General features: G+C 42.1%; 16 protein-coding genes and 8 long non-coding RNA genes across 69 annotated transcripts; 13 read left to right on the top strand and 11 right to left on the bottom strand.

Moving 5' to 3' along the window:
* Positions 1-57413: 57413 nt before the first annotated feature.
* OLIG3 (oligodendrocyte transcription factor 3) lies at positions 57414-64057 on the top strand. 4 transcript variants are annotated; one of them, XM_081186173.1, is made up of 3 exons: positions 57414-57875; positions 57986-58155; positions 62392-64057. In XM_081186173.1, the coding sequence occupies exons 2-3, from the start codon at positions 58151-58153 to the stop codon at positions 63167-63169; spliced, it is 783 nt and encodes a 260-aa protein (XP_081042299.1). In that variant the 5' UTR covers positions 57414-57875; positions 57986-58150; the 3' UTR covers positions 63170-64057. The 4 variants fall into 4 exon arrangements, with proteins under 4 accessions (XP_081042299.1, XP_081042300.1, XP_081042301.1 ...); XM_081186174.1 differs by having other exon boundaries at positions 57414-58155; XM_081186175.1 differs by lacking the exons at positions 57414-57875; positions 57986-58155 and adding an exon at positions 58831-59118.
* Positions 64058-120764: 56707 nt separating this feature from the next.
* On the bottom strand, positions 120765-258519 carry LOC308583704. 2 transcript variants are annotated; one of them, XR_014006363.1, is made up of 3 exons: positions 258453-258519; positions 239205-239330; positions 120765-120969 (listed from the first exon to the last, which is right to left on the bottom strand). It is a non-coding gene; the product is annotated as an uncharacterized lncRNA (long non-coding RNA). The 2 variants fall into 2 exon arrangements; XR_014006364.1 differs by lacking the exon at positions 120765-120969 and adding an exon at positions 175755-176015.
* IFNGR1 (interferon gamma receptor 1) lies at positions 165469-185518 on the top strand. The gene is made up of 7 exons (XM_081187897.1): positions 165469-165633; positions 172148-172265; positions 172429-172598; positions 175573-175742; positions 178305-178485; positions 180300-180418; positions 182098-185518. The coding sequence occupies exons 1-7, from the start codon at positions 165546-165548 to the stop codon at positions 182530-182532; spliced, it is 1281 nt and encodes a 426-aa protein (XP_081044023.1). The 5' UTR covers positions 165469-165545; the 3' UTR covers positions 182533-185518.
* Positions 196738-203147, bottom strand: LOC308583705. Its single transcript, XR_014006365.1, has 2 exons — positions 203025-203147; positions 196738-197412 (listed from the first exon to the last, which is right to left on the bottom strand). It is a non-coding gene; the product is annotated as an uncharacterized lncRNA (long non-coding RNA).
* LOC308583684 (interleukin-20 receptor subunit alpha-like) lies at positions 203574-215922 on the top strand. Of its 3 annotated transcripts, none has more exons than XM_081187885.1 (8): positions 203574-203685; positions 205170-205244; positions 205897-206026; positions 206924-207102; positions 208328-208503; positions 209716-209854; positions 211936-212075; positions 214326-215922. In XM_081187885.1, the coding sequence occupies exons 1-8, from the start codon at positions 203589-203591 to the stop codon at positions 215388-215390; spliced, it is 2001 nt and encodes a 666-aa protein (XP_081044011.1). In that variant the 5' UTR covers positions 203574-203588; the 3' UTR covers positions 215391-215922. The 3 variants fall into 3 exon arrangements, with proteins under 3 accessions (XP_081044011.1, XP_081044010.1, XP_081044012.1); XM_081187884.1 differs by having other exon boundaries at positions 205167-205244; XM_081187886.1 differs by lacking the exon at positions 205170-205244.
* Positions 258520-260666: 2147 nt separating the features above from the next.
* On the bottom strand, positions 260667-269996 carry SLC35D3 (solute carrier family 35 member D3). The gene is made up of 2 exons (XM_081186171.1): positions 269411-269996; positions 260667-266073 (listed from the first exon to the last, which is right to left on the bottom strand). The coding sequence occupies exons 1-2, from the start codon at positions 269844-269846 to the stop codon at positions 265250-265252; spliced, it is 1260 nt and encodes a 419-aa protein (XP_081042297.1). The 5' UTR covers positions 269847-269996; the 3' UTR covers positions 260667-265249.
* A 13779-nt stretch (positions 269997-283775) lies between these two features.
* On the bottom strand, positions 283776-339105 carry PEX7 (peroxisomal biogenesis factor 7). The gene is made up of 10 exons (XM_081187902.1): positions 338844-339105; positions 336445-336502; positions 334722-334872; positions 329422-329499; positions 327751-327859; positions 310255-310361; positions 308518-308631; positions 307213-307268; positions 291852-291951; positions 283776-284440 (listed from the first exon to the last, which is right to left on the bottom strand). The coding sequence occupies exons 1-10, from the start codon at positions 338998-339000 to the stop codon at positions 284372-284374; spliced, it is 999 nt and encodes a 332-aa protein (XP_081044028.1). The 5' UTR covers positions 339001-339105; the 3' UTR covers positions 283776-284371.
* MAP3K5 (mitogen-activated protein kinase kinase kinase 5) lies at positions 338847-441982 on the top strand. Of its 5 annotated transcripts, none has more exons than XM_081187855.1 (31): positions 338847-338892; positions 341553-348064; positions 372153-372292; positions 375090-375113; positions 379919-380112; positions 381948-382116; positions 385332-385438; positions 390317-390487; positions 394727-394839; positions 396429-396588; positions 401065-401218; positions 402024-402131; positions 405759-405808; positions 409616-409711; positions 411607-411688; positions 412280-412413; positions 414183-414310; positions 416747-416883; positions 420356-420461; positions 421956-422113; positions 422411-422588; positions 423049-423069; positions 423921-424101; positions 424194-424362; positions 429130-429315; positions 431470-431575; positions 433891-434134; positions 436421-436533; positions 438130-438242; positions 440478-440554; positions 441016-441982. In XM_081187855.1, exons 2-31 carry the CDS (start codon positions 347605-347607, stop codon positions 441074-441076), a joined length of 4140 nt encoding a protein of 1379 aa, XP_081043981.1. In that variant the 5' UTR covers positions 338847-338892; positions 341553-347604; the 3' UTR covers positions 441077-441982. The 5 variants fall into 5 exon arrangements, 4 of the variants coding, with proteins under 4 accessions (XP_081043981.1, XP_081043982.1, XP_081043979.1 ...); XR_014006334.1 differs by lacking the exon at positions 338847-338892 and adding an exon at positions 339207-339632 and having other exon boundaries at positions 438130-438263; positions 441016-441075; XM_081187856.1 differs by lacking the exon at positions 338847-338892 and adding an exon at positions 339207-339632 and having other exon boundaries at positions 423924-424101.
* A 2424-nt stretch (positions 441983-444406) lies between these two features.
* MAP7 (microtubule associated protein 7) lies at positions 444407-547281 on the top strand. Of its 4 annotated transcripts, none has more exons than XM_081187883.1 (18): positions 444407-444557; positions 502877-502981; positions 504962-505039; positions 516665-516828; positions 517271-517388; positions 520659-520769; positions 530043-530156; positions 532178-532326; positions 532643-532743; positions 534305-534582; positions 535504-535687; positions 536871-537063; positions 538604-538699; positions 540421-540471; positions 540589-540631; positions 541741-541870; positions 545354-545586; positions 546472-547281. In XM_081187883.1, exons 1-18 carry the CDS (start codon positions 444497-444499, stop codon positions 546480-546482), a joined length of 2220 nt encoding a protein of 739 aa, XP_081044009.1. In that variant the 5' UTR covers positions 444407-444496; the 3' UTR covers positions 546483-547281. The 4 variants fall into 4 exon arrangements, with proteins under 4 accessions (XP_081044009.1, XP_081044008.1, XP_081044006.1 ...); XM_081187882.1 differs by lacking the exon at positions 444407-444557 and adding an exon at positions 444765-444846; XM_081187880.1 differs by lacking the exon at positions 444407-444557 and adding an exon at positions 459142-459893.
* A 2617-nt stretch (positions 547282-549898) lies between these two features.
* Positions 549899-550920, bottom strand: LOC308583702. The gene is made up of 2 exons (XR_014006361.1): positions 550507-550920; positions 549899-550448 (listed from the first exon to the last, which is right to left on the bottom strand). It is a non-coding gene; the product is annotated as an uncharacterized lncRNA (long non-coding RNA).
* Positions 550921-550929: 9 nt separating this feature from the next.
* LOC308583686 (uncharacterized protein) lies at positions 550930-568993 on the bottom strand. Of its 5 annotated transcripts, none has more exons than XM_081187891.1 (15): positions 568771-568993; positions 564175-564316; positions 563176-563298; positions 562577-562696; positions 562084-562203; positions 561322-561444; positions 560963-561045; positions 559733-559858; positions 558715-558760; positions 557249-557382; positions 555621-555749; positions 553931-554048; positions 553117-553251; positions 551923-552048; positions 550930-551088 (listed from the first exon to the last, which is right to left on the bottom strand). In XM_081187891.1, exons 1-15 carry the CDS (start codon positions 568774-568776, stop codon positions 550967-550969), a joined length of 1653 nt encoding a protein of 550 aa, XP_081044017.1. In that variant the 5' UTR covers positions 568777-568993; the 3' UTR covers positions 550930-550966. The 5 variants fall into 5 exon arrangements, with proteins under 5 accessions (XP_081044017.1, XP_081044016.1, XP_081044014.1 ...); XM_081187890.1 differs by lacking the exon at positions 568771-568993 and adding an exon at positions 567912-567997; XM_081187888.1 differs by lacking the exon at positions 568771-568993 and adding an exon at positions 567754-567967 and having other exon boundaries at positions 564175-564896.
* On the top strand, positions 568038-594012 carry BCLAF1 (BCL2 associated transcription factor 1). 13 transcript variants are annotated; one of them, XR_014006338.1, is made up of 14 exons: positions 568038-568179; positions 571451-571514; positions 574069-574193; positions 574776-575681; positions 576918-577586; positions 577680-577849; positions 582587-582692; positions 585172-585256; positions 586077-586252; positions 587318-587498; positions 590174-590320; positions 592359-592565; positions 592683-592769; positions 593805-594012. XR_014006338.1 is itself a non-coding variant. In XM_081187872.1 (13 exons), the coding sequence occupies exons 3-13, from the start codon at positions 574090-574092 to the stop codon at positions 592686-592688; spliced, it is 2688 nt and encodes an 895-aa protein (XP_081043998.1). In that variant the 5' UTR covers positions 568038-568179; positions 571451-571514; positions 574069-574089; the 3' UTR covers positions 592689-594012. The 13 variants fall into 13 exon arrangements, 7 of the variants coding, with proteins under 7 accessions (XP_081043998.1, XP_081043997.1, XP_081043994.1 ...); XR_014006339.1 differs by having other exon boundaries at positions 593425-594012; XM_081187872.1 differs by having other exon boundaries at positions 587387-587498; positions 592683-594012.
* A 3498-nt stretch (positions 594013-597510) lies between these two features.
* On the top strand, positions 597511-610454 carry MTFR2 (mitochondrial fission regulator 2). 4 transcript variants are annotated; one of them, XM_081187898.1, is made up of 10 exons: positions 597707-598027; positions 598134-598253; positions 598698-598845; positions 600114-600236; positions 602794-602898; positions 603925-604046; positions 604732-604907; positions 606016-606322; positions 607856-608036; positions 609456-610454. In XM_081187898.1, exons 3-10 carry the CDS (start codon positions 598783-598785, stop codon positions 609519-609521), a joined length of 1143 nt encoding a protein of 380 aa, XP_081044024.1. In that variant the 5' UTR covers positions 597707-598027; positions 598134-598253; positions 598698-598782; the 3' UTR covers positions 609522-610454. The 4 variants fall into 4 exon arrangements, with proteins under 4 accessions (XP_081044027.1, XP_081044024.1, XP_081044026.1 ...); XM_081187901.1 differs by lacking the exons at positions 597707-598027; positions 598134-598253 and adding an exon at positions 597511-597643; XM_081187900.1 differs by lacking the exon at positions 598134-598253 and having other exon boundaries at positions 597707-597920.
* Positions 610455-610595: 141 nt separating this feature from the next.
* On the top strand, positions 610596-619012 carry LOC308583696 (uncharacterized protein). The gene is made up of 4 exons (XM_081187906.1): positions 610596-615351; positions 617054-617115; positions 618130-618162; positions 618711-619012. Coding segments are annotated over exons 1-4 (339 nt in total). The 5' UTR covers positions 610596-615109; the 3' UTR covers positions 618713-619012.
* A 139-nt stretch (positions 619013-619151) lies between these two features.
* PDE7B (phosphodiesterase 7B) lies at positions 619152-785716 on the bottom strand. Of its 4 annotated transcripts, none has more exons than XM_081187895.1 (13): positions 784849-785716; positions 706591-706651; positions 649137-649220; positions 643555-643706; positions 640907-640970; positions 639297-639392; positions 637839-637939; positions 635655-635786; positions 632142-632233; positions 630193-630337; positions 624308-624404; positions 622187-622267; positions 619152-620318 (listed from the first exon to the last, which is right to left on the bottom strand). In XM_081187895.1, the coding sequence occupies exons 1-13, from the start codon at positions 784963-784965 to the stop codon at positions 620101-620103; spliced, it is 1440 nt and encodes a 479-aa protein (XP_081044021.1). In that variant the 5' UTR covers positions 784966-785716; the 3' UTR covers positions 619152-620100. The 4 variants fall into 4 exon arrangements, with proteins under 4 accessions (XP_081044021.1, XP_081044022.1, XP_081044020.1 ...); XM_081187896.1 differs by lacking the exon at positions 784849-785716 and adding an exon at positions 752774-753164; XM_081187894.1 differs by lacking the exons at positions 706591-706651; positions 784849-785716 and adding exons at positions 687086-687234; positions 687919-687965.
* Positions 680348-739045, top strand: LOC308583703. The gene is made up of 4 exons (XR_014006362.1): positions 680348-680537; positions 701759-701905; positions 703476-703565; positions 738519-739045. It is a non-coding gene; the product is annotated as an uncharacterized lncRNA (long non-coding RNA).
* Positions 785717-843884: 58168 nt separating the features above from the next.
* On the bottom strand, positions 843885-846561 carry LOC308583701. The gene is made up of 2 exons (XR_014006360.1): positions 846502-846561; positions 843885-844063 (listed from the first exon to the last, which is right to left on the bottom strand). It is a non-coding gene; the product is annotated as an uncharacterized lncRNA (long non-coding RNA).
* A 22-nt stretch (positions 846562-846583) lies between these two features.
* Positions 846584-912734, top strand: AHI1 (Abelson helper integration site 1). Of its 7 annotated transcripts, none has more exons than XR_014006336.1 (25): positions 846584-846795; positions 854759-854815; positions 855563-855684; positions 856614-857224; positions 858908-859095; positions 859822-860041; positions 861074-861266; positions 862317-862412; positions 863480-863665; positions 864297-864452; positions 865467-865599; positions 867522-867645; positions 868393-868622; positions 869596-869699; positions 870805-870923; positions 872025-872155; positions 873262-873402; positions 877832-878031; positions 885469-885586; positions 897879-897937; positions 904664-904735; positions 906661-906823; positions 908058-908231; positions 910688-910761; positions 911777-911918. XR_014006336.1 is itself a non-coding variant. In XM_081187862.1 (25 exons), exons 2-25 carry the CDS (start codon positions 854800-854802, stop codon positions 911991-911993), a joined length of 3768 nt encoding a protein of 1255 aa, XP_081043988.1. In that variant the 5' UTR covers positions 846587-846795; positions 854759-854799; the 3' UTR covers positions 911994-912734. The 7 variants fall into 7 exon arrangements, 6 of the variants coding, with proteins under 6 accessions (XP_081043988.1, XP_081043983.1, XP_081043985.1 ...); XM_081187862.1 differs by having other exon boundaries at positions 846587-846795; positions 861077-861266; positions 908058-908155; positions 911777-912734; XM_081187857.1 differs by having other exon boundaries at positions 846587-846795; positions 908058-908155; positions 911777-912734.
* Positions 864474-943097, bottom strand: LOC308583698. 3 transcript variants are annotated; one of them, XR_014006356.1, is made up of 3 exons: positions 942594-943097; positions 938665-938758; positions 864474-864958 (listed from the first exon to the last, which is right to left on the bottom strand). It is a non-coding gene; the product is annotated as an uncharacterized lncRNA (long non-coding RNA). The 3 variants fall into 3 exon arrangements; XR_014006357.1 differs by lacking the exon at positions 864474-864958 and adding an exon at positions 886317-887042; XR_014006358.1 differs by lacking the exon at positions 864474-864958 and adding an exon at positions 935911-936775.
* LOC308584307 lies at positions 929369-931339 on the top strand. Its single transcript, XR_014006763.1, has 3 exons — positions 929369-929787; positions 930552-930649; positions 931066-931339. It is a non-coding gene; the product is annotated as an uncharacterized lncRNA (long non-coding RNA).
* A 2130-nt stretch (positions 943098-945227) lies between the features above and the next one.
* Positions 945228-982219, bottom strand: MYB (MYB proto-oncogene, transcription factor). Of its 2 annotated transcripts, XM_081187673.1 has the most exons (17): positions 982177-982219; positions 981861-982011; positions 974180-974297; positions 970245-970316; positions 969384-969476; positions 968327-968547; positions 966001-966235; positions 963856-963936; positions 962898-963002; positions 960873-961130; positions 959456-959815; positions 958086-958225; positions 957167-957281; positions 956939-957068; positions 955901-956007; positions 953712-953819; positions 945228-946741 (listed from the first exon to the last, which is right to left on the bottom strand). In XM_081187673.1, exons 1-17 carry the CDS (start codon positions 982202-982204, stop codon positions 946625-946627), a joined length of 2439 nt encoding a protein of 812 aa, XP_081043799.1. In that variant the 5' UTR covers positions 982205-982219; the 3' UTR covers positions 945228-946624. The 2 variants fall into 2 exon arrangements, with proteins under 2 accessions (XP_081043799.1, XP_081043800.1); XM_081187674.1 differs by lacking the exon at positions 959456-959815.
* Positions 982220-999769: 17550 nt separating this feature from the next.
* LOC308583668 lies at positions 999770-1034782 on the bottom strand. The gene is made up of 3 exons (XR_014006331.1): positions 1034553-1034782; positions 1005251-1005363; positions 999770-1001098 (listed from the first exon to the last, which is right to left on the bottom strand). It is a non-coding gene; the product is annotated as an uncharacterized lncRNA (long non-coding RNA).
* A 191-nt stretch (positions 1034783-1034973) lies between these two features.
* HBS1L (HBS1 like translational GTPase) lies at positions 1034974-1082756 on the top strand. 2 transcript variants are annotated; one of them, XM_081187685.1, is made up of 18 exons: positions 1035041-1035232; positions 1037087-1037152; positions 1037774-1037905; positions 1040142-1040333; positions 1065231-1065339; positions 1067390-1067634; positions 1067747-1067912; positions 1068932-1069049; positions 1069588-1069734; positions 1070107-1070181; positions 1071254-1071371; positions 1071510-1071578; positions 1072888-1072992; positions 1074947-1075037; positions 1076682-1076790; positions 1078106-1078206; positions 1079758-1079902; positions 1082123-1082756. In XM_081187685.1, the coding sequence occupies exons 1-18, from the start codon at positions 1035190-1035192 to the stop codon at positions 1082132-1082134; spliced, it is 2043 nt and encodes a 680-aa protein (XP_081043811.1). In that variant the 5' UTR covers positions 1035041-1035189; the 3' UTR covers positions 1082135-1082756. The 2 variants fall into 2 exon arrangements, with proteins under 2 accessions (XP_081043812.1, XP_081043811.1); XM_081187686.1 differs by lacking the exons at positions 1065231-1065339; positions 1067390-1067634; positions 1067747-1067912; ... (9 more) ...; positions 1079758-1079902; positions 1082123-1082756 and adding an exon at positions 1040910-1044345 and having other exon boundaries at positions 1034974-1035232.
* A 1896-nt stretch (positions 1082757-1084652) lies between these two features.
* ALDH8A1 (aldehyde dehydrogenase 8 family member A1) lies at positions 1084653-1096648 on the top strand. The gene is made up of 7 exons (XM_081187741.1): positions 1084653-1084888; positions 1087341-1087488; positions 1087776-1087931; positions 1089729-1089878; positions 1090308-1090564; positions 1093238-1093399; positions 1095258-1096648. The coding sequence occupies exons 1-7, from the start codon at positions 1084751-1084753 to the stop codon at positions 1095720-1095722; spliced, it is 1476 nt and encodes a 491-aa protein (XP_081043867.1). The 5' UTR covers positions 1084653-1084750; the 3' UTR covers positions 1095723-1096648.
* Positions 1096649-1153433: the final 56785 nt, after the last annotated feature.

Here is a 1153433-nt window from a genome sequence, read left to right as displayed (position 1 = left end):
AGAATTCGTTTTTGGGTTCATGTGCTAAATATGAGGTGGTGATTTCAGAAATGCTGTGCATAGCTTTAATAATCTGCACTAGCTGTGGGGAGAGGAGTTCAGATTGACTAGCTGGAAAGAGAGGCAAAGTATGTTTATATCTTGTTTCCATTCAAATTACCCAAGAGAAGTTGCAGTGTCATAAAGCAATAGAGAGTGTTGAAGTTATAAAAACCAAGAAAGGATTCTGCTGCAGGACAAGAGGGATCAGGGCAATTTAAAAAAGACAGAAGTTCTTCGAAGTCCTAGAAGTTAGAAGGAAAATAGTCTCTTTTGTGAGGGTAACACTTGCAAGTGAAAGCATATTGTTGCAGGCAGGTCATCACACTTAAAAGAGCTCAACAACCTGCTAGTTAAAGAGCAATAAAAAAGAGTAAAATTCCTACCATGCTGCAGGGGAAGGTTGGTGCAGTGCAAATGTACCGGCAGAAGCACCAGATTGGCTGTGTTGCACCACAACAACCTCCTGGCTGCTTCACCCCTCTCCCACTCCTTCCTGGTAAGCAGAAGCAAGTCAGCTGTTGAGAGATGAACACTGCTGCGTTACCACGCTGCCTGAGGCTGGCATGCCCAAATTGGCTGCCACTGATTGTTGTCTTCTGCTAATGTCAAGTGTGGGTCTTAGGAAGTTTGTCCTGAGCAGCATCCAGTAGAAGAGGGAGAAGAGTGGGGAGTATGAATATGCTGAGAATGTGACTGAAGGTTTTCTCTGCGAACCATCACAGTGCATGCCTTATGGGTAAAGGGGTAGTTATAAAACTAACCTCAAGTGAGGCTGGATGCCTGCCAGCCAATGCCCTGGTATTACGGTAAGCTGCTCTTCCGAACTGTCCTCAGTCGGGGTGGTCCTGCCATCAAGGGTCTTTTTAGTGGTGGCCCCAGAGGCCTGAGCTCTGTGCCTCTTGCCCTGAGCCCTGCATCTCCTGCCCCTTCCTCTCTTTTGAACTGTTATATTTAAAACTTTGCAAAACACATTCCTAGTGAGCTACCATCTTAATTTGCCCAGAGGCAAATTTGTTTCATGGCAGTCACAATTTTGGGGCTCTTACATTTCAGCAGCACCCTGTACGACACTAAAATTTGGCACCCCGCTTCTCTCACTCCATTCTAAAGCATTGTTTTGGCGCTCCCTGCAGTGTGGTGACCAGTCCGACTGCATCAGTCATGCCATCCTAAAACCGCCCCTGTGCACAGTACTGTGCTCTGAGTTTTTCTAAGTACAGTGGTACCTCATGTTACATACGTTTCAGGTTACATACACTTCAGGTTACAGACTCTGCTAACCCAGAAATAGTACCTCGGGTTAAGAACTTTGCTTCAGGATGAGAACAGAAATTGTGCTCCGGCGGCAGCAGGAGGCCCCATTAGCTAAAGTAGTGCTTCAGGTTAAGAACAGTTTCAGGTTAAGAACGGACCTCCGGAACAAATTAAGTACTTAACCCGAGGTACCACTGTACCTATCAATGCCCTCTGAATGCCATGCGGCAGAATGAACCTGCCTGCTTCAGTTAGCACTGGGGCCATCAGGGAGCGGACACAGATGAAGGCAGAAAATGATGCCTGGTTGGTGCAGCAAGACTGTTTAAAGTGCTGCTCCATGCGACATGAAGCCTCATTTGGGCCCCCATTAACAGAGCAAAAGATCTTGGCTCAGTGCTGCAGTTAAGGGTTTAAGGCTGGGAGAAAGCTGTCCTCTCCCTTCTCTGCGGAGTGGGATGTTTTCTGTGCACCCTCAACAGATCCCTCTCATCTACCTTCCCCTTCCTCTGCTTCCTATCTCCATCCCAATAGCTTACAGGGATGTGAGTGTGACACTTGGTCCAGGCAAAGCCTTCATACCTTCTGAAATCCCACAGCCTCATGCTTACCCAACTAGCCACCTTGGCTCCCTTTTTGAAGAGGACTGGGATACACCCTTTTTACAATAAACAAATAATGATGGAGAAACCTGACCCTCCCTCACCCACAATCATTCCTGAGCATTGACCATGATGGAATGGTGGGAAACCAACAACGTCCAGAGGCCTCAGTGTTCCCTCCAGAATGGGGAAGGACTGAATCCACCTTGTGTTAGGGAGGTCCCAAGTCCCAATCCTGGCATCTATCTCCAGGTAGGGTGGGAATGGCTCCTGTATTAAGCCTTAGAGAGCCGCTGCCAGAGTAGACAATACTGAACTAGATGGACCATGCGCTCAGTGTAAGGCAGCTTCCTGCATTGATCCTATTCTTTTTTCCTTTCTGAGTTCTTTCCAGCTTTGCTGATTCCAGTGCAAGTTTTTTTAAAAAAGGGAAATTATTTATATCTGTTTCAGCAATTGCTGGATCATCTCTGTGAATCTGCTCCTAAAGATTTCCCTCTCGCTTTGTTTAATGTTGACGGCCGGGGCATCGTTTGCAGGCCCTGTGAGCTGATGGGTTCCTACCTGTAATTATTTCTTTTAGTGAGGGTGCATAAAACTTTCCAATTGCATTTAATTCAACACAAAACAATTTCTATATTTCATGTCTTCGGCTCGAATGAAAATGGAGATAGTTCATCAACGCTGATATGTGGTATAAAAAGAGCTTAGAAGCTCAGGGGTATGAGAGTGCATAAAAATGTTTTGTGTCCTGACCAGTACATCGCTTTAAAAATTTTTACAATCAGCCCCAATTGTTCATTCTTCCCATGCAGAAGATACTCACATATTCATTTTTAAAAGGGCAAATCAACCATAATTCAGTTTATAAACTGTGGAGCTGGTTGTGAATGTCTGGATGAATATTCATTAGAATCTCTTAATCTGCCATCGACGGTGATTCATTAGGCATATGTAAATATCATTCACTTTAATTGCCCCTAAACTGACTTAACATAATATTGTCATTAGCAAATTATTAGTTATTTGTGTAACTAATGGTACATTATGGTGCACACGTTAAATGGTCAAATATATGATTACAATTATGAAGATGTTTTATGCTGGGTGCCTTCTAAACTGTTTGATGAAATATAAAGGAGTCAAACTGAATGCAGTATGTTAATAGGGCAGTTGCAGAACTTTACTATTCCTGTTATTTTGCACCTTTGTGTACACTGGAATAGACAAGCCATTTATTGTGGCAAAGGCTTTGATGGGTTACAGATTGCTTTCCCTTTTCTTCCCGTATCAAAGGCTCTCGTGATTTTCACATGTGTGCTAGCCCAGTTTTAACTAATGAACTCAGTCCTCAGTTAATTATTGGTGGAAGTAACCTAGGTTCCTGGAATATGACCTTTTAACTGGATGACCTAAGGGAGGGGTGGGGTAGCGTGGGGGGGGGGCTAATGGAGATTGGGGAAGGCATTCTCTGTGGTATTAGGCACCAGTAGTATTCGCACCCCAGTCTGAATGCATTTCTTGGGTTGCTTTCACCTTACATCTTACTTGGAAAGAGCTTACTCCCAAGCATTAGGCAGCAATTCAAACCACTGGAAAAGTCACATGGAAGTCAACTGAACTTTCTAGTCTGCCATATTTAGGATTGTATTTGCAAAGGTATCTGCTTTCTAATGACAAACTTTTATTTATTTTTGCTTCATCCTTTGGGTATGTCCGTGTCTTTGCTATGAGGCTAAAATACATGTGACTCTCTTGCTGTCCTGAATTTTCTCCCCCTTGACACAAAATTAAAAAACAAAACAAAAACCGCCATGCATAATGGGATCTGCAACAAAAATGGCTCCTGTTCAGTGTTTCACCCAGCCAGCCACGCCTTTTATCAGAACACTCCACTCCATTTCACTGGTTGGCACTGAGAGTAGGGAGAAGGTCTTTGGTTGAAGCTTCTTGCACATCATTCAGTGTGGCTGCCTGGCAGGTTGTCTTATTTATATCTAAGGCAGTAGTTTGTTGTTTGCATTATGTATGGCAGATTTGAAGCTATCTTCCAGTGTACCTACCTTGAAACGTATCTCAGACCCACACATGTTGACTTTGTTCACAAATGAGCCACGAAAATATGGAAGTTGTCAGTTGGGGCAGCAGGTGAGATCTCCCTTTTCCTCCACATGTTTCATATCCCAGGATTTCAATGCATAAACAAGGCTTAAGAAGCCAATGCAAGGCAAACTGTTGGGAAGTAAATTAACACTATGTGCAGTAGTAAAAGCAAAGCCTTCCTCAACGTGTAGTGTGGGGCAGGGCTCAAGTAAACCTGGTGTGTGATAATGGTGTCACAAATATTATTATTACTATTATTATTTACCACTTAATGCCAAAAAAGGCTTCTAGGTGGTTTACAAAGTATAAAAAATAAAAAAGGGGGTAAAGGGCCCCTGGATGGTTAAGTCCAGTCAAAGGCGACTCTGGGGTTGCAGCGCTCATCTCATTTTCAGGCCAAGGGAGCCAGCGTTTGTCCACAGACAGCTTTCTGGGTCATGTGGCTAGCATGACTAAACCGCTACTGGTGCACGAAGGACTGTGACGAGTGCCAGAGAGCACGGAAACACCATTTGCCTTCACGCCACAGTGGTTCCTATTTATCTACTTGCACTGGCATGCTTTTGAACTGCTAGGTTGGCAGGAGCTGGGGAAGAGCAACGGGAGCTCAGCTGTCGCGGGGATTCGAACCACTGACCTTCTGATCAACAAGCCCAAGAGGATCAGCAGTTTAGACCACAGCGCACTGTTAAAATATAAATATCCATAATGAATACACAGTAAAACAGTATCATTTAAAACACACACACACACACACACACACACACACGGTTCTACACTTAAGCAGGAATAACCAACTGGACAAATATAAGATGGGGGACACGTGGCTTGCCAGCACTACATGCAAAAAGGATCTAGGGGTCTTAGTAGACCACAAGCTTGATGCAGCAGCAAAGAAAACAAATGCTATTCTGGGCTACATCAACAGAAGTATAGTGTCCATATCAAGGGAAATAATAGTCCTAGTCTATTCTTTCTTGGTCAGACCACACCTGGAACACTGTGTCCAGTTCTGGGCACCACAAGCTGGAACATGTGCAGAGGAGGGTGACTAAGATGATCAAGGCTCTAGAAACCAAGCCTTATGAGGAACAGCTGAAGGAGTTGGGCATGCTTAGCCTGGAAAACAGGAAACTGAGAGGAGATATGATAGTCATCTTTAAAGATCTCAAGGGCTGTCACATGGAAGATGGAGCAACCTTGTTTTTTCCTGCTCTAGAGGCTAGGTCCTGAACCAATGAATTCAAGTTACAAGAAAGGAGATTCCGACTGAACTTTCTGACAGTAAGAACTGTTTGATAGTGGAATAGACTCCCTTGGGAGGTGTTGGACTCTCCTTCCTTGGAGGTTTTTAAGCAGAGATTAGATGGCCATCTGCCATGGATGCTTTAGTTGAGATTCCTGTATTGCAGGGGGTTGCAGACAACCCTTGAGGTCCCTGGGTCAGCTTTGATTTTGCACTGTATCCCTTGCTCTCTCTCATCTTTTGGGTGTATGGCCAGAAGTAAGGATACCTTAGACTTCATTCTGAAATCAAAGTGGGTCACAGAAACCTTTGGCTTATGCTGTATTTTTATTTTGATTATGTATTCTGTGTTTTTATATTATAATTTTATCCTGTGAACTGCCCTGAGACTTGCGGGTATATGGTGATATATAAATTTAATAAATAAATATAAACAGGAAAAGGTGAGTCTTTCATAGAGCTGACAGCTTAATTTATCCACACCATACATTTAAAGCACCCTTATAGCACATTAACAGTCCTAGCTTCTCCCAAAAAATCCCATCAACTCTGGGCACTCTGGGTTGTTAGGAGACCCTGAACAAACTACAGTTCCCAGAATTCTTTGCGGGGAAGCAGGGCTGTTGAAGTGGTGTGATAGTGCTTTCAGTGTATGGTGTGGGTGTTGGTAGGCAAGCAGTCCTGAGTAAATTTTGGAATGGCTGGAAAAGTTGAATTAAAATATAGTCCATTAAAATGTATAATCTTCTATTCAGCATCTGTCAGTAATGAGAAAAGTAAGATTTTAATAGACAAAGCAAAGGGAGACTATGAAAATATGGTACCAGACTTAGTATTTGTTCTAGTCTTCAATTACAATGGTAACAGGCTTGCTGCCTGGCATAAACCGAATAAGGAGGGAGATAAAACAACATTCTGTCCCTCTGCAAAAAATCCCTGAGGGGATCAGTGTGCTTGTGGGCAGTAAATCACATGAAATCAGCCAACACTGAATTGCAATAGTATTTAAAGCCCATAATTGCTCTTGATTAGAATTCAGCCAGGGACTGTGTACAATGCCAATAGGTGACCCTTTTCCCGAGGTGCCGGGGCCTTGTAACAAATGCCTAATGCCATTTAACGATGGAATGACATATCTCTGATATGCAAATTTTTACAGCACAGCAATTAAGCAGTTTAGATTTTTACGACAGTGTTTGGGCTCTATACAACAACAAAAAAGGGGGCCAATAAAGGCCTGTGATGGATGGGCCAATCCCCACTGGAAATATACCATGTAATCTCGCAGAGACAATGCATTATGGATAGCATTGTGATTATTGGTTGTTAATCTCCCTCCCCCCCGCTTCCCCCCACCCCCGTCTCTCGTCTCCTCATAACCTTCCCCCCTTCCTCCTCTTGCTATAGTCTACGGATGAAAACGACATGGCTGCCACATTGTCGGGGGCACGAGCCTTGGATACAGATGGAGAAGTTGGGGCATGGCAATCTGCTGCTCACAAGAAGAGGCAATGAAAAGGGGGCTTGCAGCTAGGCAGCCTGTCAGCAGGGGACATAACTGGGGTCCATATGCCTCTCTTCTCCTCCCTTCTGTCACCAAGTCTGCTGCCTCGTCCTTCTGTCAGGGGACACTTTAATGACGAACATGTTTTAAGCAGTTTTGTTTACCTAGCAGCAGCCTTAATTAGACACCTTAAACCATATCTTTTTTTTGCAAAGAAAGTTTGGATTTGTGCCTATGTGGGTGAGAATCCCTCGAGAGTGTGTTTTCCCCCTCCTTCCCACCCTCCCAGTTCTCTCTGATTCAGCAAACTGTGGCTTTCTCTCTCTCTCTTTTTTCAATACTGCAAGAAACTACATAAGGAAGAGAAGCTTCCTTTGCCATCCTTCCCTAAGAAGCTGCCAGAATGAGAAGGGTGGAAAAGTTTCTATAGAGCCAGTGTGGTGGTTCCACAGAACACACACACACACACACACACTGGATCAAGTTTGCACATTTATATACCTTTATTTACTCTACTGTCAGACTTGTAAAGTATGGCAGGTGGGTGGTGAGGGGGAACAAGCAATTACATATGTTCCACTTTCCCCCTTATATTTTTGTCTTGAGTGAATGGTGCTTTTTTGGGGGGGGGGTTAAAAAAGTTTCTGAATGGGTAAATATTCTGTTAAATATCATAAGGATATTTTTCATACTGCAAGTGCTTACTCCCATCTTTAGCAAATTATATAAACCAAATTCAAGCAGTCTGCCCCACCCTGTCTAGAGTGTGTGAGAGAGTGAGTGTCTGTGTGGTTTCAGTGTAGACAACTTCAGTTTATGTAATTTCACCAGAGACCTGACAGAAAATGGTGCTTAAATCCCAAGGATGTTTGGCTGCCTTTTAAAATGCCACAGCAGGCAACCAGTGTGAGGGAACTGTACTTTCATTTATCAAGGAAGCAGACTGTACATTTCAGCAAAGAATCCTTCCGTCTGTTAACTCATAAAACAGACTGTAGTACAATAATATTAAAGTATTTGGTTTGCTTTTCATTATTTTGGGCTGTTTGCTCACTGCTTTAAGTACCAAAACAAAACAATTCAATTTTATGCCCCCCCTTTTTTTGAGTACTGTTTTGGCTGTCAAACATTGGCAAAGGGCCAACAGGAATGTGCATCAGCTGGGACAGGAGAATGCTTGTTAAGGGTGTTTGTTTAATTCCAAGTACATAAAAGGGAAAATGCACTGAAAAGTTCTCTTGTGTGAGAACCACTGAAAAGGAGGAGGACTCCACAAGATGGGGAGTGGGGGCTTCCGCCTGGTACAAGCTCAGTACAAGAGCCAGATCAGTCCAGTGATGTGGGGTGGAAAATTTTTCCATGTCTATATCTTTCCATAAAAAAGCCCCCTTTTAGAAATGCATTGTTTCACAAGCTTAATTGACGGCACAATTAATTAACACAATTCAACTCAAATTGGGCAACTGTGATGGATAAAATACTAATCAAATCTAAAATCAAAGTTATATTTTTATTTTCAGGTGACAAATGCAAGTATTTGCCAGCACAGGCGCATAATGGCCATGGCAGGTGAAGGGAGGGCCACAAGAATGACACAGGAGACTGGTATGGTGCTGAATTAGGCCACCATTTTATTGATTACAGGAAAGACATGTATCCTGCATCAGGCAGCCCACCTACTACCTGGTGGGCTTGAACCTGTTGTGCTGGGGAGTCACCCCAACATGGATTGGATGCCATGACCCCACACAGGCCACCATTGAGAGAGGCCCATTGGTCCCACAGTGGACTTCTGGACAGATTCACCCCTCCTGGACCCCTCTAACGGTGTACCCCTGTGACTAAGGATGCAACCCAATGCCTTAACTGCCAAATTTGTGGTGGTTGCTATGAGGTAGGTGAAAACATATAAGCTGGCCAATTTTCTTGCAGGAGAAAATTCCTCCCTGGCCCCAAATATGGCAACCAAATAAACCATAGCAAGGTCCATAGGCAACACTCTCCCCCCACTCCCCCCCCCCGACAGGCCCTTAAAGACTGGGTGGGAAAATCCCATGACAATCAGTTAAGAGGGCAGCTGACACCTGGCTGCTCCCTTAAATATCCTGCGGGTGGGCTGCTTGCAGCCCCTGAGCCCCAGCCTCCAATTGGCTGCCCTTACCTGACGTGGCTGGAGATGGGCAGTGCCAGCTATCCCCTCCCCCAGCCACACCGGAAGATGGCAGCCTCCCTGAACCCACCATAGCTGCACCATGCAGCAACAGCCACCCACCTGGAGTCCCAGGTGAGCAGATATTATACACATAGCACTTCAGGAATGCTAAATTTCATTAACGGTTTTAATTCATTAGCAGTATCTTAATTTTGTTTTTTAACATAAAAAAATACAAGGCAAATTGAGTTGTCATGACTATCCCAATAACAGCTTCTGAGTGAAGCTTTACATTTGCTTGGATATAACATATAAAACACAAATTCACAGTGCAATCCTATGCATAACTAACCAGAACTGTAAGTCTCATTTAGTTCGCTAGGAGCTCGTCCCAGCTGCATCTTCTCTTGCCGCGTTGGAACTCCATGCAGCTCATTCCAGTGCATGGTGTTCAGTTGGCAGTATATCCCACTCAGTTTAACCATGCCGCCTCCTAAATCAATGTGCCCGGGGTTGCAGCACTCAATGAACTATTGGAAACTTTAGTCATGGTTGTAAGCGAAAACCAAGCACAGATTGCTGGGACTTGCATGCATCCTCAAAAGTCCTGGGATTTGGGACAGTGTGGCATCATGCCCAATGAAAAGATGCCAAGAGGAAGCAACACTGCTTGTTCAAAAATGAGACACTTGTATCAAAGAGATGTTCTTTTTAGGACTCAATCGCAGATTAAAACCCTAGCGCAAGATTTGCCTTCTAGACTCAGCTGAAATGTGCTCAGCTGCTTGAGGTTAATTGTTCTATATTTTCCAGTAATTCACACCTCATTAATGAGGTAACAGTTACTCACTGATGTATTTTCTTATGAACTGAACACCTACACTGTTTATCTATACCTATTACTACTTTGTTTGTCTTCCTGTGTATAATTCCTGGTTTTGTGTGTGTGTGTGTGTGCAGCCCTTTTACCAGTAATATGTGTTATGCATCTTTAAAGACAGACATGAGTGTGTGGGTGTTTGTAGAAGGTTGATGAAAACCTGAAAGTCTGACTGTGTGTGTAGTTATCCTGGAGAAATGACTCTGGGAAGAGTTCAGAAGAGAGAGAGAGGTCTAGTTTTATGTGATGCAGATGACAAAGACAACATGTGTTGGTTCCATAAACAGGATTTAGGGAAGGTCTGAGACATTTTGTTGCCTGAGGTGAAGGGCAAGAGAGTGTCCCTACCTATTCCACAAATAGAAATTCAACAATAATGGGGGAGTGTTCATCAACACACCTGAGGCAGCAGGCTAGTTTAGGAATGAAGGGTACAGAACATGCCATGTAGAAAACACACCTCTATCAGAGGAGAATGACCAAGGGGGCTTAGGAGGAACAGCAAGGGCACTGCCCTGGGTGCTCTCAATATCTGCTACCTGAGGTGGTTGTCTCACTTTGCCTAATGCAAATCTCTGTCTCCGTATGTGCTACTGATCATATACTGTATATATGATCAGTAGCACTGGGCATAAGGCAGATCCCTTCATAACCTCACATGATGCTTCCTTTCAGACTGGCTTGGTTTTATCACTAGTGGTTCTTGCAACATACACAGTTTATTAATCTGCCATACATTTATCTTCCAAGTTTTCCTTAAAAGCCAGTGATTTACCAGTTGTTTATCACCCTGTAAAACTGCATAGAAAGCATCAATTAAACTGAAGTATTTAATACTACAGCCATTTGGAACACTGAATGTTATACATACACACACACAAAACTGTGCATCATAGGGACTGGCAAACATTTTGAACACTTGCTATAATTCGTCTTCTGGCCCATGATTTTTGGACCACGTATTACTGAAGCTATCTAATTAAATAAAGTAACCATAATGTGATAACAAACTCACGATGGCTTCTGAAAGCATTTGTACTGGGATGTGTTCCAAGAGTTAAACATGCAGTAGCCCAACCTCCCCCAACTGGGTGCCCTCCACTTGTTTTGCACTACAACTCCCATCAGCACTGCCCTGCTTTTTAATATATGCAAAATCTGTATTGGACAAGACTGCAATGTGGATGTTTCTCTATGACTCAGGGCCTGTGCTCTTGTGAAGGGTGGTACTTCAATGGTAGAGCACATGCATTCTGCAAGAGATCCTAGGTTAAGGTTACCAGATTTTTTTCAATGAATCCGGGGACACTTTTCAACTTCAATGGATTTTGTATGGGTACTGATTTGTAAATCTGGGGACTGTTCCTGGGAAACGGGGATGTCTGGTAACCTTATCCTAGGTTCATTGTGCAACATCTCCAGACAGGGCTGGGATAGGCTGCTGTCCTGAGTCTACCTTTCTTATAGAGAAAAGTAAAGAGCTAACTCCAGTCCATGAAAGCAGCACTGTAAATGCCAGCATTCTACTTGAGCCAAACTTCCTGTGATGGGATAGTAACAGTTCCATGTTCAGGCTACTGCCTGGACCCATAGCTTTATGTTATGTTCTTGTCTCCCATGCTACTTAGCAGCAACATGAAATCACACTGTGTGAGTTACTCCAGAGGTTTGGAGTGAGGTGCCAACAGTATGTTGATGATATATTGCTTCTTTTCTTCATCTTACATCAGTGAGGCTACTTTGACATATGGGATGAAAAGGAGCTGGATGAGGGCCAGCAAAGTTCAATACTGACAAGATGGAGGTGCTGTTGCTGAATGGTTTGGCTGAGTGAGCAGGTGGAGTTTAACTGACTACACACAAGGTTGCCCTGCCCCTAAAACAAGGGGTAGCCAATGTGGTGCTCTCCATATGTTGTTGGACTACAACTCCCATCATGCCCGACCATTCTCCATGCTGGCCAGGGCTAATGGGTGTTGGAGTCCAACAACATCTGAAGAGCACTACAATGGCTACCCTTGCCCTAAAAGTTCAGTCTCACAGATTGGGGTTTCTGAAATTCTGTCACTGGAAGCCCAAGTAAGCTCTACAGCAGGCTTCCTCAAACTTGGCCCTCCAGATGTTTTTGGCCTACAACTCCCATGATCCCTAGCCAGCAGAACCAGTGGTTGGGGATGATGGGAATTGTAGTCTCAAAACATCTGGAGGGCCAAGTTTGAGGAAACCTGCTCTACAGCATGCAACACCTTCTACCAGCTAAAGGTGGTACACCAACGGCAGCCTGTCTTGGCCACAGTTCTCCACAGCTATGGTCTCGTCATCTCTAGATTTGATTACTAAGTGCCTTGAAGGCTTCTTAGAAACTTCAGTTCAGAATACAGCTGATAAACTACTAACTGGAACTAGCTCAAGGAATACATTCTGCCAGCTACACTGGTTACAGGTCTATTTTTAAGGTGCAGATGCTCACCTCTCAAACACTTTATATGGTCTGAGGCTCATATTGACCACTTTTTCCCATAAGTGTCTGTCTGTGCACTGAGATAATTACTGTATTGGTGGCCTTTCTACAATTGTTCCCACTTTGGGGGGTTAGAAACTTGTGTAAGAGCCACTTTTGTTGTGGTGTCCTACATTTGGTACCAGGTAAAGCCCTTTCCCCATAACTTTTAAAAATGCTAGTCAAATCTGGATTTGCTCTACTTTTGTGGTCCTTACGCATATCTTAATTAACTATGTCGGTGCTGTTGTGTTATTTTACTATTATTTTATTTACTGTATATTACTGCAAGTTAGGACACACATTTTAATACAAGCATACAAACTAACCACTGTGTACTGTGTCAAATGTCCCATCAACAAGTTCACTGGAGTTTCTCCAAATTTACACTAGTGCAGCTGCAACTGTAGTCATTATGTGGCTGCTAAATAATCCCCAGGAAGAGATAGTAAGGAAAGTTCTTTAATTGCAGTATACTTTATTTATTTTTACATTTCCACAATCTGCTGGACCCTTAACTTATAAGTTTACATCTTTCCGTGCAAAAATTAATTTCTGTTTCACAAGTTCCACTCAGATTTTGTTGCTAATAAAATCAAGGATGTAAATACTATTAAGTACAAAACAGCCTGCTGCATAATTGTTTGCCAGCAATTACAGATTATATCGAGCCATTCCTTGAGCAGAAACAGTTTTTTCCAAGACACCAGTTCCCTCTACCTCAAAATTTTATTAGGCTAAGAATTTCATGCACCATATGTTGTAATACGAGACTAGCTGCAATTGAACAAACAACTTTCTGATATATAAGTGAATGATAACCTGATTTTAAATGTGTTTATCTAATGAGATAGTAACCGTAATTTACAACACATATAAAAACTCCCACTGTTACTCCAGGTACACCTTTTGGCTAAAAAGGTTGAAGCGCTGAGATATGCTAATGAATATGTCTTTGTTTTTACCAAGTCAGTAATAAAATTTGCATTTGATATTGTGCACAGTAAACTGGGTTATTAGCTTTGAAAATGAGTCTCATAAAATTTAAATATAGGCTTAAATCATATTAACTGTGCTGTAGATTTTCTGAGAGGCTTTAAAGCATTGTGTTTTCTTTCCATAGCCGTGAGGATGCAGATGTCATTTTGCCTTCAGGGGGTGTCGCAAAATGATGCATGGGGGGAGGGAGTCTCAAGAATAAATACTGCAGAAATTCACCCAACCCTTTGTTCTTTCAGCATTTGGGGATGTGACCTTGGTCTAGGACAGTGGTTCCCAATTAGCTCATTACTGAGGAGCCCCTATTTTTCAAAAGCTAAGCTATGACCCCCTACTTTTGAAAATTTTGATAACTCTGTGGTAGTTACCTCTGCAAAGCAATTTTTTGAACAAAAAGTGGGGTAGCCCCTAATAAGCAAAGGATTTTAGATATACTAAAAAAAACCACCAGACCATAAATTCGTGATGTTTCCATGCAAAAATGACAATGGGTGGGAGGCAATAGATGAGGCCACGGACCCCCCTGGGTGTGTTTTGTGGGCCACCAGGGGTCCCCGGACCCCCTAATTGGGAACCACTGGTCTAGGAAAATGAAGCTGTGTCACAGGCTAAAGCTGAAGATCAGAAGGTACAAATTAATACTTTAAACGTGCTTCTTTAGTGACTCGAGTTAGCAGAGATAGCAAAATGGTGTTCTAGAAACAAAATCTAGAGAAGCTCCCTGGAGCTCTATGAAACAAAAAGCCTGGTGCTTTATCATGCGTACCATTTTAATTGCGTGTCTGTAAATTTGTTTCACCTCTGCTTAATTGTCACAACTTTCAACTTAAAGGGATTAAATCTGTTTGAATTCACTAGTTCACTGAGTGTGGATGAAGGGTTCCTTGTCTGGACAAGGCACTTTGCTGCCAAGATGGCGCATAACCCCATCCCATGTACATAGGCTGGCTAGATTGACAACTGAATCTTACTTTGGCACCAGCAACATGAAAACATCCTCCACTGCACCTAAGAGCAGCAGGCTAGCTTAGGAGTCACAGGCCAGGCCACGTATAACACACTGTTTCTCAGCATTTGCTGCCTGAAGCACTTAGCTCACTCTGCCTCATGGTAGGGCTGGCCCTGAAGGGTTGTATTTATTTCTAGCTGGAAGTAACATCTCAGAAAACAAATCCACAAGAACACCAGTCAAGTCTTCCAGTGGAGGAAGGACTCAATTCTGGAAATGTGGATTTCGAATTGCATGCTTTGTACATAGTTAGTGCCAAGGCCAGTTTGAGGGGGCCCTTGGCAAAGTTACTTCTGGTGAAGCCCATCTCCTCTTTTGGTAGGCTGGTGGTCATGAGCTTTCCAGGTGGCTATGAGCTGGGGCTTCACTTATTAATTTCCCACAGTGCCTTGGGGGAAATGTTGCATTGGGGACAGTCTAGGAAATAAAAATGGGGTGTCCATTAACCCAGCTGCCAAGGACAGATGTCAGCGTTGCTAAGTGATGCTGGGCCTAGTTGGTGAGGTTGCCTGAAGATAAAGCTGCCTTATACTAGCTCACCGTTATTGACATGTGCTAAGAGTAGCTCTCCAGAGTTTCAGGCAGAAGTCTTCACAGCCCTACCTAAAAGTGCTGGGATGGAACTGCAAAGCATGTGGCCTAGTAGGGATACCACCAAGTGCTCTATCACTAAACTATGTCATTCCTATTAGAAAAAAAAAATGTTTGTATGCCCTACCTACCTACCTACCTGCTATTTGACTGCTGCTTATTTAGAGATGGCTTCAAAATACAGTTCCCCCCCAAACTTTTGTAAGAGAAGATTAGTTGAACATAAGTCAAAGACTGGGCTGCATTCCAAGACTGGGCTGCATCCATAACTACAAAAACCTGCCTTGATACAAAATCAGATTATCTCTCAATGTTCATCTAGCCCTGTATTGTGTACTCTGACTAGAAATGATTTTCTAGGGCAGGCATAGGCAAACCAGATGTTTTGAGGCTACAGTTTCCATCATCCCTGACCACTGGTCCTGTTAGCTAGGGATGATGGGAGTTGTAGTCCCAAAACATCTGGAGGGCCGAGTTTGCCTATGCCTGGTCTCGGGTCTCAGGCAGAGAGGTCTTTCCTTCCATCTTACCATTTATAAACTAGAGATTCCAGGAATTGAACCTGGGATGTTTTGCATGGAAAAGTGTCATTTGCCACTGAGTGAGGGTCCCTTAATAGGCAAAAACCTTCCTATTAAAAGGGTAATATGTGAATCACGGTCAGTGGACGGGCTGTAGCTCAGTGGCAGAACATCTGCTTTGCATGTAGGTGGTCTCAGGTTCAACCCGGGCAACTCCAGGTAGGGCTAAAAAGACTCCTTGCTTGAAACCCTGGAGAGTTGTTGGTGGTCAGTGTAGAAAATACTGATCTATATCAACAAAGGATCCAACTCAATATAAGGAAGCTTCTTATGATCAGTAGGAATTTTAAGTGACAATCTAGAGCTTTGAAAAAGATTCCTCCTCTCTCCCAGCACTTTCTGCCTTTATTCTTCACCTCCTTGAGCAAGTTCCTTACTTCTCAAGGAAGGCCAATGTCACAATTTTAGAACCATCATAAGATACGAGCAAATGCATGAGATTAAACTGATTGATACTTGGGCATTTTTAATTCGGCTGCAATGAGTCACAGAATGAATTAACCCCATAAGAATCACATAAGTGCCTTCCTGAAGTGATAAACACCATTGTGATTGTGTCTTTTTTTAAAAGGTAGCATAAATCTAGCCAAGTCATGGAAGGGTGTATTCAGCAGAACACTAGAGGTTTTATTTGTGTTTTTAGCAACAATCAATATCATGCAGATGTAAAGAGAGGGAGACACTTGTCTCACTTCTTTTTGCATGCTGAGCAAACATAGTCGACATAAGCACCAGGGCCCAGGGATGCTTCATTTGGTTAGGCAGGCTGCCAAGAGCGAATTGGATAAAAAGTAAAAGACTCCGAAGAAGGGATGGACTCAAAGCCTCTTCTATGAGCTTTCATATGTGGAAGCCCTTGGCTAGTGTTGCTGGAAAACTTCCTAACTGGTTGGTAAACCTTAGGGTAATTGGTTTAATGTTTCCCATTGAACACATCCCTTACATTTGCAGTAGCATTCGTTTGATAGGTTTTCTTTTTCTTACCTTTTTTTGCAGAAGACAGACACTTCAACTGCAACAGTTTATTTTAGTGTCATTTTCATTGATGAGACGAGCTGTTTGGCTTACTTTCACTAAAGAGTTAACTTCACTGACACTGGTATTTTTTTACTTTTAAACATGCTGGAAGCAAGAGTGCATGGAAACATCATTTACCTTCCCGCCACAGTGGTACCAATTTATCTACTTGCACTAGTGTGCTTTCAAACTGCTAAGCTGGCAGGAGCTGGGACAGAGCAACAGGAGCTCACCCCGTCTTGGGGATTTGAACCAGCAACCTTCTGATCAACAAGCCCAAGAAGCTCAGTGGTTTAGACTACGGCGCCACCTGTGGTGGCCACATTTGAAGAACAGCCTGTGCTGGCTCTGGAATTCCTGGTTTCCCTAAAATTATGTTGTCATACCTGGATGGTGTTCTAATTCACCTGTTTGATAGATTCTGTAGTCATATACTATGCAATCCATGCACAAAGAGAAAGCAGGCATGGGAGAAATGTGTCAGTGCAAATCTTATTACAACACACTCATGAGGTGGTTGTAGCATAATTTGCTTAGAAATGAGAAGTGTTTTATGCCATTTGATTCTGATCTTCTCACCACTTGGAATTCCCATGTTTACACTATTACATTGCACACATGTTACCTCTCAGTATTGGATTCAGCTGTGCCAAAGCCTGACAATGATTTAAACACAATTGCATACATATGGCAAAACAGTTCCTCTTTTTAATCCATTTTGGTCTATTTAACATTGCTGGCAACAGCATAAACATGTACCAAGTGTAGTTCAATTAGAATATTGTTTTGGAAGGATTTATACAGCCAAGATATGCTTTGCATAAAATGACAGGGTTCCCCCCCCCTTTAAAAAAAGAATGAACAGTATTGGTACTATGTCATATTCCTTCCTCCCAAATGCTAAGAATTTCAAGCCAGAACCATATGTGACTGTTTGGAGATGTGTGCATGACTCACATATTTCCATCCGGTCTGTACCTTCTGCTTGGCCAAGTTATATGAACTCCAGGCCGAGTGGTAGAGGGAGATTCAGGAGATGTGCCCAAACATCCCATTCCCCATGATGCCCTGCCCTTCTGCCTGTAAGCATGCATGCTGGGAGATGGAGTAGGAGAACAGGGCTTTGCCCTGTGAGGCCCCCTGCACACATAGACATCTGAACAGAGAAGGATCATATACCATGTTAGGGGTCGCTGAGCTTTTGGGGTCCATGGGCAAACTGGGGAAACTGTCATGGGCAACCACAGACACCACAACCTCTTCTATTGCTGCCAACAGAATAATTCTTTCAAGCCTAATATTGGTGGGGAGAGGGCTCTGTGGGTACCAGAGAAAGCCTTTGGGCACATGTGTCATGATGCTGACCCCTACTCTATGTAATTAAAGAAGTAACCTTTCAAATGTCTAGAGAGTCTTTAAAAATAGAACCTGTGCCTATGATAGCTAAGGTACAAACCTTAGCTTATATCTGGCCTCACAATACAACCTTGATCAATATGGCCTCTTATCTTTTGGTCTCGGTTCCTTTGCTGTAAAATAAGACAACCAGATGCAAATGAAAGGACTCCTGTTGCATTAACAGTGTTTAGAAGAAGGAATTTGTGGCAGATCCACACTATATACCGTATTTTTCTGTCTATAAGACACCCCCATGTATAAGACGCCCCCTATTTTGGGGGACTCAGATTTAAGAAAATTAGACATCCCCTAATTTTTCACATTATTTATTAGGGGGAAAACCTAGTCTTATACACGTAAAAATATGGTATTTAAAACAAATTCAACACACATTTAAAGCACATGACCCCCCCCCAAAAAAGAAGCATGGGAACTGTAGTTCCCCCTTACAGAGGTACAGCTCCCTGCACCCCTAACAAACTACCGTTTCCTGGATTCTTTGAGGAGTGCCGTGTGCTTTAAATGTGTGGGGTGCTTCTTCCCTTTGGCAGGTGCAGGCTGTGATTTCACAGGGGCTCATGGGTTTAGAAAAACAGCCTGGGACACAACTAGTAAAGGTTAAAGGAACAACAGCAGCAGAGAGCTATTGCTCTCCTGTCTTCTTTGTGGTTAGCCACAGTGGGAAATTTGATGCTGTACTAAATACACCTTTGGTCTACTTCATCAGAGCCCTTATGCTAACTCTGGGTGGTATCCAATGGCTGATGCTCTCTTGATGAAATACGTCCACCAGCAATTCCACATAATTTCTCCTTCCTGATGCAGCCACACACACCCTCCCAAATTTGCTCTGAAGGGTCTCCCAACTCTCCCAACAGAGTGGATGTGGGGTTCACAAGAAGGGGAATTACCAAAAATTGTTTCCTTCTCCGTTCCACTTAAGGATGCCATCTGCCGTGGATTTTACCCTTTGTCTTCCTTGGCAGCATGCTTTATTTTCAGGATTGTTTTGACGGTATGTTCCAAATGAGTAAGCACTTTGTAGAGTAGTGTGCAAAAGATAATAACAGCCAGGTATACATGCTTACTGTGTGTGTATACAATACATTTATTGTATTGTATGGGTGGCTTTATTTGTATGCTAAATATTTTAACTGAAGAAACAATTCCTTAACTAAGAACTACAAGTCCTTCCTTACCTGGGATGTTCCTGCCAGACTTGTGGAAGCCTTTCCACATGGTTATATTGAGCACCACAACGATATATGAAATATGACTGTGGGTAACAAGAAAATGTGCTGCCCTCAAAAGGTCTCAGAGTGTGTGTTTTTTTGAGGCACAAAATCAGCCTTGATTTTCAGGTGAAAGGAGCTCTGTTGTTCCCCATAATCATCTTAACAGAGAGTCAGTAGTACAGTTCAACTTTTTACCTTAATAAAAGACTTGTTGCCACTTTCCATTGATTGCTTAGTAAGTGCCTCTCTGAGGCAAGCCACAAGGGTTGCCACAAGGGATGGGTGAATCTGTCCATTTTCAAAGTGTTGGTGCTGACCTTTAAAGCCCTGAACGGCCTCGGTCCAATATACCTGAAGGAGCGTCTCCACCCCCATCGTTTTGCCCAGACACTTTAATATTTTGTTGGAAGCCGCCCAGAGTGGCTGGGGAAACCCAGCCAGATGGGCGGGGTAATAATAATAATAATAATAATAATAATAATAATAATAATAATAATAATTTTAGCTTCTCTTTTTTATTTTTTCCAGTCTCTACATTTCTACATCTGTTAATTTTAATTTTTTTGTAATAAAAAGGGGGGGAGTTCTCATGAAAATCTATTAGCATTTTAATGTGAATTTCTCCCAATATACACATTCTTTGCAAAGCAATTTCCCATAATATGAAGTTTGTATGTTATTTTCACTAATACGTGCATTTTTATTCACATTTTATCTCAGTGTATGCATTTTGGTACACATTACATGGCTGGAGAACTGCATTGCAAAATTCACAGAAATGTGAATTTTGAAGGATGGTTGTGTTTCAGTTCTCACCTTGTTTCAGAAACTGCAGGTTGTGTAAGTTCACCTTCAAATATGAACTGAAATGAATTCCCCTCCCCCATCCCTTGTCACCAATTAATTTCCTTGTCCTGGTCAAGATCCTGTGCCTTTAACAGTGATCTGAGATACCAAATTATAGTAAGTGCATGCAACAACAACTCAATTGTACATTATAGATGGCTACATTGTGGTCTTTTTTGTGACCCCACTCCTTTGCCTTTCACAGTAGCCCAACTCAAATGTAGCAGATGATCCTATTCCTCACATGGAGGTAGGCTTTGTTCCTGCACCACCTTTATCTATTTCCCATCATTCAAACAATGCTGGGAAGTGAAAAGGAGAATATCTCAGGTAAAAATTCATTTGCCATACCACCTGCTTCACAATTTCCCCACAATCTGTCCAGCGCATATGCTTCAAGGTAAAAGACAACAACAACAACCACATCACTTTGCACTTCATGAGGGAATTTAGAGAAGCCTACATAATGGAGTATTTGCCATGTGATTTTTAGGGCCAAAACCAGCATTGCTGGGGGGGGGGGGGGAGGAAACCTCTTGATTCATTTCTCTTTCTCATCTTTTCCATCACATATTTTATAACCCTATGTAAGTATTTTTCTTTTTTAAAAAAAAAGCTGTCTGGATGATGATGATGGTTATAACAGGAGGTCAATAAAGGCACAACAAACCAAAATTTTGCATTTTCATTATTCCAGGTGGATGAGATTTAAGCATAATTTTGACAGGACAGTGCCCTCATGTTGTCCTCTTCTCATTATATGACTAGTATTTACAGTGGTACCTTGGCTCCCGAACAAATCAACTCCCAAATGCCGCAAACCCGGAAGTAAGTGTTCTGGTTTGCGAACATTTTTCGGGAGCAGAACGTCTGACGCAGCTTCTGCTTGAGTGCAGGAAGCTCCTGCAGCCAATCGGAAGCCGCACCTTAGTTTTTGAACCAAGTTCCGGGAGTCGAACGGACTCCCAGAATGGATTAAGTTCAACAACCAAGGTACCATTGTACTTCATTTTTAAGCTTAAAGGGGTCGAGCAGCCTTTGACAACCTGGTACCCTCCAGATGCTTTTGACTGAGACACCCATCAGTCATAGCCAGGGCATCTGGCTGGGGTTGATGGGAGATGTAGACCAAAACATCTGAAAGCTGCCAGGTTGGCAAAGCCTAAGCTGGGCAGTAATAATGGAGGGGAGTGTGACCTAGTCCATTTGCCCAATTTACCGCAAATCTGCTAACAATTTGCCAGTGTCACAAGACTAAGAACCTATATTGTTTTATCGACCTTTAGTTGCTATGGCTTTCCCCTCAAAATCCTGGAGATGGCAGTTTAGTGTGGTACAGAGCATTCTCAGTCTGCTCTCTTAGCCACCCCAAATTACAATTCCTGGTATTCCCTGGTAAGGGAGAATGACATTTTCAGACATTCGTTAGGATACATTAGTGTGGAGAAGGGGCCTGCTGCTCTCCCCACACACTCCAGTCACCTGAAAAGGGCTTATAATAAATCAGTTGAAAACTGATCTGTAGATCTGTCCTCATGGGAGTGAAAGTATTAGCCAGGTGTGTTAACTTTCCCTGCCCCTAACAGACAAATTCCATAGGGGGGGGGGTTTAAAAATTGAAAATGAAACTGCACTATCATAAAGCCCTTTTGTAAAGCTACAGCACAGCTGTAGTTGGAATCCTGCATACAGTTTTGGCTGCCCCATATCAGAAAGGATAGCACAGAAGTGGAAGAGGTGCAACTGAAAGAAGAGGGGCAAGGTTGGAGCCCCTTCCCTACGAGTAAAGAAAGGTGTTTGGGGCTATAAGGTGTTAGAGTATCCTGAATGTTATGGGAAAATTAGACAGAGAGAAATGCATTTCTTTCTTTCCTATTGCCAGATCTTGAACGGTGATGCAGATGGGTAATTTTAAACTCAAGATTTAATGCTTGTGCGCTCTCTCTCTCTCTCTCTCTCTCTCTCTCTCTCTCTCTCACACACACACACACACACACACACACACAGAGCCAGTGTGGTGTAGTGGTTAAGAGCAGTAGTCTCGCAGTCTGGGGAACTGGGTTTGCGTCTCCGCTCCTCCACATGCAGCTGCTGGGTGACCTTGGGCCAGTCACACTTCTTTGAAGTCTCTCAGCCCCACTCACCTCATAGAGTGTTTGTTGTGGGGGAGGAAGGGAAAGGAGAATGTTAGCCGCTTTGAGACTCTTTAAAGGGAGTGAAAGGCGGGATATCAAATCCAAACTCTTCTTCTACACACACACACACACACACACACACACACACACACACACACACCCCTCTTTAGATGCAATGTATATTCCTTACTTCAAAATGTAATAAGCCAACTTTGCTGTGTTGAGGGGCCTGCCTGCTCATTCTGTCCTGGATGTCTGTCCTACAGTAAAGTCCTACCTAAAGGTACCACTGCCTTTGGGTCATCCAGCTGAACTAATGGGCAGTGGCTTCAGAATGGACCACTGAAAGTACTTCTTCACACAACATAGAAGGCTGCATTCTGCCCAATTAAACGGTTTATTCCTCTAGCCCTGTGTTGTCTATTTTGAGAGGCAGCAGCTTCCTGGGGTCTTGAACAGAGGTCTATCATATCACTGGCTACTTGATCTTAAAAAAAAGAAAGAGATTCTAGCAACCCAACCAGATGGGCAGGGTATAAATAATAAAATGGTTGTTATTATTACTATACTGTTGCTGCAACGTGGGCATGCATATGCTCTTGGCAGTATCACCAACTATTAGCAATGGCAGCTAAATGGAACCTCCAGGTTAAGAGGCAGTGTACCATTGATCACCAGATGCCGTGAAGCAAACAGAACTATTGCCTTGAGGTTCTGCTCATGGCCCTTCCTGGAAGCATCTTGCCGAGCACTGAAAGAAGGTGAGCTACTGGATTAGACGCCCCTTTCTGATCTGATCCAGGGCACTCCTGTTCTTTTACATCCCACTCTGACGCCCCCACTCTACTGCCTGAGATGCTGCTGCCTCTGGACAAGGCAGTTTGTCTTCTCCACCTGCGTGCCTGAAGGAAAGAGCAGCAGCTCTGAAGGGAAATGTCAAGCCTGCTGAGGAATTAAAAACCCACGGGCTGCATTGCCCAGTCCTCTGGCTACGTATGCAGGCTTAGTTTGAGCATAACATTTTTGTTTCCAGTTTCTTTTTCCTTCCTTCTTTCTTTTTTTAAAAAATCTACTTTTAGGGGCACCAGTAGGGGGTTAATGCAAGCCCGGCTTGACACAATACTGGAGGCATTCATGGAGGGGGCCCACAGTTGCTGCCTAGGCAGATTTGGCCCAGGCTTCCAAAGAGACAGGAGCTGTTACTGCAGAGAAGTATGCTGCCTGCCACGGTTGGACCATTAGTATGGAAATGAGGCATGCGTGTGACAGGTGGCCTTACAACCAACACAATTAACTTTCTCCATTAGCTGACGCACCGACAAAACAGATGCAGCATCAATAAGCACCACAAAAAGAGAGAGAGGGAGAGAGAGCCTCACAAGCATTGAATAGGAATGACATTTTGTACATCCCTATTATTTATAAGAAGTAACAGCCAGTGCACATTACTTAATGGGTGGGTTTGAGGGGGAAAAGGGGGGTAGGTTTACCATATATTAATAGTTCTGCAGGGAGACTATGATGCAATAAAATAAGGTTTGCCTCGGCTGCCAGGGAGTAAATATATTGATGCGTTTTTAAGATCAGACCGTTTGGTTTTGCTCTGCTTGTGCAAACTGGTATCAGTCTGCAGTGCAGCTACTGCCCTCGCATAAGCAGCTGGCACATGAACCGTCTGCCAGAGAATCTGAACACAGGATCGCTGGTCCACCTATGGTGGTACAGTGGTTAGAGTGTTGGACTAGGATGTGAGAGATCAAGGTTCAAGTCCCCAGTTAGCCATAAAACTCACAATGTGAGCAAGTCACTTGGGCCAGTCACTACCTTGGGCCAATCACTACCTCTCGATCTAACCTACCTAACAGGGTTGTTGTGAGGATAATATGGAAAGGGGGGAGGGAGGGAGAGACTGCCTCTTGTATGCCATCTTGTGGTCCTTGGAGGAAAGGCAGGCTATAAGTGTAATGATGAAATAAACAAAGTACTATAAAATGACCTACTACTCATAAATGATCTCCAGCTCTCCAGGGCCTGACCTTTTTTTAACTGGAGATACCAAGGGTGCAACTTTGAATCTTCTACATGCAGAGCATCTGCTCTGCCACTGAACTATGTTCCCTCCCTTACTTTGCATGTGCCAGCTGACTCGTAGAATAATACAGTTGAGACTTGAGCGGTCATCTAGTCCAATGTCCATCAGTGTAGGGAATCTGCTCCTACAGCATCCTTGGCAGGGGGCCTTCCAGCCTCTGCTTAACAACCTGCAATGAAGGAGAGACCACCATCTTCTGAGGCAGTCTGAAAATCTGGTACCATCTGCAAAGCTTGGTTTCCTGTAACATCTCAGGTTGCACAGTTGTTTGGACTAGTTCTTTGTGCTCTTGTGTGTGTGGAAAGAGCCATGAAGACTATATTGTCTTTCTGGCTTATGGACAGCAGCATCTATGGTTGTCAGATTGTACAAATTGAATATAATAATAACATCACACATGGTTACAGTTGTGCAACTCCTAGTAGAAAGATTGGGTTATGGTAAATGACAAATTGGAAGGGATGTGGACATTTGAGAATCTGCGTTTCTTGGATGCACTTGCTGATAAAACAAAACAGGCAAGGTTCTGGTGTTCTGGATGTATTTTTGGCCCCAGTGGCGTAGCGTGGGTTGTCAGCACCCGGGGCAAGGCAAGTAATTTGCGCCCCCTAACCCGTGGATTTGCGCCCCCTAACCCGTGGATTTGCGCCCCCTAACCCGTGGATTTGCCCTAACCCCAGATGTTGCGCCCGGTGCGGCCGGCCCCCCCTGCACCCCCCACGCTACGCCACTGTTTGGCCCACTTTTTTTTAAGCACACCATGTGCTTCTCTGGTATTAATTCTATATTGCCAGCTTTCCTGGACATTCCCAAGCTCTCCCCTTGACTCCAAGTTTTATCACAGGCAGCCCAACACCAAGAAAGCAGCCTTCTGTTGGGATTAGGATTCTGCATAGGGGGAAAGCCTGGTGCCATGTGTCAGTGTTTGGGAAATTGCTAATTTAGTCTGGTTGTGCCTATAGGTTAAGTCTTTCTGCATCTCAAAAAAAATTTTCACATGCTTCACAGAGCGCTTTACAGAGATGGCTCGCATGTCAGTTAAAAGAGAGCTTGAATACAAAATTCTAAGCACAGATATTACCACATCATAGTTGTTCGCTGGCCTGTGTAAAATACACTCCTGGGTTGGTCTCATATAATTTGTCGACCACATTTGGCACCCTTGTTGTTAACAGGGATGCCAAGGACTTGGAGGGCATGACAGCTGCGGCTTTCACATGCCTCTTGAGGGGAATATCTCCGCTTGAGAGGCAGATTTAATGGGACAGTCTAAGAAGCGTTTTCCACCAGCTTCTGCATTGTATGCCTGTTGTGTTTGATTAGAGGATTTTAGTCCCGTGGGCAGCAAATTACATGCATTAAATTACTCTGGGGGGGGGGGGAGAGGAAGGGCTAAACTTTGCTTGAGGATCCCTCGGCATCTTCTCAAGGTGAACCACGTGTTATATTTAAACTATTGGGACTCACCCAAGGGATCAGGGTTCCCAAAATCGGCCTGTGTGTTATTTATAGTCTAGCAACCAAGTCTTGGTTTGTGTGACAGCAGGACATTTACCACAGTGGTCCCTTGGCTTTGGAAGAACCTCCACACAAATAGGACTTTCAGTCTTTGGGTTGTTGTTTTTTACGAGTTCAAAGACTATTTTGTGTAGAGGGCTGGAGGCTTACTTACAGGTGGGCCATTGTCTGAAAAATGCAGGGGTTAACTAATATAGTTAGTTTTACTGCCTTAGGATGGTATATATCATCTCAAGCATTAAGAAATGCTACAGTGCATGATCTTGTATTATTCTTGCATTAAAAGTGCTGAATTTTGGGTTATCTGCAACAAAAACCCTGCTTTTCTTAGGTTTCCCTGTTCCCAGAGCCTTTTGGTCTTTAAAAGACAAAACCAATACTTTTAATTTTACCAGGCATCTAATTGATACATACACACTGTGGTCAGTGATTATTTTTTTAATTAAAAAAACTTTATTTAAAATGTTATTTTAAATAACATTTACCGTATTTTTCGCTCTATAAGACGCACCAGACCACAAGACGCACCTAGCTTTTGGAGGAGGAAAACAAGAAAAAAAATATTCTGAATCTCAGAAGCCAGAACAGCAAGAGGGATCGCTGTGCAGTGAAAGCAGCAATCCCTCTTGCTGTTCTGGCTTCTGGGATAGCTGCGCAGCCTGCATTCACTCCATAAGAAGCACACACATTTCCCCTTACTTATTAGGAGGGAAAAAGTGAGTCTTATAGAGCAAAAAATACGGCATTTAAAACACCTCCTCATCAGCAATTACAAGTCATTTGGCTGCCATAATCTCAACTGGCTGAAACTGCTGAATACATTTCAGAGGCAACCTTGTGTAATGCACATGACTGTAACCCAGTCCAGATATTATCAAAGGTGCCTGTGTCCCAGTAGCCAGATAATTGCAGCCTTGTTTTTCTTCAAGTTTCTTGGAAGGCCTTACGACTTTTAAGTTCACAATCCTATTCACACTTACATAGTAGCAACTTCCATTGGACTCAGTGAGACTTACTTCTGATGCATACAGCTGAAGTACATGCCTCTTTCTCAACATAGTGAACTGATAAAATCAGTATAACTTTTTTTCACCTTTAATAATGTTTAATAAGTGCACACCCACTTTCAGTCAATTAAAAAAATTAAAATTACTTTGACAATTTTTAGAATGGGAACTTTGTACTTTACACTTCTTTGTTTTATTCTATCATTGGTTATTTTGGGGTATATATTGCTATGTGTTTGCGGTGGAGTAAGTAGGCAATATGTCAGACCCTTCTATTCCTTGGATCCAGCAAGTGTTAAAATATACGGCAGGCTAGCTTCCTGTGTTGAGGTGATGCCTAGGTGATGGGCCATTAAAGGAAACAAAGGAAAGGGGCTCTGTGTGCAATGGTAAATGGCTCGTGGTTAGTTAGAAGACAAAGCCAGAGTTTGGAGTGGAGTTTGGCATTGATATAACCTAGAGGTAAAGCTGCAAGCTGGAGAGAGGCAGATCAATATTTGAGAGCAATGTTTGATCTCTGTCTGAATCTAAGGCTGCGGCTATGGAAGAACCAAGACGCTTTTGCGGTGTTAATGCTGTGAAACCCTCTATCATAGGCTCAGGTTTTATATGTGTGTAAATAAACCATTTATTATAAAGACGCCACAATCTCTGTTTTGCCTCATTCCACAAGGAAACATGAACTCTGGTTGAGTGCCTGGAGCCTCCAGAATCCTGCACCACTCAGGGGCGGAGGAAGGGGTGTGTGGTGAGGGCGGACCACCCTGGGTGTCACCACTGAGGGGAGTGACAAAATGCCAGGCAACACTCACCGCGAGGCCTGCAGTGCACCCAAGCCACGCGTCTCTCCTGGGAGTGATGTGGTGGCTTGGGCACCCACAGGCTCCATGCTGCCCCAAACAGTCCGCCCGCTGCCTCCCCCCCGCCAGCTGTAGAGCGGCTGAGTGGGGGGAGGCAGGCAGACTCCTCAGAGGCCCCACGAAGCATCCTGCTCCAGCTCGCCCTGCCCCGCGGGAGGCTAGCCCCGCTCCTGGGCTGCCCAGGCACCCAATCGGCTTGCTCCATCGCTGGCACCACTCAGAGATTGGGGTGACATGCAACAATATTTTCTAAGAGTACCATATAGTACTATTTTCATTTGGGGGATCACGTTGTTTATGCACTGTCATTTAGGGACCCTTATTGTAGTACAGTGGTACCTCGGGTTACATATGCTTCAGGTTACATACGCTTCAGGTTACAGACTCCGCTAACCCAGAAATAGTACTTTGGGTTAAGAACTTTGCTTCAGGCTGAGAACAGAAATTGTGCAGCAGCGGCGCAGCAGCAGCAGGAGGACCCCATTAGCTAAAGTGGTGCTTCAGGTTAAGAACAGTTTCAGGTTGAGAACGGACCTCTGGAACAAATTAAGTACATAACCAGAGGTACCACTGTACATTCTTCAATCAGTGGAAGCCAGAAGAAACCACCTACATGGGATATTTCTGGGCAAGGATGGGTGGAGGTGAACTGGCCATGGATTCACTCGACCCTAAACCAGGCCAGCTACCTGTGAGGTCTCTCTGCTGAGGCAGCCTGGAGCTAGTGAAGCAAAATATGGTCAAAACCCCTGTCTCCTGCCTCAAATGGTATGAGCTGCAGGACTTTAGCCCCACTGTTCCGATCCTGGATATTAGGCTTGCTCCCTTGCCATGCAATCCCACGCATGTTTCATCAGAAGTAAGCCCCACTATATTCAGCTTACTCTCGTGCAAGTGTGCATAGGAATGCAGCCTCAAAAGGGTTTGAGGAATGCGGCAGCTTACCCTGCCAGAAGCAAAGAAGAAAGAATCTGAAAGGAGAAGATGAAAGGCAAATCAGAGGAAGTCTATGCATCCATTATTCAATCAAAAGGTTTTCATTTAATCTAATAAAAGTACCATCCACATTTATGAGGCAACATTAATAATCCTTGCTGATTCAGGAAAGAGGCCCATATGGCATGAGGTATTTTATTTTTATCTTTGCAAAATATGTCTGATTATCCACATCTGCGATAAACCAGCCTTGCCTTAGTTGTTTAATGAGGATTTGTAGGGCAGGTGATTGCCTTCAGAATATGACAGCATATTTTCCTTAGTGATCATCCTGCAAGCAGTTTGGGTTTCTAGCTTTATTTTTAAATGCTTAAAGTTACACTTTTCCTTCTGGAAACATGTTCTGAATATATTATATTGATCTTTAATGGCTAGGGCTTGCTTTTATAGTGCCAGGCCAGTAGAAATGAATCTTCCCTGTATTTGTTCCTTCCCTCCTTTCCATTGCTTTTTTCTAAGCTAAAAAGCCCCAAGTGTTGTACCCTATCCTTAGAGGAGAGTTCCCCCTGCCCCTTGATAAGTAGCCACCCCAGAATTCACCCTTCTCTGAATTTTGCATTGCAGTTCTCCAGTCAAAGTAATGCGTAGGGGGGGAAATGCATATGTGAGTTTAGAGTGTGCATAATAAAAATCATATATTAGTGAAAATAACATACAAAAATGCATGGTGTTAGCAGAAATTGTTTTGCAAAAATATGTATCTTGGGCAAAAATGCACACAGAAATGTGTGTATTGGAATAAATTTGCACTAAAATGCTTGGGAATTTTTGTGAAGTGGAAATATGGAAAACTGAACTTAAAGACTGGAAGAATGAGAAGAAAAACCAAAATTGACAGACTTACACAGAACTGTATTTGCCATTTTTATGCCCATCCCCGCTCCTACCTTCCCTGCTTTCCTTTTTGATTTTTTTTAACCACCCTGAATAATTTGCTGTGAACAGCAAACCTCATTGCTCACCTCTGATTCAAGGTCATCGATGAGCAATATGCTAAAAGTATAGTACCATTCAAATGACCATAATTAGCAGTCCCGCCTGTTTTGAATGAAACTGTTCTCTCATTTTTAAAACTTAGAATTGTGCCTGGTATTCAACAAGTAGGTGTTAATGAGGTGGCTCAAAGCTGGAAAAGAATGGGGGGGGGGAAAACGCCACCAGGGACAAAAGTGTGGATGCTGTGGGGGCAGAAACTCCCATAGAGTTTCCCCATTTATTCTGCAATTAATTACAACTATATGCTTTCAGAGAATAGGTAGAAATTGTTTTCCTTTCAAGGGATGAAAGTCCTGGCTTTCCCTTTTATTACAGAATCCAATTGTGATTATTTATCAAATGACTACAGTAGTTAGATGATATATAAAAATAAAATCCTGCAGCTGTGTTGGCAGAAATTAGCAAAAGATGAGCTAACCCAGGAGTGGGAGGAATTCAGGCTGATCAGATGCACTTGATATTTTGCTAGATCTACCAATCAGAGCCCAGTGCATCAGAGATGTACAGTTACAATCAAAGAGCAGTTTGTGTCTCAGCACATTCTGAGCCTAGGAATCTAGAACTGAGTTTACAGTCTTTTCCATTCTCATCAGCTTTCTCCATTTTAGCAGCCTAATTTAGGTGAGAAACCTTCTTTTGGAGTTGTTGCTGCCAAAGTGGAAATTGCCCAGGGATCTTCCACTAGATCCTGATCCACATTCTGCCCACACGCCACCCCTGAATTAACTTAATCTGCATTTCTTGTTCTTGGGTTATTGTTGTTACCGATCTGTACCTGAGAAGTGCAGCAGCTGGACAGTAGAGTGTCTGCTTTTCAATCACCAGAGAGGCTTGTGGAAAGAAAGCCTGCCAGAAAGCCTGGAAAACTGGCACCAGTCAGTGTAGACAATACTGAGTTTGATGGACCAATGGTCTGATTCAGCACAAGGCAGCTTCCTGTGTTCCTGTCGCATTCACAATCATATATACAAGACACTAAGGCACATGCTAATACAGTGGTACCTTGGTTCTCGAACATAATCCATTCCAGGACTCTGTTTGACTCCCAAAACTGTTTGAAAACCAAGGCACGGCTTCCGATTGGCTGCAGGAGCTTCCTGCAGTCACATCAGAAGCAACGGAAGCCACATCAGACATTCGGCTTCCAAAAAATGTTCGCAAACTGGAACACTTCTGGTTTTCCAGCGTGCTGGAGCCGATTTGTTCGGCAACTAAACTGTTCAAGAACCAAGGTACAACTGTATACTAATTTCAGATGTAAAGAATTTCCCCTTCAAAAGGCAAAACTCTTCTCCCTTCCCAGCTGAACATTTACTGATGATGGAAGTGTAGAACAAAATATATTGCCGACACCTAACCATAGAACAGCATACACGTGAAAAAACAAGTTCTTTTTCTTTTTTATTGTGATGCTATCGGTATGGGAGAGATGAACCAACTATATGGAGTATAAATATGGTTGTATCATCATCATCATCAATAAATGTAACTCCCTTAAGCATTAAGGCTGGAGGTGTATTTAAATATAACAAAATTTAATTGCTGGGGCTTTAAATGCCAGACTATAGCAACCCACCATAAGCAAAGGCCCTCAAGAAGAATATACCAAAAAGCGAACGTAGTTAATTCTAGGGTTGGGCTGAGGAGAATATTGACCCGGATTTTACTACAGACCTCCTCTTTTCACAGCCCAGAGGCCATCAGGCCATAAAACTATTTCCACAGTTAATTCTGAATGGGTCACCAGGAGTTGCTTTCACTATAGGAACTCTCCTCTCATTGTGTGGCTTCTTGGTAATATGGCATGAAGTACCAGTACCTGGATAAATTGTCTGCTTTGTCTTTGTTGTGCAAGAGTTCATTGTAGAGAATATAAAGAAGTGAGGTGGCAGATGTGTGGTGAGGAGAGTTCACAACAAGCCTTGTTTCTATGAGGGGCACTGTGTTCTCTTTCCTCCTACTGGCTTAGGTTTATTTGCAAGCCGTGAAGCCAAGGAGGGAAGGGGGAATTAAGCCCCCTTTTGACTCTGCTTGTATCCACACAGTATTAGTCATCCTAATACCTCTTGCGGGATGAGAATGTATTTACTTCTGTGAAAAAAAAGAAAAAGCACTGAAGTAGCATGAGCAGCATTTATGAGCTGTCCTTGCACACCCTTACCCTGAGATTTAACTACAGTGGTACCCCAGGTTAAGTACTTAATTCGTTCCGGAGGTCCGTTCTTAACCTGAAACTGTTCTTAACCTGAAGCACCACTTTAGCTAATGGGGCCTCACACTGCCTCCGCACCGCCAGAGCACGATTTCTGTTCTCATCCTGAAGCAAAGTTCTTAACCCGAGGTACTATTTCTGGGTTAGCAGAGTCTGTAACCTGAAGCGTATGTAACCTGAGGTACCACTGTATTCTCCCTTTGCCCACAACACACACTTCACACACTTGCAACCTAAAATACTCAAATTAGCTGCAGTGGTAGGGTGGAGACCCACCACCAGCACCAACCAACCAACACTGGTGCCACTGTTGCTTACCTGTATGATGGTGGGGCATGGTGGGAGCAAGATCAGGACCTCAGGAGATTTACCAGTGGGACTGCATCTGGTCAATCTGGTGGTTGCACTGATGTCACTGTGCAGCCCTGACTTCATTGCTGCCTCATCCAGTAAGCAAAAACAAAGACAGGCCTGGGAGAGAGGTGTTGGCCAACCGCAAGCCCTATCATTTTTATGCTATAGGAGTAACGTGGTTGCTATACATAACTGTGTGAGTGTTTCATCTGTGAAAAGAGGGAACTCCATGTACACATATCACTTTTCTTTAGGCCAGGGATTCTTGCCTGGTGTAGTCTTCCCCATCCAGAATTACACATGCCTGAAGGCTCTTTTCTGCCTCCCATATACTTTCTGCATCTTGTATGTGGTAGCCTAGGGTCTGCTCTGGCTTCTGAAACAAGTGTGTGAATAAATGGACCAAAACATAAGAATGTTGAACAGATTATTTGGATTGTGAAGCTGAACGGATAGAAGAGCTGCCATTCAAACCAACAAATCAAAGTTTACTTTCTGGAAAGGAAGTCATTGGGGTAGCCTGGGGTGGAAGGATAGCTAATGTGCTCCCTGGAGCACATATGCACACTATTTGCTTTTTAAAAGACCTCTCCAAATCTAAAATGGGAACAGTAATTTACCAGGAATTAAAAATCAAAATAAGTTTATACAATTAATATGCCACTACATGACTGCTGCCTGAGTTTGATTTAATATATTAAAGCAAAAAAAAGTCCAATAATCTGTTCCCTTCTCCCATCACTAGGTTTTTGATGCTCACAAAGCAATTTCTGCTCAACATTAGAGATCCATCCTGTTCTGCCTTGCAGAAGAAAAGTCTTGAAAGGCATGTACAGGATAAGCAAATGGAGCTAGGAAGGAAGGCGTATCGAGGTGACCCAGCTCTGCTGGTTTCACACATCTAAAAATGCATGACTCAATTACACAAGAGTTAGCTAATGAGGAATGAGGAAGATGTTACAGATTGAAACAAATGGCAACTAAATGAATCGGTGCTGCTTTTCAGACTGTTGCCTTTCAACAAAACCCTGGCAAGACATTTTCTTCACAGGGTATGAATCACCCCAACTCAAAAAACAGCGAGACCAGGGCCACCTACATTCAGAGTTTGTACAGTATGACCTTAAGGCCCAACATCTACCAGAAGTTGAGTAGAAAAAGGACAAGCTTGGAAGAATAAAAGGGTTTACATCGGTATTAAATAATTCTCTCTTAGATATGCAAATTTCTAATTAGTTACTGTGGAAACTGTAGGGGCCTGGAAGTAAGCCCTGCACAATGAGAGTGAGCGTTTACTTTTTTGATTTACTACAGGGCTGTAGTAGCAGAGGGAGGGGAGAGCAAGAGAGGGGGAAATTAATTCATTGCTTTTAACATGACAACAGAATGAAGTGCAGGGAATGAAGTGACTTTGTTTTGTGTACGGCTGTTGTTACAGACCCCAGAGGAACTTTATGTGACACAGTCTCACTTGTCATGTCTATCTAGAATTGTAGATTACTAGTTTACAACAGAGTCCAAATGAATATTCTCAGCAAGCTTTACATTCGTAGAGATTTTTACAAAATTCACAGGGCATGAACTCAAATTCCAATGGATGTTTACCCATTCAAGAACTTTGCATTCAAATTTTTCTTTTTGTGTCCTTACGTGTGAATTTGTGAGTTGCGACTCAACAGCCTTCTGGTAAAATTTAAATCCGTGCATCCCAGTTCATGTATTTTACCTTCCCGATTTGCCCTTAATGAATTTACCATGAAGAAAATGGAGAAATATCATAATTCAATATTCATGAATTTGGAATTACTTAATTTATAGGAAGCAATCTTTGGAGAAGTTCCAAAGCACAGCATTTGAACTATCTAAGTTTAAAATATGGAAAGCTATTTAGCTTAGGGGTGTTAGTTGTGATGAAGTTCGACATTTTAAGTAGCTGATCATATAAAAATTACAAGAAAATGGTCAACATAGTATAAGCATGCAACTGAATTCCTTGCTCTTCTCCCTCCCTCCATAAATACTGCTTCTGATATGTGGCTTTTGTTAGATAGGGTTTTTTGAAGGAAAATACAAATCCCAATCTTAAGTCAATTTGCTCATGGAACCAACTTTGTCTCACTTTAGCTTAAGATGACCAGTTACCTAATGGAAATGCATTAAGCTGGTGGCAAAATATTGAATCAGGAGCTTTAGCTTTCATATTGGCTTACATTCATTTCTCCTAAGTATGTTGATGCTTTCATGTCAATATTCAGTTATAAAGCCTTTCGATACATCTAACTTTGCAGTTTACATGAGAAAGCCAGCTTTCCCTAGAAATGGAAGGCAGTTTGTTTTCCTATTTTCCAAATAATTCCACTACTTCAAGACCAATGAATACTTGATCTGGCTCCTTACAAGGTGACTCTGTAACAGGTTGTTTATACACATGCCAAGCTTCTCAAACGGTTGCCACATGCTTGCATCTACAGCTTCTTATACAGAGTAAGACCATTGGTCCATTTAACCAGTGCTGGATTAAACCTTGTGGAGGCCCCTAGACAGTCAAAATCTTGGAGGGGGGCCCTCACAAATTATTTCCTAATACAAGTGTCTTTCCCAGTCCTGCCTGGAGATGCCAGGGATTGAACCTCAAACCTTTTGCATCAAAACATGTGCTCAGAAGCATCTGGTATGGTGGGCTAATGCTTTCTACACTGATGACACCCATTAAGTGAGCCTTGCAGAAACATGTAACTAGTAAAGGACTGGTGCAGATTAAGGCGAAGCAGGAATGTGAGGGAGCACCATTTAGAAATCAAATGTGACCACTGAATCATAATGGTGGTCTACCTGACAATTAATTGACTCAGACTTAGCTGATGCTGCATATTTAGTGTAATGGAGAAGGCTAAAAATTTACACTGAGGAAGGAGAGGAAAGAAAGAGTATTCTTTCCCGAGTTCTCTGTGAGCAGAAATATATTCTATAGCTCCACAGCAGGGCAATGATATACATCAAGTTGAAAGTTCATCTCTCACCCAAGAAGCCAATTCCCCACCCACTAGCCCTCCATACATGGGCAAATACAATTGAGAAGCTCACCAGGAAAAAAAATGCAGTAGAAGCAAACGTTTGTTTGTGTGTTTGTTTGTTTGTTTGCCTTATATACCAACCCTTCATCATAAGATCTCAGAGAGGTTCACAAGAACTAAAGTGGAAATTCACTACCAAGAAGAGGTCAACATGTTAAGAAATAGGAGGGTAGATGTTATTAACCTGAGGATCCTTCTTTTCTCTCCTAGCCAATTTCAATGTGGATTCTCCAATGGGACAGCCTCCAAAAAGAGGGGCTTTCAAACACTGCATGCACCACCAGGGAAATTAATTTAGAAGGACCTCCCCCAAGCCAGCTACTGTCACTTTCAGATTGTTGGTTTCAGATCACCCATGACTAGCATTTGTCTCACTAATTCACAGATAACAAACGTTATTAACAATGGCATTTGCTTAGGCTCGAGTTCTAGATGCTGAGGGCACAAATCCATTCGTTGACAAAACTTTTCATTAATTTCTGTTTCAGTGAACTTTAATTGTCCCCTTTTCTGGGCAACTTCTGAGACTTGAAGGTCTGCTTGCAATGGGTGAATGTTTTATTAGTTACTTCTACAACAGTAATAATAATAATTAGCAGGAATAGTAATGATTCATCTCACCACAAATGTTGAGAATACAAATGCAGTGTCCCTCTGCCTTGTGAAAAAGTATTTATTTGAAATTGCTGCTAAAATGAGCATTTTTATGGCTTTTACAGTTTCATGTGTGATAGCTGGGGTAAGGGGTAGGAGACACAGGCTCTTTTCACCATAATACTCTAGGTGATAAAAAATAATGCAGTGTTTTCTCTGTTTCCCTAAGGAACCTTCATTGAAAGAACAGTAAACATTAAAGACACATTAAGACACTCATACAAAAACAAAAAAGGGACCGACTTGGCTTATAAATGCTAATACTCATTACAGATGGTCTGCATCCATCTTGTGTGAAGGGAGTGAAGAGGAAAGTAATTTGAGCAAACGAATTTGGACTGCTCCTCATGCTTTTGTCATTCACTGGGCTTGTTACCTATTGAATTCCAGCAGTTGGGCTGCTTGTGTCCTGTTTTAGTGCCCTTCGTAAACCATCTCCCCCTGTTAACCTGGCCTGATGGCCCCAATGGAGTGGCCATGACAATGGATGTTCATTTTACCGCTATAAAAGGGCTTAATGATTAAAAGGCCGCATCATTGCACTCTGCCACAGAACTCATTCTTTTGCTCCCGTGAAGTCCCTTTGATTCAAAATGTTCTTTTGACAGGATCAAGAGTGGTTTTCATTCAGCTGGGCGGCAGAAACATCTGCATTTTCTATCCTCTACCTCCTACTCAGTGCACATAGTTAATGTGTAATTAATGAAACATCCCTTCATGGAGTGGCACACAATTGCCATGGGTCTCCCACCAACCTCGCTTCAGCTCCAATAAAGCAGGTCTGCTTTTATATCCTTGTACCCTCATTCAGCGATAGCAATAAACCAAGCTTCAAGCTTATCTAGCCAGCTTACATCTTAATCTTTTTTTCCATCCTCACTCTTCTTTCTCCTAAAAAAAGGGGGGCTGGATAAAAAAACCTATTCAATTTCTTTAGCGTTATTCAAGCACATTGGAAATGGGTAAACCCAATGCACAGTGATATTCAAAGCAGAACAGATACGACAAGGTTAAAAAAGGTCTAAGGAAAGGTCTATAGTTTGAAACAGAGATCTCATCTGGCAAGTTGAAAAGACATTAGATTTTTCACGGCATGTAGTTTAACGTATTAAAGAGCACACTAACACTTTGAGCTTCCTAATTGGATGCAGATAAATCCCTAAAGGTAAAGGGACGACTCTGGGGTTGCGGCGCTCATCTCGTTTTATTGGCCGAGGGAGCCGGTGTACAGCTTGCGGGTCATGTGGCCAGCATGACTAAGCCGCTTCTGGCGAACCAGAGCAGCGCACGGAAACACCATTTACCTTCCTGCCAGAGTGGTACCTATTTGTCTACTTGCACTTTGACGTGCTTTCGAACTGCTAGGTTGGCAGGAGCAGGGACTGAGCAACGGGAGCTCATCCCATCGCAGGGATTCAAACCGCCAACCTCCTGCTCGGCAAGCCCTAGGCTCTGTGGTTTAGACCACAGCACCACCCGCGTCCCAAATAAAACCCTACTATCTGTTAATATGGCACAAATGTAGGGAAACTTTGCCCTCCCCCCAAGATGTTATTGGACTCCGACTCCCATCAGTCCCAACCATTTTTTTTGTCATGGATAATGATTGCTTTTCTGCCACTTTCCATCCACACCAGTGAATGGCACCTGACTGGCTGTATGGGGGTGCGGTTGTGTCTCTCCTCTCTATACTCCACTGCCTGTTTCTGTTCTGGTCCAATCAGAAGAAAGACTATGCACGCCATTCGTCTGGTGCCTTAAGCTCAAAGTGGGCCTCAAATTTAGACACTTCTGGGTGGTTTGGTTTTTTTAAAAAAAAAAGTATTTGAGAAATTTGACCTCTTGCCTTATGCAAATTGGTTTAAAATGTGACACACTCAGAGTAGAGATGCAAATTTATGCAAATAAGATGTAACAGTGATGTTTTGCAGACACTGTGAAAAACTTGCATTCATGAGCAGTACTAGTTCCAGAATGAGGTCCCATGTTTCAAAACAATATTCCACTTTGCTCTAACAACTTGATAGGATGGTTTCAGAAAACTGTGATTCCCCTACAAAAGAACATTGTGCTCTGTGAATTAGTAATCCTATGCATTCTCCATGGAAACCCACATTATCTGGAAAGGCCTATATTCAGAAGCACTGCAAATAGATTTTAAAATATCAGGCCTTGAAACCAAAAATTTCAAAGTTTCAGTATTTCAAACCTGAGTGACCTCAGGCCTGAACTGCTCCCAGGTGGTCAGCAGAGTCCCCAAGTCAAGTTGACATTGACTAGTGTCAATTGACAATTCCCACACATTCACTTTAGTTTGGTCATGTTGTTCAGATGCCTGATTATCGTCTTCCAAAACAACTACTCTATTCCAAACTTAAAAATGGAAAGCGTAATGCTGGTGGTCAACAAGAGGTTTAAAGACTCTCTCAAGGCAAATCTTTAAAAATGTAGTATAAACACCGACAACTGGGAAACACTGGCCTGCAAGCACTCTAGTTGGAGAACAGCCTTTACCAAAGGTGTCATGGACTTTGAAGATGCTTGAACTCAGGACGAAAGGGGAAAATGTGCTAAGAGGAAGGCACACTTGGCAAACCCTCACCATGATAAACTCCGGCCTGGAAACCTATGTCCCCACTGTGGAACGATGTGTGGATCCGGAATTGGCCTCCACAGTGACTCTCTGTTAAAACCGTGTTCATGGAAGACAATCTTACTTGGCTACGAGCGATCGCCAAAGAAGATTGTCGGCTAGAATGGGGAATGCCTTGCAGGAGTAGTTGCATGACTTGAAACTGTAGTGTCGTAGCCAAGCCTAGTTTAGGAAATGGGATGGCAGGAATATTGCAAAAGTGAAAGAATTCACACTTGCTCTCAGCAAACAGCTTTTCAGTACATTTCAGGCTGTGGATAGTAATACTTAATTACTGGTATGGGCAGGTCTCTAGGGAAAAAGGCTCTGTCTCTGGGGACTGAGCTTAGCAGATGTTTGAGAAAGCTGTGTGCAATTTTTCTAAATGGGGGGGGGCAAACATTTTCTGATGTGTGTGTTTGTTTTTACAAAACGCTTTGCTACTGTAGGATGCTGCATGAGTCCATCTACATGGGTGAAAAAGAGAGACTTAACTAAAGTCTGATAGGTAAGACAGTAGCACAAAAGAAGAAGAAGAGGAGGAGGAGGAGGAGTTTGGATTTGATATCCCGCCTTTCACTCCCTTTAAGGAGTCTCAAAGCGGCTAACATTCTCCTTTCCCTTCCTCCCCCACAACAAACACTCTGTGAGGTGAGTGGGGCTGAGAGACTTCAGAGAAGTGTGACTGGCCCAAGGTCACCCAGCAGCTGCATGTGGAGGAGCGGAGACGCAAACCCGGTTCACCAGATTACGAGTCTACCGCTCTTAACCACTACACCACACTGGCAGGGGTGGGGAAACAGGCCATTCCCATTGGATCTGTTAGACTTGGTGCTGGAATAGGATGTGGGAGATGTTGCTTCAAATCCCCACTCATCCATAAAGCTCATTGGGTTACCTTGGGCCAGTCACTGTCTTTCAGCCTATTCTACCTATAGGATTGTGTGAGAAAATAGGGGGGAGATAAAGGTAAGATATAAATGCAAAAAATGCATGCAATACCTACATAAAAAGAAACTCAGGCATACATGTGTTATTATTTTCCATTCTAAGCTCACTTTCCATTTCTAGATCATGTGAACTACCTTCAAAGGGATCAAATGAAGAAGAAGAGGAGAATACAGAGCTCTTGAGGAGCAGAGGAGGATAAATTTTATTCAGTTCACTTAAATGTGAATTTATCAAATGCATACTTTCCCAAAAGAATATGAGACCCAAAACACTGTCATCCTTTGAAAATCACACTTACCTGAAGCTTGTGATGCAGTTCTCCAACCAGTCAGTGTTTACAAAAATGAATGTATGACAAGAGAAAGTGCACAGAAATGTTAGAGAAAATATCATGAAAAAAATGTTTTTATTATGATGCATGTATTTATTGCATTTATATGAGGAGAAACTGCTCACAAAAAATATGTACATTAGTCAAAACTGCTCAGTGGGATAAATTTGCACAAAAATATTGAATATTTTAAAGTGTTTTTTTTTAAATAGCAGATTGCTGCAGAAATGTGGAGAATTGAATTTAAGATTGGAAAAATGAGAAACTGAGAAAACAGTGTTGTTTGGGGGGCTAGATTTTGTCTCTGTGTATTTTTCTGTGCCCAAAGGCTAATTGTAATCAGGGTTCCTTCAGACTTACTATTTTGCAGGAGGGATTCAAGTGCATACCAGTACTTTAGGTTTGTATAGTTAAAGTGGATTGGAGGGATCTGTCAGCTTAATGCAATAATTCCATTTAAAAATAAAAAATTGGACTTTTTTGCAGATTGGAAAGTCATAGGAAGTTGGGTGCATTGAAAAGTGTGGAATGGACAAATGATTAATGGGAAGATGAATTAACACCTCACAAGCAAATCAGGACAAATGTTCATATTTTATACAGTGGTACCTCAGGTTACAGACGCTTCAGGTTACAGACTCCGCTAACCCAGAAATAGTGCCTCGGGTTAAGAATTTTGCTTCAGGATGAGAACAGAAATTGTGTGGCGACAGCAGGAGGCCCCATTAGCTAAAGTGGTACCTCAGGTTAAGAACAGTTTCAGCTTAAGAATGGACCTCCAGAACGAATTAAGTTCTTAACCCAAGGTACCACTGTACCATCCCCTTCCACAAAAAAAACATACTCAATAAATACCAGATTAAATCCAACTTCTGCATATGCAAATCAAGATGAATGCTCAAGAAACATGTCATCTGGAGTACCCGCTGCAGCCTCTATACATGTGCAGAGTGTTTTCCCCTTTATTACTGAGAAAGCAGTCATCTCTTGAAAGCCTGGGATTCAGGGAGAAGCTTCTGTTCTGGCTTCAATCCCAGTGCCTCTTTTTTAAAAATAAAAATAAAAAACATAAAATACAAATTAAGCACTGCCTACATCACACGAAAGCTGTGGTGGCTCAATTGCATTTCATTTATTGTGAAGTCTGGCTCAAAATGGAAAGCTCAAACCAGCTTGCCAACATATCCTTAGTGGAGGGAGGAAAAGGAAACTTCAAAGAGAGGTCCAGATTCCCCCACCCACCCCCGCACTTAATTCAAAAGTATAAGTGAGTCAGGAAAAGGATATAATGTTTGTCATGGGGATTAGCCCCCTACTGTGTTTGTTACATATGAGCACATTGAAAATTGCTGGAATACAGCAGAAACTGTTCTGCATCTCTGTAGTTGAATCGAATTCCAGGCATCAATAGTGTGTGTGTGTGTGTGTGTGTGTGTGTGTGTGTGTGCGCGCGCACACACACACACACACACACACACACACGTCTCATGGTGCAATGAGAGCAAAAGACAACTCAAGCCCAGGGTCTTAGCACAAGCCCTCTCCCCAATCAGATACCCAACAAAACTAAGCCCTATGCAAAGGCCATGGATAGATTATAATGAAAGTTCCATAATCATTTGCCAGGAGGTTTGTGGGTGTCTGGAGAGTGCTCAAAATACTCACAAAGCCACATAGAATCCTGTTTGTTTCTACTCAAAGCAAATGAAACAAATCTAACTTCAAGCACAGTAACAGATGAAGGATCTCATTTACTGGGGAGGAAAAAAATAGTCTCTGTTCTTTAAGGATAGCTCCTCCATAGAATATGACATGAATACCGCAATTTTGCTTAGCTGGTATCTCAGAGCTCAGTAGGGCATCCTCACAAACAAGTAGGTACAGTGGGGAGGGGGATAAATCCCACTGAACGCAGCAGGACTTACTTCTGAGTAAGCATGCATAGGACCCAGTTGCACAACTGCTATCCCAAGAGTATTTACCAGAATGTGTTAATTGAGGAGTGAGTCCTGTTCTGTTCCATAGGATTTCTTTGGGGAGTAACATGCATGTGGATGTGAGACAAATTCTATTTCAGTTAAGCAAAAAAACAAAACAACATTTCTTTGACCCAATCTCATCTCTCATTTACTTAAATTCACAGCTCTGTGCTGAGAAAGCGTGTCACAGTTTGTCCCGTTGTGCATTCTGTGTGTATTGTGGGTGGTACTGTTGTGAGTTCTTGGAACAAAGTCGTTTTATGCCACCCAGGGTGAGAAGCCAACAGTACTATAGAGCTGGCCCTCTCCCAGGAGAGAGGAAAGTATTTGATAGTTCTTTGAGTGTGGGGCAGGAGCCCATTGGTGCTGCAGAGATGAGCAGAACCTGTTGTCTCTGTGTGCTTGGTAGTAATCACTTGTAAGGAACATTTGAGTGTGTAGTGGGTGCATGTGGGTTTAGTAATGTTGAGGGAGAGTGGTTTGGGTGCTTGGTTTGTAGCGATATTGCTGTACACTCCCTTGATATTTTAGGAAAGGGTGATATGTGAATATATGTGAGTTCTTGTTAAAGCATTTATTCATTATTTTATTTATATGAAGTGACAAATGGTTGCAGGGGTTGAGTAAATGGAAGTTGATAGTGATGGTGTGTGAGTAGTTGTGTGGATAGTGGTTGTGTTTTATGTTGGCTTGGAGTGTGACTGGTGTATTTTACATTGTTTAGGTCATGATACCTTGTGTGTTGGTTTCTGATCTTTGTTATATAGATGCTCCTATTCTGGATATCGATATTGTATATTTATGTATGCATTTTTCTTAATCCGTCCAAAATGGTGCTAAGTTTATAAAGAAATCTGTGTGTTTTGATTCTCTATTTTTATATTCCTTACTGTGTGCTGCTTTGGGATCTATGGATAGTAAGCAATCTAAAAATGGACTAAATAAAAATCAAGAAAGGATAAAATACTTTCTGTCAATTCCCCCCTTCAAAAATAAAAAAGTATTAATGATCCTAGCAAAAATGGGCAACAACTTCAGAAGCAGAAGGTAAGCTGATTTGGGAAAGAAACAAAAACTATTCCAGAAAAGTCTTTCAGTTTTGCAGCATTCATATTAATAACTTTGGACCTTGCTTCTCAATCCTTTCTGCATGGAAATATTCCCTTTAGATGTTGGTAGGAGAGTTCCCAGTTGATTTTGCAGGAGTTACACCACTGTCTCTAAACTTTTCAGGTGTCTATTTTGTTGCACTTTACATTATATTCAGCCGTCTGTCTTCCAGCATCAGTGAAGCAAGAATTATCTTTGCATGTTTCCGACTTGGTCCCGAAGAGTCCTGCTGGTTCTGTGCCTTCCACAAAGATGCTGATTCCAGAATATAGTGGGTTTTTGTGTCCTCTGGGCAGCACAAGCTTGCTTTTGCAGCACTGGAGACACACTTAAGATCTGTGCTGCTGCATCTAATTAAAGAGACAGGGAAGGGGGGATGGCTTCCCCTTAGTTACTGCAGCTTTAAAGACTTAACAAAGTGTGGGGGAGGGGGGAGGAAAGAGAGAAATAAAGCACTGTCCTCCTCATGAAGGTGCTGAAAGGCAAAGCAAGCTCTCAGCTCCTTTTCTCTCTCTTGGTGGCATTTGAAAGTGTAAAGCTTTGAATACCAATTGCTTGAACTGGACATATGTGAATCTCTTCTAATCCTACTAATCCTGTCCCCAAGTGCTTCTTTGTATGTGGAGGCAACACACATAGATCTAAGTTAAAGTGGCCATAATCCTGGAAATGTGGAAAAATGTCCCAGTGTGAGAGCTAGGAGAGGGAATGGCTATCTAACAGAGGGGACCTGTTGGAGGAACTATTGTCTTGGCCAATGGGTTGGGGGGGGGGAGAGATGTGTGGAAATGGGAGGGGGAGCCAGGGATGACATGAAGGAGCGCTCTCACCTTTTCTGAGCTGCTGGGAGAAAAGCAAACCCACCCAGCGGGAAAGCTCCCTTGCAAACAGCCATTGCACACTTGAGCAAACCCACAGAACTGAGACAAAGTTCCTGGATGCTGGGAAATTCACCCACTGGCTGCTTTCAGCTGTGAGAGCCCAGCAGGCCAGGCGCTAATGTTCTGCTTTCATTATATTTCACACACACGCACACACACAACCCCTCCATTTCTGAATGGCAGCAGAGCCATGGAGTTCTTCCCTAGTGTTCTGCTCTCTCCCCCCCCCCAGTCAAACATGCACAGTCAAGTTAGAAGCAGCACTTCACACAGCTTATGCCCCAACTGAGTGATTTTCTAGTGATTGCAAAAATAAATATATGTTTTTCCTTCTATTCCTTTTTGCAGACATAGGATCATTCCCCTGATATGACATTTCTATGCCTGCATATATCACATATGATGAGAGCCTTCCCTACCATTGAGCAGAATGAGGGAGTTGTCTCAGGCAGCTGATTTTGGTGTCAAGAACAGGCAACTCAGGGTTAGTTATCCAACTGGTTTTTCCAGTTTCGTTTTGTTGTTTGTTTTTAATGCCAAGGAATGCAAGAGGCAGTTGTGGGTGGTTTTCCTTCACCTCAGGTGTTGAAATAACTTGATAGGCCTTGGATATTATGCACATTGACTTGAGGAAAGTATTTCCAGTCAATTGTCATGGGTGAGGCCTCCAAATATCCTGTATGGCTAATATACACTCATGGGGACTGAACTGGTGGTGACAGACTTGCCAACAAACATAGGGGTCATAGTAGATAGCTCAATGAAGATATCAACAAGAGTGTGTGGCAGCTGTGAAAAAGTCAAATTCCATGCTAGGGAATCATTCGGAAAGGAACAGAATTTAAAGCTCTTGATAGGATAATGCCATTATACAAATTTATGGCTTGAGACCTCATTCAGAGTAGTATGTACAGTTCTGGTTGCCTCACCTCGAAAAGGATATTGTACAGTTGGAAAAGGTTCAGAAAAGGGCAACCAAAATGATCAAGTGAATGGAGTAATTTCCCTATGAAGAAAGGTTACAGTGTTTGGCACTTTTTCGTTTAGACAGAAAGGCGAGTAAGAGGTGACATGACAGAAGTTTGTAAAACTGTGCATGACAGAGAGAAACTGGATAAAGAAAAGCTTTTTCTCCATCTCTCTTAGCATTAGACCTCATGGACATCCAATGAAGCTGAATGTTGGAATATTCAGGACAGATGGAAGAACGTTACTTCCTCACATCCCATGTAGGTAAACTATGGAACTTCCTCCCACAGAAGGCAGTGATAGCCAACAACTTGGATGGTTTTAAAAGAGGAGTAGACAAATTCCAGAAAGCTATGGAAGGCTACTGGCCATGATGGCTATGCTCAGCTCCAGGTTGGAGGCTGCACTCTATTGGATGCCAGTTGGAAAACACAGGAGAAGAGGGTCCTCTTTTGCTCAAGTCTTGCTTGCTGGTTTTCCACAGGCATTCCACAGTGAGCGAGATGTTTGTAATGTAGCTCTCTTGCTTTTTGGAGTTAATGTATCTATGTGGGGTTTATTGCCTATTGGCTTGGTCGTAAGTTGCTCTGGGTTGCTCCATGACTGACAAATTTAATAAATAAAATAAATATTAATCAATAATCTGGTTGCCACTGTGAGAACAGAATGTTGGAGTAGATGGGCCATTGACCTGATCTAGCAGGCTCTTCTGACATTCCTATGTTCTTAATACATGAAGAAGAAGAAGAAGAAGAAGAGAAGAAGAGTGTGGATTTGATATCTCGCTTTATCACTACCCGAAGGAATCTCAAAGTGGTTCACAGTCTCCTTTCCCTTCCTCCCCCACAACAAACACTGTGAGGTGAGTGGGGCTGAGAGACTTCAGAGAAGTGTGACTAGCCCAAGGTCACACAGCAGCTGCAGGTGGAGGAGCGGGGACACGAACCCAGTTCACCAGATTGCGAGTCTACCGCTCTTAACCACTACACCACACTGGCTCTCAAGACACATGGGGACCCCAGACATACCCATGAAATACAAGACACTAAAACCTGGGCAGCAGTATGTGAGTTTGTCAAGGAACCAGACATACCCATGAAATACAAGACACTAAAACCTGGGCAGCGGTACGTGAGTTTGTCAAGGAACCAGTTGTCAAGGAACCAGTTGCACGTATTATTGCTCATGCCTACAAGATGTTCACATGTAGCCCAGTGTATTGAAGTCTTGTGCTTGGAATCTTGAAGAGTTGCATCTGGGCCAAAGTCTTGCTTTAGACCCATTGAAATCTATAGGACTTAACGTTAGTTATGACTAAGCTATTGGATTGATTGCTATGGGGCTAAAGCATGACTAGCTTAGATTTCGTCCATGCTTTGCTTGCCCTGTGCCTAGAAAGCACGAGTCTGAGCAGTTTTCCATTTGCTCTGTCACTTTCTCCAGGAAAATCTGCTCTTTAACATTGAATCGAAGCAAGCATCAATCCAAGGAAAACCCAACTGGTGTTTGATTCAGCAGTAAAGAGTGGGTTTCTCTGGGGGAATCAATGAGAACAAGCAGTGTGGATGAGCCCTTAGTCTAGATTTAGTGCTAAGTCTGGAAGGTTTTTGGGATGCGGGTGGCACTGTGGGTTAAACCACAGAGCCTAGGACTTGCCGATCAGAAGGTCGGCGGTTCGAATCACCGTGATGGGGTGAGCTCCCGTTGCTCAGTCCCAGCTCCTGCCCACCTAGCAGTTCGAAAGCACGTGAAAGTGCAAGTAGATAAATAGGTACCGCTCCAGCGGGAAGGTAAACGGCATTTCCATGCACTGCTCTGGTTTGCCAGAAGCAGCTTAGTCATGCTGGCCACATGACCCAAAAGCTGTACGCCAGCTCCCTCGGCCAGTAATGCGAGATGAGCGCCGCAACCCCAGAGTCGGTCACGACTGGACCTAATGGTCAGGGGTCCCTTTACCTTTACCTTTACTGGAAGGTTTAATCCCATTGGTTCAAAAAAAAGGGGGGGGTCATCTAAAACTATTTTTGAACCACATCTTCAGCTCCATCTTACTCACAGCTAATTTCAGCTCCATGATTTCAGACACCGCACCCAATTACATCCTGGTGAGGTTTACTGTGCACCCAGAGCTTCATTTCAAAAAGCCTTTTGATAATGCCAAGGTTTCCTTGTGTTAATCCAAAAACAAAGTGGACCAAATAACTTTTTTAAAAAACGCATTGCTGTTTAATTAGGCACATGGCGACCCCAGGAAATCTAAAAAGCAGGTAATGATATTGATTCTTTATTATCACTTTAATTGTCTATTTTGATGTGTTAGAACTGAAACTATTTTCCAGCTGCAATGGCTAATGAACTCCAAGATCAAACAAGATCTTGCTAATTATTAAGTTAATGAGGACAAGTTCACAGGCACAGTTAAGTTAGTAATTACCCAGTTCAAAGTATCTCAAAACTGCATACAATCTTGATTTGGTTGCTATAATGGTTTATAGTTTCTATTCCTGATTTCTGAACATATTATAGATGGGCACCCCATATAAAGTATACATAATGCTAATAACTTGGAAACGTGGCAGAAGCCAGACTTCAGCAAATTCAGTAGGTTCCTCTTTTAGAAATTATTCAGTTAATATCTGAAATAAATCCAATGTCTATTTCTGTCTGTCCAAGTAATATATTTGTATAGTATTACTTTCCAGAAAAAGAGCTGGATCACTTGCTTTTATCTGGTGGTTGCTTGGACCCCAGTTCTTTATAAACCAGCACAACATTATAAACACTACAAAGGAGAGTATGTTGGTGTGGCAAGTAGGAAGAGAACTCATGGGTGACCTGTTGCTGCCAGAAACCAAGGAGGAGGCTGGTCATTATCCAAGGCAACAGAGAAGCACTGAGCAATAGCATGAGTCAGAATCCATCCCACTGGGATTAAGCGAGCAGTATCTCATGAGCGCCATAGGCCCTGATGAAGCTTTACTCTCTAGTGGCATCCTTCTTCAATACTTCATGTCCTTGTTGCCCAGCATCCCTCTAACTGCCTATTAAAACTCCAGATACAAGGACAGGTGCTGCTAACTTTTCAAACTCACATTAATGTGTCTGTTAAACCCATCTGGTCCAAAACCTGTCTGGTGTAGGGCTAGGTTATTGCTCGTATCGGTAAGCATAGTGTTGCGCTTTTAAGTGAAGAAAGACAGGCGGGATGTGGCAGTGGCATAGCGTGGGTTGTTAGAGCCCGGGGCCATGTGCGAGGGGTGGAAGGGAGGGAAACGGATGGAGTACGCATGCGCATTCAACTGCCTAACGGCGTCCATGTCACCCAGGAGATCACAGCCACAGAGATAAGAAAATAAGAGTCATTCCATTGTCTGGAGAAGTCACTTCCTTTTTCGCATTTTCAACTGACCCCAGCAATGGAAGCGTGCAGCTGTATTGAGGCAGCACCAGGTGTTGAAATTTTGCGCCCCTAACAATTTCGTGCCCAGGGCAACTGCCCCTATCCCCCCCCCACGGTACACCACTGGGAAGTGGGGCATAATATCCATCCTTGAACATGGTGGGAGGGAAAGGATTGCAGTTTGCCAACCCCAGCTGAATGGTTTCTTTCAGCCCCTGAGAATGCTGCTCTACAGCTTGTGCAATGCTGCCCACTCATACATTAAGTGCCCTTTAGCAGATGTGTACATACTTCTGCCAAGCAAACACCCTTGCTTCATTCAGCATGCGTTAGAGTTGATTGGGTGAGGCTGGAGTTCACTGAAGAGCACTGTGTGGCTATTTCATTTCCTGCCAAGCCCAGAATGTACCCCTCTGACCCAGCAGCAACAGGGTAACTGAAATATCACGAGAAGCTGGAAAACTCCCACACCAAAGTGTATTAAAGGAAGGATACTTTCACCGACATCAAAATGTAACGTGTTATAAACATTATTTTCCGGTGCAGTTGATACAGAAGCAGCATAGATGTTTTATTAATTGATAGTGGCTTCCTTTGCTACTAATTAGCCACCACTATTATTTATTTAAGTGCTGACTTTGTGGGTTGGTTATTTATAAGACAAATAAAAGACACCTGCCTCCAAATTGCTTGAAGATCAAAACTCATTCTAGCAGTGGCTTTCCTGTCGTTTCCCCCTCTCTGCCTTCCCTCCAGAGTCTTGAATGGGATTATTTCGACAGTAATGGTGGCAGAACAGAATACGGCTACTATCATTGCTTCTAAGCTTCCCAGTGCTGCTTTTACTGCTCCGTCCTTTATAGTGCCTCTGCTTCTTAATAAATATCTAGTTACTCATTTAGTGGGAGACACCGTTGCTCTGTTAGAATAGAAATACAAGCTTTAAAGCCAAAGCCCACCGCACAAGACCAGAGGTGGGAGATCCATACAAGGAATAAGCAGATAAGTGGCTATAGGTCTTTATATATGGGGTGTGGATATGGCATTTGGGATATGCAGAATCCCCTTTGAGACCATTAACGGTCCCTTAGGGGTTGAAAAAATAAAATCTCTGTGTCAAAATTTTATCAGTTCCCAATCAGCATAACCTACCCCTGTTTCACTGCTTTATGAATGTCATTATCCCATTGAATACTTGGCCTGGACATTATTTCTCCCAAGTGCATTATCTTCCATTTGCCTAAATGCATTCAAATTAATAGAGAGCAAGTTAAAGTACTGTATGCATGGTCTTAAAGTGCTATACATCTGAATTAAGACCAAGGCCAATAGTAAGCCAGGTAAAGGCAGGGACAGGATGTTAAATAGCTTTCTTGCCATTCTAGTGCCAGATGGCTGTCCCAAAAGGCACCGTCAGATTACTAACACAGCCAGCCTGTACGGTTTTGGGATGGCTCACATGCGCTTCAAGAGGAAGGGCGAGACATTTATTTAACCAATAAATAAGTATTTTAAAAAATTAAAATCCTAGCACACAATCTATACTATTTTGCACATGAGAAATGTGATTCTGCTGTGGTTTGTTATGGCTGTGTAGACTTTGGTTGGCAAAAAGAAAATGACAGATTTTTAGTTATTGGCAAGTGATCAGGGATTCATTTGGGCCAAGGCTCACCAAGGCCAACCCTCCATCTCAGTTCAGAATGCCAAAGTATTAACCCTGGAATATACATGAATCATAGAGATGGAAGGGACCACAAGGAAACCTTCACTCCACTTGGGTCTTGAACCCAAGACCCTGGCATTAAGAGCTTCCTGCTCTACTGAGAGTGCTATTAGATCAAGTGGAGAGTTGCAACAAAAGGTGGCAGTATTCCCCAGCTCCTAAGAGGGGGCAACTTGAAACAGGAGCCTTGTAACAGCGTTTAGGACCCATGGAGGCATAGGCATAGGCAAGGGGAAGCAGAGGAGCACCTGCCCCACCGATCAAGTAAAACAATAGAAATACTTAACTAACTGACCAGTCACGTCAGTGAAACTTTCCCACCTATGTTATATGGTGTTCTCAGGCTCAGGGCTGGTTTCTCTTTGGAAGCCTATAACCTGTCAGGTTCAAACCTGAGTCCTTTATTGCTATATAGGCTTTGCAGCCCATACCTATGATGTGGCCAGACGTTGCAAGAGGAATCTCTCGCTGTGCATCGGTTCCTGTGGGCTGGTCTCAACCTGGGAAGCTCAATAGCCTGATGAGGGGGATGAGATGCCGTTCTTGATCCAAGGCCTGTTGCACAGCTATTCACCAAAATACAGTGATGGCATGCCTGACATTAAATACATTGTGTGGCATAGTGCATAAACATATGTAAAAGGATGGGGAGGGGATGAAGGAGTGCAGAAATCTTCCTAAGCTTCTTATGCAAACTGTTCCAGGTGTCAAGGGAAATCAAATCTTTCCCAGGATCAGAATGTCTGCTGCCACCAGTTCTCCACACACTAAGGATTGTGTGTCAGTCTTTTAAAGTTCACATGGCAAAAACAAACAGTGGAAGCGCATTACCAATGACAGCATGCAGCTACAAGCCCTTCAGAAATAAACTCTCTAATCAATGGATATAAACAAGTTGCAGTTCCATCCAATCCAAAAAAGGATCACCTACCCCACTGCTAATTAATACCTCTGTATATTTAACAGCCTGAAAAGACTCATGGACTCGCTTATTGTAATCCGTTCATTAAAAGTTAAACTTAGTATTCAGGTACTGCCTTGCCTTTAGTACAGCGAATCAAATGCACACCGCTGAATAAGTGATTTTGTTTGTTTATACAAACTAATTTCATGCTATTAGTAGCAAATGCCACTGAGGATTAGCAATTCATGAACAGTAAATAAAACTAATTACACTTTGCAAGCTGACTTCCAACACTGTCAGTCCAACTCGCCAAGCTTTATGATTAGTCTTTGGGGGAAGGCTTTCCTTTTTATTTCTTAAGTTTTTGCATTCAGTCCAGAAGAGAATGGCGTTTGACTCATCTTGTTCTAGGAATCAGTTGAGTACATTATTGCTGTGCATCTACTCACATGGCTCACTAAATATACTGAGACTGATACTCCAAAACCATTAAATCCTTGGGAGTTGCACCATTAATTTCAGTGAGAGGCTCATTGCACCACCAGTGATAATTTGTTGGGTTAATATTTTGGATAGGAGTGCAAAATCAATCAAACATGAGATTCTCAGAATTGTATTATGGTAGCTATTGGAGTCAACTCCTAATAAAATATTTGAGGGGGCTGCCACCCCCCAAAGTTGAAGGGCATTGCCATTCAAATGGTGTTCATGCACCACATCATGTGATCAGTTATGTGGGGCAGGGCTTACTCGGGGCCCCCAATATTTTATTCAAGTTGGCACCCCTGGTATTTCCAACACTAACACAGTCCCACATAAAACTTGTGGAATCAGCCTTGCAAAATGCCTTCTTTCTGAAGATGTCGCTTTCGGTGACATAATCCAATGTTCAGTTAAGTTGGAAACAGTGGGACATGATGATGTAATCTGGCCAAAATTTACTACCATTGATTTCAGTGACTTTTGTTCATGATGTGTTTAGACTTTCTGCTGAAATGGCCTTTAAAGTGTTTCACTCCAATGAAATTAACCCTTGATTTGTAACTGCCATGTTGGTTTCATTTTATATGTTGCTTCTAAACATGCACCATGGGGTTCTAAGTATACCAGCCTTCCTCAGCCTTATAATGCCCAGTTGTAACTTCCCTGACCAATGGCCATGTTGACTTGGGCTGATAGGAGTTGTAGTCTAGATAGAACATCTGAAAGCAACCAGTTTGGGGAAGGCATACAAGAAATATGCAGCTGAGTTCTGTGTCACTCGTGAAAGCAGAGGGCAGTGTGACATCATATCAGAGTGCACTGCTTACATAACTGACTGTTATCATTTTGGGAGTGCAACATATGGCAAGATGATGTCATGTCACATGCTGTTTTTGACTACCTACCAGAAGGAGAGGGAGAATGAGTGCAAGGGCAGCTCATTTCTCCCATAACGTCTACCTGGACTCTGAAAAAGACTGAAGTCTGTGGATCTACCTCACAATACTGACACAGTCTTTTTATATGCTCAGTGTAAGGATAACATGAAGACAGGAGTGCCTGGTGTGCTCTGGTCCATGGGGTCACGAAGAGTCGGACACGACTAAACAACAACAACAAGGATAACATTCAGGGTTTTCAGCTAGAGCCAGACCCCTTGCTACTGCAAAATTGTACCTCCCTATTAAGCACAGAAGGTGAACCATATCAAACATATAAAAAACTAAGAACCAGGAGTCTGATATGAGAGACGTGTTTTCCAGCTGGAACACAATCCCTTAGTAAAAATCAAGTCAGCAATTGCTGCCTATAGACGTTCACGTGTTTCACTCTCAAAGACTGCCAAAATGGAACTATATAATGAATCTTGCTGGTCCTAACCAGCCATGCTGTTTATGCATCATTAAAATTAAACTTCCACTTCTGCCAACAAATTACATTTCCTATATATTCTCATAATTAGCACTTCAGCAGCTTCTGCTATTCAGAGACACTCTCGCATCCTTGCAGTCAAGGCTGTTTGAAAATGTTTCGAGCCAGTTCTGTCCTCGTCAGGCATTATTTCTGCTCTTCATCAAACAGGCATTCTCCTTTGATGGAAAATGTGGTTCCAAAGGGGTGAGCAAACCAGCTGTGGTTTGGAAAAGAGCAACTTCTGTTTTCCAAATGTTACATGGCCCCCTGTCCCTTCAACCCCCCCCCCTTGCCAGGGATCTTGCTTTCTTGAATCTGAAGCTCTCTGTCTTGCCAATCAAACTACTGGGGGGTTGATTCAAATGCAATGTTTACTTCCTGTCTAAATTATAATTCTGTTGAAAGAGTAAGAAATGTGAGAGAGCTTTCCTTTGTGGTTGGAGCTTTCAGATCACTTGGTGGGAAATCTTACCAGTTTCCCAGTTCATTGGGGCTTCATAAACCTTGATTTCCCATTCGAACCAGACATCAGGTGAACACGAGTCATTGATACCTGATCCATTTGTTTATTTACAGTCAGTCTTCTTTAAAGATACTAAGATGGGTAAAAAAATATTTGCTACATCAGCTTTAGGAGACTAGGGTGAGCTGCAATCCTAATCATGTCTACTCAGAAGTAAACACCATTAAATTAAATGGGGCATCAATGTGGATTGCAGCCTGAATGGATATCAAGTGTGAGGGATGAGAATACCCTTTCATCCTCTACCATTGGGAGGCTTCCTTTTGGCCCTCCACCTTCATGATTTTGCTGTTTTGCTTGCTGATGGATTTATGGCATTTTATTGTACTCCACTGCATATTTTATTTTAATATGCTGCCTGCCAGTTTGCGGACATTTGGGCTAAAATGTGGTATAGAAATAAATTGTAATAATAAAATAATAATAAAATTAATTGCGTGCAAATGTAGGCTTCTGTCCCACTCCTTGTTACTCACTCATAAATGTTCCTGACATAAACAGGACTTACCGGCTCTAACAAATAGCACTCGTATATTGTTAATTAACAAGACTTGTCCCTTTAGGAAAAAATATTGCCATTTAAGATAATCTTATATAGATTATTCTGGGCTATTTAGGTTCATCCTCAACCTATGTCCATGAAAGGTCTGCTCCAAATCAATGTGACTTTTGTTTAAGAAATGCATTTCCAGCATGAGGAACAGATACGGGGGAAACTCTTCTCATTGTTAAATTGCTTGAACAGATTGTATGTACTCTGTTGTTGTTCTCTTAATTATAGGAGACTTAATCAACTTTCTGGGACTCTGGATGAATTCTGCACCATATTAACAGTTTATGTTAGCAAGGGCCATAATAATTTATATTAAATAATAGGTGTTCGTTCTAATTTTTCCATTTTCCATATTACATTTGTAAGGGCACACACAAAATGTATGGGGAACAACCCAGCTGAAGTCCCACATGCAAGTGCCATAATTTTAGTAAGAGAGGCAGGGACATGCTTAAATGAGATCCGTTGGTTTTCAATAGGAAATAAAAGTGTTGAACTGAATGGAGCACATGGCACCCACCTGTAAAACGAATGTGTCTGGTCAACATTTTGTGCTTCTTACCAAACCCTTGAAACAGGTATATAGGCTAGGGAGATGGGATTCTTGCCCCCACTTGATATCTGCCATGTGTCCCGGGAAATTGTAATGTATGAAATGATCTGCTAAAGGCACCTTCAGTCTTAGCATCACTCCCCCCCCCAAAAAAAAGTTAGGTTTTTTTCCACGAGTTTAAATCATTTTTGCATTTCCTGTGCCTGCAATGTGCATGCAACTGGCAGTGATAACATCAATCCAAAACACCCTTCCTTTGAAATCTGTTCCATTGCAACCTGCATCAGACTAGAATACATTCATACTGTTTGTTTGGCTTTAATCTCCTTGTTCTTATATGGGGCTGCCTGCAGTGCACATGTTCTTGAGAGGCAGTGTGGTGTAGTGGTTAGAGTGTTTGACTAGGACTTGGGATCTGGTAGACCAGGGTTCAGATTCCCACTCTAACATGAGCGTTTTTACCTTGTTGCCAGCCCCCCTGTCTTGGGCTAACCTACCTCGCAGGGTTGTATGGAGGAGAAAACAGGAAAGGTAAGATATCATCATCATCACCATCACCATCAGCAAACCAAGGAACAGGGGATTAACCACTTAGTAGTCATGCATAGGCCAGTGGGGGCTGTCTGTCAGGGAAATATAAATTCTACTTTGAGTAGCGCGTGGTATTTGATTTCTCGTCCACATTAACAACATCTCACACATGGTACAAACAAGGAGAACCTCAAGGTAGTTTCTTTCGTGTTGCAGTTGGGAAACGGTCTGCCTTAGTGACACCTGAGGCATTGCGTTTGCTTTATATGAGCATCACAAACCCGACAGAGAGCATCAGGTCCACATCCAGCCTCGCTCCACCAGCGGTTCCTTCTTAAAATCGAAATGCAGCTTCAACGCTCATCGCGTTCATCCGGAGTGGGAGGGTGGGGGACGGAGAGACCCGAAAGCTGCAATCCTGTGCACACAGACCGGGAAGTCAATCCCCTTGAACGCAGCGGGACTCACTTCCTAGTAAATACGTCAAGGATCGCGGCGTAAAACGTTGCGCACAGGATGTCCCAGGTTCAGCCTCCATCATCTCCAGGTAGGGCAGGAGGGGGACCTCCTGGCCTCCTGAACCCTGGAGATCCGCTGCCACTCATTGTAGACAATACTGAGCCGGATGGACAGTACTTAGGCAGATCGCTATGCTCCTGGGGACATGGGGTCCCACAGAGTCCGCCTGCCAGCCATAGCACAATGACTGAATGCCGATCCCTTGTGGGTGTGGTGTCCATTTGCGTGCAAGTAAAGCCCGCGCAATACAAGGGGCTTTGCTCGGGGGTAAGCAGCTGGGCCAGTGTTTGTGGTGGGGTAATTGATTTGTTTTTCTTGTTTTTCTTATGCATTTTGCGGTGGGGGGTTTTTCCTATTGTATTTTTATGTTGTGAACCGCCCTGAGATCTACGGATGAAGGGCGGTATACAAATTTAATAAATAATAATAGGTGCAATAACTGAGTAATGCATCGTCCTAGGATCGCCTTGAGGAACGTTTTAAGACTCGGGAGTGCTGCTGCCTTGTTAGCAACAGGAGAAAATAAAGGACTGTTCCTTCCCTGCCCCCAGGCTGTCTAGTCTAGGGGGTTCCACCAAGGAAGGGGCCCCGGCACTTGTGCAGGAAAGTCAGGGGGGTCACTTCAGGACAGAGACCCAACCTCTCCAACGGCCAAGCGCTGGTCTGCTTTGGAACCAGATTCTTTAGGATATGGATTTATTGATGGCATTTATAGCCCACCTTTATTTCTCCCATGAGCTCAATGTAATATGCATAGCTCTCCTCCTGGTTTAACCAGCAACCCTGTGAGATAGGTTAGGCTGAGACTGAGTGGCAGAGAAACGAGGAATGGGACTGCAAGGGTTAAGTGGGGCTCGCTCCCAGGTGAGGGCGCCGAGGGGACAGCTGTCTAAGGAGGAAAATGAAGGTGTTCCTTTTAAAAATGTAGGAAGAACTGCGCGCTATACCCGATGACTAGCATACTTTAGTCACCAGGGAGCAGTTAAGAAGGAAGGGGTGTCTCCATTACCAAAGGTTCTGGTCACTCTTTTAACTTTCCTTCATAAGCTAGTTGGGTCCTCGCAATTTTGTGGCCCTATAAATCGAGATGATGTTACCTTGTGTAAGGAATGATGCAGTGGATACAGTGGTACCTCGGGTTACATACGCTTCAGGTTACAGACTCCACTAACCCAGAAGTAGTGCTTCAGGTTAAGAACTTTGCTTCAGGATGAGAACAGAAATCGCATGGTTGCGGCGCAGCGGCGGCAGCGGAAGGCCCCATTAGCTAAAGTGGTGCTACAGGTTAAGAACAGTTTCAGGTTAAGAACAGACATCCGGAACGAATTAAGTACTTCACCCGAGGTACCACTGTATTTTGGAGTCCCCAAACATGTGTGTGCGCGCGCGCATGCACATTCACACACACACACACACACACACACACACAGGATCAGACATTTTAAAGTACAGTAGCTAGATTTTACACGCTCCGTATAGACATGCTTATACAGTAGACAATCCTGTAAAACAGGCTTCCTCAAACTCGGCCCTCCAGATGTTTTGAGACTACAGTTCCCATCATTCCTGACCACTGGTCCTGTTAGCTAGGGATTATGGGAGTTGTAGGCCAAAAACATCTGGAGGCCGCCTGCTGTAAAACTTCTGGTTTCGATGCGGCTTGATCCAAGTGCCAGTCCAAAGTTAAACATTTTTTTAAAACCACCACCTTCTTCCATGTGGACTAAACGTGGCTCTCCGCCAGTGAAGAACAGGGGGGAAGGACCCAGCTTCACCGGGACGCTGCTGCGTTGGTGACAAGGCTTCAGAGCTGGAATAGGGTGTAAAAGTTGCAAAATGTTGCCGAGCGTTTCAGGCCATGTAACAGTTGTGGCTTAGTGAGCGGGACTTGGTTTCGGAATTACAGCTCAGTCATCGGACGCATGGGGGGGGGGGGAGTGCACCATAGCATGCAAAAAGTGTTTTTACATCCATATGGAACGAATGCCTGATCTCCCTTTCCTCCTCACCCCCAGCTGGGCCGTTCCTTTTGAGCGGGGAGAGGGGAGCTCTCCAGACGCCGTGCTTTGCTAGACCTTTTCCCTCTAGCAGCTCAACTGATTGAGCACGAGACTCTTAATCTCTTGGTTGTAGGTTCGAGCCCCACGTTTGCAGGGGGTAGGACTAGATGACCCTCGGGGTCCCTTCCAACGCTACGATTCTATGAAGACCTCCATTCGGGGTCTCTCAATTTCCCATCGAGGGTCAGCAGTAGAGCGATGCAGGAGTGGGGCGGGCTGGGAGAGGCGTTTGCTCCCCGATGAAGCAGTTGCCTCAGGAGAAATCCGTAGGAAAGTCGTGCTCGGGAGGTCCGGGACTGCTCGGTTCGCAGAGGATCCAGCAGAGGGCTCCGACCCGGGAGGCGACTTGAAGGCGATGGGCAGTCCCGCTTACTCGTCACGGGACCGGGGGAAGGCTTCATTCACCTCCTCCAAACATCGTCCTTAAGTCGCCTTGGCAGTGAATATCGTTCATTCCAACGGAGGAGCTCTCTGGGCAGCTGCCGGTGTACATCAGGATGGTCAGTCTTCCTTTCTTTCCTTTTAAAATAGTTCCGATTTAGGAAAAAAAACACCAATTACGCTATTATTAATAATACTATTAATATTTTTTTAAAAATGCATTCTCCAGATTAAAGCGAGGAGCCCTCGCCACCGGCTTCGCTCAGTACTTCTGGGGTTCTCGTGCAAGGAATCGCGCCCAGGAAAGGACCGAAGTGCTGTCAACTCGGAGGCTTTGGAAAAGTGACGTCGCTTCCAGGTCGAGCCTTTGGCTTCGAACCGCATCTTCGCCGAGATGGGGTAAGACTGGGCTCCGTGTGGGGGTGCGGGAATAAAAGTATGGAAAAGGGTTGAGGTTAACATGTCGCTTTAGCCTCTGCATATCTATTCAGAAGTAAGTTCCACTGAGCTTAGTGGCGCTTACTCCCAAGAAGTGCGGAGGACGGCAGCACAGATCTCGTAACATCATCGGAGATGATGCTAAAATGAAGTAGGTCTGCTTGGAGCAAATGCTCTGGGATTAAGGAGCCTCTAAATATTGGTTTGGCTTCACTATTTTAAAAGCTTCCATTGCTCCAGGCAGCCTCGCTTCCAGTTCCGTCACTTGGTTGGGGATTTCCTCCATCTCAGGGACTTAAAGGGAGGAAATGAGGAAGAGCGATATTATTTCTAAGTCTGGTTATTTTCCAAAAACCAACCTTCCTTCCTTCCTTCCTTCCTTCCTTCCTTCCTTCCTTCCTTCCTTCCTTCCTTCCTTCCTTTTTCTTTCTTTCTTTCTTTCCATAAAGTATTTAAAAATATCTACCGTACTTTCCCCCCCTTCCCTAGTAGAGCTCCGCTGGAGAGGGATCCTTTATGCCTGCAAGTGCTTTGGGGGCAGCAGGTGCTGCGAAGGCGGCACCCCCCTCTTCCCCAGGCAGACGTCTCTGGAAGCGCAGGTCCCTCTCGATTTAGATAGCGGCCACGCGCTCTGAGCGCCATTCGAGTGCCGGAAGGTGGGAAGGCTCAGGCGCGCAACTACTTTCCGTGCGTGCTGGCTTCCTGAGTTCACACGATCGAGGAGTGCGCGCGCCTGGATCGAAGAAAACCCACCAATAAAGGCCGAACAAACTTCTGGGCGTATGTTTGACGGATTTACCCATACGCAAATCAGCTGCCAACAGACTGCAAGCCACCTGCTCTCCGTCGCGGTGTCCAGCACCATCTTCAAGACCCGGAGCAGCTATCGCGTGTCTTCGCTCTGGAGCACACTTCTCTTGACAGGTCCCCAGAAGCTGAGGCACCCGTGCGCTTTTCTTTTCCAGTCGCTGACCCTCTGTCATTCAACCCTTTCCCATGACAAGCGAGATTGTCAACTAGTTGCCCCAACAGTCAAAGGCGCATCCCTTTGGCCTGCCCTCAACCATTTCCCAAGCCTTCCCCCCGCCTAGGCCCTCTGCCTAACAAATTCTCGCACGGTCTCACCACGGAAGCAGTTGCCAAAGTCCCTGGCTTTTCTGGCGCGGTGATCCAACTCACATTGAACGAGGAGATATGAGCACCCTACACACACGATAACTTTGAAGCACAGAAGAAGCACACTTCCCCCCTCAAAGAATTATGGGCACTGAAGTTCCTTAAGAGCTGCTGAGAATGGCAAGTGTGAGGTTTAAACCACAGTGCCCAGAATTCTATGAAAGGATGTGTTGCAAAGGCACAGTGTGCCCTCACTTAGTCCCAGGATTTCCAAGCCCAAGGGCAAGACTGAACCCCGCCTCTGCCTGCAGGAGGGCACCCACCAGTGGCCCTGGGTGCCAAGTGGGGGCTGCTTCAGACTCCATGCTAAGGTCCTCATTCCGTGCCTATTTCTTGGGGCAGGAGATGCGCCATCAATCTCAACGGGCTGGATTTTCCAGTAAACGTCACTGTGAGCTCTAGACTTACCTGGGGGTTAGATGCACAAATATTATTGTTAAGCATTGAAAGTACTCAATTATCTGAGGTCCCGTCCCCCCCAGCAGAAGTCTGCCTCCCGCAATATCTTATTCACCGGGTATTTTTACTTTGATTTCCTTAAAAAAAACAACTCAACAACTTTGGCTGCCCCCCCCCCCGCAACAAAAATCCTGGTTACGCTCACAGGTCAGTTATCCTGAACAAAATGGGACTTCCCTTTGAGCGAAGAGTTTTAGAAACGGGTGCCCTCCTCGCTCAACAATAAGCAACGGGGAAATAATCGCCGCAGTTGCCTCTCAATTTGGTTTGGTCCCAGTAAGTGCGCAGGGGAGAACTGGGGTCATGGTAAAAATGGATTCAGGCATTTTGAACTCAGTGGCATTTACTTCCAAGTTAACACATTTAGGGGTCGGGGTGGTCAACCGTTTTAGGAGAACTACGCTGCTTTACCTTACCCTGCCTGACCAAGCGAAATTTGAAACAAATTTGGGTGCATATTATATTGGGTGTAGTCGTTTCTGTGCTGGTTCCGTTTTGCAGAATGTTGCCCCCCTTGGTGACGTGTGGCAGAGGCGGCTTCTTTTTTGCTTACTTGGGGGGGTCACTTGTTCACATGCACGCGCACGCGCACACAGACACACACGGAGTTGTTGCGCCGTTTAGGATGCCTTCTGCATATTTCCGCAAGATAGAAAGAAACGAACACGGTGTGAGCCAAAGGAATGCGAACGGAACGGAGTCCAGTTTCATCTGTGAGCCATTTCCCGCAGACTCATAAACTGATCTGGGAAAAAAAACAGATTTATTTGAAGGTTAAATCCCAGAGAATCAATAAAATTTGCTTCCCAGTAAATGGACTAAGCTAAGCGCAATACTCGAAACTATACTCTCCATTGAATCTACACAGTCTCCATCATATTGTAAGATTGAAAGCTTTCAGAGATACTGGGGAGATTTCAATGTATATGTATCTGCGCTCACTTGGGAAGCAAGTTATCCCTGTTTTTTCCGTCCAACCAAATAAACAAGCTCACCATAACTTCGAGAAATGATAAAAGAATTGAAAAGTCCATGGAGATGTCAGGCAAAACTCCAATATTTTAAACTGAAAAACAACAAAAATATAGTCTGCGAACCGCCGCGTTTATAGTTCATAATAATAATAATAAAATAAATTTATGCATCAGTAAAGCCCTTGTCTACCGTCTCTGGACAGGCCAGAGGTATTAAGAGACGTGGGGGCGGGATAAATTATTTCGAAAAGTGAGTTATTCAGGAACATGGCCTACATTTTTATAGAGTAAACGAAAGCATTCACACGTCGATTGGACAGTAACGAGGCACGCTTGCCTTTGAAACCGACAGTAGGGGTAAACCCAGTCCAAATAAACCCACAACCCAGTCCAAATAAAAACAGCCCCTTTAAATGCGCTGGGAAGAGGGAATGGGCTTCGGGGACAGCAGTCTGATGCATATTTCAATTAAGACTGCAGTCCTATCTCCACTTACCTAGGAGCAAGCCGCCCTGAACTCACAAGGAATTGCTTATGAGTAAGCACGCATAGGATTAAACTGCAAATTCGTTTGTTCCCGCGCGGGGATGGCTAACCCGATCGAGCGCCACTGATTCTGCCGGGCAGCGAACCGAGGCAGAATCACTTTCTCCTGAGTAGCCTCAGAGTGTTCCCCCAAACCTCATGGAAACCCCTCGGAGGCTACTTCGGAGTAAGATTTCCCCGCCTCTTCTCTACGCGTCGTTTACTCAAAAGTACTTCTAACGGGACTTGCTTCTTAGTAAACATGCAGAGGACGGACAAAACCCGACGTTGCTTAAAGGAGTACGAGCGCCTCCCTAAGCTCGGAGCTGCGGGGATTTGGAAAGCCCAGCTCCCGGCATGTTGGATAGTGTCTCTCTCCCCTCCTCCACTTCCTAACCCACCCACCCCCTATTTATTTGACACATACCAAGAGGGAGGATCAAAATGCCCCCGCCCTTGAGCCCCGACGAGGGCTCCAGCCTCCTCCCGGCCCGTCGAGGAAGAGAGGCCAAAGCGAGCGCAGGCTGTGTGCGCTGTCCGTCCCCGGCGGGGCGGGGCTGCCGTCTCCGGGACTCCCGCGGGTCCCTGGGCTGAGGGGTCCGCGGGAGGCTCCGGCGCACAATGCCTGCGAAGCGGGGTCCTTGCTAAACGGGGCCGTCCAAGCGCGCCCCGCTGAAGAATGGCGCGTCATCCCGAACAAGCCCCTTCGAGGCAGGAGGGCGCCTTTTGTCTCTCTGGCTCGCCCGCGGCTCTATAAAAAGCCCCTCGGCTGGCGAGGCAGCCTTAGAGCGAGCTCAGGCGCGCAGCCGCACGCACACGAAGCCAGCAGCTCTCCTGGAGAGGGAGGGGAGAGAGAGAGAGAGGCGGGGAAGGGGGATCTCCTCCTCTGTCTCGACCACTTTCATTCTCGTTGGCAGAAGAGCTTGGTGACCCTCCTGCCTGCCTGCTTGCCATTCCTCCTTCTCCTCTTCCTCCTTCCCCTCCAGCGGGGAAGCCCCTTCTTGCACCTTCCCGGCCCCTGCAGCCAGACCATGAATTCTGACTCCAGCTCTCTCTCCAGCAGAGCCTCCTCGCCAGACATGGAGGAGATGTACCTGCGGGACCATCACCACCACCACCATCACCACCACCACTCGGTCTCGTCGACGCAGAGCGAGGTGGGCCAGCGCGGGCCGGGCGAGGGCCTCTCCCGGGCCGGCTCCAAGGGCTCGTCGAGTGAAAGCAGCAAGTACAAGATCAAGAAGCAGCTGTCGGAGCAGGACCTGCAGCAGCTGCGGCTGAAGATCAACGGGCGCGAGCGCAAGCGGATGCACGACCTCAACCTGGCCATGGACGGGCTCCGCGAGGTGATGCCTTACGCGCACGGGCCGTCGGTGCGCAAGCTCTCCAAGATCGCCACGCTGCTGCTGGCGCGCAACTACATCCTGATGCTCACCAGCTCCCTGGAGGAGATGAAGCGGCTGGTGGGCGAGATCTACGGCGGCCACCACTCGGCCTTCCACTGCGGGACGGTGGCGCACTCCGCCGGGCACCCGGCCCACCCGCCGGGCGCCGTGCACCCTGTGCACCCCATCCTGGGCGGCGCCTTGTCCTCGGGGGGCAACCCGTCGCCGCTCTCGGCTTCCCTGCCGGCCATCGGCGCCATCCGGCCGCCGCACTCGCTGCTCAAGACCCCCCCGGCGCCGCCGGCCCTGCAGCTCGGAGGGGGCTTCCAGCACTGGGCCGGCTTGCCTTGTCCCTGCAGCATCTGCCAGATGCCTCCGCCGCCGCACCTCTCGGCTCTCACCACGACGGCCAGCCTCGCCCGGATCTCCACAGAAGCCAAGGACCTGCTGAAGTGAACTCGCCGCCGCCTCTCAGAGGGGGCCTTGGCCAAGTCTCTCGCCCGCCCGCGGGAGGGTCTAGCGAAGACCACCGCCCGCCCCCTCGGAAAAAAAACACCTCTCGCTGCCCTGGAAGCCACGGGGGGGGGGCAAGCCGGAAGGACTCGAGAAGGTGAAGCAGCCCAGAGGTCCCGCGGTGTCGTCGCATGCTTGATTCTCCTCCTCCAACTCCTGTTTTCCCTTCTCTCTCGCTCTCTCTTTCTCTCTCTCTTCCTCCCTTCCTCCCTCCGTCCCGTCTGATGCTGTCTCCAAACTTCATTTGCTGTAACCAGGGGGACGTGTGTGTGTTTAGGGGCAAAGGACCTTGAAAGGTAACCTTTTTGGTTGGATTCTGGGTGTTTTGTTTTTTCCTGTGATTTCTTTTTCTTTTAAAATCCCTGTCAATTCAGGAAATAGGGAGAGGGGAGGGAACGAGAATGTAAATAAGTGCTTGAAAACGGATGGGGGCGGGAGAAGAGATGGCTCTCTCTCTCTCTTTTCATTGTACTTGTTCACAGCCGCAGAAGCGGTCGCTTGCTTGGTTGGATTGCGGTTCGCAACGATTTCGCCATCTACGAAAGCGTGGAAGGGTCATTCCTGGAGCTGAAGAGTGTGGGGGCTGATTTGGAAGTAAGCTCGTTTTAAAAACCAGTGGGCAGGATCCTAGTGAAGTTTGCAATCCTGTGCAAACTTCATCAGGACTTCTGAGTCAAGCAGTGCAAGTCAGTGCAACTACAAGAGTTAGACAAAGTAAGAGGACTTACTTTGAATTAAGTCCAGTTCAAACCAGCGGGGCTTCCTCCCGAGAAAAGAGGGGTGTCTCCTTTATTTAAGGATGGGTGTGCGCGTAGAATCTGCAGTACGCGCATCTGCAGTAACTGGAGCTGCTTAGCGGAGGCTGAATGGGGTTTATATCCACTGACGCTTATTTCCAATGTCTTCTGGAGTTTAGACGACGAACGGTCGGATCCACAAACCAAGGCCTTTTATGCTGGGAACATAAACCCTTTGGAAATAAGAGTAACCCAGGGACACTAATTGGCTAAACTCAGGAAACTGGCTTTTGAATCGGACTGTACGTGACTTTTTTTTAAAGTTACGCTGGGGCAGGTACAGGAACCCTTTTAATTTTCCGACGGGGCGTCCGTTCCTTTCAAGCGACTGCATGCGTGCTTCGAGCCTACGCTGTTATTATTAGTATCCAGACCATGGTTGTTCGGACGGCACCAAGGCAGTTTTCCTTGTAACAAGGATTTAGGAGTGCAGTCTCGACGTGCTAGCCCAGGATGTTCTTCCCTCTAGACGAGACAGTTTGCTGCCTCCCCGTTTTGCCCTGGAGCCGTCCAGCCTCCCCGCACTAGGTTAGAGACAACCCTTCCACGCCGGATCCGCCGCGTCCAAGACGGTGCGCGCTTCCCCGGCCTCCCATCCTTCAGTCAGTCCCATCCTGCATGCGGGCTTGGCGTCCCCCTGACTCTCCCTCGGACCTCTCCCCCCCCCTCTCTCTCTTTCCCGTTCCCCCTTTCTGGGCGCTTGCTTGACACTATTTTGTGAAGGGCCTCACAGACGATGACGTGTCTTTATTTTTTATATATTCTTGAGAACTATCGATATATTTATTATTATGGACCAGTGTTTCTGGATGAAAATTTCAAATTAAAAACGGTGAAATGATAATTCAAAAAAAGATTTGGGTTTCTTCTTTTTGGTTCTACCTCCTTCTTCATCTGAGGGGGGGAGGGGAGGTAAACGAAAATTGGTTTAGAGTGGGACTTGTTTCAAAACCAATGAAAAGCTGCTTTGAAGGGGTAAAGCCTTGCAAGGTGAGGGAGACTTAAATGCGCTGTACGGAATCGAAATCTGAGTAAAATTGTATTCATGTATTGTTTGCAAACTATTTGGGAGCATGCCGCAGCAACTTGGTGGGTATTAAATCGGAGAAAGCGGGGATAGAATCCGATTGCGAATGTGCTTTATGCCTAGGGCGCACTTACTTAGAAGCAAGTCCCATTGTATTATTATTATTATTATTATTATTATTATTATTATTATTATTATTATTATTATTATTAATTACATTTCTATCTCATCTTTCCTCCAACGAGTTCAGAACAATATACATGGTGAAATCAGTGGGATATTTGCAAATAGGTGTGAGGAGCATCCAATATATATATATATATATATATATATATATATATATATATATATATATATATATATATATATATATATATAAAAAACCCTCCAGATAGAATTTTGGATTTAAAAGTACATTTAGGAGAATTTCCCGATTTAACTTCCGGTTTAACAGGTCCAACTTCCCACTCTAACCTACCCTATTTTGTGCACCAAATGACATGGAACATAGGTTGGTTTTTCTTTTGAAACAAGACTGAAATCTCCATGAATTCCTAATACGCATAAAATGACTGCAACACTCACAACAATAGCCAGACTTGGTAAAAACAAATGCCGGCAAGCAAAGGGGAAGAATAAATCAGGGCTCTTTGTGCCCAAAAGAAAGTGTGGCGACGAAACCCCGAAGTGAGGGGCTCGTTGATTCAAAGCCATCGTTTGCCAAACTGAAAAGTCCAACTCGATTTCCTCCCGACTCCCACAGCAACCTAATATATATATATATCTATCTTAAAACTCGTTATTTATTCTTAAATGAAACCAAGCGAGATGTTAGTTAGTCTTCCCCTGCAGTCTTAAGGGGCTGTTCTCAGAAGATCAAACTAGAGAAATGAATCCGTTCGATTCAAGTAACTCTAAATTTAATACGATTCAGTGGGTGCCTTGACATTTTTCATTGCCACACTGATTATGTATGTATGTATTTATTTATTTATACATACATACATACATACATACGAGATGAAGTTTATTCCGCTGGCCACGGAAGGCTGAGAATGAAGACATTGGAAATGGCCTCTGAACTTAATTCACTCGATTGGTCCCCGTCACCAGCCAATGCCCATCTGTCCTGCGCCTGGACCTCCTGCTACTGGACCAAAACTCTCCTTTGATTTGCCTTGCGTCATTCTGCGGAGAACTTCGTCTGGGCTTCTGCTTGTGTTTTGCGATGGGTGGGGGGGGGGGTGTTTTATTTTTTACTTTGAATTCACCTCTGACTTTGCTGTGGTTAAAAGAAAAACAAAACAACGTACAACACTTGAGAGGGACGTGCAATTCAGACACCTCCTCCTCTCTGGGATAGTTTAAAAGTCCTTGGGCAGGGGGGTTATATTCCAGAGTAAGTGGTGCCAGATTGATAGCTAGAAATAAATACGCATTAATGCTATAATTCAAAGTACTGTAATAGGAGAACCCTTCCGAAGTTTTCAAAGCGAAGCTGCAGTTGGTAAAATTGGTCGCTTTGGTGTGTTTTTTTACTAGCTTTAAAGGGAAGAAGGCGTATGCTGGGGGCTGGTGATCATTTTCCCGTTGATGCAGTGCCCTCAACGACAACGAAGGCAAGAGACATAATTCAGCGAGAGATACGATGTTCCAAATTCATCGCTTTAGAAATAACAATATAAATAACAAGGCAGGAGAAGTGAGTGAAAGGGTTGTTTTTGAAAAGAGAGAAATAAATGGGGGAATGAGTAGGGGAGAAATGAGTAGGACTAAATAATTTGATAACGACTATCATTCGGAGAAATAAAACATTATTTTATCCCATCATTTGCAGCTTTCCAAGGGAAATCCATTTGTTTCTTAAAAGGTAAATTTTTTATACCTACCATGGGTGCCACGTCCCTGGGGTCCTGGGTGCTTGAGCACCCACAAATTTCGGAGCCAAGACCATGCACGCTGCATGGCACCCACGACCTCGGGCACCCATGGTCGTGGGACCAAGTTGGCACTCCTGATACCCAATTACCTGGAAGTATGGAGTTTATTGTTGATTAGAAGCTGACAACATCTTACGCAGGCAGAGTTAAGAAGTTTTAATTTCCATTGCATCCAATAGGAGAGATTTAGACATTTAAAAAAACAACTTCCCCGCTGCAATCAGTGAAACGAAAGGGCTTAACTTGGGCTGCGGTGTGTTCAAATAATATCCTCCTCCCTCTCATCTCAAGGCTCCCCCTCTCGCAACGCCCCCCCCCCCTCAAAACGAGGATGCTGTTGAGTCAACTTTGTCTAGTATAAAAACATTATGTTCTGGTCTTTTCCTCCCTCGTCCTCCACGAAAAAAGCACATTTACCCTAGCCAAAAAACATGCAATACTGGATTAGACTTCCTTAGAATCGCGCCGATTTGTAAGTTTTTCAATGGATAAGCTTTCTTGTGAAGGGAGCGGGCTCCCACCCACGTCTCCAAGTAAATTAATTAAATAACTAAATAAGGGTAGCAGAAGGCGGGAAAGTGTGAATGAGGAGTCTTTTTCCGCTCACTCGCTTGCAATAACTGTTAAATTGAGATGAAAATACCAAAGCCCACCCCCACCCGCGTTTGTCTCCGACACACACACGAGCGCACACACGAGTCCCAGACCTTTTCTGCCTCTGAATTTGATGCCGTGTGGACTCTCTACAGTGACCCAAAGGGACTATTGCTTTGGTGATGGTGGAAGAGGGCCCAGCCCAAATGCTCGGGCGTGAGCGCCACCTGCGTGGACGTGTGGACGGTGTATGCGTGAGTGCGTGCTGGAGATGCGTGTGACAATCCTGCAAATCAGGATGGAGTCTGACAGAGAGAAGCCTCCTGCCCGCAGCCAAGCCTGGAGATGAGCGGATCCGGGAGCTGAGGGCGATTGGAAAACTCAGCTCCAGAATGTCCCTCCACATTGAATTGCACCACACACACACAACTTTTTTTGAGTTTTGGAATATGCGACGGAAAAAAAAATCCTTCTGGTGGTTTGAGTGCCTTTCCATCCATCACCATCGCTGTGCCTGCTAATTCCTAAGATTTTAAGGCAAAGGCTCGATTCTGGCTCCTTTGCTTCTCCTTTTTCTTTTTTCTTTTGGAAATCAAATGCAATAAAGAAGCCGAAGTGGGATGCTCGCAGTTGATCAGCCGTGCTTTGTTCGGAACTGAACCGTAGGAAAGTCGTCCAGCTTGCAAAGTCCTACACGCTTTTGTTAGGGAGTTAAGTCCCATTGAGCGCAATGGAACTTATTGCCTTGAGCTCAGTGGGACTCACTGCTGAGCATAGGCACGCGTAAAAGTAGCTGGGTCTAGGGAAGATCCCAGACCGACCTCGCCCGGGAAGGCTAACTAGTAGCTAGGTTAACTGGTTAGGTTGAGGCTTTTCTTCCAAGGAACTCCCTTACCCCCCAGTGGCACTCGCACACTTTTCCTTCTCAGCGTACAAAACCTCACGCCTTCTGCTATCGTAGATGAGCAATTGGGCAGCTAAAGAAAAGGCGGAGGGGGAGGAGAGAGAGAGATCTAAAGGACCGACAGTCCTCGGTTTCTACTCGTACCCCTTTCTGTGACCTGCACGAGCTGTTTAGAAAGGCAGCCTTCCGCACTTTCCAAAGACCAGTTGGCGCTGCCTCACTGCGCCTTCTGCACCAGTTAGGGGGTTCAGGTGCGGATAGAAAACAACAGTGAACAGTTCCAAAGTTCTGCCCAAACTTAGGCTCAGGAAATAAGGAACGGGAAAGGAGATCCCCGAGGGACCTCGCTCCCTTTGCGTTTCTCCTTCCTGCAATGCTGCAGCTATTTTTCCTCCCCCAAAACCATTATGCAGCTAAGTCTTGAGGCAAAACGCCTCCCTTATGAATGTCCTGGTTCGATCGTGCCTACTGCCTAGTTTTATATTTTTATTGCTAAGAGTTGTGGTTAAGGCGGTCACGAATGCTTGCGCGAGTTTCGAACCTAGTTTCCATGGGAGTGCGCTTTCTACCCCTCCACGCCCCCTAAAAATCCCCAAGCCGCGGGGCTCCTCCTCGCCTCTTTTGCATTCGCGGCCTGCCTGGGGAGCAAACGAGCGCCTCCCGCGCGCCTTTTGATCCCTTCCTCCAATCGCAACGCATATGCAAAACAGGCGGCCGCGCAAATCCGCGCGGTCCGGGACAGAGCGGGCTGCGGAGGAGGCGCCAGCTGGGAAGCCTCCCTCGGCCCTTTGAGTCGCCGCTTGCCTTCGCTCGGAAACAACGCGGCGCGCAGCAGGGCCGGGCGGGGGATCCTCTCCGGGTTCACGCTGCTAAGTCTGAGGTGGCGGCGGGGGAGGGGCGGAGAGATCGCAAGGCCTTTCAGTCTAGTTCCAAAGGATCGAGCAGGCCAGCACTCTGCGACGTTTGCTGGCCAGGATGAACCACTTTCCGGCGCCCTTTGGGAATGGACTCCCCGTTTTGGGTTGGGTTCAGTTTTGACATTGCGCACGAATCCCACTCTCGGTTTTTGAGCGAGCCGCTGCTAATACCCAACTTTTCCTTTGGAATCTGCTCTCCAGCCTTAAAAAGGTCACACTTTCGCCCCTCTCCCCAAATAAAAGGAGCCGCTGCGTCTCTTTCTCTCGTTTTTCTATCCCAAACTGTAACGCAGGGAGCGTGTGCTGACCAATCTTGAGTGATCTATTATTGATCTGGAAATTCCCCCATAGCGCTGGCCTATCGATTTACAAAACAAGTTCGCCTCCAAAGCAGAGCGTGTGTGTGTGTGTTAAGCGAGCCCGTGTACATCTCACGGCCAGGCCCCCGGCCCGCAGCAATGCCTGGTTGGATCAAAGGAGCAAATGACTTTGAGTTGAAGACCAAAATCCACCGAGCCCTTCAAGAAGCAAGGCAGGGACCTGTCACGATCCCCGTTCTCTGCCCTCGAGGGCTCGACTGCAGGACTGGAGGAAAGAGATTGGGAGAAAATGTCTCTCAGCCAGCCAAGGCTTAACCCCGAAGCTGTTTTCGAGGTCCCACTCAATCCCTAGGAACTCAGAAAATACTTTTATATTGGAGATCCCTACGCCACAGCCAAAGAGGGGATCCTCATCCGTTACTTAGCCGCTTTCTTACGGTTCTGCCACATTTTTTCTCTCCCCCTCCCGACCTCATGCAATCGTCCTTTCTGCACTGATATAGGACATCGGTCACGCAGCTAGAGAACGCAGGAGACAAAGTGGAGAGAGAAAAATATCCTACGCAGGATGACACGAAAATAGACCGTTGTTTCGAATAACTTTTGAGCCTTCTCCACCTTCCTTCCAAAAACGCAGAATCTCGTTGAAGACACGCAACTATAGCCAAAATAAGCAGACGGCTGTGACTCTGGGCATGTAGATGGCAACGTATTTCCATCTAGAGAGGGGGAGGCGGGTATTTGTCCAACCCCGACTCTTCTCCAGCCCCAGCCTGCCTGGCCATCGGACAGGGGTGATGGGAGCTGGAGTCCTTTGGTTCCCCAGTCTTGCAAAGGACGCTTTGCTCGGTTGATTTGAACTTTTACATCGCTTGTTCACCTTTCAAGCAAAAGCCAATATTATTGCACTCGTGCTAGTAAGGGATACTGCCGCTTCCTTAGGGAGAGCCCTCCCTTTGTATGAGATACTTTTAGAAGTTGAAGACCCCTCCGTGCGCGCCCCCCCCCCGGTACACATTCGCACCAACATTGGAGACGTCGCCCGTGTTTTCCATTCTAAAAATGGGCTGATCTGCTCTACGCGTCTTGCAATTGGCTGTATAAGAAATGCCGTCGGATACCGATTCTGCTCCGAAATCCATAGCCCCCTCCATACGCAAGCGCGGGCGCATCACTCCTTTTGTGAATCTCTTTCTTCCACGCAGAAACTACCCTCTTGCACTAGGCAGGGTCGTAGTTCGTCCCACCAGATGGCAAAGCGTTCTCAACCCCGGAGCAGCTACAAAATCCATCCGTCTGGCATTGGTGGCTCCTATCGAAAAGCTGAGACTATCCAGGAGGCAGAGCCGAGCGCGCTGCGCAGAGGCTGCTCAGCGCCCACCCGGTTAAACTGAAGCGCTAGAAATTCGTGTCTGAACCTGAATGCTAAACATTTATTGAAGAAAATCCCCAGTCCCGGACTATAAAGAAACGTGGACTCAAAATGGGGAAGGGGTGTGTGTGTGTAATTCAACAATTTTCCTGAGCCACCAATTGGTGCAAGTCCCTTGAAAGTTTTGGAGCGCTTCAAAGTCACATTCTCTCAACAGCCTGTTTATGCGTGTTTACTGGAAAGTAAATTCCGCTTTTTTCAACGTGGTTTCCTCTTTGCAAAAAGCCCCCCCCCCGCTACAAAAAGTCCTTTGACATGAGAGACTACGAATTAAAACGCTGCCTAAATGCTCTAGCTTTCGTAGCGTAATCGCAAAATATTCTAAATTTTAAATTAGAAATTAGAAATATGTATATTCATTGCTTTTGGGAGGAGGCATAAGAAAACAAACGAGTCTCTGTTTCCCCTTCTCTATTTGTCATAATTCATGATGATACTTTAAATGTTTTGTTAGCCTGCAAAGTGAGATCCAATCAAATATCAGCCATGGTGGGTTCTTAATGCCCTCTTTTATCTGTGGGGAGAAGCGAGGCGAGAGAAATGGGTCCGTCAAGAAGATCTAAACCCAACTCTGCCTCCGAAATCACAGCAGCTTAAGACGCGCTGGCCCCTCATTTTGCCATAGGTCAATCACTTCTTCTTTTGGTTAACCTATACAGTACTGAGCTGTTTTTTCTTGGAACTTATTTTACTGGAGGGTTTTTTATTGTATATAAACGGTTAAAATTCTGTCATTTGTTTTTAATTGTCTTGTTTGCATTGCCGTAAGCCGCCCTGGGACTTTACGGTGAAGGGTGGATAAGGCACCTTATCTATAAGCAAACGAATATCTTTTCTGTATTATCGGGCATAGATGAAGCTAGTGCTTATCCTACGTGGTCAGTTATTTGGGTGTTGCTGAATTGTTGTTGTTTTGCAAACTTTTTCAATAGGTAGATGCGTTTAAAAAAACTTTTCTTTTTGAAAGATAGAAAATGCGGTTGGTTCTGTTAAGAATCTAGGTTTGCATGGAAAACAAGGAGCATGAAGAGCAGGCTAGCTCCTGAATATAGGGTTTTTGGGGGGTTGTTTTTTAAAAAAGATGTTCTTTCCATGGTGCTGACCTTGCTTCGGACTGCAGCCCGTCCTAACTGAGGGGATCCGAATTGTGTATGCGCACCGAATTGGAAAGTGCCTCTTTCTCTCTTGCCCTACATTGCGTAAATTGCATCTGCACACAACACACACCTTGCATATTTGGCCTCTTGCTTAAATGAGGGCTTTTTGGCATCCTTATAGAGCTCGGGCGGGGGAAATAGTGTAATCAACATCTCCTGAAATCCCAAATAATCCAGCCAAAATTAAGTACTTTTAAGAACCATTCACTTCAGTGGAAAAGATTTAAGCATGTGCTTACCTCTTCCCTTAATATGTTGCCCAGAAGAAGCCAATCACAGAAGCCATGGGTTTTCTCACTTGTAAACAAGTTCCATTCAGAACATTTAAATAAATGGGGGAATAGAATTAGTAGTCGCTTCTAGGTTATCTGTTTACTGAGCATGAATCCTGATTTATTCCCACAAAGTTTGCGGAGAGGTTAGACAATGCCAGCTATTTATTTATTTATTGTTTGTGGGGAGATTATATGGTGTTGCATCAATCAAATGCTACCCTACAATTTCCAGTGCATTTCCCCATCACTTTCCTTATCACAAATAGTCTGGGTTTGGTAGGGAATAAACCACAGAGCCTAGGGCTTGCCGATCAGAAGGTCGGCAGTTTGAATCTCCGCGATGGGGTGAGCTCCCGTCGCTCGGTCCCTGCTCCTGCCAACCTAGCAGTTCAAAAGCACGTCAGAGTGCAAGTAGATAAATAGATACAGCTCTGGTGGGAAGGTAAACGGCGTTTCTGTGCGCTGCTCTGGTTCGTCAGAAGTGGCTTAGTCATGCTGGCCACATGACCCAGAAGCTCCCTCTGCCAGTAAAGTGAGATGAGCACCACAACCCCAGAGTCGTCCGCAACTGGACCTAACAGTCAGGAGTCCCTTTACCTTTACCTTTTTAGGTTTGTTGTGCAAGAGCTCCAAATCAGCTTCAATTGCCAGCATGTAACTGAACCCTCCCCACAAAATAGCAGAAATCCAGAAATGCCCAGTAGGGGCCTCAGTTAATTTAAGTCAAACCTGCATTTAACATTGGGTAGGCACCATCATTTGTACAGCTGAAGGTGCTTGCGAACCCATTTTTATTTCAGGAAGCATATCTGGACACTTAAATGTTGTTGTTTATCTGTTTTTAAATGATAACTATTTTGCTGTACACCACTCAGAGATGCTTTGTGATGAGCTGGACCAATTGCTAGGAGCTATTTTACTAAGACTGAAGTCTGAGCTGGCCTTCATTTGAACTGTGGATCTGGACTCTAAAGAGCCAAGCTGCAATACAATTGCCATGGTATGTGCCACTTCAGACTGCACATGGTGGGGTGGGGGGTAGGGGGTAGTATTTTCGAATGCTTCTCAGGGAGAAGATTTCTTGATCACCTAGAGTTAGCATGATAGGGATGAAGATATGTCTTCATAACATGCTAATTCTGTATCTATAGTGAATTCTTCCTTTTGGGGAGCATTCAAATCTGTAACATTCCCCACACCTGCAGTTTGAAGTGGTCCAGCCCAGCAAGTGGATCTAAATCCAACAGCTCCCACTTTCATCACTGGCCAAAAATATATCATTTTAAACCAACAAACTGTACTGGGAGTGATGTGCAACCCTAGGTATGTCTACTTCCAAGTAAGTCCTATTGAGTCAACTAGAGCTTCCTCCCAGGATTCCAGCCTTAGCTACTTTTTGATGTTTGTTTACCTTATAGTTTACCTTCCCTTCGTTATTCCTTCTTAGCATTACCATTCCGCTTATGCCTGTGCTGCAATCTTACATCAGTTTCAAGCAGTTTCTGTGGTTCAGTACCCCAAATGGGCATTTCATTGCATCAATAAATACATGCCAACACTGTGCTGCTTCTAAATAATTGTCCATCTCATTTGAACAAGGGCAAATGTATTCTAAATTGTCTCCCAGAAAGAGGGACACTGCAATGTGAGGAAGTAAGCCGCTGCATCTTGTTTTCTTGCTCGAAAGTTGGCTCAAATGGATCACCACCAATCGGCACATAAATCTTTAGTCATCTTCCGCTGAACTAGTCTTTCCAAAGCAGTTGAAAAATGTCCCTGTGTCCTCAAAGGACACACCTGTTATATGAAACAGTTTTTAACCAGCTTGTTAAGCCAGCTTTGACACATCAAAGAGCCTGGACAATGGACACAAACTTTAACAATAGTTTTGCCTCCAGCAAAAGCCTCCATCAAAGCCAGGCTTGTGCCAGTGGTATTATGGCCTCCAATTGAAAATAAATTTTACTTGAATAAGTACCTCAGCCTGATCAGAGGCTCTGCCGCCACGGAAACAAAAGCAGTTGGGGATAAGTTATTGACTCCACTGACAGGCTGAATGGACTTCATTATGCCAGCCCACTCTTGGTAAATGTGTCAGGTTTTAAACTGAATTAGGTGGCAGGTGCAGGAACCATTTTCCTGCCCCCCTTGAGACAGCAGAGAGCCAATCATCACCTGATTCTGCAGACAAATGTTTAGATTTGGTGTTTTTTTCCAGGCTGTGTGGCCATAAGTGAAAGCATATTTAAATCATAAGGCTTCCCTGTTTCCCCCATCCCATTTTGCCTGTCATGGGCCTGTAATGTTCCCACAGGCAAATTGCACAGGCCCTCTGGCGTAATGGGATGTGTGTGCTTCTCCTCCTCCTCGGAGCACAGAGGACAATGATGTTGCTGATTTGTCTCTATTGTGCATCACTTGAGGTTGCTGATTTCCAGCTTCAAGCGCCCACTTCGGTTCAAGGCAATGGGAGACCCCAGGGGAACAAAATCCACCCCCTTCATTTTTGTTCTTCTTTTGAGCCATATGAGCACAGGCACTTTCTAAAGAAAGATATTTAGGATGACAGACTTGCACAGAATCCAAGGAGATTAAAGGAGAAATTCTGTACATCTTCCAGCAATTTCAGGTGGCATAGTTTCATATTAAGAGTTTCCCCTAATATTTTTTCTTTTTCACATACATGATAACACCTACAAATTATGATAGCCAGTGTGGTGCAATAGTTAGAGTGTCAGACTATGACCTGGGAGACCAGGGTTCAAATCCCCAATCATCCATGGAGCTCTCAGCTGAAACTCCCTCACAGGATTGTTTTGAGGATAAAATGGGATGGGGCAAACCATGTACATCACCTTTAGCTCCTAGGAGAAAAAGGTGGCATATGAATGGTACTAAATAACAAGTCTTGCATCCTGATACATGAGAATACAGACTGGGCACAACTAGGCTTTCACATTTAAGTCCTAATGGTTTCAAAAGCAGAAACAAACACATGCTGAAGACTGTTCCTATGAAATCCATTAGATTTCCAGGTCCCTCTCTTGCGTGGACAATACTCATAATGGGAAGGGAGCACAGGCAGCTTGTTCCAAACCCATCTCCTGCAGAACTGTTCCTTGAATGTGTTCATTTACAGGTATACTACAGTAGACAATTATGCATTATTTGGGCATGTTTTAAACAGTGTGTGCCTGCTGTCTATTCCTGAAAAAACACAAGCATTTGTAACCCTTTCATCAAAGGTTCCTGTGGAAGCCCCATGCTCTTCCCTTTGATATAACATGCTTCAAACAACAGTTCTCAAAGGGGCTAGTCATTTTATCATGTAATCTATGCACAACCCTCATTCAGTAGGGAAGGGGTGGAGAACCTCTGATATGTGGGCTTTATCCATTTTATCCAAGTCATACCCATCTGCCCTACACCCAACAGCATATATGCATCCAAGAAACAAAATCCTTTCCCCCAAGCTAGACTCATACATGTGGGAAATGAATTTGCTCTACATAACAGTTTTTTTGTTACTGGCAAATGTGGGCTTCCCTAGGCCCGAAATGTCCATTGCAAATATGAATTGCCATATGCAACATGGCTGCACGGGTTTTATGGTCCTCCATTACCCAGTGGTCATGGTAGTGCTGGTAACACACTTCCCCAAAAAGGAGACAGAAAAGGAGAGCAGGAACTGGATATACTTGAAGATAAAGATCTTCCAGCAAGTCTTCTAAGTTGAGATCTTTCCCCATCTGCATCTTTATTGAAATTATTTTTAAGATGCATTAATTATTTTTGCCCGGGCTCCTTTGGAAGGGTGGGATATAAATTTAATAAAAATAATGTATGCTTGGACATGCATGCTATGTCAAACATTGTATGCCTGGAAGTGGGTACACATGTGGCTTCAAGCTCCACTATGGCATTATTGGGATTTGTACAGATGTACCAAAAATACTATTTGTGACCCATTTTCCCAGGATGCTTGCAAATTGCAGAGGCTAATGAAAAGCATCACAATCAGTAATCAAATGTCAATTCAGAAGATTTTCTTGATTCTCCACCTACTTCCCTATATGTCAGGTGTCCCAACTCATTTTGTTAATTTTGTATATTAATAAATGTCTATGCTACCCTTCAGCATCAACTTCCAGAGTGGTTAACAAATGCAATATTTTTGACCGCCTTTTTAATCCTTTAAAGCACAGAATATACGATCATTCAACATTTGTTCCTTTTCTAGTCTCCTTTTTAAAAAAATCAAGTTTATAAAAGCTGGTGCCCTGCTCAGAAGGGGAAGGAGGACTGCTCTTGTGGCATAACAGAGAGCAAGACAATCTGCATTGGTTACAAACTGATTTCCCCAGAGTTTGATCCCAAAGCGAAACTGTACTTCTGAACAAAACATAGCGTGTTTCTGCAACAGGCTCAGATTGTGTGCAACACCTGGCTGCAAACCAGTCTTAACAGAGCCTGAATGGAAGGAACAATCACTACAGCCAAGAATTCAATCTACAGTAAGATCTGCAGTCATCATACTCAAGCACACCCCACTTGCCTAGATGGATGATCTCCCACTTCAGATATTCAATTGACAGCGCGCAAAATGTATGTGTAAGTGGTACGTTCAACATGGCTGTTTCCTGAGATCTAAACACACCTCTGTAGTATTGTATTCATGTAGATAACGTAGGATAAACATCAGAATCACCACCTTAGAACTGAATAAACTTTTTAGCCAGGGTGGGTTTTCACACTAATGATGCAGCCATGAAGGCACTTTTCCCCCATGTAGCAGGGCCATAGACAAGAGGTTCACTGTGGAGCTTCAAACCAATGTTTTTTAACAAATAAATTTGACTGACTGGCTGAAGCTGGAAGTCAGGCAAGCTGTCACACAGGGTGGGATGCATTAACCATAATCATATACTGGGCTTGGAAGGTCCTTTCCATATCTATACATGGCTACAATAAGGTTTGTATTCATTTTATGTTATTTAGCCTTTTGTCTGCATATTTTACCTTCTAACACTCTTCTTAATAGCCTGCCAGGACCTACAAAAATAATGCAAGATCAGCTGAACTTCAGACACTTTGCATGCCAACTCTCATTACTTAATCATAAGACTCAGGACTATTAAGACTCTTTAAAAAAGAGAGAGCTATTAAGACTCTTAAAAAGAGAGAGAAAGCTAGTTTTCTGGCCAGAGAGAGAGGAGACCTGGCATATGTCATTGGCTGCGTGCCGTATTTAAGTTAATGAGCAAGAAAGTTACCCCTTCTGCCTGGCACAAAAGATGCTCTTTATGGAATCTAAAACTTGCAAATTCACATACAAAGTAGTTGTTATATATAAATCTTTTTACTCTTGATAATTACTTCAGTGGTAACATATATAATTCATCCTCATACCCTTTGCCCTAAATATCAGCAGCAGTCAAGATGACTTCAAGACTCAGTGTTTGACTTATGCTAGAAAGTTTGTGCATGATCCAGCCTCAACAAAGCATTTTTAAAGCTGGTTCAATTCAGTGAGAGAATTGCACATGTGCTTAAAGTCTTCCATCAAAATCAACAGGACTTTAAATGATTTGCCATATTTAAACATTAAAAGATCCCTGATATAATTTTGAATTAGGGCTATCACCTGATTAAATAAATGTTAATCAATTAATGACATAACTATTAATGAATTCTTTTTTTACCTCATTAGGTGATGAAATTGGCCTAAATGTGCATATTAATAAAATATTACTTCTTTAAAAAGCATAATTTACTTGGTTTTAGATAATTTAAACACATTGTAATAGAAGGCACCATCTTAGAAGAAGCCTTCGTTGGATGTATGAGACAGAAGATGATGTCTGCAGTTTTTGTAAATTTTTGCATTAAAACAATTGACAACTATCTGTTGGCAGGAAGCTACAGTATCTTTTTGGTTGTACAAAAGATTCTGAATTCATTAATCTAAATGAGTAATCAACTAAGGCCACAGTCCTATCCTGTGCACACTTACCTGGGAGTAAGCTTCATTAAACATGGTGGAACTTACATCCTCATCGAGATGCCTAAGATTGTGTTATGAAAGTCACAGTTCTATCAATAACATCTATTACTTTCCAGTACTGGAGTATCATTGACTTCAGCAGGACTTACTTCTCAATAGACATGGTTAGGAGTGTCACAGAAAAATCAAATTGCACACAAATTGACTGTCAAATTCCAAATGGCTATCTCAAGGGGGTGCATTTAGAAAACCTAAGATTTCAAACATTTCCCCACCTTAATGATCAATTACCTGCATTGAACAGGCCACAAGAGAAGTCTTGTGCACTCACAAATACTGTTTCTTTACAAATTATGAAGCACACAGTTTTCAGAACATGGACAGATTTTTCTTTACAAGAATGGCATTTCTCAAGGTGTCGTGTGAAAGCTACTACTTTGCTATCCACTGCATGTTGACCCTGTATCTGGGTCAGCGTTCATTTTACCATGACAAAATAGGAGTGGCTTAACTTCCAACACATCATTATAACCTGCATTTATGGTCACTTGGATGAATATCATTATGAGGGAAAAGGCATTGCAGAAAATAAAACAATGGTGCCTGCTTTAACTGTGATTTTATTGATAATTGTTGGACGGACAGACACAGGCACCAACACTAATACAGTGGTACCTCGGGTTACATACGCTTCAGGTTACAGACGCTTCAGGTTACAGACTCTGCTAACCCAGAAATAGTACCTCAGGTTAAGAACTTTGCTTCAGGATGAGAACAGAAATAGTACTCTGGTGGCATGGCAGCAGCAGGAGGCCCCATTAGCTAAAGTGATACCTCAGGTTAAGAACAGTTTCAGGTTAAGAACAGACCTCCAGAATGAATTAAGTTCTTAACCCAAGGTACCACTGTACGTGCAGTTCATCTAGGATTTCTGAATTCAGTTCCTCCCTCTTCGAGCTGTGAATGAGTCAGAATATGTCACCTACAGAATCAGACCAAAGGTGCCCAGTTATGTCCACACCACCACCACCACACACGCTCTCCTCATAAAATAACATCAGTTTGTTCTTTAGGGCTATCTGAAGACCACTGTGTGTCTGTCAACACAGAAAAATCATTTCTCACAGTGGTATCACTTGCTGGATATGTTCCTCCCCCACCTCCCTTCAACTTGAGCAGATGGTGTTTCATAGTTGGTCACAAATGGCTGTCAGTGAGTTTGTCTGCCTGCCAGTAACCTGTAGTTTGGGGACTCCCTTGGAGAGTGTACCAGCACCGAGTCTGCTGATAGCAGCATCCAAGAAAATGATCCATCCTTTCTTGTCAGGCACAAAATTAGCCATCTCACTTTCAAACTGTTGGCGAGGGGGATATGAAAGAAATAAGGACACTGCCAAACTAGCTGATGGTTTTTGAGCTCTCATTGTCTGACTTTAACACAGTTTGCATTAAAAGCAGCCATTAGGGTGGCAAGGTTGCAATGAATGTAAAGGCATCTATTTTTTTCTCTCTTCTATGAAAAAGATAAACCTTGCTTTTGGTACTAGCATTTTTGCCCTACATTTATTTCAGCATTTTTGCCAATTGAGACTACCTCTTTTATATTGGGTTAATTCCCCCCACCCCCAGACCTATTTAGTCTACACCGCTTGCAATAACCTTTAGTGACATTGTTCTGCAAAAGGGGGAAGAAATCTAGAGCCAGCAAATGTCCCATTGCTCCCATCATTTTCACTTTGGCTTCAGATCCACAACTAGAAGGCAACCAGCCAATCCTGCTTTCCTCTGTGATTGGCTGTTTACCAGCAGCTTTGAGTAGAAGGAAGGGAGAAGAAGAGGATAATGTAGAGCAACTGTCTAATCATGAAAAAAGGCAAAAAATGAAACCCCCCTCCAAACAAAGCCTTTATTTGGGGGAAACCCTCACTGAATAGAGCTGGATTTATCTCTATGCATAGTGTTATGCTGTAATTATGGGTAATTTAAAAATATACCCAAATGGAATTTAAAATCTCCATCATAAAATAATTGTTACCTATATTTTATTTTCTGTTGAAAAAAAAGAAACATGGAATTTAATTTTGTTGCACTGTATTGATTACATATCTTTTTCATATCAGTGGAATATGTCTGCAAGTTAATAAGTAGAAACTTCTTTCAACAGTAGTTTTAATAGTAGTAGCTTCTGAGCCCTGCTTATTAGCAAAATGATTTGGAATGCAAATATGTGAACTGCCTTAAATGGGCAAACATTTGAGATTTAAAATCACAAAATATGCAGCAAAGTAAAGTGTGGAAATATAGGCTGTTAGACCTTTAAAATGCGCCATTGTGAGTTCCAAAACTTCCCTCTTCCCTTATCATAGAAAAGACCACATGTTTGGTAAGTAAAACTTACAAAGGTCATGTTCATGTGCTTGTCCATACATCAGTCAGAAAACACAGGCAATAAAACTTGGCTTAATTACAGTGGTGAAAGTTCCTATTGGTACAGGAACACAAGAAAGGCTTGGTAGAGCCATGTGGTCTGAGCTGCAGCAACCTGTTTAAAACCTCTTCACATGCTGAACTTCTAAGATAGACTGAGGGAAGAACAATAGCCCTGTTGTTTAGTCGTTTAGTCGTGTCCGACTCTACATGACCCCATGGACCAGAGCACGCCAGGCACTCCTGTCTTCCACTGCCTCCCGCAGTTTGGTCAAACTCATGTTGGTAGCTTCGAGAACACTGTCCAACCATCTCGTCCTCTGTCATCCCCTTCTCCTTGTGCCCTCCATATTTCCCAACATCAGGGTCTTTTTCAGGGAGTCTTCTCTTCTCATGAGGTGGCCAAAGTATTGAAGCCTCAGCCTAGTTCATCCCAAAGTGAGGTAAACATGGCAGGACAGCTTTCTCTGTAGTCTTAACCCCTTCATGCATTGATTACACTTAAGTGTGTTGGTTATACGAGGCTGTTTATCCCACAGTTTGATCAGTGGAATAACTCATGATTTGTTAGGCAAACAATGGTATAGTGTTATGTGTAAATGAGGCCACTGAAAACTCTGGCCAAAATTATCTTAAAAGTTCTGCAGCTCAAAACTGTAGTTCCCTGGTTTCTTCCACACTAGTCTGGAATCACCATGGCTCATTCACTTATTTACCAGCGTGGTGGTTAACATTTATTGTGTTTTCTTCTCAGCATTTCTTCCATCTTCAGTCCAACTTTTAAACAGGTATGGAAACAGAATTAAATGTGGTTACAAAAGTGAAATACCTGGGGGTTAACTTGACTGGGAGAAATTTGAATTTATTTAAGGATAATTATGAAAAATGCTGGTCGGAAATCAAAAAGGACTTAGAAACTTGGTCAAGATTGAAACTTTCCTTGTCGGGAAGAATTGCAGCAGTTAAGATGAATGTATTGCCAAGAATGTTGTTTTTGTTTCAAACCCTCCAGATCGTGGACAGAGTGGAATGTTTTGGAAAGTGGCAGAGGGATATTTCGAAGTTTGTCTGGCAGGGCAAAAAGCCCCGAATAAAATTTAAGATATTAACAGATGCAAAGGAAAGAGGGGGGTTTGCCCTGCCGGACTTAAGATTGTATTATGAAGCTGCATCCTTCTGCTGGATGAAGGACTGGTTTTTGTTAGAAAACACTGATGTCCTAGATCTGGAAGGGCATAGTAATGCTTTTGGGTGGCATGCATATTTGTGGTACGACAAGGTAAAGCTTCATAAACTGTTTAAAAACCATATTGTCAGGAAAGCTCTATTCATTGTCTGGACTAAATATAAGGACTTACTTGAAAGTAAGACTCCGAGGTGGTTATCACCGATGGAGGCTAAGGCCATAAAACTACGGAATATGGAGAGTGGCTGGGTAAAATACTGTGAGATAATAGAAAGAGATGGTGATACCTGGAGGTTGCAGAGTTTTGAAAAATTGAAAGGAAAGGTGCGAGATTGGTTTCATTATGCCCAAATCTTAGAGATTTTTAAAAAAGATAAAAAAATTGGTTTCCAGGTGGAAAAATCAAAATTAGAGACAGAACTACTTGAACCTAAGACGAAAGTGCTTTCAAGAATGTATAACTTGCTGCTTAAATGGAACACTCAAGATGAGACAGTTAAATCAGCTATGATAAAATGGGCACAAGACATTGGGTACAACATTATGTCTGAAGACTGGGAAAGGTTGTGGACCACCGGTATGAAATTCACGGCATGTAGTGCCTTAAAAGAAAACATTATGAAAATGGTATACAGGTGGTACATGACCCCAGTCAAACTTGCAAAGATATATTATTTGTCTGATAATAAATGTTGGAAATGTAAGGAGGCTGAAGGGACATTTTTTCATCTCTGGTGGACATGCCCGAGGGTGAAGGCTTTTTGGGAAATGATTTATAATGAGTTGAAAAAGGTGTTTAAGTATACCTTTCATAAGAAACCAGAGGCCTTCCTCCTGGGCATTGTGGGCCAGAGAGTGTCAAAGAAAGATAGAACTTTTTTTTTATATGCAACCACAGCAGCAAGAATTCTTATAGCCAAATATTGGAAGGCACAGGAGTTACCCACGCTGGAAGAGTGGCATTCGCAGCTGATGGACTATATGGAATTAGCCGAAATGACAGGCAGAATCCGAGAACTGGGAGAAGAAGTAGTGGAAGAGGACTGGAAAAAATTTAAGGACTATTTACAAAAATACTACAAGTTATATGAATGTTGAGAATTTGCTAAGCTTTTGGGAAAAACATTGTCAGGGCTGCCACTCAGTCCCAGCTCACATAGGACCACGTTAGCCAGCGTTCAGGTTAAAAGAGTCTTTATTGGATTACAGCTTCCATTTCCAAACTGCAATATGCAGCCCTACTTCTTCTAGGTCAGACCGGCGAAGACCCGTCTGAGTCTCCGCCTCTAGCACACCAGCTTAATACCCTAGCCTTGCTCCACCTCCTGCGCCTTTCCCTCCGTCTCTGGGTCCTTCTGCCCCCCGGGGTCTCCTTTTTCCTACTCTCTTCTGACGCGGACCCCCCTGACCCTTCCGCCTCCTTGCGGCGGGCTTTGGGACCTGGTTCACTCTCTGGGCTGCTTACTGCGCCAGCTTCCGCTACATTTGAACTTGGCGCGCGCGCCCAACTCTCAACCTTCCTCTTGATCGTTTCGTCGCTCCCCGAGGTGGGCGTGACTACTCCTGACTCATGCCCTCCCTCCTTCTGAAAGCCTCCGGAACCCGATATCTGGTCCCCTTTCTCCCCGCTGTTCCCGTCTGGGTACGTGGGTCCCGATCTCCAACTGCTGCTCTCTGATTCCTCTCTGGACCCTTCTTCCTGGGGTGTCCCCCTGCTTTCCCCCCTTGCTCTGACTGCTGGCGCTCCCTTCTGGGAATCCTCGGACTCACTGGATAAGCTCGGCGATCTCGGTTCGTCATCCCCACTCATCTTTCCTTCGTATTCCTCCCCCTCGCTCTCTGTCTCCTCCCTTCTCTGCGTCTCTGCTTCTGAACCCCTGACATCCATCCCCCCCTCGAAGCCCCCCCTTCCCCCCTCCCCACTTTCAAGGGTGGTTGCAGGGTGCTCCATCATCACAGGAGTGAATGCCGGATACAGTTCGCTCCTCGTTGCTGGCCGCCAACTGAAGACCTCCGAGTCTTCCTCCTCGCGTTCGTCAACGGTGAGCTGCTCCGCCTCCATTTCAGTGCCGCCGTGCTCGAAACCGAGATCCTCCCCGCACACGTCCATGTCAGTCTCTGCGTCGGTCGCTTGACCTGGCATCTCCAGCCACCTCCGGCGCCACTGCTCCTCTGGCCGATCGTCCCACCAATACGAGGTGTCGGACGCCGAACCCTCCGGTGACCCCTCTGGGGAATGTGTGCGCTGTGCGGGCTCCCTGTCCGAGTCGAAGCCATGGAACGTGCTGGAGGAAAGTGTGGGCGTGAACAACCAGTCGTCGAAGAAGCCTGCTGGCATGGGTCTGTGTGGGAAAAGGGCATGAAACTCGTCCTTGAGCAGGGGTTCCTCCAAAGCGTAGTCTGGCACCCAGCTATTAGCACTAGCCCGGGTGCCCTCCCTGGCTAGGAGGTATTCCACTCCGTCTTCCCCCCATCTGGAGTCCAAAATCTCCGTGACTTCGTTGATGGGGTCCTGCTGTGGCAATCTTCCCGCCTCCGACCGCTCCTGAGACGGACTCGGTGCTGTTCCTGGTTCCTGGAACCTGTGAGGTGTCCTGTAGGGAGTGAGCACCGACCTGTGGAACACCGGATGCATCCTGGAACCCTCCGGGAGCACCAGCCTGAAAGCTACTGGGTTGATCTGCGCTTCGACTTGGTATGGACCGAGTTGCTTGTGCCCCAACTTTTTTTTGGCTAACGATCTGGTCGGCACTGCGTGGGCTGCCAACCAGACCCAGTCTCCCACTCGGATCTCTTCGCCAACCCGCCTGTGCTTGTCCGCTTGCACCTTGTATGCGTGCTTCGCTAGCTCCAGCTGCCGTCGGAGTTGATCGTGGACCTCCTGCAACTCAGACGCGAAAGCGTCCGCCGTCTGCGGTTCCCCTTCCCCCACTCTGTCCAGTCCCGGGAAGGTTCTGGGATTCCTCCCATTGTTGGCGAAGAACGGTGTCACCCCTGTGGACACGTGCTTCGTGTTGTTGTAGGCGAACTCGGCGAGCGGCAGGTAATCCACCCACGTCGCAGGCTGTTGATTGGCATAGCATCTCAGGTACTGCTGCATGATGGCATTGACCCTCTCCGCTTGCCCGTTGGTCTGCGGGTGTCTCGCTGATGTCAGGTTGATTTTGACGTTCAGGAAGCCCATCAGCTTCTGCCAGAAATTCGAGATGAACTGGCGACCGCGGTCGGACAGTATAGACCGCGGCAGCCCGTGCACTTTGAACACGTGATCTATGAACAGTTTGGCTGTTTGTTCTGCCGTGGCCACCTTCGCACACGGTATGAAGTGTGCCATCTTGGTGAACAAGTCCACCACCACTAGTACAGCCGTCTTGCCTCTCGAGCTGGGTAGATCCGTGACAAAGTCCAGGGCCACCCTCTCCCACGGTTCAAACGGCGTTTGCAGCGGTTCGAGCAGTCCCGCCGGTGGTTTGTGCACCGGCTTGGCCCTCTGGCACGTGTCGCACCTCGCGACGTAGTCCGCGACTTCCCCTCTCAGTCTGGGCCACCAAAAGTCCCTTGCGACTAATTCCACCGTTTTTTCCGTGCCAAAGTGCCCGGCCGTGGGTGCGTCGTGCAACTGCTGCAGTACCTTGGCGCGAAGTTCATCTCCAGGCACGTAGATGGCCCCTTTACGTAAGAGCAAGCCGTCCCGTATCTGGAACTCGTCGCTCTTCGCCGTGCCCTTGTGCACCTTGGCCATCTTCGCCTGCGCGAATGAGTCGTCCTGCAACGCCCGCCGCACCGCATCCAGGTCTACTGTGGCTGAAGCGCACGCCCACGCTGTTGGCGCGAAGATGTGCATGGCTGCCGCTGGCGTCGCCTCTTCGAGGTATTGCGGTTTTCAGGACAGTGCATCCGCCATGATGTTGGTGTCGCCTGGGACGTACTCTATTCGGAAATCGAAGTCAGCAAAGAACTCCGCCCAACGTATCTGCCTCTGGTTCAGGAACTTCGCCGTGCGCCAGTGCTCCAGATTCTTGTGGTCCGTGCAGACCTGCACCGTGTGCTTGGCGCCGATCAGGAAGTGCCTCCATGCTTTGAATGCTGCATGAATGGCAAGCAACTCCCTGTCCCAGATGGTGTAGTTCTGCTCCGACTTGCTGAGCTTTCTGGAGTAGAACGCTCCCGGTCTCCAGACCCCCTGTGGGTCCCTCTGCAGCAGGACAGCTCCCACTGCTCTATCGGACGCGTCTGTCTCTACCCGCATCGGTCTGCTGGGGTCGATATGCAGCAGTTGCTCTTCCGACGCGAAGAGACGCTTGAGTGCCTGAAAGGACTGCTCTGCCTGCTCCGTCCAGATGAATTTCTTTTTCTTGGAGCTTAGCGTGTCCGTAATAGCCGCCGTCTGCATCGCGAACCCTTTGATAAACTTGCGATAGAAGTTGGCGAAGCCGACAAACCGCTGGACCTCCTTCCGGTTGCGCGGGCTCTTCCAATCCAACACCGCTCGCACCTTGGCGCTGTCCATGGCTAGCCCCTTGTCCGACAACTTGTAACCCAAGAAATCCACCTCCGTCGTGTCGAACTGGCACTTCTCCAGTTTGGTGTACAGTCTATGCTGCTGCAACCTCTCCAGCACCTCCCGAACGTCTTGGTCATGCGCTTGCTGCGACTCGGAGAATATCAGGATGTCATCCAGAAAGCAGACGCACTTCTTGTAGAGGAGTCCCGCCAACACATGATGCATGAAAGCTTGAAAACAGTGAGAACCGTTTTGCAATCCAAACGGCATCACTCTGTACTCGTAGGTGCCCAGAGGCGTGAACATGGCTGTCTTCCACTCATCGCCCTCCCTCATGCGGATGAGATTGTACGCCCCTCGCAGGTCCAACTTGGTAAACACGCGTCCCTTGCGCACCGTCGCCAGTAGGTCGTCAATCCTGGGCATGGGGAAATCAGAGGGCTTGGTCATCTTGTTCAAGAGGCGAAAATCCACCACCAGCCTCTTTTGGGGCGTGTCCTTCTTCTTCACAAAGAAAACAGGACTGCCCCCTACTGCCCTGGACTCCCGGATGAAACCGCGCTCCAAATTGTGATCTATGAACTGTTTGAGTTCCTGTAGTTCATCCTCAGACATGGAATACAGCCTCCCCTTCGGTAGCGTCGCCCCTGGTAGGAGGTCAATCTTGCAGTCATATTGCCTGTGCGGTGGTAACTTGTCTGCCTCCTTCTCGCAGAAGACCTCCAGAAAGTCTGCGTATTTGTGGGGGACTGCTTGCAACGTTCCCAACTGCAGTTGTGATTCCTCCTCCTCTCCCTCCTGTCCGGGCAGGATGCAGTGTTCTGCGCAGTAAGAGGAGCCGAAGATCAGCTGTCGCTGGTACCAAGCCAGTGTCGGACTGTGCCTGTCCAGCCAACTCATGCCCAACACAATGGGTGTGTCCGACAGTCGTGTGACGTTAAAACTGATGACTTCCCTGTGGTTGCCAAGGCGCATCACCATTGGCGGCGTTTGCTTCACCACCTGCCCCCCCAGCAACTCTCTGCCATCCACTGTGACGACTTGCAGGGGCAGAGTGGCCGGCAATAGCTGTATAGCGTGCTGCTCCACAAAATCCTGTGCTATAAAGTCTGCGTTGCTTCCAGAATCCACAGAAAGCGGGACTTCGATAGTGACGCCATCGGGCAGCTGGAGAGATGCTGTGAGTTGCACTACTGGTTTGGGTGGGAGGGGGTCTGTGGGTTGCAAGATCGCTGGGGACTGCTTCAGTGATGCGTCTGGCTGGGCCCCAGTGCCTCTGTCTCCAGCCAGACATCGTCGTTTCCCTGCTGGTGTTCGCTGTGTTGCGTGGCCGCTTTCACCGTTGCGGAGGCTGCAGTGTGCTTGGAGCTCCTCTGGGGACACTCTTTCGCCAAGTGTTGAGAGCTGTCGCATATATAACACTTCCTGGTCCCTCTAGGAGGTTTAGTCTTGACTGCCGCCGGTGCAGGGGCTCTGGTAGCTGACTGAGCCCTGGCTCCTCCCACCTCCATAGGTTCCACTCCCCCTCCTGGCAGAGGTGTAGATTGCGCACGCGTAGCGTCCCTGGGAACGAAAGAGAAACTTCTCGCTGCTTCGCGCCCTCCACGTCCTTCGTCTCTGCACCATGGACGTTCTTCCAGCCTCACCCCCACAGTCAGCGCCCTTTGGACCACCTCCTGCGTGCTCCGGGGCCTCTCCCCCCTCGCAATTTCGTCTTTAACAGCACTGCTTAATCCCTCCCAGAAGAGGTCTCTGACTGGGGGCGAATCCCGGTCCCATTCCAAGGCACTGACCAGCGCAAAAAAGTGGGCGTGATACTGGCGTACGCTCGCCCTCCCTTGTTTCAGTCCATGAATCTCCCGTCGGGCAAGATCCACGTCAATGGTAGATAAAAAGCACGCATCCATCGCTTTGATAAAGGCATCTGCATTCTGAAGCGCCGGATCTTTATCCCTCCACAAATTGCGTAGCCACGCTTTAGCATCCCCATGCAAATGGGATAGTATAAACCCCACTTTCTCTTCCTCATCCCTAAAGCCTTTCGCAGCAGTTGCAGTGCGCACATTACGTCTGCTCGAAAATTGGGGTACTGTTGTAAATTCCCATCGAAGTGAGCCACAAGCCCTCCTGCTCTCCGTGCCAACCCAACCCCCTCCGGTCTGGGTCCTGGCTGCCCATGCTTAACCAATGCTTCAAACCTGGCGTGGAGATCTCTGTAGGCGGCTGCCGCATCCTCCTCCCTTTTCTTGGATGCCTGTACCTCCGCGTTCAATTGGGTCACTGCCTGTTGCAGCGCTGAAATTTTCTCTGCTTCCGTCATCTCTGCCAACCGTTGTGAGCTCGCTCCCAAACACCAATTTCCTCCTCTCGCTGCTTCTGCCTCCGCTGCGAGGTATCAGGTGTCCGAAGCTTAAAAGAGACGGGTCTTACTGTCAGGGCTGCCACTCAGTCCCAGCTCACATAGGACCACGTTAGCCAGCGTTCAGGTTAAAAGAGTCTTTATTGGATTACAGCTTCCATTTCCAAACTGCAATATGCAGCCCTACTTCTTCTAGGTCAGACCGGCGAAGACCCGTCTGAGTCTCCGCCTCTAGCACACCAGCTTAATACCCTAGCCTTGCTCCACCTCCTGCGCCTTTCCCTCCGTCTCTGGGTCCTTCTGCCCCCCGGGGTCTCCTTTTTCCTACTCTCTTCTGACGCGGACCCCCCTGACCCTTCCGCCTCCTTGCGGCGGGCTTTGGGACCTGGTTCACTCTCTGGGCTGCTTACTGCGCCAGCTTCCGCTACATTTGAACTTGGCGCGCGCGCCCAACTCTCAACCTTCCTCTTGATCGTTTCGTCGCTCCCCGAGGTGGGCGTGACTACTCCTGACTCATGCCCTCCCTCCTTCTGAAAGCCTCCGGAACCCGATATCTGGTCCCCTTTCTCCCCGCTGTTCCCGTCTGGGTGCGTGGGTCCCGATCTCCAACTGCTGCTCTCTGATTCCTCTCTGGACCCTTCTTCCTGGGGTGTCCCCCTGCTTTCCCCCCTTGCTCTGACTGCTGGCGCTCCCTTCTGGGAATCCTCGGACTCACTGGATAAGCTCGGCGATCTCGGTTCGTCATCCCCACTCATCTTTCCTTCGTATTCCTCCCCCTCGCTCTCTGTCTCCTCCCTTCTCTGCGTCTCTGCTTCTGAACCCCTGACAAACATGCTTCAGTACTGAGATTGGTAAATGATGGAAACTAAGTTATGATTTATAAAAGCATAAATTGCAGACTATATAACTAAATGAAAACACAAAAACATATGAAATAAGGTATTAATTTGCTGTTTATTTTTATTGTAAAGAAAGCAGGGGATGGAGGACGTGGGGAAGTCCGGTTGATCATGAAAACTGATTTGAAAAAGTGAACTTTCTTCTATAATTGCTTCTTTTCTTTGTAAAACCGCTTTTGTTGTGTTACTGACGATGTATTCTGACCTTGGAAAAAAAGCAATAAAAAATTATTATTTAAAAAAAAAAATTAAACAGGTGGATGGGAAAATCTCGACAGCCCTTAGCATTCCTTTCCCATCTTTTAAAAGAAGAATGGTTTTGATATGGGCAGTGACATGTCAGGCAGGTGACCCTATCACAGCTTAGCACACATTCTCTGTTATCTTTATTTTATAAACCCATTAAACTATTTAGAGTCAATATTTTTATTAGCAGTAAAATGCTTTTCTGGTTATCATTTTTTAAAAAGCAAAACACTGCTTAAATGAAAAAATATTACATAGCACTATAACAGGATAACACTAGTTTTTAATTAAGAAGAAAGAAAAGCTCTCGGGTTATCAACATTTTAAGCAATTCTCCCTTCCCCTAATTAAACACTTCCAATCTATACTTTGAATCCCAAACAAACACTATAAACACTTCACTTTTTGACAAAGTGTGGGTGGAACATAGCAAGCTGAACATGCAGAAAAAGTGCAAGATGCCCGATAGTGTAGAAAGTCTATTGCTATTCCAATTGCAGCTTGCGGAGGAAGAACAATGACTTTGTAGTGCTAGGAAACACCCTTCTAGAAGGTGCCCCAGTCCCTACTCAGTTACTTCCCTTTCATATTGTTTCATTCATCTCCAAGTGGTGAGAAGCTCTAAGGGTGCAGTGTTTATTTATATTTGGTTTCCTGTGGAAGGTGGCCACTGGAAGGTAATTGCATTTTGTAATATTTGTGTTTATTTACAAATATTGAGTGTAAGTGGGGGTACAGCTTAAGCTCTGCAAAGCAGTCTTTCTCAAACTTGAATCCCCAGCTGTTGTTGGACTATAACTCCCATCATCCCTAGCTAGAAGTACCAGTGGTCAAGGTTGATGGGAGTCGTGGTCCAACAGCAGCTGGGGACTCAAGTTTGAGAAACACTGCCTAAGGTGACAGCCAGCACCCCAAGATGCTCTTAGCATTCACCCTTCCAAACTTAGTTCTCACTGTATCTGTGCCTTCCTCAGTCTCTGGCTCAAACAAATTATTTCCCTCCCTCATATATCTTTTCCCTTGCTCTTGGCTATCTGGGATTTAGATCCAGATCTATAGGGATTTAAAGGTCACAAGAGGTGCTTTAACTGGATCTATAATAAAACAGAAGCATGTCTTCTTGGGCCCATGGCTAGGAAACACACATTCCTGGTAACCATAGCCCCTTGCTTGGTCTTTAAATCTTTTAAAAAATGTGTTTTTTTCATCGCCTAAAACAAGGGTGCCTAAAGTAATGGTACTGCAATCCATGATCAACCATAACTGCGAGAAGACGGAATACTAGGTAAAGGGACCCCTGACCATTAGGTCCAGTCGTGACCGACTCTGGGGTTGCGGTGCTCATCTCGCTTTACTGGCCAAGGGAGCTGGCGTACAGCTTCTGGGTCATGAAGCCAGCATGACTAAGCCGCTTCTGGCAAACCAGAGCAGCGCATGGAAACGTCGTTTACCTTCCCGCCAGAGCGGTACCTATTTATCTACTTGCACTTTGACATGCTTTCGAACTGCTAGGTTGGCAGGAGCTGGGACCGAGCAACGGGAGCACACCCCGTCGCAGGGAGTTGAACCGCCAACCTTCTGATCAGCAAGTCCTAGGTTCTGTGGTTTAGCCCACAGCACCACCCGCATCCCTAAATACTAAATGACTCCAATTACAGACTTATCTCAACTAGTTGTGTGTTTTCATTTAACCCCTCTGAGGAAAGCATTAAAAGGATGGCTAGGAATTACACCGGGGATAGAGCTACTTTGTTATGGTTTAGGGAAAATATGTCAGTGCTCAGTTCCAATCAGGCAGTTTAATTTTGGTTCATCACGCAAGATCCCTCTTCTCTGAAGATTTCGGGAGAGGTGGGGGATATAGTTAGAAAATGTGATCTGTGGGAGTTCATTGCAGCTTGATACAAGAGATGATATCAGAGATTAGTTAACCGTATGGGCTGAGTCCCAGGGGAGGTATGTGAAATGAATCAGATTAAACAAAATTGATAATGTGAATACTTAATCAAACAGACAAAGGTAGTCTGCACAGCTAATTAGGGGCAAATAGAGCGTCCCTCTTGTACCTCATTTAACTGACAAATTGTGCAGACAGTTTTAATGGGAGTCTGTTTAGCAAAGAGAAGGCTGTACAGTTGACAGCTTGGCAAAATGTGGTTTCTGTAACACCACATGATGCTTATGGAAATTAGCCTAGTGCAGCTGAGCTCCGAGTAGGTAAGGTCTGACCACACTATAGCAAAATGGACCTTTTCGTCAATTTTTTTTAAAGGGTATATTTTCCCTCACTATTTCAGAGCATTATTCCTAAGGAGGACTCACCACCCTATTACGTATATGAATAGCAAACTCATTATCTATGTGGGGAGAAGACCAGCACCATCCATGCAGAAGCAGAAAGGATCAGTAGCCTCAGGTTTTCAGAAGTATGAAAAATCTTTAGGGAATAAATCCTGGAGGTGGTGTGGGGGAAGGAAGGGAGACAACCCAGTGAAGACTGGGCATGCTCAGTGGCCATGGAGTGTGGGCTGACTGTTGGAGCAGAGAGGAGAGAAAACCAGAGGGAGTGGAAAGGAATACCTTCAAAAGGGAGCACTCGGCAACATTTTGATGCAGGCCCCATTTGCTTATTACTAGACATTCAAAGTAGACAGTGGAGAACAGATATCCATCCATAGAGGGCAGGTGTAGTGAAGCTTTGGTCCGCCACATATTGCTGAGCTACACCTCCCATCATCCCTTGCCATTGGCCATGCTTGCTGGGGCTGATGGGAGTTGCAGTTCAGCAACACCTGGAAGGCCAAAGCTTCCGTGAAGGTAAACACCATTATTTAAAAGCTTTTTCATCACAGCCAGCTGCAAAACACAGATCTTTTTCCTCATCACTGGTTACATTCAAAACAGATAAAACAGTCTCTATGTATATTTTCAGCACCCATAACACAGTTAAGGGAGTGATCTTCGCTCTTCATTTTGGAACATCAATTGGCCATCTAATACAGATTGATCTTTGCCTCTCTCACATGACAGTAACAGTATAAAGCAACACCAAAGTAGAGAAAGGGCATTAGCTCAGTGCCAGCCTTGCAGTGACTCATATTCTGTTGGATATATCCGGAAACACTTTAATGTCCAAAACAACTGTTTTTGGTCTATTGGAAAGAGAGAGAAAAACAACAGTGTGTCTTGCTGCACATACGTGCGATGGCATAAGCTTTCTGATGAAGTAACTAACCCATTTGCAATAATGAATGTGTCAGCCTTTCAGGTGCCACTGCTTGATTACCAAGGAACCTCTTGCTACTGCTTGGCAAAGATTGGGGGTGGCCTGTAACTGTGCAATGCTTTGCACTGTTAGTGGGTGACCTTCTTTGAGCTCCATTAGGAACAGGCTCACCTAAAATGGGCTTTGAGTGCGATTTGATTAAGATTGGGCTCAGATTAGCTTCTTTCCAATCTCCAGATTTTGTCATGCTTCTAGTGATCTCATTAGAAAAGCAATGAGCTCTGGAGGCCTCACAGACACCTGCAACCTTTTTGTATCTCCTTCCCTACTATGGCCAGGTAAGTTTCAGCAAGAAAGGGTGGGAGGTGCTACAGCAATAAGGAGAGCCTATTTCGGCATGTTCAGCTGCGTATACACTGTTATCATTAAAGCATATTTGGAACACTTTTCCCTCCTCAAGGAATTATGGGCACTTTAGTTTACCCATCACTGAGATGAAATTCTCAGCAACCCTAAACAAAAGTACTGTGCCCAGAATTCTTGTGGGGTGGGGTGGGGAATATGCTTTATTTGTAAGCAGCATTTCCCCTAAGAATATATGAAGAGCCCTGTTGGGTCCAGCTACTTGCAAGGAACCCTGCAAGCAGAGCTTGAGTGCAACAGCACTCCTTTCCTGTGCTTTCTAGCAACTGGAAATCAGAAGCAACTGGAATTCTAGCAGGACATTGCAGTGAAAATATTCTAAAATCCTGGAATCATAAGCAGGCATGCCAGGAGTATTGATATTGTTGTCACCAAGCTGCATGCAGATAAGTTAAACAAGATGTGTAACAGCATGAAAAGGGAATAAGAGTTGTATGAAACTGCCCGTCTTAATGATTTAACCCTTTTTGTACCTCTCAAATAACTGGCCATTCATTCTTTCAGTTGGATGTAATCCAGCTACCAGAAAGAACAGAAGGGAAGGGAAAGAACAATTGGCATGCAGGATTTCTTTTGTAAAACAGGGCAGCCTTGCTTTAGGTTTTTTTTTTCTTTTCCAGCGTGAGTCAGCATATTCAGCCTGGTCGCCCTTCCAGACGCTTGCTTGAATAGTTTTTTTAACCGGAGCATTTAATAAGTTGCCCTTAATTGAAATGGGAGGGAGTCCTGCTACTGTTTCAACAGAGCTGTTTGAGTTAATTGATAAAGCTTCCCTTTTATTACCAAGGGTTTGCCTTCTGTTTGAAGCTGTACAGGCTATTGCCCCGAAAGGCTCTGAGATTTCCTTGTGGAAATCTAGCAAATATTGGAAATTGCACTGGCAAATTAGCAAGGCTCCCAAAGCAGAAGTGACAGCTCAAGTGGACTGGCGGGGGGGGGGGGGCGCTCCGCAATCCCACACCAATTGGCCAGACTGATCATATGGACTAATCACAACAGATCTGGCGAAATAATGGACACCAGATGTTATCGCTTTGTACACGGTCCCTCTCGAGGGATTTGCGACAAAAGGAAAGCAAGAGCATGATTCTGTCATATATATTAATAAAACAGGGTTACCAGGCATTCTGGTGGAGAGTGCCTATCCCATGTTCTCAATTTGTTTCAATGTAGTTTCTCTGCCAGGGCACGGTGGAAAGCAAGGCAGTGTTAAATAAACAAGCAATATGTCAAAATGCAAGCAAAGTGTGTTCATTTTTATAGGCACACCAGCACTGGAATATGTGAAAATGTAGCAAGTGAAAGAGGATTACTAACTTACCGGTACTTTGTTAAAGTCTTCTGGGAGGGAGTTAGAGCTGCTAATCACATCATGGAGTAGCACCACATTATGGCAGAATAGCAATACATTTTGACCAATCACTGGGAGCTACCAAATGGAACACAGACCACAAAACTGCAGTAGAAAAGCCAAGGTGGTGTATGGAGCCCTGATGGCTTGTTATATATGGCTGATGGTTTGTATATTTTGTTTGTTGAGTCTCATGTTGTGCAGGTCTGACTAAGCAATTTGGTGTCTTCTCCCCCCCCCCCCATATGCTCAGAGCCCTTTACTTGTTAGTATGGAGTGAGAGCTACTGCACAGGTTTTCTCCCTGAGGGAAAATTCTCTGAAGCAATTTTGTATGGTCTTCTTATCTGTGTTAACTGCTGCAAATCTACACACATGCACACAACACCCCTAAACTGTGGGTTTAAGCAGTCTGCCACAGAAGGGGAGAATCAATGCCATTTCTTTTTCCATTGTTACAGATATATGCCACTGCTAGATACTGAAGCCAACAGGATAAATATTTGGCCCCAAATTGGTTTTGAATGGAGAAGGAGGAATAGTAATGTACTGAAGTCCTGACTTGCATGTATAACCTCTCACAGACCCATCCCTCACAACCAGCATCCATAGTCCGTATCCATTCCTGCCACTCCTTTGGTGCAAAGATGCATCTCTGCTGGCATGCATGTAATGAAACATCTTCCTCTCTTGTTGGGGACACTCCGGAACATGTTTTGGGGTGCCTGGTGGGAGGAGAGAGAAAATGGAAGTCCCAGAGAGTTTCTGCTGGTGCAGCATTGGATAAAATAATCATATCTCACAGCAGCTCCAGGTTGGCTTGAAGTCCCTGCACAAGCTAGTTTCTATTAGTCACAGTCCAGAATCTCAATGCCGTGATAACGATAGCGTACATTAGAGGGCCATCGTGCAGATTAGCCAGGAAATGTATGTAGTGCTCTTCTAAACTCAAATCATACTTTTAAAATGCTAAGTATTATTATTATTACATTCAAACAAATGCAGCTCATGATTGTTAGGCAAAATATTGGAGGAGAGAGCAACGCGAATCTTCTGGCCCCTGTTAGGCCACCATTTACTATGGCATTTTGAAATGACTAAAACCCACCCTAAACTGAAACAACAACAACACTGAGAGTTGGAGAACCAGCACAGGGAGACTTCTACATGATGCCTGTGGCTGCAATGTGAAGCATGGGTAACCCAATTTACAGTATTGTGAAGACTGGCTTGGAAAGTAGCCACACCAGCACTGCCTGTCTTCTCAACAGAGCAGTCCTGGTATAGAAACTGGCCACATAGTGACTCCATAATGGTGGGATGGCTGGGACATGATAGCCATGGGGGGGGGGGTAGATAGAAACCATTTCCAGTCATCTCCATGTGTTTCTGGTAATAGCTGCTCCAGCTCAGGGGGAACCAAAATGTTGCTTTCCCAAAGTGGTTGGACTCTAAGGCCCACCAGCCCCAGCCAGCATGGAGAATGGCCAGAGAATGACAGTGATAGTCCATCTGGGTCTTGAGGGCACCATGTTGGCTACCCCTACTCTAGCTCATAGTAAAGACATAACAGAAGTTAGAAGGTGCATCTTCTCCTGCAAGCTTCCCATAGGCATAGATGTTCCAAAATCTTTCATCAAACCAAGAGAAGCTGTGTGTATGTGAATGTAATGGCATACTTTTTACAAAATAAAATCTGTTGCCTAATTTAATCAAATAGCATTTTTTTAAGTAGGCAACATTTTAATTCTTAGAGGCAATTTGCTGGCAGGTTTGTTTTTTAAGCCAGCGTTGCTTACTTCTTTATATATTGAGAAGATATTTATTCCATTTCTTTCAAACTACTTTGAAATTCTATTCTCTTTGATATATCTTAATATAGTGTCTCTAGGGAAAAAATGGTATTATAAGGGATGTATGAGTAATCACTTATTCAGTCATTCTCATATTAAATCAGTTTGCCTCCTGTAACACAAATACAGTAGGAAAACTTCTGAAAGAATTTTTTTGCCTTGTCTGTGGGAACATGCAAAGCAGTTACCGGTAAGTGGCTGTTTGTCAGCTCTTGACAGTGACAGAATTCCCTCCTCCTTGAAAGCACTTCCTGAAGAGTTGTCTTTTAGCCTTTGGCCAACCCATTATCAATTCTATGGCACTGCTCCATCTGTCTTTATCCCAGCAATTCTAAAGTCAGAAAAGAAAATTATTTTCACATTAGCAACTCATTAAAGGGCCCCAAATTTGTAGGCCCAATCACTGCTGGAGCCAAAGGCATTGTTTTTTACACTTCTAAATGCCTGTTTGGGGGCTTTGTTGGAATAGGCAGCTCTGGCCTGAGGGGACCTTCTGTCATGCACACGGTTAAGTGGGGAAGGTGGAGCTGTGTCACAGCTATCCATCACTATCCATCACTGTCACCACCACCAACTGAGAGATGGCTGACAGATAGTTAGTCAGTCAATCCATCAGTGAGTCCTGGCCTTAGATCAGGGAGGGAGAGGATGTGCGTGGATGTGTGTAGTAGACATGACTCTTTTACTCAAGGAGTAAGTAGGAGCCCTTTGCATTCTGAGGATCCATACTTTTGAGGAACACCTTTCATGTCCTTCTTTGGCCTTCATGCCAATATTCACACAGAAAGCTTGTTTCATCCCCAAAGTCTCTTGTAACTAACAAGTTTCGAAGGTAGCCCATTTATTTCGCAGTAATTCAATCGCTAATACATTTGCTGATCTTTAAGGTTGGTGCTGCAAGACTCTGTTGCTTTTGCTGCAGCAGATTTAGAGTCCAATCTAGCCATGCATACTCAGAAGCAAGTCCTACTGAATTGAATGAGGCTTACTCCCAGGCAAGTGGGGTTGGCACTTCATCTTAGGTTTTCTCACTGGTGTTTCCGACGTTGAATGAAGATAAAGCAGATCAGTTTAGACAACAATCCACAACAAAGTACAATTAGGGTTGCATCCTAACATAGCTACATAAGAGCATAGGAAGACCCCCTACTAGCACAGGCCAAAGGCCCATCAAGTCCAGCATCTTGTTCTCACAATGCCTCTTGGAAGCTTGCAAGCAGGACATGAGCACAAGACCACACTCCTTGCTTGTGCTCTCTAGCAGCTGATATTCAGATGCACGTCATCTTTGATACTGGTGGTAATATACAGTGGTACGCTTCAGGTTACATACGCTTCAGGTTACAGACTCTGCTAACCCAGAAATATTACCTCGGGTTAAGAACTTTGGTTCAGGATGAGAACAGAAATTGTGCTCCGGTGGTGCGGTGACAGCGGGAGGCCCCATTAGCTAAAGTGGTACCTCAGGTTAAGAACAGTTTCAGGTTAAGAACAGGAGAACGAATTAAGTTCTTAACCTGAGGCACCACTGTACAGCTATTCTTTAGTCTGTTAAGAAAGAAACAAAATAGTTTTTTAAAAAATATATGTTTGGCAGGTGAGCATGTGCTGGTGCATCGTGCTGGTGCATGGTGCATTTTGCATCGTGCTGGTGCATGTGAATTAGGGAATGGATATTCAAAACTGTTTTAGTGGGAATGCTGTTGAACCCTCTCCCTCACCAATGGTCCTCCCTCAGTTCTTGACTAGTTGCAGAGACTACCTCACTGGTCTAGCATTTGACCTGAAAGCTCTCTGGTTTGAGCAAAAAGCCAAGTTGATAGTGAACAATGTGGTGTCGGATGAACTTCTAATTGAAAAAGGGACACGACAGGGGTGCCCTTTATCCCCTCTGCTATTTATTTCTGTTCTGGAGGTATTGCTGAATATGATTAGGGAGGACCAGCTGGTGCAAGGTATAGAGGTCGGAGCGAAACAATACAAACTGAAAGCCTTTGCAGATGACCTAGTCTTGACAGTACAGGAGCCAGTATCTAGCACAAAAAGAGTTCTGGAACTTATTTTGGAGTTTGGTCGGGTGGCGGGATTTAAGTTAAACAAACAAAAAACTAAGGTTTTGGTCAAAAATCTGACACCTACAGAGATAGAGGGGTATCAGAAAGAGACAGAGCTAAGTGTGGTTAAAAAAGTGAAATACCTGGGGGTATACTTGTCCACTAAAAATTTAAACCTTTTCAAAGATAACTATGAAAAATGTTGGTTGGAAATTAAAAAAGACTTGGATATTTGGTCAAGATTGAAACTTACCTTGTCAGGCCGAATCGCAGCTATAAAGATGTGTGTTTTGCCTAAAATGCTATTCTTATTTCAGACCCTTCAGGTCGTGGACAGAATGGAATGTTTTGGAAAATGGCAGAAGGATATTTCTAAGTTTGTCTGGCAGGGCAAAAAGCCCCGAATAAAATTTAAAATACTAACCGACTCAAAAGAAAGAGGGGGGTTTGCCCTGCCGGACCTAAGGTTGTACTATGAAGCTGCAGCCTTCTGCTGGTTGAAGGATTGGTTCCTGTTGGAAAACACCGATGTCCTAGATCTGGAAGGGTTTGATAATGTGTATGGTTGGCATGCATACTTGTGGTATGACAAGGCGAAGGTTCATAAATTGTTCAAAAACCATATTGTCAGAAAATCAATTTTTGCCGTCTGGATGAAGTACAAGGATTTATTAGAAAGCAAGACCCCGAGGTGGCTATCACCTGTGGAAGCCAAGATTTCTAAAAAAAAGCCCAATATGGAGGCCTACTGGCCAAAATATTGGGAACTGATTGAAAGAGTTGGAGATAACTGGAAGCTCCAAAGCCAGGACAAATTAAAAGGTAAGGTGCGAGATTGGTTACATTATGCTCAAATTCAAGAGGTATTCAAAATGGACAAAAAAGTGGGTTTCCAGTTGGAGAAATCGAAACTGGAGACGGAGTTACTAGAACCAAAGACTAAGGTACTTTCGAGGATGTATGACTTGCTGCTTAAATGGAACACACAGGATGAGACAGTTAAATCTGCTATGATAAAATGGGCACAGGATGTAGGACACAACATTATGTCTGAGGACTGGGAAAGGTTATGGAACACCGGTATGAAATTCACGGCATGTAGTGCCTTGAAAGAGAACATTATGAAAATGGTATACCGGTGGTACATGACCCCAGTCAAGTTGGCTAAAATATATCATCTTTCTGATAATAAGTGTTGGAAATGCAAGGAGGCAGAAGGGACATTCTTTCACCTCTGGTGGACCTGCCCGAAAGTAAAGGCCTTTTGGGAAATGATACATAATGAGCTGAAAAAGGTATTCAGATATACCTTTTCTAAGAAACCAGAGGCCTTTCTTCTGGGCATGGTGGACCGGAAGGTGCCAAAGAAGGATAGAACCTTGTTTATGTATGCAACCACAGCAGCTAGGATTCTTATCGCAAAGTTCTGGAAGACACCAGATTTACCCACACTGGAGGACTGGCAGACGCAGCTGATGGACTATATGGAGTTGGCAGAAATGACTGGCAGAATTCGAGATCTGAGCGAAGAAACAATGGAGGAGGACTGGAAAAAATTTAAGGACTATTTGCAAAAACATTATAAGTTGTTTGAATGTTAAGATTGCGCACGATTAAGAAACGTTATGCTTCTGCAATTTATTTTAAGTAAATGATAAAGTAAGTATTGATGGAAAAAAATGAGACAAATTAGAAACAAAATATTATGTTTATTAAGAGTGTTAAAACGAAATTACAAATTTTTGAAATTGGTAACATAATAGATACAAAGGTATAATAAGTTGGGAAATAAGATAATAAATTGCTGAACTGGTTAGAATGATGAATGCAATGCTGAGAGGATGTGAGGAGGTCCAAAAAGATGTTGAAAAAATTTTACAATGATTTCTCTTCTTTTTTTTCTGTTTTTCTTTATATATATAGAAAATGTTTCTTGTATATTGCTGTTTAAACAAATTTGTTCACCTATGGAAAGAAACGCAATAAAAAATTTTTATAAAAAAAAAAATGAAAGCTCTCTGGTTTTAGCTCATGGAGACTCAGGGGAATTTGGGTGGAACATAAACCCTTGTCTTGTTATACATCAGTAGTGGATCACACTCACATTCTCAGCACTCACGATTTTGCTTCAGCTGCCTAAAGACTGTTAAGTTTGAGACCCACAAATTGCAAAACCTTGGCCAAATTATACAAAGCAGCCCTTAGCAGATGGGTGACTAACCAACGGCCCTTCCAGATATTATTGGACTACAAATCCCATCAGCCCCAGCCAGCATGGCAGATGGTCATGGATGATGGGATTTGTAGCCCAACAGCATCTGGGTGTCCACAGGTTAGCTACCCCTGCATTAGCAAGACATTTTCTACCTGCTAATGGAAAAAAGATATGCAATATCTGACTATCTGGCTAATTTATTTATTTACTATGGGTGGTAATCAATTAAGTTTTATGCAGAGTGGGCCTATTGAAATAAAAGAACTTAACTTAGTTATGTTGATTAATTTCAATGGACCTACTCTGAGTCAAACTTAGTTAATACCACACTAGATTTATATCCCAGCCATCTTCACATGTAGGACAGCCTATGTCAGGGGTCAGCAAACTTTTTCAGCAGGGGGCTGGTCCACTGTCCCTCAGACCTTGGCGGGGGGCGGCCAGACTATATTTTTTTTTGGGGGGGAATGAACAAATTCCTATGTCCCACAAATAACCCAGAGATGCATTTGAAATAAAAACACGCATTCTATTCATGTAAAATCACACTGATTCCCAAACAGTCCGCAGGCCGGATTTAGAAGGCGTTTGGGCCGGATCTGGCCCCCGGTTTTTAGTTTGCCTACCCATGGCCTACATGGTCCTTTCACTTCTTATCCTCACAGCAACCTTGTGAAGTAGGCTGAGTGCTAGTGATTAGTTGAATGTTACCCAGTGAGCTTCATGACTGAGTCCAGATATGAAGAGCCTGAGTCTGCCAAGTCCTAGTTCCGAACTACAATTACTAAACCAAACTGGCTGTCACTGTCAACCAGGGGTGGGGAACCTCAGGACCAGGGGCCAGTTGTGGCCCTTCAACTATATCTATCTAGTGCTTGAATCTCTATCAGGACCACACCCCTCTCCCCAGGCCACATTTCTCACTGGCCCTGATTCACATTCAGTTTGATTTTGCTGGGCTGAAATGTGCATTTGAATTCAGATAATGACTCTTGCTTGCCTGGATGGAGCTTAGAGAAGTGTGTGGGAATGTCTGAAGGAACTAACCTACTGCAGAAGGGCAAATTTTACATTTGTTGCTCCACCCACTTTGGCTTTTGGCCTTGCCTACCATTGTCATGTGGGACACGGGTGGCGCTGCGGGTTAAACCACAGAGCCTAGGACTTGCTGATCAGAAGGTCGGCAGTTCGAATCCCCGCAACGGGGTGAGCTCCCGTTGCTCGGTCCCTGCTCCTGCCAACCTAGAAGTTCGAAAGCACGTCAAAGTGCAAGTAGATAAATAGGTATCACTCCAGTGGGAAGGTAAATGGCGTTTCCGTGTGCTGCTCTGGTTCGCCAGAAGTGGCTTAGTCATACTGGCCACAAGGCCCCGAAGCGGTACACCGTCTCCCTCGGCCAATAAAGCGAGATGAGTGCCGCAACCCCAGAGTCGGTCATGACTGGACCTTATGGTCAGGGGTCCCTTTACCATTGTCATATGGCCCTGGACGGTTGCCCACGAGGATATGCAGCCCTCAGTCAGCAAAAGGCTCCCCAACTTCGCTGTAAACAGTACTGTAAAATTTCTATAAGAGAGGAAGGAAAATGCACCACATTGTAACTGTATGGAGGTAACCAAGGATTGTTGTGGTTTACCTGTTCAGGCATTTTCAGAAACTTTTGTTCATTATAAAACTCAAAAAGCTGTCAGGCTATTCTGGATAGGGTTGTGTCCACTCTGAAAAAAGTAGAATCACACTGTGGAAGTACTATGAGATCTGAGCAGAGCTTTGAAGGCTCAAGTGGAGATGCTGTCACCTGACGGCTCTAATATTGCGAGAGACCATCCATTTCCCCCCTCACATCATTTCAAAATCAGCCCTAAGCACAAATCTACTTGAAAGCCTAGAATATGCCTTTTACTTTTCAGGCCTATTATTTAAGTGATGGGATCCTAGCAACACTCTCTCATGCCCCAATCTGTTTTGGGGTGTTTCGCTCTGGGAAGAAAGTAAAGAATTTCCATAGCTGAGGATAAGGGGAGGGGTGGAAAATCTTAAGAGTTTGACTCAGAACACAAAAGAGCTTCTCGCAGGAAATGTGTGTGTACAATTGACCTTCCTCCTTGAGGCCTTTTTTGCATTCAGAAAATACATCTGACTGTGCTTATGGTCCATGGAGATCCACAAGGTGCTTGCAGCTGGTACAGATACCTCATTAGAAATTCATTTTTTCCTGTCATAATAACAAAGTGCAGAGCAGCGGTGGTAACATAGTTTCGTATGGGAAAATGCACAAAAGGGGACAGCTGAAAGAAGCTGTGCTTTTCTCCTGTATTTTTTTTTTAGTCTGATAGAATCATCTTCAAAAGAAGCAGCTTTGTTCCACCCCCTCCCCTGTCCCCCTACTCCTCAGAGGCTGAATTTACTGAATTGCATTATATACACCTATTGCAGCGAGCCTGCTTCTTTGGAAGAAAGTCATCTGACTGTAGAATTGCTCTCTCATGGTTTTTTCCTGCCCCAGAAATTGTACACAGCATCCAATACGTGAAAATGGATAGATCTGCTATGTCCAATATATTTCAGACTCTCTAGAAGCATCTTACACATCACTTCATTATTATGAAATCAGTGTGGCCAACCATTTTTGTTGTTGTTGGAAGCTTAGAAATTGACATTGGGGGGGGGCACAGAGATTAGCATTTAGAATAACAACAACTATGCAAACAAATTTTGTTTCGAGTTTCTCCATTGTTGGTAGCAGAAAGAACACAGCTCCTAACCCTGGATCATTCTCCTCCCTTGGGGATTGTGGGTTTTGTTTAGTACTTTGAAGAGAGACACAACACTTCATCCTTTAAAATGCACATCCATAAAATTACTGTACTGAGTCTGAAACCCATGGTCCATCATGCAAAACCAGCAAACTGAAATAATAACAATAACAATTAGTAGTAGTAGTAGTAGAAGAAGAAGAAGAAGAAGAAGAAGAAGAAGAAGAAGAAGAAGAGGAGGAGGAGTTTGGATTTGATATCCCGCCTTTCACTCCCTTTAAGGAGTCTCAAAGCGGCTAACATTCTCCTTTCCCTTCCTCCACAACAAACACTCTGTGAGGTGAGTGAGACTGAGGGACTTCAGAGAAGTGTGACTGGCCCAAGGTCACCCAGCAGCTACATGTGGAGGAGCAGAGACATGAACCCGGTTCCCCAGATTACGAGTCCACCGCTCTTAACCACTACACCACACTGGCTCTATGTAGTAGTAGTAGTATACCACCCTTCATCCAAAGATCACACGGCGGTTCACAACATATAAAGACAAAATGAGAACACAAAATGCAATAAGAAATAAGAAGCAAATAAAAATAAACACACCAGCACGAGAAGGCCTCTTAAGGAAGGCCTCTCTTATGGATTGAAATGCCTTAAATAAATTAGAGCACAGGTAGGCAGCAATGGACTACATGATTCTGGACCACTGGTATCCAAGTTTGTTTTTTCTGGACCAGCTGCAGTTTACAAAGCCTAAGACCATAATTTGGGAGTTTTTTCAAACAGGCTTCCTGCCGTCCAGGTTGATCTGACAGGAGGGGCAGCACAATAAAGGATGCGACTGATCTTAAATCAAAGGAGAAGTGTAAAGCAGAGGGAAGCTTTGATTACAATAGTAATTGCTTATGCACCCGAGGGATGTGTAAATGCCAGGGATCCCATATATTAAGTAGTGCATAATGCATTAATCTTCTCAATGAAAGAGCGGGTGGAATGACTGAAAAGTCTATAGGACACATGAAATGACAATGTATGCATCAGAGCCATGCTGTCAATTAATAAAAAAGGTTGTGTGTCAAAATTACTCTAAATCCAGTCTCATAATTTAACAAAAGTTGTAAGTCAGCATCTATTACGAATGTGGTATTCAGTGCCCTTCCCAAACATTGTGGACATTTCCAAACATGAAAATTAAAAGTGCAATATCTTACCCACTCACCTGGGAGTAAGCCCCACTGAACTCAACAGAACTTAGATACAGTATGAGTAGATAAACCTTGGATTAGAAAACCTCTCGAAGAGCTACAATTCGCAGCACAAACTACAGCTCCTAGGATTCCTTGGAGGAAAGTATGACTCTTAAAGTGGCATACAGGTGCTTTAAATGTATGGTGTGCATGTGATGTTACTGGGAAACCATGTTGACTTCAATGGGATTGACTTCCGCATACCATATCTTACTTTAATTATTAAAATAATCAATACACCTGCTTTCTTTTTCAAAAAATAAATACCAAAGTGGTTTGCATTTAGGAATGAACCCTTAAGATTGTTTGTATTTTTTGCTTTTGTTGTTGTTGTTTAGTCGTTTAGCAGAATTTTTTGCTTAGTGACTGCATTAATTATATTTTCTATATGCTACTAAAATTGATTGTTTTCTGAGGGATGATTTCCTGCTGCTTGCAGAAGTAGGGCTGATTTGGTTGTCAGCTTTGGGAGGAGCAGTATTTATCTACACAGTAATCAGAAAACCAACAGGTAAAGGTTTCTGAGATGTAGTAATTGGAAAACATCACCTGTTGACTTCCCCCCGCCCCCCCCCATTGTGTAGCTGTTAAAAGAAACTGGAGTTTGGGGAGCATAAGAGTCAACCCTACATGTCGTGGAAGATACGCTTACAGAAATGAGGAAGCAGCAGCATAAATATGGCAATGTTAGTAATTTAACAGGAAAGCTTCAAAATCCCCCACTCTCCAAGTCCCACAGAATCCCATATTACTAGTAACTGCCTTGGATCTTAGCAACAGCTTCACTCTCTTATCTACATACTGTGTGTCTTCAGAACCAGTGTGCTTAGGATGGCAGCCTTATTTTAATTTCCAGGTTGTGATTTGAGAGAAAGGGAGCATCACAGATTTAATAAATAATAATATATGTGAGAAGTGTGTGACTTTTATTGAGTAACCTCAGGGATCCAGCAATGGGAAGGAGACTCCTTGTCATGGGGGCGTATTTAATCCTCTGGGGTATGGTTACCAGATTTTTTTTCAATGAATCAGGGGACACTTTTTTTTTTTTTTTTTTTTGGAAGCTGAGTAGCAACAGGGAGTCAGTAGTGGGGATGGTGAGGCAAAAGACCCTGGGCCCAAGCACACATGCATATTGTATAAAGGTGCAAAGCCCTTCTTTTGCACCCTGTGAAACACAAATGCACCAAGTTTTTTAAAAACTGGGCAATGGCAAGCTGCGCACCCATGACTCCCAGGCTTCCCCTGATCTCCTGCCCCCTTCCCCCTTTGTTTTGACTGATCGGGGGAGGCTTGTGAGTCACAGGCAGGCAGCCGTTGCCCAGTTTTTTAAAAAATCTGTGCATTTATGTTTCACAGGGTGCGAAAGAAGGGCTTTGCACCTTGCCTGGCAAAGAAACTGTGCACCTTGCGCCCCTCCTGGGCAACAGCCACCTGCCCACGACTCCCGAGCCTCCCCCAGTCTGTCAAAACAAAGGGGGAAGGGGCAGGAGATCTGTACCGCCTCACGTCCCCGGTTCCCCCTTGGCAGTGGCGGCAGCAGCGAGCAGCTCCTGAAGCCAGCCAGAGCCAACTGTGCTACCAGGCTGGCTCCTGGCTGCTGAGGCTGCCAGTGCCACGTTTCCCGGGGACAGATTTGCAAATCTGGGGACATTCCAGGGACAGATGTGCAAATCCGGGGAGGTCTGGTATCCCTATTCTGGGGCAAATAAATTGGACTGCATAGCACCAAGAGACCCTAGTATGGAAGTATCATTACTTTTATTCATACTTTCTCTATCTGGACCCCCGTGCCATTTCAGACAGTGTGTGAACCTCTAGCTCATTGTGCCAGAGAAGTACATACAAGAGGAGGAAAAATATTTTTTTTAATTTGAGAACATAGTACGTGGGCATTTATACTCTGTTCCATCTGCCTGCTTGCAATCAGGACACCAGATTTCTTCCTTTGATACTGACTGGGCAGTTTCAGGAATACTTTAGCAGTAACACTTGTTGCCATCTGATCTCTATTGTTTTCTAACTTATATTCTTTCTAATTCCCCCTCCCTCTCCCATTGTAAATGTTTTTTTGGATCAAGAACAGACCTTCATATTCATTAAATGTGTGAAATGATGGAAGCAAAGTGTGAAATGGTAATAGTCTGTTTGTGGTTGATTAATAGAAATTTCCTCTAACAATTCCCAGATCCTTCTGGGGGTCATTGGAATGGAGCAGCTGTAAAGTCAGCAGGAGTAATTTAGATACTGCCCGATGGGGGCCGTGCCAGCTTCAGAAAATAAGTGGGAAGTGTCCTGTGCACTTTTTCAGGATGGTAGGTGATGAGCAGACATTGCAGTGTCAAGTTAACATCAGCCTTCTGTTGTTAAGGAAAACTAAGGTTAAAAATTAATAATTGGATCACTCCCTCTAGAAGTTGTTTGCTTTATTGCCAAATAGTGTTTGCCAATGTCAGTGTAAAAAAGAAAGATAAAAACCCTTATGTAGGAAGAAGCATCACTGTCAAGTTATTTTTCTTCTGAATTCAACTGTGCAATCTTATGGTGTGTGTGTGTGTGTGTGTGTGTGTGTGTGTGTGTGTGTGTGTATTTGGCACATTGTCTTTAACACAGAAAGGTAGTGGGGCTGTTGTTGTTTTCAGACATATTTTCAGACTCCTCAACTTAAAACACTGCTGCCAGCAGCAACAACAACAATGACTTAATACTACTTTTATGGCTGGCACTTTCCAAATGATGCCACAGCAACATCAAAGTAGATCTCCAAAAGGGATAAGAGTAAAATAAAGGTGACTAAGTGGTAAAAAGCCTGGGACAAACATCGAAAGTATTTCACCGACTTTGGCAACAATGGCACATGTGTGACAATGATGTATACCGGATAGCAAGGGAAGAACCCCTCCCTCTATTGTTGGGCACTGGGTACCCCAGCACCCAATTTCAGGGTGATGGAACAATTATCCAAGAACATCAACACATCATATTTTCATACCATAAACAGCTCACGGCGCCAAGGATGGCTTTCCTGCAGAAAGCACATAGCGTAAATTTGAAGGGTGTGAAATTGACATGATTAATAATTATAGTTATTAGCACATGGGCCAGCTGCTCATGTATGGTTTATTCCTTGATTTATGGTGCTGTAAATGCCCATATCTCCATCTGATGCAGAACTGAGAGGGCATACAACCATGGACAGAATGTATCTTACCCATTGCCAGAAGTTTTGCTTTAAAACAAACAAACAAAGTAAACCAAGAACTCACCCTGGCTCAGTCTGGATGGAAGTGGCCCCTTTTGTTTCCATGCCTGCTTTAAACCTGTCTGCTCCGTGCCCCCAAAGCCTTTGAAGTTTGGGTTGCAGCTAACAAGGGGCTATGGTTTTCCCACCCTCCTCACTTCTTCATTCTGTTGCCAGGCTGCAAACAATCACTATACATATTACAGATGAAACCACAAGGAGTAACAATAGAAGAAGCAAAAACTAATCACTGAGGTGCCAGAAGTGAAATCTTTTGTATTCACAGGCAAGTTGATCCCTCTCCCCCTACTGCTTCTGCAACATACACAGTACATTTACAGGGTTGGTTACGAAGGACAGCAATTTATGGCCCAATCCTAAATGTGTTTACTTGGAAGAAAATCCCAATGACCTACAGAGCAACTCTGGGCTTTTTTGACCCTAGGACACAGCAAAGTTCCCCTAAGGGCAACGTCATAAAGGTGCATGCTTGGAACTTGTGCCCTTTTGTGTAAAATCTAGTATTTTTTTGACAGGGTTTGACCCAAATCAAATGCACTTTCCAAAATACACAGATTTAATCATACATTACACTTGATGCATAGTTGATGCCAGTTTGTGTTGGAAATGATACAAAATACCGGAGGCTCCTTCCTATCAGTTTTCTTTCTCATTAAAAGAAACCCCTATACCTGGTTGAAGCCCATGTGACTTTGTAACACTTCTGCATACTCTCCCCCTAACAAACAAAGCCCAAAATAGTGTTCAGAGTGTTGGAAGTAAAGCAACGATGCTTGCAATAAGCTACCTAAACCAGTGCGGGGTAGTAGATAGAGAGGCAACCTCTTCTTCCTCCTTACTGATCTCTTCTCTTCCAGTAGCTACTTGTTGTGAAGATAAAATGAGAAGGAGAACTATGGAGGTCACCTTGAGCTCCTTGGGGGAAAGGTGGGATATAAATGTATAAATAAATAAATACAGTTCCCACACAATTGAGAACCATGCACAACTAAGGTTCTAAATCACACAGGTAGAGAAAGTCATTCAATGCAGACATTCAACCCCCTACATGGAAGACAGAAGGGAAGGAAACTAGGAAGTGAAGAGGGTCGGACCACTGGGCTCATTGCCATTCTCCCCCTCGCTATGTGAGGGGCACTACATCCAAGGAGGGCTAGACATCATGGAGAACATACTAGTTATGTTTAAACAATCTTCAAACAACATAAGAATCCAGTGTATCTGAAGAAGTGTGCATGCACACGAAAGCTCATACCAAGAACTAACTTAGTTGGTCTTTAAGGTGCTACTGGAAGGAATTTTTTTATTCAAACAACAAAGAAAGGGGGCTAGAGGGACCAATCCTGAATTAGCATACTGGGCCCTGGTTGCCCAGATCCTTCTAAGATTTATACTTTGTATACTTACTTGCTAAATTTATATTCCGCTTAATACATACATGTATGGGGGGGGGACCTAAGCTGATAATGTAAGTTGTAGTCAGGGGGAAAATAATTATAAAAACATAAGAATACAGCAACAAGTAAGACTTTTAAAAAGGTAAATAAAATACAGATTGGTTTGGGGGCTGGGGGCTGCGTTCATTTTAAATGGATTTTTTTTTCCGGGGAGAGAGCTAATAAATAACGGTTTCTGATAAAACCGTTCCCTTTAATTACATCATCTGTGACTGTCAGTTACAACAGAGCTCTCCCTCTACCCTCTTGCTAGGCTGGTGGCTGCTGTTACATTCCCCATCGCCCATCCTGGCATTTTCCTTATATGGTAAGCTGAGAGACATTTAGTTTTGCTTTTAGCAGATGTTTGTCTGCAGCTTTTCTTTGGCATATGAATCACCAAGGTGCCACAAAGCACTTGAGGGGTTTCCCCGTTTGACTCTGGCCACCTCATACAGATCTTCCTTTACCTCTGACAAGCTCAAATCCCTTCAAGTCACCCCAGTTTGACTTGGGATTCAGACGAATCCAATGCACACACCTAGTTTTAATTGTAGGAGTTTATCATAACATAGTACGTGATATACATACGTATGTTGCAGCTGACTGCAAATGTTCACATTGACCAGGTTCATTTCACATGCAATAGAATTTGGTTTTAAAACATTAATTCTTAAACTTTGTTTCAGAAGGCAAGTGTTATGGGTTGTTCATTCACTGTGAAGCACCACACTTTCTTATGGTAACCAGATGGAAGAAGCTTCTTCTAAGGTGCATTAATTTATGTGTGGCTTGTGAGTCCACAAAATTATATGCAGAGAGAGAACTGTCTGCATGTGCTCACAAATACAGAACTGTATGTGGGGTTTTTTTGGGGGGTGGTGGTCTTTGACGTTTCCACCACAGCTACTTACAGTGCTAAAGAGGCGAATTTACATTCCTTTCTGCTTAAATGATAACATTTATACTGAAAAGTAGATTCCAACCTCAGAATATATATTGGCAACAACAACAACAACAACAGCCTTGTGACATTTTGCTTGTTTTTAATTATATTGTTTTCCTTGTGGTCTTCTAGATCACCTAAAACTGTACACACAAGCAATCTAAAGTATATCGTAGCCTGAACTGAGCAACTGGGAGAGATTATTGTAACATCCTTGTTATAAGAATATTTTTATTCAAATATGGTGAAGTGTGTGTGTGTGTGTGTGTGTGTGTGTGTGCGCGCGCACACACACACACCTGTATCCACATAGGATCTTATTTCAATGCAGGGTTGTTTTTGGCAAACTGGTTAAAATTTGTCATTGTTTTCCCCGATTCCTTTTCTCTGTTTTATCCTATCTTTCGTTCTTCTTTGTTCCTAGCCCTAAAATTGATTAAAGATTACACACACACACACGCACACACACACACACACACACACACACACAGAGAGAGAGAGATGAAAATAGAAAATGAAACATGTTCTCTGCCCCCACCTCATGTCTTGTATATGTAGGGCGCAGAATACTTTGGTAACTGTTCTCATAACGAGCTTTCCTCTAATGATGAGGTAAAATCTATCAGGGAAGTTGCCAGGATATAGTAGGCAGATGGGATCATACTTAAGTATTTGAAAGGAATTATAATAAATTAATAGGTTTAGAGAAAATGGGTAGACCCACCACAATCCTCCATTGTGTTGGACACATGGCATGATACTTTGAAGTTTCTGTTGATCTTCAGTTGACAGATTATAGTTCAATATTTAGCTCTTTTATTAGCCAGATTAGTAAAATCAATGCTTGGGATAACTATTGAATTAGTCAGAAAGTATTTTATCCAGATAGTTATGCAGCTTTCTTGATGACCACCCAGGTAGAAATAGGCATTTGCTAAAATCTAAACTAAACATTTACATAATGTTTCCAAAGCAGTGAGTGGGGGGGGGGGGTTTCAGTGAGATGTGGATGAATAAATTCATTATTAATGTTATGCTAATAACTTTAATCACCACCAATATTTACATTTGGAGAAGGGATTTAAAGTAAAGACTTGTCTGCACTTATTAAAACGCTTGAACTTTCTTTAAAAGGGGCGGGGGGAATGAGGGAGAAATTACAAGTATTTAAATTAAATTGATTCTAGGTATGAAGCATTTTGGAACAAATCTTTTCTGGAGGGCATGTTTTTAGCAATTGTCATCAAATCCACAGGCCAAGTCCCTGCTAAAAATGTGCACCTGAGGAAGGAATTGTTCCAAAATGTATCAAGTCTGGAATAAAGTTTATTTCAAGGACTTGGACTATTGCCCTCTTTTTTCTCTCTGTCATAGTCTTTCCTGGTTTTGTGGGCAATTTACTACTCTGAACCATCACCACCAAGCATTCTTGCATTCTCACACACTTCTGCTTATACAATGGTACCTCAGGTTACATACGCTTCAGGTTACATATGCTTCAGGTTACAGACTCCACTAACCCAGAAATAGTACCTTGGGTTAAGAACTTTGCTTTAGGATGAGAACAGAAATCGTGCTCCGTCGGCACAGCGGGAGGCCCCATTAGCTAAAGTGGTGCTCCAGGTTACGAGCAGTTTCAGGTTAAGAATGGACCTCCAGAACGAATTAAGTACGTAACCAGAGGTACCACTGTACGCACATCCTTTTGACTCCTCTCATGATATATTACACTGAGTTGCAATACATGATTTCTGTCAGTAGGTGACACTATTTGCACACTATTTGCTGCTTTTAATAGCAGCACCTAAGGGCCAAATTACATGTAATGTTAAACATGATTTTAATTACGGTATGCATTATGGAGACCTTTATGTATGAGATGGGAGGAGTGGATTTCTTCCACACGTTCTGCCTATGTTTTCAATACAACTCGAACGTAGGCTCTACCATCAAAGGGACTGGCTACCAGGAGACTCAAGAAGTCAGGTTTTGTCTCTTGTGTTGCAATCTAGGGATAGATGGGTGATTCTGCTGGTATACTGCCTAGCCTTGCAGTCCAACCATCTCCTTACTTGATATGTCAGAGGTGATCTTGGGCCTGGTTTATAGGAACCCCTTTTAGGTCAGCTCAGGATTTCATGGCTGTCATGACAACAGTGGGACTTTCCCAATATGAACTTCCCTGTATATGTCATGGACAAACCATTTCCTGGTGTGGCTTATGCTTGCAGCACCCCTTCCAAGGGTGGGGAATTTGTTAAGATGGTTTACTCCTGGAGGCTGGTGGAATTAGAGAGATTCCTAAACTCTCAGGAAGTTTCCAAGTGGTCCTGTTGAATCCCTGTTCATGCTATAGAATTTGGAGATTGCTTGGGCAGTTGACACAATAGCTCCCCAAACAGCATAAGGATTTCAGCCTCACAGCCCAGTCTTAGTCATTATATACTTGCTTCCAAGTAAATATGACTAGGAATATAACCCTTACATCCACTTACTTGCAAGAAGTTCTGCTGAAGCCTTGCATTTTGTGAGGACTGAGGTATATGGGCTCATTCCCACTTTTGTTGCTGTCGTGGCCATGAATTAAGGATCTAGGGATCTATGCCTATATTTTTATACCTGGACAATTCCCACATATATTGAGCTTGCAGCATACCTTCTGACATCTCCACATTAGATATGACTAATGTGTCTGAGAACTAGATTTTACAGAATGTTATGATCATCTGCGGTCAACAACACCATAATGTTGTGTCTATCACAGCAAAAACAGTGTATTAATGGAGCCATTAATCACCATCAAAACTGTATTAAGAGTGAAGATAGCCAAAAAGAGCTTAACTGACAGCAAGTGGCCATAAACCTGTCCAAAAACTAATTTGATTACCATCATACCAGCATCTGTGCCTCTTATGAGGGTTCATTTTTTTGATGAAATTAAGTAGACAAGCCATTCATGCGTATAATAGACATCTAAATCATGGTAAACATGTTGCTGGCAACAGAAGTAGTTAAAGAAAGTGTGAGATTGCTTTGCGTGATGTGTTTCGTACACAAAGTGAAGGCATTTTTTTTCCACAACAGTTGGTTTTTTAAAAAAACAAGTGCCATCATATACACCCTGTGATAAGCCGAATACTGCAAGGGAAAACATTTGGATCCATAGTCAATGCTGCAAACTTGGCATTTTTTTTTGGGGGGGGGGAGGCAGCTGCTGGAGATTTCCAAGAAAAATATGTTATCTCAGTCTAAATACTTCCTCTTCTGAATACTTGCTCTTTATCAATCCAAAGTATTCTCTACAAAGAAACAGTTTTATTTGTAGGCAGTTGGATTCATTTTGTTTTGCTGTATAACAAGGATGGCTAATTCCCTGGCCCATGGGTCTGATTCAGCACCTCCCACCCAGCATTTTTTCTACCCTCTCAAGACCCCAGTGACATGGCTCTGGGGTGGATGGAGATGTTTAAAGCTCTTGTGGCAGCCCAGCACTTGGATGCAAATCTCTCCTTCCCTGTCATCAGATCAATCCTTTGATGAGAGAGTGGCTCTCTCTCTCTCTCTGTGTGTGTGTGTGTGTGTGTGTGTGTGTGTGTGTGCAGTATGTGTGAATGTGGGGTGACTATACCTACCAGTGGCATACAGACCCCAGGAATTGGCCAATGGTGAATGCTGCCCTTAAGCCTGATAATGTTAGCCCACCCCCCACTGTAATGTATGGGGCTGTAAGATGTTGCAGATTCCCTTTCCCACCATTGCTTAAACAGATGGGGCTCTAGGTTGCAAACAGTACAGGAAAGGGTTTTCTGATGATATGTGATCCTCCAACTCTTCTCATAAACCTAGGAATGCACAATCATTTCAGAAGAAATATATCCAATCCAGCGCTTTACAACTGGAGGCTGGGTGGAGAAACCAAAGTCCCCAAAGATAGTTTTAGAGTTCTGACAGCAGACACCAATGGGGAAATATTCTTTCGACAGATTGTCTCAACAAATAATAGTGTCAGCTGACAGGAGATTCAGGACTGACCAAAAAACAAAACAAAAAAGCACTCCACATAACACAGAATTCTGTAATGGAAGAAGTGGTGACGGCCACTAATTTAGATGGCTTTAAAAGAAGGCTAGGCAACTTTATGAAGGATGCCTGTCAGTGGCTATTAGTTATCATGGCTATATGAAATACCAGCTAAATACCAGTAGCTATGGAACAATAATGGGATATTGCTTGTGGCCTTCCCAGAGGAATCTGGTTGGTCCCTGTTAAAAGAAGGAAATTGCTCCAGATTAACCTTAGTCTGATCCAGCAGGTCTCTTCTTTTGTTATTATGACTTGTACAAAATTAGCTTTTGTACCCTAGGTGGTCTGCACTTTAATGCCTTTCCTGGATTTTGTTTTTAAATGATGGGACCTTCTTTGCTTCATCCACTCAATGGCTGGTTTGTTCTACCCATTGGTCAGTGATCCTGAATTTGCAAACCCTGAACAAACCCTGAACAAACAGGCAAATGCCAGGCAGCTCCTGGCAATTGGGCAATGGGGAGCAGTTGCTCTACCCTGCTTACTGTCATGACCTAGATACAGTGGGCATCGTTGCCCTCTCCTGTTACTAGCCTTTCTCAACCTTGGGTCCCCAGAAGTTGCTGGACTACAACTCACAGCATCTCTGAGGACTGGTCCTGCTAGTTAGGGATAATGGGAATTTTAGTCCAACAACATCCAGGGACCCAAGGTTGAGAAAGGCTGTGTTAAGACTGTATTCATGGACCTGCTAAGGTCCAGTCTGATTCTGATTAGCAAAACATGATGCCTGAGCCTACAAGACCTCCGTAGAGGTGCCAACAGCTTTATTGGCCTACATAGACAAAGAACTTGACAGGGCATAAGGCAGAGTCCTATGTTCCTTAAGAATGATCTTAGCTTATGTTTCAAAGTAAGGAACAAGTCAGGACAACTTCTGTATCTGAGCTCCCGTGGGCCTCTGAGAATGACCCACCAAGTACTACTGTGTGGCATATCTGTTACTGTTATTAAAGTCTGTGTGATAGTAATAGTAATATAGTAATAGTGGATGAATAACACTTTGAATAAGTTGATAGCAATGAGAGGCTACCATCTACTTAACCCACAAGCAGTTATAAATGCTCTCCATCAATACACATTGAACAATCCTATGAGAAATACATAGGAACTGTACCTACAAAACTTCAAGACAGAATGAATGGCATTTATTTCTGGTTCCTTTTTTATGAATCACAGCAATGCTAACAGTGAACATCTTGCATTTGCTGTGAACAATGCCTAAAGCCATGGGAAACAGCCTGCCATTCGCAAGCTGATGTCTTGTAGGCAGCTACATCTTACCTGAATTTGCAGATGGGCCATTCCCCAGGTGGGTCCGGCCAAACACTTCTCATTAATCATTGCTTAAATCCTTCTCAGGGGGGAGACCTCAGGTTAGACATCATTTGGAAACAAATTGGGTGAAAAATAGCTCTGACAATAAGAAGCCTTCCTGAAATTCCCCTGTGAAAATGTCAGCAGTGTGAAAACAGACTCTTCCAGGACACTAAATGATCTGTCAGTTAGCGAATGACATTATAATCCACTTTTATGCCACAGACAGCCATAAGCCTTTGCTACACTTCCTCCTTTCCACCCTTTATGTTCCACAGTGATTCGAAAGCTTGGATAGCAATGAGAGGGGGAAAACCAAAAACCGTAATCCAGCAACACAAATGTTTGGCAGGCCTACATCATTCTTATTTTATGCAAATATAATAAGATTTGATAGGAATAAAATTATTATGATACATTCCAAATGCAAGAAACAGAAGGTGCCTCAAAGAAGAAACACATTATGAATTAACAAGGAGAGAGAGTAAAAGTTGGGGGTTCCCCCCTCCAACTGTTTGGGAATTATTTTGTTCCTGTGTTTGCGTTCCTAAGCCCTGCAAAATAAACACATTTAAGTCCCATTAATTAAGCGGAAGAGATAGTTGCTTATATTGAACACTTTCACTGAAATGAAGAAATGCAATGTGTCATCCTAAGCAGGTTTCCTTTGAAGTACATTTGACTCAGTTCAACCACCATCACTACATTATAAAAAGGTAGCTTAGGCACACACACACACACACTATAGGACTTGCTTCCTTACAAGTGCATTTTGTACAATAACGTGCTTAACTTTGGCAACATACGTATTCAGGATTATTTCTAACCAATTCTAGGGTTGCAGCTATCATTTGCAGGAATTGCAAATGTTGGGTACAACCCCAGCATTTTAACTGGAATCTGGTGAGTGGAATATTCCAATGCTGTGAGCACAGGAGCTTCTAAAGAAGAAGCAGACCTTGGAAACTATGATTTCATATTCAGCAAAGCAGCCAAAATATCTTAATTGAGAGATGAGAGTTGACTATTAGATCAGGCTGCTCCTGAGAACACCTGAGACTATTTTGCTGGTCTTCTCTTCCAACCCACTTTAAGAAGACGGCTTCACAGGTTGGAGAGTGTGAGGCATGGAATTGGCCTGTTCCATCCTGGGAATAGCTGTTTGTTTATTCATTTAAATCAAGGGCCACATTTTGCTAAGAGCTATCTTCTGTCAAGAGCCTCATTCCATTGGAGGCAATCTGTCAGGAGTTGCATACTGGCAATGGGCAGCTTTGGAGTCAAATGTGGGCAGGAGTGGAACCAAAAGTGAGGGAAGCCCCCCCTTCCTCTCTCCCCCCCCCCGCCACTCCTTTCTCTTCCCCCCTTTCTCCCATTTCCCAATTCCTTGTGTCACCAACATGAGATTAGGCCAAGGGATGCATGAAATTGAGCCATGCATAGTTTCAGCATCTCCATCCCAATTCACCTAATAAACAGAATAAAGATTCTATAGGTCCATTGTCACCACTGCTGCTGTGTTCTTGGGCTGGAGGGTCTGAAGCCAGTATGAAAGGTAAAGGTGTTGGAGGATCCTGTTGGAGGATCATTGAGTCCCTTGATATGGCATCCTTGGACAGTGTCTTCTCTAGAAAGGTGGGCTCAGGCTGTTTCTCAAAAGATGTTGACCCCCCCACCAGCCCCATATGATGCTGGGGCTGTAATTAGGCTTTGCTTCTTTCAGAGGAGGTGTTGGTAGGTCTGTATTACAAGATATGTGCAAGCAAATATATTTTGTACTAGTTCCTTCGTCCATCTTCCTTTCTCACTTGCCTATTGCAAGATCTTCATGCAGAATATAAAATTACAATATGTGCAAAGGATAGTGTGGCATTTTGAAAGACCAATGTGGCCTAGTGCTATATAGTACTGAAAGGCAAACTATACAAATACAGTGGTACCTCAGGTTACAAACTTAATTCGTTCTGAAGGTCTGTTCTTAACCAGAAACTGTTCTTAACTAGAGGCACGCTTTTGCCAATGGGGCCTCCTGCTGCTGCTGCTGCACCACCAGCGCGCGATTTCCGTTCTCATCCTGGGGCAAAGTTCTCAACCCAAGGTACTATTTCCGAGTTAGCGGAGTTTGTAACCCAAAGCATTTGTAATCCGAGGTACCACTGTACACAAATTCTCCATTCCTCATCAGTAAAAAACAATTGAAATTGTTAAACAATTGTAGGGCTGTCATGAAGTCCAAACTTGTGGTAATGGACCTCAAATTTCTCTGAAACTATATTATACACTTCTTTGTTGTCAGGATTTTCATCACTGACACAAAGTGCTGTGAAAGTAATGCTGCTTCAGTGTATTCACATATGTCTCCATGGTGCTGGCATGCCTCTGGAGGTCGCATGGGTGCAGAAAGCTTCACTCATCATGGAGAATTAATGGGGATGTGAGGAAGCTGCACAGAAGTCATTGAGCAAGAAGATTTATTGCTTTATTTGACAATCTGTTATTAACTAAACTGGGCATGGCACTTCTGGGACTAGGAACCAACAGTTTGACATCAGCTAGTAAAACACAAGCCCTTTCTGTGGCAACATACATCACCCAGCTCACTCCACACACCCCCCCCCCCCTTCTGATGAGTCAGTTGAGGGCTCAAATGGAACCTTGATGACAAAAGATGATGTCCACTCAGAAAAGGTAGGGGGATTAGGGGTTTTCTGTTGCAGGTGAGGATCTGAAACATGAGAAAATGACCTCGCTGGATTGCACAGTAAGAGAAGGTGTTGCCTGTTCAGCTCCGTCTCTCTTGTCATTAGACACACTAATGATGAGAAACAGTTTACTTAATCTTAATAGACTAGCAGGGAGAGACAGCTCTATATTATCTAAATAAAGATGGCAAATGTGTTTCAACATTGGTCAATGCTAAATTAACCCCTTTACAACATTGCTGAGAGTGCCCAGAATATGTCTATAGTTTTGGATTCTGGAACTCTTTTTTCTTCTTTGTGCTGTAGCTGTACGGTATTTGTGAATCAATGAAGCGGGAAACAAAAGTTAAGGGTCCAATGAATTGAATCACTGTTTCCAAAGATGAGTTTAGAACAGTACTTTTCAAATATCCAATTCCATATGAACTGCTGAAGAACAGTTGCTAGGTCTCAGTGGTGCCACATGGGAAGTGAGACTGTGCACTGGAATGCATCAAATACTTCCCCACATTGCAGGGGAAGAACAGTAGTGGTGGGCAAGCTGACTTCTGGAGAAGTTTGTCTGCCATTGCAGTCCTTGTAATTAACCCTCCTCCTGAAAAGTGCCTGGGGTTTCCTAGAACAGATCTTGAAAATGACTAGTTTGCTTTCTCATTTCATTTATACTACATCTTTCTTCCATCAAACTCAAGGCGACATACCTAGCGTTCCCAGGTAGTGTCCAGTCTGGGCCAAGACCTGACCCACAGCAGCTTAGTTTCAACAACATTGCTGCATTTATGTGCAGAGTTGAACCAGATACAACTCTAAGGGTGGCTCGACATGATTCTTTGTTAGAATTAGCAATACTCTTTGCTTTGCTTGAAGGAGTATGCACTCCATAGCTCTAGTGTCTTGAATCTTAATAACAACTTTATGTTATCCAAGGAATACTCTTCTCTATCAGGGGTGGCAAACATCCCATCTGCAGGCCTAATTAGGCCTCCCAGGCCTCTTCATTTGGCCCTCCAGGCCACTTTGGCCCTACACCTGAAGTCATATATGGGTCAGGGGGTAGCCTGGCTCAGCTGATAGCGTGTTTACAGGCACCACCTATTACCTGATTGGTGCTATATGTAAAGTCCCATTTAAAGTACTGCACAAAACAGTTTTGAAAGGGGAGGATGAGTTCTGACCAGGTCTTCCAGAACCCCCAAACTGCTCAAAACAGGCACTTTCAATCAGCTGATTTGTGGTTAATCAGCTGATTGTCAGATATTCATATTTACATCAGGTGATTGACAAGTGAACAGCTTTGTCTAGCTGTCAAAACTGGCCTGCAAAGGCTAGGGGAGATATAACAACAAACTGGCATGGATGGGGATTTGGGTATGAAGCATAGCTGCCAACTTTTCCCTTTTCTTGTGAGGAATCCTATTCGGAATAGGGGAATTTCCCTTAAAAAAGGGAAAAGTTGACAGCTATGGTATGAAGGTAAAGTGCAATGAAAAAGTAAGCCTTTGCAACAATTTGTAAGAGAAATTCCTAGAAAAAGCCAAAGGAATCTTGCAGAATTCATGGCTATTAGGAGCCCACTTGAAAATACTGCATAGTATTTGAGGTGTGCTTTGACACTGAATGATACCTGTCTGAGGCAGACCCCTAACATATATTCTATTCAGACTTTCCTGTTGGCAGTCATGGAGTCAGATTGGCCTGTGATGTCATCTGGTTCAACTCCCCACCTTGCTCAAGTCAGAATCTGCAATTATTATTCTTATGTTTATTGAAGGAGGACAGAATCCAATGTTGTGGTGGTGAACTTCTGCATATGCAGCAGGACTTCATCTCTCCTCTCCCGTGCAACTCTTGTGGCCATCCAGAGCAGATTTTGAGGGTGGATCGAGGGCTACAGAGGGAAGGAAGGTGAAGTCTCAATACATGAGTAGAAATTAATTCCCCTTGCTCACAAACAATGGCTGCATTCACATGGCAGTTTATTCCATTTTCACATATTTTCCGTGACTGTTAAGTTCTGCATTTTATTTGAGCTTTCACACAATGTAAAAGCCACTTCTGGAGCTACAGTTTAGTGCTCATTTCCACGTTATTTGCTTCCAGGAAAAAAAAAATAATCCATTGGCAAACAATGTGGAAATGAGCACTAAGCCTGAGCTATATTCCCCTATAGTTCCAGAAATGGTTTTTACATCACATGAAAGCTCAAATGTAATGTGGAAATTAACAGTTAGGGAAACATTTAAAAAATAGAATAAACTGCCCTGTGAATGCAGCTAGTGTTGGATATAACCAATAATTTTTTATTCTCTTCTCGCAGAGCTACAATTTCCAGCACCTTAACAAATTCCTGTTCCCAGGATTATTGGGGGGGGCATGCTTTAAATTCATGGTGTGCAATGCAGCCTGACTTCCAAGTAAACATGCATAGTATGGTGCACTATATATTTTTCATCTGGTTAAGATCTGACTTATAAATAAACATGCATTTTACAAGACAATATTTGCTAATGTCAAAGACTATTTTTTAAAATGCCATAAGACTATATTTAATGCCAGAAATCTATCAAGTTTGGTGTCACCTGTGTTGTGCCAACAAGAGGCAAATTTTAAGGAACTCTTTCTCTTTCTCTTTACACATACAGAATGGCAGCAAATCAACTTCTGGGGTGGCGCCATCGGCAATGGCGGACTCCCTCTGAACCGGAGGGACCAGCTCCGCACAAAACGGGTCTTTTCCACTGCGGCGAAGCGGGGACCCTTTTAGAAATCACAGACGGATGAAGCCTGTGACCGTGGGACTCGGCAGGCACCCTTAGCGCCCCCCCAACCCGCAAAGGAACCCACTAACGGGCTCCAAAGCGAGGAGGGGGAAGTGGCGCGGTGCTGTGAGTCAATTGCTTTTTCCGTGGAGCGAAGCCGCATAGCCGTTGCCGGAGAGCGCTGCCTTTTTCCTGGGACAATTTGGCATCTAAAATAATCACCCATGAGTACTTAAACATTGAACAATTGGACTTCAAATAAGAAGTGGCGATTAGAAAGGAATTGGACTTAAAAATTTACCTTAATTTGGTACTGAAACGGGAAGGTCTAAACAGGAAGTCAGCCTTCCGTTTCCTTGTAGTCAGAAGAAAGCAAAGACAACGTAAACTAGAGCTTAGAAAATCACTTTCAAAGGATTGGTTTTCACCATTTAAAATCGTTGAACCCCCCTTCGGTAGCAGGAGAAGAAGGGGGATCTTTTTTGGACTGTTTAAACCTGCAGAAGTGAGTTTAAAGTAAAGTAACTTTCCACCGTCCTGATCCTGGAGCGGGGTGTCAGAATTGACGTTTGAAGCTCATTGACCAGAGACAAATGTTTTTGACAGACAGTTAAAGAAGAGTAACATTGTGATTCCACTGTTTCCTTTTGCATTTTAAAGGAACAAATATTGACAAAATATCTTAAAAAAGAAACTTTGTTGCTATTGTCCTTAAAAGAAAGAACAACCAGAAGTTTTCCCCCTAGAGGGGGACTATGAAACTGTAACTAATTCTAGGGAGCTTGCAGCTGCCACAGATTACAACCGTGGGAAAGGACTTGTGACCTTGCAGAACAATGTTTTCAGAAGCACTGTTGGGTGCTTTCTGTAAAATAAATGCCCTATTGGATCAGTTAAGTCAGAAGACGGATTTGATGACTAATGCGGCCAGAACATTTGAACAGGTAGTGGGAAACTATATGGAGCCCACCCAGGAACTTAAACAGGAGTGTGCCATGACAGAACAGTTGAGAGAAGAGGATGTTGCTGAATCTTGGGCGCCAGAAAGGGAGGAACTTTTGGCCCTGCAGGAAAATGAGCCTTTGGATTTGACAAATGAACTTGGAAAAAAACAGATTTGGAAAGATAAAGTTTGGATTGATTTGGAAACGGGGGGTTGGACTGACCCCCCCCCTATGCAGAGATGTTTGAACTTTCCGAGTCTGGCAATGGGCCGTCAGATGTTTGGAGCTGCGGGGGCTCCCAATTTTGGAGGGAATTTGAAACATGTCTTAAAATACCACATGGAGTCTAGTCTGGACTATGGGAAAGGGGCTGATTTGTTGAAAAGGGTCAAAAACGCTACCAAGCTGGAGTTCCCACGAGTGAAAGGAAAATATGAAGAAGAGTTGCGGAAGGGACATGGAAGAGACTTGAAGGCCTCGGATATAAGATCACCAGGTTAATGTGCCAGACTAATGGGATAAAAAGGACTGACAAACCCGGGACCAGGAGGAAGGGACGCTGGAAGAAGATTGGATTGTTTTCATTTCTTTTTTCTATCATTAGGAATGTTTTATAAAATTGATGAATGTTAGAAAAATGTTGAAATGAAATTACTTGGCTCTTGTAAAAATGTTTAAAGAATTAGGTAAAAAGGTAATGGTTATGAGAAGTTGGTAAAAATAAGATTTAAGTCTTAAGCTTTAAGGTTTTTTATAAGATAAGATGAAAATAGAGTAAGGTAATGTAATGACAGAATACTATGAATTATGGAAAGGATTTGCTGTGATAACTATTAATTAAGATACAAGAAAAGGGAGGAGGAGGAGGTCATAGAAAGAAGGCAATGAAAGTAGAGAATTTGAAAATGATGGTTTTCTTTTTTTTCTTTTTCTTTTTCTGCTTTGTCTTTTTTCTTTGTAATTTTAAAAAATTCTTTTTTCAATAAATATCATTTAAAAAAAACAAACAGAATGGCAGCAAATCAAATCAAGTGAGCTTGCCAGACAGGGAAGAGGTGAAAGAACAGAACAGCATCTGGACCCTATGTACGTGGTTCATATACTTCCAAGGGGAAGCATTTTCCACACTCATTGCAGCTTAGCAAGAAAGAGCAGGGTAGGGGAAGGGAACAACAACAAAAAATCAGGCAGAGAGGGGGGGGGAACAGGGGAGTTCTTTTGTATCTGTGTCCAATATGGTTTCTTTTGATTGTTCATTCTCCATAGTCAAGGGCTCCCCATGGGTTCTCATCTGTTACCCAGGCACAGCCATACCTGCTTGCCTGTGTGAAAGTGGTTCAGCTGTCGGCTCTGGATGAGGCTAACAGATCACATCTATCTCCCGGGCATCTACTGAGCTCACGGGGCTCCAAGGATCAAGCCCCGGACAAGAATACAAAAGCAGGTCTGTATAGAAAAACAGCCAAACTTCTGTATTGTCCATAGTTCATTGTATGGACACTGGAGGTCAAAACTATCCAACATTCTTGCTTTCACAAGATTGGTTGTTTTTTTTTGTGTGTGTGTGTGTGTGTGTGTGTGTGTGTGAATGAGAGAGAGAGAGAGAGAGAATGATTCTTGTTGTACTTTATATGGGTGAAATTACTTAAATATATATAAAATAAACTGTAAGATAACAGCTTACGTAAGATGCAACTTATATTACATGGAAACTGTTCTAAAAGGATGTAATTAAAACATAGGTATAAGAACAATATGTAATTTTAGGTGGCATATGGAGAAAACATTTTTCTGCGATGAAAGAGATTGCTAGAAGCAAAATATGCTGCACTGGCTGAGGACGGACACCAAGGTGCACTAAAAGAAAACTTATTTGAAATGGTAAGAATTAAACTTCAACCACGGAAACAGCACATATTTTTGAAAGTGGTAGGTGGAAAAGAGATGGATAGGGTGACACCTAGTGTGGTTCTTGAAGAACTTAGAAGAAAATATTCAACAAACATAAACAGTGGTAGCCTGCATGTGTCAGCTGCAATAAGATTTTAGGGGACACACACATACATGTAGCACATTTTCTGTTTCAGTTCTTCAGTTAAGACAATAAGCGTGCAATGGTCTAGTTCCCTGTTAATGAAGCTGCCATTTTACTGTTGTTTCTTGATCCTTGGATCACACAGCATTTTATAGAAGTAGCTATTCAGCTAATTAACTTATGATTAACTGGTAAGTCAATTTACTAATGAAATTGGCATGCTCAAAGTAGCAGAGAAAGGAGGTTTGAAGCCTAAGCCTATGCATTATTACTCAGAGGCAAGTCTCATGAGTTGTATAGGATTTTCTTCAAAGACAGTGTGCCTTGGCCTTTTTTTAAAGGTTCAGTTGATTTCTTCTACTTTTCTTGATGGTATGAAGAATTTATTCAGATTTGTTCATTCAATTTTAAAATAAGTTTTAGAGATTCTATGTTCTGAGCCTCCTTTTCTCTTAGTGCTGAAACACCTCTTTATCATGAAGTACAACAGATTCACTACCAATTTCTTTAATTCTTGTTCGTTTCACATTTTTATTTTTATTTTAAATTGTATTACCTCAGATTTTCTTGCCTCTCATTCCTCCCATACACCCCTCCATATTTCTCATTTTAAACATTCTTTTTACCTCAGATTTTCTCAGCTCTCATTCTCTGCACACCTCCATACATGTTTTTCATTTTTAATTAAACAGTTTTACCTCAGATTTTGTCACCTTTCATTTTCATTCTTCCTCCCTCCCTTCCCCCCCTTCTTTTTTCTTCCCACTCTCTTCCATAGAGCTTTTCACTTTCTGAAAATAGCCCAATGAAAAAAGATTTGCTGTCCCATTCGTTCCGCACTGCCCCCATAAAAAGCAGATATTTTCAGGTTGACTGAAAGTTTAACTTAGTTATTTTTTTTATTTTTAAAGAAAATCCAGCGTGACCTGGCACGTGTTGGTGCCCTTGCCACTTAACAAATTACTTGTTTTTTTGACCTAAGTTAAACACTGTGCAAATTTCCCTTGTCCGTGTTTTCATTGTGTGCCCACTTTACTGATAAATAATAAAGAGCTAACTTGTTGGGCTTTTCAAAGCAGGGCATCACTAATTTACACCAGATCACCTCACACCATAATTCTACCAATAATATTCTAGAATGCAAAATGGACTAAAGTAGTCTGCCTCCACTAATGTCAGGAGGAAAATAACAGTTTATGTTAGCTGACGACTGAGCTGTATATGTTCAGTGAGATTCTAAGGCTGGGAGAGAATAGCAATATAATTTCATAACACAATATGGATAATAATACATTCTTAAGTATGCATAGTATTCATATTAAAATAAGAACATGAAACAAAATGCAGAAAGTGCACAGCATCTTTTCTCGAAAGCTCCCAATTTTTTCTATACCACTTTGCAGGCTCAGTATGTAAATCAAAACTCCACTTTTGGGAGTTGTTTAATTTGCAAAGGAGTGGAAGCTAATGAGCCTGTTCTTATGACAGTTTGATGGACACATCATGAGTCTCTTCTCCCCCCCATCCTCCCATTGTGTAGCTGCAGCTTCTTAAAAAGGCCTGTTAAAATACCAACCACACTCCTTTGCATGGGAGCATTAAAGAGTTTCTTTTTATGGATATATGCTCTATTGAATACCCATGGAAGCCCAGAATGCCCTTCATCTCTATAGACATCACCTTACAAAACAATAACTCCTTTTTTAATTTATATACTGATGCCATTTCTCCAGCAAGGTCCTGAATATTGAACTGGTCATGCATGGGATTGCCCCTCTCTGTGAACCCCTTTTTTAGTGTCTCCTTCGTGCCATTTAATTTTCAAAAGCGAGAAATATTGTAGAGTTGTAAATCTTTGGCCTTTCTTTAGCCAGACCATCCAAGTTTATATGAAGTTCTACCTCTCAAAAGTGATTTAAGGATGAGGTCAAGCCAGCCTGCCACACATTTCCTGGCAGGTGGTCAAGCATGGAAAGAGAAGTCTTAGCAGAATTAAGGTGAGTTAAAGTCTCTTGACTGTGAAATAGACATTGTTGCGTGGCATTGTTGCCATTTTTGAGTTTTCCGCGATGCTAAGCTTTTCTGATATTTGTGCACTTAAATAAATGCGTAGGGATAGCTCGGATGGTAGAGCACAAGACTCTTAATTGCAGGCTCATGGGTTCAAGCCCCATGTTGGGTGAAAGTTTCCTGCACTGAAGAGGAGTAGGACTAGATGATCCTCACGGTCCCTTCCAACTCTACAGTTCTGTGATTCTGTGATATATACAGTGCATTTCTCTCCCACAATCATTTCAAACAAAACACATATTGGGTAAAGATAATACATATGTGTATTATCCTTGGGAAGGAAGCTGCATACCCACCAGCCATATAGTTGGTGGGGCACAGCTTCCACCCTAAGCCTCTGCGGGGATCGCTCTCCTCCCGCGTAGGCTTGGAAGCAAGCTGCACGCCCATCAGCCATTTGGTTGACAAGGCTGGCAGGTGTGCAGGAGGGAAAGGGGAGGCCGCCGGCAAAGCTGCGCAGTTCCCCCACTCGCTGGGGCACCCCTGAGAGGCCGGCACTCTGGCGCAATGCACCAGTAAACCCAATAGGAAAGACGGCTCTGCCTTCTTGCCACAGCGGTACTTACTTATCTACTTGCACTGGTATGCTTTTGAACTGCTAGGTTGGCAGAAGCTGGGACAGAGCAACAGGAGCTCACCCCATCATGCAGATTCAAACTGCCAATCTTCCAACTGGCAAGACCAAGAGGCTCAGTGGTTCAAACCACAGCTCCACCCACCAAGTAATCTAAGGAAATGCCTCCTCCATTATAGACCTGCCTGACAGCTAAGGTCAGTTCCAGAGTTTAACTATGAGCTGAATGAAAAAAATACTTTCTTTTGTATGTCCTGAAACTTCCAACATTTATCCTCATTGGGTTCTGATACTATGAGACAGGGAGAAAAACTTCTACCCACTTTCTCCACACCATGCATAATCCTGTGCACCTCTGTCATGTTCCCATTTACTCGCCTTATTTCTAAACTAAAAAGATCCAAATGCTGCAACCTTTCCTCACAGGGCAGTTGCTCTTACCACATGATAATTTTGGTTGCCTTTTTCTCAGCTCTTTTATGCTCTGTTATATAATTTTTGTGGTACAGCAACCTGAACTGAACATAGCACTCCAAGCGCTGCCACACCATACATTTGCACAGTGGCATTATAATAGTATTATTTCCAATATGCATCACTGCACACTTATATTCAATTGCACCTGCCATTTTGCTGCCCATTCTCCCTGTTTTCAGATTCCCTTTGGAGCTCCTCACAATTATTTTTTGTTCTTGCCACCTAGAATAATTTGATGACTCATCTTTAGGTGCCGGTAAGCTGTTTGTTGGCAAAAGCCAAGAACTCCATTCAAACTTTTGTCATTTCTGCACCATTTTTTGAATTTTTATGTGTGTGCTTCTTCTCCTGTCCTGGGATAAGCGTGCATTTGATTCTGTGGTCATTCTGCCAGCATAATGGCAGCGTATCTCTAGACTCGACATTATGTAATGATAGGGTTGCTTGGTTCAGTGCTTAACTTTTGCCAGATCATAATTATTTTTAGGAAACTTGGATCTTCCTCAGAACATCTGTACATGATTGTACATTTGAAGCATGAAAGGAAAGCCTTAGTCATAGATATTCCAACAGTCATATTCAGTTACCCATAAGCTCACAGATAATATACCATGTACATATGCTGTAAGACTGTGTACACACCATACGTTTAAAGCACCTTCCCTTCACCCCAGAGAATCCTGTGAACTGCAATTTACCCCTACTGGGTTACAATTCCCAACACCTTTAACAAACAATAATTCCTAAGATTCTTAAGGGCATACTTTAACTGTGCTTTAGATGTATGGTGTGTACACAAACTAAGTGTGTAAAATACCAGATTATGGCTGATTCTGTGAAACAGACATGCATAAAAAATACTTGCCAACATGACCAAGACTGCTCAAGGCCTAATTCCACGCCCTCCTTTTTTTCTAAGTACTTAATTAATAGGCTGTCAACAACATGTATTTCTGTCACACTAAGAGTTAGCAGCCCCTTCTGTACTCAGTGGACATAATCAATGTGCCTGAATACTTTGTGGCAATTCTTGTTGACTCCATCAATTATCAGTATTCTATCCCAGTCCTTTCCATCAAAATCACTTCAAAGACTCAATATAGATTGATTCACACATGACCATTACCAAAACTGTCTTCTAGGATCTGGGGGAGGGGAGAAAAGGAGCCAGATTCTTGTCTTACGTTTCTTTGAACCCACTGTTGTCTGTCTACATGTATTTACTTTGCATGGCCTATGGCTGAACCATGGAAATTAAAAAACAAACTGCTATTCAGCAAGTCATGTCAAAGGTGACCGCTATGCTAGAAAGTTGACTGTGGGACAAACATTTGCTCTGATTAGAAGGCCTCTTCTGCAGCGTTGCTGTCTCCACAGTTACATACCTGTCTGCAGAAGCCTTTAGTTTATCTTGTCTATGTGGGAAGTCCTAGACGATGCCATCAATCTGAAAGATGAGAGGGATGCTCCCTTGACACCTAAACAAAGACTATAGCGCTGTAAGAAAGAACCCCAGCTCCATGCTGAACAGAGTTCTTTTGAACTGCACGATGTTCACACACAAAGGCTGCGTACACATTGCCATTCGCTCCGGCCCCAGTGCGCTCCCACCGCTGGTGTTTCAAGCCATGTACACATGACATTAGTCACAATCCATATCTAACCTGTGATTTCGTGAGAAATACTTCTGCTGTGTTTCCCCTGAAACCAATTTTCATCTGATTTGAGAACAGAAGCCACATTCACTTTGCAGTTACACCGAGGTGTACACACTGAGACAGCCGTTATACATGTGTGGGTGACAGTGCACACGCAGACCACAGCTTCACAAACAAGAATCCAGGGCATCACAGAAACCAAACAGATTATGTGCATTGGGGGAAGACATCGGCATCCCCTTTCTGATCCGTGCAAATGTGACTTGAAATGTAGTAGGGGAAAACAACCTTGCTGCATTTTCAGATGTTAATGTGTACATAACCAACGTGTTAGGACAGTTGCCATGGCTTTGTGTTGTGCAAAATGAAGGATGTCTCATGAATGAACCGAAGAGGTTTATCAAACACACATTAAAGGGCAAAACATGCTGTTTGTATTATGTACACACAGAAAGATAGATAGCCAGCACCTTTCATGAGGAACCCTATATTTTCAGAAGGATCAGTTTATGAGAGGAAATAGCATCTCTTCCTTTCTCTTTCACAAGCTTTGGCCTCTAGAGAATATTGTCCCAAGTCCAAACAAGGAATGGGACAAACACCTATCAAGGAAAGCCTTCAAAATATACATAGTGTCAAAGCTTGGGGGGGGGGGTTGAACAAACGTTTATTGGTTTTTAAACAAATACAAATACAGTACAATAACCATTAAACACTTATCTAGCAGTACAGCTAATGGTGTGTGTTTTATCTGTTGTCTCTAGACATACACTTCCAGTCAGAGTTAATGTAGTGCAATAATGTCATGTGGTATCAAAGACATCCATGAACTTGGAAATGAGGGAATCTCATCTGTAGGATGTAAAATACCACACCTTGTCCATTGTGTTTCTCCCATTGTACTGGTGCCTTGAAGTTCCCAAGGAAGCAGCAATAGAGGATGTGTGAGTGATTTGCAGAACCTCTTTGCATGCCTTGTGAGATGCTACAAAGGCAAACTTGTGTATCTTTCCTCTGGGGAACTCATGTCTCCGTCTCGCTTCACATGATAATCAGAAGCATAAAAAGACAATGCGTAATTCACATATCACATGGCTCTTTTGAGCTTCCTTGCAACATGCAACACTCTCGTATGTCTGCTTTGGGATTGCGTTTATTAATTATGTTGAAGAGCCTCAAAACTTACTGAAGTTACTGTCTGGATTTGTAGCAACATATCTTACAAACCTAGGGAAGATGGATCTCTCTACATAAGTACCTTCTCCTGCCTCCCTCCACCCACTGCACACACCAATCTTCTCAATTGCTGCCTTTTCCTTCTACCCCCATATTCAGGCTACTTTGTCAATTCTTTCCTTTTTTACCACCTGCTTTTTCCTCTCCATATGTCTCACTACTTGCAGGTGAAGTATGTTCTTGGCAGCTCCTATGCCACCCTGATAACTGCCATGAAAAAGTGTGCCATTCTTTCTGAGGCTTTTTATTATTATTTAGTTGGTGACCAACTAACCATATATTCATGCTGTTGAATGGAAGGTTTTGTAAGATCACGCATGCTGAACCAGTGCACCCATAATCCACACGCCACATGAGGAGAGTCCTGAATTCTGGGCTGATTGCTGCTATTCCAGATGGACTAGCAGGACAAGGGTAGATGATCCATCTCAGCTACCGCCTCACTAAAGCTCCCATGCTAGCTGGTCATGTTCCTACAGGTACCCTTTCCTCGTGTCCTATTTAGCACTATATTTGCTGGGGGAATCTGCCATCTGGATACAGCCTTAGTTCTGCCAACACATGATACATGAGAGCCATTGGAGTGTGCTGGGTAGAGTGTTGAGATGGGATGAGAAAAACCCAAATCCCTTTGCAGTTGTAAAGCTTTATTGGATAGCCCTGGGTAAGTCACTATCTCCAAGCTTAACTTACAAGGTTGCCTTATGAGGCTAAACTGCTATTCTGAGTTTCTCAGAGGAAGGGTAGGATACAACGGCAACAAATAAATAACATGGAGGAAGCAGATGGTCACATAACAATATGCTCTAAGGAATGCAAACTACATGGCATCAGATGGAACAATGTAAGCTGAAGTGAAGACAGGGCCTAAGCTTTTATACTAATCAAACAGTAGGAAGAATCAAAAAAAGTGAGAACATATTTAACTATCTTGTAGATGCTGTACTGCTTCACCTCCTCTTCCCTCGAATATATTTGCATTTCCCCAACACAAGAAAATTGCAATGCAACATGCTGCAATTTATTAGAGAGCACTATGTTTTCTCTCCTTCATATGTCCTCTGAAAACCACGGCTTCGGTTGCTAAGAGTTATGTACTTTTCATAATACAGAGTGTTTTTGCGTTTTAGACATGCAGGGTTTCATCACTTGCTTGTCTTTAGCTTTGGGAACAAAAATAAGTTCCAGGAGATCTGTCATATGATTAGAGCAGCCCAATCAGAACACGCAGAAAGGGAAGTAGTTGCCAAAAGAGCAGATGTGTCCAAAGTCTGTACCCGTTAATTTCGTGACCTACTAAAATCACTCGGAGATTTATACTGCTAATTACTGACTTTGTTTCTGATTTAATCACCCTTTGCTTCACCTTTCTAAAAATGTGAACAGAGAGAACTTCCTGCAAAAATATCACATTATGAAAAGCCTTCATCTTTAAGATAAAAGTAATGCAAACTGCATCATTACTAAAAAGAAAAGAGAAAAGAGGAGCATTTTAAATGACTATTTGGAAATAGCAGTAAAAGCTTTTATTGGTTATTTATAATGGCTCGTGCAATTCAAAATGAAGGGTTTTTTTTAAAAGGTAATTATAAAAGTGAGCTTTAGAAAATAAATACGGATTTTTAAAAAAATAAAAATAATAAGCAGAACATGGTCCAAATTTAGCCAGAACTGACTAAAGCAGTAATGGGAATTGGGTTGGATCCAGACTTAGCAAACCCATTGAAATCAATAGGACTTAGGTTAGCCATGACAACTCTACTCCCAAGTATAAGTATGTCTGGATTAAACCAAGGTGTCCTAGCATTCTTAACCATACCTGAAGAAAATCCCATAGAAAGGCAATTCTGGTGATATATCAGTTAAGGTTTATTGCACTGAAATCGGATATGAATGAAAGTATGTGTTTAAAGGAATGAAAAGCTGTTACATTGGTACCCTAAAGTTACCAGTGGTCAAAGTGTGCTCAGGTACAGAAGAGACATGGCACTAGGGATTGCCTTCCAGAAACATCGCTGTATGTGTCAGAAAACACCTCTGCATAAAGATGGGACAGCAGCATTAAGCTAGATCCATTCCACTGGGGCTTTACTACTCCTTCAGTTTTTGCCAAGGAAAAATAAAGTTGGAAAAATGAGCTTTGAAAAGGAATAAAAGAAAATAATAGATAATTCAGAACAACAAGTCAATAATGATTTTGTGTGGATGATACGTAAAAAGTGAGTGTCCGAAGAGTGGTAATCTCAGAGTAAACAGTTAGTGTGGAAGCGTCCTACATGTCCTGTCTTGATCCCAGCGAGGAGCCCATGGAGTATGTAAAAATAGAATTTCTGGTCTTACATTCTTATGAGACAAGGATGTGAGACAAGTTGATAGCCCCAGTACCAAGGAGAGCTCCTAGTGAGCAACTTGTTCTAAGAGTAGCTGGGGCCTGACTAAAGTCTTGAGGTCATGCTCACCCCTCTCATTTTCTGTCTGTTCCTTGAGAAGGGGAAGACCTTAAAGTGGTAAGCCTCTTGCCTGGATCTAGAGCTGCTACTCTCTGAGGATTCCCAGCAGGTTCATTTCCAGCACTGATGGGTGAACAGCAGGGGCTGCTGCTGACATGGATAGGATTTATTATGCAGGGTTTAGACTCTGAGGATACAAGTTCCAAAGGTCCTGCTTTATGGATCCCTGGACCACCAATATGGCTTTGGCTCAGGTTCTGAATCAGGCCTGGTCATGATTCTAGGGTCCTGGTTGTCCACCAAACCTCTGCTTCTGCTGCCGTTGATCCTATAGGTCTGGGTGTCTCTCTCCTTCAAGTTGGACTCCAAGCCTAGGCTGCTGCTCTGGGTAGAGGTCTTGTCACCACATCTCTTCCCTCTTTGTCATGGCTACACTGCAGGAGCAATTGGTAGTGTTTGCCCTGATTCCTTCCTCAAATGAAGATATGGAATGAAGACACACCCAGTTTAAACACTTGAGAAGCCAGAGGTATGGAACTGGCAGCCTGGAATGTTGAAATAGTGATGGTATTTTATTTTTTTTTGATGGTGGTTATTTTTGATGTGGATGAGCAAATATTTTTTGCCATATTTATATGGTATGCTTTCTAACGGAACTGCTGCAAACAGTAAGTGTTGAATACCATGCCCATACATGAACAGGCAAGTAAAAGCACATTATTAATTAATTAATTGCATTCTTTCTTCCAAGGATCCCAAACTGGTATACATGGTTCTCCTCCTCCCCATTTCATCCCCACAACAATCCTGTGAGGTAGGTTAGGCTAAGAGATGGTGACTGGTCCAAGGTCACCAATTAATCAACCTTTAACATAGACAGATAAAAACCCAAAGAAAGGGTTATGGAGTCTTTGTGCTGGATTTGATTACCCCTCTGAGGATTATTATTTTTTTCTGGGCAGAATTCACCGGGAGGATCATTTCAACTGCAGTATGCTGCAAAAAGATTGAAGTTTGGAGCTATTTTAAATAAGAATAATTTTTGACAAGTTTATGAATCATCTACAACACTTTCCTCCCCGCTCTTGATGTAGGACTTTGTATTCAAAATACAAAATTATATTGGTCCACAATGATCTAAAGCAGGGGTAGAAGAGTCCGCGGTCCTCCAGATGTTGCTGGACTCCAGTATCCATCATCCTTGATAATTCACCATGTCAGCTGGGGTTAATGGGAGTCAGCCTCACCTTCCTGTGGAGGGCCACAGATCCCCATATCTTTTGTAAAGCCTCTAATCTGGCCTATAATGGAGATATCCAAGGTTGTTTTCACCTGAGATATTAAAAAATACCTTAAAGGCTCTCTCTCATAGTATTCATGCCATGTTAATATGGGATAAACCACAGAAGCAGAAACTGAATGCACATTCCCAACACTGTATGATTTACATTCACATTATAAATGCATTTAAGAAAAACCTGACTGGTGGCTTAAATATGAAAATGCCCTAAATCTTCTAAACTAAATGCTCCTAACCGGTTAGATAAAAATATGCTGCTTTAATGAGTTGTATTATTATTTGCACTGATTTGCCAATAATGAGCCAAAGGTAAGATTCAAAATAAAAGCATATATCAATACTAACACATTTCAAAATCTCTTATTTCCCCAATCCAGGGAAAATTGCTGTCAAGGCCTTAATTCTGTATGAAAGGAATGATGTTGCATTTCAGATCTAAGATTTCCGACAAGGCAGACAATGAGCTTTCTGAAAGGCGAGAGCTTTGGCTTGTTTCTTTTTTATAAACTCACAAACATGGTCAGACATAGCTTTCCTTTCAGCCAATTAAGCTGTTTTAAAGCAAACTGGTCAAACAGTGACATCATAGTGGGGGGCCATGGAGTCAATTGGATGATATAGAAGGCAGAACATTTAAATGGTGACTTCTACCATTGTTTCCCCTGTCTGAAGCTTTTCTCCTTGGCCAATGCTGCCCGAGTGACCCTATACAATTGGGGAATTCAAAGCCACTGACCTCAAGAGATGCCATTAAGAAGGCAACTGCAGAATAAAATTTCATGGTTGGGAGCCAAACGTACTGTCTCCTTCCACATCTTGATGTTGACAATATTTAATCTGTATGCCTTCTTCCCATCACAGACTTAAAATAGATAAATGCAATAGATAACACAGAGGTTCATATATTTCTGTAAATAACCGTGCCCATATGTGCATTAGGGTAACACTGACCTTAGCAAAGTCTGTAAATACTACCATTTCACAGCACAATGGTATTGCCTTTTAGAGAACGACAGTGAATAATTGCAAGTGGTGATTTTCAGCATACTAGTGCAGATTATGGACTCTTTCCCTGGCATATATTTCATATGACATCCATTGTCTTCTCCAGCTGCTGGATATAAAATTGGTGAGTTTCAACATCTGTCTAATGACCATACAGTTTCCCATGTGCAAAGAATAGGCAAATTCAAAACATTCTGTTAATAATTGGGGACACTGGGGGAAATGTTCTCTTTGCCATTTCTTAATGAGGACATCAAAACCTGTATTCAGCCAGCAAGTAGATAAAAAAATAGAACCTTGGGAAACCTAAGACTGTGGCAATTGTTCTATTTGGGGGGGGGGAGCCCATATTAGTCAAGATATATTTTAAGGCTTGTTTTTGTGTGTGGAAACCTATTAAAACTCAGAAACTAAGTCAAGGTAGCATTGCTAAAGTGTCTGAATTTTGTTCTGTATCGTGAGATAATGCCACAGTACTTCAAACTTCAGCACGAATGGCCTTAGAGCCATATTCCTGATTACTTCATAGGTCAAATGTGGCTTAAGCAAATGCAAGGATGTCCTCATTTTTTCAGCCTTGCAGAATGTGTCACAATGTCAGGTAGGTGTACTATTCTCTCCTGACACTGCTTCCACCAAATGTACAAAACCAATTGCAAAAAAATAAGTGGAAAATGGAGATAAAACAGATAGGGGGATTTTAGGCTTTGCTTGGATATCTGGTTGATCCTTGTGCAAACGAGATGGGTCATTGGTTTGATCCAGTAGGCTCTTCTTAAGTTCATATGAAGCAAGCGGTCTGCTCTGATGTAGCCCTATAAGCCTTCCTTTATGCCAAAAACAGCTTTATTGATAAAATTCTCAATACATCAAGTATGACTGGATCAGAGAGAGACATTCTTTGGGGGCTTTCTTTTAAAGACTTTCTAGTGACTTGTCTCTAAGAAACTCAAGAGAGTCCTAATTGAGTTACCCTATTTTATCCTTATAACAATCCTGAGCAGAGATCAGGCCAGGCCTGTGCAGGGGAGGGGCGACAGCAGGGTACAGTGGCGTAGCGTGGGTTGTCAGCACCCGGGGCAAGGCAAGTAATTTGCGCCCCCTAACCCATGGATTTGCGCACCCTAACCCTAACCCCCAGATGTTGCGCCCGGTGCGGCCGGCCCCCCCTGCACCCCCCACACTACGCCACTGGCAGGGTACACTTGCCATGGGCCGTGGAGGGCTAAGCCAAGCTGAGGGGGCCTGCCAGGGACCAGCTGCTTTTCTGTTTGAGCTTATAACTTTATTCTAAAAAGACTCCCACCCTGGGCTTCAGGCAAGCTCTGCAGGGACCTGGGTCAGGCTGAGAGATACTGACTCAGCTAAGGCACCCATCCCTTAAGCTTGATGGCTAAGCAGCAGTTTGATCCAAGACATCCCCAGCTCACATCCAAAAGAATATTCATTGCACTATGGTGGCTACTGCGTTAAAGATGTTGGAAATGTGGACCAGAATCCCAACCGGGTATCATACAGATGAAGGATGGGCAATGTGGTACCCTTCAGATGTTGCTGGACTACAAGACCTGCAATCCCTGACGTTTGGCTATGCTGTCTATGCTGATAGGTGCTGGAGTCCAACAACACATGGAGGGAACTATGTCCCCACTTAAACCTACCTGAACCTGAAAGCCCCTTTCTGAACGCCACCTCTGAAGGAGGTGCAGAGAGAGAAGTCCAGAGCTGCAGTGGAGGTCCAAAGGCCAGAAACAAGTGAATCATAGAATCATAGAGTTGGAATAGACCACAAGGGCCACCGAGTCCAACCCCCTGCCAAGCAGGAAACACCATCAGAGCACTCCTGACATATGGTTGTCAAGCCTCTGCTTAAAGACCTCCAAAGCAGGAGACTCCACCACACTCCTTGGCAGCAAATTCCACTGTCGAACAGCTCTTACTGTCAGGAAGTTCTTCCTAATGTTTAGGTGGAATCTTCTTTCTTGTAGTTTGGATCCATTGCTCCGTGTCCGCTTCTCTGGAGCAGCAGAAAACAACCTTTCTCCCTCCTCTATATGACATCCTTTTATATATTTGAACATGGCTATCATATCACCCCTTAGCCTCCTCTTCTCCAGGCTAAACATGCCCAGCTCCCTTAGCCGTTCCTCATAAGGCATCATTTATGGAGGCATAAGTCTATGGAATGCTCTCTCCATGGAGGCCCATCTGGTCCCAACTTTGTCATCATTTTGGCACCCAGCAATTCTTTTTTATGGATATTTTGGCATCATCAATTATTGGATATTTATATTTTTGTTGTGTCTTTAATACGCTTAGGTATTTTTGTTATTGTATTTTTAAAATTCAAGGGCTTTCGGAATTAATTCAAATACAGATCCTGTAATGCAAGCATGAGGCCCTTGCTTGCTCATAGGCAACTCTTTAGCCTTCATTGCCAGACTTTAACTTGGCTCGAAGACTTTTGGTCAAAGTCAGTATAGAAACTGCCTTGTAAGCCCTGTACCAACTCTCAGATTGCCTTGGGCAGCAACCAGGAACATAGGAAGCTGGCTTACACTGAGTCTATGGATCTGTCTAGATCAGCATTGCCTGCAGAGTCGGGAAGTAACTCTCTGGGATTCCAAGCAGGGGGCCTTCCCTGTCCTACCTGGAGATGCTGAGGACTGAAACTTGAGTCTTCTGCATGAAAAGCTTGTGTGCTAACAATGAACTATGACACTTCTTTCTAAAAGCAAATCATACTCACAAGCAATTGTTTCAATGCCCTCCATCCTTCTGAAAGCAACACACTCCAGAGACATACAAATTGGAGTGGCTGTTACAATTCCAGCATGATGCTGAAGACAGACCATAGTTTTTAGCTGAGTAGAAAATGGTGTTATAGAGGTATCATTCCCCATAGAGGATATCCATTTCTTTTGTCCAGCTGTCATCTCTGATCATGCAGGTCTTCAGGTTTTTAAGCACCACACACACACACACACACACACACACACACACACACTGTTTCCCAGTAGTGATAGTGGAATAATTATATGAAGACCATGATATCTCTCACATGTCACCCCCTATAATCTCTATACAGCCTGATAGGGAGAGATTGGATGTGGCAACTCTTCATCAATTTGTTAGGCTTTGTTTTCGTGTATCTGTTACTGTTTCCTGGCTACTTGCTCCTGTTCCTGTGTAGACGCATGTTAAACATGATGACTTGCTGTATAGAAGCCATGTGTTGTCATAATGTAACATCATTAAACAAAGTGTTTAGAGCAGTTTTTAGCTGAGCCAGAACATGAACAACAAAACCCGCCAATTACACTGTCATTTTCGGTAGTTGTTAAGGTTTCAAATGTCTCCAACTTTCTCTGGTAGGCCATATTGAGCATGTCAGAGTGAACATCTGAGATAGCGATTTGCTAGGCAGTGTGCTATTCTGCCCCCTCCTCTTTTTTTAATATCAGAGAAGAAAGAGTTCTTTATAATAATTTGGCTCAAATGTCTACACACATTGCTCCAGCGTCTGTAGCAGCATGTGTTTCTAGGATTGTTCTGGAAGAGAAAATGCAGAAACAGCAGGGAGCAGAAGATAAACAGGCAATTCGTGACTCATTAAAACCAGCACTGGTAGCCAACATTGTGGAGTGTGTGAAGGCCCCAGATCCAGCTCGCCTATAAACTTTTCTTTACCAGCTGGACTTAGCATCTGTCAGAGTTTGGAAGGAGAGATAATCTGGTACAAATGATTTCAGTGTGTCGCATTTATTAACCTGCCACCTTACATAACACTGCTACTGATTGGGAACTCGGGGAACGGGTTTGAACAATGACACAGCTTATTGTTTAAATGTTACAACTTTTGCTGTTAAAGACGCAACCCCCCCACACACTTTTTTTTCTTTTTGTAAAATAAATAAATGGCCACTCAGACAACTGAAAAATTATGACAGAACTGACTCGAATCACTGCAGCACTGAGAAATGGATGTGCCAGAATGTTATTCCAATCTGATTTTTTAAAAATAAAAAAATCTCCCCTCTGTTATCTACATCCACAAATAAACAGAATTTTTTTTAAGCTAGTTGGCGCATTAACTGCTAGACATAACCCTGAACAAAACAAATACCACACTGAGAATTCTAGTACTTAATTCCACCCCCAGTGACTGTTCTTCCTATTTGATGCAATTTAGTTGGCAAACGCTCTGATTCTAAATAGCAGGGGCTGCAAGCCTATACATGGAGAGAATCTCATTGAACTCAGTAGGTCTTTCTTCTGAATAAATATGCATAGGATTAATCTGGAAAAGTAGCAGTCACAAATATTTCACATATATCACAGACAGCAATATCCAGCCATGTCCTCTAACCCTCCAGAACAGATTTTGGGGTGTGCAAGAAGGGGACAGCAGGGGGGACAGAAAGGGAAGGGAAGCCCATTGGGCAGACATTACTGGGCATCCCATTGTACAAGCCAAAGTTCGCTCCATGTCACTCATAATATTTTGCAACAGACTTGGAGGTAAAAAAGTGGCTCCAGAGAAGGAACTATATTGTAAATAGGCTCAATAAACATGCTTTGGTGCATCTGTAATCTTCCTCCCATTTTCTTTGTAGGGATGCATACTGCATCTTCATTTCCCTTCTCCTTAAGTTGTGCAACCACAAACAACATTTTTATGTAAATGTGCATTTTGCAGCTGAATTTAAAGCAACATTCCCATTTTAAGGGGGCCAGCTTGCTTTGCCTTTAGGTTCAACTAGAAAGCAGTTGGGTAAAATGTGTGTTTACTCAGAAGTAACCCCAACTAAAACCAGTGACATTTACTCCTTGGTAAATTTGCATCTAATCGCAGCTTTACTTGGAGACTGCAAAAGAGGAAATCTACAACAGATAGCAACATAAATGTCAGCATAGGCATTGCCATCTAAATGCACATTTTCCAGAAGCTGCTTGACAGACAATTTGCAAAGCAGTGTGCATTTGTTCCTGTTCCAGATCAGTTGCCAGCAATTTCAAATTAATGGGGATGTTTATTCTTTATCACAAAATGTGCACATATTAACTTATAAAATATGGATAAGATGTTTTCCTGTAGCAAAATGCAGATTTGCCATTTAAAAATAAAGAAAAACTGCAGAGACTTTGGGAAGTGGGAGGGCGGGGGGTGAGTATGGGGGGAAGCAGGCAAAGGAATATCTCACATTTCATAATGGTTAGCCTATTATTTGTAGTTTTGAAACCTTATTGGTCCCCAATCTAATCTTTTCTGAGTATAAAAACATTAACATATGGTTTAACGCAGCACAGGGCTGGAAAGTCCATATCCCAAAAGCGCATTGTATGCAGGGTGACATTCACACTAAATATCATCCCTCAGGGTCTGTACTCCATTTTACCTGGGATTGGAGAGCCATGAAATCCCTGGAAAAGTTGTTCATGAGTCTGAACCAAATGGTGCGCAGTGTACTGAGATAGTAACAGTGTATGCTTCTGCCAAAGGTTGTGGCTCAAATGTCTCTCTAAGTAACATTAAAAATCTGCTGCTTCATGCCTATGAATTTCAATATTTATAGTGTTCAATAAAATGGTCCACTGTCAGAGAGAGATGTGCCACTGTGCACTCTCTGAGCAGATGGGCTGCAATATGGCACATTTACATGGACCAGCTGTGGAGTGCAGAAATGAATGCTGGTCATAGGCAAGGTACAGGCGCCACATCTGGAATGCTAACAGACTGGCCTCAGCATCCATTGTAAAGTTTCCTGGAGCAGGATGCGCTCTGATTTAAAGCTGCTCACCAGTGTACCTTAAACTGCATCAAGAGTCCTCATTAACACAAGAGACTGAAGTGAGGTTTAGGGCCTGGAACTTCTCTGTTGGGCATCTGTTAGAGCACGAGAATGGTACTCTGTAGCCTATTGTAGAAACACCCCAGGGAGAAATTCTTTCGTGTACAGTTCTGTGTTCTAAATTTAACTTCTCTTTTGCTTTCTCCCATATATGACAGAGGAGTCAATGCGAACGGATAATAGCAGACGGCACCTCCCCCAGCCCATTTGCTTGATGGAACTGTTTGTTTTTTAACCCAGTGAAACATTAAATAATGCCTGACACACAACAATAACAAATGCTTTTCACTGGATTTTTACGGTTAGTACTTTCTGAAACCTAACGCTCTTAAGTGCATTCCTCATAATACGTGAATGCAGTCTGAATGCGTCTGCTGCCTTCTATATCCTCAGTGGAAAGCTGCCGGCAACTGAAACTCCCTTATGACCATGTTTGTGTTGTTCACATGTGTCTGTCACATTCACAAGTGAGTTGTGCATTTAAAACACCCACATTTCCAGAATAATCAAATAAAGAGGAGATTTGGACATGCAAGGTTAAGACAAGGAGCTTTCTAGAGGAGAGAGACCACAATTTTTAATAAAGCATTTCTTTTCTTGCAACAGTTTTGTTGGTTTTTAAACTACAGTGGTACCTTGGGTTACAGACGCTTCAGGTTACAGATGCTTCAGGTTACAAACTCCACTAACCCAGAAATAGGACCTTGGGTTAAGAACTTTGCTTCAGGATGAGAACAGAAATTGTGCATCGACGGCGCAGCAGCAGCAGCAGCGGGGGGGGGGGGCTATTAGCTAAAGTGGTACCTCAGGTTAAGAGCAGTTTCAGGTTAAGAACGGACCTCCAGAATGAATTAAGTTCTCAACCTGATGTACCACTGTACAGCAGAACATCTAATGGTGTTTGTTCTATCCATTGACCTGAGACATAAGTTTACACATTCAGTGATGAGATCTATTACTTAGCATAACCTCTCCACTGAGAAGATTGAGCAGCTGGTAATAAAGCCTTTAATCAAAGTTGTACTTTGAGTGGGATAAGCACCTGCATGAAATTTTAGCATGATGCACAGATCCTAAGTATATCACACGTCACCCAAAGTACGACTTTAAAACTAGCTCTGGCGGGTCAAAAGAGACATGACACAATTCGGCATTCAAGTCCAGACTCAATCTCCCAAATTTTTAGAACTATAAAACAGTTGCTGAAGTTTCTCTTACTATTTGTGTTAGTGACACAGAGGAAGGAAAGAGCATTCCCCACTCTCTGCTCTGTGAACGTGCACACACACACAATTGTGTTACCTGATTTGAAGTTTCTCTTAGATCTACCGGGCTAAGGTGCAGGTGCCTGTATAGTGCCTGATTTCTGCGGACCGTTTGGGTCTCTCCCAGGAGAGACGTGTGGCTCAGGCATGCTGCAGGCCCCGCGGTGAGTGCCGTCTGGCATTTTGTCACCCCCTCAGTGATGACACCGGGGGCGACCCACACCCACTGTACCCCCTTCCTCCCCCCCTGCCCATCCATATCTTATCAGAAACAGCTTCTGAAAGCTTCTCAAGCACCATGCATATCTTCTGCTCTGACTCATCAGAGCTGCTTTTCAATACATTAAAAAACCCTACTGTCTATGTGCATGTATGACAGCCATCATTTCTACTGTGGCCTTTTATTCTACTTTTTCAGATATACTGAGGTAACCCAATATACTCTCCATATTCCGTAACATCTTCAGAGGAGACATACCTACATATATTACATCTAGTTCTCCATCTAGTACAGATAACAAAAGGAAAAGAGTGTATTTAAAATTACTGTCAGTCAGCATGGAATGAAATCATCTTAGGAGCTTCTCAACCTTTCTCTCTTTATTGCTCGTCAGATGTGACAAAGGCAGCCTTTAGCCTCACAAATGCCTGTAATGTCTTGTCTATCAAACAAGCAGTGCTGCACTTCAGAGTTGTGTGGCCTGACATGTGCTTGATATGGACAGCAGAACGCATAAGCTTTCCCATCTTGGAGGATAAATTTGAGCCTATTGCTTCTGACAAAAAAAACCACCCCATCATGTATATTTATGATCTGCTAAGAGAATGTATGTATTTGCAGTCGGAGTTGTGTTTATGCAGAATCTTTTGCCATGGGTTAGTCAATATTTCACAAGGAAATTCATCGCTGTTTGCAGATAAATAAACTGTAAACTCTCCTTATGACTAATACTGCTAATTTCTGAGCTGGCATTTGTGAGCCTGCACATCTGCTGACATCTGTAGAAGCAAAAACTGGAGCATACATGTGTTTTCATTTCTGCATTAAAGCAACTATATATCTTGAATTTACCTGGGTAGTTTACCTGGGTAGGTAAACTGTTACTCAAGACTGGTTCACTCCACCAGTAACTGTTACAGGGCTGGTCCAAAATATTTTGACATCTGAGGTGGACAAGATGGCAACTTCCCCTCTCACCCCCACTCCATTTACAAAAGCGGGTAAGACAGGCAGCTTAATCTTACTTTAACACTGGCAAAGGATAGTGTCCTCCGGCGAGCAATTGATCCTAAGACAAAACCTTTCAGCACAAAAAAGATCTGTCTACTCCCCACTCCCACTGGTGTTCCCTACCATCTGAAATTCAAAGGCCTGCTGCTCCAATATTCTAGCCAGGTTGCATCTAGGGGAGCATGACTGGGCATGAAGCTTCTAGGGCACCGCAACTATGGCATCCAATGGAAGGCAAGAACTGGGAGTGGGGGCAGATTTGGGTATTGCACATGCGCAACTGAAATTTGAGACACCAAGGTCTGCTACTGCCTCTAGTAGCTTTGTGTAGTCCTGTCCTCCATGTTGTCCTTTTAAAGCCCTTTAAGTTGGTGTGGGTAGAAATGCATGTGCTCCCTGCACTTGTTAAGCTGGGTGCCCCACCAAATGATTTCTTAGATGTGTGTATGACCTATCGCACATTCATCACCACAGTGAAAACTTTGTCATCTTTTCAGAGGGGACAGTTCACATATTTTGGTTGAGAGCTACCATATACTGAGTAACCAAGAGATGAGAGATCGAGCTATGCCCTTGGGTGAGTAAACCAGCCCTCAGGCTCATCATTCCAACCCCACACTCTGCGGCACTGCCTTGTCCTACATATTTGAAAACAGATTTTGGGCAGGGCTGGGGGTAGCACCTGACACTGAATTCTTTCACGCTTCTCATATCACAAGTTATCTCTGTGTGCAACTCAACCTGCCCTGATATGCCTTAAGAAGTGAGACAGTACTTTGGTGCTGAAGTCTCCTAAAGGCAGCCAGTACAGTCTCATATGCATATAAATTCATGCCACTCTTTGGATTTATCTTAGAAACAGAAATGAATAATATATACACAATGATAAACACTCACTTGGGGGAATCTAAACAGGCTATCAGCCGTGCTGCTGAACTCTGCTTAATATCTATCAAGCTACCTTCTTACTGACCTGGGACATTTTGTAAAGCAGTAAAACTGTCACCAACCAGTAAAATGAGAAACAGGGTGGGTTGCGGGGGGGGGGAGCGTGGGAGATGGGGACATTTGCATTAGACTTCATCCTATGAAGACCAAACATTAAAATGCTATTTGGTAACTTAGTAATAGAGAAGAATGGCAAGGCCGTAGTCTTTCTTCTTTTTTTAAGTCCAGCTCTTTTAAGTGTCTCCTTAAGAGAGCTCGGTAGGGTGTGTCAATATTGCTCCCCATGGCAATCATATGGTTTGCCTATGCAGACGCTGAATTGTTTTGTGGATGTGAAATATTGTGTGTTACCCTGTGAGCAGTGGAGCCAGCAGATCTGGAGGCTGTTGTTGAGACTGACAGTTACATTGTGCCCATGAATAGTGCAAAGGCAGAATCAAAAACTCAAGTGGACCCAGACAGAATGTCCTGACCTTTAAGAAAAAAGCTGATTGGTTATGGTATATAAGCTCTCTTCATCTTTCAACATAATCCATTACACCTATCTTAGCAAACACTAGTAATTTATGAGGATGCATAGATATGTTTCTCATAGATATTTTACACATTCATCAGTGAGGGGGAAGTCTATGTATCATATAATATCTTGCGTATAATTATTTTAAATGTTTTATATTCACATCATTTCATTTCTTGCACATACTTACACATTCTTATGATAGCATTCTAGCTCACTTGGAATGTGAAGCAGCAAGTTGCAACCCTTGAATAATAAATTTGCAGCATACTGACCCAACTAAACATTTATAAAGGACAAGAAGAAGAAAAGAAAGGGGAGAAAAAAGATATAGCCAAACACACTTTAACCACTGCAGAAAAATAACCATGCCAAGCCAGATAACAGCCATCAGCATTAGTATTATTACTTTATCTCTTTGTATGATTTTGTCTGATCTAGATTAATGAAGCATTTGCTGCAATCACTATATGTCACGCATCTTTAATGAGTTTTCTAAGACGTTTCTAAAAATTACTATTTGTTCAGTTTATAGAAAATATATGTAGCATGATCAAAAGAGAAAAATAGTTTAATTTGCAATAACATTGTTATTATTATGTTATGCTGAATGGATCGGACTTGTCATAGGTTACTGAATGTACAGTAAATTAATATCACAACAATGATTATTGCCATTATCATCACACGATTATAATACTGATAATGGTTACAATAATAATAATAGAGCTTTTTTTTAAAAAAAGTAACTGTTTAACCAAAATGTAATTTGTTGAAAGGAGGAATGATTTAGCATGGAGAAAGTCTTTTATAGTTGTAGATGTTCAACAACTGAATGTTAACGATTAGGGAACTGTGCTTATTCACTGCAGGCTGAGGAGAAGGAATAGAGGGAGGAGACCATTCATCTCCAACTTCTCTTACTGACTTGCCACCTCTGTGTTCTCCGCTACTCTGAAAGTATTTGGAAAGGAAATATAAAAAAAAGAGACGGGGTGGGGGTGGGGAAATGCCTTTCAAACAAAAGTTTGAGACATATTACAGGCTGAAGAAAATCAACAAGCTAATGGAGTGAAATGGTTTTGCAATAATCAGTTCTCGAAACTAGAAGAGTGTTTTAGAAGAACCGACAGTTTAAATAAAAAAATTTCCTTCCAGTAGCACCTTAAAGACCAACTAAGTTAGTTCTTAAGGTGCTACTGGAAGGAATTTTTTTTATTTTGACTATGGCAGACCAACACGGCTACCTATCTGCGACAGTTTAAATGTTCACATATAAGGTCAGGTATGGGGCAGCTGGGTATGATTGGCGGGGACAGCTTCCTAGGCCAAATTGGGACTAGAAAGCCACAAAGTAGCCACCTCTGATTTAGCCTATTAACAATCCAAATAGTAGTTACAAGAGAACATTAAAGAGAAATGAAATGGGCAGGAGCTAAAAACTCCAGTACAATGAACAGAGGAGTAAATTATTGTAGTTTTCCCAGTTTCCACTGAGAAGGGAGGATGCCTCCAAAACTAGAGGTGCAGAAAATAATACCCACACCTAAATTGCATCTATGCAATTTAAGCAAAGCAGTCTTTTATCACCTGTAACATATTTTATCTTTCACTGATGTCTATGTAAAATGCAGGGATGTGTGTGTGTACACAAGTACTATATTTCAAAAGCATTTTTTGCTCTTAGGAAGACTTTGATATTGAAGTAAATGTTGGCCTCTTCGGTGTTTTTTTTAAAAACACATACACGTATATTAAAGTGTTGTTTTGCTGCCCCTTGTGTACAACAGAATTCTTTGCCTAAGTTAATGGCCTTGATTTCTATAGTGTTTGAACATGAAAGCATTAAGACAAGCAGACCATCTGGTGAATTTGTAAAACAATATTTTCCAACCTAGTCCTAGGTTTATCATATCCTGTACACTGTCTTCATTGCCCACATCCCCCACAAGTTTACACTTGATTATGGTAAGGGCAATTTTGCATCCTTGTTCTCTGAGAGGCATTAAAAAAAACAACCCTTCTAACTCAATTAGCATTCTAAAGAATGGCTCCAGTTTTGTGCTCCATTAAAGTCAGCTAAATTGATGCCCTGCATGTCTTTATTTCAGAAATAAAGCTGAACAATTAAAGCCCATGTCTCTTTGCTCAGCTTTTGATTCCTCACAAAGCTTTCTCACTTGCCGCCTTCGGATGCAGTGTTAACAAAGTCAGTTAACATCAAGAGCAGCGGTAACAGGCATGGCGGAATTCCTTGTTTTTGCTCAACCAGTCTGTGTTCAAACTATTCCATTGATTTATTTGTCCAGGCTGACCCTTATTCACCACTTAATTATCCTTGTATAATGTTTCAAGAGCTTCCTGACATAAGGAGAAAGACAATTGCTGATGTTCTGGGAAACAACTGTTGACCTGATGGCCAAAATGATGGCTGCAGGTCGAAGGTTGGTCTCCTTTTGAAGACCATCCTCAGTTTTTAAGAGGTGTGGCTGGAGACACCTTTCTCAGGTACTACTAACAGCCTGGTTATCCTGTCAATCAAGCCCTGGAATATTACTCAGCTCACACACAAATGACAAGTTACTGCATGAAGGCATGGGCCAGCTAGCCCATCCAAATGTTTATATTGAACTAATTACATTAATTTACTCTTTGCTCTTCCCTATTTTGAAACACTGGGCTTGATTCTTATCTCACACATAGTTTACATCAGTGAAGTTCCAATGAAATACTCCTATCTAATACCATTTGCTTATAACAGAAAGGTGTTTGTATGCCTTCAATGGGTCTTAAGCTGCTTAGTTTTCATGATTGCATCCAGGATAAAATTCAACTGTATAACAAGAAGCTGCTATAAAGCCTAATGATGAAGAGCTGGTGCAACATTGTGTCTAAATCTAGTGCTCTTGTCATTACAAGTGGTCCCTCGGGTTAAGAACTTAATTCGGTCTGGAGGTCTGTTTTTAACCTGAAACTGTTCTTAACCTGAGGTACCACTTTAGCTAATGGGGCCTCCCACCGCCACTGCCGCTGCACAATTTCTGTTCTCATCCTGAAGCAAAGTTCTTAACCCGAGGTACTATTTCTGGGTTAGCGGAATCTGTAACCTGAAGTGTCTGTAACCCAAGGTACCACTGTATGCCCAAATCCCACAAGCATCTCTGACCTAGTGGCGGAGCTTCACGCTCCGCCACCGGGGGGCAGAGAGCAAGCATGGCGTGGCACCCGCAGGGGCACAGCGTGCATCCTGAAGGCGTGGCACACCGCCTGCGGGGGCGTGGCACCAGTGCAGGCTGGGGGGACAGCCGCGATGGCACCCAACTGGGAACATGCTGCCGTGGGCAGTGCACTCCCCCCGCACTCCTCTTCCTCCGCCAGTGCTCTGACCTCGCCACTACCCACCCCTGGCTTTGAAAAAGGCCTTTAAAACTTTTTACCATTGCCATTCTGTATGAGAATTTCGGTGATCTAATTAGTTTTCATGCATCTATTTGACTGCTTCCACTCAGTGTTTCATGCTCTCCCTGAGATTCTATTGTTTGATTTCTTTCTGCATGTTGCTTTGTGAGAGATTGGCCCTGAAAAGTGACTAATAAATAACTTGAGTAAATAAATACATTTGAAGCATGTTCCATTAATTTATAAATAAGCATGAGTACAACCAAAGCCTTGATTTCACTTTGACGTGCTTTCAAACTGCTAGATAGGCAGGAGCAGGGACCGAGCAACGGGAGCTCACCCCGTCACATGGATTCGAACCACCAACCTTCTGATTGGCAAGTCCTAGGCTCTGTTGTTTAACCCACAGCACCACCTGCGTCCTTCTGATGAAAATAGGGACGTCCTAAAGAAAAGCAGGATCAAATCAGGAAATGGGACAGCTTCTGTAAAATCTGGGACTGTCCCTAGAAACTACAGACACTTGGGAGGTCTGAAAGTGCTTTGTAAAGTTCTATTTAAATGTGTGTTATTAGTCCTAGAAAATAAAGTTCTTGTTTTAGATGGCAATGACAACTGCCACTTAATATTGTTCATCAGTTCTAAGTTTTAGGCAGTAAAATGTACCCCACTACTAGGGTTCCCATGGCTGTTGTTTCATGTCACCTAAAGAAGAGCAAGGGTTTAAGCAAACAGCTGTTTTGTTTGTAATTTCACATCTTTTAGTGGATATATATATATATAGAAAGGAACAACCACCACCACCCTTGTCTGAGAGATGGAAAATTTATGACTGCAAAGGGCAGTGTTTTATCAAAGAGTTTGGCCAAGGCCAATTCACCTACTGGGTGATGCAAGAACACAGCAAGATGAAAGTGAAGTGAGTTCATTTCTTCCCATCACAACAAAAAGGTTGATGAAGAATATACTTGATATCCTGCTGTCCCCAGTTACCTGGGAGTTTGGAGCCTGCCATTTGAATAATGTTTCCTGTACAATAGGGATGACAGCAGAAGTGTGGAGAGACTGATGGGGCTTCCTGCAGGCTCAGCTTTTATAGTTCAAACTCATTCTTTACCCTCAGAATGGAACGGATAATAAATGTTTAAATAAATAGTTAGCAATCTTTGGTCAAAGCCGAGTTAACTAGTCACTTTCTTTTCGTTAAGAGCAACACTGAGAAACTCTTGCGACTGAACACGGTACCTCTATAGTTTCATATTTTACTTTTGAGTTTGCCTGTGAAAGAATGCAATAATTTGCACTTTGTGAAAGGTTAAGAATAATGCAGAATTAAACCACTCACTGAATTGTTAACCAAGGTGTTTGTTTAAGTGACAAGGTGCTATCTACGTGTGCCCAAAGTTCAATTTAATGATGCACCCGTCAGTAACATAGCCTTTTACTACATGTACATGCAGCATGATCAAAGGGCTTCTTATGCACATTGGAATTCAGATATGCGCAGATGTGCATAATGGATTCCTGCTTTGCTTCCACAATGGGAGCAGCTCTGCAATATATTCCCAATGTGCATCAGTGGTCCAAACCAACTGTGAACTACTGTTTGTGTATATCAGAACACACCCAGAATTTGGAACAGGAAACTGTGCATTTCATATACATTTTGACATTTTGTGATATTTGAATGACATCACTTCTGTTTTCAGGATTTTAAGCTCAGCCACACAAATGCAGTAACAAAGTTTAAGGAGCTTTAAACATAGCTAACAGAATGCATGCACTATGAAGTGCCAGGTCTTAATTCCCTGAGTGTGCAGTTGCCCATGCAACCATGCAGAGAAAAGTACTGTCATGAGTTTTCTCCAAGAGGTTGCACCTGTCAACTTGGGCATGTTTCAGAAATTACTTCCCCCATGCAACTGAGATTTGGTTACAGTTCACAGTAACTGAGGAATTGTCCACACTGTTCTAAAACAACTTGCTTAGCAACTGTGAAGGGAAAGCACAAATCAAGATATCTGAACATCACACATATCAAGTAAAAGCATCAGGTAATGCTCTATCAGCTAAAAGATAAGTTCCAAACCGGTTACCCTTCCCTTACTCCTCAAGGCCACTCCAGAAGAAATGCTTGTTTTTAATCCTAAATATTTTTCCTTTGTCAGTAATGATCCATCAAAATGTTACATTTTATATCACAATTTATACTTTTGGTAACTAAAGTAACTTAAATACCCTCAGAAATAGTTGGGACTGTCTATCTGTTATTATTTTCAGGGACTGTGATTCGCTGTGTTGAAAAAAGTCTTCGGCTTTCAACTTTTGCTATTATCAGTTCTGCTGTCCCATCCTCCTTCAAGCCTGTTGTTGTTATTGTTGTTTAGTCATTTAGTCATGTCCAACTCTTCATGACCCCATGGACCAGAACACTCCAGGAACTCCTGTCTTCCACTGCCTCCCGCAGTTTGGTCAAACTCATGCTGGTAGCTTTGAGAACACTGTCCAACCATCTCGTCCTCTGTTGTCCCCTTCTCCTTGTGCCCTCAGTCTTTCCCAGCATCGGGGTCTTTTCCAGGGAGTCTTCTCTTCTCATGAGGTGGCCAAAGTATTGGAGCCTCAGCTTCAGGGTCTGTCTTCCAGTGAGCACTCAGGGCTGATTTACTTCAGAATGGATAGGTTTGATCTTCTTGCAGTCCGTGGGACTCTCAAGAGTCTCCTCCAGCACCTGTTAGCCTGTTAGAGATTACATTATCACGGGGGGGGGGGCTCCACTAAACTATATCTCTGCTTATCTCCACATAGGTATACTTAACTAATTTTCTGGTGCCAATCAATCATTGAAATTACATTGCGAATGTCATCCTTTTCTGTTCCACAGGTTATCTCTTTAAAGGGCAAGGCAAGGGCCCTCATTCAGTCTCTGGAGCTCCTCTCAGGCAATAAGGCCTGGAAATTGGCCTGAGGAATCAGTCACTCCCAGTGTCTAGAAGAAGAATAGATCAAGCCTTGAATGTTCATGTTGGATATTGTCTGAAAGGTTGCCCATCATGTTACTGCTTGGAAGCTCTGGCGGTCAGGGATGACACGCTCCGGCTTCCCTATTAGACCCCCTACACTGCCGGGACAAAGGGAACGGCAGGCTCCCAGCCAAGCACATACATTTGCAAACTGCCGTCAGTCAGTTCCCAAGGCCAGAGGCTGGATGCCATTAACAAAGGAGCTGTGAACTGCGGGCTTGGCCCATTTCATTCTCCCTGCCGAGAGAGTGGCGCTTCTCATGAACAGCTATAGGGGTTGGTCTCTCCCCCTTGGTCAGGAAAGGGCTGGCAAGGAGCTGCTGCTGCTGCTGCTGCTGCTTCATGTTTTAATCAAAGGTTGCCTGAGCCACTAATGCTCTCAACACAGAAGTTGCTAATACAAGAGATATGCTTCCCAGGCTGCCAGTGAAATCATATGTTTTCTTTTTAAAAGCACCTGCCACATTATTTATTCTTTGTTTGTTTGGGGGGGGTTTTCAGTCTATTTTATTTGGGATTTAAGGTTAAGATATAACAAGCCAGAGTTTAGGTATTGTCTCGCCTTGAGCTTTCAGCTAATACATTGCAGGATGGGTAGGCTATCTATTTTCATTTTGAAATGGAATGCCTGTGGTTTAAATACTCGATGTCTTATTCATTATCTATCTTTCTTTAACTGATAAATTCAGACAGTCTTCCAAATCACAACTGGAAAGATCAGAAATGAACTATGAGTTATCGTCAAGGGCAGTTCCACATAGAGCTTGTTGCTGTAATCCAGTCTGGTCATTACCAGAGCATGGAGTACAGCTGCAAAGCCATCTCTATCCCAAAGGTTATAGCTGGTGAAATAGGTACTTCTAGCCACAGAGGCCAACAAGAGTATTCCCAAGCTACAGGCCTGCTCCTTCTAAGGGAGTGCAACTCTGCCCATAACATGCCATTTCCCTACCTCTCAGGCCCAATAATTCAGAACAAATAACACCTATGTCTTATTGGGATACACCTTCCATTTATTGGCCCATGTCCAACACTTTCAATCACTTCCAAGCACAAATTTTGTTTCAGTTGAGTAATCAGTTCTCTAGGGGAATACTGGCTTATTTTGACCATGCATACAATTCACCCTAACACAGGGCTGCCATACGTCCAGATTTTCTGGGACATTACCAGGATTTCAAAGGCAGAATTGATGTCCGGGAGGAATTTCCAAAAGGTGGCGCTTTGTCCTGGATCTTAGGCAAGTCAATTGAAAAATCACATTTTTGTAAAAAAACAAAACAAAACAACTAACTCAACAATTTTTGAGGTGTCCTGGCTTTTACTTTTTGAAATATGGCAACCTTATTCTAACACATAGCCTGAATTTTAATCATTTGAAATAACGATGGACAAAACTGTCAAATTTGATTTCTCTTGTTGTCTTCTTTTTTCCCACCTGAATTCATTTATCCACATTTTCAAAGCAGTCTGATCATTTTTAAAAGTTCTCATGAGAAGCCATCAACATTTTAGTTGAAATGTCTCCCAATATACACATTTTTGTAGGCAGTTTTTCACTAACCTGCAGATTTCAGCAATCAATTTTTCAGGAAGCGCCTGAATCCTTATACCCCCATTTGATCGCTGAGATCATCTGTAGCAGCATTGTAAGTTACCTCCCATGTTAATGAAACTCATCTGATATAAACATGAAACCAAGCCTTCCATGTTATCAGTCCAATCATGTAAAATCTTCTTCCAGTTGAGATTCAGCAGGCTTCTTCTGCATTAACTTCTAAATGTTTGCTGGAAACTTTCCTATGCTGTCAATTTAAGAAAAAATGTATTTCTGCGGTGCTTAGCTGTGATTTAGATATCTGCGATTTTGGGTTTTATGTGGTTTTTATTGTATTTATATTTGTTGTATATCAGGGGTCAGCAAACTTTTTCAGCAGGGGGCCAGTCCACTGTCCCTCAGACCTTGTGGGGGGCCGGACTATGTTTTTTTTGGGGGGGGAGAATGAATGAATTCCTATGCCCCACAAATAACCCAGAGATGCATTTTAAACAAAAGGACACATTCCACTAATGTAAAAACACATTGATTCCCGGACCATCTGCAGACCAGATTTAGAAGGCGATTGGGCCGGATCTGGGCCCCAGGCCTTGGTTTGCCTACCCATGTTGTATACTGTTCGGATATATTTTTTAATGAAATTGTGGTATACAAGAATTTTTGTAAACAAACAAAGAAAATACATTTTTGCATGCTATTTCCATTAAATAACTTCCCCCAGTTATACGTGTTTTTCAAATGTTTGGTTGGTTCGCAAGAAATGCAAACAGAACTGATTTTCTCCCCTTTCCTTAATGAGGCTAGATCTTCCTTCCTTTCTATTGCTATATCCCTAGTTCCCTTATATTCTTCTTGGAAGGGTTGTTGTTGGCCTAATAAGTGGGCTTTAAAAGTACGATTGGAAATCAGAACATACTAGGTAGGGTGGCCATATTTCAAAAAGGGAAAATCCAGACACAAAGGTTTTTGAGCTTTTTAAAAGGACATTCGCCAAATTCTACACTTCCGACATGGGTTGCCATATGTCTGGATTTTCCGGGACATTACAGCAATTTCTGCCCGGACACGGTTTCTGAATCCCAGCTATGTCTGGGAAATTCTGGATGTATGGCAACCCTATCAGAAACACTCCCACGCCCACCTTGGTGTTCTACCCCCTCCCCCCTCGAGAGTGCCATATTGGTGTAGATTTTCCACCATCATGGTAAAGTCTGCACAACAGGGTAGAATTCTTCCCACACTAAAAAATCTTTTTCAGGAGCCCCCACATCATTCTGAATACGAAAGCGGACCTAAATAGGAGCACAGAGAAAGCTGTTTCAAGCCGTACATAGTTCAATCATGTATGAAAATATAGTCACCAAAAAACCCAATAGGGTTGTAGGAAATGACCCCTTATTTTTAAGAGGCATGAAAAAACACCAGTAGCAGAATAACTTTCTTGTCCTGCCTAACCCTTGAAATTTCATTTCATGCTTGGATGCCCAAAGTTCTGTTGTCCTGAGAGTTCTCATATGAATGTTACTATTCAACCAAATACTATCTTTGTTCCAGGGGAAGACCCCTCAGAAAGAATGAAAGACAGCAGACAACTCTACATTTCAACAATTAAAATTTCTCCCTTGAAGGGGAAGCTTGAAGCTTTGGAGCGGAGAGGTACTTATAATAATACAAAATAATAAGAAATTTCAGGAAGTGACACTCAGCATATATCAACTGGACTGCCATTTTGCTAAGACCTTTCAAATTACCTCACGGATACCACCTCATGTGGTACTTCCAGGTGGGGGTTTATTGTGGGATAGGTGCTCCTCATGCATGCACATTTTCTCAGTTTTCATACAATATTGTTGGCAACAGAATGTCTGCCATATTTTCCCTTCTCCTCCCAATTTAATCCAGATTAAATTTCCCCTTCTAGGAAAAATCAATAAATTATAAAACCTGCTGTTCATGATATCTGAACAACTAATTTACAGTATTACATCTCCACCTGGAAGCACTGAAACTGAACTGTGGTGAGAAAAAAGTAAATTTTGAAACCATTCACATGAGTGGTTATCCCTTCCAAACAGATACTTGAATGATCAGTTTCACTAACTCCTGCTTGCTTATACTGAGAGTACACATTTTAATTACAAGTAGTGTAGGCAAAGGGTGAAAGCTGTCCCAAAAGACCAAAAACTCTTTGGCTTAAGATAAAGACTAAGTAGTGCCAGCCCTACTATTAGTATTTCTGAGGAAACACACTGGGGAGAGCTGCGAGGGGCAGTAGATTTGGTGTATTCCTAGTCAGCAGTGCCGACTTGGGCCCTGCACCATGGCTGCCCAGTGGCGCATGCACATGTGCTCCAGCACCACGGTTGTGCCTGCTCCTCTGCCATGGGGCCTCTGTACGCCATGTGGCCTTCGTCCGTGGCTGCAGTGGGCCCCAACAGAGGCCCTGCAGTTCAAGTGCAGGCCCCAGTCCAATCATCGCCAGGGCACCTGAGCACCAGAGGTAAGGTGTCAGCGTGGGGGAGCCCAGGTGGGGGTGGCAGTGAAGGCTGGGTGACAGTGGACAGTGGATGGGGGGCAAAGGTTGGGTGACAGCGGAGCACAGCAGTAGGGGGCAAAGACTGGGTAGTAGCAGAGTGTGGTGGGGTGTGTGACAGCGGGGCCAGGGGCAGAGGTAAAAAATATTTGTGGGTGCCGAGGCCCCCAGGGCCCTGTGGAGATGTGTCAGTGTTGTTGGTTGAGCACACAGGCTTCCCTTGCTTCCTGTCTCTGTGACCCTGGTGCAGCAACCTGTTCCCTGGTACGCCTTTGCTGCTCCTTCAGTCATGGATGCAGCACCATGAGGACCTTGCTGCCACCCGCCTGGGCAGAGTTCTAGGCCAGGTGGCCACCTCCAGTCACCTCAGGCCATGGCTTCCCTGCTGAGGCCACCAATGGTGTGGAAGAGGTGGTGGCAGCATAGTGCATGCCAGCCCTCCTGCTGCCCTCAGTCCCCTGCTTGGCCTTGCTGGCCATGGGGGTGGGAGGGAAGGGAGATGAGTCACACCTTCAGGCAAGCCAGAACTCATCACATTGATGATCCTCTTAGGTTCTCAAACTGAGAAACTTGTTAGTTATGTACTAGCTGAGCTTCCTGGCTGGCTGGTGAACTGGCGGATCAGTTGGCCAACTAATCACTCACCAACAGCCCTGACAGCTTCCTTATTTTGACTGTTTTGGGCTAGGTACACTTAAAACTGGTGGGGGACACATGGGTGGGAAGAGGGAGGAAAGCCCTGCTGTGCAACCAAGAAATCCTTGCACAGGGCTGCTGATGGGACTCCTTAGGTGTATCCCACTCAATGGTTGCAAACTGGGAGGTGGGCATTGAAAGCCACCCCACTGCAGCATTCACAGTAGAGTGACTTTGAGCCCCCACCCTCTAATTTCACTCCCGTAGTTCTTTTTTCACATACCCCATAAGAACTAATAGAAAAAAATAACTTCAGTGTTCATATCTGCCAAGTGGATAGGAACTGCTAGTCTTGCTGGTCAGTGTGAACAGAGTGTCCTGGCGGCAAAGGGGCAGTGCTGCTGTTTCCCTGCCATGATCCTTCTTTGACATCATCAGGATGCTGGAAGCAGAATTGGGTAGCAGCCTCCTCAAGGTGGGCAGTTCACCTCACCTTGATTCTGCTTGCAAAACCAGAGCAGGACTTTTTGTTGTTGTTTTACAAGCAGTCCAATCTGATTTCCTGCAGCATTTCTAGGCCCACTAATTTAAGGTCTGCCTGATCTCATGCCAGGGGACGACAATACATCAAGGAGAAGGCTGGAGACAAAAGACCGTCCTTCTATATGCTATTAGAATCCATAAGTTTTAATAATGTTGTTGCATCTATTTTGGAGCCAGGAGAAATTTCAATAAGGGCACAGATGCAAACGCGGCTTTTATGAGCAGTAACATTTACTAAGGAGGAACATTTATAGTTTCCCGTAATTTATAGCTTTTAAATGCAAAGATATAATGCAAATAAGTTTTTCTTCCTCTCTTCTCCCACTGATCAGCTCATGAATAAGGCTGAAAGGAGCCTGGACCGAGCGAGCCAGGAAGAAGACAGTGAGAATGAATTAGCTTGTGCCCCCCATCCCTTACTTAAAATGTCATCAAGTGACCATGGAATCCCTTCACAGCTAGCTCAGCTTGAACACTGAGCACATAGTTATGTTTCAGGATAACTTCTTCCTCCTGTTTTAGGTGTTGAAACACGAATGCTGCTTAGCTGATTAGGCAACAGAGATAGTGCATGAAATTTCATTAGCTTCCCAAGAAGATTCCTCAGCCTTGGCCATAGGAAGTCAGGACTTTTAGCTCATGGATTCTAATTCAAGAAACGTTTCCCTGGCCCTAGCAACTTAAATATTTGTAACAGGCTGCCTGCCTTTGCTATCAAAGTAACTAAGTTCCTCAAGATTCAGATTATATCCATTTGATTTAAATCCTTTACTTTCTCTCATTAAAACTTTTCAGATACCAGAAAAAGCAAATAATAATAATAATAATAATAATAATAATAATAATAATAATAATAATAAATTCACATGCATCAAATTAAGCACGCCTTGCTTGGACAACTGGGAAAAAAGTATAAAGGGAAAACAGTGCAAAAACAGTTTGTTGTGCATAATTTATTTGTATGTACCCGCAAACCAAAAATATACTCTACATCTCAGGGAGGGGCTGTAGTTCAATGGTAGAGCATCAACTTGACAGACAGAAGTTCCCAGGTTCAATCCTCAGAATATCCAGTAGGATGTGAAAGTCTTGCTGCCTTAAACCCTGGTGGGCTGCTGTCAGTCAGTGCAGACAATATTAAACTAGATAGGCCAATGATCTGACTCAGCATACAGCAGCTTCCTGTGTTCCAAAGGAGAAATTCAAAATGGCTTATAATCTACTAAGTCCTACTCAGGGTAGACACATTGATTTCTGTGGGTCTATTATCACCAAAATGTACTGCCAAGCATTATGTCTGAATTGTCTTTCATTTTGCCAGTTCCACTGTTAGGGGTTTTTTTAATAGCCATTAAATGTTCCTTTGAATGATGTTACTGCAATCATTTTTCAGTTTAAATTTATACACAAAGTTCATGCCTCATCAACATCAGAACATTCAATCTTTTGTATAGCTTTTCGGTACCGTTCAATACTAGTTTAAGGATAATTTCATAAACATCACAAAAAGTTGAAATTTTATTTAGGGTGCTAGTTATCCCACAGGCTGCCAATTTTTTTTAAAAAAAATTAAAGGCATTTCACATTGCAGAAAAGAGCAGGGTTGCTTAACATTATAAATTAGTTCAATATTACTCCAGTAGGTCACAAAAGTGGCTGGATGTAACTTTCTTCCCATTTTAAGATTCAGTGGAATATAAATATAGAGTTATATTTAGAAAAGTGCAACTTGAGATCTTAATGTCAACATCAGAATGCATTTGTTTAAAATGCAAGTAACACGGTTGAATGCAGTAACATGGTATAGATTATATTTTATTTTAAAATGGCAGAATGAAAAGTGAAAGAAAAAACAGCAAGCAGAGTACTGGAAGTATTATTTTTTTGCATAGGGAAAATTTCTCATGAACTCATCAAGTATTATATTGCTCACTGCCTATATTTAAGATAGAAACAAAAGAAAGAAACATAGAGGGCTTTGCTTTTGAAATCATCAAAGCCAGGCTGATCAAAGTGGACACATAACAGTTTACTCATTTTCTTACAGTGTTCTTGACCAGAACATATAGTAAATACTTGATTTACTATACAGTATGTGATCTTCCCATCCTGCAATAAAAAACTATTATAATATCCATTTATTTATATTCTATCAACACCAATAACTATTACTGACAAAATGCAGAGATAAAACTACCAGTATTCAATCAATTTGGTAGCTCCTCAATGCTTCAACTACCTCTGTTTCAAATCTATATTTTGTTTCAGACATCTCAGGGTAGGGCATGCTTCTACAACTTTTGGAGTAGATACGTTAGGGCTTTTGCAAACACTCTTTTCGTTGTATAATTAATGTACAGTTGCTACTTGATTAACTGAGTAATTTGGGAGGGGAGATTCAAAAGCCTTTCTCTCAAGGAAGTGTTCTGTGGTTCAGCAATCACATTTTCCCAGGTCTCAAACAAGAAGAATCTGCCAATGTGAAAAAATGCAGTTTTACTGTTTGGGGGAATGTGATTATATGGGTGTTATGAGCACTTCCTGGCTAGTGGCACCTACTAACATCACTGTGATAAGCAACACACTTGTGACATCATCCCATTTTGTAAAGATTTTATTTTAAATTTGGCTTCTTTCGAGGCTACACACCCGCCACTGCACCATTCCAATGCAGGAGCAGTCATGCAATGTTTTATAAAGAAAAACAAAGCCTGAAAAAGTTATGCCTGCTCTTGCAGCCTGCCCTAACTTTTCAATGAATGGATGGATGTTCCCTCCTCTGGAAATAGCTCTGGGATCTGTGCTCTCCATCTCCAGCACTGTAGTGCCTGTTTTGTTTTGTTTTGTTTTGTTTTGTTTTGTTTTGTTTTTTGTTTTGTTTTGTTTTAATAACTCAAACTGGCAATCTTTTCACAGCACATATATCAATTCCTCTCCGCATCCTTCGGCAACAAGGATATGGATTTTCTTTGGGGATAGGGTTGTTTAGCCCAGCTGCTGGATCAGGTGAATATAATCTAATTCCCTATAAGGAAAGTCCTATAACTATATGGTTTTTCAAAGTTTCCCGGTATGTGAGAGAAAATGAATTCCACCTGCAATCACATAAAATATATATTTAAAAATTGAACATTAAATCATTGGTCTAGCTATAATATTACAAAAAAAGAAGTTTAGAAAGCTGCTCTGGAAGACATCAGAGTCAGCTAGGATTGAGATATGAGATCCAACACAAAGATTTACTCTCATTCTTTATACCCCCAAGTTAAAACTCCTTCTCCCACCTAGCCATGCCTCATGCTTAAAAATTCCATCAAAACACTAAATGCCACATGTAAAACATCACAACAGGAAATACTGCTTTTTATCAGGTACCTTAAGACTTATTATCTAATATTTTTATACTGAACATTTCTGAAAATGAGAATATTGCAAAATGTTTCATATTTGTTATGTTATCAACTGCTTCAACTGAATGATACACCACAAGCAAAGAAATAGCACCACTGTTCATGCATCCAATAAGAAAGCCAGTGCCTGGGGGATTTCATCTCTCAACAACAGTGCACACCTCTGCATGCCTACTCAGAAGTAAGCCCACTGAGTTCACCCGGGTTTACTTCCAGGTAAATGGGAATAGCATTACAGCTTTAGATACAGACCCACTTGTTTGGAAGTTAATTCAATGGGTCTTAATTCTGAGTAGACACATAAATAATTTGAGCTGAAAAGCAGATAATTTCTATGATGCCACACCATTACTCATAATTTGCCTGACTTGCAAATTGATTTCCAAAATAATAAAATCTATCAAGATAACCAAAACACAGTATCAAAAATAAGCACTAATTCCATATTACGATATATATCGATAACAAGAAAACAGCATATGACCTTCAAATTCCCATAAAAGCCTGCCAAAATAATTAAAAATAGCCTTACAGTTTTGGGGTTGGGGTTGGGGGGGGGGAGATAAGTACTGACTAATGTGGCTTGGTTTCATTACTAATCATAAAATATGAGTGTTTCTCTTTTCTGTGTAATTTCCAGTTAAACATTTCATGACATCAAATGAATGTATGCAGATTTGTAGACATTATCAGCATGGAGACCATACTTTTTTGGCAAGGTCTTCATGTTATGCATTACAGATATCTGGTGAAAAGTCAGACTCGAGCTGGTTGCTGTGTTAGAGTGACTCCAAGTGGATTTCCTAAGTAAGTACAGTACCTTAGAAAATGAACAGATTTACAAAGTAAACCTCAACCCAACAAAAAAATGATTATATGATTTAACTTATATTCAGAAATCCTCTCTGTATGCTTGTAGACACTCTGATAGGGTGAGGGCAATCTGCATATGGAAACAAGATTTGATGCTGCACACACACACACAAGATGCTGCTTGGTAATAGTGAACTCATTCGCTGTGGGTCCTTCTCTAGCTAAAATAACACTACTTATGCACGGGGGAGGCAACAGTAGGTTTGGGGAAACCATCCCCAAGTACACAAAAAGAACCTTTAGGAAAGCAGCCTCTAAATGCGGCAAGAATCCATGAGGTCAATGAGGTCTAGGCTTGCCCAGTGACTGCTAAATGCTGAGAGATGGGTTTGGGAGAACTGAGAAGATGGGAAATGGAGTGGAATATCCTAGGAATATCCTAAGAAAGGGTATGGCTGGCTAGCAGGAACCCTGCTTGAACAGGAACACTCCACACTGCAATATTTTGTTTTGGGTCCAACTTCTAAAAAGTAGCTGTCTTTTTAATAAAAAAAATCCTTCCAGTAGCACCTTAAAGACCAACTAAGTTAGTTCTTGGTATGAGCTCATACCAAGAACTAACTTAGTTGGTCTTTAAGGTGCTACTGGAAGGAATTTTTTTATTTTGACTATAGCAGACCAACACGGCTACCTATCTGTAACTGTCTTTTTAATGTTAATTGTCTACCCTTAGACTTATTTTATTGTTAGTTTTGCATTATCTTGCTGGGCTATTTGGGTGGGCCCACACTCGGTACTTGGGGGCTGCACAGGCAATGCCTCTTGATGGATCAGGGCCAAACATGCATCAACAAAGAGCCATCTTGAAAGCACCAAGCACATTCATATTTGAGAGTGGTGTAACTAATTCCAGACACCTTATTTCCTCTATGCCTTTCACAAAATTGGCAGTGGCTTGAAGCCTGGCAGTCCATTTTGGCAGGGGAATCTTCCACTGAGCAGTTTGCACACAAATTGCTAGTGTACATGACAGTATGATAATCCTCCCTGCTCTCCTTATGGAGAGACACATGGGGATTTGCATTAATTAACTGCCCCTGAATGGTTCTGCCTGTGGAGCTCAGTACACTGGGGAACTGATTGCAACATTTAGGACTCCTCCAGACATCCTATTTGTTATGCATTCATGATTATTTGTGCTCATGATGGTATTGGAGCGGTTATACACAATCCCAATTTCAATACTGTTTGCCCCTGCAAAAGCTTCTGGCCTGCTTTGTCACCAGCTGGTGTATGCCAACTTCCTGCTGAAATCCTGTAACTTTTCATGCCACAAATGTATTTATTTATTTACGTACGTCAGCAATTTGTATACTGCTTGATCACAGTCATCTCTAAGTGGTCTCTAAATGTCCCAGGAAACTGTTCGTGTCCCACTTTTCATGCACTGTAGCACAATAGTAATACTACAGCAATACTGGGGAAGCATGAGTCAATGCAGCAGCAACAGGGGCACCACCTGGGGGCGGGGGTCTGATGGCTTCCAAATTTTCAAGGGGGCGGGCCCCTCAAAATTCCACAGCAGCCCGTTGCGTGGCGTGTGCGAGAGACATTATCACATTGAGTGGTGTGTGCGCATGACGTCAGCATAGCATATGGCGTGGGCTCTCTCAGTCATGGGGGCAAGGCAGTGTTGAGCAGCATAGTTATTTTATCCTGGAGCTGAAGGGACACATTCAATATCCACCCACTTGCACAATGGAAATACACATGTGCAACAGGTCTTTCCATTTCTCTTCTCCTTACAGATCATCACCTGGACTCAAAATCTACTCTGGATTTTGGGGGACTGCAGGGGGGGAGAGGAAGGAGCCACATTGTACGAGCCTATAACCACTCATGCTACATTGAATCTTACTTCAAAATTTAAAATTATTTATAGTATATTCACAATTTCTACCAAATCATCCTGCTAGGATCTCCCACTCCAGATGTTGTTGGACTCCAGTTTCGCTGTGGCATGGAAACATCTGGAGGCCTCCCCCGCAGTAAGGGATGTAATCTGAAATTGGAGTAGGCATTTATTATAACTGTTAAAACCACTGGGAAAGTGAAATAGGTGAGGTTAACACTTTTTTACTATGAGGTCAGTATTTCCTGTGCTGCGGTGACTTAGAAAAAAACCAAAGCATTCACTTCAAACAAATGAAGCACCACAGTGTCCTTGTTATGCTCAGTCATTTATGAATGTGTTTATAAGCATAGTTATTTCTAGTTCCCTGATAAAAGCATAAATGTACAAAAGTTACTATTGTTTTTGCATATTGCACCAGTAATACAGAGCAGAATTTCATACAGGAAAACATCTTTCAGACCTGGATGGGGAAAATTTCCCAGCCACAGGGTCACATTCCTTTGTGGCTAACCTTCCAGAGTTTATGAGCCAGTAAGGGGACAGGAAAAGGGACACGGGTGGCGCTGTAAGTTAAACCACAGAGCCTAGGACTTGCTGATCAGAAGGTCGGCGGTTCGAATCCCCGTGACGGGGTGAGCTTCCGTTGCTCGGTCCATGCTCCTGCCAACCTAGCAGTTCGAAAGCACGTCAAAGTGCAAGTAGATATATAGGTACTGCTCTGGTGGGAAGGTAAACGGCGTTTCCGTGCGCTGCTCTGGTTCACCAGAAGCGGCTTAGTCATGCTGGCCACATGACCCGGAAGCTGTATGCCGGCTCCCTCAGCCAGTAAAGCGAGATGAGCACCACAACCCCAGAGTCGGTCATGACTGGACCTAATGGTCAGGGGTCCCTTTACCTTTAAGGGGACAGGCTCTGGAATTTTTGGCTGTAGAGACCCTGCTCACTGGAGCTATGAGGAAAAACAAGCTTTGCAAGTATGTGTTTATAGCTGTACGCTGACATAGCAATAAAACCAGGTCACGCAACTCTCTTGTTCTGTCTGAGATAGTACGGTCCCAAGCAACCTCAAGTTCTGCTGGTTCTCACAAGAGAGTTGATGTAAGCAATGCGTGAACACTTAAAGCACCTTTTTAATTTCAAGAGCACACGGAGCTATGACATCCCTCCCCTCGATGCTGCAATTAGACTTGACATCATTAAATTTCCCATTGCAGCAAATCCAAACCGTTTTTTTAAAGCCTAGCTGTTTCACGAGGGAATTTTTTTTTTTAAGGGTGGAGCTTCAGACAGGGAGGGTAGAGTTAAACACATCTGGCCTGAGAACAAGAAGTTCCCCGCTCCTTGTTTTGGACTCTAATATTTCAAGCATCTCCAAAACAGACACTGGTCTCTTTTGCTGGAATCTTAAAAACATGGTAAGAAGCCTGCTGAATCAGAACAAAAGCCCATCTAGTCCAGCATTCTGCTTCCACTACCACCTTTCAGTGTTTTTAGCCAGTGTTGGAAGTTAAAGTTATGACTGAGTGATGCGATGCAGAGAATTCTAGGGTCACACGGAAAGTCAAGAGCAGATCAAAACTGTAAAATGAACTAGGATGTGTTTTCTTTAGTCAATGTCGCAAGAACGTACTGTTTCACTTTGAAACTGTATTGTGCATACCTGTATGTGAGCCTATAGTTTTTCCTGTAGTTTCAGACAATGGAGAAGGAACCTCGTGGTTTATTTTGAGGGGGCTCCCCGCTTCATTTTGAGGCTGTCTTTTTTGTTTGGTTGCCGCTAAATGTGAACGCTCACGAAATCCAGAATTTTAGTGATTGGGAATGATTTGTGCTCACACACGAAACTTAAGAAAAGAAAGGGTGACTGTTTGACCTTTTGCTCTAGCTATTGTGAGGTCAACACAAATAGCCACCACAAATGCTCTTCAGATTAGATACATTGCTTTTTAGCAACTTAACATTTAGCTGATCCAAGCATGGGCATTGGATAAGCTTTGTTGCTTGAAGTGATCACGTCTTGCTCACATCAACTCTCTTGTGAGAACCAGCAAATCTTGAGGTTGCCTGGGACCGTACTATCTCAGCCAGAACAAGAGGCAGCTGCAGCTTTATTATGCTCACGCGCCTCCCCAGAGAAGGGACTCTCCAGCTGAAAAGTCCGGAGGCCGTCCCTTACCAGCCACCCCGCCCCTCCGTGGGAGCCCGGCTGGGTGGGTGGGACTTTCTCCGAGGGAGCGGCTCCAGCAGCGGAAGCGCGGAGGCGGCCAACGGTGCTTTTCGCCCTGCCGCGGTTTGTTGTGGTTCGGGGTGAGGAAAATGGGGCCGGCGGAGCTCCTGGTCGCCCTGGCAGTCTTGCCGTGGGCCTTCCGCAGCGGGTCTGGCGCGCTGGCACTGCCGGAGAAAGGTACCGTGGGAGGGGAACGGGTCCGGGTTCGGCCTCTTCCTGAAGCGAGGCGCCGCCGGAGCCTGGCGCATTGTTCAGCGCGCCTGGCTCCGCGAATTCGACTCTTAGGAATTCCTGGATTAAGAGGCCTGGGCTATGGGTTTAGGATCTGGTTTCTGGAATGAGTTTTCCGGTATGCCAAAGCTCGGTTGGTTCAGCGCTGGTCATTTTTGCTCGCTTCTGGTCTTGGCGGCGGCGCGCCTTCCCTCTTTGGATTTTACGCATGGTCCGCGCGTCCCGTAGATTAAGTATTTCGAAGGAGGCATCATCTCCAGTTACTGATCTTCGTTGCAAAGTCGACCGGGCACTTTGAAACACACGGGAGAGCCCCCCTTTGAAACCGGCCCATTCGTAATGGGCTGCCCAAAAAATATGGGGACACTTTTTATCCGTGTCAAATTTATTTATTCATTGCGTTTTTATATGCCGCATGTTGTGTGTGCGCCGTTCATGTACCCTGGTGTCAGGTATGCACGAAAGACTTATTATGCCCATCCCAACGCCATTCTAGGCTTCGAGTGAGTCAGGGTTTGTTAGAACTGATTGTGAGGCCTCAAATCCGTACAGCCGAATACAGTACTAAATTGATCTGCCTTGCCAGCCAGCACTGCATTTACTTCCCACATACCGTCAAATATGCAGCTAGTGCTTCCAGGTCACAGAGTTTTAAGTGACTTTAGACCCCTGCTTGTGTTTGGCTCTTCTGTAAGGCTTTGTGATTTGGAAAATGTTTGTGATTTTCTTTTTTCATCCTGTATTGCACTATAGAAGAAGTAGGTTCTCTGGTGCTTATCCATACAAGGAAGTAGATAAGGAAGTTGATTCTTGTATTTTAAGATTTTGCTGGAAGCCGCCCTGAGTGGCAGGGGAAACCCAGCCAGATGGGTGGGGTATAAGTAATAAATTATTATTTATTATTAGAGTTAAGCAACATGGCATAAGCAGATTTACTTAAGTTACAGTAAATATGCCACATAGCATGTGAGTTGTATGCCCAAGTGTGTTGCCTGGATTTTTGTTGCTATAGGTGAGGCAATTTTCAGTCAGAAACTCCCACAACTCAGATCTCCTTTTGCTGTGCTGATCCACAATGAAGCATTCTGTGATAAATTCCCAGTTCACGCAGATTCTACATTGTATTTTTTTAAATAAAAGTATTTATCTACCGCTGTGTCATGTATCACAACAGTTTACAACAATATAAAAGCATACAATAAATCCATTTAAAAAATACTGCAGAACAAAGGAGTTGGTTAGTGCCCAATGTTAACTGTGCTCACACTCAAACTAGCACACAATAACCTGCAAGGGATCTGTGACTGAATTGTGAGAAATTTTTGCCAAAAGGCCACACCCAGTGGCTTCTTTTATTAGTTTTCCAATTATAACCCAATTATACAATACCAAATAGTTCCAAATTAATACAGTTTCATTAAAGTGAGAACTCTTAAATTGGGACAGGGCCAGTCATGGAAGTCGAATGTTGTGTCCAGCGTAATATATTTCAGTGCTATTCTTTTTGTTATTAGAGTGAATGGCAGTCTTTAACGTAATGTGAGAGAAAGTAAAGTGAACCTACCCTTTAGTTTATTTACAAATGCCCCAAGTCCTAAATTTTTCAGCCATGCATATTTTTATTGTGATGTGGCCTTTAGCAGTGTATTTGCTGTGGATTTTTGCTCCCAAACTGGCCGTGCAAAAGGCTGTTAGTGCTTAGGTATGAATCATTAGGTATATCAGTGTGATATTATGTCACCCTTTGTCATAGCTGTCAACGTTTCCCTTTTTTTAAGGGAAATTCCCTTATTCCGAATAGGATTCCTCGCAAGAAAAGGGAAAAGTTGACAGCTATGCCCTTTGTTGACCTAATGTTTCAGACTACAGTTCCCATCAGCCACAGCTATTACAGCTGTGCTGGTTGGGCTGATGGGAGTAGGCGTCCAAAAGCATAGAGGGCACGACATTGGTAAAGACTATATTAGGCGTATAAAGTTATAGATTAATCAGAGTAACACCTGGGTTTGTTTGCTCATGCTGGTGCATGTGATCAAGGGATACATGGGGCTACCTTTGAAGGTGACCCGAAAACTACAGAATGCGGCAACTAGACTGGTGACTGGGAGTGGCCGCCGAGACCATATAACACCGGTCCTGAAAAATCTTCATTGGCTCCCAGTACATTTCTGAGCACAATTCCAAGCGTTGGTGCTGACCTTTAAAGCCCTAAACGGCTTCAGTCCTGTATACCTGAAGGAGCGTCTCCACCCACATCATCTAGCCTGGACACTGAGGTCCAGTGCTGAGGGTCTTCTGGTGGTTCCCTCGCTGTGAGAAGTGAGGTTACAGGGAACCAGGCAGAGGGCCTTCTTGGTAGTGGCGCCCACCCTGTGGAACACCCTTCCTTCAGATGTCAAGGCAATAAACAACTATTTTACTTTTAAAAGACAACTGAAGGCGGCCCTGTTTAGGGGAGTTTTTAATGTCTGATGCTGTATTGTTTTTAATATTCAGTTGGCAGCTTCCCAGAGTGGCTGGGGAAACCCAGCCAGATGGGCGGGGTATAAATAATAAATTATTATAATATTATTATAGGCATGGACTGAAGCATAGTTAAGCAGGGATGTGTGCAGGGGTGAGGCAGCAGAGTAGATGTGCACTTTTGCTCTCTACACCTGTGCTCTGGGGCAGGGGGGGCACACAGTATTGATATGGGGCCTTCAGCAGTTGTACAGTTGATCCAGACAATGATAATCAATAAATCTTGGACTCTGCAAGTTAAGCACACTAGGCTGCTAAACTAACTTGTCCATAAAGGTCACTTAAAATCAGCTGGCCCTGGACCCATGAAATGAATGTAAACTCTTTCTTTTCACAATACTTCTGAATTCTAAAGATAAGTTATTAGTGTTAACCTATTGAATCAGTCTAGTAAGATTTCCACACGTCCTCTGTATCAGGAATAGCTAACTCACAGGCTGCCTCTGTTCCACCAAGCAGCCTTTTGCAGTCTTTAAGACCCTCAAATTTGTCATCTGTTGTTGTTCTAATGTGCTTTTAGTTTGTTAATTTTACTCATGTGGGTTTCCTACTGTGATGCCATGAGCTCTCCAAAATTTGTCAAGATTTTAATTTTTTGATGAGTGCTTCCATAGGTCTCCTGTGACACTGATTCCAAAAAGTTGTTTGTGAGTCCCCAATGGGCCCACTAAATTTGATACTGTATTTAGAAAATAATACTGACTACTACTGTGATGCCATGATGTCAGATTTGTGTGTCTGTGTCTCTAAGATACCTCAAATTTTTTATTCCATATGAATTTAACCAGGAAGGATAAAAAATGATTTAAAATAGTGTAGTCTTTTGGAAAGAAGCTTTTAAAACTGTTCTCACCATGGCCACTTTTGCATTTGGGCTGCCATGTTCATCTTGACATACATGCTCTGAAGAATTGACTATGGTTCAAGGTGGCCTTTGGCTCTTTAGGAAGGCATGAGGAACAGATGTGGAGCAAGTATTTGAAGAGGCACTCGGGAAATCTCTTGGAACTCTAGTTGCGTATTTTCTGGAAATATGTTACGAGATCCCCAGCTTAGTATCGTTTAGCAGCTGGTGTGCTTGTAGCTGCAAAACAATTGTGTAACTCAAGTTTGGAAGGCCTCTAAGGAATAGTGGTTTACTAAAAGCTAGGAACTTTTAGCTTCACATAGTGCATCGTCCTGAGTGTGGAAAGGATATTGACAGCTTAGTGAACTGTCCTTTTCTTCCTTTTGCTTACACTCCTGAAAAGTTTAAAAGATGGCTCCATGATAGAGATAAGTATTATGTTGCCTGCTTTAATGAAAGGTGGATTATCTCTATAACTAAGTACAGTGGTGCCCCGCAAGACGAATGCCTCGCAAGACAGAAAACTCGCTAGACGAAAGGGTTTTCCGTTTTTTGAGCTGCTTCGCAAGACGAATTTCCCTATGGGCTTGCTTCGCAAGACAAAAAACGAAAACGTCTTGCAAGTTTGTTTCCTTTTTCTTAACACCGTTAATACAGTTGCGACTTGACTTCGAGGAGCAACTCATAGTGTGGTAGCATTTTTTGAGGTTTTTGGTTTTTTTATAATATTTTATTAGGTTTTATCAATAGGAAAGTTTAGAAAAATACAAAAACAAAAAAATACAAAATTACAAAATACAAAAATACAGACATTAAACACAAAGAAAGAAAAAGAAAAAACACATATAAAAGAAAACAAAAATTCCCTCTTTCTTAATTGCTCATCTTTAGTTAACTTATTTTCCTGACTTCCTCACGTCTCCCATTTTTGTATCCCTTTTAAAAATTGGTTCAGCAAATTCATGTCCTATTAGTTTATCTATTATTAATCCCATCTTACATTTTACCTTGTTGCTAGAACCCCTTCAATTCATTTCAATGTCATCAGCATTCAAAAATTTTACAATATTTCTGCAAATAAGTTTTAAATTTCCTCCAATCTTCTTCCACCAACTCTTCTCCCTGGTCTCGGATTCTGCCAGTCATTTCCGCCATCTCCATATAGTCTATTAGTTGCATCTGCTGCCTTTTTTTGAGGTTTTTGAAGACTTTGGTGATTTTTGAAGCTTTTCCAAAACTTCTTTTAAATTTTATAACTTTTTTGGGGGGGTGGATTTTGGGTTGGGGTGTTTGGAATTCAAGGACTTGGTGTTGGGGAGGGGTTTGCAAGAATCTGGAAGCTTGTGTGGTTTTTTTCTGCATTTTTATGATTTTCTGTGACCATTGGGCCACTCTGCTGTTTTTTAAAAAAAAAAAAATCTGGATTTGAATTTCTGTGTGGTGGGTGGCTGGGGGAACAGTTGAGGAGGGGGTTCTTCAGCAAGAAGCAAAGAGTGGAAGAGGAACCTTCTTCGAGTTGTCCCCCAGAGTCTTAGAAAATGTACTGTACACTTTGTTGATTTTTAAATGTTTTTCTGTCATGTTTAGAAACTTAATTTATTGTTCCTTCAATTTTTGAAATGCTCTTTACAGTATGTGTGACTTTAAAGAGCAGTTAATAAACTCTTGTTGTACCAAATTTGGCTTTGTTTGGACTTTTTTTGACCATAGGAATGCATTAATTGAATTTCAATGCATTCCTATGGGATTTTGTGCTTCGCAGAAAATGAATTAATTTTGTCTTGCAAGGCACCACTGTAAAATGTATCTTCCCTTTTATCCAGTGGAAGACTCAAAGGCATTCATTTGGAACTTAAAATGTTGCACCTACATTGCACAATATGAGTAAAAACATAACTTGTGGGTGCCAGTGCAAGAGGAAGTCCTGGCTATATTTTACAGTTGTAGATGAAGCATCCTGTGGAGTTTAACAAGGGTACCCACTGTGTGCAAAAACCCTGCAAGGGGTCTGCCCAAATACCAGGAAGCAGCAGGAGTCAGGAGAAGTTGTATTTGTTCATGAGCTACAGAACAGCAGCTCAGCATAGCAGGCAAGACTAAGTGCTTACCCATTTCTACTGAGCTGTGGAGGGAACTACATCAAGAGAGGGGAGGGGTGTTCCTGTCACAGACTAGACCTATCTCTTAATGAGGAAGGCCTCACTCACTACACTAGAAGTGGCTAGACCAGGTGGCTTAGCAGGATTATACAGGATTATTACCCCTGGTTTGTCATGATGTACAGAAAGTTTTGTGGGAAGAAATTGGAAGAAAATGTTGAAATATAGGAAATAGGTAAAAACAACTAGGGAGGGAAATGAGGCTATTAAAAAGTACAATATAACTTTAAGAATGAAGTTTGGTCCCCCCCCCAAAAAAAAACCAACCATTTTTCCTCAGGTCATGTGTTTTAGATCATATGCCTGAAACAAGGTTGAGCTTACAGCTGGTTTTTTTGTTTTTGCAAGGTGTTCTGGGAGCCTCTCTCTCTCTCACTAAAGTGGAGCGTATAAATAATTTAAATTTGGGGTGGTTTTTAGTAGTTAATTCATAGTGAGGGAAGTAGCTTACCAACCTCAAGCTCTCTGTGCCACCTTGGTTCATGCAGGGTGGTACAATTTTTGAAGGCTGGTATCACTGCAGAGCTACAGTTGGTATATTTGTAGAAATTTTCACTTGAATTATCACCTCATTAGACTTACTGACATGTGTCCTGAAATGTCCTGAGTGCAGGCAGGACAGACCTCCTTTGCTTCCGTGCATTTGACATAAGGTCAGAATAAGCTGTAGGTGCCCACATCCTCACATGCAAACCCCTCCATCCAGATTTCAGGCATAGAGGTTGGACATTTCCTACATGTGTAGGAATGCACATGTATGTGACATGTGGGAGGCTGCAGAAACACACAGGGCAATTCTGCTGTCCACCCCACCCCTGGTGTGTTCTGTTTATATCCTTCTGCTAGAATTATAAATAGTCATTTGGTTGGCTGTTTTCAAAATTCATTTAATTCAGTTGCATCAAAGCAGTAATAATCTTTGCCTTTTCAGTGCCTTCACCAAGCAATATTGTCATAGATTCATATAATTTCAACACCTCTGTTCGGTGGGATTACAAAAGTGTGTCTTCAAAGACTCTCTTTACTGTGAGCATCCGGTGCTATGATAGGTAAGACTGTTTTGACTTTGTACCTCCCCCAAATGTTTGTTCGTTCAGTGCTGTCTTCTAATGAATCAGCAGATTAACAAAAATAAACTTTTTTGCAATTTTATCACACTTTATAAATTTGAATATGAACTTCAAATGTTTTCTTTTCTTTTGTTTTACATAGGGCTGGTGACGTGGAAGTTGATAACTGTGTAAACATAACACAACACTATTGTGATATCACCCACAAGGTTGATGAGTCGTGTGATACATTCTGGGTGAAGGTTAAAGCTCTGAATGGACTGCATGAATCAGACTATACGCATTCAGACCGATATCATGTGTTTGAGAATGGTAAGTTGTCATTGAAATATGTAAGGCTTCTAGATCTTGAGTGTGGGCTATCCTTTGCAATGGGGCTAGGGAATCTCCAGGCTGCAGGGCAATCAGGGGCTCACATGGGGGTTCAACTTAGCCCACAAGGTTGCAGTTTGCAGGTGCTCCTGTGTTTGACATGGTCACCGGAGGCTAAGGTGGCATTTTTTTCCACTCTAGCATGTTCACCAGCTACGATCCCTTTTGGACAAAGGTGATCTGGCCACTATACTCCATGCTCTGGTAATTTCCAGATTGGATTACTGAAACGCGCTCTATGTGGGGCTACCCTTGATGACTCAGAAACTTCAGTTGGTCCAAAAGGCAGCAACCAGATTACTCACTGGGGTTCCATTTAAATCTCATACAACTGTGTTTTAACACAGTTGCAGTGGTCCCCGGTTTGTTTCTGGGCCCAATTCAAGGTGCCACTCACATTGCTGTTTGAAGCCCTAAACAACTCAGGCCCCCAATATCTGAAAGACTGTCTCCTTCCCTACAGACCCTCTATGGTGCTGAGACCAGCAGAAAAGGCCCTCTTGGTAGTTCTAAGGCTTGGGTGGGCAGCCAGGAGAGGGCATTCTGTGTGGCGGCCCCTAAGCTATGGAACTACCTACCCACACAGGTGTGCCTCGCACCTTCATTGTACTGTTTAAACACTAGCACCTACAGGTGTTTTCAGGACCCACCTTATTTTTATGGTTGTGGATTGTTTTAAATTGTCTGTAATGTTGTTTTAATGTTGTAACCCATCCTGGGACCTTAAGGTGAAGGGTGGGTACTACTACTACTACTACTATTATTATTCTTTCCCCAAACCACACCTAGCCACACATCAACTGTTACTGATTATGCCAGCTGAAGGGCAGACAGTCAGGGTTTAATACTTCACTGGTTGTCAAGTTCCCAGCAGGGAGCAAAATCACAGAGCAGGGTTAAATCTAGTTATAGGTAGGTAGCCGTGTTGGCCTGCTGTAGTCAAAATAAAATAAAATAAAATTCCTTCCAGTAGCACCTTAGAGACCAACTAAGTTTGTTATTGGCATGAGCTTTTATTGGTATCTGAAGAAGTGTGCATGCACACAAAAGCTCATACCAATAACAAACTTGCCATAGTTGGCCTCTAAGGTGCTACTGGAAGGAAGTTTTTTATCAGGATTAAATCATCATTAATCTGAGTGACAATTAAAGCCAGTGCTTTTTTTCTAGAAAAATAGGTGCCGGTACTCACCATGAAGTTGTTACAGTAAGTGCCACACTTTTTAACAACAAAAGTGCCAGTATTGGGTACCCTGAAAATAATAATAATTTATTTATACCCCACCCATCTGACTGGGCTTCCCCAGCCACTCTGGGTGGTTTCCAACAAAATATTAAAATACAGCACTGATTGTCTGAAAGCAGCTCTTGTACACGACCTTTTTGAAAGAGACTTCTGCAAAGGCTTTAAGCCTGTCCCTGCACTCCAGGTTGAGCCCCTCCAAAGGGGAGCGGCTGTCTTAAAGTCTTTTGTAAATCTCCCTCTTTTAAGTCCCCAGTCTCGGAGGCTAAGAAGCGAAGTGCAAGGTGACGTGGAAAAGGGTTTGCAAGTCTCCTTTATTCCCCTCTGAGATCAGGAACTTAAAGCGGGGAGACTCACAGAGCCCTTTGCAAGGCTCCCCTCGCTCCCCTTTTAAGCCTCCAAGCTCAGGGGCTTAAGAATGGAGCATGGGGAGTACGCCTGGGTGATAATATTGATTTATCACCCAGGACCGGTATGAGGAGCACACCACGATGTTGGTTTCACTTAGCGATATATCACTGGTGAAACCGCCACCACTCCTGAGTCCCTCTGCTAGCAGCGTCCACTGGGGGGAGTCAAGAGTTCCTTCCTCAAGCAGGCACTGCTAGCAGAGGGACTCAGGCGCAGCGGTGGTTTCACCAGCTGAGTGAAACCGCCATCCCAAACTGCCCTCATACAACACAGAGGGAGAAACGAGCTATATCGGCAAGACGGCGATACAGCTTGTTCCTCCCTCTGCATCTTTAAACTGCTCAACTGAGTGTACAGCTGCCCTTGCTTCGATTGAGCAGTTAAAGGAGCCCCCGGCCTGGCAATGTCTCCCACAAGCCAGTGGTGGGGTGGAGGCTCTGAAACTGCTCCGCTGAGGGGAGCGCAGTTGCCACTCCTCAGCTGAGCAGTTTAATATCCCCCCCCCCCCCATCTGAGGCAGCTCCGGTGCTCTCGCAGCTCACACATGAATGGCAAAAGCATCGGGGCTGCTTTAACTGCTCGCTGTGGGGAGCAGCAACCCTCTCCCCTCAGCTGAGCAGCGCAAACAATTGCGTTGTCCCAGTCTGCAAGCCTGGGTGAAACTGCCTCAGCTCTTGCCAGCGCATCTTGTTTTTTCAGCATCCTGGTATATCGCCAACCCCCGCGGTGTTTGGCTAGCGATACACCGTGATGTCGACAAGCTGATATCGCCCAACCCTAAGGGGGAGATATGTGTGGCACAGGTGAGCAGCCTATGACAAATAGTACCTGCCTCCAATTAAAATAGCTTTGTTAATGCTCCTATTATGATTCATGAGGGATAGCTTCACAATTTCCTTACTGAGTATCTTCACAGGTTGTCGATTCTCTCTATTGGGTATCATTTTAATTACTTCTGTAGTACTTCACAGAGTTAAAAGAAAAGTATAGTTGTTATTCTTGCAGCACAACACTTTGCGGTATATTAAGAGAATGGCATGACCCAGGCAGCCTGATCCCTACATACAGTAGAATTTTAGCCAATACAAATGGGCTGAGGGTTGCATTCTGTCCACAAGTTGTTCCCCAGATAAGATCTGATGATTCACCCATACTGCTTCAATCACGCTGATAAATGTTTAAAGTTGTCTGTAGCTAACTTTCTTGCATTGCAGTACTGTGAACTGTTTGATATTAATAAGAAGAGTTTAACTGTTTCAGGCCGAATAGCACCACCAAAATTTAATATCTACATTGAGAATCATGAAATAATAGTTGATACTGAAGTTCCTCTCACTCCATATGGCAAGAAGTTCCCACTTACTTTAAGGGCAAACATCACAGACTTCACCTCCAGAGTGTTCCTTTGGGAAAAAGGACACCCGAAAAAGGTATATTTAAGACTATCAACTTCTCTGCCTAATGTAGAGGCTATTTTTGATGTGATGCTCAGAGAACAATTTCAGCATAGTTCTGATAAGCTTCAGTTCACCAGCAGGCACATGAAGTATATTCCACACATTTTTTAGGAAACTGGAAGTTGCCTAATGGCTGGACTTCTGGGTGTGCTTTGTTTCCTGTTTCCTGCTGTATACTTCATATTCTTGAGGTGTGAAGGGACATCCTGTTTTTCTTCTTGATATTAGCATGGGGAAGGTAAAGGCCTGGGAAAAAAATGTGTTTCTTTCAAAGTGTGTGCTTGCATCTCTCAATCTACAAGTGTACCACTGATAGCACTATTTACCCTTAAGGGCATAGTTGGCCAGATTTCTTTTTGATAAGTGCTGCAAACCTCAACGACATAAATTCACATGATTGACCTGTTCATTTATGCTAAAGCACTGACAGTTTTGCAATGACAGTTGGAATTCTTTACCCAAGTCATTCCTGTTACTTACTGTGTTCAGAATCTGTGTGTGTGTCTCTGAATCAGGAGTACTGCATAGAGATCTTAATGGACAATCTCATGTTCAGTGTGTGACTGTTCAATGTGCTACTCATCACAGCAAGACAATTGAAAACAATACATTGAAAACAATTTATGTTAAACAGGTTTCTAAGTATCGTGTACATTAGGGTACAGTTAAAGTTTCAGTTTCCACATTTTTTTCAAGAAACAAAGCTTTATCTCTTAGAGTACTGATGGTTTAATTGTGCTACAGCAGTAACAATAGTATATAGTGTCTTTTAAAATAAGGTGGTAATTTACCACACCCACACCAACATGCACCTACCTTACAATTTAAGAGAAGAAATCACCAGGGAGGAAGAGATTTGTGAAAATTATGTAGGATCCAGCTGCATATTGCCACTGAAGACCTGGGGCAGTGCTTCCACATTGGATTAGAATAAAGGTTAAGGTAAAGGTGCGGCTGACCATTAGGTCCAGTCGCGGACAAGTCTGGGGTTGCACACTCATCTCGCTCTATGTGCTGAGGGAGCCGGCGTTTGTCTGCAGACAGTTTCCGGGTCATGTGGCCAGCATGACTAAGCCGCTTCTGGCGAACAAGAGCAGCACACGGAAATGCTGTTTACCTTCCCACTAGAGCGGTTCCTATTTATCTACTTGCACTTTGACGTGCTTCCGAACTGCTAGGTTGGCAGGAGCAGGGACTGAGCAACGGGAGCTCACCCCGTTGCAGGGATTCGAACTGCTGACCTTCCGATCGACAAGCCCTAGGCTCAGTGGTTTACACTACAGCACCACCCACGTCCCTCTGGATTAGAATAATGAGCACTAAAGAATGAAAATGAGGGGCAGCAGAGAAAGAAAGGGACTTGGTGAGGAAGAGAGTGCTAGCAAAATGTTGGGAACGAGTAGGGTCACATTGTGAGAGAAAAGACAAAACAAAGGACAAGAGAATGCAGGCACTTAGAAGCAAAGAGCAAAAGTTTAAAATGAATGTAATAATGAAAGGGGAGCCAGTAAAGAAGACAGAAGTGGTCAGTCCAAGATGGGCAAAATGAGTAGCAGATTTAAAAACTCAAGATCGAGGGTGGAGAAGAGAATTAAGCATACCTGGGGAGGGAATTAGGCAAGCTTGATGCTTTAAGTAATAGAGGCAGCATAAAATCAGTGTAAACCAATGTTTTAGTTGTAAGAGGAGAAAGAATGAAATTTGGAAATATTCAACAAATGCAAAAGTCAGGATAATGTAATGGTAAAGAAGAAAAGACAGAAATTTCTGTCTCTTTTTTAAATAGACTTTTAAAAAGAGACAGTAATAATGGAACTAAAGAGGAGGAGCGGTAAAGAGGAGGAACTATAAAGTCGATATATATTTCTTAGTTATTTCATTTGAAACAGTTGGGGGGCAGGGCGGAATCCCAATATGTATTTTCATGTATCTAGGTATATGCCCCACAATATGTTGGTCATTGATTTAAAGATACCACAAGTCCCTTGTTCTAACTCTGTGAGGCTAAATCAGTATTTCAGTGAACGAGAAGACAGCTGATGAGAAGCAATAACATGGTTCTGTTAAGCAGAAAAACCCCAATAGCTTTTAAGAGCACAAAGAGGGATGCTGCATATTGAAATAGCAATGAGGTTAGAAAGAAGGGAAGAATGTGGACCAGGACCCTGATTAGTTGAAACACCACTGACACGGAAGTAGGAATGGAGGTGGAGGGGAGGACTGAGGAAAGGGGGAAATGAGAAAATTGATTGCATCATGTTAGGAACAGGGAAGTAAACCACATACCGTATAAATCATGCAGTGGGGAAACAGAGATGGATAATCTGACTAATTCTAAGAACATGGAAAGAAAAATCTGGTTGTATCATGGAGCCCGTAAAAAAGGCTTTTTCCATTCTGCAAATCTTCAGTAGTAAATTAGGTTGTTAGTAGGCAGCGTTTAAATCAGCTGGCAGCCCCCTTCCTGTTTCCTTGCATATATTGTATTTACATAAACAAGTGTAACTTTAAAAAAAGTTTTTTTGTTATTTACAGCGTCAGAAATTTGAGGCAGAGGACACATCATGTAGTGACACATCATGTACCATATTTATTCAAGTTCCTTCTTCGGAAAGCTTGTATTGTGTTTCAGTTCAAGGATTTTCAGAAGAGTTTGCCATTCAGAGTGAAGAATCTGAAGAGAGGTGTATTGACATTCCTCCTAAACACTCATCAGGTAAATAAGTTAATTCTTCATTATTTTGAAAGCCTCATAATCTGCAGAGCAGAGGATCATACAGAGGCACCAGGACAGGGTGGGGAACCTTTACGGCTCTATGGGCCACAGTCTTAACAAAATCTGCCTCATAAACCAAATTGGACAGGTTGGCAAGCCAGCTACCCCTTAGTCACCTGCCATCATTGTGATGTCACATGATTGACTGGGTGGGGGTGGACTGCAGCCTCCACATCTTTGCAAAAACAGCCTCTTTCCTCCTTTACTTAGAAGTAACCACCACTGAATTCAGTGGTTACCGTGGTCACTCAGCTTCATAATTTGGAGTAGAGGAGGATCACAACTTTCACAGGGGTTAGGTTCGGAGATTGTACATATAGTCAAAACTGTGTGTAGCTAGAACAACCCTGGAATCACTCCCACCTGACCATCCCTGCCTTTCCAGTGCTGGCACACTGTGCAGGTCTTGCCTGCAACGCAAGGTGTCAGGAGCCTCTCAGAACCCAGTAAGCAAGGCAGAGGGCTTAAAGGTGCTTTCTGCGCCAGCACTTTTCAGCTCTCTGCTTTGCGTGCCTTTGTGTGACCCCGGGTGACCAGCCACCAGGTGCATAAAGCTGCAATCGTGCAAATTAAGAGTGTGCAAGTTGCAAGTCGACTGTACTTTCATAGTTGCCATTCTGTCTAGATTCACAGGTGCTAGTTCAGCTTTTTCTGACTGCTCCATCTTTATAACCTCCATCTGTTCAACTGCTGCAGTTATGGGACGGCCCACAAACATATCCAGGGAGTTCTGTGTTTCAAAATGCAGCTTCCTGGTTCCTAATTTGTGAGAGGGAACCCAGGATGTCAGTCTAGCTTCTTCAGAATCGTTCTCCCACCCACACCTTCAGTAGAACTCCCTACTGACGGAAGACTGCCCCTCTCAAGCTAGAAATGCTACCTACAGTAGTTGTACCTTGGTTTTCGAACAGCCTAGTTCTTGAACATTTTGGCTCCCAAACGATCGAAACCCAGAAGTGACTGTTCCGGTTTTTGAATGTTCATTTGGAAGCTGCACGTCTGACAGGGCTTCTGCAGCTTCTGATTGGCTGCAGGAGCTTCCTGGAGCCAACCAGAAGCAACACTTTGGTTTTCAAACGTTTTGGAAGTCAAGCGGACTTCTGGAATGGATTCCATTTGACTTCCAAGGTATGACTGTATAGATGTAATGAGTTTAAAACAGATTCTATCATGCTCTCATGGATAACTGTGTGTGTGTGTGTGTGTGTGTGTGTGTGTGAGAGAGAGAGAGAGAGAGAGAGAGAGAGAGAGAGAGAGAGAGAGAGAGTCCATGTATCCAGATTGTGCTCCAGGCTGTTGTATAAATAGCTCTGCGCTGCCAAGGAAGGACTTGTTAATTTACTGAAAAATACAGTGGTGCCTCGCAAGACGAAATTAATCCATTCCGCGGGTCTCTTCGTCTTGCGGTTTTTTCGTCTTACGAAGCACGGCTATTATCGGCTTAGCGGCTATTAACGGCTTAGTGGCTATTAGTGGCTTAGCGGCTTTAAGAAAAAGGAAACGAACTCGCAAGAACTCGCAAGACGTTTCGTCTTGCGAAGCAAGCCCATAGGGAAATTCGTCTTGCGGAACGACTCAAAAAACGGAAAACTCTTTCGTCTTGCGCGTTTTTCGTCTTGCGAGGCATTCGTCTTGCGAGGTACCACTGTATCTGTACTATTTTGAAATGTGTAGCATACGTATATGTGTGAATTAATAGTATTAGACCCAATGCCTTGTTATTGTATCAAATGTCTCTCTCTTTAATTTTGTAGATTTAACAGTGCCTATAACTCTAGGTGTTATTGGATTTCTTCTTTTGGCGGGATTCCTTGCAGGAATCTACAGATGTTTCAGTAAAAAACAGAGAACAATTAAACTTCCTAAGTCTCTGGTAAGTTCTCTGTAGGAGCCTAAAGCTCTTTTTTTCATACGTTGTTGTTGTCTTCGTGACCCCATGGACCAGAGCACGCCTGGCACTCCTGTCTTCCACTGCCTCCCGCAGCTTGGTCAAACTCATGCTGGTAGCTTCGAGAACACTGTCCAACCATCTCGTCCTCTGTCGTACCCTTCTCCTTGTGCCCTCAATCTTTCCCAGCATCAGGGTCTTTTCCAGGGAATCTTCTCTTCTCATGAGGTGGTCAAAGTATTGGAGCCTCAGCTTCACGATCTGTCCTTCCAGTGAGTACTCAGGGCTGATTTCCTTAAGAATGGATAGGTTTGATCTTCTTGCAGTCCATGGGACTCTCAAGTCCTCCAGCACCATAATTCAAAAGCATCAATTCTTCTGCGATCTGCCTTCTTTATGGCCCACTCTCACTTCCATATATCACTACTGGGAAAACCATAGCTTTAACTATATGGACCTTTCTTCATATATTATGTCTTAATAGCTAACAGACTCAAATTTTATTTTGTTGGTTATTTTAGAAAACTTACATACTGCTTTATAGCTTCAAGAGACTCCCAAAGAGGGTTGCAAATGTTTTCAAAATACAGTCATACACAATTATAATATTATGCACTATGTAGCATTCAGTAGAACACATTGAGTAAGCCAGGCATAGGCAAACTCGGCCCTCCAAATGTTTTGGCACTACAATTCCCATCATCCCTGACCATTGGTCCTGTTAGCTAGGAATGATGGGAGTTGTAGTCCCAAAACATCTGGAGGGCAGAGTTTGTCTATGCCTGGAGTAAGCGAGGACTGCTTTCTACCTAATAACCTCTGCTGTTCAGGCCCAAAGCTGAAAAAAACCTTCCGCTGCTGGTATAAAATGCTTTGACGCAGCACTGACAAAAATGTCGGGCCCAAGTGACTATTAGATGGTAGCAACAGTGTTCAGAATGCAGTGTCCATGGCATAGCATTGCATTGTGGGGAGATTAGAAATGCTGTCAGCAAGTTCAGCCACATGGGGCCCTGTACACATCTTGGTCCCTGTGGTGCCTGACACAACCTGGCAGTATTAGTAGTCAAAAGCAAAGGCCTCCACAGCCAGATTCATTGGTGTGGCGACCATTTTAACTTTTATGGCATTTATCCCACTTTTTTGTTTTAAATATCCAAATACACCTTTATGTTCAAATGATGAATAAAAGATTTCAATGCATCATTTCAATTTAAGCAAAACATAAGATTGAGTATTTTATCTTGAAATCTCATATTCCAGTGATTTATGAACTCCCATCTTTCAGTAAGCTTATGGATTACTTGGACTTCCTTACTTCTCTTACAATTTTTATAGAGCTTATAACTAAACATGGGAGCTGTATGACAAATTTATAACATATTTTATTATGATTTATTTGTGTTGGACCGGATTATTATATTTTGCTCTTTCTTCAGCTTGTAAACTGCCTTGTGCATAGCAATATAGAAAGGCGGTATAAAAATTAAAAGTGAAATGAAATGAAATGAAGGACAGGGAAGAAGCTGGAAGATGAGCAAACTGATGCACTCCCATGTGTTCATGCATGCTAAAACGGATGAGAAATGGGCTGTGTGTTATCTTTTGTTTCCAAGGAAAATAACTTGCTACTAATTTTTTCATTTCCTTTTTCGTTTCTTAAGGCTGCTGTGGTAAGAAACATGAACCCAGTCAACTTTGACCCCAGACCAGAAGGCAGACATGCTGTTCTTGTAACTGAACCAGACATTAAGTCAGAGTCAGATCCCTCAGGAGAGACCACTGGCCTCAGTGACTCTGACCAAGAAGCAGATACACTTCACTCTCAGAGAACTTCAAGTCTCCATGAAGGCATTATTGTGGAAATCTCTGAAGGTGAACAAAGCGCCGAAGAGAATGAAAATTATTTTAGAGACGTCAGTGGCCAAGAAGAGATGTGTAGCTGTGTTCCAAATCTGGATCTTCCCAATGCAGATGTGGAACAACACACACTCCCAGATAGCTGCAGAAACATTTCTGGTTATGACAGGCGTTGGCTTCCTCCTGGTGTGGAAGAATGGCTGAAAACACAGAGTTCCAGTGACACACCAGAAGCCTAAGAGGTCCGTTTCTCAATCTGAGAACATTGTAAAAGAGAGAGAGAGAAGCAATTACTTTTGACTGTCACAAATATCCATTGTAAAGGTTTATAAGCACTTAGGGTTATCTGAAGTATTCTGCTATGAATTTGAAGAATTGTAGAGTTGGAAGGAAGCCTGAGGGTCAGCTGGTCCAACCCCCTGCAATGCAAGAATCATAATCTTTTGCTACCCCCACTGTGGGAAGCAGTATGCTTTTTTGAATACTGGCTGCAGGAAACCTCAGGATGTGAAATGCTGCTGTGTTTCAGGCCCTGGTTATGTGCTTCCTGTAGGCATCTGCTTGGCCAACTAACTGTGAGAACAGCATTCAGACCTAGATGGATCACTTGCTGCAATTTTTTACTTCTCATAATATATCTTTATGATGTGAAATTTGAAACTATGATTTCCCAATCCTACAGAAGGTATGTTGCAAGCTAACACTCACATATTTAAGAGTAAGCCACATTGAATCTCTTACTTCAAAGAAGACCTGACAGTTTTATTATAACCAAAGACTTAGTTTAATTGTACAGCTACATGCACACTTCTAGAGAAGGGCTTCAGCTAACTTTTCTAATAATAGCTATATAGATACAGTTAAATAAGTTTCCATAAATATCCTCAAGCATTAATTTGTACCCGCCGCACCAACATGCTTGGGCCTTGGTCTGTGGTCAACTGATTTTAATGCCCCTCTATCTGGATACCTTCCCCTAACTGTGTAGAGAAGATCTTTTCCGGTCTAGTGTAGTTCGCTCTTCCTTTTCTTTGGACTGAGAGTTGGAACTGATAAAAACTCTCTTCGCCACATAGATGGGTGCAAATACAGGTCGCGTCCCTTGCGACTGCAAAGCCTGTGAGCTACAGCCATGTATAAAATGAAGTGTGTGTGAATTGATAGTAATTACACCCTCACCCTTGTTTGTTCTCAGGTACCATGTTCACTTCTGAAAGGCATTATTATGAGCAATAGGTTCACATTAATGCATCTCCCCAAATTGCATTTTCATTTCACCCACTGGCAGGGCAGCGTTTAAAAATCTGATACTCATAACAAGACACAGCTCACTTGGAAGTGGGGGGGGGGGGAGCCTAATAGAATGACAGTAACACACCAGATGCTCCAGCCTCATAAATTAGGAAAAGATTATGCATAGCCAGCTGTACCATATAAATGCCCAGTTTTTTATACTGCTCCATGACTCTTGGTGTTTATCATATGGTCTAGCATCTGGTCAGCCCTGTCCACTTCCTATATATCTGCTCTGCTTTGGGGGTTATTTATATTCAGGGCTTTCTCCCCCGTTTGTATTGTTCCTTAGTCTAGTCTACCTATAATAAGACACAAATGTGGGCTGACATGGGGGGGGGCACACACCACACAATGTCAAACAGGGACTAGACAGCAAAAAAGGGGAAGCAATGCACTAACTGGCGTCACATGGGGAACTGAATAGACGGAAGTCAGAGGATTTCTATACAGTCTCCCTTTTTACTGCAGATTCATTGCGTATGTGCAATGCAGTATATGCTTACCCACTGCAGGAAGAGCTGCTTGACCTTCCTAAACTAATGAACTGTTCAGCAAAATCTTCATTTCTACCTGAGATTATCAAGGCATTTTGGGGCCATCTAAATACTGTTCTGGGTTTTTGAACAACCTACAGATAGGCTGACTCTGCAGAGCCCAAGGCTGAAGCGTTCACCCATTCTGCCAGTAGTATGGTGGTGGAGATGTAACCACAGATTGGGAAGTACCTACATTGGTGGGGGGGGGGGTGACAAGTGACCATAAGGGCCACAGTAACTCTCTCCTGATAGGTAGGCATTCCGCCACCTACCCACACAATAAACCTATTGAGAGCCAGTGAGGTGTTGTGGTTAAGAGCGGTAGTCTCATAATCTGGGAAACCGGGTTCGCGTCTCCGCTCCTCCACATGCAGCTGCTGGGTGACCTTGGGCTAGTCACACTTCTTTGAAGTCTCTCAGCCCCACTCACCTCACAGAGTGTTTGTTGTGGGGGAGGAAGGGAAAGGAGAATGTCAGCCGCTTTGAGACTCCTTAAAGGGAGTGAAAGGCGGGATATCAAATCCAAACTCTTCTTCTGTGATACAGGAAGTGCACTGTTTACTCTGAATTGGCTCCATTAGCCCTCAGTGATGTCACAGTGCCAATCAGGTGGGTTATTGAGTGTTGGGGATGCCATTGCATCTACATTGTGTTGCCTGAGATCACACTGTGAGGAAGAAGCGGTTCCAGTGGACAAAGGAAAATATATGCCAAAGCAACTACTGCCCGTTCAGCAACAAAAAAGTTCATCCTAGTTTCTTTACAAGTGGGTGATTAATATGGTGCCAGTTAAACTTCATGTTTGCAGCTTTTATTTTATTTCTGATTAGTTCTCTGTTTATATCTGAGAGCCATATCTGTGGTTAGCCTAGGGTTTAACACTGATCTGTAATGTGTGAGAGCCAGCGTGGTGTAGTGGTTAAGAGCGGTGGACTCATAATCTGGTGAACCGGGTTTGCGTCTCCGCTCCTCCACATGCAGCTGCTGGGTGACCTTGGGCTAGTCACACTTCTCTGAAGTCTCTCAGCCCCACTCACCTCACAGAGTGTCTGTTGTGGGGGAGGAAGGGAAAGGAGAATGTTAGCTGCTTTGAGACTCCTTAGGATAGTGATAAAGTGGGATATCAATCCAAACTCCTCCTCTTCTTTATCCCCTCCTCTCTGTCCTCTGACCAACATTAGCCACAAGGTTCTAAAAATGCTGTGTTTGAATTATGGGCATGGAACTTCTAATCCAAGTTTGTAATGTTAAAGCACTTTTGTACAGATTTGTTTTTAATTACATGTTTGTTATAAAAATATATGTGTGTGTCTTTATATTTCTTATTTTCATAAGTGACTGTTGGCTAGAAGGCAAAATAAACATTCCTTCTGGAAGACACCAATTACATAAATATTTCTGCATGGAATTTGTTTTGAAATAAACTTAAAAATGCAGGCACCAGAAAGGAAGAACATCTCAGTACAACAAGATCACTAATGTAAGGGGGAAAGGGTGTATAGCGATAACAGTTCTTAGTAAATTCTGAATAAACTGGTGGGACACTTAAACAGCCTTAGTTCACTAAAACGTTTAAGTTACAGATAGGTAGCCGTGTTGGTCTGCCATAGTCAAAATAAAAAAATTCCTTCCAGTAGCACCTTAAAGACCAACTAAGTTAGTTCTTGGTATGAGCTTTCGTGTGCATGCACACTTCTTCAGATACACTGAAACAGAAGTTGCCAGATCCTTCTATATAGTGAGAAGGTGGGGAGGGGTATTACTCAGAAGGGTGGTGGGAATGGGAGATTGGCAGATAGCTGAGATGAGCCTGTTGACGACTCTTAACGACTGCAATAGGTCTTACAGGAAAAGGCAAGGGGTGAGAAGGTGAAAAATGGCTTAGTCATGTATAATGAGATAAGAATCCAATGTCTCTGTTCAGACCAGGTCTCTCCATGGTTTTGAGTTTGGTAATGAGTTGCAATTCAGCAGCTTCTCTTTCCAGTCTATTTCTGAAATTCCCAGGACATTCAATCTCTTCAATTCACTTCAATCTCCCAGGACATTCTATACAAGATCTCAAAGTAGCTGTTTTACTACAAAGGAATTTCAGAAATAGACTGGAAAGAGAAGCTGCTGAATTGCAACTTCTCACTATATAGAAGGATCTGGCAACTTCTGTTTCAGTGTATCTGAAGAAGTGTGCATGCACACGAAAGCTCATACCAAGAACTAACTTAGTTGGTCTTTAAGGTGCTACTGGAAGGAATTTTTTTATTTTAAAAAGTTTAAATCATGGAAAAAATAATGCCAATAGATGGCACTCTTGTTCTGTGTTTTCCAGACTAGCATCTGGACAGTAATTGATTCCAGCTAAGGCAAGGAAGCTATGATTAGTTTCTGTTCTTCACAGTAGCTATCTTATAGACATAGAAAATTTTAGTGCATATTATTAGATCAACTGTCTCTGTTAAATTGAAGAAATGTACTTGAGTTCTTTTTCTTTTTTAAATTATACTCAAACACTGCTCAGTATCTTACTTCCTTTTGTCACTTCATATACCATGTAAGCCTCCTGAGCTGTGACGAAAACAGAATTGGAGATTTGGGGGGGGGCTCTTTCCCCATCAACAAAGTACCCTTTCGTTTGCAGAGAACTTCCATCTCTGCAGCATTTTGGAACCTTGGCAACCTAGAGGACTAGCTGCTTTGAATGTAACTATGCCAGTGGCCATTGCAAGTTACCAAAAGACCTAGGAAGCTGCCTTCTACTGAGTCAGACCATCAGTCCATCTAGCTCAACATTGTCTACAGGATTTCAGGAGGGTCTCTCCCAGTCCTGCTTGGAGGTGCTGGGGTTTGAACCTGGGATCTTTTGGATGCAAAGCACATACTATGTCACCCTTGCCAATACAGCAGCAAGCGATTCCTTACTGTGACAGAAAAAAGGAAGAAGCCTGAGGCCACAATTCTCCATAGTTGAGAGAGAGAGAGAGAGAGATTCTCTCGCTGTCTCCCCGTCCCAGTATGCCACACAGGTCCAAAGGAACAATTTAGACTGATGTACAGAGAACAGACTTCATCCATGTAGATCCACCAGTATTGGTGTCTCCTCTGTGGTTATGCCAGCTATACCCCAACAATTTAATGAGAATATACCCTGCCATGTAACGGATGCTTTAGCTGAGATTCCTGCATTGGAGGAGGAAAGACCCTGGATGACCCACGGGATCCCTTCCAACTCCACAATTCTATAACAAGTCAGTATCTTCAGTACCTCTATAGACTTGAGATTGGGTCATGGTCATCCAGCGGAGGTGGGTTAAGAGGGGCATTTGTGCCTCCTTCCAGTTGAAAAATAATCCCCGGTTCCCAGCTTTCATCATTTTATTAAGAGGTTAAGTTTCTGGCATTGGCAGAACCGGAGATCATGCAAAATGTACAGGTATTATTCTCAATGTTATTATGTGAGAAACTAGCCTGCTCCCCCTTTTTCAAGTTCTACTCCCCACTCCACCCCCCCCAAAAAAAATACCCCTGTGGATGCTGATGAACATGGCACAGAATTTTGAAGGCCTGTTGTCCTGGCATTGAGAACCTAGTGGTCTGTTGTGCTTCATCGCTTCCCCATCACTGGTTTGGAACACAAAACATACTTGAATAAATAATCTAGAGGCACTATCTGGTTTTGGTGTTCATTTTGGCACACTGCACGATGGCTCAGCAGAAGAACCCACTTAACCAGCTTGGACAAGAGCTAAGTCCTAGGCTTGGTTCTGCTTTTAGGGTTTGTGTGTCTTAGGAACAGCTTGGTTATCAGTACAATCAGCAGTGTGATTTCTGTTATGGAACTTGCATACCTTTCCCACGGGGCTCCTAAGGTTTTAAACAGATGTTAAATGGCAGGGTGTGTCAGGCCAACTAAGGATGCCAAGGTGTAGCAAGTGCAGACTTATGCCACACACCTTACTGAGAAATACAGGTGTTTTGAAGGCAAAAAATGCCACTGCTCAGTTATGGCACCACAAGTCCAGGCTTATGCAAGGCAATTGGGGTAAGCCCATAAACCACTTTCTCCTGCAAAGGTAGGCGGGGTGGGAAAAGACTGTCACTGTACACTGCTAGAGTTACAAATCAAGGCTGCAAGTCTACCGCCAGGTTCGGGCAGCCTTCCTCTGAATGCCTCTTCCTGGGGAACCATAGTGGAAGAAGACTCTTGCGCTCTTGTCCTGCACACGACAGGAGGCAGCTGGCTGGCCGCTGTGGAAAATGGGGTGCTGGACGTAGACCGGCCTTTGGTCTGATGCAGCAATCATCGAGAATTATACCTAAATTAGCAGTGATACCAAACAAAAACTGGCAAGGCGTCAACAAAAGCCAATAGAATTACAGTGGTACCTCAGGTTACATACGCTTCAGGTTACATACGCTTCAGCTTACAGACTCCGCTAACCCAGAAATATTACCTCGGGTTAAGTACTTTGCTTCAGGATGAGAACAGAAATCGTGCTCCGGCGGTGTGACAGCAGCGGGAGGCCCCATTAGCTAAAGTGGTGCTTCAGGTTAAGAACAGTTTCAGGTTAAGTACGGACCTCCGGAACGAATTAAGTACTTAACCTAAGGTACCACTGTAATCCAATAATATAACATCCTTTCAACCCAATGTATTTTTTTCTCTCTATTCCTGTAGAAACAGACTAGTAATCAAATAAGCCCTTGAAGTCGGAACTATATCTGGCGGTGTTCATGTGCTCTCCCTGCAATGCAATCTATGGCACCAGCTTTGGTGATGGAGGCAAATTTCGGTGCTGGGTGGGTGGAGGGTTCAGCACACAATGAGAATCTAGATACATTTTCAAGACACCAGCGTTAAAACACTCCCCCGCTTTGTGTGAGCTCTCTCCCCTTAACAGGGAGGTAACAAAATGCACAGAGGCAGCCCATGTTTCTTCACCCAGTTATGAAATGAGAACAGCTATATGTGAAATCAACAAAGCGTGGAATTGACCGTCAGATCTCTCTTTATATTCAAATTTTGCTCAGTCAGGGATGGGATGGGGGAGTGAGAAAGCCAGCTCTCCCTCTCTAATTACAAGTGTGTGTATCAATTTATCAGCTTTAAATCATTACATAATGCAGAAAGAACATAATGCATGTTTCTAGTCTATATTGAGTAATTTGGCTTCTAGTCTATATTGAGTAATTTGTATCCCAGAGCCAGAGGTTAATCTCTGTGAGCTAACATGCCTGTTGCATAGTCATGGTGTGGCTTTTAGTTAGGCCTAAGCCAAAACTAGGCACAGTTTCCAGGAATACTCACCATTTTTGAGCAGGGCCATTTGAATTAAGCTCAGAAACTGCATGACTCCTTTCCTTCCCCAAGTCAGGGCACCATAATTTATATATCTGGGTATCTTTCATGTTGCAGACACAGACTCACTTTTATAGTTTCCAGTCTCTATCAAATGCTATTCATGAAAGAACACATTCACAGTAGCATCATAAAATGCTAGACACAGTTTTAGCATAAAAGCCCTTCCACAGGCTTTTCCACATGAAAATAAATATTGGGCTGTATTCAGCCAAGTCATTACTCAGAGTTGACCCACTGAAATTTATGAACCTAAGTTGTGTCCATTAACTTCAATGGGTTTACTCTGAGCAGGACTAGCATTGAATACCACCCATTGGTTATCCTAAATAGAATCTCCAAATTGTAGAGTTGGACGGGACACCAAAGGCCAGCCCCGAGCAATGCAGGAATCCTGCCCACAGCCATCCCTAGGTTGGCTCAAACCACCTCTGAATTTGCAGACTGAGTTATTAGTCCTTTAAATTGTACACTACTTTTAAGCCCTACACAACTTGGAGCTAATATACCTAGCATGTCTCCAACTCGGTGTTAAATCAATACAACACCAATGAATCACACTTCATATAAATATTCCATTCCATACATCACTCTGAGCTTGGGGGGGGGGGCATTCATCTTCCTCTTGCCCATTTGGCTGGTGCAAAGAGTATGTGATAACTTTACAATCAATTTGCCTTTCAAAACAAGAAAGAACCGTTCCCAGTGAACATCTTCCTGCTTTTAATTTTGTTTTAGATTAGAATCTTTACCCTTTTCTGAGACTTTGTCCCTAATCAGGTGCAATTTAATCCACTACAAATTGATGTGATGCGTAATAATAATAATAATAATAATAATAATAATAATTAATAATAATAATAATAATAATTGCTAGAAATACTAGTCTACCTGATGTCTGTTGCATTTTCTAATTAAGCAGCTTTAAAACCAGGAGAATTAAGCGTGCTTGTCTGCATGTGCCATGCCTGGAAGAGGAGTGACCCTCAGTGGCAAGACAGCAGTAGTGTACTCATTTCATAACTTTTCTCTCATCTTGATAGGGAAGACGGTCTGCTTTTCTGCTTTGTCGTAGAAGGGCAGCCTGCAGGTGAATTGTCCTAACTGGATGCTGGGAGGATGGCGATTAACACCTGGTCCAGGTATGGTGATGCAAATGAACCCAGACAGTAAAGTTTACTGGGTGAAACAGATCCAGAGCATGAATCACACTGAGTCTGGCACTCAGGACTGCACACCTGTATGTATGTGCAGCACTGAAATGACAGACTGTGTCCTTGAGTATTGCTAATTACCAGTCTGGGATGGAGTGGAGATTTAATCTACCCTGACCAGGGAGGTAACAGCCTGGGTCCAGGTTACCTGTTTTTCCAGGAAGGTATAGAGTCAAACCAGATGACTACTACTTCTCCTTTGTGGCAGACACACCCGAACTAAAAGTAGTGAGATTACTTGAGCAATTTACTAGCAAGTTCCCCCCTATATTGCTCTGAATAAGGGCATCTGACAAAGAACACGTAAACTGACATTTTACTTCTGGTCATTTTACACAGTAGCCAATGCACTAAAAGGTATCCATACTCTGTGCTGATGTGTTTGCTAATGTTTACGTCAGGCATGATGGAAGCTGCAGTGCAACACCATCCGGGGGTCTACACCCTCCCCCAATCTCTAGTCTAGACGACCAGATAAAATAGATACATAAGATATTTGAAAGACATCAAAAGACCATCAGAATGTACTGGTTCCTTACAAATGGCAGGAAGAATGGAAAAATGCAGTGCATGCCTACAGCCATCCAGTGTCTTTGGCTTGATTTGGTTCTAGTATATCTCAGTGAGACTAATGAGTAAAGAATTGACTAAAGTCCTTTCCAACTCCATGAAAAAACTGAGCATTCAAAAACCTGTCAAAGAATGAAGAGTGTCATTAGAATAACAGAATCATGGAATTTTAGAGTTGGAAGGGACCCTGAGTATCATCTAGTCCAGGCTTCCTCAACCTTGGCCCTCCAGATGTTTTGAGACTACAATTCCCATCATCCCTGACCACTGGTCCTGCTAGCTAGGGATCATGGGAGTTGTAGGCCAAAAACATCTGGAGGGCTGAGGCTGAGGAAGCCTGATCTAGTCCAATCCCCTGAAATGCAGGAATATGCAACTGCCCGATATGGGGATCAAACCTGCAACCTTGGTATTATCAGCACCATGGTCTAACCGACTGAACTATCCAGTTGTGGATGCATTACATGGAGTTTTATTTTACACAAACATGTTAGGATTGTGCTGCCCAGACATGGTCATATGCCCAGCAACTATAGAGTGAAGTCCCTTAAAAATAATGGGACTTAGATCTGAATAAACGTGCTTAGGATTGCTTTGTTAGGCTCCTAAATGTATGTGATGTTGGTCAAATGACTTTTGCACTTGGAAAATGTTGTCCCTCTCTAGCCAACACTATGGACAACATGCTGTAAGTGGCAACTCTCACCCACGATCTGTAGATAAGATTGATCCAAAAGTCTGTTTTTTTCCTACACTGCAAACACACGTCAACAGCTAATCCAGTTTAAATAAGAAAACAATGTCACTACCGTATAGATTCTATTACCACTTTATCTTGAAGATTACCTTCAGATATCCTTTCCACAATCACAGCTGAGTTGCATAATGACCCAATTAAAAGCATGGCAATAGGCATCAAAGCCAAATGTCCGCAAAGTATCCCAAATTAATCTCCTGTGCATGTCTATCACCCTGATTTCAATCAGCCTACTTTGTTGGGGCAGGTGTTGAGTACCTGATTCCTAGGCCAGTGTGATGTTGTTGAGGAGAAGAATCACACCATGTTGGTTTTCCGCCAATATGTTGGTTTCCTATTACCTCAGTCTGTACCTCAGGTTACAGACGCTTCAGGAGACTGACCCTGAAATTCCAGCAGCTGCAGAATGCCATGGCGAGACTCCTTACGGGGTCCTCGCTGCGGGATCACATTCACCTGGTGCTATACAGCTGCACTGGCTCCCAGTGGACTACAGGATCAGGTTTAAGGTGCTGGTTTTAACCTTTAAAGCCCTATACGGCCTAGGACCCTCGTACCTACGGGACCACCTCTCCTGGTATGTCCCATGGAGGACCTTACAGTCTTCAAATAAAAACATCTTGGAGATCCCAGGCCACAGGGAGGTTAGGCTGGCCTCAACTAGAGCCAGGGCTTTTTCGGCTGTGGCTCCGATCTGGTGGAACGCTCTGTCACAAGAGACTAGGGCCCTGCGGGACTTGACATCTTTCCACAGGGCCTGCAAGACAGAGCTGTTCCACCAGACCTTAGGCCAAGTCACAGTCTGACTCCCTCCTTCTTTAATCCTCACAGAACTCTAGCCCAATGGTTGCCATTAATTTGATTTTGAATTGATTTTAGAATGAATTGATTTTAGAATGCATTTCAATTAATTGATTGTGATTTTATGTATACTGTGTTACTTTTATTGTTATTATCCACTCTGAGCCCGGTGGGATATAAATAAAATTTTATTTTTATTTTTATTTTTATTACAGACACTTCAGTTTAGACTCAGAAATAGTACCTCGGGTTAAGAACTTTATCTCAGGATGAGGACAGAACCGTGGTGGTGGTGTGGCAGCAGCGGGAAGCCCTATTAGCTAAAGTGGTACCTCAGGTTAAGAACAGTTTCAGGTTAAGAACGAGCCTCCAGAACAAATTAAGTTCTTAACCCGAGGTACCACTGTATGTTGCTCCGAATGTATACCGTATTTTTTGGACGCACCGGTCCATAGGACGCACCTAGATTTGGGGGGGGGGAATAAAGGCAAAAAAAATTTATCCCCCCCCCCGCCAGGCGCGGGGCTGGGGCGGGGAAGCCCGAGCTTCCCCCTCCCCCAGAACGGGACCCAGAGCCATGCCGAAGCTCCGCCATGGCGGAGCGCTGCCATCCCGCTATTCCCCGACCTGATCTGGAGGTTGTGGGGATGGTGGGGGGGAGAAGTAGGCTTGCTTCTCCCACCCCCAGCCTCCAGATCAGGTCGGGGAATAGCGGGATGGCTGAGCGCTGCCATCCCGCTATTCCCCGACCTGATCTGGAGGTTGTGGGGATGGTGGGGGGGGAGGAGAAGCAGGCTTGCTTCTCCCACCCCCAGCCTCCAGATCAGGTCGGGGAATAGCGGGATGGCGGCGCTTCGCCATCCCCCTATCCCCCGAGCTTGTGGGGCTGGGGGGGGAGAAGCAGGCTTGCTTCTCCCCCCGCCAGCCTCCAGATCAGGTCGGGGAATAGCGGGGTGGCGGCTCTGCGCCTCCCCGCTGTCCCCAGCTTTTGGGTGCAGGCTGCTGCCCGCAAGCCTTGCGAGCCCGCGGGACATCCCGCCGGGCTTGCAAGACTTGGGATAGCTTCCTGAAGCCTGGAGAGCGAGAGGGGTCGGTGCGCACGGACCCCTCTCGCTCTCCAGGCTTCAGCAAAAGCCTGCATTCGCACCATAGGACGCACACACATTTCCCTTTCATTTTTGGAGGGGAAAAAGTGCGTCCTATAGTGCGAAAAATACGGTACTTTATATTTGACTTTCTTCAGTAATGTTTTATTCTGGAGTGCTCTGTTTGGTGTTTTAATGTGTTGTAAACTGCTTTAAGATTTTTCTTCAAAAATATAAAGTGCTATAGAAATGAAATTAACAACATTCCTTTGGAGGGAGGCCTCTCGTCCCCAAGCATGGTGCAGAGGGGAAAACCCTTCCATCTATAATCCTATGTTTCAATGGCAGCTTCCTATGAAGGGGTGAGGTGGAGCCACCATTTCCCAATTCATATCACTAGTTACAAGCAGTGCTTTTTTTTCCTGGGGTACTCAGAGGTATGTAGTACTGGCACATTTTTCCCCCTAAAAGAAAAGCACTGGTTAAAAGTGTGGCATTTACTATAACAACTTCATGGTGAGTACCGGCACCTATTTTTTCGAGAAGAAAAGCACAAGGTTACAAGGGATGGTGCTTCATACAGCTGGCAACTATACAGTCATCAGTGGTGCATATTTTGCTAGAACTGTCATGCATAATCCTATAATTATCTGGAAGAATATGGTTAGGAAATACTTTGACTTTCACTGATGTTCAGTGACAAAGCTCGTATTGCTGCCATGCACTGTGCAATTGTTATTCTGTGGAAGAGCACAAGGAAGCAACACGTAAGCCAGTCCAGAGTGATATATTGTTTCAGCTACCTCTTTTGTAAAAAAGAACCATGCCATCAACCAAGCAGAAAAGATTGCAGGTATTCTCATATTTCTTTGTACAACTTGGGCTTCTGACAATTAAAGTCAATGGGACTGCAATTTCTGCAGATAAGCAGATGGTAAGGCAATGCACTAAGAATTATAATAATCAGGAAATAATGTTTCTGAGGTATGAATTTATGTTTCCAAGTCTAAAGACTTGGATTTTTATGGAGATTAACTACGTTATGGGCTTGTGTTCATCAAAATAACTAGAACCAGGTTAGTTGAGCTGTGCCATTGGGCTTCTTAGAACACATCTAGCTTTCTAGACCAAATCATATTTAATAACTGATGGTTTGCTTTGTGGAAGAACCTCCCACCCCCAGGGTAGGCTATGCCTTTCTAAAACATCTTCAAAAATCCATGTTTGGTGTTTGTACTATAAACAAATGGGACGCGGGTGGCGCTGTGGGTAAAACCACAGTGCCTAGGACTTGCCGATCGTATGGTCGGCGGTTCGAATCCCCGCGGCGGGGTGAGCTCCCGTCTTTCGGTCCCAGCTCCTGCCCACCTAGCAGTTCGAAAGCACCCTTAAAGTGCAAGTAGATAAATAGTAAAGGTAAAGGTAAAGGTACCCCTGCCCGAACGGGCCAGTCTTGACAGACTCTGGGGTTTGTGCGCCCATCTCACATCTATTGGCCGGGGGCCAGCGCTGTCCGGAGACACTTCCGGGTCACGTGGCCAGCGTGACAAAGCTGCATCTGGCGAGCCAGCGCAGCACACGGAACGCCGTTTACCTTCCCGCTGGAAAGCGGTACCTATTTATCTACTTGCACCCGGGGGTGCTTTCGAACTGCTAGGTTGGCAGGCGCTGGGACCGAGCAGCGGGAGCGCACCCCGCCGCGGGGATTCGAACCGCCGACCTTTCGATCGGCAAGCCCTAGGCACTGAGGCTTTAGCCCACAGCGCCACCCGCGTCCCAAGTAGATAAATAGGTACTGCTTTATAGCGGGAAGGTAAAGGGCGTTCCGTGTGCTGTGCTGGTGCAGGCTCGCCAGAGCAGCGACGTCACACTGGCCATGTGACCCAGAAGTGTCTGCAGTCGGCGCCGGCTCCTGGCCTCTAGAGTGAGATGAGCGCACAACCCTAGAGTCTGTCAAGACTGGCCCGTACAGGCAGGGGTACCTTTACCTTTACTATAAACGAATGGCATTTTTTTTAATTAACTGCAGTGAAGATGACCATGGAATTAAAGAAATGATCTCAGCCTCTCATCATGCTAAACTATAATCTCCTCAATAAACCAATGTTCTCCCCATACCCCCAAACTGCCATAAAGTTACAGTTCAACAATGCAATCCTTTGCATTGTCTACAGAGTAGTAAGTATAATTGAGTTAAATTGGATTACTTCCAGGTAAATTATGTATGGAATTGCAGCCTAAGTCTATCCTAAATCAGGGAGGAGAACCCGCAAACCTCCAGATGCTGCTGGACTACATCCCCATCATCCCTTGATCATTGGCCATGCTGGCTGGGGCTAACATGAGTTGGAAGTCCAACAACATCTGGACAGCCACAGGTTCCCTACCCATGCTCTTAAGCACCACATTATTACTTGGAACTCAATGTTGGTTTGTTACTTAGGCTGGCAATACTCCTGCCTCCATGAAACATTGATTTATTTCAGCATACACTCTTATACTGCAAGATTTAGGAGCTGAAACAGAGGTTACTTTTCAATTGAACAATAGATAATGGATAGATATTTTGACTACTATCTCTGGTTTTCACACATGTCCATCAAACAACGTCTGGAACATTAGGAGATTATTGCAGTTGTGAATAAACCATCACGGACAGAATTTCACTGTCACCATTAATAATTTATAAAATGCCTATATTTTACTTCATGTATTTATTTATTTATTTATTTAAAAATAAAGTTCATGAGTGTAGACTTGCATTCTAAAAAGGCACAACACCAAAGGAAAAGATAGGAAGGGAAAAAGAAAACAAGAAAACTCAGGCACTAGTTCTTAAGTGAACTAAGCTTTTATAATGACCGGTTTGAATGAAAACAGTACATATAACCTAATGCCAATTATTGATAATCTTTTCAATTTTATATTTTTGTAGCATAATTTTATAAACAGAAAACACACTTCAAGGCCTAGGTTTCACCATCACCAAACAAACCCATTTGCTATTACTACAAGTGTAATAGTAATCACTTTTCAAACAGTTATATACAAAGTGTATGCATAAGATCTCATAAAGGCAGAGTTTTATAAAGGAAGACAAGTTTGAATGAAATGTATCTGTTGAAATCATTTCTGCCTCAGGAATATTAAATCAGGTGAGGAATTATCTACCTTATTCAAAAGATAACAACATATAATCCATTTTATCAAATTCTGATTTCAAACACATTAACGATTTCCAGAAGACTAATAGAAAATCGGATGGGGGGGGTTAGGATAAGACCCTTCTGTTAATGGATGTTTATGAAAGTCATGGCATGGCCAAACCATTCCTTTCATTCTTGTTTTGACTGCAAGATAAATTGAGTGGCAGCTGGGATCATTCTCTGGAGCTTCTGCTTGTTTAGTTGCCTGATTAATGGTGAGTGCTCTACTTAGTTTAATTTATTCCATCCAAGCCTTTATGTTCCCTTCAGCGTCCAAAGTAAAGTTTATGTCCAGGTGCACCTGCAAAATAAAATGGCTCCATATTGAAAACGACTGCTGTTTAACTTCAGACTGAGTCCCCATGGAGTTTGTTGCACAGAGACATGGACGCTCATACTGATAATGGTTTAAAAGCTCAGATTAAAGGTTGCTTGATAATGGCTGCCAACCTTGGCTCTGCCTTAGCAGACAGCCCTGTGGAATGTGTTCTATACGCTTTTTAATGATAAAACACCCCTTTTCCTTTGAACAAGAATTCTACAGGCTGCATGGAGATTTCTAGATAGAGGGTTCCTTCCTGCAGCTGTCCTGAAGACTTCTGCTAGTGCTATAGCTTCACTATGTATTTCCTATGTATTTATTTACAATCTACCTTTCCTCCAAGAAGCTCAAGGCAACACACAACAACACTGTGAGGTTGGTTAGATTAAAAAAAAAAAGCAACTGGGTCATCCAATGACCTTGATGGCAGAGTGTGATTTGAACCAGGGTCTCCCCAGTTCTGCCCTGGCAAATCAGACCACATCACACAGGTTTTCAGTGCGTACTAGCCATCTGAAGAGATGCTTGTATCATCACCACAAAAGGAAATGGGGTTGTGATGCTAGCATTTCTGCTGCAAAAAAAAATATGTCGATTTTAATAAGTTCTTTAATAAGTTCAAATGGTGAAAGAACAACTTTTTAGAAAAACAACACAAAGCTTTCAAAATGCTGCTGATAGTTGCACTTCTTCCTACACCTTCCCACACATCCCTGATATTGTTTATCAGTGAACCAGAATGTTCTTTATAGTCAGCATATGGGGGCAACAGAGTCTGCTGACAGTGCTTATCAATAAGTCATTCTTATTCTCCCTCATACAGTGGTTTCCAAACTCATTGCTTGCTGTCTCACCTTAAGATGAGAAGACACTGTTACACATACTTGGATCTGTGTAGCTATATTATCAGATAGAATTCAAGAATACAATCCAACTTCAGGATATGAAGTTTGGGCCAGTGAGGGTTTTGGCCTGGGGAGATTTCAGAGGACCAGATACAGAGCCCTGGAGGGCTGCATTTGGCCTCCAGACCTGAGGTTCCCCACTGCTGATCTAATACATCTGGTCTAATACATCCTTTTGGTACAGAGCAGACCTGGAATCAGATGGGGAGTTCAAGTATCCCCCTTCAAAAAATCAACGTGTCTCATCACAAAGTATGCATTGACTTCATTTCTTCAACCCAGGGGACACCATCTTACCATGCCTTGCTGCTCTGTCTCCACTACCCACAGCTGGAGAGGACAGCAAAATCAGACTCTGGCCTCATGACCTCTGGACAAATGTACTCCCACCATCCATTTGTGTATTTGAGTTATTTCTGGTCTCTGGCAATTTGGCAATCTTCAACAGAAAATGGCACCAGCACCCTTGGGCAGCTGTATGTGTCAGGGTCCCAGGAGCTTAGCAACACCATCCTGGAAATGAATGAGGAGCCAACATGATTAACTCAGGCTGAAATCATGCCCCCCCCACAGGGAAAAGCAAACAAGCTGAGGTCCCTCACAAATCAGGGCTCTGTATGTGTGTGTGTGTGTGTGTGTGTGTGTGTGAGAGAGAGAGAGAGAGAGAGAGAGAGAGAGAGAGAGAGAGAGAGAATTTGCACCTTCCCCCATTCTCAATTGTACTGGAAAATGGCTCCCATTATTGCTTTTCTATTTGGGATCTTTTCAGGCTGTGTCTGTCCTATTTCATTGCCAAACACTTTTTCTGTGTTTATAATAGATGACACAAGTGCCTTGTGGAACTGCATGACAATGAAAGCATTCTTTTGGCAGCTTTGCTTTTTGAAATAAGATTGAATCACGATTGTTAAATAGGATCTAATAGTGTGTTTGATACCGAGCCTATAAATTCATGTCTAACAGAATCTGAGTCATCAATCAAATCTTTTGGCCAAGTTGAAAAACAATTTTGTTTTGGCCCATTCGGCTTTTTCTGTCCCTGAAATCCCTTGGAAAATTCAGGTGTGTTGGTAAAACCGAAGGATAAAGAATTTAAAGTCCTAGAGAAGATAGTAATATTTTCCTCAATGTGAAAATCCATCATTAGGACCAGACCCATCAGCGGACATAATATGAAAGGATGGTTCCTAAGTGTATCTTTTACTGCTAATTAGTATCTCATTTTCTTCCTTTCCCCCCTTCTTATTTACTACTTATTTTTCCCCCTTCACATCTATTATCAAACATATCGCAAATTTGCAATAAAGAAAACCATTTGTAATTAACAATATCCTCTTTTAATAAATATGCTGAAAATTATGACTATATATCCAACAATAAACAACTCCTCAACCTTAATCTCATAATCCATTTCATGCCACTAGTTACAATTTAGATCAATTAAATCATTTGAGAACTCCTCTACTTATCTGTATCCATATTATGTCTTTCTTTCATGAATGCTCTAAAAAGTGCCATAATGAGGTGTACTCTTACTTTCCATCAAATAGGCATGTTCTGTCCATTTAAGACACTTCTGTCATCTTTCAAACTCTCCCAAACCAGTACTACTACTCTGTTTACTTCTTTGATTCAGCATCTTGTTAGGAACAAGCGCACAGCTGGACTTGCAACCGCAGTTGTGCAGGGCATGGCTTCTTCCATGGCCCTGACTCCAGCAGAGTGAGCAGAAAGGAGATGGTCAGCTATAGATAGCAACAAGTGCATGTGTACATGTGGAAAAGCACAAGAACCCCACCCATATTCCTAAACTTTCTCTGCTGGTCATGTGTGATCTCCTGGTGCAGCAAAGCTGCATCAGTTTGGCTGCTCTCGGTCCAGAGATCTGACTGGATGCTGGTGCTGCTGCTTCAGCATCCCAGCTGGGAGGAGGAAGTAGGGCTGTGATTCCTGCATGCAGGGGGTTGGACTAGATGACCCTTGGGTCCTTTCCAACTCTTCAATTCTATGATTCTATTTGTGCAGGAAACCTACATTCCCAGTGCAACATTATGATCGCATAGCCACGATTTACACAAAGATGTGAGTCAATGTTTCAGTATGGACCTACATTTGCTCTCCAATTCTGCCATCTCCTCAGCCCTGTCCTCTACCTCTGCTGTCCCTTCCAAGCTTGATGAAATGACAATAGAGAGCTCAACAGGTCTCGTATACTGATGTCCCCCCAATCGTCCAGCTCCACCTCCTCTTCGGCCCCCAAAGAGGGAACATCTCCAGCTGTTTCTGGAGATGGAGAGGTTAGAGCTCCACCCTCAGGCAATGGGTACCATTCTGGTGGCACTGTGTAATATGAAAGTACAGTAATCACAACAATAATGTGGGTGCTTGCCTCTGAAGTTCCTTCTCTCCCTCGCTCTGCATAGACAGTTGCCATGCAATGCACTGATCAGTTGGGCAAGCAAGCCAAAGTGCCCTTCTCTGCACAGAATTTAAATGTTCCCAATTCTGCAGAAAAGTATAACTGGGAAGATATATTTCCTGTTCCACCACCTCTACACAGGTCAACCAGGGTGCTGACAAGGACCCAGAGGAAAATTCCCATGAGAGACAACAGGAATCCATCCGATTTCACACCTTCCTGGGGCCAACCATTTTACTAAATTCTGCTCCCCTACAGAGAGCAGAGGCCATCACTAGCTTAATCCTATCTAGATAGTGATCTGTCCAAGACATGGGCACTATACTTGGATGCTTCACCTGTGCATCACCTGTCCAGGAAAGAAAGGAAATTGAGATCATGAACTGCCACAAATGTTTCCCACCTAGCCCCAAGCATAGATCCTGATCACAACAGAACATTCCCATCCCTCAAACACACACACAATTCTGGATCTCCAGCTAATCTTATCCAAGCAGAGGAAAAAGGGCTGTTTAACCCGATCTTCCTCAGTATGAACAGCAGCAGAAGTTCTGCAAGAGTTCTGTATGCCACAAAAGTCCCCCTGCTCCTATACAACCCCATTGTTCATTCCTGTGCCAGCCAGCAACTTAGTAAGTGGGAATGAGCAACTGACACACCTAAGACGTATCTATTTTTGTGCCAAATTAGTCAGTGAGAGAGATGCTGCTGGCCCTCCAGCTATTGGTAGAATATGGCTAACGGCACAATCCCATGCACATATCTACTCAGAAACAAGTTCTCCTGAGTTCACTGGAGCTTGTTTCCCATAAGAAGGTGTGTGTGGCTGATTACTCTGTGGGAACATAGGATCTGAGGGGGAGGAGTTACAGCTGAGAAGGGAATTAGCAACCAGCAGCAGTCACACTTAGCTCAGTGCAGATCCTGGGAGCTCACAAACAGGGGCCTCCAGCTATTGGTAGAATATGGCTAACGGCACAATCCCATGCACATGTCTACTCAGAAGCAAGTTCTCCTGAGTTCACTGGAGCTTGTTTCCAGTAAGGAGGTGTGTGTGGCTGATTACTCTGTGGGAACACAGGATCTGAGAGGGAGGAGTTACAGCTGAGAAGGGAGTTAGCAACCAGCAGCAGTCAAACTTAGCTCAGTGCAGATCCTGGGAGCTTGCAAACAGGGGGGTTTAGGCCTCCCCCTTAATCTCCCCTGCTAGAGTTCTGTCTCTTGGTGAGCATAAGACTAGAGGCATGGAAGGCGAGGGAGCTGCTACAGTGACCTGTAACAGCTGTGCCATGTTTGTCATTCTGCCAGAGAACAAGCAATAGTACACTTTGTAGCAAGTGCAAGCTGGCTGTCTGCTGCAAGAGAAGGTGCAGTAACTTGAGGCCCGCCTAGCCACACCTCAAGCAGCAGGACAGCATGCAGAGTTAGTTGATAGAGCTGAGTTGACTGAGACTGAGCACCAAGATAGAAGGGGTGGCCCCAACATGGAGAAAGATTGCCCATTGCAAGAGTCTAACCCCTGGAGGAATGTAGGGTGGTTACTAATACATTTAGACCAGAGCAGACAATACATACCGTATTTTTCGCTCTATAAGACGCACCAGATCACAAGACGCACCTAGTTTTTGGAGGGGGGAAACAAGAAAAAAAAAATTCTAAATCTCAGAAGCCAGAACAGCAAGAGGGATCGCTGCGCAGTGAAAGCAGCAATCCCTCTTGCTGATCTGGCTTCTGGGATAGCTGCGCAGCCTGCATTCGCTCCATAAAACGCGCACACATTTCCCCTTACTTTTTAGAAGGGAAAAATACGGTATATATTGCCCAGTCCTATTTTCTGGTTAAAAAAATGCCTGAGATGGGTACGGAGTTGAGTCTGGCCAACTGCTTTCCCTTTGCACAAATCACTGCCAACTATAGCAACCCCACTCACAATTTCACATGTTAAAGGAAATGTCTGTTTAGTTTGTCCTAAGCCTATATGGTCTAACTTGTCCATTTTCAAAGTTAGCCTTCACAATGTGCTTGAGTCATTGGAGGCCACTAGCAGAGACTCCCCCAAACAGCTCAGTGATCGGGCAGGAATCTAATGAATTAGCTATCCTGGACCCTTGCAAATCAATACAAAACCCTGTACACATGCACATATTGTGCAGACCACACACTGTTCAGCTGTGACCCATCACAGCTTACCAGTAGTCATTCACACAGCGTGTTAGACATAACTGGGGAGGGTGTAACATGTGTTGCCATCTTACTATGCGACTCACCTACTTGGAAGCAACTTCTTTGCAGGAATTTCACCATCTGTAAAGCAGGTGTTGACAAGTGGTGCGGGCATGGGGAGAGCATGAAAAGAAAGGGGGGTGGGTTTTGTCTGTCTTGTTTTGTTTTGTTTTGTTTTGTTTGTTTGCCAGGGATTCCTAGAACCTGGGCCCTGAAAACCATCAGGTCACACAGGAAAGAGTACCTCTAAGAAAACGCGGGCAGCAGGTACTCTGCCAGCTCCTAACAGCCGCCTCAGGCATCGCCCCACAGACAGACGCCTATTAAGGGTTAGGGCGGAGGAAAGTGGCTCCCTCGTCAAAGGAGGCGCTCGGTCCCGCGACTCTTCCTCCAAAACGTCCCGTCTGCTCCACCTTCTCCGTGGAGGAGGGAACCACCCCGTCGTCTTGTGAAAGAAAACCGCTCAGCTGCTGCGACCTGCTGCGGTCCCTCAGGCAGGCCTGCGGCTCTACTCGCGCCTGTTTCTGCCCGGTTTGGCGCGGCACGCGGCCCCCTTAGCCCGGCGGCCATGTGACCACGCACACAGGCGCACACGCCGCCCGCTCTCGATGTGCGGCGCCGAAGCCCTTCCATGGTTCTCGGCTCTGGGGCTGCTGCTGCTGCGCCTGGCCGTCGTTCCCGCCCCTGCTGAGCCGGTGGCGTCAGGTGAGTCCCGGCAGAAGGGAAGGCGCGTCGCTCTTTGCGCTTCCTCGCCTGTTTCTGCCATTCTGTTCGCGCTCTTTCAAGGCTTCGTCTGCAATCTCGGCGAAGGTTGCGAGGTCAGCTGGCAGAATAATAACCATGGCGAGGAAAGTGTAGCTTTCTGTTTCTTCTTCTTCAGAATCCTGTCCTGTGGGCTCTTTGTGCTCCGATGTTCTGGACTGAGCTATGTGCTGTTGCCTGGGGGTAGTTTGATTCTGGCCTCGGTTCTGGAAGCTGCTTAAATGCCGCTGTTCCAATTTGGAGCGGATAAACAAGAGTGCTTCTGAGCACATGCGGAGTATCTTCGTCACCGCACGGATTACAAGTGCTGTGCAAGCCTTCAAAGCACAGGAGAGTCCTGACGGGACAGAGAGCTCTGAGAGGAATATCTTCTCTTCGGCTCCCTGTCCCCTTCTATTCCTCAAGGTTTCCTACATTCATGGAAGTCAACTCTTAGAGGTGGAGATCCCTTCTGCCCCACAGTAAAATATTTGAGGGAGCCCCCCCCCCCAGTTGATGGGCATTGCCATTCAAATGGTATGTGTGCACTGCATCTTGTAGTTGATTATGTGGGGTGGGGCTTACCTGTCTCTCCCACCCCCCAATATTTTATTCAAGTTGGCACCCTTGCCCAGATTGCTTGATATACAAAAACAAGTACTGCCTGTTCTTTTAAAGTTAACAGGTTATTTTTATGCATGCCTACTTAGAAGTAAGTCACACTGAATTAACTAGATCTTAAGTGTCAGGGGTCCCTTTACCTTCACCCTTTTAAGTGTAAGTCTGGGTTTGCAACTGGAATAGGTTTACGTCCCAAGTATGCATGCCAAAGGCACAAATGCAGTAAAGTTTCTGTAGTTATTTGGAGTTGTAAAAACTATTGTTTTTAGTGTGTGTGTGTGTGTGTGTGTGTGTGTGTGTGTTTTGAATCCTCTCTCCTTACTGAATACTCTTTGGCACTCCCGCTGTCCTCTCTTGAAACCTCTCTTAAAATCTGTAAGAAATGCATCTAGCACCTTAATAAAAAATGCTGGGAAATATGGTTTCTGCGTTACTACACAGCACAGTGTGTCTCAGTGAGATGGAAATTATACATCTTCTTTGCTGCTTTGGCTGCTAAGAGTCTAAATATTCATATTGCAGTACAATGCATGCCTATTTTGTCAAAAGTCAGATTTTGAGGAAGCAGGGTCCATGGTCTGGTCAGGTTTCTGTTTTACACAGAAAAGTAGGAGAGTGAGAGTGAGCGCTTTTCCATCCCTGAGCAAGAGATAGCATTACTTTTGCAGCAAGAAATCATATGTAGAGGTGGTGATGTCCTTTTAAGTTGAGTACAAATAGTAGCAACTGGTGTGTTGAGGCAGCTCATATGAATGAATTTACTTTATTATGGTCACAAACCAGCATAAGCGGCAGCTCATATAATCCACACTTTTTTTGTTCAGTAGATGCGAAGGATACTGAGGACACAAATGCCATCTATACCAAAGGAGGGAAAAGTCTGATCTCCACTAAAGGAGCAGGTTACCTGGCCTTTGTTAAATGGACGCGGGTGGTGCTTTGGTCTAAACCACTGAGCTTCTTGGGCTTGCTGATCGGAAGGTTGGTGGTTGAATCTGTGCGACGGAGTGAGCTCCCATTGCTCTGTCCCAGTTTGAAAGCATGCCAGTGCAAGTAGATAAATAGGTACCACTGCGGCCGGAAGGTAAATGGCGTTTCCATGCATTCTGGTTTCCATCATGGTGTCCCATTGCTCCAGAAGTGGTTTAGTCATGCTGGCCATATGACACAGAAAGCTGTCTGTGGATAAACACCGGCTCCCTTGGCCTGAAAGCGAGATGAACGCTGCAACCCCATAGTTGCCTTTGACTGGACTTAACTGTCTAGGGGTCCTTCACCTTTTACCTTACGTTTGCGAAGAGAGACCCTCATTGGGTATGAAGTGTGGGTGCTATGCTTCTTTCCTGAGCAAAGTGATAGCAAGAATTGCAATCAGAATCCTGAATTGCCATCAGCCAGAATCCTTGGCAGCTGCCTCTGCAGACAGGGAAAACCGGCCAACGTTTAAAACTTGTTGGCCTGTCTATCCAGATGATCAGCTTTTCAAAATGCATATTGACAAATGGTGGCATCCTTATTGTCCACACATGTTAACTTGTTTGTTTTTCCCAACAGCATTGCGTTGTACTTTGCCCAGCCCTAGGAATGTTCATTTTGTCTCCAGAAACCTGAAGAATGTCTTACACTGGTTGCCGCCAGAAGGGATTCCTGAGGACAAATTAATTTATAGTGTGAAGTATTTAGTGTACGTTTTGCTGTTGATTTTTCTGTACTACCAATACTAGTTTGTGGGTTTGTTTTTTTAATGGTGCTTTAAATGTGCAACATGCTTCATCGTGCTTTCTTTTGCAGCAGTAACCTCAAGGTTGAAGTTGAAGCTGGCGTAGCTTCATTCAGTAGACCGGCTCCTTTAAAATATAAACAGATCTTGGATTCTGGCAAGACAGTGATCAACAGGAGTCCCTAGCATCTCTGTCTGTCTCCCCCACATGCCCTCTCCTTGCTAGCACCTAAAAGGGAAAAATCACGAGTGGTTCTTGATATTACATGAATTATTGAACGTAAGCATAGCAGTAAGAGGCATTGGATACATTGCACATTTTCAGTATGATAATCCAAAATTAATCACTGGACATTGTAGGGAAACACCCAAGCAACTTTGGCCTGATATGTATGAGCAACTGAATCATAGATTCATAGAGTTGGAAGGGACCACAAGGGTCATCCAGTCCAACCCCCTGCAATGCAGGGATCTTTCACCCAACATGGTGCTCAAACACACAACCCTGAGATTAAGAGCATCATGCTCTACTAGCTGAGCTGCCTTACTTTGATTGTTAAACATTTTAACTTGCATTGATTAAATTATATGTATTTTGTTTTAATTCTTGCAAGCCACTGCAACGGCACTGCTTGAAAGTGCCTTATAAATTGAATGAATAGTTCATACTGTCATAATCACTTCAGCACATAGTTAAACTACAGAATTCACTCCCACAAGAAGTAGTGATGGCCACGAACTCAGGTGGATGTTTTTAAAGATTAGACAAATTGCTGTAGGATAAGGCTACCAATTGTTAGTATCCATGGTCATAGAATGAGTACTGACATTTTCTCTTTCTATTGACTATTTAAAATTCAGATATGGCACAGCTAGATGGATTAAGGATGCAGAATGCAGAAATATCAGTCAGACCTGGTGTGACCTCTCACGTGGAACAAGTGACCATAAGGAGCTATATCATGCCAGAGTAAAAGCTTTTCTGAATGGAAGTTGTTCCAGCTGGACAGAATCTCCTCGGTTTAATCCATTAACAGACAGTAAGGAGACGCCTAAGGAATGCTATGTTTTCATAATAGTATTGAAAGTTTCCAGAGGGCAGATTACCAGTCAGAACTCATGTTGTGCAACAGACTCCACTAAAATGCTTGCGATAAAATTTGATGTGATGGTTGCTTAAGCAGGCACTAGTTTAAACATGGCTTGAAAACTGCATTTATTATTCTTTCTATATAGCAAAGTGATTAGGGCTTTGATCACAGAGATCCTGCGTCAACACTGGATTTGAATCACAGCTTTGTCTTTTTCATGAAAAGCCTGCTTGCCCAACTTCTTTGAGGTTCACACTGGACTTAGCATTAATTGCATAAAAGCAGGGGCAAACTAGGCTTTATTTAATCCAGCTCAAAGACCCAATTTGGCACCCTCCTCACACGCATTTGCGTACAGAGAGAGAGAGAGAGAGACTGGGAGCCTCCGTGGTGCCCCTCTGGAGACTTCACCTGGGGCAAAAAAATAGTCCCTGCCCCCCCCCCAGCTATGGCACTGCATGAAAGCAACTAGCACACACATCTTTGTTATGTGAGTGGTGTAAAGTCTGGCTGGTGGGAGTTTAACTCTTTCTCTTCCATTACACTCCCAACAAAAATCACTTCCCCAAAGCTGTTATTTGCATTTCAGGGGAGCTGTCTTGCTCATGCTTTTTAGCTTACATTGAAGTTGGACTGATTGGCTGCTTTTAATACTATTGGGTGGAATGTGTTTCTAAACCAAGATTTGTATTGTATTTTTTTTAGGCTGTATTTTGGAGTTTTCATGTTTGTAAACTAGCTTAAGGCTTTTGCCTTTAAAGGCAGCCTAAAAGTATTTTGTTTTTATTTATTTATTTTAAAAAGTTCAAGGGAGTTGATAAGAGTTTGTAATTCACCACATCTCACCCTGCTATTATGAAAAGTGTGAAAGCCTGTTGGGCTGTTGATTCTGGGTGCCATGAAAGGGCAATAAATTAAACAATTTATCGTAAGGTTGAAGGGGAGAGAGGTGCTTATGGACTTTTGTGCCTCGGTTGCTAAAATAACTTCACCAGCTTTTGAGTGTTACAAATCAAGGCTTGGGCAGGGATGGTGGAGCAGGGAGGGGCCCCATTCGCTGCTCTGCAACCACACATCAAAACAAAAGACTGATGAGGGAATATGATCACAGTTGGCTATAGTTGTTTTCTTGTCACTATGCACACTCTAATATATACTTGCTTTTCTTTTCCAGCTAAAATTGATCCACCCGCATTTGCCTTGTCTTCTGCTGAAAAATCTATTTCAGTCATTGTGGCTGCACCTAAGACATGGAGCAGAAACTCCAGAAATGAGCCTAATTATCTGCATGAAATATATCCCATCCTACAATACAACGTATCTGTATTCAACACTAAAAAAAAGACACAGGTAAAACTTGATTAGAAAGGGGTATTAAGCAATTTAAATCGGTTCTGGATTAATTGGAGATGGTCATGTTATTAGGATGTTGAGAAGGGGCAGTTGTCTGCTTTGCAGATATGTTTGTGGATGGATGATGAAGACGAAGGATAGTTCTTGGGAGCACAGCATAATTGGGAGTGTGAGCAATGAGGGTGAAAATAACATGGTGCTTAGTCATGTAAATGACTTTCCCCTGATAACGACAACAGAAAACGCGCAAGACACTTGTGGGAGGTTGCAAATCTGGAGCAGAAGATTATATGTGGGGAAGGGATATTTAATGCTTTCCCTGTGGGCCAGTGTCTTGCCCTCTGCCTTTAAAACCTTCCCCTCACCCAAACTGCTTTTTGTCCCAGCAAGAGGAAGAGCCAGGAACTAGCTGTGGCAAAGAAAGAAATGCCAACCTGGGAACCCAGGGCTTGGTGCCATGTCCAAGCAGATGCCTGCGATCTCATCTCAATTACCTGACCTATGTGATGACTGTGGTGGCTGGGAAGAAAGTGAAGATGTGGGGTGAAAGAAAGCCAGCAGTAGAGACCGAAATCAAAAGCTAAGAAAGGAGAGAGATCCTGTTCTTTAGCTGTCATCTCTATACTGATGGCACTGTGTTTTTTAGCTAGCTCACTTAATCTCAAAATATAGGCCTACTTTCTCCTTATATATAGGATTAAGGCAGGGGTTGACAACCTAAGGCCCACGGGCCACAAGCAGCCCATGGGGGTTGTTGAACCAGCCCATGGACTCCCACCGCCTGTTTGGGGACCCCTGCCACCCGCTCAGTTGGCTCCCATGCGCCGTGCTAAACTGGCACGGAGCAGAGCAGGGACCTCCTTCCGCAACGCTGGCTGGCTTCCCAGCCCCTGCAGCCAATGGGAAGTTGTGCATGCCTCCTCTGCGCTGGAAGGAGCTCCCAAAATAGTGTATGTGCATGTGTGCATGTGTGTGCACTCCGGCCCACCACGGCGTCTGCGGGACCGTGAACTGGCCCAAGCCACAAAAACGTTGCTGACCCCTGGATTAAGGTATAACAATCTGAACGGAGACGCACGTTTTTCTCCACTCTCTGGTGGTTGGTTCATAGATGAAACCATAGGTAGAATGTTCCTGTGTTTCTGTGATTCTCCAATATATTGTTGTATAGTTAAGTTCTGATGTGTGACAATGCCTTCTTTCCCCTAGTGGATGTTCTGTATTAAAAGCAACAGACTTGATGTGTTCCATTTAGAGTCGAATACAGTGTACTGTGTCACAGTGCAGGTATATATTACTCCACTTCTGTTCAGTGGACTCTCCAAAGATTGCATTGCTACTTTGAAAGGTAAGCAAAGAACTATAAAACACATCTCCAATACAGGATGCAAATTTGTTGCTTTAATATCAAATAATTCTAAAAATAGATAAAAGCAATTGAGAAATCCTTTTTTGTACAAGTCATGACAAGATCCTCTTGGCTTTACAAAGGTATACAACCTTGTTTCTTAGTGAAGCTTCTTTCTAAATAACAGTCAGCTGAGGACAAACCATATCTCCAGGCAACCCTAATTGCTGGATCTGTGTCTTAACTATAGGCTAAGAGCTATTACCTTCTCCCTTGAAGTTCTAATAGATCATTAAAGAGCCCATGGATCTATAGAGACACCCAGCCACTCAAATGAGGCAAAGCGTCATCCAAACCTGTCCAACTGGCGAACCACAGTGAACGGTCACCTAGATTAGTGCAAAACAAGTGCTGGAACTGCAGGAATGGGCCTGATGTGGGGGAAGGGGAGGGATCATTGCTCAGAAGCATAGATCATGCCCAGGTAGCAACTGCTGCCACCCCCATTGCAAGAATTTTCAAAGGAACAATACTGTATCATTCTCATTGAGCATTCTTTTACAAGAAAGCTATAGGACTACCACAGGCCATCAAACCACTTCAAATAGTGGCAGTGTGTGTGGGATTCCTTTTTAAGAAAAACATCCATAGCCATTTCTATAATGTAAGACACAAAAAAGTCATGGAATATCCCTCTCCCCCACATGCACAGCGGATGAATGAGCCTGCAAAAGTATGAAGGGGAGGATATTTGACCAGTTTTTTCCCCAAAACCCCAGACAGCCACTACTAGTAACCCTTGACAATACTGAGCTGGATGAGCCACTTGTCTGATTTGGTATAAGGCAGCTTCCTTTGTTCATATATGTTCCACGTTTATAGAGCTTTCCTTGGTTTATAAAAGTACTCTTTTCAATGTCAGAAGACCTGGAAGCACCTCTGCCATCTGTCTCTTTATTATATGATGATGAGGGGGAAACCTGCAGGCAATATCCTCATCCAGCCCCGCCCCACCCCCCAAAAAACTGCTAAGGCAGAGATCTTGCAGTGTTCTGTCCAATTACTGCAAAGGTTACATAATGGCTTGCTTTGAATTGTGTCACCCTGACTAGCTTGTCCTTTAGGTTTTGCTTTTCCCACCCTGATTTACAATGACTCTCCAATGCTCTGTCACCATCACCGCAACATTTCTGGCTATTGGTCTGCTTAGGGGAAGCATCTTTGAGCCGTGTTCATTTCCCCATCCATTCCCTCCCAACCTGTAAATTACCCACAATAGCCTAGTGCTCCATCCTCCAAAAAATTACTGGTCTCCACTTTCCACTCTTCAGTGAAGGAAAATCAAAAGTTATATATTGCCTGCTCCACCCGTTTCAGGTTAGAGTTGCAGAAATAGGCCCTCTTTTTACTGCTTGCCATTTTCAGCACTGCCGTATTAAGTAGCTGCCTTTGGTTCCATTCGAATCTGAAGAGCATAATTTTGAATCTTTTATTAGAAACCAGCAAGTCAGCCCTTTTTAGTCCCTGTTAGCAATCTGTGTATCCCTAATAATTGGGGGAAATTAGGCAAAGAAGAATCTGCTGGCAAGGACCTCAATAACTTGCTAGGGAAGAACAGCCTAAATATAGAGTTTAAAAGAACCTAGCCCAGCTGCTCTACGAGTAAAAAGTTACAGAGTACATGTATTTTACCACATACATACGACTTTTGAAAGGGATAATATTTCCCAAATGCTGTATTATAAGTGAAGAAATTGGAAGAAAGAATGGTGTCAAAGTGCTTTTATTGAAGCTACAGGCAACATTTCTTCCTTTCTGTCTGGCTTTCATAATTTTCACTGTTGTTCAAAAATCTTACAACAATTTATAATACTAAAATTGTTGAAATCTCAACCACTTGTGAAATACTGTTGAGTTGTGGCATGTATTTTTTAATGTTTTGTATTAATAATTGATATCATTTTTATTGTTGTCTTCTTTTTTAATGGAGCCTATTTAGACTTCCATATCCAATTACCAGTAATAAATGCTGATGATATTTGGAAAAATGAACAGCATCTAATGCACATATTTCTCCACAGATTCGGCTTTCAAGGAGGCTGCGACAATCTTACTCGGATATATTTTGCCTGTCCTTCTAACAGTCCTTATTATTTTGGTGTCATGCTGTTGTGTATATAGGTACATTCATATCACAAAGCAAAAGTACCCTACAAACTTGGTAAGGGTTCTTTATTATCCCTGCAGTATGTAATGTATCATATGGTTAAGGCCCAGTCCAAACGCTTAAAAACTCCCCGTGTGAAAATATTTATTAATTAATATTAATCAGCCAAAGGCCTGGTTGAAGAGGAACATTTTCGCCTGGGGCTCAGTTACTTGGGGTCGAGAAACTGGGGCAAAGAGTTGGAACCCACCTCCCCCCATCATCTTGCCCCCAGTCCATATTGGGGGCGGGGGCTGCAACTGCTTTTTCCAAAAGCCCAAGACGTTCCCCATGTTATTGCTACGTCATATTAAGTATGGACCCATATTAATTAGTCTGGGTTCTTTTCCAAGACATAGAAGAAAAGGCAAATGCTGGCGACGCCCGATTGGTTGTGGCTCTCAGACATAGGGCTGCTGAGAGCCTTTTTAAGTGGAGGTGTCAGAGCCTAAACTAGTACTTTGTATAAGCAAGGTAAGTGCTACGCTACTGAGCTGTGGCCCTTCCCCCATGACACTCTTGATGTCAGGGTCGTGCGTTTGAGCCCCACATTGGGCAAAAGATTCCTGCACCGTAGGGGGTAGGACTAGATGACCCTTGGTGTACCTTCCAACTCTACAATTTTATTATATTGTTATTCACCCACCCACCCAATGTGTGTGTGTGCTGCATTTTCTTATTTCACCTAATAGGCTAATGTTTAGTAGTCTTCCACAAACTTGCTGATAAGCATCAAACAGAAAATTATTCTGAAGAATCTTTGCCTTAAGCAAGGACTAAAGTATTCTCGGGCAATAAGCACTGAGAAGCCAGCAGCAAGGCTATATTTGCACATAAAGATGCATTAAAAAAGAAATCAATGACCACAAATTATGAATGGATGAATTAATTGCTGAGAAAAATAAGAAATTAAGAAATGTAGAAGCACTGAACTGGATCTACATTGTCCCCAGCTATTCCAGCCCTTGTAATTTGCAACACATTTATCCAGCAATCTACCTGTACCTGGCTTTAGTGTCTGCCATTTAAAATGCACTACAATCTTCTTTACTTAAACATTTTTCCAACTTGCAGCCAAGCATAGGAACCAGTCCGTTCAATTAAAAATCTACAAATGTAATTCACTGCTTTTTGTCTACAAAAGAGGATAAAAGTAATGGGCCCTGACAATTGTTTTCCTTTTAATTGTTTTCCTTGTTGAACATAATTGGAAGACTACTGCCACTATTTATACATTATATTAGAAGCATGGTCCTGTGGGGAAGGGCTGCAACTTGGTGGCAGAGTATGTGCAAAGGGTCCCAAATTTGATCCCTGTTATCTCCAGGTAGCGATGGGAAAGGATACCGTCCGAAAACCTGGAGAGCAACTACTTGTCAGTACAGTATAAACAATACTGAGCTGATGGCACCAGTGGTCTGTCTCAGCAAAAGGCGGCTTCCTAACATTCCTAGCTATTGTTTGTGCAGCAAAATAATAATAATATAGATCAGTTCTTTTTTTGGGGGGGACACAGGGGTACACATACCCCTAAACATTCTGTGACCCTAAGTTTGGCCTCATTGAGGGGCAGTATTTCAATATGAGTAGGAAAATGAGAGTACATTTTTTTTTAGAAAGAAAGCACTGATATAGTCTTGAATTGTTCCAGAAATTGGTTGAAAGGAAAGGAAAGGCAGTATATGCAATACTCCCCAATCTGCAGAATAGTTGTGGTGTGAAAGCATATAAATTTTATACATAGACCTAATCCAGCTAACATTCAGGACTAAATTCAAGTAAAAGCAGTGAGACTTTGAGAGCAATCCAATGCACACACCCTTATGCCATGCTGAAGGGAGGACATCATACTAGCTGGAGGCGCACTTCCACACAGCTCTCCTGGCAGAGCCATTCACCACAGTTCTCCCCTTGCCACCCGCCAAACAGTTGCCAGCATCAGGCCCAGAAATAGAGTGTTCCAAGTGCAGAGAGGCAGTGGGGCTGAACTAGGCCAGAATTCATTGATTCTGAGCTTGTCTGGATGGGAAGCATTGAGACGAGTTCAACTTGGAATGCTAATGTATAGACAAATGTAGAAGACTGCCCATGGGATAATCAGATCTCTACAACCCGCATGCACATTAACACAGTGGTGTGTGTACAACCTTAGTAAGTAATTAACTTTAGCTGGGTTGGGGCTTTAACTTAAAAGTAGAGACTGCAATTAACGGATCTCTCAGTTTTCTTTTTTAAATTACAGCTTCCTTTTTTTCCCCTCCCCAGGTTTTGAAGTATAGTGACAAATGTGAGAGAGGCAATTTGCTTCCTTCTGAAAAAACTGTGATTAACTTCATTACTATTAATATCACTGAAGAGCAGAAGACCTCTCTGGAGGACACTCGTTTACTAGGCAGTGCCCACAGCAGAGATGGATGTTGTGATGGAAACAGTGTTGAGGGAAAAGCTTCAGAAGTGCAACTAGCACAACAGGATTCTCAAGACGCTTGCCTAAATGAGGAAGTTATGTTTGAAAATGAGCAAGATGAGAACAAGCTACCCATGATGAAGCTTGTATCTCAAAGGGCAAAGGGTATCTCAGGTGAGAAGCACGAGGATGAAGTTGTGGTCTATGAATTTGACTTGAGGGCTGAAGATACAACTCTGGTTCAAGAGAAGCTGAGCTTAAAAGCTGGTATTTGCGCACTAGAGGGACTGCTTCACAAACTGCAAAAAGTACCTCCAGATTCAATAACTGATGGAACAGAACAGGCCTACTGTCCCCAGTTTGGTGTGGGAGCTCCAGGTATCTGTTCAAGAGAGCAACCAAGAGAGACCCTTTTGAATAAGATGGGCTCTGGACATAATGGCCTCCAAGCTCCTTCACAAAATTTGGTTCCCAATAAACCAGGCCAAACTTTTTGTCCTCAATGCAGTGTGGTGGCAGATACTTGTTTGGCACATAATCAAAAAGAGACCTTCTTCGATGAGAAAATAGCTGCACTTGAAAAACCACAAACTTTTGCAAACGTAGTGACGAGAAGTACAACATCAAAGCATCAGACATGGGCCACCCAGGACCAGGAGGCAGCAAAGAAAGCAAAAGTGGAAAATGAGCAGAGCATAATAATAGATTGGGACCCCCATACTGGAATACTTAATATACCCTTGTCTAATTTAATAAGTGATGAAATAATTGAGAATGCAAAGCATGAAGATTCTCTGGAGGAGGGACTTCTGTCCAGAGTTTATGAGAGACAGTGCTCTGCTGAGCTGTTAGAGAGAGATGAAGAAAGGTATCTCCTGCACCTTAAAGAACAATGGGGACTGCATATACAAATGCAAACCTAACTTTCTTTCCCGTCATGATTTAATTTACTACTAAGTAGAATTATTTTAATAGTTAAGATTAATTGCTTACAGTATGAACCTGGTGACCATCAAACCATCAATGACTATCAAAGGCCATTGGTTTTAATTACTGGTGAACTCCAACAAAGTAATCTGCTTTTATTCATTCAGTAGTCTTGCACCAATGCATGTATTTGTTGAGAATTGCATTGATTCAAACCAATATCTATATATTTTTTTAAAAAACCAACACCAGTTAAACATATATGATAAGGGCATAGAGTACATGCTTGTCAATTTCAGTACTAACTTTAGATGGAAGACACTTGCTAGACTTTGAAAAGAAATTTTCAGAAAACCATTCAGCTTTGAGATGATCTGTTTGCCTCAGATATGATATTGTCCTAGGGTAGTGGGGTAGTAGCTAGAGTTGAACCAAGTGATAGTGTCAATTAGATGTAAATCAGCAAATAAAATTCCTGGGGGCAGGCATTGCTTGGCAGAGAGCAACTAACAGCCCCTGTGACTACCAGACATGATTGCTATATGCCATCTCCAGGATCAAAAGCAGCATACTTCTAAATACTAGTTTCAGTGAAACAAATGGAGAGGGTGGCTTGTCCTGTTTGCGGGCTTCCCATTGGCATCTGGTTGGCCCCACTGTCTCTGATCCTTTGGTCTGATCTAGCAGGATTCTTGTAGCTTGGCTCCCAGTCTCCTCTGCTTTTTGGCTACTGCATTCGTGCAACACCACACATTGTGACTAGTGTATGCTGGGAATAGCACATATAGGAAACAAAGGGGGAAACCCCATAGGCCCTGTTATGTCTCAGGTATGTGAAAATACACCTCCAGTCTTTGGAAACAGAAGTCTATTAAGCCTTTATAAGAAATGGGAGGTTAGCTGTGATCTGTTAATAGACAGAAAAAGCAGAGAACTTCAGCAAATGAAAATAGTATTTTGTCATTTTTGCCCCGTGCCTTTTGCATGTAGTATAGCTCTGAAGCAATTAATCGCGTAAAATATATCACTTTTCCATTTCTGCATCAACACAGTACGAGCAAATCAATGTTGACACTTTCAACATCCTGGAGGAAGTCACCTCTATTAGCCTAAAGCATTCTGATCACCTTAAAGTAATCAGGCCTGACACTTTCATCCAGCCTGAGGAATTGGCAGCAGTCGGAACCTCTCCATAGGAAAGCATAGTTGCATCCAATATTTTGAACAATTTTGAATAATCAATTACATGGACAATTCAAGCTAATAGAAGAATTCACTAGCTTGAGTTTGAGAGTTTGGTTACAGCATGTTGGTAAATTACATGCAATTGGCTGTGCGAACACAGTCAAATGCAACGTCACACATGTATAAAGAATGAATACATATTGTACATGCGGCTGGCTTTTGAAATTATATTGTTGGCATTTAGTGTTAATGCCATAGCTTTACCTTTTCCTATTTGTGTTTTAAAGATAACAGCTGAACAGGAGCATCTTGTATGAACAAACAGATGTGTGTCTGAGGCACGTCTGGCAAAGCTACTTAAAACTTCTCCAAGCACTCAAACACTTCTCTACTCAGCTTTCGCAAATGTGAATTGTAAGGTTATGAAGGAAAAATAATGTGGGACATAAGAAAGCCAGCTCATACATACATGTACACCACTTGATTCCTTTGTCATTTGATGGCTCAAGTTAATCCATGAAAAGGTATTTGTGTCTGATGTGACACAAATATAGTGACTTGTTTCCACTAGTCACCTTTTGGTGCTGTATTCATCAAGTGATGATTATGTATGTGGTGCCAAGGTTTAGGGAACGCTATCTAGAGGCATGAAGGTGAAATTATCTGTTAATATGCAGTATTAAATTCTAGAGATCTGGAGTGGGGAACCTCATACCTAGGGCCAAATGCAGCCCCATAGGCCTCTCTGGGCCTTGGGACTTTCCCCCGCCAACCCAGCTCTGCTTTGCACCCCCCTTGAGTGTTTTTGGCTGGCTGGCATGTCCCCATGGATTCTGATAATGCTTCTTGCTGGCCTTAATGGAGGATAGGGTGAGTGTGTTGGTAAAACCTTCAGAGGCAAAGGGGCTACACCCAGTGGCGTAGCGTGGGGGGTGCAGGGGGGGGCCGGCCGCACCGGGCACAACATCTGGGGGTTAGGGTTAGGGGGTGCAAATCCACGGGTTAGGGGGCGCAAATTACTTGCCTTGCCCCGGGTGCTGACAACCCACGCTACGCCACTGGCTACGCCTCTACATCCTACTGGACAAAGGGTGCTTATACTGTAAATCTAAAAACTGAAGAAAGTTACTGCTTCACAGTCTTATAAAGCAGAGACAGGGGCAGGATAGACTTCAGTCCTCTCACCATCTACAGCTAGCTACCCCTCCCTCCTGTTAGCCTTGCACCTGCTAAACCTCTTGCCATTAGGCAAGCCTTCCGCTAATTAACCTGTGGTCTTTTAAACTGTTGGGAGTATTGTTTTTATTATTATGGTATGCATTTTTGTGTTTTTATATTGTCAACCGCATCTGTGGATGAAGGTCTGTATAGAAGTTTAATAAATGATGATGATGATAATAATAAGCACCAAGACATTCAAGAAATTTGTGGTAAAAAGGAAACGTTGTTTTGAAAGTTGTTTACATCCATGGCTAGCTTTGATACCATTTAATTATAACAATTTTCTGATTAGTCATATGAGCATCTGCAAATGCCAACATGATTAAAGGAACACAGGAAAGGGTAGGAATATTTGATATGGGAGCGTGGGAAAAGGATATCTCTTTCAAATACTGTACTTCATCAGCTCCAGATAATGTGCCAAGAATTTTGAGCTGTGTTTCTTGATACACCCATGATTCAAAAGTCACATAATTTTAATGCTGCCAGATCCCCAGAGCTTTGTCTATTATGATGATACAATTCTTGGTAAGTTAGTAGTTTCTTTTTAAACTGCCCTTTTTCTTTTATTATGTTTGTGAGCTGCTTTGGGAGGTCCATATAGGGCTGTGTGTGTGTGTGTGTGTGTGTGTGTGTGTGTGTGTGTGTGTGTGTGCGCGCGCGCACACACACACACACACACACAAGTTAAGTACACGTTAAGTACTGTATTGGGGTAAAAAAAAACCAACCCTGTCAGCTCAGTTACTTAATGCTTAGTTCATAAGAAATACAGAAGACAGGGCTCAAAGATACTAGAACTGAATCAACTTGACTGTACTTCTATGCATTGGATTACTCCCATAAGGTTTGCTGCATTATTCCAAAAGTTCTAACACAATGGTACATCAAGTCTCCAGTCTCCTTGTTCACAGAACATATGAAAACATTGTAGCTAAAATTTTATCCAGATCGTAAAAGCATGATCCAAGTGCATTTTATTCTTTACCAAACATTCCAGATGGCACCAACCCAACACCATTTGCACTGCATCTAGTTCTCACGTAGTGGAAGAGAGCATCTTACACAGGTTACAGATTCTTGATAATGGGGAGATGGCACGTTTGCTGCTTTATAAGAGGAAGAGAGGTGTGCCGTGAAATGGTGAGGCATTGGTTGGGACATATAAGCTGCTAGTTATGTTTTGCTTTACAGGGCTAATGAACACTTCTGTGCTTCGCTTATTAAGGGGGAAAGGGCCCATCCAGCAAATTTAGAACAGAAGTATAATAACTATTTTGCAACAAGAAGTATAATAAGATGTCATTGTATTTTGTACAGGAGAATGTATTCACTTGTTCATCATTGGCATCTACAGGCAGTTTCCAGTAGGTGCCTGAGACACTCAGGAAACCGCCACGCACACGACAACCTCTTTAGAGACAAACATTAGTGGTAGCCACAGAAATGGAATAACATGTCCTCAGCAAGCACATATTGTGGTTTATTTGCTGGTAAAGTGAGATGCCTCTGTACTGCAGAAGTACTGCCTGGAGAGAATACGGCTGGAGGACTTCCTTAGTAACCCTTGCTAATGTTAGGAAGCAGGCAATTTGCATACAAGCCTGCAGCTCTCGCATGCAATCCTGGCACTGTGTTATTTGGGGATAATACAGACACCAGAGATAATAAGCACATTTATTATATCAAGAGTGGAATGAGCTTACTAAAGACATTCAAGAGAATCTGCATACAGGACACTAATAACAGGCTAAATATTAAAAACCTTAAGATTTAATTCTTATAGCATGCATGGGGATGCATAGGAAAACTAGAATGCAGTAAAAGTGGTGAGGGGAAGGGTGTGAGAAAGAGCTTGTTCACATTTGAGCATTATTTAGCTGTTAATCTGCTTTCTCCCCATTTGGATTAGAATGGAGTAGGCCATATCCATACATATTTGAATTTGTATTTAAGAACCACTTCCATCTTTCCCATTCATACCACTAGGCATTCCCTTATTCCCCCCCCCCCCCGACTTCTAATTTGTTGGTTTTATTGTGCCAGTTATGTACTGGCAGGGCATGGGCACAGATAGCTGTAAAAATTTCCTGTTCAAGGAAATTTGGACATTGCACTCAGGCAATTGTAAATTTGCTTGTACAGTTTTCTGTTTTTGTGCAATTCTGAGGGGATCAAAAGAAGAAACGATTCCTCTGTTCAGGAGTGTACCTGAAATAGTTACGAATACAAACGGAAAAGAAGTGGTACTTGGGGAAGTAGGTAAGGTAAAGGTAAAGGACCCCTGGACGGTTAAGTCCAGTCAAAGGCAATTATGGTGTGTGGGGCTCATCTCACTTCAGGCTGAGGGAGCTAGCATTTGTCAACAGACAGCTTTCCAGGTCATGTGGCCAGCAGGACTGAACCGCTTCTGGTGCAACGGAACACCGTGATGGAAGCCAGAGCACACGAAAATGCCATTTACCTTCCCGCTGCAGCGGTACCTATTTATCTATTTGCACTGATGTGCTTTTCAGCTGCTGGGTTGGCAGAAGCTGGGACAGAACAACGGGAGCTCACCCCATCGCAGGGATTCAAACTGCCACCCTTCTGATCAGCCAGCCCCAAAGGCTCAATGGTTTAGACTACAGCGCCACCCGCTCCCTACTTGGGGAAGTCGTGGGTATGCAAAGGAGAGTACAGTGGTACCTCTAGTTACGAACTTAATTTTTTTCGGAGGTTCATTCTTAACCTGAAATTGTTCTTAACTAGAGGCGTGCTTTCGCTAATGGGGCCTCTTGCTGCCGCTGTGCCGCTGGCACACAATTTCCGTTCTCATCCTGGGGCAAAGTTCTCAACTCGAGGTAACTCTTCCAGGTTAGCAGAGTTTGTAACCTGAGGCGTTTGTAACTCGAGGTACCACTGTAATTGCAATAGACCACATATTTGGAATAATTTGTTTTATGTAATGGACAGATGGAAAATTGGAAGACCTTTTATCTTTTGCTCTTCTCTTTTATCTTTTTTAGTTTCTTTATTTATTTAGTTTCTCTTTGTTTTCTCTTTCTATGTTTTTGTTTTTGTTTAGATTAGTTTCTTTTATGAACATTTTTAAATAAAATCTTATTTAAAAAAAGAAAAGGAAAAAGAGTAGCAATAGATCACAGTAACAAATCATTTGCAACCCCAAGCAGAGCAGTTTGGAGCCCAGTTTTTGAGGTTTGAGAATGAGACAGCCACACATGGAAGAGCAAAGAGAAAACATGCAATAGGTCTTCCAAAAAAAAAAAAAAAGGTACCTCATCTGGTTGATTGGGAAAGGGAAGAGAGTGTGACAGTTTGGCTAGCTGATGGGCTTGAGCAAGAGTTTAATGTGTTTCCTTTTTCTGTGAGGATGGGGCTTGGTGGAGGTGAAAGTACTTCTTCAGCAGCAGATATTAATACAGAGAGGAAAAGAAGAACGGAGGGGGGGAGTCCACCAGAAATGTTCTTGTGAGGAATGTGCATACCTGAAGGAGTGTCTCCACCCCCCCCCCCCGTCATTCAGCCCAGACACTGAGGTCCAGCCTTCTGGCGGTTCCCTCACTGCAGGAAGTGAGGTTACAGGGAACCAGGCAGAAGGCCTTCTCGGTAGTGGGGCCCACCCTGTGGAATGCCCTTCTGTCCGATGTCAAGGAAATAAACAACTGACATTTAGAAGACATCTGAAGGCAGCCCTGTTTTTTAATGTTTGATTTTTTATGGTATTTTTAATATTGTGTTGGAAGCCGCGCAGAGTGGCTAGAAAAACCCAACCAGATGGGCGGGGTATAAATGAATGAATGAATGATGATGATGATGATGATGATGATGATGATGATGATGATGAGTGAGGCCTCTTTTTGGGGTTCTAAAGATTCCTAACAGCTAAGGTGAAAAAGATACTTTATACGCTTAACTTGAGCTTGAAGATAAACAAAAAAAGACAGAAAATTTTGTGTAGTGAATGGGTATTGTAAATTTATAGAACCATAGAATTGCAGAGTTGGGAGTAGCCGCCAAGGGTCATGTAATGGTGACATATTCATCACTGCTATCTTTTCCTTTCAGAGAAGAAACTGGAATGACCAGACCTGGGATCCTCAGAGTGAGTCGAATGCTATACATGCTATTTTTGCCAAGGAGAAGACTGTTGGGATTCGCAGGATGATGAGTAAGTCTGCAGGCTTCAACAGGCTGATGCAATACTCTGTGAAGTGCTGCGTCAGAGTGACTCAGCAGGAATGTGACTGGCCATCACCTGTTTTAAAAGGAAATCCTGTTCAACAGTAATTGTGGTTGTGGTGGTTGTACTGTGGTGTGGTGGTGCTGTGGTGGAGAGTATTTGTTTGCCTTAAGGTGCAGGTACTCTGTATGAACTGCTTTTGTAAATACTTGTATATAGCTCACATTAAAAAGACTGCACTGAAAAAAACCTGGGACTCTGAGCGTTTCGCTAAAAGCGCCGCGAGGAATTCACGACAGGGTTATGGGCCCAGCACGCTTCCGCTGCGCAAGAGTACAGGTGGCAGTTATCTAGCTGTGGGTGCTGGAGGTGAGCTGCCGGGATGGAGCAGTCCAGAACTGGCGTGTTGCTGGAGAAGCTGACGGCCACGAACTACAGCATCTGGTCGGTCCGCATGCAACACTTCCTCAAGCGTGAGGGCCTGTGGAAGGTGGTGGAAACTCCACCGCAGCCCCCTGAGGAAGATGAGGACGACGATGAAAAGCTGGCACTAGCAGAGGCCCAGCTAGAAAAGGATGAGAAAGCTTTGGCTACGATCATTCTTGGAGTGGACGACAGCCAGCTAGTCTACATAGCTTATAAGGTGACGGCAAGTGAGGCGTGGAATTCACTCAAGGCTGTCCATGTGCGAGAGACAGCTGGCTCACTGATAACACTGACCAGGAGACTGTACCAGTGTCAGAAGATACAGGGGGACTCCCTGGTAAACCACCTAAAATTCCTAACAGGCTGTTTCCAGGAGCTAGCCTTAAGAGGGAGGCCTGTGGGGGAAGAGGACAAAGTCTTTATAGTCCTGAGTTCCCTTGATGACAGCTATGATATGCTGGTCAATTGCCTCGAGTCTGTAGAGACTGATAAGCTGACTCTGGAATACGTTACTGGACGGTTGTATGCAGAGGAGGACAGGCGTGCAGAGCAAAAGATGACCTCAGCCCAGCTGTTGGAGCATCCCAGAGGGAACAACAGCCGGGAAGAGCAAAGGTGTCGGGAGCCGGAGAAACAGCCAGGAGGAGCTGCTGCAGACCAGCCGGTGATCAACAAAGTAAAAAGGTGTTTTTGCTGCAAGTCCAGTGGACATCTGCTGCGGGACTGCCCGAGAAAACAACAAAAACAGCAGAAGCACAGGAGGCAGCAGAGAGAGTCTACCTCTTGGGTGTCTGCAGATGGTCAAGAAAAGGAAGAGCTGTGGGTTCTGGACAGTGGAGCTTCTCAAACCTTTTGTAAAAGAAAAGGATTGCTAACTGATGCTAGGGCTTCAAACAAAAAACATGTAAGTCTTGCTACGGGCCAGAAAGCTAATGTGGTTTGTGAGGGGGAGGTTGTGTTCCCACAGCTGGGACACACATTCAGGAATGTGTTGTGTGTGCCTAGTTTGCAAAACAATCTCCTGAGTATTCCAGACTTGGCAAAAGCAGGCTTTGAAGTAAACTTTGTGGGAGATTAGTGCCAGATAAAGCTAAATGGGGCAATGTTGGCAAATGCTAACCTTAGAACTAATATGTATGTACTGCAGTGTGAGTCTAAGGTTGCGAATGTGCAAAATGTCCCAACCCATGATATGTGTATTCATCTCCTGCACAGGCGCCTGGCTCATGCTAGCTTTAAGGTGCTGAACAAAACATTGGAGTTGTGTGGGGGGATGAAAAACATTAAAAGTTGTGATAATTACTTAGACTGCAATATCTGCAAGGAGGTTAAAAGCAGGGCTTGCCCAGTAGCAAGAGCAAGCCAGAGAGAAACCAAAAAACCACTGGAGTTGATTCATGCTGATGTAACTGGTCCTTTTCCACCAAGTGTCTCCCATAACAAGTACTGTTTGATCCTAGTGGATGACTATTCTAGATTTGGCTGGGTCTATCCATTAAAGCAAAAGTCTGACGTTGCCCAAACTTTGAAGTTCTGGGTAAGAAGGGTAGAAAGGCAACTTGGCGAAAAGGTGTGCTCTATTCAGACAGACAGGGGAGGAGAGTTTATGGCAAGCTCCCTAAGAAACTGGTTGCATTCCCAAGGGATTAAACATAGGCTTACCAATGTGGCAACGCCTCAGGAGAACGGAGTAGCAGAGCGTAGGGGAGGTGTCTTGCAGACACAAATAAAAGCATTGTTAGCAGATGCAAATCTTCCAATTAAGTACTGGGCTGAGACTATTAAGACCGCGAATTATATTGGGAATCGCTTGTGGTCAAGGGTACTAGATGACATACCCTATAAAATTTTCTATAACAAAAGTCCCAGTTTGCAACATTTGAGAATCTTTGGGACAAAGGCGTGGGTTGACATACCTGTAAAGAACCAAAGAAAAGGTGGGGAAAGGGCACAGCAGTTGCTATTTCTTGGGTATGAAAGTGGTACGAAAGCCTACAGGTTTGAAGATGATAAAAATCTTTTGAGTTATAGTCGATCAGCCAGCTTTAATGAGCAAAGAAATTGGCCCAAGATACATGCAAACCTGCTCCCAGAAAAAGTTTTACTGCAGAGCGTACCTGTTAAGGTAGCTGAAACAAAGCTAAGAATTGGCAGCTCTCCAAGAGAAACTGAAAGGGAGGAGGTAAAGGTTGAGCATTTTTCTCCAGCTGCTAGCATGGAGCAGGGGAGAGAAGAAAGTGCAACAGGAACAGGAGGAGGTAAATCTCCAGAATCAATCCACCCCAAAAGCAGTCCTGAAGGTAGCCCAGGGGGTGAGATTAATGAACCAAGGAGGTCTGCAAGAAGTAATAAAGGTCAACCTCCAGACTGGATTCCCAGCCACCATAAACCAGGTTTGTGTAACTGAGCCAGAAAACTTTGAAGAAGTGCAAGAGTTACCTACTCTAGAGAAAGAGGCGTGGTTAAAGGCAATGCAGGCAGAGTATAACTCTCTGCTAAACAACAATGTGTTTGTACCTACAGAATTGCCTGAAGGTAAAAAGCCCATAAGCTGTAAGTGGGTTTTTAAAGTGAAAAAGCTGGCTGATGGTAGTTGTCAGAGGAAAGCCAGGTTGGTTGCAAGGGGCTTTACACAAAGGAAAATGATACATTATGATGAAGTGTTTGCCCCAACAGCAAAGGCTGAAACAGTAAAATCAGTTTTAGCAATGGCAAGTCTGAGAGGGTTAAAAGTTAATCATTTTGATGCTGCCTCAGCATATTTAAATGCTCCTATTGACGCCGAGGTGTATTTACAGCAAATACCAGGTTATGAGCTGGAAAAAGACAGCATGGTGTTAAAGCTGCAAAGGGCACTATACGGTTTACACCAAAGTGCACGTCTATGGCATGAATGCATAGACACAACTTTGGAAAAGATAGGATTCAAACAAAGCCTGGCTGATTCCTGTTTATATTCAGCAATGGTGCAAGGAAGTGTTTGTTATTTACTTTTGTATGTTGACGATATCTGTCTAATAACAACTGCACAAAAGCAAGTGTCTTGGTTTATAAACAGCCTAGGTAACAAATACAAACTGAAGTATTTGGGAGAGATTCAGAATTACTTAGGAGTAGAGGTTCAGAGAAATGAAGACTCAGTCTACTATCTGAGTCAGAAGGAAAAAATCGAAAAGTTACTGAAGACATATGGAATGGAGAGGGCAAATGAGGTTGACACTCCCATAACTACCCAGTACAAAAATGAACCAGAAGGACAAAAATGTGAGAATGCAACAGCATTTCATTCTCTGTTGGGTTCTCTGTTACATTTAAGTTGTTGGACAAGACCCGACATAACATTGGCAGTGCACATGTTAAGCCAAAGAAGTGCAGACCCGGCTCAGAGAGGATTCTTTTAAGTGGGTAGCACTTAAAAGAATCCTAAGGTATCTGAAAGGCACAAAAGATTACAAACTGGTGCTGGATACAGGATATGATCAGCAAGTATATGCATACACTGATGCCAGCTGGGGGGACAGAGAAAATGGAAAGTCTACCACTGGCTATGCCATATATATTGGAAATGCCCTGGTTCAGTGGAAATCCCAGAAACAAACATTTGTTGCCACAAGTACTTGTGAAGCAGAGTACTCAGCCATAAGCGAATGTGTGTCACAAATAGAGTGGTTTGCTTGTCTAACAAAAGAGCTTGGAATACCTTCTGAAATGCCAATCACTGGGCTAAGTGACAACATGGCTGCACAACAGCTTGCTAACCAACAGAACTTTAAGAGCAAGAGTAAACATATTGCTATAAGATACGGAAATGTGAAAAATGCTTTGGAAAGAAATGTGTTAAAGGGCACCACAGTTCAAGAAGGACACTGACAAACTGGAACGTGTCCAGAGGAGGGCAACCAAAATGGTCAAAGGTCTGGAAACGATGCCTTATGAGGAACGGCTAAGGGAGCTGGGCATGTTTAGCCTGGAGAAGAGGAGGTTAAGGGGTGATATAATAGCCATGTTCAAATATATAAAAGGATGTCATATAGAGGAGGGAGAAAGGTTGTTTTCTACTGCTCCAGAGAAGCGGACACAGAGCAATGGATCCAAACTACAAGAAAGAAAGAAGGTTCCACCTAAACATTAGGAAGAACTTCCTGACAGTAAGAGCTGTTCGACAGTGGAATTTGCTGCCAAGGAGTGTGGTGGAGTCTCCTACTTTGGAGGTCTTTAAGCAGAGGCTTGACAACCATATGTCAGGAGTGCTCTGATGGTGTTTCCTGCTTGGCAGGGGGTTGGACTCGATGGCCCTCATGGTCTATTCCAACTCTATGATTCTATGATTCTATGATTCTACAGCACTGTAACACAAAATGTAATGTGGCGGATTTGTATACAAAATGTTTGGATGCTCCTAAATTTCGAGACTTATGAGAATTACAGTGGTACCCCGCAAGACGAATGCCTCGCAAGACGGAAAACCAGCAAGACGAAAGGGTTTTCTGTTTTGGAGGCGCTTCGCAAGACGAATTTCCCTATGGGCTTGCATCGCAAGACGAAAGCCCATAGAGAAATGCTGGCGGTCGGGAGCAAAGACTTTCGCCCACAGCCGGCCTTCAGAAGAGGACCTCTTCTGAAGGCCGGCGGGGGGCAAAAGTCTTTGCTCCCCCCCCTGCCTTCCCCCCGCCTGCCCCGGCGATCTTAAAATGCTGGGGGTCGGGAGCGAAGCGTTCGCTGCCGACCCCCAGCATTTTAAAATCTCCCCCTGTCCCGGGGAGATTTAAAAATGCTGGGGGTCGGGAGCGTTCGCTGCCGACCCCCAGCATTTTAAAACGCTGTTCCGAAGCGGGGGCGGGAACATCTGCCCCAGCCGCCCCACTTCGGAACGCTGTTCCGAAGTGGGGAGGGGGGCGGGAACATCTGCCCCAGCCGCCCCACTTCGGAACGCTGTTCCGAAGGGGGGAGGGGGGGCGGGAACAGCTGCCCCATCCGCCCCACTTCGGAACGCTGTTCCGAAGGGGGGAGGGGGGCGGGAACATCTGCCCCAGCCGCCCCACTTCGGAACGCTGTTCCGAAGGGGGGAGGGGGGGCGGGAACAGCTGCCCCATCCGCCCCACTTCGGAACGCTGTTCCGAAGGGGGGAGGGGGCGGGAACAGCTGCCCCATCCGCCCCACTTCGGAACGCTGTTCCGAAGTGGGGAGGGGGGCGGGAACAGCTGCCCCATCCGCCCCACTTCGGAACGCTGTTCCGAAGTGGGGAGGGGGGGCGGGAACAGCTGCCCCATCCGCCCCACTTCGGAACGCTGTTCCGAAGTGGGGAGGGGGGGCGGGAACAGCTGCCCCATCCGCCCCACTTCGGAACCCTGTTCCGAAGTGGGGAGGGGGGCGGGAACAGCTGCCCCATCCGCCCCACTTCGGAACGCTGTTCCGAAGGGGGGAGGGGGGGCGGGAACAGCTGCCCCATCCGCCCCACTTCGGAAAGCTGTTCCGAAGTGGGGAGGGGGGCGGGGACACCTGGCCCAGCCGCCCCACTTCGGAAAGCTGTTCCGAAGTGGGGCGGGGGGGCGGGGACACCTGGCCCAGCCGCCCCACTTCGGAAAGCTGTTCCGAAGTGGGGCGGGGGGCGGGAACACCTTCTGAAGGCGGGCAGGGGGCGAAAGTCTTTGTCCCCCCTGCCTGCCTTCCCAGGGGCTTTTAAATCGCCCCGGACAGCGGAGAAGTCCTCCGCTGTCCGGGGCGATTTTAAAATGCCGCCCACCAGCATTTTAAGATCGCCCCAGACAGCGGAGAAGTCCTCCGCTGTCCCAGGGTTTTTTAAAATGCTGGGGGTGGGAAGAAAAGCCCTTGCCCCCCCCCAGCCTTCAGAAGAGGTCCGGGGACAGACTGTCCCCGGACCTGGTCTGAAGGCGGTTTCCCTAGGAACGCATTAATTGATTTTCAATGCATTCCTATGGGAAACCGTGCATCGCAAGACGAAAAAACCGCAAGACGAAGAGACTTGCGGAACGAATTAATTTCGTCTTGCAAGGCACCACTGTATTAGGTCTCAAGCCTTTGACTTAAGGAGGAGTGTTGGGATTCGCAGGATGATGAGTAAGTCTGCAGGCTTCAACAGGCTGATGCAATACTCTGTGAAGTGCTGGGTCAGAGTGACTCAGCAGGAATGTGATTGGCCATCACCTGCTTTAAAGGGAAAGCCTGTTCAACAGTAATTGTGGTTGTGGTGGTTGTGCTGTGGTGAGGTGGCGATGTGGTGGAGAGTATTTGTTTGCCTTAAGGTGCAGGTACTCTGTATGAACTGCTTTTGTAAATACTTGTATATAGTCAAAATAAAAAAATTCCTTCCAGTAGCACCTTAAAGACCAACTAAGTTAGTTCTTGGTATGAGCTTTCGTGTGCATGCACACTTCTTCAGATACCAGTGTGCATGCACACGAAAGCTCATACCAAGAACTAACTTAGTTGGTCTTTAAGGTGCTACTGGAAGGAATTTTTTTATTTTGACTATGGCAGACCAACACGGCTACCTATCTACTACTGGAAACTTGTATATAGCTCACATTAAAAAAACTACACTGGAAAAACCCTGGGACTCTGAGCGTTTCGCTAAAAGCGCCGCGAGGAATTCGTGACAAAGACACTCCCCCCCCCCACCGGGCTCTGCTATGACCAGGGAAGCAGCAGTCACTTCTGCTGCTCCAAAGTGAGTTGCTGGGGGTTTGGAGGGGGAGGTTGGCATTTTGCAAACACCTTGCAAGCTTTTTGCAAATGTTCAAATCAAGCATTAATAAATGCTAATCAGCAGTTTATGTGGGGGAGGGGAGAAAGTTCCTGATATGTCATTTCAGTCCTTTCCTTTCTAATAATGTGCTGCCTTCAAAGACAAAATTGTCAACTCATCCAATATAATTAGGGACATACATGGTTCTGTTTTAATTAAAGTAAGTGCACTGGCAAATGATGCTACCCTATGGCAAATACTGCCAGTTCCAGTACCAAGGAAAAAAAGCTGATGTCATGTGCACAAACTATGTTAAATGTTCTTGTTACAGCTCAGATCTTCACTGCTTCGCTTCAAAAACTGGTAAAGCAGTTTTGATTTATTTTCAGCTCGGGGCAGAATATGTACTTTGGATTTTGGCCCAGGATCATTTATTTATTATGGAAATAAATCCCGGAATTGATTGTTAGCGCATGCTTAGGGGCAGGCAGGGGCAGCCTGAGGCATTTTGTAACCTGAGGTGATCCACAAAATGGCGCGCGCGCGCGCGCACACACACACACACACACACACCATCATGGAAGAAGGCGTGAGATCTGCATCAGGAACAGTGTGTGGTGATCAACATTGGGAATGGCTGAGGGGTCAAATCAACCTTACCCAACAGTTGGAGTGGGAATCAAAGGTCATCACTGGCGGGAAAGCAGCCACCTCCAAATCATACCAGGCAGGTGCAGAGCCCAGCAGATCTCAGAGGGTTTCCTCCCTAGGGATGGGAGTGCCTCCTATTTGCCAAGAGGTCACTGTAGAGGTGGCATGGAGGGTCTGCCTCCAAGGAACGTGCCACAGCTGACTTTGCCACTGTGGCAGAAGCAGAAGCAATGGGTGGTGCATTCCTTGAAGGCCACATCTGCTGCCCCTGAGGATTGTGCCACCTGAGGCGGTCGCCTCACTTTGCCTCATGGGTGGGTTGGTCCTGGTTGCAGGACAGTTTTGCGTGGTAGTGTTTTGTGAAAGCCCTTTGGTGAGGTCAGATGGAATGCATTAGGGTCTGGTAGCAATACCTTCTCCCAGCAAGTGAACAGGAACTGAAACAGATGGCCGAGAGAGGCATCTGCAACAGCTGTTTCTTTATTCCAAAATAGAAAGGTAAAGGACCCCTGATGGTTAAGTCCAGTCACAGACAACTCTGTGGTTGCGGCGCTCATCTCACTTTATAGGCCGAGGGAGCCAGCATTTGTCCACAGACAGTTTTTCCGCCTCATGTGGCCAGCATGACTAAGCCACTTCTGGTGAAACAAGAGCATTGCACGGAAATGCCATTTACCTTCCCGCTGGAGTGGTACCTATTAATCTACTTGCACTTTTTGGGGTGCTTTCGAACTGCTAGGTTGACAGGAGCTGGGACTGAGCAATGGAAGCTCACCCCATCACGGGGATTCAAACTACTGACCTTCTGATTGGCAAACCCAAGAGGCTCAGTGGTTTAGACCACAGCGCCAATGTATTCCATTATATTCCAATATAGCAGCCTATAAAGATGGCCATTAACAGTTATCCACTGTTAAACTAAGCAAGAGCCATAGCTCTGCAGCTGAGCATCTGCTTTACATCTGGAAGATGAATGAATGAATGAATGAATGAATAGTTTATTACGGTCATAGACCAGAAGAAAAGAAAAACATAAAAGGCAGCAATAGTTTACAAGGGAGTGATGGTGTCAATTAAAAGTTGTAAAATTATACATAAAAACAATACACATACACACACACACACATATACATACTCATATATGCACTACAGTATATGTATGGGCTTAAAAAAAGGGGGGGCTTATCCAGGGGTCAGATCTTTTACTTTTTTACAGCTAATGCCCTCCGCTTGATCGCGGCCGCAGAAAACTTGGCCACTTTCAGTGTTACTTCTGGGTTTTTATCTCCTAGTAGGATTTTCAGCCGCTGAGATTCAGATCGACCTGGAAATTTCTGAACGATAGGGGAGATAAACAGTAACCTGATATCCCCGTAAAGGTCGCAGTGTAACAGCACATGTGAAGCCGTTTCCACCTCCTTCAGACCACATGGGCAAACTCGTTCAGCATAGGGTGTGCCCTCGTATCTGCCCTTTAGTAAGGCAGATGGCAATACATCAAATCTGGTAAGGGTAAACGCCCGCCTATATTTTGCGATTTGTAGGTCCAGCAAATATGGGGTTAGATTAAATCCTTTTCCATAATCTTGGATAGCTGGATATTTATCTATCTTGCTCATATGGTCCTGAAGCTCTACATCTCCTATTCGCTGGCTCACCATCATTTTAGCCTTTTCAAAGCCTGAGGCTATGAGTTCTTGTGAGGAAAGCCCCAGGCCCCTCAATTTTTCATAAAGCGACAATCTCCATTTAGACTGGAACGGGTCTAGTAGAGTCAATGGAGCCACTCCCACTGGGAAAAATATGAGTTTTAGCCAGAAGTGAATCTTCAAGATCCATATCCTGGCATTAATAGGGAGTTGGCCAACCTCCAACCTAATGGCAGTGTTAGAGACACAGGTAGGTAACCCTAGTAGGGAACGATAAAATTTAGTTTGTACAGATTCCAGGGACTTGAGTTTTTGACAATTAAATATCTGGGTGCCATACATCAATTGTGGAAGTATTTTTGCAACAAAGACCTGGGAGGCAGCAGGGACATATTGACCTCCTTTTCTGTAAAAGAATCTTATAATAGCTCTGGAAGATCTTTGCGCATTTACAATGGAATTCTTAATCTGATGGCACCAGGATCCCTTCTCATCAAAAATTATTCCAAGATATCTAAAAGATGTTACTTGCTCAATAGGTTGGTTATTAATTTTCCATTTATGTCGGAGTTTTCTCTTGGAGAACACCATAATTTTTGATTTAGTGTAATTTACTATTAGGTGTTCAGCTTCGCAATACTCTGTAAGAGCTCGTAAAAGCCTTCTTAGACCCACACAAGAGAAGGAAATAAGTGCCACATCATCCGCGTACAAAAGGACCGGGATTGGTGTATTATTTAGATTTGGGGAATGAGTGCTTGCTTCCTCCATCTTTCCGACTAAGGAGTTTATATAGAAGTTAAAAAGAATAGGAGCAAGAACACAGCCTTGCTTGACACCATGGGAACTTTGGATTTCCTTTGATAGGTTCCCATAACGGTCGCATCTAACACGGATCCGAGTGTTTTCATGTAGTCTACGGATAAGAAGCAAAAGACGTCTATCGATGTTTGTGACATTTAGTTTTTCCCAAAGTCTGTGCCTGGGTATCGAGTCGAAGGCTGATTTAAAATCTATAAAGGCTACATAGAGAGAGCCTCCTTTCTTTGAGGTATATTTCTCCACTAGATGTTGCAATACCAATCCTTGGTCTAGAGTTGATCTATGTGCCCTGAAACCAGCCTGGGCTTCCTTTAGGATGTGCTCCTGTTCCAGCCAGTCCGCAAACTTTTCACGTAAGTGAGTTGCATAAAGTTTGCTGATGATGCTTAAGAGACTGATTGGTCTGTAATTGGCTGGATCAAGTTTGCAGCCTTTCTTGAATATGGGAACGATGATTGCCAATCCCCAGTCCTCTGGTATTATTGCTGTTTGATCTATGCTGGTGAAAAGGGTGGCAAGGACTGGGGCCCACCAGTCAATATTGGCTTTGAGAAGTTCAGGAGAGATGTTATCTGCTCCCGGGGCTTTTCTGTGTTTGAGTGCCTGAATAAGCCTCCTAATCTCCGCGACCGACACCGGAGGCCACTCATCACCTGCCGCACACTGTATTAGTGGCTGAGTCAAAGGCAGAGCTGAATATGAAGATTGGAAAAATGCCTCCCAAGTCCCTGCAGGTATAGTATACTCCACTTCTGAGGAAGTAGGTCGCACTCCATTTGCTACCAGTCTCCAGAAGGTGGCCGAATCTCTCTCTCTGGATGCATCTATTAGGCATTTCCATTCTCTTTTCTGTGCCAGGAGTTTTTTGTTTTTGATCAAAATTTTATAATTCCGTTTATCTTCAAACCAGCCCGTGGGGAGTTGGGGTAAATTGGCAGATCTATAATTCTTGTATTTTTTCAGTAAATTTAGCTTCATATCCTGACATTCTTGATCAAACCAGGGTTTGGAGTTTTTATATACTGAGGATTGCCTACTTGGCCTGTTCCTTTTTTCCTTCAGGGGATCTTGAAGGAGTAGAATTAACTCCTGAAATAAATTTATCTTTAATTCATGGCTTGAGGAAGTTATAAGGTTTTCTCTCTTAATGAGGAATTCCTTTGAGCATAACCTACTTGAAATTTCCTTATGCAGTTCATCTGTCCATCTAATGCGCGAATATCTGAGCTCCAAAGCTGTAGGGCTCGAATGCTCGATTTTTTCAGCGCAGGATAAATCCTTTCCCGCATCTACGAGTGCACTTAATGGCAGATGATCACTGTCTAAGCGCTCCTCCACTTTACATTCCAGAACTTTGTTTTGAAGATCATACGACACGATTATATAATCAATTGTGGAGGCGCCATTGTTAGATATAAATGTGAATTCTCCGACCTTCTCCCCCTCTGTACGGCCATTTAATATAACCAGGTCCAACTTATTGACCAAGTGTAGTAGGCATAAGCCGGCATAATTGCAGCCTTTATCCTTTGATATTCTAGCTGGTATTGGATGGGTTTCCTCTATAATGGGGACTGTTTCGTGGAAATGGGCAAACAAAGCCTCATCAGATTGTCCAGTTCTGGCATTTAGGTCGCCTGCCACCACTACAGAGGCATCAGGAAATTGATTTAGTAGTTTGTCAAGATACTGTTCTAACTGAACCCAAGTATTTCTTATCAATCTTTTCTCTCTTTGTGGGGGTAGGTATACATTAATCAGCAGCCAGCTGTGGGTTCTCCACTGTACTTGCACAGCTGTGGCCAGATGGTCTAGTGGGTCTAGTTTTTTAAATGTGGCCCTTAGCCTTGTTGAGATTAAAGTAACTAACCCACCTTTAACTCGCCCCCCTCTAGTACTTAAAAGACCTGGGAGGGAGAACGCAGAAAAACCATTTAACTCCACTTCACTTGTGCTCCAGGTCTCCTGAAGAAACGCAATGTCATGTCTCTGGATATATTTAGCAAAAGATTGGTCAGAGACCCTCTTTTGCCAACCTGCAATATTCCAAGTTAGCAAGGCAAGGTTGCACGTTGTCTTGCCAAAAATTGATCTTAGTCAATTTGCCTTTGAAAGATTTTTTGGGCCTATCTTTTTATCTGTTGGTTGGATTTCATTCATTTTGGCAATGTCCATAGATGTATTATCGCCCAGGTACTCAATGGAATCAGTTGAAGGGTGCAGCGTGCTAACGTTAGTGATCAGTACTCCTTTTTTTGGCGAATCTACCTTGAGGTGTTCTATTTGACTGATACCAAGTTCATCCTCATCCAGGTATCTCATGCTGGTCCAAGAGCGCGTTGTGGTTGTCATAGGGATGGTTTCCTTCTTAGATGGTAGGTTGTTGCTATCCCTTACGCACTGTGTTAGATCTGTTGTTTTCAGGTTTATCTCTGCAGCTGCAGAGGTAATATGAGGGTAGTCTTTCGTGGTTGCCATAGGGATGGTTTCCTTCTTAGATGGTAGATTGTTGCTGTCCCTTGCGCACTGTGTTAGATCTGTTGTTAACAGGTTTATCTCCGCAGTTGTAGAGGTATTATAAGAGTAATCTTTCATGAGGTCTGTCTTGGCTTTTACAGAGAGGTTCTCTTTCTTCAATTGGTCCGTTGCCGGTTCTTTCTCTCTTACTTTTTCCTGAGCATTCATCTCTGTTAACTTATTTCTAAGGGTCTCCAATCTTCTCAAGATCTCAGATTGGGCAAAGAAAGGCAACAATCCAAACTGGTTTATTAATGCCTTTTCTTCTGGGTAGAAGTTATCCATCCCCTCATTAGGCAATCTCATCTCCTGTCTTGGTTTCAAGGGCCCTTGCTCAGTATGTTCCAGTTTGTCTTTTGAGTGCCCTCTCTCCTCCTTTGGTTTACAAGTAAATCTTATCTCAGCTGTCGTAAACTCATCAGGGAACAATTTCAAACATGTGCTGTTTTCGAAGAATCTTGTTACCGTTATCCTTTTCTTTGACAGCAGATGTCTTGATCTATATATATATTTAGCCAAGTTTTGATCTTTGAAGGAGGCAATCACTCGCAGAGAATATCCATTGTAGAATATGAAATCAACTGAGGTAATGTTAATAAAACAAGTGAGGAAACGGAATCACTACCCGGGTGCTCTATGCTGAAACCCCAAGGATCCATAAATATTAAAGAAGACTCACCCCATACTATTGATTATGGCAGATTTCAAGATGAGCCAGTAGCAGGGCAAGACTTGCCCCAGGATAAAGGATGGAAACTGATGTTGGCAGATAGGAAGTTAGCTTTTCTTAACTACCCGAAGCCAAAGGGCTTCCTTACACAGGAAGAACGCTCGGTGCATCTGGAAGATGCTGGGTTCAATCCCAGATATCTCCAGATAGGGCTAGAAATATGCACTCTCTGAAATCCTGGAATGCCACTGCCAATCAGTGTAAACATACTGAGCAAAATAGCACTGTGGTCTGACTCAGTATAAGGTAGCCTGTTGTGTTCCTATATGTGCATGGGATAACAGGAATGTGCTATTTTACCTTGGAACCCATGTGCTACTATCTTCTTCAAGACATGTCTCTGTCCAAGAAAGAAACATGAATTAGGTGGAGACCAAGGATTGCAGTATTTTAAGGATGATAAAGAGTCTTATTGCACTGTAAAGACTAACAGGTTTCTTATGGAACAATCTTCCATGGACTAGAGTCCAAAAGTTTATGCTATGATGTATTTGTTTGTTTTGAGGTTTGAAACACCTTGAGATGTTTTGTTGTTTTTGTTGCAAGAAACTAACACCTTATGAGGATGACTTTTGTTTAAGTCCCATGGATAAGAATGAGAGATCGCCCTGACTTATAGCTTGAGGGTTTGGTCAATTAATGCAATGACTGGCCTCTTCAGAGTGACGTGGACTCCTCATTCTGGCCCTCAAGTGCTCTTTCCCAGCATTACAATGACATTTTGGATTGGAAGCCAAATATCCTTGTAAGCGCAGCAAGGCTTCACAATCAAAATCAACTGATAAGTTGGCATGGTAATGAGGAGCGGTTTTTCATTTTATTTTCACTTGGATTCCCACTGCTGGGGTTTTCGATATGGCAAAGCAAATGTGGTTTCTTAATGTGGTTAGCATGTATCTCCACATCACTGCTGCATTGAGATCAGCGTTCTGGAGAGATTTATTTAGGGAATCAAAGAAGCAGCCTCGTTAATGTTGCTTTTGTAAATTTAGCTTCTTCTCTAACTTCTGATCAATGCGATAATGCAGCAGATGGCTCTGTTGTGTTTGGCTTGATTTGATTACTTGGTACTTCTCTGCCTGCCCTCCAACAGTGTACGTGAGAAGCAGTGTAGAGCTGGGAGAAAAGCTCACAACCCTCACAGGAGTCTGTCCACAGGAGACTCTTGCGTTGGAGCACATCTTCAAGCTCCCTCCAGGGACTGGCACCAGTCCCAGAACAAAGTGTTGCTTCAGCCCCTATCCAAATTTAGTTGCAATTGGACATAGGAAACTGCTTCATCCTGAGCCACACCATTGGTCCATCTAGCTCAGAACTCTCTGGCAGAGATTCCTTTGGGTTTCAGGCAGACTAGAAGGATCTAGGTTGATGTCAATGCACTGAAAGCTGATGTTGGAGCTACATGCGAGCTATACCAAGAAACCATCAAAAATCCCAGGGGTGAGAACCAAGTGAAGGGAAAATCAACACTAGCTCCCAGCTGTGTTGTCTCTTGGACTGATTATAGGTTTACAACAGCTGGTGTTCATTGGGACTGGGTGGGCAGAATGCAGGGAGGTTAACGGTAGGTGGAGCCAGGGTCAAAGACAGGTAGAACCAACTAATTCTAGTTTTGTCCCCATCCTCTTTGATGCTAAGTTCTACAGGAAAAGATGAGATTAAGGAGAAGGATGCTGACTCCACCCACTGCAGTTGCTGTAGGTAAGTAGCTTGGTGAAGCTGGTGAAGCTGTGCCCCATTTGCCCTAACGGAGCAACTTCCACAGGCTACCCATCAGAAATGTCCTTTTCATTCCAGAAAAGCACATTTCATCACATCATTTAATTTGTAAGCCGCCTTTCCATAGTTAAAACCACACTCAGGGTGGCTTAGAATGTGAAAAGATTTACGGGTAACAAATGTAGCCATAGACAATAAATAAAACACATCAAAAGGCACAGAGATGTAACTGAACAATTTCCACATAAATCATTGTAAGAGATAAAGATAAAGATACAGAACATAACAGCAACAACACCTTAACAAAAACCTCTAAACAATACCCCAGCCCAAGAGTCTGTTCAGCAGCCTTGGTTTTTGTAGCTGGAGTAAGTCAATCAGGGCCCAGCCCTCCCAGGCCAGGTGGGAAAAGGCCCACAAGGCAGGGAGCAGGTCTTTCAGGACTCATAGCCAATATGGTCCCATTTGATGGCCAAAAGGAAGACACAGATGTCACTTGTGCTGCAATCACATACCATTTGCCTAGGAACAAGCCCTATTAAATGTTGTGGTACCTACTTCTGAATAGCTATGTACAGTATAGGAGTGCACTGCTAATGTTTTCCATTAAGTCCGGCTGAAAGTGAGAGCTTATCATATCCTAAGAAATTAACTAGTGGAATTATGAGGTGATGTATGCATTGGCTGCTGGTACTTTGCTCTTACAATTGTGTTGAAATGAACTAAAAGGAGTGTGGTGCTTGCTGCTGCTCCAGAAATTATCAGCGTTTTAGCTTTTACAGAGGGTGGATTTGAACAAAAGGGCTTTCCCCCTATCAACATGCACTTGCTTTTGTAGTGGCCATGTACTGGGCATTGCAGAACTTACTTATCTGTAAGGGCTGAGCACAAATCTGGCTCCACAGCCAATGCTCATTTGAGCCACTAACAACATAGCTCCCTGCCTTTTATTTTAACTTCTGCTGCTTCACCAGCTCCAATCCTCATTTCTGGACAGGAAACCCTGCATTTTCAAAAAGAGGACGTCATAGGATTGTTGCTGTTGTTTGGTTGGTTGTTTTTTTTAACTATCAAACCATTCCAAAGGCAGAAGGGAAGAAGAATTAAAATCTTAGACAGGCCCACTGGAAAGGTTTTGTCTTTTAGAGAATGGCTGACATTCAATTTGGACAGTGTGCTTTCTTCCTACAGAAGGTTTTCTAGCCTTATTGATTCTAAAACCTTTTTTTTTTAGCCTGCCATTCCTCAGAAAAGAGCCAAAGATGGCTTACATACAATAAAGAAAACAACAATATCGTAGCAAATGGGGGTGAGTTTACTAAAAACAAGCAGCAAAACTAAGAACTGCAGCATTAAATAGCAATGGAAAGTGCAAGGTTGCAGGCTGGGCAGCCAGGAGACACAGCTATGCCTGATTTCTGTTAGAATCCAAGGCTTTGGCTTTGGAAGAAGCAAGACCTTCTTGGGGTGTTAATGCTGTGGAGGCTCATGTTCTATATATGTACAAATAAACCATATATCATAAAGGCACCACAGTCTCTGCTGTCCCTCATTCTGAAGACACCAAATCCTGGGTAGAACCCTTGGAATCTCGTACCACTCAGAGGTTGGGGTGGCACACAACATTATGTTTCTGGGGTCTCCAGGGTTGAAGGCAGCACAGTCTGACCCCTGTCGTCAAACAGGGGACCCAGGGCCACTGGGGAGCTGCTTCCTCACTGCCTCCCAGGTAAAATATCATAGCAGGAAGGAAGTCAGTCAAGCCCCATCCATCAACCCAACTTCTTGGGCCAGGCTCCAGTCAGCTGCAGGGACTTTGCTTCCCCACTTGTTGCTGGAGGAAATAATCAGCTCTGGCTGCCAGTTGCCCTGGAACTGCAGAAGCAAAGGTGTAAGGCTTCTTGGCCACATCCATCAGTCAAAGAAGCAAAAACCAACAGCAGCTATTCAAGGAAGATTGGCCTGGCCACAACTGGATACAAAGGCACACAGCTCACATACCTCTCCCTCCACCTTCCTTCCTTTATGCATCTTTGAAAGCCTGTAAGGATAGTGTCTGGCTCTGGCTGGCTGTTTCAAGCTCTCTCTCTTAAATTGGAGTGAGTTGCTTTGGTGAACAGTAATTGTCTGAAAAGCGACACAAAATACAGGAAACAGCAGCGTAGCGTGGGTTGTCAGCACCCGGGGCAAGGCAAGTAATTTGCGCCCCCTAACCCTACAAATCTATGCCTATGAATGATGGTCCCTCTCTCTCTCTCTTTCTCATATTCCAATTGATTCCCATTTCCGCCGATCGATCCCCGAAGCTCTCACCCAGCGAAATTCGTGCGTAATTACGCTTTGCCCTCCCTAATCCTGCCACTTCCACCGGGAAATCATGATGGTGCGTTTCTCCTCTCCAAACTTTCCCCGGCCCTTTGCCGGCCGGTGCAGCCCTTTTGGCTATGAGCTCCCGTCCTTCTCTGCCCGCTTCCGACCCCACCTCCCCGTCCAGCCTCCCTACCTCCTGAAAAAAGGCGCCGGTGCCGAGCAGGACACCCCCGCGGCCATCGGAGAGAGGCGGGGCCAAGGGAGGCAAGCCAATGGGCAAGGCGGGGGTAGGTGGCCACGGGGGCGGGCGCTGCCGCAGTCCTTGGGTGGGCAAGGTAGGAGCAGGCAGAGGCTGGCTGGCCGCTCTGACAATAGGGGCGGGCCGAGGGCACAACAGGGCTGGGCCCTCTGGACTCGCGCCCCCCCAGATGTTGCGCCCGGTGCGGCCGGCACCCCTGGCACCCCCCACGCTACGCCACTGACAGGAAATAAGGAAATAAATAAATATAATCCACCCTAATTACAACAGTAGAAGTGTTACGTGTGTTCTGTTCCAAATCTCACTGCATCATGGGTTTTGTAGTCCAAATGCTTCCCACTACATAATCATTCAGACCTGCTAATTTCCCAGTACATTTTGTGTTCTGTTTTCACAATCTATTTTCTGTGAGAACGCTATAGCAAAAGCTGGTCACAAGCCAACATGTAACCCACAGAGACAACAGAGTAACTTTTTATAGTTGTGTGTGTCAGCAATCAAATTAAGAGGTGGTGTTTCTTTTGCCAACACTCAGGTTGGTTTCTTCCAAGATGCAACCATGGGAACTGTGTTAATAAATTGCTGGAGCCAAGCCACAGAGGTTGGCTGCAGTACTGCCAGCTGCAGTACTAAACAATGTTCTTGCAAACTCTAACAGCTCCACAGAAACTCAGTTGATAAGAGTGTAACACAGCGTTACCACTTTGGAAAGGGAATGAAGTCAGATAAGGAGAGAGGACACTTCTCTTAAGGAGAACAAGCTGTTAATATGGAAGCCTTTTCAGTTAAGCTGGCTGCTGGAATCAAAGATAATTTTGCATATGTGAAAGCAAATGAGTCCCATCTAGCCATGAGAAACTCCAGCAGCAGTCCTAATTTGACCCACAAGGGTGCTTTCCCCCAAGCTGCACCCATGTGCCCTACACCTGTTACATATAACTTCAGGTGTGGGACACATAAAGGCATTGTTCCCAGTCTAAAGAGGGTTTTGCAAACACCGCCAATCGGCCAATTGGTGGCACCTGCGAACCACGCTCCTTTGTAAACATTGACAATTAGCTGATCTTTGGCACTAGCAGAGTAATAGGGCTCCGCAGATGCCACGATGGCACTTGCAAAGCTTTGTTCCTTTCCTGTGAGGTTTGATTTCAAACTGCATGTGCAGAAGAAAATGCTTCACCTGGTGTCACTGTGGTGCCAGGTGACTGCCAGGTGTCCAGCCCCACACACCCGTCTGAATCCAAACCGCTGGCCAGATCCACTTCCCCAACCTTATATAAAATGAAAACAACAGCCAATGCAATTCCACAGCCCATCATTGATAGCCACTGCTACGCTGTAGCTATGCTGCCATACCCCCACCCCACCCCATCCCCAATTCCCCAGTAATGTCAGAAACAAAATAACACCTGGAAATATATGAGAGTGTTTGCAGAGAAGGCACAAGAATGAAGGCTACTCTTACAAACACCCTGGCAACTCCCTTGCTATTATCCAGTTGCAACATTGTTTGGTGCATTGAGGGAACCAGTTGCAAAACTGCTAGGATTAACTCACACAAATCATTTGTGACATAGGAGAAACCTACAGAGCCACATTCAACACAGCTCACATCACAGCCCATTGGGAAGGGCAGACAGCATGGAATCTCTTGATGCATCCTTTCTAGTCTCCCAACATTTAACTGTTATGAGACAAAGGTTCTTGAGAGTAGAAGCAGTAAGGCCGACAAAGCCTACAAAATCATTCTAGCCTGCTAACTGCTAACAGCAAACTGCTAAGTCACTGTGACTTGTGACTCATCTTGACTGATGACTCATTCGCCCTATAAAAGTAGCCAGCCTCTCTGTGGGCCTCAGAGTCAATGTATCTCGGTGTGTGTCTCAGTGTGTGTGTGTGTGGTGTGTTGTTGGAGACAGAGTGGCTCCAGGACTCTAGTGAATCGGTAACTAAGACTATGCCTCTGTGAAGAGTCAGATAGTCATACCTCGGGTTGAATGCGCTTCGGGTTGAGCGCGTTCGAGTTGTGCTCCGTGGCAACCTGGAAGTAACGGAGCGCGTTACTTCCGGATTTCACCGCTTGTGCATGCGCAGATGCTCAAAATGACACCACGCGTGTGCACAGAAGCGGCGAAAAGTGATGCGCGCATGGACAGACGTGCCACCGCTAGTTACGTTTGCTTCTGGATGCGAACGGGTCTCCGGAATGGATCCCGTTCGTATCCAGAGGTACCACTGTAGCTGCTATGAGCACTCTGTGTATGCTCTTTAAGTATGCTATTTATGAACAACATTATTTTCTCAAGTAAAAGTTTTATTCTGTTTATGAACAAGACTCTGCGTTGATTAATATACCGCTGCGCAACATTAACACCCTCCCTGAAAACAACCATCTTCTGTCCTTCTCCACCCTATGTGTAGGATTTCCCCAAACACTCATATAGACTGATACCTCATGGGGCTGTAGCTCCGTGGAACTGTTCAGGGTTAGCAGATGAAAGACTCCAGGTGTAATCCCAGGTTGAAGACTGCCATGACAAAAGGCTGGGAAGACACCCAATCACACCCACACACCTCTGGTAATATACTGCCTCAGTATCCTGTGTCCCCCCCCCCCAATGCCTGCCCCATCCTGAAGTAAGAAACAGGTAGCCAGGCTCCTTACCTACTATTCCTCATTTAAAAAGTCAGTTCAAACCCTCAATATTTTCCTTAAATTGCATACGTTGTGAGGTGAATTCTGAAAGCCATAAAGAGGAGTGGGGTTGGCCAAGCTTTCCTGCATCCTTGCAAGACTCCTGCACTTTTGCAAGCTGCATGACTGACGGCAAAAGCAGCAAGTGCAGCTTTCCCCATCACTGCCTCAGCCTCTTTGCCCTTATGTGTGGCTGATTTCTCCCTGCCCCTTGCGTGGAAGCACAGGTCTGAAATATGTGTGCTCCAGCCCCTCTGATTTGAAAGCTGGATAATGTGGGCCTTGGTTTCAGCTTTCTCTTTTGATCCTTCTGGCTTCCTGAGATTACTCATCCACCACACAGCTGCCCCTTTTTTTAGGACATATTCTTCCACAACTAGACCAGGGCTTCCAGTAACTGCTGACAGGGACTCCCACTTTATTTCACTTTAACAAAAGGAAACTAACACATTGTACTTCTCAGTTCCCTTTTTTCTTGTGGTTGTTCAAAGTGGGCCCCTGCAGACTTCCTGTGGTCACCCTAACATTCAAGCTCTTTTTGCCTTAGGGTTGCAAAGGACACCGAAAAAGACTGGGTGAAAGGCATTGCATTGGCCAATTCTAGATGCCTACTTTATTTTAGTTTTTATCCTGCTTTTCAGAAAAATATTGTCTCCCAAAGGACTCACATCAATGGTGTTGTTGTTGTTTAAAAAAACGATGACTGGTTCTTAAATTTTCAAGGTAAACAGACAAGACACATAAGGGGAAGGGGAAGGTAGTGGTGGAGGAAGAGCTTGACAATGCCAGAACAGCATGTTGAGTTGTGGACAGGCATAACATTCATATCCAGTTGTTGGCAGGCTGATCTGCTGGGGAAGAAGACCTGCTGCGTCAGACCAGAAGCACACCTAGGCTACAGCCTATTTTCACAGTGTCAAGCCAGCTGCCTATGGGAAACCCCAAAGGAGAACCTGAGGGCATCAGCACTCTCTGTACTTGTGACTCCCAGCAACTGGTATTGGGAGGCATAACTTAGCCACCATGGACAGAGACACTGCAACCACCCCAACCAGCTCCTTTTCTTAGGTGTGGTGGCTGAGGCCAGAGCCTGCTTCTCTTCAGCTGGGCAGCTGGGTGAGCCTGCTTTCTGGTGGAACCAAGTTCATTGGGATGGAGCCAGGCTAGTCTTTCCTTTGCCTTGATATTCTTCCTAGGAGGCGGCAGCAGCTGCATCCCAGTGGTCCTTGGTGCCCTGGCTGAAGCCAAAGTGAGCACTCCTTCAGCTCTGCAGTCCCAGAGCATTTCTTTAAAAAAATGTTTATTCATTGTTCGTTGGTATTTTACTTATTATTACTTTTACAATAAAATATTTGCTTCTCAGTGATGCGGTTGGTGATGCAGGATATGTAGCCCATAGGACTGCGCTGTAGAAGAGTCAGAACGAATTATTATATATTTGGATATTACACTGTGATGTAGAAAAGGCTGTGTTTATTAGGCTTCTAACCAAAATTGTTTTCTTAGAATACAGTCAAATTGCGAGTTGTAGCACACTTGTGAGCAAAAAGCTCACTGGTGTTGTTTTTTTAGGAGGAATAAACAGAAACATAAAACGACAGAATTAAATGCAAAGCCTAATAATTCAAAGCATGCCTCTGCTAGTCCATTTTCTCCACATTTCTACTCGGTCACATCAGGGCTGACACTGTACTTCAGGGGGGCCTTAGCAGGGTGTGACTGCTGCCCCCTGCCTCTTTGTGGCTGCAGCACCACTGCTCCACCTCTTCCCCACCCCTGTGCTTACTTCCTAAAACACATTGTTTACCTATGCAATAACTTCAGCAGAAATGGCAGTTTCCCTGCCACTTGGACTCCAAGAAATGGCCACGCATGTCATTCTCCTCAGAGCCAGGCATTCTGCGCAAGGTGGTCATGGCAGCTGGAAAAACTTATTAAGCTTACTGGTGATGGTGGTGGTGGTTGCTTTAAAAAACCACCTAAGTTTTAAATGTCTTTCTTGCCTCTCTGGCAAATCATGACAGTGGAGCAGGCAATGCCTGGCCACCTCACCCAGAATGCCAGGCCCATTATCAGAGCCCAGGCAAAGCAGTGGGGTAGAGAGAAAAGGTGAAAGGGGGCCTGGTGATGACCAAGTGAGGTTAAGATGGTGATGAGTCATGAGGCCTTTGGCCAGTGCCTGACCAGGCCAAACGCTGCCTTCAGGCCTGAGCCATAGGTCTGCCTAAAGCCAATGTTTCCCATAACTTTTGAACTTGCTCCCTCCCCCTTCTAAACTTTGCCTACCTAGTGTGACTGGCAAGCACAAAGAATCCTTGCAGAGAAGTGCATGTTTGCCACCCACTGTTATATGTATAAGGACCTGTCAAGTGGGGTACTAATCTAACTCCAGCACCGCAGAAGTACTTGAACTGGAAATCTCAAGGAGGTGGTGAGAAGTCACTCTGCAGCCAAAAGCTCCCATAAGCCTTTCATATCGCTGTGCAATTTCCACCGTCAGCACAGGGTGTTTTGATGACTACCATGCTAGGCCTCTTCAATGGTAAGGAAATGTCCCCTGGATTCTGTTTCTCTCTGGCATTTCCCCCTACAGAAGCATGAGGAATCTATGCCCCTCCAGATGTTGTAGGACTCTAACCATTGTTATTCTTGGCCTCATAGAATCATAGAATCATAGAATCATAGAGTTGGAAGAGACCACAAGGGCCATCGAGTCCAACCCCCTGCCAAGCAGGAAACACCATCAGAGCACTCCTGACATATGGTTGTCAAGCCTCTGCTTAAAGACCTCCAAAGAAGGAGACTCCACCACACTCCTTGGCAGCAAATTCCACTGTCGAACAGCTCTTACTGTCAGGAAGTTCTTCCTAATGTTTAGGTGGAATCTTCTTTCTTGTAGTTTGGATCCATTGCTCCGTGTCCGCTTCTCTGGAGCAGCAGAAAACAACCTTTCTCCCTCCTCTATGTGACATCCTTTTATATATTTGAACATGGCTATCATATCACCCCTTAACCTCCTCTTCTCCAGGCTAAACATGCCCAGCTCCCTTAGCCGTTCCTCATAAGGCATCGTTTCCAGGCCTTTGACCATTTTGGTTGCCCTCCTCTGGACACGTTCCAGTTTGTCAGTGTCCTTCTTGAATTGTGGTGCCCAGAACTGGACACAGTACTCCAGGTGTGGTCTGACCAGAGCAGAATACAGTGGCACTATTACTTCCCTTGATCTAGATGCTATACTCCTATTGATGCAGCCCAGTATTGCATTGGCTTTTTTAGCTGCCGCGTCACACTGTTGGCTCATGTCAAGTTTGTGGTCAACCAAGACTCCTAGATCCTTTTCACATGTACTGCTCTCAAGCCAGGTGTCACCCATCTTGTATTTGTGCCTCTCATTTTTTTTTGCCCAAGTGCAATACTTTACATTTCTCCCTGTTAAAATTCATCTTGTTTGTTTTTGCCCAGTTCTCTAATCTGTCAAGGTCGTTTTGAAGTGTGATCCTGTCCTCTGGGGTGTTAGCCACCCCTCCCAGTTTGGTGTCATCTGCAAATTTGATCAGGATGCCCTTGAGTCCATCATCCAAGTCGTTGATAAAGATGTTGAATAAGACCGGGCCCAAGACAGAACCCTGTGGCACCCCACTAGTCACTCTTCTCCAGGATGAAGAGGAACCATTGATGAGCACCCTTTGGGTTCGGTCAGTCAGCCAGTTACAAATCCACTGAGTGGTAGCATAGTCAAGACCGCATTTTACCAGCTTCTTTACAAGAATATCATGGGGCACCTTGTCAAATGCCTTGCTGAAATCAAGGTAGGCTACATCCACTGCGTTCCCTTCATCTACCAGGCTTGTAATTCTGTCAAAAAACGAGATCAGGTTAGTCTGACATGACTTATTTTTCAGAAATCCATGCTGACTATTGGTGATCACAGCATTCCTTTCTAGGTGCTCACAGACTGTTTGCTTAATGATCTGCTCCAGAATCTTCCCTGCTATTGATGTCAGACTGACTGGGCGGTAATTATTTGGGTCCTCTCTTTTCCCCTTTTTGAAAATAGGGACAACATTTGCCCTCCTCCAGTCTGCCGGGACTTCGCCTGTTCTCCAGGAATTCTCAAAGATGGCTGCCAGTGGTTCTGAGATCACATCTGCCAGTTCTTTTAATACTCTTGGATGCAGTTCATCTGGCCCTGGAGACTTGAATACATCTAGACTAGCCAAATATTCTTGTACTATCTCCTTAGTTATTCTGGGCTGTGTTTGCTTTGCTGAATCATTTGCTCCAAATTCTTCAGGTCGGGCATTGTTTTCTTTATCGGAGAAGACTGAGGCAAAGAAGGCATTGAGGAGTTCAGCCCTTTCTGTGTCCCCTGTTTGCATTTCACCATCTTCTCCTCTGAGTGACCCCACTGTTTCTTTGTTCTTCCTTTTGCTACGAACATACCCATAAAAGCCTTTTTTGTTGCTTTTAACCTCTCTAGCAAGCCTGAGTTCATTCTGTGCTTTAGCTTTTCTGACTTTGTGTCTACACGTGCTGGCTATTTGTTTGAATTCCTCTTTGGTGGTATCCCCCTTTTCCATTTTTTGTACACATCCTTTTTTAATCTTAATTCAGTTAAAAGTTCTTTAGATAGCCACCCTGGCTTCTTTAGGCACCTTCCATGTTTCTCGTCACACTGGCTGAAGCTGATGGGAAACTGAGTTCAACAACACCTAGAAGGATACATGTTCCGCAGTCCGACCCTATGGGGTCCTGCCTGGCTGTTTGAGAGCCACTGGCCTAAGCTCATTTCTGTCCACAAGACTATTATTCTATTTTAAAAAATCCCTTTCATTATCTAAATTGTAGTGATAGCTGAAATAACAATGGTTTATGTTATGGTTAATAATTATTAATATTTATTATTTATTATTTATACCCCGCCCATCTGGCTGGGTTTCCCCAGCCACTCTGGGCAGCTTCCAACAAAGTTTTAAAAGTATTAAAATACAATTTATTAAATAGGTGCTATGCAAATGCTTTCAATAAACTAAATAAGGCTGCAATTGTATACACTTCTACCACTGAACACGCTGGCACTTACTTCTGAGTTAATATGCATTGGATTGGGTTGTAAATTAGACAGGGCACATGTGTTTAATATGCGAGCTGAGAGGCTATCGTCAAGTGTATACAAAAATAGCTTCCCACTTTCCTTCTCTTCTTCTGCCAGCCGCTAAAGGAAATATTTTAATCATGGCACTAACTCGGGTGGGGGGAGAGGAGGATCAATGCCAGTTCAATTTTTCACTAACAAGATAACACTTAAGGCACACATAGTCCAATCTGTGGGGTCCTTTGGATTGTGGGTGCTCTGAAATAAAGGGACTTCATGAAAGGAGGTGGAATGAGAAATAATTTGCACCTGGGAACTCTTTCTTGCACCATGTTTTCCAAATTTCATTTCCATTTAAAGTGCAAAAAAATATATATTAATGGAGCCTTCGCTGTAGCCAGCTAGTGCTGTACTGGAGACTCACTAGCCCCCTGCAAAGCCATGCCTGTATCAGTGTCATGGACAGGTAGGGCTATGAGGAGAGGAAGGAGCCTTGCTGGTGGAAGATTACCAGACTGTTTTCTTTTTAATGTGTTGGGTGGGGAGAAATGCTGGAGCCCAACAGAAAGCAGCCCATGGAGAAAGGGAGAAACTCTAAATGGCACAGCTAGGTCAAGAAGGCCTAGTGATGATGTGTGCAGGAAGCACCCGAATGCTGACGATACACCTTTTTACCCTGGCTTTTGACATTTGAGATGCGTGTTTTTAGGACACACACCTTATTTATTGTAAGTTGTTTTAATTTTATTTATTTTTTAAAAAAATGGTTTTCTATTGTTGTAACCTGCCCTGGGACCTTAGGGTGAATGGCAGGTAATAAATGATGAAAAAATAATAATCTGTGCGACACCCACACAGGGTTGCCAACTGGCTAGGCAAGAAAAACAAATAATAGACAACCCACTAGCAAGGCCTGTTTCTGTTACACAAGTGATGAAATCAGGGGTGAAGCTTTTCATAACATAATCCTTATAATTAGGTAATCACAAGTGTTTGTTTTTAATGAGATAGTAAGACCCAGCCCGGTCCAAAAATTATCGATCCTAAATTCACACAACCCCAGTCATGCAAAGCAACAGAAATGTGTTACTGCCATTGCTAGCTTCATGTTTCCCTCTTGTTTGGGACTACGTCATGTGGGTGGAAGGCTGTGCAGTCCTTTTTGAACTTACTTGACAAACGAAGTTTGTCAGTGGGGGAATAACAAAACAAAAAACAAAACAAAAAACCAGCCTATACTAATGGTGCCACCTAGTGGATCTCAACAGAAGGATGATAAAAGAGTCTGGGGAATGTAGAGGAAAATCAAAGAAGTTTTGGAATACTGTACTTTGACGAGCAGAGACATAAAGCTCAACTGCATGACATATTAAAGTGAATTTAAAAACACTTCCATTCTTGTGATAAATTATGTTTGATATGTTTTATACGCTTCTTGGATTACAATATATATATCCCTGATCTTTTCATTATATTCAAGCATCACTTTCTAGTTGAGAAACAGATGCCTCGACCCAGTTAAACAGAGGGCAGCAAGGGTGGGTAGACAGGTGTCAATCAACTACACACACAAAATGAACATTGTTACACACAGCCCAGTTCTCCAAGAACTCCTGTGCTGCAACATGTTTCTGTTTTCTTGGAATTAGGTCACTGGAAACTTATGGTATTTTTGTGGTACATGGTTTTATACACACACGCACACATTGAACATAGGAAGAGATGGATGTAATTCTGACAGATGACCCAAAGTCAACTGCTTCCCCATCTGCTTTTATGAGAGGTAGCTTCCAGAGTCTAAAACTCAGCCTCTGTCTCTGACATTGTGTCACTCCAAAAACAGTGGGTCTTTTCTCTTTCACACATACACCTGGATGACATCACCTTCAGCTAGGAGGAGGGGTTGCAGAAAAAACTATATATCCCTGTTGCTGTATTGGTATCACCTTCTTGAAGTGTCTCCAGCTATAATAATAATAATAATAATAATAATAATAATAATAATAATAATAATAATAATAATAATAATAATAATGTGATAAAACATCAAACTTTAAAAAATTGCCTTCAGGTGTCTTTTAAAAGTCAGATAGTTGTTTATTTCCTTGACATCTGATGAGAGGACATTCCACAGGCCGGGCGCCGCTACTGAGAAGGCCCTTTGCCTGGTTCCCTGTAGCTTCACTTCTCACAGTGAGGGAACCTCCAGAAGGCTCTCGGAGTTGGACCTCAGTTTAGTTTCTGTGGCAACATATTGCCCCCAACTTACATGGCAAAGGAGATACTAAACAGACCTGGCCTTACCTAGCAAAATAAATTGGCTTGACTATTTCCCCAATCTTCCTCTGCTCCAGGCCCCAGTCTTACAGCTATAGGATTGCAGAGTTGAAGGAGAACCCGTGAGTCATTTACTCCAACAGCAATTCTCATTACTATATTACAAACTCCACAAGCACTTCTGTGTACAACTGCATGAACATACCTCTCCTATCCTGCCACAAAATGTTGCAGTGTAGGGTACTCCTGTTCAAGACAGTCCATTTCATCCCCACCTCCCTCCCACTTCTCCCCTGAACTCCCCTGTTAACTTGTGCACATTGAGCATGCTCAGACTTCAGACCTTGAAACATTTTCAAGCCTTCTTCTGTGTGAAAGGTGCCATTTTGGCTACATAAACATCAGCACTCAGATATGTGAAATAATATTTGTTTGTTTGTTTGTTTGTTTTTACTATCACTATCATTATTATTTAGATTTCTTATCCACCTTATACCAGAGCTACAACAATATAAAACAAAAACGATTAAAATTAGCTTAAACAATTTTAACTGATTAAATATATGGCAGAGCTAGAGGAGAAGAGGCTTTCCACTTGAAGCACATGTTGTTTTGGTACATGTTTGTACACTTCACTCTCCCAAGCCTATCCTCTCAGCAGATGAAAGGTGCCATTAAATTTCAAAACCACTCAAAAGGCTTCCATGAGAGCAGGAAAGCCAACTTCAATCACTCCTATCTAATGCAACGTTGAACTTATCATCTTGGTAGAGCAATTTTATGATGTGGAAGAGATCAGATCACAGCAGCATATCCCCACCCTACAGTTTCTGGTCTTCAAAGGAAAGGAAAGCTTTGGAGAAATCAATTCCAGTTGCAGTACAGAAATGCCATATTGTTGTGGATTCGGTATTTTTCCTCTCTAGATTATTATTTTCAAACTCGCCTTAGTACTGTATTCAGAACTGTCTTTTTTTTAGTATTTCTCAAAAGAATGGCAATATAGTCAGAAAAAAATACCTCTTACGCTTTCTCTTTCAAAGGCTGCATTAAGTTCCATGCCTTGTTTCTGCACTTGATATAATCTACTAATTTAATTTACATGGGGAGCATTGTGACTTTAGAATAACTTAAGAACACTCCTTGTACCACATAGTTTTTCTGAGGGTATAGGTCTCGGGGCCTCCCAAGTATGTTAAAAAGCATTTCAGAGACAAATCTTTAAAAGAGCAAACCCTGCAAAAGATTAGAGATTGGACGATTGTGTCCATATTAAGCAGTTGGGGAAACATAGGAAACTGTGCCATTTTTGTTCATATTTTCTGTATATGAGAATATGATTTTTCCATTAGATGAGTTGGGCAGGGGCAGATTGGTTCAATGGGGTAGTTTACATAAATCCATTTGGTTGTGGTACACATTCCAAGACCTATAATCCCATGTGAGAGTCACTGTAAACATCACAAAACAGATTTAAAAAGCATTTGCTTTACAATTTAAAGAGCTTCTGAGCACTGTTTTATTCTCTATAGAACTTTGTAGGGTTGTTTGTTTATCTCACTGATACAGCTGTTAGCTTTTCCATTAGCTTTATTTCTATATCTTGGGTAAGTGGTGATTTGAAATCGGTATCTTAATGTTGCTGAAGATACTGAAAGGATGAAATATTGCAAATGCTAGAATACAATTGGAGAGGAAGCGTATCTGACTTGGTAATACCTGAGGGCTTTTTCTTCTGGACTCCTTGCATTGCACTTTGTAATTCATTTATAGAAGCAGTTGAAACACAGAAGTTGGTACCTAAGAAGAACCCTTGCTGGAGGAAACAAAAGACCTATCTTGCCTGGCATCCTGTTCTCAGTGTGGCCAAGTACCTACAATCAGAGTTCAAGAACACACTCCAGTCAGGCAAAAACACTTAAGATGAGAGCAAAGTAAAGCTGGTAAGGGTTGTAGCTCAGGAAGGTGGGAAGAGTCCTGAAGGTCAGATAGCGAGGCCCCTGAGCTTCAGGTTCTCCACCCCTGCTCTAAATGCCTGTCCTTCTCACCTTTAAAAAGCCACTGTTACAAACCACCTGCAAAAAGTTTCTATATTTCAGCTGCTTTTAGGCTAGGGATGGGGAAGCAGGGACACGTTGAGCGTTATTATACTCCAACTCCCATCATCCCTGACCACTAGCCACGCTGGGTGGGCCAAGTGGGAGTTGGTGCCAATGACATCTGGAGAGCCACAGGCCCCCCCATCCCTGTTTTACATCATCTGTTGCTTACATCCCATTGCATTTCCCCTTCTTTTATTTTCCTAATGTTTTAACATTTTTATGAGTGTATTGAATTTTGCTGTATTTTATGAAGTGCTCCAGGCACAAATTTGCAAGGGGCGTGTGTTGGCTTGTGTTTGTTGCTACATTATTGTTACGAGTAGGGCAGCCCTATAAGAAGTAAATCCTGGCAATTTCTTTTAGATTTACTGCCAAGCACAGGAAAAGAAACAGCTTTGGGAAGATAAACAGTTACTACTGTCCTCTGTAATAATGTCTCCAGTCTTAAGTCTAGAAGGATTCCATCAGACCAGGGACTGAGCCAAATTCTTTGTGTCAGCCATATATCAAGCCCTACTTCCCACATGCAATCAATTCTGCAGTAGCCAGCTCCTTCTGACCATATTTCAGGTATCTCATTTGTCCCTGACTATCTTTACGATGACTGCCACCATCTTGGATGGCATTAGACAAATTTATGAAGGAAAAGGTTATCAGTGGTTACCATTATTAATGGCTATGTATTAACTCCAATGTTAGAGGCATTTTCCTCTCTGTATTCTAGTTACTTGAGATAATAAGCAAGAGATTGCTGTTGCACTCATGTCTTCCCATAGACATCTGGTCAGCCACTGTGAAAACAGAATAGTGGACTAGATAGACCTTTGGTCTAGTCCAGCAGGGATCTTATGTTTTTATGATTAGATGACCGTATAAAGTATCCATATCAAGAGTTTCTTCTCTGCACTAAAGCAGAGATGGGAACCTCTGGCCATTCAGATGATGCTGGGATCCAAGTCTAATCAGCCCCAGCAAGGCCAATGGCTAGGGGTGTTGGGAGTTGTAGTCTATCAAATACCTGGTGAGCCACAGATTGCCCATCCCTGCACTAAAAATGTGCATCACTGATATATGTGAAACATTTTAGTTTGGTAAGAAAAGATGAGATTGTTGGTGTAGATTGAACTCATATAATTTATCTGCTGTCTTGCCGAGTTATAATGGCATCATTATCATGCTGCCCTTCCATAGTAAACCATGCTCAAGGCTGCTCACAACATCAAAACATTTTGCATCGTTCACTAACAGCTACAAGACATAACAAAATCCAATAGCAATATAAACAACAAACGAATGAAAACCTATTATGTTAATAAATGGAGAATAAAAAATTGACTGATAATTCAGAATACGGTCAAACTAATAATAATAATAATAATAATAATAATAATAATAGACCATAAGCTATGTAAACAGCAAAAATAATGCATTTCCAGTACTAAATATTGACCACAGCAAATACCCCTAAACAATTCTCCACCCTGATGGTCTCCAGGCATCCTGAACAGCAGAAGCAACCTTTGTTGGTGGTGGCAGTCAAGGAGGCCCCGCCCTCTCAGGCCAGTTGGACATGGGCCAAATAAGGAGAGATCAGGTCTTGCAGGACTCACAGTGAGATGAGTTTTTTTCCCCTTTTCAAAAACAGTTTTCTAGGTGAATATATAGAATTGATTGCATATGGATCTGCTGGCAATTACCCACAGACATCCTGCGGATGCCAAGTCGCTGCAAATGCACTCACCCAAATTAGATATCCCTCATCCTAACAGACTGCTCCAGTATTGCATGAATACCAGTTTTCCCTCCACTGGGCTTAGCTGGTTATTGCTTATCCAGTAAAAAGATTCAATTTATGGCATTTTATATTCAGAAGGCTGCGCATTGTAAAGAAGCCAAATTAAATTGTCAAGTCAGCTGAAAAGCAATATATTCCTTAAGCCGAGTTCCCAAATGGCTTTTAACGTTAAGTGTAGTCAAGTAGGGTCACTGAGCGCCTGCTTTATTACACTGCTTGCCATTAGATCTTCATTTGCCCAACCAGCCTCTTGAAGCTGATGTTTAAAAGATTCGCAGATCAGCTCTCCTAGTAGAAACCAGCCATGGCAATACCTTTAAAAGTGGCCCCTAATATTATTTAACTTGTGAGAATTGGGTTAAGTTCTCGAGTCCCTACTCCCCAGAAACTCACTATCAGATGTAATAAGGAGGGAAAGCAAAAACACATATGCAAACCAACCAATGGGTTGTCAGTATCTTCTGTATCGGACTGATACACTTTACGACCCTACTGACATTACCCTGGCACAAACCGATCTATTACATTAACTGCAGCCATTGCCACAATAACTGGTGTAATAGTGTTGCACAAAGCTTTTGCTTAGTACATATCTGGGTGAGAATGGTGGTGTAGGAAGATCAGTGCCATGGGCACATACCTTGGTAGTACAGACAGTGGCGTAGCGTGGGTTGTCAGCACCCGGGGCAAGGCAAGTAATTTGCGCCCCCTAACCCGTGGATTTGCGCCCCCTAACCCGTGGATTTGCGCTCCCTAACCCTAACTCCCAGATGTTGCGCCCGGTGCGGCCTCCCCCCCCCTGCACCCCCCACGCTACGCCACTGAGTACAGAATATGAAGGAAACTGAGGTAGGAATCCCAAATAGGGTGTGTCCTAGAATTACTTCTGGGGCAGGAACCCCAGAACCCGCACTACCAGTATCTACCTCTCTGGAAGTAGTAGCTCTTCCTTCTTCTCTGACTATGAGAATAATTTCTCCTTGGAACTCTCCACAGTCAGTAACCCACTACTACTGCCCAACAACCAAGCAGGAAAATCCCCAGTGCTTGACAAATGGGGACATGGAGCCTTTAAGTTCCAACACCTTTCTTCAGAGACAGCAAAGCAAGAGGCAGCTCCTTACTCCCAGATAGGTGGGGATAGAATTGCAGACTTGTTTGTGATCATCTAAGTGTCTTTATGACTGCTATCAGAAGCTTAACTCTGGACTCTGCCACTTTGGTCTCATCCACCAAGGCCATTCTTAAGCCCTTATGTGATGGGTTGCTAATGCAGCACTGTGCCTGCTGAGCTCTTTCATAGCACCTGACGTGTCCTTTCCCACTAATCGCTGCTGAAATTAAATGAAAATGCCTTGTATTATACTCTCTAGCAGGATTTTATCAAGTCTGTTGGCTGGCAGTGAGAATGAGTGTGCAGACATGTGCTTGTGGCATGTATGGTTGCCATGCATTATGTGCGTCTGGTTGTAGTGTGTGCCTGCATGGCTGTGTTTTTGTGATCTTGCATGGTGATCAAGACAATTTCTCTAGTTTGCATATGTGCCCACAGACCCTCAAAAAGGTGTCAACCTCATGTTATTATCGAACCCTCAATTTTATGACTGCAGTCCAGAAGATGCATCCAGTACAAGGCAATGTGCACATTTTCCCAATTTTGTTATGTGCACAAGTTTATGAACAGATGCCTCTTTGGTATCGGTTGTTCATGAAGAAAGAACCATGTCAATGTATTGCACCATTTCCCCCTTCCTGATAACAGCTTTGCATTCAGACTTGTGAAGCAATTGATCCGTACAGAGAACATTCTTTCCTCATGAAGATTATGATGCTTATCTTCCTTGTGATAAATTGCATTGACACACTTGCTTTCTTATGGTCGTGGCTTTATTTCCACAGGGAGCTTATTAGGTATTGTAATTTTTGCATGAGAGACTAAAAGGAGCTAGATAATGAAAAGCCACAGTATTTAGAGGTGATTATTTTATAATAGGTTTCAAATCTTGTGAAATATATATATTATTTTTCTATTTGTATAGCTGAATGCACAAATGATTGCATAAAAGATACATTAGAACTATACTGTGGCGTCATTTCGGTGGTTTCAGCTCAAGCCATTGATTAATATCATTCCTATTCTGTATTTAATATATTATGTTGTAAGTATTTTTTTAATGGACATTACTCAATTTCACTTTCAAATTTCATATTCAAATCTCAGACCTAAAACCATATTAATTAAATTGCAAGTGCTGCAATATCTAAGACTCAGCTTTTTCATTTCTTTTAATTAATTCACTAGACAGGTGCTCTGGGGGGGTTTTCACCCCTGGAAAAAAATCTTTACTTGATTGGAGTTGCAGGGTGAGGCAGTTGCACAATTCATATACAACACTGCTTGTTGTCATATTCCACAGTAGGAGGAGAACCTCCTTTGCAAACTTTTGTGTGGGTCTGGTGCCTTTTATCAGTAAGCATTGAATCTCTTCCCTTGACCTTTGTCCAATCCTGATTTGGCCCTTTCTACATGATATGTGAGAGGAGGATAGAGATGCTTTGTAGTATTATGACATAATCACCTAGTTCCCTTTCAAATTATACCATCACAATAGACAGACATATCATCTAAATGTAAGAGACAGAAGGAGGTAGCCTTGCAGTGAAGAACAGCAAAGCTGCGCCCTCCTTTTTCCCAAAGTGTACTGGCATTTATTTATTTTTCATTCCACCAGACATTCCTTCAAAGATGGTATCTCATAGTCTATACAGGACTGTCATTGATTGGAGCAGGTGTTTCTGATTTCAGCACACATGTCTCAAGTAATGTGAGTTAAAATTATCAGGTAAAAAGCTAAACCCTTAAAACATTTTATATCACTGTGGTGTTGTTGTTGTTGTTTTAAACCTGAACCAAGTTTAATCCATTTTGTAAGTTATCTTCTGAATATGGAACAGCACAAGAATCAGAGCTGGCCTGCCCATGGGGTGGGGTGAAGCTCCCACTTCAGGTGGCAAAAGTGCAAGAGGTGGCACCCCTTCTGCCCCACTGCTGCTGCCGCCACCAAAACGCCCTCGTTTCACTGCCAAGAGGGAGGTGTTCTGGCACGCTGGCTTGACTCAAGGATGAGGAACCTGTCCAGATGTTGTTGCCCTCCAGCTCCCATCATCCCTGACCCTTGGCCATGCTGGCTGGAGCGGATGGGAGCTGGAATTCAACAAGATTTGGAGGACCAGAAGTTCCCCATCCCTGACTTAAATCTTCATAGACTATTGGCTCCATTAGCCCAGCAATATGAACTATGTTTGCATGGGAGAGTACCACACTCCTTCACCCCACCATCTCCTGACTGACATCCTTCCAGAGGGTGAAAGGGAAACAAGACGGCACGCGTTGATTACAACAATGACTGCTCTGAATGAACAGCTTTGAGATGACCTCCAGCAAACTCATCAAGCATGAACACAGAACTAATTGATGGGCAGAGTTGATTGCTTCCTCCTCTCCTGCACTTGAACAGGCTTATGGTTAAAAAACCAGAGGCAGCAATGGAGAAAGCAGAGCTAAGTAGACAAACTCCATTCAAGAGTATTACAACTGCTGGGAATATTTAATATGATAGATTCTACATTATAAAAGAACAATTAATCTAGAGGTTATACCAGCAAAATGTTCTTTCTTCTTAATTTACTTACTTGCTCACTTTACTTGTTATAGCTAGGTCCATAAAGAGACTAGATGGTGGTGTAGTGTGCCTAGGATTACACTCTCCTCAGCCCCACTCTTATGCCTGTCCCCGGCTTTCCAGGACTGAGAGATGCAATGAAAATGGCATTAGTGCATTATGAAAGATGCTATCTCCCTTCCTTATGATTTTAAAGCTACTTTAAATTGGTAGTGGAAGATACTAATGGCAAAATAAAGGAGCAAAGAGGAGAAGGCAAGGCAAGGGATGTGGATGCTAGACCGAGGACCATAAAAAAGACCCAAGAAAATTAACATGGCTACCTACCTGTAACCAAGAAAATTATGCCATAATCACAGGTATGTTAATACATATTCAAAGTCAGTTCCTTTATTTTATTTCTGGTAGATTTTTTTCTAAACAAAATTAGGCAGATGCCACAGTCCAACCAAAACTTTATTTCAATGGGTTTAAGCATGTTTAATTCTGTGTTGGATTGTGATAACTGAAGCTTGCACTGCCAAACTGTTTTTTGTTCCAAAGTCCTTTGATGACACAGTTTCTCTCTCCCTACCCTCTTCTCTCTCTCCATAATCCTACAATGATTGCAAGCGACTAAACCAGATACATGGACATCTCAGCCAAAAGCACCCGGGCATCTGTATGCCTTTTGTAAAATGTCTTTTCCAAAACAATAACTAAAAACCCCCAAAGTAATAGCTAGGCTGGTTTCCTTGCCTGAGTTCTTATAATTCCCCGCTTTGTAGAGCTACAGCAGGTGCTGCTCAATAGCATATTCAATATGCCATATTGACACAAAAATTAATGTTTATTTTGGAGAATGCCATTGTGCACCACAACCACTCATTTATTATGGCAGCAAAATGAGAATTTGTCTTTCTTTCTTCAGTTTCTCTCTGACGTGCCTACTTCTGTAGACAATAAGTGTTTCCCTCAATTCTCAATCACCTATTATAACTGCCAGACCAAATGTAGTGCGCCCTTCAAAATATTCTCATGTTAAATTGCTCACCCATGTCTTTAGTCTGAAGAATGGCAACCGCTGTTCCCAGAGGAGAGTGCTGACTCTTTGATACATATTAAACAGTCCTAAGCAGTGTGGGTCTGCAGGCACTGTTATTAATAGAATGAATGTCTCAATGGCCAATGATTGACAGTTCTTTTGCCAAACAGCACCACGTAAAATCATTCCAAGTAAGCAATGCCTATAGTACAGCGCAGTATGTTTTCACATGACTGAGATTAGCTGACTTTGAGGCCAATTTCATGCCAAGAGCTTTCAGTAATCATACAGGAAATGCAGATAGTGACCAATTAATGGGAGATAGATGTAGGACGTTGCACCTATATTTTACAAAGTGATCATTTACTCCTAGCCACCCTCCTGACTGGCATCCTGCCTTATGTTTACCATATAACTGAACACCATGCAGCATAAAATTGGTCTCAGCCGGGCAACAGTCCCATGCCAAACCAATCTGGGCTTGATTTTCAACCTGTGACTATCCTCTTGATTCCATCAGTTCTGGAACTGTAGTACAGTACTTTCCCCCATTAACTAATTGCTTCACCATTGATTATGTCAACAATTCCTATGCTTTCTTCCTCCTACAGGCCACTTGAAAATTACGGAGGATCTTGGTGGGCCATTTAATGATTTTGCAGCCTGTGCCATGCTAGATGCTGCGTGATTTTTCATTGTATTTTAATTGCTTCTTTTATTTCTTACATTTTGCATTCTATTGCATTACAGTTTAAATTCTATAGAATTCAGCAACACAATAAAATACAATGTAAGAAATGAAAAGCAATTAAAAATCAATGAGAATATTTAATGCGATGGATGTGCCATTTTCAACTATAAATCCACAAACACACCATGAATCACCTGAATGAAGCTCAGTCGTACATGGACCACAGTTTGAGAAGCCCTAGATTATGCAGGGATGCGTGTGGCACTGTAGTCTAAACGACAGGGCCTAGGGCTTGCCAATCAGAAGGTTGGCGGTTTGAATCCCTGCGACGGGGTGAGCTCCCATTGCTCGGTCCCTGCTCCTGCCAACCTAGCAGTTCCAAAGCACGTCAAAGTGCAAGCAGATAAATAGGTACCTCTCTGGCAGGAAGGTAAACAGCGTGTCCATGTGCTGTTCTGGTTTGCCAGAAGCGGTTTAGTCATTCTGGCCACATGACCCAGAAGCTGTACGCTGGCTCCCTCGGCCAGTAAAGTGAGATGAACACCGCAACCCCAGAGTCGTCCACAACTGGACCTAAGGGTCAGGGGTCCCTTTACCTTTATCTAGATTATGCTATACTGTATATAGATGTGGGATCCCATCCAGCATCAAGTCACATGCAATTAGTTGTACACAAAATGCATACAGTGATACCTCTGGTTAAGAACTTACCGTAATTCGTTCTGGAGGTCCATTCTTAACCTGAAACTGTTCTTAACCTGAGCTACCACTTTAGCTAATGGGGCCTCCCACTGCTGCCGCCACACAATTTCTGTTCTCATCCTGAAGCAAAGTTCTTAACCCGAGGTACTATTTCTGGGTTAGCAGAGTCTGTACCCTGAAATGTCTGTAACCTGAGATACCACTGTATTCCTATCTACATAAAAATATGCATATGTGTTGGCTGGTCATGTAAGCTTGGCCTTCTTTGCTAGATTCAAGCAGTGGTGTAAAGGTAAAGGTAAAGGGACCCCTGACCATTAGGTCCAGTCGTGACCGACTCTGGGGTTGCGGCACTCATCTCGCTTTATTGGCCGAGGGAGCCAGCATACAGCTTCCGGGTCATGTGACCAGCATGACTAAGCCACTTCTGGAGAACCAGAGCAGTGCACAGAAACACCGTTTACCTTCCCGCCGGAGTGGTACCTATTTATCTACTTGCACTTTCACGTGCTTTTGAACTGCTAGGTTGGCAGGAGCAGAGACCGAGCAACAGGAGCTCACCCCATCGTGGGGATTCAAACCGCCGACCTTCTGATCGGCAAGTCCTAGGCTCTGTGGTTTAACCCACAGCACCACCTGCGTCCCACAAGCAGTGGTGTATAATGCCCTAAAACATACACCTAAATCTACGAAAGGCATGTCATGCGCTCTGTCTCGTTCTTACACACACACAGGATCACAAATACATCAGATAAGTAAATTTAAAGTTTAAGCCCGCTTACTCGTCTCCTCACCACCCCAACAAGAATAAAAACTTCTTAAGGCATCTGTAAAGCAATGCATTTTATTACCATGTCTCATTCTCCAGATTAATTGAAGTCTTCTATTTATGCAATTAAAATGCCTCAGCACGAGGCAATAGTTATATCATTTTACATTACAACAGTCTCTTTCATTGACAAAAAAACCTCCTCTGGGCTGCATTTACCAAATCCCCATTTTTTAAAAGCTGGGAATTCTTAAACACCCATGTTAAGCTATGAACAGAGATAGAGCATAACCACGCATTCTCCTCTCTCTTTTTTACACTGTACAAGTTTCACCATCACACTTTAAAAGTGTCCAATACTGTTAGTATTTTCAGATATTTCTACTAGCACTTTTAAAAGCAGCAAACCAGGACTTTCCCACAAAGCATGTGGAAAAGGCACCATATTCGGTAGTAAGTTAGCACTTCATAGCCTCCAGGTACCAAAAGAGTTGTGTGGTCAAAAATCAAGTTATTCTCCATGGCTTGTTGAACATATTTTAAAAGGGATCTGGAATCACTATTCTGTGCCTTGGCCAACTAATTTACAAAGTAATTAAGCCTTCTAATTTACTGAACAACACCTGCCTGCATATAAAAGAATGAACCTATTTTAATATTCAAGGATAGACAATGTTATTAAATAGCTACATGTTTAAATGAATGATAAAGCAATGAATTTGCTAGAAGGAAAACATATGAATATATGAAACTAAAGTATGTCAAATCAGGCCATTAATTCATGTGTGTGTGTGTGCGCGCGCAAGCAACATCAGTGATTCATACTTCCTCATTTCTAAGAATCCTTGTTATCTGCAGAGTTTCTTTCCCATGGAACCCTTGTATGTTGAAGGGAATTCTGGGGGATTGTCTTGGAGAAAATACTGGGTTCATGTGCACTGGTTAGGTCTTCTGGGCTTCATTGTCATTTCACCAGCACAGTCAATGCTCTCTTGTGTTTAGACATGGCCGGTTATGGAAGATTGGTGGGCAATCTAACTTTCAGTGAAATTAGACCACCATTACAGTGGTACCTCGGGTTAAGAGCTTAATTTGTTCCAGAGGTCCGTTCTTAACCTGCAACTGTTCTTAACCTGAAGCACCACTTTAGCTAATGGGGCCTCCTGCTGCTGCCCCGCCTCCGGAGCACGATTTCTGTTCTCATCCTGAAGCAAAGTTCTTAACCCGAGGTACTATTTCTGGGTTAGCGGAGTCTGTAACCTGAAGCGTCTGTAACCTGAAGTGTATGTAACCCGAGGTACCACTGCACTGATCTTCTCAGTGCAGGATACCTGGGACACCTAAGCAGAGGAACTACTAGGTTCTCTGGATCAGGATTAGAAAGCTACTTATCTACTCTGACTGCTGTCAGCTCTCCAAAGTCTCTGGTGAGTATTCCTCAGTCCTTCAATCTGAGATCTTTCAATGGGAGGCTGCCCAGAATTGAAACTGGGACCTTCTGCACACAAAGTATGTGATCAATTTGGATCATTCAAATCACAGCCAAGGACTCTATCGATGTCAGTCAAATTTTAAATGCAGCCACAGTGTGTTCCAGTCTGAAGCCATTTAACAATTATGGGGTAAAGCCCACAAAGCACAGATATAACCTAACCTCCACTTGCTTCAACAAGGCTTTAGTGAGCACAAAGCCCAGTGAAATAAATGAGCAGGGTGGGAGTTGCATTGAATTCTGCCTATATAGGACTGAAAATTGTGCCTGCAGTGAAAAAGCATGGTTAACTGGTGAATTTTGCCTATAGTCTCTGTCTTTGTCCTTTTGATTGTTCTCAGTAGCATCTCAAGGAAAAGGGTTTCATTGGGGAATGTTGGATGGAAGGCCAATTTCCCTGCTTCAGCACCTTGCTTTCTCATTCTTCCCTTCTTCACAATACCCAAATCATGAGAAGTGGTCTGCAAATGAATTTGGGAGTGGGACATGGGGAACACAGCAGCTGGAGTGGAAGAGGCTTTCATGTAGAGGTCAGGCCTATCATCTTTGAAATTAAAAGAGCATACATGTGCTTGCCTTTTGTGTGACTCATCTACGATTTGTGGCATGCTCCTAGTTTGTAGCAGGACTGGCATTGCATGGGCAAGCTTTGAGTTCACAGACATTGTTTGTAACAAACTTCAGGATAAGGAAGCACAGTTTACTGCTTCAGATATTGGCTGATTTGCATTGTTAAGCCAAACTATGGTTTACTGGGACCATGTAAATATGTGGGGACTCAGAGAAGAGCTTGCAGCCACTTTGTTCCTCCTTAATCTTTTTTACCCCAGCCCCATGCTGAGCTAGAGTAAACCAAAATTTGGCTTAGTGTGTTGCCCAAACACAGGGTTGGGGTTAAGCTCTCTCACTAACTATGAGCTGCAGCCAAGGTTCATTTATGGTACAGAATGTGATTAGAGCTTAACCATGAGGCAACCCTGTTTAGGGAAGTTTTTAATGTTTGATGTTTTATCGTGTTTTTAATATTCTGTTGGGAGCTGCCCAGACTGGCTGGGAAAATCCAGACAGATGGGCAGGGTATAAATAATAAATAGATGATGATGATGATGATGATGATGATGATGATGATGATGATGATAAACCTTGGCTTAGCTTGGTGCAGGAGTAAAGAAATAATGATAATTGAGGAGCAAAGTGGATTTGTGAGCTCTTTTGCAGCAGCCTACATGTTCACACAGCCCTGATAAGCCATAGTTCGGCTTACCATGTTGTGCAAACCAGGCCAATGCCTGAAGCAGTAAAATGTGCTTCCAGATACTTCAGTTTGCTACAGCCACTGTCCATGAACTCAAGGCTTACACATACATCCCCAACCCTGCTATGAGTTAGAAACACATTTTGTTTAGTGCAAACAAGGCTGATGTGTTGAGGCGTGTGTGTGTGTGTGTGTGTGTGTGTGTGTGTGTGTGTAAAGAATTTCTAGTAGATACATATGTTAAGAGGAGGCTGACCATATCAATATTTTCTTGTTACCCATTCAGCTCTTGAGTAGCATTCAGGTGGATAAGAGGAACTCAATTCAGCTTAAGGCTGCTGGGGCTTGGATGTGTGAGAAGATTGCCTCGATTTATAACTTGCTGCTTGGGGAAGGTTGAGAGAAGCTCTGGGTTGGTGGTGGTGGCGGAGGTCTCACTGCCACTGCCTCACCCCACCCCATCCCTGCCCCTCACACCTGACCTCATCAACTCCTTTCTACAAACTTTCCTTTTGAATGCAGCCCCAAGTCACCTTATAATGCTTCTGTTATAAGACAAAAGAAAGTACTTTTTCATACCACACATCATTAATGTATAACATTCACTATCACAACGTTTGTTGATGGCTGCTAGCACAGAGGGCTTTGAAAGGGGAATTCAGCAGATTAATGGAGGATTCTTTTGCCAATGGCTGTAAAACAGCCTCAATTTTCAGCAACAGTGTGCTGTTGAATATCACCTGACAGCAACCGTGGAAGAGGCTGTTCCCTTCAAGACCTTCTTGTACACTTCCTGAATGCATCTGGTTGGATGCTGTACTAGGTGGACTTTTTATGTCCACATTCCCTCAACCTGGTGTCCTCCATATATTTTGGTCTATATTTCCCATCAATTCTGATCATTGGCCATGCTAACTGGAACTGATGGGAGTTAGAATCCAACAACATCTGAAGGGCACCAGTTTGGGGACAGATGGCTTATGTTTATTCATTTATTTCATAAAATTTATATACCTGTAGATCGTATGGAGGGGGGAAACCCTCAGAGTGGTTTATTCTTTCAATAATCCTGCACTGGAAATACATTTTAAAATAATACACGACTTCCGAACTCTCCAGTGCACAAAGTATTTTTGAACACACTGAGTTTGCCTGTTACCATGAATGTTAACTAAAAATAGATTAGTTGAGAAAGTTGAGGCCAGCTGGGATATAGAAGCCTCAGTCCACCTCCCACACCTCTCTCATCTTGTCAGCAAAGGCAGAATAGGCAGAGAGAATGTGGGATGGTGCCCAATTATCAGGAAGATCTTATTATATTACTTCCATTCATTCACTGCAAGGGCTGTCCACATAGGGGTGGGACTTGCAGTATATCTGGAAGATGGCAAGTGGGATCTGTGAGATGACTCACGGTTTTTGCACTTCCCATTCATTTAGCTTTCAAACCACAGAGAATCCAGTGATAGTTCCTTTTGAATTACCTTTTGGACAAATCTTTTTAGCTTTTGCTTTTGGGTCTCATGCTTTTAACTGCTGAGAGTAATTCCATTAGTACTTCAGAGAGTACTTAAAGAGGGACACACTATTAATTCAATCAAGTTGACTTATGTGAATATAAAAGCAAGCTGTGGTGTGTGGTGGGGGCACCTGCTTGGTGGTCCAGGCCTGGTTTTGATCTCAGAGATTTTGATTTCAGTGAAAGTCCACACAAAAAATGGGATTTCACTGAATCTAAGCATGACCATGGTGCCTTTGTTCCTTCAGAATGAGGTAAAATCTTGCTAATAAACAATTAAGATTTGTCTGTGAACATATGAAAGCATCTGTCCTTCTGTACTCCCACCACAAGGAAAACAATGCACATATCCTTGATTATTTGCTAATAAATTATTCTTCAAGGACTTGGTAGCTCCTCATTCTCTACTAGGTAATCTTTCTTCATATAATTAGCCCCCCTAACCAACCTCCATACTCCAAGGTAGGCATCCTTTAATGAGCTGTTGGTAACTCCTTCAGAGTTGCCACCATCAGTGACAATGGGTGCATTTCCTTGTCCCACTATGCTGTCCTTCTCTGTGCTTTGCTGGTTGCTTCCATCTGCTGACTCCTCCATTGGTGCCTCCCCATGCTCTGTGTCCTTGGAGATCTCCTCCATTACAAAAGGCGGCTGCTCTCCATCACATTCTTTCTTCTCCTCTTCCCTCATTTCCTTCTCCAAGTCTTCGTAATGACTCTGCTTTCTCGTTTCCATGTACTTGGCCACACAATAAATGATGGAGCCTATGGTATTTACCACCACACCAGCTATAAACAGCTTTGTAGGCTCCACATCGCTAAAAGCCACCATCCCGACCGTGATGGTTGCGATGCTCTTCACGACCCCAACGAAACTGGTGGTTACAGCTGAGTTGATGTAGGTGCAGTGGAGAGTGGTAAAATTCATGGCACAGCCAATCACGACACACACAATAAAGGTGCAGGTCATAGCAGGATCTTTCCATCCTGGGAAGGACCAGACATTGATGGCATCCATGCTGGCAAAGGAGAGGATGATGAGAAAAGGTGTGGCAGAAACAGCAATGGCATACTGGGCCGTAAGGGGCCCATAGTCACTATCTGCACTCGTCTTTTGAATGAGTACCAAATAGGCTGCGTGCACCAGCACAGCCAGCACTCCAGTCAGATACCCAATAGGATCACCAGTCAGGTCCCCCGCACCTGCCGATTTTGAAAGAAAGAGAAAGAAACATGCATTTACATGCCAGGATGTAGGGACTCTGCCTATAGCAACATTTCAGAGAGATCACGAGTCTAGTTCTGCAGGATCATCCCTCTTATCCTACAACAGGCGATAAGGTCAGTGCCAGAGCAATTGCAGCAGTAGCAATGAGTAAGACTTTGAATCTCAGGCTGTTTGCCTTGAGCACAAATGCAAGATGTCACAGGGGTCTCTAATGTTCATATTCAGCCCTCATTTAAATGAATTTTTAGCAAGTAACTACCCACAAATACATGCAGAAGCCCACTTGTTACATTCATTCCTATAATGCTTTGAATAGAAGGAGCTTGAATTTACTCAGCTGGATATGTAATATTGTAGAGCCGATAGCTGCTTGCATTCCCTTTGAGGGAAACAAAAGGATTGACGGTGCGGTGTTTGACAGTAGCTTAGTTTGAGGCACCATGACAGAGCAGTCATTGCTTGTTTTTACACGTGGTTAGGGTTTTTGTTCTGAGTTTCACCAGTCAAAACAGTTTTGCATATTTGTGTAGCCCAGAAAAGCCAAGGGTAGCAGGTGATTTGGCTACCACTGCAAAAAATATACACACCTTTTTTTAAGATTATACGGTACACCTGCTGGATATGGTCTGGGATGAACACACTGCACCCCTTCCAACTCCCAAAGCACTCTTAAAGCTGTTTTTAAAGATTATAAATAGACCGTGATGGTAACCTGTTCACAAATACACTCCTGTAGATTTGTTAAAAGAATTATCCTTTGAAGTTAAACCAAATCACCTGTCACCTGTGCCAGAAGATGCTTGGCATCTCCTCTGGTGAATTTTAACACTCCCTCAATTTGTATGAACTTGAGCAAAGAAGTGTGGCAAAGAAGTAAGAAAACATAGCGAACAAGCTTCTTCCTCTTCCTGCAACAAGGTTTCTCTCCCCCCATCTCCTTCCCCTGTGATTGTACAGTGATCAAGGTACTTATGCCACAAGAGAGGAAGCTGTTCCTTTTCCTCCACAGATATGAGCACCTGAACACACTCTGGGTCATCCAATTAATACAGAATATATCCCAGCAGCCCATGTTAGTTAGCTGTCTGTGACTGAATCCTTCTCAAAGTGAGTGGGGAGGAAGTCCAGGGCCTGGTCTAGCAGAATAAGCAGGAGGGTACTCAAATGGAGCAGGGCTGCATTTCCAGATTGTGAGGTGAATAAAGGTCCACATTACCATCTAAAGAGCGCTGCCCCCTTAAAAGCATTAAGTCTAGAATCCAACTTTGGCCAACTGCACTACTGCCTTCTATGGAAAGCAGACACAACTTGAGCAATCTGTCTCTAGATAACACCCTCTCATGAACAAACAAATAGGGGGAAATGGCACAAATATTTATATAGGGGAAAAATATAGACGTTAAGTTACTGACTGTCATTGTCTCATAGTGATTTTATGTAAATTGCTTACAGGGCTTGATGATTAAGTGGTACATAAATACTCTAAACTAATAAATATCCAAATCTCTTTGTAGGGCAAATATTTCTTAGTGTGCTTCATTCTTTCATATCCTTTTAAACTAAGCAAGAGTTTATTTCCAAGGTGGGGGGAAATATGACACCCCGCTTTGTTTAATAACCAGATAAGAAGACACTGGGAATTGCTGGTTAATTATTCTATCTGCACAGTTCTTGCAATAGCTAAAGCATTAATGTTTTTAACTCAGTCATATTCATCCCAGCTTAACTATCCTTGAGGATTCAGAACTAGTTCTCACTTCTGAACATGCATACATGTATACATGAATTCTGGCGATCCAGTTATTCCTAAATAGAATTTCCCCCTGTCTATTAATGGCACTGGTAATAGACTTTAATTATAGACTGTAGAGACAGTGGCACTGCCTGACGGATCCATAATGTGGATTTTCTCGAGAGTTTTTCCTCATCCTTAACAACAGCTGCCATGTGACAGACAAGCCAGGCAGCTGCAAATAAAATGGGGCTAGCGGAAGAAGAGGGCTTGGGGGGGAAATCAGCTGGGCCACTTTAGACATGACATTTCTCCTGCATGGAGATAATCCCCATAAAGGAAAAATCACGTCCATGGGTCATCCATAGAAAACACAGGAGTGCAAATTTGACTGACAACAGATGTACTGCAGGTGTACTCAAGTGTACATATTTTGCTTCTTACATGGAGGTGATCTACCTGTGTGTTTTTAGTTAGAAAGAGCCTTTATTGAACTCTTTATTATAGAGAAAATGAGTATTTTTAAAAAAATTAGAAAGCCCATGGCATAGGGGAAGGGGGTGGTAAGTTGTGATGGAAGGGGGGGGCAAGTTTGGGTTAGAACCTGGGCAGCTTCGGACATAGTTTGCATTTATGCAAACAGTGCACATACATGTGAGAATGGCACACAGATGTGTACCCTGACATAAAACTAGCCATGTCAGGGAGCTCATACTGTGTGAAGCAGCCCTGAGGCAGCCTCTGCTAATGAGCAGAACTGTATGCTTGAGTGTAGAAGAGGAAGGATGAGACAAGACCCTGCCACTGGGAGGATGATGGGACAAGGAGTCATGGGAGAAGGAGCAGTGGTAAGAGTGTGGAGCTATGAACTTTGGCAAGGTACTACTAATCTTCATAAAATATTGGCTGAGAAGATACTGATGACTTTATTGGGGTGTTTTGAGGGGTGGAGATGGAATGGGAATTGGTTGAGGCTTGTAGGTGTGGAATGGGAAGTATTTGAGATAGGAAGAAGTGACTTTAAAGGAAGGACTACATTACATGTTTTTAAATCTCTATCTTTTCACCCACCTTCCAACCTTTATAGTCAGTTTATTAAGGACTGGACAGTGATATTAGGCTGAAAATATATGAACATAAAAATATATTTAAGGGGTGGGAAAACCTGTGTTGATGTAGGTTGAGGCGAGCTCTAGAGATGATCAGAGATGTAATAATAAAAGCTAAGGAAGCGTGGAAGGAGGTAAGATCGAGATGGCAAGAGGGTCGCAGCAGGAGTCAGTGGGAATCCAAGCGAAAGACCAGAGTGGAGAGAGAAAAGGGACGTGGTGGGTGATGGGGTTGATGAGTCGGGAAGTGATGGGGTGAGGAAAGGACAGAGTGGGAGGTGATGTGGCTGTGCGGGCATGCCAAGGAGCTGGATATGATCGGCAGCGGGTGAAGGGGGGGAGGGGGCAATGAGAGGGGACTAATCGAAGGGACGAGGCAGGACAGGGTAGAACCCGCAGGATCCTGGTGAAATGAGCCGTGCGGACCGAGGAGGAGCTGTGGCGAGGTTTCCCTCTCTCCCCATCACTCACCTGCCAGAGCCGCCCCGCAGGTGGTGATGAGGACGGCCACCAAGACCCCGACGGAGGGGATGCCGTTCTTGAGCACCAGGACGCCGATGAGGAGGGTGACGAGGGGCAGGCAGCGCTTGAAGACCACGTACATGGGCAGGCTGAGGCCGCGCAGGGACCAGAGGGTGAGGCTGGACTGGAGCGTGGAGAGCAGCGTGACCCCGGCGAAGAGGCGCGCCAGGCTGAAGCCGAAGGGCGGCATGTCCAGGGCGCCCCGTCGCCGCAGCACCTCCAGGCTGAGCGCCGCCGTGGAGCTGGTCAGGCACTGCAGCAGCGTCAGGAAGGCGAAGTGGTAGCGGGTGATGAGAAACTTCAGCAGGATGTTGAGCGAGCCCGAGAACACCCCGTGCGCCACCGCCACCGAGATGCCCAACGCACGGCCCCGGCACAGCTGCATGGTGCGTCCTGCGTCCTCCTTCCCTCCCTCCGGAGCCGGTGCTACCTTCCCGGCTGCTGCTGCTGAGGACGCCGCGATCGCCCGCCCGCCCGCCCGCCCCTCGCCTGGCGCTGCTGGAGGGCTCCGCGCCGAAGCAGCTGCGAGGCTGGAAAGGGCAACTTTGCTGTGCGCCAAGAGCGCGCGCGGAGGACGGACTGGACGGGGACAGTGATCAATAGGGGCGGGCGGGCGGGGGGACGGGATCCGCGGGGAAATGCCTCTGCAGGCTCGGGAACCTGCCGCCTACACCATCGCCCAGCAGCTCCTCTTGCTGACGCAGAGGGGGGCTGGCTGCCCGGGCGCTTCCCATTACCTTAATTAAATGGGAACAATTGGAGTGCATTGGCCGCGCTTCCTTCTTGACCCGCGTGAATCATGGATTCGCTTTGTTCCTGGAAGAAAAAGGGAGGAGGAGGAGGAGCGGGGCTGAATCAAAAGATCGAGGGGTAGGTGGAATCCCCCCTCCACACCCTTCCAACTGCCACCCCCAACCTCTATCTTTAAAAAGGAGGGAGGAATCCTCATTAAGTTTTGTCTCTCCTTCCAAGCGAAAACAAACAAACCAGTCCTGGCGTGCCTCGTCGAATATGTCAAGCAACCCGCACACAAAGCCCAAAACACAACTTCCAATTTATAGCTTAGGCTTTTCCGTGCAGTTCACTTACGCTAATGGAATAGGCATCCATCCTTATTGAATGAATGTGGGTAGGGTCCTTTATAAGGCAGTACAAATATTGATCCAGTCTTGCGCCTGGTCGCTTTTCTGCAATCGACAGAAAGAAACAGGTGCCTCGAAAGCAAGCAGCAAAGAGTTAACCCTTCACGGGGAGGCGTGCGCCTGTTTGGAGTCTCAGTGCTTCGGCAAATTATCAATGAATGCACCACAAAGCTGAAGGTAATTAAATAATGCGGTGGTTTCTGAATAGTGTATTATCTCTGTTTTTTAAAAAAATAACGCTTTGAAATTTCACCACAAAAGAAAACCAATTGCCAATGTATGAGCAGGGAGAAGGGAAAGTGCCCAATGGGAACTTTGGAGTTGGGAAGGATCTTAAAGGAAGCAGCCGACTGGAGATGCCCTGAGCTGCAACTACTATATACACCACCTCTAGGATGATTCCGGCAAACCCTTCGTGGAACTCCCAGCCCAAACATCCACAAGCGTGCAGCCATAACAACTCAGCAAGCCACCTAAGCGCGTCTGGGAAATGACTCCGCCTGACACCTGCCATCATCCAAAGGACTGCTTGAAGAAGAAGAAGAAGAAGAAGAAGAAGAAGAAGAAGAAGAAGAAGAAGAAGAAGAAGAAGAAGAAGAAGAAGAACAACAACAACAACTGGAGGAGGATGTGGAAAACTTATCGCGATCTCTCTACTCTCTTCCCCGCTTTTTTGTTTTTTTTTGTTTTGTTTTGTTTTGTTTTTGCAAAGGACTTTGAAACGTAAACAACAAGCGGGAAGATTACGCACGGATATTAAAAGATCCATTTTCCAAGCGCATGGGGTAAGACCAAGAGGTTAATTCTGAGCTACTTCTACGCGATTATTTGAACAAACAACCCCCTGCACAGATTTGTACATTTTCTAACCATGCTAATACGGTGGACAGTCAGCGTCTAGGACTTTCTTCGGTGATGCGCTGCCCAATCCTGTCCATCTTTTCTCGCTTTATTCCGTGGGCTTTACTTAGATAAGAAGGTGAAACTGAATATCCTCCTAAATCTAGGATCCTGTGTCTAGTTTTAGTCCCCTAGCAACTGATACTAAGGGCTCCGTTGGGTCTGCGCATGGCTAACAGCCTCAGATAGACCTGGGTTCTATTAGACGTGGATAATCCCTTTTCCAAGTGGTCTAAGCCTTAGTCGCTAATAAAGAATTGGGCAGGAACGCCTGTCATTCCCCCAACCCACTTCGTCAGTCAGGATAGGGCCACACCTTGAGCGGGGAGAGGAGCAGCCTCCACACTGAATTCCCCTCCTCTTGCTTGTTGCACGCTAGTGGTGGGTGAATCACAAACCCTGGCCTGAGAAAAATGTGGTAGACACCCACCAGGGCAAAAATATGAAAATACAAATAATTGAATTACTGTGTTGATGCATTACTACATTTATTAATATCATTGTGCTGTTTTCTGTGAAGAACACAAGAGCAGTTCTGACTTCTAATCTGGTCCAGCAGCCTGTTCTTCGCAGCTGCCAGATAGATAGATAGATAGATAGATAGATAGATAGATAGATAGATAGATGCCTGTTGGAATCTTGTACCTATTTTGTATGCTGCCTGGATAATTTTACTGATGGGCATCTACACAAATTTAAAATAAAACAACTACTCTAAGCATGTTAAACAAATTGCTTTTAAATTTCACTAATTTACTATTGCATCCTTAGGACTTACAATAATAATAATAATAATAATAATTTATTATTTATACCCCGCCCATCTGGCTGGGCCTCCCCAGCCACTCTGGGCGGCTTCCATAAAAACCAAAAATACAGTAAAATGTCACACGTTAAAAACTTCCCTGAACAGGGCTGCCTTAAGATGTCTCCTGAATGTCAGATAGTTGTTTATCGCTTTGACATCTGCTGGAAGGGCGTTCCACAGGGCGGGCGCCACTACCGAGAAGGCCCTCTGCCTGGTTCCCTGTAGCTTTGCTTCTCGCAGTGAGGGAACCGCCAGAAGGCCCTCGGCGCTGGACCTCAGCGTCCGGGCAGACTGATGGGGGTGGAGACGCTCCTTCAGGTATACTGGACCGAGGCCGTTTAGGGCTTTAAAGGTCAGCACCAACACTTTGAATTGTGCTCGGAAACGTACTGGGAGCCAATGCAGGTCTTTCAAGACCGGTGTTATATGGTCTCGGCGGCCGCTCCCAGTCACCAGTCTAGCTGCCGCATTCTGGATTAGTTGTAGTTTCCGCGTCACCTTCAAAGGTAGCCCCACGTAGAGCGCATTGCAGTAGTCCAAGCGGGAGATAACCAGAGCATGCACCACTCTGGCGAGACAGTCCGCAGGCAGATAGGGTCTCAGCCTACGTACCAGATGGAGCTGGTAAACAGCTGCCCTGGACACAGATTTGACCTGTGCCTCCATGGACAGCTGTGAGTCCAAAATGACTCCCAGGCTGCGCACCTGGTCCTTCAGGGGCACAGTTACCCCATTCAGGACCAGGGAATCCTCCACACCTGCCCGCCTCCTGTCCCCCAAAAACAGTACTTCTGTCTTGTCAGGATTCAACCTCAATCTGTTAGCCGCCATCCATCCTCCAACCGCCTCCAGACACTCACACAGGACCTTCACCGCCTTCACTGGTTCTGATTTAAAAGAGAGGTAGAGCTGGGTGTCATCCGCATACTGATGAACACCCAGCCCAAACCTCCTGATGATCTCTCCCAGCGGCTTCATATAGATGTTAAAAAGCATGGGGGAGAGGACAGAACCCTGAGGCACCCCACAAGTGAGGGCCCAAGGGTCTGAACACTCATCCCCCACCACCACTTTCTGAACACGGCCCAGGAGGAAGGAGCGGAACCACTGTATAACAGTGCCCCCAGCTCCCAGCCCCTCAAGACGGTCCAGAAGGATGCTATGGTCGATGGTATCAAACGCCGCTGAGAGATCCAGCAGAACTAGGAAACAGCTCTCACCTTTGTCCCTAGCCCGCCGGAGATCATCAACCAGTGCGACCAAGGCAGTTTCAGTCCCATGATGAGGCCTGAATCCCGACTGGAAGGGATCCAAATGGTCCGCTTCTTCCAGGCGTGCCTGGAGTTGTTCAGCAACCACTCGCTCAATCACCTTGCCCAGGAATGGAAGATTTGAGACTGGGCGATAGTTGGCCATCGTGGCCGCATCTAAAGATGGTTTTTTAAGAAGCGGTTTAATAACCGCCTCTTTCAGCGGGTCTGGGAAGGCTCCCTCACGGAGGGAAGCATTCACCACCCCACGAAGCCCATCGCCCAGTCCTTCCCGGCTAGCTTTTATAAGCCAGGATGGGCAAGGATCCAGGAGACAGGTGGTTGGTTTCACTCGTCCAAGCAGCCTGTCCACATCCTCGGAGGTAACAGATTGAAATTGATCCCACTCAACTTGACTAGACAGAACTCTAGCACTCTCCCGCCCCGGCCCTGCTCCCACGGTGGAGTCTACTTCTTCCCGAATCTGGGCGATTTTATCTGCAAAAAACTTTGCAAAATCATTGCAGGAGAACATGTGGCCCGTACTGGGCCCCGATGTTGCAGGTGGTTCCGCTAAATTGTGAACCACCTGAAAAAGTCTCCTGCTGCTGTTTTCTGCAGATGCAATAGAGGCGGTGAAGAAATTCTTCTTCGCCGTCGCTATCGCCACTTGGTAGGCTCGACGTTGAGCTCTAACCTGTGTCCGGTCAGATTCGGAATGAGTTATCCGCCACCGGCGCTCTAGCCGTCTCAACGATTGTTTCATTGCCCTCAGATCCGTGGAAAACCACGGGGCTGTCCGGGCTCCATGCAATCGGAGAGGGCGCTTCGGAGCCAAACAGTCAATAGCCCTGGTTAACTCCACATTCCAGCGGGCCACCAGGGAATCGGCTGAAAGGCCATCAACATGGGATAAAGCATCCCCTACCACTCTCTGGAAACCATTTGGATCCATTAAGTGGCGGGGGCGGACCATCCGAATTGGTCCCACCTCCCTGCAGAGGGGATGGGTCGCAGAGAAGTCCAGTTGCACCAGGAAGTGATCTGACCATGGCACTTCTTTCATTTCGCTTTTACTTAGTGTCAGATCACCAACATCCATAGAGGTAAACACCAGGTCCAAGGCATGTCCACGGCTATGGGTTGGGCCAGACTTATTCAGGGACAGCCCCATGGAGGCCATGCTTTCCACGAAGTCCCGAGCGGCCCCTTGTAAGGTCGTGTCGGCATGGATGTTAAAATCCCCTAGGACGACCAGGCTAGGTGTCTCCAGGAGAACATCCGCCACGACCTGAAGCAGCTCGGGCAGGGAATCCTTGGTGCAGCGGGGAGGTCGGTACACCAAAAGGAATCCTGTACTGCCCCTATTGCCCAACTTCCAGAACATGCACTCAGAAAACTGGGTCTTCCCAATAGGACGCCTGGTGCAAACTAATGACTTCCTAAAAATCACTGCAACCCCCCCTCCCCGCCCACGTGACCTGGGTTGCTGTGCGTAAGAGAAACCTGGTGGACAAGCAGCGGCAAGGACAGGCCCATCTGCTTCATCCAACCAAGTCTCTGTTACACATGCCAGGTCAAATCCTCCATCCATGATCAAGTCATGGATGGCAGTGGTCTTACGAATCATTGACCTGGCATTGCACAGCAGCACCTTCAGGTCACGTGGGTATCCCTTGCTGATTCTAGTATCCATCCGGACAGGACCAGACCCGGAGGCAGGGATAGTCCTCAGACAACGACTAAACCTGCCTCCTCTGTAATGACATGGTCTGGTCTTAGCGTAACTCCTCCTCCTACCCGTGATCACTGAGATCGGTTGTCCCAGTGCATCCCCCCCTGTGGAACATGCCCCAGCCATTTTGTGGGCTGGGGCCCACTCCCCGGCAGCCCTGAACCCTCCCCCTAAAAACAAAATAACACCTTAAACAAAAAAAAAAAACCAATAAAACAATACAAACAAAAAAATGTAAAAATTACAAAAACATCAAAATAAAAAAATAATAATTCCCCAAGCCCAACCAAACATCCATCCCACCCCCACCCCCCACATACAAAAAATCCAAAGAAAATTTTTAAAAAAACATTTTAAAAACACTCTGTGCCTCTCCGGCAGTAACAACTGTCCTAGTGAGGCCTGTCAGGCCCCGCCCCGGGCCAGGTGGTAAGTGTCAGGGAGGAGCAGGGCCCTCAAGCACTCACTCAGGGAGTCTTCCTGGGCAGCAGGCCGCAAGCAGCACGCAGTCCTTATGAGGCCCCAGGCCCCGCCCCAAGCCAGATGGTAAGTGGCAAAAGCAGGGCCCACAAGCACTCACTCAGGGAGTCTTCCTGGGCAGCAGGCAGCAAGCAGCACGCAGTCCTTGTGAGGCCCCAGGCCCCGCCCCAAGCCAGATGGTAAGTGGCAAGAGCAGGGCCCACAAGCACTCACTCAGGGGAGTCCTCCTGGGCAGCAGGCAGCAAGCAGCACGCAGTCCTTATGAGGCCCCAGGCCCCGCCCCAAGCCAGATGGTAAGTGGCAAAAGCAGGGCCCACAAGCACTCACTCAGGGAGTCTTCCTGGGCAGCAGGCCGCAAGCAGCACGCAGTCCTTATGAGGCCCCAGGCCCCGCCCCAAGCCAGATGGTAAGTGGCAAAAGCAGGGCCCACAAGCACTCACTCAGGGAGTCTTCCTGGGCAGCAGGCCGCAAGCAGCACGCAGTCCTTATGAGGCCCCAGGCCCCGCCCCAGGCCAGATGGTAAGTGGCAAAAGCAGGGCCCACAAGCACTCACTCAGGGAGTCTTCCTGGGCAGCAGGCCGCAAGCAGCACACAGTCCTTATGAGGCCCCAGGCCCCGCCCCAGGCCAGATGGTAAGTGGCAAGAGCAGGGCCCTCAAGCACTCACTCAGGGGAGTCCTCCTGGGCAGCAGGCAGCAAGCAGCACGCAGTCCTTGTGAGGCCCCAGGCCCCGCCCCAAGCCAGATGGTAAGTGGCAAAAGCAGGGCCCACAAGCACTCACTCAGGGAGTCTTCCTGGGCAGCAGGCCGCAAGCAGCACGCAGTCCTTATGAGGCCCCAGGCCCCGCCCCAGGCCAGATGGTAAGTGGCAAAAGCAGGGCCCACAAGCACTCACTCAGGGAGTCTTCCTGGGCAGCAGGCCGCAAGCAGCACGCAGTCCTTATGAGGCCCCAGGCCCCGCCCCAAGCCAGATGGTAAGTGGCAAAAGCAGGGCCCACAAGCACTCACTCAGGGAGTCTTCCTGGGCCTGACAGCAGAGCTGGGGACATCCTTAGTGACCAGCTACAAAATTTCATTAACTCATGCCCCAAAAACTTAGTACAGTTTTAAAAAGTTGTGATGGTAATGTTTTAAATTTATAAGGCAGAATGTTTCCTAGCAATACCACTCATCCCCTTTAAACAAATGATGCAGCAAACATATAATAGTTTGCAGCCCCCATTGATTCAGCAAGAGCTGCTAGTCACCATGAGATATGGGGGAGGGGGCGGTTTCCTTTGTGACCCAGGGACCAAATACAGCCCTCCAGTCCTGTGTGGCTCTCAAGACTCTCCCTGGGCCAAGGATGGGGAACCGGTGGCCCTGCAGATGTTGTTGGACTCCAACTCCCACCAACTCCAGCATTACCAATGATCAAGGACGATGGGAGTTGTAGTCTAGCAACATCTGGAGGCCTTTAGGTTCCCTATCCCAACCATACATTATCCTTCCTCCCCAAGTCGTATCCCTCACCAGCCTTACTCCATGTCCTCCATTATTTTATTTTCCTGACCGGAATATGTCCTTGTGAATGCCCCTTGCTTGCCCAGATGGAGACTTGTGTCCATGTGTATAGAAAACTATTATTTTTCCATGGCTGGAATTTAGCCAACTGTACGGAGGCAAGAGTCACACCCACTACTTCTGCCTCTGGTCCCACCCATCACTGGCCTCTGGAGAATTCTGAGCTTCTGGCTGAAAAAAGGTCCCATCGCCCCCACTCTAAAAGATAGCAACTTGGTTCAGAGTCACCTTGTGGTCTTCATGGCTAAACGGAGATTTGAATTCATTTCCCTTTCTCCAAATCCAACATTCTGTCTGCTACATCATGCCTCTCTTGACAGCATAACCTTAATGCACATTCTGAATTTCCTCACTATGATTTCACGCTTTTGTGACCATGCTGGGGATTATGGGATGGACAAGCGTGTTAAATGTAGAACAGAATGAAGAGCACCAGCACACCAATTCTAGATAAGATCTTGAATGAAAACAGGACACACTGCTGCCAGTTACCATTAAATTGCATTAAGGGACCCAGTGGAGGGGCTGATAATCTCTTTTCCTCTGAAATCTCAATTTCATGGTGATGCTGGTGGAAGAAGACCCAGGCATACGCATGGACACACACACACGCAGCAAGGAGGCCAAAAAAGGCTCTATTTCTACACTTCTTTATAATTTAATCATTGACATTAATCACCCTTATCTGATCAATCCATTTGCTGGAAAATAAGTTTGCTGAGCTTCCAACAACAAATATAATGTAACAGAAAGTAACATGAAACACACACACACAACGACGACTGAGGATTGGACACACACACACACACAGGTTTGGCCCTGACATTTCCCACCAATTTTTCTTTGTGATGGATTTTGATGGTGCTGGGTTGCTTTAACAGTTTATTATTTTATGAGCCCCTGCCCCACCCCATGAAGGAAGTAAATAATGTACATTCAAATTGGGACCTGTAGCTTGCTGGTGCATGGAATGATACAATTTTCCAGGATATTCCATTCTTTCCTCCCTTTCCTTTGGTTTCCATTCCCCTTCAACCCATCAGTCAGCATTCCATGGTCACTGAGCATGCTAAGTCTTCAGTGGCCTGTTTTGGGGATTTTCTACCACCAACCTTATGCAGGAGGGGTTGTTTCTTTCCCCTCCACCACCACAAACCGTCAAGATTGTTGTTGCTTCCCTCTTGTGCCTGGATGATGCCATTTTGGCTACTTAAGGACCAGCACTTGGGAGAAAACGTTTGCTATTAGCATAGAGGATGCTGTGGAATTTGGCACAGTAAATGAGACCATTTGGGATGTTTATTCTTGTCCCCAGACAAGGACAGATACAATAAAACCTGTGCCACTGGAGATTCCTGAGCAAAAACTGGCTAAAGTTTCTGAGGGGAAAAATTAAGCAGCAGCGGTTGCAACACTGGCTCACCATGTCTCACTTCCAAGCAGATCTCCAGGAAAATTAGCTACTGCTTAGGGACATATGCTGCATAAATTGAAGGAATCAAGGCACAAGGATATTGTTAGAGGGTGGTCTGAGCCCCAAGTCCTTCACACTGGGCCCCTCAGCCCCTTTAAAAAAACTTTTAATATTTCAAAGTTTTGCTTACAGGTCAGTTTCCCCTCTGGAAGTTGGCCTAAGGTGGCATCCATACATATAAATTAGCACATGTAGATTTTAAGCATGTGTGTCATAGGGCTGTTGTCAGTCTTTTAAGGACCTAGAAATGCCCCACAGGTCATACACATGACAAAGAATGTTTTGGAATGGAAGTTGCACAAGGGGGAAAGCGTGAAGGCATCACATTCCTTTAGGTTCATGTTCACAGGTATTTCCTGCAAAACTTCACCAGATTTTCTGTTCCCGTGGCAAGATTTTTTTCAGCCACATTCATACAGATCATTCAATCACATTCCACTGAGAGATTTCCTTGCTGTTATTGCATGAACCAGTCAAGAAAGAGTGGGTGGTGGTTTAGACTGAAGGACTTCAGAGCAGTTTCCTAAGGAGTGGGGTACAACAATACTACGTACATATTCCAAATTTTGCACTAAGAAAATGTGACTTTTGTATCACTCATTCACATTGTATAGGACTGCTGGATATCACTCTCAGGGTTAACCTTTGCTTCTAAAAGCTGGCTAAGCATTACCCCCCAGCCAGTCTTCTCAAGTTTAAGAACTACAGAGATAGGGAACCTCCATCCATCAAGATTTGGGTGGACAATTCCCACCATGCCTGACTATTGGTTATGCTGCTTGAGGCTGATGGGAACTGGAAACCCACATCATCAGGTGGGCCAGAGGTTTCATAGACCTGGCCTAGTCTGTGCTTTGCTTTTGTTTGCACCAAGTTCTGAGCTAGTACAATCTGATAACGCTATTGCAGAATATACAGAGTCCTTTCTGTAAGGATGGCAAGATAAACAAAATATCTATGTTCTCTATCAGCCTAACAACCGCATGACAAGCTAGCATCTGCTAGCCAGTTGGATTGAATGTTAGTCCTCCTCAGAGTATGCCTATTGAAATAAATGTACTCAAGTCAAGTAATTATTTTTAATGGGTTTACTCTGAAGAGAACCAATGTTTGATTCAGTCCATTGCCTATATACTCAGGTACAGATACCCCAGAGGAATCTACGTCAATATGGACGATAGATTTTACCCACAAAGCATTGAGTAAATGTATCTCAGTGGGCAACCAAGCACTCTGCATTTCCTAAGGGGCCTCCCAGAACTAGTTTAGCCATTATTACTAGTAATCCGCTTTGATTGCCCCCCAAACCAACACACACACACACACATTTGTGTTCACTATTTGCAGGAACAGCAAAATGGCAAATGGAAACATCTCTTAAATCTTTCCTAGAGGTGATTCACTTAACATTTACATAGGCAAAATCTCATTTGTCTCAAAGGGTCTACTCCAGCTAAGTACAGACTGTGAATTAGTCTACTAATTTTAATGTGGAATTACAATAATTTAAAAGCTTACTGTGATAAAACACTCAGAGCAGTTTCACAGGAATCTCACATTTTCACGGCATGTGCAAAGCCATGCAAAGGGATAAATATGAAAGAACTTTAATGTGCCCTTTAAAATAAGGATTAAATACTAATGACATTTCTACTTAAAAGGCCACTTGTGAATATAGCTACTGGAGAACCCTAAGATACTGCTGTGAACCTTAAAAGCCACTGCTTTTAAAAATGATTATGTTTGAAAAATTAAAAGTTGGCTTTCAATTACTGCTGATGAAACATTTTTCACTGTTCTGCAGGATGTTTATATCCTTCCAGGTTTAGAAATTAGTTGTTAAAGGTTAAAAGCCAAACTACATTTATTTAATGTACATATTCAGGGCTATATATACTCAGTATTTAAAAAGGACATCTAGACTTAGAAATTTGTGACAGAAACATTAGCAAATGGCATGGCTGACAGAAGAGTTTGATTTATCCATTGGACATAAAGATCAGGCAGCAGAACCCCTCTCATCAAAGTGAGAAATTTGCATATAAAAGTCTGATATTTCTGGCCTCATACTTGACTATTGTCTAGTTTTAAGTCTAGCTTGTTGAGGCCCCCCCCCCCCCGGTATCTCTCAGTCATGCACACCTAGTTTGCAAAATATTCCATTACCTCAATTTTCACTACTACATTGCTTGCATAGTGACTAGGAAGATGAGATAAAAGGAATAACTGCTAAGGCTTGAGATGATCAGTTTTATTGCAAAGGACTAGCATTTATTACCTTGAATATTACGAAAAGCTATATGCAGTCATTTTATGGTTCTCTGCAATTTCTCGGTTGATAAATTTGCAAGTGTTTGTGACACTTCAGTCTCCTGCAAGATCCTATCAATAAAAACAGAAAATGGAACTTTTGCTTTTAATACAGTGAAGAAAGACTTGTTAAATAGTAAACAAATTCTGAAATTTGTTCCAGTTCAGGAGATGTGAAATTTGCATGAAGCTCTTCTCAAAAGACATATCCATTCATTGCCATGGAGGGACAAGATTAATTGGCACAGGTATGCATAAAAGGTATACACAGATCCCTATTTCAGTTGACAACAGTGGCGCCTCCTGCATACCCAGACACAGTATTCAGTTTGTAGGCATAGCTAAAATAGCAAAAATGAAAAAGCAACAGCTATTATGGATTTCATCTGTTCCACTGCCTCCTGGTGAGAGAATTAAAATACAGCAGTCTCTGCTCTTCCCAAAATAATAAACCTCTTTATAGTAATAATAATCACCATCACAAAATACCAGATATTTCTGGGACTAAAAAATGAGCCAGGAGGCAACCTTACAGCTTACCAGTGTTCAAGCTACATCTCAAGAAAGTAGAGAATTCATTTTTGGTGGATTTGTCCAAAGGTCCAGGATTTTTGGCAAATGATCTTTGGGATTATATTGGCTATTACATTGCAGGTGGTCATTTTGGCATTCTGGCCCTTGTATGCATCTCTCTGCAACAAAAGGAGCTGGTAACGTATGAAGATCGTTGCTTGCAGTGTTCAGTCTCTCAACACTGAACAACAACACAGGATGTCACTGTGAACAACTGGATGGCGTGAACTGCTTCTACATCTTACGTGGTGGTGCTGTGGTCTAAACCACTGAGCCTCTTGGGCTTGCCAATCAGAAGGTTGGCGGTTCGAATCCACGTGACGGAGTGAACTCCCATTGCTCTGACCCAGCTCCTGCCAACGTAGCAGTTCGAAAGCACACAAGTGCAAGTAGATAACTAGGTACCGCTACAGTGGGAAGGTAAATGGCGTTTCCGTGTGCTCTGGCTTCCGTCACAGTGTTCCATTGCACCAGAAGCGATTTAGTCATGCTGGCCACATGACCCAGAAAGCTGACTGTGGACAAACGACGGCACCCTCGGCCTGAAAGCGAGATAAGCGCCGCAACCCCATAGTCGTCTTTGACTGGACTTAACTGTCCAGGGGTCCTTTACCTTTTTACCTTACATCTTATGTACCATCATAGAGCTAGCAACGGGCAAATGAAGGACATTATGGAAAAGTGGATGCAATTCCTTATGTATACAGGCAAGGGTTCCCCTGGGATTGCTTTGCCCAGACACCTGAAAATATTTCTGGACTGGTCTGTGTCCACAACTGAAAGAAGGTAGTCCGTCCCATAGTCAATACTGTTGTATAACGTAAGATGATTTTAGGTATGAAGACACTGTACTCCATACAATACTTTTTTTAAAAAAAACAAAAACTATGGTCGGCTAAAGTTTTTACAGTTTAAAATGCAATTAACAGATTTTTTTAAAAACTATATATAGCAGATGTCTGGCAGCAAAAGGATAACAGCTGTGTGTCTGACCTATAAGTGTTATTTTTAAAAGTTTTAAAAGTTATTAAAAGTTTTAGTAAATATTCTTTTCCTATAATATCATCCCATTTATTGATCTTCTCCCAATTATGTGGAGACTTCCTGTATTTTAGCTTTTCCCTATCTAGTACATTAATCTAAAACTAGGATTAGAACACAGTGCTATTCATCAGTGATCACTGATATGTAATGTGATAGATTACCATGGCCAAGACACAAACAAAATGGTTCCAGTGTTTCAATCCAGTTTGCAAACCTTTATTGCAGTGGAAGCCAAGGCCTCTCTTGGAGTGTTTGCGGTACTGTATTTGAAAGGGTGCAAAGTTCCAACAGCCAAAATCTGAGTAGGCTGAATGCCTCTGGCAGAGAACCAATTCGTCTTGGATTTGTGGGTATGGATTTTTCAAAGTGATCTGTAGAAAAGCTGCATAGAAAAAGCTACTGCTTCAACCTTGTACATGTTGTAGGAGGACGGCATACTCATTTTCATATTTTGCCGGTATTGGGATTAGCACCACAAAACATAAATATTTGTATGCATCAGGAGGTTGCCTACACATACCTGCACAGAAGACCCTCTGCATGCTTCCCTGAGAAACACCTGTCTGGTGTTGGAAAGGGAGCAATAGGTACCATATTTTTCACTCTATAAGACGCACCAGACCATAAGACGCACCTAGTTTTTGGAGGAGGAAAACAAGAAAAAAAAATTCTGAATCCTAGAAGCAAGAACACCAAGAGGGATCGCTGCACAGTGAAAGCAGCGATCCCTCTTGCTGTTCTGGCTTCTGGGATAGCTGCACAGCCTGCATTCGCTCCATAAGACGCACACACATTTCCCCTTACTTTTTTAGGAGGGAAAAAGTGAGTCTTATAGAGCAAAAAATACAGTATTTTATCTTTCAGGTGTTGGCAACCCTATTTCAGGCACAACTGTCTCTGAACCTCGAATACAAATTTATTGACTCAGGAAAACGACTGTAGCACAACCCTCATAGAACCCACAGACAAAGTGAAACAAATTATTTTCTGATTAAAGAATAGTTACTTGAAAATGACAAAAGTTCAACAAAACCGAGTTAGATAATGTAATTTACTGTACATCAACATTATAGAATATTATAATGCAACATCAATTGTAAAATGTATCTCTAACAAAATTAATTGAATGCTATAGGCATCAGGTAGATGCTACATTGTTGTACAATAAATTCTAATTTGAACACCAATGATTTGCATTTCCCCCCTTGGTAGATATAAAGATACAGTTCCAATCACCCAGTCTTTACACGAATGCTTGCAAGATGCTCTACACATATCTAGGAGTTCTCTCTGTTTTTGGTCTGTCCAGCTAATTTGTTATTATTTTACTGGTCCAACACAGTTTTTGTGAAAGAAGTCATATGTTAGCTGTATATCTCAATGGGTGGGGGAATTTATAGTCCTCCAGATGTTGCTGTACTGCAACTTGTCCCTGGTCATTGGCCATGCTGGATGGGACTTGCAGGAGTTAGAATCATACAACATCTGGAGATTTCTTTCCCCTGATTTAAAACATCAAAGGACATATTTTAAAATAAGGTTGTAACAATGCATTCCACGAAAGTTCTGCCTTGCCCTGAGAAAGGAGAAGCAATTTCTTCCAAATCAGCTGTCCTCCATGGAGAATCTCTTTCTATGATGGAATCATCAATGAAGATGGACTATAGACTTTCACTGTTTCATCCCAAGCACAATCTGCCACCTATGGAGAGCAAACACAGTCCATTTTAGATAGGAGTTACTAGTTGGCACACAGATTTTTAATGGTTGCAGCAGCAATTCTCCTTGCCAACTTGAATGCAGCATCCCTACAATGCTAGCCAACAGACACTGAAATAGATAAAAAATAAATTTTAAAAAGACGGATACATCCAAAACAATTGTTTCAACATATTGCCAAGGCAAATGTTCTCTCAATGCAATGATTTTTACTTGCACAATAGAATATTCTTCCTCTGCACCCCAAAATCTGTTCTTGGCTTCTCCCAACCCTCTGGAGCTAGAATAGGGACAGTGTGAGGTTCATGCAAGGGGAGAAATTTGTGTTTTATTGCACTAACCCTTCTGAGCACAATTATTTAGTTAAATACCATCATATGCTTTTTTTTAAAAAAAAAGAGTCATCTTTAGTTATCTACCCATCATTTCAACATGATAGCTGACCCTTGCTCCTCAAAGCAATGTAAAATGTGCATTAAAATGTACAATGTAAAATGACATTAAAACACTTTAAAACACAAAAATATTTTTATTTACTTCATCAAATTTATACACTGCTTGCTTGTTAAAACAACAACAACCCTCAAAATAGTTTACAATCTATAATGTATTGCAGACAGCAGTCTGAACCACAAAAGCTGTGGCCATAAATTATGTTACTATATGTCCCAATTTTGAAAGAAAGAATTGATTATTTGGGGAGCAGTTTTGATGAAAAAGATTATCTGTATATGAAACGAATGTCTTGTGTAATTAACAACCCACCCTCCCCATCATTCATGATTTTTCTTCTCCATTTAAAATGACAGCTTTGTCACTCACTGACTCTCTCTCTCTCAAACCCCCCACCCCCCCGTTTCGTAAGCACCATATTCAGAAACGAGCAAGCAAATAAGTCTCTTCTGGCATGTTCAATTGCCAAGAGGAAACAATACATAAAACGCCATCTGCAAAATCCTTGGGGAATTCCCACCTGTGATCAACTTAATTAGCATCATGCAGTAGCTCCTGAACGCAAATACAGTGACAATAATTTCATCAAAACATAGGGAGAGCAAACAGGATTTCTGCAAAATTTAGACTTCAGAGAAGCAAACTGTATAATTCAGTCCAACTCTTGTTTCTGACTGTACAAGGGAAAACTTAAGGGTAGCTAAGCAATGAGAGCAAACAGAACGTCAATAGCAAATCATTCTGATAAATAATTGTGTGCTCTTGGAAGGCTGACAGACAGAAACCAGTCCTCAAGAGGGAGCACAGTTTTATGGCATTAAAAATCTTTATGCTATAAAAGGAGCAACACATGGGATTGAGAAGAGAAAGCTTGTTGCTTGGCGCTGTATCACTTAAGAAGGCACAAAGGGGAAATTACAATTAACGGCTCATGAATGTTTGATCAGTATTTGCATTTTAGGATTTGAAACCCACTGAACTCCTAAAGCTCAGGACTAGCAATCATAAACATATCATCCATTTGCACAAGTTTTGGTGATAGCTCATCCCCATTGTTATGGTTGTAACTTGATGAAGGTAACCCAGTATGAGCACAGATGTGCTGAAGTGCAAACCAAGTTTTCTCAGGTAGCGTCCACCCTGCACACGAGTGATTTAGGAGCTGGTACCACCCAAGCTAAAGCAACACATGACACCCAATATGATGAAGAAGAGGCAGAAACCTTTTATGCAAGTGGCAGAATTGAAGTGTGCAGGCACACAATGGGCCAAGAGCCAAAGAACGGAAGACACGGCTGAAAGTAGAATGGGTGAGGATTGTTATGAAACCTCCACTTGTATATGAATTAATGTGGACTTATGCTCCTAACTGGCTAGGTTTTGCCAATCACAGGGAATCTTTGGTTGCATCCTCCTTCCTGGAGGTGATCTTTCATTGGGAACGGATCTTGCTCATGACTAACTATAGTTGGACTACAGAGAAGCCCTTTAAATAATTTTTACCTGAGAGCAAGGAAAGGGTTGCTATAGTTCTTCAGCCCTTCATGAAAGGAGAATGAAATTGATTAAACAGAGCAGTCGGAATGAAGGGGATGATTAGGAAAACGGTTGTGTGAATTAATTACGATAAATTCTGAATTGCAGTATTAAGAGTTTATCTGTAATACCAAGTATTAAAGGTAAGAACTGAATAAGGATTAGAGCTAATTGACTCAGGAAATTAACGGTTCTTCATTTGCTCAATGAATTATCATAAATTAACTAAGTACAGACTCATTAAGGAAAATTATAAATATTATAAACAAACAGAATTGTAGTAAATTATTTTCCCTGTGATTAATTATTCTGGGGATTTTAAAAAATCAATATTGCTAAAGGGAGTTAGACTTTTTAGAGACTCTCCCCACTCCTAAGGAATCCTCTGTTATGCCATAATCCCACGTAGTTCTACTAATTACTATTCCTTTGAGAAATACACAAGGGACAGCTGCCTTATGTCATTTGTTTTGTCTCAGGAGTACTTCTTCGCAATACTTTTTGCACGTAGATAGCAATACCAGAGTACAAAATACTTGTTTCTTATTTCAGTTGTGAATGGCATGCTAAGATTGCCACTGTCTGCAATAAAACATGCAGAATTGCAAGCCCTTAGTAGTTGCTTCTACATATCTTTCAGAAAGAGTGGCAATTTAAAGGTACCAGCAACATGGTACATTTTCATGGCTCGGTCTGGCCAGATGCCATCTTCTAGGCCCACTGAGTATGCTCAGTATTCACTAGACTACTTTGGGGTTGTTTTACTCTTTGATTTGCTTTTTCTTTGTACTTCTGCAAACCTTGGGGGTTTCCAAAGTCTGTTGCTCTCTGTGGCTGCATTTTGGCTATATAAGTGCTACTAGTAATCTGCGTCAAGGATCTGCGGAGAGTATTTCAACTTGGATTGAGGTGGAAGGATTAACACTTCCAAACATCACTACTGGAGGGGATGATAAAAGTGGAAGCAAGAAAGGGAAAGAACACATGGATGATAGGTGTGCTGTTATCTCCTTCACGTGACAATCATAAGTGCAGCAGCCAGAAAGCTCTACAGTATTGCAGACTGCAGCAGAAAGGACAAATACATCTTTTCAGGGCCACCCCTCTCTTTTCTTCTGACCTTCCCCTGAGTTCTGTATAAAACAGGAATAGTTATGTTATACTACTAAATAAGTAACATCCTGGCAATAAATACTGTAGAATCTAACCAGTAATCTGTGCCTGACATTCCCATTTAAAGTGAAGGGCTATTTGGTAGTGCTAGCAAATAACTATAGAAACACTGGCTTACTAGCATGGTGCAGTGTTCCTACTCTCATGCCAACTAAACTGCTGGTAGGGAATTTGGAATTATGCAGCACATAAATCAAGCCTTTCCTTCCCTCCAAAGCCAAAGAATACGAATTCTGAATAAATGTAGGCTGACAAACTTCAAAATTCAGTTTACTGAAGTGAAAGTCATCCCATTTTTTAAAATTCTCTCTTTGCCACACCATTTCCTACCAACAGTGTAGAAGCCAGTTGCCATTCATTAATTAGCACTAGTTTTCACTGAACCGCCAGCTGATTTACTTCTCTGACAAGTCCCCAATTAGCCATTTATCATTACAGTCTTATTTTGCTGCTCAGTCCTTTTCTGATACCTAAGGTAATCTGTCCAGCCTTTTGAAATTACCTGAATGACACACTGTCTTCTCAGCACTTAAGGAGAGAGGAAAAATATCCTACAAGAATAGCTGATATACTTGTGCCAAGAACTGGAGACTGTGGCCCAGGAAACACACTCACAGGGCAATCCAAATCCAAACTCCAGCAGGATAAGCAAGTTTGGATTAGTCAGACCTTGGGCTGTGCTGGCTGAACCAGGGCTATGCTGTCATAGTGGCATAACCGCAACACAACTCAGCTGGGGAATGATGGTTCAGTTGGAGCTCAGCTGGTGGAACTTAAGATGGCAGAACATGCATCAGCATAAGTCACCATTCAGGGGGCATGGTGGAGCAAGGAGAGAAACTATTTCAAACCTCTTCCAGCTCAGTCATGTGATTGGGCAGTCTGGTGGAACTCACACTAGCAAAAAGGGTGGTATAAGTCAAACACTGTTTTAAAGTACTGTTTTCCTTCTACCAGGCTCATCCAGCAGTAGTCTTGCAACAAAATAGTGTGTGGAATAGGCATAGCTTGGGTTGGCTTTAATTTAAGACTGTGTACATTCCACTGGCTTCCTAAACTTAGGAGACTGCTCTTCCCAGGTGCAACCCTATTCTCATTTGACTGGGTGTTAAGTCCTTTTCAACTCAATGGAGCTTCATTCTGAGTAGACATGTTTAGGACTGCACTTATTCGTGAACAAATAGACTTGGGCAACGGGGAAAATTAAGATGAACAATTTTTAACGACATAAAACTTAGCGTTTTTCCCCTGAAGAGAAATAAATCATTGGAAAGAATGTTGTAGGCCAGTATCAACATTATTATTATTAGAAAATCTGGCAGGAATCATTCAGAATTTTTGAAAGCTTCAATTAGCAGTTCACAAAAATAGTGTGATGGCTGTTTTACTGACAAAGGCCCATCTAAGTGTATATATGCTTCCTTGTCTCTCTATCAGCACGTTGCAGCCCAGGCTTGCATATTTTGCATTCATGTCTCCAATTCTAAATATAACAGACTTCATGGTTGCAACTGCCAGTAGTTCAACAGAATCATTCATGTACGAAAAGGTGCTGTGCAACACACAATAAATTAATGGTGAAGTAAATGAATACTATAGAATGAAAGGGGGTACCTGGTACAGGCAACAAAGAAAACTCCTGCACATTTAAATTATGGCATATTTAATACCCACGTAGAAATAACTCTTGCTTCAGTTTAACAGCTCTGTTCAACATCTAGAGCTACTAACACGGCAACAGAAGTGTGCGGGTGGTTTCCTCATAAGATGCAGAAAGAGCAGCGGCTGTGGTAATTGGTCTTGCCAGTAAAGAAGGTCTTGTCAGTAAAGTAGGGTTACTTTACTTACCCATCAACGTTTTATTTATTTATTTATTTATTTAGATTTATATACCACTTAACAATAACTTTTTAAAAATATAAGTGGTTCTTCACAAAGTGAGCCTCTAGGAAAGTCAGTAGCTGTTTTTGGTCCTGCAAACCTGCACTATTAAAATCAATGTAAGTTTTGCCACTGATTTCTGTAGGGATAAATTTATTACTCTAGGGGGTCCAAACCTGGAATTTAATTTTAATCTCAGAGATGCTCTGAGCAATTTATTTTGCAGAATGTAACACTTGCATATTTGCATGTGTCTTGTTCTTCAGTGCAAAGATAGAATTTATGTATATTCTTTTTACTACGGCTGCTTTTGAAATAAATTTTAAAACTGCAATTTAGAAAACCGAATCATGGTTCATACTTCACAGAACTTTTACAAGAGAATATTCCTGTGCGCACCCCTTCAAACCGCGAGTCCTGCTTTCAGGCAGACAACAGCTATAGAAAAAAACCTTGCTCAACAGAAAGCATTCATTTAGGTATGGTAGCCAATTATCTCAGTAGCATAAGAGAAGGCCTGATGAAAACTAGGTGCAGAATTAAAGAAAGAGTTCCCAGGACTTACATTTATTTCCCTTACGTTGGGGTTGAATGTTATTCAGGCTTATTACATTAGAAGTCTTAAAATACCATCCTCTCAACCCCTTTATGATAAGCGAAGAAACATTCCCTCATTTCACTGTATCTTCAAAGTAACATATTCAGCCGAGAAAAGATGAATCTGGCCGCTGAAGCAAGAGCAGGGGAGTTCATCCGTTTTATTTAAATGGGTACTATTTATGCTATACAAATTTTAAAGTGATGTCTCCACACAAAAATTGAGGGGGAAATGCAATTTCTCAAAGGGTGGCAAGGATTCCAGGACAGAGAGGGAGACAGGCGAAGACCACCTCAGGGCCTTCTCTAGCTGGACACACACACACTGCCTCAAGCAGGGTCATCTACCATTAAGAGCTCTGTTGGAAGGATTCCAGGAGAGAGGCAAGAAATGTTACTTCAGGGCCTGCTCCAGGTGAACCGTTGCATTTCTCCCCAGAGCATGATGTACAATAAACTGCCTTGTGGGAAGGATCCTGATGCATTTTTAAAATATATAACTCAATGTTACTTATAAGCTGCCATGGAAGGATTTATATCCTGGCAGGTGAGATATATACAAAATGTGGTTTAATAAAATAAGCTGCTTTTACAGTTGTACCTTGGATCCTGAACACCTTGAAACTCAAACGTTTTGGCTCCCAAACGCCGCAAACCCAGAAGTGAGTGTTCTTTGGAACGTTCTTTGGAACCCAAATGTCCGACGAGGCTTACATGGCTTCCAATTGCGTGCAGGAAGCTCCTGCAGTCAATCGGAAGCCGTGCCTCAGTTGTCGAACGTTTTCAGAAGTCAAATAGACTTCCGGAACGGATTCTGTTTGACAACCGAGGTACGACTGTACTTGGTTTGTTACTTTTTTTCTACTAAGAGTCACAGTAACTGCTAGTGATGAATTGCTGCAGGGCAAGATGGGATAAATGGATTCTCTTATGGACTCTTCCAAAAGAGACTGCTTCTATTTTTATTTTTTTTAAAAAATAAAAAAATTAAACCACCATTTGCCCAAAGACCAATGGGTTCAAGCTGATTCTGCCTGGGGACACTGGGATAAGTTTGATGAGTGTGGCTTTTGATTAGGTGTCAGAAAAATAATAATCCCTTCCAACCTTCCCAGCTGTTAGAGAAAATAAATAATTAACTCTACACTATCAATATACTAATATTGGATTTGTTTGGATGCGGTTCTCGCCAAGGAAATGCTATGCATATACAAGCAGGTCCCACTATCTGCCTGCTTGTTATTTTAAAATTCACTTATCTTTACCCAAACCTCGCTATGTGCATAGTTGATTCAGATAACCGAACAGCCAGAGTCTGCCCACTTCCTTACTTGTTTGTGCTTCACTGTCTGGCTGCAGCCATTTTAGGGAGAAACCATGGAAGAGAGATCACAAATCAGAAATGTTCCCATAGGAAATCATGGAAGCCATCAGCTCACCTAATGGATGATTTCCTGGGAAAGCACTGTGTTTGGTAAGTGGGACTTGTATGTATTCCATGTGTAAGCATAATATCTGCAAGTTGCATGACCTGGAGCTGATACACATGCTCACACATTCTGAGGGTCCAGAGGCAGAACAGGTGCACCCAGTGCTTAGGGCAGAAAGCTGTGATTTTGATAACCTACCACTCAGACTCTAGTCAGAGAGAGTAATTTCTATTGCTCTTATAAGTGAGGATTAATTTATATAAACTACAGTTGATGCTTGCACCTACATAAGGAAAAAGAAGAAGACACTCTCTTTTCTCTTACCTGACTCGGGTGGTGCAAGCTTAAATCCAGGCCACAAGTAAATTCTGTATGATGCTCCACAGTTTCAAGCAGTGGATCAGGCTTGGAGAAATCCCAGAATCTATAGATGGAAACAATATTGTAATTATGGTAATTGAAAGGCCATTTTAAAAAATGTAATGCTGGACTGCTGATGTGCTTGAAGCTGCCAAATGCTTTTAAAAAACAAGCCCATCCACTTTAGAAATGCAATTAATCCTATTGCACAAGTCTTTTGACTCATCTGCATAAATAAGTACTTCATTAAGGCTACATCTCCTTCAGCCCAGTATGGAGATTTAGATCCAGAGCTGGCATGATGATCTCCCATTGGGATAAACTGCAAAACAGTAAACTGAAGTATCTTTATTAAACAGTAAGTAAAGCTTTATAACATATGAACCTATAAAGTCTGTCTTCTACTGTCAGATAACTGGGACATCTAGACAGGAACTATCTACTTCTACAGACTATGGGGCAATAAGCCTTTCAGAGTTTCACACCTGATTTTTCTTTTTTTTAAATGAAGACATCAAGGATGCAACTGGAGACTTTCTACATCAGAAATATTTGATTCATCGTTTAGCTATGTTTTATCAATGGTCTGAAACTTGATGCTCTGCAGAATTCACACAAGAATACCAGGCAAATGTGGAATTTTCAGATGTGTCCTAGGTGCTTACGGCGTCCCTAATATCTTAAACCTGTTTAGACAGGCAGCAGACAGCAGGGCAGAGAATACTCTTTACTATGTCAAGTAAGGCCGTTGGGAGGGACTACATACTGTCACATACTCCATCCCACCTTCTGTTTGCTGTTTCCTGACATGGAAACTTCAAGGACTAAACTTGCCTTCCTGTTAACCAGGATCTTCAGTGATTGGATAGTTAATTGTATTTCTATACTGCTTTCCATTCAAATGAATCTCAAAGCAATAAATAACAATAGCAGAACATAATATCACAACTACAGCAGAAATCATATATTAATGAACCATCAGTAAAATAATTACAATCTATAAATACTGTTAGCAAAAAATAAGCTAAACATCACAATTTTACAGCATGTTGCATTATGCGATTAACAAAACATTAATAAAACATTTATAATCTAGAGGATATTAACAAAATAGTAACTAAAAATAAGCTATTATGTACACACACACACACACACACACACAAACGTGGGACATCCAGTGTTTAAAGTATATTTATAGCCAACAATAAAACTGAACTATTTTTTTCCTAATTTTTTTTAACAGTCATGCCTATATGCGTATAAGGTAAAGTAGATACTACTCAAAAGATCAATAATTCTCAAAGTTATGTAACAATTCAACTGCTTAAACATTTCTCATTTACATTCTGGAATGTGTACTCAAAATTCAGGCCTCTTTAGATTACTTAACATTTTGTTACCTGGTTTGAGCTGTAAGGTAAATTAAATGTAGGCCAAATCATTCCATTAGGTTAGGGGCCCTTCCTGAGCCTGGTACCTTCCAAATGTTTTGGACTACAACTCCTATCAGTTCTGGTCAATTGTCAGACATAATGGGAGTTGTAGTTCAACAACATCTGGAGACCACCAGGTTGGGAACATCTGCTTCAGATGTTGTTGGATCACAGCTCCCATCAGCCAGCACGGCCAATGATCAGGGATCAGCAGTCATCCAGGGCCTGGAGGTTCCCTACCCCGGCTTTATGTACTGAGCTGTTGGTATATCCTTGCGCTTAAAAAATTAAGATGTAGAGTGACAATTCCAATTCCATAAATGAACAATGGTATAAAAATCAGACATCTTTGTGCACACTTTGGTCCTCATTTTCACTATACTGTAGTTGTTTCTGTTCTTGTGGGCAGGACAAGGAATTAGGAAGGGCACTGAAGTCCAGCCTCTTCTAGTGACTGACCTTTGATTCAGCAACCCATCTGTGGCACAGCTTCTGAGATCTTACCAGGCATTACTCACATCCTTCCAATTATTTCTTTGCATCCATAAGGGCTTTTGTTTAAGGTGAAACCTCCACCTAGTATCACATTCTGCGTTTGTTTACTCACCGCATGCAGTTGCAACACACACACATACACACATGGCCTTCTACATTACCTAATAACTAATGTTCACTAAATATTATTCTTCACTATTTTCATTGAGATACAATGTTTGCCCTTACTTCACCCACTACAGTCAATAGATTTCTACTACAACCAGTTTTGTCTCTTCTTCTTTTCTCTCCCAAGGACCCCTTCTCTCTCAACATATATGCATGCTATGCTTACAAAAGAAGAACAATATGCAATTCATAATGTACACAGCTGGTTTTGCCACTAGAGTGGTTACCAAGAAAGGAGGAAAAGACCAAACTATGGAAAATGCAATTCATGGGTGGTTTAGGGACACTGCAAACACTAGAGGCAACTGAATTAGTTTGCTTAATCTATCTTCATTTAATTTCTTTGCAAATCACCTGACCAGAATGGTGGCTACACAATGGATGCACTATGGCAACAGCCCTCTTTCGCTTCTCCTAGTACTAGAGGAACAGGAGAACGAGAGGTTATTTTCCAACATGCTCATTTCCAAAGAGCAAACGCATATGCAGATCAACATCCTTACATTTACCCATGATATCACACATTTATATTATTGGATAACTGGAAAAGATTAATTTAAAATAGAAAAACCCCAACACATTTAAAACCTATTTAAACATATTAATAAAGCAGTCAAAAATAAAACTGCCAGTATCAGCAAGGCTTTACACTAATACACACACACATACACATATATATTCTGGCCACCAGTTCTAACAAGATATTGCAAGGGTAGAAAAGCTGCAGAAAAATGTGAACAAAGCAACCTAAGAGCAGGAAATGCTCCAGTGATGAAAGGTACAACACTTGGGGCTCTTTAGTTTAGAAAACGGTGTTTTCGTGCGCTGCTCTGGTTCACCAGAAGCGGCTTAGTCATGCTGGCCACATGACCCGGAAGCTGTACGCTGGCTCCCTCGGCCAATAAAGCAAGATGAGCGCCGCAACCCCAGAGTCATCCGCGACTGGACTTAACTGTCAGGGGTCCTTTACCTTTATAAGGAGATAGAACAACAAAGTGCCATGACAGCTGATAATCAATCTGAGGGGATTTCTTTGGTGCTATGCTCCCAAAACTATACTGTACGGATGGTCCTTTCTTGAGACAGAGGCACATTTTGACACTACAGGCAACCCCTGATTTGTGAGGGGGTCGCGTTCCAGGTCATTGTAGAAGCCCCACCCCCTTTCCCTGCCACTTCCGGGTTCACGGCAATACGTACGTGCACAATTGCACATGCTTTGAACACATACAACGTGGTCGTTGTCTGTATCTGACTATTCCCATGTGAAGGAAATATACTTCTACAGCAAATTATTCTCCCTCCACAGAAACAAATGTGCATACTGTATTTGAAAATATCCCAGCTTGAGAAAGCAGAGTCAAAAGCACTAGACAACTGGGATGGTTAATTAGGTTCCTGAATACTCAAAAGAATGCATTCTTGTTCAATATAATCTTCCATGGACTACTATGGAATTACTGTAATATTCATGGTGCTGCAGTATCTACATGTCCCAAATAAGAATCTGTTTGAATGTGTTACCAGCTGCCTATTTACACTTCATAACTTGTATAAAGAACTTTCATCCACTTTTCCGAAGAAAGGTTATTTCAGGTGTTACTGAAAGTTCAGAACTAGCCCCATTTATATAACACTCTCCTCCCGTCAAACTTTAATGGAATATCAAAGAACAGGACTTAAGGAAGAAGCATTTCCCCCCTTGATAAGTGCAGTCAGTATGAAGAATGTTCTGGGCTGTACTGTTCTATAGTATATTAGTGGCCATTCACTGTAACTGTTATTTCATTTCCACAGATGACTAGATATTCTATATATACAAAAGTGGAGAGCCAATTCCTCATGAAAACAGTTCAGTAACTCCTACAGTTTCCCAAATCTGAGCTACACATAATCTTTATCTTCAAAGTATAGAAAGAAATGTTGCCAGTCAACTACATATGGAATTCCTAAAACCACTATACGAAGTCAAAATGTTAACTGTGGATGATTCTTGCATAGGTAGTATCATAAAAATAAATATGAGAAATCAATGCTGCCTGCTGCAAATGATTGCTTGTCTTACTAAGAAACAATCACACTCTTTCTACCAATGTGGATCAAAGTGGGTTGGGGGGGGAATGCATCAAAATGCAGTATTTCTTAAGATACTACATACAGGATTGATATTTCCAAGCCAGTGGTGGGAGACCACTGAATGCAGAGGATATGGGAGTTTGTACATAGTCGGAAACTATAGCATTAACTGGAAACTGGGGGGTTTTTTGTTTGTTTGTTTTTGGCTTCATTCAAAAAAGGAGGAGGATTTGGGTATAATTAGCACACATAGGAAGCCTAAGATGTGTAAACAGATAAATCAGAAAAAAGCTATTAAGCTGGTATTGGGCCAGAAATAAGAATGCATTTATTGATGCATGCCTGTGTCACATACATAAATCAATCAATCATACTGCCAAATGCTTTTTGTAGTATTCATTGTTCCATCAAAATAAACCAGTACTTCTAGTTTGTGAAATGACCTGTAAGTTCAAGTTGTTTTAATCACTATATTCCAAACTCTGCTTACCTAAAGTTTCAACAGAAGATAACTGAATTACCTCTTCTGGTTTCTTAAAATACATCCAAAATGCTTGGGCAGGGGGCTCTTGACACATTTGCCATGGCCTAGAGTTGTTATTAATATAATTCCCTTTAATGATGAACTCAAGTGGTTGGATGCTTACTGGACTGGAGTAAAACAAAGCCACTGAGAAACAACGGGGATAGGTATCTGCATACCCTGCTGAACCTTCAGGTATATAGAATTACAAAACAATGCCTGCCTACCCCCAACCCAACAAACTAAAATTCCAGAAACCACAAAATGTTGAATACTATATGTGGGAGAATATATTGGCCTACTTCAACACCTGACAGTTTTAGCATCCTGGAGGAAGACATGGTTAGCTGGAACCCTGAACAGGAGCCCTTAATGTTAGAGGATGAGGATATACTGCAACATTTTGTACTTTATATAGCGCAGACATGTTACTTATATATGGCCATCAGGATTTCTGGTTGTCTACAGGTAACCTATAAAAAGTCAGATATTTATGCTGAATTTACTATCTAGTCAAGGAGCAGGAACCAAGGGATGGATATGGCTATGTATCTGAAGGAGAATCTCGACCTCCATCTTTCAGTCTGTACACTGAGGTCCAGTTCCCAGGGCCTTCTGGTGGCTGCCTCACTGTGAGAAATGAAGTTACAAGGATCAGACAGAGGGCTTTCTTGGAAACAGAGCCTGTTCTGTGGAATGCCCTCCCATCAGCTGTCAATGAGATAAATAATTATACAAATTTTAGAAGACACCTGAAGGCAGCCTTGTATAGGGACGTTTTTGATGTTTTATTATGTTTTCATATCTGTTGGAAGCCACCCGGAGTGTCTGGAGTAACCCAGTCAGATGGATGGAGTACAAATACTACTACTACTACAACAACAACCTTCGCATGCATTTAGGTGTCATTTCAGTAAGGTTGGAGAAGAGGTGGGCTTTAAAGGAACAGAGGAAGGTGACACTACTTGAGTATTCTGGAAGGGACCTCCAAGCATACATGCTTGCAAAGCTTCCAAGCCGTGCGCATGGAATTTTTATTTATCTATACAGTCAAACCTTGGTTTTTGAACGTCTTGGCTGCCAAACGATTTGGAAGCCGAACGCTGAAAACCCAGAAGTGAATGCTTCCGAGGTGTGTTTCTCAATTTTTCCCACTGAACTTGCTGGCAGCCCTTTGACCCTCGGTTTTTGAACATTTCGGAAATCGAATGAATTTCTGGAATGGAGGTTCTACTGTATATATCTGAAATGGAGGTTCTACTGTATATATCTATATTTATGGAATTTTTATACAATTAAATTGGGGAAGACCCAAATATATGTATGTTCAGATCATTTATATAAATTCAAATAAAAGTTATTGTGGGCTGAATTTGACCATTTATAAAGGGTCTCTGAATATAGTAGCTTGCCTGTGAATTAGATCTATTTAGAAGTGTTTGAAATCAGCCAGATTTTCTTCTCAAATGTCTATATGAGGGGAAGTGAATCACACATAATACTTTAATGCCACCAATATTTCTTTGGTCACAATTTAGAAAGCCATTTATTACTTTCAAGAGATTACAATAAAACTAGGATTCACCCCTTCAATCCTGATCTTTTAGCCCCTAATAAGACTGAGGAATATATTTTGACGTGAAGAAGTGCTTATGGCAAAATACGGCATTTCATGCAAAGGTCTATGCTTCTCATTTCCAGGTATGTGGCATATAAACTAAATATTGCTTCTTTAACAGCAGGACAAGTTCAGCAATGAAATGTCAAGCGGCAAATACTCAAGAGTATCTGGGAAGCAAAATACATTAAGATAAACCCAGATTGCAAGTCTACTCTATATGAAAACAGGAACCATAAGATTACCTTTTTCACAACTAAAACAAAGATATTGCTTTATCTTCATGTTCTGTTGATACTACATATTTGACTAGGTCTATTGTATTCTCCAAGGGCTGTAGCCTGCAGCCAAAAGAAGGCATGTAGGGTTCCTTTCTCAATACTCAACTTTTGTTTAAAGAAAGTAAGTAAGAAATCCTATATGCATGCACCTGGGAGCAGAGATGGCTTGCCTGATGGGGCAGGGCAACAATGCTGGCTTGCCAGCACTGGGATCACTGCCACACACCACTTGTAAGTGCGGGGCGGCAGCAGGGAGGTCAGCATAGTGCAAGTGCACCAGTGGGAGAGCCTGAACCCTGCTGATATTCCCATTCCTTTCCCCTCTGCCTCCCAGTAAGCAGCAGTGGCTCCACCCACAAGGTGATCCACTTCTGCCTGAGAGTAAGTCCCACTGAACTCAATGGGGTTTACTTCTGAGTAGGCATGAATAAGACTGCAATGCAAGCCTCTCTCACTTTGATACAGTGGGACCTTGGTTTACGAACTTAATCTGTTCCGGAAGTCCGTTCTTAAACCAAAACCGTTCTTAAACCGAGGTGCGCTTTTCCTAACAAGGCCTCCCGCTGCCAGTGCCCTTCCACCGTTCGGATTCTGTTCTTAGACCGAGGTAGAGTTCTCAAACCGGGACACTACTTCCAGTTTTGCGGGGTTCATATACTGAATAGTTTGTAAACAGGGCTGTTCTTAAACCGAGGTACCACTGTATAGGGAAAAACATGAAGGCAGTATTTGATAGAAATTATGAGAAAACACAAGGCGTTTATTATTATTATTATTATGAAGAAGAAGAAGAATTGTATTCAATGTACCGTATTTTGCGCCCCATAGGACGCACCGGCCCATAGGACGCACCTAGTTTTTTGGGGGGGAAATAAAGGGGAAAAAATTATTTCCCCCCCCCAGGTGTGGGGCTGGAAGAACCAGGTCGGGGAACAGCAGGAAGGCGCGCTCCGCCTCCCCGCTGTCCCCCGAGCTTGTGGGGCTGGCGATGGGGAGAAGTGCGCTGAGCCCGGGACTGCAGGCAGCTCTGCACAACCCTCGGAGCCGGTCTCCCGAGGGTTGCGCAGAGCTTCCTGAAGCCTGGAGAGCGAGAGGGGTCGGTGCACACCGACCCCTCTCGCTCTCCAGGCTTCAGCGAAAGCCTGCATTCGCCCCATAGGACGCACACACATTTCCCCTTCATTTTTGGAGGGGGAAAAGTGCGTCCTATAGGGCGAAAAATATGGTAATCAACATGCTAGGTTACCCTCGTTTATGTTGTGGCTGTTCGGCAATGATTCTCCATCCCCTAAAGCCCCCTCCTCACCAGCGTTTCCTAATACAGGTCTGCATTCCCATTGATTTTGTAGCAGACAAAGCAAGCAAATCTCTGGTTATTATTAACTGGCATTGTACTCTAAAACAAAATCACATAAAAACATCACTTATGTTTTGTGCAGTATTATGCAAGATACATATTTTAGCTATAAATAAAATTAAGTAATTGATATGAGGCAGACCGCTTGACTCAGCAAACTGGAAGAGTAATGCTGCTGGTTTTACTATGCACTCAGATTATTGGCACACATAACTAGGGGGTGAGAGGGAAGAGAGATTGCTGGCAAAGCTTTACCCCTTTAGCTGCATCCAGTAAAGAAATTTCAGGTATGGGGAATGAACAAAAGGCTAAGCATTTCAAGAGTTAACAGTGTTGGTTCATTACATACATTATAGATGGGAAGTCTTCTACATATACTTTTGTGCTGATCTGTGTGGCTGAATTTATAAGGACTGAATAAACTGAGGCAGCAATAGATAGGTAAACATGAATCAGCTTGAAGTCTGTGCTAACAAGCTACACAGATAAAAGTCAATAATATTGCTCCTGAATTAGAACTGTCTATTGTAGAGGTTCTCAAACTATGGTCTGTGGGCTTCATTCAGGTAGAAGATAGACTGGGGAACAGCTGAGAATATCTGTACTTGGCTCTGACAATGGAGACAGAGGTGTTTTGATTAGGACCAGATATGTCGAACAGGCTAACAACTGGCCTAGGCTGGGATTTATGGATCAATCAAAATAGCTCAATTGGTAGAACATGAGACTAAAATTCTCAGGGTTGTGGGTTTAAGCCCCATGTTGAGCAAAAATATTCCTGCATTACAGGAATATGGACTAAATGACCCTCATGGTCTCTTCCAGCTCTACAATCCTGTCGTTCTATTTTACATGTGTTCTTTCATAAAGCCATTCTACCCCATTTCCACATTAATCTGCAACCTTAAAAAAACCCCTCACAAAATTGTATTAAAATATATATTTTATCTAAATGTATGTATTTCCAAATGTATTGCTGACATATATTTTAAAATATGCATTTTAACACACCAGTACATTTTTTTCAGTCAAGAATTCTACTGCAAAAATGGGAAAGGTGAATTACTTTGGGAGGTGCAGATCACAACTAGCCTAGGGACCATGATTTTCATTGTTTTGATGATGGTAATGATGGTAATGGTAATGAAGGTAATGATGGCACTGAATAACAAGAAGTTTATAAAGAGATCTCCTGAGATCTCCAGCAATGATCATTTGGTCCATGAAAAATGGTTGAGAACTGCTGCTGAATTTAAATTATAAAAAAGGAACCAGCAAAGAAATTAAAATTAAATCAAAGTACTTTGCAAGAACAATACATTTCTTAGCATTCCCAATCACAGTGAATGTGAGGCACTTCACTGCCTGGATGTTAACAAAATCATTTTTCTAGAAGTCATGACCTGAAAAATGTAGTGTATGAGCACTATCAGCAATACAAGCTTTCAATCATAGATGAACCATCATACAATTATAGATCACACCAGGGCCGTTCTCTCTGGTGTAGAAATCTTACAAGTTTTATCACAGCATCATAAATAATGCTATCTTATTTTGGCTCCTAATTAAATATCTATAGTCAATTTTAATTAACTGATTGCAATCAATTATCCTTGCCTCTAGATGTTGGATTAAATTACTAATACAAAAAAAAAAATCACATCAAAGACCATGCAAAGTTATATGCACACTGAAGTATTTACCTGAAAATGGTACTAAGGCTAAAGAACAAATGTTATTAAGAATTAGAAGAAACCATAATATACTGAATATACTGAAAGGTATTGTTAAGATAAGAGATAAAGTACCTGTCCCCAAAGTTTGATTTTAAAGTCCCTTCCCCATTTATGTGCAAGATATGTGTCCCAAATCTATAAACATTTGCCAAAACCATGAAACTTAATTCCACTACAAAATTATCTTGAACAAAAGTGACTTCCTGAGCTAAGTGCCATCAGAATGTAAAAGTCACTATACTCCTGCTCATGGTCATTTCCTATGAAATACATGCACACCTTACTTTCCCTGCTATTGTTTTGTACACAGTCTTCACTAGGTAGTATTTCTATAGAAGAAAAGTCCCCTTTAAAGTCAACTCTTTATGTAAATTTTGGGATCCAATCCACAACATTGTCTTGTTGTATATGCATGTCCCCAGCCACCACAAATTCCAGGGTGGTGGTCCAGAAATTTTATGGGCTTCTTGCCTCCTTTAGCTAAGAGGAGCTGCTCAAAAGTTCCCATAGGGGAGCAGCAAACTAGGATACCCCACACCATGGATGGCTGGGCTAAAGGGTGTACTGATTAAGTGTTCTGTAGTGATGAGGCACTGTTGTAGACTGGACCTAATCAAATGCTAATCTGAGGTCCAAAAATCTTTATTTAGAAAGATATACAGTCTTCTTAATCACCAAACTCTAAATATAGATAATTAAATTATATGCCTGGGTAAACTTGCAGAAATAAAACTGTGTTCAGCCTGTTTCTACCTAGAACAGTATAGTATGTCTATAGGCAATGAGTTCCAAAACATGAACCACTAAAAGATTTGCAGAATGAACATTACATGGCCCTTGTGTAATGATGCATGGGACTACACAGATTAATGTGAGAGTGTTTTGAAAAGTAACTATTCTCTATGCAGTTCTGGAACCTAAGTGGTTAGCATACCTCAGGAAATACTTTTTATTTATTCAATTTATATTCCAACCTTCCTTCCAAAGGAGCCAAGGGAGGTACTTCCCTTTCCTCACCAGGGGTTATGCCAAGGCGGGAGTTGGGATCAAGTCAGCAAAAATTCACAAGGTGTCAGTGAAGTTCACTCTTTATTCAAAGAAACAAAACAGCTCAGGCCTAGTGATCACAACAACTCTTCCCAGCATGTCTTGCCTCAATGAGACAGTTCTCACTGCTCTCTAAGTTCCCTCCTCCCCCAGCAACCTTTGGCTCCTTTGTCCTGTCTTTCTTTGCTCTGCCTTCTTCATGTCCTCAGCCCTCATTGGTTGCAGCAGGATGGGGAGATTCCCTGACTTCTTCAGCAGCCTGACTCATCTCTGTCTCCTGTCTCTCCATCCTCCTCCTGTCTCTGATTCTGGATTTATCTCTGCCACAGTCCCTTCCTGCTCTTCTTACCTCTTCAGCTTCCAACACCTCCTCCTCCCAGTCTGCCCCCTCTTCTCCCTATCACCACTCATTGTTGTCCTGCCATCAGTCCCCTGGCTCTGAGTCTTCTTCCCTTGGGGGCTCCCCAGCTGGTGCCTCCCATTCCTCCTCTGCATCCAGCCAAGTCCATGACAGGTTATTCAGTAATTAAACCAGCCAGAGAGCTATTTTCCCATAGTGGCACCAATACTTTGGAATGCCCTCCCTAATGTGACCCACTAAATTACCACTTTAAGCTATAAATCAAAACTTTTATTTATTGCAAAGCCTTTTAGGGCCATGGAATTTATTGATTTTAATTACTTTAATGAAGTCTATCATTTCAAGAGTTTAAAAATTGTATTATTAGAAGAAGATGTATTGGTTTTGTTATTTTATTTTTTGATATTGTATGTTTACATTTTACTGGAAGCTGCTCAGAGCGCCTTTGGTGCAAAACCAAGGGGGGAAATGTAAATCTTAATAATACATGCAATCATCTACTTCAGAAGAACTATGTACATGAAGGATGTTACAAACGTTGTTTTATCACTGAAGTATCAGTGCCTTATTTTTATCTTTAATCACGGGTCAGCTGGAAATGTTGACATGCTCCATCAATACAAATAAGACTTTAGACAACAACACCTCAAAAGGGTTAGGATTGTGAGCACAGGCTATGCTGCTTTAAGAGCTGTGAAAACTTGCTGCATTATATCTTCCAAGAAAACATATTGGTGGAATGATAGTCTATGGAAAACTTCTATATTAATGTCTTTAAAGGAAGATTGCCTTTTCATAATTTTCCATTTGTGGATTTATGGTTTTTAATTTTTTTATCACCACAGTTTAAATGGCATCTTCCATTATCTTCTAGAGGCACCAGACTTCTTCAGAATCCCTTACCTAGCAATTACGGTATTGCAGATCTTGCCATCTGCCAGATCCTACAAGCTGCTGCAGTTCGGCATTTCCCTTCTATTGCATAACATTCATAGTTTGTTTGTTTTTTAATTGCATTACAGACTCTATCTGGGATGTTCATAGGGTCTTTTTTATTTGCAGAACAATACCAGGTAAAACTGCAAACCGTAATAGCCATTACGATAGAAAGCATCTGCGTAAAACTACAGAGAATTAATAACCTTATATTGTCATTGTAATGGCAATGTAATTCTATTTGGAACAGAGGAGAATATGGTACTTTGGGGGAGGGGAGGGGGAAACTAGTAAAATGGAATTGCAGTCAAAGTATGACACTGCACCAAACCTCCTGGTGACAGCGCTGTTTCTTTTAAAGAGCTCACCATCTGTTTAGGGGGAAAGTTTTTACGAAATGGAGTGGTTAAACTGCTGGATATCAGATACTCAATACCGGTGACTGTTGCATCCCTGTCCTGCTTGTGGGCTTCCCATAAGCATCTGGTTGGCCACTGTGAGAACAGGATGGTGGAACTACATGCAGGACTCTTCTTCCGTTCTTAGTCATGTCATCTGTTCTCAACTGTGAAATGTGCAGGTACCCAATATGCAGGCAAACACCACCAATTAGCTTCAGTCAGTGGTCTAACTCACGTGCAAGGTGAGAAAGAAAGGGCAGCTTACTGCGGACGAGCGGCATAGCTGGTGCACACTGCTCAGCTGGGTCTACTTTGCTGCTCCCTTTCTGGAGCTGGGAAGCGAATCGCAGAGCAGCTGCAAGCCAGTGTTTACGCTTTCTTTATTCTAAGCACGCCACATACGGTAAGCCAAGAACAAACATTTCTTTCAGAACATGGCTTGCCGTTATGTGCAAACTGGGAGAGGGGCATTAACAATCCAGTTTTAGACTTACTCCTGATGCCTAGTGTGTCCAACTAGAAGTTCGTTCCTGATGAGCTTGCAGGGAAATGCTGCTTGAATGAGCTGGCAAATGCTGGACTTAGCTGGACATATGCCAGTGACCTGGGAAGGAGAATGTTCCCTCCTGTGCAGTAGTCCCTTCCTAGCTTGGCAAGTCGCACCAGGTAAAGCATTTATGCTGAGGCAAGTATATGTTCCACAGAATGAATTTACAGTTTTCCTAGCTACATTAACACACACACACAATTTTTTTTCTTGGCTATAATGTATGCCAATTCATTAGAGAAAGATACTGTCTTCAACTCTCCAAGAGCTTACCTCTCTTTTTGAATTATAGATATTTAAATGGATTTAGAGAACATTTGTTCTTTAGCTTTAGTACCATTTTCGGGTAAATACTCCCATGTGCATATAACTTTGCATGGTATCGGAGTCTTTGATGTGATTTAGAGAATCAAATGCTGCTCTTTACATATGGATGTCTATGGCAGTCCTAAATGGTATTTTCTGATTGCCAACTTTGGTATGGGTTCTGCCTCTGGGGTCTTTAATAACTTGACATGTAAAAATTCAAGTGATGGGGAAAGCCTCATTTGCCCATCATTCCATGAAAATCCTCCCCTACTTTATACATATCAAACTTCTGTTCAGAGCACAAGAGCAGGCATAGTAAAGGCACTGGGGGATCATCATGCCTTCATTATTGGTGGAGCTAAAACACATGCTTTATTTTATTTTTAAAGTACTATGGGTCGGTTTCTTAGTATCATTACAGTTAATTCACTACTCATCAAATTGTAAAAGACTGATATCCTCAGTTCTGAAACATGTTCTAAACAAGCTACAAAGAAATCCAACAATATCAACAACACAATGCTGGTATTAGTACCAAAAAGGTGTGGGGGTGGGGAGACAGAAGGTTATCTTCCAAAATGAGAAGAAACAGATTAAGTTATCTCTCACAAACCATTTAATAATAACAAATGGTATGTTGCTATTCAAAGAGTTCTAACCAAGTTATTTCTGGTATGTTCCATGTATGAAAAAAGCCACCGCATTGTCCAGGATACTGGTTAGCTGAAACAGCTATTTCATCAAGAGCATCTGTCATGGCAGATGGCCAATTCCCCCCCACCCCCACCTCGCCAAATCAGTCTTTAAACAGCAAGAAGCCACACATTTTTAGCTAGCACTTGAAAATATAAATTTGCAAGTCTAAACCTATAAACAAGTACTTGTGTTCCCCAATTAGAAAACACTGTCTACAAGTGTAACAAATGCATTTCTCCTCTTAAACCTAGCCTTCAAAAAATAACTGAGATGGTAAACCTGTGTCTAAGTGGTACTGCTTCAGGCTACAGGTGCTGGCTCCCCTGCAAAATATATACATTCATATGCTTAGAAAGCCAGAAGATCAGGGAGGAGACTAGTTTGGAACCCTCTGCACTAATGTTATGAAGTCCCAGTCCTACCTTGTAGATGTAAACGACAGGCCATTTCCAAACAAAGCATGCACTCTATCATGCTCTATTTTGGTTTTGTGTGGAAGACAATATGAAGAAGTGAAATAAACTAAAGTGATACAGAGGAGACACATGCCTCCCACTGCATTTGCTGGTGAAAACTAGGCCTGAGAAGCTTCGAGATGGAAAAAGAGCACTATAAACATGAAGAACAGGGGAAAGAAATACTTCACAAAAAAGTACCAGCTACTACAATGTTGGTGGCTGGGTTTGTTACCCATGCTGATTTAGCAGCAATTGCTATAGGCACTGGCAAAGTCCTGCGTGAATTATAAGCGGCAGGTGCACTGATTGAACATGACAGTCAGTTACAAAAGCCTCCACATAGAAGCGCCTTTCATATTACCCATAAGAGCAGGATTCATGTCATACCCTGCAGACTCTCTCTGTACATATGTATAATGACTGCAAACAATATCTGTATCTGCTTTGTCTTTCCATTATTTGAGTATGACATACGCAGTTTACAGATCCAAATATAAAGGCATAAAGATGCCAGGATACAGAGAGGGCAAATTATAAAACCATCTGTCAAACTCAAAAGGTATCAAGCTGATTAAAGCGAATTAAGAAAGAAACTGTAATGCTGCCAGTATATAACTGGATGGCAAGGTAACATCTCCAGTTTCTGCAACAGAAGTATAAAACCTTATCCTGGAACCCAATCTTCTCTCATTGCCATAGTTATAACCAAATTATCTCCCACAACACCTTTTCAAGGCCAAAGACACAGAATATAGCACCTTCCCCTGGAAATTCTGTTTCCCCAGACTGGAAGCAAAAATTAGCACATGATTCATAAAGTGCAAGACATTTTGCGTATATGACAACAACAACAATAATAAAAATAATTTTAAAATTACAGTACCTCACAGTAAAATCATAGGAGCAGGAAGCTAATATAGTAGCATGAAATGGTGAAAACTACAAAGAGATAAAGATACATATATTAACAGCACAAATATAGGAGAGAGATATATAAGTTAACTAAGAATAGAATTTTGTAAAGGGTCATAATAAAGTATATTACTCAGTACAAAGACTGCTTTAAAGTTACCGGCTTCTATTTTATTATACAGTAGAAGCACCCAACAGCTCTACCATAAATTAAGTTCTCAACTCCATTTAAAATCCCTTACATGACAGTCACCCAAGGTGGCTATTACATTTTCCCTTGGGCTGCAGAATGAGCATGAGTTCTCAACCTATGAATGGTCAAAGTGTTTAAATGCTCATCCCAATTCAGCAGCAGTATCCTTTTCCATTCTGTATCATTTCACAGAACATTTAAGAGAGAGATATACTCTATACTGCTACTCTATACAAGGCCATATTTTCTTCCAATACCCTCTTTTAATTTAATTACTATTATTAAGAAAACTGGATTCAAGCTTGAAATCTGGCAACAGCACAAGAGTCTCATAATTTCACCCATAAGGGAGAGTAGATATATTATTATAGTCCTTGGCAGACACAGTGGGGATGAAACAAAGGCTGCGGCAAAGATAGGAGCCAAGAGCCAAACTCTGTCAACCTCATTTTTGGCTCTTACACAATTAAAATTTTAACTCATCATTTTCAAGCACGTCAATGGTGAAAAATAATAATTTTCATTCTCCTCACCACTGCCACCCAGCAAAGTTTATAGTCCTAATATTCTTTCATTTCTCTCTCTCTTGTTTTAAACAAGTAGCAAGAACTTCAAAAAGATATCTGACATAAGTTCCATATTTCATCATAGCAACCACTTCAGCATACTATCTGAAAGTATCAACAAAAAAAGTGCACTTTATCCACAAGATGGAAGCAAGGTATTTGCACAGGGACTTCTTTGCACAATCACCTACTGAAGTGGCTGCGGTCCAAAGAGTTACTTAGGAATACCTAAAGGGTAGGCAAGCCCAATGGGAGTGGTGTGGTTTTTCTTCTGAACAGCAGATTCAGAGGGGACCTTCTGGGCCAAGGTGCCCTGTCTATGGAATGTGCTCCCCAGTGCAGAACTAGGCACAAAAATGGAGCCAGGTTACTGCCAGATTTTAATCATAAAAGTGATTCCAAAACAAATGTTTAAGGGGTGTCTGTGCATTCATTAACTCCATTACACAGACTTTCTATGTTAGTGATATATGTACAGCAAACTAGAAATCTAATAATATATTTTTTTTAAACTTACTTTGAGTCTTCTTATAGCATATGTATGCCCAAAGAGCTTGAATACTGGCTGTCGGATGTTCCTCAAATCCCAGCCTTTCAAACTGCAGTCAACAGCACCTGATACCAGCAAGTTCTGGTAATTTAATAAAACGTAGAATGGGTTAAAGTAAATATATGTGTAGCTTTCAAATGCTAAACTTAAAGAATAGTTGTTAACAGCACAATCCTATAATGTCTCCTCAGAAGTAAGCCCTATTGAGTTCATTTTTTTTTATATATTGCAGAATTCTTAGAGGCTTACAATTTACTACACCAAGGTGTTGTACAAAAATGGGAAAATAGATCAAATAAAAGCAGTATGTCACAGAACAAGATAAACCAAGATTCACTTGGGCACAATGTTAGCTGGGACAGAAATTAACAATACTAATACTAATCAGTGAGACTTCCAGGAAAATGTGTATAGGAGTACAGCCTCAGACAAATACTGGTATCAATCTAGAGCTGACAGACAGTATACGTGATTGAGAGAAATGCTTTAAATACTAGAGCAGTGTTCTGCAACCAGGCTTGCACACCAGTGTCACTGTTTCCAAAAATATGTATAAGTAAAAAACTAAAAGATCAATCCACAGCTAAAGATGAAGTCAGTTAGTTTAAATCAATATCCATATTCTGTTTTCCTTGCCTTTATCCATTCTGCTTCTATATCCCCATTACTTTTAATGTAAATGTGCAATTTTATTCGTGGACTCCCTTCATGGAATATGTGTCTATTTTGTCATTACTAACTGCTAACACTGCTGAAAAATTTGAGAAGGTTTATGAACTTTATATAGCATTACAGATAGGCAGGCAACAGGTAATGTTTAGTCTATTGTCTAAGTAACACTGAACTTATAGATGATTAAAATAAGACTTATGCATCCAGGTAACATTTTTCTAAATACAGTGGTACCTCGGGTTAAGTACTTAATTCGTTCCGGAGGTCCGTTCTTAACCTGAAACTGTTCTTAACCTGAAGCACCACTTTAGCTAAAGGGGCCTCCTGCTGCCGCTGCGCCACTGCTGCGCGATTTCTGTTCTCACCCTGAAGCAAAGTTCTTAACCCGAGGTAATATTTCTGGGTTAGCGGAGTCTGTAACCTGAAGCGTATGTAACCCGAGGTACCACTGTAGTAGCCTATAATGCTAATTGGATGCACATGTTCAGACAATGAACAACAACCAACAGGAATGCCAATAAAACCAAGATGTCAATCGCACAAACTCTTAATTCTAGAATCAATACAAGGACACCTCTTTGGAAGGGCAATGATCAACAGTCATGCATAAGGAGTTCAATCTCCTCCTACCATAATGATGTCATTACAACACCAAATGATTGACAGGTTGTCAAAGTTGGCCTGCAGTGTGGGGGAGATATAGATCTGGCCCGCTAGGCCAAAAAAGGTTCCTCACCCTGATCTAAGACAATGGTGTTCTTTTGGTTCTCATAGGGGTATTAATTAAACAAGTAGCAAATTAAGGATAACAATAGAGAAGTTAAATATTCATTTTTTGTAAGTTAATATTGATAGTGGCATTTAAAAAGGGGAGAGCAATTTTAAAGTAAGAGTTAAGCAAGTGCTTCTGTCTCTCCCAATGAAATCTGTCCAAAGTGCTTAACTTTAGCAAGTTCCTTGTCTATACGTTACCAAGCCGCCAGAAACATGACCACTGAAAGTTTAGAAATATATTATTTCCAGCTATCATACCTGATCATACTTGCACCAATCACAACTTAAAATCTCCGCCTGGTGAGCAGGAATGATCACTGGGGGTCTTGGCGATTTTGCATCCCAAATTCTTAAAGTCTGGTCACCTGAAATAGAAGCACTAAAAAGTAATGCTTTTCCTGTTTCCAATACACATCCATTCAATTCTTCATATAATCACAATGGTGAAGCTTTTAAGCTTGCACCTAGCAAAGCTTACAAATCAAACACCACATGAAAAATAAAAATGAATAAGAAAGCTACAAGATGGAATTAACAACAGTAATTCTCCATTTAAAAAAACAACCAATGCAAGATTCAGTCTCGTTTCTCATTGTTTGCATTTATTCCTTGTTTTGGTATGTGTTTTTTGTTTGTAAGGATATATGATTTGGTCAATATCAACAACCTGTGTAACATTCTTAAAATCCGCTACGTAATTATAATTTTGTTAAAAATAAAAGCCATACCAACTACTATTGGCCCAACAGACACCCTCAAAATGGTTCACAGTAGACAGTAAATGCACAACTGCAACATCAAAACATATAGCAGAGAATCCAAATTCAGTTAGAACTCAGTTATATCAACCACTTGCTTAAACATTAGACTACTCCAATTGCTCTACAAATATTTATAAAATTTCCTTGCCCAGCACCATTTATCCTTGCCCGCTGCCCAGCTCTAGAACCAATCTAATCTATAACACACAGAGATGTATATGCAATGAGCGCCTCCCTGTTCAATAAAAGGAAAAAGGAAACTGGGCACAGGCCTGTTTTGCTGCAACAGTATCAAAGAATGGCTTTCCTTTAAAAGAGCATAAATGACAATAAGAACCCAATTCAACTAAAACTTCTAACCAGTGATAAGCATAAGTGTTATGTAGTGGTAAAGAACGGTCAAGGGCTTATTAAAACAGGCTGGTGATCTGCCTTCATCTGTAGAACTGGACCCCTACTACTTTGGACTCCATGGCTCAAAACCCCTGTTGCTGCTTCAAAACCTATTTGTTCTGCCTTGTATTTTCATCTTATCCCAGTGATATTACCCAAGTAGCTGCTGTGTATCAACTCAGACCATTGGTCTATCTATCTCACTATTGCTGACACAGCCTGGCAGCTGTTCTCCTGGGCTTCAGGCAAGGATCTCTCCCATGCTTACCTGGAGATGCCAAGGATTGAATCTGTGACCTTTTTGCATACAAAGCACATGCTCCTCCAGTGAGCTACAGCCCTTTCCCAGCTGCAATGCAAGTATTTCCCAATATTGGTACTGAACATGTTCACCGATCCCGTTGCACCACAATGCTGCTATTAAGATTTAATTTTGTGTGATAAATGACAGGACTCTATGTTATAAATCCTGATTTTAAAAAGTAACAAGGATTAAAAATTAAAAATGGGATAAAATATATGAGAGGATAAAGTAGTGACTGGTTAACCAATGGCAAAAATTAGAAAAAAGTAAAGCTCAGAAATGATTCTGTAGATGAGGGTGCAGAAAAGTCTGAAGAAGTGAGACTGCCAGATGGAAGTGGGAGGTTGTTTCAGCCACTGGGAACAATTCAAGATGAGATACAATTAAAAGAAAATCTGTTTTATGTCAGCATTATACTTGGTGGAAAATTGTCATAAGGCAACAGTTTTTGATGATAACCCACATTTTGCTGCCCAGAATACTTGACAGTCTGCCTTTAACTGATTAATACACACACAAACACTTGGATGTAGTACAGAAGCGAAGGAGTATGAGTATTTTTGGATATTTGTGACACAAGGACACCTGGAGAACAAGCAACCGTAAGCAAAAACTAAACATTTTCCAATCCTGTCAAAGCCCTAGTCTAGATGAGACAGGCGGTTGACACAATTGTCTGTGATTATTCTCTCTAGCATTGTGGGGCCAGGATGGCTCTTTGGTACTTCAGAATGTTATGGGCTTTGAATGAAGCCAAATGAAGACAACAGAACACAGATCTCTCCTGGCATTTGGTAGTTAGTGCAGAATGCTGCAGTACAATTACTGACAGGAGCAATACCTTGTAAGCATAAAATATCCTCGCTCAGAGATACAAACTGGCTGTCAATTGATGACTGGGCCATATTCAAGTTGATACTCTTAATGTATATAAAGTCCTCAACAGCTTGGGACCAGTTAACGTGAAGGACTGCCTCACTCCACATGCGCCCAAAGCTATTATGTTCAAGTAGTAATATACTAAGGTTGTTAAATAAATAAATAAAGTTTCCTGGTATTGATGACTCAGAAGACTGGGATAAGGCATAAGCCCAAAACCCACGTGGGAACAAATTCCTAGACGATGGGGTGAATTCTGGTCCAATGGTTTCCCACCACTTACCAAAATGCATGTCTGCACAAGTGCAGACAGCTATGTGTTCTTGCCTAAGGGCACAGGTGTTCTTTGCAGCCTCTCTTTCCCAAGTGTGGGAATGAATGGTAGCAGTCTGGAGGGAGCCACTGCTTGTCCTCTATTCCCGAATCACTAATCACAGCTTACTGAAAAGGATAGTGGTTTTTTAACAACAATCACGGACTGCAGTTTCTTGAAGATGGACTTCTGGCAAGCGATGGGCTGCACCTCACAACGGTTGGGAGAAATGTTTTTGCCAAAAATCTCAGAAACCTCATCAGGAGGGCTTTAAACTGACTAATGTGGGGGAGGGAGACAGTGCTCCTGAAGGTAGGAGCCTATCAATTGATGAAGATGATCATCCAAATGTCATAGACCAAATGGAGCAAACAGCACGCAGACCTAGTGGTGGGAGGAAAAAATCCTTAAATAAGAGACACGGGGGAATGATTAATGGACTTCAATGTCTGTACACTAATGCGCAAAGCATGGGAAATAAACAAGATGAGCTTGAGCTCTTGGTACAGCAAACTAAATATGACATAATAGGCATCACTGAAACCTGGTGGGATAAGTCCCATGATTGGAATGTAATAATGGGGGGATACAATCTATTTCAGAGAAACAGACCAGACAAGAAAGGAGGAGGAGTGGCGTTATATGTCAGGGATGTGTATACCTGTGAAGAGATCCAAGATTCAGAACCTCAAAGCCAAAGTGAGAGCATTTGGGTCAAAATTAAGGGAGAGAAGAATAACAGGGACCTCATTGTGGGAGTTTACTATAGATCCCCAAACCAAACGGAGGACATAGATGATGCCTTCCTGGAACAGATGGCCAAGCATGCAAAAGGAAGGGAGATAGTAGTAATGGGGGACTTCAATTACCCGGATATTTGTTGGATGTCAAACTCAGCCAAGAGCATAAGGTCAAACAGATTCCTCACTGGCCTTGCAGACAACTTCATTGTCCAGAAAGTGGGAGAAGCAACAAGAGGAACAGCCATTTTAGATCTGGTCCTAACCAATGTTGATGATCTGGTTAGTGGGGTAGAAGTGGAAGGATCATTAGGCGCGAGTGATCATGCTCTTCTGAAGTTTACTATACAGCGGAAAGGAGCAGCCAAGCATACTAGGACTCAATTTCTTGACTTTAAGAAAGCTGACTTCATAAAACTTAGGGAAGTGCTGGGTGGGATCCCATGGACAGTAATACTAAAAGGAAAGGGAGTTCATGATGGCTGGGAGTTTGTTAAGAGGGAGATACTAAAAGCACAACATCAGGCAATACCAATGAGACGGAAACATGGAAGGTGCCTAAAGAAGCCAGGGTGGCTATCTAAAGAACTTTTAACTGAGTTAAGATTAAAAAAGGATGTGTACAAAAAATGGAAAAGGGGGGAAACCACCAAAGAGGAATTCAAACAAATAGCCAGCACGTGTAGACACAAAGTCAGAAAAGCTAAAGCACAGAATGAACTCAGGCTTGCTAGAGAGGTTAAAAGCAACAAAAAAGGCTTCTATGGGTATGTTCGTAGCAAAAGGAAGAACAAAGAAACAGTGGGGTCACTCAGAGGAGAAGATGGTGAAATGCAAACAGGGGACACAGAAAGGGCTGAACTTCTCAATGCCTTCTTTGCCTCAGTCTTCTCCGATAAGGAAAACAATGCCCGACCTGAAGAATTTGGAGCAAATGATTCAGCAAAGGAAACACAGCCCAGAATAACTAAGGAGATAGTACAAGAATACTTGGCCAGTTTAGATGTATTCAAGTCTCCAGGGCCAGATGAACTGCATCCAAGAGTATTAAAAGAACTGGCAGATGTGATCTCAGAACCACTGGCAGTCATCTTTGAGAATTCCTGGAGAACAGGCGAAGTCCCGGCAGACTGGAGGAGGGCAAATGTTGTCCCTATTTTCAAAAAGGGGAAAAGAGAGGACCCAAATAATTACCGCCCAGTCAGTCTGACATCAATACCAGGGAAGATTCTGGAGCAGATCATTAAGCAAACAGTCTGCGCGCACCTAGAAAGGAATGCTGTGATCACCAATAGTCAGCATGGATTTCTGAAAAATAAGTCATGTCAGACTAACCTGATCTCGTTTTTTGACAGAATTACAAGCCTGGTAGATGAAGGGAATGCAGTGGATGTAGCCTACCTTGATTTCAGCAAGGCATTTGACAAGGTGCCCCATGATATTCTTGTAAAGAAACTGGTAAAATGCGGTCTTGACTATGCTACCACTCAGTGGATTTGTAACTGGCTGACTGACCGATCCCAAAGAGTGCTCATCAATGGTTCCTCTTCATCATGGAGAAGAGTGACTAGTGGGGTGCCACAGGGTTCTGTCTTGGGCCCGGTCTTATTCAACATCTTTATCAACGACTTGGATGATGGACTCAAGGGCATCCTGATCAAATTTGCAGATGACACCAAACTGGGAGGGGTGGCTAACACCCCAGAGGACGGGATCACACTTCAAAACGACCTTGACAGATTAGAGAACTGGGCCAAAATAAACAAGATGAATTTTAACAGGGAGAAATGTAAAGTATTGCACTTGGGCAAAAAAAAATGAGAGGCACAAATACAAGATGGGGGACACCTGGCTTGAGAGCAGTACATGTGAAAAGGATCTAGGAGTCTTGGTTGACCACAAACTTGACATGAGCCAACAGTGTGACGCGGCAGCTAAAAAAGCCAATGCAATTCTGGGCTGCATCAATAGGAGTATAGCATCTAGATCAAGGGAAGTAATAGTGCCACTGTATTCTGCTCTGGTCAGACCTCACCTGGAGTACTGTGTCCAGTTCTGGGCACCACAGTTCAAGAAGGACACTGACAAACTGGAACGTGTCCAGAGGAGGGCAACCAAAATGGTCAAAGGCCTGGAAACGATGCCTTATGAGGAACGGCTAAGGGAGCTGGGCATGTTTAGCCTGGAGAAGAGGAGGTTAAGGGGTGATATGATAGCCATGTTCAAATATATAAAAGGATGTCACATAGAGGAGGGAGAAAGGTTGTTTTCTGCTGCTCAAGAGAAGCGGACACGGAGCAATGGATTCAAACTACAAGAAAGAAGATTCCACCTAAACATTCGGAAGAACTTCCTGACAGTAAGAGCTGTTCGACAGTGGAATTTGCTGCCAAGGAGTGTGGTGGAGTCTCCAACTTTGGAGGTCTTTAAGCAGAGGCTTGACAACCATATGTCAGGAGTGCTCTGATGGTGTTTCCTGCTTGGCAGGGGGTTGGACTCGATGGCCCTTGTGGTCTCTTCCAACTCTATGATTCTATGATTCTATGATTCTATGATTCTAACCCTGGCATGGCAGCCTGTACCTACTGCCAAGAAATGTCTATTGGCTATAGGATGTAGCAGTAGCATGTAATCTTGCCAGTGGCAAAGAATCAGAATCAGTTTTTTTAAAGTCAGAAAAATAAAATCCGAGAAGATCACAGCAGGCTTATTTTATTGGCCTATATCCAAATAACTGCAATTAGTCTAGCACAGTGAATGAAGATTTGAACTTGTTTTTCTCACAGAAACCCCCACCCTTAGGACTGGCAGAAGTTTAAAGCATCCTTGGGGAAAGTGGCCTAGTGGACTCTCCCCACCATGGCTGTCCCAGCACTACCCTAGCAATTGCTACAGCAATGTTTAAAACAACACTAGTACTTATGGCCCAGCACAGTTAGAAAAATGGCGCAACTGCCACAATCTTTATTTTCCCACAATGCCTCTGGTCCTGCTGTTGTGTTTCTATGTTGAGGGCTGGGCTCAGAGGAAACTTAAAAAATGGGAAACTTAAAAAATGGCTGTGAATGCAGGCACCCAGTTGATCATCTCTCCTATCAGTGCTGGGCAGTAAAACTAAAAGGTCAAACTTAAAAAACAACAACAACCACCCATGCAGATATACACGAAAGCCATGCCCGCAAGAGTCTGCTTGGCACTGCTGATCTACATGGTCTTTCACGCCACCATGCCATGTTCCAACACTGGGCCTGACCTCGCAGGTTGCAAATACTGGGCTCATTCATTCCATTTCTCTCCAGAAACAAAAGTCTGGCCCATTATCTACTTTGATGCTTAAGCAGAGGCTAAGCAGGTGATGAGTTGGGCCTAAGATGTATCTGGGCAGGGCCATCTTCACCCAGTGGTGTAAGGGGTGTGGGGCACCCAGGACCGAGTTCTGGGGGGTGCCAGGTGCCTGCTGCTGAAGCTGCCTAAGTGTATTGTATTGAGCTGCTATGTGGCAACGGGGTCAGAGGCACCTTTGACACGACTGATCTCGTGCCGCCTGCAGGGAGAGCTCTCTGGAAAGTCTCGCTCACCAAAGCCGAGAGGAGGGAGAATGACAAGAAAGAGGGGGAGACAGACAGAAAGAGAACACGCTTATCTAGCGACGGGAGCGTGCACCGGCTCCAAAAGAAGAACTCGTATACGCTCGCAAGGGCCTTCCCAGCTCCTCTGGCAATAAGGTTGCTCCAACAATGAAAAGCTCTCCCACGCATGTCTCATCTTTCAGACACCTCCCTATGACCATAAGTGCATGTGTGGAGTCTTTACACCGACTCCCAATGTGTTCTTTGTCTTCTTCAGAAAAGCTGGTTTTAAACAAAACACACACACAAAAACTCCTTTTGGAGCCGCACAGGCGTGAGCGCTATTTATTAAATGATAATAGTGACATAAGCATAATAAAAGTTAATTTGGGGGCTAAACTAAATTTGGGGGTGCTAGGTGGATCTTTGCACCCCCAGCGGCGCATGCTAAAGACAGCCCTGTATCTAGGTGAACAAGAGTAAAAAAGGGTTGGGGAGGAGTGAGGAGCATTTAACTGCTGTGGGTAGAAAACTAATGCAACTTGCTGTCATTATTCTGTTAAATTTCGTTAAATGGATGGCAGTAGAGGGTTCTACGGCATAAGCTGAATCCTTCCATTGAGCACTGGTGGGTGGGTATGGAAATTTTACCATCAAGAAAGATGCATTAGTGGGCAGTAGGTATAAAAAGGTTGACTACCCCTGGTTTAGATCGAGTACTGTACAGTCAAAGCTCGGCTCCTGAACGCCTCTGTTTTGGAACGTTTCAGCTGCCGAATGCTGAAAATCCGAAAGTAAATGCTCCGGTTTTCAAATGTTTTTCAGAAGCCGAACGTCCAAAGTGGCTTCTGCTTGAGTGAAGGAAGCTCTTGCAACCAATTGGAAGCCGAGCCTCAGTTGTCAAACATTTCGGAAGCTGAATGGGCTTCTGGAATGGACTACATTCGACAACCAAGGTTTGACTGTAGAACCGCCTCCTCCTGACATAAATTCATTCTCATTTACATTCTTTTCATTCATTTCTCACCTTCATATTTCCATCAAAATATAACCAAGCAAAAACATATTAAAGATACTCAGCTCTTCATTCAAGTTCCTCAACATGCTTCTTATGCACAAGATTCACTTTCACACGGTGTATAATTTTTTTGTTTTTGTATTTGTGAGTTTCTGGCTAATGAAAGCATATTTTCATGGTCAACATTTATGTAACATTTTACTAGATGACAAATAAATAAAAAAATACTACACAAAGTGCTGTGTCACATTTATGCTAATTTATTGCATAATATTCATGATAGGTTATAAATAAAAGCTCATTTATTCAGGCCTAATTATAGCAGCCCGCAGATCGAATTTACTACTAGGGTGCCATGATCTGGGATGCTGCATTCCAAAATGGAATATTCGCCTCATTTCCCCATATAATAGATCTGACTAACATTAAACTCATGAAGTACGTGGCAGCTGAAAATGGCTACTAGTGCCAAGGCCAAGGTCTTCATCCATACTGCAGATAGGATTTTTTTTATTTTAATAATGGGTCTCACTTGTCTGAAAAAAAATTACTAGGTTGTTCTTTTTTAAAACAACAAGAACTGTGAACATCATCCTTTAAGGCTTGGACACAAATTTAATAAATCAATAAATAATTTAAGGATTTCTGACCCATTGTTAAAAAGCCTGCTGTCTGTTTGACATCTCTCATAAAGGTCACATCACACTTTTATGCAGCAAACTTGCTTACAAATGCATATCCCTCAATACCTGTGTATACTTCTCAGAGAATAGCATACAAATCAGGTCTCCCAGCTGGGTACACGCAAGTTTTTAAGTACATAGGTCTCTTGTTCACACTTCACATATCTGCTGTGGCCAAAACAAGGTCCCCACAGTAAAGTCTTAAAAGGCTACTGGTCCTTATGCTGCCAAGTGGCTTTACGGGAGCTAGCAGGTAGTCTGAGATGCTGAACAGCTTCAGGTCTCAAGGAACAACAGAGGAACCAGTTTTTCTAGGCTCAGAAATGACAGAGAATGTAACATTGTCAAAGTCCCCGTATTTCTTCTAAATTTTATTTATTGTATTTAGTCATCACTTTTCACACACAAATGGGTGTCCCAAAGTGAAATTAAAACCATATATAAATCAATTGTAAAACACCATACCTGAACTTACTAATCCAAGAATATTTGTAAAAGGACGAATCCCAGCCACCCAGCTAGAATAAAAGGTAAAGGTCCAGTCGTGGCCGACTCTGGGGTTGCGGTGCTCATCTCACTTTATTGGCTGAGGGAGCTGGCGTACAGCTTCCAGGTCATGTGGCCAGCATGACTAAGCCGCTTCTGGCGAACCAGAGCAGTGCACGGAAACACTGTTTACCTTCCCACCAGAGCGGTGCAGGAGCAGGGACTGAGCAACGGGAGCTCAACCCATCGCGGGGATTCGAACCGCCGACCTTCCGATCTTCAAGTCCTAGGCTCTGTGGTTTAACGCACAGCGCTACACGCGTCCCTTCCCAGGTAGAATATGAACACTAAAACTGGCCAATTCCTCACCACCCACAACTCGCCTCCCTCCAAGTGAACAGTCAAAGGCCTGAGTAAACAAACATTTTAGCTTAGCACCTAAATGCAGGCAATGATGGTGCCAGGCGTACTAATAGATGAACCTCTGGCAGCAACAAATTTAGACTATTTTAGCACCTGTACATTAAAATTCCTCCCCATGGGCCAAATCTAAAGGATATAGATAATGCACTACACTAGTTCAGACTCAGTCCTCATGACAGTTAGTTACTAACACTGCTGTTAAAGTATCTGCCATAATAACAATGTATACTAGGAATATATAGGCCTAAGCAAAATGGAAACAACTTTACCATTTTTAGCCACAGCTTACAGAACAAAATATAAACATACCAAGTAATTTTTGATAATCATTAAATTAATGTACTGTGCAAGCATGTACCAATACATGATGAAATCCCAAACCACTGTGTTGGTATGAGAAATCCAACTTTGCATATTTATATTGGGTTGCACCTACCAACTCATCCAGTCTTACAAGTGGAACCAGTATAATGTAAATTTGCTTTGCTATCTGTGTAGCTTATTGCGAAGTCAAACAAGAGCTCATTGGACTATTATTATCAATTAAACTTTTTATTGCACTAGCCATAGTCCATGGCATCATTCAGAAGGAGAACAACAACGAAAACAATAACCGTAAAAATCATTGGGCACCCTATTATTATCATTGTTGTTAATAACAACAGCAACAGCAGCAACAACAACAGCAACAATTGTATACCGCCCTATACCTGCAGGTCTCAGAGTGGTACAGGATAAAACCACGATATAAAAACACAGAATAAATAATAATCAAAATAAAACCAAGAATAACCCAATAACCCCCCCCCCCCAAATTTTAATAGCAATAAAACACATAAATCACTGTATTTTTCCTTCTACATGCTTTTGGGGCAACAACCAATCGCCAGTCCACCCTTGGCACTATCCGTGTATAAGACGCCCACTGATTTTTGACATTTTTTTGGGGGGGGGACCTAGTCTTATACATGGAAAAATACGGTATGTTACTTTTCAATCAGTTCTAATATCCAAGGATGCTGTGTGCTGATTACATGGAAACCCAAACAGCCAGTTCTAAATGAACATGATGCTGCGTCTGCCTACAATTCTGGACTAACATACCTGCAATGCTGGAATAATGCCATGTTTTGTGATGTGCTGGCAGAATAGCCAGCATACCTCAACTTAAGTGTTTTTGTCAGCTCTGCATGCCTTAGAAGGAGGCCACTAGATACACTGAAGAATCTGTAGCTTCTTAGCCTCGGAAGTCCCCTTATGTAAAAAGAGAAAACAATTTTCTACTGATCTACAGGGACTCAAAACATAGCACTTTTGTACTTAGTGCGAGTATTCAGATCATCCTAAAACTGACTCGGGTAGCCCATCAAAACCATTCTTAGAGAAGTTCCAGGAAAAGTCTGTTAACATTTCCCTAACAATTTGATGTTCTGAAGTTGCTTGTGGGAGACTGCCAATGTCTCATATTATCTGCAGCTCCAGATTCCTCATGTGTAAATTATTTTCCCATAATGCACTATGGTCATTAACACTGCTGTTGAACTCTTAAACATAAAATGTTAGAGCTGAATGAGAAATAGGAATTTAATTAATTCGAGAGCTACGTAGCTTGCTATTTCTCTGTGTGTACTGATACTTTGGTGTGCAAACTGAAAAGAAAAACAAGTCTACTGCAGCTGGGGGAAACCTTTAGAAAATTGCCCTACCAGAAGAAGCCAAGCTTAATTATGATGAATGGAAAACTTCAGTGTGACTAAATTCTACTAAAATGCAAGTCCACATTTACTTTACTGGATGCTTGAAAATGCTGGAGTAAAACCAGTTTGCATTAGGATAAATAAATGTAATAGCCACATTAAAGTTCTAAATGAATGCAACATTAAAACTGAAGTCCTAGCAGTTAAGATAATAGCTGGCTGTTATGCCAAGCTTCACAGATTTCTTCCCGCTGCCAAAGCAGCTCTCATTTATAAGTGTCAGAGTGCTTTCCTCTTACAAGTAAGCATCTGATTTGTAAGCAGCTTCTTAGTGGCAAATTTACGACCAATATCCTGGTGGCCACAAGCGACCAGCAATTCTACACAGGCAACTGTGTAGGTAGGCAGAGGGAAGACAGACCACTCCCTCCTCCAGCAGCTTACATGGTTTTGACCACAACCGGCATGGAAACAGAGCAGGCACTGGTATCTGGCCACAATTTCACCAGGTTGTATCGTGAAAGGCAATTTTGCTTACTAGCCTATTAAGAGGCTAGCAAGCCTGCATTTCCAAGCTGGTACTAGAGGAGGTAGTAAAAATATTTGCAGGCTTATCGCTTTTGTGGTTTCACAAGTCTGCCATAAACAGTATTTGAATATAAATATGATGATTTTCATGATAAAATGGAAGCATGGATCACAACCTCTAGCCCTGAAAACTGAATGGCAAAAGATCACTCAGGAGTGCCAAATGCGAGTATCAGATGCACTTGGGCCTTCTTTACGTGATACTCGGCTTTGTTTTCCAGGTAGGAAGAAGGGACCTTCTGGGCAAATGGCACAATGACTCATTAAACCCTTTTAAGCACCAGGCGGTTTTGTTATTTATGTCATTTCTTTAATCACATTTTCCACATGGCTAGCCTTTTGTTGTCAGCCAGACATTTATCAGGCCCATGAGCCAGAGCAGCCTCTTCCACCCCATCTCCCACCCGGCTTTATCAGTCCAGAAACTGGTACTGACATCATGACCGAATAGAATAGAATAGACAACATCGATTTAACAACTCATGGTTGCTATCTTGATCTCGGGCTCTAAACAAGGGCTGAAGCAACTGGGTACGTTCCCACAGGAGTGCAGATGATTGAATACAGTATTAACAGCTCTGCAAAGTGCTTTGCACCTTTCCAAATGGAAAATGTATTTAATGCCGAATACACATTAATTGAAATGCCATTCAGGCAGGGCCACCCCCGTCACCCCCTTAAGTATTTAATCACTTTTTTCTATTTCTACTTCTTAGACCATAAATACAGTGATTTTTCTGTTTGCTTTTCTCCTATAATATTCTCCCCTTCTCCCAAACAATGAATTAAAGTAGAATTTAGAGATTTACATACTGTCAAACATACTGTAATATATCAATATATTGACAATCTGATTAAGTGTCTGCTGCATTAATGGGAGGAATTCCATGAAAAGCCTGAAGCTGTCAATGCATTTTTCCCATAAAACAACCATTTGCAGCTTCAATTCCATTCACGTGTATAGGATGGGATGTGTGTGCCACACACACAAACACACACCAGCAGTTAGGGCTTTGGAGAACAGCAAATAGAAAAATCTAATTTAACAGTAAGTTATTTGCTAGCTTTCAATTTAACTCTTTTCACAGAATTGTAGAGCTGGAAGGGACCCAGAGGGTCATCTAGGTCCACCCCCTGAAATGCAGGAATCACAGCTAAGAAAAGGATGTCATTTTGAACTCTTCCATGAACTCGTATCCTTGTTATCGTGGTAGCAAGCAAAGCCCCTTACTTAGAGCAGCCTTGAATAACTTCAAAGGATGTTTCATTTTCAGGCTAGTGGCTCAGGGTTCATTCACATGCCCAGCTGTGTGCAGTTACTGCTGGGAAAACTTGTGAATGGCAGGGCACTCCTGTTTGTGGGCACCCACCACATGAGCCATATGGTTATCAGCTTGTGTAGAAGTAAGTGGGTGTCATTCAAAGAGGACCCCTCCCCATTTTGATGCTGGACACAAATGCCTCTCAAGTGACATTTCAAGCCAACTTAAAATGAAACAGATTTCTGAAGCTAATCTCTTGCAGTGACTTGACTGGTAACCCATACAAAAATCTCATAGGTATGGCAGACAGTTTTAAAGTTATTGAGCTGGAAACAATGTAAGAGGCAAAATTACATATAATCAATCAAACTAACCCACCTGTCTTAAGAAACAGCACCAGCCAACCCATTTGACACAATTAACCTAATCAGCAAAATATACAAAATCCAGAAAGCCAATATACATAGATATTTTTGGTATAACAAGCTAAGAAAGTTGTTTATATGTTCACAGCTCGTGAAAGATCTTGGTCATCCCTGTAGGTCAGTTTTCCCCCAAACTAATGTCTAAGGCACCAGGAGGTAACAACTCACATCCGCCCCAGCCAGTATGCCTGTGCTGACTGGGACTGTAATCCAAAACAACTGGAGGTCACTAGGATGAGGAAGGCTGCTTTTTGTCATTCCTTGAAAATGCCATCTCAAAGTGCTACATCAACCAACATGGTAAAAAGGGATGTTAGGGGGAACGATAGACAATCAGCACTGATTGCATGTAAGGTTATGCGGAATAAACAACCAAAGATATAAATCCAGTTCAGACAATCCTCTCTCAACTTAATAAGCCAGTATATGAATAAGCCTTTTGCCTGTTCATGAATGCAGTCTCTAAATAACCCTAATTAATCAGGCCGTCTCAAAGTAGCCATAGTTTCCTGTTTTATCAAAAGCTGGTAACCATGGTTTCCTGGTCCAGATAAAATGGGAAACTATGGTTAATTTGAGACTTACTCGCTTGATCGCTCATGTCACGAAGGAATGAAGGGGCTATATATATGTGCAAAAGGCTAATTCATATTTTGCCTTAATATAAGATCACCAGCCTGTGATTTTCAGATGAAGGGTGGTATAAATATTTAAATAATAATAACATAATAAAGCCAAGTGTTTGACAGAAGCCATGTGTTTCTGTATTGAATAGTACAGGATAATCCAGAGAACGAAATAGCTTCTACATCACATCCATAAGCGGCAAATCATCACTTGTGGCTTCCCATCATATGTCTCTTAAAGCTATCCAGATAAATTACTCTTAACCATTTTATCTTGAGATCCATCTGATGTGGAAATCCAAAGCAGCAAAACCAAACAAAAACAGACTAACATTTTCTCCTAGTAAAATGCTTTATCAGCACTCATCTTAACCAATCAGATCAAACAAGGTATCACTGGAAAGGTCACAGTGTAAGGGCAATACTGAGTAAGTGGCTCTTTGGATCCCAGCCACTGTCAACACTAATAACTAAATACGGAACTAGCCAGATGTCCAAATGTTCTGACCTAGAACAGTTCTTAAAAGGAAAGCCCAGAGAACGAAGAATACATTTTGTGATTTTTCCAGTACCCAATGTAGTCAACTGCATTGCTTTCTGGTCTGGTCCATTCACCCAGAAATCAGTCAAAACTGATGGGAAACACAAGCAGGTAAAATGATCTTTCATTATTTGGAACTTTTCTTGCTATTGCACAGCAATAAATGTCCCAGGGAATTTTTCTCTAAAGACCTGTGTGATAGTATGGCATCTTCTTCAAAACAAGGTCCATAATGGTCACAGCTGGTTTGTTGGCCTGGCTCAACTTCTGTACCATAAAGAATAACAAAAACTAGGAATCTGTAGTTTGCCAAAGCATAAAATATTTTCCCTGCAAAAGCTGCAGCAGCTGCAGCAGAAGAAGCAAGTCTGGAACACTAAGGTCAGAAAAGGACGACATCTTTAGAAGTACAGCCAGTGAGATGCCCATGTTCTACCTCTATGCGCTGGATCTTGTTCTTTCTATAATGTGTTTCATTAATCAAAAAGATTGAGAAAATGGCTCATTAAATAGTCCTTAAAGGGCCTGTCAAAAGAAATGGAAGGTACAGTTCAACATGCCCATTTCACTACAGTATGTGTCCAATTTTGGGTCTAAAATTTTCAGTCCAGCACAACTGTTTAGTGAAAGGGCATTTATTTACCTGCTGTTTTACATCTGAAGGAGCTTGGCTCAGAAGACTCAGAAGCCTGCCCTTACCAATGGTGGGCAGGTGGGGAATTGCAAGAAATGTACAAAATATTGCAGCTCAAGCATCCTTTAGGCATGCAGCAAGTGAAGGAGCTACATGTGGCTGAGGGCTAGAGCCAGCTTTTCTTACTGATTTCAATTGAAACAAATTAGATTTGGTTTCAAATAATTCTGGTTCAGGAGCGGAAAGGAAGATGCATCACTCTGAAGTGTTAAATGGCATTACACTTGAAAGAAAAATCTGGCTGACCTATCCATTTGGTACACAGAAGAGAAATGGTCATGCTGCTACTAATCAAACAGATTAATTATGCTGCTTCAGTAGGCAAAGAAGCTCCACAACATGCTGAGCTTTAAAAATAACAACCCCACACACAGGGTACATCTTTCCTTAAACACAATCCTAATTTTTAGTTAATGTTTATTGCTGTAAAGGTAAAAATGTGTAATATGTGAGTCCTATGGCTTACAACTACCACCTGTTTGCAAATACTGCTTTCTTGGGTAAGGTGGTGGCAAAGGAGTTGCAGGAGTTCCTGGAGAATATGAATTACTTGGATCCATTTCACTTTAGGTTCAGGCACAGTTTGGGGACTGAATCAGTCTTGGTCGCCCTGATGGATGACCTGTATCAAGAGCAGGATGCAAGGAGTGCACCTCTGTTACTGCTTCTTCCATCTTTCAGCAGCTTTTGATACATTTGCCATGGGATCCTCTTGGACTGGTTCCATGGGATGCATATTGGAATCACTTCTTTCACAATGGCTCCACTCCTACCTAAAAGGTTATGCCCAGAGAGTAGCATTGGAAACTGTGTTTTGGCTCCCTGGTCCTCGTACTCGGGTGTACTGCAGGGTACAATCTTGTCCCCAATGTTGTTTGATATCTATATGAAGCCACTGGGTATGGTCATTCAGAGCTTTGGGGCAAAATGTTGTCACTGTGCTGATGACGCACAGCTCTACTTCCCTGTAACATCTGAGTCAAAAGAGACTGTGCGTTATCTGGACTGTTATCTGGCTGCAGTGATGGAATGGATGGTAAACTGAGCTTCGACTCTGGGAAACAGGAGGCACTGTGGGTGTCCGAGAGATTGATCGGTTGCCTGTTCTGGGCAAGATAGCATTCCCTCTGAAAGAACAGGTTTGGAGCTTGGGAGTGCTCCTGAATCCATCTTTCTCATTGGAAGCTCACACAGCTTAGTGGCTATGAAATAATTTTACCAGATATGGCTGGTATGCTAACTGCAGCCATTCTTAGACCCGGACAGTCAGGCCACAGTAATTCATGCATTAGTAACCTCAAGACATCATTACTGAAAGCAACAATTCCATGCTATGTACTCAGAGAACTAACAAAATGCAGTTGGGGAGAAAAAACCCCCAAGAATAAAACTGTGGTTTGATATCTTACTTTGCAAACTAACATTGGCTATAGGATGCCACTATTGCTCATGTTTGCCTTCAACCTCCCCGCCTTTTGCAGAGTGTGTGTGTGTGTGTGTGTGTATATATATATATATATATATATATATATATATATGATTTGTTGCAAAAACAGCAGTAAGGTAATGTGAACAAAGCACTCTGAACACACAAAAGCATGATACAAACATTAAGTCTTAATACCGCCACTACAATAATCCTAGAAAACCATAGGAAGTAAATTGGTGCAACATTATGATGGTGTTAGCCTAAAAAATATTCTGGAAATCATTTTTTTAAAAAAATATTTACTGCAGTGAACCTTTTCATTATACTCCTAAATCCCTTTTCAAATCATTGTGAGGATTTCAGCTTGCCCCAAGAGATACTAATCGTTTTGATAAAAAGTCAGCCAGATACACAAGAAATAAGCATGAGCTGAAGTTACACAAGGGTTGGTTTTCGATTCTTATGAACCACAGGCTTCAAAATTTAATCAACACACTACCTAAAGCCTTGCCGAGGTGCATTTTTCAGGGAACGCCTTGATCTCCTGGACACAGAAATATCAGGTAAAAGATGTGAAGCCTGATTGTATAGCAAAGCACTACACTGCCATACAGACAAACAAACAGGCAAGGGGGAAAAAACTTTTTCAAGAGAAGCGGGGGGTGGGGTGGGGTGGAAATGCCAGTGTGAAAAATTGCCACTAGCTCACTCAAGTGAGACAATTGCTGATCCATGTAGAGAGACCAAGTCAGTGGATTTAAAAGATAACTACTGAACCTCCACTTCAATTATAGCTATACATTTATCATTTCTTCTGCCACTTCTATAAATTTATACCACCACCTGCTGGACAGGATTTGAAAGCAATCAAAAATAATGTAAGAGTTCCGCTTTTGAGTATGACTGCACAGTTAAATATTTACCTGAGGCAGATGCAAAGCAGCCTGGGATGTGCGGAGACCATATTGTGCTGTAAATGACACCTTCGTGGCCTTTAAAAGTACATAAAGACTGTCCCACTGCAGGATCCCACTAGATATAATGTAAACAAATAAACAGCTGTTTGCGCAGTGTAATAACTGAAGGCAATATACTGAATTTTATTTGCTCACATTAAAAACATAGGCCTGTTTTGCTAAATATGTGCACTACAGCATACATTATTGTCCTATTATAAGATGTTCATAAACAGGGCAGCATTTTCTACTTTTGACTGAGAAGAGGAAAATTACTACACAGATGAACTTTGTTTTTTATTATGTTTATTAGGTTTCCATTTTAAATTCAGTCAGGTCAGCCCTTGACTTTTTTAAAACTTAAGGTATAACTATAGGCACACTTACTTGGTAGCAACTGTCATTGGAATCACTATGAATTATGTTTGCATAAACAGGCACAGGATGAACTTCATTATTTTTAAATAGCCCCAGATAGTTTTAAAAACAGAGCCAATTCAAAGACAGAAAAATGCTCTCTTTTGGCATTGCAAAAAAAATGAAAGAAAACATAACTAGTTGTTGTCATGTTTGTCCCTGAAAATAATACAAAATAAAAAGGTGTCATCTTCCACTAGAACAACTTCTCTGTGTAGGAGTGTGAATCTGAGATCTGTTAGAAATGTGCACCTATGAAGCAGCTTTGCTTTATATATCTGAAAATTAGCTATTTTCCATCCTGCAGCATGAATAATTCTATACAACCTGAGTGCTTGAATACTCCTACATTGTCCTAGAGCAATCTCGTTACCATCTTATCTTGTTTGTGTTGCAAAAAATCTCTCTCCAGCACTTATGATCAGCAAACTTTAAACTTCTGGTTTTGTTATTCGTGAAACTTTTTTAATTGGTGCATATGACAACATGCTAGCAGAACGTATTCAAGAAGAAATAGAACAGTGATAGACTTTTTGGAGGTAGGCAATTTCAGATGGATTAAAAATGGCGCCTTCACCTACAGCTGAAGGGGAACAATCTTCAGAATTCTACTATCTCATTCAACTGCATGCTCAGACCAGGCCTAATATCCTTTCTATATTAGTGGCAGTACTATTTTTCTGTTTTCATCTTATTCACCTCTTACTGCAGGACATGTAGGTCCAAAAGCAATACTTCAGCACCTGTAGTTTTGCTCATTTCCCAGGAATTCTGCTTCACATAATATTATGTTCAAATTTATTTTCATCATCAACCCAGTGGGTCAGTGGCAATTTTTTTCATAAATCTCTCACACAGGTTTGAACAGTTAGTCTTCTGCTATGTGGAGAACCACAATCTGTGCTGACTCCAGATGCTGAATTCATTCATTGCCTATGGCATTTGCAAGAAATAAAGCAGGGGTGGCCCTCCAGTTGCTATTGGACTGCAATTCCCACCAGCATGGTTAATGGTCAAGGATTATGAGAGTTAGAATTCCGAGATTCCCCATTCTTGACCTAAACCATCTTCATTTTTATTAAGCCAGTATAATTTCAGCAGAGAGAGCGAGGTAGCATCTGTTCAAACAAAGAGTCAACAGAATGGCACAGGTTAAGAGAGGATTCTCTTCCTGCATGTTGAATTAATACAAAATTTAAATAGCCAGAAGTACAAACCTACCAATTTTGCTGTTTGATCCCACGACCCAGATACTACTAGTTGTTCTCCTCTGGCCTGGCTCCAATCGACACTGTAAACCTGCAGATATAGGATTAATTTCAGTTTACAAGTTCACAAAGCATCCAAGTTAGACAAACTATAGTTAGAGTGGTTTTTTTCTGTCCTGCTACTAATGAGAATATTTGTTATGAAATCAATTAAAGCATAAACCTTCTGAAATGTTTACATATCTAGCAAAACAAAGCCCCACAATGAAAGCTTTCTCTTGTTAACACCAGGAATTAAACTGTTTACTATACAGTGGTACCTCAGGTTAAGAACTTAATTCGTTCTGGAGGTCCGTTCTTAACCTGAAACTGTTCTTAACCTGAGGTACCACTTTAGCTAATGGGGCCTCCCGCTGCCGCTGTGCCGTTAGAGCACAATTTCTGTTCTCATCCTGAAGCAAAGTTCTTAACCCGAGGTACTATTTCTGGGTTAGCGGAGTCTGTAACCTGAAGTGTCTGTAACCTGAAGCATCTGTAACCCGAGGTACCACTGTATAAGGCTTAATGATACATGAAGTCTCAGTAACACGTTCATAAAGATACAAGTTTATTTAGCTACATGATATGACATATGAAATGAGAAATAAATGAGTAGGTAGATGCATTGTATTATTTGTGGAAATGTACTACTGCAGTCTTTACTTTAGAACCGAGGCTCCCCTTCCTAAAACAGAAAGCTGAAACCTTTCCGTTACTTATTATTTATTTAATAAAATTCATACACCACTTGGTTGTTAAAAAGTAACCTCAAAGCAATTTACAATGTGCTCTCCAAGATGGTCCCTATGGTCCAAATGATTAGAGCCATTTCTGTTGCTCACTATGACTATCTCCTAAACCTCTGCCCAGATATTATTCACCCCTGTTCTGGTAGCTCAGTTGCTTTATACATTTTTATTAATTTTTTTATTAATTTTCCATTGATTATACATATATACAGTCTAGATTACATAAGTTGCATATAACATAGCTGTTACAAGAATCATATATATAGTTCTGGTAGCTCAGTTGGTAGAGCATGAGACTCTTAATCTCAGGGTTGTGGATTTGAGCCCTATGTTGGGCAAAAGATTCCCACATTGTAGGGGGTTACACTAGATCAGTGTTTCCCAACCTTTTTTGGGCAAAGGCACACTTGTTTGATGAAAAAAATCTCAAGGCACACCACCATTACAGCCCCGTGACGTCAGCGCGCAGCGTCACGCCGGGAGGGACGCACGAAAGTGTAAGTTTCAATTTTTTCCCCTCCCCCTTGCCGGGGAACCTCCAAGCTTTGGGGGTGGGGGGGGAGGAGGCAGCAAAGCGAGGCAGGAAGGAGAGCGCGGCTTGGCTGGGTGAGCTTTGGCAGGGGCAGGGAATGAGAGCCGCGAGGCGGGCGCTGCGGACGGAGGCGCTGCCCGCCGAGCTCGCAGGCAGCCAGGCAGGCAGACGGCGAGAGCCCCGCGCTGGGCGGCCTCTCCTCGCCGCCCCGCCTCTCGCCGCCCGACTCGCCCGCCTCCCTCCAGGCAACATCTCGCGGCACACCAGGCAACATCTCGCGGCACACTAGTGTGCCACGGAACAGTGGTTGGGAAACACTGCACTAGATGACCCTTGTGATCCCTTCCAGCTCTACAGTTCTATGATTCTATCAGGCTATCCTCAGGCTGACACATTCTTCCCTCATCTTTCCTCCACTCCCTTTATTGTGTACAGAAGGCAATGTCCAAACCAGGAACCCCCCTAGGTTTTTGAACACTGTATCTCTTTCACAATTCAAAGTACCAGTGGATCCCCCTATACAGAGATTCACAATGGACGAATACCACATCCAGACAGTTCTGATTCCAACATGTCAGAACTGCCAGCCTTGTTTGTCCACTCTGCTAAAAAAAATCTGAAAGCATATCTCGACAATTGTACTTCACAAAGTTTAATCTGAGGCAACTCATGAAGGATTGCAAGACTATTTTCCTCTCATAACTAACAATAGCTATTTTGTGAGTTAACTAGGCTGCAAAACACAAATAATTTGGCAGCACAACCACTATATTGAGGTTTCCGTGATAAGCCTCTTGGGGCATTAATTCACAAAGTCCTCGCTGCTTGTGGAACACCATTCCCATAACTGTCGAATGCTAATCCTGATGCAGTATGCAAAAATAGACCTGTTGGGCCTGTGACACCTGCTTTGCACAAATGGAACCTACCAACATGCAAAAAGACTTTAAACAAGAAACATTTTACCTTATCTGTACCAGCTGATTTTCTTTTGATAAGCCTTGTAAACAAACTAAGAGATGCTATTAGCGTGAAACTTTTTACTACCTAATAAATAAAAATATTGCTTAGAGACAATTATTACCCTTCAACCAGGCAAGTGACTACTTTTAAGTTTGGCTTTGATAGTAATGTGTGTGTGTGTGTGTGTGTGTGTGTGTGTGGTTATACAAGATCAGACACAAGGGCAAGGTAAAAGAAACATCTAACAAAATGTGATGCTTACAGCATTATTCTCTGAAACAAGTAGTCGTATCACTCAGAGAACCTTTAAGTGCCAAGTCTGTCAATGGTAGAATGAAAAGCAACAGTCTCTCTGATATAAAGATCTATATAATATTTATATTATTTATTCTCTTGATGCTGGGGGGATTAGGATTTATCCTCAACAGTAACGAAAAGCTCTCAGGTTTATTTCTGAAATATTATTAACATTAATGAGAGTATTCTTAAGAAATGGATTAAGCATTAAGATATTCAAAAGCAATGGCAGCCAGATATCTGTATCCATATTCCAGTCTGGAATCTTGCTACATGTTTAGATGACCTGCAAGAGTCTTTTCTTTATCTCACAGTACACATTTTGCTACAAATGTCTCTAATCCATGGCTGATGCCTTCAGTTCTCTTGCTTCATAAGCAATAAATAGTCTAGACTATCCCCAAACTACGTTTAAAATAATGTAATATTTTAGTAAAATATTATCATTTTTAGGGCAAAGACTATGTCTTACATATTTATAGACAAGCTGCCACAAACTCTGATATGTGACACCCAAAAGTAAGGAGAGGGAGGAAGGCAGATTTCATCTTGCTCTGAGTATCTGATGTGCAAGACTTAATCCTTGATCTGAAGATAATGTATTAGTTTTATATAATGTTGATTTGCCACCCACAGCACCAATCCGGCACTTCTGTTTGTATGCTGTGTGGCCCGGACATTCATTTTGGAGTGGGGAGAGAGACAGACAGACAGAAGGCTGGCTTATGCATGATCCCTAGTGCTCTGTCCTACTGGCCTTGGATCCCATCTCTGTACTGCTCATTCAAGCCCCCCTCCCCAATGATGAGACACTGGACATCAAGTTTCCTCTTGTGCTGTATTCTACAAATATAATTTTAGCATTGAGAAGTAGTTACAAACTACTTGTAACTACTTCTTAATGCTAAGAACTGAGAGCCTGTGCCACCATTTTAACAACTAACACAACAACCCACGGGGCATCCAATCTTTGCCATGGCCTCTGTCTCACTTGCCTCAAATGGTGACCCCAGTTCCCTTACTGACAGAAACTTGCTGGTGAAACACTCTGCTTGTGCTAGAAGGTGAAGCCCAAGGTGATGCCACCAAGCCCATCTCACTGCAACATGCCCCTTTCCTTGACACATCAGTGGTGCTGGCTCAAACACCAGGGCAAATGGAATGATTGTGTGTCTCCTCTGTACTAATGTGATGACCCTGGAGTCAAACATCATGAGTCGCTTTCACTTCACAGGGTGGGGAATTTGCATCAGACAGTAAAAAGCATGTCCAAGTAGTTTCTTGAGCAATCACCTTTCCTTTTTCAATAAACAATACCAGTGGCGTAGCGTGGGTTGTCAGCACCCGGGGCAAGGCAAGTAATTTGCACCCCCTAACCCGTGGATTTGCGCCCCCTAACCCGTGGATTTGCGCCCCCTAACCCTAACCCCCAGATGTTGCGGCCGGTGCGGCCGGGCCCCCCCCTGCACCCCCCACGCTACGCCACTGAACAATACACCTTCAAAGTTTCAAGGGTAGGCCCAGAGACTAGATTTGGCTCAGACTTGTAGTCTTCATATTCTTCTCAAATTGTCTCCAGAAATCACCAGATTCAGATACTTATAAGTGGAGGAGGCAAGCCCTTTGTCATAGGAATAGCTTAAAAACAGGTCTTCCCAAAACAGTGAATTTCTTTCTAACCTCTTCTAACCTCTGATACTTAGGAGGAAGTTTATTCTTTTTCACTGGGCAAATAAATTATATGATCAATACAATCCTCAGCAGATATGAACCACAGCAAAATTAGCTATAATTCTTGAAGGATTTTTCAGATATTAGAAGGCTAGCAGAACATTATGAGTCAGCACGCTTCTGTGAAACCCGTATAGCTGCAATGTCTGCAAAAAAATAGAGGTTAGGCATCTTTATGAGAGCCAATAAGTAATAACTCATTTCAGAAGGCAGAAGTTCATATGATATAGGAGAATACAAGCTAATGATTTCTGTAGCCCAGAAAAAAATCTTTTGAGTTCAGTTTATAGAATGTGAAAACTTTTATGTTTGGTATTAATGCTATGGATGATGAAATGATTGTGGTTTTTCCCCGAGTGGATCAGAAAAGCTATATGCTATGCACTGCTCTGCTTAAATAGATGGTCACATTTACATGAACAGCTTAACTCAATATGTATACCCAGTGTATCAGCTGCTGGGGGGGGGGGTTCACTGTTTCACTGTGTTTTGGTGGTTGGTAAAAAATAAAATATTATTTTAAAAAACTGACAACTCAGTATGTGTGGCAACTCTGAAAAAGATAAATAAAATATAACTTTAGGATAGATCACTACAATTTCTAGAGGATGTAATTTAATTCTCCTAATTTTTTTAGTAAGAATTATAACTCATCTGCAGTGCTTCTCTTAAAAATTTTAATATGATTTTCCTGTGTTCAAAAATAAGTTAACAGTTTTAATTGTATTCTTTAAATTTTAAGATGATCTTCCTTTGTTCAGAAACAACACAAGAAAGTGGAGCAAGACCAATGGCAAGAAACCAATAGAGAGATTAGGAGAATTCAGCTCAAAGAGCCAATTCCAAGCTATTACCCCCAAAAAAGATGAAAAATGAAATCTAAGAGTAAAGTCAATACTGCACTTATCATTGGTTTATCAACTTAGTAGGTATTTAGTAGGCCTAAGTGTTTAGGTCCCTATTTGTGAATGAAAAGAAATGCAACAACAAGATCTATTATACCTCTTGACTGTGCTCTTTATAGACTTGAAGTGGACCTGTGGGCTTTTCTGTGTCCCAGATTTGTAATGATCCATCTCCACTGGATGTGATAAGCACATGCTCATTGTTCTCACTCCATGTCACATCAAACAGGCCATCGTTCCAGTCAAAACTGAACAAATAGCAACCAACACATTAGTTCATGAGAAATGGTACATAACTTAAATAAATTCATATGCAAAGATAGCAGATTTAAGTCTGATTTTTTTTTTATAAAAAAAAATACTTCTCAGGAGTCAGTATAGTTCCATAGAAAGAGTGATAGTTTTGGACTGGGGAACAACCAGGAATAAAATCTTGGATGAGTCTTGAAGCTTCACTGAGCACTCTACAGTCAAACACATTCTGTCTTAGCCTAACTTACCTCATAGAGAACTTGTGTAAGGATAAGATGGGAACCACTAATGCTACTTTGAACTCCTTAGGAGGAGAGCAGGATTTTTTAAAAAACTGATAAATAACTTGCCTGATTCACAAAGTTAGTCTTCCATAGCTTGGTGCCTCTCCTATGTTTTAAACGAGAATGATGGGAGTTGGTGTGCAACAACATTGCAGAGTTCCTCACCACTGCTTTAAGCTTTGCTCTCCTGCATCTCCATAAAGGGCAGCACAACTTGTTTGTGCCCTGCACTACCTGCGCTGGCTGTAAAACCTATAAGCTGACGTCTTGGTCAGGAATCTCAAGAGTGCTGTTGCCCACCTCCTCAGTTGCTTCCCCTGGCCCTAAAACTTTATGTAAGGGTTGAGGTCTGGTAGGCCTCAGTCTGCCAAATGGTAGGCCTCAGCCACTTACCAGTTACTGGTTTTTAAATCCCTTTTCAACTTAAAGGGTTTACGTTCTAAACGGCATTCAAGGAGAATTGTAGCTAAAATTCCACAGCCTCAGTTAAGAGATGTAGTCACATACAAGGTACTGGACACAACTTAGGCAAGGCACCAAGACTGCAGATGGAAGCACTCATTGGCACCTAAATGGGTTTTTACAGGTATCCCCATCCACACGGTGTACTAAAGAATCACATTCTCTTCTGACTGCAAATCATTTTGCAGAAGCACACCTGCAAGAATCCATAATTCTAATTGTCATGCTTGCCATTGTGTTTCTCACTGCATTCTGGTGAGTGTGAAGTGTGACAAGCCTCAGACTTCCTCCTGTACTTGAATCTAGTGAGAAAGGGTAGCATATTCCTTCAGCTGCACTACGCTGGAGACCCTCTCAGCATCCCTGAAGTAGAAAGTCTCCCTTCTCCCCTAAGTTTAAAGTGTAGAGGTGGTGAGGGGAACAGGGCATTACCTTGTGGCTCACCAAGACATCCCAAAGTTTGTGCACTTCTATATATTTGGACCTGTGAATTAACCTATTTTGCCCTTGAAGGATCAGAGCACATGAATGATTCCTCGCTACTGCCTAGCTAAAGTAGTTAAAGATTATCCCCTCAAGAATAATCAGAAATTAATTTTGGAAATATATCCCAGGCAGCCAAGGATCCCATTTTTGTTCCATTAAATCCAAGTTTTGGCTTGGATTCAGAAGCAAAATGAAGCTTCTAAAATAACATTGAAGTCCAAAAGTTGATCACAACTTTCTTTATTTGACTGCTCCGATTTTGATGGTTAGAGACAATTCCAATACATCAAGGTTATATGATTATATTTTTATTAATAAGTTATAGAACAATAGTACCTTCTAAAGAGATGAATTCCAGCTTCATTTTGTTCTAATACTACCAGAGTTCCACAACCTGAAAAAGAAAAATATTACTCTTTGAAAATAAGGAAATACCTTATAGTAGACTATAGTATTTATTTTCTTTATTTTATTTCTTTAATTTATAGTCATTATTCCACCATAGAACCCAATGTGGCATAATTGTGGTTCCCTGGAAATATCAGGAATAGACTAGCTTCAATCTGGTTTAATGTAGCAAACAGTGGTCTTATCTATCTTTAGACTATACTTTAGGATAATTAGATTAGAGTGAAGTACTTGAATTATTAGGATGATAGCTGTCTATACCATGTCAGGCTATTTGTCTGTCTAGCTCTGCACTGACCACTTGGGCTGGCAGCAGTTCAAAAAAACAGAGTCCAAATGCCATAGTGCAGGGGTGTCAAACTCAAATTCATCGGGGGCCGCATCAGAACGGCCGGCGCCGCTAGAGGGCAGACGTTCTCTGGCTTGTAGGCTGCCGCGCATGCGCTGAAGAGGCGGCTTTCTTGTGTCAAAAAAAAAAAAAGCGAGAATAAAAGGTGAAGGCTGGCGGCCGGCAGCGGCTACACAGGCCACATGACAAGGTCTGGCGGGCTGGATTTGGCCCGCGGGCCTTGTGTTTGACACCCATGCCATAGTGGGTAGGAATCAACAGCTATAAATGTGTGATGGGGAAAATGCAAAGTTAGACACTGAAGCAGAAGGGTGGGGAAATCAACAGTAAAATGCTTGTAAACTACTACTCTTGTTACCTTAGTAAAGAAACAGTAGCCACAGAAAGTTGTGGGAGTTTAACTCCATTGACTTCATTAAGTTGTATAAATATGCACTTAATTGTTGTCAATTGCAGTATATTTACCTGTTAAGTAAGCACCACTTAATACAGCAAACCTTACATATTTTATGTAAACATACTGTGTAGAATTCTGCTGTTTTATATATTAAGTCATGCAAGCACATAATTCACCAGGACATTCTTTTGCACAAATCCCATGAAATTAATGCTGTTGGTTCAAGATCAGAACCATGTTCTTCATTGGTATGGGATTGGTAAGAAGTGACAGGACACTCAACAGTAGTCTTAGAGATAAATACAAAGCATTTTAAAACCTCAGCTGAACATTACTAGACATCTTAAGCAAGCTTGAATGTCAGGTCTAATGCCACCAAATGGTGATTTAAGAAGACTGACTTACAGGAGTTGCTTTCAGGAAAGCATGTACAGGATTGCAAAACAATTCTATAAAATACCTGGTGTTCAAGTTGTTTTTTTCACTTACACAATCAAACCTATCTAAAGTGTTACAGTCAAGTGTTACAGTCTGGAATCAACCATTTTCTAAAACAAAGAAGATACTACGGTGGCATATACAGTATATGAAGTTGTCCTTTAGTGCGTATAAGAGGTGATATGCCTGTAAATAACAGTCGCTGGGGAGCACAAGTAGAGAGTGTTCTGCTTATGGGTTTTCCATGGGTATATCGTTGGCTACTGGGTTTTTGGTCTGATCCAGGAGGACTGTTCTTAGGCCCTTATGTTTAAACACTGTTAAGGTTGGTCTTTATATCTAAGTATCAGCCACAAGTACCTCAAAAAAGCACATCCTATGGCAGATCATCAGCAGACAACCATGGAAACAACTGGGATTAGGTATGTGTGTTTTAGTAAGCAGTTTTGACACTGCACATAATGGAAGTGCTATTTTAACACTCTTTCCTCCAGCTCAGAATCTTACAAGAAATCCTACAGCACGCTTCTTCCGTTCGGATGCCTTCGATACACACTTTTTTCCAGTGCTTTTTTTCTGGGGGTATGCATACCCCTAAACATTTGCAAATCTTCGCACTTTTGTCCATTTACTGTATTTATTTTCCCCGATTTGAATTATAAAATGGTGATTTTTCTTGAGTCCAAATGAGAGTACCCCTAAACATTTTTAAAGAAAAAAAGCACTGCCTTTTTCTACTATGCACTGTGGGAACCTTTCAAGGTCGAAGCACGAGCCCGACCACAAGCGTGCTTACTCCAAAGCAAGCCCCACTGAGCGCATACTCATCTAAAGGCTGCAGCCCTCAAGCCTAGGCGCCAGCAACTAGCGAGCCCCACCGAAATCCGTGGGGCTTTGCTGTCAAGTCAACAAGGCTGGGATCACGCTTGCTTGGAAGGTAATCCTAAATAAGCGGGGCTGGAGCGAATATGCAAACGGGATGCCGTTCGATTTCTTTTTAGATTACTCTTTTTAAAAGAATTGCTTGCCCGGCAAACCACATCCTTCAACCAACGTCGATGGGCAGGAAGAACCGGGCAGCCTGGGAAACACAACACGGCTTTGCCCCCTCTCCACGCATGCGCACTCTGCTTGCCGCTTCACCTGCAATCCCGTAGTACTGCGAGGCAGCACAGGCCAAGCGTCCGGGCAGGTAAGGCGAGAACTCGACCGCGTAGCCATGACGGCCGGGCAGGCGGAAGGCCTGTGCCCTCGGGGGCTTCGCCGGCGCGCCACCACCACCTCCGCCGCCGCGGCTCATAGCCTCAACCGCGTCGCTCGAGCTATCCCGGGCCGGCTGCGGGAGAGGCGCTGCCGCCTCTCCTTCTCTGTGGGGAGGTCCCGCTCCCGTCGCCCCGCCCAGCTCCGGCCTCCGGAACTGTGGGCAGAAGTCGCCTCCGCCGCCATCATAGGTTTGGGTAAAGAGCGCCGCCTCTCCAGTTTCTGGGGCGGGGCGGTAATGGAGAAGCGCCCTAGGGCTTGCAATAGCAGTAGCCTGCTCGGTGTTTCTTCAACGAGGCTTCCGGTTCCTTGTCGCAGCTCGAGGGACGTTTCCCCCCACGTGCGGGGAAGAAACGTGAAAGACGATAGCGAGCAGAGGTGGGCGCGCTTCATTTCCTTGCCGTGGTTCGAAGCGCCGTTAATCGTGTTCTCTAACCCAATGCAAAGGAGTGGCCCAATACATTGAGGCAACTGAGGCAAGCCACAAAATGGCGGCCTCCCCCTCCCCACCAGGGATGAAGGGGTGCCTGAAGATCTACATCAGGCAACAAGGAGGGGGACTAAAGACTTACGTCTGGAGCTGCCGCCCCTGTGGATTCTGCTGCCCGAGGCAGTTGCCTCACCTTGCCTCATGGAGGGGCTGGCCCTGCCCCTCATGTAAAGGCAGACTAGGTAAAGGTAAAGGGACCCCTGACCATTAGGTCCAGTCGTGGCCGACTGGGGTTGTGGCGCTCATCTCGCTTTATTGGCCGAGGGAGCCGGCGTACAGCTTCCGGGTCATGTGGCCAGCATGACTAAGCCGCTTCTGGCAAACCAGAGCAGCGCATGGAAACGCCGTTTACCTTCCCGCCGGGAAGCACTTTGATGTGCTTTCGAACTGCTAGGTTGGCAGGAGCAGGGACTGAGCAACGGGAGCTCACCCCGTCGCGGGATTCGAACCGCTGACCTTCTGATCAGCAAGTCCTAGGCTCTGTGGTTTAACCCACAGCGCCACCCGTGTCCCAAAGGCAGACTACAAAAGGCTTAAAAGTATGAGGATTGGGCAGGGCTTTGGGGCCATTAAAGACAGTACAGAGGTGAAATACTTCCACAGGGGATGCAGCCCTCGCCATAGGAGATGCAGTAGTTGAGAAGGCTGTGTAGCTATTGAATTTTAAAATTTATTTCAATTAGAACTATGTTGATCTTTTAGATATAGGTAGGTAGCCGTGCTGGTCTGCCGTAGACGAAACAAAATAAAAAAATTCCTTCCAGTAGCACCTTAGAGACCAACTAAGTTTGCTATTGGTATGACCTTTCATGTGCATGCACGTGCATGGTATCTGAAGAAGTGTGCATTATCCCAGATTATCTGGAGCTTTGGGCTGGGCTGTCACCAGTATGCTGATGACACTCAGCTCTATCTGCTGATGGATGGCCACACCGACTCGGCCCCGAACACACTGATCAGATGCTTGGAAGATCATTGGCTCCCCCCAAAGAAGCTGAACAACTGTGGCTCCCCTAAAAAAAAAAAGCTCAATATTTTACCTCCTCCCTGAAGAAGTTCAACAACTTTGACCTGAACCCCCCAAAAGGGGGTAGATCACTGCAAGTTTTTAACTGTGAGTAGATCGTAGTCTCTTGGGAGTTGGCCACCCCTGCCATAAACTTTAGATGGGTCCTGCCATAGTCCTATAAAATGTTCACTTCAGATTTTAGTGAACTGGTTTGACATGGCAAATGTTTAAATATCTGTTTAACGGTTCCCTTTTAATCTGGAAAAATACTCTATGTTCAACAACTTCAGTCCTAAAAAAAAGGTTGGCCCTTTGGCCGGCCCTCATGGCCCTTCACTTCATCAAATCTGGCCCTCTTTGGCATGGCTTACCACATAATTATTTCAAAGCATTTGCAGCAAAAGAGATCAACTAACCCAGTCTCCCTTCAGTTTTATTTTAAAACTGATTCTTGCTCCACATATGGAGGATTGTATGTAGTAATTGGAAGAAGAGTGAGTTGTGTGAAGCCTTTTTCTCTTGGGAGAATACTAGGTAGAAAGGTCTGTGCCACAAGTTATGATGGGATAGCAGCATATTGGCTATCTCTGATATACTTCATTTGATTCATAAAAGTGTTACCTAAATCACAGGAGAATATACATTGTTGAGGAGATGTGTATGGGGAATTTTAAACAGTGAGGTCAGTAGGAAATGAAATAAAAGTAGGTAGTGATAATTACATTTTTAACTGGTGCTTCATAAAATGTGTTGACAACACAGATCCTGGCAAAGATCTGTGATACAGGACTACCAAAAGTACCAGCTCTGTTGAAATGCCAGATTCCATCCACCAAAAACTCTCACCTGACAGCATCCATTATATTAGGCCTGGTGTCCCCAGTGTGGCAAATGCAATGGTGCCCCTGAAAGCCTCCTCCAGTGCCTGTGAAACTTTTGCACTCCTGCCCCTCTCCAGGAGTTTACTTTTTTCCTGTATTCCTTGGAATTGAGAAAGGAGCAATCTCTCATTGGAAAACTACAGAAAGCTTTGAAAGGAAGTAGGAGGAGTATCACTGATTCCAGTTTCTTATCGCTCTCTCTTTTCCCCCAGATTGAGATTGACACCAAGAAGAAAGCAGAGTTCTATGGGCGTGTCCAGTGTGTTCAGCACTCATTCTGATTTGCTTACACAAAGCATGCTGGGAGGTTATATCATAATGAGCATTCATCCTGAATTGCTTGTGGGCGTTTTCCTATTATTCATTCGTCTCACACTTTTCAGTGCATTTCCTCATCACTTTCCAAACCACAAAAAGGCAATGTTCTTTTTAATTTTTTTGCACTAGCACTAGAGCAGCAGAGCACTTAAATCCATTTTAATTGCACAAACATTAATTTCCAATATGCGTAGACTCCCTCCCACAAAATACTGACAGTCTGGAGGCACCTTCCGTTTCATTTCCCTTCCCTCACCTGCTCCCATGTGTCTTTTTGGTTTCTCCTGCCTCTCCTCTTTTCTGAGTGGTCTGTTTGTTGCTTCTTGGGCGCGGAAGATTAATTTCTTTCTCTGCCCCCTTTCTGTATGTTTTATTTCCTCCTCCAAGCCTGTCTGCCTCCTTCCTTCCCACGATTCAAGAAACATACACGCCACATCTTAATAAGTATATCTAACATTGTGGGCTTGATGTCCCTTTCGAGTCAGTTTTCTCAGGAGCAAATGCTTTTCCGATAGCAGCTTTGAGACTTATCTGATGCATGTTTTCTGAGAAGAAAGTTTAATTGATTTTAATACCACTTTATCTCATAGGATTGCAGCTCTGTTTGTTGTGAAATCCTATCGTGAGTAAGTTTTTGCATGATAAAAGTCCAATGACTCACTTGGTAGAGTTTTATCAGTAATCGTTCTGCAAATTATTACATTGTTCTGTAATAACTGAAATGTTTTAAGACACACACTTTTGCGACTCTGAACTTGGAATGATAAACAATGCCATGTAAAAACCAGTGCCTAATTATTTTAGCCTCTAGCATTTCCTGCATGGATGTGTTATTGTTGGCATTGTCAAAAAGCCTGAAAGTTTCAATTGGTTTCAAGCTGCATAGGTGGCTGAAAGATAAGCAGCATAAATAATGAGATTTTGCAAAAGGGTTGCGTAACCATTAAGCAATTTTAATACAAAGTACAACTTTGTTTGACTAAACATGCTAACTTGTGCATTAGATTTATCAAAAGTACCCTGTGTGCACAAGAAATTATGGAATTATATCATTTTCCACCCATCAAAAAACATCATTCTTGTCATATGAAGTGCTCTGTATTGAGAATCCAGGATGTGACCTTGCTGCTCAGAAGTTAGAAACTAATTTTTAAATTTGATACATGATTGTAAAATATACTTAGGCTGAATTCTCTAATTAAAGTGAAGGGAGTAAATTAGACTGAAAAGTGAAGGGAGTAAATTAGACTGTGAAGGGAGTAAATTAGCTGACTCTCAAAGACAGTGTTGACCCTTGTCCCAGCATTGAAAACAAGAAGGTTTGAGAAGAAGGGTGTTTCTGTTGTGTGCTTCAGGATCCCAAAACGAGAAGCCCTGGGGAAACTTACAAATTTACAGCCGTGTTGCCATACATGAAAATTCTCAAAAATCTTGAAGTATCAGAAAAGGGCAAGGGGCTCTGTATAATAGAAATGCTTTCTAAATGTAGATACAAGAATTCAGCCTTTCTCAGTTCAGTGTTAATTGTGATACCAATTGCACTGGGAAGAGCAGTGCAGCCACAGTACCTAGCAAGCCTGGTGAATCCCAAGCAAAAATGTGAGTGGAAGACTGTGCTGTGCTGGATGCCCTCCTCGCACCCTCTAGATTAGCTGCTGGTGTGTGTGTTTGTGTTTCAAGAAGTTTCTGTGTGTCTCTTCTGCTTGATTTTGTGGGACATGCAGCAACAGCTGCAGAGTATGTGGAAGAGAGTTCCTTCCCTCTCAGTCTTCTCTGGGCTGATTCCCTTTTGAAAGGTTGCGTCATTGAGGAAGTGGGAGGCTTTTGCAAGGCTAGAGCAGAGGAAGAGGAATTGTGCATCCTTTTAAATTGGGTACAGTGTGATCCTCCTTGAATCACAAACAGATGAGAACTTGCTGAGGAAGATAGTAGCAGTGTTTCTTCCAGGCACTGTCTTGAAGTGCAGTTGTTTATGGTGATAATGGGGGGAAAGAGGAGTGAATGTGGAAGCAGAATAGGGGAATTCTTCCCCCATATAAAGTTATTTTCAAAACTAAGGATTCTAAATTTATAATCTGGCAAAGCAGCAAATCCAGCCATATACATGCAGATAAAGAAGCATTGGCTGGTGGTTTACATTATACATCGTGGGCAGGGAACTTTTTTCAATCCACGAGTGACATTCCCACATCTGGGGACTGCTTGCAGTGCCAGAGGAAAAAGTGTGTGGAGTAATTAATGTAAAATCTATCTCCATATAGTAGACTAGTTTCTACACACACTCACATACCCTTCTATCACCATCCAGGCAAGCAGAGAGTATCATCAGGGTTGACATTTTCCAGCCAGGCCAAAACACTCAAGGAAGATATGAAACAAGGCTTAGGGGGCGATATGGCCTGGTGAAAGTCCCAAGGGAGGCCAGCATTTCGCCCCAAGGCTTGAGGTGCCCCGGCCCTGTTATAAATTATGGGTTAAAGGTTTGCCCCAAAGTTGGGCTCTGTGTCTGCTCCTAAAATATTCTAGGCCAACAATTATTACCAGGGCCAAATTTTAAACTAATTTTAAACTGAAGGTGAAGGGCAATCATTTTCCTTTAATATATATTTAATACAAATGTTGTTTTGTTGTTTAGTCGTTTAGTCGTGTCCGACTCTTCGTGACCCCATGGACCAGAACACGCCAGGCACTCCTGTCTTCCACTGCCTCCCGCAGCTTGGTCAAACTCATGTTCGTAGCTTCAAGAACACTGTCCACAGTGTTAGACACAAGTAAATAATATAAGGCCAATTAATTTTAAAAGTTTGATTATGTTACCTCAAGACAGTCTTATTCCCTCCAGACCAGGCTACGTAAATACTACAGTGTTCCTGTCTGATCTAGAAAAATGGCTGTAAATCACTAACACACTTGTCATTGAAAAGTTAATGGTGGTTCTTAACATTTTAAGTGTAAAAAACAACAATGTAATTTATATTGTTATGTGATGTAACAGCGTCCTAAAAGGGGATCCACTCAAGAGAACAGTAGGTGGCAGCCAAGGACTATTCTATAAAATGCAAAAACTTCCAGACTGAGAACTATTTTAGTCTGTTTTAACAGAAACAACAGAGGGCTATGACAATTTTATTACAGCACATAGATAATTCATGAATGCTTATGCTCAAAGATTTGTTAGTTTTTAAGATGCTACAGGCTCTTTTTCCCTATAAATTGCAAATTCCCTAGGAAAAACATGTTGTGGGAGCTCTTGCAGTATTTCAGGATATTCCAGATACATTTTCATTCCATATTTAATGAATAGGTTAATTAAATTGTGGACAGGTGTAGATGCCACAAAAATTTAATCAGAAACCACCAATTGCCCAGTTATCATATTTGAACATGTGCTTCAGTCCTTGACCATTTTGGGCTACACAAAAGGTATCCTATACATAACCAAAACTAAAATCCCTGACATTTTTGGTGTTAGGGGTCACACTGTAAGCAACATTATATTTGATGAAAGCTGTGAGAAAGTGGCTAGATTCCGCCCTTTTTATTCACTCTATTTATTCAATTGCCCTGCAAAGAGCTTTGTTTAACTTAACTTGACCGCTGTTCCCATTTTTACCACTGGTTGTATTGAAATCAAGACATACAGTACTGACTTTTACCACTTCAGACAAACATTGTAACCACTGTGTAACAGTGGATCCCATATAAAGTATTTTCTATTTATATTTTTTCTAATAGTGTTGAGCCAATGCAAAGATGTACGGTCTTGGGCACAAGTTGTAAATAAACTCACTTGAATGTCAAACAGACCTTCAAATGTTGCCTGCATTTATTAAACAAATAAGAAGTTTCTTCCCATAGCCTTTTAACTCATACTACCTCCAGTCTGTTTGTCTCCAGTTCTGCATTTGCACTTACATCATCTGTTATGGCTATGCCAGGGGATTATTTCCCGTGAGGTATCAGCAGCAGTGCTTGTTCTATTGCAAGAAAAGATTCACAAAGAAGACAGGGGAGCTATTTCTGCATGTTGGTGGGTGCATGGGATTGGTCCCTGAACTTGGTTTCAAGGAACAGGTTGGGTGATGATATCTTTGAATGTTCCCCCTAGCAAAATGCACTTGCATACAGAAAATGAGCATGTGAATGAGGTTAGGACAGAAAGTTTATTCTTGATAGGCTTATTTTTCATATGTAACAATTTTAAAATAAATAATGATGATGATGATGATAGATGCATTCTTTAGGCAGAAGGACACTGTGTTGCACATGCTGGGTGTGTGTCAATGGGTAGAGCCTGTGTGCTATAGTTGCTAGAGTGTTGGAGTGGGAACTGGGAGAGGGTTCAAATCCCCACTCGGCCATGACCTACCTCAGCCTAACCTACCACACACAGTAGTTGTGGGAATTAAAGGAGCAGGGGAGAGAACCATGTATGCTACCCAGATCTCTTGGAAAAACAAGGTGAGATATAAATGCAACCAACCAACCAACCAACCAATCAATCAATCAATCAATCAATCAATCAATAATCACTCTGCCCTTTAATGCTTATAGCCCTATAGAACCCACCCTAGTCCTGTACACTTGGAAGTAAAACCTGGAAAATATTTGCTGAAACATCTTGGTGGAAACAACCCCAGGATTGCTTTGATGTTTATAAAAGATTGATAACTAAATAAATAAGAATAGAAAACTTAGTTCCCTTATCCAATCAGACCATTAGCTTATCTAGCTCATTATAGTCCAAAGACAATTCTCCAGGGTTTCAGACAATGGCCTTCCTGAACCCTACGTGGAGATGCTTGGGACAAGGAATATCTTCTGCATGAAAAGCATGTGCTCGATCACTTGGCTACAACCCTTTGCCAAAGAGAACAGTTCATTGTTACCTTCCAGCTCTAAGGAGAACCCCCTCCCCCCAAGATACTTGAACAGATGAAGAACAGAATAAAAATTCGTATATGTGCGAAATTCATCCGATTTCCCACCGATTTCAAGAATAAGGTTCATGCCACGTGCTTTAATGCTGTAACCCACCCTGGGACTTTGGGGAGAAGGGCAGGGAATAAGAATATGCCAGCAAAAAACCCCCAAAATGGACTGAAATTTATAAATTATACTCGGTGACGATCTTGCATCACTAGTTGCCTCTGCATTTAAAAAGGAAATGAAAGTGGGGACTGTAAAGCGAAGCCTCTTTACTTAACGGGCTCCCGTTTGCGTAAAAGCAACCTTGAGCAAAGTCGACGAGAGGAGAAGCACAGCAGAGGGCGCTTTATCATACAGGAGCCACTTCTCGGTTCAGGCGCCGCACGATTCCTCTCGACCAAACTTTGGCGCTCGCCTTATGTTTACAAGCGCAGGAATGCGCAGTTCTCTCTCTACTACAGGGCAGGGGGCGTGGCTAAGGTAGGAGGGCGGAGCCTTTCCTGGGCAGGGTGCTGCTTTTGCACAGTAGCAATGCAACAAGTGGCTGGGCGCTCGCTCGCTCGCTTTTCCCCGGTCTTTCACTTTGGCAAAGCCCCTCGGGCGAGGTAGACGCTGCGTACCGGCGAGAGGCGCGCTCCCGCAAACGGCGGCGGGTTTGCTGAAGACCTGCGAGAGCGAGGGCGGCTGGCGTGCAATAATACCCTTGCAAAGGCGCCTGGGGCTGCCGGATGAGCCGATCGCCAACCTGAGGAGCCGGCGGGGCTCAGGAAAGGAGTGCGCAATGGTGGCTTTGGCGGGCAACGGAGGAATCCGCATTTCCCTCGCCGCTGCAGCTTGAAATCAAAGAAGGGCTCCTTTTCTCCCTCCTCCCCTCCCGCTCCGGTTTCCAGCTCGGCAACAGCTCGCACAAGCCAACTGCAGAAAGCAGGTCGAGGGGGAAAGGCGGCGGCGGCGGCATGGCATCTGCATAAAGTCTCGTCCCGGGGCAAGGAGGCGGCTGGGACAGGAGCAGCCGGCATGAGCGATCCCAGCGAGGCGGGGATCATCAGCTTCTCGGTGCCCAGCCTGCCGGGCATTCTTGGCGGCGGCTGCCCGCTGCTCTACGAGGATGGGCTCACCAGGAGAGCGCCGGCGGCAGGCGAGGGGCCGGCGGGCCGGGGTTTCCTGGGCGGCCCTGGCGCGCCGCCGCCCGGCACCTTTTGGAATGAGGACAGCAGCTCCGTCTGCCCCGCCAGCGACACGGCGGCCCGGGCCAAAAACAACAGCGGCGGCGGCGGCGGCGGCCACAGCAACAGGAGCACCACGGTGTCTTACGTGATCAACGAGGCGAGTCCGGGGCTGCTGCAGGCGGCGGAGAGCGGGGCCCTGCAGAGCCTGAGGGAAGCGTGCGAGGCGGTGGGCGCCGACCTGCAGACGCTGCACTTCGGCAAGCTGGACTTCGGCGAGACGGCGGTGCTCGACCGCTTCTACAACGCGGGTGAGTCGGCAGGCGAGCTTCCTTCCGGCGAGCGGAAGGCAAAAGCCGCCGCGCCTGCAGCCGAAAGCGCGCTTACCTGAGGAGAGTCCATGCGTGAGCGCATGCAGGTGGTGGGGCAAGCGAGGGGCCTCAGGCTTCGTTTACCTCTTCTCAATACCTACGTAGGGTGAAGAGAGGAATACGCATTATGTCTGTGTTTTCTTACATTTCTATGCCGACTTTCTTCTGTTATGGAAACGGAGGCGGCATAAGTGCAGTTCCCAGGTGTTCCCCCATCGAGGCACTTGCCAGACCTGCTGAGCCTCATCCAGGTGGTGGCCTTGTGGTTGGCAGTTATTTATTCCGGATCATTCACATGGCACGTGGAGTAAGGTCTAGAGGTCATCTACAGAAGTGGCCCTTAAATGCTGTTTGGCAATTATTTTGTCTGAAATTCAAACGTAACCCATCACATTTTTGTTTTTCCTGGGTTTGCTTGCAAGCGGAAGGTCCCGGGTTCAGTCCATGAAAGCGCCAAGTAAAGTTGCGTGAGACCATTGCCTGAAACCCTGAAAAGCTGTTGATGGTCAGTGTGGACAGTTCTGAGCTAGATGGACCAATAGTGTGACTTGGTATAAGGCAGCTTCCTAAAGATAAAATGAGGGGAGATTTCACACATGTTATAAAATAGCAAATCCAGGTTTGCCAACGCGTGTTCATGCTTGGTAAAGAGCTGCAGCCAATCCCAGCTCCTTGAAGAGTGCATTCCCACCACATAATGAAATATGTTCCCATGCCTCACATTCCCTCCAACACTTAGGTGATGTTAAGCACCATAAAAATGTGACTAAGGGTAGTTGATACCAGCAGAGAGTAGCTTGCAGGGAATTTCCCCATATTTTCGCTGAGACTGAATATAATCGTTTTTCATACCCAGTACTTTCCACTTCCTTTCTTCTCATATTTCATGAAACACTGTTCCCATGAGCCTTTAAAGCTTTGGGTTGATCCCATTGCCTTCACTATCAAGATTTTATAAATATTAAGGAGTCACAATCATCAGCTGCTCAAACCTTGATAAAGATCTAATAGTCCGATTCCTGTGATAGCCACTGAGATCTGGGTTTAAGCTAAAGTAAATAACTTGGTGGGTCACGAAGAGTCGGACACAACTAAACGACTAAACAACAACAAAATAACTTGGTGTAGTTGGAACCAGTTTACACTATCATACCCAACTTTTCTTTCAATTGAGGGCCTTATTTGCGAGTCAGCCCTTCAAACCAATCATGCATGTTATCATCTTTATCACCTGTTTAGACAGAGTCCTGTTTTTATTATGTTATTTTTTTTAAACTTTTTGTGAACTGCCTTGCAAGGACAATGTGACCTGAACAGTAGATTAGAAATATTTTAAATACCTAGATAAGTATTAGCATAGGGATCTGGCCCTTGGGGAAGGTTGGTAGCATGTGACATGCTTTCTGCTGTTTCCTAGTCTATGAAGTAAACCTGGGCTAGTCTTTGGAAAAGCTGATCGTGTGTATTTGTTATTAGGCTTTTGTATGGAAGACAGAATAATTAGAGTGTTTTGTCACATCTTGTGCTGTTCATAGTTTCCTTGGCTCCGAAGATAGTAATCAGTCCATATTCTGCATCTGCTGTTAGCCAGTAGTACCTGAGGATTGTAAACAAAGGTGAATAGGCGTTTCAGTGCTAAGTCTTTTGGCAGGAAGTCTTTGGAAATAAGTAGTCCACTCTTGTCTGCTCACACCCAGGGATTCCCTGGGAACATAAAGATTTATTCAGAATTAATTCATCCACCTTTCTATTTCTGTTTTCAGAGCCACTGATGTGGCTTTGGACTTGTTCATGTGACACTGTCTAATTGGTGTGGTTTGAACATGGGCTGAGCAAAACCAGGCTTAGTTTTTGTGTGGTGGGACCATTTGTGCAACTCTTTCACCACACTCAGTTCATCCCCTAGCCTGTGTTTACTGACCAGCTGCTGAAAGTGTATTGACCACTAGTATGGTAAATATAGGTTGGGTCCTGAACTGGCACACACAACTTTTTCAGTATATCCCAGAAACGTCTTAAACCCACAGGCATACTATGCCAGATTAATCATATGAATGGGTCCTTAGAGGCAGTGCTTAATATATCAATCTACTTGGCCTATAAATATCTTATAAGGTGAGGAAACTATGGCCCTCCAGATGTTGGAGCACAGATCCCCTCATTCCATTTACCACGTTGATAGGGCCAATGGGACTTGTAGGTTAATAACATTTGGAAAACCAGATTCCTCGTCCCTGTTTTAGGACATGACTCCTCTCCCACAGTGTATAGGAAAGAGATTGTGAAGGGCAGGTAAGAATCTAATCAATCATTATGAGGCCTCAGGGCAGGTTACCACAATTTAAAAACAGCTTAAGCAGCTTAAGATCAGGGAACAGGTTAGACCCTTTAATAATATATCAAAAGCCAGGTTAAAGAGATGCCTCCTTAGTGTACAGAGAAAAACTACATGATGATGATGTCAGACACACCTCTCTGAGGAGGGCATTACACAAAAATGCCCTCTTCTGGACCACTGATACCCAAAGTTCTAAGGGTGGTGGAACTCCCAGGAGGATAAAAGGTACCCCTGCCCATCAGGGCCAGTTGTGACCGACTCTAGGGTTGTGCACTCATCTTGCTCAAGAGGCCGGGAGCTGGCACTGTCCGAAGACACTTCTGGGTCATGTGGCCAGCGTAACTAAGCTGCATCTGGCGAGCCAGCACCAGCGCCGCACACGGAAACGCAGTTTACCTTCCTGCTAGAAAGCGGTCCCTATTTATCTACTTGCACTTAGGGGTGCTTTCGAACTGCTAGGCAGGCAGGAGGATACCCTCTGACAATTTTTGTGTCTAATAGAGTGTGGGGAAGGAGCACCCTGATTCGGACTCAAATGAACTGGCAACCAGTGCTGCCATTTTAAAAAAAGAGGTTTGGTAAGTTCCAAATTGTACCGCAGCTAGTCGTCTGGTTGCTGCTTTTTGGACCTCTGCAAGTTTAAGAGGCCTCTTCAAGTGCAGCACCACATAGACGGCACTGCAATAATCCAGTCTAGGAGTTACTAAAGTTGTTGACAAACCATCCGTCGCTCAGAATAGGCACTCATAGTCATCAAGGCCACCTGAGTCTCCAGTGACCCCAAGCTTCAGACCTGCTCCTCCTGGGCACAAGAACTTGGAACACATAACACGTTTGCCTTTTCAGGGCTCAGCTTCCATTCATCTGTCCACATCAGGTCTTTATGTGCCTCCAAGCACCTGTCCAGTACCTCAGCTGCCTCTTCCAAGTCAGATGAACGGAGACAGAGTTGATTGCCATATGACTTTATTTTTTTAATTGCCATAGCACTTAATATATTTAAAATATCCCTAAGGAGTGTACAGAAACCTGAAGCAACAACAGACAGCTCAAACAAAAATATAACAAAAATACACAGTTACATATAACAATGCAAAGTTACTAGTATATAAAAATCATTTTCAGTCCATTTTCCTTCTGACACAACCTCCATCTCAGTCTCTGGGTTCTTACCCAGGGTCCAAGCAAACTCAGCTCAACCACAGAAGTTTCACAGCAATAAGAGTTCCTGGAAACAGCAGACATCACTCTAGTCTCTCACTCTAGGATTGCTTTTTATGAGCAGGCCCAAAGTGGACGGTACTTCCTCAGGCACTTGCCCACAGCTGTTTCCAACACCCATTTCCAGGTGCAGAAGGTTTGTTGAGTTTTCCAGAGGGTACAAAGGATGGGGGAAAGGCTGCTACGCTCACAGCTCTTTCTTCACCCTCTGTCTTCTCCTCCTCCAGCTGCCATCCACATGTTGGTGACAACTACCCCTTTACACTCTTTGACAGTCCTAGTTGTGTGCATGATTAAAGAGAGTTGATTAACTGTTCTCTGTTAAAAATGCTAACATCCCCGCAAATAAGAATATACACGCCTATTTCTCCCCCCCCCAACAGAATTACCTAAGAAATAAATACTAATTATTCAGCTGTAAATGATAAGCTAACAAGCAATTACCAGCCAAAAGGTCAACAGAAGGTGTGGGAGTATGGGAATTTCCCCTTCTTTATATTTAGCTCCTGTGATGTCAGAACTCTATAAAGGAACATTTTTGTCACTGTAGTTTTTAAAAACAGCTGACGTTCCGCTAGCATTAGCTCACTGTTTACCTTACCAAGCTCTGACTACAGAATTCGGGTGATGATGTTTATTATGACCACCAGCACCGTTGGTGAGGAAATGTTGTTCCAGGGTTACACAATAAATGTTGTTCTACCATAAGGGAAGGGCTGTAGCTCAGTGGTAGAGCATCTGCTTTTCAGGCAGAAAGTCTCAAGTTTAATCTGCAGCTTCTCCAGGTAAGACTAGGCAGGTTCCCTGCCTGAACCCCTGGAGAGCCAATGAGCTAGATGGTCCAGCTCAATAGGAGGCAGCTTCCTATGTTCCTGGTGGCCCACTTCACATGTTACACTAAACCATAGTTAAAGAAACTATGCATAATGTGAACATGCAGCGCACTAGTACACACTGCTCTAAAGTTCTCACTGTGTTCTTCCTTCTAGTTGCTGGGAAACAAGCCAGAGAGTGTCCCCTCACAACATCTGAACCTGGGATCATGGTTTGTTTCGAGAAAAAGAAACTACAACTCAGGTTTGAGGGCATGACAAGCCACACTCTGGCTTGTTTCCTGTCGGTGTGGCAGCAGCAGGAGCCAGGGAGGAACTCAGCAAGAACTTCTGAGCCGTGTGTTCACCAGCATTGCATGTTCACATTAAGGCATTAAAACAGCAATAGCAACAACTTTGGCTTAATATGATGTGTTAACCAAGAAAGTGTTAATGGGTGGTATCAACAGCTGTAACTTCAGCAATACTGGAGCAGAAAATACTGAATAATATTTTCTAATGGAATACGGGATAAGGACCATAATAATATTAGTAACACTCCGACATGCTTACACTTATATGCAAGTAAGGTTGGAGTGAGCTAAAGTTAGGCATACTTTATTGAATTCTAAGGTTTATATATTGATTAATTAAGAAAATGCATACCCTGCTTTTCATCTAGGTCTCAGTGAGACTTACAGAAATCCTGATTTGTTTATTTAATTTCATAAAAATTTATGTGCCACATGCTTATAAAAAACCTCAAAGCGGTTTGCAGAAGATAAAACCATAAAATCAAGAAAAAAACAGACAACCCTACCTTAAAACATATGAAAGTTAACATACTAAAACAGATTAAGAGTACCTTAACTTTCTAAGCATCTGAGATATCTTGTCTAAGCAGGAATGTTTTTAGCAGGTTCCAAAAAGAGTAAAGTGAAGGTAGCTGCTTGATCTCAATAGGCAGGGAGTTCCAAAGTGTAAGGTGAAAAAGTGCACACACATATATATGTGTGTGTGTGTGTATATACAGTGGTACCTTGGGTTAAGTACTTAATTCGTTCCAGAGGTCTGTTCTTAACCTGAAACTGTTCTTAACCTGAAGCACCACTTTAGCTAATGGGGCCTCCTGCTGCCGCCACTCTGCCGGAGCACGATTTCTGTTCTTATCCTGAAGCAAAGTTCTTAACCTGAGGTAATATTTCTGGGTTAGCGGCGTATGTAACCTGAAGCGTATGTAACCCGAGGTACCAGTGTGTGTGTGTGTGTGTGTGTGTGTGTGTGTGTGTGTATAAAATGTTTCGGAACATGCACACAGATAACTTAATACATGAAATGAAGACAGAATGGATTTACCTGTGAACACATGTGAAATTGATGCTGACCAGAAGTAGACTGATGGGTCCATTCCAAAGTACAGCAACAATGGGCACACTCAGTCATTTTAATCCTGATTCTTGCCAACTTTAGAATGTGTACAAAGTGCAAACACAATTCAAAACGTGGGGTTTTTTTTGCTGGGGGCGGCGGCTATTGGGTTGTTGTTTTTACAGTGGTACCTCGGTTCTCAAACGGAATCCATTCTGGAAGCCTGTTTGGCTTCCGAAATGATCAAAAACTGAGGTGCAGCTTCCCATTGGTTGCAAGAGCTTCTTGCACTCGGCAGAAGCCGTGTTGCACCTTTGGGTTCCGAAAAATGTTTGAAAACAGAAACATTTACTTCTGGGTTTTCGGCATTCGAGAACTGAAACATACGACTACAGAGGTGTTCGGTAACTGAGGTACCACGGTATTTTGATTATGTATTTTGTGGTTTTGATTTTCTTCTGTGAACCACCTTGAGACCTCTGGGTATAAGGTAGTATAAACTCAATCAATCAATCAATCAATCAATCAATTTATTCCAGGCATGCTAGAAATGAGTCGGCTCCAGATCGCTGTGTAGATTGCTGTGTGTGTTTTTCTGTACTCCCCGTCTCCCTTGTGTAGGAGGGGTGGGAACAGAGATAATTTAGGAATTTACCTTTGGGTAGGTAGATAGAAAAAGAAGAGGGCATGTGACTACAGTTGTGTAGTAAAGCAGAAAAAGAGGAATGCAAGTGCTGTGGTATACAGAAAGAGAGTGAGTGGAAAATGACAATGAGCGGTTAACAAAGAAGACAAAGGAGACTCCTTTCTAGTTTATTTTGTGCTGTTGAATTCATGCACTGGGGATTGAGCCTGCCTCTTCTTCTGCCATAAGTTTCATTTCTTGATCATGTTGGAGTGTGACAAAGAGATGGCAGCTTGGAACTTGAATAAGGCTCTGTGGGTGTTCCATTGCCTTGTCAAGCTTAGATTTGGCGGGCCAGGGGACTACCAGTAGCATCTAGAAACATAGGTGTGCATGTGTGTAGCCAGGTAGCCACTGGTGAGAAGGAGTTGCATGTAGGTGAGGGAGCAGGCTGCTGTTGCTGGTGGTGGGGAGAATGGAATATTCTGCCTCTCCATGGCACCCAGCATGGAAACCAAGCACTCTGCCAGAGGATAACCCCCTGCCCCCTTCCCACTTCACACCTAGCAAATGCATGAGGCACGCTGCTGTAGGTGGAATTCTCCAACCTCCCACCCCATTCCATCATCCATCTAACAGGTTGGTAAAGAAAAATGCAGGCTAGCACTTATTTGCAAGGCTGTCCTATATAGCCGCCTATTATATAACAGTATATGATGCAGTATATATTAGACCCGGGAGATGGAACCTCAGGCTTGGGGGCCAAATGTGACATTGGGACTCTCTCCAGGTCTCAGCCACACCTAGCCGCACACTGTTTTGCCTGGCCACATCCCTTGTCAGCCCTGCTTTGCACCTTCCTTGAATGGTTTTGCTTGGCTCAAATGTGTCTTTGAACTCTAATAATGATTCCCGCTTGCCCGGATGGAGGATATAGAGGGGTGTATGAGTGTGTGCAGAAAATATTGCATGGAGGTAAAAAATCCCATCTCTGTTGCTCTTCTCACTTTTTAAACCTTTGATCTGTCATGGATGCTTTAGTTGAGATTGCAGGAGGTTGGACTAGATGACCCTCGGGGTCCCTTCCAAATCTATAGTTCGATGGTTCTGTGAAAGGTTGACCAAAATCAAATAGGACCTTTGGGCTGAATGATGTTCCCCATCCCTGTGTTAGACCTTGCTAAATTTTGCACCAGCACCGAAAGACATACAAAGGTTAGTTTCAAATCAGTGTGTCAGTGCATACAAAACTCTTTAATTAGTCAAAATCACTGTCTTATTGATGTGCGTTTTCTCACCATAGCATTGTCTCCTTACAGCATCATTATTGTTCATCTCTAAAACATGTTTTCCCGACTTGAGCTGTTAATTTCTGACTCATTGGGATTAACTCCTGTTACATAAAACATTATTCTAGCCAGTGCATCCCAAGGTGCTACTTTGTTTTCTGCTTTGTGCTTCAGGTTAGAATTGCCAGCTCTTGGCCGGAAGAATGCTTCTGTGTCTCTCATTTAATTAATTAATTTACTGCGCTTGTCTTACTTTTCCTCAACCCTAACAATTCTCAAAATATTTTAATTACTATGTGACGAGGCTAATTTAAAGCAGCTGGCTTTCTCAGAGGAAGTGGTGGACTGTAGGGAAATACGTCTACTTCTCTTATAATAAGAATTGGAATATAAAAGTGCTAGTTAACAGGTTAGAAAAATCAAACTAGTTCATGCGGACTGGTGCCATTCATCTTCCCCTTTGCATAGGTTTTGGCTGGAGTAGCTCAGTACTGCAGTTTAAAAGTGATAATGGAAACGAGGAGTATTGTGGAAGCTTAGCAAAACCATGGAGGCCAAATGGGAGACTTTATTTAGACATTGGCTACATTATTTTACCTCTGAGCTGGAGTGAGAAACGAAAACACTTGTCTCACATACATAAAGGAGGTTGAACATTTCATTTGCCTGCAAGTCTCCCTCCTGGCTACTGACTGAGTTCTTGTGATGTCATGGATCATTCACGAGTATTCTCATGCTGGGCAGTCATAGAAATTTCAGACATGATGCAATTACCGTATTTTTTGCACCATAACACTCACTTTTTTCCTTCTAGAAAGTAAGGGGAAATGTCTGTGCGTGTTATGGAGGGAATGCCTACGGGTGGCGGGGGGAATCTGCTGCAGTCGTGAGCAGAGGATCCATGGTTCCCCTTCCTTCCCTCCTCCGTGGCTCGCTTTGAAACAGCAAAGCGGGAGAAGAGCCGCTGAGTGGGGAGGAGAGAGGGACAGAGAGCCTGCTTGCTTTAAAGGAGCAAAGCGGGAGAGGAGAAAAGCCGCTTACACGAGTGTAAGCGGCTCCTGTCCGTTTGGCTCCTTTAAAGCAAGCAGGCTCTCTGTCCCTCTCTCCTCCCCACTCAGCTCGCTAAATAGCATGATTAGCAGCATCCTTCTCCACACACCCCACGCGTGCTCCTTGTCCCTTGAGTGCTTTTCCTTCCCTCCCCACTTAAAACGTGGTTACAAAGCACGGATCCACATGGATCCTCAGGATTTTTGCACTGGGTCACCCCAAACTCACCATCAGATCACATAGCATGTCCATGGCTACATCTTGCACCAAAAAAATCACACACCCACTGTTGCCTGGGGCCGCAGTGGTGCAAAAACGTGGTTACAAACATGGATCCACATGGCTCCTCAGAATTTTTGCATTGGGCTACTCCAAACTCACTGTCAGATCACATGTCTGTGGCCACAGCATGAACCACAAAAATCATACATCCACTGTTTCATTTAGAATATTTTTTTTCTTGTTTTGCTCCTCTAAAAACTACGTGCGTGTTATGGTCCGGTGCGTGTTATAGAGCGAAAAATACGGTAACTGGCATCTGAGTGGAAGAGTAATTTTGGTTTACACACTGTGCTGGTGGAGAGGGAGTGGGGACCCATGTGAAGGCAATGGAACAAAGGAGTGGGGAGCACTATTTTTCCACCTAAGGACTACATTCCCTTCTGGTAAACTTTCCAAAGGCCACATGCTTGTGGTGGGTGGGGCCAGAAGGACAAGTGGATGGAGTAGCACCCACTTTGTACATTAGGTTGGTTTCTGCATGCCCTCCCCCACTCGTCTCTGTTCTCCATCCAGACAATAAAGAAGCGTTATGAGAGTTCAAGGGTGCATTCCAGTCATGCGAAAATATTTGGGGTGTGAAGCTGGGCCAGTGAGCTGTGTGGCCTAGGGAGAGAAGCTCCTGGGTCTGAAGTTCCCGATGGTTAACAGGGATCTGAGATAAAGAGGCGGTTGGTAGAGATCCTTTCCCAGGGTATAGGGGCTGAAGTGGGTGTCTGAGCATTTAGTGTTAAAGCTGGGGTTAGCGGGGCAAGGATTTGTGCAAGGCTAACATCCACGAGCTGGTGGTGTGTGCAGCATCACAATATTTCACGTATTGGTTCCAAATTACCTGCCAGCCATTAGTTGCAGCCATTAATTGTCACCAATTACTTTTATTAGCTGCCTTATTCAGGGGATAAGTGACTATCATCACTCTCCACTGGTGGAAGGGACAGAGGGCTTTGTGTGAGCTGTTGTAGTGCTTCACTGGAGTCCCTGTTGCGGTATGGTTGTATTCATAGCTCTGTCTCTCTTCTAATCTGAAAAGGTCAGTAGCTCTTTAAAGACAGAGCACATTTGTGTCCCACAGTTTGCTGGAGGTATGGCCCTTGCCTCCTAGCCTTAAAGGACAATTCTGCTTCTTCAGGAAATGGAAGAGATAAGGAGCACTTGCACGTGCAGCCAGCCTCCCTTGGTTGGTCCTATGGCATCTGCATGCCTGGCTCACTTTCTTGTTTACATGTGTAATTTGCCCCCTGGGTGTATGGGAAAAGGGGGCAGTTTTCAGCCAAGCAACAAATTGCACTGCACTTTTATATGCGTTTGTCAGCGAGTAAAGACTTTTACAATTGCACACGACAAAACAATGCAAATTGGCTCTCACTGTTTTACAAAGTTTTGACGCTGTCTAGAATGTACAGAAGTGAGTCTGTACCATGGTTGCTTGGCTGCAGACTCAAAGGCTTTACATACAAGGACATAGGGAATGCAAGAAGCAGAGCAACGCTTTCTAAATTCCAGTGATTCTTTTCTGAGCGTGTCTTGCTTACCTTTGGGAGATGCTACATTCCAAGGCTTTTTCCTTTGACACTGTGAACCAGAATATTGGTTACAAAACTATTCCTATTTTATTTTTGGATTTCCTGGAATTTGTGATGAAATGTAATGTTCAGGCTTTCTCTCTGTCTTGGAGTTCTTATAACATTCAGTTGCTTCTTAAAACACTTTTGTCCCCTATTAATAGTGGATTGAGTGATTTCCAAACCCCATTTTAGCACAGAAATACATGCTTCCCACAACATCTGCTGTTTGTAGTGGCTGAAAATCAGTTCCAGCATAATAATAACTACTAGTTATAGAATAAAAATGAGTGATTAAGAAATTTCACTTTTAATTCTACTTGTTTCTCTTAAGTGAAGTCTCTGCCTGCTTGCCTCCACCCCCACCTCCACCCCCTAACATCTGCAATGCATCATGTTTTGGATTAGCTAGGGTTATTCAAATGTTTCTTTGTTCCCTCCCCCCTCGCCCTCCAATAACTATTTGGATGGGGTTTGTTCCTAAACAGATTAAAAGGACCTTCTTCTAGCACTTGGAGTAGTGCCTAGTGAAGCTACACTGTAATAATAAGCTTTGATTATTGAGTCACTAACATACAGAACATTTTTGTTGTCTTTGTTTAGGCTCAGAAAGCAAAAAGTGACACAATGGGGGCAGGGATATCTTTCAGATAAAAACTGCATTACTGTGATTTTGGAATCTCCCCTGCAATATGTATTTTAGGTTTCTTTTTCTTTTCCCCCTTGTGTGACTACTTCTTCATGGGAGGACAAAAGTTGTTGGAACTGGCCCTTGTCTTATATTGCTGAGAAATGGACTGATGTAGTAGGAGGCAGAGATGACTGATAGAATCATAATAGATTCACAAATTCAGATTATTAAGTGATAGCTGCATTTGTGTGGATAATGTAACATAGGAACTTGCTCTACACATGCTCAGTTTATTGTATGCTTATTGAATGTTTAAATTGGTTGCAATCTGATTGTAATTTGAAGGACCCTTTACAGTACAAATTTAACTTGGCTTTCTTTATGCTGCAAGGATAATAGCCCATTATCTACTTGCAATAACAGGAGCAGTTGAAAAGGGCTTGCTGTATCGCAGTGGGACAGGTTACTTTTTTTCAGTCTATGAGCTGCGTGGTTGCTTCGTGCAATATGGCACAACCTTGCAAATATTCAATTTGTAATCTAGCACACTATCCTTGACTGTGGCTTGGTTCTGTAGCACCAGAGTTGCTACATTCAAGTTTTGTGGGCAGTCGTAACACAGGCGTCTGCCTGGTGGGGCTGAATTGAGGAGTCATGCCCCACGTGGTGGCTGGGATGAACATTGGATGGCAGGGTGGATTTGGCACCATGATCAGAGTCAGATCAGGCCCAGTGGGACTGGCTTGGGATCCAGTGGATTCCCTCCAGAATCCTACCTCCCATTTCAGGGGAAGGCTGATGGAAGCCAGCAGGGCCAGACCAAGGGATACTTCCACTCAATCCAGCTCCCTGGGGCAAAGGGAGAATGTACTGCTCTGCCCATCAAAGGTTTTGAGCACATGCTAATCACAATTTAGACTCTTTGTTCTCACAGTGTAAGTCCTGGTGGGTAGTGTTCAAGGCCTGATATTGTGGGAAAGTACCAACAGTTGTTCTATAATCACTTATTTCATATCATAGTATAGCTCCTTTTTTCCACCGCTATGATCAAAGATATTCTTTTTTTTAAAAAAAAAAACAACCCCTACATTTGTAGTACAAGGGTAGGCTATGGACCTTTTTCAGAAGTCGAATGGAAATAAAACAAATGCATCCTAGGCAGGGAGGTGGCTTGAGGGCAGCAGGTTCTTCACCTTACTCAAAACAACCCCAATGTGTATACAGTATGTATGGAGGATGGCATCACAAATTGAAATGAGCGTGTATAACTTAGGGGCTGTGTCTGCTTCAGCTGTTCTGCTTCCACCTACACAGATATTTGTTCTGTGCACACATTTAAGATTGCGTTCCTCCAGCTCATTTAGCTACACTTAGCTACCGTATGGCACTCCACCTTGTTTTATGTGTTCAGCACACTTGTTAATGATGGTATGTTAGAATCAAGACACCCGAAGAGCAGATGTGGAACACTGGAGGTTCTTTATATTTTCATTGAATAGTACTAGAATACATGTTTCAATCTCTAGCTGTGATCATCATACAGATTCATAATCCACTGTAGGTTATACTAACATCAAAGGGGCACCACCTAACCCATGATCCAGCCAAAGTTAAGCACTTTCAGGCTGTAATTCTGTACTCACCAACCTGTGAGGAAGTCCCATTGAACTCAGTGGGATAATCAGAGGATTGCTGTGAACAAGTCCCACTGATTTCAGTCAGAGGGTAACACAGATGTTTAAATGTCTTTATTTGAAATCACATTCATTTTAACAGTGCTTAACTTTGAATGGATCGTGCTTCTTATGTACACATTGTAACCAAAGACTAAAATAACAAATGAATAAGTGCCATATGTGAGTTCTTTAGTATTTTAGTAGTCGCACTAGTCTTCAGCTTTGTACATTCCATCTTTTCCAGTGTTCAGAAAGGAAGTATACACTAAACATTACCAAAGGCATCAGCAATGCAGCTCCATTGACAAAATGGGAAAGTGTACTAATAATAATGAGGCTGATCTTGTGACATAATGTAGCATGACCTTCTGTGGACTACTGTTTACTTCATCATATGCCTCACATTGATGTTACTCAGCAGGAATCCTGTGAATATTGATATTACACAGCAGGATTCCAATGCGGTGAGAGAACTGTAGAGTGTTAATTGTACAGTCATGATGTAGAACGGAAATGTGATTATTGTGAATGACATAAATGATGTTTTAAAAGGTTAATTTGATCTCATGCATTGGTCAATCAACTGCTCAACTGAAAAAGAACACCTGGATGAAAACAGGAAATGTATAAATTATGACATAGTTTCAAGTGCAGGTTTATTGCTTCTTTTCTTTCTGTTGCGTGTCTGTGTCATAACTCTGAAAGACTGCAAGGAATGCTGCAGCACTTAAGTGAGACTAATAAAAACATTTGAGCTTTCTGGACCATATTGGTAAAAGAATGCAGAGTACTTAACTAAGCCTGTACATGCATTATATTCTGGGGAGAACACACAATCTGGCCTTAGTTTTGGGTGAAGTCTCACCCTTGTCCTCCCTTTCCCCCAATCTGTGGGGAGAAAAGAACTAGGCTGTACTATATTAACTTGAACGTGATATTAACCTAGCCATTTAATTTAATGCCCATATTTTTTCAGGGTACAAAAAGAGAGATAATCATTCAATATGTGCATGCCCATGTATATGCACATCATGTTGAACCTGGAAGTATCATGGAAACGTCATAAAGAGGTCACTGAAATATCACTAAAAGCGCAGAACGGGGTGTTTGTTGACTTTTTCGATGGGTTTCAATTATATGCAATTTCACTCTGTTAGGTTTCTTTTTACCCAGGCCATTGGCCCTTAATTTGAAGGATTTTATATACTCGTGGCCTCTTTTGACAGGTGGAATGTGTTAGACCTGCCTTTTATATGTATTTTTAGGCTTTGTGTTTTTAAGTTTTTATTCTGTTTTAGCTTTATACTGGTTTTATTCTTTGCAGTATTTTGTAGGTTTCTTTGAGTTACTTTGTTGGGGAGTGGGGTGGGGGAAATCAAACTGATAAGTGCAATTAATAATAATAGCAACAGCCCCTGACATGCATGTTTCTTCACAAATTCATGGGGGTTGAGCTATCAATGACTACTAGTCATGATGGCTATGCATTGCTTCCAGTGTCAGAGGAAGCTTGCCTCGGAAATGCTAGTTTTTTGGCATCACAAGTGGGAGGGTGCTGTCACACTCAGGTACTGCTTGGGGGCATCTGGCTTCACACTGTGGGAACAGAATGCTGGACTAATCCAGCATAGGCCTTTGGTCTGATCCAGCAGGACTCTAATGTACATGATACAATGCTATATGCATGAAACTCTACATATAAGGGGCTGTGCCCCCTGCCCCACTCATAGAAGTTTCATTGCTGCACTTAAAGGTGAAAGAAGCAATTTTTACAAATTGCCTCTTTTTGCTGTAACTCTGGAGCCTATTTTTATTACAAAATTTATTACAATGTTTCTGTAACACCCTTCATCAAACATGGTCATAGGGTGGTGTACAACAAAATAGGGCAAAATAAAATTATGTTGTAAACAAGAACTCTCATAAAATGCCTAAATAACACAATCAGCAACCATGCAATTTAAAAATGACTCAGCCTATTAGTCTCTAAAAGCTGAACTAAAAGCTGAGGTTTTTATCGTTCATCTTAATGAATATAAGTTTGGGGCAAGAGTGTTTCCTACAAAAGGAGCATTTTTAATCTGCAGACTTCAGATGGGCTTTTTGCAACTATGTACTCAAAGGAGTGTTTTCAAAGGAGGTCTCTGTAACCTCTAATGAGAGCTAATTGGCAGCTACAGCAAGCCACTATGAACTTTGACAGCTGTCAAGCGCATGACATCATTATGACATCACTAGCTGTCAAAGTTCATAATGGCTTGCTGTAGCACTAGAATGCAAAAATAATAATGAAGCTACTCGTTTTTAATAAAGCTGTTTTGTAAAATAATAGGTTTTTTCTCTGAATTTAATGTTTGTATCCAACTAAGTTTACTTGGTGCAGACCCGTTTAAATTAGTGGACCTAAGTTAGCCATGTTGATTGATTTCAGTGAGTGTACTCTGCATATCACTAACATTTGATACCCTGAACCTTTTGGCTATAACACTGAATGAATAAGAACTAAGTCACTGCAGTCACAAGCTGAAGCTATCAGGCACTACCAGTGAAAAATGAAAGCAAACCTGTTTATCATGTTTGTTTAATCTCATGTTACAAAGTTGGACAGCCTTCATGCAGAGTGTTAAGAATCTTAATTTGGGTGAGTCATATCCGCTTTCTGACTTGGATACGTAAGTGCAATTTAACATAACTTAATTACTAGTTAGATAATATTAGTCTAGTAGCATACATAATAACTCCTTGTTTGCCATGCTGGTAATTTCACACATGTGCTTCTCTTGCATGAATATAAATACTCAGCAAAGTTAATCTTGGTCACCTATACAACTGAATACAAGTCAGCTTACCGCAGTTCCTTGGGCCAAATCTAGCCTCTTGATGGTGGCATCTACCACGCTTCTCATGCTGCATATACTCGAAGAGGCAGAGGAATGAACTGCATTTGTGGCAATAGAACTTGGCGGCCAGCTTCCCCCACTCTTTACTGGTGGTGGGTCATTGCCCTGTCATCCACCATTCCCTTGTCATAATGAGCTGCCCAAATGGCACTAAATACACACAATGCTTAAGGATATTGAGGTGGCCAGCATGGTACCTTCCAGGTCTTGTGAACTGCATTTCCCATCTTTCCCAATCATTGGCCCCACTGACTGGGGCTGATGGAAATTCTTAGCCTTTAGAACTTATATAAACTCTGTTCTAAAACAGCTGCATTGGTTGCCAGTTCATTTCCAGGCCAGATTTAAGGTGCTCGCAATTTAAGGTGTTTAAAGGTCTAAATGTCTCAGGCCCCAAATACCTGAAAGACAGCCTTTGTCCCATATGGATCAGGGGTCCCCAAACTAAGGCCTGCGGGCTGGATAAGGCCCAAGGGACTCCTTTATCTGCCCCACGGCGACCTCCACCGCCCGCTTTTACCAGCGCTGCACTGCGTGGCTGCCCACTTCCGGGTCAGAGGAGCACCAGAAATAGCTTGTACACATGCACAAGCATTATTTCTGGTGCACATCCGGGTTGGAGGAGGCCCGTGCACATGTGGCACAAGCTATTTCCGGAAATGGCGTGTGCACATGCATATGGGGACGTGCTCCCCCACCCTCTGGCCTGCCGCATGATCGGCGCTGGCGGTAAGTTTGCTGACCCCTGCTATAGATCCTCTCATATGTTACAGTCAGCAGGAAGACTCTCTTGGTAGTCTCATCACCCTTAGAAGTTGGGAGAGAGATGGACCAGAAGAGGAGATTCCCTGTGGTGACTCCTAAGCTGTGAAATCCTTCCCCACAGAGGCACAACTGGCGCCTTCACTATTCATCTTTCTGTGAATACTGAAGATGCACTTCTGGCCTTTGACACATGAAACGTGTGTTTTCAGGGCCCAACCTATTCCTGTGATTAATTTAACAGTTTTTAATACTGAATTTTAGTTTGTTCTAATTCTCCCTGGGACCTGCTTGTGAAGAGCAGTTAATAAACAGTAATAGTAGTAGTAGTAGTAATATAGATGCAAATGAAAGGAATGACTAATTTAAAAGCCAGTAGCTGAGACTCCAAATTAATTTTAAAAGAAAGGGACAGATAAAGAAATGACTGATTAAAAATCTGGTAGCTGGAAAACAGTTCAGTATTACTTTTCTAGCTCATACTGGAAAGTCAAGAGAGCAAAATCACCACAAGTACAGGAACGTAACACAGAAAATAACATTGAAAAAATGGAAGAATCTACTTTCACTGCAACAATTTTGCCCTGGAAATGTTGCCTCTGGCTTTGTGTTGTGGAGAAATCTCAACTTGCTTCTACATGTCTGATTTTACTGAGAACATTTCCCAAGGAAGGAAGAATAGGATGTGCATCAGTGTTGAAGACATTTTTGTTTCAGCAATTTTTTCTAACAGGATGAAAAGTCTCTAGGTGATCATTTTGTGTTGTTTTTAAACTTGTATATAGTTGTGTTTTGTACTGTTTTTTAAAAAATCATAATTGTTTTTATTATATGTTTGTAAATCACCTTGAAATATGAACTGGCCAATCAATAATAATAATAATAATAATAATAATAATAATAATAATAATAATAATTTAGGCAAGCCTTGGAATCCATCCTTTTAGAAAAGCACTGAGTTCCTTAGACACTAACAGGAAACCAGACATTACAAACCTAAGTACAAAGTTAGTACCTTGTTTTCTACCATTGACAAACCACAGTCAAGATGGTTGTCTGAAATATTGGAGATGGGCTGAATTGTAGCACTCTTACCTCACGTTCAAATTCCCAAATCATTTTTTCTCTTGGGAAAACTCAACTCCTTCACTAAAAGCTAAACACCCCCCCCCAAAAAATCTACCTCATCTGAATAACAAAGATAAATGAACTGAAACATAGGAGCACTTGTTTGGCTCCAATAAGCAGGCAGCAGGCTTCCAGTGAGTGCTCCTCTCAGTAAAGATAGCTACCATATTGTGTTTGCCTTTGTGGGAAGGAAGAGGAAATAACTGCCCCTCCCCTAGCACTCTTAACACCCAAAAGTAACAGGTAGCCAATGGGCTTTGAGGATTCTAAATGCAGGGGTTGGACAGGGACAAACAGACCCAGGTAGCTACACTCACGTGGTGATACCCTGTTGCCTTGTTAGCTGCTTGCTTCAATTCAAGTTGATTTTTAATTTTGAGAACAAATCAAACTGAGTGATGCAGTCACCTTTAATGGTATTTCTGCTTCCCATGACCCTTCAGCAATAATCTCATACTGGTGGAACTGCTCCTGTGTGATTTGATCAGTTTATTATTGCTTTCCTACCCCTGATGAATATTTCACATACATGCTAGGTTTATAAGAAACTTCAGCACTTCCTGAGCTAGTAGGTGGTAGCTGCAATTATCATATGAATACCAGTAATACCATGTCGAAATCTTGTTGCAGTGCTCATAGATATAATCTGAAGTGCCTTATAACCTTTAAGCACTGATTCCTAGAGTGATGCAAAGACCACAAAGGCACTTATTGAAAGACTTCTTACAAGCATTCTTAACTCTGGTTCTCATTGGGCTTTAAACAAAAATAGACATCACTTATATTGCCAATTGCCCAAGCCAAACATGTGAAGCATCCTCTGTGGGTTCCCCCTTTTTAATTATTTCTTCATGCTCATGTCTGTATTTCACTGGCTTTCTTGTTTTTATTGTTATTTGTATTGCTCAGCTGAGTTTCCTCATAACAAAGGTTTTATTTGTTAAAAAATAAAAGAGATACTGTAGTCTGGTTGGATAATTCCAATGATACTGTGGACCAGCCTTACAGTTCTCAGTGTTCTTTCTTAAGTATTTGCACTATACATAAGTGGTTTGTTTAAAATAAAAATCAACCTGAACGCTTCTGTAGATAAACTTCTAGGAATGGGATTTATAACCCCCACCCCCTGAGAAGTATATCTTTTTCATTGTCAGTATATCTGATAGGCCATGTGAAGGTCTAGATTTAGGTTTGTTAATCATTGCTCACATTTGACCTTGTGAAGTATGTAGAGCCCAGTAGGCAGTGAATTAGGCAAGCTGTTTAGTATCTCATTTCTTTCTGTTTCAGGTGTAGTTGCTTCAAATCTAGACATCACTATGATTGATAAAGCTGTGCCTGTTTGTTTTAATGATGGGTGTTGGTGGAAATGGAACTTAATAGACATACAGCTGTTACTTTTTGTCTTCCTGTCTCTATCTATTCTGCTCTTTTATCAAACCGTTTGATGTGCTTGGTATACCACAAATGGGTAACAGATTTATTGTGTTTGCTAAAAGACTACAGTGAAAAGAAATGCATCATTAGCCCCCTTTCAGTTTCAAGGGGCTAATGTTCTGCTAATCACCTTTCACCACAGAGCCCAACTAGAGGGAAAGTGGAGAAATATTTGATTGCATTAGCATGAGAAGCTGTCCTATCAATACTACCAGAAAATCCATGATGTAGCTCAATTGGAAATTGGTCTGGCTCATTTATAGATCCAGTTCATTTGTCCTGTATGAAATTAAATGAAATCCCTTAGGAGGCAAACAGGAGTGTATAGTTAAATGGGAAGTAATAATTTGGTTCTTGGGCTGCTTACATGGCAAAGAACAATGAGAGCACTTCAACTTCGGTAATTCACCTTAGTGATTAATAGTATTGATTTAAGCTAAGTGCAAAGTTCGTCATAGTGGGTGTTCACCCTTCTTACTACAGCGTTTATCATATTATATAATATGATAGAAAACAGTGGCCATCGGTGCATAGAATTGGGCTGTAAGCTTTATGTTCTGAAATCCATTCAAGGCATATTTAAGAACATAAGTCCTCAGACCAAAGGCCTATCTAGTCCAGCATCCTGTTCTCACAGTGGCCACTCACTGGCTACCAGTGGCCAACCAGTATGGGAAATCCACAAGCAGGACATGAATGCAACAGTCCCATCCCCACTTGTATTCCCCAACAACTACCATTCAGAGGCATACTGCCTCCAATATTGGAGGTGGTATACAGCTGTCAGGGCTAGTAGCCATTGATAGCTTGCTCCTCCATGAATTTGTCTTGTACCCCTACAGTTTGTGGTAGTGAGTTCCATAATGTAATGATTTTTATTTATTTATTTTGCTGTGAAGAACATCCTCTCATCTCAGAGAACTTGAGGGAATTTATGTGATCTTCCTCAGAGTTTTTATTTACAAGACTGCTGTAAAAACAAAACACATAATTATTCATGATTGTGATGTTATCTCCTAAGAGACGTGGGCTGCTATCTCATGAACATCTACCTACAAATAATCTTGACTGGGCCCACTGTAACTTAATTCTGAGTAAAGATGCATAGAATTGTTCACAGTGTCTATACAAAAGACTAAAACCTTAAGCCAGAATGAAGCCAGTCTCCTTGTTTCTTATAACCTACCCCTTCCTCTCACAGAACCCTGTGGTGGTTAACATTGAAAAAATACATAATTTAAAGCAGAACGCTACAAAAGGCAGCAGAAAATAATAATAATCAACATGCAGTGAAGGAATATTTTGCCCAATGTGGGGTTTGAACCACAAATCTGAGATTAAGAGTCTTATGCTCTACCAACTGTTATATTTCAGGCTCTTGCTGTTACCTTAGATTTATTTATTACAACAATTTAAATACTGCTTAACACTTTAGTCTGTGCATGGTGTAAAGTCAGGTTAAAAAGACACTACAAAGATAAAACCAGTTAAAACTAACTAGAAAAATAAGAAAACGTACTTAAATGCCTGATGAAATAGGACTTCACTATGTGAAGTTCAACAGGGAGATGGTCTACCTGATCTCAGTTGGGAGGCAGTTCCACAGAATTGGGCCCACAATACTGAATGCATGGCTCTTGGTGGATACAAGCTGTGCGTACAAATGAACATAAAGTTTAGGTTATATGAGTTTTTAAAATTAACCCATTAATTAAATTTGTGTATGGTTAAAAACAGTATTTCAGAAGCAAGAAATATAGTTTTCAAATGATGTGTTCATGTGTTGTGTCAGATCATCCTAGAAGATCCATCTTATGTGGGAGAACAGGGGAGATCCCTCTTAGTGTTTGCCATCTGCAGTTTTTATAAGCCCTGGTATTAAAAAGGTATAAATGAACTGGTTATTAGGGTGCACTCTTCAGTCAATTAAATGTTTGAGGGTTGTTTTTAAAAAAATAATTACTTAATCTAACAAGTGTTACTAATGACACTTTACTTTCTACTCTTGAATTGTCAGTAGAAGTGTCTCTAACTTTATAGATAGAAATAGTGTTGGAAACAAAATATTACTCTATTTTTAACAACTGAAAATATCCATTTGCTTTTTAGATTCTGAGAAACTCTTTACAGATTCTCCCCCACTTTTTTCCTTTGAAAAATCAGCACAATTTACTGAATGGTTAGGGGAAGGAAGTGTTGTGGGTGAGAAAGACAGATGGCATGTTCACGAGAAAAGACACATCTTCTATGTTGCCTTTTTATGATGCTGTAGAAGCAGAAGGTTGCTTGCTTTAATAATAACACAAAGCTAGCTATGTTACTAAGGAGAATTATGGCACTGAGGCTTATGCAGTAAATGTGAATGGATAGTACAGGTTTGCGGTAGATAGCCTACCGAGAGACAACACCTTTCACTATTTTAAAACCAACCAGTCCTGTAACGTGAGTGTGGCCACACAAGAGACTCCAAGATACTTCTAATGTTGTTCTTTGTGAATTCATTTCTGGTGAAGCTGATAGACTAATAGGAGTGCAGCTAGAGAGACCATTTATGCCTTGCTAAAAAGGAGAACACGTATCACGAAAAAAGCAAATGCAGATTTAGAAGTAATTACTATAATGTAAAGAGAAAGACAATACATATGGTATAAGAAGACAAGGAGAGCCTTCTGGATCAGGCCAGTAGCCAATTTGGTCCAGCATCCTGTCCTCACCAGATGCCCATGGGAAGCCCAGAAGCAGGACCCAAGCAGAAGAACATGCTTCCTCCTGCAGTTTTCAACAACTGGTACTCAGAAACGACTCTGGAGGCAGAAGTAGGAAGACTACTATCTAGAGCAGGGGTCAGCAACCTTTTTCAACTCTGGGTCAGTCCACTGTCCCTCAGACCATGTGGTGGGCCGGACTATATTTTGGAAAAAAATACGGAACGAATTCCTATGCCCCACAAATACCCAGAGATGCATATTATTATTATTATTATTTAAAGGGACACATTCTACTCATGTAACATGCTGATTCCCGGGCCATCTGCGGGCCAGATTGAGAAAGCGATTGGACTGCATGCGGCCCCCGGGCCTTAGCTTGCCTACCTCTGATCTGTAGTTACTTTCTCTGATAAAAGATCCCTCTGGATTAGTTTGTTGCTTTTGAGATGTGGAATCTTGCATTTAATTCAACTTTCTGAAATTTATGTAACTGTGAGGGATTAGCTGGATGACGAGGAGTGGTGGGAGGCACCAGCCAGGGAACTCCCAAGGGACACCCCAGAGGAGGGAGACTCAAAGCCAGGAGATTGGTGGTGGGACACTGACAAGAGGTCAGAGGGCAAAGAGTGGAGGGTGTTATTGGATGCTGAAGAGGCAGTGGGATTTAGTGAGCAAGGAGAGCCTGTGACAGGGAGTAGTTCAGACTCAGAGGCTGAAGCAGAGGAGGGGAGCCCCAGAGGCTGCAGAATAATCCCAGGAGTCTGTCTCCCAGGTGTTGTAAACGGCAACAAGTTCCCCTCCCTCCTTGTATCAAGGCCACACGGGATGTTGCATAGAGCGGAACAGAGATTAAAGGTACCCCTACAGCAGTTTGAGGCTGCTTGGGAAACATCCGGCAGAGGAGGAGCCTTAGAGCGGGTTGAAGGCAGGGACCATCAGTCCTGGCCACTGCTCCATAGGGGCAGTACTTGTGGGAAGTGTTGCTGAGTTGTATGCTGTTTCTTTTAATAAAGAGTTAACTTCACTGACAAACTCTGCTTGTTGCTTTCTGACCTGCTCTTGACTCCAGCCCTGACAGCAGCTCTCCATAAAGAAGTTGTAAACTTTAAGCAAGGATACAAATCATGACTCTAAAGTGATGAATATGTCTCCTTATCATTTAATATTACTCCTACATATTGCTTGCAATTTACACTGTATGGATGGTGTAAATTATCAGATCACCAAAGGAGAGGAGGATGGCTAAAGGGTTCCAGAGTTCTAGGATGTTTAATTTATAAATATCTAATCCAAGAAACATTTCAGTTCTCCAGGATGAGAACTTGCATGTAACCAATCACAAAAATGTTCTAGGAAAGGGGGGAAAATTGTATTTTGGTATATCAGACTGTGTTCTGGTAAATTTTAAAACTCATTGAAAGTTATTCAAAGGAAGACAAGTTTTTCTGAAATGTGATTTGCCTCTATCATTGATCTTTCCCTGCAATGTGAAATTGCACAGAGTGTTCGTTCTAAGGTTTTACTCTTTTTTCATGCATCGGAAGGATGATGCCCAGGAAGCCAGGCCAGTTCTGTATGTGAACTGTCTGCACACCTTATGGCATGTCCCAGAATATTCTTTAATGCACAGGGTTCTTTGGTAGATGAAGTGATGTGGAACGATTAAAAAAAAAATGATTTGACTTTATTTTATGTGGAAGCATTACGTGGAATCTGGTAGACCATGGAGCGAAATACTGTGAACAGCCAGGAATCTAATGGCTCTGTTAACGGAAAGTTATAAAAGCCGCATAATGCTTCCCTGTTGTATGAGAACACTTTAAAGGTGGAACCCATAAATGCAAAATATTAGAATTGTCCATAGCTCCCAGATGTGCTGCCAGTGCTGCAATGAGGAACCACTACTAGAAGAGTCCTCAAGATTCAGTTATTTAGTTATTTCAAAGAGGAAATCCCTCCTCTTCTGCCATTTCCCCTTAAAGTACAGCCTTCTTGGAACAAAAGCTTAGATCTGTTGTTCCATAGCAAAAAAAATGTTGCAAGTTCTTTTTCATTTCATCACTGTAGTTCATTTTCTAGTTACTGGTTTTGGAATTGGCTTTAAAAGCAACTTCTGTTCTCCAGGACAGCAGCTACCTTTGATGGTTGCTGAGAAAAGCCATCAGGTTAATTGAAAATATATTTGCAGTGCTGGAACTTTAAAACTAAGACTGACAAGCATATCTTTTGCTCTTCCTTGCAGACATTGCAGTGGTGGAGATGAGTGATGCTTTCCGTCAGCCCTCCCTCTTCTATCACCTGGGAGTCCGAGAGAGTTTCAGCATGGCCAACAATATTATCCTCTACTGTGATACAAATGCAGACTCTCTGCAGTCATTGAAGGTAAGTGATGCTCTTGTAGCTTGAAAAGATTGAGGTGGGAGGGGACCTGAGAATTTCAGAGAAGTGTCTTATTGCATTGAGCTAAAGTCCTCTATGCTTACTCAATTCTCAGTTTTATTTGTCATCATGATTTCTTAGCAGCTGGAAAGGAAAACACAATCAGATGCCAAACATACAGGGTCAGTGTGGTGTGGTACTTAGAGTGCCGAACTAGGACCTGGGAGACCAGGTTTCAAATCCCTATTTGGCCATGAAGCTCACTGGGTGACCTTGGGCCAGTCACTGCCTCTCGGTTTAGCCTACCTCACAGGGTAGTCATTTACAAATAAAAAATACTATGCTAAGGGAACCACAAAATGTCTTTCCACTTACTCTTGCTTGCTGTCAAACTGCTTCAAAGCTCAGTGTGAAAGAAACCTGGAACAGAGGTTTTGGAAATCTCAGTAAACACCCAAAAGGTATTCCACGTCTACTTCACTCCACTGTGGCTGATTTTCCTGTTGCATTAAAGTAATGTTTTAAAATTCTTGTATTCCTCCTCCGCCAGTCCATTCACCTGTCCCGCTCTTTTTGCCCGCATTGATTCCCTGTTGCTCTTTGCACCTTAAATGTTTGAAGGGCAGAGCGGCAAGAACTGACGGGTGGGACATGTTGAAGAACAAATAAAAAAATGAAATTAACTAGCCCACAGAGACTCTAGTTCAGACATACCCACAGAGTTGGAAGGAACCCAGTATGTCATTCCTGTGACAGGATATCCTAAAGCATCCAAGACGGATGCCCATCCAGTATATGCTGGTAAATTCAAGGGAGAAAATAGCAGTACTTCCCTAGGCAGAACAATTCATTGTTGCACTGTAATTACAGTTTGGGAGTTTTTCCTAGTATCAACCTCATCGTACTACCCTAGCAAATTAAAACCACAGAATTATGGAGGGCAAGCCTGAGTGTGATGAGAGTGCTTGTACTATTTGAGCCCATGGGGGTCTGATCCTGCACAATGCATTCCACATTAGCCTTATTACAGGTAGTTGACTTAATTTGACAGCGTATGGCATTCAGTTCTTGGAATTGCAGGAAGTAATGACTGAGACACTGCTTTTACTACCCCACAGCTGGTTCTCCCATTCCACCCCCTCCCCGCACCCCACAACTGGTCTCACTTCCTGTTTCAGAAACCTGTGGTCAAAAAACAAAACTGAAACAGCAGCTGATGCAAATATATGTAAACATACATACACCTTGTGATATATAGGAGCATCAAACACAGAATTGAATCAGTATGGGATTCTGAGGTGTATCAGGCTGCCGGTAAAGATTTGACTTTCTGAAAAGGACTTTGGGGCTTGGTTGTGTTGGAATTATTACTGGGGTGTTTGTGGGTGGGTGTGAGGAGGGGGATTGTTGGTTGTTATGAGTGGGTTTTCCTTGTTGATTTATCTGTACAGTCATACCTTGGGTTGAATACGCTTCGAGTTGAGCACGTTTGAGTTGCGCTCCTCGGCAACCCGGAAGTAACGGAGCGCGTTATTCCGGGTTTTGCCGCATGTGCAGATGCTCAAAATGATGTCATGCACATGCGCAGAAGTGGCGAAAAGCAACGCATGTGTGCGCAGATGTGCCGTCGCCAGTTACGTTTACTTCTAGATGCGAACGGGGCTCCGGAACGGATCCCGTTCGTATCTAGAGGTACCACTGTATTTGAAATATTACTCCTGTATTTTGGTTTGTTAGCTGTCTTGATTTGTCTGGGAAGTAGGTGGGATAGAACTGTTTAAATAAAAGTGAACAAAATCAGTTCTAACCACAACTCTATACCTTATCTTACTTCAGGCCTACAAATACTAAGCTGATTGGACTTTCGAACAGATGAAGTTATGTAGCTAACCTGTGGTTTTCTCACATCCCTTCTGTTGTGTCATTCAGAAATAGTGTGGAGCATCTGGATGTTTTTAAGTCCTTCCTTGCAGTCAATTCAAAGGCGTGTCCATGGCAACTGACAGCACAGCAAGATATGCATAATGATAACTGATGAATATGAGTTTCCCAATAATAGCAACTAGTATTTAATATATTGGATAAAAATAGTTGTTAAGTAGCTGTGCCGGCGCAAATCTTCAGAATGGACATTGTAATGGATTTATTAACAAATAACCTTGGTTGGCATATTGTTGCAAATTCAACTGCTATCTTGCTAACAGGAATTGGTAACATTTGCCCAGTTTTGTATCTAAGGTTGCCACAATTCTTTACTCCTGCACATTCAGCAACAGTCTGACATGTAGCATTATTAATCAGATCGATCAATCGATCTACTACTTAATGCCAAAAAAGGCTTCTGAATGGTTTATAAAATTACATTACATAACATGGTTAAAATGTACAGCATTTAAAACGTAGAGTAAGACCATTCCATGAAAACAGCACGGCAGTTAAAACAGGAAACTTAGGCTCTCATATGTCAGATGCTGGTGCTAACATTGAAAAAGCCTGCCTTCAAGTTACCACCAGTCCATAAACCAGAATGGTGAATCTTTTCCTGTCCCTTTTATCTTCATGTTAGGGAAAGTGTCACTTTTTAATCTCTGTGGTCTAGGCTACTGTTAAAGGCACAAGAGAAGGTTCAGTAACTGTATCTCTTATATTCAATACAAAGGGAATTTCTCCCTAGGCAGTGGAATCCCATAAAATAAATGCAAAATTCCAAGGACAAGCATAATGGCATTCAGGTCCAAAGTTCTGTATTAGTTGTCACCTGCAATTTATACAATTGATATCTATATTTTTTTCTTTATAGGAAATTATTTGCCAGAAGAATAATGTAAGTATGTTTTTCAAAAATAGTAAATTGTGGTATGAATTGCCCTGTGACTTAGCTGAAGGTTTAAAAGTATGCCACTCAGTTTTCTCTGATACACCTATTCCATATATCTCTGTTACTTAGGTCAAAATGCCTGAATTTCCAGAAGCAAATACTAGAAATCACATTAATTAACCTGTTGCTAGTGCCATGTTTACCATTTCACATTGTCTTTACCAGGTTTTCTACAATTTGTCTCTTTTCCCTTCACACAAGCAAACTTCCTTGATTCTTACCCCCATGCATTCCCTTCTCTCTCATTCCTACTCTTATTTCTTCCCTTTGGCTTGATTTTAAGCAAGTTGCTTTCCTTTTCCTGCTTTTGGAAACTGTACAGATAGATAAGCTTCCTGCTTTTACAAATGCCCAGGACTGATAAACTGCATTTAGCCCACAATTCCCATACAACATCCTCATGACACAAGAAAAGCTCTTATGATCAGACTAGAGGCTCATATAGTCTAGCATTTGGTTTCTTATGGTTGTAATCCGAACATCAGATGCTTCCAGGAAGCCACAAGCAGGTTGTTGCCATTTGTCCCTCAACTTCTGAGATTCAGAGGTGGACCTCTAACTATACAACTGTTGACTGCTCACCTAGCCTAAGGCTTGTCTTGAGTCTTTTTAGGATTCAGCAATTTGTTGTTGGAGCAGAATGTGGAAAGTCAAGTTAATTTGGGGACGTGGCAGAAGAATTGCTGGCAGGCTGCTTTAAAATAGTGCACAAAACCATATAGGATTGTGGAGAGTGGTTCTACTTTCAATGAGAAGAGTGGTGAAAAGGGAGTTATAGCAATGACAATTTTAATCTGTTTTAATATTTTAACCTTTGTATGTTTGTAAGCATGGTTGTTAACTTTTATTGTTTTACCTTTCTGTAAACCACTTTGGGGTTTTTTGTTTTTACAATTGAGTGGTGTATAAATTTTATCAATCAAACAAACAACAACAGGGAAACATTTGTTCCTCAGCTTTTCAGAATAACCATTTGTCAGCTGAATATGGTTTTCTTTCATATTTGTTTGCCTCAAACTGTTGGAACTTATTAGGAGGAAGGAAGCTGGCCTTGTGGGTTTTCTCCTTTGGCTGGCATCACAATTATCTAAACTGTTCCGTTTGTCAGATGGGACAGTCCTCCTTCTCCTCCCCTTGTGTGATGTTCAGGGGGATCTCTCAACCCCCTCACCTAGCCAGTATTGGGGAGAAAGGGAGGGGAGCCCTGTTGTGTGAGGAGCAGTCCTTCTACAAGACTTTGACTGGTGGGACTCATTGGGTGAGTGCATTCCCAAAACACTTTATAGACAGCTGCAATCATGCAAAGGAGGAACAGTAGGGAAGATGGACAGGATATTTTTGTTTTTATTCTATATATTTTGTGGCTACATCAGGAACCGGAAATGTGTTTCAAAGAGATTATATTTTAGAAACAAGACACAGGAGGCTTCTGGATGTTTCCATTATGCAGACAGGTCTTTCGATATTGAAGTGTTTTGTGCTGTTGACACCTTAATATGCTCTATCTCGCATTAACAGAAACTGGTATCCTCTGGACGCCTGTCATAAATCTCTATAATGCAAAGTAGGGTAACCTGCCATATTCATATGTTGCTGATCTCCAAGTCCCATCACTCCCAGGGATGATGGTAGTTGGGGTTCAACAAGAGCTAGAAGAGCATAGGTTCCCCATTCGTGTTTTTGAGGGGATCAGGTCAAAGTTGTTGACCTTTTTTTTTTAGGGAGGAAGGTCCCATTTTTTGGGGGGGTACAACTCAAATTTGTTGAGCTGTTTTTATGGAGGAAAATGTCAACATTGAGTAAAGGGGTAAGGGGAAAAGTCGCTCACCAAAAAATCGCTAAGGAAACAATCTGCCTCACAGATGGTTCCACTGAGCATGCGAAAATGGAGGCCGGGGCGAGGGGCTGGGGCAGGATGCTCTTATGCCAATGCAAAGTAAAAGGAGCCCACAATCGACCAGAACCTCCTGGGAATCAACCTGTCGATCCCGATTGACCTGTTGGACACCCCTGCCCCAGTGGAAAGCTGTTCAAGGGTCACATTTTAGACAGGCAATCATGCACCTTTAAAACACATACACCAAGAGCGATTTCCTGTGGAAACAAAGTCATGTTTTAATTCTTAGTAATTCCACTCAGGTTTCACCTCCTTGAGAATTTTTTTTTTTAAAAAAACAAGGTTTGTAGTTTAAATTTTTAAAAAGCTCTTCAGCAGCCTTTATCATGACTGTGCAAAAGGCACCAAGGACTCAGCAATCCCAGCAGAAGGCTGCAAATAAGGTCAGCACACAGCTGAACTGCAAGCATTGCAGTTATTTGAAGCCTCAAACTTCAAAATGCAATCACATCCTGAATATTGCATGCATGAAATTGCATAATGTATGGACTGCTGTTTTCATATTTGCAAGAAACGCAAGTCTGCTTAGGACTGTGCCCCTTCTGTTTTGATTTCCGTGCAGCAGATATTTGTAATTTCATCACATCAAAGCTCTTAACCCTCTTAGCAACTCCCTGATGAAGAGCTAATGGTTGGAAGGGGATCCAGAGGGCTATATGAAATACAAGTGTGGGCGAGGTTTCTCACCCCTAGCTTATCATACTCAAAACAATTGTGAGAATTGCTCCACTAATGAAAGATGAGAAAGTTTGTCAACATTTCAATATCCTGCAAATGTGTGTTGGTCTTATTCCTATTAGATAGCAAGCTGTCTATTTTTCTCCTTGTAAAAGTGGACTCTCTGCTGTATATTTGTATTAATCACAATATTAGCACATGTTGACTTGATCGCTGAAAATTATGTGAGAAATGGGCTTAATAGTATGCTCTAAATTTTCCATCTGTTACAACTGTTTGAAAGGAAAATCCTGCAGAGAAGTACTTTCAACAATAAGTCTTACGCAATACAGTTATTATGGATGGTCTCTGAAAGAGACATAGCAAGGGCTGTAGAAAGGAGAACTGATTCATCACCGACTCATCACCACAGTAATATTGGCAATTTCGCTATCACACTAACCAAGCATAAGTACTGGATGACGTAATAATGAATGCTGTGAGATTACCACCTTGTCGTGGTGTAGTGGTGACAGGCTCAATAATGAAAGTGTCATAGCTTCTCCAGAGCTGGCAGGATCTTTATAGCCAAGAGGAGTTGTGATTATTGCACAGAGAGGGAATATAGATAATACAACTGCTAGCTTTTTTATTTGGAAATAAGTCCCAATGTGGCTTAAGGAAACAGGACTTTGTAATTCCAGTCTTTTGCTATAAGTTCTCATTAGGGTTGTTCGTATTTCAGTAACAGAAACTAGATATCTTCTGAGATTTCCCTGTAACGTTCCCTACAGCAGTATAACACTGATAAGGACACCACCGTAGATATACTAAGAAACTGATCTTACTCTGCTTGAGCTCTCTGACACCAAAATGAAGTTTCAACCATAATTTCTAAAATGTGAAAGCTCACAGTGCAGATGGGGGCACAGAGGGGAACATGCAAGCCCCACCCCACGTCCCCCTCAGTTCCTGGCCTTCCCTTTGTTATATGAAGGTGTGCAGGGGGCTTATTTGAGTAGAAGCCCCATAGGCCTTCCACACACAGCATAGAGATGGTTGGGAATTGAGGACATAGGAAGGCTGAGGGCAGTGCTTGCATCAGTACCTGTGCTGCCCCCAATTCACAGAGAGGTTTGCCTGAATACTCAAAACACCTGAAAATGGCATTAACATCCATTGTAAATAACCTACCACGTGGACCTACTCAGTCATTAGAAGCCCACCTTGCTTGCCATCTGAAGTGTCATGGGTCATACAAGGTAGGGCTGTTTGAGTAGTCGTAAGTTGACTGAGAAATTCCCTCCTGAGGGAGGTACATTGAGCTTCGTCATTACTAGGGAGGAGAGAACTACTAAAAACATGCCGTATTTTTCTGTGTATAAGACTCCTTATGTGGGAGAGGAAGGGAAAGGAGATTGTTAGCCGCTTTGAGACTCCTTAGGGTAGTGATAAAGCGGGATATCAAATCCAAACTCTTATTCTTCCCCCCCCATGTATAAGACACCCCCTGTTTTGGGGGACTCCAAATTAAGAAAACACCCTTCAGCACTACCCATGTATACAACGAGCCCTAATTTTAAACCATTTTTTTTTGGTTTAAAAACCTAGCCTTATACACAGAAAAATACGGTAACTGTTCCAATGAAATTATTTGCTTATTTCATACAGTTTATATACTGCTTGATTGTAAGAAACAAACAAACAAGCCCCCACCTCAAGGCAGTTTTGTTGATCTCTTTGTGATCCTTGTGGTTAGTTTTGCGTTTGCTGTTGGGTTGGCAATGTTTTATTGCTCTGTTGTCCACGGCCTTGCAGAGAGAGATAAAATACAGATGATGGAAAGAAAGAAAGAAAGAAAGAAAGAAAGAAAGAGAAAGGGCTGTGCACTGCCCTCTTTGGGCTTTGCCCCACTAGCTGCTAGCTTTTGCCCTGACTGCAACTGGCATGTGGTCCTTGACAGATAACCCCCCAAGGGATTGCTGTAATCAACAGAAAGAAGCGTTGTCAACAGAATAGCATTGAATATAGGTTGCACTGGGTTATATCCAACTAAGTCATACTCAGATCAGACTTATTGAAATGAATTGACATGTTATTCAAGTCCATTGATTTCAATGGGTCCAATGGTTTAGCTTTAATAAAGCATTCTCATGCTGTAATTCATACAGAGTGTATATTTTTATTTCTCCTGCAGATGTGCACTGGCAACTACATATTTGTACCATATATGATAACTCCCCATAACAAAGTCTACTGTTGTGACAGCAGTTTTATGAAAGGACTAACTGAGCTGATGCAGCCCAGCTTTGAACTTCTGCTTGGGCCAATATGTTTACCTTTGGTTGACCGTTTCATTCAGCTTTTGAAGGTGGCACAAGCCAGCTCAAGGTAAGGATCTTCACCATAATGCAATCTTCTGCCAAATTCACATGCGAAAGCCTTTCAAGAGGGGGAAAAACACCAGTGAGACAAGTATAGCATATGGTAGTAGCATCCAAGGGATGATAATCTCTGTGTTCTTAGGTTGTACAATGAAGTTGTCCCATTCATTCAATGACTTCTGCTTGTACAATTGCACTTCCTCTTACTCTTCTTCCATCCCCACACACTTCCCACCATTCTACTTTAGGGTGGGGGAGAGTCCCAGAACAAATTAGTGGTGTGTGCATGGGCAGGAGATGGTGGGGATGTTTTATTGCACAAGCACAAGCATTTATGCAAATGGAACAACTTTGTCAGGTGCAACCTTGTGTGTAGGAGCATTCTTTGTATTGGGAGTGACCTGGGTGGGGTGACGTTGTTCCTAGTTAAGCTGCTTGCTAGCAAGGCCAATGCACCCCAGCTATGATATCACTGAAACTAGAGAGAACCCACAATCCTACCTCGCCTTCTTCAAAAGCTCAAGAAGCTGAAGGGAGTACCTGAAAAGTAAAAGGTGGGTCTGGGAAGTGATGTGAGGTGGGAATATTCTCCAGAGAATATTCTCTGCTAGAAAATTCTCCGGAGAATATTCTCCACAAACTGTAAATTCTAATGTAAGAACCAGTTTTATAACCCACATTTTTAAAATCTAGTAAATAAGTCAAGCTGTGATATTGCCGGTGTAAGTAATGAATAATGATTTTTTTGATCCAGTTACATTACTGCATTGTGTCATTCACCATTGGCAGTTCTGAAATGTGAGCTACAGAAAACATTAATTTTTTTTAGTTTTAAAAATGCTATTCATTTAATTTGATGAACATTTGAATTTGTATGTATTTCAACTATATGTAATAGCCTTTTTTCTATTTTGGTGTGACCTGAGTCTTAGCAATTCTGTATCCTTGGGCACACAGTGTTTTGTTTTGTTTTTACAGAAAGTAGCTTTAATGCTTTATACACTTAAAGTACCTAGGCCTATATAATCAATTTCAAGTTTGGTGCAAAAAATCAAAGAATGTGAATTCACTGCATTGCCCCATTGAATAAAAGTATCTGTACAGTTTTTGGTTGCCATCTGAACATGTTTACCCATGAATAAACATGTATATTAACTAATTATATCATTTTCAATGCATTAAAATGAATATTATATTTTAAATGAAATTTCTCTAATATTCTCATTAATCGAGAATATTCTCGAGAATATTCTCCAAAAGATTATTCTCAAGAATTTAACATCTCTAGGTCTGGGAGGGGGGGAGAGACAATACTTCTTTTTGTACCCCTCCCACTGAAAATGAGAAGTTGCCCCAGAAGAGCCTTGGTCTCTACAAGAAAAAGAAGTGCACAACTCTCTTACAGCTTCCAACATCCCTTACCATGCTGAACTATGTATATGAAATATAGGATGTGACTTCTGTTCATTCATCCCATGATTTGCAAATATTTTGTGTTCTTCTGAATTTAAAGGGATGAAGCATGTTATATGGCTGCGTTACAGAAGTGATCAGCTTGCAGTTTCTTGCATTCATTCCATATGTGTAGGTCTTTATTGCAGGGTTGGGGAATCATTGTCCCTCCAGAGGTTATTGAACTATAACTCCTATCATTCTTGACATCAACTTTCATTACCTTGGTTCGTCTTCCTGGTTCTCTTACTGCCAGTTATTGTCCCAAGTAGCATTAGAATGAGAGCCCCATGTTCATACTTCATCATTGTGTTTACTATAGAATTAGATAGTCAAGTAGCTGTCCTTGAATATTCAGGCTTAAATTGATAGTTTTCTTTTCCATTCTAGTCAATACTTCAGGGAGTCAATTCTTAATGATATCCGAAAAGCACGTAACTTATACACAGGAAAAGAACTAGCCACAGAACTGGCCAGGATACGACAACGGGTGGATAACATTGAGCTTCTGTCTGCTGACATTGTGATAAACTTGTTGTTGTCTTACAGAGATATTCAGGTAGGCTCCTATTGTTTAATTTGAATCTATTGCTCCTGTTATTCCACCGACATATTTCTTCTCACTACTAACATATTTAATCCATTATAACAAAATCATACTCTGTGGAGTGCTCCTGTTCACTGTTCCTAGGAGTCAGATGTGCCTTCTTCCACAGATAGTTCATTCAAGTTCCACCTCCCAGCCAGTTTTCCACACACCCCTGGTCAGTTAGCTTTCCGTGGCTAACTAAACACACAAGGCCCTTATTTCAGAGGAGGCTTGCCCCCATTAAGGTCCCCTCCCAAAAGGTGTTTTTCTCCCACTGTAAGTCTGTATTGATTTATCATTTTGACATTTGCATTCCTGGTGGGGTGGGGGAGATAGATATTTAACAAATAAATAAGGTAAAACCTTTGTAGGTTTCCTGAGCCTGCTAATACTTCCCCCTAGGGCAGCAGTGGAGAACCTTATTCCTCCAGGCCTCTCTTATCTGCCCTTATAACACTTCTCAGGCCACCCCCCCCCCTCAGTGGCCTTGCTTCCCATCCCTGGTAATTTTTCATGGTTGAAATGTGTCCTAAAGGTTAAGCGATCCCTGACCATTAGGTCCAGGCGTGACCGACTCTGGGATTGCGGCACTCATCTCGCTTTATTGGCCGAGGGAGCCGACGTACAGCTTCTGGGTCATGTGGCCAGCATGACTAAGCCGTTTCTGGCGAACCACAGCAGCGCACAGAAACGCCGTTTACCTTCCCGCTGGAGCGGTACCTATTTATTTACCTGCACTTTGGCGTGCTTTTGAACTGCTAGGTGGGCAGGAGCAGGGACCGAGCAATGGGAGCTCACCCCGTCGCGGGATTCGAACCACCGACCTTCTGATTGGCAAGTCCTAGGCTCGGTGGTTTAACCCACAGCACCACCCGCGTCCCTTCAAAATGTGTCCTACAACCCTGCTAATGCCTACCACACAAAAGTAAACTTTGCATTAGCTTGCCTGCCCACTTTTGTCTCTCAGCCCACCTACTATTGGGCATGTGGCCCTCAGAAGCTTGCACAGAAGGGAATGTGGCCCTTGGGTTCCACACCTCTGCTCCAGAACACGGGTTTTGGCTACGTGAGCAGTGAGTGGCACACACACCTGAACATCAGAAACAGAGGGAATTAATATCTGCTGCAGGCACCCATTTCAGGAAATTCTCAGAGCAAATGCTTCACTAGTAAATGGATCTGGGTCAGCTGCTGCTTCCAGTGAAAAGAGCATGGTGACGCATGCGGGGAGCTCTGGACAAATGGCTCACTGGCACTTATGTCTCACTGCAGAGTGAAAGCACTCATGCAGTTGCCAGATTTTAAAACAGAACTTTGTTGCCATGGCAACTTTGTGTACATCTATGCCTAGGCCTGTGGAAAGGGGTGGGTGTATAATGGCTAGGATTCTGAATTCCTTTTTTAAAAAGTCTATTATATTATGCATATTGGAGAACACTGTGTTAAGTTTGGTAGCTGGGTTATAAAGAAATTATGTGAGAAAATTCTATGCCTATGCTGGGACTTTTAGCGCAAGCTGAAGGAGTCCCAGTGCAACATAGGAAGCTCTCTCATACTGACTTAGATCCCCTTTCTTGCTATAGCACTTCACAAAGTGGATGGGGGGGGGATCACTTCTGTAGGGTAACCCCGCAGAAGTGCCATCTGATAGTCTGCAAGGAACTACTGTCATATTAAGCTGCAGGAGTCCCAGTGCAACATAGAAAGCTGCTTTATACTGCCTTGTTCCATATTGCCCCCATTGACTGGCAGTAGCTCTTCAGGGCTTCAAATCAGGAATATTCCCAGCTCTATCTGGAGACGCTGGGACCTTTTGTATGTAAAGTGAGTGCTCTGCAATGGAGCTATGGTCCTTCATGTACTTGTTCACATGCTCCTGTGATGGTGCTTAGAAACCCCTACTTGGAGGAGGGTGAGACAGGAGGGCTCACTTGTATCTCCTTGCATCATTCTAAATGAAAACTATTTTAAAATCCATCTGTGGAATCCTAACAGCCTATGGTAGTGCTTCTGCTCAAACAGTCCGTGTTCTGCTTCCTGTGCCCAACAAAACTTTATATAGAAATCCACTTCCGGTATGACAGGAGGAGCTGCTGTTCGAGTGAGAGCTCTGGAATGATTATATAGCTATGTGCCCAGGAACTGCACATTATATTTTCTTGGTTTCTTAGGCTGCTTTCACACGAACCCACACTGACATCCTCCATTCACTTTTTATGGGGCATCCAGACAGCATCATTGTCAGCCTGTTGCATTTCAGTGTTTTCTGTTAGCATCTAATGTTTTTTAAGACCTGAGTTGCATTTTATTTTGTTTCGGTTTTTGCAGTAAAGCAGCAGCCTGTCTACTTTGGAGATGCAAGGCATTAATGAAGCTTTTCAAAGGCTCTTGTGCCTTTTAACTGAAACATTTCCTCCTTGTAAATTCAGTCTGTTTTTATTGCTTCCTGATAAATACAGGTGGGGGATTGGTGATAACTAGCCTATGTTAATTGCCCTTTGAATAACCTTTCTTAATTATACCTGTGTCAGTTTCTATTCCTGTGTGTAGAGAAAGCTTTAATTATTCATTTTACCTCATTTGTTATTTGCTATTAATAGTCCCTTTTCCTATGAAAAAGAAATATGGCTTAATTATGCTTAATTCAATCACCACCTGCAGCCCATTATTTTTTTCAGTTCAGGGGCACATTTGCAATTCTGGCACCACAGAATATGCATTTCACAAAAGAAAAACTGGTGATGTTCAGAACCAGCCCACAAACACACAAAAAGGCATCAAGATCTACTACTACCCTACCAACCAATATAACACAGACTAAAAGGGAGGCAACCCTCCCCCAAACCCTCATTTTGGTGGGTGGGCAAGTTGCCTTGGTAGGTGCTGCATTGGGGACATCAGGCTTAAATTAGTGTTTTTAAAATGAACAGTGCAATTTTATGCATGTCTGCTCAGAAGTAAGTTGGTGGCGGTTGAATGGAAGCAGAAAGAGGATGGTTGAGTAAAAGCTCTTTCATTAGATAATGAAGAACATTATGATTATAGTGTCCACTTTAACTTGTGCCTCTTCAGGTGCAACTGTTAAATCATTTTGTCATGTCAGAAGTGCACCAGCAAATTTTACTCTTATTTCCCTTTCTTGCTATAATGACTTAAATAAATCCTTTCATGCTGTTTCTTGGAAGGATTATGATTCTATTGTGAAGCTGGTAGAGACATTAGAAAAACTTCCAACCTTTGACTTGGCTTTGCATCATCACGTGAAGTTTCATTATGCATTTGCACTGAACAGGTAAGAGCTTTCCTTCCTAATGACATTTTGTTGGTTTCGTGTAAGTCATTTCCTTAAATGTTACTTCTACAAAAGCTTGAAGCTTTTCTCAGCTTTTTCAGTGGAACTTCTTATTCGAGTCATATGTCTCTTTCTGCATATTCCCTGCCTTCTTTACCTCTTCTTCTTCTTCTTCTTCTTCCTTCTTCACACCCTGGGAGTTAGATTTGGCCTTCCATCTGTGTGAAAATCGATATTTAACTTTATTTTCTGCTCATGATTATGAAAGCAGTTTGATCAAACAGAAAACACGAAGAGACGATTGTTGATTGAACAATCCATGAAACATACTCAAAAGCATAAAGTACAAATCGGCACAATTCTGGCCAGACGTGATGTGCAGCACGCACACTGACGTAAATGTGCACAATGTACTGTAGGCATGTAATTGTAAGCAGGCCTTGTGCCCTTGCAAGAATACAACATGACTTCTCTGTGGCTGAAAGAATTAGCCTGTATGAATACTCTCTTAGGATTAGAATGGTAGACTAAAATTTTGAGCTGTGGTTCTCTAAATTGTGCACGAGGCAAACGGGGCATGGCAGGGTGCAGTAGGGCCTGTAGAATTGTTAAGAGAAATGAAATCTCTGTGTTGCATCTTTAGTATGTTAGGGTTAGGGTTCGCTCACTTAGAGCTAGCCTAGATATCTACATCAGTGGTGTTCCCTGGTGGAAACTGGAATGCTTATGACTTGAAGGTCTTAATTTACATAATGAATTGTGCTAAACAATTTAGCTAAGTCATATCTATTCTGGTGTGGAGTTTTCGATACCTGGCTATATCTGTCTGGGATAGTTTATGGGCCAAAAAATGAAGCTTAATCCAGTCAAGACAGAGGTTTTGTTGGTGAACTGTGTGACCTGTGCAGTGGTGTTCAACTCGTTCTGGATGCACTCCCTCAAAAGGTTTTGGAGAGCTGAAACACCTAGTTTTGTTACTGGAGACCAATTGGCATCTATGCAATACAGTACCTTTTACCAGCTAAGGCAAGTTCTCCAGTTATAACTAAAATGAACCCTCTGAGGAAGAGCCAGTTTGTTCACAGCATGTCTGATGCAAAACATTTGTTGGAATGTCTCTATATTGAAAACTATTTTCCCTGCACTTTTTGGCTTGCATCTACTTTATAGCTCAAATTGGTGCCTCCCCATTCTTTTGCATCAGCTATGATTCCCCCCTTGGAGGGAGAGAATATCTGGCTACTGGTATCCATTTCCTAGTAACCTCCAAATTAGACTGAAGTATGTGGGGTTTCCTCTGAAGCAGTGGCGTAGCGTGGGTTGTCAGCACCCGGGGCAAGGCAAGTAATTTGCACCCCCTAACCCGTGGATTTGCGCCCCCTAACCCGTGGATTTGCGCCCCCTAACCCTAACTCCCAGATGTTGCGCCCGGTGCGGCCGGCCCCCCCCTGCACCCCCCACGCTACGCCACTGCTCTGAAGACATTTCAGAAACTTCAGTTCAAAACAGAGATGCTCGACTATTAATTGGGAATGGCTGTGGGAAATAGTTGTTTTGAAAAATGAGAACACTTGCTGCTATTCAGTTACCAAGCACAGTCAAAGGCTCTGTTGCTTTTAAAAGCTCAAAACAGCTTAGGACCCAGATACCTCTAAAAGACTATTTTTCCCCACCTGAGCTGACCAAACTTTACAATCCTCATCAATGACCCTTCCTTGAGTCCTTCCACTCTTCTGAAGCTGAGCTGGTGGTGACTGTTGTGTGCTGTGCCCTCAGTTGTCCCGTGTGGAGGAGGAATGCCTTTCCCATGAGGCTCACTTGGCACTGAATCTGATGTCCTTCTGACACCAGGCAATGATTTACCCAGACCTTCCAGCATGTCGTTGAAGCTGGTTTAAACTGAGGGTTGTTGTTTTTTACTGATTCTGCTGGGTTTATGCTTGTATTTGTTGGGTTGGTTTTAATGTTGCATTCTACTGTGCATGATGCTGTTTTTATTATCGTTGTGAAACAGTCTTGGGAGTTGTTTTATTCACCTTGCAAATTTTGTAAAATGAAGGGAAGCATATAAATATTTTAGGTAAATAAATATTGTCACTAGAGGCTAGCATCCTTGTGACGAGTGCAATGTTTAGACCATCTCTTGTTTGCAAGACATCTGGTGATGTGCATATATGAAATGTCTTATCTGGATCACGAAACAAAGCACAATGTAATCCCCAATTCACTGCTTTGCTACATAATGCAATAGTCTATGATTCCCGGTCTTTATGTTGATTGCTACCATTAGAAATAATGCTTCCCCTACACCCCCCACACCCCTACTTTTTCTTTCCTGGAATAAGTTAGGCCTCACCTGACCCTGGTCCCTCCCTCTCTCCTCCAATTTCTTTTGATCTGCATTGTAGTGGGACCTGACACTGATTTCAGTTACATTTGGGGAAGCTCGTTGGACCAGGATTTGAAACCTTTTGCCATATATAACATATAAGCTGCTATGGTTATATGCCCTAGCATAACCCTGCAGAGAAGTTATTATCAGTGGGGCAAGCTCAGAACTGGGCAGCAAAATGTTGGGCTACAGTGCAGCCAATATTCCATTTGCAATGCCGCCGCTGTCTTCTGGCAGCTGCCAGTTTATTTCACACAGTGATATCTGTGGTGGCTTGGGAAATAGGTGGGACAAAACAGCTTCTGTTAGGAAGTGGCAGCAGATAACAAGAAGCAGAGGGCAACTGATGGGGCTCTGAACTTTGGCTTTCTTTCTTATCAGATTTGGAAGCTCCGCACCTGGACAAATTTGGTCTTCCTCAGGAATTCCTTTAGCTATCTAGCAACAAAGGTGTGCTTAGCACGGCATAGAAAATACAAGGCATTCTGTCCCTGCATAAGAATATGCAGGGGCAACAATTTGGTTTTTTAAAAAAATATTATTTTAAAAAGGGAAATTGAACATTTCCTGGCTTTGAATGGGTATAAGGAGGACAAGGCTTGCATTTGAGCTGCCTTTGTCAACTTAGTTCCTTGTGAGCAGAGGCTAATGGGACTTGTAGGCCAAAACATCTGGAGGGCATCAGGTTGGTGAAGGTTCAACTGAAAAGGGGCAGAAAAGATTTCATGGAAGAAGGTTGTTTTGAAGTGGGGTATGGAATAGGATGAGTTGTGTGTGTGTCACTGGGCAAGCAAAGATGACACGGTGGAAGCGGATAGGCCAGTTCCCAGAGTCAACTGAAATGCTATTTGGCAATCTCTTTTCTCTTGACTGTAAGGAAGTTCTAGCTGTAATCTGTGAGCCATGATAAGCTTTCACAGGCCTTGTGACAGTTGTAGTTATGGCACAATATGTCTAAACTTATCATCATCATCATAAAGAAATGTACAGAAAGTTCACCTTTGTTGTAATCTTGAAGAACGGAAAGTGTGTGGGTACCAGTTTTAAGTTTTGAATATCTCATAATGGTAAAATGTAAAATACTTTCGGCAACTTGAGGTAGGAGTGAGGCTCGTTCTTCTAATGTTTCAGCTTGAAACAATGCATTATTCCTTTGGCAAATAATGGGGTGGAAGCAGAATCATGTGAGTCTACTGCTCAGAGCAAATCCACTTGGAACAAAGTGTCATATCCAGTTTAGGGACTTGTGCCTTTCATGTTTGATAAGCAGAAAGCAAAGTGGCAACCGGGAAGTAAGCAGGTGAGAAAAATTACACTGCAAAAAATCTGGAGCAAATGTTGCCACCACTTAATCAGCATTTTACAAAATGGTTACATAACATATGTGACTTGAAATGGACTCTGTATTAAGTGAATCTTTAGCCTCTTACAGCCATGTTAAATTTCTCATATCAGTCAGCTTTCTAGATGGAAAGTTGAGGACAAAACAGAGATAAAATATAGTTGGGATTATGTGGAGAAAATCTAATTAATTTGGTGATTTTGCCTCTTTGGGCATTCTTTATTTGTTCATTATTTTACAAAGCAGCAAAGCATAGAAAGGCACTCTTGAATGCCTCCTTCATTGTGTTGCTAGGGAAATATGGAGAGGGCTGCTTACCCAGGGATGCCTCAAATGTGACTAATTTCCTGCACGTATAGCTTCTGTATAGAACAGCTATACAAACAAGGTCTAGATTACCATGTGTGACAATTGTACATGGGATTATTTTTTAGCATATAAACACACTGTACAAGCAGCAAAAGTAATCTGTATTTGAGAGTCGATGGCTTGTTTGTGTGCTTTTTCCTACTTGGAAAAGCTGTATGCTGGAATCGGTTGCATTAGAAGCAATTCTGCATCTCAAAGAAACTTGCATTAATTTGAGGTCAGCCAAGGAATGAATGTTTCTGATGATCGTGAGAACATGGAATGGGAAGACCTTCAAAAAGTGGTCAGTGCAAGAATGGATTCTCCCTGCACTGACCAATCAGCAAGTAGTCTTTTTTTTTTCCCTACTTGAGAGCAACAAACTATTTTTTTAAGTCAAAAAGCCTCAACTGACTATGACAGATTATGAGATCCATTTCGTGTAGCTACCTTTATTGCAACCCGTTATGTTAAAACTCCAGATGAAAATCATACTGCAAAGAGAAACTATTCTGTAATATCTGAACAGAGAGTTTACTAAAATGTTCCCTGTTTCATATGCATTATGTCATGCTGCCAGATGCCTACAGTATAATTTTCTGTGAAGAGCAAAAGGAGAAGGTTATTTTCATTCGATTTAATGAGACAGCTATCTTTTCTCTCTGCCTTGCCCCCCAGCTCTATTCAAATTCTAGCCATGCCAAAAGAACGCAAAGTGTTCAGATATCAGGACAACAGAGAATTATGACAAATTCAAATGTTTGTATTCTTTTTTATATATATTAAAAAACCCCAGGCGAAATCTTCCTGGAGACAGACAGAAAGCTCTAGATATTATGATACCTCTAGTGGAACATGAGAGTCAAGTACCTTCTGATATGTACTGCCTTGTGGGACGGATCTACAAAGATATCTTTCTGGATTCTGGATTTACAGATACAGAAAGTAGAGACCAAGGCACCTTATGGTAAGTAGCACCATGTTACATGTCCACATAATTTTAACAAAAACACTCCAGCTGACAGCAGGAGTTGGAAATGGGCTCCTTTTTTATATTTCTACAAACTCATGGCTACATAAAATTAATTAATAATCTAGTGAATAAATATGATTCCAGTTAGACTGGGCAACTTCACAGTTGATGTTGTAGGATAGGGGCCAACTCTTCCACTGCCAGAAGTTTTGTTTCATTATTTTTTATTGCCCATTGAAGCATGCTCGATGAGTCCATGTGGCTTATCTTCCTATCTTCTCTCATGATCTGCTTGTTTCCAAGTTGAGGACAAGAGTGAACGCTGCTAGGTGATAGACTTTCTATTAATATAAACACAGCGATGACAAGTTAATTATTAGCTGTCAGATTTTTCCCAGACACGTTGCTGCTATAATGCTGACAGGGTAAATCAGGCAAGATGGTTTTCTTCCTCTTGTTAGCTTGGCTAACAAGTCTCTAGCTAGTCTGGGTGTGGGCCCAAACCTGTCAGCTGGTTAGGTTCAGCTTGTGCCAGTTTCCAGTAGATGACTATAGCCAAGCAGGCATAACCAAACAGCAGCCTATAGCAGAGAGAGAGAAGAGGGTTAAAGGAGGACAGATATTAGAAGTTGAAGAGAGTGACTTGTTAGCAACAAGCTTCCAGCATAGTACTAGGAGTTCTGCTAAAAATGTTTAGAGCTGTTAAGTCATTAAATTGACCTTGTATACTGAATGTTTAGTTCCTTGTATACATGGTGTAACAAGGCTGACATGCTGGTGCAGTTTTATTTTGTTTACAATGAGTTTTTATTATTGTGCTGGGCAGACATTTTATGTGCTGTAGTGATATAAAGGTTTGGCTTTAGCATTTAATGTATTACAGTATATTTTGTATTATTTCCATATGCATTTTTAAAGAAGATTCTGTCGCACACTAAAGAAAACTTCCACCTAGACAGATTCTCCTGAAAGCCAGATATAAAAAGCTATTCAATTTTTATTAATTTTAAGAATTTTAAATAAATTGTGAGACTGTGACTGGAAATAAAGTCTGTCACCTTGAAGGGCTTTTACTTGCCAGCTGCATTTGTACATAATGCTAAACCATGATTTTAGCACTACATGTACAAACTGAAACAAGCCCAAGCAAAGTCTTGGGCTTCCTCTTTCCTTCCACGCACCTGGAAATCTCTATCTTAGTTAGTTGTTACATGCAGATAAGATACTATGGTGCTTCACAACCTCTGGCTAACTAAGGTAAAGGTAAAGGACCCCTGGACGGTTAAGGCCAGTCAAAGGCGACTATGCGGTTGCGGCGCTCATCTCGCTTTCAGACAGAGGGAGCCGGTGTTTGTCCACAGGCAGCTTTCCGGGTCATGCACCCACATGACTAAACCACTTCTGGCGCAGCAGAACACCGTGATGGAAACCAGAGTGCATGGAAATGCCATTTACCTTCCCATCACAGCGGTACCTATTTATCTACTTGCACTGGTGTGCTTTCAAACTGCTAAGTTGGCAGGAGCTGGGACAGAGCAACATGAACTCATCCCGTTGTGCAGATTCGAACCTCCAACCTTCTGATCGGCAAGCCCAAGAGGCTCAGTGGTTTAGACCACAGTGCCACCCACATCCCTGGTTAACTAAACAAACTATCTTCATAATATCTTTTTTGGCTTCTTTTGAAACTGGCTAGGGTTTGTGATAAACCATGATCCCTGGTCCCCAAACAAATACAAGATTAGTGGAAACTGAAAATAACTGCTGGTGACATCCTTCTCCTGGCCATGTGGCAGGAGGAGGAGGAGGAGAGGGCATGTGCTCATGCATGTGTAGCAGCAAACCATGGTTTAGCATTGCATTGGAATCCAGCTGCAGTGTGATAGCAAGCAATGTGATCCCTCATGCCATTCAGAGGCATCAGAGTCCCAAGAGCCTTTAGCCACAGGACTCATGTTGTGCTCTCAAGTTGTTCCCTGGCGGCATGTTTGTGAACTGATGACTCATGAAGTAATGAAGCAGTGAGGAAACCTCTTATCTTACATTTCTACCACTATGAGGAAGTTTCTGGAAACATCTGCACATAGAGATAGCTCAAAGTGGCACACATAATTGGGGAGAACCATTTAGTGTGGTCTCACCCGGATCACATAGAAAGTTTCTGTAGTTGCTGGCAGTAGCATACCTTGCAAATCGTCCAAACATGCAGGACTGGCAAGTCTCTATGGCAGAGCCATCTTGTTCCTTTCCCAGGGTATTAGGCTTCTACTCAGGGTGATGGGTAAGGTCTCAGCTTACGTAGCTGAAAACACTCCAGTGTTAAAATGGGTGGGTTATAACAGTGGCAACAGCAGAAACTGTGCCAATAGCATTTAGGGTATTTGAAGAGCCCTTCTGCTTGAGTTCTGGAGGTAAGATGGTGGTGATCCCTGTACCCATTTGATTCCTAACTTCTTGCCTAATGCAAGTTCTTTAGCTGTACTTTTCCCTTCCTGCCCCTCCTCTGAAAGCAGCTGTTGGACTTAACTGGGCGAAGGCTGGATGAGCACAGGGAATGCAATAAACAGTCACCTTTAACCTTGTTTTGTGGTCTTTAGACAGGGTTCAGGCAGAGAGTTCTGGGCATGCTTTCACTGTGCTGCTTTGTTTTCCATACAAACAAGATTTTTGCCTTCCACCATGTAACTCCGCCACTGCATATTTACAGTAAATTCATTTTAAAAGTCGTGGAAAGTGGGAAGTGGTGTGTCTGGTAAATATAGGCTGCCGCTTGCCTTCCTTTTGTGTGTGCACTTTGGATGAACAGAAATGCTTGTTTGGATTGGATTTAGTCTCTCATGCATTTTTGCCCTGCTTAGCAACATACCGCATTTTAAGAGATCCAAGGAATCTTACAAATTTAAGGAATTAATTGTTATTCAGTGCCAAGTTAGTGCATTCTGAGTTGAAGGATTAACTCCAGCTTATTTGGTGGACTTTTCTCTTTTCTGTTGTAAAGTTGCCAGGAAAATGTATAGCAGCAATGAAATTATGTGTCTGCCAAACATGTTAATTATTAGTGAGGGGGGGAAGGATTTATTTTTTGGAAATCAACATTGTGTTAGTTTGAATGTCCTTCCTCATTTTGTCATGCCTGACTGTACTGCAAAGTGAAGAGAGGTAATAAAACGAGTTAAACTGAGTTGGAAGGACCAGTGCTCTGACCACTGATCTGCTGTGGGTTCCTTTGTCTTTTGTTTGAAAAGTTGCTGTGAGAGAGGGTAATTGAAAATGGAGACACTTTTTCCTTCTCACTCCAGTCCCTTCCAACACATATTTTCAAACAACAAAGAGCTGCCCAGCTACATTGACACATGCTTAAGGGGCGTGCGTAAATGGACCCTAAGAGTGTAAGTTGTGAGCTGGATGTCCCTGCAGTTAAAGCCACTTCTGATGAATTCATTAAGTACATAGGAAGCTTCCTTATATGGAATCAGACTCTTGGTCTATCTAGCTCAGTATTGGCTACTCGGCCAGGCAGAGGCCTCTCCCTGCCCTACCTGGAGATGCTGGGGCTTTCGGCATGCAGTGCTGCAAGGCAGATGCTCTACCATTGAGCTACAGCACTTCCGAGTCTGTGGGCAAGCTCCTATTCCCGCAGCCTTTGTCTGCCTGACATGCCTTGCCAGGATTGTTTTCTTGTGAAGCACTTTGAGCACTTGAGATGAATTCTACAAATAAGCACTGGGTGTTGATATTATTAAATATGTATTTGAAAACTCTTCCGTCTTTCGTTCTAGTTTGGTATACTGCATAGCGCTGTACTGATTTGCCTACTGTCGCAGGATCACTGAACATAAACAAGAGAAGGATAACTTCATGACAACAATATTAATCTCTAATGAGGGGGCATAAATCATAATTCTAGTATAAATGCCATAAGGAATTTTAATGCCAGTGTTCAGAAATAGTTCTTCATGCAAAACAGCAAAGCTGTTAACCAGCTATATATTTTTCACAAGTGAATAAACACAAGAATCTGAAGAAAACAGTAGGAGGGTGCTGTAAATGCTGGCTTCTTAAAATAACCATGCTGCCTGGATGGAAAATTATAAGCAGAATATTTTTGTGCTTAAACGGGTTGGTCAAGCTGAACAAACTGAAGAGCGGCACTTAGAGTACCAAATATGTATATAATTGTCCCTTTGTACGTCTTATTTTTTATATATGTCTATAACTTGTTTGTTTTCCTAGGTTCAAGAAGGCATTTGAGTCAGAACCAACATTACAGTCGGGGATTAATTATGCAGTCCTTCTCTTGGCCGCTGGTCACCAGTTTGATACCTCATTTGAGCTACGGAAAGTTGGTAATTATAGCCTGTTGATGCACAGGCAAATAAAATTCAGTGACAGCATTTTCACCACCCTCTGTTTTACAGGAAACAATCTGATGAATGCATTCAGAGTTCTTTGTTAGTTAGTAATTCTGCACTTCGGCTAAGTTTTCAATTAAAAAGGTATAACTTTGAGCCACCGCATGGATCCTGCCCGTTGCAATTATCTTGCCTAAGTTCAGTTTTCTGGGTTAAATGTATCTCTTGCAGAGTCAGTAATGAAAAGAGCTTTTTATGGTGACTCAGTGATATTGTTGGATAAATTATGAATACTGATTAGTAAACCCTGCTAGTTCTAGTCTATGAATAATCTAATAACGAACTTCATTGGCTCTCTAGGACTAAGGTTTGTCCTAGTGAGGATTCTGCAAGCCATTGTTTCCCCCATTGGTTGTTCTTATTGAGCTACATATTATCTTACACTTCCTCTAAATGTGGAATTAGTTGTAATAGTTATTTACTATAACGTTTCTTTTCCCCTGAAACCTAAGGGTCCTAGGGTTAATGCATGGCATTATCAAGAGGCTGTTATAGCAGACTAATATTCTAAATGGCTACAGTGCAGCTGCAGAAGCAATTATGGTTAGATTGCTTGTATGAAATTGTTGTTTCGCAACTGATATTTCAGCCTTTGCCAACATAGTGCCTTTCACATGTTTTAGACTGTAACTCCCATCAGCTCCAGCCAGCATGGCCAGTGGTCAGGGATGATGGGAATTATAGTCCAAAATATCTGAAGGGCACATGCTTTAAGTGACATTTGTGGTTGTTATTTGTGAGCCACTTTCTGCACGATTGCTTTCAAAAGTGGGTTCTAAATATGACAACAAATAAATCTTATTTATTTTTGCAGGGCTCCGAATGAAGTCTCTCTGAGCTAAATTAAGCTTGCTTAGTAGCAGTGTTTTGTGGATTGTTCTGTGGATATGAGTTTCCTTAACCTTCACTGTGTCTATTTTGAAATGTCTCTGAGGCTTACAGAACAAACACAAGATCTGACTAAGTAATACTCAGAACAGACCTATTGAAACCAGGGGATTAAGATTAGTTGTGGCTTTCTTGATCTCAGTGGGTCTATTCTATATTAGTGGGTCACAGTCCCTTGAATTAAAAAGGGGGGAGATGCAAAGAATAGGTGAAGAAATGCCGGAATTATTCAGTGGATCAGTGTTCAAAACTCTGGGTAGCCATTGGCTAGGACATGGGTAGGGTTTGAAGGGCCTACAATATGTCCTCATCTCTTAAAGCATGCACTCTTGGGATGATTAGGTTGTCTGCCATCCCAGTCACCATATGTGCTAGTGGTGCTGGTCTAGAATCCAGTGAAGCTACCAGTTAAATGCTTGCTTTCTGTTATCTTGTCATATTGAGAAACTGGATTGCAGTTAAGCAAGAGAGAAGCAGAAAGAGAAGGAAGACTGGTTTATAAATCAGAACACCGTATTGTGGGTGATTACGCAAGTTTAGGACCACCAATTTCAACGGAGCTTAAGTATGCATTAACTTGAGTTTTTGTTTGCGGTGCAGTCTTACGGAGAATTTTTTCTTTATTATTTCTCCAGGAGTAAAGATAAGCAGCCTGCTTGGGAAAAAAGGAAACTTGGAAAAATTGCAGAGTTACTGGGAAGTCGGATTTTTCCTGGGAGCTAGTGTTCTGGCAAATGATCACACAAGAGTGATACAGGCTTCAGAGAAACTTTTCAAATTGAAGACGCCAGCATGGTACGGCTCTTGTCTGATCAGTGTGCATTGAATCAAAGTACTCAAAGTACTCTAGCATCTGTTCTGATCTGAATATTCTGGGGGGAGGGGGAAATTAGTGTAAATATAAATGGAAATATTTCCCATTCCCAGATTTTTTAATATGGGCTCAGCAACTGTGTTGTTGTTTTTAAAAATTACTCCTATTTTATCCTCACAACAACCCTGTGAGGTAGGTCCAGCTGACCGGCCCAAGATCACCCAGTAAGCATCATGGCTGGGGCTTTCTAACCATTACACCAATTGCCTCTTAAGGTTGGGCTCTTGGCATTCTTGCGGGAGGCCAAGTCATCAAGCAAAAGCCGCCCCCTTTCTATACAAACAATTCCATAGCAAGGTGACCCCACATTCCATATAAACAGAATCTCTTGCAGTAGTTGGTAATAATTGCTCAGAAAATTTTAGTCATGTTATCTTAAAAAATAGATTCCCCAATACATTCAGTCAGCCCATGTAAACAATTTACAAACAGTTGCAGTACTGTATTCAGCAATGCTCTCCATCCAGAATGATAGCTAAAGCCAATTATGTTGCTCGTTTCACCCCCTTCTTTTAAAACTCTTTTATTAGCTCAAAATGGTTCTGGCTTTCAGTCAATAAAATAGCAATTACACATTGAAATCAAGTTGCTTCATTTTCTACTTAACAGTGTAGCCTCCACTTGATATTGTGGCCAGGGCCAGACTAGTGGATAGATGAGACATTTCTGCACAGTATTTGCTTTCCAAAACGTACCAGCCAGCAGTGTTGTCATTCTTTAGAGCCTCTCCGGACTCACAAATGTCAGCCATTTGGTTGCTTCGGGGATGAGGAAGCTGGCTTGACGTTGCTAGGCAACCAAAACCCCTCAGCCAATTTCAGATCAAATTGGGGGGAAGGTGGGTCTCTGGGGAAGGAAGAGGTCACAGGGACCTGAAGGACTGGGAAATGGAAGGTGTGGAAATGTACATGAAGTTAGCTCCTTTAATCAGGACATGCATGTACTTGTTCTGTGCTTACATGTACAGAAAAGTGTAGATTCCAACTTCATGTATTTATGCAGGCCTGTGTATGTTTAATTGGGACTTCATTGGGACTTAGATGGAAGTAAGTGTCCATAAGCCTGCAGCCTTATTTGGTGATAACTAGTTTTCTCAACATCCTCTTCCTGGTTGTCTAAAAGTTATTGAACCTAGACCTAGGAACCTATTTAAATTCGCACCTTCTCTTGTTAATGTGGATGACATTCAATGTGCTCCAAGCTATAAGAGACTAGGTAAAAGTCAACCACTGAATTCCATGGGCTAAAATGAGATTTGAACCAAGGGATTTCAAGTCCACAGACCACACAACTTACTAGTTTGGGTAGCAGATGCTGTTCCCTTATTTTTTGTGTTTCAATCATAAAATGGCCTATTAGTGACACCACCGTATTTTCTCCTTTGCCTTGTACAAACAATAAGAACTTGAGAAAAGCCTGCTGGTTCAAGCCAAAAACCCATCTAGGCCAGCTTCCTGTCTTCCCAGTGCCAACCAGATGCCTATGGGAAGCCTCATTGGTACAGTTTAGGTACCTGCTGAAATCTCTCTCAGGGAGACGGGGGAACTTCCTAAAGTTCTCACTGGGTTGGCTTTGGGATTCTCTGACTTTCCCAGGAGAAAGATTTTATGAGCCAATCCAAACTCGCCCTCCCTTACACCTTCAGAAATCCCTTTCCTTATATTGACTGCTGCACAGGAGTCGTCGTGGAATCCTTGGGTGAAACTGTCTCCCAGAGTTCCCTTCAGAGTTGCTGTTAGGCAGCACTGTGGGCTGATGGAGAGGATGTGTGTGTGTGTGCGTGCGTGCGTGTGTGTGTGTGTGAGAGAGAGAGAGAGAGAGAGAGAAAGCCATCTTCTCAAACTACTGTTCTGTGCTGCTACCAATATTATGGGAAGGGGGTAAGTGTAGCAGCACTTTCGCCATTCACCATTTTCCTGCTCCCGCCATGCTTGCCCCAAGCCACTTTCTCCACTCCATACATGCAATTTTGAGAGGGAAAACCAAATTCATTTCCCCCTGCTTGATTATTATTATTTATCTGCTGCTCTGGTTTTATTTTGATGATTTTAAATATATTTTTATATGAGCTGCCTGTCACAGAAAGGCAGAATAGAGATGTTTTGATAAATAAAAATGTGTATAACGAGGTCCTTGTAACCTCTTTTATAACAGAAAGGTGGAACATACCTGTTTTAGTAAATTAAAAATGTGGGCAGCGAGACCATAATACCTGTTTTATAAGGAGCAGCTAGTACACACTGTCTTATTTAGCGACTATGGCGACCTTTAGCTGTATGTCTTGCCATAGCATAGCATCGAGATGATGCCATAGAGATAATGTTGGCAGTGTCAGTATTAAGATAAGATTTGTGGAAGACAAATATTATTTATCTAATCCTCGCAGAATATATGATTCCGTACTTTTATATGAAGGAGGGAGGAGAGATTGTGGATGCATCCATCATGGAACAGCTGCAGCATTTTCTGACACATTAGTGACAATCAGTTTAGCAGAGGCCTGTTTCTTGAAAGTGCAGTTAAAGCACACAGTCACTCACCAACACATTCAGTGTTTTAAAATACCGTATTTTTCGCCCTATAGGACGCACTTTTTCCCTCCAAAAATGAAGAGGAAATGTGTGTGTGTCCTATGGGGCGAATGCAGGCTTCAGGAAGCTATCCGCTAGCCATGGGAGACACGGCTCTCCCACGGCTAGCGGAGAGCTTGCCTGCACCCAGAAGCTTGGGGCGTGCTGAGCTCAAGTGGCGCGGCTCTCCCACGGCTAGCGGATAGCAGCCTGTTCTGTGGGATGGGGTCGGGGGAAGCTTGGGCTTCCCCCACCCCAGCCCCGCACCTGGGGGGGGAAATAATTTTTTCCCTCTATTTCCCCCCCAAAAAACTAGGTGCGTCTTATGGGCCGGTGCGTCCTATGGGGCAAAAAATACGGTACCTGAACTGAACATTCAAAGATGATGCAGTAAAGAACAGTCACAGCAGGCTAAAGCAATGCCTTCCCACCTTGGGTGGGATCTGGGTTTCCCAAACTTGGGTCTCCAGCTGTTTTTGGACTACAGCTCCCATCATCCCTAGCTAGCAGTACTGGTGGTCAGGGATGATAGGAACGGTAGTCCAAAAGCAATTGGAAACCCTGGGTGGGATAGAATCCCAATATGTGATGGAGCCCAATCAAAATGTATCTGAAATAGGTACAAACAATTTCCTAGGCATGGTGGTGTATGTTTATTGTTGCAGGATTTTGTGTATGTTATAATAGAACCACACCCGTGTACAGGTGCTATTTTTAGCTACTGCAAATATGTTTGTGACACCAGAAGTTTTTAGTTAGGACAATTTGCAAGATTTATCGCCAATGACACAAGCTGCCCATGGCATATGTGCTGAATGTTGTTGTACCTTGTCATCAGCATGACTATATTATAAACCTATAATTTAGTTTGACACTGGACCATCTTGGTGATGAGAAATAGAGAGCAGGCAAGTACATCTGATTTTCACAAAGACATGCATTTGAAAATACAGAATTGTAAAGCCCAGTTTGTCCATAAAAAGTATTATCTCACATTCCATGTGTCTACAAGCAGCTTTTGGGGGTAAATATAAGGAGTTGATTTAGCGTGAGTCAGACTATTGTTCCATCTAATCCAATGCTATAAATGATCTGACTAATCTCAGGCAGATGTTCTGTCCCTAAGCCCACAACCTGAGATCCTTTCAACAGGAGGTGCCAGAATTTGAAGTTGCAAAGCTTGTTCTCTACTACCCAGCTATAGTATAGATGCACTCATTCTGTCGAATGAGTCCTGCAAAGCCACACATATCCCAAATTAATGGATGCTTCACATGCTGTGGAAATAGCAGTAAACACCTGTTTAGCTGTGGTGCATTCTGAATTTGGAAGTTATCTTTTTTTCTCCTACTTGATTCGTACACACTGAAGGAACTATGATTGGCCCTGGGTTTCTACAGCTGCGTGTACATGCAATAAGCTTGGCTCTCCTAAGTCTTGGAGAACTCTTTGGGTACTCTTGTAATTTTTGTAGATCTCTAGAATGTTTGTTTCTTGTCCATCTTCAGATCAGAAAGGGATCCTAGCAGGCCAGCACGGTGTGTACTATTCTCATGAACCAAGAAAAGAGTCTGCATGATTTTCTTGTTGCACTTTGTGCCTGTATTTGTGTGTTTGCTTTTGTGCAATCTTTTTCTAGACTAGTGCAACAATGCCAGATAAAGCTTTGTGCAGACATACGCATGTTTCTCATCTTTCAGTATAGCTGATAAGAGAGTCTCTCAACTTGGCAATGCGATGTGCAGATAAAGGTGATAAAGCATATAGTGGTTATAATGAACTGGAAATAGCTACAGACTTGTTTCGTTTTTTGTTGGTTGCTCCTAGGTACCTCAAGTCCATTGTGGAGACTATCTTGATATATCAGCACTTTAAGAAACTGAATCCAGAACAGCAAGTAGCAAAACATGAACTTGTGGACTTTTGGATGGACTTTCTGGTTGAGGCCACAAAGTCAGACGTCTCTGTAGTTAGATTTCCTGTGAGTGTGTTTTGAACTCTTCCAATTAATTTTTAACCATTTCAATTTCCTGTTTGTCCTGCCATGTGATTCTTGAGGGGCAGGGAAGCATTTTTAATTTGGAAAGCATTAAACTTTGAACAGCAAAATGAGTTGATCTGAATAATTATGAAGGTGCTTCTCCTGGTGGTACAAACTGCTACATCCTTGATGAGTTTCTGTTGCCACATAAATACATTTTTTATTCACTCAGGCTTATGGTGGATCTGGTGTATGGATTTTTACATGCTCAAGTCTGATTCTGTAGGTTTTACTCATATAAAGAAAATAAAAATTAAATATTGCTAGTGGAAGTTCACAAAAGGAAAGTTTGGTGTCCCTTCTTCTCCACTGTAGCTACTCATGCCTCTTCTCCTCCCAAAGACTTTTGGAGGGCCGGGAGTTTGTTTTTAATAACACGGAGTGAGATTGCAGGTGGCTGCTGTGCAAATCAGGCTTGGACTAAGGAGGTTTGTGAAATTGGCAAGTGCTGCTTCTTCAGCAAAACATTTTTTCTCACATTTTTGCATGTAAGAACCAAATAACAAAAGTAAAGTAGAATCGTCTACAAAATTGAAAGCTGGAAGACATTCAGTAAATTATTTAGCTAACAAAATGCAAAACTGCTTATGGTAAATAGTAAAAGTTTGTCTTTTGCGCAGTTTGCCCTTGCCTCCAAGAGCTAAACTGAGAAGTGTCAGTACTTAATTTTATAATTTTATGGGGGTATTTTGAAGAAATGTAGTAACTGTTTAGCAATATTCTATGTATTTTTTTCTGTTCAAAGGTTTTAATATTAGAGCCAACGAAAATCTACCAGCCTTCTTACCTGTCCATTAATAGTGAGGCTGAAGAGAAGACAGTCTCTATCTGGCATGTTATGCCTGATGATAAGGTAAGCTGCTACCACACCACTTTTACAGCAATAAACCATTGACTCCTCTGTGCAGCTTATATCCTGTAACTGCTGACTGCTTGATCGAAGGAGTTTAAAGGAAATTGGGAGGCGTTTGTGGAAACGAGAGAGGATTTAGAGCCTTTCATGTTTGAGAGATTGAAACACAGAACAGCCAAAGCAGCCCAAGGGTGAGGAAGTAATGGATATTGGGAACAAAAGGGAGTATTAAGCATGGCATGTCCATATAGGCTACAGGTCTGGGAGTTTTAACAACAGCTGAAGGGTACAGGCACAGAGCATGAGAAACAACTCTTCAGACTTCACCATCAAAATAAGGTTGTTTCTTAAGTGCTCCATGTATAGGCTGCCATTTGTGGCAAATAGAGTGACTGGCCTTTTTGAGAAGTGTAAAGACAGGTGCATAATTGGTAATCAGGAATCTGAAGAAACAAGAAGTTGAAAACCTTCTGGATATAAAAGGTAGACTTCTCTCTTTATACCTCTGGAGAATCTTGTGCTGTGACTTTGGCCTAAAGAGATGCGGAAAATAAAATTATGAAAGACCAGGTTGGTACCTTGAGGTGTACTTATAAGAGGTTCTTTACAAATTGTGGTTTTACAGAATATATCTAAACATATAGAATGCATGTGTGAGAAGCAGGTGTTTAAAAGCAGATATATCCTATAGGTACACTCATCAGGGAACCAGGAGTTGTTGCTGCTTGCTTTTGCTTTCAATGGTAGCAAGCTCAGCTTCACTGCTGCGTGATGTATAAAGTGGTCCTAAGTGGCTGATAGTAGGAACTGGAGGCAGCAAGCAAAAGTTATAGAGGAAAAACTGGAGGTGCAAATAGAATGGGTTGAGGGAAAGATGGAAACAGGAAAAGTTATTTTCCAGATAACATCTCAAATACTTCATACCCATAAGCTGTTATTTCTTCTCTATTTTGCTTCCACTACAGAAGAATGTAGCAGAGAATTTTTCCTGGCATTGGCTGCTTTTTGTAGCAATTTATTGGAAAGTTTTTTTTATTTTGTTCATCTTTTTTTATTGTAACAGTACATGGAAAACTTGAGGTGATCACTCTTTGATGTTTTCACATTTAGTTCTGGAGTAAAGCTGGTGGCAATCTTGAAACAAAAAGCAGTAAATTCTTGAGTAGGTGTACTCAGCTTTCATAATCAATCATAGAATCATAGAATCTTAGTTGGAAGGGACCCCAAGGGTCATCTAGTCCAACCCCCTGCAATGCAGGAATCTCAGCTAAAGCATCAGTGACAGATGGCCATCCAACCTCTGCTTAAAAACCTCCAAGGAAGGAGAGTCCACCACCTCTCGTGGGAGTCTCTTCCACTGCTGAACAGCTTTTACTGTTAGAAAGTTCTTTCTGATGTTTAGTCAGAATCTCCTTTCTTGTAACTTGAAGCCATTTCCTCGAGTCCTACCCTCATTAACAGGAGAAAACAAGCATGCTGTCTCCTCCATGTGACAGCCCTTAAGACGTTTGAAGATGGTTATCCTTTCGCCTCTCAGTCTCCTCTTTTCCAAGTTAAACATACCCAGCTCCTTCAAGCATTCCTCCTAAGACTTGGTTTCCAGACCCTTGATCATCTAGGTTGCCCTCCTTTGCACACATTCCAGCTTGTCAACATCCTTCTTAATTTGTGGTGCCCAGAATTGGACACAGTATTCTGGGTGTGGTCCGACTAAGGCAGAATAGGGTGGTACAATTACTTCCCTTGATCTGGACACTATGCTTCTGTTGATGCAGCATGGAATAGCGACAGCTTTTTTTGCTGCTGCTGCTGCTGCTGCTGCTGCATCAAACATCCTATCTGTTGAGTATTAACCAACACAATCTCTTAAGACATTGCAGACATGACCATTTGTCTGTTCTGGTAGAGTAAATCTAGATACCATATGTAAGAATATACTCAAGTATCACATCACATGTACATTAACAGTGAATTAATAACTCCTTGTAAGCTAGAGGGTTGCCTTTGTTAGCTTTATGAAGGCAAAACATGGTAGAATATTGCTGTTTATATCTATTTCATTTAATTTGCTTAGAAGCAAGCCATTTCCCCCTTGCAGTTGTTGGACTTTAACTTCATTCGGCCAGTCCAGATTGCTTAAGTAAGAATCCATGTCAGAGAAGCATACAGAACTTGAACTGCACACCAGTTTAGTTTCTACTAGGTCAGCGGTTGCTTCATTTCACCATGTGACACATCTGTATCGTTATTTGTGTTGTATTACATGTATTAAAAATCATTTCTAACAAGCTCCCCAAGTTACCACAAGTTGAACAGTGTTAAACATCTGGCTGATTCCATAAACATCACATCACATTTGTAATAATGACCATTGAGTGCATAATGTGGAAATTCTTGTTTCTGTTCCTTATCTTACTCATATTTTCCACAAGCCCGTGCATCAATTTACTGTTATTCCCATTTTGTGGATTTGGAAGTAGGACTTCAGGAGCACTTATTTGTCCAAGTATGTTCATGGCTGGAGAGGTATCTGAATGTAGGCCTAAGGTCCAGGGTTACTCTGTCCTCTGGATTACACTGACGTCCTAACTCTTCATGACTCATTCCCTGGATTCCATCATAGCTGGGAAGTCTCACTCTGAATATTCAATTGACGTGGAGAGGACTTGCTGACTTTTCCTGGCTGTTAAAAAACTCTGCATAACTCTGGATTGTTTTGATAGCATGAAACTTTCTGGCTCTGAACTTTAGCTACAGTAAAAGGTAGCAGCTGGAATTGATATTGCTACTGCTCTCAGTAGTGCCTTAGCCTGGACACTTGGGTCTCTCATGTTGGCTGCTGAAGCAGTTTTCCAATTGCCTTTTTTATTATTAACCAAAGAACAGATGTCAGAATTAGACAGTCCCCATAAAATGTTTACTCCAATGGATTGAAAATTTGGCAGAATCGCCAGGAATTCACCAGCCTGAGAACATAACAGCATAAACAAAGAGGTCACATGAATCAAAGAGAAACCAGGATTTTTGAAGGGTTGGGAATGTCTTGGGCTTGTGGCTGTGGTTTTGTATGTGTGTTAGATTGTTTTAAGTTAGAAATGAGAAATGGAAATGTTCTTACAGCTTAACCCCTTCATTTATATATAGGCTTTTTCCAGTATAGTGACTGTGAATTGATGTAAGAATTTAACATGAAAAGGCATGTTTGGAGATAGATTTTATTGGGTTGTTTTGAAGGATGTGATACACACTGGTTCCCATAGCACAGGGTGAAGACTGGGTAAAATAAGAGATTTTGTTTCAGAGGTTCAGTGTAGGAAACGTCCAGTACTAGGATTATTTGTATCTTTGCAGGTTTGTGTGTGCACATGCACTGTGTTTTTATTTCTACGTTGTTATGAAGGTGATGTGTACAGTTACAAAAGGGCCAACACAGTGGGGGGGAAATAACCTGCAAACATTATTTTGTAAGTTATAGGCTAAAAGCTGTTGTACACTGCTTCTTTTTTAAATGAATAATTTTTATTGTTTGATCATAAACGTGTACAAACTAACACATTTGTATGTATTTATTTGTATGTACAGCTATATGCCCAAGAACAGTAATTTTTGTTGACTTCTTCATTACAGAAAGGCATTCATGAATGGAACTTCAGTGCTGACTCTATAAGAGGAGTAAGGTAAGGTTATTTATTTATTTATTGATACCTATGACATTTCCTCTGTAGCCATTATTTAATTAATAAATTTTTATGCCATCCATCCGAAAATCACAGGGTGGTTTACAGCAGAAAATTACAAAACGAGAACACAAAATACACAGCAGCAGCAGCAGCAAAACCAATAACCCCCTCACAAACATATTTAAAAGGCTAAACATAAACAACATCTTTAAAAATGGGTGTCAGAACTGTGGGGAAAATCCTCAAAATGTGCATGAAGCAGTTTTTGAATTCCTGTCTTGTATGACTGACATTAAGCAAGACCTAGCACCTATCAATATTTGGTTACCTCAAATGTAGGACCTTGGAATTTTGCATCTATTTTGTGAATTGCATCTTTTTTGTGTGAATGTATCAGTATTGTAACAGATACATGTTTATGTTTTAAATATGTTTTAAGTTGCTTGGCGATCTTTGTGTAGCTAGTGACTAACAAGACAAATACATACATACATAATGTTTAATCTTGCCCAGAGGATCCACATGACCTTTCCCCATACAAATATTGTAGTCCATAAATTATCTTCCTATCATAATTCAAGCAGTTATTATATATTGGCAGTACATTTATCTCTTCATTAATGTTTGCTGGCAACACCTCATATATATATGGGGGCTGCCCAGTTCTATGCATGTTTACACAGAATCAAGTCATGCCGTATTAGTGGAGCCTACACCCAGGTAGCCATGCATAGGAATGCAGTCTGAGCTTCACAGGTTAACATAATTCCAAAGCCAGGTTTCCCAGACTCATCTCAACACACCGCCCCCACGCAGCATTGCCCTCAGCCGCATTGTGCCAATCAGAAATGTGGCGATGAAGTTTCCATTTAGTACATATGCGGACAGGGGCCTAATTGTTTCTCGCTTATTGCTTCCATCTAGTAGTATTAGGAGAGAGGTAGTGATATAAACACATTTAGTACCTTGATAGCTGGTGAAATACATGATATAGGATCCTCTGAAGTAGCAGTACCAAAACCACAAAATGTCATGTAAGAACCATACATAGGTGCAGAATAGAAAAAGAAAGTAAATGGGAAGGCAGCCTAGACACTTGGGAGAGAGAATTTGTTGCATGTTTGAATGCTTCTGCTACCAAAAATGACATCTCAGCAGTGAAAGAGCATATTAAGAAGAGGACTATAGTGAACATTATTCCTGTCCTTCTAGCTTTCATTGTTCAAGAAGGGTGTTTTCTCTGCGAGGGAGCATTCAAACACATAAGCTTTACATGCAGCCTAAAGTAGTGCAGTCTAAACTTGGTTCTACTGACATAAAATGGCTCTGAAAAGACATCTTCTTTAAAAGGAGTGTTGAAATCAGCTTGTATAATCCATGGTTACTACAATTTGTTCCTTCAGAACAAAGGGTGTCATTAAAAAACCCAAAAAACTAGGCCTATTGCAAGTACAACACTGAGTGCTGAACCAGTGTATGTAATTCTGTCGTGTTTTGAGTGGTTTTTCTTCATTAGTAGCTTGGGCTTTATGTAGGGCTTGTCTGCACAGGAGCTTCCTGTAGACAGGTTTGATGAGTTATTGTTAAACTTGAAATACAGGAAAGAGTACATGTTGCTGACTGCAGCAGTTTGATAGGTCTGCACTGTATCAGGTGGGCTTACTTCATAGTGGTGGTCTTCCGAGGGCACTTGCAGAAGGCATGGCGTGGTGCCCTTCCATAGCACCAAAGTGGAAGATTTATAAATTTCTCTCAAGTCTCCTGACATTGGCTGACCATGTAGGGAACGGCAGTTCAATGAGAAAGGAGCCACCAAGATACATACTGAAAGGAAAAGAGGCACATCACATCTCCACACTGCAGATCTTCAATATTTCCAATTCTAGACAACATTGTAAGGCCTGTTCTTGAACAAATAAAGATTAGTGCCTTCTTACCTCAACTGCTGCATTAAAATAATGCAGTGGTTTTTGTAATGGGTGAGTTTTGACCATGGAGACGATTAGACCCTAGTATCTTGTATATGCAGTGCCTCATTTTCCTCATTACTTTATTTGAGATTTAACTTTTAGTTAAATTCTCAAAAAACAAAAAAACCCCCCAAACTCTTGGTGGTGGTGGGGAGAATGATTCTCGTTGTTAATTAACTTAGAAAATAACTGGTTAAAAGAAATGCCAAAACTCAGGTAGAAAACCATTTCAATCCAGAGAGATAGATTTAAATCAATCAGGCAAGCTAACCATGCTGCTAAATTAATTAATTTTGATGGAACTTAAGTGTGACTAACATATTCTGGACAAGGAGTCATTGAATATGAGGTACAGAGGAGGGAGAAAAGTTTTACATTTGTTGTATCCTTTGGAGTCAGCTGTGTGCACATCTCCCTAGGAAGTTTAAGGAGCATAGCACTTTTTACTGTTTACTCCACTCCTTTCCAAATACAGTGGTACCTCGGGTTACATACGCTTCAGGTTACACACTCCGCTAACCCATAAATAGTGCTTCAGGTTAAGAACTTTGCTTCAGGATGAGAACAGAAATCGGGCTCCGGTGGTGCGGCGGCAGCAGGAGGCCCCATTAGCTAAAGTGGTGCTTCATGTTAAGAACAGACCTCCGGAACGAATTAAGTACTTAACCTGAGGTACCACTGTATGTGAAAGGGCTGTGGCTCGGAAGGTCCTAGATTCAGTCCCTGGCATCTCCAGATAGGTTTGGAAATGTCTCTTGCTTGAAATCATGGAGAGCTGCTGTCAGTCAGTGTTTACATTGCTGAGCCAGATGGAGAGGCAGTCTCACTTGGTATAGATAACTTCCTCTGTTTCTGTGTGTTTCCTAGAATAACTATGTGACAGCAGTTTTTGAGTGGTGGTGCTTTTACTACTTTAAGAACAACAAAATGACTCATACGGTTGTGCTAGGGTGCCCCCTGATGGCTCTTTCCATTTCAATATAAATTAAGAAATAGAATCTGGTAGGAAATAAAAGGTGCCTGGCCTTTATTCTGAATAGAAACTCTTGGCTCAAACTCTTCTAAGGGTCTAGTCTCCATGGAAAGAACAGATGAGCAAACAGACAAGGATCCTGCAAGCAGAAGTACAGAATAGGCATCGTCTCAACAGAAAGATATAAAATGCAAATGGATTATACTTATATTCTATTGGTGGGCTTTTACTCTGCTAGACTTCTACATTAGCTTATGCAGCACATGTCAGAAAGAGGTATTTTCCTCATAAGTGTTTATTTCTGATAAGATAAATAAGTTAGCCTACTCCTCAAATTGTTTGTTACAGGGAATAACTGTCCCAAAATGTCCCTGTTGCAAAAGTGATTGTTAAACTGATGTTTTGTGTGTGCTCAGCGCTGACTGGAAAGCGTTGTCTCTAGAAAACACTCAGGGCTGCCTTTCTGCAACAGTTAGTTTTGTTGAATCATTGAGGTCCAAATCTTTTCAGTTATGTGAAGCTTTTTCAATTAATGTCGTTCTTTATATTTTAATATAGCAAAAGGACAGTCATCTAAATCCATCTATTATACATGAAATACAATATAGAACATTCATTTTCATTATGCAATATTTATTATCCCGCTTCCTCCATGAAATCCTGACCCATCTTTCAATTGTATAACAGCCACAAATTTCCCTGGAGCAACTTCCATTTAGAAGGAACTAACTGGAGAAAGTATGGTTCTATCCTTTCTCTTGCAAGCATAAAGAACATAATTTTTCTTTTTGAAATACGAAAACTGCCTGAAGCAGAGAGTCACAAATCCATTAACCCGTGCTATCTTTGCTTCTCTTCCAGCATTTCAAAATTTGAAGAACGATGCTGTTTCTTGTACGTGCTGCACAATTCAGATGACTTCCAAATTTATTTCTGTACAGAACACCACTGCAAAAAGTATGTTTTCACCAATTATCTATACGGTTTGCGTGACGGTGATCCTGTGAGCTGCTGCTGTTTAGGAAATTGGCTTCGGCTGACAGGATCATCTTTGACCAATTACATTCCGCCTGAGCATGAGATGTGTGTGCATCAGACAAGTGCATACTAGAGTCAGCATAATGTTTATCAAAATAAATTGAGACCCACAGATAAAATTGAGATGAAGTGATTTTACTGGGAATATCAACACATTCCTTTTCTCTCTAAGCATGCTTCAGTGGTATAAGTGTTAGAATTCTGGAATCTACCACTTCAGGTGGAAGGTCTCCTTTTGGTCTTATGTTTTCTAAAAGAAAACCTGGCATGTATGAACAAGCACACTGGAAAGGGGGCTACACCATACCTTTGTTAGTTAACTACATGCAGGCAGGCTTAATTTTACATGAAGCAGCATTCAAAAAATAATACGCCCATATGCCTGCAATTTTTGGTACAGTCTAGAATTCTGCCAGCAGTATCTTCCTTCGTTCTGCATAATACATTGAATGGCTCTTTGACAGGAATTGAAATGTTTGAAGAAAAATAATATTCAGTATTCTAAAAAGAAGTAACGGTTGTTGATGAACTGGTTAGCATTTGTGAGCCTCAGGTAAATATAGAATAATGAGCATGGAGTGATGTTTAGAAGGGTTGCTTACAAAGTTCTACCTATCCAAATCTGTCCTTGGATTTTAAAGTTCTGAGTTACCTGGCCTTGCTTACAGGGTTGCACTATTGTGTTGGGAAACATGACATTCTTCTGGTTTTGATTTCCAAATTGTATTCAGATGAATAGTTGGTCACATTTTTTCATTTTACATTGTGCTAATCATCAACACCCATCAAATTTTTCTTTACAGTTGTAACAACAGAATTGTAATAGTAATTATCTTGCTGCAATCATACATTCACATCGAGATTGAATCATTGCACATACAGAGAATTCCAGCATACAAAAGAATCCTGATGTGATAGTACACTTATTTCAGGATTCCTTTTGGCATGATGTTTTATCAGCATGTCTTCCTTTGCAATAGTAACAATGTAAAGAAAATAAGATGCAAGCTAAAACTGTGGCAAATTGTGCAACTGCTGTTTTAAAAATTAATCTGGATGGCAAACAGAATAGGGCAAAAATGGATGTGGTAGATTTTGTTAATCCCTGTTGTCTAGCTGTGATATAATTAGAAATCATGGTTTGTATTCAGGAGCACAATATTATTAGAGTACGCATTTATACACACATGCACAACTGCATGTATTTTATCCATTCATGAAAAACTCTTCACATGAATCTTGAGACACTTTACAGAAAATCTACCACAATAGCTTTAAAAACACCACAAAAATGAGAGCTAAAGATAGGTTTTAAAACAATGCAGAATAATCATCTAAGGAAGAGACATTTCCCCAGGTTTTCCCGTGTTTCCAAAAAGGACACAGTAATGGGCATCTGTTGTATATCAGTAGTGATGCTGTTGAGTGGAGAAGGGAAATGGCTTTGAAAGGGGTTTAGACAAATTCATGGAGGAGAAAACTATGAATGGCTACTAGCCGCAGTGCCTGTGCAGTGCTTCTGAATACCAGTTGCTGGAAACCACAGGAGGGGAGAGTGCTGCTCTTGTGCGCGGATCCTGCTTGCTGGTTTCCCACAATCATCTGGTTGGCCACTGTAAGAACAGTATGCTGGACTAGATGGGCCGTTGGCCTGATCCAGCAGGCTTTTCTTATGTTATTATGTTCTTAAAATGGAGGGGGTAAAAGCTATTATGAACACAGTGAAACAGTCATAAGCAGCTAAAAAAAAGAGGCAACCACTAGGATTCATTTTGCTGTACTACTATATTTTCTTTCATATGGATTTTTGGCAGATTTTTTGAAATGGTTAATAGCATCACTGAAGAAATAGGAAAGAACACGGAGGAAGGTGAATGTGATGGAGACTCTCTGGAGGTAAGGGCAATCTTGCATTCCTGCTACTTCTCACACTTTTACAGAATTGTGCTCCTGTTGGGTTACTTTTTCTTAACTGGATAATTAGCTGGATGAGCCTTAACTGCTTTGGAATAAAAAATCCTCATCTCTTTCATATTGAAAGAGTTCGGTGTCAAATTAACAACTTCTGGATTGTTCCAGTAATAGCTGTTAATGCAGTTTATCTCAAACTTGAAAGTACTGCTTCCATCTTGCACCCCTAAGCATGTCCAACAATCACTGACTTCAGTCATGTTCTTGATTTCTCTGTGGTAGCTGTAAAATCCAATGCAAAGTAGTGTTATCATAGTGAATTGCTGCTTTGGGAATATCAGTTGGCCACTGAAGTGCAGGGTGTAAATTTAGGAACAAATGGAGGTTACACTATGTTTCGAAGACTTGGAACTTCTAAGATACTTCTTAGAAATGTTTATTCCAGGCTGACAACTGCAATTTAATTCAGGTAAGGCATGACTTCCCTGTGTTATTTCTAAGCACACAAGACAATACTTAAACGGAATAAATACTAGAATCACTGATATTTTCCTTTTGTTGTACCTTCTGTTGTAGTATGACTACGAATATGATGAAAATGGTGATCGAGTTATTCTGGGTAAAGGCACTTACGGTGTAGTTTATGCAGGACGAGATATGAGCAATCAAGTGAGAATTGCCATTAAAGAAATCCCAGAAAGAGATAGCAGGTAAAGTAATAGTCTGCATTACATAGGCTTTCATGTACTCCGTGTTCTTAGTTCTCCAAAGTTTAAACAATTGCATGATGTGTTAGATGTTAGACATAAAAAGCTTAATCAAAGTGATTCATAGGCTTCTTTAGGTGTGCAGGGTATAGTTATTTTTGCATAATATTTTGATTTCCAGGCTCTCAGTGTTCTAGCTCCTGCCCAAGAACAATGACAGCTGCACTTGCTTGTTACTAAAGAAGCCAAGCTTCATTCTAGAAGACTGACAGTGCAAATTTAGCAACAGGAGAAGAGCAGGAATTAGTCCAAATGCCCTTAGATGCCAATGATGCAGCAAAGGTCAAACCATTTAAGAGAGAAGCGTCAAGGTTCCCTAAACACAATTAAGGGATGAGGCCAGTGGTCAGGATTCCAGGATCAGGAGCTGCAACATCAGACTGCACAGGAGTGTGAAGTTGTTCAGACAACTGGTCCCAACTATCTGCCATGCTTTTAAACAGAGACAAGGGAAGTCTAGTTACTTGTGAGAATGCTTGGCCTGCTGAGAACTCCTGGCCTGAAGCCAGGTGCTCCTTATTTGAGGGGAGGGAGGGTGATCCTGCCTCTGGTTGCACCTCTGTTTCTTTGAAGACAACGCCTGGCTTTCCTGCTCTGATAGCTCACTCTGTGACATGGAGCTCCTCACCTCTCCAGGCAGAGAAGTGGCATCCCTGGCATTGGATAGCTCAACCTCCTCATCCTAAGCCAAGGAAGGAGGGGACCTGGAAGACTTTCAGAGGGAGAGTTTCAGTGGAGGGGCTCAGCTCAGAATCAGGGGCCTGAGCAGGAGGGCCACAACACACAGGTTCTCGAAAACACTCGTCTATGACAGCTTACTATGCTCCTGATTGCTGCCATAGACTTCACATGGGAGTATGTGAAGTGCCATGGGAAAAGGTGAGCCCTTTCCTGCCCCTCGATCCCTGAAATTGGAGTAGTCTTGTGCCTCAAGATTTTGTGTCTGGTAACTTTCAGCACATGGTCAGGAACATGATACTGCAGAAGGATTCAAATGTTTGGATTTGTAAAAAATTCAAGCCTAATACCTCAAATCAGAGACTCAGTCCTGATTACACTGGTGGTTTACCACCACCACCAAAGAAAATCCTAATAGATTGTGTGGTCTACTCACATGATCAGTACAACAATAGAATGACTAATACACCATGAACTCAAGTTAACTACTCCTGTGAGCAGGGGTGGGGTTGCAAAAGCTGGCTGCTGGCATGTCATTAAAACAGGCTCCATACCTTAGTTTTCCAGAAGAAACACAGAAAATCACTGAAAAAGCCAGCCAAATAGCACATGTGAGTGGATACTGGCTGAAAACTGCAGATCTCTCAGTGAAGAAGGGAAAAAAATGTTATTGCACTTTAGGCAAACATCCATGGTTGACATTTCCTATAAACCTCCCACTTTAAAAGCTTTTCATTTATGCTGGATTATTCAACCAAAGAGATAAGCTTGAGTTTTATTTTTCTATGCTGTTGGGATGGTTCATTTATTTAGCCTTCAAGCTTTCTGCCTGCCTGTTTGTTCTCCATTATCATTTAGACCTATTTCCTTTTGACAAACGTTGCCCGGGCAATTTCCTGTGCCATTTTACCTTAAAGTATTTACTAGCAGAATTGCTATTTCGGGTTGCTTTTGAATTTCTATCACAGCATGGTAGGGTATGGAATTCCATACAGTGAAATAAGCTGGTTGAGGCAGTCTGAACTTTCTTTCAGGTATTCCCAGCCTTTGCATGAAGAAATAGCTTTGCATAAGCACCTCAAACATAAGAACATTGTTCAGTATCTTGGCTCGTTTAGTGAAAACGGATTCATTAAGATATTCATGGAACAAGTACCAGGAGGTAAGCAGCTTTTGGTTAATGAATATATATATATATGCTTTCGTAGATTTTCACGGGTACAGGAATGCAGGTTTTGGTGTCTTCGGGTGTCTTCCCGTGTAAGAGTTGGGGTGTCTAGGCGACGTTTCGACGAGGTCTCACTCGTCATCTTCAGGCTGGTGCTTTCGGCTTCTTGTTACTGGAACAGAGCAGGATCTCAGTGTTTGAGTTCCTATAAATACTGTTGAGGGGGTGTGGTGTATAGCCTCCAACGTTCTGGGCAGAGAGGAAGTTTCCAGGTTAGTGTGCCTTTTCTTCTTTTGTTCATTAATTACTTGAGGGATATCTTGAGTGATTTCTTGAGTGATATTCTGAGTACCACTTAGGAGGGTCATTAGGTGTGGATTAGTTGCTAAAGCTTTCGTGTCTTGACCTCTTGAGCTTGTGAAGAGTTTTTCTGAGAAGATGGCTGTACTGCACTTAGTTGTGCTCTGGCTTGGCTTCGTGTATAGGGGCGAGCTGTGGTTTTGTGCCCTGTGCCAGCCAGATCTGTGTAGGGATTGCAGGGGGGTGCAGCATCCGGAGGTGCCACTATGGTTTGGCTACTGGATGGTGTCTGTAATTTATCTGTGGAGAGGGTCTGGGTTTGGGTCTGGTGTGGTTGATTGGAGATGGCGTTCTGTGTGCCTCTGGTTCTGGTGTCGGTTTTTGTGGGGAGGGCTAATTTCCAGATGTCTGGCAGGCGGGACGTGTCGTCACGCTTGTTCATGTTGTGAGGGTGTTTCTCTATTTCGATGGCTTCCATGATTATTCTCTTGTGGTGATGTTCCATGTTAAAGAGCAATTTGGAATCTGCAAAATTAATTTCGTGTCCTGTTTCTTTCATGTGTTGGTAAAGAGAGGAAGTTTTTTCTTCTTTTTTGACGGCATTCTTGTGTTCTGCTATACGTGCATTTATTCGTCTGTTTGTTTGTCCAATGTACGTGGCTGGGCAGACTTTGGCTGCCAATGTACGTGGCTGGGCAGATCCTGCTCTGTTCCAGTAACAAGAAGCCGAAAGCACCAGCCTGAAGATGACGAGTGAGACCTCGTCGAAACGTCGCCTAGACACCCCAACTCTTACACGGGAAGACACCCGAAGACACCAAAACCTGCATATATATATATATATATATATATATATATATATATGCTTTCGTAGATTTTCACGGGTACAGGAATGTAGGTTTTGGTGTCTTCGGGTGTCTTCCCGTGTAAGAGTTGGGGTGTCTAGGCGACGTTTCGACGAGGTCTCACTCGTCATCTTCAGGCTGGTGCTTTCGGCTTCTTGTTACTAGAACAGAGCAGGATCTCAGTGTTTGAGTTCCTATAAATACTGTTGAGGGGGTGTGGTGTATAGCCTCCAACGTTCTGGGCAGAGAGGAAGTTCCTAGGTTAATGTGCCTTTTCTTCTTTTGTTCATTAATTACTTGAGGGATATCTTGAGTGATTACTTGAGTGATATTCTGAGTACCACTTAGGAGGGTCATTAGGTGTGGATTAGTTGCTAAAGCTTTCGTATATATATATTCTGTTCTGATTCAGAGATTATTGTGCTCACAAGACTCTGCTCACATTTTCACTGAGCGGAATAAAGTAGAACCCTTCATATTAGCTCAGGCATTGAAGTGTTTACTTGATGACACCCATCTAATAGTTCCTTAGACCATAGGCCTAACCTAAGAGTAAGCCCTCGAGAACTCTGTGGGGCTTACTTCTGAGAAGACAGCACTAGGATTGCATTGCAACGTATACAAATCTTGGGGCACAATTCAGCTAATGAGTCCCATCAGTGGCAGCCCTGCACAATGACTTCCACTTGCCCAATAGAGCTTCCTGCCCTCTTCTCCTTCCCACACTACCTGAAATTGGCTCAAGTGGAGGGGGGTGTCAGGAGAGCCCCCAGAGCAGCAGGAATGGGAAAGGGGAATTGTTCTGTCTGGCAAGCCAAAATGTTTAGCAGTCACCTTAGTGCAATGTGAAATTCCTTTCTATGTGCCTAGGATGTTGACATTTTATACTTTAGTTAACCTAGAACTAGTGTGGTTGGCTGGATTAACAGAACTTTACCAATTCCATTATGTTGGGATTTGCTTTCCTGCCGACTTGCATATCTTAGATGACCTAAAAATAGCACAGGCCTTTGAATTGGAATAAGCAATTCATTCTCTTTTTCTATTATATAATAAAAAGGGATATTGTTTATTTTAATTGACAAGCCTATCCAGATGCTTAGGCAGCAACCAGATCAGCCCCTCCCAGGCCACTGGGCCCTTCCCCAGGATCAGTTCCATACTCTTGTCCAAATCCTGCTCCCCTTTCCATCCAGCCTGGCCAGAACATCTCCACAGGGCTAATGACAATGGTGAGCTTCCTGATTTGAAAATTACCTTCATTGACTTGTTTTCCATATTACAGGCAGCCTTTCTGCTCTTCTGAGATCGAAATGGGGACCATTAAAGGATAATGAACAGACCATTGGTTTTTATACCAAACAGATTCTTGAAGGATTGAAATACCTCCATGATAATCAAATAGTGCATCGAGACATAAAGGTAGATTTCTTTACAAAAAGCATTAAATTTATGTAATGGACATGAAGTTATCCTTAAGTGCCCTCTGAAGCAAAATGCAGTGGAATGGAGAGGAACTTGATTCAGTTCTCAGAGTCTTAAGCTGATGAATCATAGAAGCTTAGAGTTGGAAGGGACCCAAGGGTCATCTAGTCCAACCCCTTGCAATGATGGAATCTCAGCTAAAGCATCCACAACAGATGTCCATCCAACCTCTATTTAAAAACCTCCAAGGATGGAGAGTCTACCACCTCTCGTGGGAGTCTCTTCCACTGCTGAACAGCTCTTACTGTCAGAAAGTTTTTCTTAATGTTTAGTTAGAATCCTTTTTCTTGCAACATGAAGCCATTGGTTCAAGTCCTACCCTCCAGAACAAGAGAAAACAAGCATGCTCTCTCCTCCATGTGACAGCCCTTAAGATATTTGAAGATGGTTATCATATCTCCTCTCAATCTCCTCTTTTCCAGGCTAAACATACCCAGCTCCTTCAAGCACTCCTCATAAGGCTTAGTTTCCAGACCCTTGTGGTCCCCAGAATTGGACACAGTATTCCAAGTGTGGTCTGACCAAGGCAGAATAGAGTGGTACTGTTACTTCCCTTGATCTGGATGCTGTAATTCTGTTGATGCAGCATAAATAGCATTAACTGTTTTTGCTTTTTTTTGCTGCTACATCACACTGTTGACTCATGTTAAGCTTGTGGTCCACCAAGACCACTAGATCCTTTTCACATGTACTGCTAGTAAGCCAGGTGTCCCTCATCCTATATTTGTGCATCTGTTTCTTCCTGCCTAAGCGTAGAACCTTACATTTGTCCCTATTTGAATTCATTTTGTTAGCATGCACCCAGTTCTCCAATTTGTTAAGGTCATTTTGAATTCTGATTCTGTCTTCTGCAACATTAGCTACCTTTCCCAATCTGGTGTCATCTGCAAATATGATCCCCTAAATTCCTTCATCTTAGTCATTTATAAAGACGTTGAACAACAATGGGCCCAGGACAGAACCCTGCGGCACTCCACTTGTCACTTTTTTCCAGAATGATGAGGAACTATTAATGAGTACTCTTTGGGTTTGGTCAGTCAACCAGCTACAAATCCACCTAACAGTTACCTCATTCAACCCACATTTTACCAGCTTCCTCATGAGAATATCATGGGGGACTTTTATCAAAAGTCTTACTGAAATCAAGATTCACCATGTCCACAGCATTTCCTTGATCCACCAAGTTTGTAATTCCATCAAAAAAAGAAATCAGATTGGTCTGGCATGACTTTTTTTTTTTTTTTGAGAAACCCATGCTGGGTCTTAGTAATCACAGCATCCTTTCCTAAATGCTCACAGACCGACTATTGAATTATCTGTTCTAGGACCTTCCCTGGTATTGATGTCAAGCTCACTGGTCAGTAGTTACCTGGTTATTCTTTTCACCCCTTTTTGAAGATGGGGACAACATTTTCTCTCCTCCAGTCTGTAGGGACCTCACCTGTTCTCCAAAAATTCTCTAAGATAATAGACAAAGGCTCTGAAATTACACCCACAAGCTCCTTTAGTATTCATTTAAAGTATAATTCATTTCAAGTAGCTAGGTGTTCCCTTACTACCTCTTTTCCTATCTTGAGCTGTAGCACCCTCCTCCTTTTGGGTGAAGGCCAAGGCAAAGGAGGTGTTGAGTAGTTCTACCTTTTCTCTGTCACCCAATAGCATTTCTCCATGTTCCCCACGCAGAGGACCTACCACTTGCTTGTTCTTCCTCTTACTTTGGACATAGCCAAAGAAACATTTATTATTATTGTTGTTAGTTTTAGCCAGCATGACTTTCCCCCTGCAACTGTTGGCTACTCGTGTATTCTCCTCTTCTGTGATTTTCCCTTTTCCCCCCTTTTCTTAAAAGTGTTCAAACATACCTACACTCAATCCCACAGATAATTCCTTTTCCCATCACCATCCACCACCCCTCACCCCACCTTTGTGTTAGACTTCCAATCTACTCAGTTGCAATTTCTTTCCACTTCTATTACTTTCTTTCACACACCTTTAACCTAATTTCATACTTCTTTTTCTATTACACATTGTTATCCATCTTATTTGGTATTTCAGTATTTGAAGCGGAACTTGTTTATTCTAATAGGAGTTCTGATTTTTTGATATGGTTTTGCAAGTATCTTTTAAACACCTTCCAGTCCCTGTCTATCTTCACTTTTGAGATCCTTCCAATTTCTCCCATTGTTTTGGATATATTGTAGTACTCCAATCATTCGGCAAGCCACACTATTTTTGTCGGTACAAAAAAGTGGTATTGTTCCCTTTCTTCCCTTTCTTATACATACCCTTCTTAACTCTCAGCTCATCTGTACGCTCCTTATGCAGCCACATCGGTTTCCTTAGATGCTGCTAATGATCCAGTTGGATAGATTACTATGATCTAGTAGGATAGGCCTTTTGGAATTCTTTGCCAGAGTTCAAATCTCCTTTTCAGCTACGAGTTCACGTTGTGGCTGTGCATATGTGCATTTTACTCATGTTCTTCAAAAATGTTGCCTGCATAAAATCAGATGGAGTTCTTTTTCCTAGCACAGTGTATACACCCTATGTTATAAGACAGATCACTGCTGTTGCAACAGCACCAGCTATCAACTGCCAGGCAGCATTGCATAAGCAGTTATATGACACAGGGAAACCCCCTATTCGGAATATATAGAAGATGCAACTCTGCATGGACCTATTTGTTTTGCAGCAAACACAAAACTATAGCAGATTAAGGTACTTCTACTCAATTCTAGATTTCATTTCTGTCTTGTTTTATGTAGAGGGCCTTTAAAAATAAGGCATTATGATATTTAAAAATGCAAAGCAAAAAAAAAAAAAAGATTGGGAGATTTTATATAAACTCAGTGCTTTTTTTTCTGGGGGGACGCAGGAGTACACATACCCCTAAACATTTTGTGAATCTAAGTTTGGCCTCATTGAGGGGCAGTATTTCAATATGAGTAGTAAAATGAGAGTACCCCTATACGTGTGTTTTTTAAAAGAAAAAGCACTGTATAAGCTAATTTATAAAAACAAATTAAAAAGCCCCTAAAAACTAATTTCATAAAAAACTAATTTCTGTAGAAAGCATGAAAGGGTCCAAATGTTACTTTACATAATAAACCTAGAGAAATCTAGAACTCCAAAATCTCATAATAAATATCAAAATAGCCAATTGTTCATAATACGTTTGAAAGAATTTGAATTATCTTGTTTTTATTACATGCATTCCATAATGTAGCTAGGTAATTTTTCCATTCAGGAATGAAGTTTCATTGAACTAGAAATGAAGTGACTAATAGCAGCTTCCACTTAATTCCTCTTTTATTACAAGCCATTTCATCATTAATTTTAGCTGCAAACTCTTTTTCAAGATCAGCCATAAGATAAAAAAAATAACAATCCCGAATACTCTCCCCTCCAGGGTGATAATGTACTTATCAACACATACAGTGGAGTGCTAAAGATTTCAGATTTTGGAACATCAAAGAGGCTTGCTGGCATAAATCCATGCACTGAAACATTCACAGGTATGTTTCTAAAATATATTGCAGAGTCGCCTAATTTAAGAGTAAAAGAATATTCTGGAGCATAAATTAGATAAGGCACTTACTCCCAGGACAGCTTTAGTTCTGTACATTTTTTAAAACCCTGATACGGGTTGAGATCCCAAGCACACTGACTTGCAAAGTTGAACTGAAGTCATTGGGAAATGTTTTCAAGAGTGTGGCTTTATTCATTGACCAAGTTGTGGTCATCAGATAAGTATTAATAATCTGCCTGCGCAACACACACAGCAGTTTCCTTCACTGTTATCAGCAACATTCCTGGTCCCTGAATCAAGAGAAACCCATTCTGATATAGCTGGAGGCAATACGTCTGCTTAGATGAGCGAGGTATTGTGTGTGTTCTGTTCCTCAGTCTAGCAGCCAAGACAGCATGCATCCATAGATACTTTGGTATCAGCATACTGTTTGAGACAGTATGTTTCTTTGTAGACTTTGTTCCCTGCCTCATTTCCCCTTTCTTGCTAAACAGCTAATGAATGATACTCAGATTATCTGACTGAGCTTCACACATGCAGATTTGAATCAGGTTTAGAATGTATTTTGATTACCATTCTCTTCATTTCTAATTTCAATTGATATTGATGGTAATGGTGATATTAAATTCAGTATTATAGTCTTACTTTTATGCAAACAGAACTTGCATAAAAGCAGTGTGGCCTAAGGTAAGCTACTGCTGCATCCCACTTTAGGCCTGCCTTGCAGAGAAAGTCTAGATATATTTATAAATAAATTAAATCTCTTAGTCTCTCCCCATAATTCTGTTTACAGTGGTACCTCGGGTTACATACGCTTCAGGTTACATAAGCTTCAGGTTACAGACTTTGCTAACCCAGAAATATTACCTCAGGTTAAGAACTTTGCTTCAGGATGAGAACAGAAATTGTGTGGCAGCGTCGGGGAGGCCCCATTAGCTAAAGTGGTGCTTCAGGTTAAGAACAGTTTCAGGTTAAGAACGGACCTCCAGAACGAATTAAGTACTTAACCTGAGGTACCACTGTATTTATTTTTACATATGTTGTAAGAATTGCTGAGATAATGAGCTGCTTTAAACTGTGATTTATTGGACTGAGAACAAGCACTGAGCCCATGATTCTCCTTTCCTTCTTTCACTTGTGCACCATAATCAAACACTTCTGAGGTTTATTCTGGATTGTAAATGGAAATTAAACCACAGTTTCCCAGTTCAGGTGTAACTGGGGAAACTCTGATGTAATGAACCACATTAGAAGCACCCAAACTTCGCACATGAAGGGAAGGGTGAGAACAGAACATGGACACAAAGCCTATTACATTGGGTCAACACAGCTAAAATGCTTTGCACGCTCAATAAAGTGCAAAACACCATGAAAGCCTGGGAATTTAATATTTGACTGTGTGCTTTTCTTCCAGCTTTCGCTTTTGATTAAAGAAATTCCTGCCTAAGTGAATTTTTGCTTGTCTGCTTGTTTTTAACAGGTACCCTTCAGTATATGGCGCCAGAAATCATTGATAAAGGACCAAGAGGTTATGGAAAGGCTGCAGATATCTGGTCCCTAGGCTGCACAATTATTGAAATGGCCACAGGGAAACCTCCGTTTTACGAACTTGGAGAGCCTCAGGCAGCAATGTTTAAGGTTAGATCCTATAGATGTTTTAGGTTTTTGTAAAAGAGACGCTGATCTGGAGAAGAGCCATAAGATCTGTGTGTGTCTGTGAGGAATAATATATTTCGCAGTAGTGATTCAGTTAAAAGGGAAAATACGCTAAAGAGAGAATATTAAAAAGTTGTTCAAATTCCAATGAATGCCTCCCTGGGAATGAAAACCAGTTTCAAATGAAAATGCTAATGACTTTATGTAATGTTTTATTTTAAGGAGACTCCTCTCTGTGGTGGAAGGTCTTGACTGTCTTTCCTTTTCTGTATTTGTCAGGTTGGCATGTTCAAAATACACCCTGAGATTCCTGAATCCATGTCAGCAGAGGCAAAAGCCTTCCTATTGTGCTGCTTTGAACCAGATCCAGACAAGAGAGCCTGCGCTAACGAGCTTCTTATAGATGAGTTTTTAAAGGTTACAAGCAAAAAAAGGAAGTCTCAGTCAAAGTTAACAGGTAAAGACCTATTTATGCCTAGCTCAAAGAGCTTAGCAATTCTGTTTAATTTAGCCAACACTGACAGCTTCTTTGAGAAGCTCAACACAGAATCACTAGCATACTTAAATGTGCCTTTAATCAACCAGTTTGTATCGAATAAGTGTTTTTTAAATGTTTATGATACTATTTGTTAATATTTAACTTCCCTTTGAAAGCATTGAGACTTACTTAAGAGAGTAATAACAGGCTTATTAATTTTTTCCCCCAGTGAAAACGAGTCATGAATAACTTTAGCTAGATTGAGGCCTTTATGTGTGTCTTAAAATAATCCTTAAAACACAAAACCCCCTCTGTTTTAAATTCTCTGAACACCCCCCCCCCCCGGTAATATGGTCAAATTACCTGTTGCTAGTTCTACTTCATAAGTGAATTCTGGATGGTTTCAGTTACTTTTCCTTTTCTATTTTTTTTCTCACAGCACTCTCAGTTGGATCAAATGGTAAGATTAACATTTAGACCTTCCTTTTCATACACTTAATGAAATCTTTGAACTTCGGTGTTTTATTTAGTCATTAGCTACTACATTTACCATTTCAAATGAGAAAATAATAACCGAATATGACATCTGCTCATACAGTAGGACTTCCTCTTCTCACCTTTCACAGCCTCTTGTGCAACTTCAAAACCTGCTTCAAAGGGCAATAACAGAGACATACCATATTTTTCGCTCTATAGGACGCACCCGACCATAGGACGCACCCTGTTTTAGAGGGGGAGAACAAGAAAAAAAATTCTCCCCCTCTCTGCACAGCGCCCCTTCAGCGAGCGGCAGGGAGCTCCCACTGCACTCTGGAGGCTTCAGGTGGCTATCCTTGAAGCCTTGAGAGCGAGAGGGGTCGGTGCGCACCGACCCCTCTCGCTCTCCAGGCTTCAGAGGCTTCGCATTGCTATCGCTGAAGCCAAGGAGGCTGCATTCACTCCATAAGACACACACACATTTCCCCTTAATTTTTGGAGGGGAAAATGTGCGTCTTATAGAGCGAAAAATACGGTAATGATGCAATCACTCCTGTCCTATTAATGCAGATCCCAGACTTGTACATGTGGGAGGGGATTTTCACAGGGTATAATGAAGTCTCTTTCCCCACTAAAGCCACATTTCCTTGTGGTCCAGTTCAGTTTTTCTGGACATTATCTTGGATGTGAGCATCACATCAACTCCCATAGGCCCCACAGGCTACATATGCTTTGCATGCTAGATGACATGGATCATTGCTAATGTTTATTATAATTCACTGTGTCCAGCAGGCTTGATTACACTAATTTTCTGGGTTTCTTCACTTCCATAAGCAGAATACCTTCGAAGCATATCTTTGCCTGTTCCTGTTGTTGTAGAAGATACTAGTAGCAGCAGCGAATATGGCTCTGTTTCACCTGACACAGAATTAAAGCTTGACCCATTCTCTTTTAAAATGAGAGCCAAATCTTGTGGAGAAAAGGATGCAAAGGGGCTAAGGTCCCTTTTTCTAAGGTAAAACTTCCATATTGCTTTGTGGAAAGAAACTGACTTTTGCAAATAAATTTAGTGGTTTTAATATCAGTTTCTAATTTATATATTTTCAGCATCCCAGATGAGAATTTTGAGGACCACAGTGCACCTCCTTCACCTGAAGAGAAGGATTCTGGCATCTTCATGCTCAAAAAGGATAGTGAACGGCGAGCCACCCTTCATAGAATCCTAACAGAGGACCAAGATAAGGTGGTGAGAAACTTGATGGAAGCCTTAGCACAGGTAAACAAATACCCTTAGCATAGTTAACAGTAAAATAAGTGCTTGTAATCAGAGGACTAGCACATCCCAAACTGGAAGTTTTTGCAAGTTTTCATTGATATTACCCTGGTGTATTTGTTTATGATTGATAATTTAGAACACCTTTATCAGATGACTGAGTGTTTATGGGCTCATTTAGCGGGGATATATAATTAAATGCAAGTACCTCTGCAAGACTTAAGACTGCAATCCTATATACACTTAAGCAGGAGTAACTAGTATGGAACTATAAAGTTCAGTGCACTGTGTAACAAGTTATTTAAGACATCCTAGGATTGTGCATAGCAAACACCCAAATGCTGCAAATTAGGCATGTACTTTGAAAGCAGAGGCTTTTTTGTAGAATAATATTTCTCAGAAATAATTGGCTTTACGAAGTAGTAAAAAGTAGCAGAGAAGCGTAAAATACTATATGGTGTGCACAAGTCAAACTTGAATTCTCCTCAGGTTCTGGGTCTCTAGTAAACAGTAATCCACATATTTGGGGGCTTTTGTCTTTAAAAATGAAAGCAGAAACAGATTACTAGATAGCTGGATTATGTAAAACTTATACAGAATAAAAACATGTCAATCACGATATGTATAGTGACAAATGCTCTATTTGGCTCTCAGAGACTATAGTTTGACTTGGAAACAGAAATGCAAAAATATTTGTGTGGTTCTGTATAAATACACACACACACTGTTATTAGAGTACTTTAATCTGGGAATAAAATTTAAAAGTGAAGAAAATGTACAGAAAAATGTCAGAAAAATACTTTCCTCTCCCTGGCCAAATTGTAACACAGTTGACCTTGCTAAAGCACACCATTAGGATGGGCCTACAAGGAATTGACTCCAGTTAACCCTGGTAGTTTGGCAACTTTGCTTTGAGGAATTTACTCATCAGCCTTTGGTTTGTATGGTGCTAGAAAATTTCATTGTGTTACAGGAGAATGGCCATGGCTATCTAACAACAGCATCACATTGCAGATGTTGCAATTATTAGATAAATGAAGTGTTGTTCTGTGACTCACCTTGGGTGAAGTAATGTAACTTAAGTGTCAGATCTGAGTTGACCATGGCATATACCTAAACTGTGCTCAGCACTAGGGCTGCGCAATCTGATCTATTTCACCACCAGTGAGTCTAATTTTATCAATCCCAGGCCACAAGTTGCAGCAAATATGGGAAATGCTGTGCCTCAAAGTGGCTTACTCTTGCAGCATTATTATGTACAGGAAGTTCCTTACACACTAAATAAGCCAGACCATTCTGAGATAAGAGTAATTAAATCTCTCATTAGTCAGGCGTAACTGTGCCCCTGAAGGACCAGGTGCGCAGCCTGGGAGTCATTTTGGACTCACAGTTGTCCATGGAGGCACAGGTCAATTCTGTGTCCAGGACAGCTGTTTACCAGCTCCATCAGGTACACAGGCTGAGACCCTATCTGCCTGCAGACTGTCTCACCAGAGTGGTGTGTGCTTTGGTTATCTCTCGCTTGGACTACTGCAATGAAGGTGACCCGGAAACTACAACTATTCCAGAATGCAGCAGCTAGACTAGTGACTGGGAGCAGCCACCAAGACCACATAACATCAGTCTTGAAAGACTTACGTTGGCTCCCAGTACGTTTCCGAGCACAATTCAAAGTGTTGGTGCTGACCTTTAAAACCCTAAATGGCCTCGGTCCAGTATACCTGAAGGAGCATCTCCACCCCCATCGTTCAGCCCAGACACTGAGGTCCAGCGCCGAGGGCCTTCTGCTGGTTCCCTCGCTATGAGAAGCCAAGTTACAGAGAACTAGGCAGAGGGCCTTCTTGGTAGTAGCACCCGCCCTGTGGAACGCCATCCCACCAGATGTCAAAGAGAAAAGCAACTACCAGACTTTTAGAAGACATCTGAAGGCAGCCCTGTTTAGGGAGGCTTTTAGTATTTAACAGACTATTGTATTTTAATATTTTGTTGGAAGCCGCCCAAAGTGGCTGGGGAGGCCCAGCCAGTTGGTCCGGGTAATAATAATAATAATAATAATAATAATAATAATAATAATAAATTTGCTGCTTTCAAACTTTATTTATTAATCCTGTGTGTAAGGTAAAGGTAAAGGACCCCTGGACGGTTAAGTCCAGTCAAAGGCGACTATGGGGTTGCGGCACTCATCTCGCTTTCAGGCCGAGGGAGCCGGTGTTTGTCCAAAGACAGCTTTCTGGGTCATGTGGCCAGCATGACTAAACTGCTTCTGGTGCAACGCAACACCGTGACAGAAACCAGAGTGCATGGAAACACCGTTTACCTTCTTGCCACCTATTTATCTACTTGCACTGGTGTGCTTTCGAACTGCTAGGTTGGCAGGAGCTGGGACAGATCAACGGGAGCTCACTCCGTTGCAGGGATTCGAACTGCCAACCTTCTGCTTGGCAAGCCCAAGAGGCTCAGTGGTTTAGACCAGTGTTTCCCAACCGGTGTTCCCCGGCACACGAGTGTGCCGTGAGACACCGGCTGGTGTGCCGCGAGATGCCTGGAGGGAGGCGGGCGAGTCGGGCGGCGAGAGGCGGGGCGGGGGCGGCGAGGAGAGGCCGCGCCTCCTGCTGCTGCCTGGCGCTCCTCCTCGCAGCTGGCAGCGCTGCCTGGGCGCCTCCGCGCGACTCTGTCTCGCTGGGTTTGGTCTCCCAGCAGAGACGGGTCACACGCGCACCTCCCTCCCTCCCTCAGCCTGCGCGGAGGCGGATTGAGCGCAGCTGAGAGGAGCTGCCGAGGGAAAAAACGTTCACTTTTGTGCGTCCCTCCCGGCGTGACGCTGCGCGCTGACGTCACGGGGCGGGGCTTTAATGGTGGTGTGCCGCGAGATTTTTTTTTAGTACACAGGTGTGCCGTTGCCCAAAAACGTTTGGGAAACACTGGTTTAGACCACAGCGCCACCCATGTCCACAATCCTGTGTGTGTCCCTAAGCAAATTAGTGGTTAAAATGAATTGAGGAGTTTTCTCCAGATAACCAGTGATGCAGTTCATACAAAAATATTCAAAGGGCATGTGATCCTTTTCACTGTGCTTTCCTCACACATTCACGGGAAATGTATTCAAAAGTATTCTGTGAGAGTCTTAGCTGAGAAGTTGAGGGTATAAATTCCAAAGTGTGAATGAGATGTGTTGGTAGGGAAAAGGTAATAAACCAAATGTCTCCATACAGTGAATGCTCTGTTTCACATCTTGTCATGTACCAAGTCCTTTTGCACCTGTAGATGACACCAACGACATAGGAAATAGAACTGAAAGCAACATTTTCTATTGCAGTTTTGGAAATGCTCATATAGTAAATGTTTACTGCTTCAATGAATAGTAATGAAGTACACTGTAGTTCGGAAAATGAGTACACCACTAGTAGCCTGGTCTTTTTCTCTCATTCCTGCGTCTGTGCCTTGTGTCATGCTTCTCTATATGTCTAGAACAGCCTTCTAAAAGTCATAGGAACATAAGAAGAGCCTCTGCTGGGTCAAAGGCCTGTCTAAGCCAGCTTTTCACAGTGAGCAAGCAGGTGCCTATGAAAAGCCCGCAAGAAGGATGAGAGCAATAGTTCTCTTCTTCTGTTGTTTCCTGCTTTTCAGATGCCTGCTGCCTCTGATCCTGGAGGGTAGAATAAAGTGAACATGATGAGTAGCCATTTTTAGCCATATCATGCATGAATTTGTCTAATTCTTTTTTAAAGCCAATCTTAGTTCATGGCCATCACCACGTATTGAGGTAGCAGATTCCATAGTTCAACTATGTGCTGGGTAATGAGGTCTTTGCCCCCCAATCTGTCCTGGATGTCCCACTGTATACCTTCATTAGGTGCCTGGGAGTGCTAATGAGTGAGAAAAGCATCTCTCTATCCACTTTCTTAACACTAAGCATAATTTTATGAACTTCAGCCATGTCTTTCTAACTCACCTTTTTTTCTGAAGTAACCCTTTTTCCCAATATTGTACCCTTTTCTCATAGAGAAGCTGCTCCAACCTGGATCATTTTGCTTTCCCCTTTCTGCAACTTTTCCAGCTCTACAATATCCTTTTTAAAGATGTGAGAACATATTCCAAATGTGATCACCTCACAGATTAATATAAAAACATTATGATATTGGCAACTTTGCTTTCAATCCCTTTCCTAATAATCCCTTGCATGCAATTTGCTAGTACATGCACTGGGCTGATTGTTGTCATTGAATGGCCCCAAGGTCCCTTTTCTGGTCAGTCACCACCAGCTCAGACCCCATTAGCATATTTGTGAAATTTGAATTTTTGGTGCCCAATACGCATCACTTCACACTTGAACCACAGACTTGGACAACTAACCACTCATCCGTAATTCCAGATCATTTATAAGCAAGTCAGAAATCACAAGTCCCAACACAGATCCTTGGGAAACCCATTTCTTCCATTGTGAAAACCTTCAGTTTATTCCTACTTTCTTCTTCCTGTTTTTTAACCAGTAATCTGTGCATACTTTCTTCAGATACCTTGGGTCAGGAACTGTTATCAGAATGTTTTTTGAAAGTCCAAATACACTATGTCTATTTCTGGAATCCTGCAGTTTCTGTTATATACATCCCAGAGCTAAAAGAGCACAGTATTTGCAAAAAGACTGAATTGTTGAAGCCTTATGGAAATCTATAGATGGAAGTAGTGCCTAGAGGAATATTCACTGTATATTTTCACTATTGCCTCATGATTACACAAAGGTAATTAGCTATTTTTTGTTTGTTCTAACAGGGACCTGAAGAGCCTAAGCTGAAATGGGAACACATCACAACTTTAGTCGCCAGCCTCAGAGAATTTATACGGACAACTGATCGCAAAATTATTGCAAATACACTTTCAAAGCTAAAACTAGAGCTAGACTTTGACAGTCATGGCATCAGCCAGGTTCAGCTGGTCCTCTTTGGTTTCCAAGATGCAGTAAGTATACATTTCTCTCTTTTTTGCTAGTTTTGCTAAACTGATTTTTCATATACTGATGAATGTCTTAAATCTGCAACACAATTGAGTGAAAGTTAATCATGAGCCAGTTTGGTAAAGTAGTCACAGTGCTCGGACAGGGCTTGGAAGGCATAGTTTAAATCCCTACTGAGACATGAAGCTCACTGGGTGACCATGAGCAAGTCTGTTTTTCGTTCTAACCAACCTCACAGCATTGTTGTGAAGATAACATAGGGGTGGAAGAAACACAATGTATGTCACCTAGAATTCATTGGAGACAAAATGGAATCGAAATACATAAATAAGCAAGTTTCTTGTACTAGAGTTTAGAATGAGAAACACTATGTCCAGGCTAATACATTATGAATAATGTGAGAAATATCCTCCTTCTTTAGTTACATATCACATTTATTTCACGCATTTAACTCCAAGGAGCTTGATGTCATGGATCCGGGTGGGTGGGTGCGTGCAAGGAGGCTGGTCGAGCCAGGGCAGAGAAGAGATGTGGCCAATAAATATATGACCCCAGGAAGAGATCTAGTTCAGTTCGATTGTACTAGGTGCAGAGCCTAGGGGGCGCTGCAACTATGAGGTAGAATGGAAGGCGAGAGGCAGGAGGGCATCAAATTCTGGCATTGCACAGTAAAGGTAAAGGGACCCCTGGCCGTTAGGTCCAGTCGCGGACGACTCTGGGGTTGCAGCGCTCATCTTGCTTTACTGGCCGAGGGAGCCGGCGTACAGCTTCCTGGTCATGTGGCCAGCATGACTAAGCCGCTTCTGGCAAACCAGAGCAGCACACGGAAATGCCGTTTACTTTTCCGCTGGAGCAGTACCTATTTATCTGCTTGTACTTTGACGTGCTTTTGAACTGCTAGGTTGGCAGGAGCAGGGACCGAGCAACAGGAGCTCACCCCATCACAGGGATTCGAACCGCCAACCTTCCGATCGGTAAGCCCTAGGCTCTGTGGTTTAACCCACAGCGCCACCCGTGTCCCACATTGGACAGAGCACCGCTGAAATTTGAGGCCCCAAGTTCTGCCACTGATCCAGTGGACTGAGAAGGCCTCTGCTTGGGAGAGCCAGAGGAAGAGACTCCTGAAAAGGGTTCAAATAGGCGGGGGCGTTCCCTTGCCGTATTCCCTCTCTCCATCAGTCGCCACAGCCCTGAGGTACAGGCTTCTCCATCTCTGGAGCAGTCGAAGATTGGTTCTGCCTCATCCATTTTTCCTGTAGGAACACCAGCTCTGCCTCTGGAGTTGTCAGAAACCATGTTCAGTGTTGCCTTTCCACCTGTCCCATCCACCTGTGATGAGGCAGTGACCCACCTAGGTCACAGAGACACCAGTGTAGACATGAGCAGGTAGAGTAGGCTCAGCTAGGTTGCTTGCCCAGACTTCAGAGCAGAAATGCTTGCTGTGCTAAGTCGTGCACACCCCATTCCCTTGCAGGGGGGCATGTTGTTGGCGTATCAGTGTCTTTGCTTGTGTAGCTGCTGTCCCTTTGAACTGCATTTTGCGTATGCATTGCACTGATCTCAGCATTAAACATTTTGGTAGAAACTGCAACCTATGTTCAAGTTCTTCACTGAGTGGGAGCCAGGACACTCAAGGTGGTGTTAACAACTCTCTGATATAAGTTAGACTGAGAGTCATTGACTGCCCAAATTCACTTGGTGTGCTTCATGGCTGAATGGGGATTTAAACTCTGGTCTCCAAGGTACTAGTTCTGAACTTTTATTAAAAATTTCCCAAAAGATGTCTTCAGACAACATACATTCTGAGGGGTTTTTAAAAGTGCATTTTCCATGCCCTCTGGCATGCTTCATAAGACCCAGCCCTTTTCCCAATCTTTGAGGTGGAGGGGCAGGCATCTATCATCCCTCTTTCCAGCCCCAAGGTTAGGGGGGAAGGCAAGGGCTTGTTTTGTTGACATGCTACCAAGGCTGATGGCTGTTTAGGACACAAGATCCTTTTCTGGTGCTATTTTTAGGTTGTAATGGTGGTGAAACATGAAAATATCAAAATTGCCTTCCTTTCCGACAATGAATAATAACTTTTCTTTGTTATGCACACCTACACTCTAATATTAGAAAGGAAACTTAATAGTGTTTCTAATTCCGGTGTCTCTTTCCAGGTGAATAAAGTTTTAAGAACTCACAATATCAAACCACATTGGATGTTTGCGCTAGATAGCATAATTCGCAAAGCTGTGCAGACTGCTATTACAATCCTGGTTCCAGGTGAGACACTTGCCACTCTCTGAAATAGTTCTCAAAGGCTATCCTCCTAAGTGCACTTAACATGGAGGAAAATTCTGCTGAAATCACCAACTTTACATGTTAATGTCTGCGGTTGCATACCCTTGTTGTGTTCCCCTAATAAAATTGTAATCTTTGAAGCAGTTATTGGCTACCCATGGGGGGGGGGGGAGTGTACAAGCACAGGATTCAAGCACAGATTGAAGGATCAGAAATATGCCAACTATGTGTCTCTAAAATATACCCACTAAAATGTATGTATGAAGAAGATGATAGTTTCAGTCCTAAGGACTTAAAGCTGCAGGTGTTCTAAGACCTACAGCTAAAAAAACTGACACCTGAATATCAAGGCACTTGAATTTTACACTCCTCGTTTTATTTCTTTAAGGTTTAGCAATGCATTAGATTTAATCTGAGACTCTATCTTTCCCAGAATGCTTAGTACATGCTGTGATCGGTGAACACACAGTTAATCGGACCATATATATTAGCTCCCTTTGGGGCACATATCATTAAGACAAAATGATCAAAAACCGTTCAGCTTCTACTTCCTAAGCTCCTTCTAAAATCAAGAGGGCGATTTATCACTTTTGAAGTGCTTATCATTTTCTAAGTGCTATACAGAGTTTGAAAGGTAAGTCGATCCAGGCCCTGCAGCCTCACAATCTATCAACAACATGCAAAAGGAAAAGAAGAATGGGGAAGGAAGAAGAAAGCACATACATTCAGGCACTGGTTCTTGAAGTTACTGAATAATAATAATAATAATAATAATAATAATAATAATAATAATAAATGGTAGGAAGTGTGCAGTTTGGTCTAGATGGATTTATAAAATGTTTGAAAAAAATCAACTCTGGTCAGAGGCATGGAAAATAGTAAGCCCTGAAGCATTTGCTGTATGAAAAGTGCTCCGGCTTAGTGACCAGGAAAGAGCTTTAGAGATTATTTTTGAAAAATCCCATAAGCCTTCCATTCTGCATGCAGCTGCAATGAGTATTTGCAAGACATGAGAATGAATTGCCTGATAGATGTAGTGCAAATCCTAGTCAGCACTTGTTGATTTAGTAGCTGCCGCTGGTCAGACCTCAAGGCCTGTGTGTAGTGCAGAGGTTGCTGTACATCTCTTATAACAATCAGCCTACGTGCCAGTCCTACATCCTATAAAGGACATGGCTGTTAGAATTAGTAATAATTTCTTTTGGTTGCAACTGCATCCCACTTACATAACCAAATCAAAGCAGCTTACAATATAAACACAATAAAATGCCAATGTTGCATCAAAAGCATATCCATAAAATGAAATGGAATGGAATGTAAAGCAAGAGCAGTATAGAACCACGCGAGGCAAGACAAAAGTGATGGCTTGGCAGGCCAATCAGTGGAGTCTACTAGTACAGTTTTATTATGTACGGTGCTTGGAGAGCCTTGCAGCCAAGTGGTTTATAAATCTTTGTAAATACAATTAATTAAATACATAATTACTACAAAGAAAGCAAGAGTCAAACAAGCCTGGTAGGAGGAAAGAAGGTAAGCAAACAAGAAAAAGCGCAAGAACAGCCTGAGGGGTGAGGACCCTGCGGCACATGCTTCGTAGGCAGAAGATCTCAGGTTCAATCCTTGGCATCTCCACCTGGGGCTGAGAAAGACCTGTGCCTGAAACATTGGATAGCTGCTGCCAGCTGGTGTAGGCAGCACTGAGCCAGATGGATCAGTGATCTGAATCAGTATGAATGAGCTGTCTAGGTTCGATCCTCAGCACCCCCCAGTTAAACAGGATCATAGCTGGCCTTGCTGGACGACACTTCTGCCAATTGCAATAGGTTGACTAGATAAACAAATATAGTCTGTTTCAATATAAGTACACTTCCTCAACTTCTACTGGAAGCCAAAGTACTCTGCTATGCTATGTCAGCATAATTTCTGTGGCAAGCTACTGTCTCATCAGCTGAACACAGCTTTTAGCTTTATATAGGTGTGATCTTATCCCTTCTTGGTGGCGCTATTAGCAAGCTTTGTTGGTGACAAGTCAGTGCCAGTTTCTCCTGGGGATCAGCACCTAATTTAGCAGCTTGGTTTCTTATTTGTTCCTGATGTGCCAGATCTGCAAGGTTATTATCCCTGGGGTCCTTTCTTATTTCACAAACTGCATCTTTGTTTCAGCCTGGAGAATGGGTGCAACCCATACTGTTCCAAGTCCTCCAAGTTTTCTGCCCATCATACAGGAGGCTGCAGAGCCCGTCATACTTGTCTGTGATTTCACTGCTATAATTAACACCAAGCCTTCTCCCTAACAGAATTGAGGACACACTTCAGTTTAGCATCTGAGAGTGATACAGCCGATCAGGAGGACATCGAAGGTGAGGAGGAACATGAAGAGCAACCTCCAAATCCAACCATTCATCGGCCTTGCCTTGTACTGGAAGATGCTATAGCTACCTCAGGAGTGAGCACTCTAAGTTCTACTGTATCCCATGAATCCCAGGCTGCTCAGCGATCCCTCAATGTTCAACTTGGAAGGCTAAAATTGGAAACTAACAGGTAAGTCCTAGGTAGTTGAAGACCTGGAGCTGATTCCGTATCACACTTAACAAAGTTGCACCAACATTTTAAAGTATATTGTTGCACAATCCATTAGGTATTTTTCATTGTTTTTTTTGCACAAGTCTTAATCTGCTGTGCCAGATCAGTTTAATTCTTTAAGACTAGTAAAACACCGACACTCCCATCTAGTGGAGTGAACACAGAGCTGTCAGGGCTGTGTGCATGCAGGGAGAAAAAATGGAAGTTCTAGCAGTTCGAAGGCATGTCAGAGTGCGAGTAGATAAATAGATACCGCTCCAGCGGGAAGGTAAACAGCATTTCCATGCGCTGCTGTGGTTTCCCAGAAGTGGCTTAGTCATGCTGGCCACATGATCCGGAAGCTGTCTGCGGACAAACACCGGCTCCCTCGGCCAGTAAAGCGAGATGAGCGCCGCAACCCAAGTTGTCCGCAACTGGACTTAACTGTCAGGGGTCCCTTTACCTTTACCTTTTGCCTATCAGCTGTTTGGTAGGAAGGAGGAGCAAGGGGGGCAAATCTAGGCCCATTAATGATTTCTCCCCAACAGACAATTGATAGAATTTTAGCTTTTCTTAAATAATAAAAATAAAAATCTGGCTGTTGAATAAATGTCCATACACAGTTCTTCTAGTTCTGGCTAGAATAGGTTCACAAAAAGCTGCTTCCATGTGAATCGTACATCTAGCTAGATTGATATAGCAGTCTAAAGCCTGCTTTTAAAATGTACTTGGGGTTTTAAACCTCCTTCGTTACATGGGCTTCCCAGATCTTCTGTTATATTCCTGCCATTCACAACTCATGATTAAATAACAATTCATTTTCATAATAGTATGAACCACCACCAGGTCTTCTTAATAATTCATTCACTGGGAACAAATCCAAGCTGCTGAACACCTGGCTTAGCACAGCTACCTAGAGCACATTGTTTTCATTGTTACTGACCTCCATTCAAAATATACTATAGAAAACTCAGTCTTTGGAACTAAATAATTATAAAAACAAATATCAAATAATGTTAGACAGAGAATATAAAAAAAAAACTCTGTTGTTAGCTTCCGGGTCCAAAACAATTCTAAGTATTGCTTTTAAAGCTGATTTTGCTCCAAAAACATTCATAGAAGCAAGTAGGCATAAATCCTAAGATTTCTGCTTATCGTGATCGTTCTGTAGGAGTTAGCATGGATTCCCCCCCCCCCAATCTACGTGTATATGTACTAAATTCACTATGATCCTAATACACCTTCCACATTGCATATAATTAATGTGCGGAAGTGTGTACATGCGTATGCTCACACATATATATTCCCGCTTTTTCGCTATATATGTGCACTGCTAAAGGTGGACTCTTGTTCACTATCTCTTGCTCCTGTTCAATGTTGTATTCTGGGACATTCAGTGCGGTGGGGAAATGGAACAGTGCTTCTTTTATCAGTTCTCTGGGATCTCATTGTGGTGGGGAGAGTAAATGTTGGGAGTTAGCTCCTGCAGCCAGACACACACACCCCTTCCTGAGAGAGACAAAGGAAGTGGGGTGGGAAATTATAGAGAAGGCCAATGATCCTCCACTCATCATTACACTGGAAGCAGACACAGTCCTGCCCCACCTTTTCATCGCAGTACAGGCTTTTGTGAAGGACTCATATGAAGAACAATAGAGGGATATTTGCGTAGGGGAGGGTCATTTGCTTCTCTTTATGTCACATATTATTTAATCCAAGCTCCAATTTAAGAGGCAAAGGTGCATTCCCTGTTTGCATTACACACTGGCAAGCAGGTGGGGAAATAATCTTTTTGTCTGTGTTGTCTAACAGTTGGTTGGTTGGCAGTGGGGTGGGGACAAGGAATCAAGATGAGAAAGGTGTTGTTGACTGGATGGTCTCTTGTTCATTTCACCTCCTCTCCCTACTTGCTACATATATGCACTCCTTTGTCACGCCATAATAATTTGCAACTGCATACAATTATCACCACCTAATTTCTTCCTTTCCTTTCCTAGCATTTGTTTCATGTAATGTTTTACCTTGATTCTAAAGGACTTGCTCTGGGATCCTTCATTCTTGGTGGGCTGTTTCACAGAACAGCATATAGAACCTTGCTTTATGGTAGTCTTGTTTGTCATGGAAGTTGTGTGAAGATATGGAAGTAGCTTTGGGGAATTACTAATGCAGTTCTGCATTTTTTTGCTTTTCACTTCATGTTCTTGCCTTGGCAAACACACAGTGAAATGTAACTCTTTCCTTTCATCTCTCTGACTTCCTTAACAGACTACTGGAAGAGCTAGTGCAGAAGGAGAGAGAATTTCAAGCCCTGTTGCATCACGCTATAGAAGAAAAGGAACAGGAGATCAAACACCTGAAGCTTAGGACTCAACCAATAGGTGCTCCACTAGAATCTTCAAAGGCAATTGCTCCTCAAAGCACTTTTCAAAAGAAGACTGAGCAGTCAAAGCCTTCACAGGCACCCTGACCCATCTTTTTCATTTTGGTTGTTTTGCCTCCTTTGTTTAAGACCCTTTATCACATTTTCTAGGCAGTTAGTTTTTTGAAACAGGCATATGATATACCCATAGCATGCATATTATTTCGCATACTGTATAGCATCAGTAAAGCAGGTGTTTTACCAATTTTACTTAGAACAAATATTTATACGTTACTAGCTAACAGCAAGATTCTCTCTGAATTTTATTTCTAGGTTGTTGGGTTTTTAAAAAAAAGAAATCTGTAACATGCCTAGTTTTATTATTTATGTGTAAGCACTGACACTGGTCATTGTGAAGCTTTACCAGAGTAAGCAGGAGCAGAAACCTAGACCACAAAATGGAATGGTACAACTCACTTTTGTTAAATACAGAGCAAAGCAAATGCCCATGAGGTTTCCCTGCAACAATTCAAATTAATTGTCACAAGGCTCGACCTTGTTGTAATTCAGCATGGCAGATCTTCTGAAAGAATTCTGACAACAGATCTGATAAGATTTGGGTGCCTTTTGCCACTCAGTAATCACTTATCTATAATTCACAAAGCTTTGCACTACGTTATTTACACATACAAACTAAGATTTCTTCTAATCTTATGTTCTAGCACACATTATTTTCAGTTACTCAGCTGAAATAACTATTTTGTGGATGATTTAGGTCCATTTTTGTTACCTCTTTTTAAAAAAACAATTCACATAAATTTGAACCATACATTATGTTTTTTAGCTAGCTGCAGACTTCCTTAATATTCACCTTCCCCGTTTTCAGCCAAATTTCAGATTTAAGTTTTTTAGTTCCAAATAGACGTTGAATCTTACTCACAGGTTTTTCAGTCCAAAATTTACAGGAAGAAATCGGCGCTCTCCGTCAATGGCGACGCGGCTTCACTCTGCGGGCTGGGTAGCGACTCTCAGCACCGCGCTCTCCCGATGCCGTTCCGGAGCCTTTAAAAAGGCTCTTTCGCAGTAAGGGGGGCGCTTCTGGTGCCCACCGAGTCTCCTTGTTCACAGCCTTCCACGCCTGTGATTTTAGGGGTCCCCCGCTTGCCGTAGCGGGTCAGACCTGAACTCGCAGAGCAGTCCTCCTCCGGAGCTCGGAAAGAGGACCGCCATTAACGCTGGCGCCGACCGGAAGTCCCAATTCACATAAATTTGAACCATACATTATGTTTTTTAGCTAGCTGCACTTTATGTACACAAGGATCGTGAACAAATATTTTTCTTCTAAATGGGTTCTCCCATATCAAGTCACTTAAAATGACAAATGGCATAATTATATGGGTAGTGGGTACAGTCCTTCCCTGCCATTTCTTCATATTGGCTGCTGATCATAATTAGCACAAGCTCAGTTCTGAAGTTCACAGTCTTTATCTAGCATTTCGCCCCATTGGCGATAGGGCACATGATGTAAAATTCCACATGAAGGTTGGAGGAAGTTTATGGGTCCATGTAAATGTAAAAATGCACTAACTTACCAGTCTCAAAAAAATTGTTTCAGCTATTCCTGGCACGTCTCTGTCTCACCATAGCACAACTGATGGAGGGGTTGAAGATCCAGATCTTACTAATTGGCTGAGAGTTCACGGTGCTGATGAAGAAACCATAAACAGGGTAGGAAAGATATTTTATTAGGTATGTTCTGTTTGTGATTTTGCTAGACCCAGAGGTTTAGTTTGCAAACCTTTAAACGTTGCTTTATCTATCTGTTTGATGAGGGGGGAAATCGAATAAAGGGAAGAAAATCTGATGTGTATAAAAAGCATAAAAAGAATTGCTATATTTGTTCATCCTTCCTGGATTTGAATTAATATCGTGTGTTGAAATATATTATGTCTGATCACTGGATGACTAGTTCAGTCATGAGCTACTTTTATTATTTATTACTTGGTCCAATGTCACTGTACTACAGCCAAGGTGTAGGCTTTCTACATATGTCACATATGTGTTTTGCCACTGAGCTATGGGCATTCAGGGGATAAGTGTGAAGAATCTCTGTAAACTACCATTAAGTCAAACATATTCCCCCCCCGTCACTTTTTTTGGTGAGTGAACAAATCAGGAGCTGACGGTGTCATAAGGAGTCACCTTCTTGACACTGGTGTCACTAATTGCTCATCTGGGTGGGCCAGGATGCTAGCGAGGTCAGGGTTGCATGGATGCATTGGTAGAAATGCCTAGATTGGCTTTTCCAGTGCACGCATTCAGCCCCAACCTTGACGACGACCAGTGGCGTAGCGTGGGTTCTCAGCACCCGGGGCAAGGCAAGTAATTTGCGCCCCCTAACCCGTGGATTTTAGCACTCGAGTCTCTTCCGCGCCCCCCCCCGATGTTGCGCTAGGTGCGGCAGGCCCCCCCTGCACCCCCCACACTACGCCACTGCTCCCACCACAAGTCTTCAGGACAGCCTTCCGAAGGCTGGCGTGGGGAGAAGGTCTCTCCGCCCCACCGCCAGACTTTGGAGCAGCCTTCCGAAGGCTGGCGCGGGGAGAAGGTCTCTCCGCCCCACCGCCAGGCTTCGGAGCAGCCATCCAAAGGCTGGCGCGGGGAGAAGGTCTCTCCGCCCCACCGCCAGGCTTCGGAGCAGCCTTCCGAAGGCTGGCGCGGGGAGAAGGTCTCTCCGCCCCACCGCCAGACTTCGGAGCAGCCTTCCGAAGGCTGGCGCGGGGAGAAGGTCTCTCCGCCCCACCGCCAGGCTTCGGAGCAGCCATCCGAAGGCTGGCGCGGGGAGAAGGTCTCTCCGCCCCACCGCCAGGCTTCGGAGCAGCCTTCCGAAGGCTGGCGCGGGGAGAAGGTCTCTCCGCCCCACCGCCAGGCTTCGGAGCAGCCTTCCGAAGGCTGGCGCGGGGAGAAGGTCTCTCCGCCCCACCGCCAGGCTTCGGAGCAGCCTTCCGAAGGCTGGCGCGGGGAGAAGGTCTCTCCGCCCCACCGCCAGGCTTCGGAGCAGCCATCCGAAGGCTGGCGCGGGGAGAAGGTCTCTCCGCCCCACCGCCAGCCTTCGGAGGAGGTCCGAGGACAGTGAGGTTCCTGCTTCCTCGAGGAGGGCCAGCCAAACGCGCCCCCCCAAATGTTGTGCCCGGTGCGGCCGGCACCCCTGGCACCCCCCACGCTATGCCACTGACGACGACTCCTAGATAAAACCTTCTGTGACTTTATTGCAATCTACAAAGCAGCTAAACAAGCAATCTTCTACTTGCAACTTTGCTTAGTCCCATGGCTTCTGTTAAAAAATAAATTCTAAATGGTTTATAGACTCCTGTTGTTGGGCTGTTGTTGTTTTAAATGCTTATAGCTGAAATTCTTAATGTCTAGAGTAGAGGTAGAGAAACCTGTGGTCCTCCTGGTGCTGCTGATAGACTCCAGCACCCATCATGATTGACCTATGACCATGCTGACTGGGAGTTGGAGTCCAACAGTATCCGAAGGGCCACCGGTTCCACAGCCCTGAACTTGAGTGTAAAAATGCTAATGCACTAATGACTAGCACACTGCTTAATTTTGAGCAGTTCATCTGGTTCTTTATGCACTGCCTCTGACCAAAGCTCAGTTGTCTTTGTTATAGTCTTTACAGTGTAAGTTCCAGAGTTCTGTAAAAAAGAATCCAGAACACCATGGTTCTCTTACTTGGCTCTTATGGGCACATAAAGAACTAAAGTATTAAACAAAAATATTACATTACTCTTACACATTCATTTTACACTTTTCTTCATAAGTTACATGTGCTCTGTGCATCTTTCAGACAAATAGACTTTGATTTAATCAGGGATATTGTATAACCCTGAGAATAAAGCAAGAGTGATAACCAGTGGCACAATCAGCATAACTTTCATCATAGATTTCTTGTTTTAGTTTTTGGCCGAAGACTACACACTAATGGACGTTCTCTGCTATGTTACTCGAGATGATCTGAAATGCCTTAGACTCAGGTAACCAAGTGTTTTTTGTTTTTTTTAAAAAAACAACAACTTGTAGTACTTATTTTATCAAAGGGCTTATTATTATTCCAGTGAATCGATTACTTTTATTTACAAGCTTCTTAGACTGACATAATCTTTCACATATACATATTGAATCCTTATTTATAATGCATTTATACAAATTGTGTTGCTTTTTAATGTATTTGATAGCTAAAACTAAACTAGTACATTTTATCAATTATGTAGCTAGTGCACTGCATTTAATTATAAGATATACATAAAAATCTCCATTAGGATGTCATTATTGCGCAGTGATTGATAGGAGCTAAAATTAATGTGCATTGTTTCTGCTGAAGAAGCACACAAGGTGTCTGAATGAAGACATTTTGCCAGTGAAAATACTGTTTGTTGTGAGTAAAACAAAGCAAAAAAGAACAAAAAAAAAAGCCTGCTGTGACTTTCTTTTGCAGAGGTGGGATTTTATGTACACTGTGGAAGGCCATCACTGACTTCCGAGAGAAGCACACCTGACCCCGACTGAAGGGATTCCTCCATCTCTGAAGAGAACTGGAGCTTTCCAGCAGCCCGGAACAGGAGTTCTGTATTAAAAAAAGATAAAAATGCTGTTGCACTTTAATCCAGTATTTGTTTACTGTTGCTAAGGACACTGCAGCTTTCTGGCTGCGTCTACTCCTAACGTTCCTGAGAGACCTGTCTACAACATTAAATTTTATTTTAGTTTTAAATATTTTTTTACACAGAATCTTCTCTTTTTCTAAAATGATGGAACAGCGGCTATAATTAACAAAACCCATGTAAATATTACAAAGACCCATTGTACGATTTCATGTGATTCCACATCAACGAAGCAAATGTGAAAATTAGCTTTCTGCGTTAATATGTGTAACCAGAGCCTGTGATGGGGGCAGGGTGTTTTCTGAGACTCAGTCTCTTTTTCTCAGCCTGCAGAAGAGAATGATGGGAGACCTATTAGTTCAATCTCAGGGTGGCTTTGCAGCTTGCCTGGGGTGGGGTGGGTGCCTCAGTAGAAGGGGTAGGTTTTGGGCAGGGGGAGAAACAAGGGCCCATGGGTATTGTCTTCCCAAGGACTGAAGACATTGTTCTGAGGCTCTTGCATGTTTTCATAATTTGGGGTGGAATAAGTAACTGAAATGATTGTGTAAAGCTTATTTGGTAGCTTTTTCCTTCTAGTATGCTGAATATTATACTTGGTACTTACAGTCTTTTATAAATGTTTATATTGTTTTTATTTTAGTAACTTAAATCCTGGTCTACAGTGCAATTTGTTTTTAGTGTTGTTTATGTACTACTGAACTGTACCAGTTACATATGCCTGAAAATACATATAGTACTGTTAAGCTTGTTCTAAAGCTATCCATTGTGATATACATTTTAGGAATAAAAAATGATGCACAATTCTGATAAGATTTCTTGACTTACTGGGTTTAAAGTTGTAATTGAAAGATCTGAACAAACAGGAGGAAATGGAGAATAATTAAAGGGTCCTGCTAGTGAAAGTATAGCAGGCAGAAACATCTTTACAGAAGTACAGTACAGAGGAAAAGTGTCTAAAAATCTGTAGAAGTTAGAAAAGCTACCCATCAATTTGTACATCAAAGAAATGTGCAGATGCATTTTTTAAGCAGTGGGGAAATAACTGATAGGATCTTAGTACACTTGACCATACACTAATTAGTCACCAGTGCACTGAAAACTGCTTTCACATACTTTCAGTTTAGTGCTAGTCTTAAATCATCAAAAGGGCTGAGGTGGGCCAGTAGCTAAATTGAGTGTTTTTGTCTCTCAATAGAAGCCTGGCACAGTCTGAGTTCTTGCTTTTGTATCAGAACAGAAGGAGCCTGGTTTAGTTGGTAGTGTTGTTTTTTTTTAAAAAAAATATTAGTTTAGTGATGATAAGTTATAAGAGCTGCTGCATGAGTGTTGCCCTGGAGTTGTCTTTGTACCCTCATGAAAGTTGCACTGGTGCAGTAGCTCAGGAGATTATGACCAGGATCCAAAGTACCATGCAAATACTTGTGCACTCTTCCTGGCAATGCTTTTGGACTTGAGGGCCATTCAAAAATAGGGTGGCAGGTGTGTGTGTGGAGGTGGAGGTCTGTTGTTGGAAAGTGGGAGGGTTCCCCCCCCCAAAAAAAAAACTCCCATTAGGCATTCTGAGTGTGCCAAAAGTAGCAAAATCAGATTTCAGGGACAAGACAGGACAGTGGCAACACATAATATAATCCCCTCTCCCTACCAACAAGGCTGGACTCTCCTTTGCTCTGGTGCAACAATCTTTTCCAACCAACCAATGAGGCAGCTGCCAAAATCATCACTATACGTTTAGTATAACTTTCTGATTTAGCAATAGCAAACCAAATGACAATACTGTTGAATTTTAAAGAAAAATGCATCAGGAGTGCTGTTGAATGGCAAATGTCCTCCCCTGCCCTATTTATCTCTCTCCATCCTCATTGCCAAACATCATTCCCTCCCAACTCACTCATGTGAGGCTGATCAGCCATGGCCTGCGTGCGAAAAGCACAGCTTCTCAGTACCCATTGCTGCAAAAGGGTCAGATGGACCTCAGGGAGCTTTCTGCACTAGCATTCATAATGCTTGGAAGGGATCCTTTAAATTTACAAGGAGCTCTGCAAGCCTCAAAAGCAAGAAAATAAATGCAGTTAGATGTTCAGAGACTGAGGTTAACTTGGTAAAGCTGAATGCAGCTCAGGAAACAGGCATAAACAAGAAATGCTTTTAAACTCACTGACTGTTCAAATGGGTCATTGTAATGCTGTTTCGCATGCATTGTGTAGGATTCTTTTATTTCTTTACTTTGGGTTATATAATGCTGTAATTTCTTTACAATCGGTACTAGATTTCATTCACCTTCTCCTGGCTATGGAATGAACCGTGGCTTTATCACCATCTGCTGCTGTTCGTTGCTGCACTTTGGCTCCAATTAATCCAAAGTTCACAGTTCATTTCTCCCGACTGTTTTGTGGATTTCAAAGTTTAGCCAAACGGATTTCTATTTCGATTAGCATAGAAGTGTGCATGCACACGAAAGCTTATACCAAGAACTAACTTAGTTGGTCTTTAAGGTGCTACAGGAAGGAATTTTTTTATTTTGATTAGCATATGCTAATCCGTGGCCCTTCGTTCTTGCAAACTCCCCACCCCCACCCCCCGCCACCACCTTACGCTTAGCCAAAGTGCTCGTCTAGCCGGGGGGTGGGGGCTCGGACAGTGCAGGATTCCGAAGGGACTGAGGTGCTTAAAGGCGCTTGGATCGCAACAGAATCAAGGAAATAAACGCGAGAGCGGAAGATAAAGCGAGGGTTATTAAAATGCCAATTCTCCTGCCGCCGCCGCTCCCTTGAGCCCCATATACAATAATGTGCAGCTTTCAAGACGTTCGGGCGGAAGCGCCACTTCGTACTTTATTGTTGCATGTTTATTTAGTCGGCTGAACAGACGCCCCAGTCAGAACAATGGTTCTCTGGGCGAGGCAAAAGCCTCAATCCTTCAGGAACAATCCAAGCGACTTCAATGGGGCGGGCAGACCAACAAGCAGCCCCCCATCCCATCCCTCAGCCAATGAAAGTCTCCCCATGGCCGTGCCGTTTAAAGGCACCACAGCCCGGCCTGAGCAAGAGCTGGAGATGGTGGGGCTCCGTCGCGCCTCAGGCAGGGGTAGGAGAAGGCGGCGGCGGCGGCGGCATCCTCATCATCTCCCTCGCCTTCAACCTGCCCACTAGATGGCGCTGCCTGCCATAAACACCCGAGCCCGGCCACGCGCCCCTCCCTCCCGGGTCTGCTTGTGGCGCGCGCGCCTTTTCCCTCTCACCTGCCCGGGCCACGTTCCGCTCCCCGGGGGTGGGACGGAACAGCTCCGGGGCGGAGCGCCGGAGCGAGGGAGCCGACATGGCGGAGGCAGAAGGAGCGGCCGCCAAGAAGAGCAGCGGCGTTCCCGCTGCCCAAACAGGTGAGTCTTGCCCGTGGCTCTCAGCCGACGGGGCTGAAGGGGCGCCGGGGAGGGGGCGTCTGTTTGGGAGGCGGCGAGCGCCCGTGCGCCCCTCTCCCCTCTTTGCCCGGCTCGAAGCCGGATGTTATTGCTGAGGGAAGGAGTCTGAAAACACCAGATGCGCTCCAGGGTGGAGGCGCGCCAGCGAGTCATAGGACTGGCGCGGAAGGCGCGCCTGCTGAGGTGATGTGGATGCACTCAGGCGACCGCCCTGGCCACTGGGTCCGGCGGCCGCCTCCTGCTGGAACAGGTAAGGGCACCGCACCTGCACAACCCCAGTTCCTCAGGAAGAATAAAAATCGTCCTATACCCGTGGTTGCTTTGTGACCTTCATCTTGGTCAAGGATGTCTTGCCAAGGCTCCGTTATCCAGAATAAAATCCCCCACCCCAAAATAAAATCGAGGGTTTCAGTGCGGCCATAACCACGAAAGTTTTGATGTGCAAGAGAACTAATGGGTTGTATGAGAATAGTTGGGCTTTCAGAAATTGCAGTGAAGTTGCCTTGCTTCCTTCTTAACCCCCCCTCCCATTTTCTTACATTGTCAGGGTTCCTCTGCCATTAGCAATGATTGCAGCTTTTCACAGAGAAAAGCTGCACCTGTTGAGTATCTGCTTGCTGGGCAACAATTAAAGGCAGCCTTGCTAGATAAAAACTGGTGAAGCTGTTGCTGAATTCTCCAGCATCTTCTGTTGTTTACTTTGTTATGGTAAGGAGTTGGATTTTGGTGGAATCTTGGCACTTGCAGCTTGTGCTATAATGTTTTCTGTGATTTGCTCATGGGCTTTTTTTTTACTTTTAGATGCAACACATTTAAAGAGAACAGAACTGAACTGAACTGTGACATCTAGTGTTTGCCAGCTTTTTTTGAACATCAGACCATTACACAGTTTGTTTGTTCTGTAGGGTAGTAAAGAGGTGGATTAAGCAAATCATATCTCTGTTGGTAGGAGCATGATACAACACAGTAGCTATTAAGACTAGCAGATAAGGACCCGTTTTATGTTGCAGGGCCCCCAAAGACTGCCATGGACAGCAAGCCAATATGTTTCCCTGGCACGGCTCCCCTAGGACCTATGCTGGATAAATCATCTCTTTCCCTTTCAAGCAGAGGGAGGTGTGAAGTTGTGTCCCCACTGGAGCCACCTGCCACTCTTGCATGTTCACAAGCCCCTTTGGACAGCTTTCCCTATATCCTGGCTGAGATTCCCTTCCTTTACCCCCTAAGGTTTCCTGGAACTCAACAGCTGTGTTCCTTAAATATTGCATACTGCCTCAGAGAAGGGAACATTTTCGCCCCCAAACTCCCTTCGCTCCATCTGGTTCATTAATTACTGGAACGCCCACCTTGAAATAATCCTGCCTGTGTCTCTCTTTAGTTCCCTTGCACTGTTTCCATTTTGGTAGGGCAGCCCACAGAGTTTTGCCTTTCCCTTTCAGAACCTATTTACTTTTTCCTAACAATGGGAACTAACTGCAGTGGGTCCAGTGTCCTGCAATAATGTGCTTATTAGTTCATGGGGAATAGCAATTGAAGATGGCTGGTGACTTCTTGTAGACTTCCAAAAGCCATCTCACTGGCCCCTGTGGAATACAGGGTGCAGGACTAGATGGAAATTTGGTCCAGAAAACTGGACATTTATAGGTCTCTCCTCTCACTTTAAGTCTCACAAGATACCAAGACCAAGCCTCAGGTACCTTAAGTGATGCAGGCCTGAAACCTCCCACTATGAAGTCAAACCAGGTCACCCTATTTCTCCCTCTCAAGCCACCCTATTTCTCCCTCTCAAGCCCCTCCTGGCAGGATTAGCCACACATGATAGTGGGGAGCCCTTTGCCTTTGTTCTTCAACTCCCACCTTTGCATTTTGCTCATTTGACTTGGAAGTGGCCCTGATCTAGATTGACATGAGTGTAAGGGAGTTACGTTTTATTTTTAAACTATATATTTCCTGGAGTTTTATAGCTTGGTTGGCAGCACTTGGAGAGCAGAAGCTTTCAGCATGCTGATTTCTACAGAGTGTGGTTAATCTGATCTGAAAGCTTTCTGCTAAAAGGCAGGTGTACGCTTTGCAGTCGAAAATCCTGTGCAAAAGTACATGCATGGATAACTCTACTTGGTCCTAATGGAATGACTCATAGCAATAAATTTGAACGTACACGAAAAAAACACACTTGCTAGAGTTGTGGCATGGTGTGTGTGATTAATGATTTCAATTTTAATTTGAACTAGCTTACTGAGTAGAAATAGCCAATTCTGGGTACACTGTATTCTAATTTTAAGGATGGTCAGTATTGCAGCTGGTTCTGGGAGTGCATGTTATATGAGCTGATTTGCACTTCCTTGTTTTATTGGTATCATAATTGTACTGTTGAAGCCACACACTGAAATAAAGCTAATACTCGTCATGCATTGTTTCTCATATTGTCTGTCTCTTGTGTAACATTGCAGTTTTTCCTACATATCTGTTTTATTTAAATTGCCATAAAGAATAGAGATTCATGGGCAGGGTGCTAAAGATCTGTAGCTTAACACTTTATGCACCATTTCTGGATGAGGAGCTGAATGGGAGGGTGTGAAACTGCCAGGCAATTTCATGGAAATGGAAACTCTGAAATAAGAAAGCTCTCTTTCTTGAACTACAGAAGCATAGTGCAATATTGCAAATAACGTTAACCAATAATTTGCCTAAACTAGCATAGGTGTGCTGACTGGGGCTTAATGGAGTTGTAGTCCAAAGCATCTCTAAGGCACCAGGAGATAGAGGCTGATTAATCTGTGCATGATGATCCAGTCAAATATTTTTGAATCAGTGTGGGGCATTTGGAAGATACCCTGAATAGTTGACAGCAAAACTACAGTGCCATTTTAAACTGCATGCTAGGTAGCTTTGTCAGGGGTGCAGGATACAGCCATATTTGAGTAGCCTGGTGACTGTCATATCTTGGTATCTCCAAGACTGGATTTTTGCAATGTGTTTTATATGGGGGCTGCATTTGGGCCTGAACCAGACATTCCATCTAGTGCAGAATGCAGCAGCTAGACTGTTGATGGGGGTAGGTGGTTGATAGCATGTGACATCTTCTAAAACATCTGCAGTGGCTGCCAATATGACACTGGGCCAGGTTCAAGGTTCTTGTATTAATAGATAAACCTCTGAGCACCCTCAGTCTAGGATACCTTAAAGACCACCTGAGCTCTTAAATCACAGCTCAATCTCCCATGTTTACAGAGACTTACCTGATTCGCTTCAACTAGAAGTCAGACATTTAGTGTCAGCAGCCCCACGCAGTGTCCAGCAGGTATTTTGCAGGCATTCTCGGTACTGACATTCAGGTGTTACTTGAGGACCTCCTTATGCTGCCAGGCCTATTCTCTTTTAAGTTTTCTTAAGATTAGCCAGTCATTTGAATGATTATTTTGCATTGTTTTGATGACATTCTGTGCTTTATTATATGTGTATGTATTGTACACCACCTTGATATGTTATGTGATAAATAAGTATTCTGCAATATGTGAAAGGGATGCAATCTTTGCCCAGAGAGTATTCAGTCTACTTTAGACAAAGATGGTAGAAGAGTGACAAGGTACAGAGTGAAATATCGGCATGAGCATAAGAGGAAAGAGTCAGATTAGCCAGAAGGAAAGCTAAAGGTTCAGAATTTTCTTTTTGCTCAAGAATGGTCTTGAGTGGGGCTGGCCAAAGAAGGAAGACCTGTCTATTGCAGACAGTGGCACATTTAGAGTTTTTGAGACTCTGGACTTAATAGCTTCCCCACGTCTTTAAATGGTAAGGTGCGTTACTTAACTAACTTCAAAATGTAGTTAGCTACCCCTGCTGCAGTTGGTAAAAGGTAAAGAGACCCCTGACCATTAGGTCCAATTGCGGACAACTCTGGGGTTGCGGTACTCACCTCGCTTTATTGGCCGAGGGAGCCGGCATATAGCTTCTGGGTCATGTGGCCTGCATGACTAAGCCGCTTCTGGCGAACCAAAGCAGCACACGGAAACTCCGTTTACCTTCCCACCAGAGCGGTACCTGTTTATCTACTTGCACGTTGACGTGCTTTCGAACTGCTAGGTAGGCAGGAGCAGGGACCAAGCAATGGGATTCGAACTGCCAACCTTCTGATCGGCAAGCCCTAGGCTCTGTGGTTTAACCCACAGCACCACCCAGCTGCATTTGGTAGCAATTCTGATTGTTCTGCTGAGTGGGGACCTGATCATCTGCTTTGTTGGCATGACTAATGGAAGTGGGACATGCAGACAAAGGAAACTGTGAGCCAACATATGCTTTTACCTTTTGTACCAGAGTTTTTAAAAGTATCTCTCAGTTGAGAACAGCACATACTTGATCCTATTCAGAGTTGGGGGAACCACAGCCCATTGCTTTCAGTGGGCTTATTTACCCTAAACTCTGCTGCTGCTGCTGTTGTTGTTCTTACCTTGTTATTTGTTACACTAATGGCTTCCAAGCAACTAACAGCAGATTTAAAACCAAAGTATGAATGGACATACATTATAATACGAACACATTCATGCAAAATGCTCCAGTTCATAAAAAAGGCACAAAGCAACACCCCCACAAAAGTCCATCTGACTCTGAATAGGGTCAAGCTGCTTAATGGTTTGGTTTTTCTGTATTCAGCATAAGCTTGCTCCTTCAAAATCTCACATGATGTTCAGAACTGAATGTGCCAAGTAACATCTTGACTCTGATTTTTGTTGTGCAAATTGTTTGTTTCACACCCCCCCCCCCGGAATCTATTTAATTCCTTACATCCTAGAATTAGTGTTTGTTACAGAACTCCCTTCGAAATGCAGGGCTTTCAGTTTGCTCTTTTGCAGTGGGTGGATGTATAATATGCAAGTTATCTTACAACAAGGTGTAGCAGGTGATCACATTAATAAAAGGCTGGAACTCAGGCAAATGTAATTCAAATCAGTCCCTGGTATTTTTGTGCCCCTAGCTGATGTAAAGCAATTTCTTTGCCAATGTGTGCCATGCCAGGATATGGGGTAGCAGAATCCTAATAGTGTGTAGGTGGATGAAATGAATAGGTTGCAATGCAGGTTAATTACTTTCTGGAGGTGTTAGTCACAAGGACATGGAATTATATTCAGTGGCATGTTTTGAGATATCCTCTTTTCTACAGAGGAAATAGATTTTTCTCCCTTGATGGATGGCAGCACCATAGGAAATACCAGCATAGGCGTCACTATTTACAGGAGAGTTCTTTTCCTTTAATCAGTTTATGAAGAGTTCTTCCTCTTTCTTCCCAGTGTGGTGTAGTGGTTAAGAGCGGTAGTCTCGTAATCTGGGGAACCGGGTTCGCGTCTCCACTCCTCCACATGCAGCTGCTGGGTGACCTTGGGCCAGTCACACTTCTTTGAAGTCTCTCAGCCCCACTCACCTCACAGAGTGTTTGTTGTGGGGGAGGAAGGGAAAGGAGAATGTTAGCCGCTTTGAGACTCCTGAAGGGGAGTGAAAGGCGGGATATCAAATCCAAACTCCTCCTCCTCCTCCTCCTACTCTTCTTCTTCTTCTTCTTCTTCTTCTTCTTCTTCCATCTTCTTTGTAACTGAGCGTGAGCCACTTTTCTAGATCAGCCTTCCCTAAGCAGTCACCATTCCCCACCAGATGTTGCAGGACTGCAGCACCCTGACGACTGGCTTTTCTGGCTGGGGCTGATGGACGTTGTAGTCTGTTGTTTGCTGGGACATACTTAATGAAAGCTACCTTTTAAGTGGCTTTCTGTATCAAAGTTCATCTAGTCTTAAAACACGTGGAAGCCAAGAATCACAAGTTACATTTTAATAAGTCTTTCTTATTTGTTTAAAATTATATTTTTTAATGGCTGTAGTGGAACACACCATTACAGGGTGAAAAATCCACTGAAATCCTTGAGACGTGTGCACTTGTAACTGTAAGCAGGATGGCATACTAAGTGTTTAAAAACGGAAGCTGTTTTTGGTAATCTTGCACTAGAAATGGCTCAGGCTTTTCACTAAACTTCCCCTGAGCTGTCACCCTTTCCTCTGCTTGTGCATGAGAATGGATGTCTTTTGTCAAGGAAAATACTTTAAGGGAAATAAATGCATCAGTCCTAACACATATCTGCTCTGATCCACATCCCGTGTCTTTATCAAATTTCCTTTCTAAAAAGAGAGACGAGAGAGCCTTGTGGATACAGAACTTCCTACACTTTGGATCAAGTTTATTTGCTTCTAATTATGGAGTATGTCTTTTTCGTCAAGTAAATAGCTTTAAGTTAGTTCCACCCAAGGAGACAGTCTGACCTGGTCTCCATTGGTTGTGCACAAACATGTACTATTTTGAGAGTGGATGTTTTACTTTGATTCTGGGAATGGGAAGATTCACCTTATTGGCTGTTGCTTTTATTTTTTACTAGGTATATTTTACAAGGTATATCTTGTAAGTGGCAGGCAAACAAAATGTCAAAATCATGAATACCAGTCAGGTTTTCTCTGGATGTCATAAAATTCCTTTAATTCCTGGAGCAATTTCAAAACTGTTTACACACACACGCACGCGCGCGCACACACACACACACACAGAGAGAGAGAGAGAGAGAGAGAGAGAGAGAGAAACAAACAAACAAACAAACAAACAAACAAACAAACATATAAATGCATATACAGTGGTACCTTGGGTTAAGAACTTAATTCGTTCTGGAGGTCCGTTCTTAACCTGACACTGTTCTTAATCTGAGGTACCACTTTAGCTAATAGGGCCTTGCACTGCTGCCGCGCAATTTCTGTTCTCATCCTGATGCAAAGTTCTTACCCCAAGGTACTATTTCTGGGTTAGCAGAGTCTGTAAGCTGAAGCGTCTGTAAGCTGAAGCATCTGTAACCCGAGGTACCACTGTATAGTGCTCTAAAAAAGAAGTGTGTAGTTCACCTGATACCAGTTGCTGAGAATTGCAGGTGAGGAGAGTGCTGCTGTGCTCCAGTTCTGGTTGTGGGCATCTCTTAGGCATCTGTGAGAGCAGGGTGCTAGACTAGAGCCTTTGGAGTTATCCAGAGTAAGAGTAATGTGATTCATTGATGTGTTTGCCTCACATGCAAATTGTGAAGCAGGAAGGAAACTGTGCTCAGGGGAGGAGTGGAGGAGGAAGAACCTGCTGTGATTTCTCTTTACATTATATCCATCATCGCCCTGTGTTGATCTCCAAAGGCACTTTGTCAGGGAGATAACATAATGTTTTATGAAGGCAAGGTTGAGCTTTTAAGAACCTGCCCGACAGTCTCACATTTACCGTTGCCCTTGGAGAGCAGATGCATTTTGAAATTTTATTTTATCACAAAAACATAGTAAATATAGGAAGGGGTGTTTCTTGCCACCAGTTAACATACACAGAACGTTAATGACTGAAGATCCGCAGTCTGAAGGCACAGACTGAGTAGTGAAGCAAAATAAGGTATCAAATACTGCAAACACTATCACGCTTTAGGTATAGCGGCTGCTCTGTGACTGGATTCATTTATACACAGATTGAACCACAAGATGGTGCTGCTGACATTTTAATTGAAGGATATGCTGCTGAGCGGTAGCATTATTTCTGTTCTCTAAAGGATGTCCTGTATTTGTTTATGATGCCACTTTCTGAAGACGGTTGAAATGTTTGTATTATAACATACTCTGATCTTAACAAGTTTTCATTAAAATGATATTGCAGATAATGGCCCTGAAAAAGAGCTGAAAAAATTTCTTTAAATTAAAAGCTGTCAAGATCAGATTGGTTTTCATTTAAAAGCAACATATTTCAGAAGGTGCTCTCACACATATTTACATATATAAAACATAAATGCCTTCTAGAATACTGATGCAATATTTTAAAGCCTTATAATAAAAAGTTTCACAGTCATATGCAGTATGATTACTGCACATTTCATAAAGAAAATGGAAAGTATAAGGGAGACCTTTTGCAGAGCAATCCTAACCCCTGGTGAAGGCTGGCTGAAGGGGGTTTAGGATGAGGCAGAAGGGTGGCCACCAACAGGGAGGACCTCTGCTGGCTGGCCATGGCCTTCTTGTCCTGGAGGCCTCTGGTTCATCTGTAGAAAGCTCTGTGGGTATAGTTGCAATGATAGCAACATTTCCACCAGTGGAATGGGATGCTCTGGGCTGTGTTGGGAAAATCTTGGATACATTGGGTTCAAAGCCCTTTCCTTCCTTCCTTCCTTCCTTCCTTCCTTCCTTGACAGTCACCCAGATCAGGTCTGTTAAATAATTAATTTCCCTCCTGCTAATTTAAATGAGGGGGCAATTCAGTAAGCAAAAAACAAACAGCAGCAAGAAAGCAAGAGAGAAACCATTTGGAGTGAGTTAACAGGTAGGTCTGGAGTAAGATGTGGACAAATGGGCGTGCCCTTCCTGCCCTCTATTTCACTTAGGGAAGTTGACTGAATTTTCAGTTGAATCTTACTTCAGCACTGGTGATAGGACAGCGTCTTCCATTGCACCCGAGGACAGCTAGCTTGGCACACGCATGCGCGTACACACACACACGGCCAGCCATGTGGTACAAACAGCTCTATCTTCCAGCACCACACAGCACCTGAATCTCCTACCCCCGCCTTAGGCTGCTACCTGAGGCAGCCTAATGGTAGAGCCGTCTATGAAAGGGACAAATCTCCGACCACTTCACTCACCATATGCACATTTATGATTGCTCTGTTAATTCCAGTATAGGGAGCAAAATGTGTGCACATATCTTCCTCTTTTGATTGAGCTATTTTAAGACCATTTCTAAAAATATCCAGAAGGTATACAGTAAATGCACAATAAAACCAATGGTCTAAACCACTGAAAGCAACATTAAAGGCTATAAAAAGTACAACACAGCATCACACTGTAGAAAAGCAGAGTTCAGCTTTAACGGCCAGAGAGAGCCTGAAGAAAAGAGGCATGCCTTCAAAAGATGTCTGAAGGAAATAGCTGATGATATTTGCTATATAGCAACATTCTATAGAACAAGGGAAATGGCAGGAAATATAATTTAATGGCCCACCATTCTAAAAGCTCATATGCCTAGTGGGCTTGGAAATTTATTTTTTAGAGTTCAGGGATCTTGGTGTGTGGTAAATGATGAAGGCATGTTATAAACTCTGAAGCAGTTCAGAGAGAGCGCGCAAGTGAGTATGCATACAAAGGAAGTGTTTCATCTGTTTTCAAGGTGGAAAAGGATTTAGCATGTCAAAGATAATTAAACATTATCCCTCAATTTATCTCAATTAAGTAGGCAGTATGTAGCCACCAGACAACATGCTTCTCTTTTCTACTTTGGAAAAAAAATGCAAAAATGCAAGTACCAAACATGTCCAAACCTGTTTTTGGGTTTAAATTGGCCATCTTTCTCTAACAACATGACAAAAACTACTACCAGACCACTAGAGTAGGAGAAAAACATTCTGAATGCCTAAGCTCTAGAGAATTAAATGAAACAATCTCCTAGAGTAAGTGAGATGAGAGAGAAAGAGAAAGAAGTAAACACACAATTGCACTGCATATTTGGATAATGAGGAATTAACTGCTTAGTAGGCGATACCACTTAAGAAGTAGAGATGGGAGGTTTTAGTTTGATGGTAATATCAGTGTTGGCGCCATGTTGAGGAAATATTAATGTTTATGTTTGGTGTATTAACTTTTCTTTGAAGTAGGCCCATATTTCTGAAAAAAGTGCTTTATATATGGTTTTTACTTCCAAGTGCAAACCTGTTCATTCCATTGTTCCTAAGTTAGCGATGGCAATTTATACCCAGAGTACTCATTTAATGGCATATAACTTTCCCCCAAAGTTAAGGAAGGACTCAGCTATTTTGACTCCTGCTGCATATTTAAGTGTGTAGTAGATCATTTCATTCATTTTTAATCAGCTGTACTCTATTTACGGTATTGCACTGACAATTTCCAGAGGGATAGTTATGTTGGTTACAGCAAAAATAGCAAAGAGTTTTGTGCCGCACACTCAAGATGGAGCAAATGTATTAAGGCATCAGCTTTCGCAGATTAGAATACACTCAATCATATGCTCAAAAACTTATGGCCTAATAACTTTAAGGTGCCGTGATACTTTTTCTGTCATCATTGACAGAATCAGTGTTCAAATTTGATACCTATTAAAGGTGTTGCTTAAAAAAACCACTATTTCTGATGGCAGCAAAGGAGCAGCAAATCAGGGTCTCTGTCCAAAACATTGCAAGGGCATCAGGTTGGAAAGGCTGCGGTAAAGGTAGTGCTGAGGGTGTGTGCTCACAATGGAATGTGCACAGCGTGGCATAATCTTAGAAGTGCCACCTCCTATAATTGCTGCTGAAGTGGATCTATCTGTCACTGTGATAGCAGGAGGAGATGCCACATGCAAATGCATTTTATACAGCCATAGTCTCATATGGGAAGTTTGTTGAGGGAGAAACACCCTGATGGGCACATTTCTGAATCATGGCTATTCTGTGGTGAATGTAGATGCCCTAAGGAATTCTAAATGCTCCTGTTTAGCAAGGACTTCCGTTGTTAAAAGAGAATTTGTGGTTCAGGAGGGGGAAGATGTTGTTGAAGGTGAAATGGTGTGAATAGATTGTCCTGTACTCGTGTATTTATATTTGCATTTCCCCCTGCCTTTCTGTGACAAGGACACCGAAGGTGGTCTACAGTGCAAAATTATACATCATAGAGCAAGTTAGACTACAGGGTGTGCATGCAAAGTAGAAACATGAAAAGTTGAGTGACTTTGAGAATGTCATGTGGCAGGTTAATATGAGACAAGACATTTAGAGAATGTAGCCCTGAATACAGGCCTGAATTCCTCAGTGGTGTAGTCTGTCCCCAAGTGTTCATCCATCTACTTTTGAAGCCAGGGAAGCATAATTGTGCATCCCAATTGTTCCTTTCATATTTGAAGCATTCAGGAAAGGCAAAGACCTCAAGGCTCAATGCTGATATCTTTATCATCTGCCATCATTTGCAATTGAACAGTTCAGTTCCTCAGGCCATGTACTTGGCTCTGGCGAATCCTTTGCAAAAACCAGCCACCCCATGTCTGATGGTCTTTCCTTTTCTGAAGCTCTCAGAAAAAAGGAATAAATTTAATAAAACACATTCACGAACTGGTGGATATAGACAGGGAAATTCACAGTTATGTTTTTACAAGCGAAGTCCCTTGGAAAAATGTCACATTGAGCATGTTGTCCTAAAATGGACAAGTGCATGAGGGGAAATTATCCCTCCTCCCCATAAATTAATCTGTGACAAGCCTCACTAGCAGTTTGACGTATTCTTGGGAAGAAGACTTATTGGAAGCAAGCTCCCCACTACCCTACTCATAATGACCCTTCAATATCTTAAAGTTGGGGCTGATAGGAGCTATAGTCGGAAACAACTGGAGGGTACCAGGATGGGGAATAGTGGCTTAAAGAATCGTGAAAGGTCAATTGTTCCCTGTCCCATCATAGGGCTTTAATGTGTGAGGGGGAAACTGAAGGGGTCCCAAACTGAAGGGAAGGAACCCACAGGCTGCTTGCTTCCTTTCATTCTTTCAGTTTCAGCTGAGGTAAAGACTATCTCCAACATACCCACAACACACTTTTGATTCAAAGCATGTTTCCATGCTGAATGCCCCCTTGGAAAGCATTAAATAAAAACATCTCTGGAATGGGCTCTGAAGTATTTTGAAACTTAGATCTTCATATTATTATTATTTAAATCAAAATAAAGCTAGCTGGCATGAACTGTTAGATGTGAATTGTACACATTCTAAACTATTGTTCTCTGAGGGCGAGAGGAGCCCATTTAAGACATGACTGTGCTGCTTACAATAACCAAAAATATTTGGCTTATTCTTTTAATCAAGAATATCTGTGCACATGTAGTTTTTAAAGTACAGTATGTGTGCATTTTTGTGGATAAAGTTTGAGAAATGTAGTTTCTAGTTCATCTTTAGATTAGAAGATGGGCTGAAAAATGCTGGGAGGGAAACTAATGAAGGATGAGCAACTTGGGCCATGCAGGGATTTACTCAGTTTACATATGGCTCACACTCTTTTCTTAAAATTTTCTGCCTCATTGTACACCTTGTGTCACACGTGAGAGCTGGAATCCTGCCAAGAAGGAAGGAGCTTAAACAAAACTGGAAACATGGTGAGGCAAAACTAGCTCAGTAGTTTGTGCCATTGTTTACATGTGGATTCTATGAGTGTTTCTCTCTGTGCTCACAAAATCTTCAGAAGTCTCCCATCCCACCTATTATTGGCTAGTCAAATACTAGCCATTGAGCATGGGGGATGGAATGAGGGCTTGTATCTAGAACCGAGGGCAAAGTTTGGCCTTCCAAGTCTGGCCCAGATTGCCATGCATCTGTTTTGTTCTGAAGAACTCAGAAAGGGAACCCAACCCATATATCTTTAGCCCAAGGTTATGTCCATCTACATAACCTTGCACTGGGTTTGTTTTCAGAGTTTTCGTAGAGAGTGACAAGGAGGCCAAATACAGAAAATGACAAATACATAGAAACATGTGTGAAAGATGGACCTTTGACCTCAGTCAAAGGTGTATTAGAGAAACCATTTTGCTTCATCTAGCAAATTCTCTCCAACATTTGAACAAATTTAAGTGAGCAAGCGTCTCCCATAAAAGTGAGGGTTGTGACACCACCAGTGCTTTGAAATACTATTCCTATTGAAATCAGACAAATGCCTACAATTTTGATATTTCATCTGCTGAAAACATTTCTGGTTTGCCAATCATTTTCAGAGAAGGAATTAATTCAGTGTTGGCCATTTTTTTCTGTATTTCATGATTTGGTAATGTTTTGATGGTTTTATTATACACTGCCATGATATTTTTATGAGCTGACTGTTCAGAATTATTAATTTCAAAATAGAAATGTACTTTTAACAACTTAGTCTAGAACTGCTTTTTAAAAAATGTATTCACACAACATGTTCACACACCCCAGCCTTCAGCCTCCCCCTGAGTGCAGTGGCGGAGCTTCATGCTCTGGCACTGGGGGGTGGAAAGCAGGCGGGGGCAGGGGCAGGGTGCACGTCCTGTGGGCAGGGTGCGGGGGTGGGGGTGGGCAGCCGCAATGGCACCCTGGGGATTGCACTGCCGGGGGCGGTGCGCTCCCCTCGCACTCCTCTTCCTCCACCAGTGCCTGAGTGCTATAGTTTTGAAAATCCTCTAGGTACACTTTTCGAGATTTGCCTCATATAGCCTCTTCGGATTAGGTTGAGAAGAAGAAATGTTGCAGGATGTGCTGGCAAATAGAGGTTTGTTTCTTGTCTAGTACTAAAATTACTGCAAGTGCCTCAAGCACTGGATATTGAAACGAATGAGTTTTTTTGCCAAGCGGCCTTTATGGCCGAGAGAAGTTCATGTACTATGCATACTTTAATTTCCTCACTCTGTTTGTTGTGGGAAATACTAGGGTTGCATTGCCAGGAACGAGCCATTGAACCTTGGTTGGCAGTTTCTCAGTGAAGTACCTCAGGCTCTGGACTCTCATTCAGTTCATCCAGACTTGCCGCTGGATCCTCCTGGACAGGAAGAGACCCCTATTCCCCTCACAGAGCTATAATTTCCAGAGTTTCCTGGGAAGAGATATTGATTGTTAAACTACTCTGGGAACCGTAGCTGTGTGAGGATAATAACACTTAACAACTCTCAGTACCCTTAACAAACTACAATTCCCACGATTCTTTGGGGGAAGCCATGGCAGTTTAAAGTGGTATGCTACTGCATTAAATATATAGCACAGATGGGACTATGTGCGGTTTTTCATGGAAATGTAAAGGATTTTATGTTCAGTCAAGCATTTGGTTTGCTTTCTGTTTTTCTCCTTTTTTAATTTCCTTGCTGTGTTTGTTTGTTTGTTTGTGTATGTGTGTGTTTAAAAAAACTTGCTTTGTGCTGTTTCTTTTTTATGCATTGTTACAATTTTAGTGTATATTTTGTGATCTGTTTCTCTATACATTTTAAGCTGCCATGAGCGGAAAGGCATAGTAAAAGGAAGTAAACCAACAAACAAAGTTGACCGTGAAATGGAATGTACAGGCAGACTTATGTACTATAAACAGCAAAGAGCACTGTCATGTTACACTTTGACTGCAGGAAAACTTTGATAAATACTTTGTCCTAGCCTCTTAAGTTGTTGTTACAAATAACCTTTGTGCTGCATCGAGTTAATGTTTGCCAAAGGGAACACCAGTTATTCATGCAAGGTACATTGCCTTAGGTTTTTTTTTTATAAAAAAAAAATCTTCTTATTTAATTGCACAAGAAAATACTTGTGTACCGCCTTGAGATTTTTGCCCTTTACGGAATATGCACTTACCTTCTTCGTGGAGCATGTTTTCCAATTGCAAGAACAGGAGCGTTGCTGGAGAATTCAAAAGAGAGAGCCTGCTTTGGTAAAACTTGCAGACTCTGAGCTAAGGGAGGAACTGGCAAAAAATACTACCTGCTTGCCTGCAGGCTAGTCGGCTTCCCTTCCTCAGAACTTCCCTGCTTGTGCAAGCAGGAGCTCCATCCTTCCTCCGCCCAGTCTCCGAGGGAAGAAGGAGCAGCCCAGCCTGCTAGGTGGTTTCGGCCTTTTGTGCGCTGGCTTCCTCTGCCTCAGCAGCAAGCAAGTGCACAGAGGGAACATTCCGGCAGGCTGCTTTCCTGCAGCTGAGGAGACGACATTCACGGACCTCCTTTTGATTAGGATATGTCACTGTTGTCAGGGCAACTGTTAACGGTGGCGTATCATATTTTCTCCTCTTGGGCTGCCTGCTGAATATTTCAGTGTGCAGTAGCTGGAAAGAAGAAGAAGAAGATGATACAGGGAGAGGGGAAAGGTGCTGCATCAGGAAGGACAGAAGACGTGGGATCTGACTGAACAGGTTTAAAGGCGTCAAGAGGAGGAGGAGGAGGAGGTTTCCAAACCGATGGGCCTTTAATTAAGGCCTTTTATTTTATTCCGTCAAGGTGGAGGAAACTGCAGGCCCTCGTCTGCCAAGTGGATGTTGGTGTTCGTCAGCTGTTTGTGCACTGCTTATACCCGTACGGGAACTGTTACAAATGAACGAGCTGCTTTGCAGCTAGCTAGCTGCTAAGTGGAGTCTGGGACTGATACATTGTAGTAAGGAAGAAGATAGCAACATGCCTGGTTCGTCAACCGCTATCCGGCAAGAGAGGCTAAAGAAGGCAGGCGTGAGGCCAAATACACCTGTTCTGTTCACCATTAATGAGGAAGATGAGCAGCAAAAGAATGGCAATTCCAAGAGACTGAAAGGTATGCATTACTTAATACAGGGAGCGAGGGCTCTCTGTAGGATATTCAGCTCGGCAAATAGTATATTTTGCTAGCTGTGTTGCTTATTCTTCATAATGGGTAGGATTTGTCTGTTTTGTATCTCAGTGACTTTTTTGCATGCTGAACGTGTTTGTTTCTAGTGAAATATTATTGCTAGATTTCTGGATTTTAAATCTTCTGGGCTGTAAACCTGTCCCTTCTGCTTCGTGTTGTGATATGTTTATCACATAAAATAAAATGCTATATCTTTTTAGTCACACAGGCAGTTAACAGTGAAGCTCTGATAATGTAAAGAGGCATTTGTGTTTCTATTTAGGGAATAAGTGTTTGTTTTATTCCTTTGGCACGTTCTGATAAAACAAAGTCATTAAAATGGAGAAACCACCGAGGAAACCATACGACTGAGGAAACTAACGCAATATGAAATTTTCAGTTGGTGTTTGTGCAGATTGTGGTGGCGTTATAGATAGTTAGGTACAAATTTTTGCTCAAGTACAGTACTTAAAACATCTGACCCAAAACATCAATACTGTCCAGACATGCTTTGAAAGGAGGTTTTATAGAGAATTGCTTGGCAAAATCTCAACTAAACATCTGTAGTCATCATAATAGCTTCCCTTCCCCCAGGATTTTTGAGGTTCTGATTATCTGCCATTCAGTCTCAACCTTTGACCTGGGACTTGGGGTGACTGCACTTCTTACTGCTTTTTCACCTTTGGATTCTCAGCTGTGAGAATTGAAAACGTTACATTAGAATTCCTTCCTAACAGTACTGTGAAATCATGAAAAACAGCTGTCAGGTTTTTGGTAGTATTTATTAAGTAGGAGGACTTCACACAGTTCAGTTGTGTTGTTGACATAGTGATCATTTATTTTCCCTGTTCATTCAGCCAGATAACCCATGGGAGGGTTTGACAGGCTAATATTTACAGATTTAAACAGCATTCATGTTTACCTTGTGCTAGTTTGTTTGAAAATGACAGTTACATTCATGTGCTCAGCTGAATAGTTAACTCCCAGGAGGCTGGGTACTTCAAAATATGCACTTCAAAGCTTTTAAATGCTTGCTTGGAAATGGAGGAAAATTATTCAACAAACCTGAGTGAGCTATTGAATATTTGCTGTTCTTGTTAATCCCCACCCCAAGTCCCAAACTACTTATGCTGGGAAAGCCACAGCTACTTTAGCTTCTTGTTTATCTATTTTAATGTACGTATGTCATAATCCCAGTAGAAATTATATTCTATGCAATTACTGGGGGAAATTAACTTGGAGCAAATGGGCTTGTTAGAAACTGAGCCCTTCCAAACTTGTTTACCTTAGCACTTCAATTTCCAGGACACAGATTCTTGTTTGGACATTCGCTTTCATGTTGAAGTGTCCATTCGGGTGCTCTCTTCAAAGTGAGTTTTGCATGATATTAAGGAGGGTTAACCTGGTGCCCCTACACCATGGGTAGGCAAACTGAGGCCTGGGGGCTGGATCTAGCACAATCACCTTCTAAAACTGGCCCGCAGATGGTCCAGGAATCAGCGTGTTTTTACATGAGTAGAATGTGTCCTTTAATTTAAAATGCATCTCTGGGTTATTTGTGGGGCCTGCCTGGTGTTTTTACATAAGTACAATGTGTGCTTTTATTTAAAATGCATCTCTGGGTTATTTGTGGGGCATAGGAATTCCCCCCCCCCAAAAAAAAATAGTCCGGCCCTCCACCAGGTCTGAGGGATAGAGGACCGGCCCCCTGCTGAAAAAGTTTGCTGACCCCTGCCCTACACTGTTGCTGCTGTTTATGTGTGCCAACAGATGGGGGCAATAATGTTTAAAGCTTCAAAGTACCATTTCCCCCAGCTTGCTGGAGTGAAAATCTTACCTGGCTGTCATTTTAAAGTACTTTGAAGCCTCACTATAAGTGCACCATCAAGACTGAGATTCATAACATGTTTACTTGGGGAAATTTTCCATTGATAAAGGAGTACTGACTTACATGTAAATTTTGTTAATATCTGGGGGTTTGGTTGCAATTCATTTAGAAGAGATTTATAAATTTCAACCAGTTTTTCTGGGTGGTTTACATATGAAAGAAATAAGTATGTTTCTGTGTAAGACAAATAATGTACACATTTGGTTCAGTGAAACCCTTAGCAATATGATGTGATATTGCAAGAGAGAGTGACAGATCTGTTGGCCTATATCAGCCTATATGAAAGTGGACTCATTACATTGAAATCCTGATTTATTGGCCATTTATTGTATATTACAGTTTGTTTATGAATGTATTCTCCATATTCCAGTATTTGCAGTTAAGTCCACCTACCTATCACCAAAACAATTTGCTATTTCTTCTGAATGAAAAGAAGAAGATGATGCTTGTTCAATTTCAGCTGGTGATGCTTGCAAGACCAGTGACACTTTATCCTGATCTTTCTGAAATCTCCTGTCAAAAACCCTGGAGAGCTGCTGTCAATACGGATAAGGCAACTTTCTAGGCTTCTTGCAAGCTGTTTAGTGTCTCTTCCTCTCCTTGTTCAGTAACTCTGTGCATTGAGCCTATGTTAATGGCTTTTCATTGTATTCTGTCCTTGTAAATCACTTCAGGACTCTAATTTTCTCTAGGTGCTCCAGTACCTTTTGTTACTTGTATTTCTTCTAGCTGTGGTTGTCTAACTGTGATGGGCAAATGGAATTTTTGAATTGATAATGGCCATTATATACTTTCAGAGATGCACTCTGGACTCCCAGTGAACCAGAGGCCTGCCATTTCTTTTGTACACAACTGCTGATTCTTGGGTTCAGTGCACATTGATTCAGACAGAGTTGATAGAAGGAAAAGCAACCTGGTTTGGATAAACAAAACAAAACACAAAACCCCAGTCATGCAAATCAGTCCTTGAATTTCTGGTGTCATTTCTTCCCCTCTTGTGCAAAGCTTCTTGAAGTGCAGTGGTACCTCGCAAGACGAACGCCTCGGAAGACGAAAAACTCGCTAGACGAAGGAGTTTTTCGTTTTCTTAGCCGCTTCGCAAGACGCATTTCCCTATGGGCTTGCTTCGCAAAACGAAGCTTGCCCTGCAAGCTCCGGGGATAGCGGGGAAGCGCAGCGCGTCTTCCCCGCTGTCCCCGGACCTCTTTTGGAGCAAGGGGCAGCAGGGAGAAGATCGCTTCTCCCCGTTGCCAGCCCCGCAATCTCCGGGGACAGAGGGGAAGGCGCGCGCCTTCCCCTCTCTCCCCGGACCCCTTTTGAACCAAGGGGCAGCAACGGGGAGAAGCGATCTTCTCCCCTCCGCCCCTTGCTTCAAAAGAGGGGACAGAGGGGAAGGCGCGCACACCTTCCCCTCTCTCCCCGGACCCCTTTTGAATCAAGGGGCGGCAACGGGGAGAAGCGATCTTCTCCCCTCCGCCCCTTGCTCCAAAAGAGGGGACAAAGGGGAAGGCACGCGCACCTTCCCCTCTCTCCCCGGACCCCTTTTGAACCAAGGGGCGGCAACGGGGAGAAGCGATTCTCCCCGCTGCCCCTTCCCTTGCTTTAAAACAGGTCCGGGGACAGAGGGGAAGGCGCGCGGTGCTTCCCCTCTGTCCCCGGATGGTCTCCATAGGAACGCATTGATTGATTTTCAATGCATTCCTATGGGAAACCGTGCTTCGCAAGACGAAAAACTCGCAAGAAGAAAAAACTTGCGGAACGAATTAATTTCATCTTGTGAGGCACCACTGTAGTGCTAAAACAAATGGCCTTTAGCAGTTCAGTAGCACACATGTGGAGCATCTTGGGTAACAACTTAAGTAAGCTAATCATAAGCTTGTTTTAGCTGGGAGACTTCTAAGCGATGGAGTCGAATTCCTCATCTAGATGGATCTATCTCTTGATTTAGAAAAGTATGACTCAACAGAATGTAAGGAATAGCCATTATTTTAGATACCATTGTTTGTGGCTTATGGTTTATATTTTTGATCTGTCCATTGAACAGGGGAAAGTAGTTGCTTTTTTTTTTTTACTTTAAAAGATATGACTGTTGAGCTAAGTGACTTAGCCTACAGTACTAACCCCACTTGCCTGGGAGTAAGCCCTACTGACTTACTTCTGAATAGATACAGTCAGGCTTGCACTGTTTCTTTGAAGCCTTTGAAACAAAACGTTAACTACAGTATTTCTTTAAAGACAGACTCTTCTTTTCTGTATTGCTACCTGTTCATCCAGATGCAATGTTAGTATTTGTTTAACATTAACCAGCCAACAACAACTTCTCCTATGTCTTAAAAGTCATGTCTCTATATTTAGTACTCATTTCAGGTACTGACTTTTGTGATAACAAGTTTGTGGTTGACTTTTGTAATTAAGCATCTAAGTTTCTTGTAATTTTGATTTATTTTTAGTAAACAAATAAATTGAAACCTAAATGTTTAAAGAGGAAATGAGGCAGAGAGAATCTTCAGTCAGCTGATAACAAGGGCAGTCAAATGTGTTCTGGGCCTGTGAACAATAATATCAATTCTCTCCTTCTCTCTGACACTTTGAAAACAAATGAAGAAAAGGCCCCTTTTTTCTTAACTTTGGTGCATGGCAGGGATGTCTGTGATGATCACAGAAGTTTAACATCTGATGCTTTCATGCTAATGATACTGTGTGACTGCGTTTCCAGCAATGAGCTTTATTTTGTTCATCCAGAAAGATGAGAGAAATTTATTTTAATAGCAGCTGTGTATTTTGTAGTCTTCATTGTTCTGAAAGTGTGTTATGTGTGTATGTACAGGGCATGGGAAGTTGTATCTAATTTTGTGAAAGTAGGCAGTGGGCTATTTTATTGTATTTGTTCTAGAAGATGGGACTGAGAAACTTGACTTTTTCAGTCGATAGGACTTACTCATGATGTTAGTAGTCATAAAAAGTGACATGTGGTAGTCAAGGGTGTACCTAGGGGTTGGCTAGGTTGGCCCCCACCAAGGGCCCAGGGCCAGGGGGGCACAAAAATTACACCCCTCCACTCTGGCTCAGCCCACCTACCTGCTCTCTGGGCTGCTCCTCCGCTGTTCTGGGTGGCTGGGTGAGGTGTGCAGGCTCCTCTGTGTGACTTGGCGGAGGAATCAGCTCGCTGGCATGGACCATTACAGCAACCCTATGGGGCCTCCTCCACAGTCAGCCAGTGCTGCTATAGAAGCCAGTGGGGCTTGGAGAGGAAAAATAGGAGGGAGCAGGCAAGAGTTGCAGGAAGAGGACAAAGGAAGGGAGGAAGGAAGGCAGGCAGGCAGGCAGGAAGACGGACTGATGGAGGAGGAGGTAGTGGAACAGAGTGAAGGCCTGACCCCAGTGGCTGTGGAGGAAGTCATTGATGGAGCACAAAAGGTGATGAAAAGCAAACTTTTGAGTTTCTGGTTCATTGTTACTCCCAGCTTCAGAGGCACCAATACAGTTCCTTTCCAAGGGAGCAAGGGACGAGGGGTGCTGATACATCCCCTTGCCAAGGGTTGAAGGGAGCCGAGTTAGACCTCTGGTGGTAGTTGTGGAAATTGAAATCCAGAGAAGGTACACAGGGCAAAAAAACTGGAAATGCAAGCCTTTTCTTTCACAGCTGAGCCAGTGGTTGTCTGTCTGAAACTTGGCTCTTAAATCTGAAAAGACAGGCTGATTCCCATGCTAGCTTATTCTTTTACATCTTACCTAGTACTTGCACCAGTTCAGGTATGGGATGTTTTACTTGCCATGATAGATGGCAGAAGCTGAAGCACTCTAGAACTTTGTGAAATCATCGAACCTGTGCCCATCTATGCTGGCTTATCTTAACCTTTGAAGGAAACTAGATGCCTCACTCTTTACATAAACAATTCTTATTCCTGTCCCAACACACCCACATGAACTGCATTAGCTCACTTACTCATAAAGCTCTTATTGTACCTTTCTATTCTTCAAAAAAAGAAAAAAAGCCACCCTCCCTTCACAGAATGGAAAAACCCGTCTTTCCAGTGCTGTATTAGTGAACTGAAAAAGCTGCTACCAAACCTTGCCTTACCAGGAACATCAGGGCCGCTCCTAATAGCCATTTTATGACACAGATGTCATTGATATGCTATAGGAGGCTGTGGCCACAGCTCTAAATTAGATAATGAGCAGTGTTTGGTCTCTGCACCTTTCTCTTGTAAGTGTAGTAGTGTCTGTGAGGTTCTGCTTTTTGGATGCCTTGTTATTGTCAAGGGTGTACTTGTTGTCTCTTCCTCATTACTGCTTGCACTGGTCTTGATTATCAGTGTAGGACCTGCCTTTCCCTGAATTAGCCTGCAGTCATACCTTATGGCTGCTGAAATCAAATGTGATGCTTGTATGTATTCCTTGCTCAATAGCTTCATCTGCTGACAGGAGGTGGGGAACTCATGGTCCTCCATATGTCGTTGGACTCCAGCTTCCATCAGCCCCAGACAGCATGGCCAATGGTCAGGAATTATGAGATTTACGACGTGGCAACATCTGGATGGCCACAGGTTTCCTACTGTGGTATGCCTACCCATAACCAACAGGGGTCAGTCGCAGTTGGCATTGTATCTTAAAACAAATTCACATTATAAAAGTATACATGCACAAATTTTTTTTTATTAATTCTATTAAATGTGTATCCCACCCTTCAAAGGATCTCAGAATGGTAATAACCAATAATATTATAATAAATTTATTGATTCATAGATATAAAATAAACTTGGTTTTTGGGTGAAGAAGAAAAAACATTTTTAGAAGACTGGTGAAAGTGCATTCCTTGCTCGGTCAGCACCTTTTAATTTTTTTTCTAGTTCTGGACTGAGCTTTGGAAAAAAAAACACCTGTTTCTATGGGATTTAGTTTGAACTAGGAAAAGCCAATTGGGTGGTGCCCGTAATATCACACTTTCAAGAACTCATACACAAACGTCCTACTTTGCAACTGATTTTAATACATTTATAAATATGAAAATTTGTATTCATTCATTTCAAAATGAGGAGATTGTCACTGCTCAGTGGTTAGAGCAGGCTTCCTCAAACTCGGCCCTCCAGATGTTTTTGGCCTACAACTCCCATGATCCCTAGCTAGCAGGACCAGTGGTCAGGAATGATGGGAATTGTAGTCTCAAAACAACTGGAGGGCTGAGGTTGAGGAAGCCTGGGTTAGAGCATCTGTTTTGCACGCAGAAGGTCCCAGGTTCAATCCCCAGCATCTCCTGCTAGGGCTGGTAAAGTGTCCTTTCTGAAACCCTGGAGAGCTTCTGCTAGTCATTGTAGACAATACTGTACTTCGATGGATGAACTATCTGATTCCATATATAAGGAAGCTTCCTGCATTCATAAGTTGCCTAATGCACATACAGTGGTGCAAGATCAGGACTGATGTACATTCCTGACATGGGTAGTAACATGCTAATTTGACAAACAGTTCTAGGGAATTGAAGTCATATTCACTGTAAACCAGGCACTAGTAACCTGTATATAGCCAAAGTTTATTTATTGCAATGCAGTAGTTCTGCCTGTGGTGGATTACCAGATCTCTTTCAAGACTGGGTAATGCATTGAACAGAGCACAGAACTACCCGATAACCTTTCAGGTCCCTGCTCATCTCCCTTGGTTTAGAAATGGAGCAAATAGATTATCCTATTCCTTTGACTTGGGTTCATATCCTATAGTACTTTCAGCGTTATGAAAAGGTGACTGACTTCTGAGGTAAAATGCATATGCCATCATGCTGCAAATATATATTTGGGCAAAAAATAATACATTGTGTGTGCAATACAGACTAAATGCCTTTTATTTTTGAAAAAAAATATGCTTGGATGAGGGAGGCAGAAGGAGAATCCACAATATTTAGATAAGCAGATGTACTCTATCATTGGATTATGTTAGAAGAGGCTACAAAGGGAGTGTAAAGCAAATTTGGATAATTGGGAAATAGGGATTCTACTTTATGTACAGATGGATACTGATAGACCATAAGGAAAACAATAAAGGCTGATTCAGCTGCTCAGTCCTTAATACAGTACAATTTTGGGATGTCCCACAAAAGGAATCAAACCTTTGAATCAGCCCTCCCACTTCCATTTACCTCCAACTAAATCTGTGGACTCCCCCCCCCCCCAATATTCCTTTTGTTTGCAGATTTAAAGGTTTGCAAGAATGTGGAATATGCCAGCTCTCTCTGCCTAGGTGCAGGCATATGTGAGAAGCAAGCACACAGACACACAAATGCCAGATGGCAGGAGCCATCTGTAAATAGAATAGAGCAACAGTAGCCAGATGCAGAATGATGGTGTTTTGGCCAAGTTGATTGTGAGCCACACTCTGCTTATTGTATAGCAGAAGCTTTTAAGGTTCTGTGTACTGGGAGCCATTAGCAGGACCATTACAGTGGTACCTTGGGTTACAGACGCTTCAGGTTACAGACTCCGCTAACCCAGAAATAGTAACTCGGGTTAAGAACTTTGCTTCGGGGTGAGAAATCACCTGGTGGCGGTGGCAGAGGTGGGAGGCCCCATTAGCTAAAGTGATACCTCAGGTTAAGAACAGTTTCAGGTTAAGAATGGATCTCCAGAACGAATTAAGTTCTTAACCCGAGGTACCACTGTATTCCCACCCACTGCTTCTCTGGCCCCCACTCCCCTACTTTCGTCTTAGAACAACATTGAAATGCATTGTTGCTTTTTGTAGCAGGACATCTTGTAGTTGAAACATAAAATGAAACTGAGCACTCCCAAGGAGACCAGGAGACCATTTTTATGAGACATGAGGCAAACCCTAATACAGGGATGTGGAGCCTGTGGCCTTTCAGATGTAGTTGGATCACAACTCCCCTTATCTCTGACCAATACTTATGATGAAGGTTGAAGTCCAAAAGCAACGTTCGAACCGTGGAATTTCTTGGTGTTGCATCACACATGGCCCAGACACAAAGAATATCTATGCTTGGGAGTGGACGTTTTGTTTCTGCAGCCCCTCCCACCACCTATATTGCCTGTCAGAGGGGCAGGCACCTGTGTGCATTGGTCCCAGTAATGTTGCTGCTGACGTGTGTAGGCCCTGACACACATGACAGGTTATATGCATAGTAGAGGAAAGCGAAAAAGGCTGCAGTTCACTTCTGTGCCTCACTACATGCATGTCCTTCACATATCTAGGTGTGAATGCAATATAAGTACTTTTAAAAATGCAAATAGTGGCTGCAGGGGACCCAAGCAGTAGCAAGATTGCCATGGTTCTGCTAAAGTCACATTGCTGAAGCTGCTATTTGCACAAGGAGGCAGTTTTCATTATCGTTACCACTGGGTGGAGGAAAGAGGGTTAAACTCCCCCTCTCCATCCCCTGTGACCCTGCTGCTGCTCCATTCCTCCTGCAGCTGCTATTAGTGGGTTGTGGTTTTTAAAAAATATATAATTTCATCAAAGCCAAATCTAGGGGAGCACGACCGGTGTGGTTGCACTGGGTGCAGAGCTTCTGGGGTGCTGCAGCAGGCACCACAACTGCAACATCCAGTGGAAGGCAAGAGGTGTGGGAGCAGACTTTGGCGTACACCGGGCAGCAATGAAATTTGAGGTGCCATGGTCTGCCACTGATTTCATTCACACAATGTGTCTAGTTTGGCCCCTAAAAATTGTTTCTGAAACCTACTTCTGGCAGATACTTTCCCCTGATGCTTCAGTTTCCAAAGTGTCCTTGGGGTGCTTGATTGTTCCCTGGTGTTTCTATTTTCACTGGGCAGCAATGATGCTAGAGAGAATTTCCATCCATCGCATCCCCACACCCTTCTGGTTGGTTGCCTTGTGCTGCTCTTTTACTGGCAGGAGGAAGTGGATGTGAAATCCTCATCATCTCTGAGCAGCACATGCATCTATTACTTCCATGAATAGATCCTGAGCTGGCCTTGCTAGAGGAGGGGTGGAATGTAGGCATCTGATTTCATTACCTCTCTAATTGCCCATCACTGTTGTGTCACTGTTACAGTGCTGAATGAAGGCTTCTGATGGACCTTGAATTCAACTTTTTGTTTCCAAGCTCCTTCATGATTTAAGGCATCTCAAGGATGAGACGACTCCCCTGACCCTGCAGTCCAATTCAAAGCTTTTATCACAGTGATGATTCCAGTAACAAGACGGAAACTGACTGGGAACATTGTTCTATTAAGAAACTAATCTTAGGCTTGCCATTTGTCCAGAAAATTCCGGACATTCCAGGAAATTGGATACCTAAAATGGCATCCTAGGGGAATTTTTGAATTTTAAGAGATGTCCAGAATTTCCCGTATGTATGGCAACCCGGTTCTTTTTTCGGTTTTCTGTTTTTTTCTTCCCCAGTTGAGCAGTGGAAAGAATGTCTCCCTCCCCTTACATGGGAGACCCAAAGCACATTTTAATTGAGCATATTGTTATACCAGAGTCATTAATGAAAACTCTCTTGTCCTTCATAAGAGGAAAAAAATAACCTGTAGCTCTAAGATATTACTTGTCTGATATAATCAGTGACTTGGAGTGCACTTTATGTTATCTGCTTGATTTTTTTGCCCTAGTTAGTTTTGCAAGATGATTGCAGCTATTGACAAGAAACAAATCTAACTCTTTCATTCTTGGCAGATGTTCATATATGACCTAATATGGTATGTTGAGCCAGACAGATTCTTATTTATGATGCGAAATGGATTACTTTTTGTGAGATACATTGCAAATGTTTGTAATGCTAACCTTTTTATATTTTTCTCATTAGAGTTGCAGGAAGCTAGTGCTGTAGGACTTGCTTGCTTAAAGATTAATGTGATCTTTGACATGACTCATCTTATGTTATTTCCTGAGGCTTTCTGACTGTTGAAGACTGCTTACCATGCCTTTTCTACTTAATAACTATTGCACTTCACTCTCATAGGAGGGTTGGGTTCACAAGGTTGGGTCACTTGGAACCTTCACTAGATAGTCAAACAAAATACTGCTTTTAAAAAATAATATACAAATGGTTATGGTTGCCTTGAACCAAATTTAACTGATTTTTGAGGTCTATTCCTCTGAGTGTTAGCCAGATGAAAAGACAGTGGATTACCTCAGCTGCAGTCAGCACCATGATGCAACCCTTGGCTCTCCATTGGTGGTGTAAGTTTATTTAAGATATGTAAGTTTCAACAGTGGTTTCCCCTTCTGACGGTAGTAGATGTGATTTGCAAAAACTGCACACAGGCATTGATTTGCACGCTGTTCCCTTTACGTGTATTCACCGAGTTGCAGACTGCATCTGAGGTGAAGCCTAAGGTTGTAATAAATGAATTATCTAAGGGTGCTTCCTTGGTGTCATGAAAGGGCAGTGATTAGTTAGTTAGTTAGTTAGTTAGTTAGTTAGTTAGTTAGTTGTTTCCCCGTTACTATATATTTTACAGTTGGTGAGGGGGAAGAGGTGCTTGTGAAATCTTCTGCCTCAGTTGCCAAAATAACTTGGCTATATACTTGGATACTATATATTGTGACTTGGTTGGGAAGGGAGCACTGTTTGCTGCTAGGAACCACTTGCCTGGTGGGGCAAAGCTACAGCAAAAGCCTCCCAGAACCATTGTCACCGCTGTGTGCTAGGATGGTGTCTGCTCATTCTCAGCTGCACCACTGCCTTTCCCTTCCACTTTACAGTAGGTGGCAGTGACACAGCTGCCAGGAGGCTATTGTTGTGGCTCTGCCCTGCTGAGCAAATGGCCTTTGTTTGCTGCTCCTCCTCCTCCTCCTTAGGCATCAGAATGTCTTGGGCCAACTCTGCCAGGTGCATAACAAGCAATTACATTTACATGAGATCTCATTTTTTTCTAAGCAGTCATTTATCTGAGTTTATCTTAATTATGGCATGTTTGCGGTTATAGATAAAGTAATATGTAGTTTATGACACTCCTCAAATGTCAATGAATGCCTGGCATGATGTGGAATTATTCTTTTTGTTTAGCCCTGATAAGCACAAGTGCATACAAACATTAAAATGCTTAATACTATTGCTTATGTCTCTTTGTGTGTTTCAGACATATTCAATCTCATTTCCCTTTAGGTAGGTAAGAGGAAGTTACAGAGGGCTGCCAAGGATAATACGTTTTCACATTTTATATCCAACCTTCTTTTAGACATTTGATAGTGAGCAAATGTTTTGGTGTGTTGACTGTAGGGATAATATTCAAGTTATTTTAAAGCCACTCTTATTTCTCTAGTTTGTTCACTGAAAAATATGTGCACACTAGAACCATGCTTCTTAACCTTTTTAAACTGCTTTAAGAATCTGCTGGAGCCTATGCACACACCCCTGCAGAAAAAGACACATAAACACGTACAAAATTTTACATACAATTTCTTTTACTGCATGGGAAAAAATCATTTTTTCTTCACATATCCCCTGAAGTCTACCCATGGACCCCAGTTTAAGAACCCCTCCTGCACTAGAGCAAAAATATTCCACTAGCCCTTTTGTAAGCAAGGCAGACTATCATGATCCTTAGCAGAAATTGAAGCAGATTATACAGAGGTCATGCACTTCAGGGGAAAGCATTGGGAACTGATTTCTCAATATTGTAATTTCAGAATTCTTCAGGAACCTAAATTGTAGTATTGAAGCTAAAGCCATTACTTTCATTCTCTTTGAATCCGTTTGTCCATACAGTATTTCACACCAAGATCAGCTTGAGGTCTTCGTGGGGCCCCTCCTTCTTTGCAAGAGCGTAGTGTATGTTTGCTCAGGAAGTCAGTAAAAAGGGTAAGTTAAGAACCATGGAAGTGTTGGGAGAGCTGTGTGGAGACTAAGTTAGGAAGAGTGAAATATGAACTCTCAGATTTGTAGGGGCTGCTGCTTGAACACAATGGAAGTTTGTCTTTATGCAGGAGGTCTTTTCTCCAGTAAGATGATGGCCATGTGGCCTACTTCACAGAGCATAGTCCTCTGTTTGAAAAGCCCTTGATCCAAGTACCATTTAAAGATAAGGAGCAAGCCATAAAAGGGCATTAAGTTTATCACCGAGGGTTAGCTCATTGAACAACAGACTGAGCAGGCAATCTCCTAGTTTCAGTCTTCCCCACTATGGTGTGATGTATTGCGTTTCTGTTTAAATTACAGTAATTATTTCCGAATTTGCATCTACAGTGGTACCTCAGGTTACATACGCTTCGGGTTACATACACTTCAGGTTACAGACTCCGCCAACCCAGAAATAGTGCTTCAGGTTAAGAACTTTGCTTCAGGATGAGAACAGAAATTGTGCTCTGGCGGCATGGCAGCAGCAGGAGGCCCCATTAGCTAAAGTGGTTCTTCAGGTTAAGAACGGTTTCAGGTTAAGTACGGACCTCCAGAACGAATTAAGTACTTAACCCGAGGTACCACTGTATATCTCTGTATTAGCATATTCAAATTTTGTGCAAATCATTTCCCTCTTTTGTCCTTTTTCCTTGCAATGCTTTTGTTCTTTTTGTGATACATAAATAGGCACCTTCGAGAGAAGGTTGCTTGACAAATTTCCCTAGCCCATGATTCAACTTCGCTGCAAGACTTCCTGAGTACCAAGAAAACATGAGAGATGGCTGGTTTGGGGCTTAACTCTGTGGCTCCTTTAGGCCTCAATGGGCTGCAGGCAGTTGCCTGGCAAGATGCCCTGTGTGCTGGCATCAGTCACTCTTTGAAAAAAGCTTCTACCGATGCTTTTGTCACTGCCAGAAAGAGCTACCATAGATAGAAGAGTTGGGTTAGAAGGAAACTTACCTATCCTTTCACAATTGGTATTATGTGTGATTGCCAATTTCAGTAAGGAGAATCTGAAGAGGGGTGGGGGTGGGGACTGAAGTCTGTCCTTCCTGCTCCTGAATATAGGTGAGGGCAGCCCGACAATCCAGGTCAATCTTCTGTTAATCCAGGGAAATACTCCTTGTGTCAGCTAGTTGACCTGGACTGTGATCCCCAGACTGGGCCAGATTCCCACTGTTATTCCAGTAACAGACTGGAAGATCATATCCATGGTAATTAATCACCAGTAATGAAGTAGCGCTCTTGAAGTCTAGACTAGCTCAGTGGCTTTTCTGCAAAAGAGAACTGAGTATGCCAAATGGAAACCTGTTCTGCTGTTTAGCAGCTGGCAGGGGGCTGCTTTCACGGGAATGAACTCAAGATGTATATTCAACGATCCATTCTGTGCAGGCACTGACTTTAGCTGTGGCTGCATAATTTTGCATTATGAGAATCTTGTTTTTTCATTTTTCCAATAAAGTTTTTTTCCCCAAGCAAGTTTATAGTGCAATCCTATAGATAATCGTAAAGAACTACCAGTGATTCTCCTTCAGTCTAGTTTAGTATAGGATTACAGTCTTATAGTTACAAATGTAAGGCTTGACAGTATGTAGACAAGACTGCTGAATTTCAGAAAATGTTACATTAGGTGGGTCTTCCTAAGGGGTTGGGCTTCATTGTTCTTTGTCCCTACCTGGTTCCAGCAGAGGCAGAATAGTTTATGCAAATATAGGCAAATTTGCTTGATTCATATCAGAATTCTGATTTCATGCATGCAGAATCTGTTAATTTGGAAGGGATTCTGCACAGCCCTGTAGCCACTAGGTATTTGTGTGTTTGTGTGCACATATCATGCACACCCAGAATTATGTTTCAGTGTATACCTATGCATGGTATGGTACCTCCCAGCCAATTGCTCCTCAGAAGCTGAAGGAGTCTCACCATTTCTTTCTCCCATCCAAACAGCTTCATTTCATCTAGATGTTAGTTGCACTGCATGTTGGGTTTTTTAAAATTCATCCATGCATGCATATGTTAATAGGGAGAGTAGGAAACCAGGTACAGTTCTACTGTCTCCAGAGAGAAAAAGAATTTGACAGTTACCTGAACCTTTTCTGACAGGGCTTCCAACTTCAGAAGCCCTTTGCTTCTTTATCTTCTCCCCTTGAGATACAGCTAAGTAGATGGTATGGTCTGGAACCATTTGTGTGTGGACGTGAACTCCTTGGTATTATTCTGGACCCATCAAGGGGCAGGTTCCTGTTCACATCCTTCCCCTCGCATTAAAAAAAGTTCAGCACCCCTTTCCCTGTTGTTGTTAAGTCGTGTCTGACTCTTCATGACCCCATGGACCAGAGCACGCCAGGCACTCCGGTCTTCCACTGCCTCCTGCAGTTTGGTCAAACTCATGTTAGTAGCTTTAAGAACACTGTCAAACCATCTCGTCCTCTGTCGTCCCCTTCTCCTTACGTCCTCAATCTTTCCCAACATCAGGGTACATAATGCTTTATGTTTTTGAATCACAACGTTCTATGTATCTTCACCAAAAAAACCAAAAACACACCCACACACAAAAGCCAGTTAGGACATTCTTGGCAAACTCAGTAGATCTTTCACAAAAAACAACAGCTTATCACCCTGTGGTGCCTAAAACAACACAATTCTTTTAAAAGCTGCAATTCTTGCCCATAACCAAGGCAAACCCTATTTAGCTCCCAGGGCTGCACGTGGCAGTGCCCTACATCTTTCTGTTCTAGGACAACCTGCAGCTACTCTTGCATGCTGATCAGCTATTCTTGGCCACATATCTTCTGCCTTGTGGCATTGGATCAGTAGGAGACTTAGGGTAAACTCTGCATAGAGAATGCTCTGTGTTTGCTTCACATTTGTGACTTATTTGGAAATTATTTGTAAAAAAACTATGCAGCCATTCAAACCACATTTATTTGTCAGTTTTGCGGAGGGGAGGTGGTCTGTGGCAGCAGCTGCAGTACCAGATTTAGTTTCATTGTGGTGCCTGAGTATTGTAGCTCAGGCTTCTTAAAAATTACATTCTGCGGTATTAAATAATAAACGGAGGTTCACCTGGTGCCTTCTTTATACACCTTTAACCAGGCCCTTTGGTTGATCTGATTGACATTCTATGCCCTTTTAAAATGTGTTGGGGGGTTGTTGTGTTGTTGTTGTTTTTATTTTGATTATGTACTTTGTGGTTTATCCTGTGAACCGCCCTGCCTCTTGGGCTTGCTGTTCGGAAGGTTGGCAGTTTGAATCCGTGCAATGGAGTGAGTGCCCGTTGCTCTGTCCCAGCTTCTGCCAACCTAGCAGTTCAAAAGCAAGGTAGTGCAAGTAGATAAATAGGTACCACTGTGGTGGGAAGGTAAACGGTGTTTCTGTGCACTCTGGTTTTGTCACAGTGTTCCGTTGCTTCAGAAGAGTTTTAGTCCTGCTGGCCACATGACCCGGAAAGCTGTCTGTGGACAAACGCCGACTCCCTCGGCCTGAAGTGAGATGAGCGCTGAACCCCATAGTTACCTTTGACTGGACTTAACTGTCCAGGGGTTCTTTACATTTACTTTACCTTATAGGGCGGTATATAAATTCTAATTCTAATAATAATAATAATAATAATAATAATAATAATAATAATAATAATATACAGTACAACTTTTTTGTTTCTGCTCAGGAGCCTATTAGCATTACAACCCTTTTCTGATAAGTTAACAGTAATGCTGTTTCAAATTACATCTCAGTTAGAATTGTTAAATTCACTGACACCTTTAACCATACTGTGCTTGTAAAACACTATTAATCGGATGACAGGGTCAGATGAATCTCAATTAAGGCTGCATTCCTATACACATTTACCTCTGAGTAAGTCCAGTTGAACTTAATAGGACAACATCTGAGGGTTGCTGCATAGGATTGTAGTGCAAGTTACACTTTAAAAAGAATGAGGTTTTTTTCTTTTTACAATTATTCCAATTTAATATAAGAATTAAATTATCTAGAATAGATTACAGTGCTGCAACTGAATGCCAATGGTACTGTGACCTGTAATGTTATTAATTTCTAAGATGTTGGCAAAGCTCTAATATATAATTCTGAAAGAAAATCCTTCTGGGTAGAGAAGAAACCAGATGCAGCGTCCATATAAAGTTCCTGTTTGTGCTGAAAAAAGAAAATTTTCATTATGTCTATGTCACTAAAGACCCAGACTTTACTTGTGCTCTTAACATATCATGTTAATTTTTCCTTCATTCTTTTTAATTGGCGTCTAACTGACCCTAATGCCCGTTTGGTGAAACACTTAACCCTGGTGCAATTGTGGTAGGGACTAGAACACAAAAGAACATTTGTCTTATTTATTACAGATTACACGAATTATTATGTGATTGTGGTTAGAGGCAAAGGTTTGCATATATTGATGGGCTGTTGTAACCCAAAATGCTTAAAATAATTGTTCACTATAATTATCAGGAAGGTATTTTGGTCTGCTTCCTATTACTAGCTTTGCAATTTAGTCGGCCGAGACTTACAGTTTTGTGCAGTGTTTAGTGCAGCCCCATAATTGAAACAATTGTTTAAGTCCTTCCAGTTCACATTTGTAGTCATGGATCCACAAGCATGGCATGCTCAGCCCCTCTGTCTTGCCAGACTGTATCCTAGCATATGTTCCTTGATTGGCAGCTGCTTTGGGTGTTGGGAATCCTCATACACAGATACTTGTACCCCCATATATGGACAAAGCCAATTGTGAATATTGACCCTAAGCTGGTGCATTATACTGCCATTCTTAAGATCAATTATGTCTTAATACGTACCATATTGCTCTTAGCTAAGCTGTTTCCCACTTTAATAGAAAGCTACAAGTCAGAGTTAGAAAGCTGTTAACACAGACAAGTTTTTATGAGCAGTTAAGAGTGCTTACAACTCACTAAAAAAGGGCTCCATCAGAATACAAGTCAAATGTGTGCTCCAATTAGATCCCTAGCCTTTACAGTAAAGTTGGTCATATGCTTCAGCACTTGACCGGTTTGATACTGTGCCTGGTTCAGAAGCTTACTGGGTGGTGACAAAGTTCAAAGAATGGCAGGATGACATAGGCACTCCTCCCCAAGCATCTAAAGCTATGGCAGGGAACCTCTGGCCTTCCAGATGTTGCTGGACTATAACTCCCATCATTCCCTGACCATTGGTCATGCTGGATGTGGTTGATGGGAGCTGGAGTCAAGCAGCAGCACCTGGAAGACCACAAGGTCCCCATCTGTATTTTAGAGACTTTAGGGAGAGAGTTAAACACTGAAGAATTGCACACCTAGGAACGTACACAAACTAAATATTAGCAAAAATGTGCCCAGAAGCAAAATGGGTGTGTGTGTATTGATTTGCATGGAGGAAAGGTCCTGGAAAATAAGGACCCTCTCTAGTAAATAGGGGCATGTGGAGCATGTGCTATGACTTGTGAAGTGAGGTGGTGTGATAGACAGCTGCTGCCACCACTAGCCAGTTGCTTCAGGCTTACTTCAGCTAAGCTGCTCATACTACTGACGCACTGCATTGGGAAAGGCTCTGCAGAGTCTCCCCCTTCTCTGCCCCCACAAATAATCTCATGGATGTGACTGACAAGCTCCATTTTGATCAGATGCTGAACCAGAAACCATAAGAAGAGGTCAGTCTTGATTTGGATAGTTATGTTCCCTTTGGACAGGATATTTCCCCTCCTGGCTTTTTTGAAGTAGCACAGCCAAGTATCTTCCACGAGCTCTTCTCTCTTTTCTTCTGTGGATTGCTCTGCTGCCAGCTGGCTGTGTGTGGATTTAAGTAATGGAAAAGTCATGCAGCTCCGATATGGGTCACACCGTGAAGCCACAGTAGATCCTTGGAAAAGCTTACATGACCCACGGTAATGGAGGAAGTGGGTAAGGTCCTTATTTTCATCTTAAATGGTTCTTTGTGATTTGAAGTATAGGAAAAGGGCCTTAAATTGTCTGTAATTTAGGAAAGTTACCTTTTTTTGGTAATGTGTATTTTCCAAATGTGCTTGTAGAAGCCAGTACACTGCAGTTATTTCAGGGAAACATAAAATGATTATGCTGTATCTGAATGAGTGTTGCATTGTTACACACATTGCCATTTTGCCCTGGAATTTAAATGGGCAAAGCTTGTTTAGAAAACCTTCTGCAGTAATTTATAGATTTTTCTTATTCAATGAAGTGTATTCTACTATAGCCTTCATTTGTTTTCTGGCTTCAAAGACCCGTCTCCAGAATACGTACATAACAATGAGTTATCTTTCCTGCTGTGGCAATTGGACCTGACTTACCAATGTATTTTTCAAAACTTGATGGATGCAGAGGGTAAGCCCCAGCTAAGGACTAAAGGAGTAGCAAATTCACTACAAAGTAGTGAGAGCCCTGGAAGCCCTATTTGCTAGCATGTCTTAATGTGCCTTGAATTAAGACCTGTAGCAGCAGCTCAGTCAGAATGCTTTAATATCTGACCCCGTATTCTGTGGAGTTCATAGAACTGAAGGACTGTTCTGTAAAAGTATCTCCTATCTAGAAAGCTCAGGTGTGTCAGCTTAGAATCCATGCTGTGCATGCTTTTAGGGAATGTCCACAGCTATTTTTTAATATCCTATTTCTGAAAGAGAAAAGCTTCCTTCGTTGGCATAATGATCAATGCTGCTGCTAATGTATGATAAAATAAGAAGCTACTGCTGGCCAGGTTCATGTTCTTCTGGTTGAAATTATTCTAATTCATGATGAAGTTAAGTGACTTCTTCCATAAGCAATGGGAAAACACTGTGTGTATTAATCTATGTGCTATGGATTGATAGGAATTGACTGTTTAGTTTATGTGCTTTAAAACAAAATTAATTCCCAGAAATAAAATATGCCCTAAAGCATAGCAGATATGGGAGACACTGAAGACAATAATGTTCTAACAGGTACCAGGCTGCCTTCTGCACAGCTAGCATCCTTCCCCCACCCTTTTATTTCAGTCATGAGCTTAAAGGCTGCAAATAGTAACAGATTGCATGTTGTGGAAATGGGGGATGGGTGTGGCTTGTTAAGTGAATAAACGTTCAGTACGAAGTAGGCCGAGGCTTCAGCCTCATTTTCATTTCAGCCTTAATCCATCTGTCCAGATGTGAGAGGCCATCATATTTAATCCTCCATGCAGCTCCCAAACTCTTCTTTCTCAAAATGAATCCACATCAGCTGAACTTTGCACACCCATCAGGAATTGGTCTCCGAAGTAATGCAGGGTGGTAAAGTGTGAGTTAACGGAAGGCTGAAGAAAAGTATATGAATTGCAAGTGCAGGGAGGGCTTTTGATTAGGAGATCAGTGAGAGTGGAGGCCCTCTGTCTGTGGTAGATTTGAATGATAGTGTGTTTTGAAAACCTTGCTTGAAATACTAAACTGGTGTAACATTTCTGTAGGTCAGGAAACAGCCGTACAGGGAAGGTGACTGCTAAAACAGCTGTTCTCAGGAATGCACTAAATAACTAACTTTAACCCAAGGATACCAAACAACCAAGGAGTGCTCATGCAATGCAGCTTGAACCTTATGGTGGGTGGCTTAAATTGTGCAACCCAGCAGAAATCAGCCACACCTAAATACTGTTGAAATGAATGGAACAGAAGTTGCAAAGTTAAATGCTTAATAATAATAATAATAATAATAATAATAATAATAATAATAATAATTTATTTATACCCCGCCCAACTGGCTGGGTTTTCCCAGCCACTCTGGGTGGCTTCCAACCAAATATTAAAAACACAATACAGCATCAAATATCACATTCCCATATAAATTTACTCAGAAGTAAGTTCTATTGAACTCAGTGATACTTCCTTCTAATTAAACTTGCATAGGATTTGTGGGGGCATCTCCCATTGATTTCAGTGCAGCATAAAACTGATTCTGTTTATGCTTTTGTTATACAGTATTTAGCTCAGGAATCCAAAGACATATGGAGACACCAACAACAATTCTTCAAAAAATGAGACATCTGTGCCTGTCCCCCATCCCAACAATAATGCAAGAGAGCTTCTTTGTGTATTTCCATATAGGGCCAAGGAGAACAAGCACTGCAGTCACACCTAAAGAATGTTGGGTGTAAATGGACCAATCAGAAAAGAGCCAGGTTGAAGCTACTTAACCCTTGCATCCACTCTTTTTCATTGCCTGATGTGCCATCCTCCCACCCTTCCAGGCATGGCAGGTTTGGACTTGCTCAGGAGTTCCCAAAGTGTGGGTTCTGTGAGCTTCCTTCAGATGATCCATGGCATGTTTGTAAAAATACAGTTAAAAGTCATACAGTGCATTGCAATTGCTACAACAGACAGAAATATCATTAAGCTAACCAGTACTATTGCTGCAGACCTTTACATTAGTCAGTAAAGTTAAGGTCCATTTAAATCCTGGTGCTTTATTTAATCTCTTCATTACTTGTCTATGTGCAATCACTGTTGCAGATCATGGCCGTTCATCAGGTTAGCTGTTTAACAAAATGTTTAATGCTCTTTAATTCTGCATCTTTTCTCACTGAAGGACAGATTTGGGAAACCTGTTAGCAACCCATTCACAAGGTGATAATCTCATCCCACACAGGCTTTCTTCCCATTTATAGCTACCTGCAAGAGCTGAAAAGAGCATCTAAAGGTGAACCATCATTTGGTGAAAGGTTCAAATGGTCATGCTGTCATTACTCTAGTGTGAGAAAGAGAGAAAGAGAGAAAAAAGGGAGTGTATGGTCTCCTACTTTAAGAAGAACCAGTAGCCATGCATAAAACGCTTGTCCTTTTCCAGAATAAGACTTTTCTTGCATGTTCTCAGGCTGCCTCTCAACAGATGGATGAAAGGATTGTTTCTTTTTTAGAAAACAAAGCAGGAGAAAATATTTCTGACTCCCAGTTGTCAAAAATGGTAACAGCAGTATGATACCCCTCCCAAGAGAATATACTGCTTAAACTAAGAGAGCTTTGGATGTGGGGGATAAACCAATATTGAATTCTTTTTATGTGTAGAAGGACTGCAAGACAAGTTAAGTTCTGGTACCCAAAACAAATTGAGGTTTATTTAATTTTAAAAGTGCACGTCTTTTGGAGTAAGCTCTAGTCAGTGGAGTAGGCTCTAGTCATTCCCAGTGGTACTGGGACGCGGGTGGCGCTGTGGGTAAAACCTCAGCGCCTAGGACTTGCCGATTGCATGGTCGGCGGTTCGAATCCCCGCAGCGGGGTGCGCTCCCGTCGTTCGGTCCCAGCGCCTGCCAACCTAGCAGTTCGAAAGCACCCCCGGGTGCAAGTAGATAAATAGGGACCGCTTACCAGCGGGAAGGTAAACGGCGTTTCTGTGTGCTGCACTGGCTCGCCAGATGCAGCTTGTCACGCTGGCCATGTGACCCGGAAGTGTCTGCGGACAGCGCTGGCTCCCGGCCTCTAGAGTGAGATGAGCGCACAACCCTAGAGTCTCCTCTTGAGACTCTGCAAAACCAATTCCTACGTCGGCTCCTAATGCTCCCCCTGTGAGTAAGCAACGCAGCCATGCGACTAGAATTGAAGATCGCATCCTTAGAAACTTGCCTGTGGAAGCAAGTCTTCAATTATTGGTTATCATTGTGGCATAGATTACCAGACCATTACCTTGTCCAATGCTTATGGCGAGATGAATTCTCCAGCCTTTGGACTAGTAGAATTCATGCCAAACTCCTGAGCTATGGAATCTCTCCCTTAGATTCCCTAAAACTAGATCAAATCACTGCTCAAAGACTGATCCGCCAAAGACTGGATGACATCGATTTACAGCGAAATTATACGTTGGGGGGAGGTGTTTGTTCGCCCCAGAACATTGGTATCACTTTAACTTACTGCGTTCCATCATACCTCTCCTCCCTTTCGACTGTTGCCCATAGGCTGGCCTTCACCAAAGCGAGGTTTAACGTTTTTCCCTCCAATGTCCTGAGACATAGATTCTCAAAGGGCCAAGCCTCCGCCATGTGCGAATGTGATAAGGAGACGCCGGAGTCGCTTCAGCACATTATGTTCACTTGCCCCTTATTCAAGGTGCCACGGGCAAATTTGTTGGGATCAATCATACAGAAACTAGAGGGTACCCCACCAAAATTCCACCTTGCCCAAATCTTGCAGGATAAGGATACCCATACGACCCTGAAAGTGGCTAGGTTCCTGGTCGCTGTCCTTACCCAAAAGCGTTGCCAAGGAGCACCACAAGCTAATTAAGGCGTAGTATGCCATTCCATCTTATAGTATTTTATTGTTATAGTAGTGTTTTAGCGGCTGTTTTTTCCCACGTGCACAGGCTGTTATTTATGTCTTGTTTTTATCTGTATGGGCCTACGGCCGTAATAAATTATTATTATTATAGTGCACGTCTTTTGGAGTAAGCTCTAGTCAGTGGAGTAGGCTCTAGTCATTCCCAGTGGTACTGGGACGCGGGTGGCGCTGTGGGTAAAACCTCAGCGCCTAGGACTTGCCGATTGCATGGTCGGCGGTTCGAATCCCCGCAGCGGGGTGCGCTCCCGTCGTTCGGTCCCAGCGCCTGCCAACCTAGCAGTTCGAAAGCACCCCCGGGTGCAAGTAGATAAATAGGGACCGCTTACCAGCGGGAAGGTAAACGGCGTTTCTGTGTGCTGCACTGGCTCGCCAGATGCAGCTTGTCACACTGGCCACGTGACCCGGAAGTGTCTGCGGACAGCGCTGGCTCCCGGCCTCTAGAGTGAGATGAGCGCACAACCCTAGAGTCTGTCAAGACTGGCCCGTACGGGCAGGGGTACCTTTACCTTTACCTTACTAGTCAGTGGATCTCAGGGTTGAAAAGAAAAATCAGTCAATACTGCAAGTATGCTCTCCACTGCTCTGATACTTAAAGTGTTTATGAATAGCACTGAAATAAAGCTGTCTGGTTTGTCCTCTGGTTCTCAATCCCAGTTCCTGATCCCATTCATATCACCCATGGGCAGTCAGTACTGGCGTATCCAACTCCCCTCCAACTCCCCAATCCAGCTTCTTAGGAGCATGAGCAGTAACTGGTGGTGACAGGAGGCAAAAGGGAGGAGTCCCCCCACTTCCCCCAGTACCCAGCTGAAGTAATGCTAAGTGAACTTTGAGGAGTTGGTTCATTCAAGGCTTCTGAAGGAACAGGAATTGGGTTAAAATCAGTGGGACCCAGCACCGTCTGCAGGACCATGGATAGCTCCAGAGCACATGGCTTGGGCCAACAGCTTCCATAGCTGAATCATGCTTCTGTATACTTCCCTGTTGCCTGAACTAAGGAGTGGCTGCTTAAAGAGTTGCATTAGAACTTGGAATGTACGGTTATTTTGACTCTTTGGTTTATTGGTGCATCTCTAGGATCTTAGTGAACCGGATGAATAAAGAGGACCATGCAGAAGACTCCAGATGTCTATTTGAGTCTTTTCAGCTGCTGCTCATAGATCCATGCCTGATGGTAGAACAAGTTCTCTGCTCTTCTCCTCAGCAGAGTGGACTGAGAGTTCATCAGAACTATTTGAGTCCTCTTAGTATTTTGTCTTCCAGGTCAGGATCTAACTCAGTGTTGGGGACCACCATATCATACCTTCTGACTTAGTACCCGTCTTGCTGGAGAAGGCCATTCAACTATTGACTTTAGGATTTCCAATTTGAAGTGTTCTTTTAGTAACATCTCCTCTCTGAATATTTTTCATACTAGGAAAATAATTAAATGATCTCTGATATTGTGGAACAAGTTCAGTGGTTTTTATGTACAGGACTTCTGTAGGACTCAACAGCTCTGGAAATTTGTGTAGCTTCTAACTGCATTCTGGGAGTGGCTGCAGTTGTAGAGCAAATGCTCTGCATGCAAAAGGTTCCAAGTTTAATCCCTAGCATCTCAAAGTAAGACTGAAAACATGGGAAGCTGCTGTCAGTCAGTGTTGACAATACTGAGCAAGATAGACCTAGGATCTGACTTGGTATAAGGCTATGTTCGAAACTTGTTTCTTTGAGCTCTTGGAAAAGAGCATATGTTACCAATGTTATCTCTCTTGTCCAGGTGTTCATGGTGATCTGCTTTATATAATAATATTGCCTATAGGGCAGGGATCATGGGGCAGCCTGAAATCAATGGAACACTTTTTCCTTGCATGAGAAGGACACTGGTGTACTTTGACGATCCTCAACCTGGAAGGTCACTTGAGTTTGTAGCTGATGGATTTCTGTGATTTCTTTGGCTGGTTGGAGGCTCAAAATATCTTGACTGTCTCTCTTTCTTGGTACGTTTTACAGGTAGTTGCCAACCTTGAGAGAAAAAAAATCAGTGCTGGAAGAGGGGAAGGGTATTCATTGGGGGTTTTTTTCAAGCAAGATTGCAGTGTTTCTGAGGAAGGAATATGTATGTTACTTAGCAACAAGCATTTTTGAAAAGGAAATGTGCACACCTGCATAAAGTAAATGTGCAGCTGCATGCTCCCAGAAGTTGTGTATATTGGATAAATTAAAACCCAAATGTGTCATTTTGTGCTTGTAAACAAAACTAATCTTTGAAAGCATTTAACCGTAACTGAACTGTCACTTCACTGATATTGTACAATGTGAATTAAGTGGCATCATTTAGAATCTGAGCAAAGGAGATGTATACTAAGTGGTATATGGAATCACAAAATGTATTTTTAAAAACAATTGTTTATCTACCACTCCCCATGATCACTCTCAAAAACTTTCCAAATTGTTTATATTTAAAAGAGGATTTCCAAGTATTTTCTTCAAGGTTAAAAAAAAAATCCCATCAATCATATTTGAAAACATTGCTTGAAAACATCCTATGGCTATTTTTAACATAACTACATCTAAAATAAATCACAGAATCCATATAAGCCTCTTGAACCAGATGGTGACTATTGCTTAAAATCCCACTCTAGGAATTAAGCCTGTAGCCACATGATGAAAAGAATGGAATTTCGCATGATGAGGGTGCATTATATTTCTGTGCATTGAATAAAAGTATTTCTTTTCCACATGCAGTATAAGTTTGTTCAGCATTATTTAGCCTGACTGTCATTAGCTGTAACATATAGCTGCTGTGTGACAAGTTATCTTTTGACTGCATTAATAAAAGGTTATTCGCAGTTCAGTTGTACCATTATAATCTTCCTTCCCATAAAGTCCATGAGCAAAGCAGAGAGAGAAAAGCAACCGCTTGCTCAGACTTGTTTTACTTTTTGACCTTAAGATTGCAAAATTATGTTCTCTTGCACACATATAATCAAGGAGGAAAACTTCAAAAGAAAATCAGACCCTTCAAGTTTAGCCGAGAGTACTATAGTTCTTTTGTTTGATCAGGTACTAATTCAAAATAATGTATATTTTTTCTATGGACTTGTGAAACAGAACTAAATTCCAAGGTATTTTTCCTGCCATATAAAATATGAAAAGTATAAGCCAGAGAGATCCATATGTACATGCAAAGTGCCTTCTGGCACATTTTCCTTTGGGCAATAGTGCTTTGTGAGGGGCTGTTTGGGAGACCCCAGGAGGATTTATGAGAGTGCGTAGGGGGACCACATGCTGCAAAGGTAATGTATGTTTGTATATTTTTTTTATTAAAAAAATCATAATCCACAAAATCAAAAGGATACTGAAGAAAGATGAATACAAAAGAAAACCAGGAGTGACTGGTATGGTGAGTGATACCAAACTGCCCACCCTCTCAGCAGCAGCATCACTGCCACATCCTGTTACATGCAGGGGTGGGGCTGTGTGGACACGCCAGCAGAATCATTCCAGTGCATCCACTGGCGCTGATGTTCCTGCCCATGTGACTCTGCAGCTCTGACCTCACTACTGCCTTGTCCCTGCACAGTCCCGGTAAGCGACAATTATGCCACTGTCAGTGGCAATGCAACACCGCCCCACCATGCCAGTTGCTGCCCCTGTGTAGTAGTAGATTTATTTATTTATTTATTTACTTACTTACTTACTTACTTACTTACTTACTTACTTACTTACCAACCACCCTATACTCTCAGGTCTCAGGGCGGTTCACAGGTTCTATGCAAATAGAAAAACTGCCAAACGAGGACAGATCCATTCCCAGATTCTCTGCATACTCAGGACAAACTCAAAAGTAAATACAGTATGCGTATAATTTCTTCATTCTACCTTTTAGTTTCTACTGATTTTCTGTGGTTAGCAATGTGCACAAGTGCTGATCACATGAGCTGCCCTGGTCTTAGAGGTATATCTCATACCAGTATCCACAAGATGCTTCCATCTTTCAACATTTTCTTTTGCCACACAGACCCCTGAAAAAAACTCTGTGGGTGCCCATGATGAGAGTAAGTCCCATTGAACTCACTAGAGTTTTCCTCTTGAGTAGACAAGTATAAGATTTATTTTCACGTTGGAAGCCTCCCAAAGGGGAATTAGCACCAGGGATTTTTCATAACCTGTTACTCTTTTTGTAAACTTGTTTGCTTTTTCACCTTCTATAGTCAGCACACATGTTTACATGGGGGAATTCGGTTTTCAGGAAAGCCTTCTTTCCTGAAGTGCATCCATCATATTCCTGAGGATACTGTCTTTTGCAAATAAGGTTTCTCGCTTTTGTGTTGAAAAAACAGGCTTGCTAAAGACTATGAGTTTGAGGAAACAATGTTTGCTTCTATTTTCTCCTTCTATGCAGTCTTTCAGTTTAAATAGCCACTGTGCTAGAGCAGTTTCCAATGTCTAACTTCTCCTGGGATGACCTGGCTCTGGGAGAAGGACAGTAAGACACTTTCTGCCTATTGAACCAGCTTCTGAGTTAAAGCTCTGTGAATGCCCTCTGAAACATCTGGCCTCTGCTATCATGCTGAATCATCGTTGGAAGTAATTAGCCTTTATTTAAGGATTTCTAGGCCACCTTTTAGGGCAAAATCTCCACAAGGTGGCTTTAGTAAAACAGTTATAGCGTATTTCACAAGACTACAATCTAAAATAGAGTAAAACGATTTATTTAAATATTTGATGGTCATCTCCCCCTCTATTTCTCTATTTTTTGTTCATGTTTTTACAAATGTGCAGAGAGAAAATCTAGCCTGGTCAGCTACGTAGCAGACCCAAATACAACAGGTAATCTCCAGGCCATGGAAGCAAATGGTTCAGGATGTTTAGCTTTTCAGCCATTTCTTAACAAAATATAAAGCCCCCTAAAACATGCCGTGGCCTCTTTAGGGACGGGAAAGTTGTTAGGTTGCCTCAGAACTGGCTGCATCACATACATTCTACCATTGTTATTTTCTTGCCACTGGTGTTTTTTATTTGGACACGTCGGCACTTCACTATGTTCGTGCAATTTGCTTTCCATATTGTAGTGTTTAGCAGTTTAGTGCTAAGTGCACAAAACTCTGTTGAGTAATCTAGGTATCACTGACACTGAAAGAATCCAAGTACCTGCATTCTTCTTCTACAATTTTTGCTGGAGCGTGTCATTTTTAATTCATTAACAAAGCTTACCCTTCAAATTTATAATGCTGTGCTGATGGTTTATGGGTTAGTTCTTTAAGTATGCCTCCCCTCCCCCCTGTCTTGCATACAATACAGCTCCCCACTGGAGCTGATTCAGTGAACAAAGTTGTTGTCTGAAAACAAGAGTGTATGCACGCAGTTGCGTTGTATGTCTGGTCACCCATAGCGTTTTACCCTGAATGACCTTCAAGCTGTGTGGGAAATAATACGTAAGGTGCTTAATCTGCCTTCAGTCTTTACTTTGGGTGGTTTAAATGGCTCTTTGAAAATGGCAACCAAAAGAAGGGACAGCAGGGGGAAGAATATAACATGAATGTTTTAAAAATGCTCGCTATAAAAAGTGACAGATGGATGGAAGACTCCAAACCTGATCAACTGCTAGGAGACAGTAAGTTTCATTGGCGTGCCCCATATTTCAAAGCATGACATTGTTTAGTAAAATACAGTTAGCTGATGGGCTGCTTTAAAAAAAACAAAAAACCAACCCTGTTTTTTTTAAAAAACAACCCCACTTCTATTTGCTAACTTGGAAGGAAAACACAAAGGTGATAACTGGTGGCTTTTGCTGCAATTATGGGATTTAAAATATTCAATGTTGCCATATTTCATGGCAAGTGTCATTCAGGTAAGACGCCATGGACGAAACAATATTCATTATGTGAGATTTTGGTTAACCTTAATAAACAAAACACTGTCATTATTAATTTTGTCTACTATATGGACTTAACTACTGTATTTGGCCATGTTTTCAAACAAGCATGGTAGTTAATTGTAACTAATTGCACTGTAACTAATGCATTGTAACTAATACAATATTCTTCAAGTCTGAATGCACCCTTAGACTGTCCTACTGAGACTTCAGCCTTCTTAACTTAGTGCCAATATAACAAAGTGCTACTGGCAAATTGTTGCAGTTTAAATCAGGTATGGAATTAAGAAGCAAGAAACAGTTCCTTTGTTGAACTGCCAACAATGATACTGATGATATTACATTTAGCATGATCTTCTCCCCCCAGCACAATATTTTCTTAGGCTTGAGAGTTGAAAGCATTGCAGGAATTTGAAAGTCATACTATGCTTGTTTTAAAACAGACTGTTCCAATATTTATTCTATTTTTTGTTTATAGTAGCATAAAATGACAGATTTCTTTCATTTGTATAGAAAAGGATTATTCTCTTTTTGGGGTACGTGATGAAGGAATAGAAACCAGCAATAATGCTTTTGTAACTGAAGTTATTGATCATTCTTATAATCTATGATCTACTATCCATATGCTATTTTAAAAATAAATCAAAAAGACATAAATGCACTGCCTGTAATGCTGAAGCATTCTACATTTTGTGAAATAATTCATGCTTGGAATATATAGCTGTACATAAAGCTTTATGTATTTTGAGCACATTAATTCACTCCCCTCCACTTTTTTTAGACTGTTAGTGGTTTTAACAGTTAGGCCTTTACCAGGGCCGGAGAAATCCCAAGACAGATAAGAAATCAGAGGTTTACATTGTGGATTTTAAATGGTATCTTTTCATTCTTACTCTGTATACAGCTGGTATCCAGCAGTTTAAAATATTTTTCCAAATCTAGAAGGGGAGGGACACAAATCCCCAATGACAATTAAAGCAGGGAGGTAACCAATGTTGTGTCCTCCAGGTGTTGTAGTTTACAACTCCCTTCATGGCTGAGCTGACTGGGGTTGATGGGAGTTGAAGTCCAACACAGGCCCATTAGCCTCCATGAGGCAGTTGCTACACGCGGCAAGCTAAGGACAGCTGGGAGGAGCGGCATATCTGGGCCTCAAGAAGTGCACCATTCAGTGCTTCATGCTCTTGTCACCTTCAAGTAACATCTAGCAAAAGCAGGGCCACCACTACCACTGCCTACTCCTCTCCAGCCCCCCTTTTCTCTCCCCTGCTGCCTCCACCATGCTGGGGCTACCACCTCCAGTCACCTCAAGTGGGAGGAAGATCCCCACCATTTTATGTTATGCCTTAGGCAGCAATATGTCTTGGGTCAGCCATGGTCCAACATCTGGAAAGTGCTGCTTTGACCACCCCTGAAAACACAAAAAGAGCTGCCCAGCTTGGTATGATTGCCACCATGTTTCAAATAACTCTTATCAAAATAAACATATTCCTTAATAAAAAGTGTTTGGGACAAAAATTTCATGCCAAGATAAATGTTTGTTTATATACACTAAAATACCTTGATGAAGCTCATTGCAAACCTGTCTTTGGGTTTGTAGAGGGGAAGAAGCCTCCTAGACGTCACAGCAGTTTCTCACAAACTTCATCTCCCAGGTTACTGAGAGGAGCCATGATGCTTTAGAAACAGTTTAATTTTTGTAGGCATGCAGTTGTAGCTCTTCAACAGTTTTTAAAAAAGATGGTCAAATACATCAGATACCCCAATTCCCACAACAAACAGTCAACCTTTATTTTGCAAATTAGGCTCATCTTAGTAAGAATTTGTTTGTCTAACGGAAACGTTTTCACACATAGTTCCCAAATTAGAGAGACTCTTGACTTTCCGGTGGTATTTTGTGCAACTGAAGCAAAAGGTGTATTTGAGAGATTTAATCTTAAATCCTTACAAGAGCCCATGCACTCCAAGCTCATATGCATTATAGTGTTGTTTTTCTTTGGGGAAGGGTCATAACTCAGTGGTAAAGCATTTGTTTTACGTGCAGAAGGTCCTAGATTCAACATCCAGCATCTCTAGGTAGGTCTGAGACCCATCTGAAACTCAGGAGATCCACTGCCAGTCACTTTAGACAATACTGAACTGTATGGACTGCTGCCCTGACACTCTGTTATGTTCCTATGGTTAAAGTTAGGTTGGCTGGTAGCAGCTGCATTTAGCTCATTCTCTATGTGATGTTGTGCTCTGAATAGCAGTCTGTTTTCTGACAGAGAAGAAAATCACTTGAGACCGGTCAAGTAACGATATGTGTTTCCATTCTCTATCTATGTAACTGATTCAACATGGCTTTCTCTCTCCTGCGTCTTTTGTGCTGTAGCATTCCTGCCATCTCCTGCCATGTTCAATGCTCATCTAAAGCATCTTAAGGGGCATAGCTCCTCTTAACTTTTGTAAAGAACAAGAGCAGTATCACGCAAACAGAGCTCATCACAGACTATGGGCAGTTACAGCCTCAGTTTTAGTTGAGCCTTTGGTACGAAGCAGAGTTCAGCCCAGCCAAGAAACCACATGTTGTCTGCAGAACATCATTGCTAATTAAAGGAGAGACTGGTTGAAATGTTCTTCTATCTTGTGCTGTCTGTACTTAATGATTTCAGATCAAAAATTATTCTGGTAATGAAGATTCTGATTCCAATTCTAAAATTCAGTCTCTCTCCCTATTTCTCTCTTTAAATACATGTTTAAATATTAAAAATATTACAATATTGTCAGCATAGCATATAAATTCGCTTCATCACAGTATTTATCATTCCAGTACATAATGAAAATAATTCAATTTTTCAAATTGATGGACTCATGTTTATGAAAACTTCTGCCATAGCAGATTTGTCATCCTTTAATACTACAATCTTAGGTTTATCTACTCAGAAGTAAACCTCATTTCGTTCAATGAGACTTGCGTCCAGGTAAATATGTATAGATTGCAGCCAAAGTATTGTGACAATTTACTCTATAATCCTATACTTAGTTACCTTAGAGTAAGTCCTGTTGAACTCAGTGGGACTTACTGAGTAAACATGAATAGACTAAACATGCTTTGTTTTCCCCCCTCTTTTTGCAGAGATGAACAAAATTTATATAGGGAAATTATATGCTGCCTTCAGATAAAATCTCTAAGCGGTATTCAGCATCCTCAAAGTATCACAAATGAAATTCATATAGAAAAAATACAGTAAAATGAATTTCATTTCAGAGCAGCACAAATAATTATTAGATAAGGGATCCTCTTAAACATCCATATAAACTGAAAGGACTAATAATAATAGTACAATTTAGACATTACTGCTGTTGTCCAATGTGCACATCCTCTGGGGCCAACAGAGGCTGTCCCTCATGCCTAAAGGAAAACCCCTCCCACTCCTAAAATTAAATTTGAAAGATACTTTCTAGTGTACCAAATAGAAGGTTATTTCAAGCCTAATCACATTGCAGGTTGGTGTTGGGGGAGCTATCTGCAGACGGAAAGGTTAACTATCCCCTCTGAAGCTGTGAAACCCCCTCTCCTTGCTGAAAAAGTCCTACCACCACCACCACAATTAGGCTTCAAAGAAGTATTCTATTGTAGGCAATGGAAGGTTTTTTCAAGCTGAATTGAGGAAAGGGTAATTTTGGGGATCATAATTGTTGCCGTGCCTACAAAGTGCCCACAACTGTTTCTCTGGTTTATAGGTGTGCCCATGCCCCTCCCCAAAGTTGGCAGTCCCTTGTGTGTGCTATGCTGAGCTAGCTGGTCTGACTCAACTATAAAGCAGCTTCCTCTGTTCCTTCCTAGACTTGATTTAAACAGAGGCCGGAAAATTTCCCAACAGTAATACTTAGGTGAAGCTTACCAGAACAAATATTACTGAGGAAGCATTAGATCTGATAGCAGAAGGGGAAGAACAGTCAGCGGTAATATTATCAACCTACTGTCTAGAGACTCCAAATTGGCGGATCTTGAACAGTAGCCATCTCTATAGTCCTGCTGACTCTACTTCTTTCGATAGATGTTAATTTTATATACATTAATCTTCAGCACAGCATATCAAATTGTTGGACACATAGCTTTTAAAAAAGGAAAGCTGTGTAAGATGAGCTGTTTTCCAGAAAGGCAGAATGCAGCTTTCATTTCTTAAAAGCTTTTAGAGTGCAGTATTGTTAAAAGCAGTATGGACAAGTGAAGCAGTGATAAAGGAGCTATTTACTTGCCTTGTTTTTTGGCTTTTTGTTGCAAGTTGCATACAAATGTGTTCAGTATTTTACATTTCACTCACTCTATCTCTCTCTTCTCTCTCTCTCTTTCTTTGTTGTAGTCCAACAACATCTGGGTGGCTACAAATTTCCCATCCCTCCGTTAGAAACTTGCAGAGCATATTCCTCCTCCTCTCTCAAATACCACAAGCGTGAAATAGTTCCCAGCTCAATTCCCATATTGGTTATAAGCCTCAGGCCCTGAGTGATGCATTTAACAAGAACCAGAGCACCATTGGAGAGGAAAGCCACCTGCTCTCTCCCTGCCATATTTGCATCACAGCCAGCAAGTTACCTTAATGGTCACACCACAATCCTCTACTGTGCTATTTCATTTCTTGGTGAATATATGAAGCAGAGTTGAGACAATAGTCGCTTACTGAAATCTCTGCCTTAGTAAAGCCTAGCCAGAAAATGGTCTATCCACCCACCCTTTCTGCTGCAAAGGACTGTAACAGACTGCAGTTTCCATCTATGCTGCTTACCATGGTTTCTCATTGGGTGCAATATACAAAATGGCTTCCAGAAGTTTAATACTTTAGATGGAGTTTTGTTCTCTAAATCTGTTTCACCCATTCTTTGCCTCAGTGCCCAAACATATGATTTGTTTTTTCCCTTGTGGCATTGGTGCACCTCCTTCCTTTATCCAAGGATTATAATAATTGCCTATTAGCAATCCTGTAGATTGTTGCTAAAATTACTGAACTAATGTGTGTTAGACTTCAAATAATATGCTGCATGTAAGTTGATTATTTTTGTGATTGGAGCCAGGCTTTTTTCTCTGTGATGGAAGAATTCCTTTCCCCCCCCTCTCCATAGAAAGTGCTGTGATCCAGCAAAGGTTCTACGTGGGAGGAGGGAGGGAGAGCAGTTTTCACAAATTCTGCTTCTCTCAGCACCACCTTCCAGGCTGTTCCAGGCAGTTTGCCAGCCCCCCAGTAGTTTTTCAGAAGGCACAGGGCAGGAGACTGCACAGGAGAAGAGGAATGGATGAAACTCATTTCCTAACTCTTTCCTCTTGCACAGATAGAACTCTGCTAGATACAAGTCTGCATCCAATCCATTATTATTTTCAGGTTAACAAGAATTAAATCCATCCCGTCCATTCTGAGTACTGGTTTAAATTGATATGTGCCCCAAAACATACAACTGTAAGCAAATACCATTGGTTTTTTTTTTAAAATGGCATTTATTTGCCCATGGATCTGTGTAGGATTGAGACCCAATGGCTTAGAGTAAAAAGATGTAGATCAAAATGTTTCATCTTAATGTACTGCAGTGTGGCAATCAGGAAAGTTTGGAGGAGGAGGAGTTTGGATTTGATATCCCGCCTTCACTCCCCTTCAGGAGTCTCAAAGCGGCTAACAATCTCCTTTCCCTTCCTCCCCCACAACAAACACTCTGTGAGGTGAGTGGGGCTGAGAGACTTCACAGAAGTGTGACTGGCCCAAGGTCACCCAGCAGCTGCATGTGGAGGAGCGGAGACACGAACCCGGTTCCCCAGATTACGAGACTGCCACTCTTAACCACTACACCATGAAAGTGTGGTGTGGAAGCCATGATCTTCATTATTATGGGAAGTGTTTAGCCAGAGCAGTATTTGATACTGACACTCTCTCTCTCTCTCTCTCTCTCTCTCTCTCTGTGTGTGTGTGTGTGTGAGAGAGAGAGAGAGAGAGAGCGAGAGAGAGAGCACAATATTAATGCAATTGACCTGAATGGACAGGATATACCATTCATTAATTTTATACCATCTCTTATAGACGTAAAACAATTAAATTATGATTTTAAAGCCCTTATTTTTCTGTGCCTCTCATTCCTCCAATACAGGGATGGATTTCAGCTTAATTCATTATACTGATGTGCTGTTTTCTGTTGTATTAAGGTCTGCTTTTAATATGGCATTGTTTATTTTTGATGCAGTTGTATTGCTTTTAAATTGTTTTGTGTCTCTTTGATTCTTAAAACAGAAAAGCAGATGTTTTTAATATGTCGTCGCAGTCCTTCTATCATAACAGAATATGAACTCCTTTTGGAGTATAAATGATACTTTTTTAAAAAAAGAGAAGGGTGTATCTTTCAGACTTTAAGGGAAACAATTCATTTTAATGTAGTGCATATGGTGAGATTTCTTGCTACTATCTTGTGTCTTCACTTTGAGTTGGTCTCAAAAAATACTAGGGACACAGATTTTTCTGTTTTCCATTCTATTTGGCTGTAACCTGCTGCTACCGCCACTGAATAATGTTCATTTGAGACTTGTTGCTGCAAATATCTGCGTCTGGTGCCAGATTTTAATATGCTGTGACACATCATCATGTTGATATAGCAGATGAATTACCTTGTCACTCCCTGTACCAGGATTGACTAAATCAGGACATTGCTGAAATATTTTGTTAGATTGTCATAACATGAATTAAGCCAGGTGAAACATAGGATGACACAGCTGTATGCAGGGAGGAGAGGTTTGTTATGAATGAAGGTATTTTGCAGTTGCTCAAGTCTTCTGCCTCAAATGCATTTTTTACTTACTGTTCCTTAGGATTGTAGCTGCTTGCACTGTATATAAATTAAACATTGTGTTTCAAAGAATGTTGTTTTCTTAGCTGCAGTACCCAAAGGCAAACTCATAAAACAGTTCATTTCAAAACCAAGGTTGCTTTAATAAAAGCAGCACAATTTCTATAAATTAAAGCAGCCTGAAAACAATTCCTTACCATGTCCTTGCAAGTAGATGTGGGTTCTGTGCTGTTTTAACCTATCCTTGAACTAGAAAGCATTGTGAGGATATTAAAAACATGAAGGCCAGTGGTGAAACAACATGAAACTTCATTTTTATATAATTACTGTTATAGATGTAGATGAAACAGATATAGATAAGGAGGGTCAGAAATAGAACTCCAATAATCAGGGTTTATTTTTTATGATAAAAGTATGCAGATTTGATAAACAGAAACTGAAGTGTTTTTAGCAGAATTTAAAAATTAAATATAATTTATTTAAAATGGCAGTGCTTTTTGCTTTTGCATGTCACTAGTACTAAAAGTGCATGAAGTTGTCAGTGCCCTGGATTGTATTCAGTTGTGACCATGAACCTCTCATACAAGACGGATACCTGATTTCCACTTGTGCTCTTGTAGCCCCTGGTCATCTTCTGGGAGACTTTTCAGAACAGCATAAAGTATGACACAGAGGTAGCATGTAGACGGGGCTGGCAAAAATTGGATTCCTTGCCTTGTACAAGCAGAAAACTGTTCCACTGACTAAAGCAAAGGCAGCCTTGGATCTCAGCCGTGGATCTTGTATTTGCATTACCGGGAACAGACATTACGTAGCACCTGTAATTGTGCCAATTCTGCTGACTGAAGTGGTTGGGTGGTCACATACGGGGACAAGGTGATTTCGTAGGTTTTCATGTGCTTCAGGGCTTGTTCTAAAATACAACTCTTATTTTTTAGATGAGTTTGGTTCACACATCTGGCATGTTTATTCATTGCTTTGCATTTAAAATTAGTATATGTGCCTTCATTTTTAATGTACCAGTGCTTCTGAAGAACAGTCTAATTAGGCATTTCTTACCCTTTTTTGAACTTGAGCCCATCTTCTATACTTGCATCATCTTCTAGCTCCTGCCCCCCTGCTCTGTGATGTGGGCAGCCATTTATTCAGTCTCTTCTATGAGATTTCAGGGCTTTCTAATTTTTTCTTGGGGCAGGAGGCATGTCACAAGGAACATTGGTCATAAAATTTAGGATTGGATGAGTGCAAGGTGGCAGGTGCAGGAGCAGCTAACAAAACTTTCATTGCAGAATTGAATATTGGCTGGCGTTAAAACTGCTTAGGGAAGCTAGAAAAGATGCTTTTCAGCCCAGGAGGGCAACTTCAGTTTGACAGTGACACAGCCTTCATTCATGACTGAAGCATAATGCTGCAACAATAACAATTCATTGTAATCTTCATTGATTCCAGAGGAGAAAAACCAAACAAGCGTAATAACTGAGATGGAGTTGTACCGTCTTAAGAATCAGGTTTAGTTTTCAGATGTTTTTAGATCCAGAGTTGCTGATGGATGCCCTAGTGTTTTTGATAACTTGTAGTGACTTTCATCAATGTCAGTTCAGTTGCTATGGCAGCTGCATTGCGTTTTGGAGAGTACTTTAATCTGTGTTGTAACATCCATGCTAGTGAATGGCAAGAAGTGTTTGCATGTGGTCTTGCCTTTTGAAAGGGCCCAGAAACTACAACTGGTTCAGAGTCCATGGGCCAGATTGTTAACCGCTACAGTCTTCCTTTACAGAATGTTAAAAGACATTCAGTGGGCTCCCAGTTAATTTCCAGTCCAGTTCAAAGTGCTGATATTTACATTTGAAGCCCTAAATGTCCTACCTGCTAAAGAAAATCAAATTCTGAGGTCACCCCCGCTAAGCTCAGGCAGATGGCTCTTCTTTCCTCTCCTTTGAACTGCTCCTATGGAACTCTCTCCCTAGGTGTACTTGCTGTGACTTAGGAAAGAATCTGAAGACAGAGTCATTATGACTTCCTACATAGTCATTTGTGTTGCACAGCCTAAGTCACACACACGTATGCAGACTGCTAGCGAGGAGGAATCAGGTTGCTTCTGCACTAGCTTCCCCTTTGAGTAACCAGACTGGTTACTCACTTTTTTATGGAGAACCCAGATTGTGTCATTGAGAAATCATTACATCCCAGTGTTGTGTTTTCTGTCTTAATTGTCCTCCCATCTTTTTATGGACCTGTTGATTTGTGTCATTTAAGAAAGAAAGAAAGGTTAAAATGCAATCTTAGTCCAAACCTGTCAAATGTGGAAAGACAAACATCTTTCAGGGCTATTAATTAAAAGTTTCCTCCTTGCTGGCTCTGCCCTTTCTTCCCCATCCTGTTGACTGTGGCTCTAGGAGCATTACTGAATATCCTGTATATCACACCTAGGTAACCTATTTTAGGATTGTGCTATAGTGTTATTTGCCCCTGGTTATCAGTTTCTCCTCCAAAGTGGTGTCTGTACTTTCCATTCCTTTTTCTTTTCATTTTTATATAGTGAAACAGCTGTATTATCCTAAATCAAAATTTAAACAAAAAACAATGGGGAAATTCCCTTAGCCACATCCAATGGGAATTGATAAAATAGGCTGGAAACTATAAGCAGAAAGCTTTTTAAGTAACATTGGCTGAACAGAATGTGCTTCTGAGTAAACATTACTAGAAGAATCTTAGCCGCAGAGAAAGACTTTGGTGGAAATATTAGAGGGTGTAGAGGTTCTGTGTTTGAACTCTACATTTAGATGATTGAAGAAAGGTCTCAGAGGTGCTTAAGGGGATTGAGTGTGGAACCAATCATTTTATTTGTTCTGAATGGATTCCTAGGAAGAATTGTTTCTCAGTTCACAACTGTGGCTTGAATTGTGGTATGGTTTTTTTGTCAGAAGTTGGTTGCCAGTTGGGGTGGAGAGCACCAGCTTCTCAACAGGTGGGTCACTGTTGGTAACTGGGAAGGAGAGGAGAGTGGCAATGCAGCAGAGACTTTTACCAGTGCATATGCCCCACGCTGATTTCCCTGCCACCTCACCCTTGCATCATTCCTGGCAAGCAATAGTGACCCACCTGCTGGGAAGCTGGGATGGTGGGTCCACCCCACCCAGTGAGCCACTTCTGGTTGTTTTTGAATATTTGACACATTCTTTACCAGCTCTTTAAGGCCACATAAACTTATTGAAGCAGGATCTGCATGAGCATTTTGCACCCACACAGTTGGTGGTTTTTTTCTTGGTCCATCTTCTTTTATTCCTTTGCTCAAGCAGGGAAATAAACCCAGGAAGCAGCAGTTAATCATAGCTTCCCAAACTACATGATGTAGTTAATGGCTTCCTAACAAGACACCATTCAAAAGCTAATTTTAAACAATGACTGTGTGATTGTGAACAATATGGTGTTGTTTGCATGTCACGATAAACCATAGTTAATGGTTTGCTTTGAACATGGAGATCGCTTCTGCTTTGCTCCTACACAAGCGCTAGAAGGAGCGACAAACCACAAGCCTGGCTTAATGTTACATCGAAAGCAGAATTTGTCATTTGTTTCACTCAAAGCTTGACTCTAAATTATAGTTTGCATAAACAATCCACAATCCCAGGTTTGGATGCAGTTGTAAGCCAAGCATTGTGGTTTCTTGTTACTATTAAGAGAGGAGTACAGTGGTACCTCGGGTTACATACGCTTCAGGTTACAGACTCCGCTAACTCAGAAATAGTACCTCGGGTTAAGAACTTTGCTTCAGAATGAGAACAGAAATTGTGCTCCGGTGGCGCAGCGGCAGCAGGAGGCCCCATTAGCTAAAGTGGTGCTTCAGGTTAAGAACAGTTTCAGGTTAAGAACGGACCTCCGGCATGAATTAAGTACTTAACCCAAGGTACCACTGTAAAGTGGGAGCCATCTGTGTATTCATGGCAAGCTGTTAACTATGGTTTACTGTGATGTGTAAAGACAGCCTGTGTATTTTTCTTTGAATTTTTTGACAGTGTTTTCTGACACAATATATGTTCCAGAAGTGCAGCCATGCTCATTTTTGATAGCAAAATTAACAAGAAGTCCTTCGGCAATTTTAAAGACTGAAGTATTTATTGTGGTGCAATTCTTAATAGCCTAGAGATTGCTGAGTGAGATGTATGAGGTTGTATGATAAAGTATAGAATATATTTATATGTTAATAATTGAACTAATTTTAGATGAGTTTTCAGGTCAATAACCATTGATGATACCATGCTGTGAGCAATAGTCTTGCCTTTCCCGATTTCATTAAACTATGTGTGTCTGTCTGGACTACCTTCTTCTGTGTTGATATAAGCAAAGTCCCTTATCATATGTAGCAGCAATATGAACTATTTCCTTAATATTCCCTTAATATTGCTGGCTTTGTCTCCAGAGCAGTGTCATTAAAATTTCATGCATAGAGTATAGGAAATAAACTATTTGGTATATTCAGTGAGTATAGAATGTCATAAGAATACTTAGTGAAACTCATGCCTAGAGCTTATTTCTAACTTATTTAATAAAATATTGCTGAACTTTTGTTCTTTGCATACTGTATGAGGCCTATGGTGTTTCATTTTACTACAGATTTACATTTCTGTGATTTAAATCAAGGCTTTGAAACCAACAGGATGTCTCCAGGTTACATAACAAAATGCATGATTTTATGGAAGAGCACAGGGATTCATGTGCCTAGAAAACTCGATGCAAAGAATCTCTACCCCAGGAATTATATAGCTGTAAACGATCAGCAGACAATTTATTCTGAATCTTTGCACATGCAAATGGGTCTTTCGTAACAGACCACTAAAACTATTTCCTTCTTTACTTTTAAAGCACATAGACACGAAACACAGTACAATAATTCCAATAGTTAAACCTCTGTTACTGGTTTACAGTCTTAAGCTTATTATTTGGGTTGGTTTAAAACACAAGAAAAGAAGGGATGGAACCATATAATAGAAAGTACAAATAATCTAGAATAGCTCATCTAGCCTCCATTCTGTTTGCATCTGTTGCTCAGGATCCTGTGTGTGCAGTATAACAATGGCTGCTGCATGTAAACCTGCTCACTGTCCTGCTCACTGCAGCATGGCCAGGCTCAACTGGGTGTAGGACAAGATGATGTTTAGACTGGATACAAGGCGAGGTGGGCCACAGGGTTCTGGCTAGAGCTCTGGGAAACACAGAGCAAGCTAAAATTGAGCCCTTCTCCAGCAGTAGCACCAGGTACAACATAACTGTTAGTGCCACCTGTGCTGCAGGATGCTGCTGTACTTACCCTAAAAGGACTCAACCTTTTTCTACAAAACTCCTATTGCAACAGAGCAAGGGAGGGTCAGGTATTCTAGGGTCTTCTAGAGAGGATAGCAGTGGCACATTCTTGGGCTGGGAGGAGACCACAGCCTACCCCAGGTTCATCTGGTACCAGTGCCTCTGGGGTTGGCCCTGCATGTTCTTCTTTTAGCCTCTATCACCTGATGAGGAGTCTGACTCTCAGTTCATGACACATATGTGTTAAGATCACCTACAAAGACTCTTCTCTAGGTGCTCTGGTTGCCTGAAGACTGGTGGGTGGTGTCTGCTGGCAGGGCCTTCTCAGTTGTGGTTCCTAGTCAGGGGTGGGGTGCTTGGGAGTTTCACATTTTTTACCTTTAAGCGCCACAGGAGGACCTTTATATCTTCCCAGAACTTTGTAAAATTCTAGTTTAGTTTGATTTTATTTTGTGGCCTTGCTCATGTTTTCTCTTTAATCAAACATTGTGTTGTTGTTTTTAAGTTATATTGTCATTGGTTAGTTGTTGTTTTTTAACTACCAAAGATAATGCAATTTCAAATAATTAATAAATAAAATTTTGGCAGTGGCCATGATATATTTGTTCCCATGGAATCTCATGTGACAAAGTGTCCATTTGCATTACCTTAAAAGGGGGGAGTGACTGCAAATGAAGCACCTACCAGAGGCAACAGGTGTGCTGGACTCAGTAACAGCTCCAGCGGAGGCAGTGGAGCTCACCTGCTGGACAGTTCCAGGGCTGTTAATCTAAAGCAGTGGCTCTGAATCTTGCTCACATTCAGAGAACACTTTCCACGTTGACTGGTCTGCTGAGGGACCTGATCCTATGCAGACAGAGTGCATAGGCAAAGAACGCTTTCCTATGGCTGTGTATTGTCGGTGAAAATTGGGAGCTGCCTGAGTTAATTGATGGATAAAAATATATTGGCACAGGAAAAGGAATTAAGCAGATGGAAGTGTAAATCATTGCCCTGTTTGTAATAATAAATGTTTGTACTCATTGATTCTTTTAAAAGTAGCTTATGTTTGTAAGAACATTTTCAGACTACATCAGGGAACCCTTTTCCCCCACATTGATTTGGCTGACTCTCTCCTGAAGTACTTGTTTTTGGACCACGTTCAAATACACCAGCTTAGTCTCTGAATTTAACATTTGGTGTTTTCTGCCAATTTTAAGGAAGTGATTAACCTTGAACTTCCCACAAACAATAAAACCTTTTCAAATACTAGTGGATTTTAAAGTTTATTAAATCGCCATGAGGGGTTCATAGAAGAGAGCTTCTCTCTTTGGAAGATAGGGAGAGCTTTATACCAAGTCGTACCAATGGCCCTTCTAGCTCAGTATTGTCAACTCTGACTGGCAGTAGCTCTCCAGGGTTTCAGAGTGCGAGTCTTTCCCACTGAGCTATGGCTCTTTCCTCTTGAGTCTTGAGATGCCCCCTTTCTAGTATTGGACCATATGGTGTGTACAGGTATCGTTATCTTAATTACTACCCATTTCTTATGGCAGTGGTTTGTATTTCATATGTAGTGGGGGCAATGATTGAATAGGGAGAATATGTAGGAAGAAAAGAGATGGCAAGAGGCAATAAAGAAGGACTGCATCTTTCATAATGGCAGCATGTACTTGGTTATCAGGTTGTGTGTATTCTGTACTAGAATTTAAAATAAAACTTGCTCATGTAACTCAAGTTCTACAGCCTGCACAAATAGATGTAACTGCTCATTCTGCACAATCCACTCCACTTCTAATAGCCATGGAATGAGCAGAAGGCCCTGAATTCCTAGCCAATGGAAATCCCGTTGAACCCCTTCTCTGCAGAGTTGCACTGCGTAGTAAATTTTGCCTTGGCTTTTGCAAGGTTTGTGTGAATAGAAGAAAGGTGGCTTGACTCAGTAGTAGAGGTCTGATTAACTGATATTCTTTTCTCCCTCTTTTTGTTTTAGTATCTGAAAACTCCAAAGTGGTGCAGGACAAAAAAGCTGCTCCATCCAGCCGCCCCACCTCTGCCACTTTAGGACAGAATGCCAGCAGCGCTGGAGCCAAGCCAGGTATCAGTTTGAGAACTTTTCATTGCTTTCACCAGCCTGGAGATGTATTTTTAAAACCCCTTTAACAATGTATTTCACCTCTTTCACAGGTATTTTCAGTCACAGGTGTCACTGAACTTTTAATTACAGACGGCAACCATTTCATGGGGGGGGGGTCCGTTTCTGGCCCCGCATGCATTAGCAGAGCATGTATAACTGTGCCTCCCGTTCCTCCTCATTTCTGCCCTTTTCCAGATCCAAAAGGACCTGCACGTTAGCGATCATGCATCAATTGGACCTGTATTTTCAGATATAGACAAGAAACATTGAAACAACATAGGCAAACTGATATTGTATTTGTATATTATACTATGCATTTACATAGAGTGAGAAATAGTTCTTGCAAAGTCATGAAACCCAGGGAATTGATGTTCCCTTTAACGACGTACTGTATGTACAGACAAACTATTCCTTTGCAAAGCTAAACGATATAGCTTAGGGTCAGTCATACCATGACCAATCTCTTTGTGAGTGTGCTCAGATGCACTTGGATCTCTGCACTTCCAGTGCTGAGTATTGTAAATGTATTTCATAAGCACCAGGTGAAATGAAATTCTGTATATGCTCAGTCTCACACTCCAGTTTTCTTTTGCTTACTTTACAGGATTCAGAGAACAAATACACTGCTAGGCTTTACTGAATATATTGTCCTAGCTGCACATTTCCTTTTTTTCTACCCTCTGGCAAGCACAGTGTTAAATGAGTCAGGAAAGAGTTCACTTTAACAACTGTCTGAATGCCTTCTGTTCTTCAGCTCAGATTTGAAAGGCAGTTCATTATAAATTGTGAGAAATAAAGGACTCTCAAATCCTGTGAAATGTTTTATTCCCCTATTGCATATCTTAAATTTTATATATCGAGTGACAGGATGTCAGCTGGTCAGTTGTACCCATAACACAGTTGCTGGCACCTGGGCATTCTGCCAAGTAATTAACCTTTCATTCAGTACCCCTAAAACAAAAGTTATAAAGGCAAGATCTATGGCTTGTGACAACAGAGGAAAATAAGTCTGCTTAGTTAAATAATGCCACCATCTTTGAGGTCTGAGAAGTACTGTGTATAAAGAGTTAGCTTTTGTTCTTGAGATCATGATGGTGTACAACATATGCTTTCACATGTGGTTTGCATGGAACAAAGCATGCGTTTTCTGGTAAATGCTGCAGTGTATACAGACTGTTGATATGTAATTCAAGCAGTTTTTTGGACCAGGGTTTTTAGCACTAAATAAATCAATCAATCAATCCCTGAACCTCTAACACCTGAGGTTGGATCTTGAGAAATGGTGGCGGAAGAAGGGGTGTGGAAGGTGACTTTCTGACTCCCTTCACCACCAGTCACCCCCAAAGCCTTCAAACAACCTCACATGAAGGTCAGGAAACCCTATTGAATAGGTGGAGCTTCAAGATAGGGGAATAAAGATGGAGAAGATAATCCTGAAAACTGGACAGAAGCCCCTTCCATCTACCCCTTCCATCACTGGTGTTTCTCTGGATCCAACCAATGGCCTGTTAAGTTCCCACATAGGTAGAAATTCAGTGTCTCAGTAGTTTCACTTCACACTGAAGGGTGGAGCTCATGTGAACGGTTGCTGGTCTATAAGAGAGAGAGAGAAACCCTATATATATATGTTTTCTATGTGAAAGGATTTTTATATGGGAACATCCAGTCCCACCTGCTTTCTGAAGTGCTGCAACACAGACAGAAGCTGACCACCTCTTTGGGAACCGGGCCTTAAGTGTTATTCTAAGAATTAATTGGATGCCATTCACAGTGGTTCTTTTTTTTTCTTTAGACAGAGAGTTCCCAAGTTCATAGCAATTAAATATGTGAAAGTGGTGATATGTGAAAGGTCTTAAATGATAACATTACAGTTGCTTGTTAATTGCTTTTAGAATGTTGCTTTTTCTAATATGACATCTCAAGTCTTCTACTATTTTACAGACCCTGCGCCAGTACTGAAAGTTGATGAAAGGCAGCGACTCGCTCGAGAACGGAGAGAAGAACGGGAAAAGCTGTTAGGTGAGTCATACTCAATGTACTCTTTCTAGCTGGTGATTCTCATCAGTTATAACATGCTTGTCATTTGACATCTATATTATACATTAAACAGCATGAGTTACAAGACTATAATTAAATGTGTACTTTTAGCCATAAAAATAGTTTATGGAATTTAATGACTAGGTCTCTGAGGTCTGGTCAACCCGTGGTCCTAGCACATAAGTTGTACATGTGCTGGAGCATAGACATGTCCTCCTCACATATGATCTTGTGTACAGAGAAGGATTTGTGTTCATGCAAGAAAGTTCAGCATGTGGTGGAGCAGAACATGCCAACCCAAGTCTTGTTGTCAGGCATACATCGGATAAAGTAGTGTTACTTAGCACGGGAAGTACATATTGTCATTAATCTGAAAAAGACTTTTGTGTGTCTTGGTTCTACTCACACAGTAAGTGCAAACTGGCTGGAGCTACTGCAGGTTCTGGAACGCTATTGTTAGCCTCCATCCATGACATTTCAAAATAACCAATGTCTTTGCCTGCAATAGGAAATACATTGGAGAGCCATGTGAGCCTTCCACCTGTACAGGGCACAGCAGAAAATGCTGTCTTGCCCAGTTGCTGCCCACCTCTCCTCAGGTCATGGGAAGACTTCTAAAGACTATCTAAGTGTACGAACTGGTTGCCGTACATTTTCTTATTGTTCACATTTGAAAAGGAAGCTTTGCACCTCCCTCAAGGGTATTTCTTGTCTGAAGTTCTAAGATTGAACTCACAGTGTCCCACAAAAACATAAATGCTTCTTCCTTTATGGAAGAGGCAGAGATCTACTGAAGGCTCCTGCTGGAGGAAAGGAGGGAAGATGGTTTTCACCAATTTTACTCCCTTCAAACCCCCAATTCTATTTCCCATACTTTTCCAAAAGGTTTTTCTCTCCCTCCTCCTTCCGGTGAGAGTGTCCTGTGAAGAGTTCTACTTACAGGCGCTCTGGATCAAAGTCATCTTGTTTCGTTTTGGGATGGGTTTTATTTTTGACATGGTTTCATAGCAAACTACCATATTTTTGCCCTATAGAACACACTTTTCCCCCTTCAAAAATGAAGGGGAAATGTGTGTGCGTCCTATGGGGTGAATGCAGGCTTTCACTGAAGCCTGGAGAGCGAGAAGGGTTGGTGCGCACCGACCCCTCTCGCTCTCCAGGCTTCAGGAAGCAGCGCGCCCCGGGCTTCAGGCAGATATCCGCAAGCCTGGGTATCCCTAGGCTTGTGGATAGCAGCCTGTTCTGGGGGCTGGGGTCGGGGGAAGCTCGGGCTTCCCCTGTCCCAGCCCCGCGCCTGGGGGGGGGAATAATTTTTTTCCTTTATCCCCCCCCCCAAAAAAATAGGTGCACCCTATGGGCCGGTGCGCCCTATAGGGTGAAAAATACGGTAAAATATGATGTATGCAGAACCTTCTTATTGCAATGGTATTATAAAGATAGTCAACATGGTGAGCCCCAAATGTTTATAACTACAGTTTCCATTATTACTGATAATTGAGCAAGCTGGTTGGGACTGTAATCCAACAACATCTGAAATGCAGCACTGGCTGCCCTTGTTCCATAAGAAGGATCCTGTTGGATCAGGGTGAAAGATCCCTCTAGTCCGGTGCTCTGATTCCCAACAGTAGACAATAAGAGGCCTCGGGCAAGCAAAGCCTACAAGCGGCACATGAAGGTAATAGCCCTTCTTCCTGTAACAGCTCTTTGACGACGGGTGTCTGGTGGCATCTCACCTTTGAACCTGGAATTTCCATGTAGCCGTTATGGCTAGTAGACTTATCCTCTGTGAACTTTTCCACTCCCCTTATAAAGCCATCTAAGCTAGTGGGCATCACCATATCCTGTGGTAGGAAATTTCATAAATTAATGGTGCACATTGTGCAGACATACTTCCTTTGTTTGTCTTATATCACCTGCCATTGGATGACCTCAAGTTCTGGTTTTATAAGAGGAGGGAAAAAAGATTTCTGTCTGTTTTCTCCATCTTGAAGTCTTATGTTGAAGCTCCCCATATAGAAGAGAGAGTAAATTGATATCTACTAATCAGCTAAGTTCCCCGCGATGGGGTGAGCTCCCGTTGCTCGGTCCCTGCTCCTGCCAACCTAGCAGTTCGAAAGCACGTCAAAGTGCAAGTAGATAAATAGGTACCGCTCCGGCAGGAAGGTAAACGCGTTTCCGTGCGCTGCTCTGGTTTGCCAGAAGCGGCTTAGTCATGCTGGCCACATGACCCGGAAGCTGTATGCCGGCTCCCTCGGCCAATAATGCGAGATGAGCACCGCAACCCCAGAGTCGGTCACGACTGGACCTAATGGTCAGGGGTCCCTTTAACTTTACCTTAATCAGCTAAGTTAGTTTCCACTAATTAATTTTTGAGAATTGTTGTTTTGTGAGTGTGCTACAAATCGTGGAGATTCCCAGTCATTTCACAGATCCACCATTTCTGAGGTTCCTTGGCTAGGAACCATGAGGGTTAAGCAGGTTCGAACATATTTTAACTTTTTCTTCTGGCTATACCCAGAGGCATCTGAACTGCCAACCATTCAAAGGAGGAGGAGGAGAAAAGGTTGTTTTTCTTCTTATGTGACTGCAAAGCACAGTGGCTGCCACTCTTAATTTTATGGAAAATGTCTTCCTCAGTATGATGTCTGTCAACTTGCCATATTTTTAAATATATCATAATGGCACATTACAGTTGCCTGCAGCTGACCCTGCTGGTGGTGTTTCTTTTGCATTTCAGAAAGAAGGGTAGAAGGCAAAGATACAGTTATTTCACACTCTAATCAGACCCTGCACACTATTATATTTAGACCATAAAGCATAATTGCATTGGTTTGACAGTACAGATAAATAAGCAGTATAAAATTAACAGCAGATAAACAAATTATCTATTTTCCTGTCAAATCTGTAAATCATATGCTCTCTCATGCATTTGGACATACATTTCTGCAAAACAGCTGTGTTTTTCATGTTTCTTCTCTTCCGTTTATCTTTGCTTATTACTTAATAATTTGATTCCATGTACTATAGAACAGGAAGTTGTCTGGCACTAATTCAGGCTGTTCATCAGTCAATCTGGTTCTCTTTGATTGGTTTGATCATATTGCCCAACTCTCAGGATTCAATTGAACAGCATGGCTCAAACTTGAAGGGACAGTGCAAGGCACCAGAGAAAGCAAAATAGGCACTTGAAGCAAAAGTTCCATTTCCATCTTGGGGGTCGGGGATACTATGTGAAGTGTCCCTCATATTTTACACCCGGTGAGTCTGGTCACATGCCTTGGACACCTTCAGACTTGAATTCTGCAGTGTGGTCTGTGTGTGGCTGTCCTAGAAGAGTTTTTAGAAACTGCAGCTGGTGCAGAATGCTTTCTTGGACCATGTTACCCTGGCCTTATACCAGTTGTGCTGGCTTCAGATTCATTTCAGGGCCCTATTCAAGGTGCTGGTTATTACTTAGAAAACTCTTAAATGGCATGGGGCCAGGATAGCTGAAAGACTCCCTGCTTCCATATGAATCTAGATGTGGTTTACTATTTTTTTCTGAGGGTCCTGATTTATGCTGAGAAGGTGCTTGTAGCATCCAGCTTCTCAGTTAAGTAGCTTTCCACAGCCCAGGGCTCTCCTGTTGTTTTGAACTCCAACTCTCATAAATCCCACCATGCACAGGAAATGAACAGGGATTATGGGAATTGTAGGCAAACAACACCTGGAGGATTTTAGGTTGGGGAAGCCTGGGTTAATGCTTTATTTTTATTTTATTTTATTTTATTTTATTTTTGGTTTAATGCTTTATGGTTGTTGAGCTGACAAGTCATGTTCAAAGGTGCTTTCCTTTTTCCTGATAGAAAATGTAGCAAACTTCCTGCTCCCTTTATGTAAACTGTTCTTAGAATAACACACACACACACACACACACACACACACACACACACACTATTAGCAGACACCTTACACAGAAACAGTCCCAAAGCACAACAAATACACAACATCTTGATACCGAAATGACAGCACCAGCATAAAACCAGCATTTTAAAAAAAACAAAAACAGCTGCACAGTAGTATTTATTTAGATAACTCACCCAACTTATACTCACCCTGCTTCCCTGAAAGGAGTTGAAACAGCAGATAATTGCTTTACGCAGTCTGGCATTCTAAAAATATTCAGTCTGTCTCAGCAAGCTGCAGGAGTTGTGGGATTTTGTAACACTTCATTTAGAGTGTAAGTGCTGATACCTTGTTCTGTCTATATAAATTTTGATGTAGATCAGCTTTTCACTCCAGTTGCAAATAGGCAGAAATGCAATTTAGTAAGGAACTAATTCCCTTCCCTCCTCCTGAAATGAGCCTCGTCACTAACTAATAGAAGGGAAATTTCCTAGACAGGGTAGACCAACCCTTGGGGTCCTGTGGGCACATTTATAAAGCAGGTGTTGTGGATATCACACACACTGCAACCTATTCTGTTGGCTACAGTAGAATGCCAGTCTTAATTTCAAAAGGGAGGGGGAACCTGTGGACACCAGGGAAGGCCTCTGCGGGCACATGTGTGCCCTCAGGCACAACGTTGGCGACTGGTGTACCCTATTCAGTTTCTTCTTCCACTTTCTAAAACTATTTTATTGGTCATCCAGGTGAAATGGTTATACAATAGAGTGAAACCTTAAAGTCTCTCTTTGCTAGAGCTGCATGGTTCAGTAGATGTATGACTCGGTTTGCAGCAGTTTGTTATGGAATGACTTTCCAACATACAGTATCTTTTTTGGAAGCTGCAGTGGACAGAGTATGACTACCTCACACAATTAAGCAGCAAGGAGACTGGCTCTTCCTTCGGCAGGGCCAAAACAGAACCATGGAGCTGGAGGTGGCATTGTAGGCCATCAAGCTTGAGGCAGAAAATACAGAGCTAAAGCATCCCCAGGAGATGGCCATCTAGCCTCAGCTGCTATTGCTACTTACTTAGGAGCAGAGGAGTGAGGCAGTGGCCAGGTAAGCGCAGTGCAAAGGCAGCAGCAAAGCCAATTTGGTTCTCCTGTTAGTGTATTTGCATCATGCCAATCTCCCTACAACCTCACCCTTTATCTCCCAGTAAGCAATGGCAGTGCAAACAGCTGGGGGTTAGGTGAGAAGCAGCTCCGCACCATGCTGCCCACTACCATCCAGATGTTCAACTGGGGCAGCAGGGAACACTTTTTTGCAGATGCAAAGAGATATTAGGTTTCTGCTTTTCAGCTATAAGACACTCATGTGAGTCCCAAGTGTTTGGAAATACAAGATCGGCAAAAAAGTGCATGCAAACACTTTCCAGCATGATACACCAATATTTGCCTGGTTTCTTTTTTCTGTGGAGAAATTGCTTAAGATAGGACAATGGAGCCTTCTAAATTAATTTTAAATAATTGCATTTACTGACATTTTTAAATTCATTGACTGTTTAGAGGCAGTGTATGAAGGATGATTCTAGGGTTATGATGATTAAGTTGTAATGATAAAGTTTAATAATAATAAAAACTACAGGGTTTATTAAAAGGCAATAAAAGATCAACAGCATTTTTTGTAACTTTCTCTGTTATGGCAATTGAATATTATGCCCATGAGAATTATTGTCTATAAAATTATTTCCACTTGATTAAAGACTATATAGTATAATGAACACAAGACTATATAATGAAAGTTAATACTGTTGATCAGATTAGGGTGGGTTTTTTTGTGCAAGCTGTCTTCTAGATAACTATTTTTTCTATCACCTGCTGAAGTTGCCAAGTCCATTGTGGACCTTTTGGAGGAAGAAAAAAATGTTGCCACTGAGATGTTGGAGGCAGCCTTGGCTTCAAATCCTCTCTCTCTTCAGGATAATTTAAAGTCAGCAACTGTTATGTCTTGCAGATGGATGAGAAAGACTGTGTTTAGAGGGGAAGAAATAGTTAACTATTAAGGAAAGCAGTTGATGTATCCCCAGTGGCTATGTCTAGATTTAGGCTATGTCTGCATTGCAGTTTTATTGCAACTTCACTTTTATCAGCTTTGTTTTGAATTCCACAAAACGTATTTCTGTTTGCTTGAATATTCTTCCCAGTTTATCTCTGCATCAAGAAGCCATCCTGTCTGTGTCTGTACGTCTTCAGACAATTCAAGATTCTTCATTCGTTCCTTTTTTGCACTTAATTCCCCTCCCCCTAAATTCTCGTCAATGATGTGGGGGGGGGGGGGTTGGCAGTGGGCCATGCTTACTTTTCAATAAGGCCTTGGTAATTTTTATATTGTTTCTCACTGTAGAGGTATCAGGGCAATGGAGCAATGATACAGGGCAAACCATAAACAGAGGAGGCACAGGGTTCTTTTTATCTCCTGTTTCCCTTTTGCACAATTTCCATCCACATACATTTCAGAGCTAGCTTAGAGCAGGCCTTGCAGAATCGCACTGGGCTTCTTGCCCTCACTATGCAGGCCATCTGCATGTTGCATATGTTGTAAGACAAGCCAAATGTAGACAAGCGCTGAATGACAGATGAGATTTGGAGAGGGGGTAGCATTATTAACTTATGGCTCAGTCAATATTTATTCCCTGAAGCAATATTGACTTACCACCCATGAGTTTCTATCACTTGAAACTTTTTTCATTTCAAAGAGCAGCATTTCTAACTTATTGTTATTATAACAACTTTGTATTAAGGATTTTTCATAGGGCATAATGTATATACATTTACATACAGTCATTTCTTTAAAGACCAACAGCAGTAAGATACTTCTGTTAAGCTTTATTTTCTGGTATAACTAGATCCGGAAGAATATATATCAAACCCTTGAAAAATAGCATCCTTTTGATTTAGTTATTAAAGGTGGCATCCTTCATCAGGATGCCTGCAGTAAAGGGCAAGATGGCATCGCCTTCCCACTCAGTGTACAGAAGCTGACTAGACTGCCAGTTAAATCTTACTTCAACCCTGGCAGTGTTATCCAGCTCAGGAAATATGGATGTCTTTATTTAAGTTGATGAGTTATTTTGTTTTGTTTTGTTTGTTTGCTTGCTTTGTATGTGGTGTGGTATAACACCCTGCTGCTGCACCTTTGGGTTGTTAGTAACGGTTGTTATGCTACAATAACTAACAAACAGACAGACACTGGTGACAATATAGCATTCTCCATCTTGTGTGAGACAGCGGGCTTGTTGAAGGAGTCCTGGCTGTGCCATGTAGCATGCAGTGCTCTGTCTCCCATCAGAGGGCTGCAGCTACTGCATTTCCCGCAATTGCCCCTCTTTTTCCTAATGGTAGCATGCCTTCCAACATCCCAGTGATGAAAATGAAGATGGAAGTTCCGTCGGCATGCCCCGTATACATGTGTGTGTGTGTGTGTGTGTGTGCGCACACACACACACACACACACACACACACAGCCTCGGTCATGGCAGCCAAGTGGAAACTCCACCTTCAGGGGCAGTCTACCCACCACTCCTCTCCACCAGCACCAGGCACTGAGCACAAAGATTCTGAATCCCCACCTATCTTTCCCGCCTGGTACTTGAACTCCATGGAGCCGTTGCCTGGCATGCCCTGCTAGAAGCACTCCTTCTGGCTGGCAGCAGGAAGGTGAACATCCTGCAGGGCTGGCAGTGGTGGGTAGGCCTTGATGAGGACCCTCTGGGTGCCCCCAAGAGCAGCAGCAGTAGCCTGCTAAGATGGGACTGTGCACATTTCTCTCTTATTTAAAATGTGCCAGCTGACTTGCGTGGCACCCAAGAATAAGCGTCTTTGAGTTCCTCACTCTTGCAGGAGACCAAAAGACAGGACATTCCGGGATCCAATCAGAAGCTAGGATGGCTTTTGTAATTCCGGGTTGTCCTGGTCAAAACAGGACAATTGCCGAGGGCTGGCCCTGTACAGTGCAGAGCTGAATAATAATATCCAGCTTCACTTCCCCCTGCTCCTGTCAGGTTAAGCTGGGTATTCAAGTGTAGTACAGTAGTAATGCTAATGTTTCTGTAACTGGAGGAACAAGCGATTCTTGTTTTGCTGTCTGGATTATCAATTATTTGCATTTTGAAATGAACCGTAGCCCGAAAGGATGCCATTGGTATTTGCTTAAGACGTAAGCTAATTTATATAATATATCAGTGCTTGCAAGCTAGAATCTTACCTAATGCCATTGTGTTCTGCTTCAGTTCATAAGAAGAGATTTTTAAATAGCTCCATTTCTTCAACTACCCAGCCGAGATACTCAGAGGAAGATTCTTTGAGATTTCAAAGTGTAAATTAATTTCTTGGCATTCACAGTAGAATCCATAACTTGCCATCAATCTATAAGACAAAACTTATTACCTTGTTGGCAAGCCAGTGAGGGGTGGTGGAAGTTTAGATAAAAATTGTATCAATTGCTTTTTTATTTTTAGCAACTAGAGTTTCAGGTCACCTTCTGAAAATGTCCCCTAATCAGAGCCAGTCTAGCCTGTTCTCTGTTCTCAGGAACTGCAGCAGGACTAGTTAAATATTGATCTAGACTGCATTTTATTTTATTTGTTTTGTGTTTCCTGTGCATTTTAATTTTGTTGTGAGCTGCCTGGAAATGGCAGGATATAATTTTTTGAATAAATTAAGAATATATCATATATAATAGGTGTTATTCAAGTCCATGTTTGCACTAGTGCAAGAATCAGCACTAGCACAAGGGGGTTTCCCCCTCCTGCTCCCCCTCACTGTCCCCAAATATGCTCTGGAGGATAGGGAGAAAATTCAGATTTAGGGGAATGCAAGGGGAGGTGAAAGAAAGAGATGGTTTCATTGTACGAGGATAAATTCTTGCTCCAATGAAACAACCTGCTTAGCACTTTGTTGAGTACAACCTATTATTATAATGCACTATCATTCCTTTAGGGATAAACAAAAACTTACTCTAAAAAGTTGATGGTTGTGTTGTTTTTTCCTTATTAGTGTGTAATGCTATACAAATTTAAGAAATTTTGCCTAAGCCTCTTTATAAAAAAAAAAGTTACAGATCTTCCACCTTGTAAATACTCTTAGAATCACATCCTTAATGCTCCTAAACATTTTAGGTTCAGAGTATCTCAGAAAATGCACCCTAATTTCCAGATCCCTTCTAGGGATGTTATGAAATTACCGTATTTTTCGCCCTATAGGACGCACCGTCCCATAGGACGCACCTAGTTTTTTTGGGGGGGGGGAAATAAAGAAAAAAAATTACACACACCCCCAGCCGCGGGGGAAGCCCGAGCTTTTAAAAACGCACCTACCGTAGTTTTTAGAGGAGAAAAGGATATCTGCCCGAAGCGCAGGGCGCTCTGCTTCAGCAGTAGAGAAAATACAGATAGGGGTCTTGGCGGCGGCTCACCTTCGCACCCCCTCAAGAAACCCCAGTTTGTCCTGTGCCTCCTAAATGGCTGCCCTGAGCTGATCCCTAAAAAACCCACCCCACTCGTACTCACCCCAAAGCCAAGGCTTTGTATTACCCCTCCCCCCAAAACCCAATTCAAAACACCCTACATGTAACCCCCCCAAACCGTGCCTCTGATCTCTCATTTCCCCCTCCCAAACCCCCTTGCCCAAAAAAAGAGGGTTCAGACCCCCCTCCTCATCTGGAGGCAGCACCTTCCTTCCTCCACGCCCCCTCTATTTAGATCCCTAAACTTACCTAACTCTCCCCTCCCGCCAGAAGATAAAAAAATGCCCCTTCTCCTGGAAAGGGGAGGAGGAGCAAGAGGTGCTCCCCACCCTGAAAGAGCCCCCTCTCCTAATCAAGCCCCCTCCCGCCCTGTCCTCCCTCCCTCCCCTCAGGGATAATCTCATCCCTCCTTCGCCTCCTTCCCCGATGCAGCTCTGGGGGGGGGGAGTCCGAGGGAGGGGGGGGGAGGAGGAAAAGGGGGGGAGAAGAAGAAGAAAACGGGGGAGGGAGAAGGGGAGGCAGCCCCTGCGGAGGAGGCCGGTCTCCGCGCTGCGCCACAGCAGCAACAACAGAAGCAGCCGCCTTCCCGCTCGCCTTCCCTCCTTGCCTGTCAGCGCCAGTCCCAGGCGCCGCCTCCTTCCCCTTCTCTGCCTTCCCTCCCCTCAGCGCCCCACAGGCTTTGCCCGCCCCCGCTGCCTTCCCCTCTGTCCCGCCGCCTGCGGGACAGCAGCCGCCTCAGCCTCCTCCTTCTCCCGTCCTCCTTGTGGCAGCGTCGGCGTCTTCCCCTCAGGCAACAACATGGAGGCGGGAAGGACAGCGGGCGCCGGGCGGGGGGGCGGTTTGAACTGCGCCCGCCCGCCCCGTTTCTCCCTCCCTGCCTGCCTGAGCGCTGAACAACGGGGTGTGGAATGCAGGCAACTCTCCGCTAGGCGCGGGAGCCCAACACCGGGCTCCCGTGCCTTGCAGAGAGCTGCGCGAAGTCTGGGCGCGCAGAACTCAGCGCGCCCAGCCTTCGGCATGCAGGCAACTCTCTGCAAGCCACGGGAGCCCGGCGCGGGCTCCCACGGCTTGCGGATAGCTTCCTGAAGCCTGGAGAGCGAGAGGGGTCGGTGCGCACGGACCCCTCTCGCTCTCCAGGCTTCAGCGAAAGCCTGCATTCGCCCCATAGGACGCACACACATTTCCCCTTCATTTTTGGAGGGGAAAAAGTGCGTCCTATGGGGCGAAAAATACGGTACATTCATGAAGACTTCCCATCAGATACTCTCTGTGTGTGTGTGTGTGTGTGTGAGAGAGAGAGAGAGAGAGAGAGAGAGAGAGAGAGAGAGAGAGAGAGAGAATGAATGATACCTGAGAGCAAAACAATTTTTTTTTAATGTCCTAAAGTTACAAAATTAAAATTAAAAATTAAAAGCCTAATACTAATGGAGGCAATGTTGGCAATTCTCAATCTCTTGAAAGTATGTATGTAATAAATAATAATGGTTCCCTTGTCCTTTTTGCAAAAATAACTCTTCTTAGATTATAGTTATTAAATGCTAAAGGAAAGTATGTTTCAAAACATCGTTGATAATGTGGTAATTTAGCATCTTTTAAAACAATGCCAATGGTAGAATTTCTGCAAATTCCCAAGGTAATTCCCCTCTCCCATCCATTATTATGCAGAAGGGCTGTTAGTACATGTAGATAACACAGAGCTAGGTGGACCAGTGGTCTGATTCAGTATAATCATGCTCCACTCTAGAAGGTTTTCATAGTGTCCACTTACTGTTAATTTTTAGTACTTGGATATAGAATCCAACTTCATAGCTATTTATATCAAAGCAAAACATCACCAATCATTGAATTTCTAGTCATCGGTAAAATAATGTACAGTGGTACCTTGGGTTACAGACGCTTCAGGTAACAGACTCCACTAACACAGAAATAGTACCCGGGTTAAGAACTTTGCTTCAGGATGAGAACAGAAATCGCACAACGGCAGTGGGAGGCCCCATTAGCTAAAGTGGTACCTCAGGTTAAGAACAGTTTCAGGTTAAGAACAGACCTCCAGGACGAATTAAGTTCTTAACCCGAGGTACCACTGTAATAACCAACTTTATTGCAACTAAAATGCGAAATGACCTTAATACTAGAGTGCTGTTAAGGTGTTCAAACTGGGAAAATTGCCAGGCAAACAGCATTGTAAGTGAAATTTCCTTTGTTGCTGTTTAGCGGCAAGAGAAGCTGCCTGGGTAGAAAAAGAAGAAAGAGCAAGGCAATATTATGAGAAACACCTAGAGGAGCGCAAAAAGAAATTAGAAGAGCAGAGACTAAAAGAAGAGAGAAGGCGAGCTGCAGTGGAGGAAAAACGCCGACAGCGGATAGAAGAGGACAAGGTAAGCGGAAGTTGAATTTCTTATGGGAAGTTGAATTTCCACCTTCAGCAGTGAAAACACATTTACTTTTTTGCCACTAGCATCAGTGTGGGCTCCTTCCTGCATTCTTCCCATTGTGTATACAGTTTTAGATGTATTTAGATATTTTTTTTTTATTGCTGGTGTGTTTGAGGCCCTGGGCTCCTTTGGATGGAAGGTCAGGATATGAATTTAAGAAGTAAATGACTTGCAGGTAGGCAGGAAAAGTCTGTGAGCCTCAATGAGCAGCAGTGACCACCCATACAGCAGGATGGGTGTACTTGGTGGTTCATGCATGTCTCCATTCGGAGTGGCTCTTTGGGCACACCTGAAGATGAACGCATTGTACCCTTGTTGATTGCATTGTTGTTGTCAAAATATGGCTGTGTCTGTTCAGACACTTAGCTGTGTGTTATCTCATTAGGAGCGCCATGAAGCGGTCGTGCGGCGCACAATTGAGAGGAGCCAGAAACCGAAACAGAAGCAAAATAGGTGGTCCTGGGGAGGTGCACTTCATAACAGCAGCAGCATTAACAATACAGGTAAAACAGGAGACCAGGTGTCTCAGCCTGGCTCCCTGTCTTTGTGCTAATATGGGTTTATGGACTGTGATTGAGGAAGCTTGTCCACTCTTCTTGCCTTTTATGCCTAAGCGCTCACAAATGAGAAATTGAACTAATGCTTTAAGAACTGACTGCTCTTTTTCGCTCCATCTGTATTTGCACTTAATTTGCTTTGTTCGTCTCTTTCTCTCTCTTTCTGCCTGTCTCTTCTCTGACCTTGTGTCTGTGTGCCAGCAGTCTTTCGGTCTAAGCCAAACTTTTGAAAACTCATGTACTTGCCGAACTTTATTAATATGAGTATTTTAGGGAAACAATGTGAATTCTTATATAAAAAGTGGAAGCGGGGGTTTATTTTGTTGTTACTTTAAAAGCCAGTGTTTGGGGTGGGTGGGTGGCGGGTCCACTCATCAGCATAACTAATATTCATTAACATTGAAAAGCTTTTTAAGTAGTTTTCTCCTTTCCTCTGAAAAAATTCAGTTTGACAAAATATTAGGTACAAAATAAATCATGCAGTATTTTCCCCAAGCGCATTCTGTGTATGCAGGTGTCATGTGATGGCTTTAATTCTAAAGAGATGCCCAGTATGCTTTAACATTAGGAATTTGCATATATATCGAATATGTTCTTCTACACAAGCTCAATAATGGGTGTTACTGCCTTTATCATGAAACAAATATGTGTATCATTGCGCTTACCAAGAGCAAGTACTTCATATTACTACTAATTTCATCATGTTTCAAAATCAATAAACAGTTGCTTTTCCATAACAATGTTCTACTTACTCTCTTTGCTTCTCTCTTTATAACTTGTTTGCTGCCTTTTAAATTTTTCTTTACTTTTCAAAATCATTGTCTTGCATTCTGTCCCTAGGTTATTTTGTTGAATCATCATTCACCTTTCTCGATTTAGCAGGCTTGGAGTACCACTTCAGACCTCTGGGTGGTGCTAGAAAACCCGGTACATAAATCCCTGTGATTTTGTTGGTTTTATTTTTATCACCAGTAGTTTATCTCCTCAGAATAGGACCAGTACACCAGTAACTAAACCATCTTTCGTTAGAGACAGTGCATGCCTAACACTTGCCGCATAGACTAGAGCTGATAGATAGCCCCTGCCGCCTTCACATTTACCAAGCTATTATTGGGTGACTTAAAGAATGTGGCACAGCTTCTCAAAATACAGCATACAGTTTTGAAGGGATTCTGTTTATATACAGTATTTGGACTCTTCTCTCCCCCCCCCCCACTTTCAGAAGCAAACAACATTTTCAAAATTCCTTTTGGGGGAATATAGTTGTCCAGTTCATTTTTTTTATCCACCTTTCTCCCCACTTCCCACCTCTCATTTACAACTGAAATCCCTTTAAACTGCGCGCTTACCTTTCTGTGCTCTTGAAGTAACTGTTAAGTTCTCAGCATAGCACAGCTGCTGACTTTGCAGCACTGGAAGAGAAGGGTGGTGCAGCATGATAGTGCATTCTCAAACCAAGCCAGCATTTAAGGAAAGTAAAATAAACCCCATTACAAAGTATGTGTGCTACAGATTGCCCTTCAGATTGCCATTCACTCCTCCCTCCCCTCTCTCCAGACATGCAGTTTCTGTCTATCCAAACAAACATGGCAGATGGCATTCTGGTCATGTCTGCTTCAGTGCTCTCTCCTAGCACTTCTTAATTTTTCCTTTCTAACCTCTCTCACCACTCACAACAGCTTTTCGCAAAACCCCCCTCCCAGCCCCCATGCTTTCTCCTCACACTACTAGTTGCTTATTTTCTGTTATAGAAAAAAGAATGTCATACTAAAATTGCAGATTTTTCTGGCCTATCCTGTTGGTTTTTTTTTTTTTTTTTTAAAAAAGGCTGGTGGTGGAGGAGAAATTTCACTCTAGGATTGCAAAATGGCTAGGATTGTATATCATGCTAGTGGAAATGGTGGAGAGGATAAGAAAAAGTGGATATGGACAATGAAAAATGTCCTAATAAAAAGCGGCATATAGGTGTTGGTATTATGGCTGGAATGATTAGGATATTATGACATTTGTCCAAATGGCCATTCAATAATGGATGCTTTTGGTAAGGCATCTATTGTATGTGACACCAACTTTGGTGGAAGAACCCTCAAAATTACGTATTTGTTATTTAAATTTATATCCCACCTTTTCAGACAATGATAAAAGAAAACAATGGCATTAACGTTTGAAACACACATATAAAATGAACAAACAACAAATATGGGCAGATATTCCTATTTGCTTCATGGCACAGGGTTAGATTTGTGCAAGCCTCTGCCCAAATAAGTTCTCACATATATATTTTTTAAATTTTTATATATGTTAACTGGATTGATATTTAGCATGATATAGCATTATATAAATAGTTTTTATAAATAAAAAAGTCCATTAAATCAGCTTTATATCCTCTATAATTTATTTACAGGAATTCTTAGAACTTCGAGTCTGCCTAACTTTTCGTCCCCTTCTTTGGTCTCCTTTCTTGGCATGGTGTGCTGGCTGTATTCACTCCTGTCTCATCTTAATAATACAGGTGCTCATGATTCTGAAGCATCCTGGTCAAAAGACTTACTTTCTTCTGGTTTGCATGACACATAAGTGAATATGTGGCTTCCCGAGACTGAAAATTCAGGCTCCTGGAAAGAAGCTTGCAGCCCCTTTGCCCCTGCTATGTCTTCTTTTTGCTCCTACTACATGCTGGGCTACACCAAGCTTACACTTAGTCTATTGTCTGAATCAGGGCCTGTGATTAAAACCTTCTCCTCCTTAACCATGAGCTGTAGCCAAGGTTTGTTCATGCAAACCAGAACTTAGTAGCCAAATGCTCTTTTTAAACATATTTGTTTTTCTAAAGCCCAAATACGGGTAGGCATGTTCAGTGCTTCTCTATCATTTCCCCATATTTCCTCCAGGCTTACTGCATCACCTTTTTTGTAAGCACAGTGAGATGGACACGGAAATCTCATTGTGTTTATTTATTGCCATTTCATTCAGATTTGTCTCGTTAAAATGCTGTTTGTTTGGCTGAATGAATAATGGTGGCAACCTGACATTATATCATTTTGTGCCCAGTCTTTGAGTCACCTACAAAGTCCCCTGAAAGTCCTTCCTGTTTGTTAAAGATGCCATTTGATAGGAAGAAAACCTATTACTCTGGTATACTTTTCCCTCTAGAGGACTAGGAAGTTGCATTTCTGCATGTGGGCTGTCAATTAGCATTATTTCCATTTGTTTTAGATCCCGACAGGCGATCTGTTTCAACAATGAACCTTTCGAAACATGTTGATCCAGTCATTAACAAGCGACTCTCCTCCTCATCTGCAACATTACTAAATTCTCCAGACAGAGGTACAGTTTTTTTAAAAGGAACAACTGAAAGGAAAGAGCTAAAATGTTCTGTAAAACCTCAGCAACTATTAAAGGCACTTTATTTACATTGCAAAGAGGAAAGAAAAAAGCTTCCAACACAAGACCATATTTTGGAAAGAAAAAAAACACCACATATCTGAAATATTGAAACTTGCCTCAATCAGTACACTTAGCAAGTGCTAAAAGCAGTGCTTCTGTCAGGTTTTTTAGTAAATGAATTGAAAACTAAAGAACCAACTCATCTATCTCTCCATACTGCATGGAATCCATTTTAATTTTTTGAACATCACCACTAGACCATACTCATTTGGTCATTTTATATTTTTTAACCACTTAAAAACAAGTTATTGAATTTCTCCAGGGCATTCAGATAACTGGCTTAAGTTGGGTAAGAAACTGGATATTCAGTGACTCTGTGATCTTACACAGTGACTTGATTTGAAAGATAAGCTTTATTCCAAATGATATTCAGTCTTTTGGCCGGAGGTGGGGGAGTTCAGCTAAATGAGATGCTTCTTTCATTTTAATGTTTTATTGGACATAGAACAAAAAATGGGTCTGTCTCATATGTTCGTTGCTTAGAAACCGATAGAGGAAATATACTATCTCAGTGTTAACCAAAAATATCCAGAGTGTTGTAATCTGGTTTGTTGCAGATACTCATTTTTAAAATGTAGGTTTATGTTTATTTATATTTTTTTAAAAAAGGTTATCAATTATTACAAGACAGTATTGTGAAACTGGTTGGAAGGTCTCATATGTTTGGTAAACCCAGGCTGCAATCCTATACACCCTTACCTGGGAGTAAGTACCATTAAATTCAATGGCACTTGCTTTGGGTAAACATGTGTAGGATTGTTCTGATTATGTCTTTGCAATCTGTGGGGTTTGCTTTCAGTATTTGTGTGTGCTTTTCTGCATGTATGGCAATATATGTGTCCCCATGCTGTGTTGTATGCCAGGCTGACAGTTCATATGCTGTAGCTTTGAAACATTGTCAAAGAGTGACTGATCTGGCTGTAGCAACCTTTTAGGTAGCAAAGTACAATTTCTCAAGAAATTGTTCTTACACAAGAAAAATAGTTTATTTCTTTTCTATATTAATGCACAGAAACTTTCAAAGATTCCCTCCCCCCCAAAAAAGTTAAACAAACTTTTTTTTAAGAGAAGGGTTAAGATTTATGATAAAATGTATTGGAAGTATAGCCAGAAAAGAGATACACACTTCCTATTTATTGCAAAGTGCTGTTTGTAGATAAGTGTGCCCGTTTTCAAATCACGAATTGAGCTTTGAAAGGAGTGGTTGTAATCGCATGTGTTTTGCTCCTGAAAAGCGCTCTCCTTAAACTTACTTTCCCAGTTCCCCAGTACATCCATTCCATGACAATTTAGACTTCTGTATGTTCAGGCAAAAGTGTTCATGTAACATTTAAATGAATGTGGAAACCTAGTTTTGCTGTGAAAATGCAGTGATTTTCAAAGTTGACTCTTGTCCTACCAAACATGGTCCTTTAGATTCCCAGCTTCAGTTGTCGGAACATGAAAGGGTTCTGAAGAGCTACCTGGGTGTCATTAAGAGTTTTACCAGCTAGGTTTCTTCATATTACCAGAGATTATAGCTCTCATAGCCCTGGTGGCATTGCCTTTGAGAATGCTTTGACAGGAACTATACCAGTGGTGGGTGGAGCCAGAAGCAAAAGTGGGTGGAGTCTCAGATGTATTTCCCCCTTCTAGTACAGCTAGTTTGTCTCAAATACCTCTCTCTATCTTGGATCTATTATCATAGTTCAAGGACACATTCCATCCTGGCAAAAACAATCAGGGTGCAAAGCAGAGCTAGAAAGGGTTGTGGAGGATTCCATGGGCCAGCTAGAGAATTCTAGAGCAGGCATAGGCAAACTCGGCCCTCCATATGTTTTTTGGGACTACAATTCCCATCATCCCTGATTACTCGTCCTGTTAGCTAGGGATCATGGGAGTTGTATTCCCAAAACAACTGGAGGGCCGAGTTTGCCTATGCCTGGTCTAGAGAGCTGTATTTGGCCACAACGCCTGAGGTTCCCCATCTCTGATCCTAGAGCAGTGAGCTGGGCCACTGTGAGAGCTAACTCTGCACCCCCCTCCCATTGCTGCATCCTTGTGCACTACTTGACAAGCCGCCTTTGAATCTGAGTCTCAAAAGCAGTTTTCCTTCTGACAGGACATGATGTGACACTGGTATTAAGTGGAGGAAAACTTTGTATGGAAAAGCTCTTCTGTAGTCCTAAATTGCATTTTTGGATCATGGCTTTAAATATGAATTGGAGCCAAGTGTCATATTTAATTAAATGCAATTTTAAGGACTATCAATTATGTATTCCCCCTAAAGGGTCAGATTGTCATCTATCTTCTCCCCCTCCATTACACAAATCTATGGCTGGCAGAGCTATACAGAAGAATTCCAGTTTTTTCCCTATTTGCCACTCCATCTGCTGCATCTGTTACTAAGTTGGTAGAGCATGAGACTCTTCATCTCAAGGTCATAGGTTTGAGCCCCACATTGGGCAAAAGATTCCTGCATTACAGGGGGTTGGACTGGATGACCCTTCTGGCCCCTTCCAGCTCTACAATTCTATGATTCTAATACAAGAAGAGCCTGGCTAGACCAGGCCGACACTAGTCCAGTATCCTGCTGCTCACAGTGGCATACTACATGGCTGTTGGTAGCCCACAAGCAGTGCATGGGTACAACAGGAGCAAGCTTGCTTATGAGCTTCAGCAGCTGATGTTCAGAGGCATACTCCCCCCAATACTGGAGGAGGTACACAGCCATTGTAACTAGTAGCCATGGATACTTTCATCCATGAATTTGTCCAACGCCTTTTTTAAACCATGCAAGTCGGTGACCGTCATGTCTTTCAGCAGTGCCTTCCATATTTAAGTATGTGCTCTGTGGAAAAGTAATTGCTTTTGTCTGTCCTGAATCCTCGCATCATTCAGCTTCATTGGCTGATCCTTCATTCTGGTACTATGTGAGGGGAAGAAAAAGTCTATCAAGCCACATTTTCTGTGTGTGTGTTTGTGTTATCTACTGTATTTTTATGTGTGCTCTGCTGTATTTTTATGTGTGCACCCTTGTCCTCTGCTCTTGTGGCTGTGCGGCATCTATGGTGTAGAACGAAAACCTGATTCCTGTGGCCCACCAGATGTTGTCGTACGTCAGTGCTCAGGGATGTTGGGAGTTGTGGTCAAGGAACACCTGGAGAGCCAGCAGTTCCCCACCCTTGCTCCCAAAAATGGTGTTGCCTCACAAATTAGACTCCAGATGGCCCTTAGCTAGGTCAGTTTCAGGAGCTAAGCTGTGATGTGCAAAAGCATGGCTATGAAGCTGGGACATTTTATTTTTCTCTACATATCCTGCACCCAACAAAGACTCCCAGCTCAAAATATGAGGGGAACTTGCAGTCCTATCCTATGGATGTTTACTCAGAAGTAAATTCCCTATGCATAATAAATAGTACTAGTTTTTGGATCACACACACACTCCACTTACTTAGCTCCATGATGATTTCACAACAGGATTAGTAGAAAAAACATATTGTACAGAAAATGAAAAATAGCTCTCTGAACCAACTGCAGGACTGTAGCGAAACTGGCTTTGTTTTTAGATTGCGTGGGTGGACTCAGCATATCGGCTCTCCACAAACCCCACACATAGTGTACCGTATTTTTCGCCCCATAAGACGCACTTTTCCCCCTCCAAAAATGAAGGGGAAATCGGGGTGCGTCTTATGGGGCGAATGCCTGCAAGCCTTGCGCGCCCGGCAGGAGGTCCCACCGGGTGCGCGAGGCTTGGGGCGGCAGCCTGTCGCCCAAAGCACGGGGAGCCCTCGGGAGGGCTCCCCCTGCTTCGGGCGAGTGTCTGCAAGCCTCGCGCACCCGGCAGGAGGTCCCACCGGGTGCGCGAGGCTTGGGGCGGCAGCCTGTCGCCCGAAGCACGGGGAGCCCTCGGGAGGGCTCCCCCTGCTTCGGGCGAGTGTCTGCAAGCCTCGCGCACCCGGCAGGAGGTTCCACCGGGTGCGCGAGGCTTGGGGCGGCAGCCTGTCGCCCGAAGCACGGGGAGCCCTCGGGAGGGCTCCCCCTGCTTCGGGCGAGTGTCTGCAAGCCTCGCGCACCCGGCAGGAGGTCCCACCGGGTGCGCGAGGCTTGGGGCGGCAGCCTGTCGCCCGAAGCACGGGGAGCCCTCGGGAGGGCTCCCCCTGCTTCGGGCGAGTGTCTGCAAGCCTCGCGCACCCGGCAGGAGGTCCCACCGGGTGCGCGAGGCTTGGGGCAGCAGCGGACTGCTTGCGCGCACCTAGAAGCTTGGGGCGCGCTGAGCTCAGCACGCCCCAAGCTCCTGGTGTAGCGCAGCGATCCGCTTGCCCTGGGAGAGCCCCGCGGCTCTCCCAAGGCTAGCGGACTGCTTGCGCGCACCTAGAAGCTTGGGGCGCGCTGAGCTCAGCACGCCCCAAGCTTCTAGGTGCGCGCAAGCAGTCCGCTGCCGCCCCAAGCCTCGCGCACCCGGTGGGACCTCCTGCCGGGTGCGCGAGGCTTGGGGCGGCAGCGGACTGCTTGCGTGCACGCAGAAGCTTGGGGCGCGCTAAGCTCAGCACGCCCCAAGCTCCTGGTGTAGCTCAGCGATCCGCTTGCCCTGGGAGAGCCCCGCGGCTCTCCCAAGGCTAGCGGACTGCTTGCGCGCACCTAGAAGCTTGGGGCGCGCTGAGCTCAGCACGCCCCAAGCTCCTGGTGTAGCGCAGCGATCCGCTAGCCCTGGGAGAGCCCCGCGGCTCTCCCAGGGCTAGCGGACTGCTTGCCGGCACGCAGAAGCTTGGGGCGCGCTGAGCTCAGCACGCCCCAAGCTCCTGGTGTAGCGCAGCGCACCTGGGGGGGAAATAAATTTTTTCCCCTTTATTTCCCCCCCAAAAATCTAGGTGCGTCTTATGGGCCGGTGCGTCTTATGGGGCGAAAAATACGGTAATCTGTGCCTGTCCAGGAGGTGAGATCATATTGAGATCAACATAAATTGTACTGTCTGCAAAGCCCAAAGTTCTTTGAAAGCACAGGTTCTGCAACCTGATATAAGTCATATCGAAGAGGCCATTTGAGCTTTTGTCCAGCAACACCAAATAGGAACTACTGAAAGTGGAAAATTTGTCCTTGCCATTTAGCTGGTTGGTGACAACTTTCCAAGTAAATAGTTGTCTATACCCACCATCCATTTGGAGCACCCTAAGTAGTTTTCCACTAATGGATGCATTAAGGTAACACCACACAGAAGGACTATCCCTCAGTGACAGACCACATGCTTAGCATGCAGAGGGTCCCTGGGGCAATACCTGCATTCCAGGTAGGGCTCGGTAAGACTCCTATCTGAAACCCTGGCTGAAAATATTTAGCTAGATGGACTAATAGAGACAGATGGGTTCAGTACAAGGCAGTTTCAAATGCTCTGGATATGTATCAGTTTCCATATGACACAAATTTATCCATTGTTAATTGTACTTAGAAGGACCAATTGAAATAATTGGACTTATTCGTTTCAGTGGGTCTACTCTGTCTCTTTCACACATTGTCTCTTATGCATACAATAAATTGAGTACAACTATTTTAATTGCTCAGAAAACTGGTTGTTAACCATATAAAATGCTAGCATACTTTTGCACGATTGCATTTTGCATTTAATTTTTCAATTATGCCTCTAGTAGGTAAAGGAGAAGGTGGCCCTTAGCTTCACTGTTGGTTTCTACAGTGCACATAATTCAGATGGGTAAAAAATAAATAAATCAAATAGCTCCGTCATTTTGCTCTAAAACATAAAATATATGTTCAAAACCTTTTACTGGGGGTGTAGCACACATTTCTGTTAGACCTTAATCCTGAGTTCATAAATATTCTGGTGCTGTTTACAAAATCTGAATAGTCACTGGTGTTTTTGAAAAGTTCCATCCCAGAGTTACATTTAGCCCATTTCTTTCATTTACCTGTTTAGACCAATTTTAACAGTAAATAGTGTAGTTGTAGTATAACAATAACAAAGTGCAATTTCCTTTCTAAAATCTAATCTTTTATGAACATATATTCACTAAATATCCTAAGGACGATAAAATACTTTCCAACGTTAAGCAATGTATTGGGTTTAGATTTCTGACATAAGTAAATTTTCTATTTGATAGGAAAAAATGGATACATTTTTATTTTATTGCACTGCTGTTTGATTAGCCAACCCAAGAGAATTACTCCTAATTGTTCTAGCATGACCCCTCTGGTCAATGAAAGCTAAACGGGATCTCGAGACCTCATTTTTCTGAAGAAATTATGCAGGACCTAGCTAAGTGTCCTTCCCTTTTTCATAGTGCCTACATGGGGCTAAATTTAACTGATTCCTACTGAAACCTCTTCATGGCTATGCTTAGGAGAAAGTACCACAATGCATTTGAACTTTTCTTCCTTTTTGTTACAGTGCTTTGGAGTCAAAATGGTTCACCTTCCAAATAGTTTCACTTTGATTGCCCAGTGGAAAAGTATCTCTGCTTTTCTCTTTATTGATCTTCAGCTGGTAGAAGCTGATGTGGAGTGTTGTTGTTTTCTATTAAAATTGTTTAGATATGGGGCAAATGGGCTTGTTAATTTCATCCATCAACATATAACTTTGTAATATCCTACCACTTTTCTCCTAGACATATACAGCATTTGTGTGTGTTCTGTCACCACATATATTCAGAACCTATTTCTGCAAAACTTTAGATTCAATTCTGTCTAACCTGTTTTAGGCATGGAAGCTCTGACCCAGTTTGTACGTTACTCTTCCTGTCCAACATGCCTATGTTATTACTCACCAGTACTGGAGGAACTGGATGTTGTGATATTTCTGATCTTGGGAAGAAGCTGCGATGTTCTACAACTTCTCTTCTCTGGCATTACATTGCTGGCAGGGGGAAAGCACCAGCAATAACCAGTGGCGTAGCGTGGGGGGTGCAGGGGGGGCCGGCCGCACCGGGCGCAACATCTAGGGGTTAGGGTTAGGGGGCGCAAATCCACGGGTTAGGGGGCGCAAATCCACGGGTTAGGGGGCGCAAATTACTTGCCTTGCCCCGGGTGCTGACAACCCACACTACGCCACTGGCAATAACAGGAGGGTGTTACCGCCATGCACCTTCCCCTTAGTGCATAAGGACTTGCATGCACAGAAGAGATACATGTGCATAGCCCACCACCACACACTGGCCTCTAATTTTGGCCTAGAACTGTGTTGATAGCAAATTTTACAGAGGCATCTAAAATGTTAATGATAGCAAGTGAAGTTGTGCAGTTTATTTTGCTTTTCTGATACAAAATGTGGGGGTGGTGTGGTACAAACGCATTATGTTGTTAACTTGGCAGTTAGCTTTTACAACTTTTTCTAGTTGCTAATAGATAACAGTGCCGACTTACTTTTATTATTTATCAATATTGAACCACTGCAGAACTGGGAGAAACAAATGATTAGAAAAATAATCAGTTCAGTAACCTATTGCACTCAGGTTTTCCAAGGCAAATTTGTAGGGGAGAAAGAGGTACTGTATTTAATTCTTCCCATGCCTACTGATTATGACTTGCAAATCCCCCCTACTTCCACTTTCAGAGTCTGACTTGAGAGAAAAATGGGGTAAAATGCTCCCCCACACTCAGTTTCACCCATGCATTCATGTTAAAAGGAAAATGCAAGGTTCCAAGCCCTCAGTTTGCCTCCAAGCATGTATTTCTATCTTAAGTTTCAAGGTGCTGATACAAAAGAAGCAGAAGGCAGGGAAATGAAAGGGCAGCAAGAGCAATAGTACTCAACAATGTTTCTTTCTTGAATATTTCAATTATTTTCCCTCCCATGAACTTGTACTTTGCTAGTGAACAGTTTATTGAAGCGAATGTGTGTGTACGAAATGGCGGAGAATGAAATCTGCTGACTTTCATAGCAGGCAGAGAAAAGTGGTGCCCGGAACAGCTCATTGGGGGGAAATAATGCAAATGATGTTCCTCAAGATTTTACTGCAATGCCTCCCCCCCCCCTCTGCATTTTTAAGATTCAAGTTTTAATGGCCACAGATGTGCCTTAATGGGGGCATACATAGTATATTTTGAACTTTATATAATCTGTCTGGACATGGTTCTATTAACGAAAAACCTCTTTTGCAGCAGTTTATTATGTAAGAGCATTTATGCAGGCAGCCTACTATGAATGTGAGAAAATATTTCTTCTGCAACTCCATTTTTCCCGGGGTGATAAAATTAAATTAGAAGGAGCATTCAAGTTCCTTCCAGGAAAAGTTTGAGATGTGATTTGTGCTTCAGGGTTAGATGAAGTCTAAGTTGCACTTGGAAACAAGGGCTACTGAAGTTAAGTTGTGATTAAATTGTCCCCTTGGTTTTAATCAGACCTGTGTTTAGCTAACTTAATCTGGTTCCACTTATATAATGCTTTTATCTGTCTGTTTCTCTGTGAATGCATACCAGTTTCAGAAGAGATTACTTCTTTCCCCACATTGGAAGAATTGTTTCTCCATGTATGTGAAAAACGTGACATAACCATCTGAAAAATGGACTTTGGAGTAATTCTAGTGTGTAATGAAACCCTGTGTTATGCGAGAAGCAGATTGATGAAGCTTATTGGGCAAGTTTTCACACTTTCTGCCACTACTTGTTGCAGATTGAAAGGAAACATGTGCATCTCCTTCGTGTGGAAAATCATGCAATGCATGTAGAACATGTGCATCTCCCATGTGTTTTCCTTTTGCACATTGCAAGAAGCAACAGAAATGGAGGCAGTTGCATTTCAAAGCTTCTTGGAGTGTGTGAAACAGGCCGTGGTAAATGTTTTCTTTGTGAGAGCTGATAAATAAAAGACATGAGCAACGGTAGTGATGGTGCATGGAAATAATTTTTAAAAAACCTTTTACAATAAGCCACTCTATACGCTTCACATTGAAATACATATTTTCTGGTTAGGAGTAACAGAACATCTATTGCTCATCAGAGCACTGTGATATATGTCAACAATTTCTTGAAAAGGTGTGTTGACAATAAAAAGTGAAATAGAAATAATACTATAAAAAGTAAATGGAGTGAGGAGTCTGTAGCTGTTTAATGTTTGTCATAACAATATTCTTGCCAGGGGGCAGTGGTTTATAGCCTCTTTGTAGGGTACCTGCTCATCTGTGGAAGGCATGTGATCTAACATCTTGCTTATATGGTGACACTCAGCTCGACGCCTGCAGCTAAGTCCATGGGAAAGCAGCGTTGTTAGCAGACTACTGACACCAACACATTCATTCTTGGCCAGAAGTAAAAGTGCAGCCACCTTGTCAGGAGATGCAGGTAAAATGAAAAACATTATAGAACTAATTCCTCTACTCAGTTGTGTTTCTTCTTCTTCTTCTTCTTCTTCTTCTTCTTCTTCTTCTTCTTCTACTACTACTACTACTACTACTGCTACTACAGTGGTACCTCATGTTACATACCGTCCCCCTTACGAATGCTGCGGGTTACGCACTCCGCTAACCCGGAAGTAGATGCCCCTTGTTGCGACTTTTGCCCCAGGATGCGAGCGGAGGTCACATTCCGGCGGTGCGGCAGCAGCAGGAGGTGCCATTAGAGAAAGCGTGCCTCATGTTATGAGCGGTTTCCTGTTACTAACAGACCTCCGGAACAGATTTAAGTACATAACACGAGGTACCACTGTATATCTCTGCAAGCCTGTTTTAAAATGAAGTTTGTCCAAGGTTCATAATGTATAGTTGATTTGTCCATAGATGGAATTAACTTGACTTTTCTTAAAAAGGATCCATTAGCGGAAACTTGCTCCTGCAGCTATGTTAGTTTTTAGCCTATCAAATAAGAGGTGTGTGTGTTCTAGAGGTTATTGAGGAGTGGTTTTGCAGAAATCGAGTACATTGGCGTCCCTTAGATATTAAGGGGGCCATACCATTTACTTGTGGGCCTGAGTCCCACTGACTTTCAGTGGAAAGTGGGAACCTTTCCCTGACTTGTGTCCTTAGTCATTAAATAGGGAGCATTTAGCAGAGACTATTTTGTCTGGTTCTGCCTCAGAGATGGGGAATCTTTGGCCCTTCCAGTGTTGTTGAACTATTGGCTATGGGGCTGATGCGTGTCCAGCTACATCTGGTGGGCCACTTGTTTCCCATACATGATCTACTGGATTAAGAGAGAGAGAGAGAGAGAATGAAAACATGATTAGTGAAATAAATATTTCTGTGAGAGAGTTTGTGAAAGAGAGCCTTGTTTACATATTCCATATTTGCTCAGCATCCCTACCTCATGAACCCAGTGCTTGAGAACAGTAATGCATAGAAAATGAAAGCGTCAGTGTTACAAAATCTTAAAGTACAAATGACCTCAAATTGTTCCCCAGTGTGTCAGCTATAATTTCTATCCCAAGGTCATCCTTAAATCTTCCCTTGTTGCTCTACATTAATAATTTGCCAGGGGATAAAAAGAAGAGGCATCAGACTGGAACACACACACACACACACACACACACACACACACACACACAGTGAATTAAGTCCTAAGGGACTTGAGGAAAAGTCACATGTGTTTGATACAAAACCCAGTGTGTCAAATGAATGATGACACTTCCTGTTCTCTCATTATATCAGTTTGGAAATGATTAATTTCACAGCTTATATAATAAGAGTTAATGTAGGCCTTTGCTAGGCGATTTTGGTACTATATTACAACCTCTTTTGAATATGTAAGTATTCCCAGGCGCTTACAACTTCATTTCAGAAAAAGGAGTCTAGCAGGCATGGGGGAATAGAATTTGAAATATTTATTCTAGCTGAGGACCATTGGCTTTTCAGAGGAAGATTAAGGCATACATACAGTAAAAACATTTAGGGTAGACGGTAGATAGGCAATCCATATCTTTCCATAGAGAGAAATATGTTACAAAGCCAAGCAGTGTTTGCCTTATCCATACAAGAAAAAGTTATCTGTATTTGCCTTGTCCTTAAACTTTCTAGTCTATGCATTGAGACTTGACACTCCACTTCCACCCCCAAAAACAAACCCACACACTGGTATAGTATTTAAAAAATCCAAGAAACAAAGTCTAATTCAGTAGTGTAACCTTAGTGGTGAAACACTTGGCCTATTCCCATTTTTAATGTCTCTGAAGGTATCCAAGGATGATCACGTGATCTTTCTAGTTTGAGCATGTCTCTTTTTCTCTCTGTATTAATATCTTATTTCCTTTCTTCCTCCTTCATTCATTCCTTCTTCCTCTTCCTGTTTCCTTCTATTGACTTTCCTTTTACCTTTTTGGTTTTGTATATATTATGTAAATTTTTAACATAAAAAAACCTCCCATACCCTAGTCATCCCCATTTGTCCTCGTTCAGCATCTTGCAGCCCCATCAGCCCTCTCTCCTTCAAGGCCGTAAGCTGTCGGAATCCAGCAGACAGAGCAAAACTCTTTGGCACGACACCTGATGTTAGACGTAGGAGGACTACACATTCAGCAGGGGTAAGTAAGCTCATTAGTTATGAATAGGCTTATTGCTGTGGTGAAGCGAAGCTACAGAAATGATAGACTACATACTCTGCTTTCATCAGAGAAAATGGGTTTGGTAGACAACAAGATGATTAATATGAAGTTTTAAACAGCTGAGGGTTTCCCCCAATAAGCAAATGCTTATTTCCAAACACCAGATACTATCAAATTTAATAGTAAAGGTTGCCTTTCTTTGTGTACTATCTCTTTTCCCATGCACAATGTGCAAAGAACTTCTTATCGAATCACATGGTGATGTGGCTGATTGAACCTCTTTGTCAAATTTTAGATAAGCAGAAAAGAAAAGGAAAAGGTCCTTTCGTTGTCTAACCCATCTGGCAAAAAAAGATCACGTTCACCTGCTACCTTCAGAAGCAAATCAGCTGCTTGGTAAGTAATTGGCTGACTGCCTGTGCATCGTTTTAAGTGCTGTTTTCAGCCAGCATTTGCTGGAAAAATAGAATGTACATAGAAATGGAAAGAAAGTGCAACTGTTAGAGGAGTGGCCCTACTCTGATTTTCCACCCACTCACCTCTGGATTATCAGGAAGGCCTTCTTTAACCACTTGACCCTGGAGAATATTGGAACAGACTGTGATATCACACCAGACTGGGACACTCGGTCTCTGATTTAGGCAGAGGACGATCATGCATGCACAAACTGAAGTGGACATACTTCCCACAGCCTGCTAAACATGCAGCTGACATCTGTATGCAAGTACAGTGAGTAAGGCATTTAACACCGCATGATAGCTACCTTGTAGCTAAGAAAATGGCCGCTACTCATCTGCCTTGTTTTGCACTCTAGGACCATTGTACAGCTAACAAATGTTTGAAGAACATGTTTAATGATATGGCAGTATAGTAATCCTTTTATGGCAGTGTACAGATACATATATATATATATATATATATATATATATATATATATATATATATATATATATATATGCTTTCGTAGATTTTCACGGGTACAGGAATGTAGGTTTTGGTGTCTTCGGGTGTCTTCCCGTGTAAGAGTTGGGGTGTCTAGGCGACGTTTCGACGAGGTCTCACTCGTCATCTTCAGGCTGGTGCTTTCGGCTTCTTGTTACTAGAACAGAGTTCTTGTTCTAGTAACAAGAAGCCGAAAGCACCAGCCTGAAGATGACGAGTGAGACCTCGTCGAAACGTCGCCTAGACACCCCAACTCTTACACGGGAAGACACCCGAAGACACCAAAACCTGCATATATATATATATATATACACACACACACACACACACAGAGAGAGAGAGAGAGAGAGCGCACGCTCAGGATCCAGAGTTCATTTACACACATCAGGGTTTTTGTTGTTGTTGTTGTGTGTTGCTGTTGCATGTTTTGTTATGTCCAGTGGGGTTTGTTCCAAGTGCTTTGCCATGAGACACTGGAAAGGCTGCTTTTTTTGAAAAATGCCTCTTTGGTATGTAGAGCTACTTACAGAAGTGCTTGGTTCTGGGCCACAGGGAGTTTCTCATACTAGAGAACTCTCTGTTGAGGCAGACTTTTGACCTTTGCAAGACACGGAAGAAGACAGCAGGACACAGGGAGATGCTTTATACTGAGTCAGATCAGTAGTCCATCTCGTTCGTTACTGTCTCCATTGATTGGCAGCTGCTCTCCAGGGTTTCAGACTCAGCTCTCTCTGGAGATGCCAATGATTGAACCTAGGACCTTTTGCATGCAAAGTCCCAGAGTTACAATAACCCATTGTTATACATCTAGTGAAGGCAATCCTGTTTCCATGGCGCCAGCATAATCTTTACCCATTGGCAAGAAAAAAGGGAAAGCTTCTCAGCATGATTGCAGTATTCATCCTGACTGCTCACAGCTAAATACTTATCTGTATTTAGTTCTGTTCTTGCTAGTCTTGAAGATAAGTTATCAGCTATTAATGTTGCTGTCACTGTTCCTTTATGGCTCCAACAGGCATGCCTCTAGGTCTTTACCTTTCTTGCCTGGAACACCCAAAAAGGTGGTTTCATCACATGGATCATCCAGAATCTCTTCCGCTCAACAACGCCCTCCTTCCCCTGGCAACATCCGACCCACCAAAAATGACCGCAAAGTGGAAAATGTGAAAAAAGAAATACAGCGGGAGTCTGAGAAGACCACTGAAGAAAAGACAGACCATGCGAAAGCAACCTTCAGTCCCACAGTGGTTACAAACCAAGAAGCACTCCCTTGTAAAATAGAGACCACACAAAGTAAGACTTGACTTATTAGCATTCCAGTGTGTTCCTAACTACCCTGGCCCATCTTCCAAACAGGCAGCATTTGGGTGCCATTTTGATTCGCTAAAGCCAATGGGGGGAGTTGTGGCAGGCCTCCGAGTTTAATGATTTCAAAATGCTTCACATTCATTGTCTTTGTTGAGACTCCAAATTTTGGAGAGCCGTCAGGCAAGAAAACCCACAGTGCCCCCCTCCTTGGTGAGGGCAACCCTCGCCTTAATGGGCTACCTCCATAGCACTACCATTGCTGCCATGTTCTTCCCCTCCTCATCACTGTTGCCACTGTCATCTTGTTCACTCATTAATTCACCCACCCTCTGGACCTGAGGGAGCAAGCAGGGAGGGGCTGCTGCTTCCCCCTCCTTTCTCACCACTCATTTATTATTATTATTATTATTATTATTATTATTATTATTATTATTATTATTACACTGCCACTCTGGGCAGCTTCTGCCTCTCTCCTTTTCTCAACATCAGCTAGCAGCCCCTGCCTTGGCAATTTAAAATTTCCTCCTAGTTACAGAAGTTGCATAAATGTTTCCTGATTTTTGACACCTGATAAAAACTTTTTTGTTTAGGCAACTCTACCCGGACATGTAATTTTAATAAGTGTATTTGTGCTTTTTTAGCTGTGGATTTCTCTAGATTTTGATAATTGGACTGTGTGTACTGCTTTCAAAGTTTGTTTTACCACTATTTTAATGAATATTTTATGCTGTTTTTCTTAAACCACTTAGAGATGCTTTTTATTTAATTTCTTTCTTTCTCCCTTTCTCCCTCCCTCCCTCCCTCCCTCTCTCCCTCTCTCCCTCTCCCCTCTAATATCACCAAGATGATAGGATGTCCAGGTACACAGAATATGCATTGCTGAATATTCCTTTCTTACTGTTTCAGTTGCTGCTCCAGTTCTGCCCTCTGCTCCTTCAGTTGCTTCACCACCTCCTATCTGTAGCAAGCCTTCTGCGGGGACAACAGACCCAGAAGAAGCAACCAGGTTGCTTAGCGAAAAAAGAAGGCTGGCCCGGGAACAACGAGAGCGGGAAGAGCAGGAAAGAAGAGAGAGGGAAGAGACTGAAAGGTGACGATCTCGACATTTAGAAGAGATGTAGAAGATGCCCTTTTAGCACAGCTTAACATTTCTTTGCATAAGTCATAGCCCCCCCCCAAATCACAATGTTGAAAACCAGATATTGCCCAGCCCTACCGTTTGCATCTACATAGTTCCACCTTATTTCAGAAATCATGACATATGGGTATATCACAATGTTCAGTTGGTGACATATATTGTGATGTTGAAAACCAGATATTTCCCAGCCATAATGAGAACAGAATGCAGGGTAATATGGTGCCCTGTCTGAGGCCAAAATTTGACACCCTTCGGTCCAAAGCCACTTCCCAAAGGCGGGTAAGAGAAGCACTGGGTTTGGGAAGGAGGCACAAGGCTCTGGGCAAGGTCCTGTCTTCTTCCCTAAGCTGCGCAAGTGCTAACTAGGCTTTTGGAAGAAGGCAGGAGGATTCTAGGACCTTGTCAGAGCCCTCCCAGCTCTTCCCAAAGCCCAGTGCTTACCAAGCTTTGGGAAGGAAGCAGGAAGGCACCCCCACCGCCACACCCTGTGCAGGGGAACCAGTTGTGATCCCCTAAATTCACCTTTGCAGAATGCATGGAAGGGGAGTTCTTACTATTGTGTAAACCCTCACACAATAGTCTCCCAGCTTGTGTTGCCCCCTGCACTCTGAATTGGTACAGACCAGAGAGAAGTATGATGTGGCCCTTACTAATGGTGTCCACCCAAAGAATGTGTTTCCAGAGAAGAAAAACTCTTCTTTTTTACTTTTTGTGTTATGAACTGCTGCTGTCTGCCGCTTGTTTCTTTTGGTGAATTTGGTGGTTGGAAGCACTTTAATTTAGTATTTGTTTAGCTGTTTGCTTTATGTTGCTAAGGGGCAGAATAAACTATACCGGAATAATAAAAGCAAAAGTCTTATCCCCTCCCCATCCTGACACACCCCTCCCCTGCTGTACATTCTTCTGAGGCTCATTCAGGCCCGCCTTGTGGAATGCCCTCCCATCGGATGTCAAGGTGATGGACAACTACCTGACATTCAGAAGACATCTTAAGGCGGCCCTATTCAGGGAAGCTTTTAATGTATGATATTTTAGTGTTTTTTGGCTTCTGTGGAAGCCGCCCAGAGTGGCTGGGGAAACCCAGCCAGATGGGCGGGGTACAAATAATAAATTATTATTATTATTATTATCATAGACAAAAGAAGGAGGAGCTGGCCCAGAGGATAGCAGAAGAAAGAGCTCGCCGAGAGGAGGAGGCTCAGAAACAGGAAGCAGAGAGGAAGCAGAAAGAGGCAGAACATAAGCAGGAAGAAGAGGAGCAGTTGTGCCGCCTGGCGGAAGAAAAAGAAAAGAAAGAACGAGAGGAAATGGAACACCTTCAGAAGCAGGTTTTAGAAATTAAAGAGGATTTTCACATTTTTATCAGGGTGTATTGCAGAGATAGCTAAAGGATGCTTATGTGACTTTCTGAACTGGTAGAAACTCTTGAGATGAAATGAAGGGAAGAGAAGACATCCTTAGCACCCTAGAGGATTCCTGGTTTAGACACACAAGTCGTACCACCTCATGTGGCCAAACCTGGCATCCCACAGCACCACACTGGTCTACATTTAGGCACCCTGCATTCCTGCAAAAAACAAATGTTGCCACTTTGGACAATAAGCATTGCCACCTTAGGGCAATACTTTAATTAGGTCAACCAAAATGTCACAAAATAGTGTGGAAGCTTTTGTGTTCTCCAGAGTTCTTAGATGAGAAACAAAGTGAGGGGTGGGGGAGGCGAAAAAGTTGGTTGATGTTAGAAGCCAGTTAGTCACAGTCATAAGATGGAATGTGGGAGGAGGCAGCAGACACTCAAATTAGGCTCTGCTAGGAATACAACATGTTTCTCCTGGTTCATGCTGGGTTTCATATTTTTGCTTTAGCGGTTTTGTTGAAATAGTCTGCTTCTAGTGAGATCAAAACTAGCCTTTTCCCTGTTCCAGTTCTCCATCTTTAACTTGGAAATACAAGGTTGGATCCAGATTTAGTAGCATTTAGAGAAGACCCACTGAAATCAGTGGGACCAATACAGGGTTAAATCCAGACTGAGTCACATCCATATCATGCAGTACATTTCTGCTTTGAACATGCAAGGGGAAATCCCTTTTCTAAAAACTCTTTCTGTGCCCCGCCACGCCCCTGCAACTCCCAGTGCAAACAGCACCTTCAGAAGGAGGAATTCCTCTCAGGGTTACAGCAGGAGAGGAAAGGGTTAAGCTCCCCCTTTGCTCTGATTCCACTCATTATCAGACACTGCCCCCACAAGATAGTGCAATTTATTAAAACCTGCATGTTCAGTACAAAGATGCACTTAGCATCTTGTGTAGTTTGGCCCCCTAAACAAAGTTTTCAGTGTATCCTCCCAACATATCCATGTACAGAGAAAAGGAGCTACTTGGTGATAAATACAGACATCAAGAGTAACTGTGGAGGTAAGAATTATGTACCCCTAGGAAAACGAATGATCCTTTAAGCAGGAACATTGGCATTTTAATTTTTGGAGGAGGCTGTATAGAAGCACAGGGTTGAATTTAGAACCCCACATTTTAATTTGGAAAGCACTGTGATTGAAATACAGAGAAGTAATGAGATTGCACATCCAGTGAGGTTCTTTTGTGAGCAGCAGCACCCTCCCCTCCACCCCACCCCACCCCGGCCCAATTGTAAGCTGCTTATGAAATCTATTAGAAGCTGATTTCATTATGGAAATAGAAAAGAACTATGATGCAAACACTGCTGTACTTACACAGCCTCTTGGTGCCTGCTTGTGGGATTGCAGACACGGAAGTGAACCGTCAGGTTAGTTAAAAACTCGATGAGCAGATAAACAAATGTTTGTTGATGGATGAGTTAATCCATGTTTTCCTTTGCTGTGTTGGCATTTAGAAGGAAGAAGAGGCTCGGTTACGAGAAGAGCAGATTCGTTTAGAGCGTGAAAAGCATTTCCAGAGAGAAGAACAAGAGCGCTTGGAAAGGAAGAAGGTAACAGGAAGGCGCATGGGCATGTGGAACGGGATCTTGTGTGTGGCTGGAACCTTCCCAGTAGGGCAGGTGGCCATTGGAATTTCCTGCGATTTAGCCTTGTGGGTGGGCGGTGGTTGAGCTTGAGGGCCAGATTTCCTAACAGAAGACACTCCAGCCATTTTCCAGGGAACTTCCTTTACAAGAGGGCCTCTTCTGGCCCTGCACCCTCCATGCGTCCATGCTGCACGTGCACAAATTATCCCTCTGATTTGGAACCCTGCACAATCAGAGCTTCAAATCACAGGGAGGACCTATACTTTTGGGGATATTTTTTTCTGTTAAGGGTCACATTCCATCAGGGATAATCTGTTGGGGGCCACATGCTGGTGGTGGGTGGGGCCAAAATCAGAAATGGGCATCCCCTTCTTTCACTCCTTCCTTCCTTCCTTCCTTCCTTCCTTCCTTCCTTCCTTGTTTCTGCCACCCCATTTTCCCTCCATCACCCTATTTCCACTTCTATGTTTCCAACATTAAACTAGGCCAAGACCCACAGGTGGCCCTCAGGCCACAGTTTTTCCATCCCTGATCTATGCACATACGACGAGGCTTCTCTTCATATTTGTTAGTCCAAACATGTACAGTGTGGCAACAGGGGTGGCCTCTTCCATTCCACCCATTTGCATGGAGGAAAACCCCCAAAACAAGCTTTGCAGTGAGTGCTGTGAATGTGCTTTGAACTCGCTGCTTATAGTGTGATGGTGCCTGTTAAAAAGAAACTGGATGGTGATACATGCCACCCGGCCAATCCGTCACTGCCACCTCCCCCTTCTATCCTGCCTGTTGGATAATAAGTTTTTTTAGAATGTTTCTGTCTCAGGGGGACGGGGAAATGGCAGAGGAGGACATGGTAGCATGGGGGACTGGAGCATGAGAGGAGGGAACCAGGAGGGGGAGCATGCAAGGAGGCAGCTTGTTCACCACCTTCCTCCCTACCACCATCTCCCCCTGTAGGGAGTGGGTGGTGCTGTGGTCTAAACCACTGAGCCTCTTGGTCTTGCTGATCAGAAGGTCAGCAGTTTGAATCCGTACAACAGGGTGAGCTCCTGTTGCTCTGTCCCAGCTTCTGCCAACCTAGCAGTTCAAAAGCACACCAGTGCAAGTAGATAAATAGGTACTGCTGCGGTGGGAAGGTAAACGGCGTTTCTGTGTGCTCTGGCTTCTGTTGCGCCAGAAGCAGTTTAGTCCTGCTGGCCACATGACCCAGAAAGCTGTCTGTGCACAAACACCAGCTCCCTCAGCTTGAAGTGAGATGAGCGCCGCAACCCCATAGTCACCTTTGACTGGACTTAACCATCCAGGGGTCCTTTACCTTTACCTGTACCTTCTTATCCTGCTGCTGGGTTCTTGAGATAGACACAGCCCATTTCAGGAAATCAGGGTCAGGGCACTTAATTCCACAACAATAGGAAGAGAAAGAAGTGGCAGCATTGGCGTGTCTGTAGTAAGTACCAGTTTCCTGTAGCCCTCCAGATGCTGTTGGAACTCCCATTCCCATCAGCCCCAGCCAGTTTTCCCAGTTGTCTTGGTTGATGGGAGCTGTAGTTCACCAGCATTTGAAGGGCCATTGGTTCCCCGTATCTGGTATAGGAACACATACATTAAAAAGAGAGTTCACAATGTGTTCACAGCACGTAGTTAAAGACTAACCACAGTAAAGGGTATTTTTATTTTCTTTGCAGCGTCTTGAGGAAATTATGAAAAGAACTAGAAGAACAGAAGCTGCAGAGAAGGTAGATACTTCACTTCATCCTCTCTTTGTAGAAAACATTGCTACCTTCATATATAGATACATTATCTGTCAGTGGAGCGTCTAACTTTTTTATTTTAAAAAATGATTTATTTTACAGAAATCAAATGAGCAGCAAAATGGGGAGATAGCAAAGGAAACAGGTATTACTTTCTTGATCCGCATCTACTTTCGTTCTGAAATGATTATTATTCACAGCATGACTTGAGTAGGAGAGAATTTTAAAAGCTGGCAGTCCAAATATATTTAATGAAAAGTCAATGATGAATCAAAGCATGTGAAAGCACATGATAGTCTGCTACAAACATAATTATGTGTGCAATTAAATATATAATTAGGAATACAAGCTTTTATTAGTTTAATTGCCAGATTAATCAACCAAAGCTTTAAATAATTAGTCAGTTGGGGGTCAGTTTTAATCAGTATGGGCAAAATCATCAGTCTTTCCAGCTGCACATGACCTATGGCCATGGCAGGGTCACTGATTTCAAGTGTAATTATGCTACTGTCATAAATTACTTTTATTTGCATTTTTTAAAACATGAAATTGGAAGGGCATAAATTATCTGTTACGATTTCTAAACAAAAGAGGTGCAAAAGGAGAGATTTCTTGCTAGATTGTTTTGTCAAGCCATGATGTTGTTACTAATTAGATATTAGAGGTTTTCCTAACACCAAGAGGGAAACCAAGTTGTTTGCAGAGCTTAATTGGACGCAGAACCCTCTATTTCTGTCTTTGCTTTAAGCCCGGAGCATATGATGTGCTAAGACAACCTTTCCCAACCAGGAACTCTCCAGATGTTTTGGTCTCCCAACTCCCATCAGCCCCAACCAGACAATGGCCGGGGTGATGGGAGCCTGGAGTTGAAAACATCTGGAAGCCACCAGGTTTGAGAAGGATGTGCTATGGAATTAACACAGGAAAAAAAGTAAGTCTGTTGGTACAACTAAGGATGATCCAGATGAGCGGCTTGTATCTCAAACAGGTTATTCAGTTCTAATTTTTCTGTGTGCATGTTTGGCATATTGGCTTCCTTGTGTTCATGTTTATTCTGTCATAGATAGTCATAGTCATTTTGTGGCTTATCATCCACATCAGTAGGAGGAACTTCATGAGTTGTTTCTGGAGGAAACATGGTTGTTCCTCTCCTGTCATCCACTGCCTTTTCTGTTCTGAGCATGTACATGGATTAAAGTAAATGCACCCTTTTCTGTCAAAAGTGATGTGGAAAACTTTCCCCCCTTTCTCTAGCTGTGAGCACTCCATTAAGCCCTGCGATGGGTTCTCAGGTTCAGTGTGTGCCAGAATCTCCACGGAACGGGGAATTGCTCACCCATACCCACGTGCTAATTTCTCATCAGCCCACAGTCAACCTTGACAGGTGAGAGACCTGAACTGAGATGTCTCTAGCAATACCCGATGTTTCTTCTTACTGAGATGAAAGCGTATTAAATCAGATTATTTTCCCTTTTTGGGTGTCTCCATCAGAAGGTTTTCAACATCTGCTCAACACAACCAAACACCCCCCAGCAATCAAATACACGGAGTACTACTGTATTCAGTGTCTGTCAAATGTTCCTACATTAAATATTGTCGTTCTTATCAAACCACTTAAAAGCACAGCTTGCTGCTTGGTAGCTAAGAGCATACCCTTTAAATTTTAATGAGACATTTTCTCCTCCTATCTGCACTACACCATTATTGAAAAAGAAGCTGTTGTAGAAAATACATTGCTAGATTTCTACTTTTCATTGTACAGAAAAGAATGCAAGCTCTCTTACATGAGTGTCAGTCAGCATGTCTCTTTTTAAAAAGCTTTTTTATAACTAGAATCAGATCAAGAATACCCTTTGCGTATACAAAGATTTCTTTGCACTTCCTGGGCAGGGGGCACAGTTAGCAGCGACACAGCTATCTAGCTTCTCACAGAGTCACACTTTTCACACATAGTAATAATAATAATAATTTATTATTTGTACCCCGCCTATCTGGCTGGGTTTCCCCAGCCACTCTGGGCGGCTTCCATAAAGACCAAAAATACACTAAGATGTCACACATTAAAAACTTCCCTAAACAGGGCTGCCTTAAGATGTCTTCCGAATGTCAGGTAGTTGTTTATCTCTTTGACATCTGATGGGAGGGCGTTCCACAGGGCGGGCGCCACTACCGAGAAGGCCCTCTGCCTGGTTCCCTGTAACCTCACTTCTCTCAATGAGGGAACCACCAGAAGGCCCTCGGCGCTGGACCTCAGTGTCCGGGCAGAACGATGGGGGTGGAGACATAGGCTTGGAGGAAGCTTGTTTCCCACTCTTCAGAATGAGTCATCGAGAACCTTGTGCTTAGGCATGTCCCTTCTCCTCTCCTTATCTTTCATGCTGACGAAGAGGTGGTCAGAAGCTTCCACTTTTCATTTTAAACTAGCTACCGTTCCTTAAGATGACCAAATCATCATCTGCATATCCATCAACAACAAAGCAACAAGGATGGCCAACCTGAACAGCACTGGTTATTGTGCCAGAGCAGGAAAGATGCCTTAAGGCAAAATAAAAACAGCTACTCCAACCCTTAACACTATACAAAGCTCATTAAAAGTGAAATATGTTCAGCATTTAAAGGGAAAACTGCACCCGCCAATGTTTAATTCTGCTTCAAATTAATTAGCAAGTACCACCTGGCTGTCAATATTTATCATTGTGTATATCGGTTATCTGTCTCTTTAGATTGAATGTTATATCTGCAAATTGTGTAAACTCTAGAGAGGTGTATATTGGCAGAAAAGCAGACTAAAACAAGAATACCTGATGCATCCAATTTGCATAAATAATATTGAATTGTTAAATCAGAGGACACTTTCTTGACACTCATGGGTTAGAAGTGCTGAAAATTTGTTATTGGCCACTATTTTGACATGACCAACAGTATTTGCATTGTAACTCATCTTGCACCATTGGTGCCTGACAAATTCTGTGTACATAAATGTTAAGAAGAGCCTGCCCCTCCAGTGACCTATCTAGTCCAGCATCCTGTTCTCACAGTGGCCAACCTGATGCCTGGGAAAGCATGCGAGCTGGGCATGAGCACAAAAGTCCTCTGCCCACCTGCACTTCCCAGAAACTGGTATTCAGAAGATTACCGCTTCTAACAATGAAAGTAGCACATAGCCATTGTGACTATTAGCCATTGATAGCCTTATCCTCCATGAATTTGTTTAATCTTCTTTTAAAGCTGGTGTAATCCAACAGATGGAGCTATATACTGAATCAGACCATTTGATGCATCTAAGCCATTTTTGTCTATTCCCATGGCTATTGATTCTCTAGGGCCTCTAGCAGAGGACTTTCCCAGCATGGCTGCCTGAGATCTTTTTAACCAGAATGATTAAAGACTCCTATTTTTGCAAACCATGTGGTCTTCCACTGGGCTGCGAGTTTACATTAACAGAAGCTAGTCTAGCGTCAGGCAAATGCTTCATATTGCCAGTGCATGAAAAACAAAGACAGCACTGTAAATTCATCTAAGACAGTTTTGAACAGTTGTTTTTCATAGAATTGTAGAGTTGGAAGGGTCCCTGAGGATCATCTAGTCCAACCCCCTGCAGTGCAGGAATATGCAGCTGTCCCATACGGGAATCGAACCTGTAATCTTGGCATTATCAGCACCACCCTCTAACCATCCGAGCTATTATATTCTTGTCACTGCTGTGCAGCTTGTGTTGATTCTAGTGAAATCATTGTTTTAACAGTGTAGCAATTGTTTCATATTCTATTTAATGGAATAATGTTACTGTAGCGGCTGGGGAAACCCAGCCAGATGGGCAGGGTATAAATAATAAATTACTATTACTACTATTACTACTACTATAATTGATGCGATTGTTTGACTCTGGAAATGAAACTGCATGATATGCAGTCAGTTACACAGAGTTAGTAGTGACTTCTTTTTACAGTGGTACCTCGGTTTACTAACTTAATCCATTCTGGAAGTTCGGTCTTAAACCAAAGCCGTTATTAAACTGAGTGCGCTTTACTTTATGAGGCCTCCCGCCGCTAGTGCCCTTCCACCGTTCGGCTTCCATTCATAGACCAAGGTAAAGTTCACTAACCGGAACACTACTTCAGGTTTTGCAGAGTTTGTATACCAAAAGGTTCATAAACAGGGCTGTTCTTAAACCAAGATACCACTGTATAATACCATTTCTACTGTCATGATTATTCTCGTATTGATAAAAGCAATGTGATCTTATACATTAAAAAATTATAAGAATCAGGATGTTAGAATGCTAGATACAGTGGTACCTCGGGTTAAGTACTTAATTCGCTCTGGAGGTACGTTCTTAACCTGAAACTGTTCTTAACCTGAAGCAGCACTTTAGCCAATGGGGCCTCCTGCTGCTGCCGTGCCGCCGCAGCGCAATTTCTGTTCTCATCCTGAAGCAAAGTTCTTAACCTGAGGTAATATTTCTGGGTTAGCGGAGTCTGTAACCTGAAGCGTATGTAACCTGAAGCGTATGTAACCCGAGATACCACTGTAATGGGAGGATTCTATCAAAAATAGGACATTGATCTTCAACTTGTGGGAAAGGCCCTGGCCAATGTGTGGCACCGCTGCTTTTTCTTAGAGGAGAAACAGACATCAAAGGAAAGCATTTGGCTTACCTCTTTAATGGAAATCAGCACAGCTGAAAAGCACTTAATCTTTTGTGACCTAATTATTGTCAGTGGTGGAAATTAATTCTTTACTACAACAAAAACGGTGCAAGTACTAAACTTTGCATACCGTATACAGTAGAGTAGCATACAAATGTAGAAGAAAAATAATCTTTAAAATGTTTTATAATCCGTAAGATATTTTCATTATATTTCAGTAATCTCAACCCAGGAAAACATCCAAATGAAAACGGAGTGTCTATGCAGAATGATAATTTTGAGGAGGTCATCAGCTTGCCCATGGGAACGAAACCACCCAGGCTGGATGCTATGAACAATGATGATAAAAATAGCCCTGACATTTCTTTGACTCCCATTTTGGCCTTTGAAGAGAAGGGGACCCTAGGGCCATTGCCTCAGGTAGATAACGTTCAAACACATCAAACAGCAGGTAGGTTTGTTTTAAATCTCTTGTTGATTTTCTAATGGGCATGAAGTGTGGCATCCAAGATGTTTCTAGCAAGTGTCTGGATTCAATTTTTTATTAAGTGCAAGTTCAGGACATGGAACAAATTGTATAACCTCTGCTTTAAAAATGTTTGTCATGTTGCAGCCCAGTTGGAAAGATAGAAATAACTAGGAACCTGCTGGTTCGATTCACTGGGCCAATCTAAGATTGGAATGAATTATTCACCGCAAAGAGAAAGAGCATATACCTCATCCTTTCTCCACCCAAATGTGTGTTCTTTAAGAAACCGGCTGTTTTGATATAAGGGTGAGGCAAGATGACAAGATGCAAAGGGCAGGGTTCTTATAACTTCAGCAGAGGTACAGGAATAGAAACGTCAACCAGTGCAGCTCTTTTTACCCCTTCATGACAAGATGCATCTGTAAGATCATCCTCTGCTACTCAGCAATTCTATTCTCTTTTGCATCTGATCACCATACGAAGCAACTAAGTCCTTGATTAACATTTTCTGTCTGTGACTTGGAACTTGAGCTTCTCTTCCGTGAATGGGAGGGCTGCCTCCATTGATTGAAGGAACTCTGACCCAATGAAGGGTCTGCTAACGATCCACTGATTTCTCCCTTCAGCCTCCCACCCTCATATCTCCTACACTGTTCCAGAAAGTCCCTCAACTCTATCAAACATATTTGCAGGTGGCACAGGGTGGGTGGAAGGGAGAATCGGTGAAAATCACCTCTTCTCTCTCCTTCTGCCCACAGAAGTAGCCAGCGTGTTTTTATTATAATAAAAGTACTCTTTTTTGCTGTTTGTTCCCTATAAAGAACTTTCCTTCTCTGCTAATTTGCTCTTTATTGGCTTTTCTTCTAGAAGTTGTCTGATCTCTGCTTACAAATTACCAAAGGTGGCATAAAAGTCTCTGCAGCCAGTGGAGTTCCATGCTATGAAGGAGTGTGGTAGTTTTTGCACTCTCGAGTTTTCTAAAGATTTATTGGACACTGTTTTTTTGGGGTTTTTTAAGGCCATAGTAAAACCAGCAGAAGAATTTATTGGGAATAGACTTGGATTACCTTTCTATCAAATAGATCTCACCACTAGGAAGAATCATGTTTCATGTGCATAAATTGCTTATATCCAGCAAGTTCCTTTGGTTAGCATAACAGATATTTTCTGCATTCTTGAAGACAAAAGCTTCACTGGATTCTAACAATAACGGGCTGATTGGGGTAATGGACTTGTTTTCTGTTGTTTTTGAAGATGGGTATTTGGTTTTAAAAGGTATGTAAAATCAGCAAAGTATCTTTTACATTTTACGGATTGAATACTTGAAAAGTAAATGCCTCACTGCTCTACAAGTAGGGCTACTGGGGTGTTTTTTTATTTAAGCCTTTTGGTTTAAATATTATTGCAGAGAACTCTTAATTATGGGGGCAACATAGAGGCTTCTGTATCAGGTTCTTGTAAATGTAACTCCTACATGGACATTCTGTATATTTAGGCATCACTACTGTCTTCTTGCATTTTCTTCTAAAAAATAAAATAACATAGCAGGTTTTAAAATGTGAAAAATCGAAAGCATTATTTTTTCATGGATGAAATGGAAAACCTGTTGTTATCCTAGATAATGTATTTATTAATTTTGTTCTGTACAAAATAAATCATAGAAAATGTGCTGAAAAACTACATTGTAAACTTGATTTTTCCTAGTTTCCCTTCTGTAAGGGAATGCAGGGGATAAAAGCAAAATCTTCTGTGGGTCATTCAGCCCCATACTTGGATAGTAATGGGGAGTGGAGAGCTCTCTCTAGCTGATGATGTGATTGATGCAAGAGACTCCTCCACACTCGGACCAGATCTTTTTCTCATGTGTTTTGGAATTGCAAACTTCTGTGTGTGGTCAACAAGCACTGCAATAGAAAATAATTTGGAAGGCTCCAGTCCTTTCTGTTGAGGTTCTGGCAGGGACAGCAGGACTTGGGCTGCCTGTAGCCTGATTGACTTAGACTGAGCAACCCTGGTTAGGATTGTTTCAGCATACAAGTGCTGCAGGCTACTCAGGTGAAAATTGTATGTTCAACAGGAAGCTCTCATACCCTGTGATTCCACGTGCTGCCCCTGACATTTCCCCCCTCTGATTTTGCACCTCCCACTGCTGTGCCCAGACCTGTATAAACACTGCATACCTCTGAGTTTGGTCTTTTGCTTTTATATCAAACTTGCTATAAGTGGATATCGCTAAAGTGATACGTTGCACTTTAAAGTGCTGGATGATGTGCCAGTTCATGTCAAAAGGAGTGCTGGGTGTTAGTGTGTGATTGGGCAGTTAGTGTGTAGCAAGAAATCAATCTCCAAGGGGATGCTGTCATAAAGAGAAGTGATTTGCAACGCACTTGAATTCATGTAATTTATTGGGTGCATGCTGTGTCAAAGAAAATTATGCCAACTGCGTTGGGAATTATGTGTGACGATGCTGCTTTGTGGGCTAAAGTGAATTGGAGGAGAGGAACAAAAGCCAGTCTGGACTTTTTAGTAACTGTGGTATAGCAAAAACAAAATATTTTTCTGTTGTTCTCTATGCTCCCTGTACATAGCTTTTTAAAAAAAAACACACACCCAAAATATGTAGTTTTTGCTTCTATATAGGATATAAGTATCAATTAAACTTCATATAAAACATGTGCACTTTTAATATTTACTTGTTGGTGCACTAGTTGCTGTTGAACAAATATAATGTGTCTATTTGGGGAGCTGAATAGAGGAAATTTCATCTTAGCTCTTTTGTGTTCGAGTTGGAGATGGGTTTCAGATGATTCACTTTAGGTTAATACAAAACTGTAGCGTTCCTGTTCCCTGTATAGAGGGCAGTACATAGTTTCTAACCCTTTTTATTTTTCAGCAGAAGGCTGAGAGAAAATAGCCATCAATGTCATCCTGACTCCTGTGTGCACAGTGGAACTCCTGAACAGACAGACTTTCCCATTCATGTCAGTGGAGGGGCAGGGTCTGAATGTGCTTTCCGTTTGTGAACACATCTCTCCTCTCTGATAGATAACAGGGGAAGCCCTTATAGGCAGGAGAGCTCTGTGTTGGCTGTGGAAGCCTTTGTGCGTGCAAGTTAAGAAGCTATTGGGGCATTTGCACTTTTTAAATGTATAGAGAAAATCAGTGTGCTCAGATGTTGAATTGTAGCCATGTAGTTGGGCTACTAGTCACATGAAATAACATAAAAGCAACAGTAGTCGAGCAATGTCACAATGGCCACCAGCTTTGATGGTTTTAAAAGGGGGTTAGACAAATGAATGGGGGACAAGGCTAGAAATGGCTACTAGCTATTGGTGTGGCTGAATCCTACCTTCAGCATATGTATGCCTCTGAATACCAGTTGCTGGGAATCACAAGTCAGGGGAGTGTTGTTGTACTGAAGTCCTGCTTATATAGTTGTGCTAAGGTCCTGCAAATGGTTAGTCAATTTGAGAACAGGATACAGGACGAGATGGGCCTTTGCTGTGATCCAGCAAGCCTCTTATTGTGTTCCTAAGCACATTCAAAAGCAGTTAATCCAAGATGACATTGACTTAAATCCAAGGGTTCTTTTCCTCCAATAAGAAGGACTTCTTCTCTAGGAGGATCCAACCCAATTATTCTCAATTGTTACTGCAATGAATATTACAAGAAGATAGGAACTGAGGGAAAGAGTTTATTTCTTTTGACACGACTCCTGCTAAAACACAATAGGGGTCTCTGTTTATAGGATATCAAAATAGTAGATGAAACATTTTATGAATTGTTATTTGGGCAATGTAAAATTTACCTGCCCTTAATCAAGAGTGCCGTCATTCATAACATGGTATCATAAATGCCCTTGCCATCTGAATTGCAGCCATAATTCAACTTAACATCCATTTTCTGTTAAAAGTAGCACTCATGGGGACTTTTTAGAGGAAAATATTACAACATGGTTTCAAATTTCCTGCTCAAAAGTTTTTCCAAATTATTGCAAATTTGTTCTGACATCCATAGGTATTGTCTATTCCAAAATGATGTGTATTAAATGAGGGATCAGTGTCAGGGACCTTGCATAATAACTTTTTGAAGTGTTTGAATTAGGGAAAGAGTTTTGATAGACAGCAGAAAGAGAACTGCAGGCAGAGATAAATGGATGATACTTGTGTTTCTCACTTTAGGACATATTAAAGTGAATGCCAGTGAAGTCCTACTCATTTGCTAGTGAGGCAGTTATAAAAACTAGTGATCCAGGATGGTCTAGATGGTTCCTGCCAGGTATTTTTGGTGTGTCGGTGTGTGTGTGTATAGGAATGCAGTGAATTTGGATGACATGGGGTATCTACTGCTTTTCTAGAATTTGTCACTCTTGGGTTAAAATCATCCAGGTTGTGTATGTGTGTGTGTGTGTGTTTTAAGCTGAAGGAATACTATTTTAATTAAATCCTGGAGAAAGCTAATCAGTTTTCTGAAATGTGCCAACAAATTCATGCTTTGGATAATGTGCTAAAATCCTCATGCTGAAAATGGAGGTCTCAAAAGCTGTAAAGTGTTCCACCACAACATATCCTTAGGCAATGAAAGAAGTGATTGGTCATTCATGTATAAACATAGGCTGATTTGGTAGCATTATATAATGGTACCAGCTAGCATGATACATACTTTTCACACACATTTCTTTCTCAAAATGTAGATTTTAATAAAAGATTATAAAATTTCACCTGAAAAGCTAAGATTTTATTATTTACAACTGGACATCTAGAAGGGGTGAAATTAGGGTTCAGGTATTCTGAAATGGGAGGCTGCCATCAACTTGCAGATGAGTTTAAGGCCATCAGAAACACCTAGGCAGCATGAAGATATTTGTCTCATGAAACGGATTGCATGCTGCCAGAGCTGAACCTAGAGCAAGATTGATTAGTCTACCAGTATAGGCTCTCATAGTTCATGAATGCCTCAACAAGGACAATGCAATGCTACAGTCTGTACATCTAAGGATAGTGAAAGTATCCTCAGGCCTGGCCCATCCATGTATCAAATAATGAGCTGCATTGTATGAATCACCCATCATGGATCAAATAGCACTAACAGACCTTTTATAAAACTTCAAGCACAGTGCTTTTTAGTAGAATCTGCAGAATCTGCCCACACATCCTACTGTGAGTCATCAAGCATTGAATAATGGAGCAGTAATACATTACTGTGTAAACTAGTCCCTAATTTCCACCCATATGAAAGTTAAAAGTCCTATTGCGCATGTGCTTGCTATGGATTTGCCCACAGCCATGGCGTGAAGCTGAGACACCCACATTATGAGTCAGCGACATCACCTAGAGCAAAACGCATAGGGTGGAACAAGGCTTCAGGTGTCCATATGTCTGACAGCAATACTGAGAAGCTCCTGTGTTTCTGCAATTTGTTGACGGACTTGGCCAAGGTGCTTCTTCAGTTGGCTTTGGTTGAATGCTGATGAAAACTCTGCATCTAAAAAATAGGGAAGCAACACCTCAACTTCTAGACCTGCACAACTCGTCGATATGTGTACATCTTGCCCTAGTCCATAACTTTACAAAACATTGGAGAGAGGGTTTGTTCTCCTGTCTTGCATTCAGCTTGGATCTACAAAAATCTGACATTCATATCAAAGCCAAATTGACCAACTTTGAGAACAGGAGTTATCTATTACTCACACCTAATATATTCCTTGTTGTTTTAATACTTCCCAAGAGTAAGTTTACTTGTTCAACAATGTCTCCTGAGAATCTTGCCTCCTGCTTTCTTTGCTAGGGGTATTTCCTCACTTTCAGACACAGAGTGCGATGATAATCTAAGCCATTTATCAAACATTTATGCGTGGAAGTTATTTTGCATTCCATGTTAACGGATACATTTTTTTAAAAAGTAAGTCAGGTTTGGTGCTGGAAGGTGCATATATAACTACTTTTCCACTCTGATTTTTTTAAAACGCCAAAAAAGAAGACTGCTCCCCACTTTTTTATGAGAACCGTAAATAGCTGTTTCCAGGATTCATATATGAGATTATGAGAACAGATTCAGTTCCAGTAGGAAGCTTGTAATGAATACGGCAAATGAGCCTGTATAAAGTTCTGATTGCATTCTCAGTGAAATGAGAGTCAATTAACTTTCCACCAAACCTTTTTTAAAGGAGGACTTTGGTTTTCATTACCAGAAACAGGCACGACTCAGCTGTGCATTATAGCTGCGGTGCTTCTGGTAAGTACTGATGAGCTTAGCTGTTATGCCATAGCATAGGAATCCCATGGGATATTATGTGGCGAGTGATACAGCAGTCCATACCTTTCTGTAATATGCAGAGAGTGGATATGCCCAGATGCTGAAAGCGATTCTCTTGGTGAATAAGATACTTGATGAGGTATTGCTGCACCTTGCTCATATGAGATTTCAACAAAGACACCACCTCTTCTGTGCAATTAATTTGGAGACAGGAATAATTACAAAACTGAATGCACGAGGCAACATTTTACACACTTAACCTGGGAGTAAGTCACTGAACAAAGTAGGATTTCTTCTGTGTAAACACACACTGTAAAATGTTGATACCCCATTACATTGCTGATGCACTACTTGGTTTTCTTGTTACTAAGTTGTTGGGTGAATGACAAATTATACATTGGTATTCATAATTTGATAATGCTTATGATAATTTTATGGTGGAAAATGTATGCTTGGGCAGATATTTAGTGTGATCATTTTTATTGTGTTTTTTATATTTATTTACTATGTAATTTGCCTTGAGACCTTAATAAAGATTTTATAAAGCTAATTAATAATATTCAGAATTCATATATACCAGTCATGAATGCCAGTATGGCATGGAGAATAGAGCCTTAAACTTCAGGTTTGGTTCATAAAGTTGAAGTTTGTAAATCGGAATGATAAGATTTCTTGATGATTTTGGCTGCTATAATAATAATAATAATAATATACACTCACTGTGATTATTCTGAATCTGACACTTATGACAGCTGTTATTTTTAAATGTTATATTGTGCATTCAACAGAAACATCATGTTTATGTTATCATTGGTTACTCAAATTAAGCATCACTTCATATGGTGCGCAGTGACGCACAAATATTTTAGCGGCTTTGTGCAGTCTTCAACAGGGAAATGTAATCCTGAGAAAAGGATGTACACACGCAAAACACAAGCTCCTGCCATGAACTCAACATGTATTCTTTACCCCCAAAGGAGTCTGCTGGTGTGGGACAACTGATAGATGCAGCTGCCACTTAGTCCAGAGGGGGAAAAACATCTTAGGGAGTCCTATTGTAGCCCAGGGAACTCTCTGAAAACTATCCTAGAATTAGCAGGATTGGAAAATAAATAAAAGCTTTGTCAAAGCTGACTGGTACAGTGCTCTCCCCTGCTATTCAACCTGTTTGGGCCCATGGGACTTCTGTTGTTGTCACCTGAGTGATATCAGGCATTTTGGAAATGCAAACATCAGATCTTTTACATTGATACGTACTGTGCTGTAGGAGGTGTTTGATCACAAGGGCAGCGTGGAACGAAAGCTCTGCTTGTTCCACTTGGCCAGCCAGTGTCGCCAGACTGCATACCACTGAGTCCTCCACCGATTCCAGCATGCACACTGTGGCTCCCTCTGGTGGTAGAAGAGCAGAGTAAAAGACTAAATCAGCACAGTTGAAATAAAAGAAGACAAATGAACAGGCCTAGGGCCAAGGCTGAAAAGACACTAGCAGAGCTTGGGAGGCCAGTAAAATGGATTTCAGAAGACTAAGGTGGGGTGGGTCAAAATGTTCAGAAGCAGATATAGGTGGGAAGATTCCTTAGGGAGGGTTTCACCAATGGGAAATTAGATGCCCTGCTGCTCTGCTACCTCCCTTTCCATACATTCAGCTAGTAAACACCTAGAGGGCACCATGTTTGCCTCCGCTGGTCTAGAAGCACTAGAGAAATTACTAGCAATGTCAACACTACGTTACTGATACAACTCTTTAAGTTGGGATTAAATTCACTTGTCTGCGGTGTTTCACTCCTATTAGCAGCTCTGGTAGCTATGCAGCCAGTGGATAATGTAGAACTGACTGTGGGAATCTGTTGATTTTTACGACTGCCCTTTGGTTCCCTCTGTGTCCCAAAATTGTAAGGCTGCTGCAACCCTATGCACACTGACTTTTGCATAGGTAAAGGCTACAGCACTTCCTTCTGAGCAGACATGCATAACACTGTGCTGTAAAGTTGGCAGCAGCAACGGAAATTAATGAGTACAAAATGTGTGTGCTCTCAACCCATCCACTCAGCACTGAATGCCCCCTTACCATGTTTCATCAGGTCAACAAGACAAGACATTACACAGTGAAGAGATTCCTCTTCTAGAAAGTCTACACTCTGGACAGCTTGAAAAAGTCCTTCAATGCACGGACTTTCTATGACTCTCTGCAAATAACAAAAGTAGATAATGTTATTACATTCATTCTGAAAATTGTGGTGCCGCCCCCCCCCCCCCCGCAATTATAGATGCCAAGCTCTTAGTTTGCCTTGGGCCTTCAGGGCTGTGCCTATTCAGCTGTTAAGCCCAGAAATGTGTGCAACAAAGGCACCTGTGGGGATTTAATCTATGCAAATGCATGTTCTATTAAATGCTCTAGTTATGCATCATGACGCCCTGAGACTGTCCCACCAGGAGTGTTCAAATTACACGGATGTGCTTGAAATTAATGAATACAGAGTAAGTCTGCAATGATATGTGTTACAGTAGCCTTCATTTCACAAGAAACCATCAAGTGTGTGATAACAAGGTGTGGGAGCCATGAAGTCATGGCAAAGGCTTGTAGCGCCACCTGGTGCCTCGCTGACCTCGGTGACCTGCATGTCCGTGCCTTGCAGTGTATTAAGTGCATAACCTTATATGGAGTTATGTTCCCCCTCTGGGCAGTAATTACCTTATATGGCGATGGGTGGGTAAAAGCCATGACCGGATGAGGTAACGTGAGACATTGGCAAACGGCCATGCGAGAGGGGAGAATAAAATCGGAGGAGAGTGGACGAAGGAGCTGCTCTTACCTTCCTGAAAATATAGCTGGCTCACTGTGTCTTTATTTTATGCTGAGCACCATTTAATGACGGCTGGACTTCCGTCAACAAGGCAATCTGGGAGATGGTATGAGGAGCCAAGAATATATGGCATATTTCCTGCAAACATTTATCCATACACAGTGGGTTTCCACTTTCTTGAGCAATTATCATCGAAGGCCCTTCTTTGTGTGCCTCCTCCATGAGAGGTCTGGAGGATGGCAACATGAGAATGGGCCTTTTCTGCAGTGGCTCCCTGTTTGTGGAATGCTCTCCCCAGGGAGGCTTGCCTGGTGCCTTCATTATATATCCTTAGGTGCCAGGCAAAAATGTTTCTCTATAACCAGGCCTTTGGTTGGTTGAGAATTCTATGGCCTTTTAAATGGGTTTGTGGGAAGGGGCGTTATTGGTTGGTTTTTGGTTTTGTTTTATTATGCATTTTGTGTTCTCATTTTGTATTTTTATGTTGTGAACTGCCCTATGGTCTTCAAATGGAGAACAGTACACAAATTTAATGAAGGAGGAGGAGGAGGAGGAGGAGGAGGAGGAGGAACAACCTAGTTGAAAAAGCATGTATACCAACAAAGCCAAATTTCCAAAAAGCCTACAGTGAAGGCGTAAAAGTCACAACTTGCTTTTTATTTGTTAGTAAGATTTTTCTTGTGTACTTTTTGAAACACGTGGTCATTTACTCCCTTGAATGAAGCAAAGACGATGTTTCATTTTAATTATAAGGTTACCAGATGTCCCTGTTACCAGACAGTCCCCAGATTTACAAATCAGTCCCCATACAAAATTCATTGAAGTTGAAAAGTGTCCCCAGATTCATTGGGGGGGAAATCTGGTAACCTCCTTTTAATATCACTTAGTAAGAGAAACAGTGAAGTGAAGCCTTCAGAACAATGTGTAATCCTGAAAGGGAGACTTGGCACTCACCTCTATGCTTCTGGAAAGGCTGAGATTTTTAATAAAGCAGGCAGCGTGACCTACAATCACGGGGTCCATTTTCCAGGCGAGCAGCAGGTTCCCTACCGCCTGCAGCACTTCATCACACATCAGTGCATCCTGCAAAGGGAAAGGTAGCCAGTGAGTAGCTGAAATGAAGGCAGCAGAAGAGACATGGTTCTACCATACCACTGTGAATGGGACTAGAGATGGGTGATTGAGATATAGATATACATCACTTGATTGTTAATAAAAAGCTCAAAGCGGGTAAAAAAAGAATAAAAACAATAAAATTATCAGTAAAAAAAAACACCAATTAAAACTAGTATTTAAAACATTAAAAAAATTAAAAATCAGCAATAAACTAAAACCAGAAAACACATGCCAATATTCTGCATGTCCAGACAGGCCTTTGGAAACAAACATGCTTTTTTTTTTTTTTAAAGCAGGCACCAAAAAGAGTAGAGTGAATGAATTACTAAGGAATCAAAGAGATATGCTTTAAGTTTTTAAAACTCTTTACATTTAGGATGAACTGAAACAAGTGTATTGCAATTTGGGAGCTACAATTATGAAGAACTATGAAAAGCTCCACAAATTGTCTCTTCGTGTTTCAGTCTCAACTCACGGCAGCAATGCGGAGAAATCGAGCCTCCACTACCTCCAAACCACATCAGATGATACTGAAATGTGTGTGTCCATCCAATGGCGCATGCAGGATTTGACTTTCCTGTTCCACCACAAACCTCCCGTGTTACAACCTCCATTCGTTTTATTGATGCCTGTGTCCCACCATATTGAGACTCGTATGTCACTCCCACATCCGAATGCATTTTTGCAGGCAAGTTTATATTATGAAGATGTGGGGCTTTTCCGTTTGTTAAGGAATGAAGGTGCTATGAAGTCAACCAAACCCAAAGTCACCAAAGAACAAATGATTTCTTCTTCCCTAGGAACACAGTGTAGTGTTGGTAACCACTGAAACATTAGTTCATCTTGGTTGGAAATGTTAGCTTTGTCCCACAGTTTGTTTTCCTGCTGGGGTTCCCATGGAGAGCTCCTTTTCTACTTCACTTGGAATTCAGGTCAGAGCAGAATGGGAATCCTTGAAAAGGTCTTTAAAAAAACAACCCCAGGCTGGAGGGCATTGAAACAAGTAGTCTGAGCAAACCAAGATGAAAAGCTGACCCAACAGAAGACAATATAAACATCTCTACTGAGGATTAATTGTTCAGGTTTCCTCTGTCACAGAACATTTTCTCCAATGCCAAAGGAGCTATACCATCCATCACAACCACAAATGGATATTTGCTACAGAATATGAATCTTGAGAAGACAGATTAGATCCCAATATGATTATAATCAGAATTTGTTCCCAGCGCTCCCTTTCCACATCATCCCACACTTTCAAATGCATGCTGAAGCCTTTTCAGAATGAATTTTGAATTATTGTCTACTGATCACCTGGCCGTGTCAAACTGTCATTTTAAATGTGTTACCTTTGATGAAACTTTTGTCCACTGTCATCTTTCAAGGTTGAGCTGCCTCGGAATATTACGGCCATGCACATTTGACTAAAGCTTACAAGGCAAAGGGTAGTATAAAACAGAAACGTGTACCTGGTTGTCTGGGTGCTGGGATAAAATCCGGAGAAGAATGATGGAATTGTGCTGAGTGTCTTTCTTGTTAGATGCCAGGAGAGGGAGCAGGTGGGACGGGATCTGCAAAGCAATGATGCTGGTCTGACCACTCTCTGTTTGGAAAATGAGAAGGTTGCTCAAGGTCATGTGTGCAGATCAATAGAAGCTGCTTTGGAGAAAAGGATTTGTGAGAAAAAGGGGCCTCCTCTAGACTGACTCAATCAAGTCAGCTGGACTTCACAGATCAGGCAATCTTATGTTATGATAGTATAGAAGTTAAACTTCTCATTTTAATGAAAAGTCAAAAGAAGATGAAGACCAAACTGCACAAGAGGGTTGGATCGGTGTTCTGGCCAATGGCATAAAAGAAAGGGGGAAAGATAGACCAATAGGATGTTTGAGCAATGCAAAATGTTTGTAGAAAGGCACTGCTGGAAAGAATTCTCTTCAGAATCAGGGGACTGAAATTGAGAGAAAGGGTACAGAGAGTTGTGTTTCTGTAAATTTGGTTGGGATTGTGGTTGTTCAAAATCAGCTGCTAGGTGCAAGTGGTTGACTGCAGCCTCTGGATTAGATAACCACTGGATTAGATCTCTCTCTCTCTCTCTCTCTCTCTCACACACTGCGTTTTTCGGGGGGGAATGTATAGGGGTACTCTCATTTTCCTATTCATAAGAATACTATTGAAATACTGCCCCTCAATGAGGCCAAACTTAGATTCACAAAATGTTTAGGGGTATGCGTCCCCCTGCGACCCCCCAGAAAAAGCTGTGTGTGTGTGTGTGTATCCATACTCTTGTCTACTTTTTCCTCACAGAATTGACAGTTTAAGAATGGTAAAAGGAAGTGTATGGATTTGTAGTTATAATCTATATTAATGATCTTGCTTGTGAGTTTAAAACACAGAGAGAGATCTTTCATTACAAGCACATGAGCAAAAATGTCAGTGACCAGGGATATTTTTCACCAACTCCTTCTTCAGTCTCTTTTCTCCTTTTATAGATGGTGTAAAACTTCCACATGATCTCTCCCCCGCCCTGAACATCTGTGGCAGAAATGTGCCTTGAGCATTGTAAGGTATTGGTCAATCAAGCTTTACTAATCTTTACATCAGTCTGAATGCTGGATTGGTTTGCAGTCACCTTCTCTAAAAAACTGAATCCGTGTTTGTTGGTATACTTTAGAACAACAGTACTGTCACTCTCACAGCCTCTGGTAACTGAAGGGTTTATTAACTTTCAAAAAAAAAAAAAAAAGTCACACCATCCACGTGCCTGAAACCAAAACATGGTATTCATCTTACTTAAAAGAACAAAGAGTGACTTGAGGACATTCCTTCCAGAGGCTAGACTGTACAAAACACAGGAAGGAGGGGGTTCTATTTTTGTATGTTTTAAGTGACTGCAAATTTTCGTTTATTAGCATGCTAGGACTGTAATACTTACCACTTGCGGCTAAATTCCTGAGACAGACACAAGCCTGGTTGGAAACCTAGTTGCAGAAAACAAAGAAATCAGAACCCAACAGAGAAACAACTTTTGGCTGTGAAACGGCCGCAAAACTGACTAGTCTACAAATAGCTTCGTGCAATACTTGCTAAACCTCCAAAATGTTCTGACAGGATTATGTGTCAATGATGGGTAAAGTTGAAATGTAAGCATGTCCTCTGTGGCAACATGAGGCAAAACTAAGCCTTTAAAGCCAACTGTGAGAGTGCGCCATAGATATCTGAGAGATACTCAAAAAAGCGCTACTTATGGGTGCCTAATAGTACAAGGATGTGTAGCCTTTCAGAAGAACAAATTGCTCTTGACTTAAGGTGCATACACACCATACATGTAAAACATACTTAAAACACATGACAACCCCCCCAAAAAAAGAAAAGAATAATGGAACTGTAGTTTAACAGTGCTACAAATTGAAGCTCTGTGAGGGGTAAACTACAGTGCTCCGGATACTCTGAGGGAAGTCACGTGCTTTAAATCCATGGTGTGTATGCAGCCTTAGTGAACAATCCAGTTAATTTTGCATTTGTTTGGGAAGATCTGTAATTGTGAAATTTTACTCCCCACACTACCTCACAATCTTCCCCAGGCAGAGATTAGGAAAAACCCCATCCCTATATTCCCAGGCCATCACTGTGAGAATGAAAATATTGAACCAAGAGATCTCACCATTATTTAAACATGGAATCCCCTCTGACTGTAGGAGATTCTGAGATTGATCTCTTAGAAATTCATGGAAGATGCCACATCTAGCTAACTCCAGCCTTTGTGTATTCTTGCGCCCCCATGCTGAAGAAAGCATCTTTTCAGTCATTTCCCTGAACACAAGATATTTAGCCTGCAGTCCTAAGCATACAGTACCTTACTTGGAAATACATCCCACTGGTATCAATATAATATTTCTGAATAAACCAGGGAGGCTGTTAGTAAAACAAACCTGCATAATCGACAGCTTTACCTTGTCTACAGATGAATACAGAAGGAAAAGGAGCATCCGCAGAAGAAACCTATCACCGGTTTGGAGCATGGCTTTATGGTGCTGCGAGTTTGTGGCCATGTTGCTCAGAGCTGCACAGCTATAATACTGTAAGAAGGAGAAGTGTTGTGATTTAGAGAAAGGAAAGCTTGTGGCCAAGGGTTCTTAAACTGTGGTCAAGACCTCACAGCAAATGAAAGGGACCATGACTGATGATGGCGTTCCTAGGGTGATCAAATTGAGAAGAGTATTTGCATACAGCATCTCCCTGCATTTTCTGGATTGGCACTGTAGTACACCTCCAGGAGTTTTGGGAATGTCCCAGGAAAAAAAGAATATTTGTCCAACGAGACACAACTGTGATCGCTACAGTCCACACAGAATGTGCTGGTCCTGCACTAGACCCTGCCAACTGTGTCAACCAGCATGTATTGAAATGACCCTTGGATTCCCTTCCAACTTTACAATTCTATGGGTCTATGAAATACTCTATTTGCCTATATGATTAGAAAATTATCATTGTGTAGAGAGTCTGGATGTCTAAGAGTCAACAAAGGGGGAGAATACTGCAACGGTGAGATGACCAGATCCCTTTTCTTAACAAATCATTCACACACTATTTTGTCCCCTTCTGCTAGGCAAATGGCACTCCTTGCATTCATAAAATGCTCTTCATGAGGCTGTTTAAAATTCTCAGGAGTAATAGTAATAGTAATAGTAAGGAGTAATAGTAAGAATAGAATAAAAATCTACACTCCAGTCATGTATTTACATGTTTGCATTTCTCTATTTGAAGATGAGAAAGAAGTATTTGTTCAGTTCTTGAATCTCAAACAGGTTAGAGCCTATTAATAGCTATTTCCAAACAAAAGTTGAGAACAGAACTGAGGAACTGGAATACCCCCTGGCTATTTTCTTTAACCCTACAACAAATCTGAACTATGAAACGAGCACCTTTCTTCAAGCTGCAATGACCTGTTTCTTCATTTCACTAAAGAGGTTAGCAGTTCATTTCCAAGGTGCACAACCCTATGTAGTACCCCCCCTCCAAGTAAAAGTATGTGCATCACCATTGAATTACTAATTTCTGGAAGTTAAAATGTTAAAAGACTACTGTCTCGTCTATCTTTTCCTGTGTCTGTAGGTTCAGTTGAGCAGCTGACTATTTCCACAGCTTTGAATGCTCAAAAACTGTTTTAATGTCAAGTTTACCTGTACTTCCGAGTCGGGAGACTGTAACAAAAGGGTGAGGACTGGAAGAGCACCTTGTCGAAACAAAATTTGCTGAATCCATTCTGCAAGGGAAGAGTGGTATTGCTAATGAGCTATTTTGACCAAATGAACATGCTCTTTATCATCACTGCATAGTTAAGAGCTAAAAATAGCATTTGGGAATAAGCCCAATTGGAATCAATTGGCTTTCCCGCTGAGTAGACATGATTTAGCATTGTACTTGAAGTAAAACATTTCATTTTAAAGAAAACAATAGCTTTGACGATAAGTTTCCCTTGCCACAAATTTCTGTGTCAATGCACTTGGCCCATTGAAATAAATCCTCTGCAGCCTAATACCTGATTGTGTGAGGTTGAAAATTGCTCCAACTGCATTTTGTTGGACTCTTGGATCGTAGGATTTAGAAAGGGCCAGTAAGGGTACCACTCCTCCTGCTGTTGCGATGGCTTCATGGCTGACATCTGGCAAAACAACAGGGCAAAATAGAAATCAACGAGGTGTCTTTGGAGGAAGAAGTATCCATGTTCCTCCAGGCACACTTTGAAGAACAGAGAGTGGACAGCACAAAACAGTTGCAGCATATGAGTTGGGGGTCCTGGGTGCCTAGTGGCAGAATGAATAATGTTAAGAGTTTACCATCAGGTTTTTGTGAAGAAGCTTATTGCTATGGGTCACCTGACTTTAGAAAGTACACTTCATCATTTATTAAGATTTGAACCCAGGACTCCAAGGCCAACTTTATATTTATTGCACAGTATGGGGCCAGTGACTAGGCAGTTCTTAGGCAATCCTGGAGGACTGCATTGGCTCCACTTGTGCGTCTGTGAAGCACCAAGCGTGTCACCACCCAGAGCCATCCAGGTAAACTGCAGTCAAACTGGTGTCAGAAGTGTGCCTCCACAAGCTCTGCCCCACTACACTGGCCACGACTAGTTATAGCATACCAGTGTGAATAATCCACTCTGCTCGCAGAATTCAGCTCTTCTTGATTCAGAATTTATATAACGATAAGGCACATCATTACCTCCCAATCACAAGGTGTGGATGTGACGTTGTCCCTGGACCTGATTATTGCGCTATGCTTTGGGCACGCTCCTCACCTGTGACAGCTAGTGTCATTATGCAGGCACAGGAATTACACTGGACGGTGGCATCTTCAGACTCAAGCAGTTCCAGAATTGGCTCAATTAGATCCATTTGGACGACATGATCCTTGGTTACTGTTTGTCAGTAAAGGCAGGAGTAAATGTTATTTTTAAAGTGCCTTTAATTCAGCTATATACTGGAGAGAGAAAAGGATTGCCATCAGCACACAATATCAGTACATCTTACACCAGAATAAATGATTTCTCACCCTTTTGGTACGAGAAGTAAGCAAAACCTATCCTCTGAATGAATGCTCCCCCCCCCCAAAAAAAACCCACACATTTTATCAGGGCAAACATCCATCCTACTGATTATCACTTTTTAGTTTGGGAATTTATATCTTGCCCTTCAAATAAAATACCAGGGCAACTAGACAGTGGTAGTTCCTAAGATCACAGCAGATGCTGATGGAGACTTAAGGCTATGGTATCTTGGGCATTTACTCACCATTTCCTTCCAGTAAGAAATTCACAAGGGATGACGATGAAATCTGCTGAACCTCCAAGTCATTAGACTTCAACAAAGCATAGTATATTTCCAGATGCTCTCGAGGCAGCTGGATGTTCACTGCAAGAATGAGATGAAATGCTGATTGTAAAAAGCTCTTCTGGAACACTTGTCCCTTACATCTTCAAACAGTTGATGCTTTTAGAGCAACACCTAGATGGCCTGCTTTGCTTTTCAAAATACCTTGTAGCCCTCCTTTCAGCTGTCTGTGCAAACTCACATGAAAACTAAACCTGTATTACTTATTTTTACTAGCCCCTCTTCTGCCAACCTCTCATATGAGTAAAAAGCCAGCTAGCACTCGCCCACCTCTATAAAATAATAAAATGGGAGACTAGTAACAAAAGTTACTGCCACATTATCTGAGCTCCAAGTAAATATTCACAGAACTTGCATTAGAAGGGGCTAGACCCAATTCACACATTCTAGGGAACCAATAAGACTGCCTTGGGCACAACTCAGCTATGTTTGGGAGAAATTGTTTTGCTTCTCCAGGTTTCTACAAATTAAAAAAAAAAAGAGTATGGAATGGGTCTTACAGTTTTGATGATTTATGTTCAAGTAATAGAGAGCAGCAGACTTTTGCAAGCCAGGGTTCTCTGAAAACGCCAAGGTCCTCAGAGCCTCCAGGGAGACCTTGCCAAGTGGTGACATTTCAAAACCTTAAGAAAGATGTGATAATAACAGAGTCTGAATTGTGTCAGAAGAAGTTAAATACCTGAAGAGTCCAAATGCACAGAATTTAAAGCAACAGATAAAACACAAGAGAGACAAACTTCCATGTAGGAATATTCTCTCATTTAAAATTAGCATACTAGATAGAGCTGAACAAATGACCGCAAAAACTATTAATCCCCCCCCCATTCGTTTTTGCAGTCCAAACCTCATGTGAGGAAAAAAGTTGTTATATATGCCAGTTTGTGAGAGTAGTTGGGACATTCCAAACTTGGATTTCTGTTACTGTATTTAGCAAACCAGCTTAGCCATGCTATTTCCTTGATTATCAAGGATGAAAACAAAAGATGGGAGAACTTAAGAGTTGGAAGAAGTGGACAGCATTCCATTTGACGTCTTTCTGTTTTCAAATAATAAATTCAAATCCAATCCTCTAATACCTAAGAGGTTTTTACAGAGAGTATTTCAGTGTTGGCTTAGGAAAGTGCTCGTGCTTGTAGCAAAAGTGTTTGTTAGTCTTTGAAGATGCCACAATGTTTCTTGTTGCTTTTATGCAAGAGGCTAACAGGTCTACCCCTTGCTATGATGCCTTTTGTAGAACTGGGAATTCAAATGCTGAATGAGAGTAATTTAATCAATCAGCCTGGAACTGGGATCCACTGCTTTGTCTGAATATTTGGTGCTGGTGAAATACTGGTTCCCCCATTCTCCCTTCATTGCTCTTAAGAGCAGAAGCATAAACAGCTCTGTGTCATTCACTTTATAGGATCACTGAACTGCATGATCTTAAACAAAGCAACCGAGCTCAAGTAAACATCTCTCCAACTTTGGCTGCCCCACCTTCAATAACAGAAACTTCTCACCTCTTTCAATCTGCTGCAGAAACTCCTGAGCAATCTCCTCTTCCTGGGTCTGAAGGGCAGGCTTGTATAGCTGCTTTGTTTTAAAGTTTTTCCGCTTCAGACAGGGGCACTCATGGATCTGACCCAAGCACTCCTGAATATCCTGCACCAGACCCAAAGACAGTGTTTTTACTGAGAGAGCCAAGTCACAAAGCAACTGGACACACTTTGTACACAGCTGACCCATGATTAACTTTCGGATCCAACAGAAAATCAGAAATGCAGACTGAGAGTTTGTACTCCCACTGTTGCTCCTGTGTTCCCTTGTACTGGCAGATTGTGATCTAGATATCTCAAAAAATAATTATCTAGACAAGTTGGGAGGAAAAGCTACTGCTGCTTTCTGTGTCCAAGCAGCATGGCTGAGCAAAATCTAACCGCTGTTCTCTCTTGCGAAGCATAAGAAATACTTTTAAAACTTTAGGGTGCAGCCAGGGGTGATCACCTTTCCTCTATCTTAGGAAGGAGAAAAATTAGGCGGTCAAACAAAAACAGTACATTCAGAATCCACCTCTGTTCTGTAGCAGAGAAATCATGTTTTGTATGCCAAGAATAAGGTCAACTGTTTTGGAAGGCTAGCAGCAACAGCCTCTGGGATAACAAACAAAAGAATGCTTGCATATTGTGGAGTGACATCATGGGTGAGGGCAGCACACCTGCTGGGCTCCACCTCTACAACTGAGCTGCCAATCAGAAAAGACAAAAAATAATAATAAACTAACAAGAAATTCCAGTTTCTACCAGACAGAAACAATAGTACTGTCTGGTTGGCCAGCCGGCCATAATGGCTTTGAATACTTCACGTAGGCAAACGCAGAAGAATACACAAATGCAACCACAATCATTAACATTTAGTTTGCTATCCCTCCCACTTTGATGTCATCTGCAAATTTGATGAGCACCCCCTCAATTCCTTCACCCAAGTTGCTTATAAGGACACCACAGGAGCCAACTCCTAGGGGCAGAACCCTGCAGCACGACACTTGCCACTTTCCCCCAGGATGATGGGGAAACATAATGGGTCTTAGTAATCACAGCATCCTTTTCCTACTACCTACATCAAGTTGACCAGTTTGTAGTTACCTGGGGGGACGGGGACATTTGCCCACCTCCAGTCTGCAGGGACCTAAACCTAACCTGTTCTCCAAGAATGCTCAAAGATTATAGACAGAGGCTTTGAGATTACACCCACAAGCTCCTTTAGTAGCCTTGAATGCAGCTCACTAGGCCCTGGAGATCTGAATTCATTTAAAGTAGCCTAGCTCAGTGTTTCCCAACCTTTTTGGGCAAAGGCACACTTGTTTGATGAAAAAAATCTCGAGGCACACCACCATTACAGCCCCGTGATGTCAGCGTGCAGCGTCACGCCGGGAGGGACGCACGAAAGTGTAAGTTTCAATTTTTTCCCCTCCCCCTTGCTGGGGAACCTCCAAGCTTTGGGGGTGGAGGGGGAGGAGGCAGCAAAGCGAGGCAGGAAGGAGAGCGCGGCTTGGCTGGGTGAGCTTTGGCAGGGAATGAGAGCCGCGAGGCGGGCGCTGCGGACGGAGGCGCTGCCCGCCGAGCTCGCAGGCAGCCAGGCAGGCAGACGGCGAGAGCCCCGCGCTGGGCGGCCTCTCCTTGCCGCCGCCGCCCCGCCTCTTGTCGCCCGACTCGCCCGCCTCCCTCCAGGCAACATCTCGCGGCACACCAGGCAACATCTCGCGGCACACTAGTGTGCCGCGGAACAGTGGTTGGGAAACACTGGCCTAGCTGTTTCTTTTCTTATCTTAGTCTGTCCTGACTTCTATTAAGACAAATTCCACCCTTGCTTCCTGGCCACTGCCTCCAATCATAGAATATTAGAATTGTAGAGTTGGAAGGAACTACAAGAGTCATCTAGCCCAACCCCCTGCAATGCAGGAACCTTTTGCCCAACATTGGACTCGAACTCACAGCCCTGAGATTAAGAGTCTCATAGCTCTACCGACTGAGCTATCACAATCAGTACATAAAATCCTACATAAAATAAATATAAATACCACATGGTGCAAATATTCAATTTATTCCAAAGGCCTGAATGCATAAATGCCCTTCAAGTGGCAACAAATTGACAATACTGAGGGGGGCAGTCATTTCAACAATGGGAGGTAGTTCCACAATTGTGGTGCTGTCACAGAGAAGGTCCTGCTTCGCATATGGGCAACATTTTCAGCAGCACAGCAAGCAGGGATGTGCTTGATCGAAAATTTGGGGTTTGACTCAAGAAAATCACCATTTTATAGTTCAAAATGGGAAAAATAAATACAGTAAATGGACAAAAGTACAGAGGTTCAAAAAATGTTTAGGGGACCCCTGCGTCCCCCCAGAAAAAAACACATACTATACTATACTATACTATACCTAAATTGCTTAAAGTTATACAGTACTAAGTGATATATAACGATAGCAGCATGAGTGAAGAGTGCCACCTATTGATATGTTCTGTCCTTAGAGTCATAAAGTATACAATACGGCTTCTTTCCCTACCTATTCAATTTTGTAAAGACCCACAATGTACAAGCGATAGATGACAGAAGCTGCTTTATTTCTTTCGTAAATTGTTGCTTATAAGGTATTTACAAGAGGTGTGCTTTGGCTCTCTGTGAAGCCTAAATGACAATGTGAAATGAGGGATTTGGACAGTTTGTACATGCCCAGGTCAGATTGTGCTGTTAATAAGGTGTCTCATGTTGAATCAGGGATACTCTAAAGTCCCAAGTCACTTTGTGGACTTAAGTGCTCATATATGGCAAAACCATGCTAGCTAGGCAAACACCATAACCTTGAGTGGGGAAGGAATTGAGAGGTTGGGAGCATATTTCATTTTGATGGATGGACAGGTCTAGGTTTCAGTAACAGTGGATCATTTCCCCAGGACACTCCATGTGAAAACGGATAGGGTCAGTTAGCCAGTTTTAAAACATGGGTTCTATGAAATTGAAATGCTAAGTAATGATGGTTGGGATTGATGGGGATGGAACTGATGATGGCTGGGAAATGAGCTCAGCGTTAGCGCCAAAGGTACAGAAGCTGACTGGATGGCAAGAAACAAGTTGCTGTCTCTCAGTCCAACCTACATTAAATGGATGTTGTGATGCTACAACGCTGTTCTAAAACAACAAGAAGAGTTTTGTGGCACCTTACAGGGTAACAAATTAATTGTGGCATGAATTTGTTTTAAGATGCCACAGAACTATTCATTCTTTTTGCAGCAACGGACTCAAAAGACTGAAAAATGCCATTCTATACTTTTCCCAAGAAAGGGCACAATAAACTAAAAAGAGAAGTGCAAAGTAGGAGACTGTACAGTATCCTGGATTTGAACCAAGGAACGCAGCTCAATGGCTGGCTTTAAAGCAGTTACACAATTTCCCTGCTAACCCTATGCGCGAACCTTTTCCTAAATGAGCAAAATAATGAGAACCCTAAATTATCTGCCCTTATGTTTTCCCCAAAACTATGGCGTAATCCCGCAGCTATAGCAAAACTCTGAAGACTCGAGCAATCAACCCTATTTATTACCCGTGATTTGTTGCGCAGACGATACCTAACAAGAAAAAAAAAGCGCCACAGGGCGCATGCGCCTCAGCAGCATAGGCTTTTTCCTCCGTGTCCTTCCAACACAAGAAAAGATCACGTGATCCCGAAGACTTCCTGCCATGGCAGCTAGCGTCACTCACACCGCTTCGGCCGCTTCTAACCGCCATCTTTCATACGGGTAGCCGGAGACGCCAAGGTAAAGAGGTCATATTTCCTCTCCGCCCTCTCTCCGAGCGGAAGTGATGCCATCGTGCTATTCTAACGTCGCAGAAAGTGGTTTTCTCTCTCTATGGTTGTTCCTTCCTCTCTGTCTCTCTCCCCCGCCACCCCCCATTTCTTTCCTTCGCCGAGACTGGAAATGGCCGCCGAGCGGTAGAGAGCTGAACGGGAGCTGTCGCTCAGAGAAGGGTGAGCCATAGCCAACGCAGGACTTCGAACGGCCCGAGGAGGGCTGGAGCCAGAGAGGTCTTTTGCCTGCTCGGGTTTTTCCTCGGACGCCATGGGTGCCGCTCCCTCCAAACGCCCCCCCCCCCACCGCCAGCTTTCGGAGCTCCGGCGCGAGAAGCCTCGTTAGCGCGCTCGGCAACCCTCCCCCGCCCCCCGCTTCCAGACGCCGTTATTTTTTGAAAAATTCCCTCGAGTTCTTCCCTTCGCAACCCCCCTCCCTTTTTCTAACTGAAGGCGGGGGAGGGGCTTGGTCTGCCTCACAAGGGCGGGAGGAACTGAGGGGAGGGGGACTAGAGGCGGCTCCCATCTCCCTCACACACACACACTGCGCGCAGCCTCCCTTGTTTGGACCAGGGCCCGTCATCTCTCCCCGTTCCCTCCCGCCTCTTTCCCCCATGGGGCGGGGGGAGGAAACAGGTAGGCCGGAACGAGGCCGGCTGGGCGGGCCCAAGGAGAGCGGCCCGCCTCGCCCCTCGAGAGCCGGGGGGGGCCGTCGCTTTCTGATTAGTCTTTTCCGCGCGACGAGCGGCGCCTGATAACGTTTTGACTTGCCTCCATCTTTCGCCACCCTGACCAATCAGTTGAAGGGCGACGAGGTGTAGCTAGGGGGAAGGAGAGAGACCTTGGCAGCCTCCCGGCACACTCGCCGCACCGAAGGCCCTAAATGGATGCCTCGAACACGCATGTCGCCATGCATGTGCCCTGCCAGGCAGCTGCCCGTAACTGGCTGCGGCTCCCAGTTGAGCACCAGACCTTTTGTTGAGAAAGGCGAAACGGTTTGCAGAGTAGTCAGTGGATCGTGCCTTCTTCACACAGTGCCAGGACTCTGGGCAAGTCCGCACGATTAAATTTGCTCCCAAATGATGCTCAAGAGTGTTTCACGGGAGGCCTTATATTGGAGAAAGGGGGTGTATCCTTAAGAATTTCATTACCAACAGATACAAAAAATGACTTATCGCAGTAATTTGCAGTATCTTTCAACTACAGCAGTGTGTGGATATTGCCCCAGGCTCATGCAAATGTGTCCTCTGAGAGCAGCACCTGGAGGTAAAATTTACAGTGTGATCCAAGCCCTTTCAATTCATTTCATGTGATTGAGCTTACCCAAGTCAAAGCAAGAAAAGAGTTGTTAATTATGACTCTTTGCCTCATTCTCCACAGTGAACTTGGTATAATTATTATTTGGCACTTGGGAAGCTGCCTTACACCAAGTCAGCTCATTAGTCTATCTAGCTAAGTAGTGTCTTCACTGACAGGCAGCTGCATTCTGTGGTTTCAGTCTTTTCCTTGCTGTATCCGGGGCATGTCAATCAGCAGTTGCTCTACCATTGAGCTATGGTTCTTGATATGGTATACTTCCTTCTCTAAGTATTAAGATCTTCAAATAGCATTAAGGGAGATTGTATTGGCAAATTGTATTAGGGCTTGTACCTGTACTTTCACTCAGGAAAGAAAAGACTTCACTGTTAGGCTGCAACATTTTCCAAATTATGATGGCAAGGAACAGGTCACTTATACCTGAGAAGGTTTTACTTTCAGAGTGTAAATGTCAGGATTACTTGCTCTCCTGTTCTGAAAGCTGGTAAGCCTAGCTCAGTGACTCACACTGAGATGGAACAGGCAGTCTACTCTGTCTGCATCAGAAGTAATTGAATGGTCAAGTCACACTTGATAGTGGTGGTAGAATATTCCAACATCAGCAGAGGCTTATCAGAAAAAACAAGCTGGATCAGTAAATCATGCAAAATGCAGCAGGAACGCTCCTTAATGAATGGGTGTGTCATGCTTATTATTATTTTAAGCACTCTAACTGCTGTACCAAACTAGCTCTCATTTATGTATCTTGGGAGTGTGTGCTGGAGGGTGGCTCATAGCTTTTCTTTTTTAATGTTTTCTTTAATGAGATTTGCATAGACAATAAAAAAAAATCAAGCTGAAAAATTATTGAGTACCTTCTTAAGAACTATATCTTGAGGGAAGACAGAAGGAAGAAGTTTAGACCAGGGAGCAGATTTCATCAGCTCCTGACAGAACCATCACAGTTCTACAGAACGCTTAGGCCAGCAGAAGGGTGGTATATAAATGACATCTTGGAGTTATTGCTGTAGGGTTAATAAGTAACAGCACTGTTACTTACTAGTCAGAACATTTTTTGAAGAGAGTCCGTTGTACTTTCCCATGTTAGAAGTATAAATCACTTTAAAAGTGGCTAGTAAGTGGTGCAGATTAGTATGTGCAGTATTTTTCTCCCATTATGGATTTGTCATAGACTTGCAGTTCTGGAAGCATTGTGAGATGTGTTCATTTGGGTTGGTTGTTACCAGATAACATTAAAAATGTGTGATTAATTTTAATCTGGCTTTTTTAAATAAAAAAGTTCATTTTTATCTTGCTAAATGTGTAGGTTTACATTGCTTGGTCTGAGAACACACATTGAAGCTTAAGTTAAACAGGTCTGGTAACTAGTTAGCACCTGGATGGGAGACGACCTGATAATCCCATATATGCCACTTTGAGCTCTATGATGAAAGAAAGACAGGATATAAATGCACTAAATAAAATAAATTCTTTAACTATTCTGGAATACTGAAAATTGCATTCATATTCAGAAAAGAGGCAGGTATTGAGGTATAAGCAACCATATATGTTGAGCATATATTTTTTGTGATTCATTGAGAGCTCTTACATGCAGAAAATGTTTTCTGTGTGTGTCCCTTATACCATTGTTCAGCACTTGAGGTGGATTGGGCACTGCATTCAGAGGCAAAGAGCATTGGCACCTTCACATCAGGATAGGGCCTTAGATTTAGGTTTCCTGTTGCTCCCAAGCAGGTAAGGGGCTCTGACTAAGCTCTGGCTTTTATGCCCCAAACCCAAACATCTTTATTAATTTGTGGCACCACAATAGGTGGTGGCACTAGGATAGGTTACTGTAAGATACAAGAACGTTGTGAGACAATGCTTATATATTCTTACTGAGCAATTTTTGGAAAGGCCAATAAATTAAGTCAATGTGAACATGTACTGTATTTCTGAACAATCAACTTAAACTCAGCAGGCTGTGAGACAGTGTTGCACTGAGTAAATGTTGCTTTGAGTTTGAAACAACATAACCCACCACATCAGACTGTGCTTCAGATCTTCTCTGTTTAAATACTTCAAGCATTTTTTAAAACCTGTATTAACTATGCAGTCAAATAACATTTGCTTTTGTTTTGTTTTTTAAAAACAGGAATTAAACATTTGCGTGCATACCAATAATTTTAAATCCATTTCTTGTCTAGCAGGATTGCAAGGTAAGCTAAATACTTAGCTATTTTAAATATTTTTAAGACCATTAACATTCAAAAATATTTTTAATACAGTGGTGCCTCGCAAGACGAAATTAATTCGTTCCGCGAGTCTTTTCGTCTTGCGATGTTTTTCGTCTTGCGAAGCACGGTCCGTCGCAACTGCGCCTCTTCAAGCGGCTTTGAGAAAAAAGCGAACAAACTCGCAAGACGTTTTTGTCTTGCGAAGCAAGCCCATAGGGAAATTCGTCTTGCGAAGCAGCTCAAAAAACGCAAAACCCTTTCGTTTAGCGAGTTTTTCGTCTTGCGAGGCATTCGTCTTGCGGGGCACCACTGTATTTTGTTGGAAGCCGCCCACAGTGGCTGAGGAAACCCAGCCAGATGTGCAGGGTATAAATAATTTTTTGTTGTTGTTATTTTATTAAACCATATCATTTATAGTTTCATTTGGGGGGATGGAGACAGCTTGCTGGAATTCATCTGTCTCAAGAGACAATGGAGTGCATCTCCAGGGGTGAATTCAAACCTCTGGAGAATCACAGCACCTGCTGTGGCTACAGAGATTGGTACTTTGTAACTTCTCCCACCTACATTGTTTTTGCTGCGTTAGGAGCACCAAAGTGAACTCTCTGGTGGTGCAAACCTGGACAGTGTGTGTGGAGATCCTGAACTGCCTAGACGACAAGACCCCCCCCCCTTCAGTCACACTAATGTGATCCAAAGGAAAGCAGAGCAATACATTTGGCACCAGCTTGGTTGCTGTGGGACGTGGGTGGCGCTGTGGGTAAAACCTCAGTGCCTAGGACTTGCCGATCGTATGGTCGGCGGTTCGAATCCCTGCGGCGGGGTGAGCTCCCGTCGTTCGGTCCCAGCTCCTACCCACCTAGCAGTTCGAAAGCACCCTTAAGTGCAAGTAGATAAATAGGTACTGCTTTATAGCGGGAAGGTAAACAGCGTTCCGTGCGCTGCGCTGGTGCTGGCTCGCCAGAGCAGCTTCGTCACGCTGGCCACGTGACCCGGAAGTGTCTTCGGACAGCACTGGCTCCCGGCCTCTTAAGCGAGATGAGCACGCAACCCCAGAGTCGGTCACGACTGGCCCGTACGGGCAGGGGTACCTTTACCTTTGGTTGCTAGAGGTGCCAGAACGAGGCATGCAAGATGCCATCCAATTGCCTTAGGGACTCCACTTCATATTTGTGTAGGGTTTAGTCCTTAGCTCTGGTAGTACCTCTGGTGGGGGGCACATCATGCTCCTTCTGGGGTAGTTTCTCCACCTTTGGTCCCCACCCTGAACTCAGTTCTCACCTGTGACTCCTAAAATTTATCTGCATGAGACACCCTGGAAATGGCTTCAACTACCTGGGTAAACCAGGTGAAGGTAGCCGATGGGTCTCAAACCCTCAGTGAGTTAGGGAGTTCCCCTGCATGTGAATTAAACATAAGGATTAAACTATTGGTGGATGCCTAACCCTTGTGTGAAGAAGCAATATGTCCAGTGTTACTGTGATCCAGTGTGTTTTTCATAATAAGTAATAATAATGTTTTAAATAATGGTACTAATTTATTAAAGTGGCTGTAAACTTGTTCCTTTTGGTCCTTATTTCTCGAAGTTTATAACTTTTAAAATCCAATATATTCAGATCTCTAAAATTCCAAATTTCAACAATTTCAGATTAGATCTCAGTTATCATTTCTTCAACCCAAACTCGGCATAGATTGGTAAATTGGAATGAAGATGGCTGTTTTGACTTTTATTGTCAAATAATGACTTAAAGTGTTGCCTTTGTTTAAAAGGAAAGTAAAATGACTTGGTTGAATTACTGAATGCATTAGGCAGGTTACATGAAAACAGCCAAATTTTCAAGTATGGAGGAAAGCTAGGAAAGAAAGGAAAATAATATTTTTCTGTCTGTTCTGAGTTAGCTATTTTGTCTTTTGGTTTTTTGTTTTGTTTTTGCTTTTCATTGAATATGAGCTACTAAAATATATTAATGAGATAGCTCTTGCCTTGGCTGTCATATTTATACTGTATTGCAGTACTTCAGTGATGGGGAATACACCAGTGATGACTTTGTTCATTGAAGTCTATGTTACTAGTCTGTTTTGATCTAGCTATGTTAGTACAAAAAGAATTGGTGTTTTGAGTGACTTTCTGAGTTATGGATCAAAGGTAGATCTTTGGGGTAAAGAACAGTAGAGTAGTTAGTGACTATTTTTAGTTCAATATAGACAAGGATAAATGAAATGTTTTTTTAATCAAGAAAGGAACAGCACACACACAAAAATGCATAAGCATTAAATGTATTGAGTGTGAATATTGAAAGAATAGTTGACATTTTTGTTCCCTGTTACCTTTAGTGCTTTCCACTGATCTTTGCCATGATGTGGAACAGAATGTTTGAGGAGATTAGTGATAATTTGAAAAGTTTTTTTGGAAGAGTGGGATGGCTTCTTCTTGAATTTTTTTTTTTTAAAAACATAATTTACCGCTATCCATATATGAATTAATTATCCTGAAACGAAGGTAATGTGTTTCAATTTACTATTTTCTATTTGGTAGGTGTAAGCTACTGGGGGGAAAATGGGTCGCTCTAACACTAGATCACATTCTTCAAGATCAAAATCCAGATCACAGTCAAGTTCAAGGTCAAGATCCAGATCACACTCTAGAAAAAAGAGATACAGGTACATTTCTTCCATTTATCAACTTTCTCCGTGGTTTAGTTTTTTTAAAACATTTGAAAGACAGACTTTATTATCAGCAGAAATTTGAAATGCATGCTAAGAATCACATAATAGCTTAAGTGCTGTTTTGAGAAGATTCAACTGATTTTAGAAGACATTTTTTGCTTTGGCTACTGAAGCTTGTAGGCTACTGTTGAGTGTGGAGTAGTTGTACAGAGGATGTACAGGACTTAATGCTTGTAGCAGATGAAATGTCAAGAAAGAAATGCCTATAAACAAGAGAAACCAAGGGAATTAGTTGCTCTGATTCTTTACCCTGACTCTCCCCAGCCCCCTCCAGCTCCCATCATATAAACAGAAAGAGTAGCTAGCTGCACATTTCTTTGAGGGAGAGCTTCTATATTTTATTCCATTGACAGAGCACTTTGAACCTCAAAGGCTGCCGTTCAGAGTGCCTCCTGATCTTAATGGAGTTACTTGGGGGCAGGGGTGTCTCTGGGCCATGCCACTGTACATAATATGGGTAACTCTTATTTTAGAAGAGTCATAAACTATGGGCACTAACATTTCTATTTATCTTAGTTCTAGGTCTCGGTCTAGGACGTACTCACGATCTCGCAGTAGAGATCGTGTTTATAATAGAGATTACCGCAGAGATTACAGAAATAATAGAGGAATGAGACGCCCCTATGGCTATAGAGGAAGAGGTAGAGGATATTATCCAGGAGGTGGAGGTAGATACCACCGTGGAGGTTACAGACCTGTTTGGAATAGAAGACACTCTCGAAGCCCTAGACGAGGTCGCTCACGTTCTAGAAGTCCAAAGAGAAGGTCAGTCTCTTCCCAGAGATCTCGGAGCAGATCTCGCCGATCCTACAGATCTTCCAGGTCTCCAAGATCCTCTTCATCTCGGTCTTCATCTCCATATAGCAAGTCTCCTGTATCTTCTAAAAGACGTGGGTCATCAGAAAAGCAAGCAAAGAAAACGGAGGGAGCTGCTTTACAAGACAGTCCATTAAAAAATAAATCACAAGAGGAGGAGAAGGGTGCATTTGAACATGATCCTTCTGAGGCACTAGATGATTTCAGTAAATCTGCAGCAGCTTCAGGTGATATTTGGCCTGGCCTTTCAGCATATGATAACAGTCCAAGGTCTCCCCATAGTCCTTCTATTGCTTCCCCACCTAGTCAGAGTTCCTCATGCTCTGATGCCCACTTACTCAGCACAGTCCACTCAGCAAAAAACACACCTCAGCACTCGCATTCCATTCAGCATAGCCCTGAGAGGTCTGGGTCTGGCTCCCTTGGAAATGGCTCTAGTCGCTATAGCCCTTCCCAGAATAGCCCACTGCATCACATTCCTTCAAGGAGAAGTCCTGCTAAAGCAGTTGCATCGCAGAATGCTCCACGTGAGGAATCTCGGATACGTTCTTTTTATCCTGAAGCTGGGGATCAAGAAAGTACAAAGGGTGCAAAATTTCTGAAAAGGTAGGAACCGTAACTACAAAAATAAAGATAACATAAATAGTACAGTAAGCATACTTCTTTATACATGTATATTGTGCAATGAAAAGTACCTGAATTTTCTCTAATTTTATGCTGGTTATACTTAGGTTCTGACTTAGGAATATATACATGAACTTTTCATTGTTTCTCAGTCAGAGCTGTAAATAAACGTTTTCATTAGTATGTTACAGTGTCTTCATTGGAAGCAATTAAAGAATAAATACACTGCAGATTAATGTGTATTGAGAGTTCTGTTAAGAGAGTGATTTTCCCATATTTTTTACAGCTTTAATAAGAGTTGCTCTAGCAGTGTTAAGCAGTAGTGCTGAAAGATCCTTTTGTCTTGGTAAAGGAAATACCATTGTGGTGGCCCAGATTTTTCAAAATTGCAAGATTGTATCTATCTTCAGTAGAGAAACATAATTTGTTAAATTTAAACTGGACATTGGCAACTTTCTAGCTGACAAGGTTCTCACCTTTGTTTATAATGTATCTGTAGAACTGAACATAGCAGTAACCATTTATGCAATGTTGTGTCTTTTAAAAACGAAATAACCAATTGGAAATCTGTTTATCTGAGCTCTGCAGGATAGATAGCACAATTCTGTTCACTTCTCAAATTACTGAATATATCTTCGGAAATATATCATTTTTTATAAAGGAAAATTTTTCTATTTGCTTAGTAATATATAATAAATGGCATACAAATATCGTAGAAGATTACAAATGAAATAGACTAGGGGGCTAGATGTACTTTTAATATATAGGAGAGACTAAAAATCACATTGTATTGCTTCAGTAACTGCTTTGGCAAATGCCTTGCAATTTATTGTATCCAGATTGTGAGTGTGTTCTACTATGTAAGCAGTGTAAGAAGACATTTTATAAGCTGTTTTTTTACAGTGTTATATGCTCTGAACTTCTGGAATTAAATGGGATACAGATACTGTATTTGTGCTGAAATGTATTTAAGAAAAATAATGATTTGTAAAAGAGAGCAGTTTTCTTACAAGATAAAGTAGGCACAAGAAATAGTTAAAAAATCTGAAGAGCCACTGAAGACTCTCATCAGCCAATATATAAAAAACGTTATAATTGTGTAATTAAATTTGTTTGCTTTGGTACTCATTTTGTGGAGTTGGGATGCCATAAGGATAAATGCTACAAACTGAAATGAAAGCAGTTGGGAGTTATTCTCCTCTTCTTTGCCATCCACAGGTACACAGATGAAGAGTCTAGAGTATACCTGCTTGATAGGAGTAATGCTAGGGAGAAAGATGGTCAGAAGGAGAGAGGGCTAGAAAAAGGGAGGACAGAGGGAGAGAGAGAGTGGGAGGACCAAGAAGCTTTGGAATATTATATGGATAAAGAATCTGGAAAACAAAAATTTAATGACTCTGAAGGGGAGGACACAGAGGAGACTGAAGATTATAGACAGTTCAGAAAGTCTGTTTTGGCAGATCAGGGTAAGGGCTTTGCTGCATCTCACCGGAATGCTGAGGAGGAAAGCTCAAAGTATAAATCTAAAATCTCTCTAAAGGCAAACAGAGAAAGTGAAGGATTTAGAGAAGATAAAAGTTACAAGCTTAAAGACACAACTAGCTATGTAGTGGAGAGGCCTAGTGCACTAAAAGATAAGCACAAGGAAGATGAGAAAGTATCTGAGAGAATGATGAAGAAAGAAAACCAATCACCTGAGCAGGTAAAGTCTGAGAAGCTCAAAGAACTCTTTGATTATAGTCCTCCCCTGCACAAGAATTTGGATGCAAGAGAGAAATCTACTTTCAGGGAGGAGAGCCCACTTAGGATCAAAATGATAGCCAGTGATTCTCATCGACCTGAAGTTAAACTTAAAATGGCACCTGTACCACTTGATGATTCAAACAGGTAATTTATCTGAATTTGTAACAGTTTTCACTTATCCATAAAGGAATTGCTTTTCATAATTTTTTATTCTTCTTTTTGTGTTATGCACTTTAGACCTGCTTCCTTGACTAAAGACAGGCTGCTTGCTAGTACACTTGTCCATTCAGTCAAGAAGGAGCAAGAATTCCGATCCATCTTTGACCACATTAAGCTACCACAGGCCAGCAAAAGCACATCAGAGTCATTTATTCAGCACATTGTGTCCTTAGTTCATCATGTCAAAGGTATGCTTTGAATTTGCCATACAAAGTGAGCATCACATGGCACTAGGAAAGTGACGGTGAAGTCAGTCCATTGGGAAATTCAGCCCTTTTATGTTCAAGTAGACTTCATGCTTTCCTCTTATGGTTATATAACATTCAGCATTCTAGGAAATGGATATGTAGATTTTGATGAGTGTTGCATAGTTTTAGAGAAGCTTTGGCAGATGTTACTTAAATTATTCCTCTTTTCCCTGGATTCAGATGAAAAGGAGAAGGAAATGAGATGGAGATTAAAGAGATGTGTAGGACAGAGAAATGGGAAAAGATGGGGATAATAGAGGTGAGAGAGCAGATAGTGTTAAGGGATACAGAGTGAAAAGATGGGGGTAACAGAAATTGAGCTGCAGAGACCCTTGTAGGTTGGGAGGAAATACTCAAAAGAGGGTTAACTGAGAAACGAAGGTTCAGGTGGAAAGATGAGTGTGTGCTATGATGTACAGAGCAACCTAGTTAGAGATGACTAAATAAAGTGCTGGCATAAAATCATAAAATTGTGGGAAATATAGTGGTTTCCTAATAAGAAAGTGGCCCTCGGGGTGATTTGAGTTGTGTACCTCTGGCATAGGCCAGTCTCTTGCATCTTAATTGTGTGCATGTGTATCTGATACAGTTACAACTTGCTGAGATTTCATCTGGTCTTGAATAATTTTGGTTTGCACTACATGTCAACTTAATATAACAGAGAAATACAACATAACTTCTTTTTAGTTAAGTCTCCTTGATCCTTACTGTCACACTCCAGTAGGAATTCTGTAGTGACAAATTAAGTCATCCTAATGTCAATATGTAGTGGAACTAAGTGCATTGCTGACTAAATAGCCTTGCATAGGTGTAAGTGTTTGTTTTTCAACTTACAGCCAGAAGTTGGGTCTCCTGCTCCAGTGTAAGGAACTTGGGCAGTCCATTTATATCTGGGTAGGCCTTGGATGGTACCCAAAGGGCAGAGATTGGCATGGGAGTGTGAAGTTAGTTGTCCTTAGGTACCTGTACAGGGCTGAACTTCAAAATCATTAGTTGTTTGGGAATCCAAAGACACACAGCATTGCATAGCCCCAGTGGGCAAATGGAATGCATGCTCCTCTCCATAGTTGCATACTTGATATTTTGAGATGAATATGAATAATGCCATATAAAATTCCCCAGTGTGCCCCCTCCATAGTCCCATTAACTCTCTGGGTGACCTCCATTGTCATGTGAATGGACTTCCACTTGCTCAATGGGACTTCCCATTTCTCCTCTCCACCATGTTGCCCTCTGCAGATCTTCTCTGAAAGGTCTCTGAACCATCAAGCAGATTTGAGGGGCATGGGAGCTAAAAGTGGGAAGAGAGGAAGGGGAAGTTTGATTGTACAAAGAAATATATTACACAGTTGGAACTGTAGTCTTGGATGTTACCCTTTCTGTGCATACACTATGGGTAAGAGCAATCTTATGTCACTTGGAAGTACAGGGGGCACAGACAGACATTATAACCCCAGCTTCAGTGCACTGGACCACCTGTAAAGTGAAAGATGGAATGGCAAATTGGAGGCCAGACTGCAGCCTAGCTGTTACACGTACAAGGAACAGTGCACTGAAGCCAATCTTAGTTAGATTTTAGTGTGTTAGCACTTTTCTTATTTTGTAATTAAATGAGTTGCATTTAAATTAGTTATATTTAAAGCTGATTGGGATTGCCTGACTGATTCAAATGATATTCTTCTAGAAATATATATTTAAAGACACCCTGGTTACTAATAGATTTCTAAGTTTCTCTTCAAAACGGTGATAGCTCTTACTTGCTAGCTAGAAAGCTGCTATTTGGTGTAGGCAAGTCACAAGACTTACCTCCGAATCCAGCAAAACAAAACAAAGGCATCCACGTATGACATTGCTCAGTCATATATTTGAATCAAGCTGGTATTAGAAGGGGAAGATTTTCAATTGCAGCCAGAGGCATGTGCCTGTGTCTGCAAAACACTAGCTGGATGATTTAAGTATATTATAAGTCTAGAGATGTGATACGTTGGTTTGTTTTCTGTTGTTAGTCATTGGGGTTCCCCCCCTGGTGAAGTAGGCATCTGGGAAGAGAGCATAGGTAGCTGCCTTAATTTTGGTCAGACTTTTTGTCTATTTAGCCCAGTATGGTTTTGTTTAACTGACAGGAGCTCAATCAGAGGTCTTTCGTGTTACCTACTCCTCTTTTTAACTTGAGAGGCCTGGGATTCAATATGGGACCTTGAGCTTGCAAAATATGTGCTTTATTGCTTAACTACAGTTAATTCTCTTATATAATGTTACTGATATGTATAGCTGTTTTCCTAGCATTTCCACATGCATATACGTTAGTTTGAGTAGTGGGTCTGCCAAATCTATTCATTGGAAGGCACCATCACTCAAGCTCAGCAAATATCAACTGCATGCGACTGCATGATTAAGCACAGATTTTGGGTTGTGTTCAATGTAGCACTAATGTGAACATTATGTTGGTGTAAGGATTTCTTCTTGTGCAATGGTATGTTCTTCCCCTGTGGACCCATGAAATCTGTTCTGGAGTTCCCCCAGCCCTCCAGAGCAGATTTGGGGATGATGGGGGAGAAGAGGGGGGTTTCATTTTGCTATTTCAAGAATGTAGTTAAATACCACCCTAAATTTCCTGCTTTATGTTGCTTTTTCTTGAGGAACAGCTAGTTTTGTTATAATAGGAATGAATCATGAAGAATTTCAAAGATGTGAATTTGCTGGTGAAAATATTGAAAATAACATAGTATATGGACTGATTGACCAGATCTCTAACAGTTATGCAACATGGGGCACAATATTATAATAAAGTTACTAAAAAAATCATTTTCTTATGCTTTTATTTCTCTCACTGTACTAACTTAGATGTTGCTAATTGTTCATCAAGGGAGGAGCAAACAATTGATTTTTTTGCCTACTATAGGATGAGATCCAACATGGCAAGAGCCAGCATTTGTTCCCGTAACAAGCCAGCTTCTTCTCCTTCTCTCCCTTGCATGCCTCCAAATCTGCCCTGGCGAGTTGGGGGACCCTTGAGCAGATTTTGGAGCTGCAAGGAGCTGGAGGGTGGAGAAGAGAAACCAGTAGTCATATTGCATAAGCAGATTTTCTTTATACAAGTGGGTGTACATCATTGGATGTCACCCTTAGAATGAAGTATTTATCTTGGCCTAGATAGAAAGTTACATTTCTGTATGTCTTGTGTTATATTTGTACATCGACTGTGGTTGTCAGCTGATCTTCTAAACATTTTTTATTCATGCCAATTTGAGATTTTATTCATGCCAATTTGAGACTGCAAAATAAATCTTAATAAGCTTCCCTACCCAGAAAATGTTTTACCAAATTATGAAATCCCTGATATTATGCTAGCTAAAGAGATCATTTAAATTGAATGGTTCTAGTGAATATATAAAATACACAATTTGACCAGATATCACTAATCTGTGACCAAATTAGTGCTGTGTCTAAATCATAATTTGTTTCCAAAGGTATTTAAATCTTTTTACACACTTGAAAAAACAAAACAAAACCTGTGGATCGAGTTTTGGTAAAAGCGTAGTAGTAATTTTACATTATTGGTGCAATGCAGCTAGACTAAACAGCTCTTCACTTTCCTAGAGCTGAAAATGCCCAGTGATATTTTCTTTTTCATTGCAACTAGGTCCTGGAATGTGTTTTGAAATGGCAAAATCCATATTACAAAAGTAAAATAGCTGTTGAAAGATAACAGATGCACAAACAGGCAAAGTTGAACCTTCTATCTTCCTGGCAAAAATGGCACAAAAACTGAGTTGCTAGCTCAAATTCCTGTGTTTGATGGAATTATGATTGAGGCACTACCCTTGTAGTGGCCATATCAAGTTTTAATGATTGGTTATGAGAGATGTGCTGGATGTTGGGCGGTAAGTTGATACAGATGTACATTGACCTGTTAAGCGGATAGCTTGCTTTATTTGTAGCATTTAACAGTCCGTTATAATTTTACACGTGTTTCTATTTTACATTTACATTCAAACATCTGTTGAACTGGTCTTTCAAAATGTAATGTGTGTTACTAATTTAATGGTCTTGGGTAAAAAAAGGAAACTTTAAAATATGCTACCAAGTTTGCCAAGATGCCAGATGTTTAAATATATTCAGCTGTTAAGGTCTTCATTCTGGTCTGAAAAGAAGAAGTTGTGTTTCTTTTAAGAAAAAAACCTCCCATATCTTTATCTTATATATGTTTACTTAGAAATAAGTCCGAGTGAATTTAAGAGGGCTTACTCTAATATAAACGTGTGTAGGGTTACATCATTAATGAAGAACACTTAGCTCTATATGTATCAATTAATTAAATAACCAAAGAAGCTCTCTTTAAATTTGTAATATTTTCCTCTACAAATACAGCAATGTATTCTGCTCTTCTGGGCACAAAGCAAAAATGTTTGGTAAAAAGAACTGTCTCCGACATTAAAAAGTTACATTTTTTGAATTAGTAGTGGTACTGGGCAGTGTGTATGTGTAGAGAAAATTGTAAAATACAATGGTTACCTGTTGCTGTACTTTAAGAAAGATGTGGGAACAAATGTTATTTTTGTGTCTTGTATATTTTAAGAATTCATTTGCTTCTTTTACATCCTTGTTTGGTATGATATATATATGTGTGTGTGTGTGTAGTGAAATTAGACAGTATTTGTCCTCTGCAACCAACAGAACAATATTTCAAGTCAGCTGGAATGACCCTAAGTGAGAGGTTCACTGCTTATCAGAAGTCTACTGAAGAACATAGCACCCGGCAAAAGAGTCCTGAAATACACAGGTGCAGTATTACATAGTTTTCTCTGCTTCTTGCCTAGCTGAAATACTAGTTACTCTCCAAAAGATAAATAACTTCTTAGTGAACCAATAAGTTCCTTATCTAAAATAAATATGGAGCAGGAATGGAGAAGAAATTATTGGGGGAAATTGCCAGATCAGTTGTGATACATACTTAATTGTTAAAGTCTGGTAATAATTGAAAATGTTTCATGAATTGAAAATGTTTCTGCAATAGGACACACTCCTGACTGGGTTTTTCTTTCTTTCAAAAAGGCAGGAGGTTGGAGATCTGAAAGTGGGGAATTTAATATGAATCCCTTGTCATGGTTACTTCCTCTTGAGGTTTAGATTTCCCCCCTGTGAATGGATGGAGACCTATTGAAATGGGGCTCTGTAGGACTTCTGGTATGTTTGGCACTGCTGTTGAAGCCTTAGTTGCTCTGTAGAATATGGAGATGACTTGGCAGTTGACATCATAGTGCCCAGGTGTCCTTCTCCTTAGCAGAACCTGGGCAGCATTTGGTATATAGCTATACTGATACCTGTTTCTGGGGAAGAAGCGGGATATGATTATGGTTATGGTGAGGGAGACAGGACAGCTTAAGTGCAGAGAAATGAAGACTTGTGCTGAGACCTGATCACTAGATTGAGATTATTCTGTGGGAGTGTTCCTGCTAAATTAAAAAAATATGTTCACCACTGTATTCTCAGTGTTAATTAGCTGAACCTTTCCAGATGTATAAAGGCCTATTTACAGTGCAGTTCAGAAAGGCAAGCAATAGGAATACCACAAAGAGATATATATGGAGTTGCCTTAGAAAACAGTCCAAAAAATCCAGCTGGTTTAAAATAGGACAAAAAGAACACCAATGCTTTGTTAACTGCACTAACTCCTAGTCAATTTCTGGGCTCAGTGTTGGTATTGACTGAAGATAGTCTCCTCCCGTGTAGATGTACTTGGACCCCAAGATCATATTCAGGGGTCTGTCTGTAGGTGCTCCCATCCAATGAGGTGAAGTGGGTGGCCACTGGGTAGAGGGCCTTTTTAGTGGTGAGGCCCCAGTTGTAGAATGTTATCTCCAAAAAGGTTGTGGTCTTTTTGGTGCCAAATGAATACTTTTTTATTTTCAAACGTCGTTTAGATTTAGTGTATTTTTAAGTTCTGTGCACTATTATTGTTTTCTGATGCTGTTTTAATTGATTAATATTTTATGTCTTTCTTCTATTTTTACATTTCATAGCTTAACTTCTATATGTAAACTGCCCAGGGAATTTTTTGTTGATGGGCAGTATAGAAATATTTGTAAGTAAATCAATAAGTGCTTCATTCAGTTTAAATGGTAATTGTGTATATTGGCAGGACCAGCACAAAATTTCCTGGTACCCGAGGGCACAGCCAGCACTGCTTCCCAGTGTACCATTCCCATGCACTGATCTACTGCCTACTCCTTTTGGTCTTTTTTGCTGCATCAGTGGCAGCAGTATGGATGAGCTCTCTCCAGTGCTTCCTACTTGGCAGTGCTTCACTCTAATGAAGAATTCTAGAGAACATAGGATCATTGCAGACAGAGGCATTGTGGGCCAGGTGGCTCTGAAGGGTGTCTTTGTCTCTGCTTTGACACCATGGCAGCCAGAAAATACCTTTTAAATTTAACAGTGTACTACTTTTAAACTTTAAACTGCTTACTCTTCCTTAGAACAAGGCTGGGTGACCCAGTTCCAGTTAAAAGCCTTGTAGGAACTCCTTGAGTGCTAAATAGAAGGATGACCAGACTGAGGGACAGTGTGTGAATATGCTCTTCTCAGTCTTCCATCTGAAGAGAAGGTCTCAGTATAGCTAATGGATGGGCTGGGCCTGTCGGGGAGGGGATACGAAACTTTATGGCCAGGATACAAAGAGCAAAGGGAACTATATGTGCTTTTCCCATAGCTATCCTCTGTACTGTATCACAAACTGTATGTAGTTACAAAAGTACATACAGTGCAATTGCTCAAGGGAATTGGAATTCTCACTGGGGCTTTCTCTGATATATAGCTCTTTGACTCAAGGCCTAAGTTTGCAAAAAGTTAAATAGGATATAAAACATTACTCCCTAACTCTAGCTATGTGTGTTTAAGTGAATGATGATACCTGTCAAATGAACTACAGGTTTTGTTTTTCTCTGTGTGGAGTTGCTATGTCTGTGTATTGTTAATGTAAAAAGGCATTTGAATTTTCTAGTTTGAAATTGCCCCTGAAATTGCATTATGTGGTTTTTGAATACTGCTGTTGGTTTAACTTCGTGGAAATGTGTAGCTGTTGCTATTTTGATTTGACTGGTAGGCCTATGGGTTTTATTCTTGAGATGTATCTGTACTTTTTAAATGGGTTCAATTTTAGACTGCACAATGGCACTTCTTCTTTTGTGTTTCCAGTTTTCCACTTGACAGAGATGAATGTTGGCAGCCATAATTATTACTTTTAAAAATCTTGCATTTAGGAGGATTGACATCTCTCCAAGTGCCCTGAGGAAGCATACCCGTTTAGCGGGAGAAGAGAGAGCCTTTAAAGAAGAAACTCAGAAAGTAGGTTCTAAATTGATATTCTTAATTTTAGTTTTGGTTTAAAGCATCCAAGCCCTTTATCCCAGAGGCATGTTTTACAAATTCTGCTTTTATCATTTTATGTCTTAAGTGATAATAGGTCTGACCTAGTTCTGGTCATTTTCGAAGGATGCAGTGGACCAGTTTTGTGTAATCTAATTGTGACATTTTATCACTTTGACACAAAAGGATTACTGTACTTTTTGTTCTTAGAAAAATAGACAATGGATTCTCTGAATTTGCTTAATTCTCGAATTTGCCAGTCGCACTAAAGTCTTTCACTCTCAGGAGCAGTTTTTTTTCCCTTTTAAGTGGGGGTGGGTGGGGGTGTGATATCCAGAAAGCCCTGTTTCACGAGTGGTATCCTATCTCTGGCTTCAATCCATTAATTACCAATGTTATCCACAAAGGATGTAAAATAAGCTTTTCTTTAGACTGTCCTAGTAATTGTTAAAGATGCTGTTATATTGAAGTTTTGTTCCTGGATAATACTTCAAAGCTTCTTTCAGGTCTGCTTTCTTTTTGTAAGAGTAACTTTTCAGTCCCAATTCAAGCAAGTTTACTCTCTTCTGTGAAAGATCATTCTACTAAATGTGCAAAAGAACTATTGGGAAAGGGAATATCGCTTACATAGCTGGGTAACAATGGAATCCTATGCCTGTTTATTTAGATGCATTCCCACTAGGTTCATTATGATTTACTTACAGGAAAGTGTGTATAGGATTGCATGCAAAGAGGTTGATTTCCTATTTCATTCTCTTAAGGGTTTTTAATACTAAAACACTGCACATTTCTGATCCAGGGAGATAAAAAATTAAAGTGTGATGCGGCAGATCTTCGACATGACATCGACCGTCGTAGAAAAGAAAGAAGTAAAGAACGAGGAGACTCTAAAGGTTCCAGGGAATCCAGTGGATCAAGGAAGCAGGAGAAAATTCCAAAGGATTACAAGGATTATAAATCTTACAAAGATGACAGGTAAAAGGCTTAGCTCCCATAATCAGGCTTTTAGTTTCTAATTAGACTTTTGTAATTATAAGCTTAATTGCTTTCAGTTATCACTGTACAATGGAACATCTAAATTTAAACAATTAAAATTATTTGTTTTACAGCAAAAATGTATTTGTCTTTTACACGGCTTATGGTGGATGAGGACAAAAACTTTGGAATAGCAAGCTAACACTGAAAAAAAATGACAAATTAATCTGTCCTATTATCCAGGCTACATCAGGAGGTTGGACTTCAATGCAGTACATTTCTGTAAACAGTTTGTGTAAGAACTTTGGTTCGTTATGCTTGATTCCGCACTTTTTCAACTCATAACACCCAGATTATGAGAATTTTACTGACATGTAGGCTTAATGTGGGAAAGGGGGGGTGAGAGTTATTTCCCCCCCTCAAGACAGATAGTGGGCTCAGAGAAACAGGTTAGTCTTTAATAAAGCAACTTACTCAATGTGAACTTGTAGCAGTGATAAGAATTACTTCAGGTATATCTACCTTTGGGGATTTGTATTATATTCTATAAAAACTATAAAATCAATGCCAAATGTATTTGCTTTGGGGAAATTGAATGTGAAGATCATATTTTCCTGCTCTTACTTACATAATCATGGATTTACTTGCACTTTCTGTTTACTTTCTTACACTGATGTCCATACAACCATCAGTTGCTGATTATTTCTGCACCCTGGGTTTATATAGCAAAAAGGCAATATCAATTTTTGCTTCTTGGTAAGATGTACAAAATAAATGAAATAGTATCACTTTAGAATTTTACCCTTGGGGATTTCCCCCTACCTTTTATTCTCTCTTCCATTGTAAAGCATGCATATATATTTAAATTAGTTTGCTGGCTAATAGGTTCTCCTTGTTAGGTGCTAATGAGCCAGTAGCTGTTAAAGAGTTATAGATGGAAACTGGATAGTGTAATAATACTGCACGTTAGATTCAAACAAGAAAAGAGGATAGCTTCTATGGGCACAGAAAATAAATCCTATGTATAGGATGCTACAGCAAACAGTATGGTTTCTTATTTTTCAGTAAACAAAAAAGAGAGCAAGACCGTTCTCGATCTTCCTCAACTTCCTCCCCATCTTCCTCCTCATCCAGTTCCCGAGAAGAAAAGGACAGCAAGAAAGAAAGAGATGAAGAATTTAAACCCCATCACGAGCAGAAAGAATACCCAGGTTTTACAGGAGTTGGAAGACCTAGAGGCACATTTGTGAGTTTCTACCATACTTTTCCTCATTTTTTTTTAATGTCATAATTATAATAACTGCATTCAAATTATTAGGGTTTAGTTGTTTTATGTGAAATATTATGGAAGTGCATTTTGAAGAAGTTCCTGCTGGAAATGTAGCTTGTAAGGAGGAAATATATAAAATCCTATCCTAGATAGGGATATATTTATCTTTTTTGGCTTAAAATAATAAAAATATGCGCAATAAACATTTAGTCACACCTGCGGTGTTTCCTATTGTGTTCTACCATTAGCTTGCACATATGCTTGGTAGTCATGATTTTAAGTGTTTGAAAAGTTGATTGTGAATTTTCTCACAGAATATTCTACCTTGTTGATGATAATTAAGGAGTAAGTTTTTCTGCTGTGTGTATTCCTTTTTCTATATTCTTTGTTTTGCTTTTTTGTAGTTCTAGTCTCTTTTTAATCATGAGCAGTGTTGAGCAGGAGGGACCAAATTAACCAGAGTAATGCGTGACTACAAGAGGAAACAGTGCCATCTGGGCTTTCATGTTCAGTGACAAATAAGGAGCCAATTCATCCATTATTTGAGATTGGCATGAGAGACAGGTGTATACAATTTTAAAGCAGTTGCCTTATTTGTATTGAGCTAAAGTTCATTGCACTCTGGATAGTATCATGTGCTTTAAAATGGGATGAGAGAGTTCATTATGGGGAGGAGCAAGATGCAGTTTTACTGCCTACATCTCATTGCAGGCCAAATCGAACAATGGATTACTTATACTCAACCCAAACTTCACTAGTAAGGTGTTGGTTTTGTGTGACACGTAGTCACAGTTAAGTAATGCCTGTTAATTGCAAATGCCAAAATCCTGAGGCCCTTAAAATTGCAAGATTTAAATAATCCAGAGTTGGCTTGTTGTTGGGTCTCTTCTTTGCTGTGCTTATGGTTTCATTGTTTCAGAATAGAGTAGGATAGCTAAATTCTTAATAGTAAAATATTATAGTTTATCAAGGGTACCTAAACTAGGGCTAAGTATTTTAAAGAATTACAAGAAATTGTTATGTTCAATTGGACTGTGAGCAACCAATATTTGTAAAAACTGACCTAAGAAGTTACACAAGAATATAATCAACAATAAAGGGATATATAACATTCTTGTTATGGAATGACATGTATGCTGTGAAATATAAAGCAACATTTTAACAGCTTTAGTAGTTTAAATGGGAAGATGGAATTGGGACTGGTTATCATTATTGAGGGTGTATCCAGTTTTAAATTTTAAGAAACGCTATTACTTGGTGGAAAATAAGTATATTAGAGAGAGATGATTTAGTGGTGCTTTCTTTTATTTCTTTAAAGTATTTTTATTCTGCTCTTCATGCAGAAAAAAAAACCGACTCTGGTGTGACTTACAAAAATCATCAAAAAGGTAGTCCTTGCCCTTGGGCTTTAGATCAAAAGAGAGACACACAGAAGCAAAAGGGGTTTGAAGGGGGGCGAGGAAACAAGCTCATGCACTTGAGCTTCTTGTAATGACCAGCTGGAATTGAAAGATTTGGGAAAGAAGAGCTAGAAGTTGCTGGTCTTTCAGCAGACTCTTAATGTGCGCTCAATAATTTGGTTTGTTTTCTTCACATGATGTGAGTGGACTTAAAGGGCAATACAACGCACTTGCCCAAGCATGCAATCCTGTATGCAAATTCTGTATCCCCATGTTATATATTAGACTTAGAATTTACATACTTAATATAAATGTAAGTATGTAATTTTAAGAACCTAAGCTTCAGGCAACCTATTCTTTTCTTCCTTATAGCAGTTGCTCCTCCACATCTGCCTCAACACTACACCACAATCTTTTTATCTTTTCAGAAATGTTACCAAAGTCCATTTTCCAAGATCTTCAAATTAGTTACTTAATGTGGTTTATACCTTAGTTATAATCATTTAATGTTTTTGGTGTAAGTAATATTGTGCCATATAGTTCCTGTTATAAATGAGCCTTCTATATAGGATAGTGTATGAAACATTGAAAGGCAGCTATGACTTGGACAGAACTGTGGGTCTTGCCATGCCAGCAACTAGAAACAGGTCAAGACTGTTTTTTTAATGCTACTTCTTTTAAGTTACTTGAAAGTATTTTTCCTATTACATCTCTGTTGTGCTATTTCAGTTAAAATGCATTTTTAAAAATCTAGGCTCTTTCCATGTCTCTTACTTTTTCTCCTTTCTTGCTTTTTATGTTGAATATTCTAGACTACCAGACTTTGATTGTTCATTGTAATGTGCAGTAAGAGAACAGTAACTCCCGAACACATGTGTTTAATTTCTCCATCCTTCAAAGCTAGGCTTTTAAGCTGCTTCTTTGGAGAACTAGAAGCATCAGCAAAAATTGCTGAATTTTGTGTTTTCCGTGGAATACTAGACATTAGAAATTTATCACTATCATATACTACTTTTTCAAAGTGTTATCTTGGATACGCCCCTTTAAAAAAAAAATGTAAACGCTCTTCTGCTAGCTAAAATGCCATTACCTTAAAGTGGCTGTTAAATTCTGTAGATTGATCCATAAGCCACTTCATTTGTGTGTGGTATTATCTGATGAATGATAACAAAGCATATTAGTTCATGCATTAGGGATTTATCATTTGCTTTGTGTAAACAAATTAAATGCATAAATGCTTTGGTTAATCAGTTTCGAATTAGGGGCAGAGGAAGAGCCAGAGGCGTGTTTGCTGGAACAAATACTGGTCCCAGCAACTCAAACACTACTTTTCAAAAGAGACCGAAGGAGGAGGAATGGGATCCTGAATATACCCCAAAAAGCAAGAAATACTTCTTGGTGGGTGCCATACTATTATGCATGCATCTTTTCTCAAAGCTTGTCTTATAAGCAAATTTATGTAGGCAATATCTAAAGCATCTTCTATCATTTGAAGAATCTTAAGAGTCCTATAGGGGGAGCATTAGAGCTCATACTTGCTTTTATATCCGTCTACGTAGGCTGATAAGAAATGACTAGCAGTAGAAGACAGGTCTTTTTGCACAACCTCTTGCTTGTCAGTTGTGAAGAGAAAAGGAAAGAAAGTCTAGCACTTACAATAGGCGTCCCCAAACTCTGCTCTCCAGATGTTTTGGGACTACAATTCCCATCATTCCTGACCACAGGTCCTGTTAGCTAGGGATGATGGGAGTTGTAGTTCCAAAACAGCTGGAGGGCCGAGTTTGGGGGTGCCTGACTTACTCCTGCAATACAAAGTTGTAAATACCTTATTCTATAGCAGATTTCACAGTTGTAATACCTGCAACTGTAAGGTGTTTGGCTTGCATAAGACCTGTGAGAGAAACCGATAGTAACTGCACCACTGGTTTCAGTTGAATAAACATTAAAATCTTGCCCTGGTCACCCCAACCGCCTCCCCCAAGTACCTTTTAGGCCCTGAGGAAGTTATAAATGCTTCCCTGACCAAAAGCCTTTGGTCAATATATGACTAGAAAGAAAAGCACATTTTTGCATTGTATTCTCTCCTGATGCACCTTAGACCCAGGTGTGTTTTTTTTGGGGGGGGGGTGTTTACAACAAACTTTACCTGCACCATAACCTTGTGCTGCTTTTATGAGGTAAAAGAGAGTTATTCATGCCTTCCCTATCAGTGTTAGCCTGGTCGTCCAGTGTCAGGCAATGGGCAAGTTTATCCCCCAAAGGGTTGCCCCCAGAGTAGCATTTCCAGTAGCAATTCATTTATTGGAGGGAAAGTAAAAGCATCCATTCAAGGAGGCCACTGAAGTCCTGTCGTCTATCCAAAGTGATTTGGGCTTTGCAATTCCTTAACTTGTTTTTAGCCTGTTTGCATTGGGAAGAAAGTCAAGGCTATATCTGAATAGCCTTCTCTGTCCTGTGTTCTGTTTCATGGTCTACACACTATGTCAATATTGGGAACTTGCATTTCTGTGTAAAATCTTTCTGATTGCTCACTTGGCAGATTTTTATAGATGAAAATCAAAAAATGTAATGTAAGTGTGATCTGCAACAAAATGTTAACAGTGCTTGTTCCCCTTTCCCCCTCCTCCAGCAGTCAGCCAACATTTTGTAGGCATTGTACATACCTAGCCCTAATTGGGCTGTTTTGGGAATCCTCCACTTTATTCTGTTTTTTTGTACTTCTGCAAATCTTGGGAGTTCCTCTGAGTTTTGACTATATAAGTTATAGTTGCAACCACACTCATTCCTCAACATTGGAAATTGAGAGAATGATACGGTGGGCATGGTTAGTTTTCTTTGATTTTTTTGATGTAGCAAAACCTGCCATGTGACTTTTCAGAAAATATGTATATTAACCCATTATTTACTGTTTCTTCCCATACATTTTTGCATTCCATCAATTAGTACTGGTAAACCCGAGGGTGTAGTATAGATAATTGAATCATAGACAATTTATATTGAATCAGACAAGCAGAAGCCTGTGCAAATGACTAAGATATTTTGTTGCACCTAAAACTATGAATAATCTGTTCTGTGTTCCTTCAAATTGATGAGGGCCCTTAGATCAGTGGTACAGCGTATGCTTTGTATATCTAACACACTAAATTTAATCACTGGCATCTCCAATTAAGGGAACTTTGGTAGCAGCTCTGGGAGATGCCTCTACCCAAGACATAGTTTTGCACAAGCTTTCCAGTCCAAATGGACAATGCTGAGTTTGATGGACCCAATATTCTAACTTGATATCGGGCAATTTTGTATGTCTGTATGCTTCAGAACATCAAGAACAAATGACTCAGCTACAGTTTTTAGCTATGTGAAGCAGGCAGTTTAAACTTTTCCAAATAAAGTGTGTTAGATGCTTAATTTTCCATTGTTAATCCATGTTTTACTCTAGCATGATGACAGAGATGATGGTGTAGATTACTGGGCTAAAAGAGGAAGAGGTCGTGGCACTTTCCAGCGTAGCAGAGGAAGATTCAACTTCAAAAAATCAGGTAGCAGTCCAAAGTGGACACATGACAAATACCAAGGGGATGGGCTTGTGGAAGATGAAGAAGAAACAATGGAAAATGAAGACAAGGAGAGACGTAAAGAAGAAAAAGTAAGTAGTTCTGGTTTATGAACTCCTTTATTGCTCTATGAATTCTAATTCTAATTTTAAATGGCTTAAAAATCCAAAGTGTAAATAGTGCAAACATTTTCATCTCTTTTTGCACAGGAATAGTAAATTTGAAGATGAACTACAGCTGAAAACATCTATGTGCTATCTACACAGCGTTATAATATGACTTGTCTTCAAATGAATGTAAGCATTTTACTTAAATTTTATTGTTGGAGAGTAGTTTAGTTTAGTTTTTGTTTTTTGTTCTTTTGCAATCTCACTAAATAGTAACTGTTGATGATTATACAAAAGCAAGTAGAAAAAGTACAATACTATTTGTCATGAGCAACTTTTAAAAATGTTTACTGATTGTTATAAGCAGTGTAACTTTGCTTTGTCCAGAATATATGGTGAGAGAACCCTGAAAGTTGTATTTCATTGCCCCTTCCACAGCTGTGTTTATTCTAAAGTAAAACTTAGGTCTGCACATCTAAATCTTGAGGCAGCGTTTTAAAATAAATCAGTACTAAAGATCAATTCTATGATGGAGCTAGTAATTTCCTGAACTTTTTATTTGTGTGGCTTATGTTTAAATTGCAGCATAATATTACTTTGACTGATTTGGGGTGGGAGACTAATAATTTGTTTAATGCAGCCACCAAATGTCTCAACATTTGAACAGCACTGCAAGATTAAGGATTTGCAATCTGTTTTCACAAAGCTTGCTATTGATCACGTTTGAGAACCTGAGTACTTTGCTATCTTTTGTATCCCATTTTCTGAAAAATGAGTGCAAATAGGACATTATGCAAGTCAGTGTTGGGATCTTATTAATTCTCTCATACATTCACATTTCTAGAACACGATGGGAGTTCTCTTCTGAACTGATCTAGATCTGACAAGTAGAGCTGTAGCTTAACAGGTGCTACGTTTCTCCGTCCACATACCCTTACTGCTAATGGGGAAATGCCTCAACTGTTTGTGCAACAGCACTAAAAGTAGATTGACCTTCTGCATACTTTTCTTACAAGAAGACTTGTCCTACATTCCAAACCTTTAGGCGTACGACAGAAAGAGGTAAATTGTAGTGAAAAAGTTACCTTTAACACAAGCATGTTTCAGTGTCCCCCCCCCCCCGAGTTTACATGCATAATAAACATAGTCTTATGTAAAGCACTAGATGCTATCCATTTATAACATTTAAGCAGTGTGTATAACGAAATGACATTATTACTGCAGGAACATTAGAGGAAGACTCACTGACATCTCGTGAAAGTGTTGGCCAGAAAACTCATGGCAATATTGATCCAGCTACCAAATGTATCAATCTTTTCCCCAGTTTGTAAAATAGTATTTTCCGTGGGTTTTCTTCAGATAAATAACTTGACCATTTGGATATCTTCATGTTTTCAGTCTTCAGTGGAATAAAGATGTGAAAATTCTAAAATGACAAGAGACTTTCATTTGCAGGTCCAACACATCATAGAAACATTATTAAAGCTGTGTATGTTTAAGTCTAAGCTATAAAGATTCTTGGGGGAAAGTCTGACATTCTATTTTACATTTAAAAACCACATATTGAAAGAGTAATTTAAGCCAAACTTGAATTCATGTGTCCATTTAAAAGCTGAAGGCCAGTAAGTTCTGAAAGTCACACTGTTGGTACTTGTACTCTGACTGCCATCAGCTATTGAGAGATTCAGACTACCGTCTTCTCTAGTCCTGCTGCCAGGTATTAGACTGAATGGCATCTATAAATGCAAAGCATTGAGGTGTACCGTTGAGCACATCCTGCTCAGTATCTTAATGGTAATGTGCAAAGTACTGTATTCAGTAGTAAAATAAATCATTTTTTTGTAAGGTAAACTGTGATATGAAGATTATGGTCTACATTATGACATCACAACAGAGCTTCTCTTTCCTGTTCTCCCTTCAGCCCCCCCAAATCTGTTCCAGAGAGTTGGGGAACCCTATGGAGCAATTTTGGGGAGCTCGGGGGGTGAAAGGGGAGAAATTGGAAGCTTTGTTGCACAAGCAGATGGGTATTATGGATGCAGCCTAATTTATTCTTACCTTGTTGGGTTAAGTAACCAAGAAGTCTAGATACAGCTGTCCAAATTACTTGTTTTCACAAAATAAATTCTAGGCTTTTGTAATATACGACCATGCATCTCCTTTATAAAACTGTAGTTTGGATCTAAAAGGGAGATTTATGCTTTCTTAATCTAGTCACAGATCACACAGGATTTTTTTTATAAGTCCTTGGGTGGAAGCACAGTGCCTATTTTAAACAAGCAAGGTTACAAGAACAGAGTTTACAACTAAACATTAGGAATAACTTTTTGACAGTAAGAATTGTTTGAAAGAGGAACGAAGTCCCTCAGAACATGGTGGACCATCCTTCATTGGAAGTTTTTAAGCAGAGGTTGGATGGCCATCTGTCCTGGACGCTTTAGGCTAGATGACCCTCAGGGTCTCTTCCAACTCTACAGTTCTATGATTCTAAGGTAGATTAGCTCAGAAGTCATCTATTTACAACAGTAGCATAGATTTGCAACATTGGGAGCAATAGATTGTCTCTGGCTAAATCATATGAGCAGACCCATTAAAATCAGTGGGCTCAACTTAGTTACTAACATGAGAACATAAAAAGAGCCCATCTAGCCCAGCATCCTTTTCACAGTGGCCAGCTGGATGTCTGTGGGAGACCCACAAGCAGAATTCAAGCACAAGAGCACTCAGACATATGATATAAAAGCAGTGGAAGACAGGAGTGCCTGGCGTGCTCTGGTCCATGGGGTCACGAAGAGTCGGACACGACTAAACAACAACAAACAACTGACCACCTCCATCTACCTTCTCATACACCAGACTTCTTCTGCTCTATTTCTTTATTCAAACTCAGCCACCTTAAAAAATGTGTTGGTGATACCACTTGTACTGTTCCAGAAAGAACTGATAAATGAAAATAAATGACTTCGACATAAATGTGTTGGTTTGTTTTATAATGTGGCAGGAGATGGAAAGTTTGTAGTGTATTAGATATATTTATATCAAAACTTGGAAGATTAGTGTAAAAGTAACAAAAGCATCTGCACCATCCTACATATTGGTGAAAATCCCAAGTAGTCAGGCACACACAGCACTAGTTCAGAAATGGCAAGAAGAATGAGCTATGGCACAGAATTTGAGCATTGGGGAAAACCAAAGAGCAAATGCAGTGAGCAGCAAGGCCTGGAATAGCATTCTTTAGTTTCTGTTTTGGCTTAAATTTAAGAACCAAATACATTACGATGAACAAGGGTAAAAAGCATGGATGTGGTGATACAGACTTCCAAACCACTTTGACTGAGCAAAGTAGCAAACAAGGAAGGCCCTGTCAGACTTGAGATCACTACAAGTGAAATAAGGTATGTGTTTTGACATGCAGGACTAATTCAGTGTTTACATGACTGAAACTGCTTCAGTGTTTCCTGATGAACATAATGTTTAAAGGAGAGCTACACAGAGACATGTTCCAGGAAGCTGCAATTGGCCATAGATTCAAGATGTGACAGATCGGAGTGACTACAGACACAATCTCAATTTGGAAACAAGATTTTTCTGAACCAGATGAGAAGCTTGTTTCTTGGACTATGGAACAATCACAGTGCCAGTAGTGGTTAAGCACTAAGGTAAACCTGAAGGCATTGCTTTCTTGAGACAATATCGTACAGTGGTACCTTGGGTTACATACACTTCAGGTTACATACGCTTCAGGTTACAGACTCCACTAACCCAGAAATAGTACCTCGGGTTAAGAACTGTGCTTCAGGATGAGAACAGAAATTGCGTGGCGGCGGCACAGCAGCAGCAGGAGGCCCCATTAGCTAAAGTGGTGCTTCAGGTTAAGAACAGTTTCAGGTTAAGAACGGACCTCCGGAACAAATTAAGTACGTAACCAGAGGTACCACTGTATCTGTTAACAGTGAATGTTGCAAGCAGAGAAAAAGCGTGCAACTTGGGAGTGAAAGCACACCTGGCATCTTTACAACAGGCAACAGAGTGTTTAGTGGTGGGAGCTCATACACTTTAAGCAGGCTCGTACTGTGGGAAGGGGATTTATAGCAATAATCAAGACTAAATTTGAAAATAAAGCAAGTTGAAACCTGGAATTTTCCTTTGCACAAAAATTAAATTTAGGAAGGTGAAATCTAGTAATACTGTTCATTAGCATGTTCATAATTGCACTCCTGTTTTAGATATTTGCATAGCCCACCAGGAAACAATTGATTTGTAGTATACACTATTCCCTAGGGTTTAGCTTCCTGAGCATGTAGAGAAGCGGAACTTGAATCTTCAGCTCTGGTGATGGGATAGCATCCTCCAATGCACCTGAGTGGAGCTTTGATAGTCCTGTTAGCTTAGGGTGGTGCACAAAAGATTTGTGGCACACAACTTCGTTCTCCAATAGGCTAGTGGACCTCTAGAGGAATGGCTGAGGGGCTGCCATGGCAGCTTTGTGTGGCAATTGGCTCACCTAAGCCGCCTTGATTCGCTGTCAAAGGGAAAGGCGGGATACAAATAAATAAATATAATAATGGTAGGGATGGCAACGGTTGTTAAGTTTTCATTGGCTTCAATAGGTACTTGATGAAATATTAGGCGATTATAGCTTTTGTCTTGTGTGCTATCTCCCATAAAAGCAGCTAGAAGTGCAACTAAAACCACAACCCCTCGCTGACGTATGTTTAACATATATAAGACACTGCCTCTGTGCACACAGCGGACGCAACAGCACCCCGGGGATTCTGCCGCCGATCGATTAGAGCGCGCTGCCGCTTCCCATCATCCCCCGCGGTCAGAAAGCGTCTCTCCTACGGTTGGGCTCGCGTCGCGGCAAACCAGAAACGGCGCCTTATCGCTGCGGGATTGGCTGCAGAGCGAAGCCACGCCTCTTCCCGCTCACCCAATCGAGAGAGGGAGTGCCAAGGTTTGATTGCGCTGAGTCCTTGTCTCGCGCTCGGCGTCTTTCCGCTCATCTCTCGCTTCGGCGTCCGCGCGCGGGTGTCTGTGAGAGAGAAGTCTCGCGGGGGCGGGTGAGTTTCCCCTCCGGGAGCTGCTTCGGTCTCCGCGCGGGGCGCTCGTGCTGCGGGGCGGGCTTCGTTCAGCGTCCTGCTTTAGCCGACGGTTTGGGAGAGCAGCCCCTCAACGGCTGAAGAGGACCGTTGGGGCGGGGTTGGCTCTCCACGCGTGTTGTGGGCTAGCTCCCTCCCCGGCCGATAGGAAGCGGGCCTGCCGAGAGAGAAACGAGGGGATGCAAAAATAAAATAAAATAAAAAAGCAACCCGCCACCCACAGCCCCCTCACCGAATGGTAAAACTCCCCTTCCTGACCCCTCAGCTGCTGCCATTAACGAGCGAGGGAAAGGGGCTCCTCTGCTTGAGACCTCTCGCCCGCTCTCCCTTCTTCCTGTCGCATTGGTGAGGTCTCTGCAAAAGCAAAGTTTGTCCTGGGAACAGTTTCTCATTCAGCTAATCCTTTTTTTGTTTTCAATATTTTTATATCACGGTTTAATCATATTTCCAGGTCTTTGTTTACAAAAAGTCGTTTCCTTCAGTCTCTAAACGCACGACCGTCCCTTTCTTTCGTAGAAACGTGGCCCTCCGAAAAACTGCTCGCACATTTGCAAAGCTGAACCGGGTCCAGGTTGGTTTCGAATTGGATCGGGGAGCGCGGGTTGAGGTTGCTGCGTTGCAGAGGGTTGGACTAGACGACCCTGGGAGTCCCTTCCAACTCTACAATTCTCAGTTTGAGGTGTTGGTGAAATGGTGGTTGTGCTGCCTCTTGAGTTAAGGGGCGGGGGGGGGGGGAGTTTGGCAATGTTTTTTAGTTGTGTGTGAGAGGTGTGTCCCTCTTGAATATTAATACTGCTTCTGGAAACGCATACTACAGATCGAGCTCAAGTCTGGGGAAAGTACTCTACAATTCAATGATTCAGTTATTATTTATAATCATTATTTATAATCTTCCTTATTACTCTTTTAACTAATTGTGCTTTTACAGTGCATTTATAAATATTTCATGTGGATGTATAAGTAAACTGAGTTTGTAGTTTTAGCCTAATTATGAAATAAACTCTTCTCTTTGCAGCTGTAGCAAATATTTGCTGAGCCCCTCTGGCATGTGCAACAGTAATTTTTAACTGGCACTTGAGTTAATTCAAGTGCTTTGTACTATGTCTCTTGTACTGAATCTCTTAAGACAACTGCTGGAATATTATGGCGTGCCACCAGAATTGGTAAGCAAATATTATTGGCAAGCTCAGGAGTGGGGATGTTTTATGGAAGTTTTGTATTAAAACAGAGTTAGAGCTATACAATTTTCACAGTGTTCCATGACTCCATTATGTATGCTTACCATCAGCGTCTAGGGAACATGATGAGAGGATGAGAGTTTTCCTTTGGAGTTGAGGAGAATGGCAACTGTCGGCACAGTTGCATTGATCTTAGATGCTAGATATCTTGTTGATATGCCTCATACTTGATAGTAGTATCTTCCATAAAAACAATTGCTCTCGTGCTAGGTAGTATTTGATAATGAAAGCAGAAGTGAGTGCTTTCTCCTCAGCACCATAAGAACCTGAGTATGCACATTTCATTTAAAGGTAGGTTAAATGCAGCCCTACACCATACTAGCCTAACATTTGAATTCTAGCATTTATATAGTTATATCTGCCTTGATGTTATTGAAAGTGGCAGATTACAGACATAATCATGTCTGGTTCATTAGTAATTTTGTTCTAGCAAAAGTAGGTGGGTTACTCCTGTCATTTTATTACTTGCTGGGAGCTGCAGTTATGGTAGTTTCAACTTGGAAAGAAATTGGAATGTTGGATTTACCATCAAGTGTTCTTCTGGTGAGTGTGGAGGAGTAGAGCAGGAAGACGGCTGAATGATTGAGAGAGAAACTTGTATGTCCTTCCTGGAGAGGAGGAGTCTTGCAGTTTCAGACTTGATTTTAGCACTGAAAGTGCCTAGAACTGCATTTATCACCAATAACATAGTAGTGGTAAAGGAGAACATCATAAGGGACAAGAATTAGGAGTCCAACAATGTCCTTAACAAAAAAAAGGCTATAATAAATACCACGGAAGAGAGGCATAAACCACCCTCTATAATCTGATTGATCTATATAATATGAATTTACCTCTCTGTTCCACTCCCTGCTGACCTGAAGAACAAAGTGAGTCCAACTTTCTGTTCTCATTCAGGAGGGTAGTGCACCAAATAGCAGAGGGGTATTCAGTAAAATAGAGCCTCTGATTGTGAAGGCAGAGCACAGCCACCATGACTACCATGCTTTTTTCTAGAAGGTAGAGCTGGAAGGTTCCTCCTTCCCAGGGATGGCATGAAGTTTCCCCCTCCTGATCCTGCCTTCTTTCTGAAGAAGAGTTAGCTTTTTCTGTTTGCTTCCCTACCTGCTGACTGAGAATCTAGAATGTTTGGGTTGATTATAGATTCTTGGATTTGCAAAGATTGCCTTTTTATTACATTTTTCTTTTTACAGCTTATACAGAGGTGTGAAGTTTGTCTTAATGCCTTTGCTCTTATGATTGTATCCCATCTTCCTTCAAACACCTCTTCAAGAGCACACTTCCAACAGTTATGTGCCATCTCAGGACGCTATGCAGTAAGATCATCAACATTTTTCTTTTATCCTTAATAGTGCTTATGAAGTGTGTAAGTGTTGGCTTCTTCCATAGCAATTTCACTGCATGGCTATCTTCACATTTCTGTGCTATCAGAAAAGTTCTCCAGTGTCCTTTTCCTTCACTTTTTTTCTTTCTTTCTATCTTGGGAGTCTTCCATACATGATGATGATTAATGATATTTCTATTCCACCCTGTAACCAAAGTTATTGGTGTCATACATAAAAATGTTTAAAATAAAGTATAAGCAATGAACATAAGTTGCAGTATATGTAACACAGGACAGATTATGTAATAAAATTTAGCAAATATATGCTTTTTCACAAGCAGTTATCTCTTTGTAACTTCTACAGTTCTACACTGTGCCTTTTAATAACTTCATGTGCTATTTATTCTTGTTAATGAAATTTCTAGACTGTCCTTCATCACACACGGTTAACACAGGGTGGTTTCCCACATAATGTAACACAGCCTCATATAACATAAAACAGCAATAAACTTAAATTGCTAATAAAAACAACCATCAGTCAAACATGCTGGTGCAGAGTAAAACCAAAGGCCCAGGAAAACAAGCGTATTTTAATTTGGCTGTTGACTCCCAGCAAGGATGTTGCTATCTGTGCCTTCAGGAGAAGAGAATTCTATACTCATGGTGCTACGCTGCAACAGACAAGTTCCTATCCCCCATCACTGTAGCTGGTTGGTATGGGAGGAAGTATAACAGGGTTGCAGGTCATTTGAAGCTTTAAAAGTCAACACTGACACCTTAACTGTGCCTGCTAACATATAGGCATCCAATACAGATCATGCAGAATAGGTGTTAGGACAGTGCAGATCAATACTCCAGTGGCAGAATTTGCCACTAGCTGGTTCAAAGACATCTCTGGATGTCTTTAAGGGATTCCCAATGTAGAGTGCATTTCAGTAGTCTAGGTGTTACTTACCTGAGAAACCTCCTTGAACTTGGTACAGCCTCCTTTGAGTAGACATTCACAGGATTGCACTGTCAGTGTGCTTTATTGAATCTCTCCACCCCCAATCCCATTATTTCACTTCAAGTACTTTTTGACTACTGAAATAATAATAATAAATTATTTATATCCCACCCTCCCCGGCCAGAACCGGGCTCAGGGTGGCTAGCATCAAAATATATAATACATTAAGACATAAAATTCAGCAATCGACTGAAATACAGCTTAAAATTGGATTAAAATCAAAATAAGATCGGATTGCTACCTGCAAATTATAACTATAGGGGTTGGGAACTTTAAGTGCTCACCAGGCTCAGCTATTTGTATGAGCTGGTGAGAAGAGTTAGAGAGGCCACTTACATGCAGGGTCTTGTAAAAGGAGAGGGGTCAGACTGAGCCCCAACCAAAGGCCTGGCGGAACAGCTCCGTCTTGAAGGCCCTGTGGGGCCTGTCAGGTCCCGCTGGGCCCTTGCGACAGAGTGTTCCACCAGACTGGGGCAGGGCTGAAAAGGCCCTGGCTCTGGTCGAGGCCAGTCTAACCTCCTTGAGGCCCGGGACCTCCAAGATGTTATTGTTTGCAGACCGTAAGGTCCTCCGTGAGGCATACCAGGAGAGGCAGTCCCGTAGGTACGAGGGTCCCAGGTCGTATAGGGCTTTAAAGGTTAGAACCAGCACCTTAAACCTGACCCTGTACTCCACCGGGAGCCAGTGCAGCTGATATAGCACTGGCTGGATGTGGTCCCATGGCGAAGACCCCGTAAGTAGTCTCGCTGTGGCATTCTGCACCCGCTGGAGTTTCTGGGTCAGCTTCATGGGCAGCCCCGCATGGAGCGAATTACAGTAATCAAGCCTGGAGGTGATCATCGCATGGATCACAGTGGTTAGATCAGGATGAGAAAGATAAAGAACCAACTGCTTAACATTGCGGAGATGGAAAAATGCTGCCTTTTCTGTAGCTGTAATCTGCGCCTCCATAGAGACGGAGGCAACGAGGGTTACACCCAGACTCTTGACAGAAGGTGCTGTCTTATTTCGCCCCAGGAAGGGATGGGAGTTTACCCCCCAACCCCATGTCGTCTCAACCCAACCAGAGGACCTCTGTCTTTAAAGAATTTAGCTTCAACAGGTTCCCAAGCAACCATCCAGCCATAGCCTTTTGAGAGATACAATACATAAATTAATGTAGCAGGTAAAATAAACATGCTGAATCAGATGCCAATCAATTTATGGAAACAGTTTCCAACTGAAGCATTCCTGGGGAAACCCCCCCTTTTTTTTTACTAAAAGTATGATTAAACTTGATGATCGGTGTTTACATTCAAATCCTGCACAGTAATAATCACTTTTATTTGCTCAAACAGTAAGTGTTTGTGTCTGCTACTAAGTTGAAAACCAGCCTACACTTTTTTAATTGCTGCAGAATACATCTATCTTAAGGTTTCGGTAATGTGCACATACATTTTATTGGCTAAAATATAGATGACAAAGCAACAAAAGTTATTTTATTGGTTGACAGCTGTTTTAAAAATATTCCCATTTAACTTGAAGAGGATTGCTTGATTCTTAGGTGTCCTGGGCATGGGAAAGAAAAAAGTATGGATCTACCCGAAGTTTCGTTCGCAGACTGGGGAAGTATCTTTCATTAACTCCTTGTCCAAGGCCTCAGTTTCAGGTATAGGGGTTATTGCAAAGTGTAAGATTAATACAATTTTAATACATTATTTAAAATCATGTTCTGTGAGGCATAATAATGTAGGGAACAAACAGCAGGCATCCCTAAATGAATTCTACTGGAATTAGGATTTGGAAATTGGTAATAGAAATGTATTTTGTGTTATGGTAGAAATGATTATTATCCAGCACTGAGAATTAAGGAGGAAAATTGATAAAGGGACGGGAAAATCTGAAATATTTCTATGCTATGAATATGAAAAAGAAGTATTTGATAGTCCAAAGCCAAATGATTTTGGAGACAATTAGATTATCTATGCTGTAGTACTTTGGGAAAAAAGTACTGAATACTATCTGCTAGCCATTGCAATTCAGCTAAAAGATGGTGCTGTAACTGTGCTCCTGAAAAACGAATTGAGAGAATTGTGCTCTCTCCCACTTAAGTGTTGGCTTTGGGGACATTCTGAAGAGTTATGGTGGTAGTGCCTTCAAACCTCTTGAAACAATGTGTACAACCCTGCTGTTGATAGTTCTAGTTTACCTCATCTTAAATGAATGATTAGAATTTTCAAAGATAAAGACAAGGAGTAAAAAAGTGGTTGGAAGTATGGCATTGCTACCAAAGAGAGCAATAAAGAGTTGTCATGTTGGAGGCTGCTTCGTGCCATTTGTGTGCAGTGGCTTGCCATGCAGATCAGGTGATACTCACCATGTCTCACTTTTCTTTGCCCTTGTGGTTTGATCCATGCGGTGAGCCTCTGCCCATCACATATTGACACACAGAGGCAGGCAACCCACAGCGGCTTAATTGGTGGCTGATTTGCCTGTTCTTGCTCTCAAAAGGTTATTCTGCTTGGCAAATAGCTGATAGGATATCGGACAGGACAACAACATGGTGCCTCCTGCACCACTCACTAAACAGAGAAATAATTCATTAAAATACTAGTGGATCCTTGATATTTTTATTTTAAAAAATACTGATATACATTTATAGACTCTTAATAATATTTCTTCCCTGTTGCCTTAGGTAATCCAGAGTTTTAATTCTTTGACATCTGAGCAAAGTATTTCTAGTAGCTCTGTTACACCATCTCTTGCTGATGTTTTGTGGATGGCAGAAAATGAAAGAGAACCATACGCTAGGTTTAGGTAAGTAAAACTGACATGTCTTTAGAATAAATGTATGTTTTATAATGGAATTGTCTCAGTGTTTCTTAGTTACTGCTTTCCTTACTTGAGAGACAATAACAATCAGCATTTGATTTTTTATAAGAAAATCATCCAAGCTTTTGCAGTCACATTTATATTTCTCAGTAATGGGTTTTATCCTGAGAATGGAGAGTGAGGGAAGATGAGGATGATGGTTTTCTCATTCCCTTTCCTTCTGCCCACCCACCAAGAAATGCCTCTCTTGAATGTCAGGAGCCCCCCCCCCCCCGAACAGTGGCATGGGGGATTTTATTGAGAGAAGAAGATTGCCCGATATGTAATAGAAGCACTTTGTACAAGTAGACTTCTGACTTTGCATAAGAATATAAGATGAACCTGCTGAATCCGGCCAGTGGCCCACCTAGTCCAGCATCCAGTTCCTTCAGTGGCCAACCAGATGCTTATGAGAAGTGAACAAGCAGGATGTGAGTACAACTGCACCCTTCTGCACCTGAGAGAAATGACCATAAAACACAGACATATATAGAATTGTGCTGCAGAGCACCTAATGTTGAGTTCTGTCATGGTCAGATGAATATGTTTGTATATCTCTTTACAGTAATAATTTTGGTTTTTTCAGTGTTTCCTCTATTCACTTATAAATCTATACATTGGTATTTTCTAGATTTGATGAATGGAGAGGAGTTGTGCCGGTTGCTACAGAAGGAAGTATGCAAAAATTAACTGTTGTGAAAGAAGATGCATTCAATAAAATTTCTGCTCTTGAGAATGAATTAGCTCATCTTCGTGCACAGATTGCAGCAATTGTGGCAGGGCCTAGATCAGGAAATGATCAACCATGTAAGCCTGTCTTTGTGATTCCTGATACATGTGTCCATGCATGGCTCCTGCTCTTCATAATGTCCAGTCACACTGCCATCTCATAGCAACATTTATATAGAAAACTGTCTTGATAGTTCATTATCCTGCACACAGTGTGCATATGTTTAAAAATGAGATATGTAGTGTAGGCAAGAGAAAATGAAATAACATATATTAGAAATAGAAGTCTAGTCAACACACTAGATAGGAGAGTTATTGGGAATTTTGCCTGAATCCAAAGAACTTGCAATTATTTCTGTATATTCCTAGGAGGGAACAGCATTCTTCCCCACCCCCCTGCAATGCTGCCTGGTAAACTTCTTCTCAGATTGAGGGAAAGATCAAAAGCAATTGTGAAATAGTATAGAGGTCTACTGTTCAAACAAAAAAGGGGGAGTAATGGCTGTTGTCTGTTGTAAAATATTCATTAATTATGTAAATAAAAATTGGGGCTCTGTGCATTGCCCATATTTTACCATTGTACCACACCAGCTGAAAATGTTACTATATTCTTCAGGATTCAGCCTTTTAGAAATGAGGATTATAAATACTTTAACAAATAAATTTGTAAACATTTTCTTTTATCCCTTATAACTATAGTAATGTGCTTGAAAAGGTGTAATAGTGATGTCTGAAATCTTAAACTAAAGAAGGACTGTAAGTGACTTCAGTGGTGGGAGGTTGTCCAGTATAGTTTATTTACCATATTTTTATCCAATTCTTTCTCCATGGAATTCATAGCAGTATTTATAATATTACATTTTGCAATATTTCTGAGGAAACCTAGGTTAAGACAGAGTCACTCAGTAGTTGTCATGGCTGAACAGTGATCTAAATCCAAGTCTCCCTGGTCCAAGTCTGAAATCTGCCAGAACCAGTGTAGTATAATGATTTGTCTGTTGAATAATCTTTTTAAAAGAACCTTTCAAGGTAGTATGATTTTGTTCCTTGGTGTCTTCTGTTGTTTCATGGAAGACAACTCTTGCTAGACTTTGCAGGTAGTGTTAAAAGTGCATCAAAGGACCTTCATGTCATTGTCATATCAACATTAAAGTTCCCTAATATCATCTCTTTAATTGTTTAATAGGTTCAGGCATTGTGAATTCCTCAAACATGGCCTTTAATGCTCTCCCACAGCCAGGAGTGACTTCGACACCAGTCCCAAGTTCTCACATCACTGTTCCTCCACCGCCACCAGCACCACCATGTCCAGCTGTACCGCTATCTAATTTTGATTCCCGTAATTCAGCCATTGAGCTTATTAAACAACGTCGGGCTTCAAGTAAGATAAGAAATACTACAGATAGTACAGGTTGGCAGAAGGAAGAAGCTCTTCCCACTATGATGGATGTTCTGAAGGATATAAATAAGATCAAACTAAGAGCAGTTGAGAGGTATGTTGAGCAGAATATGCGTTTGAAGATAAAATAATGAATATAAAATACGGTCAACATCTTCCCTCTGAGAAATTATTTAAGAGTGCCTGAAACTGGTGTTATATGCACAGGTGCCTAGCTGCTGTCAGCGCCCACTCCTGCTTGAATGCACTTGGACTGATGAGTGAATACATAAATTGTGCAGAGAACTCACACTGAACTAGCAAAATTATTTCCCCTGAAAATCTAAGTTGGTGCTCATAACCTTCCTTCATTTCCTTGTTCTGCTGAGTGGGTGACAGAGGACATGGCATTGAAACCTCTCCTGATAGTTGATTATAGCTGCTACAAATCATTTTTGCTATATAATGTATGTAACTCTAAATACAGTCGCACCTTGGTTCTCAAAGGTAATCCATTCCGGAAGTCTGTTTGACTTCCAAAACGTTCAGAAACCAAGGTGCAGCTTCCGATTGGCTCCAGGGGCTTCCTACCCTCAAGCGGAAGCTGCGTCGGACATTCAGCTTCTAAAAAACGTTCAAAAATCAGAACACTTACTTCCAAGTTTTCAGCATTTGGGAACCAAAACATACAAGTACCAAGGCATTTAAAAACCAAGGTACAGCTGTACAACCTCAAAGCGGTTTACAAAGATGATAAAAATCACATCAAGATGGCCAATAAAAATCAATGTTAAAAACAGCTTTTTTGAAAATGAAGATCAATAAAATCAAAAGCTAAAAGTATATGTTCTACAATTTGTTGAATTCTAATAATAGCCGTAACAGGTTAGCTTCCTTTTTTCCCTAAGGAGTCTTTTCTTGGATCTGAAAATGAACTGAAATCAAGAATGAGGTGCATGATAGCAAATGCATGCATTTGATACCTGAACGCATCAGCACATCACAAATTTGCACGAGGTTGTGCTGTTGTGAAGGTGCCTACTTGTCAGGTAGTTCAATATGTCTTGGAGTCAGCTCCCCAGACATAGTTGAATAATTGGTTACCAGTTTTATATGAAAGTTCAAGTGCCTCCTTCATGCTCTCTCACATGCATCTGAACTCATGGGAAAGGATCTACAGTGGACTCAATGAGTTCTTTAACTCTCTTCCCCAATACTAGGCCAGGTGCACATAGTGTCAAGTGTACAGCAAGATACCCAGAATTTACTTTGCATGAGAATGCATTGATTCATTTCAAAGTGACCCTTTGCTTACAGAAAGCACTTTGATCCAGCGCTTTGATCCTGTCTATCAAACAGGGAAGAAAACAACTTTCGCAGATACACATCTCCTTGTGCCACTTCCCATGCTATTCTCAATCCTCTGAAGCAGATTTGTGAAGGCTTTGGTGGTTGAAGGGGATAGAGGGAATACATGAAAGTTTTTTCTTTCCTGGTTGTATTGTCAGAAGCCTCCCTGGAATAAAAAAGCCTATCTGCGGAGGGTCACAGAACTGAAGAGGGTGGCAAGTAGAACTGCATGCATTTACTATGTAGGAGAAGCAGCATCTTTGACTGAAGATTGTAAACATTTTGGCGCTCTTTCCAGATCACCAGGAGGTACACCTCTACCCAAAACAAAAAAAAGAATTTCATCACAGTGGGATCCAGCAGCTTTAATAGCAGAAGCTCTTAAAGAGAAATTTGCATCACAGAACAATGATGATTCCTTTGATAAAGAGAACAGATCCTATGGTACTTCTCCATTTTCCAGTCCAGATACCCCAGTGGTATGTATCTGGGTTTTTTTTTTGTTAATGGCTTCTGTCATTTATATATGGCATGAATACTAGTGATATAGAATGAAGTCTAATAGTGTCCAATGTTATTATCTCAATTAAGGGGGGGAATCAAATGCTAAATAGTTTGTCATTTTATTAATTATAGATATCTTTGTACAGCTCTTCATTAAAATTGCTAGGGCAACCTACACAAGAACATATAAAGTCAGTTAAAATACACTTACAGCTTACAGTTTATATTAAAAGAAAACAGTAACAATCATAACAGGTGAAACTGTAGTACAGCATAAAAAAGATCAGCAGCATTGAAGAGATCTAAAACATACTAAGAGATGTAACCAAATTTGAAAGGTTAATGCTGCTACAAAAGCATTAAGCATGGTTTTAAAGCTAGTGGAGGAAACTTGAGAGTGGACTTCCTGAAGGAGGCTCCCATGTTCCCATTATGATCATTTACCCATGAATTAAGGATTGGGAGAGGGTTGCCTCTGCACTAGCTGAACGTCTTTCCCATCCTTGCCCAGTGCTGGCAGTGCTTTCCATCTTCTGCATTAGGGGCCAGTAGAAGGGGGCTTACTTTCAAAGTACAGGGATGGCTTGAATTCTTCTGTTGTCTTACAGAGAGGATGCCACACAGTAGCTGTACAGTTGTGATCCTAAGTTTATTTTCTTGTGATACTTTCTTTTGACCCTTATTGAATTCAGAATGAGTTTTTTAAATGAGTTAAAAAATAAACTGCCATTCAGTAGTTTCAGTTATTCAGAAGCTGGTGGGAGATTTACAGATGCATTCTGAATTAAATAAATAACTGAACAACAATAATTGCATATGTATACTGCTCATATTTACAGAGACATTAAAAATACAACAGTTACATCCAAAATTAGCAAAACCAGTTATAAAAGCATTAGCAAAATATACCAACATAGACACAATGGCTAAGAACAATTAAAAACCCATATAAAATGAGTTTAGCCACATAATACTAGAACATGACAAACTCAAAGTGGGAAAGGAAGTTGTGAAGCAACCCATGAAACTCTTTGTCAGGAAGAGCAGCTGATTTGTTCACACTGGACATAGGAGCAGGTGATGAAATAATTCATTCATTGCGGCAGACTGTCCTATTACCATTTTATTTATTTTGCTAAAATATTTAGTGCATATTTTCATCTAATATAGGGAAGCCCAACATATTTCATATCAAAATGCTTCTTTTAAAACAGATAAGTCATTTCCTAACAAATTGGTGGTTTATTGTAGGCCTATGTTTGACATTCTCACTCGCTCTACATTGAAGTTTCTTGCTTGGCCTGTTCATTAAGATTGGAGAAAAGTGTTAATCAACTCGTATTTTCCTCTTCAATCTTTTCTAAAAATAGCATTTAAAATGTGTTTTGTTTCAGGTTGGCTGTCGCGTTTTGAAGCCAAGTATGAAGCAGACGCTTATTAGAACTAAGGAGCTGATGTAGGTATCACCTGCAAAACCAGCAATTCATATTTAGCCATGGTGTAGAGCTTCTTGAGAAAAGCTCTGCCACTGGTTTTGTAGACCTCAATACTGTGCTATAAAGCAACGGCTTTTAGAGCTGTTTTTCATTAATCTACTTCAGTAGCCAAGCATCTTGAATTTGTTTGTGTAAAATATTTTATCAGCAGGAGTATGTTTTACTGGTTTTTATAACAACTTTCTAGTCTGGGCTGCAGAATTTAAAGCAGACACATAAACATGTCAAAAAAAGGAAGAGAATAGTACCATAGAAACAAAATGTAAATTAATTTGGTTATATGTAGATGATAATATATTTACGAAACAGTATCCTGTTCATTTGTTTTCCTGTAACGGGATTAGCTGTTGTGTGAAGAGTTGATGCGTGATGTGGCTTTTGGCCTCTCCCCTGCACATTCACATTCTCGGCAGCCTTACGTCAACACATTGAGGATATCTGCAGAGGGAGCATCTGTCGCACCTAACACATGTAACTTTTCCCCATCAACTGCGACCCTTATGTACAGAGCTTGCATGTGCTTGATGGGCTTTCCCTTTGCAATCTTGCCCCCAATGTGTTTACAATGAGGGAGAGGTTGGAGGTGAAGACACAAAGACAGGACCAGTGGACAGAGCCCCACTTCCTCTTACATGATTGCTAATTTCATGATGGGAACATCACTGAATAGGGCTAATGTGTTGATAATAAGGAATAGCTTCCTCAAAATTATCCCTTTCTCAATTTGATTCAGTGGTGCGGCCTTATAAGATCTCAATAATTGGCACCAGTGGTGTTTGCTTGGTTTTGAGTAAGAGACCATTAATTTACTTGAATACTGTAAAAGTTTGTAAAGAAAACACAGGAACTGTGTGCATATTTGAAATGCATGATTCAAATAAATATTGCTGTTGACTATTTGCACTCCAGTAAATTTTGCTTACAAAAGAAATATTTTATGTCTAAACTGTATGATCATTCTCCATGACTGAAATATTTCAGATTTCGTAGTCTTGTGTATGAAGATTTGTGGAGAAATATAAGCTATATGCTATGTCATTCCCCTTGTAACTTACAGTACACTATACAGGGTGGAAGTGTTATCTAAAAAAAGTTTGCATCTTTTCTACCACAACCATTTAAACTCTGGATGCCCCGTCATACATGCAACCTAGATATTGCACAGCCCAGAGAGTTTCTGGATTTTACCCATAATGTGTGCTTATCAGGTTCTCCTCATGTATTCAAACCTTCTGGTGGACTCTTGCAGACTTTTGAGTGTTGCTTTTTATTTATTGTATTTTTATTTACTTACCGTATTTATATTTTTATTTATTTTCCCAGTTATAGTGCATTGTTCCTTATAATTCTTGCAAATGTTTTTTTTTGTGTGTGGGTGGCAAGCAGAGGAAATTTGGCTCAATATATTGGTTTCCTTCCCTGTGATTAAATTGCTTCCTTCTGATAATTTGTTACTTGATATTTTGTATTCTGTTCCATCATTGCATGGTTCTTACTCAAGGGAGAGATAACTTTTAGTTCTGTATTGATATTTGCATAGACAAAGACATTACTTGGCCTGTATCATAAATAATGTGGCCTGTATCATAAATAATGTGATAGCAGTAAATGCATGTAATTTGAATGTTGGCTATGTGTGCCTGCTTAGTTAGTGAGTGATGTGCCACTCTAGAGCTAATAGTACATTGATGTATGTTTTAGTATGTCACCTCTTAATTGTAAACAATTAGCAGTGTGTGATATATAGCCTTTTAATATTTAAACAGTGGGTTAGAGATAACTTGGAAGCCATGTATGGTTGGGTGTTTTTTGTGGCAATAATGGAAATTCTAGGACAAATTAAAAGATAGGCATTTTACATGCACTTCCCCACAAAACACACAGATTTCAATGCTTTTGAATGCATTTCCTCTTTTAATATGACTTTATTTACATAAAATACATATTTTTGTGCACAAGTTTTTTGGACCAAAACTATTGCAAAATCCAGAGGAATGTATGATTGCATTTTGAGCTGAAAGGACGATCGGAAAAATACGGAACAAATTCCTCCGTCATCCTGGTTGTGAAAATGGTGTCTCAGTCATATCCTTTACCATAGATGTTAATGACCAACCCATGTATCTTAAATGTGATTAACACATGCTTCTAACCACCAGAGGGCAAACTGATACTATAGCTTTGCAAAAAAAAAAAAGTTTTCCCTGTCTTCCATAGACAGCACCTTTTCTTCCCAGAAGCAGAGTTTAACAACCAAATACCTTGGTGTTTTTTTTAGTCTGTTGATATTCATGCTATAAAGTTTCTAGGTCTTCGTAGATACTAAAAGAACTTGAGCGTAGAAGGCTAGTTTCTCAAAAGCTGCAGTTGCCTGGTGATAAACAGAATTCCTGCATATCCAGAGGTAAATTCCCCTCTCTGTGGGCTCATTACCACATATTTCTCTACTATTGAGCTATGCCACTTGTTCTGTTACCAGTCCCCCGCACCCTGATTTGTATGGCACCCCCATTCTGTTGGTGTCTTTAGACGATTACAGCTGCACCAGCACTTGGAACTAGACCAGCTAGCTGACCAGCTATTTCTTAATGTAGTATTATGTGGACTGTAGTGACCGTGGTATTTCTTGTGTGAGTTCTTTGCTCAGTGTGCTTGCTGCTGTCTTCCCCTTCTCCCTGTGGTCTGTTAATATTTATCAGTGGAGTGAAATCTCTACAAGTGCTCAGTCCTCATGATGCATGGTTGTTCTGTGTCTTCTGGTGCTTGTGCGTCTCCTGATATTGTATGGGAGCTCTAACTCTTGGCAGTTGTGTTTTGCAGTTCTTTCTTACATTTCATACGGTCTTCTCTCCAAAACAAAAAAAACAATGCATTGCATGGCATAGAGTTACCATTGCCTGGCACAGAATTAGTAATCACCTCTGTAGCCTGGATTTCTTGGATCTCTGGATCCTGAGATGCAAATGGGACTTGAGGTTCCTTTATCTGGAGCATATTCTAGGGCTTATTTTTTATAAAGCAGAAGTGCCATCTGGTGATACACTGCTAATCATAAGAATTTTGGTGCACTAACATACCTCCCATAATCCAGTAATCTGCCCTCAAGTTATTTTTAGTATCTTAAATAATACATTTTATCTGATAAAACTTTTTGCTTCATCTAAGGAGTTTTGCATCTTTTAAAATACTGATGTTTTTTTCTACTGCATTTTACCATGCATTAAGCATTATTTCAAGTTAAATAAGTAGAAGGGGGAAACTCAGCTATAGAAAATATCATCATGCGAATAGAGACAGCACTTTGGTTGTGGTTTATTATTTTTAATTTGCTTATCTTTCAATTGATAAATGAGCATTGGCTTATATTTCACACTAGGGTTAAGATAGGTTGAATAACTTCTCTGTACTTGGTGTTGACTAACTTTTATATTTATGGCTATTTGATAAAACACACTGCACAGAACTCTGACACTTGGAAAATTATGGAGTGCAGTATGTTCTCAACTGCTGGAAAAGCCCGAAAATGGGATCAACATTTCTAGCATATTAACTCATAATGCAGATTGGCATAGGCAGCCCAAGTAACAAATGGCATGAAATTGAACGTTGGGCTATAGGAGTCATGTTACCCTTTCCCACCCTCATCAGTTTTTGATTTGGTAGTGGAGAATTTCTACTAGCAGTCAGAAATACATGGTTTGTTTCCTTGACTCACAAATATAAAAGTTATTATGATACCTCTGTGACCAAGAAGGGCTTCAAGAGATCCTGATTGGGGGGGGGGGATCCTGATTAAAGAAAAGTGAGAAAATAGGGGATGTTTTGACATCTAAAAGTTGAAGTGCACTCTGAGAACTTCTTACTAATTGTATGACGTGCTCTAAGAGGGCCAAACCACACGGCTTGCTGTGATAAGTATTACCCACTCCTGAACCAATTCTGAACTGTAGGGGGATTTTCAGAAATAGTCTAGAGTGTTCAGCGGGCTTGTAGAATTCAGCCTGTACTTATAAACAGCATCTGAAAGTGGCAAAAATTCTTGTGAAGATGCAAGCACAAAGCAAATGCTTGACTAAATTGGCTAAAATGTGAGAAATGCACATATGCAAACATCATCCTTCTGTATTTTTTTTATTAACAGTTATCTTTTGACATGAATACTTACAGCAGTATGTTAAAGATACAGTTTAGTTCTTGGCATCACTGCATAGCAGTCACAATTTCACACAAGGCCTTGTTCAGACCTAACACTAAACCACAGTTTGTCTGTTTAACTTAACTGTAGTTTGTACATCCAAACCCTCCCCAGCCACCTAACTATGGCTTATATACAACCAGGATATTAGAATATGAAACCATGGTTTGAAGCTGGTTCATGATTCTCTGCTTGCTTGAACTGTGTTTTTCATTGCAGCCAAACTTGCTATCCTGGGTTAATCCTTTTTGTTCCAGCCTTCTACCCCAGCCACCCACATGGGGTAAGAGTTGTTAGAAAATGCTCATGCAGCCAAGTGAATCTCACTGGCAGTTTTCCAGCTCTTTCCTTCATTCCTCCTCTGCCTAGCATTAGGGTTCCCCCCACCCATGCCATGCCAAGCTCTTCCTTTCCATCCTGCCAGCCTAGCTCCACTTTGCAATGAGAAAATTTATGCCATTTTTTTACTAGCATGTATCCAAGAGCACATGTTGAAAGCATTCCTTTGTTCTTAGCATCTTACCCCAATTTTAAAGACAAATGCAGCTTCACAAAAATCCTATCTATAGCAAGTACATGAAGCTGACCTTTGTTCTTCCCCATTTATGTGCTTTTGGCAGTTCTGCTTCTGGGAAACACTCATGACCCTTCAGTACTTAGCTCTCTGAAGTCCTCCTTTGGTCAGTATCATGCTATCACCATGGACTCAGGCAGTCCAAGGATGATTGCTCACTCAGAGTAATCATACTAGTACCAAGGTTTGAAGATTGTAAACAACGTGTGATAGCAATTATTGGGGAGAGTGTTTTTTTTAAAAAAAATTACATAAACACTCTGTGTTACTTTGTATTCCCTTGGAAAGATGATGTTGTTTATGTGTGTCAGCTGCATTAGCAATATTTCAGCTCTGCTGCTGTAGAATAGTAGTAGCTGGTGTTACAGAAGCAAAGGACAAGAAAGAGAGAGGGATTTTTATTGACACATGAAGAAAAGTGCAAAAGGGAACTCTAGAATATGAATTGCATTGAGGCGATACTTAGCCAGCTGTCCAAAGAAATGTCCTTGAAAGGGTTCAGTTGTTGCATTCATCAGTGCTGTGCAAAGATGAGCACTCTTTAAAGCTTTTTAAAATTCTCACCTCACAATAAGCACTCTGGGGTAGAACCATGCACTATGCTGTTCTACTATAAACTAGCCTCACTCCTAGATACAGATGCCACCCTTGGCTACTGGGCAGTCAGCAGCATTGGTGGCCAAGACAGGCTGCTCCATTGCTGGCTAGGCAGATCTTCTCTCCTGCTCCTGGAATTTCTGGAAAGGCATCTTCGCTGGCAAAGCTTCAGTAAGTGCCATTATCATGGTAGCCATGTACAAACATCAAGAGGACAAAGAGGCTGATGGTGACTGTACCAGAAACAACTGCTATATCAGCCTGAATGTGCTGTCAGATGCCTCAGAGGAACTGTGCAATGGGACCAAAAGGGCCGATGAATTGCCTGTGTATTTCCTACAGTCTTTTGAGGACTGGTTCACCACCTTCCTTAGGTTCCAAGATAGGAAAAGAAGAAGAGCAACCACCATCCAGAGCTCTAACTTCAGGTAAGAAACTTGACATAATGCAGACCTTGATAGGTCTGGAAGAAGTCGGAGTCAGGAATTGATTTTTAGAAAGTTGGGAGCTGACTTCAAATATGTTCAGGTATGAAACAGAGGTTGGTGGTTTGGGGTATGTTCATGTCTGTGGAAAGAGTCCATCTTATTATGGTTGGGTAGTTTGGTGTTTCATTTGCAGCTAAGAGGGTCTCTGGAGGCAGAAATTGGGCAAGAGTCTTTTGTGTTTACTGGGTGATTGGTAAAGCTGGGTGGGTGGTTCTTTCAGAGCTGGTGTCGGATGATTGAGTATCCACTGGAATAGTATATGCATCCCTTCCATTATCATCAGTCATGTTTGGGGGTGGCTAACAAATTTCAAAGAAATGGCCATGGAACTGCAGCGAGATGTCTTGCAGCAAGAAATTATTTTATTCAGGAGGATTGAGAGGGAAGGATTTAGAAATGTGTAGGGCATTCTAAAGAATCTGGGAAGGGAGGAAAAGTTTATGGCTTGTGTTTGGCATGAGGTGTAACAAGTATGTTCCTGCCCCATTTTTGTAGCTAGGTAGTAGTAAGAGAACCAGTAATGTGAAGGCCATGCCATTCCTTGACCACTGCAGGGGCAGCAGAGTGGGCAACAAACCAGCATTACACAAAACAATCCATGGTATCAATTGTGAACAAAATGCATGGCTTGGTAAACAAACTGGTTTTAACGAACTGTGGCTTGGTGTTATGCTCAAACACAATCTATTGCTTCCTTTCAGCTTAATGCATATTCATACACAATCATAGTAGCTGAAGTTTGGTCCTACATTTGGTTTTGTTAGGACCATGTGATACTATTTGGCGTAGCTTTATGTAAAAAGATGTGCTTTATACTCAAGTCTAACTTCTATTTGCATGTAAAATTTATGTACCTAAATATATATATGATTGAGTGTTACCAGTGCTATGCTCATCATCTGTTAGCAGGAGAGGAATGGAGCCAATTTTCAGTGACCCCCAAATTAAAAAATCTTCTTTGGCGGATCCCCCCAGCCCTTCAGAACAGATTTAGGGAAGCATAGGTAGGTAGCAGAAGGGAGGGGAATAATTGGAAATTGCCTAAATCTCTGTTTTGCTGACATGCCTTCCATCAGTTCAGTGGAGAGACAGCAGTGGATGCCATCCGCTGTGCTGAAATATTTGCCACAATACAAAAGCAAGAGTTTCTTTTTGCAGTATGGTTCCCACACAAATAAATGCTGTTGAGGGTGTCTTATGCCCATATCTAGCTAAAGAACTCAGACTCACCCGTGAATAGACTGCTTGGTACATGACCTACCAGAATAAAATTGTCCATGATAGCCATTCTTCCATTCAAAAATGAAAGAAGATAATGCCCAGATAAATCTTGTTTTTCAGACTTGGGGAGAACATCAACATACTCTAGAATTTTTGTTTGTCACTTCCAGGCAAATGTGATTAGGAATTGCAGCCTTTATTTAAAGTGTGTTTCACTGAAATCAGTGAGACTTCTCACAAGTATATGAATATAGTTTTGGACTATTTGAGTAAATTGCAGCTAGGGTTTTAAAGTGCACTGGTATCACAATGTGGCCCACTTGCCCACCTAAATTGAAAAAGAAAGGAATCTGATAAGAATTGTAGAAAAATGTCAAAGTGGAGTAAAATATTGAAACATTCAGTAATTTATCCTTTTCAGCAATCTGTTCATCCCTCTTTTATGGTTGACTTCAATCTTCAGAAAGACACAGAGATACCACGGTAGGTAATTAAGGTTAAAATAATAATCTATGGAATTCTAATTAGCTTTTTCTTATCCTGATATGTGGAAGAAAATCTTGAACAGTCTTTGCTATAGTTTTGACAAGTTAATGCTGCTATTACTATTTATATAAAGCTCCTTTCTTCACAGAGTGAAATGTGGCTTCAAAGTCCATTTTCACACTAATCTAAAGAGATCACACTAGTATTTTATTTTTTCAACCTAAGCTTTCCTTTCTGCCTTGGGACTTACTAAGGTTTACATTCCTTTGGCTTGGAGACTCTGTGGCTCTTGCTGTGTATTTCTTAGTTCTGGTTTTTGGCAAATCACTGATATTTCACTTCTTAATGCTTGCTTTTAGTATCTGTTTTTTAAACTAATGGAAGTAGCACTTCATGACATTCATTCACACAACCAGGTTTCTCCTACAGTAGGTTGTAATTTATCATGTGCTGGTGGCACGGATATTATTAAACGAACAGTGCACTCATCTGTGTCAGGGAAGCTGAGACACAAAAAACTGATTACCGCTCTAGCTGTGTGAATTGGCTATATGGAGTTACTATAGGCCTCATTAAGGCAATGAAAGTGTGGGTGTTTCCTAAGCACAGATGTACCATATCTCGTCCAGAGAACTCTGAGTTTAATCAAAATGTAATGCTGTTGTGTAGCTGTATGTCATAGAGTTCTTGAGCACTGTTGTTCAGTGAATTTCTTGCAGTACGTTGCAACTAAAATGTGTGCCTGAAGCTCTGTTTGCTCAGTACACTTTCTTCCACGTTGTACAAAGGGAGAAAAACCTTTATATTTCAATCTCTGAGCAGAAGTTAGCTCTTAATTTGACTTGCAAACAAAATGTTCTTTTGCATTGTTGTGAGTTTGCTTTTCTGCTGTGTTCCAGTTCAGGCAACACCTAAGATTTCATGGTAGTTGACTTGTTCCTTATTTTGATGATGAATTTTTTGAAATCAAAAGATAGTTAAACTTTAGGATGATTCACATTTCCATTGCAGGATGCATACAGAAGAATGGGCTGACGTGTAATTTGTATGTACTCACTTGCCTTTTGAAATTAATCTGTCATAGAAACTCCCTCATAATTGTATAACAGTTTGGTTATCATGGAAATTAAGCAGTACTTATGTAATAAGAAATTTTATGGTAAATCTGGAAGTAGATCACCTAATAGTCACATAAATTATATGTGACTAGTGTAAAAAAATAATGGATTGGATGATTTTCAAGATGATTTTTCTTTAAATTGTTAAACACATCACACTCTCAAACAAGTCCAGGAAATCTTGTATTTTTCTCTGAATTTCAGCAACCCAAAATAAGATGTAACTATCATCATGAAATGTGCTTGGTGAAGTACTAGTAGATAAGCAAAACCATTAATGGTTCTACTTGTATATAGGAGAAAGTGAGTACAGAAAATTTCCCCCCTATATATTCCGTAATCAGTTACTCCCATATTTCTGCTAATTTTGGTATGCAAAACTGAGTTCATGAGATTCAAAATGAGCTGTTTGTGATTGTTGTAGGGAGAGTACTTCTCATTATATGATAAAAAGAATGAGCTTATGTCTGACAGGAAATATGACTTTCAACAAATTTTTGGTGGGGTGTGCCTCTACTCCCAATGATTGTGGATACATCTCAGCATATTCAATTACTGCAAAATTTCAACAAGATCCATGACTATGATGAAGCCCTTGCTGATTTTCCTAAGTGTTTAGTTCTCCAAGCTTCATCGGGTTGCAGTTTGCCACCATGCTCCTAAATAAGGTAAAATTTTGTGAAAAATATGGACAGATCATTTGAAAATACAAGAAGGGTAGGGATTGGCAACAACTGAACTGAGGTGCAGCTTAACTAGAGCAGTGTGGCTTAACACTACGGAGCCGCAGGTGTATCAAGCATTTAAATAAATTGCCCTTCTAATCTACCTCGTGGGCAACTGAAAACAGGCTGGACTAAAATGAGATGACTTTTGATAGCCATCAGAAAGTAATGGATGCTAGAGGTTAAGGCCTTTATCTGCAAACAAAAGTGTATTAATAGTCTATCATCTTTACAAATGCTTCCAATACTAAAACTAACAGTATTTTGTTCACAGTGCCATTGTTTATATAGGTAGCTTTCCCATAATACTTTGTTATTTCGGTATGGGATCAGTAGCGCCTTATATGTACAGGAGACACACATGTGCGAATATAAACAGGTCACAGATACAGTCATCAAAAGAGACATCTGGAAACATTTAAACTGTACAACTCTTCCCTTTTGGATTTGATAGGAAATACTGTTCTTGCAGTGAGAAGAATGCCAGTCTTTTACCTAAAGTGGCATAAAATGGTTAACAAAATGGGGCACCACCATGAAAAAGCTTTGTGTACACAGAATAACCTTACATCAAGGTTCTTAGATTCCTTGTCCAGTGCACCAAATACAAAAATTAAAAAGGCTTTAATTGTTTAAAATGAGACGCTTTTCTCTTGCATGGCCAGATGTCCTTCTGACGGTGCTGGTGGTGGGTTTTAATGTGCAGCCCAGCTGCCAGACTGAAGACTGTACATTGTTCTAAGCTGTCATTCACAAACACACATCACAGCATGACCCAAAGTGAATGCAATAGATAACCAAGAATGCATTGGTCTTGCCTGTATCCTCTAATCCTCTTATTAGTTGGTACCTGCCTACTGCCCCAGCTTCAGCACTACTGAAAAGCTTCTCATTCAAGCAGTTTGTGATCAGAAGTGATGAATGGCTTCAGATAGTAAGATGAGGAAGTGGGATTTGGCTGAACTTTAGGACCAAACCCCGAAGTGGTGTAGGTTTAGTTGAGGAGGACATCTGTCGCTTTGGCTTTCCTCCCCGATTTCTTCGCTTCCTGCATTGTTGACCATGGCCCAACAGACCCCTTAGGGTTTTGTTCACTGTTGTGAAAGGTAGTAGCACTGCAGCAGAGTGCTAAGCCAGCACTATGGGGCTTCTCCTTCATTTAAAGTCTGTTCTTCATTTTCAGTCATTGGGACTGTGTGGTCAGTGCTCCTGCTGCTGCTGTATTGCTTATGAAGCAGACTTCTCCACTTGGTCTTGTTCCTCCTCAGATGGTTCAGCATGTTTTCAGATAAGGGTGTGTTCCCAGTAAAGTTGGCCCATTCTTCAAAGAGTGGCTCTACAATGTAGGTCATGAAGCCTGAGGGAAAACACGAGGCAGAGCATATCAGCAGCTAAGTCAGCTAGGCCTTCCCGCTAGTACAAAGCTTGAAATAAAACCTGTGGACCATGTTTTCTTCAGCAGTGATGGGGGCGGGGCAGGGGGAAGATGGCAACATTGGAGCCTCATGTAGCTTCAGGCCTTCAATTTATTTAAATTTAATGTAAATTTATTTTAATTAAGCTGACACCACCACCAGTTGCTTCTACGTCAACTCCTTTCTTCTGCTGCTTTCAGCAATGGGAATTGTCTAATAAAAAAGGGCAGTGGTAGACCACTTGAACTGTACGGACTTGCCCTATGCAGAAGCTTGAATTAGTTGTCTAATCCAATTTTAAGTTTAAATTGAATTAAATTTGCATTTGTTTAATTCCTGCAGAGACGTTGACCTAGCTTATCTATTAGTGCCCCCTGTCCTGAGAGCTTATTTACTAGTTCAGGAAGTCTTAGGGCTACTTTGCACAATCCAGAAAAGGATATTACAATTGTATATTTTCATGGTGACCACCGTTATAATGTGAACGGGAACTGGAACTGAGAATTCCTGATAAACATCTGTTCAATGTCTGAAACAGTAATTAGAGTTGGGCCATAATTTGCTGCAAACAGATTTCATGTGATGCTGCTACTGTTATAAAAATATCAGACATTTATCTTTTTGAATTTGATCTCTGTCTTCTTTGAGTAATTAAATATGAATTTACCCAGACACCAAAACAATTTAATCTGTCATTGATTTTAACCATAGCTGGTCCAACTTTTGAATACCCCAAAGCTCAGAGAAAAGTAGAAGCATTTCTTTGAGCAAAACATTTAAAGGTTATAACTATCTTTTTTTATTTGGCAGGCACAGGACCAAAAGACAGATAATTTATTTTTAACTGGAAAACAACCATTGAGTTATTCAACTAATGAGCCTTGTCCTTCAATTCTGTCCTAGTCTTAAGAGGACTTTGTAAATAGTCTATCCAGGTTTGGGGGAGAATGGAAGTTTTTTATATCTCAGTGACTTGAATCATTTGAAAGAGGTGAAGGTAAATTAAATCCTCCAATTGCTTATTCAAAATGTGCAAAACTGGGGTGCATCCCACCTCTCAACTTTACAGGCGCATGTGCTTTGATGTGTACAAAGGGGGAAAGGGGAAGATGTGGAGGATTCCTGGAAAACCACAAACAACTTGGTCCTTCACAAATACAGGATTTCAGATTTTGTTTCCTTGTTAAGTATTTAATTGAGGCTGTGTTGCAGAAGGCAAGTAACAAGGTTCATTTAGAGGTACTTCATGCAGCACCCTTTTTTACTCGGTTGGAGGTCATGAATTCTGTTTTTTTAATTATAGCTGTAATTGTAATGGAACCAATGTCTGTCCCATTACACATAGATTTTTCTCCTCAGAACGCTGAAAGTGATTTGAAAACAGGAACACTGAGCATGGTGTCTACATTATATCTACTCCTTCCGTAAGGAGGCTTCAGGTGGTGGTGGGACTATTCTGTTTCTTCAAAATTTTGCAAAATGGGTTTTGACATAGCAACAGGACATGGGGAAAGAGCTATTACCACCACATGGAGCTCTCCATCTGCTGTCTGTTCCCAGCCTTAAAAATGTCTGAGGCTTCATTTTCATATTTAATCTTTCATTTGTCTGACAAAGCATCAGATCATGCGAGTGAAAGATTCCATACGGCTGATCTGCCCTGTATGTACCTTTTTTGTATATACTTTTTTGTTGCAGCTTAAATTTGTCTCTTGGATTGTTTGCAAAACTTAATTTGACTAAATAATCTATTTGTGCTTCATCATTTGGTTTATGATCAAGCTAATGATTGAAGGCATTGCATACTCACCAATTTGTATACTAGGTATTGTGTCTTTCTGCTGATTACAAAGAGGGCTTACTTCCAAGTCAAATTTCTTCTCCAGGTCACCTACCAGAAAGAAGGAACAACTTTTGAAGGCTTATCTGGGTGGTTGCGGTTCTTTTGTGTCTGTGTGATATACAGGACACAGGTTAACAAGAGTTTAGAAACATCTATTAATATACTAACCACGTTTGAGGCTGTAAATGTGCGTGCAAACAAACAAACAAAAAGCTTTGTCATTGTCTAGTACTCTTGCACTGCTGTCTAAAAGACACATTGTAAATAGCCTTTACAAAACCATGCGTCCTAACAGTGCTATCCTAAAAATGTCTACCAGAAGCCCTGCTGGATCAGATCAAAGGCCCATTAGTCCAGTGACATATTCTTACAATATTTCTACAAACCAGGTAATGAGCACATCAGCACTCTCCCCATGTCTGCTCCTCCTCAGCAAACCTGTATGATACTGGTAGTATCCACTACCAGTAGCCACTGATCGCCTTATTTTCCATAAATTTGTCACTAAACTAGTGCTCCTTATTACATTTTGTTGTGAATTCTACAGTTTAACTATGTTGCAGGAAGAAGTATTTCTCTTTCCCCTGTCCTGAATCTCCCACCATTCAGCTTCATTTGATGAAAATGGTTTCTAGTATTTTTAGAGGTGGTGGAAAACTTCTCTCTATCCACGTTCTCCACATGATGCATAATTTTATACATCTCTATCATATCCCCCATTCATCTCCCTTTTTCCACACTAAAAAGCTCCAAATATACCTTTCTTCACAGGGAAGTTCCTCCATCCCCTTTATCATTTTGGTTGCCCCTTTCTGAACCTTTTTCAGGCCCTTTCCAGCTTTATAAGATCCTTTTTGAGATGGTACAATCAAAACTACACAACATACCAAGTGCAATCACACCATAGATATGTATGATAATCTGATATATGTAAGGTTTTTCTCTCTCTCTTCATTTCTTGCCTCTAATATCTTCCTTGATTCTGCTTGCTAGCCTCTTGGCTTTTATGGGATACTCAGAAGGAAGTCCCATTGAGTTCCATGGGATGTACTCCCTGGTAAGTGTTAATTTCCCCTAGGAAATTTTACTTAATCCTGGTTTGTGTCATTCAGTTACTGGGTTGAAGATTCTTAGACTTTTGAGTTTCATAGATTAATGATTTTAAAATTTAATTTAAAACAACAACAACACACATATAATAGAGATTTTGTAATGACTTGTAACTTACCAAATTGTGATTTTGTATGACATGTTTGCAATGCCCTTTTGGAACAATTAGGACTATGTGAAGCTCAATGAATAAAAGATAACATGAAACTGTGTGATCTACTGGCATCTCCCTTGGTGTGCCTGACAAGTGCATTCTAATCATTAGCAACTCTAATGACATGCACAATGCTCAAAATGATACCTCACTTTGGAGGCAAGTAGAGATTTGTCCAGAACAGAAAAGTTTCTGAGTGAGTTGGGTTCATCTTGTCCTCAGATGTTATCATACCGTATAATGTGACCAGGTACCAGTAGACAAAAGCTTGTCTGAAAACCCTTCTGCAGGTGGTTTGTCACTTGTAAGGACTGCATTTTAAGAATGATACATGCTTGCAGGCAACTCAGACATCGTTGCCCAATATCTGGTAGGTAAAGGTAAAGGGACCCCTGACCATTAGGTCCAGTCGTGACCGACTCTGGGGTTTCGGCACTCATCTCACTTTACTGGCTTCCGGGTCATGTGGCCAGCATGACTAAGCCGCTTCTGGCGAACCAGAGCAGCGCACGGAAACACCGTTTACCTTCCCGCCGGAGCGGTACCTATTTATCTACTTACACTTTGACGTGCTTTCGAACTGCTAGGTTGGCAGGTTGGCAATATCTGGGAGTCCAGCTAATTAAACAGCCTTAATTCTATTAACTTACTTCTGCCCTTTAATCCTAGCCACTTATTCAACGAGGCCTCAATTCTCTCAGCATATTTTTGTGGGAGGCTTAAAGTAAGCATTGGGCACTGTGGGATAAGTAAATGCCATTTCCCATTAACAAAACCGGATTGAGTGACTGGAAACACAAAGTGAAATGTATGAGCCTGCTGACCTTGCCTGTAGAATTCCTCACAAACCCGTTCGCTCCACTGTTTGCTCATCTCCCAGAGCCGGCAAGGATTGCAGATGTCTGCACACTTTAGCGCAATCTGGAAATAAGGACAAGATGGTATGAATGACGCAGTAAAAGATACTGCAATCCATACATTCAAAATGAATGTGTAGTATAGGACTAATGTCTGTTGTGCCAAGAACATCACTAGTTTATGGGCACAAGGATTGCTCAGTCCAGTATTAAAAGTTTAATTCAGCACATTTTTTGGGAGTTACTAGATTTTTCATAAATAAGAATAAAATTGAAAGGGGCGAAACTTCAAATGAAATAAACACACAACTTCAAAAGTACCATCTAAAAGCAAGTGTCCCCCACTCCTAATAATCCACAGAATACTTGGGTCAAAATAATAATAATAATAGTGATGGTATAAAACAAAGTCAATTCTAGCCAATAGGCTAACATATAGAGTTCTGTTTTGCATAAAGCAAATACATTGTCTTAAATGTTAATTAACCATTTTTATGGATCCAGGTTTGTCCATGGGAACCTTGGTACCTGAAAATTTCCAGAATGCTTCTGCATTCTGTTTTTATTCTGCCATATATGATACATTGACTTTGGTATTGCCATTGTCATGATTTTCTGCTTAGACTCTAGAGATGCGTAACCCCGAGTTTCCTCCATTTGCCAGGTTTGTTTTCCCACTTTGTGACATAACTTGGCTCCTGTTCAGATATAGATCAGATAAGACACCCTTTAATTTCAGGTGCATAATAATTTTTAGCTGGTTCTGGTCTTAGATTTGTAGATTGTTGCATGATATGCTATATACATCAGGTGTTTCCTGAATGTTCTACCCTGAATGTTCCATGAGCCTCATTCAGGTGGCCCGCAGCAGGTCTGTGAATCCAGTCTTTTGAAAACTTTGACCAAAAATAGACGGAGCACAAACTACTTGATATGTTCTAGCATAACTTCAACCTTTTAAAGTTTCTGATACCTTGGTAGTCCTTATATTAGCATTGCTACTTAATTATAATAAACATCAGTTCATTAATCATTTCATTAGATCTTTCAATTAAATAGTCTAAATCCTGAATTAAACCTCATAAGATATTAATCACAAAATTGATCAGTTGATTGAACAGCAAGAGCATTCATACCCAAATACTTAATTCTTGATACGCTATTCATTAAGCAACCAGAAAGTGCATTACTCAGTTTAATCAATTTGCTCACTTCTAAATTTTACCCCCACAAGTTGTTCATCAACATCAGGAATTTTCCTTCTGAGGTAGAATGCTTTAGCCTATATACTTTGGCTAAAGACAAAATCAGGAAGACACTGTAGGAGAAGAATGCTTGAGTACCATGCTTTGGTCCTAGTGACTTATTTCATTGGGTGAGGGTATATATCAGGACAGCTGTTTTACGTTGTGTGACTTGTTCTTTTTATGATTACTAGGTGGCTTTTATTCTCATTTCCCTCATCCCAAATACTGCTTCTGATCACACATGAAATATCTCAGCCCCTGTGAGGAGGAGTTCATTTTGTTGTCTCCTTTTATCTTTCATGCAAATATGGCTATGCCATGAACATGTGAAATACTATTTTGGTCAAAGAACATTAAGTACAAGGTGTGAGAGACTAGAAGCAAGATAGACAGGTAAGCCTGTAATTATGCTTCGGAAGAAGCAGCATCTGCTTCGTGATTTGTTCCTCTGACTCCTCCACAGTAGCAGCTATGTTAAGCAGTCTGCAGGCGGGCTTTCCATTTGAAATGGAATAATGATCTAAGCTTTTTTTAAAAAAGCTAAAAGCTATGAAGTAGGAGGCATCTTCTACTGTCATTTCTTTTGTTAAGCAATCAGCGCAAGTTATATTTCAGGTTAATAACCATAATAGTGGGACCTTAGTCTGAAGATCCTATTACCTACTGCATTACAGCTAGAACAACCAATTTGAGTCTTTCTGAGCCTAAATTAGATTTGGCTTTGTCACTGCCCTCTGAAGAACAGCCAAGCGAGACGTGATAGGTAGAATGTAGCAGATTAGAAATATTTAGGGATGGCTTGGCATTCACTTCTAACAAAGTTAGGGGAAATGATTCTTGATACTGGGCAAAAAGAAGGGCTACCAGCTTCTTTTCTGGCAGGGATCTCCTGCCTTTAGTAAGATGCCTGATTAGCAGAAATTGCAGAAGTGAAATGCTTCCTAGTTGGAGTTACGTTGGTTGTCAAAGCTTCACCTGCTGAATTGTGCATGGCAGTCTGCTTAGATGTTCCATGAAGCACATTAGTAGTAGTATGCTGATAAGATAAATAATAAGGCTAACTAGGTGCAGGACTGTACCGTATCATTTTCATAGTTAACCGGACACCAGCCATTGATGCATAGTAATATGCAGCATAATTCATTATAACTTGAAGTTCACTGTTGTCTAAATGGCTTTAGGATACGTCTCTCTGGAATAACTTTCAGTGCACACTTGAGTAAGAAAAAGTGTTAAATACATCTTTTCTGAGGAGCTACATCAGGTAAGTGGAGAGGAATAGCAGCACACTTTAACTGCTGTATAGTAGCATCTAGCATCTCTGCTGCTATAATGGTATAAATATTCAATAAAGTACAATCCAGAGCCTCTTCTATAATGGAAACAAAATGCATTAAGGGTGAGGCTTTATTTTAATAGAACAAGGGACTTGTATATTTTTGCTGAACTTTTTAGAAGTGGGGAATATCCTCCCACCAAAAATAAGTAGTTTAATTGCAGCTTTTTCTACTCAGACATCATCTGCAAAATCCATTTAAGATATTCATGTGATGCCATTTATTTTTGCTGGTATTTCTCTGTAAAGGGAAGATATTTAGAGCAGAACTCTGTCTCAGTAACAAAGGCTGACGTACCTTCAGCCCCAAAGTTTACATGCTGCATTAAATGTTCCCATAATATATGCAGCCAGATCCTAGTTTAAAGCAACAGAAAATGGTTAGAATTTGGCTGGCATGCTGACATGTTTCCAGTCATCCCATGACCCTGCACATGAGAATTATTATGTTTCCATCAGCAGGACCACTAATTTTTGAGAAGCCTGGTTCCTGAAATTTGGTACTTGTTTGTGTTCAAGTGCTGAGAGAATCTCTTTGGAAAGCAAACTATGAATGCCAAAGTTTATGCTGTATGAATCTTAGAGAGGAAAGGTAATAGAAAATCCAACAGAAAAGATATAGGTGAAACCCCCACCCCTCACTGTGAATCTTGTAGGCAGCTTAGCAGATTGGAGAGAACCAAGGCATTCAAGTACTCCCCCACCCCACCCCAGCAACCAACATTGTTTATGATGCTCATTGCTAGAATAGTTAAACCTCAGCCATGTGTAACCAGAACCAGCATCACTTCTCAGCAGCCCCTTTATCTCCCTCTACCATTTTTTGTACAGTGGTACCTCGGGTTAAGAACTTAATTTGTTCCAGAGGTCCGTTCTTAACCTGAGGTACCACTTTAGCCTCCGCTGTGCCACAACCATGCAATTTCTGTTCTCATCCTGAAACAAAGTTCTTAACCCAAGGTACTACTTCTGGGTTAGCGGAGTCTGTAACCTGAAGCATTTGTAACCCGAGGTACCACTGTACTCTACAGAAAAATATGTATGTTTAATTTCTTCCATCTCAGTTACTATTGTGATTTTTTATATGGAAGTGTATAATACAGTGGCTGGGTTATATGTGCCCCACAGAACACAACCTCAGTGGTCTCACTCAATCTAACTAGCCTAGGAATGCTTCCAGATGGAGGGCTTCTAGCACTGCCAAATTATTGCTCTTCTGTTGGAAGGCACAAGTTGATATGTCATTCACTGTCCATGTTTCCAGAGGTGTGGCACTTGTTTGGTGTCAGCATCTTGCTATGTTCTGCCTACAGCATGATGGGCCATAGACCAGTGGGAAGTATTGTCCCCTCCCCTTTACTGACTCCACATAGTCACCACATACTTTCTCTTGCCTTTTGTCACCATTTCAGCACCCAGTTTTGAACTGGTGTGCATGCACTTTTTTTTTCATGGCCAGTTTCGATATTCCACGATAATACAATTGCATAACTTAAAAGAGTGCAATCCAGTGCAAGAGGATCATAGCCTTACTTTCAAGGAAACATTGCTGTGTTTGGTTTCTAGGTCCTTCCTTTTTCTTCACAACCCAGCTAGCAATTTAATGTTTGCCTTTTCTAGGCAGTTTGGCAACTAGAATTTTGTTACATTGTAATTGTGCTCTTCATATACCAAAAAACTTAAAAGCGCAGCAATTTAATTAGGGCGTTTTTAAAGAAAAGGGGCTATGCAAGGACATTACAGCCATCTTCTCTCAACCAAGCAATGCATCCCTTAGTTCCCTTTCTGTCCCAGGCATTCTAAAAAAAACCTTGCTAACAGAGGATTCCTTGCAACCAGAGAAACTGCTCTTTGTAATTAAGGGGCCAAACAGTTGTGCAGTTGTAAAAATAGGAAGTAATTAATTAGGCTGAGCCTTAAAAGAAGTCAGAAAAGTAACACCGGGAATCTTTTACACTACAGTGATGTTCAATAGTTGCTGTTCTGCTGCCCTCTTTCCCTGTTGTCTCCTCTAATGTTTCGAAACCGATGCCTGCTTGTTTAAATGGCTTTCAAAAAACAAAAAGCCAACACTGGTGAGAGCTTTGCTAGCTTTTACTTGGGTGTACCAATAAAAATGCACGAACTGTAGCACAATTGTGTTCTGATCTTTTAAAATCGTGTAAAAAACAAAACAAAAAAACAGCACTTTCAGCCTGAGACAAGAGGACTGAAGCCATACAAGATTCCATCTGGAACACACCTATTACGTTTATTCAAAAGTAAACCCTGCTGTTTTCAATGGAACACCCCCCCCCCAAGCTCCAGGCAAATAGCTAAGGAGAGAGAATTCCCCTTATCTGCAGTGCAGGACATGAAATGGCTTTGCAGCCAGAAATGTAATGGCATCTCTAGCATATCATTTAGCTTCCCAGAATCAACTCCCATTGTGCCTCAGTTTTACTTTTTTCCTGTCTGCAACTGCAGAAGGAATGTGCTGCTATTCCACTCCTTTCATCATAGATTTTTTGGGAGATAGGTAAAATGACAGAAGTAGTGCTGGGAAATATAGGAAGGTTACAGGATGATGACTGCATTGTTTAGCCCTTTTGTTAAACACGAGTAAACAGGGTATATCACTTGCACAATAAATGCCTCCTCTGGGAGCAGCTTAGGTAAACCAGAATACAGTGGTGCCTCGCAAGACGAAATTAATCCGTTCCGCGAGTCTCTTCGTCTTGCGGTTTTTTCGTCTTGCGAAGCACGGCTATTAGTGGCTTAGCGGCTATTAGTGGCTTAGCGGCTATTAACGGCTTAGCGGCTATTAACGGCTTAGCGGCTTTAAGAAAAAGGAAACAAACTCGCAAGAACTCGCAAGACGTTTCGTCTTGCAAAGCAAGCCCATAGGGAAATTCGTCTTGCGGAATGACTCAAAAAATGGAAAACTCTTTCGTCTTGCGCGTTTTTCGTCTTGCGAGGCATTCGTCTTGCGAGGTACCACTGTACCCCAAACGCTACACATGTTCACCAGCACTTGTTGCCCCTATATCAATCTTGATGTAACTATATGGCGAGGAAAGCTCTGCTCCATAAGTAGCAGGAGAGAAGTGCTATGCTGTTCCCTGTTCTGCATGTGTATTACAAAAGGACCCAACATACGAGTGTTTGACAGTTTGTCAAGCCATTCCACACATTGAATGTATGAATACAAACACACACACACACACACACACACACACACACACGGATTATGTGTTCACAGAAAGAGGTAGGAAAATCTTTACATTTACCTGAAGCATAAAATGCCTATCAGGAGCATCCTCCATTTTCAAATCCTGATTTTTGAGATGAGCTTTCAACCGGATCAGAAATTCGTTCTGCCTGTTGATGTCTGTTGCCAAGATCAGGGAGCCCAGCTGCTGTTCAATATCATGCCTGTAGTTTAAAAAGTGTGTTTTGAGCAAGGCATTATTAATACCTCTTCATATCATCTCTCCTATCTTCTGGTGTTTGGGGATGCCAATTGTTGTAGCAATCCTTATTTAGCGCATCCAGTTTAATGCACCATTGCTGAGCTCACATTGGTATACTTCTTCACAATTATGCTCCAAATGTTTTCTCCCCACTCCCAGAAGCAAACACTCTGAACTGGTTTAGCAACTATCAACACATGACCACTAACTGCATCCTGGTAATTGGTTAGAATTGCTCAATTACTTGGCTCTCTCGTCATAACAAGCTCAAATAGCAAGTGGTGAAGGAAAATGTATTGCTTTCCAGAGAAGCTTTTTGAGGCTTTATGGTAGTGATGGCCAAACTTGGCCCTCCAGCTGTTTTGGGACTACAACTCCCATCATCCCTAGCTAACAGGACCAGTGGTCAGGGATGATGGGAGTTGTAGTCCCAAAACAGCCAGAGGGCCAAGTTTGGCCATCACTGCTTTATGCTGACTTTATTTGCAGCGGGATGTTTTATATTGCCCTGGTCCAAGATAGAAGGTTCCTATTCATGTATACCTCAGGTGGTTATTGTTATTGATTTTTTATTGAATTTATATACAGTGGTACCTCGGGTTAAGTACTTAATTCGTTCTGGAGGTCCGTTCTTAACCTGAAACTGTTCTTAACCTGAAGCACCACTTTAGCTAATGGGGCCTCCCGCTGCTGCCGTGCCGCCGGAGCACGATTTCTGTTCTCATCCTGAAGCAAAGTTCTTAACCTGAAGCAATATTTCTGGGTTAGCAGAGTCTGTAACTTGAAGCGTATGTAACCTGAAGCGTATGTAACCCGAGGTACCACTGTACTGCCCTATACCCAAAGGTTAAATGGAATGTAAACAAAATAAGGTAAGCCGGTATTTTTCTCTTTGGTCTGTCTTATCTGCTGTTACTTTAGTCAGACAATTAACTGTGACATTATTTTGTCCATGAAAAATAGAAGGATGGGAGATTTTTTTTTATCCACAATTCCTCCCCCCTACCAAAATTTGTTCCCATTTCTAAAAGTATATTTCATAAAATGACTTAGTAGCACAGTGAATTGATTAAGGCAGAGTCCAAAGACTGAATATTGGCACGTTCAGCTCAAATGTATGAGGAAAATCAAGCTATTCTAGTGGGTGTGAGCAGCACAAAATTACCTTGCAAAATGACTTTGGGGTCAGAGGTGGCAGCATATTTCTCCTTTAATGTGCTTTGCTGTCTCTTCAGCAGCAGCAGAGCTGCTTGTGTTGACTACTGAGTGGTGGCTGTTTCCCCCCAGAATGCCCTGACTTGCAGTTCAAGAACATTATTTAGAAATGTTCAACGCACAAAAGAGCACCTACAAGGGATGTGTGGTGGTGATGGCCCCAGAATAATAAATTTCTGGGTAATTTTGAGAAAATACAATAGCAGTCACTGATTCTCTCTCTCTCTCACACACACACACCTGAAATTTGCCAAACACTCCCTTCCATCACTGCAATTGTTGAAATGGGAACCATGTTTCATCTCAGATATAAAATTTGTGTGTGTGTGTTTCAGCTGAACCCTAGAATGCATGCAATACCTGTCAAACTGGGCAATTTTAATGTTGTAATTTTACTTTTTTCAGACCGCTATCCCTAAAATGTGTATTTTCTTTCATTCACATCAATACTCTGCATACCTCCCTGTATGCAGGGGAGTTATGAAGTTGTCAAAGTCAAAATTTTCTGGAAAATACCATGTTTCTTAAGTTTCCTAGTAGATGGTGCTTACCTCTCTTCTGTTGGCAGATGTGCAAGCAGCCTTGACTCTCGAAGCATGCCTATTGTAGATCTCCAGTGATGATTTTCTAATACAGAGACATTCTGGAGGAGGAAACAAATAACCAAAAAGATTCTCAGCCCTATGAAGTCCATGTGCATGGAGGAACAGGCATCAGTGCATGTTTCCCTAACTGAATGGGAAACTGCACAGACCAATGGTTGCTGCATGAATTATTCCCCGGTCCTATTCACCAGTCAGGACTACATCGCTCCAATTACACACTTGAACCATTGTACATCAGTTGTTTGGAATGAAATGGGTAGCAGAGCTCTCTCAGCTTTACCAGTGTAACAGCATCATGAGTCCTCAACTAACTAATGTAATTCCCTTATGCGTGTGTTAATTTTGTATGTTCTGGTGCTGCTATGATTAACACTGACTGTACCTCGTGATCTATAATGACAAGGCAGGAAAGCAGGAAGAAAACAAGAGCTCATGTTTTCATTTGTAATTGCCTATGAAAGTTGGAGGCAAAGTCTGCGCGATAACGAGGCGTTTTTCATAGTGGGAACTGTGGTTCCAAGGTCCTTGTCATCATTGTTCAAAGCTCCCCTGCTGTCCTTGTGGCATCGGGGGCTCAAATCAGAACTTTGGGAAGCAAATTATGGTACTTGGTACATGCTGTTCCCATCTGGAAATCTCCGGTCACAAAAGGCAGCTTTGTCATGCATAAATGATGGAATGTACTAGAAATAACACATTTTCTTCTGGAATTATTCATGCAACAACCTTATTCCTGTATGCGCTCACATTTAGTGGTGTCTAATGTTTGACATGAATGCTGCTTTTTCATTATTTGCAACTAGCATTTTTGCACACATCAACATGCATCAGTAAATGACTGACAGGCTGTTATGCCAAAATGTGTAAGAAGAACCATTGACTAGGCATGTGAGTGCTAAGGGGGGTTGGATTTTTTTAAAAAAGTAATTTAAACATGTTTTGGAACTTTTAAAATAAAGTAGATGCTGCTCCTTGTGTATGTGATAGTGATATAGGGGGCACTGTTCCAATGTCATGCTACATTTTAAAGCATGCTGTTCTAACAGGCTTGAAACAAACATCAGGCTTATATTTTTACACACTGTATCCACACATGTACTTTCAAAGCACACCTGAAATTGCCCTTACATGTGGTATTTTACTACAGCTCTTCACATACTTTGAGATACTGCAACCAGGAGGCATTCAGCCACATACCAGAAAATTAGGCTTGTGCAATTGGGTTAAAGCACTCTGGCACAGCAAATCCACTTTAAAAAACCACCTGACTTTTTGCAGTTAGGAAAGTGATGGGGAAATGAAGTAAAAAGTGTGGGATAATGATTAACAGGAAGACTTATAACCACTATGCAAACAAATCATGTTGAAATTTGTAAACTACTTGGAGGTGTGGTTTTTTAAAAAATAATCAAGCTGTATCTAAATTGTATGGAATAAATAAATAAAATTGGGATGAATGTTCATTGTCATATAACCACCCTGCAAACAAGTTGGACTGAATGTTCAATAAAAACCAGACCTGCATAAGCTTTGTGAAAGCAAATCAGGATGAGTATTTAATTAAAAAATATTGTCTTGAGGAGCCTTACAGTAACGAATGCCTCAGATATGCCTCCACAATTATATTGAACACTCTAAACCAACAAATGTAAAAAATAAAATAAAAAAATGGAGGTAATTTTGTCTGAATCTTGCTTTGTTACAAGATTAAGGTTTCTTGCTTGCTTTATAATTTGTAAATTGGTTTGTTGAGCCCGTCTTCTGATGGAACTATGATATTGCTCTCTAGATTCTTTCTTTTGAAGTTAGCATGATGTGGGTTTCCTAAAATAGGATGCCCTCTGAGATGTGGTTGTTCATGTGAGGATGAGGACACTTGGAAAATATACTTATGAAGATTCCTGACATAGCAGTTTATCTGTATGTCTATGTGATTATATGCAACATTTTGGTTTATCTGTGAAGACTGTACAGTTCTCAAAGAATACTCTGCATTTATTTCATAGGATAATAATGTTCCTCAGAGTTTTCTTTTCCTCCTGTCCAGAACCCCTGACATTTGGAGGAGTCTGGAGCAGTGCCCCAGATCATCACAGTGGTATATCTATGTTTGGCTATGGCTTGTCAAAACAGAGCAAGCTGAGTTAGTCACAGGATATCTCAGCATCCTTCTGTCATAGCCTTGGCTCTCATAGCCCTGTCTGTTGCTTTATCTTAGTGTAGAAGGACAGTCTGGCCTGTTACACAACTGACATCTCCAGGGAGAAAGTATAGATGGTAGTGAGAGCCGAAGAGAATCTCTCTCTCTCTCTCTCCTCCATCCCCAATTAGTTCAATAGAAAACCAGGATTCCCCAGAGAGCTGGTTACAGACTCAATCGCACTAATCTAGTTCACCAGAAACAAGCAGAGCACAAGTGAGAGTGGCCAGTGAATTAGGTAGTATAAAATACAACCTGTACTAGCATAATAAATCCTAAGGTTCTCTGACCACAGTTACTCATTTCAGATACAAAAGCAACTGCTTGCTGTGGGCAACTTCTCACATTCTTTTTTGAAGACATGGGTGCAGGCTTTGGAAATCCCCTCCGTGCACACTGTACTTTATGTTTTGAGGATGAGAGTTGAAACTTTCCAATTTCTTAAGAATATCTACGAAAAGGCCAACTGCTTCTCTTCAGCCCCACCTCCCAGTCACTACTGCCTACTTTAAATCAGGAAGGGGTTCTGTGGGATGCCAGAGGGCACACTATATTGTCATTTAGGTAACCTGTGCCAAACAGGTAACTCATCCACCATATAATAAGTGGAGAGGGTGGGGGAGCACAGGGAACAAAGATTTAGCTAGTTACTAGTAAAGCAGTGCATCTGTGTGAAACAGCTCTTCATTTTGAACTGGGGTCTTCTCTGAAAAGTCTGGCTTTGGGTAGGATTCCACAGAAATACAGAATAGCACTGAATGTTGCAATGGGAATATAACTTAAAAAAAAAAAAAGTTTATAGCACCCGAGATAAGTTTGAAAGTGTGAGGGGAAGTTTTCCAGTGTCTGCATAGCTCTACTTTTCTCCCCAAGACCAAAAAACCCAAAAATGTATTATGCAAAACAGGAAAAATTATACAAATCAGTTTAATTTTCACGAGTTACCAAGTTCAGCTGTTCTACTCACAAAAGTTGGGTTGCCTAGATGCCAAAACTCAACTTGAAAAAGAAAAGGAATGAGCAGCATATAGACAGCCCTGGATATAATGATGTCTGATTATTTGTGATGGTGAATAGAACATTTGTTTGTATAAGGGAGAAGAATTGTGAAGGATTCGTATCCAGAGTTTACATGACTCCTTCCTAAGATAGAAAACCTAACGTTGCAATTGTAGTGCTGCAATATCAAATGCAGCTAAGCTATAATAAAAATCTAAAATTGTACTTGTATAACTTTTGAGACATAAGTACATTCTCACCTGGTATAAACTGGCAAGATGGTGTTTCGTTTTTATCAAAAATGGTTGGTTTACTCCTGGATGATCTACATCATGTGCTGCAGCAGCTAGTAATCCAAGCATGATGTCCAGAGGTGTGAGGAAGTTGGCAAGCTGCAACCATGCAAAAAAATCAAGGTTAAATGAAATATGAGAGTTGTTGCTCACCATTCACAGTTAAGTGAACTCATGCCCATAAAACTGTTTAACTTTTATGACAATGCAGAGTAAGTTCACTATGTAGCTCATTTGCATGACACTGATGAGGTCATAAAGGCTCTTGAGTTTATATTACAACTCCACATTATTGACTTTTGCAGCAGTACACTTGGAGTGCTTCCAGACTTCTGCTATATTTGAGTGGGATTTAGTCACATACTAGCAAATCCAGTTATGCAATTACCATATTTTTTGCACCATAACACTCACTTTTTTCCTCCTAGAAAGTAAGGGGAAATGTCTGTGCGTGTTATGGAGCGAATGCCTGCAGGTGGCGGGGGGATCTGCTGCAGTCGTGAGCAGAGGATCCATGGTTCCCCTTCCTTCCCTTCTCCATGGTTACAAAGCATGGATCCACATGGATCCTCAGGATTTTTGCATTGGTCTACTCCAAACTCACTGTCAGATCACATGTCTGTGGCCACAGCATGAACCACAAAAATCATACATCCACTGCTTTGTTTAGAATATTTTTTTCCTTGTTTTCCTCCTCTAAAAACTATGTGCGTGTTATGGTCTGGTGCGTGTTATAGAGCGAAAAATACGGTAAGTTGATGTGGCATTCTAGCACAAAGAAACCCCCTTCTTATAAAAATAAAAACCAGACCTTTTGCATAAAAGTGACAAGAAAAAGCCCTGGGAAATGTGGGATACCATTTGCTCAATGCAACATTTTACAACCTCCCTACAAACAAATCTGAATGCATGCTCAATAGGTAGCTGACAGTGTCTAACGTCACAAACTTTGTGTAAACAAATCAGGATGAATGCCTGGAAGTGACCTCAGTTGAAACAAATGGTTGAGGTGCCAGCAATCAAAACAATGTTCAAATGGGGAGGTGGATGTTACGTGTAAATACCTTTTGAAAATCTGCCAAAGGATAATGCAGATACAAGTGATACCAGCCAAACCTCATGCACTACTGCCACAATGACAGATATTAATGGTGAGTAAAAGTAGTGCATTGTAAAAAAGCATTATTTTAGCAAATCTCAAAAGTCAGTGTAGCACCCTTTGATTTATGACGGGGGGGAGGGCAGATCCAGCTGTTCTGTTGCTGGCTGGCATTCATGAATAATGTAGCTGTGAATAGCTTAACTGAGGGCTCTAAACAAATGGAAAAGGTGCTGCATAAGCAGAGTACATACCTACAGACATATTCATCAGCTGTTCTATTGATTTGGTGACACTGGATTTAAGATTGCCTTATAGGTCCTTCAGGGACGTGGGTGGCGCTGTGGGTAAAAGCCTCAGTGCCTAAGGCTTGCCGATCAAAAGGTCGGCGGTTCGAATCCCCGCGGCGGGGTGCGCTCCCGTTGCTCGGTCCCAGCGCCTGCTAACCTAGCAGTTTGAAAGCACCCCCGGGTGCAAGTAGATAAATAGGGACCGCTTACTGGCGGGAAGGTAAACGGTGTTTCCGTGTGCTGCGCTGGCTCGCCAGATGCAGCTTTGTCACGCTGGCCACGTGACCCGGAAGTGTCTCCGGACAGCGCTAGCCCCCGGCCTCTTAAGTGAGATGGGTGCACAACCCTAGAGTCTGGCAAGACTGGCCCGTATGGGCAGGGGTACCTTTACCTTTATAGGTCCTTCATATGTTCCAAGCAAAGGATATGCATGTCTAAGATACTTTGGGTGGTAGTCAGCTATCTTTTACTCAGTGTGGACCCACTGAAACCCCCTCCCCTTGCAGCTTTCTTCATTTGAGCTTCATAATTTCTGTGTGTTTGTGTAATTTTGTTGTCATTTTTAAACAACTAAGAAACCGTTGCTGATCAGCAGATCTGCCAGTAGATCCCAATCTTCACAGCAACTCAGTCAATCCACAAGCAAAAAGCCCCCAATATACATCTTGAGGAATGTATTTGTCTTTCATTAGTAGAATGGTGTCAGTATTTCCTATTGAGAAATTATCTTAACAATTCTTAGGAGGGAAGGAGTTTGGTTACCTTGGGCTCCTTTAGGTAGCAGTGCATAGCTTGGGTGACATCAGCAGCATGAACAGCATTGTGGTATGGGTTTTGACTATGGTAATCTTCTTGCACCATAACTAGAAGTGAAAGAAGATAAACAATTGGTATAGCCCTTAACAGTGCTAGAAGGCAAAGGGTTAAAGTGTCACTTATATTTTGAAGCATTCAGAAGTCGAGACCAACCAAAATGTCACAAAATAGTGAGCAAGCTCTTGAGTCCAAGAGCTTCATCAGGCTGGATGTTAAGCAAACCAGAAGGGGGAGATGTTAAGCAGGAGTGGAAGTGAGAGGAAAGCTGGTTTGGCACTGAATTCATAATGCCTACATTGGTCAAAAGTTCATTTTTGTTGCATAGGCAGAATGGCTAAGGGTCTAGGGATTGTCATGCAGAGTGCCAGCACTTCAGAATTTACCACTACACCACTGACTCTTACCCCAAAACATGATCATTCTCTGAATATGTGATTAAAATATGTTTGGTCATATTGAAACTTTGGATTTATGTCTTGAATTCAACCCACTGAAGCTCTTTCTTAAAAAGAACCCAGTGGCTTGGCACTCTTACAAGACTGTCCCTTGGTGGAAGAAAAACGCACCCCTATGCTAGAAAAGCTTTGCCAGACTTTTAAAGGCTTTGAAGCCTATTTTATAAATCACCCTTTATTGTTCTCCATGAAAGCATGGATTCAGAAGAAAAATAAATAGTATTTGTGGAGGACAGGAGGAGAATCTATGATTGCATAATTATATAAGCTTGCTTTTCTATATGAATATTAATATCTTGGTACCTATCTGGAAATGGCCTCAAAATATGGTCCTCCAAAATCACCCCTGCACTAAGGCAGAGACCCTATATTCTGAATCTGGATTATCACTTAAAAACAACAACAATTTAGCATTTTAAGATTTTAAGATTCTCTAGATAATATGTTTATTCCAGTTCTGGAATGGGTCAACTTTCCAACTTTACAGCTCTCCCCACTCCCATTATCATAAGAAATGAGAATTGTACAGGTTTGCTGCTGAAGCCGAGCCTTCCATGTAACTGTTCAATTTCAACTTACCAAAGACTGATAAAGGAAATGTCACACTAACCCACACTAAAGAAGAACATATTATACCAAGCAGAGGGCCTTCTCGGTAGTGGCGCCCGCCCTGTAGAATGCCCTCCCATCAGATGTCAAGGAAATAAGCAGTTATCCTATTTTTAAAAGACATCTGAAGGCAGCCCTGTTTAGGGCAGTTTTTAATACTTAATGCTGTATTGTTTTTAACACTCAATTGGGAGCTGCCCAGAGTGGCTGGGGAAACTCAGCCAGATGGGCAGGCTATAAATAATAAATTTATTATTATTATTATTATTATTATTATTATTATTATTATTATTATTATTATTACTACTACTACTACTAAAGAGAGGGAAGAAGTACTTACCTAAGAATCTGTGTAATGTAACCATGTCTAACTGAAAATGGTGGATAAGCCCATGTACGTTGAAGAGGTGGCACAGCAAGGTTACAAGGCTGTTTCCTGAGGGAACAGACAGACGTGCATTAACTGGATGAAAAAAAACCCATACAGTGGTACCTCGGGTTAAGAACTTAATTCGTTCTGGAGGTCTGTTTTAGCTAATAGGGCCTCCCACTGCCGCTGCACCACCGCCATGCGATTTCTGTTCTCATCCTGAAGCAAAGTTCTTAACCCAAGGTACTATTTCTGGGTTAGCGGAGTCTGTAACCTGAAGCGTCTATAACCTGAGGTATCACTGTATTTAGCAACCTTGTTAATTGTGTTACTGTCTTGCCCCGCTAGTGCTGTGCATGGATATGCAAGTTATTAGAATCATAAAATTATAGAGTTGGAAGGGCCCTGAGGGTGATTTCACTTAAATGCAGCCTTCTATAATTCATAATGGCTTTGCTGGGGACCCAGAAATGCAGGCTCCATAAGCCTGAAAACCTTCCTTCTGCTTCTCAGTTATGTTAACGCATAGACTCATGTTACCCCAATGGCAAGAAAATCCCTCTCGTAATGGTATTTTCAGAAGCGTCCCCCAAAATAAGGTCCATAGGACTGGAGGGGGCATAGCTTGGTGGGTAATCTAAATGGCTTGCACAAACAAGATCCCCTGTTCATATCCTACCATCTCCAGTTAAAGACAGTGAGACTGCTGGTGGCGGTACTGGCTTGTGGTCCCACAATGTGCCTGTAGGGTAGATAGCAATTTTGTGCAAACAGTTTGGTGTGGTGAACTGTCTTGTATTCTCATTCAAAATTCCAAGGGGTTGTCTTCAACTACAGCCTTCTCAGAGTAAACCCATTAAAATTAATGAACCAAAGTCAGTAGTATCCATTAATGTAAATGGGTCTACGCTGAGTAGAACTAGCACTGAATATCCTCCTACATGTCTAAAAGTTCTGCAAATTCTGGAAACTAAAATGAATGGTTGCTATTTAAATTGCTCTGCTTCAAGAGCTAGGAGGAGATAATAGCATATATTTTTTTTTCAACCAAATAACATTGAAAAACAATTCCCAAGAAAATTGCATTGTAGTTTTCTTAAATTATTTGCAAGACAAATTCTGGGTTATAGCAGAAAATGGTCTGGATATGTTTTTTGTGTTGTTGTTTTTAAAAAAAACAAGATCTAGGCGATTGAGGGAAATGAGTATTTCTATGCTTCAAGGATGCCAGGAATAATGGTGTCAATAGCCAAATCTCTACTGCCTTTTGACATCTCTTCAGCATACATATATATTGTCAGCCTTTTCCCACAACCATGGGAGCTAGAAACTGGGCTCTTGAAAATGGATTGCATTTTTTCAGAAGTTTGCACATGCCACCAGATTCTGTATGGAACAGATTCTGCAATACATGATGATGTGACTGCAGCTATGCACACTTCTAAACCCTTCCCTTCATTTAGGAAAACTGACACATAGGTAAAAACTACAGCAATAAAAGATTTAAGGATGATGGAGAAACCTAAAGGCAATGATTAAGAATCAAAAATGTTCTCTGAAAGGTATTTTATGCAACTTACCATTTGTCAAGCGGTCAAACAGGAAAATGTCAAAATCCCACATTCCCACTTTGGATAGCATATACTGGGAATATAAAAATAAAAGGCAGAATGACTATGTACAAACTAAGTATTAACAGATTTACATGAAAACCAGTACTTTATAAATTATGGGGCTCATTGTTTCTAGGAAACTGCACACCCTGATTTAAGAGATGTGGAAGTGGGCTGAATTTGTACAGTGGTAATGGAAATGCACTCTATATATGTTCAGAAGTAACCATGCCTTTTCACATGCTCTGGATATGAGCTCACAAATTATTATTTACTTTCCTATCTTTGCCCTGGCCTTTGACACCTGAGATATGTGCTTTCAGGACCCACCCTGGTCCTGTGATTGTAATCTGTTTTAACTGCATTTTGAATTTGAATTTGTTGTAACCTGTCCCGGGTGAAGGGCAGGTGATATATTTAATAGCAACAACAAGGATAACAATAAATAATTAGATTTAATAATAATAAATCTGAAATAATGGTACTAATTTAAGAAAAAATAATATATTAGAAATAATTTAGTACATAAAATTGTACTCTTTGGTACATTTATGACATTTGAAATTGTAAGTACCTTGTTTTAATTAAGTGATAGTTCAAATGTAGCCAGTTTTAGAGAGGAACCTGCATAGCGAACACTGCCATCCTATATATGTCTAATCCAAAAGTCTCAGAAGCAAGCCCAAAAGGAGACTTACTCTTGGCTGATTGTGCATAAGATTGCAGTCTAAGACACCTACGTATAGCTTAGTATTTGTCAGTTGGGAAAACAGCACTGTAAACAAAACTAGGTTTTTATATGGAAAGCTTCTTATCGGAACTCACATTATTGGGGGCAGGGAGGAACTCAGAAAATGGGGGTGGGGAACCTATGGCCCTCCATTCATTTCTGGATTATTGCTCTCTTCATCCTTGATGGGAGCTGGAGTCTGACACTATCTGGATGGCCATAGTTTCACATCCTGGCTGTAGTGTAATTAACAACAATTTAGAAAATCAGCAAGACCATCTAATCTACCTGCAAACAAATCAGGACGAATGCTCAATAAACAGGTCCTCTAGAAGCACCCATAGAAACCATAGAAAATTAGCTATGCTGAACTTGCTTTCTTTTTATCCCATTCCATCCAAGCAGATTATATATCCTTCAAATAAGTTCTTAGCATAGCTCTAAATATATTTCTCTAAAAAGAACCGGCATCTTAAAGAACCACAGCTTCTGCTTTCCACTTTCAGCTTCACAGACTTCAGAAATTTATTTATTTCATATATATTTTACATACTGCTTAACGCTAGAACCGTCTCTAAGTGGTTTAGAAAGAGAAATTGAAGGTTTGCCCAAGACTGAAATGAGCTTCTCAACACTGTACCCTCCAACATTTCAGACAAAAACAGGGACACATTTGCAAAACCTCAACTGGTTGAAGCTTCCTGACAGAAGAATGTAAGAAGAGCTTGCTGGATCAGCCCAATGACCCATCTACTCCAGACTCCTCTTCTCACAGTGGCCAAGCACTGTGGCCTGCATGGAAACCCACAAGCAGGATTTGAGCACGAGAGCATTGCTCCTTCCTGTGGTTTCCAGCAACCGGTATCCATTGCTGCACTGCTGCCTCCAGCTGAAAGTATGCTTTGCTGAAACCTACTTTTAACCCTTATGAAAAGTTTGTTTGCTGAAATGCCTGCTCTCAGCTGTATTAACTTGCACTGCAAGACCTGGTCCAGTGCTGTTTTAGAAACCATGAAGGCAGGGGGAGCACATCCCATTTTGCCACTTGAGGCAAACTAGGAGGTGCCACCTTTCCCTGCCCTTCCGTTCCCATACCTGTTGCGCCACTGGCACTCCTCCTTTGCACGCCCTTCTGCTTCTGCAATTTGGGGTGAGGTCTCACCTAAATCAAGCACGATCTTGCACACTCACAAATCTTGCGCGATTACAGCTGAAATCAGTGGCGCTTCCACGGAGGCAGTGGGGCATCCATGGGGCTGCTGCCTGAAGCATCCACAGCAGTCTGCCTAATGGCAGAGCCAGCTCTGCTTGAAGGTATGGCTTCTTTTCACAGAATCACAGAGTCGGAAGGGACCAGGAGGATGATGAAAGATATACTAGAATCAGGGTAGCCAACATGGTGTCCTCCAGAGTCACACACTGGAGACTCTAGAGTTCTACAACTTGAAACATTCATAACTTGCAACATTCATAACATTCACTAGAGTTCTACAACTTGCAACATTCATAACTATTGACCATGCTGGCTAGGGCTGATAAGAGTTGTAGACCAACAACATATTGACCGCACCATGTTGACTACCCGTGTGCTACAACACACTTGGGTCATTTCCCCTCCCTCAGCAGTCCCCAAACCCTACCACACATTGTTCAGGAGAGGCTTCTGACCCACCAGAGAGGCATTTAAGGGTTGCAAGTGGTTACAGGGGGAGGAGGGGGTAGAAACATTCTTTCCATGAACTTCCTTATGTTAAATTATCTCAGGATCCAATTCCACATATCTAACATTCCTTCATGTTGAATTCAAGTGAATCTTCAGCCGATCTCTTTGTTACATTTAGAACAATAAGTCTTTAGTAGGGAGTTTGTTGAAGATGCCTCTTACCCTTGCTTGCCCAAGGTAGCCTTCATCCAGCAAGTACAGCGAAGCCTGTGGTACGATTCCACGCAGTAGCCTGGATGCATGGAAGTATCTCTGGAAGCTCAACAGTCTTTTTACCTTTTTCTTTGTTCCAATTTCCCCTGAGTAAATGGTATCTGTGGAAAAATGACAGGTACAAAGATCTTCACTAAACGAATAAGCAGGAATTCAGTGAAGGCCAGATTTTGACTATGCTGAAAATGCAAAAGTACTAGGATCGTGGGGTTTTCTCTTCCAAACAGATATATTTCTGCCACTATATTCTACTCTCCCAAGGGCAACAAGAAAACAAATTATAATCTGTCAAAGATATGGAGCATCAAAGCATGGATGCTTTAACATGTTCTACTGGAAAAACAAATATAAGGATAAAGTGAATTATTTAAGTGGGTTTTTCAGTGAAAAACAAAAAAGCAATGTGATTCAGAACACCTTGGACTTGCAACCAGCATGAATATTTGATAGAACAATGTTCTAGGGAATGCTGAGTAAACCATGCTGAGGGGAGCACTGGAAGATAGAAACAAAGCCAAATTTCAAACAGAATGAAACATCTGCAGTCATAACAGAAGTGTGAAAAATATCCTTAAAAATGCATGTTATATTTAAATAATGTAATGGTGGCACTGACTAAACACACATGACCAGATGGTATCTGGTACAAGATGCTCCATGATAATGTACAATTCATTATATTTTCATGTCTCCCAACTTACCTTACATAGGCAATGTTCAGGTTGGGGCAATTGTCTTGGGCCTCGTACATGGAGGCACCCAAAGAAACCAAGACAAACTTGGTTATGTAAGCTACCCGCCATTTACTGGGTCTGACTTCAAAAAGACACATCTTCTCTTATTGTCCCTTTGTTTGGCCTCCCCTCCTCTCTCAGACTGCCAGGAATGAAGCGGCTTGATCCAGACAGTCTGAGAGACCAGTTCCCAAAGAATCTGCAACCAATTGTTTCTAACAGAGGCTGTGTGCATATTACTGACTTAAAATATAATGAGGTTATCTCTACCCTGGCTGTGTTTCAAACCACTTTCGTATTTATCAGTATGGTTTGATGTATTTCAAAGTCACCTATGTTGTAATATTCATTTACTGACTCACACTTGAGTGCATGAAAGGGTTAGCCTGCCCTGAGCTCAAGTTGCCAGTGTAGGTGAAGTTACTAGGCTCCCAGTAGCCTTTGCTTCCTCCCCTCTCTTTTCTTTCTCCTGCTTCCCTCTCTGTTACAAGAGAGAAAACAATCTCTTCCAAACCTCTCTCTTCAACAAGCCACTGTCTGTCCATACAAGTGGAGGAGAGGGTGTGTTTATGTCTTCATCATATGACTTAACAGTTTCAAATCAGACTGAAGCTGGTATAGGGGGAAATGCATCAAGGTGCAGTATTTCCCAAACTACAGGATAGATATGGATTGTGGCTAATGTTCTGTGTTCACAGTCCATTGGTGGGAGCATGCTGGGTGTGGAGTTAATGGAAGCAGGCATACAGCCTGACTTGTGCTTATTGGCCAGCAGTTGCCTCTGCTTGTGAGCTTTCTCTCTGAACAAGAAGTATGCTCCAAGCTTTCCAATCCAGTTCAGAAATTCCACTGAAAATTAGACAAAGACCCAATGACCACTATTAGAGAAGCCACTGTGTTTCTAGTCAACCACTGGACAGGAATTTATTCCACTGAATGAACAGAAAACCTACTAAATTCAGTAGGGAAACCATCAAAATTAGCAACATTGTACTGGCCAAATTGGTTGATACCTGACAACACATTAACTGCTGAATCTGCAAACAGATTAAGGTAAAGTACTGCAAACTTAGGTTTAGTTCCACTGACTCTAGAGGGGCAGCAAATCATTCTGCAAATGCAATTGTATGATAGAACTGCATTGTGTCGCAGTAATAAATCTGACAATCAACCATCTAAAGAATTATCAGATTGAGTGTCTTAACCTAGCTTCCTAAATCTTATCTGTAGTTTTATAGTAAGATACATTTCAAAGTGTAAAATTATGGCTGATTACAGAGTAAGTGAAAGGAAATAGCCATTCTTTCCCCCCGTTCCTCCTTAAGGAAAATGAACATAACCTGCAATAACAGAAAACCCTGTTTTTCATTTATCATCTTAATAGTTCATCCACTTTGTTCTCTCTCTTCCTTGTGTCAGCTGGAAAATCTCAATGTTATCATCAGAACACCCTTTCCTTAGAACAGAAGGTCAGGTAACAAATTAAGCAACTCACCGCTATATATATATATATATATATGTGTGTGTGTGTGTGTGTGTGTGTGTGTGTGTGTGTGTGTAAGTCATATATGAAAAAGGATCAAGTAACTAGTCAGATTCTTGTACAAATATTGTCCAAGTAATATAAATTTTTTTTATGGAACTAGAAAAACAATCCTTTATTGTGTTTGCAAGTTAACACTGGGACATTATTTTAGTGAATAAAAATATCTCAACAAGTTGATTTGGTTTTCTCAAAAAAAAAAAAAAAGGAAGGGAAGGGAAGAGTCTAACCTACTTTCAGTAATGGTTTCAACTAATTAAAATGCTGCTGAGAATTTGAAAAACATAGATATTTTCACCATAACTGAAGTCCTTTAAGAATCCTACATGAGGATTCCATAACTATGTCCTGTTTCATGGTATTCCAGCTTTACTTGTGCATCTTCTAAGCTAAAAGTATCATCAAATACTTTAATAAATGTCTAATCAGAACTAAGCCTGATTAAATTTTATGAGACTTACTGCTTCTACACCATACTTATAAAGCTCATTTCATTTCCCAAAGAATCCTGAGAACTTGTTAAGGAATCTTGGAATTGTATACTACAGTATCCAGGATCCTATTTGGGCATGAGGAAAGAAATGAGCTTTAAATGGATGGTGCATACACAGCCTTGCAGCCTAACTTAAGCAAATGAAATGATTCAAGTTATTGGGTTTGAAAATAAAATGCCATTTTACTAGTATTTGATTTGAACACACACACCAAGAAATCCAAAAGGTATGCTGGAGTTTTTGTTGATATTCTTTTTATGGTGTTCATGAGTGGGTGAGCTGAAAAAATCTCAAGCCCCATCTAGATGGGTCTGATACCAGTATTTCTGTGCTTTCAAAACCTGTAAGTCACATATGCAGTGCCCTTCAGCCTGTTTGATTCTTTACTAAGTCCACCTTGGTAGGCACCAGTCTGACACAGGCTGAAATTTCTATGGTGAGAATGGGGATGACGGGGAGAGAAAATGTCTGCCTTTCCCCAGGGCACTTTCCCCTCTCCAGCTGTGCATTAGTGCCTGGCAGGGATTTCAAGAAACTGGTATCTGAGTGCACCAGACACTACATTTGAGCACTATGATATTGGTTTGGAACACAGTATCAACTTACATGGGAGTTACCTTCTGGTGATCACACCTAAAGCCAAAACTGCATATACAGTAGTCAAAGCACTGGGTTCAGTGGCAGCTGGGATGTCCAAAATATTACCCCCCCCCAGATGTCTGCCCTCTTTCTTCCCCACTTTCATTTTTTTTTTTAATTGCTAAGTGCATAAAGTTAAATGCTTGGAGGTTACAGACTTACTGTAGTCTGTTCTGCCAAACTTGGGGGGGGGGGGGGAGAGAGCGAGCGTGCTCTAAAGTAGACAGATGAGCCACAAGTCAAGTTCAAAGTATACAGTTCACTATACTTGAGCCAGGGTTAACTAAAGACATTTCGGGACTTGAAGCAAAATCTCCAAGTGGTGTCTCCCCCAAGCCCCAAACTAACTTCTATGAAGGAAGAAAGTTCTGAGAATGAAAATATAACCCAAGAATACTAATTGTACTTGTATAGTTGTTGGTCAAAGGAAATCTGCATCCTAGTGTTAATATTTTTAGATATGAAAGTGACTTTCACTGGAATTTGCCCTAATGAACAATAAGAGATGTAGGTCGCATTATCAATCACTTATAGGTATTAATAATGAAGTATATTAATACGGTTCATAGTCCCTTTCTTGGGCTGCACTTTTAGGTGCTTAATAACAAATTCCCCAAAGAATTTTTAGTTCTTGCTTATGTATTTGGTGTTTTTATCTTGCATTTGTATGTTGTGAACCTCATTGAGATCTATGGAAGAAGGGTGGTATAAGCAAGCAAGCAAGCAAGCAAACAAACAAACAAACAAACAAACAAACAAACAAGGGAAAGCACCCCCCCCCCAGTTCTCTGGGATTCACACACACACACCCCGCCACTGTACCACATGGAATTCCCCCTTGTTCTTAATTAAGGCAATCAAGAAATATGTGCTGCATCAGTCATTGACAGATTGCATCCTAATATAATGAAAGCCAATTTTAATCACCACACATGAGTCACTGAAAAGATTTGGTTCAGTGATTCACTGAGCAACTTAGTCAATCGGAGGATTAAATTATTGCTGCCTTACCAGGAGAATCTGTTTGGAAATCCAAGCTGGGCTAAGCTCCAGTAAAATGGGGGGAAAGGATGCAATAAACATCTGATAACAGAAGCGCTATAAATAAATGTGGAATTTACCCTTCATACTATACAGATTACCTATTCTTCTACAGATGGCCATGTTTAATTACACACACACATCAGAACTCTCACTTTGAGAGAATTGAGGGGTTTACAGAATTGTGACATGGTTTGTACACTGAAATGTGCTAGAGATTCATTAATAAATGCAGGTTAAAGGCACAGTTCAGATGAAGGAAAGCATTTTAAGTTATGTTCAATAGGATTTTAGAGTGCTTAACTGTGGCTTGATTGTGGCCCATACCACAAGCAAAAATTCCACCAAGTGAAAGGAACATTGAGCTAAAACCATAAATCTTCATGAGTTGCAAAATTCAGGATTACACATTTTAGAAAACTCCCAGGCCTCAAAGAAAACAAGCCCCACCTGAAATCCCAAGTGGAAATAGCACACCTGATCCTGCACGTTATGCAGGTACAGGATTCTTCATGTCTGGCTTCCTATTTGACACATAAGAAAGACAGAGGGGAAAGTCCCTAGGATACTTTCTAAGAGCTCATCCACCACATCTGCTTGTCCTGTGCCTAGAAAGCATGGGTCCAAGCAGTCTCCCCCTTGCCCCACTCTTTTCTCAGGGAAAACCCACTCTTTAGCTCTAAACTGGAACAAATGGCAACCCACAGAAAACCTGATTGCCATTTGCTCTGATTGAGTGCTAGAGAGCAGTTTTCCCTGGGGGGAAGCTGTGGGACAAAAGGAAATGTGATTAAATAGATTTTCCATATGTGCCTCCGATTTTATTTCTTCAACAGCAGGCATGGTAGTGTGTATTGGTTGGTTCTCTTATCTGTCCATGAATTCCAGCCTCTGGGAACATCCAGAACTGCGTAAGCAGTTTTCACCTGATGCTGCAGCTAAGGTAACATAATTTATGAATGTGGAATTTAATTTATGACTTTGATAATAATTATTAGACTTGTGGTATAACAAGTTAAATAATGCATTTTTAAAAAACCCTCTGCCCACAAATCCACTTTCCGATAAGTGGTCACTTACTGTTGAGAAGGCGGAAGTCTATGAATGGGTAGGAACCACGTCGCTCAGAGAGAACCCCTGTCTGACCTCTCAGCCGTGCATCTCCTGCAAAACATGATTATTCAGCCAAGATTAGAGACACATTTTCTTCCAAGAGAATGTTGAGATACCTTATTAAGCCACGAGATTAATGGTAGCAAAGGAAAATGTCTACGAAGCCAAGTTTAATTTGATATAGTAAACTGGGGGGGGGGGTGGGTCTCTTCTCAGCTCAGGCTCTGTATTTCCTTGTGGTTAGCCATCCAGTTAAAAGTAAAAAAAGTCAAAGTAATGAAGTCTACAGCCATCTGGGCACATTTGATGTTCCTATGCTGTCCTAGTGCTCGTGGAATCTGCACTGATCTTCTCTTGGAGGGTGAGAGGAGGAAGTGGCCAGTGAACTATAATATGGCTGCAGACACCTTATAAGCTTAAAATACAGGTCATTCCTTTTCTCAATTTGGACTGAAGTTGGTTTGGGGGGGGGAAACTCATCAGATTGGTATTTTGTATGGATAGATACAGAATAGGTATGTATTCTGTGTTACATTGTGTGTACACAGCTTCTCAGAATAGCAGAGGGAGTACTGGATGCAGAGTAAACAAGAATGTGTACACAGCCTAAGACACACACATCCTTTATGCTAACGGGTTTTTCAGCACACTCACAAGAAACAAGTCTTTTGCAAGTTTCATGTAAGTTAATGGAAATTGGGCAATAGCTAATTGACAATACAGTGACAGAGTCCAAGAAATGTGAGTCATTTCCTTCTTATGGAGTAATTCAAGACTTCCATATCCCTGGAAATCCATATTTGTATCTGTATCTGGTTAGCAAAACAAGCACATACTGGAAACAATTTTAGTAGTCCTCGCCTATAGGTATTGACTCTTGCTCATTGATTACTTCGTCAAAAATAGTGAACATATCAATTGATTTCATGTATCTCTAGGCTGATTTGAAATGTCTAATCTTTATTTAATTAAAAATACTTGGGGTGAAATAGTGTAAAATTATCATTGAAGATCTGTAAGCAAGAGCATATACAGTGGTACCTCGGGTTATATACGCTTCAGGTTACAGACGCTTCAGGTTACAGACTCCACTAACCCAGAAAGAGTACCTCGGGTTAAGAACTTTGCTTCAGGATGAGAACAGAAATCGTGCGGCAGTAGTGGGAGGCCCCATGAGCTAAAGTGGTGTCTCAGGTTAAGAACAGTTTCAGGTTAAGAATGGACCTCCGGAACGAATTAAGTACGTAACCAGAGGTACCACTGTATTTGTGGCATTTCTAATACAAGGATTTTTCCTGGGAAATTAACATGCATTTTAAATACCAATATTTCTTTATTTAATTTTTAAAAATCCCATGCTTCTCCCAAAAAGGCTCCCAAGGTGACTTAGAGATTATTATTTTAAAAAAAGCAAAAAAAGAGCCAGAGGCTTACCATTTAAAAGACATGGCACAAAAGGAAAAGAGGGGAGGAGGAGGAAGAAAAAGGCAAACTTAGGCACTAATCTTTAAAGTTACATTTCTTATCAAGACTGGCTCATAATATGTTTAAAGGCATTTCTCAAAACATGAGCTTAAAAAGAAAAAATATTACTCTGAAATTAGTACTTTCTGGTTCCAATCTGACTAGAGTTTTGCATGATAAATTGTTCCATTAGTACATTTCCCCATGTGTATCAGTTGCTGGTTCAGGAACAACAGACGTAAATCAAATGGACATCCAAGCAGAACCAAATTAAGACATTTAGAAGCCCTAAAATTAAGACATTTAGAAGCACTGAAAAGATTATTGTAATTTAAAATAAAAGCAATACTAAACCGTAAAATAAAATTTTAAAATAAAAAGAAATAAAACAGAACACAGATTTATTGCAACACATGACAGGACTTGATTTCCTCACAATATTTTGACCTACATTACTAGGCAGGGGTAAGTAGTAAAAAGAAAACAGAAAAATGGGGGGAAGAGTGTGGAGTGGATGGTTAGGAAGTCTAAGTTCTGATGTTCACAACCTGGTGCAACAAGTCACATGTAAACAGCTTTTAAAGTGTTAATGCATTTGGATCTGGTCCACTGTTTCTTGCTCCTTCTCCTTGGGGCAGGTTACCATGAAGTACCTCCAACAGAATCTTGGGTACTTACTGCAAGACTTTGTAAAATGTTTGTTTCTCAAGTCTAGGAGTTAACAGCAAGAAGACTCATGCATGCATGAGGACAGAAACAGGGTGAACAGGTGCATGTGTGCCAGCCCTGCCCCCTCCACATCACCCCCAACCTTCCCCCACACAAAAATGTGTTCACATGCTGAGATTAAAACCTTTCACCTAGATAGTGCATCTGCTATAGGGGAATTCATTTTCCATCACTTTGATAATTACATTTATCACCGGCATATTTGATTACCTGCCCACTCTTCCTGATATGTAGTTGAAGTAGTGTCATAGGAGTGTATTGGCTAGTGCCGAGGACATCACTGACAAAAAGCAACACCTCCCATGCTCAATAAAACAGATTATCTTAATCTGCAGACACTGTTGTCTTCTTCAGAGGCTCAACTGAGGAATACTAGTTTCTCCTGTTCTTTTTCTTTTTTTAGTTTATAAGAGCTCACTTTACTTTCTTCATTTCTGGAATGCATACTTTCCATGTTTACACAAACAAAACAAAACCCTATCAACCTGGCAAAAGAGCAATTTTCCCACACCATGCTGTGAATTTCTGTGTCCCTGTTATGTGACCCCAGTGGCCACAGGCTGTGTGTATATTGAAAAGTGCTGAGTGTAAATCACATGCTGAGTACTTGCAAAAGTTACAGGCCAGGTAAGGATTGTTTACCATAGGAGACATTTCCAATAGCAACTCCATGGCAACTGTAACGTATGCTCTGCCCTTAAGATTTCGGAGGTTTGATAGTAGCATCATTAATTGCAGGAATCGGCACATGCATTTTAGGCTTTCTTGCTTGCATTCCACCTCCCTGTCTAATTTCTTCAGAACCAAAGCAGAATGGGTGTTACATTTTTTCTTTTAACTTCATCTTCTCTTAAAAAGAAAGGATTCTGTAGAAAAGAAACAGAAAACTATAATCTTGAAAAGCTAGAGTTGCTCCAGCCTCTTTGCACCACGAAGAAAAATAATCATAGCAAAGAGAAATGGAAAAAGAGCTGTCTCTTTTCTGCTTGTTGAAGCTGAAGTCAAAAGATATCACTCAGGAATGTTCAGTGTTACAAACAGCTACTTGTCTGTCAGAGCCAATGGCTGGGGCAGCTGCTGGTTCTCCCAAAGGAGACGTTGCTTAGATTAATCTGTTGCCCACTTGGCTTCTTACTTTGTCTGTGTTTAACAAAAGTCTGTGCTAGGTAACACTTTTTGTTTTTAATATGGCTTATTATGTAACTGTCAGCGAGTGTGGGTGCTCTGATGACAGCTTACTGTTAATGGAACATCAGTTTAAGTGACCAAAAACAAGCAGCTGGCTATAACTAAAGCAGCAAGGTCAATGTGGGATGTAGAGAAGAAAGCAAGACAAGACTGGGACATGGCTGGTACCAGCATCAGCTAAGAGCAGGGCTGTAGACCAAAAAACATATTGAGCTGGATAGTCGACATATATGCAATGCTGAGGAGCATGGGGCTACTCCAACATCTGCAATTCATGGGTGTGCAATACCACACTTGTTACAAAAAAAACAGACTGAAATGGTTATCCTATAAAAGTCTGTGCGTGTGCAAAGAAACACTGAGAACTAAGGTTGCAATCATAACCCCACTTACCTGAGAGTAAGCCCCATTAAATTCAAGAGGACTTAATTCGGAGCAGACATGGTTAGGATTATGCTGTAAGGAACAACTGGCGTGATCTATCATGATATTTGTGGAACAGCAACCTGTTCCCCCTCCCCCATGTTTTTAATGAGATTCACAACCCCAACCCCAGACAGGCCCATTTAGCCTTCTAAAACCTCCTGAAATGTAAAAGTTCAAGCTTCCTCCCTTGCAGTGCCCTATAATTCAGGCTCTGAAAGGGAGGCAATCTTAGCATAACTTCAAGAGCACATTAAGATCACAAGAGCCCTACCAGATCAGTCCAAATGCCCATCTAGTACAGCATCCTGTTGGGTATATTGCATTTGGGGAAAAAATTCACTTTAATTTTGGAAAAACAGTTTTTGAAAAACAAACCTTGCAGGTATCAAGATCAATTGCATTGCTCTGCAGATTCAAAAGCTAACGAGCATAACTCAACTGTCCTTGAATGCCTTGTGTAGGCCACAAGGGTTATCACATTCTACAGCTTATTCCCTGAACCAGTGATTAGCAGAATAAAAAAATGAAAAATGCCAGATAATATATGGAATTTAGCTTCTGAGTTAGAAGAATTTCAATTACCCTATACAGGGTGTTGTTGTTGTTTTTAAAGTGCACAGCGCATGCAGTCTGATATAACTAAACTCACTCAGCAACATATAATGCATTGTGTTACTACGGCAACCCGATAGCCAGGGCCTTCATTAATATTTCTAACAAGTTTCATTACGATAATGTGTTTTATTAATTATGTAAATACTAGTTGATGAGTCTTCGGTTGCCTTTGTAAAATTCCTTTCACCAGAGGAGCAGCGTTCACATGTACATATTGATGCAGAGAACTGAACTGGGAATTAACCTTTTTCATTAAAGCATGTTCACCACTGCCAATTTTATTTTGACGGAAAAGAAGCTGTAGGGTCCCAGGATTCTGGATCTGACCTTCCACCAACTTCCTAGCAACTCCCCCCCCCCTTGCTCCTACTTGTGTGCAAAGGTCTGTAGTAAACACTATGCACAGGAAACTCCCCCATCTATGACATGTCTCGGATTCATGACTTGCCATCAATTGGAGGATGCCAATTGTTTTCAGCTTCTAGGTCCCTAGAAGTAGAAACAGCAACTCGTGGATTTCCAACAAAGCTGAATGTTGGAAGATTCAAGACAGATAAAAGAAAGCACTTCTTCATGCAGAGCCCAGCTATACTATGAAACTCATTTGCATAGGTGGCAGCGATGGCACCAACCTGGATGGCTTTAAAAAAGGATTGGACCAATTCACGGAGGAGAGGGCTATTGATGGCTACTAGCTGTGAGAGCTATGTTCTGTCTCCACAGTTGGAGGCAGCAATGCTGCTGAATGCCAGTTGCTGGAAACTGCAGGAGTGGAGAAGGCTTTGTTGCTCAAATCCTGCTTGCTGGTTTCCCCCATTTATCTGGTCAGCCACTGTGAGAAAAGGATGCTGGACCAAATAGGCCATTGGACTGATCCAGCCAGCTCTTCTTAAGACAACAACTCTTCTCTTCTTAACAACAACACAATCTAGCACACCAGGCAGAAAAGGTTATTGCTCATATCTCTTTCTGCTCTGTTAGTTTTCTGTTGTTGTGGTGGTGGGAAATTTATTTGCATACACAGTAGCTTTCAAAAATGCGATCCTTTATGTGCTTTTGCTTGCAAGGAATTGCTCTTATTAAAAAGGCGTTCCCTTCAACAATCTGGAGTGATACAGCCCCAATTTGCCACTTCATTATTCAGCTGCATATGTAGACTAGCCTAATTTTCACTAGTTTGTTTGCATACCCTAGCTCATTGTTTCTTTAAACACTTCAGTGTTGTGGTAGGCACCACTCGGTAATTAGTGTGTGCTACTGTGATAACTTATTTGCAAACACAATAAAGCAGAATCAAACCATTAACTTTCACAATTTTAAGCAACTGTGCCCTTTCCAATTGCCTGAAATATCTGTGACCATTTCTTGCAAATGATGAACAAATTTCCAATTAAGAACGGACTTGCAGATCATTTATAGCTCTCAGCAAATGCATGTCCTTGGTCTGTGCTCATGGATTTAATGAGTCACACTGCATGCATTTTGTTTTATGAATGTGCAATTGATGTAATATGTACATAGTAATTTGTGAATTCTCTTGAAGATACAATTGGACCTTCTTTGTTTTTCAATTATTTTAAAGCACAGCCTGGCCAAAATCACACATGAGCTTCAGCTGGGATCAGTGCTTTTCTTATAGAAAAAATAGTGCCAGTACTACGTACCCTTGAGTACACCCCCCCCCCCAAAAAAAAGCACTGGTTGGGATTCTCTTTCCAATGCAGTTCATGGGCTTTCTTCACTTTAACTGTAAGCAGCTCCCATCCAACTAGTGTAGAATTAAAGAGTCTTCTACTTCCCAAGACTGGTGTATACAGCTCTATAGCTAAATCCAGATGCATGGAGGTTTATTTCCCTAGCATTTCCCCCCTCATTCCTCCCCACCCCCCTTCTTTGCATGAGATGCCAACTAATGCATCCCAATGCCAAGTAGCTGCTGTAACATCTGGCTCATGGGCAGCTTCTCCTGCCAGATGTGTTACAATAACCATTGAAACCGATCCTGCTGGAAATTTAGCCAGGCTGTCTTTGATTGTCTTTATTCTGACAAATGACACCTGCTTTGGGGGATGTTCTTTGTTTTAAAAGGCTTGTGCTGTGCTCTTGACCACCTCCAATATTCTAGATTGGACACCATTTTTGTATCACAGGCATTTCTGGTTTTGTTTTGGGAAAACTCAAATGACATGCTCCAATTGGCAAAATTTGAATATTTAGGTTGCAAGTCTTGGATTTCTGGCAGGAATCTGAACATTTGGGCAATGGGGAAAGGAAGACAAGGATGTCTTCAGAAAATCCAGTAGCAGCATGAGAGATAGCAGTAGGATTTATACAGGGGAAGTTATGCAAGGTACAGAAATAACTTTGTGTAGGAGTTTTTGTGATCACCAAGAGTCCGGCACAAATCACCCATTGATTTCTAAAAGGTTTGCAAGCTTTCAGCGATTTAATCATTAGATTCATCAATTAAAACCTTGCTTGTTATACAGCTGCAAATTTTAGTCAGTGTATGCATTTTAATTAGTGGGGCCAAGACTGCTGACTTTTCAAAGCCATTTTGCCTCTAGTGACAAGGAATTAAAATGTAAGCAATGAACAGCCTCTACCTCTCTTTTAAATCAGAACCAGTGAAGGCGGTGAAGGTCCTGTGTGAGTGTCTGGAGGCGGTTGGAGGATGGATGGTGGCTAACAGATTGAGGTTGAATCCTGACAAGACAGAAGTACTCTTTTTGGGGGACAGGAGGCGGGCAGGTGTGGAGGATTCCCTGGTCCTGAATGGGGTAAGTGTGCCCCTGAAGGACCAGGTGCACAGCCTGGGAGTCATTTTGGACTCACAGCTGTCCATGGAGGCACAGGTCAAATCTGTATCCAGGGCAGCTGTTTACCAGCTCCATCTGGTACGTAGGCTGAGACCCTATCTGCCTGCAGACTGTCTCGCCAGAGTGGTGCATGCTCTGGTTATCTCCCGCTTGAACTACTGCAATGCGCTCTACGTGGGGCTACCTTTGAAGGTGACCCGGAAACTACAACTAATCCAGAATGCGGCAGCTAGACTGGTGACTGGGAGCGGCCGCCAAGACCATATAACACCGGTCTTGAAAGACCTACATTGGCTCCCAGTACGTTTCCGAGCACAATTCAAAGTGTTGGTGCTGACCTTTAAAGCCCTAAACGGCCTCGGTCCAGTATATCTGAAGGAGCGTCTCCACCCCCATCATTATGCCCGGACACTGAGGTCCAGCTCCGAGGGCCTTCTGGCGGTTCCCTCACTGCGAGAGGCCAAGTTACAGGGAACCAGGCAGAGGGCCTTCTCGGTAGTGGCGCCCGCCCTGTGGAACGCCCTCCCATCAGATGTCAAAGCGATAAACAACTACCTGACATTTAGAAGACATCTGAAGGCAGCCCTGTTCAGGGAAGTTTTTAATATGTGACATTTTAGTGTATTTTTCATCTTTGTTGGAAGCCGCCCAGAGTGGCTGGGGAAACCCAGCCAGATGGGCGGGGTACAAATAATAAATTATTAGTAGTAGTAGTAGTAGTAGTAGTATTGTGTGAAGTTTTCCTTTATTAATATGCCAAGCTGTATCACAGATCCCCAAAACACACCTATAGAGAGGTTTCTTTAAATGTGCAATTTTATTTCAATTTAACAAATTATAAACTGTACAATTCATCTGCTAAAATGTTCTTACTAGTGAATAGTTGTATGCAGATAGCACAACTTCCTGTATATTTTCCAAAAGTTTTTCTCTCTGACCATGAAGGCTAAATAATAATAATACGTATAATATGTTTAGGATTCTGTATTTCACATACTTTGCTTGGATCCTAAGATGTGGACAGAAGGAAATTCACAGAAGAAAAGTTTCCCACACCTCCTCTGCCCCCTGAAAAATCTCTCCAAAGGTTGTGGTCCAGGCCTTTAAATTACAAATATCTGTATTAACCAAATAATTGTTTTTAAGAATTCATTTAGAAGGGTCCTAGCTGTGCCCTTCAATTCCCCAAACTCTTCTTCAAGTCATATTTGAAAACATAAAGAGCAGGATGTTTCAGGAACTGGGTTGTGTGATGCAGGCTCAGTTTTCCTCTTCCCCAAACCTTTCTGAATTTCCAAACAGAGTAATCCCAGGGGGACAAGCCTTTTGGCCAACTTTGGCCAAAAACATCACAAAGAAAGTGGCCCCTAAATTGTAATATCCTCATCCTATTCATACAAAGGAAAATGCCCCCCTCCCTTCTGCTGCCCTCACTGTCAATGTTTCCTAAGATATAGGTTAAAGCTGAAAAATCAGTGAGGATATTTATTTTGGCAGGAAAGTCCTATAATCATGCCTCTGTATTTTGTTACTTTCTAGGCAGCAAATCTTTATATAGAGAGAAGAGGGAGAGTTCGGATGTTCATGCAAAACAGATGGTTAATCTAAAACTTCTAGATGAAAACATTTTACAAATCTTGAAGTAATATACCAATGGTGGCTCCCATACTAGTTCTCTCAAATCACAACTTTGAGTCTTTGGGAACAAAGGCATATGACTGTGTTATATTGAATGAAATTGTAGAAATATATGGTTTCTCATTGTATATATTTTAGCATGAGTAAACTTGTAGGAAATACTGCACAGAGCTCTTTCCTCCCAGGCACATAAACCCATTTTGTAGCTCAGTGTGATAGTGTACAGGCTTCTCTGAAATGCAACTTTTGCATCTTAGAAGGAGGTAAATAAGAAAGGCTTACTTATTCATTCATTCATTTACCCTGCCATAAATCAATGTGAATACAGGGGGTCAAAATTTTCTGAATTTTTATTTATCTTATTTATATAATCCCTCCTTGATCAGGAGAAAGAGAGAGAACATGCTGTTGTCAATAATATGAAAGCCAAGTAGTGCCTTGAAGTGAATGTGCCTTATTTAAGTGTTATAAATGTGTTATAAATACACATTTATAAAATAAAAAGGCTATGAAGTTGACTTTCCTCCCCCTTCCTCCCTGCAGCAGCCCACCAAAGTGGCCACATGGCAGAATGCTGAGAAACTTCAATCATTTGTTCCCAAGAGTAGAAAGAATATAGCAAGAAAAGTTCATGAACCTCCTGCTTTTTGCTATGTATCAAAAATTCAATTCAATTTTCAATTAAACTTTTTATTGCACTAGCCATAGGTCGTGGCATCATTCAGAAGGAGAACAACAACAATAACCATAAAAATCATAGGGCACCACAAATACAATAAAACCATGGTCACAGCTACTAAAATTATTTGTTGCATTGAATAGAATAGCAGAAGATTCTCAGGTAAGATGTGCCAAATTAAATATCTAGTTCTTTCCTCCTGATCTTCTTAGCTGCCAGTGCATAGAGTGCTACTTTATAAGTAACAAAGTCATCAGTGTCACTCAGCAGCCATTTCACCCTTTCCTCCCTATTCAAATGTGTTCCATTCGTAAATCAGGGGTTTTATAAATCAGTCTCTTGGGTCTATATATAACAGGCACTGCAAGAAATAATGGTACAGGTCCTTGACGCAGGGTTGTCCATACAGTCTCTCTCTTCGTAATGTACTTTGCTTTACCATCCACCCAACACCCCCGAGGGCATCGCTTGGAATTTTAGTTCTGTAAAAGTGATTGTTAGTACTGCAAGTACTAAGTATCTTAGTATCTGGCTCGGGCATGCTACGTTTTGATAAGTGGGAACCATGGTGAGTTCTTGGTAGAAGCAATCATGGTTAGATCCCTCTCTGCATTGGACCTAAAGAGACGGTCTCTTAAGTGCCTCTTATCCATCTTCATGGTCACCTAAAGATCTTGTAGTAGATAGGTAGCCGTGTTGGTCTGCCATAGTCAAAATAAAAAAAATTCCTTCCAGTAGCACCTTAAAGACCAACTAAGTTAGTTCTTGGTATGAGCTTTCGTGTGCATGCACACTTCTTTAGATACACTGAAACAGAAGTTGCCAGATCCTTCTATATAGTGAGAAGGTGGGGAGGGGTGTTACTCAGAAGGGTGGTGGGAATGGGAGATAGGCAGATAGCTGGGAGAGCCTGTTGACGACTCTTAACGACTGTAATAGGTCTTACAGGAAAAGGCAAGGGGTGAGGAGGTGAGAAATGGTTTAGTCATGTATAGTGAGATAAGAATCCAATGTCTTTGTTAAGCCCAGGTTTTTCCATGGTTTTAAGTTTGGTAATGAGTTGTAATTCAGCAGCTTCTCTTTCCAGTCTGTTTCTGAAATTCCTTTGTAGTAAAACAGCTACTTTGAGATCTTGTATAGAATGTCCTGGGAGATTGAAGTGTTCTCCTACTGGTTTCTCTGTTTTGTGATTCTTGATGTCAGATTTATGTCCGTTTATTCTTTGGCGTAAGGTTTGGTAAGGACAAATTGGCAGAGTTTGGTGGCAAGGTCCGCTGTGGTTTTATCTGAAATGGTGTTCCTTATAGCTTGTAAACCATCGTTGTGTGGGATGTTGGTATACAGAGATTCCACATCCATAGTAGCTAGTATAGTATTGTTGGGAAGATTATTTAAAGATTGTTTAAAGATTGTTTAAAGATTATTTAAAGATTCTGAGGAAAATACAATCTTTAAATAATCTTCCCAACAATACTATACTAGCTACTATGGATGTGGAACTCTGCCAATTTGTCCTTACCCACAACAACTTCAAATTCGGTGATGACCTGTTCCTTCAGATCAGCGGCACAGCAATGGGCACCCGCATGGCCCCACAGTATGCCAACATCTTCATGGCAGATTTAGTATTTAGTATTGTTGGGAAGATTATTTAAAGATTGTCTTTAAGGTGCTACTGGAAGGAATTTTTTTTATTTTACCTAAAGATCTTGTAATTGATATTGGGACAAGAGGTGTTGGATGCCAGCCTTCCAACATTTGATCTGTTTCTGTTCTGTGTGTGACATAGTGGGGAGTCTCTCCTCCGAAAGAAATTGAAGTCTTTTCATATAATTTAAGCACAGATAATCAATTCTAGCTTGTATTGTTGTCACGTCAGCTTCAATGCAGAGAAGAGCAGCTGGAGTCCCATTGGGGAGCAAGAGCACTTTCCTGAGGAATTTGTTCTGCACTCTTTCTAAGGCTTTGTTGGCATTTGGGTCTTTGCCCCATATCGCTACTCCATGGAGCATCTGGGAAACCACTTTACTGGCAAAGATTTTCAACACAGGTTCTAATAGCTGACCACCCGCAGTAAAATAGAATTTTATTAGTGCCCCACAAGCTTTCTGAGCTTTGAGTTTCGTAGCCTCAATGTGCCCCTTCCATGATAAGTGTCTCAGTGAAAAGAATTCCCAGATACTGGAAGGAATGTATTTGCTCCAGATTCTGTTGATCCATTTTCCATTTGAATCTGGGACTGTGCTCCCCAAAGACCATAATTTTGGTCTTGGAGTAATTCACGAAGAGGTCTTCCTGCTTGCAATCAAAAATATGTGCATGGCATGGAGAAAGTGGATAAAGAAAAGTTTTTCTCCCTCTCTCATAACGCCTGAACTCATTGACACCCAAAGAAGTTGAATACTGGAGGAGTCAGAAAGAAAGACAAAAGTACTTAAACTATGGAATTTACTACAACGGCAGCCAATGATGGCCACTAACTTGGATGGCTTTAAAAACAGAAACTGTATGCTTCTGAACACAAATTTCTGGAACCAGAGGAGGGGAGAGTTCTCTTGTGCTCATGGGTTTCCTACAGAAATCTGGTTGGCCACTGTGAGAAGAGGCTGCTGGACTTATTCAGACCCTGAATAAGTCTGGCCCAACCCATAGCCTTGGACCTGGTGTTTACCTCTATGGATGTTGGTGATCTGACACTAAGTAAAAGCGAAATGAAAGAAGTGCCATGGTCAGATCACTTCCTGGTGCAACTGGACTTCTCCGCGACCCTTCCCCTCTGCAGGGAGGTGGGACCGATTCGGATGGTCCGCCCCCGCCACTTAATGGATCCAAATGGTTTCCAGAGAGTGGTAGGGAGTGCTTTATCCCATGTTGATGGCCTTTCAGCTGATTCCTTGGTGGCCCGCTGGAATGTGGAGTTAACCAGGGCTATTGACTGTTTGGCTCCGAAGCGCCCTCTCCGATTGCATGGAGCCCGGACAGCCCCGTGGTTTTCCACGGATCTGAGGGCAATGAAACAATCGTTGAGACGGCTAGAGCGCCGGTGGCGGATAACTCATTCCGAATCTGACCGGACACAGGTTAGAGCTCAACGTCGAGCCTACCAAGTGGCGATAGCAATGGCGAAGAAGAATTTCTTCACCGCTTCTATTGCATCTGCAGAAAACAGCAGCAGGAGACTTTTTCAGGTGGTTCACAATTTAGCGGAACCACCTGCAACATCGGGGCCCAGTACGGGCCACATGTTCTCCTGCAATGATTTTGCAAAGTTTTTTGCAGATAAAATCGCTCAGATTCGGGAAGAAGTAGACTCCACTGTGGGAGCAGGGCTGGGGTGGGACAGTGCTAGAGACCTGTCTAGTCAAGTTGCATGGGATCAATTCCAATCTGTTACCTCTGAGGATGTGGACAGGCTGCTTGGACGAGTGAAGCCAACCACCTGTCTCCTGGATCCTTGCCCATCCTGGCTTATAAAAGCTAGCCGGGAAGGACTGGGTGATGGGCTTTGTGGGGTGGTGAATGCTTCCCTCCGTGAGGGAGCCTTCCCAGACTCACTGAAAGAGGCGGTTATTAAACCACTTCTTAAAAAACCATCTTTAGATGTGGCCACGATGGCCAACTATTGCCCAGTCTCAAATCTTCCATTCTTGGGCAAGGTGATTGAGCGAGTGGTTGCTGAACAACTCCAGGCACGCCTGGAAGAAGCGGACCATTTGGATCCCTTCCAGTCGGGATTCAGGCCTCATCATGTCTTGGTCACACTGGTTGCTGATCTCTGGCGGGCTAGGGACAAAGGTGAGAGCTGCTTCCTAGTTGGATTTCTCAGCGGCGTTTGATACCATCGACCATAACATCCTTCTGGACCGTCTTGAGGGGCTGGGAGATGGGGGCACTGTCATACAGTGGTTCCGCTCCTTCCTCCTGGGTCGTGTTCAGAAAGTTGTGGTGTGGGATGAGTGTTCAGACCCCTGGGCTCTCACTTGTGGGGTGCCTCAGGGTTCTGTCCTCTCCCCCATGCTTTTCAACATTTACATGCAGCTGCTGGGAGAGATCATCAGGAGGTTTGGGCTGGGTGTTCATTAGTATGCAGATGATACCCAGCTCTACCTCTCTTTTAAATCAGAACCAGTGAAGGCGGTGAAGGTCCTGTGTGAGTGCCTGGAGGCGATTGGAGGATGATGGCGGCTAACAGATTGAGGTTGAATCCTGACAAGACAGAAGTACTGTTTTTGGGGGACAGGAGGCGGGCAGGTGTGGAGGATTCCCTGGTCCTGAATGGGGTAACTGTGCCCCTGAAGGACCAGGTGCACAGCCTGGGAGTCATTTTGGACTCACAGCTGTCCATGGAGGCACAGGTTAAATCTGTGTCCAGGGCAGCTGTTTACCAGCTCCATCTGGTACGTAGGCTGAGACCCTATCTGCCTGTGGACTGTCTCGCCAGAGTGGTGCATGCTCTGGTTATCTCCCGCTTGGACTACTGCAATGCGCTCTACGTGGGGCTACCTTTGAAGGTGACTCGGAAACTACAACTAATCCAGAATGCAGCAGCTAGACTGGTGATTGGGGGCAGCCGCCGAGACCATATAACACCGGTCTTGAAAGACCTACATTGGCTCCCAGTACGTTTCCGAGCACAATTCAAAGTGTTGATGCTGACCTTTAAAGCCCTAAACGGCCTTGGTCCAGTATACCTGAAGGAGCGTCTCCACCCCCATCGTTCTGCCCGGACGCTGAGGTCCAGCGCCAAGGGCCTTCTGGCGGTTCCCTCACTGCGAGAGGCCAAGTTACAGGGAACCAGGCAGAGGGCCTTCTCGGTAGTGGCGCCCGCCCTGTGGAACGCCCTCCCACGAGATGTCAAAGCGATAAACAACTACCTGACATTCAGAAGACATCTTAAGGCAGCCCTGGTCAGGGAAGTTTTTAACGTGTGATATTTTAGTGTATTTTTGGTTTCTATGGAAGCCGCCCAGAGTGGCTGGGGAGGCCCAGCCAGATGGGCGGGGTATAAATAAATTATTATTATTATTAGTAGTAGTAGTAGTAGTAGGTTTGTTGGCCTGTTCTACCTGGCTATTCTTATGTTAAAAGCCTCTTTTGAAGGTTGGGGAATAGTGAATGGTGTGGGATGTCACATAGAGGGTTGAGGGATACCAGTGAATCCCTGAAAATTTGGTGCAAACAGCTTATTTGGTAGTCTGAGTTCACCACACTTCCATGAACAGTTAACACCATCTCTTAGATGTTACCCTGAGTCCACTGAAAGAAGGATGGGCTAGAAACATAACAGATAAATGCACAATCAGCACTAGAGTAGGCCTACCAAACTTAGAACCCTAGGACATTCACAAAATGCCAGCCATTTACTTTCTGCCTGCAAAATTCTTGATAGAACATCAGCTTGGCCAGGTTCTTATTAAATCTAGGAAGCTCCAGTACATAGATGGTAGACTACAAATAATATTTCGCAAGGCTGTGCTTGGTTGCCATTTCCCTCCAGGGCAGGGATGGGGATGGGGAACCTGTGGCCCTCTAGACATTACTCCCATAATCCCAGACTATTGTGATGGGGCTGATGGGAGTGGGAGCCCAACAACATTTGCAGAGGCCACTGGTTCCCCACCCTTCCTTCATAAGGAAGAAACTTCTCTTTAAGTTGAGCTCCGGCTTCTGCACTAACTTGCTCTTAATCAAGCAGCTGATCTGATCAGCAGGTAGCTGGAATCAAGCTTTAAAAAAATGATTTGCAGAAATACAGAGCAGACATGTCACAACATGCCAGAACATGTTCAGAGGCCCAGCTTCTTTCCTTTTTAATCAGGCAAGTAATTTCCGTAGTCTTCTTTTATTTTTGTTCCGTTCACTGGAGCATCAACAGGTGCAATTTGTGAAAGTTAGGGAACTCCAAGGGGGTGGGTGTGTTGCGAACAATGCATGCATTTTTAGTGGAAAATGTTCCACACAAAACGCTCCGAATGAAAATTATTCAACTTCACTGTCAGCAATTAATTCCAAGTGAAGGGAGTAGTGATGGTAAAGCCCAATGGATAATGCTTCTCTGGCACAACCAACACACAATAGTGCTTGTATGCGTGTGCTTTATTGCCTACACTCACACACATTTCCTGCTATCTTCTACATATTACTGTTCATATTCGTACTACAGACAGACACAAATACTTGTTAATTTTGTTCACAAAGATTTTCTGGAACTTCATTGCTCAATCTAAAGTTGATCTAAGTCTTTTTCAAAATCATTTTACTACACATCTATATTTTAAAAGGTGCGTTATTTGGAGCACAGACTAATACAGGCTGCCTGAATTTGGTTAAATCCAACTAGCTGGAAACTCTAGACTATCAAAACATCAGGCTTGGCAACCAGTGAAGTTATGTAAGCTGAGGTGATATATGCCAACAGGGTCTCACTCCTGTTAGGAACTGTGCTGAGGTATTCTGCACTAACTACAGTTTTCAGGTAATGTGCAAGAGAAACCCTGCATAGGCTGCATTGCAACAGTCCAGTCTTGAACTCAGCAGTGCCTGAACTACTATGGTCAAGTTTCCCCCCTCAAGGAATGATCAAAGCTGTTGACACTTCTAGCCACTGGGGTTATATGGGCCTTCAGTGACCAAGCTGGACCCAGAAGCACCTCCAGAGCAGGTACCTGTTCCTTCAAGGGGAATGGAAGCCCCACCCATCTAATTTCTCATACCCAAAAACCACTTGCCCACAGCAACTCCATCATGCTAGGGTTCAGTCTCAGCTTATTTTTCTCTCATCCATTTCCACCAGGCACCTGTGTAACCTCTCCTGATTCAGATGTCACGGAGAAATAGAGCCAAGTGTTATCAGTGTACTGATGGCACCTTGCTCCCAACTCCTTATGACTGCTCCCAGTGGCTTCATATAGGTATTAAATAGCACTGGGGATAAAGTAGCGCCTCATGGTACCCCACAATATAACTGCTAGGAGGCTGAAAAGCACCCTCCCAATGCTATTCTCTGGACTGGAAACACTAACAGGGTTGCCCATGAGGTGAACTGAAACAGGTTCCTCGGGTGGCAGAATCCTGTGGGACAGTGCCTCTGTAGGCACCCCACCCACTGCACAATGGTGGCTTCCAGTGAGATCTCACCAGAACCCGCAGCTGCATGACCCCAGTAGGTGAAGCTTTGGCAAGGGGGGAGGCGGGAAACACACCTTCCTGTTTTGCCTCAGGTGGCCACACTGCCCCCATTCCATTCCATTTAGCTGGTCCAGTATGGTATCAGAAGCAAGAGCAGGGTCACACTCCCCTCATCCCATCCATCAGGATTACCACAGCCATGCCTGAACTCAGATTGAACATATAAAGGCTGAATATTGCAAAAACAGCAAGACTAAAAATATTTCTAACTTTCCAATTATTCTTTGACGCCACTTCCTTATGAGGAACCGTTGAGGGAGCTGGGTATGTTTAGCCAGGAAAAGAGAAGAATGAGATGAGATGAGATGGTAGTTATATTCAAGTATCTAAAGGGCCCTCACATGGAGGATGGAGCAAGCTTGTTTTCTCTTGCTCTGGAAGCTAGGACCCAAGCCAGTGGCTTCAAGCTACAAGAAAGGAGATTCCAACTAAACATCAGGAAGAACTTTGATAGCAAGAGCTATTTGAGAGTGGAATGGACTCCCATGAGATGTGGTGGGCTCTCCTTGGAGGTTTTTAAGCAGAGATTGGATGGGCATCTGTCATGTATTTTATTTTATTTTATTTATTGAATTAAATACCGCCCTATACCCACAGGTGTATGATTTAGTTTGCAGCGGGTTGGACTAGATGACCCTTGGGGTCTCTTCCAACTCGACAATTTTAACGGTCTTGATGAAGTTAGGACAGAAATGCTTAATCCACAGTCTAGACTTCTCTACCTACACTGTTTTCACTGCTTCTCTCTACCTCACTCCACAAATGTGGCTACTTGATAGATCCATACTTCACTGAGCACTAATAAGACCAGCCTTTTCAGAATAGCTCCTGCATGTTTATTAATGCCATTCTTTTACCTTTTAAGTCACTAGGATCAAAAAGACACCTAAATCAGTAGCATTATTGGCTACTCACTGGCCTACCATGACACAAATTTAAATAATAATTGTGTATACTAACTTTTGCTGCATACATAATATATACTTTCCCCAAGACTGGAAATTATGGTTTAGCCCTTACAGAGCTATATTTCCTAGCACCCTCAACAAACTACAGTTCCCAGATTTCTTTCTTTAGGGAGCTCATGTGTTTTAAATATAAGGTGTGAATAGATGCACATTTTAGTTTCTGAGCATATTAAGATAGTGAGCAGCTGCGGTCTCACATGGCACTGTGCTTTCCAGTAACTCCAGCAACTCAAGCTTTTACACACACACACACACACACACACACACACACACACACACGCTAGAGAGCTGGGTCTCAGCATAGCAGACCAGCTGCTCCCCTAACAACACCCCTGACCCCAACCAAATAATTGCTGTCCTCAATTTGTCGCCCTTCTTGCAGATAATGTGCCCAAAAGAAATTACAACACACCTTCACTCCAGGCTTCGAGAATTGCTTTCCAATGGAGTCTCTGCTTCAAAAAGAAGAAAATTCCACAAGGAAAAAATGTTCTCAAGCAAGCACTGAATTCTATTACATTTCCCCAATTGGTGCAAATTTACTTTGATACTGACAGCTGAAATTGCCATCCTGGGGGGTCACACATATAATCACTAAAGCGAACCAGGTGTTTGGGAAGGGCAGCTGGTTCTACAGATACTGTATTGCTTGTTTTTAAAGGGCCAATGCACAGGAAAGACCCTGAGAGCCTAAGAAACAAAACTAACTTCTTCAGTAGCTGGGCCAAAGCAATAGCACACGATGCCAGGAAGAGTTAGAATAATTTGTTCAGCCTACAGGAAACTCTGTGTCGGAGTCTGCAGCAGCACCAACACAAGCTTTCCACACTTTTTTATTGTGATGTTTTTAACAAGCCAAGCAGCAGACAATAGTAGATGAGGGCACTAAAAAGAAGCTGAGCAGTCCATGATTGCTACAAGAGCAAATTAGGAGCAAAGGAAGCTGACTCATACTGAAATCAGACCACTGGTGTATCTAGCTCAACATGGTCTGCTGCGCTAACTGGCAAGTGGCAGTTTCTCTCCAGGGTTTCAGATAGGACCATTCCCAGGCCTACTACCACTGAGCTATGGTAATTCTCCAACTGTTATCCCACATTACATTTATTTCCTGTCATTTCTCTATAGAGTCCAGAATAGCATATGTGGAATTCTTCCATATTACAAAAGGTCAGGGATGCAGGTTAGGTGAAGAGAGCAATGATGAGGTTTGCATGACATGCTAAGCTAAGCCTTGTTTCTTCATGGTTGCAGCTTAGACTTAGTGAAGACGAAGCTTAAGAAGGAGAAGAAGAGTTTGGATTTGATATCCCGCCTTTCACTCCCTTTAAGGAGTCTCAAAGCAGCTAACATTCTCCTTTCCCCCACAACAAACACTCTGTGAGATGAGTGAAGCTGAGAGACTTCAGAGAAGTGTGACTGGCCCAAGGTCACCCAGCAGCTGCATGTGGAGGAGCGGAGACGCGAACCCGGTTCTCCAGATTGTGAGACTACTGCTCTTAACCACTACACCACACTGGCTCTTAACCAGAAGTCCTGGTTTTGGACAGCATACTAAATCAAACTTAGCTCAGCATGCCAGCAGAAAGAGAGGAGCAAAGCAGTGTGAGCTTCTTTCTGGCAGACTGATACTCACATGGCTTCACTAAGCCAAGGCTTGGCTTAATTTTGTTGAGCAAAACTGGAGAGACAGGGAAGAGGAGGCAGACAGAAACTGGTGCAATGTCGCTGAGATTCATGGCTGAATGGAGATATGATCCCAAGTCTCCCCAGTCCTCAGTACTCATGTCTACCGTGACACCGTATTGGTTTTATTAATTCAACATCTTTACAGAAATTGTATCAAACCAGCAGTTTTTACAGTTCTTTAAAAACACAGCAGCAGATTCCTCTCTTTTTCTATTTTGATTTCTCATTATTTTACCATTTTACTCATCAGAAGTGACCCTTAATAGTATGGACAACTGAATTTAAAACAAGTAAAATGAAAAGCCATGTGAAAAACATCAGGTCTAAAATTATTAAAATATATTTAAAAACTTAGCATATGTGACATATCAGCTAGTTATTACTGAGAGAAGATAACTAAGGCTTAAAACACATAATCTTAATAATCAAAGAAAGTCAAGCTCGTCTTTTATACTTTCAATCTCTAGTGTCTACTTTTGTTAAGAAGAGGAACCGTTTCTCTAAAATGTCTTTTGTACTGAAGATATTGATTTTAGCTGAGTAGATAATTTGTCTACCGTAAGCATATCCTAGATTTTATCATACCAACCCCCAAGGCCTTTCCCCCCCCCCCTAGAAAAAGAGGTGCCAGAACTTATGGAGCTTTTTTAGAGGCGCTCACCCCTTAAAAAGCTTCACTTTTTCACCAATCCGCCTGCTACCCACAGCCTCCATTGTGCAACACAAAGCACTGTGCCACCCACAGCCTTTGGTACGCAGCCCTGAGAGATGTGCCTCCCTGCCGAAATGCTACAAAGGTGCCAGAACACCCCAAAGAGAAAAAGCCCTGGCAACCCCTAACAAGGAAGGGGAAATATATTCCACCCTTCATTTCAGTGCTGTTTTAAATATGGATGAAACTAGAAGGAACCAATCCAGTTAGGTTACATGTTATGTGCATAAGAACTTCACCTGCCCTTTAACTTATCATATCCTTGAAATGATGACTTTGTGCCAAGTGTGGGAAGGTCCATCCATATTGTATGATGCAATAATGTCATATATTGTTGGCACACAACTTCCCATGATTTTGCTGTCAGTCAGTTCTCAGTTCCTGAGAAGAGTAATGGATGATATGGGAGTGTGGGCTCGAGACTCCATCCTGGAGGGTGTGGGTATGAAGCAGCACAGAGCCTCCCCCATTTCTATAAGATAATTGGATTCCTTTTGGAAAATTGTATATTGGAGGGTCTGGTGGGGATTCACTAGGACTTTCTAAAAAAGAAAAGAAAAAGAAAAACTGAAAATTGCTGCAGAGATGTGGAGAACTGAATTTCCACTTGGAAAAATGAGATAACTGAAATCAACAGATTCCCCGTTCCCTCCTACTCAGGATATTCAGTAGCATGAAAGAGGAGGTGCCTCATCAGATCACATTGTCCCTGGCCTCAAACCTAGAGCTGGTCCTAGTTGTGGTAGTAGGGTATTATTTCAATTTGATGTGGGAAATAATCTTCTTCTGTTTCAATAGTCACTGCTATACAACATTTTTAGTACCAATGTTGTACAGTACCAGGACACTACACTTTTACAATCTTGTATGCTTTTTTTATCACCAGGAAGCATTTTTTACCACCAGGATAATGACTTTGCCAACTCAGAAATGTTCTTGTAAATTTGACTTTTGGTATAATAACAATTTCCTGTATTATACCAATAAATGTATTATATAATATAATTCTATAAAAATGCACCCACTGTTGTACATTTTTTGTTGCATTGCTGAAAGAACAGAAGTTATTAAGCATTCCAAGCCTTTATTTAATCTCCTGCATTCTTCCTGTTTAAAAAAAGCAAAACTGAATGGGTTGTCTAGAGAAATAAAATTTCTGGTTAGTAAAGCTGCTGAGATCCACCACCCGCTCTTGTGGGGAAAAATTATATCCCTCACCAAATTACATGGCACTAAATCTCACTTTATATTGGAACTGCCCAGCATCAGGTTTGAGCCAGGAATTGAGCACTCGAGAAATGTTAAATCACAGGTTCTTTTAGTGCCTTCAAGTTATAGACCTTTATTTTAAAGAAAATTAAAATGAATGCATTTCCCTGGGATTTTGCAGTGGCTGATATGCAGCAAGTGTTGCTTATTCTATGGTATAAAGAGCCTTCAAGAGCTGCAGGAAACTTTAATGCATTCAATATTATTATTAAATTTATACAGCACTATCGATTTGCACCATCTTTTAGAGAGTAACATAATGAAGGCCTACTGGTTGGATTCTTTAACAGCTAAATGGATGTAAATGTTTGAGTCATTTCTAATCATAAATACATAGCGACAGCATCCCTTTGCCACTCTCTGTCCAGAATGTCTTCATTTTATCTGCTTCCTAAGAGAACTTCTCAAAACATCCAAAATAAATATAATAGTAAACAGAGTATCATTCATGAAGTTTTGGCTGGACAATGTGCATTGCCTTCCAACCAATTTATTTAAGCAGCTACTGCTGCAGCTAAAGAATATAAGCAGATGGAAGAGGAAACGAAGGAAGAGGAAATGAAGAATCAACCTACAGGTCATGGCAGTCAACCCTTGCTTCTAAACCCAAGTCTGCTCCAGTCATATAAAGGGGCAAGGGGTTCAGTTTTAAGAGTAAAAGGGGGTAAACCAGCAAGGAAGTCCCATTTTCCTTTTCTCTCCACCACCCTCTGCTTGCCTGTCTGCTGCCTGCCACCTGAGATCTTTTCACCAACTTGGCTCTACCCTCTAGGACAAAAGTTCCCATTGGGAGGGTATGTAGGGAAGGCAGCATGGACCAGATGAGAATTCCACTCTCTTTGCATATGCTTTTCTTTTAAGATCTGGTCCCTGCACCCTTTGAACATGCAGGGGAAACATGCATTTGTGGCCATCATGTTTAGTTTAAGCCTGAAGCAAGGAAGGTCATTTGCCATGAAGCTAGTGATTTGCATGCGCAGCTTGCCCTTTTAATTTCCATGGCAAGGACAAAGGGCAATAAGTGTGGGAGTGCCCACTCAAGTGAAATGCATGGGCAAGTTCAATAGCAACACCAGAGACCTCAAACCTACAAGAGGCCGAGGGGAAGATGTCTTGTATTCGTTTGGTACCCAGCTCACTAGGTGAATCCACAGCACAACTGCACCAAAGTGATTTCAAGGGATAATTATAAGTACTCCGTATCACAGGACTGATGTTATTCTGTATAGACTCTTTCTTATATTTTAGGCTGCACTATTATCTAAAAAAAATCTTGGTGTTATCATTTAAACTCATCTCTGCTTTCAGTCCGCCTACAGGGTGAAAAATTGCAGCTCTGAAAAAAAGAAATCTGTCTGAGGAGTTAACCGTGTGTTAATGCAAGTGAAGAGCTTTGAGAGCCACTGGTACAGCTCTGAAGTACCATTTCTTAAGGAATGTAACACAAGGTGGAACCATTAGTAATGACAAGCAACAGCATCAATATTTGCATTTGATTTATTCTTATCGGAACACTAATAGCAACAGCATGCACGGTGCAAATGAAAGATTAAGATTACCATACGCCAAGCAACGGGCTTTCAAATAAGAAGGATGTACAGCTGAAAAATCAGAGTGCAGTCACACATAAGCAATAACATAGCTAGGTTATAAAAGTGACAGCCTCTAGATTGTTATAAAAGAGGAGAGAAATGCAAATCCTGCTGCCTGGAACATCATGTTCTTTCGTGTGTCATGGTTATTGTGCCATTTTTAAAACGTCTCAGTTCTTACGTACACAAGATAAGATATAATCAGCTGCTCCAGAGCCATACTGCAAGTTTAACATCTCTCCTCTTTTGTGTGAAAATCTATTGGGAATGAGGTAGTGCTTACTGAACACTTTATAATTGCTCTCTATTAGTAATAATTTACATTATATTACAGCTGTCACAGAATGCCAAGATAATTCTGTTCACCCCCCAATCCAATTACTCTTCCTCCTTTTCCTCTTAAGAAGCTTTTCAAGAACTCGTGCTTAAAAGGATCCTATTCCGTGAGTTAGGTTCTCGCCAAAGAGAAGAGCAGAGGCAAAGAAAAGAAAGAAATCAATAAGTGGAAAGAACCTGATTCTTGCAGAATGGATGGATGCTGATCACACCTGACTATGAAGCCCCCTTTTAAAAAAAGTGTTGCTTTGCTTTTTCCAGTTAGAAAATAGACTGTAAGGAGAAAGAATTTCAGTCTGACACTGCAACTAGTATGGCAAGGGGTGTTTCCAGACTGTCACTATTTTCCAGAAAATTCAGGTTGCATATTTACAGTTGAATTTGAAGGTTTTGCAAAACAAAAATGTTTGCCAAAAAGGCTGACCTTTCTGTGATAAGAAAAGTGGTGGGGAACTTGCACTGGAAAGTGTGGGATAATACTTGCTTAGATGCAACTTCATCTAATCTCTCTGCAAACAAATCAGGATGGATGCTCATGAAACATGTCATCTGGAAGCTCCCAAGAAATCATTCTGCACAGGGAAATAAGTGTGTGTCCATTCTTTAAATAAAGCTTATGTTGTCATTTTGTCATTTCTGCCACTAAACGTTTTCCATTTACTTCCTCCTTATGGTGAATTCTAAACACTACTTTGGGGTAGCTGCTAGTCCCATGGCTGATGCACTCTATCCAGGACACTATGGTAAAACCAAAATAGTGGCTCCTATGAGAATGTTTGGCACAAGCCTGGTCATTATTTGGATATGCTTACACTGCATGATTGTAAAACAAGGATATTTGATTCCCCCCCCTATAAACTTCTAAGAAGCTAGTGGCTGGGGAAGGCTTGCATCAAGCAGTAGGAGAGACTGAACAGAAGGTATTAGTGACAGAAGAGGGTCAATCTTGTCACCTAGAACCAGGTGCCACCTTTGCAGATAGGAGCAGTCCACCTACCCTAACAAAGTGAAAACTTGCTAGCTTGACATTCCTGCAAAGCGAGAGAGTGTTGAGAGTGGCCATGTCTCATCTTTAAAAGCTTGGTGGGAGAGATGGGGAAACTTGTTGGGACATCTCTGTCACTGCTGTCCAATTCTGAACTTATTGCCCTGCTCATAAGCTCCTGAGCACTGTGTCTGCTACTGAGCCTGAACCACTACTGGCCACTTCTCTTACCTAGGCAGTTTATCTTTCCAAAAGGGCCAACATTGATACCAAAGGTGTCGTGGGCTTAGAAGACACTCAAACTGAGGACACAAGGGAGAAATGTGCTAAGAGGAAGGCACGCTTGGCAAATCCACACCGTGATCAACTCCCGCCCGGAAACCAATGTCCCCACTGTGGAAGGACGTGTGGATCCAGAATTGGCCTCCACAATCACTTATGGACTCATTGTTAAAACCATGTTTATGGAAGACAATCTTTCTTGGCTACGAGTGATCGCCAAAGAAGAAGAAGAATAATTTCTTTACTTACAAGTAAAATCCTCTATCTGCATGTTCTGGATAGGAGCCAGGACAGATATAACAGAAGCACATTTCATTCTTCCATAACTTGAAAATATGTTTTTGTTCTCTAGATTTTATTTTTTTAAAAAACCACTTAGAACGATCTTAAGTTACGTCTGTGATAGAAAATGGGTCCATCTTGAAACAATTTCAGACAGGAAGATAGCACTGGTTAGTGAGTGCATAGTAGCAACCTATTTTAACTCTGGCCCATAAGAAAAATGTTTTAAAGCCTGGGTGGTCCTTAGGTGGCTCATTCTCAGCTAATAGCACGGGCAAGGCTGAACACAAACTTGCTGTGTTTGATAGACAAAACTTCTACCTAAGGATGATTAAGGCCTCTCAAAGCCGCAATAAAAAAAAATCCTTACAGTAGCACCTTAAAGACCAACTAAGTTAGTTCTTGGTATGAGCTTTCGTGTGCATGCACACTTCTTCAGATACACGGCTACCTATCTGTATCTCAAAGCCGGGACATCTTTAAGTGGGAGAGAAACACTGGATAAAATAGACATTTAGCAGCAAGATCCCTATCGCTTATCAAGTTGTCATTTTCTTTTTTATTCTTCTTGTCAAAAACTGTTTATTTCAGATGCATCCATTGCTGAACAAAAACTCCAAGCTCAAATCTTTCAATAGAATAGATTTTAGATAACTGAAGGAATTCTTTATTTGTGTCCAGCATGATGGACTATTAGATTTAACAAAATAACTACAAAGCATGGTACACAAATAAATCAATCCACCGATTCAATCAACTGTAGCAACATTTACCACATGGAGATCTTGAGGCAATTCTTGTTGGCAAACAAAACTTTTACCGTATTTTTCGCCCTATAGGACGCACTTTTCCCCCTCCAAAAATGAAGGGGAAATGTGTGTGCGTCCTATGGGGCGAATGCAGGCTTTCGCTGAAGCCTGGAGAGCGAGAGGGGTTGGTGAGCACCGACCCCTCTCACTCTCCAGGCTTCAGGAAACTTTGCGGAAGCCGCGGGAGCCCTCCCCCGGCTTGCACAGAGCTGCCTCTTATCCTGAAGCCCCTGTGCACTCAGCAGTCGTGCCGGGGCTTCGGGTAGCTCCGCGCAAGCCGCGGGAGGGCTGCCCTGGCTTGCGCAGAGCTGCCTCTTATCCCGAAGCCCCGGTGCACTCAGCAGTCGTGACGTGGCTTCAGGTAGCTCCGCACAAGCCGGGGGAGGACTGCCCCGGCTTGCGCAGAGCTGCCTCTTATCCCGAAGCCGCGGCGCGCTCAGCAGTCGCGCCGTGGCTTCGGGTAGCTCTGCGCAAGCCGCGGGAGGGCTCCCACGGCTTGCGCAGAGCAGCCTGTTCTGGGGGCTGGGGTCGGGGGAAGCTCAGGCTTCCCCCAACCCAGCCCCGCGCCGGGGAAAAAATAATAATTCCCCCCCTTTATTTCCCCACAAAAAAACTAGGTGCATCTTATGGGCCGGTGCATCCTATGGGGCGCAAAATACGGTATTTCTAATCTTAACAGCCCTTGTTACTGAGCCTTTTTGTTCTCCTAAGAGATTTTAATTTGCCTTTGCTTCATACACTCAACATACGTGTGCAATTACCATAGAGGAACATCCCCATATTAGCTGCAGACTTTTTCCTAAGCGGATGTATGTTCATCTGATGTATGTGGTGGGTGTATTTGGGTGTGTTTGTATTTCTGTCTCTAGTTTTCTCCCTTCCACTTTTTTTGATTGTTCTGTCATTAGCTACAAACATGGCTTGTTAATTCCAAAGACATTTTATTCGGATATGCTTTCAAGATTTTCTTCTGTCTTTTGTGAGCCACATTGGGTGCCTCATATTAGGGCATAAAGGCAAACTATAAATGATTTTTCAATGAATACATATGTATAAGATTTGTCAGTCACAGGATGTACCTTCAGATTAACAGAAAAGGAAATGGTGTGTCAAAACTGAACCAAGCACGAGAAATTCTACTGCAAAGAGCTCCTTTGAAACATCATACCTATTTACAGAGCTATTTTCTTTTTCATAGGATGCAAGATTGGGAGCTGTACAAAAATGATATTTCAAAGTATTTTCAATATTATTTAATGCATTGTATATATAGTAGTATTTTAACTACAGAACCATGTGAAGTTCAAGATTTGAGGAAGATCTAATTCATTTCCTTTGAAAACACAAACACACACACACACACACACACACACACAGTTCTGCTTTTCAAGCTATGCAAAAAATAATTAATAGTGTTTTAAAGGTAATATCTTTTTTTCATTTACCCCCACAGCAAAGCGCATTCTTTCTTATATCAAAGGAATGCTTGCAATTTTGTGGTATTATGAAAACCCCAATTAGTGATCCACAAGATGTGTTGAAAAACAGTGCCTAAGGTGTTACAGACATTTAGTGGCTGACTTCCAGAGGCCTGAAAAATGTCTCTCTTGAAAGAAATGTTAAGAATTGAATCATTGCAGTATGGCTGGGAAATGCTGTTAGAAATAATTCCTCCAACAGTTAATAAAAGCCTTTCTGTAGGGGAGGGTACAATATCCTCTGTATACCAACAGGATACAGGAGGTGAAAAGACGGCCATGCTTCCTTTCGTAGTGCAAAGGCTTGCTGCTAAGTGAGGTGCTGTTTACTATGATAGTCTGTCTCCCTGAATGGAAAGTATTTCAGTTTGTTGATTAACAGTCTCTTTTTAACTACTGGACAATGTTGGTTGCTAAATTATCTATTAATTTAAGTGACAAGTCTGTCCAGTAAGCAGGAGTCTTTGATAGAGTGGTTGTCACTGTACTTATTTACATTTATTTAAGTTTCAGTTGAACTTCTCTCCTTTTTTCTTCTTTTTTCTTTTTCGCATTTCTTAGTGTTTGACTCCCACAGTTTATTTCTCTGCTCTGCCCACCTGAATTCAACTCTTTATTTGTAGTGCAGATGACATTGGATGGCATTTAACTAAGTAAATTTGTGAGCAGAATGACTTCTGCTTCCACAATGGGACTTGTCTCCCTCTCCTTCCCCTGCAACCATCCCCAAATCTGCTCTGGATGATCGGGGGAGGAGGGGTAGTCCCACTGTGTAAGTGGAAGTCATTGCTATGCCTTTTATGCCTTCCTCTCATTCCAATTTTAAATATTTGAATATTAATTTACATGGGTGTTTAAAGTGACACACACGTAAGAACTGAGGTTAAAACAGATCTCAATAAATGTATTTACCACACCTTCTAAACTGACAACAGAAGGCCAAAGGTACAATTAAACCAGAGTAAGTGAGATATTCACTTTTCATAGAAGTCAACTATTTTGGATTTATTCTGGTCTATATTTATACACATCCTTCACTTATCCAAAGTGCTCTCTAATATATACAGTTTTGTTGCAACAGCAATCTACATGTCTAGTTTTTAACCATCTCCCCCACCCCCCACTCTGGAATTATACATTGCAGTGAGGGAAGCCACCACTGTGATCCTAAATAATGTGGATTTTGTTATGGGCTTTATTTCAAGTTCCTGTTAGTTCTGGAAAGATTCCACTCCAGCTCAAATCTTTGCTGCCTAAAGTTGGCAATGTTGTCTAGAGAGAGAAGGGAGGCCCACAGCTGCAAGGAAAACAAGAATGTGCCTTCTGATTCCACATTCACAAATCTGATTAATTCTGCATAATTGTAGTACTGAAGCCTTGGGAGCCATGAGTGAGTGAGTGCCTGTCTCCTGGTTTGCTTCTTGCTAAAGCTCTGGAATGTGAATGAACTACACAACAAGACAGCAGCACCAGGCCACCTTAGATCCATATGGAAGATTGTTACCTGTGACACATCAACAGAGTTCACTCCATAGAACTTCATAAAACAGACCAGAGTTTATTTATTGTTCCTTTCAAGTGGTCTGGGGAGCTTTCATTTGCTGAACCTCTCAGAGAATGTGCAAGCTACCATCCCCTTGTGTAAACCACAGAACTGTTCAGATGTGTATCATCTCATGCTCTCAACTGATTCCCCCCCCCCGTCCCCCCCGCCACACTTGTTGCATTATTTCCAAGGTTAACTTCAATTTCTTCTCCACAAAGAAACCGAAACGAAAGCTAAATGAAACCTCATGTGAACTAGGCAGCACCATGAGTCTAAATGGATTGAACCAGCTTCTGGTTTTGTAAACAAAAACAAATATGATAATGATGTCATAAGTCACCGACTCTATAAAAGGCATCTTTGGTGAACTTCTCTGGTTAAGGAAGGAAAATGGAAAACATATTAGCCAAGACTCCTCCTAATATGCTGCCCACAAGTGTCATCAGAATGTTCCTTCCTCTCTGGTTTACAGAACCGCCCAGTTACTGAATTATGAAGTACTACATAGCATCAAACTATATAAAATAACCTTTATTTTTCTAATAGTATTTGTAGGCATTCCCAGCTGATTTAAATAATAATAATAATAATAATAATAATAGTTATTGTTGTTACTGTTGTTTTTATTATTTTATTAATCACCTTCTACCCAAGTATCTCAAGGTGATATGCAAACAACAACACACACATACACACACTTATTTACCTCCAAAACAATACAAAATAGACACCCATGGCAGAGACCCATTCATCCAGCAGGGAAAGCCTGTCACAACAAGTTGTTTTTGGAAAAAGAAGAGTGTGGGAGCCTATTGTATGTATTGGATCAGAATGTGGTTGATGTTCTACTGCAAGACTTGAAGGCTAATCCAGCCGGAATTTAGACTGATAATTTTAAAGATAAATGTTCAATAAATAAAATATTTGGCATGCTCCTGGATTACTCAGTTCAGTCAGCACTTGGGCAGTATACTTTAGCTGTCCAATTGTGACTGGTTTCTGTTAGACATGCAGAGACAAACACAAATTTTAATGATTCACAAAGTTTGAGTTATGGGTAGAATCTGCATTTTTTAATCTTAGATTTCTACCAATTGATTTTTTATGACTAATGCTGTTCATGATGTTGTACATAAACAGTGTGCTTTTTCATATGTGCATGTGAGGCCATCTAAATATAGAGTATGTATCCCCCCCCAAATGCTACAGTATTTTGACCTTGCCCAAACCATAAAGTTTCTCAGTCCTCCACTGCGAAGCCAGACCTATGCACATCTCTGGGTACACAGTGCCTACAGAAATATTAGTGAAAGGCTTGTGAGGTCTGTGTGGCCAACTTGGTCAAGAAGCACGAACATTTACTGTAATTAGCAATGAGTGTTTTGCACTTTTGTTATCCAACTTGCAGCATATAATTACAAAACTCTGTTAAGTAAGCCTTTACCCTACTTTGTCATGCAGAAAGTATGTGCCTAAAAATAATGCACTCATTGGTCAGAAAAATAAAGACATTCATTATACCATTATATCAAAAACAGAATTTAGGTAAGAATACAAAACTGAATTTTAGTTGTGAGTATATTCAGTACTCAATGATAAATCTGAACTTAATAGCATTTTCCAGCTGTAGATGCAAGGCAATCTAATTAAACCAGATTCTGATAACATATTTTTGTCCCTATATGACAATATCAAGAGAACAAATAATCAGGTGAAAACAAATAATCAGGCTGTCAATCAGGATCATAATTACTATATAGACAGTACTTGTTATTGTACTAAAATTTAATACGCACAACTCAATTAGATGGCTATCACTCAAGTATGTGGACATTGGAAACAATGGAAATAAAACCAGCTCTGTCAGATGGGCATATCTTCATAGCCATCAGTTAGACAATATTCTCTAGGCCCTGCTGGAGTACCTATGAAAAACTGGCAAGTAACCTCTTGACAGTGACTCCCATGAAGCAAAAGCAAATAGTACAGACAAGCAAATGAGTGTTCTGGTAGCTACTCCAAAGCTTTGAGCCTCCTCTATTCTAGTGGTTCATTAAAACATAGGGTAAGGTATTTTAGAAGTTGCCCTCACAGTAGCAGTTCCATGGAAGATGTGTGTGTGCAATATACAGAAACAACCTATTACATAATTTCACACCAAACCACATGGTGGCATGGTGTGGAGACATGCAATGGAGAGGCACTGCTGGGTTGCTTCCAGGTAAGACAGGATAAGATGTGAATTAGCTTTTCAATCATTTTCTGATAGTGTTGCAAGATCCTCGACTCCAGCCAAGCATAGAGGCTAGGGATGAGGAGGCAACAGGATTTTTTTTAAAAAAAAGAACTTCTATTAAGTGTGTGTGTGTGTGTGTGTGTGTGTGTGTGTAACAGAATATGCAATAAAGAGGGTGTTTGTTTGTTTGTTTGGTTGGTTTAGAAAAATATAGGCATCCTAAAGTTTGACTTTAGGCTGGCTTATTCCAACCAGCTTAACCAATCAACTTCTTTGTTTTAATTTCCTAAACAATTTCACTCAGTCATCTGATAGAAAGCCACAGTTCTTTGTGTTCACGTATTTGTTGGGAAACATTTGTGTACTGGAGTTGTTAAAAGATTTACAGGAAAAGGGAGAGGCTATTGAGATGTTTCACTTCCTGAAGGCATCTGAGAAGTAAGTACACACTTATACACCCTCATTATACATAAAAGCATTTGAAGTGACTGCGTGTCCCTCCTGTTGTGGATGCAGAGATCTGCCAAGCATTTTAATATGAAGGAAGGAAACAGAGGGAGATGTATGGTTTTCATGAAGGCAGAGAAGTCACACTGACAATTGCTGTACAGTAGAATAAACCTACCATATTTAACTAAACAATGAGTAATTCCTGTTGTGTTTAAAAATATAGAACAAAATCCTGCTCTGTTATATTGGGTCCAGCCCAGTGAAATTCTGCTTTAAACAACCAGTGAAGAGTTCATCCATGTTGTATTTTGTAATGTGAGGTAGTTTTCTTTGATGTGCCAGAGAACTGTTCTTATGCTTTTAGTTTGTGATTCCACACCCTAATAAGTGACGTACATGAAGTGTTAGCTGACAGCAGGGTTAGGTTTACCTCCTGTGGATATCCTGTCATGCAACTGTTTTGGAAGCCCATAGCCCTCTTTCTTCCCCTTTCCATTCTGAAGAAACAGTGAGGAGTAATGCTGGTCATGATGCTTATACTCCATCAGAGGAATAATGATCACGGTCCTCCATTTTACAGTTACTCATTTCAGAATCAAACATAATGTTCCATAGTGTCTCAGTCACAGCTAGAAAAAGTTGTTTCCATGGTACTGAGAAACAGCTCTGCACATTGCATTTCTTAGCATGCTGCATGCTTTTACGCAACCAACCAAAATGTATTACTGCGTAATTCTAAACAGCCCACTGTGGGTTTGATCACTCTAGTGTGAAACTGGATTGTGTGTGTGTGTACCAAATGACTGCTGCAAGTATTAATCAACATATCCTAAAATGGTTGTATGTCTATATCCTAAGATGCCATAAAATACTTGTGCTTAGAGGCAGATATAGAAATAGTGAGAGAAAAAGTCCCCGTACTAGCACAGTACAAACAAGTGTGTTGTGGTGGTGCTAGTACCTGACTCCAGTCTAGCTGGGGGAGTAAAGGCAACCATTGGCATAGTTTCATCTGTACAGATATTTATTGCAGCAATTGGGTGCTGCTCCAAGATGACATGGATTAATACCCCGATCTAAAGCATATTGTTTGGAAGAAACTGCCAACAATTTCAGTGTAACTTTCAGGCATGTAACTGTGCATATGTAAACCACCTAAATCCAAGTCATTATGGGCAGGAGTCACCGAAACCACTTCTAATGCTTGCACAACAGGGCTTTCCCTCCCTCTCTTCCTCCTGAATGCCCAAAATTGGCTTGGGAGGTTGTCAGTTGCACTCCCAGAATAGCACACAAGGGGAGGAGAAGGGTGATGATGCCATCCAGCAAACTGTAATGCTTACAGAGATGAAATGTTCAGAGGAGTGTGATGTTGAATTACACCCTGTGGCTTTAAATGGGTTTTTAGAAATCTGTATACCACCCTATACCCATAGATCTCAGGGCAGATCACAACATAAAATATGACTGTACACACTTTGGATTTATAGTAATGTAATTGGCTAGATGCTGATCTTCTCTAATCTTGGTCTCAACACCTTGAAACACCTTTCTTTAGTTATTCCCCCTCACCCTGGGATTTTATGCCTGCAGATGTCAGAAGAGTGGCCACAATAATCTGCTGCGTTAAAATGACCTTGCCTTTTCGCAGATACAGATGTCACTGGCGAAGTGGTTGGTAAGAGAAAAGACAGAGTGGTATAGTGAGGAAAGGTAGGTTGGTGAGGAAAGATGTGCTGAGAGAATGAGAACAGCAGATAATTGTTCAATGCTTTTCTTAAATAAGAAAACACCTCAAAAACAATCAATGTCTTCACAGGTCTGGATATTTCTCAGCCTGCCCAACAGTAATCAGTAAATAATGAAGATGAAGGCAGTTCATAAACTATACCAATTAATCATTGAATAATTTGTTGAAGGGATTTGATGGTTCTTGAGATATACCAGTTAAATGTTGGAAAGGTGTCTGCTATGATGCTAGTTTTCTAGATTCACAGACTAGGCATGGTGAATGCAATCTTTTCCCAGTGAGTGACTGAAACAAGGATGGTATTTGGTCATTAACCAGAGGCACTTGATTGCCCCTGGAAACTCCTGATTAATGTCACATTTTAGAAATCTTTTCCCACTGGTCCCTTTTCTGACATTTACTGAAACATATGTACACTATATACACATTTGAGTTTCCACAGAATACACTAACTGCACTTTTTATATACACAGATACACATTCCTGGCAGACATACGAGAGCCATTAGGAGCCCTGGAGACAACTATGTTCTACTGAATTCACAGGGGGAGCTTTTCTCTAGCCATAGCAAGTAGATGGCAATGTTGTTTTTCCTGTCTTAGTAGCTTTTCCAGGATTTTCCAGCCTCCCTTGCCCACAACATGTGGTCGGTACAGCATTACCTCATGCCCCTCTGGCCATGGTCCATTCCTCTGAATATTGAACTGCTAATTGCCCCACAAAACTTCAAAATCCCTTTCAATTTGCCCTATTCCCTTTCCAGCCAAAATGCTTTAGAAATCATGCATAGCCTGGTCTCTTTCCTTTACCCAAAATAACCTCTCTGGGAAGACTTCTAGTTTAGTGTCCTTTTAATATAAGTTGTTCCCAGCCTGCAAAATAAAGTATGTAGTGCTTTTTCTCTGGAGGCCGACATGATTTCCTCCTTTTACCATCCCTGCTTTATTAAAAAATATAAAAGCCCAATATTTAATCCCCCCGTGTTGATTACTAATGCTGAAACGCAGCTGCTTGGCTACAGCCACCTAGCCAATCATTCCCTCCACAGTCACCACAATATCACGTGGACCAGAAGTTATCCTGCCAAAAGCAATACATATACTCCCTAACTCAGCCTGTACCCTCCAAAGATACACTTTGTCTTTATGATTCAATCAGAAGTGTAGAAAAGTGTTCATGTTGACCTCAATCCTCTTTGAATGATAGCCTGTGGGTTCCTAACATGGGGTTACTGTGTCCTAATCTTCCTTTCTGGATGCAAAAGTATTGCGTGACCAGTATGGCATCTGTATGCTATAACATGATGTTGGATGCTTGCTTATTGCAGCCCTTTTCTGGACACTTTGTACTTGCTGCTTGTACAGTAAGCATGCGAAAGAAAGAAAGAAAGAAAGAAAGAAAGAAAGAAAGAAAGAAAGAAAGAAAGAAAGAAAGAAAGAAAGAAAGAATAAGAAAGAAAGAATAAGAAAGAAAGAAAGAAAGAAAGAAAGAAAGAAAGAAAGAAAGAAAGCTCTACCTCTCTTTCAAATCAGAACCAGTGAAGGTGGTGACGGTCCTGTGTGAGTGTCTGGAGGCGGTTGGAGGATGGATGGCGGCAAACAGATTGAGATTGAATCCTGACAAGACAGAAGTACAGTTTCTGGGGGACAGGAGGCGGGCAGGTGTGGAGGATTCCCTGGTCCTGAATGGGGTAACTGTGCCCCTGAAGGACCAGGTGCGCAGCCTGGGAGTCATTTTGGACTCACAGCTGTCCATGGAGGCACAGGTTAAATCCGTGTCCAGGGCAGCTGTGTACCAGCTCCATCTGGTACGTAGGCTGAGACCCTATCTGCCCGCGGACTGCCTTGCCAGAGTGGTGCATGCTCTGGTTATCTCCCGCTTGGACTACTGCAATGCGCTCTACGTGGGGCTACCTTTGAAGGTGACCCGGAAACTACAACTAATCCAGAATGCAGCAGCCAGACTGGTGACTGGGAGCGGCCGCCGAGACCATATAACACCGGTCTTGAAAGACCTACATTGTCTCCCAGTACGTTTCCGAGCACAATTCAAAGTGTTGGTGCTGACCTTTAAAGCCCTAAATGGCCTCGGTCCAGTATACCTGAAGGAGCGTCTCTACCTCCATCGTTCTACCCGGACACTGAGGTCCAGCACTGAGGGCCTTCTGGCGGTTCCCTCACTGCGAGAAGCCAAGTTACAGGGAACCAGGCAGAGGGCCTTCTCGGTAGTGGCACCCTCCCTGTGGAACGCCCTCCCACCAGATGTCAAAGAGAACAACAACTACCAGACTTTTAGAAGACATCTGAAGGCAGCCCTGTTTAGGGAAGCTTTTAATGTTTGATATATCACAGTATTTTAATATTCTTTTGGAAGCCGCCCAGAGTGGCTGGGGAAACCCAGCCAGATGGGCGGGGTATAAATAATAAATTATTATTATATTATTATTATAAAGGGAAGAAGCTCCTCTGGATTTCCACAAACTTTCCAAAACTTGTATTAGCTTAGGGAAGTTTTTTTTTTTTTAATGACTGCTGTTTTAATGTATTTTTAATCTCCTGTTGGAACCCAGCCAGATGGGCAGGGTATAAGTAAATATATATAATGGCCCCGATTTATAAAGAAATGCATAGGGCTTTCTCTAGGAAGATGTACAGGACCACAATTCTTTTCTATGGCTTTAAAATTTGAACATTGACGAAGTCAGTACAGAAAGTAGAAAGTTAACAGAAGAATCACTGTTGTACTTTTCCCTTCCACCTGCCCATTTCCTATGATGGCCTTTCCTACACTGCACTTTGAGATATTCACATTGATGAATAGGTTTCTTTTATTGCATTATCATAAGTGCAAGTTAGTACATCAAATGGTCAGTACAGAGTGTTTTTAAGTGCCAGATACCCACTGTGCAAGGAAACCTAATGTGCATAAAACTTCAGGCAGATAATCCGTATTCTACAAATATAGACCAATCTGCTAATTTTTCTTTCTCAGCTTTCCAGTCTTAGGTTTGCCACACTTCAATATCAGTTTGCAATTTCTTTTTTTAAAAAAAGATCATCATGAAAATTAGGTAGCATATTAGCGCTAATTTCTCCTAGTATACACTTTTTATAAGCACTTTCCCCAATATAATGCATTTATGCAATTTATTTTCACTACTATGTACATGTCTATGCCTATGCACACTTTCCCCTAATAAACACCTTTTTGTTCAGAATTTTTTGTTGGAGTATTGTTTTCCAAAATTCAGAGAAGTGAGAATTTCAAAGGACAGCTATGTTTCGATTCCCATATTGTTTCAGGAAATGTGAATTAGGTATGTTCACATTAAGCTGTGAAATAAACTGAATTTGTCCCCCCATTCCTCCCTTATACATAAACATTAACAACTGAAAAGTTTAATCAAAACTCAGTCAAGTGTAATCAGCTTTGATACAAATAATCAAGAAAAGAACTCTAACCCAAAGAATGTTACTGCCCTATTTTGAAGACAGACACAGAACAAATGTCTGAAAATGACTGATTATAATAAAAGTATCTTCTTGATCTTACCAACATATATGCTAAAAGAAATGGACCTATACTGACATTTTCATACTATCTGAAGATGCAGAGTAAATTAGGATCACAGTAATTGCCAGTATGAATATTTTGTCTAAATAACACAGATGTATTTTTTGTTGACTTATTTGAATCACCATTTATAAATATACTAAATGGCCTCCTAAAGTAACATTTTTAAAGACGTCAAATACCATCAATCAGATTTAGCTGAAAACATGCAAGAAAACATGCAACACATTTAAAATATTTGCAAGACTTTACTAGCTAGGCACTAAAGGTGGCATCTTCAAAAGTTCACAAACTACTTTCAAAAGAAGTATCTGAAGAAGTGTGCATGCACACGAAAGCTCATACCAATAGCAAACTTAGTTGGTCTCTAAGGTGCTACCGGAAGGAATTTTTTTATTTTGTTTTGACTACTTTCAAAAAGTAACTTTGATTCCATTTGAAAGTTCAGTTTCAAAATTTACCCCACTCTTAGGTTCAGGAGAGCAAAAACATTTATAAACAAGTCATAAAGATAATTCGGGTAGAATTCAGGCAAAGTTAAGCACTTTAAACACCCCCTGATTTCATTGGAAAAACACTTTAGCACGTTCATAAATATATGTACTGTGTTAAAATTAGTGGGTTTTGAAACTTTTGTTTATTTATTTAAAAAATTATTATTTCCCTCACTCATTCCCTTTTGAACTTGGGCTGGAGGAGCTAACAAGCTTTCAAAGCTGGCGTTCAAACCCACCAAGACTGCATGTATACGGTCCCCAAACTTAGGAAACATTTTTTTTAGCATATTCATTAATGTTGATACATGCAGAACTGTTAGGTTTTTTTCATGGATGATTGCATTTAGGGAGTAAGTCTCCAGCATACTGCTCAAAATTATTTAAGTAAATTAACAAGTTAGCACTAAATCACAATCTTGTTGCTCCTAGATGACTATTCTGAACACATCTTCCCAGAAGCAAGTCCCAGGGAGTTCAATTGGGTCTATTCCCAGCTAAGTATAGAACTGCACCTTAAATACCTAAATAATAATAATAATACAATTTTTCTTAAGTGTATTCTCACATAAGCAACATTGAGCTCATGTACTACATATACATAATTCATTGGTAAAAGCAACACGTTATGTAAAATGCCATTTGTCAGCTTTGACTTTTCCAAGTCTATCAGAAACGTCCCTGTGCAACAAAAGAACTGTATAACATTTTCAGTTTACCTGGCAAAATATTCGGACCATCGCTGCTGTCCAGAACGCTTCTCTGCTTTGTCCCCCGAAGCTCACTTTTTGATTTCCAAATGAGCTTTACCATTCTGAACATCTCAGGCAACTCCCAACCTAGGATCCCCTGCTGACGAAAGGGCAGGCTGCCCGTGGACAAGGGCATCAGATCTCCCTCAGTCCCCCACCGCCTACCCATGTCCGACACGTTGAAAAACCTATTCAGCAAAGGCATCCTCAAAACACAAGGCTGCAGCTACTGGAGAGGAAAACTCCTTTGGCTCCAGTAGAAAATATAAAAAACAAAACAAGCTGCACATCACTGACCCAGTGTACAGAGAAGGCTCCTCTTACGCTGGCAGCAGCCTTGTTCCTCCTATAGCTGAAATGGCCAGAACTCCCTGGAGAAATGTACCTTTCAAAGCTCCCCAGTCAGGAGTGTTCTGGAACTGTTCCTTCTCGGATACATGCAAATATTGTCCTCGCCCTTTCCCTCCTCCTCTCTCAAGTTTTGAGCTAACTGCACTTGATTAATCCCAGTTTACTGCTGGAACTATAAAGGAGAATACAACCGAGGAGATATTTCTTTTCTCTCCCCCCTCCCAGTTTTACTCTCTGAGAGCTCTGACTATAAGCCACATGCAAACAAAGGTACTGGCAAATACACCCACAGGGGAAAAATTATTTACCAGTTCTGCAATAATTAGGCACTATAATGTGAACTGCGTCTGGCTTCAAACACAAGAACTTTGTCAAGCTATGTTCTGTACTGAGGGACGGAGACAGACAGAGAAAGCCTGAGTAGCCTAGCAAAGCCATCTGAAATTTACCTCACCCTGGCTGGACCTGCCCTTAGGGCCATTTCCCCTGTTCTGCTAATGACTACCTTCTGGTGTCGATATTAAGAAGGCTGTATTTGAATTTATCTGCAAAATAATCCAATTAGCGTAAACTTCCCAACCCCCCTTTCCTCTTCCCAGTTGTTTGGTTTTCAATCTCAGCAAATCCGAGGAGCAGACTATTAATCAAGGCACTTTGTAACCTCAGCCGCCCTTCAGATGGACAGGAAATAACACTGATTCACATTCCAGAATGAACTGTGAATGAGATGAATCAGGAAAGCAGTAAGATCCAGAGATGGCGTAATACCTAACAGAACAGCTCTGGGTTTGTTCTGAATTTGAAATTTTGTTTTTTTAAAAGAAAAATAATTATTAAAAGAGCGGATGATGGTGGTCTTGGTAGACTGTCAGGTGAAAAATCAAGCTGTTGAAATTAAACTCATTTCCATCTAGAGCTGCCCCCCCCCAAATCTTTAGCTCCCTCACTGTATAGTTTGCCCTGACTGAAGCAGCAAGTTCATATGAGGACATCTGTTGGTGTGGGCTAATAGATTATACAAAGAATTCAATAGTTCCTCATTATTCACCTTTGAAGACAACACCAAAGATGTCCTTTTCATTGCTCTTCAGGCCCTTGTGCCATCCACAGAAACAGAGGGCCCTTCATTTCAAGTGTTTTCAACAAACAAGAGTGACTAATGTTTGTACTGATGTGCACTAGTAAGTATGTTTTGGTGTACAAAGTGCCTTCTAATTCCTAAATACTTCATTTCTGCTCTCTCTTTGTAAAATTTACTTGCTTCTGTAAGAATAGCAGCTGTTCTAAGCTACCGAAGCAGAAAACAACAAAATAAATCACCAACAAATTTAACATTACATGCCAAGTCAGAAGGGATTTTTTTTATCTGCAACAAAGAACACAGAGAGCATGATATAGCGGGTTGAGATTTGCACGAGGGAGACCCAACTTTAAATCAATGCTTGCTATGAAGTACATTGATTGACTTTAGGCAGCGAAGTATCTCTTGACTTCTGTTCCTTCATATGGTTGATTGTGAGAATAAAGTAGGACAAAGCCATGTATGCTACCCTGAGTTCCTTGGAGGAAAGGTGGGATACAGATGTGTTGGTAGAGCTACAATCCAGAACAATTACTAGGTTTTAAGCCCCACTGAAGCCAGTAGGACTTAGATCAGAGTAAACACATATGGGGTTGCAGTGTTTAAGTAGTTAATATGTTTGCATGATGGCTAAGGAGACAATTATTTGAACTTCTCCACAAGAAGAGTTAGACAAGACATGGAAGATGATTTTTAAGAACACTGAAATCAGTTTGAGAGAGATATTGCCTTCAAAGTGCACACACATATTTCTTTTTCTCACTGTCATCTCTGATTTTGTTTTGCATGCTTTTCTAGGTTTACCTACAAAAGCACATAAAACCTGTTTACTAGAGGCTAAAGTTATATGATTGTAGAAACCACTTTCAGCATTCTGGGGAGAGGAACTATTCTTCCCCCCCCCCTTTAAATTTCAAGTACTTCTGCCTTTTCTGCACAGTTTTACAACAAGCAAAATTTAATTTCAGCTTAATTTTTGTTTTCGTTCCAGCCTAAAATTAAGCATATTGTCCTTTTCTAGAACGGAAAATCTACTTGCAGATAAACAGGATTTTCATTCTCAGAAGAAGAAGAAACAGAGCGGGGTGAATTTTAACATCCTTAGGTTTTAAAAAACAGAACATACAAGGTTATCCTGCTGGTGCCAAAATCATCAGAAGCAGCAGCATGATACTTCCACTGTCCTAAAATCCTTTGCCATGTTTACCTTAAAGTGTTTCCACCTCAAACAGAGGACGGCTGTATTATTAAAGAGTTTCTCAAATGTTCTCTAATCTGCTGTGCTACAAAAATTATTTCTCAACTCTGCTGTCATTATAGTAAGCACTTCAATGTCACAGTTGCACCAAGAGCAAAGTTCTTCTTAAGTATTATACCATTGTTGTTGCAATTATATTATTTTCCAGTAGTAGTTAGCACCAGGATATCCTGACCCTTAGAACAAAGGGGTTAAGAAGAAAGAAAACAAAGACATTCTGTAGGATTCCAGATGCACTGATCCATTCATAAAAAACATGGCTGTAAGCCTGTTATGTCCCAGACAGATAGAATTCCAGCTGTGGTGTGTGTGTGTGTGTGTGTGTGTGTGTGTGTGTGTGTGTGTGTGTATTAAACAACTCTGTCTGCTTCTGAACCCCCTCTCCCCTGTCAGGTTAGCCCTGATAGACCTGTAACAATTTTGCTTGCCGTGGTGCACTGAAATAAACCACCTGGCATGCCCAGACGTCCCTCACTTCTTCAAGCAGTCATGTATGGGAGAGGCAGCAAAGTAACAATGGTGTCCCCCAGTGGGGATGGGGGTGAGGTTGAAGCAGCTTTGGGTTGTCAGCAGTAGGTCCACAGGTGTGCAGGTATGAATAAACTGTGAACTCTCCCAACGTAACTGTCACCTTACTCTGCCACATCCTTATCCTAGTGAGCAGCAGCAGCACTGTTCCTGCCCCCTTCCCAATGCCTACTGTTGCTGACTTCTTCCCTGGTGAGACCCTGCTTGCTGGGTCCACCCAATGCTGCTGATTCAAGCATGTTGCAGACTACATCACCATGAGGTATGTGAAGATGGTGGAAATCTCTCATATACTCTACCTATGATTGGAGCTGGCCAAAAACCACACTTGGAGGCCAAAAGCTGATCTGTGATGATTTCAGTGCATAATGTGAGTGTGTTGCATGGTCCACGGCTGGAAGGCTGAGCAGAGATCTTTGACTGAAACTGTCATGTGAAAAGACCCCACCAAACAGCAGTAAAGTCAGCTATGTGGCTATTGCCTAACACATCACCAGATCTCCATGAATGGAAGCACTTTTTCGAATGTTGTCTGTGAACAGGAAGATATGAGTGGCTTCTGTGAGAAACCAGGAATATGAGCAGCTCACTTTTAAATACAAATAGGAGGAAAAATAACCCCTACTTTAGCATAATCATGGGAAGTCACATCTTTTTACACCACTTAGCCACTGATAACAATATTTTTTAAAACCAGGGACAGGGGGAAGCTTGAAATATCCAGACTCTCTGTATGAATATTGGACACTTTGAGAAGAAGCTCTGGTGAATTTGCCACTCAAGCCACTAGAAACTATGCTAAGAAGATCCTGGAATTAATGAGAAGATGCTTCTATGATTGTTAAATTATCAGGGCCATCTGAACAACACAACTACCATTTTATTCCTAACAAATAACTGTGCTCTGAGGTGAACTATGCAAGTATTTCACATCTAGTATCAAAGAATGAGCAATTATTATTCACATCACATTTTGAAATAGCTAAATTTTAAGGATTTCCACATATTTGTGAACTTGCTTATAATCTACCATGTGTCTGATGATAAAAGAAATATCTGCTGTGTATCTTGCCAATCTGTTGTAGTCTACTAGAAAGCCATCAATAACCTAGTGTGCTTGTGTTCATTTTAGTTTCTGTCTCCCTCATCCATTTCCCTTTGAAAGGAAAGGAAGGCTTTAAGTTGGCACCAAACTGTCTTTTTGGCTCTCAACTGCCTTGGCCTCCTGCCTCCCAACAGCTCTCCCACAACAAATTAGTCAGGACCCACAAAAGTTGTTAAAAATCCTTTGTCCTTCCACTCCAGTCATTTTCATTCCACTGTCCAGACACTATTCTTCAGTGATAACCTCCTGTTCTGCCATGTCAACAACTTAAATGATACCTCAGTCAGAGGTTTTGCCAAAGGTTCCATCAGAGTTTACCCACTGATACCTAAACAAATGAGCCCACTGTTACATATTCATTCTTTCTGTAACTCCAACACTGGGAACGGGAATCTCCTGGGTCTCATTGCAAAATGGTCAGTACATGCATGAGGACCTAGTGCTCAGATGGATAGATTAGAGAGAGAAGAAACATAAAAGTATAATAAAACCACCTACAATTGCTTATTATTTTCTAGAGTTATGTGTGGTTATTGCTAAAAAACCTATAATCATAGGCCTGAGTAATCTTGAAGAAAGATGGATGGGCTGAATATGCCTTTTAGATACAATTTTTGTCTTCTTCTGTGCCATAGTAGCAGCATATAAAGTGATTGACTGCAAACCAAAACACGAACTCTTACTTGTTTCATATAAGATGACGAGCACTTTGCCTCTGGCATTTTGGCACATGGTGTGAACCCTGGTTTAGCATTTTTTCCTAGAAAGCACTTTGCAGCAGGAGTAAATGTGGCATGAACATTGTAATAGTCAGAGCAAAGCAAATGAGGTACTTGTGTGCTTATTTGCTTGGAAATGAGATAAGATGTCCCCATGATATGATATCTTCATTGTGCTTTTGGATTTTGAAAACAGAAATGAGGCAATGAAAAACTCTGTTGAAGATAAAAACACATACAGATGAAGTTTTTAAATATTTGTGGACATGAAATCCCTAAATATGCAGAATAAACTTACTGCTTTCTCCAGTCGGCATATATTTAGAACACGAGAATTTCATTGCTGGGTCACACGGAGAGGTCCAGCTAGTCCTCACTTTTGTTTCCAACAGTGCTCAGCTCCAAGTCAAGTCTAGTTAATGACAGCAATCCCTTATAAAGGGGTCCCCAACCTTTTAGGGTCTGGGGGCACATCTGGAGAAATGGGGGGGCACATCACCGGAAAAATGTTGGAGGATATGGAGTCATTTGACCCCTGAGCCATCCGAAGGCAGCCTTGCATAGGGAAGTTTTCTTAATGTTTAATGTTTTATTATGTTTATATATATATTGGAAGCTGCCCAGAGTGGCTGGGGCAACCCAGTCAGATGAATGGGGTATAAATAGTAAAATTATTATTATGGGACGTCCCTATTTTCATCGGAAATGTTGGAGGGTATGCACAGATACCCTAGCAAAGAAAAAGAAGAAGACGACTAAGCAAAGTACTTAAACTTATCCTAAAACACAGACAAAAGAGCAAACAAACCAAAAGATGCCCAATTAAAAATAAAATACAAATATTTGTAGGGACAAAGGGGGTGTCTGAGAACACTGCAGTGCCTGTGAGCCCCCAACAGAGCTGTATCTGAACATACCCCCCCCCCAATTACAGCTACTACAGCCAAGTACAGCTAATTGTCATGGATGGACCTTTCCTTCATAAATATGAGCTGCTAGAAATTATCAGATAGTAAAAGCAATGTATCCTCTTCTGTTCATGTTTTGTTGCATGCAGTGCGTAGTGTAATGTGTAGTTTGCTCCTCAGGCAGGGTGGCTGAGAGCGACAGCCTGTGGCTGGAGACTAGACCCAGAAGTATACCAAGGCTGAAAATCTGCACGGGTGACAAGAGAAGAAAGTATACTAAGGCTGCAAAGCTAGCCCCAAATCCATGCTGCTGGAGCAGGTTATGATTGAGTGAATTTTGCCACCTCTTGGCTTCTATTTGTGATATGGAGCCTAAAAGCTGCTGCAGCAGCCATGAAAAGCACAGAAGAAGAAGCTATTACTGTATCAATAGCTAGCACAAGACCTGAAGCAGGCCATTACAGGGACCAGGCAAGAGTGAAGCAGGTTCATTTATCTGCTGCATCCTGTGCTTATCTATTCCCCAGAGAGAAATCTAATACATGCCCCTCTGCTGCAAAAGTCAGATTTGGTGGAGAATCTGCTGCTCACCCCTTCCCAGTTCTTCTCAGGATTGCTCTTCCTGGTGGGAATAAATCCCTAGTGATCAGTCACAACATGACTATGGCGTCTCTCTCTCTTCACAACTTCAGTTTAGGGTTGAATTCATACTGTACAACAAAGCTTCAAATTGCAGGATGTCAATAACATGAGGCAGTAAACCAGGGACTTTGGCCATTTGTAAACAACTGCCACTTGAAAGCCTCTTACTCTACCTTCCTCAGATACTACCGTGTGGTGTTTTTTTTAGAGCAGGTAAGAGCACACACATTCTGCTTCTGTTTACATTTTTTACAGGCTTTATGTCAGGCAAGATAACATTGGCAGCTGCTTCTTCCCTTATTTCAGGCTCTTTCAACCATAGGCAAGTTCATAGACTAAGATAATGTAATATGTAGGACTTAAATGATCCTTTTCCTTTGGCTAAGCACATTTTCTTCTCCCAGCTGAGTCACAGGTGCTGAAGAGGTGCTTCACATGGCATGGGCTTAGTCCTCCGTTTATTACATAATAACAACTAATACTTTGGAAATGTTCCTGCTCTTATATGCACTTTTATACAAAAGTATTAGTGTAGGAACTGTGCATTACCATCTGTAAAAATAAATGGAGTACCCTTTTTTGATGGAATACAACTATTGAAAAGTGTGGGATTGCTGAAGAGTACTGAAATGCCCAATGACTAGTTTAAGAAAACAGTATTAAACTGCCAGTCAACTGTAAGCAAAGGCCAGGATTTTGAAGCAAGGACACTATGTTCTCTGGAAAAAGCTCAAAATGAAAAGAGCTTCCCTTATCCTATCGCAAAACATGTTATAACTATTTGATCTAGGACTTAATCTCTTTAATTTATTCTACTTTACAGCAGGGTTTTTAGTTTTGCCATTTAAAGTTTGAGAAAAATGAAAGATGGATTGTTTTTTGTAGCATGTGCACTATCTCACTTTTCCATCTGGTAAAACAGGTTTCTTAGGGTTGGGGTGATTGGGTTTTAATCAAGGTTCAGTTAGGCAATTATAGACTCTGGACATAGTGGTCATTTGGGGGAAGTTCTTTGGATGGTAAGGTGTGTTACTTCACTTTGATACCATTGTGGCAAATTTTGATGCTCAGGAGCTCATCATATTCCCAGTGCTACACCAGCTGTGCTGATCTTTATAGACCCCAAAGAGCAGCAGCACATGACACAGTACACAATTTATTATCATAAGATGACAGATGGAACAGTGAGTTGGCAAATGGTGAAGCAGTGGCTGGACTTGGGCTTGGGTTCACATTCCTAATAAGCGATAAGGAATGATTTAGTAGTATGATCAGGGTGCTGAACATATTGCAGTTCTTGAAGTGCTGCTGTTTCACTACTTTACTTAATAAGCAACACTTTCACCATGAATTGCAATTGACAGGCATCATGATGGGTTGGACTTGTCTCACTGAACAAGCATAGAATGGCAAAATAATCTCCTGTACTGAAGAAACCACACCATGTTCTATTGTAGCTGTTTACTTATAGGATGAAGATATTAGATGCCCTGGCCAAGGAAAGCATTCACTAGTCACTTTCTAATCCATCAGAGCACCGGACAGGAGGGTCTAATAACATCCAATCGTAATAACACGCTGCATAAAATGCACTGGTTATGCATTTTTTGTGTTACCCTTGTTTTTATTATTTTATTATTTTTGTGTTACCCTTGTTTACTGATAATTACCACACTCCTGGGCTTTATAAGCATCACAATATCTACTACTATACTAGGCTATTGGATGTAAGCTGATGATGTCCTATTGACTTCAGTTTTCTTGGGCATGGCAGGTTTATGGCTCAGCTTGATATCATATTGTTACTGGAAGGCTCACAGTTTTAAGTCATACGCTGCGAGGAGCCCAAGAATGGCACACAGTGCAATGCTATCAGCTGCCAAGCAGAACGTGAATGATATTGCCATCTATCTCTTTTTACAAATAGGAAGTCAGTCATGACTCTTCATTTTCCAGCAGATTCTTAACTTTCCAGTACCATTATCTTTACAACAGTCTGGCTTCCTCTAGCCATACAGTACTTCTAAAATAAGCCTTTGCATGCATATGTCAGGAGTGCTCTGATGGTGTTTCCTGCTTGGCAGGGGGTTGGACTCGATGGCCCTTGTGGTCTCTTCCAACTCTATGATTCTATGTTTCTATGCTTTTACTGAAAAGGATGGAAACATTTTGGCTGCCGTTTCCCAGTTCCTTTAAAACAGAGCAGCTTAAAGCAGGATTTTCCAAACTGTGGCCCATGAGTTTCATTCAGGTGGTCCATGCAGAATAACGGGAGCATCTGCTGCTCTATCCTTCTTAGAACCTGCCCAGAAGGTAAGCAGGATGGGCAGGAAGTGACAGGTGGAGAAGACACTTGAAAGGAGTGGAAAAGATTGTCATCAAAGTTAATGGGAGGCTAGAATTAAGAAGTTTAACACTGATTCACAGTATTAAAAATTGTATTCTATGGAATTCTATTGTGTGTTCCGCTCTTCTCCCAGGCTGGGTAGGTAGAAAGGGTGGCTATTTTAGTGATGTATCAGTAGCATTTCTCCTCCTTTACTGCCACGTAATTTGTGTGGCGGATGGCTCATCCCAAATCTTGGGGAAATGATGAGGGAAATCATTTTATGGTGATTTTGTTTCAACAACTTCAAAAACCTCCTGCCTAGCAATAACCTGCCCTTAGTGCCTTGCATTGCTACATCAATTACAGAAAACTTACTGTTTCATTTTAACAGTGTACATTTTGAAACAGCTGAAGTACTGAAATGGCTGCTCTTTGACAGAACATAGATCCCATCACAGTACAGGGAAAGTAGACTGAAATAAAAGTCCAACAATGACGCTTTCTGCCCAAAGTCTTTTGAAATTAATTGTGGTGACATTTCTTTCCATAACACATATTAGATAGACTTCAAAGGCATATAGTTTGTTTTCTTACAGATGACAGCAAATGAAATTAGACAACCAGATTTATGCTGCTGCAATTCCTTCTGTCATTAAAAAAATGGAAATATGTTAATAATTAGAATCACATGGGTTTTAATTCTTCTGGCTCCTAAATACTAAAGCAGATGACATGTGCAATTCCCTAAAGAGTCCACTGAAGAAAATCTGCCACAACAGTAAATAGCCTACATAACAGAAGTATTGTGGGCCCACAGGCTTCTCGTCTTTATTTATCCACGTAACAATTTTTTTTAATCCACATAACATCACATAACTACTGGGTCCTGCTACAATCCTTTTGGGTGGGACCTTATGGTGCTATACATATGGAACTGGACCATCTGAAGAATTCATAAGTCTGTCTGAAGGCCTATCCAACCCATAATTCTGTTCCCATAGTGTCCAAGCAGATACCTGCGGGAAGCCCACAAGGAGGGCATTAATACAACTGTACTCTCTTGCTCACACACCCCAAGAGACTGGTTTTCAGAAGCATGATGCTTCTAGTATGAGAGATAATGTAATAGCCACAGGGCTGCTCCTGAACTTAAGAGGCTCTCAGTGTGGTCCTGCTGCTGTCAATTTCCCTTGCCAAACTACTGGACCCTCCGCCCCAATCCTCTTATTTGTGGCAGTAGTGCAACTAGTATCTTAACCACTACAGTGTGGTGTAGTGGTTAAGAGCGGTAGTCACGTAATCTGGGAAACCGGGTTCGTGTCTCCGCTCCTCCACATGAAGCTGCTGGGTGACCTTGGGCCAGTCACACTTCTGTGAAGTCTCTCAGCCCCACTCACCTCACAGAGTGTTTGTTGTGGGGGAGGAAGGGAAAGGAGAATGTTAGCCGCTTTGAGACTCCTGAAGGGGAGTGAAAGGCGGGATATCAAATCCAAACTCTTCTTCTTCTTCTTCCCTCCCTGGCTGCTTCCCTTGCCTATTCATCTGGACTCTTCCACAGCTGATAGGGTAGTGGAGAAAACAATCTCCTCAATTCACCCTTACAGTTCCTTGGTGCTCCTGAAAATGTGATCTGCGGGGCTGGGGGAACTTCTGGAACCCTCTGGAGGTGGTGGCGGGGCTTCGAGGAAAGGGAAAATCAGCAATTATTGCCTCATCTGCCTCACTTGCACCAGTGGGGACATCTTGTGCATGGAGCAAGAGATCCTCCTGGATCAGACTTGCTTCTGTGACCAGAAAAGCAAGTCTGGATCCAACCAGATGGATCTGAAGATGTTGCTGAGCTGAACCTATTCCTATAATTTCAGTAGCACAAGCCCATGCTTGTGCCATGGGAGTCTATTTTTTTTTTTTTTAAGAAGTGAAATAGCAGATTCTAACAATTTAGTTGAAGAAGCAGCCATGGAATTTGTCCAGTGCTAAACTATCTGCTCCTGGGACACAAACAACAACACTTCATAAGCTTTGGAGGCATTATTCATGTCTGTTTAGTTTTTTCATGGTTTTCATTACCGTCTCTTTAAAAACAAACACATAATGCAAACAATGAAGTACAATTTATGTCACTTTGTAGCCTTGCCTCCTTTCCACTGAGGAATTTGATAATTTGCCACAAGACAAAAAGCACAATCAAATAATCATTTGCGATTTAAATCTGTGGCATGAGGCATTCCCAGTAAGCCAATTGCTTCCTGTCAGAAAAATCCCTGTCCCAGTTTTGCCTTTGGGGAGACTCCAGGGAACACTCCTAACATTCTTTTGTTAATATTTATCTGCTTTTTAAAATTAGTGTTTATTAAATATTTCTTCATTATGGAACAAAGGTTAGCTATCTTAAAACAATAAACAATGAAATACAATAACATGAACAATGAAAATACTAAAATCAGTAGTAGCATAACTATTGGTAGGAAAACGAAACAAATCAGAAAACTTACATAACTCATAGAAAAAAGCTGTATCGGGTGACCTGTAAAAAGGTGTTAGCAGAAGCACTACAACAAGATTGGTGGAAGGAGATTTTGCCACCACCTTCTCTTTTGGCAGCTCCCCACTCTCAAAGCTTCTGAAGGCAGGTGGGCTTTCCTAAACAGGGATGGGCTGTGATGTGGGGGCATTGCCAAAAATCAGATGGAGACACCTTTAATGAATTGCAAAAAGGTCTTCTACTCATGGGCATTGTTAGGGGGTGGTATAGGAGGGTCAGGTGTTTTGTACCAAGCCCCAGAACTCCCACTCCTCCCCCCTTTAAAAACTATTGATTTTATTTACTTTTAAATGTTTTATTTAGGGATGCTATGCAGATTGAAAAGTGCTGGTGAGACCCCAGCCATCAGCCATCTTCAATCCACCCACAAGAGGCATCTATATAAAAAAATTAACACATGCCAATTTTGTCATACTCCTGTGTCGCAGCAACAACCCTGCTACTACTACTCCCCTTCCGTTGGCACTTCTCTGGATCGAAGCCATGGAATATATACCCTCACTTGTTAGTATAAGTGGCCATTATTAGTTCCATCCCCAGGGATCTAAGAACAACTCTTTGGAAGGACAGGATGCAATGTTTAGTGGATACACGTACTCAGAAACGCTAGGCACCATGTTATGTGCAAATCCCACCACTTCACATGTTAGAGTTTAAGACATGGGTAGGCAAACTAAGGCCCAGGGGCCGGATCCGGCCCAATCGCCTTCTAAATCCGGCCCGTGGATGGTCCAGGAATCAGCGTGTTTTTACATGAGTAGAATGTGTGCTTTTATTTAAAATGCATCTCTGGGTTATTTGTGGGGCATAGGAATTCATTCATTTTCCCCCTTCAAAATATAGTCTGGCCCCCCACAAGGTCTGAGGGACAGTGGACCGGCCCCCTGCTGAAAAAGTTTGCTGACCCCTAGTTTAAGAGGTTAACTTTGAAAGTTTCCGCATGTAAGATAGCCAGGATGAACAGAACAAATGCTCAGCATACATTGAGCAGAGAAGAGCAATGTGCAATTAGTGGGGTGCATGCATGTGTGTGCTTAAATTCAGTTTGGCCACTAATTGTTGGTCTGAGAACAGGGGTGTTACAAATGTATGTGTCCCTGTGATCATCTGTGAAATGCTGGGCAGGGGTGGGGGCTGGGTTATGGGAGAAGAATCTGCTTCACTGTGGAGCATAAGAAGACTCATGTCCTCCCCCATATAGTCATATTGTGGTCAGGTTATCCACGCAGGCACTGGAGACAGCCAGGCTAGATTATCTGACATAACACAGGACATCTGGCTTACTCAATACTTAACAACTGTAATTAATTGGCATCAATTCAGGAAATAGCAACAGTCATACAGTTTCGACACAGCATCTGTGGGGAAAAGCTTCTGCACAGTGTTCCCTCAGATCCCAATTCGTTTATCCAATACGTGTCTCCTTAAGTATTTCTAAAACAAAATTAATCTCTCTCAGATTATGCAAGGGCAGCCTTGCCAGTTGCGACTAAGCAACGCTAAACAAGGGGCAGCCCTTTTTCTGTGGTAGTAGTCTAGTGAAATGCTCCCTTCCTGGCACTATCTGGACTTGCATGGTTCTGATGAGCAGAAAGAGCAGGAGGTGAAGGATGGGGAGCCCAAGCTGTAAGGGAGCATTAGAAGGAAGACCAAGCAACTGCAGCAGAGGATAGGGGTAAGGGAGGGATCTGGTGGGCCCAGAACAAAGGGGAGCTGTAGTAAGCTCAACAACTGGGACCAAGGCTGGCTTATCCATAATGAAGCAATGCCTGCAAAGGGGCTCAGAGAGTCCTGAATTTAGCAAACTAACTTCCTCATGAGGCCAGCCTGGTGATGCTTCGCTGGGGGGGAGTCATTGAAGAAACAATGGTACTGATGACCAGTCATTAGCCCTTCATGGGAAGACCCTTGAAGCTGTGAAATGGGAGTTGCCAGGGTTTCAGGGGGCGTGATGTCACCAAAATTAAAAGTGCCTTTTGCAAGAGGCTTTTGAAGCAGAGGTTACCAGGGTGACACGGGGCAATGGTATGCCCTGCGGAGGACCTTAAGGTCCACAAATGACAACACTTTGGAGGTCCCAAGTTGCAAGGTGGTTAGATTGGTCTCAACTAGGTCCAGGGCCTATTCAGAATCGCAACTATGATTTAGAATCGAGCACAAGAAGGGGTGTGTGCTGAATTTTGTCTCCACACAGGGCACCACTGAAATTTGAGACTAAGATTCGCCACTGTTACGGGAGAAGCGACAAGAGACACTCTTGAGGTATAACAATCTGCACCCTCTCCACTGAAGGGTTCAAGTTGCAAATATGTGTAAATAAACCATATTTCATAAAAGCACTTGTGCCTTAATTTTCCAAAGGAAATGAAAACCCTGGTTTAGGGCCAAGGCCCCTGGAATCTCATGCACCTCTTGGCACATTCATTCAGAATGTTAGTCATTGATGCATTGACTGCAAATAACAGGAATCCCTCTCTGCTTGCCCAGCTCAAAAATATTCTACTCCACCCCTGGGACACACACACACACATACACACACACACACACACACACACACACACACACACACACACACACCCAAGCCAGCATTCTGTACTTAATGAGGATGCTCAGTCCTCATTGGCGTATTCTGAGCCTCCTCCTCACAGACACCCTTAGACTTCTCATTCTAAAGATTTCTGTCCTTCTGCAAACCTTGAGGTTCCCAAGCCTGCTGAAGATGTTCCATTTGTGTGTGTTGCCTTTTTGGTTGCATAAGGATTTACACTTGGATGAGTTTGCTAGTAGTAAAAAGACGAATGGTAGGTGATGAAAATAACAGGTATTTGTGCCAATTGACAACACACAAGAGCCCTGTTTTTCGTTTCTTTAGTTCGGAGCAGAATTTTGAACACAAATGTATTTTGACATATAAATCTGCCTGGCTTTCAACATTGGCAATTGGCCTTACATTCAATGGTGATGATTTATAACATTCTATTAATACGGTCAGAGCCATTCTGATTTTTCATCCTGAGTGAAGAGCCCTTTAGAAACTCTAGGGATTGTAAAATGCCGAGGCTACTGTTTTATTTCTGGGTCTTACAAACAAGAGCAGATCTCAGTTCTACTTTACAAGTTGCTTACCAGACAAAGCTGCATTTCTTACAGATACCGTGATCTGTTTTCATCCAGAGAAACAGTCTGGAAGGGCTTCTTCAGGCATAAAGGAAGTAGCATGCAATGATTTGGTATGTCAACACAAACGGGAGAAGATGAGCAGGAGCAGTTACTGTAGATTCTGTGTTAGAGATGAGAGAAGAAACCAAAAGCTTGACAAAGGTGAGTGATGACAAGTAAACAAGCAAACACCATGCATGAGAAGAAGTGTTCATCTTCAGAGTGAAAAGGGGAAATAATTTGAGATCTGGAACAAGGAAGCTTATTTCACAAACTAGAGGACGGGATAACTAAAATCTGCAATGTGAAGTTGGCAGGAGGGAAGTAGGGAGCCCAGAAAGAGAGGAATCTCTGCCTAAAAGAAGAAGTCAGGCTAGCAGCTATGGCTGTGTGATAGAAGAGCAAGTTAACAGAAGCAGAAGCAACAGCTTCAGAATTTGACAAACCTGTTGCTATGGCTACCTAGCCTACCAACCAACTTTGAGACAACCAGAACGTACTCAGAAATACAATTCATGCTGCGTACAAAGGGGACACTGCATATACTCACATTTACAGAAAAGTAGTTGGGGGAAAAGAGCTTGATATAAGATTATTACTACTATTATTATTATTAATGAAAGGCAAAAGCTTTGTTGCTGTTTTCTAGATTATAAGAGGGATAAGACTGTGGAGGATGAGAAGATTAAGATTAGCCAAGAGATTTTGCTTTTCAAGGCCAAACAGCAAATGGTACTTCTAAGTCAAGATGTGCAGAGCACTTTAATAGCTACAGCAATATGGGGATAGTGGAATACACTGCACAGGCAGGGTTATTTTTTTTAAATCGACAAAAACTTAAACTTGGGTTACCATGTTACTCTGACGGTAACTTGTTTTAAGTCTGTTTTAACACTGAAATTTAAACCCTGCTACCTGCTGATGAAGGACAGGTAATAAATCAGTTGTTGTCATCATTATTATTTGTCAGGGTTAAAAACAGATATATTAGCTTGAAGAATAATACAGGGGGGTACCCAATCAAAGTTAAATTAAAGCCTTGGGTTCCATTTTGTTAGTTCCACACTTTCAAGCCTACCTGCAGGAATCATGCAGTTCCTCCACCATCAATTGCTGTCCCGCCCCCCCCCCGCCCCCCGGCAGCTCTACTGTTTATTAGTAGTTCACTTACATCCTAAAACTTCTGCTCTAAATATGGCACTCAGAGAAGTTGACAAACATGTCAAAGGTTGACATTATCAATACCAGGAAAAAAAACTATAAACATTAAAATACTAAAATAATATTTTATAACTAAATCACACCAGAGCCCAGAAACAATGCCAGAAAAAAACACTCCCACACCAAGCCTTTTTGAGGTGCTGCTTAAATGAACCAAGTAAGGAGGAGTGCTGCATATTCCAGGGCAATCAGATTTGTGACACAAGACTATCTCCAAGACCACCTCCATCAACTTCAGCATTGAGAGTTAAGCAGTGGGCTGAGTGGTCCGCAAATAAAATTCCAATCCTGCTTATAGAATCAAGAGGTACCACTGTACACTCAGAATTAGACAATTGCTGGATGTGGCACCAGGTCACGGAGGATCATCTCAACAGGTCATGGCCATACCACTTCTTCACACACACACACACACCCCTACCTGGTTTTTGTGAATGCTACACAAAAGGAACTTGGTGGTCATAACCGGAAAATATTAATCCCAACACATTGTCTTTCAACAACATATCAGGTTGGTGTGCTCATCCAGGATCAAATCCAAGACATCAGAAATCTTTCTATTTACCAAGCTGGCATTTAAAAAGTAGCACCTGAAGATAAGGTAAGTCATGGTGCTTTTAGCTGCAGGGAGGACCAAGTTGCCTGACTTTCCTTTTCCCAGAAATGACCTTTCATTCAAAGAAGTATAGAAAAGTACAGAAGTATAGGAAGGTCTGGTTGGGCATGGTAGGAAGTGAGACTGTGATTTTGATGAAGTGAAGCTAGAGCTAAAATGAGCATAGAATGGAAGAAAATTTGCTACTGGGATAGGTTAGTTGGCTTAAATTTTTAAGGGCTCTACTACAGCTACTGCATTCATTATTAGAACCTGTGTTCCACATGCAATTTTTTTTAAAAAAAAATAATTAATTGCTTTTACAGTTGTACCTTGGTTTTCGAACAGCTTAGTTCTTGAATGTTTTGGCTCCTGAACACTGAAAAACCCGGAAGTGACTGTTCTGGTTTGTCAACTATTTTTAGAAGCCAAACGTCTGACAGGGCTTCCGTGGCTTCTGATTGGCTGCAGGACCTTCCTGCAGCCAATCAGAAGCAGCGCTTTAGTTTCCGAACATTTTGGAAGTCAAATGGACTTCTGGAACGAATTCCGTTCGACTTCCAAGGTATGACTGTAGTTGTAACCAGTTAACTAATGAGCTGATTAACAAAATTAGAATCTCATAACTGTTACATAATGAATATGCCCAAATGGAGGATAATAATTATTCTAACTAAAGGACACAAATTATTAATTGTGTGGAACACAATGCATGGTACAGCTGCACTTTATCACAGAGAGCAACTTGAACTAAAGGCCACAATTTTATCAATGCCATTAATGAGTTATTTGTACCACTGTTCTCCTATTCTCTGTGAAAAACTGTCTGGACTGTTTTGTGAGAACCGTGAAGACTTATTGCCAAATTACATACAACGTATATGCAACCAATATAGGGAGGGGGGAACTGATTGACTAGCTCACCCAGATATTCAGGAATGATTGTCTACAGGGCAGACCCAGAAGGATGGCAGCAGTGCACCACATACAGTAGTACTTCAGGTTAAGTACTTAATTCATTCCGGAGGTCCGTTCTTAACCTGAAACTGTTCTTAACCTGAAGCACCACTTTAGCTAATGGGGCCTCCAGCTACCACCGCGCCGCCAGAGCATGATTTCTGTTCTCATCCTGAAGCAAAGTTCTTAGCCTGAGGAAATATTTCTGGGTTAGCGGAGTCTGTAACCTGAAGCGTCTGTAACCTGAAGCGTATGTAACTCGAGGTACCACTGTACTGTCACCTACAGCTCCCAGCTAAAACCACTCCAGCGTATCATCAGTGATCTACAGCTTATTTACAACGATACTTCTATCTCACAGGCATTGGGTAGATCCCAAGAGCACTTTATTGCTGCCCCAACTCCTCAAATGCCCCTCTGAGGGAAATAGAGTGGGTTTATTCTTTATTTATTTATTAAATTTCTACACCACCCTTCCCAATTTTAAAAGGCCATGGATTGTTTAATTAACCAGAGGTCTGGGAGAAGGCAAATGTTTTTGCCTGGAGCCTAAAGATATGTGAGGAAGGTGCCAGGAAAGTCTCCCTAGGGAGAGCATTCCACAAGTGGGGAGTCCTTCCTTCTTTTCTCATGGAGGAGGCGCACAAAGAAGGGCCTCAGATTATGATTGCAGGGTGTGAGTCAGTTTGGTTTAGATTCCGCTGATCCATTGCCAACCTTACTCTATCCCTAAAATACATTTCAGGGTCTTGTGATGGCTATCGCTGGTAAAATTCATTACCAGCTTGGCAACAGCCCATATCTTAAGAGGTGCTGTGGGGACTTCTGTCACTGTGGTGGTTCTGCCCTCCTTCCCAACCGCTGCCAATACAGTTAGTGTAGGGCGGGGGGGGGGGGAGTGGACCTCTGCTGAATCATAACCTCTGCCAGCAGCATGAATCAAGTGCTAAGATTGTTCTGTCACACTGCCACCTCTCTGACATTGCATATAATATACAGTGGTACCTCGGGTTAAGTACTTAATTCGTTCCGGAGGTCTGTTCTTAACCTGAAACTGTTCTTAACCTGAAGCACCACTTTAGCTAATGGGGCCTCCTGCTGCCGCCGCGCAGCTGGATCCCGATTTCTGTTCTTATCCTGAAGCAAAGTTCTTAACCTGAAGCACTATTTCTGGGTTAGCGGAGTCTGTAACCTGAAGCGTATGTAACCCGAGGTACCACTGTAGATTCCTGGACTATTTGGAAAGTCTGAAAACATGGATAAAACAATTAAATACTGAAGTTTTCACACATCGTCTTTCCTCCTCACCAGTGCAAGCTGGCCCATTAGGGTGAATGAGGTACAAACCTCTTTCTGTCCTCAGCCAGGTTCCCCACTTGCCTGCCTTCTGACCTAGAACCAGTTCACTGGCTGTCAACTTCCTTCTCCTTAATTTCCGTTTTGCCCCTTGTAGAACTCAGCAGGGGCAAAACTAGAATTAGTTGGCTCTGATTCTCATTGGTTCTGGCTCCACCTTCTGTTGGCCTCTCATCCTACCAGTTCTATTAGGCACCAGCCCACACTGTCTCTCCTCATATCAAATTAACAACAGTCCCAATTGACTTCTCACTTCAAATCAGCACACATCAGACCGTCGAAGTTAAGCTGCTTTAGATACGAAACAGTTTGTTGTTAAACAGAATTAAAACTGATAAAAGTAAGAACCTGTACTCTGAATGCTGCCTAGTTAAAATCATAAAAAATCAAGTTGATGCAAAAATGAATAAATAGATGCAGTTCCAGCTATGCAGTGTCTTGTCACAATCTGCATTTAGATTTTGTAGCCAACAGTCAGAAATCACTCTGTCAACAACTTTCTACAAGTGAACTGAGGGCTCATTATAATCAATTAGTGCTCATATGCATTCACTATTCATACCAGTTGCACCAAAGCCAACTATACATCCAGAAGAATTATGGCTACCAACCAACCTCATTAAAATGCAGACACTCTTTGAAAAGAAACACCTCATTAAAACAGTGCATATTTCTCCACATACCAAACTCCAGATTAAAGAAAATGGACTCCACTTACCTAGCATGCGAACACATTTGGCACTCTGCTCTGGGCTATCGAATGAGATTTCTCCACACCTCTGGGGAAAAGAAAGGAGAGGAACATATTCAACACAAAACCCAATATTTAATCCACGTTAGCTTTACAACTTTCACTGCTTTTGTTTTCCATACGCCTATTCCTTCATCCAAACATTAGAAATCAGTGTCATTTTAGAAGCCAAAGTTCTCTGTTAACCAGAGCCTTTTTATTAAGTGAGAAAATATGCCTTGCTCATCTCCTCCTCTCCTCTCCTTGAGATCAGGCTAATAAGTAACCCTTGCACTTTGGGATGGGTGGTGGTGGTAAGCCTTAGGAAAGGAACCTGGGTTTCTCGTTCATTTATTTGGCCTTTCTTTTCAGTTTGGTTTGTCATCAGTGTTTTGCTTGAGTAGGAATTTAACCAGTCGTTTCACTGAACATATCATGGGAATTTATAGGACTTTAATTATCAGGACATTATAGGACTTTAATTATCAGGACATTATAGGACTTTAATTATCAGGAAACTAACTGTACTGTATCTTGCAGTATGTGTGCTGGAGCCTAAAGTGCAGGATGGTTGCTTTATTGTCATACAAGGTCAAGGTGGCAAGGCTTCTGGTATTTACACCTGGCCTGGTTAATCCATAGTCTTCCTACTGCCTGCCATTTATGCATTCCTATTTCCCTTCTAATGTTGTATGGTCCCATTTCCCATTTCTCTTCTATTCCTGAAGAAGGCTAATGGTAATTCATGATTTCAGTTGAGCACAGGTCCATTTCAGACACGTCACAATCATTGCATTTTCTTCAATTGAAAAATTTAATTGAAAAAATCACATATTTGGAAAAAGTCATATACATCATAGAGGTAAAAAATGAATGAAAAGGATGACAATAACAATTTTGATCAAAAGTGTATGGAACACCAGCCTACTGAAAAAACTAACCCATAAACTACAGATGTTGAGGGAACAAAAAGAAATGGACAATTTCACAAAGATTTGGCTTAACTTTATTATGTATGCAAGTTTTCCAGATAATAATCAACACCCCCCTCCCCGCACAGCATATAGCTCTATATGGCTAGAGTGATCGCCCAATAGAAAAAAGGCTTTGGGTTTCAAATCCTTTCCCTGCTCACACTCACATTTACACAAACACATACTGTTCTTCATTATCCAATAAAGGAAGCATTTAGTTCATTAATAATCATCCTTACACCAGACTCGCTGGAATCTCTAAATATTTATCACTAGATGACTGCCACTCAAATAATGCTGATGAATGTACTTGAGAAATATTGTATTATTTTCCATTTATAGATTTTTATGTCTTTATGTTCTTTCTTCTTTTTTGTCTTCCTTTTGTTGACACTTGATTCTTCATAGATATAATACTATGAGGTCTCACATTAGAAATGTTTCTTATTTGTTTTTATATTCTATACATTGAGAGTTTATAAGTGTTCTACATTATTAAACTGTTAGATTTTAAAAAGTAAATAAAAATTATAATTATAAAAATGATTTTTTTAAAAATATCGGGGAGTTCCAAGATGGGCCTCCAGATATTTTTTACTGAGCTGAATGGAAGAGTTCCAATGAAGTTTCATAAAAAATGGATTCATTCCTCAAATACGTTTTAGGAGCCATGGCTCTGCACCGGTGAGCTCATTCAATATTTTCCAAGAATGCAATACATTTTACTCTGGTTTACCACAAGGAGGAAATGGACTATACAGTAGAACACTGTTTGGTCAAGAAAATCATTTTTTCCTTTCCTATTTCACAGTATTTAATAGGCTTCTTCATTCCTACTGATCCCCCACCCCCATTTAATAGAACAGAACTTTAAAAGATGCATACTGTATTGAAGTTATTAGTGCCAGAGGAGAAAGATAGCTGTATATTTTACTGGAAAACTCTGTGTATGGGGAGGTCTGTTCTTGAGCAAACAAATACTTCGTTAATTCTCATTTGATTTTTCTTTTGCATTCACTATTATTTATTTATAAGCAACAAACATTTTTTCCTATTCTCACAAAGTATGCCTTTTGGATTCTTCATTATGACACAAGAATAAGGTCTGTGTGAAGGACCTTATATTTTTGTATGTTGTGGGAGTAAGAGAGCAGTGGCTCCTTCCAATCCCCCTTTGCTTCTCCTGTGCTATTCCTCTTTTTACATCAATGTGCATTCAGAACCCTGCGCAAACAGTGCTCTGAATGCATGAAGGGCAGTGTAGAGGCAACAATCTGTCCCTCCAGCCATCCATTAATTGTACAGGCTACAGCATCAATTTATATCGCATGCAGTGGCATGACAACTTTGGCTGCCTCCCAACGGCTATTAGAAGGGGTCCTCTGATTTGATCATTCCACTTGCCATGGCAAGCATCTCAGACCACACCTGGGTACTGACAAGCTAGAATGTGTGCAGAGGAGGGTGACCAAAGATCTGGAAACCAAGCTTCATAAGAAATGGTTGAGGGTACTGGGTATTGTTAGCCTGGAAAAGAGGAGAGGATATATGATAGTCATCTTCAAATATCTAAAAGGCTGTCACATGGAAGATGGACAAGCTTGTTTTCTCCTGCTCTGGAGGCTAGGGCCTGAACCAATGAATTCGAGTTACACGAAAGGAGATGCCTACTAAACATCAGGAAGACCTTTGATACTAAGAGCTGTTTGACAGTGGAATGGACTTCCTAGGGATGTTGTGAACTCTCATCCCTTGGAGATTTTTAAGCAGAGCTTGGATGGCCATCTGCCATGGATGCTTTAGCTGAGATTTGTACATTGCAGGAGGCTGGACTAGATGACCCTCTCGGTCCCTTCCAAGTTTACAATTTTATGATTCTAAGACATTCATTCTATGAGTTTGTGATTACACTGTGTTCTGGAAGGACGCCAAGTCTCTCTGAAGTGCAATGTGGCATCCATGACAAGACCCCACACTTCATCTCTTGGAAATCTGTAGAATCTTGGCTGTCAGAAACATTTTAAGCAACACCAGTCAAGTGATTGTGTTTTGTTCCACAGCTCATAACTTCCCTAGATTGCTGGCTAGTATCTATGAGACCATAACATAAACAGTAGCATTGGAGAAATCATGCTGAAGTGGATCACATTCCAATGCTGGTTATGTAGGAATTGTTGGGAATCTGGACTAGACTTTATTTAATCTCCATTGAGATGGATGGTAAATTTAGGGTGTAGCAGGTCACACGCATAATAAATCCATGTGTAATTTAGTTTCTATACACAGGAACAATAGATGATAGCTGCAGGAAGGCAAGACTGGTATTATATCAACGAAGCTGACAAATTCAGTACTAGCACACTACAAAAATCCTTCTGAACTTGATGGAAACATTGAACCTCCTATCATGAGATCTGCCCAAACCAAATTCACACAATCTTCTCCTTGGTTTTTATTTAAATAACACTTACTTTTTTGTTATTTGCCCAAGGCTAACAATTTAAAGTAACTGCACCAACTTTTATAAATAGCAAAAAAGTTTTTTTTAAAAATCGGCACACTAAATACAGTAGCATCTTATAATAAATCCAGATCTTCTGTACAAATACCACAATTCAAATATTTGTGGGATCACTCTCCAGCATGTGACCAAATGGGTAATTTATGTTGAACAGAAGAGCATTTGTAAAGGACTTGTTGCCTCTCCAGCCCAAGATGCTCCCTGCATGTGAAACTAACAATCAAATGTTACTTTATTCCCTTCAGTTTTGAAAATGGTAAGCCAGGCCATGGAACAAACTTAACTTCAATGCAGAGCAAAAATGAACCCCAGATCTTCAAAATGTAATATGTTCCTAACAGATCATCTGAAGCCACAAAATAGCAAGTGGCATTTTGGGGGGAGGAGAAAAAAAAAGGAAGCATGCATTTCACTGCTGCTGATGACAAACATCTGAATGCATTTAGAAATAGCCTCAAATAGTGCCTACTTTGAGAAGCACACACACTGCGTTTTCATGTGGTTCAGAATACTAATTCAGCAATATTCTTTGCAATTAAGAGGGGGAAGGGGGCCTTTAAAACTAGTTGGAAAATAGAAGACATGTGACATCCTTCCTAAAAGCAAAGCTAACATTCTATTTAACTCAGTTACCATCGTTTAATGTTTTTAAATCCCAAAATACAAAAGTAAGTTGGGGAAAACATTTTTGCCAGCAAAAATTGCATGGGGAAAATTGATACCACCTAATGCAAACTTGTAAGAAGATTTCTTTAATATTCTAAATATTCTAATATTCCTCCTGGAGAGGAGGTTCAATTACCTGTCCCCCTAAGACCTCACATGTTTAAATTATCTGAAGGAAAAAGGAATGCTTTTAATAAATTAAACAGATGAGAAAATGCATCTCTCACTGCGTTAGCTGTAAAGTAACTGCTTGTCAATCCATATTATAAATGTAAAATTAAGGAGTGTTCCAAAAATCAGCTGAGTTAAATAAATTCTCAAAGGCTTAAAACAGCAGTTCTGGGATGATTTCATAATGTTTGAAAACACTGGGCCATTGAGAAAACATGCCATATCCCTTCAGCCATGGCCAGCATATCTGGCTGTGTGCGTAACTACACATTACACACATACACAGAAAACAAAAACTCAGTGGCTACTTTTCTTAACATTTCTCCTTTTTAAAAAAGCAATGAAACTATGTGTGGGGCAAAGTCGTTTCAGGAGATGAGTGGGGCATTTGGAACAAAAAAAACAACAACCAGCAGGTGGGACAAGGGTTAAGCAGTTGCTGCAGTTTCTCTGCTCCAAATTGCCCCAACACTGTTTCCTCTAGTAAAAAACCATCACATTATTGTTTGATGCAGTGCCGCTGAGAGGTAGGAACAGAAGGCACAGATGCACCAGACCCACAGGCAGCAGGGGTCCTGAACTCTAAGCTTTCCTTTAAAAAAGAAGGGGGAAAAAGAAGGTAAAACACTAGGCTTCCTGGAAGTGAAGATACAAAACAAAATGTGCAGGTGCCCTTTTGTGAAACGAGCCAGGCTGCCTGCTTCCACCTTACAAGATTTTTAGTCAATAACTGAAGTCAGAGTTACAGATATTCATTTCTTATATTTTTATTTAAAATATATAACCAAGTTGCCCAGATGTTTACTGTTGTCATTTTCAGTCACACTTGAGCTCTTTGCCTGATTTAGGGTTTGCGTTAGAGATGGAGGAGAAATTCAGTTTGGTCTGCATTTAAGGGCAAATCTATCAAATCTGCACTTTCAGAAAGAGTATGAGAACTGAAACAGAGCAATCGTTCAAAATCCACATTTTTGTGAATTTTTTAGTGTTCTCTAACCATGCAGTGTTTACAAAATCACACATTAAGGGAAAGTGTGTGTGAAATGAATACATTAGTGAAAATAGCTTACAGAAATTTATTATACTGGAGGAAATTGCTGGCAAAAAAATGTGTACATCACTCAGAATGTATAAGAAAATAGGCTTATTAGAAGAGATTCACACTATGATGCTGATGAATTTTCATAAGGATTTCTTTATTTAAAGAACTTCACAAATTGCTGCAGAAATGTGGAGAACTGAATTTAATATTGGAAAAATGAGAAACCGAGAAGAAATTTGTGTCTTCTGTAGGTTCAGCAAAGGTCCCGATCCACTTATGGTACACTGGGCCCAGTAAATCCTGTCTGTCCCAGTGGTTACATAGTTATGTTATCTAATGGGTTGCTAGACTCTAGCTGAACAACAGCTGATTGAACAGCTTCTATGCAAGTATAAAAGGACCAGTGAACTCATACAGCATGATGTTGGCCCAGACAACTCTGTTTACCATGTGAGACAGCTAATCAAAGATAATTTTGTGGGGTCTAATATGGGCTTCTGCTCCACTGAAATCATGAATTTCAAGAAGCACAGCATGCCTGCGGGAGTTATCTACACCTCCTTCTAGCAAGAGTACACTGTACTGATTTATACCTGGAGACATGCTGATAAGCAATGTGGAAAGGTCCTTATATTTACTGCAAAATGTATAAGAGGCACAATTATTTCCCCACTCTGCAGAGATGGGAGAAGGGGCATTACTAGGTAATTAAAGGGCTTGTGGCAGAGGCCCATGACATAAATTTTCATAAGTGTATATAGTGTCTTTCAGCAACTTACGATGATGTCTGTGGTGTCACCAGCACTACCCTTTACAGCAGGGGTCGGCCAGGTTTATCTTGCCTGGGCCGGATCGCGCACCCGCCTGCAATTTCCAGCGCTGCAGAAGTGAGTCCCCACGCCACGCCGGTTTAGCACAGCGTGTGAGTGGGCAGCTCGGATTGGGGGCAGTTTGGGGGCCGGTCAAACAACCTCCGCGGGCCGCTTCTAGCCCATGGGACTTAGGTTGGTAATCCCTGCTTTACAGCATGCCCATCTGTCCTGTAAACAAAGCTTTTGGGGGGGGGGGGAGAGATCAGGAGATTTGTGGCCTGGCATCAAAGACCTGGGTCTCAAGGCCCCTGAGCCAACCCTAGCAGAAATGTGATTCAGTTTGCAGCTAAGGGGGAACGTAACTAATCTGGACTTTCTGAATCAATAGACAAGCCAAAACACATTCCAAATTCTGTAGCACAGTTCTCCAGCCAATTAATGTGTGCAAAAGTGTATGTACTAGGGTAAAGTGTGTATTAAAATGCATATATTAGGGAAAAAATAATTTGGAGAAATTTGCATTAAAATCCTGATGCATTTTTATGCAGACTTTTAAAGAAACTGCTAACTGATGTGGAAGTTCGGAGAACTGACAAAGCTTGGAAAAATGACAAAGTGAGAAAAACATATGGACAGTTGTGCCCATCCCTAGAAGGCATAAGGGCCGTGGTGGTGCTGAGGCTGAGAGAAGAGCGGTTCATTTACAACCAGCTTATGAGTTAAGCAATGAAGCAGTATTTTGATCCAGCAGCTCCTTCCTTTATGGCTCATACTCTTACAGCATATTCCTAAATATGGTTACTCTGAAGTAACATTCAATGGGGCTTACTCCCAGGCAAGTGAATATATGAACACAGCCTTCATTGCTACATTACACCAACTCTTAATCAAGGCGCAAAACCCTCCCAATGGATCTTTTTGTTTTATTGACATGATTCGTTTTCCAGATGTTTACAGAAGGATAAATTTGTTCCTGAAACATCCTGCTTCTTTTGCAGCCAGCTGCCTTCTAGGCAACAACTGCAGGCCACTTTTTTTTTCATGCACAAAGAGCAAGCATATCCTTTAACCTCTTCCACTTGGTTAGTTTTAGAATATGAAAAACCAGAAAGAAGCATAACTACTGATTTTTGCCAAAACAGGAAGAGGTCTATAAAATTAGTAGCAAGGAGACAACCCAATCCTTCATAGTGGCTTTAGTCTTACAGAAAGAAGTTAGGATACACAACTACATCATATCTGTCAGTAAGAGGGTTGGATAGTAGAGAGTCAAGGCTTTACCATCTAAACTAACTGAACATAGAACTGCACACTATTCAAAATTTTTCAAAGTTTAAATCTAAGCTATTGAATTTTGAACACATTTTTTTTCTCAGTGGAAGAGATGCATAACTGTATGCAATAACAATGCATGACATGGATTTTGTCCTTATATCTTAAGTGTTCTTCATATATTTTATGGATTAAAGCAATGTGTTAATGTACTAAATTAAAATCTTTTTCACCTTGTTCTTTTTCACTCTAAGCATCAAATCAAATTATGTGTGCCGCGTGTGTCTCTCTCTGTGTGTGCACATGTAGTCTTCAACTGTGAGAATGTATGTTCTAATTTGCTTGCAAACCGTTGTCCTAGGAAAATTTGCTTGAGAGGGAAAACACTTCCCTCGCTCCAACCTGGCTTTCTTAAAAAGCCAAACCTGGCAGGCAAGGAATGATGTCACACAGTCATGTTGCCAATATGATTCCCCGACTGGCTGGGATCTCCTCGGGAACAATGCCCTCCACTTGTTTTTTTGAAATAAAAAGTGGTGTTAAAGCTGCAGATCAGGGAGAGAAGTTGTGAGTAGACATCTAATGCAATCTAACCCATCTTTGTGGGTGAAAATTTGGTGGACCCCTAATGAATTTACTACAAAATGCTGGTATTTTTCTTCCCTCCCCACTCTAATTGCTTAAGAAGTAATACTGCAAATAAGACTGTTACACTGCACCTATGCAAGGCAGTGCTCTGTGCTTTATGTGGATATTATTTTATTTCAAAAAAAGATGAGTAAGGCTTTCCGTAGTTTCCGTTATTAACCTCCTAAGATGTATAGTAATTATTTGTTATCCTTTATATTTCACGTATAAATAAAGGCCTACAAAATATTTTCAGCATTATAGCAGCACTGATAAGAAATGAAGACACAGATAGGGCACACTGCACATTTAATGCACCTGGCTTCTGCCAAGGAATACTGGGAATTGTAGTTTACCCCTCATAGAGCTACACTTTCCAGGATTATTTGAGGGAAGCCATGTGCTTTAAATGCATGGTGTGAATGTGACGTAATCTTCCTGCACTGATACATAATTTTTTTTCAAATTTGGAGTATATTTTGAGATGAGGAGGACTGAGTGGTATGGGGAAATGCCTACAAAGAAATGTGGTTCATATGTATTTAAGTAAACAATAAGGCTGTGACCCTGTATGCATTTAGGCTTCTTATCCCACAGGCTGTACAGAGGATTGCAAGTGAAGTGGGCAGTGAACCACATGTGTTCTGTGCCACTTTTTCCATTTATTCCTGTGAACTACAGAAAACACCTTGTACTTTTCCAGTGACTTAACTATGGAAATGCAAATTACCCTATTGGTCACCCTACTGGGTATAATAGAAGCCTGTTTTTATTCTGTCTTAGAATGATTGTATCTGAAGTAATTGGTTACATATATTTGCAAGAGTTAGTTAGCCTACATTAAACATGCTCGGGCTACTATTATTTCAGAGTTCTGGAAATTTACTCATTGTTTACATGGAATACTAAACCACTAGGAAGATGATTAGGCTATAAACTTAATCCCCATCTTCTTTTTTAATTGTGATTGGCAAGCAGGTTCAATATTGATGGCCTAATGTTATAAGAAAGCAACACAGGCAGGCCAGGCATCTGAATTGCCCCAAGTTTGGATTTTCACATAGGCATGTATAAATGTCTATTACAAGTGTATACCAGAGTGAAGACTTGGCCCTCCTCAGTTGTATGGTTTTAATTTTCTTCTTATCTAAGCAGACATGCTTGCTTGTAGCTAATTAGAACAAAATGTAATGATATATATCCAACAGAAAAATAAAAATAGGCTGTAACTTGCTTTTTATGGGTGCATATAATTTTATTCCCTGTTTCAATGCATCTCACAAAGATCAGACGTTAAAAAGGAGTCTGTATTTAAGGCCAAACAAAACCCCCACCAACCTCTTAGGACGGCTACTCTTGCCATCTGGATGTAATGTAGTCCAGTGAAAGGATAACAAAGTTATGGTTTGGGTTTATAATGTTTTCTTTAGTGTTTTATGTGGTATTTCACAACCCATCGGGGCCTCCTCAGTTAGTACATTAGGAAACATCCACTGCAGTATTAAATTCACTATGTGAAAAATTACGGTTTGCTAGAATCAATTATTTAAAGGAATATGCCATTTAACTGATTTGGATCTCAGTCTTTTGGAATAATTTTAACTTTTAATGACCAAATAGGCAACCAGTTTGTGAAAAATTGAGGTTTTATCTCACCAATGCTACTCAACTATCTTGGTTTGGCTGTCTTTATACTCTATTAGACCTCCGAAATGTGGAACATTGGCTTCCCAATCTTTCCTCAAAATGCATTACATATATATACTTTAGTTCTTTATCCTTAAAAAACCCAGCACCACCATAGAATTTGTAATAAAATCCTTTCCACTTGATACACTGTCTAAAATGCATAGTGGTGTACTCAGTTTATAGGCATGGAATGAACATATATGCAGAATTATTTAAAAGTGTAGACAAATATATTTATTAAAACTTTACTTATCCAAGTATATTAATAACACATAAGACTAGAAGTTATCAATAAACTTCAATAGTCACTGAAATCTGTACAGTTCCTTTAGGGAAACTGTTATATCATTACCATTAACTGCCTTAATTTGAAATCCAGATGCCAGTGAACCATTCCTTAAAAGACAAGAAATTGGCTCTCTGGTCAGGGACGTCTTTAGTAGGCTTGCTTGAGCATCTTCTGAATCTTATCTGCTTGTCAAGATATCTGACAAGCAGGACATGCAAAAGACAATGTCACAGTTGTCCCTGGAGACCTGGTTCCTGAAACCAACTGCTTTCTGTTCTCACTCTGGCACAAAACTGTCCTCAGAAACTGGTTTTGGAACTTTCCAACCCTTTTTAGCCCTCACAGCTTCTGCCCTGAATGATTTCAACCAATCTTAAGGTTCTTGCTAGGCACAGTTGCTATTGCTTCCTCTCAGATTCTTTCCTACCTGAACTTCTTCCTCTGAACTTGGCAATGCTGTGACTGCCGTTTTATATATCAGTCATTATTCTCTGGCCAATATCCTGCCACTTCTCTATCGGCCAACTCATTGGCCTATGTTCATGAAACAATTAGAGCTAATTGGTTCATTAACTGACCTATCAAAACCCAACCTTCTGGATTTTCCTATCCACTATATAAACTGAGAGGTCTAACTGTGAACCATTTAAGGCCTAAAACAGCTTCCATAGTAAATGTAGCAACTGTGGCCAGCATGTTTGTCAGGTACAATGTGCCAACAATAAGTTTACCCCACAAAGTAACTGCTGGGCTTTAGTTATGTAACTTCTCACTGTTACTCACTCATAAACACAACAATATTACATATATAACTATTGTTATTTCTATATTTACATAACATATTTTACCTCTTTTTTTAAATTCTCCACACAGCTTGAGATCTAAAGATATACAAACACATTATTCTATATTTTAAAGGGTGGCAACAGTTCAGTATTAATTTATTCCTAAACCTACTCTATGTGTTCTAATTTAAGAAAATCATATGCTCATGAAATTATGGCTGTGAGAGTCTGAAATAGTTCAGTTAGATTTCTTATTATGCTTTGGTGGATCTTGAGTTCTCCAATCAACTAGAATGAACTGTAAGTACATTGTGATGTGTTAGAGAGCCTTGATAAGTTAACTATCTTTCTACTATTGCTAGCCCTATTTGGATGTTCATTATACTTGCATATAAGCCAGCTCTGAGGGGGAGGGGGGTGCAATTTCAACTCTACCCCCTCCAACGCACCACTTTCATCCAGTCTGCAGCCTTTAAGTATGAGACTGAAGATCTGAAGTGGGGGAGATTTCGCTACCTGTGGAGTCTCTCTTCATGATTTAAAACTCTGCACAATCAAAGGCAAGACTTTCAGCCCAATCCAGTTTTATACACACACAGTTCTGTGTCACTAATTGAGGCAGGATGTGATGCGCATTCAGATGCACTATTGAATATACATTCCATAAAAAAATATGAACTATTACTACATATGAACTATTAATATTATATTATTGATTAAATGCATGTGTCACCTAATGCACAATATGTCTTAAGCAACTTAACAGTTAAAACACACTTTAAAAAAAATGCATTTAATGCCAAGTTATATTTACAAAAAATGCATTTGTTGCGATAAAGTACAGTGGTACCTCTGGTTAAGAACTTAATTCATTCTGGAGGTCCATTCTTAACCTGAAGCTATTCTTAACCTGAGGTACCACTTTAGCTAATGGGGCCTCCCGCTGCCACTGCACGATTTCTATTCTCATCCTGAAGTAAAGTTTTTAACCCGAGATACTACTTCCAGGTTAGCGGAGTCTGTAACCTGAAGCATTTGTAACCCGAAGCATTTGTAACCCGAGGTACCACTGTATGCATAAAATACACAGCTTAGTGAATGTAACATTAAAAAAATTAATCACACTGGGAAAAATTGCTTTGCAAAAAATGTGTATATTAAGATATATTTGCATCCATTCTTTCTTAGTCACTTGCCAAAGAGGTTTTGCAGGGGGATAACAAATATTCACCAAACACCCCACACCCCCAATTTTCACTCTGCACTCCAAATGAAACACACATAACTTAAAAGAAGGGCCTTGCAAAATATCCTGGATAATGCAATGCATGTTGCTTGGAGGAATCCAAGGCTACCAGCAGCTCTGTGCCAAAGATACTAAGCACTGGGTAAACTCAAGGTTCCCTTCATAATGAAGATTAAGTACTTAAAAGTTCCCAGCCTTCCACTAAAAAGACAAGACAAAAAAATTCTGGTCACCAGGATATATTGCCAAGGCTGCTCTCAATGCAAGTCTCTTTGAAATGCGCCCAGACAGTTGCTCCCTATAATCCAACATGGTGTCTCAAGTCTGACACCTTACAAAATCATCTTTCAAAGAAACCCAGAGAACCCGGCGGGTGGGGGCGGGGATACAGGACCCGTAGAGAAGCTGTCTGTCCTTACCTCACCTCATTCCAAACAACTGAAGAGCCCTTAAGAATTCCAAAGCCATGAAATTGGATGTTTGAAGACTGACTGAAAACAAATTTATTGTCTCCCAAATACATAACAAGTATGCCTTTTTGGTTTTCAACGTCCACAAGTGAAAATGAACACTTAGGGTACAATCTTACATGCACTTACCTAGAATCAAGACCCACTGAGCATGCAGTGCCATTCCTGCTGGAAACTTCCCACTTTGTCCCCACTTTGAAGCCAAACACCAAATCCCCACTTTCAAGTCACACATGCATTATTCCATAAAATTACTCTACCTATGTTTTCAAGCACATTGTGCTTGATTCATCTTGTCATATGGGGATAGGGAGCTGCCTTACACCAGGCTAGACCAACCAGTATTAGCTACACTGGCAATAGCTCACCAGGGTTTCAGATTTGTGTGATGAAAGGCAAAAAACAGTGGAAGAATTTTTTGCAATCTGGTGGGACTTTTTATCTTAAATTTCACACAATGACCTGCACAACTCCTTACTTGCACCTAAAAAAGAAATATGGTGCATACAAATCTATTTTGTCCCACTGTTGCCACTGGCCAAATGGGTTTACCAGAGGAAAAAGTGCACACTATGCGCGACAACCCCTCTTTCAAACTGCCTACACCTCTGCAAAGACAAAGAAACCCAAACACTCACCTGTCTCTAGCCTTTCTGCAGTACAGTTTTGTTGCAAAATGCCAGGAGTTTTCTGAAGGTTTGCAATTAAATTGCATCAGTTTTACAAGTGTTTCACTGTGCAGGCAGAGATAGGTGCTTTGGAACAGTGACAACACTCAGCACCACATACACATTGCTTAAATTCACCTTAAATGCTTTTTCCTCTTACTTACAAATGCTGCACAGAAAGTGAAAACTCAGACCAACCAGCCTGAGAACCTACAGCATCTACAGATAATAAGTGGAGGATCATTGTTTTCTATTTATTCCATGCTTATCCCATCCTTTCACGAGGGAGCTCAGAGGTGGCTTACATGGGTTCTCCTAATTTTATCCTCCTAAGAAACCTGTGAGGTAGATTAAGCAGAGAAGGAGTGATGGGCCCAAGGGACACCCAGAGGACTTAATGACTGAGTGGGCTTTTGAGCCCGATTTTCCCTTGGTCCTAATTACAGTAAGATAGCCATACTGTTCTTCACTTTTTAAAAATCTAGCTAGATGAAAAGAGTTCTACAACAGGAGACCATGCAGTCTACAGTTAAAAAACTAACAACCACCCAAATAATAAAACTTCATAAAATGGTGCAACTATTGCTGCAGGAATAAATAATTCTGTTTCTCTTTACCAATTAAAACAAGAGTACCTCCTAGTGACCCATGTCATGTTTTGTTATTTATGTGTGTACAATTTTGTAACAAGTAAACAAACAAACAAACAAACAAACAAACAGGAGTTTGAAACCTTTACCCCTCCAGATGTTTCCGGATTATAGCTCCCATCATCCCTGGCAATTGGCTGTGATGTCTAGGGCTGATGGGCAATTGTAGTCCAGCAACATTTGGATGGTCAAAGGTTCCCCATTCCTGAATTAAAACAATGTATGGACCGGAATTGTCCAGTGGCAGAAGCACTTGGCTTTCAATGATCCCCCCAAAAGCTATTAAAGCCACATGGATGCAAGGAAAGGAAGGGGGGGGGAATAGTTGCTTAGCACTAATTACATCACATATATTATCTAAGTGGTGCTCATGACGTTTGCAGAGCTTCAGTTGCATCCCAATCAACAGGCTATCTTAGGTGGTATCGCATTTCCCCCAATACAAACACATTGCTCTTTTAGTGCTGTTGGAAAGGCACCAATCCCAGAAGTATTACCTTAAGCCAAGACAGTGTGGGTAAGAAAGTGCTCTGATGGTGTTTCCTGCTTGGCAGGGGGTTGGACTCGATGGCCCTTGTGGTCTCTTCCAACTCTATGATTCTATGATTCTATGAAATGGTCATAGGAAGCCGCCTCAGCCGTCAATCTCAGTATTACACTGACTGGCAGTGGTTTTCCAGACAGGGGTCTTTCTCAACCCTATGTGGAGTTACCAGGGATTGAACGAAGGCATGTGCCATGTCACTAAGCTATAGCTTTGCACTGCATTTGAACTGAACTGAAGAAAACCTGATCACGTAAGAAAAGACCAAGTATCCCTTCCAGATACTTTAGCCATTTGAAATGCCTATGAACCCAAAAGCTTATTGACTTGGAAAATGAAAAATTAGTGCTATATGGATGCGGACAATCAGTAGAAATAAAATATATATCTAATTTTTAGTTCTCATGATTGCTGAGAAAAACTTGGAAACAACTCTGTAACTCCTCTTCCTTCATTTCTTTTGCTGAAATACTGCTTTTTTTTAAACATCTGCTTTAAAAAATAAAAAAAGGAAAAATGCAGAATTCTGGAAAGAAAATGAATTATGTAGAGCTAATGTATGGACACACTTTTGACCTATACAGCCTGGTAACAAAGATGTTTGCTTCCTGGTTGGGTTTTTGGCACAGTTTACATGGGAGGCTGAAAAATACTAGTTGCAGCCCTTTGGCTCTAAAGTCCCATAGCAGCTGCTGAGAAAAGTTTCTGTTCAGCCCATGCACACCTGGCCCAACCAATGTAAGGATTAGGCAGTCTTGTCCAAACCTATTATTGTTGGTGGCTATGACACAACCACACACCTTTGACAGCTGCATTATGAGGACAAAGATTTGTCTGTATGAAATACAGAGTTCAGAAAGAGAAAACATCTTTTAATTGCAAGTCTAGTCATGTTCTTGTCTGTGTGATTTCTTGTTGCACATTATTATAAATGGGGAATCTGTGCGCTTTGAAACCAGTAGGACTCACGAGCCAGCTCTCCAGGAGGTGGCTGAATCCTATTGTTTGAAGTCTTTGTACCATGTTCACTGGCAAGGACCCAAGAAGCCCGACTCAGTTTTAGCTGGAGGGTCAGAAAGAGTGCTGCAGTTTACAGCCAAGCTTGGGAGACGAAACTGAGAAATAAAAATACACTGCAAGTTATATGATGAGTCAACAGGGGGAAACCTCTGTTCATTATAGGATTGTGTAAATGAAGCAGCACAGAATTCCCCAGAGACTGCACTGTTTAAAAAGCAGGTGATTGGTATGTTGCAAGAAAGAACATAAAAAGAGAGGAGATTAATATTAGATGTAGTAAAATGGCTGTGGTGAATAAATCAGAATCTTATGGCAGTTGCCAGAATCTTATAATTGCCTAGATGGATAAAGTTGTTCCCTTATTATATTCAGTATGAATATTTACCCAAGTACTGTATGTTATCTTGGCTGAGTTGAAGCTGGGGGCACTTTTCTCAAACATTTTCAGTAGCAGTGACAAGTTCCCTTCTTTGGGGGATTCTGGGGGAGTGGGAGATGACATCAAAAGGAAAACATAGTATTATCCCATTCAGAGTGAGGGCTAAGTGAATAAAGGAAGCATTGCCCCCACTCTGCATTGGCTTCAGAGTGCCACACGGGCAAATCTGGCTGGACAAATAAGTGCATGACATCATCAAACCCACTACAGGATCCTCCATTTGTCAGGGGTCACTATTCCAAGGAAGACAATAGGCTAGGTCATTAAGAAAATGAACCAAATAAGCAGCTTATTGAAAAACCAATGGACAGTAAACAAGGGTGAGTAAGAAACATCCCAACTCCCCCCAAAACTCTACTTTTGTCTGTTAAATTGAATCAAGCAAACAGCTGGTGCAGTCCTCATTTTAGTCAGACCCCATGCATGATATTTCAAAAGTAAATAGGACTTACTTCCTAATGAATCTGCATAGGATTTCTATCCAAGACATCTTTTTTGGCCCAAGAATTTTTGGGGGACTCAAATAACTCAACTAAATAATTTAAAAAGAAACATATTTATCTAAAGTGAAAGTAAAGTATGTACACAACTTAAGTACAAATGCATTTTTTTTCAAACTGCTTAAACTAAAAAATAAAATAAAATGTCGACCTCCAACCAATGCCCCCAATCCTAAAGTATATTCTGGAGACTATAATCAATGGTCTGGGATAAGGATCAACAAACTAAGGCTGAATCCAAATAAAATAGAGGACCTAACCATTTATGAGCCATGGCAAGGGATTACCAACCTTTTGGGGTTGGACAGTGCATTTGGAATTTTTAGAAATCGCCATGGGTGCCAGTCACAAAATGGCTGCCATCATGTGTGACATAACACAAAATGGTGGCCAAGTGTGGGAGCAGCAAAGGTTAACTTGCAGCAATGGGGCCAAGGATCCTAGTTAGATTCTTACAACCCTCCATTAAGGTCACAGAGCTAATTGCTCAGGAAAGCCATAGACCAGACAACTCTTTATCCTTTTGGGCTGCCTAGTGTGTATTTTGCTGAAAAATTCCACAATTTCTAATGCTGTCTACATATACTGAGTACAAGATAGACTCTCAAGTACAAAAATAACTCTCCAGGATCCAAGTTTTTCTTAATGGTACCCCAGTTATCCTCATGCTCTTTCTGTGATGCTTTTACATCTGAGCTTAACAATAGATAAGAAATTACAGTGGCGACACATATTGGGTTTCTTCTTTTCTTCCTGTCCTGTGGCAATTGGCACAGTAGCTTTGTTTACCAGAACATACAGTTCGGTAGAAATCCCACAGTGACGTCATCCCACAGATGGAAGCTTCTCAGTGTGGCTTTTTGGGATAGTTTCAAACTTGTGATTCACTTCCTTAAATAGGAAAAAAAATATTAAGTGACACTTTAAGGCATATTGTATCCTTTGGAGAAATCATAGCTCAGCAGCAGCTTAAAGATCTGCTTGTGTTATGGCCCAGTACCTGCAGTTACAGAGCTGCCAGAAAGTTTGATTCAGGAAGACCTTTAAATATGATCCTAAAGACTTGAGTTTTAAATCATTTGAGGCCCATTCAGTGATTTAACACTGGCTTAACTCACAATACTGTAATGAGAGGTTTTAATATCCCTTACAAACAGGTACTGTATACCACTCCTTTAATTAAGTGGAAAGGAAGCTACCTGAGAAGACTGCCAGATTTCTAGTGTCAGAGAAGCCACTTTCATGCATGCATCATGTGACAAAGAATCACCCTCAAGATCACGCAGTGCCCTAGCCCTGCCCCTGGCGCCCATATATGGCATATATACTTCCCTTGCATTTTCCTACATCAGCCCCACCAAGCATGGCCAAGGGTCAATGATGATGCAAATCAGAGCCCTACAACATCTGGAAGGCCACAGGTTCCCTATTCACAACATCTGTTCTAGCTGGGCTCAATACAATGTGGCTCTTTAAATGTGCAAGGAACTTTATCCATGAGTGTGCACATTCAAAGATGCAAAATCCCACATCAAACTGCAATAATAAAGATCATGGAAACCTTCACTGCCTGGTGTGGTATATAAACTTGCCATGGGGTAGAATTAGGAATAGGTCTCTGCTTAAGATGAGATCTGATGTAGCCTGATAATAAGTGCTGGAAATGTAAAGAAACTGAAGGTACCTTTTATCACCTTTGGTGGACGTGCCCGAAGATTAAGGCTTTCTGGGAAATGATATATAATGAAATGAAAAAAGTACTTAAATGTACTTTTCCTAAGAAACCAGAAGCCTTTCTCTTGGGTATGGTCGGCCAATTGGTGTTAAAGAAAGACAGGACTTGTTTTATGTATGCTACTACAGCAGCAAGAATTCTCATCGCAAAATATTGGAAGACACAGGATCTACCCACTCTGGAAGAATGGCAGATGAAGGTGATAGACTATATGGGACTGGCCGAAATGACTGGCAGAATCCGAGACCAGGGGAAAGAGATGGCGGAAGAAGATTGGAAGAAATTTAAAATTTATCTTGGGACTTCCGGGTTGACGCAATCTGGAAATGGCGGATTCCCTCCGAGCTGCGGAGGGAATCGGCTCTACTGAGGACGGGTCTTTGCCGCGCCGGCGACGCGGGGACCCTTAAAAACCACAGGCGCGGAAGCCTGCGGACTGAAGACTCGGCGGGTGCCTTAAGCACCCCCCTGATCCACGAAGAGCCTTTTTAAAGGCTGCGGAGAGGATACGGGGGTGGCGTGGCACTGAGAGTCGACCGCTACCTCGGTGGAGCGAAGCCGCGAGCCGTGACCAGAGAGCGCTGACTTTCTTCCTTGAAAATCTGGACTGAAAGAATTACCCGTGAGTAAGACGGATTGGGACTTTAAAAATTTTACCCTGAATTGGAGACGACCGGGGGGTGTGCTAAAAGGAAGTCCGCACCCCCCCCTTGCAGATGATCTAAGCAACGACATAAGAGCTAAGCTGGAGAGCCTACCCTTGGTGGGGTGAGTTAAAAAGGACATTAACTTTCAAGATTTAGCTAAAGGAAATTTTGTGCTGGAGAGTGGAGTTTTGGAGACCTTCTTTATGTTTTAAACAACCCCCCCTCCCGGGCTCGGGAACGTCCTGCCTTTGTGCCTGTGTAAGAGCTGCGGAGTTTGACAGCTGTCAAAGCTGCCAAACGGGCAGTTTAAAGTGGAAAAATCACTACCTAAGATCCCTCTGGATTAAGACGAGTTATAATTGAGCCAAAATTGTTGGAAACAAAGTAATAATAATAAGCTAAAGGACTGTTGGAGAAAAGACTAATAAGTAACCAGATTCCCCCTAGGGGGAATTCTGTGAAACTACAATGGATACAATGGCTGTGGATGGAAAGTTACTAGTGGAAATCGAAAGGATGTTTCAATTGGTGGGAATCTTACAAGAGCAGAGCTTAGCCATGAATAAACAACTTATCACTATGACCTTGGGAACAGGCAACTCTGCTGTTTGTATTGAGGACCTGAATGAGAAAGAATCCACAGCTGAATGGGAAACAATGTCTACAGAGGTGGAAGAGACTAAACAAGAAAAAGAGAAAGTAACCTTGGGAAGCAACAACCAAAAGCTGACATCTGTGGAACACAAGCAAGGAGACTCTGGGAACATATCTACCACAAGTCTGCGAAAGACGCAGAAGAAGAAGGAGGAGGTTCTGGGACAATATGGAATACAGGAACTTAAAATAAAGAAATATGATTGGGGCCTCCGTTTGGACTTTGATTTTGAAGATACAGGCTTTGTGGAAATTCTCCAGCAGTTGCTTTCAAATCTCCTTGTGGGAAGAGAATATGCTTTGATGGTGAAAGATCTTTTTCCAGACTCGACGACTGACATAAAGGACTACCAACAAGACCGGCGGAGAGGGACTGAAAGAGACTTGAAAGCCTCGGACGTGAGGAACCCAGGCTGAGAATCTTGACTTTGGATTTTTATTGGGAAGGGACAAAAACCGGGGATGGGAGGGAGGGAAGAGGAGATTCTTAAAAACTCTTAAGACTTTTAGGTTTGGTTAATATGACTTTTAATTAAGATAAAATGAAAAATCGATGGAAGAGAACTTAAGTCCAACTTAGGAAAATCAATTTTTTAATTAGAAAAGAGGTAATAAAATGAATAAGATGGTTAAGAGGAGAAATACCAACTTGCTGATATAATCTTGGGAATTGGGATGCACGAGGGTGGGTGGGGGGAAGTCAGGGAACAAGGTTATGAAACGAGGATCTGCTGAATTTATACATGTTTGTGTCTTGTGTTATTTTTGTGTCTGTATTGTCTTTATAAAAGCGGAAAACCCAATAAAAATTTTGTAAAAAAAAAAAAAGAAATTTAAAATTTATCTTAAGAAATATTGTAAAATTAATGAATGCTAAAATGTTGAGGTTTTAGAAAAAAGGGGATTACAGCTGTAAAAGATTAAGTAAAAGAAAAGAACAAGGGAAAATTTGATAAAATCAAGGGGGAGGATTTGCTGAAACAAATTTGGAAATTGGGATGCAGAAAGGGGAGGTACGGGGAAGTCGGTGAAGTAAGGTTTAAGAAAAAAGGATTTGAAATTATACATGTTTGTTTATGTGTTTGTTTGTTTGTATTGTGTATTGTCTTTGTTTATAAAAATTGTGCACCCCCCCAAAAAAGAGATCTGATGTAAGAGTAGTGTCTTTTCGGTCACTGCTGAAATGCCGTATTTTTTCGTCTATAAGACGCCCCCAAGTATAAGACACCCCCTATTTTTGGGGACTCAGATTTAAGAAAATGGGGGGAGATGGCCCCATGCATAAGACACCCCCTAATTTTTGGCATTATTTTTTAGGGGGAAAACCTAGTCTTATACATGGAAAAATATGGTACTAAAGTTGTGTCTTTCCCTGTGCTCAGTTTGTATACAGTAAATCTGCAACATGTGCATTTAACTTGTGCACATCCAGCTTTATGTGCATGGCAATTAATTTTTTTTACATATTTTTAAAGGGGGTGGAAAGGGGGCTAGCACTCAGGAAAAAAGACATTGGCAATCCTGCTGACCATTGCACCCAATGTGTTTTGACTATACACAATTTTGGCGTACTGTATTTGTACATTGTAAATTAGGGATGGGGAAACATGTGGCCCTCCAGAAGTTGCTGGGCTCCAACTAGGCATGTAAGGCTATAGCAATTTCCTTCCCACCCAGAGTCTGTTGCAATCAGCACTGTTTCCATTCCACTACAGTCCAGCTTCTGCCAAAACCTACATTATTCACCTCACTATCTGCCAAAATGCCAACCAGCTACCAGTGACTTCCTTCAAAAGGAAACATAACCCAAGTAAGCACTGTGCTCCTGGAACTGTGCAGAGACATGGAGTGTATGTAACAATGTAATACTGTTTTCCAACTATGATAGGTTTACATATATAGAGATGGCATGATATTTTATTTCAGTATCTGTTTAAATAATCTGGGGGAATTAAACTTGGTGATTTAAAACTAACCAAATGTTGTTGCTCAATTAATGAAGCATTTCGCAAAAGCAACTGATAAACCAGCAAACAAATTCTAATACAAAAAGCCACAAAACTTGGGCATAATCCATCCTACAATGCCATTTTAGCTTAATTCCAGATATAAAACCAGTAGCTATGAAAGGCAACATGCAGTATGGTGTTAAGTTTTTTTCTCCCACTATTACAGGAAAGCAGAACATATTGGCATGCTAAGAATCTCATGTATATCTTAAACAAACACAGCACATTGTATAAATGTCTCACATTTCACTCAAGGAGCAGCTGAGATTTTACTGTAAAGTGCAACTTCACTGAAATGGCAACAATATGGATGTATAGCCAACAATCTGAACACATCTAAACACAATCTGTCTTGTAACACATTGTGCAAAGGAATACTATTTATACAAAGCGCTTTCAGAAAATGGGGAATTGTTAAAAACATAATAAAATATGCCAACCTCTTACTTTGAAGCAGTCTGTATAAATTGAGAGACTGAGAATATATGTTACTTTGTTTATTTGCATGCCAGTGATAGATTGTTTTCCACAAATACATATCCCAGTGTATCAGCCTGTCTCAGTTTTAAATGAGATTTTTACTGCAGCCCTGGGAGATGTATACTCTGAAGAGCAAGCTAGCAATGTGATTCTATTCTCAGTATTTCTGAAGTCAATATTTTTAGTACAATACAAGAACCAGCTGTGTGTTGGATGAAAACAAGTTTGTAGAAAATTGCTTGTGAAAGTTGGAGGTGAAGGATGCACTGTGCTCATGAATACATAAGGCATGATCCTGCCAAAGCCAAGCACTTTTAAATACCTTTGATCCATCAGATATATTCAAATGGGGAATTATTCTCATATTTAAATAATGGACTAAAAAAAAAGCCGCCTCTTAATTTTGGCTGCTTTGTGCCTTTATAGTCTATTTGAGGTTTTAAGTTTTATTCTCTACTTTGTATGTTTGAATAATCATCTTCCCGCAACAGTAGGGTTGCCATACATCCGTAATTTTGCAGACATTTCCATGTTTCGGCCGTTGGAAACAGTGTCCAGGTAGAAATTGATTTAATGTCCGGGAAAATCCAGACGTATAGCAACCCATGTCGGAAGTGTAGATTTTAGTGAATTTCCCTAAAAATAGCTCAACAACTTTGAGCAAAACTAAAAAAAGTTCAACAATTTTGCCTGCCCCCTAAAAGCAGCTCAACAACAGATTTTCAGTTTTTGAAATATGGCAACCTTTTGCTAGCAGATGGTTATATTTTGTTTCACACCATAAAATCATCATCATCATCATCATCATCATCATCTGCTGTTTTCTGCATTTTAAACCTCTGTTGATGGCACAGGTAATTTTTTTTTTTTTGCCAGTTGGTTGTCATGCACTAAGGTTCTTACTACTATCATGTTTTCAGGTGGGGGTGGGTGGGCCTTTGTTACCTCCAGATGTTGTTTGAAGTTCCATCATCCCAGCCATTTTGGCCAATGGCCCTTGGAGCATGTTCCTAATCCTGGTTTTAAGGCATTTCTCCATAGAATTTAATTATATTTGGGTCAGTACAATCCCATCTATGTTTACCAGGGGGGGGGGGCATTTCCACTGAAAGCAGGATTTATTCTTGCTGAGTTCAATGGAAAATATGCACAGGATTTGTAACCAGTAATATTTAAGCAGATTACAGAACCTCCATTCTTCTGGGGTAGCTTTATGAATCTGTCTTTTCCAAGGTGGGCAAGTATTAGGTAGTTTGTTATTAGGATAATAACACAGTCGCAAGTGAAACTGAACAGTGCCAAACATTAATTAATATAAAGTGCCAATAGAATCTGGGGTATATCAAGGCCAAAAACATATTTTACTCAGTTGAAAAGGTTTTTTTCAACTGGCATCATAGGTTATACTTTGCCTTTTTAATGACTTCTTTCATTTTCTGTAGGGTCACATTTTCAATGTTGTATCATTTTTTATCTCAGTAACATTTCTGAATTGTTTAACTTTTTATAATAAAAAAGCCCCCTGTTATTCCAACATTTTATTTTGGCACAGCTCCTGTACCTTACTATCATAAGAATTCGTGTGTGTGTGTGTGTGTGTGTGTGTGTGTGTGTGTGTGTGAAAACACATTGCACCATGGTTCTGATTTTCCTGGTTCTCCATCTGCATCCTCCAATATGGCTGATATTTTTTTCAAAGAGTTCTATTGATGATTTTGCAAGTAGGTATTTGTGATTCGAGGACCCGATCCCCGCTTGGGGAATAAAGAGACACAAAAGAGTCTTGTGGCACCTTAAAGACTAACATGTTATGCCATAGGCTTTCAGGGGCCACAGAAACCTATGCCAAAATAAATACATCCTTAAGGTACTATAGGACTCTTCTTTTTTTATCCTTCTGGAAATAGTTCTTAGACCCTTTTTCTTCAGAACTTCATCTCTTTTTAGTGCATATTGTTATGATGTTTAAGGTCCCTATGATTTATGGACATATTAATGCCTCTCCTACTGCAACACAGCATAGAAGTGTAATGAAATTGTTTCTACACCATTCAGATTTACTAAGGGAGGTATAGTGGTTTAGTAAATAAACACATCATGAAACCTGCTAGGTACGGCCAGCTTATTCCTACTTTGGTGATAAGTGTTTAATAAAGCCTCATGAGGAACGTTTGAGCGAATTGAGGGTTTAGCTTGGATAAGAGGAGAGTCTGCCTAAACATCAGAAGAACTTTCTGATGGTAAGAGCTGTTCAATAATGGAATGGACTCCCTTGGAAGGGTGGCAGACTCTCCTTCATTAGAGGATTTTAAGCAGAGGTTGGGTTACCATCTTTTAAGGGTGCTTCAGTTGAGATTTGTACATGCAGGGGGTTGGACTAGATGACCCCCAGGGTACCTTCGATTCTATGAAAAAATGTTTCAATTTTAATGTGGAACAGGAAAAAGTATGTAATGGACCTTAGCTTACTGGTAGAATGGCCACCTTGACTTCTGAGTTTTCTCTACACCCACAACAGTAGGCTTCTGCCTATGAAAGCTCATATACTAGTCTATGTGAATCTTTAACAGTGTGTTTCTGTATATGTCCTACTTTGAATGATTTAATACATGGTTCAATCCCAGGTATCTCTAGCTAAAAAGATTTCACAGCTAACAGATGCTAAGAAATATTATCTGTGCAAGTCCCTAGGAAGCTACTATTGAACAAAGCAGATATCCCTGGACCAGAAAGACCAGTGCTCCAACTCAGTTTAAAGCAGAGTCCTATAGTCATTTTCATCTAGGCCAGAACTGAAGTCTGGCATGCTCACTTGTGACAAAAAGCTATACAATGTGTGAATATACAATGTGTGAATATTATTATTATTTCTTGTGGGTTTTTCTATGCCAAGGGTTGGGTGTTCAGTTATTTTGAAGCACACCTTTCCCCTTGAATATTGCTTCTAGTTAGGCATGTTTACTGTAAGCCCAACAGCCAATCACTATAGTTTTGCATAATTGGACAAGCAATGGGAGATAAGAGTGTCTTAGTCATTACTGACTGGAAATCTCTCATCAGCCTTTGGAATTTCATATGCAGCAGATTTTGGGAAGAGGACAAGTATACTATTTGAGGAAGTTTGAACTAGGAGTTCAAGAGAACTAGGAGTTTAGCTGAAATAACTATAAATAAAACAGATTCCTGGGGTTATTTGTTGTAGATCTGAGGCAGGATTAGCAGTTCTGCTGTGTGCTTTAGGAGTTTGCTTGCTCTGAAATTGTTCTGCTTATAAATTTGTAAAGAAACAGATATTGCAGGGGCAGGTACATATCTATTGCTTTTATAACAAGGAGGCAAACCTTGTAAAGAGGTCGCCCTTGCAAATTCCTATGACTCAGGAAATTCAGATGAATTATTGTTATTTTAATATTTCTGATGTATTCCTGTACATTTTAGGAAACAAGTTACAATTCTACTCCAGGTTTTGACTGAATATTTGAAACCTGCATTTGCTTACTTAAAAAGGTAAAGGTAAAGGTACCCCTGCCCGTACAGGCCAGTCGTGTCCGACTCTAGGGTTGCGTGCTCATCTCGCTCTAGAGGTCGTGAACCGGCGCCATCCGAAGACACTTCCGAGTTAAGTGGCAGCGTGACGAAGCTGCAGCTGGTGAGCCAGCACCAGCGCAGCACACGGAAACGCCATTAACCTTCCCGCTATAAAGCGGTACCTATTTATCTACTTGCACTTAGGGGTGCTTTCAAACTGCTAGGTGGGCTTGAGCTGGGACCGAACAACGGGAGCTCACCCCGCCGCGGGGATTCGAACCGCCGACCATACGATCAGCAAGTCCTAGGCACTGAGGTTTTACCCACAGCGCCACCCACGTCCCAATTTGCTTACTTACACGTAAGCTATGTTGAGATGAGGACAGGACTAACTTCAAAGTAAAATTTGGGATTAAGATTCAAGACCAATGTTTTCGATGGGGATGCAATGTATGTATAGGCATAGAATTGAAGCAAGTGTTTCAATTGTCACCTCAAAGAATGACATTAACCTTGAAGTATTTTCCACATGATTTCTGTAATTATCCAAGAGCTATACACTGCGCGGAAGATAAGGTAATTTGAAATGTAAATGAGCAGAACAATAATGTTATAAAAAGAATTGATAAATGATATACTAATTTCATTTCTGCATACTGCATTTAGATAATCTCAAATGTACTGAACTTCGATGCTTGGTTAAGAAACATTCCACATTTTATAAAAAATCATTGTCCCATTCTAAGAAAACTTAACACTCTGGAGTGTAGCCTTAAAATATTTCCCTCCAGCCATGAAGAGTTTTTGCTTCACCAACAGAAAAGTAAGATAGGATAATGTTCTAGGGAGAGCATAACGACAAATGACCTCAGCCAGTAACATTAGTCTACGCTGACATTCCACTGTATGTCACTAAACCTACGTCAGCTCCAAAAATAGTAGGGGATAAAATAAGCCAATGTGTCAGCAAAGCAAGAGCAATCACTACGTCAGCAAATATTCAAAACTATGCCTAAGACCACATGAGATATCTAAAGCCACTTGTCCTTGATCATCAGATGCACTTGGAATGTGACAAGATCACCCACACACAGAGAGACACACACACCCTTGTGGAATATGAAGAAAGAATGCAAACAAATTTGAGAAGCACAATCCTATAGTGAAGATCCTCTAGCTAGGGACACTTGGAAGCGATGGATAGTACCACCCCTAGGGTATGGTGAACTGAGGTAAATACTCTGGGCTGCATGCTTTGGCGACACTGCCAGAGGTGGACTCTGTTGTCCTTACTACTTCTTGTTCTCCTCTCCTTAACCTTCCAGTTTAAAATTGTTTTGCCACTACAGCAGCACCTTTTTTTCTCCCTCCCTCCCTCTGAGGAAGGAGTGAGGCATTTGGGGCAAGGTGGCCCAGGTGGTTCAGAGAGTGCCTGTGCTGCTGTGGCAGCGGATAGAAAATGTTTTAGTTTGAAGTTTGTTTAAACATTCAACCATTTTGAATAAAGATTCTTAAGCCAGCAGTGATGCAGGTGCTCTCTTACGCCACCTTGCCCAGAATGCTTCACTCTGGGGAAGGACCACCTTCCTCAATGAAAGGGGGCTGGCGTAGCACCAAAACAATTATAAATAAGGAGTGGAGAGATGAGGAGAAATGGGAGCAGGGATGGTGGCAGAAGCAACAGGCACTTGGAAGAGCCCCACAGCTAGGTGGACAGCAAGTGTGACTTTCTCAGGCACAACACACCCCTAGAGATGGTCCTAGGAACAGAAGCCTTGATATCACACTGTCCAACATTTCAGGTCAAAAAACCCCATCTTCCATGATGTGCTCCTGGGCAAGTCATGTGACCTGCGCTGCAATGTTACCCCCCCCGTGCTTTCCCCCCCCCAAGATGACAGCACGTAAGATGGTTGCTGCAATCTCATAGCAAAAAACAGGGTGCCCCTTTTTTCTGGGCACTAGGTGGGTACGCAATATGCCTGAGCAATATGAGCTACAGTAGCAGAACTACCCTGACACACTATTGCCAGCAAAGAACACCCCACACAAATGAGCAATAGAATAAGGGAACATACACCATATGCACCATTATGTGTAAGTGCCATGTCGTCCTACCTTTTGTCACATACACACACAGGAAACACACACATCTGCACATGTAGGCAAGCTTTCTGTTGGCAAAGGCCAGGCACTTTCTGGATCCACTCTATCCTGTTCAATACAGGTGTTGGCACTGTCATGTGTGTTGTGGCTTTCTTACAGAGGTGTGTGCTGGGGGGGGCACGCCTCGCTTTATTGTGAGTTCACTAGTTCCACATGTAGGTTGTTATGTGGACATTTTTGCTGGCCTAGTTCCTGACTGGTAGCCACTGACAGAGTTTCTAGGGAAGTGGGGGCATGTTTCTATACCATTCTTGCATTCCCACTCATGTGTTTTTCATCTCATCTCCCAGACTCAGCAAATTAATAATAATAATAACAAGAATATACAGTAACCTTGGGTTACAGACACTTCAGGTTACAGACTCCGCTAACCCAGAAATAGTACCTCTGGTTAAGAACTTTGCTTCAGGATGAGAACAGAAATCAATCAGCAGCGGCATGGCGGCAGCAGGAGGCCCCATTAGCTAAAGTGGTGCTTCAGGTTAAGAATAGTTTCAGGTTAAGAATGGGCCTCCTGAACGAATTACGTTCTTAACCCGAGGTTCCACTGTAATAGAGTGTTCTTCCTGTCAGCATCTCCAGTCCCAGCATAATACAAGTGACAGTCCTAGAGTACGGTTGCCATTTCCTGGACATATCCAGAATACTGCTGCTGCAAGCAGTGTCCTGGTGGAAATTGTATTAAATATCCAGGAAAATCCATGTCATTTTTGCTGATTTGAGAAATAGCTTAAAAACTAATTGTTTTGCAAAATTGCAAAGAAATTTGACAACAACTTTTTTAAAAAAAATTTTATTAGATTTTCACATTTTATAAAGACATACCACACACAAAAAAAGACAAAAACAAAAACATGTATAATTTCAAAACCTTACTTTCTTAACCTTGTTCTTTGACTTCCCCCCATCCCCTTCATACATCCCAATTCCCATAATTAAGTCAGCAAGTTGTTATTTCTCCTCCTTATCATATTAGTATTAATATTGCGTCTCTTATGAAAAATTAAGTTCTTTCCTAAGGTGGACCTAAGTTCTCTTCCATCGATTTCCCATTTTATATTAAATATGGATCATACTAACTTAAACCCAAAAATCCTAAGCGTTTTTAAAGTTCTGTTTTCCCCTCCCTCCCATCCCCGGTTTCCGTCCCTTCCCAAGTACGTGTCCACAATAACAGTTCTTAGCCTGGATTCCTCACGTCCGAGGCCTTCAAATCTCTTTCAGTCCCTCTCTGTCGGTTTTGTTGGTAGTCCTTTTTGTTGGTCATCGAATCTCGAAGGAGTTCTATCCCAATCAAACCAGGTTTTCTTCCCACAAGAATACTTAATAACAGCTGCTGCAAAAGTTCCACCAATCCTTCATATTCAGAATGGAGGCCCCAATCATATTTCTTCTTTCTTTTAAGTTCCTGTATTCCAAGTACTCCAGGGGCCTCCTCCTTCATCTTTCGCATCTTTCGCAGATTTGTAATCCATATAATCCGAGGGTCTTCTTCCTTGTAATCCACTAGTGTAGGCTTCTGGTTGGTACTTTCCATCTGTACTTTCTCCATTCCTTGTTTACTCTCCTTCAGTTCTTGAGATATCTCTTCTAATTCAGCTGCAGATTTTTTCTCATTCAAGTCCTTGGTACATTCAGCAGAGCTACTTGTTCCAGAGGTCAAGGTCGTAAGTTGTTTGTTCATAGCCAGACTCTGCTCTTGTAAAATTCCCACAAGGAAAGACATTCTTTCTATCTCAGCTAGTAATTTTCCATCTGCAGCCATTGTAATGTCTCAGAATTCCCCCTAGAGGGATTCTGGTTACTTAGTAATCTTTTTCCAACAGTCCTTTACCTCGTTGTTTGCTTCTTTGTTTCCAACAACTTTAATTCGATTATAACATTTAGTCCAGAGAGATCTTAAATAACTAATTTTTTAACTTTAAACTGCCCGTTTGACAGCTTTGACAGCTGTCAAACTCCTTATTCCTCTTCAACAGACTCAGACACAGGACGCTCCCGGGTCCGGGAGGGGGGGTTACACAAAATAAAACTTCTAAAGTTCCACTCTCACACTCCAGCTCAAAACTTCTTTTGTCAAATCGTGGAAGCTAATATCTTTTAGCTCGCACCGAGAAGGATAGACTCTCCGCCTTAGTTCTCCTGTTCTTGCTTTAGATCATTTGTAGGAGGGGGGGTGCGGACTTCCCTTTAACACATCCCCCGGTCGTACCGAATTCAAAGATAGGTATTTTAAAGTCCGAATTCCATTCTACTCACGGGTTATTTCTTTTCAGGTCCAAATTTAGGGAAAAAAGTCAGCGCTCTCCGGCCACGGCACACGGCTCCGCTCCGCTGGAGTAGCGGTCTACTCTCAGCACCGCGCCGCTCTCCGTACCCTCTCCGAAGCCTTTTAAAAGGCTCTTCGTGGGTCGGAGGGGGCGCTTAAGGTGCCCACCGAGTCACCAAGTCCGCAGGCATCCGCGCCTGCGGTTTCTAAGGGTCTCCGCGTCGCCGTCGCGGCAAGACCCGTCTCCAGCAGAGCCGATTCCCTCCGGAGCTCGGAGGGAATCCGCCATTAGCCGATCGCGCTAACCCGGAAGTCTCGAACTTTGACAACAACTTTGGCCAAAACGAAAAAAAGGTAAAGTACCCCTAGATGGTTAAGTCCAGTCAAAGGTGACTATGGGGTGCGGCGCTCATCTTGCTTTTCGGGTATTTTGTCCACAGACAGCTTTCCAGGTCATGTGGCCAGCATGACTAAACTGTTTCTGGCTCAATGGGACACCCTGATAAGTGCCAGAGTGCACTGAAATGCTGTTTACCTTCCCGTCACAGAGGTACCTATTTATCTACTTGCACTGGTGTGCTTTTGAACTGCTAGGTTGGCAGGAGCTGGAACAGAGCAACAGGAGCTCACCACTGTCATGTGGATTCAAACCGCTGACTGTCTGACTGACAAGCCCAAGAGGCTCAGTGTATAGGACACATGTATAGGACTGCACTGGCATACATTTTTGTGGACTAAGGCCACTTCATCAGATGCATAAGCCAAGCTCAAATATATGCATTGTAATCACTGAGACTATCCCAACTGCCATTGCTGGAAAAGTAATTAAGATCAAAGCAATTAAGATTGTGTTAACAGCTCTGTTGGGGAGAAAACCTTGGTCTCAACCAAGTCCTAAAGTAATAGAGTCAAACTTGCCCATAAATTCTGAATCAGCAATTTCACGCTGGAATTTCACCTTGAAGTTCTTTTATTGAAAAATCGTGCCTTTTGGATAATCAGCATAATGTCATGAGATATTTCAGTCTATTTTTATTATACTATATTTAGTTTGGAGACAATTTAAGAAAACAACTGTAGACACATACTGTTATTATTGTGCATGGGAATGTAAATTAAAAAGAACATTATATTTGGTTGCGTTTTTAAAAAAGTTTGTGTTAAGCATAAATCTTGCAATGTTTGTGCAAATGTCACAGAGAAGAGCGCATGTTAGAAGCATAGGATTTAAAATAAAAGTTTAATAAACTGAGGGTGGGAAAGATGCACCTTAGATTGTTTCCCTCTCATTCCCTTGTGTGTCTTAAAAATGGCTTACAAATGGTGACCTAGCAATTCAGGCTATTTTTCGGAGGCTTACCTTTAAGACAGAGTACTCCATCCAAAACAAGAAGTAGCAACGAAGGAATGAATTTGGTACAGAAGCCAAGTGATATAGTCCAACAAAAGCAGCATTTCCCCCACAAAGAAGAAACACCTTCTAGAGATATTAACTAATTTCCCAGTCCCTTTTCCTGTGTAGGGTAGTCAGGTGAAAAAGAGGACAGGTCTTCTACACCTTGAACAGTTAAATAGAAAAGGAGGTTTACACGCCTGCAAATAGAACTCTGTTCACTTTGTCACCTGGCCACACCACTCATGTGCCCTTAACCTGATGTCTTCATGGAAGACAATCTTACTCGGCTGCGAGTGATCGCCAAAGAAGTCTAGACAGCTACCATTAACTTCTATTTCACAAAAATCTTTGCCTGATGGATTCTGCCAATTATGCTATTGTTAAAAAGCACAACACTTGATGTGCATGCATGCTTGTGTTCATAGAAGGGCTTAATCCAACTCCTTAATTCACCCACTCCCTTCCTGTACAGAAAGACCACTCTAGAGCACAGAAAGGCCCAATTTCTCAATTTTCCCCCCAATCTTGTGTGTGCCTGTTTACTCAGAGATAAGTCTTGTGGAGCTCAATGGAACTTACAGTACTTACAAGCAGGTCTGCAGAGAATTGCAGCTTCAAAAGTATTCACCTGTTTTGTATCTTTACAGGTTGTTTAAATTGGGCTCCCAGACAGCTAGCATATGAGTGCTTCACAGATACCGGTACTTCATGAAGCCATATTGCTGTCACAGAGGGTCCCAGCCATAATAAAAACCAACTGTGCATGAGGAAGGGAGAAACTAATCTGATTTGACTTACATCTGCAGCTGGTTCTCCAAGCATTGCAGCTTCACTGACTAGCTTGCAGGTGGCATCCTGCATAAACCCCACTGAAACCCATTGAGGATGAATGGCACTGACACTTTTTATAAGCATTTCTAGTGTACTCATGGAACTTTTAAAGTTACTATTTTGCATTATTGGTAGTCTATGTCCACAATTTTTCTGTTGTTTTTTTACTCACATTTACTATCCTAATTTGTGTTCTATATCATTGCTATAATACAGAGGTGTAAAAGCCATTATGGAATAAACTGAGGGAGGCTAGGGTATGCTGTTTTAAGAATTAGGATCACTTTGTTTTTCAACACCTTAATTTAGTGAGGTTGTTTCTGAATTTCCATTGACCTCTCTTCTTCTGGGTATCCATAGACAAATGTGTTTTCTTTTTCTAAATAAAATCTATATGAGTGTTTCTCTCTCTCTCTTTTGACTAAATATTTTTTCCTATGTTTACTGCCAGAAAAGAATGTTGTTGTTTTTAAATGCTTAGTAAACATAGCATTTAAACAATGATATTAAATGCTCAAGCTTGCCTTTCAATGTATCAAGATAAATGAGCCTGGTTCATTATCTTTACTTGGGTTTTTTTTGTATCAAATACTTCTTATGGAAGATCTTCCAAAAAGATAATGAGAGATATATTGTGGCAAATATTGTCTCTAGTAACATATGTGAAGAAGCTGTCAGGCGATCCAGACGTCTACAGAAGTTGCACCCTGTAGAAATTCTGAATGAGGGAGAACCTCAAAACAACCCATTGAAGACAGAGTGCACAGCAGCCATGGAATGCTGACTACCTGTTTGGAAGTGGGAATGGGAAACTGGATGGAAGGAGGAATGGAATGGACTATCATACAGGAGGGCATGGCTAACTGACTGAAAGAGTAAACAGAAGCACTTTACACTGTGACTTTTTGTTCTGGAGAGAACAATTATTTCTGTCCTATCATGAAAAGTCTCACTGTGACTAATGAAGGCAATACATGTCTGAATCTTCCAACTGACTAGAAGGAGACTTGATGCTACCAAGAAGCTGCTACTCAAGGTGGTTGTGGAATTTCAAGGGTAGCTTCAAGTACCAAAAACAGGTTGGGCAGAGACAAAACCAATCAAATGTAGAGTGGGCAATGGTGGTTTTCCCAAACTTGGGTTTCCAGCTGGAGTACAACTCCCATCATCCCTAGCTAGCAGGGATGATGGGAAATGTAGTCCAAAAGTAGCTGGAGATTCAAGTTTGGGAAATCCTACTCTACAACATCAGCTACATGGCTCTGGAAAGAAGCATCAAGGGCTTGGCAAATTTATGGAGTAGCAGGGATGTCTCGAGAGGGAGACAAAAATCAGGCACTTCCCAGGTCACAACTGTGGTTGCAAAGGAAAGGCTTATGACTTAATTTGCAAATGCTGACAGTCTGAATGCTGTGCAGGGGTTTATTTTCACAATGTTGCAGCAGGCCCGGAGGAAAGGCAGGAGGAGAGACAGAAGGGCAATGGAAGTAACAAATGCTGTTTGAATTATAGTAGCTTCCAAATGCTACGGAGCAACACAGCTAAGATCATGGTTGCCTTGTCTTTCATAACATGGTGAAGGAAGACAGATGCTGCAATAAAGTTGTGTAATATATAAAACCACTATACCAATTCAGCAAGCAGAAAACATTAATTGTGAGCCGGACAAGAAAGGGAGGCTTGTTTCTTTATGCTATTGGCAAAGTCCTAGAGAAACACTGCCTTCTAATATGTCCTGAGTAGAGTTAATGCTAGTGTTCATGGGGTTATATTTTCCATACGCTTCTCATTGTAAACACACATATTTCACAATGGTTTGTTTGGGGAGCTGTGTTCCCTTTCATTTCATTTGTCTGTTTTGCCTTGCCACTATTCCTAGCAGGGTGGGAAATGTATTGCAACCAAGCCATATGAACCCATTTTTCTTTTCTTTTCTATTGAATGCATATTGACACTCTTCTGCCTCGAAACACTCAGTCACCCTGAAATATCTTCACTTTGTTGGTATCCTTCTTTAACTATCAACCAATGCACATACTGGGACAAAATGAATTTGGAAAACGATTCTCAGGCAAATAATTCTAACTTGATAACAGCTTTGAAAACACTCAATAGTTTGCTCCTACTTAGAACATTCTTTCTGTTGTTCCCAAAAACTGATATGAAGATGTTTTTGAAAGATAAACATGGTGCAAATGATTGGGTTTTATGAACCACTACCTAACATTATTGCTTTAAATCAGCCTTTCTCCCACCAGCTGCTATCCATACGATTTGGACTACAACTCTCACCACTCCTGACCACTGACCATGCTGGCTGGGACTGGTGAGACTTCTAGTCCAAAACATCTAGAGGGCACCAGGTTGGGAATGGCTGCTATAAATCAAACTACTCTGCTGTGAAAGTCAGGGGTTTTTTTTTTAAAGCTTTCTAAGTCAAATTTTAAAAATGAAATGTGAAAGTGACTTGATTTTTAAAAAATAAAAACTGCACAACAGTTAATCAGTTGAAATTAGACATTAAAAATTAAACTTCAGTTCTAATTAGTCATTAAAAATATATTTGATATGAGGAACAATTCTCTCTGTTTCTCACTATTCATTTTTCTTATTTTCTTTGTTCATGTAAAACACAGTGTTACAGTACTGTTGATTCCTCTTGATGTTCTAGCATTTAAAGATTTCTAAGCAGTTTAAAGATCAAGAGAAAAAGCCCCCAATGGTCATGCATTATTTTCCTCTTTAAATAGCTATCGGACCTAATCCCCAAAGTGCTTTTTGTATTTGAGGGGCTCTTCAAAGAGAAGTCTGGCATTAAGAGGAGGGATTGGAAGGGGAACCCCATTGTGGGGAGGGGGCGGGAGACTGGTGCATTAGTACTGTACCTTCCTTATCCTTAGTTCCATTTCCCTTTACTTATTGCTCTTAGCCCAAAAAGCTGAGTTTTTCCAATTTGAAGGGTAGTAGTCAACAGTTTTACTCAGAGGCACCAACAAGAGAAACTGTCTTTGCCTTGAAGTATCTCCAAAGCTTGCTACACTACAAAGTGAATGGGATGGGCCCTTCTTGTTAATGTTTCAAGTTCTTTGTGCATGCCAACATGGTGAGAACAAGTCTACCATTCCCCTCTTAGTTCTCTTTAACGCACTGAGAACTTGGGGGCTGGTTCTCTTCACTTTATGCTGGGCACCTAGAGGGCAGCCAAATGCCAGGAAGAGATTTACAGCCACTGAGGACAACCTGGAAACTGCACTTGTGGATCCCCATATGCTTACAGTCCAAATTCCCATACTCTGAGGTTGTGAAGCAGACTGCTTTTAAAAACCCTTGGCTAGAAAAAAGGCACTGGTTCCTGCAGCTATGCATAGATGAGGTTTCTCAGCAAATCACAGTCCAAATCCTCACATTTGGTTTGCTTATATACATGTGCCAGGGAGATGGGATGGGCACTATATAGGCACATGAAAGCATCGTGTATGACATGGTCTTTGGGTATAGGATGCTTAAGTTCAAGTGCTCACACACATGAACATGTGGAAGCATTTCTATAAAGTCCCATGTGATGGTTGAAACATAAGGATAGGCACTGAATGACAAGCCCCTACTACTCCATATAAATGTCCATTTATAAAAGACAGAGGGAAAAAGTAACTTTTATCAAAAGGTTCTTGGGAGGGGTTAATGAGAAAACGATTCTGATGGACAATAAACTGATAAATAATAATACAATATATGAACGCATATGCTTTGCAATTTTAGAGGTTCTCAGAACATCAGAACAAGATTCCAGAAATAAAGCAAAAAGTCCTAGGAAAATGTTAATGTTAACTTATTTTTACTTTAGTAAAAAAAAGTGTTCAAAACTAATACATGGTGACATGTTTTTAGTGAAAACTTAACCTTAACAATCCATTATAAAAGCATGGGAACTAAAAAAAAAAAAAGTTAGATCATGATTTTATCTGACCCAACACTGCGATCTGCAACCAAATTAACATTTTGACAAAACTTAATTTACTGGATCATTCATGTGCATTGCGAATGGCACTTTTATTATTTGCTGGTTTGTTTGTTTGAATCTTGCACACCGCCTCGGGCAAATTTCATTTGAGAAGCTGATTAAAATAGTGTAAATAAATGATAAAGAACAAACCTGTGTACATGTAACCACATAACCACATTTGTACATATGGCCTCCCCCAATAATTTTTTGCTTCTGACTTACCTATCTTGTCTCTCAACCCAGTCAAATTTTAGATTGCAAGCTCACCAGAACAGAGAGGCCTCCCACACCCAACTCTACTGTCTTTCTTTTGTGCTTGTGCTCACTTTAAAGTACCAGATCTGTTGACAGTGTGATCTATATGACGGGTGGCTGAAATGTTCTCAGCTTGCCTTTTAGCCAATATCTAGGGAGGAAACCTGTGGCATTTCAGATGTTTGACTCCATCTCCCACCAGCTCCACTCAGCATAGCCAACGGTCAGGGATGATGAAAGTTGAAATCTAAAACATCTGAAGGGCACCAGGACTCCCATCACTGCTGTAAATATTATAATTTTTCATGCAACATAATAATAACAATATTTCACCTGGAAATCTGATTTCTTGGGGATTAACTGCATTCCAAACTGATATGGAGACAAAATAAATCCCAAATCCTCACTTGATGTCTTGTTCAAGCAAAACTTCCATTGGGAATAAGGATGGAATGATAATGTGAGATTTGGCCTAGAGCAGCAACTTTTCCAAGTAGTTGATTTTAATCAGCTCAGGACTGTTTATACAATAAAATATGACACTCATGGAACGTTTATATCCTGAGATAGTTCATAATGGGAATGTCTATAAAAACCCAGAGTCCTTCAGCAGTAGTTCTCACACAAAATTGTGTGTGTGTGTGTGTGTGTGTGTGTGTGTGTGTGTGAGAGAGAGAGAGAGAGAGAGCGCACAATACACCTTGATATGTCTTTCCTTGTATTTTCATAGATTTGTTCTTCCATTTTCCCTCTTTCTAGTAAGATCCATAATGGAGAGAAAACGATAGGAAAACCTATGATGAACATAAGATGAATCTGCTGGATCAGGCCCCATGGCCCCTCTAGTCCAGCATCCTATTCTCACTGTGGGCAACGTGGACCCATGGGAACCCTCAAGGAGGACCTGATCACAAGAGCCCTCTGCCCCTCCAGCAGCTAGTATTCAGAAGCATTACTGCCGCCAACTGCGGAGGCAGAACATAGCCATATCATAACTCATAGCCATTGAAAGCCTTGTCCTCCAGAAAAAGTTTCTTCTAAATGTTACCCTAATACTAGAAAAATTCAGCAGTGAAATAAGCTACCTAGTGGAGCTATGAGATCTCCCTCCTTGGAGAGATATTCAAAGTCCAGCTTTCAAGAAATGTTTGGTCAGGCATCTGTTGAGGATGCTTAGGCACATGATGTTCTATCTCTAGGACTGAACTCCAAATCACTACCGGTCATCTACCACATATAGCAGCTGTAGCATTGGGATTAATATCAATGTCCAGAGTTTATTAGAGAGCAAAGAGGACTCCTAAAAGCATATTAACCACATGTTGTAAATAAATATTCTAAAATGCAAAGTCCTAGCAATACCTCTATTTTTTAAAAAATAAAAAATTACAAACCACTTATCAACACTACTGTTTAGGCATCTAAGCTCCAGCTAAATAGGTAAAAGCATATTCCAGCCAGTTCTTAAATCCTATCTACTAGCTTGTAGCCTGGCCCTGCTCTGCTTTGCCTATCATGCTAAATATGTAAATAAGCATGTTCTTAGCAATTAAGATGAAGATAAACCTGCAACAGCTGAGTTGTTTGACAAAACTAAGGGCTCATTCCTACTCCCCTTTGTCTTTCAATTTCTTCCCTCGTCCCTAGGCACAGACCCAAGAGGTTTTTCTTGTGTTCCATCTGTTTTCCTGGGAAAACCTGTGGTTTACTGCTGAATGAGAACAAGCATCAATCCGCAGAAAACCTGATTGAAATTCGTTGTGATTTATCAATAAACCATGGGTTTTCCTGCAAAAGCGGCAGGGCAAAAGAAAAACCTATTGGGCCTGAGCCTAGAAACCACGGGAGAAATGGAAGTGTGAATGAGCTCTAATAGAGGTGGGATCATGGAACTGTCGAGTTGGAAGAGACACCAAAGGCCCAACCCTCTTAAATGCAGGATTCACAGCTATAGAATCCCTGACATATGGCCACCCAACTGCTGTTTAAAAACCTCGAATGGAGGAAAGTCCACCACCTTCCAAGGTAGTCCATTCCACGTTGAACAGCTCTTACTGTCAGAAAGTTCTTCCTAATGTTTAGTCGGAACTTCCTTTTTGTAATTTGAATCTATTGGTTCAGGTCCTGCCCTCTGGAACAGCTCCCAAGCTCTACTGGGGCTTGCTTTGGACTTGGGGGAAGCAATAGCAGAGACACCAGGTAGCAGAAGTACTTTCAACTACAGCAGGGAGACAAACATAGGAACAAATTCATTGCTCACACCTCTCCCTGACTCAGAAGCCCAAGGGTAAAGGAGGCAGCTATACCACCACTGTGCCAGGTTGTGTTCTCTTCCTCCTGCCTTTTTTGTACTTTAAAGAGTCCACTGAAAGGAAGGCACTTGCAGGTTTCACACACACCACTTCAGTTACTTTTGAGGTATCTCTCTCATGGTCGGAGTGGATGTGGGAAACACAGAAATGCAGTTTTTAGTGTGCTTGCATAACCGATGGCTATGCAAGGAGATGGATTTACATTTGAAATTTCACTCCAGCTTTCCTTTCCTGTTACAATAGGCACGGGGAACCTTCGGCTCTTCAGACGTTGCTGAACTACAACTCCCATTAACTCCAGCAAGTACTGCCAATTGTCAGGGATCATGGGAGTTGTAATTTAGTAACATCTGGAGGGACAAAGCTCACCCACACTGGTGTTAGGACTACCTTAAAGAGAAATGTTCTGTCATTTTCTTTTTTTAGTCCTCCACATGCCATTACACACACACACATATACATATACATATACATATACACACACACACACACCATAGTTGTATACACCTGGGACTGAGATTTTTACATTTTAACACTAATGGCATAAAAGTGTAGGAGGAAAGCCTTCTCATTCCTTCCACAACTCCCCTTCTCCCTCCCCCACCTACAGTGAAGATGACAAGGTTGTTGGGAAATCTTATCAGTTTCAAGGCTGCCAGTAAGCTTCACTTCACCATCCTCCCCCTGCCTCCAGTGTAACTGACAACCTTGGGGAAAACCTTGTCACTCACACTAGGGAATTTTTACCCATCCAGTCCGTTTCCCTGCCACCATAGCTGAAGAAAAGGAGGGGGAGGTTCCACCCTCAAAAGGGGCCATGTATAAGCACAAACACTCCTGAGCACAGCAACACTTAATTTTTATAGAAACTATCAAGGTATTAATTTCACTAAAAGACAGAGGGAGAGATTGCAAAGGAATTGACAGTGGGATAGACTAGAAGGATACCTATGGGATTGCATCTGTTTAGTCACAGGGTAATATGGACAGGCAGGTAATGGAGACTCATTCTGCACTGGTCCCAAAAATGTCCCCCTTTAAAAGCAGTTTCCAAGCTACCACACTTCCCTGGCATAGAGGCAGAGCACACATTTTGTAAGTCATAAAATGGTTCACTCACAAAACTCTTCAAATGTTGGATTCATGAGCTTTCGCATACAGCAATCAGAAAAGATGCACAGGCAGTAAAATGTTGCTTAGTTACAAAAGGTAAAGGTTTCTAAACTATTGGTAGTGAAAAACACTAGCTTCAGACTCTGTTCAGGTCTGAAACAAAAGAGGCTGGTTAAAGCCAGGCTCAGAGCTTCTTATATACTGAAGTTCACATGGGTAGAAAGAGACAGACAGACAGACAGACAGAGGCTTGGTGACCCATTTCCTCTCAAGGTGGGAAGTGATGACATAGGCTAAGCCTGGCCTGGCAGGACAACTTACTCCAAGGTTTAACCCCTTCATGCACTAATTAGATTCAAAGATGCTAGAGCTATATGAGGCTGGAACTCCACACAGACAACTCTGTCTTCATAAGATGACAGTCCGTAAAATCCCACCTACACCCATTTAATCCAGGAGGAAATCCAATAAGGAAAAAGGAGAAGAAAAAAAACTTTTGCCAATGGGCCATTTTTGATATCTCAATGACCTGCTTGCAACATTATGTCCCTGTCTAGAAGCACCTGAGGTGTGGTGACAATTTAGGCATGGGCACAAGATCTACCCACCTTGGAAGAATGGCAGATGAAGGTGATTGACTACATGGAATTGGCAGAAATGATGGGCAGAATCCGAAACCAGGGAGAAGAGTTGGTGAAAGAAGACTGGAAGAAATTTAAAGACTACTTACAGAAACATTGTAAAATTAATGAATGTTAGAAGGATGTTGGATAGAAACTAAGCGGTTTCCAGCTGTAATGCTTTAAGAGATATGAAAGAAAAAAAAAGGTTTTACAAATGGGTAAAAGTTTAATGGTAAGGATTTGCTGAACTAACAAAGCGAACTGGAATACAAAGAAGGGAGGTATGAGGAGGTCCAAGGAAATAAGTGTATGGAAGTTATGTTATTGAAAATTAATGTGTGTTTTTAACTGTTTTTTATTTTGTATGTTTATTTTTTTTTGTTATATCTTAAAAACTTTCAATAAATATCTTTTTTTTAAAAAAAGACAATTTAGGCATGGGTGACATTAATTTGTCAATTGGCAGTAATGAGCATTGACTGAAGTGAGGGTGGAAGGAGCACAAGGAATAATCAAAATGCTTCAAAATGCAAGGCTGAGTCTGGTCAGATAGCTGCATTTACAGCCCAGTATGTATTGCCAGTCCCAGCTCTGTCTGCCAACTGCACTAAAGGCTCATCCACTATTACGATTTGCCCCGTACTTTCAAGGCACAGCTCTGCACTTTCAAGCTCCGTGTCCCAGTGCTTTTTTATTTGTCCCGTCTCTTTCTCCACTCTTCAGCTCTTTAACACAGAATAAACTGCAGCTCAGGTTTCCTGCAGATTGTCATTTACTCCCCATTGGTTTTCAAGGGGGAAAGCACCAGGGCAAAAACAGAAAAGGTGTGAACCTATGCCTTGTAACATGGCACAAAAGGAAGTCTGGACAAGCCTACATCTGCCTTCCTTCAGACAAGTGCACTTAGGTGCTCATCCAACAGCATCTGCTGCTCGCTCCCTGTGATGAAAGGAGCAGGAGATTACAAGGTTGCTCTAGCAGTTGATGACAGGCACCTTGCAAGTAAGATAAACTTTGCAGGATATCTGTACCAAGCTAGTTGAGAATAGAGCTCAGTAGACGAGCATCATTTTAAAGACGTCCAGTGCTGCTGCACCAACCGCTTCCAGCTATAAACAAAGTCTCTGCATTGTTTAGTTACTGAATATATGGCTAGGATCCATCAGTGAGTAATAACGGGATCAATCAATTGTAAGCATGGGTCACCAGAGATCCAGCTGAGGAATAATGCACAAAGAGGCTGGATGAAAATGAGTTCAGACAGGAACAGGGTTAACAGGTGGTTCCTAAGCAAAAATAGATGTCCGTGGATAGTTCCTCTCAGAAGAAAAAAACGGGAGGAGAGGGAATAACTCTCTAACAGAGTACAATTGCTGACTAAGTTCAGGACATAAAAGCAGAACAGGCTTAGCACTGCTTTTCATCCATAAAGAATAACTATATGAAGCATTTTTCAGCCGCTGCATTTGCTACAGGAAACTGCAGCAGAGGACTCGGGAATGACTGGCACATCTTGTCTTGCTGCTGCCTTGCACATGTAATGCAGTTCTGAACGTTCTCATTTTTTAAGCATGTATTAAGGTCACAAAACATGATCTTTATTAAGGCAAATATTCAACTACACACACCAGTTTTATCGGCTTTACTGTTCACGTGGGTCAGGAACTGCAGACTTGATAATCCAGGGAGGGTGATGAGTTTATGACTGGGCCATGAGGACACAATGCTTACTGTGATTTCCTAGGCATTTGTGGGAGTGTGTCAGGCAGGGGTCAGGAACCTCGGACCTGGGGGCTGAATGCAGCCCCCGCAAGCCCTTAGGAGTCTCCAATGGTGGGTTGAATCTGGAAGATCCCAACGGCTCCTCCCCAACCCTGCTCGGCACCCAACCTATTGCTTGCCTAAATGGAGGAGAGAGAGAAGTAGCAGCCTGTGAATTTTGTGTTGCTGGTATGTAGTTTACTGTAGAAAGGAAAGACTCTCACTCACTTTTTGCCTCTGGCCTCAGGCACCACTGGCATGTAGCCCCTGGAAGGGTTGCCTACAAAAAAAAATGTGGTTCTCAGACTGAAGGAGCTGCCCCTGCCCTTAGGTAGGGCATGGCTGGTGGTAGGAAGCACAGAAATTTTAAAGATGGGCTTCTTGCACATCAATTCCAATCACCTATTGATCCAAATCTGCTTGTCTGAAGGCAATGTGGTGTAGTGGTATACGTGAACAAACTAAAACCATACAGAAGTTGCAGCTGAAGGTGTTATTAGCGTTTATCATAATGCATTTCAGCCTGTGCCAACCTCCCCAGAGGCTGAAATGAGCACATGTAAGGAAAGCTTAAAGGTTGCATTGCGTAAAGATAAATATATTCTCTATGAACTCTATCGTAAGAAAAATGGAATGCTTACATGGTGCTGTTAATATTCTCATACGGAGCTTTGATATGTTTAGGCTATGACATTGTTGGACAAAGTAACCAGCCCCCTTAGGGGTTGAGTCAAATCATTCTAATAATTTCATTTTATTCTGACATTTAGGATGGAATTCAACATCACACTCTTCCAGTAATTCTGTCTGTCCACGCATTGCATCTTGCCAGATGTTCTCCTCTCTCCCTGTCTTTGCACTGTTTTGTGGGTTCTCCTGAACCCCAGAGCCAATTTTGGAGGGCACAGGGAAAGGAGGGAATAAGTCCCCATTGCACAAGTCCTTGTGCAGGGCTTTTGCTGATAGGGATGGTTAGGTGAATAGCCCTTAGCTGGCTACCTTGTCTTAACATTCTAATGCTAAGTTTTCTTTCCTGGGGTCCTTTGGAACTTCCCTCCTCTGGAAACTGAGCAAACATTTGGCCTGGATATTATTCAAAGCACAACAGAACATATTTATTTGGGCTAGAGTTTGTTATTGCTAAGTTAGGTCATTAATTTCAATAGGTCTACATTGAATGAAACCTGGTTGAATACTGCTCTTTGGGTGGATATTTTTTTTTACCATTGTTGTGTGTCTACCTGACATCTGAGTTATACATTGTAATCAGCTCCTAGCATTTGGGATGCAGTGGACCAGAAATTTAAACAAATGACTGATCAGTGTTGTTTATAGGATATTTACAGTAACTAGCTAGTGTGTCCCAACAGAGTGTAATTTTGTTTCTGCATTTTGTTCTTGTTCCTGTAGTTAATATGCATATTAAGACATTTTATCATTGTTTGCAAGCCTGAAAAAGTTGCTCTGCTCAAGAATACTGCATACAGTCTCTTTGCAGACATTCTGAGGGCATGCAAAACATTTGTATAAAATGGATGCTTAGAAGAGGCAGAGTGATCCTCTAACCATATAGAAGACACACACGGGGCCCCAAACCTATTGAAACCAATGGAATTATAATCACAAATTGTAAGAACAACATGTTATAAAAGGCAATGGCTGATGCTGAAAAAGGTATCCTAGCGCTGAGGTCTTCTCCTGTCCTGTGAAATGTGAAGCATCTCTTTTCTCGTGATGCAAGGGCACAACATGATGTCTTTCCATTCCACTCATATGTTTCAACTGTCCCTATTCTAAATTGCTCACTTCCACTGAAGGGAACGAGGGAGCCCACAGTGGGATGACAACACGCCGTTGAGTAAGTGCTGCAACATGTTGTGGAACATTGGAGAGACGCACCACATGGTGTACTGATTTTTCAAGCATCTCTGCATCTTCTGTAACATTTAGCTTCTACCTTGGTTGTTGTGACTTATTTAAATCCATTCAACTCACAAGGACACAAGGATTTAAACAGAACTTAACCTCTCCTGATCAGCAGTCAAGACTTCTGGATGCTGGGGGGGGGGATTCTCTTCCCATTTACAATCCTCAGCACTCATATAGTATAGTGCCGCATTAGTTACATACCCCAATTAAACTTGCAACAGGGATGTTCAGGGTACAACCCTATACTTGCATCCATGGAAGCATGCACTGCTGAACACAGTGGGACTTGCATCAAAGTAACCTGTAAAGAATTGCACTGTTAATACTATCAGAAACTAGTGTCCTTCAGAAAGTTTGAGGGCTTCTTTCTTCTTCCCTCTGATTTCTCCATATTCCTGTTCCTGCTACAGTGATCATTTAAATTGAATAATGCACAATTTATACATAGCAGTTGAAATGATTCTCTTCAAAATAGTGTTTTTGAATTTCCGGAGCTTGCTAACATTTTTCAGTGTATAAGATCTACTGTAGACTGGAGAGAGAAGTGAGAGAAGCTAACAGTTCAGCTGATAAAAACTGACTGTGGCTGACAGGCAAAAAAGGAAGAAGGATGCCTTAACTCTGCATATGAAATGTGTCATTAAGCAATTTATTAATGACAGCAGCCTCTTTGTTCTTGCAGCCATCAGTGAAGATACAGCAAAGGAAATGGAGGAGCTGCAGTTATGCATTTGCAATACACAAAGTCCTTGTTTTTCCCACCAGGCACTGCAGGATAGCAATTGTCCATTCACAGCACATAGCAGATAGTCTGCATTTCAGAGCTAATATTTTACCATTCCTAAGCTGGCACTTATGAATCAAGTGCAGTTATTTGTTTCTCTCCCCCCCCCCCCGCAAAAAAACCCTTCAAAGTATATTGCTGGGGTGACCCATCCAAGGTTTCTGAATTCGTAAAAGCAAAATGAGTTTGAAATTAAGAACAATAATTTTCAAAAATGCAACACGTCCCTCCTTCCAAACAGCTCACAGAGCTTTCAGAGTGATGAAACCTTGCAATGCCTTCAGACAATACACCTTTCTGCCATTATATACGTGTGTGTGCATCATGGGCTATTTGGGCAGGATTTTAAACATGCATCTCTCTGGGAGTAGCTCTCTCAAATGCATGTTGCAGCCACTCTCCTGAAAACAATGTGAGTTCTGTTCAGCTGAACCACTGCTCCTGCTCCCTGCAGCACTAGCAGGTCACTTGAATGCTGCAGCCACCCTCCAAGTTAAGAGTACAGGCTGTTGTTTGATGACCAGTTGAACGTATATGTCACCAAACAGTCCTGAGAAAATGCTGTTCACTGTTTTGCCCTTCAGCTAGCTGTTAATATGTTATCCCTTTGTTGATAGTTTCAGCACAAACCCTTCAATGAAGTTAAGGAAACAGAGGAGCATTTGTAACCTGCTAAAACACCCAGAAGATAAAGATCTGTAACATATATTGCTAAGAAATATTTTTTTATTTGCATTGCCATTCATTTCTCCCTCCATCGGTTAAAAACACATGATATTCCTAGTTATCTGTTCCAGCACATTTACAGCAGAGTCCTTTTCATGTCTACTCAGAAGTAAGACTCGTTGAGTTCAGTGGGGTTTACTCCCAGGTAAATGGGTACAGGATTGCAGCCTCAGTTACCTGTAAAGCTTCTCTTTTTCAAGCCACTGAAATGCTTAAGAACTAAAGGGGGAAGAAAGCTCTCCTAATGGTCATTAAGTGTTACTGTCCCAGAACCTTTCCTTTATCTTTTGCACTCAGTTCAGTTACAATTCATGCAAGTTTCCGTGGCTTAGGACAATACCAACAACGATGAAAATGCAGCCACGGATATTTAAAAAATAAGCAAGCAGCAGTTTTCTTAGTGAGAGCCATCAAGGTTTTCTTCCAAACACAAATATCACCTCTGCTACTAACTTTGGCAAACGCAATCTCTCTTTCTCTCCTCCCCCCCCCCCTTCCTGCAACCTTTAAAACAAACCTTCCCACCCATGATCATGCCGTTTCTGAGGATTTGCTATATACATACCTCAACCATTAAACAAGACATTTAACCATAGTGGCAGTTCTGTGACCTTTGAATGCTGCGAAATCTGTAAGCGGCGCAGCTTGTTCATGAAGACTTGTGCTGCAGGAGCCAGAAACTGCATTCAGGATGAAGCAAATAATTGAGGGAGACGCGCGAGAGGAGAGAGGAAGGTGCGCATGGACATGTGCAACGGGGTGGGTGGAATGACCAAGGAGACAGGAGAGTGCCAAAGAAGCAGAAAGAGAGGAGAGGCTCTCCGCAGAAGACGGCGGCGGCACTTTCCTGCCAGACGGGTGCTGGGATAGAGCGCTCAGCTGGGGCTTTGCTGCAGTCTCTGAGTGGCTGAGTGTTCAGCAGCAGCAGCAGCAGCAAGTCGAAGGCCAGTGCCGTGCCTGGCTGGGAGGTGCTGTCAACTGCCACAGGCACAGCCGAGCCGGCCAATCAGCTTGCGCCCTGCGAGCTCGCTAGAGTGAAGCCTGCTCTGTTTATGTTTCCTCGTTTCAAGAGTGACGTCAAAGGGGTTTAGTTTTTCCTCTGCATGTGCTATTAATTTTAAAGGACTACTATGGGAAGAATGTGGCAGTGATTTCGGCAGGCTACCACCCTACTCTAGAAAGAAACCAGAGCTGGAGGTGTCCCCCCCCCCCCACAACCCTACCCTCGCCAACAGATTATTCTTTTTTTAAAAAAAGGGAAAGAAAGGAATCAAGATCTCACTTAGAAATGTTTTTCCAGTCAGCTTTGCTGCCAGAGCGAGCTGATGAATGCCAGCAAAAGAAAAAGGCTTCACATATAGATTTGTGTCGGGACGCAAGACTGCACGTTGCAGGGGTTTGATGGAAAGAATCTAAATCAAAAAGGAGCTTTGGGCTATGTGCGCACATTTTATTCTAGAATCAATGGAGACTGGGTATTTGGAGGGTTGTTGTTTTTTTACATAGTCTACACAATGTCTAGATTATTTTGTTGGTGTTTTGCCCAAAAAAGTGCTTCTTGAGAAACTGATTTCATGAAAAAGTAAAAGCTCATTGTAGATTGATGCAGTACCCTGCAGTGTGTACATGGGCGTAGCCAGGATTTTTGTTGAGGGGGGCAGGACTTTGGGGGGGACAGAACCAATGTGACTGATCAGTTACGTATGTATTTCTATTGTTTTTCTATTCTACTGCGCCCTTCCCCCCCCCCGCTACACCCATGAGTGTGTCCACTTGAAAACAGATGAAGGTAGTCCCATCAGTGGGTATACCTGATCAATGACTTTGTGGGTAGGTGTATACTAAGACTGCAATCACCGCTTCCTTCTTCATTCACCTGGGGCATATGAAAGGAGGAAAAGGCACAGACAACCTCATCAAGGCAAGGGCTTTCAAATGGATCTGTTCTCATTCTGTGTTCTGTTGTTATATATAACATATATCCAAGATCTATGAGGAAGAGCTGAAGGAGGACTTGGATCTGAAATGTCACTGTACTTCATGTTTGTTACTTCTCTGGACCAGATTTCCCATGCTTGAATGTTTCTGGTATTTGTTGATATCAGATTTATTTGTTTTTATTTCCAAGGATTTGACAAAAATAACTGTTTCTTAAGTTTTACTTATCAACTTCAAAACATGGAAACTAACACAAAGTCCACATTCAAAGCCCCAGGCAGCACTCCATTTTTATGAGTAAACTTGACTCCAAGCCACAGAAAAGCTGTAGGCGGTGAAGGTCAACTGTAGATGAAGGTTGTCTTCCACTTCCTAGCCACCATGGTGCGTGGGTGTGTGTTGGGGGGCTAGCAACTGTATTCAGTGGCAAAGAACAAGGAAGCAGACCATATACTGACACTCTTTAACTTGACGTTCACATGGGAGAATGAGGAAATGGAGGGAGAAGGAGGAGAGATTGCGTAAGAAGACTCAGTGGTCCATCAGAGCAGTTCCTGGGCCTGCAAACTGAAGAGAAGGGGGGGCACTCACAACCATAAGATCCTCCTCCTTCTTCAGATGTGGAAAATGCACTAAGAGTGAGATGCCCTGGCTCTCTCTGGGTAAAGCATTCAAACTCAGATTATGGTTTCTGCCAAAAACTTCCATGCTCAAATCAGTATGGTTCATGAGCAAGGCACAGGTTAAAGGCACAGCAGGTGCAATATGTTGGCTGCTTAAGCTAAGATGCTGATCCAGTCATTGACACATACCAGGGATCCCTATTGTAAAGTAATGGGGCGGGGGTCAAGGGTTTAGTGTGGCAAGTGAAGCATGTCTTTGGACTGGGCAAGCAAACGGTAACTCCTTCTGGTGGGTTGGACCTGAGCTGTCCATTCATGCCCGTGCTGGCAACTCCATGTTCTAGGCAACCTGGCATCGGATGCTCCTCCAGAGGCAGAGGCTCACTAGTAGGAACTGGAGGGAACGGATGCTCCAGCAGTGCAGGGGCTATGGGCTGGGGTGGCATGGGCTGCTTGGGGGACACTCTACTTGATCCCTCCCCGGGATCAGACTCCCCAGGTTCTCCCCAGGCAACTCTGATGTCTCTCATGGCCCATCTCAGCCTGCTGGATCCCTCCCTGGAATAATTGGCTTCCAGCTCCTCAGGCTTCTCCCACTGTTCCTGCTGATCTGACCAGCCTCTCCAAGACATCTCCATGAGACTTGTGACACTAAACTTGTACAAAGGCCCAACTGATGGTGTCTCTGCTAATCTAATTGTAATCAGAATGCAACATGATATTTCAGCAAATAACAGTTGCTTTTATAGCTTGGATACCAGATCTTTGCAAAAATCTAGAAGGTTTAAAGCTTAAACTCAGTGCATAAGTGCAATTGGAAATTGTGTGAGTTCCTGTGATACATATTGTTTGTTTGTTTGTTTCTTTAGTAGATATGATTGTGGCAATGAAGGAAAGTCCTTGGCAGTGCTAAAGGGAAGGTGGTGATTCTACAAATCCTTTGCTTATAATACAGCACTGGATTAAAGTATTTGGAAGTCAGATTGATACAAATGTGGTACAAGCCGGGTGAATCAACACCATGTTTGAGCTGTAATAAATAGCCATGCATAGACATGTCATAATTTGGAAGCAGAGAATTATCTCTGATACATCTTTTAGAAAGCAAATGTGAATGTTAAAAGAATCCTGTGAACTGCTCCAGTTATGCTGGAGGGGTGAAGTGGCAAGACAAATTTCCTTAAAATCATAAAGCACAACTGGATTGCTTTAAAAATCCTTTATGAAATGTCTCACAGGTTCAGTAAAAGCTTGTTTCATGTAATCTCCCAAGGGAAACACTAAAAGGTTAAATCTTTTATGTAAAAGTTTCCAGAACAATTTTGAGTATTTAGAACGGATGGTTACATTTCTAAGTAGATATACCAGATAAAAGCATATTGTCTACTGTAACTTGTAAGAGAATAACATGTGAGATTTGAGGCAGAAAGAAATAAGGGTACATCTTAGCATAGGGGAAATAAATGTGGCACTAATCAACAGATATCAAACTGCTGCTGCAAAGGCATTGTTCATACTACAAATTCAAGCATAGATCAGAACAAACATTTTGGTGGCATTTCCCCTCAGCCCTCACAGATAATTTATAGATTCAAAAATGTCTGAATGCTATGGACTCCTGTTGGTTCATCATTAATTAGTGAAGAAATAATTGCAGAATAGATTAGAGATGGTTGAACAGGCCACTGACTTGCCTGCTTCATAAATCCATTCACATGCTCAACTTTTCAAGTCAAGGAGTTACCCCCAGTGGGTCTTTTGACCTCTCAGCTTGAACAGTCAAGCAGCCCAACTTCTTGCCCATTCAAATTTCTGTTGCATTACACTACATCATTCGAGGGCAAACGGTGGTTTGCACAAACCACAGTTTGACACGTTCAGATGAAATGAAAAATCTCCTCCCTTCATGTGCAGGGGAATGGTGGAGGGAGGACTGTACAAGCCTGTAGCTTGCCACTTCTCATTCTTGTCATAAGCAACCATGGTTTGTCATCACATCTTCAAAATCCATATTGACAGGAACCCTCTTAAACCAGTGGTGTTTGTGGTACTAAATTAGGAGTAACAGGAAACTTTTAAATTTTCTAGATTTGGACAAACTTTTGGTTTCATAATTGTTCATGTACTAGACACAGAGGTTTAGTCTTAGATATTTCGATTTCCATATTATTGAGTATAATGCATTATTAAATCAAGACTGCGCTGTTACTTTTTGCACTTATGTTTACGTTTGTACTCCAAACTAATTTGTACTCTGTTTATTATATGGTTAATTTGCTACATTTTGAAAAACACAAGTAAAAAACCTTTTTTTAAAAAAAATGTCCACATACATGAAGCAGTGGCACGTGTGTGTGTGCAAGGACAGTGGCACCCTCCCAGCAGCAGTACTGCTTGCCACAATAGGGATGGGACAGGGCAAAGTGATCACAAGGTCAAGGGAGTTCCAGGTTGATGGCAGTGGCCTTGCAGATACATGCACCCACTGCTTGCACCCAACCTGGAGTTCCCCCAACCTTGCCCCCATGTCTCCCCATCACCTTCCCCGCGGATGCAGTACTGGCACCCAAAGTACACCACTGCCGCTCCGTTCTCTCATGCACTGCTGTTACATACATGATTGAAATATCACATCATATTGTTGAGTTCTGTTGGGATCCTCACTATTGCCCTCCAGTTTCAGCAGTGGAATTTTTTGGTCAACGTTCTCAAGACAACAACCCCTCCCCCATACTGTTTTGCAAAGAGTGGATGTGTTCATCGGTGACAGACATCTCTTTTTACCTGCCCTAAATAATGTATAATTACAGACCCTCCAAGTGTCCCTATTTTCCAGGGACGTCCCTGATTTAGAGAAGCTGTCCCTATTTCTGATTTGATCCCAGAATGTCACACTTTTCCTTAGGACGTCCCTATTTTCATCGGAGAAATGTTGGAGGGTATGTTAGCGTTGGGGTGGTTTGTGTGCCAGGAAGGGTTGCACAGAAGGAGGGGGAGGGGGAGGCATGGACATGGGAGTGAAGGTGAAAATGGGGTTGCAGAACAGAAAAGTGGCTTCAGAAATGGAGTTGGGAAGGTAAAAAACGGTTGCATGGGGTGGGAAGGGGGTTACTATGGGAGGAGTGGCAGGGAGGGTTGGCGTGGGACGTGTGCAGGGGTGCAGTCCCTACTATAATATAAAGGCACTGGGTGCATTTATAGTGGGGAATTTGGGCCTCAACATCATGCTAGTGATGGTCTTAGTTTCATACCCCAACCATTAGAGTAGAAGCTGAAAGGTCAGAGTTGCAAGTACTAACATGAACAGCCACTCCCAGGTAAGGCAACACCACTGAACTTCCAGCTTACTACGTTAGCTCAGTAGTTTATTATTACATGACTGTGTGATGTAATACAAATTACCACTGCCACTCCAAGGTGGTAGGAAGGAATGCAGCTCCCTGGGATCAGGATTCTAACTGGCTGGTTATTAATACATGGAATGGCATTAACTGATAGCAGGGGATGCAACCCTGTGACTAGTGTGCACAGAATTGCAGGCAATAGCTGGAAAGAGTCATGGCTGGCTGGCCGTCATGACAAATTAATGAAAGACATTAAAGTAATTGTACATGGACCCCAACTTTCCTTCCATGAATGTAGCACAGTTCTCCCTTTTCTTTGCTGCATCCCCCAGTCCTCCAATGCATCTTGTAAATGGCCTGCAGCTGAGCTATGGGCCTTCTCATTCATTCATTCAATTTATATACAGTCTCTATACCCGCAGGTCTCAGGGCAGTTCACAAAATAAAATCACAATATAAAACCACAAAACATACAATCAAAATAAAAGCAGCAACAACTGTTGTTGTCACTGTCTTTCTGTCTTAAAAGCTAAACATACCTGCTTTTTTCTTCCTACCACACCGAGGTGCCCAAGGAAGCTTTCAAAGAGAGAAAGAGGCATGTTCCTTCTTATTGCTGTGCTGGTTGCACCTGCTGTCTCTTCCCTGCTGCTGGCAACACAGGTGCAGAAAAGGCTTGCTAGCTTTGGGAAGCCATGGTTGTCCAGCCCAGCTGGTAAAGAGAAGGCCCTTGAGGAAGCTGCTGTTCCTTTAAGAGTTGCATAGAACCAAGAATTTCACCAGGTGCAGTGTTTCCCATGCTTTCTGACAGAAGAAGGCAGCAGGTGGAATTGTCCTTTCCATGCAAGGTTGCAGGAACTTTTTCAGGGGGTGGGGAGCGTCTGAACTAGATGGCTTTACACTTTATCCCAGAAATCTGTCTACAGAAGCAATGCCTTCCAAAGTGTTGTAGCACCTCTACACAGCAATTGGTCTGGGCAAATGCCTCCCACTGGCTTCAGTAGGAGGCTGTTCCCAAGCCAGATTGCTGGGGGTGAGGGCAGGAGTTTGGATATGCCTGTGTATGAAAGCTGGAGTGGCCCTGCCCACTTTTGCATTGGCCCTGCCCACCAGTGGCATGTGGCTTCCAGAAGGCAAGCCATGAGGAAATGCATCTGTCAAGCTCAAAAAGATTCCCAGCTCCTGCTTTACACGGACACAGACGAACATGTCTCTGGAAGCTGGGAGAGAGAGAATCTGGTGCCCTGCATATTAACCAATTTGGGCAGTTGAAGTGCAGCTAATACCCCTTGCTCGCATCTTTATCATGATTGTGGCACTGTTCTTCTCCAATTCTGTCCTCATTTTATTTCTGAAGTAGGAGGGTTCAGCGCTATTTTTCTAGAAAAGAGGTGCCGGAGCTTGCCATGAACGCCTCCCTTGTTCTCTTATAACAGCAATGGCGCCCACCTGAGAGGTGCTGGAACTGAGTTCCGGCGAGTTCCGGCTGAAAAAAGAAGCCCTGGGAGGGATCATACCATAACAGTCATATAATTATTGCGTAACAAATATAAAATGAAGAAGTCGTGTTCACAACTAAGAACCAACATTAAATGTTTTGTTTAAAAACCATAACCAAAATGTAATGACTCTTCTGTACACAAGAAAGTAATAATTATCTTGTAGTGAAAACACAAACCAAAGGAAGAATAAAGTGTGAGAGAACGGGTAGGAGTGTGTGTGTGTGTTATGAAAGGACTAAAATGTGAATTAAAGGCATATGTTGACTGAAATCATTTGAGCGGTTCCTGATCTATAATCCTAAAGGCAGACTATTCTATCAGCAAGGCTCATAATCGGGCTAAACATGACCCAGATTAAGACGAAAGCTCTTGGCTAGCAGGGAGAAGTTGAATTGTGCAATGTTCAGCGATTAACTCAGATTCACTATAGGGATGAGTGAGGATTTTACAGTCAATCCCTTGTGAAAGTGGTAGGTCAGCATGACTTTCTTCGGGACAGAGGCAACAGAGTCATATTTGTCATGTGTACTCTGCCTGGAAACTTGCTGCCATTCTTGATGCACGGAAATGAAGTTTGACAGAAAACCACTCGTCTGAGTCAAACTTCACAGTCATGCTTTTCTGACACAAGCTATTCGGTGATCTTCATTTGCAAAAGTAGCATAGTACAAGAGCTAGTAACTCACCAATCACACTGGCTCAGTATCATTTTATTTCTAGCTCACATATGGTATTGCCCTTATACTGACAAGTGTAAGAATGGCTACCAGTTCTGTGGAAACAAAGCTTGGTGGTCTCTAATCCTGGTTTCCAGTCAGTTTAAGAGTCAAACAACACTTGATATTTTGGTGTTTAACCTGAGGGTTTTCTAAAAACGTTAATAATAATAATAATAATTTATCATTTCTACCCCGCCCATCTGGCTGGGTCTCCCCAGTCACTCTGGGAGGCTTCCAACAAAAGATTAAAATAACATTAAACCATCTGTCATTAAAAACTTCCCTAAACAGGGCTGCCTTCAGATGTCTTCTAAATGTCATATAGTTGTTTATTTCTTTGACATCTGACAGGAGGGCGTTCCACAGGAAGGGTGCCATTACTGAGAAGATCCTCTGCCTGCCTCACTGCCTTCTCGCAGTGAGGGAACCGCCAGAAGGCCCTCGGCACTGGACCAAGGGCCAGTACCAGCTGGGTAGACTGATAACTATCAGGATCAGAGGAAACCTGGAAGGGGGATTTACTGAGGAAGAGGGAGATCCTGAGGAAAATCTCTTTTCTGAAACTTGTATTGAGAGGAAATTTCTCATTGGAACCAATGACAGAATAACATGGACAGGCAGGATCGCGGGCCTTGTTAACTATGCTTTAGGATGCTACAAAACATTCCTTTTGATCTTGACTAAGTTTCTTTTGATCTTGACTAAGAATCTCTTTGCAGGGTATTCTTTAAGACTTTTTTTGCCTCACTGAGTTGCTATTCCCTTTTTCTGTCATGCTGACAGTGTATAATGATGAAATTTCTGTGTTGCTGTTCTTTAATGACACTAGTGATATCATGATAGTCATTTTCTGTTGGTATCCATACACACTTCCCAGGCTTGTGCCCCCACGTCACTTTCGTGCTGCTAATGCAGCCCTTTGACTTCAACCTGGGGGGACACTCCATTGTCTCTTGACAAACAACAGAAAACATGTAGCAGAAAATGGACTATGAAGGAGTAATATATATTACCTGTACCCAGTTTATATATGAATTTTACTAATATATATGAATTGTCTAAATCAAGGGATACATAGGTAGAGTAATAACAAAAAGCCCCGCTGCTGGTAGCAGTTAGTGTGCAATAGCATCACTGGCATAAGACCCCAGAATAAATGATGTGTGAAATGCAGTGCAGGGTTACAGATGGATCTGCTGGATCCAAAGTCTGAGTGCTGCTACAGGAAGAAGTTTTAACCACCTCTGCATATGCCCTGGCCAGCAAGTCTGCAGATGCAGAGGGAAATGAGTTGCTCTCTGCCCTACTCTGCCTTGATTAAGATTCGTCTCAAAGTGTGTTGTTTTGTCATGTTAAGCTAGTGGTCTACTAAGGCACCTAGATCCTATTCACACGTACTAGTGGCAAGCCAGTTGCCTCTGATCTTCTATTTGTGCAGCTGGTTCTTCCTGCCTAAGTGTAGAACCTTACATTTGGACCTATTGAAATCCATTTTGTAAGTTTGGGCCCAGTTCTCCCATTTATTAAGGTCATCTTGAATCCTGACTCTGCCTTCTGCGGCATCGGTTACCCCTCCCAGTTTGGTGCCATCTGCAAATGTGATGAGAATTTGATGAGAGGGAATGGCCCAAGGAGAGTCCAGAGAGATGGAGAGAGACTCCTGGAGGGCTTCATTTGTGCCCTGTACCTGGGCTTCCCCACCCCTGCTTTAAGCTTTCAAGGCAAAATGTTTTTATTTCACCTTCTGGCTACCATTTCTACTGATGCTGAAACTTTTGTCCCATCACAGCCTTATAAATGACTTGAAGTATGATATATGTCCAGATAACACACAGAGCCAAGGCACACCTTGCTTTTCAATGACAGATCGCTAAGTCATTTCCATAAGCACAACTGCAATACCACTCCAGATCTACTAGGCAGATGCGCAGAGACTGTTTCTGGTGGAGATGAGAGATAGTGCTCTTTCCCACTTTTTGTGCACACTGTAAGACACACTTAGCAAGTCTGGTGCTCTTTGAAGTGTGCACCACTCAGAGTGACGTTAATCACTGGTGGCAGTCTCTCATTGTCGTAATCAAGAGTGTTAGAGGTTACATAAATGAATGTCACCCTGATAAGAGAATATGAAGCAGACAGTCTCTATAGAAGAGAATGATTGGGAGAAACAAGGAAAGGGGAAGCAAGGAGGAGACAGTAAAGGGTGGGAAACAGGGGAGGAGAATGGAAGTGAGATGTAAGTTCACAATCCTTCTCTCTCGCACATAACGTATCAGGAAATATATCAGCTACTCAGTTTCCTTATCTTAAAAAGGGGGAAATATATTTAATTGTAGTGAGGATGAATATACATCCTGAAGCAGTCATATAATATTGTTATAGGAGGATGTATTTTCTATAAACAGGGGAAGAGATACTGTTTTGCAGTCCATCTTTTTTGAGTGGTAGGAAGACAGTCTTTATGAAACCAGCTTCCTTGACCAGCTTTTAATACGTTATGTTTTATTATGTTTTTATATATGTTATATATGTTGGAAGCCACCCAGAGTGGCTGGGACAACCCAGTCAGCTGGGCAGAGTACACCACTTCTTCTTCTTCTTCTTCTTCTTCTTCTTCTTCTTCTTCTTCTTCTTCTTCTTCTTCTTCTTCTTCTTCTTCAGTGCACTTCAGATTAAAGGTGGTATTCAACTAAGTTTTATTCAAAGTAGACCCACTAAGTTAGGTCCTTTAATTTCAATGGGACTTTTCGGAGTAAAACTTATCCCCTGGCCGTTTCCAGATGACCTTCTGATTAAGTATTTATCCTGATTTGTTTGCAGAGAGGTTAGACAATGTTGGTGATTTATTGAGCATTTCAACATTCATTTGTCTGAAGGGAGGTTAGATGACATTGCATCAAGCAAGTACTGTGCCACATTTTCCAGTGCATTTCCCCATAATTTTCCATATTGCAAAAAGTCTATTTATTTTATTTTATTTTATTCTAGGTTGAGCAAGTATTGGGATGTACAGTAGGAAGAACCAGACAGGACAAGACAGCAGGAAGCACCACAGCAATCCGGCACCCCAGAGCTGGTTCCAGGGGTCAGCATATCTGGGATCCCAGTGCTGACCCCCAGGGCTCACTGACCCTACGCTTCCTCCTCTTTGGTGTGGCTGCCTATTCATACAAGCAGTGACTTCCACCACATCCTCCCCATCTAAGAAGTGGTATAGATTCCCAGAGGGAGAGAATGAATGAGCAGTAGTAACAATGTCAACGAGGAAAGTGGGCTCATAAAAGGAGGGGGTTCATTGAGAGAATATTGTCCAATGATCACCCCCTGCCCTCCCCTCCCCCAATCTAGAACCAACGTTAAAATGCACATCATTTTGAAATCGGCATGAGTTGGAAATGTTTATCTTCAAAAACCTGATATATATGTTTTTGTGTTGTCTGTTATGTCTATAATGTGCAATTAATACATTTGCTCCTGGCTGCTTCATCCTGAGAGACTTGCAGCTAACAAGCAAGGAAGGTGATGTCTTGATATCTTATGTGTAGTATGGAAGGAGGGGATTTAATTTGCTTCCCATTTAAAGGCAAATCTACCTAATTCACACTTTCTGATGCAAGACTTGAACTGGAACACAGCCAACCTTTGAAATTCGTACTTTTTCAGATTTTGCAATGCAATTCTCCAGCTAAGTAATGTGTACAAAAATGCAGGTGCTAAGGTAAAGTGTGTGTGAAATGTATACATTATTGAAAATAGCATACAAAATGCATTATGTAAGAGAATAATGCTTTGCAAAATGCGTGTATTTGGCGAAATTGCATACAAATACATGCACATTAGGGTAAGTTCACACTGAAATGCTGCGGAATTTTCATGAGGACTCATTGTGTGTGTGTATTTTAAAGGTGCAAACTGACATGGAGATATGGTAACAGAACTTGGAAAAATGAGAAACAGAGATAAGCCAAAACGGTCAGATTCATCCATCCCACTTCATGCATAATGTATTTTAGTCCCCGTTTTGTGGTTAGACAAAGCATTGGAAAAATCAGCATCTAGACACTGATTGAAAGGACTTGACATCTGCATGAGTGAATACCAAATGCAGTAGCCAGGGGTCTACTCAAAGAGGGCCAGATTTGATGAAGTGAACATGCATGAGGACTGACCGAAGTTGTTGACCCTTTTTCCTTTAGGATTGTAGTTGAACTTTTTTTATGATTTTACCCCAGGACTTTGGACACACAAGGGGTGAGGGTGAAATCCCAAGCTTGGTTATTTTACAAAGCTATTACCAAAGGGAGCTTTGCATGCCCTATAATTTTGTTCTGCATCGTCAATGACACCCCTGCCAAAGCCTTCCCTTGTAAAGTACACTTTGATGCTTCGCTTTGTCTGGTTTCCAATCTTGTATAAACTGTTTCCTTTATGATTTAAAGAGACAGTAATCAGTGTCGTTCACAGCAGGAAATATCTGATGGGCTGTAACTGGTAAAAGCCATGCTACATGCCACCTTCTTCTTCTTTCTTGCATTCTGCCCATCAATGGACTTTTGTGGGAGTTTACTGGGCTTTAAAAGGAGCCAAGGTGATATCTTTTGACTCAATTTCTGAGCAAGAACTGAATTAGGATACTAGTGCAAATGTCAGGACCCATTTAAAGAAGAGAAGCGTCTGATGGAATGGAGTGCATACTTAGGGCATTCAATTCGGCAATATTAGAAAGTTGCCCTGGGAAAAGGGAAAATGCAAATTCCAAGCTTGCTTTGTAAAGACAATGAGAATTGATCTCATTCGGCTCTGTCAGTGATATTTTGCCTCTTTTGAGAAGAAGCCCCCAGGGGTCCCCAGAAGAAAATGAGAAAATGCCTGTTTTCAAATGGGCTATGAAATTAGTTAATCAGAAAAATGAATATACCAAGTTGGCTCAAAGATTTAGAACGGAGGTAACTATGCAAATGAAAATCCATGAGAATTAATGAAAAGATTTGGCCCAACTGATTTCTGCTTTGAACTCAGTGAATGTGAGCACTTGGTGCCAGAGTCTATTTGAAGTTAAGTAGGTGTGAACTTGATCGGTGCCTGAGCGGGAAACCAGTGGCAGTCGAATGTCATAATCCCCCAACCATCCCTATGTACAAGAGAGAGCCCCTCTTTTCCACTGCCTCTCCCTGAGGGAAAAATAGCCCCCAAATGTCTCTCTCTTTGATTGTTAGATACCATCAGCCCCAGTCAACATGACCCATGATCAGGAATGACAAAGGTTGTTGTTGGCTACCCTTGCTTCAATTTATGTGGGAGTGAATGCACACACACACACACACACACACACACACACACACACACACACACACCTCTGTGTAAGTTATGTGTGTGCCAGAGGGGTAAATTTCAGCCAGTGAAACTTAGTGTAAAAAAATGGACCACCCAAGAACACAAGAGTGTCTATGTTTTCCTATATGAAATGTTGGAAGGGGTATGATGGAAAGCTCTCTTTCACCTCCACACCCCTGCTCACCAAAAGGGGTAACTGCACATGGGGTGCATAGTCAGGGCAGGTGGGGGGGTGGACATGAGAATCTGTAACTTCTCACAAAACTGTGAAGTGAATTTTATTGCACAATCTCCATGCAATCAAAAATCCAGGGCTTAATTTTAATATAGCTTTGAATGGAAGTTATTCACAGCTAACTTTAGCTGGTTCAGAGCCAAGGGGTAGGGCAGCAGTATTTTCATGACTCTATCTTAGGTAAGAAGAATTTGACCTTTTTATCTCATCCTCACAAGAAGCCTATGGTGTGGGTTACTTACTTACTTAATATCAGAATCACGCTTAGTATCTGTATAGTGCTTTGAAGAGTTTTCCATGCATTATCTAGTTGTAATCCTCCCAACGCCCCTGTAAATTCTATTATCCTCCATATTACAGACAGGTGGGGGGAGGGCTGAGGGTGAGAGAGTAGCTCTTCAGCCAACTGTTGTACCATGCTCAGGCACAGTCAGCCTTTATTTCCAGGCAACGGACCAGAATGAAGACTTCTCCACTCCAGTCTGCCACTCAGGCTCCACCCCGAGTTTGCCCCTGATAAGGCAATTTCAAAATTTGGGATAGCGACTTTAGTCGCCAACCGGCGCAAGTCCCAACAGCCAACCACCATGTGGAATTGTTTTATCCCCGGGTGTGTGAGGGACTGCTGGGCCGGGCCACAACCACTGCCCACCTCTGAACCAGGTAAGCGGCCATTATCCTCCATATTACAGATGGGAGGCAGGAGGACTGAGCTCCTGGTAAAGGTGAGATTTGAAGAAGGGCCTTCCTGATTCATTGCTAATTCTCTTAATCTCTATATTTCACCTGGTATGCTGGAAGCCACCCAGAGTCTCTGGGGCAACCCAGGGTACAAATAAGTAAGTAAGTAAGTAAGTAAGTAAGTAAGTAAGTAAGTAAGTAAGTAAGTAAGTCAGGGCTCACACTTTTTAAACATTTCACAGTAATAACTTTGATAGGAGCTTTGCCAGAAAAATATTCCCCGGTCGTTTCCTTACTTTGCCCTACATTGAGAATAAAATGTGTATAACAAAACATGTATCTTTTCAATTGAGGCCTCTCAGCACAGTATGATGCTGTAGCAGATATACCAAATGTTTAGACAAGTATTGCAGGGACTCTGCCTGGCCATGCATGGCATTCATTTCGAAACTTTCCCCAGTAAAAAAACGACGACAGTGAAGTCAAATCATGTTATGCACGTGAAGTCAAAGCATTAGTGATAACAGCTGTGTGCTGTTAAGAAGAATAGAAAAACTTTTCTGAATGGAAATACTACCTCCTAGTTTTTAGCCAAATGGATTTTTTTAAAAAAACAAAAACAACACTCCTAAATTTTAGCAAGAGGTGATTTTGGACCTTCCCTTGGTTGCTGCATTGTCCTTCCGTCACGGCAGCAATTTGATATGGCTTGGATGGAGCCCCTTTATTTCCACTCCTTTCCATTAACTGTTGGTACTGATAATTTCACTTTTTAAACAAAACAAAACAAAACCTCTCTTTTCCTGTGAGACTAGGCAGTGAACAGAGCAATAAAGATCAACAGCCAAAAAGGAACTAAAAGAATCCCTAAGCAAGACTAAAGCCAAGTTTATGTTTGGATCAAGTGGAATTTCAGCCACTGGAACCAAGTACACACGTGTGCAAGGAAACACATAATGTTATAGATGAGCTGCTTTCAGCTGCTAGTTAGGCAAGCCAGAATGTTAGTCTTGCCATGGATCTGCATGCCTCATAGATACAGAGCTGTGCCAGAGCCAGTTCTTCAGTTCAAGGCTGGTGAGAACTTGCCCTTCAGCTACTGATCTGTGCCTACTTTATCCACCCCACAATTACCTCCTGCGTGTTTCTCTCTTTGCCTAATGCTTTGCTATATTTTCTCCTGCATTCTGGCTGCAATCCTAAACTCACTTACTAGTGAGTAAGCCCCACTGAACACAGTGGGACTTTTAAAAAAATAAACACGCCTAGGTTTGCCCTGCATTTCTTCCTTGGGAATCCGTGGACAGATGCCCTGACAGCTTTACTGCTAATGCATTATCCTTACAAATGATTTTACTTCTGTTATTGGACCATTTCTGCAGCAAGCTGTGTTTGTGTTGAAAGAGGAAGCATTAAGTCTGCTTGTCCAACAGCAGGCAAACAGGAAGTCGGCTTTTCATTTACATCCCCTGTCCTGCCTTATTCATTCGGTTCTAAACTGTCTGGGTAGAGCGTGTTGCTCTCTATGGAATGGCTATAGCAGATAGTAGTAGCTTTTCGGCCAGTTAAAATCTCAGAGAGTTGATGAGAATTTCCAACTTGAGCTGAACCATTTAAAGAGCTGTGGCAAGTCCCAGAAAGTGCAATTATATTTCCAAGAGCATAGCAGTAATCTTGGAGAAAGCTCTTAATGAATCATAGGCGAGGCACGCTTCTTAGATGAAGCATATGTTTTTTGCTACTATCTTTCACAGCTCCATTTTGTGGCGTGGTAAAATCCATAGGAAAGCCGCTTAAGGGCACGGCCAAACTATTTTGTATCTACTCCTGAAGTGCATTAACTAAAAGATGGTCTTAAAACATAAAAAGACAAAAATGACCCTTTATTAAAGCTTAGAGATGCTGTGTATTTTGGACGTGACACAGACATCTGATTGGAAGGCTGCCTAATGCACTGCTACAGACGTATAATCAGCAGATGAAACTCTGGGTCACAGCTCTCAGATGAAGTGAACACAAGGCCATTTCTCCTTTGGAGACTTGATCTGGCTTTTGACTTTAAAAATTGAGAACAGGAACGGAATGGATTTTTTCTTGAATAAGGACAGCTTAGCTCAACAGTGCAGAGGCCTTGTCTACTACAGTACCCAAAAGCTAAGTTGTTCCTTCTAGAGAAGGAAGAAAGACTAATGGCAAAGTCTGCTTTTCAAAGATACAGAAAGGCTGGTTCTACGGGTGACAGTCACAGGCTGGCATTCAAATAAGCTTTACTCAGAGTTAAACCTATTGAAATTAACAGGGGGTGGAGGGGCTCACAGGCCCCAAGAGGATCTTGCTTGTCCCATAGTCAAAGCCTTGGGTGCCAGCAAAAAACAGGCATGGCTCCATCTCTCAATTGTCCAGGCTGCTTCTAGCTTCTAGTTCTCTCTCACACAAATCTGGTTTCTGTATTTCTAACTACCAGACAGTTGTGGAAGGGGGCTCCACCCATTTGCTTTCTGGCACAGAGCCACTTCCTTTGTTACTTTAGTGACCCATACTTTGGGGACCTTTATGGTCCCTGTCTGGTTAATTCAGCAATTGAATTCCTGCTGCAGCCAGGAATTTGAAGGGACTCAGGCATGCAACCTACCCCCACCCACCTCCAAACACACAACAGTGTGTGTGTGTGTGTGTGTGTGTGTGTGTGTGTGTAGAGCCAAAAGAGTAGCAATCACTAATGAAAGTACACATGGAATGCACTATGTATAAACATTGTATAGTATTCTTCAGAATGAAAGTTTTTTTTATATATAAAAAAATCCAGTGCAGAATCTATCAAGGGCTTCCACAGACTTTCTAAAAAAGACTGCAACTCTCACCACAATAGTTTTTGGGATATAGAAAATACTGGAGACTTTTTATTATGAGAAACTGGGGAGTGGAATTTGATTCTCAGTTTTGCCGGGCAATAAATATAAAACTGTGTCATTGTTTTGTGAATTTTCTCATTACTCTGTTGCCACACTAGATCTCGGCGTTCAAATAAGTACTCTTCAGCCTTCCAACCCAGCTAGCAATTGTGTTCCTTCGTCGCTGAAGTCCTACTCTACATTTGTGCTATCATAAGAGTTGTCATGGTAATGGCGAACATGAGGTCAGCGTCCGTGGCTGGAGTGAAATCCAAATGTCGTTATTCAGACTACTCTTATGTGAAAAACTGGAGAAAAGAAAAGAAAAGAAAGAAAAGAAAAGAAAAGAAAAGAAAAGAAAAGAAAAGAAAAGAAAAGAAAAGAAAAGAAAAGAAAATCATTCAGACTAGACGGAACCTCCCCCCTCTTCTGCCGCCACCAATACTTACAATTTCAAAGAGCAGGAGAAAGGAATTTATAAGTTTATATAAATAGCTAATAAAAGCCAAAAATGCATATTCTCCAACATTCTACTGATGAAAACAAACATTTGAGCATTTGTAACATCACAGCAAGCGGTCGCAACCTGAGTGCCACACACACACACATCCAGCCAGGTGAATGATTGTGAAGGCCCTTCTTCTAGGCATGGCATTCCTTTCCCTTGCAGTGGCCTGTCTTGGCCTGGCTCCTGAAGTAAGGTCTATGTTTACGAGTGGCCAAGCATTGCATGCAAAATGCTTATGAGGACACCTTCGCTCCAACACCCTTCCTTCCTTCTTTCCAACAAGAAGACACTTTGGGCCAGGGAACTTCAGAATAAAGAAGCAGCAAAAAACAGTTTCTTCTTCAAATCACCTCTCCATGGCTCCCCCAAACCTTCAGTATTCCAAACTTGTTGGCAAGTGTAAAACAAGTGTCCTGAATTGTAAGAGGGGTGTATTTGGAGTAGAAACATGGAGGGCATCTCTCTGGTTTAAATTTCCTCTTCCAGTGCAGCAGTTTCTTCTTCTTCATCTCAAAATAGGGTCGGGATTCTCCAGATAACCTGTTTATTGAGCATTCATCCTGACTTGTTTGCACAATGCCTGCATGGACATTATAGGCTGTCCCCTGTTTATTGAGCAATCATTCTGGTTTGTTTGTGCAGGGGTTACATATGACTTCCTGCCAATTTATTGTTGCCCTACACCGTCTAGTGCAGGGCTGGGAAACTCTTCTTGGACCAAGGTCTACATTCTCTTCTGGGGACCCCTGGAGGCTGTGCACAGTGGTAGACCTACATTTTGGAGGCCCTGAACCGTGACCTGCTATGGGGGCCCCACCAATGAGGTCTGGCTAAACCACTGTTATTTTCTTCCAGGGGGAATGAGAGAAGCCAATATAGACAGATCCACTCACCGCTAGTTTCTACACACACACATGCCTCTATCCTCCATGCTGCAGCCAAGCAAGGGGAATTAACAGAGTTCAAGGACAATTAACCAGTCAGGTTAAAACACTTGAGGACTGGTGAGCCTGGGGAGAGAGTGTGGCATGGGGAGATTCCCATTAGCCCAAAGAGCCATATTTGAAGGGGCTGGCCTAAGTTGCTCCACCCTGTTCTAGTGTATTTCCGCATCACTTTCCTTGCTGCAAAAAGTCTGTTTTTTGTGGAGTGGTTGCACCAGAGTGTTTTAACCCACTTTAATTGCACAAACCTAAATTTGTTGTTACATAATTGAATCTCCCCCACAAAATGGTGATAGTCTGAAGGTGACCTTACGCACATCTGCATGTAATCTATAGATAGTGCCACTGCCTACAATATTGCTTTCATAAAAATATTTAAGATAATGTTTAATAATGGATCTGTTTGAACTCATTATAGAATAGCTGCGACTCAAAACACATTTAGTTGCATTAACCATCTGGATAGACACCGGGGGTGGGAAGGTAGGATGGAAGGAAAGTAAAGCAATCCTATTTTTGTGTCTGCACAAATACAACAGCTCGCATCAGTGCCAGAGACAAGGTGCATCTGCCCTCCCACCACACACATGGAGAATTAACTTCCAGACAGATTCAAGGATGGGGCTGAAACATGATTAATTGTACAGTACTGCACACATATGAGTGCACAATAGCACAGGTTTGTTTGTTTTTATTTTTAAAAATGCTCCTAATCTTTGCAAAATGCAAAACAGAGATAGTACGGTAATCTGTCAAGGATAAGCATCAGAAAACAGGAAAACAGATGGAGGATGCAAAACCGTTTGCAGGTATCTGTAATTTTGAATAGCGCCATATCTTGTATAGGACACTTGGCAGCCAAACTACATGTTACACCCAGTTTCATGTTTCTTCAGCAACAGCACCATCCGCTGGTGTTTTTCTTGTTGTTGCATTTTTCAAAAAAACCCCGAAAAGTAGCCCCAGAAGCTGTAGTTGAGAGTGTTAGACCAGTGGGGAAGTAAGTGACCTGTCCTTCCTGTCATTCATCCACTTAAATCCCAAATCCCACACAACTGTTTCCCCTCCCCCCAAAATCCAGATTTTGGTCTTCTACACAAAGCTAGGCATTCTTCTCTCTCTCACACTTACTTTTCCATTTTTAAGTACTAGTATAAAAGACCACATTAAAACACTGTGGTGTTTTTTTGTTTCCTCTATGCAGTGTATATCTTCTTGTGTTTGGGTCCATGAATAATATTAGGATGCTAAACCAGAAAGTGACATTAAAAAATATATTGACGAGTTTTATTTTTACTGGTGGGACTTCACACATAGTACCAAATGTGGAGGAGGTATCTGACATAAAAGCTGGCATTTACCATGAGCAACAGAATGGAGTCTTCCTCGCCTCTATTAATGATCGCATATAGAGAGAAAGGAGTTCTGGTGGAAATCAGAAATGTATTAAGTCATACTGATTATTATATGCATGTGTGTATTCAGGTAAAGAGCAACAGAAACATCATTAGAAATTACTCACTTTCTTCAATGTGGAGTTTGTTCAGCTGTTGCCAATAAAGTTATTGTTTTACTACCCTCTAAATGAGGACAGAAGCTTTCTAACTTCTGAAAATGTTTTCTCTTTTTAAGGACAGAGTTCATCTTCGGCTTGATGTTTTTTTGGTCCAAAAAAGCAGAGAACAGCAAATCCTTTTCTCTACAAACAAAATGTGCTACTTCAATGCTCCCAGTAATTTCCATAGCCTTGCTTAAATTGTTGAAAGTGTTAGAGGTACAGCAGTTGCCAAAAAACTACACTTGGAAAATATATTATGCTTATATGCATATATTTTGATAGAATGAACTTAATGCTTTCAAAAGACAGCTGTTCTCTCTCTCTCTCTCTCTCTCTCTCTCTCTCTCTCTCTCTCTCTCTCTTTTATCAGCTTCCCACACACAGCTCTGTAAATGGGACCCCCATCCTGCTGCATGGTGACACACTCTGATATTCCACTCTTGGAAAACTGCTTGCTTGGGCTACTCTTGAGGAAAAACCAGCCAAAGCAATCTGGAAAGTATGGCACATTTGAACAAGGCAGTCCTGATGGCTCAGCACTATTTCCTTGCAATGATGTGTGCTTCAGTATCTGTACACTTATGAACTCCTGCTGACAGTTGCCAGCTCCATACTTTTCTTCTCAACACCTCCTGTGAATTTAATTCATCTTGCCATCCTTAAATATAACCTAAGGCTGCCACCACTTAATCAACCCCAGCTTCCAATATATTTTAGTGGGTTTTTTTGTTTTGTTTTTAAGTGCTTTAACTCTATGTTTGAGTTAGAGTGCTTGTGTTTTCTTCTCTATCATCCCTGAAGCCCTTCTGGACTCACAGAGTCAGCATTGGACTGCTGGTAGCAGTGGCGTAGCGTGGGTTGTCAGCACCCGGGGCAAGGCAAGTAATTTGCGCCCCCTAACCCGTGGATTTGCGCCCCCTAACCCTAACCCCCAGATGTTGCGCCCGGAACGGCCGGCCCCCCCTGCACCTCCCACGCTATGCCACTGGCTGGTAGCTAAGCATAGAGTGAGATGGAGTGTGTGGTGACAAGAAGAGCCTGAGGAGAGGCAAACCAGTGGCATCTCTTTTTCGAACAGTTACTGTCTGCCGGTCCTTGCCTTTAGTTTGCGGAGCACATCTGCAGCAGGGAAAAGGAGTGCTAACTAGGAGTCACACTATGGCATCCCAGGTGAGGGGACTTCAGTTGCTGCAGGTGTTCAATGTAGGAATAAAGTGGAGTCAAGCGTTGGCTGGCTATTCTTACAGTGTAGTTGTGCCAGCAATTTTCTTTGGCTTCCCAGCCACAATCCTCCTGAAAGCAACACCAAACCTTACATTATAGTGGTGGCGGCCGCCTAGCTGCATGCTGACCCATGGCTTTCCTTGCATCTTTCATTTATACTAGACATAATGGCACGAGATAGCCACTGTGGGCTGCATGTTCAGAGAAGCAAGGCTGATAGATGCAGTGTGCAAAGGGGCACATGAATGGAGACAGGAGGGTGCTGAGGTAAGAGGCTATATTGCAAAAGGAAGGAAGAGCTGGGTAGGCCCCAGATTTATGAGTAAACATGCACAGGATTGAAATTTACAAGCAGAGTGGACCAAGTCTGGTTCATGCTAATGCGTCAATTAAACATGCACACAATTGAGCTCTGCAGCTGAAGATAGACTTTGGAAGAGACTGGGTAGCATAAATAATCGTATGGAATTTGCTAACATAGCACATCTTCTTAAACACTGACACTGCAGCACTGGCCCCAGATTCAGAGCAGAAGTCTTCCTTTTGTGTGAGTTGGTAAGACTTTTGCCTTATGAGCTATAGCTCCTCACCTTAACTAAAGGTTTTGGGAAATCAGCCAAATTATGCAAATCCTTCATGGTTCGTGTGTATTTCTGCCAATCTGTCCAGCAGGAATGAAGGAAGGAGAGGAGGGTTTTGCCCTAGCATCCTGAAGCAGCAGAGGACCCATTTGACAGAATTCAAGCAGCCAGATCTGGGTTGGGAAAGCCAGAGAAATTGTTGCCCTACAGAACAGATGAACTGGCACCAAGCAGCTACGGACTGATGATTTTACAGTAAAACTGTTGCCAATTTGTCCTTACCCACAACAACTTCAAATTCGGTGATGACCTGTTCCTTCAGATCAGCGGCACAGCAATGGGCACCCGCATGGCCCCACAGTATGCCAACATCTTCATGGCAGATTTAGAACAACGTTTCCTGAACTCCTACCCACTCAAACCTCTCTTGTACCTGCGATACATTGACGATATTTTTATCATCTGGACACATGGTCAACAGACCCTGGACACCTTTCACCAGAAATTTAATGATTTTCACCCCACAATCAACCTTACAATGAATCAATCTATGCAAGAAATACATTTTTTGGACACTACTATAAAAATACAGGATGGGCGCATAGACACCACCTTATACCGCAAACCAACTGACCGACAAACATATCTACATGCCTCCAGCTACCATCCCAAACATACCAAACAGTCCATTGTATACAGCCAGGCACTACGTTACAGCCGCATCTGTTCCAACTCTACAGACAGAGACTCTCACCTAAGAGATCTACAGCAAACCTTCTCAGAACTAAAATACCCAGCAGATGAAGTTAAACAACAGATCAACAGAGCCAGACTGATACCCAGAGAGAACTTGCTGCAAGACAGACCCAAAAAAGAAAATAACAGAACACCTCTAGTCATCACATACAGCTCCCAAGTTAAAACAGTACAACGCATCATCAGAGATCTACAACCTCTCCTGGACAATGACAGTTCTCTTTCTCAAGCTCTGGGAGGAAGACCTTTCATTGCCTACAGACAGCCACCCAATCTTAAACAACTCCTAACCCACAATAATACTACAACCAGACTTAACACAGACACTGGCACCAGAGCCTGCAATAAACCCAGATGCCAACTTTGCTGCCACATACACCCGGACAACACCATTACTGGCCCCAACAACATCACACATACCATCTCGGGACTATTTAATTGCTCATCGTCTAACATTGTGTATGCCATCAAATGCCAACAGTGTCCTTCAGCTCTCTATATTGGACAAACAGGCCAAACCTTACGCCAAAGAATAAACGGACATAAATCTGACATCAAGAATCACAAAACAGAGAAACCAGTAGGAGAACACTTCAATCTCCCAGGACATTCTATACAAGATCTCAAAGTAGCTGTTTTACTACAAAGGAATTTCAGAAACAGACTGGAAAGAGAAGCTGCTGAATTACAACTCATTACCAAACTTAAAACAATGGAAAAACCTGGGCTGAACAAAGACATTGGATTCTTATCTCACTATACATGACTAAACCATTTCTCACCTCCTCACCCCTTGCCTTCTCCTGTAAGACCTATTACAGTCGTTAAGAGTTAAGAGTCGTCAACAGGCTCTCCCAGCTATCTGCCTATCTCACATTCCCACCACCCTTCTGAGTAACACCCCTCCCCACCTTCTCACTATATAGAAGGATCTGGCAACTTCTGTTTCAGTGTATCTGAAGAAGTGTGCATGCACACGAAAGCTCATACCAAGAACTAACTTAGTTGGTCTTTAAGGTGCTACTGGAAGGAATTTTTTTATTTTGACTATGGCAGACCAACACGGCTACCTATCTACTACTGTTGGCTCTGTCTCTTTCAAGATCTTCTTGGGGCCCTGAGCTTGCCTCCTCCACCTCCAGAGTTTACCAGATGGAAGGGGGGGGGTCTCAGGCTGCCAAAGGGACCCTGCATTGCCTGATACATGAATAGGCACATGCCTATCATAGCCATCATTCATGATGTCCTGGTGGTAATGAGAGAAAGATTAGAGTTGGGTTGGAGCTGCTGGGAAATGCCACAGTATCTTGCTCCTTCTCTTCAAACCTTATGTTGAGTCCTGGGTCCAAGCTTGAATCTATGCTATGTTTGCTAAATTGTTGGTTTTTGTTCTATTTGGATTTACTGGCACCCTTTGTAAAGTGATTTCACTTCCCCACCCCAACACTTTGTACTCGTGTAAGTGAATGATTGTTGTACGCAACTTTGGGCAAAGCCCACTGGAATAGTGACACATAAATAAACTCAATCAACCCATCAAATAGATGAAATCTCAAAGATACCTTAAAGGTATTTTCTAGAGGAAACAAAGGATCCTCACAATGCCAGCCAATTTTTGGTCTTAAAAATTGCTGAATCCCAGCCTTTCATCATCCAAGTTTCCAGCATGCAAAGAGCTTGTTCACCTAATGAAGCAAATTTCATATGGACAGAATTTTCATCCTTAAACTGATAGAACACTGCAAAGTTGTCCTACCATCACTGTGGAGCACAACTGGGGAGCATGTGGTTCTCCAGATGTTGTTGGGCAGCAGCTTCCATCATCCCTGGCAGTTGGTTAACCTGACTGGGCTGATGTGAGCTGGAGAACAGCAGCATCTAGAGGGCCACAAGTTCCCTATCCCTGCTGCAGAGCTTTTGTTGTGACTCTGTAATCAGGCAGTGGGAAAGAAGGTGGGGAGAACTGAGAAGTCTTCTGGTCTCTTTTCAGTCCTGCAGTTCTTAAACATTCTTTTAACATGTATTATTAATCTTTTTCGTAAGCCTTTCTCCTCGTCCCAAGGTTATGGTGGAGGGGAAAGCCCTATGTGCTCATTCTGTATCCACTTTTTCCATCCCAGAGAGAAAAATAAGATTTTTCAAAAGGATTAGAAGAGGGAAATAAGTTGTGCATCCACAAAAAAGGGCACAAGGAATATTCACTTTCTAGGCTTTGCTAAGTGTAAAGGTATTGCACTAAGGGGGAGTGGAAAGAATGGGGACAGTGTTGGAGTCATGCATTGATTTGAATTTATATTGGCAGATGCTGCATGAGGTGTCATGTTTGTTCAAGTTTTGTTCCACAGTGGTGAGCTGCAGGAATCATAGATGAAGAAAACAGACTTGGTTGGGATGGCTGCAAATGTCTTGGCTAACCTGTAAACACCTCATTCATTTTCCCCATTTGAAATCTCTAATGCCATAGAGGCCCATGGACTCAGCGTCTTCTTAATCAGATACTTAGACATATTTAAAAGAAGGACCCTTCTAGTCAAGCCTGAACAAGATTGGCAAATATCTTCAGGAAACGGTTTGGTGGCAGCAGTTTCCATCACAATACCAGTTTACAAATCACTTTGTGAACTGCATTCAGATACCCCGTACCTAAAGCTCTTATCAACAGGGTACCCTGTACATCAAATGGATTTCTTGATCTCAGTAGAGAACATTTTTAAAACAAGGAAGCTATTTAATAACCCTAGGGGTGGATTCACGTGTGGGGAATATTGCATTAGATTTCCTGATTATAACACTAGCTCTTCTGTCACATTTTCTAATGTTCCTTCTACACTGCAATAACCTTTGTATTATGGAACTGTGGCTTTTGGACCAATATACCTGCATGTCATGCTAAATTTCACCCACACCAGTGACACAATAATGAACATCATCAGACAGCATCACTACTCCCACTCTTTTTGCACATGCATGCACCATGATTCCCCCCCCCCCATGAAAACAGCAGGAAAGAACTGGACGTCAGTATACTGCCCCAAATTTTATTCCCACAATATTCTTACATGATGCTTGCTGTACTTCACTGCTATTGCCTATGCATACATTTGGAACAGGATAATGCATACTAAAGATGTGCTGAAGAACAAAGGAATCGTACGTATACCATCTTCAGCCAAACATCTCTGTGTGCCCTGTACCCTGACATACTGACAAATATGTGAATGCCAGATATGCATAATTGTAACTCCTGATTTTTTAGGTGTAGGTAAGCTGCCATTCCATCTTTTGCCCATTGGAATAGATGCACTACATTTCCTTGTGGGTCATTTTGAAGGCCAGGATAGGCAGGTGAGATCTCACTGATTCAGCAGAAATTCTGCACCAGCTGAAGCTTCTGAACCATCAGGCAGCCCTACATATAACGTGTTTCAGTAATCCAGCCTAGATGTTACCAGAACATAGACAACAGAAGTTAGGCTATCCCTGTCCAGGACATAGGGGTGCAGCTGGGCCACCATCTGAAGCTGATGGAAGGCACTCTGCACCATGAAGACCACCCAGACCTCAAGTGACAGCAGAGGATCCAGGGTTACCCCCAAGTTATGCCCCTGCGCCTTCAGAGGGAGTATAACCTCAACAAGAGAAGGCAACCTCCCAGCCATCTGGTCTATGGAACCACCAAATAGCAGTGCTCAGTCTGATCCAGACTGAGCTTCAGTTTGTTGGCTCTTATCCAGTCCATTATCAAGGCAAGACATTGGCCCAGCACATCCACTGCCTCACCTGAATATTGGCCATCCTGCTCAGTTCTAATGGGAGCTGAAGTCTATCAATATCTAGAGGCTGCAGGTTCCCCATTCCTGTGCTAAACCCTAATTTCCTGTATCGGGGAAGGGCCTTGGTTTAGTGGTGGAGGATCTGCTTTGCATACAGAAACTTTGTCTCAAAGCACTTCAGGAACAGATAACGTGCTTCTAATCCATCTATTCAAATGAGGAGGGATGGTTGAGCTGTGATGCAAATTATGTGGAACTTTTATAACAGCTTTCAGGGAGACTTTGTCTTTTAGAGGACACTTAACATGAGCACTATTTTCCTCTGGTGGGACGTGCTCTAGGTCTTGCATTAAATGCTGCATGTGCAGCAGATGCCCGCTTTGGTGTGGCGTCTGATGCAAAGCCTTTCATTCCCATTTTTGCATGTGTTACCTTGGCCAGTGGGCTAGCTTGAAACAATACCCAGTGCCTTTTGCAATTGTTTTTTAAAGTGGGAGGAAGAAAATTTAAAGTCTGCTTCTTCCTTGCAAGCTTAAGTCTAACTCTATCTTCCAATTAGAATAATTGCAGCCTACTTGTCGGCCCACCTCCGCTTTGCAAATCAATATTCATTCCACATCTGATAACTTACACGCAAAGAAGCAAGAGACGCACAGAGAGGCTGCATGTTGTTCCATCTCAAAGGTGGCAGGTGGCTGCATTTCAGTGTTATGTTATGTACACGGGAGATGTGTTTACACAACATTTTTACCAGGGGGTTTACAGCTAAACTATTGCTGTGAGTCCCACTGCAAATGCTTGCATTTTCTCATGGCTGAATGTCAATTCCAATGCCATGAAGGCTGGCAGCATAAACCCCACTTGGTGGAAATTCCTCACAGGCAGCCGCAGTGCCTGGAGACAGGCAGTTAAGTCATGTATCCACAGCAGTGACCAGAGGAGGAATGACCCTTGGGAGGAGCACAGAGAGAAGAAACACCTTGGTGCACCTGTAGCAGCAAAAACGGACACCTTCATCTGCCCCAGCTGCAATAAAACATGTCTCTCCTGCATCAGTCTCTACAGTCAAAGCAGGCACTGTAACTCCATTGTGCTTCAAGACAGATGGATGCCAACAACAAAATGCTTATTTTACTGAATGCGTATCACTAGGGAAATGAATAACTGAGCCTTGTATAAACTTGGTGGCTCTTTGTGGTATTCTGTTTATTTATTATAGCATTTATACCCCACCTTTCTTCCAAGGAGCACACCTGGTTCTCCTTCAGTCTCCATTTTATCTTCACAACAACCTTGTGAGGTAGATTGAACTGAGAGGCCCAGCGTGCATGATTGACAGAGTGTGGGCTTGAACCTAGTCTGACACTCTAACCATCACACCACACACTTTTGTACCTGGTTCCTTTATTTATCCTCTCTCTGTGTGTGTGCTTTGCCATGATTCATCTGAAGTTTCAAGTTCTCCACTGGGAAAAATGTATAAATGATCTTTGTTTTTTATTGGGAATTTGCAGGAGGTGAGCATTTACCCTAATTTGCTTGCGCAGAGATAATCAGTCTTCCTCTTAATCAAATTTTTAACCTGAACTTTTCAGCACATTCACTGTCACTTTCCTAACTGCATTTTTTGTGGATTTGTTGTTACAGAATGCTTCAATCCACCTTAACTGTGAAAACCTACATTTTCAGTATTGGGATGAATGCTTAATAAACAGAAGAAGAAGAAGAAGAAGAGTTTGGATTTGATATCCCGTCTTTCACTCCCCTTCAGGAGTCTCAAAGTGGCTAACATTCTCCTTTCCCTTCCTCCCCCACAACAAACACTCTGTGAGGTGAGTGGGGCTGAGAGACTTCACAGAAGTGTGACTGGCCCAAGGTCACCCAGCAGCTGCATGTGGAGGAGCGGAGACGCGAACCCGGTTTCCCAGATTACGTGACTACCGCTCTTAACCACTACACCACAGTAAACAGGTGCTCTGGAGGAGCCCAAAGCTTCCTGATCAAATGTGATGCCCTTCACAACCCAATATTTCTGCAAGTAGATGCAACATAATTAAAGTTGCTAAAAATAAACCACAAAAAAATTACAACATTAAAAGTAAAACAGTAGTACAGTAGTATAAGTTATCCAATGGGGCAAAATAAAGATTAAGGCTGCATACACACAACATTTGATTCCATTTGATTCCAGAATCAATGGAGACTGAGTAGTTCTTTTTTCTATGTAGGCCACCCACAATCTACATCTATTGCATATGTTGTAGCCTAAAAAGAGCTTCTTGAGAAACTGGTTTCGTTCTGAAAATAAAAGCCCATTGCAGATTGATGCTGCAATACCCTGCAGTGTGCCTATTTGGAAACAGATGTTGGTGGTCCTGTTGGTGGCCACCATTGGTCCACATCTGCTCAATGACATAGTGGGTGGGCATATACCAAGGTCACAATCACCACTTCCTTCCTCTTCATTCACCTGGGACATTTGCAGGGAGGAAAAGGGGAGTGTTTTCAAATGCATATCAAGTAACCACACCCAACCTCGTGGACAGTAGGACCTAGGATCAATCTAGACTGAAAGCAGCATGTTGAGGACAAACAATTTTGGATTGGGGGAAAAATAACAAACTACATTTGGTTAGTGTGCATGCAGCCAAGGCAACCAAGAAAACCAGAGAGGACAGTGGATGCAAAGCTCATCTCCTTCTCCTCTTTTCAAGTCTTTACAGCAATATACTACAACCTCCCACTCTTTCGGGCCAGAACTGGCTCCTAATCTTTTCTCCAATTAAATTATAGCAACATTTTGTTCATAGGCTTCACACAGTCAATCATCATCATGTCGACAGATTTCAAACACATCCATATATCTGCAGCCCCTGCTGGAGAAACCAAGTGTCTGGTTATTTATATTGTGTGAAGAGAGGACTGTTATCAGGCCACTGGATACAATTCATTGTTTCTGTGAGTGATGACAAGCTTCCTTCCTGTACTTAACATCTGATTAATGTTTGACATATTTTAATGAGAGCATTGAGTAGTCATGAAGAGGAAATAAAGAAGGCCTTGTCGTGGTCCTCTTCGGAAGGGACAAGATTGAGAAAATGTATGGCAGAATGCTGGAGACAGAGGAATACCAGTGAAAAATAAATGTACGACGTGCCTCCCAATGACTAATTTGCAACTCACTACATTATTTAGAAACGATGGAAAGACTAAGGCTTGGTTCAGACACCCACTGGCTCTACAAAAGTGGTCATGGGAATTGGGGTGGGAGCAAGGGCTGCTAGTAGGCTTGCAGCAGGTGGAGACAGCATGGAGGCATTAGTAATATAAACTAGGGCTTCCACATGTAACCCAAAAATGTGGCTGCTGTGACTTCTGCAGTTATGGAGGCTCTTTTTGGGATAGCCTGGGTTGTGTAAATGTTAGTGGCTGTCCCTAAAATCACCATGTAGAGGCTTCAATTCCTACAGTCAGCACCACTGTAGGATCTCCACCAAGTTGTGAGCTAGCCAACAGTTCTGTGCACTCAAGAGCTGTCTGAAATAGACTCCAAATTATCTTATACAAATGGGTGTGATTCCAAGATGAGAAACATGCCTCCATGGCTTCCTGATCTTGGTCAAAGCCTGCTTTCTTCTCCTTCCCACTATTCTACCCACTGCTTTCCTCTGTCCTTGTTCCATCCCCTTTTGGTGGGACATTCAACTAAGAGCGTGGTCTGGAATGGCTTCTGCCTCTAGACCTGGCTTTGCTCTCCATCCTGATGCAAGTCCCAATCCAGCCAAGATCTGTAGCTCTATCTCTCTGCATGCTTAACTGCCTGTGGACTGGATTTGGTAATTGGAAAGTCCTAGTACAGTGGTGCCCCGCAAGACGAATGCCTCGCAAATCGGAAAACTCGCTAGACGAAAGAGTTTTCCGTTTTGGAGATGCTTCGCAAAACGAATCTCCTATGGGCTTGCTTCGCAAGACGAAAATGTCTTGCGAGTTCCTGCGGGTTTTTTTCCCTCCCCCCCCCCTTTTTCTAAGCCGCTAAACTGCTAATAGCGCTAATAGCACTAATCCGCTAATCCGTCAATGGGCTTGCTTCGCAAGATGAAAAAACCGCTAGACGAAGAGACTCACAGAACGGATTCTTTTCGTCTTGCGAGGCACCACTGTATACTGGAACAGGCGGTCACCCCTTGCATGGATGCAGCAGCTGTGCCAAAGTGAATGCTACACTTGCAAAACTTTGAAGCAGATTAGCCAACTTGGTGCCCTCCAGATGTTTTGGATTATGATTCCCATCATATCTGACCATTGGCCACAACTTCTGGCGGACACCTCCTTGGCTACCTCTTCAGTGTGGGACGCGGGTGGCGCTGTGGGCTAAAGCCTCAGCGCCTAGGGCTTGCCGATCGAAAGGTCGGCGGTTCGAATCCCTGCGGCGGGGTGCGCTCCCGCTGCTCGGTCCCAGCGCCTGCCAACCTAGCAGTTCGAAAGCACCCCCGGGTGCAAGTAGATAAATAGGTACCGCTTACCAGCGGGAAGGTAAAACGGCGTTCCGTGTGCTGCGCTGGCTCGCCAGATGCAGCTTTGTCACGCTGGCCACGTGACCCGGAAGTGTCTCCGGACAGCGCTGGCCCCCGGCCAATAGATGTGAGATGGGCACACAAACCCCAGAGTCTGTCAAGACTGGCCCGTTCGGGCAGGGGTACCTTTACCTTTACCTTTATTGCATATGTACACAGAGTGATGCTTTGTTCCCAGTTGAGAATGCTTATTTGGGAAAGGACAGTCCCCCCTTGCCAATTCTGTTACACTGCAGGTCTTATAACAAGACTTGTAGTTCTGTAACCCATTGTGAAATAATAGGCTTATTTACACAAGCTCACAGGTTGTTACTGTGAGGCAAGTAGGAACTTTCTATCATAACAACCCTATTTTGCTGCTGCGTTTTTTTTCTGAAAGCAGCAGCCACCAACATTATATATCAAGCACGTTTAAAATACATGTAGACAGAGAGAGAGAGAGACGATACAAAATGCAAGGGAAAAACTGGGGTAGTCTATTTTTTCCTAAATATGGTGCTGTCTGAAAGATTCAGGCGCTTTAGAAAAATTTACATGCAAATTTTCCATAATGCAGTCGTTTGCCATTCTGAAATTATTATTGTAAACCAGGTATAGAGAAATTGTTGTGGGACTCCAACTCCCATCAGCCCCAGCCAGCATGACCAATGCCCTGGGGTGATAGGAGCTGGAGTCCAACTGGTCCCCACTCCCCTGCTGTAAACCCAAACACAGCAGAAAACTATGGAAAATGAATTCAGCCCTTAACAAGGAGAATTAAGATAAGGCAGGTGGTGGGAAACAAGATAAAGCCTTGACTGTCCTTGTGAGGCAAAAGCTAGTGCAAATGAGAAAGAATAACCTAGAAGGATTCTGAGCAGTATTCAGATTTTGTGAAACCAGTCCTCTCTGGTCCGCTTTTCAGGCTGCATCTTCTCAGCATTATCTCTCTCCTGCTTCCTTGCCCTGAACAAGACTTGATTATGTGCTGGATCTTACCCGGTGACCCTAGCTGACTTCCTTTTCCACACAGAGCAATGGCAGGATAATTAGTCAAAACCAGGACTATGGCTTGCTTAGCCAAGTTCGTTTTTCTACTTTGACCCTACAGTTAGTCTCTCCTGGCCGACAATTGCCATTCTGCAGAAGGGACAGCGCCAGATACGCTGCCTCAGCTTACAAATGCAATACGAGACAAACAGATTTAGACATTATTGCTGTACATGTTATAGGTCCAGTAAGAGAGAGAGAGAGCACCCAAGAGAGAAAATCCAAATCCATACTCCACTAAAAACATATAAAGATGCATAGGTAAATACCATTTGTTTTGTTTCAAATCAGTCACCTAGGGCAGCTGGCTGCCTCTGCCTCTTGATGTCTTGCATTTGAGCTGGATTCTACCCCCCACCCCACCCTTGTGCAGATCAAAGGATCTAATCATGTGAACACAGCAGAACCAAAAGTGCTCAAACTTACCTCAGGCATGGACAACATGGGAAGCTTGTTCTTGAGTTCCTCTGACCTTGATGAAAGTTCCTCCCAGAAATCACATTCATATTCTTGTGCCTTCACCAGACCCAGTTCGAACCACATAAACTTGGAAGTGAAATCTCACTGATTTCAAGGGAGCAGCATTCCAAGCAAGTGAGCTTCGTATCACAGCCTTAAGCTCTTAACAATTTGACACGGACCTATAGAAAGCAATCTGGGAATCTCCATCTACAGGACCCATTTCCTATTGGTGCACCTAACTGAGGTGGATATACATGCCAGATTTTGTTTTATGGGACTTTTTTCTTTTTAATAGTTGGAAGTATCCCTGAGTGAGGCAGGGTAGGGTACGTGCTTTCCAAATTAATAAAATCAATATGCTGTCCCTGCAGATTTTTTTTTCAAAACACTTCTCTCTTTTTTTTTTACAAATGCTTTTTTGTAATACATAAATGCAACAATGGCACTTCAGTTTAACCTTCTACTGCCATGACTTGCATTAATACCAAGAAGCAATATTGCTTACATTTTAACATACAGGTATTTTTCCACCTTCAGAATTTTACTTCTGGGCCAGGGAGTGGGAAGAGAAAGAGAGAGCTGAGGGAAGGTCACAAAAAAACAACAACAACCAATGAAGGCCATCTGCTCAGAGCTGTGAAACAATGAATACAGTTCCACCTCATAAGTAACTGCTTCTAATTATGAAATTCACTATACTTTTCTCTCTAGAATAATATGAAAAAAATACTCTGGAAAAGAGTGTCACTATGGCACTGGATAGAAAACTGCCTAGAAGCACTCCCCCCGACCCCTAATGCCACAGGCCAGGAAATAATTTCTGCTCCAAAGCTAACAAACTTAAAATGTGCCATTTCCATACCTCTTCCCTCACACACGCCAGTTCGATCCAGGCTGAGGCCTCTGAAAGATATGCTGCAAGAAGCAGGCGCTTGGGAGGCACATGCTGTAGCAGCACTGTTCTGACATTTGCTAAGCACCAGAGTCCCTCAAGTGACTGGGAGCTAAGCCATTGACGTCACTGAACAATAGGCAAAATATTTCCTCCTCCTCCATAGCCCTGAACTGTAAACACCAAGCCTGAACACAGCAGGCTGAACATTTGGGGAGAGGTGGGAGAAAGAGAATGTGAGAAGCTCTCAAGCGATGCTGCCTGAAAATAAGCAGCTGCTATTGCTGCCACAAAACAAGCGCCTTCATCTCCATTCTGTGTGTGTGTGTGTGTGTGTGTGTGTGTGTGTTGTGTGATTTATGCTGTAAGATTGTTGGAACAGACTTGATTTCAGAGCCCAAAGTAGTAGAAGTGTTATAAGGAAAAACAACATCCCTCTTTACATATATTTCTTTTTTTAAAAAAAAATGAACCTGCCCCCATTGATCTCATCTGTCCACGTGCCTTAAGTTAAGTCCCAGGGATGCATTTCCTGAAAGAATTAAATTATCTTCCTTTTCAACCAGTGGATATAAGAGGATGTTGAAGAAGCAGCCCAGAGCAAGGGGACCAAGGGGCAGAGAGCAGGAGGAGAAGGAAAGAGGGAAAGAAACATATGGAGTCTGCCTTCAACAGTTAGGAATCTGCCTTGTACTGCATCAGACCATTGGTTCATATGGTTCAGTACTGTCTGCACTGACTGGCAGCAGATCTCCAGGATTTCAGACAGAGCTTTCTCTCAGTGCTACCTGGGAGTGCCAGAGTTTGAACCCGGGGCCATTTGCATGCACAGCAGATGCTCTGACACCGAGCTGCAGTCCTTCCCTTCCTCTACTGTTCAAATCCGACAAAGGAAATTGTGTGTGTTCCATCCTTTCTGTGACCTTCAGTTCCACTCATCACAAGGTGTTGGCAGTGCAACTGTGAAACCCAGCAAGCATTGTGAGACTAATCTTCAGTGGTAACTTCTGCAGGACAGTCCCAGACAGTTGCAGTGTACTCTCTTGTTTCTCCAGCTTCTTCAAACTGAACAGCATGGAGAATATTTCTCCTGCATTTTTAAAGCATTCTCCATCAATTAATAAGGAAATTGCATTCAAAAATTATCAGGGGGGGGGGGCAGAGAGGGCTAGTGAAATTTTTGTGGGTGGAGTGCAGGGTTCCTTGTAACACTTTGCTTCCTTTCAAGGTGTTTGTGGGTGTCCTTTCTGAGGGGGTAGGTATGAGATGGTGCTAGTGAGGATATATCATTATTTAGAGGCTAGGCAGAAGGTAAGATCAGGATCTGCTTCTCATTTGAATTGCTTAACAATTAGGGTTGCCATACATCTGGAATTTCCCAGACATATCCGGAATACTGTAGTTGGCAGCAGTGTTCGGGTGGAAATTGGCAAATTGTCTGGGAAAATCCCATGTTGGCAATGTAATTTTCACTCAAACCTTTGTGTCCCCCCCCCCACAAAGAAACTGAACAATTTTGCCAAAAAAAGCTCACTGCTTCAAATATGGCAACCCCATTTAACAATAAGAAGAACATTTGAGGGGGGGTGGGTTTTTCTGTGGCAGGACTATGAGTTTTATGAAGTTCTGGTGCTCAGATGCCTGGGCTCTGTGTTCTTTAAATGAAGTGTATGTCCTTTTACCAGGTTCCAGTGATGGAACTCAAGACTCTATGTCTGTCCAAAGGAAGCATGTGGCACCACCACCTGTTCAAAAAGCCTTGTTTTGAAAGGGAAGGTGCAACATCAAACAAGATGAAGAATCACATCTCTGGGTGTGTGCCTTTTGTGGAAAGCTAGTATTCTAGTGAAGATGCTAAAATTCTAATTTAGACTTCTGCTGCCATGCTGGCTTTGCATAGGTTGGGAGTTTTTGACACGAGGCCACTTTAAATCATTTGGTTCTCAAACCTGTATTCTGAAACAGTAGTCTGAAGAGGGCTTTAACCACACTCTTTTTCTGAACATTTTAAGAGAGTCTGGAGTGGAACACGCTTGCAGGAGCCCTCTAGACGATGCTCCTCTTGTATGCAAGTATGTGGGTGGGTAGAATTGGATGGTTTGAATAAATGTGTGCATTAGTTTCTGAAAAATCCCATAGACAGGCTAATTCTGTAACTGGGAAATTTGTATGTCTGGATTGTATCTTCAGCATTCCCCCCTGGATGCAACCCTCCCTGTCCTGGATGCCATCAGCAATTTATGGTGGTTACAATGATAAGCACATTTCTGCTGTCTGCAAAAGTGAACCATCCCCATCCCAGTGAACTGTTCAGAGCTCCAGTGAGACCAAGGTCCAATCTCAGTGCTGAGGCATCTGAAATTAATTAGTTAACATCAATATGTTTATAGCACAGTTCACTGCTGAACTTCAAAATTAACCATATAAGAGATTTTTCAAACACTAGAAGGAAAGGGGAAAGTGTGAACATTTTTGCCAAATAGGAAAAACTGATTTCATTCACATTTTGGATTTTTGTTTCATAATTTGGTTACTCAGTCATAGCTAAACTCAGGGCTCCCCGCCCCCCAGCTGGAGCTCACCAAAGCTCAGCTCCAACACCTCTCAGGTGGGCACCATTGCCATTGGCTAAACTCAACAGGATTTTTTTCTAAGTTCCACACAAAACATTCACCTTCATAGCACAGAAAACTTCATTCCCTATAACAAATGTACAGTAATTGGTTTCTGAAAAATCATCAGTGCACTCAGACTGCTAGTATTTTGTGAGAGGGATTCAGGCACATACCAGGAAACTGGTGCTTTGTTACCCCAGCACACTTTATAAAAGAAACAGAGCTTTCTGCAGGTAGGAAAGTGACAGGGAAATGCATGGGAAGGTATGGAATGAATGAATGAATGAATGAATGAATGAATGAATGATTCATGGGAAGACACATTAAACATACTGTAGGCAAATCAGGATGAATGCTCACTGTCATATAACCTCTCCACGAGCAAATTAGGATGAATGCTCAGTAAGGCAAGCCCTATGTGTGTGTGTGTGTTCATGCCTGATGCAGGCTGTTTTGCAAATTGCTCTGTAGTAGCTGAAACTAGCACCCGTTATATACAAAAGGCCACAAAATGAGCCATTGGTTGCTGTGCTGAGTGAGTCTTAAGCTTTAGAAACTATTCTTCTGTTAAGTAGAAGAGCAAAGGCGCGTGCGCGCACGCACGCACGCACACACACACACACAATTCTTCTAACCGACTCATGCCTGCCAGAAAAAATTAAAGATAGAAGCAAAACAAGAAGTTGTCTTAGCCCTCCAAACCAAAATGCAAACCGCATCATTAGATTATACACAGAGGAGGATAAAATGGTATGGTGGTGAATAAAATGTCACTGTGACTTTGAAGAAACATTGCTGGAATATCTGCCCTTCCTTATGCATGAAGAGAAAGACAAACACTCAGTTTAAGCCAATGGAAAATCATAATAACCATATTTTACATTTTAATTGGATTATCTCCAACTAATTAAAAAAAAAAGGTCATGGAAAGTAATTACTGTGAATTGTGGAGAAGTCTCCAAAATGAGGATATTAGGAAGCATATTAGGAAGTACCTAGGAAGGCCCCTAAGGAGTATTTGAGTAGGAAAAAACTTAACAGAAAACAGAATATTAACTCAAAATAAATGCACGGCCATGTGCACAAGAAGTAACTAGAAAAATATGTTGCTACGTGGCTCTGTGAAGTCCCATGAAGTAAATCAATGGCCTCAACATAAGTTTAATTATTTCTATGTGAATGGGCTGTCACACATTCATTCACTTGCACTTTATAGTGTTGTGAGTTGGGGGGGGGAGTGGGAAGGTTAGGTTGTATGATGCTTGAGCCCCTTCCAATTCCTGGATCCAGAAAGGCTTAAAATCTAATGGAGGATCCCATTGTTGAATTAGCCAGGCAAGGGCCATAATGGCCCCTTGGTATGGGTCATCAGTATAAGAAAGGAAGTGGCTCCCTCCCTCTCCTGGTTGGGTGTTGGAAGGACAATAGTCAAGAGTGTGGTGTGAGTGTGGGGCTAGAGGCAGTCAGAGAGTGAGAGCCATGTCTAATTTCTGATACAATCGAAAGCTGTGGCTATGGGAGAAGCAAGACCCTCCTGCAGTGTTGATGCATAAACCCCCTCCACCATAGGCTCAGGTTGTATTTATGTATGAATAAACCATACATCATAAAGACACCACAGTCTCCACTGTTCCTCATTCTAAGGAAACTGAACCCTGGTTAAGCACCTGGAGCCCCTGGAATCTTACCCCACTCAGAGATTGGGGTGGCGTTCCACAATAGCTATGCCTCCACCATCTTGTTGTTTGAAAGAACAGACCCATTCAATGAAATGTGGATGTGTGAAGAGGTTGCATATAATGTGAAGGATTAGATGCCCTGAGTTCATTCAGTCATTGTACTCTACTGATCAGCCAATAGTCATGTATCTGCAGTGTGAAACATCACTCACTGCAGACTTCCTACAAGGAATACTCAGGGGTAAGGGGATGGGGGCCTCCCTCTCCTTGGTTGCTGCTAGGTGGTTGCAGCTTTGGTGAAAAATATGCCACCTTTCAGTTTACTGTGTCATGGGAAATTGGACAATTCCTCTGCATGCCTTTACTTAAAGCCTCGCTGCTTTCATAATTCTGCTTCTTCTTGCATAACGAGGATGATGCCATCTAAAAGCCATCCTGATACGGCACAAAGAATCACAGAAAGTCAACCAACACAATGCTCAGCGTGCTTGCCCTATTTTCAAAGCTGGGTTAAACAGGAATTTGCCAAGTCGTGCATCCATATAACAGAAGAATCTGACTAGATGAGGAAATGAGTTAAAACATCCTTTTAGAGCTCTTTTGCCGCCACTTACCCAGCTACTAGGCTGTGCTATCTTTCCACTCAGCAGATGCATCAGTCATCTCTCTTTAATATCAGATACTCTCTATCACCCTCTCTGATTAGTTCCTCTGCTAGCTGCTGCTTTGATAGAGCGGAAAATATTAGACTGCATCACAAGTTAAGGTGAGAAGTTCAAGAGACCAAGATTTCGTCTCTCGCTGCCTTTTGGTTCTATATAGAACATGCAGGCTGCCGGCCAGTTGTGTATGCGGCATATTGTCAGGTTAGGTTTTAGTAGGTGTATGTCACCACCAGTGCTCACATGGAGAGCTTTTACGTGATTTGAGAAAATCCACATGGTATGTAGCTGTCAAACATCATAGCCCATTCAATTAAACTAGTGTCTCGTGGCAGTTTTCCTAAAATGTGGCAGCTGGAACATTTCAACTGGCCCTAACACAGCTACTCTTCCACAATTTGATATCTTGAAACATGGCTAGCAATACCTGGCACATCATGGCGAGCACTTTTAGGTGCCCATTTATAAGTAGTCCAGCTAAGGGAAATGTCCCTTCTTGCTTGCTGTTCCTCTGCCTTGTTTAAGAGGATCTTCCCGCTTGAAACCCTTGAGCTGAATTCTGCAAAGATCTACTGTGTTGGCATATTTGTATATATGTGCAGTGCCCTCTTCTGGGAGGAACAAATTTAGCTATGCGCAAAATGAGTGGAAATCAGGGCAACTTTGGCATTTCAGAAAACAAGATTAACCTCTGACACATGGGACAATTTAGAAGTAGATACTTGCACAGGCATGCTGATGAATGAACTATGTTAGATGGGGGCAGGGGGCTGGAATCCAGATAACTTTGTGTCCATTAGGGTTTGTCCTTCCTTCTCTCTCTTTTTAAACCTCCCACCACATCTTGCTCCTTTCCTAAGGAAAAGTGAATCTGTCCATTTTGGTTTGTTTGAGTTTCTCTTTTGAATCTTTACTCTGCAGCTCAGTTCAACACAATGCAGCACAAGGTTGTTGTTTTTAAAGCCCTCATGAAAACCCATCAGCATTTTAGTGTGCATTTCTCCTCAATATACATTTTTTGCAAAGCATTTTCTGTAATATAACACATTTTGTATGTTATTTCCCCTAACATATGCATTTTAATGCACGCTTTCCCCCGATCTATGCATTATTTGGTCAGAGAACTGTATTGCAAAATTTGAAGAAGTGCGAACTACAAAGCATTTTGCTTCACATTTTGTTTTGGAACCAAGGCAAAATAAGAAGTAGCCAGAACCCCACTCCACATATAGAACTCATCACACAGCCCCTCTCAGTTGCACAGTATATCATCATCTGAGGCAGGATATAAACAAAACATAGAAGCAGCTGTCACTCTGCATTTTTATCCTGTGGGTGAGCCCAGCTTGACAGACATAGTTGACAAGGAATTCTTAATTGACAGAGATACTGACCCCCAGTGATTTGAACGCAGTTTCCATCGTCATATTGCCTCTCCCTGTGTGCCTTTATTATTTATTTAAGCACTTCATGTACTTTCATTCAAATAAACATTAATTGATTGCTTTGAGTTCTTGTGGTGCGTTTGGCTGCACAGGAGCTCCACGGAAGCTGCTCAAGGGTGGATACACTTATATGTAAGTATGTTTCAACAGAGCTGAGCTTATTAAGGTAAACTGTGTCTTCGCAGAAAGCCTTCAGGGCTTTAGGCTACCCATCTCCACCTCTCATGCCTTCACAGGAGTGTTGAATATTTCCTCCTCAAAGCACTCTTCAGGGTTTCACCCATAGCATTTTGCCTTCTGCTGCGAAGAGAAAGATGGTGTGTGTCTCTCTCTCACACACACACATTGCACATGCAGAAGCTGGGTCTTATGTCAACACTGGTGACTCCACTGTCCCTGAGAGCAGAAGCCTGGCTCCAGGGGTGCAGGGCAGGCCAAGACGCAGCAGTTGGTTGCTGGAAACCACAGGAGGGGAGAGTGCTCTTGTGCATGAATCCTACTTGTAGGTTTCCCACAGGCATCTGGCTGGCCACTGTGAGAACAGGATGCTGAACTAGATGGGCTACTGGCCCAGTTCACCAGGATCTTCTTATCTTCTTATCTGGCACCTCACTCTACCTAATATGTAGTAGGTTCTAACCTGGCTCCTCAGTCTCCCAGCTTGACCTAAATAGGGAAGCTTAGAAGGCCATGCTGTCATTGGGTCCAGGCAGTGGCGTAGCGTGGGGGGTGCAGGGGGGGCCAGCCGCACCGGGCGCAACATCTGGGGGTTAGGGTTAGGGGGCGCAAATCCACAGGTTAGGGGGCGCAAATCCACGGGTTAGGGGGCGCAAATTACTTGCCTTGCCCCGGGCGCTGACAACCCACGCTACGCCACTGGGTCCAGGTACGTTTCTCAGCTAACTTAGGCTACTTGTTGTTGTTTTTCTTCCCCTCCCTCATTTCTTTGTGAAGGAAGAAAGGGCTCTCCACCTGCTAGTCTCCTAAATCTCTGGCCTCAATGACTCCCCCCTCCACCTTGGGAGGTGGCCCATCTTCTGTCCCATGGCCTGACCACTTATCTCTGATAGCCCTCTCCAACTCAACATGCTGCCAACTGAAGGGTACGCAGTACCAGTACCTCTTTTCTGTTGTTAAAAAGTGTGGTACTTGCTGTAACAACTTCATGGTGAGTACTGGCACCTATTTTTTTTGGGGGGGGGGAGTTCTGCTGCTGGCCACGGCTGAGCTCCAAGGGCGATTTGTCTGTGTCTGATGCTGCAGAAGAGGTGGGCCAGTGGTGGTCCTTATCATAATCACCTTATCATTCATTTGTAAAACTGCTGCAGGGATGGGGTTCCTAACATCAGAGCTGCCAGCCTATCAGAACTGTGCACAGACATCTTCCCCTGCTTATGGAACTGATTTTTACTGAGCTTCACCCTGTGCAGATCCATGACTCAATGAACTTGATAACACAATGAAAGCAACAGCAATAAAACATATCAATCATGAAATTAATATATTGTAAGATTGGCAATAAAATGTGACAAGCATTAAAAGCACAAAAACCCTAACTGCAGTAAAATCAAGGAGTAGGTGTGTAGCAGATTGTTACTTGCTGGGGCTACATATGTAGCCAGACAGCTAAAATTCCATATTTCCAAACATGATTTGAAATTTTAAGTGTCTTTATAACCCCAATGGAAAACACCCCTTTTGCGACTCCTTTGAAGAGAATTCCCAAGCCTGAGAAAGTCCTTTCCTAAACCATATAGCCACCTGCCCCCCCAGCCCACCTGGCAGGTGAGGAAATAGTGAGCAGGGCCTCCTCTGATAATCTGTGTGACTGGGGAGGCTTATATTGTAGGAGGTGCTCCTTCAGATATCCCGGACCCAACACAATTTATGGCTATAAAAGTCCATACCATTACTTGCAATTGTGCCTGGGTACAAATTAGAAGCCAATGGAGAATATATGTAATAGAGTAATATGTTCCACATAATGGGACCCAGTGAGGACCCTCAGTGCTCCCTTTTCAACTGTAAACAATTGCTCCAGATTTTGGAGGGCCCTTGGTCCCGCCCTGAGTACACCCACCCACTCTACTTCTGTTCTCCTGCCCATTCACTTGCCCTTTCCCTCAGTCCATACAATCACTCAGAGGGAGAATGAAAAACAAGCTAAGGATGCTCTGCTCTCCTTTGTTAGGTGTGAATAAGCAGTGGCAGTAAGGAAAGGCAGCAGGGCTATGAGGTTTCAGAGGTTGGGAGTGGGCCCTCTGCCGTGGTGTGGCTTTGGCAGTTGCCCAATGATGCCTATTCTTGATGCTGGCCCTGGAAACAATATGGTTGGACATGGTGTGTATCTAGCATATATATGCAGATTTGCTCCTATAACACTGAAACTCCAACTAAATATATGCAGAATAGCAAAGAAGGGGAAAGATAAAATATAAAGCCAGATCCTTATTTTCGAACTCGTTATTTCTGTGAATTCGTTGGAATGTGAATCTTAGCACTTCAGAAAGCCAACACAAACCCACTCCCAACGGATTTAAAGCAGAATTTCTGCTTTCTGCATCTGCTATTATGTAAGAGCATTTTCCCGTCTCTCAACTGAATCGCTGCCCACCCTCTAATGGAGAGCCTGCCATGTAACAGGAGGGCTATTCCCTGTGTATTTAACTATGCAGCAAGCAGGAAACAACCTAGAAGTACATGGTGATCTCATTGCAGGGTCATTTTTTCTTACAAGTCTTCTCCAGGACAAGTTGGTGTTTACAACTCAACAGCTGTCATGGGTTATTCCACACTATTACAGAGACTTATGGCACAATCCAAGGAGCTGCTGTGCCAGCACAAATACAAGATTGCACTGAGAAGTCCAGTGGCAGTAAAAAGAAAAGGCCACAATTTTCAGCCTTGCGCGGTGTGACCTGACATCAACTGGACTGCAGATGCAGTGACAGATATCAGGAGCCTACTATGCAGCTTGTGAAACACCAACACATACAAAAACTATAGTATCTGAAATAAATATTGGTGCTGAGTAAAAAATTTATGTTGGGTGAATCAGTCCGTCTTGAGGATAACTTGCCAGAGCAAGCAACTGTGGTGAAACACACACAGAAGCCCACAACTATTCAGTGCTTTCTTCATCATCATCATGAAAATACTGTTCTGTCCCGTCTCTGCCCCATTCTGCTCCACTGCCACCCCTTGCAGCACCAAAACTGGCACACCCATCAGCGGTCACATGTGCGTCGGTCACACACAAGTGGGTCAGTGCCTGCAGTGTGTTCTACATCAGACTTCCCTTGCAGCTGGTCTGGAGGCTGCAGCTGGTGCAGAACACTTAGGGTGAGCGGGGCTCCATACTGAACATATCACGGCAATGCTGAGGGGTCTGCACAGGCTTCCTGTTGGCCATGGAGCCAGTTTTCAGGTTCTGCTACTAACATTCAAAGCCCTGAATCAATCCAGACCAGGCTATTTCAAGAAATACTTTCTGCTCCATTGTCCATTAAGGTCATTACAATCGGCAATTGCAACCCAGTTAGTTTTGCCATGGCCTGATGATTATCAGCTTGTGATAACAGAGGCAGGCTTCTTCACTGGTGACACCAGTTTTGTGGAATGCCCTCCCCGCTGAAATACATGAAGCTCCAACAGTATTGGCAGTCAACCAGCTTCTGAAGACACACCTGTTTAGACAACGATTCCCCTGAGTTTGAACTTTGAACGGTTTTAACTTCTTCTTTTTGACTGTTTAATTGTTGTGCTTTTTAACTGGCAACTATTCCCCTGAATTTGAACTTTGAACAATTTAAGCTGGTCCCCCCCCTCCGTTTTTTTTTAACTGTTGTGCTTCTTAGCTGCCATGTTTTGCTGTATATTTTAGTTCATGTTATTTTAAGGTTCTGTTGTCTATTTTAATTATGTACGCATTTTTATAGCTGCAAACTGCTTAGAAGCCATTTTGGCACAGACATATTATAAAAATTAATAATAAAACAATAAAAACAACCTCTTCTTTTGTAGGAAGGTTAGTTTGAAGTTTGATTGCACCTTTAAACGCAGGAGAAAGTGCTTTTCAACAGTGCAAGTACTTGTACAAAGGAGTGTGCGAGAGAGAAATTGCATCTGGCCAAGTTGGTCCATGAAAGCTTATGGCACAATAAATTGATTTCTCACCTATAAGGTGTCTCAAGATTCTTAACTGCTTTTTTTTTGGCAAAAAAAAAGAACTTGTGTGCTCCACTGGAAAAAACAAATTTGATTCAAGCAAGCTACAGTACGCTGCATGCTGCTAACAGAAATGACCCTCTGTCAGCAGCCAGTCAGATGTAGTAGAAAATCTCAGCAACATCAGCAGTTTAGGAGCTGATAATTGTTTAGAAGCTGTATCATCCACTGCTTGATATCCTTCTAATTATTATTTCCCCTCAGGATTAAAGAGAATCAATTTTAAAATGCTAAGTTCAATAAGATTAATTGGCAATTAAGTGCACTTTGGCTCTGGAATAAAAATGATTGGTCGCATCCTATGGCATGGCTAGGAAGGAGGACAATACCTCTGTACACTTCACTGCAAACCAGCCTAATGTGTCGTGGTTTCATGCAAGGCTTTAATAAATAAAGACCTCTTCTTGATTTTTACTGATTTCCTCTTCCTCATGATCCAGTTCTTAGAAGTAAATCTCAGCTGGGAGACAAACATGTTTTTAAAAAACCCCCATCTGGAGAAAACAATGAAATGGGTTGTATAATTTTGCAGGGAATGGGAAGACCATTGCTCAGTGTCCTGTGTAGTGAGGGGGGCACTGAGCTGCCCACACTGTCTGCATCTAGCTGCCTGATTCTACACAGTAACAATCATTAGATCTTGTAGCTCAGCTAAATCTTACACAGAACAACAAGGCACAACTCTAGCACTTTTGCTCTTTGCTTTCCCCAAGAACCATAGTTTAGGGACAGGGGTAAAAAAAAAACAAGGAGAAAAATACTGATATAAAACATCCATTGGAAGTGAATAGTGAGGGCATCTGACTGTTATCCTATCACCCTAGGCATCCTTGAAAAGTGAAGTCAGTTGCCTCTAAAAAAGTCCCACATGTCGCTTGATATGTTGTTCTTTGTGCACCTTTGAGGTCTTGTCCGTCTTTGGTTCCAGCCCAGGTGCCTTCCCTTATTTCTTTCCAGGGCAATTGGCTAGCCACTCTGTGTGGCTGAGCAGGGATTGTCTGAAGCACAGGTAGCCAATGTTGTACCTTCCAAATGTTGTTGGAATCCAACTCCCATCAGCCTCAGCCACTGTGGCAACTAGTGAGGGATGATGGGAATTGTAGTCCAATAGATTCTGGGGGGCACCACGTTGGCTACACCTGATCTGATGGTTAAATTGACAAACATCTGCATTCAGCCTGTTGCCTAATCTGGGCATCTTTTGTTTAAAAGTTTCATTTTTTTATCAATAGCTCTGAAATTCAACTTCACTTATTAATTTAATATGATAGGCAGAAATAAATCTAGGTGTGGGTTTTCAGAAATTGTATACAATTAAAGTTTGTGCCTGTAACCAATATTGTGAATAGCATAATTCAATGCCACTATGTGTACACATATGGACACATTCAGAGCAGCATTAAAAATTTAACTTGATAATGTAGGACTTCTTAAATTTTGCACTGTTGCTCTGAATGCATCTCAATATACTGTAATAACATCTGGTTACCTAATCTACATAACAGGCAGATAGACCTGGCAATCATTTAGTGTGACAACAGGAGCAGAATGAGACAAGTGGGGAGGAACACTGAAATAGCAATACCAGACACGGTAGAAATGATACTTTCCCCAACAATTTAGGCTCTGGATCGTCACTTTTAGTTCTGACACTGACAATTGATAGTTTTCCACATACAGTATCTAGCCCAGTGGGACTTGGAAGGGCCCTGGACCCTGGTAAGCAACTAGGAAACATTAATGCAAGCTTCTACAAGACTTTCTTAAAGCAACAGTACTCCCTCAAAAACCAATATGAGTTTTGTCATAGTGGCAAGTGATATGGTTCCAATTAGACAACAAGAATACAAACAAATGGCTCACTGCAGACATCAAATTAATCCATACTCTCTTCATATTTTAGGTCATTCTCCCACAGAGTCACACATATTTTCCCAGATATGGAAAAACTTCTGTATCCTGGGAAAGACAAAGGGTGAGTCAAAGTTGATTCCGTGGGTTTTTGTTTTTTATTGTGCTGTCTGGGAGCAATTTTCTTAAGTTCTGTCATTTATCTGGCATAGCTTGATTTAAGAACAGTGATCTGTGCTGAGATGCTCTCCCTGCCTACCCACCTCAAATCACACTACTTTCTAAGTTGAAGCCCCACCAAAGAACTTGGGGTTCCTCAACAAGCCCTTTAGTCACCTTGCTAACCCACTGTAGCACAGCTGACTTTTGAGTCCACTCTGAAGTTTGAGTTAGCTGCTTCTATGAAAGCTCAGGAGCTTTTGAGCTCTGCTTCCCAATGGAAGCAGGAAGGGGTAGAGCTGTACACTATCTGCTTTGCATGCAGAAGGTCCCAAACTGAATCTCTAGCATCTCCAGGTAGAAGATGTGTCATTAGATTTGTTTGTGGGGTTCACATCCCACCTTCATTCTTGAATGGCACCAGAGCAGCTTACAACAACAATACAAAAACAATGCCAGACATAGCATAATATAAAGCATTATGTGCATGTGTTTGCTGATTGGTTGCCTAGATGATGATGATGATGATGATGATGATGATGATTTGTTCAATTACACATAAACTACTTTGCCACCCATGGAGGCAAAAACAGCCAAGCAGAAAGTAAAACCAAACCAGTTTGAAACCAATATGAATTGTTTGCCAAAATAAGCACTGTATTTGGCAAAATAAAATAAAATAGTGCACTTTGAATGGCCCCATTTCAAAATAAAAAACACACTCCACAAAAATGTGGCATAGTCCTAGGTTTAGTAATAAACTTCAGAGCAGCCAAGTCAGATAGACATATATAAAAAGATGCTTTCTACTAAATCAGATTTCTTGACCATTTAAGTCCAGAGTTGTTGATTCTGATTGACAGTGGCTATCCAGGGTCCCAGGCAAATGAGATGCTCGGGACTAAATTTGGAGTCCTCTGCATGTAAATCACACACTCTACTAGAGGCCAAATAGATTGTAAGGGAAAAGACTGACATGTCCATAGCCAATGAGTAAAATTCATAGTTGGAAAAGATTTTATACCTCATGGATGCAATCCTAATATCCCACTTTCTTGGGAGTAAGATCCACTGAATTATTGAAGTAAGACTTAAATCTGAGTAGTTAGGATTATACTGATAATCTCCCAGTTTCAAAGCTTTTTATCACTGGAGATTTTTTGCTCCTTTCTCCTTTACTTCATATTTACAACTGTAAAGCCTCCTAACTTTTAGCCTGCCACTGGCATACACTTGACTACTGAATGATATTCAGAGCATCAGCACCAGTGTAGGAGATCTGTGCAGGAGCTTCAGGGTGAAACCTGAATTGTTTGGTATACTTCAGCCAAGGTCTTTTGAACAGTATCAACAAATACTGTTTAATTCTATGCAACTCTCTTCCAGCAGAGGTCAAACAGGCCACCTCCTTGTTATGCTTCCAGTGCTTACTGAAGACTTAAAAAAAATTCCACCAGGCTTCTCAAATGAATTCTGATTTCATAGTTTTAACTCATTTTTAGTCTTATTGTACTAGGTCTCCTGTATACCTCTTAGAGAAGATAGATTAAGTGCAAATTGTTGAAGTGAAATAAAATAAGCCTCAGTGAGCCACTTTAGAATCATAGAGTTGGAAGGGAGCATGAGGATTCAATCTTTTTGCCTAATGTGGAACTCAAACCCACAACCCTGAGATCAGGAGTCTTATGCTCTACCAACTGAGCTCTCTCTCCAGTGAGAATTTTTATTCTTGGTCTGATTCAGGACCCTTCCAGATGACCTATTAAATGAGTGCTATCTGGAACCCAGAGTTCCAAATTGACTGCTCTTGTTGACATTCATGACAAACTCTTTTTTAGGTCTGAATGTTTTCCAAAGTGCTGTGAATACACAGCTGGCCACAGCTTTCAGTTCCATTGTTTCCTTTGGGCCTCTTCTCCCCACCCCATCCACAAGTGTGCATGTGCAAATTGATGACAGACATAAAATAAGAAGAGAACTAACCATGGTTCCTGCCTGGCTCTGCAAAAACTATAGATGATTGTACCAGCATATCAGTCTTGTCTCTTCCAGCCTGCCTGCTTCCTCCCTTACTGCCATTGCTGACTTTTATTTATTTTTTATTTTTTTAAAATGATATTTATTAAGTTTTCAAAAGAAAAAAGTTACATAAGTAAAAAAATTAGACAAAAAGACAACAATAAAAAGAAAAAAAAGAAAAATACAAAATACAGAAAAAAGATAAAAAACATTTGAAAAAGAAGAAAAAACACATCAATCTTTCCATATCATATATTCATATCCTTGCTTCCCTGACCTCCTCACACCTCCTTTTTTTGTATTCCAGTTCAGTTAGTTAATTCAGCAGTTTCTTTCCCACTTTATTTTTGTCTTAATCCTTTAACTTAATATAATATAATTTTAAGTTCTCACCTATTATTAATCCATATTTCATACACCTTTAAAACATTGCTGCTTAAACCACTTAGCTTCATTCTGACATCATTCTAACATTCATTAATTTTGCAATATTTCTGTAAGTAGTCTTTAAATTTCTTCCAATCTTCTTCCACCGACTCTTCTCCCTGGTCTCGGATTCTGCCAGTCATTTCCTCCAGTTCCATGTAGTCCATCACCTTCATCTGCCATTCTTCCAGAGTGGGTAGATCTTGCGTCTTCCAATACTTTGCAATAAGTATTCTTGCTGCTGTTGTGGCGTACATAAAGAAAGTTCTGTCCTTCTTTGGCACCATTTGGCCGACCATGCCCAGGAGAAAGGCCTCTGGTTTCTTCAGAAAGGTATATTTAAATACCCTTTTCAGTTCATTGTAAATCATCTCCCAGAAAGCCTTAATCCTTGGGCACGTCCACCAAAGGTGAAAGAATGTACCTTCAGTTTCCTTACATTTCCAACATTTATTATCGGGCAAATGGTAGATTTTTGCAAGCTTGACTGGTTTCATGTACCACCTGTATATCATTTTCATAATATTCTCTCTTAAGGCATTGCATGCCATAAACTTCATACCTGTGGTCCATAACTGTTCCCAGTCAGCCATCATTATGTTATCTCCAACATCTTGTGCCCATTTAATCATAGCAGATTTCACCATTTCATCCTGTGTGTTCCATTTCAACAGAAAGTTATACATCTTTGACAAAATCTTAGTTTTGGGTTCTAACAGTTCTGTTTCTAATTTTGATTTTTCCACCTGGAAGCCAATTTTCTTGTCCAAATTATATGCCTCCATCATCTGATAATAATGAAGCCAATCTCGCACTTTGTTTTTTAATTTCTCAAAACTCTGCAATTTCAATCTATCTCCCTCTTGTTCCAAAATTTCCCAATATTTCGGCCATCTAACCTCCATATTAAGCTTCTTCTGAGCTTTCGCTTCCATCGGTGACAGCCACCTTGGGGTTTTGTTTTCCAATAAGTCCTTATATCTTATCCAGACATTAAACAATGCTTTCCTGACAATATGGTTTTTAAATGCTTTATGTGCTTTGACCTTGTCGTACCACAAATATGCATGCCACCCAAATACATTATTAAAACCTTCTAAATCCAAAATGTCTGCGTTTTCCAGAAGTAGCCATTCTTTCAACCAGCAAAAAGCTGCTGATTCATAATAAAGTTTAAGGTCTGGCAGGGCAAATCCACCTCTTTCCTTTGCATCTGTTAGTATTTTAAATTTTATTCTAGGTTTCTTGCCCTGCCAGACAAATCTAGAGATATCTCTCTGCCACTTCTTGAAACAGTCCATTTTGTCCAAAATTTGAAATGTTTGAAACAAAAACAGCATTCTAGGCAATACATTCATTTTTATAGCAGCGATACGGCCTAGCAGTGAAAGCTTTAAATTTGACCAAATTTCTAAATCTTTTTTCACTTCAGTCCAACATTTTTCATAATTGTCTTTAAATAATAATAATAATAATAATAATAATAATAATAATAATAATAATAATAATAATAATAATATCTTTATTGTCATTGCCCCCTTCGGGGACAACGAAATTACTTGACTGCTCCATAAAAACACTCATTAAACAATACAGTATAATACAGCAAGGGAGATTAGATGACTTTCAAAGTCCGGGCTTCCCATTCAGGGCCGAGATCGCTCTGGAGAAGAAGCTGTTCTTAAGACGGCTCGTTCTTGTCTTCATCGTCCTGTATCTCCGTCCCGACGGCAAGAGCTCGAAGAGACAGTGATCAGGATGCAATGGAATAGATTCCCATTTTTAGCTGTCATGTTAATCCCCAGGTATTTCACTTTCTTAACCACTGTTAAACCTGTCTCATTCTGAAACCTCTCTTTCTCCATCACAGTTAAATTTTTCTCTAAAACCTTTGTTTTTAACTTATTCAGTTTAAATCCTGCAACCTGACCAAATTCTTGAATCACGTTGCTGACTTTTCTTTAGATGGAAAAAGTTAGCCATGAGCCCTGTGCTGAATCATAATGACACCATGCGATGATTAATAGGTGGCTGGCTCCACCCATCTGACAAACTGGACCCTGAGTCTGATCCTGATAAAGATCTAACCTGCATAGCCAAAAAAACTTCCCCACCCCTGCTGTACCCAGTGAATAGCCAACATCATCCAACCTCCCCGCAAACGAATCAGACTGATCACTCAGTAAATAGCTGATAACATCTAACCTTCCTCCAAACTTTGTGCAAACAAATCAGGATGGATATTCAATAAACAATGGCATCTGGACGCAACCTTTCTCTCCCTGGTGGAGGCAACTGTGGGATCAATGTGCTTTTATTGTATAATCGTGATATATTTTTGTGAGTCGGTGGTTTATAAATGCTCTTCCAAATAAATAAAATTAAAAAGTGAAAGAGAGAGCAGAAGGAGGGACAAGATTGGTGGCCCAAACAGAACCACTGTTCTGCAAATAGAGCTACTATTATGGATCTATGTTTTCATTACATCTGTCTTTGTCCTGGTGTAACTTAAGAGATACTATTCAGGATGTAACCCATTCTTCCCGAATTCAAATTCTCTTCTCCACGTCATTCTCTTCGTGCTACATACTGTACAGAGGAGGACTCTTAACCTGTGACTACTGTCACACTGTTTAATTTAAGCATGCATTTTACATGATTTAACAGTTTATGGGTTTGTTTGTTTGTTTGTTTGTTTGTTTGTTCGTTCGTTCGTTCGTTTCAAGGAAAGCGGAAAAGAATGAGAGGAAACCGCTTTTTCCTTTCTATTACAGTTTTAAGGGCTTTGACTCAGGTTTTGTAATCAATATGCTTTCATTTGTTCACATCACCATGTTGGACTGCATCACCATAGAACATACTGTACTTTCCCCAGTCTTTTAATTAAGGGAACCACATGAAGGTTTTGTGGGTAGCATGAGTAAGACTTACTAAGATTGCTTGGGCTTTGCATGGGCTAAGCCTGCAAACGCTTATCAAATGGATCTGAAAGGAAAACCTAAATGGATATTTCTCATATACGGTAGGATGTAAAATCCTAAATGCTACTTTGTGCAAATTTTAATACTGGGACTTAGGTTGCCTTGTCAAAAATGCCTTGTAAACTGTCTTTTGTTATAATAAGGATAAAATATTTGGCAGTGTGCAATATTACCCAGCCCATAAATTGTTATAGAATTTAACCCCGTCTAAATGACAACAACTGAAATTAATGAACGGCAATTAATGTTGACAACGAAATTTGTATCACTCACTGAGTGTACTTGAAATCTATCAAGTTTAATAAATGTACATACAACATTATCAGGAAAAATAGTATTCTGGAGTATTTCTAGGACAGGGGTCACCAACCTTTTGGAACCTTTGGGCTCATTTGGAAATTTGAGTGACTCCTGTGGGCACCTTCCCCTCTGGTTGCTTATCTCTCTGCTCCCTTGGGTCACTCTCCCAGACAGATAAACACAAGCAAGGTTGGATAAAATTCTGACACAGCAGAATTAAAATTCCTTTTGAATTCGCATCAAATTTACCATCAAATTTAGCATCAAATAAAAGCTTACTGGGTGGGGGGACACACACAATAACATGATCTGTTATTTTTACCAGATCTGGTGCTTGTCAGTTCCTCAAAAACATTGATCCAAGTTTTTATGGGTGTCCCCCTCCCCCTTTAACATAGGATGACAACAAAACCACCTACAAGTCACAAAACACACATGTGGACACAGATATGGCTTATGATTTGATGGCTGTTTTGAGGGAATCCTCATAAAAAATGTTCCTCTGATGCATAGTTTTGCACTATGGCGGCAGTGAAAAGCACTGGATTTTTATGATGATGGAGACTAGGAATGGGGGATAAATTTGATCAAACTGCTGTGGAAACAGGAAGAACTGAATGTAAGACTGGAAAATTGAAAAAACGAGACAAGCCAAAATTGACAGATTAGCCCATCCCTAATGCAAACAAATGTGATCTATGATTTGATGGTGGTTGAAGGGAGAGTGGAAAAAAACTGTGGAAAAAAACCATGCAATTTCAAAAAGATCAGTTTTACTAGATCTAGATTTGTGTGTTTACATGAATCTTCTCCCACCTTCCCTTCATAGTACTCCATTATCTTTCACTTCTGATTCCTGTAGCATCCCTACCTTCTCCTTCCTGGCTAATCCATTTTTCTCCTCTCCCTGCATCCTCCTCTTAATCCCTGATCCCAGATGTCCAGATGGGCCCTGAGTTTCTCCCTTGACTCCTTAGACACATAGAAACAAAGTAATAATTTCACTTTTTGTTACTCTGTGTGTTGTTGCATGTAGCAGAAAGGATAGTCCTGTGGTCCCAAAATCCCAGATGCCAACTGTGTACCCCCAGTGGAGGCAACAAGGGAGCACAGACAGGATCCTACAGTTCCCCCTGTTTCTTTACTGTTGTTCCCTTGGAAGTTGTGTGCTTGCTCATATCAGTGAAGCGCTGGTCTGTCATTCTTTGTCAAGTCCCCCCACCCCACCCCCTGCAGCAATTTTGACTTTTTCAGTACATGGGGGCAGAGGATATATAGTATCATATGGTGAATGTGAGTGCAACCCTAGTAGAGAGAAGCAAAATCTTCCCTATGAAGCGCCTGGAAAGGCCCTCAAAGTTGGCATAAGCAAAAGAGAAGCTGCCGTCTGTTTTTTTGGAATCCTGCCGAGCCTTGAATGAAATACATTTGAGAAGCCGACAAGCCTGGCCGTGGACTCTGGAGAATAAATTACTGGTGTATGAAAGATTAGAAGCACTTAATTTCCACTCCACATCCATTTAAACATGCATGATGTTGCGTTCATCAGGGAGTCACTTTGCTCACAATTGGACAGCATGCACACAATGCCTTGTTCAGACAAGAGAAAGGCGACAACAAAGTGAAGGGGGAAACAAGCAGTAAAATGTGTAGCATGAATTATACAAGGGGTAAGTGGCTCAGACTCAAACACCTGTTATACAGCAAGCTGAGAGAGAGAGAGAGAAGCCATGAATGAATTGTTCAAATGTGTAATGGGGTTGAAACAATTTGCAGACTGAAGTTTGCAGAATGGGTATCAGGAAGATTGCAATGTCTCATAGAATCATAGTCGGAAGGGACCATGAGGATCATCTAGTCCAACCCCCTGCAATTCAGGAATATGCAGGTGTCCCTTCCAGGGAAGGAAGAATAGCTGAAGGAGGGGTGAGGAGCAAGCACAGGGGGAAAAATTATTCAGAAAAGTGATTTGGCTGAACTAGGCTAGACAGTAAACCAAACAGAACTGAAGTAAGCTTTGAACATGCATATGAACCATACAAAGCCTGAGGGACAACAAAATAAGATAAACTGATGAGGATACTCATTCAGTCTGGCTAAATTCTCTCACTCCATTCCTATTTATATGGATTCATGCAATAAGGCAATTCTATGGCCAGTTGCATAGATCATAAAGTGCTTCCTCTCTTTGATATCTTCCTATCATATACAAGCTGCACTCATCAATAAGGGCAAAACTTCCCTGTCATAAACACCATATATACACATGGTATATATGGGTTGTATCCAGTGGCAGCTTTGTGCTGGCAAGAAAGCACTTCTGCTAATGCAAGGCAAAGCACAACATGTTTCGCCAATCACCCTTAGCTACTCCACCCTTCCAAAGTAAATCAATCCTGCTCCTGAGGGTTGGGGGACCTTCCAGAACAGAATGCTGCAGAGGCTTATGCTGCAGAGAAGTTCAGTAGGTGGGGTAGATGAGGTATCATGCCTTGCATGAGCAAAAGGACTGCTTGCTGGAGCAAAAGCCACCACTGGATACAACCCTGTGCAAATTTAATCCATGAACTAAAACTCAATGGAAGAAGATCCACTTTTATCAGGTGCCAGCTCATGCTGCTTATGTATTTCATTCTTGGATATTTATTCACATCCAGGGCCAAAAAAAATCATAAGAACCAAATTTACTGGACAGATCTCTTTGACAATCACTCATAGCCGAGTAAGATTGTCTTCCATAGACATGGTTTTAACAATGAGTCCATAAGTGACTGTGGAGACCAATTCTGGATCCACATGTCCTTCCACAGTGGGGAGTTGATCACGGTGTGGATTTGCCAAGCGTGCCTTCCTCCTAGCATGTTTCTCCCTTACGTCCTGAGTTTGAGTGTCTTCAAAGCCCATGACACCTTTGGTAAAGGTTGTTCTCCAACTAGAGCACTCACAGGCCAGTGTTTCCCAGTTGTCAGTGTTTATACTACATTTTTTTAGATTGGCCTTGAGACAGTCTTTAAACCTCTTTTGTTGACCGCCAGCATTACACTTTCCATTTTTAAGTTGGAATAGAGTAGTTGCTTTGGAAGATGATCATCAGGCATACGCACAACATGACCAGTCCAACAAAGCTGATGTTGAAGAATCATTGCTTCGACACTGGTGATCTTTGCTTCTTCCAGTACACTGATATTAGTTCGCCTGTCTTCCCAAGTGATGTGTAAAATTTTTCGGAGACACCGTTGATGGAATCTTTCGAGGAGTTGGAGATGGCGTTTATAAGTGGTCCATGTTTCACAAGCATATATTAAAGTTGGCAGTACAAGCATTTTGGTTTCCCTGTGAATGTCCTGGTCCTCCAACACTCTGCACTTCAATCGGGAGAAAGCCACACTCGCAGAGCTCAGGCGATGCCGGATTTCGGCATCAATGTTGGCCCTTGTGGAAAGATAACTGCCTAGGTAGGAGAAGTGATTGACATTTTCCAACGTTACACCATTGTGTTGGATTTGTGGCGCTGCAGAGGGGTTATTTTGTACTTGTTGGTGCAGCACTTTGGTGTTTTGGATGAGTGTAAGCTTCTGCAAAGATATTTAGGATGGTTTGGAGGTCATCCTCTGAGCATGCGCACACTACATTGTCATCAGCATACTGAAGCTCTATGACGGAAGTTATGGTAACCTTACCCTTTGCTTTCAGCCTGCTCAGATTGAAGAGCTTTCCATCTGTTTGATATATGATTTCTACTCCGGTGGGGAGTTTCCCTTCAACAAAGTGTAGGATCATGGCAATGAAAATAATGAATAGAGTTGGGGCAATAACACAACCCTGTTTAACACCTGATCCTACTGTGAATGGTTCACTTTGAGAGCCATTGTTATCTGCAATTGTTGCTGTCATATTATCATGGAGGAGCTGAATGATGTTTACAAATTTATCTGGGCAGCCAATTTTCAGAAGGACAGTCCACAGGGCATTACGATTTACAGTGTTGAAAGCCTTAGTGAGGTCAATAAACGCTATATACAGGGGTTGGTTTTGCTCTCTGCATTTTTCTTGAAGCTGTTGAGCGGTGAAAATCATGTCCACTGTCCCCCTAGAGCAGTGTTCCCCAACCTTGGGCCTCCAGCTGTTTTTGGACTACAACTCCCATCATCCCTCGCTAGCAAGACCAGTGGTCAAGGGTGATGGGAATTGTTTTTTTTTTATAAAATTTTTATTGGTTTTACAAACTTTTTTAAAGACAAACAAACACTTAAAAAGACAAACATACACATATAATGTCATAACATATTTTCCTAAACCTCTTTTCTAGGACTTCCCCATACCCCCCCTTTCTGCATCCCAATGTCCAAAATTTTTAGCAACTCCCAATTGTTACTTTCAATCTCTGTCATCCTAATCCTCTCTGTATTCTAATCTTATATCACTGTATCCCTTTGTTTCTATAAACCACAACACTTTAACATTCATTAAGTTTATGATAGTCCTTGAGATAGCTTTTAAATTTTCGCCATTCTTCTTCCACCGTCTCTTTGCGTTGGTCGCGGATTCTGCCTGTCATCTCAGCCAATGTCATATAGTCCATCACTTTCATCTGCCATTCTTCCAGAGTGGGTAGATCTTGTGTCTTCCAATGCTTTGCGATGAGTATTCTTGCTGCTGTCGTAGCATACATAAAAAAAGTTCTATCCCTCTTTGTCACCAATTGGCCGACAATGCCCAAGAGAAAGGCCTCTGGTTTTTTAGGAAACGTACATTTAAGTACCTTTTTCATTTCATTATAGATCATTTCCCAGAAAGCCTTAATCTTCGGGCACGTCCACCAAAGGTGATAGAAGGTACCTTCAGTCTCTTTACATTTCCAACATTTGTTATCGGGCAGGATGATGGGAATTGTAGTCCAAAAACAGCTGGAGGCCCAAGGTTTGGGAACACTGCCCTAGAGGACCGAAAACCATTTTGGGATTCAGGAAGGGTCACCTCGGATATTGTTCCGAGACAGTTTGCTAAAATCCTTGCAAGAATTTTGCCGGCCGCAGCTAATAGAGAGATGCCTTCCACAATCAGTTTTGTCACCTTTTTTAAAGAGATCGATAATTTTGGCATCCCTAAAGTCTGCTGGGATTTCGTCTCTTTCCCAGATTTTTTCAAAGAGCTTGTGAAGTTGTTGTGTAAGTTTAATTCCGCCCACCTTGAAGATTTCAGCAGGTATCCCATCAGGTCCACTGACTTTGTTGTTTTTTATTTGGTTATTAGCTGTACACAACTTTCCCAGATTTGGAGATACTGCAAGCTCATCTCTAACTTGTTTTTGTGGAATTTGTGAGAGAACCTCAGCAGCTACGGGGGAGTTGTGGTTAAGGAGATGTTGGTAATGTTCTTTCCAGCGCAGTGCAGTAGCTTCTTTATCTTTTAGAAGTGTGATACTGTCTGCTGAGCATAGGGGGAACATGCCATGAGTTATTGGCCAACAGATGGTCTTTGTGTGAGAGCCAGTGTGATGTAGTGGTTAAGAGCAGTAAACTTGTAATCTGGGGAACCGTGTTCGCGTGTCTGCTTCTCCACATGCAGCTGCTGGGTGACCTTGGGCTAGTCACACTTCTCTGAAGTCTCTCATCCCCACTCACCTCACAGAGTGTTTGTTGTGGGGAAGGAAGGGAAAGGAGAATGTTAGCTGCTTTGAGATTCCTTCGGGTAGTGATAAAGCGGGATATCAAATCCAAACTCTTCTTTGTGGCTTTAAAAAAACTTTGTGCATCATGAGTGTCGGCTAAGTGCTGGATCTCTTGAGCTTTTTCTATCTACCAGGTGTTTTTTAGTTCTCTGGTTCTTCTTTGAACCTCAGCTTTAGTGTTGGCAAAGGTTTTTTTCTTAGTGGCACAGTTTCTATCTCTTTGCCAGATCTGAAAGCCTTCCTTTTCTTGTCAATCATGCGTTCAATCTCACTGTCATTCTCATCATACCAGTCTTGGTGTTTCTTGGTTTGGTATCCAATAGTTTGTTCACAGGCTGCAATAATGGATGTTTTTAGCTTGGTCCAGTGTTCCTCAATGTTATCAGGGAATTCTGAAAGCAGATGGCCCTTAAGAGTCGTTTGGAAGCAATCCCGCTTAATGGGATCTTGAAGGGCTTGAGTGTTCATTTTGCGCCTTGGTTTCCTTCCTTGAAGCCTGTGTTGAGGTATAATCTTGATAGCCATCGTTGAGCATATTAGTTGGTGATCTGTCCAGCAGTCGTCAGCGCTCGTCATAGCTCTGGTAAGGAGCACATCATGGCGATCTTTAGCACAGACAATAACATAGTCTAAGAGGTGCCAGTGGTTTGACCAAGGGTGCCTCCATGAAGTTTTAAATTTATTTTTCTGTTGAAAAAGTGTGTTGGTAATAACAAGGTTGTGAGCTGCACATATTGTCAAAAGTAAGATTCTGTTCTGGTTGCTGTTACCACCTCCTTCTTTCCCAATAGTCCCAGGCCACAGGTCAAAATCTCTCCCAACTCTTGCATTAAAATCACCCAGGATAATTTTATCTTCCTTAGGCATCTCTGATAGGACGGTATCCAGCTGAGACTAAATTTTTTCTTTAATGTCTTCATCGGCATCCATGTTGGTGCATAAGTGCTTATAATAGTAGCCTGTTGGTTTTTGGTGAGCATTATTCGAAGGGTTGAGAGTCACTCATTAATGCCGGTAGGGACTTCTGACAGGAGCTTCACAAGGTCGTTTTTGATAGCGAAGCCTACCCCATGTATTTGATGTTCTTGTTCAGATAGACCTTTCCAGAAGAATGTGTAGCCTCCTTTTTCTTCCTTTAGTTGTCCCTCGCCTGCTCTTCGAGTCTCTTGAAGCACTGCAATATTGATGTTAAAACGTCACAGCTCTCTTGCAATGATGGCTGTTCTGCGTTCAGGACGCTCGCTGTCTGTGTTATCTGACAAAGTCCGTATATTCCATGTTCCAAAATTCAATTGTCTTTTATGTCCACTAGGTGGTGACCCCACTGGGCGCAGTAATCCAGTCAGGGGAAAAGGGAAGTAGACTATGTTTAGGGCACCTTTTCTCACCCCTCCAGCATCCCTAACCCTAGTACAACACTAAAGGGTCTTTTCAACTATCATCAGAAAAGGGCCTAAGAATATGTTGCTCTACTAGAAGTACTGGATTATATGGATTTCTAGTTTTTTAAGATCTCCTAGAAGAGAAAGAAGAGGGGAAATGCTTTGGGTTGAGCAACCAACATGCAAGAGAGACCTTTAACCTTGGGCAACCTGCCAAGCGCAGGATGTTCTAAGCGGGAGTAGTCATATTCAAGCACTTACGATTGCAGTGATAAAGCAGGCAGGAAAGGAGAGCAGGCTGTTCACAAGGGCATAGACAACTCACCATTTAAATTGTATCCACTCTTTCCAGCTTAGATTATGTGTATTAATTCCATGTTCTGCTTTTAGGGACGGTAAAGGTAGCCAAGGGCCCTATTAAAACAAAGGAGACAATTGGTTTCCTTTAAAAAATAAATAAAAATGCACCATTCCTTAGAAGTAGATCTACTCCTTAATATGTGCCCTGTGCAATCAGTGCAAGCCTGCTGAAAAGTAAGTGGGGGTTATTCCCTAGTAAATGTAGTTAGGATTGCAGTTTTTGGGTTGTATGTGCTAATAAAGCAGCTCTGTGAGTGAAAGGGTTTTTGCTTGTGCAATGGAACTTCAACTCTCTCCCCCTTATATCTGTTCTCCCAACACCCTGAATCACATTTGGGGAGGGCACAGGGTCAGGGAGAAAGAGAAGGGGGAGAGATCCTGTTGAGCTCAAGGGAATCCTTGTGCTGTTGGGATGCAGTAATACTTCCAAGAGACCGCAATCTACTCCCACTATAAAAAAAACAACTGGCAGTGATCTACCCATTGGATTGACCAGAGTTGTGGAGCTTTTTTTGGGAAGCTTCATCAAAGTATCAAAGTTGTTGAGCTTTTTTGGGGGGGGAGGGGGAGATTGACCAGAGTGTGTGTGGCATTTCCCTCCCCATTCCATGTACTCGTGCCATTCCGCATTATTTCCCCACCTGAAATATACTCAGAGTCGCAAAGTGATTTCATGCTCTTTATTCAGCTCATAGTGGTGAGGAGGAATGAATGAAAGTCCCCTCAAAGTATCTGCTTTATATACATTATTTACACAATGGGCTGCACATGATTGGTTAATTCTGGAATTCTACTGCAAGCCAATCAGGTTGTGGATTCATTTATATCTGGAGCATGATTGGGTGGCTCCTGCCAACCAATCATACTGCTGCATTGTTCTTGGACCAATCAGACTGCTGCATTCTGAATCCTATTGTTCTAGGACCAATCAGACTGCTGCAATTTGGATCCTATTGTTCTAGGACCAATCAGACTGCTGCAGTTTGGATCCTATTCAACTCAGTACATAACACCACCCCTACCAATCTCTTCCTTTGGCTGCTGCAGACATGGCAGGGGTTTCCATCACGATGACATTATTTGAACTAGACAAATCTGAACCTGAACTTGGCCCCTAAGGGACCCAAGTGCTGAGGTTGGGCAGGCCTCTTTTGAGAGGCATGCTATGCAATTGCTGCTACAACTGAAAAGCCCCTGCTCCACATAGGCATCTGATGAAATTCAACTGGTGGTGGCACAAAGAACAGGGTCTTTGATCAGCTGTGGTAGGTGGAGCAGCAGTGCTCACCTGACTTTTGGTTGACGGTATCACTGCTGCACAGCGGGAAAGAGGGGAGGAGGGGGGAGGAGGCTGTGAGGACAGCATGGTGACAACAAACCACCTGTAGCACCAGATTGGCTCTGTCAATGCTTGCGTAGTGCACCCAATTCACTGCCACCTGCTTCTTTCCATCCTAGTATGCAGCAACAATGCAAGTGACCAGAGGTCAGGTGAGCGCTGCAATCCCAACTCATTGACCACACTGCCACTGTGGATATTGAACTCAGTGCATGAAAAGAGGTGTTCCTTTTAGGTCCTCAGATCCCAAGATGCTTTGGGTGTGTTAAAGGTAAAAAAAATAATCTATTTCATTGTATACTTTCTTGTTTACCGTCAGCATAAGAATTCATTTTCCACCATGAGCCTTGTGGAAAAGAGCGTACACTAATTTTATGCTACTTCTATACATTTCATTTCCAGGCAGCGTTCAACAAAATGCATCAATTTGCTCGAGAAAGTTTACTTCTGAGAGGAGGAGGAGAAAAAGAAAAACACACTGACATATCAAACACACTTATCAATCTGAAAATATTTGAAATGGTGGTCCATGTCAACCCCTGAGGCAAAGAAATTCTTGGCTCCTCGAGTGAAAAGCATTTCAACTCTTGAGCACAAGAAAATGAACATTTCAACATATGTAAGTTAGAAAAAAAAACAGTGGCATTCCGACCACAGGTTCAGGTAAGGTTCTTGCAATTGCATTTGTGCCAAATGTCAGTTAGACCAGAAATGAGCCAAACAACAAGAGAATGGCCGTAATAAGGATATGCAGGGGAAACTGAGAGGCACGCATTTCTGAAAGAAGTTTGGCCACAGAAGAAACAAAGAAATCTGACTTTTGGAGAAAGCATTTTTGTTGCACTCATACATAATTCAGCTGATCAGAATAAATTAGTTCTGAAACCTCAATAAATATTTGGGGAAAGCTTATTGGCAGCAAGCAAAGTTTGCTTTTAGACCAAAGGCTAACTGGAGCCTGAAGTTTCAAGGAAGCCTTGTGCCAACTCTTCTTCAAACCTGAGGCCCAGCCGTCTAGACCCCAACATCACACTGAGATAGGAGTAAGGCTGAGGTTCTGTGGATTACTCTACAGTATCAGGAAAAGAAGGAATCTTTTATAAGCTATATAGATCTTGTGTATACTTGAATGTGCCCTGCTAAAATTAACGTTGGTTACCAAGATCTCTCCTGTCAGGTAGAGGGGATTCCATAGACAAGTCAGCCCACTTGGAAAGGATCAATAAAGTTACCATCTCTCAGTTCCATTGCAGCTACTACTGCTGCAAAATGGCTGATACAGCTATGTTTCTTTGCTTTCCTCAATAATGGTTTCACTCACTCAAAAACAAAACAAAAGACTTTTCATTTAAAAAAGCAGATACTTTCACGGTATTTACACCTTGGAAGAGGTTGCTGAAACTGTGCATACCAAATTATATTTGAAATGTGCTGATTTGACAGCTTTGGAGAAAAACTGGTTGCTGTATTTATGACCTGCTATATAAGTATTTGCTTGCAAATTAAATTAATGTGTGGTTTAAACTCTTCCTCAATGTAAATATGTACAGTTTTATGTTTCCTTACGTTAGACAGGGAGGTATTCCATTTGGAAGAACATTAACACTACAAACCATTTCAGCTGCCAAAGTGGTTAAGCGTTGTTACTGCTCTTGTTCAGGTCATGCAGCTCCCTATGTGTGTCTGAAACCTACTACACTGTGTGCCGGCAATAAGCCCTTCTAGAACACAAATGACTGGAGGAAATTACTCTAGCTCTAGGGGAAGATCTCCCTCTGTGGCTCTGGCTGCATTTTGCCAGACAATAGGCTGCTGTCAGCCCAACAGAACTGGCCCAGAGACTAACATGTTTACCAAAATATGCAAGAGCACACAGCCTAGGGAACTTTAGTCTAGGTAGTAGAGTGCCTTCCTAACAGATCTGGGAGGGAATAAAAGTCAAAGTCAAAAAGAGGAGTTTTAGTTATAGAGTGAAATAAAAGGTAAATTACTAAAGGCATGTGTTAATAACAAGCAACCTGTCCTTATTCAGATTGTTTAAACCACCATAGGGTTGCCATAAATCAGGAATTTCCTGGTCATAGCTGGAATACTGGAAATCTGTGTATGGCAGCTTATGTCAGAAGTCTGGATTTTGCCAATTTTCCTTAAAAACAGCTCCAAAACTTCAGAAAATTAGCTCGACAACTTTGTGTGTTGCAAACCTAGGACTCCATCCCCTCTTTACTCCAACATCTGCCATTGCTTAAAGTAGCCACTTTCTTAAACTTCGCCCTCTTCCATTCCTCAGCTGCCTGGTGTGGAAGGCATACAAATATTATGTTGTGTTTTCAGACAATGAAGGTACTTTGTGCAAACCCCTGCCATTATTTTAACCCAACCTCTTCAACCCCCATCTTCCTCCCATGTCATGTTGTGCGATGTGCCTTCATTTTTGCTCTCCTATCCTGCCCTGACTTTGTACAAATCAAAGACTTTAATGAGAGACTACAAATCCTCCAGGAGCAGCTATGCTCTGACTTCAGGCAAATCCAGGATTATGGAGGGGAACTACAAAATCTCCAATGGGAGCTGACTGGTGACATTCTTACATTTTTATTATATAGATGTATGTTATATAGAGGCAGGGCTCCTTAAAAAGGAAAGGAAAGCCCAATAATACACACCTAAAAGCTTAACACACAAAAGCTGCTAATAAACAAGTCTTTCACTTCAAACCAATTAATTTTCTGCCAGGCTTATTTCCCACACTTTGGACCAGCTGAATGGGTAGCATGCAAGAGCTGCCTGAAAGCACTTCTCAAAAGCACTATTCTCAAAAGCAGGCATCTACCTTAAAGTAGGTGGGCAGTAATGGGGAGGGTGGGGTAGACTTCACCACTCCCACCCACTGGCTTAAAGGAAAAGTTCTATTTGAAGCTGCCACCCCCTTTGTCTGTAGATGGAGAGGGTTGATATTTCAAGCAGCACTTTTGAGAAGTATTTTAGGGAGCATGGGAGTCACTTGACATTGCTTTTCAAAAGTGCTGTTTGAAGCAGCTTGTGTGCTTCTCCTGAGAGCAGGTGGCTGGATGGAGAGTGGAGGGTCTCTTCACCCTCACTCTACTGCTGCTGCTGCCACTGCCACTGCCCCCTCCCCAAGACATGCATGTGCTGCTTCAAACAGCATTTTTGAGAAGCACTTTGATCACCAGTCACCAACTGATGAGCAGGGGTTAAAACCTTCTGTCTTGGCTTCTGCAGCCAAGGCAGGATTAAATCCTGTCCTCCTTCCAGTAAACTGATTTCACCACTGGCATCAGCTGATGAATGGGTGGGTTGGGTTTGGGGAAAGCTAATTTCCTAGCCAGCTAATTTACTATTCAACTAAAAAATTTTTTAGATGACTTGTTCTTTAAAGAGAGTCTACTTTAGTAACAAAATGCATTCTGTTATTTCAGAGTTGCAAACGTTTTATCAGCAGAGAAAAGGAAACGGGTGCAAATAACATCTTCCCCAAAGACAAGGAAGACAGCAACAGAGCTAGAAACAGAAAACATGGCTTAACTTCAAATCATCTTAGAAATACTTGTGATTTAGAAAAGCTGTGTGTGTTTATGTGTATACTGAGCATGCATAGATAAGGGAGCTATATACATGCACTAGGCCATCAGAATGGATTCCACGTACATACAAACTACATGTACTTAGGTTCTGTCACTGCAATTACAAGCCCTGAAAAAACAGAGTTCCTGAATCGATACTGTTGTGTATTGAGTCAAAGGATTTTATATCTGTATTATTATTGTCTGTATTTGCATTAGGGTAAAGTAACTGCCTTTTGGTTTCAAAGGGTACAGCTACTATTGGTTCATTTAAGCTGCTGTATTTGGATCCTGTCTTATTGGTTTCCTCCAAAAGGCAGGACTGTGATTGCCTGATATTGTTCCCTCCAAAATGTATCCTTTCTAGCTAGTTCCCTGTCCCTATAATTGTAGCTTTCCCCTCCTCAGTCTTCAGTCTTGTTTGCCTTAATAAAGAAGTGTTACTAGAGAACTGTCTCCAGCATATTATGTCAAGAGAGCTGAAATCACAAACCCCACGTCACAACAAATACTATTTACCTACATTTCATATATATATTGGGTCTCTTCTTATAGCCTGCCGGATACACAATAATGCAGGGTTCCTGATCACGAGCAGGCCTCTAACCATGTTTAGGTAAACACACTGAGACTCTTCCTGTGGATTTTTGTGTTTGGTATGTAAAGGCTGGAAGTGGGTGAACAGGGATGCTGAGGATGAGATTGCAGGCACCCCCCCCTCCCCACTTTAAGTTCACATGCACTCACCCAGACACTTGAATAGAGCACTTCAATGTTTGGACAGAAGTAAGGAAGGGAGAAAAATATTTTGACTGGCCTTTCAGTCTCAAAATGGATTGTAAAATGCATGTTATAGGCCAAGAGGAGGCGGGGGTCTCATTGCCTTTCAAATATTCTTTCTTTAGTCAGGAATTGAATTAAATTTACAGAAACAACAATGGTTTTTTAATGGGATGAAACAAAATTGCATATGGTTGAAGTAACCATATTTTTGTAACGCTGTGAATATTGCTTATGCTGGCTGCCCTTTTTACCATGTCACGTCCAAATCCAGGAAGCACATGGAATTTCCTTTCCATCTGACTACTGAACAGGAAATGTTAGAATCGTGAACCACATGGAAGCTTTGGTTGAAAGGCAAATGAACCCACACATTCACTGGGGTTGTCTTGATGGCTTCAACCATCATGGCTGCCCTTCCTTCCCCCACCTTTTTTTTATATAGAAATCAGTGTTGAAATCTGCTTGGAGAGAGCTTCCTCACTGTATTTCATGCTCAGCTAGTGCTCTATTTATTCCAGCATGTGTCCTATCCACCTCTGGTGACTGTTTATGAGCTTCTTCTAGGGATTGGGAAAACCATGCTTTTAACATATATTAGTATTATTTTCATTTGTTAGTTGCTTTACACAAAAAAGTCTCAAAGCGACTAACAAGATAAAATACAGATAGAACCAGATTTTTTATTTTTATTTTTTACTTTATGCTGAGTCAGCTGACATTAAAACCTCCAGGTAATCAGATGTCTCAGTAAGGGGATGTGCTACAGGCGGCAGCAATACTGAGATAATTGGAGACAGGATTCAGGCAATCACTTTAGGAAAAGAGTCATTTTAAGAACTGCACTTCAAAACCATTTCAGATTGAGGCTATCTGTTTTTATTTTTGGCTATTTAGTAAGTGACTGCAAACAGGGGAAAATGTCTCCAGCTGGGCCTCAATGATGGAAAATGGATATTGTTCAAATACTTTTAAGATGAACTTCCACAGAAAGTTAGGGTGACCTTTCACAAATGTATTTTCCTGTTCCATCAGAAGATCAGACTACCTGCAGTCAAAATGAAGAACCTATTTGAGGTTATTTGAGTGAAACCACAGCTATGTAAGTAAATAAATAAAGCAACAGACTGTGTCAACCATAGCTGCTACATTCTCTCGTGTCTTAGCTCTGCCTACTTGAAAAGGGGGGAGGGTGAAAATGTGGACCCCCCAAATCTTCTACAAAAGGGGAGGTGGAGCCTTGGCAACCATCATGGGAGGTATCAGCAGTCCAGTCAAGCTACACATTTGTAAAGTGTTGTGATTATCAGCAATATCAGATGCATCAAGGAACTCCTAAAAACCTTCCTTGAGGAAAAGCAGCTTCCCATAACCATTTAACTGTTCCTTTCAGTGGTGCTGTGTTTGTGAGGCAGGGGGAGAAATTACAGCTCTAGTTCAATAAAGATGGCAAGTATTTAACTATTTAGAAGCCTGTGATGTGGAAGAGGTGGAGCAACAGCATTTGCAGGAAGAGAAGAATTCAAGTGTTTCAAGCAGAAGGAGATTCTTTTCTGTGGCCGTTCTCCGACACTGCAACCCTCTCTCCAGAGATGTTCACTTGGAGCAGCAGGATAGGCAACAGGTGAAAAGCCACTTCATCTGCCCGGAGAGTGATGTTGATTTCAGTGATGTTGTGGAATTTTTATTGTTACGTTATTTACTTTTTATGTTATGCAGAGCAACCCCACTTTAAGAGCCAACATCAAAGGCCTCTTAAGGAGACCTAACAAAGTTTAGGGCTGTTTGATTAAGGCAAAGTTTCTGCGCACTAGCTTTGCTCACTGTTTCTGGATGGCTTGCTAATAAAATGCCTTTAGTTCAATAAATAATAATAATAATAATAGATTTATCATAAACATGTGTACAAATTAATACATAACCATGGAAACAATAACAGAACCATATATGGAGAATATTCAGTAGCTTTTATATTTTCTTCAAGATTTTCTGCTTTTGTTTTAGTTTGGGTGCAAATTTCACAGCCATACATCACAATTGGACAAGAGACTTCTGTAGGTCATCCATTTTGTGCTCTGGGGAGAAGCACTGAAATAATACAGAAGATTGAGAACAAACAGATTTCTGCCTATTCTGGATTCTTCCCTGCTTTTTCTTTTCCGTTCCTTTTTTTTAAAACTGGAGTGGAATGCAAAACAGATAACTGGCTCAGAGCAATGAAATCCATTTTGTTAGGCCTTGTCTAAAATGCTCCACAAAACAAATAAATCAAGGACATACAGCTGCAACAAGGCTTTTTTTAAAAAAGGCGAAATGCATATACAAGATGCAGTGGAAGATTTCAAAAAGACATGTGCGTGGGAATTGGGTAGATAATATTCGACAGAAAATTACTCTAGATAGCATTATTTCCAAAGAATGTGTACTTAGTTGAAATTTTCTTCTTTTCATTTTTGTCTCACCATTTTATTATTAGGCATTCTTTTTTAAAATCTAAACATCAGCCAGAAAACTTTCCAAAGTTGTGGTCAGTGTTTTGAAGAAAAGGCACAAAGGCATCTAGAGCACTAAAAGATGGGAGAGTGGAAGTGAAGAAGAATTTTTAAATGTATGGCCACTTCACTTCTATTCCTGGTCTCATCTGCACTTTGTTTTTCAAGCAGTATCACACCACTTTGAACTGTCATGACTTTCACACAAAGAATATGGGGAACTGCTGTTTGTGAACAGACATCTCAGGAGACCCCTATTCCCCTCACAGAGCTACAATTTTCAGTGTAATTTAACAGTCAATCCCTGTTCCCAAGGAAATCTGGGAATGGTAGTTCTGTGAAGTGAATAGGGGTCTCCTAAGAACTCTCAACACCCTTAATAAACTACATCTTCCAGGATTCTTTGTGGGGAGCCATGGCAGAGGGGTTATTGCTTTGTCTTTGTTTTATTATGTATTTTGTGTTCTCATTTTGTATTTTTATGTTGTGAACTGCCCTGTGATCTTCAGGTGAAGCACGGTATACAAATTTAATAAACAATAATGGATCTTTAAAGTGGTTTGATGCTGACTGAAATGCATAGTGCAGACAGAGCCTCCTCCTCTCTGTTTTGGTCTCCTTAAAAAAAGAAAGATTGTTAGCCTGCAGACATCTGAGTCTGTACAGTGACTAGAAAATTTTACCTGTTTTATAAATAAGAAATGGTGAATATATATGATGCTGCAGATCTGCAGCCAAAGTCCCAGCTCATTCGTTCACATTAATATGTGAAATCCATTCACTCATCTTTTTTGTATGTATCTTCTCTAACCAAGAATTCCCCATTTTCCAAAGCTCCGTGGTTGTCCAGACAACACACAGTTTAGCCCCCTATATATTTATCTACCAGAATACCAGATAATTCTAGTACTGTATTATCTTTCTAATACCAGTTGTTCTTTCAGTGAACATCCTCACATCTCCCTTTCCTTCATCTCTGTCCCTCCACCAACCACCCTAATTGAGTCCCCAATTTTAAGAACCCTGCATGCCTCATTCCTGTGTCCTTCAAGCAGCCACCTATCTCATCCCCTTTCTTACAAACATATATTCCAGGAGTCGCCAACCTGGCAGCTGCAGGTGTCATGGCATCCATGAAGACCTTCACTAGTGGTATCAGGCACAGACCCCAGATTCTGAGCTTTCATGGTTTTCTTTTTAAAAAATAATAAACTAGTCCTCCTAGAAATAAAGTTATGAAGCAAAATGTTCAGGTACCCTTCTAAGCAATTTCTGTTAAATGAGTGAAGTCAGAGCTCCAATTGATAAATAAGGAATTTCTGAAGTTCTGAACTGCTGCCGTTTCCGCCTCCACTTTAATGCACTTTTCCTGATTCTTATTTTCTAGGCAGCAATTCAGCAGGTTAAGCCTTTTCTCATATAGAAATACAACTCTGGAAAAAGCTTCACTGTGATTGTACGTTGTTGTGTTTTGCCATGCTACCTGTGCAGTCATGCAAATGGAGTAAAACAGGCATGAAGTTGTGGTGGTGCAATGATTCTTGCCATGCCTGGCTATGACCCAACAGAACTAAGAATGATGCAAAAATGGCCAACTGCTGTTATTATGCTAATGCTTTGGTTGGTTTAGGTCCTAGCAGCACCAAAATAAGGAGTCAGATCCAATTCTGGCTCCCAGATAAGAACCAGTGGCGTAGCGTGGGTTGTCAGCACCCGGGGCAAGGCAAGTAATTTGCGCCCCCTAACCCGTGGATTTGCGCCCCCTAACCCGTGGATTTGCGCCCCCTAACCTGTGGATTTGCCCTAACCCCAGATGTTGCGCCCGGTGCAGTCGGCCCCCCCTGCACCCCCCACGCTACGCCACTGATAAGAACATATATAAGATGTATTTGAAACAAGTATTCTTTGCACCCATGCTGTGCATTTTTGTTTGTATACAAACAAAATTCAAGGAAAGTTTATGTATGGAGTGCAGAACTGGTTAGGGCACCAAGAAAGACTGCAATAGCACAAGGCATGGTGTTATGTAAGCACCTTTTGGAATAAAATTCACTAGGTGTTGAATGAGATGGTTGTTTGCAAGAAATTGCTCTTTAATTTGCTAGTATTTTCTTCTGTAATGCCTCTTATTTACAGCATTAGCAAACACTTGCATTTCCAGAAATATTCTGTGTTCTTCAATAATCCTATCCCAGAAAAGAAACAATGATGACTTCTTCCAATTGCAGTCAAAACACAGTGGGGGCGGGGGGGGGGGATTAAAATAAATGGAAGAACTTTTAGTTTAGGATGCAAAGTTGAAACAAATTCTGGGATTATCAATTTAGCATGATGTTGACACTCCAAGACCTACTTTTTCTGTCTCTAAGATGTATAATATGCCAGACTAACTAACATATAAATAATGATGGAATATATTTATTCTTCTATTAATTTACTGCATTTATATACGCCTTTCTGCTAAAGCACTCAAGGAAAGTTGATTAAACTATTAATACCTAGCATAAAAGTACCGTATTTTTCGCTCTATAACACGCACCCAACCATAACACGCACGTAGTTTTTAGAGGAGGAAAATCTGTAGGCATGCCACCTGTAGGCATTCCCTCCATAACACGCACAGACATTTCCCCTTACTTTTTAGGGGGGGGGGGGAGTGAGTGTTATGGTGCAAAAAATACGGTATATTAGCAAGGGGGTCCCTCTCATCATGCATTCCTCTGGTATCATATCATCCAGAAGCTATTGCAGGAACCTGTTGGTGTACTCTAGTCGTTCTTGTAATACCAATAAAAACCGTTCTCTCGTTTGTGCAGCAAACATTGGAGTCACGCATAGACCGCCTGTGCTCTGCATCAAAATGCCACTTTTGCTTTCCCCAAGGCTATTCCAAGCACTACTCTATTTCATTTTCATTTTGTCACATTTCAACCCCACCTTTCTTCCATCACAGAAGTCAAGGTAGCACACCTGTGGTTCTCAGATAGTCTCACATCTAGATACTAACTAAACCCAGATCTGCTTTGCTTCAGTGGTTTCATACTGAGCAGTGATACTATGAAAGAGAAAAACAATGCACTTTCTAACTTTTCACAAGCCATGCCCTGAGGCAGTGATGACTAGCGCTGCATACGCATTATACCTTTAAAGCACATTTGAAACACATTTTCCCCTTCAAATAATTCTGGACACTGTAGCTAGTTATGGGCTGCTGATAATTGTAACTCTGAGAGGAATAAACCACAGTGCCCTGAATTCTTTGAGGGAAAGAATGTGCTTCAAATGCACTTTAAATGTATACTGTGTATCATGAGGATTTATAACTGAAGGCATTGTTCTCTGTTCCATGCTGTGTTCGTTACATCCAACATTGCTATCCTTCCTCTACAGTTCATCTTTCCCCTTTTTTGTGAACCACTCTGAGATCTATGGATGAAGAGTGGTAAACAAACAAGCAAATATTCTGCCCAAGGCTGCATTATTGGACTCACTGTCCACCACAGAAAAATTACATAACTTATGTAATTTACATAATTAATTGCATCAATTGCATTATTGCCCTACTCCATCCCATTCATTTCAGTGCAAATGTAATGTAAAGGGGGGGGGGAGTATGTAATCAGTTATGTAACATTTGGAGACTAAAAGCAACAGCAACAGCAAATACCAATCATATTTGTTGGATTGATTCCTGTTCTTGACATGGGACAAATAAGCAAACACCAGGAATTTCTGCTTCTGTACCTGTTAGAATTTTCCAACATCCCTAGTAATGACTGGCAGAGATTGGGCAAAAGGTCTACGCCAGGGGCAGCCAATGTCCTGCCTTTCAAATGTTGTTGGACTCCAACTCCCATCAGCCCCATCCAGCAGGGTCAATGGTCAGGGATGTTGGGCTGTAGTTCAACAACATCTGGAAGGCAGGGTGTTGCCTACCTCTGGTATGTGCACTTCTGTGAACATACAAAACCAGCAATGTGGCTAGACAGCTTTTAGTGTTGCAACATCACCTCCCTCCCCCTGCCAAATTCTCTGCTTTAAAAACTCACATTCAAAGCTGCCCCCAAGATGTGATCAGAGAAAGCTGATTAGCTGAGGCTACTCTTGGAAGCAGTGAAAATGGAATCCCAACGCAGGTTCCTCATTATCTTGCAAATCTCTTTAATCAACCTTCCTCAGAAGGTATGATACGAGGGGGACTTTCTGAAAAGATCACAGGGCATAGTGTCCTTAAAATAGGAATCCATCAGCTGCTGACCAGATTAATCAACTGGGAACTGGCCCAACACCTGCTTGGCAGTTGCAGATCTCATGGTTATATGTATGCATACATAACCCGTCCTTTCCCCCTGCTGACTTCCAAGTGATGGCATCACACAATGATTCTGGAAACTATTTTGAGCATAGAAGCTTTTAATAGGCCAGTGAAGGATTCCGTTCAGACAAGCCTGTAGGATGGCTCAGGAAGTTAAGGAGATGCCCTCGATATGAGGACAGTGAAAACATTCTCAGACCAATGTGTGTGTTTTTCTGCCTTCATCTCCAGATTTTATAGCAGGCTTGCCCACTAAAATCAAGGTCAAAAGCCTATTGTTTATTCATAAACAATTTGGGATGCCCAAATGAGGTATCCTCCTGGTATTTAGGCACAACAGGCAAAGGGACTTAGCTAAGTGGTAGGGCATAGGCTTTGTTTTCTGAAAGACCCATGTTCAATCTCTGACATCTCCTGATAAGATTGGGGGGAAGGCCCAGCCTGAATCTGAGCCTGGAAGCCCCATTGAAAGCTTCAGGATAGGAGAGAAAAACTAATGATCTTGCTGAGTCAAGCATTCTGATTGCCCAGCCAACCTGAAGACATGGAGTATGTTTTCCTGGAAAGATGAGAAAACATTCACAGAGCAGAGACATATTTAATAATGGGGCATTTCAGCTATCCTGATGCCTGCTGGAAGTCAAACTCAAAAATATAGGATGGGGGAAAGCTGACCAGCCAACAGTATGTGAGGAAAAAATTGAAGTGTCATAAGCTGAAGACAAGCCAGCAGTGTGATGTGGCTGGTATGCAGTGTAGTATAAGGCTGCACCCCATGCACTTGATATGAGAAGAGTGTTTATACTGTATGAAGATAGGCACAAACAGATGTAAAACATTATTAAGCAGAAACAGGTAAACCCCAGAGCTAGTAATACATTCCTTGAACACAGCACCTGATACTGGCAACTATTTTTTTCATAGAGTTGATGGTGGTTTGAAAGATGGATCATTGTTCATGGCGTGTTTACCCATCCCACTTTCACCTCTTTTCAAAAATATACAAAAAATACTAGCCCAAATATGGAATATTGCAGGGGAGGATAGATATGAGCAATGCCTCTCTCTGTCTGAAACTATTGTCTGTCTCTAGCCTGACTCTGACACTTTGTCCTTGCCTCTTGTGTTGCTGTCTCCTCCCTTAGAAAAAAGCTCACTGATATAACCTAACCTTTTAAAATTCACCTTAAGTACAATGGATAGGTTTTCCTGATGATTTTTTTGACAACTGATATATGTTGCGTGGCTGCCTGGAAGTCATTCGTTAACATTAAAATATATGCTTATCCAGTTCATTCATTCCAGGAAATCCTTCTATTCAGACACAATCTCCAGAGATGGACAAAATTGGGTGTGGGTAAGAGCTAACTGATCTCGGAAAGATTTTCTGTACTCTTCAAGTCAATGCTCACGCAACAACCATTTTTGGGCATTCTAAAAATACCACTGTATTCTGAGTATTCACTTCTGATTCACCAGCAGCATCCCATTCTTTGTGTGGATCTCCCAAAGAGCTTATGTGAGCTTGGCATGCTCTTTGGTTGGTTTATCTTACACAAGCTCAAGGAACACAAAGCAGAGAATAAGGCAAGAGACCGAGAAAGAGCAGTGTATGTTATTCACATCTGACCATTTGGCTTCAGTCTAGGAAACTAAGGCAGCCTTTGCAAAGTTATGACATTTCAGAGTGGTTATGATGACTTACGCTAGAGGACTGTAGTGAGAATTAATAGACAAAAAAATGTAAAGAAAAAAAGTATGAAGAGATTGAAAGGACCTCATTCATGTTAACAGTAACTAATATATATGGTTTAGGGGAGCTTCTTTTATAGTACATTGAGAGCAAAGAGACCGTAGCTCAGCGATACAGCACAGGGCATGCTTTGCATACAGAGGGTCTTAGGTTCAATCCCTGGCATCTCCTGTTAAAAGAATCAAGTAGCAGATAATGGGAATTCCTTTGCCCAATCCTACAGAGCTGTCGCCAGTTTGACGACACGGGGCTATGAGGACAAATAGCCTGAGCTGGCATAAGGCAGCATCCTAATAAGATTGCTGAATATCTTCTTTTTTCATTTTGAATCCACTAAGAGTATTTTGCAAATTCCAAGAAAACCAAATATTCACACCTTGCAAGGCTATTACTCTGATCTCTTTCCCTGACACACACACCACTTTTCCACTAAAGATACAAAACAGCTGATAGTAGATAGGTAGCCGTGTTGGTCTGCCATAGTCAAAATAAAAAAAATTCCTTCCAGTAGCACCTTAAAGACCAACTAAGTTAGTTCTTGGTATGAGCTTTCGTGTGCATGCACACGAAAGCTCATACCAAGAACTAACTTAGTTGGTCTTTAAGGTGCTACTGGAAGGAATTTTTTTTATTTTGAAAACAGCTGATCTTAGGCCAGTGAATTTCTTCCATTGTCCTCTTCTCATCAACCTCTTCATTTGCTTTTCTGGTCACATGAGACATCAAAAACTGGGAGCCAAAATCTGGCTTCTTCATTTTTAAAACTGAGGCGTGAAGGAATCTCTTATTTTTCGTGAGATCTCTGTTTGGTCCGAGTTCTACTTTCACCCAGTTTGATTTAGCATGGAAGAATATAAGCTCTGATGTGTGGGATGACTTCTAGGTATTCCAGCCTGAGGATATGGGCAAGGGGCAGCAGACAGGAGTGGATTGACTAGTTGGATGCACGAGGTAGAAAATAAACGCCTCCTTGAGAGAAATGATTATCCTAACCATCTTTTGAGAAGCACTTTGCAAGCATTTTGTATATATATTTTTAAAAGAAGAAGAAATATCCTTCCTAGTTAATTGGGTCGTCCTTAAAGAGGGCAAGTATTGCGGTGAGACCTGGACAACCAACACCCTGTGTTGTGGGTGGGTACAATTGGTAAGCCACAACACCCAATTGGTAGGTCACTCGAAGCTGGGTGCGATCTGGCCAATGGGACACAGTCCAAATGGTTTGAGGGACCTATTTATGCCCATGCATGTGACCCAGAGCTTCCTCTTTTGGTGTGTGCATTTGGAACACCTGCCCACCTCTCCCTACCTTTAGGGCTTGTTGCGCTTGACCTTGCTATGCTGTCGTGTGTCATCTGTTGTTGGGACAGGGGCACAGCAAGTATTTTCCCCACTTGGCTGATTGGCTGGTGCCATTTGGGTTTCGCCTGCTGCGTAGCAAATCGTCACAGCTTGTAAGGTTGCTGATAGGCTCTGGTTCAGGTGATAGGGATGGGAGAATGGTTTTGCCATCCCTATGTGAAGGGTATTCTGTTAAAGGAATACAGGGACTCGATGGTTTGGTCAACCCCTGTGAGGGGGTTGTGCCCATGCCTGAGTCCAGGGGGACATTTGGGTGGCGGAGATAGCCTGTTCCCGGCTTTCTGCTTATCCAGGTGTTCCCCCTTGGCTGACCTATGCTGGTGCCCTAGGTCAACGCTTCCTGCATGACAGGGAGCTAGTCGAACCAGAGCCTATGCAACCAGTCACTTTCTGTAATCAATAAAGTTGTGGCCTAAATTCTGCCAAAAACCAAACCAAAAATTTGAGTCAAGTATGAATTTATTTAGGGGGGAGGTTTCTGGGTCCAAACATGCAATTTCTGCTGGCCAATCTTGCAAGATCAGAGTTGTGCTGCATGTAACCTCTCACTCCATCCTTGGGTATACATAGGCTGCTTCTGATAAGAGTATTGGGAGAAAGTGTTTGTTTTGAACTTTCTGCTGCTGTGCATCTAATAAGTGGTGCTTTTAGATTAAAGCAGAAACAGCCCTAACTGCTAAACAGATCTTAAAGTCCAGCAGTGGATGGTGGTGGCCTCTCCTTCCTTGGAGGTTTTTAAGCAGAGGTTGAACAACCATCTATCATGGATGCTTTAGTTGAGATTCCTACATTGCAGGGCGTTGGACTAGATGGCCTTTGAGATCCCTTCCAACTTTACAATTCTATGATTCTATCTATCTATTTATGTATTTATTGATAATATTATTGATAATATTATTTATTGAGAAAGATGCCTTTCTGCCCTAAGGAGGCCTCCACATGTCTGACTTAGAAAACACAGACACACTTTATTTCAATATATGATTACAGTGGCAAGACTTTTATATGCACAAAGATGGAAAGACTCATCATTACAAACAATGGAGGAATGGTTGCAAAAATTACTGGATTTAGCTGAGGTGGCAAAGTTGACATGTTTAATTGGAGAAAAGTCATTGTCAACTTTTACTAAAGATTGGAAGCTTCTTACAGATTTCTTGCATGAAAAGAAAATGAATTCATGATACTGTATTTGTGTTTGAGGACTGAATATAGTGTTGGTTTATAGAATGTGGATTTGTTGGGTGTTACCTTGGAGTGGATGTACCGAATAATTTTTATATATAGCTAACAGATGAAGAATTGAAAGTTCTCTTTTTTCCGCCCCCTCTTTCTTTTTCTTTTCCCTTTATCCTTTATACTTTTTCTATTTCTTTATATCTTTCTCTCCTTTTCAGTATTTTTATTCAGATTGGCTTTTTAGCTTTGATAAAAAGAGATTTGATATTATTTTTTGTATTCCTTTTCCCAGATTTTAATAAAATGTATAAGAAGGAAGGAAGGAAACACAGGCACAGTAAAGTTTAAAAATACAATAAAACCAACAGTACAAAAACTAGTAGACTATCAGGATAAATGTATAAGAGGCTGGGTTGCTCCAGCAGTTGTGACTACAGTATGCATGTATGAATACTGAATGAATGAATGAATGAATAAGTTGTTATTTGAGCCATAGTTAATTATTTTCTCTGTGCTTAGTAGCTGCAAATTAAGGGATCAAAAAGTGATTCTTACATTTTATCCTAAATGGGAGGCAATGGAACAAACTGTAAGTGCTGTATGACTCACAACTGCATTTCTTTCTTTATCCAGTATGGGGAAAGCTCCTGCTACCTTTTGCATAATCTAGTTCTCCAATCTTTGCATAGAAGCCACAGAAGAAACCTCATTTACGTACAAATTCACCACAGCAAACCACGTATGCAGCAAGGTGGAAATAACAGGCTTCTAAAATACTCATATTACATAAATAGCTGGAAAACACTACTTATAAACAATTTAGTAAAGGTTTTGATGAAAGTCTTGGAGAATGAGATAATTATTTTCTCAAACGGTACCCGATGGAATCTCTTGTTTTCAAAATTTAAAAAGTGGCTTTCCAGCGAATGTTAAACAGGCATGCGATAGTTATGTAATTGTAATTTCTAACATTGGTTTCTGTTAGTTTGCAAGAGAACATTTTAAGTTCAATGAAAGTTGCCTCTTTTATTTTATATTCAAGAGGTGCTTGATTATTTACTATTATGTTAGAAAATAGCCAAGATATTTTGGTAAGAAATTCTACAAATCAACATTTTATATGTGTATGTGCACACACACACAGAGAGAGAAACACATATGGCAAGGGCCACTTGATCTTTTAATAGCAATCAAGGGATGGTGAACTGTCTTAGATAAACTGATATGAAACAAAACTGAATATATATGATGCAACATTATACAGCTTCAAGAAAAAGACTTCCTCCAGTACTGAATTTCTGGCTGATCAAAAACAGGAAATGACAGAAATCTTGTGCAGCTAAACCTCAGAAACCTTTGCCAGTGTGCCCATTGCTAGCGTGAATGTAACAAACACCGTAGGCTCTAGCTGTATAAATAGGGAGCATATTGTGTTATGATTACAAGCGCGGTTGCTCAGCAGGATATGACATTCCAACACCAGTAAATTTGCCTCAGTACTTGGGGCATAATAAGTGGATGCATTTCTAGGCCCATGCTATAAATGTATTTTGCAATCACCACGAATCCTCTTCGTGGAACCGTTGGGCAGCATCCAGATTTCAGGAACATATTCTAAGGGGCTCCTTTTAAATCACACTTTGTGGTTAAAAGTAATGCTTACTACTTTTATTACTCAGCTTGTTGGCAAAATCAGGAATCAATAAATAACAAGGCAGGTTTTTTTTCCAGATTACCTGGATAACATGGGACTCGAAGGCCCTGTTTTGTGGTGGTTCCAATCCTTTGTTCTGTTTCAAGCAATGGCCCCAGAAGTAGGAGAGTTCAAGGCAAAATTTCTGGATCTGCAAAGGAAAGCAAAGCAGATCAACCTCACCCTGAGCATTACAATAGAGCAGCATCTCCTTCGGGGTGGGGGGCTAGATCTGCCTTCAGTGAGAGGAGCCTCTTCCAGAGGCATAGCTTGGGCAGGGGAGGGCATTGGGCATAGTTTTTTGGGGAGGGCATTCCTCACAACGCCCTGCCAGCCCAAGCAGCGCTGGGGTTGCAGGGCGCCATGAGTGAACCCTTCAAATCCGTCAGTCAACTGTGCACCCTGCCCCAGGCACCAGCCAGAAACACTCCACCACTGGCCTTGTCCATTAAAGGGGCCTGGCTTGTTTAGCAGCTGTTGCCTCACACAGGACAAAGGATGCCATAGCTCCAATTGGGCTTCTGGGCTTGATGAGAGGAGGTAAAATGTGCTCCTCGTGTGTGAATGCTTCCAAGATAGTAGGGATGGCTCTGGTGGCAATTCTCTCCCACTTCCTTCAAATCCATGGCTTCATCCCTCAAAGAGGGGGAATCAAGACTCTGAGGTCATAACATACTTCAGATGAGGGAATGTGGTTTCAGCTTGTCTAGGATTCAACTGTACTCCCCTTTAAGATTCCAGTTTTCAATTTGGGTATTATCGCAGATGCATCCCTCAGCCCAGGTTTTGGTGGTGGCCAGGAGCATCTTTGCACAGCTAAGAACAGTGCATTAACTGGGTTCGTTCTTGGAGATGTCAGGTTTGCCACTATTACTAACACACTCCTTAGTTTTGTATTGTTCAGGCTATGTAATGTGCTCTTTGTGGGGCTGCCTCTGAAGCTGGTTCAGGGTGTTGCAGCCAGATTCTTCACCAGAGCCAGTTACAGCAAATATGTGATCCTATGGCTACAGCAGCTTCACTGGCTGCTAAACTGGGTCAAGGTTATTAATGCTGGTTATGACCCATCAAACCCTAAACAACCTGGGGCCACGTTACTTGAAAGATCACCCTCTCTCATATAAGCTGACATGATTATAAAATCTTCAAGAGAAGCTCATTTCAGCCCAATAAACATACAAGACACTTTTAGCAGGGGGTAGAGAGACAGACTCTGGAGCTCTTTCTGAGGGAGGCCTGTCTAGACCCCTCTCCGATTACCTTCTGTCGGCAGATGAAAACTTCCTAATTCAGACACAATTCATTTTTCTTTGCTGCTGTCTGCATTTCTGATCATGTTTTAACTGACTGCTGTTTTTGTTGTTTCATTGGCTCTGGTTTCATGTGGTGTGATATTTTATCTTGACTTGATAGTTCATAATGATTTTACTTCTGTTAGCTGCTTAGGGAAGGTTCTCAGGGAAAGATGGGGTACTAAATAAATAAATAAATATTGAACATTCCCAACTAAAGAATATGCCAAAGCTGGATGTGTGCCATGACAACCTCAAGTCTGCAAAAGGCAGACCTCAAGTCTGGGATCTGAAGCTAAATCTATTTATGCACAGGTACATGGTTATATACACAATCCATGATTTATACCCAATTATCACATTATCTATCCACCTCTCTAGTTATATCACATACTATATATCTGTTTCATTAGAACTTACTTCAGAGTAGGGCCCACTGGAATACAGTGAAACTTTACAACTGAATAAACATTCATAGGACAGGCCAACACATAAAAGAAAGTACACCCACCCACACAAATAAAGGTGAAATATTCCCATATATAAAATATACTGCAAACATAAATGTTGTCATGCTCCTTTGAAAACAATGAAACTGGACACGCTGAATTCCCATGCATTTTACACGGTTATGAAATATGAAATGTTTGTCTTAACAAAACAAAAAGAGCAGTTCCTCAAAGTTCATTGCTGACTTTCTGGTCTCTCTCAGCTTGTTTATGTCACATGCCAATCTGCGTCATTGGGTTGGTTTTGTGGTTGTGTCTGTGGCCCACTGAACACCCTGGTGCAAGAATGGAGTCACCACAATAGTTCAGCATGTTAAAATCAGCTAACATGACCTAGTGTCCCTTTTTCAAAACATGCCACATAGAAGTGCAACAAATGGATAAATGTAAGAAACTGCTGCACAGTACAGATAGAATAATGCAGCATTGTATTATGAGTGTGACCTTTCTGATCTAAGCAAAAGTACTGTTACAGGATTGGGAAGCTTTAAGGACTCTTTGCAGGGCAGTATGTAGGGAAAAGATGGAGGCAATCCCTAGTGTGCCACTGAAAGAGCAAGTGTATTCATGGATATAGGTATTAAGGCCTATTGTGCAACCACAAAGGCGGCTTCAGGACTGGAGTTAAGGGTCTAAGATATAACACATGACCATCAAAACTATTTAGAATATACCATGGAATAGATTCAACAACAAAAACAGGTTTGACTTGTAAGGCAGGTATCTTTAATGTGCTCCTAAAGTTACTTAACTGGCTGTGATGTCTGGAAGAAGTAAAGGCTCCCAAGCACATTCTCATTCTCCCTGTGTCCTGTATCACATGTCTTAGGTTGTCAGTCTTGTTCTTATCTTTTCTAAAGGCACAGGTGCACTCTCCTGGGCCAAGTGTGTGTCTGAAGATGCAGTAAAAATTAATGCAAGATCTAAAATATACATGTCTCTTTCTGAGAGAACATCTGTAGACTCCAGGGCCGCTTCAGGGGATCTTGATGTATTTGGGTCTTCTTACACCGACACATGTATGATAATACATTCATTACTTTTTCAAATAGCTCCAGAGAAACTGCACTTGGAAGAACAAAAACACAGCCAGAACACCAAAATTCTTGTGTCTCACTGCCAGTGCTCTTAGTGGCTTCAAGAACTCTTTGCAACTGGTCTGTCATGGAGGCACCAATTTGGGTTGCCATAAATAATGTTTATATTAGGAGCACAGCATGCTAAAGTGCTGATAATTTTTCATAAGGGCTTAAAAGATATTCACAAACTGACAGTGGCATAGCGTTGGTTGCTGCTGTGCCAGGTGGGGGGCACCAGCCCAGTCCCGTTACCGATGCCACCAGAGCAACCCCACCCTCACTGGAGCAAAGTGGGGCCATGCTGAGCTGCCTGCTCACCTGCGCAGGGGAAAGCTTGGCTGGCCAATGTGGCCCTTGGTGGCAGAGAGGAGCACCAGGCCATCATGGGAGTGCCAGTGTGGCGGTGCCTGGTTTGCACCCCTCAAAAATCATGCACTTGGGGCCACAGCCCCCTGGCACCCCACACACTATGCCTCTGTGAACTGATGCAGAAATGTGTTGGATGGAATTTAAGACAGGGAAATTTAGAAACTGAAAGAAACAAAAATGGGCATGTCTGTCCATCTCTAGCTATAATATATGACAAATAGAGCTCCTGTATCTTTCACTGGTTGTGCAGAACAGGAGCAAACACAATTTCCCCTGTCAATATAAGACAATCTATCCTCACTGATTCTCGCTTTACATACCTTTAGTGTGCAGCTACATGTTACCAAAAACATGGCACTGCTTCCAATTAGGGCAGCCCCACTTTTGAGTGTCACCTCTCCATAGCATCTAGTTTAATGTGCCTTGCAGCTTGCTTGCTTGCTTGCTTGCTTGCATATGTATGTATGTATGTATGTATGTATGTATGTATTTTCTTGCATTTCTACCCCACCTTTCTCTCGTCATGGAACCCCAGGTGGCATACCCATGCAAAGCACTAACTAGATCCAGACCTAATTAGCGTCATTAAGACCACTGCCTCATGTGCCTTCAGGCCATAGCCTAGGTCAATACAACAACATTACTAACCCTGGTGGCATAGGAGCCAACTCCTGGGGCCAAGGTCCCTCTGCTCTCCCCCTAAAATAATTGAGGGGGCTGCCGCCTCAAAGTTGATGGGACTGCCATTCAAATGGTGTGCAAGTGCACATCTCATGATCAATTATGTGGGACGGGCCTTACCTGTCGCTTCTCCCCCAATATTTTATTCAAGTTGGTACCCCACCCTAGTGATTATGTTCTACCTACACTGCTGGAGGTATGATTCTGAATACCAGGGGAGAGTACGGTTGAGCCCAGATCCTAGTTTGTGGGCTTCCATAGGTGTCTTGTAATAACAAAATGGTGGGCTAGGTGGGCCACTTGCCTGATCCAGCAGGCTTTTCCTATATGTTTAGGATAACAAGGTACATTTCCTTTGCCAGCCACAGCTAATAACAAAAATCAGAGAAACACATTGTGACAATGTCAGAACCCTGGGTACGCAAAACTAGATGCACAGAAGGGTAAAGAACAACTTGAGGTGGGACTTGCTGACGTAACTCCAATGTTCTTTGGAAGATCTGCCCTTAAAGCTGGAAATATCCAGTTTTATTATTTGTCAACTGTCTCTACACAACAAATAAGGGAATAGTCTTGCTTGAGGGTTGGGGTGGTAAGACAGATTGCTGTGCTGTGTTTTTGTGTTTTCTTAAACAGAGGGAAAACCCACCCCCAAAGCATGTCACTTAACTTTTATATAAGCAGCTGCTGATATCACTTTTATATAAGCAACAGCTCATGTCGCTTAGTGAATACTGCTTGGCTACAGCTCATAAACATTGTAAATATTTTTAAATAGACGCAACAGAAACTAGTTTTACCCACTTGTAAAGCAGCTATCTTAAATAGCTTTCAATTCTGCAGAGAAATGTCTGTTTAAAATATGTGATATGTGATTTTTTTTTTCGAGCAAGAGACCTGTACTCCCTCACTCCCTGAAATGAAATAGATTCCTGACATGAAATGATAAGAGGATTTCCTCAAAAAAGGAGTGTTTTAGTTGTTTCAAATTTTACTTAACGTCTGCCTCAGTGAAAATACGAAAAGTGGAAGGGTATTCAGATTTTATAAGCATTGAAACATTAAAATCAAATGCATTAAAAAAAAAAGGTTTCAAAACTGTTGGTGCAAAGGATTCCTGGATGCTAAAATCCAAGTTTGGGGCAAGAACTCTGGTGAGAGAACTTTGAGATTTAAAATCTCAAAATATGCAGCGAAGTAAAGCACCGAAGAAGACAGGAGTGCCTGGCGTGCTCTAGTCCATGGGGTCACGAAGAGTCGGTCACGACTAAATGACTAAACAACAACAAAGCACGGAAATATAGGATGTTGGACCTTTAAAATATGCCATTCTAAGTGAGTTGCAAAATATCCCCTTAAAAAGCTTCTTCCTAAAGTTTCTCTCTTCTACCAGCACAGAAAGAAACCATGTTTGATAAGTTAAAAATTGTTTCCTTACAAACTCTTCAAAGGTCAAGTTCATGTACTTCAGAACACAGGCATTAAAACTTAACTTACCAGTGGTTACAAAGTGGTAAAAGTTCCTAAATTATTGGCAGAAGAACTCAAGAGTGGCTTGTGAGAACCACGCAGTTGAGCCAGAACAACCAGCTCAAACCTCTCCCCAAGTTGAGCTTCTCAGGGAGAGTGAGGAGAGAACAAAGGCTTGATTACCGAGTTCCTCTCAAGGTGAGGGGAAGTGGATTCAGCTAGGCCCGGGAGGACAGCTAACTCTGTGGTATTAACCCCTTCATGCATTAATTAGACTTAAGCATGTTGGTTATCTGAGGCTGGTTATCCCACCAAAAAATGGCATGGGGTGGAAGAGGAAGTATGGCACATCACCAGTTATGATATGGACATCGCTGGTGTGGTGTCACCCATATGCCAATGGATACCCGATATACTAATATAATGAGTATACATAGAGCATTTCAAACTCTGCTATACGAGTTTATTGTTATTATTTTATTGCTAACTGCTTTGAGAATATTTCTAGAAATTTGTATAGGATTGTATTCAAGAAACTTTTGCTCAGATTAGACCTATTAGAATTATGGCCATGACTAACTTAGGTCTATAAATTTTAATGGGTCTTTTCTGAGTAAACATTAGTTGAATTCAACACATAGAATCCTACAAGACAGGGAAACATTATTCCAAAGAAGGAAATATAGTGGCCATAGTGCTAGGGAAATGTTACAATTGTGCAAGATAGGTGATGATCCACTGCAACAACTATGCTTTGATGGCTTAATGAAATAATAATCCTGTATATTTCTTAATAGAAGGATGTCCTTGCCTGTTGAAACAAGACCAAGTACTGAATGCATATCACTTCCAGTGATTTTTCAGGGTTCTGAAATATGTGGGGAGCCTCTATGAGAAACCAGATATCTCATGCTCCCTGGAGGACCATGTTTGGCAAACTTCCAGGTGCACACTGGGCAGACCCCTTGGCAGTCATGTCCCTTGCCTGGTGGGCCTGGACTATATGTGTTTCACCTATTTGGGATTTGTTTGTTTGAACTTTTCTCAAGAATACTGAAACTTAATTTTTTTTAATGTTTGCTTAAGGAAGCTTGAAAACCCCCAAATATTTTTCAAGCCAAGCCAAGGAGACATCACCCATCATCACTAGTAAAAACAGCCTACCCCACAGGAAGGCAGGAAGAGGAAACAAAGTCCACAGTGTCAGAGTTGCCAGGCTTTGTGTGATGGGATGTATTTGTGGAGGGAAAATTATTGTAAGGAGGTTACTGATACTGAGAACAAAAGCTATGCTAACAGAACTGTACAATTTCAACAGAAGCCTTGTTACAAGACAGATGGAGATATTACAACATGTCACATGAGAAGAGAACAGATTTACCTGAAGTTTGGAAATGGTTTATGATGTTTGGATAAGGCCCTTCAGTAAATACCACATTTGATGGTTTGTTATGCTTTATTCCTCCCCAAAAAATTAAAATAAGAAAAAGCAATGAAAAAGAAAAAAGGTCAAAACATGGATGTATGTTTTATTGCATTCTTCCCCAGACTACTAACTCCCTTGTAATTAAAAGAAAGAGCATCTGTACAATAACAGCTGATGTATGTATTTCCACCTATATATGTCACAACGGCAGCCACAGAATGTAAATATCATTCCAGTCTTTCCTAGTAGGCTTCGTTTTCCCCACCCACATAGCAAGGCAACACAGCCTTAAGTACTAGGTCTCAGATAATTTGTCAGCCCTTAGGGAAACAGACTGGGTGCATTATTATGGATGATAGTAAGCAGTTAAAAGAGGTATACTAAAATAACTCAGAGCAACGAAGAATGTGCTCATATTTAGTAATTACTTTGTTATATTCACAATTATCCTACTTTTGTTTATAGATTAAGCCAATTTTAACTTTATAGTCCTGCACAATAAAAAATAAATCAACAGCTAGCTGTTCTTCTGAACTTTTATGATATCCAGAACACTAAAGAATTCATACAGGAAGGTTTTGGAGAATGGAAAGAAGAGTGAAGGACTGATATAGAAAGATAATTTGGCCATAACACTTTGTTCCTATTCAACATTTACTGGGAGGGATAAGATTCCCCCCAATCCCAAGTCCTGTAAGGGGGGGGGCATAAAAGGCATAGACAACTTAATCAAGCAGGGCAGTGTATCAAGAAACCACACCTACCTTTCTGGATGGCAGGATCTAGAATAAATCTAGATTGAAAACAGCATGTTGAGGATAAGCATGGATGATTCAGTACTGAGAAAAACTACATTTCTGAGCTACACACAGGTTAGTGCATGCATGGCCCTATTTGAAAGCATATAGGAAGGTTCTGGTGGCTGTGGCGTGGAGCCTTTGGGTTCTGTTTACCTACCTGCCCCTCTCCCCTGCTTTCAGTCACTTTTGATCCACCTTAAATGGTTATAGTATTGGGAGCGGGCACTGCAAAGAAGATAACTTTGCCTACATGTGGCTGCTCCCAGACTCTGGAACTCCCTCCCTCAAGAAGCTAGACGGGCTTCCTCCTTGTCCTTCTGCTGGCAGGTGAAGACCTTCTTGTTCCAACAGCCTTTTGGGAATTGACTTTTTATGAAAGGGCTGGGGCCATGCTGTTTTTATTGCAATTGTTTGTATGTTTCAAACAGATTTTATATATGCTCATACTTTTAATTCTAGCAATGTTTAATAGGTTGCTTTTTTAAAAAAATAAAATGATTCGTGTTTTTATACATAAACTGCCTTGATTCCTGTCAGGGGAAAATGCTCTGTGTGTGTGTCATGTTAAAGTAAAGGCATTCATATTAACATGTCTAGGATATGCAGATCTGCATGTATTCTGTTGATTTGCACAATTAAATCTGAGTACCTGTACTGCATAAAACCTTTGAGAGGAATTGATGATTCTCCTAATTCCTAAATCCCAAGGCTACTTTGTATTTTACCTAGCAATCAGGCTTACTCGACTAAACTGAAGTTATATCAGCTGGTGCTTCCTGCAGAAAATATGTAAATTGTGAACAGCAATATACCTTCCCAAATGCAGTGGACATGTTCCAAGGGACCATGGCCAAGTAAGGATTAGCATCAGAGCTAAATCCAACCCTCTGGAACACACTACCTTATTTCCCCCTAATGCCAACAAGATGGGTATTTGGAAGAAGAAGTGGTTCCGCTTTGGGGAGATGCCAGCATCCTAATCTGGGGAGTGATTATCTGAGGCTTGAACTACCCTCTACCACCCTTCTTAAAAACATGTCTCTATTACTATCTACTTCTTAATCAGAGTTGTAAAGCAAAGTAGCTGACTTAGAAGCAATCTGTGGAAAATGTAAACACTGAAGAGAAAATAACCGCCCCACCCCTTTGGGAGCTTACACTGTTGTTTCTTTTATGTTTCTCATTTCATCCCATCCACTTTCAATTAGTACTTCCTGTTTAAACAATATCAGATTTTTCCATCAGATCTGTGGTGGAAAACTCATTCATCCATTCGGCATAAGAGAGGTCAAGATCTTTATCTTTCTTCAAAGATTTGAGAAATAGAATTCCTGTCATTTGTGTGGTGGGAATAAGCAGCTGTAAGGAACAAACGAAACCATTCTAAAAACCGTGATATATGGCACAGAGCCGCCTCTTGCAGACAAGCCTATGTGTGGCTTATGCAAACAAGAAACATATTCATGGTTCTACACAGATAAGTGTAATTTTATACTTATCAGCTGGGATTCAAAGAGCCCATCTGTGAGCCAAAAGCAGTTGTGCCTTGATTCTGCCCATTACATGAATCGGTTTTCTCTTATTTATTATATTTATATAGCTTTAGTAGAGACTACATCATGATTCAAATTTAAACCTCTCTCTTCTTGAGAATTCAAGTACTTCTTACCTTTAACTTCTTTACAAATTTGAAATTTCTTTGATGTCTATAGTTTGCAAAGTCAAAGCCCTTATTTTGCAAGTTCTGCTCAACCTTCTCCAGTCTGACTAGGTAAGTAAAACGAGCTTTGTACAAAGTGACACCAGGCTTCTTCTTAGGCTGCAAGATGATTCTTGGAAAGTATCTTATAACAATACTGGAAACTTTCTGTCCACAGCTGTCTCTCTTCTTCTGCAATATGTTTTATCATGTCAGCACCAGAGTAGTCACACATGTGCTGTGTTATGCTCCACATGAAGGAACTGATAAACATCTGAGAGTCCTGCTGTCCTAAAAGAGTTCGACGGAAGGAAAATGCCAGTTCCACAAAAAGCCGAGGGATAATTGATGAAATAATCCTAATACTGTAATCTATGAAAGTTTTCTCATCATCTGTAAAGTTCACATACAATATGATAACCTTAGAGAAAGTGTTAGTGTTTACTTCTTTTTTTAAAAGAACAATTACATGCATGATTTCCATCTGGTGTCCTTACACAACTAATATATAAATGATCAAAGGCTTCTAGTCAGTAGGACCTTGGCAAGCAATTCAGATATTTTGCTGCATTATATAATTAGCATTTACATATAATACGAGGGGTGGCATAAAAACAATGGCGGTTTGAGTAGGAACTTGAGTAGGGCCAAACTAGATCTTCTGCAAAAGATCATGTAGATTTCTCATGAGTTTTTAAAATTAAAAGTAGCCTTTCATGGCTGTAATGCAAGGGTGGAAGAACGTCAAGGAGAAGTCCTTAACACTGACTCCTCTTGCCATTTACCTGCTCACCTCAACTACCCACCCAAGCTACTTCTTCCCTAGCTTAGGGAAAAGAGGAAGGGTGGCTTATTTTAAGCAGAAAAAACAACCAAAAGGGAAAGAGTTAAATGTGTTTCCCCCATGCCATTTTTTCTGTTCTTTGTTGGGGTATCCCAAGGCTGCTTTTCACTGTGGTAAATCTACACATATCTGGGTGTAGCATCAGGTTTGGCCCTAAGGCAGGAGATTAATCAGTAGGAGTTAAGATTGCATAGCAAGGGTACACTACTCCAAAATGTGACATTTGCAAATGGAATGGTAGACAAATCTAAGCATCTTCCTGTGCAAACCTGTATACTCAGAATTAGGGATGGGGAAGAAATTTACATTTAAAGGTGAATCTATCAAATGTACACTTTCCAAAACCCTGTGAGAACTGAAACACAGTCATCCTCTGAAATTTGTACATATCTGAATTCTGCAATGCATTTCTCCAACCAATGTCTCAAAAAATATTGGGGGAAAGTGTGCATAAAAATGAACATATTCATGAAAATAACATAAAAATTCATTGTCAGGGAAATGGTTTGCATTATTCAAAACTGCATAAAAGCATGTGTTTCTTAGAAGAAATTTGAACTGAAATGATAATCTTTTTAGGATATTTTTTTTTTTTTTAAATCACAACTTGCTGCAGAAATATGGAGAACTGAATTTAAGATTGGAAAAAGGAGAAATTGAGAGAACAAAAATGACAGACCTGGCCATCCCTACTCAGAATCAAGTCCCACCACATTCAATGATGTCTACTCCCAGGTCAATGTGAAGAGGTCTAAAAGGGCCAAGTGCACAAATGTGCCACATTCAATATATGTACTTAGAGCAACAAAAATGGATTTTTAAAAAGCAAAATAATATCCAGATTGGAGCTGCCAGAGATGCACAAGGGAAACTATGTTTTAATGTACAGGCAAAGTCTTTGCAGATTTTTGTATTGTGGATGTATGTTTTGTATTATTTTATTAACACTATGGATTGATACAAGTTTGTCATGGCCTTTGGTTAAACAATAAACTTAGGAACTACAAAAAGGCTGAAGATTGCTCAGTTCTACACATCAGTACAAAGAATAAGATTTGATTTTTTAAAAAAAAATCTTTAAATTCTTGAAGCAACTGAAATGTGCTATGAAGACAACCTGAGATAAGGATAAATTCTTTTCATAAATAAGCTGGTTATTTTCTAAAGGTGTAAATACAGATTTCCTCCTGACTAATATCTAAGAAGATATAATAGGGGTTTTCTTACACCATAACTAGCAGGTGTGTCTGTGACTCCTTTCTCATTTGAAACACAAGAGAAAATCCACAGATCCACTATATCATTGTGTGCTTTGATTTATATTTCCCCTTCCTTGTTCTAAAAGCTTAATACAGTTAATGTTTCCTAAAATAAAATATATTTCAGATTTATAGATGGTTGATTTTAAAAAACTAAAAATGTGTTCCATTTTTAAAGCTGAAATGTTGACATGTACAAAATGTAATAACTCAGCATTTTCAAACAAGCTTGCATGTGACCTGTGCAAATATGAAGTGACACAGCTGATGTGATAAATCTAACAGGAAGGATGGAGTCAGTTCCCAGAACCAGTGCTTCTTAATCTTGGGCAGTGTCTAATGCACCTTTCCACCTAAGGGAAGGGGTGTGGAAACAATACAATCATTTTCCTTAACGCAGAAGATTAAACAGAGCAGTGTTGAAGAGTTCATTTATCCTAGTTTCCCAAACCGAGCGGGGTGAAAACCTGATCAATAGCTCACATGTTTAATATGATCAAGAAAATGAAGTCTAATTTCCAAGCACTGATTTTTCTAAAAATACTTTAATATTCAGTTACCCTGATGCAGCTCTATAAGCACAAAGAAGTTGTAGCTGCATGTGATAGCCCTGCCAGAATATCAGCAATCTGCTGTTCCATGCAAAGGGAGAAGAAAAAATGACTACATATTCTGGACCTACACCTACCACCGCCCCTGACCAGCTGTTGGGTACGATGGCTGAATTTCTATCTGGGGTACACAAAACACAAGCCAAATATAGGCTGGTTAGATCTTGTGCTTGGGTCCTGTTTGCAGGTTGGCTACTGTGAGAACAGGATGCTGGGCTAGACAGGCCATTTCCTGATCCAGCAGGCTGTTCTTCCCTTCTTATGAACAGTTAACATCATAGTTCAAATTCCTGGACACTGGCACAAGAGCCTGCAATAAATCTAGATGCCAACTTTGCTGCCACATACACCCGGACAACATCATTATTGGCCCCAATAACATCAAACATACCATCTCAGGCCTATTTAACTGTTCATCTTCCAACATTATATATGCTATCAAAGGCCAATAGTGACCTTCAGCTCTCTATGTTGGACAAACAGGACAAACCTTACGCCAAAGAATAAATGGACATAAATCTGACATCAGAAATCATAAAACAGAGAAACCAACAGGAGAACACTTCAGTCTCCCAGGACATTCTATACAAGATCTTAAAGTAGCTGTCTTATTGCAAAATAATTTTAGAAATACAGTGGTACCTCGGGTTACATACGCTTCAGGTTACATATGCTTCAGGTTACAAACTCCACTAACCCAGAAATAGTACCTTGGGTTAAGAACTTTGCTTCAGGGTGAGAACAGAAATCGTGTAGTGGCGGCGCAGCGGCAGCAGGAGACCCCATTAGCTAAATTGGTGCTTCAGGTTAAGAACAGTTTCAGGTTAAGAACGGACCTCCAGAACGAATTAAGTACTTAACCTGAGGTACCACTGTACACCTGAAAGAGAAGTTGCTGAATTACAACTCAGTACCAAATTAAAAACAATGGAGAGGCCTGGTCTGAACAGAGATATTGGATTCATGTCCCATTATACATGCTAAAGCTAATTTTGGTCATCTATGCCTTTAAAAATCCCTTGCCCTTCCCTGTGGAACAAACTGCCATCATTAACAGTCATCAACAGTTATAAGGTTGTAGTGACCTCTGCTTCAGAGTATCTGAAGACATGTGTATACACACGAAAGCTCATACTTAGAAAGCTTATACTTAGCTGGTCTTTAAGGTGCTCCTGGAACATCTTTCATTTTTTAAAAAAACTCTTTCATCATTGTTATTTATTGTGACAGACCAACACAGCAACATTATCTGAATCTGTATGACCTTGGGTTCATCTTCTCTGAACCTCTCTTACATTCAACCTTGTTGCGTGTGATTGTAAGCTGTAAGGAAGCACAATTTGTGACACTAAACAACCCATTCACTGAATACACATCTATTAAGGCATACTCAGTCCCTGGTGTAATTTTTTGCACACTAAAAGCACAAACTTTCTTTCACAAATATATGTATATTACCTATTATGTACAAAATATCATTTTCTTTTGTAGCTTAGACCACTGTCAGTGGAGTCAGTCATGTCCCACATTTATGATGTTTCTCCGCATGTGTATATTAGAGGACTAGTTTTGCAAAAATTAGCACAAACATAATGGATGAACAGACCCTAAAAATGGTAAGTAAAAATGTGCCTCCGAAATAATTTTCCAGAGAGAGAGATGGGGGATTGGGGGTTGGGAAGCTATACATGAGTGCACATGAGTGTAACTTCATCACCACCTAGAGGACAGTGTAAGACTAAAACTAAGTTTTTACATTTACTTTCTTGCAAGTACCGGTAATAGCCATAGCCTGTTACAGTAATATTATGCTTTTATAGTAATAGTCTATTATAGTATACTATTCTTTCACGTAGAAACCAGAAATCCAGTTGGCTTGTGAAAACAGCATTCTTCCCTGCCAAGATTCAGGTTTGTCTCAATGTTGTTCTCTCCACATCCATGGGAACATCTTCCATTTGTTTAGGCCCATGTCTGTAGCAAAATAAAATAGTAACAGTCTAGACTGCTGACATTGCTCATCTGCTAGGCCAAACCTGCTTCTTTGCTTTTTATCCCTCTGCAAACAAACACATTTGCACAAAAACATACACAAACATACACACATAATGGTTCTCTCCTGGTTGCTAGGCAGTCACTGAATTATTTCTTAGAGCTTCTCTGTTGTTCTCGAAAAGTAACTAAACTTCAAGGCTGAATATCTTTTTGCAAAAGTTAAATTCCTAACTTACAAACACAGCTTTGACTCATAACAAACGTGTAGTATAACATTTGAGACGTCTGATAACATCTGACAATTTTATGTACAGTTAAATACATAAAATCATTTGTGGCGATCACACAGGGTCCCTGGACGTTTAACGGTCTATTGATCTCTGTGTCACCACTGTGCTTGCTTCCCCGCTGCCACCAACCAGTTACTCTCGGGTAAAACACAGAGTCCAGACAGTTGTTAAAAGTGAACCAAATAAACAAATTTATTTTATAAACATTAACAAGTTTATGGTTTCTCAGATAATATTCCTGTCAGTATCTTAACTTTAGTTTCTTTACCGGCCTATACCTTCCTAATACCTTCTGACTGATTATCTCAACTGTTTGACTGACTCCTCTTAACAAATTCTCTCTCTCACACCAGACTAGCCCAACCCACACTTATCTTCTCTGTCTCTTCTAACTGCAGACTGTCTTCTCAACCACCCTAACTCTAACTCCTTCCCTTGGGTTCCCATTGGTTAGTCATTTTACAATTAGTTAACCCTTTCCTTATGAACCCAGTATGATGTCACACACCTAGGAGGGAAAACGCCAGAGCATTATATATGAATAAATGTCTCTAATGAACATTTATTTTCTAGGTTGCCAAATGCATAAGTTGGCTTGAGTATTTACTAGGTTTGCCTATTTTAAATCAGAACCAGTAAAGGCGGTGAAGGTCCTGTGTGAGTGCCTGGAGGCGGTTGGAGGATGGATGGCAGCTAACAAGATTGAGGTTGAATCCTGACAAGACAGAAGTAGTTTTTGGGGGACAGGGGGCGGGCGGGTGTGGGGGATTCCCTGGTCCTGAATGGGGTAACTGTGCCCCTGAAGGACCAGGTGCGCAGCCTGGGAGTCATTTTGGACTCACAGTTGTCCATGGAGGCACAGGTTAATTCTGTGTCCAGGGCAGCTGTCTACCAGCTCCACCTGGTATGCAGGCTAAGACCCTACCTGCCCGCAGACTGTCTCACCAGAGTGGTGCATGCTCTGGTTATCTCCCGCTTGGACTACTGCAATGCGCTCTACCTTTGAAGGTGACTCGGAAACTGTAATTAATCCAGAATGCGGCAGCTAGACTGGTGACTGGGAGTGGCCGCCGGGACCACATAACACAGGTTCTGAGAGATCTGCATTGGCTCCCTGTACGTTTCCGAGCACAATTCAAAGTGTTGGTGCTGACCTTTAAAGCCCTAAACGGCCTCGGTCCTGTATACCTGAAGGAGCGTCTCCACCCCCATCGTTCAGCCTGGACACTGAGATCCACTGCCGATGGCCTTCTGGCGGTTCCCTCATTGCGAGAAGTAAGGTTACAGGGAACCAGGCAGAGGGCCTTCTTGGTAGTGGCGCCTGTCCTGTGGAACGCCCTCCCAGCAGATGTCAAGGCAATAAACAACTATTTTACTTTTAAAAGACAACTGAAGGCAGCCCTCTTTAGGGAAGTTTTTAGTGTTTAATGCTGTATTGTTTTGAATATTCAGTTGGAAGCCGCCCAGAGTGGCTGGGGAAACCCAGCCTGATGGGCGAGGTATAAATAATAAATTTATTATTATTATTATTATTATTATTATTATTATTATTATTATTATTATTATTATTATTATTATTATTTAAAACCATGTTTCAATATACAAGAGGCTTCTTCCTCTTTGGCAATCACTCATAGCCAAGATTGTCTTCCATAAACACGGTTTTAACAGAGAGTCTGTAAGTGACTGTGGAGGCCAATTCTGGATCCACACGTCCTTCCACAGTGGGGACATTGGTTTTCCTGCGGGAGTTGATCATGGTGTGGATTTGCCAAGTCGGCCTTCCTCTTAGCACGTTTCTCCCTTAGTCCTGAGTTAGCATTTTAATCCTTACATGGCAACCCTATACTGTTATGTCTCCTAGATACTGTGGACAGGAAAAGTGGGATAGAAATTTTCCCCACAAATAAAAATATTTACTTTTAAACTTTTTTATTGTGATTTTCAAAGCGTCCTACCTTTCTGTATTATTTTTTTAGTAAGGGTAAGGGTACTCCCAGGAAACACGTTTGCTGTGTTTTCCCCAGAAAAGCGTAAAAAAAAAATCCCATTTGGGGGGTGAGTATGGGCTGGCATGTTCATGCCAACAACGCCATGTGAGAAGTACCCCGGTACCGAACAACCTACCAAAACAACCATATTAGCAGCAGACAGAACGAGACGCAACTTCGCACACGTTTGGCTTGCGCATGCGCGTAGGCCCGTGGACGCCCTTGTTTCCTTGGCAGCCATCAGCTTGTTTGAGGCGAAACCATTTGGGGCAAAGGGGGGTGACGGAAGAGGCGAGGAACGGAATGAAAGGGAAGGCCAATCGACCGGCAGGGTGAAGAAGCCGTCGGCGGCATCGGACGTAGCCAGCGGAGTCGGAGGCGGCGTAGGCAGCTGCCGTTGAATACAGCGCGGAGCAATCGAAGGTTGGAAGTGAGTTTCTAACCCCTCCCCTTTTTTACTGAGTTCCCACCAGGACCCGCTACGTGTCTGGTTGGGAGGGTGGAGATGGCGGCGCAAAGCCCGAAAAAAAGAAGCGTAGGCGGCCTCTGTGCAGGGGCTTCGTCTCTCCTGAGGGCGGCCAAGGCGCGGCCGACATTCTAAGCGGGACTCCTGAGGGCGGTTATTTCCAATCCAGAACTGTGGCGAATAGGCGAGGGGCGGAGGGAGGCGCTTATGCCCAAGAGGCTTCACAGTCGGCGGCGCTTTGTCGGGGCGCTGAGCGGGGAGGCCTTCATAGCACGCAGCTTCCACGCATCATCCTCAGCCGCCGGCGAGCAACTGCCACGGAGGCCGGTTGGAAGCCCAACGGCTTTAGCGCGCTGCCTGCCGCCTCACAGCGCCAGCTGTTCCTTCCACACAGCTACCAGCGGCCTCTGCGTTCTTTTCCGTTAGAGGAACGGCAGCCAGCGCCCAGGCAGTTCCTAACGGAGAAACCTGAGAGGGGTGTGTGAGGGGGGAGAACAGAGTAAGCGAGGAATGCAAGAAGACTACGAGTCCCAGCAGCCCCGGCCAGCACTACATCTCCCGTGGTTCACCTATGACAGAATGAGGTCCTGTTAGGAGACGGAGCATGTAGGGAGGAGGGAGGTGGGCGTGCGCGCCTCTTCAGAAAGCAGCGCCGATTGGCTGAGGTGGAGTGCGAGGGCGGGACTACAGTAGCATCGCCTTGGCTCGAGAAAGAAGGGAGCTCAAAATTTGAATCAAACCCGGTGATTTCGGTTGTGGCCGTTATTAAGGGCTGCGCTCTCCTCTCCGCGTTGCTTAAATATGGAGTGGGCTAGAGAAACTTAAGAATCGAAAAGCGACGATGCCCCATGAAGCTCCCTTTTTCTTTGGTGTTTGAATTCGTAGTGCTTCCCACTTTAGGATCGCCTCTGCTCGTGGGTGGTCCCCAGGCTGCGCATATTTACTCGGAAGCACTGTAAGTCCCTCTGGAATCCAGTAGGGCTTGATCCTACGCAAGAAAGAGCTTTTAATCTGAAGTTAACGCCCCTACAAGGATGTGCCTAGGGATGTCAGTTCTCCTCCTTAATAGCAATCCTATGCGGAGGGGTAACTTCCATTGAAGTAATGAGTGTCATTATCTCTCTCCCTATGGCTGTGAACTGACTTCTTCATGTACATAGTCTACTGGCAATCCCAAACCGCACCAGTGTCAATAATGATTCCACGATGTGCTATGTAGTTGACTGCTGGGGTTGGATGTAGCAAAGAAGATCAGCTTTAAATCCTTGCTTTGTTCTGAAACTCATTTGATGGGGGGAGCTGTGGCCTTTGAAATTAGCCAGTTCTAATCTGCCTCATGTGCAGTTAGACTAAAGGGAATGATGTTAGTTAGACTAAAGGGAATAGTGAGATAATTGAGAATAATTACAGATAAGGATACAATAAATTTCAAGTATATTTAAGTATAGTTACTTAAGAATCACATGACATATGATGCTTCTCTGTGTCTTGTTAAAGATGCAAATGACAGTGCATGGAATCAGACAAGAAGAACTATAACATATTGCAATGTTATCTAGATGTCAGAAAATATATCAAAATGAAAATCTATAAAAGATGGGCATATGTGCATCCATTCCTTCTTTACTATACTGTATACATTATGTGGAATGACAAATTATTCTAAATACAGCTTTTCCACTATTAGGGGAAATATGTATGTCATTTTTATTTGTGTTTTTATAATGCAATCTGGATTAGGCAATTCCTGCACTGGAAATCTCACTTTCTTCTGCCTATTTGAGTTGAATGATGAAATCATTTCTATTTAGAGATGGGATTACAATTAGTGAACATCCTTATCTTATTCAGGTTGCTTAAAGGACTATATTTACACTCTTTCCCTCTCCATTGACGTTTGTCTTGTTTGTTGCTTAATCCAACTGCATTGCTAATACATATAAAGCACACTGTGTAATCCTATCCTTTATTCAGAAATAAGTCCGGTTCAGTTCAGTGGTAAGTGCAATATAGTATTCCATCCTTAATTGCTTTTGTTGACATTAATTAAAAATGTAGGGAAGAGTAATGCATACAGTAGGTAGCCATATAATTGTTAAAATGCCTTAAGGCAAAAGACAACAGTAACAGTCTGCACAGGGTATTCAGGAAGATGATGGCTTAACTCTGCATGATATCTTTGTGATGGAAAGGACTAATTGTATTAACCATGATACCTTTTTAAGTAAAAAAAAGTCATGTAAATCTAAAATAAAATTTCTAACACCTAGAAGTATTTGAACAGAAATATTTAATTAGAGGAAAAATGTAAAAAGTATTATGAATGTGGACTATATTACTGGTATATTATATTATATTATATTATATTATATTATATTGAAACACAATCAAAACTTTATTTGGAAATTATTTTCATTGGAATACTTATTTATTTTTTATACTTTTTTACTGTTAAGACAGTATAACTCACAAGCATACATTTTCATTATATTGTTTTAATTTGAAGAACAAAGTGAAGATATTGCAAACTGTTAAGAACATGATTTTATCATGCCCAAAGATGCCTGGAAAAAAGTTAAGATCAACTTTGAAGCTGATTGAGCTTCCATTCTTTGTATACATTCTTTATGTCACTGATTTGTTAAATAAAAATTTGTTAAATAAAAATGTTTTGTTTCAAATGGAAAATTTTCCATAACAATTTTTTCCTTGCACATCATTGGTTTTGAATACAAACAATGTAGATGTGCAATGTTTAGATCTTTGCTTATATATTGTGTTGATCCTGATGACATGTAATTACCATATTTTTCGCTCTATAAGACACACCAAACCACAAGACGCACCTAGTTTTTGGAGGAGGAAAACAAGGAAAAAAATATTCTGACTCTCAGAAGCCAGAACAGCAAGAGGGATCGCTGCACAGTGAAAGCAGCAATCCCTCTTGCTGTTCTGGCTTCTGGGATAGCTGCGCAGCCTGCATTCGCTCCATAAGATGCACACACATTTCCCCTTACTTTTTAGGAGGAGAGCAAAAAATACAGTAGTTCTTGTTATGAAATGTTGGCGGTTTTACATCAAGATGCAATACATAAGTTCTAAATATTGATATCCAAGGGCAGCTTTATATGGATTCCCCTCCTTCCTTATTGGCAGGGGGTGGAACCTTATACTGAGGGCCACATTCCTCTGAAATAATCTTTTGGATGCCTTATATTGGCAGTGGGCAGAGGCAGAGTTGGCAGTGGTTGGGCTAAAAGTCTTCTAGAAAGGCTACCGTTTCAAACCTAAAAGTTTTCTAGAAATTTCCTGCAATTTCCAACCTGAAGCAGCCCCAGGTAAAACATCTTGTAATAGTCCAGTGTTGAGGTTAACAGAACATAGATAACTGTGGCTAGGCCATCTCTTTTTAGGAGAGTTGTAGTTGGTATATCAGCCTCTGCCCATAGAAGGCTCTTTGTGCTACTAAGGCTTTCTGACCCTTAAGAGGTAAAGGTGAATCTAGTAGCACTCCCAGAATGCACATCTAATCCTTTTAAGGAGTATACATTCCCTTTCGTAGTTGCTGAACACCATCACACTTATTAGACAAGTTTATGGACCCTGTTCTGGTCCACTGCTGTTCCCAAACACTGGTTCAGCACTTTTTCTGACTTACCTGCAAAAGACAGCTAGACCTGGGTGTCATCATCAGATCAATGACACTCAACTCCACATATGTAGGTGACCTCTGAACAACTTGCCGAAGAAAATGATCTTTTCAACTGGCTGGTTGGGTCCAGTGAGCATCCTTTGAATCTGTGGCAAGAGAACAGGATATTTCCTTACTTATTTTATTAACAAAATCCAACTTCAGTGGTTTTCCTAAATCTGTTCTGCTCCCACCATTTAATATAACTTGGACCCTCTTCACTCTTAACTTACCAATAACCTGCTAACTGTGATATAAAGCCAGACAGATATATGTACTATATTTAGGAAATATATTGTTCATTACAAGATTATGTAGCGTACAAGCTTATGTGGTACAGTCTCTTTAAATTGACATACACTTTCCTTGTTAATTAGCTGTAGCTTGTTATATACTCTGTTACTAAAGCAAGACAGCTTTGGCGAACCTTATTAAAACTTTTTGCCCAATTGCCTTTGTATTTACTCCACCACAGTTAAGCCTCACCAACACGATAAGTGAGGAATTTTGCTGAAGGGTGGCGCTGTGGGTTAAACCACAGAGCCTAGGACTTGGTGATCGGAAGGTCGGTGGTTCGAATCCCCGCGACGGGATGAGCTCCCGTTGCTCAGTCCCTGTTCCTGCCAACCTAGCAGTTCAAAAGCACATCAAAGTGCAAGTAGATAAATAGGTACCGCTCCGGCGGTAAGGTAAACAGCATTTCCGTGCACTGCTCTGGTTCGCCAGAAGCGGCTTAGTCATGCTGGCCACATGACCCGGAAGCTGTACGCCGGCTCCCTTGGCCAGTAAAGCAAGATGAGCACCGCGACCCCAGAGTCGGCCACGACTGGACCTAATGGTCAGGGGTCCGCTTACCTTTACCAGTGCTTTTGCCTGGCAGTGGAACTGCCTCTCACTACTTCTTGCTCAGCGCTGTTCTCCCCTCATCTCTTATGCCTGACCCAAGTGATTCAGATACCCCAACAAGTCTTTTGCCACCAAGACACTGCCTTTCTTGTACGTATTCTTTCTCAAGCCTCTTCCTCTGCTGTCTTCGGGCAGTGCACCACAAACACCATGAACTCCTTCACTGACCAGCACAGACTTGACTTCTAGCTGACTAGCACCCTGCCATATATACACATCTTCTGGCCCTCCAGTCCAGCCCCAGCCAATCACATGGTCTAACGGAAAATTCTAACCCTGCAGCCACCAACCAGAACACTGCTTCTTTTGCATATTGAGAATTCTCTCTCTAACCGCTCCTGAGCTGTCAGCTGAAGTCTCCCAGTGACAGCTGAACCAACTTCCACCTGACCAGACAGGACTCCCCACATTAAACATTACAATGCACATTACCACACAAATGACAGAATCCAATCCACATTAAAACTGAATTCAAATAAGCAAGATGTCTTCACAGGGTTGAAGGAAGCATTCTTCAGGAATGATCCTAACAGCTGCTTCATTTAAGGTGGCCGAGACTACCCCTCCCTGCCAAAGAGGTGTTTAAATATCTGGACCCAGCTTGTCGGTCCTCCCTGCTGGATTCAATGAGCCAGGAAGGACAACGGTTAACCTTGCAAGTGGTGGGCCATTTTATTAAGCTGGGTTTTAATGTAGCCTGTATTAGTTTGTGGCACTGCACTGGTGTCATAGTCAACTCTGACAGTTGCACTGGCCTGTCTTCACAGAATTAAATGCAGCTTCCATGTGGCAGGTGTAGTGTCACAGGCTGGCCTCTGCCCAATCACATGTTAAGTCCCATCTGTCCCTCGTGAATGTTGCTTGTGCACTAGAGTTATTCTTTCACAACTTTTTACACAAAAAGCTATTCATGTGGAGTGGTTCACTGCTCTAAGGCATAGCTGTTTGAGGTGAATGAGCTCTGGAGACATCTGAGTTGGGTTTTCACACCTATGCAGACTCCCCACACCCAAATAGCACACAGAAACAGTCATTTTCACTGTTGTGAAAGTAACAACTGTAATCACATGATAGACTGCTTCACCTGAACAACCTACCACTGATAACAGCTACCATAAGGACTTGCACAAAGCAGCTTCTATGCAGTGGCCGTGACATGTATACTGACTTCAAACACTACATAGCACATAAATGCACAGCGAGGGTAGCCAGGAGGAGTGAGGCAAGCAGAAGTATAAACGACTGCCCATGTTTCTGAAGCCCTTTTTGGCCAATGCATTAACCAAATTACAGTACATGATAAATTGAGCTAAGTCATAATTGTTTGGTTGCACATTCCAGGCAGGATTTTAGGAAGGGCATAGTATAGGATTACATCACAGCAAGCACTTCTGTAGAGCAAATGGTTAAGCTACAGCAAGGGAGCATTCCTGGTGGCTAAGCTACAGGTGTAGTGTTTTCTTTCTGTTGAGAGCTCTTCCACCCTACGTGTGAGCATGTAGAATTTGCATGCAGGCTGGTTTTTTTGGTGCTTGAAGATCAGGTGGTTATAGTGGGGTGCCATGTCAGATGCATTGAATTCATTTATGCAACATTTGTCAGATGCAGTGAACTCATTTATATAAACTATAAATTATTGCACCAAATCTTCAGCAGGTGGGGCTAGAACCATTGGAAAACCAAACATGAGATTGCATGAATTCAGAGAATTCATGTCTAGCTTTCCTTTCCCTGTCTTCTTGTACTTATTATGCCAGTTAATTATTCTGAGGCAAAGTGTGCATAACCCCAGGCACAATGACCTAGAAATGTATTTGAAGCAAATAAGAATTTTGGGCAATCGCCAAAGGCACTGAAACTAACATAGGCGCTCTACCTGCCACTACAATCTTAAACATTTGCAGTAGTGTGTATATGGCATCAATGAAGTTTTGTAACACTATTCATAATATTATTCCTCACTTTAATTCAGACTTAGTGTGGTGCACTGCACTGGTGTATCTGTTAGTGCATCAAAATGTTGCTGTCTGATTAGTTAAGACATTATTTTAGACGTCATTAAGGGGACCTGGTTGATTAGGTTTAACCAGTTGCTGCTGCATTAGGTCTGAGAATTTTGCTTACTGGTTTTTTCTTTTGATTTATATCTGTCTTACTGGCTTCCCTCCAGCCCTATATATTTTTTCTTGATGGTGATTTCTGTGGGCCTTCTTATGGACCAATTCACAGAGAATAAACCTTAAAACACATTTTTGCTTCCATGGGTTCTGCTTTTAGATATTTAGTTTACATAGAATAAGTCTACAACTCTATACCCATTTCCTGAGAGTAAAGCACAATGAACTCTGCTTTGGACTATAGGACTGTCTTGTAAATCAAACTTTAAACAGTGAGTTGTTTAATTAAAAGAAGAAAACTTTACACAATTTAGGATCTAGAGAGCCAATTTAGATGAGCTAGGGCTATTGTCCATTGAGGGAGATTAGGATTTTCAACAGGATATTCCTGTCAACCCATGCTGTAATACCAAACTTCTATTTGTTTTATTTATAAATTTTATATCCCACTCTTCCTCCTACTGGACCTTTTGCAATTACCATGTTTTAGAAGTCTTTGGCAAGTAGCATGGGGGTCTGTAGTTGAAGAGACTCATGTCTATTGAAGAATTCATTAAACAGTCCTTTGGATCCTAGGCTTGCTGTTGATAAAATTAAGTACTTGCTTCATCCTTAATGTAAAGTGATAAAATGCAATAAAAATATTGGATGGCTGATAGTTCAAACATCATGAACAAGGGGTGATGTTCAAGTATGAGTGTCCACAGATGGAAGAGAATTTGTTAGCTGAACAGGGAGGCAGGCAGTTTTCAGCCGTTCTCCTGTCTCCACACCCTTCAGCACCCTGTGCTCCCCTTAAATCTCTTCCAGAAATGGCCCTTTGGAGTAGATTTAGAAGGTGTAGTAAAATGAAGTCAGGAGGGCAATTAAGCAGTGGCGTAGCGTGGGTTGGCAGCACCCGGGGCAAGGCAAGTAATTTGTGCCCCCTAACCTGTGGATTTGCGCCCCCTAACCCGTGGATTTGAGCCCCCTAACCCTAACCCCCAGATGTTGCGCCCAGTGCGGCCGGCCCCCCCTGCACCCCCCACGCTACGCCACTGCAATTAAGTCTCCCCTTTTCCCATAAGGTGATAGTCACCATTGCATATTACCCGAAGTTAATAAGCCTGCAACACCTTTTCATGTTGTGTCTGATAGTTTGTGTTAGATTGTTCCCTGATAGTTGTCTTTCTCAGTGTTACTGTCCTATAACATATTCTGGTCTTCTTTGCAGAATGAAGAAAAGTGAAATGTGTTGAGTTGCCTTTGAGGGTCATGAAAATGCCAGCAGGTATGTAGTATACGGGCTATAGTATTTTTACCTTTTGCGTTGTATGAACCATTTACTGTTAAATTTTATCTGTATAAAGAAGGGTTCTTATTACTGATTAGTATTTCCAGCATTGCAGACCTGGGTCCTGTTCCAGAGATGATAACTGTACGCCCAAAGACCCTGACAGCAACTAGTAGTGCATGTTGATATGCATCCATGTCTGCATTGTGATGCAGTAGCTAGTTCGCAAGGAAAGAATCGGCAGTATTATCACCACAGTGTCTGCTTCTTTAACTCTTAGCAGAAATGGGATTACAGATCCACCCTGCCAATCAGCACTTAGGCTTTTTACAATGAGGTTTGGCTGATTGGAAACGGTATTTGTTCTTGTTTTCTATGGCTAGCAGGAGTCATGGCCTCATATTATCAGGGATCGCCAACTTTTTGGGGCCTGTTTCCAACAGGAAACACTATTGTTAGCACCACACACAGCGACCAAGCACACACTACAACCTTTTCTATTGATGACAATAGAATTATTTGTTTATTAATAAATAAATAAATAAATAGATTGTGGATTGTGATGAAACCTCTGCAGTTCTAAGAAAGCCTTTTTCAGACCTAATTTCAGCAGGGGAAGGAAGAACATCTGCAGGGACCTTGGGTTCACCTTTGGCATGAATGGAAGATGATAACTGGGCTGTGACAGCCATTTTGAGTTAATAAGCTAATGAAAGTGATGAAACTGCTGTTTGACCTTTTCAGTGGAGAGTGAAGCCAAGGCAAAAACCAAGGTTCGTTTTGAAGAAATATTCCAGAGCCATGCTGACCTAGCAGATAAAAAGAAATTGAAGAAGAAAGCATCAGGCACGCCAGAGAACATTGTGGTGAGTTGGCTACTCTGTGAAACTTTGTTTGCCTGTCTTGGCAAAAGGGTTTTAAAAGAGCAAAACTTAGTGTCTCATGCTCAATTCTTTAAGAAGTATGAAGAAAAGTGGACTGTTCTTTGCAGTTAATTTCTTTTGGAAAGCAGAAATTGTTGCAGCCTTGGGGTTACAAATACCAGTACTTCAATCTCACGTCAGATTCATGACGGCTGTTTCTTTTACTATTACGCGGTTGGTAGTGGAAGTGGCCTACTATACTAATTTGTCCTTTTCCATACATGAAGGAGGTTCTGTGAATGTGAAAAGAAAAGCACTTTAATTATTTTAATATATGTTGTTTTATTGATGCTTATATTGAGAAAAAAAGGGTACTAGTACTTTATGCAGATATCTAAGTTCTGTGTGTCTCATCCACACTCTGTACATTTGGTTCAGGAAACAGCAGTGAGTTTATACTAATTTAATGGCCAAATTACAATTTGGAAATATCTCTTTAAATGGTTTGTTAGGCAGAATTTTTTAAAGATCTTGGTTACAATCATTTCTTACATTTTTGTCATGAGGACATTTTGTTAAATATTATTTCAGTTACACTAGATCTGTACACCCTCCTCCTCTCAGTAATGTTTATTTTAACAACATATAACACCATACTGGTAGGTCAATTTTCCAAATACTCTAGAATACATTTGAGGGATTTTTTCTTAAAATAAGCTTTGAAGAATATATTAAAAGCTTGGTCAAATCTAGAATCTTTTCATGTTTCATATGAATTCCATCTGTTGGTTGCTACATAAAACAATCAAGGCTCATTTAAAACTTCAGTGCATGCGATAAAATTAATAATGTACAAAATATTAATATTATAATACATATGCTTATAATTATATGAGGTGGCTGACTTTTCAGTGTTTTTGTCTTGATTGTAGCTTGAAACATTCAAAAATCATCTTGGCATTACCCAAGAAAGTGAAAATGATGAGGTAATTATAAATGATACTCATAACCCAGAGGAAAGGAGTCCACGGATTACAAAAAGCAAGCTCAGACACAAAGCCTCAGTTGCAGAAAAAATAAATAATAATGTTGTTAGTGGAGAGGAAAGCGTGCAAACAACGTCTAATAAGAAGAAGAAAAAGACAGTGTTACACGAACAACTTAATGAGGAAGAAAACCTACGTGAAACTAAGTTGGACAGTTTTGAAAAACAGATTCATGTTTTTTCAAAGAAAAAAACAAAAAGTGTGTTAGAGGCAGATGCATTTCATCAAAAGGGGGACGGCCACATAAAAAGTGCCTTGAATGGAATGAGAGGGAGATCTGAATTAGATGAGGAAGAGCAGCTAATTCAAGCCTATGAGCAGCAAGTGGCTGAGGAAGAAGCAAATGCAATTAAGAAGAAAATAAAAAAGAAACTTAAAGAACAGATGTCTGAATTCACCCCCAATGTTCAAAGCCAGGAAATGGCACTGAATAATGAAGTGAGCAAAAAGAAGAAAAAGAAAAAAGAAGTATCTGTTGTATCTGAAGCTCAAACAAGGTATAGTGGCGAAAAGCAAATTGGTGTGGATTTAAATCTTTAACAACTGTTTGATTTTCATTGCTGTTGTTGAAATGGAAAGAGTTGTATGGCTCTTCCCCCCTCCCCAACCTGGACATACCATTTTACAGGAGAAAATGTCATGGTGTTACCAGTTCTTCTCCCTCCTCACAAAGTTACTTTCTGAGTTGATGGGAAGCAATGAATTGTTGCTCCTGTGGGAGGTGAAGGCGGGAGTCAGGAAGGAGTGCAAGGTAGAGGAAGGTGGGCAAAATCACATTTGGCTTTATTTCTATTTCCCAGCTCAACTTCCAGGCACCAAACCAAACTTGGGGAGAATCTTTATTGGCTTCAATGCCTTTCTCTCTTAACAGGTTCCTCCCAGACACACACTATTTGTTTCCTATCTTTAGAGAGGAGAGAATAGAATCCTAGGAAACTGCCTTATACCAAGTCAGACTGTTGATCCATGGATTTCAGTATTGTCCCTGCTGACTCGTAATGGCTCTCTTGGCTTTTTGACAAAAGTATCTCCCAACCAAACCTGGAGGCTGAACTTGGATCCTTCTGCATGCACAGAAGATGCTCTCCCTCTGAGCTAGGGCCGTCCCCTTTCCCCTTTGTGTTGCTTGGCAAAAGAAATATTATCATCTGGGTTGAGTGGGGCTGTGCCCCTGTTGTCTGTTGCCTTGGTGACTGGGTGAATGGTTCCCACCACATCATCTCTTCTCAGCTTGTTGACAGCCTCTGTTCTGGAACTACTCTTTGCATGAACCCAGCTTGGTGGGAAGAGATGATTCATTTGTTTCACTTTCCTTGCTCATCTCTAGATCTCACTTCAGGGGGGCAGTTAAGTCTAGGGATGGTAGGAATGCATTTGCAATACATTGACCCTGCCTTAAGTTTACATGGCCTCCTTTTCCTCCATCAAAGCCAGGGGAGGGGAACTGGATCCAGTCAGTGGGCCGTGCTACAAAGGAAAATCCAAGCTGATCCCAGCAGGTTTTAAGTTACTGCTGGTCAGCTGATGGGTCTGCTTTCTGCTGGTTGGCGGTGATGCCAGCAAGCCTGAAGTTGCCGTCCCACTCCCTTCCCCTTGAGCTCATAGGTGCACCAACATCAAGCTGCCTCCTGGAATTACCAAATTCCCAATGGGGAAAGTGGAGCTTCAAGTCACTGTTTGAGTTCCCTGTGGCAATCACTGTGCCACAGCTAATCCCAGCAGGAAGGGATAGATGCTGACATCAGGCTCTACTTTCTATGGTGTTAACTGTGCTATAGAGCTCACCATGGGGAAATTAGTAGTGCAGCCAATAGCAGCTGGTCTGTTCTCACTACCAGTCATCTGATCATTGGTGAAAGCAAGCCTTCTTTGCCAATGAAAAATCAGAAGCACATTCTGCCTGCTTCACACTTGATCTGACATCTGGTGCAAGGCAGATGGCCATGACTTTGGTGAAATGGTTTTGTGGGACACATGTCAGGCATAATTAAGACTCATGAGCTGGTGGGGACACCCCCCCCCCCGCATGGCTGACCTCAACTAACCACCTTGGCTGATGGTTGGAGTGTTCCTTACTTGTATCTCTCTGGCAGACAGCAGTCATTATTTTGGCAGGTTTGGGCAGGGCTGGGTGTATGTATACATTCCCTTGTTTAACAGCGAGACTTACTTCATTGCAGTGCAATGTCCCTCTCTGAACTACAGAATGACCCAGAGGAAGAAAATACCTGCAAAAAGAGATCATTGGAAAAACCGCTCATATCAGAATCTAAAGAGGATGGTGTGCTAACAAAGGAACAGGAACTGGAAGAGGATATTGAAAAACAGAAATCTAAAGGAAAGAAAGTGAAAAGAAAACCAAAAAAAGGTTTGTGGGGCTACAATTTGAACCTCTGCAAATGTGCACATGAGTACAGAGCTCATGTGGCTGCATTGTGTGCTTTTAGTGACCTAGACTACACCATCCTTGTGGCAAAAAAGTTGTCTGAAGTTTTTCACATGTGACCCACTGTGATTTTGCACAAGTGAGCTTTCCAAACCTAGGTTGAGTGGTAGCATGTAAAATACTAGTTTGTGCTCATCCTGGCTGATTATCTGCTTGTGCAGTCCAATTAGACTGAAAATTCTACTGTGAGCATAGAGGGCGAGTGAGTTGCCCTTACCTCACATTTATTTCAAATAAATATTGAAACAAGGACTCGTTTATTTGTTCAAGAATGGTCCTGCTATGTATGAGTAACAATTTTTGGAAGTGGTCTCTTCGTTTGACCACTTGAAACATGTTGGAATATGTAATTAGAAAGTTCCAGCTGCATCTGCTTTTTGTGTGTGTGTGTTAAACTGATGTTCATGTTAATAGATCACACATAAAAAGTAATGTTGCACATACTAATAGCCTGAATTTCTATTCACCTAGCCAGTTTTTGTCCAGTAACACATGCCTAGATATAAGCAAACATGCAGTTGAATATACTAACTGGTTTTTCATAATGCATTGTAGAACTAGCGGGGCTTGGTAACTACAATAGGTGTTTTCAATTTAATTTTGATAATATTTAATTCTCACTTGAGACAATCTTCCTTCTGCTCCTAGTACTAGAAGAAAATACCCCGAATGCTGATGAAAATACATCACATGTGACAGATGGAAGTGTTTCACCGGAATCAAAACCTGTTTATGATGATAGCCTGGTTTTAGGGGTTTACATCCATCGAACAGATCGACTTAAAACTGATCTCATGGTATCGCATCCTATGGTTAAGGTTCATGTGATTGATCAGAAAACTGGTCTATACGCCAAGAAAGAAAATAGGTGATGTCATTCACTTTTAAAGTTTCCTATCTCTTATCTTATCTCTCCAGTTTTCCCACATCAAATGTGATTTACTGTAAAGACTTCTCAGTTGAGTATTGGTGTCCCTGGAATCTCTTTTCTGCTTAACTTGCATGTTCAGGATTTTAGTTTGTTTTCATAGATGTGTGCGCTTATTCTCTTGAGTTGCAGTTGAACACTCTGGAAATATATGCAGTCAATTGCAGGAGAAATGAAAGACTACAAAAAAACTGAAATTCAGTTACTTTTCAAAGTTCATCCTCAAGAGACTTTTCTGTTTAGGTAATGTTGCCCATCTATAGAGGGCAGGGTAGAGTGTTCATCAGATAATGCCAGAAGGTGGACTGAATGAGAGGCCAACATGGAATAAGGGTTGCATCAAATCCCAGAGTAGCTTCTAATACATGTAAAGGCCAGAAAGATGACAGCAAAGAAAACATTACTCAACTCTGTACTCGAATAAGATTTAAAGCTGCAGTCCTATGCAAGATTTCCTTGGCAGTCCCCTTAAACTAAGTGGAACTTAACTTTCAAATAAATATGCATAGGATTAAGCTATGCCTCTCATATGCAAAATCTCTTAAGTGTGATAGGAAGCACACTCCAAGCATAGCATGCCAAGTAAATGTCAGGTTTTAACCAGCAAAAAGAATGGGTTAAAATGGTTAAGCACAAAGCACAGAAAAATGCACATTTCCTTTGTAAGAATATAGACATGAATTTACAACCATTTGGATTATTTCCTTTATCTGTGCCTTTTTGTCAATGTTGTGCTACATTTGCTTTGAGCCAAAGTTATTCAAGCTGTCCTTGCACTTCACAGGGCTGTGGATATTGTGCCTAGAATAGTCTGAGTTGGAATAAGTTTAAAGCCATCTGACACGTGGCTGTTGAACATTTCACATACACACCCTGGTAGCATGAATGCTAGACTGTTACATTCCCCATACTTCCCTTTTAAGCAAAAGTCTAGCACAGTTGGACTGAACAGAATTTATTGTTTTTATACAGCAGCCGATCTGTTTCATCTTTTTATGAACAAGAAAAAGTGGGACATATTCTTCCCATTATGACTCAACCGTATGATTTTAAACAGTTTAAGTCAACACTTCCAGAATGGGAGGAGCTAATCATTTTCAATGAACGCTTTAACTATTTCCTTCAAGATACTGAAGAAAGTCCAAGGATAATCCTGTTTTTTGAGGTACAGAATGAATTACCATTTCATCATGTTACCTTTAATTTTGGCAAGTATCTTTTAATGTTTTAATTCATAGGTAGGTGGTATAGGAATTATGGATTGTGCCCATTCATGTAAGGACTCCCACTCGCACAACAGAATTTCTCTTTCCCCATGCATCCCAAAATCTCTCTTGGGGGTTCCTCCAATATGGTAGAGCCAATTTCTGTTGTTTCGGCCAGGGAGGAGAAGTGCAGGGACATGAATTGGTACTAGAGCATCAGCTTTGCATGCAGGTCCCAATTCAATCCCTGGTATCTCCAGATACGGTTGGGAAAGACTCCCTGCCTCCAACTCTGAAGAGCCTCTGCCAGTCAGTGTAGACAATACTGAACTGCTAAGGCAGCTTCTGTGTTCCTAAGCAGAAGTCATTGCTCCTGTAGATAAGCCAGCTGACAATAGCAGGTGCAAGGTTCTCTCAAAATTTCTTCTTAGGCCTCCTAACAGCTTTGTAGGGGATGCCTGGGAGCTGGGGAAGGAGACAAAGTATGCAACAAAGAAGCTGCCAGATGCAATATTTGAGATTTTTCATTGATCCTTAATGAATATCCTGAAACATTTTGTTTTTGTTCTTGTTTTTATTATGTATTTTGTGCTTTTTTAGCCTGTATTTTTATGCTGTGAACTACTCTGCTATCTACAGATGAAGGGGGGTATTTAATCTAACAAATGGGGAAAAAAACCTTCCTGAACATGCCAGCTCTACATGTTTTTCTGCTAAGAAAACCCGTATCCACCATATTTGAGGGGTTTCTGCTTGTTTATTCTAAGTGAGCTCCCACATTTTGAGAACTGAGATGTGCCAAATGCAGGAAAACTCTGGAATTCTCCCATTCTGGGCATACACACACACAAAAGCAGAGCTCACTGGCATGGAGGTTCTTTCATAGGCCCCACTCTACCCCTGCAAATAGCATTCAGAGCCAAAAGAAAATGACTTAGAGAAAAAATATTCCTTGTCATAATTGTTGATTGATTTTAACTAAATAAAACTTTCCCCCCCAATTTGGTCAGATACTTGATTTTCTGAGCATGAATGATGTAAAGACCAACTTTGATGTACAAGCTAAGGAAAGTGGCTTTCGGAAAATCTCTTGGGCATTTCTAAAGGTATTTTATTTATTTTTTTAAATGGGAACTTTCCCCCTAAAGTATCCAAATAAAATCTAAGCAGAAGTGAACTTAAACTTCTGTGTTCAGTGGTGAAACTATATTTCAATTGTGGTAATAGATGAACTGCAAGCACATTTGTCCGATAAATGTACAAAATTTAGATGGGGTACCTTCATGGGGTACCAAAAAAAATCCCATGAAGGTGTTTTGTATGAAGGTGGAGTTTAGTGCTATTGTGTTTCATAAAGCCCCATGTTCCCCCTGTGTTTATTGTGATATCCTTTCAGAACTGAATTTGAGAATCTCTGTGTGCATCTCTGCAGCATCCTATGGTAGAGATGGTCATAGAATAGACTGACTGAAAACAAAGAATCCAGTTACCAAGGTTCACCAAGAAGTGCACAAAGGCCTGTACCCCTGCGCCAAAAATGAGCCCTAATTCTGTTCTGAGTGGCTTTTCAATGTCAATTCATCCATACAGATGAAGTTATAATCAGATGATCTGCTGATACCTAACTGTGTGTACTACATCCTCCCATAGGAAACCTGTGCCCACTATCTGCGGTTGCCAAACTATAATGTTGTGGTTTTAAATTGTCACATCACAAACGGGTTCGTCTTTCTTTATTTAAAATTTGTTTATTCTGTATTTACAACCTGCATCATAACCAATCCCGGGGCAGTTTATATATTTACAAATAAAACAATAATGCTAATTGTTTATCAATTAAAAGAACCCACAAGAAACAGATAAAATACTAAAAACAACAATAATTGTCAAACTGCAAAGCACTTCCCTCCTTCCATATAAGGCTGACTAGATTAATATTTCACAAAATCCCAAGTAAATAAGTTGGTGTCAACTCTGCTTCAGAGGGAAGATCATTCCATGAACAGAAATGAGAAGGCCCTTTATGATAGCATGATGTACCTCTTACAGCAACAGAACATCAAAAATGGACTTCTCCAAAGTTCTACTAGCATTTAGCTTGTAAAAACTACATCATTGTCACCCACAACTAGTAATCACACATTTTTTCACTTTGAGAATTTTGTCTTTTCAGCTTGTGGGTGCAAATGGAGTTCTGAATGTTGGTGGAAAACTACGTCTCCAACTATATTGCCCTCCTCCAAGGTCCAGATCGCAACTAAATATTGTGGAAGTTTATGATTGGTGGGCAAAATGTCCCAGAAACCATTACCCCTCAACACTGTATGTAACTATAAAGGGCATTAAACTTCCAGAACATGTAAGTTTAAGTTGCATGTCTACCAACTAAACTTCAGTAGAGATGTATCTGTGGGCGGTTAATCTGAGAAAAGTTTTTTTTTGTTGGCCTTTTATAACAAGCTGTAGAACGGAAACAATTGGCATGTTCCCTTAAATACTTGAACATTTCACATCTGGTTGTTCCTGTCCAGTCATCGCTGGAACTTTGGTTACTTTTCTGCCAGCCAGGTGCTGAATTTTGTATTTAAAGGGAAGGGAGAGAGATCCATGAAGCATTTTCAGCTGCTTCTTTCATTCAGTCTGGTGAAAATCTGCTGAAGTGAATAGACTTGCAATAATAGAGATCTGTCAAGGAACCTAAAATATATCTGTGTTACATTTATTTTATTTTTAAATGTACAGCTTTTAAGATGACTCTTTCTAGATTTCAGAAATATTGGTCAATTCTGTGTTAAATTATGCAGTTCTTTTGGATTGATATGTAGCATTAGTCATATTTAGAGTAGACCCACTGAAAGCAATTGACTTAAGTAACAGAAGTCCCTTTCAATGGGTCTACGTAATTGGGGTATGGCTTTCTTGGATATCACCCTGATAGTTTACATCTGCCAAAAGAAATTTGTCCTACTACACTTTTAATCTATTTGTAGGTAGATCCTTCTTTACGGTCTATGATGGCTGTTCAGCAGGAATATCATTCTCCATCATTCTTGGACCTGCAAAGTGAAGTATCTAAAAAAGCAAATAGTTCTGGACCACATGTGAAAAAAGAAGAACTACATAAGTGGTCACGATTTCCTGGACAGGCAAGAGTTTTCATACCTTTGTACATAAGGATTGTGTTTCTAGGGTGCAATCTAGAATTGTGTAGCAGCACTTTCTTGTTTTCAAGTGTAAGCACAAAACAAATGGTTTAATCCCCACCCCCCACCCCAGTGTATGTGAAAAGTCCCAACCACTAATAATTTCCATGTCAACTGTGAAGGTTTTGCAGTGTTGCAGTAGAGGCGTGCGTTAGAAATTAGCAGTGAAGTTTAGACAGTCAAATTAAGAAACAGCTTAATAGAAAGCATGAAAATTAGTGTTAGCATTATTATCATTGTCCCCCAGATTTCTTTGAACCTGTTGAGGCAGTACTTTTGTCCACAGGATTCTTTTTCTTTTAATTGTTTATTTTTAATTGAATGGGTATATATCTTTAAAAAGCAAAACAACCAAGCTAACAATTACATACCAGAATTCTACTTAGCTGGTTGAATGGGAGAAAAAGCTTGTTCCTCAAGCTCATGCATTTCTTCCCCTGCTTCCCTCACTGTAGAGAGAAAGCGACGCATGCTTTCAGAATTTGGCATGGTGATTGCAAGATCTACCTTACAGAGTCATGGAGATCCTACATTTAAACATAGGTTCTCTGATGGCAAAATGGCCTGTTACCTTATTCGTGCTTTTCAAAGAAGCATACTTAAATTGACCACTTTTATTTTGATGGAAAAGCAGTCCTGGGGCTCTAATACAGAATGTTCTCTAAACCAGAACAGGGGTCTCGCACCAGTTTCTCATTGATTGCTGCTCCACTCCCATCTCTATCCCACCAGGGTTAAGCAAGTAACTGGCTCAGGGCTCAGATCAGCACCCCATTCTCCCATGCCAGTGAACACACACACATCTGGCACCGTTCCATTTTTTCTATGTTAACAGCGCGGGTTTTTTATCAAAAGTTTGCTGTAACAGTCTATCACTGATACCTTCCTGGAAATAGTTACAATTAGTTGATGATGAAAATACCACTGTGGGAATAACGGCTTGCTTTGGAAATGCAGGTTTGCCGTATACCAAATAAGCATCTGTTTTCCCTACGAGCGGGAGATATGGGATGTTTCTGTATTCGCTTTTCCGAAGACGGACGAACCTTAGCAGCAGGCTGTGCAGGAAGAGATGCTTATCCTATTATTTGTAAGTCGCAGCCTTACGGCGTGTTTCACTTTTAATAAAGGTAAAGGTACCCCTGCCTGTACGGGCCAGTCTTGACAGACTCTAGCGTTGCGCGCTCATCTCACTCTAGAGGCCGGGAGCCAGCGCCGTCCGCAGACACTTCCGGGTCACGTGGCCAGTGTGACATCGCTGCTCTGGCGAGCCAGCGCAGCACACGGAACGCCGTTTACCTTCCCACTATAAAGCGGTACCTATTTATCTACTTGCACTTTAAGGGTGCTTTTGAACTGCTAGGTGGGCAGGAGCTGGGACCGAAAGACGGGAGCTCACCCCGCCGCGGGGATTCGAACCGCCGACCATACGATTGGCAAGTCCTAGGCACTGTGGTTTTACCCACAGTGCCACCCGCGTCTCTCACTTTTAATACAGAGCCTCACTTTTAATACAGAGCCTCACTTTTAATACATAGGTAATCACTTTTAATACAGAGCCTCAAAATAATAAGTGTTTTTGTCTCCTAGTTTCATGTTTTTGAAAAGATTACCCTAAGACACAAGTGTTACAGTACTTTTGCTGCATCCTCTTGCAGGCAGAAGAAATTGGTCAGTGGGACAGCTGAGGGAGGCGGTTTTCAGTTTAAGACTGGCAGAGGGGGCTCTCTTGGTAATTCCACAGTCCTGAGGTAGCCTAGGAGAGGGCATTCTTTGTGACAGCCCCTAACTTATGGAATTCCTTCCCCACATTGATTCATTTGGCACCTTCGTTATGTAGCTGTGTCAGATGCTGAAGACACACCTCTTTACCCTGGCCTTTGATACATGAGAGATATATTTTACAATCCATCCTGTTCTTGTGGCTGTAATTTATTTAAAACTGTATTTAATTTGCTAAAAAATTCTTTAATATTGTATTGTTTATTTATTTAGTCATTTTAAAATACAACATTTAAACATTTTATAAATAAATAAAAATAAATAACCTGCCCTGGACCTTATGGTGAAGGGTGGAGTAAGAAATCAAATAAATAATAATGATAATAAAAAATGCAACAACAATAATAACAACTGATGTAACAAGCAGTTAAGTTTGAACCACTTGTCAAGCCTCCTTGGGCTCCATGATTGAAGAAATGATGATTATGATTATATCTAGCCCATACTGCCAAAGGAGCTCTGGGCAACAAACAAAAGATGGGATATAAATATGGAGCGGGGAGAGAGAAACATATAGATCTTAGGTACTCTGAGATGGTTCCAGAAGGGTTTTGGGAAGAAGTAAGTGTTGAGGTATGAAGGATGAACGTGAGGGAGCACGGCTCGGAAAAAGCAGCAAACTGCTACAAGCAAAAGAAGTGACATAGAAGAAAGTTTGCAGATAAAAATATGTGTAGAAAATGAATGTGGCTTACAGCAAATGATAGTGTAGCCAGTAATGACTTTTGCAGTATTTGTGGTTTCTCACCAACCTTCCCTATCGATGAGCAGTTATGTAGCAGGAGAAAAGGACACTGAAATAGTATTATTGTTCTTGAATTGGAGTGCTTTATAATGCCATTTTGCGAAAACGCTTTATTTAAAAGTTTACCACACACACATAATTCTCATTCAGCCACTAGATGGAAATAGATACTTGCATGCTTATTTTAAATTTAGACTCTTAACATACATCTGGCAGCCACATCTGAAAATCAGGTGCTGGTGGAGGCCGGATATAACTATCATGTCCAGTAGCTACTGGTAGCTTATTCTCTCTGCATTCATTTAATTTCCTTTTAAAGCCATCTAATCTGGTGACTATTACAACATCCTAGGACAGTGTGCTTGTGTTTGTGTGAAGTACTTTTTGAAACCAAATAGTTTCCGTTTGGATGCTTCCTTGATGTTCATGATTTCTTAATTTTACCTATTCCTAACCCCTTAAAAAGCTTTTTGTGTTTTCATCAGTATATGAGATTCCTTCTGGGCAAAACCTGGTGGAATTTTATGGACACCTGAACATTGTATATGATCTTTGCTGGTCAAAAGATAACCAGCATCTCCTTACCGCATCCTCAGATGGTACGGCAAGGTTAGTATAAGTGAGTTCGTCTTATGTTAATTCACTTTATGGTACCATTGAAATATTATATGTCTGCCTCTTTCCCTTCTTTTTCACAGACAGGGTGTGGGAGAATTCCATGACAGAACCACTACAGTTCCACTGCAAGGAGAGTGGAAGTTTTTTGTTTGTTTGTTTTGCAACTGCTCCCTACCTTTAGGGCCTTAGTATGTGTATGGGTGTTCTGGTTATTTAATAAATATCATCCTCATAGGATCACTTTTCTGCAAAAGCAATCTCTTGAGGAGAAAATAAAGCAAAACCCTCCACTCAACCATATTCTACAGACATCTTTTTGACTGTATCCTGTTCTCTTTACCCTCACTTAATATAAATTTTTACTTTTTATTGTTGCCCTTTCACTCTTGCACTAAAGAAGAGATGAGGATTTTATTTTTATTTAATGCAAACCTCCAGTTACAGCAGTGACACTCTGCTAGGTTATACTGGCTAAACTGGCATTTCAAAATGGCATTTGCATGGGGGAAAATACTTAAGGCGTTTAAAGTTAAAACAAAACAAACCACAAATTACTTCTTAAGATAGAGGACAGCACAAAAAACAAATGAATGTAATTTGGATTCTTTGTAGTAATTCAGTGAAGAAATGATATCCATTCTGGATATCTGGCTAGCATATGACTCGGTAATTAAATCACATACTGCATTTTCTAAAAGACATTAAGTTAACAGTTTCCTAAATATTGTTTCCTTCTAGAATGTGGAAAATTGAAGCCCAGGCTACATCAGCCGTGAGAGTTTTCCCTCATCCTTCCTTTGTCTACACTGCTAAATACCATCCAGTAGCTGAATATATTGTAGTGACAGGATGTTACGACTCTGTGATTAGAGTATGGAATGCAAAAGTGAAGGACATTTATGGGCAGCTTCTACAAGAGTTTGATGGTCACAAAAGTTTTATCAATACATTGTGCTTTGATGCAGAAGGCAAGTTTTGAATCATTTCACTCTGATAATGCTGTATGCAACAATTTAGCTCATTCATCTTTATAATAACTCTTGCCAGGTGTGGCGTGACTGTTATCATTTTGTAAATGGAGGCTGAGAGATTGTGACAGCCTTGTTGACAATAGAACGTGGCTAAGCAGAGAGGGGAAAGGGGTGTGGCTGATCAGCAGGGCCTGTGCCACCTGCAGAATCTTCTTCCCATTCATGTCCTTTTTTAAAAAAAAGACAAGGTCCCTTTAATCAAAGCGCAGCATGAGAAAAGCATATTATGTGCATTGTTCGATGCAAATGGGAGCCAAATGCTCATTAAATAGAAATAAATAACTAAATGATTGTGTGGGGAAATTCATGTGATTAGACAGAATGTGAGATGACTAGGATGGGGGGAAAATGATCACATTCAGGGTTGCATGTCATATGTGGCATCTGGCCAGTGATCTCCCATGTCACATGTAATTTTAAATTGGCGTGGTTTAACATTAACATTTTAAATACTGTATATTTATTACAGTAAGCCACTTTGAGGCCTACGTCGTGGAAAGTGGAATATCGTTTTTTAATTTTTTAAAAAAACATAATTGGGCCCTAAAACCACGAGACTAGCAGTTGTTCTACACTTTATGTGTCCATTGTGTGCGCCATGAAAGTTTCCCCGAACATACTGGTGTTTCCCCATGGCAAACTTGTAAACTTTGTACTTGAGTACTGCTTGCAGCTCTCCCACACCTTTTCTCACACCTATGTAAGGTGAGAAAAACTGGGTGCTAAAGACTCAGCTCTGGAGACAACTGAGGCACAGGGTGAAACAAGAGTCACAAAAGAAACAGGAAACAGGCATTTGGAGCAAAAGAAAGAGATGCAAAAGGGAAAAGAGATTTGACTAGAAAATATTTTCTGACTTGCGCTATCTGAATACTGTGAGACATTAAGTAAACAAATTACTATTTTCTAGGATTTCATATGTTTTCTGGAGACAGCACAGGGCTGATCATCATCTGGAATACTTTGGTAAAAGGCAATTCTCAATCGCCAATCCAAAACTGGGGAATTGATAAGGTATATAGATATTTTAAAGTAATAAAATAACTTCTGTGCATGCAATTTTATGGAAAGATGCTGGAAACAAGTAGGTTTGTAGCCATAGACAGGAAAGCTTTGAGTTTTGTTCCTGTTAGCAGTAGGTAAGTGGTAGGTAGACAGGATTCACCAAACCAGTCCTGCCAGTGGGATTCCCTGCCCTTTCCCCCTCCTTGAACCCCCTTGAGAAAGGGACTGAAATTTTGAAAATAAAAGTGGTGCAGTCACTTAGAATAGAGCAACTTCCCTATGAGAAAATGTTGCATCATTTGGAGCCCTTTAGCTCAGAGGAAAGGCGATTAAGGAGGAATATGATAGAGGTGTGTAAGATTATGTACGGTGCAGAGAAAGTGGATGGAGTTTTTCTCCCTCTGGTATAATTCTAGAACCCGGGGCCATCCACTGAAACAGCATTTTGAAAGATTCAGGACAGACAAAAGAGCGTACTTCTCCACTCAGCACATAGTTAAACTATGGAATTTGCTGGCATAGAATGTAGTTATGGTAATCAACTTGGATGACTTTAAAGGAGAATTAGACCAATTTACGGGGGATAGGGCTATCAGTAGCTACTAGCCATGTTGGCTATGTTCCACCTCCACATTCAGAAGCAGTATGCCTCTAAATACCAGTTGCTGGGACTCAAAAGTGGGGACAGTATGTTGAGCTCAGGTACTGCTTGTGTGCTTCCTATAGTCATCTGGTTGGGTACTTTAAGAACATAATTCTGGACTATATGAGTCCTAATCCAACAAGGCTCTTTGGTGTTGAGATTCTTCTCCATAAGAAGTAGTGTTGGCTGCCAATTTAAATGACTTCCAGGGGGGATTAGACAAACTCATGGATGATAAGGTTGCTAGCAGTGATAGCTCTGTAGTTAGTATAGGAGCATAGACACTATGCCTCTGAATAGCCTTTGCTCAGAATCAACCATGGGAAATGGACTTTGCCGAGGTATCTGATCTCCACAATGGGTTGCTAGACTAGATAGGCCTTTGCTTTGATCTGGGAGGGGGCTTCTGCTTATGAGTATACTGTGTTGCATCCATGGTTTTACTAGCTCTGTCAGTGGTGTTTTTTGTAGGAGATAAATGATGATGATTTTAAAGGGACCGCGATCAATCATTTAGAGGTACATCCAAATGGAAGGCGTTTATTGATCCATACTAAAGACAGTACTGTGAGAATTATGGATCTCCGAATGTAAGTATCTAAAAGTGACTTACTTTGTTTTAAAGCGTTAAAATGATATCTGGGTATAATCTGTTATCTTTTCTTTCCACACACTTAAAAATAACCTAAATTTCCCTATTATTTCCAGGGATAGTAGGAGCACCTTAGACCTTCAAAAAGTTCTTCCTTCTGGGGGCCACAAAACAGTATGAATCTAAAAGGGAGAAAGGGGCTCCTGAATTAATTCTTCATTGTTAGTGGGGTAGATAGGGTTTTCCCTGGATCCTACTTATATTTGGGGCCTGAGCCCAAGTATTTTTAATTTTCAATCATTAGCAGTCTTTCCTTTGCATTTTAGTTAGTAGGTGGGAGATTGGAAGTAGGAAAGTATTACTAAAAGAAAATCCTCAGAAAATTCCCTAGAACCTTCTAAAAGTAAGATACCTTCACTGATTCCTCAAGAAGTTCTGCATGCTTGCACAAGGCCTTATGAATGCCTTGAAAATGTTCTATTGTACCTTCACAGATAATCCAGCACCTGAGAGTTATTGTAGATACACAGAGGGATTTGGTATTCAGAGAGGTGCAGAATTACAACCATTTATCATTCTGTCCCTATAGCAGTGCAAGAGTTGAGAAACCCTTACCTCAAAATAAAGACCTAAACTCAGCTATGGGGGATGATGGTGGGTAGGAGTGAGCCTACCAGTAGAGGTACTACTCTTGGACCTCATGGATGTGCCACTACCTTTGGAAACAGAATCCAATTTAGGATGAAGATTCATTTCAGGATGTGGCATTTTTTTCACCTTCAGTTTTGGCTTCAAATGAGACAGTTTGAATTCTGACCTGTTGCTATTTCTACTAACCGAGAGCTATACCTTATTTCTGTTTGACTGTATATCAGTTAAATTTCAAAGGATTAATTGGAATTATGATGATCAAAAGTCTTGGTACTGAGAGCCTCCTATTCCTTTGGATGATGCATCTAGATTGACTCTGCCTCTATCAAATGACTCTGAGGGAGGGTCATTCTGTGGTCTGAGGATGTTTGCCTACCACATCATGGAGCTAAAACTCATAGTAAAGTGAAATTCAGCTTTTATAACATCTTTTTGAATTTTTTTCTAGCCTTGCCACAAAGAAATATATTGGCGCAACAAACTATCGAGAAAAAATCCGCAGTACTTTAACACCATGTGGAACATTCCTTTTTTCTGGAAGTGAAGATGGTATAGCCTATGTCTGGAATCCAGAAACAGGTATGGACGTTCATTATTTTAAGCTGTTTAGAAAAGAACTATATATTTTTTTCATTTACAGGTTAACATATTTTAAATGAGGCTTTTCAAATAACTTTGGCATAGAATCAAAAATGCAGATCTGTTTGCCTTCTATCCATTGCTTCCTGTATGCTGATTTAAGTGACTGATCTTTTTGCCCCTTTCTACTTAATTTGGAAGAGGTGTTTGTTTGTGTGCGAGAGGGAGTATCTGAGTTAGTTCACATACAAAAGGCTTTAGCAATCGCTGCTCTCTTTCCCTACCCACTGTGTGCCACAGTTTCTTCACCTACATTCTGGTTCTTGGTGATCCATAGTTTACTGCTTTGTCTAAACTGGGCAAACTGTGATCAACTCAAACCATACATAGCCCTCAAATCCAGGGTTTGATTGGGTGTGAATAATCACTGTAGCTTGTATCCAACAATTTCATCTTGCTTGGGCAAGGACTTCTGTTTGTGCATGAAACATCTCCATTTGTGTGCCCCTCAAATGTGTTTGGAAGGTGGGGGTCACTCAACCCTCCAGATGTTCAATAGTGAATGGTCTTGGGGTAGAAATAGTGCTGATTCAAACAGACTCTAAGTCACATGTGGCACAGCATGAAACACCTCAGAATGAGGTGTGCTATTTTCTGAAAGAATGAATTGGGTTCCAAACTGAATTTTGTAGTTGGTACACAGCGCTAGTTTCAGGTTTTCTTATCTTTCCCACCTTTGATTATTTTTCTAACTGGCGGTCATTTATATACTGCTATGGGCTTTCCTCAATACTTTTACTGATACAGTTGACATGCACACCAACAAATAAAGTTTTTCATTAATGTAGACACAGCATAAAAAACACCATAGCAACAAAATAGAGCAGCAGATAAGTATTTTGTACCTGTACAAAAGGAAAAGAGGAGAAGCTAAACATGCTATGAGCAGGATATTTGCCTATAATTCTCAGATGGCAAGTATGAGATCATTCTTAGGTCATTGGACTCATTTAAGTCAAACTAGCTCTACTAATGAAGAAATGCATGGCCATTTGAATACAGCTCTGTCTAACCGTTTCTTTTTAATTTTAACTTTCTTTTTGTAGGTGATCAGGTAGCCATGTACTCTGATCTTTCCTTCACATCTCCAGTTCGTGATGTTGCCTTCCATCCACATGAGCATATGGTGTCATTTTGTGCCTTTGGTCAAAACCAGCCTATCCTCGTGTACATTTATGATTACAAAGGTAATTTGTGTGTGACTGTATAAGTCTATCTAGCATTTCCTAATCTGCAGTGACTGTGACAGGCCATTCTCCCAACTTTGAAGCCAAAGTGGTGGGCAGCTATCATTCCAGCAGCCTTGCAGGGATCTCTGCTTCCCTCCCCAGTTCCAAAGTGGGGATATTTCTTTCTGTAATATCGGGGTGTGGGGAAAGAGATTGTGATCAGGACTGCAATGCATATGGAAATTCCCTCTTGCCAAGCTTCTTAGCTGCATGTGAGAGGGAGATTTTTCACCCAGAGAGCAGCTGTGTTAGAGCTAGACGTTCTCTGCTGCACCCCTGAGTCCTCATAATCCTCCATAATCCCCATTCCTGTGCTTCTAATTAAATAAAAAACATGGGCATAGGTGCACACTACACATTTAGCATAATGTATAGCTTGGACAGAGTTAAAGCCTAATATACTGGCACAAAGCTCTTGCCAAAGAAATTTACTCTTGTGCTTAAATGTTATTTGCCAAGACTATGGCTGCATCTATGCTTTTGGAGTGCATTGCCTTGCCAGTTGTTCCAGAAACAGGTTTTCAAACTTCTTGAGGATAGCCCAAATAAATGTAATGCCAGTAAAATATCAAAGCTAGCTTTTAGCGATGGTGAAAGCCATAGAAAGGATAAAGGAGGTTATTGTTAGACCTGCGCCAGCATCCCCTAGTGATAAAGAAAGATTATTGCAATGAAAACGCCAAAAAATGTATTTTGAGGACAGGAGTTTACCAGCCCAGATTGCCAGGCAAGGACTTCCGGGTTGACGCGATCTGGAAATGGCGGATTCCCTCCGAGCTCCGGAGGGAATCGGCTCCACTGAGGACGGGTCTTTGCCGCGCCGGCGACGCGGGGACCCTTAAAAGCCGCAGGCGCGGAAGCCTGCGGACTGAAGACTCGGCGGGTGCCTTAAGCGCCCCCCCTGATTCGCGAAGAGCCTTTTTAAAGGCTGCGGAGGGGATACGGGGGTGGCGTGGCACTGAGAGTCGATCGCTACCTCGGTGGGGCGAAGCCGCGAGCCATGACCAGTGAGCGCTGACTTTCTTCCTTGAAAATTTGGACTGAAAGAACTACCCGTGAGTAAGACGGATTCGGACTTTAAAAATTTTACCTTGAATTGGAGACGACCGGGGGGTGTGCTAAAAGGAAGTCCGCACCCCCCCTCTTGCAGACGATCTAAGCAACGACATAAGAGCTAAGCTGGAGAGCCTACCCTTGGCGGGGTGAGTTAAAAAGGACATTAACTTTCAAGATTTAGTTAAAGCAAATCTTGTGCTGGAGAGTGGAGTTTTGGAGACCCTTTTTATGTTTTGAACAACCCCCCCCTCCCGGGCTCAGGAACGTCCTGCCTTTGTGCCTGTGTAAGAGCTGCGGAGTTTGACAGCTGTCAAAGCTGCCAAACGGGCAGTTTAAAGCGGAAAAATCAATACCTAAGATCCCTCTGGGTTAAAACGAGTTATAATTGAGACAAAATTGTTGGAAACAAAGTAATAACAACAAGTTAAAGGACTCTTGGAGAAAAGACTAATAAGTAACCAGATTCCCCCTAGGGGGAATTCTGTGAAACTACAATGGATACAATGGCTGTGGATGGAAAGTTACTAGTGGAAATCGAAAGGATGTTTCAATTGGTGGGAATCTTACAAGAGCAGAGCTTAGCCATGAATAAACAACTTATCACTATGACCTTGGGAACAGGCAACTCTGCTGTTTGTATTGAGGATCTGAATGAGAAAGAATCCACAGCTGAATGGGAAACAATGTCTACAGAGGTGGAAGAGATTAAACAAGAAAAAGAGAAAGTAACCTTGGGAAGTAACAACCAAAAGCTGACATCTGTGCAACATAAGCAAGGAGACTTTGGGAACATATCTACCACAAGTCTGCGAAAGACGCAGAGGAAGAAGGAGGAGGCCCTGGGACAATATGGAATACAGGAACTTAGAATAAAGAAATATGTTTGGGGCCTCTGTTTGGACTTTGAGTTTGAAGATACAGGCTTTGTGGAAATTCTTCAGCAGTTGCTTTCAAATCTCCTTGTGGGAAGAGAATATGCTTTGATGGTGAAAGACCTTTTTCCAGATTCGACGACTGACATAAAGGACTACCAACAAGACCGGCGAAGAGGGACTGAAAGGGATTTGAAAGCCTCGGACGTGAGGAACCCAGGCTGAGAATCTTGACTTTGGACTTTTATTGGGAAGGGACAAAAACCGGGGATGGGAGGGAGGGAAGAAGAGATTCTTAAAAACTCTCAAGACTTTTAGGTTTGGTTAATATGACTTTTAATTAGGATAAAATCAAAAATCGATGGAAGAGAACCTGGGTCCAACTTAGGAAAATCAATTTTTTTTTATTAGAGAAAAGGTAATAAAATGAACAGGATGGTTAAGAGGAGAAATACCAACTTGCTGATATAATCTTGGGAATTGGGATGCACGAGGGGGGGGTGGGGGGAAGTCAGGGAACAAGGTTATGAAACCAGGATCTGCTGAATCTGTACATGTTTGTGTTATTTTTGTGTTTGTATTGTCTTTATAAAAGTGGAAAACCCAATAAAAATTTTACAAAAAAAAAAAAAACAGATTGCCAGGCAAGGGCATGTCTGCATCGCCAAGAATGCCGAGCTTCTCTACTGAAACCTGTGCTACAAGATAATATTACAGACATAGGCATTTCAGGGTGCCAGGATGGGGTAGCAGTCTCAGTGTCCCCTGAGCAACATCCCTGCATGAAGAGAAAAGCTTTTTCGTTTGTGTTTTTTATGCTCCTGCTACAGCTCAATTGTTTGCAATGGAAGGGGGAGGAATTTCTGATGTGGACATGCTCTTATGGAGCATCTTTTGCAATGCAGGAAAGAAGCCCTCTACCTCAGCTATTTTATAAGACCTTTTTCACAATGATTTTCATTTTTTAAAAAGATTGTAAAGGCAGTGAACAAGAGAACAAATGGCTTTGGGCGTTTCATTATTCAGAGAGAAATGATTTTCTCTGTAGTGCTTCTAAACTCTTTACTCTTTACAGGCAAGATTTTCCGTTGTCTCCCCCTCTCAAATCGCATATAGCAGAGCAAGTTTCTTTCAAGTATTTATATGCTGTCTTTCTGCTTTCAGCCTTGAGGCAGTTCAGTGAAGTCATATAAAGTATCCAGTCTATGTTGGCCTTCCCAGCTTGCTGACGTCCAAGTGTTCTGGACAGAGGTGCCAAGTTGTGCCCAACATTGGGGGGGGGGCACGTTGAGTGTGTGTGACCCCACAGCCCAGCCAGGCCAACTCAGCCTGCCATCCTCTGCCTGCCTGCCACCTTACCTTTATTTGCCGCCACTGCTGTGAGGCTGAGGTCAACTCTTTCCCCTCCATGAGGCCCGCTTTGGTGTGTTTCTTTGGATTGCCAGGGTGCCTTCCCAAAAGATAAAAAGCTTCTAGCGACCAGCCAGTTGGTATCCTCTCAAACCTGATGGTATCTTTCTTGATCTGTGGTATACATACTATCCACGCATAGGGAATTAATTATGACTACAGTGGTACCTCGGGTTAAGAACTTAATTCGTTCTGGAGGTCTGTTCTTAACCTGAAACTGTTCTTAACCTGAGGTACCACATTACCTAATGGGGCCTCCCGCTGCTGTGCCACCACCACACGATTTCTGTTCTCATCCTGAAGCAAAGTTCTTAACCCGAGGTACTATTTCTGGGTTAGCGGAGTTTGTAACCTGAAGCGTCTGTAACCTGAAGCATCTGCAACCCGAGGTACCACTGTACAGATTTTTAGACTAGTCAGTTTTTTGTGGCTTCTCTGATCCAATAGTATACAGTGGTACTTCAGGTTACAGATGCTTCAGGTTACAGACTCCGCTAACCCAGAAATAGTACCTTGGGTTAGGAACTTTGCTTCAGGATGAGAACAGAAATCGTGCAGTGGCGGCACAGCAGCAGCGCAGTGGCAGCAGGAGGCCCCATTAGCTAAAGTGGCGCTTCAGGTTAAAAACAGTTTCAGGTTAAGAATGGACCTCCAGAACGGAGCATGTCTGTTTCCAATCTGCTTGTGAAAATTATCAGAGATCGCAAAGAAAGGAATATATGATAACAACAAGAAGATGAAGAAAGTAATAAAGGACTATCTGGATTGAGCTGGATAGAACTGTTTAATTAATGCAGCAATATAAGTGATGTTTGGACTCGTCCGGAGCTTGATGTATGGGTACCCCCAACAAAATTTAAAATTCGGCTGTATAATTTGGAACTAATGTGATTTGAATAATATGATGTGATTGGCCTGTTAATAAAAATTATTTTAGAAAGGACCTCCAGAACGAATTAAGTTCTTAACCCAAAGTACCACTGTATGAAGTTTAACAATCTTTTATGAAAAGATGAACTTAGTGCCGTTCCAATGTTTTTCATCTGCAGTTGCCCAGCAAGAAGCTGAATTAGTAAAAGATTTTAGAGGATTGAATCTATCCACATCATCTAGAGGTCCACAGATTTTTAGCAATTCTGCTGATATTTCTGGACAAAAAGACTCAATGTCTCCTGCTGACCAGTTTGCCAGTGCTGCAAGAATGTCTCTGAGGATGCAGAAAGTGAAACAAAAACTGGATTCTGTTATGGTATGGTTACACTAACTGTTCATCTGTAGTGGGTAAGGTGGGAGGGGAGGGATTTAGGTTGGCTGCTTCAGTACCTCAATCTCTTTGCACCTTGGAGAGGCTTCTCCTTGCAAGGAATCTTTCTGCTATTTGAGTATGTCCTACTTCATGTGCTCTGCTGTATTAGATCCATCAGAGCTTGAGTGTATCCGACAAAAATAATGTCTCCTCTCTCTTCATTTCTGTTGTGCTTATCCAAAATATACATACAAATATCTGCTAGGCTCAGCTATACTGGTCCACTAGTGCTGGTCCACTAGTTTGCATATGCCAAAGAAGCACGGCCATTCTAATGATGCAGGCCCTAGCATCTTGAGTCACTGTCTTCTTATCTCTCTACAGGTACCTTTAAAAATGGAAAGAGTAACCTCAGATATACCCCCAGCACCATGCTCTTCTGCTTTAATGTGACTTTTAAATGGACCGAATTAAGCACTATCCAATACTGTTAGAACATTAAGTATTGGGAAATGAAGCTTAACTAAGGTTTGCTGCTTTTCAGCACACCTCTCATCATACTATTTATTATTCATTTTATCATATTTAAGATATTTATAGGCTGCCTTTCTGAGTAGAATTCTCTGCAGGCAACTTTGCCAGAAGGAACTACCGCCATATCCATAGCCTGGCCACTTGAAGCAGAAACTAGGGGGAAGACAACTGGGCCCGATGCTGTTATATGACAGCAGCGAGATTGGTCAGGATCCAGCAAACTTTGCCCCTCCTACCCCGTGAAATGCCTCATTTCATGGCTTTCTGCTGGCCCTTGCTAGCAGGGATAACACCAGTGGGCCACAGCTGACAGAAGGCCAGCTTAGCTGGGGGAGCTGAGTGGATCAGCACTTCCATTTGGTGCAAAACACTCACCTCACTGTGGAAGAGCGAGTTTGGATTCTTCTACCCCACAATAGAAAATCAAAAATATAACAGCCAAAATATGCTCTCCTCACTTAATGAACCAGCAATAATAAAACACCCACCCAGTCAAAAAGAAAGATGGTTTCCCCAGATTAAAATTATTGTTGTTGTTTTAAAAAGCACAATATTTTATAATAATAAAAACAAGAGCCTACAAATAGTCTTGAAAGCATGTTGTTACAAGGTGCACCAGCCAGGGTTCAGTAACACTATCTCTTCTCTAGCTGCATTTCAGACAGGTTTGCAGCAATAACCTTGCTCTGTAGGGATAGGTGTGGTATTTCTTAGGTAGCATGCACTTTGCTGTCTCTCAGTATTTTACCTCCAGCACTTCCTATTTCTGTCCCATTTCCAAGTGGTGGGTGACAATACCCTTATGCATCCCAGTAGGTGCAAGAAAAGTTGCTACAAGGTGGTAAAAAGATTTACATGCATGACACAACAATTCAGGGATTTATCATCTGAGATCAATATAATTAAGTATGAAAAAGCTGTAAATATATTGTTATTACTTAAGGCAAAATAGGCACACACACATTTTACACTTTTATAGCTGCCAGAAGCAAATGCCGTAAATGCTTCAGAACTAAATGAAAGACCTCTCTGAATCTTGATTGAAGCAAACATAATTACAATTTTTGGCATGTCTTATAAGTGACAAATGTTTATATTGTACCTCCCAAAAGTATGTATAATTATGTGTTATCTTTTGAGACTGAGAAAGGGTGTGGCTTATTCAAATGTAGATGTATCCTTGTATTTATAAAATAGTCATAGTATTTTACATTTGCCTTCATTTGACACAGTTGCAGGTTTTTTTATATTCATCTCAATAAGTTTAATAAATGTCCTCCACTTTTGCTTTCCCTCCTCTCTTCCATTTGTACCCATTCTTTTTTGGCAATAATAATTTTTACTAATTTCAATATACAAACTACCTTTTAAGAATTTCTCTCTCTCTTTGTCTTTCCCTTAGCAGTGATAAAATTCAGTTTAAAGGTTTCAGTCAATTTATTTGATTCTTCTTAATCTTTTCCAGGTTTTCTAGTATGGATTCCATTATTGAAATTCAAGAAAAAGCAAAGCCAGGGCTTTGATGTATAGGCTTTATGTAGTTACTCACTGACAAGGATGAGGCAAGCACTTGCACATCAGGGAGGCTTGGAAATGTGACACACACACACACACACACACACACACTGTTCAAATACTAGCAGCCCATACTTGCTAGTTTGATTCCCCAGCATCTCTGCTCCACTGCTACCTAGCTCACTTAATATTGCAGGCGCATGCTGGACCCCCTCAATCTTGGGGGCAACCTAGAGCCTCTGGTTGGAGGTATCAATATTTGGGGGAGGGCACGTTTTGCCAAAATACAACACTTTCAGTGGTGGCGAGGAGCCTAAGTTCAGGCTGGGATACCCCATCCATCTGGCTGGGTTTCCCCGGCCACTCTAGGCAGCTTACAGAATATATAAAACATAATAAAGCTCAGCGTCCACAGAATGCTGACCAAGTAATGGGGGTGGACAGAAAGGAAACCAGAATGGAGAGGAAGGGAGAGGAATGGAATGAACCAGGCCCATTGAATGTCTCATTTGCGACTAGTTTGGGGTTGGATCCAGAGTTCATTTAAGTGCTACTAAGTTTATGGTAGTTGAGGGACCCTTCTGAACAGCATGGGAGGTGGTGCCTCCAGAGGGAAGGGGAATCAGTGAAAAGACCTTCCCCTCAATCCAGAAGGAACATCTATGAGATCACAGCCTCATCTATTAATAGGAGGAACCCTTCTGTTTGCTGAGGGCAAATTTGGCTCCAACTCTGATGTATGGTGCTGCAGTGTAGTTGATTCTTTTCTACAGCTTTTGAGAAGTTTGCTCAAAGCCAGTTGTGCAGGATGTTTCAGAGTGCAAGCAACTTGCATTGTGCACAGAAGTAAGACTAGATAGGGGTGTGGGAGGTGCCGTCTGCCTGCAAACTGCACAGAGAAATGAGACTCTAATTTTAGAGTCCAGTGGGTATCTTCCACATGCAAGTAAATCCTCACTTGCTTTGGCAATAGCTAGACAGCAGCTTTTTCTATGATGGCTTACTTTTCTAGAAATGATGTATGATTTGCCCACAGGAGAACTGCAAAAACTCAAAATGCATTAGGAAAATTTCAATATAGGAAAATATATTTTCTAGTAAATTCTTTTCTAATACTAATTGGCTTTGCCTTTCTTGTCGTTATTCTGCGGGCAATAAGTGACATATAAATAGCAGCGAGTAATATATTTATATGTAGGATCAAAGTTCAGGTTTGCATAGATTATATTGCAAAACTATATTTTTTGTATTAGAGTGGTTTTGCATGTGGGGTTGCTCAGTATTGAACAAAAGAGTGCAGTTTTTCTAATAGCTGACTATTGTCAGCTTCCTAGTCTGAGGAAATCATGATTTAATAACTACTGTTTGTTCAAGAACAGCATGTCCCAAAGGCACAAAACTTCAAAAAGGAATCTTAAAAACAAAAAGACAAGGCATAGTGCTGACTTTGCCAGCCTAATTTGACTTGCAAGCATATATGAAAATTTTGATTCTATTAGTTGAAAAGGTCACAGCACTGAATTATCAAAGAAATGCCAGAGAAATAGTTATTCACTTGTCTGGTCTTGAACTTGCTTCAATTCTCTTTATTTCTGTGTACAATTCACTTTTTTACATGAAAATTAGGCCCATGGAAAATGAATATTTGCATAATTTACATAGAACTGCCATAATACAAAGAGAGAATGCAAAGCAGCTTTGTTTAAACTTGGCAGAAAGTATGTGGCCTTCTCTTTAAAAGCACACACACACAAACCCATCCCTGACATTTTTGTACTTGCAGTTTTACTCAACTCAGACTTTGTAGTAAACTGTCTGTGATAAAACTGTGGTTTATAGGTGAAGCAAGCCCAGTGCATTGTGAAAAAATGAGTTGATTGGTGTTAACTATCTTAGCCAACCTTTTCTTGTTGTTGAAAAGGTGTTTAGCAATCCCTTCCCACAGCCTGCATTTCAGAAATGTGGATTGCTTCACTGTGATTGTCCCATAGATGTTTTTACATGCTGGCCGATTAAAAGGAAGGAGAGGGGAAAAGTAAAAGCCAGGCAGCATCAAGAAGCATGTGTCTACTTAACCTGTTTACCGTAAAATATACTGTAAAACATTTCCATTTGTCTCATGTGCCTCACAAATTGATAATAGCTCAATAACAGCTCTAATAAGTGCTTGGCTCCACAGGTTGTACTGGGTAAGTGTCAGGTACTTATGCTGTTCACTTTGGGGAGAGGGGTGTTGTGAGCAGATGTATCTCCGCCTCCTTTTTCTGCAACCTGCTTGTTCCCATAGAAAAGTAGTTTGAGTGCATTTTCAGGAGAGAAGAGCCTGAGCATTGACTCAGGAGCAGAGAGAACCAGGAACATGCATACCCCATTCATGAGAACAGAAGATTCTTCCCTTTAGGCAGTGGAATGTTTGGCTAAGTCAATGTTTAGAATTTATGTTGGGAGTATGATTGGCTCTAAAGAATTCTCATGGAACTAATTCATTTCACGTGGGCGTGCACAAGGGAGCTTTCTATTTAATTTTATCTGTAGTCCTCTGTTCTTTATGGAGTCCAAATTGCACCACTGTTATGGCATATTTTACATTACTGCTGCTGCTGCTGCTGCTACCAGATAATCATAGGCAGAGACATATAAGAGGATAAGGAATTACTGGTATATTTGTTTCTTGCAAACATTAGTTTTCTGAATAATAATTAATCATCATTAATCATGTTAATTTATTACCTGTCCTTCACCCCAAGGTGGGTTACAGCCTTAAAACACATTATTAAAAACAATTCAGAACAGCTTACAACTATAAAAAATAAGGTGGGCCCTAAAAGCATAGGGGACACGGGTGGCGCTGTGGGTTAAACCACAGAGCCTTGGGCTTGCCGATCAGAAGGTCGGCAGTTTGAATCCCCGTGACGGGGTGAGCTGCCGTTGCTCGGCCCCAGCTCCTGCCCACCTAGCAGTTCGAAAGCACGTCAGAGTGCAAGTAGATAAATAGGTACCGCTCTGGCGGGAAGGTAAACGGCGTTTCCGTGCGCTGCTCTGGTTCACCAGAAGCAGCTTAGTCATGCTGGCCACATGACCCGGAAGCTGTACACCGGCTGCCTCAGCCAATAAAGCGAGATGAGTGCCGCAACCCCAGAGTCGGCCACAACTGGACCTAATGGTCAGGGGTCCCTTTACCTTTAAAAAGCATACACAGCAAGATTCAAAAGCCAAGGTAAGAATGTGCATAATGAAGGTGCCAGACCCACCTCTGTGGGTAGGGAATTCCACAGTTTAGAGGCTGCCACAGAGAATGCCCTCTCCCAGGCCGCCACCCCCTCTGAGGTCGGTGGAATTATTAATAGGGCCATATGCCAATCTCAGCAGCTGAGAGGTTCTGTAGCGAAGGAGGCAGTCTTTTGGATACCTGGGACCTGAGTCATTTGGGGTTTTAAATTCTAACCTTGAACTTGGCCCAGAAACCAACTGGCAACAAGTGCAGCTTTTAAAAAACGGGTTATTTGAGATCTAAATGGAACCCCAGCCAGAATCTGGCTGCTGCATTTTGGAGCAACAAGTTTCTGAGTCGTCTTTAAGGTCAGCCACACGTAGAGTGTGTTGCAATAATCCAGTCTGGAAGTTATCAGAACACAGAGTACAGTGGCCAAGTCATCTCCATCCAAAATGATTTGTAGCTGGCAAACCATCTGGAACTGAAAAAAAGACACTCCTAGCCACCGAGGCCACCTGAGCCTCCAACAACAGTGTTGAATCCAGGAGCACCTGCAAACTGTGAACTTGCTCCTTGCAGTGAGTGTTGATAGAGCCCTTTTGAAGTCATCACCATGATGACTTTCCAGAAGTATTGTTCACAGTGGTAATTTCCCACATGCACAGCCAGGATCATGGTACACTGTGCTATAGTATACCTCTGTATACTATTATGTGAAGGCATTTGGCATCATGAACTGGCCCTAAATCTAATCTGAGCTTTGGCAGACAAAGGACTCAGTTGAACCGCACCTTAGTTTTTGAAAAGATTGTTCTAATATGCATAGCTTAGAAAATCAACAAATTTCCATTGCTGCATTACATTTCTATCTCACCTTTTTTTTGCTGTGGACCCCAAGGCAGTGCAATGTGTTTCGCAGGTGATCAAGTCATTGACCAGAGCTAGGCCTGCTAATCTTTAGCAAGGTGTTAAATGCATATGTCTTCTGACTGACTGCGGAACCAATTAATCTAGCCACAATAAGTAAATAATCTAGTAGAGGTGAAATTATAAGACAAGGTGACTGCAGAACCTTCTCCCTTCTAGGCAAACTTTTGCTGGCCACATGCCAGTGTTGGTTGGGGCCAGAGGCAAAAAAGGGCAGAGTAATGGGTGCAAATATTACCTTGGTAAAGTTGGCTAATCATCCCTTTCTAGACTCCATCTAGGCAAGAGTCATTATAAGAGTTTGCGTATTAAATGAGAGGTTAAGCAAAGATCTCAAGAGCTTGAACAATTTTGAAATCTTGAACTTTTCAGTAACCCCATATTTCAATGTCAAAGGTTTTGAGTGTTTATAAAGTGAAAAGAACTAGATTAGCCGTGTTTTCTCTGAAAAAGTGGAGTTCAATTTGCTATTGGGGAAGTAAACAAATATTTAAGTTAGGTCCATTTTTCCCCCTGAGTCAGTTATCCAGCCATTCAATCCCACTTGTGTGGTTTATGAATGAAAACCTAAGCCTTTACTAGAAAACTAATAACTCTGAGAGGAATGTTAACTAAACTCTTGTAGGTATATCTTAAATCTAATTGAGAATATGTCAGCAGAATTATATTACAAGCATAATATAGGACTATCGGTCCACAATAGGTGGACATATTTATTGCTTTGCAGCATGGAGGCAACAGTGTTGATACAGTGGTGCCTCGCAAGATGAAATTAATCCGTTCCGCGAGTCTCTTCGTCTTGCGGTTTTTTTCGTCTTGCGAAGCACGGCTATTAGCGGCTTAGCGGCTATTAACGGCTTAGCGGCTTAGCAGCTTTAAGAAAAAGGAAACAAACTCGCAAGCAAGCCCATAGGGAAATTTGTCTTGCGGAACGACTCAAAAAACGGAAAACTCTTTCATCTTGCGCGTTTTTCGTCTTGCGAGGCATTCGTCTTGCGAGGTACCACTGTATAACAATTAAAACAAAACGGGGTGCCCAAAGGAAATATTGGTGTGTGTTTTCTAGAAGACAGGATGAAATCAATAATCTTTTATAATTGCCTTTGCAAATGTTTATTTTAAAATCTACTGTATCATCTTTTTGAAAAGCAAGCCATTGAAATTTTCTGTTCTTGCACTGATCTAACAATAATTTTGCTGTAAATTTTGTGTCCCAATGAGGAAATTACAACTTTCCTTTCCTTTTGTAGACCAGCTCCAGTCCGTTGCTTCCTAGTCCATCTCTCCTTTCACCACACTCCAAATTAAGTTTGGCAAGTACACTGGGCAAACCACCAATTCCTCTGTATCCTCTTCCTACTCAAAGCGGTAAGGTGATTTATTCTGTTTTCGTAGCATATTCTTATTTTGGTTTCTGTGATTATATTCAATGAGCATACTCAATTATTGCTTTTGTGTACATTTTTAACATGTTTAACATGCACACTTTGAACTAATCCCCAAGTGCTTTTAAGAATGCCACATTTTTATCTACTTTCAAAAAAATGTGTATTGAACTGGTTTTATTGTTGTGGTTTTTGTTTGTTTGTTTGATTGATTATACTGTATACTGCACTATATCTTTAAAGCAGAATCACACCACTTTGAACAGTCATGGCTTCTCCCAAAGAATCCTGGGAGCTGAAGTTTGTTAAGGGTACTGAGGATTGCTAGGAGATCCCTACTCCCCTCACAGAGCTACAATTCTCAGATTGGTTTAATAATTGAGCCATCTTCCTGGGAATTATAGGAGTGGTAGTTATGAGAGGAGAAAGATCTAACAATATTCAACACGCTTAACAAACTACAGTTCCCATAATTCTTTGGGAGAAGCTCTGGCTGTTTAAAGCGGCATAATACTGCTTTAAATATATAATGCTGCTGGAGCCTAAATAAAAAATAATATATGTAATGCAGACTCAACAGAAATGAATTAGAAGATCTGGAGTGTTTAGCAGCAATTGCTCAAAGCAGTCAGAAAAATAAAATACAGGAAAAGCTGCTGGTTTCAAACTGCTATACAGATCCTTAACATCCACATACATAAAGTGAATGGAGACCCACTCCAATCACTGACAGGGGAAAAACTGTTGAAGGCTGGGAGCACTCATAATCACCACTGCCTCTGCCTGCTCTGGAATAATCTTCTTTGTCTTAGAACGGGAAGAGAGAGGTGGATGTGGTGGCAGTTCATAGACTCAGGGCAGTAGTAGCAGGATGCAAGCAAGTGTATATTTGCCCACTGCTCCTACTCATGAACATTTGAAGAGAAATGTTTGCCTGTCCTTGAATTTCTAATCACCACTGCTTTCTGATCATTACATTTAAGTTCCCTTAAGATATGCACTTATGTCCTATAAACCTCATAGAATTGTAGTGGTGGGTGGGACACCAAGGGTCATCTAGTCCAACTTCCAGAAATTCAGGAATCACAGCTAAAGAATCCTTGACAGATGGCTATCCAACCTGTTTAAAACTCCAATGAAACAGTCTACCTTTCAAGATATTTCATTCCACTGTCACAGAGCTCTTGCCATCAGAAAGTTATTCCTCATGTCTAATCATAATCTCATTTATCATTTGAATTCATTGGTTCGAGTCCTACCCTGTGGAACAGCAGAAAACAAGCTTGCTCCATCTTTCATGTGACAGCCCTTCTCCTCTTGATCTCCTGTTTACCAGGCTAAATATACCCAGCTTCCTCATAAGGCTTGGTTTCCAGACCCTTGATCATCTTCATCTTCCTCCTCTGCACACATTCCAACCTGTCCATAGTCTTCTTAAACTGTGGTGCCCAGAGTGCAGTATGTTAATAATGTATAGCTTCCCCTGCTAGGACGAGATATTGCTCTACACCCTTAAGATGCGGCCAAAGATAGCAATCTCGACAGCAGCTCAATTTCAAGCCATAACCCCTTGGCGTGTCACAGCTGTGCATTCATGTGTCTATAATCCATTATTGGCAAGACTATCTAACAGCACTTTTAAAAAGCAAAATACTTTCTTTAAGTCAGAGGAATGACACTCCAGAAATATAAACAATATCTCAAACTTATTTTAATGGATCTTTTCAAATACATGACCTGAAAATCAGGATTCCAGGAAAATCTACTATAAAAAATAATGCATATGTTCTTAGATTTTCCCATGAGAAAATCTCTTCAGTTTTGGAGACATTGTAACACCAGGCTGCATTGTTACAATGCATTATTTTTATAGAGATGGGTGGGGGGGAATTAGTCATTTTTCATACCTTTCACCATCAACTATATACTGTGAAGAAGGGAATCTGTGTTAAGCAGACTTGGCTCTGAGACTTTTTATTATTATTGCCTGATTATTTGATTATTTCACCATAGGAATAAGCACAGCCTCCTCCACTTCTCAAGATTGGGGGGGGGGGACTCAGCCCCATCCCTATAGGGCTCTATAGACAGCCCTATAGAGTTGGTGCCTTTGTATCTATGTAGTTTTAGATTTTTCTCCTCCTTTCCCACTGACTGACTTTGAAAGAGGGAGATGCGGCAGTCTGTGGCTGCAATGAAGAGCATTGCTCGGCTGCATTCATTTTTTGTCTGCTCATTATTGTTGGATTGCTCTGTGCTTTCATCATAGCTCAAACATAAGGGAAGGGCCATAGCTCAGTGGGAGAGCATCTGGCTTTGAATGCAAATGGGCCAAACTTCATTCCCCAGCATCTCCAGGTTGGTCTGCCACTGCCAGTCAGTGTACACAGTACTGAGCTAGATGGACCAATGATCTTGCTTCACTATAAGGCAGTTTCCAGTGGAAATGAAGCCCTGCATAAGGACTTCTGCTTCCACAGCGGGGCTTCCACCCAGCATGCTGTTGCTGATGGTATGATCAGATGAGTGCAACATTGAATTTCTCACTGTGCTTCCCAATCTACCCTGGGATTGTACAAATAAGGGTGGGATAAAAGTATACTTAACCAAGCTCATATTTTTCATAGCGGTCACATGCCAGGTTAACATCTTCATCAAACTTTCCACTTTGATATTATGAAAGGAAGATAAGGGAAAGGAATGGAGAGATAGGAAAGATAATTCCTGAAATAAATTGCATTTAAAATACTTGGATTCTATGGTAGCATTATTGCCTACTAGGTTTGAATACAGTTAGAGAATCCCCATTTGAAGTTCTAAAGCTATTTATTCTAGCGTAGTGCTGTTGATCAATGGAACTGGTCTAATAAGTACATTGAAACCTTAGTAAGTTTATTACTTTTGGACAGGTCCTATGCTATATCTGGACACGCTTCAGGAGTTAACCACATGGCATCATTTCCTCAGTCAGAACAACTAACTTCTAGAAATGTTTCCTCTTTCTTAGGACTGGGGATACTCAGTTCAGCTAAGCATAATTTAGAGCTGCCTAAAGGCAATTCAGCTAATGCCCAGGAAAACTACTGAATCTTGCTTTCCAGAAAAGAAGTGCAGCAAAAAGTGAGATCTGAAACAACCGGAAAGTTATAAAAGGGCATGTTTGTCCTTATGAAAAGATTAACAAAACTGATTGGGTTTTTAAACACAAAATTCTAAATGGGATCTTCTAATCACAAAGATGCTTTAGCATGTGCTAAAGATAATGTTTATTTGACATTATATGGCTCTTTCTGTAATGACAGCAATTTGGTTATCCCCCCCCAAAAAAAAAAATTGGTTGGGTTTTTTTTTGTTTGTTTTTTAAAAATATGACTTTCCAGATTCCTCTAGTTGACTGATAATTTTCTAAAAGTAATAGTGCAAATGTCAAATAACATGCCTTTTAAATTTTTGGCTTACTTAATCTGTTTACGTTGAAATCAAGACCGCACAGATTCCTCTATTATGTGTTCTTTTTTCATGTTTTTTCATGTTTTTTTCTAGGCATGTTAATTAAAATATTTAACTGGGGAAATGTAGAATACTGAGCACAATAGCTGCAAAACTTTGAAGATTCCAAAGCTTTATCAAGTGAACATAACTCATATTTATGTGAAATTGGTATATGTTAGGATAATTACTGCTGCGCCTTTGGGATAAAGGAAGTATTGTCAGCCAAATTATACAAGGGTGTGGATTAAATCAACCATTACTCTCTACTTGGCATTGATCATTGTGGGTTGCAAAATCAAGATATGACGTAGTATTGTGCAAATTACTTGCCAAAATGTGTTCCTGCCATTTCTTTAATTATATGGTAAAGTGGTTGCGCGGGGGGGGGGGGGGGGCAGCCAGCTATAAGCAAAGGATTGAGTAGAATTCAGCTTAGCTTTATTATGATGAGTTACCCTAAGCAAATAGAAATAAGAAAAATAGAACTACAACTGGGGTGGGTTTAAACCATGAATTAAGAAAAGGGATCTATTTTGAATTACTGATTTTAAATCACGTTCTCTATTTCAAATTCATATTAAAACTGATTGCTATATTAAAACATACAGGTTTGTAACTAACTACATACAGGCTTTGAACTTTATTTTTTTTAAAAAAAGCAAATCTCTAGCCCTCTTAGGAAAATGAAGCACAATGTACAGGTACCCTCTAGGAGGCCTCATATTGCTTTGCTATGGCAGTAAGCAGCACTATCACATTCTAAGGACATGCTTAGGACAGGCAAAGGCATTTGAGAAGGGTGTGGAGAGTTCTGAGGGCTGGTTATAAAGGTCTGGATTTCTCTATTTAGCTTGCTTTTATGCATCTTCATGTTAGGATTCATTCCTCGTGTTGCAGTCATGGGATTGTTTTTATCACATGATGGTGTATGTTTTCATTCCACATTGTGGGAAGTGGAGGGAGACAGGATGTTTCTGTTACTGTGTTTCCGTTATGTGGGATTTTTGTCCTTTGTTCTCTCTCTTTGCTGTCTGATGCTGAAGAGCAAGGAGCTGAGTCAAGATGCTCCGAGTGTGTATATGTAAATAAACATAGTATAGCCAAAAGCTTCACTACTGAGTCTGCACGCTGACTGCCTATACTCTGCTGATCCTGAAGTGTGCTGATGCCTCTTGGTATCAGTTGCTGTGATGTTCAGGTTGGAGAAAGCTTTTGAACCTCCCGAATGAACGACCAGGAGGGAGAGAACATGGCAGTCGGGCATGAGTCTCTGTCGGACCCCTACCTGTGTGTAGGACCTCCTGACACTTCATAGCTGTTCTTTTTTGTGTGTGATATTTTATTGCTTTCATTTTCTTTTCTTTTTTAAATATGATTTTTATTAACAGTAAGAACAACAAACATCACAGTTCCAAAATAGGAGCTGTAAAATACAGTGGTGCCCCGCAAGACGAATGCCTCGCAAGACGGAAAACTCGCTAGACGAAAGAGTTTTCCGTTTTGGAGGTGCTTCGTAAAACGAATTTCCTATGGGCTTGCTTCGCAAGACGACAAAGTCTTGCGAGTTCCTGCTGGTTTTTTTCTCTCCCCCCCCTTTTTCTAAGCCGCTAAGCCGCTTATCAGCTGATCCAATCAGCAGATAAGCCGCTAATAGCGCTAATCCGCTAATCCTTCAATGGGCTTGCTTCGCAAGACGAAAAAACCGCTAGACGAAGAGAATCACAGAACGGATTCTTTTCGTCTTGCGAGGCACCACTGTACCAAAAGTGGAATACCCATAGTAGTAACATACACAATAACTAATTTGGTGTTAAGCCAATATAACCTACAAAATCATTTTAAAAATCTGACAAACTAATCAAACTACAAATAAGATATATTAAATCATGATATACATGGATTTTCTCATGTCAGAATATTTTTCTGAATATTTTATATCCATAAAATAAAATGTTACAAGTGTGAAGGGGAAACATATGTTGGAAATAAACTGGGAAACCACAATGAACTATAGCTTCATGGAATGTGCCACTGAAAATATCACACCAGTGTACTTACTGTGTTGCATGAAGCATGAGTTGGCTCTAACTAGAGCACATTATCCCATTCCAGTGCTCCATGAATGCTCCAATGTACACATTTAGCCCTTGCAATAACGGAATGCACCATTAAGCTGCACACGGTAGGCAGGACCCCCATGAGTTACTTACAGAAAGTTCTTGGTTTAATCCTTAGCATATCCAGCTAAACATATGTTGAGTAGCCATGCTGTACAGATCTCTACATTAATCCCTTAGAGAGAGGCGTGCTGGGTTCCGCTCAATATTGTGGGGGCGCGTTGTGCGTGTGTGATGTTACATGGTGGTAGGAGGTCCGACGGGGCCCGTCATGCCCCCCCCAAAAGGCCTGATGAGCCCCGCTGCAGCAACAGGCTTGCCCCATGGAGCCTGCCACAGCCGTGGAAGGACCCAACAGGGCCCGCCCAGCTGTGTAATATTGAGGGGGCCTCGCCCTCAAGTGAGAATTGGGGGGGGGGGTCAGCCCAAACAGCCCCACATAAATGGTGCGCCTGCTTAGAGAGCCATTACTAATTAGGCAGGCCCTCTTGGTCTTGGTGAACCTATGACCTGACTCAGGAAGTTAGCTTCCTAGATTAATACATCTGCATACACATGGGGGAGAGTGCCCTTTGCATGTTTGAATCACATATCAGAGAACTAGGTGCACCATTCCGTTCAGCTTTATGATAGTTAGGTTATGAAGTTGATTGCATGCCTGTACTCCACACACGATTTGTAACTGTATGAAAATGAAATCATTTAAAAAATCTGCTCACGCTGGCCTTGTTTGCTAAAAATATATAATTAAGTGGAATAAATTGCGGCCTAAATATTTAGGCAATCTGGGTTTTCAGAATGCTTGTCTGGAAATGAATATCATTTTCTTTCTGAAAGTGCTACATCAGGAGGGAAATGGGGTTAATATGCAAGTGTTGACTGTTGTGGTCAGAGTAATTACCTCAGAAGCAAAGCTGATTTACGTTTTCCAGAATGTTGCCCAAGTAGTTGCTTGGAAGTCTTTTTCTCTGAATAATGTAATATGAACACTTAGACTATTTCTCTTGGTTGCACCTGCTTTTTAGTCAACTTGTAATTTACAGAGCAAAGTGAGTAATGCAGAAATGGGTAATTTTTTGCTTTCTATATTGGCTGGCCCTTGTATCTGTGTGGATAGTGTCATTAGATTGTTTCGTCACAATATTGCTCTTGACATAGGTACTGTATATCTGGGTGGAGTCAGGAGTTTCTTATATACATGCTTGAGAAAGAGAGAAGATAAAGTTCTCATTTATCTTCCTAACTTGTGTGTCCTCTAAGCCTTCCATGACAGTATCAGAGAATATTTTGTATTACAAATTTTTCATGAAGGGCTTTGATTTTTATCATGAAGTTCAGCCAAGGTGCCAAAATTTAGGTGTAACTTATATCCCCTTTAGTAAAATTATAGGGTGGGAAAGGAACAAAGGATAATTTAGGTAGTTTTACTCAAATTGCAGGGAAGATGAGGTATACCCTCTGGGCTGTCTACCCGGCCTCAAATTCTGTGTTGTACCTCCTAGCCCCTGTTGCCATCAGCATCCCAGCCTTATCATCTTGTTTTCAATTGATACTGAGTATGTTAATTGTCATTCCACAAAATGGGAATAGCATCAGTAGCTAACAAGGGCAGTAGAGAGATTTGTGGAGACCAGGCATGCCAGCTCAATGTTGAGGGGGCCAAGGAGGCTGAGTGTGGAGCCAAGCATGGCTTGGGCTCCTCTTGAGCGTGAGAGAGAAGCCACCAGCCATTGAAACCACATTGTACTGGGCCCCATGTTTGGTTTCCTCCTGATGATGCGACATTATGTGTGTGTGTGATGTCACACATGTGTTCCGGGCACATGATGTCACACACATGCCACACACACTGGACCCCCTCAGTCTTGGGTGCAAGACAGTGCCTCTAGTGTGGAAAAAGACAGTTTTGATAGGTGGATAAGAAAATCTTGGCTGTCCTCATGTGAACCATAGATTGAGCAACAGAGATCAGATCCAATCACTGCCCTGAGGCAGGATCCTTCTTACAGCAGCCGCCAATTTTTGCATCATATATTCATCCTTACGTCCAGATTAGTGTTGGTAAATATGGTGACTGTTAACAGCCTGAATTCCCTCCACCATTATGCGTAGTAAATTGTCTAGCTTAAATGTGAGGCTGCTAGACCCAAAATTAGAGTATTACCCTCTTTGTTGTTATTTAATAAAACATAAAATAATTGCTATGTTCCTTAGCTCAATTTCATTATCTCATATCCTTTCCTAATGCAAGGCCTGCTCTAAGACAGCATTTCATCATATGCTTCCAATAAATTTACTTGGAGATTCTTCTGTGGGAATGCATGGAGAATTCTACTGGACTCTGTAGCAGTCCAACTTATGGGACAGTGCGACCTGCCTGACATTATGGGGAAAGGACTGAAAAGTCATTCCCTGGTCTTCTCTGCACCTACAATTCTACAGAGATCTTCATATCTGTAAGGGGAAAATACAAGGACCTTTCCATGAGTTTACTAAGGAATCATTTAATGGGTGTGTCAGATGCTAAATATATTTGATTCTAATCTCTAATTAAAATGTTGGCTTTTATTGCTCTTAGATTTTGATGTAACAGGTCTTTCTTCATTATAGCTGGGAGCTCTGTATTCTGTTTTTTTAAACACCTCTGAATTCAGCAACCAAAAGATCCAGCCTCTGTTACTGAAATCATAAATGTGTGTATTTTATATTATATGTGTGATGCTGGAAAATTGGGGTAGCGAGGGGTTTAAGAAGTATTTGTTCCAGTATTCCTTCCAGGGGCTTCAGAACCGAGGCCAGATCTCTTATGATACTAGAGGCAAAGGGTTCTTTGGGCTAAGGAAACAGTGTGCTTCAGTTTTTCCTTGACCAGTTGCTCCTTGCATTGCAGATCAGGGTTGACAAATCCAGTGGTGGCCGCTGGCGGAGGAAGGGGGGTACAGTAGGTGCGGCCCACCCCGGGTGTCATCCCTGAGGAGGGGTGACATCTCCGCCCTGCCCACCTGGGACGCTCGATGCGGGTGGCGCCCCGCACTGCCTCATTTACTCTAAATATACTAGCCTCCCAGGCCTCTCTATCTGGCCCTTGGAATTCTCCCCAGGCCACACACCCTCCTCAGAAAAAGGTCTGAGTGGGTTTAGAAACAAGCCTACTGTACAAGGCAAAATTTACTTGCATTTTTCTATTCACTTCTGCCTCTGGCCCTGCCCACCACTGACACATGGCCCTCAAAAGGCTGCCCAGATGGGGAGGTGGCCTATGGGCTGAAAAAGGCTGCCCACCGCAGGTGAATTTTCACAGGCTTGATTCAGAACAGTCTCAGTTAAATTTCTGCTAAGCATGTTCTTGAATGCCAGGATTTCTGGCGATAGTAGCTTTCTTAGGTCCTTGCTATTTTTCACAGGACTCTACTACACAATCTAATGGCGCCAAACTAATTATGAGTGGGCGAGTGTTCATACTCCACTCTTGGGAACTTCTGGTGCCTAAAATCTGAAATTCACTATTTTCACCTGGCCTCATCCCTGTGCGGGTAGTGACACCTCCAGATCAGCAACCCCAACCCTCAAGCCAATTTTTCCACCTTCTACAAGACCCCACCAAATAAACAAAACAGCAGCAAATAACTAAATAAAATAGACACAGTTCTGAGTTGTATGGAGCCCAGCAGCCTGATGGGAATGCAATTTGTCCCCTACCCCAGTCATCAAGTTAATCAATTGATTAGCAGAGATGGTGCACTAAGCCCCTTACTTAGCTGATCTGCACAGATCAACTGAGGAAGGGTAAGTACCTCTGTATATTTGAGGGTTTGGGGTTTCTTTTACAACCAAGAGGTATATAACTTTTATGAAATAAGTGTGTGTGTGTGTGTGTGTGTGTGTGTGTGTGTGTGTGTGTGTGTGTGTAAAGATTCTGCCCTGTGCCTCCAGCTTTTATTATAGAACTCCAGTGGCAAAGTTAAGAGTCAAAGCAAGACTTTTGCAAATACACCACCTGCAATATTTTGAAAACAGTGACTGCATAACTATTTTGTTGTCACTGTAACCATCACACTGTGCTTCCTTACACAGATGCCTCTTGCTCTGGGGGTAAGCATTATAAGCAGGGTCAGTCAGGGTGAGTCAGAAAGGTTACAGCTTTTTAGTTTAGAAAAAAGGCTAGTAAGGGGGCTTGATGGAGGCATATACAATTATGCATGGTATGGAGAAAATGAAATGGGGAAGTTTTCTGTTCTCATGATAATAGGACTTGAGACCATCCAAAGCTGAATGGTGGAAGACTGAGGACAGACAAAAGGGAGCACTTCTTTGCATGATGCATAGTTAATCTAATTCATTCCCACAAGATGTAGTGATGGCCACGAGACTGGATGGCTTTAAAAGAAGTTGACCATTTTTTAAAGGATGGAACAAACAGGAGGAGGTTATTAATGACTACTAGCCACAATGTAGCCACTACTACCCCCAGTATCAGAGCAGTATGTCTCTGGATACCAGTTCCTGTGTATCACAAAGCAGGAGAGAATTGTTGCATTGCTTGCAGGATTCCTATAGCCACTGTGAGATTAGGATGCTGGACTAAATGGGTCTCTTCTAAATAGGCCTCATAAGAAGAGCAGGCCAATTCTTACGTTCCTATATTCTTATGTAGTTTACCTCTTTGACACAAATAATATGAGTATTCAGCAGTAGTCTTTAAAATAGAATTGTGCCCTTTCTGCATCATTTATGTTTATTATTTAGGCTTATACAGGACAAAGATGTGACAGGGGAGAAAACTGGGTAACTGGAGCACACATAAACTTGTTAAGAATGAAGTTTTTTTCTCTCTCACAGGAGAAGTGTTTGCAAGATTGTGGGCAAGCGAGCTCTTTGAGGTGGTGCCATCTAATTACATATATAAATATCTTCCAGTGTTCAAATATTTGTGAGGAAATTTATTATGAGTGTGACTAATACCACTGGCTTAAGGGCTGGCAAAGTGCAGGTGGAGGTTGTGCAAGCTTTCCCATGGATATGTGCCAGTGCACCTGAATAATTTCAACCATTAGTTGAGAATCCAGGGAACTGATGAGCAGGTATCACCCAGAGCACTTAACTGAATGGTGTGTGTGTGTACAAGTTGACAGTTACTGAATTTCTGGTTATAACCATAACACACATTTGGGTGAATGAGGAGCAGCATGTCATTCTGGCGTGTGTTGCTAACAGAAGAGTTAGTTTTGGTCACCTCTTCTTGGATCCAATCTGATTTTTTTTTCCTGTAATGACAACTTAATGTAAGCCCTACATGTGATAACAGTTCAACCATATGCAAACTTTCCTCCTGCTGAAGTTGGTAATCTTTTCTGATTAAATGACCATCATGAAAAAAGCCATAACATGATGAAAGAAGGGTATGAAGTGATAGGTGCCAACATCTTTGAGTAGTCCTTGAATAAGTTAAAGAGCAGATTTGCCTCATGTGCCAGTTTGTGGACACAGGGACGAGACTGCGGGAAATCCCTTAAATACTTTGGGCTGTAGATATCTGAAGGGCTACATACTCCCATCTCACTGCAAGTCCTGAAACACCTGTTTCTGCTTATCAGAAGACTGATGCCACTATGATCCAAATCTCTGGATGACACTTCCCAGTGGTTTCACATAGAATTAGTCCAAATGCTTCCCCCAAGCCATGCCCACCTTGTATCAGATGTGGGGCAGGGCTCATTGGTACCTACAAACCCTAAAGCCTTTGCCCACACAGTTTTATTTCAAACCACATGGAAAAAGGAAAGCACTTTACCTGATCTCAAATGATTGACAGGTGGGTCTCAGATGACTGACAGGGAAGTTGGGGACGTCAGGATCCAACCCACCAGCTGGATCCCATTTCCCATCCCTGTTCTAGGCCAGCATTCTTATCTTCTTCACCAAACTGCACTAGAATTTGCAGAAGGGAGGCAGTATAGGGATTATCTTCCTTTAAAAAAAAAAAAAGTTTTTTTAAAGATGTTTCCTTCCTTAGAGCTATGCACATAGCATCTACAAAAAGAAAAGAAAAAAGATGAAGCCATACATATTGAAAAGATTAGTGTGAGCTTGGTAGTCAGTCTAATAATACATGCAAAAAGACCCAAAATGACAAATAAACCTTTTAAAAAATATACTGTAGTGAGCTGGAATAAAATAAACAGCAAGATGTGTGTTGCCAGGAAGTCATATGATCAAAGAGAATACACTGAATAGCTTATATCTATTCTTTCAGATAAAATGAGTAGTTCAATGCAGAGGTGTTGTGATCACTTCTGGTGGGGGGAAAACTTTGTATGCATGACTCAAAGATTCAATGGCTGGGAAAGACAGTGCTGGTTTTAAATAATAGTGTCAGTTCTGCGTGCGAGGTGGTATGTGGTCATTGCTTGCAGTATCTTTCCAAATCATTTGAATGGAAATATTGGATTAGCTAACCTTGTGTCAGGTCTGTTAGTTAGATAAACTCTCCAACTGTTCCTGACTGAAAGATGCATAGCTGGGACTGAAAGCAGCTGCTGCTTTTTTATTCAAGTTTTTGTGAACTGTCTTACCATCATCATGTTTTTTAAAAAATATAAAATAAAATGATTTATTAGACTGAAAGGGGATAACAAGCAAAAATTTCACAGCTTTGTCTTTTCACAGGGAGCTTCATCCCAGTAGGAAATCCTTTTTGCCGAAGCCCGTCAGCTGGACTACACACGGTAAGCAGCTCAGTATTCCTTTTTCTTTTTGCATATAACATTTTTTTAAAAAAACTTTTAAAAATCCTTCTTCAAAAGTTATCATTGTACAGGAGCTTTCTTATCCTTCCGTTCAGTCATAAAAGACCTGCCTTCCACAGAATCATTGTCCATGTAGGCTTTCTGGCTCCCGCAGTTGCTCTCTGAACAAAAGATCCACAATCAGCTTTGTGTACTATGCTTGTAAAACTCATTGCAATTAGGTATGCCTAGATCGCAACTTTCTGTCCTTAGGATGTCTTTAGATACATAGTTGTGGAGAATAAGGAAAAGTGGACACAACAGGACCTGAACTTGTATGCTAATTCTTTGTACTTTCAATTGAGACAGAGAGAGATTGACTCTAATTGAACTTTTGCTCATTGATTGTCTTATATTAAGCAGCATGGTTGCCACTTCTGTAATGTGTAGACTGAAATCTTAGTTGTACTTTGGGTTTTATTTACTTTAAAATAATAAAGAACCAGAGTTGTGAGCAGGGAGCTTATTGTTAAACAAGATCACCTCATTTTAACCAATTGGTCTCCCAAAGGTTTCCCATACTTATCTCTTTATACACACACACATTATTATTATTATTATTATTATTATTATTATTATTATTATTATTATTATTATTATTATACACACACACTATGACCATTTTTTTTGTATGGGATATGAGTTAAATTGTGTTGGGTTATTAACTCCTTTGTTACCCGTATCCAATGATCATGACTAAGATTAAGGCGCTTCCTTTCCAGCTGTGAGTCTTTCAAAATAGCTATCATACTTTGTCCCTCACCTTCTTCTGTTCCTTCCTTCACAAAATGCAGTGGCATAAATAATTCAGCACTTAATTACAGCAATCACATAACTGGAGTGCCCTCCCCACCAATTCATTTCAGACCCGGGGAACAGCTTTGCTCATTCCCATCTTAAAGCACATATTTTCCTCTAATGTGGGCAAACATCTCAACCAGAGTGCACTAGGGACCTCTCATCATGCTCAAGAGAGGCTCTGGATTGGAGATGTTGATTTATTTATTTTTAAGCTTTTGTTTACTGGTTTTCCAAGCTTCTTGTGCCCCTGGATAAAGGCATGATTTATATCTATAAGCTGTTTTTTTCCTCAATTAGTGCAGAAACTAATTTTCTGGCTACATTGGCTCACAAATTCCTGAGTGAGAATTACTTTCAGATATACCAGCCCAGAATAGCTGAAACCAAAGAGGGAAACGTAAAGATGGGAAATTCATTATGGTATTCGTTAACTTTTTTATGGTGCTGGTAGAAAACTTCTAACAGTATGTAAATTGACATCCTTTAAAGTTGAAAGTGAAGTATTTCTGATTAAAGAGAAATGGATCAAAATAGTTTTGGAGTGTGTTTGAATAATCTTAGCAGTTGAATTATGTCACCTACTTTACAATTCATCCCTTTTTTAAAATCCCTGTAGGCTTTGTCGAAGCAGCTGTGTTTGCGTTTCTTTTTTGTGTTTGTACATTGCAGGACTCAGTAAAGTGCATCCTGGCACAGCTTTTCCTCTAGGCAGATTATAGATTCCCATGCTCATTAAATACTTAAAGGGCTATAATCAAATCAGGATCATAGTCTTCTGAAAACCCAGGAAAGCAACAGTAGTAGCACCAGCAGTAATTTAATGATCTATGCCGTAGAAAGACCAACACATGACAGTAGTTTAGTTACTTTTTACAGGAGTTACTTATTCTGTTGCTCCTTTTTCTTATCAGTTGTTTATAATCTGAATTTTTCTTCCCAACTTAAAACCTGACATTACATGCAAGTTCTGTCACTGTGAGCTTAGTTGCTTTAGACATCTCAGAACTCTATCTCTGTAATTTATCTGGACAATAGGAATAATACTGTTTGGTTTCACAGAGCTGTTGTGAGGGTAATTGAATAAAATATTGTAAAAAGCACTTTCTATTTCTATATAAATTCTATTTGTTTTTTGTTATTGTTGTTTTTACTGGTCATATCGTAGGTTTTATAATTATGTCAAGCTACCAGTTTCCAGTTTGAGTATCTTAAGCAGGATATTTGTTAATAGTGAAAGTAGGTGTCCAGTTGTGCCACAGACCTCTGCTTCCTCAAACAGGGCTTATCCTTCCTCCCCATTCCTTCCAGGCCCTATGCATCCCTAATACCTTCCACTGAGAATTAGGAGACCGCCCTGGAGTGGATTGGTAGGGTGATGACATGATGACATGACACTGTATCTCACCCAATAATTGCCTCCTAAGGCTGCAGCCTTCTTTTCCTTGAAGGGTGTTTTAGGGGCCATTGGGTTTTTCAGATCTCCTTCTCAAAGCATAGACAGAGAGGTTGGCCCTTGGAGAGGGAGATCTGACCTTGTAAGTTTCCTTAGTGAGGCTGTGAAAAGGACCACAGCAGCCGTTCCTCTGATATTTCAGGGGGCTAAAGGGAGGTAGGTTGGGTTAGGCTATGGATCCAAATCCCTCCTGTTCCCCAAAAAGCTACCAGAGCAGAGTTTGGGCTTCTATAGTTTATTTACCTACCATTGGAATCAAAGGGAGGAAAACTTTTCTGACCCCATTTTGGGAACTTTCCCCCCATGGAAAGAGGGAACAAGAAAAGCTGGAGTTTATATATTATGGTTTGTCAACTGCTTTTGGTTCTCCATCCTTCAGCCGCTTTGAATTGCTTGTGCTCCTTTTACTTATCTGTTTAATAAAGTAAGGAATACTCTTTGGACTGCTGTTATAGGGCGTCGTCCTCACAAAGTGACTTGCATTAAATGCACTTAAAAATCACATTTTTAAAAAATAAACAAACCTTTTAAAACCAATTCCAAGAGAGTATGAAACAATGTAAAGGAATCACTTGCAACAAATGAGTAGCTATGGCTCATTTGAAAGTCTGCACTGTAGGGGCAATACGTGATTCAGTATATTCATTCCATCCCCATCTATAAGAACCTTAATTCTTGTCTTTGATCTGTTTCTACAAGAAGCAGAGAGAACCTAAACATTACAGCATAGTTACATTTTCACCATGCTGTTCAAGAAGGTATACCAGCTTGTCCAGTGCTATTCAGTCTTCCTCATTCAGCTTAATTTTGAGGGGAAGCTTGAAATATACAAAAGGATATGTTCCCAGCCATTCCCTGCTTCTCAGGATGTATGGGAAACTTTTGCTCCACATCCAAAGGAAAGTGCTGAATTGGGATGGAGATGTAGAGTTCAGTAGTTCTCAACTTGTTCCATAGCTGGAAGATATGCCATCTGCCAGAGGCTTGCCCGCTCTGAAATTTAATTCTGACCCTAACCAAATAGTTCAAAATGTCTGTGGACTCTTCTGTATGTTTTAAACTAATATGGGAAACAAACAAGCCCCGCGGTAGGTAGGGATTAGAGCAGTAAAAAAATAACTTGTATCCTTAATGAAGTTTATCTTTGAGATTTAAAGTTGCACAACATTCATAATTTGCTGTGATAATTATTTTAATATAAAGTCCTGGAAATTAAATAACCTGTTACACATTTGCAATAAAGTAAAATTCCATGTGCAGCTTCACTATCAACATGTTTGTTTGTTTGTTTGTTTACAATCTCTTACCTGCACTTCATGACTAAAAGTAATACTAAAGGGGGCTAGAACAAGCTTCAAAGCAGAGACATTATAAAAGAGTGAAATAAGTAAAATATAGCACAACAGAGAATCTCTTCAGCAAAAGAATCTGGAAATATCCCAGAATAAATATATTTGTTCAATTTTTGAGCTCCTCAAGGCAACTGAGTCTTCCATTCTCCATCTGGAAGCTGGTCTCTGTTCAGTAAAGGACCAGAGTGCCTATCTTTGCCATTAGGTATTGGCTAAAATTTAAAAAGTGGGATCAGGCCCATTTTAGTACTTTCTGCTTTCAATGAGATGTTGATGTGCATGACCTCTCTTTTGGCATTCTGAGCTCATTAGACTTTGAGATTGCATCTTGCCACGTGAAATCTCATATTTTAAAGCATGATTTTTGTGCTAATCTCACTTCTGCCTGTGTCCAAATGTGCCCCTTGGTATGCCAAACTACCCGTTCAGACTCCTTGTCCTCACTATGTAACCAGCATCACAAATGTCAAATGGAGCAGTTGCAGTCTATGCACTGCCATAATTGAAGGGTGTTACCACCAGATTCCTTATGAAGAGAGAGCTTGCCCATGTGGAAGTAATGTGCCTGAAGATTTACCCCACTACTTACTGATTTGTCTAATCTACAAGGACTTAAGAGCAGCCTTGTTCAAAGATTTAAATCTCCCAGTTGAGAGATTGATTGGGTAGCTGATTAATTTTTATTAGGGAGCAAGTCCCCCTACACTTCTGTCTTGCTTTTAGAGCAACAATTTAAAGGAGAAAAGTTTGTGGGAATAAGTTAAGAGTTTGCTCACCTAAAGAATTTATCTGACAGAATGTCTGGTTTAAATTATCATTTTAACTATGTAATCTATTCTGTTTTATGTATTTTGTTTTTTTTTTTTTTGTAATGGCTTCAGCAACACAAATAAGTGTTGTAAATGTTGCTGAACTCCAACTCACAAGAGCCACAGCCAATCTGCTCAATGATCAGGGTGGATGGGAGGTGCAGTCTAGCAACATCCAGAGGCCATCGGTTCCCAGTTCATGGTCTACAGTGATGAAGTGGTTCTCCAGCTTTTCAGACAGCTTTTATATGTCATCTGCTCAAACTTCTGTCTAAACTGCCTATGACATGGAGACATCTATATTACCTTGTAGACAGGGGTATATATGCCTATCATAATGGGTGCTGTGTTGCACAATCTTGTTGCCATCTCTACATGCTGGCCTGTGTTTTATGGCATAGGAGCCAATGAAAAGGAGGTAACCCTGAATCCATTTCTCTGTGTGGCCAACTGGTGCAAGTAAACCTTCCATATGGAGACAGCAGCTATGAAGAAGGGTTTAAAATGGCCCTTTGTGCATTTGAGTATTCCTTAAGTTTGTAAGCCTTAAGTCCACAGACCTTAGGAAAGCCTGAGCTAAATTTAGTGACATGCTTACTCTCCAGTCATCATTGTTCCTTATTTGCTGATTTTTCAGTTTACCAAATTGTCTCTAGATGCCTTCCATGGACAGGTTTTGTGAAATTAAGAAGTAGAAATGATACGCTAATCACCGTTAAGTCCTTAAATAGAGGCTATGTATCATCCCAATTCCAACAATTGAAAAGTAAAACACTTATTTCTTTAGGTGGAAGCACTTTGTATCCACATATTAATAAAGCTTTAATAAAACATCTGGAAGCATTCAAAATATCCCTGGGCATGCTGAAGTTTTTAATCTATTATTTCCTAAAGCTTACCTCAGCTCAAGGAAGTTTGATGGGGCCTTTGGAGAGCTCATAAATATCTTTTTGAAAAGAATTATAATGAGAATAGTAATCATCATCATCACCATGACTCATCACTGAGTAACAAGAGCCACTCCTTCCCTTTGGGTAAAACTCACTGCCTTGACAGTGTTGCTACTCTACAAATGCTCATGTCAAGGAATGAAGAGCCAAGAATAGGCTCAAACTTGCCCTTTCTGGATGGCTGCACTGAGAAATGACAATTAGGTAAATCCACTGGTTCTCTGCTATAAGAGCCAAACCAGGCCTGATTTGTGTGTTTAAACCTGGATCAGCTGCAGTTCATTAGAAAGACTGAAAGGTGTGGTTTGAACAGCAAAAAGGGGTACATGGGTGAGGAGTACAAAACTTCCTCTTCCTTGCAGGATGTAGCTTACCGTCCTTCAGCTTCTTTCAACAAGTGTTTTCCCTCCCTCCCCCCCCTCCCAAAAAGGCTTGCTTTCTAGTATTAAAGCCCAGCTGAGGGTAATATTCTTTTATGGCTGCAGGGTGGCAAGACATGAACAAGGGGAGGGTTCAGCAGCCCTCGTCTCCCTGATCTTTTGCTGATCAAACCACCCCCACTGCATTTTCTATGGGTGCAGGTCGAAGCACAGATTTGCCACCATCACATCTATTTTACCTAACTGAGATCTACTATTCCCAAATTATAATTTTTTATTTTATTTATATCCTACCCTTCCTCCCTGAGAACCCCAGAGTGGCAAACACTAAAGCAATAACATAAAGGAATTAAAAATAAATTAAAGCCCCATTTAAAACATTTAAAAATAAGGTTTTAAAAAATGCAAAACAGTCACATACCCTCACAGGTAATAAATTCAAGGTTGCTGAGAACTTCCAGTCATCAAATACCTTGGAGACTCCACTATTGCCCTACCCCCTCCATGCTGGCCTGAAGCTTGCTAACTAATTCCTCCTCCCTCCATTGGAAACAATCAGAGCAGGCCATAACTGTGGCTAGTCCACACCTCTCACCCTGGGCAGCAGAAGCCAGCAGGGTTTGGAAGGGGTATACAAGCCACAACTTTACACCACTCCCCACCTGCATTAATGCAATCTATTCCTGTTAAATACAGTGATACCTCGGGTTAAGAACTTAATTCATTCTGGAGGTCCGTTCTTAACCTGAAACTGCACTTAACCTGAGGTACCACTTTAGCTAATGGGGCCTCCCGCTGCCTCTGTGCGATTTCTGTTCTTATCCTGAAGCAAAGTTCTTAACCTGAGGTACTATTTCTGGGTTAGCGCAGTCTGTAACCTGAAGCGTCTGTAACCTGAGGTACCACTGTAATTTCTTCCAGAATGCTGAGTTTCCAACAGCACCCTATGTGAGAGGAGACACTAGTTCCGGTTCAGTCTCTGTCCAAGAAACAGTAAGTGCCAGGCAACTTTTAAAATCTATTTTCTCTATTGTGTGTTGATTTTTCATTTTAGCAATTGTTACATTTTAGAAGCACTTGTTACAAGTGCTTCTAAAATGAAGTGTTCTTCAACACTTGTTTTAGGAATACATTGCCTCTATTTAAAACAAGATTACTCAGATTATCAATTGTATATAAAATGGAATTATGAAAACAGTGGTGTACACTTTTAAGTATTTCTTTAAAATCAGTTACATTGGATGGATAGGGGCCATTGTGTACCAAAGGAGAAGGCTCTACTACAACTCCCCTTCCACAAATCCCATTCTCCTGCAAATGGAACAAAATTGTTGGATGTCACCCATCGGATATAACAAATTCTTTAACGCTCAGCTATTCATCAAGTGAGCAAACAAGCAAACTTTTCTTGTCACTAAGCTTCTGGATTCTCTTCTTCAAAATAATGAACTGATGTTAGGAATTATATTCTAATAACTCCAGTGACAGAGAGAGCATGTATAGTGTTCCTTTATTATTATGCATTCCATTGAGCCTTTCGTCAGATTTTCATTTTTACCTTAGGTGCCCTGTAAGGTTTTCTAGTTGTTGCTGAAGATTTATTAATTATTTGCAAAAGAGATTAGGTAACATCATATATTTTGCAATTATTTAATGGAATGACATCCTGCCTTTTGGAATTTTTTTTTTTTTTTTGGCGGGGGGGGGGAATCCCCATAAGTACTATGTCATAAATTCCATCTTCATCTTTTTTTGCTATCTAGTTTCCTCTTACAATACAGATGTTCTCAGTAGTGGCAAAGGGTTATCAGTGAGCAAAAACAATTCTGTCTTCCCACAGCCACTCATGAAGAACCATCACATGATAGCTGTTTTTCATTACACCATTGGTGAGATTGCACACTTCACCCAAAGAAGCCTGTTATTGCAATGCCATCAAGAAGTCACCTAAATAAAAATGGGTTTGCGGTGATGTCCCAACACTGGGCTTCTCTACATGGAAAAGGCATTTTTGATAAGATGTAATGCAGTGTAAAAATATCCAACATGCCATGGGAATTCATTTGTGAATTGATCTAAATGCGAGCTTGCAGTGACATAGTCAAAGTTTGGGGGGGTTTTCTGTTTTGATTTGCTGCAGGTAAGTGGATTCTTAAACGCACATAGTTTCCATGCGTTATGATTTAAGGACGCCCACAGCAGAAAGTAGCTTGTCATGTGCAGCAGCCTTTAAAAATGCAGATCAAATGGATTGCTCTGCTAAACTCATCAGAATGCACCACCATATAGGCGACTTTGCCAAAATAAGTCTTTTACCTAATTTTTGAAATTGCTTTATGTAAACATAACCATCTTTACAGCAAGATCAGTATACTGTGTAAGTAAATAATATGAAGTGTTGTACTGAGCAATATCAAACTTTTATCATTTAATTATGATTTTTAAAAAGTCATCTAAAGTGCAGTAGAAAAATAATCAATGCAGCATTTCCCAAAATGTTCTGAAAGAGTTTCCTTCTAGCAAAACTACCCCATATCTCAAGTGTTCATTCCAATATGTTATTTTGTACCTCCAGGCAGATGAGTTCACAAATAAAGTGGGCTCTAAGAGAGGTATAACAATTCTGAGAAAGTAAATGTATCAAACTTTATTTGCTTATAGAACCAGCAGCTGCTGTTGTTTTTTTGAAGCTAATCTTGGTGCCTTTGAATGTTCTTAACTCTTTCTTGAATCCCACAACCCCTTTATCTTCCTTCTCCTGCTGTGTTCCCACCAGCCCCAAAACCTGAAACAGCCTCAGCTCTCACCCAAGTGTAGCTTTGGTTACAGCAATTTTTCTATTAGAGGAAGTGAATGTTGGTGTTTCGTCTCTGTGGTGCATTTGTGATAAAGCTGTGGTGGTCTTATCTCTTTCATAGGTAGTGGCTCTTTATGACTACACAGCGCATCGATCAGATGAGCTAACCATCCATTGCAGTGACATTATCCAAGTGTTATACAAAGATAATGATAACTGGTGGTTTGGCAGCCTGGCGAATGGACAGCAAGGCTATTTTCCAGCCAATTATGTGGTTGGCGAAAGTACGTATAATGCTTCTCCCTAGTATTTTTCTGCTTGTGGGGCCTTAACTGATTATCAAAGATTTGTCATTCTGTGCCGGTGTGCTGATGCGCTGATGTATTCAGCATACATCTGATATATTAAAATAATTAAAGTAGGATTAAATGTGAAATTTGAACAAGCATGCACTAGTCTGACCAACAAACAAGAAAGTGAAGAGCTACCACACACTGAGACTACCCTAACTATCTTATATTGTTCACTCTAACCTCATTGTAGAATGTTGTTAGAGTGAACAAGGTTTCAAGGCAGAGAGTTGCCCTGTCTTGCTGACTGCCACCACCTTATAACGGAAGATGTTGAAGCTGCTATCTTAAATGATTAAAGCATGCACTCTGCTGAACATTTAGTTTTGTCTAAAAATTGAGGTCAGAATATATGCCCTTTTTATTTTATTTTTTTTAAAAAAATCAGGGATAACAAGCACTATTTTAAAAGGCATTCCCCCCTTTATATTGTAAAGGAAGGAATACCTTTTCACATGGGAGGAGATGTCTGATACAATGGGTGAGAGTCACCTATGGAGCCCTGTCAGTGGAAGCCTTCTGCCAGGACTTTCAAAACTAAAATCATATGATTAAGATTTTTTAAAAAAATTAAGCAAATGTTCTCAAAGAAGATAATCACAAGTGCATTCACAGACTTAACAGTCTCGGCCTAATCCGTACATGTCTATTAGTGTCTCTTTCCTCACAAAAGTGTCCATATTACTTATTACTGAGAACTGTACCCACTGATGTTAGAATTAGTCTCCACACCAGAGGGCACCCTATGCAAAAGTCCATCTATTAAATCCCCATTTTTAATTATTTCCAATAACTGCTATTCATATACCTCTAAACGTTGGTATCTATATGATGAACTCATGAACGGATGGAACCGAGGCATATGGCAAACGTTTAGCAGTGAGCAAAGGCAGTTGGCTATTCATTTACTCCGTGTTTTGTAGTCTCCCTTCCAAATGTTGCAGTATTGATTATGTATAGAGATGGAGAGTACAGATGTATGGAGAGACACAGCAGGCCCTTCTTTCTGTATCATATGCAACAGCCAGGGAACTACTACAAAAATCAATAGCCTTGAGTTACTGAAATGGGTATATTGAATAACAATGGAGAAGCTGACCCCAAAATGCTATGGATCAAGTTAGATTATCTCTTTAGTCATAATTAATTACTTATGATTCATTTTCAGCACAATATGAAGAACAACTATCTTCAGGTTTGGCCGAAGATTCTACTCCTCTTCTTTTCAGTGAACTGGGAGAATCAGCATCGCCAGCTATGCCTGGGGTAACTGTTTGCGGGAAAGGGCATATGGCACAATTATGCAAGATGGGATTGCATTTACCATTTCTTGTGATAACAGGTTAATTGCCAAGTGCTTCCAGCATATGTTAATTTTAATGCATGGGCTTGCATGAATTCAGCATTTCTCAAAACAGTGGAAGCCTGGAGGTTTTTATGCCTACAAAATACAATCCGTACATGTTGGGAAACATTTCATTTGGCAGAAAGGGAGAGAGGAAATTTAACTAAGTTAAATTGTTGCTACAAATTGTTTAGCTTGATTTAGCAGTAAACATATCCAGAAATGCTAATAAAGTAAAGATTCCAAATGGTTTGTATTCCTTTCTAATTGCAGCTTCATGGTAGATGGTTGTTATGTCAATCAAGAGTATGTTACATTCGGGATCCAGAGCCCTGTGCAGTGGGTGCCTATTGCAAGGACCGTGCACTGGAATCTTTTGTGGGCATAAACATTTGCCATTGGGAAAACTGATTTAAGTTAGGCGTAACTGGGACAACTTCAATAAACATCAGCTGCTCAGAAAGATGGAACAATATAATTGTGCTCATCAGTTGCTCATTCATTTACTTTATTTTAGAGTCAACACACTTAAAAGGAGTTCATATTTTTTTCTAGATAAATTTGTGTCTGCATATGCACTTAAAGATGTTGTATTAATTAGCTATCCTACATCAGCAAAAAGAAGAAAAAGTGTACTCAAGACTTCACCTGGCAGGTCGTCTCAAATGTCACCCTAACCTGAATTCTGAGAGTAACTTCAATCAAATATTTAGCACTGTATTTTACAGTGATCAGGCAGAATCATTAACATGGCTAAAAATGAATATATGTTTGTGTGCAGCCATAACTCAAAGCCCATAGAATCCCACAGTGAGCTGCACATGCCCACAACACCACCTCCACACCAGATGGCAACTTGGGGGAGATTTGAAACCTGGAGGAGTTTTTGAAACCTGGAGGAGTTTGTGAAGCACATGAGAAGCTGCTGATTAAAAATCACACAAATTCAAAAGCCCCATGGCCACACCTAAAGGAGCTCTCTGGATTGTGGAGTGTTTCATAAGGGTGTTTCATAATGGCAATTTTGATACAGCATGGACAGCGGTTTTGCCGTTATTTTCTGAAATTTCCATATAAATAGATACAGTTTAAGACAGATATATATGGATTCTAATGAACGCATGACGGTACCATTTCAGAATATCCACACCATCACATCTCATAAAATGCAAAGTAAAAGTAAAAAGTATTCACTGCATACATATCCCATTAATACTTTTGTTTGAGCCTAAAACTCTTAAGTCCAGCATCAGATTCAGTGAGCCACACTTGTTCATTTTCCACTATATTTCTGTGGAATGAGATAGTTAGAAACCATGCAAGTTGTCTGCCTGTCATAGAGGACAAACGCTGGCTCCCTTGGTACTGCACCCCAAAGTCACCTTTGACTGGACTTAACTGTCCAGGGGTCATTTACTTCCTTACCTATTACCACAGAGCAAAATTATCATAATAATAGCACTGTTAGCATTTCTGTTTCTAACTATTATAAACAATTTACAATCAAGACAAACAAAAATATATAAAAGGACTTAAGCTAAAGAAAGGATTATTTTTTTAACAGCTTAAAGGTTGTACTCTGCAAAAAAAAAAAAAAAAGTATAAATCTGTCTGTTCTACCTATCTGAAACCAAGGTTCACTGGGGGCCAGGGCTTCCCTTGAGAGACTCACCAGATATTGGGTGCTACAGCTAGAAAGGCTTTGTCTTGCTACTGAACCACCATATTTCTGATGGTTGGGCAGGCTCAAATGGAGGAGACAATCCTTTAAAAAATCTAGTCCTAAACTAGATTCTGATGTTACTAGAGCTAATTTTGGATCTAGACAATAGTGATCTGTAACTGATCTCCAGCATAGCACTAAGGTAGAATATGTGGGTGCTGTGTTACATTGAACATACCCTGTTGTTGTTTTTTAAAAAAACAATAATACTGTACAGCAGTAACATTTGGAATTGGTATGTGGCAGTTTGTATGCTTATTAATTTCTGGCTTTAACTACCATATCTCGAAAATATTCTGACATTGCATTTAGCTGATATTTTAAAATAATCAGTGCACACAGGGGTAATTTTGGGATTTTTACAAATCTCCCCTCAGAGTGAAAACTGATGTTAATAGTCATTACATTGTCAATAACATTTAAAAACAAATGCAGTCCCCGTTGAAGACTCATTCAAGCATAGATTCATAACTTGTGTGTGAGAATGTATGTGTATGTTTTTGCTAAACACACCTGAACATTTCAAGGGGGTTTAAAAGCTGTGGAACTGTTTCCTCCTTTTTAACCACAAAGGGTGAGAATTTCATGCGTGAGGGATCTTCTTTCTGAAGCGAGGTATATTCTACCCTCATTCAGGAAGCCGGTGGGTTTTTTGTCGTACACGTGTTGACCCCGTTTTCTTCTCCCCCCTCCTTTCTCCTTTACTGATTAAAGTTTTCCTATTTTGCAGATGTCAGCATACTTCAATAAGTCAGGAGACCAAAGATTTATTTCAGAGAATGACACAGACTACCTGGCTACACAGTAAGCAACCATTTGTGGAAAGCAGCCTGCTTTGTTTGTTCCATTGCTTAGAAGTAGTAAAAAAAAAAGAAGCAAAAAAAGGCGGTGATTTTAATGTAACTCTAGAAACTAAATGGTTCAGAGAAGTTAAGGAAAATGTAAACAGTTGTTTGTATCACAATTGACAGTCATATTCCAAATGTCCTAAGAAATTTATTGTGTCATTAATCCATGATGTTACTTTTCCTTTCTTTGGATGAACTACTTATAAAAGATTTGATCCACACATTCAATTGCTTTGTTAGATGCACTATGTAGAAACCAGAATATGGGAGGCTACTGCAGGAATCAGCGCAATATGCATTACTACAAAAGTTCATAAGTTTAGGTTAAAAGAATACTAGGCAGAACAGAACCAATATTCAGGTCGTAGAAGGCTGAAGAAAACTACACAGGAGGATAAGGAGATGGGAAAAGAGGAAAACTTGAGGGCAAGGACTCATTGAGCACCCAGTCACAATCCAGCATCCACTTACACTGGTAGTTTCTTTCCTGAAATACTCACTGATTTCTCGCCCTCCACATTTTCCCCTAGTCCACTGCTAGTTAGTAATGCTGGGCAAACTAAGATATGCATATCTTTGTAGTTATACTAACAAGGTTAAATTGCACTGTCTGTAACTGACAAGGCTACTATGGGGTTTTACCAATCAGAGTTGCATCTGTGAATTCTTGATCTTTTCCTCTGAAAATATGAAAATTATTCTCTTAGCATCTCCCTACCTGGATTTCTTCTGAAAGATCAATCAACAAATTGTCAGAGGGTTAGTTTAAAGTGTTCACCCACTTTCAGCATACTTGTCTTGAGGATCATGTTTCCTTTAGACACAGTTTTAGTGCATCCCAGCACCATGAGATCAGCCCGCAGCAGCCTCAGAAATGGAATCTAAAGGCTAGTGATTGGGAAGAAGCACAGTCTAAATAGTTTTAGTCTGACAAATTTCTAACACAGTCTTTTATTCTACTTTCCCCATAGGAGTGGAAAGAGGAAGACAAAGAAGAAAGGCATACAAATGGAGCAGGCGGAAGCCACAGAATGCAAGGCTAATGCAACTGACAACTTTCCATCTAATGATGTTGAGGATGAACCTAAGAAAAGCATGGTGAAGAAGAGAAAGAAAAGAGCTGTCAAAACTGCAAGTTCAAGTGGAATTTCGAATGATGCTTTCCAGCTGGACTCTCCCAAAGCATAGTCTCTATTTTGTTTTTGGATGCTGATTTCATGGATAAAAAGTTGTATGGAAAAACATTCCACTGTTTATCGTGGAATGATGATATCATGTTTATCATGGTGTGGTGAGCCCAAGGAAAAGAGCATGTACTGAATGTTCCACTGAAACGCATATGAGTTCAAGCAGCAAGTATGACTTCAGTATTTCATTTTTGCGAATAGAAAACACTTTGAAATATCTCAATATTTCTCAATTGAAATATTTCAATACTATTGAAATAATCAGTTTTTGTTGGGCCTATTCATGTCAAGATAAAGTGGTCCAAGTTTGTTTAAAATTTTAAAAAGCACTTTCATGGGTAAAGTCAAAAGAACTGTTTACTGAAGAATAGCCTTTGCAACCGTCTCACATACTGATGTGCATCTGCAAATGAGAGTGAATAATCATATGAGTAAATGCCAGCTACCATCACTACGGAATGCAACAGATAGCTTTTTGTATATTGATATTTAAAATAAAAGTTTTAATGTATATTATTAATGCACATTAATGTTAATAGTATTAAAACAATGCAATAGTAATACAATAGGTTTTGCAGAATTCTGTTTTTGTTACACTCAAAGCATTGCCAAATTCGTTTTCTACTTTGTTCTGAAAACCTGTTTTGCATCAATATGTGGGTGGGATATATTTTTGTGTCATATTATGTTTATGCTCAGGTGTAACTGTTTTTAAATTAAAAGGCATTAAGTTGTGAAGGAATTATTCATGATGATTTCCGGTGACTTTATTTATGGTCCTCTTGTGTATGTTGACTGCGGATGTCCAGGTTATTTATACCATGTTAGGAAATTCTGCCCCCTTCCTTTCTGAGGCAATAAATAACATAAAATTAGAAAACCCTTTTTTAGTAGTCATGGCATTTGATTCCATTAAAAAGAAAGAAGTGAGAATAACCATGTTGACCACTGATGTGTAAAATAACATCCAGATGCAAAGGATTAAATACTATATACATATAGTATCCCTGCATATGTTTAGCAGACACAGAAACACAAACATGTTTATCTGCATAAAACTCAGTTTCCTCCTTCAAACAACTCTTGTAAAAATATAGTTTGTACAGGAGAACATTGCAGTAACCCAGGCTGGATGGAACTAGGTCAGGGGTACCAATGTGGTGCCTTCCAGACAATACTGGAGTACAATTCCCATCATCCTTGACAATTGGCTGTGGGAGTTTGGGTCCAGCAACATCTGGAGGGTGCCATGTTAGCTATTCCATGTTGGTTATAAATAAGTGAGGCTAGATACAATATACTCCCTCCAATTAGGATTTTAGTTTAGGAGTCAGCCAAAGGGTCAGAACATCTCTATCCACATCAGCAGATTCATCAGCCAACAGCACCTGCATCTTACCCAGATTACTTTTCAGTTTATTTGTCCTCATCTACACCATAAGTGCCACCAGACACTGATTCAGGGTTTCCACAGCTTCCATAGAATCAGAGTATGGAAACAAGAGCTGTGTGTGATCGGAATACCAGTGACACTTCAGCACAAACTTCTGCATGAATTCTCCCAGCTGTTTCGTTATAGGTATTGAAGTGCATGTGGGATAAGGTGAAACCCTCTGACACCCTGTAAACCAAATGCCATGGGATAGAGGGCTAGTCCTCCACCTACAAGGAACAACCCTCCACCACATTGGGGAACCAATGCCACCATAAAACAATACCTCCCAGCCCCACCTTGGGAAGGTTTTAGGGGTCCACAAGTAACAATGGGATCACACACTCCACCTGTGTATCTTCCCAGTATAGATCATCTACTAGGGTGAGCAGGAGTTTTTTTCAGTTTTAGAATCAGGTTGGAATATAGAGTGGAATGGATCTAGTTAACTGGTTCCATCCTGTTAATCTGTAGTTTAATACATGAAATTGAGATGCCACTGAATGCATATAAAATGTATTTCCTAAAATACCAGATGTTTGTAAAGGACTGGGGACTATCATTTGTTCAAGTCAAGTTTAGAGGACTGAAGTCACAAGAGCTTGTTCCCTTGTGATACCGTAACATTGCATTTCAGACTCCTCTGCATGCTTAATATTCTAGCTCTCTGCTCTTTTAATATTCTAGAGCTGCTGGTGGTCATGTTCTCATTTCGTTTCTTTCTTTTTTTCCTTTACACAAAATCTCTCGTCATCTTCAGGTTTTGAAAGTAAATAGTCTAGCGTGACATCATGCTATGTATCGGAGAGAGCTGAGCAGTAGCCAAGATCTGGATGCTCGTTTGGAAGGCATTGTTAACTATTAATTTGACATTGTGGACACTGAAGACAGAAATAACACTTCACATAAACACCATACTGATGTGGCTGTAATCAAAGGCACAGCGCCTCCTTTCATGCTAGCAAACTGGGACTCCAATTATGTTCACTGCTCTGAAGCTGAATAGAGCTGCTTTGCCACACTTTCCAAATTGAGAGTGGAGATGCAGCAGCAGTCTCTTCTAAGGCACTGTTCCAAATAACAATTAAGGAGAGAAATCAGATAAAAGGCCCAACATGAAGATTTATGGAGCTGAAAACATTCTCTTTAAAACAGTGTTGTTGCTATTGTCATTACAAACAAAAGCATAGGTTTTATTTGCATTCACCTTCCTTTCCACACATAGGAGTTAAAGTTTTCTACTGCTTTGCATTCTTAGGTGCAGAATTAATAGCTATCCGCCTTTCTTTGTTACACAAAGTACACAGATATGTATTCAACAAAATGGTGCACAAGTGATTTTCCAACACCTAGCATTAATATCTCGTCTCCCTTAATACGAATAAGTATCGGCACATCACAAAACTATTTTGCATCATTCTTTTCTTTGCAGAATTGTAACCAAAAAACCATACAAAATCTTCTGTTACCTTTTCAGAGAGGATTTTCCCCAATAAAAATTATATGTAGTAGAGGTGTCTTTTGTTCAGGGATGTGGAGAAATGTTCATTTATGGGTTTGAAAAAGTGTTCATTGGTGGAATGGGTTTCTCAAATGATCAGTCTGTCAACAGGGAGTGTGTATGTGGTGAGGGTGGAATCAATTGATCAGACTGATATTGGAACTGAATCTGAGAATCTTTTTGATCCCAACTTTGCTTCTCCCCTCACCTGTTGAAGCTTGAAGTACAAATGCCTGTCTGAATGTAGTCTTGATCTGCACCCTGTAACATGCTGTGCAACCGCACACATGCACATATACATGCTAAATTCTTAAGAACTGGGTCATTGTATTTTCTCAAACTCAGCTTCATCTTAATAGGTACCACTTCAGTTCTGCACAATTTCTTAGCTGCCACTCAAAATTCTCCTCTCTCCACCCTTAATAGGAACATCTACATATGTGGAAGACACGTTTCTGGCTGCCACCTCATATCCCATCTGGATCACATATAAGAAAATTGCTCTATTTATTGGAAGCCTACTTGGATACTTTTATAAAATGGTTCTGTTTAAAGAAAAATGTTATATTCCAAAGCAAATGCCTTTGTGTTGTTGTTTTAGTGAAGTTGCAAAGTTAATTAAATAATAATAATAATTTGGCATTGCATGATTTATTGGGCAAAACTTTCCTGGCTGGAGAGGGTTTCCTTAAAAGTCTCCATATAACTCAAGTTAATTACAAGAATTAATTCTGAAGCGAAGAAGGCTAAGCTATATGGGCACAATATCAGGAAGTTTAAAACATGAGTTCTATTAAAACAGTGGAGCTCTGGAAGAACCTGCTACAAGCTTTTGTGCATTTAGGGGGTTTAGAGGCTGGGCATGATCTGTCGTTTTCTGTTTTCCTTTACTTTTATTAAGTTATAGCCCATCTTTTTTGGAAAATCAAAATAGCTTTTAAAGTCTGTTTGCTCCTAGTTTGACATGTATAAATAGTTCAGCAAAGGCACAGTGAACAGCATACTGACAAACCATTAAAAGGGAAAGAAGAAGATGACACAAGTTGCCCTTGCCAGCTCCCACAACCATCATGTTGCATTTGGGTTTTGCCTTAAAGTCTTTTAAGAAACAGACATCACGAATCAGAGCAGTGTACTTGTAGCATCACTTAATTCAAAAGGCAAAAGGGGATCACAATCAAACAAGGGCTAATGAGAACACAGAGGAACATGACAATTGAGAGTCTCCGTTGACTAGCGAACTAAGTCTGCCGGCTGGACCCAATTGTCTACCAAAGAATTGAATGTCAGGATCATTTAGGGTTAACAATGGTCCAACACAAGAAAAAGCAGACAGCTATGAAAAATAGCCGGCATGGTAGCCATTCTGCAGAGACCAGGGATACAAACTTGATAATGAGGCAGTGCATTCACTGCATCCTTCTGCTCTAATTACTAAGGTGAATAGGAAATACTTAATCGAAGACGGGAAGAGGATAAAGAAGGGGGACAAAACACTTGTTTTGTAAACACAAATAGGAGAATATTATTTAAAGAAACCTTTTCTACTATATGTGAAATAGTAGCCACAACTCTGCGGTAACTGCAGCATACATTAGCAGGTGCCGTTTATGAAACACTTGCAGTGCAGTAAGTAACCAAATTCTTTTTGTAGAAGGGGAACTGTTCAGTAGGTGAATGTTTTTAAGTAAGCAGATAGAATTCTGAAATCCTAATGTGTATTCTATGGAACTGTTTCTTTTTTAAAAAATAGCTTACCTCTAATAATAAATACATTTTCATCATTTAAAAAAATAAATGAATGAATCAACATTGTACAGGCAAAAAAGTAGAATTTGAGTGTTAGAACAAAGATTGGCAAAACATGGATGGGTGCTGTGTCTTATTTTGGTCAAAAAATATATCATTTGGTAGGTCTGAAGGGAAACAATAGCTGGTGGTTAAAAAAACTTTCATTTCTAGTTCATTATTTCAGCTACAATGATTTGAAAATGATAATTATAAAAGTTCCACATCAATTCAAAGTTCCTTTGGGTTTCAGCTATTAAAGTATACATTTAGAAATGAACTATGTAACATGCAGAAAGTATGACTGAGAAACATCTATATAAGAAAGAGAGCTCACTCTGTTTTGAGGGATAAGCAGAGGCGGTTGGAGGATGGATGGTGGCTAACAGATTGAGCTTGAATCCTGACAAGACAGAAGTAGTTTTTGGGGGACAGGGGGCGGGCGGGTGTGGGGGATTCCCTGGTCCTGAATGGGGTAACTGTGCCCCTGAAGGACCAGGTGCGCAGCCTGGGAGTCATTTTGGACTCACAGCTGTCCATGGAGGCGCAGGTTAACTCTGTGTCCAGGGCAGCTGTCTACCAGCTCCACCTGGTACGCAGGCTAAGACCCTACCTGCCCGCGAACTGTCTCGCCAGAGTGGTGCATGCTCTAGTTATCTCACGCTTGGACTACTGCAACGCGCTCTACGTGGGGCTACCTTTGAAGGTGACCCGGAAACTGTAATTAATCCAGAATGCGGCAGCTAGACTGGTGACTGGGAGTGGCCGCCGGGACCACATAACACCGGTTCTGAGAGATCTGCATTGGCTCCCTGTACGTTTCCGAGCACGATTCAAAGTGTTGGTGCTGACCTTTAAAGCCCTAAACGGCCTCGGTCCTGTATACCTGAAGGAGCGTCTCCACCCCCATTGTTCAGCCCGGACACTGAGATCCAGCTCCGAGGGCCTTCTGGCGGTTCCCTCATTGCGAGAAGTGAGGCTACAGGGAACCAGACAGAGGGCCTTCTCGGTAGTGGTGCCCGCCCTGTGGAACGCCCTCCCATCAGATGTCAAAGAGATAAATAATTACCTGACATTCAGAAGACATCTTAAGGCAGCCCTGTTCAGGGAAGTTTTTAATATGTAACGCTGTACTGTTTTTAACACTGATTGGGAGCCGCCCAGAGTGGCTGGGGAAACTCAACCAGATGGGCGGGGTATAAATAATAAATTATTATTATTATTATTATTATTATTATTATTATTATTATTATTATTATTAAAGTGACAACAAACCAGAGCATGGTAGTTTGTGGGATAACTTTCTTTCACAAGGAAGGGAAATTTTAACCTTGTCCTCTGCTTGAGGTAACCCATTTACTTTTCAACTCTTCCCCTTATTCTGAGGTAAATATGCTGCATTTCTTAACATACATTTTGTGTATCCGGGTTCTTCTTTTGGTACTCTTTTGGCATTGTTATTACAAGATAATGTCAGACGCTAATAGGACTGGGCATTCCTCCTTTTGCTAAAGATTGATCAGGAATACTCAGTTTTGTGACTGCCATTCAGCTGCTACTGTTGTTATTTCAAGGACCTGCAGTTAAGTGGAGAAAACTTGCTAAGAACACTTTTCCAGTGTATGAAGAAAACACACTAAGCAGGGACTTGATCAAATGGCCTACATCAAATGGCACCTGAGCAAATAATGTCATCATCATTTTTAATAACTCGTTTTATTGCATTTGTGGGACATTTCACAGGTCTGATCAGAACGGAGATGGAATACAACTTTAGGACACTACACTGCCTTGAGCCCAATGGAATAAATTTGATATATGAATAAAATAAATTAATTATCTACTAACAGCCAACATCCCTATTAACTGCTCTCTGGGGGTTGCATTTGAGGCAATACAGACCTCCATATTATTCTGAGATAACTGTCCTGTCCAAGACTACAACTCACCCTGTACTGACTGGGGCTGATGGGAGTTTGAGTCCAGCAACATTTGGAGGAACACAGCAACGTCAGATTTAGAGTGGTACAGGCAGTCCCCCCACCCACCCACCCAGGGTATTAAGCTAAGGGGATGCAAAATTGAGAAGACCCATAACCTAAAAGATCCAGTGGGGTAGGGTTTTTTGTCTAACACAGGGCACCATATTACAAGAGTTTACCAAAGTTCACTCCTAACACATGTTCCCTATCCCTTTTGTAGGCCAAGGTTGTGGTTAGGAGTTAAAAGCAGAGCCATTGTGGAGGTGAATGGAGCAATATCTGCGGCTCCAGATAGCTTTGGGAAATCTTGGTTGGATATACTGGCCTATCTGAAAGACCAGTCAGCTTTTGGAGATTTTCAAGTTCAAACTACAAAAGAAAAAGAACAGATTATTTCTTAAGGTTCTTTTCTAATTTTATACCTGCTAACAACCTGTTTGTGCTATCAATGCAGGTTGCTACTTTTTATATTCTTTTTATTCTTTAAATAAAAATGTGTTGTTTTAGCATGTTGATAGTTGCTCTTTGCATAACACCAGCCAGCTGACCAGGGATATAAGGGTTAGCTGGTAAGAGATGATGCAGGTGGTCTTAAAATATAAGGCGGGGGTAGAACTGCCCTCCCTAAATGACTGCTCCTGGCTAAAAGGCTCCAGCCTTAGGGTAAATGGGAATGGAGGTGAACCCATTTAGCCTAATGCCTGAGCAGGTTTTTAGTGTTCAGAGCCAACTGGCAAGGCTCACCGTTCACTAGACCCTCCTCTAAAGCAAAATCTGGCCTGGTACTCTGGCCTATCAATGCCAACTAGTCATGAGGCTTCATCCAGGACATGGGGCAGCATGTCACTAAATAGCAATTGCTGAGAAACAAGAGCAGGAAAGGGCTATTGGCCTTGTGTCCCGCTTGTTCTGCTTTCTGGTGCGAATGTGCAAAACAAGATGCTAGTCTCAATAGGCCTTTGGTCTGACCCAGAAAGACTCTCATCTTTTTATGGGCAGAGCCTCATTGCGGAGCCTCGCTGTCATTTTAAATTCCCAAATGCACCCGAAGGAACAAGAGTGTAGGGTACTGTGGGGAATTTAATGGTGGCACCCAGCCACCCAGAATTCCTCAGGGCACTACTGCTTCCCAACATGACTGCCAGGTCAGGTCACCTTGCCCCACCAACAGAGGACAGTGAGCACCAGTGCTCACTTTGCCCAGGCCTTCATTGTGATAGCCTGTGGCACTCAGTTGGTTGCAGCTTTGTACCTCAAAGGAGTCATTTTCCTTCTTCCCTAGTCTAGCTGTATTTATGTGCTGTGAATACCCCCCTTGAGTGAGGAAAGTTAAAATACCAACAACGGCAGTGTATTCAACTGAAGCAGCATTTTCACTGTCATTGTCTGGGGGGCCGACCAATTCCCTTTTCATTTCCTTGATGCCAATACTTTTCTTTATCTTGCAAATGCTTCTTTTAATGGAACAATGTATCTTAACAGTAAAGAAATACATGAATGCATGAAAAAAGCAGACCAATTTTTAGTTACACTTCTATAGTTACACAGGTTGGAAGCGCAGAAAGCTAGCTGCAGCAGCTGTAAATTTTCTGAGAATTTATCTAACCACAAATACAATGAAATGGGGAAATGGGGCTATATTAAACTGTGCAAGAGAAGCTGCTGGAACTCAGCCATTTCTGCAACATCCTGTAATTAATTTATTATGACAGGTCTGGCAAACTGAAACACCCAATTCACTTGCGACAGACTTGCGACGATATAGATATTTCAAACTCGGTAATAATCACATAAAGGGCAGGTACGTCTGACCAAATGTGGCAGTCAGTTGCAAGGGCAAGACTGTAAAATTAACTGAACAAGTTGCTTCTCCAAGATGGCTGCTACCAAGACACTTTTCTGCTGCCTGAAGCAGTGCCCAAATGGTACCTGCCCCCCAACTTGGGCCAACACTTTTCCTATCCCTGCCTTCATCTATCCCTCCCTCACGGTGTTGCCTAAAGGAAGTCCCTTGGCCCTGCAGAATCGACAGGGCCTCCTCTGTCCTTCTGTCCCTAGAAAAAAAGAAAGCCTATCTGATGAAGAGTGCATTCTTCTATCAAGGTGCATTTCAGTATGGATTGCACAATGCCCCAGTGTTTGTCACCCTCAACTTCAAGTTATGTTATTATACCACATCATGTTATGTAAAGTAGATGAAGAGTTTCCATTATTTATCTGAACATCCAGAAATGCAGACAAATAATATTCCTTCAGCTCAGCAGGATGAGGAAAATGAAACTGCATTTTTTTGAGGGTTTGAACACAAAACAAAAGAAGTAATTCGGCAACATCGTGAAAAACATTAAACAAAATGGCTGTGCTTATGTCACAGCTGACATAGGAAGCCTATTGTGTTCAAAATCCTCTGTCACTCAAAAATGAGCCATGAGGTATATTCAGATACACATACAGAATTACTCTGCAATGTCAGCAGGGGGGTGGGTTATGTATACAATTTAAGAAATGTTTTCCCTATATTTGTTTGCAGTGTTTTGGATACGCCAATGGGAAACTAGAGCTGAAATCCATCATAGCTTACCTTGTAGTTCTTCACCTCTAGAGGCAGAATATACCATTCTAAAGCCATTCCTAAAAACACAGCAGCCCATGAAGTAGCATAGTTCAGGTTTGATGATCAAATCTCTTTAAAATATGCCACAAATATAGAACAGGAGGAGCAAAACAAGGCATGGAGGTAGGTCGAGTAAGTTTTGTAAATGTCCAAACATTTTGTTTTGATTTCTCAATGCTCCCCATCTGTATCTATCTGCTTAGGGATTTGCAGAGGTGGCATGAGTCACAACAAATGAAACGGTAGCAGAAAAGAAAGGTACAATAATAATAACAATAAACACTTACTACCCATGTTTAAATGTTTATCTTCATAGAGGTGGCAAGGTTCATTAGATCCCATAAGTACAAGGGCATTATATTGGTTGTCATGCATTTATTTAACCGGAAGACTTTCAGCCATTCATACAAACTGCTCTGCATGCCGTCTAGAGAATTTTAATAGCAACAAAGAAAGAAACTTTAATTTTGTATTGGGTCTTATTGTTGTATGTGTGTAAGGAGTTACTCTAACCTGTCTTGTCACAACACACAATTGTGCCTATGATGATTGTGAATGACATCAGCCTCTAAAAATGCTTTCTATAGCTGAGTTATAGCAATGTGCATAAGCCTTTAATAGGCTTATGAAAGACGGGGAAGGGAAACAGGGGGTTAATCCTCATTATGGTTTAGTAATATGACATAATGAGAAAGTGACATTTGAAAAGTACACACAATGAAGAACAAATGGATCAAGAGTGTTCCATGGGCACTAGAAGAGTCACTCCCAATCCTCTCTCGTTAGCAAGTACATGCTGAAGGCATCCCTCGTCATCTGCAGGATTTAACTGGTGGCAGCTCAGTTTCTGGGCCAGTCTATACACAAGCTGCTGGTTCCTCTCTGTTCAGTCCCTCCTGTGCACATGGGTGCATGACGAAACCTCAGCGTGCATCAGGGTTTAGGCTCCTATAGCCCAAAGGCATACCAATCATCACAGTGGTCTTCTGATTTCCTGCAGCTTGTACTTGTGTAGAATCTGACTCAGGGCTTATCCACACTTAACCTTTGCTCCGCTCTTTCCAGGCATGGTATGCAATTTAAAGAACCATGTTCAAGCAGCTTTTTTATTTTTAATTTTTTTTAGTTTGCTCCAGAGCTTTCCCCATGAAAACCCAGACTTTAAAGCTCAATCGGAGCACACATCAATCTGCGGACAACCTGAGTTAGTGTTTGCACCAATTTAACTTTAAAGTGTGGGTTTTCACTGGGAAATCTTGGGGCAAAAAAACACCCTCCCCCCATGCTCTTGACACTGAACATAAGAGCATGGCCCTCTCCCTGCAAAGAGCAGACTTTAAAGGTAAGTATGGCTAGCTAAGCCCTTATTCTGAGGTTCCTCTGTGTAGTCCCAATTGTATTACACCTGAGCTGAAATGTGAGAATTGTCTTTTTCAGTCTGATTCAAAATTGTTGGAGGGGAGGAGGGTGGATAATAACCAGCAGACTTTCCACCCTGCTATTTCACAAAAGGGTAGATAATTTTGCGTGCACATATGGCTCCAATCCAATGTGATATTGTTGAAGAGGTCAAGGGGGTTGGCTCCTCCTCCTCCTCCCTCTCTTTACCCATTGCTTGTTCCATTCACCAGTATGTTCAAACAATCTAGGTCCTTTCAGCTGAGATTTTTCAGAAGGTAATTGGGGATTTTTGTTTTCATACTTCTGCTAACTGTTTGGAAAATATTCATCAGAAACCCCCGCTCCTTCCTTTTTGACACCCACAAAAAGGGTAGATCAAAAAGGCAGCAGGCAAGCCACTGTGGGCCGGGCATTCCATAAACAGGGTGCCGACACTGAAAAAGCGCTTCCTCTGGTTGCTATTTAAGCTATATTACTTTGTAAAGTGCCATGCTTTGATTCTACTACGTAGTACCATATAAAATAAATAAAATAATAAACAAAAACAAAACAAAAAAACAAAAAAAGCCCACCATGGCTATTCTGTGAAGCAATTCCTGCCATAACTGGAAAAAAATAAATCCTAATTGACAAAGATGGACAAAGCTATCTCAGTCAGAGCAAACACTGCAGCTGTTGTTGAGCTAGTAGTAGCCACTGGTGGCAATGCTAGTAAGTCTAGCCCTTTTTCTCTGACACTCTCTCCAGAGCTATAGGCAGCAACACAGGTGCAGGGCTGTGAATAAGAGCAGAAGAGCATTCTATAATCATGACCTTATGCTGGAAACTTTGGAGGACATGCACTTTCAGGAAAGGAAGTGCTAAAGAAACTGAGGAAGTTCATAAAAGGATGGAATCTGGTTCCTATGTGTAGAAGAGATGCTTGTTTCATCAGCAGCCTAAAAGTTAAAAAATAAATAAATACTAGGAAGCATGTTCTGCAGTGCTGGACTTTATCTTCCAACATCAGGCAACCAACCTCGGCTAAGCATCAACTGCCTCTGCGCCAGCATTTCCACACTTCTTTACTTGGCTGTATGTTTTCAAAAGAACAGGCCATGAATTACTAAGCAATAGTATGCTCAGATGCGGCTTGACATGGCAGGCTGGGGACCTTATCCTCAAGAGCATAAGAGGCCTGCCCGCCTAGGCCAGTACTGTACACTGTTCTCACAACTAACCAGAAGTTCATGGGAAGCTCAGAAGCAGGACTTGGGCACAGCTCTCCACTTGTAATTCCCAGCAACTGCTGTTCAGATGGATCTACGCACATGTAAACATTCACAGATAACTTGTGGGAGACTCTGCCCCAGGTACCTAACTGGGCACAGTGACTCTAGTTTGAAACAGATTCCAGAAAGGGAGAGAAATGTTGCAAGTCAGGATTTCGATGGTAACATTAGGTGACCCTGGAAACACCAGCCTCTAATTACGCTCAGGTTAGCTTAAGTCAAGAAACTTTTGCCTTTTAGGGGTTTTTTTGTTTTTTGGTTTTTTTTTTTTTTGGATCTGTTTCTCTCTCTTTCTCACGGCAACTATTGTCTTTCCCCTTAATAGCTGGGCCCTCTTTGCTCTAACGCTGAGGTGGAGCATGGCCAGAACAGCTGAAAGCCTTGGAGTCTTTGTTCTCTTGGAAAGGGGAAAGGCTCTCTTCCCCCCTAGGCTTTATAGTACTCTTAAATGAAGATATAATTATGATCCAGAGATAAGAGGTACATGTTGGAGGTACTGGAATGAAGAAAGAAAGGCAGCCCCACCTCCGCAGTCATCACGAAATGAGAGTGTTTGTCTATGGGATGGGATGGAGTTAAGTCAGGAAAAACACTTGCCTCACAAGTTGTATAACCCACTCCCTTGCATGAATCATTAAAGCAGTAATAAACATTTCCCCGGTTTTGTTTGTTCCTCCATCCTCCGGTTTCTCTCTAGCAAAGAACTGGGGAAGGGGTCACCAACCTTGGGGACCTGCGGGCAGTGCTTTTTTCTTCTTCTCCTAGAAAAATAGATGCTGGTACTCACCATGAAGTTGTTATAGTAAGTGCAACAGTTCATAACAAAGCAGAGAAACTGTTGTGGACACACACACACCACAATCTGTTTTATTGGCTATGCTTCTCTCAAACTTAATTTCAGCTGGGGAAGTGGATCCTATGGGCATCAGGGAAGGCTTTGGCTGAGCCATGTGCACCTGTGGGCACCATGATGGCAACTTATGAAACAGAGCAAGACATGCTGGTCCAAGACCTTACCAAATGTTGCAGCTCTGCAGTGTGAGTTGGTGTCAGCAAGTTGCAGTCTTTCAGGGTATGGACAAATATGAGGCAGCTTCCTCAGACTGCAAACCCGTACACCAGGAGTGGGGAACCTTTGACCCTCTGGATGTTGCTGGCCCATAACTACCAGCATCCCCAGCAAGCGTAGCTGATGGCCAGGGATGCTGGGAGTTGCAAGTCTGCAAAATCTGGAGGGGCAGGGCTCCTGCTTCCTTAAGATCTGTATGGAAGAGTTCATTGCAGCAAATGTAGTTTGTCATGCTTGTCCTTCCACCCCCAACTTTCAAAGGCACAGGAGCCCTGCTCACTTTTGCATCCAACTACTCTAGTGTGTTCATATGTTGCGACACCACCAATCCTTGTGACACTTCACAGAACAAAAGGTGGTCGCTGCCCTGGGAGATTACTTCTGATAGTGAGTGAGACCAATTTGCATCCTTAACATTTTTTGTTCATTTCTTAACAGTGAAAGTCTTATTGAGCAAACAGGTGCTTAAGATCTAATCACAGGCAATAGTTTTGCCAATGCAGGGCAAAACAGAGCTTTCTTGTTGCACAGGTCCTTATTTGTTAACTTCCCCATATATAAAACATTGACTGAATAATGAGACGTAATGCTCAACAGCAAGAGAGAACACGGGAAGGAACGAGAGTTATGTGCAGTCCCAGTTTGTCATTTGTTAGGAACTACCTATGTTGGGCTGACAGCACCTATTGTTCTGATACAATTGAAGGGTGTCCAAGTTCTTTGCATCATTAGATTATCACCATGGTGCTAAAGCTTCAGTTCCTGCACAATCTAGGAGTTTCAAGGCATCGTGAAGCTTTTATCTGTCTCTCTCATCTAATCTCTGTGAATGAAGGAGCAAAGCATTTTTTTAACCTGAATGTAAGCTTGGCCACACCTGTATATGCAAAATGACCCTGACTTATAATCACAAGAGGGAATGGCATGATAAGTTCTTGTTTTCCTGTATAATAGTCAATGTCATGTAAGTAATGAAAACAACTTGTTCAGATAGAAAAGATACTGAGAAATTATGGTAATGTGAAATGTAAAACCAGATAGTTCAAATAAAAGGGTGCTTTGGATAGTAACAGCAAGACTGTTGTTGTTCTTTATCTGTGCAGTTGCTACTAAGATTTATACTCTGTCCTTCACATATATCATCAGGGTGAATATATTCTTTCCTGACTGTATGAGATTGTCATTATTTTCTGAAATGCCTGCTCAGTTTATGGTTCCTAGAGTATTAAAAGGCTACAGATTATTTCATGTGCACTACAACTTTCATCACTCCCAGCCTCTTGTAGGCAATAGCCAAGGATGTTGGGAATTGTAGTTGGAATACGTGGAGGACTCCATGTTAGCCAACCCTGGTATACTAAACATTTATAATCTGGTCCTTTCCCTCGCCCCCACATACATTTACAGGCTCCCACAAAAGGCTAAAAATATGTTAGCCTTCATATCACCACACGTCTGAGGACAGCTCCCACACAATGTATCTAATTTGGCAGTTCCACTGACACACACCAACACCAAATGCTCCAAAAGTGACAAATCTGTCAGATTGGGCTGTTTAAAAGGCCTTGTCATGCATGTTCTGAGACCTCTGGAGTATAACGTGACAACTCATTACATCATGGATTGATGCCATTCTCAGCCATAACGTTTTCTGTACATCTGTGGTGAGATATACTGTATCCTCAAAGTATTTTAACACCTTAAAAGACCTGTGATTTCCCTAGTATATATCACAATTCTGTGATGAGTGGGACTGTTTCAGTACCAGATTACACTGCTGCAATCCTATACATACTGAGCTGGGAGACTAAGCTCCACTGAAAACAGTAAGATATACCTCTGAGTAGACATGTATAGCATTGCACTATAAATTACATACTCTGTGCAGCAAAAATATCAGCATAGGTTATAGGCAAAAAAGTGTGAATCAATCCTGAACAAAAATATTTACTTGCCAATAAACCTTACTGAAATAATAGGGAAACACTGCTAACTAATTCTGTTGAGGACTCTAGTGTCAGAAATTAAAGGGATGTTTTTTAACCCCCTGCAACAGTAAACAAAACAGCCACAACAATCCTGAAGTTCATCCATAAATAAGTGGAAATTATGTATTTTAGGACTGAAGAATCTAGGAACTTCACATATGCACAGTCATAACTGGTTAACAGCAATATGAAGTAACCAAGTAGGGTAGCTTTCTTTTAAGAGCTGCCTTTGAAGATGTCCTAAGGTCCAGTTTAAAGATGAAGACCCATAAGAAGGGAGAGTAGCAGAGGCCTTGAAGCTGCCCATGAAGAGTTGGCACTTGGGCAGGAGCCTGATAGAGTTGCAGACACACAGTGACAAAATATGTATTTAGAACTACTACTGAAGTCATGGATAGCAAATATGGTACCTTTCGGATGTTGGCCTACAACTCCCATCAGCCCCAGCCAGCATGGCCAGTGTTCAGAATTTATGAGAGTTGTAGTCTAACCATATTTGTTACCCTTACCTTAAATTGCAGAGGCCTGCCTTAAATAATCTCCCAGACACAAGCAGTGCAGCCATCTGAAAAGCAATGGCTTTTAGCAATCAGCTGTGAGTCATGGTAGACTTGTGCAGAGAGCCTGAGTGCCAGGGGAAGTCAACATACAACAGGAAGCAAGTTTGGCCTTTCAGCTCTGCACCTAGGTGCAACACATAGACTCCCTGTACACATTAAAGCTGCATGCATGGTCATCTGTACCTTAAAAATCTTGAGTATTCCAGATTCTTTGGAGGTGACTTACTACAGTGGTGCCTCGCAAGACGAAAATAATCCGTTCCGCGAGTCTCTTCGTCTAGCGGTTTTTTCGTCTTGCGAAGCAACCCTATTAGCAGCTTAGCGGATTAGCGCTATTAGCGGTTTAGCGGCTATTAAAGGCTTAGCGGCTTAGCGGCTAAAAGGCTATTAGTGGCTTAGAAAAGGGGGGGGAGCGAAAAAAATCGCAAGACTTGCAAGACGTTTTCGTCTTGCAAAGCAAGCCCATAGGGAAATTCGTCTTGCGAAGCACATCGAAAAATGGAAAACCCTTTCGTCTAGCAGGTTTTTCGTCTTGCGAGGCATTCGTCTTGCCGGGCACCACTGTATATACATTAGGAATGGGCCAGACAGAGCGGTCAGCGGGGAGCTGCATTTGGTTCCCCATCCCAAATATGCAGCTTACACAAAGACACACAGTTTCTATAGAAGACACCATCCTGTGGATGTTAACATAAAAAGAGCAAATGACCTATCTAGTCCAGCATCCAATTTTCACAGAGGCCAACCACACATACATAATTTTATTTGTAAGCCACCTTTCCACAGTTCAAACCGTGCTCAATGTGGCTTACTGCATGGGAAAAATCATAGTCATAAACAATAGAATGTTGAAAATATGTGAACAAACTGAGCAACTGCCACACAAATCACAAGATCTAAAATAAAGATGCAGAAAACCAACAGCAATGATAGCAACCTCCCTGCCGCAACAACAACAACAACAACAAAAACCCTAACGACATCCCAGCCCTAGAGTCTGTTCAGCAGCCTCAGCTTTTGTAGCTGGAGTCAGTCAGGGTCCTGCCCTCCCAGGCCTGTGGAAAACTAGCAAGCACAATCCTAGCACAATAGGCTCAGAGCAGGGCCAGAAGGTGCAATAATGCCTCCACCGCCCCACCATCATACTGCTTATCTGAGGCATTAAGGCCATCAGCATAAAGCTGAATAGCAGCATAACCAAGGGGTGACTAATTGACTATTGCATACGTCTTACCCCACAAGTGTCCTGGAAGAACTGGGTCACCCCACTTTTCTCATCATGCTCACGCAATTTCACAGTGCAATCTTTCCTCCCCCTCTCCCCCCCCAAAAAAGTACAGGTACTTTGTCCTGAATCCCTGGCCTACCTAGTGTTGTCAGTATGTCAAGTCCCCAGTTGAGGATCAATCCACGTGTCCAAAGTCCAAACTGAAGGACAGTGCTGCAGAGATCCTGGAGCACCCAAGGTAAGGTCCATCAACATGGCCAGCTGAGCAGACACAGCACCTCAGCTCTGCTGCCCTTTTATAATGTGAACAATCACATGCAACACACAGCTAATAATGTTCTAACAAAATATTTGTAACATGTATTATTTCACAATACTTAGAATTGTGAAATAATACATGTTACAAATATTTTGTTAGAACATTGTTAGCCGTGTCGTGTGTTGCCTGTGATTGGTCAGAGTTGTCTGTTTTGCAACACAGCGGATTTCCTTTGTTGTAGCCCATTTATACTGTAGCATCTGGGCTTGACGAGGCATGTGACCCTCATCTGTTCTGAGCCTACGGCAGCTGAGGAATCACACACCTCCTCCCAGAGCTAATGAGCCCCACCTGGCCAGCTAGTGAGCTGGACTGTGGGCCCTTGCCTGCCTCAGCCTCCTAGACCAGCCATCCCACTGATCCCTACATCTCAGAGCCCACCAATGTTTGTGGAGATGGGCTCCTCTGGCTCTGGAGAGGGTCCTGCTGCTGTTTCCTGTGCACTGACCCTCATCCCTTGCAATCGTCCATCATCCCATGAGAACTTCCTACACCAACCTCTCCTTCCCCATCCCCAGCTTGCCCTGGTATGTCCCAGTTCTGGCTAGACCACTCAGTGGGATCCTCTTCCTCCTCCCTCATGTCCAACCAGTTCACCACATGCTTTTTCCAGGGCCGTGGTCTTGCACGGTGCTCCAAAATGTGAGTCCGAAAAAGTGCTTTTGGGGGAGGGAAAATTGTGCCATGAAATCGTGTGAGATCACAGCATCCAAAATGGCTGCCATTCTCGCATGAGAAAAAACAGGACAATGGCATTGTGGAAGATTGTGTCTGGATTTTGCTGTTGAGGTGTTGGAGGGTATGATATGTGACCTGGGCCCAAGATCATCAAAGTTTGTGTACTACTATGACTGGCATTCATGTCACAGTTAGTCTGACACACCCTTATGTTTTAAAAACATTCCATAGTCACAATTTGATTCCACTCTTTAAGAAAAGAATTAAAATACCAATGTGTCTCAGGATAAGCAGGAAGAAAACAACATATTGGGGGGGGGTGGGATGTAGAGGACTGGAGATGGGAATGTAAGGAGCAGAGGCACCGTGTGGCAGAACACAGCCCTCACCAACCTGGTGCACCCAGCCAATCCTTTGGACTACAACTCCCATCAGCCCCAGTCATGGCACAAGTTGTAGGCCAATACATATGTGGAGCGCAACAGTTTTGGGGGAAGGATGGCACTGTGCATGTCTCACTCCAACTCACAGGCAGGGAGAGTTTGTGCATCCCAGCAGGGATGTTTCCATTGCTGGCATCTACAGGGATTACCACTCAATTAATTCCTTTCAAATAATTCAGCATATAGAATATGGCTCACAGGAGGCAGATCAAGTCTTTTAAGGCTGCAGTCAGGCTTCTGCCTCCCACTGTAACAATGCTGTCCTTCCTTATTTCTGTCAAGCAGAAACACCATCAAGTTGAGCAACTGGCTTTCGGAAGAAGAAGCTGACCAGGCTGCTAAGGCTGAATTAGTGATCTTGGAAAACTAGGCCAGGCCATGAGGTAATCATTTGGCAGCAACATACTGGCATGAGCCTTTTCCTGACTGCTGACTTTTCATTTTATTGTATTAATTATCAATATATAGGAATACTCGCTTGCATATTTGAAGTCATAATTTAGTTCAAATAAAAGAGGCATTATATTTTAATAGTTTCTGCCCAACTAAGCTGGTAAATCTGATACCAATTAAGAATAATTTGAAATAGGCCAGTAGATTAACTCCAATTGTTCCTTAAAAGACCAAGATTTGTTAATTCATTAATATAGTTTTAAGTGTTTACATCTCCAGATTTTCTCTATTCCTACTGCTCTTAAAAAGTAAAAAAAAAATCAGAAAATGTGCTTATTTTTATTTCTAATGTATTTTAAATGGTGCAGTAGAATCTCTAATGTCTCCATATGTACTCTTATTCCAGGAATCACTAACACTTTCAACGTCTTGATGGATGTTACCAGTTTTCAAAATGTTAATGTAATAGTGGAATGGACCGCTTTGGAATACGGTGGACTCTCCTTCATTTGAGATTTTAAAACAGATGTTGGATGGCCATTTGTCAGAGCTCCTCTAGCTGTCGTTTTTGCATAGCAGGGGGTTGCACGAGGTAACCTGTTGGTTTCCTTCCAACTCTACAATTCTATGATTCCTGAAAAAATCACAATTTGCACTTTATCCACTCCACAGCACCAACATTTGGCAGTATCTGATTGACATCTTTTGTTTAATTCTCACTATGTGTGCCAAACTACATCTATTAAATTGCTGACTGTCATTTTGACTGGTGTTTTATTTCTATAAAAGTGACGGGAAGACCAATAATATGGATGTGTGTGTTGTGTGCGCACACAAATCTATTGCCCTTTCCTAAGCCCTGCTGGCTTGCTGAGGCCAGGGGAAGAGGTGGCTTTTCCTTACCTCCTTCTCATGCTGTCACCCCTTCCCATAATTAAATATGCCAACTCAGGGGCTGGCATAGTTGAGGCTTCTTTTGGGGGAGTGCCAGGGAATGAGAGGGTTTGAAATCCTCAGCTGCCACTAGCATATCCTCACCATTGGTGGGACACTTCCATCAGCAGGATATTTGTGCCTGTGGAGCTTTCTGTGGGCATATCCAGTAGGTGTGTCACTTCAGCAGTGCGGCTTCTTTTCCACTGCACTTATACACCACTTCCTACGAATTCAGTTGATTCAGGTTGTGAGGCTGCACCCTAGTTGATGTTAATGATGGCCATATAATGAAACGGAGCGCAAATGGAATATTACTGTTTCAAATGAGTAATAGCATTTGACACATTTGATGACATGCAAGATTTCTAGGAAGATAATCACCGTCTAGAAAAGATTCCAAGGAAAGCTATGAGGAACAAATAAAAAATTTAGGAAGCCTGCCATGTGAAGACTGGAGGGAGGAGAAGGAAAGGTTTAGAGCAGGGGTCTGCAACCTTTAAGACAAAAAGAGCCACTTGGACCCGTCACAGCCAGTACAGCACTCGCCACAGTGGGGAGTGTTGGGGCGCACAATGCGCCTCCTCCCCTCGCTAGTATCCGCCCCGGAGGCGCGGCAAAGGTGTAAAAGTGCCACATGCGGCTCCGGAGCCGCGGGTTGCAGACCCCTGGTTTAGAGGAAGGACAACACTCTGAAAATGTTAGAAAGAAGAAGCAGAACAATGACGTCTTAGAATGGGGAACAAAGCAATAGATTTTTGAGAGATTGTAAAAAGAATTGCCTTTCTGGATCACCCTGAGGTCCATCCAGTTCATCATCCTGTTTGCAGCTCTGGTCAAGCCAAAGTCTCCAGAAGCTCACAAGAAGGCCATGAAGTGAAAGAATCATTGAGTTGGAGGTGAATGGTAGAAGTATGGCGTGAACAGCAACAACTAGTACTATTATACCCTCTCCTCCTCTTCCTGTTCCTCCCACCCACTGTTGGACTGTTTATAGCTTCCTCCTCCTCCTCCTCTAGTTCCTTTGTTAGTTCCCTTCCCATGAGGCATCCCAAAGCAATTTACAACATAATAAAGACATGTATAATAAAATTGTTGCACATATATAAAACTATTAAAACAATTGCACATACAAATTCATTTTTTTAAAAAAACAACAACTATAGATTTGTTAAAATATCAACAACATGTAAATTGCTAGGGCTTTTTTCTGGGGATATTCAAAGGTACGTCATACTGGCACCTCCCCCCCCGTTAAAAGTGTGGCACTTACTGAATTTTTTTTTAAAGTGTGGCACTTACTGTAACAGGCAGCTTTTTTTCTTAAAAAAAGCACTGTGTAAATAACTGACAAAAAAAAATCATTAAAAACCAACCAACCAACTGCCAAAGTTTTGCTTAAACAAGCAGAGGGTCTTGAAAACGAATGTTGCTCCTATTAGCTGTACTTTAGCCAAGGAAGATTGGAGCATTATGTTTATTCTTTGTGTGACTATAGAAATGAAAACACATCCTTAGCAACCTCTCTTGGATAAGGAAGGGTTAATGAGACTCAGTAAAACATTGACAACCAGGAGGGGCTCCCTCAAGTGAGATGATAAAAACAAGGCTGCACCTGGATGCCAGCAATTTGCAGACAGACACATTCTGGTCAGCCCTTTTGCTCAGCCGCTTTGTTCTGCCAGCTGCCTTGGTGCTTTGGATGCAGGTGGAAGGGTGGACTTTGCTATCTATAAAAATGTTTAATAGTGAAGACCAACTTCCGCTTCACCTCTCAAGGGATCAAGGTTAGGCGTGTGTTGCTATGCCAGACAGCACAGCAAAGCAGCACAGGGCAGGTGGGCAAGAGCCACCGTGCCTAGCTCTAAGATGGAGGCCTCTCTGTGGCAGAAAGCACACAGTGAGAATTTTGCATCTTTGGGGGTGAAAGGAAGGCAAGGAGCGGGGAGGCAGCCAGCTTCCCTAGAAGGGGCAACAGCGCACAGAGGGGCCAGGCATCCAATTCAAATAAATTAATTTCCACCCAGGAGGAGTGTGGTGCACCCGTCCTACCAGGGAGCGATTGTTTTTGCTCATGTATGCTAATGTGAAGAGATGGATCGCTCCACAGGACCAGGGATGCCCAACATAGTGTGGCTGGCAGAACAGCTCTCACAAAGAACCTGAGAATTTATGCCTTGCTCTTTGCTTGTTAATGTGGAAATAAAAGGGCCCACCTGCTACTTGAAGCCATGATCACTGGCAGAGTGCAAGCGGGGGAAGGCTCTGGGTAAAGCTTTATAAAAGGGCAATAGAGCTGCAGTCAGTTTCTGTGGTCCTTGTCTTTTGAATTAGGGGAATCACACCATATATATATATATTTAAGTACAGTATTGTATGTTAAGTACATTTGCTTTTAGTCACCTTATAAGGAATGGCATGTGGTCAGGAATACAAGCGTGAGGAAATGATCTCTCCTCCCTAGTGTGGTGTTGGATTAAGACCTGGGACACCACTTCAGTCACAAAGCTCACTGAGTGACCCTGGGCCATTTGTTGCCTCTCAGCCTAACCTACCTCACAAGGTTGTTGTGAGGTTTAAATGAGGAGGGAGAGACCCCTGCACACCACCTTGAATTCCTTGGAGGAAAAGGTGGGATTTAAATGCAATTAAGCAAGCAATAAAGGCACCCTTTTTAATGAATGTCTTTTAGGGTCAAACTAGGCCTAGCCTTAATTATACAGCAATTTTAAAATATTCCTCCTTGTCCGGTAATGATTTCTTCATTTTCTATATATATTTTTCAAAAAAATTCCTGTAACCTCTCCCCCCCAGTATGTATGTCATATGGGTCATTGATACTTCCCTCCCCAACTTCAAGTACACCTACTACTGTATTGCAGGGACTGTATTTTATTTCACAAGATTTATATACTTCTTGGTTGTAATAAAATATCATATCAGTTTACAAAAACAATAAAGCAGTAAAAATATCAGTAAAAAAGAAAGTTATAAACAATAAATAATTCAAAAATAATTAAAATCAACTAAAACCAGCCGGACTGGAGATATTGCACTGTGTCTTTCAACTTGGATTTGCAGGTGTGTCCCACAAAGGCGTCACATACATTGAATGGACAGTGTATGCAGTGAATGTACAGTATGCACAAACATTGAAAACACAGCCTGGCTAAGTCCTTCCCTGCACTGCAGGGGAATTACCATATTGAACTGGAAAAACACATTTCAAGAATCATTCCTGCTCCCTCCAAAAGCCTTTTTCAATTAGCCATACATTTTTGAATAATCAAAACAAACATTTTTTGAGCGGCTGCCAGCAGATGGCATCTCCCTGTCCATTCTCCAAAGAGAAGCAAAAACTTTTCCGTGTAGGGCAGCCAACTCAGCACTTTGCAAAAAATGACAGGAAAGACAGATTGGGTTGGAACCATCATTAGGAAGCAGGATAAACACAATGTTTCTTAAATAAATACTCTTGCATGATTTACCCACTACTGGTTGAAAACAGAGTATTAAATCCTTGGGATTCCTTCTCAGGTTCCACAGAATTTTGCACGTATGCCTCATATGAGACTTTTGCTGTTTGATCTAGTATTTTGGTTTCTTTTAGTGCATGTAATGCATTTTATAATTTTCATTGCATTGTTAGATTTCATATTTGAAACTGGAAGCTGCTACTAGAGCCATATATTTTGGCTAGTTGGTTACAGGAAAAATAAATGATGCAACCGAGGATCAATACAATTAATACAACTCCACCTGAGTAAAATCTCTAGCCCTACATTACGATAATGGGCTGAAGAGTGCACACATCTGTGTTGGAGCAGGCCAGACACTGGTGGTCTTCCTCAGAGACCCTTCTCCATGTGTCCCACACAAGGTGAGATGTGTGGAGGGTGGTTGCATGAGTACAGGCGTTTTCACTGGTGGCCCCCATCTGTGGAATGCTCTTTCCAGGGAGATATGGCTAGCACTTTGTTTTCCAGTCTACGTGCTACATCATAATACTTCTATGAGTACAGCTAGCGAAACTTCAAAATTACATCTGAATCTCAATAAGGCTTTAGTTTGTTGTGAGTTTATTCTTCAATAAAGTGCTACGCATGCTTTCAAAGCTGGTTTAAGAAATCACTTGGTGTCTTAGCACTAAAGAGTAGTATATACTTTTGGCAAGAAATTGCATTCTACTGGGCAAACGTCTGTTGATGAAGCAGATTGTAATATAACAGCTTGCACACACCTACATGAACAATTTTGGGTAACTTTCAGACTTGCACATTTCAATAACTTGAATTGGTCTAACAAAAAAATTGCTATTTTACCTGGTTGCTTACATGTATTTCTTCAAAAGAAGAAATATAATTATAGGTTGTATTCCTTTATGCAAAATAGAAGTCATATTATTGCAACAAGGAATGCAACTAAGAGTCTCTGGTGCAGAGAGCTAAGCCTTAAACACTTTCTGGGACTAAGCAAAGATCTGAAAAATCTTTTTTTTTTTTTGGTGATATATGTAAGATTGCTTCTGCCAGATTGTATTCCTTAGGGATTAGTTGGTTTCTTTCTTCATAGCCACAATGAGTCTATGTGTAAATTTTACCCCAGTTTTGATGGCTTTCCAATTTCCTATAAGTAAATATTTCTTCCTTTCAACTGCTACCTGCCAAATAACTTATAAGTTATCTCTTTCAAAGTGGAAAGAGGGGAGAGACAGTTAAGATGCACATGACCTAACCTTCTCCCTTTAAGTATTTTTTAAAGTAGCAATTATGTCAGCAGGATATGTGATGTACAGAATATTTGTTTGGAATGTTCCTCTCAGTACCACTTCAGTACCACTTCAGAGCCAAAAGTAAATGCACCTCAAGCAATATTAATATAGTTGATACTTAATTCATTGAAACATTTTAACAAGCAATTTTATTATTAGTGTGTGCGTTCCCACTCACGCACGCTGTAGTCTTAAAAGTGATGGCAATTAGATAAGAGTAATCAAAGCAGGAAATAGGTGTTCCTGGAGAGCAAAGCTCCCTTGAGCTGTCATACTTTCTCCCGCCCTCTGATTTCCACATTTGGATTCTGAATGGCTGTGAAGATGCTTGCTCTGTGACAGCACAACTCAATTTCGTGTCGGATCAGCATGGACAGCTGTGGCTTTCGACAATGGAAGCCATTGTTGAGTCCTGAAAGTTAATGTGATTATGCAAATGTTGCTCTAACTACCCGGGCTCTCTTATACTCTTCACAAATGAGCACATTGTCACATTTCATTATGTGCATCCAGTCCTGCTGGTTTGGTGGTATCATTATATCTCTCAGAAATGGACCACATCAAGACTGCTCGCTGCTGGTATTAGGCAGAGAAAACCAACTCTGACCCACAAACAAGGATTTGTGTGTGTGTTGCGGGGGGCGGGGGTTGTAGCTTGACTGAATCTCTGTATTAGTTCTGACTGACTTTGGAGGGCCAAGAATAGTAGATAGAACTACAAGACAGAATCTGGTCCAGGAATAGACTTTGAACCATTTCTGGCTCCCAAGAATGTATGTATATATGTGAACAGTTTTTCCTTCATTTGCACACCTCATCATTTGTACAATTCTGTTAACAAGAGCCGGATTCCTGAATAGCTCTGATTCAACAGATTGATTGCTGATGTGCAAGTTCTGTGGTTGTCCATCTCTGACAGATTGCTGCCATGCGTTTGCAGCCCTAGGAATCACTTTTATACCATAAAATGTGAAACCCCGCCTTATAATGTGTTGTTTCTTTCTAAGAGCTGAACCTTCCATTAAAAGCATGGATTTAGTGCCACTTCTAGTGGTAAAGACTTGAAAATGGTTTCATGTTGAGTTGGGGGAGAGAAGCAGGGCTTTTGTTCTAGTTCTTGTTGGTGTTGTTCCATTTGTTTATATATCAATGCACCCAGTGCTTTACAAAGTATAGGAGGGTACGCCCCTGTCCAGAAGACCTTACAATATAAAATTCTAAAATGTGACACAGGGATAGAAAACAAGAAGGGGAAAGAGATGGAAATGGAGATGGGACAAAGGGGGGGGGGGAGAATACACACTTGTTTCAGGTATACATCCTAAGGCTTAGGGCATAATCCAAAAGGTGCTGGAAACCAGGCTGAGGAGAGGTGGCTTAGGTGTTGCTCCACTGGCAATATGTTTGTTTATTACCCACACTTCACGCTAAGGTCCCAGGTCAGGTTAAAGCGTTAAAACACAATATAAACTACTTCCATGTTTCCAAAGCCAGGATAAAGACTGAGGTGCGTCTTAAGCATTCTTTGAAAGCTGTACAATGAAGGTGCCAGACACACCTCTGTGGGCAGGGAGTTCTGCATTAGGGGCTGCCACAGATAATGTCCTCCTTCAGGCCAGTACCCCCTGAGCCTCTGAGGGACAAGAACTACCATCAGGCACCCCCTGCTGATCTCTGCACCTGAGAGGTTCTGTAGGGGAGGAGGAGGCAGTCCTTCAGATATTTGGGGCATGAGTCATTTAGGGCTTCAAACACCAACATCAACACCTTGAACTGGGCCTGGATGATGGCAGTTATGCCAACACATACACACACAACCCTCAAAAGAGCCTTCAATTATGCTAGTTGGGACTGATGTAGTTAATTTTCTCTCATTCATGAAAGTGGAAAGGAAAACATGGTTTCAAAAAAAAAATGCAGGGTGGGGAAAAGGTACCTCACACACACTGACTTCAAAGAAGCTGGAAGCATTTTGAAAGCGGTGGTAGCTCCCCCACTATAGGATTGCTGTGCCTGCTACAACGGGATGCGGAACTTCATGTGTTATGCCTAGTGATGCTCCTGAAAGTCCAACTTGGAGGGCTGAAAAGGCCAAGGTGTGTGCCAAGCCATGTTCTCTTCCTAACAAACTTAAATATTCTTGTAATTCCAATGGAAATTGATTACAGGTTAATTTGATGTTTCTGTGCATTTTGCACAACTAAGCATCAATTACTACCATCTTTGTACATGTTAAAATGTTGTAACTGGGGCTAGAAGAGAAATTTGATGCATCTTACATTCAAAGGTGAGCTTACTTACCTAATTCACTGTCCAAAACAATACATGAACAAAAACACAGCCACTGTTCAAAATTCACACTTCTCCGAATTTTGCAATGCAGTTCTCCAGCCACCTAACGTATACAAAAAGGCATATAGTGCATATCATTGCATATATTAGTGGAAGTAACACAAACATATTTTATATTAGTGGAAATGTTTCACAAAAATGTGTGCATTGGGAGAAAGTCACACTAAAACGCTAGTGAATTTTCATGAGGACAACATTTTTTTTCCCTCAGACTGATGTGGAAATGTAGAGAATGGACCTGAAGATTGAAAAAAAATGAGATAGCAGAACCGACCAATGTGCCCATCTGTACCTGCTACTCAGGTTTGCCATTTTAGATGTGGTTCTCAAACAGAACAGGTCCCTTTCCTGGAGGAAATTGATCCCTTTCCTCTTTATGAACTGCAAATCTCAAAAGTGGCACTTTAGTAGTAAGAGTCCCAGCATACTGTTGTAAGTATGTATATTTTTAAAAAGTTGAAGTGCCTGAGTCAAAAATGTAGGGCACAGGTGTTTTGGGGTCATTCATTTCTCAGCGCTGTTTATGAGAAGATCCCAGACACATTCAGAGAATGCTGTTTTGGTGCAGTGCCAGCCATCAAAAGCTGACAGGAAAAAACAGGTGTATCTGGTGATGACATGCACAGCGTACAATAAGAATCAGACTGTAGAAACATTTGCGTTCATTAAAGGAGCTGCCATTACATTTTTCTTCAAAAAGCATGATGAAGAATACACTGCACAATTAGGCAATTTTCACAAATGGGACATTTTCAGCACCCAGCTGTAAGACAACTGGTAAGTTGAGGGAAGGCAAGAGGTCAAAAGACACTGTGGCTGTTTGTGTATGCTGAAACACCCAAACCCTGGATGACAGTGGGGCCCACAATATAAAATCGCAGCCTTGTTAATAAAAATAAAAGTCCACACAAGTTTATAGCCATCAGCAAAGAAAAATCCTAGACTGCTAGAAGCTAGCAGAAGAGAGAAGGCATTTCAATGTTGGGAGAGATGCAGCACTCCACTTTTCCTCACCTAAATACTATTCTGTATTTCTGTATTAGCTCATAGGCTAATACAAAGCTTCAATACAGAGATAGAAGCTAGGAGAGCTGGATAAATCCTGGCTCTGTACAGCAGGGTGAGTTGCAACAAACACATATCAAGCGTTTTTGTACCCAGAGATATCAAGAAGAGCCTGTAACTAGAAAGCAATAATAAAATAAAGGCAACATCTTTGCTCCTTGAAACTTGTCAAATTCAACATATGCACCACAATCTAGAGTTTGATGCGTGTGTATCTAAGTGTACACCTCTTACTGCTCTATAACATCCCCCATTGGTTTGTGTCTGCTGATGTTCCTAGACTGAAATGAATGGGGACGCATGCAGAGTGGTCTCTCCAAAGAACAGCACCATGGTTGGGGAGCTCTGTGCATGCATCAGAGTGCTTGCCTCATAAACAGATTGCTAACATACACACACATATATATTGCAGGCTCATTTGGGGTGTTTTTGTGATTGTCAGTTGCATGGGCACATTACTAAATAATCTGAATATGCAGCTACTTGATTTCCATGCCACATACTTGTTATGTATGTATGTATGAATGCATGCATGCATGCATGCAATAACAGTATGTATATGGCAATTAACAAATTCTGTACATGATTGGGCTAGCATTGTAACGGCTTAATTTTGTGAGTTCTCCAGGGCAACTGAAACAATCAGGATTAAAAATTACTGATGTAATGTTGAGAGCATTGCTTCACTGGGAGCTCTGTAAAAGCATGCCTGATGAAGATTAATCACCATACATATATACGGAAAGTAGTGACATCACACTTCGCACACACCATCATTCTCCGTAGGCACAGATCCAGAAAAGCTAACATGAAACCACCTGGGTGATTTATCATGAATTAAGACACCAAGTACCTCCTTTACTATTTATGATAACTTAACTTTATTGCTTTGTGTAGTTTTGCGGTTGTGAATTTGACAGGAACTGTTGTACAATGGACCTGTATATGATCTGCAGAAGTCCTGCAATGTATCCTGCACACCTATTGGGTTGCTGTTGTCATTTAAAGTTATCTTCAACCTTTGCAGACCCAGGACCACCTTTTAACCCAAATGTGCATTTGGACACCCACTTCTCTTTTTTACCATGTCTTTAGGGCTGTTGTGACCCACCTTAGGTCATGTTGCAACTTAGTAGTGGGTCCTGGCTCACCCGTTGAAGACCATTAATCTAGTAGATTGTTGACTGCCAGGGCCACTGCTGGACCAGCCCAGTCATAGAATCAGGGACATTTATACGTATTTAAAAGAGGGCACATGACTATGAAACAAATCTGCATGACAAATGCATCAGCTCTGCAAGTGTGTATGTCTGTAGATTATTTATATATATGATGAGACATGAGATATGGGGCCCAGTCCAAAAGACCAGGGGCATGGGCCCCTCTCTAACAATGCCCTTATGTAGAATTATTGTCAGGGAGAATCCAGAGGAGCAAGTGACGGAAGAGGCAGAGCAGGGGCTCGGGGATGCTGTGGAGCTCTTCATACACCCAGAGGCTTGGGAAGGGAGCTCAGACTCTGGAAGGGAGGTTGCTTTCACATTAGCACAGACAAGGAGGGAAATGAAACGTAAGGATCAAAGACGTCTTGTGCGATTCCCATGCCTACTTTATTGGCGCGGGAATTGAAGGAAGCCACTCCCTGAATCTGACTCAATGGGTTCGTATGCATAATTCTGAACTGTAGCTGTTTCTTGTACATATGTAATAAATACTGTAAATACCAAGCTGACTGTGCCAGAGTTACTGTGAAGGGGAGACACCACCTTTACAATTATAGAGTTGAAAAGGACCTCAACGGTCCTGAGCCCATCCCTCTCTCAATGCAAGAAGCCCATTACTACACAGCCCCCATTGAAGTTTGCCATCCAGGAGTTAAATTTTATCCAGAGTAGACTTATAGAAATTAATTGACCTAACTTGGTCATGTTCATTAATTTCAGTGGATCTACTCTGAGTAAAACAGCTGAATGCAACTTTCCCGCCAGCCTCTGCTTCAGTGAAAAAGTGTCCATTTCCTTCTGTTCTATCAACTGATGGCTCAAACTTCATCAAGTTCTTCCTAATATTTTGTCTACATTATTTTACTTATGGAACTGTTTCCCTAATTATAGCTTCTATATATTTGATATGTACAATATATTGCTTGTACTAATTAAATAATACAGGTTTGTTTCTTCGACAATTTGTTTGGCATCGAACCATATTATGACTGGAGTAATTTCTGGAATAGCTTCCTCGTAGACTTGACTGGTGCTTATGTTATGAATTTTTAGGTGCAAGTGAAGGCATTTTTCACTTCCCCAAACCTTTCAACTTATGACAGGTATGCATTCTTGCTATTCTGAAAAGACTCGCACCAAATATCTTTTCCATGTGCAAGTTCTTATGATAGCTTTATACTGATTTTATGTTGCTGGCTTTGGGGTAGGTGAGATGTGTGCTGATTTGTATTGTAGATTCATTTCTCATTTAAAAGTGAACCACCCTAACAAAACAAAAACATGGTCATCTTTGAAAATGTGCAGTTCTCTGGATTTGCAATGCAGCTCTCAAGCTGAGATGTGTAAAAAAAAAAGCATATTCTGAGGTAAAATGTGCATTAAAATATATATGTTAGTGGAAGCATAATAAAAAAATGAATTGCATTGGGGAAATTGCTCTTAAAAATGTGTCTTAGGATAAATTAGTACTCAAATGCTGATAAATTTCCATGAAGACTCCCCACCCCCCTTCTGAAAAACAACAACAATGAACTGGTGTGAAAATGTGGAAAACTTAAGATTAGAAATATGAGAAACTTCTATCCCTACCTGCAAGTCAATCAGCGAGCAATGCCTGGCCTCCATGTTCTTTTCAAACAAAAGGTCTCCGTGAGGGCTACTTTCTCTCTTTGGGAGTTGGCAGGAGCCACCTCAAAGCACTCTGTCAGGCCCAAAGCATATTGGAAGACAAAAACAGCAGCCAAGACTTTTGTTAGTGGCAGCAGGCCTTCTGTTGGGGAAGGCAGAACCTGTTAGCTATGTATTTTTATTGATTTAGGAGTTTGGATTTGGATTTGATATCCCGCTTTATCACTACCCTAAGAAGTCTCAAAGCGGCTAACAATCTCCTTTCCCTTCCTCCCCCACAACAAACACTCTGTGAGGTGAGTGGGGCTGAGAGACTTCAAAGAAGTGTGACTGGCCCAAGGTCACCCAGCAGCTGCATGTGGAGGAGCGGAGACACGAACCCGGTTTCCCAGATTACGAGGGTGGGCAGCTGTGCCCATGTTTCTGTGGCATTTTGGAACAGGGACTTTTGAGAAGCTGTTAAAAGCACCCTGTTGCAGTGCCTCAAAGTGGGAAAGGTGAAGCAGCACTCCCCTGGCATGCTCCTCAGGTCAAAGGAGGAAGTTGGGCAAAGATGTAAGTGAGGACAGGTTGATGCTGGGTGTGAAATAGAAAAGGAAACCAACAAACTGAAATAGTGAGGAAGCATGGTAAATGACTAGTCAAGAAAATGAGGGAGATTTTGTATCTGTGACAACCCATGGCACCCCCCTTCCCATGACTGGCTTACAAACAAAAAACTGACTGACCAAACAAACAAACAAACAAACAAACAAACAAACAAACAAACCTCTTTTAGCATAGCTTATTTTATAACCCCGATTATTGCCATGTTGGGGCATGATGAGGTGATTTTGGAGGCGAGGGATGGGGAGGCACCCATGGAAGGGTTGGAATGGTCCATTGAGGGTGAGAAAGGTCCACTTCTCACCTTTCAATTGTGCCCCCCCCTCACCATTTTTGAGTGGGGGTAGAGCCTGTCCACCTCCAATGCCTTGCTTGTGAAATGATTTCCCTCCCAGGGTTGTTGTGAGGATACATTATATATTATTAAAGTGTTTTGTGCCATGAAAGGGCTTTTTAAAAAAAAATAGTGAGGACAGCAGCAGTGTCATATGGCATCTGATAACTTTCTTTCAAAGTACGGGATATATCCTTGGCTGTTCAGAAGATTATGGCATGCCAATATTCTGGTCATGAGGCACCTCAAACTTGACTTCAATTAAAAGTTGAGCCACATGAGAAAAGAAGCAATTTTGAGGTTCAAATTGCAGCTTGTATCGCCATTTGGCTTTCATTTTATTTATTTTTTTGTATTCTTTGGCCTGGGGGCAAACAGAACCTACTCAATAGTGGGGGAGGTATACAGGCCCAACTACAAAATACACCATGAAGCGCACTTGAGTCGATTTTTCTTTGTTACACTCTTGTGTTGAGATGCTGACTGGACTTTTGTTTAAAATGTTGTGCAAAATACACACATGGGCCTCCTACACCTGAGTGTATACTGGTATCCATTTTTGAACTAGGATAAGCACATTCCATTCAACATGCATTTTTAATTATTCAGGAAAAGGAATCGCTAGCATGCAGGCAGAAGATCCTCCCAACAGAACCTGAAACCTGGAAAGATGCAAGGACTCAGGCACCAAGCCATATTTTGTTGTTCTGCACTATATGAGCCCCATCCTGTTCTACACACAGTCATACCCACACTGAATGGAAATACCATATATACTCGTGTATAAGCCAACATTTTCAGCATTTTTTATGCTGAAAAAGCCCCCCTTGGCTTATACTTGAGTGAGGGCCTCACCCAAGCGCATTTCCAGCAGCAGAGGCTGTTGTCGGCAGAGGAGGAGGAATGAACAGCCCGAAAGTAGCCCTTTCAGGGTGCTCCTTCCTCCTCTTCCGCCTTTGCTTCTGTCGGCGGAACGAGCAGCCCGAAAGCAGCCCTTTTGGGCTGCTTGTTCTTCCTCCGCTGCTGCCGCCACCAGCCTCTGCCTCTTGGCAGCACCCTAGGTAGGCAGGGGGGCAGAAGGGGCTGGGGGGGGGAGAGAAGCCCCTTCTGCCGTGTGCACATGCACGCGCGCACACACACACTCCGGCCCACTAGGAGGTTTGTGGTGTGGTGAACCGGCTTATACTCGAGTCAGTAAGTTTTCCTAGTTTTTTGTGGTAAAATTAGGTGCCTCAGCTTATATTAGAGTCGGCTTATACTCGAGTATATACGATGTTCTGAAAGTAGTAGATAGGTAGCCGTGTTGGTCTGCCATAGTCAAAATAAAAAAATTCCTTCCAGTAGTAGTTGGTCTTTAAGGTGCTACTGGAAGGAATTTTTTTATTTTGATGTTCTGAAAGGTATAGAATAATTTATTTAAACAACAAGATCTAACTCAAATATCCATTGTAGAACTGGACTGTCCCAACTTGATGGGCAATTTGAAACCTTGATACGATTCTATGAGTTTCCAATGTTTTGAGTTCTGGGTAGAAGGGCATCTTGTTACTTTGCAAGACCTGCTCAATGAACAGATGGATGTGGCAAGATTACTTCCCCCCCACTTCTCTCCCCCAAATATACTAAAACTCAAGTGCATTTAAACAAACGGTAGGTTTTTACAAAACGGCACACTTTATTTATCTACAAGGCAGTAAGTACAGTGTCTTATAAAAAGTTAAGTGCAGGAAAAGCTGCACCTAATTCTATTAAGGCAGCAAATTCAGAATCCATTATAAGAAAAAGAAGCAACCTTCTCTTAGTACTGGGAAAAGTTTGATATGGCAGTCCAAAAGACATACATTTTTTTTTTTAAAAAAAATGTTTTTGTGTATGGAATCCATGTTAGGGACTATTTAGACTACAAGTGAAACAAGAGTAGAAGCAGCAAGCAAGACTAGGATCTCCCAAATAGCTGGAGTTTGCATTCTATGTTGTTGCAAACCCATGAGCACACATATAGGCACATAAAATCTCCCAAGAACAGTGTTTTAAAGTATTGCTTGCAAAAAAAAAGGGAGGGCCAGGTAGGGGGTTAAAAAGCAGTAATGTTTCCAAAGTCAGAAATGCTAGTGCATAGTTAAGTTAGCTACCCCCCCCCCACCTCAGGTTTCTCTTTCGTTTATAAAGCTCTATGGCCTTGCCCATCTACATGGTGTAAATCTGCACCAGAAAAAAAATCAAACCCCCCCTGCAAAACAAAAACCAACCAAACCAAAAATAGAACAAAACCCATTTGACATTTACAAAATTAAATTACTGGATAAAAAATATAATTTGTTCTCATAAAACTATGTTTCATACCGTAATAATTTTTTTAAAAGCAAGCTAATTAAAAAACAACAACATACACACGTAAACAGTCTACAGTTCTAATGAGTGGAACAGTTCTTCAAACAGTATAGCTGTGTGACCATTGCCAGTCTGGATTGGCCCCCAGCCTACACCTTTAGATCAGCATTTGCAGTAATGCTTTTCTTGCAGTATTTCATACCGAGACATTTGTTCAGTGACTGGTGCTACTGATGGAGTGCCAGCTCCTCAAAGAAAAAAGGAAACCTCAGCAAGCATCCTCGCTGGTATGGGAACTCATGTGGCAACTCCTCACTGAATTAATACTGGTCCATTTGATCTCCCAAAAAGTTTTTTATATATATATATATATATATATATATAAAATCATTTAAAAATCACTTTTTAAAAAAGAAAGAAATCGGCATTCACATTATTAATAATTAATTGCATAAAATTCAATACCTAAGAGTTTAGGTAAGCATCATCAACAAACAGAATTATTTTCTTCCTTTTCTTTTTTTAAGTTGGGTGAGATCCAACATGAACAATATATACACATATATGCTTTTGTGACTGAATGCACTTTGTGCTGCTCCCAAATGTTGTACCACAACAACAACAACGAAAAAGGTTTTTCTCCCATGTAGAGGAACGGTAAGTCCAAATCAAGTGGAAGTGTTTTGAAAAGAAAACATAATGCTTATTGGAAGACTATTTTTCACATGACCAGAGTTCGAGTCGAGAATGCGTTCATATGCTTGCGTGCAGGATCCGAGAAGCTCAGCTGATCCTCTGTCTTCCCACAAAATGCTGAATCCCATGTGTTGCTAAAATGCTAGAAACAAAAATAAAAAGAATTTTTTTTAGAAGCTGTGGCACAAGCCAGTCCTTCCTGTAAATCTGCTCCTTCCCAGGGTTGGTGTCGCAGAATTGTCCTCTGTGCCCGAGTCATCTGCAATCGTGGCATTACAGAGGACTGTAATGCATACACACCATACCTTTAAAGCACATTCAAAGTGCATACCCCCCCACACACAAGAAACCCAAGAACTGCAGTTTATCCCCTTACAGAGCTACAATTCTCAGGACCCTCAGGAAAGCACCACTGCCATGATTCTTTTTTTTGGAGGGGTGCTTTGAAAATTTTGGTGGCCACTTGAACTGGAATACAAAAAAGGGAGGGATGAGGAGGTATGGGGAAATAAGTGTATGAAGATATGTTACAAAAATTAATGTGTTTTTAACTGTTTCTATTTTCTATGTGTTTTTTTCGTTTTTTCATTTGTCTTGTTATAATTTGGAAACTTTAATAAAATATCATTTAAAAAAAGAAAAAAGAAAATTTTGGTGGCCACACAGTGTAGTCTACAAATGGGTTTGACAGACTTGCCACTGGAAGCAATGTCTAGGAATGTTGTGTTGAAGCCAATCCTAGTGTTTCTGAGAGCCCCTGAGATGTAAATAGGCTTAAGAAGGGAATGAAGGAATGATGCTAAAAATATTTTCAAGCAACCCAACAAGTACCATGTCAGGAACAGCCCACCCCAGTGGGGCATAGCCATAGCAATAGCCTCCTGGCAGTGGCATGGCTGCCTACCAGGAGGAGAAGAGGGCGACAGTGAGGCTGGGGCTGTTTGGGTACACTAGCAGGACTGCCAGATTGGCTCCACCCACAACCTCACTGGCCTCACTCAGTAAGCAGCATGGATATTGTTGTTAAGGGGTTGTTGCCTGGCTCTGCCCCACAAGGCAAGTTGCTCTTGCATGATGTAGAACCAGAGCCGACTTTTGTTGCTTGCCTACAGCATTCATAGCAATCCTGGCCATTGCTATGCTGCTTAGGGCTGGTGGGAGATGAATTCCTAGAACATCTGGAGGGCCACAAGTTCCCTAGTAGACAGTTGCTGAACTTGTGGGCTGAAAGCAGTGACTGTACCCAACTTGCATAGCCTAGTCCAAAGTGAGGGTTCACACAGACAGCTCTGGACTCAAGTTAATAACTAGCTCAGTTTTTTTCAGGTAACTTCAAAAATATGTTAGCACATAGCCGGAGGTAAATGTCCCACTGTGAAAGGTACCGGGGTGGGGGTGGGGATGGGAACCAGTCTGCTGAGAGAAACAAGTTTTTTAGCCATAATTTAATATCGTTTGTTTTTGTGGTATTTACAAAGATTGGAACGCCTCCTCATTGCTGTGCTGCCCGGAGATAAACATATCTGTAACCAGGGTGGCATCTCAGTCATTTGCTTGTTCTTGAGACATGCAAAATGTCTTGGTGCCCCAAGCCAATAGGAGGGCAAAAATTTCAGCACTCTATGGAATGTGTAAATACAGATATATTTTTCTTCTTCTCCCTTTATGTACTATATTCCTACCAGAACTTGCAGTTTTGATGCAGCAATGTATGAACTACCACACAACACTCAATCTCTTTCAAAATTCTAAGCACACTTATGTCAGATCACAATTCTCAGGGTGGTAATTTACACGACAGCAGGGAGGGAACAAAGGACAAGATCTTTGTGGAAAAGGAATGGGGGTGGGGGTGGGAAGAACTGTTCGAAATCCCTTGTCTCTTTGAAGAGCTTCTGTGAGCATAAGAACATCATAAGATCCTTGCTAGACCAGGTCATCCATTTATTAATCCACTTTTTGCATTTCCAAGTGATACACACTTTGGTATTCAAGCAGTTCATAAAAGAGTGACACAGGGCACCCTGTTTATTTTGCTTTCTCTGCAACATGGGCCTCTGTCTCTTCAAACCGCAGCCAAGGGCAGGTGTGACATACTTTTCACATTACAGATATGCCACCACACTGGTGCTGTTTCCTCTGCTATGATTTCAGTGAGCAATCTCCACCCCTTTGGGGAACCTGGCATGCCTTGGCTAATTTCAGTCTTTGTTGTAAGCTCAACAACTCAGATCCACTCAGGGGAGAAAGCAACCACTGCTGGAATGATGGGAGGTATTTTTGTAGAACAGTACATAGGCAAAAATGGATCTTACTGCTGAAGGGTGTCTAGGTTAGGCATGGGGATATCTGAATCGCTTAAGCTCTGTGGAAGCAAATGACAACATTTGCCTTACACTATGGGTTCTTTGCAACTCTTTAATTTTTCTCTTTGTTGTTGTTTAGTCTTTTAGTCATGTCCGACTCTTCATGACCCCATGGACCAGAGCACGCCAAGCACTCCTGTCTTCCACTGCCTCCCGCAATTTGGTCAAACTCATGTTAGTAGCTTCAAGAACACTGTCAAACCATCTCTTCCTCTGTCGTCCCCTTCTCCTTGTGCCCTCAATCTTTCCCAACATCAGGGTCTTTTCCAGGGAGTCTTCTCTTCTCATGAGGTGGCCATAGTATTGGAGCCTCAGCTTCAGGATCTCTCCTTCCAGTGAGCACTCAGGGCTGATTTCCTTCAGAATGGATAGGTTTGATCTTCTTGCAGTTAATGAGTGTGTTAGGAATACATTATTCTCTGGAATGTTTTGACAGTTTTAGTTTGACTGTTTTTCATGTAGTGTATGTGCTCTGCAGCCTGCATTGGGTCCATTCTTCTGGTGGAAGGTGGAAATTGTTCATATAAAATAAATAAATTATATTCTGAAGTAAAACAGAAAGTGATAGGCAGATGCTCTTGTGTGGCTGCTTCTTCTTCTCATGATAAGGGACCACATGAACAGTAACTCACTTCCATTATCTTAAACATGCAGCAGTGGGTAGGGATCAGAATTCATTGAAAGCATACAGTGACCTGATAGTAACCATAGACAGTCACACCCTATGGCTTACCACAATTCTCTCTGTGTGTGTAAACAAAGGCTGGGCAGTCACCTCTGAAAATACTCTGGATGGTGCTCTCCCTTACATGGTCCCTGTGCGTAGCAGTGGAGGGAGATAATTCCTTTCCAATCTGCCTGAGAGCACCTCTCCTACTTCCAACACCCTTGGTGCATCAGCTAGTATTCGAATAGGGTTACATGCATCAAATCCAACACACATAAGCCCAAATGGCACCTCTAGTGCCATAAACATTGCTATGGGGTGGGGGCATTGCCCAGACCTCTGGTCTGCCAGTTTTAGAAGGTGGTTTCACAGACATACACGAAAGTTTTCAGAAAAGAAAAAGCTCCACTTCCATACTTGGTACATACATACATACATACATACAAACACAAAACAGGCACATATTTCTGGACAGGGGTGTGTAAGGCTGGTGCTCAGCAGCAGCAGCAGCAGCAGCAGCAGCAGCAGCAGCAGCAGCATCTTCCAATGCATCTCATCCCCTTGCAAGCACTTTTGTGGGATGTGAGTGTTAATAACCCAGTTGCACCTCTGCCTCCCCCCTCAAGATGCTCCACTCATCAGCAATGGCCACTTCCCACATGCTATACCTCTCACAAGCTGCCACAGGACAAATTTCTCATTACCATCCGTGAGAGAGTGCTGCACGAAACACCAATGTACAACCCAACAGTGCTTGCCATGTGACTCCTGTTCCATTGGTTTTATGTATGGCTACTTTTTGCTAGCTTGTGCCAGCGGGCTCTGAGTGCATTATTAAAGGCAATTTAGCCCCAAACCAGGAAAAAATCATTAGCTGGCTATGTGTTTCGGATCAGGTCTCTGGATTATATGAGTCTGTTATGTTTGGTACTAATCCACTGCAAATATTGCTAAAGCAATCAATTTGTTCTTTCACATCAACTTTTAAAAGTTAACAGTTTCCAAAGCTACTTCAAAAGTTAAAATTGTGGGTAAGAAAGGCAACTTCCATACAGTATGTTTATGCCACGTTGATATATAATTATCAACATAATTATCTTATGTTTAAATTTTGAAACTTTTTATTGTCTGTGAAACTTTAATAAATATTATTATATTTATCAAGCCATGGTGTATTGTCAGCTGTGTCACTCTTGGTTCATTTCGCCACATCAGTAATCCTACAAGAACATCCTTCTTCTAGCAAGGCAATTATCTCACTTATCCTGTAACCTGCCTTCTGTTGCCCCAGGGAAGAGTGAACAGTAAACAGACTGTCAAAGCTTTAACTGGGCTATCCAGTTAAAGCACTTTAAAGGAAAGTGACCCCTCTAGGGAAAAGAGAGAAACAAGGCAAGGCTGTGCCAAGGTGTTTTCCTTCACTCACACACTGTAAAGACTGATTCACACATTATGCTTTCTTGTAAGTAGGAAGCACTCAAGGGAAGAAAAGTGGGAATAAGTAATACAGTGAACTCTCAAGTGACCAGGGCGCACGCGCTATATTCTGGGGGTCATGCCTCAAGCCAAAATCAAATATAGTCAAAACATATTTGGCAGGTGGGATTGCCAATAATGTATTTTGGTTTTTTTTTAAGGATACCTGCCCCCTTTATAATAGCAAAGTGCGTAAAGGTGAAGGTTTGGTTTCTGAATCCCAAACGAAAAGCTCACATATTATACAATTTATACCAATTGTTGTGAATTCCCCATTCAAAATGGTGGTTTCCACTTGGATTGAAATTTAGGAATCACTTTTTAATTGGAGTTGGATTTTACCTCAGGCCAACATAAACATTTGGTTCACTGAAGTCTGCTGTGATTAGTGCATTGTCTTCAGCCACTCTGTACTTGAACAGATGCAAATGAGCAGAACACTGACCTGATTGTTTTACAATGAAGCACTCTTCTGAAAACAAAATGGTTGCCGACTAGGCTTCCTGAAGTCAACAGCAAGGCTACTAACAAACGTTCAGGGTTGTATTCATAGTGAGACTGATAGCTATCCTTTATCCTCAGTGATTTTTAAGGGGCCACAGCCTGCAATCCATTTATTAACTCAGGACTTGTTCTGCAGCAATATTTGTAGTTTCATGGAAGCTTTGCCCAGGGAAGAATCCCACCACACACCACAATATGATTACTTTGATGTCAAAATGACCCCTGCACAAAGAGCGTCCTAAAGGCAACAGACATAACCGGGAACTCAAAGCTAGCATCCATTATCGTTCAGCATAGCGATGTTGTAGCAGACCACACAGTCATATGGTCAGAATACCTCCCCCCCCCCCCAGTTTACTGTTACGAGGTTAAATTGAATGGGTCTACTGGAGCAAATGGGAGGATAAGCCTACAGAGTGAGAAAGAGAAAATGTTCTTATGCTCTTCTTCTGCTCTTGCCTCCTGAATGACAATCTCCGATTGCCTCTTTGAGTAGGAGGGAAGGTGACTTCTCCCAGTGTACACGCAATCTTTTACTGAGTTTGCACATCTAAGGATCAGAACAACTTTTGAAAAGTGACAACCCCAAGGTTCATGACTGGAACAGGGAGAAAGCTCATTCACCAGCCATTTATCAATTCTGTGGTAATAAAAGTCGAATGCAAAATTCTAGTTAAGGTACTCAGCCAATTCTACTTCATTTACTCAGAGCAAATGCTATTTGCTTAAGGAGTAATAAAAGATTTTAAATATTTTGTTGGCTCAGCTCTGTTGAAGTAGATGATCTAATGCTCTTGTCCAGAAGGGGATTATTACCATATGAGCAACTGCTGTACTATTTATCTTTGCAGCTTCACAAGACAGTGGAAAGATACCATGTTGTATGTCTGCAAGTCACATATTCACTGCTGTGGTGTGTTTTTTCCTGCTGTGTGGAGCTGTCCTCCATTATTTATGTCGTAAACCCAAGAAACTGATCTCCCTCAAGTGCACTTTTACTGGGAAACACTAGCTGGAGAGGCCTGGTGCACTTTTGCTCTCTGCTTGAGGGCTTCCCATGGGTTTTTGGTTCGCCACGACTGGGAACAGAATGCAGGCCGAGGAGAATCTTCGGCATGATCCAGCAGGGCTCTATTTAGGTTCTTACAGCTAAAAACCTTTTGCATTAGTAACTACAGTGGTGCCTCGCAAGACGAAATTAATTCGTTCTGCGAGTTTTTTCGTCTTGCGAATTTTTCGTCTTGCGAAGTATGGTCAAGTCGCAACTGCACCTCTTCAAGCGGTTTTAAGAAAAAGGAAACAAACTTGCAAGACGTTTTCATCTTGCGAAGCAAGCCCATAGGGAAATTCGTCTTGCAAAGCAACTCAAAAAACGAAAAACTCTTTCGTCTTGCGAGTTTTTCGTCTTCCGAGGCATTCGTCTTGCGAGGTACCACTGTAACCTTACCTTCTTCATAGCTAAACACAGGAAACAACCTTACACTGGGCCAGACCATTGAACCTTCTAGCTGTTTTGTCTATTCTGCAATGGCTCTCCAAGGTTTCAGAGAGATGCCTTTCCCAGCCTTATCCCACCTTTGTCATGGGAGATAAAGGGGTCTGAACTTGGGATCTTCTGCATGCAATGCACATAAAGGTCCTACCATTGAAATCAAGGCCCTTCTCTAGGCTTGGCAACTTTTCCTTCCTGCTGTCAAAATCTTGACTTTCCATTGAACTGCCTTGTGGAACTTTGCTGAAATTCATACTTACGATAGCCAATTAAAATGATCAGTCCAAGGAAACCTATATGTAAAAGAGCATGCTTCACCGCTACAAAAATGAAGTCTGTAACGGCAATAGGAGGGAATAACATCTGTGTCTTCCATCCTGTTTACATTTTGACAAACCATTTTTTTCCAGGTTGCAGAAAAAAGAATGCCACCTTTGAACCAGCGTACCAAAATGTTAGATCAGCTCTTCTGCTTTCCTTACAGCTTTTTTCATTGAATTTTATAGTCAGCAAACAATACTGCATCCAATAGTAATCTAGAAATATGTACTATTATTGTGCAAGGCATCATCGTATACTGCAAATAATTTTTAAAGGCGAATTTTACCTGAAGTGGGCTAACTGATGACCTATTTCTATGTAATGCAAATAATTTATGAGTATTGTCCTCTTCTTCTGATGCAGGCATCTTTAAACCAGAACTGGTAAGTAGATTCTGATGAAACAGTAAAAAAAATAGAGGTAATTGAAAAGGAAGAATGAATGAATATGCTGAATACATTATTTCAATGATTTAATTTCATTCATTTAAAAGAGTAACTTGGGTACAAGATGTTGCTATGCATTGTCACAGCCTGATCCTAGAACAATCACTTAGAAGGAAGTTCCAATGTGAACTTGTTCTGTGTGCATTTCTGAATTGGCTATTGTGGTGAGGTCATATAACCAAGTCTGATTGGTTATACTGAGTCATGACATTACATACACAACATGAAAAAGAGACAGTTAAAAGGGAAATGTTGTTTTGGAGCAGCTGCTGAGAGAGGCAACAAGTACTGTATCAGTGAACAGGCAGAAATGATAAATAATGGCCTGGGAGTTTTCAGAGAACATCTCACCCTCCAGAAACACCAAACTGCATGCCCTTGTTGAGCATTAAGCCCCTTTCAACTCAGCAGAATGTGGGAAATTGTAGTCAAATGTAACTGGCAAGCTTAGGGCTAGTTAATGCATGAAGGGATTGAGACCACAGAACTCTATTCGTAGACTCAGGTCATGCTCCCTCACCTCCAGTGAAGAAGGAAATGGCCCTTCCTTTGTTTGGTCTCTTCCACCATGTGAAGCTGACCAGGCAACATTGGTCTGGACTTGACCAATTCAAGCCCAGACTGTGTGCTCATAAATATTTTTCTGTATTTTGTAACCCAATAATTTTCTACCTGTGTTCAGCTTGCTGCTGCATGGAGTAACACATGAATCTGACCTTTAGAGTTTGTAAGTAAAGCATTTAAACTTACTACCAGTGTGGTCTGTTCATTGTGAGAGGGTTAGAGAAGGGAAGTACTGTAAGAGGACTAAGCAGGATATAGAAAGGGTCTAACAGCTTATATTCTTCACACTTCACTGAGCTGCATGATTCTGTGATTTTAAGGCTCTCTCTTGCTGGAGAGTGTGTTTGGTTCTGTGCTTTGGATCTAGGGATCCAGCTAATTCTTTATTAACTCATCCCACAAAGGTGATTTATCTATATCTATATTCTCCAGAATAGAACTTATTTAGTTCTGATTAAAGCATAGGATAGGGCTGTCAGATTCTTAAAAGAGAAATCATAGTGTTGTAAGGTTTATTTTCAGCAAACTACTTAAGCTAAGCTCAACGTAAATAGCTAAGCAGCACACTGCATTGAAAGGATCAGAATGACATGCATACTAAAGTGGGAATTTCCTTGTCCTTTAGTTGACAGTATTAACATGCAGTCTGACTCACACAGCCCAGTAAAACTGAAAACACGCAAGGCTAAATCTGGTACCAGTCACTTTAAGGGAACAGTGAGAAATAAATTTTAAATAGCAGTAAATCGGCTTAAGTACAAGTATGTAGCAATTGGACTATATTGTGTTCTAATCCCATTTATATTAAAAATGAAATTATGCCATTTACAAAGGGTGTTGGGCAAAGAAAGTAAACATTTCACTGATTCCACTGACTTCAGCAAACACTTCAGTGATCCAATTATGAGCAGAACTTTGGCTCAGCTTTTTACACAACCTAAAGTGCACTCTGTACCAGCACAGTGCTTTTATATATACAATATAAAGAAAAACTGGTGAACTTAAGGTGAAAAATGTTTTGGCACAATCCAGCCCAAATTAAGTGCATATATATAATGATTTTCAAACCAAAGTTAAGCGTTTTAGTGTCCTGTTCATTATAATGGGAGTATTAAACATGCCTTTAGTTAAAAACAAGAAGATTTCCATGTGCGTATCGTAGGCTGTACATTTTTTTACTACTTGAATTTCAGAAGGGGGTGGGGGGAATAAGGTATTAGCAACAAGTGGCTCTACCTAAGGCACTTTCTCTGGGAAAAGTTTCCCAACCCTTTCCTGCAGAATTACCCATTTTGCAGACAAATCAGCCCACAACAGCAGCCTGGTGACATGGTCAAGAGGAAACATCTTGGTGAGACAGATGTGGCTCCTGAGCTGTATCTGCTTGTTTACCAAAGCTTCCAAATATGCCATGTCACAAAAAACAAAATAACAAATAACGCAAGATTCATAGCTTAATACATACCGGCACATCTTCTACAGTGGACACATGTGTGAACAGCTGTGTGTTCAGCCCTTCTCCTTCCCAATGGTTTGAGGAAAAGAAGTTTCCTGCTTTGCCTGTTGGAGACTCTACCTATAAGCAGAAAGCAGAGCTATGTTTCAAATATCAACAAGTGACTTACTTTATCCCTATTTAGCAGTACCTGTAATTGTTATTTCCAGATAAAGTTGGCCTACATCCCAATTTAGTTTTGTCAGTGTATATTAGTTCTTGAAAAGTCACTCTCTGTATGACATAACATTAAGTTCTGACATTCAGGATTAATTCAATTTAAAAAACAATTTAAACAATAATTTAAGCTCCTGGAAATCTAGTCTGCAACTAAGTTTCTTAGTGGGGCCATTAATGAAAAATTGTAGTCTTTTTAAATTTTGTAAAAGATGTGCAAGGATTCACTGATTAACTTTCTTGTTCCTGAGAATTCCACTAAAGCCAGAGAGTATGAAATTTTTGAAATTAATGGTTTACAAGGCTCGACATAATTTGTTGTATGTAAGGACCAGGATAATCTATTCTCAACATATAAACATCAGGCACCAATTGTATACTTTTTGCTGTGGAAGCAATGGCCTTCTCTGAAAGACAGAAATGACAGGACAGTAGGCCCACAACTTACGCAGGCGTTACATTCTAGGGATCGCACCCAAAACCAAAATGGAGTATAATCAAAACCCATTAAGTTCAATGGCGGATAGATGGCCAAAGTCACCCCCTTTTTATTATTTGCCATGCGCATGAAGCTGAATGCGCACAAGTTAAATGCATGCAAGTGGTAGGCTTACTGTATTGTTTCTGTGACATATTATGGTTCACCTAATCTGTTTGCTTACAAAAATTTAAGATTGAGGAAATATTTGAACAATCTGATCCAGCTCCTGATGATCTTTAAAATTAAAACATGGCAAAATTGGCTTCTCGCCAGAGTAAGTGAATCAATTTAAGACACTTCTGGGCAATGTGAGCCCAGTTTTAAGTGGTCTTAGATAAATATTGTTTAACTTGCCTCCTGTTTGATTTTCTTCAACAAAGGGGATCCATTTTCACATATGCCAGAAGCAATGTCAGTTTCATCGGACTCTTGTTTGATAACATCTTGCAGATCGTCTACAAGGTGAGCTGGTGTCTGAGGCTAAAAACGAAAAATAAGTATGCAATGAAACAACACAAAACTCTTCGTATCATCCTCATATAAATCCAATTTTTATCACGGTTTTTTCCTCTTCTTACCAGCATTTTCAAGGGTCCATATTTGAATTCTTGAGCTGCGAGTGCATTTTTAAATGGAGTTGGTGTTCTTGGAGAGCTCTCCAATATTGATCTTTTGATAGCTGGAGTTCTGAAGCTGAGTCCACAAAAGGGGGGGGGGGAGAGAGAAATTAGGAAGTAGTTTGAATCTTTTTGCTGAAATCCTAGTTTGGAGTAGCGTCACATTAAAAGGCTGACTTGTGTACTGCAAAGTTCTATGTTCTAAACAGCCATGTGTGCTATGGGGATAATAATGAGGGCATATATTTCAGGGGCGCTGTGGGCACTGCTGAAATAATGTCCACGAACCTCTTCAAGCACTTAGGAATAATGATGGTGGACGCAGAGTGCCATTTGGTTGGCTTTAAAAGAGGACTGGGCAAATTCATGGATGATATGGCTAACAGTACTACAGCTGGAGGCAGAATTCTTATGAACACGTTGCTGGAAATTACAGGAGAGAGAGGTCTTCTGCTCAGGTCCCACTTGTAGGTTCCCCACAAGTATGGGTGGCCACTGTGAGAACAAGATACTGGGCCACTGGCCTAACCTAGCAGGCTTTGCTTTTGTTCTAATTATATGTGCCCAGAAGGAGTTCCATTATAAGATGGTAGGAACAACTGACCTAGCGGCCACCATACTACTTCAAAAGCTACCCTACACATCTGGCCTCATTCATGTCAATGGAAGGAGCAGCTCCAAATGGACAATGCTGAGCTGCCCTCCACTGAAATGAATGGGATGCTTACATTACAGAGAAGCTCTGTGTGCCCAACCAAAACCCAACAAACTCTGGATCAGGGTGAAAGAAATCAAGATGCATGTTCGTAGCCTATTTTAGCTGTTCTAGTAATATGGCAAAAGTGCATTTTTAAAAAAATAATAAAGCAAGAGAAATTACATATTATTCTCCTTCTGTATCTTAAATGCTTGGTCTCTGTGAAGAGGTGCTGTAACAGTGAGTTTATGAGCACAGAGCGGAGTGGAAGTTAAAGTTGGATTGTCCAGGTCCAGGCTTTCTTGGCTTGAGGTGTTCAAGAACTGCAAATATTAAAAAAGAGAGGGCATCTCAGTTAACAGGAGTGCTTCTTCCACGAACTTACAGTGAAACTGTATCAACAGCAGCGTCATGTTGTGTGGCAGTGAGTATTTGGGTTGCGATACTCCCAAAGTAAAGTTTCACATTTCTAGTGTTTGGCCTACACAAATATATTCCTTTGGTTTTGTTACAAGATTATTTATAGAAACAAGTATTTGTTTTACCTCACTGAGTTTATTTGCCTTTGCAAAGAATGTCTAATAATATGAAAGAACCTTGGAGCTTGGTTAATGAGAAGTACTGGGTGACATCTGCCTAGGTCATGAGCAGTGTATAGCCAATTAAATCTATGGACTTGACTTAAATTATTTCAATGGGTCCACTCCAAATAAGTAAAGATATCACCCACTGAACCTTGTAGCATGAAATATGGCAACTAGATTTTTTAAAAAACATTAAACGTTCCTATTTTATCCATTAAAACTGATTGTTTTACTTTCACAGAACAGAAAGTAAAAGTTGCACAGAGCTTTTCAAAATTACTATTTTGAGGTAAATATTTAATTTGCTGAAAAAGGGCTGCTACTGCAGAATTTAGGAAATAAACTTCATTAGCAGTAATGACTGTCATTAACTCAACATGTTGTTGTTTCAAACTCTACATGTTTAAGCAGAAGTCCACAAGCCACTTAAACCAATTCACATACTCTTAATGTGTTTAGCCCATTCAATGAGATGCATATACCTTAAATATATCAAGTAGTTTGTAACTCACACCTTACTGTTCAAAAATGTTTTCAAATAATCATTTATTTTAAATCACTTGTTAGTTTGCAACATAATTTGGACACCATTGTCTGTTTAGTGTAAATTTAGGGAGTCAGTGAACCCAAATGTGGAAAGTATGGGGTAAGAAAAAATGGTTACAGGAAACAGAAATGTTAAATTCTGATAGCTGAAGGAATGACAAGCAAGAGCAAAGCAAACAAACCGCTAACCCCTTGAAAACCACCAAGAATAAGACACACAAGAGAAAAGCAAATTTATCAGTTAGATTATTGGCAGTCTAAACTCCATGGTGAAGAGTAAGCTATGAGTAAATTCAAAATTGGAGAGCAATCAGTGAGTGCAGCAGGAATTAGTCATTCGTTCCAATGATTAGTTCTCCTATGTTGTTAACACCTTGCTGACTTTTGAGGATTAGTAAAATCTGTGCAGAAATCTTGCTCTACCTGCGAGGGAGAGAATGGCAGGCTTTTGACAGGGGAGCGCTTAGGAGTTGAGCTCCTGACATCAGCAAGTATGAAGGACTTATGGCCACTGGCTAAGTGGCTGGGATGCCCTCTCTTTGTGCGCAGAAACACCAACGGAGCTGTGCCACATTTTGAGCCAGCCAAGGACTTGGGCAAGGCAAGGGAATCCTGACTCAACATGGCTTTGCTCAGGTTTGAGAGAGGGTGTCCTTCAGGCCTACATGCACTGGCCTCTGTTTGCTGAAGCTGTGGGGCTTTGGCAGAGGGAGCTCGGCTAGGCAAGGTGTCTGCTTCTTCAGAGAATTCAAAACTGCTGAGATCACCCCATGATGAAGGATCCTAAAAACAATGGGGGAAGTGACGAATCTATGAGACAGTGTATGATGCCCTCTCATTATTTTTTTAAAAAAGTATAGCACTAACATAACAACTTTAATAAAAGGGAAACAAAGTAAAGGAGCCATTGTTCCTCATTTTTAAGCCATTTTGACCCAGTTTCAGTCTTTCCCGAATGAAAACTATCCTAATGGTGGATTCCTAAAAGAAGCAACTCTCCCCCTCCCTTACCAGTCTGTTACAGTCTGTGACCCATCTGCTTTATTAAGGGGGCAGGATTCTTAAGTGAAAAGGATACAGTCGAGTAGGTGATGCTGTCATAAGGAATTTGTTTTGCCAAATGTTTGGTTTCAGCCCATACTTCTTAAAGAGCCCTATGTCAGTCTTAGAATTTCTACATGAAAGACTTAGAATCTTCAAAAATGACGTGTGATTTCTCGAAGTTTTCGTAGAAGAAAATCATTAATGCAATGTGTGTTTCACAAAAAAGGAGGGATCCAGGAAGGTATGTAGAAGTGTACAGTCACTTGAAATGGAACTAAAAATATACGTAGAGTTGTGGTTTTTTTTTGTAATGTACAGTATGAATTCACTGTTAAAAGGCACAACATATTTAGGAATAATTTTAGATATGCCAGCTCACTTAGAATAAATTTATACAAGCAACCTGAAAACACTAACAATAATGATTCTATACATGCATGTTACGTGCAAATGTTTACCTGTGCTTGATAAATATTGGGAGCCCACAAACAACAAGCTAGGGCTAAATGCTCGGATCCTACCATGTTTATTCAGAAATAAGAGCCCATCTATTTAAATGAGACTTACTTCCAAGTAAGCTTGCATAGGGTTGTAAGTTGTAAATGTGCAGCAAAAAACAAAACAAAAACCAACTGTACTAAAGGTGGCCACGGTGAAAGTTTACCTTGGATATCGGATTATTCAGCAACAAAGCAAACAAGACAGACAGAATGTAAGAAAACAAATTGATATAGAAATAGCATATGACCCCAGTCCTTATACCAGCCACACCTTAGAAGATGACCATTCTACTTACGGAATCTATCAGCTGAAGCGTTTCCGCAAATTCTAAGAGATTCTTAACATTATCCAGGAAGTTACTCTGGTGAACAATCATGCACCTTGCAGGGGATGCACTTTCTTCCGGCAAGCAGCCATGATCCACTGGTGGAGATGGAATACAATGATGATGCTCCCCCAAAGAGGAAATGGGCGCACTGTTACCACTTGTTCTGGTACTGTCTGCAATTGCGGTGCTGTGCCATCCTGGGTAATCTGACGTGTGGTTCTGTGTCTAAAGGAAAGCGGAAGGGGGGGCGGTAAAGAGGGTGCGAGAAAAAAGAGGCAGAAGGAACTTAGCAAAGAAATTGCACAAGGTATCGGATGGCTGTTGAAGGAAAAGATAAAAGTAGTTGCATCATCTAAGCACTTAATGCCCATGAAACAGTTGTCAAGATGTTTCCTTTCATCAGTGCAGCAAGAGCTTGTTTGAAAGGGTAATAAATTTATAGCTTTCATTTTGGCATTACCTCATCTTGTGCAACAACTCTGCATCCTGGGCCAGTATCTACAGTATAACAAGGAATACAGCTACATGCATACACTCTTCTTCCAAAGTCTGAGTGCACAAATCTGTTTTTCCTTCCCTGTGCAAAGTAAGGAAATTGCAATATTTCCCTAGTGCAAAACTCAGTCTTATCTGTACCTTATGGATTTAGATTGTGAATTCCACATCACGTTTGAAGTCACTGGCAACTTTTCCATTGGTCTTTGCGGATTTAGATTAATACCAGTTACTTATTTTTAATATACCTTCCCTCATCTTTGCCCTATCTCTGACTAGCGCTACAGCTTACACCAATGCAATGAAAAGGCTGTAAAATCAATGCGGTTAGGAAAGCAGAAGAGCAAATTAACAGAAGTCTCTTTACAGCATAACCATGCAAGAGAAGGCATTGCAAAACGTCAACTAAAAATTAGAAGTGGCCAAACTAACATTTCATGCACACGGTTGTGTGTCCCCCCCCCCATTAACTAGAAAATGAGTTAATTATTAATATGAATTAATTAGACGTAGATGTTTCCTGCTGGCTATCACCCAGGTTTTTGTTTTTTCTGCAGTTCCCGTATTAATTTTATTACATATACAAATTCAGTAATAACCAGCTCTGGGTTTCATACATGCAGTTATAGAATCTAACTTTCCTCGGAGAAACATTACCAAACATGCATAAAAATAAAAACAAATAAAATGGACCTTATTTGGGCTGTGATTCCCAAACCATTTGGTCTGGAGCAATAGTCCTGTCTTCCCAACGCCAATTCAAGACTATGTATTCTCAACTTGCAGGGCATGTGGCACAAGTGGCCCCGGGAGGAGGATTCTGTGGCATTCTGGAATGGAGGAGACAGGCCCAACGGTGTGGCCAGTGCAGAGACACACTCTGCCTGCCCCCTTCCATGCAGCTAGATTTTGCTAGCTAGAGGGGAAGCCACTCCAGGCTTTGGGGAAGGGGTGAGGTTCTGAATACATACAAGTAACACTCTTTTAGAGCAGCAGTATGTGTCATACTCTGGACTTGACTTGTGCCACATTTGCCCAAAAGGGTGAGCAAGACCGCCTGCAATGGCTTGAGGATCACAGGCCAGGAGTGCAACATATAGCTGAAGGTGAGGAATACAGCGCAGAGAGAAAGAGAAGAAAACCAAGAACCAGGCACTACATTTTCATTATGCACAGTGTTCGGAAGTTCTCGGAAACAAAGATGTCCCCTCAGGATAAAACCTGATGGGAACTGATCGTTGCTGTTCTTTTAGTCCATTTACACATAAAAGCAAACATGGTGGAATTAGTGCACCACTGTAATTTGGAGATGGGGGGGGGGGGAGAGAAGCAAATGCTTATGGGGGGTGGAGAGCAATGTGATGTCTCCTCCTCTTCAAATGGAAATATAGAGCCTTGATTAGTGTCAGAAGAAGAGGGGGAGGGAAAAGGGGTGGAAAGAGAAGCACTGGGGTAAAGCTGCTATCCCTCCATCCAAGCACACAGTGACATTCTTACTGGTAATGCCTGTTGCCCTTTCAGTTCATTCTCAGTCGACATTAGTAGCAACTCTAATTCCTTTATTCGTTTTTCTTTCTCAGGGTCTTCATCATTATAGTGTCTCTGCAATTAAGAGTTAAGGGAAAAGAGAAGGTAAAGGCCGGGTTGGATGCTGCAGTTTACGATGATGATGATGATGGCTTGCGGCCTTGCAGAATTGCAGGCAAATTAGCCTGAGAGGCTCCTCCACTGGACAAAAAACCCCGGAATCTCTGCTTAGTTTTTTTTTTTTTTGAACAGGTATTAAAGTGCAGAACACAATACCTATTTTCTGGATGCCTCCTGCGTACCAAACTAGGGAACCTAAGAAACCATTCCAGATCACTTTCCCTGGCCACCTTTTTAAAGAAATGAGTAAACCTCCTCACCCTGATACAACTTCTTTCTGCCAGTGTGCAAACAAAAGCACTGGGTAGCCGCTAACTGTGGTCAGAAAACTGGAAGCCTGTCTCAGGAACATGTGCCCTTACTCCCTTTCCTCAAGCAATTGATACCCTCTCCTCCTAAACTGCAAGTTCACCTTCAGCAATGTTGACTGTGGTGAAAGCTAACCAGGGGTTACTCTAAAACCAGGATCTGACATCCACGCCAATCTGTGGCCTTCAGATTTTTAGAAAGGGAAACCCATGTTTAGCCCTAAGCTGAAAACCACGATGAGAATCTGCTCAGTCACCAAGGTGCGGGAGAATTTGCTCCAGGAAGCAAAGGAGCTGTGAGGAGAGTGTGTGTCTTCTCAAGGCTGGCACCCAAATTGCTGGAAACATGGCTGCCCCAGGCCCTTCTCTATCATTTACTTTGTTAAAAGAGCTGTGCCTTTGTCTGATTTTATTTTTTGGCAGGTTAAGGTATTTGCATGTAACTTGCATATGCAATGTATGGCAAATGGACCCCTGAAATGTTTTTTAAATTTATCTACCTGAATAGCTGCAGCAGCTGGCTGGGGAACATTAACAATATTTACATGAAGTGCTACTGGATATGGGATCTGAGAAGAGACCTAGACCGAAAGACAAAGAGAGCCCAAATTAATCATGCTGTTCACACACTTCTCAATAATGTGATGGGCTTAAGTAACACTAACACTAACACACACACACACACACACACACACACACACACACTGTACTTCTTATGCCAATCTTTCTACCTCCTTGAAATAAAAGAGGTGTCTCATTTTAAATTCAACAAGTTCAGTAACCCTTTTAGGAATTCTCAAACTATGGTGATCCATTGATCAACCAATAACACCCTCCCAACCATCTATTGCTGTTTTATTAATTACTAATTTTTAATTTGTTTTTGGTTACTGGATTATTTTGCAGGCCCAGATTGTATTGATTTTTATGGGGTTGTAAGGTTTTCTGTATTGCATTAATGAATGTGTCTTTTGTACTCCTGGCTCCTCCTTGAGAAATGTGCCTAATTAATTTCATAAACAACAACAAAATGGACAGATGGCATCAAGGCCGCTTGTGTTGGGTTGAAGGCTAAGCATCTCAAAGTAAAAGGAGATAACAGGCCCACAGCATGATTTTTAATTCCCCAGAGAAGGAAAAGGGGTTTATGGGTTTCCCAGGAGCATCTGAATGGCCTCTGTTGAAAACAGGTCGCTGGACTAGATGGACCTTTGGTTCAATCCAGCAGGCATCTAACAAGACATGTTTCCCCACCCTTTACAACTACTTGGTGGATTGTAATACAGACAGACCATCAGATCCATTGCATGTATGGCTTCCGCAGGCATCTAAACATGAGGAAGAATATAGAGAAAGCAGTCTGTGTTATAATCCACCAATCAGTAAGAAAGCCTGACAAAAATTGGATACCAAGTTATTCTACATGTGCTTCCACTTAATTAATTAATTATCTGCCCTTTATCTGTAGATCTCAGGGCAGCCCACAACGAAAAATTACAATGTCTCATGAAAGAATGTCCCTTTGAGTTCCTGCTATCAAGAAAAGCTAAATACTGTGAAGCGGACACCTCAGATGCTGTGACTAATAAAAAAATTAAAAAGATAAGGAAGACGTGTTTAAATTGCAACCAAATGGTCCAGTGTTTGACATTTTGTATTTACTGGCAAAATTCTGAGTGGGTTCTCTCTGTATTATCAATTGTTGCCATATATCATATGGACTGTTATATTCTGTGATAAAATAATATTACAAACATAATAGAATCATAGAATTGTAGAGTTGGAAGGGATCCTGAGGGCTATCTAGTTCAAACTAGATTCATATAATCTACTTAATAATGACTATGAGTTTATAATTACATATAACTATATAACTTATCAGCTATAACTACTTACTTCACCTGCAGCCAAATTGTAAACCAGTGGAAGTCTAGAACAGGAGAATGCTACAGGTTTAGACCCCACAGAGGAAGTACAACTACTCAATTATTACTTTCTACTTGTCAAAATTAAGACATTAAAAATGCTTTCACACAAAAATATGAGAATAGGCGTGTCAATCTATCTTACATAAGCCTATCACTGTCATCTGAATTCCTTTTTTTTATGGAGCGCATAGTTGTAAAATTAAAAACATTGAATGATATCTAATGCAACTATAGTGAAGAGTAGAGCCACTGAAATAAATGGATTTACATTACTCAAGTCCACTGACTTCAGTGAGTTTAATTCCAAGTAGTCACCTCATCCATTGTTTTAAAAAAGAGTGAGGCCAACCCTATGGCTACAATTCTAACCATGCCTACTGGTAAGTACCAACGAATTCAATGGAGCTTTCCACCAAGTAAGTGGGGTTAGCACCGCAGCCATTATGCCTCTTACAGACAATTGCTAACCTGCATCCTTCCCAGCCCTAGCAGGTGGTCTGGGCACTGCTGATGCTGCAATGTGGCTAAAACTATGTACATGTGGACTTGATTAGATCCTCAGATGAGAGACCACAATGAACCTTGTGCAAAAGCAAGATATAGCAATATATCAATCATATTAGCCTCCCTTTCTCCATTCCTGCTATGGTCATGCATGGCAGTTACAATATCTCAATGATGGGGAGACCTAGCTGTCAACCGATTGAATCAGCTTACATTCTGTGTCTCAGAAATGTGGTAATAGGAGTAGTCACTGGTGGCTGGGGTCGGGGTGGAGGTTGGCAGCTGCACCGAAGGTGGGGTGTGGGTAAAGCCCATTAAATGGTTGTTCTTTGGAAAACTTGTGGCTACTGAAGGCTGGCTGACTTTGGAAGACTCCTGAAGATAACCTTCCTGCTCAACCTTTCGCCGCATCGTAGAATTCCAGTGGTTCTTGATAGCATTATCAGTTCTGCACAAGAACACAGGCATATAAAGAAGAAAGAACAACATGAAATTGGAATGCTTAGGCATGGTTAAGGTTAACTGGCAGGAGAGAGCAGTTAACATACAACATTACCATGGTCACCTAGGAATCTCCTTTGCACTTTAATAGTGCTTATATTGGAATATGTCATTCGGCTCACATGGGCTGAACTTCTGCTACAAGCTCGCAACAGACGGGTTTTTACTGTCGTCAAAATATGCCACTATCCTCACTGCATTTCATTAGTGCCCTGCATCTGTAACTGGCAGCAAAAATTAAATAGGTAAAGCAGTGACATAAAAAACAAACAAGTCTCCCTGAATTCCTGATTTCAGTTCTGAAGTCAACTCCTCCTGCCCCTTCTCTTACATTATGTTCCACCTGGATAAATTAATCACTCCAATCACTCATCCCCTAACATGTGACGCAACAGGCACAACCTCCCTTCAAGCTTTTCAAATACAGCCATTCCAAAAGGAACTCTGTAGCATTCCACTGCTGCATGGAGGCAATGCAAAGCGGTCATCCTCCAAGCAAACATACTAGAAAATCGAAACCAGTTCTACAGTCAACGAAGCAAACATTTTTTGCTCTTCTTGGGTTTGGGCTTTATTTGTGGTTCCCCCAAGATGACTGGAATTCATCCAAGGGAAGTATGCACAAGTCCTTGATGCTGGAAAGTTCTGTAGGCCTAAAAAGCACGAGCGTGTAATGTTCTATCCTGACCCACCCTGGTGGATCTAATAAGTTTAGGGAGTGAGGGAGTATAGATCTGGGAAAGGGCAAGATGAAGCAAGAGTTAATCACTCTCTCCTAGAGCACCATTTTCCTTATCTTCAAAGGATTTCCAAGGCCTGAAGTGGGAGATCCAGATCACAGATCTCCTGCGTCATATTTAGTTTTCACCTCAGTTAACTTCCAGTCTTGGGACACAGCTTGTTAGGGCTTATGTGACCATGGTGTTCATACTCAGTGAAAGGAATAAGATGGTGTTACTCAAAGAAAAAGAAAAAACAGATTTGTGTCTGTGTGTGACATTCTCCAAAAGCTGTTTAGGTGCTTGAGTAATAATTATAAATATTATCTATATTATCTTACTACATTATTAATTTAGAATGGTTTCATAATTATGCTTTAATATTATCTAAAATAAAGTTTCTGTTCATTGCAGAACTGTAAAAAGAAGTGCCAGGTCAGTTAGGCTTCCTCTTTTCTCACTTCTACAGGAGTAGTAGGACATGGATCTCCATAGAGGGATTGTAGAACTCTCCATATGGGAGATCAGCAAGTCCCACGCCCCACACAATTCATACTATGGTAAAAATGAGTCGAACACATATTTCCTTCCACCTTTGTAACATATGAAGACGTCGTAACATTATCAGGCAAGGTCTTCTGTGTCACTGGAGATCTACACAGCCTTAAATCATCCGAGATGTTATTTTACAGAAGACCCCCAATAGCTTCCTGAGACTGCCTGTTCTATTGATCAGATACAATTTAGAAAACCTCTCCTACAATTAAAGCTAATACAGTGGTGCCCCGCAAGACGAATGCCTCGCAAGACGGAAAACCCGCTAGACGAAAGGGTTTTCCGTTTTTGAGCTGCTTCGCAAGACGATTTTCCCCTATGGGCTTGCTTTGCAAGACGAAAACGTCTTGCAAGTGCTCCGATTTTTTTTCCACCCCCCCCTTTTCTAAGCTGCTAATAGCCTTTTAACCGCTAATCCGCTAAGCCTTTAATAGCCGCTAAGCCTTTAATAGCCGCTAAACCGCTAATAGCGCTAATCCGCTAATAGGGTTGCTTCGCAAGACGAAAAAACCGCTAGACGAAGAGACTCGCGGAATGGATTAATTTTGTCTTGCGAGGCACCACTGTAGTTGGTTGCTGTAGCTTTGTATCAACTTATAAAATAATGCACAACACTTTAATCTCATCAGCTTGGCCATGCACTCACTTACATTCATTAGGAGCATTGCATATGTTCTGCTAAGACGACAAGATACAGAGTTTCATCCACTCATCTCCCATCTCCACCCCAGTCTTTCCTTTAAAGTGCTATTCTCTGTCATTACCGTCCAGGAAGCAACTTTGCAATTTCTGCCCATCTGTTTCCCAGTCTCTTGTGTGCTTGGTAAATAATTCTATCTTCTTCTTCTGTCCAGGAGGTTTTTTTAACTTCTGGATTCAAATGGTTGTGCCATCGCTCTCTGCATTGTTTCCCGATCCTTCCTTTCAAGTGCTTAGCGATGACAGACCAGCGCTTGGGACCATATTTCTGCACCAGCTCTATCACCTTCAAACAAGCACAAAAACAAATAAAGTGCCACCTCTAACTTTCAGGTGTTATGCTATGGGACCAAATCACAATCATTATCTTATGTTTCATGGAAGATCAGGGCTGTGATATGCATAAGGAATTTAGATAGGCCAGTATTATTAACCAAGAAGAAAAATGGGAATAAAAACAGGTGCAAAACCTATCAGGGGCTAAAGAAGGCAGCTGAGTAGGAAAAGGTGGTATCCTGTTAATTGTCTTGTCATTAAAGTTGCCCCATGACATTTCCAGACTATCACAAATTTTGGGTGAGATTCTTGCACAACAAATCCACTCCCCCACAAACCGCCCCCCAAGACTTTTGTGATAAGGAAAGTAAAGGGGGAAAGCACACTGGATACAACATACAATGTTCCCACAGATTAGAATTAGTTGTCAATCAATATTCCACATAATCTAACCTCCCTGCAAACTTTGTGCAAACAAATCAGGATGCCTGGAATCACCTCTTGTATAATTATTCCCAAAGTATTCCCCAAAGATGGGAGGGAGGATTTGGGCTCAAAAACATGAGGCTTGCCTAAGGCCATCTAATGAGATAATAACTGAGACTCGAGTCAGGGACTTCCTGGTTCACAGCTCAGTCTCTCAACCATTCTGTATCACACCACCTCTCAAGTGGACAGTTAAGCAATTATTTAAAGTGCTGCTGGAAGAAATGTTAGGGGCTGTAAAGATCAATTATTAAATAACTTAAATTACAGGTATTATTTCATCAAAGTGGATGTAGGTTGGCTGCACCCAACATTTAATGCTGATGGAACGATTAGATTAAAATAATATTGTTAACTTACTCGCTGATCTTCTTCTTTAGTCCACGGGCCCTTAATAAGTTCTGGATTTAGTACCTTCTGCCACCGATGCTGGCACTGTACATCTGTCCGATTCTAACAAGCCAAAAAACGCCCAACAAATTATTACATAATTGCTACAGCTGCATGAAAAAATGCAACTTTGTTAACAAATGCCCCACAATTCTGAGTCATGATATTGCAGTATTTACACTATTATTCAGCACGCATGCTGCCTCTGCAAGTAAAATCTTTACATTTTATTGCTTACATCACCATCAAAACAAGCAAGGATCAGGCCACTGATAGAGGTAAAACTGAGATGGGGATCTTCCAAAGGAAGAGTTGGACACTATGACAGCTTCAGCTACAAAAACCTTGCAGCGCCTTCTCATATTAATTTTTGATTGTAGACAGCAGACAGATACCATAGTTGTATACTAACCTACCAGCTATTCGTTAAAAATGAATATATAATAAACTTTACCTGCTGCTTCTCAACAAGTGTGTCAGAAATTACCAGCAGAACCACACACTTAATAAGCAATAGCAACTACGGATCAAAGCCAGTTTCTATTCTGCATTGATGCTTTTTTGTTCCATTGAGAGACAGATAGATAGATGATGTACCAACCATCTGTTTGTATATAAAATCCCCCCCAAGGCTTTTAACATTTCTCCTTCCTCCATTTCATTAGAAGTGAAAGAAAGACATTTAAATGTTGGGTATACATGGTGAAGTTCTGCAAGCCTCCCAAATTGCTATAATTGTATTAAGTCCCCATCTGTAATTATGAAACAACCTCCCCTGCTTTCACCCACTGATAAATGTGTGGTTATAAACAGAAAACGAGGCCTACTTACAGGAAGGAAATTGGCAATAACTTTCCAATCTTCTGTGCCATTCTGCTCCACAAGTTTCTTTAGCTTCTCATCCTAATACGTTTCAAGAAAAGGTGATTTAAGTTCATCTGACTTGTGTGTGTGCATGTGCGTGTTTTAAAAGTCAATACTATGCATTGCTGATTGTCATAACATCTGTCAACAAGGAAAAGGAAATCTCTAGTTTGGTTGTTCTAGGCATCTTGCACACTTTTTACGAGCTATTAGCAAGATTTTGCAACTTCACTGAAATAGTGTGTCATTTGCTATTTTGGAACTGTGAGCCCGCACCAGAAGACTAAAAAGTCAGTATACTGTATGGAAGAAAAGGCAAAGTTGAATTACAGTGGAACTTTGGTTCTCAAACGGCTTAGCTGACGAACAAATCGGCTCCTGAACGCCCAAAACCCAGAAGTAAGTGTTCCGGTTTACAAATGTTTTTCGGTAGCCGAATGTCCGATGCGGCTTCCGCTTGAGTGCAGGAAGCTCCTGCAGCCAATCAGAAGCTGCCCCTTGCTTTTCGAATGGTTTCAGGAGTCAAAAACCAAGATTCCACTGTAATTGATCAGCCTTCTTCAAAAGTCCCTTCCTAGTAGCTTAATAAAATGAGGCCACAATCCTACGTACATTTATTCAGCATCACAGGCTAATACAGCCAATTCCACCAGATTTTTGAATCTAATGTATGACCTACTATACTCTTCACTTAGAACTACTTAGTGCACCACCCAACCACTGATGTGCCATTAGTGGCCATGCCGTGAATGAACATAAAGCATTATCTTGGATGACATGATCGTTATATAGGAACCTTACACAACGAATAGGAAAATTCTGCACAGCAACATTCTGTTCCATCCTCCCTTCAACTAGCACATATTGATGTACATTTTGTATTCACAACAACACAGCAAACTAAGCTGGGCTGAGAACAACACATTGCAATGACACTGAAAAGAGCAGCCCTGTGTTGAGCTTGTCCTTTTCTTTGCATGTAATAAAATGTACCTTGCGTTCTGATGTTACTATTCCCTACCCCGTATGATGGGCTAAAGGTGGCAGAGAAACACACAGTGAGATAATGCAACTTTCACTAAATGTCCTGTAAGGGGGGAATTCAATGTATGGGTGGTCTTGGCAGCAGCCCCATCATTATTGTAACATGCAGTTTCACCCACAGCGACTTGCCAAAAGCCACTCAATGAACTCCATGGCCGAACAGGAATTCAAATGCAGCTTTCACCATTGAAGTTCAACACTCTTTGTAATTGGGCCAATGGGGTTTCCAACATTATGCCAACCAACCGCATGGAGCACTACCATGAAGGAACACTTTGCACTTGCAGTTGGGGTGTAATGTTTTAATTGACACCCACCCGCCACTGCCATTATATTCAAGTACTGGCTTAATTAATTTGTTGATTGGGCAGCAAGACAGCAATCTCCATACTATTTCTGAGTATTCTCACTGACAACAAATGCATTAATCTAGCAAAATTATTTGGGAACTGCTGTCTTGTCTCAATAACCTTTACTGAAAGTTTAGGAAGCATAACAGGAAGCCCCAAAGGCTATTTAGGAGGAATGAGAGTTCTGCAACAAACAGTCTAAGCTTTTACAAAAGCATTTGGGAAATGACCTGCTAATGTTTACATAGCAACATCAGTGCATGATGTTAATCAAGCCAAAACAGCTTTATGAAAATTGAACTGCACAGAAATAATGGAAGCTTAAATAATGATTCTCGATACTGCCAAGTGATTCTTTTCCCCAGTACAGAAGCTTATGCTGAAAATAAATATATGAGTGACAGAGTGTGAAAAAATAACTGAGGCTTATATTCACTTACCTGGGAGAAAGCCCACTCAGTGGGAGTTAGTTCTGTGTATTCAACTCTCACATTTAGACTGCTATCCTATTCACATTTACCTATTAGTAATCTCTATCGAAAGTAAAGAGACCAGGTTGCACTGTGCTTGATTGCTTTCCAAAAAGGAGATAACATATTGAAAACTAGACTGGGTGGTAGATAGTCATAGTTCTTCAGTATCTTAAGAGCTGCTGTTCTAGAAATGCAGTTCAGTTGTTCAGAAACTCCAGTGGGTCCTACTGGTTTGGAGTATATTAAACAAATGGTTCTGAGGTCTTTCGTAAGGGATCAGCCTTTCAACACTTTTGTTTAATAGCTCCTGACTAAATTAGTAGTTCCCAACTCTTTAACAGTCTCATTATATATTTCTTTCTCATTAGTGACCACAGAAAGAGTACGGGAATGGAAGCAACCCCCCTATCACTTCTCTTGCAAAGCCTGGAGGTTCCTATCTAGAAAGGATCCATAGTTTCTGCTCATCTATCTGCTGTAAGGCATTGCTATCTTGGTTCCTCATGCAGCAACCATTAGAAACATGAAGCGATGACACTGATATCAACCAAAGAGAGCCAAAGAGCAACCTTAGTATGTCCACGCTTCATTACTTTATGACCTGACCTTATGAAACAGTGCAACCCACCCCTATATAAATTAATAGAGCAAAGAATATTTAGTGATGTTTGCAATGGCCCTGGATAACTTCAGCTCAGGAGCATGCCAGTTTGCAAACTTGTATGGCATAGTTGACCAGTTGGCCACATATAGGTCTTGTGCTATGGCTACAAATACGGCCTTATAACACAAAAGGAACTGTGGGTGTGCCCCATCCCAGTACCTTCCCCTTTCCACATAAGTCAATGGAGTGATTGCTGCTCTGCTGCCTTCAATGAAGAAGGGTTGGCGGTGTGTGTGTGCGCGCACACACACATTGTGCTCCCAAGTGGGAGAGAAAATACGACTCCATTAATGCTTCTCATACCTCCTTTTCCTACTTCCATTGCTCCTGGGTGTCCCTCATCTGTTCCAATTCCATGCCATAATAGCTACATCAAAAATATCCGATGACCATATAAGAGCAACTACTGAGTAGCAATGAATGAAGTAGACCAGAAGTGGCTTTCTCAGGAGTGGGGGTGGAGAGGCTCAGTGCTAGCTTCTCAACAGGTGCGTCATTGCTGCTTACCAGGAGGTGAAGGGACGAGGCACCTAGTGTGGATGCTCCAGCAGGAGTGCCCATTGGTGCACCTGCATTGCAATGAAACACCTGCCGGGAAGCTAGCACTGAGACTCCGCCCCACCAGGCAAGCTGCTTCAGAAGTAAACTTATACATGTCATAAGGATTTCCCTTCAAAACATGTTGTTTGTTTGTGCAAGCTTCCTTGGATATAACTCAAACAATCTTTTCACCCCTCCCCCCAAGAAGTCACCTATAAAACCCCCTCCCCAAAAAGAAATCTTCAGATGATTTAATTGGCTATTGTCCTTTGCTTTCAAATTTACTTTTTCAGAACAATAAAAACAAAGCTACCTTTCTAGGTACAGGCCCACTCAAGGCAGTTGACAATGAATTTTAACAGGCCTAGGCTCACATTTCTTAAGAGGAAGCAGCTTCTATTCTTGTATTTAGGAGAAGCCCAAGACAACTGAGACTAGGAGTTTTATCCACACCTTCCATAAGAAACACAAGAGGAGTCTTCCTGGATCAGACTGAAGGCCCCTCTAGTCCAGCATTCTGTTCTCAGTGGCCAACCAGATGCCCATGGGAAACCCATATGTAGAACCTGAGCACAATGACACTCTCCCACTCATGTTCTCCAACAACTGCTATTCAGAAGTATAGTGCCTTCTGGAGGTAATATAGCCATCCCAACTAGCAGCCATTGATAACCCTATCCTCACTTAAGCTTGTTGTAATTCACCTTTTAAAGAGTCATCCAGCTTAAGTGGTCATTGCTACATCCTGAAGCACTGAATTATATCATTCTATCTATGCATTGTGTGAAAGACTACTTCTATTTGTCTGCCCTGAACTTTTCAGCTGTTTACCTCTTCCCGGGTCCACCGTGTTTTCCCTAAATGGCGTTTTCCACCCTTGGGCAGCAGACCATCATAGTCATGATCATATACCTCCAGGTCTTCATCCTCATCATCGCTGCTGTATATGCTGGAGAAAGAGAGCACAAAGACAAAACAGGGTAAAATGCAAAGCTGTTTAGAATGACAGGATTTGCAAAAAACTAAAACTAAAAGGTTATGAGGGTAACTGTTTGGAAACTTGCACTGCAAGATTTTGTTCTACATTCTGTTCCTAGTATTCTGAACTGGTTCTGCTGTTTTTGGTATCCACAGATACAAGCAAAAGGTTGGCAACTTTCTTATTACTGTGCATGTTTAGACCTGCTCATACTGTTAGATCAGTGGCAAATTACACACTTGGCAGCTGTTCAACCAATGATGGTTTCAAATTAAAACGCAATGTTTAGGACAATAAAGAGAACGGAGGCTGTGTCCTTTGCCCAAGTACGTACTCAAAATCCTTAACTTATGCCAGATCACTTGAAGAATGCACTATGCTTTCACACAGTTGATAAAGAAGCTTGCATATTCAACTCCCGGGTGATAAATGCTGAAGGGCTGGGTATTTTTAAAAGGAAATACATTCAATACTATACTTTGTCAAATAATGAAAAGACTAATAGCCTGATCCTATGTACACTGATTCAGAAGCCATGCTGAGTTCAACTTGACTGATGCCAAGGAAAGCTGCATTTCACCTGCACACTTACTTAGGTGTAAGGCTGCAACTCCAAACACCCTTACAAGGAAGTAAGTCCCAATGAATTCAGTGGCACTTGCTTCCAAATAAACATGCACAGGCTCAGGCTGCACAAATGCACAGAACAGCAACCCAATGAACATCGGAGGGCAAAGGCTTCTCAAAACAAATGAAATGTACAGACATCAAGTGATCAGGCTGTTTTGTAAATGAAGAGCAGTACCAACAAGTCCACAATTCATGGCCGACTACAACTATAACTTGAGGACAAATGCACAATCTGAAAACTTCACAGCACTGAAGTGAACAGTCACATTACTTTATTATAAATAGTTGTTTTGTTTCTAGTCCACCTGTGGTATTTTCAGCTGCTGATTGAACCCAGATCTCTCCCAAGGCAGCAGTGAGTGGAAACAATCACAAACATCCAGTTTAACCCATCGAGTTCAGTAAAGTTAAAACAAAGTGTGTTGCAACACAAATGGCCTTACTTCATTTCTATTGTGCAATGTTTTATTTCTAACTTTATAACATAAACATAACTTTTGAAACCTCCGCATACTAACTGTAAATGCAGTAGAAAAGAACACACGGATGATTTATGGCTAATTATGCTGATATGTGAACGGGATAAACCTCAGATGCAGTTTAAGCAGTTGTATGGGGGGGGGAGCTTATTAAAGCAATCCTGACAAACACTGGAACAGGAACTAATAGCTAGGAGCCTCAGCTAGTTACACAGGTGGAGAGTAAATAGGATTACTCAGAAGCAGTGCCTTGAGGGTTGCATGTTAGTAGCTGTAGTATCAAGCTTTTCTTTTCTGCTACCACACAGTTTTGAAATAAAGGTGAAAGGAATTTCCACCTTTAAGGATGTACCGTACGCCAGATGTTCTACAGATAAAAATTGTATCATTGTTTTTATCAGTAGAACACATGGCATGTGGTGAATGCCAAAGACATTACACTACTATATGAAAAATCAGAAGTCGATTTTGAAAACTACAGAGATACATCTGCTTAAATTGAGAGTTGCTCATGAAAATCTAAGTCACCTATTCCACTCATATCTCAGGACAGGGGTCACCAACCTTTTTGGACCAGTGAGCACATTTCAAATGTTGAGAGCATCCTGGAGATGCCTAGCACAAAATAACTGCTATGGGTATGTGTGGCACAACACAAAATTGGAGCGATGGACACCCCCAATACCTTTATGCTTAAGCAGAGGAAGTCAGCTATGTCCTGCAGGTCCTGACTGTGGAAGTCACACAATACTGATTTTACATACAGGCAAACAAACAAACACCAATATTGTTGCTGTATGTTGTTGCAGTGTTGCTGCAACAGGGAATATGACTCAGTACCAGGAAAAAGATACAAGGTGGCCACACCACACTCACTTTCATTTCACAGAAATTGCTCAGAAAGCACCTGCACATTTTGACCCACAACTTTCATTCTAGGGCGGCTAGAGACTTTAAATAAATAAATAAATAAATAAATAAATGTATGTATGTATGTATGTATGTATGTATGTATGTATGTATGTTCAGAGTTTGGAGCACCTTCCCAGGGGCACCATTAAAAGCATTTATGGACACCATGGTTCCCACAGGTGCTAGGCTGGTGATCCCTGTCTTAGGATCTCCCATCACTAAACTATTACATGCCTTTATCAAGTAAGCCTTGCTAAGACTATGTTGTTTATGGAGAATTCAACTTAGGTGACCTTAAATTTGGATTCAAACTCAGGCACATTATTGGAGATAAAAAGCACCATCAGCAGACTACCTGCTACCAGACTGCTCAATTTCAAAATGTAGGTACATCAAACATCATGTTTTCATGGGAGGGGAATCTGTGGCCCTCCAGTTGTTGTTGGATTCCAACTCCTATCAATCCCAGGAAGGATGGCCAATGGTCAAGGAGGATGGGAGCTGCACTCCAGCAACATCTGGAGAGTCACAGGTTCCCCATATCTATCCCTGGTGAGTATGTTTTATTAATCACTACCACACCCTACAACAGTTGTGGGGAATCTTTGGCCCTCCAGATACTGCTGAACTACAACTCCCATCATCCCTGACCCAACGTTCCCCATGCTTACCCTAGAAGAACCTTTCACCATGGCACATTAGCTTTGTACATGCAGGGAGAAAGTTATCTGGGTGAGCCCCGGTATTAAATCTCTAACCATAAATCTAAAGTGGCACATTTCTGCAACAGATACATCATGTAGGACTGCTGGTCATGCAGCTTGGCTATCACTCATAGCTGTGGGTAAGATGCCTGGGTCTCAGCCTCAATTTCCCATGCATAAAAATGAAATGATGGCGAGTCACTTTACAGGGCTTTGAAAAAATCTAAAAGTGCTAAGCAAGTAACTAAAAACTGAGGGTACAGTCCTACAGCTTTAAAGGTATCTCCATGCTACAAGCCCCAGCAATTGCATCACCAATTACCAGAGGCCAGAACAGTCTGTCTTCCACAACACCAACACATCTCTACATTATGTGCCTGTTATGGGCTTAATTGTAAGCTGCCTTGGGAGGCAATCCTGGCTAAGAAGCAGAGTTCAGATGCAATAAATAAGTAATGCACAGTAGTGGGCCAGGCCATGAGGTGCAGCTGCCCTCTCGACACCAGTGAGATGGAGCTTACTTGGACAGGGTTGTGCAGGGTGACAGTGAGATTGGAGCTGTGCAGGCACACTGGCAGGACTGCCAGATTGGTTCCACTGGTTGTTCCTGCACGGCCTTCATCTTGCTGCCACCCAGGGAAGCTGCAGAGATGTCAGGAAAGATCCATGGCTATGCCTCACGACACAGGCTGCTACTGATAACAGATATTCTGCTGTGTTCCTTTTCTCAAAAAGTAGCTTGAGAACTCCCATCACCAGTCATATGCTCTAGCCCTCCTTTGACTGCGATCAGGAAACATGCAAAGGGATGAGCATGTTCAGTCCCTGCACCTTTTAGAACCCTGTTTTCTAGGGCTACAAAATACTCAAGGAACGTATCTGAGTATAGAAGGCTCCATGTTGCAGTCAGCCACCCTCCACAAGTTGGTCAACAAGAACAGCGCTGGGGAAGGGGCAGAGTTAGCATGATTACAGAACACATAATGCAAAGCCATGGCTAATGGTAGGACTGCCATTTCAAAGGCGGAATTGACGTCCGGGGGGAATTTCCGAAAGGCAGTAGTTTGACTTGGATCTTAGGCAAGTCAATAAAAAAAAAACCTCAACAAGATTTGTCTTTTTTAAAAAAAAGCTGAGGTAGCTGGTAGACAGTTGTTGAAACATATACACTCTTCTGCCATTAAAGAAAACACAAGCCAGGAAGAGCAGCTCTTCACTTTAGATTTTAGGCAGTGGCGGCTCCTTAACTGTACAGTGTACCTCAGGTTACATACGCTTCAGGTTACACACTCCGCTAACCCAGAAATAGTGCTTCAGGTTAAGAACTTTGCTTCAGGATAGGAACAGAAATCGGGCTCCGGCAGCACAGCGGCAGCAGGAGGCCCCATTAGCTAAAGTGGTGCTTCAGGTTAAGAACAGTTTCAGGTTAAGAACGGACCTCCAGAACGAATTAAGTACTTAACCTGAGGTACCACTGTAGTTAATGTGGAGGTCTGAGTTCACACATAATGCTATGGTTAACGTTAACTACAGTTTATAAATCAGCTACAAACCTTGGTCAGCAAGCAACCTTGAATCGTAGTTTAATAAACCCCAGTTAAGCAGCTGGACTGGGTTCCTACGGAATACTAAGACATGAAGCTGGAATCTTGTTAACACAGTGGGCATTGCTTCTGGATATGCAAACATAGGCTGGTGCTGTTTGTCCCATTGAAACCCAGAGTACAGTTTAATTCAGCTTTGAGTATAGTTTTGCTGATTTCAATATAACTGTCATAACTACCTTTATCTAGATCTGGGCCTTTATGATTAGGTCACTATTTGAGTGACTAATAGCCCCATCCTATGTATATTAAGTAGCAGTAACTCCCACTGCTTTCAGCTGGGAGTAAGCAATGAAACTTAATGTGCTTAATGAATAAAGGGGGGCTTATTCATGTTGTAAGCCAACTTGAGCATGGTTTTAGCTATGGAAAGGCAGCATACTAATAAAATTATGTATGTTTGTATGTATGAATCATAGAACTGTAGAGCTGGAACGGACCACAAGGGTCATCTAGTCCAACCCCCTGGAATTGCAGGACTGGTTCTCCACATGCATGCAAGTTTTTTTGTAATGTTGCAATGTTGTCATTGCAAGTCTATAAGCCCCATTCACCCTTTTGAAAGGAGAATCGAGTTATTCATTTATTTATGCCACGTAATACTTGACAGTCCCTAAAAAAATTGCAAAATAAAAAAACCCCAATGTGTTTACAATAAAACTCAGAAACTGCACTGTATTTCAATGCAGTATTAGAAAAACCTATTGCTAATGACCCATTTGCACTATCTCAATGGCCAGTTTACTGCAGCCTCGAATTTCAAACCAACTCTGCATCCTGTTTAGCAGCATTGCAGCTCCTCTTTTACATTTCAAACAGAGTGGATCCAGACCAGATCTGCCTCTCTCGTTTCCTTCCAGCGCAAGAAACTGCTCAGTGTACCTTCGCTTGAGATGACGTGTCGGGCCGAAGGAACCTAAAGAGTTAAGAGCACCCCACCTGCTAAGTTTTGCTGAAAGACTCCATGCGCGAGCGCTACCCTTTTGCCAAGGAAACCAAATTGTGCAACCAATTCAAACGAGAGGAAGGGAGGAGAGAGGGGTGGAGGGGCGGGGAGGAAGTGATTTGTTGCTGGCGCTTTACTACTACTACTACTGTTACTACTATCGCTGACACTGTGATTGAAAGAAAAAGGGGGGGGGGAGAGCGAGCACCGCGCTAGCCAACCGAAGGGCAGCCCCTGCCGTTGCTCTGACGCGACTTCACCACGCTAAGCCCTCCGGCCAGGTGCTGCAAGGGGAAGCAAGCCCCGGGCTTTTCCCCCCTTTCTCTTTCGCCCTCCTTCGCCAACAGGGGATCCATCATCGCCTGTTCTCCCCGCCCGAAGTGCAAGAGATCGTACCTCCCCGCCTTGCAGTCCCATTCATGCTTCACACACTAATACAACTCCTTCCTGTACAGGATGTATTATTACCATCATTTTTTTAAAAATCCGGCGTTGAGTGTGGGTTTTTTTTTTGTATGGCACAGTTCGAACTCTTTCCAACCCAAAACTTTGCGCTTTGCCAAGGCAAAGCTGGGAAGAAACCCCACGAGTTCCCCCCGCCCAGCGCTGCCGCTCCGCAGGAAGGAAGCGAACTGGTTGGGCGGCGCGGCGGCAATGCCCGGGCTCGGCAGAAGCGGGGCACCCGGGTGCGTCACCCAGCGCCGCCGAAGTCGCTTTTGTGACCCAGACTCGCAACTTCGGGCTGCACACAATCGCGAGCGCACGCATGCCCCGCGCCGACCCGTTTTCTCGCCGCCTGCCTATTCTCTTTTCGTATTAGATTAGCAATAACCGAAAGAGAAAAGGGAAACTTCAGCGTGAGCCCCAGCAGCCAGGACTTTGCTTTCCGTGCCAAGGGGAAATGAAGGGAGGAGGGGAGAGAGCGCGGGCAGAAAGGGAGGAGGGGAATAATCGCTGGCGCTACACGGCGAAAGAGAAAGGCAAGTTCTGGCTCCACGTGGAGCGACTGTCCCGAGATAATTGGAAAACAATCCTGCACTGTGTGAGCGTTTCTGCAGACCACGAGGCGCTGCTTGGCCCTTCCAGTTTGCTGCTGCACGCCACGAACGGCGGAGGGTGAAAGGAGCAGCGCCGGGTAGCCAGAGTCACCTCCACCACCCCACAGCCACAACGTTTCCCAGCACAGGACAACTGGGGCTTCCTCCATAAGACACACAGGCGACCTTGTCTTTCTTGCCATGCAAGATCAGGGTCAACATTAGCAAAACGAGTGACAGTTCTTGACAAGCACCCCTACCCTGTTCTCCCCTTCCCTCCCATTGCATCCTCCTCTCCAGCCAAAGTTGTTCCACACGTTGCTGCAAAGAACGCTCGGGCTTGCGGAGAACAGCGTGTGCATTAATGAATGCCACACTGTACAGCACTGCTTTTGGGATGCATATATAGCATACATACATACATATACATATGCATTTTTTAAAAGAGGGGTTATCGGGAGGAAGCTGAGTTTGGAGTCCCGAAACACCACGCCGGGCAAATTCAAAAAATGAGAGCTGGGTCTCTCTTCCACGCAGCCTGTCATCCACCTGACACAACCACAGAGAATGAATGAGCCGAATGGACACAGGGATCAAATACCTGCAAGCTAAGCCGCTCCGACATTTTTACACCCTTTTCTTACCTCCAGTGGGCTGCTTGCTCCGGCCCAAACGATCGCGGAACGGGGACGCCCGTCGCGATCGCCGGAGGCAGCGGGTCCCCTTGGTAAGCCAGGAACGGGCCTGAACCTTTTTATTTAATTATTTGGGCCCACGCGTGCAACGCGTAGCCTGGGAGCAATACCCTCCCGCGCACGACACACAAAACACGCCTTTCACTGCACAAACCTGCACGACTCATTGCAAATAATCGATTCTTCGTTAACTCCTAAGTTACTCGCAACCGGGAGCGGAGGGATGTGGCTTGCAAAGGGGAAAGTAAGCTGCTAAACTTTTGCTGATGCAGCCTTGCGCTTTCTTGCAAGGCACCCGTTTTAATGCACGCTCTGACAGGTGTGCAAAAGAACTGCTGCTGCTCTCGCCCTCCTGGAAGCTTAGGGAGTTTCTTTTCTTCTCTGACACTGCGAGAGTTTCCCCCTCCCCAAAAAAGCAGCCCGACAAGACAAGACGTACACACAGAAAAAGGAGAGAGACAGACAGGCAGAAATGCATTGGCGTTGCGAAGGGGTTTGCTTTTCTGCCCCTTCTTGTTCTTATTACCTGTGCCTAGGTCTCCTGGCCATCCTTGCATTAGTCACTGAGGGCAAGGCGAAAAGTAAGTGGGCGGGTGGGGGAGGAGAGGGCTTTATGCTGCTGGAAGAGGTGCTTGGCGTTTCTTGCCGCTTAAGAGGAGCTCCTCCGCCGCAAAGTTCTCAGGAGCGGGAGAGGGGAGGAGGAAACAGGTTGAGATGAAAGAGTAAACTCTGTAAACAGAGATGCCATCAAACAAAGGGCTTTTTGGACACTCCCCCTCCCGCCAAATCTGGCGCCCCTGCAGTGCGCAGGCGCTTCTCCAGCCGCTGGCCCTGGGTCTTACTGGCACGGAGGAAGTCCTTCCAGCCCATTCGGCTCTGTGTGTGGCTCGAAGCGCGCGCGGCTGAGGCGGCGCCGGCGGCAGCAGCCCGGAGCTGAACTCGAGGGGGAGAGCGGGCAGGCGCGAGAGGCGCCTTTTGCTGCACAGTCCCGCGCAGCCGAGACGTGTCCTGCTGACACACACACACAGGCACACAAACATCCCCCCCCGCCAGAACACACCCCCGCCGGACCGCCGGAGCACGGGCTTGCTCGTGGAGCCGGGGTGGCTGGGAGGCGCCATGCCAGGCTCCACGAGAGGAGCCCGCTTCGCTCTCTCCTCACCCACTTCGTGGCCTCCATAAGGAGACGGCTGGGCTCAAACTTCCTCTGGCGCTCTGCCCGTTTTGCTTGCCAAGGAGGAAGCTCTAAGCTGCAACTTATTCTCCGCCAGGTCCACCTGTCTTTTTGCGGGGTGGAGGTGGACGGTAATGTCGCTAGTTTTTTATATCTTTTTACAGGGCTTTATGACTTTTAACGGCAGGCAGGCAGGCGTCCAACAGGTGCAGTGCCACCTTTCTGTTGAGAAAAACGACCTGTTGAATTTTTGCCTGGTACTGGAAATGCTGCAGGTTACAAATTCTGCCGGGGGGAGGGGGAGATGGAGAGAAGATGGTGGCCACCCCATCTGAGGCTTACTGAGAAAAGGCTTGCAAATATACTCTCCTGGGAGGAGATTGCAGCAGGCTGCGCTTTCTTTGTATTTAGAAGCTGACAGACTGCTTCCAGTGTTTTGAAATCATACCTTCCATCCGGATTGTTGCAGCCTAGGAGTTGCCTTTGCTAAAAGGCATCCGTTGCACATGTGTTAGGAGTTAGCTGTGGAGTGCACAGTGGGAGACAGTTTCTGCATATATCTGTAATGCAAGAGGGGAAATGCAATGCAAGACACCAGCACATCCAAGTTTCTGCACTTTCTGCATACAAGTGGGACCTACAACAAAAGATTGCAGGGTGGAGTGTTGCTTTTTATTATTCCAGTCAGCCATACGCAGTTGGAAAGAGCGTGGTGCTGATAACGTCAAGGCTGCAGGTTCGATTCCAGTATGGGGCACCTGCCTATTCTTTTATTGCAGGGAGATGGACTAGTAGATTAACCTCAGGGTCTCTTCCAACTCTACAATTCTATGATTCTTTGTCTTCTTCAAGGATATTCTATTTCATTACCCGCACTGCTCATTTTCTGTTCCCCAACATTTCCAACCATCAGCCGCCGTTTGATGGCCGTTGAGAATGCTCAGTTCTGACTGGGCTGGTTTGGGGGTTTTTTGTCCCCTTAGGTTACCCCCCCTTAAGATCTTTAATACTTCTGCAAACTCTAGGGTTTTCCCAAGCTTGCTGATACATTCCTCTTCTCAGTGGCCCCGTTTAGGCTGCAGTGTTGGCACTCATCAACTGAGTTAACGATTAGAGGGAGTGATGTGCAATGCATGCATACCCATTATGTATCCCCATGAGACTGTCCTGGCCCACACCAATAGAACCAAGAACAGACTAGCATACTGATAAGGGGTGTGGGTGTGTAATACATGTCTGCCACTTGTTTACTTCATTACCTTTACAATATTGTCTGTGCCCAGTCTCTCAGTCTCTCAGGCTATGTACACATTAGTGATGTCATTCCCCCTCACTGTTTCAAGCTGCCTTTTTACCTCCTATTCCAAGTCCTATTCCATGAAGCTATCATCTTTGCATGCAGAATGGCTGTATCAATTGTAAGTAAAGGTAAAGGGACCCCTGACCATTAGGTCCAGTCGTGACCGACTCTGGGGTTGCGGCGCTCATCTCGCTTTATTGGCCAAGGGAGCTGGCGTACAACTTCCGGGTCATGTGGCCAGCATGACTAAGACACTTCTGGCGAATCAGAGCAGCGCACAGAAATGCCGTTTACCTTCCTGCCAGAGTGGTACCTATTTATCTACTTGCACTTGACGTGCTTTCGAACTGCTAGGTTGGCAGGAGCAGGGACCGAGCAACGGGAGCTCACCCCATTGCGGGGATTCAAACCGCCAACCTTCTGATCGGCAAGTCCTAGGCTCTGTGGTTTAACCCACAGCGCCACCCGTGTCCCTTCTGTATCAATTGTACACACAGCTTAAACACAGCTCATGGAAGCTGGTTTGAAGAATGCATCAAACAGCAATATTTCTCAAGAAATTACAGGATGTATATGGATAGTGGCTGGCACCATGTGCACTTGGGTTCAAACACCAGCAGCGGGGATGCACGAGTAAGCAGGGATGTATACACAGCCTCAGATGTGTCTTCTGTTTTGCAGCCAATGACCTGCCAAGCTGTTTTCACTTATCTACACAGGAGTTTAATGTGGATTTGAAGCTGCATGTGAAGCTGCTTGATTTTTTTAGTGTTGTCTGCGCTGCATTCTCCCCATCCAACTGCCAGCCTACAATTTTTCATACTAAACTTGGAAAGTAAATCCAACATAAAATTACTTGTTACTTGACTGGACACACTAGAACACACTGTGTGGGCAGGTTCTGGTGATGTTTCTGCAGTGTCAATTATAACCCCACACTTCCATTTTGCTTCCATCAGCTGATAGGAAAGGATTTGGGTTCCTGGTATATTTTTTAATGAAAGCTGTTCTTTTGTGCAGAAGAGATCTTGCGCAAAACAACTGTGTTAAAAATTAAATTGGAATTTCTCCCTGCAGATCAGAAGGTGGGCAAAGAAAAGGGAAGGGAAGGAGGTGGTGCTCTTTCATGAGTGACACCAAATTCTTGCCTGGCTTGAAGCAACACACATTTGTTTGTTTAACGCTGCAGTTTTCTGCAAATCTGATACATTGGGAAACTCATCTTTCTAAAGCAATTAAAAGGTGCCTGCACACAAATATAAAAAACTTGTCCACATGCCTACAATGGACCTCTGGGTTCTGGAATTTACACTGGGTGGGGAAGTACCAACTGAGGGAAGGGGACAACACACAGTGTGAATACATCACATCAAGCACTGCCCAATAGTGCTGGTGGGAAACACCAATTTAGCAGTGACTTTAAGAGAAGTCAAAAGATCTAAAAAGCTTGGAAAACCCCCCAGAAAGATAAAAAAGCCTTGTAAGGAGTTCTTCGAAAGGTGCCATAACTTAAAAGGCCCTCCTCCTGGCTGCCATCCATTGTATCTTAGAGTGATTGGGCAGAATAAGGAGGAGGAGGAAGGTACACGGGGCTTTAAAGACGAGTACCAGCCCCTTGACTTGAGCCCAAGGGCCAGTGTAGTTGTTTTAAAGTTAGAAAGATAACGATCTTGCCATCTGGACTCAATCAACGGCCTAACTGCAGTTTCTGAATGGTCTTCGAAGGCAGCCCTGCATACAGTCTATGGCAGCAGTCTAGCTTCAATAAATATTACTGGAGCATGAAAGACCATGACATAATCCAGCACAGATTGCAACTGATGCGCCAGTTTACGCTGATGAAAAGCAGTGCAAACCACTAACACCACTTGGGTCTCAGTGTCAATTTAATGCTCTTTACTGCCTTTATCGTTTACTAAGAAAATTAATTGAGGTTATCAAAAATGCCGTAACTTGATATCACCCTTATAGCATACACAGAGATTTTGGGTTGAGGATCAGGATCAGTGTCTCTCAAATTTGGGTCCCCTAACTGATAGATTACAATTCCCATCATACCTGACCACTGGTCCTGCTAGCTAGGGATGATGGGAGCTGTATTCCAACAACAGCTGGGGACCCAAGTTTGAGAAAGTTAGGGCATTGGTGGGGGCAGAGGAGAGGAAGGAAGCCAAGGAGGTTTTAATATGACTGCAGCTACTGTTTTCCTAGGAAATGTTCCAGCACAGGTGATATAGCCTGTACCTGATCCCAGGTGGTATCCAGGTGGTCTGAGCTCCATGTGGGGATGGTGTGGGAAAGTCAGTGCCTCATTTAAAAAGAAAGTAAATATTATCTTTCCAGCAGCATTCTAGGCAGCCTGAGGACCATTCTCCACCTCATACTGACGGCTTGTTGAAATTAGTCTCCATGCCTTCCGCCCCACCAGCCCCACTTGGCACCAGTCACCACCATTTACAAGCTTACAATGTAGGTGAATATTCTCTTGTTTTGTCAGCAGGTTGGGTCACAAGTGTTTAAAAATATTTAAACGAGTTTTCAGACAAATAAAATCAAAAGTGGGTCCTAAAATATATAAATCTCAGGTGTCAAAGGTGAGGGTAAAGAAGTATATCTCCAGCATGCAACGGTAACTACATAATGAAGGTGCCAGGCTTTCTCTGTGAGGAGAAATTCCACAGCTCAGGCGCTGCCACAGATCATTCCCTCTCCCAGGCCACCTCCCTCCTGAGCTATTGAGGGTGGTGGCACTATCAAGAGGTGCCCTGCTCTTGATCTTAACACCCATGAATATGTGCAGGGTCGGAGGCAGTCTTTCAGATATTTGAGCCCTGTGTTTATGTGTCTGAGAGATGTTTATTAGCAGAAACTAGCTGATATTATTATCATTTTGCCATCTGGCCAAATTCAAAGTGCTGGAATCAGTATTTAAAGCTATGCAGCTTGAGGCCAAATTACCTAAGGAGTTGTCTCCCTTTCTGGGTGGGGCACCTCTGAAGTTGCTGGAGGGTGTTGACATAAGAAGGGGGCTTCTCAGTAGTGGCTCCCAGCTTATGAAGCGTTCTCTCCGGGGAGACGCACCTGGCACAATCACTATCTATTTTTAAGCATCAGGCAACAATGTTTCTATTCCACCAGGCAATTGGGCTTTATAATTATGTCGTCAGTGCGTAGAATGTTAATCTTGTCTTTATAAATTTGAATGTTTTTTTTTTTTTTTAGCTTTCTGCTGTTTTAGTTTTACGTCGGTTATAATATATGCACCATTTTTGGGTTCCTATTTAGGGGGAAAGGTGACCAATAATTATAATAAAGCACTTTCTTTAGTAGTATCTTGCTTGTGAAATGCCCAAAGAGTTTTATTTTTGCAGGCTTTTCATTTTGTTTTTTAAAAATTCTGATTGCTTTTTAGACCCTGAGCACTAATAGTTTTATTCTCATTCTGGATGATTCAACGTTGTTTTAACCAGTGTTTGGTTTTAAGTCCATTTGGTTTTTATATTTTATGGTTTAAAAAGTCTTTTGGTAAACTGCTCAGAGAACATACAGTTAATGAGGGGTATAAAATGCTGCATATAAATAAAACTAATAAAAAAGCCTAATTTCGAAAAGTGCTTGGTACACTTTTGTATGGATTGCTGTGGACGTCTCTTCACATATGTTCACTCTAGAGTGGCTATACTCCCCTGCTTGCCAACCCCCCCCCCCAACTCCCTCTTATTGGGCCAGCCCTGGTGTTGTTGACTTGTGCATCTGGTCACCCTTTTGCAACAGGAGGGTTGTCTTTTGACAGTACAATCCTATTCAGAAGTGAGCCCCATTGAGTTCAATGGGACATACTCCCAGGTAAGTAGGTATAGGATTGTAGTCCAGGTCTGCAGTGTTTGAGTTGTGTTAACAGGGAGGAGCCCCATGCTAATCCACACAAATACAGCAGGCGTTTGGCTTTAGTTTTTGAACAATTGTACTTTTGCATGTTCCTATTTCGTGTGTTTTTTTTAAAAAAAATAAATAAATCAGAGGTTAGCAGTTTAAAAGTCCAAGTAATTAGGAAGGGGTTGCTGACTTTTGCTTGACTTTGTATAATAGTCCTGCTGGATTTTTACTTTTATTTTTCTCTGCTTATGACAGAAGAGCTTCTGCTACTTCTGTCGTAGGAGGGTGTCTACTAAGCTCAAAATGGCTCAGTAAATACTTTTCTTAAATACAGAAATGACTCACATTTTGAAAGAAAATGGTGAAATATGCAAAGTTCTCAGTTTAAGCAGTATAGGTCAGAATCTTGCACCTTTTAAGTGGTTTTAGGCTCTGTTCCTAAGCATACTTATGTGAAAGTAAGTAGGTCCCCTGATTTTCTGCTTTTGCAATCTGGAGAAGCTGTGGGGCAAGCAAAGGGCGAGGAGTGGTGGGTGTAGTCCCATTGTGCAAGTTAAAATCATTGCGCTGATGGGATATGTTTATTGAATATTGCCTGTAATATTTTGACTCCAAGCTTGATCTCAGCAACCACCGTGTTGGCACTGATAGTAAATAAGTAGGCCATTTTTATAAGAAAAGGCCTGCCCTGATATCCTCCTGTTGAAATTTTGTAGTAGAAAGCAGTTAGAGAGCAGATGTGGATACTATAGCGCAGGGCTGAGGAATCTGAGGCCCTCCAGATGTTGGATTCCAACTCCCACCACCACGGCCAATGGTTAGGGGTTATGGGAGTTGTAGTCCAAGAGCACCCAGAGGGTTGTAGGTTCCCCACGCCTCCTTTCATTATGCTGTGTCACTGCCGGGAGAGAGGTATGGAAAGAGTGCACAGAGCAAAAAATTTCTTTTTTTCTTTTCTTTTCTTTTTTTTAATATACATTTTTATTAAAGTTTCACAAATTTTAAACAAACACAAAAACACAAACACAACACAAATAACAAGTATAGTTTCAAATCTTTATTTTCTTAACATCTTTCCCTGACTTCCCCACACCTCCCCTTCTTGTATTCCAATTCCAATAGTTAGCTCAGCAAGTTCTTGACTTAATTCATCTTAATTAACCAATTTTAACTTATAGACCTCAATTTAAACAACAATACTCATTCTTTACACCCTTTTCTAAGGTCGACCCAAATTCCCTTCCACGAATTTCCCAATTTTTATATTAATTGCAAAACAAAATAACAGAAAAACAACATATAATTATACACCCTTTGGATTCCAAAACTCTCACCCCCCCTTTCCCGGTTTCGATCCCCAAAAAATGTCCATCTGTCCATCAACTATCAGCCTGGAGATCTCACGTCCCACAGAGCAAAGATTTTCTCCTTTTCACAGAGCACTAGAACTCATGGACATCCTATGAAGTTGGAAGATTCAGGGCAGATAAGAAAAAGACATAGTTAAATTATAGAACTCTCACCAGTGGTGGCAGTGAAGGCCACCAACTTGGATGGCTTTAAAGGACAAATTCATGGAGGAGAAGGCTATCAATGGCTACTAGCCACAATGGCTATGCTTCCTCTCTACAGTTGGAGGTGGTAATACTTTTCAAGACCAGTTGCTGGAAACTGCAGGAGGGAAGAGTGCTCTTGCGCTAGGATCCTGCTTTCGAGTTTCCCACAGGCACCTTGTTGGCCACTGTGAGAAGAGGACACTGGACTAGATGGGCCTTCTTGTGTTCTTAAAGGTAAAGGGACCCCTGACCATTAGGTCCAGTTGTGGCCGACTCTGGGGTTGCGGCGCTTATCTCGCTTTATTGGCCGAGGGAGCCGGCATACAGCTTCCAGGTCATGTGGCCAGCATGACTAAGCCGCTTCTGGCAAACCAGAGCAGCGCACGGAAACGGCGTGTACCTTCCCACTGGAGTGGTACCTATTTATCTACTTGCACTTTGACATGCTTTCGAACTGCTAGGTTGGCAGGAGCAGGGACCGAGCAACGGGAGCTCACTGCCAACCTTCTGATTGGCAAGTCCTAGGCCTGTCTCCCTTCTTGTGTTCTTACTGCTTTATTAGAGCAGTTACAGATAGGTAGCCGTGTTGGTCTGCCATAGTCAAAATAAAAAAATTCCTTCCTGTAGCACCTTCGTATCTGAAGAAGTGTGCATGCACACGAAAGCTTATACCAAGAACTAACTTAGTTGGTCTTTAAGGTGCTACAGGAAGGATTTTTTTTCTTTATTAGAGCAGTGCAGCTTTGCCCATAGCTAAGACTGGCAAAGGCATGGCATTCAGAAATATGAACCTATGAAGAGATATTACACGATACACAATTCTGCATGAAAGCCATCAGGATCATATTCAAGTAATTTTTTGCCAGAGTAGATGCACTGAAATAAATGGCCATGGATGCTCCTAAAAGGTGTGAGCCACCTCAACATTCTCACTGGGGTATCAGGTGGCCTAGGAGTGTCTTTTTCCAGCTCCAGCTGGTTTGCCACCTATGGCCATTTTTAGATACAAATGACTTGGCCACTGTACTCCATGCTCTGGTAACTTCCAAATTATTACAGCCATACCTCATGTTATGTGTGCTTCATGTTACATTCTTTCAGGTTACGTCCCACAGCGACCCAGAAGTACCGGAAAGGGTTACTTCCAGGTTTTGCTGCTCGCGCATGCGCAGAAGCGCAAAATGATGTCATGCGCATGCACAGAAGCAGCGAATTGCAACCTGCACGTGCATAGACGTACCCCTGCGGGTTGTGCTCTTTTCATGTCGCGAATGGGCCTCCGGAAAGGATCCCGTTCGCAACCAGAGGTACCACTGTATTATAATGTGGTCTACATGGAGCTGGCCCTGAAGATGACTTGAAGACACCAATTGGTCAAAAATGCAGCTGCCTAACTAACCAATGCAGCTGGCTGGGGTTCCACTCAGAACACATATAACCCTTGTTTTAAAACCGCTGCATTGGTTGGCAGTTTTGTTTCCAGGCCCAAATCAAAGTACTCACAATAGTGTTTGTGAATGTAAGTTTTGCAAACAGTTTTAAGCTGCATTTTAAAATGTTGTAATCCACCCTGGGGCCTTAGGGTGAAGAGTGAGTAAATAATAATAATAATAATAATAATAATAATAATAATAATAATAATAATAATAATATCTTCAGCCCTTTAATTTCAATGGGTCTGCTTTGAGTGTTAGTTGAATACAAAGAATCTCATTGTTGACACATGAATAGATAAGTCATATTAGCTGCATCTTTCCAGCATGAACACTGTATGCCCATGCAGCAAAACCACCACTGTCATGTTACAATGCCTTAAATCACTTACAAGCTTCATGATAAGACCTTCGCAATGCCTAGCATGAGGAACACAAAGTGAGTGCAAGATTCAAACCTATTATTAAGCAGGGAGACATCCTGCATGCTCCACTCCTAAGTATACTACTTGGAACGAAGTTCCACTGAAAGCAGAGTGAACTATCAGTATGTTTAGAGACTGTGTGCAGGAGTGTGTGCCTTCCAGGCTTTCAATTCTAGGTAAACATTCACTCAAAACCCTAGCCTTGTAACCATTATAACTGTTTGTTTGCAACGCCAGATTGTAGTGCCTTATGCCCTGCTTTTTAACTAACTCTAAATACCCAACTGGAAACAAGGATTGGAGGCCACAGGTTTAATCACAGAGCAGGAAATGGAGCAAGAGTGTAACTTTGCACAACTTTGGTAGCCAGTGCTGTGGTCACAAAACCATTGCGGAGGCAGTATTTCACGTGAACCTCTGATCCCGTCCTCATTCCACCATTTCCCTCCCTGTGTTTTTGGGAAAGGGGGAAATCTTATACCTTCTTTGGTAGGAAGTGTTATTACTATTTATCAGGAGCCATTCTTACAACCTACTTGGGTATCAGGTCAGTATCTAAAACTGCTTGGGCCCTTAAGGCCAGTTTTTCTTGTCAGCTGCTTTGGAAATCTCTGCTAGAACTTCTCCAAAGAACACACACGCTAATAGTTCTCTTCACAACATACAATTCTTCCTTTGTTTTCCTCTTCAGAAACATTTTTTTTCCCAGATCCCCCCCTTTCCGCCATGCCTGCACTTTCTAAAAGAATTCATGGTCTCCATATCATGTGCACAGTGTAGAGTCAATGTGGTGCAGAAGTGGTTTGAGTGTTGGACTAGGGCCTGGGAGACCAGGGTTCAAATCCCCCCACAGCCATAAAACTCACTGGGGCAGTAACTGTCTCTCATCCTAACCGATCTCACAGGTTTGTTCTGAAGATAAAATGGGGTCAGGGAGCAGTGTAGGCCACCTCAAGCTCCTCGGAAGACAGTGGGAGAGGAAGAAACAAATAACATCGGACTCCAAAGGGGATCCTATTGCTGACAAAGAATCTCAACGCTACTTCTACATGCACAACACAGCTTTGCGTTTTTTATATTTCACTCAGCCACACATATGAGTAGTATTCAGTCATGTGGGCTAGACACAGATCTAGACTTTCAGAAACTGCAGAACACTTTCACTTAGCACTCTTGCCTTAGTAGCATGAGAAGTCATGTTTGAAGCTATTTTATAAAGGCTTTGTCGCTTTTGGATATGAATATTCAAAGGAATAAGGAATGTCCACAAGTACTAATAAAAGTGGTTGGTAGATATGTGCCTGTCTATCTCGTGTTTGTTAGTTGCCTTTCTCTTTCAATTTGTACATGGTCTTTAGGGTGCAGTGTTTCATTAATATCACTTCATAAACTTTTGATCAAATAAAAGGTGTCCCAAATTGGCTGGATTTTTTTTTAAAAAAATGTTAATTATTTTTAATGTACCGTATTTTTCGGACTATTGGACGCACCGGTCCATAGGACGCACCTAGATTTGGGGGGGGGGGGAAATAAAGGGGAAAAAATTTATCCCCCCCCGCCAGGCGCGGGGCTGGGGCGGGGAAGCCCGAGCTTCCCCCCTCCCCCAGAACGGGACTCAGAGCCATGCCGAAGCTGCGCGCAGCTTTGGCATCGCTCTGGGAGCTTGCGGGGCTGGGGGAGGAGGAAGCCTTCCACCAGCCTCCAAACCAAGTCGGGGGACAGCGGGAATGGCGCGCTGCGCCTCTCCCGCTGTCCCCCGAGTTTGCGGGGCTGGCGACGGGGAGGAGCAGGCTTCTCCCCCCGCCAGCCTTCTAACCAAGTTGGGGGACAGCGGGAAGGGCGCGCTGCGCCTCTCCCGCTGTCCCCCGAGCTTGTGGGGCTGGCGGTGGGGCTCTCCTGAAGCCTGGAGGTTGTGGGGCTGGTGGGGGGGAGAAGCAGGCTTGCTTCTCCCACCCCCAGCCTCCCGATCAGGTCGTGGAATAGCGGGATGGCGGAGCGCTGCCATCCCGCGATTCCCCGACCTGATCTGGAGGTTGTGGGGATGGTGGGGGGGAGAAGCAGGCTTGCTTCTCCCACCCCCAGCCTCCAGATCAGGTCGGGGAATAGCGGGATGGCAGAGCGCTGCCATCCCGCGATTCCCCGACCTGATCTGGAGGTTGTGGGGATGGTGGGGGGGAGAAGCAGGCTTGCTTCTCCCACCCCCAGCCTCCAGATCAGGTCGTGGAATAGCGGGATGGCAGAGCGCTGCCATCCCGCGATTCCCCGACCTGATCTGGAGGTTGTGGGGATGGTGGGGGGGAGAAGCAGGCTTGCTTCTCCCACCCCCAGCCTCCAGATCAGGTCGGGGAATAGCGGGATGGCGGCGCTTCGCCATCCCCCTATCCCCCGAGCTTGTGGGGCTGGGGGGGGGGAGAAGCAGGCTTGCTTCTCCCCCCGCCAGCCTCCAGATCAGGTCGGGGAATAGCGGGGTGGCGGCTCTGCACCTCCCCGCTGTCCCCAGCTTTTGGGTGCAGGCTGCTGCCCGCAAGCCTTGCGAGCCCGCGTGACATCCCGCCGGGCTTGCAAGACTTGGGATAGCTTCCTGAAGCCTGGAGAGCGAGAGGGGTCGGTGCGCACGGACCCCTCTCGCTCTCCAGGCTTCAGCAAAAGCCTGCATTCGCACCATAGGACGCACACACATTTCCCCTTCATTTTTGGAGGGGAAAAAGTGCGTCCTATAGTGCGAAAAATACGGTATTTTTAATGTAGGTACTTAAATAAAGGTATTTAAAAACTTCAGATGACAGACACGATCACTGAAGATGCCTATTCCATTTTTAACATACTGGAAGGGACCTCTCTTACAGATGTGCCTGCTGTGCTACACATAAAAATAATGTGTTCGTCAAAATGATGGTTAATTGGTTAAAACTTTTATCAATTAAGTTATAACTGGGTGGCATCCTCATTGCCCATGTTTTATCATAATCTGAGTTGAAGAACATAGTTGAGAAAAAATATTAGGAGTCACAAAATTTGGTTTAGGTCATGGGTAGGCAAACTAAGGCCCGGGGGCTGGATCTGGCCCAATCGCCTTCTAAATCCGGCCCGTGGATGATCCAGGAATCAGCGTGTTTTTACATGAGTAGAATGTGTCCTTTTATTTAAAATGCATCTCTGGGTTTTTTTGTGGGGCATAGGAATTGCCCCCCCAATATAGTCTGCCCCCCCCCCCAGATCTGAGGGACAGTGGACCGGCCCCCTGCTGAAAAAGTTTGGAAGGAAATATATTGCAGTTGGATTCCAGATTATGTTTGTACTTGAAAGATTGTGCCTACAGCTAACAAAGCTGCAATCCTAACCACACTTAACTGGGAGTAAGTCCCATTGAATTAGATTTGTCTTACTTCTAGGATTAGAAATTAGGGTTGAATTACAAGTGGCTTTGAGCAGTTGCAGCTCTTAGTTCTCTGTTCCATAACTTTGTGTATTTATTTTCTCATATGTTATTTGTATCTGGCATCAGTGTTACTAGTGGTTTCTCTGTATTAAAAAATGCAAGTGCTAAATTAGCATCCTAAAAGATAATTTTATCAATGAGTCATTGGTTGTCAAAAGAGCTTGAAGAGCTTATGGTCCAACTCTGTGAACAAGGGTATGATACCTGAAACCCTTACATTCTGAAATATCTTCTTCTTGTTATCCCACCCTTCCTCTCAAGGAACACAGGATGGTGCACAACATAATAAAATTCAATTCAATGCAATACGATAATGTTTAAGAAAATGTCAGTTATAACAACTAGAATAATAGCAGTGTCACAATATAACTATCAATAGTACAAACACACCATAAAGATAAAGGTAAAGGGACCCCGACCATTAGGTCCAGTCGCGGCCGACTCTGGGGTTGTGATGCTCATCTTGCTTTATTGGCCGAGGGAGCCAGCGTACAGCTTCCGGGTCATGTGGCCAGCATGACTAAGCCGCTTCTGGTGAACCAGAGTAGTGCACAGAAATGCTGTTTACCTTCCCGCCGGAGCGGTACCTATTTATCTACTTGCACTGCATGCTTTCAAACTGCTAGGTTGGCAGGAGCAGCAACGGGAGCTCACCCCATCACGGCTATAACATAGCTCAATATCGGCAAACAGTCTGGTCTATATTATGTGCCCCGAACCCAGGTGAATAAGCGTATCTTTACTTGACAATGTGGGGGCTAGCTGCATTTTCCCATGGTGAGAATTCCATAAATGTGGTGCCACCACCAAGAGAGCTCTGTTTCTTATCATCATATCCTAGGTATGAGCGTAGGTTGGCTGGTGCTGCGGGAGGTGCTCTTTCAAGTACTTGGCTCCTAAGCCTTTTAGTAATATGCCTATCTAAACTACAAACATAAACCAGTTTCACACTTATTTAACTCTTTGGGCTTTTAGTTGAAAAATCCAGGAAACAATAATTTAACAAAGTGCTAAGGATTCTAATACTTTTTATCACATTTTTATATCTAATATAATTCTCAAGGGTATGGAGTAGGGGCAGCCGCAACAGTTGAACTGTCTTTTAGGTTAGTTATATTAGCAGTGTGTAAAGGTAAAGGTACCCCTGCCCATACGGGCCAGTCGTATCCGACTCTAGGGTTGTGCGCCCATCTCACTTAAGAGGCCGGGGGCCAGCGCTGTCCGCAGACACTTCCAGGTCACGTGGCCAGCGTGACAAGCTGCATCTGGCGAGCCAGCGCAGCACACGGAAACGCCGTTTACCTTCCCGCTAGTAAGCGGTCCCTATTTATCTACTTGCACCCGGGGGTGCTTTCGAACTGCTAGGTTGGCAGGCGCTGGGACCGAACGATGGGAGCGCACCCCGCCGTGGGGATTCGAACCGCCGACCTGATGATCGGCAAGTCCTAGGCGCTGAGGTTTTACCCACAGCACCACCCACGTCCCTATTAGCAGTGTAGATGCTCCCTAAAAGCTTTAGTTTAAATGAAAGGACTATGCCATATTTTCAATTACTGTGCCACAAAGAGGGGAGGTGCGTATTGCCAGTACAGTGGTACCTCGGATTAAGAACTTAATTCATTCTGGAGGTCCATTCTTAACCTGAAACTGTTCTTAACCTGAGGTACCACTTTAGCTAATGGGGCCTCCCGCCGCCGCCACGCAATTTCTGTTCTCATCCTGAAGCAAAGTTCTTAACCCAAGGTACTATTTCTGGGTTAGCAGAATCTGTAACCTGAAGTGTCTGTAACCCAAGGTACCACTGTACTGCCTAGAGAGTTAGATGTCACAATGCTACTTCCATGTTTGCACTCCATAACTGTGAAAGCTTGTGATAATTTGCATGAGCGAAACAAGCATCACAGAGCAAGTGTCACAGCCAAACTTTTCATTACCTCAAGCACAATATTCTCTCCATGTGTACCACTGATGTGTTCAATTGTAAGCAATCAAGTGATAACTCTTCAAGTGATAACACACTGAGTGGTGTTTGTGAATTGGCTGTACACATGTGTGTGGATGAGTATAGTGTTGAGATGGCAAACTCCATCTCTGGCAGTGGCGTAGCGTGGGTTATCAGCACCCAGGGCAAGGCAAGTAATTTGAGCCCCCTAACCCATGGATTTGCGCCCCCTAACCCGTGGATTTGCGCCCCCTAACCCTAACCCCCAGATGTTGTGCCCAGTGCGGCCGGCCCCCCCTGCACCCCCACGCTACGCCACTGATCTCTGGCCTATGCTTGCCCATGGTAAGATCTGAAAAGATCCCTGCACATACATGGAATATGCACAGCTCTGTTGATGGGGCTCTTTTCAGACCTTACAGCGAATGATCATAGGTTGCAGAGAGGGGGAGCCTTAAAATCTCAGGGCTGCACTACAAGCAATCATTGTAGCAGTGAAGAAGGACTGAAATTGCCAGTGTGACAGAGCAGCTGTGCAGCAACAGCTTGAGGTTGTTTTGTTGCTCATCTTGGAACAGCATGCAGAAGTGCCTGTATGGATTTAAAGAATACAGAGTGGGGAGGTGTAGCACACCAATAGTGAAACTAGGGGAAATACACTCAGAAGTTAATAGAAAACTTGCGTGAGAATTATTTTTCTCTGAAATAAATGTGATGCTGTATTTTACAGTAAATGGACCCATATTCACACTTTCCTTCTAGATCCTCATTGATTCTTGAATGTTCTTTTCACTCTACTAGCTTTTCATTTCTTTATGTTGCTGGCACCCTTTCTGTTTTTCTGTATTATTATTATTATTATTATTATTATTATTATTATTATTATTATTATTAATAATAATAATAATAATAATAATAATAATAATTTTATTTATATCCCGCCCTCCCCAGCCGAAGCAGGGCTCAGGGCGGCTAACAACAATAAAACAGTACAAAAGTACAACACAAACAACACTCTAAAATCATTCATTATAAAATTAATTCAAATCAAGCCACTGGCAACCATTGGGCCAGAGCTCCGCGAAGATTGCCGAGGGAGGGAGTCAGGCTGTGCCCTGGCCAAAGGCCTGGTGGAACAGCTCTGTCTTGCAGGCCCTGCGGGAAGATGTCAAGTCCCGCAGGGCCCTAGTCTCTTGTGACAGAGCGTTCCACCAGATCGGAGCCACAGCTGAAAAAGCTCTGGCTCTAGTTGAGGCCAGCCTAACCTCTCTGTGGCCTGGGACCTTCAAGATGTTATTATTTGAAGACCGTACGTTTCTCTGTGGGACATACCAGGAGAGGCGGTCCCGTAGGTACGAGGGTCCTAGGCCGTATAGGGCTTTAAAGGTTAAAACCAGCACCTTAAACCTGATCCTGTACTCCACCGGGAGCCAGTGCAGCTGGTATAGCACCAGGTGAATGTGATCTTGCAGCGAAGACCCCATAAGGAGTCTCGCTGCAGCATTCTGCACCCGCTGGAGTTTCTGGGTCAGTCTCAAGGGCAGCCCCACGTACAGCGAGTTACAATAATCCAGTCTGGAGCTGACCGTCGCATGGATCACAGTGGCTAGGTCAGGGCGAGAGAGGTAAGGAGCCAACTGCTTAGCTTGGCGGAGATGGAAAAATGCCGCCTTTGTTATAGCTGCAATCTGCGCCTCCATGGAAAGGGAGGTATCGAAGATTACACCCAAACTCTTAACGGATGGTGCTGGCACTAATTGCGCCCCCGCAAGAGATGGGAGTTGCCCCCCCCAATCCCAAAGCATCGGGGAGAGTATCGCACCCTGAGGTACTCCACACACCAAGGAGTGGCGCGATGACAATTCCCCCCCAAGCACCACCCTCTGTCCCCGACCAGAGAGAAACGAGCGCAGCCATTGAAGGACTGTGCCCTGGATCCCCACGTCGGCAAGGCGGTGGTCCAGGAGTTCGTGATCGACCATGTCGAAAGCTGCTGACAGATCTAGAAGAATCAGCAGCCCCGACCCGCCTCGATCCAGCTGTCTACGAAAATCATCTGTTAGGGCAACCAGAGCCGTCTCGGTCCCATGACCAGCGCGGAAGCCGGACTGGAATGGATCTAGAGCCGATGTTTCATCCAGAAACCCACCAAGCTGTTCAGCAACCGCTCTCTCAATCACCTTACCCAGGAACGGAAGATTTGAAACCAGGCGGTAATTGGATAGATCTAAAGGATCTAATGATGTTTTCTTTAAGAGCGGGCGCACCACTGCCTCCTTCAGTTCCCCTGGGAATGTCCCTGTGCCAAGGGACAAATTGATGATATCCCCCAGGAGGGCCCGCACCTCGTCTGGACACGCTCTAATCAGCCAAGACGGGCACGGGTCGAGAGGACAGGTGGTGGGCTTTCCAGCTCGGAGGAGTCTGTCCACATTGGCTGGGGATATCGGTCGAAGTGGTCCAATACTGGACCCGAGGACAATATTGCAGACAAATGTCACCAGCTATCTGGACTGATAATGAACTTTCACTAATTGTAAGAAACGTATGTCAGAAAAGATCCAAAACAACAGTGCAGAGTTGCTTTGTGCTTGTTGGTGCAGCACTTTGGTTTTTTGGATGTTGAGCAATGGGCCAAGCCTTTCGTAAGCTTCTGCGAAGATATTTAGGATAGTTTGGAGGTACACAACCCTGTTTAACACCTGATCCCACTGTGAATTGTTAACTCTGAAAGCTATTCTTATCTGCAATTGTTGCTGTCACATTATCATGGAGGAGCCGAAGTATGTTCACAAATTTATCTGGACAGCCAATTTTCAGAAGGACAGTCCACAGAGCATTACGATTTACAGTGTTGAAGGCCTTAGTCAGGTCAATAAATGCCATTTACAGGGGTTGGTTTAGCTTCATTAATGTGTGCATAGGGGGTCTCCACCCCCATCATTCTGCCCGGACACTGAGGTCCAGTGCTGAGGGCCTTCTGGCGGTTCCCTTGCTGCGAGAAGCCAAGTTACAGGGAACCAGGCAGAGAGCCTTCTCGGTAGAGGCACCTGCCCTGTGGAATGCCCTCCCACCAGATGTCAAAGAGAAAAACAACTACCAGACCTTTAGAAGACGTCTGAAGGCAGCCCTGTTTAGGGAAGCTTTTAATGTTTAATAGACTATTGTATTTTAATATTCTGTTGGAAGACGCCCAGAGCAGCTGGGAAAACCCAGCCAGATGGGGCGGGGTATAAATAATTTTATTATTATTATTATTATTATTATTATTATTATTATTATTATTATTACCAAAGTGCTTTTGCACTCAGCATCTCTCTGCCTCCCAAATTCCATGCCAGAGCGAGAGCCAGGTACCGAGACCGGGCCCTGGGGGGAGCTTGAAAGGACAATTACCCTCAAATCATCCTTGGTTATCTTCGCTAATGGTCTCCGCTATCGTGGGAGCAGCATATATTAAGGCAGACAGGGAGCAGCATCCATTAAGGCAGTCTGCTCTCTGCATTTTTCTTGAAGCTGTTGAACAGTGAAAATCATGTCCGCTGTCCCCCTACAAGGTCGAAAACCATTTGGGGATTCAGGAAAAGTAGCCTTGGATATTGTTAGGAGATAGTTTGCTAAGATCATTGCAATAATTTTGCTGGCCGCAGCTAATAAAGAGATGTCTCAATAGTTTCCTCAATCCATTCTATCACCTTTTAAAAAGAGATTGATAATTTTGCCATCCCTAAAGTCTGCTGGGATCTCCTCTCTCTCCCAGATTTTTTCGATGAGCTTGTGAAGTTATTGTGTAAGTTCAATTCCGCCCACTTTGAAGACGTCGGCAGGTATATCACCAAGTCCGCTGGCTTCGTTGTTTTTCATTTGGTTAATAGCTGTACACAACTCTCCCAGATTTGGAGATACTGCAAACTCATCTCTATTTTTTTGGTGGAACTTGTAAGAGGACCTCAGGGCAGCTACAGGGGAGTTGCGGTTAAGGAGATGCTAGTAATGTTCTTTCCAGCGCAGTGCAATAGCTTACTTATCTTTTAAAAGCGTGGTACCGTCTGTTGAGCGTAGGAGACATATGCCATGATTTACTGGCCCATAGATGGTCTTTGTGGCTTTAAAGAAACTCTGTGCATCATGAGTGTCGGCTAAGTGCTGGATCTCTTGCGCTTTTTTTATCCACCAGGTGCTCTTTAGTTCTCTGGTTCTTCTTTGAACCTTAGCCTTAGCGTTGGCATAGGTTTTTGTCTTAGTGGCACAGTTTCTATTTCTTTGCCAGATCTGAAAGGCCTTCCTTTTCTTGTCAATAATGCATTCAATCTCACTGTCATTCTCATCAAACCATTTATTGGTGTTTGGTATCCAATTGCTTGTTCGTAGGCTGCAATCATGGATGTTTTTAGCTTGGTCCAGTGTTCCTCAAGGTTGTCAGGGAACTCCAAAAGCAGATGGTCCTTAAGAGTTGTTTGGAAACAATCCCACTTAATAAGATCTTGAAGGGCTTGAGCGTTCATTTTGTTCCTTGGTTTCCTTCCTTGAAGCCTGCGTTGAGATATAATCTTGATAGCCATCGTGGAATGTATTAATCGGTGATCTGTCCAGCAGTCGTCAGCACTCTTCATACAGGCCTAGTATACCCGCAGGTCTCAGGGCAGTTCACAGAATAAAATCAGAATATAAAACCACAAAAATGCATAATCAAAATAAAAACAACAACCACCCAATAACCACCCCCAACACATTTTAAAAGGGCATAGGGTGTCAATCAAATTTTCTCTTAAAAATCTTCTGAAGATATTCCCTAGTTAGCTAACTATTTCCTTTAGGTTAAAAAAAAAAGAGAGAGGGTGGGTTGTTTATTTAATTAATGCTAAGTATTCATATCTTATGAATTTTACGCTAACTCTCCTTATCTCTTTTTGTTACTCCTATAATGATTTTACATTCTGGGTTATGTTGGTTTCTGTATCCGTCTTACTTTAATGTTTTATGACTACTTGTTTCCCATATGATTTGGGGGAGAAATTACCTCTTTCTTTTCCTAATCATGTTTTCACTTGTTCTCGCAAATGACTGCCAGGTTTATAATGAAAGCTGTGTGTGGCTGTGTGTGCGTCCTTTTCCTCATGGCCTAGTGTTGGGTTCTCCAGGTCTTTCTTTCTATGAAAAGTGGGCCATCTACTGTTGGTTTCGAGTATGGGCTTTAAATTGATATTAGTATGGCAAGCACAGGGAAAAATCAGATTGTGTATACAGATACTAAACATGCAGCGTACATTATTAAAAGGAATGTGCTGAACATACTTACTTTTTTGATATATTCCCGCCCCCAGCTCCTTATTTTGTTTTGAAGGAGAATTTAACACTTGCAAATTCAATAGACCCTATGACCTGCCTTTACTAACCTAAAAATATCCAGCTTAAAATAAAGATATTCTGGAAGGCTGTGCCCTAAATCTTCCAGAATGATGTAAAAACTCCTGTGAGAGCTGGCTTTCATTAAGCAAGATTCAGATGGGGCAAATTGGTTGTAATTAACTGTATTTTATATGTTAGTAGATATTGTATCCTATACTTACACTTGAGCACAGATCTATCTCTTATGTGCACTATGCATGTATGTATGTATCACCCTATGAACAAACTTTGAGAATGTAAGAATGGACTTCCCCATTGAAATCAATGTGGAAAGTATTCTAGTCTTCTACTGGCTAGAAAAGATAGCTGGATTGGGATATATATTTGCTTTTGCTAATTTTCTCTGGGGAAGTGGCAGGATACAAATCAATCTATCTTCATTTCTATTTTTTTAAAAAAACCTCTCATGGCATAGGGCACAAGAAGGTTTGCTTACAGCTTGATAAAAGTAGTTAATTTTCAATTTATAGCCATTTACCTAGCAGGTTCATCTGTTTCAACATGATTATCAAGTGATTGGTTTAAAAACTGCATCCTAGAATTCTGCAATTTTGACTCGTCTACATCTACTGAGTCATATCTAGACCTATCTAGTGAACTGAGAAAAACATGCCTAATAATGCCAGTGCTAACCAGCCAATGTCAATGTAGACATTCTGCCCTTTGCTCGTTATTATGAATCACCTACTTCTGATTTTTGAATTATTAACTGTAAAGGTGATGCCCAGGAAGGAACAGTCCAGCTAGTTTTTCTAATTTCTGTACTAGAGTGTCATAGCTTGTCTTCCGAGTACTTGTTTTGACTTGTATTGGATGTGGTCATGATCAGTGGAAAAAATGACAGTATTCCCCCACTCCCCGCTTGAAAATAATTCAAAGCCTCAGGGGTTTTGTGTGTGCCTGCATGCGTGTCTTAAATATAAAGCAAATGCATCTGTAAGGCTACCAACAGCAACAAAAAGACTTTGTTTCAAGCGGAAAATATAAAATATTGAAGTACTTTTTAAAGACATACAGCTGAAAAGTAAAAAGGTAAAGGTACAGGACCCCTGGATGGTTAAGTCCAGTCAAAGGTGACTATGGGGTGCAGTGTTCATCTCGCTCCAGGCCGAGGGAGCTGGCATTTGTCCACAAACAGCTTTCCAGGTCATGTGGTCAGCATGACTAAACCACTTCTGGTGCAACAGGACACCGTGACGAGTGCCAGAGCGCATGGAAATGCCCTTTACCTCCCTGCCATAGCGGTACCTATTTATCTACTTGCACTGATATGCTTTTGAACTGCTAGGTTGGCAGAAACTGGGACAGAGCAACGTGAGCTCACCCCATTGCACGGATTTGAACCGCTGACCTTCCAATCTGCCGCAAGACCAAGAGGCTCAGTGGTTTACACCACAGCACCACCCGCGCACCACCATTAGCTGAACAGTAAATTTATATTCATTCATGTTTTCTCTAAGTGATTTATTGACTTCAAGATTACATAGTACAATTATTCTGGTCTTGACTGTCATTTACAGAAATAATTATCACCTTTTGGTCTTGTAGCCTAACTAAAACCATGATCCAAAGAAAGGAAATAGCATGGAAGAGAATGCAATTTCTAGCTGAGATACTATTTTGCCTGGGCTACTCAATAGTTCTCACTGCCAAAGAAACAGATGACTATTCTGTTTCAAAAGAAGCTAGACTTCAGTAGGAGAAACTGCTGCAGCTACAACCATATATACAATTCCAGCTGTGTGTACTTTCATGTATATTCGTCTCTTACTTGGGTTATGGCCATTGTGCTTTGACTTTATGAAATTAGTTGATTGACATTCAGGGGTGTTGCTTCCAGGTGGATAAATGCAGTTAAGTTGCTTATTTTGTGCTGTAACTGTATTTTTATATCTCTTGCTCTTATCTGTATTATGGTGGGTTTTATGCTTTCAGCTGTATTTCATGACTGTTGTAAAACTATGAGAGTAGTCATTTCACCCAAAACACAGCCTAGAAATGTAACAAACAAATAATGCCAGGACCAGGCACCCTCAATGATATGGGGCATAAAGGAGACAAACTTATTACACTCTGAAGTTAATGGAAGTACTTCACAGAAAAGTGCCTCTGGGTTGTGTATGGGCGCTATTCATGCTGTGATTCATCATGGTTGTGTCATCTTTTTTTTAATAATGATTTTTAAAACTGCAGTTAAAGGGAAGAGATGGTGTTTCACTTCTTGCACATAAGTGATCAGCCTAGCTGGTTGCACCTTTAAAAGTTTGCTCTCATTTTAAGAGCTCTTCCCTGTAAAAGAGAATGTGACTAGCACAGTAATCTCTTTAGATCGAGAGTGAACTTTTGTAAGTGTGCCAACTTTATACAAGCAAATGTGGCAAATGAAAAATCCCCTTTAACATTGTCATATCTTGGTGGGGGCTGCCAGCTGCTTCCAAGTTCCCATGCGTCTCACTGCTGGACTATTCACACCCTTATCAATGAATCAACGTTCTGTTCATTGAGCCTAAATGAGCAGAATTATGATGTGCATATTCGTCCAAAGCACCTGACCCTTGCCTTGGGTGACACGTCCACCACACACTACGTTTATTCAGGCACCTTATCTAAGAATGCAGGAGTCTCTGGCTTATATCAGATCAGACTATTTGTCCATTTATAGTCTAATAGTATACCCTGACTGGCAAGGACACTGCAGGGTCTCCAGATAGGCCTTCTGCCTCTCCGGATACCTGATATTTTTAAACAGTGTCCTGCCACCTATCAGGGATTGACTCTGGGGCTTTTGCATGCAAAACACATGGTCTATCACTAAGTGATAGGGCCCTTAGTATGTTTCAGTGTCAAAAATAGTTGTATTAAGGCACTTCCATACCTGGACATTTATTTTGTTTTGCATAGTAAGGGGAAGTAGACCCAACAAGCTTTGGCCTACTTGCCAAGCATTGGACACCACTAGCTTGGGTGGGCTGACCCTGTTCTATGGTTTTATAATACTGAGTTGTAGGGTGCCTGCCATCTCATGTAAGTAGGGCCATAATGATTATGCAGTGCATGTGTAAAGAGACACACATAAATCTAGAGAGCAAGAAAATGGTGATTCGGACAATTGTTTTGGATGACAGGGTGTATTTGTGGGCATTTTGTGTGGCTACTCAAATGCAGAGGACATGGTGCATACTTTAATTGTTACACATTGGTTGACATCCTCTGATAAGAATTGCCCTATTTATAGCTGAAGATATACTAAATATTGGGTATCGGGAGGCAGTCACTGCAACCTATTTTATAGAGACAAGTAACATAGAAATTATTGTAGTCAGCTTACACCAGAATAAATAATGTGGAAATTTGGAAATTACTTGGAAAACCACAGATCTTTCCTCACTTTCCCTTTTTGGTACAGCCACTTGCATCTCAGAGTTGGGAGACACTCCAGGAAAGCATTCAATGCTATGCAGAGGTCCGGGTGCAGCTGTGGAGGAGAATGAGCTGAAATGAAAGTCACTCCTCCATGCACAAGAAGTACTTTCACTTGTACTGCTAGAGCACCATTCGATCCAAGCAGACCTGGCCCACTGATGAGGCAAGGTGAGGTGCTTGCCTTGAGCAGTGGAAGACCAAGAGAGGCTCCTGCCTTGCCTCCGCTGCCCGCCCCATCACCTCTGCTGGCAGTGGCAACGGTTTCTGGCAAGATCTTGCGAGGTCTTGCTGGAAGCCAATGCTGCTTCCAGCACTACACAGGCACGATCAACAACACAGCTAAGAGAGGTGTGATGGTGGCGCTGCAGTGGGGGGGGGGGCAGGAAGGTAGCAAATTCTGCCCCTGGATCTGAACCCCAGGAAGTATAAGGCACCAGGATATTCAAACTGGCCACCAAGGCAATGGAGCCTGGGCTCTTCACTCCCTGTGCCCCTGGGACAACTTTTAGGCTGAAGCCTTAGTGGCAGTGCTACTCATATGGTGGGCAGAACCAGAACAGCATCTCTTCAGTCTAGCCTTGACCATGTGCTCTGAGGGACTAACAGGGGCTGGCTGCTTATATATTACTCCTTGCTCAATTTGAGCAACTGCCAAACCTCCGAGGCTTCATTCCTGTCGCTGGTCATTTGGTTCTCGTCTGTTCAACCTAGCACCCAACCACTAGCACATCTTCAGAGTATGTCTCTGCCCTGGCCTTTGTCTGCCTGATCCAGTGGCTGATCTCCAGCCTGTCTAGGACCACACCTCTGTCCCATTTGATTCATCCCTGTCTTGCCAAAACCAGACCCCCAGCTGCAGCCTGACATAAAGGTAGGTCTCATTTGAAACAGTGGAGCATTAGCATTTAACTATGTGCACAGATTTTCAATAGAACCCATCCTAAGCACACCTACTGGATTTCATAATTCACATGGCATTCTCAGTGAATGTTTCCCTTTAGAGCATTTCATATGTGGATGAACTCCAGTGTTAACAGAGAGCTTCACAAACTTTTGATCACCCAAGGCTGTGTTCAAGTTGGAGACAATTTTTACTCTACACTTCCTGTGTTCCCCAGCAATCTTTTTCACCCTTGAGAATAGTGGGGGTCAGGTATAAAGTTGGAAGGTGGTAGGAAAAATTGCCACCCTCTTGTGTGAATGGAAGACTACATTGGGACCCGAGGTATATAGTGGTGGATGCAAATTTAATTTTCCAAGGTACACTTCAGCCCCACTTGTGGCACATTTGTGTGCCCTGGCACAAAGCTAAGAAATTATTTGCTCGATAGTAACTACCACCTGCCTCTGGTGTTAAATCACTGAGATGGATGGTGAATAATTTGGACTCTGTAAATGTCAAGAAAACATGCACCCACAAGCTCTGAAAGGAAGGTTGGAGGAGCGTAATGCGACGCCTTCCTTCAGTTTCCGCTTTCTTCTTAAATTCTCCTACACTGCTTTGTTGTTGATTTGGGATGAGTTGGTAGTCTCCTTGACCCCTCCTGCTAATTCTTTGCTTTCCTCCTCCCCGCAGAGTTAAGTGACTTCTCAAATAGTCTCCCTTTTATCATGATGTTTGCAAATGCCTCATCTCCCCCTTTCACTCTCCTCCATCTGCTTAAATGTTGGTCCTTACATCAAAAGCATAATAGCTTTCACTTGTCTACCAGGCCTCTCCTATTTTGGGAGCTGATCTGGAAGTCAGATAGAACCACCAAGCAGGCACAATCTTGCTTTCAATAGCTGTCTGTTCATCTCTTTAAGCCTCTGCAGTCGCTTGAGGAAACTGAAGGCTGCTTTTCATATGTTAAGAAGAAATCATATCTTGCCATACAGTCTTTGAAATCCCAGTCTACAAAGAACTGTCCATTTTGTGCTGACATTGGTCTGGAATTCCCCTATCAAACACATGTGCTTAACTTTCTCACTGACACACACATCTGGCAAGTGCAACCCAGAAAAACAGGCTATTTCATTCCGAACATGGCTGTTCTCCATCTTGCTCACAGAATAACACCCACCCGGTTCCTATTGAGGCAAAGAACAGAAATGGTCTTGCCCCACCCCACCCCTCGCTTTTTGGCATATTAAGCTGGCAGAGCTCTTAAATTCCCAGGGGCCTTTATTCTATACCATCAGATTTTCTGTCTTCGCTGCACTTTCTAATACCCTGGGGGCCATCCTGTGTTTTATTTACAATTTCCTTTCAGTGTTTAAAGGATTATATGATCTTTTGCTAGTCTGAGACAGCAGCAGGCTGTTGAGAAGCAGTAAATGGTTTCATTTTCTTGGGAGGAACTTCGTATTGGGACATGTAATATATTGGCCACTATGAAATAGGTTGTATTATATTACTACTAATTCTCAGTTGAACATTATCTCAGAAAGCAGCTCACAGCAATTAAAATGCTGCTGGAAACAGGAGAATCAAGGAAGGAGCTGGGGGGCCAGGGCTCCCCAAAATTTCCAATGAAAGGGCCAGCCCCCCTGAAGTTGGTGGACATTGCCATTCAAATGGTGTGTGTTTGTGTGTGCGTCACGTGATTATGTGGGGCAGGGCTTACCTGGGCCCCCAATATTTTATTCAAGTTGGCACCCCTTTTTGGAAGAAAGGGGTTTTCAGCTGGAACCGAGTCCCGACATTGAGGACTGGCTTGCTGTAGCCTTTCTTTTCCCTAATGGCCTCAACTGTTATAGCTGCTGCAGGAAGGCAAACAGAGAAGGAAGAAATAGCTGACGAGACTGAAAAATATTCACTGCCAGGATCCTATGACAATAAACACCAGCAGAAACTCCTGAAGAGGGGAAGAAAAACTCCAGGGCAACCGCCAGGGGGGAAATGTGCCACATGGTCTGTTCCAAGGAATCGATTCTCATAACACATTTACAGTGGTGCCCCACAAGATGAATGCCTTGCAAGATGGAAAACTCGCTAGACGAAAGAGTTTTCCGTTTTGGAGGTGCTTCGCAAAACGAATCTCCTATGGGCTTGCTTCGCAAGACGAAAATGTCTTGCGAGTTCCTGCGGGGTTTTTTCCTCCCCCCCCCTTTTCTAAGCTGCTAAGCCGCTTATCAGCTGATCCGATAAGCCACTAAAAGCCGCTAATAGCGCTAATCCGCTAATCCGTCAATGGGCTTGCTTCGCAAGACGATAAAACTGCTAGACGAAGAGAATCACAGAACGGATTCTTTTCATCTTGCGAGGCACCACTGTATTTAAAAGAGACTATGTTGCATTTGTTGACTTCTCCCAGATCAAGTTCTGAGGCCTGAGGAACTGGCTGTCCACAAAAACAGGTGCACGATCCAAATCAGGCAGGAGGTCAAGTTCCAGGGCAGCAAATGAGGTTCTCAAAGCAGCCCAAGGCAGGTGTGTGTTCAAGGTCAGGAAAAAGGTCAAGCTCCAAGGCAGCAACAGAGAGTCACTCAGGCCAGAAACAGGTTCAAAGACAGGTAGTGGTCACCATGATCAAAAGGAGCAATCAGGAGAACACAGCAGGAACTAGGCTGAGTCCCCACATTGAGTAGCTAAGGCTAAGGAACAAGACCAGACTCTTCTAGGACCTGATGCCCCTTGAACCAGCCAACTGCAGGCTCAGGCAGGCTGGTACCGCAGGCTAGATGGTATCATTCAAGCTCAGTCTACCAGGTTTGTCATAGAAACAATGCAGGTGGCATAGGTGGTGGAGCACCAGTGTCTTACTGCTGTGAACACCCCCACCCTAGTACCTTACACAGGAGCTACAGACTGAAATAGGTAAGCTCAGATGTTCATTTTGTATGCTTCTTCTTCATAGAGAAGACTTACTTTGAAACTTTACACTAGAGATGGGGAACCTGTGGCCCTCCAGATGTTGTTGGATTAAAATTTCCATCATCCCGGGCCAATGGCCATGTTAGCTGGGGCTGATGAGAGATGGGGCGCAACAACATCTGGAGGCCACAAGTCCATCACCTGTGCTTTATGCCCTAGAAATCGTTCCCCATTTTTCCAACCAAGAGCATGCATTAGGATGATAAAGGTAGCAGAACTTGGACTGTGCAGAGATTCCCCCCACCTTTGTCTCTGCCAAAAAGTTCATGTAAAGTACTAAAGAACTTTTCAGTCTGTATGAACATTGCTCAACACCTTTTCCCTACAACAGATGTCATGCTGGTATGTGGCTGCATAATGTTAGAGGTTCTTTTTGTTAAATATCACACAGTCAACACACTGATTTATGTCAAGGAACATCAACAGGGGGAAGTGATACCTCGTTCTCCTCATACTGAAAAAGTGAAACCTGTAAGACAGACTTGAATCCAGGCAAGGCAGTGGGAGGGATTACAATTGCGGACGATATCAGTGCTTAGGAAGTCACACTTTCCTCTTCTAGTTGAATAATATATAATAAAAGCATTAAAAAAAAGTTACAGCTGCCTACGGATTAAAGGTTTACTAAACGTCTGATAGAAGGAGGCAAGAGACAATGATAAGGATATACATTATTCTATAATCACCACTATTTTGTGTACATTCTAAAAATTAATAAATAATGCTTTGTTCTATTTGGAATTTATTTTAATAAACTTATCGCTTGTGCAATAGATGCCCCAGACAGATCACATCTTTTGTCTTCACGTGGTACAAGGAATAGATCTGTTTAAGGTATAAAGATGGTGCTGTCTCTGCACTGGGATTTGGAATAAAATGCTCCAAGATTTTTTTGTTTCGACAGTCAAAATACTAAGCTGGATCTTTGTTCTGCTTCCAAGTGTGGTTGGTTTTATATTCCTGTTTTTGTACTCTGATCTTATGGAGCTACCAGACTATTGCTCTTATTTCTCAGGTCTTAGATTAACGCCTTTTGTTCTCCATCTTACTGGATGCCCAAACTGCCCAGAATCACTAAAGGCCTGAAGTCTTTCTTTTCTGAACAAGAAGCCTCAAGCGCTTTAGCCTTTTGCTGTACAAAAGAGACTCTAACCTCTGTAATATTTTAGTAGCTCAGGTCCTTTCTGAATCTATTTTGAGCAACCTTGACCCAAACATTATTTCATAAACGAAAAAGAATCAGCTTTGTGCATTCTAGCTTACTATCTGAATCGTGGCACACCAACAAGCCAGCTGAACAAAAGTGGAGAGAAAGCCTGTGTCGAGAGTATAGTTTGGTGGGTGTGGTAATTGTTAAGAATATCAACAAAAATGTCACATTTGAGAGGCAGACAATAAATCACAGACTGAGGCCAGCAGAAAAGAATCGGAAAGAGGTGGAAGCAATTTTCAATGTTTGTCTAAACGCAAAACAGTCTAATCATGTTAAGACCTGAACTAGTGGGAAACTACAGTTTTGTGGTGTTAGGACTTTTTTTTAATTGTTACACAGTAACAAAAAGGAGGGCTTTTGCGGTTTTGGGGCTTTTTTATATTTTGTTTTTAAAAGGGAAAGTGTTCCAAAGTGTTCCAGCAAGTTTTGGTACAGGAAGCAAATTCTATGCCAAATTAGCACTAATATCTAGATTTTACAGGTGTGCTTTCTCCCTTTCCCTGCCTCTTGAGCTGGGAAATCCCCTTTATATTGTTTTTATAAAAAATAAAATAAACTATAACATTGTCTTTCCCCTTGCTTATTGCCCCAGAAGTGAAGATGAGTCTCCACAGAATTTAGACAATGTTAACTGGGTCAAACTAATTTGGGTTTTGCAGCCTAGCATGTTACTAGTAGAGAAACCATGTCCAAACATTCAGAGCTATCCACAAGCAGCCACAGCCCTGGCCAGCTTGAACCAAGTTGCAATGGGCATCCTTTTCACAATCATTGCCCGGCCCCCCAGTTCAAAGTGCCAATAACATACATGCTTTGTATATTGATGTTCATTCATTTCCTCTATGATCATGGAATTGTAGAATTGGAAGGGACCCCAAGGATCATCTAATCCAATCCCCTGCAATGCAGCTGTCCCATATGGGGATCGAACCTGCAGCCTTGGTGTTATTAGCACTACACTCTAACCAACTGAGCTATTCAGGCACAGATATTTTGCTTCCACATCTGCAGTTCTTTAATGGTCATTTCTTTTGTGACCTTGATTGTTCTTTTCACATGAACTTTAAATTCCTGATTCTGACATTTGAAGGCAATCTCTCTCCCTCATAGTTAGAAACATTGCACAAATCCAAATGGTACAGCTCAAAGGCTGAAATCCTCTAAACGTATGCTTGTGGCTATACCCAGGAGTACTAGTACATGACTATAAAGTCCATGCCTCCATAACCTACAGTAAGAGCCATGACCATCTAAGGACAAGTCAGCAATGCTGCCCCTCTATCAACCCTTCATCCTTTGACATCTGTCTACAGATAATTTCACTGTCCATCACAAAGCTGATATCATCTGTCTTGAGGAAACATATGGTGGTTGTTTTCCTTTCAGGCAAGCTGAAGATAAGTAGCTACGATACAGAAGTTGCTACATGAAACACTTGAAGGATCTTTTTCTTATTGGCCTTCATTGTTGTTTAGTCGTGTCCAACTCTTTGTGACCCCATGGATAGAGCACGCCAGGCACTGCTGTCTTCCACTGTCTCCCGCAGTTTGGTCAAACCCATGCTGGTAGCTTCGAGAACACTGTCCAACCATCTTGTCCTCTGTCGTCCCCTTCTCCTTGTGCCCTCCATCTTTCCCAACATCAGGGTCTTTTCCAGGGAGTCTTCTCTTCTCATGAGGTGGCCAAAGTATTGGAGCCTCAGCTTCACGATCTGTCCTTCCAGTGAGCACTCAGGGCTGATTTCCTTAAGAATGGAGAGGTTTGATCTTCTTGCAGTCCATGGTACTCTCAAGAGTCTCCTCCAGCACCATAATTCAAAAGCATCAATTCTTCGGTGATCAGCCTTCTTTATGGTCCAGCTCTCACTTCCATACATCACTACTGGGAAAACCATAGCTTTTACTATATGGACCTTGGTCGGCAAGGTGATGTCTCTTTTTATAAATGTTGGGTAAATTGGCATGGCCGATGTTTTTTCACCCTTCTAACTAGTGGTTGAATTTTGAAGTAGTCCATTTTCCCCCCACCTTCCCATAGATCTATGGTATGGACAACATAGATTGAGTGCCATATTTCTCCACATTTCATGGGCACAGGGTGAGGGGGACTGCTTGGTTCTCAGCAACAAATGTCCAATAACAAGTAATCTCTTTCTTATGATTTCAACTAACTTTCCTTGGTTGGAAAATATACAAATTACTTTAGGCGCACCCTAGAAACTTTAATTTCCTTTGCTATTGCATCATTAAGCTTAGCTCTTCAACAACAGATTTTTTTTTGCCCTCAACTGCTCAAGGGCTCCTCCAAATGACCTGTTTATTGAGCATTCATTCCATAGGAGCCAACTCCTAGGGGCCAAGGGGTCTTTGTCCCCCCATAAAATATTTGATGGGTTGCCCCCCCATTGCCATTCAAATGGTGTCTGTGCACCATGTCATGTGATTGATTATCCAGGACAGGGTTACTCCCCCCCCCCCAATATTTTATTCATGTTGGCACTCCTGATTCATTCTGATTTGTTTTCAGGGCTGTTATAAGACAATGAGCATTGTTTCTGATTTGCTTGCAGGGTATTAACCAATATTCCTGTTAATCATTCATTCATCCCACACTTTTCTATGCATTTCCCCATCACTTCCCAATCAAGAAAAATTCCACTTTTTGAGAAAATGAATTTGTTGCATTAGGGTGGCAGATCACATTAATCTACTTTTATCACACAAACCTACTGAATCCCTCCTACAAAATACTGACAAACTGAAGGCACCCCAAATCAAAGGTAACTCTAATCCAAAGAAGGAATGTGTATACCTGCCCCCCCCCCCCCGGAATTAAGCTCACAGAAATTGAAGCTACGGAACCTCCAAATTATTCTATATCTTCCCAAATTAAAAAAGCAGTTTATGAACATCTTTTAAAAGCAGGATGCTACTTGTATTTGCAAATTATGACTTCAACATCTCTCTGCCTGCTTTTTATACAGTGGAAGAAAAGAGGGTGATTGTTTATCTTCTGCTGAACATTTTAAAGTTTTAATAAATCTGATAATTCCATGCCTTCTTTTAAGCCATCCCCTATGAAAGAACTTCATGTATTTCTTTAAATTGGGGTTTAATTATTATTTTTACTCATAACCATCAGGTAAACGATTAAACATGAAATGGCAAAATGAACAACTAGAACACGCCTAGGGCAATGAGTAGAATTTTAACATGTTGCATTTTAATTTCCATCTGTCAGTGACTGTCAGTGATGAATGAAGCAACAGGTATAAGTATCATATTAATATTATGTGATTAGTTAATGATGGCCAATTGATTCAGTGAGGATTTGCAAAGGGTGGATTCATACATACAGTCCATCAACCCATGGAACCGATATTGCTCTATGAAGTACTTCCTACCATATGTACAGGTACACTTCTGAATGGTCAGTATGCACCTTTTTTCTATAACATGCATATAGAAGCACAAAATGGGCCATGTTAGATCAGGTCCAGTCAATTACCACCCATGCTGCTACTCCACAACAACTGCCCCTTATTCTAGACATCCCCAAAGCCTTCCTGATTAGTTATCATTGATGGACTAATGCTCTGTGAATTATTCTAATCCCCTTTTAAAGCCATCTAAGCCAGCAAACATGACCATATTTGTGGCAGCATTTTCATAAAGTAATTGTGCATTAATGTGAAGAAGTCCTATGTTTTGTCTGCCCTGACTCTCCAGCTAATAAGCTTCACTGGATGATCCAGGTTCTGGTCTTATATGAGAGGAGGAGGAAAATATGAGACATGGCAGAAAGAGAAGCAGTTTCAATTTTGAAGATGAGCCCAGATTTTTAATTAACTTTTCCTCATAGCCAGAATTCTGTGATCATTTTGTTACTGATGTAGATATAGTGGCCTGGTGACAATCCAGTGCCTAATTTAGAAAGTGACAGATGACACGGCTTGATGCTGTCTATGCCCGGAAAGCCTTAGCACTGATCTCAGGTGTGCTCACTCTCATACCAATGAGAGAACGGTGAGCATCTGCACATGCTCAGAGGCATTTTCTACTTACTACTTCACATGTTCCATACTGCACCTTGAGAAGCTTAGCTGGCAGAGAAAGGAATCACAGTCAACGTCCATAATTTTTCAGTGGCCAATTTCTTCCTTCTGTGGTTCAAACTCTATCTCTTCATCGAGCATGAAGACTGCATGAGAGATGACCTGATTCTCTTCATAATCAGACTATACAATGAACGCTGAATGAAAAATAATCACGTCATCTCACAGGAGCCTACAAAAATCATAGAATCGTAGAGCTGAAGGAACCCCAAGGGTCATCTAGTCCAACCCCAAGATGCAGGAATCCCTGACAGATGGCTATCCAACCACTGCTTAGAAACCTCCAATGAAGGAGACTCTACCACCTTCTGAGGCAGAAATCTCTTCCCAATGCTTGGAATCTCTTTTATTGCAAATTGAATCTATTAAATAAAAGCCATTTAATCGACACATACACCTGCTTCTTACTGAAACCACACTCCGAATTACTTGGTAATGTACAATCTTAGTTTATAATTTATTTCTCAATGGCAAGTTGAAAGGTCAGTCAAAGTTGATCTAGGTCACAATCTAGCCAAAGCTCAGCACTTTTATGTCCTATTGGAAATAAATTTGCTTCACTTCTGTGAAAAGCAGTAGGACTTTGAGGCTACAATTCTGTATACACTCTTACAGGGAGTAAGGCACATTGCTTTCAGTGGAGCTTACTTTAAACACACTAAGATTCTGCTCTGAAGCACTTCGACTGGATTGTGCCCTTTGTGTTTATAGATAGCACATTAGAGATATCTTCAGAAAAATTTACTTTCCTTTTTCCCTTTTATCTGATGAAAAATGCACTTGCTTCGGATGGAACAATGATCTTAATCTCATCACCATTCACTTCAACTCCCACATCTTTTGAAACTATCTCTGGAAGTTTCTTTTACAATAAATTAACTTAAAAAATTCCTTCCAGTAGCACCTTAAAGACCAACTAAGTTAGTTCTTGGTATGAGCTTTCGTGTGCATGCACACTTCTTCAGATACACTGAAACAGAAGTTGCCAGATCCTTCTATATAGTGAGAAGGTGGGGAGGGGTATTACTCAGAAGGGTGGTGGGAATGGGAGATTCCCACCACCTATCTCCCATTCCCACCTGCCTATCTCCCATTCCCACCACCCTTCTGAGTAATACCCCTCCCCACCTTCTCACTATATAGAAGGGTCTGGCAACTTCTGTTTCAGTGTATCTGAAGAAGTGTGCATGCACACGAAAGCTCATACCAAGAACTAACTTAGTTGGTCTTTAAGGTGCTACTGGAAGGAATTTTTTTATTTTGACTATGGCAGACCAACACGGCTACCTATCTGTAACTGGGCCTAAACTCTGTTTCAGTGTATCTGAAGAAGTGTGCATGCACACGAAAGCTCATACCAAGAACTAACTTAGTTGGTCTTTAAGGTGCTACTGGAAGGAATTTTTTTATTTTGACTATGGCAGACCAACACGGCTACCTATCTGTAATAAATTAACTGCATTTAAACTTTCATGCTTCCTGTCCTCTAGTTTAGGCCTTAGTTATCTGAACCAACATTCTTGATTACCACACTATTATCTGAATGCTATTTTCATAGCTTGGGGGTAGATGATTTGCTCTGCATGCAGAAGGTCCCTGGCTTAGTCCTTGGAATTCCCAATTCAAGGGATTGCCAGTTGGTCACAGGCATAGGCACCAAATCCTAGGGGACAGGTCCCTTCACTCCTCCCCCCCATAAAATATTTGAGAGAGCCAACCCCTCCCCCCAAATTGATGAGCACTGCTGCCTTCTTTCTTTGCCATGTTTGGACTTCGTTTTCTGGCAAGCCATGTAACGAACTTGTAAAAGGGTTGTTGGATGAAAAGAGAGCTGGGATTGGGCAAAAACCTCCAAAAATGTTCCTTATAGGGCTTGCGATTGAAGCTAGAAGGGGCATCTGCACAGGGGGGCTGGGGAATGACCAGAGGAAATCCAGGCACCTCAGCATTCCAAACAAGAGAAAGGAAAGTGAGAATTGTGTTCTCTGGCTACTTCTGCAAAGTTTTTTTTTTTTGTGTGTGTGTGGTGCACAGTCTGTCTTGCTACATGTACTTCCAACAGCAGGAGACATTGTTCAGAGCTTCACTATTTAGTTTTAAGTTTCTTTTCTGCTGTCCCTACTTCCTCCCTGCCTCCCACCCATATAACCATCTTTGTCTGCCCCCCCCCCCCGATTTTCTTCAAGGTGGTGACCCTGGTCCCAGGGCTGTTGGACCAATAAGGTGACTCAGTACAAGGCAGGTTCACATGTAAAACTTAAACCAGGGGTGAGGAATCAATGCCTTTCCGATTTTGCTGGACTACAGCTCACATAATACCTGACCATTGGCCATGCTGAGGCTGATAGGAACTGGAGTCCAACAACATCTGGAGGATCCGAGGATCCTCATTCTTGATTTCAGCAGTTCTTCCTTTATTCCTGTCCAGAAATATATATGTGGTATTTCTGTCGTTTCTTTTAGCAAGTTGTAAAAGGAAAGAAGCATTGCTCTTCTGGTTTACATAATAGGATCTTTTTTGTTTTCTGAAAAACCCCACTCCTACTAATTAAACAGCACTTTATATGTTATTGACATTATATTCCACAGTAAATTGTACTGACATATATTTGGCCTACAGTCAGAGGATGTTATCAAACGCCCATGGAAAGAAAGACATGCTCATTGATTTATGTTCTTTCCATCATGGCCTAAACTGTCATCTCTACAAACCTGATTTGTGTGGTTTCTTTCTTTTCTTTTGTGAATTGTGTTATCAGTGACTGTATCAAAAGCAAAGCACGGGTCAACCATCTGAAAGTTAGATAGTCACCAGCATCTTTCCATTCCTATGTGGGGAGGCCTGCACTGGACCCTCTCCAGGATGGGCAGGCTGACTGGCTGTCCTCATACATCACATGCATCCCCTGATGTTCAGCATTCACTTATGCTGCCCCCGCTACCTGCCCATAGAGATGGAAACAACAGCAATGCTGCCACGGAGTCCCTGTGTGAGAGGTAAGCACTGATTGCCACTACTGGAGGAGAAGAGTGTTAGGGCAAGACAGCAGAGGCATGACAAGGGGTGGGAGTGGGGGAGACATGGGAAACAGTCACAAGTCAGTCACACCTTGAAGTGCCTTCCTTGTGCCCTCATTGACTTACCTGCATAGGGAGTTCTGTCCTGCCCTCTCTCCACATTTGTGGGAGTGAAATGTGGCTTATGAGCATGTGAGCGTGACTGCCTCACCAGTGTGTGAAATTCACTTTTTCCAACTGTTCAGAGGAAGAGTATTAGAACCATAAAGTTTGGACAAGATCCAGGCCGCATTCACACCATAAAGTGCTATGATACCACTTCAAACATTCATGGCTTCCCAACCAAAATTCTGGGAGTTGTTTCCCTCCCAGAGCTACAATTTTCAAAGGTTCCTGTGGAGAGAGATTGACTGGTCTGCCCTTCTGCAGTTTCCAGCAACTGGTCTTCCGAAACATTACTGCAACCAACAGCGGATATTCTTTTGCTGTGGCCCGAACGCTTTCTGAAACTATCTACCAGAAAAGTGCCTTCTTTTATTCCCTTGTTCAAAAAGTGTTTCACTGAGTTATTTTTATGCAGCAATGCTGACAGGGAAGTTGGGATGGGGAAGAAGAGGTCAGCCAGAAGAGTTGGCTTTTCAGATTTGCAGGTGTGGGATGAGAGTGGGTGAAACCAGGAGGTAGGGGATTTGATGAACGCCCAAACTCATTCATAGCTTGGGGGTAATAAGGAGCAGAAGGGCTTGTGTCTGAATGAAAAAAACCCCAAAGGCCTGGAGGTTTTTTAAAAAAACAAAAACAAAACAAAAGGATGTTTCATGTAATTGCAGGTATCATATGTTTCAATGAATTATAGCTTCATTAGGAAATCTTCCTATTTGGTCAATAATATATTTTGTGATGCTGCCTGGCAGAGGAAAATGCCCAAAGGTGTTGTGTGCATAGGAGTATTCGGACGATGGAGATAGTGCCATTAACTTTGCCAAAATTAATGGAGGAGGAAGGGAATGTGGCTGAAGGAAGGAGAAGGATGGTGGCTTACGGTAAAATGTTCAAACTGTCAAATTCCTCCTGAAACAAATTAGCTGATTATAATCTTGTTGACATTTGGAGACCATCCAGGATTTCTTTTATCCCCCCATAAAGAATGACTTTTTTATTGTAGGAAACACAACTTTCTTTCCTAGCATCAGTTTTATATGCCTGACCCTTCAGGGCCAGATTATTACGTATGGGAGCCTTATGTAGAATCTCGATCTGAATCATCCTCTGCTCTCCCAGTACATGAGAGGAAGCCGCATCCTTCTCTTTGTAGCATTCACAAGTAGTTGCAGCCGTGCAAACATAATCCCACGAGTCTGTTCCTCCTACTGGCTAGTCAGCAATTTCTCAAGTTTTTCAGTCTCAGGAAACATACCCACTATAATCTCAGAACATGTTGACTTAAAAGACCATTTTCAAAACATTTAGTGACATACGGAAGCAAAACAAAAATATAACAACATACCAAACAAACAAATCAAATACTATAAATATAGCAAGACTACTTAAACAACATGTGGGATCCAATAGCAAAAATAACAAAGGAGACTCAGTTTCACCTTAGTCTTAGAAATACTCCTCCTGTGATATTGATCACATATGTTCATACCACATATGGTTTACTGGAAACTCAATGTGCTATAGCGGTTCATGTCTATATAGGGGGCCTGCCAAGCCCACAGGCTTAACCAGCCTCTAGGATTGTCAACTTTTGAATTAAAAATGCTAGTAACTGGACAGAGTCAGAGCTCAGCAGGTTCCGGAACGGGTCAAACATAATTTGGGGGGGCCATAGTACAAACATGTAGCATGGGCTACATAAATACCATGAGTCATGAAATCAAAGTTCCTATTGTAATTCTGAAATTATATTTTCTACATTTCTGATGTTACTCCATAGCCCATACTGGGGCCTTTCTACCATATCTCAACCCATCCTTTTGCTATTTTTTGTTTAATAATTCAAGAAGAGCTTGCTGGATCAGGCCAATAGTCCATCTAGTCCAGCATGCTGTTCTCGTAATGGCCAAACCACAATAAGGCAATACATTTAGTAGGACCAACTAAAATGCCACAAAAAGGGGAGGAATCTTTATTTATTTATTTTTAGGGGAAAGAGGGATGCTGATGCAAAAAAATGCTGAAGGCGCAATGCTTTATCTCGGCTTTTGACACTTGGGGTATGTGTTTTAGGATTGTAAAATGACACTTGGGGGGTCTGTTTTTAGGATTGTATTTTTTATGCTTGAAAGTTATAAACTGTTTTTAATGTTGTATTTTGATGTTGTAACTCACTCTGGGACCTTAGGGCAGAGGTCAGGGAATAAATAAATGAATATCAATAATAGCCTGGAGACTGACATGGGGATCATAGCAGAAACTGCCTGGAGTGATGTAAGGAGCCTATTCCCCACCCCACCCTACTCCTGAAAAATATGAAAATCTTGGAAAATAAAATCTTAAAGGTTACAATAAACCCTTATTAATTTCCAGGGCACTTCGATGAGAAATTCTATGTCACTATGGGAACTTGCTCTTGGCAAATATGGTAAAATGTTTAATTAAACTTAGCAAAGATATTTTTAGAGCAAGACCAAGACAGACAGAGAAGGAAGAACAAGAGTGACAGAATCTTGGCAGATCAACAAAAGGAAAGAACACAAAAAGAAAAGGATTAGTGAAAATAAAGATCAAGCGAAGATCAAAAACTTTTATTGGCTAAATTCCAGAAAGCATTTCCTACATTTTATAAGCAACTCTATTCTTAACTGTTTAGAACAGAGGAACTAGTTGATCTTCACCTAAAGGAATACTGACCACCCTCTGTGTTGGTGAACAGAGGCCCTTATAGACACCAAACGAATACAGAACGTAGTACAGTTGTCAACTGACTAAAGTGTCATGTCCTGATATATTATATACTGAAGAAAAGTCTCATACAGAATGTGCTGGTCTGTTTGACTAACATGGTGGATGTCATTTATTTTGTTTGCTTTATAGCACTGGCTTTCAAGCTTTGTGCCCTCAATTAATTCTTCTTCAATTTGCCTGCTGAGGAAGGCTTGTGAGTTGCAGAGAATGCTGGGGCATGCTCTACGTCACATTATCACTTTGTGCCAGCCAGTCCCATTAGACTTTGCCATTGCCTCACACACAAGCTTGGTAAACCACAGAACAAACCAAACACTGCCCTACGGTAAATACTGTATAGGAAAAGCAACAGCGTTGGATGTTGATGATCTTTGTATGTACAGGACCTTGTATAAACCATGAAGACAAAAATGAGTGATCATTTGAGTGATAAGATATTTTATATTATATGGAATAAGTGCATGACCAGATTAACCAGTGATAGCATTACTGTATTGTAGTATTCTGCTGTTGTTTAGTCATTTAGTTGTGTCTGACTCTTCGTGACCCCATGGACCAGAGCACGCCAGGCACTCCTATTTTCCACTGCATCCCGCAGTTTGGTCAAACTCATGCTGGTAGCTTCGAGAACACTGTCTAACCATCTCGTCCTCTGTCGTCCCCTTCTCCTTGTGCCCTCAATCTTTCCCAACATCAGGGTCTTTTCCAGGGAGTCTTCTCTTATGAGGTGGCCAAAGTATTGGAGCCTCTGCTTCAGGATCTGTCTTTCCAGTGTAGTTGAGTAATATTATGAACAGCTTAAATTTTGCAAATTTCTTCAGTGAAGCGTCTCAAAAGTATGTTAAAAGTATGATGCTGGAGGAGACTCTTGAGAGTCCCATGGACTGCAAGAAGATCAAACCTATCCATTCTGAAGGAAATCAGCCCTGAGAGCTCACTGGAAGGACAGATCCTGAAGCAGAGGCTCCAGTACTTTGGCCACCTCATGAGAAGAGAAGACTCACTGGAAAAGACCCTGATGTTGGGAAAGAGTAAGGGCACAAGGAGAAGGGGACAACAGAGGACAAGATGGTTGGACAGTGTTCTCGAAGCTACTAACATGAGTTTGACCAAACTGCGGGACGCAGTGGAAGACAGGAGTGCCTGGCGTGCTCTGACCCATGAGGTCATGAAGAGTCGGACACAACTAAACGACTAAACAACAATGAACAGCTGGGCACTCAGAATCTTCTGGTGCATTCCCAGCCCCTAACATGAGTGCCCCCCTTCACTTTACCTCCAATCAGTCTGCAACAGGAACCTTGTAGCAATAGGGTGTGTTGAATTTTTCAACTTTCAAATTCCAAAGATGAAGGGTGCTGAAAAGCTGTAACATGACTTGGGAATTCAAAAGATATTTTGCTTAAATTAATAATTTAGTTCTGCTGGTAAGTAAAATGTGTGTAAAACTGCATAGAAATCATTAAAAATTATTGCCAAGTAATTGCAGTTATATTATATATGAATATAATTATTTAGTGGTAGTAGCATTTAGCATTACCTGACATTTTCAGAAGGTAAAATTAAAATTCTTTGGTTATCCAAAAGCAGTGGTGTTTCTTCATCAAAAACGACTTACCAAGCTAAATGGTGTCCAATAGCAAAAAAATATAGCAGATTTGAATTCCGCACACCCAGAAACATACTTTTAAGTTGCTTTACTGAAGAAATTTGCAAAATTTAAGTTTCACTGCCCAGGACATGCCATGGTGTGGAGCTTGGATGTGTGCTATATAGTGCAAAAAGGTCCAGGCTTAGAGCTGGCGCCTAGCACCAAACTGAGCCCTTTTTTGCTTCTATAGCTGAGAGAGGATGATTTGTCTGAATAAAGGGGAAGAATAGTCCTCATTGCTCCCACCTAATCAAGTGCTTAACTTGTCTGTGGTTGGCCACATTTCACTTTCCCGATGGTAGGAATGATGGGACTACCAAGTTCAGTATTAGAAGAAACAAGATGGGGCCTGTTAAGAATTGCAGGAAGGGAAAAACAACTGGGAAATCCATCTCTTAGCACAATGCTATCAGAAAGCTGAGCACTGGCATTAGATGACATAGTCCTGCCTGAACTTCAATAGTATAATGGCTCTGAAGTCTGGGGCTAGATGAGAAGGAAGCTGTTTACTGAGAGCTGAATCCAAGCAGCACAATGTGGCTTCCCCACTGTGTTCAGTCAAAATACTGTTTCAAGCAGTTTCATCAGTTGCTTCTTCTAAGCCAACTAACACTCAAGTTGCCACCCTCACTATTCCTAATTCTTTCCTTTGCAGCTACCACAACTTTCATCATTATTCAGATGATTCTGATGTTAAGCCAAATCATCTGTAATGGGGCCAAATCATCTGCTGACTTGGGCCAAATCATTTGTTGCTACTAAAGCGGAGGACTATAGTAGTCATATTCTTGTAGCTTCTACAGTTTTGATTAGACACCTGGAAGTTATGCACCAGTAGTCTTCTGGTTATGATTGGAGTGCCTTTGGGATCTGCCTCACTAGTACAGCTGTTAGTCATTGTTTCCGTTTAGGAGGGACTATCCCTACCACCTCCAATGGCCAGACAAGTGCAGCCGTGACCACCCCAGAATATACAGTAGGTCTTGGTTAGACAAGAGGTGAGCCTGGAAAATAGGCTTTCACACCTATCACCTGCATTTGTACAATAAAGGTGGCCTAGAAATGTTTTTTTAAAAAACAACAGACTTTTGGTTTTCAGCTGACTCATAAGAAAAGCGTTGGCAGGAATAGTGAGATGGTGCTGGGGAGTTTATGCAAAAGGCATGATAGCAATAAAAACAAAGCAAAAATGCCTTGGGCTGAGAGTCTGTTGCAGCCCTTCTTTCAGAAGATACTTTCTTCATTATCAGAAGATACCGTAGAACACATTTTTCTTTTAATTCAAATCTTGGGTTTGCATCCTAAGACTACTCTTCAGGGTTGGGGGGAAAGTAAGCGTCTTTCAAATAGCTAACTTCTTGACCTTTTCTGTCAGGATGGGTGTTTCTAACATATTTTTAACTATGTCCAAAAGTATCTCATGCATATGTGTAGGCAGATTTCCACAACAGCTTTCAGTAAAGTTCATTCTTAGTATTTCTAAAGTTTTGAAAAGACCAATGCAGCCAGGGTGGATAAAAATCAATGATTAAAAAAAAAAAAATCTCAAAGAAAAAAAAAGGTTTGAGTTAAATTGGATTTTTAAAATAAAATGCTTTTGGGGGAAAAAATCTTTCTAAAGATAATTTTCTATTTAAGTTACATTATATTCCAAACGCTATTCATCAGTAAATAAGGATTTGTTTTAAGTTTTTCATGTGTGCTTAAACTCAATCTAAGTTGTTATTTTAAAAAAAATTGTTTAACCACATCAGTTAACAAACATGGATACATATGCTATGTTATTGTTTTAGTTATATAAATTGTTTAAATTGTTATTAAGGAAATGATTGTTTTTCTCCTTTGAATAGAGTACAGTAGAAAAGTTGTCCAAATATTAGCAGTTAACTTATTAAACCTCACAATAATTTCATAATTATCAGTCTATGTATTTCTAATAGTATAACCAAATCAGTAATTTATAGAACTGTAAAAATTACTCTGAAAATTTATTATTCCAAAAATGAAAACTTCCTCTGGTTGTAAATATTAAGATTATACCAGCAAGAATGGGTCTTTCTGTAAAAAAATGATTTCAATCAAGTCTTACTGACTAGTGATTTCAATCAAGTCTTATTGACTAGTGATTTAAATCAATTTGATTTAAATCAAATCCACCCTGAATGCAATACATGACCGTTCTTCCTGATTATTAGAAATAAGCTTTCCACTTGCCCAAATGTTTGCCTTCCATCTGCATCCAAGTGTGCAGGGAGGAAAAGCAAACATGTACTTTAATGCAGTTAGGATTATCTGAAGGCTGAATGCTCCTGGTGGTACAAAGTCAACCACTACACCTTACAAACTCCCTGCCTCTCAAAATTGACAGGGAGAAAAGTTTAGGAATTATAGTTTCTGATATGGAGGTTTTTCTTATACAGTGGTACCTCGGGTTAAGTACTTAAATCGTTCCAGAGGTCCGTACTTAACCTGAAACTGTTCTTAACCTTGAAGCACCACTTTAGCTGATGGGGCCTCCTGCTGCTACCGCGTCTCCGGAGCACGATTTCTGTTCTCATCCTGAAGCAAAGTTCTTAACCTGAAGCACTATTTCTGGGTTAGCAGAGTCTGTAACCTGAAGCGTATGTAACCCGAGGTACCACTGTACATTGCTGTTGTTTTTAACAGGGGTTTTCAGAGTATTTAAATATACAATTGCAAGTCCCCTCCTGCAAGAGGACATCCAATTGTTTCCCACAAGAGCACGGTGGCCACTTTGGGCACTGTGATATTGTGCGATTTCACACCAAGATTTCCACATGGTGCCCCAAAACATGTGTTATTTTGGCACTGAGAAAGCACAGCCCACCAAAAGCACCTCTTTTAGGCTCTGTAATCTTGTGCAGGTCATATGACTCACATAGGAGCACAGATAGGAAGATACGTATCCAGGTTTTGGGACTCAACATGTTGAAGGGTATGCCAAAGTAGTCCAGTCTGGAAAGGATTCCTTTTTGTTCTTGTTTTTACAACACAAGGCAGCATACATAACAAAATAAGATGCATTAAGGTACATTAAAATGATGAGATCAAGCATAGCCAACATTTTAAAGAGATCGGCTCATAAGATAGGCCTAAAGCCTAATTCAAATATTTCCATAAAACATGTTAATTATACAAATCTTCTAAACAATTTTTAGGAAATAAGGCCTTTTGTACTTAATGGGTCTTACTTCCAAATAAACTTCCATGGAATTCGTCTGTGAGACAGCTCAGCGTTTCACTGCTGGCTCCATCATTAGAATGTGTCATAGAAAAGGCTAATTCTTAAGACTCATTTGGAAGGGCTGTACTGCAGAGGCCAAACGCATTAGAGTTCCAAAACTGTGGGGCTGACATGGAGAAGGTTCTATGCTGTATCCAACAAAGTCATTCCAAGAGCGGAACCACCTCTGCTCATTCAGTGGAACTTCTCCCTTTCTTCTCCCTCCACTCAGTGCACCTGTTTCCCAAAAATCAGAGGCTTAGGGGGTACCCCCAGAGCAGATTTGTGGGGTGTATGGGGGAGAAGAGTGTGGAAGTTACCTTGTGTGTGTGAAAGTAGTTGCAGTCACACAATGTATTCTTTGGATACATCCCTTTATCTCTTGCTCAGTCTAACCTAATCAATCTTGCAGCAGGCAAACGAGCAGGGCCTCTGAAGATCTCAGCAAATGGATAAGATAGTACGGGTGAAGGAGGTCTTTATGTTAATCTGGTCCAAAACGGCTTAGGGCTTTAAAGGTTAACACAGGCATTTTGAAATGGGCCCAGAAACAGCAACGGGTGCATGACTGTTGTTGCGTGCTCTAATCTTCTTGTATCTGACAACAACCAGGTGCTGGTTTTGCACCAATTGAAGCTTCTGAATTGTCTTCAAAGGCAACTCCACAAGTGCAATTGTAGTAGTTAAGCCTGCATATAAGTGGCGCATGAGTAACTAAGGCTAAGGTTCAAGTGCTCTAAATATGCAATTCCTACACTCCTAAAAAGACTTTGCTGGTTACCACTGTCACCTGAACCTCCATAGATAGTGACTAATCTAGAACCACAAGGCTGCAAGGCTGGCCTTTCCGTGGGGAATGCAAACCCACCCAGAACTGGTTGTACACCTCCATCTAGATTGACCAATTTCCCAACCCACAGGACTTCCACCATGGGTTAAGTTTCAGTTCAACCTCATCCAGCCCACCTGCAGGAATGAGTTCCAGAATCTTGAGGGTTTAATAGGCGGAAAATAGAGAGATCTGCGTCTTGCTATATATGTATACACAGTATATATATTCTTTTGGCACATGGGGTTGCTGTATCTCCTACATTTTGTGTTAAGTTGTAAGATAACACCTGGTGCATTTCTAAAGTCCCCCTCCCTAAGATTCCAACCACAAAAGGCAGCTGTGGCTTTATAAAACTGCTTCTTGTTGAGAGGTACATTCAGTGTTACCGTGAAAACATCTCAGATCTTCAGGCAGCTTATATCGGTAATGGCTTTGGAGAAAGCTAATTGTTGGGCCTTTTTTTATTTAAAAAAAATCCAAAACAAAACATGAAAGAAGAGATGCCACATAATTTTGCAATACTGTTCCTGTAAAGGTCTATAAAACATAATTTCCAGTTCCGATGCCCTTCTTCCTTGCATTTTGAAGATATGGAAATAAAGGATAACAAAACAGGCAGGCAATTCCTCCTGACCTCTATTATTTATTATTAAGTATCATGAATTTTCATACCACTTAAGGGATCTATTTAAAATGCAAAATATTTATAATCTTAACAGCAGAACTGTTATATAGCTTGTACTGTATCTGTTCTTCACGGCAGGAGTAAGAGGCGGAAAGAAGCAGACATTAAAAATAAATAAATGGTGCCATTAGTGTGCCAGTAATGTCATCAAAAGATGTTTCCTACCTCAAGGAGTCTACAAACTAAATTAAGGTGAGGAGGAAGAAACGTATCAGAACAGAGAAGCTCATCCAATATTGGCAACAAGAATTTTCTGAGATCTGGCGATTTATAAGAACTCTGTTTTAAACAGGAAACCTCATGTACTGATTCCCAATATCAGAGAGCATATCAACAGAACATTGTTTTTCATTCAGATTACGTGTGTGTTCATTCCATCCCATGATCTGGAAACAAAACCCACATTTTGCCTACTTGGAAAAACACAAGTCCTTGGCGTCTCACCTATTGATGATCAGATTAATTCATTCAGCAATGTACTGAAGCATGAGCTATTGACTGTTTTGCACAGTATGCTATAAAATATTTAAATCTCCTGTCATGAAAGAATCAAGGGTTTGTTGTGAAGCGAAAAACAACATAGCCAGCCCATAACTATAGCTCTTCATTCCTAGGAGGGAACAAGCTGTTGTTCCTTATCCCTCTCAGCAGGTACAACTTGCCATGTGACAATGCTTACAAACACACACTTTTCTAACCCAGGAAAACTATTTGTTCACAGAATGAAGTGTGCGAGAGGCGCATTCAGCAAGAGACTATAAATAATCACATATGCATATCCCTTGAACAGACTTTCAATTTAAGCATTCTCATGTGCAGAAAATGTGTTACTCTGAAGTAACACTTCCATCCATTCACTACCCCAGTGTAAGTTTTCTCCCAGTGCTGCTGATCTAAAGAGATCATGTGTAAATAGTTTTTACAAGTGCTTAACCTTGTCACCCTTTGTTAATCTGCTTAATACTGCATGAGCAAAAAAGTTCAAATCAGAGGAGCACAGAAGTTAACTGGCTAACAGCCCAATTCTAAACATGCCAATGCAGAAGTAAGTCCTATTGAGTTCAAGGGGAACATGCAGTTAGTATGCTTTGGGACTTAAAACAGTTTTTAAAAACAGTTCACTGAGAGAAGAGACTTTGCTCTCATTAGAGGTGGACATATTCATTGCTCCTCTAAGAAATGTTATCAGTTTTGTTCAATATAGTTTATTGTGTACAGTAGAAGTTCACGTTATATGTGGGTTTCCCTACTGTAGTCAGGAATTCTGCAGACTTAAGAAAGTGGAATACAGTGGTACCTCAGGTTACGCTTCAGGATACATATGATTCAGGTTACAGACTCCACGAACCCAGAAATATTACCTCGGGTTAAGAACTTTGCTTCAGGATGAGAACAGAAATTGTGCTCCGGTGGCGCGGCAGCAGCAGGAGGCCCCATTAGCTAAAGTAGTGCTTCAGGTTAAGAACAGTTTCAGGTTAAGAACGGACCTCTGGAACGAATTAAGTACTTAACCTGAAGTACCACTGTAGATGTTACTGGGAAGTTATTGTGATCCCCTATTGGAAGGGAGATTTATTTACACATGGGACAGCATTCAAAAATCTGTTTCTTTGTGTGCGTAGTTCTTTTACTTGAAAGGATTTGTTAAAAGGCACCCTCATCAACCATCTGGAGTGATACAGTCCCAATCTACCACTTTATTACTCAGACATGGCGTTACAATTCGCAGCACCCTTAACAAACTACTGATCTTGCAATATATTTGGCATTTATGTAACGGAAGTAGCAGTAAAGACCAAGGAATCTGATACTAAGGACTAGAAACATAATCAAGTCGAGAAATATAATCAAATGCATTCTTAACCTGGGAGTTAAGTCTCACTGAACTCTCTAGGACTTGTACTCAATCGTAGCTAAGCATGTATATTCAGAAGTCAATCAATCAATCAACCAACCAACCAACCAACCAATCAATCAACCAACCAACCAACCAACCAACCAACCAACCAACCAACCAACCAACCAACCAATATTTCCACCTTCCTTTTCTTTTACTCAGTAGTTTGTATTGATTATCTCATTTTCATTCAAAAACACTTATAGGAAGAAAAGCCTGCCTATTTGTAGTAATGATTTTCTAACTTTGAATAGCACTGGAGACAAGATAAAAGTCAAAGATATATCCATTACAGTGGTTACCTCTGGTCACAGACACCTTGGATTACAGAGACTTCAGGTTACGGACTCCGCTAACCCAGAAGTAGTACCTACAGTTGAGAACTTTACCTCGGGCTGAGAACGGAAATCGTGCGGTGGTGGCAGCGGGAGGCCCCATTAGCTAAAGTGGTACCTCAGGTTAAGAACAGTTTCAGGTTAAGAACAGACCTCCGGAACGAATTAAGTTATTAACCAGAGGTACCACTGTAGACCACAGTGGCATTATATTGCCGTTAAACACCAGTCTCATCAACGAGGCTAGTCTCATTGATTTATTTATGTGTGTTACTTTGTTAGATCTCAGTTTAACAGCAGTTGCCAAATTAAGTAGCATTGTGCCCAGTACATGCATTCTTGGCGGAAAAAAATCACTGGAATTGCTCCCAATAGTAACTTTTATCTTATGACAATTATCTATAATTGACAACTTAAAATTTCCTTATTTACATTATGGTCAAGGTGCATCAATTAAATATTTAAACAAAGGCTGTTCTATGGTCTCTTTACTTTCCAGTTGCCTGCTTAAGACATGGTGTGTTATGTGTGACTGATTAGATACAATACTTCAAACTTTGACTTGTATAGCAAAAAGAATGAAAAGAGATTACAGATACTTAGCCAAACAACTATTATAGAATACGGGTTAATTTAATATCTGCAATATCTCCAGATTTTGCTGAAGTAAAAAAAAAAACCTGGTTAAAAAGCATTTTCAATGCAAAATAATGCTTTAATATTATTTGGGGTGAAGCCATTTTATTTTGCAAACTCCTCAGAAAACATAATTGGAATCTTCATGGCTTTTAAATTAAAACATGTTGCTTTTGAGTGATGTGACAATTAATGTTCATTGCTGTTTATCACCGATTAGCTTTTTTAGTACATTTTAGCATGCTTTATTATCTTAATCATATTAGCAGTGTGATCCTATCCTCGGTTATAGAACGTTGAAATTGAGCTGACAGTTTAAGGCCATTCAGATTTCCAAATTTGTTTTCTTAATTAGGGGGCAAACAGTGGTACATGACTGTGTAGACTGGTTCAAGAAGAGGTTTGCATAGAATCCTCTCCTAAAATGGAGCGGGGGGGGGGGGCTTTTGTTTTAACCCTGCCTGGCAAGGTGCTTTGAAGTCCCAACTTCAGGACTTCAGAGCACCTTCAGCCTGATGCCATTGTGATGTCAGGTGATTAACAGGTGGACAGAACCACCCATGTGTCAAATTTGGCCTATGAGGCTAATTTTGATACGGATTTGGCCCATTCAACAAAAGAGGTTCCCCACCTCTGATGTAGGAAAAACCAGAATGGTTTTTAAACCAGAATGTCCACAGGTGGGGTGGAGGCCCTCAAGCATCTCTGTGAAACAGTGCAGCACCACTGAAGGAAGTGACTGATGGCCTTATGTGTACATCAAAGTTCAACAAGCCTTTTCTAACATAGTTGCATACCCATTGAGTCAATCACCCATCTCCTTCTACCCTTCTGAGAAAAACCCCACCCTCCCACTATATATAAGGGTCTGGTGACTTCTGTTTCAGTGTATCTGAAGAAGTGTGCATGCACATGACAGCTTATATCAAGAACAAACTTAGTTGGTCTCTAAGGTGCTAATGGACTTTAAAAAAATTTTTTTTTGTGTATTTCGATAGTTGTGTACCTGTGAGCACAATTAGATAGACGTATTTGCAGAATGATTAAACAGCCATTTATTGGCCTCCTGTTGGCAATCTATTCACGTAAGTTTGCCAGACTGGTGCACCCAGAAAGCCTGCACTTGTAAGTGGTCCGAGAAATGCAGGTGGTGGCACAGTAAAACCATGCACGGCCTTCCACTGGCTACAAATGGGCAAGTGTGACATCTGGCATTGAAGGAATGTGGGTTATATTCAGTAGCACCACATCCTCAGTGCTAGGACCCTTGCAAGCCCACAGTTCAGAACACAATAATGTCAATAGAGATCCCACTAGAACAAACACCACATGCAGGAGCTTGTGTATGTGGCAGGAAGTGTAACATCAGACACAAAAAGACCCTCCACAAGCTGTTCCTCAAAATAAAGCCTCCTGACTTGGGACATGGCTTCCCACAAAGAATCCCAGTAACTGAAGTTTGTTATGGTTGCAGAGACTTGTAGCTCAGGGAAGAGGGTAAATTAGTATCCAGGTTTCTATCTGGGAAGCCATGTACCGTATTTTGCGCCCCATAAGACGCTCCGGCCCATAAGACGCACCTAGTTTTTTGGGGGGGAAATAAAGGGAAAAAATTATTTCCCCCCCAGGCGCGGGGCTGGGGCAGCCCGAGCTTCCCCCGACCCCAGCCCCCAAACAGGCAGCTCTCTGCAAGCCGTGGGAGCCCAGCGGTGGTTCCCGCTGCTTGAGGAGAGATCCGCGAAGCCTGCACGTGCTGGGATCAGCGCGCGCAGGCTTCGGGATGCCTGCAACTCTCCCCAAGCAGCGGGAACGTTCCCACTGCTTGGGGAGAGTTGCCGGCATCCCGAAGCCTGCAAGCGCTGATCCCAGCACGTGCAGGCTTCGCGGATCTCTCCCCAAGCAGCGGGAACGTTCCCACTGCTTGGGGAGAGTTGCAGGCATCCCGAAGCCTGCGCGCGCTGATCCCAGCACGCGCAGGCTTCGCGGATCTCTCCCCAAGCAGCGGGAATGTTCCCACTGCTTGGGGAGAGTTGCAGGCATCCCGAAGCCTGCGCGCGCTGATCCCAGCACGCGCAGGCTTCGCGGATCTCTCCCCAAGCAGCGGGAACGTTCCCACTTCGGGATGCCTGCAACTCTCCCCAAGCAGTGGGAACGTTCCCGCTGCTTGGGGAGAGATCCGCGAAGCCTGCGCGTGCTGGGATCAGCGCGCGCAGGCTTCGGGATGCCTGCAACTCTCCCCAAGCAGTGGGAACGTTCCCGCTGCTTGGGGAGAGATCCGCGAAGCCTGCGCGTGCTGGGATCAGCGCGCGCAGGCTTCGGGATGCCTGCAACTCTCCCCAAGCAGTGGGAACGTTCCCGCTGCTTGGGGAGAGATCCGCGAAGCCTGCACGTGCTGGGATCAGCGCTTGCAGGCTTCGGGATGCCGGCAACTCTCCCCAAGCAGTGGGAACGTTCCCGCTGCTTGGGGAGAGATCCGCGAAGCCTGCACGTGCTGGGATCAGCGCTTGCAGGCTTCGGGATGCCGGCAACTCTCCCCAAGCAGTGGGAACGTTCCCGCTGCTTGGGGAGAGATCCGCGAAGCCTGCACGTGCTGGGATCAGCGCTTGCAGGCTTCGGGATGCCTGCAACTCTCCCCAAGCAGTGGGAACGTTCCCGCTGCTTGGGGAGAGATCCGCGAAGCCTGCACGTGCTGGGATCAGCGCTTGCAGGCTTCGGGATGCCTGCAACTCTCCCCAAGCAGTGGGAACGTTCCCGCTGCTTGGGGAGAGATCCGCGAAGCCTGCACGTGCTGGGATCAGCGCTTGCAGGCTTCGGGATGCCGGCAACTCTCCCCAAGCAGTGGGAACGTTCCCGCTGCTTGGGGAGAGATCCGCGAAGCCTGCACTTGCTGGGATCAGCGCTTGCAGGCTTCGGGATGCCGGCAACTCTCCCCAAGCAGTGGGAACGTTCCCGCTGCTTGAGGAGAGGTCCGCGAAGCCTGGAGAGCGAGAGGGGTCGGTGCGCACCTACCGCTCTCGCTCTCCAGGCTTCAGCGAAAGCCTGCATTCGCCCCATAAGACGCACCCACATTTCCCCTTCATTTTTGGAGGGGAAAAAGTGCGTCTTATAGGGCGAAAAATACGGTACTTTAAAACTATTGTGTGTATGCTGCCCAGTGGGACAGCAAGAGCCCTCATTAGAAAAGTACAGTGGGCAGATGAACAAAGAGAATATCTGTCCATCATTGCACAGGAACTGTTCACCATGTAAAGATGTGATGATGATAACTAAATAGAATTGAAGCCAAAATAGACTAGCTTGCAGGGGTGAAGTATTTATCCTCATCTCTGTAACTGTGAGAGTAATGAAGACTTCCAGAAAGGTTTACTTTACATGTGGCATTTTTCCTATATGGAAACAAGCACCATGTGACACCCACCCGTTTTTCTTTTGGTCACAAACACACATACTGAAATATTTAGGCATATTGTGTTTAACACTACAAGAAAATTGCCTGAAGGCTTTTTTTTTTCTTAGCATGTTTTTCTTAAAAGTTGTGGGCAGTGTGTCTCATTATCAAGGCCTTGCATATTTTCAATATCCACCCAACTTTGTGGTATTACTATAATTTTTTTCAAGGGCAGAGTGACAAGCACATTGATATAAACAAAATCATTATACTGCAGGGATGATCTTTTATCAGATAGGTTTTCAAGTAGATTTATAAAAAGGAGAATACATTTGTCATAGATTAGTTATTCAAAGATAGCACAGTTGTTCTAGCAATGAGTAATAGATTCTTTATGTTTAAGACTTGTGAAATTTAAACATGCTAACAAAATGATGATTTAGTTCTTTCCCGCTGGTTATCACATTCATTGAATGAAGCTGGTGTTTACTGTTAAAGTTTTATGTTCCTTAGGATCTTTCTCCCTTCTCTTTGGAGATTTGTTCCAACCCCCTTCCCCCATATGAGATAAGGTGGGTTGCACCTTATCCCAGAGCTTGCATGGCACCAAAAATTTTATCCTTTCTGCACCAGATGAAAACATCTCCCCACCGGCTTTTTGGTGGAGTAACTATGTAAAGCACTATCACAAGCATTTTACAACCAGAGAACATAAGCTAAAGCCTCGTTGCAAAACATAGGTTATTTTTTATAAAGAGATTTGAAATGAGGGCTCTGTGAACAAAGTACTATTCTTCACCACCAGTACAACTGCCATTTATAAAACTGAAAAAATTATAGTAGCCACTTTGGACTTTGTTATTGGGAGAACCAGTGTAGCTAAAACTTAAGTGTTAAGGCTAGAATGAGGGCACTTGCTTTCAAACCTCCCTCCATGATTTGGCCATATACAGTGGTACCTCTTGTTACGTACTTAATTCGTTCTGGAAGTCCATTCATAACCTGAAACTGTGCTTAACCTGAAACACCACTTTAACTAATGGGGCCTCCTGCTGTCAATGCGCCGCACGATTTCTGTTCTCATCCTGAAACAAAGTTCTTAACCCGAGGTACTATTTCTGGGTTAGCAGAGTCTGTAACCTGAAGTACCGTTGTACAAGTCTACTCAGAAGTAAGCACCACTGAGTCCAGTAAGACTTCCAGGGAAGTGTGCTCTGCTACCTCAGTCACCAAGCTCGCTGGGTGGCCTTGAGACAGTCATTCTTTTTCAGCCTAACCCACCTCATCGGACGGTAAAGCATTTCCGTTGTCCTCAGCTGGTTAGAGAAAGGCAATGCTTTTCGAAACGTCATAAACTGTAATAAAACACCTCTTATTTGGATAGTCAAGGGCAACTTGACTGGCTCGTCTGCCACCTACGTAGCCACATATAAAATGCAAAAAGAAACAAAATCAAAACCTTGCGAGGGCCACATTAACTCTGAAGGACACGCGTCTGGTCGTGGGAACTCCTAATTCTTGACGTGGAGCGCAGGAATGAGCATTAGGAACTAATACTGATGCAGGAGGTGTTTTCCCTCGTGTGAGCCCGCCTAATTCAGAGGGTAGCGTCGAAAGACCATAGCTATCTAGCTAGCAGCCCGCCACTCAACTCGCAACGCACGCGGCGCTCACGTCCGAGAGCGGCTTTACGTATAGGGCGGGCCTGGTCATCGCGGGCTTGGCTCTGATTGGTCGCTTGACGCTTCGGCGATCGGACAGTTTAGCTGACGTAGCCCAGCTAAAGCGCGAACAAACAACAACACGCCAAGGCCGGGCGGGGGCAGTACGTCACGCGCCCCCCCCCACCTGCCGCTTCACTCCAGCCTGACACACGCGTGCGCGTACCGGGTCTGGGTGAGGGGAGGAGAGAGAAAAATATACAGCGTAGCGCATGCGCGAAAAGCTGCCTACGAGGAGGGCGGGGCAGCGGCAGCACTGGTAGGCCCAAACCAACAACATGGTGACCCGGGGGCGCTACAGACGCCTCGTCTGAGGGGGTGTCAAGGGGGCCTAGCCTCTCTCAACTACCTCAGGTCGCCATCGGCGCGCTCGCCATGGCCCGGCACAGGAACGTGCGTGGCTATAACTACGACGAAGGTAGAGAGTTGTTGTGTTAAGGGAGAGCTGCTTCTCCGCATCCAGCTTCGCGGGAAGGCCCACCCCGCCCCTCGCACGACAGACTAGCCCGGCTCGGCATGGGGGGGGCGGAGGGAGGGGAGAGTCTCTCGGAGAGACTGGCGGTGACGTCACTAGCACGCCCACGACCTGCCTGGCGACGGAGGGTCTCGAGCGAGGCGCTGAGGGGGTCGCGGCGGCGGAGGGAGACGAAGGCACGGCGGGAGGGGGGGCAAGAAAGAGAAGGCATGGCTAAGCGTGGGGAGGCCGCTTGGTGCGAGGCGGGTCGGGTTTCGTTGGAGAGGAGCTGGGGTCCTTCCCTCCTGTTTTGCCCCACGGCTCACCACGAAGGACACCTGTTGGCATACCTGGTGGGGGCCTGAAACCTGTGGCCCTCAATGTTGACAGAGGCGCAACCATTTTGAAAGGGACGCCGCTGCAGTGTGTGTGGTAGTGAGGATGGCTGATGAGGGTTCAAGGGGTTCAAGAACTGGCAAGAAGTAAGGACCCTTCGTGGTTCGATATGGTGGACCTCTGGAGTACTGCAAGCCAAGGATAGGGAACTTGCAGCCCCTCCAGTTGCTGCTGGGCACCAGCTCCCAGCATCCCCAGGCAGCATAGGCTGTGGTAACAGATGGTAGGAGCTGCTGCCTTACAACATCTGGAAGGCCACAGGTTCCACTTCCTCAGTATAAGGAAAAGGGGCACACATGATGCACAAGCTGCCTGCTAGCAGGGGCAGTTGATTTATCGCTGTTGGAAAATCCTGTCAGTTTCAGTGTAGAAAACACATAATCACAATGTATATAAACAATCTGATTTTACAACTGCTGCTGCAGATGCATCCATGTATTGCACTGGTCCAAGTTTAGGCTCCTCAAAAAACTTCTGTTTAAATGTTCCCCAAAAACCTTTTCATAGTGCTTAATCCATTTTATGTGATTACACATAAGCACTGTACTTAAAACAAATGTGAGAATATATGTATTAGTGTAAAGTACTGTAGAGTTGCACACCTATAATGAAAAAAGCACTGTATAAAAACTGCAATAATATCAACAACATAAAATCTGCAAACATGCCATGTGCCATACATCTATGACATACTATATTTTCATATGAGGTCAGAATAGGCATTTCAGTATATATAACTGAATTATAAGGGATTTTATTTGTAATCTATGTACTGCAGAACCTTTTGACTACTACCCTTCTTGAATAGATATGGTTAGGGTTGTGCTGTAAATGATTAAATTTTATTTAGAAACATCTATCTTTAATAATTTAAGATCAGATGGGCAAATCCAACATGATTCCCCTATAGTATAATAATATTCTATATCCTACCCGCACACTCTATTACTCTGGATTAATTACTGCCCTTTTGTTGTCATATGCCTTCATGTTACGTATCTTTCACATATTTCCTTTTCAATTATTATAGAGAACAATATTTTTAAAGCTTTGACTTTAAAAATTTAGGAATTTGATTTCCCTGTATTTCATCTTTGAGGCCTAAAATCATAATTTAATTACATTATTAGGAAATAAAACCCTCCTAATCTCACAAGTCTGACATTTCTGCACACCTCTATCATTATCACTGTTCAAGGACACATTCTAGCCAGGCAAAAGTGCACAAGAAGGACACAGCATGGCCAATGAGGCTATGGCTTCAGGAGAAAACATGGTCTGCGGAAAGTTCTGAGGGTCGGGTAGAATGACCTGGAAGGTGATGCACCTGAGCTATAATGTAGCTTAATGTTTGTTATAAGAATGTGTATAAGAAAACTTTTTAAATTCAGTTGTAATGAAATTGTCTTTCTTGCTTCTTAGACTTTGAAGAAGATGATCTTTATGGACAGTCTGTAGAGGATGATTTTTGCATTTCACCTTCAACAGGTTAGTTTAATATTTGGCCATTTATGTATGGTGTGCCATCTGACCTACAGGGAATGTATTGGCCTACATCAAAAATTGTGTATAGTTTGGCAAGGAAAAGAAAGAAAGAAAGAAAGAAAGAAAGGGAGAGTGGAGGCATAAGTTGCTAAAGTCACTTGTACAAGATCATTTTTAGAGGCAAGCTTAGAATTCATCTCCAGTACTACTTGAACAACACTTTGATTCCCTACGGGACAATTGTATACTCCTGCATTGCAGGAGGTTGTACTAGATGATACGGTCCCTTACAACTCTACAATTCTATGATTAACTGAACTAATTTTATATTGCTGTGGCCATATAACTATGCTAAAAACAAATTGCTGTGAAAGATGGAAGTCCTCTAAAGCCAAACTAGTTGCTCACAACTTGTGTTGATCATAATAGGAAACCGAATTGGCAAGAGTAAGATATACCATAGAAATCTGAAGCATTTACAGAAAAACATATTATGAATCATTAGAATAACAAATATTTGCTTTGCTGTAAATGTTAAAAAATAGCCTGATTTATTAAATGGCACAAAACGTCTTAGGATTTGGGAACTGAACAAAACTGTTGAACTCTTTGTTTATGTTATAGCTGCTCAATTCATTTACTCAAGACGTGATAATCCTACTGCATATGCCGAGACATTAGAAGAAAAATATGATTATGAAACAGAACATAGCAATGATTGTATTCCAAGTCACCAGCTAACAGGTGCTGAAAAAGGTAATTGTAAATATATATTACATTGACTTAATAAACTGAAGTGATTGTGTTGCCACCAGAACATGTGCATGTGACAGTAATGTCATATGCTGAAGATTGCATAATAGTTATTAGATTTAATGAGTGGAGGCTATTGGGTGGAGAGATGGACTGATGGAGACTTCAAATCACTCCCTTTACCTTCACTTACCGTCTCATCATCTGTTCTCCCTCCACCCGCAGTAAAGAGATGGATGTACAAAGATGGGTGTTATGAGGGCGTGAGGGCTACTGTTAGACCAGCCTCATTTGGGCTGGGAAGCATACTGGGGGATTTGGTGTTGCAAGCTCCTTCTGTAGTCAACACCATGAATACAGTTCCTCAGTTGCTCAGCTATTGACACTCAAGCTACTAATGTCTTTTTCAGAGTTTTGTTGGATAACCTTACATTTCTTTCAGTTTTTTTGGATGTTCCTCTTCAGATCTTCACTGTACTTCTGTCATGTAGATTGGAGTAGGTGGACAGGCTTTTAGAAGGGTATTGAATTAAAATAAGCGATTCACAGTTCTTACAGCTAAAGGCTTGTAATTAGCAGATTTTTATTAGCACCCCACTTCCAGTGCTTGCAGTTGTGGTTAACCATCTGCTAAATCCCGAGGCCTGAGAAGATGTGATTTACCTTAGAAGTTAATTACAGTATCTGTAAATGCTTAAAATGTACTGTTAAGTGACATATCAAATTATGTTGAATTATTTAATGCTGAATATATGCATTTTCCCCTTGGGAGTAAATGCTGTTTGTCTTCGTGATGATACCTATGCTGATAAATATTCAGCCTGTTAGGAAGTCCTAAAAGCTGACAACTTCATTATTCTGCTTAGGAAAATAGAATGTCCTATGTCAGTGCTTCCCAACTTGTGTGTTGGACCTGCAAATGGGTTACAAAGCCTGTTCAAACCCAGAATAATTATAGTTGCTTGTTCTTAACAGGTATGAGAACACCTATTTCAACTTTTTGTTTTGTTGGCATGTTATAATGCTGTGTTGACACTTAAAAGGGAACACTGAAAAGGCTCAAGTCTTACATTTTAACACTTGGGTACTGCTCTCTGGAGGCTGGCAACTGATTTGGTGATAGTTCATCACAAAGTGCTTGTACAGGGAATTGTTTTGAGTGACAGCTGCAGCTTGCCTCTGATGCACAGATGCTGCCTTCAGTACCTGCTCATCAGAGATGGAGCTGCAACAGTCACTGAAGACAGCTTGTGGCGATCTATCACTAGATCTGCAACCATGGTTACCGTAGTTATGTGTTTAGGCAAGGGTGATTTGAAGTTGGGTTGGTTGAAATTTTTCTGCTGAAGAAACAGAGTTTTGAGTGGGCTTGAAATCCATTTGCAGCTGATGTCACAAAACTGTGCAAAAAGAACAATTCCTTGAACTATCATTTGCTAGGACCCTCAAAGATAATTTTTCAGAAGTGAGGTGATCTGAATTTTGACTTCCATTTTACCAAAATTACTTGGTAATTACTGAGTGTCTTGCACTTGCTGATTAAGGAATGCCTGCATATTTGTGAGATTTTTCAGCAAAGACTGCTGTGAGGATGAAATATAGTAATTATTTATCAATAATGATCTGAGGCTATGTCTGGCAACCATCAAACCCAACATTATGCTGTTTGGTAAAATGCAAACTCAGCCCTCCCACTGATACCTTCAAAAATAATGTTATTCATGATAAAGTCGATTTAAAATATTCATACTTCATTGTATCTGACACTCTGTAGCAATACTTTTAAAAGAATTTTTTAATAACTTATTAAGAAATAGCCTACAGTCAGATGTTTGGTGTTCTTACATTCTCACAAACAAATCTGTGAATAACTTTGTAAGTACTATAAACATTTCAACAAATTCCACATAAATAGGGGCATTAAGTTACTTTTTGCTTAGATCTCTTAAATAACTGTTATAAAATAGGCAGACACAGTTTAAATGTATGAAACTGACAACTCCTGAAGTTATAAGGTCCAAAATTGATGTGACAATAAATTTGGACTTGTGGGTCACCATACCAAAAAGGTTGGGGACCACTTCTCTAAAAGGGTAGAGAATGGATATTTGTTCCTGGATAAAGATGGTTGTGATTTGGTTAAGAAAACTAAGAGCATACTTCTTCAAAATTTAGTGCAACTGTGCATATTTACGTATTTAAAGCCATTATATAAGAGTCCCTTGTCCTTTTTTTTTAGCTAAGCTTGATTTGTGCCTTGATCGCATGAGAGAAGTGCTTGGAAAGTCTGTGCCTGAGAAAGTGATGGTTGAAGCAGTATTGAGCAGTAAATTTGATGTACAACAAGCTTTGGATTCTGTACTTGCCCAAGACAATAAGCAAAATAAGATCAAGAATGAGGATGCCATAATTGCAGGGAAGGCAACAAAAGGTATGTTTACGTTTAATTTTTGTGTGATTTACTATGTGGCTCTTTTGCATAAGGGGCAGCCGTATAGGAAGTTTTTTGCTTCTTTTTACTATTTCTGTTTGTTAATAACTTAAATGACTAAGCTACATATATAGAGGCATCCTGTGATGAATGCTTAAGGTACTGTTGATCTGTAGTCTTCCAAGGATCTGTAAATATCATTAGCACTATATGTATATGTTGCACTAAATAATTATAAAATTATTAATAAATATAGTAAAATTATATCATGTAATGGTTAATTTATAAATTTGATGCAGATTGTGTAATTAGATAGATAATATTGAAAAACGTGGCATATTCTAGCTTAGTAGTGCTAAGTTTCAACTGCAGAGTTGTCTATTTAGCATAGCTAGTAAACTGAATTCATGAGGCTGTGATTTACACATCTAATACAGTTTTGATAATGTTTGTTAATTAAATGCCTTTCTGTGTTTTTTCTATTTTGCTGTTGGCTTTCCTGCTTTGCCACAAATTGGAACTGTTTTTGCTTTGACCCTGTGTCTCTCTTGGAATTGTTGGCTCTTGTAAGGTAAGGCTTATTTTGCTCAGAAATATTTTCTAGCACTAACAACTTGACTAACTCCATTGAAAATACTTTAGATACCACTAAGTCCTGCTGTAGTCTCAGCAACCCTGTGGTCAATTTTGAATCTTGTAACGCTTCAGCTCCAGGTGACAAAACAGTCTTCAGACCCAAATATGTCAAAACACCTTCAGTAAAAAAGAAAAAATCCGTTTGTAACTCCTTGGGAGCTCTTTCTATACCATTCAGTGACAATGATAAGTCACTTTATAAACCACTGAACAAGCAGGTAACACTCCCACCAACTGACAGCACCAGCACAAGTTGGAAATCTTGCAATGAAAGTGATGCATGCTTTAGTTCAGAGGCTGAATTGCTGAAGGAAAATTCTTCAGAAAATGTGTCTTGGAACCCATCTGAATTTAAAGGAGTTGACTTGAAGGGCCTGGTCAGGCTTAACGAAACAGGTGATTCAGCAGATACCCAAGATAGTGCATTAATTTTTCTCCAGAAAAACTATGATAGCAAAAGCTGTTTGGATAATCCTCCTGGTTTTATAAATGCTTTTGGAAATTTGATGCTGGACAGCAAGAGAAGTTATCAGCTCAGTAAAAAGGCCGAACTATCTGGAAATGCCCCTTCATTTTCACACAGTAAGGGCGGCTTCCAAGGGCATATCAGCACCTCTTCAGAAGCGAATAGCTTAACATTTTCAGTGTCTCAAAGCCCATCACTGGCTGATCTCCTACAGGAACACCAAGGAAGTAATTCAAACAAGCCTCAATCCTTATCTGATCTTTGCAACCCATCAGCAGGTTTCACAGACTTGGAATTAGGACTTTCACCATTGTCCCAACTAGCCAACCAACCTCAAATTTCACCTGGATTGACAGAACTGTCAGGATCTCTATCTTCCTTAACATTCTCCAAATCTTCTCCAGTAAAAGAGCTTGAGAGTTTATCACTTTCAGATTTAATTGCAAAATCAACTGCATTGGATAAGCCTCGAACAACAAGCAGCTGTTCTGAGCTTCGTATACCTAAAACAGTGCAACCTACAGTTGTGAATTCAGATATTGATCTAAGTGTTCTTATTAGAAAATCAACATTATCTCCTCAACATGTACATGTACAGTCAGGCACTTCACTTCCAGAAAAAGACGCTTTATTTTCAAAGCAAGGACAACAAATGTTTGTAGCTAAAGGAAGGAAGAAGAACCAAAAGAAAATGAGGTCACATATTTTGGAAGGCACTGTTTCATGGGCAAAGGCCCTCTCTGCAGCACCATCAGCCTTTGCTATAACTCTGTGTCTTCATTATCCCCCAAAGAGATGTAAGCGCCAAACAGTTAATCTTCATAAGGCTTTCTTATACAGTAGGCAAATGCAAGAAGTAAAAATTAATGAAACTGGACCCTTATTAGCAATAACACCTTTTGACTTCAAATCACCATCTCCAGATGACATTGTAAAATTAGGCCAAAAGAAAGCCTTCACTAGATAACAGCACAATGAACTAATGCAGTTTTGATTATTTTTACATTAAAAAAGATATTTTGAACAGGTTGACTTGGACGGCAAAGTGGAATGGATGTCTTAAATGTAAAGACAATTGTCAGTTAATTTTGGTTAACAAACTTTTGTAGTAAAGTTTTTGAATAGATGCACTGAATTCCAGTCCTTTTTTATCCTTTTATTCTATAATTGATAGAGGTAGATCTTAATCTTTAGCGCCTCAACTTTGGAATAATGTGTTAAGGTGCTGAATCTTTTCTAAATAATTAATATTGAAAAAATATTTTTAAGAAAGAATGTGCTAGCTCCTGCTAGAAACAACATATTAATTTATGGTTTCAGGATTACCTTTAACAAAAATTACACTGGGGACCAAATTATTAAATACTTGCTGTGAATGAATTTCCATAAAGTTTTTAATCTCTAATGTGTTTAATATGGCACTGTTACTGTTTGTAGCTGCCTTGTGGCACATTAGAGCTTTGTTTGCTTTGTTTTTAATCTGTCCCTTTTTTGAAAAATTGATTTGTCAGTGCATGTTTTTGAAATCCCCATGGCAAAAATATTTAATTTACAAATGGCTTACCATCATGTTCAAACTTGGTGAGACCAGAAGTATACATTCAAGAGCACAGCTTGTGAATTTTTTTTTAATGGGTAGTTGTCAAATGCATTTTTTTTCTTTCACACAAATTATTTGGCATTACTGTACTTTCCTGTACTCTCTGGCTTTTTCGTCACTTCATATTAAATCAGGAGGTCATGTGTGTTAGCTGTCATATAGGTGCATAGCAGGGAACCACAGCCCAGTCTGTCTTCCTAGTTCAAACATATATTGTACAAATAAGCAGACATATGCCAGCCATGTGCTCACTTTATAAAACTTACTAAGGTACAAGCAAAATATTTTACATGTACCTGTAAAAAGTGTAATGTGTGCAGCGGTCCTTTAAAAGATTCAGGCTAAAACTTCCCCATTCCCGTAGAATGATCAGGATGTTCTCTGTCCAACTGAGGAATAACTTAATTATTAACCAAAACACCTAGTTCTGCAATCTTTTTAACTATATGTTGTAGAATACTATTCTTTTGAGCACCAGTATCTTAAATCTCATTCAAACGGTGATAAGATTATATTTTTTGTCTATTAGCTTTCTGTTTCTGCTGCTTTCCATACTTTTCTTTATTATTATTATCTTCATCAAGGTTTATAGGCATTTGTCAAGTTAAGACTTTGTATGTTTTTGATAGTATCAAGTGTTTTGAACAGAACATAATGCATTGCTGTATTTTCAGTGAGCACCCTATCTTAACTTTTGTATTTAATTTAACAGGCAGCTATTATTTAGTTCACTGGGTAAAATATATATTTCTTGGAGAGATGTTTTTACATGCTTTAAGAAACAAACAGCCATGTCAGTATGTAAAATAATTTTGATTTTTAACTTGAAAGTATATTTTTATTGTAAGGTACATTCCATTGCCTTTTGGTGCAATTTTATTTTTTTATTTTATTGTTGTGATTTGACACTTATTGTTCAGCTGTCTCATTAAATACCACTATTTCCAAATGCTTACTGCATCAGATGACAAAAATAGTGTTTTTCCAGTATCTCTTGCTCAGTGGAATTCTTCCTCTGTCACTTTTGCTTAAAGTTTTCTCCCAGTCATCCCATGTACCGTAACTGTATGGGATTCCATAGAAAATGAGGGGAAGAGGCTGTTGTGATGTAGGTGGACTAGTGTGGTAGATTGTGGCAGGTGTGGTTTAGGCAGCTTGACTGGAATAATTGTAGTGTAGTCCATCACTCATTTGACCACAACTTGAAGCCATGGACTAGCTATTTAGACAGGTTCCGAAATGGTCATTAAGTAAATGTGTAAACACTGTATATTTAGATATAATAGTGTTATGATGCTGCAGGTTTTTTTTTTTTTAAAAGGATGTAGATCAATGGTTGACCAAAGATGAACTTTACGTTGTTTTGTAACTATATTTTTGCTTCCTAGATTTTTTGGAAAGATTTTTTAGCTTCGAAAATATTTCTGATTGGCACATATTCTTCAGGTAACTTAGGACATGACCCATTGTCTTTTGGATATGGTTGCACCCCTTGGAGGGGCTTGACATGGAGCTGAATAAATTTATCCTCTCCCTCCTGGCAGGCTGAAAGGCATGTGCAAACTTATTGTTGCGCTGTGTTTGTTAGATAACAGTGCAAGGCTGCTGCATGCCTCTCTCCTTTATCGTGATCCACCTGCCCCTTTTCCCATAACTTGAATCTACAAGTTCATTTGAGTTCAGAGGGGTGGTAACTTACAAGTACTGTGGAAATGAAGAACATGTGGGTTGCTATATTGGTGGTGTGCATTGACCTTCTTTTTATGATAACAGCCAGCATGCTGTACAATGTGTGCAAACCCGAGCTGGAGGTGAGGCAGCAAATTTTAATCCTGATCTCTGCAAACGTGCATCATGCCTTTACATTTTACTGATATTTTACTGCTCTGAAGCCAGCCTCTGTTTTTGCATGTGTATATATGGTACATTTTTTATAAATATTGTATATTTTGAAACTGTAAAAAACTATTTGGATGTGTACTTTGGACATCTAAAATGTCAAAATATTCAGAGCATTGTGAAATCAGTATCTTAGGTTTTTTATGTATTCAAAATCAAAATTTAAAGTAAAATTGACCTGTAGCTTGTTTTATGAAAAATATAGATATATAAAATAAATTTAATTTGAGGATCAATAATCAGTGCACACTGTCTTCCGTGTCTTGCTGTGAGGGTTCAAATACTTACAGTACCTTGTGTTGGTGGCTTCTCCATTAATATATTTTTTAATAAAAAAACCAGAATTGTATATTTTCATTCCTAAAAACTCTAAAAATAGTTTAAATTTGCACTCACATTTTGTGGAATTAATAAATAAAAATTATTCTTTTCCTTAGTGTGCCTGAATTTAGTAATTGGAACTGAAGTGAAAATAATGGTTGCTCACTCTGTGTTTTGTTGGAAAGCTGTTTAAATATCATTGAATAGTTTGGTTACTTGTGTTTCATGGTCATTCTAAAGGCTATATAGAAACACTACAACAGTCCAAAAGTTGAAAATCTATCTTTGCCATTATTGTATGTTTTATATTTTGTTTAGAACTGCTGACCTCATTCTTCACAGCTTTCTGTCTGTAGTTCTTTGAGGTTCCGAGCTATAGGTAAAATACGGTAGGTTCTGAGGAGCAGGAGTGAAATGGGTATTCCTGTATAAACTGTGTTGCAGTTTTGGTCTCTTGTTTCCCTGCCTACCTTTCAAAAATGTGGATAAAACCCTTGGTCCCACGACAATTAAATCTGTGGCAACATCTATTAAAGAGATTTGCCTTAAAACTTAGAAAGAGTTCCATAGTTCTGTGAATTAGTGTCTATTTCTTAAACAATTTAAGTGCATTAAAACTCAGGAATTTGCTGCTTGTCTGCTTGTCTATATCAAATGGTGCATGTGTGTATTGATTAGTTGATACAAGAAGTGTGCTTTAACTGAAGATATGCACATGGATTCAATAGCTAAAACTCAGAAAAAAGCAAAAGAGATGGGGAGAGGATATTCATGTGACTCAACACTTGAGTGTTTTCCTTCCTGTCTAAAGGTCATATATCTACACTAGATCCATTGTATTTTTCCACTTTGTGGTCACTTGCTTAACATTCTGTTACTGCTAAAATCTTCTTGTTGCTTATATGGGTATTGCTGACAAATTGCAGTAGTTGAAAAAGAGCAATGAGATTTGATTTAGCCTACTTTTTGTTTTGGAAAACAGTTGTCATACAGATAAGATAACATTGTTGCATGCAAGTTTAATGAAGATTCCAGGCTGATATGTGATATATGACCTCCTAAACCCAATCCATTGTGCCCCATGGCACCTACTACAGCATCATAAAGTTTCTGTCTTGGTTTGTGCTGTTGGTGTGTCAGCTAAGAGGCATTTCATCCTAAGTACTTGTTCCATAGGCCCAAGGAAACAGTTGCATCTCGATACAGCTAATGAAGTGGACAATTGTATCTCCATGGAGAGGGGATTGTACGTCTGGCATAGCACAACAGAAAAGGCTCTGTTCCATACGGTCTTACCATATACTGTAGCTGTAGATGGAACTATGACCAGAGCCACAGATTTTATAGCATGAGTTATTCTGTAACAGGGAAAATGATATTTCAAGTACTTAGAGCCCAAAGTCAGCAACCTAAGGAGGCAGCTGGGACTGATATTTAAGGATAGATGTCATATGATCCCGTTTCATGGCAAAATTTGATTAAAATCAGTACAGGTTTAAAAGGTTCGTTCTGCCATCTTGATTCAGTGTGTTAAGAGGTATCCAAATGCATGGAGAACAGTTAATCAACTTTACAAAATATTTAGTAGTTAAGAGTGAATTCACTGGGTAAAGAATTAATGTTTGATGCAGACTACTACTAAGCGTACTTTGGACAGTGTATGCCTAATGTCAAAGTTCCTTATACCGTATTTTTCGCACTATAGGACGCACTTTTCCCCCTCCAAAACTGAAGGGGAAATGTGTGTGCGTCCTATGGTGCGAATGCAGGCTTTCGCTGAAGCCTGGAGAGTGAGAGGGGTCGGTGCGCACTGACCCCTCTCGCTCTCCAGGCTTCAGGAGAGCCCCACCGCCAGCCCCACAAGCTCGGGGGACAGCGGGAGAGGCGCAGCGCGCCCTTCCCGCTGTCCCCCGACTTGGTTAGAAGGCTGGCGGGGGAGAAGCCTGCTGCTCCCCGTCGCCAGCCCCGCAAACTCGGGAGACAGCGGGAGAGGCGCAGCGCGCCATTCCCGCTGTCCCCCGACTTGGCTAGAAGGCTGGCGGGGGGAGAAGCCTGCTCCTCCCCGTCGCCAGCCCCGCAAACTCGGGAGACAGCGGCAGGGGCACAGCGCGCCCTTCCCGCTGTCCCCCGACTTGGTTAGAAGGCTGGCGGGGGGGGGAGCCTGGTTTTGCGGTAGGCGGAGGAATCCCCCCGCCTCCCAGGAAATCCAGGAGAAGCCGTGCAGCCCTTTTAAAAGGCGCGCGGCTTCTGCCGATTTCGCGGGAGGCAGGGGAATCCCCCCGCCTCCCAGGAAATCCAGGAGAAGCCGTGCAGCCCTTTTAAAAGGCGCGTGGCTTCTGCCGATTTCGCGGGAGGCGGGGGAATCCCCCCGCCTCCCAGGAAATCCAGGAGAAGCCGTGCAGCCCTTTTAAAAGGCGCGCGGCTTCTGCCGATTTCGCGGGAGGCGGGGGAATCCCCCCGCCTCCCAGGAAATCCAGGAGAAGCCGTGCAGCCCTTTTAAAAGGCGCGCGGCTTCTGCCGGTTTTGCGGGAGGCGGGGGAATCCCCCCGCCTCCCAGGAAAGCCAGCAGAAGCCGTGCAGCCCTTTTAAAAGGCGCGCGGCTTCTGCCGGTTTCGCGGGAGGCGGGGGAATCCCCCCGCCTCCCAGGAAAGCCAGGAGAAGCCGCGATCTCTTTAAAGGGTTTGCACGGCTTCTGCGGGCTTTCGGGAGAGGTGAGGGAATCCCCCCACCTCCCAGTAAAGCCAGGAAAGCCCTGTGCAGCCCCTCCGCCAAGGAGAGGCTGCACGGGGCTAAAGGGGAAGCCAAAACAGCGAGCGGGATCCATCCCGCTCGCTGCCTTGGCTTCCTCCATAGCTGCGCGCAACCTCTCTGCCAAGGAGAGGCTGCACGGGGCTATGGATTCTTTAGCCCCACGCAGCCTCTCCCGGGAGGGAGAGGCTGCACGGGGCTAGGGGAAGCCAAAACAGCGAGCGGGATCCATCCCGCTCTCTGCTTTGGCTTGATCCATAGCTGCACGCAACCCCTCCGGCAGGGAGAGGTTGTGTGCAGCCTGTACGCTGCTCTTTGGGGCTGCGGGGGGGAAAAAGATTTTTTTTCTTGAATTCCCCCCCCTAAAAACTGGGTGCGCCCTATGGTCCGGTGTGCCCTATGGTGCGAAAAATACGGTAATTTAAAAGTAGCTATGATTAAAAAAGCTTCAGTCATTTATTTCACATTAGTAAAATACGGGGTAGTGAATAGGACCATATCAGTCTCTTTTGGGGAACATTTTGTAACAAGAGTCACATTCTGTTTGATACAGCTGTGTGTGGGCTTTAGAAAGGAAGTGGCTTATGTCAAAAGCAGTGAGAAACATTTTTAAATGTTTTTGAGCTTCACTTTGTATATACACCTACACTGGAAAAAATGACACTCCCAAGACTTTTTTCCTGAGATGTTTTATCTTGCAATCTTAAAGGTAGCATACTATATTTTGAAAGAACACCACTTTAAAAGCTAGGGCGGGTTTATTTTGCATATCAACAGGAAATCAGTGGAAATGTGCTGCTATGTACGGCTGAATAATGAAATAATGTTTAGTGTTCTCTTCTGTTATTACATTGTTCTGTTTTAAACAAACCCTGCTAATATTTGAAAATATGGGATTTGTTATGTTAAAGATAAGAGCAATTATACATATTCTACTGGAATTATTTGTTTGGATATTTTGCCACAAGGCTTAGAGTAGGTCCCAATATTTTAGAGCCTAGAAGCAGAAGAATAATCTATATTTTATAAATAAAGGTTTGTCCTTTGGTCCTTGTAGAAAACCACTTCCTGGTTACTGTTGTCTGGCTATCATGTTTCACCATCCCAACCCCATCTCTAAAACCACTTTTCTATTCTGCAGCCCCATTTTTACCTTCACCACCATGCCCATGCCTCGCACAAACAACCCCCATGGTAACCTGCATTTTCCTTCTCCCACACATTGTAACTGCTTAGCACCTTTTCCACCTTCTGCCTTCTCCTTTCCTTCAAAGCCTTTCATTCCCCTGCTCTCATCTTCACCCCTATTCCCATGCCTCCTACTCCTTCCTTTCTTTACAAGCCCATTTGTACCACCTCTTTCCCCCCCCTTCCCCTCCCCAACTCTCTCTTGCATGCAGATCATCCTCATTTCCTTGCTTTGCTATCCTCCAGCTGGCGTTGTGGACACACCCAGTGTTGATATATGCTATATCTTTAAGATGAATAGAGTCTTTTGAACAAGCTTGTCAGGTAGATTATTCGGTTAGAGATAGTTATGTTCAGTTGATGGATGCTGTGCATATATGGGTGTTTGCTTGTGAATAATAAACAACAGCAGAGTTTGACTAAAACAGGGATGGAGAAACATGGAGTGTTGGTGTTTCTTTTAACCAACCAACCAGTTTTAACAAGGAAAAATAGCTTTCTGATGTTCCTTTCTTCTCCCTCTCATCTATGATCCCTGCTCTTGTGCAACTTTTTGCTCCCCTACTCCACCCTGACCGTGCACATCCAGAATTGTGATCCTACATTACAAATCTTCCATTACATTCTTACATTACAGGGGTACCTTGGTTTACAACCATAATCCGTTCCAGAGGTCCGGTTGTAAACCAAAACAGGTTGCAACCCAAGGCGTGCTTTCGCCAATGGGCCCTCTCCCCCCAAATGGGCTGTAATCCCCCCCAAAAAAATAAAAAAATGGGTTGTAATCCAAAAAAAGGGACACACACTTCTGGGTTTGACATGGTTGTAATCCAAAGCGGTTGCAAACCAAGGTGTTGTTGTTGTTAAGTCGTTTAGTCGTGTCCGACTCTTCGTGACCCCATGGACCAGAGCACGCCAGGCACTTCTGTCCTCCACTGCCTCCCGCAGTTTGATCAAACTCATGCTGGTAGCTTCAAGAACACCATCCAACCATCTCATTCTCTGTCGTCCCCTTCTCCTTGTGCCCTCACTCTTTCCCAACATCAGGGTCTTTTCCAGGGAGTCTCTCTTCTCATGAGGTGGCCAAAGTATTGGAGCCTCAGCTTCAGGATATGTCCTTCCAGTGAGCACTCAGGGCTGATTTCCTTCAGAATGGATAGGTTTGATCTTCTTGCAGTCCATGGGACTCTCAAGAGTCTCCTCCAGCACCATAATTCAAAAGCATCAATTCTTCGGCGATCAGCCTTCTTTATGGTCCAGCTCTCACTTCCATACATCACTACTGGGAAAATCATGGCTTTTACTATACGGACCTTTGTTGGCAAGGTGATGTCTCTGCTTTTTAAGATGTTGTCTAGGTTTGCCATCGCCTTTCTCCCAAGGAGCAGGCGTCTTTTAATTTCGTGACTGCTGTCACCATCTGCAGTGATCATGGAGCCCAAGAAAGAAAAATCTCTCACTGCCACCTCCATTTCTTCCCCTTCTATTTGCCAGGAGGTGATGGGCCCAGTGGCCATGATCTTCGTTTTTTTGATGTTGAGCTTCAGACCATATTTTGCGCTCTCCTCTTTCACCCTCATTAAAAGGTTCTTTAATTCCTCTTCACTTTCTGCCATCAAGGTTGTGTCATCTGCATATCTGAGGTTGTTGATATTTCTTCCGGCAATCTTAATTGCGGCTTGGGATTCATCCAGCCCAGCCTTTCGCATGATGAATTCTGCATATAAGTTAAATAAGCAGGGAGACAATATACAGCCTTGCCGTACTCCTTTTCCAATTTTGAACCAATCAGTTGTTCCATATCCAGTTCTAACTAGCTTCTTGTCCCACATAGAGATTTCTCAGGAGACAGATGAGGTGATCAGGCACTCCCATTTCTTTAAGAACTTGCCATAGTTTGCTGTTGTCGACACAGTCAAAGGCTTTTGCATAGTCAATGAAGCAGAAGTAGATGTCTTTCTGGAACTCTCTAGCTTTCTCCATAATCCAGCGCATGTTTGCAATTTGGTCTCTGGTTCCTCTGCCTCTTCTAAATCCAGCTTGCACTTCTGGGAGTTCTCGGTCCACATACTGCTTGAGCCTTCCTTGTAGAATTTTAAGCATAACCTTGCTAGCATGTGAAATGAGTGCAATTGTGCGGTAGTTGGAGCATTCTTTGGCACTGCCTTTCTTTGGGATTGGGATGTAGACTGATCTTCTCCAATCCTCTGGCATCACTTCCACTGGCCTTGTTATTTGCAGTGCTTTCTAAGGCCCATTTGACTTCACTCTCCAGGATGACTGGCTCAAGGTCAGCAACCACACTACCTGGGGTGTACGAGACATCCATATCTTTCTGGTATAATTCCTCTGTGTATTCTTGCCACCTCTTCTTAATGTCTTCTGCTTCTGTTAGGTCCTTACCACTTTTGTCCTTAATTATGGTAATCTTTGTACGAAATGTTCCTTTCATATTTCCGATTTTCTTGAACAGATCTCTGGTTCTTCCCATTCTGTTGTTTTCCTCTATTTCTTTGCATTGCTCGTTTAAGAAGGCCTTCTTGTCTCTCCTTGCTATTCTTTGGAAATCTGCATTCAATTTCCTGTATCTTTCACTATCTCCATCGCATTTCGCTTGCCTTCTCTCCCCCGCTATTTGTAAGGCCTCGTTGGACAGCCACTTTGCTTTCTTGCATTTCTTTTTCATTGGGATGGTTTTAGTTGCTACCTCCTGTATAATGTTGCGAGCCTCCACCCATAGTTCTTCAGGCGCTCTGTCCAGCAAATCTAAATCCTTAAACCTGTTCCTCACTTCCACTGTGTATTCATAAGGGATTTGGTTTAGATTGTATCTTACCTGTCCAGTGGTTTTTCCTACTTTCTTCAGTTTAAGCTTGAATTTTGCTATAAGAAGCTGATGATCTGAGCCGCAGTCAGCTCCAGGTCTAGTTTTTGCTGACTGTATAGAGCTTCTCCATCTTTGGCTGCAGAGAATATAATCAATCTGATTTCGATGTTGCCCATCTGGTGATGTCCATGTGTAGAGTCGTCTCTTGTGTTGTTGGAAAAGTGTGTTTGTGATGACCAGCTTGTTCTCTTGACAGAACTCTATTAGCCTTTGCCCTCCTTCGTTTTGATCTCCAAGGCCAAACTTGCCAGTTGTTCCTTTTATCTCTTGATTCCCTACTTTAGCATTCCAATCCCCTATAATGAGAAGAACATCCTTCTTTGGTGTCACTTCTATAAGGTCTTGTAAGTCTTCATAGAATTGGTCAATTTCAGTTTCTTCAGTACCAGATTACTGTGATGTTAAAAGGTCTGCCTTGGATTCGTATCGAGATCATTCTATCATTTTTGAGACTGCATCCCAGTACAGCTTTCGCCACTCTTTTGTTGACTATGAGGGCCACCCCATTTCTTTTACGGGTTTCTTGCACACAGTAGTAGATATGATAGTCTTCCGAACTGAATTCGCCCATTCCCGTCCATTTTAGCTCACTGATGCCCAGGATGTCAATATTTATTCTTGCCATCTCATTTTTGACCACATCCAACTTACCCAGGTTCATGGTTCTTACATTCCAGGTTCCTATGCAATATTTTTCTTTACAGCATTGGACTTTCCTTTCGCTTCCATGCATATCCACAACTGAGCGTCCTTTTGGCTTTGGCCCAGCCGCTTCATCAGCTCTGGATCTACTTGTACTTGTCCTCCGCTCTTCCCCAGTAGCATGTTGGACACCTTCCGACCTGAGGGGCTCATCTTCCAGCGTCATAACTTTTATATGCCTGTTGTCTTTGTCCATGGAGTTTTCTTGGCAGGGATACTGGAGTAGCTTGCCAAGGTGGATCACGTTTGGTCAAAACTCTCCACTATGACCTGTTCATCTTGGGTGCCCTGCTCGGCATAGTTCATAGCTTCTCTGAGTTATTCAAGCCCCTTCACCACGGCAAGGCAGTGATCCATGAAGGGGGCAAACCAAGGTACCACTATATTATTAGTAGGTACCACTATATTATTAGTAGTAGTACTGTATGGCATTTTCTTTGTTGCAGTCTTGTGAGCTGTAACTTGGACCTTCTAATATCATTTGAATAAAAAAATCCTGAATTATCACTCTACTAATCCCATACTTTTTATATTTATGTTTTCTGATATCCAACGTTTGGAAACAAAACTTGCCTGTAAAACTATCACATGTAACAGTTTTCTCTTTAAGATTTTCAGGAATATTCAGAATAAATGTTTGACACCATCAGAACTTCAAACACTAAACCTACCTAAGAAAGTAGTCAAAATTCTTTCATTTGTCTGTAAAGAGTTTTCTAGAGATAAATGCAATACTTCATGTATTGCCAGATGTATCATTTGATTAATTTGTTTAATCTCTTAGGAGCTCTCTTACCTTTCCAGTACTGGAGAGCCACACTGGAGAGCCAGTGTGGTGTAGTGGTTAAGAGCGGTAGTCTCCTAATCTGGGAAACCGGGTTCGCGTCTCCGCTCCTCCACCTGCAGCTGCTGGGTGACCTTGGGCTAGTCACACTTCTTTGAAGTCTCTCAGCCCCACTCACCCCACAGAGTGTTTGTTGTGGGGGAGGAAGGGAAAGGAGAATGTTAGCCGCTTTGAGACTCCTTAAAGGGAGTGAAAGGCGGGATATCAAATCCAAACTCTTCTTCTTCTTCTTCTTCTTCTTCTTCTTCTTCTTCTTCTTCTTCTTCTTCATGTATTGCCAGATGTATCATTTGATTAATTTGTTTAATCTCTTAGGAGCTCTCTTACCTTTCCAGTGCATTTAGTTTTATCACTTTGCCACCATTCTAGCTGCCAAGAGCCATTGCTTTGTGTATATTGAAAATTTTAGCTTTGTGCAGTTCCATTATATTCAGGAACAAATCAGAAATGATCTTACACCAGTTATCTCAACCCCTCACCCTCAATATTTTCACAACATTGGTACACTCTTACAGCATATCTACTGTATCGCTACCCATTATTCTAGACCTCAGGTGCTTTGAATTAGAATCTTGAAAAGTCACTTAATTTCTTAAGTGCACATTAAATTTAACGTAAGTGTCAGATTTTTAAGACTGCAGCCAACCTAAGGTTGGTAGTACAGTACATCCTAATGTTTCATGACACTGTCTAAAACTTCGCATTGTCTGCATATGCTGTTGGGAACCTCAATCTGCTGGTCTTTCTTCGTTTAGTTTTTTTAAAAATTGAGAGAAAATTGTTCTAATTATTTTAGTATACAGAAATATTTCCAGGTTTGTGATTCTTCTAATACTGCACTATGATTTTAAAAAGAAGAGAGAGCTTTCAAAGTTTACCCTGACACATATTTTAACCTTTGTCGGTGGTGAATTGTAGTGTATGCAGTTTTCTGTATTAGAAATTGAGTGGGTTTTTTGTTTGAAGAGCTATGGGTTCAGGTATGGCCAGCACAGCTGCAGACTTCTATAGCTCAGTGAACACAGGCTTTGCATGCAAAAGGTCCCTTTTTTTAAGTTTCTCATTACAGGGTCATTGAAGGCAGGAAGAAATCTCTGCTGAGCCATTGGCAAGCTGGTGTCATATGAAGAGGAGTACCATTTGTCTGACTCCCTACAAAGCTTCTATACTCTGAATTTCAGGACGCAGAGTTGTATCAGCTTAAAGGGTTCTCTTGAATCTGACATAATAGGAAGGACTCTATGAAGCTGGTCAATTCTTTGTCCTTTGCTTGCTTCTTGGCCTACTTTTTTTCTTGTATCACATAGGAAATATTTTAAATTAAAATTCCTGAGAGTGGTACTGCAGCTTCTTAGCACAGGATGGTTATTATTGCCTCTGTGTGCTATGGAGCCTCGGTTCCAAATCTTCCTAACTGAGCTGTGAACTTTATTCAGTGGCTGCAACTAGTTATGGGGATTCACCCACAAGGACATACATTTTCCTCTCTCAGCAGGTGTTAAAGCCTTATATGTGTGCATTTAATCAGTTGTAAGTTCTAATAACTTCTGTGGGACTGGCACCCAAATAAATGTGCATTAAAGTGCAACCATAATTCAGTATTTCCTTTATTTAAAATCAGGTAGCTGATACCATGACCCTGATTTTTTTTTTAAAAAAACAGCAACCTTCTGTGCACATTTGTTAGTTTACTTTTATTTATATATAACAATATTTTTATACTGTGTCAAAAATAGATCAAGGTGGTTTATAGAATAAAACAAAAAAACCATACAATAAAAACCATTAAAAAGTTAAGAATATACTTTCAGTTGTTCAGCATATGTTCATGATGCAAGGCCTAGCTATAGTGTTCACTGTACTGATGATACCTTTTTAATCAAGTGCTGTAATAGCTTTTTCTATATATAAGGTACAATAAGTGTCACCATACATATGATGTGTGCTAATTTTTTCATTGTTGATTGAATTGGTAACATTCAATATCATGGAAGCTATGAGGGCTGATTAGTTCAGGTGCTTAATCAGCCTACTGCATTGATACAGCTTTGTATTACCTTTTGCAAATGAGATTCAAAGCAGCTTTAGCAGTTTCACACTCTGATTTCAAATACTTCTTTCTGTCAATGTGTTACTGCTAACACATTTAGATAGCAAAGAATGTGAAAGCATCTATTCAGTATTTTTAATGTCCTTCAGCTTGGTGCTGCTGTTATTGACATTCTTGTATATAAATCTAGCCTGCCAACAATATAGAATGGCAAACTGTGTTGGCTCCTTATCTAATTTTGTATAGAAAGAAAATTAGTGGGTTTTTGTGGGGGGGGGTTAAATAAAGAGTAGGAAGAGGAGTATTTATTAGATTCATCAATATATTTCAGGGCGGTTCACAAGATAAAAATACAAGATGAAAGCACAAAAAGTAAAGATGTGTAAGGTAATAAAAGGGAGAAATTGGAAGCCAGGCATGGGGTGGGGGGAAGTCTACAAGGGATGAATAAGTAAGTAATTTGGATGTTAAATTGTTAAATTATTGAAAATTGAAAATAAAATATGGAAACAGATAAACCATTTTTTAAAAAGGAAAATAAATCACGCTCCATCTTTTAATCTGAAATTTAGCAGAAAAACAAAAGTGTTGGTTTGGCTATTTTTTCCTCCTGAAACTGTATCTTGGATAGCATTCTGTATATTCCTTCATTTGCTCTCTTATTGTAATTATGCTTGTATTATTCAAGAGTCCTATCTTTCCATGTGGTCTGGCTGCTCCAGTAGGCCAGTAGGTTATGATCCACAAGTGGGTTGTACCCCATCCTAAAGTGTCCAGCACCAGTGGTACCACCAGTATATTATTTTTGTTTGGATTCCTTCCTAATTGGGGTGGGTGAAGAATTGTGACGAAATGCAAACAGGAAGAGAGTTATTTTAACTTTAATAGTTGGGTAGAAGAAGATACTAGGTACTCTTTCACCTGGCATGATGAGCTCAATCTACAAACAACCCCCCTCCTGTGTACAATGATTTAAAATATAGCTTTGAATTTAGTCACCCTAAAGAAGTAAGGAGAGAAGTAGGTAAGGGTAAAATATGTTAACTGGGTCCCCTATTGCAGTTTGTGGAGGTCAGGGAGGCAGAGGTCCTAGATATGAAAAGGTTGAAGTATTGTGCTCTAGGGCGTTTGGATGAGTTCGTTTCTGTTTTTAACTGAACTTTAAGCCTGCCTTCGTCACATATTCCAAACACGGTGTATCACAGCATGTTTGTTTTAACTGAACGATACTGGTAGATTATGGTGATGTTGCCTGCTTAACATTAAGGAAACTTCTTACAGTTCTGGGTCAACAGAATTTGTAGCCATTCTTGGTGTTTCAGTATAGAAATATGCATAGCCAAATGGTTAAGCTCTATCCTATAAGCATCTAATATATGGCTATTGGGAAGCCATTTCCAGGCCAAGAGATTAAGCAGCAGAGGGGCAGTTGGAGCACTGAGGTCTGGGGAGTAACATAAATACATATTTGCTCCAACCTACTATCTGTTGGCTATTGTTTATTTTATTTTTATTGTAAGCCACCTCGGACTTGAGGTCAACACAGTAGTACCTCGGGTTCGGAACAGTCCTGCTTATGAACGCTTTAGGTTACAAACTCCACAAACCCGGAAGTAGGTGTCCCGGGTTGCGAACTTTGCTCTGTACAAACGCAATCCGCTTCCAGGGCCACAGGAGGGAATGCACGCCTCGGGTTAAGAACGCTTAGGGTTAAGAATGGACTTCTGGAACGAAATAAGTTCGTAATCCGAGGTACCTCTGTGCAAATACTCCTAAAAAAGCGAAGAGCAGCATTTGCAAGTGCTTATGCTCTTGTATGCTTTACCAGACAAATCCTGCGACTTCCAAGTGTTCTTGATTTCTCAACTCCCTCCCATAAATCTGCTTTGAGTTGAGGGACTCGTAGGAATCATATGTTACAGTGTGTGTGTGTGTGGCAGAGAGCTGCAAATGTACTGGTAGTGACAGAAACAACAATCCCCTTATATAGTTTGAGGGGCAACTTCAGATCCATGCTTGTGTATGGCCTGCTTCGCTTAACACACTAAGCCTGGAACATGGAATGCGTGGCCCTAGCTTTCATAAGCCCCAGTGCTTAGCATGAATGTGTGAGCTCCCATGGTTTGGCTTAGCATGATATGTAGGCAAGGTAAAGGTTAAAAAAAAGGTAAAGGATCCCTGGATGGTTAATTCCAGTCAAAAGCAAATACAGTGGTACCTCGGGTTAAGTACTTAATTTGTTCCAGAGGTCCGTTCTTAACCTGAAGCACCATTTTAGCTAATGGGGCCTCCCGCTGCCTCGTGCCGCCGGAGCACAATTTCTGTTCTCATCCTGAAGCAAAGTTCTTAACCTGAAGCACTATTTCTGGGTTAGCGGAGTCTGTAACCTGAAGCATATGTAACCTGAAGCGTATGTAACCTGAGGTACCACTGTATGGGGTGCAGTGCTCATCTCGCTTCAGGCTGAGGGAGAACAGGAATGGGGGCCCTTGTGAGATGTTGGATTTTAGCTTCCATCAGCCCTCACCATTGCCCAGACTGGGGGTTGATGAGCGTTTCAGTCCAAGAACAGGTATGCGGCCACAGGTTGCCCCTCCTGGTGTAAACTGCATTGTAAGTGTTGCCGCTAAAAATTTCTAGGTGATACTGTCCTTGGGAACTGGTGGATTTTCACACTTAATAATAATGAGAAGAGCAGATAATAAGTAGGGAGGGGAATGCTCAATATTTAGCAAGGCAGAGATATTAGAAAGACAATATAGACTGAAATTTTCAAACTACTAGCTCATTTTTCCATTTCTAAGCCAAAGCAAGCTCACCGGATGGGAATTTATTAAATGAATTAACTTGCCATTTTAAGTTTCAATAACTACAGGTCACCTGCCTTCTATTTTTGTGCACTTAAAAGGTATGAAATCTTTGTATGAAATCTATCTCATTTACATGTGCAAAGGAGAACAGTGTGTGTTTATTTTATTTCCTGTCCTTTCCTATATCAAAGTGTGCACCGATAATGTAACAACGGAGAGGTGCATTAGAGTTTATAGGAACAGCAAACCCTGGATGACTGCTGAAGTAAGGTTACTCTTGAAAGCTCGGGATAATGCCTTTAAGGCAGGGAACACAGATACATACAGAGGGGCAAGAACAAAGCTCAGGAAAGGCATTATGGCGGCAAAACAACAATATAAGCTTAAAGTGGAGAATTGCCTAGCCGATAACAACATGAAACAAGTGTGGCAGGGACTGCAGTATCTAACCAAATACAAGGACAATACGAGGAACACGGTTAAGGCTGATGATGTGTTAGCGGAGGAGCTGAACATCTTCTCCCACTATGAGTTAGAAAGATCAAGTGTCACGGCTCCTGCCTGCTAGCCTATAAACTCTCAGCTGCTTATTCTATATGACCATCAAGTGAAAACTGCATTGTGGGCGGTGAATCCCAGCAAAGTGGCTGGTCCGGATGGGTGCTGGGGAAAGTGGTAAGAAACTAATGATCAACTAGCAGGGGTCCTGACAAGGATTTTTAACATCTCCCTGCAGACTGCTTGTGTACCATCATGTTTGAAAGCCGCCACCATTGTCCCAAGCCCAAAGAAAACAGCAGTTAACTGCCTAAATGACTATAGACTCATTGCATTAACATCTGTAGTGATGAAATGCTTTGAGAGATTGGTTCTTCAACAACTTAGGACATGTTTGATGAACCCCAGTTTGCTTACAGGAGAAATAGGTCAACAGACGATGCCATAGCCACAGCTTTTCACCTTGCAGCCAGTCATCTGGAGAGACCGGGGAATTATGTCAGAATGCTGCTTATTGATTATAGCTCGGCTTTTAAAACCATCCTTCCGGACATTCTTATTAAAAAGCTGGTGGACCTGGACCTTTCCCCTACCATCTGTGATTGGATTAAAGACTTTCTGAGGGATCGCACACCAATAGTGAGGATTGGGCCTGTTACATCTACCTCTCTGAAGCTCAGCCCTGGCACCCCACAGGGATGCGTGCTGAGTCCCTACCTGTACTCGTATACATATGACTGCATTTCATCTGATCCATCTACTGCAATTATTAAGTTTGCAGATGATATCACCATAATGGGTCTAATTACAGGTGGAGATGAGTCAGCATATAGGGAGGAGGTTCAAAAAGTCTGCACATAGTGCCTAGAGAACAATTTGCACCTGAATATCAGCAAGACAAAGGAGATTGTGTTGGACTTTTGGAGGAAGAGAGAGGAACTAGCCCCGTTGTATATCAGGGGTGTGTATGTGGAGAGAGTCTCTTCCTTTAAATTCCTGGGAGTTTACGTTAGTGAAGACCTCACTTGGAAAATCAATATAACCCAGGTGGTTAGGAAGGCCCAACAGAGAGTCCATTTCCTCAGGGTCTTGCGAAAGAACAATAGAAAGTGTCCTTTCATACTGTATAACCGTGTGGTACACTGTTTTAACAGCCATGGACAGGAAGTCCCTACAGAGAGTGGTGAATACAGGATATGACATCATGGGCTGTCCTCGGAGTTCGCTAGATGATATCGTGGGAGACCGCTGCCTCAGGAAAATTCTTAGGGATGACTCATACCCTGGACAGCACTTCTTCAATCTCCTACCTTTGGGCAGGAGATACAGAAGTATAGTCAGCCGCACCAACAGGTTGAAGAACAGTTTTTATCTGTGGGCTGAATGGAAAAAAAATAGTGGTGTAATTGACTTCTGACAAGCACACAGAGCGTGAACAAGACTGAGTGTATGGGGGGTGTTGTTTAATTGCACTGCACACAGGTGGTGTAGTGAGAATAAAGGTTCATTATTATTATTATTTAATTTCCAGTTAGCTTTGCCTTTTTTAGATAGTATCCAACACAATAGCATCATAGAAAGTTGTATTTGGTTTGCTGGTTAAATTTAAACTTGCTGTCAGATGCACAAAAATTGAAAATCTTTTAAAGTTGCTGAATTATTCAAGTCAATTGTCAATTCTTATTGTCCCTAGAATGGTTAACTTACTATTACAAAGTATAAAGTTATAATGGGCTGGAAAAATGCAGTTCTTTTCCATACTTAATTTGTGGATAATGTAGCAAGAATATTGGACAGTAGTGTATGAAATGTACGTTTATTAGGTGGTGGTGGGGAACGGTGTCATTCCCCATAGTATTTAGGACTGGGTGCTTTGATCTCTGTCCACAGAGCTTTTTATGGGACATACTTGATGACGAATCATGCCTGAAACTATAGCTCATCTAGAAGGGCAAAGTGAAATATATTTTAATAGCACACATGCTGAGTGTATGCAGCAACATTGTCTTGGACAAGAGACTCTGTGGAAGATGCACAAGGCTTCCATCAAAAGCAGCAGCCTGGGGTGTACACTTTTTGGGGGTAGCAGTAACATTTTGACACCCATCACTCCATGTTATTGGAGGTGGGGGATGTTAATCATAATGACATCTGGACACAGTAAATTGGAGGTACAGATGTGAAGGCAGAGAACTCAATTGGGACTGCTGTTTTCAGTGGCAACCTTGTTTTTCATATATGTAGTTTCACCCCCAGAGTCCCAACCCTATGTGCATTTTGAGCATCTGGTTTCTGTATGAACTTTGATTTTATCATTTAACATGTTTTGGAATGAAGAAAGGCTTTCCTCATAATAGAAAGGTCACACGCTGGTGTAATTTTTATTCCTGTGTAGATGAGCCTGTCTGAAGATTTGCAGACACATTTGCTTAAACTTGAGACTTCTTGTGGATGCTATCATGAGTTTAAGATTTAGGATTGCCTCTGACTAAATCATATTCAGAGTGGACACAATGAAATCAGCGAACATAAATTAGGCCTAAAGGTTTCGTTATATTTGATCTGTAAAGCACACTGGTAACTGATCTGTTAACAGCACCATCCTCTGGTGTTGTAACGTCAGATTTGCTGCCTGATACTACTTCGTTTCTGGAAACATGACTGAATTGCAGTAAAAGTATCGACTCGTTACATGTTGTACTTTCAGTTTTACATACTCATAACGAACCAGAACCTCAACAGAAATTCTATTAATTGTGTTGAACGTTACCTTGGACTACATAAACTTTCAGTTTAGATTAACTGGTTTGTAGAGAAATGTTGGTAGGGCTATCCCCCATTTAGTGCTGACACTGCTTTTTGCATGCCCATTTATGGTCAGACAACTGCGAATAACATCACACAATGTTTTCCCTGCTTGTCAATGAAACACACATTGGAGTCATTTAGTAAGATACGTTGAATAAGGAAACACCACAAACACATTTGTGGTTATAGCAGAATGTGAGAATCAGATAATCAGAGACCGCCTTTGGGAAGCATGTTTACTGTGCAAATGATTCCTGAAATATTGTTCTCACAGCTTGAAGGCAACAGTTTGCTTGAGATGGAACCGAACATATTAGACCATTTGGGCACCGTGGACATCTTCATTTATATCTTATACAGCTTGGACTCTCGTTTATCTTGGGCTGCTAGTCATGTTTCATTTGTTTGCTGTGCTCCCATGCATTTTCTTTTCCCTAAATCTTCTGTTAGTTTGGTCAGGTAGCTTGTTTCACCCTGTTGAACAATACTTATTTGGTGGTTCACATGTAACTAGAGCGATGCAGTTGTAAAACGAAGCAAAATCCCATGAACAAGTTTAAGCTGCGCACAGCAATTTCTGATTTTGTGTGTTTTTCTTGCAAGCAGAGTGACATTATTTTCATACTGAACTCTATTGATTCTATTGTGTGGTGTAAATGCACATCATGTGTGTCAAATGTGCACTAATCAGTTAAAAAAACTGTTTTTGTCTGAGCATGTAGTCAGTTTGGGTGATAACCAGTTGTGGCACCCTGCTCTCACAAGCCATTCTGCTAACGGAACCTTGTTCTTAGTTTAGAGCTGGATCCAGGGCTTGTCTTGTACTTGTGAAAGTTGGTGCACAACCACTTTTATCATACTCTGCGACAGTTGCTCTTTACGCACCACTTCTTGCACAACAACGATGATTCCATACGTAACAATAGCACAATAAGTTTGAATCTTGCTCTTTGTTTTCAGTAGGTGGTAGGCAATGTTTTATCATTATGTGACACATTTATGGACAAAACATTGATAGGAATTACTTCAGGATAGCCCACTGGATTATATCAGGAGAGGATGCATGTTATCTAGGCACGTTTCACAGAATTGGATTGGGCCATCCTCTCTAGGTTACCTCAGGCCCTGGTTGTGATCTTCCCATAGATAGCTGGCCACAGTAAGAGCAGAATGCTGGACTTTATGGGCATTTGGCGTGCTCCAGATGACTCCTATATTCTTAAGGACTTGATTGGGTGCAGAGGGAGTCATTTAGATATCTGTATGTAGTATTTTCAAAGTTTTTTTTCTTCTAAACTCAGAGCATTTTGTGTGTCTTTGCAGGCTATCTTGAGGCTCTGCTTGCATGACAAATGCACTGTGAGATCCAGGTGGCTCTTAGTTATTGTGGTTGCTGCAGTTATGGAAATAGCTACCAGTCTGAAAGTGTGCCTGCCTGGTTCTTTGCCACACACACACCATACATGAGTGTGTCTACTTGGGGGCCCTGAACATCTTACTTGAACAAGAAATTACCGTGTGCATACAGGCTCACAAGCTTTATAAAGAAGTCACAGCTGAAAGCAACAGGGCTTTTACTTGGAAACCCCCTGGTGCAACTTCTATTTAGGAAATAACCTTTTTCTAAATAACTCATTCTTCTTTCTTGGGGAATTATTCAAAAACAGCTTGCAAGTTGCTGAACGTCTCGAAGTAGACCGAGGCCATACCTAGTCACACACTTAGGTGATGACCCCAGTTCATCAGTAGGCAAGGGAATCTAGGGCAGCGTTAGACGGGCAGGATGAAAGACTTCCTCTGCTCAGTACATTCTGTTAACATGTTAAACTCACTAGTTTTGAAATGTACCATCAGTGCAGCCCACAGCTTTAACAAAGTAGAACCCAGTGCAGCACACTGGAGTGTGGGTGAGAGGGAGAGTTTACTGAATACTGTGAAGGCTATTTGTGCCCTGGGACGATTAAATAAATTCTGAACCAAGGAAATCTACATTCCGTAAGTTGAATAAATTATGCAAATTAGTCAAACATAGTAAAGGTAAAGGGGCCCCTGACTATTAGGTCCAGTCGTGGCCGACTCTGGGGTTGAGGCACGCATCTCGTTTTATTGGCCAAGGGAGCCGGCATACAGCTTCCGGGTCATGTGGCCAGCATGACTAAGCCGCTTCTGGCGAACCAGAGCAGCGCACGGAAACGCCATTTACCTTCGCACCAGAGCGGTACCTATTTATCTACTTGCACTTTGACATGCTTTCGAACTGCTAGGTTGGCAGGAGCAGGGACCGAGCAACGGGAGCTCACCTCATTGCGGGGATTCGAACCACCGACCTAAGGATCGGCAAGTCCTAGGCTCTGTGGTTTAACCCACAGCGCCACCCGTGTCCCTAGTCAACCATACTTTAAAAATAAATAAATAAATGTTTCAGTACTGAGAATTTGAAAGATTTTGTTTGTGCATGTGTGTATTTCTTTTAAGGACTGGATAATTGCAAAAGTTGAAATGGCATAAAATTAGGCAATCACTTGGTTGTGGTGCCAAGCTGCGAACTGCTGTCTTACCCTATCCTTTAGGAAAATGTCATTCCCCTTCCCTGTCAATATCTGGCTTGAATTAAATTATACACCACCCTTCATCTGAAGATTACAGGGTGATTTACAATATAAAACCATAAAATGCATATAAAACCACAAAATAACATAATAAGAAAAAGCAATACACATTTAAAAGGCCACATCAGCCACAGTGGAATAAAAACACCTAGAATACTGCAGCAGAAACACACAGACTCAGAAGTTTGCAAAAAGAAACAAATGTCTGGAAAGATGGACCTCATTATTTGGGAACACATACAGGGAGAAACTATTATAAGTGCATTCAGACAAATATAACTATATGTGCTTTACATTTAGCTTTTGATAAACAACAAAGTCAGAGTGGGGAGGAAAATGTTAAAAAGGATATTATCTCAAATACAGCATCAACAGAAGGTTAAAAAATGAGAACCTCACCTATTTGAAGTTAGGGGAGTTTCAAAAATATCCAGCCATTACATAAGAAAACTTCCATTATTAGGAAGCCAAATACGATGAGCATTGGCTACAAGTTTTTGGCACACCTTTTGAGATAGAAGGCTTAGATACAGAATAAATATTTTATTTGTTAATTTTAGGTTTCCTTTTCTTCCACTTTCAAAAGCTCAGGATGGCTAAAATTTTTAATAAGCTGCTCTGAATGTTCACATGTATAGTGTACATTGCTACAAAAGCAGCTTTTTACTTGGATACAACTATACAAATTTTTATTTTTAGCAAACCTGATTTTTAGAAAGCTAAAAGTTATCAGTTGATAAATCTGCCAAGATAACACATTGGACTACACTGAAGTTTAAGCCTGTTTGCACTGTACTTATGCTTTATATGCATTATTTTCTCTCCTACTAGGAAAAGTCAGAGATTCCCAGACAAGCAGAATTGAATCTGATGTCGTGCCAAAAGTTACCAAAATGACTGTGTCTGGAAAGAGACAAACTACCGGCTTTGAAGTTCCATGGTAAGCCTTCACCCCTTGCAAGGTACACTGGCATCATCTTCCTTCAGATTGGTGCACCTGTATCAAGATTTTTTGGGGTCTATTTTTACAGAAATTTAGTCAATATGTCACAAAACTGAGCAGCATGGCTTCTTGTTTGACTCATAATTACTTTCAGAAAAAGGCATCTTGCATTCGTGATTTTTTTTGAAAAAGAATCTTTCACTCTGAGTAGCACAGAGAAAACAGCTAGCCACATTAAAATAATCTGTTTCACAGGGTGCAAAATTTTCTGGAGGTTAGTTTAAAATACAACTCTGCAAATTGAATTGTTGCAAGCTCAGTTATTTGAAGTATAATGATTGAAAGAGGGGGAAAGGAGAGGTTTTATGGTGTCCATCTGTAGACCTGTGACGGCCATTCTGACAATGGACTGGTTCATTGATAGAAGCCTCTGCTAGATTAAAGAGCCGCCTACAAGCAGATATAACTCTTCATGTATAAATAGCATGGCAAGTAATAGAATGCATGGGGCTACTTCTGCAAATATCCAGTGGCGTTGCTGCAAACATGGAGCTCTTTACTTGGATCAGGGCCATGGTCTGCTAAGAGTAATTCTGAAATGTGTTCTTTACTCAATTATTCTCAATCAGACATTTCAATTGACCTATGCCTGAAAGTTTGAAGAGGGGGAATTCTGAAAAAAAAAAACAGTAAAGTGGAAGTAACAGATAGTCTGAATGCAACATACATATACTTGTATTTAGGGCAATGGATATGACCACATATTGTGATCAAACATCTACGTTAAAACAAATGGAGCAACTTCAATCTTGCATGGTCAGCATCTTGCTGCAGTCTTCATAGTTTACATTCTAAATTTAAAAAAGCAAGTGTGTATGTTCAGCATCTCTTCATAGCTATGGCTCAAACCTGTGTTAAGTAACCCTGACTCTGTACTCTTGCTTAAGCACCAAACGTAAATGACGTGCTCTTGAGCAACAGTACAACAGGTGGTCCACCTTAAACTACTTTCACTATTATTAACTTTCTCTATGTTCTGCTATACCTCCACATACTTGTGCATATATACCTGACACTTTTGCTGGAGATTCTCTGTGTGTATGTATACACAGACTTACTCAGAATCACAAACATAGTTCCAAATCCCCTCTTGGTAGGCCTTCAAGCATATGTAGCAGCAATGTCTTCTTGAGAGTAATTGAGTAAAGTATGCATTTCAGAATTACTCTTCGCAGACCATGGTCCTGATCCAAAGATCTGTGTGGAGAGCTCCTTGTGTGCAGCAGGGCCACTAAATTCTTGCAGAAACAGCCCCTTCACGGCAATATTGCTTACATGGAGGTTTATGTCATGTGGTGTCTCTCTACTTATAGTTCTATTTCAGCAGAGGCTTCTATCTGTGCAGTGGAGAGGGAGATGACTTTTGCCAATTTCCCTTTTTTTCCTGCACACCATCTCCCATGTTCTTCTGAAGGATTCCCCGCCATTCTGGAACAGTTTTTTTTTTGGGGGGGGCGTTGCAGACAGAGGGAGAATTGGCAAAAATTGCCCCCTTCCCTGTTCTGCTAGCAGAAGTCTCAGCTGGATCAAAGAGCCTTCTGTGAGTGGAGGTACGCTACCAAACAACAGTTGGAATGCCATTTATTGTTTGTAAAGCCAGCATTTCAAGCAGGCCATTCAGCAGGTAAGTGCAGATGACCATTTGCGAAGTGAGAACTTAGCACAGAATGAGTAGGACAATTTGGCAGGCTGTGGAAGGGCACCTTGCCAAAATTTTGTGCCTACTCATAACTCCAGGGAAGAAGAGTGCTATGAGTCCCTTCTGTACTGATTCTGCTCTGCCCTGCCAACTGCTTGACATTCACACTGTAGTAAGTCACAGTTTAGTAAATGGTTGTCTGTATTTACCCACTGTCTGTGGCTGTTTGGTAGCTTGCCTCTGCTCCTTTATTTTGCAGTTTTGATGAACGTGTAAGAATGAATTTCATTTGTTCTGTATAGTTGTGAAACTCTTCTTCTCTTAAAGTTCATTCTTTGCTTTTTCCAGTGTGAATGCTGAAGAGAATGGGCATATGCCACAAAAGGGACTCTCAGCTGGAGATGCCAACGTGGGGGTTACTGAGATTCTTCCTAAACCAGCTTTTCCACCCCAGACTGTTCAAGTATCAGAAGAACCAACCTTGACACCAACTTCAGTGAAAAAGTCCGGAAAAGCAAAACAGCAAATAGATGTGAAAGCTGAGCTGGAGAAGAGACAAGGAGGAAAACATCTACTTAACCTTGTGGTAATAGGTAATTTTTTTTGGAGTGAAAATTATTTGAATACACATAAACAATTCTTCCCTCAAGTGGCTTTTAACATGTATCCATCAGAGATAATCCCACATGTATTTCCTATTCTTAGGACATGTTGATGCAGGAAAAAGTACCCTCATGGGTCATTTGCTGTATCTTCTGGGCAATGTGAACAAACGAACTATGCACAAATATGAGCAAGAATCAAAGAAAGCTGGAAAGGCATCATTTGCTTATGCATGGGTCTTGGATGAGACAGGGGAAGAGAGAGAGAGGTGAGCAATATACAATATGTGTGTGTGTGTGTGTGTGTGTGTGTGTGTGTATGAAGTATTATTTGTAATGCACTTTTAATAGTGCACATTGATGTTTACTGTTAGCATGAATAAGATACGATTAAATTAGTGGAATAAATGCTATGCTGATAGAATTGTTCTCCCTTCTTGTGAATTGAGGAAAGAAGCTGTTGTATTCAAACTTTCTGCATGAAAGGAATCTTTTCTGCAATGACTTGCCTGTAGAGGAATCTCCTGTGACCTCACTTAGAACACTGTGTTTAGTCCTAAATGGTTCACCTGGTAAATAATATAGCGTCAGAAGAGGTTCAGAAAAAAGGCAACCGAAATAATTTAGGAATTGGAGCCACACTTCTTGAGGAAACTGTTGCAATATTTGTGGCTTTTTAGCTGAGAAAAGAACATACCCCAAATTCTCCTGTAAAAGTGCATAGTTGGATGTGATGTAATTGGTTGTGATGTAATAACTGCATGGGAGTGGTGGTTAGTACACTCTAACTAAGGAACCCTTGATCAGCTTCCAGGGAACCTCAGGATGCTCCATACAGTTTGCAAATATCCTTCCCTAAGGCTATTGATACTGGGTTTTGTTTGTTGCCATTGCTTATGTACAGAATTAGTGCTGAATTGCATGACTAGTTTCCATGATGAAGTAGGCATGAGACTGCTCTTCTTTGGTGTGGTGACCATTCTTGGATGTGCTCTGGCATGTAAGCACATTCTCATTTCATAGCTTCCTCTGATATTGCAAGCTCGTACATTGAAACACTTCTCAGGATTGCTAGCTGTATCAACTTGGTGATAGCTTTTTCTTGTAACCATGATTTAAAAAATTATTTTGTGGGTGCCTTTATCATAGAATGGCACTATAATCACATTAGACTCTTTTGTGCTTATCCCAAAGAAGGTGGTTTATTTTTAGCACTCATTTATTAATACAAGGTAAACTTTGGAAAGGGTTGTAAGTGACACACTTCATGCCTGTGCTTTATTTTTAGGGGAGTGACAATGGATGTAGGTATGACCAAATTTGAGACAAAGACAAAAGTTATTACGTTGATGGATGCTCCTGGACATAAAGACTTCATTCCAAATATGATCACAGGAGCTGCAATGGTAAAGACTTTTTATTGGCATCACCTGTCTATAAAAAGAAGTGATAACACATTGAATTGAGTTTTGTAACAGTTCATTCACTGGCAGTATTTAGTGGTTAAAATCTGTGGTTAAAATCTGTGCAGTTTTGAAATGTTCAGTATGCCATCTTGATTCAAAATGGCACCCAGCTGTCTTCAAACATAGACACAAACCTGCTTTTTGATCTCAGGAACCATTGTGTAAAATTTTATTATATCATAAGCATTGTCCAAATGCAAAGCAAACAAACACTAGCTTTCCCAAAGATATAATAGATCCATACATTTTCCACTGTTTGTGCAAGAGCATAGCAAATCTTAGCTTTGTAGTTCTTACTGTAGCAATACAATGGGCGCCATTGGGGCTTTACATTTTTGGAGTGACTCAGATATGCATGCATTTTATCATAAAGGGGGAAAGGAAGCATATTTGTGAAGAAATTACGGATATGGTTGGGCTTGGCTGTGTATGGTTAATAAATGCCAAGAAATACTGTGTAACAATTATTCTTCCTTAGGCTGATGTGGCTATATTAGTGGTGGATGCCAGCAGAGGGGAGTTTGAAGCAGGATTTGAGACTGGTGGGCAAACACGAGAACATGGACTGTTGGTTCGATCTCTTGGAGTCACACAGCTGGCAGTTGCTGTCAATAAAATGGACCAGGTATTTTCCCTTGACTTTATTAAGATTTATTTTCTGCAAGAAGAGAACACACAAGTTGTTACAAATGGAGCTTGGTTATTTTCCAAGGAAATTGTAATATTTTGTTGAATTCTAGATTGATGAAATTCTGTGGAAAAAATGGTACACGTACAAAGTGTTTTATTGACTTAGCTGACACGTAAATGAAGATTTTGTTGATTCTTTCAGCACTCAGTGTTCTTTCTACTGGGTTACCTTATTATTTTATAATTATTTTTCGGTGGGGTGTCTTACTGCTAATGTTACATCTTGGCAAGAGATAATTTTCATTTGTCTTAAGAATGGTGTTTGTACTTTATCCTTCCTTGGTGATATATTATGTGTTTATTTTAGGTCAATTGGCAACAGGAAAGATTTCGGGAGATTGTCAGTAAGCTTGGACAGTTCCTGAAGCAAGCTGGCTTTAAGGTAAAGAAAATGATATAGAATTCAGGTGACTGATTAAAAGTCTGAGTTTTCAATGACTATATTCACTGCTATGGGTACAGGGAAGGTCACAAAATGATATTGCCCCATTCTAAATGTGTGGATAAGATATGTGATAGGGCTGTGACAAAATTTCTGGTGACTAGCTAATTATGACTTGAAAATTATGCTGGCATTTAGCAGAAAGGTTTTCAGTTCTTCAAAGGGCTAATACTTTAATTTGCTACCGACTGCGAAGAATTCCTTTTTAACGTACTAGAATTCTAGTCCTCTGCTTTTCCACTGACAGATGTTTCATATCCACTTCCACTGCTTGTGAGAGCAATACTTCAACTTCAATGCTGTCTTCAAAAGAAAAAATTACAGAACAAGAGCATCCTTTCCTCTTGTCCATGTTGTCTGTGGAGGAAATGAGTAGTATTTTTTTTTCTCCAGAGAGTTGAGCTTTTAGAGAAGCATTGCTGGCATTTTGCTGCTGCTTTCTGAAAAAAACTAAATTGAAGGGAAAGAGACTACCCATCCTGGGTGTGGTTTCTTTCCCTTCCCTCTCAGTTTTTGCAGTGAGTCAGTGCTGATGCTTTTTGTGGAAGCCCAGCTTATGAAAGAGAGCACCTTTCCTTTCCTCCGTAGTGAGCAGGGAATGGAGAGAGAGTTTAAGCCAAGCCAAGCTTTATAGCAAGGCTTGCAAGGTGAGGGAGAGGCCCTTTGTCACTGTCAAGAAGATCAATAGATTTATTGAGCCCTACCTTTTGTGAGGTGTGAAGGGAATTGTCATTGGTCAGTTCAAGGTGTGTGGGGATGTGTATGAGAGAGATGTTCTATACAGTGATGTCATGAAAGGATCAGATTGCTATAGGTGTTACTTTCTCCTTCAATATTCTGTGAAGTGCAGGAATTATCAATTAACTTCAGTAACTGATTAAGTAGCATTAGCTTTCTATCTTCCACAAGAAGAATCTTAGTTTAAGTTTCAGAAGCTTAGAAATACTACTTATAATGCTGGAAAAGTTGCTTTCCAATTTCACACTGCAAATTAAACACTTCTCTCAACCAGGAGTCGGACGTAGCTTATATACCTACAAGTGGGCTTGGTGGTGAAAATCTTGTCACAAGAAGTCAAGCGAGTGAGCTGACCAAATGGTATGAAGGAAAATGCTTGTTAGAACAAATAGGTATGTGTTTACTTCTGTAAGATTTTTAGAACAGTTTCAGTACACAGCTGGGGGAATGCAGTAGAGACAAATTAATATCGCTTGCTGTAAGCAAGTAAAGGACATAGCTATTCACAGAGCACATTGGTTTATTTACAGATTCTTTCAAGCCACCTCAGAGATCTGTGGAGAAACCATTCAGATTATGTGTATCGGATGTTTTTAAAGGTTAGTAAGTTTTCTTCCAGCATTAAAAAAAATAAAAATTTTGTCATACAATTTCCCTTCACTGGTGAACAAATTTCCTAAAAATATTTATTTAAAAAAACTAATCTAGAAATGCTACTTAGAATAGGTAATACCCTGCTTTTCATTACTGACTGAAATGCATGTACTGGTGTAGCTGGGTCATTGCATAGCTTGTTGCAGTAGTGCAATACACAGTATCCACAATTATAAATGTTTATTCTATCACTGCAGTTCTTAAATATGGAGAATTGGCCAGACTTTTTGTAACTTTTATTAAGTTCCTTTGTTCTTATCTGTATTTTCAATGCACTTGTTTTTAAATTTTGTTGTTTTTTTTCTGCGTTTTTAAAATAAGTACTTTAAACTTTTAATGTAAATGGCTTAGATTTTTCTTTGCTACTATACATATACTATACATATACTATACTATACATTTTGTTAAGTGGAAAAAAAACACCTGCTGAGTTCAGCAGATTTGTCGGCACATGGGAACATTGGCACCTATAATGGTTTCTGAATCTAGGATGCTTCTCCCACTCCCCATCCCTGATACTTTCATCGTAGAGAGGGCAGAACAAAAGTGTCCTGAAAGAATTTCCACCCTGGTTCTCCAATAATGGTTAGGCACACATTGAATAAAGATTCTGTGTATGCAGTGGCAGCTGTTGCCCATTGGGACTGGTAGGCTGGAAAGCAAAGTGGGCAGTAGTAGGAAGAGCTGGAGCCAATGGCAGGCGGAGCCAACTAATTCTAGTTTTCTCCCCGCCCTCCTCCCTACTCATTCTGCCAAGGGCAAAGCTGAGGCAAAGAGGGAAGAAGCTGACAGTCAGGGCTACCATAGGAAATAAGAAGACACTGCATCCACTATGAATCCCCGACTGAACTGAGAACTGTGCTTGCAGAAGAGTACAGTTCTTGGTGCTGGAATGGCAACCATAGTGCCAACATAACCCCTCTGTTTTAACATCTCCAGCCAGTCACATATTTGTAGGTTTGGTGAGAAAATAGTTTTAAAACCACTGAAGCACGATAGGTAGCCCAACGGAACATAAAATATTTGAGTACATTTTTCAAATAGAAAACTTACTGGTTGGATGTTTATTGTTTTCTTATTGCAATGTTTGAGATTTGTTTTACTGATAAAATCAAAGACTCGCTTTGCATTTCAATGTAAAATCAATTGTGCAACTATTTTTATTATCTTATCAAAAATTGCATCTCTGGTGGTGCAAGCTTCAGAGAAGTTGCATGATACTTTTGCTGTCTCCAACCAACGTTTTTGTTGCAGATCAAGGATCGGGATTTTGTGTGACTGGTAAAATTGAAGCAGGATATGTTCAAGTTGGAGATCGACTGCTAGCGATGCCTCCTAATGAAACTTGCACTGTAAAAGGTATAGTATGCAGGCTGACGGATGATCTCCCTTTGGGTTACTCTGCAGGCAGCTTTAGAATGCGTTAATCTACACTGTCATATGTGAAAACCTCAAAGAAAATTGGGTGATTCCTCCTGCTGAACTGTGAATGTTGCTCCTGGAGGTCCAGAGAGCAGCTGTGTCCAAGAGCACTTTTGCAGCAGCTGCATGCATTCCTGGATAAAGCAGAAACGGTTAACTGCCGTGGTGACATCAATATTGGATTACTGCACCACTCTTACATTTATTGACGCATATTTTCTCCACCCCCCCCCCATCTTCACTGGCTTCCACTTGGGGGGGGGGGGTGGTTAGAGCCAAGATATTGAATGACATGCTTCTACAAAAACCTGTTCACTATTGTCAGCATTTTAGAGGTATTGCCCCACATCCTGCTGCCTTCTGATTGAATGTGGCTGGTGGCAATGGAAGGCACCCAGTTGCAACACCCAGTTGTGCAGTTCCCTATCTAGATATGTTTGATTCGCTTTGCCTCTATTGAATGTAAGGTGGTAATTCCCCTCCCCGCCCCTTCATCAAGCTTTTCATTTGGCTGGAGTCTTTATGCTCTTCTTGGTTGTTTTATCCGACCCAGTTTTATGCTCACTCCTTGCAGCTGTTTTAATTGCTGCTATTTGATTTTATTAGTAAGATATTGTTACTGGATATTTTGTAATTTTTATTGCAGGTTGCGTGTTTATATGCACATTTTTAAAGTTTAAAATTTCCTTAGGTTGAAAGGTTGTATGGAAGTACTTAAATAATTTGCATTATTTCAGTTGTTAGAATGAAACAATAATATAGCTGCTGTCATGTTACTGTTGAACTTTCCGCTAATAGCTGGCATAGTAAGAATGCCATAGACAGGGAGGGAGAGAAAGTGATATAGAGATTTCTCTAAGCAGCCTTTTTCAGACTGTAATACTTCAACATTTGTGAGAAAATAATCCTAGTAGTCAGGATTCAGTTTATTTCATTTAACATTATTTTTTATATAGGATGGCTACTTAAAATATTCTTTACAGAAGTCACATTCCAAAGCAATATTAATTTCCATTAGAATTAGCTGAGTCAGTGTGTATGTGTGTATAGCTGGACTGCATTCCAAGCTTATACTTTATTGGTTTTCACAACTTGCAGAATATTTTTATTGTAGATTAAACTGAACAATTATACTGTTTTAATGGACAAGGCATTATTATTATTATTGGTTTGGGTTTGCTTTATGTATATCCCAAATATGAGGCAATAACTTTGTAAAATCAAGCATTAAATTAATATGACAGTATAGTGCTTTTTCTGAAAGTTTAATACTTTCAGATTAAGTACAGCATTTCCAGAACACTTTTTCCAAAATTGCCTCCTTTTTCCAGTTACGGTTTCCAACAACCATATGAATGCTTCAAAGCTCTAGCTGTTCGTGCATTTAGCCATCAGTATATAAGTGCAGGAATTCTTCAGTAGCTTATACATATGTTTTAGTACAGAGTTTAGTGTGCTTCATAGCACACCCATTTGTTTCACCATTACGTCGAAAGCAAACAAAAACTCATTTGGTGAAAAATGAAAGCAGGTACGACCGAGATATTTAAAAGTTTGCGGACAGGGTGCTTTTACTGTAAATAATAAATTCCTTCTTAAATCCTTGTGCAGTCATACTTTCAAAATTGTGACACCTGTGCAGTGTGACAGGCTTATAGCTCAACATTGACTTGCAGAAAACTCACTCCGTAAGGCAAGGTGACTTTAGATTATGGTAGTTCCCGAGAAGAAAAGCTGTCTGAGGTTTTAGTCAACAGCTTTTACTATCACCTCATTCATACTGAAAACTGATGAGTCGTGGTTGATGCAGCAGAACTGGCAAAAACAGAGCTGTTTGTAGCAGTTAAACCAAGGTAGTTCACTGTTTAGTTCTGGTTTTACTCATTTCTAGGAATTGCCCTACATGATGAACCAGTGGATTGGGCTGCAGCAGGAGATCACGTTATTCTCACTTTGACTGGCATGGATATCATCAAAATCAAGTGAGTACAGAAAAGACTTTGCCTAAGCAACAGTTTATATTTAACCTGAAGCTTTCTAACCGTTGCAGTTGATAATCAGTGGTTTACCGGTTGGGGAGGGAGGGTGTGGGAGGCTTGCTACCTGGATAGCAAGAGAACTGCAAATCACCTAGCCTGCATGCAAGTGACGATGTGAAACTGGCAGTGGTCTTGATCACAGACAGGCAATTGTTGGGTTAAAAAAATTAATAAGGGCCAGGCATAACGATTTGTTGGTATAGTCATCTGGAGTTTTGGGAGGCAAAAGAGTGCTCAAATAGATTGCGTACAACGTTGGGTTTTATATTTTTTTTAAAAAAATCTTTATTGCTACTGAACAACAGTTACCGGTATTTTAACACTACTAGTACACTTGGTACTGTAAGGAAGAGAAACAGTACAATGTGACTGCTGTTTGACTGAGATAGATCAGTAAAAGGGTGGCAAAAGAAAATGGGGCTCAAAAAAAGCAGAAAGGGGTTAAATTTGGCAGAAAGTATCAAAGAGACTATGATGACCAAGGAAGAGTTAGCTCTTGTCTTCTTCCAAATAAATGTGTGTGTGTGTGTGTGTGTGTGTGTGTGTGTCTCGAGGGGCGGGGGGCGGAAACAAGAGCTAAAAGTGGCATTCTACATTAAGGTACTAGTCTCCATAAAAACAAGCACCATTGGAGTTTATTATGTAGAGCAGTACTGGAGTCAACATACTAAGGGAATCTTAACTGGTTAATTCAGTTTGGTGGTGCTGGGTATGTGTGAAGGAGAGAAGCAGGAGAATGGGTCACTTGATTATTAACAATATTTAATAGCATGATCCTAACCATATTTGCTCAGGAGGAAACCCTTTTGATTTCAGTGGGTCTTACTCCCAGATAAATGGGGTTAGGATTGCACCCTCAGAGATTCTCTGTACTTGTTACCAATTAGTGGAATAAATGACTGAATCTATATTATTTGACTTAAAAGATGGAGATGAGAAAATAAAGAAATTTAGTGATCTTGACATGGTGATCACTGTTCGTATTAGTCATGATGGACTAAGTAGCTAGAGAGAGGGGAAAGGAGTTAAGAAGACTGCTGCTGAAAGTTCTCTCAGTAATCCATAATTCTGCCCAATTTATAATGTTGTGAACAAATAGCACCACCTTCCTCCGCACATCACACTAAAAATTACTTGGAGAACCCATAGCAAACTTCTACTCTCTGCTTTGTTTTATGTCTGTGGAATTTTGTAGAGCATTTGGGACGATATGGTAGAAAGCAATGTGCTACCCAAACATACATAAAATAACCACTTCCATACCTCCTCCTGCCTAACAGAATGCGTGTGCACTTTAGAAGAGCTAGCAATCCCCAAACAGTAATAAATGCATTACTTCTAGAGTACCTATTGGTAGCACTGCTGCTGCCAATCCTATCCAGCCCAACTGAGGGCAAACCTCACCCTGGCACAGTCTGGACACACAAATAGGATTGGCCATTGTGGGAAGGCATCAGCATAGGCCAAACGGTGGGAATTGATGCAGTCTCCATGTTAGTTTGTCATCTAAGCATGCCTCTTGGTGTTACCACATTTAAAACCCGGATCCACTTAGCCTGATTTGTTTCTTCACAATCTCTCTTGCAGTGTTGCGTGCATATTTTGTTGCCCCAAGGAACCTATTAAAGCTTGCACACGTTTCAGAGCTCGGATCCTCATCTTCAATATTGAAGTTCCTATCACCAAAGGATTCCCTGTAAGTGTGGTACTGTCTTTGTTTTCTGAAGACCTTACTTTCTGTGTTTTAGCATTTTATCAGTCATGCATGTGCCTGCTTTTTAATCAGATTCATTCTGTATGTACTGTACAATGATGTGTCCCTGCTTTGCTGCACACATCCTAAAGCAGAGAATACATCTTGAAATGCTGCTCTTGGAGAAGATTGGCTGTATACATTACAGTGATATTTTGAAGGCTCAAAATCATGGTTTAAGATAGTAGGCAAAAGCACTACTTGAGACTGAGAGACAGAAAGATGGCCTCATGTGGACTGCACAATTATATCAAGAGACAGTTTTGGTTAACTTTGTAAGGAGTTCATAAGAAAAGCCTCTTGGATCAAGTCAAATATCATAGAATCATAGAGTTGGAATAGACCACAAGGGCCATCGAGTCCAACCCCCTGCCAAGCAGACTATCCATCTAGTCCAGAGCTCTGGGTGGTAGCCAAAAAAGTAATTACATTCGTGCAAGGATTTCTGACTGTGCAACAGAACTCCCCTTCACTCACCCCATGCACCCACTAAATGTATTCTGGGGGATCTTTCAATGCTCCGGAGTAGATTTGGGGAGGGCAGCGACCCACGGGAAGAGGAGAAGAAAGGCAAGTTGTGTTTACACACGGAGATCATTTAGCAAATGGAACTGCTTTGTTTCATACTGTGCTCTGTTCTCACAGTGCAGAATCAGGGGGCCATAGGAAGCCCACATGCAGAGCCTGAACACTCCCTCACACCTGTAATTCCCAGCAATAATTATTCAGAGGCATACTACCTCTAGCTATGGGGGTAGAACCTAGCTGTCATAGTTAGTAGCCATTGATTGCCTTTTAAAGCCATCCAAGTTGGTGGCAATCACTATCTCTTGTGGGAGCAAATTCCATAGTTTAACTGTGTGCTGTGTGACAAGGTACTTCCCTTTGTCCTGAATCGTCCAACATTCGTCTTCATTGGATAATTTGATGAGGGAGAAAAACTTTTCCCTATCCACCTTCTTCGCACCATGCATACATAGTTTTATATATCTCTATCCTGTCCCTCTCCCTTACTTGCCTTTTCTCTAAACTAAAAAAACCTTAAATATTGTAACCCTTCCTCTTAGAGGTCAGTTGCTCCAACCCCCTGAGTATTCTGGTTATCCTTTTCTGAACCTTTCCCAGCTATTCGTGCAAAATCTTTCTTCTTGTAGCTTGCAAAATGCATTTATAGAAGCGTTTCGGTCTTGTTCACGTTCTGTCATCTGCTGAAAATAGTTTTAAGACGGTTGTCAATTAAAACAAACTCTTGTTTCAGGTGCTTTTACATTTTCAAACTGTAAGCGAGCCTGCCACTATTAGGAGGTTACTGAGTGTGCTTCACAAGAGTACAGGTGAAGTCACAAAGAAAAAGCCTAAGTAAGTATTTTAAGAGGAAATTTTGGTGAAAAATGTGTTGCATAGCAAGTCCAACTCGAATTTCTATCATGTTAAGCCTAGTGGAAATGGGAAGAGAGATAATCAGATAGGCAGATAAAATCCAAATAGTTGATCTTACATTTAGATCTCAAAGCATTCTGAAACAAACTAACAAATATGTTGCTACGGATGTTCTGAGCATGTCATTTGGCTGCCTTTTCTTAGTATAGAGAGATAGGTGCTTGAAGTACCATTCTTGGTTTTATATTCTCTCTGCTTGTATCATATTCCTGTCCAAATTGCCTTTTAAAAAAAATTCTGTGTATGAGATTCCATCTTGTGGAAGTGCCAACAAGAGATTTTGAGAGTACCAACACTGGAACTTTTTTAGGTTGCTTGGACTCCATGGGATTTATAATTAATTAAAAAAATGATCCCTTGCAAAGGCAATGGATGCCAGCCGGCATATCTTGCTCTGGTGTAACCATGTGTCTGTACTTTTAGCCTTGTGGGATTACACTTGGTTGATATGACCTAGGAAAATTCCATTAGCCTGAGCTTTTATTGTGTAATGATTCTATGTCCAGCCTCTCAGACATGGACTCTGGCCTTAGGTTTGGTGCACCTCAAGGTTATAGTGGAAATCCAGTTCTTTGCTCCCCCCCCCCCCAAGGCAGGTAAACATTAGAGTCTTAACTGTATGACTTCTTTCCAACTTCCTTATTTTTGCTGTCTCTTGGGAAAGAGATCAGGAAAGCCAGTATTTTACATGTGAATCTTTCTTCTATGTTCTCCCCGGTCTCCTTCTAAGTAGGCTGGATCATGAAGGCTTAGGATCCTCCTACTGTATAAATCAACTCTGCCTCTCTTTCTCCAACATTCTCATTCCCCTTTTTCCACAATAAAGTCCAGGGCATGTGGAGAAGATGGTCTGTTTAATGTGCTATTAGCCCCTTTTATGCTTAAAATTCTGTACTTGTGCTTCAAGCCACGAAACCATTATTTTTAAAATCAAATTATTTTATGAATAAAAAAACACAGCTGTGATCACAGTGTGACCACTCCTGTCTTTTTGAAGCAAGCTGTGTCAATAAATGGTTTTAATTGGTACTGCTAAATTCTCCAAAGTAAGCTCAGTAATTCTAACCAATGCAATTCTAATAAATAAAAAAAATATGAAATTGTCCAGTAGCACCTTAGAGACCAACTAAGTTTGTTTTGGGTATAAGCTTTCATGTGCATGCACACTTCCACAGATACTACCGTGCATGCAAACGAAAGGTTATACCCAGAACCAACTTCGTTGGTCTCTAAGGTGCTACTGGACAATTTTTTAAAAAAAAAAAAATATTTCGACTGTCAGATCCACACGGCTACCTACCTGAATCTACAATGCAATCCTGTCTGCGGTGAGCATTTGTCGCCAGTAAATATTCCAAAGTTGGTATTACTGATTCCCCAAAATGTGTGTTTTCCTTGAACACATGTGTACAGGCACAATAATAGATCCAATAACAATGTATATGAACTGTTGCTCTTTCCCCCTTACAGGTGTTTGACTAAAGGACAGAATGCTTTAGTAGAACTGCAAACACAAAGGCCTGTTGCTCTGGAACTTTATAAAGACTTCAAAGAACTTGGAAGGTTCATGTTGCGCTACAGTGGCTCCACCATAGCTGCAGGAGTTGTGACAGAGGTATAGCATGTGTTTGTATGCATGCTTTATAATGACTGATTATGAAGTGGTATATTCTTTGCGTTGAGGTTCCAGCCCCTTGTTTCAAAAAATCACCTACAATGAACTACAGACTACTTGAATAGCTAATCAGGCTTGGAAATGAGACTCTTTTATTAAACATTTTAAAGGAAATAAACAACAACCACTTAGAAATATTAGCACTTTTTTCGTCTCCCAGGCCAAAACCTTTGTAAACACTTTTCTGTCCAGGTCTCAATTCTCATAGAATCATAGAATTGGAAGGGACCCCCTAAGTCATCTAGTCCAACCCCTGCAATGCAGGAATCTCAGCTAAAGCATCCATAGCAGATGGCCATCCAACCTTTGCTTAAAGCTTCCAATGAAAGAGAGGCCACAACCTTCCTAAGGAGACTGTTCCACAATCTAACAGCTCTTTCTGTCACAAAGTTGTTCCTTGGTATGGGTCCTACCCTCCAGAGCAGTAGAAAACAAGCTTGCTCTATCTTCCACGTGACAGCCCTTTGGGTATTTGAAGATGGCAGTCATATCTTGCCTTCCTTATTTTTCCTTGGTGATTTGCACTTTTCTTATGCTATCCTTTAGTTAGCTGACTGGGTTAGTTAGCTGACTCCCCCTTAATGGAGGTGGTTTAGCCCAGCATCGATCCTACTTTGATTGGGGTTTGGGAATCTGTAAGAAGAGGCTTGGTCATCCCAGTCCTCAATAGGTTGGGCATCAGGTTCTCACAAGATGGTCTGTCTCGGAAAATTAGATGGTGGATCAGCTGCTTGTTGTGATGCAGAAAGTGGCAGCATTTCAGTTCCCTTAATCCACAGCATGTCACTTGAGAGGTACATGTGTGAATAGTTTGATTCGGCTTTATCTGCCCATCCAAACTTCTTAGAAGGTACAATGTGAAGAAAGGCAAAGTTGTGGTTTTAGTTCAGAGGAGACTGCTGTGTTAAAATGCATACTGCTTAAAAGCCATTATTTGGCTGTGGTATATGTAAGCATTTTTTGTTTTTAGTATTTCAGAGATGCCAAGTAGGTCATGTGATGAATTGTCTATGCAGTTGAGTGGCACAACTTTTCTTGAGGCAGGGTGGCATAAGAGTCATCTTCCTGAACGAAAATTGTGAAGGTTTTGCGTGTGCACTTTTTAAACCTTACAGTTGGGCAGCATTTTAGCTAACTGCAGAAACGGCTTCATGGAATGATGTGTCAGTGCGCTTTCAAAGAGCTGTGCTTGCAGCTCTTCACTCATTTATGTGCTTAGTCACATCCCAAGCTCAACATGGCTAGAAGAAGGTAGCCCTTGTGTGCCATACCCCATTGCTCTTACACAAGTCCCAATTAATAGAAGAAGAGCCATGCTGGATCCGACCAATGGTCCACCCAGTCCAACATCTTGTTCCTATGCCATAAAGGTAACACACACAGACCACCTACTCTTCACTAGTGTGTGCACAGACTCAGTTACTGTTCAGTGGAATACTGCCTCTGAACCCAGAGGTTTTATTTAGTCTACGATGGCTTATATCTATTGATAAAAACCTGTTCTTCATAAGTGTCTCAGATCTGAATTTAAAGCCATCTGAGCCCATTACAACTTGTGACAACAGGGTCTGTAATCTATGTAATATGTGAAAAACACTTTTGTTTGTTCTGGGTCTCTCGTTTCTCCACATCATGTATAATCTCATCAACCTCTATCATATCTCCTGCTCAGTTGCCATTCTTTTCCAAAGTTCCAAACACACCAGCATTTTGTTTAGGGAACCTCGCAGTGATCTTAGGCAGAGAAGTCTTGCTGAGTTCTTTCACAAAAGGTTAAGCGCCAAACTAGATGTGATGATGGGGGATCTGTGCTTGGATCACCAAATGTCTCTTTGCTTGCTTGTTTAAAAGCAGGTTGTGAGGGCAAGAATTTTTGCATTGGAGCTGTGCTGCTAGGAGAGGGTTTGTTTGTTTGTTAAAAAAAACCCCTTTCCTCTATGCTATTTCCCCAATATAAAATTCTCCCCTCCCTCTTACTATTCTTACCACTCCCCACTACTACTGTTAGCTATGAAAGGTAATAAATAAAATATGGTCAGCTTGTGTGCTGGCCCTGCTCAGTAACACCTTCAAACCTGGTTCCAGCTCTTTGCATTTGTACACTTTGGATAAATGCCAATGTCTTTTCTGAAAAATTTAAATTCTTATTCTTCTTTTTAGATAAAAGAATGATGACTGTTCCAGAACTTCTACAACCCAACCAAATGAAATCATATGTCCAAATATGTTTATTTGATGAATCCAGTCATATCAGTGGAAGGAGCAAAGGCAATTACCTTTCTAAGAGGAGGAGATGAAATACCAGGTGTTCTTCAAACATTTTGAAGCTGTCCTTGCTTCAAAATAGTATGCCAATAGGGAAATACACGTTGCACTTTCTTACTGCACAAGTTCCACTCTATTTCCCATTTAAACCATCATTGGTAACTCTAAAGGACCTTTATGAAAAGTTTATCAGAATGATGTGTTAAAGGACAATGATTCATCGTGGGGGGAAAGCATGTTACTTCCAGCCTTAAACATTGTTTACAATTTATTTTTGGGTGGGGGGCACTGCTTACCTGCTGCACATTATTTCATAAATTAATTCAATTGGGCTATAGCGTTCCAGATTTTATACAAATACGTTTTCAAAGAACCCTGTTTCCTTCTGTTTCAGAAACCATTATTAACCATTAATTTCTTTCTGTTCCAGATTAATTTAAAACTTATTTGTGTAGCCCTAGTTAGTCCAATAATGGCTATTTTTATTTTTTAGATTGTAGAAGAATAAAGTAGCTTGGCCTGAGCATAATATTTGTTTCTGTTCATGTTGTCTTGTATAAATAAAATCTTGGCACAGTTGGGGTACAGTTGGGCAGTAAACAGGCCCCCTTGTCAAATGATGTGAACTTGTAAAGACATAGGTGCATACCAGCAGATGACACCTAAGTCTGAAGGTGTATAAGCACTCTGCACATCTCAGAACACCCAAGAAGTCTACAGCAACTCCTGGAACCTTACCTTTACATGTGCCATCTTTTAAAGACAGGTCAAGTGTATTGATTTTCTCTTCACCTATCAATTACATGGTCTAAATGAGCTACAATGCCAGTACTTCTAAAATGAAGATGATCAGTCTATCTTTTGTTGTTGTAGATAGTGGTCATCACTGTATTTGGGGATGGGAATTCTGCCCTTGTACTTTGCCTCATCAGATCGGCAGTGGCTCTGGAACTGATTGCACAACAGAACTTCTCCTCCCCACATTTGCTCTGGAGGTTTGAGGGAACCAGAGAACAGACTGAGGAGCAGGGGAATGCAGCAGAATGAGAAGGTTTTGTTGTGAACCTGGAAGTCCTTGTGCAAATGGGATAACTTGGAGGGATGCAGCCCTGAGTATCACCATTACATTAAATCAATCTCACTCTTCATGCTGGAGTAACATCTGAAGAGCTGCTCAGTGTGTACATTTTTACATGCATTTCTTCCTGGCCCCCTTTTTTCGCTCCCCATGTCATGCACCAGCAAATCTAGTTAAATAAAAATAATCTTCATAGGATTTTTTAAAAGGCCAAAGCACTGTTAGGGAGCCTTCCAAACTGTTTGTTGTGACACATTAGTGTGTCAGCTGCAGTGTGTAGGTGTGTCGCGTGAACGCTCCCTGCGCACCTTCCAGGGCTGGAAAAGGGTTAGTTTAACCTCTGGTTTGCTAGTAAAGCTGAATTACTTTGTCACAAAATTATGCATGTCTAGAAAGTGTGTCACCAACATGAAAAGTTTGGAAAACTCTGATGGGATGTATCACACTTGAAGTTTCATGAAGCTATATAATGTCCAGTTCTGATGAGCTATGTAAGTGTGCTACATAAACTATTCCATCTTCAGCTCAGATGATTTCTCGAAGAGGGAGTGGTCTGGAGACAATGGAATCACTTCATCCTTTGACATTTTACTGAACTTTTAGAGGAAAACTTAGTTTCCTAAAGAAAAACCTGATAGCTTATCAATCAAGTCAAGGGGGAGGGAGATGGTTTCAGGGCCACTGAAAGATTGATTGTATAATTTCCATGTGCATTCAATGCACATAATTCCTAGTCTTTCTTATTTGGAGGTCATAGCATGCTGGATTGCATTACAGTTGTTGTTTTTTTTTAGTCTATTTTGTATTCTTATTGTGCAGATAGCTTAAAATGCAATACATCTGCACAATTTTAACTGAGTAACAGCTAATATATCTGCTTCTAGAGGTAAGTGAAAAACCACTTACAGTGATCTAAATAATTTTGGAACTAGCCTTAAGCCCATGCAGATGAATTAATAAATTTAAAGGGAAAGTTGTGCGTGCTTAATATATACCCAGCTGAATGCCTGCTACAGTAATTTGTTACATATAATAATTATCAGCCTATACATTCCACGCCTGTTTCCTCCTCTCGCATCAAGTAAGCACTGAATCAATCATGTATTTTGTGTAGAGAGGCATTTGGATTTTTTTTCACATGTTGGCTATTGTATGCAAAGTTGTACCAATACCAGTTTTGCACGCTCACCGCTACATGTACATGGTAAAATCATCCTGTGTGGGCATCATAATCTGGAAAACAAACAAGTGAATTGGGCATTATCATCAGCATATGTCCATGGTATCTAGCATTGTCTGAAGAGAGATGGAAATTTCCCATTTGGAGATCCAGTTAACGAAGTTGGAGGGAGGGAGGAGCTCTGGCTTACAAGCATAAATCAATAGATGTGCACTATGAACTGAAAGCTCACTGAAGGTACTCAGATCATGCCAGCGGAGTCACAATGGCCAGCTCAAAGACTCACTTGATTTTGGAGAATTATATAGGAGGCCAATTTATTCCTTGCTCCTCATATTTAGATTCCTATGACCCATCTACAGGAGAAGTTTATTGCAAGGTGCCAGACAGTGGCAGAGAGGAGGTGAGTTCCTGCATAGATTCAACTCCTTTTTCATGATATCAGGGTAATTGCCTGGACAATTAACAAAAATGGTTTACAGCTGATTTTATTTGTTTAACTTTTCCCCAGTATAAAACTAATAGTGAAATTGCCTTAGGTTTTGTGTTATGCTGCTAAATATTTGCAGAGAATGTCTGTCTGGCATTGGTTAATGGTATTGGTTTGAAGCTTTAAAATCTTTGAATCAAAACTCCTTTCCACTAGCTGAAGCCCTCAATGTTCCTACCCAAGTTTAATGCACTTTCCCTTGAAGTTTCTTTTTCTTGATGAGTTGTTTCTCAAACTGGTAAGATGGAAGTGTATCCAATGACAAGGTGAACTGAGAAGGCAATGAATTGCTTGTTACACGACTGTGTTCATGGCCTCTTACACCTAATACATTATTCCTTAAGGCTTTGAAAAGAACTGAGTTAAATCAAAATATCTATTTGTAATGACTGAAGTTGCAAAAAACAAACCCACATATCTGTTTTTTTTCAGTTTCACCTCAACCTTCAGCATTGCCAGTCTATCAAATATTTGCTAAGCACTGATAAGTAATGGTTGAAGTGTAACTAGCTGGGTTTGCTAAAGTTTAAACTTGCTCCCTGAAGCTTTGTGCTTTCCTAGTTTGCTTCTGTATGTAAACAGAAGGGGTGATTTTATATTTGACCAATTATGTTTAGAGAAGAACTTCAAGTAGCCACTTGCATTGACCTGTGGTCCAGCCTTCCCTAAGGCTGTGTCCTCCAGATGTATGTGCACTTAAATAGATGGAGATAGAGGTGTTTGTGTACTCCTTAGGGGAAAAAACTTGCAGTGGGCTCCATTTTTATTTCAAGGTTTGGTAACTGCTATGGAGCACTCTTGTAATCTTTGCTGTAACATCTAAGAGCATTCCTCATGCGGATCAGGGGCCCCACTTTCTGCATTTCCCTGCCAGCGACAGTTAGTGATGAGACTGGGAAAATGCCCAACCTGCTGGCTTCTGTCTGTGTGATGACTAGTCCTAAACCAAGGGTGGGGATCCTATAGTTCCCCAGATGATGATAGACTCCAACTCCTATGAACTCTAACCACTGGCCAGACTGGACTGAGACTTCATGGTAATTGGGGTTCAACAACATCTGGAAGATAACATTTCCTCACCCAAACATCATGACAGGGTTGGTGAGAGTTTGACAACAGCTTTTGGCAAATGTGTAAACTTGACTTTTAGATGACTGTTCAGACCGGCCTGCTGCTTTTTCAGTGCTTGTGTTTTTCATCCACTCCATTGGGTCATCAGTGCTCCTCATATCCATTGAAACCAGATGGGTCTCTGTTGTTCCTGGCTGCTGCTTAGCACAGGAGTTGCTAATCTTTTGGGGCTCATAAGCACATATGCGAACTGGAGAAATGGCTGGTTTCTTGCTATTACCCTTAAAACGAAAGCTCAACAGTGCCACCTAATGTAATAAATTGGAAGATGACATACAGATGGGAAAGTATTGTTCCTAGACAGGGCTAACACAGCCTTCTCCAACTTCGGGTCCCCAGTTAACAAGTCCCATCATTCCCAGCCAGCATGGCCAGTGTCTGAGGATGGTGCAAGTTATAGACCCAACAACATTTGTAGATCTAACGTTGGGCAAGTCAAGCGATAGTCTTGGCAATAGCTTAACTTCTGCTTCTAAAGAAGAGGTGCCTGTCTCACAGCTGCCCAGAAGATAAGTCTAATAGTAGTATTAGTAGTAGTGCCCATCTGACTGGGTTGCCCCAGCCACTCTTGTGTGGCTCTCATCAAACATAGAGCACAATACAGCATCACACACTAAAAGCTTCCCTGAACAGTTGTGATAACTGCTGATTCTGAACACTACTCTCATACATGGCTGGTGGCTGTGGTTGACCTAGGTAGCTAAGAAGCAATCTATATATGCTCCAGAGTAGGGGTGCAATATCTGTGGTCCTCCTGATGTTGTTGGACTCCAACTCCCATCGTCTATGGCCATTGGCCATGCTAGTTGGGACTGATAAAAATCGAAACTCAACAACATCTGAAGGGCCACTCATTCCACATCCCTGCTCTAGAGCCTATTTTTAATACTTATTAATTTCCCCTGTGTATTTCTGCTATGGTTTCCTACTTGGAATGGTGCCCTGGCTTGAAGTGAGTCATGGAAAGGGTGATACAATAAATACATAGGAAGCTGCCTTATGCAGAGTCAAATTATTGATCTTCCTAGCTCAGTATGTCTATACTGACTGTCTGGGTTCCAGATTGGAGTCCATCCCAGCTCTACCTGGAGATGCCAAGGAGTGAACATGGGACCTTCTACATGCAAAACAGGAGCATTTCCCCCCCTTTCCTCATAATTTCTGTTACCATACACTGTGTGTTTTGGTTTTGCTGAACACTACACAAACTGCATGCATTCATTGTCTTTTTAAGGTTGAGGCAGCTGTCATTGCTGCCCAAAATGCTTTCCCAGGCTGGTCGGCCAAAAGCCCCCATGAAAGGTCAAAAATAATGAGCAAGTTGGCAGACCTTATTGAAGAAGATCTGGAGTCATTTGCTCAAGCAGAATCAAAGGATCAAGGTAAAGACAGAAGCCTATTTGGGCTGCGCTTCCAAGTGGTAATAGGGTGAAGGAAATGGTGTTCTCTTTGAGTTTTCACCTTCCTATGTGCTCTTCGTTTTGCATAATCAATACGTAATACTTGAATGCCTCATCAAGTACAAGTGCATGCTTCCCTGCACATTTCTGTAAACTGCTTGCAACTTGTAGTGGTTGCAGTGGGGCTCTGGCTATGAAATCTGGGCAGTTAATTCCTTGCTTAAATAACAAAAGCGTTGTCGTATTTGTTAACTGGTTCTCTGTTTCAGGGAAAACCATTACATTTGCTAGAATGGTGGACATCCCCCGATCTGTATACAATTTCCGTTTCTTTTCGTCATCCATCCTTCACCAGACAGCAGAATGTACACAAATGGACCATGTGGGCTGTATGCATTATACTGAGAGAACACCTGTGGGAATTGGTAAGGCCTATTATGAAGTGTGCTGTTTGCACACGACCCAGCAGTGCTCAGTTGTGACCCTGACACCTTTGTTAGGATCTATTGCGGCCTGAGCCCACTCCAGAATTTACCACCTCAAAGGTTAACGAGGACAACACGAGGAAGGGCCATAGCTCAATGGTCTGAATAAAGTATTTCAGATAACTTAACAAAATAAATCACATTCCAATCTACATCAAGTGATGTCCCAGCATATGTCTACAATTTCCATCCCTTGTTTCTTTGTTTTTACAGTTTTGCACACCATAGATTTTCCAACAAAACACAACATCCCATAACCTTCAATGGAGTATGAAGGTTTTGTAAATGGGAAGAGCAGATAAATTTCATATTTTAAATACAAGCTTTTAATCCCACATTCTGATAAAACGTAACCTACTTTAATTCTACTGTTTTGTAAAATGTGCTTTCTGTTTATGGAATTCCACAGATATGCCGCTAGGTGTCACAATTTTACTTCAGAATTTTAAAATGTTATTATTGCTACTACTACTACTACTACTACTACTACTACTACTATGCCTCAACAAGGTGTTCTCAGCATTATACCTCAACATCCAGGTGTATTGGACAGCTCCTTCCTATGCAAGCTTTGTGGACTCCAGTATATTCAAAATATTAACTTTTGCTGGATCAATCTCAATTTCAAATCTAAGGAAACATTCTGTGTAATTAAGCATTTGCAAGCAACAATGAAAAGTTTAGCTTTCTGTAAGGACCCAGTGATTCCCTCCAACAGTTTAGGAGGTGCCGAAGCACACAAAGCAAGTATGCCATAAATAGACACCAGCAAATGTTTCAATCGCAGCTAATGCCACTCTGCACTAGTCAGTAATTGATATTTAAGTTGTAAAACAGGAGATAACAAAAATTATTCATCTGAGCCTCTCAGCCGGTCTAATATATATATCTATATCCCACATTCAATAAAGTCCTTCCACAAAAAAAGTCTGCCTCTCTATCTTCAAATCTGGACTGCCCTATAAAGTTTGTTTAGTGTGAGCATATGGGTCAAATTTTAACTGGCAGCATATGCTGCCTCTTTCTCTTTGCTAAAATGGTCTGGTCTTGGAAGTCATAACGCTTTTTGCTTACCTTGGATAGAGGACAGAGACGGGTGTAACTGTCTGCACGAAGGCAAGAGTCACACTGCTCTGCCAAGGTAGGATGGCTCAGTCGGTAGAGCATGGGACCCGTAATCTCGGGATCATGGCTTTCAGCCCCACCTTGGGCAAAATATCCTGCATTGCAGGGGACTGAACGAGATGACCCTCGTGGTCCATTCCATCTCTACAATTCTATGATTCTAAAGATGGTTGGATGGTGTTCTTGAAGCTACCAGCATGAGTTTGATCAAACTGCAGGAGGCAGTGGAGGACAGAAGTGCCTGGCGTGCTCTGGTCCATGGGGTCACAAAGAGTCGGACACGACTAAACGACTAAACAACAACAACAAAACACACTTTTCCTACTGGCCCCACCCACCACAGGCTTGTGTCCTCTGGATAGTTGCGCAGAAGGAAATATGACCCTCTGGCTGAAAAAAATTGCCCTCCCCCGACACAGATGAATATTTCCTCTGTAGGCTAGCAGGCGGAATGGGTCCTTGAGGGTAGAGTAGAAGGAAAAACAGCTGAAGCGCATGCAGTGTTCCCATGCTGGGTATTGGGGAAATCTCAACTTTTGTCGAAATGTCAAGACTCCCGTTTTAAACCAATTTATTTTGTTTCTCTCCTTTAAAATAACAATAAAAATAAAGCTGGCTTAATTAGTCCTTGGAATTTGCCACTTTACTTACTGACCTGGAAAATTGCGCCAGCTATTGCGTGTGGAAACACTGTCATTGCCAAACCCAGTGAGATGACATCTGCTACTGCTTGGATGATGTGCAAGCTTCTCAATAAAGCAGGTAATTCCCCAAATGATGTATTAGTATAGGGGTGTCATATTTTCTGTAAATCAATCTGTAAAGTGTCAATACAGTGGTACCTCGGGTTACAGATGCTTCAGGTTACAGACACTTCAGGTTATAAACTCTGCTAACCCAGAAATAGTACCTCTGGTTAGGAACTTTGCTTCAGGATGAGAACAGAAATTGCATGGCGGCGGCAGTGGGAGGCCCCATTAGCTAAAGTGGTACCTCAGGTTAAGAATGGACCTCCAGAACAAATTAAGTTCTTAACCCGAGGTATCACTGTATAGTAATAAAACAGTTAACACATTTGCATCCCAGTGTGTGTATATATTGCTATAGGATGTAGGGTAGTCTTTAAAGTAGCATGCTACCAAGTTTGCAAAGAGAAGGAGTGTTGATGTTTTCTTTATTTCTACCTGCAAGGTATTCCTCCAGGTGTGGTGAACATCATATTTGGGAGTGGTCCAAAAGCTGGAGATGCTCTAGTTTCCCATCCCAAGGTGTCACTGATTTCCTTCACGGGAAGCACTCTCACTGGCCAGCGCATCATTGAAAGGAGTGCTCCGTATTGCAAGAAGCTCTCTCTGGAGCTTGGAGGAAAAAATCCAGCTATCATCTTTGAGGATGCCAACTTAGATGAATGCGTTCCTACTACTGTTAGATCCAGCTTTGCAAATCAGGTATGGAAAATGGGCAGCTCCCTGTCTCTTTTCATACTAAGTTCATTGCTTTGCTTTTGAAACTCCAAAAATGTGCATGCCCTCCCTAACAGAATTTTATCCTGAGGGGGTCATTTTGAACACGGGAACTGATTTCTACAAGGCTATCCCACAAGGGACAAACTGAGTGGACATTGGGACATAAGTGTCAAGTGATAGGAATGAATAAGCAAATGCTAATCCTCTTGATTTATTATTGGCTGGTGCTTTTTCAGCTTCCTCAGAGCATGTTCAGAGAAAATTTGAGTTCTGTTTGAGAATCCCCTCCTAGTCCGTAGATGTGTTGATGCAAGTGCACAGATGGTGTTTCTGACACCCCGTGAGTGTTGGTATTATCTGGTGCCATGCGTATAATTCCACTTGCACATTGGGAACTGTTGTCTAGTTGCCATACCAAGCAAATGCATCTGAGATACTTGAGAATCTGAGGAACATATCAACAGCAGCAAGAAGACGCCCACACCCTGATAGTCCTGTGGCAGGAGGCCACTTGGAGAAATCCCCCTACAGTAGAAGAGTGCTTGGGTATGATAGATGGCAATGAAACATGCATTAACTGCCACCTACACCCCCCAAACCCCCCCCCTCATGTGCAGTGCTGTAGTGCCACTTGGAATCACATATACATGTAAGAGAGTACTTGGCAGAATTAGCAGTGGGAGGCAATGAAAAATTCATTCAGCTACAATCAAAAAGCTGGAGATGCCTCAGTAGAGAATATATGGTCACCAAGGAAGAATTGCTTGGTTGATTTGATTATTTGGTTGGGTAGTCAATTTACTGTTGAATGGGATGCTTGGAGGAGGTGCAACGAGGGTCCCTTGGCTGCACACACAGTTCTGTAGAGCCTATATGCCATTGCAGTGCAAGTGGAACCTAGTTCTTAAATTCCACATTTAGAAACTTGCCAAGGTAAATATTATTGCAAGGTTTTGATTAATTATTTTTATGCCGTAGATCTGCATACACACACACACATTTAAAAAGCCGGGTTATAGAATATAATAGATAAGTGTGTGTGTCCCCCTCACATACAGCACAAATTGTGCGTTGGTTTCACACAGTCCATCATAGTTTTAACAAAATCTTCAATAAATGGTAAGGAATTTGCAGTGATCTCCTCCCATGCACTGTTTGCTTTAGCTCCCTCGTCTGCTGAACGTTGGCTGTCCAGGTGCAGAAGCTTGTTAGTCATTAAGATCCAGAGGGATGGCATTTGTTAACTGAGCATCACAAATTGATCAGATCTGTTTTCCAAGTTGACTAATTGCAAACTTCAGTGGCGTCGCTGTTCAGTAATTATGCAGGAAGCACAGTGTGACATCAATCAGATGACAGGCTTGTGTGGGTAATTTGCTCCAAATTTCCACGCAGAAACGGTTAACACTTTTAAACATCCAGTTACTGTTTTGGAAGCTGCAGCCCTCATCATCTCATTCGCCCCATCCAGCGCTGTGGCCATATAGGCTGCATTCCCACTGTGGAAGGATGTGTGGATCCAGAATTGGCCTCCACAGTCACTTACAGACTCATTGTTAAGACTGTGTTCATGGAAGACTATCTTACCTGGCCATGAATGACCACCAAAGATCTATTTCAAAAGGCTGTCCTCAGCTGATTCAAACATGAAACATCTGTTACTTGATATTGCTTCACTCAGTGGTGTCAGTCAAATGTCTGACGGCCTTTTTACACAAGAGCTGGATATCACTGCTGTTGTGAACAGGCATGTGTGGTGGTGATGGGATGAATAATATTTGCAATGGGAAATAGAGAGGGTGAGGACCAGGACACCCCAGGGAGGGATTTTCCAGAAGAGAATCTGAGTGGGGGAGATCACCCATCAATTCATCCCTGCAAATTCCTCCAAAAGATTACTGCCCCTGCCCCCAATCTGGGTCTGAAATTAGAGGTGAATTTGTAGGGGGGGAAATGTGTGTTTGTGTATATGTGTGTGTGTGTGTGTGTGTAGATTGACAGGAGATAATCAGTAGCTATAAGAGGAGTTAAATATCACTTCTCATAACTAACTATTGTCCCTGTAAGTGACCTTCCTCCCTGTTATCTGGGCAAACATGGAGTTAGGAGCTCACAACTGTTAAGATAGCTAATGTCTATGTGGTACTAGGGGCAAGCAATATAACCACATGCTGATATTTGCACTTGATGGAGTACTGTATTTTTCACTCTATAAGACACAGCAGACCACAAGATGCACCTAGTTTTTGCAGGAGGAAAACAAGAAAAAAAATATTCTGAATTTCAGAAGCCAGAACAGCAAGAGGGATCGCTGTGCAGTGAAAGCAGCAATCCCTCTTGCTGTTCTGGCTTCTGAGATAGCTGTGCAGCCTGCATTTGCTCCATAAGACGCACACACATTTCCCCTTACTTTTTAGGAGGGGAAAAGTGAGTCTTATAGAGCAAAAAATACGGTAATTCCAGGGACTCAGGTAGCATGTGCTGGGGAATGGGGCACTAAGTAACCACACCTACTTTTGTGAACAGCTAGGATCTAGAATCAATCTATATTGAAAGCAGAAGACAAGTATAAATGAATCTGGATTAAGACAAATCACATTTTTCATCTCTGACCGATGTTTTTTCTTCCCTCCTGCCTCTCCATCCTATTACTAGGGTGAAATATGTCTCTGCACCAGCAGAATCTTTGTTCAGAGAAACATTTACAATGAATTCTTGAGGTGGTTTGTGGAAGCTGTCAAAAAGTGGAAAGTTGGAAACCCCTCAGATCCCACAATTGACCAGGGAGCACTGATAAGTAAAGAACATTTAGCAAAGGTAAAGAAAAAGAAAAACCAAGGTTGATTATTTGTGATCAAATAAAGTGCTGTTTTTCTTTCTGGCTTGAGAAGAAAGGACCTCAGGACATGAAGAGAGTGATTTTTTCTCACATCACTGTAAATTCACAGTCATTTTGGGATGGGGAACAGGGCAGAACTTTTAGCTGATTTTGAGGCCCAGTATACCTTACAAAATTTAAGCACTGTAGTTGTTAGAATTGAATGTAAATTCACTCCGAGTAACAAGGAATTAAAAATGTTGCTTCCTCTTGTAAGCTTGTTTTCCAAACATGTTGACAGCAGGATTGAAAATAATATTTCCGATTTCTAAGAGCCAATATCAACTTTTAATGCTCCAAGGGTTTGCGCAGCATTGATTACTATCAACATTATTAGCTAAGTACCTGAAATCCCTAACACTACAACTTTCTTCAGGTGTTACCAAACAACATTCGCAAACAGATGCAGTGCAAATGAGTGCACTAGCTCTATGCCCTTCTAACACATGGAAGGTGACACTCTGAAGCAGGGAGCCTTTTGTGTCTGTGGGGGCCCCTTGCATAACTGGGATTCTGACACAAGAGCTTCAGGTTTTGGACTGTCACCTTCCACAATTTTAGTAGGCGGTAGAAGGAGGTGGAGCTAGGAAGCTTCTCCAAAAGCTGTACTGCCCCTGCCTCATGTGCTTGCTGTTGACATTTAGCAATGCCTGTGAAGTACAAATCACTTGGGAAAAGTCCCATACAGTGGTACCTCGGGTTAATTCGTTCCGGAGGTCCGTTCTTAATCTGAAACGGTTCTTAACCTGAAGCACCACTTTAGCTAATGGGGCCTCCCGCTGCCGCCGCAAAAATTCTGTTCTCAACTTGAATCAAAGTTCTTAACCCGAGGTACTATTTCTGGGTTAGTGGAGTCTGAAACCTGAAGCATATGTAACCCGAGGTACCACTGTATTTGGATTAGACTGGATTACTGCAATGCACCCTATGTGGGGCTTCCCTTGGGCCTGGTCCAGAAGCTCTACCTAGTGCAGAACACAGTGACTAGGGTGCTGGTGGGGGCAGCTGACCAGCAGCGTGCGACACATCGGCTAAAGCACCTGCTCTGGTTTCCCATATCCTGCTGAGCCAGGTTCAAGGGCCTTGTGAGCCAGTGTGGTGTAGTGGTTAAGAGCGGTAGTCACGTAATCTGGGGAACCGGGTTCGCGTCTCCGCTCCTCCACATGCAGCTGCTGGGTGACCTTGGGCCAGTCACACTTCTGTGAAGTCTCTCAGCCCCACTCACCTCACAGAGTGTTTGTTGTGGGGGAGGAAGGAAAAGGAGACTGTTAGCCGCTTTGAGACTCCTGAAGGGGAGTGAAAGGCGGGATATCAAATCCAAACTCTTCTTCTTCTTGTGTTTCCCTGGACACCTTGAGTCCAGGCTGTCTTAACCACTGCTTGAGCCCTTATACCCCGGCCAATCACTGGAGTCTGGAGGTGCACAGTTAGTTGTCCCCCTGACTGGCCTCAACCAGATGTCAGGGGCATTTAGTGTCAGTGGTCCCATGCTGTGGAACCATCTTCCAGCAGAGATTTGGCAGGCATCCTCACTTTTGACTTTCAGGAGCCTCCTGAAGACTTTTTTTTTAACACCAAAAGGCCTTCAGAGCTGTTGAAACCTTTCACAACTACCACATTATGCTTTTAAAGTTTTCTAAAAGCATTTCTTTTGTGTGCACTGCCCTGATATTTTATGAGGGTGCCTTAGAAATACTTTATACCTATAAATAAACAAAATATTTCTGTAGCCAATCTGTGGATAATTGGAAATTGCAACCCTTTCAAAAATTGATTTGTTGCTGTTGCTCCTCATAGGTAAAGAACTACATCAAAAAAGCAGAGTCTGAAGGGGGTAAAATTCTCTGTGGAGAGGGGATCGATACTTTGACTCCTCCAACAAGAAACCGGAATGGGTATTTCATGCTTCCGACGGTCATTACTGAAATTGCCGATGACTCAAGTTGCATGCAGGACGAGATCTTTGGTCCTGTAACCTGTGTCACAGTGTTTGACACGGAAGAGGAAGTCATCAGGAGAGCGAATGGGGTCAAATACGGACTGGCAGCCACTGTCTGGTCAAGGGATGTGGGGCGGGTTCATCGTGTTGCTAAGAAACTCCAGTGTGGATTGGTGTGGACCAACTGTTGGCTTATCAGGGACTTGAATTTGCCCTTTGGCGGCATGAAAGCCTCAGGGGTAGGCAGAGAAGGAGCAAAGGATTCCTATGAGTTTTTCACTGAGGTGAAAACGATTACTATAAAACACACTGAGATGCACTGATGAAAAATATTCCACATCAGAATAAACAAACACTGTGGTTTTTTTCCTGTGCCTGTCTTTGAAATAGATAAGACAGATTTGCTTACAATGTGCCCTGAAAGCCATAATTTATACTGTAATTGCACTGATGGTATAAGTTCACTGGCTAGTTGTCTGCCTGCCTGCTTCCCATGGAGAAAAGCAGGGGTGCAAGTTAAAAGCTTGTAGCTGGAATGTGGGCACTTTTTAGAACCGAGTGCTCATTTTGGGGTGATGGGGTCTGCAAAATGCCTGTGCTTGCAGCTGCATACTCATCATACATTTAAAGCATGTTACTTCCCCCAAGAATCCTGGGAACAAAGCAACTTGTTAAGGGTGCTGCGGACAGTATTGGAGCTCTGTGAGGGGCAAACTTCAGTTAGCCGTATACCTTGTGTTAAACAATGTGCTTTAAATGTATGGTGTGGATGAAGCCAGAGTGCCTTTGTCCCAGCTTTGCAAAAGTCTCCGCTCATATTAAACCTGCCGTCACCTGGTCTGCTCCCTGAGTCATTTGGTTGGAGAATAGGAAGACCAGAAGGTTCACATGGGCAGCTGAAGGACACCTCCAGTGTGCTGTTGCTGCACCCACGGGTGCCAAAGTTAGCAACTTCTAGCTTACTGAACAGGACCAAAATGACAAATTCAAATGGAAATTCGAGAAATTATAACCTTATAACCTTTTCAAATGGAAATTCCTTCTGTGAGCTTTAGAAATAGGGAAAACAATGATTGTTTCAGATATAGCTTCCATTTACATCCATATGAGGGCAGCAGAGTGTGTTGTTTGTTCCCCCCTTGTGAATTGCTTAGGTTTAATATATTTTGATGTACTGGTACTTCAGAAATACATTTCTTCTGTGATGCTTTTTTTTTACCATTAATAAAATCACTCAAAATGGAACAAACCCATAAAGAAAAAAATATTCATTTTTTAAAAATGGAAAAAGGATTCAGTTGGAAGAAAACCATCCATGTTTTTGAGCTTTGAAGAGTAGAAAACTACCATAGTTTGACTCTATTTCACTGCCCATGGTGAAATCTTAGTGTTAAATTATGGAGAGTGAAAGGGATTCATTATACTGGACCTATGAGATGCAGTCTGATAACTGTAAAGATCTTGTAGTTTTCCATTCCTGGGGCAATGGAATTTTTCAAAAACCTTCTTTGCTGCCAGCTGTCCTGTCTGGTGAAAGACATCATGTAGTCATCATGAGGATTTTGTTTAATCGTTTTTATGTAAGTCTGAAGAGTCAGCCCATCTGTTAAATCTTACAGATGGAAATCAACTCGGATCTGATTATTCCACTCCTGCTGGTTGACTTTCTCCTGCCCCCAGACGAGACGTGTATGTCATCTTGCAATGATTTTAATTGGCTCTGGCCAGGCTGGGATGTTGCAGAATTTTCTCCTCATTTAAAGACTTAGATTATCAACAATTGAAGCATGCTTTTTTGGGAAGATAGAGGTGGTCATCATCATGGGTCTGTATTTGTGGCATGTTTGAGAACATTTGATTTTCCAAATTCCAGCCAATTGATGTTCAAGACTTTCAGCAAAGCTACACAGAGAACTGTGATAAATACAAAATGCTCAGCTAGTATCAGTTGTAGCAACCAGTCCTATTGCTTGTACCCCAAATATATGGTCTGAATTAATTGCATCGCATGTTAGTGCAGCTGCGCTCCAGATGTTGTGAATTCCATTTCGCATTATCTCTGACCATCGGCCATACTGACTGGAGCTCACTGGAATTGTAGTCCAAAACATTTGGAGGGCAGCAGGTAGGGGGATGCTGTATTAAAATCAACAATCCATGTGCAAATGTCCAGTGCAAAGATCGGAGATATGTTTTGTAGTGGTGTGCAACTGCAGATATTCCTCTTCACCCCTTGTGGCGATCACACAGGGCCCCTGGATGTTTGACGGTCTATTGACCCTGTGCCACCACTGTAATTGCGTTCTTCGCTGCCACCAACCCGTTTCTCACGGGTACACACGGAGTCCAGTCAGTTGGTAACATTAACAAATAATCAAGTTTATTTATAGGCATGAACAAGCTTATGGTTTCAGTTAATTTTTCTTGGCAGTTTCTTAATCTTAGTTCCTTAACTGTCTTATTTGTTCCTAACAACTTCAAACTGATTATCCCAACTATCTATCTATCTATCTGACTCCACCTAACAATTCCTCTCACAACACAACTCGACCAACCCACAGGCTATTCCTCCCTCCTCCTTCTTCAACCCAACTCTCAACTGACTTTCACACAACACCCCCTCTAACCCTAACTCCTCCTATCAGTTTCCACTGGCCAATCACATCACACTCATTTAAACCCTTTCCTTATGACCCACCTAGGAGGCAAACGCCACACCCCTCCCCTTGTGCTTGTTGGGGATTTCACTCAGAAGTCACTCCACCCTGCCTCTCGGAGTTTTGAGGTGAAGGCTGCCTCCTCTACATTTTTTGGGTGGTGGTGGGGGGTGATGCTTATCTCAGCTGCAACCAGCCTTACAGCTGACTGGATCCATATGACAAGCTCTGCCTTTCCAGCCAGGCAGACTTTCTAGAAGTCTGAATACGCCAGTTGTTATTGCACAGCCTTCTGCTGAATTCACAGTTCTGTGGCTTATGCAGTGCCTTTTGTCTTTTAAAAAATGTTTAGGGGGACTCTCATTTGGACTCAAGAAAACCACCATTTTATAGCTCAAATTGGGGAAAATAAATACAGTAAATGGACAAAAGTACAAAGAACATGCATTACCTCATATTACACAGCTGACAGCTCACAGTAACTTCCACATTGGCATAAGGTTATGTACACTAACATCTTTCAGATTCCTCTGCAAAACACAACACATCCACACTCCACACTGCTTCACACATTAAACGCCCGCTTCCGTCTGAGGCTCAAGAAACACCGTGACAGGAAAAGAGGCCGCCATCAGGGGTAGCAACAGAACTGACGATTCACCATGCTAGAGAAGAATTTTGATTTTTTTAGTTTCTTCTCCCATTAGATTCACAAAATGTTTAGGGGTATGCGTACCCCTGCACCCCCCTGAAAAAAAGCCCTGGGTTTATGCATCCCAGCTATATGGCCCAGTCCAACAGGAAGAGGCATTGCTTTTCCCCCCAGCTGGAGCATGTTGGAGTGCAATTCCAGCACTTATCAGGTGGGCGCCATTGCGGGCCAGTGCTCTGCCCACACACTTCTTGCCTTTACATATTTCTGAGAAGCCCCAAACATTCATTTCAAGTCAAAATGGAAGTTAGCCAGCGTTTGTGAGTCTATACTTTTAAAAAAAGATTTATGACTCCGCCTAGCTCTTAGCCACTTCTAGCAGCGTTTGGTCAAGCTATGGGGTGGGGCCAGTTTGTATTTCCTTTTCTTCAGTCCATCTCCTATGTAGCATTGGTTGGCTTTAAGCTTTCCAGCCCGGCCTCTACCATTACATGTGCATGTGATTGTGTGAGGGCCATTCTGAGCTCTCCTAGCCATCCTCCTGAATCGAAGAGAAAGACGGAGGCAGGAGCACATTTATTTTCCCGCACTAGAACCAGAGGCAACCCCGAAACCAGCTAGAGAGACAGTTTATTGTAGTTTTCAGCACCTCTGCAGGTGGTTAACACGGGTGTTGTCAAAACGGCATCTGTTCAGGGCTGCCCCAAGTCTTCCAGTTGACTTACTGTAGCAACTTCATGTTGAGTTTTGCCACCTATTTTTCATGGGGGGGGGGAAGCACTGGGAGGAGGGAATGCAAACACAAGCTGCTGCCGAATGTGCATGCAGAGCTGCAGTCTCCCCCCCCCAAAAAAAATAACCTTGCACCCCTCATTTGTGGGTTCATTTCTGCATCAAGACAAGAAGTGCTGTGCTTCAGTTTCTATCCAGGTTTCACTGAACTCTCGTGACCGAGAGCGAAGTTAGAAATTAATTTAGGGTGTGAATAAAACTGAAAATTGGGTGTCAATTGAAATTAAATATTATGCAACAGCGAGGATAATGTTGAATCTTCTTTGGCTTAACACCAGTTTCTTAGAAGCCAAACCCTCCAGGATAACAACATTCCTGTGTCTGGCTTTCCTGCCTCCTGCTGTTATAAAATTCTTGTTCTGAATAGCAAAGTTCATTGCCTAACACTTAGTTGAAAATATGATGCACTTATTTGGCAAGCTCCCTAATGGTGATTATATTAATATAGCACGCAGCCTTCATTTTGCTCTAATGTTTATTTTTCTCTCCCAGCCAAATTAACTGACTGTGGCTTTCATCCTGGGCTAGAGCTGTCCTGACAAAATTCCCAACCTTGAGTTTGTCTGCAAAATTTTGAATTTCTGTTCTAATTCGATCCCCTGCCCATTTCATTTATTTATATTTATTAGTTGTCTCATAAAAACTCTCTAGGCAACACTCAGATGCTAAAGAACTCTATAAACAGTCAATCAAAAAAAATGAAAAAGACACACACTGGGGCATCATTTCACGCACAAAGAGCAAAAACCTTTTGAACGGGGCCACATCCAGGCTGTCACTGTCTTTGGGTGGGATTCAACCCCACAGCCGCAGATTCAGGTTACATAATTAAAGTCAAGCAAAACCAGGCATTTCCCTCTGTTGTCCTCTTTTCCACACATGAAGCAGCAACCATCAGTGGCTTCAATTGCCTTGTAAAAGCGTATCTTTTTGACCAGGCTTTCCCTGACTGAAAAGAGTGGATCCTCTTATCTGTTTTTATGACGTCTTGTGTGGTTTCTATGTTGCATTTTTGCATCCTCCCCTTTAAATGTTAAGCAGTTTAGGAATGCAAATAAACAAATGCATTCTGGAGGCTCACTAATAGAGGAGGGAAAAGTGGGATAGGGCAGCAGAGCCATTCTAATACTGCGGCTGCTTCTCATGGTTCTCACAGAGTAAAATTAGATTGCTTTAGAAGAGAGGGAACTGCTTTGCAATCCATAGTTACTGTTCTCCGGCTAATAATTTTTGATGCTCTTTTTCTTTCCCACGAGCAGAATGGGAAGAGCCTGCCTCTCTTGGCTGAAGTGGATCCCATAAATTCTCAAGCATTATAATGATAAGTCACCACCGACCACTGGGAGACATCTTAGCTCTGCTGTTTACACTTGCACACAAAAACGTTTCAAGTTTCAGTGAGAAATTGCTGTATCATTATTGGTGAATGGCACACACATCTTTAATGATGAGGTTTCCCTGCTTTGAGCACAGAAGCAATGTCCTGATGGCCCTATTTCCGTGTGTTAATGTTGGGAACTGATGGGGGGGGGTTTGTACATGTCTATCAAAACTGAATTGTTAATCGGATTTTAAACCTTAATGGGTTTGCATCGCTGGAAGCAGCAAATTGTTGTGCTCATTCCAGTGATGCAGTATGTGTTTAGAAACAGGTTTTTGGAGCATAACCTGTACTGGATGTACAAATGTCTTGAAAGGTTCCTGGTGATATTTTCATCATACTGCTAATATACATGAAACCACATATTGTGACCTAGGCTTCTAAGGGCTTATACACTATTCCTCTTGTCCCATTGCTGCCCCCCAGGGAAAACCTCTCTTCTGCACTCAGTCGGAGCAAACAGCAATTTGGGTTTTCTCTGGATTGATGTTTGCTCCAATTTAGCACTAAAGAATGGGGTTTCCCTGGGAAAGCAGTGGGGCTAGGGGAAAACTGCTCTGACTACTGCCTAGAAAGCACAGGTAAAGCAAACACAAACAAACAAACAAACAAACAAACAAACAAACATACATACATCACTCAGACCTATGAATTCTAGGCACGGAACAAACATAAGTGTAGGCAAGCCTTAAGTCCCTTCTGGTGCAGCCAGGGCCGGATTTAGGTTTGATGAGGCCCTAAGTTACTGAAGGTTACTAAGTTACTAAAGGGGCCCTTTATATGTCCTGCTGTCCTTTGTCAACAATAAATTGTCACTGTTTTTTGTGTTGAATATATGCTATAGTACCTAAAGCCATTTGCACATGCAGAATGTAGGCACCCTATATATATAAATGAGCAAACCAGTGATATTTTAGGGAGCAGGCTAGCAGCCGGGACCCAATACTTACATCATAGGAACCTACACAACACAAAACACTGTTGCTGTATATAGGTTTTATTTTATTTGTTTTTTATCTTATATTTTGGAAATGTACATCCAGTTTTTCCCCCTTTATTTTTTTGTGGGGCCCCCAAGAGAGTGGAGCCTTAAGCTATAGCTTGTTTAGCTTAGACGTAAATCCGGCACTGAATGACTGACAGCAGCTTTGCACCATTTCCATGTCTTCTAATTTTAGGTACATATTTCTGGTGAAAAGATGTCTGTATTTTCTCTTGATAGAGCTATAACTCTGCAGTCCCACATATCCTTTGCATATCTTCAGGCCTACTATGTGAGTGCAGGATCTAGTAGTACCGCTAAACTGTCAAGCATTAACCAGTTCCCCATCGTCATGAAATGCTGTTAAGCACTTGCATGATGCATTCCCCCAAGCAGCCAAAGGAATTTCCCCCAGAATTATTTCAGCCACTAGGATGGTGTGATTTTTCAGCTAATGTTTTACATGTTCAGTCAGTGAAAAATGTAACAGCTTGAGAAATTGCAGGTGGTGGCTTTATTGCCTGCTGGTTTGAGGAATAGGGGAAAAAATCTAGATGGATGTTTAGCGCTGAACCTGTTATTAAATGCAACACTGAGGAATTCTGCACGGTCTCTCTGCTGCCTTTTCATTCATATCTTGCTATTTTGGAATCCAGCAACCAAAGAATTTCTATTGGCAGTATATGTTGAGTTTACTACATGGGGGCAGGGAACATTTTTAACTAGAAATCATAACTTGACAAATGTCCATCCCATCTCTTTTGGCAGAAGGTCCCTGCAATATAGTTAAAGCACCTGTGGTATTCTAGATGTTTTGGACAACAACTCCCATCAGCCCTAGACAACATGGCCACGGGTCAGAAATGATGGGAGTTGTAGTCCCACAACATCTAGAAGGCCACATCTGCTTGAGAGTGTTCAGTACATGGTAGCCAACGAAGTGGAGTAGATCCATTGAAATTAATGGACCTAACTTCTTCACGTTCATTAATTTCAATGGGTCTACCCTGAGTAAAACTTGGCTGAGCACCACCCATTATCTGTATTAATTGACCGTTAAAGAACGAACCATACTTTCATGTTGTTTGGGAGCAAAATATTTGAACAGAAGCACAGGGCCTGCCACATTACATTCTGTTGACGAATTGTACTTTTGAAGGTTCTGGATGGCTACTGAAGGCAATTTTTGGTAATATTATGTAGCTTTGCTGCCTGAATTTTACTAAGCAATAACCCACCAATGAGAAACGGCATTTTGTTTATATTTTGAGATGATGCTTGTATGGAGAAGATTAAGAGCTACCATCCAGCAAGCTGACTATTACAAGATTTGCTGAGCATATGTAAATCTGCTCAGCTCTTTGCATGAATTATTTAATTTGTCGTATTATTTATTTATGTAGTATGGCGCACACAGCCCATCTGTTTTCTCACTTTCCGGTGTTGCTTCTAAACACCTCTAGATCTCTGCAGTGTTGTATGTGTAAGTTTCTGTACAATTTTCTGGCGCTCAGCTTCGCACACCGTTTTGAAAAGGACAAAACCTGGATCCTTGCTCCAGAGGCATGGAACAGCTCTCATGTTATGAAACCATGCTTTTGAGGCACATTTCACAGGAACGCTGGCACAACAGCTAACCTGGGGCTTGTGTGAGGTGTTTTCTTTAGAATATCAAATAACAGCCATGCAGGCCTAACAGAGAGAGAGAGAATAATAATAATAAGAGTTTGGATTTGATATCCCGCTTTATAACTACCCAAAGGAGTCTCAAAGCGGCTAACATTCTCCTTTCCCTTCCTCCCCCACAACAAACACTCTGTGAGGTGAGTGAGACTGAGAGACTTCAGAGAAGTGTGACTGGCCCAAGGTCACCCAGCAGCTGCATGTGGAGGAGCGGAGACGCGGACCCGGTTCCCCAGATTACAAGTCCGCTGCTCTTAACCACTACACCACACTGGTAGTACACTACACCACACTGGGGGGGGGGAGAGAGAGAGAGAGAGAGAGAGAGAGAGAGAGAGAGAGAGAGATAGATGGGAAGGGGATGATACATTTTGTTGAAGAAGTGAAAATCTGCTGATACTGTCTTTCACAAGACCTTTTCTGCCTCCACCCCTAACCCCACTATACCGTCAAAAATGATACGTGACCAATATTCATACATCATGTCTCTTCACCATTATAACACAAGTGCTATCAAAGCATGGAAGGTACAATGCGATTTGACACTGTTGTTGAGATGTTAGAGTATGACCTATAACTACTGTTCCCAGGTTTTTCCCTTCTACCCTACCTCCTCTTCACATAAGGAGAGGTTTGAGTTACTTTGCTACTACATACAAATATGAAGGCTTTTTCAAATACTCATCTAAGATGACGAGTGGTCTTCAGACTTGTGGTATCTACTTTGCTTTTTTTGCTAAAACCTCCAGATCTACTAGCTGAAGCCAGGTACAAAATGCATACAGAATCAGAGGGTACAAAGCCCAGGAATTTCTTTGCATACCAGAAGTGACTGGAGTGTAATGTCAGGAGCTTGGAATTCTTGCTGAGCTACTTCATGTCACCCAGAGGTCTGCTGTTAGATCCAAACCTACTTCCACCCACTGCTGCTCTACTGAGGTCCTCCTCCGAGGTCCTTCTGGTAGTTCCCCCCCGCAAGAAGTGAGGTTACAGGGAACCAGGCAGAGGGCCTTCTTGGTAGTGGCACCCGCCCTGTGGAATGCCCTCCCATCAGATGTCATGGAAATAAACAACTATCTGACTTTTAGAAGACATCTGAAGGCAGCCCTGTTTAGGGAAGTTTTTAATGTTTGATGTTTTATAGTATTTTTAATATTTTGTTGGAAGCAGCCCAGAGTGGCTGGGGTATTAATAATAATAATAATAATAATAATAATAATAATAATAATAATAATAATAATCTACTTGGTTCTCATCAATGTGCCAGAGGTCTAACACAGCAAACCTGCTTTAAGAAAAGTGAGGTAAGGAAATTGACAAGGATATGCACTGGAAAGTGTGGGATAACACTTCCTTCATTGCAATGTCATCTAACCACCGCACAAACAAATTGGAATGTTTCAATAGCCAAGTGTCCCAAACCCAGGAGAACAGTCACCAGTTGGTGCAGATAATACTGAGATAGATGGACTACCTTGGTATAAAGTAGCTTCCTATGCATATTTGCCTACCTCTCCATTTCCATTTCTGTGTTTGGATGATGAATATTGTTTTGCTGGTGCTCTTGTGTTTTCTATCCTTGATCATTATTCTTTTGACAATGAGGGTTCTTAACTTGCAAGATGCTTGGAATGCCTTTTGGGGGATTTGCTTACTTCTGCACATGAACTTTTATTACTCTTCCTGGATAAGCTATTTGTGTTCCCTTGTGCTTTATGATGTCAGGGCAAACAAGCTATATTGTCTTTTGCCCTCCCCTCCACCATCCCACTTTCCCAGAACTGTCCCTGGGAGGTTAATAGAGTTAGTGGCTTCTGGACAGCCGTCAGATAAAGGGAACTGCACCCTTTCCTCAGGATGTATCATTCTTCCCTTGCAAAATAATAATCAGAAAGACCAGATCATGAACTCTGAGATTTTGGGCTCATGCTGGAGCATGAGAAAAGCAAAGATCTCTGGTCTAACATCCTCTCATCTTCTTGTAAATCCAGTGAGTAAAGTGAAATGTACTGGGAATGACAGAGTCTCCTCATGAACTCTGTCATATTATACTATAGAAATGAGACATGTGCTTTATTGTGTAAGTAAAAAAGGGGGGTCTTGACAGGTTATTGGCAGCTTTTTCTTTGTACAGTGGCTTGATGGTTCAGTGGACTGGAAATGCCAGGAAACAAGGGATCCAAAGTGTGTGGGAGTGAAAGATGGTGCAATCTAGTAGGAATGGTTAGCTCATATAGGTAGAGCTTTGGTGAATTTTTCATCTCTGATGCTGAGCATATTTCTGAGTATGGAGCATACCTCTCACGAATGTTGTTGAATAATTAGATGTTCTTAAAAACTAGTATATACTTTTGGACAAAGTAGACCCTTCATCTGATGGAGGAGGACATGCTTTCCATGCAAAAGGATCCAGGTTCAATCTTTGACATTTTCACTTAAAATAGGAGGGTAGGTTTCTTTCTCATTTTTTAGCATCAAGCTGTGTGACACCAAAATTTGGTGCATTATGCGAGCTTCCTTCTTTTGTCCCCAGAGTATGAAGTACGTTACTCATTCACGAAATGGGGAGAGGCTTCTATTGGTCATACTAATTTCGGATGTAGCCCAATTAAATTCTACTTTTATGTGCATAAATTCTTTCCTGCGCAGAATGAGAGATCGTTATCTTTAAACAATGGTCCGGAGCTAGTCCACTGGCTCTGTGTAATTTAAAGTTACTCATTCTTCTAATATTTTAATGGTGCACATTTTATTCCCTATAAAAGATGTGGGCATGTTGATGAGGCCGATGAACAAGAATCAATGCTATGAGGAACACCAGTAAGAGCTGAAGGTAGGCAGTGTTTGCTAAAGAAAATGTAGCTGTTCCCATGTGAATTTGGGAGAAAGATGCGTCCTTTTCTGTTCCCACATCTCATCAATGCTTGCATAACAATCAAGGAAATTATGGGCCAGTGCTCACAGTTTCTATTATGGCAGTTAGGAATGTTTGGTTTGCATCAGAGATGGTGGTTGGAGAGTTATGTGGATAGAATATTATGTAGTTGCTATGTTCTCCTCTGAGCCTTAGGAGCTTTCCAGAGGATGTGTTTAAAACACAACCAACGTATATTTATTGCTCATTTGCCACTGGTACCCAGATGCCCTCTATTTCTATTTCCTGACTCTCAAAAGCCATATATAATTGCTGAGAAAATCTTAATGCATTCCCCAGCTACCAGGGCCAATGTGATTAGGGAGTGATGTCTAGTAGAATATAGTTCTATGGGTGTCATGCACACCTATTGGAAACTGGCTATGGCAGCAGTAGGGATGAGAGACATTTCCATATCCCATACTGCAGTAGCACCAACTCTCAGTGGGTAAGGCTAGAAATACAGTCTTGTCCATTGCTAAATAGCTTCAGAAGTCCAGTGTCAATAGATCTAGAATGGTTGTATTTCCCCTCTGTAGTATTTTGAAGATAAGGGTAAAAGTAAAGGGACCTCTGACTGTTAGGTCCAGTCGTGGATGACTCTGGGGTTGTGGCGCTCATCTTGCTCTATAGGCCAAGGGAGCCAACGTACAGCTTCCAGGTCATGTGGCCAGCATGACTAAGCTGCTTCTGGCGAACCAGAGCAGCGCACGGAAACACCGTTTACCTTCCCGCCGGAGCAGTACCTATTTATCTACTTGCATTTTGATGTGCTTTCGAACTGCTAGGTTGGCAGGAGCTGGGACAGAGCCACGGGAGCTCACCCCGTCGCAGGGATTTGAACTGCTGACCTTCTGATCGGGAAGCCCTAGGTTCTGTGGTTTAGACCACAATTCCACCCGTGTCCCATTTTGAAGATATAATCTGGTAAAATAAGCATAGGAGCTGCCACTCTCCACAATGGTTGATGTGCATTTGATTAGGTTCCTTTCCTGAGAACTGACAGATATATACCTCAGGGCCAGTCTTCTCATGAGGCTTGCTGAGGCAGTTACTTCAGGTGGCAGGCTGAGTACACATGGGAGGGGTGACAGATCTTGGCCCCCCAGGAGCACATCATTCACCGCCTCCTTTGTTTCTTGCCTGCCACTGCCTGCTCCTCCTGTTGCTGCTCCTCTCCGACCTCCTTTTTCTTCCCCCAGCACCATTCAGTGTGCCGGGGCTTCCCCAGGCTGTCTCCTGTCACCTCAGGGGGTGGGAGCAGAAGAGGCAGTGGCATTTTCTGTTTTGCCTCAAGCGGCAAAGTGTCCTGGACCAGCCCTGATATAATCCTAATTTTAAGAGAATCAACTTTGTAATAGATATGAAAAGAACAAACTCTAGCTGTGCGTTCAGACTGCATCGCATGTGAATCCTGAAGTGAAAGTGTATGACTCATTAGAATCATGATCTTCTTTTGTATGGTCCTATCATTATCTGTTGCTTCCCTTCCCCTCCCACTTTGTCCTACCTGTTCTAGGAATCTTGCGAGTCATGGTGTATTTCCTGCTTGTGAGGTTTAGAGCCCTGGGTAGGGCTCCCGGACTCCCGGAAGGGTAGCTTGGCTGTGGCAGAATGGGGAGATTAATGCTTCTCTGTAAGGCCAGCCCTCAAACTATACTCGAGCGAACCCAGGTGATAAGTTCACATGATTTTAACCACCGGATGTGGAGCTTCATTGTGTGACTGTGGGAATTATTTATATCTTCCTCCAAATAGTACATTCGTTTCCCTGAAAATTGCTAGGTGTGGAATTGGCTATTTTTCAAAATCCTTTATGAGGCTCTAAATATAACAATTAGAAAGGGTGGTTCACATTGCAGTGGTGACTGATTTGGTAAGGGAAACCATAGAATTCCTTGCCTCTCCTTTACTCTAACTCTGAATGCATGCAAAATATTTTTTACCACACAAAGCACTTTTGCCACCCCTACAATAGTACTGCGACGTTTTACAAATAAGGAAATGAGGCTGAAAGAGAATAAGTGGGGCCGCAACAAAATGTTGTAGTGTGGAGTTCGGGGTTCCAGCTAACCGTGCCCTCTTCCAGGATACTGCAGTATTCCATCCCCACTCCCCAAAATTGAGCTAGTATTCTTTGCCCATTGAGCATGTTAATTTCCCACTGGGATGTTTTTTGATAACACCCCTCGCCCATTTGTGTGTGTGTGTGTGCGCACATTAGGGGCTGCACACTGCTTGCTTTGCTTACCAACCCGCTTGGCTAAAGCCAATTATTCCCTGCCTTTAAACCTCACCAAATCTATGCCGTTTTCCTGGGTCACCTGCCCACCTGCCTCCGCCTCTGTCTTCATCCTCTGGTTCCTTCCTCTTCACCCTCCAGTGCTGCTGTAGTGGCCCCACAGCTCTGAGAGCCCAGTCTGTCATCATGCTGCAGTCAGTGGCCAAAAGAACTGCTGCATGTCAACTTACTTACATGTTTATTATATGTAAGGTGTGTGTGCGTGTGTCACTGGTTTGCTGTGCAAGAGAAGAGGGCCAAGGTTTTAAAAACTGTCCCGCTGTAGTATAGCCACCTAAACCAGTGCCCTCCATATCTTTTGGGGCAAAATTCCCATCCTTTCCAGCAAATGTGGCATTTGAATGACATGCCACAAATTATTTATCTTAGTGAACAAAACTGGGCATTGGAAGAATCACACAATTGTTGTCATGACTATATTTGCTTTCGAAGCAATCATTTATTTCTGAGCTGTGGCACTGTTTAGAAATTCCTGCTATTGTTTTTTTAAAGGTTTATAGGGCCATCAAACACACTGTGACAGATACAACCCTACTAGGAAGAGTGTGTGCCACACAGCTGACTGATGAAGCAGCTTACAGGCCCACACAGAACTTGATCGTAAGTAGGAGCAGTAAAACTGCTTGCAGGAGGCTGATGCTCTTCATCGAGAAACGGAAATGGTTCCCTTGATATGCTCTTCAAATGCTGAGCACGTGCTTCCTGTGAGATATAAGTCAGTCCAAATGCTTAGATCTGCTTGTGTTGAGCAGGAATAAATCCCCATGTGAACCTCTCTAGGGCCATTAGTGTAAGGCTTCAGTGTGAATCACAAATATATATTGAGAGTGGAAAGTCACCACCAGTTTAATGAAGCCTATCCTTCTATAACAGCTTTATGTGCTAGCAGTCCTAGTAAATCCATTGCTGCACCACAAAAACTTCCATTTGATGTGGATGTGAGAAAAAACTCACATTCATGGCTGTGGATATTATGTGTTAATTACCTACTTCTGTGTAATATATTTTGCTTCTGATTACCATGAGAGAATAGGAGCAAAGAACTATGCAGAACACTCCATGACCTCTAGAGGTATTGATTCTGACCTCCGACATCTCACCATGCAGTGCCTGGATTTCACCATGCACTGCTGACATTGAGATTTTGCTGCTTTAAATTGTATTGCTTGCTTGCTGAATGATTGATTGATTGATTGATTGATGGATGGATAGATGGGTGGATGGATAGAATGTTATTGTACTTCACCGTGTTTTGTTTTAATATAACCTTTACTCTTTTGGGATTTGCTGAGCAGAAAAGCATTGAACAAATTTGATTAAAAGCAGAGATGGGGAAAACCTCTGGGTATTGATGGACTCCAGTTCCCATTTGCTCTAGCCCAGGCATAGGCAAACCTTCTATACCAGGCCTCCTCAGCCTCGGCCCTCCAGATGTTTTGAGACTACAATTCCCATCATCCCTGACCACTGGTCCTGCTAGCTAGGGATGATGGTAGTTGTGGGCCCAAAACATCTGGAGGGCCGAGATTGCCTATGCCTGCTCTAGCCAGTGTAACCTTGGGTGACTGATAGTGTGAGTCCACCTTCAATCCCCAGCAAGGAGCTGGGTATGTTTAGCCTGGAAAAGATGAGACTGAGAGGAGATATAATAGCCATATTCAAATATCTCAAGGGCTGTCACATTGAAGAAGGAGCAAGCTTGTTTTCTCCTGCTCTGGAGGGTAGGACTCAAACCAATGGCTTCAAGTTACAAGAAAGGAGATTCCCACTAAACATCAAGAAGAACTTTCTGACATTAAGAGCTGTTCGACAGTGGAATGGACTCCCTTGGTAGGTAGTGGACTCTCCTTCCTTGGAGGTTTTTAAGCAGAGGTTGTAGGACCATCTGCTATGGATTGATTTAGCTGAGATTCCTGCATTGCAGGGGGTTGGACTAGATGACCCTTGGGATCCTTCCAACTCTGCAATCCTACACTTCTATCTCCAGGCAGGCCTTGGAGAGGACCCTGCCAGAAGCCTTAGAGAGTTGCATATCATCATCATCATCACCACCATCATCTTACAGTATATCACACAGAGTGCAATGTGGCCAACGAAGCTAAAACCACACCATTAAAACAAAATCCTAAAATACAGTACCTAATGCTTAAAAGAATCCGAGATATAATTATATCAATAGAGGGAAGTATCATGTCCTCTGACCATTATCTGATCTTTTGGTGCCATCTTAGTTCTAACAGTTATGGGCTATAAACACTATTTGGTTAAGGCTGAGCTGCAGGCCATGTCTTTTTTAGGGGCAGCTCACAGGAACCTTATAGAGAACCCATACAAAAAACAAAGCAATTGAAGCTGGTCTATTAGGGTGAATGGGGCACTGCCCCATTGACCACAGTTTGCCCTTGATCAGACCCCACCTGCCTGACTTCTTACTTTCATACAGTCCATGGATCTTCTTCTTCTTCCTTAGTCTCAGTTTTGCCCTTGTGGAGCTGAGTAGGGAGAAGGATGGGGACAAAACTGGTATGAATTAGCTCCCCCTGTCATTGTCTTTTGTTCCTCCTCCTGTTGGTCTCCCTGCCTTCCACCCTACTAGTCCCAATGAGCATTAGGGACCACTGATGAGGACAAACTGTGAACTATTCTAAGTTTTCTTAATAATAATGTTCAACAACGGATCTGGAAAGTAGGGTTGGGTTGACATCTCAATTTCAGTTTCTCTTGGTTTCTCATTTCTCCAGTCAGGATTACTTCTGCACATTTCCACATCAGTTTGCTTCTTCTTCTCATTATTTCTTAAAGTCCCTGGGAAAATTCATCAACAGTTAAATGTGAATTTCTTCTTATTAATTTGGCATAATAAGACATGTATCTGCAAAGCAAGTTCCTCTAATTTAATGTATTTTTGTACGTTATTTTCACCAACAGATGCATTTTTGTACCCAAAACTCAGCTGGAGACCAGCATCGCAAAGTTCAGAGTAGCACAAATTTCAAAAGATGACTGTGTTTTGGTTTGTGGATTGATTTGGAAAGTACACATTAGGTATACTCACATTTAAATACAAGTTCATCAAATTTCTTCCCCATCCCTGTTGGGAAGTACCAAGTGCTCCTTTTTCAGAGTTTTTATTGTCCAGCTGCAGAAACGAGTCACTAGATGGCTCTACAGTATCAGAGTATGTGCTTCCTGTCCAAGCCTGCTGCAATTATGGACTAGATTGCATGAGGGCTACTTCCCTGTAGCAATGTTTGTGCTCATCAAGATTTCATAGCTTGACTCCGGGTGAGGGCAGCAGCTGATCCTCCTTGCTACAGTCTGCAATGCTATTCCTTCAGCAACATTTCAAATCATCCTATGCTGGTTTAACCACAGTTCCCACTTTCTCAGAGAGGGAAAGAAAATGTGACAACCACAGGTGCTGTCACCTTTTAAAGAAACCCTGATCATATTAGTTTTTAAAAATTATTTTATTATGCAGATTTAAGAGCAATTCTGAAGGTGGGGGAAGTAATACTCTGAGTAGACCTACAGTGGTACCTCGGGTTACAGACGCTTCAGGTTACAGACTCTGCTAACCCAGAAATAGTTAAGAACTTTGCTTCAGGATGAGAACAGAAATCGTGCTCCAGTGGCGCAGTGGCAGCGGGAGGCCCCATTAGCTAAAGTTGTGCTTCAGGTTAAGTTCTTAACCCGAGGTACCACTGTATTGAAATGAATGGAGCTGATCAGTTAGCAATGGCTAACTTAAGTTTAAGTTTAACTTAAGTTTAAGTTTAAGGGACGCCAAGCCTCTTGGGTGATTGGTGGCTGCGGCAAGGCCTGCTGGCGATTGGCTGTGGCTGCAGCAACTGGGCAGGCAATTGGCGGCTGCAGTAAGTGGGCGGATGGGCTGTTGGTGGCAGCGAGTGGGCAGAAAATTGGTGGCTGTGGCAAGGTGTGCAATCAGCAGTGGCTGTGGCAAGCGATCAGCAGTGGTGGGCAGGCAGGTGAGCGATTGGCGGAAGTGACCTCCTCCACCCCCTCCCCCAAAAGCTAAACAACTTAATTTCTTAATTTTGGGTTAAGAAAAATAGGGATCGTCTTATACATGGGGGTGTCTTATACATGGAAAAATACGGTAATTTCATTTGATCTACTGACCAATTTTTTTAGTGATGTGCATATTCTATAAAGCCACAAAACAGAAATGGAATACAACAAGGAATGCAAATTCAACAACCTGTTCTCCCCCTATGCCAGAAGACAGGCAAGTAATCATATTCATTCTTTTCTATAGTCTATGTTCCCTATTTCATTTATTTGCTATGTTGTTCTTGCAGGAACCTCACAGAGCATACTGTATTGTCAGGATAATCTTCTATTTTCATTGGCCAGAAGAGACTGAGATATCCAGGGACAAAGTTCAGAGTAGAAATATAATCATGGCATCAAAAGATTGGTCAGTTTTAAGTCACTTCCCCAATCCCATGCTCAGTTCTGGCTTTTTGAGTTCATTGGTCTTCCAATGCAGTTATATAGACAGTTTACTAGGTTACTTACTTTTCCTTTGAGCACTTTAATCTTACTGCCCATTAATATCTGCCATGCTTACTGGAAATCCAAAGAAGGTTGAAGGGAAAATGTACAAATTCTTTGGACGTGAAATTAATAGTGCTTATTCCTTTCAGAGATAACGCTGGTATTTAGGAAGTCCCAAGGCGCATTGTGTCTTCACAGATTAAATTTCCTGTGTAAGCTCATAAACGTTATGTAACTCAATTTTTTCTTATTATCTCTTGGCAGCAGCAGGAATAGGAAATCCTTATGCCATCTCTTTTGCTATTCTGGGCATCCTTTTTCCCCTCCAAAAAGAAAAAGAAAAAAGAAAGACAGACAGAACAGCAAAAGCAAAGCAAAGCACGATGAAATGAACTGAAAAGAGCAGATCAAGATTCTATTATCTATAGCCTATTAGTCTTACTAGCTTCTTTTTTCTTTCTTCATGCCCTTTTAGTGCATAGCATAGCTTGAGGATGGCTGCTGGACCTTAATACCACAACCTCTCTCAATCAACATAGCAGTTACAACTCAGTGTTTCTCACAAACACGTGTATAACAATTTTGTGTAGGCACTCTGTTGCCGGTGTACTGGTGTGGACGAGATTTTTGTCCACTGAAGAGTGCTGTATGTGTTGGCTGTGCTGGTCAATTGTTGAATGAGGGTGGGTGGAGCAGATCCCACATGCACCCAAAGGAGATGGCTGGTGCTTTTAAGTGACATCTGGGACTGAATGACAGCTGTGCAGAGAGGGCTGGCATTACACTTCCCCTTTGGTCTGAAAGTAACTGGTGGATCAATGTTGCCTTGGATAGTAGCTTACTCAGATTTTTATAAACCCAAAGCATAAACTGAAGAGAGAGTACCAACCCAGGAAAAGTTAGTCATCATGCTGAAGTAAATAGAGGCAATTGGCTTCAACTAACATATACAACCCACCTATATCAATGAGACTAATCTTCTCTGGATTGGGGCCACTAAGTTTAAAGTAGGGATTCTCAAACCTTTCCCATAGTATGCTTCATTAAAGCTTAGTGTTGCCCATTTTATGCCATAAGAAATAGTTTACTGAATTGTATGTGGATTTAGAAAATCTACACCCAAAACTAAAAGTATGATGCTAGGGGGGAAATCAGAATTAAACTCTTCTCAACTGGTAAGTTAGCCAAAACTAGGCATCTGTCCAAAGACTGGCATCATTTTCACTGACTTCTTGGGATTAACAGTAAAATCTAGTTAACTATTAATCAGAGCTGCATCTCTTGGAAACATGGTAGCTTCTGGTCTTGCTTAGGCAGCAACTAAGATTGGCTTACCAAAACTTCTTGTCAATTCATTCTCAATAGAATATAAAAACTATGCTTACATTGTGTCCTGTGTTGTTCCAAGAACTGAAAAAAACCTTTGCTTGTCTTCATATTATGAATTATCAACCGTTCCATAGCCAGGGCAAAGTTTTGCCATGGCCACCATTGCATGGCCAGGTTTTAGTGGAAATATTATTTTTGTCTTGTTCAGTATAAGGATAATTGCACGTTTCTTATGAGGCAATTGCAATTAGCTTAATAGAATCTGGATTGCGCTTTCTTTCTTTGGTACCCATTAAGGTGTGTAAATGTGGGGAGAATTGGGCCACAAGTCACCATGTTTTGAATAATAAGGAGCCAGGACACTCTGATACATATCCAAGTAATGGTTTGTAGACAACTTCAAATGCAATTAGACAAATTCATGGAGAATAATGCTATCAATGGCTACTAGATGTGATGACTCTATTACCTCCTGTATCAAAGGAAGGATGCCTGTGAGTACCAGTCATGACTGAGATACTGCTGTTGCAGCCCCATCCCTTTTGTAGGCTTCCCATAGACATCTGGTTGGCCACTGTTAATAGGCTGCTGGGCAAGATGGGCCTTTGGTCTGATCTAGCAGGGTTTTCCTTATGCTCTTAAACTGTAAACAGGTAGGAAAGGCAATCCCATCAAGGTAAGTCAGAGGGAAGAAAGCTGTGGATGAGAAGAGAGAGGCTCCTGGTGCTGGCCACATCCTATATATTAGTAGCTAACATTCACCGAGACCTGTTCTTTATACAGCCAAAATCCACACACAAGAGGGAGGTATAAGAAGGCTTGAAAGCACCCCAAGGTTTACAGAACTCAATTGTTTAAAGAGCTCTTCCTTCACATATGTATGAACCCTCAGACTGGCAAATGAGGACTGAACATGTTCATTGGCCATAGGACATCGAGTGTCTTTTGAGGAGAAGCAGAATGGAACAGAATGGTATGTTTTGGGGAAAGCAGTGGGTGGCTGGACCCCAGAACAGGAGCACTCCACTTTTTAGTGCAAGTTTCCCTTGGTCTCCCCTAAGTCTTCCTTCGTGTTGACTTCTTTTTTGGAGAGTTCTACAGTGAATTTTTTCCTGACTCTGGGATCCCTCCTTCAGAGTAATTTTGAGTCTGCTGTCGGTGGTGGTTTTCTTTTTCACAAGGCTTTCTCTCAGGTCTCCTGCTCCTGGGTTGCAGTAGAGGCTAGCTTCAGTCCCCATAGCTGAGCTAGTTCTCTCCTACTGACCACTCCACCAAAACATCCCATCCCTGTTGTCCGCTTACCATACATTTATCAAGCAAAGATGCTTGTGGCTCAGGCACTCAGCACATGCATGCACAGAATTGCATACATCCACAAAAAGTGAGTGAGACCCCTGCTTCATGCGACTTCCATGTTCCTAACCCCCGTGCTTCAGAACTTTCCATCTGCTTTGAATTAAACTAGAAATCCAGCATTCAAATGCTTTTGGATTTTAACGACAGAGCAGTGGTTTTAAGTGCATTGACCCGACTTACGGAACTATCATTGCTGCTGATTATCATAATGGAACCTTGGCCTGATGTCAGCTTGGTCATGGCCTTCAGTTTTACCACCTGCCCTCTGAGTCAGATTGGCTGATGCCCAGCACACCCCTTGCTACTCCCACAGATTGCATGATAAAAATGAGTTGGAAAGTGCTCAGAACAGCTCTTAGCAGCAGCCTGGCACTGGGCCTGCTTGTGTCTGTGACCATGAGAAGCTCTTTTTCATGCACCTTTTGCTACTCAGCGTGCCAAGACAGGGGCCAATGGTAAGTTAATTTGAATACATGTCAAGGGCACTGGGAAACATCTGAATATGAGCCACATGCTGACTCTGGGCCTTTTATCTCCAGTTGCATAAGAAGAGCTTGCTGGATCAGGCCATTGGTCCATTCTGATCTCACCATGGCCACCTATATGTCAGGGAGCTGACAAGGAAAACAGGTCATTTGCAGATCAGAGAAAGGCAGTGAAACACCAGCTAACTTACAGTTAATTTCTTTATTAAGGAAGTAGAACAGAGAACACATGGCGACTTCTAAGGGTTGCTCCTGTCTAGATGAAGCAGTTGCCCAGACTGGCTTGTAACTCCCCCTTCATTCCCTATTCCTCTGGGTCAGGCCCCTCCCTCTGTCTACGACAAGTCCCCAAGAGTCCCTCTCTGTTTCTGCCTGGCTTGGTAACATGCAATGGATGCCTTGTTCTGGGAGTATGGGGGGCTTGCAGACTGTCAGAAGAATATGTCAGGGTTGAGCTGCCAAGTCTGATTCCTGCGGCACCTGCCTGTTTCCTCCCCTTCATCTTCCTTCAAGCTCCCAGCCTCTGGTTGTCCCATTGTCTGGGTTGTGGCCAGTTTCCCACCACCAGGATCCAGGCTCTAAACTCTCCCTGTGTGCTTTCCCTGGGGGGCTCTTGGTCAGGCAGCTTCCACTACTCCTCCCCATCCAGCCAGTCCCTGACACTATATGCCTGTGGGAAACCTGAAAGCAGGATTTGAGCATAAGAGCACTGTCCCCTCCTCCTGCCACTGGTATTCAGAAGCATATGGCTTCTAGCTGTGGAGATGAAGCATACAGTAGGTTTCGTGGCTAGTAATCACTGAGAGCCTTATCCTCCATGAATTTGTCCAATCTTCTTTTAAATTCAGTTGTAAAGGTAATTAAAGTGTGGTTTTGAATAGTTTCAGAAAAGAATTTCTCGCAGGTCAATTAAACCTTTATCTGTCTGTAAGAGACTGCCCTGCCCTGGGCTACAATGGAAAGTTCCGAGTCAAGTACAAGCAGAGAGACTAATTCAGTCTCTAACTGCAGGTAACCCCCAGAGCTGGCTGACCTTCAGCTCGCAAATGCTTTTTTCTCACTGCGTCATGTCATTGACACACAGATGAGCTTTCACAAAGCAAACAGACCTCTTGAGAGACCAACTTTTAGTAATATTGCATCAGTTCTTTGCAAATAGGGCATTAGCAGTCATTTGTCATCAAAGACTCAAGCCGGGGTCACTTGCAGCTTTCCTTACAACCTGTTTCTTTCATCAGAAAAAATAATTATACAAGCAAATTAGTTCATTTGCTTTCCTGATGCTGTTTCCGAGCCGTGGAACACATTAGATTTGGTTAATAGTTGCTAAAGGCTGTAATAGTCAGAATAAATATTCAGGGCAAACCAAGTTATAATTCAGATCAGCCACCATTTTAGTACACTTATCTTTGAGTTTGCTCCATCTGTCTTACAAGTCTACACTAAGAGTGTCGTAAATTCTCCTGTGGGTTTAAGCAGGGTGAATCACCACAGCACATTCAAAAATTGGCTTCCAAAAATGTTGCCACCTGTCAAGCTGCAGATCATGTTTGTCCCTTTAAAACAGGGTTGGGGAACCTGTGGACCTCCATATGTTGTTGGGCTCCAACTCCCATCATCCACAGGCATAAGGCATGCTGGCTGGGGGCTGATGGGAGTTGGAGTCCAAAAAACACCTATAGGGCTTTAGGTTCCCCGCTCAAATATCTGACGCAGAGATCCTGGATACATCCACTGAAACCCTTTTCCTGTTCTTTCACTGGTTCCTTCTCTCTCTCTCTCTCTCTCTCTCTCTCTCTCTCTCTCTCTCTCTCTCTCACACACACACACACACACACACACACACACACACACACACACTGAGTTTTGTCCCATAGCATGTGACCATGGAAGAAGCAGGAAGAGTCCAGTAGTTGGCAGGTGCTGGGGCTGAACCATCTAGCTAGCTTCTGAGCTTCTAAAGACTTGAAACCTGTGTGTAAGATTTTCAGTTGAATGTATTGCATCTTTGTGACCTGGCTGGGATATCGGAACTGGATAGTAAGATAAACAAACTGTCCTCTGAGGAATGCCACAAATGTATATTTTGCCTGAAAATGTTTTACTGTGGCCCTCCCTCTTTTTATTTTGTTAGTACAAGGGTTCCCAAACTGTGGTCCATGGACCACCAGTGGCCTGTGAGATTCATTCAGGTGGTCTGCGGAGTGTCTGCATGAAATATTCATACTGATTTTTAATTGTATTTTTATTGCTTCTTTTATTTCTTAAGTTATTATTTATTTTATTATTTATTGAATTTATATACCATCCTATACCCGGAGGTCTCAGGGTGGTTCACAGAACAAGTTGTATTTTATTGCATTACAATTTGATTTCTGTATAACTCAGTATAAAATACAATATAAGAAATAAAAGAAGCAATAGAAAAGACAATTGAAAACCATACCAGAACTATCACAGCATATTGCAATGGCTAAAACAGGAAGAAAAATCATTAAGTAAGGGTGAGGATTGCTTTGCCTTTGAGAACTCTGCTCCATTTGATAGATGCTGGGCTGTGGTGTTACTTGCTCTAGGAACCTAACTTGTTACTTCCGTTGAGGTCATTTCCCAGGATGGTGCTGCTCAAATGCAAGATACGATAGAAATGAACTACAGACTGCAGAGTACTAAATTCCAAGAGAAAAGTCAAACAAGTATGATGGATTTATTTATTTATTTGTTTTTATCTAGCTGGAAGCAGTACAACCTTGCATCATGCTTTCTGTGAGCTACGGGATGTCGTGCTTTGTCTTTGTCAACAGGATTGATGCTTCTGTCATGAATCACCTGGGGGGGGGAAATTGCTACATTTATACAAGCCACTCTTGGCCTCCATTGCTTTAAATGGAGGCATACTGGAGTGGGGTGGATTTTCATGGCCTTTCCCCCTTGGGCTCATGCATTTGAATTTTTCCTGTAGTAGCAGCTAAAGGAAAATTACTTTTTGCTCGTCTGTATCGAAGAGAAGAGAGCGCTTAGTGATATGGCAGTTTTCATAGGAATTATCTGTGCAGTAATATCCTGGGGCCTTGTATTACTGTAAGGAATGTACCAATATCAACTTCCTTCCACCCTGAGATGGAGGGAACCCTTCTGTTAACAACCGGAATATTCCAACATAGGAAATTAATTCATCCTGGCAGAGAGTACTATGAGAGAAAATGATACTCTGGCTTTGCTCATCCTCCACAACCTCTTGGCAGCAGGAAGGAAGTAGTGCCCAAACAGGGAGCAGAAAAGGAAGCACCCACTGAAGAGGTCCCTGCTACTACCATAGCAATTTGGTGGTTTAGCCACGTTTGGTTTGTGGAGGTCAGCATAGGCCCTGTGAAAACTGCAAAAGGATTGTACACAGAGAGAAACAAACTAAAGGCAAAGAAGCAAACAGTATAGAACAGACTTCCTCAACCTCGGCCCTCCAGATGTTTTTGGCCTACAACTCCCATGATCCCTAGCTAGCAGGACCAGTGGTCAGGGATGATGGGAATTTTAGTCTCAAAACATCTGGAGGGCCAAGGCTGAGGAAGCCTGGTATAGAAGGCTGGGAATGGTGCTCACCACTGGCGAAGGAAGAGGTGAGTGGGGGGGAGCACACAGCACCGGCAGTGCGATCCCAGCGGGGTGCCATTGCGGCTACCCCTTTGCCAGCGCTGGGCACCAGGCCCCTATGGGAGGCACACCACACCCCCAGGACGCGCGCCAGCCCCACCCCACCTGCTCTCCACCCCCTGGTGCCGGAGCATGAAGCTCTGCCACTGGTGCACACTTGTGCAGTCTGGTTAATGTCTTTTAAAGGAATGAAAAACTTGATAGAGGAAGGAGTGTGTAGCTAGCCAAGAGGGATTACATGTTTTTTGCCCATGTGGCCATAAGGCAGGAGTGGCTAACTTGTGGCCCTCTAGATGTTCCTGGAATACAGAATGCCGGCTGCAGCTGATGGCAGCAGGAAGCCAGCAACATCTAGAGGGCCACATGTTCCCCATCCCTGCCATAAAGAGATTACTGCCGTTAGATTAGGTAGTTTTACAAGGTACTGTAACCTGTGGGCTTTAAAAAAAAAAAGAAATCCTCAAAGTTGAACACTAATAGAACCAGGATTAGAGACTGTGCAATTGGCATAACTATTTGTGATGTATTCTGGCACAAATCATGGGACAATGAGCCAGTGTAGAATGACTTTAGGCTGTATACCTACCATCCACCTGAGGTCTCCCAGCAAAGTGGGTAGCACTATTGTATCATTTTTCTTCTAATTATTTAATCACCATTGGATTTCCACTGCTCTCTGTTGAAAATAATGGAAGACCAGAGACTTTTAACTGAAGAAGACCAGTAATTTGAAAGACAGAATCCAATAGGTGCTATTAGAAGAACAGCCTCTATCTGATTTATGACTCCTACTGATTGTATCACCCAAACACGCTTATGTTATCGTCATCAGAGAGGAATCCTGGAATATGTTCTTGTACCATTACTGGTAGTGTTATGACACATGTTCTCCCTTGTACTAAATTAGCAAGAGAACACATTATTCTTATGCCTGTGGTTTCTTTTTTTTTAACAAAACAAATTTTATTTTATAAAAGGAAAAATCACTTCTAGTTCTTAGCTAACTATGCAAGAAAAAACAATGTACCTCAATGGCCACAGGTGAGAAGTATGGTAGGTTCTTCTGTTTGCAATATTAAGGGCTCTTTAATTTCATATTTGGAGCACTTTCTTTTTAAACTTGGGAGCTGCCAGATGCCCTGTCTCCAATTTTTCCATGTTTCTTGTCTTCCCTGGGACATATCCCCATGGTTCCCTGAACAGCTGCTCTGTGCTGCCACCATAGTCAACACCAGCACAGTTGATGTTGCACCATGCTTGGAGTAATAATGGAAAGTGCATCAGTTTGCTACATTTATCTCTCACACAGCTGAAAGTTCTACAGGGCTCTTGTTACACAGTTTGGTGGGCACTGACATGAGATCCATGAACTACATTTACAGTTTTCGTGGTGGGGAGGGGGGCAGCAGCAAGACAGACCTTACGGCAACAAGAAGACTAGAAAACAGATTGCTCTCAAGACAACAAAATTGCTATAAAATAGAGTGCTGGAAGGAGAAAGAGCTGAGAAGGGATGTCTTTTTAATAGGGACAAAACACAGGGGAATAAACAGAAAGCAAAGCACACAGGCGAACCTCCAAGCAGCACTCTTTCCCTGATCCCCAAGCAAGACTAGACGATGCAACATCCTGGTCACCTTGGTGCAGTATATGGTTGCTGAATGCTTTGATTTGCCCCTGAAGACAGACTACAGGCTGTGTGGGTGATTTATTTTGCCTCCAGTTGTCCTCCTCTTCAGTTCCCGCTCCCTTTCCAACACTCATCAATCCTAGCTTTTAAAAGGGGGAGAGGGAGAAAGCACACCTTGCTTGTTTTTTTTTAGACACCAAGGAGGGCCGTAGCTCAGTGTTAGAACATCTGCTTCACTTGCAGAAGGTTCCACTTTCAATCCCTGGCATCTCCAGAGAGAGCGGCTTCCAGTTAGGGTGGATAATATTGAACTGGATGCACCAATAGCCTTACTTAGTATCAAGACGGAGAAAACTACGCAGTGCATAGTTAGACTATAGAACTCTCTCCCACAGGAGGCAGTGGTGGCTACCAATTTAGATGGCTTTAAAAGAGGATTAGACGAATTCGTTAGTCTATCCATGATGGAAACTATGCTCCTCCATGGACTGTAGGGGCCTCTGAGGTCAGACAGAGCATGCTTCTGAATATCAGTTGCTGGAAAATGCAGGAGAGGAGAGGGCTTTTGTGCTCAAATCCTGCTTGCAGGCTTCCCATGGGCAACTGGTTTGCCACGGAGAGAACAGGAAGCAGGACTAGATGGGCCATTGGCCTGACCCAGCAGGTTGCGCTTCAAGGCCCCCAAGCCCTTCCCCTGAAAATAACTTCACACTGACGTGTAATTTTACTTTAAGTTATTGGGCAAAATTTAGGCCACAACTTTATTGATTACAGCAAAGTGAGCGGTATTGGCTTAGGCATTGGCAACAGACTATAACTGACTCCTGCCTCTCTGGCTGGAAGTCTGAAAGGGTAAACACCAAACGAGGGAGCAACATCGATGAAGACCAACTGAAGCTCCCCCCGGGATTCCTGTGGTCCTGGCATGGCCCTAGCCCCTCAAGCGGACTTCAGACAAGATCCAGGACCCCCAGATTCCTTTACCGGAATACAGTCATACCTCTTGTTATGTTTGGTTCAGGTTACGTCTTTTCAGGTTGCGTCCTGCGGCGACCCAGAAGTACTGGAAAGGGTTACTTCTGGGTTTGACCGCTCGCGCATGCGCAGACACTCAAAATGATGTCACACACATGTGCAGAAGCGGCAAGTCACGAACTGCACATATGCAGACGTGGGTTGCGTTCTGCTCATGTTGCGAACGGGGCTCCAGAACGGATCCTGTTTGCAAGCAGAGGTACCACTGTATCCTTATTCATGGAGGGGCAGGTGATGGCTGCACCTCCCCTCCCACACAATTCAATAAGCCAATGCCTAACTGCTAAACCTTGCAAAGCTTTTCTTATAAAGCAGTTTCTTATTACCAGAGCTAGCTTGAGCCCAGACATGGGCTGCCAGTGCTATGCTATGTCAGCATATTACCTTAAACTCTTAACGTCCTTGTGTTGGCCCTAGAAGAAAGCAGGTTCCCAGTGGTCAGAAAGGAAATGCATAAACAGCAGCAAATCAAATATGGGTGGAAATAGCTTGATAGCATTTCATAACTGTGATATCTCTGCCCCTCTTCACTGTTCCAGTCTGTCTCTATAGCCACAGGTATAAACATAATATTCCTGATGCATGGAGGAATAGCATTCTATTTCATAAGTACAGGACACCTGCTGCAGAATTATCTAGCAGCGTTCTCAAACTGAATACCAGCCAACTGTTACTTAACATTAGGCCCATAAACAGTGCACCATATGGTGAATGTCATAGAAGCCAAGTACAGGGTACGAGCAAGAGAACATCTGGTCCCAGCTTTTTTTTTTAAAAAAAATAACACATTGCAATTACTCAGCACAACTTAAAGCAACTGTTGGTCATCACCGCCCCCTGCTATTTAACCACAGCTGAAAGAGGCAGTTAACAGCAGTTCTGTAGCACAACTAAATTCTTAAATTAATTGTATGGGGATTTGGGGATCTAGACTAATGATGCAATCCTAATCTAAGAACACACTCTTTGGGACTTACTTCTGAATAAGTAAGAAATCCCATAATTTCAATGATTTGACAAAATCCAAAATTTTGGTCAATTGTTAAATTACTGCAGCTCTCTCTGAATTTTGCAGCAATTGCCAAATTTTCTTCTGCATGTGGCCATTCAAAGCTTTGAAAGAAGAAAGCAAATGGTAGGTGCTGATTGGATTTACTGTTGTTTGTTACAATGGGGTTTTGTTACCTGATGGTCTGCATTGTTCACACGCAGACCATGATTATAAATCTTTGTTTTGTTTCCCATCCCAGGAAAAAAGGTGCAGACCAGACCTTGCTAATAAAGAAGTCCCATCACTTCTGAAGTTTGCATTTGGCATTCTGTCTCCATCCCCAGCCGAATAATTATATTTTAACAAACAGTTTAATAAAATTTGTTATTTCTATGTGTTGTTATAACAAAGTGCATCCAATTCCCTGTCCCACCACTACTGATTTCTTTGGGTTGCTGCTTCTTTCAAAAATGCATGATAATGACACATTATCATACAAATATGCAGAGAAACGAATCACAATATTGTTACCACAAATGACAATAGCTACTTGATGATGAGTAATCAATAACACTAGCCATACTGTAAATAGTGAGGCCTAGTGCTTCTGGGGGGGTACGCAGGGGTACGCATATCCTTAAACTTTTTATGAATCTAGGTTTGGCCTCATTGAGGGGCAGTATTTCAATATGAGTAGGAAAATGAGAGTACCCCTAAACTTTTTTTATCAAGAAAAAAAGCCCTGGTGATGCCCATTGTGTAGGTGATGATCAGAACACTGCCAGAGGAATGGAAAACAACAGTGTTGTGCTCACAAACCACCAGCCCCGGCCAGGAGCATACCAATTTAAAGAAATGCAACCTGCAGTAGACAGAGTTTAAGTAATGGCAAAGCAATCAAAAGACAAACAGGTGCAGAAGAATGAATCCCATCCCTACTCGGGACAGAGCTTTGCCCATGCTTATGGTTTTCTCTCTGACATCCCCCTTCGTGATACCTCTAATTACAAAGGAGATCTGGTCCTTCCATTTGCGTGTTAAGGCCACAAATGAACCACCAGAGAAAGACCTTGCTGTAAGTCTGCACCCAGACCTGTCAGCGGATTTACATAAGCTAAGCTTCTCCCACTCAGAGCAAGCAGATTTTCTGAATCAAAAGAAATGGGTCAATGGAAAAAAACATCATCCAAGACGGCGGGCGGGGGAGGTGGGAGGTGGCAAAGCAGCTTCAGGCAGAGCACCCGTGTGTAGCTGATCCGTGTGTGACAGCCTCAGAAGCAGCTGTCATTTTTGACCTGAGCTGCCAGTGTGGCAGATTTTGCAAGTTGCTCAGAGAAGAGAGGATCTGAGCTCCCCAAAAGGTGAACTGAAGGGCATATGCCTGTTGCAAGCTGCGTCGTCAACACAACATGCTACTTTAAACATAACACAGCAAATTACTGGTGCCATTTGGCTATCGGGTAACCATATACCATGTTGAGCATTGTGCTCAATATAATGGATATTCAAAAGAGAAAGATAATATTTATTATTTCATAGGGTTTTCTTTTTCTTCTTCGTACAAGTGTTCCATTACCTACTGTTGTTTCATATGTAAAGATAATAATCATTGAATGGACAAAGTAATTTATGATCCACTTCAATCACCCCTCTCAACAGGCCTGAGAGGTAGGTTATTGCCTCACTCCTTGTACAGATATGGATGCTGAGAGGTTGGTAGATGCTTACCCTAAAAGGCAATGTGGGCATACATGTAGATGGTATGTAACTCTTCCAGATTTACTTCCCTGCAGCTCCTTTCTCCAAACACTCCCCCACCCTCCCTGGCCAGGCAGGGTATTGGAGCCACAGCTGGAAGAAATTTGCCTAGAGACTAAAGAGGGGCTGCACGGAGGCAGGCCACAGGTGGAGAGGAGAATTGTGCACTCCTCAAAAAGGTGTTTTTTTCCTTTTAACATTGGGTTCTCACCCCCTCTCTATTGTGCTTGGGGCAGTTCTGTACTCAATGCGTGCAATTGTAGCAATCATATGGATCTTGTAGATCCCAAACCCATCATCTATCCACTGGCAGAGAATCAAATAGAGGAAAATGGAATGGGGTATTTTTCCTTGGCAGTGACACTCCAGGTATGGAAGACCCTCTCTGAGGTGTTTTAATAGGCACTATCACTGTTACCTTTAAGGCATCAGGCAAAAATACTTTGAATTCACCCAGACATTTTAGGTATCGTTTATCTCTGGGCTTTTATCTATGGCTGCTATCTGTATGTTTTATGATTTTATTGGCTATGGTAGCTTTTAAGTTGCATTATTGTGAATGATCTTGAAACCAATTTTTGAGGAAGGGTGGCATATAAATAGATGTGCAAAAGGAGAGAGTTAAGAGTCAATTGAGAGACGCTTTAGAAAGCCTGCCCAACCTATATATCCAGACACTGTAAAGGGGTGATAAAAGTTTGTTTCACAGGCAACAATGGCTCTATCACATCGCCTTCAAGTCTCTGAAAAGCTAAAGTCTCTGTACAGCCTAAGATGCACTTGGCAACTTACATGAATGCTAGCTCTTAGAAAACTTGAAGCTTCTTTCTTTTGAACAAAGAAAGCTATATTTTATTTTCCAGCTGTACTGGTTCTATGCTTATCAATAATGAATGAATGAAGCATTCTGCAAGGATTTCAGCTGCGAGGCTTCCTTTGAATTAGAGCTGGCTATCTACTTTGAACCCTTACCCAAAATAAATAAGAAAATTGCCTCCTTTATATCAGCAGTGAGACAAACTGCTTAGTCTCTGTGCTTAATCTCTCATTCTTAATGGAACGTGGAAAATAGGAAGCAGCCTCATACTGAGTCCATTCAACCCAATAATGTCTGTGCTGATGCTCTGGCAATGGTGGTCCAGGGTTTCAGAAAGGAATTTCTCCCACTTCTACCTGGAGATGCCAGAGATTGGAACCGGGGTTTTCTGCATGCAAAGCAGATGCTCTAGCACTGAGCTACAGCCCTTACCAAACCAAGGCAAGGAAGATGCCTTTTGTGTGTATCAAATTGTGGCCAACCATGTTGAGGAGAACCAGTGCTAGGAGAGAAAAACAGGTGTTCTGCTCCTCATGGAATGATGGAGTCTTGCCACCTCTGTCGTACTGTTGTTGCCTGTTGACCTTGCCATACATCCATTGGGGACTGAATGTCCACCATAGGGAGCCTTTTCTACTTCAGTAGAACCTTGGCATGATGGAGGAGGCGGGGCCTATGGGTTCATTCCTGCTCTTCCCCTCACATGCTTCTAATCATATGGGGTTGAACGACTGAATTGGGGCTCTAATTACAAAGGGCTTGGGATATTGAATATTCAAAATGCAGATGGTCAACAATCATGAAGAAACTGTGACAATCTCATACACTTCAGGACAGTGTCCTGAATTGTGAAATGTCCTTATTGACTCTTGACAATGACTGTTGAGTGATTGATCCTGTCTGTTTGGCTATGGTGGGAGAAGGAAGTATGGCCACATTCAGATCTAACGATAAGCTATGCTGCAGCTAGCCTCAGGTTTATGAGCCTGCCCTCTATTTCATGCAAAGGGATGTAAAAAATTCTGTTTGTAGTTTATAACAATCTTTTCAGTTTACCATTTAATCAAAGTCCTGCGTTTTTCTGTTTCCTTCAGGCTGTGTACACATTCCCACATACTTTGAATCCATGTGCTCCCAACACTGGTTTGATAAGCAGCGTACACCGTTAGCCACAAGTCATAGACATCATGTACCTGTCCTGTGGTTTCTTATGAAATACTGTGTTTTGATGCATTTGATCCAAATTGAGAAAAAAGAATAACCCAACTGTGTTTGAAGCTGATAATGTGTACGCAGGCTTAGTTAGATCCTGGTTTGATATCCAGCTAAGAAATGGTAGCTTGTGCAAACCACAGTTTCCTGTATTTGGATGAAATGTGAAACAGCAGCTTGTTTCATGAATAGAAGCTTTTCGTGTCCTCTCTTCAGATGGAGGAAGCACTGTGTAGCTCAAAGCCCTAGGCTCACTTCTGCATGTTATCATAACCGAGGGACATAGGAAGCTGTCTTATATCAAGACAGACCCTTGGTCACATTGAGCTCAGTATTGTCTATACTAACTGACAGTCTCCAGAATTTCAGACAGTCCTATCTGGAGATGCCAGGGGGTTAAACTGAGGTCTTTGGCATGCAAAGAATGTGGTCTATGGCAAATCCATGGGTGTAGCCTGTTGCAGGGCTTGAAGGAAGAAGTTGAAGTGGCTTGATAGCAGGCCTAGAGAAGTTAGGACTAGAATGATAATAGGATTACAGAAATCTTAACTGATTCACTTGTATATGAGCAAAAATAATAGCGCTGAAGCAAAAAGCAGACTGTTTTTAGATTATGCAAGAATGTGTCATAGCACACATCATCAAAGACGAGGCAGGTCTTCCTGTTCATGGGAGAGGGGAGGAAGGCTTAGTTTCATGTGCCAATTTTTATAAGTACTTCTATTACAAACACCTTCAAAATATATTCTACGCAATACATCAGGGTATCTATTCCATCAATCAAACTTATTTTAATTATATAAAACCTTCAGTCTCCCCCAAAAGTTATCTTAATTAATTAATCAATCTACTGCAGTTCAACTTCGTAGAGAAAGAGAGGCCATAACCCAGGAATAGATAGAGGTAAGAGGTGCAAGCTGACAGAAAAGACAAGGAAACAGAAAGAGCTCTTGGCAAGGTGTCTTTGAATCATTGCAGGGTCAAAGGTTTTCCCTAAACTTGCCCAAGTTGCAAATACTGGGGAACAGCTTATAAGCTCAGGGCATGAAGCAATGAAACTATTGTACATCATGAATACTTGTTTGAACATTGCCCTAGAGCACAGATAATGGCAGTGATCCACACTTTTTGCTAGAAAAAAAAAATATGGGGAAGTGTTGCTCATAAATTTACCAGACTTGCTCAACCTCAAGTTTCTTGAATTTCAAATCATAGGCATTCTCTCGGTTTCAGCTACATAAGACCAATATTCTTGTTTATCTAGTGATTACCTTAAGATGCACACTTAAGTAGAGCAAGGAGAGAGGGAGAGGCTAGGCAGCAGTGCTGCCACAGCAAGCTTTTAGACCTGTTACTGAATAAGTAGCTGAAAATAACTCAAGAATATGGCTTAAAAGGCCAATGTCTTTTCAGATTGGCCAAAGCATCTTGTAAAATATTTGGGAATGGCCACTCCCAGTCACCAGTCTAGCTGCCACATTCTGGATTAGTTGTAGTTTCCGAGTCACCTTCAAAGGTAGCCCCACACAGAGTGCACTGCAGTAGTCCAAGCAAGAGATAACCAGAGCATGCACCATTGTGGCGAGACAGTCACCACTACCGAGATGAGAAGGCCCTCTGCCTGGTTCCCTGTAACTTCGCTTCTTGCAGTGAGAGAACTGCCAGAAGGCCCTCGGCACTGGACCTCAGTGTTTGGGCAGAACGATGGGAGTGGAGGCACTCCTTCAGGTATACTGGGCTGAGGCGATTTAGGGCTTTAAAAGTCAGCACCAACACTTTGAATTGTCTTCGGAAATGTACTGGGAGCCAATGAAGATCTTTCAGGACTGGTGTTATACGGTGCGGAGGTGCATAATAAAAAATGAAATGAAATGAAATAAAATAAACTTTTTGAAATGAAAGGTTGACAAAATGGTTGGGGCACAGAAAAGAATCTTTCCCCTCTTTGGCCTCCCTCCCCAAAGAAACTTTTATCCAGTCTCTTGTGAATTAGGCTGCTATGGTTGAGGTTGCTCTCTTAGGCTGCATATATACCATACAGTTAAAGCACAGTTAAAAGCACTACCTCCCCCAAACATTGGGAACTGTATTTTGTTAAGGGGGCTGGGAACTATAATTCTATGAGGGGTGAACTACAATTCCCAGGATTCTTTTTTTCCTTCTTTTTCTTTCAGGGTGTACACAGCCTCACCAGTGTGGTTCTGAGATGGTACGTAACCCTCAAAGTATGGCAGACATGCGTGCAAGAATGATTCAGCGGCTTCCTTTGCCTTTGCTTTGGGTCACCCCCTCCCCTCCCCCACTGCTTTATAGGAAATCAGCTGTAACTGCACCCTAACAGATAGGTGGTACTGCTGCCATATCTAGTTTTCCATTAACTAATTTATGCCAGTCGATATGTCCTGAAAATCTTTTTATGGTGTGCATTCCTTCTTATTTTGCACTCCAGCTGCCCTGGAGGCAGCAAACAAATGCTAGCGGTAACAACCAAGTAGCCCAAGTTAGCTGTGGAAACCCAATGACTGCAGCCTGGGGATCCAGTTCCTGGGAGAGGCAGATACATTCTGCTACCTTCCCATCTTCACTGGGGTGTTTTATTGAGACACCATCTGAGTGCTATTCTCTAGCTCTCATTAACCACCCCATTCGCCCCTGTTTGCTTATAACTTCTTTGCAGTATAACTTCACTGAAGACCAGAAAGAATAAATTAACACAGTACAAACAGAATACAGAACTCTTGCAACACAGTTAAGCCTGCAGCTCTGCTAGCTTCAGCAAATTCGCTGGCTGCATAGCCAGAAATTCCTAAGCAGGAATTCATTTCTTAAAGCTGCTGCAAACCTTTGTTATAAACAAAATTACACCGCACTAAACACAATCCAGCGCATGTTACACACCCTCCCTGAACTCAGCGGGAATTAAATACTGAAGTTGGTGCTGCTTTTACCTGTGTTTCAACGGGGGCTGGGCATGCCTAACCTTCTTTGCATTCCACACACCTCTTACCTAGGGCTCAAGCATAATGTGTCTGAGCTCAGTACAAATTCATATTCTTCAGGCTCTGTGAAGGGTCTCCTCGCGAGCAGTAAAGACTCTCCAGTTATTTCCTGCCATTTCCAGGTATGAATTGGATTACAGTGGTACCTTGGTTTAAGAACAGCTTAGTTTATGAACAACTTGGATTAAGAACGCTGCAAACCCGGAAGTAGGTGTTTTGGTTTGTGAACTCTTTGGAATAAGAACATGTTTCACTTCCTGTTGAGTGTGTTCCATTTGTAAATTGAGTCCCCCACTGCTATGGGAAAGCACACCTTGGTTTAAGAACGCTTTAGTTTAAGAATGGACTTCCGGAACGGATTAAGTGTGTAAACCACTGTATTTATTTATTTCACGACACAACGTGTATGCATGGTCATGTGTGCAACTCAAAGTGGGAGGGACACATGTATTGATTGGGAATAATATGAAAGTGAAATCATGTATGACCTCTGCGATAGCATCATGAGCACAAATAATCATGAATATGCACAAAGAAAAATATTTGCAGGGGCCCCCATAGCTGTCACCATTGCCACTAGTTTGACCTTAAAACTGTTAAGCATATTTTACTTCCGTTTTGTCCTTCCTGTGGATCCAAGGCCTTATTTTCCATCCCATCTGACAGTTGGTACATTAATTTGTTCCTGGGGTTTTACTAGCAATTGAAGAAGAGACCCACGCAGCTGCAAAGGAATAGGTCACCAGAAATTGCTGCTGTTGACACTTCTCCATCTGTGCTTCTAAAGAAGGTTGTTGTAAATTACCGCGAGGAGCAACTTCCAAGCAAATTCCTGCATTTGCATGAAATTGCCTATAGTTATCATTAGGCCTAACAATAGCTCCCAAAGTTGCCTGCACGTTCGTTCCCCACCACTCTGTTCACTTAATATTCTAAAAATGCGAACTCCACTTTCTTACCGACAAATGGCTTAATATCGAACTTGAAAAAGCTGGAGGAGTGGTGCCCCTGAACATATTAACTCAAATATATCTCAGAATATGATGTAATTTTATATTGAACTACTTGCATTCTTGCTCATGATTTTATTTAAGAGCAACATTAAAAACTGTGCTATTTCTTTCTCCGATCTTTGCATTGTTGGAAGTTAATCATTGGTAGCTGTTTCCCCCATCAAGCAGTCACTTATGGGCATGCACAGTAAGCAGGATATTATGTGAAACTGAACTGGAATTTAATGTGGTAGCTCTTGCCTGTAAGGATGGGACAATATGTTACTTTTGCAAATAGATATTCCTAAGCACATTCTGAAAGGCACTTCAGAAAATCACTATTGAGCTAGGCTACACTGGCAAAAATCCTAGCAAATGAAGGAAATGAGAGTGAGAGCTTTCACGATATCTGAGAAGGGATTTTCAAAAATTCAACTAAGTATTCAACTAAATTTTACTCAGACTAGATCTATTGAAATTAATACACATTATGAAGTCCATTCATTTCAATGGGCCTATTTTGAGTTACTTAGTTGAATACCACCCTCCATGTGCTTCCATTTTAATACAAGGATCATCCAGGTAAACAGCATGCTGCAGGCAAGCATGGGAATAGCCAAATGTCCTAGGTGCTCCAGGCTCCATTGCAAAAGTAATTTGGCTTTGGGTGGTAACTGCTAAGATAGCCCTATCATTTTTACTGAATGGCAAAGTAGACAGGCATGTAAAATATTCATGGAGGTACTGCTGATGTATGAACTGCCAGTGCCCTCAAGCACCTGCACTTATCCAGAACAATTCATTTTGCTACCAATTCTGTACTGTTTTTATTTTTGTAAGACAGATCACACTGAGGGATACATTGATTGTAGATGTGCATGTTCTCTGTGACCAAAATACACCAGAAGATTAAAGTAGTGGTAGTAGTAGTAGTAGTAGTAGTAGTAGTAGTTAAAATTGAATGTATGTCAGCTGTGGCATCCTATCTTTTCCACATCCCTGCTGCTAATTTGTCCATGCTGTTGATTGAATGGAACTGGTGCAAAAAAGGATGAAAGAGGACCATGCATTCTTAGGCTGGAATTTCTTTCAGGAGGAGCTGAGAAGGAATAATGCAACAGGAACCAATATTCCAGCTGAAATTTTGAAAGAGACTGGAGGTATCATTTAAAGCACATCTTTCAGAATTAGGGGTGGAATATTGCCGATATGTTAAATGTGGTCGTGTACTTTTTGAGATTTTATGTGTTGTTTATGATTACCTTTGTTAGGTTTGTGATTATATAATTTGTTCATGTTTTCAGCCACCTTGAGGCTCATTTGAACTATGGAAAGGCAGCGTAGAAATAAAACAATGTATGGTGTATGTATAATAATAATAATAATAATAATAATAATAATAATAATAATAATAATAATAATAATGGGACACAGAAAACAAGGGAAAGCAGGCTTCAGCCTTCCCAAAAAAACATTTACTAGCGAGTAAGCCCCACAGACGTGGGTGACCCTGTGGGTTAAACCACAGAGCCTAGGACTTGCTAATCAGAAGGTTGGCGGTTCGAATCCTCGTGACAGGGTGAGCTTCCGTTGCTCGGTCCCTGCTCCTGCCAACCTAGCAGTTCGAAAGCACGTCAAAGTGCAAGTAGATAAATAGGTACTGCTCCAGCAGGAAGGTAAATGGCATTTCCGTGTGATGCTCTGGTTCACCAGAAGCGGCTTAGTCATGCTGGCCACATGACCCGGAAGCTGTACGCCAGCTCCCTTGGCCAATAAAGCAAGATGAGCGCCGCAACCCCGGAGTCAGCCATAACTGGACCTAGTGGTCAGGGGCCCCTTTATCTTTACCTTAAGCCCCACAGAGCACAGTGGGACTTCTGATTGAGCTGTCAGTCTGTCCAGCATTCAGAATAATCTGTAAGTTCAGCAACAGCCTTGATTTTCCATGGTTTGCCTGGAACCAATGTGGTCTTTAAGAACAGGTACAGAATTGAGAGGTAGAACTTTGATTTAAAGAAAACCTTCTGTGTGCAAAGCAGTAGTGGCTGGTGAGCCAATGTGGGTACCGTTGCTCTCTTGGCTTCCTAACACAGCAGGATGCTGCTGCTTGCTGAGAGGGAGAGGGGCAGGGGCGAGGGGCAGAGAAATGCAGCACAGTCTGGTGCCTGGATGTGCAGTGAATCCAATGCTCCTGCCATCAGGCACCGCACCGTGCTCCCTGCTCCTCTTCCCTCCTCCTCTTGGTAAGCGGAAGCCAAGAGGGGCCCCCCACCACACCTAACCAGCCACTTCTATTGTGAGTTATGTTGACCTGTCTCATCACAGTCAATGTGTTTTCCAGTCATCAACTCTTGTCACCTTTTGTATACGCCTTCTGATGTTTTTATTTGTTTGTTCCCTGTTCACACCATAACTCTATCTGGAGTGTTCTGGTTTTTATTTACCTCGAGTTTCTGGCATGCTGCAAAGCTAGAACACTTCCTCAAAGCCCAGCCAAATCAAACAAGAAAACAATTGTTATTTAGTTGCTGAAAAGTGCCGGTGGCTGCATGGAACTGTCATAAGATCCTACCTTTACTTCCACTTCTGGCCTTCTGGCCTGAGTTGCAACCCTAGCCACTGACTAAACTCTTAGGATGCAGTTTATGCCGCTGTATAACAAAAGTCTCTTTTTCAAAACAAAGCAAGAACCATCCTCGAGTACTTTGATAACATGGACGATGAGTGGGATAATAAAAGTGATGACAGGACAGTAAATTCAGCTGCATTATTCAGTGGAAAAGAATTATTATCTCACCTAGATAAATTTTTTATGACAGAAAGGTGAGTAACAGCTTTATTATCCATAGCTGTTGCAAGTGCAAGTTAAAGACTGCTATCAACTGCCCATAAATTTGCTTTCCAGATGTACTGATCTGTACTTCTGATTACTTCTCCTGATCAGGGCCCAAATGGTGGTTTGTTGTTCTTGATTTCTCTGTAGTCCTCTTAGCCAGACTCCCTTCCAGTGCTGGATCTCAGATGAGGCAACAACAACAACAACAACAACAACAACAACAACAACAACAACAATTTATTTATATCCCACCCATCTGGCTGGGTTTCCCCAGCCACTCTGGGCGGCTCCCAACTGAATATTAAAAACACAGTACTGTACAGCAATGGACCACCAGTAAGAGCTGTTAGGTTGGTCAATATCAGGGACAGGGCCTTTTCAATCATGTCATCAGGCCTTTAAAATCTCCTCCCGAGGAATGTATATACAGTCTCACCACTGCCAGTTTTGAAGAGAATTCTGGGGGCATTTTCATCCTACTCCACATTTGGTTAATGTGTTATGCTTAATTTTCTTGGCTCCTGCTGCTGCTTGAATTCATGATTGAAAAAGCAAATTGCTGTATCTCCAGGCTATGCATGTGATGTTTTTATGTGTTTTGAAACCCATTTTTGTAAACTGCTTATGAGGGAAGTGTGCCCTGAAAGTCAAGTTAGGCTTTATATTTTTGCAGTTCCATTCAATGAACATGACTCATAGCCATTGCTGGACCTATCTGCTATCACATGAATGTAGAGATGCTAAGCACCTAAACATTTGCAAAACTGAGTTCCATTAAAATTAACTGAATAATTTTGAAATATCCCAGTACAATGGCATGTGTGAATCACCTGTCCTAGGTAAACAAGCAAGAATCATAAAGCCCAGGACACTGCTCTGAAAATAAAGTGATTGTCCAGTCAAAGTTAAGCAGTCCAAAAGAGGGTTGGGGGAGAACCAAAGGCAAATGGGCCACCTTTTCCTATGTTTTGCTAGCTTCACTCCAGCAGGGCAAAAGGTAGGGGTGGTAAGAACCTTTTCTTCTTCTTTTGGTTACCTGTTCTGTTCCTTGTCCTAAAAGAACCCTGTTTCCATCCATTGGTATCAATGAGAGTGAAATGCACTATGGCAACTCGAAACCCATGCAGTTTGTCCCCCATTCCAGGAGCCTGCCAGGGGAACTGGAAGGTTGTCCTGAGATGTCTCTGGAATAATAATAATAATAATAATAATAATAATAATAATAATAATAATTTATTGCTTATACCCCGCCCATCTGGCCAGGCTATAAAAAACACAATAAAACATCAAACATTAAAAAACTTCCCTAAACAGGGCTGCCTTCAGATGTCTTCTAAAAGTCAGGTAGTTGTTTGTTTCCTTGACATCTGGTGGGAGGGCATTCCACAGGGCGGGCGCCCAGGGACGCGGACTTATAAAAAATATTGGGGGGGCCCGGGAAAGCTCATGAATAATAAATAAGCTCATGAATATGCAAATAAAGTGGCTCCGGCCCTAAATAGGGCAAGCCACGCCCCCCAGCCAGCCGATTGGCTGGCTGGGAGGTGTGGCCAGTCGGGATTCCCCTGTTCTTGCGGGGGCTGAAACCGCCAGGAGGAAGGAAATTCCCCCCGGCAGTGCCTTGGCAGTGGCGGTGGTGCTGCGAAGCAGCGAGGCAGGAGCCCCCGCCCCCGGCGCTCTGCTGGAAGGGCGCCTGAGATTATTGGGGGGGGCTGAGCCCCCCCAAAATTTTTTTTGAGGGGTCTCGAGCCCCCTCAGGCCCCATGGAGTCGGCGCCTATGCGGGCGCCACTACCAAGAAGGCCCTCTGCCTGGTTCCCTGTAACCTCACTTCTTGCAGTGAAGGGACTGCCAGAAGGCCCTTGGAGCTGGACCTCAGTGTCTGGGCTGAACGCTGGGGGTGGAGATGCTCCTTCAGGTATACTGGGCCAAAGACCTTTTCTTCATCATCTCTGATGTCAATGTGTTGACATTGAAAATAAACTGGCTTTGAACCTTTCCTCAGCCTCATGCAGAAGGCATCCAGCATCCAATTTCCCTTTCTAAGGGTAGACCTCTCTTTCCACCCTCAGAAAGGAAGAGATGCTATGTCCCTAGGGTGCCTTTTAAAGAACCATATTATTGCAGCCTTAGAGAATCCCATGGATTTCAATAAAATCAAAGGTTCATAGTGGCTAGCTTGGGTTGCAACATGCCCAGAGCATTAGATTATTGCTTTGAAATATCCGTGAAGCATCACCAACCCTGACAATGACAGCAAGACAACTAAACATGTACTGGTATTTGTGAAAGATCAATTAACATGGTTAATGTGCAGAGTGCTGACAGTGAACCTTCTAACAGCAAGCAAGAGCTGCAGAAGTAATATATCTTTAACCAAAATGTACGTCCTCCTAGCCTACTTTTATAAAATGAGGCCAAAACCAGAGCAAAACTGGAAGTTAGGAAATGACAGAGTTAGCATATTATAGATCAGATATCCCTTAGATTGGAATGGGGGGATCACAAACAAAACTAGAACACACTATCAGATTAATAGAAAACTACAGTGGAATGTCAAATATCATATGAGGCTTGGCTTGGTTAGTTCTGGTTCCTTCTAGATCACCTCTGAGCTGCAAAGGATTCTTATCTCCCTTGTTTATCAAGTAAACGCCACATGAACATTTGGATCGCAGCTCCAGCTTCACAGGAACACCAGGGTTGTTTTGCTTTATCAGAGGCAATTAAGTCAAGAAGCAACTGGAACTGCTAACAGATAAGGCTTCAACAGGAGAACTTATTTACATATGATCAATGCTGAGCATAAGGAACTTGTCAGGAAGACTTTTATCATCATTGGTAGGATTAGCTGAACCTGTTTATTCAAGGTAGGGGAAACATATACTAAATCTAGGAGACATAAGTAATCAGCAACCAAGTGTTCATAGCTGCTCCACAGCCAAGAGTCCCATGATTTCTGAGATTCCCAGCATCCTGATGGTTGGAGAGTATGGATTCCTTGTGGCTTGTTGGTTTAGAGTAATATAAGAATGCAATGAGTGTCTTTTCTGATGGGTGCATATATTAGAAGTCCTGTATAAAAAGAGAAACCGCTGGAATCTGTAACCATTGCTTCCCTTTTGAGCATTTCGGACAATGCTGTAGTTAAGACCATTCATGAAAAATACATAATCTATTCCAGAATAAAATGAAATTGTAGCTTGATTTATTTCAGACCTTTAACCAAGCCACACATTACCCTCCCTTACATGTGTTTTGGCACACATATTGATTATGCATAGTTCTGTGCTTGGGGGTAGGCCACTGTTCAGTGGCAGAGTGTAGTCTTTACATTCATAACTTTTTTTTTAATGAAATTTAGTTTATAGCCTACTTTTCCTCTGTATTGTACTACTTTGGGGCTGATGGATCTGCTGATGAAACGGTTTATACATACATAATTGCTGGTATTTTTTTGTTTAAAAACACAGTTTCTATAGTGTCTGCTTTTATGCTATTTTCTTGTATTACTTTACAATTGCAATTTGTATTTTTGTATTGCTCTGTAAGCTGCCTTTTGTTAGCTTGATGCACTAAACTGGCCTAGTCATGTTTTTAAGCAGGCCAAAATAAAGATCTCAAGGTGGCAGCGTTAAGTACCAGATTCAATCTCTGGCATCTCTAGCTAAAATGGTGTCTGGTACAAGGGCTGGGGAGATCCATCTTTGACCTTGGACAGAGGCTGCCAGTTTGAGAAGGCAGTGCTGGGCTAGATAGATCAGAGATCTGACTCTGCATAAGGTAGTTGCATCTGTATAACCAAAGCATGGAATGTAGTATCACACTGTCCTAAGACTATTATGTAATTCTTTCGTAACTGTGTTTACAGCAACATTGTTTCTCTTTACTCTGCCTGAGTTTCTCCTGCTGTGGCAGTCCTTGTGACTTTCTAATGATCTCAGCACAATGGGCTTTGTTGCCTTTGTTGGCTCCAGCTCACACTGACCACAGCTGGGGCTCTGTGGGACGAAATGAGCGAAGGTGATCTTTCCATAACATCAGCATAAATCCTTTTTTCAACACTGCCCATTCCCCCTACCTAACCTCATCATAACACTGAAACTTAATCAATGAATAAATGGTCTTCCAGAAAGGGCAATTCTCTTCATATTTTGCTGAATACCTGAATTCATGCCTGTCTCCTGGGAAGTCAAAATAATTTCATTCTCATTTAAAATTAGACTTTGATTTGCTGCAGATTCTGGATAGGCATTTAACACTTAGAAAAACTGATTTTTGTCATGTGGGTAATCCAATGGATTCAGGCATGCAAGTGTTGATGGAAATAAGACAGGAGTATCTTATATGTTCAGCTCTTCAATTGTGGCCACCACCAAGCCATTTAATCTCAGACCGTGGCCTTGTATATTACATTTAAAGATGTAATTTGCGAAGTACATTCAGTTAGGCTTTGTTTTACAGCAAGTAGCAAAGTTCTGGCATGGTGCTGGACTACCTGTGCTGACGAAGACTGTCTGCTCAAAATTCAGATGCCCCAGTGGTGCAAAATTTTGCTCAGTAAAGGTAAATGCTTTCTTGTCTTTATCCTACAAGACAACCAAACAGGCTTTGCATTGTTATTGTTGTGCCATCAATCTGTGTGACACTTTTTACAGAGTACAAAAGGGCAGGTCCCTGCCCCAAGCAGGCTAAACAGTGTAAAATACAATGATTTCAGTTTTGATATCATAAATCTGTAGAATGGAGAGAATCACATTGGGATCTATTGGTAAATATCTTGAACTGGTGCAAGGCACCTTTGGGAGGGCTTTTCCACATCAGCTGATTCTTCCCTGAAAATGTTCTATTGACCTTCCCCCCCCCCCTCTAGCCAGGTCCTGGAACTGGCCCTGGAGCCAGGCCCTGGAGGGCATAGTGGATGGGGACATCTGCAGAAGATAATCATTAAATATGTGGAAGACTAAGCTCCTCCCCTTTCTGGCACCAGTTCTCTTCTTCAAGTGAGCCCTATCTGCAGCCATGCTACCTCAAGAACATGTAGTTTTACTCTCAGACATTAAACTGTCTTAAAGCCACAGGGAAGGAGGTGAAAACCCAAAGAATTCTAGTACATGTCTCTGTACACTGACAACATTTTAAAAAATGCATCCCTGCAAAATTTAACAGGAGCAAAATATGAACGGTGATTTACCTGGGACAAGTACAGAAAACAGGGGCTGTCCTTGGTCAATTGAGGTGTTTTTCTAAAGTTTCTTTTTCTGCTTCTGCAAACCTCTGCATCTCCCCTGGCCAGCTAACATCTCCCTCACATGTGTGTATGGTGTCTACACACTTGAAGAATGAGCTTGCTATTTCTGCATATGAGATCTTCTCATTATCATCAGTGCTTGATCTTATGCAACGGTACTCTGAACAGGTCATATTAATAAACGATTAGAGACATCTCTGTTAAACATCGCTCATACACGCTGTCGGTGCAGCATGAGGACACTGGGCTATGCACCATTGGTTTTATTGGAATAACCTAGTAGGCAGTAATGAAAGATCTGTATCCGGGTGTATCTTCCAGAGGCTGCATTTACCAATTTCATAATTCATATCTTGGCATGATTTAATTTGATTTATCTGTGCAAACAAGGCTGGTGTTTGTCTGTTGCAGGCGTCTTGCGTACCCTCTCTTGTTGAACATTCCCAGGCTGAAACGTGAAGTTACACTGCTGCTGTTGTTTTGGATGATGCCTTTCATAGATTAAATATTGAAAAACAGCAGACAATAACGGGAGGCTTTTGAAGGTGCATTTTGGGGGAGCACATAAAAGTTAGATAATACTGCAGCTATCCATCCCCCCTGCTGCTGCCCTCCAAATCAGCCTAATGCTTATTTCATGGGGCAGGGGAGTAATATGTGGGTGCTGGGGTGTTTTTTTTACACGTGGGGTGTCACTGGATGAAAGTTGATGTGAAATGTTGTTATACTTCCATAGTAGAGCTCATGTATTGCATGCAGGAGATCCCAGGTTGAATTCCAACTCCATCTCCAGGGTTGGAAAGGACCCTTTTGAAACCCTGGAGTTTCACTGGCAATCATTGTAGGCTGGCCTAGACAATAATATGTTCTCCAGATCTTGTTAGTGTTGGAGTCCTTCTCCCACCAGACTCAACCCATCATCAGGGAGGGTAAGAGTTCTAGTCTATCATATCTGTAAGGCAGGGGTGCCCAAACTTTTTTCAAAGAGGGCCAGATTTGATGAAGTGAGCATGCGTGAGGGCCAACCAGCTTTTGTAGGATTGAAGTTGCTGAGCTTTTTAAAGGATTTTACCCCAGGACATGTACTGCCACAAGGGCCAGATTAAATCGACCGGTGGGCCAGATTAGGCTCCTGAAACAGACTTTGGACATGCCAGCTGTAAGGCTCCATGTTGGCTACCACAGGGGTAGACAATATTGAGCTACTTGGATCAGTGCTCTGCCTTGATAGGTATTTCTGTGCCTGTCATGGAAGCACCTAAGTAAGCTTGATGTCCCAGTGAGTGAGTGAGTGAGTGAGTGAGTCAGTCAGTCAGCCAGTCAGTCAGTCTGTAAGGCATCTTTATACATCTGATAGTCAAGCAAAAAACCCAAACAAAACCATATTGGTTTTTGGTTTGTGGATTTGGGAACTAACAGCCCAAGTCAATAGAAGGGAAGAAACCATCAGAGAAATATTTGTATAATTTATTTCCAAGATATATTTGTCATGGTACTTTTTATGAATTGGTATTGGGCCTATTATTTCTCTAGTTCAATGGCTTTTGTCAGTATGTAAATATCCCTAACCCAGTCTAAATGATTGGAATTGTTTGGGTAAGGAGATTGTCTGGATAGATGCACATTTGTATCAGATGCCACATTATGCTTTAAATGTTTGACATAAGTGGGTGGTGCAGCAGTAGAAAGTTAGGTATGTTTTCTGGCTCTGTGTCTCTGTACATTCTGTGCACTGCTTTCTGAGAACCAGGAAATACTTACAACATTATTGGAAAAGAAACAGCCACCGTACAGTTCCCTTATTTCCACTGTGAGTTAAGTGGTTAATAAGTTACTCATGGTCTGAAATGTTTGAGAGAGAGAGAGAGAGAGAGAGAGAGAGAGAGAGAGAGAGAGAGAGAGAGAGAGAGAGAGATTATGGAACATTCAAGATGTGCTTTTATCAAAGACAACCAAGAGTCCTGTGGCCTTGTAAAAACCAGCACATTTATTATAGTGTGAGCTTTAACAGCAAACAGAAAGCATCTTGAACATTTTTTATCTTTTTCTTCTTCTCTTTTTATAGTATATACTTGCTACTTTAGCATCATAAAATTATTTATTGCTTATTATCATTATACTTCTTTCTTTGACAAATTTTGACAGTGTGATAGAAACCGTTTAAAGAATTGCTGCAGGGTTGTTTTTTCTGAGGGAAAGAATAAGGATGCTGTAAGCTAGATTTTTGGTGTTATCAGTGAATCCCAAGGCTGCATTTGTCAGGGGAGCTGTTCATTCAAAATTCCCTGTGGACAGCATTCTGGTAGGTTATCTGGGTCCTGCCTTGCCCAGGTAGCTTCTTGAGGCACCTGAAGATTGACAAGGTTTCAAAGCGACCTGCGACAAGCCAGTTCAGTTGCCTGAGGGGCAAGAGCAGAAAGAATTTAGGCTGCAATTAAAACCCCCAATCCACTGTGCTTGCATTGCATGGGCAGTAATGGGCAGGAGGTAGCTCTGGCTATCTCCACTCATGGGGTAGATAAAAAGGTAGAACAGTCGTAGAACAACTTTTGGGATTGCCGTTGGAGTTGAGAGCCTGCTGCTTCATGAAGCTCCTCCACCCCTTGCTTTGTTTTGCTCAATATGTGGACAACAAGGACAACAAGACTGGGAGGGTCATGGGCATTGGAGACTGGATGCAAATTCTTGCTTCCCTTCCAGGCTGGATATATGCAGTCACTCCTCTTTTCTCAGCTGGGTGTCAGAGAGGAGCATGTGGGTTCTGCTTGGGTAGAGGGAGATCTGTGCATTCGGAGCTTGTAACAGAGGAAGTCCAAGAAGGTGGTCCAACAGTGACGCCAGTAGTCATGTGGAAACTGGCTCGAAGGAGATCTCTGCCAGAGTTCATTAGCTATAGAGCAGGGGTGGGGAACCTCTTAGGTGGGTGCCATGGCCATTCTAAAAGAAAGAGGGAGGCATTCATTTTGAGTTCCGGCACCCCTTATTCTAGAAAAATAGCACTGGATGAAGGGTAAACAACCCCAGTTTGTATGTTTGAGCTTTGTTAGGTAACCGAAGCCCTTAATGAATTGAACCCATTTGCAACAATCCTGGCAAAGTTAAAGTTCCATCCTGTAAATTTCAGGGCAAGAGAATTAAACATCTACTTAACCTTTGAAGCTGAATTAATGGAATTTAAAAGTCCTTAATTTGGCTGGATTACATGCCTTGGTTTAATTCTATAAAATCTATGCCTTGAGGCAGAGTGAGACCATAGGTTTGGGTGACAGATGCTAAGAGCAACAGCAGCCGCCTCCAGCCATTTTTCCTGACCGCTCCCCCCCCCAGCACTCCCCTCTGTGGGGGATCAGAGCTGCGTGTGCTACAGACTGGTCATGCACCTCCTAAAATAGCCTGCTGTCCTCTGGAATGTAAGTAGGCAGTGATTTCTGTTCTGACCTGTATTCGTCACTGCTTGCATTCTGCTGCAATTTGGTTGCTTCCAAATACTGCATTGTTCATCACTCTGCTTGCGATGTAATGTAGGTTACATAAGTTACATAACAATCTTATATAGCTTACATTCATTTCAATGTAAAGGAAACATCTAGAAAAAGTTTTAAAAAATAATTAGTTATGTATCGCTGTGGGTTAAACCTCAGAGCCTAGGACTTGCTGATCAGAAGGTCAGTGGTTCGAATCCCCGCGACGGGGTGAGCTCCCATTGCTCAGTCCCTGCTCCTGCCAACCTAGCAGTTCGAAAGCACGTCAAAGTGCAAGTAGATAAATAGGTACCGCTCCGGCGGGAAGGTAAACGGTGTTTCCGTGCGCTGCTCTGGTTTGCCAGAAGCAGCTTAGTCATGCTGGCCACATGACCCGGAAGCTGTACGCCGGCTCCCTCGGCCAATAAAGCGAGATGAGCGCCGCAACCCCAGAGTCGGCCATGACTGGACCTAATGGTCAGGGGTCCCTTTACCTTTACCTATCATTTGTAGACTTAAAACAATAACAATGACATGAATGAATGAATACCAATCATATTTGCTTGACTGAGTTGCATTCTGGACTACAGGTGAACATGTCATTTGCTTCAGGCAGCAAAATGTCTTGGGCTGGTGCTGATGGCATAATTTGGAGGTAGGGAACAGGCTCTGGCTTGTGGACCAGATCCTTACCTTCCCGACCCCCATGGGATAAGTTTGACAGTTAGCTGGGGCTGCCCACCTGCCAATCTCCTGACATCACAATGTCAAGGAACTGTTTTTCTTTTCCCATGTGGACAAAGGCACAGCACTTTGCAGCTGCCAACAACCAGAGCCTGCAAATCCAACTCTCTTATCAGCTGCATCTTCACTCGCCCCATCATATTTGTCATCGGGTAGGTGGACCTGTGGGCTGGAGGTTCACCAGCACTGGTATAAATTGTAATATTGGCCCCGATTTTCTTTCTTTGTTATAGTAAGAAGCTATTTCCTTTACTGTTCTAATGATTCCTAGATTTGTGACAAATTTCCACAGTCATACATCTTCTAGTCCATAGAAGGCACTCTTGCACCACTGTCTGTTACTGGGAAAAACCTATAACTCATTTGTAATTTGCCTTAACAACAGTTCTAATTACCGTAAATTTCATATTTTCGCAGCACCCATGAATAGCCATGACATTTTAATGGCAAGAAGCATTATCAATAGAAATTTGTGCAAAAATAAAATATTTCACTTCAGTCATTGAACAGCATTGTAAAAGCGATTTAGATTGAGAATACACAGATACATAGGGGAATGGATATATTGAAATGGATTAAATTTAAAGGCACTTGCCTCACTTTAGCTGAGATTTGACATTCATTTTGCAGCTCATGCTCTTGACAGCTTTTTAAATTTAGATTTTTATAGTTCATTATTATTTATTTATTAAATTTGTATACCACCCTATACAGTACCCATAGATCTCGGGACGGTTCACAACATAAAATTACAACATAAAAAAAGCACAGAATACATAATAAAAACAAAAACAAATACAACTCAATAATTTCATATTTCAATAATATAGCTTAAATACAGTAAAATATGATATTCTAGAAAATAAGAAAAAAGGATTACATAGCAATAAAGTATTAAATTAGTGTGAATGAATTATAACGAGCTGTTTAATCTCTTACTTTGTCATTCCAAAATTGGATGAATAAGGCCCATTTCTCAAAGAATAGAATAAAACATGTTCATGATTGTTATATATCTCATTCCTTTTGTATGCTAATTTTGTCATCAGCATAGTTCTTAGTCTTGAGACTCAGCAGCAGCTCAGGACTGCAGTAATGTCTTAACTTCCAATGGGGAAAAACTACCATATCTATAAAACGAAAACCACAAGGACTAAACAGAATGATATGGGGTGTGCTTCTTCCTTTATTTATATGGTTTGCTCCCAGGGCTGGCCCAAGGCATCTGGCTGTGTGAGGAACTGTCTACTGACAAAGTACTGATAGCCTGCACAGGCAACTTGAGGAGTTGTAGCACATTTGGCATACGGCCTACAGGGTTGGGGTGGATTTCAATTCAATCTGCATTTAAAGATGAACCTGCCTAATTCACACTGTCTGAAATAACATATGGAACCAAAACACAGCCATCCTTAGAACATTTGTACTCCAAATTTTGCAATACAATAGGCAAAAAATGCATATACAGCCATACCTCGGGTTACAGACGCTTCAGGTTGCATGTTTGCGGGTTGTGCACTGCGCCAAACCCAGAAGTACCGGATCAGGTTATTCCGGGTTTTGGCGCTCGCACATGTGCAGAATCACTAAATCGCGCTTTGTGCATGCGCAGAAGCGCCGAATAGCAACCTGCACATGCACAAACGAGGTGCTGCGGGTTGCGAACACTGTGGGGTGCGCATGGATCATGTTCGCAACCCGAGCGTCCACTGTATTGTATTAGATAGAAATGACTGAAGAGTCTTGTTCATGAGAAAGGGCAGTGCCGGGTAAGGGAGCTGTATCTATTCAGTGCTGTGTGGAACTTCCATTTTAGTTCCGCTTCCAGCTAATTGCACAAGAGCAATGCCTCTGCTGCACTTGGGGGCTCTGCAATAGAGGCAAGTCTCTCTCAGAAAGTGGAACTGGTTCCAAATCACTAATTGCAGGAATGATAGAAAACTAGGCTGCCAGCCACATTAGAGGCCATGGATTTCCCTTTGATTTTAAAGTCATATGGGGGAAGAAATGCAAAACGTGTCCTCAGACAGGAGCACTTCAGCAAATTGCATAGGTACACATTCATATTCTGACCACATTCACACCATACATTTAAAACATTATGATTCCATTTTAAACTGCCCTGGCTTCCCCCCAAGAATCTTGGGAACTGTAGCTTGTTGAGGGTGCTGAGAAACCCCTATTCCCCTCACAGAGCTACAGTTCTCACTTGGGACTAAACATCAACCCCTCTTCAAAGGGAGCTCTGAAAACCCCAAGAAATAGCACACTTATAATGTTATTCCTTGGAGATGGTATGACATCGCTTTCCTGACACAGCAACAGAATGAAAGCCTACAGGAAAAATTGCTATGAGTCCTGAATCTCTCTATATATGAACATGTGTCAAATTAGTACTTGTCAATAAGCTGGTGGTGTTTTTTTTTTTAAAAAGCAGTGTGCAGGGTACAAGTAATGACAATTTAAGGGAACAAAACACACACCAAAATCTCTAAGTTGATTGTGAACAGTATGACAGCTACAGCTGACAAGTGTCTGTCTGTCTGCCCATCTGCCTTTCTACCTACCTACCTATCTAATATTTCTAACTTTCTGCATGGGATTTCAATTAGCTGAGGCTATGATAATTGAATAATTTGCCTCTGTGTATGACTTTAATTTGAAATGCAGGAAGAAGCTTCTTCCCCTTTAGACATTATATGAATGAGACCACATCTGCCTAATCTGTATGCACCCATTATAAGGTCTGAAAGAGCCTCCACTCTCATACAGCTGTGCCTGTAGAAAGCTCTCCCCTCACCAGGAAAGGGGAAGCATCTGTGGTTCTCCAGATGTGTCCAGATTTGAACTCTTGTCAGCCCCAGCCAGCAGGACTACTGAGCAGGGTTGATGGGAGTTGTGATCTGACAACATCTGAGGGGATACAAATCCCCCAGTTCTGCTCTACACAATGAGAACCACTAGTCCCCCCCCAGAGTAATTATATTTTTATGCTCCCCCAGAACCAAAATTCTTTGTGTGATCCCATGGAGAGAGCCCTCCACGAACGGTTGTATAAGTGGTGGCTCTTTCAGAACTTATAATGAATGCATGGAGGTCACAAATGCACTCTGGGTTCTCCAGAATATCTGAGCAGGGCTCTGGTGAATCTTCAGAAAGCATCAACAATGCTGGTAGTGGTGGCTTATGGATGGAACAGGGTTTCTCCTTGGAACAAAGAGCTCCTTATATGACACAAATATACTGCTTTGAATAATACTTACTGGTTGGCCATTGTGAGATTAGGATATTGAACAAGATGGACCTTTGGCCTCCCTCACTCAGCAGAGTTCTTTTTATGCTCTTAAGTTCTCCAACTTGGTACAGTGGTACCTCGCAAGACGAATGCCTCGCAAGACAAAAAACTCACAAGACGAAAGGGTTTTTGTTTTTTTGAGTTGCTTCGCAAGACAATTTTCCCTATGGGCTTGCTTCGCAAGACGGAAACGTCTTGCAAGTTTGTTTCCTTTTTCTTAACACCGTTAATACAGTTGCAACTTGACTTCGAGGAGCAACTCATAGAACGCGGTGTGGTAGCCTTTTTTGAGGTTTTTAAAGACTTTGGTGATTTTTGAAGCTTTTCCAAAACTTTCCCGACACCGTGCTTCGCAAGACGACAAAACTCGCGGAACGAATTAATTTCATCTTGCGAGGCACCACTGTATACCTGTCCTAATGTACGCTGCTTATTTATTTTTTAAAAAATTATATCCCATCTTCCTGCAGTTTAAGTCTAAGGCCAAAGTTACAACTCATAAAAATTATGGTATGCAGTTCAGTCAAAGTTAAGAACTTTGCAGCCTTATTGATTTATGTGGGGGAGTTAAGCTGGTACTTAAATTTCACTGATGGAAATCAATGGAACTTAAAAATACTTAACTTTGACTGAACGTGTTTGGCAACAGCATCATATATCATCATTCTGCTTTTGCAACTGCATATTTGTGTAGAAAGAGCATACAGGAGCAGAATTCCATGGTAAGTTACGCTTGCAGGTGATTCATTACCTTATCTCTGCACAAGAGATTTCTATTCATATTTTTTATTGCATCCTATATCAATTCTGTCTTGTGCTCTGGAGGCTCCCACAGCACTCACACTCCAGACTCTGAAGTTCTTGTTGCATTCTTTTGTGGTGTGGGTTGTATCCAATGGTTGCACAAGCAGAAAGCAGCTTACACAACAGACCCTCCCCCCTCTCAGTACCCCCCCCCCCGTGCCCCCTGAAAAGCCTTTCCAAAGGCTGGAGGATACTGAACATTGGAGGCTGTGTCCTATGGGGTTGTAATGGAAGAGGGCACTGCCACAAATCAGGTGGGGAAACCTTCCATGACTGGAGCTCTTCTGGTGCAAAATTTCTCCGCCTAATTCAAAGCAATTCTCCCCTCCCCTTGTGGGCCTCTAGCCCTCTGGAGAGGTTTTTCAGAATGTACACAGGACAGCAGTGGGAAGGAAACACCAGTAGTTTGCGTTCCATGCACACAACCATTGGCTGCAACTCTATGAGAATTCATTATAGCTGACAGCATGTGAAGCCTGACTCTATGTACACTTACTTGGAAAGTCAGTCCTACTGTGCTGAGTGGGGCCTTATCAACTCTCGAGTAACTATTCAGAAGAATGCAGGCTTAACTGTTCATTTCCCCTCCTTATTCCTTCTGCAATGCTCTTATTCTTTTCAAATTGCTTTTCCTTCCTATAATTTCATAAACTCTATAAACTAGGATATAATTGCCGGTAAAGAAATAAACAGACAGATCTCCATTTGTTAGATGTTTGCCTAGAAGCCTACTGGCTTCCTAAGAGGTTCTCTCTCTCTCTCTCCCCACCCCTCTCTCTCACACACACCAAACTGCTAAAATAACAGAGCACATATACCAGCTGTGTTTGAGATAGGAAACTGGTGCTTTAGAAGCAAGCAAACAAAGGGAATTCTAATGCTCTGTGGATCAGTATGAGGGGTGGGTGCTTGGCTCCAAAAAGACTGCTCAGGTTAATGTCATGCATCCTGGATGCTCTGGCAGGGCCAGCTTGGTCATGCTGCATCAGTGGCAATCTTCAGTGACCTATGATAAACAGGATGAGGGAACAGCAGCAGCTTGATGGAGAGACAGCCAGTGGCGCTGGCCTGGCAGGCAGACATACTTTTTAAAAAGACAAGGAGGAAGTTATGCTTACAGTTGAAAAAGAGACCTCAAACTCCAGGAAACCAATGATGAACTTTGATGGTTATAAAAAGATGCACCGGTTGATAGTTGATACATTACGTACCCTGTACCCTGTACAGAATCTAAAAATGGGGCAACTGAGGTATAAACTGACACTGAATTCTCTTACCCATGGCTCAATTTGTTTATGGTGACTGCACATAATTTCATGGCTAGAAACCAGTGGTTTTTATTTGTCTGCCCAAACTAGTGCACAATGAGAGAGAGAGATTATAATAATTATAAAAACAAAGTGAGAGGGAATAAGACAGTTTTGAAATATTGTATCTTTTTCTTATTGTAACAAATTAACATTATTATTATTTTTAAAAAATCAACAGCAGCAATAATAGTGTGCAAAACTGAATGTTTGCAAAGGAAATAAGACGCAAAGCACTTTCGCTGCAAGGACCTGCTGTGATGTCAGATGCAGCTTCAGGAAGCTGAGGATGCTTGAGGCTTCGGTGCCCTTGCCTTACCTCTCCAAATAGCTATTGCATAATCAAGTGGACTTCCAGCTAGGATGGTGAGGCATTCCTGTGTGCTGTAATTTCCATCGTGATGGTCAGATTAATTTATTTCGCAGCAGGCTCACTGTGATTCTGTGTACTGTGCAAGTTCCAAGGAACCGGAGTCTTTAATAAGCCTCGACAAAGAGAAAAGAATGGAACCTTTTGATACACTCACTGACTTGAAATCACTGCAGGCATTGTCAAGGAATGGGTTTTTGTTTGTTTTCCATTATAAACTCTCTGGTGATAAATAACTAACCATATTTAGGTGTCATTTCCCGCAAGGTACATTTTAGCATTTTTAGTGAGCAATAGACTTTAGATTATTCCATGTTCGAACTTCTCAACAATCTCCTGCTTTAAATCATTGGCGGCACAATCATAAGAGAGGCCAGTTGGGAAGTAAGGCCCAGAAGCAGCACACAAGGTGGTGCAGAGCCGCCATGCTACTTTCTCAGCAGGTGGGCTGCTTTTGCATACAGGGAGGGAGAAGGGGAAGGTGGCATGGTGGAAGTGCACAGGAAGGAGCACTGGATTGGCTCTGCCAGTGTGTTTGCACCACACTAACCTCCCTGCTACCTTGCCCCTCCTGCCAGGAAGCTAGTGTAGTGGCCCTGCTTTACCTGGTGAGTTGCTTTTGGTAAGCCCTCTTGAGGTCCGTGGGGCTTCCTTCCAGGTAGGTGTGGCTAGAAGGAAACTCTAGTCTAAGGTCACGGTCCTACACACTCTTTCCAATGAATAAGCCCTCTTGAACTCAGTGAGATTTCCTTCTGAATAGACATGTATAGGGTTAATTGCCAATCTACAATTTTTACTGTACAGAAAGCACTATAAAAGGTGATGGTATAACTAAAATTTGCCCCATGGCAGCCTTGTGTTCAGCAACTTGCCTGGTGGCTACAGACGAGTGGGAATTCCATGCAAGTGAGTAAGCAGGCTGGTAGAATTGTACTTGAACATCATGAGAACTCTCTGTTAGAGAGAGAGTGATAGCTATATCTGTATCTGAATCATCTGTATCTGTATCTGTATCTGTATCTGTATCTGTATCTGTATCTGTATCTGTATCTGTATCTGTATCTGTATCTGTATCTGTATCTATAACATCTCCTGTGAATCAATGTCCTAAGCAGCATACTGTCTACTTAGGTTTAGCCACTTTTTTGATTAGCAGGCTCTCTGAAAAGCCCCACCAATGATTTATAACTGGTTTCCATCGAGTTTTCTGAAACCTCTTTTCAAGCAACTGTGCTTAGAATATTAAAGAGAGGAAGAAATTTATCTGATTTCCATTTCAATGTGACCCTACCAAATTTGTGCTTCTGAAACCAATATGTGAACTGAAATGCAGCTGTTGCTTGAAATGTAGACTTCTCTGAATTTTGCAATGCTATTCTTCAACAGCAGCAGCAGCGACAACAACTACAACTGCAAAGCCATGCAGAATAATGTGTGTGCTAGAGAAACTGAAACTGACAAGTTGACCCATTCCTACTAGGATTGTAGCGCTTTACAGCTGTGGTTGGTGTCCATTGGTGCTGGTAGGGCAAATGGCAGGGAGGTCAACAGTTGTGGGAGCTAGAGCCAACAACTGGCAGAGACAACTAATTCCAGTTTTGTTCTCTTCTCTACTGAGTTCTACAAAAGGCAACACGGAGACTGAGGAGGAGGAAGTGCATGAGCCAGTGCTGCCTCCTGGACTGGTTGTAAGTCAGAAGGCAGGCAAGTGAGGGCAGACTGAGATTATTGGGTAGGTGCCCCATTCACCCTAATGGACCACCCTCCATTGCTTTATGTTGCTGATATCCCCAGTCTTTTCTGGATTCTCCAGAAGCTGATAGAGCCTCCTAGATAGGGAGGTGCAGTGTATCTCAGATTTCAAAGCATTCTCCCCTTTCCATTGGCCTACAGAAGCCTCTAATTGGCGGGGATGAAGTCACACACACCAGAACCCCAGTGCCCTTCTTGCTTAAACTGAAAAAGTAGTTGTGTGAACTGCTCATAAATTGTCTCGAATCTTTGGATACCTTTATAACTGTGTCATAGACAGGTGTTCATAACATATGGACGTGAATTCCTTCACTCCAGTGTGGTAAGTAACTTTTAACTTTCTTCTTCCCCCTCTTTTCACAGGGAAGCAGGCTTCAAAAGAACTCCACGACTGAATTTTTCAGAAGGGCAAACCAATTTGATGTCAGCTGGAATATGGATACCTGCTAATTTTAAAAATGAGTCCTACAAAAGGGAGCACTTCTTTCTGTTCCAGAATAGAACTGTGGAGTCCCTCTTGAAAATGGTTTTCTCTGAAGAGAGGAGACATGGTTTGCTCCTATTGAACTACGACTGTGGGAAAGAGACTAGAAAGTGAGGCCCAAATGGCAGGGCCATGACCTTTGGCATATTCCTGCAGAGGAAAGAAGTGCAAAGATTACCAGGGGGAAAGACTCAGCAGAAACACAAGCTATCGAATATTGTGAATAGGCAACACACAAAATATTTTGTAGAAAAGTTCATGTCAATAATAAATTTGGAAACTTACTCGTCATTTCAAAACACTGCACAGAGGTACACTTGTTGTATATAATGACAAATTTACAGACCATATCTGCACCTTATATTTAAAGCACTATTATCCTACTTTAATAGTCATGAGTTGCTTCAAAGAATCATTGGAACTGTAGTTTCTTATGGGTGCTGAGAGTTGTCAGAAGATCCCTATTCCTCCCAGAGAGCTACAATTCCCAGAGCAGTTTAACAATCATTATCTGAATCAAGAATGTGTTGTCCTTTCATGTTTTCTTTGATTGCACAAATTGTTGGTGGAATCCTATTAGTGTTTCTTTGTTCTCCTTCAAATATGCACCGCCCCCCATATACGCTATCCCAATCCCTTGTCTGTCTCATGTGGCTTCGCATGGCATGGCAAACACTGTGTCAGTGTGACTGGATGCGAAGTAAAATGGAGCTGAGAAGGTCAAGCAAACACAATCCCTGGATAAAAGCTAAAATAGAGGTGAGAGAGTCAAACCCTAAAATTGCAGACAAAAGAGCTTTTTAAAAATGTTAAGCAAAACGGGTTACAATTTTTTGTGTGGATTGAAGTCTGAAAACTCTGTGACCTTGACTTCCTTGCTTCTGTAGAGAATGATGGTCTCAATATGATTATGGGAGCTGAAATGCATAAAAAATGACTCCCAAGTATCTGTTGTCAGGAAGCAGATGACATGCTAAATTACTCTGCAGATTGAATGCATAATTCAGAGATTTCCTGCTATGGGATTTGCCAGTACAGCCATTTTGTCTTTTTTGGCAATTGGTTACTTTTCGACTGCTGTCTCCAGCAGTCTCCCTTTTGCTTCCTGTCATAGGAAGGCCTGTTTCCTGCAGCCAAGTCCCTGATTAATCTCTGCACTATTTTAGTCCACCAAAGGCCATGCAACAGGTTGCTTCTCTGCTTCTGATATTGATTTGTGGCAGAGAGTCTCAGGCTGAGTCACCGCGATTCCACAACATATATGGGAGTTCTGAGAAAAATATCTGAAATGGACACAGATAGATCAATATGATTAGTTCTTATCTTTGTGGTTTTGGAGACACAGCCCTGACTGTGCTTTTCCCTCTTTTGAACACTGATGAGGGGTGTGAGCCATAAATGGCTACAACATGTGATAGAAGCACAACATATTCACAGAGACTTATGCTTTTTGGTAACAGGTTCTGGGACAAACAATAGGTGGTGTCCAAGAGGTGGTATTCTTGAGAGTTGGGGGAATGACAGAATGGATTGGGTGCGCAAGGGGGCTGCATAGGGGAAGAGGGAGAGGAAATTCTGTTGCATGCATGGGA

The sequence above is a fragment of the Podarcis bocagei genome, assembly GCF_964188305.1.
Source record: "Podarcis bocagei genome assembly, chromosome: 3".
In the NCBI taxonomy this organism is placed as follows: Eukaryota; Metazoa; Chordata; class Lepidosauria; order Squamata; family Lacertidae; genus Podarcis; species Podarcis bocagei.
This window is presented reverse-complemented; position numbering and strand designations above follow the sequence as displayed.

Excerpts from the sequence above, each read along its gene's own strand:
- OLIG3 (XM_081186172.1), top strand. The coding sequence starts at position 62,360 with ATGAATTCTGACTCCAGCTCTCTCTCCAGCAGAGCCTCCTCGCCAGAC.
- IFNGR1 (XM_081187897.1), top strand. The coding sequence starts at position 165,546 with ATGGGGCCGGCGGAGCTCCTGGTCGCCCTGGCAGTCTTGCCGTGGGCC. Across the intron at positions 175,743-178,304 it reads AAAAAGGACACCCGAAAAAG|CGTCAGAAATTTGAGGCAGA; the intron begins GTATATTTAAGA and ends TGTTATTTACAG. Across the intron at positions 178,486-180,299 it reads TCCTCCTAAACACTCATCAG|ATTTAACAGTGCCTATAACT; the intron begins GTAAATAAGTTA and ends TTAATTTTGTAG.
- LOC308583684 (XM_081187884.1), top strand. The coding sequence starts at position 203,589 with ATGTGCGGCGCCGAAGCCCTTCCATGGTTCTCGGCTCTGGGGCTGCTG. Across the intron at positions 203,686-205,166 it reads TGCTGAGCCGGTGGCGTCAG|TAGATGCGAAGGATACTGAG; the intron begins GTGAGTCCCGGC and ends TTTTTTGTTCAG. Across the intron at positions 206,027-206,923 it reads TATAGTGTGAAGTATTTAGT|ATATGGCACAGCTAGATGGA; the intron begins GTACGTTTTGCT and ends TTTAAAATTCAG.
- SLC35D3 (XM_081186171.1), bottom strand. The coding sequence starts at position 269,846 with ATGCAGCTGTGCCGGGGCCGTGCGTTGGGCATCTCGGTGGCGGTGGCG. Across the intron at positions 266,074-269,410 it reads CTGCGGGGCGGCTCTGGCAG|GTGCGGGGGACCTGACTGGT; the intron begins GTGAGTGATGGG and ends CAAAATCGGCAG.
- PEX7 (XM_081187902.1), bottom strand. The coding sequence starts at position 339,000 with ATGAGCCGCGGCGGCGGAGGTGGTGGTGGCGCGCCGGCGAAGCCCCCG. Across the intron at positions 336,503-338,843 it reads GCAGTACTACGGGATTGCAG|GTTGTGGAACTCTGGTAGTA; the intron begins GTGAAGCGGCAA and ends TTTCTTTTTCAG. Across the intron at positions 307,269-308,517 it reads ATGCTATAAGAAGACTCAAA|TTTTCACCATTTCATGCTAC; the intron begins GTAAGTTTAAAA and ends ATCTCTTTGTAG.
- MAP3K5 (XM_081187855.1), top strand. The coding sequence starts at position 347,605 with ATGAGCGATCCCAGCGAGGCGGGGATCATCAGCTTCTCGGTGCCCAGC. Across the intron at positions 375,114-379,918 it reads TTATTTGCCAGAAGAATAAT|ATGTGCACTGGCAACTACAT; the intron begins GTAAGTATGTTT and ends TTTCTCCTGCAG. Across the intron at positions 416,884-420,355 it reads TAGTGCATCGAGACATAAAG|GGTGATAATGTACTTATCAA; the intron begins GTAGATTTCTTT and ends TCTCCCCTCCAG.
- MAP7 (XM_081187880.1), top strand. The coding sequence starts at position 459,761 with ATGCCTGGTTCGTCAACCGCTATCCGGCAAGAGAGGCTAAAGAAGGCA. Across the intron at positions 530,157-532,177 it reads CACCTTGTCAGGAGATGCAG|TCATCCCCATTTGTCCTCGT; the intron begins GTAAAATGAAAA and ends CCCATACCCTAG. Across the intron at positions 541,871-545,353 it reads CCCACAGTCAACCTTGACAG|TAATCTCAACCCAGGAAAAC; the intron begins GTGAGAGACCTG and ends ATTATATTTCAG.
- LOC308583686 (XM_081187888.1), bottom strand. The coding sequence starts at position 564,400 with ATGGGTCAGCTGTGTACAAAGTGTGTCCAGTTGCTTTGTGACTTGGCT. Across the intron at positions 563,299-564,174 it reads TCTGCAGCAGATTGAAAGAG|GTTTTGAAATGTCACCACTT; the intron begins GTGAGAAGTTTC and ends ATCTTTCTTAAG. Across the intron at positions 561,445-562,083 it reads AATGACACTAGCTGTCACAG|ATGTCAGCCATGAAGCCATC; the intron begins GTGAGGAGCGTG and ends TTGTTTTGCCAG.
- BCLAF1 (XM_081187868.1), top strand. The coding sequence starts at position 574,090 with ATGGGTCGCTCTAACACTAGATCACATTCTTCAAGATCAAAATCCAGA. Across the intron at positions 582,693-585,171 it reads AAGAGTCCTGAAATACACAG|GAGGATTGACATCTCTCCAA; the intron begins GTGCAGTATTAC and ends TCTTGCATTTAG. Across the intron at positions 586,253-587,317 it reads AAATCTTACAAAGATGACAG|TAAACAAAAAAGAGAGCAAG; the intron begins GTAAAAGGCTTA and ends CTTATTTTTCAG.
- MTFR2 (XM_081187901.1), top strand. The coding sequence starts at position 598,783 with ATGTCTCTTGTACTGAATCTCTTAAGACAACTGCTGGAATATTATGGC. Across the intron at positions 604,908-606,015 it reads ATCAGGAAATGATCAACCAT|GTTCAGGCATTGTGAATTCC; the intron begins GTAAGCCTGTCT and ends ATTGTTTAATAG. Across the intron at positions 606,323-607,855 it reads AAACTAAGAGCAGTTGAGAG|ATCACCAGGAGGTACACCTC; the intron begins GTATGTTGAGCA and ends CGCTCTTTCCAG.
- LOC308583696 (XM_081187906.1), top strand. The coding sequence starts at position 615,110 with ATGGTAGCCATGTACAAACATCAAGAGGACAAAGAGGCTGATGGTGAC. Across the intron at positions 615,352-617,053 it reads ATCCAGAGCTCTAACTTCAG|CAATCTGTTCATCCCTCTTT; the intron begins GTAAGAAACTTG and ends TATCCTTTTCAG. Across the intron at positions 617,116-618,129 it reads AAAGACACAGAGATACCACG|GATGCATACAGAAGAATGGG; the intron begins GTAGGTAATTAA and ends TTTCCATTGCAG.
- PDE7B (XM_081187893.1), bottom strand. The coding sequence starts at position 687,323 with ATGCCTTTGCTGAATAGGTTTTTCAACGTGTCGGACATGGGTAGGCGG. Across the intron at positions 639,393-640,906 it reads GTTTGACCGCTTGACAAATG|GAAACAGCCTTGTAACCTTG; the intron begins GTAAGTTGCATA and ends CTGTTCCCTCAG. Across the intron at positions 637,940-639,296 it reads TACATTACACAGATTCTTAG|TTATGGTGCAAGAAGATTAC; the intron begins GTAAGTACTTCT and ends TTTCACTTCTAG.
- AHI1 (XM_081187857.1), top strand. Across the intron at positions 862,413-863,479 it reads TCTCTTGGGCATTTCTAAAG|CTTGTGGGTGCAAATGGAGT; the intron begins GTATTTTATTTA and ends TTGTCTTTTCAG. Across the intron at positions 870,924-872,024 it reads AGAATTATGGATCTCCGAAT|CCTTGCCACAAAGAAATATA; the intron begins GTAAGTATCTAA and ends ATTTTTTTCTAG.
- MYB (XM_081187673.1), bottom strand. The coding sequence starts at position 982,204 with ATGGGCTGGAAGGACTTCCTCCGTGCCA. Across the intron at positions 961,131-962,897 it reads AAGGGCAACAGGCATTACCA|ACACAGAACCACACGTCAGA; the intron begins GTAAGAATGTCA and ends GCTTTCCTTTAG. Across the intron at positions 957,282-958,085 it reads ATACAGAAGGAGAATAATAT|CTTCAGAACTCCAGCTATCA; the intron begins GTAATTTCTCTT and ends TTGTGGACTCAG.
- HBS1L (XM_081187685.1), top strand. The coding sequence starts at position 1,035,190 with ATGGCCCGGCACAGGAACGTGCGTGGCTATAACTACGACGAAG. Across the intron at positions 1,071,372-1,071,509 it reads ATGCTTGTTAGAACAAATAG|ATTCTTTCAAGCCACCTCAG; the intron begins GTATGTGTTTAC and ends GTTTATTTACAG. Across the intron at positions 1,071,579-1,072,887 it reads TGTATCGGATGTTTTTAAAG|ATCAAGGATCGGGATTTTGT; the intron begins GTTAGTAAGTTT and ends TTTTTGTTGCAG.
- ALDH8A1 (XM_081187741.1), top strand. The coding sequence starts at position 1,084,751 with ATGGCCAGCTCAAAGACTCACTTGATTTTGGAGAATTATATAGGAGGC. Across the intron at positions 1,087,932-1,089,728 it reads GAGAACACCTGTGGGAATTG|CTGGCTTAATTAGTCCTTGG; the intron begins GTAAGGCCTATT and ends ATAAAAATAAAG. Across the intron at positions 1,089,879-1,090,307 it reads CAAGCTTCTCAATAAAGCAG|GTATTCCTCCAGGTGTGGTG; the intron begins GTAATTCCCCAA and ends TCTACCTGCAAG.